The 1139891-nt window shown below is 46.4% G+C and overlaps 19 protein-coding genes, 1 long non-coding RNA gene and 1 pseudogene across 54 annotated transcripts in view; 11 read left to right on the top strand and 10 right to left on the bottom strand.

Moving 5' to 3' along the window:
* The window catches only part of LOC136289933 (sodium- and chloride-dependent GABA transporter 1-like), a 21435-nt gene extending 493 nt beyond the window's left edge, over window positions 1–20942 (bottom strand). Inside the window, exons 1-13 of the mRNA XM_066184232.1 lie at window positions 20688–20942; window positions 16305–16436; window positions 15521–15621; window positions 12888–12997; window positions 12390–12522; window positions 11082–11216; window positions 10551–10654; window positions 10186–10310; window positions 8975–9087; window positions 4520–4651; window positions 3693–3795; window positions 3386–3486; window positions 2431–2598 (exon numbers count right to left, since the gene is read on the bottom strand). Of these exons, the coding sequence (XP_066040329.1) occupies window positions 2431–2598; window positions 3386–3486; window positions 3693–3795; window positions 4520–4651; window positions 8975–9087; window positions 10186–10310; window positions 10551–10654; window positions 11082–11216; window positions 12390–12522; window positions 12888–12997; window positions 15521–15621; window positions 16305–16436; window positions 20688–20931 (1701 nt within the window). The 5' untranslated portion in view covers window positions 20932–20942. The remainder of the gene's footprint in view (window positions 1–2430; window positions 2599–3385; window positions 3487–3692; window positions 3796–4519; window positions 4652–8974; window positions 9088–10185; window positions 10311–10550; window positions 10655–11081; window positions 11217–12389; window positions 12523–12887; window positions 12998–15520; window positions 15622–16304; window positions 16437–20687) is intronic.
* A 14856-nt stretch (window positions 20943–35798) lies between these two features.
* On the bottom strand, window positions 35799–71841 carry SLC6A12 (solute carrier family 6 member 12). Its single transcript, XM_066184231.1, has 15 exons — window positions 71758–71841; window positions 64453–64647; window positions 60711–60845; window positions 59757–59897; window positions 58279–58366; window positions 56583–56715; window positions 53578–53712; window positions 52039–52142; window positions 50480–50604; window positions 50092–50204; window positions 49233–49370; window positions 47837–47939; window positions 42807–42907; window positions 41586–41756; window positions 35799–38954 (listed from the first exon to the last, which is right to left on the bottom strand). Exons 2-15 carry the CDS (start codon window positions 64643–64645, stop codon window positions 38796–38798), a joined length of 1839 nt encoding a protein of 612 aa, XP_066040328.1. The 5' UTR covers window positions 64646–64647; window positions 71758–71841; the 3' UTR covers window positions 35799–38795.
* A 5648-nt stretch (window positions 71842–77489) lies between these two features.
* On the top strand, window positions 77490–79185 carry LOC136290349 (uncharacterized). Its single transcript, XM_066184692.1, has 2 exons — window positions 77490–77509; window positions 77997–79185. The coding sequence occupies exons 1-2, from the start codon at window positions 77490–77492 to the stop codon at window positions 79183–79185; spliced, it is 1209 nt and encodes a 402-aa protein (XP_066040789.1).
* An 846-nt stretch (window positions 79186–80031) lies between these two features.
* Window positions 80032–110122, bottom strand: LOC136289935 (sodium- and chloride-dependent GABA transporter 2-like). Its single transcript, XM_066184236.1, is given in 17 exon segments — window positions 80032–80538; window positions 81680–81850; window positions 82280–82380; window positions 82981–83083; window positions 84136–84273; window positions 84416–84528; window positions 85030–85154; window positions 87845–87948; window positions 95881–96015; window positions 99863–99995; window positions 102054–102138; window positions 102703–102843; window positions 103808–103942; window positions 108219–108440; window positions 109837–109863; window positions 109866–109901; window positions 110004–110122. Coding segments are annotated over 17 exon segments (2007 nt in total). The 5' UTR covers window position 110122; the 3' UTR covers window positions 80032–80418.
* A 3213-nt stretch (window positions 110123–113335) lies between these two features.
* On the bottom strand, window positions 113336–117165 carry LOC136289936 (uncharacterized). The gene is made up of 3 exons (XR_010720900.1): window positions 116491–117165; window positions 115497–115551; window positions 113336–113415 (listed from the first exon to the last, which is right to left on the bottom strand). It is a non-coding gene; the product is annotated as an uncharacterized lncRNA (long non-coding RNA).
* Window positions 117166–119162: 1997 nt separating this feature from the next.
* KDM5A (lysine demethylase 5A) lies at window positions 119163–166103 on the bottom strand. Of its 2 annotated transcripts, none has more exons than XM_066184234.1 (28): window positions 165924–166103; window positions 163940–164017; window positions 162790–162912; window positions 160461–160631; window positions 159849–159983; window positions 154660–154765; window positions 154015–154103; window positions 151367–151525; window positions 148951–149070; window positions 147680–147838; window positions 145926–146107; window positions 143455–143617; window positions 142520–142639; window positions 141202–141396; window positions 140917–141098; window positions 140530–140654; window positions 140128–140278; window positions 138544–138658; window positions 135430–135785; window positions 134754–134892; window positions 133706–133885; window positions 132248–132409; window positions 130706–131257; window positions 129783–129926; window positions 127013–127172; window positions 126285–126505; window positions 123771–124181; window positions 119163–122252 (listed from the first exon to the last, which is right to left on the bottom strand). In XM_066184234.1, the coding sequence occupies exons 1-28, from the start codon at window positions 166086–166088 to the stop codon at window positions 122040–122042; spliced, it is 5076 nt and encodes a 1691-aa protein (XP_066040331.1). In that variant the 5' UTR covers window positions 166089–166103; the 3' UTR covers window positions 119163–122039. The 2 variants fall into 2 exon arrangements, with proteins under 2 accessions (XP_066040331.1, XP_066040330.1); XM_066184233.1 differs by having other exon boundaries at window positions 138544–138661.
* Window positions 166104–168475: 2372 nt separating this feature from the next.
* CCDC77 (coiled-coil domain containing 77) lies at window positions 168476–183901 on the top strand. Of its 2 annotated transcripts, none has more exons than XM_066184237.1 (11): window positions 168476–168685; window positions 170024–170240; window positions 171391–171533; window positions 173023–173119; window positions 174410–174467; window positions 175183–175280; window positions 176216–176364; window positions 176695–176935; window positions 177743–177868; window positions 177954–178106; window positions 179859–183901. In XM_066184237.1, the coding sequence occupies exons 1-11, from the start codon at window positions 168642–168644 to the stop codon at window positions 180003–180005; spliced, it is 1473 nt and encodes a 490-aa protein (XP_066040334.1). In that variant the 5' UTR covers window positions 168476–168641; the 3' UTR covers window positions 180006–183901. The 2 variants fall into 2 exon arrangements, with proteins under 2 accessions (XP_066040334.1, XP_066040335.1); XM_066184238.1 differs by having other exon boundaries at window positions 175186–175280.
* Window positions 183902–188355: 4454 nt separating this feature from the next.
* On the top strand, window positions 188356–245071 carry B4GALNT3 (beta-1,4-N-acetyl-galactosaminyltransferase 3). The gene is made up of 20 exons (XM_066184239.1): window positions 188356–188420; window positions 221958–222061; window positions 222711–222788; window positions 228742–228837; window positions 229369–229459; window positions 230189–230289; window positions 230655–230722; window positions 231245–231323; window positions 231714–231780; window positions 233454–233597; window positions 233979–234088; window positions 234550–234650; window positions 235286–235362; window positions 235829–236813; window positions 237871–238175; window positions 238536–238689; window positions 239311–239383; window positions 239817–239970; window positions 240681–240807; window positions 241569–245071. Exons 1-20 carry the CDS (start codon window positions 188390–188392, stop codon window positions 241675–241677), a joined length of 3054 nt encoding a protein of 1017 aa, XP_066040336.1. The 5' UTR covers window positions 188356–188389; the 3' UTR covers window positions 241678–245071.
* A 1486-nt stretch (window positions 245072–246557) lies between these two features.
* On the bottom strand, window positions 246558–290602 carry NINJ2 (ninjurin 2). Of its 3 annotated transcripts, XM_066184241.1 has the most exons (5): window positions 290470–290602; window positions 282624–282716; window positions 249686–249917; window positions 248256–248440; window positions 246558–247652 (listed from the first exon to the last, which is right to left on the bottom strand). In XM_066184241.1, the coding sequence occupies exons 3-4, from the start codon at window positions 249882–249884 to the stop codon at window positions 248277–248279; spliced, it is 363 nt and encodes a 120-aa protein (XP_066040338.1). In that variant the 5' UTR covers window positions 249885–249917; window positions 282624–282716; window positions 290470–290602; the 3' UTR covers window positions 246558–247652; window positions 248256–248276. The 3 variants fall into 3 exon arrangements, with proteins under 3 accessions (XP_066040338.1, XP_066040339.1, XP_066040337.1); XM_066184242.1 differs by lacking the exons at window positions 282624–282716; window positions 290470–290602 and adding an exon at window positions 288291–288372; XM_066184240.1 differs by lacking the exon at window positions 282624–282716 and having other exon boundaries at window positions 246560–247652; window positions 290470–290601.
* Window positions 290603–317623: 27021 nt separating this feature from the next.
* Window positions 317624–411952, top strand: WNK1 (WNK lysine deficient protein kinase 1). Of its 15 annotated transcripts, none has more exons than XM_066184245.1 (32): window positions 317624–319232; window positions 349064–349236; window positions 352648–352868; window positions 354907–355064; window positions 368864–368952; window positions 369951–370170; window positions 370389–370725; window positions 371815–371999; window positions 374942–375199; window positions 376862–378073; window positions 380535–380606; window positions 381216–381365; window positions 382415–382876; window positions 383909–384190; window positions 384876–384967; window positions 385525–385687; window positions 386003–386119; window positions 388203–388376; window positions 389149–389200; window positions 389365–389505; window positions 389891–391317; window positions 393701–393784; window positions 396826–396912; window positions 397575–397668; window positions 399141–399208; window positions 399696–400345; window positions 401224–401426; window positions 402415–402609; window positions 403812–403883; window positions 406049–406090; window positions 409011–409198; window positions 409436–411952. In XM_066184245.1, exons 1-32 carry the CDS (start codon window positions 318465–318467, stop codon window positions 409748–409750), a joined length of 8751 nt encoding a protein of 2916 aa, XP_066040342.1. In that variant the 5' UTR covers window positions 317624–318464; the 3' UTR covers window positions 409751–411952. The 15 variants fall into 15 exon arrangements, with proteins under 15 accessions (XP_066040342.1, XP_066040341.1, XP_066040343.1 ...); XM_066184244.1 differs by having other exon boundaries at window positions 399144–399208; window positions 403812–403904; XM_066184246.1 differs by having other exon boundaries at window positions 397575–397644; window positions 403812–403904.
* Window positions 411953–414336: 2384 nt separating this feature from the next.
* On the top strand, window positions 414337–416162 carry LOC136290350 (uncharacterized). Its single transcript, XM_066184693.1, has 3 exons — window positions 414337–414365; window positions 414418–414461; window positions 414561–416162. The coding sequence occupies exons 1-3, from the start codon at window positions 414337–414339 to the stop codon at window positions 415961–415963; spliced, it is 1476 nt and encodes a 491-aa protein (XP_066040790.1). The 3' UTR covers window positions 415964–416162.
* On the bottom strand, window positions 415541–426484 carry RAD52 (RAD52 homolog, DNA repair protein). Of its 6 annotated transcripts, none has more exons than XM_066184259.1 (13): window positions 426410–426484; window positions 425393–425518; window positions 421529–421611; window positions 421282–421383; window positions 420613–420706; window positions 419606–419673; window positions 419245–419363; window positions 419085–419160; window positions 418067–418263; window positions 417734–417870; window positions 417076–417156; window positions 416329–416565; window positions 415541–416113 (listed from the first exon to the last, which is right to left on the bottom strand). In XM_066184259.1, exons 3-13 carry the CDS (start codon window positions 421607–421609, stop codon window positions 416055–416057), a joined length of 1251 nt encoding a protein of 416 aa, XP_066040356.1. In that variant the 5' UTR covers window positions 421610–421611; window positions 425393–425518; window positions 426410–426484; the 3' UTR covers window positions 415541–416054. The 6 variants fall into 6 exon arrangements, with proteins under 6 accessions (XP_066040356.1, XP_066040357.1, XP_066040358.1 ...); XM_066184260.1 differs by lacking the exon at window positions 426410–426484 and adding an exon at window positions 425625–425785; XM_066184261.1 differs by lacking the exon at window positions 421282–421383.
* A 173-nt stretch (window positions 426485–426657) lies between these two features.
* Window positions 426658–673134, top strand: ERC1 (ELKS/RAB6-interacting/CAST family member 1). 9 transcript variants are annotated; one of them, XM_066184266.1, is made up of 19 exons: window positions 426658–426779; window positions 435065–435889; window positions 479722–480138; window positions 490793–490867; window positions 492841–492996; window positions 494791–494874; window positions 496655–496822; window positions 502759–502926; window positions 519036–519173; window positions 520114–520254; window positions 521299–521439; window positions 531275–531468; window positions 558422–558557; window positions 573088–573219; window positions 584786–584946; window positions 621494–621638; window positions 642498–642599; window positions 655554–655742; window positions 666367–673134. In XM_066184266.1, exons 2-19 carry the CDS (start codon window positions 435224–435226, stop codon window positions 666502–666504), a joined length of 3351 nt encoding a protein of 1116 aa, XP_066040363.1. In that variant the 5' UTR covers window positions 426658–426779; window positions 435065–435223; the 3' UTR covers window positions 666505–673134. The 9 variants fall into 9 exon arrangements, with proteins under 9 accessions (XP_066040363.1, XP_066040367.1, XP_066040366.1 ...); XM_066184270.1 differs by lacking the exon at window positions 666367–673134 and adding an exon at window positions 644166–644232 and having other exon boundaries at window positions 655554–655640; XM_066184267.1 differs by lacking the exon at window positions 426658–426779 and adding an exon at window positions 429470–429509.
* A 43549-nt stretch (window positions 673135–716683) lies between these two features.
* On the bottom strand, window positions 716684–719910 carry FBXL14 (F-box and leucine rich repeat protein 14). The gene has a single exon (XM_066184276.1). The coding sequence runs from the start codon at window positions 719760–719762 to the stop codon at window positions 718560–718562; it is 1203 nt and encodes a 400-aa protein (XP_066040373.1). The 5' UTR covers window positions 719763–719910; the 3' UTR covers window positions 716684–718559.
* A 9345-nt stretch (window positions 719911–729255) lies between these two features.
* On the top strand, window positions 729256–752997 carry WNT5B (Wnt family member 5B). The gene is made up of 5 exons (XM_066184665.1): window positions 729256–729308; window positions 737102–737232; window positions 737944–738191; window positions 744609–744901; window positions 752443–752997. Exons 2-5 carry the CDS (start codon window positions 737153–737155, stop codon window positions 752899–752901), a joined length of 1080 nt encoding a protein of 359 aa, XP_066040762.1. The 5' UTR covers window positions 729256–729308; window positions 737102–737152; the 3' UTR covers window positions 752902–752997.
* Window positions 752998–761573: 8576 nt separating this feature from the next.
* On the top strand, window positions 761574–804338 carry ADIPOR2 (adiponectin receptor 2). Of its 4 annotated transcripts, none has more exons than XM_066184277.1 (8): window positions 761574–761671; window positions 782196–782431; window positions 794735–794854; window positions 796704–796875; window positions 797269–797455; window positions 798506–798693; window positions 799897–800090; window positions 801563–804338. In XM_066184277.1, exons 2-8 carry the CDS (start codon window positions 782264–782266, stop codon window positions 801692–801694), a joined length of 1161 nt encoding a protein of 386 aa, XP_066040374.1. In that variant the 5' UTR covers window positions 761574–761671; window positions 782196–782263; the 3' UTR covers window positions 801695–804338. The 4 variants fall into 4 exon arrangements, with proteins under 4 accessions (XP_066040374.1, XP_066040375.1, XP_066040377.1 ...); XM_066184278.1 differs by lacking the exon at window positions 761574–761671 and adding an exon at window positions 761705–761959; XM_066184280.1 differs by lacking the exon at window positions 761574–761671 and adding an exon at window positions 768753–769042.
* A 4829-nt stretch (window positions 804339–809167) lies between these two features.
* On the bottom strand, window positions 809168–927400 carry CACNA2D4 (calcium voltage-gated channel auxiliary subunit alpha2delta 4). The gene is made up of 39 exons (XM_066184695.1): window positions 927303–927400; window positions 922813–922894; window positions 917697–917837; window positions 916183–916242; window positions 914900–915062; window positions 913794–913925; window positions 913024–913084; window positions 911542–911692; window positions 909773–909847; window positions 908642–908731; window positions 901938–902051; window positions 901006–901084; window positions 899076–899209; window positions 896225–896302; window positions 894299–894379; window positions 891724–891798; window positions 890934–891020; window positions 887549–887620; window positions 883222–883283; window positions 882491–882558; window positions 882332–882377; window positions 880771–880868; window positions 878921–879014; window positions 877826–877921; window positions 875332–875459; window positions 871932–872012; window positions 832101–832162; window positions 830962–830976; window positions 828773–828817; window positions 827458–827520; window positions 822230–822300; window positions 821548–821623; window positions 819746–819798; window positions 818751–818806; window positions 817450–817470; window positions 812519–812636; window positions 810345–810457; window positions 809642–809724; window positions 809168–809254 (listed from the first exon to the last, which is right to left on the bottom strand). The coding sequence occupies exons 1-39, from the start codon at window positions 927398–927400 to the stop codon at window positions 809168–809170; spliced, it is 3309 nt and encodes a 1102-aa protein (XP_066040792.1).
* Window positions 812812–817051, top strand: LOC136290050 (uncharacterized; annotated as a pseudogene).
* Window positions 846664–858710, top strand: LRTM2 (leucine rich repeats and transmembrane domains 2). The gene is made up of 4 exons (XM_066184281.1): window positions 846664–846786; window positions 848245–848406; window positions 852234–852824; window positions 854386–858710. Exons 2-4 carry the CDS (start codon window positions 848340–848342, stop codon window positions 854838–854840), a joined length of 1113 nt encoding a protein of 370 aa, XP_066040378.1. The 5' UTR covers window positions 846664–846786; window positions 848245–848339; the 3' UTR covers window positions 854841–858710.
* Window positions 927401–945358: 17958 nt separating the features above from the next.
* Window positions 945359–984303, bottom strand: DCP1B (decapping mRNA 1B). The gene is made up of 9 exons (XM_066184284.1): window positions 984169–984303; window positions 982909–982949; window positions 980906–981033; window positions 962463–962529; window positions 960544–960679; window positions 956592–956720; window positions 954486–955331; window positions 947796–948044; window positions 945359–946063 (listed from the first exon to the last, which is right to left on the bottom strand). Exons 1-9 carry the CDS (start codon window positions 984301–984303, stop codon window positions 945983–945985), a joined length of 1812 nt encoding a protein of 603 aa, XP_066040381.1. The 3' UTR covers window positions 945359–945982.
* CACNA1C (calcium voltage-gated channel subunit alpha1 C) overlaps window positions 971727–1139891 on the top strand; it is a 449625-nt gene continuing 281460 nt past the window's right edge. The window contains exons 1-4 of the mRNA XM_066184282.1: window positions 971727–971745; window positions 971892–972464; window positions 1040632–1040953; window positions 1045107–1045212. Of these exons, the coding sequence (XP_066040379.1) occupies window positions 972335–972464; window positions 1040632–1040953; window positions 1045107–1045212 (558 nt within the window). The 5' untranslated portion in view covers window positions 971727–971745; window positions 971892–972334. The remainder of the gene's footprint in view (window positions 971746–971891; window positions 972465–1040631; window positions 1040954–1045106; window positions 1045213–1139891) is intronic.

Genomic DNA, 1139891 nt, shown 5'->3' on the forward strand with positions numbered 1-1139891 from the left:
ACAGCAGCTCCTCCTTTTATCTGAAATATGGGGAGCATCCTGGTAACAGAGGCAAACTGTTAGCAGGCAAGACCAGCTGCAAGGAGGAAAAAGAAAGAGCTGCAATGCCACAGGCTTCAGAGCAGACCTATTGGCCAATTACGGTTGATTACAAAGCATTACTAAGTAACTACAGCAGGTTAGCAAGGTTTGGGTCTGTGCCTTTGATGCAGATCAGAACATCCACCTGCACAAACCTTTGCACAGCAGCAATTCTGTCACCCTGAGCTGATCAAATGAAAATTGCAGAGTCAAGCAAAGAGAAGCAAGAGCTCAGGAAAATATGGAGGGGCAAATCATTACTGGAGGCGTGTGGATTGAGCATCAGGAGTGATGAAGAAGGATGAATCACTTTTGCCAGTCAGGGAGGGACTGATGCTGTGCACTGCAGAAGAGCATGCAGATGAGGATTAAGCCTGACCTGGACATCACTAAGACAGGCAGAACCTCTTCTCAGTAAAGGGAAACAAACTCTGACCCTCCAACGCCACTGAAGTGGCTGCTGCTGGGTGAATTCACTGAAACGTTCACTGAACTGCTTCTGCCATTCATGGTATTTTTTTCCCCTCTCACATTCATGCTCAGTAGGATCAAAATTACTTGTAATCTTTCCTGTCTGTCAAAACCACTTTATTCAGGATTGGCATCTAATTTCCCTCCAGCTCCAGCTCTATTACAAATTAATCCAGGATCTGTGCATATAAGAGGCCAAAAATTCTCTCTGTCTCTCTGATACCAACACATGCACACACAGATTAGCCTACTTTCTTCCTGCTGCCATCTGCTGCTCACTCCTAGGTCAGTGAATGATCGAGAGGGGGTCTGGGTCTCGTGATGTTTACGGACAGTGTTAGGGGAAGAGTCAGACAGGGAGGGTGCACAGGAGCCTGGTGCTGATGGTTTGCACAAGATGCTGAGGGGGTGGGTGGAAACACACTCACGAGCTTCCCTCCAAGCCCCTGGGGCAGCACAGCAGCACACAGCACTTGGGAAGGGCCGTGGATATAATTGGCACAAGCCTTTGGTCAGGAGGAGTCGAGCCACTCCCGAGAGGTCACAGACCGGTGTGGGCTCCCCCAGATGCTGCCATGTGCTTTCTCTATCTCCAGGGAAACAGGCTGGACACTAGGCAGAGGGTTGAACCCATACCTGTACTTTCAGGCTTCCCTTTCCCCCTTTTCCAATCTACATTATAAGGGAAGAAGGAACCCTGTAAATGTCTGAGGGAGGACCTACTGCTGAAATTGCACCAAAATCAATGACGTGGCTTGACATAGCACCCTGGCTTGAGTCCTGCAGGAAGGACAAGTACCTAAACCCAGCTTCAGATGAGAAAACAGAAACTGAAAGCCGATCTGAAACCCCAACCCACCCAGTTCCCACGACAGAGCCCATCCAATGGAATGCTGGGAGGAAGAAAACTCATACCCACCTGCAACTTCACCTCAAAGACAGAGAACCTGAAGCCGACCTCAGCCCAGTAATTCCAGCCACAACTTTTTTGAGTCAAACTTTGTTAAAAACACAGCACCCCTAAAATAAACTTATGTGATTTAGATGGCGTCTGGTTGTTGTTCCAGCTGGGCTGGGAAAGCCATAAATCAACACTCCTGGGGTGACTTCTTACAACTGTAAGCACCGAGCCAGGGATTTGGGGCACAGTGCTCTCAAGGCTGAATGTCAACACTGTAAATAAAATCTTAACAGTAAGTACTGGGTATGACATAGAGACTCATGATTCGCTGCTACATAAAATCCTGCTCAAATTACTAAAGCAAATGTTTTAAACAAGACCAGCATGGTGGGTGTTGTGGGTCTTCCTTCCTAAGCCCTCAGTCACTGAGTGTTCTCTGAAAGGCACATGACAAGCCACTTCTGCGCTTGTTTCTGCAGCTAGCAGGGCCTAACCTGAGATATTTCAGGATTCAGGCTTGAAGGATGCTGATCTCCCTGCTGAGGAGTGCCAAGGAAACATGCTGATAGCCAGGAATTGTCAAGAGCTGGGATTTCTCTGGGTCAAGAAACCTCAAGGATTTCTTCCCAAACTCTTCCATGGCTCCAGTGCCCCGTGCCAAAGGGACAGCCAGGGGAGGAGGGCTCCATTTCTGTGGTGATGATCACACAAATGCCAGTGAAGAACAACAGACATAAGGGCAGACCACCTGAAGGTGCAGCTGCATGTGCAGCCCCAGCCCAGCAGAGCTCCCAGGGTTAGAGCCCGTGGCACTGGAGGCTGCTCAGGGCACTGAACCCCCCCTGGGGGAGGCGATGCACAGAGCTCCTGCAGCACCAGCCTGGTGCAGCTCTGTCAGGGCAGGGGCTGCCCTGCCCAGGTTCACTTCAGGGAGGAGCTGCCCCGAGCAAAGGGCAGGCTGCTGAAGCTGCTCCTACCTGCCGGAGAGTCCCTGTTGAGGTGAAGAAGGAGTAGAGCATGTACCCTGGAATCAGAACCATGGAGGACAGGGCCATGAGCCAACCAATGCCTTGTCCCCACGCGGGATAGACGTATTTTCCCAGCGTCAGAGGGGTCATTTCCACCACACTGAAGAAGAACACACCCTGGAAAAGAACACCAGCCATTGCAGGGGAAAGTGCAGAATCAGGGTCCAGCCATTCTTTCCTTCATTACCCTCTAAGCTCCCGACAGCTCTCATATTAGTCTAGATTCTTTCAGCCCACCAACTGGTAATTTCATATCATTTCTTCTTATCCTATGTGAAAAGCTGGAATTGGAACACCCCTGCTTTCCTTCTTCACTAGACTACTCAGAACAAGCGGTGCCTCCACAGTAGCTCCTATGCAAGTAAAGAGCATCCTCACAGCTGATCTCAGGAGCCTTCATCTTCCTATCCCTGGCCTTATCACACCACTCCCTGCACTACTTCTGCTGGAAGGGCAGGAACCTGCAAAGGCCAAACTGCTCTGCAGTGAGTTATCCTGCATTTGCTGATAGCTTTTGCTCTCATAAGCCTGTCAGAGACTGAAGCTGGAGTAGCTGAAAGCCAGAACCAGTAATAGATTTTAAACCATTAAATTATTTTCCTTATCTTCTGGCATCTCAGAAAAAAAAAAAAACAACCAAAAAAACCAAAAAAACAAAACAAAACAAAAAAACAAACAACTGATGGCCTCATTTAGATTAAAAGCAATCATCTAGAACTTTTTCTATGAGTGATTTCCAGCAGGCAGAGTGAAAGAGGCTCCCGTGTCACTTTGCCCATCTCCAGTCTGCCTGGGGACCCCTTTGCACCAGACCTGTGCTGGGTTGAGAACACAGTGTTTCCCTACAGCCCGTCTAGAGGCCTTTCTAGACCAAATCCTGCACACACGACTCCCTAGATCTTACCAGGCAGACAAGCGGTGTGAAGAAGGCCCAGCAGATCTTCCACCAGATGCAAGGCTTGTAGCCGATCATTTCTTCAATGTTCCTGTAAAACCTGTTGACACCTACAAGAAGAAATGAGCATCAAAAAAAAAAACCTTTGTGATGGGCTGAAGAACTGAGGTGACAGCCTTCCACTCCTGATTTTCTGAAGTTATCAGTCTAAGCTATTTTGTGTTGCAAACTTGTCATTGTCTTCGCTGGCTTTGGCTTTTTCAGTAAGTCACCATGCCCATGGAGAAAATGAAGGAAAAAAGTGTTTTGTGCTTACCATAACACCAAGAAATTGAGATGGTCTCAAAGAAGACAAGAAAAAGAAGACACATGCCACTGGCTGAGTAGTAATCAAACAGCTTGAAGACATAAATGCCACCCTGAAAAGACAAAAACAGGATCAAGGAGTTCAGTTATAGATTATGATCGACAATATCAGCCAGCAGCTTGGATTGCAGCTGTCCATGTCTGTGGGTTTAATGTTAACTTCCTTGGACAGTAGAGCCGCTGCTGCAATGTTTCCACTGGAGTCTGGCTCCCAGCAGCAAATCTGACGTGCTCTTGCAGACAATTAGCCAGCCTGTTCAGACATAGCCAAGGGTGAGGAGAAAAGAAGAAATTCACTAGGATCTCTTCCATTTCTCTGCCTTAGAAAGAGTCAATTTAGTCTGCTCCGCCCCTCCCCAGAGTTTTGCCTCGCCTCCTCATGAACCCACACTGCTCCACAGATGGTCTCCAGACCACTCAGCCTTCATGTCCCCTCATGGGAACCTCAGCTTCAGCTCCAGAGGTTCAAGCCCCCAACAGACAGGTTTTCGTTGTATGATTTCGTTGTCTTTGCAGCAAGCATCCCCTAAATTCAGGCTCTGTTGGCTTGAGTCCTGATTGCAAATAGCTGAACAACAGGCCAGACTGACAATAGGATGATGGTAAAAAATATGGAGACACCCTAAGTCAGTTGAGATGTGCTTGATGTGATGTGCAAACCACTTTACCCGGAACAGGAGGAATGCTGTCACTTCTCCCAAAGCTTTGGTGGTGCTGCGCTATGCCAAGTGGCCAGAAAGATGTCAGGAATGGAGCTACGAGCACAGCCATCCGTACCTGGGTGATGTTGGAGAATCCAATGAGATAAGAGATGAAGCAGACTACTGCGATGAAGATCTTCTTCCTGGCTCTTAGGACTCGAGGATACTCATCCATCAGGGCTGTAATGAAACCTTCCACAGTGCAGAACTAGGGGAAAATGCATGCACCAAGGAGTATACAGGTAAGTAACTTAACGCACACACATTTAACTTCAATGTTGAGAACCTCAGTGATTTATGGACTCTGAAGGCTCGAGAAAAGAAAGAGGCATCTCTGCACAAAGACAGTCTGAACCATCTTCTGAAAATTCATCTCTTTTCCCACTGAATATAGATGGGGCTAGGAGCACCAAAGTTAAATTCTTAAAAAGAGCTGAGCTAAATCTCTGCCTTTTGCTTCTCATGAAAAGCCTCCTCCTTCTTCCCACAGCCTCTCCAGGGCCTCCCCATCACCGCCCTGCTCCCCACGCCCTGTGTCACAGCTGTGTCTGGCTGCTGCTGGACACGTGCAAGATGTTTATCACTCTTCCCGTCCTGCTCTCCTCAGCCTGTGGCAACTGCACTTGTGCTGTTCAATGGTCTGAAATGCTCAGCAAGGACCTGCACTACCCAGTCTCGAATGCATGTGAATAACAACATCTTTGACTACCTGGTCCTTGACTTTATTTCACTTTTTCAAGCCCACAACATTAGATGCATGTAGCACACCAGAAGCCCATCCTCACAGCACATCATCTTTCTAGAGGTGGAAACCCCTGGACGGTTCGTGCAGAGCTGTACCAGGCACAGTATAATAATGCTGTCTGCACCATAACCATAACAAAATCCCCATGAGTGCTGCCTTCCAGTTTTCCTGCTGGTTCTGCCTTCTGGCACAAGGGCAGTTTGACTCTATATATGTGAAGTGCATCCTTCTCTCCTATCTCCTGATAAATTGTGAGATTTACTTTTATATCTCGGTCCCAGAAACTACAGGTAACATACCTCTCTCAGAGAGCACATTGTGCCTCTAGCAACAACCCTGGGAATTTATGAGCGCAGCAAACTGGCTTCCCTGGTCATGCTGAGCAAATGTACAAGCCAGTGCAATGAAAATGAAAGTGGTTCCATCACTTTTGGATGTCAGGGACTTCCCCGTCCCTGGGAAGGAAAAAAACCCCTAGAGCAGAAGTGGAGGCACAGACCAAAAAGAGCAGCAGAGGGTTGGGAAGATGTGTGGAAGGAAAATGGAGTGCCTGAGCCTAGAGCTGGGCAGGGATGGTGGAAGAGCTGCACACTGCTGACTGCTGGGGCTGGCTTCAGCGTGGGCCAGAGCAAGGCAGAGGGAGATGCCTATGCCCAGGGGTTTGTATCTGCATGGAAAGCCAGTACTCCCAGACCATCAAAGCTCAGCTTCTTCCACTTGAATTTTTAATGAGCTAAGCTTTTTGTGTCGGACACAAGTGCCATTAAGGCATCTTTTGCCGTTCACGTGTGGGTTAAGCTGCCTTTACAGTCATTGGCAGTGAGCTCTTCACCCCACCCCACCTGGCTTGTTGTCTGGAAGAGTCAGGACTGAGCTGGCATCACAGTGTGATGAGATAGCATGACTAAAAAACCACTGTCAAAAGCTATTCCTTCCACATGGCTGCACGGCCAGGCACTGCCGGAGCCATGGCAGGGCCAGGGGATCTGAGACCAGAAAGGGAAATGCATTTGGAGAGGAACAGCCCTGGCTGGGGACAGAGGATAGCGTCCAGCAGAAAAGGAGCAAAGAAAATGACGCCTTAGATAATGGGATGGAGTAAGGCTGACAGCCCTTCGGTGCAGGAAGAACAACCAAAATCAGGGAATGCACAGAGGGAAAGACAGGGAGATGGGTGATGAGGAACAGGGCTACAAGTGAGTTGAATTCTCTTTGTCTCCTATCAAAATTAAGCTCCTGTGTAACAGATCAGGTGCAGAAGCAAACGGTCGTCCATTGCTTTTTCTAGCCATGGAACAGGCAATGACCTTCACACCATTTACTGAAAACTGCCTCACGACAGCCTCAGACTTCACAGGGGCTGCAGCCTGGCGGAGCCTTACCTTTCCAGCCCCAGGGACTGCAGCTGCTTGGCATGGGGCTCACTCCTCCCAGCTCACAGACCAAACCTTGGCTACTTGCACATGTAGGCACCTGAATGAAAGCATGCTGCTTTCTGAGGGGCAGCGAGCTGAGCACCCGTGCCTTCGGTTCCTGCCACTGCAGTCTGCTTTCCAAAAAACAGCTTTTTTCACCAATCCCTTCCAGCCACAATCTTTAGCACATAATCTTCTCTTCTTCCTGCCTCACCCCACGATACTGTTTCTTTCCCAAGCATTTTATTTCCATTAACTTCTCTCTTTTGCTCCTTTTCCCCTTTAGGGGCCTAATCATTCCACAGGCTGCTGGGTCCAGTAATCTGGGCTCGGGAGTCCGTACGGGTGTGGCAGCCCTGCCTGAAGGAGAGAGCCTCTCTCCCACCCTTTCCCAGTGTCAGCCTGCTCTTCCCTCCTCAGTCCCACGGAGCACCCGACTGGGATGCACGGACCCGGGGGCAGTTTGACCACAGCTGCCAGATGTGCAGCAGAGATCCGTGCGAGTGGTCTCACTGCCGGCAGCTGCAAATCCTCACGGCCAACCCGTGCGAGGGAGCCTCACATGGGACAGACAGGCTGGCAGTCACACGGGCGGCCAGCTCCCCTGAGCAATAAATGCCTGACCTGGAAACTGGCAGGTTAAAAGGAAGCATTAGCATATAATGAAAGGGGGTCTGGACGGGAGAGAGCTGAAGCCGGGACGGATCAGAGCAGAGGGAACACCGAGGCACACGAGCGAGGGCACAGGAGAGAGGTGTCAGCCCCGGCCACTCATCCCGCCCGAGGCGCGGCAGAGGGGCTGGGCACGCCGGCAGGAACAGGCAGACGGGGCTGGGCCGCATCCGTAGGAGGCTCGCTGGACTTCCTGCCGCCGACGCTGAAGGGCTGGAGCTCGCGGCCGCACGGCAGACCCGGATCTCAGCCCAGCCTCCCGTCCCCGCCGTGCCACAGAGCCGTGCCCTGCCGCGGACAAGCGACAGGCTCAGCCCAGCAGCCCCGCGGGGCAGGACACGCCCTGCGGCCCTGCTGCGCCTCCCCGGGCGGGCTGCTGACCCAGATGGAAAGTGCCTGCTCCCCACTTGCAAATGCCACAAAGGACGTGCAATCAGCACGGAGGAAAACGTTTTGCTTTTTAACCGAATGCTTCAAAATGCATGTGGAATTGCAGCCGTTGTAGCAGCCTGTGTTCACTGGTGTGTGTGCATAAGCTGTCCTACTGCTGCTGGTGTGTTTGAATCAATCAGAGCCCCAGCATGCAGACAGAGAGCTTCTTCACATGTATTTAGCCGTGGTTTCTAAAAGGTTGTTTTCCTTCTGATGCTTCATTCCCCACCAGCCTCTTCCTCCAGGCAATGACAGCCCCCCCAGCAGACTGCCTGCCCTCCAAAACTGGCTGGCAGAAGGGACATGGAGAATTTCAAAGGGTATTTTAGTAGCAAATGCAGCAAATAAATTCCAGAGAGTGCTTAGAGGGCTTATTGTCATGTCTCAATTTACCAGCACTGAGTGAATAATCTATGCAGATAATTTTTTTCTGTAAATGTAATTTCTTTCAGAACATTTAGATATTATTAGGTTTGAGGGTTTGTTTTTTTTTGGTTGGTTTTTTGGTTTTGGTTTTTTTTGGGGGGGGTTGGTGGGGTTTTTTTGGCTTTTGTTTTTGGTTGGGTTTTGTTTTTGCTAAATGATGTCTGTGGTAATGCATTCGTGAGCTTTACAAAGTGTTTCTGAGAGTGTGACATGATTGAAAACCAGGTTTGGTTGATTAGATTTTCCTGGAAACCAGATGTGACATTTCAGGAATAGGTTTGGGTACGACTGTGAAGTAGGCTTGGGTTTATGAACCCTGGAGTATGCAATCCAAGCGAGCATCCCTTTTGTACTGGTGGTTTGTACTGCAAGAGAAGAGCATGGGGACACAAGGGCAGATATGACGGATCGAGTGCAGGGTTTTGCAGGAGCCTTTGATTTTGATGCCCTCAAAAGGAAGGCATGCTGCAATTTACTGCCTCATTGGGTAGCTACTTTCATGCTGAATTATCAGGAAAAGACCCTATCACCACTAGTAAAAATGCGGAGATAATGGCTTTTGTTTTGTTTTGTCTTTTCCAAGGCATAACTCCTTCCTTCTGCCAGGATCTATCCCTGCTAACCTATGGACCAGGCCAGGGAGCTGCAGCTTTGCTCAGGGTTGCTGTTTGCTCAGGCTGCTGGTATCAACAACAATGCCAAAATGCTGCAGGAAGGCACAGCCCTCCCACCATGAGAGAGTAAACCCCCACTCTGCTCAGCACTCTCCGGAAGGGGACACCACCACTGTACCTGAAGACATTTTTGTGACTTGCCCCACTTTGTCCCTGGGTTGTCTCACCTGGCTGTCCAGACCCAGCATCATCAGCATGGAGAAGAAGAGGATTGACCAGAGTGGGGACAAGGGCAACTGTGTGACAACCTGTGGGTAGGCGAGGAAAGCCAGTCCAGGGCCTGCAGTAAAGAAAAGAGGGATGAGCCCATGTTTACAAAGCATCTGGTGGGCAGGCTGAGCTAAGGGCCATGGTTAAATAGAGAGACAAAAATTACAGCCAAGAACTCTGGGGTTTTCACATAGGAGCCAGGAACACCTGAGCCTCTGTGCCTGCCTCCCTCGGTGGGAGGCACGGGGATAAGATGGGGAGACAGAAATGATTGGAGAAACAAGTCCTGCAAGCCAGAAAGTCATCAAATGATTGCAACCAAATGGAGCTGGAGCACTTTGCTAGAAAAATAAACTGATACTCAGAGCTGGTTACAGCTTTCCTGGTGCCTTTTTTTTCCACCACAAAAAGCTGTTTCTTGAGATAAAAGCTTTCTCTGGAAAGACAGCAATTTCAAAACATGTCTTCGTGCAGAAAGACACAGTCCCATCTTGGTTAAAAAATTATTCTGAGATTGATGCACTAAGTTTTAGCTTTCATATTTTTCAGATTCTGTATTGCATTAATATATAACTCTGAACTTCATATAAAGTGTTAGCACTTCTCTTCACAGTTTAGCTAGACAAAATAATCCTTTTCCAGCCTGAGAACCAAGGACACTGCTGTAGCTTCAGGCAAACAACAGTGAATCGGGGAGAGCAAACTGGGAGGATGGGACTTCATAAAGAAGCTGTAATTGGCCAATTAACCCCAATATGTAAATGAACCTAAACTTATAGAAGTGTGAAACCTCATGACCAGGTGTCCACCTTGGGTGGGGCCACGGCCAGGCTCTTGTACTGCCCACGGTGTAACCTTTGAAGGCCTTTTAATAAATACCTACTTTATTCCTTTAACAATGTCTAGCCTCTGTTCCAGGTAACCTCTCAAGGCGTCAAGACCACAGTCTCAAGATTTTGCATGAAAAAGGGACTCCAAATTTAGATCATGTCTCTTGAAAACATAGGTAGTATCTATTCTCCATAGGAAGGTTTCAGAGAGCAAATGGCCTAAATATTTCACGACAGCAAAATAACACCTCAGCACAACTAGTCAGGAAAGACCCCACACCCAGTGACAAACGGCTCTCACAGGTTGCTGTTGCATTTGAACCTGGGTTTCTGCTTACCTGAGGAGGCCAGCTCTGACACCGACTTCTTCGTGATGTGTGACATGAAGCCAATGATAGAGAAAATAACAAATCCTGCAAATATGCTTGTGGTGGAGTTTATACAGCAGACAATAATGGAGTCTCTGGAAGAGAGAAAGAGAGAAAAAACCCTGCCTGCAGGTCCCAACCAAGAGAAGAGGGTGGGGTAAAGAGAAGACCAAGCCCCGTGGAGAGCTGGGGCTCTCTGCAGAGATGACAGTGTGTCCCCTAGGCTGCATGCTGCCAGCAAGGGGACAGCAGAGAGCAGGCAGATTCACCACAGCCCCCCGCCTCGCCCATGAGCGCTCCCTGCCACAGAGGAGCATGGAAAAAAACCAACTGACCTGTAGACGTTGTTGTGGAAAGTGTTGTAGCTGCCCAGAGCAATGAGGGAGCCCAGCCCCAGGCCGTAGGAGAAGAAGATCTGAGTGGCTGCGTCCATCCAGACCTGTGGAGGAGCCACAAGACAAAAACTGCTGCTGTGTGTGCTGCTGCGTTTGTGCTCCTTCGGAGGTCCCCGTGCCAGCAGCGCAGCGTTCTTCCCCTGGGACCAGCAGAACAAGAGCAGACCAGCAGCCCTAGGACACTCAGTGCCGTGAGGCATTCCCAGCCCAGGGGAGAGGTCCCTTTGTCAGGATAACTTGGGACTCCTGAGGATAACACTGCCTGAGTACAGCAGAGCTGCTGCACAGATTTCCACGCGTGAAGGACCTGTCCCTCAGTTTTGTCTCAGCCTAAGGGACATGGGTCACGAGTACTTGAACGGGGTTATTCCAGGGTCATTTTAAGTACTTACAATGTTCATGGGAAGTGCCCGGGGAAGCCTACTGCAGAGACAGCTGGGAGATAAGAGCCCTCCTCACCAGGCTACGAACCTCAGAGTCAGAGAGCTTCCTGAAGTCCGGCGTGAGGTAGAAGAGGATCCCCTCCTTGGCTCCTGGCAGTGTCACTCCCCGGAACAAGAGGATGAAAAGCATGAAGTAGGGGTAGGTGGCCGAGAAATACACCACCTGAAAAAGACCCCATGGGAGAGAAGCCATCAGCCCACCTGTGCCCCGGAGCTTTCCTGCCCATGGTGTCATTGAGTCTGGCATGTTCTCCTTTGAGGGGGACAGGCTCCCAAGCCACTTTCAGCAGCATTTCCTTGCATTTGCTGTCCCCCTTTCCCATGCTAGTAACGTTTCTGGCTGTTTGAGGTTTCACCCTGCCAGCGATACACAAGGACACACTCATCACAAAAGTAGCATGCTGAAGTCTGGATGAAAATGCCCAAAACCAAGGGAATTGCAGGGATAATTTTAGTCCACAGAAGTAATGCCTTTAAATCATCACATCCTTATTTCTCAGAGCTAAAGCTAGTGTTTCTCTAGACCAATGCATCAAGCAAAACGAGTTGTCTTGATTCCACTGCTTTCTTTTCAGCACTGTTTCAGGACCTTACAGGGATGTGCCATGTCTCGTGACGGGGCCCACACCAGTAATCACCAGGGCTCTGCTGTTGCTGTTTAGCTAAAGCCTGTTTGAGAGCCACTGGGGAAGTTAACAGCTTAGGTGACCTACCCCTGAAGCGCTTCCTTCTGATCTCTCCTCTAGATTATTCCTTTCATAATGGTGTGCTGCTGCATCACGCTGTGCTCTAAATAACACATCCCAGCGTCTCAGCACCACAGTTTCACTAAATGAAGCAATTACCTTTCTGCTGTGCTAGCCTGGAACACTGCACAGGGAATAACAATGGCCTCCTCATCTGAAGGTCTCCCACCAATATCGGAAGGGCAGCAAGGAAATTTTCAAAGGAGATGGTGAGATTTTTCCCATCAGAGGCAATTTAAGAGACTGTGATTGTCAAAAGGGGGATGCCACAAGAAGCTCTCTCAAAGGGCTATCCCGACGTGGGAAATATAAGTAATTTCTGAAAATGACCCTTCCTAAAAAGAATGTGTGCTCAGACCCACGACCTTACAGGCAAGAGCTATTCTCTACACTTAGAATGAAAATTACCATAAACATGGTAACAATTTTTACAGCTGTGAAAGGTAAATGTCAGGAATTTAATAGTATCTGCTGTGATTTTGCCTCTAAACACCTTAGTTATAGACACTTAAATAAAATTGTGTCTGGAGGACACTCTGACAGTGCAGCAATGAGAGGCAGCGCCAAAAGACCCACCCCTCACACTGTACCTTGCCTGTCCACTCCACACCCTTCCAGATGGAGAAGTAGACCAGCAGCCAGGCCAGGGCCAGCGTGCCAGCCAGGGGCCAGCGGATGGTGCCAGGCTCCCCCAGGCCTCCGGACATCTGATGCATGTTCCTCCTGAGGGTGGGAGACTCTGAGTTAGGAGGAAGTCTAACAATCAAGGGCAGAGGGATTTGGAGCCCCCAGAGGTGGCTGGAGGGTGAAGGTGCAGACAAGCGTGACAACCCACAAATCCCTAGAGAGAATTGGGGTCCGTTGTGATGAGGTAAAGGGAGGTGAAGGGAGGTGTGGAGGCTGTTTGCCTGCCCCTCCGTCTGACCTGCCGCTGCCCAGGGCACCCCGTGCCCACCATGGCCAGTGGCTGGCTGTGATCCCCCGTGCCAAAGCCGCCCAGGGCACAGAGCCAACAGGCACAGCCCCGTGGGCAGGCACAGTGACCACGGGGAGGGGGAGAAACCTGGGGTAGGCAGCTGGGGACGTACTCCCAGAACTCGGTGACAGCGCTGGTGAGGTTGGTGGTGTCGTTCAGGGAGTAGTTGGAGAAGCAGCGGTCGGTGTTCCAGGCATTCCCACAGTTCTGCCACGGCAGGTCCTGCGCCGGCACAAAGACAGCAGGGTTACCATCCATGTGACATCTCCCAAACAAAATCTTTTAAACTGAAACCCCTTAATTTTTTTTTTGCAAAGAGAAATGGGCAGCTCCACTGGATGGGCATGTCCTTGTAGCCAAATAATGGAAAAATTTTCCAAAATATGACAAATCGTGACAAGGATATTCCAGGAAAAAAAATCATCATGTGATTAGGGCAGTGCCATAGCTCCGATAAAATGTTAGCAACAGAAAGCCACTTCCAATTAACTGTTGATAATTAATACCTACAAATTAAAACACTATCAAGGGATATCGTGTTTATAACCATTACAGCTTTTCGCTGGCTTCACTCAACAAGTGGCTGGAATTTAGTGCACAAAGAATAAGCAGTGATTTGTTCTAAAGTTCAATACTTAGGAAGAGACAGGGCGCTGAGAACGGAGGCATTGGGCTGTCTGCACAAACAGACTGTTATAACACAAGCACAGGAGTGGATTGCACAGCACAGCTGTTTCACGGCCGTCCACTGCCCTGGTTATAAGCAGCACAAAGGGATTCCTGGGAGATGTTCACACTGTGGGTAGCAGTGTGACGGCAGCACAGCACTACAGACTTCGTGCAGTCAGCTCTGGCGCTGCAGGCAGTGAAGCAGCAGTGCCAGGGGCCACGTGAGCGTGGCAGGGCAACTCACCCGGGCCACGTAGTGCCACGGCTGAGCCAGCCCAAGGACGGCAGCTCGGACATGTCCCCAGGAGCAGCTACCTCTTTTCCCAAGCACAGTGCGTGTAGATAAATGCAGAGCAGCTATTCTGGCTGATTTCCCTCTGCAGGTAAGCCCTGAGGCTCCAGCTCAACAAAGCTTTAAGAAGATGTTTGTATCCATCCCCATTCTTCCACGAACACAGAGCTATTCAAAAATATTATCTGTGTTTTAAGTGTCTTGTGGCATCAGTGCCTTTATGTGCTGCCTTCACTGCTCCGTCTAAATCAGTTCACTCCAGCAGATGATGCCTTCAAACGTGGCATCCTGGCAGAACAGTGACTATTGCAGGGCTGGGGGTGACATTCCAGTGGCCACCCAGGCCACTGCACCCACCTGGTGATCTCACTGAGGGCTTGCTAACTGCCCTGAGGAAAAGGCAATGGCTCGAGCAGTGCTGCACAGCAGCTCTTCAATGTCTGCATGTCAGAGAAGCTGCACAGCTCTCACAAGGAGGGGCAGGCTGAAGGACAGTTTGTTGCTGCTCTATTTCCTCGGAATTTCAGAGGACAGAAACTGCAGAAGGCAGGATGGGCTCCTATTATGGTTCAAAATACTCACAGTCAAATTCAAGAGGAACAGGGGACAGACATCAGCCTAGCTTTTTCATTAGCACCTCGGGTCCTTTTGGGAATTTGGAATTATTACCTCTGGCAAAAGAAAAGGTCTTCAGCCAAACACCTGGATCTGCCTATGTACATGCAAGCACTGTGAGCAGCCGGGTCTGGAACACCTGAATGTAACCAAAGCCTCATCCTAAGATGCATCCTGCCCAGGGTGTAGTTGGGATGGGTTACTTTGGGGAAGACCTCTGTTTATGTGGGAATCCCTGAGGGTGCATCTAATCACCCACAGCCAATAATTTTGTTCTACATCCAGGACCCTACAGTTAGAGGTGGTATTGGTGGTAGAAGCAGAACTGGGAACGCCAAATGGAATGATTCAGCAAAAGTCTTGATAGATGCTTGAATTTTTTACTGGAACAAAAATAAACTGGATGTAGAGTGTCCACAAAAGCATTTCTGGGTTGTATCTAAATGACATTTAAAAAGATCCCCATTTGAACCATGGGGTTGATGCCTCTAAGGCTGCAGATTGGTCAGAGAGTTACGTTAAGGAAACTCTTACCAGCTTTGGGGCTGAAATAAATAATTCAGCTACCAAGAAGTTAATATGGGTTGTGATTCTAACCTTGTATGGTAGAAGGACCTGCTAAGGAAGAGGAACCCACTATAAAACATAACACCAAAGCACACACTAAGGGACAGTCACAAGCAGATGTCTAGATACTTTCTGAATCATTTTCCCAGCAGGAAAAAAAATCCCTTGGATATCATTTATCAAGAGAGGAGTGAATAAAACCTAATTAAGATAAGGAGTAAGTCCTGAGAAATAAGGCCATGATGTGACAAAACCTGACAAAACCAGTTCTGGTAATGTGCAGCTCAGATTCGAGCAGGCCTAGGAAAAAAAAAACAAACAGAAACACAGGGTGAGTTTGAAAGACTGAAGTGAGTGGGGAACAGTTCGTGTAGATGGGATGGGACCATCCCCTCTGGAGGACAACCACCAGCACTACAAAACTGCCTGCAGGGCTGATGAACCTCCTCAGGAAGGGTGTAGCACGATGCTGACAAGGGCTCTCTGCACAAACGACAAGCAGCCAGAGCCCGCTGTGGGTGATGAACAAACCGCTGCCCACAAGCGGGAGTGAGGACCGCGCCCACGGGCAGCGGCAGGCTGCAGACACACCCGCGACTCACCGCAGTGAAAGAGTTGAACAGATAGTACAGCGCCCAGGCGATGATGACGATGTAGTAGATGTTCAGCCAGAAGGACAGAACCATAGCTGCCAGTCCCACGCCTGCGAATGAAGGCAGAGAGCACTGTCAATGCAGGTCTCCAGTGCACACGAAGTTCATGGGCCCCACAGCAAGGTTTTTCTTGGAAACCAGAAAAAGGGAATGGGCTCATCAACACAGAGTGTCCTGTAGTTGCACTGTGAGCTGGTCAGCAAGGGAGGCTCATTCCCTCACGTCTCCCAGCCACCCGTTTCCACTGGGGGAACAATGCTGCCTCTCAGTGTGCTACCCACACTTTATGGGCAGGGCTCCATGAAAACAGAATCCTGTCACTTCCCTGGCAGAACTGCACTTTCCCATATCCAAGGCATTTCTAAATCACCACTGGCTTCTAGAAAACAGTTACTTCAAGCCTGGCAACAGGTCGCATTCCCATGCAATTAAAGATATGCGGGGAGGCTTGGGAAAACAAAGGGTCTCCTGCAACCAGAGCCCCTCCATCACAGTCCATACTGCTCATAAAGTCCCTTGTCACCACACAAAACTGCCTGAACAGAGCACAGCGACTTTAGAGACTGCAGACATCGAGGTCAAGGACAGCTTGATAAAGACAGAGGGGAAAAAGCCTCCCCTCCCCTGCCACCCCATCCCAGCCCCCAGGGATTTGCTGATTTGCCTTCAAACCATTCACGGGGGTTTTCCTGTCGTTTCGGGCCATTGTTGTGACAAACATACAGCACAGTACCTTTGAACATGGGTGCTAATCTCCAGACTCCCAGTCCACCAACAGAGGTATACTGGCCCAGAGCAGTTTCCAGCAGGAAGAGAGGAATCCCAGCAAACACCAGCGTCAGGAAATAGGGGATAAGGAAGGCCCCTGAAAGAAGGAGCAATGCTATCAGACAGGTTCCCCTTTGACCAAGAAGGAAATGCCTCCAGCTGCAGTTTCTTGCTCTGCAGCACCCCTGTGATGAGGAACAGCCTCTCCCAGAGGTGACATTTTGCAGCTGGAGTTGGTGTGTTGGGTGAGTCTCCCACTGAGGTGGTGGCTGCCTTCCCCGTATGACTGTGGGTATGCAAGTACCACGGATACACATATGTCCACATAGACACTGGCATCACTGGCTGTGTAATGCCAGGCTCCCTTGGTTGGCTGTTCAGACAATGCTAAACCCAATCTGACAACAAACCCAAAAGCTTGGACACTGACATTGGGAACTTGCTGATGCTTTCTGTCTTACCTGCAGGAGCTTTCAATTCTTCTTCTTGAGGGAAATAGTGCACAGGAATATCTGGCATTGGCCACTGCTTTCTTTGTTTATGAATGTTAAGGAAACTGTGACTAAGATTGTATTGGCTCTTGTAACACTGCTATACACCACCCCACCTGTGTTTTAGGTTTTACCCTTAAAATTCCTGTGAAAATATTATTCTTCTCCGTGGCCCTATGGAAATCATCTCATCACTAGAAAGGAGGTAGAACATTCATTCACTAGAGATATTACTGGCACCCAGATTTTAGAAGAGCAATTAGAAGAGGAGAGCCTTGCTGTGTGATTGGAAGGCTGTACAAGTTCAGGTCATCCTGACTTCTAGGACGTGGGACAAAGCCCATTTTTTTATCTTTCTCATGCATGAACTGGAGTGGGCCATCATTTCTGAGGAGGACAAACTTTAGCAGAAGATGCTGGCTGGGGACAGAGGGAGGACACTCACTTTGCCCAGAAGCAGCTGGCCGTGTTCAGGGCAGCGCTGATTCCTGCACTAGCCTTAGGGCTGAGCTGTCGGTCTGAGTCTTCTCCAGATAACTGTGGGAAAGCAAACATGGAGCCGGCGAGCAAAGCCGCTCTGGAGAGCTGTGGCCCAGCTTGCACCCGGCAGAGCCAGGTGCCAGCAGCGGCTCTCCGAGGGCAGGGAAGCAGGCAGGCACAGCCAGGGATGCTGGCTCAGGGCACATCCAGCTGGGGACATCTGCCTGCCAAGAGGGAGCTGAACCCAGCTGGGAGAGGCAGGTGCCAGCACCCAGCATGGAAGTCCATGGGAGGCAGGATGCAAGAGGAGCTGGCAGTGGGTGGTGGGGAGAAAACACTCTCTGTGCCAGCAGCTCGGTGACCATGAGCCTGAATCACAAGCTGGCATGGAAGTGCAGGCTCTTGGCTTCACCAGCAGCCTGGCACACGGGAGAGAACAGCTTTGGGCATCACTGTGCCTGCTCAGCAGCCTCCCCTGTGTGCTCGCTAGACACCACAGCCTGTAAGGTCCAGCCCCCGGAGCCCTGTGGGAAGCCAGTGCCTGCTCTGAGGACACTCTACCGCCGTGGAGTTTGGAGGCTGAGCTGAGCAGCAGTGCAGGTCTCTTCCTCGCCTCAGTGCAAGCAATTAATGAAATCTGGCTGCAGCTCTGATGATCCTGCATTTCTCATCTACAGCAGGTCAGGAAGGTTTGTAGGTGAAAGATGTTATCAGACTGGGAAAAAACCCAACAAATAAACTTTTGGACACAAATCTTTTATCTTGGCTTGACAAAGATTCCCAAGAATAGTGGCAAATCTACAAACCAGACCACCTCCTTGAGCTGAGGGCTGTTGGCAATGACACTGCCACTCTGGAGGGCCAGGTCCCCAAGCAGGCATGGATAATATCCCCAGGTCCTGTACAGCCAGGTGGGAAATCAGTTCTGAAATTTTTATCTACGTTTTGCGGGCCGGTGCAAAATATGGTTGTGCACGACCTTGTGAAAGTGCCAGATCCCAGTCCCTTGTCTCCAGATCTGTGGGTGTCAAAGGGCTGAGGACGCTGGTCCGCCTCAGAGCACTGACCCTTGGAGGCAAGGAAGGATCAACAGCACCTGGTGCTCACTGTGCAGCCCCAAACCTGCCTGCCTGCTCCTAATGTCATACAGCAGAGAAGGACAATTAATCCTGAAAAAGGAACACTGCCCACAAATCAAAAACCGAGCATTACAAGCCGTTACACGCTGTTGCTTTGAGTCTCAGGGCGCAAATGAGGAGTGCGGGATGCTTATTTAAAGAATTCTTTTTCTCTCAAGTTATTCAAGCTTAGGATCTCACAGGCAATTTTTAGCACGTACTGAGCCGCATTTAGAGTGAATTTGGAGCCCGGTACAACCCTGTTGAGATCAGAGGGACTGTGTAAGGTTAGAGATCAGTGCAGAACTGGGGCCATGGGCACAGCTGGGCACATCCAGCTGCGTGCAGGGCCGGCAGGGAGCCCGGGCATCACCTTGGGTGAAGCCTGCTCCCCGCAGCGGACGGGCCGAGCGCTGGCCTGCCGTGCCCTGGGCTCCCCGCGCCGAGCAAGCCAGCCGTGAGCCGATGCAACGTGACAGCGGTAAGTGAGACGACAATATTTCCATTCAGTTCAATTTGCCTGTGCGTAATGGAAGCAGCCCACACGACCGTGCTCGGAGCAGCGCACAGGCAGGACGCTAAAATTAGAGTCCCACCCACAGTCTGCCGTGCTCCGGAGGCGCCTCCGCCGGGGCAGAGCCGAGGCGGTGCCCACCCGGGTGCGAAGGAGCCGCCGTGCGGCCCCGCCTCGCCCCGCTCGGGCTCGCGGGGACGCTCCGCCGCCCTCCGGGCCGCCTGCGGGCAGGCAGGAGCCGTCCCGGCTGCCACGAAGCGGCACGGGAGGCGGCAGGCGTTTGGGAGCGGGCAGGAGCCAGTTCCCGCATTTCATCCGCCCGGCGTTTCTGCCCGCAGCCGCCGGGGCAGCGATCACCCCGTGTGCCATTGCCAGTGCTAATAATAGCACTCCGCACCTCTGCAGCACCCCGTGTCCTTGGTTCTCAGCTGACTTTGTACGCAGAATCGATTTTAGCCTGACAATACCCTTCATCTAATTATAGGCATTGTCACCTCCACGTTTATGTGTGAGGAGACAGTCACGGGCAGCGCGGAGCTGGTGTGAGACTTGAGATGACGCAGCAGCCGCAGGACAGATGCTGGCTAGCCGCGGGGGAGACGTCCTGTGAGGAGAGCTAGCAGTCAGATTGGCTGGACAAAGGTGACAGACCCGTGCCATGGCTCTGGCATTGTGGCAAAGGCTCCCCGGGGCAGACCTGGATGCTCCCATAAAGCTCGCTCAGCTCAGCTGAATAGTTCCACCTCTCCACAAAACCCAAAGAAGCTGTGGATGCCCCATCCCTGAAACTGTTCATGGCCAGGTTGGATGTTGTTCTAGGCTTTGAGCAACCTAGTGGAAGGTGTCCTTGCCTTTGGCAGTGGCTTTGGAACTGGGTGATCTTTAGGGCCCTTTCCAACCCAGACCATCCTCTGATTCTACAGTTCTATGAAAACAAAATGCTCAGTTAGAAATCTTGTTAAAATTGCTAACTTTCCGGTCTCCTGCTAGGACTCACTCCACATCCTTCAGAGAAAGGGCCTCCATACCCTTAAATGCCATGAAGTGAAATGGACATTGCTTCAGGAAGCAAGACCCTTCTCCTCTTTTCCAGAGCTGGAGGAGAAGAGCATCCTACACTGCTGGTGACAGCAGAAATGGCCTGGTGATATGAGAAGTTATGAGAGCCAAAGGTAAAAGGAAAATAAAAAAGACATGCAGAAGAAACATGATAAGAGACCCTGAGAGCAGCATGAATGAGTGTGGCACTTGGGATGGGGACTCCAGGCCAGGAAAAGCTAAGAGGGAAGCAAAAGCAAAGTGGGAAGACTAGCAGGCAAAACTCAAATTATATATACAGCCTTAAAGGTGAGGGAAAAGGGTTTGGACTTGTGTGAGAAGTGCCCCAGAATCCAGCTGGGTGTCTATTTGTGCACAGCCCTCCCTGTAAGTAAATGAAGTTTACGTGCCTTTTTTTTTTTTTTTTTTTTTTTTTTTTTTTTTTTTTTTTTTTTTTTTAGCCCTGCAAATTTGGACCACACAAGCATGACTGAACTCAAACTGCTTGTTTTGTTTCTTTGGACTGCTTCTTCCCAGCCTGCGCTTGCTAGTAAAACCCACAGATCATGGAAACTTGTCTCTGGACAACTTAATAACTCCCACCATGCGTGGGAGAGCTCTCAGCTGAAGGACCATTCATTTGCCCAGATCCACACCAAACCAAAACCTGCTGAAGGACAAGGCTGCTCATTGTGCATTTCTCTCACCTCCTCCATTTTTGCCACAGAGATAAGGGAAGCGCCAGACGTTGCCCAGACCGATAGCGTAGCCCACACAGGATAGCAAGAAGTCAAATTTCCCCTTCCAGGAACCTCTGTCTGGGATCTCCTTCTTCTTCTTCTTCTTGGTGCCCACGATCTCAGGGCTGATGGGCTCCGGCTCCTCCAGGGCTGCCTGCTTCACCTCAGAGGGGGAGTTCAGCTCCACAGAGGTGTTGTCCATCTTTCCCATGGTGACTCAGATGGACATCCGCACTTGCTGAGGGGCTGGAGGAGCAGGAAAGGCAGTTTCTGCCCTGGCCACGCGAAGACAAGACGAGAAGCACTGGGCAAAGCTCCTGGTGAGAAAGGAGAGAAGGAAGGTGTCCTGTGTCAGACTTGGTTGTTACCACTACATAACAAATCCCTCAACTCTCATCTTATCTGCTTCTCATCCCAACGCTCTGCAGGAAGAGCCCCGGGACCAGTAGGCATGCAAAAAAACCACAGGTTTTGGGTGACCCACCACAGAGCAGAGAAAGATATCTGTTCTGACTGAGTGACAGTGGAGGAGGGCACGATGAAGGTGCCACAGCTCCCAGGCGTGGGGTCCAAAACTGAGTGTAACAGCCACAGAGCCATCTGAGAGTTTGCATGGCCCAGCCAGCCAAGCACAGCTTTGCAGCAGCACCTGTGCTATGGATGTGCTCCACTTGGCAATCCCATGCCTTTATCCCTCACCACAGCAGCAACACAGCCGTGTTCACAGCTGTGCACCTGCAGCATCTGGCAGGGGAATCGCTGCTCTGCTCAGCTCCTCCCTGTACACCACATTGCATGTGCTACTGTAATCCCCAGGTGTATTCAGCTTGTGCTCACTAGTGACTGCAGCCAGCCTGTGAACCACTGAAATCCCACTAAGTCAGGACTCCAAAGTCCCGATGATTAATTGCACGAGTCTGACTAAAAATTTAATACGTGCCTGCATTGATTTTAGGCCCTTAGAAGTATATAACCATCACACTAAAACAGCTTGGAAAGAGAGCAAGAGCAGGCTATGTCACCACACCTGTGTCTAAACCAATATTGTGTCTTGAGAAATAAGTGCAGTTCTCTCTTCCTGTCACACAAGCTGTTGCAAAGTCAGAAAAAGGCATGGAAGAGAGCCAAAAGGCTGCTTAAAAGTGAGGAGCAACTTCCACGTGAAGAGAGTATAAATGAGACAGGATCCATTGTTCTGTGGAAGAGGTAGCTGGCAGGGGCCTATGAATGTATCAGTGTCATAGAATACGAGGATTCACCTTTTCTGACACAAGAACTGCAAGGGATTAAACCATGACCGCAGGTGCTAGGTTCAAAAAGATCAAGAGGTGATACTCCAGAAAATGTGCGGCTACGGAGCGAGACCTGCCACTGCAGGACATGCTGCATGCTGAGAGTTTACATGGCTTCAGAAGAGGAGATTAAGGGGGTAAATAATGGAAGGGAAATCCACCAGAATCTACTGCTACTATTCTGTAAAGCCTTGAGCTGGAATTTGTTGGATGTTGAGGGACCCTTCCAAGGAAATAACACTCCCTACTTTTCCTGGGTTTATCCTCCCCTCTCAGCATCTGCCCTCGGCCAGTACAGAAGACAGGACTGGCATGGCTTTGCTCTCACCTACTTCTCAGCCCATTTTACAGAGACAAATTTAATCTTCACCAGGGGTTGTGCCACAATCTCCCTGAGAATTCTGTTGACAAAAATACTCATATATGCAAACACTGGAAATCAAACAAACAAATGAAAAGAAAAACTAAATGTGTATATCAGGAAACAAATCAATTCTGTAAAGAGGTGCCACGCTCTAGAAGTTAAAGCTGACCTTGCCTGAGCTTCTTACTACTGGCAGTCTAGTCTCATAAAGAAACAGCAGCCATTTGTCCCATGGGATGTCTGGGGGGCTCATTAACTAGAGTTTCCAAAGTGTACTGGACAGAGGTGGTCTCCTAAGTCCAGGCTCAATGGCTGCATGACTCCTGCTCACTACAGCAGGCATCCCAGGATTGCAGCAGGTAGATTTTGTTCCCCCACAGAATTCATCACTGAGGTTAGAAAAACTCTGTCAACTGTGAAGGGAATGGCTGAACCAGGAAATAACTGTAATTCCTTCTGACAAGTGAGTGGAGAAGCCAGAAATCCCCTTGCCGTGGGATAAAGGCTGTGGCCAAACTCCATGAGCTGCGGAGCCCACGCTGAGCCTCACCCTCACTGCTCTAGCCCCAGGATGGCTGCGGTAAGCCCAGCGGCATGGAAATGGTTTCTGGGGAGAAGAGACCATTTCACATAGCCCATGAGGCAGATGCCAGAGGAGACCATTGAAGGACACGCAGAGCAAAGGCTTTGCTTGACAGGTCCCATTTCTGTCCTACACCCTGTGATAGCACTGTCACACCAGCTCCTGGCTCCTCACTCAGGCAGGGAGAAAAAGATTATACAAAGTGTGTAGGAGGAAAGTAAGATAAAGAAAATTTATAAATCAAAGTAGGAGAAACAGCACCCAAAGCCTTGGGAAGAACTCAGAGCTGGGCTAAGTCAGGGTAATTAGCTATGCCTGAAGACGTAAATTGGACTCGGCAGAAGCCATTTAGGCTCACATTTTTCTTTTCTGTAGACAAAAAACAGAAGGTAAGCTGCTGTGTTTAAAAAAGCATTTATACATCCTGCTCTCCTTGTGCTCTTTTCCCTGTCCCTGTTGCCACAGTTCTGGAATGGTATACTGCAGCTAGATGGTCACACCTCATGTTTCCTGTACTCGGGGTCAGATGATAAAGGAGCAGCGGACCACACTGGCAATTTCTTCTCACCTGAAAAGTGAGGTCCTTCATCTCCAGCTGCAAAGAACAACCTAGATCCAGAGAGGTTTCTTCACAGTCAAGAAATACAAAACCAGGCAAGAGGACCCCACTGGGGATCCATCCCACCGACTGTCCTGTCTCTCTACAGTGCTGGATGATTAGGACAGAAGGGCTTATGCTTGTCCCACAGCCCAGCCGTGCCATGTCCTTCCCCAGACACAGAGCCCTGACTGTTCAGCGGCTCTCCGTCATGGCAGATTATTTGTTCTGAAAAGCACACGGTGCTTTGGGCACAACAAAACGCCTGAAGGACTCAAAATGATAATCAATAAGAGCAGAGCTACAAGATGGAGGTGGGCTCTGCTTTGCAAGAACTCGAAAACAAGGTCAAAGAGTTTCAACATGACACTATAGCAGGTTTCTCATTCAACTTCTTCCAAATGCAGCATATTCTGAAGCCAAAACTTTCCAAGCAATCAGTGAGAGCTAATGCCATAAATTCCTGGCAGTAAAGGAGTGACCTGTGTTTCACCAAGTTGTGTAGGAGGCCTTATCTGCTACTGCTCAAGTCAATAAAAACAATTGCCTACTTCCCAGCAGATGCTGAGCCAGGCTGAAAAACATCCTGGCAAACAGACTTTTTTTTTTTTTTTCTGGATTTTGCTTCAAGTAGGAAAAGAGCACTGAGGAAGTATTGCTGCCACTTCAAACTCTGCCTCCTGAAACACTGCTGCTCACAACAGCGACCTTTTTACTTTCCCCTGCTTCAGCATCAAATATTAACAATCTCCTCAAATCTGACAGAAACCAAAAATCTCAAGGGCATAAAATTGCCCGAAATGAAACAGCAGAATGACCTATGGAAACATATGTAAGAAATACTTTCACACACCTCCCCACCTCTTATTTGTCAGTGATTTAACAGCCACACAAATCATTTCTGACCCATGCAGGTAGAGCCACAATTAGTTTAATTACACAGTGCAGGCTGTTGTTCAGTCAATTAGACTTTTCCTTCCATCCACAGCATTTTAATGACAGCCAAGTAGCCTCGAGGCTCATGTGTCTTGTTGAGAGCCGTGCCCGGCCCATCGGGGCACAGCAGACTCTCGGTCCATTATCTGCTCACTGCAGCAGCAGCATATGCTGGAGCTTCCTGCATCCATGAAAGCTCAAGGGTCTGGGAAGAGCTCCCTGTGGGAGCCTGAGGACTCTGGCAGAGTGCTGGCCCCACATGGAGCCCACTCAGGGCTGGAGCATCACTGTCCTGTCCAGCTGGGTCAGGCAGACAGGGCTCATGCTTCACAGCCCCCCCTGCATGCTGCCCAAGAGGTGCCACTGCAGTCACCCCACATTCCAGCCCCCTTCCCCTAAAGACAGGATGGATTGCTTGGCTGGAGAAGGCAGCACTCACAGAGGATGTGAGAAAAAAGTAAATTACTTCTCCTAGGTGACGGAGCTGCTCAGTGGCCTGCAGCTCCACCCCCTTTTCCATCCCCTTGCGCAAGATTTGAGTTGCTGATACCTGGATCTGACCTGCAGCTGCTGTCCAATGTGCCTCTTTCACCAGCAGCCCACATCACTCTTAAAAATGTGGCAGGTGAGGTTGGCAGCACACCACAACCTTATCCAGATGAGAAGAAGGGGCAATCGGGGCGTGAGCCCCATTTCACAAACCATCAGATAAATGGGACTGTCACATGAGGCCCAGAGACATCTTTCAGCCCCCAGCCATGACATCCCAGGAGGGCTATGGCAGTACCTCACAGCCCTGAGAAAGTTTTTGGAGCTGCTGGGACTGGCTGCATCCTGCCATCCCGCCAAAAGCGATTGCTTTGCCCAGGGGCACCTTCATTTTGGTGTTGTACATGCAGGAGGAATGGGGCCAACTAGTGCCACAACCTCCCTGTCTCCTGATGCCCACTTGAATTTCCTCTGGCTCCTCACCCTGTGGGGGAAAGTGGGGCTCCTGGCCACAGGCTGTGCTTCACTCACCACCTCCGCCATCACCTCAGTGCCAGTGGCGACCTTACATTGTCCCCAAGGAAAGCAGGGGTTCGTGCCTTCTTTGGAAGGTGCAAATGACGCAGCCTCTGAACCATTTTAATGCTCTCACTTAAAACTCATCCTGGTCCCTGAGAAGCTTCCCCAGGAAGCAGAGAGATGGCAGGATTCCTTTTTGGCCATAACAGACTGTCCTGAGCCAGTCTGAGCCACCACAGCAGCATGAGGAGCAAGGCCAGGCCACATCCTACTCCCTCATGGCAGCACCCGAGCAGGCTGCACATTTCCAGATTGGAAAGACAGGCAAGTTGCTTGAAGGCATCCCTGTCTCCATCCTCCTCACTGAAAGTACCACATTAAAAAGATTAAAGGCCTATTTCTGCTTATTTTAAATGTGTTGATTAAATTTAAAAGCATTTTCCTTTTCTTATATAGTGCAACCTGTCACGCTGGGATGACAGTTTCATGATGTTGGTAATTTTTGCTGCGATATTCTTTTGCCCTGCCTGAAGCAGCGTGGACATTTTTAGCCTAGCTTTATTCTGCAAAGACCCATCTGTCTGATCCCAACCCCAGTCACTTTTTGAGTTCAGTGGTGAGTTTCACCCGTGCCTGGAAAAAGAGCACAGCTCTCAAATAAGTTCCTCAAGAAGCAGGGGATGGAGAGAAAAGCTGCAGGCCAGCGCTCCTCCAGAAGAAGGGTGGTGGAGTGACCTGCTTTGTTCCTCGGTAAGGCACAGTCCCACTCCAGGGAGGCTAATGGAAAAAACCTTCCCCCAGGACTTGTGATCAGGAGATGAGGCAGGGGAAGGAAAGGTTGTCCCTGTTGCCTTGGCTGAAGACTTGAGTCACAACCCACACAGCCACTGCATACCAGGGTGCAGACCCTGGCCCTTCGGCACCAGGAACAGCCTTTACCACATCAGCATCTCCACAGGGCCCAGACAACACCCACTTGCTCCATCCCCAGCAAACAGGACTCAGTGTCAGGGGGGTGTTTACCCGCAGTATGAGGACATTGGTTGCTTGTTCCTTGTGCCCATTAAGTTTCTTCATAAGAAAATGCATTTCCAGCTGCGTCTTCAACCTGGTTTTTGTCCTCCACGCAACAAAATCCCAAATTGTGGCAGAGCTTCTTTTGGAGGGAGGAGAATCAAAACTAAACGTGCTGGAGGTCTCTACCAGGTGCTGGCAGAACCACATCCAGGTCACCAGCAAACTGAGGAGCCTTTGGTATCCAGACTGCAGCTCCAAGAAGCACTCATGGGAGATAGGGAGCAAGGAGAGGAGAGATGGGGAGGGAGGAAGGGGATGAGTGAGTTTGTCCAGGTCTCCAGCACTGTGGAGACAGAGGAGAGATGGGGAGGGCTTCACTGAAGGAGTGAGTTGCCTCCTTCAGAGTCAGGTCTCTTGCAGATAGATAGGAAGGAATGGCACAGACACAGACCCCAGAAACATCCCAGCAGCTGTACAGGCAAGGAAGCTGAGCTCCACTGCCAAAGACCATCAGAGCTTGCGGGACCTTTGTGAAGGGTCACCAAGAACCTAGAACGCTGTCTGTCACGTTGATCCTTGGGGCTGAAACATTTAAGGCTGGGGAGGGCTGTCCCAGCCCCCGGGAGGGGCAGCTGAGCATATCACCTAACCCATTCCCTGAGTTCCATCCACTGGAGACCCCTTGTCCTCAGGGTGCTGCGCCACTCAGCCCCGCATCCAGCCCCGTATGGGTGGAGGAGAGCCCAGCACCTGCACCACTCTTCCCCAGGGATGCTAGTGCAGGCAGGTGGCTCCTTCCCACCACTGCTTCCACATTCCCTGTGTGCCCCCAGAGCTCACCCCCCCAGGCCAGACACTGCTGTCCCTCCCAGTGGACTCACCTGCCTCACGGTGCCGGCGGGTCCCTGGGCACGCAGAGCTGCTCACAGTGACACCAGCCCAGGGATGCACATACAGACCTGCTCCCACACGCAGAGGGGAGCTGTGAGCCCCTCCTGCCACAGGACCCTTCTCCCGCTGCCTCACCCCACGCCACTTCTCATTGCACTATCGACAAGTCCTTAATGAGCTTTGCGCTCACGTCCAGTCAAATCAACACCCCGCATGTCGCGGGTGTGGGGCGGGGGGGCCCCACAGCCCCTGGAAAATCACAGCCCCGGGAAAATCACAGCCACTGGAAAATCACAGCCACTGGGGGAGAAGAGGCTCCAAGGGCACGGGCAGGAGGGAGGACAAAGCGAAAGGGCCTGATGCCAGAGAAGGGGGGAGCCACCCGGCAAGGGGGTTGCAAGGGTTGAACCCATATTGCTGCAGCAGTTCCTGCAAGGATTTGTTAGTTCCTGCAAGGATTGAGTGCACTACAGGCTATGGGTCAAGCTTTGGGGATGGAGGCGGCAGCTGCAGGAAAATGGATACTTCTCGTTTGAAGTGGCAGGTACCGACCATCAGCCAAGGAAAGGAGCCACGTGTGAATAACCAGTTGCTCAGTGTGCAAATCTTGCCACTGGCTCTTAACCAGCTTGTGCAGAACCTTTATTTCTCCCTTCCTTTCCTTTCTGGGGCCTGAGATAATTTCCATCCACTGGGAGTAGAGAGAAGTCGCTCTCAGAAGCAGCATGGGGGAGCTGCTGATGCTGTGAGCATCACCTTGTTAGAGGCAGCACTGACTGAGAGGCAGAGGAAGGAGCCCAAGTGAGCTAACACGTAATTCTCCCAGCTGAGTCCTGCAGGGGCAAGATCAAATCCCTTCCTGGTGAACTAAGGCTCATGTTGTTGTGAGAGCTTTTCCTATGGTGGTGGGCTTGGAAGTAGAAGACCTTTAAGGTCCTTTCCAGCCCAAACCATTCTAGGATTCTATGACACAATTCTTGGTGAAAGCAGAGCTGGCGGAGACACTCTTCCCTGTCTCCTGGGAAGTGTGCAGGCACAGCCCTGGATGTGCTGGACCAAGTAGGAGGCTCAGCTCTCCCTGGTCTACCCGGCTTGCTTTGCAGTGGCCACAGAGCCCAAGCCAGGTGAGGCTTTCTGAATGTAGTGCCGTGTCACCGGGTCAGATTTGCTTTGGCCAAACCAACCAAATTAAAGCAGGTACCTGCAAGTAGTTTCAGGGGGGAGCCAGCAGCAAAGCCCCTGGCCTCCTTTTGTCAGAAAGAGTGAAACTTCAGGTATCAAGATTTCACAGCTCAGCCTCTTCTGAGTCTGGCATTAGTCCATCCGTCACTGTTCTTTCTTGGTCTTCAATCTCTCCTCAAGACCAGCTGCTGATGTGATGCCTCCTGAAATAAAAAGACAGAGAGAGACAGTAGCAGTTTGCTTGCAGGGCAGGTGGAGATCTCAGGCCTGAGGGGACTAGCCTGTTACATGTGTTTTTACAGCTCTCCACAGAGTCCTGGCTGAGGAGCACCTGAGAACTGCACTGGGTCCACTGGAAACACCAATTGCCACAGGCAGATGCCCTTTACGGGAAGCACAGCAAACCATCTCCCCACCTCATGCACTTCTGGTCTGGAAAGAAAACAGGCCAGAAAGTGATCATTTCCACTGAAGGGGCAAAAACTGGATTTGAAAGCCACGGGTGTTTTCTGTATCACATTTGTTGTGAGAGTTAGAGGCAGAAGCAGGCTGCCAGTATCCAAGGTGCTGGAGAGAAAGAATGTCTCTCAGCACCAGTCTGAGCAACCCTGCTTTTCCACAAAAAAAAGGGCAGTGGGACCAAGAAAAGAAGAGAGTACATGGATATTTCATACTTGGCAAGAACTAGACACGGACTGCTAAGCCCAAATGAATTTGGGAACATGCCTTAGGAAAGCAGAATTCATTTGAAAAGATGAGCTTTGGAGCTGCTCTCTTGGTTGTTTTCCATAAATGTTCATGAGACTAAATTTTGATTCACCAGTGTGTTCTCAGAAAATGAGAGCTTGGCAGATACTCAGACAAATACTCGCTGGCTTCAGTACTTGCGTTCAAAGCATTTGGGCTGCCACCTCCAAAGCTTTTGGTGGTTTGGGAAATATCCAGAAAAAGAGCCCAACCCCACCATATAATCTGTGTGAGTAAACACAAGTGCAAAGAGTATTTTCTAAATAACAGCTATTGGATGTGATGACAGTGGTGAAAGCAGCCAAATAATCAGGCTAGACATCTCTTGGTTTAAAATTCATTTGCAAAAATCATTAACACAATCATTGCAAAATAAGCAGAAGTATAATCACGCTGGGACAATTTGCAGAGGAATAGGGCTGCACTCACTGAAAAGAGCTGTTACAAGATATGAGGCTGCCTGGCTCTGACTAAGCCCATCAAGCCCACCACCTCCATAGGGAAGCAAAGCTGGCCAGCACAGCAGAACTGGCAGGCATTGCTTTTTTGAGCCCGGTCTAAGGCATGGCCTCCTCCTCTGCAACCTCAGCAATCCTGCCAACCAGCAGCGGGGGCCAAGCTGGCCGGCGTCCTTCCTCCCTCAGCAGGCTCAGAGCTCACGTCTGGTCTGACTCCTGACTCCTCAGCCAGCCTGTCCTAAGGGGTGGCCAGGAGGGAATAGACAGGGAAAAAGGGGTGAGACCAGGGTAGGTGAGGCAGGACAGTTCCCGTGCTCCATGTGACTCCCAGCCCGGGTGGCCTGTGGAAGACCCCCCTTGTGGTGTCCAGAGTTTCTCTGTCACCAGTGGCTGCACTGTTAACACCCGGTAGCATGATCACCTGCCAGCCTCAGCAACCTCTTCTCCCCAGGAAAACTGCCAGAGTCTCTGCTACTCCCCATCTTGGGCATTCCTGGTTAAGCTGGGATGTCCTGTGGCATAGGGAAAGGTCTTGTCCCACACAGTGATAGCTCTCCACAGCCTGCCAGCCATGTTTCCAGGGCACACAGCTTCTTTGAAATATTTTTCATCTGGAAAGCTGTCCAGTACTTTTCACAGGGAGCACTTTTATTTACAATTACCTTCAGCCACTGGTATTAAATCTGCATTTATGCCACTTGTCCCTGCAGCTGCTAAGGCCCTTAGGAACAATTTCATCTGTAGATGACTTGTTTCAAAGTCTGGGCATTCTTAAATCTCTCTTGCCGTCAAGAGCACAAAATAAAAAATAAATATGGTGAAGGAATAAAAATGTAAAAGAAATATGGCAAGTACAAAACTGAAAACAAACACAAGAAAAGAAAAGGAATTTCCACCACTGGAGGAGATTAAAAGTGACCTGTCAATGAAAAATGGATTGGGTTGGAGCACTTTCATTCAGTACATGCCTTTTTTTCCCCCTGGAATACTCTGGAGACAGGGAGAACTAGTGAGATAATGTCACTGGATATCCCGGCAGTAAGATTTTGTCAGGTGTGAAACAGCCAAGTTCTGTTAAGCTCAGTGTTTTTTGTGTTGTTTGTCCTGTGCACCCTGCCATAACTCATGTGGTTGAGAAGCACCTGGGAGAAAAACTTCCTCTGCTAAAGATTTATCAGCACTGAGCTTTCAGTCAGCAAGTAAGACCTGAATGACCAAGAGACCCCAGCACAAAATGAAGAAGATCTGACAAGTCCTGAGATGTCTTTTGGGAGGAGAGGGATATTAGGTAGAAGAGAAAGAAAAGGCCACTAAAATAAAATTCATGCCTTTAAAGATGTCTCTACAGCATTTCCCGTTATTTTCTTTCAATGAAGAGCCTTCACTTCCAGTTTGTGTGGGTGAAGTATTTCAAGGTGTGTGACCATTTTTTCCATTGGATTGAAATAAACCAAGGTGTTCACGCTGATATTTCTGAGAGAGGCACACTGCCACACACATCATCATGTCTGTGGCTTTTGTCAACAGCTAAAGCACAGTGAAAGCTCAGCCCTCTGCACCGTCACGTCCCTCTCCCCAGGCACAGTACAGCCGGTGTTGGTGCTTGAGGACAGCTTGTGCCTGTGGGCAGCCCAGCCCAGCCTTGTGGCGGGACCGACACCTGCAGCATCTCACTGCCACACAGACTCGGTTTCCTGGTGGGCAAAGCCAGACCCGAGTTGCCCTTCCAAAGCACGAGGTTTAATTACCAGCACGCTCCTCCCACAGCAGCCAGCAAGCTCCCAAGCTGATTGCTGGTTAGTCTCTAAGCACTGGCGAGGGTAAGGCACCTGCTTTCAGCCTTCTCCATGCATGCTCCAAGGGCTGGAGTCCCCAGAGTGCAGGCGTGCCCAGGTGACACAGGGACACGGAGGTTCCTGGCTGGCGCCAGAGGCCACGAACCGCTCGTGTCCCTGGTGTGATCTGGGAGCAGATTTGAAGTGTGGCAGAGTCTCCCCTCACCCCCTTGTTCTCAGCTATCTTCCCAGCCATGTCCCTGTGACAGGTCCAGCACAGCAACAAGGAGCACAAGGCCCTGGGAAGCAGAAAGTGAGAGCTATCAGACACCAGCCATGGGATTGCTGCAGGGAACATTCCTGGCAGGACTTGAGTAACAGCAGTACCTTCACACTGCAGGGTGTTCTCTTAGGTCTTGTCTAGCCAGCCAGCGTTGCCCATCTGAATCAAAACAAATTAGGCTAAATTTCACCAGAGCAGCCCACTTTGATGCATGATTATTCCACCTTAAAAGAGTATTTGGGTAGTGAGTGGACATAGTTACATTGATGAAAGTGTGCCCGTGCCTGCAAGCTGTTTTGACAAATGTAGTTAAAAAACCTGATCATCTTTCTGTCAGTGTCGGCAAGGGACTCACAAGGGACTGGAAAGATTTAGCTCTATTGCTTCTAATCCATCAAAAACAGGGTGAGCAGTAACACTGTGCTCAACTTAGCTCAAACTTGATCCTGATGGACTTCATATAAATCAAAATTAGTGCGAATGTAACATAAATAGAAGTGTCCTCACATACTTTGGCAGATTTAACTGAAATCACATACTCTGCGAAACCAACCTAACATTAAAGTAAATGTGTCCCTAGGTCTAGTTACATCATTGGTGTAACTCTCATGATTTTTTTTCGCTCTTTATTAAGAGGCTTATGCTAATAAAAGCTCTGAGGTAGATGCTTTAACTCAGCATAAGCACAGTTATACTGACGGAGCTTATGCCAGCTCCCAATAGAACTGCATGGCAATGCTTTCCTACAGGGAGAAGCTTTATTGCATGGCTGTGTTTGACCTCAAAAGCACAGGAGTGTGGGAAAAGATACAGATGCAGAGGAAAAAGAGACCAGATTTGGGTATGAGATGCGAATGGGGGTCACTGACAGAGGCAGTATAACCACCGTCCACCACAGGTGCTCCATCAGGATAAGTACACAGGCCTTGGGGATGAGGAAGAGCAAAGGCCTGGCTCCTCTGTGAAGTGCCACACAGGGACAACCTCATTTATCACTGCACTGGAAGGGACAGAGCCTCCACTGTGAGGGGAAATATGTCCAGCCTGCAGCCTTGCTGCTGCTTGGCCGTGTGATGCACACAACCAGAATCAGCCCCTGTGTGCAGCAATCGAGTCCCACACACCCCCACCCTCCAGGGAAATTGCATCTATTGACAGGATTGGAGGGTGGGAAATTGCTTTGCCATCGCTCGATGTGTCCTGCGTCAGCCTGCCCAAGGGACTGCGCCAGGACAACCAGAGGCTCTGCTGCCACCTCTGCCCACGGTCACTGAAACGCCCTGCCCTTCCTTCCAGAGAGGGAAACAGTTTTGGAAAGTTTCACCAAGATTACAAATTGCCTCTACTTATACTATAAGTCCAGTGCCTCACAAACTCAAAACACTGACAGCAACACATTTACCCGCCAGCCTCTGTCACAATGTCACAGCAGTGATGTCCTTAAGGCAAAACCTACCAAAGCACAATTCTCCCCCAGATGCCCTAACACAAACACACCCCCACGTGGAGACACTGATCTGAGATGTTCTGAACCTCCAACTTTCCAAAAGGCATCAGCCCCCTTTCACCTTTCTCCTCCTCACATGAAGCCTCACAGGTGCCCCAAGGCCAAACAGCAAAAGGTTTTGCTGCTGCCTCCCCTGACCAGAGAAACAGGAAAGGGAGACAGAGCTCAAAAACTCCCAAATGCAAGAGAAATGCCACCCCCTGTCTTGTACTGCAAATGAGGCTGGAGCGTGGGTCATATTCAAAACAAATTTTAGGCACCAAATAACTTCTGAAATCTGATTACAGCAGGTAAGTCATTAAAAACAAAAGCCTATTATCATCTCAGCTTAAACACTGTGAAATGAATATGTTCTGAAAGTGCTTACATATCCTCCAGCCAGAGGTTCTGAAACAACCTGACCTAACTGTGCCTGACCACACTGCTTGCCTATGTGGAGACAGAGGATCGGGATCCTGGACAGGGAGGTTTATTGGATGGGACAACTGGAGGCTGCCCCTGAGCCTCCGTTTTTCTTGGCTGGTAATTTTTGCATTAGCTAAAGTGTAAAGCTGAGCCCCGCAAAAGCATTTCTGGGGTGGGAGAGCCCAGTGCTGGTGATGAGAGATAGACACACAGGAGACAGGATCACACAGAGCACGAAGAGAGAACCCCACCACCATCTCCCTGTCCCTTGACTGATGTATGCATCACACCGGTGCCAAGGGGAGCCACAGTCACCTAGCCTGTCTGGGAAATTAATACCTCATCCAAAAGCACTGCACAAAAAACTAACAGACTGCCCCAAAATTCTGAGCCCCAGCACCAGGCCAGTTCCCACTCCCACCATCCCAGCTAATCCAGGGTTACTGATTTACATGGCTGTGCCTTGCCACTGATGGGATTTCTCTTCAGCAGCTCCTGGACCCGCATGCTGCTTGGAGCATTCCAGCATACAGACCTCTGCTTCTGGAGAGCTTGATCAAGAAACCCCAGTTCCGGCTGTCAGGTCAAACACTTCAAAGCTAGAACGTGGGGAGGAAGCTCATGTTGCAGCGATGGCCCTTCTCCAGGATATGTGAAAGTGACAGGTTGCTTTTATGCTTGAGGGAGGGTTTATTTCTCCATGAGAAAGAGAAGCTTGTTTCATGTCCTGTTGAAATATGAGGTCCAGAAAGGCACCAGATGGCCTGTAATCTCCCATCTTCCTCCAGAGACCACTATCTACACCACGGTACAACAAAAGCTGCACACCTAATAAAGCATGTTTTGGAAAAGTTTAGTGGCCACTGGCAAATAATGATTGAGTGTAAGCATGCCTCTGGTCCAAACGGGCCATCCTAGTCCAGAGCTCCCATCCTGGCTGTAACCCAGGCTGGGCAGGAAACTATTCTACAGCCTGTTAAAAAAACAAAACAGGAGGAAAAAAAATCAAAAAGCCATTTAACAGAATGGTCTTGGCATGTCACCAAAACCAAGACAGGATGGAATTGCCCACACCAGGCTTTGCACAGACGTTGAAAGCATTTCTCCCTAGGAATCCCTTTCCTTTCCACATAGCTTTCCAAGCTCAGGCTTGACAAACCAGAACAGACAGCTCTGAAAATACATGTCCTCCTTTGCAGCTGTGGGTCAGGGATTCAAACCAGAGCCAGGATCATGCTCCACCAGCAGTTGAGGCGGCAGGGCTTTTTGTGGGTTTAAAAAACAACACAAAGCAAAACAACCTCCACACTGTCCACCCAAGCACTGTTAGGCACATTCCCTCTCTTCCCTTGGCAGGTTCGGGAGTACAGTCTTTTTCACTTTAATACCTCAAGCTTATTCCTGCCACCCTGCTCAGGGAACTGGATAGCAGCATTACGCACACCTCCTCAGCCTCTCGAGTCTTAAATTTTATTCTTTAATTTTTGAAATAAGTTATTATTTTATCTTCTCCTTTGATGAACATTACTCCCCTCTTACCCCATTCAAACACAACTTAACTAACTAGTAAGAGGTCACTATACGTAAGCACATGCAACCTGATAAAGCAAAGGACTGCGAGAAGACCTGATGTGCTCTCTATGCCCTCATGACTGCTGACTGTCTCTTTCCCAGCCCTCATTTGCTGAGCAACTAAGTCACTGGGCTCGTGTCTCTTATTTCTACCGGTGCAAGGCCCACCTCTCCTTGAGGAGGTGGGTATGGCTTCTCTCCAGCCCAAAAGCTAAGATGAAGACTGGAGGGAGGGCACGGCTGCACCTCCAGCAGGTCACTGTCCTTTACCTGAGTGCTACCATGATCACCTGGGACAGAAGAACATTTGAGAACCAAGAAGAATTCTCACTGCAATTCCCCTTCCCCCAAAAACTCTGTTGAGGGCTGGAGTCACAAAAGTTGAAGATATCCTGGTGATATTTGATTGTTTGATCTTTCTTTCTTCAAATTTTGTCCAGTACAAGTTTTCAATGACTAGTTCTTTTTTTTTTTTTTTTTTTTTTTTTTTTTTTTTTTTTTTTTTTTTTTTTTCCATTTGTCGCTGTCAAAGGAAGAAGGGAAAACCCAGAACAACAAACAAACTGGAAAGCCAGAAGTGGTAGTTAGATGTTTACAGGTGTATGCCCTTTTTTCTGTACACAGTGTTTTAATTCCAGCTGGGAGGAATAGCACACTATGAAAACCTTGTACCTTCTCTTGGACTTCAGCTTCAAATGCATCGTGTCTTGGTGTGTTATCAACAATTAACAGGGAAAGAAAAATAAATCTCTCCCTCCTCCCCACACCAACCCTTCAGCAGTGTATTCCTGGTGGTGTGCAGGACAGGAGCGGTTTCCCATCAGACTCAGAGGTCTCCAGAGGTGCCCAGTTCCAGGGGTTGATGGAGACCTGTCAGATCTGTCACACACATGCAGCAATGCCCGAGACATTTGTGTAAATTTAACCAACCACTGCTCAGTCTCTAATTGTGCTGGGGGTTCCACAGCAAAAGACAGCCACTGATGGCGTTCCCCCCTGTTCCCCAGCTAGGTGTATGTGGGTGTTTTACTTTTTAAAGGAAAGGGAATTAAATGACACTGCGTCACCGAGCTTTGACCTAAAATTCCTGGAACTTTGTCAATTCCATCCAAAGAAACTGGGTAATTTCCTGATCTCGGGAATTTTATGATTAGTTTCAATGGGCACAGCAATACCTCCTCTAGCTTTAAAGTAAGTTGCTTCCTGGCAGAGGTGGGATGCTATTGTCAGATGATCCATAAGCAAGAGGAACAAGTTCATGCAGTCAATAATGCAGCACCATATTTGTGTTCCAAACTGAAGAGTTGTTTGTTTCTGCCTAGGATTTTTGCAGTGTTACTCAACTGCCTCAGAAAAAGAAGTGAACACATCTCCATGACTTCTCTGACAGCACGACACTACCTCACATCTTAAAGGCATGACAGCAGGAGCAAAGGGGCTAAATGTCTCACCAAGGATTGTACAAGAATCAAGATTGGGGGGACCTGCTTACCCCACAAAATTATGAGCAACATAGGTGGGAGGAAGAGGAAAAATCACCAAACTGCTTACCATGAGGCATGACTGCGAGCCTCTGGGTGCTAAACTCTTCCCACAGCTATTTGCAGCATGACATTCAGCTCTTTAAAAAATAAAAATACAATCAATGGTACCTTGTGTGGTGCTGCAGTCCTTTGCGGGGAATGTGAATGAGGCCCGCCAGCTTTCTCCACCTTCCACAGTAAAACATCTCAAATGATAACGTCCCAGAGAGATACAGATTTTGGTACTTAACTTTCAGCGTTCATTTCACCGGCATTTTGTAGTGTTCAGTTTTTGAAGGAAAGGAAATTAAATGGGGAAAAGATTGCCCTGTGCTAATTCTCCAGTTAAACCCAGAGAAGCTGCAGCAGATAAGGTTCCCATAGCAATTGGGATAGGTACTGAGCACACAGATGAGGCCTGATTTCCACGCTCACTTTCAGCGCCGGTCGTTTATCTCCACACAGCACAGGGAAAAGCAATTACTTGGAACAAGGAACAAGGGAAAGGAGCCTGTGGCATTTGTGATTCATTTTGATGGCCGTTCTCTGGCGTGGCTGGACGTGCCAATATTGCAGCACAGCCACGCACCAGCGCACGTACCCTCGACCACAGCAAAGCTCCCGGGTGCCTCCTGCCACTGGCTTTTCTGGTGGCTTCAGCTGTGAATTTTTGATAGGCATTGAAGTGGGATTTGGCAGGGAGCTTTACAGTCCCAGCCTCCACAGGACAGAGTCATCTGGCACTGCACCAAACCCGGCATCAGAGCGCATTCCCTCCCACCCATTGCCTCACATTTTTGACTACCCTGGCAACAACCAACCTTTAATTCAACACAATCTGCTTCCAATGAACCCATATTACCTATTAATTTTGCTTTATCTTGCCTGGGCTGATGATTATTGCGCTCGATTACGTCTTCCTTATCCTCTGAGCAGTCATCTGCAGCAAAGCCAAGCGAGTGCAGTCATTCTCCCACCCTCTTCCCAAAGCTACTCTGCAGCACGGGATCAGGCCCATCAACTCCTTCAATAGTTCCTCCACAAAATGCCCCAGCAGTGCAGTTAAATTTGTGGGTGTGCAGTCCTCAGGGCCTCATTTTCCCAGCTGTGCTGCAGCTCTTTTTCTTACCAACTGCTCTGGGACTTTTCTTGCACTCCATGAATTTTCTGAAAGAATTGTCAAATATTCATCGGTTTCACTCTTGGATGCGTTTCCACTGGGCCGTGTAGTTTTGACCAAGAGCAAGTCCCCTAGATAGGCATTCCTCACTCCCTTTTCCAGACTGAGACTGCCTTGAGATCCATCATCAACAACTACGATTGCATCGAGCACCCTGTCACTCGCTTCCCTTCCAGTGACAGCTGAAGCTGTAACTACTGACACTGCAGCCTCCTTTTGTCATTGGCTATGATGTTCCTGCCTCTCTCTCCCTTGTACAGAGGTGACCTAGTAATGCGCTTTCCTTTGTCATCCTCCAGCTTCTTGTGTACTTCTGAACCAACTTACTTATTTCCTGCGCTAACACCCCATCGTTCCGTGCTTTTGCATGCCCAGCTTGGTTCCTTCACACCTTTAACCTCGGCTCTCTCTCACCACCCTCACCACTGTGGTTTCTTTTTCTCCTCCCAACAGGAAAGCACTTTTTTTTTCCTTTTTGGCTACAATGCTGTTTTTCTCTTCCCAAGCGGTGTCAGTAAAGAAGGGCAGTTCTGACAATAGCGTGCTGCAGTCTCCAGAGCTGCTGGCAGGAAGAGTTGTCCCCAGGGTGTAAAGGAAATGCTGTTGCCAGTGGGTGCAACCAGCTGGCTGGAAGGAGAGGAATTGTCCCAGAGGCTGCTTCCATCACAGACGTGAAGGAGAGAAAGGAAAAGAAACCACTCTGGGAAAATCAGAGCAAATCAGTCTAGTTTATGGAGGACACATCCTCGGCGCCTTAGACGTGGGTTTCTATCTCTGCGATGTTGAGCACCTCCTGGACTGGAGGGGACCACGCCTCACACTTCAGATCGGACGGCCCCGCCGTGAGCTGCTTCTTGGGCTGCTTCTTGGGCTGCGGCAGGTCCTCCGCCGGGGAAATCAGCTGCATCAGGCGCTGCGGAAAGGAAGGCGCTGTTAATTAAGCTGATGAGCAAACTGACAGCCAATAGTGATCCACAACCATTGCTGGGGGCAAAGGCACCTAGAGAGCCAACGGCCCAGCTCCCTCTTTCTCTCCTGCCAAATGGAGGAGGAGAGCAGGTTCGCTTCAGCTGCTCTCAGTGACAACGATTCTGCCTCCGAGCTCAAATCTGGGCTGCAGACTGATAATCTGATGTACAGCACTTCTCACAGACCTGCTGCTGTGCGGGAGGATGCCAGCAATTAGCACCACGGACATTTTCTGTGGCAATGGAAAAAACACCATAAAACCATTTATTTTCCTACATCAAGTAGCTTTCCATTGATTTTGGTGGGAGCTGTGAAGACTCTCAAATGGGCTGATCATCACATGCTGGGCATCTCCTGCTATGATCCAAGACAGGATGGTAGGCAATAGATAGCTCAGTGGCATTTCCCAGGTAAAGCACTCGCTCTGCAGACTGGTGCCTGCCCCAAACCATCCTCAGCTCCCCTCTCCCAGTCAGCCAGCCTGTGATGGTGAAGGCAGGGGTTGTGAGGCAGCTGCCTGCCCTTAGCTCCCTCTGTCCTGTGCAATGCAGGGTGCTACAGGCTGCTCCGCACACGTGTATGCAGAGTTGGGAGAACTTTGAGGAGCTTATTCTTAAAAAACAAAAATATCTTTGAGCTCTTCAGCAAAAAGTGCTGGCTCACAGGGACTCTGCAGTGAATTTCTGGTCTTTTTCATCCCATTTTTTAAGCTGCTCTGGTTAGCCACGCAACTTCCTGAAGTCTCCTCCTCCTTTCCATCCTGCAGCTGATGTCCTGCAGCTACCTGCCAGCTCCATGGGACAGCCTATCACTTCCCAGCTGAAACCTGACTTCCACAGCTACTTTTTCCATTACAAGCTATTCAGGACAGTGCATGCTCACTCCCATGCAGAGTGCATCACAAGCAGAGCAGGCAATTCATCCATGACTCGTTGGATTCATTTTAGTGCTCCCACTCCTTGTGATGTGCCTGCCAGGATCACAGATTTTGTTCATTTATTCAAAACTCTTTGCCCCATGATTTCCAAAACTGACCGTGGTCTGCAGCTGCTCTGTGGGTACTTCACTGTGAGTTTTTATTCTTTGGAACTTGAGCTGTCTTAATCAGGGACATTAGGAAACAACATTTGTGTTTCTTGGTCAGTCAAGTGTAAGGAGAGGAACCAGTTTGTGGCAGTGACTGATCATAATTACCAATTACAATCTCGCTTTCACTGAATGGTTTGCAATATTCAGACTGTTCCTGGAAACACCTGTGTCAGGAAATTAATTCACTACAATTCTGGGGTGTGACTGGAAAAATAGAACAGGTATATTTTGAGAAATGTTGTTTTAGAAACAGGTGCAATTGTCCTAGAAGGTATTTCATGGCTGTCTTTGATCCTACCCTGAATCAACCCAGGTTTAGCAGCCAATTCCTTCCCACACACGTAAACTGAATCCTTGGAAATTTCTTCACTCTAATGTAGCTGAGGAGGCTCTGGAAACTTCAATTACTATCATGTAAACCAGGCCAAACAGAAAACCCCTCGATCTGAAATGGACCAAATCAATTCCTCAGGTGAATTCCTCAATTCCTCATTCTACAATGAGCATTACCACTATTCCCAGCAGCATTTCAGTCCAAGGGCTTGAAGCACTTTACCCCTGGTGAGAGATATTGCTTGTTTAACAGACAGGACACGTGGACAATTACTTCTCTGACAGCTCCAAGCCCTCATCAAAAGCTTCTGAGCTGTGGGGAGTCAAACACGTCAACCACGAATTCACCTTCCCTGAGACATGGAACAAATAAAGTCTTCCTGTAGCCAGCTCATCCCTGGATGTGCTGGCAATGCAGGGTCCTCCTCTACACGAGCCCACAAAGTGACTGTCAGAGCGACACCACAGCCACAGGGATGCTCCATCCCCTGTCACCTGCTCCCTCTGCCCACCCCACCCTCCAACCAGGTGCGGTGAGGAGGGGGGAGGAATGCAAGAGAAATTGTGTAGAAATTTAGATGTCCTATACATCACTCCGATCTTTCTTCATGGGTCAGGGGAGGCGTCATCTCCATGACACCATCTCCCTAGACAGAGTTCTTCCTAGGACAAGGACAAAGATATCTGCAGTGAAAGAGGACAGGCTCAGGCATGGCACGGGGTAGACCTTTACAGCTCTGTGAGCAAGTCCTCTTCAATAACTATGGGTAATTTCTTTTTTGAAAATAACATGGTCCTGACCCAGGACTACAAGGGACAAGAGGTAAAGGCAAAACAGATGCTGGTTTTGCACTTGGTTTGCATTGGTATCTACTGCAAAAATCCTATATAAATGTCTATATGCTGCACTGACCATGATGGTGCAACATCTCATGGAAGACTGGACACTTGATCATCAGCCTGGAAGCTGGGCTGAGACCTTCCAAACTCTCCAAATTGCCAACAAGACCTACGGAGCATTCTGGGGAAGGGCAACTCTCTCCAGCCCTTGCCTTCACAGAGGAGAAATGTGCGGTGTACCTCCTCCCTGGGGCCCATCCTGAACCATCTGGGGGAGCAACAGCAACATGCCCAGTGACCACAATCCCAGTACCTGTTTCAGGGGTCCTTTGGTCTTCAGGAGGATGAAAATGGCGTGGAGAGGAATGCAGATCATGGAGGAGAGTGCCATCAGCCAGCCCAGCATGTAGCCCCAGGCTGGGTACTCGTAGGAATTGTTGTATTTCAAGGGTGTGTACTTGATGAGGGAAAACAGGAAGACACCCTGGGGAGGAGAAAACACAAACATAAGGAGAGTCAAGGGGCAGCCCAGCCTGGCAGCCTGGCCACCTGCAAGGACCGGCTGCTCTGCAAGGGCGGCAATGGGTGTTCTGTCCTGCAGGAGCCAGCAGGGGGACCTTGCTGGCTGCACAAGGAGCTCTCAGAGCCAGGGCCAGGCATCTCTGCAGTGTAAAGCCTTCAGGCTTCTGAAGAGTTCAACATAACCAAAGTTGGCAGCAGCTTGGGGGGTCCAGAAATATTCAGGCAGCAATTAATTCATATCAAAGACAAGAACTGTTGTTCTGCCTGGCAGAAAGACTCCAGAAGAACCACACAGGCACAGATTTAGCCCTCCTGGGGCTCTCTAGCTACAAAGCTCTCAGACAGTTTGGGCTGGTTTGAAAATTTCCCAGATCTTCAAGTCCTGCTGAAGCCTGGGGACAAAGGACTAGGAATCTTTTCTAAGTTGTAGCTATAGATCTCATTTCTGTTCCCGCTGAGGTCAAAGAAAACAACTCTCACCATCAGATACAAGAACAGAGTTTGGCTGAGAAAGCATGTAAAAGTCAGTGGAGCAAGACTGTACACAAATTCAAAACAGGCAAGAACCTGCCAGAATTTGAGTGCATTTTATTTAAACACAGTCAAAGAAGTTTTGGAAAATATTTAATAAGATAGAAAGCAAATGGCTATAGAAAGATATTTCTGAACCATGGGCAGTCCAAGGAACAGAGACTGAAGCAAATATTTCAGAACAGGGCAATTTTCACTGGTCTTCTATTCATAGATAAATTGATCAAACCTCTCCAGGCTTTGAGGACACATTCCCTTCAGCCTTCACAATAAACAATTGGCTTTGCAGACTCAATTAATTTTCCAGGCAAAACATAAGGCTTTACAAAGGCAATAAATAGCTACCTCAGCTACAGACAAGCTTCTGCTTCTCCATAGCAGTGTGAAAAATTCACAGCAGCCCCTAGGAGATAAATGAGCCTTTTCTACTGAGTATTTGGGGACCCAGAGGGACATGTCATGGTGTCATAATTGCACTTACCAGGCACAGACCCGGGGTGAACACCAGCCAGCATATCTTGATCAAGGGCCAGGGCCGGAAGCCGATCATGTCCTCAACGTTGTCATAGAAGCGATTGGCACCTTGACCACCAACCAGCACAGAGACAAAGCCAGAGGTCAGATTGGTTTTCTTTCCTTCAACCACTATTCACACCAGATCCCAACCCTTCTTTATCCTTGGTGTTTACTCCTGGTGAAACCATGTCTATCCTAATAACAGAGCAGCAGGTAATGCTAATTTCCTGGCATTGCAAAGGCCCATCTGTGGCAGAATAGAGAATAAGGTGCCCTAGAACCTTTCTAACCCAAACTAACCAGATATACTGGACTGCCTCAGGCAAAATAAGACAATATTAGACAAAAAAAATAAGCTAGGATGCCCAGAAAAAGGGTTACCAGTTAAGCACCTCTGAGATGAAATAATACCACATTTGTCTTATTAAAGCTTTATCTTGGTGCTTAGCTGATAAAGAAGGATTCTGCTTTTGGGGATGTTCATCCATCTGTGAACTCATGGACAGGCCACAGCTCCCAGCTGCAAACATGGTAAGACTACTTCTTTATATCTCAACACCAGAGGGCTGGACTAGGCAAAATATGTGCTTAGAGAACTGGCCACAGTTGTGAGTGCTTGGGGCTTGGGGAGTTTTATTTTGATTTGTGGTTTTTATGTCTCAGAGTTAAATTATCATATTGTGTTTCCCTTAAATATAGTAATTCTACAAAAGCACATTATGCATGCTTTTTTTTTCTTTTTTTGTAATTCTTTGCATTATTTTCTATATCCCGTGACTAATGCTTGCAGAAAATCTCTTTCAAACCCAGCTTTTTGAAGTATTTGGGGGGAGGGGGGAAGGAGGAGGACAGTTCTTTGAACACCTCTTGGTGTTGAGTTGGCAAGTTAACAAGTAGCCTCAAGCAAAGACAATAAGCTGTGGTATATCAAGGGACATGCAGCCCTGTGTGGGAGCCCAGCCTACACCAGAGAACTTCCAAGCTGTAAATATCATGAGGATTCAGACAGCGTTCCTGAAAATATATTGGGGATGAAAGGAGATGGTATTTAAAATTAATTTTGCCAAAAAGCCAAAATCTTCCACAGGGTGAAAAAAAGGAAAGAGAGATATAGATCATGTGAACTGCAGATTAGAATATGAGCACAGCACAGTGTCTTCCACAGAAACACACTATCATGTCAGATATATGACAGATAAATTAATTCACAATACAGCTTCATGGCAGATAAAGCTTCCCTGCCAATGTGGATCTAGGATCTAGTCAAAGAGACATATCAACTAAAGAAATACAAAAAGCCAAACAAGAAGAGGAACACACACATCCATCCTCCGACAAGAAAAAAACCCCACAACTCATGTTGTAAATTACAATGTGCCTCCGCCTGTCCTTGTCCCTTTTCTCTGCAGCACAACTGCCAGGCCCTAAATTTCCATGGCCACCGTGGCAGCCAGTGGGTGATGTGATGACACACAATGGGGACTGACACGAACATCCCCAGAGAGTAGATCAACAGGAGGTTTTACATACTCTGCACTTCACAGGCAGATGAAAAAGTAATCAAGCTTAAGAAGTCGTCAGTTCAACCACTCAACACTGGCTTTTTGAGCAAATTAGAAGCTGGAGGACACATACTGGAGCAATGTGCCCTTCCTTCCCAGCAGATCAGAAGGATTAGATAAAGCTCCTGCAGAGAAACCCATAAAAACTCCCCCAAAGAGATTTTTGTTGGAGTGAACAAAGACCAATTTGCTTTTATCTCCAATATTCCAAGACAAGGAAGAATGGGATGCAGTCACCGGACAGTTAACCATAAATTCTGGTACCCTTGTGCTGATCCATCCCATATACCTTCAAAGTGGCTGTGTGCTCCTCTGACAAATCATTTAGCCATGTAAATTCACAGGAATAAATTTCACATGAACCTAACTAGAGATTTGCTTACAGCCTCATCTCTTGTCCTTATGGAGCCCTTCTCATTTTACGCAGCTTATAAAAACAGCAAATGAGACCCAAATTAAAAGGGACAAAGATTTTGTTTTACCCTTACCATATTCAATAGACAGTGAGTTTCACAGTTCTGCTAGTTTGGAATCTCTAAAAAAGTCTGCCTAACACAGGTTTACCCCAGGGCCACCCACAGGTGCCCTCTGGCATCAGTTTGCTTTAGCTGTTTAAAAAGTCCTAATGATTTCAGCCCTGGCTCTCCTGTAGTGATGGAGACCCTTGCTCTCTCCAGGAACAGCTAATCATAATGTGCACGCTGTGACTGCCTGGAAGATATCCTCTGCAGCACATTTTGGTGGCACCGTGTTGTGAATCTGTGTCCAAACCACGTGCCTGCTAACAGAAGGGCTGCCTGTCCCAAAGTGGAAGGGAGTACAGAGAAGAGGCGGGGAGACACCAGAATCCCTCCAGCACTCCCCTCCAGGGAACATGATCAGCAAGCCCAAAGCTGTGTGATCCTTCCACAGGCAGGGAGCAGCACGGAGGAAATCCTGAGGTCTTTGGGAGAGCAGCCGCCTGGCAGCAGGGGGAAGCTGCCAAGTGGTGGGCGGTTGGCGTATGTGCTGGGAGAGGGGAAACTCAGAACGTGTATTTGTGTTAGCAGAAATGCTGGAATTCTTCACAGTGTAAGCAAGAGGCTCAGCCCTGCCAATTCTGAGGCTGGGGAAAAAAGACCTTTAATCAGCACTAGTCACCTTTTTCCCCCACTGTAACACCTCACCTTGGCCCTCTGACTACATTTTGGACCAGAATCATCCCAATGGATGCAATGGAGAACATCAAGAGGGTAAAATCACACTATGTGGAGCTACTCTCCATGGATCACCAGAAAAGGCATGTGTCCTGTGTGACTGTAAAAATGGTATTAAACACGAAAGCATAATTCAGTTTAATGAATTAAACTAGAATGGTGATCCCCATCCTGTCACAGATGGATGGGGATCTCCATGTCCCTTTAAATCCCAGAAGGACTGGGCAGAAGGTGACTCAAATATAAAATCTGGCCAGGATCTGTTACTGCAAGCTGTCAGGTGAGCTTCCCTTGAAGGACATGTTTCAAAAATAAATCTCCCTTACACATCTGCTTCTCTCGCATTCCCTGGAGCCCAAGACCAAGCAGCTGGACTGGTTACCCTTTCAGTGAGAGAGGAGTTTATCCAAACTGGCAACTGGCTCCTGCTATACCTAAAGCTCTTGCAGAAACTGGTAAGCCCTTCCTCAGCAACTGCACTACAGCCAATGCAACCTCTATAAACCCGTAAGCACCAAAAGGTGCACACAGGGACTGACTGCCCATAACAAGGCAAAGCTGGCACCAAATGGAAGGTGCAGATTCAGAACAAGGAAAAAAAACTGACTCAACACCTGAGAAAGCCATGGAACTCCTTGCTGCAGCATTCTGTGGATGACTAATGCTTAGCCAAAAAAAAACCCAAATGAAATCAACAAGACAAACCAACCAACCAAACCCCCCCCCCCCCCCCCCCCCCAAATAAACCCAGAAGAGAAATAAATAGATTTTGCTTCTGGCACTGGAAATTCCTGGGCAACAAGCTGAGTATTGCATCTGGTTCTAGGAGCCCCAGAAGAAGAAAGACATGGAGCTGTGGGTCCAGAGAAGGACCATGATGACTAAGAGAGGACTGAAGCCCCTGTCCTGTGAACACAGACTAAGAGAGTTTGTGTTGTCCAGCCTGGAAAAAAGAAAGCTCCAGGGAGACCTTGTTGCAGCCTTTGAATATATAAAGGGAGGTTGCAGTGACATGACAAGGGCTAGCAGTTGTAAATTCAAAGAAGAGAGGTTTAGAGCTGATCCAAGCAAGAAATTTTTACTCTGAAGATCCTGAGACAGTGGCACCAGTTGCCCAGACAGGCTGTGAATACACGACTATTGCAAAGGTTCAAGGCCAGGTTGGACAGGGCTCTGAGCAACCTGGTCAAGTGGAAAGTGGCCAAGGGGGTGGACTAGATTGCCTTAAAAGGTTTCTTCCAAACCAAACCATTCTGTGATTCTATTATAAATTGTGAAAAGCTGGAAGAGCATTCACAGAAAGTATCACTCCTAATTTTTCTTCTGTTGTATTCCTTCATGAGCATCCACTCCTGACCACTGAGACCCCACATGATGCTGTGTTTGCAATCTTTCCCTGAGGTTATGATGGCAATGCTGCTTGAACTACTTGGGACCAGCAGACGTGTGACTGTAGGATGTTAAGGTCGGGTGTGAGCTGGCATCTACAGCAGCTGCGCACAATCCTTACAGGTATGAGGCTGATGTAGTTCCGTGAAGCAAAGAGAGGGAGCAGCTGCTCTGCATCACACACACGACACTTTGCCCAAAACCCATCAGCCTTGACACAAGCTTCAGGGAGAGGATCCAAAGCCTTTGTGGCCAGGAAGAGATCTCCATAGGATATCAGAGGAGACCCTTCTTACTGCATGGACAAACACACAGTTGGTTTCCTCCTGATAGTTCATGAAGCTCAGTTTTATCCTGCTCCTGAGTAGTTTAGTTACAGACTGCAATGAGAGCCAAGGCAGTCCCTCCTATTTCATTTCTGAGTGCCATCACAGGGTAAATAGGAAGCAGGAATCACCACAGAAGTAACACATAGCAAGTCTGCATCCCAGAATTTTGTGTTAAATTAACTGGCAGGACCAAACTAAATGCACAATGTAAGCAGACAGGGACAGACACCAAAGAACAGCAGTCACTGCTCTATAGCTGATTTTCTGTTTCAAAGGGCAGATGGGAAGAACAGCAAGGTAGTTTAATATGAGGCACCTACAGAGAAGGAAAAAACATTCCTAGTCTAAATGTGGAGCAATTAAGAAATGTTGCAAGGAAACACAGTGAAAACTAGACAAGAAAGAACATAATTACAGCACTTCTTTGCCCCCTGAGGATCTTTTGTATCCACTCTCACTTCTCAACCCCCCCATTCTTGCCTTGATAAAGAACAAGACAGATTTTTCTCCTTCACTTACCGTACACCCATCCTATACAGATGACTTCAAAAATAGCCAGGAAGAGCAGGCATGTGCCACTGGCAGCATAGTAGTCAAAGAGCTGGAAGATGTACATGCCACCCTGTTGAAGAGGTAGAGAAAACAGAGCTATTGCAGGACTGTTCCACGTCAGGGAAAATGAGTAGGGCAAGGAGACGAACAGCAGCAGAAACACTGAACCTAGAGCGGGAGGGAGAAGAGCTTTCTCTTGGGGCTGCCCTCACTTTGTTCCAAAAAACATGGTCAAGCCCGGTGGCAGGAGAGTTTTTCACCCCCATTTTATGATACTGCTGGGCTAGGCTGGCTTCTATGTGCCTAAGAGCAGGAGCTGGTTTGTTTGGCTGTTTTAAAACAGTTAGGAAGTTCCCAGAACCATTTTTGCAATACCATGTAGCAGCACAGATCTTTGCACCAAAAAAATTGTGGTCTTGAGCAAGGACATTCAGATACCTCGTTTTACCTTCATCTGACCTTAGACACTGTACAAGTTTAAGCTCTGCAATGGCAGAGGCATGTGGCTTTCCTGCTGCGCCCGACTTCAAGCTGAGGCCTGCAGAGTTGCCATCAGCTACCTGTACAGGCCCGTGGATGATTTTCATGTGATTTCTCCAAAAGAAGGCCCTGAAGGGCAAGCAGATGCTTTCAAATAATGCTGAACGGCTCTACACACAGTGTCACTCAAACTGATTACAGTAGGTGTTGCCTTTAGCAGATCCTTAGCCAGGATCCTGCTGAAGGATCCTGCCGAAGGATCCTGCCTCGGGGGTTTAGCAGGAATTAGCTGTCAGCACAGAGCTCATGGAGGCAGCACAGGAGTGCTGACCCCCACCCAAGCTTGTGGTACACACAGAGCACAGCACCATGCAGGAAGAGGTGCAGCTTTTAGCCGCAGAGCAGTGCAAACACCGTGTGCATGGCATCACACCAGCACAGCTCTGCTCCTTCTGGTCTCGGGATGACGGGCTTCCCACGGGCTCCAGCAGGGTTATGGCACAGCCATCACCCCCAGGTTCCTCTCCTGCTGCTCTGCCTTGTGTGGAAAGCAGCCAGCAAATGATCACTGCCCTTAGAAGGGCTTGTTTTCAAACAGTTCCGCTGGTTTTAGCTCGCAGGTCTGGTACCTGCACAAGCCGTGTGTCAGGCAGCCTCTCTGGGCTGTGGGACCAGGATCTCTGGAGGGCTCAGCGATGCAGGGAGTGCACCACTGTCACACGGGGTCAAAGCAGCACCGGCTGTGAGACACACCAACTAATGCTTTACAAATGAGAGACAATTACAGCACTGGAGACAAGCTTGCTGTCTCTGCCCAGATCTCCAGAGCTGTGTAGCAGGGGCCTTGGTGCTCAGCTGTCCAACCCAGCTACTCCTTGCTCACCTCAGTGACCAGCAATAAGCCCAGCAGGTAGCCTATGACTGCAATGGCCAGGATCAGCAGCTCCCGACGCCCCTTCTTCCGAAACACTTCTGGGAACATGTCAATAATAGCTGTCACCATGCTTTCCACACAGACAAACTGCAGGAGAGAACAGGTCAGAGAGATCAGCATCTCTCCTTCTCCAGGCACGCACTTCCCCTCACTGTCCTTTTTGTCCTCCCACCACCCAAATCCTTCCTTTTTCATTTTTTTCTTTTCATCTGCCTCGCTTCCACCAAAGGCCAGAGAAACAGAGGAAAAAGGCCTGATTATCCAGCTACAAGGGCTGAGGTTTAACAGAGCAGAGCCTGAGCAAAACACCTGCCTGCTGGACATGCAGGACACCCTCTGCTTCCCTCGTGCCAGCAGCAGAACTGCACACTGCACTCTGCAGGGTTTGTTCCTGGCATAACAGGGATACGGGATGTAAGACATGGGCACACCAGTGAGAAGAGGACACAGGGATTGCTCTGGTGGGATGCAGCTGGGAGAAAACAGCCCATTTCCCTGTCCCAAACTGTCCTGCTCTGTGCTGGGCCTCACTCTGCAGGGTGCCCAGTTTTGGGGGGATGTAGCTGGGACACCCTCACTTACACACTGGGAGAAGATGCCAGCAGAGATGCCGGCCCACATAACCACTGGCCTGCCAATGGCCCTGGCTCTGAGCTCCCACAGTGTGGAAGTGCTGCATACAATGTAGAGAGCCTGTTTAAGGTACCAGCAAAGCCCAGACCCATCCTCTCCTTTCCAACGACTGTGGGGAATGCTCAGGCTGGGGACAGGCACCTGCATGTTAGATGAAGAGGAGGGTTTGTTGTACCTGGCTGTCCAGTCCCAAGAAGATCAGCATGAGGAAGAAGAGGCAGGACCAGAGCTGAGACACAGGCATCATTGATACTGCTGTAGGATATGCTATGAAAGCCAGGCCAGGACCTGCCAAGAGACCACAGGATGACCATGTGTGCCCCCCACACCACCACCTGCAGTACAGAGTAAGCTCACACACTTCGTCAAAGCTCCTATTGCCACAGCTCCTCGCCCACCCGCAACTGAAACTGTGCTGAGGAGTAGTGGTCCTGCAGACCTCTCTGCAGACACCCACAGTAATAGAGAATGTAGAGAACATCTCAGGTTTCACCTCAGACAAGTGCCCTCCCCTTCAGGCTGTTTGTTTTCCCTTGGCTCTGAAGTCTCCCAGAAAAACTTACCTGATTCGGCCACTTCCGAAATAGGTATGCCCTGCTCTCGAGCCATGAAGCCCAGCACGGAGAAAATGGCAAAGCCAGCAACGAAGCTGGTGGCGCTGTTCAGGGAGCAGAGCATGATGCAGTCCCTGCAAGAAGGAGACCAGAGAGAAATGCGGATTTCCTGCTGCAGAATGGATCCACTCAGGATCATGCCTGTGCTCAGCCTCCCTAGCTGCACAGCACTACTGAGAAACAGAAATGTTGTTCTTGAACCCTGCAGAAGTAAAAAGCTCACAGCAGAGCCAAGAGTTCAAGAGTCACAGAACTATACACGGCAGAGCAGGGGAATGGGGCACAACCACACAGCACATAGCAATAAAAAAATTACAAGAGTCCAGAGAATAGGAAAAAAACCAGAGAAAATTAGGAAAACAGAAAATTAGAAGAGGAAAGAGGTTGCAAAAGGAAAGGGTCAAGAAAGAGGAGTATCTGAAAGCATGAAGACATACAGGTTCAGCAGGCCTAGTAAAACAAGGGCAATAGGATAATAAAAATCCTCACTGACAAGGGCTGTGTCTACACTGTCTTTATTAGCTACGCTCAGGTGGAGGCTGGGGTGTGCTATGCTGCTTGTCCTGGAATTTCTGTGCAAGTGGTCCTTGTGAAAATTGGGCACCACTCTGAGCTGGCTGGGCTGGCAGCCCCACACCCCTGGATCCTGCCTGGGCAGCTGCCAGGGCTGACCCACAGCATCAGCTGCTACAGGGCAGGCACTGTGGACACACTTGGGACACCTGGAGCACAAGGCAAGTAAGGAACTAGGGGAAGGTGTCAGCACACTACTTCATTGGTGACTGAAATATTTTGGGAGAGCCAGAAAAAAGTATTAGCTGTCCAACCAGCAGCCGTGGCAACACCTATCAGAGAATAGAAGGAGAGATGATTGATGTCTCCCAAGCACAGTTCTATTTTACCATCTGTGCTGGAGCAATATGTGAAAGAACAGCTAAGTCCCTGCTTCTCAGGGCTCTGTAGTGGGTGTCAAAACCGGTCCTGATGGCTCCACTGAGCTCCATGTCAGGCCATGGATAAAATAGATCTGTAATCCAAGGGCAAGGAGAAGGCCAGACAGACTTGATTAATCTCCTCAAAAGGATCAAAAGGCCACTGGCAGTACATTAGTCTGATGGTGGTAAAGCACTGGAGACAGGAGGCCCAGCCATCATCTTTGTACCCCCTCCTCAGCCCAGCAAGTGATGGCAGAGCTGCCCACTCACTCCGTCAAAATACACTGTGCTGTCTACACAGGGGCTGGAGACACTCTCCATTTCCATTCCTCCCCCTCCTCCAGTCCCATTTTCACACTGAGCACTATTAAAGTCATTTTCTGGACTCCTCTCTTCCCTCAGCCATTCTCCATCCCTGTGCTGAGTCCTGGGCAGCTTCTGCACTCTGAGCAGCTCGTTAGTCACAGCAGCACGACCCAAGGTCTGCCCCAGGGACAGAGCCTGCCTCTGATGCAGCTCTGCGCTATCTGAGAAAATTGCCAGAAGGAGATGAGGAGTCCAGGCTCTTCCTACCTGTAACAGTTGTTGGTGTATTTGTTGTAGCTGCCCAGAGCTGTCAGGCATCCCTCACAGATGGCATAGGAGAAGAGGATTTGAGTGCCTGCATCCAGCCAGACCTGGAACAGAGAAGGTCAGTAGTCTACAGAGCTGGCAACAAAATATACAAATGGCTGTGCCCTGTCAACAGTAACTCCTTCAGTCATGGACAACAAATCCGGTGAGGCAGAAAGCGGTTCTACAGTGAAGGGAGAATCTGGGATACCTATCTGGAAAAACTGAGCTATAGAACTGGAAACCCTTTAGGAAAAGGCTCTAGAGGAGACCAAATTTTCGCATCCCACTCAAGGTGACACCGTTTCTCCATCCCCGCCTTTGCATTCAGGGTGGAGATGGCATCCCTGACAGCGTGGCTCCATCTGAAGCTCTCACTAGAGATGTCTGTGGTCCCTACATGGCCCAGATGATTAATCACCTTGCAGAGTCACTGGTGAGTCACCCCAAATAGAGTGTGATCAACAACCTGTGTACTCCCTTCCCTGCTCCCAGATCTAGCTTCCCACCTCCTCTGAGGCCACTGTGCACAGTGAAGGGCAGAAAATTACCAAAATGAGAGACTGCAGGCCAGTGGGGTGCCATGCACCCAGGTTCCCCTTTGCTCTGGCACTCCATGGGAAAAGTTGAGTGGGGTTTGTCACCACTGCTCCTGCCCTCTCCTCCATTGAGAGCTAAACTGTGGGCAGAGCTGCAGCTCTGCTCTCACACAGTCCCAGGGAAAGCCCTGAGCTGGGAGTTTCTGATGGTCTCCAGGTCCCCCACTCATTCTTTTTTTCCTCTAAGCAGTCCCCAGCTGTAAACATCCAGGCAGCTGGAATTTGGTAGCCTTCAAAGGATCCCAGCCTAGGCACTGCTGCCTAAGTTCACACTGATTTCCCACAGATAGGCATCTACACAGGAGTCCTTCAGGCACAGACACACACCCCAGTGAACCAAAGCCCCACCTTCTGCCTCACCTCAGTACCAGGATCTCACTGAGAGCTTTAAGAGCTCCAAGGACTGGCAGCAAGGATTGACCCTGCCCTAGGCAGGTGGGACAGGCCCCCAGGACAAGTGAAGGGAACCCAGCTGGTCACAGCCCACGTTATGTGCGTGCCTTTAGTCTCTGCAAGCACAGGGACCCCACATGTCCTGGGAGGGCTCCGATGGAGCCAAAGTGCTAACCAGGCCAGAAAAAAATTAAAAGTGATAGATTATATAACCCCTCCCTTAATTATCTGCATTTAACAGCCAGAAAAACTATTTGTCCCATGGTAAGTATTTTATATACTCTTCTGGTTTTCTGAGCCCGTGAGTAGAAATGACCTAATATACCTACATGCTGCAGACCACAAGCAAAAAAGATGCACTGTGGAGGGGGACTAGACTTCTCTCAGAAGTTTCAAGGATCCTGGTTCCCTGACCTCCTTTCATAGATGACAGCAAGATGCTCAGATCCCAAGGGCAGGGCACTGAGAACACTCCTGTGGCCAGTACTTGCCTGACACCACCCCTCACCTGTGGGTCTGCCAGCCTGGAGATGTCTGGCTTCAGGTAGAAGATGATCCCCTCAGCAGCCCCTGGCAGCATCACCCCTTGGACCAGCAGGATGAGGAGCATCACATAGGGGAAGGTGGCAGTGAAGTAAACAACCTGCGGGGGCCGGGAAACAAGGAGAGACGGGCTCAGAAGGGACGGGGGCAGGCATCGCTTCACCTCACCTCATCTGCAGACCCCAACCCCAGCAAACCTCCCTGACTCTGCTGTCGGCTGTAGCTGCTGCTGCTAACATAGAAGAGGGATGGGAAAGAAATTAATCAAGGTTACGTCTACTGGTGATTGAGTTAATCTGCATTTTGTTCTTCATCCAAGACTCTGCCACTGGTTGCTCTGCTTTGTTTTCTCTTTCCAGTCAGTGTAATTTCTCTGCTCTCCAGCTGTTCCCTTCATCTTTCTAGGGCTGCAGAAGAAACCCAGATCTCTTCCTGCCACTGAGTTTTAATGAGGTATTAAAATGATCCTTTGCACAGCAAGAGCTTTCCAAATTAAATACCAACTTTTGCTGTCCAATTGGAGACACCCATGAGGGGGTCTCATTTCCAGAAGTGCTCATGCGTCACTCTCACCCCTTCAATGCCTCTGAGCTCACAGGTAAAAACTGGGGGCAACTCAAAGCCTTTAAAGAAGAGGTAGACCATTATTTTTGTAATACCTATTTTTGCTTCTTTTTGTGTGTGATATAAATAAATATTACAGTAGAATTAATCATCTCACCATCTAAACCATTTTTCTAATATAACATTTTTTTTCTATTTGCAAAATATTTGTGAGCAAGTTGCAACTTCCTAACATTTATTCATTACTAAAATTCACTCAAGTAATGTGGAGGCTTGTTTACTCCATGGATTCATAGTGATGGGCCTGAAATGACATTTTTTTTGTGCTTAGTGATAATTGGTCAAATAAGTTACAGTACATTGTACTTTTGCTGTTCCCTGATTGAATGAGAACAGCACTCCTTTGGGCACAAGTATTAAAATCTACCTTCAGAAATCACTTTTAAGGAACATTTATGCACAACAACTGAATGCATAAGGAAGAGAAACATAGGGCAAAATGAATAAAAGAAATAGGCTTTTAAAAGAAAATGAGTCTTTATGGAGTTATTTGGAATTATTGTCCTGAGGTCACTATGGTTTCTTTAAATTTGGATTCCTTAAATCACAGAAGCAGAAACATAATGATCTGGCATGGTTATCTGATTAGAGCAGCCTCTCAGGCAAGCACAACCTCCTGTTTAGACTGTAGCTGCTGAACAAAGTTATGCACCTACTCAGAATTCTTGGGTCTTTTCTAATGCTTGTCTTAGTATATTGTCAGCAAAGAAAAACAGGGAAGCAGATGAATTTTTTGACAGTGCCGCTGTAATATTCAAAGTTTCTCCCTGCAGAGCAGACAGCTGGCCTGTTTGACCTGTAGTATATTTGGGGGCCGAAACCCCCTCTCTTATTGTTGCACCATGTCCATAACACCTGACTGGTAAACAGCCAATAGCCCTGTACCCTAAAAATTGCGATGGAAAAAAATCTTCCATAGTCTCAGGAAGACCGTTCCATTCACTATATGTAGTCACTGTTTTCTCTCACTTTCTGGCCTGGTTTTGCCAAACCAAGTCAGCTAAACCAGCCTGACTGAACTACTTTAGCTTTCTCCTTGTATAGGTAAGTTTTGCACACAGGGGAAGCACCAGGCAAAGGAGAAACTCAGTGGAGAAGGCAGAGAGTTAAAGAGAACCTCGGGTGACTCAACTATTCTTCCATGCAGATCACACAGCCTCTCAGACCCAGTCTCTTGTGAAAATGGCACTGTGGTACTCAAATTAGGGAGCATCAGAGATTCAAGGTTTGAAATGTAGATCATCCATCCCCTCTCCCCGTAAAGGTGGAGTCTGACTCTCCTTCCTTCAGAAATGGTGGACAACAAGTCCGCATCAGCAAGAACCAGTCATCAGCACAACCTGGCAAAAACCTAGTCAGGGGAGCAAGCTGTTATCTCATTCTGCTGCAACGGGTGTCCGGCACAGTTTTAAATTAGCAGATGGGATTTAACACTGAAACACAGGTGTCAAGCATGAAAAGGAACACTCGTGAAGAGCAGAGACAGTGATTTGAAGGAAGAAACCTATTGCAGAAATTGGTTCCCTCCCTTTGCCATGAGGACATCCCCTGGACACCCACAAAACTAATCATTAATCATCAATCATCGTTAATGATCCACCCATCTCACTGCAGCTCCAGGAAAGAAAGAGGTTGTGAGCAAGTCAAGGCCATGGCAGTGTCCCTAATACCCAGCCCAAGGAATCAAACACTCCAAAAGGAAAACGAGTCCATCTGCTCTACAGGGTAAACATCAGAAAGAAGCATTGGCTCCGGCCTCATTAGCAAAATGCAGAAAGTGACCAACTGACCCAAAACCTGCAGATTCAGAAAGAGCACAAAGGAGAGAACAAGGACACTTCTCCCACTCCAGGTGTTCTGCAGGATAAAGAAGCAGGAGAGATTCATTATCTATTCTCTGAGCTGGTTGCAGGCAGCAGCTTGTCTGTTTTGCTCAAGTGTTTAATTATTGCCAGGAATGGGAAGCCTGCCACTGCAGAGGATTTTGTTGAAAACACCCTCAAGCCACAGCAGGACAACCCAATGGTGAGTGGATGATTCCCAAGGGCACTTGGGGAGAATCCATCAGCCACTGTGGGTATCTGCAAGTGAAAATGTGATTCAAAACTCCCCTCAGTCCCCAATTCTTTCCTCATTCTCCCCTCCCTGATGGACCTACTCATTTATTCTTCCTCTCAGGGTTTAAACACAACTGGTGTATATCAGTATGGACTCAACAGGTTTTAGGTTTCACTTTGGTGCTGTGTCTCCTGCCTCAACTTCATGAAGAAGGAAGAGAGATTGGGGAAGACATATCAGATGGGTAGAAGGAGGCTTATGGATACAGAGGATAAACTCCATTCCTACTTTGCCTGAGGACTTGACGCCTTTCCAGATGCAGAAGTAGCAGATGATCCAGGCCAGCAGGAGACACAGAGCCAGCTCCCAGCGCACAGTGCCCAGTTCGTGAATACCATCCGTGAGCCCCAGGACTCGCTTCCTGTCAGTGGCCAGGGACAAGAGAGAAGCATTAACACTCACCCATACAGACCTTTCCCACATTACCTCATCCAGAGACCTAGCAGCCTATCTACAGCACATCTGCCCAGGGTTCTCAGCCATGCAAATCATCCCAGCTCTGCTAAAGGCTCCCCTCTCTGCTCATCTCTGCTCCACCATGTCCTGCAGCTGACCCAAACCCTCCCACTCCCCAAACCCATGGTGCCACGCCCATCGGACCCACACTACACAAAATCAGCACCTGCTCCCCATTGCTCCCCGAGCCTGGCAGCTCCCCAGCACAGACAACTCAATCCAAAGCAGGCCACCGAAGCCACTGTCAGCCCATGGCTACCATTCTTCCTCCCCATATGTTACAGACACCCTATGTGTAAGCATAAACTAACTTTATGATTCCCATGCTCTTCCCTTAGCCTCCTTCTCTGGAGATTCACCATCACGAAGGTAGGCCACACGAGAGCTCAGCACTGCAACTCATGCAGTTCCCAGAAGTCCAAGCCCACACTTACAACTCCTCTGCACATTCTGCTCAAAACCACTTCCCTCAGTGTCCCCTTCCCTCTACAGAAAACCCAAACAACTGTTTCAGAGGGGCCTCAGCTCTCACTAAAGAGTATGTGCAAGGAGCAGGGCAGGAGAGGGGGGTCAGCACTGTGCAGACCCTTTTTGCAACCATGGGCATATATCATCTTGTATGTGCCCTGTGGTGTCTGCAACAAAGGACAGTCAACCCTTTCAAAGGCACTTCAGGAGACAGAAATGGGGAAAAAACCCAAACTCAGCTCCTGAAGCTGTGTCCTTGACACCCCTCTTCTTCATAAGACTTTCCTCAGTAGCATGTGGAATGGTAGGGTGGCCCCAGCAGCCATTTCAACCTCTCTAGGCTGCACTGATGACCCTACCTAGGACATTGTCTGGCCTGCTGCAAGACCCTTCACTCAGACTATATTTTAGTGCCTCTACCCCAAATTCCTCAAAATCCTCCACCTTCCTCAAACTCTCCTCTAGCATCTCATGCATGCATCTCAGATTCCTGCTCTCCAGGGATGATCCTGAGCAGCCTGCTGGATCACTTCCCTTAGACAGCAAGCAGGACTGGGTCAAAAGAAGGTAAAAGGCAGTTTTTTTCCCCTTTGTGCTTCACTGTGGAGGACTGTTTAGTCTGCTCTGGCCTCTCATGCTTGCCTGCCAACCTGCAACACCCAGCACACATTCCCCTGCTTGCAGCAAGCCCTCGCCTGCTTTTGGTGCCTGTCTGGATGGCCACACTCCCCCAGGCACCTCAGTGCCAGAAAGGGAACACACCCTCAGGGCGCACAGGAGCCCCCTGGGCAGGCACACCGCGAGCGCACTGCCTTTGGGCTGTGCCAGTCCTCACACCCTGGACTCTGTGCCCATCTCCCCGCCAGCTCCTTGTGCCCCCACGTTGGATCTGACACGTGGCCCCTCACTCCTGCAGACACACAGGGCCCTGCCCAGGGACTCCTGCAGTGGGACCCTTGGGATGAGAGGGAGCCTGAACAGAGGGAAAGCAGTCACATACTCCCAAAACTCGATCATGGAGGAGGTGGCGTTCGCAGGCAAGGTTCTGTTGACCAGGTTGGATCTATTCAGAATGTCCACACAGAGATCTGCCAAAAGAAAAGGAAGCTGATGAGGTAAGGAATTCTCTAGGGCTCCTCCATAAGGGATGTTCCCTCCCCGCTGGACGCTAACCCTCACTCTGGCAGCACACAGATCCTTCATCTTGTGCTACAGCGCATCTCATTAAACACCTCATTGAAATCTGGCTCTCCCCAGGTATGAATCCCAATCCAGCAGTCACCAGGGGGGCTTCAGGAAGGGAAGAGGGGAAGGAGAGAACAATTCCCTGCCAAGCTGAAAACAGATAGCTGCAAAACATAGATTACCGAGGGATAGTGACTATGAGTAATCAGGATAGAAAATGCCATTCTCTTTCCACAGACTGCACCATTCCCTGTCCACACATGAACACACCACAGAAGCCTTCATGTTCTCCTTTGCCATCCCCAGCCCTATTACAAAGCATGAAATAAGTAAAAACAGAGGAGGTGCCACACATCCAATGGACCTCATCTTGCATTTTGCCAGCAAAAGACAATCCACCGGAAAACCAAGGAAACCAGCTGTTGCTGGGAAGCTTCTCTCTGTTAAGAGAACATATGTGGCTTTTCTTACAAACAAACCCATTACGGGGGAGCTGAAGGAATTGGATCAGCTCTTTAAAAGGCTGGTTGCTTCTGCTGGGATGAAAGGGCAGAGGGAGCTGTGAGTGAAAGGCCCACAGGGCAGAGAAATTTAACTAATTGCAGAAATTAATCATCTGACGCAAGAGAAAAAGGGAGGGAACCAAGCTGCTGCCTTGAAAAACAACCTGTTCAACATGTTAAAAAAGTCCTGACAAAGACATTCATGAGGATTTCCTCACATCTACCCCATCTTCCCAGGCTCAGCACAAGTACCTTGAGTAAAGCCAAAGCCAGGTCTTCCCTGCAGGGCAGAGTTAAGTGAACCGTAAGCATGAAGCAATGAGACCCCTGGTGAATATAATGGTACGGAGCCTGCATGGATGTGATTAACCAGGAAGGAAGTGCCCTTGGAGTTCTGCGATACTGGTTCCCTCATTGGGAGACCTGAACTGGCAAAATCCTACACTGCAGGCTTGACCTGGTTTACCCAAAAGCTGTGAGCGCAGAGGAAACTGTTCATTGGCAACAAGTGTCCCAGTAACTCCACAGGAATGCGGTAGGGTAAGGGAACTGTAAGACAAACTGTTGCACCAGAGCTAATAAAAAGCTCCTGCCACATGAGGAAGGCTCTAGATTGGCTTGAAAACTCTACCATCCTCCTCTCCTGCTTGCCAGAAAATGCCAATTTTTTGGTGACATCACATAGCGGCTCATAAGAGCTTCTTATCCAAACAAACAAACAAAAAAATTTCCACAAAACCCAAATAATTTCTGGGAATTGGAAAGAAGCTAGGAGATGACCAAGGGGTACCTGAGTTCCAGGGGTTATTGCAGCTGGCCCATGGTAGCACTGAATTGAAGGAGCTGAACAGGAAGAAGAGTGCCCAGGACAGGATGACGATATAGTAGATATTCAGATATCCCACAATGACTTGGGAGGCATATCCAATTCCTGTGAAGAAAAGCAAAGGAGGTGAGGATGGGACTGGCAACCAACTTCCAACACATGAGGCTTAACCCCAAACAAAGACACAGGTCACGCTGTGGTAAGACGGATGCAACACCAACAACATGGTTCACCAGAGAATAGTGCAAGATCTCCTTAAGGGAAAGAGGAAGGATTTTGTGACTGTGCACGCAGACAGGAAACACCGTTGGTAACTCTAGACAGGTCTGTGGTCAAACAGCCAGAAAACCTTATGCTGATTTGAAACAAAATTTCTGATGGCTACCATGCCACAGCATCATAGTGCCTCTTCTTCAGATACATACACCTCTAGCCTTTGAAAAAAAGAAATGCAGCTGAGTCTCTTACTTCTGCAAAGAGTCAGGCAAAAAGCATTTTTACAGCTGATATATACCATGCTCAGCTTTGGTCTCGGGCCCTGCTTGTGCCTGTTGCTCGCTGAGACCTCGGAACAATAATCAGACCAGGAAGGCCCAATTCATTGATTTAAATCTGGTTGTCAGTGACCTGTTTCTCCTCTCTCCCAGGCTCTGAGCTCCTCAAAGCAGAGACTGTGCTTCAGCTGGACCAGCACAGCCCCCAGCCAGCACCACACACCCTCACTCACATCAAGAGGGGTCAGGGAACTGCCCTTGCACACACAGCAGGCAGCAGGAGGAATAACAAGGCCGGGAGAGAGAGGAAGGGAGGGAGAATAAAGGAGAAAGAAAAAAATAAAGAATAATAATATTTCTAAAAAGGGTTCTGAGTCAGTGCTTGTTAGAAAGTGTTGCCAGTAAATACTGTAACTTGACTGACCTTCAAAGAGGGGACAGATCTTCCTCCAGGCCGTCACCCCTCCCTGGCTCGTGTACTGGCCCAGCGCCGTCTCCAGGAAGAACAGGGGGATCCCACAGGTGAAGAGGAAGATGAGGTAAGGGATGAGGAAGGCTCCTGCAGAGAGGGGTAAAATGCTGCCTCAGAAACCTCTTCAAAAGCTTATCCTTAAAACCTCTTGCCAGGTACCTGGGATCAGAGCTGGAATCAGCTACATAAACATAAATATTTCTCTGAACAAATCGTGCAACCTCTGCTAAAGCAAACAAGGTCTCCACCACTATCATTTCTCAGAAAAAAATACAAGGGTGGTCTGCCTCGTGTTACTGCAATACTTCTGCATTTGGCATGGGCCAAAACCTAGAGGTAAGGAGTAGCCAGGCAAGGAGCTAAAAAAAGATAGTGCTGAAGAAGTCCTCCCTGCTTCATGCTCCTGACCTCATTCCAGCTTTCAGAAGGAATGGGGTGAACAAAATAAGTCCTTGTTTCACATAACCACATTTGTTCTGCCTTTCATGAGAGTCACAGCAAAACTCCCACTTTGCCCAGAGGATACAAACCTGGAGGCTGGTGACATTTCTTGGTAAGTAATAAATTTGCCAGGATATAAATTTACTTGAGACATATTTCACGTCAAATTTGGAAAGCAGATTGCTTTCCAAAGAATGGAAGAATACCAGAAGAATGGAAAGAGGGGAAGAATATCTTTCTAGCATTTTCAAAATGAAGTTTAAGTTCTACCTTCAAAAATCACCTTTTGCTAAAATGTAGAAAAATGTCTGAAGAGAAATCAGCCTGAAATGGCCCTCAGATTAACCCTTGTCAAAGTGGAGGAGGAAGGAGAGGAAGAGCAAGGCTTTTTCCCAGAAACAGTGACCAGCAGAAACTAAGCGTAAGAAAAGACAAACAAAAATAACAACAACGACAAAGTTTAATGCCCTGAAAAAATGTTTTAGTGCTCTGTTCAGCTGTCTGAAACTTTTTTTGCACCTTTTCAGTTAAGCTGCCAAACGAAAACACCAAATACATTCACTGCGCTCTGCTCCTGAGATCTCATTTTCACAGCTGACCTTCCTTCTGTCACCTCACTCTCTTTCTCCACACCCTTAGTGCAGATTTTCACACTTCTGCTCCCCTCCAAACAAGATAAGGTGACTGCCTTCCTCCCTGAAACAACTGTGGCAGACTTGGCACTCCATACAATAAACTTTTGGTCATGAACACCTCTCTTGCCAGTGCCTGGAGAGCACCTCGGCTGCTTGCAAGATCAGAGTGCCTTTCCCAGGCACTGTCCCCCCAGGCTCTTTCCTCCCCTGCCAGCACAGGCATCCACACTGACATTCCTTCCAGGGACAATGAGCAACTAGGAACACTTGCCCTTGTTTTTAAGCCAACAATGTTACAATAACAAAGAACATCCAAATTTCCCCTAAACACAGCTGTGTGTAGCTGCAGGAGACATGGGGCCAGAGGGAAGGAGGCTGGTTCTCAGGGTCAGTCCAGGTCTGCGGGGTAGGGAGTGAGAACTGCAGACCCTGAACAAGAGGCAGCTGCTCCTTTCAGCGCTGCAAGACATCTATGCCAATTCTGCACGACAGCTTTATTATCCTGCACACAGATGAGCCTTTCAGCAGATTCCAGACCCTCTCATCTGATACAATTTGTCCCAGAGGTTGGCCCATTTTTGGCCTCTGAGCAATGATGGTTTTCTTGCACCTCCATTGTCTTGTCTCTTTACCAGCTGAAACTCCAGCTCTGATCCCCTCCTCAAGTTCCTGCTCCACTGAAGGAGACTCAGCCTTGAGTGGGGCCCCAGAAACAGACCCTCTTTCCTTATGAGTCAATAGTAAGTTCAGGATGCTGAGCAATTAGATCAAATGTGACAGTGCAGCAATAGATAAGGTTGCAGTAGGTCACTTTACAGAAAACAAGCACTATTGTCTCTGTGGCATCTGTCTTCATAGCTGTATAACCATTTCAGTACATTCAAAGGTGGAGAAAAGTGACAGGACAGCAGTCTCAAGGGTTTGGGGGGTAAGGGTGGGACAGGGATTTTCCACTCATAGGTGGAAAATGCCTTTTTGCAATTTCAAGAACGCTTCCAATGGCGAGAATATCTTTAAGTGTCACGGAAAAGACACGGCCTTGTTCCACATCACCCCTCCGGTTCCCTAGAGCGCTGGAGAGGGAAAAGTGCCTTCTACAGCAGTAGTGTACCTTCTGCAAGGAAACGTGTGAGCAGTGAGGGAAGGACTCTCCATCCTAACCTTTCCCAAGCCTAGCCTCACTGCCCTCTGAATCGAAGCCTTAGATACTCCGGAGGAGTTTAATTAAAAAGACAATGTTATTCAATAGATACTTAAAGTGAACAAAAGTAGCCTTTCCACTTACGCTAATTAGCATACAAATTGCAAGGACTGCTGAACGGGTACCACAGGCATAAACTATGCAAAGATATCATCTGAGCTCAGGGAGAAATTTTCCACGAAGATCCCACAACTCCTCACTCCAAGCGTCACTGCAGAACAGGCTGTTCAATCAGATGCACCTCCAGTGTTTCCTACCCTGTGCCCACCTGACCTGCTCTTGGTGCCTCCCTTCAATATATCGGAGAAGGACACTGGAGGATCTGCTAAAAATCATCCCAGCTTCAGGAGAAACCTAACCCCATTTTCTTTAACCATTTCTTACCCTGCGCCTGTTTGGTTTTGAGGACGCATTTTATTGTCTCTAGTTTAATTTGGATAAACTCCAGCAACAGCACAGAGGACAGGAATTTGGAAGGCCTGGGAAAAATTACAGTGGAGCTACTCAGCTATTGGTGAAAGCTCATAGCACCTCGGATAAGAAAGGCCTCTGGGGCATGGTCTGCAGACAAAGGAAGCTCAGAGTGGAGTGGGGGGGAAGCAAGTCCCAGACCATTATTTCAAAGTGTTTTTAGAGAACAAGAACAAAAGAGAGGTTGTTGCTGTATTTGACATGTAATTTGTTATTCCTCCTTTTCTTTTATAAAGTTAGATTTTTATTCACTGGGAAAAGTCAGTGACAGTCAATTATTCCCTTACATTTCATTTTGTTGTTATGAGAAATTTTAACTTTTAACCATGTAAAGATCTTATGGCAGTGTTACTGCAAGAGAAAAGGAGAGCCATGCAAAGAAACAAAAAGGAAGGTGAATGAACCTTCCGGGGGATGAATTTCCCTTGTAGTGATCACTGTGAGAATTACTCCATGGGAAGAGGCAGGAACCTCCTTCTAGGGCAGATCAGGCCTCAGCTAGGATACCAGCAAAGGATACCAGCACTATCTAAGCCTTTCCTCCTCTGTAAGAAGGGCCTGAAAAAGATGGATTTGACACCAGGAGTAGAAAAAGGGAAATGTGTAGGAGGAAGTTGATCTTGGCTTTCTGACCAGTCACAGCATCTGATATTTTCCAAAGACCAATAATTTCTTGAGATGCCCAAGAGCCTTAATTTGTTACTAGAGTTCCATTTTTCAGGAGCCCAGATTCGAGAATGCTGTTTTAAGAAAGAGTACCCACTGGGGAGCCAGATTCACTCCCGAGTTTTTATACCTCCTGTTTTTGGCAGGAACTGACTTGTTGAAGGAGCGAGTAAGGGAGTGCCTTAGAGCACACGAGGCATAGGAGAAATGGGTCCAGGCACGTACATATCTCTCACCATACCTGCAGATCTAGAACAACTCATGTGTGCTGTGAACTCACCACCACCATTCTTGTAGCAGAGGTATGGGAACCTCCACACGTTACCCAGGCCAATGATCTCCCCAGCAACAGACAGCACAAACTCCATCTTGTTCTGCCACTGGCCTCTCTCTTTCATCTTCACCATTTTTATCTCTTCAGGAGATGTGGTGGCCCCGTTGAGTTCTCCTGCCTTGGAGATGGTTCTCGCCATGGCTGTATGGGACAGAAGAGAAGGAGAACATGGGATGTAGGACACCTCTGTGGGAAGAGGAGAGGGGGGACCAGAGACCACAATAAGATGTGTTCTCAGTATCAGTATGGAAATTTAGGTACATCTAACTGTGGCATTACTGAGCAGAAGCTGGCCTTCCAGTCATGTCCCTCTGGACAAACACCAGGAAATGAGCCATCTCATGGTGAGTAGGGACTACCAGGGAACCTGGCCTAACTGGAAATATGAGCAAGTGTAGACCCTGACATCTAACTGTCCCAGCAGTCAAGGAACACCATGGCACTTGTTTTGGTGTAGTTTTCAATGAGGTGAGGAGGAAGCAGGAGCAGGAGGTGGTGGGCCATGCTTGCACTTATCCACACAAGACAGCATCATTATCAGTGTCTCATTTACTTCTGTAAAGGAAATTATTTCCTAAATGCTAACCCTCTGGGTATATCAGGCCCTGGGGCAAAGAAAGATGCTTGTGTGTGAAAAGACAACTTCTAATGAATGTTCACAGCAGAACAAGTAGTTCTTTGACACAGGCATGTTTCCTTCCTGTTATTCAAGTAAAGAAAGGAAATCAGATCTCAGTGAAATACACCAATTGCTCTCTAAATGCCCTAGGCAACAACAGGCTTTGTTCCCCCATCCGCTTTCGTGAAGGGCTCATCCTATTTGCTTTGCTATCAGCCACAGATTTCCATGGACACTGAATGGAGGACTGAGACATCAACCAGCGTAAGAGAGGCTGCAACAAGATCAGGGGGACACGAAGCATAGAGGAGAGCAGTCAGGGGCTGGTGAAGATCATCCTCCAGGCTAATACAGGTTTCTCATCAAAAACGTGGCAGAAAGATCCTGGTCTCTGTTAAATCTGAGAGGTTTTTAGAACTACTGTCAGTAAGAGCCTATACATGGGCAGTACTGCAGTGGGCACAACCAGTTTCGGTGTCAAATGCAGATGCATGAAGGCACTGAGGAAGAAACCTCTGTTTTACCTCCAGCCCTTGCCCTTTATGGTCCACATGCTGGAAAGCACCTGTTTACTGGTACGGCTTGCACTGACCCCAGCCACCAAGGGCTTCAACACCTGTGGATCTACATGAGCATGGGAAGGTGAATCAGCCCTCTAACAGACTCCCACAAACCTCTAACCCCACATTTAAAGAAGGTGGTGGAATCCAGGAATCAAGGCACACACCCTAAATGCTGGCTTGCAGCTGCAGCTCTGCAGCTCCCCAGCAGCTCAGCAGTCCTTCCAGCCCCCACCCAGCCCTTCTGCTGCGCTGCATTGGGAGGTAGAATCATCAGCTCCTCCTGCCAGCCAATTTCTCAGCTTCTAAAGGCCAGGCAAGGCCCTTCTCCCCACTGCCTGCCTGCAGTAAGGCCTGCCAGCTGGCTAATCAGTTTATTCTGATGCTGCAGCACAGCCTCCTCATCTCTGAGAGGAGCAGAGCTCCACACACTGTCAAATGTGAGAGAAAAAGTAACATGTACTTAATGAAATGTGTTTGATCTGTCACAGCCCTTGGCAGATTCCAATTTGCTGCAGTCCAGGGCACGTTATCAAATAGGGTGATGTTTAAGTCTGGGTTTGTTGAGGATGTCCGAGGAAGCTGGAAGGAGAAGATTAGCTAATTTGTTTGTATTCTTTTAATGTAAGGTGGATCCAAGAGTCAGCCTATTTCTACTAATATTTGGGGTTTTCTTTCATTTTTGCTAGACCTGTTTCACACATGAGTGCAGAGGAAGGTCACGATCAGAGAATAACCTCCTCTCACCCAGACCTGGGAAGGGAATGTATGAGTGCCAGCCCACAGCCCCAACCTGTCACCAGCCTCCACCTCAGGGACACCCAGACCAGGATTTTTTATCTGTCCTCTGACTCCTGAATAGGCCAGCATGAAGAAGTTGGAATGCTGCAATAAGGAACACAGCTGGGGGAAAACACAGAACAGCAGGGGAGACACAGCACTTCTGCCTTCATTTTCCTATTTTAAAAAGGGAGAAAGTACCCCAGCTATGAAACCAAGCCTTTTCAAGTGGGAACAGATGGTGGATTAAACTGGGGCCCAAAGTTTTTCCCCTTCATGGCATGAACTACAATGTTTCCTTTCCCAGAAAAACCACGTACATTACACATCCCCACTACTTCCCTCTCTGCTTTGCCTGCTGTTTCTATGAGAAAGCCTATTCATACACCTCCTGGCTCTTCTCCTGAACAGTTAATCCTACTGTGCCCCTGCTCTATATGTTTTTAGGCCAGATGGGGACTCAAATAACTTCTTGTTTCCAGCTAGGAGCAATTTGGTTCTCCCACAGCAGTCACAGCCACCTACTGGGTTACATCCTTCCCAAGAGGCAAACATTTTCCTCTTCCTTTGGTTACCCTCTCCTTAATATATGAGTTTGGAGTAAAGACTGTGCCCCTCACTGCTTGCCTGCATTTTTTTCTGCAAAGTTTGGAGAAAAATCCTATGACTACTTCATTCCCAGCCTCTTTTTTTTTACCTCTGCCATAAAGTTTGCCCAAGCTAAAATGTCATCTTGATGCAATCCAGAGTCTACTCCTCCCCTGGACCCTCTCAACCACCACCACCACCTCCTTCCCTCCTCAGCTCCCTCTGATCCCACTAGTCTCTTCTAGAGGTGCTCTGCTGTATTTTCAGCCCTCAGCACTTGGAGGAGATGGTTTTTTTGCCCTTCACAGAAATGACCTGTAGTCTGTCATCTTCCCACAGAGAGTAGTGAGCTCCATAGGAAATGGTACGGTATTTGGTACTGGGCTTGGTGCGTGGACATAGCCACGCTTTTCCCCAAAAAGATTTACTGCTGGGAAAACAAGAATACACCTGGATTCCTGCAGGACCTGGAAAGAGAGCAGGCAGCATGAAGGCAGCCATAGACCCAGGGCAACAAGTTCCATTCTTGAACATTCAAATGAGGCAACACAGTCTCCCCTGGGTCACAAACTTTGGACTGTGTTTGTCCCACACCTACCACCATGGGATCCTTCAAGTATGGCCACAAAGAGCAAGGAAAACCAAGGACTTCTCTGAAGCACTGTGGTCACTCAGCAGTTGCCTACGATGTGCTGAACCCACAATGCAGGTATGCAGGAGAACAGCATTTTCCAGCTTTGTTTAGAAACAAGATGCCACTGAAGGGGAGAGGCAGTAATATGAGGAGAAAGAAAGCATCATTTGAAGCAAAATATGGTGCTATCCTCAGGGTAAAAACCTCTCTCAGGGTAAAAAAGGGCTTTTTCAAAGTGGCTCAGGTGAGGCAAGGAACAAGAGCAAGACAAGAAAGATGAGAGAGAAGCCACCTGGAGTTTTGGCACCAGAGGAAGAAGCCAATAGTGATTCTCCTAAAGCTTTTCTTCCTGCAGACTCACTGCCTGTTCCTGACTGCTGTCAGACAGCAGTTCCTACTGCTGGGAAGTTAACATCCTCCATTTGACCCCTTTTGCTGTTTTATCATAAGGCAAACGAGATGAGGACAATCTCCAGAGAGAATAGTGAAACAGATGGAAGAGCAGACAGAAAGGTCTCGAAAAAGCAGCTGATAACATTCCTGAGAGGATGCACAGTGTTAAAGCTCCCCTGGACACTCGAAGGTGCTGCCTGAACTGCAGAATGCGGAATCACAGGTGACAACGCAGACAGCTGCACTGCATCTAAATTTCTTGATTTCATTTTGAAATAAGCAGCAGATAAACTGCAATTTAGGATGGGGAGGGAGGAATCAGGAAGCAAGAAGACTGGGCTGTGTCACGAAAGGAGGAGCAGGAGGACACAGAAAATTCCCTGGTTGTGCAATCAGAGCCAGCAGTTAGTCGGCAGCTGAAATCCTGCGCTGCATTTTGATGGCAGGAGGCGGGGGCGGCTGTGGGAGAAGACACAAATCAGGGCTCAGCGAGGAACAGCAGCGCCAAGGTACAGCTTAGGGAACCAACCCAGTTAAATTAGTGCATGGGGGCTGCTACTGGAATCGGTCATCTCCGCAAGATGGACAAGAAAATATGAGCAGTGCAAGCAAGGGCCTTCCAGCCAATCTGAGAGCAGCTACATGAGCAGAGACAGCTGCTTCCAAACGGGAAAGCTGCTGGAGAATGGCTCACTCCAGCTGCATAACAGGGAAAGGCAAGGAAAGATGTAGAAAAACTGATCAACTCTAGGATTGCAATCAAAATTAAAATGCCTTTCATTTCAAGTAATTGAAAGTTAGTTGGCTTCTTTGCACTTTCTAATTAACTTCCAGGTTCTGTGGGCTGCAGGCTATTCTCAAAGCATCTGTTCAGCAAGGTTCATGAGGCACAGGAGGCTGTTACGAGAATCAGATCCTACCCATGTTTTCTCCAGTGTGAAATAAAAGCAATACTTGTGCAGTCAGTGAGTTTGCTACCTACTGACACCAGAAAGAGTGAGATAAGGAACTCAGTGAGTTCCTCATGAGTGAGTTCACTGATGGCACAGACATCTGCAAGGATTATAGAGCATCACCCTTCAGAGCACACACCCCTGATGCAGGAGGGTGCCAAATGGGTCCTGTTCTGTCTTCTACTGCTGGACAGGAGAGCCTCTGAAGCCCCTAACAGTGGCTGGACCTTCCTGAGGATCAGTGGCAAATCTCTTGCTAAACGTAGTCTGTTTTTCCCAGGGCCAGATCAGTCTCTGTTGCTGCCCATGGATCACCATCCCTGCTCTGGGCTACAGAGAAACAGAGGTGGTTTCTTTCTCTAGCCTAGAAAAAAACCAAGACTAGCTGACGAAGTCCATAAATGGTGTCTAAATATGACTAGAAACCAGCCTATGCATCAAAACAGATAATCTCAAGACCTCCACTCAGCCCATAGTCTGGCTGTATCCAGTGCAACACAGCAGGAGGGGCAGCCACAGTGGGATCCATTCTCTGTACAGAGCACCAGCAGTAGGTCTGGTACAGACACAGATCCAGCCAGCCCCCAGGGGAGCCCCTAGAGACACCTACCCCATGGCTGAGGCTGCCTGGCCAAAGTCCTGGGGCTGCATCAGAGGTCCCTGTGTGCAGCCAAAGTGTGTGGCCAGCAGGGCTCCTGTCACTGGCTGGGAGCAGAGCAGGTGAATGGCACAGAGGGTGAAAGCCACGCTGCTCCAGCCCCCACTCAGCAAACAGGTCCCTGCACAGTGGGGCAGCAACCTGCGGTGCAGCCCAGAGGTGCTCCACAGCGACAGGACAGAGTGTGCAGGACGTCTACAGGGCAGCCATCACTCTGGGGCAGCAACTTCACGAAGCAAGATGCCAGCCAGCAGCCCTGAGCAGGTCAGATGAAGAGACAGAGGCTGCCAGCCCCCAGCCCTGCTTGGCAGCCTGCTGCCATCCCTGCGGCTGGGGGCCAGAGCTGAGGGAAGAGTGGGAAGCAAAGCTGCTGGAGCAGGAAAGCAGAGGAGCCAGCACTGCAGCCAGTGGCTCAGAAGTGGGAGAGCAGCACAGGAAATTTGGCATCACAGGGCTCTAGGCACTTGTATCTAAACTCCTCCAGGTAGGCGCACCCTGCCTGACCTCCCAAAAGCACAGCCTGGGGGCACTTGCTGTCAGTGGTGAGAAACAGGGAGCACGGGGGAAGAGCTCAAGCAAAAATCTCCCAAAAGCCAGGCAAGGCTGAGGCATAACACTGCCTTACGCTTCCCAGAAGGGAGGACGAGGGGAGCCAACAGTGTGCGTGGCAGAGCCCGGCCCCTCAGCACAGACACGTTTGTGGCCAGCACGGAGCGGCAGAGCAGGGCCACAGGGGCTCCCTGCCGTGACTGTCCCCACACCGTGCTCCCTGTTCAGCCCTGCACAAGCCCAGCGCCCCGTGTCAGGCAGCACCCTGGGCAGGCTCAGCCAGCTCCAGCTGGTGCTCAGGACGAGTCGCATCAGGTGACATCAGGGGCACACGGAGACCATGACTCCAGCTGTGCCTTAAGTGTCTTCCAGCAGTTCCTGCCATAACGCCACATTGTAATGTGGTGGCTGCACCCCACCTGCGCCCTCCAAGGGGCCAGGTACCTCCAGCCTGGGGCACCAGAACTTTCCTCTAGCTCTGCCTGGGAGCACAGTCAGGTAGAGAAAAGGCACGGGGCTCTTTAGCCTGCCCTCTGCAACAATCACATCTGCAGCCATGAATCCAGAAAAGCTGGGCTGCTGCAGAGCTACAAAGGTCAGGTCCAAGGTTCAGCCTCTTGTATCAGCAGCTGTCAAAGAGGAAAAACTAGGGCAATGGCATTTCCACTGGCATGAGATGAAAGCCCTGATTAGTAGTGATTACTTTAAAAGCACTGTTGATTTAAGAAGACACAGATCAGGTGTTATGAAACCCTCATGTGTTCTGCCTGCATTTGCTCACAAATATGCCCACAGATTCCAAGAGTTTAGCACATACAGAAACTGTTCTGTCTCCCTGCCCACCCCTACCGGAACAAATTTGATGAAACCTCAGGGGCAAGAAGAACAAGAAGTGCACTCCCAGGCACATCTTTTAAAACTAGAGCCCCCAAGTCAATGTACTGCGGTCAGCACCTCTGCAGGGCAGCACAGGAGGAGGGGATTCATGCTGGCAGTAGCTGAAATGCCTACAGCCTACTCCACTCCTAGTGCCTTGGCTCCTGTACCTATTATCAACCAGACATCTCTGCCCTTCATCCCTGTCCCTGTCTCACTCACTGTTGTGTCTCTTCTCAATCTTTCTGCTGTCTGAGTACTTCTCTATCACTCTCTCCCTTTCTCCCTGCTGCCACAACCTTCAGTATCAATTACCCATCCTTCAGGCATCACTTTGCTCTCAGCTTCCTGGCACCCCCTGTGCAGCATCTCAGCCTGTCATTTTCCTTTTCCAAAGGAACCATTGAAAGAAAAACCTTCTTCCCCGGGTTGATCCAAATTGCTTATTCGCTCCTTCTTTTCCATCTCTTTCTTGCTTTACTTAACATTGGGAAGGTTTTGCCCTTGCAGATTTGCTGGCCCGCTCTCCAGAGCACGGCAGGCGTGCAGCAGCTGGCTGCGGGAGGACCGGAGTCCCCGGCACTCCCAGGGTGGCACACACATCCAGCCAGATCTGCTCAACAAGCAAACACCCAACTCACCTGAACCCAGCGTGGGTCTCCCTCAGGCAAGCCCCTCCTGTCCTAGCATTCCCCGTCCCACTGGAGTCCAGGCAAGGAACTCACTGAGTGCCAAAGCGATACAGCAAGAGTTAAGGCAGAGACTACCCTCTCTCCTCCTCCTGTCCCACCCCTTCCACCAGCTCCCCCCACCAAAGTATCACCCAGCTCATGCGTGGGTGGTGGGACGTAGGGAAGGGAGGTGCATCATGGCAGAAGAACTTTCTCCCCTAATCCCTTACAACATGCACCTCTCCAGACCTTGAACTGTGGCCCTAACAAGAAAGCAAGATGAGAAAGCAGCCACAGGCAGGCAGGGTAAAGGCCCAGGGTTTGTAAATATCAACTACAGCAGGCAGGGAGTAACTCCATGTCCTCTTGACATGCAAGGCAGGAACTGTCCCCTTGCAGACCCCACCCCACAGCATGGCCCAGGCTGGCTGCCACACACTCCCACTGTTCTAGGGCTCCACCACTTCAGTGGGATAGGGGCATCCCTCAGTGTCACCTTACAAACCTGCAGAACGAATCTCCACGGAGCATTAGATTAAACCTTCTGCCGCCAAGCTCAAGTCTCACCAACAATAACAGGCAGGCGTCACAAAAGGCAGATTGTGGGTGAAGAAGGAACACTCTGATGTCACAAAGACCCCTCCACGCCTGTGCAACGTGCTGACAACACAAACACAGCTCATGGGACAGAGCGAGGGGAGGCACTGCTGGAGTCTTTACAGTGTCTGGGCACTCCGTAGAAGTGAGCAATCCCTCTGTGGCTTTGTCCTGGCAGCTTTCTTTGCATCCATCTCAGCCCTGATGCACTTTTCCAGAGCTTCCCATGACCAACACAAGTAGCAGGCATTCCAGTTACACCATTTTTTTCAAGACACATCAGCCCAGCTTTTCTCTTTTTTAATGGTTGTGTTTAACGCTATCACTCTTTTGTCTTTTGCTTTGTCTGCTAATGTGCCTGCCAAATTCCTACTGACCTTTTCACGCACCCATGTGGTCAAACCAGAGCGGCATGTGGGAGGGAACGTGGGACATACCCAACACACGCTCAGCTAGGTCTGGACTCACCAGAGGAGCATTTCTCATCCCCTCAGTGGGAAACGCAGGAACTGACAAAAGTCCTCAATGCCACAGCGTGGGGAAGAAGTAGGTTTACCTGCCTGCACACTCTAGAGAGGTCGTTTGTCATGCTGTCTTCTAGAAAATCCTCCATGGGTGCTAGAAGCCAGGGAATCAGATCCCATTAGAGCATCCTGGATTGCCCTGGGGACAAATGATGCTGGAGTGATGCATAAGGGGAATCAACCCTGGACTGAGTGGGATCCTCAGGACAAGCCACTGAGGCCAGTAAGGGAAAACATCTCCATTTACTTGGGGCTGTTTCTGGGATGAAACTTTCCAAGTATGCTATTTTCAAAGCTCTTGCCTTTCACCTGCCCCACGGGCTGATTGAGTGGATCGGTCCCATACCCAAAGAAATACAGGATGATTCTTCCCTTGTGAGATCTGGCATCAACATCAGACAGGACAGGCTCCACCCTCTGCCTTTTAGGGGCTGTCTCCAAAGCCCTGAAGGACTGCACAGTGAAGAGCATGTGCTGGCTCTGCGTTGCCTCTGCCCCTACTCGTGGAGGACAGTGCCACTGCCTGTCCTGTCACAGAGGACTGGAATGACCCAGCACAACTGAGGAAAAGGTGCAATAGAGGTTATCCAGATATGAAAAGGGGATTGAGATAAGCCTAGGTAAGCAGAGCTGACCTAAAAACTTGATTTATCCATGCTGAAATGTTTCACAGGAACATCACAGGGGTTTTGCAAAGCTGTAGATGGGAAATGACCTGTGACATTAAGGTAAAACAAGAAGAAAGTCAACCTAAATGAAAACCTTATCCAGCAATGTGTAAAAATCATTCTCCAGGAGGGAAAAAAAGGCTATTTCTGTTTGCCAGCCCAGAAGGTACAAGGAGTTACACTGAGGCTTCAGAGTTTCCCACCATGCAATAATTCACAGGGTTTTTAAATCCTGCTACAGGCAGGGGCACATTTATCTCACCACACCAGCTTCCATGTGAGGCATCTCACTGGTGTGATAACCCAGACTGAAAAGCGAAAATCGCATTCTGAGCAGCTCAGCTGGTGGGGTACAGACTGTGCTCCGTCCCATCCCGGGAGAAGCAAGGAAAGGGGTGATGCACTCCCTGACCACCAGCTGGGAGAGTCAGCCCTGAGCTGGCAGAGTCAGCCCTGGGCAGGCACTCTGGACTGAGCAGCTGTGAAGGCAGGACTGGGCTGCTAAAGGATGGGACAATCTGACTGCAGGTCGCCCCACGATGTGGGCTTCTCCTCCATAAGCGTGGGTGAGGTTGCTCTTAAACACTCGTCCTCAAAAGAGAAGCACTGCTTGCAATAAATGCTGGAAATGTCCAAAGCAGCCCCCTCCCCAGGCAGCATGAACCCCTCCCAGGCCTGGACCCTTACTGTGAGTGAGCAGCTCACACACCAGCAGCACTCAGCTCTCCACGGCTCTCCCATAGCGCATCCTGAGGAAGCCCCATCTCACCGGGTGCACAGGAGAACTGGGAAAGCACTGCTGTCCAACCACACGGAGGTGCCCACTCCCTCTGCAGGGCCAGCTCAGATCCAGCTGCACGGGTTTCCATCCCCTCTCATGAGCAGAGGAGGAAAACCCTCTTTGAAAGCACCAGATTCCCTCAACTTGCCAGGCTGAGGGCAGCTGGAGACCAGGACTCAGCCTTTGCCCTGAAGGATGGCTGACCCCAACCTCAGATCTGTCCCGCACCTAATCAAAGGTGTCCTCCTCCCCACCCTGCTCACCACCTGCCAGCTGGCAGCGCCCTCATGCCTTTCCTTTTACAATTTCTTTTCTCAGAAGGCAGGCTGGCTTTTCCCATCACCTGGGTGTCCCCACCCTTTCCTCCCTTTCAGCCTGCTCTGACATGCCCGCAGAAGAGCGAAGAGCCAGCCCAGAGGAGCAGGCTGCCAACCTCAGCCCACGCTAGGGCCATGCCCCCTGGCAGCAGTGAGTCCTGGGCCCCTGAGCCAGTGAGACACAGGGCTTCAAGCCAAAACGAGTCAAACCTCCCCCGAGCCCAGATTTTGGGAGAGGTCTGTCAGCATGACGCCCTATGGGTGAATCCAAACTGTGCTTTACAAACATGAGAGGCTGCAGAGGCAGTCTCTGGGCCAGTCGGTGGACACAGTGGAGCCTGCAGCCCTGGCTGCCCCCCTCGCTGAGCCGCCTGGGGGAAAACCACTGCTGCCCTCGTTTGTCCGGATTAATCCCGTCTTTTAACACTTCTGCTGACAAAATAGGAGAAATGCTGATTGCCCCATGGGCACAACGCTGCTGCTTCTTTGGCTGAGAACATGCCTTGCTGACAGAACATTATGTTTGCAGGGGATTTTCCCCTGGGCATTTGGTATAATTTATTTTTCATGTTTATGGCTAATTTCTGCTTGAGTAAGCCTGTGACTTCTGACAAGAGTTTCACTGTAACTAATCACAAGTGAACATAACCAAAGCAACAAGAGCTAATGAGGCTCCACAGAACCCTGATGGGCTCCAGCAGCCACAGCACCGCTCCTGTGCCGGGCTCCCAGGGAGGAGGAGGCTGCCAGGAGCCCTTATCTGTGAAAGTACAGGCAGGGTGAGACATGGCCTGTTTCACAGCATCCCTGGTGTGGGAGAGGATGAGGCAAGGGCAAATGGCTTAGGAGCCCAGAGTCAGCGATAAAGGAGGTCAGGAGGGAGGACTGGCAATGCTGGGGAGACACCTGTAGTGTAACAGCCTCGGAGTCGCACAGCAATGCTCGCTCTTGAACACAGGAGGATCACAGGACAAAGGCAGGCAGAGGACACATGGGTGTGCGCCTGTTTGCTCGGCTTCCCCTCCCGGCTCCCTCAGGGCAGCTGAGCCCGGCGCTGTGGGACATGTGACAGCAAACACCTCTGAGGCACAGGGCACAAGGACACAAGGGACAAGGCCAGATGGAGACACAGAGAGGCGCCCGCGGCTGCTGCACAAGATGTTGCAACTGTGAGCAGGTCATACCGAGACAGAGGTAACAAAACCACTGGTAACTTCTGGAAGTAACAGCAAAGGGGTGCCTTTGTGCTCCCCCCCTCGTGTTCACGCACCATGGCATCCAACATATCCACTTTTCTTGTCACCAAAATGTGCAACACGACTCACAATACATCATTATGCAACAGCCATGGAAAACTGCCTTGTAGTTACCACTAAGGGCAAAAGGAACAAAACCACTCAAGCATCTGTTCGAACATCCCAGGATTTGGGATGCTTTCCATGGCAGCAGATGCATCCTCATCTATGGGTCTGTCCCTGAGATCTGAAGTCTTTCCCCTGCCCTGTGTGAGCATCTCCATCCATGGACAAGGAAAGCTGAGTTTTCTCCCCAGGCACCACTGACACAAAAACTTTCTTGGAGAAAAGTAGAAAAAACTATTTAAGAAACAAAACGCTTATAAGCATAAGGAATGAACAACACGAAACAATAAAACTTCTCGCTGCTCCGAGGAGAGCTGGTAAAACTGAGAGAAGTCTTTGCTGTGAGTTAGCTCAGCTCTCTCAGATTTTTATCAGTTCCAGTTCTTTCGGCGCTGGAAAATGCCGAGGTCTAGGCCTCGGTGGGCCGCAGGTGAGAGATCTCAGGGGTTTTTTGGTTTTTCTGTCTAGAGCAGATTTAAACAGTTTTAAGAGAAAAAGAGGGGAAAAACCAGTTCAGGAAGTTTTTTTGCCTCAGCTAGCTAAACTAACTAAAAGCAAAAAAACCAAAATTTTTTTTCTCTGGCTACTGTCCGTACTTTCGAAGAACACAACTGAGTCCAGAGAGCAGAACATGTAGGAGTGAATGCTGATGTTTCAAACAAACCCCGCGCTGCTTCTGCCTTTGCTTTGTTCTCAGAACCAGTCTTAGAGGTACAGAACACAAAATACAGCACACACACAACAGACAGCTGGGGATACCAGCATCATAATGTCACCCTGGGACAGTCCATCACCCCTTATCCCCATGTCATCAACTTATCACCAAAACTAAATGGAATTCTAACTCTACAAACACGTACATTATACATGCATATATCCATATAGAAACAATAGACGGCTATACACAGACAATGGCAGTGACATTCAATAAAAAGTGATATTTACACATGGTACTCACTTAACAATTAGATCTTTCTGAGGTACACATCACATTGTTCTATCTTTCTGTATTATTCACTACGTACAACTTGGTTCTTGAGCAAAGACAATTTGACAGATGGGTTTGTCTGTACTTGAGGCAGAATTGATTTAAACTGTCTTTTTAAACAAACTTTTTACATGTACTACAGGGACTTTATTTACTGTATGAAGGAGCTCAGACCGGGCAGGGCTTGTTCTGTTGGTGGAACTATGGTTGTTAACTAACTAGATGGCTTTTGCTAGATGCTGTTTTCAATTTTTGAAAGATCAATGTTTTAAGGTAGTTTTTAATAGTTTATTGTACTTTTTTTTTTACTTTTTCAGCAGCTGGTGTATGCTAGGGGATATGGTATACTTACTCAATGCTATGGTTTTAGTTCAGGTGTTAATAAGGTGGTAAAATGAGTTTTATTGTCTGATTCAGTCTTCTCAGGCTACTATGCTTTTAAAGAACTTGCTTTTCAAGGCCTACAATGGTGTTACAGGCCATAGTGTGAGGTCATTTTCAGCTATTTTGTGGTGGCTTTTCCTATTGTGAGTACATAGTGCTTACCTTGGCATGTAATGCAATTAATTTGCCAGGCTTTTTTTATACTTATATTTGGACCACTGTCTACTATAGGATAGGGGTTTTATTGGCCTGGCTTGTTTGATTGCAGTACATGTGTTAAAGTTATGGATAACTTGAGAAATACTGTGTATGGTGAGATCTACTTTTTGGTTTTGTGCTCACTTACAGGTGGCATCTCTACCTTGATGACTTGAGGTACCATGAGTTTATTGAGCTAGGAACAACTTTCTTTTGTGTTGGTAATTTAAGTTCATATTTGACACTTCTAATTTTGTAGATTGATTTACTTGTTTATTGTTTTTGGCCCTCTTTACTAGCACTGTTTTTGGGGACATGGGCATCCACATGGTGGACTTTTCCAGATAGTTTCTCTTACCTTTCTGAGTTCGCCGTTCCATGTGGGAGGCAGATGTCCTCAGGGAAAAGTTCGCCAGGGCAGCGGGACGGGAGGGCGAGGAGGAGGGCTAGCGCCTTCACGGCCCAGCGCCCTCAACCGGGGCCGGCTCAGCGCCCTCAGCCCCCAGCGCCCTCAGCCCAGCGCCCTCAGCCCCCAGCCGGGGCCAGCCCAGCGCCCTCAGCCCAGCGCCCTCAGCCCCCAGCCGGGGCCGGCTCAGCGCCCTCAGCCCCCAGCGCCCTCAGCCCCCAGCGCCCTCAGCCCCCAGCCGGGGCCAGCCCAGCGCTCTCAGCCCAGCGCCCTCAGCCCCCAGCCGGGGCCGGCTCAGCGTCCTCAGCCCAGCGCCCTCAGCCCCCAGCCGGGGCCGGCCCAGCGCCCTCAGCCCCCAGCGCCCTCAGCCCCCAGCCGGGGCCAGCCCAGCGCCCTCAGCGCCCTCAGCCCCCAGCCGGGGCCAGCCCAGCGCCCTCAGCGCCCTCAGCCCCCAGCCGGGGCCAGCCCAGCGCCCTCAGCGCCCTCAGCCCCCAGCCGGGGCCAGCCCAGCGCCCTCAGCGCCCTCAGCCCCCAGCCGGGGCCGGCTCAGCGCCCTCAGCCCCCAGCCGGGGCCAGCCCAGCGCCCTCAGCCCCCAGCGCCCTCAGCCCCCAGCCGGGGCCGGCCCAGCGCCCTCAGCCCCCAGCGCCCTCAGCCCCCAGCGCTCTCAGCCCCCAGCCGGGGCCGGCTCAGCGCCCTCAGCCCCCAGCGCCCTCAGCCCCCAGCGCCCTCAGCCCCCAGCCGGGGCCAGCCCAGCGCCCTCAGCCCAGCGCCCTCAGCCCCCAGCCGGGGCCAGCCCAGCGCCCTCAGCCCCCAGCGCTCTCAGCCCAGCGCCCTCAGCCCCCAGCCGGGGCCGGCTCAGCGTCCTCAGCCCAGCGCCCTCAGCCCCCAGCCGGGGCCGGCCCAGCGCCCTCAGCGCCCTCAGCCCCCAGCCGGGGCCAGCCCAGCGCCCTCAGCGCCCTCAGCCCCCAGCCGGGGCCAGCCCAGCGCCCTCAGCCCAGCGCCCTCAGCCCCCAGCGCCCTCAGCCCCCAGCGCCCTCAGCCCCCAGCGCCCTCAGCCCCCAGCGCCCTCAGCCCCCAGCGCCCTCACCGCCCTCAGCCCTCACCGCCCTCAGCGCCCTCAGCGCCCTCAGCCGGGTCCGGTCGCGCGCGGTGTCCGTCCGACGCCAAGGCTGAGGGCCTGGGGCCACCTTGTGGCTAACGGCGCAGGTTGCGCTAATTCGCCTTAATTGGCTTTGATTCGCGTCGTCTTCTGCCCGCGGCAGCAGAAGCCTCGGCCGCAGCGTGGTGTCCACAGGTGTCCTCGTGTGCGTCAGGAAGCTGAGCGCCTCCGGCTGCTGGCTCAGCTCTGTCCAGGCTCCAGCTTCCTCAGGGTTTCCTGGGAGCCATCCAGCTTCCCAGGGTTACGTGTCCTCTGGCTGCCCTCCCCGGATGCTGGGGCTACAGCACTTAAAACACAAGTTCTTTGAGTTTTATTTCTTTTACCCAAACAGCCTGGAAACTAGGGGCCCTGGTTGTTGACACAACACGTGGATTCCATTTCCAGCACTCAGCCCTTCTTCCATTCACAGGAAAACCGAAATGACTGGCTCCAGAGCACCTGGAAAGTACTCAGCACAGAAAAAGACTCACCTGCAGAGGCCAGGGAGAGCTTCCCATGCTCCCTTCACTTGCAAGAAGAAAACACAAATCCACGTGCTTCTCTCAGAGCCCAGAACAGCCCAGTGACTCATCAGACAGACGGCACTTCTGCCTGAGAGCTGGCAGTGGCTCCAGCAGAAGGTGGATTGCACTCTTCACCAGGGTACACCCCAGGCCACCACTTACAGGAGCCTCTGAACCACTGTTCGCTGTTTTCCTTCCTTCCCTAACCAAGCCTCCTCTCCTCTGGCCACCTTCCCCTATCACTGTGCCACTGCCACAGAGATCCAGAGCCGGTTGCCCGGCACAGCTCGGCTGACACACATCTCACCTAACGTGCTGGTGGCAAGGAACACCAGTGGGACAAAATAGAGACAGATCTAGTCAGGAAAAACAGAGATTTAATGGAATGAATGGAGAAGCTCCCAAAGTTCACACTGGAGCCACAGCTCTGAGACTCTGACTCTGCTCCAGGGTCAGTCCTTCCTTTCTGCCCACCAGAAGCCTGGGGATGCTCAGGAACACTGGTGCTGGATGTGCTCCTTCAGAGCTCTCTCCAGGGAGAGAATTAAGGTGCATTGCTAACTCCACACAGACCATCTTCATGGCAGCCTCTTCCTCAGCCCTTCAAATCTTCCAGAGAAGGGAGCTCAGCCCAGAAATCCCCCTCTCCTCGGGGAGTGCAGAATCCTTGCATTATCCAACAGGTGGCAAAGGCTGTGTAGAAACCATCCTGGGGGAAGGGAGGGAGGGAGAGCCACACTGGTCCTAGCAATGAGATTCGATCTCTGTCAGCATCAGGAGGCCATCTCTGGTGGAGGGAAGGGGCTGCTCTGTGCCCGGCCTGGGAGGCAAGTCGTCAAGTGGGCAGGTGAGTTGGCGGAACCTCTGGAAGGCAAAGACAGGCACTAAACAGAGGTGCAAGGACAAAAAGTGACCTGGGCCCTCGCCTACCAGTCGTGGATTTCATTCAGCCAGCCAGGCCCAGCTGCAGATCTGGTCCCTAAATGCCAGAGGTGGCCAAAACAAGGACAGTCGGTGCTTCAGGAACTGAGGGGATAAACTCATCTTCCAACAACTTGTCCCAAGGCAAGCACGGAGCACATGATATTTCTAACACAGGGATAATTGGAGGAAAGCTCTGTCCTCCATTTGCTCCAGGCCAGGGCTAGAAAACAGTCCAAAGGAAGGCTGGTGACCAAGTACCTCCAGATCTTGCCCTCCATCAGCGCAGAGCCCGTGCACTCGGCATTGGCTTGAACTGGGACAAGATCATAAGGGGTTAACTCTCATACCACATCATGCTGTGCAGCCTTGCCATGCCCCTGCAGCTGTTTACACTCCTCCCTGTCTGTGCAGGACACAGGGGGCAGGGGCTGTCACAACCCATTCTTGAACACTTGCAGGAGGCAGGGAATGATAGGGATCCTGGGGCTTCAGGACTGTTTGTGAAACCTCACCCTGAAGTCATGAGCTGTGATAGGGACGGGATGCTCATCTGGAGCAAGGCCTGGTTTTCCAGCTCCTTGCCCCTCCAGTGTATTACAGGGCAACCAGCAATGCATCTCTCTGGAAGCAGGACAGACCCAGAGCACTAAGGCTGACGGGAAATCCAAATTCCCAGTGATTCTCTCCATTCCAAATCTATGGCCTCAGCACACACTGGTAAACTCAGCTGACCATAATGCTCAGGGGATCTGGAGCTTTCTCAGAGCAAGTCCTCAAGCCTCAGTTAAGGGCTGCATGGAGATCATCTTTTTCCTCTCCATCTACTGACCTTTTTCTTGGTGGTACTTGCCAAGAGACAGAAGAAATGAAAAAAAGGTACCATGAGGCAGCAGCCAGCTTGGAGCAGCCCTCCAGCAAGGCAGAACTTTAAAAACAGGTCTCTTATGGCAACTAACTAATTTAATTCATTTATTCTGGGCTCTTTGCTAATCAACCTGCAACACACAAATAATTCCACTGCAGGGCTGGAGCTCAACACAGAAGCACAGCCCACGCCCTGATCCTAGAGCACCAACTTCACCTCTCTGAGGGAGCCTTTGATGGTGGAGAGTTTGTAGACGATCCAGAGAGGGATGCAAACCATGGAGGAGAGAGCCAGCAGCCAGCCCAGGGTGTCTCCCCACCACGGGTACACATACTTCTTGTTGTACGTCAGTGGGGTGTATTTGATCAAAGAAAACAGGAAGGTTGCCTGGCAAGGTGAAAGACACCAAGACAAAAAGAGAAAGAAAATCAACGCCGTGAGCAGAGAGAGGTCCTCCTGGTGAGCACACGTGTGCACAGAGACTCACAGTAAAAAGGAGCACCTAAAGGGCAGCAACAGAGGTGACATCTGTTAAACAGGCTGTGCTGGGACAGCCCCCGGGGGCAACACTGGTCATGGCATCAAGGAGCTTGTCCCACCAGCAAACACCTCTGTCACAGCTGAGCCCCTCCCTTGCTGAGCCCCACACCTGGCTCCCAAAGCTACAAGCACAAAGAACAAAGGGCCCCCATAGTCCAGGCCACAAAACCTCTTACATACGGACATCCCTCTGCATACATGCAGGTGTCTGTATCTCAGAGGCAGCCAGCTCTGCCCGTCTTCCTCCCCACAGCTCTTCCTCCTCTGTGTCCTCACCATGCAGACCGCAGGGGTGATGAAGAGCCAGCAGTATTTGATGATGGGCCACGGTCGGTAGCCGATCATATCTTCAATGTTATCGTAGAAACGCTCAGCACCTGCAGAAGAGGGCAAGGACAGGATCCCTCACTGCCACCAGGGAAGGCGGGCAGCAGGGTCTGCGTGTCCAGGGTCCTGCTTCACCACTGTTCAGGTGCAATAGCTTCAGCATAGCCAACAATCAGAGCGTGGCCAGCTTCGGTCTTTGTCCTGGACTAACTTCCTATCCACCCAGAACAGCCCTGGAGGTCGGCAGGGCCAGCCCCTCGGCATCTCCAAGGCTAGGACCTCAGCCCAGGTTTTACCCATACCTGGTGACTGTCAAGACTGAGAGAGGGCTCTCAAAAATGTTCGAGTCTCAAGCCCTCTGAACACAGGTTGAGAAAAGATTTTTCAGATGGCTCCAATTCCCCAAGGAAAGAGAGTCTCAAAAGCAGGAGCACGTAGGAACACGCAGGGGATATCTGCCAAGCAGACCCCCCAGGGAGTTCCTGTGAGGAAGTCCCTGCCAGTTGAGTCCAGGGGCACCAAAGCAAAGGTTTAGATTCTGCCTTGCACTGCGAAGCAATTACCGAGTTGAGCTACCGACCAGCATTTTGAGAATGACCCAGACAAGACCGTGGGAGGCCAGAGCTGTGGACCCCCCAGTTCATACTCACCATAGACCCAGGCGATGCAGAGGGTCTCAAAGATGGCCACAAAGAGCAGGCACATGCCACTGGCAGCATAGTAATCAAAGAGCTGGAAGACATACATCCCACCCTGGGAAGGCCCAAGTGGGCAGCGAGATGAGAGAGAGGGGAGAGGAATCAGGCAAAGAGCTGGAGCCAGAGCAGGAAACAAACCCAGTATCTTCTCCAGAGCTGGAGGCACATCCCTCTCTGGGACAGGGATTTAGCCTTCAGAAAAGGCACACCCCTTGTGCCCAAGGCTTGACAGAGACATGCAGCCAGCCCTGCTGCTCTCAGGAGTCTCTGCAACCCTTCATTTCAATGCAGGGCAGCACAGCGGACAGCAGCTGACGGCCAGAGACTGTGGGGATGTTTTAGGAGAAGACAAAACCTAGGCAGCCCTTGTAGCTGGAAGTGAGGATGGAAACCCCCTCTAAGATACACAGTCCATCTGATTGACTTTGAAGTCCCAGTTTGCAGAAGGAAATAACTGCATGCAGCCTGGCTGTTTCATGGCCCTGGTCTGCAGGCCTGTGGGTAAGTCCAGGCACGATGTCGCACGTACAACATCAGAGACAGCTTTTCCAACAGTGAGGCCCAAATGAAAACAGAAAGTGCCAAGAGCGTTCTGACAGCATCAATCCACACACGCACATTGCCGGGCAGAGTTAAAAAGTTCTAAACAAGAACAGTCTAGCTCCCAGGCAATTAATCACAAGGATAACACAGAGGATATCAGTATAATAGATAAGGGGTGCCCCCAGGCCTGACAAGTTTCCTTATAGCAAGTGTTCCTGTAGCTCCATTCAGGAGGAAAGAGAAGGACAAGGGCACTCCCATTCCCATGCAACAGCTGTAAAGGTTTGGTCTGTACCAAGATAAATTTGTAACCAAAATGCAGGCTGTCCAGAGCTCCAGCTATCAGTCTTGGCAGAAGAAGTATCAGGACTGTGACTGGCACAAGGGGTAAAAGCTGGAAGGGAGAACGTGAATGGTATGAGAAAGGCAGGGCAGCCTCCTGCAGGCCCGGGGCAGCAGGATGGGACTCAGCAGCAAGCTCTCGGCCCCAGTGTACACCTCCCCACCCACCAGGTGCCACTCTGCCCTGTCAAGCACCGTGCAGGTGGTCTGAGCCCAGAATACCTCTGTGAGCATCACCAAGCCAACCAGATAGGAGAGGATGGAGACCAGCAGGATGAGGGTCTCCCGGCGGTTCTTCTTGCGGAAGATGGTGGGGTACATGTCCACAAGAGCTGTCACAAGACTCTCCACGCACACAAACTGCAAAAAGCAGAGACTCCACCTCTGTCAGCCGATCCCTGACCAGCTTCCCAGCCCCACTGGCTCCCCCTCAGCTCAAGCCTGTCCTGAAGAGACAGCGGCTTTTGTCCGGTAGGGAATCACTCTGCTCCTGCAGCTTTACCTGGCTGTCCAGTCCCAGCAAAACAACCATGAGGAAGAAGAAGCAGGCCCAGAGTGGGGAGAAGGGCAGCATGACCACAGCCCGAGGGTAGGCGATGAATGCCAGGCCAGGCCCTGCAGGGAAAAGGGCTTTCAGAGCAGTGGCACGGCAGCAGCACAGCACAGCTGGTTCAGAGCTGCCTGAGGCAGCCAAGGCACAGCTTGTGGCCACGCAGCCTCTCCCTCCAGTCATACCCGTGCTGTGCATGCAGCTCAGGCTCTTAAAGGAGAAGCAGGAAGGGAGGTAAGGGGACTGGGCAACCTCTGGCTGCTTCACTGTTGCAAGGGCTGGGAGCCAGGGGAAGCCTCTGAGGCCAGGGAGCACAGCAAAAGCCTGGGCACCCTCCCCACGAGAGACAGCAGCTGCCTAGCCCGAGCCCTCGCCCTTGGAGGCAGCTTTTATTAGGCTCGACCCACAGCTGCTGCATCTCAATCTGCATTCATGAGAGTGCACTCATTTCTCTCTGCTTTTTGGAGGCAGAGAGAAAGGCATGAGAAGCTGCAGGCTTCCCCTGGTCACTGGGGGCTCAAGTGGCAGCACCCCCACAGCCCTATCCCTCCAGGGTCTCCACTCACCTGACTCGGCCACCTCGGCGATGGGCACACCCTGCTCCTCTGCCATGAAGCCCAGGATGGAGAAGATGGCAAAGCCAGCCACGAAGCTGGTGCCGCTGTTGAGGAAGCACAAGGCCACACAGTCCCTGGGAGAAGGGGGAAAAGCTTCAGCCAGGTGTGACCCAGAGCCTGTGGCAGCCCCCCAGGGCAGCACCTGCTTTTCTACCCCAGCCACTGTGTCTCTCCTAATACACCTGCAGCTTGACTCAGCACCAGGAGATGCAGAAAGATGCCCCAGGCTGGACAATAGAGCAGGACTCCCCCCAGGGAAGCCTTGTCCAAGGACAGCATAAAGACGCATTGCTCACCTAAGCTGCTTGCTTGTTAGACAGACTTTCTGCACATCTAGATGCCAGATCTTTTTTTCCTCTGTCCCCCTGGTCCCTCCTGTAGCAGCATGTAACAGTTTATTTTTGTCTGAGAAGGGTACATGTTTTTTTTTCCTTAATAGATTTCTCAGAGCAGCTACAGTCTTCTGGGTTCTCAGCACTACTAGGTATCTCCTGGTCTTTGCATTATGAGAAAAAGATAATCACAGCCATCCAATTTATTTTGTCTGATCTATTCCCTTTTGTCTCTGTTTCATCTCATTCTCATCCATCAACACTTTAAACTGAACATCTCTTATCTATCCAATTTCTTTTCACGCTCGAGTCTCCCCAGCCCTCTTGTGACTGCAACCCTGGGGACAACAATAACATTTGCAGCATCATTCTGAGATATTCTGAACCAAACTGAACGCACTCCTTCTGGCATTTCATGGCCTGCTCTGACTTTATTAAATGCTACTCTGCAAATCCAGTGTGATCAGTCTTCAGTTAGATAGCGTTTCTGGGGCTTTGTGCTCCTGCTTGCATGTTAACTAGGTCAGAGCCCCTGCATCGTACAAATTCAAATTATTCCTTCCAAAGCACAGCTCTTTGCATTGTCAAGGACTGCACAGCGCCCAGCACCACTGCTCTGCCTTTGCATTTGGATTCTAAGGCCCAGTGAATCTCCCAGCTGGAAAGGAAGGCCACACTCCACAATCCCAGCTACCCAATGGGAAGCCCAAGCCAGAACCTCATTTCTCCAGTTGCTATAAAGTGCCTGCTCTCCACTCAAATTATATTCTCAGTAGTTTGATACAATTTCTCACATGTTTCAAATAGTTCCTCGTCCTTCCTGGTGTCTCTCCCTCTCTCCCCTGGATGTATCCATGACAGGTCAAACCCTCCTTGGAAAGGCATGGGCTGGAAGGTGTTCTCCCATTATCTGGAAGGTGGGAAGGGGTGTCATGGTAGAGAGTGAAATGAGGGGATGGCCAGATCAGAGAGATCTCTGCAGATTTACACCTGAAAGGGAGCCAGGAAGACCTGAAGGATTCCATTACTGTGACAGGAAACAAGAAATGGTCGATCCTGTTTGATGCCATCTTGGACCACTGCCATATGGACAGTGGTTTCTACCGCCCACGTCCTTTTCCAGGTCACCAAAGGTTACACCCGGCTGGTTATAACAGAGTGGGGCACCACACTGATGTCCCTCTCCCCTGCTAAATCCTCATTCTTTCTTCTTATCCAAACTAAGCCCGCAGAGCACAGGACTGACTCATTAAAACTGCGCCCATGCCTGGGAAAGGTCAGTGGAAGGTTTGACACCAAAACTAAGACCAGTGTTCCTCAAAAAGCCAAACAGCGTGCCGGGCAAAAGCACAGCACCGTGTGCAGACAGAGGTCTCTCCCCTTTCCACAGCAGCTCCCAGCTGCAGTTACAGAAGGTCTTGACAACCCTGCTGCTGAGCAGCCCCTGTCATTATCTCCACGTTACATATTAGACCGGGGCTGCAAAGGGCTAAGGTCCAAGGACATGCTGAAGGCCAGAGACAGATCCGTTATCTCTTCTTTTCCGATGGTTTTTTCTCTCCAAACTGAATGTGGGAGAAGGGACATGAAAAGAAACAGGCACCCTAGCCCAGCTGTTGTTGGAGAGGCAGCCCTGCAGCAGGAATGAACTCCTGAAGTGAAGAGAGCTGCCAAGCAAGGATCATGCAGCCGGTGGTGTACCTGGACCTTTGATGGCAACAACCACAATTTTGAATTTAAAAGATGGAGGGAGAAGTCAGTGCCAGGAGCAACCCAATCAGCACAGAAAGTACGGGAAGAGAGGTGGCCTCTTCTCACACAAGCCTTTTAACCCTGGGGATGGATACACCTACAGCAAAGTGAGTTTACTTTCACTGGACCACTTCAACCCAGCGGCCTGATTCCATCTGGCAACGCGGTCCCTTTCTGTTCCTGCACTCCAGTGTGAAATAAACAGAAATCACATCTGCAGGCTCACATGGAACCATAAACAGCACACAGGAACCCAGAGCACTAACAGCTGTGCCAGTCACTGGGTCCACATGAACCACAGCAGGATAAATCACAAGGTGAAAGGACTCCAGTTGAGAGCCATTACATTTCACAGTTCGGCTTCCCCTGTGGCTGCTCGTGCACCCACGTAATAAGGGAGGTTGTAGTGTGGGCTGGGGTCACAAAGCTAGTGAAGAGGATCTACCTTCAGAGATCTTCCTCTACTTCCTCTACCTTCCTCTACTCTACCTGCAGAGTGTGGAAGAGGAGACAGACAGACAGACAGCTCCCTTGGGTATAAAGAACAGAGAACCGGATCTGGGGAGAAAACACCTGGAAAGAGTTTTCCTATGCCTTGAGTAGAAACAGAAATCATGACACTTCCAAGGGCCAGCAGAAGCCCGATGCTCAGAGAGGGGAAGGCTCGAGGCAGCAGTTACCTGTAGCAGTTGTTGTGGTATTTGTTATAGCTGCCCAGGGCTGTCAGGCATCCCAGACAAATTGCATACGAAAAGAAGATTTGAGTGCCTGCATCCATCCAGACCTGCAAGGGAGATCAAACCCAGGTGAGAAGACAAGGCCAGCACGGACACTGCACAGATGGGAAGGGGAAGAGCCCAAAGGCTGCTGTAAGCACCACAAAGGCCAGGGATCAGAAGGCCAGCAGGACTCTGCATCGAAACAAGCCTTTTCTAGAGGCAAGTTGTACAGTGCCAGGAATTACAGTGCACAGTGGGGCGCCCAGGCAGGGGGGCTAGGAGTGCCAAAGGGAAGGCATGGATCAGGAGCCTCATCTGCCCAAATCACGTACAGCTCTTCATCACCACCTCTTCCTTTCTTCCTTTGACAAATCTGCAGCACCCTGTGACACTCAAGAGCCTTCCAGCAAGAGGAGACCAGAAGAACTCGTTCCATGAGAGCTGAAGGAGCCCTCTGCCACCAGAGGGAGGGTACTTGATTTGGGCAGGTACATACAGCTTGTGGTGGTGGCCCTTCTCTCCAAGACCTAAAGTAAAGCCTCCAAACCCCCAAAGGAATTCAGCTGGGGAGGAATACTGGAAATAAACAGATTTGCAAAAGACAGCTCCTGAAAGAACATACAAGCACACTGCGATTCCCATGAGGCCCTTTGCTCGCACTGTCAATAACACATCCCAGGGCTCGAAGGCTGACATTTGTCACTGCCAAATTTCATCTGAAAGCCTAGCTGTGTGCAGTCACCAATTCAGCCACTGGCACTGCCTTCTGCAGACAACAGCAAAAGCAGGAACCAACGGTGAGGAATGAAGCAATGACAAAGATTATTAAATAAACCTCTCTTCCCTAAGATCTCTTTTTCCTGGGGGTTTTATAAAACAGAGATAAGACAATCATTCAACCATTGCTGAAGGGTAGCCACATTGTCGAGACAAAAGCAGAAATAAAGTATTGCTGGCACAACTTTATGAGAAAAGTCTCCACCTGACTACACTCTCCTCTCCCAGAGAGGCAGTGCCCTCAGACAAACGCCAGCCTTGCCCCAGGGCCCCTCTGAGAAGAACAGGAGCCAGTGGAAAGCACCACAGTGCTTCCCACAGGTTTTGATGACCTCAAATCCCACCTGTATCTGTCAGCCAAGACCTCATGTCCGCAGGCAATGGTCAGCTGGGCAGCACCTGCCCAAGCACCCCTGCTGCTCAGGCCACCCTTACCTTACATGGTTCTGCCTTTCCTCTTTCCTACTGGCCAATCATGTGGTGAGAGATTTTATCTTTACCTCTTCTTCTTCCTGGGCTGATGGGCCTTATGACGGCATGTTACAATCCCATTAACAGCCGTTTTCCCAGAAGAAATTCTGGATTCAGCTCAAGGCACAGAATAAATGCACAGAATAAATCCTCTCCCCGCCCACTGCTGCCAACCCCAGCAGGGAGAGAAGGCGAAGTGCTGCTAGGGCCAGGTTTGGTAAAACTGACTGTTCTGCAAGCCACTTGTCTAACATTGAACTCCTCAACCTTCACTTCAGTCCACGGAAACCCCGGACTCTGGGTTTCACATCAAACAGGGAGTGAGATCAAATCTCTGATTTGTAGAATGGGAAGGGACACGTGATGAGGCAGGACTGGAACCACTAATTGTGAAAAATATAATTGACCTCAGGGTGTTTTACTCTTTTTGGAGATGAATGGGAAGATGGGGTTAGAGAGCAAGGTATTCATTTTTTCAGTTCAGAAATATTAGGAAAAGATCACAGCTCTTTTTAAAATTTATTCCTAAAGCATCAGTGTGCTCGTGGGCAGCAAGGGCACAGCTTTCATTTTGCGGCTACATTTTAAGCACAGCAAGGCACTAAGGTGAGCTGGACCAGCAAACACCTTTGCATCAATAATTTAAACATCTTTGTACGGACTGGGATCGAATGCTTTGTTAGGTTTGCTTTTTATTTTGCTGTTCATTGTTAGAGCTCTTGTTTTCCATCAAATTTGAGCTCGAAACACACCCTCTCGTGAGGTTTGTAGCTCTTGTAGCTCAATTTGTCAAGAAAACAAGACTTTTGCCACTAAACTGCCTACCCCATGCTTGTCATAACATTAGACCCAGTTGATGCTTTTCAACCAGATTTAACAGTTGTCAGAAACCTCAAGGATATCAGCTACCTATGGATTGCACAACAGTTAGGGAATGGGAAAAGGACAGGAACTCAGGGTCCCCACTGAGCAGAAAGCTACAGGGAAGAGCCAACCAGCGTAAACATCACACAAATCACACAAGCACAGGAGAAATACCCCTCAGGCAGGAAAAGAACTGGTGCCTCACCAGCCATGGTGGAAGCCAAATACCAAGAGGCCAAGCTTCATTAGCTCTGTGGCTTATGACGTGACTCATTTCCAAAATCCAGGGATAACCCTGACTGGGAGCAGAGGCCAGCATGGGCTCTGTGGGCTCCTCACCTCACTGCCCGCTCTCCCCAGTCCCACCTGTGGGGTGCACACCTGGCTGTGTGGGTGTCCAGCCCCAATGGGATATCTGTAGGGGAGACAGGACCTGCCTTAGCATGTGCTCCCGTTCGAAGCAAGGCAGCCTGTGGCTGAACCCGTAAATGAAGCTAAGCTTGACTTGCAGAGCTTATGATCCTACTTAGCATGACTGTGAGCACCAGCTCAGGCTGGCTGCACGTTATTTCATTTCACGCATTACAAGGTTACTGCAGCTCTTGGACCAAAGACAAGAGACGTCTACAACCTTCCCAGTTTCCTTGCAATTCCCAAATTGCCTGGGGGCCAAAGGACTGCCACAGGACTGATGCCACGTGTGCTCCTGACCCACTGGTGATGGGGTCCACCAGCAGCAGCAAGTCCCAGGACTGTGGGGTCACTGGGAGTGGAAGGGGTCCAGCCTCTCACCAGCAGCACCACTGGCCTCATGGGGCTACAGGGACCACTCACAGCAAACAGCAGCTCAAACCCTTCCTCCCCAGCCTGCTGCCTGTGCTCATTTCTCTCCCTGTAGTGACTCAGGGAAATGGTTTTCACCAGCTGTTCCCAGACCACTCTGACTAAAAGGCCTCGCAGGGTCAGGCAGGACTCTCTTTCCACTGCAGGTAAAAGCAGTGGAAGGAGAGCATCCTGCTGCTCTCTGGCCACTGCTCCCAAAGAGACTGGGAAAGTTTATCCTGTTTGGATTTTGCTGGCATATTGGCAGCATGGATGTTTTGATTTAATTATTGTCTGCCTTCTAAGCCATCCAGTTTATGTCATTCATAATTCAATTTCTTTGAACATGTTGTTTGCTCCCGTTTGCAATAGCCTCCTGCTCTGTTTTTAGCCAAAACCTTTACACCTGAGCTGCAGTTATCCAAGATGCTTATGGCCATTCCTTCATCCCTTAATTTTCTCAGCAATATCCCCTTTATTACATGTGCTGGAATTTAGTAGCTCCCAGTACCAAAAGAGATCCTTTCTTAGGAAGTTCTCAAAGCACTCACAAATAACAGAAAGGCCACTTTCGAGCAAAATGTTATTGAACCCTGGTGGATGCCACACATCAAATACAGGTGGCATGCTGAGAGCACCGAAGTGTCCCCATCAGCAGGCAGAGACAGAACAGCACCGAGTGGGTGCCTGCTGTGGGGAGGGTCACGCCTGGTGTAAGGCACAGCAGAGAGCAAAAAGCAGTCAAGTCTTGAGCTACAGTTCAAGCGGCATTTCTTTTGCTCGTGACATCGTGGCTCAGGAGTCAGCCCGTGGCCCTGGCACTACCCACCAGCCGCCCACTGCACCACACACACACATCCCTGCCTTGGAGGGGTGACTCCTCAGGTTTCACTGCAAGACTCCCAGGGCACGATTTCCAGATGACTGATGTTCCCCTTCACCCAGGACTGGCCCACAGGCCCCAGCCCAAAGATGCAGCCCACGTCCCACGGCGCTGCACCAGCACAGAGCTGAGGGCCTGCTGCACAGCCCAGGGCAATGCTTCCCCATCCCGACTGATTCCAGCAGAGAGGAGACAGGGAACGGGTCACTGACTTTTGCAAAGTGTTCCTGCTCTGCCTGCCCAGCCAACACCCGGCCAAGCATCACGCTCCCAGTCCTGAGCCCCATCTGTTTGGAAAATACTCCTCGGGAGTGAGGAACGGGGCTTGGTTCCCCAGTTCACCTCCCTGTGCCAGCACTCAAGGCCCCCGCAGTGCCCTGCCTGAGAACACTGACCTCGTGTTCTCGCCTTCCCTCAGGACACCTGGGGGGACACTGTGCACCCAGGAGGGCCCACGCACGGCTGCGGTTACTTTAAACCCCGCAGGAAAACAAGCAGGTTTCTGCTTGGTCCAAGGAAGGCAGCTGCCTGCCCCGAGGTGCAAAGGAGCGAGCGGTGCTCGAGGGTCCCTGCTAGCCGGGTGTTGGTGGTCCTCCCGCCCTGCAGCTCGCGGGCACACACACACAGACACAGACAGACAGACAGCTTCTCTCCTCCCTGCTGTGCCAGCGCTGAGCTCAGGTGGCAGCAGGGCTGCCAACAGCACAGCCGTGGGACAGGGAGGCGAGGGAGCCGTCTAGGGTAAACACAGCCGCGCAGGGATGCGCCGCTGCAGCAGGGCCCAGCAGGGCTCCGGCCCCCAGCCCCTCCGGCTCGCAGTGGGAGCGGAGCAGCGCGCTCTCCCTCTCCCTCTTCCCTCTCCCCTCTCCCTGCCTGCGGCCCGGTGCCTGCCCTCCGTCCCCCCGGAGCGGGAGCACGGCCGGGGCTCCTGCGCCCCGCACCAACCACCGGCCTGCGGCAGGGGAAAGCTCTGCAAAGCCAGCACGCTGCCTCAAGGCAAAGGCCTGCTGGGAAGACAATAAACACGGGGAACAAATAATATTTAGGCGGCCTGCGGTGGCCCTCGCCTCTCCCGGGGAAGCGGCAGCGGGAAGGGCCTGAATTTGGGGCTCTGACCCCTTCCCAGCGTGGTACAGGGGCCCACGGTTAACCCAGCGGGTCGCAGCCCTGCAAGACACACACACGTCTCATCCTCCCTGCGGCGGCTGGAGGGGCCTGTCCTCTGCTCAGCACTGACTGCAAGAGCTGCCCTGGTCCAAACCATGACCTCAGCGTTCTCCCTCTGCAGCCACCGGCGGAGGGGACAGAACCCCCCCAAAAAAACTGGGGGCATCTTCTCTTGCCTTCCCTCTCTGTCCTGTCTGTTGGGAAGCAAGAGCCACGAGGGGACTCTGCAGGGGCAAACACTCCAAAAACCAATTGTCAGGGAAATTGGTGAAAGAAAATGAGAGAGATGTGGGGAAGGATATTCAGAAAGAAACGCACAACTCTGCTGACCGTTGGCACCTCCAGTGCTTCCCTGCGTATCCCAGGACTGGGATACAGCCCCCAAACTCAGGGGCCTCCAGCACATCTGGGATGGCTGGAAAGCAGCTTATCACAGAAGCATCTTGCTTTATAAAAAGACTGGATAAAGTAGGAGCAAATACAGCATGGTGGGTGTTTTCTGGAAATTTCAAGAGGAAAATAAGAGTGGGAGGCTTTGAGAAACGTTTGCTGCTTTTCCAGAGAGACAGAAACTCAGCAGCCTCTGAGCACAACTCCTCCATTCTCACTCATTAAACCTAAGGAAATTTAGCTAAGAGACTTGATACCAGAGTGAAAGGAGACTATCCCATTTCTGCTCTTTAAAGCAAACCCAAACACACAAGACAGCCCTTTCTGCATCAAGCCCATCCATCCTCTCTTTATATCTGTCTGTCTAAACAGTGACTGGCAGTGATATGAAAGCTTCCATCAACAGAAAGCCTGACAGCACCTGAGAAAAAGTTCTTTTAATGACAAGCTTTACACACTTAAATCTTAGTTCTGCTCTGAATTCCTCTCATTTCATCTTCTCCCTGGTGGATCCCACTATGCATTCCTCTCCTTAATCACATTCATAAATTTCCAGTATTTCCTGCTGAATAAAACAGTTGATAACACTGATAAATGCAAAGGTTGGAGTGATCAAAAGCAGAAATGGAAGATGACCCCAAGACCCTCTGCTGGTCCACACTATGGTCCACCTACATATGAAAAAATGAGCTATGAGCTTGGTATTTGGATTTTTTTCTTTGTTTGTTTGTTTTGGGACATGCAGTTCAAAATAAATGATCTTTTGGGGGGGTTTGCTGTTATCTGCTCATATTTGGGCATAACTGGTCTTCATTATTCAACCCCTTGGTTTGGCAGTTCTCTGTATGGTCTGATCTACCTGTCAAATGCAATTAATTTACCGTTTTAATTACAGGCATTTCACAGATTGAGGAAAGGAAGAAGCGGGAAGATTTAGGGCACTGTAGACTTCGCAGCCAGAAGAGGCCATCATCAATCAGCTCGACTGAGCTCCCACAGACAGGATTTCCCAGTTCTGTCCAAGGTCACTTGGCAGGTGAAAAGCAATGATTTCCACATACCAGCCTGATACTCTGACATTTAATCACATCTCAGCTGTTGCTGCTCCCTTGGGAGAATCTGAGAAATAATTCATCCCCTCTTTTCACCTAGTTTTTCATATACTTTGGAAGAGCTTTGATTTCGTCCCCTTGCACATTGTTTGCCCTTTGTTTAAACCTCCCCTTGAGATGCCTTCGCATAAGGCTCAGATTGGAGAGGTTATTTTTAATTTTTTTTTTGGTTAATTTCCAGAATCCTTTCCCAAGGACTAAAGAATCTTCCATTTTTACAGCTCGGTGTCCTTTGAGCACTAATCAGTTATTATCAGCCTGGTCCCCATGGGCTGGCAGGACTCTCACCACCGTCCCTGCGCAGAGATGGGGGCACAGCCACACGCACGTGGGCACTAACCCTTCCCTCCCTGATGGGAAGACACAAGAGGAGACTCAAGCCCTGCTACCCCGTTCAGTAGGATGGTTGAAACACGCCAGAGGAAGGCCGTCATTGCTGCCAAATCCTGCTTTTCTCCCTCAGAAGCAGAGCATTCATCGGGGAGAGTGGAGCGGGCGGGGAGAAGCAAGTTTTCCCCCCTCGGTTCAGCAGAGTTTCCTCCCCTGGTTCAGAGCCATCCTCTGACTTTGAAGGCTTACTCTGCCTTTCCACCAGCACTGCCTAGGCTCCCAAAGCGCAGGCTGCAACTGGAAAAGTTGGCTAGGGCACACCTCCTGAGGACACAGCTAGAGCCAACCATGCCACACCCGAGGTGGCCTGGTTCAGCCCCCTGGGCAGCACAGCCACGGTCATGACAGGACTTTTCGTGCGAGAAGGAGCACCACTCAAAAATACTGTCTCATTTCAGAAGCCCCTTGGCACCTCATCAGTGCAAAGGGAGACACAATCCCAGCAAACACGGACCTGTCCTCATGCCCTTCCTGCAGCTCCACGCTGAGGGAGCAGCTGTCCTACCCACCTCCTGCCCTACAGCACCAGCACTTCCCTTCCCACTCACAGCGCTGAGAGCCCAGGCAGCACCGGGGCCGGCCCACAAGGAGTTAATGGGGTTACCAAGGGTTTTGCTGGCCTATTTTCCAGGCAGGCACCCTTTAATCTCCTTTGGAAACACCTTCACACAAAGGCTGGTACAGCAGCTCAGCTGGAGCCAGGATTTAACGTGGAAGAACTTGTCCCGAAGAGATTAAAAGCCGCAGTCGGGCACTGACCCTCCTGTCAAACAGGCAGGAATTTCCCACCAGGGATGGGAAGGAGAGGAAGGCAGCCAGGTCCCAGGGAGCGCTGCTGCAGCGTGCCGTGGCTCCCACCGTCCACGCACCTGGCATGCTTCCCAAGGAAGATGGAGCAGATATGCCAGGGGCAGGGCTCACCCCCACAGGCAGGACAGCAGGGACTGCCAGAAAACACACAGTATCACAGCTCTGCCCTATGGCCACAGCGGGGGAAAAGAGGGCTCAGCAAGGGGAAACTGGAAGAAAGAGAGCAGGAAAACCAAAAGGAGAGAGTGAGGGCTGACAGAGGAATCCACGCAAGCACGGCTTAGCCATTCACTCCCCCGCCTCCACCTTACCTGAGGGTCCCCGAGGCGACTGATGTCTGGATAAAGGTAAAAGAGGATTCCCTGGGATGCCCCAGGCAAGGAGACTCCCCTGATCAGCAGCACAATCAGCATGACGTATGGGAACGTGGCAGTGAAATAAACCACCTGGGAGGAGCAGGAAGGGACAGGTGTGAGAGAGCAGCACGGGCCAGGGCAGACGGTGCCGGCCAGGAGCACAGCACTGACCCCCAGGCTGCGAGAGGTGGGCAGGGCTCGGGTCAGGCTGCTGTGCTGGGCACCTTGCTGTCTCCTGCAGCAGAAAGAAAGGCGTTTCCAAAAGCACCCAGGAAACCTACCATATGCCATTGCACGTGGGAAACCTTCCTAGCCAGGGGAAGCCTTCCTAGTCCTGGGAGAGATCCAGTGGTGTAATATCCACATGCATCAGAGAAGGAGCTGCCCCCAGTATCCATCTCCACTTCCCTACTCCAAACAGAGTCTGAGCGACTAAGAGACAGTCTCTTCTCCACGGCATTCAGCGGCAAGGGTGAAGGGTGTGCAGGTAACGCCCTGGAACACGATCGCCGCCGAGGAACCACCAGGGACAGAGCTGCGGGTCCCCAGCTCAGAGCGGGAACTGGCAAAGGGGTCGTGCCCAGCCCTTCTCACTGCAGTGACTCGCAGCCGCTGCCTCTGAGTGACCCCAGTTCAATCACCCACCGTGGGCATTTCGGGCACAGCAGGGCTGCACGCCTCGGAATTGCCAAACCCAAACTGCAGACCCAGGCAGGACCTGGAACACGTGTCCTCTCGCTTTTCCTGCCACTAGCCCCGCGAGCATTGCAGACACGCTCAGGGAGGGTTAAAATCCTGCTCTCCTCTAGCAAGGGAGCTACATCCCTCGGGGGAATGCTGGAAACCAGTATCAGCTAATCCTTTCAGGGACTTCACCTCTGGGAAATGCGGGACTACCAGGGTGCTTCCAGGACTGCTCAGGCTAGCTGCTGTAGCATGCCACAGTGACACCACATCGCAGCCTGTTTCCCACACAAACTGGTATCGAGAGCTCGCGCAACCTCCTCAACAATTCAAGTAATGTGATTAATCCTTTGGCGTTGCTTCCACACCTTAAAGGATTATTGACCACCTTGAGAAGAGGTCGTTCATTATCCTGCTGGGCCAAAAAAAGAAATGTTGCTTCTTCAGGTTTTTCCTGTGTGGACGTGCTGAGTGAGGACTTGCATCAGCATGCTTCACCTGAACGCTACCCCACAGCTCTTTTCTCAGCTCTGGCAGTTGTGCTCTGCAGAGCTCATCTCTGGGGAAAGTGCAAAACGTAACGATGTGAAGTGACCCATTTCTCACACCTGCCCATCCATCCGTCCAGAAGGAGTTGTTTAAAATCCACCCAAAGCCCACCATCTCTTAGTGGCAGTCACAGGCTGACTCATCCGTGGCGGTTTCTGCATTAGGGGACACCCTACTGAGAACAAGCATATGATTTCCCTGGGCAGTATGACCACTTCTGCTCTGCCCCTGGGGAATCTTTATCATCTCAGCAGTGATTCAGAAAGATTTTGTTTCCTTGATCCACTCTGATAGACTCCATCTGAATAAAACAATGTCCAAAGCACCTGACTCTGCAAGTCCTCCCCCAGGTCAGGACACACAGCCTCCAGTGATTCAGTTTTGTATTGCAGGACAGGATTTGAAAGATATCCCATCCTTGAAAAAACCCAACACTAGACTATCATCTCTATCTGCAGCTCCTGGTGTTCTGTGCATTTCATGGATAACACTGACACAGAGATCCGTGAAAAATACCTCCTTGCTGAGGCTCCGGATTGCCTGTCAATCCTGTCATCCCTGTGCCTCTGAATCTGTATCCTGAACACTGGAGAAACCAAGGATGGGATCCTTCAGCACAAGGAAATGCCATCATTCCCCATAGTCTCAGATGTTTAGAGCTGTACACTGACAGTAAATCAAATCTGCAGGTCCTGCAAGTTTAACCATCATCATTTTGGTTTGTGTTTACCACGCAACCAAAGTCTTCCTTCAGGAAATAACAGGAGGCAAGTCTAAGCTGTCTCAGCCCACGAAAGCAAGATTGAAAACAAAGATCATGAAAACAACTCACTGTCTTCAGAACCTTAGTGCATGTTCTTCCAGGACGCCAGGTTGCACGTTCTTGGCTTAATGTCTAAATAAGATCAGTTTTAGGAGCTCAGGGTACAGACTGGTACCTGTCTGGCAAATGATTTGGATTCCCATTTTGGTAACATCCTGCGTGCTTTGCAGCCGGTGTGAATTAGGGTGATAAGCTTTTCCCTCCACCGTCCCTCACACCTCCACCGAGACCTGAGGCCTGAGATTGGAGAATGCTTTGCTGGATTAGGACTGCCAAGCTTCTATCTAACAACAGGAACATCTGGATCCAATGAGATATTACTCAGTGCTTGGCTCAGACCCAATCTTTTTTTTATTCTTTGGGCACTGTTAGGACTAACTACATCACTAGGAACCTTGCCGGGATCAGTGTGGTCGTTCTGTCACATGCTGGTCAACAACACCCAGGGTTTTATTTGAATCTGATCCACATGCCTCGGCAAAGTGGTTCCATCTGTGACAACCTCCTGCCTGAGGGAGCGCTCCTGGGGTCAGCCAGGCCCTGTGCTGGAGGACGAGAACCACTGCTGCTCTGAGCAGGGTGATTTCAGCCCAGGGGTTTGACCCTCCACAGGCAAATCCTCAGAATTCAGCGGTATTTCTTTCCCAGTGGGGTTATATTCCCACAGCCCTCATTTCAGTCAGATTATGAAATACGTGGAGGGCTGATAAACCTATGGACACTGCTGCTTCACTGAAAGAAGGTTTCTGTTTTCAAGATCTCACCATCACTAGTACTTTTTGCTAAAAATCACTTGCATTTCGCCGACAAGTTGTATCTAAAATGGATGGAACTTGTTCTCAGGACTTCCCACACTATGTTTGCTGTATCTTATGTATTTGCTGTTATTAGACCGCCTCTCTTTTCTTGTACCAGGCCACCACAGCAAGCAGTTGCTCTTTTCTTCTAATTTTACTCCATGGAAACCAGAAAATATCATCCCTGCAAGCTTCTTGATTTCCCTGTCATATTTCATAATGCCAGACCACTCTGGAAGCAAGAGAAACTGCTAACATCCATGCCATCAACTTGATGGAAACAGGCGCAGCTAAAATTCCCAGCCCATCACACATGACGGCTTGTTCAAGACATGCAAAGGCACCGTTTAGGAAACACACTAAACCTTTCCATTTCCATCTGTTCTTGCTGGCCCCAGACAAAGCTGGCTGGGAATGGGGTCAGGAGGCGGTAGCAGAAATGAAGCAATGGGGTCAGTGCAAATGAGAGCGGCACACTCTGAAACACAGCATGGAATGGAGCTGGACATTCCACCAGCTCTTCCCAAAAACATTCAAGGAAACAACCCTGTGGTGACTAGTGCGGGGAAAGAAACAGGAGACCCTTCTTGCTGGAGATAACAAGCAACTGTAGGAAGAGCTGGGACAAACAAAGAGCATAAAAAGACAACGCCTATGGTGCTGAGGCAGAGAGGGCTCTGTGGCCATCACGGTTACCTTTGTTTCTATCTAATGAATTTGAAGATTTTCCAGCTGCACTTGCCAGCAGAGGCAAAAACACGCGGTGCTGGGACGGAAGGGAACATGCAATCACCCCATACCGAGGAAGACTGCAGGGTGTCCAGGGCCCGTGGATGGAGAGGGACTAGATGGGGACATGCAGCTTGGAAGCTAGTGCTCTGAGATGCCTCGGTGCTCCCAAACTTCCTGCCCAAAACCACAGAGCCTGGCTCACACTCCTGCTGCACACTGAGCCCCGCGGGCCCCCGCCAGCTTATGCAGAGCGGCTCCCAGGGCACCTCAAGGACCTCTCTGAGCCTGTAAAAGGTGAGTGGAACCAGTGCTGGGACCAAAGGAAGAGGCCTGCCCTGAACCGAGGACTCACCTTGCCCGTGGACTTGACGCCTTTCCAGATGCAGAAGTAGCAGATGATCCAGGCCAGCAGGAGACACAGAGCCAGCTCCCAGCGGAGACCACCCAGGTGCTGGATGCCGTCAGAAATCTTCAGCACTCGCCTCCTGCGTGGGGGAAGCAAAGGAACGCGCAAGGGTCACTGGTGCTGGCCACCAACGCTCCCAGCAGCACGCCGGTTCTCTCCTCCTCAGTGCCTGATGGCGCTGGGGAGAAGAGCTGCCTTAGTCACCAGGGTCAGGGCTGAGCTGAGAGCCTGGAGGAATTAAGCAGTGCGCTTCTCTGGAAAATACTGCCAGCCTGGCAGGTCACACATGGACACACAGAGTTCACCTGCATCTCTGGCATGCTGCACTCCTCAAAGTGAGGGACACACTGCTCTTACCATGCAGAATCCATCAAGAAGCAATGCTGTCCAACCCCTTCTCCATAGCACACTTGTCTCTGCTGAGGCAGCCACGTCACTGACCTCAGGACACAAAGCAGCACAGCATCCCGTTCTGTGACTAAGACCCAACCAAGACCACCATAATCCCCACTGCACAGTCAGAAGAGGCCACCTAGAGCATCCTCTTGCAGCCAGTGTGGAGATAAAATCCTGAGCTCTGTGATACAAATGAGGTCACATAATAGCCTTTCCATGTCACGCGTATGTCAAATCTTCTTAGCACTCACAAAAGTAAGGACTCGTCCTCCTCCGTCTCCTACACCACACAGCTGAACCTGAGTGTGGAACCCCAGGCTGCAGCCCCAGAAACCCAAGCCTGAGACAGGCAGAGAGGGACTTGAACAACACTGGAGCCCAGCCTGTTGCAAAAGACAGCGATTATCCCAAAATAAAGGTGCTGCTGGAGAACCTCTGTCTAAGGCTCACCGCTGCCCTCCTTGCCCCACAGCCTTGCAGGGACTGAGGGGATGAGAGAAGGGTTGGAAAAACCCCACTGCTCCCTCCGATACGCTTTGTCGTGTTGCTCTTTGCCTGCTTCTAAGGATGTGGACTCTACCCAGTGCAAAGGGTGCCACTGGACTGGAACTAACTGGGTGCTGCCCTGCAGCCAGAAGAGACCTGTGGAGTGTGCCGTCACCCCAATGGCAGGTCAGAGCTCCTCAAGGAAATGCTGGCCTCCTAACTCCCTGCCCAGGGTGGGCAGGAACAGACGCTGCATCAGAAGCAACAGACAGTGGAAATTTCCAACCCCAGGCTGCTTATTGCCCGGGGGTGGTCACAGCAGTGACAGAAACAACAACTTTTCCAGTGTCCAGCCACAGGAAAAGCAGCCTAAGACTACATCTGATCACTTGTGAGCAACAGGCAGAGGGAGAGCACAGGAGACAGAAAATTTAAGAGCTCTGAAGTTTCAAAGCAGTGTCCCTGTGCTGAGCCAAGGAAGCCCTGGGGGTGCTGCACGTGTGCTCCATCCATCCCCAAGGGTAGGGGAGGACAGAGCCCGCCATCCCTCCAAGCACACAAGGGAAATGCACGGTGGCAGCAGGGGGGCTCCCTGCAGGCATTCAGCCCGGGCTCAGCGCTTGGCTCGGCCTGCTGAGGATCATCAGAGATCCTGAGCCAACAGACCCTCGCCTCCGTGACAGACACAGAGCTACTCCGTACCTCAGGGTAACTAACGCAACGGGAGAGAACAACGAGCACGAGGGACCGAATTTCAGTGGGAAGTTATCCCACCTTAGTGCTTGGTTTCAATTTTGGTGAGTTTCTCTCCTCAGCATAAGTTGAATATTTGCTGCCCTACAGTGAAGACGTCACTTCTTCTATTTGTGAGATGAGGCCAGTGCACGTACAGACGCCACCACCCACCATGCCAGAGCCTCCTGGGAACAGGCTGGTGTCGCACAGCAGCGTGGACTCAAAGGAAGGAGGCTGGGGAGACCCAAAAGGCCCAAAGGTCCAGAGGGACAGGGACAAAGCATCACAGAAGGACAAACTCGGGTGGCTCTGAGGCACGTCAGCACAGCTCCAGAGCAACACCAGGGGCGCGGTGAAGTTAACCCTGGCGGACAGGGCTGCCCCGAGAGCCTCCTCTGGCCTGCCCAGCTTCCCGCCTCATGTCCTCTCCTGGCAAGGGTGGGCTGAGAGCACGTGCCACTGCAGTGCATCCCTTGCCAGGGAAACTGTGTCTGAGAGGGAAGGGCTGTCCTTCACTTACTCCCAGAACTCGATGACCGGGGACGTGGCGTTTTCGCTGGTCACGTTGAGCGTGGAGTTCGCCTTCTGGAGCTCCAGGCAGTTGGCTGTGGGAAAGGCCCAGGGACAGGAGAGCTGTAAGCAGCAGTGCCTGGAGTACAACAGGACCTGAAAAATCCCTCCCTGCCCCTCCACAGTGCGGAGACTCACTGACATTGACTCTGGGACAAGCTTTGTATAGTCCCAAGGCAGCACAAAAAGCAAAAAAAAAAAAAAAAACCCCTTCCATGGAAAGGCTGGCAAGAAATCTAGGACACTTAGGACGGTACCATTTAATTTTTCCTCCCAGCGGGGATGGTCCTGATCAGCACTGGGTCTGTGGCTAACACACAGAACAGGACTAAAGATGCCACGAAGGAGGGCACCTGTTTTCCGGGGAGCGCAGAGCAGGAGTGACCAGGGAGGTCACCACTGCACCGCACCGCTGCTCTCTAGCAAAGACCGGGATCAGCCAAGCCTCTCCCACGAAGGTGCCAACAGCACCGCAGTGACCCAGACCCCTGTCCCACCCACACAGGAGCAAGACACTCCCCTGAGGCTTGGCCCTGGGCGGCAGCGCGTTTCCCTCAGCCGCGATCTGCTGGAGGACAGGGAGAGGGCTCCACACCCACCTGTGTTCCACTCGTGGTCACAGCTGCCCCAGGGGAGGTCAATGGTGAAGGAACTGAAGAGATAAAACAAGGCCCAGGCCAGGACAATGATGTAGTAGAAGTTGAGCAGTACGACGATGACCTGTGAGGCGTAGCCAATCCCTGCAGAAAGCGAGCCCCAGAGGCAGGTGACCCTCAGGCCAGGGACAGGGACAGGAGCTGCTCCCCCAGGGTCTGCGCCTGCTGCTCTGCCGCATCCGCGCCAGTGCGCCGGCCACCAGGGCCACCGTCCCCTCCCCAAAGGCCACCGCGCCCCATCAGCGGGCTTCCAGTCAGGGCCCCCGGCCCTCGTCCTGCCCCCCTGGCACAGCCCTCCCTGCTGGAAGGGTGGCACTGGGAGGGACACCGGGCAGGGCTGGGCAGGTTATGGTTGGAACACCACCCAAAGGGGCAGAAGCATACAATGTCCTACCTCTCCTAACAAAATTCACTTTTCAATATTTTTCACTTGCCCTTTTATTTGGGAAGCTCTCTTGTTGGCACTGCACACCTTCTCTGGGAGGTGTTGGAGAAGCATTTAAGGTTTTGGCACGTGAGGAGGAGGCAACTGTGACTTTCAGAGAAATCAGGGAAACTGGCTTGGGGCTGGATAACTGTGATGAAACTGCTAGAAACAGAGGATCTGACTACTATCGATTCATGAAGAGAGCCAACACCTTCACCAGTAAGGTTCTACCCCACCTGTAAACTCACAGAGATGACAGAGCATCACCTCAAAAAACCCCAGCAGCATGCTTTAGGTTCCTCGTAACCACCAGCAGCATTTTCCCCGTTTACCTCTCAGAGAACAACCCTGGCTGGGCACAAAGCTCCAGGCCAAAGCTGTGGCCATGAAGAAGGAAACTGGGATGCCATGTAACAGTGAGAACTGTTTGGTGAAGAAGGTGATCCATCTTTCCAGCGGGATTTTGGGAAGGGGGCAGCCAGTGGCCCTCGCAGGCAGGTGGGCAGGGGATGTGTGGAGGTGCAAAACGACCCAGGCTGTGGGCAGACACCTCCCTGCTCGTCCCCGCGGCGTGCCAGGGTCTCCCCACCTCAGCAAGCCCTCCCAGCTCCCTCCACTCACCTTCAAAGAGGGGACAGATCTTCCTCCAGGCCGTCACCCCTCCCTGGCTCGTGTACTGGCCCAGCGCCGTCTCCAGGAAGAACACTGGGATCCCACAGGTGAAGAGGAAGATGAGGTAGGGGATGAAGAAGGCACCTGGCAGATTCAAGAGGCAGACAGAAGAATAAGCTCCATGAGGGGACAGAGGTCAGGCTGTCACCAGGCTCCTCCTGAGCGGGACAGCCTCGGAGGGGCGGCGGCTGGGGAGACTGGAAGATCACAGGATGCCAGGAAAAAAAGTTTTCCTCACATTTCATCTTCTGGAGTGATGTGATTCCATGAACAGTTCAGTATGTACAAAGAATGGGGAAGAAAGTTGTGACTAGCTGCATGGAAATGCAGAAGAACACTCTGCTGTAAAGACACGACAACTTCTAATCAGGTTGGTGGCTCCTTTCACCTTGACTACTGCGGCTGAACAAGCTGACAGGCCCACGGATGCCAACAGCAAGGCCCTGAGGAGCACATGGAGGCCGACACTTTTGCCCAGTCAGGGCTGCTCAGCCATTTGCTTGGCAAAAAGCAGCAGACATGCAAAGGGAGAGCGAGTGGTGCAGGAAAGCATGTGCCCAGAGCAGCAGCCAGGGCTGCCCTCCTGCTCCAGCCCTGCCACGGAACAGGCAGGGAGAGATTAAATGCTTCAGGCTTTTGATTACCCCAGGCTAACGTTCATCGCAGTAACGGCCTTTACCCCTCAGAGCACAGGAGACAGCCCCCACAAGACGGTCCACGCACGTCACGTGCCACTGGAGCTGCTCAAGGCCTGCTGAAAGGCAGGGACACGGGCCAGGAGAGAGGCAGACTCAAGCAGAGAGCAGCACCTTGCCTCTGGTGGGCTCAGAGGGCATGCAGGGCCGGAGGTGGCAACCCAGCCAGGCAGGAATTGTGGTTCCCCTGCACAGGCCTTGGCCCTGCCCGTGAGATGCTAACTGGCTTTGGGCTCAGCTCGGTGGGGATGTATGGGAAATAACACCCCTGGTGCGCCAGAGAACTCAAAACCCAGCAGGTTCCATTAAGAAGCTTAGTTAGCAGGCAGAGGCTGGGAAAGGGAAGGGGCACTTTGGGGACTGGCTGGGATTCCCACCCTGTGCTCATCTCAGACAGGTACAGAGCCACAGAAAACAAAAAAAACCAAAACAGCATGAGCCAAGTGGACAGGGCAGACAGCTGGGCAGCTGCCTGTGGACGAACAGGAGCTGACAGGGGTGCTGGCTTACTGCTCTGACCCACTGACCCTAGAGGCCTTCTCTAATCTCAGCGGTTCCGTGATACCTGGCAGGCCTGCAGGAACAAGGCGCAGCTGCCCGCATGCTGCCCCTCGAGCAGTAAACAAACTGGGGAAGGCAAATGGCAGGGGAAGTGGTGGTGCCAACACCTTCCCCTCAACTCCCCACTTGCAAAAATCACATCCCCATCAAAGTCAAGCCTGTTTCCAAGAAAGGTTGTGGTCATACAAAAGTTTGTGTTTAACTAAACTCCAGGAGAGGTCTCTGAGGCAGCAAGTCAAGCTTTCCAGCCCAGTTTTCCCTTCTTTTCAGCCTGCGGTCTTGTTTGTTGGGTGTTTTAGGGGAAAACCCTCCCAGCCGAGGCCTGGGCGCTGGCCAAGGCCTGGCCCTGGCTGGTCGAGCCATGTGCCATCAGATCCAGGGGTTTCTGTGCTAAAAGGATCATCAAGTCACTCTGACTTGCAGATTTGGGCCTATAAAAGCTGGACCCACTTTTGGGGCGAGTCTGGAGACCGCAGCTACGGGCGGATGCAGAGTGTGGGATCTCCCCAGTCACCAGGAAGGGTTCTCCAGGTCCTGGCACTGGGATGGGGCTCCCCAGGCACTGCAGGGTGGGCTGTTCAGGCAGTTGGTGATGGATCCTCCTCAACCCCTATCCCTTCTCTCATCTCGCAATGATTAGGTGCATTACCTTGCTTCCTTTTGCTCGCTGCTAAAGCCAAGCACGTAGTTTCACTGAATGTCTCATTTTATTTTTGTGTTGCCTTCGTAGACACGGTCAAAGAAGACCGTTCTTTCCTTTGGTGTCTGCGTTCTTTAAAAGGCCCCTGTGGACTGGCAGAAGAGGGGACAGAGGGAGAAATGACTCCCTAAGCAGCCCCAGTGCCCTCCCCGTCTCATTTTCAGCAGAGGGGCCTGGGGCCTGGCAGGTGTGGGGAGCTGGGGAGGGCGTGCAGCACTGGCAGCCACACCACCAGACAGGCTTCCCTGGTATTTCCCAATCAGCGGGGCCAGCCTGCCCAGGCAGGGCCTGACCCTGCCACTGCAGGGGAAAGCAAGAGCAAGCAAGAGCAAAAAGAACTTCTTTTGCTTTTCTTTGTTGTTTTTCACTACTGTGTAGGGCTTTGGTATCATCATCACTGAGCATTAAACGTGCAAGGGACTACTCCTCCTCTGTAATGTGAAAATATCCCTAATGAAAGGAAGAGTGACTGGCTCTTTGCACAACTCAGATTTGGCAGACACCATTTTCTTGAAGAGGCTCACATGTAGGCAGGCAAAGCAAGAGCTGAGAGCAGCTATCACCACTGCCTGCACACAGCTCAGAAGGGAGAGGGAGTTATCCAGCAGGGCAGAGCTTCCTCAGACTGATGGGAGTGCTGGCACAAGAGTTAATGGCTGTGGGCTGGAAATTAAATAAAGGCCCTGCACCTTTACGGAAGAATGGGAGAAGCAAGCGCCTGGACCAGCATTCCTAAAGGAGCATAAGGCAAAACCTCTGGCAACTTTTAAAATTCAGCTTGAGGCTGTCCAAGGGTTTTGAGCCAGTGCTGCCTGCAGGGCACCGGGTTCCACGGGAGCCTTGTGTCCTGCACCACCTCATCACACTGCTCTGCCCCAGGAGAAATCTTACAGAAACCGCTTTCCTCGCCACACAAGAGCCTCGTGCCCCGTCCTTGCTCTAACCTTATGGAAAGGGGGCAGGAGATGAAAAATCTGCCTGGGACTTCGAATTCCTCACAGCCTCTACTGCTTCACGGGACTTCGCCTCACGCCCATTTCTCCAGGGAAAAAAGGGCTGAGAAATCCCTTTGTGTCTTGCCTCTGCTGCTCATGCAGCAGCTCCCCTCTCCCCAGAGCACCCCCCGAGCTCTCCCCTGGCACCCAGGGCAAGGGCTGCCCGGACAGGATTCCATCGGTGGAACAGTACCCAAGGAAACCTGCAGCAGTGGGACCAGACACAGCTCAACAAGCAGCCAAGAAGCATTTCCCACAGAAAAAGAACACGGGCAAAATTTCTCCTTTTTCAACAGGGAAAGAGGCTGCCTGACCACCTGGCGAAAAGAAACAAGCACTGAACAAAGCACGGCGTGAAAGTAGCTAAAGAGTGTTTAATCCTCTCTTATGCCACTGGGATGAAAGCAGTTTAGTGAGGCCCATGAGACTACCCCAGGCTCAAGCCGGGGGATTTCAGCCCCGGCTCCTCGGCGCTCACTCCCTGCCAGCTCCCAGCCAAGCGCTGCTTCCCCTCTCGCCTGCCCGTCCTTCTGCAGGGCCCACTTAACAGTGAACCGCCAGACAGGGAGGGCAGCTCCCTCTCTCTACACGGCTCTGAGCCAAAGTTGAGAAAAACTTCGTGTCTTCATTTTTGAAAGTTTTGTCCTTTCAAAGGCAGCCACAAACAGTGGAAGCCTCCAGCTGCACAGCAAGCCCAGGTCTGCTGCCAAGGCACAGCGCAGCCTGGCCTGAGGGGCACGGCTGAGCACAGCCTGGGCAGCTCTGCTTCCCTGGCTCTGCATCGGCCACGTGCACCTGCCCTCTCAGAGCCCTGCTGTGGGGATCAGAGGCAGGGGTCCCCTCTCCCCCGCCTTGCAGCTCCAGTAGATCCCAAGGGGGCAGGAGAAACCCTTCACGCTGCCCTGGCCCTGCCTCCAGCACCCAGAGCACAGCCCTCCCTGGACACACACGGGAGCAGGACCTGTGCTCAAGAACCCCTGGGAATTCCCGGGGAACTTTCCCACTCACAGAGCCTCCAGAGACACTGGGGCCCCGTGGCCTCTCACAGCACGCCCTGCTCTCCCACCAGGACCCACCACCCGATCCGCACAGCGTGCCCGAACTGAGACACACGGCTCAGAAAGCTCAGGTGTCTCCCTGCTCTTCCAGCCTTCCCTCGGCATACAACCACCCATGTCACCAGGAGGGGACGTCTGCTCATCTCAGGGGAACGCAGCTACAGCCATCAGAAACCCTGGGATATGGCCACCGTCATCCATGTCCCATTTGGTCCAAAACAAGGCCCCGGTTGGGCAGGACCATTTCAGCAGGTCGGCATCTTCCCTTGGGCCTCGTGATTTGGGCGCAGCTGAGGAGCTGGCAGGGGTGGAGGGGTGGTGCTGGGCCCGGGTGGCCCTGGCTGCACTTACCTCCGCCGTTCTTGTAGCAGAGGTAGGGGAAGCGCCAGACGTTCCCCAGGCCAATGATCTCCCCAGCCACAGACAGCACGTACTCCAGCTTGTTGTTCCACTGACCACGCTCCAGTGTCTGGTCCTCCTCCTCTTCTTCCTCCTTCTCCTTTTCCATGCCGGGCTGTGTGGGCACCATTTCACCATTGCTGACAGCCCCGGGGACTCTGTAATCCATCCCACCTTCAAAAAGAGTTTCCTTCATTACAGTCAGCACAAGCTATGCAAAGAGGCGGAAATTTGGACCATGGGAGGCAAGAGAGAGGCAAGAACGTGCACACACACACACACCTCAAACTGTTCTTCTCCTTCTCCCCATACCAACTCCTGCTGGTTCTCAGAGTACACATGCATTTTCACTGCTGAATCCAAAACCAGTCCTTGAAAGCCACTATTAGTTTGATTATTTTAAATTGGCTCCTCTCAAAACACTCCTGTCTCTGGAAGCCCATCCTCTAAGCCCAGTGTTACACACAAGACCCAGCAGCTCAGCCTGGAGCTCCCACTGTGTCAGCTGTGGGGAACAGGCTTAGGGCTGGAGGGGGAGGACAGCAGGATCAAATACTTGACAAGGTATTTTATAAGGGTTTCTCTTCTCTTCTGCTGCTGCCTACCAAGGCCTGGTTTTACAGACCGTGCGATGGATGCACAAAGCACGCAGAAGTTCTAGATACAGGAAGAGAACAAACTGAAACAACAGGAAAACAAGTTTATCCTTTCAGTGGCAGCAACTGCTGCTGACAATCTTCAAGGCTGCGTGAAAAGGTGATTTTCACAATGGTGCTAGCAGGAAAAAGCATGCAGAAGCCATTGGCATCTAGAATCTTGCTTTTCTTGAGGTCTGCCCATTTCCTGCAAAGCTCCCCACAGCACTGCTCTCAGATCCTATGGCACCATCTCTAAATACATCAGTGCCAAGAGAAGATGGGCAGAGAGCAGGTGGGCACCACTTCCCTGCCTCACCTTCCCCCGAGTACCTCCAAGAGGTGGTGGCCACCGTCTGGAAGGATCAGGGAGCGTTGAGCCTGTTCCTTCCAGGCAGGATGCCCCGCTGGCTGCAAAGTTCCACAGCAGAAAGGGCGAGGATAGCGGTCCTTAGCAATTCCCTGCGTCAAGGCTGGGACTGCGGAGGACCCCGTGCCAAGGAGGGCAGCTTCCCCCACGCAGTGCCAGCCCTCGAGCCCGCTCCGTGCCCCGCGGAGCCGCTCCCCCGGCCCCAGCCTTGCGCCGACATTCATCCTGCCCTCAACTTCCTCGCCGGGAGAGCAGGGAAAGGCACTGGCAGCGAATGACACCCTCCCCTGTCCGGGGAGAACGAAAAAAGGGCAAATGGCACTTGCTACCTCTCCCCTCCCCCTGAACGGTCCCCCTACGAAACACTTCATGGGGACACGAAGAGGAGTAAGAAACACCGGCAAGCGTTTGACAGCAGCCGAAAGGAAGGGCTGGGAGGACCCCTCCACGCTGGAAAATTATTAAACAGGCAGAAAATGCTCGGTGACCTCTCGCCCACGGCAGCCCGGGAGGGCGAGGGGCACAGGGGGAGCAGGGCAGGAGCGAACGGGGGCAGAGGCATTACCTTGCGGACGGCGCTGTCGGGGCGCGGGCGACGGGAGAGGCGAAGGCAGGACCGAAAGGTGCCGGCTATTTAAAGTGTGGAAAGAAAAAATTCAGCGGTGGTGTAATCCTAGACTTCGCCCAACCCACATTCCTTCCCCCACCCCCCAGGGCTGGACAAAAACCTACACATGACTGATTTCATGGCCAGTGCAAAGGGGCTCGTTCCCCCCCGCCGGGGAGAAGGGCTCTCGCTGCCTCCGCCGGGCTCTGTCCCGGCCGGCACCGCCTGCCTCCCGCTCTCCATCGCCTCCCTGCCCGGCGCTGGCCCTGGAGAAAGGGGACACCAGCGCCCACAGGTGCCTCCGCAGCGCTGCCCGAGCCAGCTGAAGCGCCCAGACCTGCCGGGAAGAGGTAAGAGACAAAATCTGAATTTCCAGCCAACTCCCTCCCAGGGCTGCTCCTTAGCGGGGAGGCCACGGGCACAGGGCAAGGCGCCGCATGGCAGCCTGACCCGCAATGTCCAGGACTGTGATGTGGCCAGGAGCAGCGGCAGGCAGCAAAGCTGGAAATGAACTCAGCTGAGCGCTCTGCTGCTTCTTACTAAGGGCCCGAAACAGCCCCATTCGGGAATCTGGCAGGTTGCAAACTCTCTTCCCTCACACACAGGGACCTTTGCCACTGGTCTTTCCCAGAAGCAGCACTGCCCCATCCCAGCGCTCCACTCGGGAAGCTGCAATGGGAACAGATAAGCAAGCAGTAGATGAAAAGTTTTACAGCAAGGAGACAAGCAGCCCCAGTTACGCACAGCCAGCACTGGGCTGCAAAACGAGCTGCTCTTGCTCCAGAAGGAGGTTTTGGGATTACAGCAGGTGATGAGGGCATTAGCTCCGTGCTTAGAGGCCATAAAAGAGAAAAACAGAACAGGATATTATTCGTGGTGGATATGCTACAGCTGTGATGGTCCAAGGATATACATGAGACAAGGTTGTCAAATATTTTCATTGCATCTGTTGATAAATATCTGAGGCAAGAGAGAACGGGAAAAAATAACCCTTTTGGGATCGGTGTGAGGTGGGTAAAGCAGCTGCAAAACGTGTCTAGACAGTCTGAGAAGGCAGAAGGAGAACAAGAGGAAAGAACCAGCAAACACCGTGGCGTGACCACACGAATCTGTGGTAAATCCACACAGCACCAGACTTCCCGCAGGAGAAACGGGGAAATGGAAGAGAGGCAGGCAGAGGTAAGGAATTAATTCAGCCGAGGAGTGACCAAACATGCAACAACTCCTCGTTCCAGGAACAGATGCTTGGTTGAAGAGAGGCTGACAACAAAGGTCCAGGAAAAAGGAAGACAAAGATGGTTATGTTATTGACTACATCTCATAGTGCAGCAACTAATGTCATGTGATGAAAAATTCAGATTTAAAATAAATGTAAATACTTTTTCCTCCCATTGTGCATAATTAATTAAACACGGCACCTGTGGCCATTGCCACAGAATATCATTTGGAAAGGAACCAGGCAAGTCACACAGAGCTCCTCTTCTTCAGCAGCAATTAAACAGGGTGGTCCAAATCAGTGATTCCTGAAAACCAGGGAAGGAGGTTTCCCCATAATTCCTCTTTCAGAAGAGAAATCATGCATTATGGGGAGAAAGAGAAAACATCCCGTTTTGTGCAGGAACCACCTCACAGCGAATGGTGCGGCTGTTAAACAGGGTAAGAATGCAGGCATTAAAAACAACAGTAAAGGCAAGGATCTTGCCTTGTGCAACAGATTGGCGCAAGGAGAGAGGAGATTGATCAAGGAACTATTTCTATAGATTGTCAAACTACGGCGTTCGCCAGCACCGCTGCATGAACATCCCTGGGTAAGCACAGTTACTGCAGCGTACAGACAGCAACAACCTTATCAACGAGACGACAAGCTAATTGGCAGGAACTAATAGACTATGATAGGAAAATGTGCAGTCAATTACAGACCGTTTGACTTCCACCCAGTGAGATAAGGACTGCGCTGAACACAACAATAAGCCGAAAATGAAAACAAATGTTCAGTGTAAACAAAAGCAGCAAGGGGAAATATTAAATCTACAAGTGCAAAAGCAAGCTGGAAAATCCTGAGCAAAGCATGTTTAAAGTAAAACACCACTTCACACATATCCTGGAGTGAACTAAGAAAAAGTCCATATGGTTCTGGGAGATATTACTTGAAAGAGTGATTTTTTTTTTTTTAAATCTTTCCACAGAAAATAGAAAGAGAAAAGAACCAACAATACCACAAAGGACCAGTTAAGACTACAGAAAATAATGTAGTCTTTCAATACATGTTTTTGAAATGGTAGAAGGCAAAGAAATTGAGTGGGATTTTAATCGACCCACTGGAGGCAATGAAAAATCTGAAGGGGAAAAATGCAAAGGATGAAATCTCAATGTCTAAGACTTTGAGCGTAACTGTATCTAAGGCAAGGGGAAGAAAAGGGACAGTCAGAAACAAAGCTTTACCAAACAGGTTCGCAAGAAACAAATAAGAGAAATGGAAAAATGTGAATCTTTAAAAAAATATTTAAAAAGGACAAACCTAGGTAATACGCATGCTACGGTAATAGGAAAACAGCTTCATCCAGAGATCCACCAAAATAACAGCACTTAAAAACATTTGGATAGATACATCTACGTATATTTACGTGGCTAAGGAGAACACCAGGGAAGAGCTTTTGTAGCAGCGGGCGCCACCTGGAATTGTGCAAGCTGAACCCCCCGGCAGCTGCAGGGCACCTTCCAGTGCCGCAGGTGCCGGCACCTGTCCCGCGAGCATCTCTCCCATGCCGACCCCCGGCACGGCCCCAGGGGGTTACTGTGTGGGCGGCCTCCCCCGAAGAGGGACTGAGATGAGAGGCTGCCTACCCAGTGACCTCCTCGGGGCACGGGGCTGACCAGGCACCAGCCAGAGCAGACACACTCCTCCCAGCCCCACGGCAGGCAGCCTGGCTGTCACCCACCCTCTCCTGGGACAGCCATGCTGCAGCAAGGCTCCAGAGCAGGGCTGCAGATCCAGGGAGGCTCCAAGCACTGAGCAGCTGTTCCAGCTGTGCAGCTGGGCCACAGCTGGCTTAGACACTTCTCCCCAGCACCCACTCCGGAGAAGAGCAAGAGCTCTGGACCAGGGGGGCCACTGTCACAGTGCCTCATGCCTCAGGCAGGAAAAGAGCTGGAAAATCCTAAAGGCTATTGACTCATCTTGCATTTTGTTCCCATCTTTCTCTTTACCTTAGAACATTTGCCAAGATTTCTGCCTCCAGCTTGATCCCAGTCTTCCACCAGCAGCCGTGGCTGTGCTACCAGGGAAGCGCTTACAGCCCAAAGAAAGCAGACGTGGAACAAAAGCCTCTGGAGATAATATGATCCTTCGACTTTGTCTGGGACAGATGTGCACAAAAACTGGCTCCAGGCCACCCCACGAGTGCTGATGCTTCGTGCTCTGGGAGGAACCACAGAACCTACTCCCAAGTCCAGTCTTGTGGCACATTTATGTCCAGCTGAGCAGGGAACAAGTGCTGGACTTCTCTCCTCCAAAGCACTGAGCCATCTTCCAGCCACCTGGAGAGACAGGAGGAGGGTTTCAAAAGGCACCTACACAGAGGAATGAGGAGGGGAAAAGAGGAGAGGGAAATGTTCACAGGGAGACAGACACAATCTCCCACTGCTGTGCAAGTAGCAGCTACTTTAGAATGCATTACGCCCCAAACCACCAAAGTCTTCTCAGGAGAGTGGCCTGGGCACAACTGCTGCTGCTTAGCATTCCCAACAGGAAAAGCCATCAGCCATATCTGGCCTTTGCTGAGCACTGAGAGCAACTGTGCCCCCCAGTGCCACCTCCCCCTCTGCTCCTCTGTCACTCAGGACAAACTGGCTCCACGTGTGCCGAGGCAATGCAACCCTGTGAGCCACCTCCCAGAAACACCATTTGTGTATTACACTATCTGGGAACCAAAGGCCAGAGCAAACACGATGCATTTCCTCCACCTGATAACCGCCCTGCTACTGGCCTGATCAGCCTGAAAATGTTGTTCAGCTCAAAGCAACCACGGCTGTAGTGAGCAAAACTGTCACCAATACGCACAGGAAGGGGACAAATAGAGCCTGACACATTACAGGACCTGGAGACTGCTCAGCAGAGAAAGAAGCCAAAGCAAGCACAAAGGATGGATTCCTGCTTGAGCCACTAAGCTCTGTCCCAGAAAAGCATGTACACTTTGAAACTACAGTAGCAGAGGCACAAAATCAGGGCCTGCAGTCCCTGCATGACAGAAGATCCTGCTGCAGCCTTTCAAACAACCTCGTTCAGAGACAGCCTCCCTAGTGAGTAACTGCTTGCAAGAAATGGCTTGAGGAGGCAGAATCCTGAGGCTGGAAGAGCCCTGTCCTTGCCGGCTGCCTGCAGAGCTGCAGAGGCCTCACGTCTGTGCCCGGGATTGTGTGTGACGTACCCTGTGCTCTGCTCACTGGAGACAAGCAGGTGACATTTCTGCATGAGCCAGAGCTCAGGGACAGCTTGGAGTGTGGGCTGGCACGCTCAGAGTGCTGGAAAACCTGCTCCTGAGGATATCACTGCTGCTCCCCCACTCCTCTGCAGGCAGGGGCAGTGCTTACACAGTGCTCAGCACGTAGGTGACAGTGTGCTGGGTCGTCCCTCTCCATGACCGCGGCAGAGCTCAGGAGATCAGCTGACACTGAAAGAACAGTGCCCCTAGACCTGCTTCGGTTGCAACAGGAACCCCCAGCAGCAGCAGAGCTGCAGATTCCTGTCAGCACTCCCTGGGCTATGCCCAGTGCCAGCGGTTTCCCCCAGAGCAGGAGGAAGGCAGCAGGGGCTCCTCGGGTGTGCACTCGGCTGTTGGGAGCACCAAACCCCGGAGCAAAGCAGGAACATGCAGCACTGCGTGCACAGTCACAGGAGTGCAGGAGGCAGATCCGCACCTTACCTCTGCTTTGACTTCTCCTCAGCACCCCGTCCCCATTACACTCTGGCCCTTGGCACACAAGAGCAAGGAAAAGGGGCTTTTCAGCTCAGAATTCAGAAGCATCCTCATTTCTTTACGGGCAAAATGAAAGCACTGCAAGGTTATGCCCTTATAAGCACATAAGTACAGATACCTATATATGTGTTTATAAAATAGTAAAATACAATAAGCAGGAGCTGAGTAACAAGCAAAGACTCCTGAGCCTGAAACATCAATTATTTTGTTTAGCATCTCCTTCTACTTTTCCCTCAACTCCACCAGGTATCATCAGTTCTCAGGCCTCTTTCCTATTCCCACTTTACCAGCAACCTGAACAAACCCTTGCAGAGTAACGGCGGGAATAAACCCTGCACACATCTTAGGGAGAGGGCAGAGGTCACTGCTCTTCCAAAACCTCCTCACGGGCCTCCTGATGTGAAAGTTGATAGTTGCATCAAGCAATTAAAACCCACCACTTCGGTTTGTTGTTGCAGCCAAGGAGACAACTGGAGGGCATTTTCATACCAAGAACCACATACCAAAGGGAATCCTAATTCCAGCAGCGGTGCTGAAGCGGCCCAGAAGTGAGAGGCCCAGGATGAGCAGATTGCTTAGGCCAGGGTAAACTGAGGGGTGGAAAGGGAGCAAGATTTTGGGACCACAATGGTCTTTCCTTACCCTCTGCACATCCTACTCCTTTGAGGTGAAGACACAAGTCTTTTCAGGTGCCTGCCTGCAGAAAGGATGACATTAAAGCCATTGCCAGGGCAGGGATCTGCATGTCCCTGCACCCTGTCTGCCTGCAGCCGGGATGTTCTGGCAGGAAAAAGGAAAAACTTTTCTCAGAGGTTGGACAGGTACTCACTCAACTGAAACCTGACAGAAAACACATAATCTGCTTTTAAACAAGCGAGATTTGGGCAGTGATCTCAGAGCAACTGCTCATACTAACTGAAATACTCTAAAAAGTAAAGAAAAAAAGCAAAAAGATACTTTTTAATTCAGGACTACTGGGCTGGTAACTATTCAGAACACAATGTTTCCATTCTGGGACTTTTAATTCACAGCTACTGGGCTGGTAACTACTCGGAACACAACGTTTCCATTCAGGGGTGAAGCCAATAATCAGTTGACAGAGCGAGAGGCCTTCAGAAGTTTCTCAAAAAAGTAGTTTCCTATGCAAAAGTTGACAAAGTGAAAACTTGGGCATTCAAAAAATGGTCAAAAAGAAATAAAACACGAGTTGGGTTTTTCCAGCTCCCAAAAACCAGAATTACAGCAGATTTTTAAAAAATCCTTGCACTGCCAGGAGCTGCTCTCTCCCAGAAACATCGCAGGCAGCCCTCGTCTGAGCACAAGGAGCGAGCGAGAGCCCCCGGCCACTGCTCAGCAGCAGCAGTTTGTCCCTTCTTTTGCTCCTCTGGTCACCAGCAGCCAAGGCTGTGCAGGAGGGAGCAGAGACACCTGTGCTGCTGCCCTGGACTCCAACACGCACTCTTCCATTGTTTCTTTGTTCAGCTTGCTGTACTCCCTTTGTGCGCCCTAAATCCCAGAGTCTGACCATTCCAAGACTATTTGTAGCAGAAGCCAGAGGAAACCGGTGCCACAGTAGAAGGTAAGGCCCCAAGTGAGAAGCTGGGCTGTGTTCAAAGCTCTCCAGTAGGATACAAACCTGGTAATGGGTCACTCCAGTGGAGCCTCCCCTTCTGGCAGCAGCAGCAGCAGCACGCTCTCACCTGGGGCTGGTCCCTCAGCATCAGGCAGGGCGCTGCCAGTGATTCCACCTCTCCACCACGTGTCCTCAGCAGCCACTGTCTCCCCCAGGAATGTTTCTAGGCAAAGCTGAAGCATCTACCTCCTGCCTAAGAGACTAGCAGGAAAGGGAATAATAGGATGCAGCTCTACCAACACTGACAACGTCTAGATTACCTGAGTTTCCAACTGTACGAAGTGAAAATTTAAATCATTAGCTGACAGAAGTAAACAGTGTGGTACTCATCCCACATCCCACTAAACCTGAGCTGTTTCCCAAAGGCATGGCATGGACCTGTGTGGGCTCTGCTGCTACTGTCCCAGCCCAGCCCAGCTTGTGTTTCAAAGCCATTCCAAGCACAGCTCCTTACAAATATTTTTCAATAAATCCTTGCTACTTTCATTTCCTGTATGGACAATTTAACACTCACTAGTGCTGTGCCATCCCATGGCACCAAGCCCAGTGCTCTCCATGTCCTGCTGTGCAGTTTCCAGCTGCTGCACACATTTATCACCCTCCCAAAGCCAGCGTGCCTGGAATGCTGATAAGGGCTGGATTTATTGCACCTCCTGCTGCCCGGTGCTCCAAGCAGAGTTCCTGTTTGGTTCAGGCAGGCTGACCAAACACATTCTTAGTGACCACAGCTGGAGAGGATGTGAAGGAGTTCCCTGCTTCTCCTTTGCATCTAACTGCAGCAAGCCTCAAATCTTGCTTTTAGCAGACTACAGCACTCAAGTTCTTGCAGCAATTTTAACAGTTATTTCAGGAATGATATTAAGAAACTTTTTCCACCCCTAGGAAAACATCTGAACTCTAGGGAAAAATAGGTAGACCATTTTCTTGACAGACTGTGATGAACCCTCTGCACATCCTGCCCATTCAATGCAGAGGAGAAAGATGATGGAACCAATCCTCCTCAAACCAACACCCCGCCCACACGAGGGATAATGTGACTGGTAACAGTCACAACCATAACCTCGGCCCAAGCTGGTTGCCTTGTGTGATGAACTCTAAGGGCAAGGGGAGAGCAGTGGGTCTCTACCCTGACTCAGAGCAAAAACACACTTGGGGAGTGGATGGACAACCTACAGTGGCAGTGAAAAATGGGGTGGACTTCTATGCTCAGGCTTCAGCAGTCACCGGTTTGAAATCTTGGGGACGGACAGCTGCTAGGGCAGTACCTCAGGTGTTCTGTCTTACCCACCTGGGTAGCGGCACAGAGCGCACTCAGATGACATCAAACAAGGCTGGCAGAGGACAGGAGCAGCAGAGCCCAAAGCACGGGAGGAGGGAACTCCCATTCAGTTGGATCTCACCTGGCTGAAGCAGTGTGCTGATGGGGAGTTTAAGCTCTGCATCTGAGACATTATAAACCAGAGGACCTGGGGCTAAGAAAGGAAAGGAGACACCTCCAGCCCTGCAGGAGGCTGCACAGCAGAAGGATCAGCAGCAGGTTAAAGGAAGTTATTTCCCCCAGGCATCCAACACTTCTAAGCTGTTTCTAGAGTAACACATCCAGTGCTACCGGGCTCCTCAGTACATTGACCAACCTGCAACAGCGACCACCAAGACTGTCAGAAGGCTGCAGCTCATGCCATGGCTCAAGAGAGGCTGAGCTGGGTTTGTTCAGCTTGGAAACCTGCAGTCTCCACCTACCTAATGGATGATTAGAGAAAATCAGAGAATTAGAGAAATGGAGCCAGACTCTGGCAACAGGCACATTACAGCAGGTGAATTTTGCACTGGAGATGCTACAAAACCAAATGGGAAATCGGAGAAGTCGTTGAATACTCCTCCCTGGAAATACTCAGAATTTTATTTGACACAGCCCCGAAAAATTTCACCTACTTTTAAAGTCTGCACTGCTCTGGTCAGGAGGTTGACCCAGATGACCCCCCAACCTAAATTACTCTATGATGCTAAAAACTGAAAAGATCAAAGCATGTTTCCCAGTGTGCCTGAGACAACAGACAACTGCCTGTTACCTTATGCTGTGTCACTGCGTTCCAAGCCCTTCAGGTAATTCCCACAATATCAACAAAACTACCTCTGAAGTCTTCGTTACCAACGGTCCAGGCTGCACAAGCATTCAGCTACAGATCTGTCAAAAGCATAAATCCCAAAGGCAATGGTACTGAAGGTCAGCAGTGACATTCCTCTCTCTGCAAGCAAAGCTGCCAAATTCCAGGCCCTGTTTTTTGCAAGAAAAACCTGAAAACACACAGTTCGTACAAGCTATACAACTCAAGCCCTGGCCGTCTTCAGCTCCTCACAACAGCTCAGGTAATTTCTTTGACCTTTTGTGTCGGACACATGAAAAGAAATAACATCAGCAGTGGCACGTAGCCTTTGTAGACTACAGCATTAAGACGTGTACCTTTCTAGACACATGAGCTAGTATTTTTTGTGTACTGAGATTTTGTCCCCAACGCATGAGAGAGTTTTCCCACAGCTGCAGCAGACCTGTAAGAACATTTTTATCTTGGCCTTGGCTGGCTTCTCTGCATATGCTTTTATACAAATTCAAACTCCTAGGATCCGGAGACAATACCACAGCTGTAGCTTCGGGTTTTTCAACCACCAACTACAGGTTTTTCCAAAAGTTAACATTTATTCATAAGTTCATACTATCAGCAACCCTTTGATAGGAATTATGCTCTTAAAAAAACAAGCTTAAAACAATACGATGTAAAGCTAATAATGGTCTTCAGTTTATGAACACCTTATCCAAAAGCAGACGAGACATCTGTGACCAGAAAAAAACGTGGCAACCTCCTTCCAACAGCGGAACAGAGGCTCTCCAGGTGGCTACATGAGAAACAGCTACTAAAGACGTGACTTTTGCATATGACTTGCACATTTCTCTCTGCTGTTTGCTCCTTTCTGTGCCTGTTACGAGCGGAGTGACCACGGCCGCGTTGTAGAGCTGTTTGTTTCCATCCTGCTGTAACTAGCGCCATGCCAACACTCTCCAGCACACCTTCCGCGCAGAGAAACAGGAACATGCAGTGCAGGTCCACCCAAAGGTCTCTTTTCCAGTTGATGGAAATGACACACAACGGCTTCATCGCGGCAGGGAATGCAGGAACGGTGACCGGGATATGCTCGCGGCTAACAGGACATGCTAACCGTATTTTCCCTGTCGTGTCACAAATTCTAGGAGTCAGGAAAGAATACAGAACACTGGGATTCTTTAAGAAATCTTGTACTAGTCTACTTCTGGAACGATTAAACATCTGTGACAGATAGTTTATCCACTCCGTATAGGGAAACATTTATGTAGTACCATCAGTTAAAGCTTGAAGGAAAAGAAACAACTGCTTAATCAGTTTACTAAAACCAAGTGTACATTGAGAAGAAAAAAAAAAGAAAGTAACTGGAGGCAAAAAGAGGGTATGTCTATCTAAAGCATAGACTCCTTTATAAATAAGTAAACAAATAATACTCTTAAATTTGCTAGGGTGCCCGTTCAGCCACATGCTTAACCACAGCTTGCTTTCGCTTTTAACACCACATTAAGTCTTTAAGGAGCAGGAATTAGAAGTCTGTGTCCAATTTGCACTCAAAGCTCCCAAGACTCTGGATCTTCTGCCCTCCATTTTATTTCTTTTTCTTTTGCACATTTTCCTCTTCCCAGGTAGCAGGCACACGTAGAAGAAAACAATAAAGTTCTGTCTACCTGAGCTGAGTTGGTTTTTTTTTTTTGGATGGATAATTCTGCCAGATAAATAAATTTCCAAATATCAGGGAACAAGAGAAGGGACACAGAACAGTCAAGACAGCACACTTTCGTTTTTGTCAATATTTCTTTAAATCCCAATCCAGCTCCTAGTAAGACTGGACACTACTTACAACACTCCTAGAACTGCAGAAGAATGGAAACACAACGGGGAGCGAGTGGAGAGGGGACAAGGCAGCCCAGGGGCTGACTTCAGACATTCACATACACAAGGCCAGCATCCACTGGAGTCATTAAGGCCCAGATGCCCCACTAATAGGAACAAACCCAAACACAAAGGTAGCACATGAAATGTATTTACCTATTTAAACACAGGCAGCTGGTCAAGCTAGAATGGGGAAGGTAACTGCTAATTCCTTGTACTACAAGGAAGGAATGGAGTAAAAAAACCCAAGCCCACGGGCAGGTTTTTGCTTTGTGAACCTCTGTCTGTGCTGCTGGTTAACAGTGGTAAGTATAAAAAAATCAAAGAAAAATAATCTATTTATAGAACAAGTCAGTAGTCTGAGACATTTAGAAAAAAGTAAAAACAAGTCCTTCTTTAAAAATGGATTTACTAAAACAACTGTCACCCAGGATGACCCCAAGCCCTCTGGTCCTCTGGCAAAGCCAGGGGCAACTTCAAACAAGAACTGCTGCTGATTGTACACTGGTGCACATCCAGCAAAGCCAGCAGGGAGGGGTTTGCACTGTGAACAGTACCTGCAGACTGACTGCTGGTATCACAGGAGGCCATGCCCGTAGCCTGGTGATACTGCAAAGAGTTGTGAGTGAAACTTTTCACAGAAGCACATGTCAGTGTAACCTCTGAGGTAAGTGGGCTGTCTTCTTTCCTTCCCATCCCTGGGTACAGCTCTCAGAAGCTGTGCCCTGGGTGCTGTACCTCCTTGCCAGCTCCGTCCTGCGCCACGCGACCTTAACGTGCAGGAGGGCAGAGCTCGAAGCAAAGCCTAGAACAGGAGCGAGCATCCCCGTGGAAAGGGAAGCACTCTGCTCTTCCCAAGGTCTGGTCTAGCTAAACATTATCAACGCTTTCTGGCCCTCCTCAGGACAGGAAGATCGGTTGTTTCCCACCGAGGAAAAGAGTTTGCCTAGTGGGGTAGAGTTGGGTTTCTTTTTTGGTAAACAGAACCTTTGCTGATTTCTGAGATTATGAGCTTCTCTGCCCTTTAGCTACAAAAGAGAAATTAAAAGCAATTCATCCACTTGCTCCCACCCTTATAGCGTAGTGTTAGCTGCCTGGATACGGAGGCAATCTCATTCTCCCAAGACATCGCTCTACACACTGGGTTGGCACGGAGAGGCAAAAGATAACTTCCAAAGTCACCTCCTCGGGGAAACCTGGTAGGTCTAAGAGCTCCAGCCTATGCCCACCAGTTCCAGGCCAGCTCCACCGCCAACACGTACTTCTAACACCCTGAAGGGTCTAATCTAACAGGCTCGAGTTTGCTCAGTCCTAGAGAGCCACAGGCACACTCCCAGACGGCAGCACGCAGGCCAGGAACACTGTCTGGAGCTCCCCCCGGGCGGCGTGTGCATAGATGAGCTGGTGTCACCGCGCCCCGACGCTCTCCTGTCCCAGGGGAGCCGCCTGGGAGGGACGGGCCAACCCGCTGCACGTCTGTACATCCTTGCAAGAGAAGCTCAGGGCTACATCAGCTTCAAACCCTCTCCTTCTCAAGGGTTCCAGTGGTCCATGCCCCAACAAGTTCTGGGCACCGAGTCGTTGCTAACTCGTCTCCTTGAGATCTTCCATTGGCAGTTTGTAGCTCAGCAGGAAGGGAGGAGGCGGGGCGTGGGCAGGGCTGCTGGGCCCCTGCAGGGGCTTCTTGGCACAGTTTATGCAGATATAATCCTCGTTCTCGGCCATCTCTGGGGACACCCCGACACACACCTGATGGAACCACTCATCGCAGCCGCCGTCGCACTGCACCCAGTCCACCTGCGGGAGAGCACAGCACCAACACAGCCCGTTACTGACCAGGACACACGGCACGCGTCCTGAGAGGAAAATACCGTCCGTTAAACCTACCTGAGCTACCAGGAGTATAAAAGCTCTGGGGCAAAAACTAACGCCCCTACACAGCTTGTACAAACAAGCTACTTCAGTTTAGTAAAAAATAACTCTTCCAACAAACCTCGCCCCTCCTGCATCCTCCTTACACTGCAACAATACAAAAACACTATTCCTCCTGAGGAAGATGACTCAGCTCTCTTCAGATGAAAGCAGGTGTGCTAAAACTCATTTTAAATGCTCAGGGATGGTTACTTCAGCATAGGTGAGAGTCTCCAAGCACACCCTCTTCGACCGCATTATCAAACAGGGCTTTTCTAAATGTCACAACATTTAAGCTACAATACCAACTTTGAGCCGAACTTGCTGTAGAACAATTTGGAAAAGACAAAAAATGAGTTAGAATGTAGGAAGGAAAAAAATGAACGATTTGATTTCTGTAATTCCTTGAATAAAAGTACATGCTAATCGGAGTCAGGAGGCAGAAACTCCGATTTGCAGGGTAAGGAACACAGGTTCTCCATTTTAATGGCATCCACTGGTACAGCTATAAAATTGTTGCTGCTGTAGTCCTGCTTTCCACTTACACAGGAACATAAAAGTCTGTCAGAAAAACAACAGTAGTGGCAACCTGTATAAAATGAAGAAACACTACCATCATACAGATTTTACTTCAGTTTGGAGCCAGCTACTGAACCAATTTTCCAAAGTGATTAGAAACGGACGCCAACAGCTGCAGCTTCAGTCATTACGTTCCTGTATCTGCCATTTTTTGACAAGTATGGCATTCACCTGTTGAAAGTACAAAAGTACAGAAAAAAAACATTTTGAAAAAATTTTTGATCATCAGTCTGTGTTAAAAGCTGACGATCATGACAGGCAGTACCACAGAGAGAGACAGATCAAGTTTCTTTTGTAATAATCCAATCAGGTCTAAAATAGTATTTATCCCCAACAAGCAAAATGAACCACTGTGGTCCGTAGCTCACTCAGCCTGCAGCATCACTGTTAACAAAGTGTATGCAGGAGACACAGAAAATCTACTTCATTTAGAAATATCACACATCCCACTCCTGCTCAGAAACGCAGTAAGGACAGGAACATTTCTGAGTCAAAGAGTTAGTCCTCTGAATCAGCCAATGAATGCTGCACACAGACAACAAAAAAATCACACAGCTTGAAGAGGTTAAACTTCCCAAGCCAAACAGATCACCTCTACCCAGATTCTCATTTCCCATCTTCTATTTTGAAGTACCCGAGAGAATAAGGAAGTTCTACAGTTTAATCTGCTAAATCCATGCAGCTACCCAAGTCCTGCTCAATCCTCTCTCGTTTCTTACCACACCACTTTGGTTTCTCATGCTGCTCAGCTTAAACATTACCTGGCACGGGGGTTCTGACTGAGCACTGAATTGCCTGTGACAGAACGAAGGGGGAGAAACTCACTTTGTCCTTGCAGGGCCTTTGGCAGTTCTGAGCAGCACACACAGCATTCTCATCATCCGACTCTTCTGCTCCTGACCAGTCATACTTGGAAGGAATATCCAGGACCTTCTTCTCTCTTTTCTTCTCCGTGCTCTCCTTTGCCAGTTCTACCTTTGCCACAACTGCCTTCTCTCGCTTCTTCTTCCGCTCCTCCTCCTTAGCCAGTTTCTTTGCCAGCTTGTTCAGCTCCTTTGTCTTATCCATGGTGAGTTTTAGCTTCTTCTTCTTGGGCTTTTCCAGTTTTTTCAGCTCTTTAGATTTTTGCTTCATATCTCCAAAGAACTGCTCTGCTCTCTCCAGTTTTCGTTTCCGCTTCCTCTCAGAGGAGTCCCTCCCTCTCATTTTCAGTGGTTTTTCATCCATGCTGTCATCCTTCACAGAAAAAGAGATACGTATTTTACTCAAATACAAATTTCCTGCAAACATGAGGTCTGAAAAATATATTTACCTCTACCTTTACCCTGATATGGCATGAAGAAATCTAATCAACAACACACTGTTACAAATTCTAAACAAAAAAAGTACTTCATTTTCACATACTGTAAAAACTTCCTAAGTGTTATCAACTGTGTCAAAGTAGAATCAGCCAAAAATACCCAGTGGAAAAAGTAAATTATCGGGAAGGGTAAGAGGGCAAAATAAGCAATAATTACAACTCCCTTCTCACATTGTTTTTTAACAGAAGTTGAGAAGATTAATTGTTTGCTAGATGCTCCTGCTTATTTTTCATCCGAGGTCAGTCTTGCCTGTAATTATTTTTGAGAGAAAGCAACTGCTGTTTTGGTGATTAAGGAAGAGTAATTGGTGAATTCTTAAAATGTATCATCAACTCAAGCAAGAAGAGAAAGCAACATCCGTTATCTGAACGGCTTCCAAGCTGGCAGACAGTGTAAATACCCTGGCGTCATCAAGAGCTCCCAAATAACAGATTCAGATCACAAGTGGGGCTTACAACCGGCCAGCTCTGTCCCTGCAGGTACAACTGACAGTGACAAGTCCCTTCCACACCTGAAAGATTCACTTGTGTTGTCCTTTGTGCAAACAGTGAGACTTGATTTCAGTCAATGCGGCTATATACTTTAACCTTAATTATTAATAGATTAAGAACATACTCTAAGCCAGCAAAGAGTCTGTTTACTGTACATTACTTAATATAGCTCCCCCACCCCAAACCAAATCCTCTCAAGATTGTATCACAGAAGTCTACTTATTTTGTATGAAAATAGACATAGAATATATTCAACTCAAAATGAGCAGTTCTGGTGAAGCAAGTATTCATAAAGGTTAACCAGAAAATGCTGTAATGCGCACACGCACTCTACACTCCTCACCCCACTCCCCTGGAAAATAGCTTTGCTTATCTATTAATATAACAGCCTGGCATATTATTTATAAAATGTTATTTGCTGGGATTCAAACTGCTCTTCAATCAACCCCCTGCCAAACCCGTTACATTAAAAGAACATTAAGCTTAGGTAGTGCTGGGGCGAAAGGTGGTAAAGCAGCAGCCCTTGGGAGGCAGGGGCAGCTTTATGCCCCACACTTGTAACTGATGCAGTTTGGCAACACTAACTCACCCACTGTGTACGGATGGCATGCAGCAAGTGAGACACCCATGAATACGATCACCTAACCTCACTGTTCACAGCGTGCAACCTTCCGTCTTGCACTTACTACTGAACACCACCAAAAAGCCAAGAAAGAACCATCATCTTATATTCCTCCTGTGCAGCTCAGTCACCCAACAAGCCATCATAAAATCCATAGCTACATACGGTCAAACTGACCCCTAACTGCAGCTGACAGATGATAAAAAACGGGTTCCACTGAAGCTCTTCATCCCAGCAGCTGACGTTCTCTTCCAGCACACATCCCTTGCCTGCTGCATCAGTGCAGCAGAGTGATTTTGACTAGACCTCAGCATCAGCAGATAAACCTGCCTGATCCACTGGCAGCTGGGCAAAGCAATCAGGACATCTTCACAGTGTATCAATAACGAAATCGCTTTGTCTATGTTATTTTGAGGAAGAAGAGGAGCCTTACTGTCGGCCTGCCTTATCAAAACAGTGTTTCCCCAGTAACAAAGTTCAGTAACATACAAGTGTCATGTCATATAAGCTAAGTGTAACTTCTCATCTTCCTAAATGTCTCCTGTAACTGTTTGGCAGATTGGCTGTTTTCAGGCAAAATCAAGAAGGGTGTTTCCTCCCTTAACCTGTTATCTTCTAAACTAAGGTTTGCACATGGACCTACTTGAGAAAACTGTTCTAAATATGGTCAGCTGTGGAGGACAGTGCTACAGCATGAGCGATCAAGAACTGAACTTCTGGACCACTTATTCTGTTATTTCTCCAGGTGAAATCCAAACACGACCAGCAACTGAGCACTCAACTATTCAAGATCTTTATATAAATCCATCAACAGAATGCGGTGGGTTTTTTCTTCCACACCAGAATATTTCTTCGGCTTCCCTACCTCCATGACATGAAGAAACCTGTCCTCAGAGGGTGGGTGAGTGGCCTGCAAAATCCGCCAGATGTGCTGAGTTTCATCCAGAGACACCTCCAGCAGATCTCCCACCATCATCAGATCTTCCAGCTGAGCTTTGGCTCCAGGGGACAGCTCCAGCACGGGGGGCTCCAAGCTGCGAGGCACCAGCGGGCTCTTGCGAGGCTGCTTCCTTGGAGTGCTGGAACCTTTCAGACAGGAGCCAAGACACACAATCCTTAAGGCTGCAAAAGACCTCCAAGATTATCCAGCCTGCGCCATGCCCACCACTAAATCTCGTCCCCAAGGGCCACACCCACCTGCCTTCCGAACGCTTCCAGGGACAGTGATTCCATCACTTCCCCAGGCAGCCTGTTCCAACGCCTGACCACCCTTCCAGGGAAGAAATCTTCCCTAACACCCAATCTAAACCTCCCCAGGCAAAGCCACGTAAAGACAAAAGGGAGAGATCAAAACCAAAAGAAATTACATACTTTTTACAACATTTTGAGGTGGCAAACAGTATCAACCAAAACACACTGGCCAGGTTTATATATCAAATATCGGGAAATTAACTGCAATGTAACTCTGCTGTAAGTTCCTCCAGACAACATATCCTGGACAACTCGTATGGATAACAGAGCAGTTGCACTCCCCACTGACTCTCATCCTGGTTATCCACCTAATTTTATCTCAATGTATACAAAAGCAAATACCTTGAGAGCAGCTTTTAGAAGCAGAGGAATAGGCGTGCTCAGCACAGAAGGACGGAGCAGTCCACATGTGTGTCACCACCTCCTCTGATTTAATGGGGATTTCCTCATCACAAAACAAATTGGGCTCCAAGCTGCTGGAAGATTTTACACTGGCATTGTCCTGAAAAAGACCCACAGAAAACATCCAAGATCAGAATCCAGAAAACACCTACTTCACAGTAAATTCTACTAAGACTGAGCAGCCTGCTGCTCCTAAAGTCCTTCTCTGAAGCACTCCATCAGAGATACCAAAGGCAAAAATGATATCCCTACCTAAATGGTGCATGAACACAGGAACTATGCAGACAGGTCAGTATATTTACAGCTACTGCATGAAGAACACTTGACAAGTTTCCTCACTCAGCAGTCCCTTAAGTATGGTCTTCAGAAGACAACATGATGAAAAGAGGCTTTCTCTTAGCCTACATGATTTTTTATTTTGCTTGAAAAGTCTAACTGCGAGCCCATAAAGACTCGTATCTTCAGCAAAGCAGGGGCATGCTGAGTAAATTACAGTGACTACAGAAAGAAATTATTTAAGATTTTAGAGGTATGGGAAAAAAAGGGCGTTCCAGCACAGCAACAAATATCAATATAATGGCAATCAACACTGCCCTGGGATCAGTACTTTCCTGGCAGTGTTAAATCACTTAAAGTTAGGACCAAAGACTGAAAGAAGAGGGCTGCTGTGAATATTTCCATGAACAGAGTAACGATGGCATGGCCTTGCGCTCAGCTCAGTGTGTTGAGCGAGACGCTGAACAACGTATTGGGGGGCAAGACAACGTCATTTCATGACATAAAAAGGGAGTTTAGGAAAGGGAATCTCTCTCTCTGTGGCCTTCAGCTGCATGTTTTAAAGAAAGCGACACACAAACGAATGATTTCTGTACAGAACTACAAGTGGGAAATTCAAATTTAAACTGCCCAGATGAAAAGGTAGAATAAAAACACGCAGAAGGAGGAAGGTATTTCTCCCTACACTGTAAAGAGTTCATATCTTGAATAATATCTTGTTATGGGTATCTTATTGTACTGCATTAAAGAAGTTCAGGGCTAACATATAAATTGATTTTTTAAAAAATCATCATTAGTGGCCATAGGCAATACTGGCGCAAAGAAATGAGAAAAAACAGAAGACAAAAAAACAAAAACAAATTGCAAGTGCTTTGACCAGTAAATGTGTCTGCCTGAAAGAAATTTTACAAAAAATCTAGCCACTGCACTCCTAATGAAGATTTACTGGCAAGAACCATGTTTTAGCTAAGAAATATACAATATAATCAAACAGATCATATTTTCATATCTACTTCTGTAACAACTGTGCTCTTGAGAAGCCAGAGACTGGTTTTCAAAACACAGCCTACAGACCCTCAGGAACTTCTACAGGGTTTACAGCAAAAACAAATTCATACACGACGCATAATGATCTCTATCTTTTTTTAAACACACTGGAGCACGTCTATGTATCAAAAAGTGAAAAAACCAACCCTTAAAAGTCAACAGCATAAAAATAATTTAATTCCGAGCAACTTTGGCTTCGGGTTCTTTGGTTTGTGGTTTTTTTTTTTAATCTTGCTTCTCCTAGCCTATACCTGAAGAATTTGATTGGATGCCTGAAAATTTGTCTTCTACTCCAATCATATTAGCTGACCTAAGAGAACACATTTCTGGTCTCTATCAGCCTTCCTTAAACAGATTTTTACTTTTAGGTTTCTAAAATTACATACGATGAACATCTGATTCAAAAGGGTTAAGAAGTTAGATTTTTAAATGATGTCAATAGAATCATTAAACAAATTAGATTATGCTCCTGCAAACCCCTGAGATCCTGGCAAGCATATGTCATCTCTCCTGGCATACGCTTTATTACAGCCTCAGAAAATGCCACATCCTTCAGAAATGCCTTATTAAGACTCCTGATGCAAAGAACAGTTTTGGGAACTACTTTTATGTATAAAACTACATTTAATTAAAAGCTCTGGCACCCAACAGCACTGTATTCTTGTTGGCATTTCACAGGGGACTGCAAGACAAACCTGCGCATTTGCATCAGGCTGCTGGGAAACAAAACACTTCAAAATAGGAGATTACAGCAAACCATACCTGGAGAGTGTGCTGCCCCTCTATAAATCAGAATATCTGCCTTAGAAGAATTTACATGTCTCTCAAGAGAGCATCTTTTAAGGCAGAGATGACACTACCACTAAAAAGAAAACACTGCTCAAGAAGAAATTGTGGCATTGCCTGTCTGTACGGATTTCAAAAGGACATTTCAATACCTTGAAAACACAAGGTTTTCTCCACAACTGCCTCTTCTCATGGAAGTTCTTCTCTAGATAAAATACTTCAAAAATTTAACTGCAGTTACAATTTCTGTATTGAATCCCAACACTAATTTTACAACACCATCCAGATACCTTGTCTCAAAAAAAATTCCACGCTCCAAAGTGGAGCACAAGTACCTCCTATCTTTTTCCTCAGCACTGAGGCACCTTCTGAAATCCAAACACTCCGGAAATTTTGCACAAAAACATCACAAAACTTCACAATAGTTCAGAGAATGGGGACGTTCAGCTAAAAATCAAGAACTACCTCTTCTGCCACAGGTGCTAGGGCAGAATAGACACAGACAGCTTAAGATACAGTAAATATTCTGGAAAAAATGGATTGATAAGAGGCAGGTGTTCTGTATTAATTCCATGCAAACAAACCACTCTGGATTACTTACCTTTATGTCATAGCCATATGTCTCCCTGATGTCTTCATCAGAGTCTGTCTCTTCATCATCATAATCCAAAGTTTGTCGTGGGGATGAGGACACACTCCCTATCACTCTGTTAAAGGCTGACTGCTGAAAACTTGTCAAGTGTCCCTGAAAAAAAAAAAAAAAAAAAGGACTATGAAAGGGAAACAATGAAATTTCCAGGAAAAATCTGTAAAAACCTAAACACTTACTAACAAAGAAAACAGCGGCTCCTTTGGCCTGAGGATACCTGCCTGGACATCACAAAAGACACCAGTTACAGCAGGATGTGAAGAGAGATAGAGAAATATCCAAGTAAAATGTCTCATTAGATGCTGGTTACCTGTTTTTTAATCATAGTGACTAGAAAGATCTGGATACTGCTTTTCAGGGCTACAAATTACAGCTTCTTCACCACAGCATGGCCTGACCTCACTCTCAAGGTGAAGAGGTCAGCTATGGAATTATCAGAGTTTAACTACATTCCTCGCTGGAATTTACTAACATGACAGCAAATGCCTGGGAATGACAATCCATGAGAAATTATACATGCTGAGACTGTGGATTCCATCAAGAGGAAAACGGGATTTGGACACCAAAGCAGCGTTTTACACATCCCGAGGCCTGTACCCAGCTGTTACAGCTGACTGATGTTTCTTACACGCACCTTCAGCGGTTGCTATCGACGGTGAGTACAGAGCGACAGCCTGCTCCTGGAGCAGCAACGCCCCCACCAGAACCCAGCCACAACCCGCAGAGCACTGAGCTAAGTAAGGAGTTCTACCGTGTGCAGTGCTCAGCTTTTCACCGCCCTCCCCGCTCCCCCACGCTCCCCCAAGGAAAACGAGGCATTTTGACACACTAAATCAGGGCAAGCAGAGGGCAAAGCAAACGGCTGCCAGCCCCACCTGCAGGTCGGGGTTAGCTGCTGCCTTCTGCAGCTCTGCACTGATGATTTTCTCCGTTTTCTCCCGGGCTGCCTGCTCCACCATGCGCTGGCTGAGCACGGAGAGCTTGGCCAGGGCGGAGGAGAGCTCGTCGGTGGCCAGGGCCTGGCGCGCGCGGTCCTGCCAGCTCATGGCGCGCTCCGTCAGGCACTGCAGGGCCTCCCCCTCGGGCAGCCGCACCGGCAGCTTCTGCAGCGACACCAGCAGCGACAGGATGGTCTCCAGGCGCGGCCGGCGCGAGCGCTGGCACAGGGGGCACAGGAACTTCACCTCCTTGGCCTGCCAGCTGGAGCCCTTCTTCTGAGAGCCGCTCTTGGGCAGGGGCACGCAGCCGCTGTGGAACCAGTCCTTGCACAGCTCGCACTGCAGCATGAACCCGCTGGCCGTCTTGCGGCAGATGCAGAACTTCACCTCCTCGATTCGGTCCACCATGGTCATCTTGGCCAGGTTGGCTGCCCTGAGAGCATGCATGGCTTCGATTTCCTTCTGCTCCCGCTCCTTGAATACAGCCACCTGCCCCGCAAGGACAAAAACACGTCGTGACCTCCACAGCTAAGACACGTTTCATTTCATTAGCAATGCAGAAAGAGGAAAACAACCAGCCAACCCAAATAGATCAACACATCCAAACTAGCCCAAAATTTAGCCACGACATGATCTAGTTAAAGCTGGTATCTAAGACACCTCCTCCTCAGTTGCTCATTACCCCCTAGAGCCTTTCTGATAGAGATGCTACATAAACTTTAGACAACCTTCTCAGTATCTACAAAGTTTCTGAAGTTCATAATATAAGGCCACCAGAAGAACAGGTTTTGACTCCAGAGAAGAAGTCAGAATCTGTTCCATTCATCTCTTTACCCAGACAATGGAGCTGAGCATTGTTTCACAAGCATCTGAGTGACCAGTACCTTCTGAAGCAACTCGCACCTCCTTAATGTTTCCACTCAGGTAACTATAACCACACTACATAAATACATTGTGTGTAAGCCATATTAATGACCCTGCATAGATTTGCTTTGTTCCCAGAGAAAGGGCAGTCAGATGACAGCAAATTCTTCTGATAAGCAGCATGAATATCTTCCAAAAAAGAGGAACCAAATAAAACATTCCCTACAGCTCAGTGTCCGTGACCAAGCGTTTGCAGGCTGATCACAAAATTGATGTAACCAAATGTGTCTTGGTCCTGGTTAAGGCTGAGCTGCATCTCATTACTTCATTATTTCAATAAATGCTAATATTAGACGAGCAGCCACAGATATTAACCCAAGAGCATTTAAGTCTTACACACACCCAATGGTATTAAATACCAGCAGTTACACTCTGAACTGTGCTTCCCTCTGCTTTCACTGCAATTAAGGTTGAACTCCAATCTTGTGTCAAACACCATGTAAAGAGGTATCTTTTTCAGTGAAATTCATTTATCCGTTCTTCCCTAGAATTTCTACAGATGAGAAATGACTTAAGCCGACACGTCAGGAAACGCCACCTTTCCCTGCTCCTTACCACAGCTGCAGCATCCCTGGCCTCCTCCAGCCCATCCTCCAGTTCACTCAGGGATTCCAAGTCCAGATCTTTCTCCTTTTCCTTCTCCATCAACTCCTTGGCCCTCTTCCGCCTGTTCTTGCTGCTGCCGTAAACGCCGATATCCGTGCGCGGGCTCAGCACCTGCAGGCACCAAGGACACCCACGCTGTCAGAGCCCAGGACGGCAGGCACATCTCCCCAGGGAATGACAGCAGCGTCACCACGAACAGGAACTGCCCAGCAGCCCAACCAGTACCGCGGCAGGTCAAACTGAGAGCCACTGTGTCCGATCAAATTACTGAATTTATTTGGATTACACTATCATACAGATAGCTAACCAAAATACTACATGCAGTGAGGCACCCACAGTTCAGCATTCACTTCAAGGACTTTTATCAAGCAAGTCTTAAAAATTATTTCGTATTTACATCAGCAATTTGGTTTCTGAAAAACCACTACAAGTATGCTATGATATTAAATTTGATATTAATAATTGATATTAAATGCCTTTTAATATCAATATGAGAGGCTGAAAAGCACTTTTAAGGACAAGAATAAAGCTTTAAGGCATCATGACTAGTTGGAATGCATACTTAAATATAAAATCTAGCAAATTAAATTCAATCTAGGAAAGCTCAAAGCGCTTTCAGGAAAGCAATTTAGGAAAACACAAGACTAGAACATATTAAGTAACTAGTTAGGCAGAAGAGTATTGAGAAAAAGAGCGTATCACAAAGTGAACAAAAATTAGCGTGAAGAGGCTGCAATAGGGAAAATCCCACTGGAAAAGGTTAAACATCAGTACCCCCTTTGAGACTCAAGATGTAATTACTGCACTTCACACAGCACTAGGGAACCAGGGAGTGGGGATTATGTCTGGATTTGGACATCTCACTAGAAGTGAAGACAAACTGCAGAGAATTAACAACGTAAGAGAATGAAAAATACAGCCCCCGAGAATGCAGCTGAACTGGAACCGCTCTCCTTAGAAAAGGGAAGCCTCTCAAGTAGATATGATAGATCTTCAAACACATGATTGGTTTTGATTAAAACAAGGACAGTCACTACATCCACTGAAGTGAAATAAACAGTAGATGACTAATTTTTCTTAAGCAGTTTATAAAATACCTACTTTCTTAGCATTTAAACAGTGAGGCAAGTGAAAACATTTATCACCTCGAGACAGCCCTGTGTCCATTTCAGGCCTACATTTCTTCAACGACAAAAAAATTGCTCTACGTTCCCTCTTCCTCCAGAAGTAAGAGACGAGGTTGCCTATGCATAAAAGAGGAGCAACCAAAAAGACTTTCTGCCTTTTTCACTCTTAGCTGCAATGAGGCTCTATTCTGAAGAGGGCCTGTAACCTGGTGTGAGTGAACCTCCAGGGAGCTGAGGGCCATCAGGCCCACTCTGTGCCAGGGCAGTGCGTGCTGCTCACCTGCAGCAGGCTGTAGCTGGAGTTCTTCTTGAGGAAGGTCCTGCCCGTGCGCTCCCTCCAGGCGCGGGCGGCGGCCACCTGGGACTCCAGCTGGGGCAGCGCGTCCAGGCGCACCGGGATGGGCCGGCCCTTGGCCGACAGGCTCTCCAGCTGCTCCAGGTACGCGTAGTTGCTCCCGTTCTGGGGGGAAACAAACCTCTCTAAGCCAACAATTCCATCCTTACATCAGCTGCCAGCCTAATTTCAAGCCACACGCTATTTTGTCACTGCCTAAAATAGAGTTCCATAGGAAAGGAAAGGAGGGCAGTGTTTCAACCCACTGTCATTCTAAACAATTCTCTCACACAGCTTTTATTTTAACGCTCATTTTGACATGGCCAGCTGGCCTATGGAGTAGCACAACATTCCGTTCCCAGTTATCTAAATGCTGTCTGTTCAACGGCAGGAGTTGCAGAGGGGCTGATGTGAAATCAGTTGGGATTCTCACTTCAACTCCTGACAAGTACCTGGTATAAGATAAGCAGTTCTAGTTTGGCAATCGGCACCCAGAAATACCACACAACTCTGGATCAGGTTATGTGGGTAGACCAGTAGAAGGGGAAGTTACTGAACTAATTCATCTCTTCCAGAAAATTCTGGCCACCAGTGCCATTAAATCTTACAATCTTACAATTTTAGGGAGAAAACAAAACCCAAAAATTTCCACAGCCAGATCCACAACTGAAAACCTGAGAGCATCCTTTCTGCTGCAGGTAAATATTTTCAGTGACAGCACGGTGAACAGCTCCAAAACCAAATACCGTACCATAATGTATTTGCTGGCTTTTACATCCCCTCTGAAATGCACATAAGGAAGGGAAACTGGAGAGCCAGCAGGGAAACAAATGCACAAGAAGCAAATCAAGTGCACAAGCTCCAGTAAACACATTTGAGAGCCACAGCAAGGCTTCTCTTCGGGCCACCTTTGTGAGGAGAGGTGCTAGGAATAAAGGACACACGTAAATAAAAGAGTGCAAGCAGAAGATTCCAGTCCCTGCTGGAGCCCTACCTGAACGGCCTCCACTTTGGCTGTCCAGTCTCTAGCCCGCTGCAGGGCTTCCTTCAGCGCCAGCACATTGGGCAGGTAAGCAGGGATGTTCCTGGCTTCGTTCACAATGCCCTCCAGAGCCATCATACTTTGGCGTGGTCTAGAGTAAGAAAAACCCAATTCCAGCCTTCTCTCATAATGCCACTCATCTAAAGCCATAACTGTGACAGGCTGGCGATGCAATTCATCACTACACTGCAGTGTAGGATAGCACTGCTCTATGCTTGGAGGGTGCTACAAGTAACAGGAGGTGAGAAAGCTGATGGGCTTGGCACAGTGAAGCATCACAACCCCAGAGCACCAAGAAAGCTGTCTCGTGTTGGTGGCATAGTCAGGGCTCTTTGGTGAGGGGAATCAATTGCAAAGCCAGCAGCAACACCCACAGCTTCAGCTTCCTGCTACTGTGCAACATGATAGGGAATCAACACTTCTGCAATTCATCAATCTCAAATCCAACTCTTGAGCAATCTAACTGCTGGGAGGTAAAAAAAACCCAAAACAACAAAACAACAAACCCAACAAAATAAGAAAGGTAACTACAGCTTCAAGGACCCAACTTTTCATCACACTTCTCAGAAGAGGATGAGAAACAGGAAAGTGTGTGACTGCTAAGAATAGTTTGGAAAAGCACACTCACCTGGCCTGCAGGCAGACCTTGGCCTTCTCCTCCCACCTCTCTGAAACTGTGAGCAGCTCCTGCAGCTCAGCCATGGCTTTTTCTACAGCGTGATGCGGTGCCAAGCCCACACCAGAGTCAATCAGCTTCTTCATCACATCCAGGGTGACTCTCTGGGGATCCAAGAGGGTGGACCTCACCTCATCCAGCCACCGTGCCTGCTGCAGCTCTTGCTTCAACCTTGGCAGTTCAGGCAGTTCGACATAAAGGCCAGAGCCCATGTCTATCAACTCCTGCAGCTTGGAGGAGTCCGGGACCTCATCAATCATGGCTTCCTGAGCACGCTCATGGAATTCTTCCACATCATCGAGCAGATTCTGAAGTAACACACAGTACAAATCCATTAGGAAAAGCCACCCACAGAGCCCAAAAGAAAACCCAGCTGAGGGATCAGTCAGCTGGGAGTTTGTATGTGATCATCACATCATCAGCCCGAGCTTCCACACACACTGCCAGCTAGCTGCCACAAGCCATCAAGTCTGGCAGAAATTCACTAACAGACCATCCCAACTCATTGGATGGCCTGATGTTTGATCCCCTAGGCAGGGTAGTTGCATCATGCTCTGCACCTAAAACAGAACAACTGCAAATGACAACAGCTCCCAACAAAACAGAATATTTAGTGCTGCCCAGTCGATGTCAGTTTTAAAATAGTGGGGAGAAAAGGGACTTCTGCAAACAGGGCACCATTTCAATAGTGCCAGGGGCATTACAGTAATGACAGCAACACACAGCAGAAGAAAACATACTGAGGAGAAATAACAAGCCAGAGATGTGTGAGAACACAAATACCACAGATCATGAAAACAACAACGGTGAAGTTTGAAAGTAACATTCCCCAAAGCAGGACCACCACTTACAAGTACCAGGGTTTTATTGCATTATAGAAAGTAATGAAAATGCAAAAGCCTCTTATTAAAGGAGACAATTTCACAGAAATCCAACTGCACTGCTGCAGTTGTCCTCACCCTCATATTTTAGCACTGCAATGAAAAAAAATCCAGACAGCAAACAGACAGGAAAGAATCTCTGCAGGAGATTAATTCAAGGACATCCATCCAGCATACTCAATTGAGTCACCCCCAAGTCTCTTACGAGAAGACAGGCATTTCTGACAGCAAGCCTGGGGCACAATGAGGAGCAAGCCCTGCATTTCCTAACCCTGAGCTTACTGCTCTTTTTGCCTGATGCTGCTTTTCATGGCTGCCTGGAAATCAGAAGGCATTTATAAGGAAGAACAAGATCTACATTACAAAAACTTTGATTTAGGGAACATACTCTGAATGCTTCATAGTGGCAACAGTAAATTATTACAGTTTAATAATTACAATGCCTTTTGTGTTAAAAAGTACTCATCATCCAACATGACAATTATTTTGCTATTCATTATGATGGATAATTGCATTCAAAATGCCATGCTAAAAGCTAGTGAGTGCTTAGGGCATAAATGATCATTATCTGACTTCATTCAGAAACTGAAAGACTGCAGTTTGTAATCAGTAAAATGACAATATTTATTTATTGACTAGTGATTATGCTGAGGCTTCAAGAACATGCACATGCATAGGCAGAGTACTTGAACTAGAAGCAGATCCCTAATGCTGAGGGGTGGGGGTAGACAGACCAGTTAGGAGAAGGTACCAGACAAAAATACAAGCTTAAACTGTTAGGAGTTAATTCTATGCCTACAGCCCTCTCATCTGTGAATTATGTTTTAATTAGAAGCAGGTTTTAAATACATTAAAAACAAAAAAGTCCTTTGAGAACAATCTTACATGTCTACCTGACAGATGATGATACAATTTCATTAATAAATATTAGTAAGTATTTTTAGTATTTTTCCACGTATTTGTATGTGGAAAGAAGTAAAACCATCCTATCACATGAGGATGAGAAAGCACCTTCCACTTTGTCAGATGCCGGCAAACTGGTTAAAGAGCACCTCTGAAGGACAAAGATCAGCATCAACAAGCCTGGCGAACCTGCACACTAGGGCCCTGTGGTTTTCTGAAGGAAACTGTTTTCAGCAAGAAAGTGCCATTATTATGTAAACAATAAGAAATTTCAATATAAAGTCTCTCTTACGAACACTGAACCACCACGGAAAACTTTATATAAAATTCATGAATGAAGGACATAAACACTAACAAACACTTGGGGAAAAGAGGCCTTCCAAAAAAAACCCCTAACTTTTTTTTAAACCGTATGTTTGGCTGTGCAGCAGCAGCTGCACCTATGGCAATGCTCAGGATTTTAGGCCCTCTATCCACTTCTATACAACACCCGAAAAACTGTACAAGCAGAGCACGCAGGTTAACAAGTGATTAACACACATGTCAGGAAGCATCTCTCTAGGCAAAAAAAAATCTTTATTAAGGACGCTTCTTAAGGAGTTTTCTACAAGTTGGTTAGTAGGTGAAATACTGTTCGGTATTTCATCACCAGTGACAGAGGAACAAATTAAGACTGCTGCTGAAAACACTTGCCATGATGCAGAGTGCCAGAATGATAAATGGTAGTAGCAGCCAGGGGAATCGGTATGATCTGCATTACTTATTAGTCTAGATTCATTGCCAGACAGGTGCAAAGATAGATATGGAGGGCAAGAAATGCAGGCCATGCATACAGATTAAGAAGGCTCTAGCCTGGAAAGCAAGGCTGAGATGTATTCATGGAATAACTGACAGTGTGGCACTGCTTTCCCGCTGCCCTGAAGAGGCACACCAATGAACCCTCAGAGGTTTCTACAAAAACATACAGAGGGCAGGATTTAGCCAAAACTTCACCTCGACACATAGCACTGATGATGGAATAAGAGTAACTGGTTCAGAGGTCTAGAGCTGGGCTGCCTGGACAGTGACAGGGGATCTTTTATCTTCGTTTAAGCTGTGCCACCACGCCTGACAACGCCTGCTGTTGCACCAGGCACCTTGAAAAAGCACACATACGTTTTACACCAGAAGCTTTTCATCCTCCACACTGGGCAAAATTATCTGTTTAGAAAAAAACATACTTCCACAAATCCAGAACAAAGTGAAAGGCACAACACTATCAGAGGAGCAGATGCAATCTCACCTTTACTTGCCGGGCCTGGCTGATAACACATGGCAAGCTGAACAGCTGCTGCACAAACGCTTTCAGCTCCTCCATCGTCAGCTTGGTCCGTGTCCTTCCACTGTCTGGGCTCACTCTGCTGTACAAACAGGCATAATTAAATACCAGGTGAGAGATAAGATGATGGTCCTCGGATTTATTCACAGTGACAGAAATTATCCATCAAGACTACTGAGAAGCTACCAAAAAAATTTCATCACCAAAGAACTCAAAGAAAAACGCAATTCAAACTGAACAAGAATTCCACAATCCTGCAAACAAAATTTAACACAATTCTCCTAAGCCCCTTCAGGATCATTTATGGTGCCTTTCAGAGGTACAATTGTCTCAGTGAGTTTCAAACTGAGTTTGCTACAAACAGAAGAATATAGCCCCATAAAGTCTGCTTTGGGCAGCTCAGAAGTCAACTGTCATGCAGACGTGCAGGGGGTTCTACAAGCAATAAAAGAAACAGGAGAGCCTTCTTTATTCTCCAAATACAGAAAAAACACTTCTCTGTTGTGTAACGTAACAGCTTTCCAGTTAGAACAGATTGTTACGCTTGGATCTGTGGTGCAACTAACATTTTAGTGTTCAAATTCAAGCAATGATGATATATGCTTTATGTTCTGTAGTAACAAACTTGGGCATTATAATTAACAAGGTATTCACTTTTTACTCTCACAAAACGCCTTAATTAATGCACAAAAACCACACATGCAAGAAATACAACCAACTACAAAACCAAATCTTATCCCCAACAGAGGAACTGCAAGCTACATAAATTTCCTGTACAACCGCTGCCACAAGAATTACAAAATATGGAGCTATTCACCTCATTGAGCTGTTCTCTACGGGACTTTTACTCACAGCACAAAGCATACAGGACAGAAGGAAAAACATGCTCCTAAAAGCTCCTGAGAGCAGAACAAGAACACATCCAGCAGACTGCAGAGGCAGGGCCCCGCAGGAGACAGAGCAAGGCTGGGGCAGCCACAGGCAAGGCAGGCAACACAGAGAAGCAAGGGAGTTACACTGCCACAAGTCACTGAGGCAGGCCACTACTTCTCAGCCACATCACTGCCTCCCACAGTCCTTCCCAAAATGGAACAGATTGGCTCAAACTATGGACTGGTTTTGCTCTCTGTACTGCTGTGCACCCCCAGATCCTTTTGTCACAAACGCTCAGAGCCAAAGCTTCCTCTCATTACATTTTTACCTCCGGTTGTCTTTCCCTACAACTCTCCCACACCTTCAGTGAAATACTTCATCAGCAAACACGTTCAGTGAAATACTTCATCAGCAAACACGGCTACTCCAAAGGATTTCACTTTTCAGTACATAAGTCAGCTGAAAGCAGAGTGTTTATCACACTGCAACTAAGTCACCTTTTGGCCCTTTGTGCCACTGTATCTGCCTCCACCCCTGCCTACCTCTGAGTGAGTCACAGCACTACAGAAAGGAAACACTGAAAGAAGCTTGCACACAGTAAGGCCTCGTAGTTTTTAACTCTTCCAAGCCCAACAAAGAGGCAGATGGAAAGTACTGAAAACCTGCCTGTCCTACCTGTGCTTCTGCTTTTTGCTCAGAAGCAGCTGTGCTACTGAAGCACAGGTCTCTGCTTCTTTCACAGCATCTCGGAGCCTGCGGAAAAGATCGTTCTCTGGGTATTTCCTGTCTTCAGCATCCTCCAACATCACTCTCAGCTCAATCACATCTGTAATAAGAACACATAAATAATTTGTATGCAAAAAAAAAAAAAAAAAAGATTTTAGATTGCTTCAAGGGCCTTCATTCAAGGTTCCAACAGGGACGTTCAATTTGAAATGCAAAACGCTAATCTGCATTACACTCTTGCATTTTTTCTCTTTTCCAATACATGAAACACAGTATTTCTCTGATTAAATGACAGCACACAACACATGCAGGAGCTTCAGAGCATCCTGTTAAGAATGACAGAAGTCTGACCTTTCTTGTGGTTGAGGTTGGCAGACAGAGCCTCTGTAACCCTACTGACCCAAGTGTCGTAAGACTGCGCTCTAACTTTCACTCCATACAACAAAGAGGGAAGGTCTTCCAGTGGATAGCGGTACCTGAAGGGATGGGAAAAAGGCAGAAAAAGTATTAATGCCCATGCCGAAGTCAGGATGTTGGTAATACTGAGTCTTTCCAGCTACAGCAAGGCCAGAAAAACAGTACATGTGCAATACCTGTTTGCCTAGGAACCAAGAAACAAAGAGGATAAAAATACACCTTAAATAAAGGAGGAGAAAAGTGTGACCAAATGTATTTGGCCACTGGGTTACACCCAACTATTAGATACGGAAGCAAAGAGAGAAAAAAAATCCTGTGTACCTTAGACACTTCTTCTGCATGGGGCAAGGACATAAATCAGAGGGATGGTACAAGCACACCAGGCGCTCGGGATTACAGGAACACGTCAGAGCTGACAAGAAGCACGTGGTTCTGCAAGCTGTGCACTGACGTTCATCATCTGGAACCAGCTCAAACACCTCTTCTTCAGACATCAACACCCCCTGACAAGAAGAATTCGACACTTGCTCAAAAATTCTAGCGCAAGCAGGGGCAGAGGGAAGAGAAAGTTCTTCTGCAAGCAAAGGGCGGTCTCTTCTTACTCACCATCTGTACAACAGACTCCCTCAGCCGTGTCTCCTCCTCTATCAGCAGGGTCATCTCCTTGCAGACCATGGCAGCCAGCCCCACATCCAGGCACTCGGGATCTGCAGCCATCTTGAAGATGAGCTCCTCGTGGGAGAACACGCAGTGACGTCCCAGCCTTCGGTAGTGACTCACACACTGACGCCCAATGGGCAGCTGCAGGGAACCACACCACCATCATCCAGGGAAAAACATCACCTCTCAGCTGCCACCTTCCTGCCTCTGACTCAGACTGGGAAAACACTGAGACTAGGAGCTGGATTTGATGGGACAGGAAAAATTGGAACAACCTTAAACCATGTCACAGATGAGGACAAAGAGGGGCTCAGTGCTGGGGAGGGGCATCTCCCATAACCTCACACACCTAACTCAGAGACAAAGTTCAAGAGTTGTCCTAAGCTCTTTTTACTTCCAGTGGCAAGAAACTGCTGCCAAAGGGAAGTCACCTGGTCTGCACTAAGGTGGATACATTCCCCTCTGGATATTACTATGCTTGGAGAGGGACATTTAACATAAGAATCCTAGAGTAAACCAAAACTGGTATCACTCCTTTTGTGCCTTTTAAAGCGAAAGGACGCTAAATGAATTTGCCACAAATATTTCTGGTTATGTTTTACATGAGCAAAGGAAATTTCACAGGGCTGGTGCAAGTTAAGCAGTTTTTCCACAGAGGCTACACACATATTACATCATGAGCACAGGGGGAAAAGAAAAGAGCCCTGACACACTGCCAGCCCCGCAGAGAATTTTTCTGACAAATGAATGAAAGTCTCTGCAAAAGAGCTAGAACTTCCATTCATAGTTTAAAAAATGAAGCTAGAGATAGATAAACTAGAGATGGGATCATAGCTTCCAACTGTACACCCCGGATAGTAACAGAACCCTCCTCTGACAATTTCCTGAACAATCCACATGAGCTATGCACCGATGTGGCACAGCTACTAGAACAGTACTAATATGATTAAAAGGCACAATGAGCTGGCACAAAGGAGGAATAAAGACTGTTATAAGCCGACCTCCAACATTCACATGACAACAGTACCTCAAGACAGGACACAGACCTATATCAAATTCAGAAAGTGGCACCACAGAAATACCTTTAGCAAAAGGTACTGTGAGAAAATTACGTGCTCCCCAAAATTACTTTGTATGATGGAAACTTCCCTCAGTTTCTACAAACATAGAATACACTATTTAACTGCAAAGACTGTTCAGGTGGTTAAGTTACTAACACACCACTTGCAGAGGTCACATAGCAAATATATACAAAAGAACAGACCCAGTCAGCAGTGCAGAAGTTCACAGCTTCAGCAAAGTTGTATCCCTGGTTAAATCCAGAGTGATAGGCACGAGGAAAGGTCACAACAAACTCGCCAGCACACTGATTGGTCCTGAAAACCTAAAAAGAGGAGGGTAAAGGAATAAAAACGTTACATGCAACAGCTTAAGGCACAAAAGTACAAGATGTTTGAACACCACTTTCTGTACCCACAGATAACCACAGGCACAACAGCTATCCCAACACTGGCAAGGATGGTTTCTGCCTCCTTAACACGAATACTCCATTTACAGCCTTTTTTAAAAGGAGGTGAGTACATACGCCAACAGTTGAAAACTGTCTTTATGAATCCCAAAAGGGATGTCTCTCTATCATCATTTAATCCGTTGTACCACAAAGTGCAAAAGCTTCTGGAAAAGGTTTATGGTTTGCCTTGTTGGGGTATTTGCCAGGGAAGCAATTTATCCTAAGACAAAAGCAAATGATAGTCACTGCTGCTTAGAGGTCTGCAGTCAATTATGTTTGGTCAGAAAAGCATTTTGTAACGCTGAGATTTCTACTGAACGTAAGACAAGTATTTCACTGTCAAAAGTTTCTAAAGGCATTTCAGACAAACTTGCTGTTACACAAGGGAAGGGATTTTCTTTATTAAAAATTGAGTGTAATACACAGCATATGCTTGTTCTGGAAGGTACTTTATGTAGGAAGCTTGGCACACTCACTTCTGTTACGAGATAATTTAAATTTCCTGCTTACTCTAGGGAAGAGTCTGGAAAACAGCTTTAAAAAATACCCTATAAGTAATGAATATGCAAATGCCCACCATAAAAATTCTACAGAGTTATGCCAAACCATTGTTGTACCAATCTGGCAGGGAATGAAAACAAGAATGCACACAGAAGTACTCATGTAAAAAATGCTGGTGTGCTACTCACTGGTACGCCATGTTCCATCAGCACGTTGGGGTTCATAATAGTGACCAGCTGATGCAGGAGATCAGGCTGGGATTCAAACAGCTCAGGAGCCAATTCCTTCATCACATCTTCCAGCTGCTCTGCTGCATGAGAGGGCACACCATACCACGTCTTGGGCTCTCCCCTGCCAGAACAGAAGCACAGGAATGAACACAGGTGAGAGGGAACTGATGGTGCCACCCAGCTGTAAAACACACCTCACACCAGCAGGACTGTCCTCACGAGTCACTTTACACCTAGATTAAAAAAAATGTCTTTAGTCAACAAGCATCTTCTTCAGGATGTACTATTCTAATCTGAACTATCAGTTACACTCCAACACAATTCTCAGCATACCTGGCAGTAGATTTGCCTTGACAAGCCGAAGATGGAAGATTAATTGTCACTTACCATGCTCCAAAGGGGTAAAATGGGCAATTATTTTCCTTCAGGAAGAAGGAATTAGGTTTAATAAACAAGACATTGGCTGTCACAGCAACAGCCTAAGAAAGATCATGATACTCCTCCATTCAATTATGCTTGGAGCAGTCATATTCCTAAAACCAACAGAACAGTATACCAGCCAATGGAGTAAAATACACGCAACCTCTCTAATATTCATTACTAATTACTAAAAACCTGTGATCCACTGGACTATCAAGATGAAACTATGGATTATTTAAGTATGAGGGAACAAAAAGATTAACAGGACCAAAACTAAACAAATAATTACTCAAGCACTAGTCCGGTCCTCTCTTAACCGAAACGAACTGTCACGACCTAACATCTCCAGTGCTAAGATTTATCTGTAAAATCTACTTTACTAAGTACAAGCAGCAGTGTGCTGGCACACCTGATGGGGTTCCATGTACTGTACTATGTGTTTTGGATTATGCTGCACTGCACTGCGGATCACCCTGTCCTGCACCGTGGATCACCCTGCACTGTAAGCACCGTGTGCTCTGCTGTCCTGCACCATGGATCACCCTGTCCTGCACTGTGGATCACCCTGTCCTGCACCGTGGATCACCCTGCACTGTAAGCACCGTGTGCTCTGCTGTCCTGCACCATGGATCACCCTGTCCTGCACTGTGGATCACCCTGTCCTGCACCGTGGATCACCCTGCACTGTAAGCACTGTGTGCTCTGCTGTCCTGCACTGTGGATCACCCTGTCCTGCACTGTGGATCACCCTGTCCTGCACCGTGGATCACCCTGCACTGTAAGCACCGTGTGCTCTGCTGTCCTGCACTGTGGATCACCCTGTCCTGCACCGTGGATCACCCTGTCCTGCACCGTGGATCACCCTGCACTGTAAGCACCGTGTGCTCTGCTGTCCTGCACCGTGGATCACCCTGTCCTGCACCGTGGATCACCCTGTCCTGCACCGTGGATCACCCTGCACTGTAAGCACTGTGTGCTCTGCTGTCCTGCACCGTGGATCACCCTGTCCTGCACCGTGGATCACCCTGCACTGCACCGTGGATCACCCTGTCCTGCACCGTGGATCACCCTGCACTGCACCGTGGATCACCCTGCACTGCACCGTGGATCACCCTGTCCTGCACCGTGGATCACCCTGCACTGCACCGTGGATCACCCTGTCCTGCACCGTGGATCACCCTGCACTGCACCGTGGATCACCCTGTCCTGCACCGTGGATCACCCTGCACTGCACCGTGGATCACCCTGTCCTGCACCGTGGATCACCCTGTCCTGCACCGTGGATCACCCTGTCCTGCACCGTGGATCACCCTGCACTGCACTGCACGCACGGTGTGTTACCCGCGCTCCCGCCGGTGCCGGCTGCCCCCTGGCGACAGCCCGCGGCAGCGCCGCCCCCGCAGCCCAGCTGAGAGCCCCGAGACTCCGGGCAAACGAGGCTGGGAACAAAACCCAGGTTTCCTATTCAAACGCAAGAGCTGAACACCACAACGCTTCCAGGACTGTTCCAAAAGGCAGAATTACTTCCATATTTCTCTTTACAAGGAGAATTTCCGTGTATGTGTGGATCTGCTGCCGAACAGTCAGCTCTGAAGCCACGAGACTCCACTACTGGCACACAGACATCCCAACTTTAAATCATAAAGCAGGGAACTCTTAACTCAGTTCTCAACAAAAAAAAAATTTCTTAAAAAAGATAGGATCCTGTAAAGCACAATTTTTTGGTCACACTGGAATGTTGGCCACACGAGAATACTTCATCAGTTAATGAAAAGCATTAATTTGCTTGTCCTGGGTTTGCCTTAATTGAATGCTTTGCCTTGAACTCACTACAATGCTTTTAAAAGCATCTGTATTTACTTTCAAGCAGCCACAGGTAAGAACACTGCACATTTAGCTTTTCAGTTACAAACGTTCCCAGTGTGCAGAGGCACTCTGAAGCAGAACTACAAACTTCCTAAAGCAAACAGTAAGCAGTGTAAGGTAGATGCACAGAGGACAGCCCATACCAGTGCAGGTAGTTGATGGAATAGCTCCAGTGGTCTTCAATATGCCAGCAAAAGGAGGAGAAGCACATCCCGACGTAGAGCCAGGGCACCTTCATGCCAGAGATGTCTGCATTGATGTGAGCAAGGACTGACTGCTCCAGAATGGGCATGTTGTTCAGGTTCCAACCAGAGAGAGCATAATCCTGCCAAAAGGAGAAAATTTGAGCAAATCAGAAGAGCATAAGGACAACCAAGACCAGAAAAGGAAAATACAAATGAAAACATCAGCCTATCCATTTCTATAGTAGGTAATGGAAAATTTCCTGCAACAATGAGACATTAAAACCAGAAATAATTCCTTCAATACTGTAGTCATTAAATAGTCACACTAAGACTTTAACACCACTCATAGTATTTCTGCACAGCCCATCTTCTTTGATTTCTTCCCCATCACAAGACTGCAGGATTGATGCTTTTCTGGTGGAATAAAATACCAGCAACACCAGCAGAAGAACTAGAGATAGAAGTCTTCAGTAACACAGGACAACTTTAAATTGTAAACAAAGCAGTGAATCTCATGTTATTTCAGCTTTTTTAACACCCATTTTACCATGCTGCACTTTGTGTTGATCTGCTGTGCAGACTACTTTAGAAAGCTTTCACAAGGGAAGAAATTCTTACACACTCATTTTTGACAGGATGGCATCACCTGCTAAGCACTCTCACCTTTACTTTCAAATACATATACTTTGTTAAAAAAATTACAATTCAGGCAGGCTAAAACGCTCACTACTGTGCTTTAGCATTAATCTTCTCTCCACTTTTACAAAAGCTGTAAGCACAGACTGATTGGAATGTTAGATAAATACCACAGCTGCTGAAAGGACTGGCCAGGCCCTCAGTTCAGCCAAACACTGCTGCTGTTCCCTTTGCTCTGACTCTACAAAGACATTGCAGTGAGTCAGAAGATTTAAGTGATCTGGTTAAGAAATGTTTTAAGTGACACACAAAGTGTCATACAAATACATAAACGAGCAGTGCTGACTCACTGAGCAGCTACACAATCACAGCACAGGCAACAAAGGTACACACAGGAAGGAGCGGAAATAGGTGGAAGACAACAGTGAACAGGATTACCTCTTCCAGTGAGCAGTATAAATTGATTTGGGGCTGTGTAACCAGGAAACCACACCTTTACTACATCTGAATTTAAGCATAAAAGCAGCAAGAAAATTGCTTTGCTACAGTAAGGTCTGAGGGACAATAGGTAATATACTGTCCAGATGATCTTTAAAGAATCTTTTATAATTGAATGCTGTATCTACATCATTTCATTCTTACAGTATGCACAGAGAAACAAGCTAAATCCAATTAATTTGTTTCACCCATTAAGAACCTCCTATGGAGGACAGAATCATGTTTCTCAAGCTAACTCTACATTGAAAAGGTTTGGAACAAGAAAGAAAAAGTATTATTGAAGAGTCTCCTCATACTCTAACAAACTGCAACAACTTGCACATGTTTGCCTGCTAAGATTAAGTGATAGAAAACAGGTGGGACTTAAATCATGAAACAGACCTTGGTTATCAGCAACCAGATCTGTAAAAGAACCTCAAAGATCAGAGTAATGCCCTGCTCAAAAGGAATGCTAAGCACGTGCAAAGCCTGAAACAATTTCTTCATGAAAAAACCCACACTGATTTCTGACCTATACTCTAAATGTGAAATCTTAGGCAGAGCAAAGAACGGGCCAGTTTGCATGTCCTGTTCCTCACCTCCTCCTCTGGCATCAGCTTCCGTCGGCCATCCTTCACTGGGAAGCCACTCCCGAAGTCCTTGGAGGAGATATCGGCCCCATACTCCACAATAACATCTTCTTCTATGCTGCTCACTAAGCGCCAGAATTCCTTTTCTACCAGCTCAGTGGGAACCATCTGAAAGCAGAAGAGATGCTATGCTATGTGCAGATAACAAAAATTATCACTCAAGCAATAAATCACTATTAACTCCCCATGAATTTTCATACACCAAGGTCACTCCCCCTCTCCCCTCCATCTCTTCAATGTCAGTTTGGTCTGTATTCCTCCACTGTGGCTGGAACATTTCAGAAATAGGATACCACAGCATAAGGGAAGGAGTAAGCAGAAGAGACAGAATCACCTCAAGTACAGCAAAACACAGGGGGAAGAGGAGACCGCCAACAGAAATCCGGCAGCAAAGAGAACAAACCAGCACACAAATTCCAAACTATTTCAGAGCATAATGACCAGGATTTCTAAATAACAGTAAGGAAATTGAGATATAAAATTGTGTTCAGGAGTTTGATCTTCATATAACACATCATTACTTGTACTTATATGTATTTATTTGTGAAGCTTATTCTTAAAATAAGCTTTGTTCAATGTCCCAAAGTTGCATCACAAATTGGAGTCCTTAAAAGGTGGAGGCTTTAGCAAGAATGCCCATAAATTACCAAAGGACCATGAGAGGAGGAAGACCTTGATGCTGCATGCAGTCCACAAGAAAGTGGAACTGTGGCAAAGCAGAAATGCTACGTTTTCGTTCTGCATCAAAAATGTTTGATGCAGAACAAAAAAACCAAAAAAACCCCAAAGCACTGCGATTATCAGACAGATTCAGTCTATTGATTTGTCTACAAGAAAATACTGTAAGAAGAAGGAAAACAAAGATTTATCCTCTGGACAAACTAAACCAAGACAAAAGGCACAGGAAGGGCAGGAGAAGGGCCCCTATGCCAAACAAGAGCAAGATACTTAGTTCAATTTGTCAAAAAGGGCAAGAACTTTAACTAGAGTATGCCCAATACAGTGAACTCTAACACACAGTAAAGCTGTCCGTCCATTGCAGGGAAAAGCTGAAATGAAGTTGAAATGAGACCAGATGCCAGCAAGCTAAATAATTTATGTGTTTGAAGCTTATGGTGCCTCTTTAAACAAGGCTGAGATGTCTTAGCAGAAATCCAGGATCAGCTGAAGCCTCCTCTCTTTTTCCCATACAAGGAATCCCAACAAAAGCTGAAACTCACATGGACCGGCATGTTGAAATAATCAGACTTGAAGTTATCAGCCATTTCACCAAAGCTCTGGAGAGTATATTCCCTGACAGCCTGTTCAAATCCAAAGGCCTCTCGGGGTTTGTTGCATTCCTAGGAGACAGAACACAGAAATATTGTTCCCTGCAGCAGACTCTGACACAGTTACGTTTTCAGCAAGAAGCTCTAGTGTCCATCTGAGGCCTTACCCAGCACAATGAGCTGCCAGTTGTGAGGCTTTTCCAGCCAAGGCTGTCGTACCACAACGGAAACAGCCCGGAATTAATGGCCCAGAAGCTAATCTAACACTGCAACCTCAGTGCTCCACACTTCTGCTTTCCTGTCCCAGGCTACGTCCCATCAGTGACTGCTGCCAGCCACAGGGCAACAATGTGCACAAGATGCTTAGGCTGCCACAGGACATTTCTGCAGACACACTGGATTCAAGCACCTGCAGAACAACTGCACAGGAACAAGCCCCCCAAGTGTTCCAGTCTTATCAAGTCAGCAAATCATCAACAGACTTGACACTGTGAAAATATGTAATAGGAAAAAGGAAATTAGAACAGAGCAACACAGCCGACAACAGACAGGGCCCATCTGACAGAAAATCTCCAAGCCTTTCACTCTTCTATCCCCATCCATCCTGAAAACACAGAAAACACTGGTGGACATTCCAGCTCCTCTTCCCACTCATTTCTAATGTGTCCTTCTCAGCTCCTTTGGAACTGACACCGTGTGTATACAAGACATACTGGAACACAAAGATGATGTAAAACTATCTGATAGTCAGCTTTTCAGTCAAAGAAACAGGACTGGAAAGGAATTCATCAGTAGTTCTATTTTTCTTTCAAGAGGAAAACGTGTATAAAAGTGGTTCCCAACATACATCAAAGTGGTTCTTCAATGGAGCCTGTGACAGAGAATCTACAACATCTGTGAACACTGTCAAACAATGCTGACCTAAATGCATATAAAGAGCCCTTACCCTACTCTTCCCTGCTTCTGTTCCAGTACCCTGCTGTAAAATTACATTAAGCATCTGTGCACAATTAACATCTAAAGTAAAAATCAAGGCAAAAAGCACTAGTGAATACTTCAAACATCTTTCTGCTGTTACTTGCTCACTCTCCAGTAGACAGAGCCACGTGTTTCCTCCTTCTACCTCTGACTTTCAATGTATCTCCAAAATTTTTCAAGTATTTTCTGTATTATTTGCTAGTAAAAACTCAACTGGCACCTCATCTTTCCCAGGTTTGTCCCTGCCTGCACATTTTTTCTTTGGTATCAATCTATCCCTGTTTTTCCTAGCAAAATGGAATTTCTTGAGTTTCCACATTCTTAAACTGTTGCAGCCACTCTATTCACTAGTACAGTCTCTAAATTAACTCCATATTAGATTGCTGCATTTGCTTACACTTCCTTATTGCTCTTTCTTAAGAGAAAATAAAGAAGTAGGTTAATCCACCGTCTGAGCAGCAGCCCAAAGGGAAGGTTTCATCTCTTCCCTTGCCTGCAGCCATGACTTTCCACCTCCCTTAAAGCAGCGTTTGCCTGAGTTAATCTGACAACCGCATCTCTCAGTGAAGGGTTAAAGCAGCGAGCTGATCCAGCTGCTGTGGCTGCACAGCTCTGCAAACACCACCATAAAGGATCCAGCAGGAGCCAACACTGCAGCAGGGCACGGGGGAAACGGGCACATAAACGCGTGTGCACAACTGCTCTTTGGAAACAACAGCCTGAAGAGTGAAAGCCAGTCTCAATTACACAGCTACAGTCAGCTTCTTCCTCTGAATCCTACAGCTACCAACTTCCTGAGCTTGCAAAACTTGTTTCCTTAAGACAAATACGAAGCCAATCAAGTGATGTTTGCTGTCTGTTGATCAATCATCTCTTGGAACTGGGCAGCTCTTCTTTTTCAAGTAATGACATTCATGTAGCTTCCACTTTCAGAGCCTGAGCAGTTCCTTTTTTAGACTAAACCAAATCTAAAATAGCTACAACAAAATTCTAAATGAGTTCTTTCACTTTCTGCTACAGGCCATTCTGAACAATGCTACAATGCCTTTCCAATAATCAAAGCTCCCTGTTACGCCTAAATCTCTTATTTCATTTACTTCATAGTTTACAAAATGTGCCATCATTATGTGGAAACATCCATCATAACCCCAGTTCTCACACTTAATCTCCCACTACCAGATTATCAAATTGAATTTCAGATCTAAATAGCTGCCACGTGGCCATATAATAAAGGTTATGCCCCAGCTCCAGAAGGAATGTTTCTCTCTCCTTATGGCTTATCTTGACAATATTCCAAAACACACTACGCATTCTACATGGATGGACTGCTCAACTGCTCTTCTTCTGATCTTTGTACATGTACAAAGCTTCAGCAATTCTTGAACTGTACCTCAGCAACACACTTTGGACACCTCCAGTCACCCTTGGGAACATCAGGAAGAGGAGGAATCAAGCAGAAAGTGTGATAGCTGTCATCACATCCATCACACAGCAGCAGTTTATCCTCGTTATTTCCTCTGCCACAAAATAAGCAAACATAGAGATCAACCTGTGGGGGAAAAAAAAAAAAAGAAAAAAGTCACAAGAAGTTTCTCACCCAGAGCCTGCACTTCTTAAGCTAAGGAACAGAGGATGATATCCTGAAGTCCAATATAGGAGCATCAACAGTCTCCTCTGGTTTTTGAGAATAACAGCTTATGTTTCATTCCCAAAGCAGCACTGTGTGGGGGCAGGAAGGCTTTGGCTGCTGCAAAATAACTATCCAGTTCAGTTGGACTATCTTTTGCTATCTAACTCAAGCAGCATCTCATTTATGCTATTCTAAGGCAAAAATATAAGTTAGTTTTTAGAACTCCCTCTCTTCAGCCCTCTTATTGTGGAAAACAATTTAAACTAAACCTCTACTAAGACTGCGTGGCTAAGGAAAATTTCAAAAAGGTGTTTCAGAAAGATGCATACCATCACTTGCAACAGTACAGTGCTATCTTTGCAATGAAAAAGGGATAACAAAATCCACAAACCTACAGGTTTCAATCTAAAAATTCACGAGGAAGCAAAGGAAACCACATGTAAAGGTACCAACTTCTCCCTCATTTTTCCCAAAGCAAAGAAGAAAAACTCAGAATGGTAAGAGAGAAGTATTAATCCCCATACAGCAGCAAACAGCTTTTAGAAGTCGTTCAAGACAGTCCCTCAACAAGAACAACACTGACAGGGGGGAGACTTTCTCTAGGGTCAGACAGAAAATCATATGAAGAGGTTTCAAATTTTCTTTGCTCTTACTTCCTGTATTGGGCAAAGAACTTTAATTAACAGAAACATTTAACACTGAAGAAGTGTAACAACCTAAGTGAAATAAACCTGGGTATTACTCTATCACAGCTAAAAAATAACCTCACAAAAAAATTTTTACTAACAGCATGAACTTCATGCGTGATACCTGCTCCAAATTCTGCTACTGCTCCCACCAGAGCCTGGCAGCTCAGGCTGTGCATACTTCCCTCACACAGCCCAAAATAACACCAGAAGAGGTGGGGCTGTGTTTGGTGGGGCCTGTTAATTTAATCAAGCTGTCACAAAACCATGTGCATTTCAGCTGATTAGGCTCAGGTGGATTAAATAGTTAATGACAAACCCATCTTGAGTTACAGCTGCCTAGTTAAGTATGCAACCTCCTAGCTATGCAATAATATACTTCTTAGGGAGACCGCTCAGGTTTCTTAAGAAACTATTTTAAAAAATAATGCAGCTCTACTCAAGAGACGTATCATCTTCCCCTTTAAAATAAAATCCACACCCGCACCCTCATGGAATATCATGTCTGTCCAAGGCAGCAAACCAGCTGCTTTCGTTGAAAGATAAATAGATACATAGAAAGAAGGGAGGGAGGGTAACCCAGCAGGCACTTCCATGTTCTCTTCCCAAAATTTAATGCATGAAAATGGCAAGCCTATGGTCCTCACTAGCTACCTCTCACTGGTAATACCTTCCTCTCTCTAAATTCCTACTAGCATATGCAACCTCTGTGTTAGCACAAGTGATGATGTGGCAAATGCAAAAACTGCACTGAAACAGATATTCTCAACAAGCAGACCTGTGATTATGCAACACCCAGAAAAAATCCTGCTAGCCATGTAACAAAACAGCGTAAGACTATGATGATACATAACTTATGCACCAAGGGGAGAGGAGGAGACAAAAAGGTGCATTTTATAGAGGTGTATTTTATATTTCATAAAAAGTATTATATAGCAATTTCAATATTTAAAAAACATCTTTAAATAGATGGGTTTTAAATATCCAAACTCTCCCATTTTTTTCCCCTTATAAAAACGTGGTTACTAGAGACTTTAGGTTGCCTTGGCTTTCCATGGTTGGCATTTAAGATAGGCTAAGAGGAAAAAAAGGAACAGCAGAATTCTAAGTGAAGAATCTGATTCTTTAGACAGTAACAGCACAGATCTTCATTCATGGCTGCATACACACGGTAGGTTATGACACATTAAAAATAGAAAGTCACATTCTATAAAAGACATTAAGAACAACTGTACACTGCTTTTGCATGGACTAACATCAGAGAGCTAAACTGATTTATTTTTAGAAATAAACTTTTATTCTTCCTATTCAAATTCAAAACAGAAAAGACACAAGATGTGGAATTGCTAAAAACAAACTCCTGAAGTACTGGAGGAGCTCAGAATCTCTTTTAAAGAAAAGAAGCAATATTATAGTTGTTCTACTAAGGGCAGCTCAAACAAAAACTGAACTACTGAAGGCATTCAAGCATGTGGCAAGTATGATCAGCATACAGCTTCCCACTGCAACAGCCCTCCTGTCCAAAAGATTAAAACAAAAGCCTAAAGCACAGATTGTTTTTCAAAACACTGCTCTCTCTTCCCATAACAGTCTCATCTGCTGCGGCGTGCATTCATTCATCTGTTTGGAGGGGTGGGGGCTCTAGCAGGGGGAAAAAGAAAAGCCTTACAAAATCAACCAAGTCCCTTCCATGAGAAATCCCAGCCAAGGCACCAAACTCACAAAGTTGACAGCCAGAGTCCCTTTGCGCTGCCTCATCTGCATTCCAAACGCTTCTGATCTGGTTCCCTTGCGCCTTCGCGTCACCTCATCTGGAAGTAAAATGAAGTTAAATGCTATTAATATCACATCAAGATAGACTTCACTTGTAAAACCACCGCAGATACCCAGCCTGGCACCCTGCCTTTCAGATCACACACTACTTACCAGGCCAAAGGAAGCAGAAATGTCATGTTACACCTGGCCAGTCTAAAATCAGCAGGGATTAGGAAGCACATCTTTAGCTTATCCTCACAAGTGATCCCAATGGCCTCATGAAAAACAGTGAATCAGACACCTAAGTTGTGCACTTTGCTGGCAGGATCAGCTTCGGTACTTTTAAATCCTGCTTTCTCTTTCAGTCAGCTCATGGAACAGCTGCTTAATTGTTATTGTTACTATATAATACATAAAGAGCTGAAACTCTGCCAAGTTACACGAAGCACTCTGTAAATCTCTTGTGAATGAAACCCTGGAATATTTAGCTTTCTTTTTCCAGTTTTGATTTGCCTCCTTCTTAATACGGTCTCTAGAGACATTCAGGAAGATTTAACAGACTCACAGAAAGCAAAGAACTCACAGAAAGCAAAGAGCCCAAGGTTTAATTACCCTCTTTATCCTTTGCTCCCAATGCTAGTCCCATCATCTTGGGTCCAGCTCCAAAGATCTGCAGCTTCTTTAGTTCCGTGTTTCTACTCATTTCTCCCGCCTCTGCCTAAAAATGAAAACAAGACCACATTAGCACAAACCACCAAGACTTCCCCTCCAGGTTTCTTCACACTTTGTTCCTATTCCATTCCCCCAGAAGATGTGCTCATCAAAAGAAGCAGGCCTGAAAAGATTATGCTTTTCTGTTCCTAAAGGCCATGAACATATGCCTTGAGATATGTAAGAGACAGAACTTTTGTCCCAAACTTTTAAATTATTTCCCATCTAATATTCCAGATCGACAAGAAGGCACCCCTACACCAAATAAAAGAACTAGGTTTGACATCTTGCAAAAAATAAGAATGCCAGAGCAAGTTTTTCCAAAATCACTACGAATCAGTCAAATCCCTGGATTTTAATGCGGTTTCAACAGGATCTCCTTGAGTAGAAACATCCACATGACACTAACGAGTTCCAACCAACTTCCTTAAGCTTGGCTGCTTCCGGGCTTATTTGTGATGAAATGTTGTGAGTACACCTCAGATCACAGCTACTCATGTTGCAAGCTCAAAATCAGAAGCAAAAGACCCATTTGGCGACAGCTCCATGCCCCTGCCAGCGATGTTTCCTGAAATGCTCTGCTCAAATGAACTTCTTCCTGTTTCCCACTACTGAACTACCTCGTTTTCTCACATCACTGCCACTAATCTAACAAGAAGAAAAAATTCTGCTTTCATCTGCAATGTAATCACCCTGGCATTTGTCTTTATGCTGCCTCCTTATACTTGGAAAAATCTCTCTGATGTGGTATAGGAGGCCACTACATTCTCACTGCACAAAATCTTCCTCCTGAAACTCACTGATCTTAAAAGATCTCAGCAAGCCTATCAATTTTGAAAGTGGGCATGTAATTTTACAGAACTTACTCTTCAGTTAACTTCCTGGTGATACTTCATCTGTTATTTTTTCAAAGTTATGGCCTGATATCTCATGCCAGTCCCTTGGGGTGACATGCCTTCAAAGTTTTTAATCAATTATTAAAAAAACCCCAAAAATTTTCTTCCAAAATAGTGTTTAACGTAGGTTTTAAAACATTTGCAATAAACATTAAAAAAGATGATTTCTCTAAATCAGTTGTTTTTCTTGCTTCCAGAAGACCTTTGAAGATACAGTTTCCTATGCATTATTACTCTAAGGAATTGTTAGTGATATTTACAGTCCCTGTTCCCACTGAATTGGGTATGCATTATGCTAACAGGCATCTTTCCAACCTAATTATTGCTGGTATTCTAATTTTGAACATTTATACGTTGCTATTAGATTATTTTCACTTTATATGTGACCAACTTTGTAAGTCCACCGTGCAACTGAGCAGATTTTTCCTCACCAATCCCTCACTTTTTGGCTAACAAGACATAAGGAGACACACCCAGAGACTTCCTAATCCCTCTGTTTCCTTTTGAAATTCATTAACAACTCAACCATTCTCTCAGCTAATAGAACCTGACAGAATCAACCCACATATTTCAGCACAGACATCATGTCAACAGCAATCTCCTCGATTTCTCCTACTATTGTGACCAAACACAGTTTCCTCCACCAGATACAAAAAACAGCTTTATTATCATACTTACTAAAAGTAAATCATTAACATGCAGCAACAAAGTTTTGCAGCTTAGTTTAAAAATACATCACCTAAATATGTTTTCATAACTCCATTGCTCAGATTTAGTTGGATACCACTAAACCTTAGCGGATGAAATCCATCCATGCTCAGGTGGAAAGAGCTATGGAGTTTTGAAAAAGAACAGCTTGCACATTGGAAGAAGAATTCTTTTTTAAAAACCAGGTTCCTATGTAACCTCATGAACGCTGACAGGACATTGACACTTAAAGGTGTGAATACCTAAGGGATTCAGAAGCCTCACTGAGCATTTTTTCCGCTCTGCCCTTTAAGACTGTAAAAAAAGTCAAACTCCAAACTGTGAGAGCATGGAAGCAGCAGCAGCAATGGTACATTCCTTGCCATTCTCTCACTGCTAACAACACAAAACTCCAGCTCACTTCTGTGTTATATTTTCTCTGCCTGAATGAAATGAACTTGATTAAACTGTGATTCTATTCTTAGCTCCTCTTTGTCCTGAAAGATAGAGACTGTCTTTTACCTTCTTAGCTGAAAGTACAACCCAAGGGCTTTTCTTCTATGTGGGCCAAGCCCAATAACGTGATCCAGTTACCCTGGGTTCACTCACTATCCTCTTGCCTCACCCTCATCAATTCTGGAACGTTTGCATCCCCACCCGTCCACCCTCAATGAACAAGACTACGGTGGTTACAACCAATAACCAAAATATTTAAATGTTTGGGGCATCTGTCAGCATCTCCCAGAGTCCTTCTGTTTCACAGTTATTCCCATGGAAAAAAAAATCTTTCAAGCAAAAAAACCTGAAGCTTATTTTCTTCTGTTATTCTGCATCCATAAAGAAACCTGAAAGCAGATGCACTACTTGGAATTGTTTTTGGGAAAATTCTCTGGACATTAAGTTAATATCCTTTGAGAAGATGGCACTTTTTGTTCCAGTACTGCAATTCTCTACCAGAAATCACCACGACATAACCTCATTAGACAAATCCCTTGTCAGCTAAAATACACCCTAACAGATCATCTATGAAGACACAGTACCCTTTTCTGAGAAAGTATTCTCAGGAATAAATTTAAGTTTTCCTTAAGGATAATTCTATTTTCCTAATCTGAATTAATTTACCTTTTACTGTAATTTTCTTTACAAGCCTTTAGGAACTCAGCTGCCTTTCTCCAGCTTTTATTTGTGATAGCTTTCTTCAGAGAAAAGAAAATAAAGCTTTAAGTTTATTTTCTAAACAGAATCTCTCACCATCTAATTATTCCCTTCCTAACCAGAGACAATGTTTTCAAGTGACATTTGATTATAGTATCCAAAGATTGCGAAGCCACCCTTCGCAGAGAACACCCACTCCCCACCTTCTTCCCTTTTTCACGTTCTCCAAAAATCCTGAAATTTGCTTTTCCAAAGTCTCTCACCCCCTTCTACTGCTGAGGATGTTTCTCTATTTCAGCAATTTCTGACCACTATACTTATACTTTCTTTTTCATTGCCCATTCTAAGGTAAGCTATCTGCAAGAAGACGCAGAGGATCTCTGGAAACTACTTCTAGCCCTTGGAAAAGATCTAGGGAGCTGCAGAGGCCTGTGGAATTCTCCATGCTCACTAACCAGGCACTGGACTGCTGGCACACGACACACAAATCATTCAGATGTGACAGCTGGAGCACAATGACATTTATTTAGCAGGTTTTTACATTACTTGCATATTACCTGCCCTCTAAAGCTTGTTTAGACAACCTCTGGTCCAATCCCAGGCGTACATTTCAGACAATAACGAGAGCCCTGGCTACAACAAAAAGGTGCACTGAAATCTGGAACAATGTCTCCATGTTCTCAGATACTTATTTACACTGCTACCATTTCTGGTTACTGAGGAAAAATATGTCTCTAAATGCTGCTCCAGGGACGACTTAAGATAGTTATACAAGGTCAAAACCTACCTCTCCTGTCTGTGCAAGCAGGATGAGTTTTTCCTCTATTCAAGAACTCACGTCAACCATTTTAAAAACTGTAATGCTTAAAAGATTACCTGGCTACATTCCTAATAAAAGGTATTTAAATATATATATATTTTGCAGATGATCTAATAAAACGATCTTTTATTTCTGAATTGCAAGCCCTTTAAACAAAGTAAAACAGCTTTACAGTGCCAGGATCACCAAAGAATCATCTTTCCAACATGGAGAAATGGCAAGTACCATCATCCTACTGAAACCAGCAGGGAAAAAGCTCCCACAGGACCTTAATAAAACACTGACACTTTTACACCACGTGTGAAAGAAAGGACACAAAGGCTTTTTGCCATAAGATTCATTCAAATCCAGAGAAGAACTCCACACAGCAAATGACTGCTGAAGTCCACGCAACACTCTCAGGTTTTCTGGAGAGCTCACTACCAATACCTTGTTTGAGAGATCTGGGAAGATCAACAAGCCTGGCACTGCTTGAGTGATGCACTGCTATTTGGCTACAATAACTGACTTCCAGTCAGCTTTGGCAAGCTGAGAAAAGACATTAAAAAAGACAACTCAGTCTAAATCATCAGAGAAGAAGGTGAAAATTTATAGAGGATACTCAAATACCTCGGTGACAAGAAAGGTGAATTGTAAAAAAAAAACCCCGCAGTTAAAGAGCATTTGAAAAAACTTAGTGGTGCCGGAGCTAAGTCTAGAATGGAATGAGGCAAGTAGGAAGTTGGCTGCATATAAATCCAGCCTTCGCCCACGCTCTGCTGATGAGCCAGCAGGGAGCCACCAGACTTCATGAGAAAAGCCTCAGGATGCTGCTGCAAGGCCTGCCTCTGTCAAGAGGGGAAGGCCTGATTTAAATACTGCCATCAGGGCAATACCCCACAATTATTTCTAGTAAGACAGCATTTTAAACGGCGATGATTCAGTCTTCATTCGGATTTTCTCAGGGGTACCTGCCAGGATTTAATATCACCTACTCGAATACCAGAAATTCCTGTAACACCAGTAATTCAGAAGGAAGGAAACTGCTTTTCAGCAGAAAAACTGTGGAACGCCTATGTAGCTCCAGCCATCGCTGATCATCTCCTCACACATCTGTTTCAGTTCTCCAGAGGAACTGCCTGCCCAGCTTGAGATCGTTACTCCCACATGCGATTCCACAGTTAACCATTACCTACATGTATTTGCATTTATGTCATTAAGAGGCCTATTTTAAAGAGGTTTTAGAACTTTGCACGAGCAGGAGCGTTAACATCAACTCACAAACAGCATTCTGTCTTGTTTTCACAGATACATTCATTACCAAGGTACTGAGGCCACCCATCAGAAAACAAAAAGCAACTTTTAGAGTTTTGACTCAAAGAGTGCATCTACTGTATCAAACCAGGTCTCAGAGTGACTGACTTCTCTGGATTCTAGTTAAATGAAGACTGCTTCCCCGTGGTGCTTCTGGGCAGGCTCCCACAGCCAAAGGCTGCTGCACAGGTGGGAGAAGTGAGTGTTCTCTTTCTGTAAGAGCTGATGAACAGGAATACCTGGGATTTGACACGCCTGGTCCTCTTCAGCATAACGTTCATCCTTGAAGCCTGCTTTGGGGAAGCCTGGGCATCTGAGCTGAGGTCCTCAGCCTCCACTTTTTCCTTAAGATCCAAGTTAGGCTTTTGGATGCCCTAGAGGAGCAGAGCACAGGACATTGTGTTGGTCAGGCAGTGCTAATCATTCCACAGCCTGTAAATCATTCCGTTTGCTAAGAAACAGGACAAGCGACGTCACACAGCATTACACACACCATTTGGAAAAGAGGCCAATTAATTCATTCACCTTCAAACAAGAAAACTGAACCCCGGATACCAGGTTATCAAAAGAAAAACAAACATTTCCCATTAAGCATAACATCTTTTGCCTTGCTTTCCTTCCCAGCACGGCTGACTTCAGTCCTACAAAGAAATGGCAGAGAATAACCACACAAAGGCAGGTTACAACTCCTAGCAGTGTTCTGTCACGGATAACTAGGAGGGTGGCTCCAGCCCCGTTGGCACAGCTGGAGCTGTGCAAGCGCTGAGCCCATGTCCCAGTTTCCCAAGGAGGAACAGAGCTGCGTGTGTGCCTTTTGGGCCCCCTGTGCAGAGGGGGAAATGCGAGCTCACCATGAGGCTGACCCCGGACTGGAAGAGCTCGTAGGGATACAGGATCCGTTCATAGTGAGACTTGAGCAGTGACCCCGTGCCTTTCCCTGGCAGGTAGCCAAGACGACTCGCCACTTTAGACCATTTCTTCTCTTTGGTCACCACTTCAAAGCCTCCTTTGTTGGCAACAATCTGAAATGCAGAAATTAAAAGTTAAGGGGTTTGAGCTGCTCTCACCAGCCTGAGTAAAGCAAGAATCAATTAAACCAACCCAATGTTAAAAGGTTCCATGAAAAGTGACAGAATCCTGAAATTAGCTTTCGTTTCCTGAAGAACTAGTCCTTTAAGAACAAAGCACTTACTTATTCTTATTGCTTCACATATTTAATGTGATTTTTAATTTACTAGCAAATGAAAACTGCACACTGTCCTGGACAGGAGGACTCCGACAGTTAAGGTTTATGATGTGCTGGAAAAAATGCAAAATGCACCATAAGAACAAATTGAAAAGTTAACTCTCACGAGACTTGCGCTCTGCCGTAAAACACAAGCCTGGCCAGCAATAAAGCCCATTCTAACAGATCCCAGGCAGAAGGGAGTGCTGGAGCTCAGAACGCTCACAAAACCCTGAAGGGAAGAGACTGCTATAAAAAGAGGGAAAAGTGAATTTACCTTCCAACTCAGTCCAGTTATTACACGTGACTTCAATTGCTTTGAGACCAGTAATTCACATACAGAACTATCAGGGCTTACATCTGTATGTATATAGAATTAAAAACAAGACCATTTGCCTGCAAGCAACGACAGCATATGAGTTGCTTCCTCCAACACACAGGCCACATTTCCACTGCCTTCATTCCTTTTACAGTCCCACTGCCAAGCAACTTAAAACACAAATGGATCATAATTCCATTTATATTATTGCAAGACTAACATCCTTTTTACAGCAGTGCAGTTTTGCATTGAATTCCTTTACACACGAGGACTAAATTTCGAGTTTAATGTTTCACATTGTTAGAAACCTCAAGGCAAAAACATTTGGTTACTGGAGTGAAATTTATGGTTTGCTTCTGGGGCTGAGGTAAACTGAGAAGTCTAACTGTGACAGTGACAAGTAAACTTGTTAATTCTAGTTTCTCCTATAATAACAGAGTTACACTTAAATAAAACAATAGCATTAGTGATCATTATTTTTCCTCGTATTTACAGAAAAGTTCTAGAAAACCCTTTTAAAATGAAACCATTCCTATATTTCAACTTATCTTTAAAATTTCCAGGAAAACTTGTTTTCTAAAATTATCTATGCCTGAACAACAGCTAAAGAAGCCAGTAACGAACCAAATCAACCCAGAGCTGCAAATCTACAGCCAACTGAAACGTTCATTACAGTGACCCAGATAGTTTCCAGGACCCCTCTGATATTCTGCATATCCCAGTAAGCCACCATAGACACAAAAAGAAAAAAAAAATATTGGAAGACATTTTATCAGCTTTTCTCTGCTTTTCATCAGCCCTTCCAGACTTTCCAAAACACCTGACTTTCTTTAAAACCAAAATACACTCAGGTCTTTACATTTTTACTTACCCATGAGAAATAAATCTCGATGGGGAATGGAAACTGATGCTCTAACCTAGAAGCACTAGAACTACCAGAATTTTGGTCTTTTCCCTACAAGAAGAAATCTACCTATTTATATTTATTAGCAGCTAAGTTTATAACGGAATATATATTTTGCCAGTGCAAAACCAAATTCCGAAAGAGATTTGTGCGTCAACTTTGAGTGAAGTTTGGTGTGTTCACCAAACGTAACTACAGAAATATTCATTTCTAGCCAGCCTTTATGCCAGAAGTCCATTTTGGAAATTAAAGTAAGTATTCCTGAAACTGACAATATATAGTTTCAAAGGTACACCTTTAGAAAAACCTCTGCTGGAAGGGAGGAAGGAGAAACTGCGACAATTCATGGCAGAATTGTTGATCAGAGCTGAACTGCACACAGGCATGCTGCTGCCTTCCCAAAGAACCCCTCCAACTCCAGCAGCTCCACCACATGTGAAAATGGAGAACTGAAAACCCTGCTGGCCAGCTGACAGCAGGATATTCCAGCTACAGAGGGTAATAAATACCTGCTGTATGCAATCCAACCAAAGGTAACTAATTTCGTTACACCGTGACATGCTCGCCATACGCATTCAAATGAGAAATGTCTTTTCAGTGTTATTTTTCCCACTTATTTAAACTCTGGATTAATGAGATTAGTGCTGGAACACAAGCCCTTCCTGCTGCTTGGCTTCTTGAGCTTGAATGAAAACTGAAATCCCTGTCTGCCTAAGGCCTACAGATACTTACCTTGCTCAGACCATAGAGATCCAGTATTTTCCTCTCGACCACAGGGATTTTTAAATTGGATCCTTGGAGTTCCCAGAATTTTGCTAACTGATCCAAGAAGTCCAGTTTCACTCTTGTCATTGCCTGGAATCAGTAAAGGCAGACAATCACACATGTTCAAAACCTCACAGCCCTGAGAGAAAACAAAGTAAGTTTTTATAGTGTTTCCATTTTCAACATGCAACTTGGCAGAGGAGATTTTTCTTTGTCACTTAAAAGAACCCTAGAAATAGAAACGTTGTTAAAAAGAAAGATCTTTACAAAAATAAAATTACTATAAATGCTCTTTTCTCTGCATTTAAGGCCCTATAAATTAAATTCCTACCAAATAACTTCTTGGTCTGAAAGCAAAATGCACGCTGATGAAATAATCAGCATTCCAGGGAGAAACACAGGAACAATTATTAAAATATACATTGGTGGGGAGGAGGGGAATTACAAACAGTTTTTATATATGCCTTAACCACACAAAGGGCCTCCTCCCTGGAGTATTTCTGGAGTACTCAAATCACTTTCCATAAGGGGACCCATTTACAAGCCAAATGACATTTTGGTATGTGAACAAAGCAAGGCTTTGAGAAATGTTGTAGAGAAAAGGAAAAACCAGGACAGAATGGAGGTCACGCTGCTTTCAAGACAGCTCACATAAGTTTTCAAATCATGAAATTAACCAGCTCTAATAAGCCTATAAAAAATCATTTTAAGGCTTAAAAGGCATTATCACGACGGGATGAGGTAACCAGAGGCATCAGAGCAGCAGTAAATATTTTAAGAGGAAAAAATCATTGCCTGTGGAGCTCTGAGGGCCAGACACTGGCCGCTCTTACTACACACATGATATTTGGACTTCATTTTAGACACTTCCAGTTGAATGTGAATGTGAAAAACTCCTGTGGTTATTTTGGGTAATAAAATAAAAAACAGATTTTTCTCAAAGCCAGGGAGAGTTATTCTCTACAAACTCTGCCACTGCCAAGTATAAACACTGATGTGGCCTATGGGCTTCTAAAGTGTCCCCCATCCAGAAACCTGCCAAGATGCAACCCTCAAGCAGGGAGACCTCTGGCTTTCAGTGCAGACACTGAACTCTATCAGCAGTGGAAAAGCTCACCTCCAGCTCGTTCAGGCGCTGAATTCGGGGAGTGAAACGAAAACTCTGGACTTCACATGCAAATGGAGGCTGCCAGTCCTGAACAGAGACAGAAAGACATTTTATTGCTTCCAGAAACCTCTCTGAACAGCACACAAAACCCTAACAATGCCTGAGGAAACAAGCTTCCAGTAGTAAACTAGTTTCTCAGAACAACTGCTGATATCATTTTCCAATTTTAAGACATTTTTGTGCTTATACAACAATGTTCCTCCCACCATATTTCAGTTGGAAGAAAGATCATCCCAGACTCAGAAATGTCAAAGAAAAGAAGGTTCTGAGCATCTCAGTATGCGTTACCTCATGCTAAGCCTAAACATGAGATACACTCTGTAGTTGATGGGTTACTTATTTACCTTAAAAAAAGAATCCATGTATCTTGCACAAGGATAAATCCTCAGTGTCAACAGCAACAAAGACTAAACCAGACACATTATAACACACGTAACATTTTTCTGCCTGTCTACAGCCATTTCAACAGAGACAAGAGCACCAGCCAGGAGCCCAATGCTTTAACAGGAATGGAGCCTTAAATAATGACTTTCTCAGCACTGTCAGGGGTCGGCTGCAACCACGAGTGCCTCCCACCCATCTCTCAAAACTGTGCTACCACATCAAAACAAGCACTTCAGCACTTTTTACCAAAGCTTCAGCTACAGCAGATTGTCTGCCTGGCAGCGAGCGCAGCGGAGGAAGGACACGCCATTACAGGTGGACAAGCCACACAAAACAATCCTGATCTGCTCTGCTAGAGCACATAAAGGCCTCGAGCACAACCTCTAATGGTTACAACTTCCAATAACAGAGAAGAGCAATAAATCAGTCAGCTTAGGTATGAGATGTCTGATTTAGCAATTACTGCAGGGTGCAAATCAACCCAAGGTGTGCATCCTGCGAAACCCTGCGAGGCAAACAGCCCAGCAGGCCCCGAGAAACACAAACACATCCAATGGCCAGGAAAGTTCTACTTATCCTCAACGAACAGGATCTGGATCTGCTCCTTGTGGCCTCTCAACCTGAGCTACGCAGCTTATTTTAGCAAGGGCAGCCCCTTAGAGGTCAAGTTTTCACCGTGTCGTCAAACCAGCTAAACACATTCCGGGAACCAAAACAGCTCAGGAGAGACAGAAAGCCGGCCAGCGAGCCCCAAACCCACCCTGTCCTCAGTCACACGCTTTCTTTTCAGGTTTTTACCTCCCTCCACTGTTTTCAAGTCTCTCATTAGTCTTTTCAGGTTTTTATCTCTTTCCACTGTTCTCAAGTCTCTCATCAGTCTTTTCAGGTTTTTACCTCTCTCCGCTGTTTTCAAGTCTCTCATTAGCAGCTGCATCGGAGGTTTATTGACACTTTAATAACTCAGTGCTGTAAGGGCCTTTAGCCAAGCTGCCCGACGCCCTCCCTGTGCCGGCCTGCCTCACCGAGTCACTGGGCAGGTGCCCGTAAGGAACAGAGATCGAGCCGCTGCCTCCTGAAAACCGGCCACGAACGTGATGCCGGACACCAACAGGCTGCCCGTCCTCCTCTTCTAACAATCTGAACCCCACGTTCATAACCAGTGCTCCATGACGAACAAACGGCCTTCCTTCTCCCTCTTCCCCGCGCGGAGCAGACGCCCCATTTCACCTACAAAGCCTTCCCCGCTTTCACAAGTCGACTGCTGGCCTTTCGGAAGTAAAACTAGCCTGAGGCGCCGAGCACGCTGCTCGCCCCTCAGCTGCTCCACGGCAGCCGCCACAGAGCCCGGCTCGGAGGCCAAAGACCGCACAGGCTCCTCGGGCCGCGGGCACGGACACCGCGGCCTGCGGAAAGCGACACAGGGAACCGCGAGCGGTAACGGGCCGCGGGGGCAGGCCTGCCCGCTCCTCCCGAGCCCCGCCCGGGCACCGCGGGCCGGGCCGCGCTCAGCCCGCCCGGCGCTCCCCGGGCCCCCCGAGGCGGGCGGTACCTTGGGGGGCCGGATCTTGCAGATGCCGGTTTTCTCGGCCAGGCCGCGGATGCGGCCGATGAAGCCGAGCGGGTCGCTGAACTCCTCCCAGCTGGGCTCGAACACGGGGCACTCGGGCGGCGGCACGAACTCGGCCGCGTAGCGCGACCCGCCGCCCCCCGCCATGGCCGCAGGGGGAGGGGGGCGCCGCCGCCGCCGGGAGCGCAGGGCGGAGAGGGGCGGCCGGGGGCTCAGGGGCCGGGCCGGGGGCCGAGGCGCATCCCCCGGCGGCGCTGCCGGGCGGGGCGGCGGGACCTGCTGCCGAGGGCCGCTGTCGCTGTCCCGGCCGGGGCCGCTCCCCCCGCCCGAGCCCCGCTCCTCGCGTCCCGGCCCGCCGGAAGTGACGCGCTTTCTGAGCCCTCCCCGGAAGTTCTCGCACGTCGCCTTCCGATCCAAAAAGTAGTCCCGCCGCCGCGCTTCTTCTGGCGAGACGCCTTCCGCGTCCGCCGCTCTCGGAAACGCCCCCGCGACAGATTCAAGCGCAAGTCCGCCCGGCCCGCCGCCCCTCAGAGCACTGCGCGGGGCAGGAGGGACCGGGCACCGGTGAGGGCGGGGCAGTCACCACTTCCGCCGCGGAGGAATGTGCGACGAAATCTAAGACATTCACTTCCGGTTCCGCGGGGACGCGTCGCCCATTGTCTGTGTCTGACGTCAGGAGCGCCGCCGAGGCCACGCCCCCCGATTGCCCACGCCTCCTCTCAGGCCCCGCCCTCTCCCTCAGGCGCCGCCGGGCGGTGACGATGGCGGCGTGGGCATCGTGAGGGGAGCGTGAGGGGATCGTGAGGGGATCGTGAGGGGACCGCACGGCACCGTCCGCCGGAGCCACCCCGTGTGCCCCGGAGCCTTGTCCGAACGCTCCCGGGGCTCCGGCAGGCCGGGGCAGTGCCTGCTGCCCTCTGGGGGAAAAGCCTTTCCCTGATCCCCGCCCTGAACCTGCCCCGGCACAGCTCCGGGCCGTTCCCTCGGGTCCTGGCGCTGTCGCCACAGAGAGATCTGTCTCCGTTGCAACACAGTCTTCCAAAGTAAATTGAGTGTCTTTTTTGTTTTTAACCAGAACCGTGGCTTCAGTGTTCACCAAACGCCACATTTCACTTTATTCTTACTGATTACATTCAAACCTCCGTGCTGGAGTTCTATTTCAGCCTCAGAAAAAGTCAATTTCCTCCTCCCGTCGCCAGGAGGCTTTCAAGATCTGTTGCACGCGGGTCAAAACATTTACGGGCATCGCTTCCCTGCCAGATTAAGGAGGCGTCACCCACGTTTTACGTGTGGAAAAAACACACCTCCAATGCAAATGTCTAATTTTCACAGAAGGTACAGGTAAGACCAAGCCGAGCTTTTAAAACATTGAGCAAATTGAGGTTATTGTCTTGTTGCTACGTGTTTGTGCATTTCATAGGAGGTTTCTGACACGGATGCTTAATAATTTTATGTAAGACTATATAAGCATGCGGAATGCAGAGGTTTCCTTACTAGTACGTAGAAATTATATATTTCTACAAGCTCCTTCCACTTTTTTCTTTTATTATTTGCTTATGTCTCTCTTCTGATGAGCTAGCTGTACCAGACTCTTTCGAGTAAATACATTTGTTTTATATTCCCAACAACAGAATCACCATGTACCCAATTTCTAAGAGAATTTATGATTTAGCCAGAAATACCAGAAGGAAAAAGCTCAAGAGCTTCGTTTTGAGATCCAGTCTTTTCCTGGTTTCCCTGTAGACGCCTCAAGGTTGTTTTGGTTTTACATTACATTTACATTTTTACATGTTTAGGCTAGTGGAGGTCCAGAGTCTGGTCACCAAAAAGAGATAAACGTCTGCCCCTCCTCTTCCCCTCACAAGGAAGCTGCAAATCGTGATGAGGAAGAGCCACACGGTTTCCTCAGTGAGCCTTTTTTTTTTTTCCTTGTCATACAGAAAGTCCATGTCTTTAAACGAAGCGTTAAGGTAAAAAGAACCCTGGCTTATTACTGAGCAAATTGGGGTTTTTTTCTTCAGCACACTTCGTAAATTAGGAAATGGTTTGGTGCATAAATGGCAACGCTGCTACTAGGTACTGCTGGGGTACACGAGGAGGATGAGGAGGCTAAAAGGCACCGGGATGACCTCAAGAACACATTCAATTCAGCCAGAATTAGAGCCAGCAACTTCTTGGGGCTGCTTCCGAATGCCAGGTCATTTCCGAAGCCCAAGGGGCGTTTAGCACGTTGTGTTTTGGGGCGCGGACAGGCGGCTTTACTCCGCCCTCACACCAGCGGGCTCCGTCAGCGCAGGCCCCGCCCCGTGCCCCGTGCCCCGGCCGCGCACGCGCACGGCCCTCCGCGCTCCCCGGCACCACAACTCCCAGAGGCGCCGGGGCGGAACCGCCGCCGCTCGTGTCGCCAGCGCTGATTGGCGCGGGCCGCCGGCCCCGCATGGACGCCCGCCTGTGATTGGAGGAGGTGGCGGGGGCGGGGCGTCGCCCCGTTGAACTCGCGGCGGGCGCGGCGCGGCGATTGCTTGGCCGTTGGGGCTGTGAGGAGGAGGCGGCGGCGGTGGTGGGACCGCCATCCCGCGACCGCTGTTCCTGGGCTTTTCCAACGGGGCTCCCGCCGGCCACCCGCCTCCGCCTTCCAGCCGGGGTGCCCGGAGCCGCTGCCCCCCGCCCATAGAGAACCCGACGCTCCGCAGAGGCGCGATGAGCGCAGCGGAGCGCGCCGCGGAGACCCCGCGCAGCGCAAGGTAGTGAGTGTGCGGGTGCTCCTGTCGGGACCCTGCGGCTGCCGGAGCCCTGTCCTTACTGCCTGGTAGACTACTTTGCCGTGGGGGACTCTTTGGTCTGCTGCTGTGCCTCCTCGTTCTTCCATCTTCCCGTTCCTGCTGCTCTTCAGCAGTAACGCGCTCAACTTATGCCTGGTTACCTCTTTCCTTCTCGTGTTATTTCTCTAAGCGTGTTTTTTACGGCGTTTCTGGTCCTGCAGCAAGCTCCTGCACTCAGTACTTGTACTTTTGCGTATTTAATGCTTTCCTACAGTGCCCAGAGTTTTCATGGATGTGCACTGGGGTTCAGAACCAAGCAGCTTTGGTGCGGTGGGTGGCTCTGTAAAGGTCACCATTGCCTCAGTGTCGCCTATTAAATCACTTTGTCATCAAAATTCCCGATTCTTCAGGACCAGATTCTGAAGCTCTTTAGTCAAGAGGCTTCTTAGCTTCTGTTGTTTGTAGTATTATGTACCAAAAAAATAAAAAGTTGTTATATCAATATAAATAATGAAAAGAACACTTTCTGAGGTTTCTTTTTTAACTCTGCACCTCTATTTGCAAATTTGGTGCTTGTTTGAACAGATTAAATGTTTGCATGCACTAAATATTATTTTGAGTAAAATACAGTATATAATTATGCATATCCTTGATTTGGTCTACATAACAGTGACTTGCTTTCCGTGTAGCACTTCAACGTAAGATTCAAGAACTTGGCAGCTTCTGTTTCAATGTCGAGGGTGGACAAGCTACATGAATAAGAATATCAAGTACACCAGAAAGGAAAGCACACAGATTCCTAGACCTACACCTTAAATTATAACGACTAGTGTATCAGCTAGCCTGAATTGTCATCTTTATTTGATGGTTTATCTTTAGGAAGTGTTTTTCTCTCTGGGTGTCAAATAGTGACTGTCACAGATTATGTTTTCCTGTCTATTTCACAGTGGCTGCTGCTTCTAATTGAACAGCAATGGACTTTTTATTTCCTGAGTTCTGTCCTTCTATGCTTTTTCTCCTCTTTTCATAGTTATCTTTCCCAAATATGTATGAGGCTTTGCTTCCATAGCATTGTTTTTTTATCTTTTCCATTGGTTGGACTCTCTTCCACAGTTCAATACACCTGCAAGCTGTTCTTTATCAAAGTTCTTGGGTGTCCGAAATGCTGTAATCTCTGGTTAATACCCAGAGAGCGATCGAGCTAAATCTGTATTTTAAACTGAACCTATGTGAAAACTGAAAATCTTTTTAGCCGCTTTAGAAAGCGTTGTAATCTTCCTGTCTGAAGCTTCCACGTCATGAGAGACTGCTTCTCTGCAGGCTGCCGACCCCCCGCGCCTCTCGCAGATCTGCGGAGTCGTGGGCGCCGAGCCGGGAGGATTTCACCCCGCTGCCGTCGGTCAGCGAGCGCCTGGGCCACCTGCACCCCTCCCACGAGCTGCTGGACTACTACCGCAAGAAGATCGCTGACTTTGATGAGGAGCACGAGGAGCTGATGAAGAGGCTGGAGAAATACAAGCAAACCTATGATGAGCAGGTTAGCAGACGGGTGTTTGAACAGGGATGGACTGCGTTCACAAGCTTAGTATTGTTTTCAGTTGGAAAGTCAACACAGAAATCTTGGGATTTACCAGTAACATGGTAGAGCTGGGAAGAAATTAGTAGATTTGGGGGGTTGATTTTAAGATCTAGCTGGCTGTCCTCTGTCAAATCAAATGGCAACATGCCTGCAGGATGTTCTTCTAAAGTCATTATGGCTTGGTTATATCCTCACAGTGGGAATTTTGCTTGTTTTTTTATATTGAGGACTGAGTTTAGATGCTCATGTCTTGTGTGGTCCAGCTTCTTTCCCTTGCTTCTTGTAGTGAAGGAATGCTCTTTTGTCCAAATTTAATGGGCTTTGACTTATGGATATAATTCATACTTAGTGCAGTGGAGTTCATAAGCCTGGCCATAAGCTGTTAAGCAGCAATATAAGGATTTGCCATTTAAGAGGAAGAAATCTTACAGAATATCTGCAAGATATGCAGTGCTCTGATATGTGCTGTAGCATATACCTGCTTAGCAGTCATCTTTGTAATTGTGGGTGGCTCTTTGGGAATAAAATAATCACTTCTGAGGTCGTTGAGGTGCTTCCTCAAGCCCTGGCCATGCTTGAAGCAGCCTGAAAGTCCTTGGGGAAGGACTGTACATCTTACTGTCATGTGGGAAAAAGAGGGACAAGTTGCAAAATAATGCTTTTTTTCATACAGGAGTGGTTGGTAACTTACTAAACCAGGTGGAAAAAATGAAACATAATAGCTAGCTGAATTTCTTGCTGCTAAATGGTACAGATATTTATTCTTCAGTGATTTTTCTCAAAAATAAATGCTTTTACAGAGGCTTTGCTTGGCTTTTGTTGATGTCAGGCTCCCCATACCTGCTGTGACCACCAGTGTGGAAGTGCAGCCACTGGAGACACAAGCTGAGGCCTTATTTCAGTGTTGTGTAGTGACAGTGATTCTCAGGGCTCTGAAACATTTTAAAATGATTTTTCCAATACTGCCCTCATCTGGTGAAATATTATAGGAGAATAAAATCGTTCCTGGTCTGGCTGTTGTATGCCTGTTGCAGAGTCAGGGCACAAGCAGTGTGTGTGTGTTGTCCAGGGCTGTGGTTGATTTCAGGTCCCTCCTTGTCTCCCCCAGCACCAGCTGCAGTGGGAGGTCCAGCACCTGGAGGAGGAGATCGCGGAGCTGCAGAAGGCGCTCAGTGACATGCAGGTGCTCCTCTTCCAGGAGAAGGAGCAGGTCCTGCGCCTCTACTCGGAGAATGACCGCCTCAAACTCAGGTGGGCTGGGCCACTGCCAGCAGCAGTTCCTGCAGGTGTTCTCAGCCACACCTGCAGTCCTCAGAGCAGCAATTACTGCGTACCTCTATGAAACCCTGCCTGTGGAGGTGCAGTGCAATCTGCTGGGCTGCTGAATATGTTTCCACACATTGTTGTGGTAGTGGAAGGAAGGGCAGAAGTTGAGCATTGGTTCAGATTTGAATTGTGAATTACCAGTTTGAATGTGAAGTTTTCATTGAAGCTGTCTCTGCTGGGTTGACCTTGGCTGGATGCCAGGTGCCCACCTAGACTGTTTATCACTCACCTCCTCTGCTGGACAGGGGAGAGAAAATACAAGAAAAGACTCATGGGTCAAGCTAAGGACAGAGAGCTCATTCCCCAGGCACCATCACAGGCAAAACAGACTTGACTGGGGGAAATTACTAATGATTAAATGTACGGAGGGCTGGAGCCTCTGTCTTACAAAGACAGGCTGAGCGAGTAGAGGAGTTTCTTCTCTTCTGTTCAGCCTTGAGAAGGCTCCAGGGAGCCCTTGTAGCATCCTTCTAGGACTTAGAGGGCCTACAGGAGAGCTGGAGAGAGCATGTAGTGACAGGATGAGGGGGATGGTTTTAACTGAAAGAGGGTGGGTTTAGATTTGTTATTGACAGGAATGAGGATGGTGAGACACTGGAATAGCTTGCTGAGAGAAGCTGTGGATGCCCCATCCCTGGAAGCGTTCAAGGCCAGGTTGGATGGGTCTGAGAAACCTGGTCTAGTGGAAGGTTCCCTGCCTGTGGCAAGGGGCTTGAAACCAGATGTTCTCTAAGGTCCCTTCCAACCTAAATCAATCAATCAAATCAGAGCAGGATAATGGGAAATAAACCCAGATCTTAAAATACCTTTCCCCCACACCTCTCTTCTCCCAGCTCAACTTCACTCATGAATTTTCTACCTCCTCCTCCTGAGGAGCACAGGGGGACAGGGAATGGGAGTTGTGGTCAGTTCATTACATATTGTCTCTGCTACTTTGTCCTCCTCACTCTCTTTCCCTCTTCCAGCATGAGTTTTTCTGTTCAAGATTTAAGAACTTAAGTCAAAATGTGTTGGTGTGCTTTGACACTTCTCAGGAGTGTGAAAAAAAAGTCTGATACAGCCCTTAGTGTAGTTTGCTTTAAAAACAGTGGACACTTACAATCTGAAAGAATTTTAGGTTGTTCATAACTTTTAATGCGAATTCTTTTCACCATGTGCTATTGTATCAGCCGACACAGTATTGTCATATTTGAAAAGAGAAATGCTCTCCAATCCCAGCAAAACTGCTGGTGTTCTGGTATTGGCAACATCAGGAATGTCTTTGGGAGCTTGTTTTTAAAGCAGTATTCTCAAGAACTGCAACAGGTTGGAAAACTTGCAAGCATCAACAGGTGAAATAAAAGGACAGTGTGTCTCAATGTTGTGATGTAATGAAAAAAAAAATAATCTGCTGACCACTTCTTTTGTATTCCAGGGAATTGGAGGACAGGAAAAAAATCCAACAACTCCTGGCTATACTGGGAGCAAATAAAGGAGAAGTTACATATTTTCATAAGGAGCCTCCACATAAGGCAAGTTCCATTTTTCCATAGATCTCTTTGGACTGTAACATGAGTATCTCTATCCCTTAGTCTGACCGCAGACCAGATCTGTCCCACGAGTCAAAGGCTGCTAAATGAGTCCAAAGCAAGAGGGGTCTGTAGCAGCACTGGGTTTTAGTATAAATGCTGAAAGGTAAGAACAAGCACACTGAAAGTAGGTCCTCTTACCATCAGCCTCCTTCTTCCTTCCAAACATTCCTCCAGGTCGGCCTCTGAAATGTCAGATAGGAGTCTGGAGTCAACTGGCAAATGGTTGTGAAGAACCATCTGTCAAGGGTTGGCAAGAACACCACAAAAAGGGAAAAAAAAAAGTGCAGAAAATGACCAGGCACGGTGTTTGAAGCTCAGCTGTCTCAGAATTCCTCTCTTAGAGCTTTGGTAAAGAAGAATATGTGCCAAGGTTGCTGCAGCAGTTTCCTGGGCTGAAGACTGCCGAAGAACCATTCCCTCTAGACAACATTGTGTTGCATATTTCAGAAATGATGTTGAATTGTTTATGTGGCAGTACATGTGATGTGCAATGTAGTTGAACCTACTCAAAAAAGTCATGAGTGTTTTGGGTAAAAACTGTGATGGGAATATAGGATTTCTTTTGGAATAAGGTGCAGAAAAAGGCTGAAATATGCTGCATTGTTCATGGTTACTCTGCACTGCTCAAGCTCTTCAAAGTTCTTGCACAAGCTTTAAAATTCCTGGTTTAGGGTAACTCTACAATTAGGCCTATTATGTAATATCAACCTAAAGACAAACATTGGAGTTATAACCTGCTCTTTCATGGCTTCCTTTTTTTAGGTGGGTTTCAGTTCAACAGTTGAGTTTCAGTATTTTTTATCACTCAGCTTTTATCTCAGGCCTATTCAGTATCTTGAATGAATGTGCTGATAAATGAAGCTTTATGTTTCCTGTCTTGCTGAGACAAGAAGGAAATAACATCATCTTCACCTTCCTCTTCTCTCTGTTTCCAAAATGCTCTTTTTTTCCTGCTGAGGGTGCTGATTTTCCTCCTAATGAAGCTATCAAAGGCAGAATTACTTTCCACTTGTTCTGGTGAAAATTACAGAGGCAGTAATGGCAAAAGTCAGCCATGATAAAGGAAAATTTTCAACATGGGCATTACACTTGTGAATGTCTTCCGTGTCTTGTGGTAGAAGTTAGGTAATGCTGTTCTTTTGGATATCTCGTTTTACTTTTTAAGACTTGTTCTTGACCTTTGCACCTTTGGGCAAGTAGATGCTCAGTGCAGATGTCTTGTTTCTGTAGGTTACTGTTCAGCAAAGGCCAGCAGAGAGCCAGGAGCAAGGTGATGCTTCCAGCACAGGTACCACACCAAGCTGAGTGCCAGCAGCTCAGCTCTTGCTTTTTTTGTGTGTCTGTCTCCTGAATACCAAATAAATCTCCATTAAGTTCCCTCAATGTGTCCGTACATATCCATGCAGTACTTTTGTCTTCCCTCCAACATGCTGTAAAGCAGCCTGAGCTGGCTCTGGTGTCCCTGCTAAGGAGGAGGCTGTGTCACCCTCAGGGGCTGCTCTGGCCCTGTGCAGGTCCCAGCTGGGAGGCTCCTTTGCCACAGCCACGCCAAGCTGTGAGCTTCTGCTTGCCCTCAGGGCAGACAGTAGTGTGGGTACAGATGCCTCTATGCTCATTTCCTCTTTTGAAATAATTGTCTCTTCAAACTGACTGAAATTAGCCTACAGGCTCAAAACTCATTCAGGCCTTGATGTTTGTGCGGCTCGGGCATCTGCCTATTCATAATTTATTTTAAGGAGACATGTCAAGTTTTCTTTCTGTATATGCCAACAAAATTAGGAGGGCTCCTAAATACAGCATGATAGAGGGGATAAAGGTATGTCATCACCCAAGGTTCTTGAATTCTTTTCTTTCAGCTAACCCTCTTGGAAGTCCTTGTGACTGTAGCAGTGGCAACCTGTTTGCTGTTCCTGTAGTCCTACCAGAACATAAATATGTCATGCTTGGGGAGGTACTGCAAGTACTTTGTAAAACCCTTTCCTACTTCTGTTAAATTTCTTCAGTAGGTACAGAGAAGAGCACTTCAAAACCAACAGCAAAGGGAGAGAAACCAGAAAGTTCTGAGAGATACCAAAAGGATGATGAAACGCTTCTGCTACAGGTAAAAACATTTGCCAACTGATGGGCATAATCTCTGACTCGCAGAAAATTATTATTTAAAAAATGCTGTATGCTTAGATAAGATGTAGATGTACCAGTTGTATAAATCCCTGCATCTTACTGTGGATTCACACTTAGTCAGTTTACTTAGCTGTTTCTTTGCTGTGAATGTAAATTTAAGAACAGATTCTGGAAGCTTTATGTAAGCAGATGTTCCACTAATGTCAACTGAAATATGTTGTCCTGAGTATAGAATGTGTAATTGATGTTATCTCCCATAATTTGATAGCAGACAGGGATTTAAATGCACTGAAGATGTGCAGGGTTGGGTGTTTTGTGGAAGTTTGACAGAAACAATGTGTTTGAGACAGTATTAGGCAGCCCCCATAAGGTGCACTGATAAAATGAAATGTTCCCTTTTCTAGACTTCCATAAAAATATAGGTATAGGTAGCATGAGAGAATGAAAGAGAAAACGTGCAGAATTATGAACTGGGGAACATGTCAGAAGCTGTATGTAAAGTACTAGGAAGGATGAATCAAGAAAAGCAAATAATGGACAAACTTGTACAGCAGATATTCATGGTGTTTGTTGTTTTTGTTATTATTAATGTTACTTGTTCAAGCAAAAGTACAGAAGTGTCTCTGTATATTCCACAGGATTTGTTAGACGTGTGCAGTTAAATCTTAACAATATAAAAATCTCAACAATCTAATGTTGCTCCTTATGGTATGTCTCTCTTGCCTACAGCATGATTTTTAAAAAAACATTTTAGTTGTTTGAAATACTTAGCATTGAAACAAAACCAAAATATTGAGAAATGAAAAGGTATTATCAGGTACAGTTTTTGATCTAAATGTTGGCATTTAAGAGACTTGCAAGGACAGGAGCAGAGCTGGTGTGAGGCCTTGTTCCGTGATGTCTTTGCTGGTGCAGGTGAAGGCCCTGCAAGCTCAGCTGGAAGAACAGACACGATTAACCAAGGAGCAGGTGGAGGCTCTCCTGGAGGACAGGCGGATTCAGATGGAGGAAGCTGAGGTGCGGCACCGCAGGGACCAGGACAAGATAAAAGCTATAACAGAAAAGTGAGTGTGGGACAGTGACCGTGGTGTAGCCATGAGATGGGAAGAGAGGGAGCAATAGAAATGTTGTTTCGGTGTGTTGCTTCCTGCAGCAGGCAGAAAAGCAAATTATGCAGCCATCTGGTAGTGTGCGTGGAAGATGAGTGGAATAATCTGCTTATTAAAAATCCTCTCTCTCATTGGAAGAAGAGAACTTCTTTCATTAGATGAGAAGAATTAAACTCACATTTAGACCACCTGTCTCCTGTGCTTCTTCCAAGTTGTAGTGATGATTGATGAAATTAAGGTAGGCACTAGGAAAGAAGGTAACTCCACTGGGATCCCTTTTTGCAGGCTCCGTAAGACCCAAAATCTCTTATATGAGAGCACCCGGGACTTTCTCCAGCTCAAGTTTGATGCCAGAGCCAATGAAAAAGCATGGATGGCAGAGAAGGATAGTCTGTTAAAGAAACTTAGCAAACATCTGGATCATCTTGCTTTCAGCAAGGAGTCAGGAAAAATAAAGCACAGAGAGCTGAAGAAGATGCTTCAAGTAAATGATGGAGCTTCAAAACACCACAGCAGAGAAATAAAGGTAGGGGTTTTTTTTTCTTTGGTAGCTTGGTTTTGGCACGATAGACAGTCAGTAGCCGCAGTTTCAAAGTTGAAGTAGATTGCCTTAAGTTACATTATTGTTGGCACTAATCTAAATAAAAAACCCCTCCTGCTTCAAGATCAGCATAACTTTCAAATTTCAGATAAAATACATAGTTAGGATTTACAGTAGCATGTCACTGTCAGTTTTTCATGCCCAGAAAAAAATTCCTAATTCCATAAGCTGTGTGATAAGTGGGGCCAACAGTTTTTAGCTTGCTGATTGCACATGGCTCTCTGTTCCTGTGAGTGCTCTGAGCTAATGGTCCAGCTGTGTCTGGATCTTCCTTGCTGCTGTCGGGGGAGAATGAGTCCTCAGTTGATGACTTCCAGCTCTTCTCTAGCAGACTGAATTTTTCTTCCACTACACTGCCAGTGAGACGCTGGGAGGTCAGAATAAGGAACTGGAAAGTAAACAGACAATAGGGAATTGTTTCTATCTCCCCCTGAATGCAGATGCCTCTGAAATACAGTGCTGGGCAAGCAGCTGCAAAAGGGGAGTTACAGAACTAGCTGAATGTTATTTTTAATGCTGAGCAGTCATACAAAACTGGTATCTTAATTCAAAGGTTTTGGTAATGGCGTTGATGTTAGAATATTGTCCTCACATACTTTTGAGCTCTGGTTCCGGTTGTTAATTTTTATTTTCCTGTCACATTGGTGGTGTGATCAGACTGCTGGTCCAGGGCAGGAGAAGTTTTGGAAGCACAGTCTTGAGTTAATTCTTTCTGTTCCTCCTCTGTCCCAGTTACTGCAAGACAAGCTAATGCAGGAAAAACACCTGTCACACATGTACAGAGAGCAGTGTGTCTCCCTGGAAGGGGAGGTGGCTAGGATCTGTGAGGAGAGAGATGCTGGCAAAGAGCTCTTTAAGGTAATGTGTCTGTAATCATCTGCTGGCTGTGTGATGCTCTTCCAGTGTTTGTTTTGTGTGGCCTACTGAGGTTTCCTCTCCATAGGAGCGCTCAGAGAAGATGGGGAAGCGCCTGAAACTGATGACCCAGCGATGTGAAGCCCTGGAGAAACGTCGTAGTATGGAAGTAGAGGGCTTCAAGAATGACATTAAAAGGCTTCAGCAGAAAGTGAAAGATGTAGAAAAGCACATTTATAAGGTAACAGCTAAGCTTCAATGAGGCAGACTGGTTTAGGCTTATCCTATAGAGGAGCACTTGCAGTATTTATTGTAGTATTCCCCTAGGGTTAAGGAAATAACTCCTTTTCTAAATGCTCCTTTAAATATCAGTATCTGACAAAACTTGCCTCCTCTGTATTTTACAAAGCAAAGAAGATTTGTCTTTGTTTATCAATTAGGCATCAAGCTTACCAGGAACTGTCCTGGCTATGTATTAGCTGTGTATTTGTTTTCACTCTCAAAAGTTCTTATGTGACACCTGTAGCTTACTTAGCTGTCTCAAAATTGCAAGACAGTAGTTTGATTCAGAAATTTATCCTGCAAAGAAAATAATTGTTTTGTTTGCGAGAGCCATAGTGTTTGGTTCTGTTCCTGTAAGAGGTAGATCATTATCTTAAGTATTGTGAATGTTCTGTTACTTTAGAATGTCATTTGTGACTTTCCGAAAATCACTGCAGAAGCAATGGCTGGAAGTTAAAGCTCTGTTCTCTGCAGTAGCTTCCAGATGTGTAGATGGACATCAGAACAGCTTAGAGGAAAAGGCCCAGCCTTGATGTTGCTTGGAGTTTAGGATGAGACATTTATCTAGAATATGCTTGAGAGGATGATCTTGGCATAGCTTAGACTCTCCTGCAGGAGTTTAGCAGTGCTACTGATTCATTCTTTTCCTGTACTTTTGATGCACGGTTCAGTTTATGCCAACTGATGCATTTATTTTAAAGACTTCAATTTAGTGGCCTGTGGGTCTTTCAACTTCATTCTTTAAGGACTAACAGCAGTATATGAAAGGGGGTGGAAAGTGTGTATGATGCCTTTAGTACAAACTTGTGTGTTTTAAATCTGTGGGTGTGTGCTCTTCATTGTCTTCTCAATTTCATAACACTGTTAACCACAAGAGGGCAGGGCAACAAAATACTTGCAAGAAGTCTGCGGAGTGATCATTCAATCCTTCTCGTCACTCGAGGTCAAAATGACTAGCGATGACTAAATTTTCTGATTGGCATATTAAAATCTTTGACCAAGAACTACATGATGACACAATAAGAAACTGTAATGGGTCAAGAGAATCGAGGGATTTTAGAGCAGCTTCCAATGCTGCGCCCCTGAAAGTGGCAGGGCTGGCATGCTCTCCAGCTGCAAGGTGAGAGGAAGTGTCATCCCTGGCCAGCTTGCCCTCAGGAGTTGTGATTATCCAGCAGCCTTTGTTCAGCTCAGGCCATGTGGCACTGCCTGAGTCAAGGGGCTGGACTTGAACTGCTCTTGAATCCTGGCAGTTCAGAGGGCAGCAGGTCACCCACAGCAGTTAGAACACCTCTAGTTTTAATAGCAAAAGATAAAATGTCGTCTGGTCTCCTGAGAATTTAGAACTAGATATGAGTTACTTGATAAATACTGTAACTTGCCCCTTTTCGTGTGTGCCTAAATAATACAGGAACTAGAAAGGAGTCAACAGGCTAGGAGTCAACATGGTTATATTCTACGAAGATTTCTTCCTTGCCAGTACTATAATACAACAACAGTGTGATGAAAGCTTTGTTCTTTATTTTTAGTTCTGGAGCACCTTTCTATTGGTGATGTGCATTATCCTAGTGCTATTAACTTACACATCCTCTTTGCTGGCTACAAAGGGTCTCCTTTGGAGTTGTCTCTCTCATATACTTATCATAATACTCTCTAAATTGTATTCTGTACAGCTTTGTTTTTCTTAATCTGTTTTTCTTTTTGTTTTTAGGTGGCTTTGAGTTTGGGACCAGACCAGGATTTTGCAATTCTACGTGAGGTCCACCAAGGAAACAAACTAACACGTAGAATTCAAGGAGAACTAAAAGACTTAAAAGTAAAAATCTACAGCTTAGAGGACGAACTACGGCACTGCTGAAGCTGAATTATTAGCTGGCATCCTAGTTTTAGTAATAGGACACTGCTAGACTTGTTTCCTGGCATCCATTGACAAAAGGTTGAGGAAATCTGCAGTTAATGTCATAAGTGTCCACACGCCATTCCTAATGTACCACATCACAATGCTGTTTGAGCTGAGAGACGGCACCTGATAAAACTGACTTGGAAAGTACACGATGAGTGATTCATCAGGAGTGCGTATGACTGTATCTTCATTTCTCTGGTAGGGATCAGCGTGTGTTGTCCTTCGTCTTTATTCGAGCATATTAGAGATCACATACAGGGTTATAATGAGTTATTAATCATAGAAGGGTCTCGTTGAAGATCTGAGTTTTGGCTGACACTTTCCTGTGTGAGAAGCAGCTTTTAAAATAGTTTATATGATTACTGTTTTGATGCACCTCATGATGTAACTGGAAATTCTCACATAGAAAGTCAGTACTAAAATGTCTCCTGGACAGGATAACTATTTTAAAATGGCTCCCGTTTGCTTGGTTTTAACCTAATTGGAACAAACCTAACTGATTTAATATGGTGGGAAAAGATAACCCATTATAGAGCTCTTCTGCAAGGATAAGCAACGTTTACAAGAGTTCTGAATGCTTGGTGGGGAGGGAGGTGCTACACAACTGAAATTCATCTTCTCTCTGGTTCCTCACAGTGTTTTAACACGCAGAGGAAGGCCATAATAGAGGGCATCTGGTGTCTTCTTTAACCACCAAATTAGCTGTCTTTGCAGCTCTAAACAAGATCATGATTCTGTGCAGAGAAGTCATGGTCAGCTTTTGCTGCAGCAGTTGTTGCTGCTGCACTGTGACAAACTGGGGTGGAAGAGCAGGTGCCTGCTTGCTGCTGCATGAGAGCTGTAACTGTAGCTGTATAATGATTCTCCAGCCACATGGTGGTTGTCTTCATACCAGCCATCACAGTTCTAGATGAAATCATGGCAAGGGTTACACCGTGGCTTCAGCCCAGTTTATAATTGCAGGTATTCATGCTTTTACTGTAGCGTCAGCAAATCTCGTCCACCTTGCAGCCTGAGGACAGATCTGTAGTGGAGAAGGGATTTCAATGCCTCTGTTTCCTACTTTACCTTTTTTTACCTTGTTTTGAAGTATACACCACACAGGCTGCTAGCACTGCCTTTCCCTTTGAGGAGAACTTAGTGTGTGAAAGCAGGCAATTTCTTTGGGATGTCAAAGTGGCCACGCAGATCATCATTTAGTGTTTCAAGGTGAGTATGGAAAAGATGGATGTTTGTGCTGTGAAGGTTTGGAAAAGGAAGATGTGTTTTTATAGCATCAGCTAAAGCAATGCAGGAGGGGAAGTGCCCTTGAGACATCCATACCCGTTTCAGTTGTCTTAACCTTTTTGTGACAAGCTTGCTGTCCCTTATGGCTCTGTGGTGTGGCTTTTATTCTGTATGTGTGCCTCTGGGCCATTGATCACAGACTCCAGCACGAGTGGCTGGCTCTCCCTGGGTGCTCACCACACTGCAGCTTGCAAGAGGCTGTTTTAAAGGATGCTGCAGCGATCGGCTGAACTGTTCAGAAACTAGTCCATGAACAACTCCGGTGCTGATGCGATGTGGACAGGTAAGGAAGGGTATTTAATGGTATCCATCATTTAGTCTCACTCTCTCCTAGCTGGCTGCTACTTTCTCAGACAAATCAAGCTAATTAAAGAGGGTTCATATGTGAAATAACATATTAGTTTGGTTTGAAGATAGCAATCCTAGCACAGGGGTTAAAAGGCTGCTTTTGAAAATTGCTACATAATGAAGCCTTAACCACTCATTCAGCAGGATCCATCTACTTAAATTCAGCTGATAGGAACCTGGCAAAAAGGTCTCTTGAACCTATAGAGTCCTGTTTATTTTCAACTCTTCCAAGCTCAAGAATTGCCTGTGAAATGACATTTTCCTCACTTGAAAGCCATTAAGTGTATCTGGGCAAAGACTTCAAGCTTTGACGTTCAGATTTGTAAGACTGGGAGGAAGTATTGGGGGAAGAAGGATGTAAATGTTTAATTTCCTGTCTTCCTTACCAATATTCTTTAGACTTCAGAAAGACTGAACAGAATAAAATGACAACATTCCTGATACATCTGCTAGTGCATCAAAATCAAAGTGCAGTTTGAACATGATTCTTAGTGTGTCACTAGGCTATGAACACTTCCTATGTGAGGGGGTGGGAGGGAAATTATGGTATTGTTACTCTGTAAATCCAGTTTATTTGGAAGCTTGAATATTTTTCCAAGTGCAGGAAGTGTGAAGTATTGTACATGCTCTTTCTGTGTGACATGACGTGATCATGTGAAATGTTGCCAAAACAAATGGGGACCTTCATGCCAAGAGCTGCTTTAAAGAGCCAAATGCTTCCTACCACTGACAGCTACCCTTTAAAATGTCTACAAAGCATTAATGGCATTTTCAAAAGGCTTTCCTAGGAGAAGTTCCACTACCTTAATTACTTGATTTTTTCCCTCCATTTTTTGGGGTAGAAATCAAAAAATAGCATTTACTCCAAAGATTGATTAGATTTTTTGCTAATTGAAGTTAGTGATGTGTGACTTGTATCATTTCAATACAGCTAATGCCAGGTGATGAGTGTAGGAGCACAGAATCTGAAAGATTTGCCAAATTTCTGCTTCAAAGATGAGAGAGACTATACTGCGGGATTAAAGGTTAGAACTGGACAAATGTTCTTATTGTGAGCCAAGACACTAAAATGTCTCTTGCATAACTAGGAGAAAAATGAGGAGCAGGGGAAACCTTGTTGTGGAGCTTCATTTAAGAAAGAAAGGAGTGCCTACTTTTCAGAAGGAATGTTGAAATATTGGTTAAGGCGCAGAACCACAGATGATTCAGAGGAAAAGGTTGTGCAAGAGCTCATTTTGTCTTGCATTAAGAAGACTGATTAATGTGTCTCTTGAAGACAAAAAAAACCTACCAAAGGACTCTCTATCCTAGCAGGGCAATGCTGAGCAGCAACAAGTAGCCTGAACCTGAAGTTAATTAAAAAGGGCATACATTTTTAACAGGGAGATTGTGCTTTTTCCTCTTATTACAACAAACTACGTGTGGAGGTAACAAATTCTCCATCTCTATCTTCAAATCAAAAGATTATTTCACCTCTGGAGAAGGTAGCTTGTTTTAATAAGTTTGAGCCATTAGAGCTTAATGAATATAATGACATGAGCTAACAGGAAATCATTTAGTGGTTTCTTCTGGCTTCAAACCTGTCGTGTATTTATATGCACTATTTGTTGGAGTTTTTTAGTTTTCATGCAGTTGTTTTAATTACAGGGACATGCTCTGTCAGCTAACCCTGCACAGCAAGGTTGCACAAGGGAAAACAAAACCAAACCAAAAATTTTAAAAAATCCCTTGTGATCTACCTCTATCACAATCTGCAGTATTTCCTGAGTTGATGCTGTGACTGCACTCAGGCAGATCAGCAGTTCTCATAGGTGTTAGAATAAGTCTAAACAGTAATATAGTAAATGCTTGTATGCAGTGGCTATATTTAAATTGCTTGTGTAAATAGGATTATCACTTCAGAAACACATACATTTTACTGCTGTGGATGGACTCTCCAGCCACATAAGGCTGTGATGGGCAGCCTGATATTCTGGAATTGAAATGTTTCTGTGTTGGCAAGGAGTTCTTTGATAATCAGATAGTATTTTTGAGTCTAGCTGGGAGCAACATGCCTGTGTACTTTGTTCTGGTAGATCTGTTCATAGTCATGCAAAGTGATGTTGTTCAGACCTTTAATTAACGCTCACAAACGCATTTAATTTGATGTACTAGAATGTGTTTGTGCTTGCCCAGTCAAAATTTTAATAAAGGTGTCCTATTTGTCCCCATTTAAAGTGGTATCATAGGTCATTATTATGGGCATTTTAAGAGTTTAAATTTTTCTGCAATATTTTGCTTTTCTATTTCTGGTTGCTTTAAGTTGTAAGAAATTATCCCCCTTAGTCCCTAAAGAGTTTTCCTTAAATGTGCAAGTCTAGCTGTAGAAGTGTAGGTATTTTTTAGCCTGCAGACTGGGATTATGCACCAAAACATTCTAGGACACAGCGTAGAAAGTGTGAGTGGTGGGAGCTGCAGCGAGTCCTTTTGACTGCTGTCTTCATAAGGCTTTAGACAAAAAGAGCAAAGCTTGGATTCTTAGGTTGCATCAAAAGTTAAGGACTTTCTGTCCAAAACAGGCCATCAGAGGAAACCAGTATTTAACCCACTGGCAGGAAACATTTCTGCTATGACTGAAGTATTTGAGAAGAGTGTGGTGGACTTCTGGTATTTCCCATTTAGCACCAAGTGAACTGTTGGAGAAAGGGCAGCTTTGAATATGGGGTAGAGTGGCTGCCCTTCAAGTAAGCTCCAGAAATACAGCTTGAAAAACAGAGCCCTCAATAGGGTTGACTGTTCACTTACAGTGACTAAATTGCATATTTTAAGAATTGCGATGCTGTTGGACTGGGGACAGATGTGTAAATAGAGATTATTTGGATTTATTCAGAAAACCTAGAAGGGCTTTGAATGCAGAAATGCTTCAATGTTAAAGCGAGACCATTATTAACTGCACAGGCACGAAGGGATTCTGTCTTGAAATGGGTTTGATTTTAATGAAAAGCTCAGGATTTACCCTGTCTGGGATGTGCCAAATGCTCCTGTATTGATTCAGAGATGAAATCACTTTTCTTTGACTGTAAACATTTATCTCAGAATGGCGTCACTTCTAAACCATCCAGTACAACAGTTTTTCCTCTTCAGTCTTAGCTTAGGTGGGCAAATGTCTCTACAGGGAGTGCTGCTGATCTTTGTGTTCTGGAATGTCTCTGATACCGTGAGTGTGATACACCTTTAGGACTTCTGGAAAAGTAAGGATGATGAGCACAGTCACTTACAATATAAACCGAGTATGATTACGTTTAAGACAGGGGAAGGAAGAAATTATGCAAGACTAGATTGAAAACATGGATTTCCCAAATTATCAAATACATATATTCATCTTTCATTATGGTAAATATCTAAAGCCTGCAAAGTCTCTTGAAAGTTCTCGGGTTAAAGTATAGAAAAACCTTTCTCAGGAAGTGTGTGTGCTCTAGATATCAAGAGATTGTTCTGATGTGCAAAAAGCAATTTAGGTCAACTCCTGGGGCAGGACCTGCAAGCAGGAGGTGTTCCTAGAAGCACTGGATGAAGTTCATGTGAAAGTGTGTCCTGTTGCCAGCTGAAAAGGAAAGGCAACCATTTCCACGTGACTTTGTCTGGACAGTGAGGACTTGAGAGCTATGGAAAGAGTTGTGCTGAAAAGACAGAATCAGGAATGAGGTTTTCCACCCAGACAGCCAAACTGTAGGAGAGCAATGGGATTGTGGTCCTGTTGGTCCAAGTCATGGCTGTGTGTGCAGCAAAAGGAAGTCACAAACCCCAACCCAGGCCACGCCGTACAAATGCTGGCAGTGTAACTGTTCTGGTAAAATGTGAGCATGTCAGCACTGGGCAAGGAGGTCCTTCTGCTGATAGGTTGTTAATTGTGGGGCCACGCTGATCCCCTTACAGTGATGTTCAACTGCAGCACTGACAGGGATTTTTCTGGGATTGCTCCACCAGTAAGGCCTTTTAGAGCCCAGTCAAATCCTGAGGAGGCAAAAAGAGAAATAATGGGGAACAGTGTCTTCAGAAACTGCCTATTCCTCTTAGAAACACTTCTGCCTTTGAGCCATTTCTATGAAGAATGTTGAGATGAAGTCATTGTTTGTGCTTCAGAGCATAGCTGAGGTCAGGAAGAGGAGTATGGAGCCACCAGGGTGGTGAAGTCTAGGGACAATTGGGTATCTTTGGCATGGAGCTTGTAATTAGTGCCGAATATTACACAAGAAGACAGAAGGGAAAGGAGCAAGTGGCAGATAATTGAACCTTTGGGGAGCCTACTGAGAAGCAATGTTGGCATGGAGTTAAAAGGGATTTCCAGAGCAGAGAACCAGTTGTTGGATAACTAGAAGCAAAAATGTAAGAAGAGGCAGAGATGCTCAGAGGTGGATCTAGAGAGGGGTGAGCCAGGAGGAATGGGAGATGTGTGTTAAGTGCTGCATTGTAGCAAAGGCTGCTTTTGCCGTGAGGAAGCATAGCCAAAATAGAACACCAACAGCAGCTCAAAACAAAGCCAAGAAATCCTCTAGCTGGCTCCTCTGGCAAAGAGTCCGTTTCTTTGAAGTGGGTATCCAGGGTAGGCTGGGAGAGATGTGCCCTGGAGCCAGCTGCAATGTCCAGTATTCAAGGATGGCCCATCAGGCAGCCAGTGGTGTCAGCTCCTGTCTCAGTCACCTCCACACACCATGGGCCCTACTCCTGCTCCAGCTCACCTGGCACAGCTCACCTGCTCCTGTCCCTGCTGGGCTGACCCCAGCACACTGCACACAGTGAGGATGACAGAGGGGGAGCTCTGGGGACGCACTCCTGTGACTTGGGATGCCTGTAAGACTGCTAGTAGACTTGAGATAAAAACAATTATGTGAGGTGGTTTTAAACATCGCTGCCAGAATCTTATTCCTGGACATCTGTTCTTTCTGCAATGAATAAGTGGTCCAAAGTAAGTTATTTTAAGTAGAGTGCAGAGCTATTTAAGTTTATGACTTCACTTTTTATTACACATTCAGATTAATTTTGTTTTTAATACTGTTCTGTTGTAACTATATTTTAACAGATAGTACCATGCCATAGTCATTTCCTTTTCTCCAGAGGCAAGAGCTTTTCTGTATCACAGCACAGTTGCATCAGGAAAAAGTTTGTTTCTTTAGGAGTCAACAGTGCTCCTGTTAGCCTCTACTTTCACTTTTCCCTTCCCTCCATTTTAGTACAATGTTCACTAGAGAAAAAATATGATTACTTATTTTAATATGCAACAAAGTGCAGTTATTAATTTTCAAGTATAAGGTTGTTCGTTTAAGAAATGCAGAAAACTTTCTGCTAAGAATACATCATTCAATTCTCAATCTTTAAATGGTAAACAAAGTTTAATTTAGATCTGTATTCATTACACACTTTCCCTACTATTTTCTGCCTTTTTTTAAAACAAATATAAAAACTTGGCTTATTTCTCTCATGCTGGATAAACCTCAAACCAACACACCACCAAAAAACTCTTAACAGGGTCGTGCCCTGATGAGAGTACTGCCTTGTAATGATTAAACTGCAGTTTCCCATTTTTAGTTGTGTGGGTACTGCTGGTGTCTGGCTACTGGCAGCCCTTTCTGTTTGCACTGGAGGAACTCTCCCCCATTATTCAGTCTCGGATGGTGGAAGTGCATCTGCTGCCTCAAATGGGGTAGGAAGGAGGAACACGAGCATCGCATCCTCCGAAGCTGCACACCGGACCTTGTGCCAGGGAGGCTGAGGAGGCCCAAGGGCAGAGCCACTCACCAGGTGTTTTCTCCCATTTTCCTTCACGGAGAAGGAATCCAGTTTGCAGCCTCCAAGACAGCTTGGTGCTGTGAATGAAACTAAAGCACGGGAAGGATGCTGAGAAGCCACTTCGAAAGGGACTTGAGACATATAAAGAAGCAGCAATTTCACCCGGGGAAGGTCCTGGTCGTCCCGTAAGCCTCTGACATCCTCCCGCTGAGGGGTCTGACCATGTACCATCGCATCAGCTCAGCTGCTTCAGAGAGCAAGTCTGGAGGCTCCAGCAGCCCTCTTCCTCCTCACCGAGCAATGCACTTCTGAGTACGTACACCTGTTGCACCAGGCGAAAGACACTTGAACGTGGATTCGGCTGTGTGTAGTAACAGCGTTGATTTGAATCGTCCCCTGTCGTTCTACTTCCCTCTCGGCAGAGGAGTTACGGTCTCCCGTCCCCTCGCGCGGGGCATGCACCGACGCTCCGGCAGGCGCGGAGAGCGGCCGGGCCGGGAGGTTTGGAGCTCCCTCCGCCGCCGAGGCGGCTCTCTGCTGCGGGCGGGAGCGGAGCCCCGGCAGCGCCGCCCGGGTGGCCCCGCGGGGCGGGGGCGGCGGCGGAGCGGGCCCGGAGCGGCGGCGGGGGCGGCACCGCCCGCACCTGGGCCCGCCCCGGCAGCGCAGGGGGAGCGGCGGGGCCGTGCGGCCGCGGCCAGCGGCATGTCCCGGGCCGGCGCCGGCGGCGGCAGCGTGTCCCGGGCCGGCAGGAGCGTGTCCCGGGCCGGCGGCGGCAGCAGCAGCGGCACGTCCCGGGGCCGCGGGGGCCCGGCGCCCTGAGCGGCGCCATGCGGGGCCGGCTGCTGGCGCGGCTGCGGCGCCGGAGGCAGCTGCGGCTGCTGCTGGCCCTGGGCGCGCTGGCCCTGGGGCTCTGGGCCGCCTACCTGGAGCTGGTGGCGATGGCCGGCGGCGGGGCTGCCCCGGAGCGCAGTGAGTGAGCCCCGGGAGGGGAGGGGAGGGAGCGGGGTGCCGTCCCTGGCGGCCCGGGCACCCCGCGGTCCTGCGGAGCCCCGGCGGTGGCCGCGGTGGGAGCCGGGCTTTGGGCGCCGGGGGGTCCCTTTCCTGCCTCCGGCCTGCCGGCTCTACCCCCGCTCTGTCGGGACACCTCCCCAGATGTGACCGTGCCCGCAGCCACGGCTTTGAGACGTCTCCCGTTCTTGCCCCGGTGCGAGCCCGGGAGGCGGCAAAGATGCTTTGAATGCGGCTCTGATGCGAGAGAAGCGGGGAATGCGTACCCTGGAGAGGCGCTCCGCCCGCCGCTGCCGGGCTCGCTTTGTGCTCGCTTTCGGGAGCGCAGCGGGGCTCAGGGAAAGCGCGGTGAGCTGCGCTGGTTTTTTCTGGAGTAGAGGAAAAGTCTGTCAGTGTCGTGTGGCTTTTTACGCTTCTCTTTTCTGAGTTACAGAAAAGTTTCAATGGCTCGCGGTTTTGTAAAAGACTGGGATGTTGCTGCTGGATTTTAAACAGTATCAGTGCTTGGTACTAAGTTTAAAAATACGTTTTCAACTACGTGTTAGTGTTTAACTGTTTATACTTTCCAGTGTATTGGTCCTTTCATTACGTGTTAGAAACATCCTCAGTTTTACTCCCACGAGTCAGGCTTGGTTTCAATCTTAAAGCTTTGGACTGTGGTTGTGCAAGGAGCATCATGAATGTCTACTCCCACAAAGTCCATTACAGGACTTCAGCTTTCACATTTCTTCTGTATTTTACGTGATATTCAGGCTTAAAACACGTATTTTTTGTTCCGGCAGTGTAACACACCTGATTTCTTTGGCTAGGATAAACCTCTTTTTATGCCTGGTGGAACGAGAAGATGAATTGTCCTCTGAGTCTGCTTTGCATTACATCTTTCATGCAATCTCACCGTGCCTTTTACTGTACCTCACTTGGGCAGAACCCCACCAAAAACGATTTGTACAGGTGGGCAGAAGGCTTGTGTAGAGGCAAGGGAGAAAAGAAGTGAGAAGTGTTTAAAGTAGTGGTTATGAGGAGAGAGGGGCTGAGTCAGGTGTTTGGAGTTGAACAGCTGATGGTCCTTTCACTGCCAGCTGTGCAAAGGGAGAAGGAGGGGGTGGGAGAAGTGGGCTGAGGGAGTGGGGGCAGCAGAGATGTGCAGGAGAAAACAACTTTTCCAGTGAATTGGGTTCTTCTCTTTGCTTTAAGACAGGGTTATTTTTGCCTCTCTGTTATAAAAGTCATGCTGTTCTAAGACTGAAACTGGAAACAGTGAGATGACTACAGTTACTACCAACTAAAACAGAACACGCACAAAATAAATGCATTATATTAAAGTTCAATTACATAAAACTCCAGGTTCTCCCAAATCCACCAGAGACTTTGCTGCTCATTGCAAGCAGAAGGTATTTAAATGCTGCTGGAAAGGGTGGGAGGGTAAAATCCTCTGGCAGGCAGTTCCTCACGGCTCAGCATCACAGAGGGCTGTGTCACACTGGGCACTTGGTGTCATGTTTTCTTGGCCTTGTAGCCAGAATCCTGGAATCTGCTAACAGGAGGAAGGTTAATCTGTGACCTTCCCCACCCTTCCTCTTGCCCTGCTACCTCTAAAAGCTTGTTTTGTTTTAAGAGAAATCTGAGCAGAAGATAAATAGTATTTGTTTTCCTTTGGCTGCTAAAACCAAGGAATGTTTTCTTCTCTGGGGACAGGGACGGCTTTTTGTGACTCCATGTGGTGTCATTTTCCAGGATCCCAGGAAGCTGGTGTGGGGGGAGTGACTCTGCAAGTAATTAATAGTTTTCTTCTTGTTCCTGCATTGTTTTCTGTTGCAGGTCCCAGGTGGGAGCCCTATTGTAGGTCACTCCTGGGACCGACCAAGAGCTGCCCCCTCAGCTTAGCTGATACAGCACCCTCCCCAGTTATTAATGATAAAATACAAAAGCTGGTTATTGGGCAGTCGCTCCAGGCACAAGGCTAAAAGGCTCCTTCATTGGGGCCAGAAAGATGGAAAGCTGCTGGGCTTGAAAGATCTACAGGAGATGACTGTTTCCATCTCCTGTGTCTGTAATGGAGTTCCTTCTTGCCTGCCTAAAAGGCGCTGTAGTCCAGCCCGTGTATGTTTTTCTCTTTCCAGGGAAGTGATTCCTCCTCTTGCAAAGCTGAGGGGACTCAGAGAAAAGACTACTTTTCCTCTCTGCCATGCATGAGATGGAGCACAGGCCCCTCTGATGGCCCCACACCATCCCTGCTTTCAAGACAGTGTCTTAGAGCAGTTCTCCAGGTGTGGTGGATCCTCCTGAGCTCTATGCTCCTCTCCTCCTCCTACCCCCCGATCAGTGTCTGGTGGAGAGAGCAGATGCCCAGGGGTGGGTGTTTGAGTAAGTGATGCTTAAAATTTGGGGCCCTGACTGTCCTCTCTGAGGTATTTGCAGCTCTGCTGTGCAACAAAGTCAAGCATATAAAATAGCTTGGTTAAAAGTGAATGAGGAATCCAGGAGAATAATCGTCAGCATCCATTTGCATTCATGATGCTTCATCACCGTGTGCTGGGAGAGTCTCTGGCAGGAGGTAAATTGGCTGTGATGTTAAAGTCAAAGCTTGAGGGATCAGCCTGAGGTGCGGAACTCGTGCCTGGTGTACACCATGCCTTGGGATTTCTGTGTGCCAAAGCTGATGTGGGAAGCTGAGCTTTCAGGGAGGTTGGGATGGGCTGGACAGGCACAGAGAGGATAGTGTGGGCTCTTGTGCGTAATGTCTTTCCTTTGAAGGTGATGCTGAAATGAGCAGTTGGTCAAGGGAAAAAACTTGTTCTTTTTTCTTGTGATGTGAGTATATTAAGGTGATATTCCTACACGTTCTTCCCAGGGAGCCTTGTTGGCAGGACTGTTTGTTCGTGGGTAGCAGGGTGTTTCTGTTGTTGTGGGGTAGCCTTTTTGTTCCTTTTTTTTTTTTTTTTTTTTAAATTGAGCATGTTTGGCTGGTTTGCTGCCCTATAGGTGTTTATAGGGATCTTTAACATGTTTACATCTGAGGGAAGGGAAACAAGCAGGCTGCAGTGAGCTGTGCACACTCTCCTCACACGAAATGTGGCCTGTTGTCATCCAAAACAAGTTGTAACAGGCAGGACACTGCCTCCCTGCCAGGAAAGCCAGGAGCTGGAGACAGTCTGTTTACTGCTGCTCTGACAGGCACTAACCTCTCTGGAGTGGGCTCTCCACGAGGTATGGTTTCCTCATCTTTACGAGCTGCTACACAGCACGCTTTGCTCCTGCTGGAGATGGGGAAACTTTATTATTTCAAGGGTGAATGAGGCGTTGGGGAGGGAGAAAACACAGAGGTCTGGGGAGCAAGTCCTGCATCCGGCCTTTACTGCTGTAACGCGGTTCCTTGGCAGCAGGGATGGAAGGGACAAGGGCAGGGAGAGGTCTTTCCTCAGGGAAAACCCTCTTCCCAAAATACTGACACTCCCCAGAGCTGCTGCAGTGCTGTTTGGATGGAAAAGGTGGTGGGTCTGACAACTCCCTCTGTTTTTCTCTTCTGTGCCCAGCAGTGCCTTGTCTTGCCCACCTGAGCAGAAGGGTTTGACTGAGGGGGTGAGGCTGGTGTCAGTGGGCTGTGTTTGCAGGCAGGATGGGCAGCAATCCCCCTCTGCTCTGAAATCTTGTGTCAACACAGTAAAAGCAGCCCCATCCCTGAAGAAACTTGGAGGTGAGGTCATTCCCAGCCACTGCTGTGCAGAATCTGTTTTTTTCTGCTGCAGAGACCATGACAATTTCAGGAGCCTATAAACCATTTGCACTGATTCCTTTTATTGCAGGTGTGTGTGTCACACTGAGCCAGGCACAAGGAGCGTGTTCAGGGTTAGGTTGGAATCCTGCGAGGTGCAGCTTGTAGGAACAAGGAGTTGGGGGCTCCTTTTTTAACCTGCCCTTCCCAACTGCTTCAACCTGCCCCTGTTCCTCCACATTTTATTCTTGTGAGCAAAGAACACGGGGGGTGTGTTATCTTCCTGTCCTGGACTGTGTTAGTGGTTTGTGTCTCACTTAGGTTTTCAGGCTGCTGCTTTTCTGTCTCAGGAGTGCACACTCCCACTCTCTGAAGTGGAAAATAGGAGGGGTTCAGAAGAACCCGTGGAAATGTGCAAATGAAGACATCCTTATGGCAAGACTTCCAACTCCCCGGTATGTACATCTTCAGTCTCCCTCTGCTCTCCCAGGACACTGGCTTTTTAGTGTGGCTGCACCGGTGAGCTCTGACCTTCAGGCACCCAGGCCCCTGAAATGCAGGGCGAGGTGCCCGAGTACTGCTGTGAGTGGGCAGGTGTGTGTGTGGGGGGGAAGAGTATCTGGTGAAGCTGGACATTTCATGCAGTGTATCAACTTCCTCCTCTGCCTGGGTGCCCCAGGAGGAGCACACCTACAGCTGCAGGTTCACTCATGCCCAGGGGCTGCCTCCTGCGATCCCTCCTCACACGCAGGCTGACCAGCCTGGGCACGCCGGTGTCCTTCTCCTGCAGAGCCGATTGCCCCCAGGTTCCTCAGTGCACCTGGGGAGAAACGGGGCCCTGTGGTGTCTGAGGGGTGTGTTTCCTGTCTGTGCAAGCTGCAGGCATCCCCCTCAAAGCCCATCCCGGCTGAGGGGAATGCCTGTCATACCCGAGGCTTGCAGTGTTTCTGTGCTTGGAAGGACGCTGGTGTCCCTGCACCGTTCCCAAAGCGCATGGTGGGGTCCGGGCTGGGCCCTGCAGGGCTCAGGGGCACTGCCGGGGCTCAGGGCAGCCCCCCTGCAGGGTGAGCAGAGGGGCTGGGGCACCCTGCCCTGGTGTGTAAGGAGAGCCAGCATCCCCAGGCCCGTGTTGGCTGCACACTCTGCTTCCACGGGCCGCAGGGACGGTCCAGGCTTACGGGGGCCAGAGCGGATCCCCCGCAGCTTGCTTTGCTCTCTTCATTTTTGTTCTCTGATGCTGCAGTGGGGAAGCCCAGGCCTCAGGCTGGCTGTGCCGTGCTTGTCCTGGGCCAGTGCATCCCTGCAGCGCTGCTGGGGCACGTGCTCAGGTGGGTTCTCAACCTGGCGCCTTCTCACCACTTGACTTGAAGTCGGGTGGGTGCTCGTTTCCTTGGAACTCGGCCTGCACTTTGTCTGGCCTCAGCAGATCCCCAAATAATTTGCCAAGATTACATGTTACCTTTATAAATAAGCTCTCGTGTCATCTCATGTACTCGTGTTAGCTCTGACAGATTTCTGTAGTGGTGTGCCAAAACAGCATGTATTCCTGCACACACCTTCCTGTGATGAGCTGGGATCTCAGAGGGGTGCCCTCCTGTGTGCCCCCACACGGGGTTGGCAGAGTTCTGTCCTCTGTAGAACATCGGGAGATGTTTCTGTGTGCTGCAGTAACAGAGAGGCTCTGCCTTCTCTCACCTGCAGCTTCAGGCCGATGTGAGGGAAGGGGGACATCGTCTTTCATCTGGTGGTTTGTAATTACTGACATGTGCAGGGTGGAAAAAGGCAGGATGCTCTCCTGAGGACAGAGCCTGCCTTGTAGGTTCTCCAGCTGGGGAGTGCAGTAATGATGGGGTTCTTTCTCCAGTGCTTACAGTGCTAGCCTCAGGAATTTATATATTTTGTTGAGTTTCCCTTTCTTATTTGTTGCTCTGCACTGATGTTACCTCTTACTGTCACTTCCCAATTCCATGGCTTTTTTTGGGCTTGCAGTAATAGCTGAGAAGGACTTTCCAGAAAAGGAAATAAGCTGGCTTTATTTACATGTGGTGTGAGATTTCAGAAAGACCCGTGTGCCTTGGGTGGAAACAGTTGTGAATCTGGGCCTTGGATACTCACCCTTTTCATGGTGTTAGAAATCCACAGCCTGTGTGTGCCCTGAGCTGAGCCAAAGTACACTGGGATCTTGACCAGAGCTGCTCTGTATTTCTGTTCTTCTGAGAAGACCTTCCCATGCCAAAGTGCAAAGGCCTTGATGTTCCTGATCTGGAGAGAGTTCCTGATCCTTTAAGATGCTTGGGTGGTCTGGGATTATGCTGCCATTAAGTTTTTCTAAGACATCACAGAAAAATCATTGGCGTTGCCATAATAAATAATTTAAATCAACTACACGGGATAATAATATTCAGGTAGTCAGTCTTTGGGATGTTGAATCATTTCAGACAATCTAAAGCTTGCTGGGTGGACTTGAGTCCCCTTGAAGCATCAGTGCCCCTCAAAGGTCCCTAATTCTGATTTTATAATTTCCCAAGGCTTAGTTATTTCAGCATTCTCTGACTGTTTCCCATTTGAGTTGTCACGGGGGTTTTTTGAGGGAAAAAAGGGTCAGTGTGGGTTTTTTCCCAACTTCTATAAGAAGGGGATTGAGCTGTCACAGAGTATTTTAGAGTGCAGGTCTGATACCCTTACATGGCAGAATTGTCACATCTGGGGCCGTTTTTCCTTTTCCATGCCACTGTTTTCCATCAGATACAAATGGTAAATCCCAGGCCTTTGCATCATCCATGGGACTTTCCTTCCTTACTCCAGTGACCTCGATGTTAATTTTTGACAGTTCAAATATTCTTGGGTTGTTTGGTTTTTTTGCCAGTTGGGAATTGACAGCCAGTGCTAGTCAGTAGTGTAAAATCCCTGAATACACATCAGAGGCTTGACTGTAACAGGCACGTGTCATCTTTTTGATTTTCTTTTCCTTGTGAGCATTAGGAACCAGTAGCCTTGCATGGGAGCCCGTGTTTCACTGAAATGTGTAAATTCAGACTCACTAAACAGTAGTTCGCTGTCACTAACTGTTGTATTCCATTTTCCAGTAAAAGTGTTTGATCTGTGTCATCACCTGTGATGGCCACAGAATTGCCTAGGGGAGTTCTCTCGCAGTGGGGATAATCTGCATTTATGATATGTGAGGTTTTTTCCAGCATTCTAGATAAATCTTGCTGCCTTCCTTGAAGGGGCTACTTATTTATTTCCGTGTCACTAGCTTGGCCCATAGATTTGGAGTTGGCAACTCGGACAGCTTCCTCAGTGCTGCTGCTGAGTTCAGATATCCACAGCCCTTCTGGTAAATACTTCACTTCCCAATTTGGTTTTATTTATATTTCGTAATGCAATTTTCTGGAAAATTGCAGTAGTCATGTCTGGGTGCTATTAACCCTATCTGAGCTGCAGAGCAGAGTTTGTGATGGGCTGAGAATATCCTGTCCAGAGCAGCCTGTACTAACAGCCTGCCTTGCCTGCTGCAGCAGCTCGCTCTGCAGAAGCTGCCACAGTCCATGTTTTGTTGTAAGCCGGCCAGTTGGGAGCGTTTTGTTTGTTTTCCATCAAAAAAATGCAAAATAAACAATCTGCCAAAACCGAGTTTTCCCAACTGTAATTTCCAGAGGCGTACGTTGGTAATAATTACCTGCCTTACATAAGGAGTAAATAGCAATTGCAAAATGAGACTTCTCCTGTGTCTTGAAAACATCAGTGCATGCCTGTGTCAGAGTAAATTCTGCGATCAGCAGCTCTGCCCCATAGTCTGCCCTCTCATACCAATGGGAGGGAGGAGTTAGCTGCATCTACTTGGAAATTCAGAGTAACATCCAAGCCAAGGGGTTAAGGACGAAGGCATTATTAAGTTCTTTCCCAGCTCTCGTGTTGCTGCTTCTTCTTGTTAGGGGAGCAGCAATAACAAAGGCAGTGAGGCGGCTTGTTTTCAAATCTGGAGTAGAGCAAGGGTGAGCTTGCAGAGGAAGGAAGGGCAGGCAGCTCCAGGCCTGTGTGGGACTCGAGTTGTGCCAGCACAGCGGGCAGAGGGAGCTCGGCCTCGTCCCCCTCATCCCCTGCCCTCCCTCGGGGTGCCCAGGCCGTGCTGCTGAGCATCTGCAGGGAGTGCATGGGGGTCACAAAGGACCACGCTGCCCCTGCTGCTCCCCAGAGGGAGAATCCCAGCGCGGGCTCAGGAGGAGGCTGCAGCTGCGGGCAGCCCTGGAGGTGGTGTCACCCCCAGGAAAGGGGCTTCAGCACCCCCGGCCTCTTCCTTCTCTCACAGCAGAGCATCCTTCGTGCTACAGGTGTCCCAACTTCCCGAGCAGCCCTCCTGGGCCCTGTGCAGTGAGCCACCTCCCTGCCTGCTGTCCTGGGCGCTGGAACTGCAGGGGCTGTGCCTGCTGACCCACAGATCCCTGAGCTTTGAGGCCCTCGGGGTCCGAGGGTGTTCACAGCAGAGGGGTCCCCCGGCAGCAAGGCAAGGGGGTGCTCAGTCTTTGTGGGAAGGCAGATGGTAGCTGTCAGTCACGTGGTAGTGGTGTAAATATCTGCGTGGGTCTAAATTCCTATGGGTTCTAGAAAGGCTTTCAGTGCTAAACACAGCCTGAACAGTGGTTTGTGGGAAAAGGTCTTGCCAAGTTGCTGCTTGGTTTGTCTCCACGGGCTGGCTGGACCGCCAGCTGTAGGCACCTCAAGCCCCAGAAGTGGTTTGGTATCCACCATCACTCTCCTCTCCCCTCTCAGGCAGGGGCAAAGCCCTCTTTACACAGGTGTTTAATTATTCAGGACCTGAGCAGTCGGGTTTGTGGGATGAGGAGCATGGCAGAGCTTGTTCCATCACCTTTTTTCGCCCGTGTGCCTTGGCTGCTCCATCCCTGTCACCGATTCCCAGGGCCATTCCTGATCCCGCTTTTTTTCAGCTGCTTCCTCAGTCAGGAAGGACTTTGTAGGTTGCAGAGTTGAAGGACAGCGGTACTGCTCCGTGTTGTGCTATGTTGGGAGCTTATTTGTACTTGAAAAGACGTATTCTAATTCTGTCTCTGCTGTTTTGGTTGGTTCTTCTTCAGGGAATTGGGCACACTTTGTGGGACCGGGGCTTGACAGAATTTAACCTTGGTAAGTGGGTGTTTTCCTTTTCCATGGAATTTCTGGCTGCAGCTGACGATCTGTGTTTACTTGTTCATGTTGCTCACCTGCCCCGGTAGCGGGGCTGAGATTGTCAGCACTGAGCCTCGGTTGAATTTGCTTTTTCTGCCAGTGCCTTTCATCCATTGGCAGTTTCTCTGCTGCTGGCACGGCGCTGCTCACCTGCACCGAGCCTGCAGCTAGCGAATTCCTCCTTTCCCCCTGTCTGCGCCCTCCTCTCCATCCCCGCTGCCATGCGGGAGTGCGGGTGTTGCTGGCACCGCTGTGCACCTGCGATTGCTCCGGGCATTCCGCCCCTCCCTGCGGCTCCCTCCAGGCTTTTCCAGGCACACCTGCCGGGCTGGCGCCTCTGGCTGCGGTGGGGCAGAGGGTCCCTGGCGCTGCTGCTGGGGCACGGGAGGTGCTCTCCCTCTGAACTCCTGCTGCACCCTGCCTCGGTCTGGCCGGTATTATTTCAGTTCGCCTGCGCCGTCTGATCGCTGTCTGCATTCCATCAGCCCCAGCCGTGCCGGCCGATTTCCTTTGCTTTGCAATTTCTGATTGCCTTGCCAATTAACTCTGGCTCTTCCAGTACTCTTTCTTGAGTGCTTTTTCCCCAAAACTCCATGCTTCCCAAAAGGCGTGACTGCCTGGTTTTGTTGTTGGTTTTTTTCCCTGTTTTTGTTTATATTTTTATTCTTTGTAACTTTTGTTTTCACCTTTTTCTTTAAACTTTGTTTGGATTCGATACGAGACTTAGGCAGATCAAGGGAAGGAAAGAAACATTTTAGCAAGCTCATCTGCACCTCGTGCAGAAGTAGAGGAAGAAAGAAAAGTGGAAGGTAAAAGCAGCAGAAGAGGAAGCATTTGCAAGTACAGATGACAGAAATTATTTAAGAAAAGTTAGGAGTGGCCAAAAATGGGACATAGATGAGTGTCAGAGCAGAGTGAGCCACTAAAATCTTCTAATGTGGAAGGAGCTGAAAGCTAGATTAGGAGCAAATACTTGGGATTTCAGTGGAGCAGAGAGGCTGGAACAGAGGTCAAAAAGACACATGTAGAAAGAGGAGGGCACAGAATAAACCACTGCTTTAGGTTTAAAAAAGGTGGAGGAAAATACAGGGATAAAAGTTACAGAAGCTTGTAGGGATCATAAGCAGCTCTATCAGGGTGGTTAAGAGTGTATTTGGGGTCATAAGAGTGTTTGGTGCCTTGAAAATCAGTGGCTTGGTGGCTTTTTGCTGTGGTTAGTGTCTGCTGAGACACCTGGCTCCCCTGGGTAGGCACTGTGCTCAGTGTGCAGATGCTGCTCTTGACTGGCACGGTGTGGTTACCCCTTTTGTCCTGGGTGTCAAACGAATGCTCAGCACTTTGCCAGCTTTTTCTGCAGAAAAAGGATTTGCTAATGTAGTCAGGATTTTTTAATGTATCCCTCCTCATTTACAAAGGCTGTAAAGTCCCTTTACTCTAGGTACAGTGAAAATTGAATAAAAGATGCTTGGTTTGCACATAGTCCTGTGGTTCATGGTCAGGTAGTGTTTAATCCAGAAACTCTCTGAATTTGCTGAGGTATGTGCTGCCTCTCCTCCTTTCCTAGTCCTCAGGGCTCCCTTTCTGTCTTGCTGTGGCTTTTGGGGGTTTTCCTCTTGCACAGAGGGAGAGGTGTTGTTTGCTGGAACCAGTGCAAGTTTGCATCCTGACACGGGGGGAAATCTCCCTGCTCATCTCCCACCGCAGGCAAGGACTGCAGCGCTGCAGACTCGGCAGGGAGGGCATCCCACCCTGGGTAACAGCTGTGGGCAGGCAGTGTGCTGGAGAAGGGACCGTTATGGGAAGGAGCCAGAGCAGGCTCTGCTGTGAGCAGCGTTTGCACAGTGATGCTTGTTCAGCACGGCACGCTGGCATCCAAGGTGCTCCGGCTCCAGGACTGTCCGGGAGCGTAAAACTCACGGGATCCTGGTGCAGGTTTGCAGCCTCAGTTCCTCCTCCGGGCAGGATGGGAGCCCTGCCTGGCTCCGGGAGCAGATCCCCTGGGAGCTGCAGTTTGTCCTTGTCCCATCTCTCAGCAGTGGGGAGGGATTTACTTCATCCGCCCAGCGTGGCACCCCTGCCCACCCCTCCTCACCCTGAGCTGCCCAGCTTCCCGCAGCGCCTGAGCTCTGCTGCCTGCCTGGAGAGCCCCAGGATAAAATTAGCAGGGAGCTCTTCCCTTGCCAAGTGCCGTGTGTGACCCAGCTGGGCTGGCCTGGCGGGGGAAGAGGAAAAGGCTCGTGGATCTCTGCATGCAGAGCACCCCGCTGCCTCCCAGGAGGGTCCTGCCAGGGCTGGGGAGATGCTGGAGCAGGTGAGACAGCAGGGTATTGCCAGCACAGTCCTGGGAGACGGTAGGAAATCCTGATCCTCGGAGCTCTGTTTCCTTCTTGTCCTCCCTTGGAATATCACATAAACAGCCGGGGAGGCCAGCTCCTGCTCCTGGACACCTTCAGAGCTTCAGGCGTGTCCTCCCTTGTGGAGAGGTGTTCTGGGCAGATGAGGGGTTTGGCTGCCCTATGGTGGTTAGTGTATTCACCACTGCCACCCTGCCAGAAGAAGCTGCTGGAGATTTCAGTGTCCCCAGTAGCTGCCCCCCCTAAATGAGAGCTTGTCTGCTCTCTATTGCAGTCTGGCCTGCAGCAGGAGTGGCCTGGTGGTTGCAGCACAGATGTGGGTGGACAGGGGCGTAGGCCAACAAGCTGCTTCACCCTCCTGTGCCTCAGTTAGGCTCTGTGTCAAAGGTGTCAGTGACAGTTGCTATTTATTCTTTTGAAATGTTTCATGTCCGTGAGTGGGAAAGCATTCACTGGGCTCCAAATGCCAGGGGAGAGCCTGTCGTTTCATTATTCTGCTGGAGCCAGCCTGCTGGAACAGCCCTGCTGGCTTGGCTTCCCCAGGTGTGCTGCCACCCTGCCTCTTGCGAGGCAGCTCTGCTATTGTGTGTACAGCAGGGCAGGAACTTCTCTGGGCGCCCAGAACACAGACCTCACCTCTGACCTTTCCCAGCCATTGCACTGAACTGCACAGCCCGGGGCAAAAACACGGGTGGAAGAATGCAGCTGAGGTGAGGACTTGGTCTTTAAGCCCTGCTCTTTTTCCAAGGCCCTGGGGTAGGGCTCTCTGCAGCTGGTGCAAGGGCAGCACGGTGGCAAAGTGTGACCATTGCAGGCACAGCTACTGAGGGGTTTGCGCATTATTGGGGCTACTGGTTTTGCTGGAAAGGTTGGTTTGCCTGAAACCCAGCAAGGTGAAGAAAGCACCGCTTCCTTTCACTGCAGGCTGGGGGAGAAGGTGGCTGTGTCTTGCTCTTGCCCCCTCACACGAGTCTGGCAAGTCCTAGTGGAGGGTTTTTTCCTGCTGCTGGCACCCCACGCTCCTGGCAGCCCCTGGCTGTGTGTGCTGGCAGTGGGAGTGCGGGGGGCTGGGGATGGAGCCATGCTGTGGGGCGCTGGCGCTGCTGGGCTGGGGGCTTGAGGCGTTTGTGTCACTTCAGCTCACAGGCCTGAGAGGATGGACTTCCCTTTTCCTAGATGAGTCCTGTTCTGTGGTGGAAAAGTGGCTTTTTCCTGCACTTGCTGGTAACAGTGAGAGGGACCTCCTTGCCCTTAGTGATCAGCATTTACTGACAAGTGGCTAAAGTGCTTCTTCCATGTTCCCTTCCCCTTGCTGAACTCTGCTCTGATGCTGACTGCTGGCAAAAATACAAATCTCTCACCAGACAGCCACTTGAAATGGCCTGCCCTGGCTGTCTGAGGCTGTCCAGGAGGAGCCTGTGTTCCAGCTGGGCTCCCTGTCTGTGCCAGCCGGGCTGTGAGCATCCCTACCCTGCAGTGCTGGGGAGGTGCAGTGTGACATAAGTGCTTTTGGCAGCGTGCAGTGGGCTCCCCCCTGCCCTGGGGAAGGGATTGGGAAGGGCCTGGTGCTTCCCTGGAGCTGGAACAGTCTGCATTGCCAGCACTTGGGCCCGTGCAGGAGGGCTGGAGTACGGCTTGGAGGGTGCCCCATGGCCTTGTTTGTTTAAAATCCACCACTGCAATGTTTTGCTGCCTCCCCTCTGGAGAGCTGGGCACTCACAAGGTCTGCAGAGATCTCTGCTCAAAGTTAAGCTGCTAAAATTCACGGAGATGCCTTCCTTGGGCTCGGCAGGTCCCAGGACTGTGTACAGTTCTTGTCTCACACCCTGAGACTGGAGTGGTTCGAGTGGGTGACCTGCTGTTCTTTCCTGAGGGTGGTTCATTGGCAGGCTGAGCAGGACCCCTGTATCCCCTGGTGTTACATCTGGGTGTATTTTTCTAGCTGCAGAGTGAAATGAAAAGGCAGCTTAAGGCTTTAGTCCCTGGAAAGCTTTTTTGGGAGAGTGGAGCTTCAGTCATTGCTTGGCTGAGGGTAGAAGCCCCAGGAGGACAGCTCAGGTATTTGATGCTGGGCTGGTTCTCAGATCAGGCAGTGCTTGTGGGGGAGTCTACCACAGCAAGCATATGAAAGTTAAAGTTTAAAAAAACCTAAGAAAAAAGAGAATGAGAGGAAGTGCTGATAGTGAGGAGTAAAGCGTTTGAGCCATCACTGTGCTTGTAGCAAACACTCAGGACAGCCCTGGCCACCTTGGCAGGACAAGGCAGAGGCATGAGGCTTTAGTGATTTTTCTCACCAGTGTGGTAGATCCATTTGTGCAGTTGGAGGCACGTAAGTTTTCATTTTTCTTTAATGCTTTCAGGTTTTGCCAGCTATGTCTGTTGTGGGTGCCTGGGACTTGTCATTTCACTACATGGCTTAAATGAAACCATACAATTCCCCTGTGTACACTTCCTTTTAAAAAATGCAGATTTTAAAAATTGCTATTATTATTTAAAGTAGATGCGATGGTACTGTCTGGATCTGTAGCTTTGTGAAGAACTATAATTTTATTCTCTTGCAGGTGTGTGTATCTCAGGTTCTAAAGGCACGTTCTACATGCAGAGGGTCCCTGTGTGCTCTGAGCACTACGAAACCAGCCCAGAAACTCAGAAACAGCAGTCGAACCTCCCGAGAAAACAAAGGCCTAACCTAATTCTGCATGGTGTGCCAAGCAGCCTCACGATAATGCACCTTCCAAACGTCCCGTGCTCCAAAGGCACCTGTGTTCCTTCTGTTTGCTGAGCACATCTAATCAAACCTGTTTGTTCCAGGTTGAGAACTGTTGCTTCTTATCGGAGGAATTGCTGTACTTCCCTTTGAGATGCTTCAGGTGGCCGGGGAATTTGATGCCGAGCTCCTCTGCTGGGGAAATTTTACATGCACTTCACTAGCCAGGGTGGTCTGGGTGGAGCTGATGTGTAATGACACATCCAGTTGCAGCTCTTTCGTCTCCACTCTGAGCCACAGTGTGGAGATGAGGCGAGGGTTTTGGCAGCTAAGCAGCGTGCTGCTGCTCTTAAACAACATGCTGACAGCGCTCGGTGAATTGTTTTAAAGACCAGGGGCACATCTTCAATGCCAGCTTTGCTGTTCTGCATAAAAGCCTTGCAGGCTGCAGTGGTTTGTTTCCTTTGTGTGGAGCCAGGGTGTGGGAGGCTTCATTACACTCTGCCCTGATGTCTTAGGATTACAGTTAATGTTCAGCCTGGGATTCATGGGTTCAGTCGTGGATGCAGTGTGAAAACATTGTGAGTGATACAGGCCATCTCCTGCGTTTGCTGTCCACCAGAGGAGCAAGTGCTTTCAGACGCTTTCTTTCCACCGTTGGTCCCTTGCTGCCGTGGGGTTTCTCCTGTTGCCCTCCCTGGTGGTAGGCAGGGATGTCTGTGTGGGTGCTCACGCAGTGAAGGCACCACGGGTGAGACTTGGGGAAACAGCTCGTGCCCGCTCCGTGCTGCTGTCTCCCAGAAAAACTGCCCCACTGTACATTTGTGGGCACATCACAGGTGTGTGCTGCGGGTCCCGTACCAGCTCCCTGCCCAGGGAAAGTCGGCAGCACCTGGATAACCCCACCTGTGCCTCAGCGATTGCAGCACTTGTTTTTTGCAGCACCTCTATGTTGTTGTACCAGTTTCCCCCTCCTCCCTCCTTCCACACCCAAAGCCCCGCATCGCTCTGCTTCTCCTTGCCAAACTTCTCTCCTCCTGCCAAGAGGCGTCCCTTCATCTCTGAGGCTGTCCACCCACGTCGTGTCCCAGCTTCCCGTTCCTCCCCGTGCTCTCTGGGCGTGTGGATGTGCTCCCCACACGTTCACTCCTCTTCACGCATACCTGTCCACCCCAGCATGCAAGTGCCTGCTTGCTGCTGACCTCGCCTACTTGGTGCTGTCTCACTGTGTTCCCCTGAACGTGTTCATGACTCTGGCAGCCTTGCTGTCTCCTGCCAGGCTCCCGCACAGCTGCAGCATGTTGCAGCCCTTTTACCTTCTGGGATCCTTTAAAGCGGAGAGCAACGTTGATGTATGTGAGAGGTCAGATCCTGGAATAAGTAAGCCGTGACATGGCCATTGCAAGTTTCCTTTCTAGGGCTGCAGGCGTGCATTTACATTTCAAATTCTTCCGCTGTCCCACACCATGTCCTCCCCTGGAGGGGTGGCACTGTATGGAACAGAAGGGTTAGGATGTGCAGAGCTCACAGCTGGGAGTCCCCGGGGAAGAATTGAGGAGCAAACACATAATGCAGGTGTCATGGTGGGAGGCTACTGTAGACCTCCCAGGAAGGACAGCGACACCGACAGATTATTCTTTGGGGAGTGAAGGGAACACTTCCAAGTCAACTGCCCATGTCCTTGTGGGGAACTTCCGCTTGCCAGGAGTTAACTGGGAGCATCACACAGGTGGTACAACCTGGGTACAACCAGGAGATCCAGAAAAACTGGATGGCAGCTTCATGGAACATGTCCTGAGGGAGCTGACTTGGAAGGATGCCCTCCTTGATCTGCTGCTTGTCTACAGAGAGGGTCTCATTGCTGGAGTGGGGATTGGTGGCCATCCCGGCCACAGCGACCACAAAGTGATCAAGTTTAAAATCTCTGTTGGCAGGAGGAAAAGTGCCAACAAAACCTCAGCTCTGGACATGAGGAGAGCAGATGGCAGTCCAAATGACTTCCACACGGGACTGGAAGGGACAGTAAGTAAATTTGCAGGCCATACAGAGCTGAGAGGAGCTGCTGACTCCCCTGAAGGCAGAAAGGCACTGCAGGGAGACCTTGCCATAGCAGAGGGCTGGGCAGTCACCCAGCATGTGAAGTTCAGCAAGGGAAAGTGACAGAGTTTCCCCCGGGGTTTGCTTTAGGCAAGCCAGTCTTGCCTCAAAGAACTCCTGCAGGAGGGGAGCAGAGGATGCCACGATGGGATGTGAACTACAGGAAGCACCTGCTTGCCATGGTGGAACTGGATGGCCTAGGGGCACCTGGGTTTGAAACAGGGCCCTGGAAGTCTGGGTGTGCCTGGGGCTGCTCCCGAGGCCATTTACTGGTCAGCCCTTGCAGGAGTGTAAAAGGTCAGGACTTCACTTCAGGGTCCAAACGCTGTTCTCAAAACTCTGCTGCTCAGGGGAGCGCCTCCAGATTCACCAGAGCTCTTCTGAGCCCAAAGGCTCAGAAATCTCATACAGCCAGGCTGTATGAGATTTGAGGTGGTCAAACTGATACATCCTTCATCTGCATAACTGGATCCCTCTGAGTTACCAAGACCTTGGAGTTACTGGAGTTGTTCGGAAAGGCCACAATGAAACCAGACACCTTGCACCTGAAAGTGAAAAATACCAGGAAACCTCTTTCAGAAATGGTCAGGCAGGCTCTGCTCAGGAGGAGAAGTGACCAGGAGTCACTCACTGGTCTGAATGGTAAAAAATTGGCCGTGCAACAAAGCTTGTCTGCCTGGCTTGCTGCAGCTCATCAGAACATAAATAGAGTGAGGCCGGGGCTGGATGCAAGCCCACGGCAGCCAGCGGCCGGGCTCCCACTGGGCTGCAGCCAACGTGGGCCACAGCAGCTTTGTTTAAAAATGGAAGGGAACATAAACAGGCAGGACTGAGCTCTGACATTGCCTTGAACCCAGATCCATCTCTGTCTGGGGCAGAGCAGCTAGCTCTGTGTGCTTTGGTGCTTGGGGATATCGTGAGGTCTCAGAAGGACCAAGGGGAAGGAACAGCAGAGGTGGCTGAGGCAGAAGAGCTGTTCTTGTGACAGGATTTACATGTGTAAAATACCTGTGTCCTTATTTTTTTCCCCTGTGAAGAGTGCCAATGCCGGTCCTGCAGCAGCATTCAAAGTGGCTCTAGAGATGGGATCAGTCTCTCGATTTCCCCCAGCACCATGCCATTAATGGGAGTTACACCATGGACCTGTAAAGCGGTGTTTGTAAAATCGGTCTATTGTGTGTGTGCTGGGTAATCTCAGCGTAGTTAATCCAGTGCTGTAGGAGCCAGTGATGCAAGTGGTGTGGCTGGTATTTTTTTTTAAGGGTTGGATAATTTTATGACTGATAGTAACACTTGCAACTATGCATGGTAAGAGTAATTACAATTTGTGCTGCAGGGCATAAGCTGACTGTTTCTTTAGGTCATCAGGACTTTTTTCTTTTTCTTTTTTTTTTCCTTCTCTGTAAAGTAGTACAGCTGAAGGTACTTTTGAAGGTTGTTTTCTTCTACCTTTTAAACATTCGATGTTGGCTGCTGGTCAAAGGTGGATTATCTGATGGGATGAACCAATGGCCTGATCTGCTAATTACTAAATTCCTACGTAAGGCTTTTATTTCCTGCACAGTGAGGTACTGTGCATGCACTGGGACTTCTCAGAGAGATCCTTTTTTGTAAGATGGAGTTAAAGCACCAGCTCTGGTCCCTAATTGAAACCAGCAGCATTCAGTGAGTTTGGGCCATGTCTGCCTGCTGAGTAGCCCTAGGCAGGCCTCTGTGGTTTCTGTTCCGTGCACAGGAACTGCATCTCTGCCAGAAGGTCTCAGAGTTGAGTGAAGAAGTGGCAATAGATAACCTACCGTATTTATTTCACTTTGTTTGCTTGTGCAGCTTCCAGGAGCAGATCAAAATCTTCCTGGCATGTATTTGATATTGGTTAGCAGATGTATGGGCACTGCTTTTTCTTTTTTTATTTTCCTCCTGATCTGGCTAAGGCTAGCCTCTAGACAATCCAGGCCTGTTGTGAATGCCTGCAAGAAGTGAATTAAAAACTGGCCCTCTCTGAGTAAACCAAAATATGGTTTGAAAATACGTTGGGGTTGTTTCTTCCAGGGTGGTTCAGTCGCTCAGAAAACTGGAAGAAGGCTACTTTAATTACTGGGAAGATGAGTGGTAAAAAGAATCCCTTTAATGTTGCTGGTTGTGGCCGCTTGGTTTTGCCCTGTTCCCTCCACTCCTGTAGCTGTGCAGCTCCGTACAAACTGTATACAGCTGTGCACACAAAGGAGCAGCTGGGCAGTTTGGACCATTGGGCAAAATCCCTGGTGGGTGATGCTTTTGTTTTTAAAGAGCAAAAAATAATCTGGCTTGGTTTTCCAGCTTGTGGTTTGCAGCACCATTGGTTAGAAAACATCCTTTCGATATAAGAGCAGAGTGAACTGGAGTAAGCTGCTAAAAAGAGAGAAAACACAGGATACTGAGATGCTGTCCTGTATGCCCTCTTTGACTGTAATTGCATTTTGGCATCTCACGGGTCCTGTTTAAAGTCTGCACGTCGAGTTGCTGAACAAATGTGCTCCCTGAGGCTCCTGCTTTGCTTGTGGTGTTGAGGCAGTCGGGATTTCCCTTGGGGCTTATGCTTTTGTCTCAGGTTCGCAGGTACCACAGCCTCTCCAAATCTGCTCCCATCAGTCTATTAGAGGTCAGTGCTACATTTGTCACACTGGGCAGGGGAAAGGACTGGCTTTGCTGTGAGAATTGTGACCCTCCACTGAAGGACAGGAGCGCTGAGAGTTGCCCCAGGCTTTTGCAGCAGGTCAGGAGTCTGCAGGGCCCTTTGTGTCCATCACACTCAGCCCCTGCTGGAGCTCGCTGTAGTGGTTTAATTGGTGCTTTTCTCATGTCGGGGATGGGGAAGTCCTGGGTGGAAAGAATAGCTTATAATTTTTTTTCATACGACAGTTACTCTTTTTCCTCTTCATCCTTGCTTCTTTTCTTAGATTTTCCCTGGGGTGAGGGGCGAGTCACAAAATCTGATGGGCTTTTGTGAGGAGAGCCTCGGGCAGCAGGCAGGGAAGGACCAGGGAGTGGCAGCTGGTCCCTCGGGAGCAGCCCATGGTCACCAGATCAAAGTGATGCTGCTGGATCCTGCCAGGGTTCTGAACCCGAGGTGCTGGCAGGGGCTGGGGCAGCTGGGGAGAACGTTTGGGCTCAGACAGACCTGTCCTGGAGCCAGTCCTGCAGTCCTGGGCCAGGGCAGCCCCACAGCTGATGCCTGTCCTCGCCCTGGGAGCAGGGGGATTGCTTACAGCCGGAGCAGAGGAGATGAAAGGGGCAGGAGGGACCAGCTATCATTAATTAATGCTCTTGGGTTGTGTTTCTTTCAGTGCTGCGGGGCTGGGGCAGGACTTGCAGGCAGCTGATGAAAGAGGAGACAGAGCTCACCAGGAGACATGTGAGAGCTCTAAGGAGGAGTCTCAGGGGGGCTGCTGGGAGTTGGGGAGGGCTCCCCCAAAATAGGAAGAGGCTGGAAGAGTCTGAGAGGGCAAGGGAGTGCCCTGGGGTGGGAAAAGAAAATAAATAAAAGCACGGAGAGGCTTGCTGAGAAGGGATGGAGGACACTGGACAGTTTTGTTATTGCACAGTTGGTGGACAAAAATACGGGGTTTTTGTCTCTGCTGTGATATTTCCTGTTTGCTAAAAATTTTAAATTAGTGTGATGGCCGAGGTGTATTTCCTTTCTCTTGCTGTGTCAGAGCTTGCCGGTCCAGAGCCACTACATTGCTAGCATAAGTGAGCTCAGGTTTTGTGAAAAACACCTGTAAGACTTCCTGGGGTTAGATATGGGGATGGGTTCTAGAAATACCTGAGAAATTTCTGTGGGGTCTGGTGGAAAATTATGCATGCTCTGTTTTTTTATAACTCTTTACAGTCTGTAGCAGTGATGAAGTTGCTAATTAAACCCTTCTTTTATTTGTAATAACCCAAAATAGTTAGAAATATTCGTAAAGGACATCCCTCCACGAGGGTTGCTCACAGCAGCTGAATGCTTTAGGGACCAGATTTCACCAAGGTTCTGGGACGTGCTGTGTGTCTCTGGTTTTGTGACAGTCACGCTTTTGATCATATGCAAAGATGAATAAAAAATGTTGCTCTGACATTTCCAAATTATGCAGTTACAAGCATTTGAAGTTAAACCCAGTGAGGCTTACTTTGCCAGAGATGGAGAGATTTTTTTTTTTTTTTAACTAGAAAGCAAGGGTTTTTTCCTATTTCTAGTGAGGATTAGAGTGCCCAGAGGCCTGATTTTTCCAATAGAAGCAGTAGCATTTTTGTAACAAATTTGTGTGAGCCTGAGTGCGCAGGCCCTGTGAATCAGACTCTCCAGCCTGGTATTTCTTGGTGTTTTAGAAAGTGAAATAATTGAGCCTCACAGTACTCACACCTAGTTTATGTTACTCTCACCATCAAATGTTGACTCAAACACAGTCAAGGAGAGCATGGTGCCATCCAAGATGTGCCAGAACTTACTCATTCGGTATTTACTCTTCACAAGCTTTGTCCTGGTCCTTCAGTGGTTTTCAAACACCAGCACAGCTGCTGTTCAGTCAGGGTGAGACCCTTAGAAGCGGGTGACCCCCAGTGTGTGATACCTTTTGTGCAAGTGTCACTCCGGCCGTTGGCTGAAGGACCAGGGTGCGGGGGAGCCCCCTGGGCCACCCCAAAGTGGTGCTGTCTTCATTTTCTGCACTGCTCCACCAGGTCTTCCTCTGGGCTGCCAAGAGCCAGGGCAGCACCGAAATGAGCCTGCTGGAGGTGAGCAGGTTTGGTTTGCTGCCAGTTTACCTGTTAGCATATTCCATCAGGGCAGGACTCTTTGGGGTGGGTAAGCTGCTGGACAGCAGACTGCTGAAATTCCCATTGCATCGTTTTGGCATCGGCTCTCCAAGCAGAAGAGCGTGTCTAACAGTGGCACTTTTGTGTGTTATGAAATATAATGACAAAGCCCTGACATCCTGCAGCAAACAGGATTTACTTTCTGTTCCATGTTGCTTTATTTGCTTTCTGTGGTTGCTTTATTTGAATGAAAAAAAAAATCTTATTAATGTAGTGGGGATATGAATAATAAACTTAGGTTGCAGAACCTTATTCCCTCTGGCATTCAATCTCTTCTCTTTTGTCCCTCCATCCTCAATTTCCAGGATCACAAGGGTTTTTGATCACAGACTTGGAAGTTGCTGTGAGGAAGGTGCATCTCTAACGCAGAGATGGAGGGCAGAGAGAGAGAGGAAACCTCGCAGGATTCTTGCAGACTCTGAAGTAGTTAATTGTATTGCCATTTTAGGCTGGGCTCTAAACAGGCACATGTGTGGCTTGGCTCAAATCCCAGCACCTTCCCTTGGGACTTCTGCTTCCATGGTACTTAAAGACAGGTTTTTCAAAAGCAGTGAAGTTGTAAACTTTGGGGTGGAGAGTTATCAGTGTATTTCGATGGCTGGCTGTTTTTAAACTACTTCACAGGTTATTTTTGTCTCGTGTGGTGAACAGGCTGGAGTTGACTTGGAGCAGGACTCGATGAGAGCAGACTTTGCCGTGTTCTTCAGAGAATCTCCTGGGAGATGGTCTTGGGGAGCTTTGCAGGAAGGGGCTTTGGGGTTCTGGTGCCAGCTGCTTTAGGTGACAGTGGTGCTGCCGTGAGCAGGGGTTCACACTGGATGATTTCCAGAGCTGCTGTCCAACCTCAGCAGTTGTGTGCTTTGGTGTTAGCATGCATTAAAAATAGATTAAAAGAGTATTGAAGAGTGAACTACCCTGGGCTATTTTTGGAGCAGCCCAGGAAGTCGTAGACACACACATTCCTCATCTCCATCCCAGGAGACACTGCCCTGGGAACTTTTTCCTGTGAAGCAGCAGTGGCACATAAACTGCACTGTGATGTTTCAGAGCACCAGAGCCGAGGGACGATGCTCTCCCAGAAGAGTAGAACCTGGAGCTTTGTGAGCTGGGGTCAGAGGAACATGAAGGACAGACAGTAAACAGCTTTTGGCAAAATGCAGGTGAGAGGATGGCTGCTTTCTCTGGCCTTCAGTTTTGGCAGAACACGCTAGAATTTGGGGTATTTTGATAAATGTGGTTGTGTAAGGCAGTACACTCTTACCATTATGGAAGAGGACTGGAATACTGAACAGAGTCAGTGGAGGCTGGTAGGAATCACACCAGGAACCTGTGGAAAACATCAGTAACACTTAGTAAAGAGACTGAGAAGAGTATTTGGGTGAAATCTCAGGTCAGCATGTAAATAACCAATGTCAGATGGCATTTTCAGTGGCTATTTATTCTGGAGGCAGTACAGGAATTACTGCGTGAGTTTCCTGTACTGAATTACACAAGATTGGACAGTTGTTAGGGTTTTGTTTGTCCCAGAGTTCACTAGCTGGACGAGCGCTGGGCAGTAGGAAACCCTCTTCCTTGGCCCATGGAAATTTCCAGTGCGTCGGAAAGAAAATTACGATTTTGCAATCGGCCTTTGCAAGCCACCTTAGGCAGCTGGGAGGGCGACTTTAATGCTCTGGTAGAGAGCTGCAGCACAGTTAAATATTCCACTGAAACAGGATAGCTCTGTGAGGCGTGCTGGCCCAGCTCCAAGGCAGCTAACCCGGCTGTCTCCTGCTGGGTGAAGGATCACCTCCTGGAAGCTCTCAGGAATCCTGCTGGTGGCAGGGGTTGCCTGTGCAGGGCTGGGCCCTGCAGCCTGGGCTCTGGGAAGTTCAGCTCTGAATGGCTCGGAGCTTGTTCTGCCTGGGGCAGAGCTCAAACCAGAAATGTCCCGGGAAACAATTTTTCCCCTCGAAGTTCTGAAAGAGCAGCAGAAATGGTTCCCCCGGTTTTATGAAATTTAGGGCTGTGTGATAAAACACCAGACCTATCCCCACAGGTTTGGTTAGTATAGAAGGTAGCACAGAACTGAGTTAAATTTATAATACAGCTTAAAGGTCACTCATGAAGTGCACAATTTTTCTATCGTATTTCCACTGTTAAACCATTTTAATTTGTGTTTCCAACTCCCAGCTATAATAATAATAATAATAATAATATATTTAATATAATATGAATACATACAATTATATAATATAAAAATATGTTATATAGAATATATTTATCCAAGTGTAGGTCCTTTCTAAAGACAAAGTTGAAAGATAAAAAAACCCCAAAAATCTACAATGACTCAAACTCCCTATACAGGGAGAGAGTGACAGGAGATATGGTATATAAGGGATTTTTTCCCTGAGAGTGTGGATCTCTTTCAGCTTGGTCTTCAGAAAGGATCTACACTTGGAATCAGCTAAAAATGAGAGATGCAGTTTAACAGTTGGTGGCACTTTGGATAAGAAAGATCTTCAGCAGCTTCAGAACCTTCTCAGTGAGGGATGTGCCTGTGGATCAGCTGAGAGCAGAACAGCTGCTTTGTTTCTTCTCTTTCTGCACCAAGTGCATGCATTATTATCATGTGTACTTCGCTGAAGCAAACTGGATCTTCTCTACCAGCCACTAAAAAGTCCTTTAAACTGCCTGACTCATAAACCTGCCTGGATCTCAGCTGTGCTGTTACACAGGGGTCTTGTTTGTGCTTCCTGTAATTGTGTGTCTGCACATCTGCAAATGTGCTCACGGTGAGCAATGACAGCAGCACGCTGGAGCCTTAGGGGAAAGTTCAGGGCTGGTGTTCCAGGGCTGGTGATCCAGGGATGTTCAGCTCTGCCACTCGGAGCATCCCTCCTCCTTCGTCATCCCTCTCCCAGCTCCCGTGGATTTTAAGGATCCTGGGATGCTCAAAGCAAATGAGCTTTTAAGGCAAGATGTCCAGGGCAAAGTAAAATTGTTCTTCTTACCTCTTCTCGTGTGGCGTCTCTTAAGTCTTCCTGAGAAAGTTTTTAATTGGAAGACACCACATTGAAAAAAAAAATAATAATCCCAAGTGAGAGTGGAGTCTGTCCTAGTTTAGCAGGCTGAAAATATTCAGCAAACTCAGTAAATCTTCTCCCAAACAGGTGTTTAGGCATGGGTGTTTTAGCAGGCTAAGTAGCAGTAAATAGCAGCTCTTTCTTTTTGTCTCAGTGGAGGTATAGGATGAATATCAGGGAAAAGTTTTTCCCCCAGAGGTTGTTCAGGCACTGGAACAGCTCACCAGGACAGTGGGCACAGCTCCAAGCCTGACAGAGCTCATGGAGCGTTTGGACAAGGCTCTCTGGGATTCTTGGGACTGTCCTGTGCACGGCCAGGAGTTGTACTTGATGGTCCTTGTGGGTCCCTTCCAGCTCAGATTATCCTGTGGTTCTGTGGGACAAAAAGTGGTTTCTGTGAACTCCTGTTCCCGCTTTCTTAGTTACTTTTGTCAAGTGTTGCCCAGGCTGTTTGAGATCCAAAGCGGGACACTGACGTGGGAGTTAGTTCAGACAGAGGTTAAACAATATTTCAGGAGTTCATCTTTTGGAATTATGTCACTGGGTAAGAGCTCTATAAAGAGAGTTTACACAACCCTGGTTTTTCCTCGTAGCAACCCATGTTGTGTAAATAAAGCTGTCCCAGAAGTGAGTGTGTGTTGTTTGCAGCCTGTCCCATGGCACAGCCTGCGTTTGCTGGGAGGCAGGGTGCCTGAAGGGAGGACTGGCAGCTCGTTCTGTCCGTGTGAGCTTGGAGCCTGTGTCATGGGAGAGCTCGAGCTTGCTCTTGCCCCCTTGGTACTCTGGGGCTCGATATTTTAAGCCACAGGTACGTAGGATTTTCCATTACTTTCCAAAACACTAGCCCGTCTTTGCCTGTTTGTCCGCCCTGACTAGCAGTTGGCATTTGATGATGATTCAGAGGAAATCAGTGCTACAAATCTCAGCTGTGCTGAACAGAGATGCTGGGGTCAGGTTGCATGCACAGCTCCTCTGCAGACAGATGGAGGCTGGCATTTAGGCTTAGAGGCCAGGTAAACCTTTGAGCGTAGATTTGGGGGTGTCAGCCTCTGAGGAGAAATCTCAGACATTCCTGAAGAATATCCTGATACTCCAGTTGCCTTTTGCTGCCATTTCGGAGATACTCGGGAGTAGTCTTAGAGCCGCATCCAAACGCCAGTAACATTATTCGAAGAGCTTATTTCACCTGACTCAAAGTGCAATCATCAGATTGTTTGCGGTGGGCCATACCTGGAGAGCAGCACCAGAGCAGTACCTCAGTCACTGCACTGTCAGTTCCTCTTTGTCACTTTGGACGGCTTGTTCTGTTCCTGTGGGTTTGATGTTTATCAGTCTGCCTGCTTCTGGCTGCTCCTCAGCAGAGCTGCTGGAGAGCCTTTGTCTTGTCCCACAGTAGGAGGTGCCTCTGTCTTCGGGGCTGTGTTTGGTGTCAGAGCAGGGTGTCCCACGCAGAGCCACGGGCAGAACAGTCATTTTCCAGCCCCGAGAACGCAGGCAATTTAAAGTAATTTAAACAAATCAGAAGAGATTTCTGGGGTGGCCTGCAGGAGAGTTGGTTTAGCTCTCTTCCTTGCCCTGAGGTCAGGCCAACCCTACCTGCACCATTTCTGGCAGACATTTGTCCAGCCCCTTCTTTATTTTCCTCTGCCCATAATCGTGTCCAGAGTCTGCCTGCAGTCACCACTGAAACTGCAAGGGTAGGGCGGTAATTTCATTGCAATGCTCACAGAGACCATGGACATAACACATTCCAGCAGGAGTGAGTTACTGCTTTGGGGGTGAATTCAGGGGAAGAAAATGGTCCACAGCAGCTTTGAGCAAAACGGCAAATAGAAATGGCAAGGAGAGATGTAAGTGAAGTGTGGGGGGTTTTGTCATGGAAGCAGTGAATGGCCTTTTCTACAGCACAGAGTTCCACAGAACTCGACTGAAAATCAAGCTGCACCAAGATATTTTGGGAATGCTGAATCTACATGGACGTGGCAAGGTATTGAGTTCAGGAAAATCCTCACCCAAGATAATAAAACAAGGCACTAGCTGTGTTTGGTAAAGCAGTAACAAATGTTGACTTGACGGTCTGTTGCTCAGTTGATGTTCAGCTTCACATCCTAGACAGCTCCTGTATTTAAAAAAAAAAAAGGTCTTGGAAAGCTCTTTGGGCAGTCTGATGCTGCAGTGTTTGGATCAGTTGAGAAAAATGCACTTACCAAAGCTTTCTGAAAGCTTTGTGGATGACCCTGTTGAGCTCTCTGCGGCACAGTCCTGCTGCAGAAAGAAAAACAGATGGCCAAGGCTGCTGAGCATAAAATGGCCATTTTCTTTCTTGAGTTTTGTAGGTCCCTCCCCGTGCTCAGGGGAGAGAAGCAGCCTACGTTTGTTACTTCTTATTAATTGCATTTATTCAGCTACCGTGGATGTGAGAGCAGCAGGTCCGTTGGTGGTAGAAAGCATTTAGAAACGTGCGTGTGTTTGCAAACTCAGTGCTCCCCGCTGTTCATGGTGATGCAGTAACATGGACTGGAGCGGGCAGGAGCCTGCCAGCTCTGTGTCCAGGTGCAGTGCCTTGAGGTGTTGCAAACTCCAGCTGTACATAACTCTGTACCTCAGAGGAGCAGGCCTTTGGTGCCTCTCCTGTCTCCGGCCTCACCAGTGCCTCCAAAGCACGGGCAGACTGCCAGGAATGCCACTTGCAGTGACCAGAAACAGGCAGAACGTCTGCTTTTCACGCCAGTCACCCTGGGGTTTAGGTAGGAACTTTTAAAATTGCTACTATGTTTTGTATTAAAACCAAAATAAGGCAGGTGGCAGTGTGAGTCACTGAGGATGTGGTCGCTGGGAGGGAATTGGTAGAAACCCATGCAAATGTTCCGGGATTGAAGGTATTTTTGAAACAAAGATAATGCCTAATGTTACAGTTCACCATCAAAGTAGCAAATGACTTTTACCTTAGAAGCAGAAGTCAAACCCAAACTCTAGCCTCGTGTACGAAACACCTGACTCTATGTTCCTCTCACAACCTGCTGCTTTTTCCAAGTGTTCCCAGTACTGAAGTTGGAGCAAGGCAAACCTCCCACCAGTAAATGTTTTGATGCAAATCTGACATTTTGAAGACAATGAGTGGCCAAAGACTGGCTTGGTCAGTGTGATTCCGTAATGAGAACTGCTTGAACACCTTTGTTCTTGGTGTGGCTGGAATCAGCCCTCTTTGGCTGGCTGCAGCTGTTTTGGGAACTCTCCAGCTGTGCATGAAGACTGTAAAACCAGAGGGGCTGCTTTTGATGGCAGTACTGTACAGAGAGGCAGACACAGAGGCGGCCTGTGTGCAGCACAGTGTCTCGGGGACAGGCACACCATAATTGCAGCACAGTTGCCACGTTCTGTAAATTAAAGAGTGGAACTTACCAGCAGCTGAGGGTTTACACTGCGCAGCTATCGTGGCCGTAATGATGAAAATATATTTTATGATTTGAGAGCTTCTATGTGTGTTTTATGTGGTTTAAGATGGCCCATGGAATACCCCAAGAGGGCAACAGACTAGCCAGAGTTTCTGCCTGCTTTGCTGCAGAAGTTAGCAGTGCCAAAATCATGGGCTTTTATCTTGTGCTGCCGAAAGCTGCGGTGGGTGCTCTTCTGCTCAGTCTGCATTTGAGCCAAGGTTTCCTCCTTCCCCTGAAAACAGAGTGCTCTGCTCTTCCCCCTTCCTCAGTCTAATCCTTCAGGATGGAGGGGAGGGAAGAGGAGAGGGGAGGGCACCTCAGCTGCTGCATGCTGGCGCTTCCATGCTCACGTGAACTCCTGAACCTGCTGTGCCTTCAGCATGGCGAGTGCAGGCAAGCAGGAGTTTACAGCAGTTGTGCTCGAGTACATTCTAGCTTGAAACAGGCATTTCTGGACCTGACACAGGAGCTCAGCCCCGTAATTTTGAAGGGTAGTGCAGCTACATCATGGTCTTTCTCGCTCAAATCCAGCACTGCATCTCCATATGTGCACATCCTGACTGAACTTTCAGGCAGTATCTGCTAGAAAACTGTGTGGCATGGCTGGTTTTAATGATTTAACTAGGACAATGGAAAATTTTAGTGACAGAAGCAAGATCTGAATTGTATTTTCCGTGAAACCAGTTAGTGGCCCAGCCACTGTTTATCAGTGCCTCCCTTGCTGCATTAATTACATTTCCTATACCTAGAGGGGAACAGCAGCAAGGTGTTATTTGTGGGTGAGTCTGGCAGTGAGGCTGCATCAGTGCCCTGGGTAGTTAATGTCTGCTCATTTTCCTTTCCTTCCCGAGCGCAGTGCTCTGCCTTCTCCTCTGTCAGACTTCAGGTACTTTTAATGCTCTGTGGCTTATTGTCACAGTTTGCAAAGCCATTCGCACAGCAGCGAGTCAGAGCTGTACCTGGAGGAAGAATGGAGCAATTTATTTCTGCACATAGGGTTCCTGACTTGAGCTTTGTCCCCGGAGGAGGTCAGCAACCTTATTTGTGAGTTGTGTACTGACCAGGAATGGGGAGGTTTGCAGGGCTCCCTCTGTTACATCGGGTTTCATGCTCCTTGGATACTTTAACTGCAGGAGTGATGTTCCAATCTTGACCCGAGGACAAGAAGCTCGCTCTTGTCAGTCTATCCTTTTAATTGACCTAAATAAGTAGCCAAAGAGACTCCCTTGGCCTGGCCCTACCCTTGAATGGGGGTTTTTTGGTAGTTTCTCTGACCCCATCTGTGCTGCATGACTTGACCTGACTCAGCCTTCATGTCCAGAAACTGTTGGCTGTCTCTTCTCACTGTATCCTTCACCCACATCTCTGTTGGTAGAAGGTCAGGGTACAGCACATCCTCATGATTTCTGCACTCAGTGGTGTGGGGCAGTGTTGGTGTGTGTGGTGGGCAGGAGGTGGGTGTTCTTCCTCTGCAGAGTGGCACCAGCAGCAGGGTGTCCTCTGGTCAGGGTGTGTGAAATGCATGCCAGGCTCTCTAAACACCACCTCATGTTCAGTTTCAAGCAACCTTCACCAGCATCTTTTGGAGCAGTGTGTTTGCAAGGCTCCTAGTGGTAATGTCTGGGGTGATGGGTATTGCACCTGTCCAGCCACGAGGAGCCCTGGGAAAGACCTCGAATGATGCTGAAGTCCCATGGAATAACAGTAAGTTGGAAATATTCAACCAGGATAAGAGGAGAAATGAAATAAGACCATCCAAGGGAGGGTTAAAACACCACGCCACACTGAGGGGTCTGTGGATGCTGGGGGTAATGAGGAACAACACCCTGCTTCATTCCTCTCTTGCCCCATCCTTGCAACAAAAGGAAGAGGAGAAGGGTGTCAGATCAGAAGGAAAGCACTTTTGTGCAAAAGAGCCCGTGGACCTGCTCTTTGCCGAGGCTGCTGAGTGAAATCATTGAGCAGGGTTACAAAAGGGCTGGCTAGCATGTGGGTGTTAATAGCATTGGCAGCTATGCAAGCAGCAGTAACAACAGCAGAGTCATCAAACCTCGTCTTTCAGGGGGGAAGTTGATCACCTGAGTGTGTCTGGGATTTCCCCTTGCCCATTGCCAGGTATCTTCACAGGCTGATTGAAATGTCAGTGCTCTCCGGGACTGGGGGCATGGCAGGGGCTGGGTGCATCTGATCTCTGCACACTGAGAGCAGCTCTGATCAAACTGCTGCCCCGGGGCCCGAGAGCTCCCTGGGTACTGCTGGCTCTTTCTTATCTCTGCCTGTGGCTTTCTGCTTCTTTAGTTTTATTTTTTCCTCTTGAGCCGGGCTTCAAGCGCGTTGCTCTGGCAGAGTCATAACTGCTGGGTGAGATCTCTTCATCTCCACTTGCAGCTTCCTTGGCTGAATTTTAACCCTAGAGCAGCAAAAAGCATGGCTGAGAGGAGGCAGACCCCGGGCTAGAATCATCCCCATCTCATTTTCTCCTGGAGCAGCTTTTCTGTCTCTGAATGCTTGATTCACTGGAGCTGTGGCCAGCTGGCTCCAGACTGGCTGCCTCTTGCTGGGGCTCTGCTGTAGGATGCAGCATCTGTTCCAGCCTCCTCTGCAGCTTCTTTGCCTTCTCTTTGTATTTACCTGCCTCTTATTTCCAGCAGGAAGCTCAGGTCCTGAGGGCTTCCCATCAGGAGTCCAGAGGAGCAGCTGAGGGTGGGCCCTGCTGGGCGTTTGGATCCTCATGCAAAAAGGATCCAAATGCCCAGGGACAAAAAGGACCACTTTTCCCTGAAGAGGAACCACCTTCGTGCTTTTGGGTGACCCCTGTGAGACTGGAACCTTGCACCATTGGGGTGCAAAAGCAGAAAGAAAGAGGGACCTCCGCTTGTAGAGGGGAGGTCGGAGTGATGCCAGGGAAGGGGGAGTATGTGGCAGCAAACCTGGCTGCTGCTTCTGGCAAGCTGTGCCTGCGCCAGTGCTGCCTTCTTGGGAGGCGTCTGAGGTGAAAAAACAGCCTTGGGAAACAACGGGTGTGCTTTGGGACGTGAAGGGAAATGCTTTGGGAGGTGAAGCCCGGGAGAGAGAAGGGCAGGGAGCTGGCTGGTGGCAGGCTGATGGCAGCAGTGCCTGGCCCAGCACCTTCCCCTGCCTTTGGGACAGGCTCTTCCCGAGCCTTTGGCTTCTGCCCTTTCACATCCTAGGCAGAGCCGGATTTGTAGAGGGACTGGAGCAAACCCATCAAAGCTAACAGTTCTGGCGTTCCTTCTTAGCAACACCGGAGTGTTTGCTGAGGTATTTTAGTTCTCGAGTCCTGCTTTTTTCCAGGCGTAGGCTTGTTGACTTCCAGCAGCCATCGAGGGAGCGCTGGAGCCGGTGAGCAGTGCCGAGGGGGAGCTAGAGGAGAGCCTGAGCCTGTGCTGGGTCACCTCGCCCACGTGCTCCTGACACAGGGCAGTGGAGGTGGCCCCAGGGCCCCTCTGCGGCTGTCACACAGCTCTGGGGACCTGCAAGGCCTGGCTTGACCCCTGTGACGTGTGCTGTGGAGAGCACCTGGGGGAGCAGCTGGCCTTGGGAGGTGTCCTGGCTGCAGGAGATCCATCTTCTCTGTGGTTCCCTCCCCTCAGTGAGGAAAGCTTGGGCAAAACCAGGCCCTTCTCCAGGGGTGTCCCGTGGAGACCCCCAGGGAAAAGCCAATGTTCTCAGAAGGAGCTGGAGTGCCAAGCACTTTCTCCAAGGGGACTGTTGATCCTATTATGTTCTGAAAATCATTTCCTACCACGCTGGGGAGTTGGCTTGCCGAAGCACAAATTACCCAGCGAGGAAATCACTGCCTCCAGATTAATTCGTAGCTCCTTTTGTCTGTTGTGTGCTTGGCTGATGTGTTAGGTAAATATTTGTACAACACAGAGAATTGCCTCCCTTTCTTCTCTTTTCCAGGGGTCAGAGAAATGTCAGCCATTGGCACTTGTGTGCAGCCAGGCCTGTGTGTTTGCTGGGAGGCAGGCTGTGTGCCAGCCAGGGAGGCAGCAGCCCTTCCCAGAACAGGCAGGGTCCTGGTGCTTTGTCCTGAGCTTATTCCACAGGGCACCGAAGTGCTGAGTTTAGTGATGGAGCCAAATAACCTCTCCCCTCTGCACAAGAGAAAAAAACCTTCCTCTCTTGGTCTCTTCGCTCGGTGAATCTCGGGGGGTGAACTGACTTTTGTTGCCCTTTTTTTTCTCCCCCTGATTTGCTTGGTTCCTCTCTAGCCAGCTGGGCCTCAGTGCTCCTTGTGGCTCCCTTGCAGCTCAGGACATTTCTATGCCTCTATGGGTGTATTCTCTGCCAAAAAAAAAAGCCTGCTGTTCTCCCCCACTATTATAAGGAGCCCTCAAAGCAGCAAGTGCTGAATTTCACATGAAGCACGAAGTCTGTTTCAGCCCCATTCCCACTGGGGTCGGTTGCAGGATCCTCACAGTGGTTTCTGCCTCATTGCTCTGAACAAGGGGGAAACTCACCAGTTACACATAAATTTATATAAAGTCAAAGGAATTTCTCCTTTCTTTTCCCATGCCAGTCAGTCCCTGAAGCAGAGGTGGTGCTTAGCTGCATTAAGCAGTAGGTTACTCACCCGGTGACTGAACAATCTTCTGCCAAAGATAAATACTGACCTTGGCATTTTAGTAACAAATTTCAACGCATAGCTTCAAATCGGAATCTGGGGGTGAGAAGATCTTGATCAGGAATTTGTGACTGTTCAGCGTCTAGCAGGGCCTGAATGAAACCCAGCCATCCGAGCCAACACCCACAACAGGAAAGCAGGACACCCTAGTTGGCTCTGAGCCTTGCCTCCCACTTGTATCTCCGACTGCTTTCATGTTTTTCACGTTTTGCGCTTCCTTTTTGTTTCGTTTCTCTTTCTTTTTGTTAATTGCCCCCTTGGATCAGCACACCGTGGGAGGCAGCTTTCTGCTCCCCTCGGCCAGAGCCTGTGGCACCCAGATTCAGGAGAGAGCAGGGACTGAGTTTATGGAGCCTGTATTGTATTTTTACTTACAGTCACTGGCTGAGAGCTTAGTGCAGCCATGGAGGGGGACAGGCCAAGGGCTGTTTGTGAGTTCAGGTTCCTGGGGTGGTTTGGGGTTTGCCTTGGCCTCTGCGTAGCCCAGAGATGTTTGGGGGTGGTCTGAGCCATGTGGCTTGTCCCTCCAAAGGCTTGGCTGGAGATGTCCTGCCTGAGGCGCAGCCAGTCTGCCGAGGGGCTGGGCAGGGTGAAGGTGGAACAGCAGACGGGCACACGTCCTTTCCCCAGCAGTGGGCTGCTCTTCCCCCTCGGGGCACCTTCCTGCCGCCTGTGGCTGTAGGGATATTCCTACAGTATCCTGTAGGAGTAGTGCAGAAGGCTCAGACCATTGCTCTGAACGCTCAGAGCTGTCGGGATGCTTCCCCGTGTGTACCAAGGCAGCCAGCTCCTTTGGGCTTCCTGGAGCTTTGGGGAGGGTTTCCAGTTTTAAAGATGGTGCGGAGAGAGCCCGTGTGCTCTCCCTGGTGTGTGGGTGTTGAGCTGGTGCGCCAGCACATGAGTGTCCATAACTCCCTTCAAGAAAAGAAAGCTGAAGCTTGTATTGTGAAAATAGGTGCATATAAGAATAATATGCTTTTGATGGTTTAATTAATTAGTAATCTAGGTTTTGTCTTATTTTTCTTTGGCACTGCTAATTGATAAAAATAGGTGTTCTTTAGTTTGACTACTGGGGTTATCTGAGCAATCTGAGAAAAAGTTCCCACTCGTGTGATGATTAATTAAATACATTAGAACTATGATGTTTAGATCAGAGTTCTAGTTCTGTATTAGAACTCTATTAGAACATACTTCTAGTTCTATATTGGAACTAGAAATTAAATCTTTAAATATTAAATTCATAAGAAGGAGGGAAGAGCTTTTAAGGAAGATAAAGGCAATTTTTCTGTCTGTGCCAGTCTGCCAGCTCCAAGCAACATAAACAATTCCTGGTCTCTGCTGGACCATTCCAGACTGGGAGAGGTCTCTCAGCCTTGTAAAGATCAGTTTATTCTGGTGACTGCTACACTTGCTTTTGTTCACCCCGTTCCCTGACCCCTTTCTGTTTCCTCCGTGCAGGATATGAGAGCTGGAGGGAGCTTGCTAAGGTTCTGTCAGAGCCCAGTGTCCCAGGTGGGGACACAAGCCCTCAGCTGGACCATCCGCAGCAGCTGGGACACCAGGTGAGGACACCCAGGAGACAGAGAGCTTCCACAGGGCAAACTCTGGGCTGAGTCACCGCGGTGTCAGCCTGCACTGGCTCCACTGTGGGCAATTGAGTTATTTCACAGGTACCAATTGAGGTATTTCAGCTGTACCAGCTGAGTTATTTCAGATGTACCAAGCTGCAGCAGTGGCACAGAGCTGGCTGGGCCTGTGGCACAGGAAGGCAAGATAGAAGCAGAAGTGAAAGGTCAGGAGAGAGTTCATTGCTCTCCAGTGAAGCACATCTCAGCACTGCTGACTGGGGGCCGTGCTGGAAGAACTCTTGCTTGGACATTTTTGAAACATAGATGGGGAAAAAAACCCCAGAGGATGACCTAGGCTTTAACTCTGTGCTAGCAAGCAGTTAGAAAACGTTGGTATCCTTTTCCCTCAGCAGCTCAGCATGGAAGTGTGCTGCCAAAAAAGCCAGGGAGCATTTTCACCCTGTTATGTCCATGGTATCTGGCCTGTCCTTTGGAAAGGGAGCTTGAAAACTTGTTTTATTTTCTCATATATTCTTGTGACGAGGATTGAACCCTCTTGTCGAGCTTGTGTAGAACCACCTTGTGCATGTCAGTGCCGTGTCACTGATCAGGTTGTTTTGCCTTTTCTCTACTTGTATTTCAGATCCAAGAGCTGCAAACAGGTGGCAGGAATAAATCCAGTTATGCAGCTGTGGACAGCCCTGTCCCATGGATGCCAGAGGTGGGTGCCTTCCTCCATCATTTTCTGTGAGGGGGGTTGTGGCAGCAAAAATGAAAGGCAGGGATGTGATCCTGGAAATTAACTCACTTTACTAGAAGTCCACTCCCTATCACCTTCTCCGTGCGTAATGACACTTAGAGAGCTGAGTCGTCACCCAGAAAGACTGGAGTGTCCAGATTCCAGATAATTTGGTGTCTCCACGAGTCCTCCAGGCTCCAAGCACCCACCCACGATTCCAGGCAGCCCACTGCCTTCCCGAAAAGTGAAGTTTGTTCAGGGCTGGGGTGTGTAGGGCAAATCACTGAACAAGCAAATGCCTGCCTGTGGCACGCAGAAGGGCCACGCCGCTCTTGCTCTGGCTTTTGCCATCCAACCCCTGCATGTTGTAGGTGGAGATTTCTCCACTCCAGAGGCACTTCCATCCACAGAGACCCTCTCTGGTGACCCTTGCAGGCCGGGGCAAACACTCCCCTTGTTTCCTTCATGCCTCAGTTGTTCTTTCCTCCCCCGTCCCCTTATCTCATCATTCCTCTTCAGATAAGGGAGCAATGCAGCCTGTTTCTAATGAGAGGGGCACCAGCCAGGGGGCATTTAGTTAATGGAGCCAGCTCACTAAATTCCTCAAGGTGCTCAGAGACCTGCCCGAATTAAGGAGCCTCAGTGACTCCCCCGGGGAGGCAGCAGGCTGCTGGCCCTGCACTCAGGCCTCGCTGGCGATGGAGGGAGAGTGTGCCCATCCAGCCACAGCCAGGAGCAGTTCAGGTCCCTGCAGCCTGGCGTTCCTGGCAGCAGCCACCCCGCAGTGCCCAGAGCCGGGCGTTGGTGTGCTCCGTGTCACAGCCTGGGCTCTGCAGGGCTGCGCCCAGGTGGGCCAGAGCCAGCAGGGTGCCAGGGCCAGGGCTGGCACTGAGCATCTGCTGCTCCCCTCTCCCACGGCAATGCCCGCTCTGGTGGCATCTCCCAGCCTTCCTGGGGCTTTGCCCTGTGCCTCTGGTGCCCCCCCTAGAGATTTCCCCAAGCACATGAATGTGGGCAGTGGCCAGCTGTGGTGTGCGTTGAGCCTTTCGGGGTTACAGGTGCGTGCTGTGGCATGAACACTTTCCTGCTTGGCTTTATAAGGCAAAATTTCCTGCCCTTGCTGCAGCCCTGTGTGTACCAGAGGGTCAGCAGAGTTCCCCTGGGGGCAAACAGAGGCCAGTGGTTCACCAGTACCAGCTGCAGGAGGTGGAGAGGGATCCATGGACACAGCCCTGTACAGAGCTGCTTGCTGTCCTCCTCACCACTCACTGAAATTTCTCCCAGCCTGGGGATTAAGTTTTTCTGTGACTCAGCCCAAATTAATTACTCAGGGTCTGTAATCCCATTGTGCCCTTCCCACAGCATCTCTAATCACTTAATTGCAGCCTGAATCCTGGGGCGAGGGACACCAGGTTGCCTCACACAGGTCAGGGAGCTGGGCTTTGTTTGAACAGGGAGGCATATTCCTGACAAACATAAATAATTCACAAGGTTTCAGGGTGAGCTGGCAGCCAGCGTTGCCGAAAAAGGACAGGTCTCAATTTTCCTCTCTCAGTTTCAGGATATGAGATAGGCAGCTTAAGTCTTCAGCCCGGGATAATGTGGTAGGAAAGTGTGCTCACTGGGAATCCCAAAGTGAAGTTTTGCTGTGGCATCTGGGGGAAAGGAGGGGTCGCCCTCGCTCCTGGCTCCTCAGGTTGCCCGTGCAGGTGATGGTTCCTATCCTTACTGTCACTTCAGGCTCCAGTCCTGCAGCATCCCCCAGTGCCTGCTCAGCCCGGAGACACGTGGGGCTTTGTTTCACTCGTTCAGAAACGTGCCTGGCCGTGGCCAGGGCAAACCTGTGGGCTGTGAGTGTCACCATTTGGCCGTGCTGTAGGTGTGGGGAGGGCTCTCAGAAAGGTGACTGGTTGGCCAGACTGTTCACTTACCTCTGCAAAAGCACCTGCTCAGCCCTGAGAGGGGAAGGAGCAGTGCTGGGGTGCATTTAGAGCTCCTGTACAGTTGCACAGGCGCTGCACAAACCAAAGGGCTGTGCTGGGGTGTTGTCCTGCTCCCAAACCGGCCTGAGGGGGAACCATCCTTTCCTGGGGGGCTGAAGGACAGAGCTGCTGCCGCTCAGTGTGTCTGTGCTGATGTCCCTTGCCTGTGTGCTCGTGCCCACCCAGACGGGCTGTAGCTGACCTGTCCGGGTGGGTTCCCACAGGTGCCCAGCACAGCAGGACGTGCAGCCCGGCCCGGCTGCTGGCTGCTGAGTGTCACCCCGCCAGGCAGGAGGAGGGGCTGCAGCCACTCTGGGGGGACAGAGGAGCCTTACAGGCTCAGGACTTCCTAGCTGACAGCACAATGTTGCCTTTCTTCCGTGACTCAGGCCCTCTCTGTGCCCTGTTTATCATTCCCTGGGCTGCGTGCAGCTCGCAGCTGATTTGCCTCTGTGATGCCAAAGCTGCCCGGGATTAAATTAGGAAAGCCTTCTCTTCTCCATCCTGCTCCAGTTACAGGGCAGGAGGTCGTGTCTCTGCTGCTGCCATCCTCTCAGCTTTGCTGCTTGCCCAGTTCCTCCTTGCTCAGCAGGAACCCCTGGGGGTGCGGTGCCACCCTCCAGGGAGTTTGGGCAAGATAAGGGTTTGGGCTTGGAGGAGCTCTGGGTTGTCTGAGTTCCTGATCCTCCTCTAGGGTCAGTTCTTGTAGCAGGGATGATAATCTAACGTTTCTCACTCGGAGGAGGTGGAAAAGGCAAAGTGTTTTACACTGTGCTGCAGGGCACGCTCAGGCCGTGCTGGCAGTGCCCTTGGTGGGTGTCCTGTGCCTGTTCTGGGCTGAGCTGGCATCCCGCACTGCTGCTATTTCAGCAGGGTGATAAGCAGCTGGGAAAGAGGTGTTGGGCCAGGGAGGAACCTCAGGGGCAAGAGAAGCCCTCTAAATGGGAAGGTCACATAAAGCCAGCTCCCATTCAAAGCACAGAGTCGTGGCCTCTATTCCTGCTTTGGCCAGATCAGTCTATCCAGAATTTTCAAAGCAGGTGTTCTGAGGGGCAGAAGGGGAACTTCTTGCTTTCTAGATCCTGAAGTTCCAGCCCTTTGCTAAACAGGGCCAGGTAGCTGCAAGCTGGGAAGTCAGACACTGTAACCATGTTTTAGAATCACGTTCCAAAAGCCACGTTTTAGAAAATCCACTGGCATTTCTGTGTGCATGAATTGGGAATGGTGGCGATGTTGCTCTATAACTGCAATCTGCAAAAGCCCCAAGCAGGACATTCTTACAGCATGTTGCATGAGAGGATACTCATATAGCAAACAGAAGAATTTCTCAGCTGCCTCTAATGGGCAGCTCTGAATTGGGTTGGGGGGACCGAGGTGATAGAATTTCAAAACAGCTGCTACGCTGATGACTCGTGGGCGCCTAAAATTAAAGCCTAGCTCAGTTTTCAGTCCCAAAGCAGCACTTTGGGCAGCCAGCACTTATCTGTCAATAATGTTCTTTTTTTTCCCTTTAAGAGGAAACAGAAACTAAGTTAAGCTGCTGTAACTCAGGAGAGAAAATCTTTTGTTTTAGAAAAGGTTTTAAAATCACGTGCATGGAACAGTTATTATTTACCATTTAATTATTTCTAGTAGCTGTGAGTGCACGAAAGCAAAGCGATCTCATTAACTCCTGCCAGAATCTCCCCTCTGGAGGCTTTTTAAAGATTTGGAGGCAGGAGTGTAAGGCTAGAAATCTCAGGAATTGCCTCTTTAAGTATTGATGGTGCACCTAGTACAGCGGTGTCTGCCTTATTCTGTGTTAGGCTGCCCTCTCCCTAACACTGCCAAACTGCAGTGAAGTGTTGTATTGCAATGGCACCGCTCCAAGTTTTACTCTGCAAGCATTTGAGCGAGTCTAGCCAGTCGTTTGGGATCTGCCTCAGAAACATCTGGTTTTGCATTTGGGCCGCCCCACGTCAAAGCCAGCCCAGCTCCACTGCAGTCCCGAGCTTTGAGATCATCGCCTGGGTCTGTCGTTGGCAGGAGTGAGCTGCAGTGCCAGCCTGTCCACAGTGTGGGAGTGTTGTGCTACTTTTCATAGAGCTCTGAGCCCGCTGTCTGCAGCGTGCAAGCAGTTCTCAAAAAACAAACCAAACCAAACCAGCATCACTTGTGGATAGCAGCAGACTTGCACAGGACTCAGCTTCTGGCAGTGGTTCCCTGTGGGAGCCCAGCCTGTTCTGCTCACTTCATGTTCCACAAGAAGCAGCAGTTGTCACTATTTGATTTGGCTGAGAAAGGCAGTGTAAGACCCTTGGGTGTGAACCTGGATTTGGCCAAGGGGCACAGGACTGCACAGCAATCAAAGTGCAATTCAGCGTTTGTCACGCTTGCAGTGATTTATGTGTATCACAAGTTCCTGCCGAGCCCCAGGTTTCTTCTGGCTGCATCCGTCGCCCTGAGCCCTCTGTCTGTCTCCGCTCTGATTTTGTGCGTTGCTCTGAGCAATTGCATCCTCTTTGTCTTGCTGCTTTTCCTTTATCTGGTGGGCACAATGCAGGCTGGGGGATGTCAGCAGGGGAGGGAAGAGGAGGAGATGTTAGTGGGGGCATCATGGGCTTGCAGACATCCATCAAGCCCTGGCAGTGGGGACCCCGGAGAGGGAGGGCTGGCAGGAGACCACTCCAGAGCGGCAGTGGTTGTGAGTGTGCTTTGCCTGGCACACGCAAATGGCTCTCACGTGCACGACTAAAGTCCACAGCTCGCAAGGAGCTTTACTGGTGTGGAGCCAAATCTGCTTCACAGCCTCCCTTCAAGCCACAGTTTATTTCCAAACACACCCCCAGCCCACCATCCTGGGGACAGTAACTCACTGAAGAAGTTTCTCTGGCAACAGTCTGCGGAGAGGTTGGACCCTAGGCCTGCTAGAGTCTCCCCAGTGAAAAGTAGCAATTTGCTGCCATCTGTAGACATTTGGGTGCTGTTCAGGCTGTTTCCCCAGCCCTTATATAGGCAAGACAGCCACAGCAAAACCTCCCTGGTCCCAAGGCAACCTACTCCTTTCCTCAGCCTTTTGCCATCTAAGGTAGCTTGTACCGTCTCCAGCTTATTTATTCTTCACTCTGGGCTGCCCGTGCTGCGAGGAGGGATTCAGCATCAGCTCCGCCGGTGGCAGGCAGAGAGCTTGGACTTTGCTGGGGGGCAGGCAGAGATTCCTTTCTGCATGGCTCTGACAAGGATAAAGTCTGTCCTTTGGGGACTGTGTTGCTGAAGTCCCAGAGGGGCCGGCAAGCTTTTCCCAGCCCAGCTGTGCTCCGGGTCTCAGCTGGGCACTGACAGCCTCTCCTGCCGGGGCTGGGGACCTGCACTCACACTGCACAGCCTCCTGTGCTGTCTGGCTGGAAGCTCCACTTCCCGCAGTGTTGCGGAGGTCATGGTGCCACTGACCTGCCTGTGCTGCTGCTCCTGCCCTGCTGGGCCCCCACCAGCTTCACCTCCAAGACGTGCTTTGAGAAGGGCATCTGCCATCTCCCCTCCCTAGGGCATCCCCTCTTCCTCAGGTCAGGAGAGCAGCTCTGACATGGTGAGGGAGCCCAGAACACCTTCTTGCAGGATGTCAGATGTTACATCCTGGGGAGCTGTTGCCAGCCTGCGGGGTGTCCACTCCATGGCCTCGGCGCGGCGCTCTGCTCAAACACCTCCCCGATGGCGCAGACCCGGCCGTGGAACTGAGGTGTCCCCAGCAGGAGCACGGTTCCCTGGTGCCGTTCCGTCCTGTGTGCCAGCCCCGCACCTTCAGCAGATGAGCAGCAGTGCCCTGGACCCACGTCTCCTGCAGACCAGTCCATCAGGGCGGAGGGATCTTCCTCCGCTGTCCCAAGGCTCCAGTGGCGGGGCCGTGGCCGGGGCTGTCAGAGCAGGGACACGGGCGTGGCTGCGGCGCTTCACGGTGCCCCACTTCTGCCTTCTAGTTCCGGGGCCAGGCCAACCTGCACGTGTTTGAGGACTGGTGCGGCAGCTCCGTCGAGCAGCTCAGGAGAAACCTCCACTTCCCCCTCTTCCCTCACGTGAGTAGGACCAGGCCATCCACTGTCCTGCACTTCCCAGCTCAGCTCCCGGGGGGATCACCCTTGCTGCCTTCACCACCTGTCCCTACCTCGCTCTGTCTGCTCTTTGTTAAAATCCCCCACGCCCCTCTCAACCACCGTCTGTGCTCCTGCTGAGGGAGCGGGAGGCTTTCACAGGGGTTCAAGGGTGGCAGCTCTCGTGCTGCACCGACGGGGCTCATGTCACACGTGCTGGCCTGCCAGGGCTCAGACACGGCTGAAGGAGCCCTGTATTGGTGCTCTCCTTGCCAGTGGCTGGGAAATGCCATGTCCTGTCCCCACCGTCTCAATGGCGTCCCCCATGCAGCTCTGCCCTGCTCAGCAGCACCTGCTCCACCCCGTTTCCTTCTTGGTTTGCTCTTTCCCTCTGCCTCCATCACATCCCATACCCCATCCTCCTCTCTGCCCAGCTGTCCCAAGGGTTTTGATTCTCCCCTTGCCCCTGTCACATCTAAAATTACTTTTATGAATTTTTTTCTTCTTGCACCTCAGACAAGAACTACGCTGAAGAAGTTGGCCGTGTCCCCAAAATGGACCAACTATGGTCTCCGGATATTTGGTTACCTGCACCCTTTCACTGACGGTGAGGGCTCTGAGTGCCTTCACTCGTGTCTCCTGTCACCTCCCTCCGGGTGTCCCCACCCTGGCAAGCCCAAAGCAGGTCCCTCCCATGGCTGGCCGTGCCTGCAAACACATCTGCCTCCTCCCCTGCAGGGGGGAAAGGGAGAGCACAGGGAAAGCAGATGGGAGGTGCTGGATAAATAGCTGTGCTGTTGTGCGTGCTCAGCCCCACGGCGTGTGTGTGGGCACGAACAGTCCCTGAGCTGTGCTCCCTCCCTGGCGTGGCCAGGGCTGCCCGTGACATCAGTGATGTCCCTTCTGTCCCTGGGTGCGCGAATGCCACGTGACAGCCGCTGACATCTGTGTCCCCCAGCAGCCTGCTGGCACTGCCCTGTGTCACGGGCCCTGGCCTGCAGCTGCCAGCCCCTGACCTCAACACCTCTGTCTCCCTCTGGGGCTCCCCGTGCACATTCCTCCGTCCAAACACAGCATCCCACACAGAATTCTGCTCTGGAAGCAGAAGGGGTGTCAGGGGAGGCCAGTGCAGGGGGGACAGTGAACCGGTGACTTCTGTAAAGTTTTGTTTTCAGTCACGGCGGAGTTGAGAGAGACCAGAGAGTTCAGAGGTGGGAAGGGGATAATACCAAAAGGGAAGGATGGTCTCCCCAGGAGAAGGGGCAGAGGCAGCATTGTAGAGGAGCAGGATCTGTTCTGGGCACAAGCCCTTCTCACTCTCCCCATCTCTCGACAGGGGAGTTTCAGTTTGCCATTGCTGCGGACGACAACGCCGAGTTCTGGCTGAGCACGGATGAGAAGCCCTCCGGTGTCCAGCTGCTGGCCAGTGTAGGCAAGGTACAGTGCGTGCTGCACAGCTTCTCCCATCGAGCCTTTCACGTTCCTGTGGGAACTGAGACCCTCCTGACTTACCGCAGCCTTGGACTAGGCAGGTTTCTTTCCCTGCCCAGCTCCAGATGACAGGATGCCAGATGGGGTATGACATGTGATACTTAAGCCAGTTACCTCTTGGTAGTGCTCTTGGCAGTCCCTTGTTCACAATTAAGGGACTTAAATCTGTCCACAGGTGATGGATTTCACAGATGACTTCCCAGGAGGAATTGGAGGGAAGAGGGAGTTCCATTTTCTGTTTTTGTCATTGTCAGTGCAGTCACAAGGGGAGAAACTCCTCTTAACCAGAGCCATCTTCTGTCTCTTCACAGACAGGGAAGGAGTGGACTGCGCCGGGAGAGTTTGGGAAATTTCACAGCCAGAAGTCAAACGTGGTGAGGTGAGTGAGCAAAGTCCCTCAGTCCCAGCCACCTCTGCACACGAGCAGGAAATCACAAAGACAAGGGAAAAGCGCTCAGGCTTGTCCTGAAGAGTTCAGCAATACAGAGAAAGGGATTACTCTGGGGTATTGCCAAAGCTTTGCTGATTTACTGAGGGAATGCAACACTGGATTTTTCTTGCCTGCAGCAGTCGGCCCCCAGCACATCCAGGCCCCCCTGTATGAGCTATATCCCAAGTTTCCTGCCCTGGAACTGGCCAGGTTTCCCAGGGGCCAAAACCCAGCAGGCAGCACTGAGAGGGAGTTATTGGGAATTAACTGAGAAGGGTCTGGAGTGCTCCAGGGGGACAAGGGAAGGCACCGATCTCGCTGTCAGGATCTGGATTTTCTTGGCAGGGCTAACCCTGCCTACCCTGAGAATTAGGTTGTTTCGTGGGTGTGGTTGCTCTCCACTCATTGTCTGCTGACAAGCTAAGAAATGTTCCTTAGCGCTGCTGGTGACAGACACCTTGTTCTTCGCAGGTTGTCAGCAGCAGGCAGGTACTACTTTGAGGTGCTGCACAAGCAGGATGACACAGGAACAGACCACGTGGAAGTAGCAGTGAGTCTGTGCAAATGGTGGTCCCGTGTGTGTGTCCCCAGAGAGCTCAGGAACGATGTCTGTGGCCATTTCCCTCCTTTCCCTGGCCTCAGCTCCTCAGTGCATGGGATGCAGCTAATCCCTTCCAGAGCCCTTACCTACTTCCGTGTGGGATAGCCCTGGCCGTGTGTCAGGACCCCTTCCTCTGCTTACCTGGGATAGATCTGCCTTCCCTGGGGTCTGCTGCAGCTTTTTGGCCTTTCCTGGATTGGATGTGTCCTGGGGGATCTCAGCTCATCCCCAGACTTTTGCTGCTGGGTAGATTCAGTCCTAGTAGGAGTAGTGTGTTCCTTTTATTCAGGCTTGGTTAACTCCATGGGTTCTTCATTTCAACATGTTTCTCTGTTCCAGTGGAGACTGAACGACCCAGAAGCCAAGTTCAAAGTCATCGACTCCCAATATCTCTCCCTTTTTGCTAGTAAGTGTCTTCCTCACAAGTTTTCCCAAGCACCTCCCCATTCTTCCTAAATGTGTCGGCATCCAGTGTTTCACCATGAATCATTGTCTAGCCAGGCAAATACCAGGCATACGCATCATTGGGACAAAAAGGTGGGGACACTTCTGGAGAAAGACTTCTGGCCGAGGCTGTGACTCACTGTTAAACACAGGAGAAGTGGAAGCAAGATTGGGACATTATTCCAGGGAGGTCTAGAGGTGGTGAGGAGGGGCAGAGAGGGGAATGTGCCAAGGTAGAGTAACACAGGATGGAGTTTGCCTGCTGAGAGCCAGGGGGAACGTGAGTCCCAAGGCCTGGGAGCTGTGGGGGTGTGCTGGGCACAGCCAGGGACGAGGGGCTGCTGTGGAGATTTCACTCACTCTGGTCCTGAACACAACGCTGGCAGTGCTGGGGGATGCTGCTTTCCTCTGCACCAGCCTCAAGTCTCTTCCAGTTGGTGCTGGGTTGCTGCAAACACATCAGTCCCCCCTCCTGTTTCGTAAACCCTTCTTAGCACATCAAGTGATGGTGTTAGCAGTTAAGAAGCTCCTTGGTCCTGTTTACCCCTCCCCAGCTTTGTCAGCATCACTTTCCTCTGCCAGCATCCCCCCTTTCCATGTCTACTGCTGTTGCCTTCCAGCAGTTGTGGCCTTTTTTCCATACCCACCCTTTTGTGCATGGAAGACTCCCCGATGTAATCAAGACATCTGTTTGCTGTGTCTGGGATCACAACCTGCTGCTGTATTTTCTGAAACCTCCCATCTGGCTAGGGCTGGGCTTTCCGTCCCATCTTCCATCTTCATCCTTTTACCTTCTGCTCTTTTCTTCTCACTAATTACCTGTAGAACAGAAGAGCAACATTCCGGAAGATCCTTTCACCATTAGGTGCAGTGCTGCAGTCTGATTTCTATCTGTTGCCTTCTGCCCATAGTTTTCCCCTATAGTTTTTCATGTTAGCCTTTGGCTGTGTCACATGACATCCCACTCTTTCTGGGGTCCCAGGTAGTTCAGTACCCAAAAGTTGCACACCAGTGCCCTTGGCAGGATATTGCTTTTCCCTCATGGATATTTATTCAATTCCCCTCATTTAAGATCCATGGAGTCACAAAGTCCTGTGGCAGCAGCACCCAAGGAAGAATGTAACCAATACCCAGTCTTGAGCTTCCTGTTGTTCTTGGCTTACTCTGGGGTTTCATTCCCTTTCTGGGGTAACATCCTCCTCAGCCACTGAAGGTCCTTCCCCAGAGTCCTCATCCTATTCCAGCACAGGGAAAAGCTTTGCTCCTCAGGTTTCTCTTCCCATTCACCTCCCTTTATCTTCTTCAAAAAGAAACTTATTCCTAATAATACAGAAGTGTCCAGTAGTTCCTGGCAGCGTGGGGCCTGTTGAGCACACGCTGCTGGTGTGTCCGAGGCAGGAGGTCATTTTCCTCCTCTGCTCATCCCTGTGTGTGTGTGCTTTCCGCGAAAGCCGTGTTCCCACGCCCCAGCCGCTGTATCTCCAGTGCCTGGGTCAGAGCCCTTCCTTGGCCTGTGCCACAGACGGCGTTAGTGCCAGGGGTGCAGTGCCACTTGCAAAGGGCCGGCACTGCAGCGAGGCGCTTTTTGGGGCCAGGAGCGAATGATGCCGTGCCTGTGCTCTCCCTGGTTTCTAGACGAGACGCTGCTGAAGATGGATGAGGTCGGGCACATCCCGCAGACGCTGGCCAGCGGCAGGGGCCGGGCCACCCGCGGGGCTGGCGGCAGGACACACCTGGCTGACATGCTGAAGCCTGACCCCCGGGACACTCTGTATGAAGGTGAGACCTGCGAAGCGGCTGAGGAGGTAACTGCAGCTGGGAAGGGTTGTCCTCCTACACTGCAGTTATGCAGGCCGTGCCTTTTCCTCCCTGAGAATGGAGGGAGAGGGGCAGCTACGGTGTCAGCCACTGTAGGGGACAAAGCACAGGCGAAAGCCAGCTCCTCGTTGTTGGTCTCCAGCTCAGACCGCGTCCCCGAGCATATCTTTGTGTAAGCATCTTGAAAGACTGGTAAAGCCGTGCGGGAAGGCTTGTTTAGTGTAGTGTCAGTATTTGACGTGGCCGACTGTCCCCCGCGGGCGGAGGCGGGAGGGGCGGTGTGTGGGCTGCAGCGGGGCCGTCCCGCAGCCCTGTCCGTGTGTCCGTGTGTCCTGCCCGCAGTGCCGCTGCTGAGCCGCTCCCGCCTGCGCCGGGCGCTGCCCGAGTGCCCCTACAGGCCCAGCTACCTGGTGGATGGATTTCCTCTGCAGCGCTACCAGGGACTCCAGTTCGTGAGTGGGGTGTCCTCTCCGGGGCTTGCCCAGGGACGCGCGGGGAGGAGATCCTGCTGGCCGAGGGGCCCCAGCTTGCCTTTGCAGGGAGCCTCGCAGTGCCCGAGGGTTTCGTTCTCGGGGGGAGGGATGTCGTGTGTGCGGGTTACTGAAGCCACGGGCATCTCCTCTGGAAGGCTTGGCCACCCCGCTCGCAGTTAGTTCTCACTCTGTTGTAGCACTTCAGCTCACAGTGAGAGGGGCGCAGAGACGCTGAGGGAGGGGGTAAAAGGCACATGCGTGCATGTATCCTAGCATGCTTCCTCCTTCCATTCCCACAGCCTGCTGCTGCAGAGGCAAAGAGCGAGCAGCTCCTGCTCCCTCTGGAAAGGGCTGGTCGCCCTGCACCTGCGTCTGGGTCACCTTGGGCTGATGTCTGGCTTTTATGAGGGTTTCACTTTGTCTTTCCCCCTTCTTCACAGGTTCATTTATCCTTTGTTTACCCAAATGACTACAGCCGCCTGAGCCACATGGAGAAAGACAACAAATGCTTCTACCAGGAAAACCCTTATTATTTGGAAAGGTAGCATACTGTAAATTGGGGTTTGCTAGCAAGGTGAGGAGGAGCTTGAAGGCTGGAATTGGTGTGGAATTTCACGCTCACTTCTGTAGGACTTGCCTAATTCTTAAAGATCCCCTAAGTCTTTCAAAACATGAAAGCATTTATAGTTTCTTTTGATAACTTAAGTGAAAATATGTTTAGGTCTCAAGGGCAAACTACCAGCGCTTTTCTTGCACTGTTAACCCAGTAGCTGAGTCAGAGCATGTTTGTTCCCTTACATCGGGGAGTGTATTCCCAGCAAGCTCGGCCTGCCAGTGGCTGGAGCCTCCTGATAGCTGTCACTGGGAAAGCAAGCGATGCTCACCGCCAGGCCTCTCTCTGGGGGAAGAAATGCGTGTCACCCATCTTCCCTGGTGCCCGCATCCCAGTGGTGGCCCCACAAGGGAGCTGCTACTTGCATGCTCCCTGCTGCAACGATCAGACACCTTGTGCACGGACTCCCAGCCCTTCAGGAGGACTTTTTTGCAGGATGAGGAGGGTCACTTTCCCAGTAAGAGAGCTGATGACGGCCTCCCTGCACTCAGGATCTTCTTCCTTCTTCCAGGAAAGGGCAAAGTATCTTTCATCAAGCTTGCGTTTTGCTCTTCTCTCCGCAGATTTGGATTTTACAAGTACATGAAAATGGATCGGCCAGAGAAGAGCCTGGACTCTGGAGAAAAGACAGAGCAGCCAGGTGATGTCAGAACCCAGAGGATCCTTTTATCTGTCGCTGCTGCGTGTGGCCTTGCAGCACCGGCTGAAAGAAGCTGTTGACTTTCCGTACCAAGGAAGTCTCAGCCTTTCCCTGCCAGACTGCTGTGTCTGGGAGGAGACTTTTGCTGCCACAGTGGGCTGCAGTGGACAGCAGGACAGCTCTCAGGCCCACGGCTTAGCTGAGGGGCAACTGTAGCAAAAGCGTGGGCAGGAGTGGCGCAGCCAGAGGTGTGGCAGCCTGTGGTCAGCCCTGCCCTGCAGGGCTGTGGGCAGAGCCAGGCAGCCGGGCGGCGGGTGCTGGGGACACCGGTGGCAGCAGGAGCATCCCTGTCCCTCCGAGCAGGGGAGACAGCGCTGAGAGGAGGGAAGTGGCTGCTCCCCTGCCTGGGGTGCCTGGCCGGGGCAGGGGGGCAGTGCCAGGGGTGTGACTTGGATTCATCCTGCAGGCTCCCAGGAGGGCGAGCCCGATGAGCTGCAGTACGAGGAGCAGGACGCGGAGAGCACCGGTGTCCCCGAGCAGGCTGGCGCAGGGAGGGCAGGGCAGGCTCCCAGCAGCGTGTGGGGCAGTGACAATGTCCACCACGAGGACTATTCCCTGCGGGAGCGCCGCCGGCTCCTCTCCGTGCTGGCGGCCGGTGCGGGAGAGAAGACGTGGAGCGGGAGGACGGAAAGGGCTGCTGCCAGATCAGCCCCGCTGGCCTCCGCCAACCAAAGCCTGGGCCTGACTGGCCTAGAGGGAAACCCGGTAACGACGAGACCCCGTTGGAAAGCTGGAGTCAAGGACAATTCCAGGAGCCCCCCGCAGCATGCCAGGGCCGGCCAGGGGACAGTCCCTGTCAGAGGGGCAAACCCTCCTCCTGGGACTGTGTCGCAGAGGCAGCACTCCCTCGGCCAGCCCCGGGACTCAGGGGTCACCGTTCCCGAAGGGCTGGGACCTCGAGGAGGCCTGGGCAGCAGGAGGGACAGGCTGCGGGCAGCAGGCACCGTGCCAGCTGGGAAGGGGCGCCCAGTGTCTGGGCAAGCTGGGCACCACGCGGAGAGCACTGCCAGCCCCAGGCAGCAGCCACAGGGGCTGGGCCAGGTGCAGCCCCACGGCGCTGAGCAGCAGGAGGACACAAACGGGCATGTGGGCCGAGGAGGGGCGCAGGGGACATCTCCTGTGAAGGGCAAGTCTGGAGGAGCAGCAGAAGAGGAAGAGGTGGATGGGGAGCCCGAGGAGGAAGATGAGGAGGACTTTGATTACGTACCAGTGTTCGACCAGGCCGTCAACTGGGAGCAGACCTTCAGCATGAGCAACCTGGACTTCCACATGCTGCGCACAGACTGGATTGACCTGAAATGCAACACCTCGGGAAACCTGCTGCTGAGAGAAAGCGAGGCCCTGGAAGTGACACGTGTCTTCCTGAGGAAGCTCAACCAGAGGACTAAAGGGTAAGGCACGGTGAGAAAACCAAGGGGCTCTGCCCCCGAGCTGGTGTACCATGGTGCACGGGGAATACCTGCCATGGGAGCGACTGGTGAGAACCAGAGGATGAACTAGATGTGGCAAATAAGATTTCAGGCAAGGAAAACTGCGTAAAACACTGGACTTCAGGCACGCTTCTTTTCCCTGAGAAATGTTACCAGCTTTTGCTGGTACTCGTTTGTCACAGGGTCTTGCTATGGTTCCTTTTCTTCTCAAGACTTACCTTCCCTTCTGGCAAACAGACACACTTCCTCTAGCCTCCGTAAGCTAAACACCCTTAACTCCTGACCCTTCTGCTGGGCTGGCCTTCATTTTATAATTATTTCAGCAGTCTTTTTCCATGCAGGTTTCACTTGGTGTTAATCTTCCAATCCATAAGTGACCAGTATCCTGGATGTTTTATGGCATGGGTGTTATTAGCTTCTAATCCCTGCTGGAAGCAGGCCTAATGCTGTGTATTAAGATCACATTGGCTTTTTCAGGGTCACATCAGTCACAGCCAGGTGTAACTGATCAGTACACACAAGATTTTCTCAGGATTTTTAACCCACGAGCATCTATTTTACAGCAGAAACTCTCGATACGATCCGAAAGGGCACGCCTTGGCATTCCATCCACTTTTGGCCATTCTGAACCTACAGCTCCTGCCAGTTTTTACTGTACGCGTGCTCAGTGCTACTCCGTATTCTTGTTTGATAAGCTGTCAGTTTCGGTAGCCCAAACACGGTCCTTGTGCCAAGATCCTTGTAGGTGGTGTTGAATACACTCGTTATTAGCAGCCCTACACAATCGTTCAGACACATTTGTTATTTTCCGTGTCACCTTTATTTCATTGCTCTTGCCAAATATTTTCTCTTGGCCGGAGTCCCGGGGCTAATCCCACATGCTGGTGGATTTAGGAGGAACAGGTGCTAGGCATTCCCATGGGAGCTGTGCAGCAGTGCAGGGGGAGGCCAGGTTTGTGCGGGCAGGGAGGAGGGAGGGCTGGTGCCCGGTTGGTGCCACCGCACTCTGTCCCCGCAGGCGCTTCCAGCTGCAGCGCATCGTGAACGTGGAGAAGCGGCAGGACCGCGTCCGGGGCAGCCGGTACCTGCTGGAGCTGGAGCTGCTGGAGCTGCTGGGGCCGGCCCGGCGCCGCCTGCGCCTCTCCGAGTTCGTGTTCGCCCGGGGCTGGCCGGGCAGCGCCCGCCGCGACGACGAGAGGAGGATGAGGAGCCTGGCCTGGGGCCGCCGGCGGCACCTGATGGCCGCGGACGGCGAGCCCGAGCTGTGCTGGCCCCAGGGCTTCTCCTGGAACCACCGCGCCGTGGTGCACTTCGTGGTGCCGGGTGAGGGGCCAGCCTCCCGCAGCCGGGGCTCCCCTGGGGCAGCTGTGGGTCTGAGCCAGCCCCGGCCATCCTGCCTGGGTCACTTCCAGGTTCTGCTCTCTCCGAGCGAGATCCCCTCAGAAATACGATAGGGCCCAAGCAGCCGCGGCTTGTAAGCTCAGAGAAAACCCTGTCACGTGGTGGGAGAGAACCCACACTGATTCCCTGGCTCTGGGGACCAGGTTTTCAGCCTGGGCCTATTTCATCATCCCTGAAAGGTTGCTGGGGTTTAACAGAAGGCAAGAAGCCTTGCCTGTTGAGAAAAAACACCCCCATTGAAATCAGTTTGCTTTGCTTCTCTCCCTGTTGCAACGCAACCAGTGAAAAACCAGGCGCGCTGGGTACTGCAGTTCATCTCTGACATGGAAGAGCTGTTCCGAGTCACCAAGGATCCCTACTTCAGCATCATCATCACAGACTACAGCAGTGATGACATGGATGTCGAGAAGGCTCTGAAGAGGTCTGCCCTGCACAGGTGGGAGTTCTGCTTGGTCACAGAAAGCCACTCACACGCGAATGCCTGCAGATAGCACAGCTGGCAGTCTCTGTGTGCTGGCCAGGCGCAGCCTGCTGCAGCTGGAACACCACAGACACCGTCCGTCCAGGCCTCGCGCGCACACCTGAATGTGTTTTGGTTGTGACGTGCATACACGTATATGTGCGTGGAAAAGTGTAAGGCAATACCTGGTGTAGTCTCCCAACTAAATTTATTGAATTTGTCTCTTTTTTCAAGATTTCAGAGGAGAAAAGAGAAAGCAAGTCTCCCAGTGATGGGGCAGGGGGAGGACAGAAAAGACAAGCTGTGAGAAGTGGGACGGAGAGCTTGCTGGAATGACCCTGCTCTGTCTGACACAGCTTTGGCTGGTCATTTCCATTACATGCCAGGGCTTTCCAGGCCTAGTCCTAGGACAGAGCTGGGCTAGAGCTGAGCTTTGCTAGGCTCCGTTCAGGGGCAGGACGCTCTGGGCACACAGGGAGCAGGAGCAGTGCTGGGTCTGTGCACGGGGCAGGGCGGCTGCGCAGCCCAGCGCAGGTGTGGCGCTGCCTGCGCTGCCTGCAGTGCCACTGAAATTCCCTTTCCCCTGTGACCCCCCAGCTATCAGTACCTGAAGCTGACAGGGAATTTTGAGCGTTCTGCTGGGCTGCAGGCGGGGATTGACCTCGTAACGGTGAGTCTGGGGGCCCTGGGTGCGCTGGGAATGTTGTTGTGTGTGTCTGGTGTTGCCACTGCCGTTGGTACTGAACACGCTTGTTTTCAGAGAAGGGAGAAGCCTAGCAGAGCAGTTCAGTGTCCTTCCAGAGTAAGGGTCTCTCTGTTCTGGGGAGCCTGTGTCTGTTTGATTCTTGGTCCACCTGCTGGGACTGTCAGACGGGGGAAATCAGCAGTAGGAGCTTTGTGATCCTGGCTCTGCCAGGTCAAGTCATGGTATTTCACACTCATTATTGAACAGCCACTCAGTGGGTGTTTTGCCAGCCCTGGGGATCTCAGTTTCTGATGCAGTAATGAGATTTCGACTGCCACGTCTCTGTCTTCCTGCCCCTCTAGAAAGGCTTACTGAAAGTCAGCCTATTTTTTTCCCCAACCGGTGCTGTTGGTTCCAGGACCCGCACAGCATTGTCTTCCTGTGTGACCTCCACATCCACTTCCCAGCTGGAGTCATCGATTCCATCAGGAAGCACTGCGTGGAAGGCAAGATGGCCTTTGCCCCCATGGTGATGAGGCTGCACTGCGGCATGTCCCCACAGTGGCCTGATGGTAAGAGGGCTCAGACTTCGGGAATTGGGGAAAGAGGGAAGTGCCTGCCTCCTCTGCGTTTGTTCCTCTGGCACTGTCAGGGTCTGGAGCTTGCGGTGCTTCCAGGTCCACGGGGTGAGTGTGTGTTAGACGTGGGATGGGGCTGAACAGCAGCAGGTACCTGGAATTTGAGATCAAAAAGCTACCAGAGCCCGTCATCTGATGTTTCTCCTGGTGGTCTCCCAGGGCTCTTTATGGATTTAGGGACCTTGGGAAAACCGTCCTTTATTTCTGTCTGTCCATCTCTCTCTCCTCTTGGGGGGCAGAGCCTGTCCTGAGGAGAGCTGGTAGACCAGGGGTGAAGGAAACCACGCCATGCTGGAGGGAGAAAATCAGTACAGCATAGGATTTCCCTTAGACAGAGGGGGCCATCCTGAGCCATCCAGGCAAAGGGACAGCCCTGGGAAGCTGGGACAGTCCAGGAATTGTGTTGCCAGACGGGAGATGTGAGAGGCTCTGCTAACAAGTAGATGGGACAGAGCATAGTGCCCACAAGCCTTTCTCCTTCCCAGGGCTGTTGGCTGGCCTGGTTGGCTCTGCCTTGGTGCTGAGTTTGCTCCCTGGTGTCAACATTTGCTATAAGTAGCTTGAGTCTCACTCCAGCAGCTCTGCTGGAGCCGCCGATGGTTCAAAACCCCAACAAAGCTGTGCCTCTTTTGTGCTCTCCTCAGGCTACTGGGAGGTGAATGGGTTTGGGCTCCTGGGCATATACAAGTCTGACCTGGACAAAATTGGAGGCATGAACACAAAAGAGTTCCGGGACCGCTGGGGAGGAGAGGACTGGGAACTCCTGGACAGGTAGGAATCCATTGTCACTGTTCAAGTGCTCAGGAGAGGAAGCACATCAGAACCAGTGACCACGGGAGTGGGGATCTAAGGAGATTGAGACGACCACTGCCACCATAACCTTGGCCAGGGAGGGAGAGTCTTTGAGCATATCCTGACCTCAAACCTGGTACATGAGGAGACAAAAAACACTCTACTGCAGCCACTCGTAAGAGAAGAGCTGTTCTCTGCTGCCTTCCAGCCACACTGCTGGTTGGTCTCCTGCAGATCAGACACTGGTGGTTGTGAAGGCCTCGTCCTCTTCAAGCACTGCAGAACACAGTCTTAGTCCCTGACATTTCCCATGTAACGTTTAGCAATTGAATTGCCTTGAAGACCCGCTGGTGGAGAGGCATTTAAAGATTATGAGTTAAAATTTCGGAGGATTTTGTGATGAGGGATCCCTGCTGCACAAATCCTGGGCCTCTGGGTTTGGAATTGTAGGGTTTGGGCCCTGTCCTGTCTTTTCTGTCAGCTGACTGCAATCCAGTGCTGCCAGGTGTCTTTCCTCCTGTCCTGGCATGTGCAAGCAGTCCTGCTCTCAAGGGTGCACGAACACTCAGCAAGGGTCATTAGATTCCTGCTTATAGATACGGGATACCCCTGAGCTGTCCTGGGCCATCCAATTTGCTTGTGGTCTCTTTTCAACAGCACGACTTAAAAAAGAGTTTTCCTGGGGCTGAGTCCCTCAGTATCTTTGGGATGGGATTTTCCCTGAGTCTTCTTTCTGCCAGGATCTTACAGGCTGGGCTGGAAGTGGAGCGTCTGGCCCTGAGGAACTTTTTCCACTGGTTTCACTCGAAGCGGGGCATGTGGAACCGGCGCCAGCTGAGGACAGCGTAGCCTCCGGCCCCAGAGCTGCTGGGCAGCACTGCCACCATCTCATCCAGATGTGCACTTTACCAGGGCACCCAGCCCAGTGCCCCAACCCTTCCTCTGCCTCCAGAACCCTCTGATGGCACCCGGCACAGCCCAGGAAGGGGCCAGCAGGGCAGGAGCTTCTCTGGCCGGCCGCTGCATCCAGCACGTGGGATCCCTGGGGCTGGGGAGGTGTGACAAGGGGGGGACTTGGATTCCCTGCCGTGCAGGCTGGTGGAAGGTACACTGGGAGAGGTGCCGGTTTCCTGTTGAGTCTTGCACCAAACAAACACAAATCCCAGCTAAGCCCCGAACGGTTTATTCAGAGCAACGCAGCTTCTCTTTCAAAACTTGAATGGAAAAAAAAAAGGAAAAGAACCCACAGCCGTCCCCATTTCCTCTCCTTTGCCATCTCCCAGTACCCGTGATTTTGGACAGGGGACCAAAGTTCTCTGATCAGTCTTGCACCCACATGCCCATGTGCTGACTTACGGAAATCTGGGTGCAGAGGAGCTGACGGGCACTTTAGGCTGCTGGTGCTTGGATGTTCCTCTGTGCTTTTCACTCTGGTCGTTACGAAAAACTCTGCTTGTGTTCAGCGAATTCTGGGCCATGGATGGAGTTGCAAATACATTTCCCTTACAAGAGCCATGTTTGCCTGTAGCTGGGTGAGCTGGCAAGGGCGATGTGACAATTCCACCCAAATTACTGACCCACTGCCTGAGGGTAGTGGAAGGGCTCTACGGAGAAGCCGTCAGGGCATCTCAGGAGGAACTTTGCAGCCTTATCTGACAGACGTGTGTTTGTCCTAACAATATCAGGGAAACCCTAGCAGGGAAGAAGTGGCAATATTTTATTAGTTAGAATATTGTGATTCGTCAGAAGAGGAGACAGAGTCTTCTGCTGTCAAGACCCTGTACGTTTATGCAGCATCTAAAAGTTAATTTAATAAGTTCTGGCCTCACAGTCGTGTCTTGTCATAGTTTGACTCTGACGGAGGGAGCAGGTTTCTGGCTGGGGAGCCAGCACAGCTGTTGGTGCCTCATTCCTGGAGCAGCCCTGGGAGCTCTGGCCTGGTACGGAGGAGGTGGCCTCAGGTCTTGGCACGTGCACTGGGTGTAACCAGGTGTGAGGACAGAAGAGTGAACAAAAGGATGGGCAAACCCATGCTGTCACTGATGCAAGAACTGTGGAGAGAACACAGCTGGCCTGGTGCTACAGGGGAGTCTCATCCCGTGAAACTCCTGTGTAAGGCAAGATTTTTTTTACTCTGTAACCATTTTAGAAGACTATATAAAGCCAGAAATCCCAGCTCGCTCAGTGCTTTACACTGGAGCTTCAGTGTCCCCATACCATGCTGAGAAGGTCTCAAGCTTGAGGGGAGAGTGTGGCATAGGATGCTGCTCGTGGTGCCCAGCTCTGAGGGGAATTGCTGGGAAGTGGAGACACTGAATATCCCAGAAGAGGCAGCTTTAGCCAGCTGCCCAAGCCAGAGCAGTCTTCCCATTGAGGGAAAACACCCATGCAGATACTAAGAAATTAAATCATGGCAGTTGAGGTGAGAGCAAAGAGGCAGACAGCAGTCAACACTTTTTTGGAATGGTTTTTTTTGAAGTATTACAGGAGTTTGGGAGACCAGAGCCCTGTGATGCAATGTTGCAATAAGCTCTGTTTCTGCCTGGAATGCGCAGTGTCAGTCATGCTCTGGGTGCAAGTCAGAGCCTGTGCTTCCCTCAGACACAGCACAACTGCAGCGGTGTGCAGGTGAGGTGCTCTCCAGGCTGCAGGAGGGCGCCTGCACAGCCTGTCCAGGCTGGCTGCGGCACGCAATGCCTGTGGAATGGGGAGAGGCTGGCAGGAGGGACAGGAGCAGCTGTCTGGGCCCTCAGCTGGGAGCAGCACATGGAGAGCTGCCGGCTTCTGTGGCAGCCCACGAGTCCAGCGTGGGGAGGAGGAGTTAATTGTACAGATGTGCATCCACATCTGGCTGTGGATGTGGTCTGCAGCACCCACAGTTAGCAGCTGGCATCCATCTGCAGACACTGGCAGGAACTGGGTGCCTCCAGAAGGTAACTCACTGGGCATCCATGACAGGAGTCTTCCCCACCACAGAGGGCAGCCAGCCTTTAAAGAGCGGGGCTGGACAGCAGGGTGCACCCCTCAGAGCAGCACTGCAGCAGAATCTGAGGGCTTGCCCCCATTTTTCAGCTGCGGCTGTACCCTTTCCTTCACACCTTGTAACCCAGGCCAGTGGTGAGCAGAACTACCTCGTGAGGACTCCTTGGTGGAGATGTGAGGCGTGACCAGTTCGCAGTCCAGTTTCCTGATGGCCACCTTCCCCACTGCCAGAGCTGCCGTGCCAGATATACTTCCCTTTCAGTGGGAATTCTCAGTTGGTGCCCAAGCCTTGCAGTAGTAGATGTGATTAATACTAATTGGCGCTAGCTGGCAGCCTCCTGGAGGAGCTTGGAGTGGGGCACAAACTCTCTCCCAGCCCACGTGCTCGGAGACCTCACTGCAGGGTGCAGGGAGACGAGGGGCTCCACACTGCCCAGTTTCCTGGGCAGCAGCAGACCCTGGGAGCAGTGCTGGGCTTTGCTCTGAGGCTGCTGCCCCTCTTCCAAAGCAAGCTGCAGCTTTTCTCCCCTGACAGAGTCACAAAGAGGGGGAGAGCAGGAAGCACCGCTGGAGCAGAGCCCTCAGCCGTGCGGTGAAAGAACATGGCCAGGAAGCTGACTCCCCTCAACAGCTGGTCACACTTCTGTCACCAGGATCTTTTTAGGAAGCTGTGCTGGAGTTTCTGGCCTTTGTGTGCATCCTGGCTGTGTCCTGCCTGGACAGCTGGAGGAAGTCAGTTGCATAGGATGTTCCTTGCATCAGGCCAGGAGCGGGCTGCTGCAGAAGCTCTGTGGCTGGGGGACAGTGCAGCAGAAGAGACCTCCAGGGCAGGATGTGACCAGGCTGCGGAGTCTGAACCACCGAGTGTGAGGTGCAGGGCAAGGGGCCCTGCCTGCAAATGTGACTGTGTGTTCAGGAGTGGAGTGTGGTGCTCGGGCTTGCTTTGCAGGTCAGCAAGGGAATGAAGAAGGGCTGGCTTTTAATCTGAGCAAAGTGTATTGTGTGAAAATCATTATTTGTTTCATCGTTGTCTTAATGTTTGCCCGGTATGAACATCTCTCTTCATGTCCTACAAATGTGTGAGGTTGATTGTTTGTTAGATGCAGATGCCTTGTGTTGAAAACCTGAGTTGTACCTTTGAGTTACCTGCCTTAAAGTGGCTCTGTGCCTTCAAGACGACTCCTGAGCCACCTCTCTGCTGGAGCTGGGGGATATACAGATTCTCCCTTGTGTTTTATAAATACATTGTCTTCCTACAAGAGCTCTCTTCTGTCTGTGTGTTAACTCTCACCCACATCACCGTGCCGCAGGGATCAGAAGCCAGGTGTGCTCCTCTGTCCTCATTAGCTGACAGCACCAGAGAGAGGTGACTCTGCCCAAGCCAGCAGGAGCTCTGCAGCCAGGGGTGGGTGGGAGGTGCAGGGGCAAGGCTGGCCAGCACTGAGCCCTGCTTCAGTCCCCTCTGCATCTGTGGGACATGGGATGGCAACAAAGCAGTTCTCCTGCTGCCTCCATGGGTGGAGGCAGTGGGCAAATCCACATCTCAGCAAAGCATGAGTGTGAAGTGGTGAGAGGATGTGGAAAATACAGTGGTGCTCCTGGCAGGAAGAGGACAGCGCCCGGAGAAGACCACAGGTGGGAGCCTAGACCTGAGCTGAGTGCTTGGCACAGCCCACGCTCCTGGGAGATCAGCTCTTCCACAGGAGCTGTTATTTGGGTTCCATTTTGGCCCATTTACACTTGCACTGGGCCGCCTTTGAGTATCAAAAGCTTGGCAGCAATGGGAGTCACACACAAAGGGGAAAAGGCAGCCAAGGTTGCTAAAGAGCGTGATTGCACTATAACAAGAAATGATTAATATTAAAGGAGATGGAGGGAAAGTACTGCGGTGTGTTGCCGGTCTTTTCTTGCCTGGGGTGAGTGGCAGGAAGGCCCCTCTGCTCGTGCAGGCCTCACATGCTGCCATACCCCATCCAGTAGCTCTCTGAAACCATGATGGAGTTAAGATGTGGCAATGAAATTGCCCTCGCTGCTTCTTTCCCAGCCGAATCTTTTCTGTTTTTCCCTCTCTTCACAATTCAGCCACCAATGCTAATTGCTTTGCCTCTTGCTCCGTGAAGCAGAGAGTCCCAGGGTTTGGGGTCTGCGTGCAGGAGGTGGAATTTTTGCCTTGCCATGAGCCCAGCCAGCCTGCAGTGGCTGACAGCCCTTGGCTTGTGGTTCTGCTGCGCCTACAGCTCATTCTGCTGCCTCTGGAGTGAGGCATTTTTCTGGAGGAGGCGGATAACAGGCTTCCCAGAAACATCCACCCCTCTGCTGCCAGGCAGAGCCAAGGCTGAGGACCAAGTTCAGCAGCAAACTCAGAGTCACCCCAGACCAGAGTGGAGGACAAGCCTCTGCCTGCTTCACCAAAGAGAGCTCAGACTGTGCTCAGCTTTGCCACCTCAGGTTCTGGTAAGTACAGAGCGGGTATTTTCCACCCTACCCTTTTTATGCAACTTTGCTGCAGCTCAGGGAAGTCACTGTTGGTTTCAGGTGCTAAACTGCTGCTGGCCCTGGCCTCACCCACCGCCTTCGTGGGCGAGATCCTTCACAGCCTCTCAGGAAAAGCACCACGTGTGACCGACACAGATTTGGTTTTGTCAAGTACAGAATACAAATGAAGCCTTTCTGTATCTAAGTGTCAGACACTCCCAGTAGCTCCAGAAGACCTGTGTGAGGATGTTTTCATGGCATTTCTCTCTCAGGGGTGGAAAGGATATACTAAATGAGATGTCCATATTAAACTCTGATTCTGTAGTACGATGGGAAAATCATTTAATAATCAAAAGAGCATGTAATTATTTAAATAGGCTTACATAAGGCTATTAAAGTACCATTTTTTAGCATGGCTATGGAGTTAAAAATTTAGGATTGAAAATTTTTACTCTTTAATAAAAATCTTGAAGCTCATTAATTCAAAGGATTTTTTTAAGGAAACAAATTGTTCTAATACAAGAGAATTACCAGAGCTGTCATTATAAACGGAATAAAATTTAAGACGTTTATATTAGTGATAAGAATAAATCATAATGGTGATTTTTTAATAAAGTAATAAGCTATTCAGCTGTAATTTTTCATTGTGGCAATAAGCCTAGGCTGTGTCCTTATGTATAATGTTTCTTCATTTTCTACTAAATATCATCAGGCTACTCTGACATCATTCCTGATAGGTCCCTGATGCTGACATCAGACCACAATAACTATTTTCTGTCCTTGGTAATATTCCAGTGCTGGAAAGATCTGATTGTTTTCTTAGCTATGTCACATTTCATGTTAAACAACTAGGAAAACACTCGAACTGGTTCCATCTATCTTAATGTACACACACCATTCTATCCTAGGAGAAGCTGGTTTTTAGTTTGAGAAATCCATTCCAACATTTGGGATGTAAACTATTAGACAGAATTGCTTTAAGGGCATTGACTTATGTTTGAGACAAAAAAAAAGAAAAAAAGCTGGATTTATTTATTTAGCCTACAAAGTAAATCATTCAGTCCTCTCTACCAAATGAGCCAATATTGGATATGTGAAGCAGGCAGCTAAAATAAGAAAAGGGACTTAGAGAACCGAACTTTTAAAATGTATACCTGCCGCTGTTGCTGCAGTTTTCTCTCACAAAGTTTGCTCTAGCTTGGAGAGGCAATGTTCCCACCCCTCAGAACTGCAAAAGCATTACATTAGGGGCCAGTGTGCTGTGACACACACAGAGAGATTGGAAGTTTAACCCGAATTTCTGGACTCGTCGAGGGGCTCCTGCTGAGGTCAGTGGAGACGTGGAGGAGAGCTGCGCTGCTCAGACCCTGCAGGAGGACAAGAAATGCTGGTAAGGTCACCTCACCTGTGTGCATGGCCAGAGAGGAGCAGCCACAGCCACTGCTGGGCACCACAGCTGCCCCTGCACCTCTGGGTGCTGCTCTGCAGCCCCTGCCCCTCTCTGGATCCCAAACCAGCAATGTTTTATGGAGGCTTTTGGCCTTTGCATCTGCCCTCACCACAGCATGCGACTGTTGAGCTTTCTTGTTGGCTCTTGCCCTGGTACGTTGCATTTAAACTGCATTTACATTTTGGAGGTTATGTAAGCAAGAAATGTGAATTTTGCTTCTTGAGCTCAAGTGCTTTTGATTTAGGAACACGTCATTCCCTCTCTGGCATGACATGGGCACCCAACCATTTGGATGGACTCTTAGTACAGGGCTTCCTTGAGAAGGAGCAATAGGTGGTTAAAGCAGTCCCGGCCAAAGCGCAGTGGCTGTTGTAAAGAGCTCTTCCCCCCTGCCTTGCCCAGCACCTTCCTCGCCTTGTGCTCAGACAGTGCAGCTTTGCCTTCTCCACCTAGCAGTGAAGTTTTTGAGAATGGGAGCCCTCCCAGGGGCTGGCAGTGATGGGAACTCGCCCTTTCTTACCTGAGTCCACTGCTCCACGAATTAGTACGGTCCAAAATTCCTGGTAGGGTAGAGACCAGTCTTCTGCACGCCGAAGGCTGTGATGAAGATGTTGAGGATGACTGTGACGAAGATGAGAGCTGTGGCAGCGTTGTTGAGCACATTCAGGCGGGGTTGCTTTGCAATGTCATTCAGGTTCAAACGAGCTGTACAACACAATGCAGAAAGTGAAGGGGCTTTGCAGACTGGCTCCGAGTCCCCCAGCTCCTGCAAGCCTCCCCTGCCTGGTGAATGTTCCTGGTGCCCCTGAGTGCTGAGGCCACAAAGCAGAGGGAGCAGTCACAGGAACGCTACAGGAGCCGCAGCCTGCTCTGGGATGATGCAGAAGGATGGAGCAGAGAGGAACTCACCTTATTTTGATTTTTTGGCAAAGTTGTTTGTTTTGCCATGGAGGCGCCGTGGCCCTGCAATGGGTCAGCCCTAAACGGGCAAGTTACTGCTGCTCACTAGCCAGACACATGCCATGGTGCCCCCAGCACTGCATGGCCCTGGGACACGGGAGGCACGGGCAGCAATGCTCTGCTTGCTCTGGGAGGCCAGTTCCACACACACGTCACCTGTGTGGTGACACAGCTGTCAGCCCTGGCACGGGAATGGGTCAGTCCTGGCTGATGGACGCTGATCCCCTCAGAGACAGCAATACCCTGGTGACCAGGGCTGTCTGGCCATGCAAACGGCAGCCGTGGTGTGGTCCTTTGTCCCCTCTCTCCTCCCAGCTGGCTCCAGCCAGCACAGCTGCCACCAGGAAAAGCTGTGGTGTGTGTGACAGGGGAAGGAACACATCACAGATTTCCCAGAGCCTCCAATCCTCTGTCCCCCATAAAAACCCGTGTAGGGTATTCAGGGAAGTGCAGCATTTTGCAGGGGTTTAGTACTGGGAATCCATTGGAGACTGAAATACAGCAACTCCCGTATCAGATGGAGCGCTGGGCAAGCACCAGCAGACCAACGCTGGTGTTAATGTCCTGCCTGCAGGCCACCAGGAAAACTGTGGGATTGGTTAAATGTGAGGTTAATATAGGGAATACCTCTGCCTAAATTGTTCTGTTAGGTCCCAGACGAAGTAAGATATAAAACAGAGCTCAAATGCAGTGTCTGCAGGAGCTGCACGAGGGAGCACACAACAGCAGGGGCAGCAAGAGGCCCAGCTTGGCCAAACCCCCACTCTTTCCCTGGCATGGGGCTCAGCACTGGGAAAGCGAGGGGAGAGTTGTGCTCGGAGACGTGGCAGATGGAAAACAACCCACCCACCATTCTGAGTGACACTGCCCCCCCTACCACCCACCCCGGCCCTGGATGGAGCCAGAAGGGAAGAGCTCTGGAGAAGAGGCTCCCCCCTTCCCCCCAGGGCGCGGTGCCCCCCCTGCCCGGCTGCACGGCCGCCACCTTACCGGTGATGATCAGCAGGATCCCAATCATCACCTGGAAGAAGAGGGAGATGCTGATGAGCACGACGAGGGCGGCGTAGTACTGGAAGGAGGTTCCCTGCTCCAGCACAGCCTTGAGCTGGGTGACGTTGGCCATGAAGAGGGCCACGTCCAGCATGCTCTCGGCCACGCTCTTCTTGGTGGCGTAGTGGTTGATGTTCATGGGCCCGTTGACCCGCAGGTGAGGAGCCACACCCTGGGGAGACAGGAGGAACCACAGGCACTGCTGAGCCAACACACACACACCTCTGTCCTGTGGGATGCTGACTTCTCCCCGGGGTTTACCTAGAAGCCTGGGAAAGGGCCAAAGTTGCACGTTTTAAATGCTGAGAGTGCTCAGTTTCCCCTCACAGCTGGTATTAATAGGCACAAGATACTTGCTGTGATCAGGAGCTCAGCAAGGTTAGAAAAATAACGGGTGTTTTTGTGGAAAACAAGCTTGTCCAGAGTTACAATGATGTAGATTATCCGAAAGCCAGGGGTTTTGCATGGAATATTAAATTCTCTCCCTTCAGGACACAGACAAAACTCAAATGCACAGGGGATTAGAGACAGATCTTCTCTTTGGGCTGGGTGTTGTGTTTAATATCATTACCAGTGACCTGGATGAGAGGATGGAGCGCACCCCCGGTTTGCAGGCGACACCCGGCTGGGTGGGAGTGCTGACCTGCTGGGGGGAGAAGGGCTCTGCAGAGGGATCTGCAGGGGCCGGATCAAGGCACTGAGGCCACTTGTGTGAGGCTGAACAAGATGAAGAGCTGGGTCCTACACCTGGGTCACAACCCCATGAAGCACTGCACACCTGGGGAAGAGAGGCTGGAAGGCTGCCTGGTGGAAAAGGACCTGGAGATGCTGGCTGGACAAGAGCCAGCAGTGTGCCCAGGGGACCAGGAAGGCAATGGCACCTGGCCTGGACCAGGAATGGTGTGGCCAGCAGGAGCAGGGCAGGGATTGTCCCCCTGGACTGGGCACTGGTGAGGCTGCACCTCTAATCCTGGGCTCAGTTCTTGTCCCTTCACACTCCGAAAAGGACACTGAGGTGCTGGAGCAAGTCCAGAGCAGGGCAGTGGAGCTGGTGAGGGGTCTGCAGGGCAGGTCCTGCGAGGAACAGCTGAGGGTGTTCAGCCTGGAGAAGAGGAGGCTCGGGAGGGATTGTTGCTCTCTACACTAGCTGAAAGGAGGCCCTAGCCAGGTGGGGGACAGTTTCTTCTCCCAAGTAAGAAGCCAGAGTAACAAGATGAACTGGCCTCAAGCTGCACCAGGGGAGGCTTAGATGGCTATTAGGAGAAATCTCTCTTCAACAAAAGGCCTGTCAGACACTGGAGCGGGCTGCCCAGGGAAAGGGGTGAGTCACCATCCCTGGAGGAATTCAAAAGACAAGCAGATGTGGCACTTAGAGACATGGATTAGTGGTGGCCTTGGCAGTATTAGATTAGTGACTGGACTTGATGATCTTAAAGGTCTTTTCCAACACAAACCATTCTATGATTCTGTGACTGGCAGTGGCTGGGATTTATACCTTTTCTGAACAATTTTTGCTGCCTTCTGTCTCGCACAAGGTGCTAAAGCAGATTAAATAGTCATGAGCTTGTTTTTGGAACCAGGGACAGCGTTCCTTCAAAACATCAGGCACTGAAATGCAACAGGACAAGGGGTGGGATCGGTCACACCTAACCTTAATTAATCATTCAGGCAAGTTTTTTTTGGCAGTGGAAAGAAATAGCTGTTTATAAAAGCCAGATCAGCTGGTTGCCCTTAACCTAATTGCGAGGTGTAGGGAATTTGGCTGCTTTTAGCCATCCATTGTTAAGTGAGTTCACCTGTTGCTCTCTTGACCCAAGTGATTAAAAAAACAATAACAACAACAAAAAAGTGGATTATAGTTTTCCATTCACCCACAGCATCACAAGCTGGTAATAAACCACCAGCAAAGACAACAGTTACAAGAGATTTAGATGTACCTGCAATAAACTGTGCTCTTCTTTCATAAAAAGAAAGAAAAACAACACTTCCATGTAGCAGAGAGGCTTCAGCCGTGTGTCCTCAGCCTCCTGCCAGCTGCAGTAAGGCTTGCAGCCTTGCCCTCAGCACTGCCTGGTGGGTTACCCTTTAAAACCAGGGGTAAGGGCTAGCCTCAGCCTTTCTTTTGCCCGGGAAAGGAGGACAGCTTGCTTTGGGTGCACACCGCACATGCCTACATTCAATGGCGAATTGTGTTCTGTTCCTTTTGTACCAAATAAAACAGAAAATGTACCCTTTCCTCCATGCCCTAGGCAGGTCACTGGGGAAGGGTCATGGCTGGTGTATTGCTGTCACCTTGGGTCTCTTTGAGCAGCCCTGGGCAAGAGTGGCTCTCTCTGATTTGGGAGAGCACCAACAGAGCCAGTGATCCTGGGACAGCAGCGTCTGTGGGCTGTGTCTGAAACTGGGGCTGGATTTGGGAAGGGGGTTGTGGCCCCGGTCTGCTGGTCACCCTGCTGTGACAAAGACTTGTATGACAAAGTGACCAGGAGAGGCTGTGGCTGTGTTGAACTATTGGTGAGCTGTGGGGGTTACTTGGGGTAGGAAAGGGCTTTTGGTTTGCCTGGGGTTTTTATTAATATGATAGCTCAAAGCATTTAGTTCTGACAGTGACACTGCTGTGGTTACATGGCTCCTTTGCAAAGCCTGTATTTCTTGCTGAAGGAGGTAAAAGTAGAAGTCCAAAGAACTGGTAAAAACTCCAGGGCTGTGTGTAGGTGTTTGGGACTGAAACATTACAGCTTGGTGTCAGGGGCAGAATTGAGGCATCTTGAGGAAAGGAGGCCAGCAAAAGGTCGTGTTCTGTGGAGGCATTTTAAAAACCTGTATTGAGGGACTGCTCCCCCTTACATGCCTTAAAAACATGCGACCCTGTTGAAACAGAGAGGAACCCAATGGTGCAGGGTTGGTGATCTGATCCCCCTCATCTGCTGTTTTCCTCATTCCTGAAGAATCAGCCCCCCTCCTTGCGGCATGACAAGGCTGGGCATTGATAGTTTATCTCTGTGCAGCGATGAGTTCAGGGTGTGAGAACAAGGGCGCTGTACACACAGGGCAGAGCTGCTGTTTAATGAGTGACTGGTACCAGAGGCTGAGGCAGCTGCTTCTGGCTGCTTATGTGGAGAAAAAAACCAGCAAGTCAGGAGCTCCTGTTGAATGAAAACACATCCTTCTTTTGAGCTGCCCTCATGTGCCTTTACCTGGAGTGTGAAATGGGGCAGAGCTGCAACGTCCTGAGTTCTGCGTCCCAGATGATCAGGCAGTGAAAACGGACGGCTTTGATGTGGACTTTTCTCACATGGATGAGTGTGATGGCGTGTTCCTATCAGGGACATGAAAACACAAGCAGGTGCCACTCTCCTGCGTGGAGTAATGGGAACTGGGAAGCCTTCACAGTGAAAAGGTGGGACTTCAGGGTTCTGTCAGTCCAGGCAGATCCAGAAGGATCCTCCAGAAGGATAATGGATGATGGAAGCTGGGCAATAAACTTGAATCTGGGTAGCTGAAGATTTGTGATGGGCAGCCCCAAACCCCCACCTGGCTACAGCCCCCTCTCAGGCAGTTGTAGAGAGGGATGAGCTCCCTCCTGAGCCCTCTCCTCTCCAGCTCCCTCAGCCACTCCTCAGCAGATCTGTGCTCTAGCCCCTTCTCCAGTTTCATGGCCCTTCTCTTGACACACACCAGCACAGGGCACGTGACTCCTTGTGCTGCAAGGAAAAGTTACAGAGATCCAGGTTTTTTATGGATTTGGCCCTCAGTGTTCTGTCTAGTGCAGCAGCTAAGAATGGAAACCTGATGTCTCAAATAAGGAGAGGCTTAAACAAACCGGGACTCTTCAGAGGCCTGGCACTTGGATTAGAGCTGGAGGATGGATTTGCTTGGGATGCCTGTGCCATAACTGTCACCAGTGAAGCTCTGTTTGTGGGGTGTGAATGCATGGCTGTGGCTGGTTTTGAGCTGCCAGGATGCACACAAAGCTCTCCAAAGACCATTTCTGCTTCTGCTTTCTTTAAACTTCAGTCCTGTAAACTCCTGCAGCTCAGGAGCTGATTCACAAGCAACTTGGGTTTCCTTGTAGGGGGATTGCCCAGACAGCTGTGGGAGGTTTTGTGGTATCACTGAGGAGATTAAATGGTTCCCTTTCGGCACACAGAGCCCAAAGTGGAGTCACAGGACACACCTGAAGGCTCACCAAAGTCATTTATGCCATCAGGCTAGAGCTGGTGACCTTTCTAGTCACTTTGACCCCAGGCAAATCCCTCTCCTTTTTCTCTTTTGTAAACGTGGCACAGCAGTACAGATCCCCTCAGGGCCTGAGTGAGGCACCCATCTGTTTCCTAAGTCACAGGCTTAATTCTTACTCAAAAGTGTGCACACACACACAGATACTTAACTCCCACTTCTATCTTTGTTTTTAATTTTTGTTGGAATTCTTATGGAAACAAAGGATCAATATCAATACAAAAAAAATTGGATTTTTAAAACATTTCTTTTTCAACCTGTCCTCTGGTTTTGCTGTAGGGAGCTCTCAGGTCCCCAGGCCTGTGAAACCAGGCTCTGGTATCAGAGGGTATTCTGAGCTCCACGGCTCACTGAAACTACCTGAAAAATTTCCACTAAAACTAGTTTTCAAGAGAAATTCTTCGGGGTTTCCATGCATTTATTTTTTACAAGAAAGAGCTACTCTCTTCTGTAAACTTTTGGAGGAGCCTCATCTAAATATTTCTTTTAAAGCTGGCAGATGTTGGGTCAAGGGGAGCACAAACCTTTTCTAAATTTTCTTGGACAGTTTCTACAAAACCTGCAGTTTACTTGTCACATTTCTCAGATTAAGGGGGAAAAGAATTAGAGAGCAGATCTGATTGCAGATCTCTGTGCAGTTTGTGGGTTCTGTGGCCCTGTGCCCAGGGGAGAGCAGCCTGAAGGAGGCAGTGGGACAGCACGAGGCTCCCAAGAGTGAGAATGACAATCTTTATTATCATCCTCTGTCAGAGGGCCCTGTCCGAGCAGGAACTGTGTCACTGGCCATTCCTGCCAAGGGAAATGCCAAAGAAAACAGCCACAAATGTAAGGGTGAGTGCAGGGACAGCACCACGGGGATGCAGCCCTGAACAGCCACACACGGCATCAGGCACAGGGAAAACGCAGGGATGTTCCCCCAGCTTTGGCCAGTCAGCAGCTCCAGAAATACTTTGCAAGCATTGGCGGGGGGAGGTGAAAGCACACTGACAGTCGGCCCCATCCTGCAGGGCAGGAGAGGAGCACAGCCCCTCTCTGTGGGCAGAAAGCAGAGGGGTTAAAGCCTGGCCCTCAGGCGATGCTGCTGCTTCTCGGGGCACGGGTTCGGAGCTACTCTCCTTCACCAGGCACTTCACCTGGCATGAAGAGGGCAAGTTTTAACCCTTTTGGTGTCCCTGCCCAGGCACTGAGAGCAGTGATGACCAGACCCCTGCTCACCTGGTGGGTTGGCATTCCCTTGCAGAGTTTCGTGTGTCAGCTCATGGGTGAGGAAGCACCCATGGTCTTCCAGGTGTGTGGTCTGCGCACAGCCACACGTGTGCAGGAGAAGGGGCACCCAAGGAGCTCTTTGGCCAGTAGTAACTATATTGTGAACTTGCTGAGGCAAAGGCTCAAATTTTGCTCCAATTTAGCACAACAGCAACTATCCTGGCTGCTTTCCACAAACAGAAGTAATGGTGAACCTCATGATAGATATACTGCAGGTGGGAGGAAAACTGAGTGCTCAGGGCCAGTCCCCCTTCCTCAGCCTCTGTGGAGGCTCTTGGCTGGTCCAGTTGTGCTTAGGGTTTTTTCCTTTTAAAATAGCCATCTGTTCTGCTCACCAGGGGTCCTGTTCAGAGCCAAGTGGTGTGTTGCCTTCAGTTCATATTGCAGAAATCCCAGAAAATAAATCAGAGGTGCTTTCCTAGTATCTCTCCCCATGTATCAGACTGGTTCTGATGGAGATCTGTCTCTGAGGTGTCCGTACACTTCTGTGACAGGTCACTGCTGAGTTTAACAGAGAGCCCATTGACACTCTTTGGATGTGAGTTCTCCTCCCAAAAAGGAACTTCCAGAAGCTTCTGAAGTGCCTCCTCAGAAGTTGAAGCCTAGGCAAGTGGCAGGCACAGATTCTGTGAACTTGACAGGCACTGTTCATGTTCTGTGGTCTATCAAACTTGGTCTTTGCATTTGCTGTGTCTGCCTCCCGCGTTTCAGCTCATACCTGCAGGCAAACCTGCTGAGGCCCCTTGGGCAGAGATGTCACCACTGTGCGCGTTTAGGACCCTCATCCCTGAGCCGAGGGGGGCCCAAGGAGGGCAGCTCTGTCACTGGAGGGTGAAGGAGCCCCTGGGTGAGGCTGCCAGCAGAGCCTGCCCCATTTCCCCGGCCGGAGGGTGAGTGCAGCGCTCTGCTCTCCCCGCAGCTCCGGGAATGAGCCGCCAGAGCGGGATGCTGACAGCGACCCCAGCCCTGCAGGGCCGGCAGTGCCCTGGGCAGGCCGTGGGCAGTCCCGGCAGGGCAAGGCTGGGCCAGCAGGGTGAGACTCTCTGTCCCTCGCCCCGCGGCGGGCGCGGCCCCGGCTCCGCCGCCCGCCTGCGGCACCCGCCGCTGCGGGGACCCGCTTGTCGCATCGTGTGTGCGTGCTCCGCTCTTCATCTCTGCCGCTCCGAGCTCTCCTCATCTCTTATTCATCCCGCAGACCCTCCCTGCCCGTCTGCATCTTCAGTGCAGCTCCTCCTCCCTTCCTTGAGTCTCTCCTTTTCCATCCCTTTCTCGCCCTGCGCCTTTTACCTTTCAGGCTTTTTCCTGCTCTGGAGCTCTCCTGCTCCCTGCAGCTCCTTCCTGGGTTGCTGTCCCCTCTCCTCTGCCCTCTCCACTCCCCTCCGGCGCTCGGTGCTGCTGTCTGGCAAGTTGCTCGAATCTGTTCACTCTGACGCCACTCAAGGCTTCCTCTGCTACAGGGCAACATAAATTATGTATCACTCAAATAACTGTCTCACCAAATCTATATTAAACTCCCTCGTTAAGTATATTTGTGACACTGAATTGAGGGGATCCAGGAACCGACTGGCAGGCTGCAGGGCTGAGCTGGAAGACGAGATCATTTTTCTTTGCCAGGTAGCTGGGATGAGGACAAGGCGGGAAGGGTGGTGGCAGTGCTGGAGGAGCCTCCGTCCGTAGATCAGGAGCGGTTTGTGGGTTTGGGGCTCAAGAACTGCTTGGCACCGTCAATGACAATGTGCTGATGCGTGATCTCTGACTGTTGAGCAAAAGCAATCGGGTGTGGATGTGTGTGGGGGGGGACAGCTCTTTGAATATATGGAATTGGGAGTGCACTCAAAAGGATTAGTGGGAACAATTATTTCCAAAGTCAGGATACAGAAGCCACAGCCTATTCAAGTCACCAGTTTTTTATCCCAGTGTTTGGGGAGAGGGGGAAAAAAAAAAGGGGGGGGGGGCCAGAGGAAGAATAAAAAGAAAAGGGGCAGGGGAAGACTAAAAACAGCTTTAGAAGAAAAAAATTCAAAGTAGGTTAGCAGAGAAAATGAGTTTATAAAAAATGGAAGAGCAGCCGGGAGGCACAACAGTAACTACTGCATTGTGCTTACAAAGCTAAACACGTTAAGATGAATAAATCCCCAAGCTGGATGGCTTATGGCCCAAAATATTAAGAAAAGCTGGGTCTGATCGCAGGCTGCTGCCAGATCCAAAGAGCAAATGTGTTCATATAAATCATTTTAATACAAAACATTCATAAAGCAAGGTCCTAAAACTGAACTCCTTCCAAGTCTAAGCATGTTTGTATCCAGTGCTGAGGGGTCAGGTTGATTTCTAAAACCAGGAGGACATGGTAACAGCTGTACTGGATCAGACCAGAGGTCCAGTTCCCCTCTGACTGTGGTTTGTAGCAGATGTTTGAGGAGGGGAAGAGAAAAATCTTAGAATGGGACAAGCATATAGCAGTGCTCCCTCGTGACCTGCAACTCTGTATTTAGAGTTGCTCCAGCCCTGGCCTGATGTCACTTTGCTTGTGAGGTAGCCCAAGGTTAATTTGCCAGTTGCCGTGCTCAGGGCATCCTGGTTGCTCTCCCTGGATTTTAGTTTTCCCTATCTGCAAATGAACACAAATCCTCATGTGGGTGATGTGTAGGGGGAGAGAGAGATGGGTAAGAACTGCTGTAGAAGTGCAATATGTTCCTATGTTCTGAACATAATCCACCTGGACCGAATTCATCCTGCAGGAAGCCGCTGCAGCTGATGAAATCAGGTGGATGATTTTCTCATTCCCAGGGAGGTTTACCTCTTGCAGCATTTCCCTCACTCCAAGGCACTGGAGCTCAGGTTCATCTGCACATTTTTGAGCTTTACATGGCCCTGGCCACCCTCTGAGTGCTCTCCACAGAAAGAAGCTGTGTGAATCCAGGTGGGAAGAGGGAAGAACATGATGGAGGGTTTTGACAGAGCTGATGGTGCTGCATCCACGAGCAGTGGGACTGGGGATTCTGGTCTCTCGTGTGCCACACACACCAGGGGCCATGGACACCTGCCACAGAGAGGTGCCTCATCTCCTTCTGGGGTGTTCTCAAAAGGTGACTAAGAAGAGAGAGCTCATCTATGCAAGGCAGCTCTTGAACCTGTGTGTGGTAGCTCTGAAAGGGTCTGCCAGTCCGCTGGGAAACCTGTACAGGCTCAGAGTTACAGAGCAATGAAATCCCTCTGTGAAATGCCTTAGAGGCCTCGAGGTGTTCCCTTCTAAGCAGCTGAGGTCGAGCTGTTGTCCCTCGGAGCCTGTAAGCAGGCAAAGTTGTCAGTACAATGGCTCTTTGCTCCTCTCACCTCTCAGCAAGAATTGCCCCTGCAGTTCAGGTCAAGGAGTTACCGCAGCTGCAGAGGCAGGGGATATGTCCCACAAGGAGGGAGGGGATGCTTCTATTTTCAGAATCAAGTGGCACCCAGACACCTCATCACATCATGTGTGTCCTGTTCTGGCAGGCACAGACTTGCTTAAGAGCACACAGGCAGCCTGCAACAGAAGTAACCCAGAATGTGATCCAGTTTTCTGACAGATGCAGCATTGCCTGCCTTCCCTCAGACTGCAGCTTCCTGATGCTGGAACCAAACATCCCCTGCTCTGCCTCTTCCTTTCCAGTTTTCCTCTTTCATTGGTACATTCAGTGTCTTTTGTCTGGGGGGACACAGATACTGTTTAGGGGGAGGATCCTGCACAGGAAATGTTCAGGTTTCTCTGCAGTCTTGCTGCTCTTAACTGAAGTTATGTGAGCCTGAACCAACAGGAAAATCCAGGTGGGGGTTTGTGCCAGGTGGGGTTTTGTGCCAGAACCTGTATTTTTGGCCATATGAGACAGAAACCTGAAGCAGACAAAACCTTGAGAGGGGATTACCTCAGATCAAAAGGCACACACACAAAAAGGAAAAGGCTTCTAGTTTGTAAAACTGATCTGAGAATAGACTATTAAGCTAAAAAAAAAGGCAAGCTGGGGAGGGGGCGGAATTATTTAATCAGATAAACGGTTGGATGAGGCATATTAATTGTAAACTGGGTCACCAAGGGAGCCCTTCTTAGTTCAGAGCAAAGGAAAGATGCAACACAACATGCACTCCAACCCCTGGGTGCAGAGGGAAAATGTGAAATTAGCAGATCCAGTGCTGTGTTGCTTTGTAAGGGTTTCATAATTTGAAAGCTGGGCCAAGGCCCTGCCTTAGGATACAGTACAGTAAAGCTCATGGGGGAGGTTTAAGGTGGTTATAGAATGGAAGGTTTGCCTTGGTAATTAAAAATATTAAGTTTGGCTTCCCGTTGTCTTCCTGGAGTTCTTTCAAGGGTGGGGTCATTCTGTTGTTCGGGTTTATAGCTTGCTGTATTGACAGAAGGATTCATAGGATGAGATTGTTTTTGCTTCTCCTTCCCATCCTCCAGCCCAGCTTGATGGTGCTGTGAGAGTTAGGCATGCGAAGTTCAGGGCAGTGATTTAATGGGTTATAAAAATGGTCATTGGTAGATCAGTACTTTCAACATAAATTGTGAATTACTGCTGGGCAGAGATCAGAAGTGGAACAGCTGGTGGGCAGTGATATCTCCCACTTTGGAAAAATGGTACTGCGACTTCCCTGTCTGACTTCCACTGAGTTCAATGGAAGTTAAACAATTAAAACATTTATCCTTATCCATCTCAGCTGAAGTTCACAATGTTAAATTAAATTATACTCCAAAAGCGTGGCCCTGAAAGCATCACCATGAAGACACTTTGCTATCCTGTGCCTCTGCTAATATGCTAAGGATTTTTTTCCAGTGGATTATGGATTTGGATACAACTGTGACTAAAAAGGGTTATACAGCTTCTAGACAGGCATTCTAGGTTAGGAAGTATTGCAGAAGTGCACTGAAAATTTGGAAAATTCTCTGAGCAGCTGCACAGCAGGGATTGAAGTCTAAGGGCAAAAAGTTCAGAGATCATCATTCTTTGGTCTTCAAAGATGGTAATGTAACTCATTTACGATAGTGCTGGAAGTATCCGTACAGTAAGAGAAATGCAGCAACTGTAGAGCTTGCTCTCTCTCCTTTTTCTTCCATTCATTATCTCTTAAATTTTACTTTTGTTTTAATTTTATGCTTTTGTATTGCATTTTAAATAATACGCAGACCCTGGACTAAGTTGTGACTGACAGGTAACAGTGAATAATGTTTACAACAAAGCTTGGGAGGGGAACTGTAAAAAGAGCTACTTCAGAAGTTTGTCATGCATGTAAAACTGGCCTTTATTAAATGTGTTATATCTTTTAATGGTTGTTGTAGCCCTAGATTATGTTCTTTTGAATATTGGATACAAACCACGTGACACATTCTTCCCATAAAATTTCTCCTCAGTTAAAACTGCCTCTCCTGCTTTAACACTACATGTCCTGAATGTCAATTTTAGCCCCCTGAAGTCTTCAATTTTTCTTCCCTGCGCTGCTGGAAGGTCACTGCAGTAGGGCTTGGAGGGGTTTTATGCTTTGGGCTCAGACTCTCATGCAGCTGATGCTGTGGCTGTTCAGTTTTATGGAAAAGGAATATTAAAGATCAGATTAGAGAGTGGTTTAGAAATAAAATTGGCCTTAACCTAAATTCTTGTTGATAGCACACGGAATGCAAGCAAGCATAAACTTCATTCTCCTGTTTCAGTTTTTAAAGCAATGATTTAGAGCAGTTGTGCTGTGAAAGAAATGTTCCTGTATAGCCTTAAATGGTGAAGGTCTGCTTGTGCCAGGTCTGGCAGGAAAAGGAACCTACAGCATCACTTTCTACCCCAGGTCACGGACAAAAAGGCTTAGGGTGCCACATCTCAAGATTAGACAGTTTAGGTGAGCCAGGAAATGGGGTTTGCTGCTTCCAAAAGTGTGGAGGGCTGTCTAGGTTTTGAATAGAAAAGAGTTAGGAAGCATTCATGGGTTACCAGGAAAGCTCCTGTGGCTGAAGCTGTGGCTGCGAGCAGCTCTGCAAACAGCAGAGGTGTGGGGAGGAAGATGGGGAGGCTGGTTCCTGGTTCCTGCTGGTGGAGCCAGGCTGTCCTGGGTGCATTTGTCCCGGAGCACAGCAGCAGCAGCACATCAGACCTTGCTGCTGTAACCCACCCAGCCTTCCAGACTCGTGGAAGCAATAACTGATTTATAAATCTCCCACTTCAAAATCACCAGTGGCCTCTCCTAACCATCAGGCTAAATGTTGATCCCTTTAACGAGCCTAACAGGGCTGGAACTTCTGGAATAACCAGAGGGAACTTCTCAGCCACAATCCCTTGCTCAGGCAGCTGTCCCAGGCAACAGTGCAGGAAAATACTGCTCTCTGAAAAATTACAGTCTGAGGCCTTACTAGTCACTTGGAAGGAGGTGGATGAAATGAACTCCAAGCTTCATTATGCCGACATTGGTAAAGTGTCACAGGAAGTGCTTTGCATTGGGGAAGGCAAAGCAACATTTAAGCGAATGGCCGTGGAATGGCCTTTTGCCTGCAGCTCCTCTGAGGCAGGGACCTGTTTGATGCGTGCCTGCCTCCATGGGCAGCTGAGCTCCTGCTGAAAGCTGTGGGGGAGAAAGATCCACTGGAGCTGGAACTGAGTGGGCAGCCCTGGGGTGTGGCTGCCTGTCCAAGGGTGCTGATTAGTAACTCCTATTGGCTTTGGTACGCTTGCAGCATTTGTGCGGATTGGAGGCAATCTTCTCTAGTGTAATTAATTAAGATTAATTTAATTAGACTGTAAAAATAAATTAAGAGAATCAGAGCCCAGTTCAGCTGAAGCTGTGCTTGCTTTGGCGACCAAAAACAATGCCTTGAATCAGTTTCCTTGACTTAATCTCAAACAAGGAGTTTCCCTGTTCAGTATCCTTGCTGACAACAGAATTGTCTTCAGCAGAACAATGTTACATCACCACATTGGAGGGGGAAAAAAACCCCAAGAACCAAAACCACAGGCACACACACCCTGAGATAAGATAAATCTAGAACTACACTTGGTTTATTGGACACACCTGGTGGTTGTGAGATTAGTTAGCGATGTTTGAGATAATGGCAGCAACTGTGGATGCCCAAATAGAATGAAATTATCACTGCTGACAAGGCAGGAGAGTCAGGTGGACATCCAGATCTGTCACAGCGGTCACATCACTCAGATGTGTCACATCTTAATGTGGAAAGTGAGATGCAACATTCAAACCGTGGCCAGGAAAGAATTCAGGAGTGGTCATTGTCTCTGCTGTGCTGTCAGCTCTGCTCCAGCTGCTGATTTGGCACCTGCACTTCTGAATTTGTGTTCTCTTATCACTGACGCACTGGAGGGTTTGGCAGGTGATTCATGCACCCTGATTCACAATCCATCCTGGGTGAAGTTTGCAGAAAAAGCTATTATCTTTGGTGTCAAGTACACGTGAAAAAACACAACCCGTGATCAGATTCTTTCCTAGCAGAAGCTTTCCTCACTGTGGCCTATAGACTTCTGCCTGGGAAATTGGAATGGAGATTTTGTTCTGGCAATTTGTACCCCATCCTATCACTTCTCTCCATGTGGTTTATTCAGGTTAGGAGTTAACTAAAAAATCATTTAGTGACCCCTTACTCTCTACTGCTTCCAGTAGAAGTTAGGATAGCAAGACATCAGTTATAATAAATACCTTAAAAACCACATGAACTGATTTTTTTTTTTTTTTGGAAGCATAACCAGGGCAGAAAATCCCTGCAGCTTCTCCCCTTTCAAACAGTTTCTTAGTTTCTTTGATGAAAGAACCATGCAGTGCCAGAACAGCTGATGGCTTTGAAATGCCAGCAAGAGCTGTGCTGGAGCATCCTCTGTACTTAGACACCTGAGCAAGAGCCACAGGCCTCTCTGAAGAGACAGGAAGGCCCATGTGTCAAAAGCTCTATTTCTGGAGCTTACATCCTTCATGCCAGGAGGCTGCCACAGAATTGGCACTGCTGTCCTGCTCTAACCCTTGGGCTGCTGCAGGATTAATCCATGGAGGCTCAGGGCCCAGCCAGACTCCACTGGCATTGATGGAACTTGTAATTGATTTTGTGGTGGAGTAAAAAGATGCATCCCACAGCCTTGCGAGCAGGAAAGCTCGGTGCCCTCAACAAGGAAGGAACCTGATGCCTGTAGTCCTGGAGCAGCTCGGAATAAGCAGCCGCTTCCCCAAGGCCAGCTTACGGTGCCATTGTGCGTGTTTACCCTCACAGTACAAACAAAAAAGAGGTGTATTTATTGACGGGGTAAACAGGCCCACTTCTCTGCCCAGAAACCAGTTTGGTTAGTCAGCTGGGTGTTGACAGGAGAGGGAAGGAAATCATTATGAGAGACTGCGTAGTAGGCACGATAATGAGCCATGTGGTTGGTACCAAACAATAGAGGCTTGTGTGGAGCCCAGGGAATGCAGAGATAATTTTACCTCTCCAAACAGGAGGGCATCAAGCTGTGCTTCTCTGCCTGGGAAGTAGGTCAAGAGGAAGTGCACTTTCAATTCATATTCATCTCATAATTATTTCACGTACTCAAGAACAGTATTTCTGTCGAGGGGAGGCTGCCTCTGTGGCCAGTCTCATGGAAGAGCAATCCTCCCCTCAGAGCAGCAGCATGCATATTTGAAGCTTTCAGCAGCAGCATCCGTCAGCCCTGCCTTCCACATGAGCTCTCCCTGCACTTGTGCTGTCAGTGGTGACCTTGCCAAGCCTCTCGGTCACTCCAGGCACCACCAGCAGTGGATCCAGAGTGCCTGAGCCCGGCAGAGCCCAGCATTCCTTTACACCTGCCAGTGGGGCTGCTGGAGATGTGATTCATTGCTGCTGCTGAAGCAAACAGGCACCCTTGGAGGTCATCAGGCCCAACCCTCTGCTCAAAACTCGGCCAAGCGTGGAGATACCTGGAGTTCCTGGGGGTCATATCACTGAGGTGTTAAATGGGTGGAGTCTCCAAACCCCTCGGAGCAGCCTACTGAAATGTTTGACCACCATCAGAGAGAGTTGTTTTCTTAGAGATCTCAAAGGTGTGTTTTAGACACGGATGTCAGAGGTTAAGTAAGGATAAATCTATATTAGAGTGGGTAGAAAACAAATGTCCTAGCGTCAGCCACAGTACCTGCTGGTTTTTGGTTTATAAGGACCAATACATATATATATTTATATATATATATATGTATATATATACATATATATATACCTTGCATAGATTTGTCTACATCTCTCTATCTCTAGATTTATGCTTCTGAAGTAGAAGACAGTCTTTCCCAGAAAAAGTCCAATAGTTATGTTCAAAGTAAATTCTCCCATAATTTGAAGGAACATGTAAAGGAGCACTGAGTAGAAAGCAAAAAACAAACAAACCAAACCAACTAAGCTTAGAGAATTATGACAATGTGACACTCTAATTTAGCATTCAGCTGTGGAGAAGTGTAAACATGAGACTAAATACAGCCACTCCAATTTGACAAATCTTCTGTTGTTTGCTGAAAAACAATAGACATAGGATGGGAGATGCTGCTGTTAAAAAGACTTTTCTTTCAAGCTGCAGTGTATAATCTCCACACATGCCAGTTACTAAGGTTTCCTTGAAAAAGTGACCTAATTTTTTAAAAAGAATTGCCAATAGCACAGAAAACCAAATCTGCTGCACCAAATTGTGTATGTTCCAGATCCTTCTGTAGTAAAATATTTAGTAGCTGGTTCTAGTCTCTGCCCCAGTTAAACCTTTTTTTTTTTTTCCCTAAAACTTTCTTGGTTTCACCATAACTGAGAAATAGTTGCAGTATCATTTCATCGTCGTGTTTCCAGATAACTAAATTGAACTCCGGTGGGGATAGGACTATGTGGGTGTTATTTTAGTCTGGGAAGAGATTTAAAACTTTAAAATGAGCTAAGAAGGGAGGATGGGGTTGATGGAAAAAAAATCAACTTTTTTTATTCCTGCACTGGAATTACTTCTCCTGTTGCATTATGCATGAAACACAAACCTCAGCCCTTGCATCAGTTCTGTGGCCTGAAGTAAAAGTAGCACGCCTGGGATGAGGAAGTCTTTTCCTGAGGTTGACAATTGTCATTTTCCTCCTGACAGATCCATGTTTACTGCACAGCCCAAACCCCTGGTTCCTTCTGCTGTGTTTCTAATTTTTCCTGGCTACTAGCCATTTTTGCCTGGTTTGTGCAATATTTTATTTCCCCACAAACAGCCACATTAAAATCAAGTCGATAGCTGTCATGTTGGAGCAAAGTTTCTATAGTGTTTATTAGGAAGACTGCTATCCCCAAAGTTCTCTTCCTTTCTTCTTTTCCCTCACGCTATTGCAGACAACTTCATTTAAGGGGGAAAAAGCCAAAAAATCCCCACCACCCAGAAAAGACCTTTAGGAGTTCTGCTTATGCATAGCTGGATGCTTCTTCTGTTGTGTGTTATCGTACCACCACCCAAAAATCTACCAAGAAGCAGCTCTATATTCCTACCACACTTTTGCTTAATCAGTGCTCAGCTGTAATCAAGACTCTAATTTCATAATCACTAGCACTTTCAGTTCTGGTAAGCTCCTGCCTCATCACGTACCCTTGTCCTTTGCTTCCTTCTAGTTCTCAACCCCAGCATGTAACAGGAAGGAGGAACATCAATGAGGCAACTCCATTCATCTGTTCTCAGTTTTTGGGGGACGCTGCCCGCTTTCCATCTCTCACCAAGGTACTCCTAAAAATCTGGGAAGAAAATGCCACGCCCTAGTGTTTTCCCTCAGGTCTCCCAAGTGCAACACAGCTGGACTAACAGCGCATTCAATTATTGCTGCTGTTAATAAAGCACAAGCTTCTGGAAAGTTTAATAAGAATAAGCAAGTACTTAGTATTTTAGTGCTTATTTCAACTTCTAGACCTTTTAATCTCATTTTCCCAGTAGCTTCTCTTTTCTTTGGTAATAATGCCTAAAACATATTTCCAATCATTTTGAAACTGAATAGAGCTGGTTAATTCCTAGAAAAGAAACTGCCTGTGCAAGCTTAGTAATTCCTGGTAATGACTCTAATTAGACTAAATGAGAACAGGACCTGAACCTTAGTCCAGCATATTTTGAAAAGACATTGAAAATAATCTCATTTTTCTTGTTAGGATATTAAATGAAGAACTTTCCATCTTCTACCTTGTCCAAGGGAAGACACAAGATCTACTTTCTAGTCAGTTTTCTACCTCTCTGTCCAGTCTTGTGCGTGATGCTCCCCACGGCCTATTTCACAAAGCAACCAAGAAAACGATGAATGGATTTTTGGGAAGAGAAGATCACGGTGTCTGTGTGAGATCTAGACAGGAAGATGTGAATGAAAACTGGAGATTAGTCTAGGAAACTTTACTAGATGACTGAAAACCACAATTTCATAATCGTGAGCAAGGGCATCTTTGGTTAGCGGCACCTCCTTATGAAGTGAGGAAGTAAAGGCAGCTATTAAAAATATATCAGATAAATGGGGAAGAGGAGAAGAAAGAGGAAGGAGGCAGCAATTATGTAAATTGGAGCCTGTGGAAATATAAAGAAGGGAAAGACTTGAAAGGGAGCAAAAGAAAGCTCTACCTTGCGGCCTAAGGACAGTAAGGCATTTTAAAGGGTAACAGCAATAAAATCATTTCTAGTAATAGTATGGCTCACTTGCTTAGCAGAAGATGGTGAAAGTCTTAATGATTCAAGAGCAGCAGAAACACCCAGTGGTTCTCTTTTGTGTTTAAAGAGAATCAGGATGATGAAATCGAGCATCACGGGAATGCAGAAATACTTTCCAGCCCTCACAAATAGTCATGAAAGATGAAAACCAGCAGCCATAAAGAATAAAAATAAACCCCAGGATGCCTAAACAGCACCAGAAAAGTAAAAGAGCTGTGTGAGGTGCACAGCTTTCTCTTGCTAACTTTTAGTGTCTTTGAGCAATTAGCAAACTTTAGAGTCTAGAAGAGAGTTACCACAGAGAGAGGCAAAAAGAGGTGACCTCGGTAACCCTGGCTCAGCTTTGATAGCAGAGGGCAGATAAGGAGAAAGTTTGATATGGGATTCACCTATCAGAGCAGGAAAGGGAATAGGCAATATTGTGCCCAGTTTAAAGTGAAGTTTGGCTTTTGGGGCATTATTTTTTTTTTGTTTCAGAAAATATTATTTGACCATATTGATTGTGTTAGATGCTACCCTGTCAGATTTATTGCCCTTTGCAGCCTTTACTGAGCCCCAGTGCTGGGCTCTGCTGGCCAGGATTAGTTGGTGCTATAGCTGGCTTTGGCACAGATGTGGAGTGCTGGAGCTGGAACCATCCAGACTGGGATGGATGTGTTGACTGCTGCTGAGGCAGTTCGGTATTTTTATCTGTGTTGGTTTTGAGCCCAAAGCTGGCTGGAAATAAGTGTTGTTAAAGAGCCTTGAAGGCCTGGAGAGTAGAGTATGTGAGAGGCAGCCTGTGACAGAGGGCATGAGGCTGCAAATATGGCTAAGGGGGCAAGTGAAACTAATGCTATTTAACAAAAATCTGTTCATATGTGTTTGTGGAGATAAGGAAGGCAAGAGGGGATCTTTTACCTCTGTGTGTCACAAAGTGGAACCAGCCTCAGCTGAGGCAGTATGAACATGTAACTTGATTCTAATCAACGTGGCCACGTGCCAGGAAATTTTCCCAGGCCAGTTTGCACTGATATGGCATGAAATAATGAGGGTTACTCTAACTGTTTTCCATATCTAGGCTTTCTAATGATTTCTAGGTACAATACAAGTGAAACACAGCTCATGAGCATTAAGAACCATCCAGCTGGAAGGCAGTTTCAGAAATGGATTTAAGGGTCCTAATGGAAATAGCACTGAACATGAGCTCGCTGTGGGACACGGCAGTTCTATAGTGACGACAGGAGCAGAGCTGTGTTTGTAAGATTAACTTGTTTAATATCACAGTACATGAGAAACTTGCTTATAGCTGAGAAACCTGTAAAATCTGGAGAGTGAACAGAAAAAAAGTCATGCAAATTATGAAGATGTTATAAAATGCCTTGCAGTGGGAAACTGAAAGAGATGCAGCTGTCCTGCTTAAAAGAAATATTAATTCAGATTTCATTAGTATCAGGTACTAAACCAACTTTTAAATATTGCCGGCGAATGCATACAAACCCCCCTCTAACAGGAAGCTGAACTGAGGTTAAGTTTAAATTGAAAATGAAGACAGGGAGATAACTTGCCAAGAGGGGGGGTAAATTCTCCATCTCTTGAAATCTTTAAATCAAGATGCGACACCTTCATATGCTCCAGTCAAATCCCAGTTACCGGATTTGGTACAGAAGCAGCCAAGTGGTGCAGCATCAGCCTTACTCAGAAGGCAACACTGAATAATTCAGTGATCCCCAAGGACTCCTGAGTATCTGTTTCTCTTGCTAAACTTTTGAAATGTACTGCTGTACACCGGTAAACTTGAGTCAGCTTTGCTGCTGATGTAGCAGCAATTCTACTCATCTATTTCACTACAGATAAAGTTAAACATAGTCAATTCTTCAATTTAATCAAGTAACCATTTGTCATCTTTGTTCAGACAGATCTGTGGGGTCAGGATATTGATGCCAGAAAGTGTGAATTTAAGAGATTCCAGAATCAAGGGTGTTTATAAGGACCTTGCCATGTGATGATGACAAAGTGCATTTCTCTAAATACTGGATTTTTTTTTAGAGAAGCTGTATTTTCCCTGCAGTGACTTCTCTTCTTTTGGGTAGCTTCCTGCCAGAGAACATTCTAAAGTCTCTGCCATATATCTGCATCTTTTATTGGTTTCCTCTCCATAAATAATCCAGCATGGCTTTAAAAGACAATAAATTGTAGAGTTAAATAGACAGCAAAGGCAGTACATCATTCAGATCTGGTTGTGTCCTGACATCAAAAGTTTCTTTAGTTGAATGGATTCACCTAGCTACAATGAAATCCCAAAGATGTAAATGGTGGGTGAGCAGCATTATGCAACACTTCATTGGGTTTATGTCCCTTGAGAAGGCAGTGGAACTGTACTCATATTGCTGTGGTTGCATGACAAGCTGGGTGGGTGTTGAACCACCTGAAGGATCTGCTGGATTTGCCCTTTTCCTGTCATGGTTCCTTCGACAGCACACACCTGCCTGCTGTGCTGCAGCTCAGCCTGCCCTGCCAAGCAGGCATGGCAAACATCTACACAGAGAGCTGCGCAGCTGGGAGGAGCACAAAAACACAGCAGCAGGGGCACGGTCACCATCTGAGCCAAATCCTGAACTTTAGAACCCTCTGCTGCAGCCTTCTGCATTGCAGCCAGGTGAGCTGTGCACCCGTGCTCCTGTGAGAGCCCACCTGGAGCATCCAGCTCCAGGAAAGGTGCTGACCTGTTGGAACAAGTCCAGAGGAGGCCACTGAGTTGATCCAGGGCTGGAGCTCCTCTCCTGTGTAAACAGTTGAGAGAGTTGGGGTTGTTCAGGCTGGAGAAGAGTCTGGGTAAGCCTTGGGGCACTTTCCTGCACCTAAAAGCAACCTGTGAGACAGAGGGAGCAGGACATGTTCCAAGAGCATGCAGGGATAGGACAAGGGAGAAGGGCCTCAAGCTGAAGGAGAGCAGGTTTACAGATATTAGGGAGAAATTCTTTACTCTAGGGGTGGTGAGGCTCTGGAACAGGTTGCCCAGAGAGTTTCTGGACTCCCCATCCCTGGAAATGTTCAAGGCCAGGCTGGATATAACCTGCTCTAGTGGAATGTGTCCCTGCCTGTGGCAGGGGGATTCCAACTCTATCCATTCTATGATTTTTTGAAGAGGTAAATCTTTTGAGAACAGGTTAGGAAGGGGCTGATCATTAGTGTGTGCTGGAACAGCGTGGGTAGTAGCTGGCTTTAGCTGGTGAATACCCAACCCTTCCTGGTGTTTACCTCTAACAACCTCGATTACATGCTCTAGCAACCATCACTGAATTTCTTGTGGTGTAGTTAAAATTGCCCTGTTCGTCTGGAAATAGCTGGCATCTCAACCAACAGTCACAGATAATCAATAATAACATAGTAGGTAACTGTGTTTAGATCTTCCTCTGTTTCTCAAGGTCAAGAGAGGGAAGCGTTTTAAGCAGAAAATCTCAGTCCTCCACACAACAGCCTCATCAAGTCTGAACTGCTCTATTTTATTAATCGGTGTATCATAGGCACAAAGTGTTTGTTTAAGGTATCTTGCTAGAGAGTTTGGAATTTGCTCTGTGTTTACTAAGACCACACACTCTTGCAGAATCCAGGGAGGATGGAGACTGCTGTGATAGGCAATGCCTTGACACTGGAGCCTTAACCAGAGACTGTCCGAAGCTGATCCTGAGTCCCCGCAGCCCGAGGTGAGCAGCCAAGCTTTTCAGTAGAAAGCTGTAACTGATCCAGGCCTTGTGTAGCTCGGATCCAGAGGAGAGAGGGGAACATGCACTCATTTCTTGGTTACACTCACTTTACTTCGTTCTGATCTGGAAGGATGATGCTAAATTCTTCAAAATTTTTTGGGAAAGAAAAGTGAAAGGGGAAAAATATCCTATATTGTGCTGAGAGAAAATGTTTTAGCTACTCCAAAAAATATTCAAAATGTTTTGTAACATAAAATACCGGCTCAATCAAACAGAAAATAAAGAGCTGTTTCAAAGGGAAAAGATTAAATGTTTCATTCTGAGACATCCAGATGGAAAACTTTCACAAATTTTGGTATTCTCAACACAGTTGCAAAAAGATTCATTAGAACATTTTCCAGTGGAAAGCTATTCCATATCAAGATTTTATTCTGACTAAAACTTATAGCTGAGCTGTTATATTGCTGGAAGTAGATGTTAACAACACTTGTTCAATATTTCATCAGCAGCTCTTTCAGGACTCTGAGCCGCCTGAGGGGAAAAAAAATACAAACCCAAAAAACCTCCACATTTCCTGTGAAATGTTCATATGTCACAGTTGTCAAACTGGCAACAGTAACACCAGCAGGTATTTGGACCTTTTTTGTTTAAAGAAAACTCTTCATTCCAAAAAAGACTATAAAATCATTCCAGACTACAGGGGAAGAAGTAACTTCCCTGAGGACCTGCTTTGTAATGAACCCAGATTGTCCACATGTGTAGCCCCACCTGATAATATTCATGTTCAATGGTTCACAGATTGTAATCAAAAAAAGAAAATGGAGACTAACTGTTTGAATAGAAGCTGCTCAGGAGAATATTCATTAATTTAGATCACAACTCAACAATGTGGTTCAGAAAACTTACTCCAATAGTTGGAAGCACATTGAAAATGGTTTAAATTTTTCCTTGTTTTTCATCTTGGCAAACATATCCATAGAAAAAAGACTGCTGGATGATTGCATAGAGACATTGAATGCATGCCACTGGTGAATAATAGCATATATAGTGGACACTGATTCCAAAAGAAATTTTAGTGTGTCGAGCTATCAAATTATATTTTGGCAAAAAAGTTGGTGGTTAGCATTATATTTTGTGGTCAAATGATGTCAGCCTCTGTGGACCAGCTGGGTCTACAGAATGAAGAATTAAGGGCTTGCTATCAAAACTACCCTGTCCCTGTGGATGGTCAGGTCACTGGAATGTTAGCAAAATCACTGCAGTGGATCTCAGCTTTTCCAGCTACAGTCGGGCTAGGAGAGGGCTACTGCTGCAAACAGAGCACGAGGACTTTCCAAAATGTATTTAATCCCTTGGAGTGCACCTAGAAATGGAGGGGGAAATGGAGAAAGCACTTCTTGCCTCAGCTATATATTTGACAGTTAAATGAACAGGCTTTCTGGGCAGCTTGCAAGTTTGCACTATCAGGAATATATTCTTGAACTAACTGAGAAAGCACTGCCTTGCGGAAATGACATCTCCACATGAAAGAAATGATTGCTGCTACCTGGAAAAATGCACAGAAAGGACTATCCTGGAAATTCTTTTCCTTTGAGAATCCAGGCTCCCATAGACAGACAGACCACAATGAGATCTAATGGTAGTGTCCAGTACAAATAGTTTTCATTCTATTCCTTTCTTTCCATGCCAAAGACCCCCCCAAACCATTTCTGCTACTGTGGCAGGAGGATATGCAATGTGCAACCCCTGCAGATGTGTTTGAACGCTGCTGAGGAGTAAAGCAGGTGCTGCTCCACCACCATTTCCCCCAGGACCCCACATACCACAATCATCTTTAGAACGAGTTCGCAGTCAGCGTCCTGTTGTGTCTTGACTCTGAGCACCCAGGAGGAGCAGATCATTCCACTGGGAATGTTTACTGTGTCTTGAGGATGCCCCAGCTCAAATGCTTTAACTATCTACTTCCAGCATCCCTTCATCAAAGTGAATCAGAAAAAACTCACGTGGCTCCCTGTGGAACCCCTCATGATGGGGCCATGGCTGAACGTGCCTTATTTGCCTAATGGCTGCCTGCAGGCCTGCCCCTGCTCCTGTGCTCCTTGTGCCCGTGCTTCATTCTGCCACTGCCTCCAGGCTGATCATCCATCTCATCCATCTCCTCTTACTCACATCTCTGCGTGTTTGCCATGTTGCCACGTGTTCTTGGGACCTGTGGTTTGGTACAGCAAGTAAACTTGTGTGCTGCTGCTTTTTATTATTATTATTATAAAGAAATTCTGCGGGTGCAAAGAGATTAGCGAGTCTTGGTGGCATAAAGGAGTGAACAAAGGAAGGGCTTTTGGGGGGGAAAAAAGCTATTGATGCAACTGAATCAAAGTTGGCATCAAATTTCATCAATTCAAAACTGCTATCGAATCAGGCTCAAAGGAATCAGGAAGATAATAAATCCCTACGGAGTACTGAAGTCAAAGTTAATCACATAGTTCTTAATAACAAGAAATGTTGCCTTAATCAGACTGAGATGAGTTATCACCCCTGCCATTCAGCAGCACTATCCAACACCTCTTGTAAAGGCCTAGACTAATATCCAGCAGATGTGGGAGACTGACCTTGTAAATCATCTTCTTCCTGCCATAGGAGTAGCCTTACTGGTACTGATAACAAAGTGGGGCTCATTGAAATCTGCTTTAGAATTAGAAAGGGAAGGTGGGGGTTTTCTTCCTACCTTAAGCGAGATGGAGAAACCATTTTGCTTTCATTTCCACTCAGTAAATGGAGTGTGACTCGGGGTGGTTGGGAACACCCACATGAGCCAAAAATCTGGATACCTGTTAGGAACTCGAGTGAAAGTGCAAGAAAAGCTTTCTAAGTGTCAGCTTCATGTGTCTCTGGAGTAATTCTTGCTTTGTCTCATATATAAGTCATGGGAGGGAATTGATAATTTCAAGCTCAAGCCCCCTCAGTGCCAACAAATAGAGTCAAAATATGAATCTGCTTTGTACCCTCAGGAGAGAAGTCCCTTTCTCATAGAGTGGAGGCTGAAGAGTTCCAGATGTCCTCCAGGTTATAGGCGGAGGTACTGAATGTGAATCTTGCCTTTCTTTTAGACCCCCGTGGGTTTGGCTGGAGATGCAAATGTCCTTGCTGTTTTACACTTCAGATATTTAGCAATGCTTCTCACACCGAGAGGAGTTTTAAATCAGCAATTTAAAAACCTAAAAGAAGAAAGGCTAATACCCATGTTATTCTTAATTAGTGAGCCAGAGCAATTGTGTATAACTAAATCAGAGCCTGGAGTGTGAATTTTGAGGGAGTTACGAAGTGATGATTAATCCCTAAATGAGGATTCCTGTCCTGTTCTTTGAAATCAGGGATTGTTCTCCCTCTTAAGAGAGGAAGAATCTTCGTTAAATTATGTTTGCCAAATCCTGCTGGCAGATATTCTGGCTGGTAAAGACAAAAACTGTTGTGCTATTAATGCATCAGAATTAATTATGCCAGTATAACTGGTTATCTTTGGCACAAGTTCAGAGCTTGAGGGACCAGACATGGCGCTGCCCTCTTTGTTACCATGGTAGACAGTTATGAAAGGAGTACAGATCTGGACTTGCATAACTCAAAGCAGTCCTGACCAGATTGTAAATTTCCAGGTTAAGAGTAAAAGAAGTATTCCTTTCTCAAAAGCTGTTGTTTAGGACCCAGAAGGAATCTGACCCACTTGCAGGGGAAAAAAATCACGGTTGAAAGAGATACGATCAATGTTGTACTACAAAGAAATTTTCACAAACCACTCTGAAAAATTCACTTGATGTGCACTTGCCCTGGTACAAGGTGGTAAAATAACCCAGGTATGGCACAGGATTGGTATTTTTAGCTTGGACTCCTCTGGCCATATCGTCTGTATTCGGGGCTGAATATTCAAGCAAAATGGTGAGCTGCTGCTGTGAGACTGCAGGAAACTCCTCAGCCTGGGCAGGATGGGGTGGTCTGTTAAGATGGTGTTTGTTGCTTCAGCAGCTGCTTTTCTTGAAATTGAAGCTTGGTCAAACTGTGATCACTTACAGGTACAGCAAGGTAAACAAATAACGTTGTGGATGTGGAAATATCTTTTCTACTTGCCATGAGTGAAAAGCACCTCTTTTGATAATCCCATGGGTGCAAGGCTGCAGAAGCCCTGTCAGGAAGTGACAGGCAACAGTGAGCCTGATACATAAAGAATATCAGCAAAATATTCGGCCAGATTTTGTGCCTCCTGATGACAAAGGAGCTTCTCCAAACTCCTCTGCAGAGCTGCCTGCAGTCAGTTGCAGCACATGTGAGCAGTGTGCCAGGCAGCGTGCTCTTTGTGTGTGCCAAATGTGAGGAAGTGGTGATTTATGTGTGCAAATGCCTCTAGGGATATGTGCACATGAGCTCAGGGGGAATTTAGCACGAGAGCTGTGGAAAACTTGAATTCTGAGTTGCTTCCCACATTTGTTCTTTCGCATTGGAACAGGCTCTGCTTCTGAAAAGATACAGAGTGGAACTTCACAAGAAGTCGAGGGGATAAAAGTTTTAGCTCAGTAACAAATAGAGGTGAATGCTTGTGAGTCATCTGCTAAGTTTTGAGGGCAGATAACTGGACAAGAAATTCCAAAACATTCTTTTAGCACCACAAAAATCTCTCTAAGGTCTGACCATAACTGTAGGGCTGCTCACAGGCAGAATCTGGGAGGATGGGGGCAGTTCACTTTCTCAGAATTTAACTTCCAGATACAGCTGCTGTATTTGTAAACTTTTAAAGTGCGTCTAACAGCAGCAGTTGCACATCTGCCACCTCTGTACGGGAACTGAGTGCCAAGAGAAACAAGTGCATGTGCATTTGTAGGGAGGCAAAAACACTCCAGTAATGCTGGTATTGAAGGTCCTTTAAGGATCCTGACCAGGTGCCCTCCAGGTCTAGGACAAACAAAACTGGACAGAGAAAATGGACTTGAATGCTGCAGTGACTCATGATGCTTGGTGAGCTTCTCTGTATTTTAGCTTAGTGAGAGATGCTGGTTCAAGCCACAGGGAAGCCATGTGGGTATATCTGATAGTGAGTAAAGCATTACACAGCTCCTAGAGGCTGTGATGCCTTGCCATCATGGTATGTTCAACCCATAAAAGCTATTCCAGTTGTGTGTCATCAATTCTAATTGCCCCTCTTCATTCTTTTGTGGTATTGTATAATACATCTTGGAGAGGCCAGAATTATTCCCTCTTCTGCATTTGCAGCTGAATGCAACTTCTGAATTACATCAATTATTCTGCTAATCCGCTTCCTGGCTTGGTCAAATTATCTCAGAAAGTAGCTATGGTCAACAATAAGAAAAAAGTGAAACTAGAAGCCACAGAATATCTACTGTTCAACTCTGAGGGTTACAGCTTGTAGCTATGGTGACCTAAGAGTCCAGAGCAAATGCTCTTGCTGTGAGTCTTGTGCTCACTTGCACTTTTGCTTTCCGAAGACCCTGTCATGAGCCAATCTACTCAATAACTTAAGCTAAATTAAAATAAACAAACAAACAAAAAAATAAATTTTAAAAAAATTAAAAGAGACTGTTCCTGCCAGCTTTAATGAGCTGAACTGTCTGTGAGAAGGGTTTGGCAAATTCCAGAACAAGGGCAAGGTGGGATGTGTTTGGGAGCAGGAGATAAGGAGGGAGCAAAGGGTCATAGGCTGAAGTGGCGCAGGGCTTCCCCCTTTGGGAGCAGCAGGCTATTAGATCACCCTGATATCTAATCTTTCTGCTTGTTAGTCACTGCTCAGGCCTGGGGGTGTCTTGACAAAACCTTCGTTGCTGGTGTTGTTACCCTTATGACACAGAGGAAACACAACTTGTGTCTCATAATTTCCTTCATGTAAGCAGCGAGTAGGAATTCCAGGGTCTCTGTACTCCAGGCACAGACAATGACTATTCAACAGCTTTTGCTGTCTGAGGAGAGTGCTGTGCTGGGAAATAAGAGTGATATTGACTCTGAAAGTGGCTACAAAGAGCAAGATGTAATCCTCACGTGAAATATCAACTGAGAGACCCTGAGGAAAGGAACTACTTATCTCAAGATATGTTGTCCTCTTAACGTCACTTAGGTACAGCCAGGGCAGCAACATTTGATGATATGTTCATGCCAAAACGTCCTATGCAATCCAATTCAGACATAAAAACTGTTAATGGATCAGTAGAAGCTGTGTTTGGCTGCAGGTTTTGTCACTGTGACATCAGTAGCAACATCTTCACAGTGTGGCATATGAAACGTAGGCTGAGATTCATATGCAGCCCAGAGTGAGGCAGAATTTCAGGTTTTGTGAAAGGTGGCCACACTGTGGAATGGCTGCCCTGCAGAGACGGGCTCAGAGTGCAAAGTGAAAGTCTGGATCCAAAACTGCCAGCAGTTCACATACAGCTTACACCAATCTCTCACTGCTGGTCCATAATTTTTCATACACTCATATATGGTTTTATGCATACTTAAAGTCCAGACTAGTCTCAGAAAACATACAAGAGCATGCCAAGAAGGAATTGAAGCAGAGTACGTAGAATTTCACCTCAGAGTGAAGTAGCTGTGAATGAACTCACCAAGTGCTCTGCGTATTTGCACAAGGTAATCATTGGTTACTTGATTTGTGTACAGGTGCTCAGGTTGTGTATGTGGAATGTCAGGAGCTGATTTACTGAAAACATTAAAAAATACATTACAATGCCCATTTAAGTTCACCGTAAAGAACGCTCCCAAGCTTGCCTGTGCATGTTAACTCTTTTCTGTGTACCCTCCAAAGTCTGAACACACTAACCTGTTTTCCACATCCCTAAATCAGTGGCAGTATCTATGGAGCACTGGGCTTATTCACCTCTCCTCAAGAAGCCAGTTCATCATCTGCAGTGAGCCTTAGATAAAAGACTCTTCATCTGTGTAAAATATTATTATTATTATTATTGTTGTTGTTAGGCTAGTGTTTTCAGAGGGTTTTATTGGAACCTGATGTCCTGCCAAAAGTAACACCCTGGGAATCTTTCAACAACTGTTCCTGGGTGTTCTGTAGATTACTGCTGTTTTCTCATACACCGTCCCTGGGAATTACATTCTCAGATTAGAAAAACGTCCGTCCTCTTCCCTCTGTGAAAAGAACTGCTGTTCTGGCTCTATATTAAAGGATTAGGATAGTATTTTTTTCTGGTGACTTATTATTCAGGTTGTGTTTTGTTTTCTCATTAACCCCTTTGCGAAACAGGGTCAAAATGTAAAATAAGACGGATGTGTGAATGATCTTGTAGCATTATGCAAACACTTTGCATAGCTGAGAATGCCCAGCTAAAGGAGGACTGGTGGAAAATTGGATGCAGACATTCAGTCAGCAACTTTCAACCCTGCAGAGACAAAGAACCTTTAAGAGCTAACTTTCTAATGAGGAGCTATAGTACAGCATGGCAGAAATTAAAGGGGGGCCCAAATCCCCTTAGTGACAATTGTGTTTTTCTCCTGAGTCGACGTTGCTTTGAGAGACCTTTGGAAATGGGTGTAGCAAAGGAGGCCTTCCTAGGAGACTGCACTGGGGAAGCAAATACCTCAGAGCCAGCATAGGAATGGGTGGAGATTAAAGCAGAATAACCATTCCTCCGACAACTGAATGCCCAGATTCTGCAAACACAGTCTTGCTCTGAAGAAAGCATTCACATTCAGACACTGAACATGTTAAGATTTTTGGAGTGGGAAAACAAAACTTTGCAGGAACTGAAGTTTTGTATGATTCCTGTCCCACTGTACCTCGTGTTTATTCTGTAGTTTCTCCCTTCAAGATGGGCAGGGGACAGAAATGGTGCAGAACAAATGCCCTGGATTTCAAGTGGGGTTCACTCAGTAAGAATTGTGTGCCAACGCTGGATTCTTGTAAGGGAATACCCAAAAAGCTGTGTCCAAATGAAATCCTAAATATTTGAGGAGGGTTAAAAGAGATAGGAAAAAGAAAAATCCTGGACCATGTAGGACAGACTGGGCACTGGATGGCTGTGTTTGAAGGGCAGTTGTGGTGGTCTTTATTTGGCATGGGCTCAGGCAAATGGCTCATATTAGCTCCCAGTTTTAGTTATGCACTGAACCATTTACAATACCTAGCATGAAATGATTGAGGAGTTTATCCCTATAGTTTATCCACTCCTGATCACACTCTTCCCTCCTGGGTTTCTGCCTCCCCCAGCAGAGCTCACCCCTGTTGGAGCAGATCAGCTTTACTGTCAATATGTTCTGCTGCAGTCCTGGCGTTCTGTGGTGCCTCTCTGTGCACTCACTACAGTCTTTTTATTTTTCCTTGAAAAAACCCCTAAACAAAACCCAACTAAAAGAAATGCCAATTTGCCTCTTTTTTTCTTATTCATGATTTCTCATATTCTGTTTGAGCACCAGGATACTCTGTTTGGTGCTGCCGCTAACATGACCACAGAAAGTGGGCAAAAGAAATTTTTTGCACTTATCAATATGATTACCGTGACCATCGACTTTTAATATATATTTATCCCTACCTGACAGGGAGATAAATATTTAGTGAAATTGTTTGTAATTGTTCCATCCAGTTTTTGACCCTGGCACCAAACAGTTTTGTTTTCTCGAGCCTTCTGAAGACCTTTTGCCTTGCAATCCATCCTCTGCCCTCCCTCCACCATCTCAACACCTTAGCTCCTGGAGCACTGGAGTACAGAATGTGAATTTCCCTCTGCTCACAGGTATCAACATGTTAACATTGACTGTGTACATAAGGAGTGTGCCTTGGGCAAAAGGCAGGCTGAGTGCTGCTCTGTAGCAGCTACAATACTCCCACAATTTCAGGTCCCCAAAGGATCATCCACAGCCCAGAAGGAGTCACAAGGTCCCACCTGCCCTTCACAATGCACCCAAAGGAGAAGAGGGCCTTTGAAGCCCATAGATCTTTCCATACAAAGATTGTGATCAGTAAATCACAGCCCTCTCTTAGCCTGTGTATTTGACTGGGCCTGACACAAACTTCCCACAAGTGTGGCTCCCATTTCTGCTGAATCAGCCTTACAATTACACCCACTGAGCAGATGCTAACAAGAGAGAAGTACTTTGTCAGTGTGCAGGGTACAAATGGATCATGTGTATGGAATTGTATCATCCTTATGGAATTGACTGATCCAGCTGGAGGAGCCACCCGGCCAGATCCTGTCCCTCAGTTCTTAGAGGTCAAGAGTAGGGCTAGAGACAGCGTCTTCTGATGTAGGGATAGCCAGTGGGAACAGCACCCAGCAGCCAGATCTGCATCTCTGTATACCCACAATGTACTCCATAAACAGAGTTATCAATCCACAGACGTGCATCTTCAACGTACAGGGCCTGTGGCAAAGCTCAGGGCTACTTGCACTTGCATAACTCCTTTGAGGTTTGGTTGGCTGAACTTTACTTTTCATAAGTCATTTGATAATATGTAAAACAAAAAAAAAAAAAAAGGGAGGAACATAAAAATGGTATTAGGAAAACCAATAACAGACTGACCAGGCTCCTAGCTGAGAAACAAGTTCTCATCAGATAGGAAAACACAGGGAGGGGAACAAAGGAAGAAAAAAAAAGCTTTTGGATCAGAATAAAGAGGAATGTGTTGTTATAATTTCAGCCACGGAGTGACGTATATTTTTATTTTTTAGCCATTCTTTGCTGTTGGTGACAACAAGGACACCTTTCCCTGCATCTGGCCAAGTGTCTGAGTCAGCTGCTCCCCCAGGAGAGATAATGTCCCTGTTTGTGCAGTGTGTGAGTGAGGCAAGAGGAAACACTCTGGGATGGCCCTGCTCCACCCTGGCCCTAAACACCTGAGTTCAGCACCACGCTGGCTTGCAGCCGAGCCCCGAGCCCGTTCCCCTTCCCAGGGAGGGACCTGCAAGGGAATTGTCCCTTTGCCACGGCCCAGAAAACTGCGCACCCTAAGACTGACCCTGTAGGGTAACTCAGGGTGCTGGCTGGGGGCTCGTGGCTGAGGGCAGTGCAGAGGGGTTTGGAAATCAATCAGAGGGCTCCCCAACTCCACATCAATAACCAAAATCCAATCTAATTAATAGCCACTGAGACCTGGTGCCATCTGCTTTTGAGTTGCTTGTCTGAGCCTGGTCCTGAGTTCAAATCTCTGCACAAGGATACAGATCTGCAGTGTGCCTGTTGTCTCCTTTTCTTTTATGGTCTCAGCAGAATAACTGGGCATTAGATCAGCTCAGGGACAAAACACACCTCTTGTTATACGTGGTAGCTCGGACTAGGAGGAAGTGGGGTGCTCCATCTTCTCTGGTGTCTGGGGACAGAGACCTCTGGGACTCTGTTCTCTGTATCTGTTCCCTCCATTTGGCCTCCGAGCGTTCAGAGTCTGTGGCTTTATGGAACACACCCTGCTGGAGCTCTCTTCTGGGGCTGTGCTCCTCTTTTTTTCCCTTCTCCTTCATGATTTGCTCCCTATAAGTATTTAGTGATGTTTTGATATATTTGCTTTGGTGTGGGGTTTTTCTTCTTTTTATTTTTTTTTTTCTGCTTCTGGGGTACTGAGGTTATTCATTCCCCTGAATACGTGTCAGCTTTTTTTTATTTTGGTAGGCCCATGTCTCTCTCACACGATATCTGTGTGGCTGCACCTAGATGTGAGTAGTTTTTTCCCTCAAACTCCATTGCACCCTGGCTCCTCATAGGAGAAGTAGGTAAGAGGGGCTTTTATTGTACCAGTGGACTTTGCCCATCCCTCTCTGGGTCTGAACAGGCCAGCATTATTTCACAAGTGCTAAATCCACTCACAATGGTTTTAAATGTTGAGCTGCTGAGCCAGCTGAACAGCAAACACCAGAGGGGAAACCACATTTCGTGAGCGCTTCAGATTCCTTCAGACTGTACGTGGAGCCATTAAGAGCAAAGTAAAAGCCCTTTGACACAACTCCCTTCGGCAACTTTTTCACAACCACGTGCCAAAAATGAGGGCTGGCTAAGGAATTGGTCCAGAGTCAGCTCCCAAGAATCTAGCACGTGAGGATGGAGTTCAAATCCGTTCTGGTTAAAAGAAAACAGCAGCACAGTATATTCTCTTGGAGCCTATCAAACTTTGCTGGACGTCTCCCTGATCAGTGTGGATTGCCAGTCAAGGTATCACCGTGGGCAAAAGATGAGAAAAACCCCAAGTGCCAATGTTATATAGTTTTTACCTGTTTGCCTTATTAGATCTTCAGCTAACATAACCAGCTAAGAAATACTCAAGATTACAAGTCAGTATCCCATTGCAGTAAAGTAGATGAAGGGCTGTGTAAAGGAGCTGCTATTTCTGTCTCTGCCCAGACATATTCCTTAACCAAGTTCTTTCACAATGATCTGGGTTAACTTAGGCACTAAGTAATGGATGTTTCCTAGCCCAGACAGTCTTGATAGAGTGATTACTTTGAGCATTGCATTGAGGCAGCAACAATAATTGATGGTGGTCATGAGGAAGGATGAACCTCCCTGTTCCAGGTTCAGTCAGCAAAAACTGTGTGGCCACAGCCTGCAATCACACAGGGGCATGCAGCAACATTTCATCTTGAATCAGCCAGAAGGAGGTGCAAAGTTCAAGTTGAAAAGTTGCATCAAGAACCTGTATGGTCATTCTGAGTCAGAATTTCTGTTTAACATATTTCAGCCTGTTTCACTTTGCCTTTGGGGTTTCGTCCTACACCAGTGTGGTTGAGTGACTCTAGTTCCAGCAAGAAAGAGGTGCGAACACAGCTGTGTGCCTGAACTTTTGAAAGTGTGTCAAAATTTGTTTCCAATGGATGTTGAAGTTAACATTCAGCAGGGGAAGGAATTATGTGTGGTCTCTTACGGACAGCTTCAGTTAGTGCTCTTCTTTACATTGTGTGAAGTAGCAGAGTGGTCTCTGGTGACTAAAAAAATCTTCAACAATTCCTTCAAGAATTGATGGAGATTAAGAATTTAACCGGTGGGAACAAAAATGAAACCAAAGAACACTGCTGCTCCATGGTAACTCACCCATCCAGAGATGCTCAGTCCTCAGTCTTTCCTTCCCCCTCCTGTCACCTTCTACTGCTGTGCCCTTGGGTATGTCAGTGGTCATTTAACCATCTGTAAAATAGGCAGGAAAACACCTCTTGCTCCGTGTGGAGATTGTGAAATTAAATTCATTGATGTTCATGGCTCTCTTGGAGAACTAGGGACAGAAGAACTTGGTTCTCACACAAGTCCTGGGAGAGTATTTCTGTGCTGTTATTTTCTGCAGAAATACTCCTCCAGTAAAACATAGGTTACAGAAGAATAGTTTGCCACCCTTTGGCTCTTGTTAGGTTGGTAGGAGCAGTTATTTTTCTCATATAATCAAAGTCTGTGGTGAATTTGGCCCTTCTTTTAAATCTCACAGATTATTATTGTTATGTAACTCCAAAAGGGAAAACTCCTGCAAATATGCATAAATATTAGGGAAAAAATAAAGAAAAAACCCAAGAGTGCATGAACAAGCCACAAACCAGAACATTAGCTCATTTTCTTGTTCTCATTTCTCTAAACCTCCCAAAAGGATTCCCCCAGAATTTCCAGCACTCACTGAACCTTGACCCAAGCAGCTTCATTAGAAATTTCTTGCCCAAGGGTTATTTTGGATAGAAAGTTCTAAGACCCTGTGTATATAATGGTTTATACAGCTGTAATTACAGAGTCACATATCTGATCCATGTAACTTGACAAGGAATTATAGCTTGGCTACTTCAAAGGAGTGTGTCAAGGTGTATGGTAACTGGTGATGTGGATCTTGCAGCCTCTGCACTTGGGGCCCTTCCATCATTCTGGTGTCCAATTCAGATGTTTCTGTTACATGTTTACATACCTGAGGCAGTCTAGATTACAGTAGTAGAGCTCATTTCTTGTATTGCCTTTCCTCAGGGACAGTTTTATAAACACTTGACTCACAAGCCAGGCATAGGGAAACGGCAGTGAAAATGCCCATTCACCCTTTTGTACTTGGAGGAGCTCACACTTTTGTGTGTGGTTACTGTATGCCTGAAGCACTGCCCATTTTTGGTTCTCAGAAGAGAAGCATAGCAAAATAATACGGATTTTACAGGGAGGGCTGAGAAATGGTGACTCGGACGGCAGGCTTCCATTGCAATGGAAGGTGAGGGGACATGCTGTACCCGTGAGTCAGCTGGGGGCAAACAGGGAGAGGCAGGTGCATGGATCAGCTCTCAGACACAGGCTGGAATGAAGGCCAGACGGGCAGCTATTTGACAAAAGATAGGAAAATTCAACTCAGGTATGTTTTAACAGCTACCTCAAGTCGCAGAAGATGCCCAGTCACCAAGACGTCCCAGAGGTTTACGGGCACAGCGAGAGCCGGCGCCGCCCCTGAGGGCTGAGGAGGAGCGGGTGTAGTGACAGGAGCCGCGCTGGCCGCCCGGCAGGCCGCGCCGAGCCGCGGCAGCAGCACGGGGCGGGCGGCAGGGCCGTCCTGGCATGGCTTGGGGTGGCGGCTGGCCGACCTTTCCCCTCAGGCAGGGCGAAGCCGTGCTGACTCGCCGTGTGGCGCTCTCAGTAGCCCGTGGGCCCCGCGCGTCCCCTCGGCGGCCCGTGCCGCGCGGGTGCCGTGCTGCCGCGCAGGCCCTGTGGCGGTTCTCCTCCCGCCCGTCCCCACAGGGACAGCCTGTGCCTCCCGGGCCCTGCTCCCTGCCGCTCTCCCTGCTTCAGCTGTACAAGCTCTTTAAAGAAATTCTGCTATTTTTTATAAACTTTTATAGCAGCCGAGCTCTAGGTTTTTCTTACCTCGGGGTGTGTGACAGCGCCCCCTGACCTGGGCCATTCCCTCGCTCCCTCCCAGTTTTCTCTTCAGAACTGTCTGGGCCTCATCGGATTTTTTTTATATTGTCCGTATTTTGTCCCTTACCGCTATGAACGTTTTGGTTGTGAGGCGAGCTCTGGCTGTGCTGTGGTCATCAGACACGTCCGGTGCAGTGTGGGAGCAGGCTCCCTCCCTCAGACATTGCTGCTTTTCTTCCACTACCCCTGAGGAGGTGAAGCGTGAAGGCCCAGATCAACCGCTGGGGTAGGGATGCTCCAAGGGTATATTTAACTCCACTCTTTTTCCCCAGATACCTTAAAGCCCAGAGTCCAGCTCCTCAAGATGGAAAGTACTGTGTTTGCGAAGGGCCTAAGCAAACACTCACTCCAAGTGGGAAAGCCGTGAGGGGTAGCTGCCACTCGGAGGAGGGATTCTGTTGTCTGTACGTGCTGCCGTGGCCACGCAGTCCCAGTCACGGACAGGTATGTGATCCTCTCAGGAGACACTGCAGGACAGCAAGCCAGAACATCACCCCGCCAAAAAATGGTGAGTTTTCTTTGCATTTATCTCTCTGAACCAGCTTTGCCAGGGTCAAATGAATGGCATAGGTGATGGAGTGTAACCCTGGGAGTGGGATCCTGTTTGAAAGGCTGGAGTAACTGAGTCAGTCTAGTTAAAAACACGGGGAGATAAGCTCCTCAGATGCCTGATGACTGGCATGCACACAATGTACAAGGATGTCACAGAAATGGATTTTTCTGAAGCACTTTGATTTCTTTTTGAAAGGCTCTTTCTCAATGCAGACTTTGACTATAGGGGCCCAAATTAGAGAGCCCAGATAATGCTAGAGAAGTCCACTGGGGCAGGCCAGGCCACTGCTTTGGTGGCAATACAAGATGCCACCATTCCAAGGAATGGCTGGAGGAGAGGAGAGGTCCTGGAGCGCTAGAGAGAGCAAACTGGCTGCTGCTGGAGAAGCAGGCGAATACATGCCCTAACCAGGAACCTGTAAGCACATCACAGCCTTGAGGCACAATTTAGAGCCACAAAATACCAAAAAACTGTGAGTCTAGCACAGCTGTGCACGCTCTCTCTGCATGCCCTTATCAGATTTAGACTGAAAGTGGGATGTGAGGGATGGGATTTACTGTGGTGAGGGGGACTTTCCAATTGTTTCATGGACATTTCAGAGAAGTCCACACTGTTAGACCTGTAGCTAACTCTATTTGTCTGCCTTTCTAAAGTCTGCCTGCTGTAGATCTGGTCCAAAACTGAGCACTGGAAGTAAACTATGCAATTACTTGAAATCTTTTTTTTTCTTTGCAAGTTACTTGTAAACCTGTCTCTATTTCCAGAGATGTATTTTCCATTCAAGGTATTCATGAAGCAACTCCTGCCAAAAAAATTTCAGTGTAGGGTCTGTTTTCCAGAATGATTATTTTAGCTGTTTACTCTTTTTACTTTTGAAGTATGAATGATTCCCTAAATGGTGAGGTATTAGTTCTGCTTCTCATCCCAGAGGATTGTAAATTTTTTTTTTTAATCCAAAGAGTAAGAAACTATAAAAAGAAAGACACAACATACAATATATGACCTCTTTTGCAGTATGAACACGGATGACATTTCATCCAGCACACATCCCTTAAACACCCGTTTGTACAGAACATAACCCCCCTGCAAGAAAACTTAAAAATGTAAATCTAATAAAACTATGGAGCCATTTAGTATCAGCCCCAATCCTTGCTCTGCAATATCCATTTGGGGCTCTACCAGACCTAGCTGTGACAATATGTGTGAGTTTCAGCTGTCCAGAGGGTTGTTCCTGGTTCCTGCTGCTATGCTGGGAGAGGTGGAATGATGTTGTCTGCGTCGCTCCCATTCAAACCCTGGGACGGGGTTGTGTTGAGGTGCCAGGTCCTGAGCTGCAGCAGCTGAGGTACACAGCTTAACAGATTTAATGGGCTTTTTGCTGCTGAAAAGAACCGTCCTATGTGCTCCCTCCTCTGTTCTCCCCACTGCAGATTTCTATGGAAGGGCTGGAGGTGAGACTCTGGGGTGACAATAGCATACAGAAGCACAGACAGATCAGACAGAGTGTTTCTATCAAAGCCATACTTCTAATTTATAAACCTGTGCTTCCTGAAGTAAAAGGAAATTGGTGATGGGATCTTGTTGGATTGTTCTCTTTCTATCCCAAATGTATTTTTTAGACCCCGGCTATCTCAGGATGTACTCTGCCATACCTCATCAGGGTACTGCTCTCTGCCTAGTTTCTTGTCAGCAGCAGGTGTTTAATAGAGGAAGGTGAAAGTTTCACTTGGATGCCCCAAATAGAGACATCTGGGGAGAAAAATGCATCATTCAGATTAAATAATGTCAAAGTTTTATCTTTTAATAGATAAATTAATATCTTTAATCCAAATATTTGCATTCCAGTTTTATTTATTTTCTTAGCACTTGACTGGCTGGCACAAATCAGGTTAGACTGCACAGTCTTGTGCCTTTTTACTACTTCAGCACCATTTCCTTTTTGTTTCTCCCTCCGCACCGTTTGAGGTTTTGTTGGTCTTCCTAGAAGTCAGAATTGGAAAACACGCTCCTTGGGAACATGCAGAACAAGAGAATTTTTGTGAGGGACAAAGTGGGTTAGTGGGAGATACTTTGTGCTGTTGAAAAGCAGTCCTAGGTGCCACTTAGGGAGAGCTGGTGTCTAACTTCTCTAATGCAAGCTACCACTTGTAGTCTGGTCAGCAACTGTGCCACGGCCTGTAGGGAACTGAAAAGCGTATTTATTTTTATCCTGCTATTGGCTTATGGAATTTGAAGGTACCTTTTTTAGCTTGCATAACTGTAAATATTGTTACTGGACCTCCCGACCTCTTTTCAGTGTTTGCTCACCCCAGTATTTGACCTTCTAACCTGCCCCAGGAGACGGCAAATTCCACAGGCTGATGACATGCTGGAAGAGGGAGTCCTGTTACAGACACTTTCAATTTTGCTGAGTGAGCTCCTGTACATGCTTCAGAATAAGCAAAAAGCATTGGGGACTGATCAGTTCTCCACAGAGCCTTCTTAAATCTTGATTGCCTTTTCCCGCTGTCTCTTACATGAGGACAAAGGTCCATTGTTTTCATTTTAGTTACCTGCCTAGCCCGTCCATGGAAACGTTGTATAAGAAATGCTGGGAGGTGTACTGTGCAACTGCTTCAGACACAGGGCCCTGGGTGTAGGAATTAAAATTCCTGTTTCTGAATTGTATCACAGTGAACTTTCATGGCTGTTCCTGCTGCTCCGTCCAGGAGCTCTTTGGGGAGGAGTGAGTCACGCGTTACAGCGTACAGAGCTCATTCCCCAAGATCTTCGTAAACCCACAGCTGGAAACTTCCAAGGAGATACCTGCTCTGCTTTCAATTCTCAGAGCAGGGACTCAAAAGAGGCTTTTAAATGTATTTTCCACTGAAAAACACTTTTTTTTTTTCTCTGCCACTGACCACTCCTTCCCTTACCTCACACTTGTCAAGTCACATCATTTACAGGACTCTCTGCTTGGCTCAGCTATTATCCTGAATCCTGATTAAGGATTCTGCCAGCTACACCAATTTGTCATGAACAGATGATTTTGGATTTAGATCACTTCAGGAATCAAAGATATTTGTGAAAGTGGTTTTAATATGACGTTGTAAAAATGTGACCTAAAATATTTGATGGCAAGCTTCACTCTGTTATTACACAGCACAATCATTTCTAAACTACCAAGGCACAAGTAAAAGCTACCAAGAAAAAACATCAAAGTTACCAAGATAAAATCTTTAAGCCAGGGTGCAAATCAAAGTTACCATACTACAGGGTTACGTGCAGTATCAATCACTTACCAAAGACCTGCTGCAGGTAAAAGGTCTCTGCTTTGAGAAGCAACCTTAAGGGTCGTCACAGTGCAGGGGGAAATCACTGCCGTGCAGTCAGACTGCTTAGCCAGGAGAGCCAAACGAAGGCTCACTCAGGCCTTTATTTATAGAATAAAGTGGTTGGCTTGCAGTCAAATTACATGTGATAGTAAAGGTATGCATGAGACTCCTTGTACCCACAACTTTCTTTGTTCCTTGATAAATGAGTCTTGGAAAAGACACTCACTATTCATGTGTTAATCGCATGATTGGTGTTCCAAGCTCATGCCTCTGTGCTCACCGGGTCAACTCTGCTCCTTTGTGGGATTTCAGCAAGAAAGCAGATTGAAACCAGAGGAGTTCTTGGTCCGCTTGCAGCTTATGTTTTTACATCCTTTGGAGTCTGAACGAAACTATATTTGTTTGGTTGAGGGGTTTTATCCATTACACCAGTGGGTAACCCTCCCTCTCCTACCACGGTGCATTTCCTGATCATAAGCATGCCAGAGTCTGTGTGCATTCACCTGTGTTTTGTGCTGCCTGCTGGCTTCCCCTGTGGTGTCACAAAGGAAATCTTAGCAGCACAGTTATTTTTGGAGCAGTCTCTGTAGTGGTGCACACTCTACACCTCCCTGCTCTAGAAACAGATAGGACGTTCTTCTCAGTCCTGTAACTCAAGGAACCTTTGGCCTTCTGGGCATACTTATTTGAGTATTGTAAAGGCCAAAGATGCTGGTGATCACTTTTGGCTCTTCACTTAACCTCAAGAGAAAACTCAAAACCCCAGATTTCTCAGTAGTTTATGAGATTTTTAATCAGTGAAGCTGATTTTTTTTCATCTATTACACCTGGACTTTAAATTCATGATAGATCTGAAACTTTCCATTGGGTGGAGTGATTTAATACACAGGGAGTTAATTTGACCTTTTTATTTAGCATAGCTTTCTTGTCCTCTCTTTACCATCAGTTCCTGGCTTAGTGATGTCTATGTTTTTCCCCTTTGTGTCTAGTTCTAGGAAAGACTAACACTTATCTCTCCCAGTCTTATTAAAGTTCATTTTCACTAACTGTTATAGTTACCTGTGCATCTTCCTCACTAATTGTGTCTCTTACTGAGCATAGCTACTCCCAGGTCTTCAAAAGCTGCTCTGCACCTTGTATCTCACCGGAGATACATTCTGCAGGTTTGGGGAGCCTCGGTTCTCTTCTTTCTAGTTAAGAAACATTGTCCTGATTATTTCCAAGGGCACAAATCTTACCATTTTAATTTCTTTGACATGGGCCGAAGAAACAAAAACTGTGACCCCAGACAGACTTCTCCACTGCCAAGTCTAAGGATGATTAAGACCATTTCAGAGAGAAAAATCAGCTGCAAAATTTGGACCCTGATGCCATCTACTCAGGGCCGGAAGCTGCGCCCTAGGCAATGCTTCGTATTCTTCCCTTCTCCACAGTTTTTTGAAGTGCAGATCTGGACTTGAACTTCTGAGTTTTGATGGGTGTTTGCGATCTGGGCTTTGATTCCATTTCATCTCTAACAGTGTCTTTTTTCCAAACCCTTGGGTAGTTGCCTTTTCCGAGAACGCACGCTGCGCACAAGAAACACCCTTCTTAAAAAACACAAACACTCCGAATAGCAACACAGAGAACTGAAAGAGCTTCACCAAGAAGTTTTGTTTCTCTCTAAACCCTACATAGGAAACCTTGGCCTCTTCACTCCCTCAGTATTTGCTGTATTTATTTCTTTTTCTCCTCTCCAGATTGAGAGTGCTTTCTGCCAGACAGAGAAAGGCTTTGTGAGATGAGGGGCAGATCAGACTGATGCAGCTTGTAGAGTATGTGCTGCCTCCTTCTGAGGGCTGAAGGCTAATCTCTTCCTCTGCTGCCCCTCCTTCCCCAAAAAGCATCTCTTTTCAGTAATATCCCTCTTCTTACCCTTATGTTTTTGGATATAAGCTCGTAACTGCTCTTGGCAGAACACAGCAGACATCCTGCCGCTGCTTTTTCTTCAAAGGGGAGCAGAGGGAAGACGCAGAACTGAGTTTTCAAAGGAAATCGGCTGCCAAAGCTTCGGAGCAAATGACAGAAGTGGTGCACGTTTCCCCCAAACTGGGGCTCTTCCCTCCCGCTTCCCCCTGCCGTGGGTATTTCCCCAAGAGGGACTCACGTGAGGGTTGGTGCTGTCCCTTGCCGAGGCCATCCTTGTGCCGGCAGCTCTGTCCCGGAGCAGGCGGAGCGGAGCGCGGTGTGCTGCCGGGGCTGGAGCGCCGGGCCGGGCCAGCCGCTGGAACGGCCCCGCTGGAACAGACCCGCTATTCATGTGTGCCGCCCGCCCGCCTTGGCATCGGCCGGGGGCGAGACAGGGGCGGCTGCCCATTCTTCATTGTGCACGCAACCCTGGAACAAGCGTCCCTGTGAGCCTTTCCATGACACTCGTGTCCGTGGCGTGTCTGTGCCACCCCTGCCAGCCCAGCTGAGCCCCATGAGCTCACTTGGGCAGGGATGCGCCCATGAGGCCGGTGTACCAAGAGGTTCCTGGCATGGGCTGTGCAGCCGCAGCAGCCAGCCCGACCTCTTCCCTCCCTCCCCAGCACACGGCAGATGCACAGAGGAAAAACAAAGGGTGCAGATGAAGAAAAGAGGTCCACAAAGTTGTGCCTGCTAGCTGCTGCTGCTGCTGCTGCTGCTGCAAAGATAGTGTTACACCTCAGAGAAAACTGGCACTTCACTCTTTTCACAGTCCCTTCTCCTCGTTTTTCTCCCCAGCCAAAATGCCCTTCCTTTCCCCTCCCCAACACTTTTTTTTTAGTTGAATTTGATATGTCTGGTCTTAGCTGAAATGAAAGCTTGCTTTTCGCTGAAGTTAAAAACAACTATGAATGACACTGGAATGGAAATGTGTGCAGCTGGAATCAAGTCACAGTGTAGAAAAACATGTTATTATTATTAGGTGGGTTCCTCAGGCAGAAATATCAGCAATAATTCTCCAGATCTTAGAGAAAGTGCTACTTTGTGCTACTTGCAAATCAGGTAGGCGTGTCTGGCTTTTGAAGGAGAATTTCTGTAGTTACAGTAGCATAGAGAATTTATGGTGAGGAATATATTCTGTTTAAACAGTTCAGCCAAATGCGTGTTCTAATACTCCAGGCCTGCCTAAAAGTGCTGACAAGTCTGTCAGTAGATGATCCTGTTGCATTGATGCTTCCCAGCAAAAGGCCTCATTTTGCAGTGAAAATACTAGTGCTTAGTACTGCAAGTTCACTTCAAAGTGCTGATGAGTTTAACCTCTCTGCATTCCTCTTCAACAGCCTTTTTTTTTTTTTTTTTTAAGCATAGGGATGTATGAGCTGAAGCAGTGTTTAGGGCCTGGGCTAGTGTTGCACGTGAAAACGGGGATAGGATACAGCTCCTTTCACCCTTAGGCTGTGGCCTAAAGCTGAAAGCCCATCAGGAGCCATGGGGCTGATTCTACAATCAAAAGCCACTGCCAAGGTTCCTACTTTTGAATGAAAGTTGAGGTCCTTGCTTCTTATCACTGAAGTGATTGTTTGAATTCTGCAGGGAAGTGGAGGTGAGGGGAAAGAGGCAATTCCTTGCTGCTCTCCAGCACCTGTTGGCTTTCGCCTTGTTTTCCCCACCATGTAAAGGGCATTTAACCCCAAATGCAGCCCTCTGCTGCTGTTGTTGACTTGCTGGCCTGCTAGGAGCCTGAATGTTAACTAAAATTCTCTGTGAGTATACTATTGCACAGATGCTAATATAGATCATTACCTGCTTTCATTTACTTTTTTTTACTGTAGTCTATAAAAAGATGTTATGGTTGATCAAATTATAAATATATGTTTGCTTATTAATATATAATTTATCCTGGGTGGGTGCCAACAGTATTTATTAAGGCACTCCTGGGAGTTAAAAGGACTTCTTCTTGTACAGGACCTTTGTGAACAGGCTTCCAGCAAACAGTCCATGAAAGCTGGCCAAAGTTTTTTGAGTTTCTATATGTGACATAAGCATAAAACCAACTACAAAATATTTTCTAGTGGTCAGACAGGAATGAAGTGTCTATGATTTCATTTAGTAGATAAACAAATTTTACCAGTGCACAAATTTCAGGCAGGACTGCATGATATATAACAATGTGTCATTTTAAAACTATTTTTTCTGAATATATCTAAAAGTCATGCTAGGAGCTTTTTATTTTAACACACTCTCCAGAGAGGTATTGCGAAGAGTAGTAATCTTGTACTCTGCCCTCCGAGTAACTGCAGAGATCAGTCAGAACTTATGGCGACCCCTGTGTCCCTGTAAGTCCTTCAATCAAACCAGGTCCTCACTGCCCTCTCCCAGGACAACAGGGGAGAGGCTCTCTGCGAAGTGTGTTAGTGCTAAGGGCTGTACCAGCCTCCCTGGAAAGGTCAGGGACCAAACATATTAAAATGAGAAAACTCCAGATAATAAAATTGCTCTTGGATGTGAGGAGACAGACAGAAATGGTGCTGAGGGCAATCTTGCCCTTGATTTCTTTTAGCTGTATTTATTATCCCAGAGTGGGACAGCCTTGCCCTCATAGCTGTGGGTTTGATAAAGAGTGAGTTAGCAGGTATGGAGTTTTATGAAGGATACACAGGGTGAGGTGGCTGTGCTGGGGACAGGAAAGAGCGAGCTGGAACTGCAGAAGGAACAAGGAGAGAAAGAGCCAGAGCTGTGTGGAGCTGCCCATGGAAGGCTACACAGAAAAGGTAGGAAAGACTTCTAGATACCAAGGTGCTGATGCTTGAAGCCTCCTGAAGTTTTATTGGAGCACTCTGAGAGTCGTGGCTGTCTCGACAACCACACTTGGGAATGGTTTGTCTATGTCATTAATAGCAAACCTCCAAGCCAAAAAATGTGAGAAGAGAGGGGAGTGGGTTTATTTTAAAGTGGGTTATAATAGCTGCCCAAGAAAGGAGTGCCTCAATGAACGCTGTTATTTAGATATACTTGTTTCTAAATGTGATTACAAAGAACCACATTTTCCAAAATATCTTTCCAGTAACTGTTAATTATGATGCAAGAATGCACCACTGTAATGGTCCAGAGGCTCAGGCACAGAAAATGCAGCCCAGCTTCTAGAGGGGATTGTGTGACATGAGAGGTAGCACTCAGCAGTTTTAGACTAAGCAGCCCCTGAACTCCCTTCTTCTGGATCACATAAGTGGGACACCTTGGGAACCTGGCTGTTCTAGTGGCTGTTGATTGATTGGAGAAGCTTTCTGGTACAACATGCTGGAGACGGATGGGGCACGAGCAGCGTTCCTTGAAAGGAGGGTGGGGAGTATCTGGGGCATGACGGAAAACAAGCCCGTGGTTTTCCTGGTGAGAGCGGAGGGGAGGCTCTGTGATCAGCCCCATTCACTCGGGAGCAGCATGCATGGCAGATTCGCCTATTCCCACCCCCATCCTCTTCCCTCACTTATGCCAGCCCAAGCGCTTGTGCAGCCACCCAAGAAACCAGACAGAACTTCTTCCAGCTGGAAGGAAAAATAAAGTTGCAGGCTATTTTTTTGGCTGGGATCGGCTCCCTGACCTGGTTCGACGCATAAGTGCGCAAACACTTCCACTGGCAGCAGGGAGGGCGTCCGGTGGGAAATGGAAAAAGCAGCTGGGAGTGGAGGAGGGTGGGGAAGGCTGGATGTGTAACTGCACACTGCAGGGCTGGGGCTGGCCTCTGACAGGCAGCACGGCAAGAGGAGCTGGAATCTGTGGGCTTCGGCTCCATCCAGGAGAGACAGCTGGCAGCAGAAAGCAGCCATGCTCATGGCGGCTGAGCTCTTTGCAGAAACTGCTCTCCCCTCCACCCTCGGATTTGTTGCAGCACTTCAGAGTATCCAAGATGGCAACAGTGTCACTAGGACAGCTTCACTTCTACCAGAGTGTCTTCTTAGCTCTCCCAAGGCCCTCATCTTGTATTACAGAAGTGGGTTGGGTTTGGTTTGGGGATACTCTTTCTCCACCCTGTAATTTTGGGTGACCTCTGCTCTATCTCAGGAGACAAGAGCACTGCTGATCCCACTGTGGGTGCATTCACCTGACTCCCTGGGAAGACAAGAATACAGCCTGACCTGTTTAGCCTTACAGGATGAAAACCAAGAGGGACCCTGATGCCAGCTACTGAACTGGAAAACTCTAGAGGGATGGAAATGCAGCAATAGCACAGGAACTAATTAATAAACTGGCCAAGAAAAAGTGCTGGGTTAGAAAGCAGAGGAAGGTTCTTGGCTGCCTAAGTGCTGATGCTCTGAAGAAGCCAGCCAGTGAGAGTAGCAAGGACAAGCAAGTGAACCAGACTGGGGATGGAGTTTATGAGTTTGCCACAAGGATTAGGTGCTACAGCTGCCTGTGACAGCCAGGGTCTGCCCTGCTAACCATCCTTGTCCCAGGTCCTATTTTCTGTCTCTCACTGGTGGAAGAGCGTAGCTCAGCAAATCTGTAGTGCTTGCTACTGCAGGAGTGAAGGCAAGGGACTGGGTAGGCAAAGGCCCATTTTCTGTGGTTTCTTTAGGAACATTAGTCCTTTCAATTACTGGTAGGATTAGAGCTCGTGGCTGGCCAGACTAACTTCACCTGCAATAGGAGAGAGCTGCAGAGAGCAACCTAGCGTTTAGGAGAGTGATAGTCTCAAGGAAGGCTCTGGGAGGAACACACTTGTGCAAGCAGTACTTCTAGAATTCTCCCAGAGGGTGATAAATGAACATGTCCTTCTCCAGTGAATCGTTAGATTTTATGAAAGCAAGGCTAGGAAGGGTATTAAAGAGTCACCCATTCCTTCTCCAGCTCCAAGAGCACAGCAGGTCAGGGCTACCTGCCCCATTAACACAGATGTTGATCTAGCCTGCTTTGAAAGTGCTCCAGATGTGTTGATTTCCAAGGCAACCTATCCCAGTGCTTCAACAACCCCATTCTAGCAGTTACAAGTGGTTTTGCTGATACTTAATAAAAGAAAAGTCCCCGCTGCAATTTTAGCCTGTTATTCTTATCCTCTCCACGTGGGAGAGAAGAGATTATTTCCTTCCTCTTTGCTACAGTTGTTTACATTTTTGAGGACTGTTATCATGTCTCTGTTCAGTCTTCTCTGTATTTAAGAAAACAAAAATTCTTTTGCCGTCTCCTCATAGGTTGTATTTCATAAGTCTCTGAGTGCTGTTGTTGCTATCTGGACTCTTTCCTGTTAAATTATCAGAGAGTTTGGGGCTGTTGGGAGTCTGCATTAACACAGGTGAAAATGCTCATAGGGGTGCAAGTGGGTGAAATAATAGAGGAGTAATCTTCTGTGTATTTGGATTGATAATGGGAGTCAGAGGCAGAGACTGTAATTTTTGTGGGGTCTGACTGGGTAGTTGTTTTCTGTTTGTCCTTGAGAAAAAAAAAAATCACTATTTTCCTCAAGAAGGCCAGGACAGATTCTAGACAGGAAGAATTCTTTTAACACTCCTCAATGTCTTAAAATGTTGTGGTAAACCGCAGCGAGAGTGAGAATAAAGGTGGACCAGGTTGTAAGGAGTCCAAGGTCACCTCCTGAAGCTCACGTAACTGACTATTGATGATTCCCAGAAATCCTAGCAGCCCAGCCTTGCTTTGTCTGACAAAAGAAGGATTTGTCCCGTTTGGAGAGCAGCTTAAGCCTCAGTGTTCTTTCCTGGTTGCTAGACTATTAGATTTTTTTTTTCTCCCTTAGTCAAAAATTCGCACTCGAAATGTAGGTTAAGAATATTAATTAACCCTGGCAGAAGATATCACTCCAGAAACAGAGAGTTCAGTGTGACTACAGCCTGACTGGCAGTTTCTTGATCTCTTGGAGAGCTTGAGTGGACAAATAACTCCCATGTCAACCCTTATCTTCAACACGGGAAGGTGTGAGAGGTTAGAAAAGGGTTATGTGCATTCCAGCACACACCCCCTCTCTTCAGCAGCTCAGCCGCAGCCTACAGAAATTACAGGTTGCTTCATGCTCTCTTTTTGTCTCCTTAGCTTGAGACAGACTGATACTTGAAACTTTTTCAACACCAGTGGGTCAGGAGGCACACACGTGTGCCCCCCTCCACACAGCCCCCCGTTTCATCATTGTTAACATTGCATGGTCTTTTAGTGAGCCATACTGCAGATTTTGTTCTGAGCTCTCGGTGATAACCAAAACGTTTTCCATTTTACTTCTAAACCTCAAACTTGCTGACACCTAAACTTCCTTGTGGGTATTTCTACTGACCTCAGAGCTTACGGCCTTGGTCCATATCTGAGTTTGGCCTCAGCAGTGTTTCCCAGCCTTGCTGTGCCTGGTTGCTTTGAAATCCATTTCCCAGGGTAAATCTTGGAAAACTCATCTAATTAAGAGTCCCTCTTACAAGCTTCTTTCACTTTTCTTCTGAAAGTCTCTGAATCTGGGCAGAAGAGGACTCTTCCTCTCTTCTCTCCTTTTGCTTGAACAAAGTCTTCCCTGCCCCTGGCAGCAGATCTTCCCGGAGCACATTCTGCATGCTGTGAACAAACGCTGCCTGCTCCCTGTGTGGCATTTCACCTGTGTGACATTTAACCCAGCACCTAGAATTTGAAGCTGGAACAGAGCTGAAGTGTTCACACAGACTAATTCCTAATATTCAGATCACTCTGATGTGCTTCAGCTGGGGTTGAAAGCATTTTGAAATCCGGGAGGGAAGAAATCCTCTACAGTGAGCATCTCCCAGATTCCTTCTCTTGCACCGTCCCTCCTTCCAGTGTTCACCCCCATCTCTCCACCCACAGGCAGAGAGACCTGACCCAGCAGTAAGCCGAGGGGTAAATCTGGAAACGGTGTGTTAATGGCATTCCCTTCTGCCACCTTTGTTTATTCCCATCCTGATACCACACATGAAATATAAAAGAAACCCTCAGCCTTGCTTACTCTCTCCCTTCCCCCATCTCCGCCCTCCTGTCAAAGTTTCCAAATAAACCTTGAAAGCCACTATCAGTTGTAAAACGTCTAATCAATGAAAGACACTGGAGTCAGTAATTTGAAACCCTTTGCCTCAAGATCTCCGAGTTTCTTGCTGAACTTCAGTCTGTAAGGTCAGGCATTCTCGCTGCTGTTTGGCTCCACGTTCGCTGAATGCAAAGTCAAACAAGGGGCAACCCTGAGTAGGTTATTCCTCTGTTTACAAAGCAAGCAGCTCACTGACTCCTGGCAAAGCAGAGTTTAAAAGGGCATCCTCACCTAAAGGGACACGGAGGAAAATCGGGAGAGATTTTGTACAGCATCACTCCCTGTGGAGCTGCTGCCTTGTCCCCGCGGTATTGATGGGCTGCAGACAACCGAAGCAGCAGTGACTGCAAGGCACTGAAAATGTCATTTGCAAAGAAGTGTTTTAAAAGAAAAGCATGCAGGATAAATAAAGCCAGTGCCTCCTACAAAGCCCCTTTAAATCCACAGAAAGTCCCCTTGACTACACTAGCTTTACAGCAGCCCTGAAGGGAGACGAGGAGATTCCATCAGTAGTTATTTAACTACTAATTTAACTATTTAACTAAGAGGATAGAAGCTATTTAACAAGGTAAAAATACAAGAACACTGGGATGAAATAAAACCAGCAGTGCCTGACAACGACAAACATAAAATGTTTTGGCATCACGTCTCTAGGAAGAGGAAGACCCATGTTTTTACAATGGTTCTAATTTGATGTGATTTAGCGCTGAGAAGTGTGCAGCAACCAGGCAAAATAATTGGTGGAAGGTGGGATTAGGAAATTCAATGCACTTATTGGATTTGTGTCTTGAATGTACTTTTGGGTTTTTCCTGTGGGGCTCCAAGGGCAAACAGAATTTTTCAGGCTCAAAAGTGGTATCCGTACAGACATTTATGCACACATTTTTCCTCCCTGCTAGGATTTCCCTACAACAAATGGGGACTGAGAGTATTTAAATCTGGTGTCTTCAAACAATTTTGTCAACAAGCAGCTGGGATTTGTTTACATTTTAAAGACAGCCTGTTTAGTTAAATTGCCAAGTGTTACAAGTGTTGTGGTTATGGCAATGCCTCAGGTCAGGATCAGAAACACAAAGTGCAATAATGTATATTATTCAGAAGGTAAGGTTACTGAGGACTAACCACCCTGCAGTCAGTGGAAAGACTTTTTCTGTCTTTCAAGAGCTTAAGAGCAAACACATGCTGATCCAGTAACTACGTGCAAAATATATATTTATTTGTGGTCAAACTCCATTTTTTTTTGTGCAGCAAGTTGCAAATCCAATACTTGTGCTTAATCTGGTTTGACAAGTATTTTACATTACTTGGTGCAGACGCAGGAGCTCCTAAAGCCTTTCTGCTGTACTTTGTCACATCCTCAGCATTTGAGATGCTTGTGAGAAGCTCTTTTAAAGACATTTTGCAGCACATTTTCCCAGTGGAATGGAAGAATTTCAGGCCTGACAGTGAAAATCACTGGTCTGTACAGTTCTGATCCCGAATCAGACACAAGTATTTCACTGGGGTGGTTCCAAAGGCTTTGCTGGAATCCCTCTGATTTACACCCATATGAGATCAGCATTAGGCCCCAGTGTTTTCATTTTTCATTTGTTATTCTTGGCCCTAGTGTCCTTTTACCACTGTTGAATACAATGTTCCTAAAACACCAGATGTGCTTGTGAGATGAGGGAATGTGGCAAAAAAAGTAGATTGCAGTGATTCACTAAACAACACGTGGTCTTCTTTTGCCCTGTAGTCTGAATTTTGGGCTTTTACACCAGTATAACTGCATTTATTTCTACAGGACTGTTTCTGATTACCATTGGGAAATGAAGTTGTAAATCCTTCCTGGCCTAAGTACTTAACAGGATCATTGCATTATGCTCTGTATTAGCTTGTACAATGGCTGATGCTTAGTATTATTTTGTAAAAATTCAAGGTTTCCAATCACTCTTATAATGTTTCAGTCACTATATTACTGGCTGGTTTCAAAGTATTACGGGCTTTAGTGCTCTTTCACTGCTTGCTTAGCGCTCATGTTAGGTGCTTGGAGATCTTAAGTAATATAGTAATTACACACAGTTCAGGTACCAGTTATCACATAGTTTATGCCAGTTAAAACTGGTGGGAGATCCAAATCTGGCCCAGTATCCAGATTCCTTTGATGTGGTAGGAAGAACAGGTTCAAATCTGCAGCGTGCTGGCCACTCCAATCTTAGCAAAGCATTAACCAAAGTGCTGAGCTTTAGCTGCATGAGTAACGTGACCAAGCCAACCCATCTGCTCCTCAGCCTGCACAGCCCTGCCCTGGGAGCGCAGGCAACCTGGGATCATCACCTGCATCATTTTGTGCTCCAGGATGAGTCTTGGCTGCTACAGCCAGCTGCTCACAAAGTCTTCAAAGGTCTGAGGCATCCTCACTGATTATAGAAGTTACAGGGAATTGTTTTCTCATGCAGGCAGCAACAGTAAGTTTCGTACTTTAGAGTAATGTTTTGTTCTCAGTTATACTGCAGTCTGTTTGGGGCAGGGCACTTGATGTCAGAAATTGACCTCGAATTAACGCTGGCACAAAAGATGCCAGCATCTTCTCCAGGGAGTTTCCTGCTGCTGCACCCACCAAATCACACTGAAATCTAGCAACGGGAGCGAGATCAAACCTTTCCCTGTGTGTGCATGGATAAAAGTATTGGTGAGTCTAAGTGTGTCCATCCTAGCTGAGCCTTGGGCTGCCAAGGCAGGAGAGAGGAGGAAAAGGGGCTGTGCTTGATACCAGCCTTGATTGCCAGGGATCCATAATTGACTCATCCCCTGGCAGAAAGCAGAGCCCTTGTGGTAGACACCAACTGGTGGGAGTACATCTCTACAGTCATCCATTATGTCTGTTTCTCTGGGCATAAGTTCTTCTTACAAGCCACTCAAAATGCAGACAGGGTCAGTCCTTCTACTCCTAAAAAATATCAGAAAATAGTGTTGGCAGCATCTCCCCCTGAGCCAATCTCCAGCATGTTCTTTATGAGGCAATGTTTTATATGGTGCTGCTTTAAGCTCAGAAGTAAAATCAGGGATTTAACTGATTGTGTCAGTTAAAATTCTGCGTCACTTTCTTTGTAAATCTCTTTGTTCCCCTCTGTCCAAAACTCCCTCTTAGTTTTATTAAGAACATGATATCCAGTACTTTATGCTTAGATCCCTTGTGTAATTCTTGCTCTCTGCCTAAAACACTGTCTCATCCCAGGGGTGGCTGCATTGCAATGATGAGCAAAGTGCTCTCTGTGTCTACAGTAAATAATCAGGTGGTGAACAGCATTAGGTGCTTGGGGATCTTTGCCCAGGGGATCCAGCATCAAGTCAGTCCTTGGCAGGAGCACTGGGGGCTCTGGATGATGGGTAAAGCGAGGAGGCCAGGTGTGCTGACAATCTAACAACATAAGCTGAATGTTTACAGTGACCCATTCTTTCTCCTCCTCTCATATTCAATTTTGCAGGGTCACAAAAGAAATCATATTACTACATACCCTTGCATAAGTTAAAGGTGTCAAAGACATTGAAAGAATAATCTCTGCGGACTCAAAAGTCCTTCCTGTTTTCGCTGTCTTCCCCAGTGCGTTTCACCTGGGATCTGATGGGTTTGTTCAAGGAATAACACACCACGTGGCACTTATGTTCGTGTTTAAAAAATGCTACTACTGTGATGCTTCTGTGACACAGATTTTTTTGGCAGATGACCAAATACCTCTCCTCCAGAAGTGCTAAGGGCTTGATCAAAACACACTGAAAATAATGGAAACAAATTCTGTAAGGTAGCCCCAGAACTTTGCTTGTGCAATTTCAGGTGTCTGCTCTTAATGCTGTAAATCCTCCACTCCAGCAGGTTAATTATGTATCAGTATTCAGTATTCTTTTATGAAGTGATTGGGGTGCTCCTCAAAGTAGTAAGCAAAGGAAAAATAAATGTTATTTATTTTTCAGTCCACCATCCCATGCTTAGTTCTGAGTGAATTTCATGTCTGGAGAAGTGTCAGGTTGATGGCCCAGGCACAGGCGTTCTCCTTTCATCTACAAACACTTACTCCAGCAGCAGAACAAAAGCCTTCTCCACGCTGATCCCTGACAGCGCATCTTCAAACTGCACAGACTTCAAATGGCAGCCCCTTTAAGTCCTTGATCTGTCTGGCAGCCTCTGTAACAAAGGGGCAAATCTGTGATGGGGCTTTTTATGGCACACATCTCTAGCAGAAACTCAATTGGGAGTCTCAAATTGTCTCAGAGATCAGTGCTGCCTAATATTATTATGCACTGCTGTTCTAAAAATAGTTCTGATTAGATTATGATAGATAAAACCCCACAGAAATGGCTTAGAATGCTAACAGTTTATTTTGGAATAAACAGAATTTTTTCCTAGTGAAATCTATCATTATGCTAGAAAAAAAAATTCCTCCCACAGGAATTTTTTTTTCTGTGCCCATTAACTAATATGAAGAGTGGTTTGGTTTGTTATAATTTTTACAAAAAAAAACCACCCCAAAAAAACCCAACAAAAAACAAAAAACCAAAACAAACACAACCCATGCAGTGGAAGCAGAAATATGATAACAAAAGCATTTCTTACAAACTTCTCCAGTCTTGTGTAAATGCTGACCAGGATACCCAGTTATACCCAGGCATCTGTGGCTGCCCATCATGTAGGAGTCACAAGCTTACCTCGACCTTAGGCAAGAGAAAATCACAGTCTTTCCCAATATATAATCCATAGCAAATTGAAAGCATTCTGGGGATTATGAGTTAGCATGAAGATGCAACCATCTTGCTTTTGTATGCCTGAGACAGGATTCCAAAATCAACAATTTATAAATAACTAACTTCATCCTGGCTCACTCGGGGTTTTTTTCTCCTTCTCATTATAGTAGAATTGCTGTTTGAAGAGTAGTTCTTCTTCTACTTTTAAAACTGGTACAGAAAGGAATGTTTCCTGTCAGACAGCACCTGCCATCCGAATGAAAACAGCATCCTTGGAAACTGGTATTTTATCCAGGTCACCCGCAGACAGAGGCCCTGAGCCTTCACTGCCTGTTCCCTGCTTTGGAACATCACCTCCAGATGTTTTCCCTCACCACCCGGGGCTGCTGGCAGTGTGCATCCCTCACTCAGGAAGGTGAAAATGGGGGGAAGAAAGCAGAATAGCTTCACCAGCAGCTTGGATGGAAAGATGCTGAGAGAGGAAAGTTCCTGTTCTTTACCATCACAGGACAGTCTCGCCTCCTGCCAGCTTATGATAATGAACACCACGGGCACTCGCCGGAGAGCATCTCAATGTAAGACTTTTCCCCCATAATGAATCAAAGGCAAGGAACGATTCAGCCCACCAGATAGGAAAAATCCCTGTGGTGCTTGTGCCCAGACAGACGGAGGCTGTTGGATCCCCGGGGGAACGGGCCGCCTTTGTGCTGGCCTGTGTCTGTCCATCCCCCGCGGAAGCGCTGCATCTCCTCTCCCCGATCTGCATCTCTCATCTGGGACCCGTGCCCTTGGGCAAATTCCCAACACCTGTGCACTTGTCATTACGGGGCTGCAGCAGCTGTTCTGCCAGCTCCTGCGAGGGCCGGCCCGCCCCGCTTCCAGCAGCGGGCAGGGACAAAGGACAGCGTGTCCTTCCTTCTGCCGGCCCCGCCTGGAGCTGCACGGCTCAGCGGCCCCGGGACTCGGTACCCGGACAGGGACCGTGCCACCGGCAGCACAGGGAGCATCTCTGTTGGCACGAGCAGCCTGCTCTGTGCAGTCTCACGTGTGGACCGGGGTGTGACAGCAATCAGCTTCTCTCTGGAAGCAAGGGCAACAAAAAGAGAAATTCCACTCGCATCACGAGATTTGATTTTCAGAGGGGTTTTTTTTTGTCCATGCCTTCCTGTATCTGTCTGAGGTGCTCCTGTGTTCTAGCAAAACAGAGACCCAAAGGATGATAATAAAAACAACCAGAAAACCGAACCACAGAAATGTAAGGAAACAATATAGAGCGCAACCAAAAAAAACAAATCATGTTTCGCACTCACAGATTCCCTCTCAGACTAACAGCTAGCCAGGAGTACTTTCAAGGAATAGGCAGAAAGAAATTAAATTAATTGCTATGACCCACAAGTACACATCATGTTGTAATTTATAGGTGACTAAAAACTGGCAAACAGCACAAGGACAGCCTAATTTTCCAAGGAAACTGTATAGCAGTCAGGCCTTTGACTTTGAAAATGCTTTTTCTGAGTTCTCTGCCCAGTGAGCTGCATGGATTTACTTCAGAGGGTTACTGAAAGCCTGAAAACCTTTGAGCTTTGGACTGTCTGTACCAGAGTTCTGAAAACCTCTGATTGTTTCAAAGATCCATTTTGTTTGAATTGTTTTGTGTATTTTAACTGGTGCATACCTCTATGAAATTTCTGCTCTTTCCTCGGTTCTTCAGTACAATTTAGGAGCAACCCCACAGAAGTCAGTGGTGCTTGTTGTAAAACCTGCCTCACTGAAACACTGCTTTTTAAAAAAAAGTTGTTTTTCCAGCAGCATCGGTATTTCCTCCTCCTCCCCAAACCACCTCACCTTTTTCCAGTCATCTATTCTTTCGACTATTATTTTAAGTACACCAGTAACAATATTGATGTAAGTTCAGTCCAAAGCGCTTAAAATAATAGCAAACCGCAGGCGAACCCTTTGGCTTCTTCTTTGTGCTCGGCGTGGAACTGTTAGCACAAAAGCTGATAGCTGATAATGAGCAACCCTACGGAGAGGGATGCTGGAACACTGGGCTGTTTTTGCGGGCTGATCCAAAGTATAAGGAAGTTAATGGATGGCTTTATACTTGGGGCTCCGAGATGATGGGCTGGTATCAGGTTTTAAGAGGATGGATAATAGGCTAATTGTTCTGAACAGATAACAGCAATTTGCAGCTGGATGGATATAATGGGGCATTCATTCTAGAATGTTTTTACATGCCATAAAGCAATTTTTTTTTTTTACTCTTTATAAAGCTATTTAGCAAGGAATTTAATACAAGAGAAAATTAATAATTTGGAAAGAGCTGAATTTCTTAACTGGGATGTCCTACCTGCACACCTGACAGCGAATTCATCACTAATTGAAAGAGCAGTCATACTCCAAATGGTTTCAGGATGTACTGTGGAGCACTGTGTGCTGCCTGCATTACCTGCAGAATTATCTACAAAGACAAATACAAATACAATCAGAAAGAGGAACGACCCCTATTTTAGTAAGAAGTATCTATGGCCACTGTGTTTGTAAAATATAGAAAAACTGAAAACGAAGGTAATTTGATAACCCGATGGAAAGAAGAGGCTCAGGTATTGAAGTCATTTCTGAAGCCAAAATGGCAAGGCTGAGCCCTGGCACTGGCTGCAGCCTGTGCTCCCCTGCAGGCAGCCAAGAGGGGATCTCCAGCTGCAAGCCCAAGAGTCCAGGATAACAATCGCTCGGAAGGGTTTGTGCCAAGAAGTGTGGCTCCATTACTGCTCTCCCACTAATGCAAAGGATAATAGAATCACAAAGACGCAGCTCTGGAAGGGGCCTCAGTAAGTCCTTTAATTGGTTTCCTGCCCAAGGCAGAATGAGCTGTGCTTATGCTATTTCTGGTAAATGGGAGTCTAACCTGTTCTCAAAGGTCTCCTCTGATGGAGGCTCAGAGCAGAGGGCAGGCAGCGATGACACCCAGGGTGGGAAGGCAGGATGGAAAGGCACACCGAGGGGGAGAACCAGTTAACCAGGAGGAGCTGGGTGCCAGAGCAAGGGAAGGTGATAAAAAGAAGCAAAAAAGGGGGAAAATCTCAGCCATAGCATCTGTAAGAAAAATCTAAAGAATGTGGAGCATAGGACACACAAGCCAGAGCAAGGCTGTTTGTCAGGAATTAATTGAGGAAACCTGGAGTTCACGCAAGGGGAAGTTGGGTAAGAGGAGGACTTGTACAGCAGGAAAAGTGGAATCCTCACACATTTTATTATTTGATTTTTAAAATAACGTTATTCTTCTTGTTACTTAGCCAATGATCCTGTGAACAGTCATGCAATTGTTACCTTGAATTCTCTGCAGATACTCAGAGCACACTTGATGAATTGCTGTGATCTAGAGGTGGTTGCAGTGTCTGCCATATCCACGAATAAAGGTCTCATTGTCAGCGCTGAAGTGTTTCCATATAAAGGTGAGAGCACATTACAGTCAAGTGTGAAAGCCTAGCTAGAAACATAAAGTTCTTTCCTGAACATCTAAGGCTGCTGCTGAGAAGCTGCTGGACCATTAGGGAGAACTTCTTTCTGAGATAAAATATTTGATATATACATTTTTACAAGCAATTTGCATCTGAGAACAGTAGAGCAGAACCGGATGAGGAGAGGAATGTAGAGAAAGGAGGAGGAAATGGAGGCTGAGCACTTCACTTGGTATAAATGAGCTTGCTGTCTGTGCTAGATGACTTGACATTCCCCGTTCTCAAGCTGCAGAGGGGCATCCTCAGGACCTTGCTTAGGTGCTGAATACCTCTACAGTTCTAATGTGGCTCAACCATTTGGGCTTTCCACACCCAGGAGAGGAGAACAGGTGTCATTCTACAGCCAAGGTTCAACAGGGGTCCCATGAGGCTGTGGGGAGGATCCCTTTTGGCCTTTAAGGCCAAGTATCCCACAGGTGTCCACAGCCAGTGAGTGACCCCATTCTCAGCCTATACCTGACATGGAAATTTCCTCAGAAGAGCAATTGCCACGTCAGACACTTGCATCCCACCTCGGCAGTGCATAGGTGGCTCTGGAGAGCCATATGGCCTTGGTTAGAACAGGAGGCAGATGGAATTGGGCAGAGATTAAAGCTCCATAAAAAGAATTGAAGTTACAGCACACAGTATGTGGCTATTCATTATCACCAGACATATTGTCTTGACACTGATTGCATTCAGGGGTGAAAATCTTTACAAGGTAGGAGAAATTGCACAGGTTTTACTTAGCAAGATGCTCTTCAAACACACGGCAGCAGAAAGAGAGAAGCCACATTTTAGAGAAACCCTCTCGAAATCCCTTGTCCTAAAGGGACTGCAGCATTAACTGTGCAGAACCGTGATGCATTAGAGGTGCCCCAGGTGAGACAGTATGACAGAAGCTTGATAATAATGCTTATCTTATGTCCGAGTAAGGAACAGTACCATCCTACATCATCAGTTCTAGGCCAATTCCCAGATTCCTTCATGGTGCAGTGCTGGAGCCTGGGATGACACTGAGGAGCCCTGAGTAAGAAAGGAGGCTCTGGGATCTCTGCGCAGGGCTGGCTGTCCCACACGTGAGGGGCTCCCTGTGACAGAGCTGTGCTCTGCACAGACAGGACAATACTGGTGCCTTTGTGCAGGTGGGTTATGCTATGGAATGCCAGCCTCTGGCTCAGGGGTCAGGTGGTGGACACATTGGATGAGTGCAGCAGAGTTACACGATTACTCGGGAGAATATCCCTGAAATCATAAAAAGCTTCAGCAATGAGGCAGGAACTCTAACAACTCTGAGGAAAGTATTGCCTTCCTGCCTCTTCTCCGTGCAACACTGAAATGTCACAGCATGTTGGCCAGCAGGCAGCTACACCACAGCAGTTCAAGACCTTCTGTCCCTGTCTTTCCTAGAAAGTTTTAAATTAGCCAGCTGAAGACCGTAATGCTGGCTTTTCCTAGTGAGAAAACAGAGTAAGTGCTCATTCTGGCCACCACAAACAAGGGGGTACCTGTTTGCAGAGAGCCAGGGCAAACCTGCAGTCCCTGCTGCAGAAACCCTGCCTGGATTCCACCCACATGACTTCACTCGTGAGACAACTAATGGTTGCATGAATTGCTCCGAGGCCAAGTTTGAGGCAAGAGATTCCTTCTGTGTCTCCAGCGTTATTTTGGTATATTTTATTTGGCCCAGAATTTGGGAAAACAAAAGGGAGGTTTTCCGTAGGGAGTGGAATGAGGAGGCAGGAAGGGCTACCATATTTCTCCAGACGGAAACTCCTACAGTGTTAGAGTCCAGCACTGCTGCAAGTGTCAACAGATCAAATGTGATACAGGAGGCCCTCTGCCAACTCTTTGCTACTGCAGCAGCAAACTGGGAAGAGAGCAGGGACTAATATCCAGTACCACTGAGCGAGGTTCAGCCTGTGCTGCACAAGGACAGAGCAGGAAGGAATCGGTGAGCACCTCCTCTTCGTGCAGTGTGACATGAGCTTGGCCAGCAGGACAGGGCTGACCCAGCCAGGCTGCTCAGGCCATCTGCTGAGTCAGGCATGGTGGCAGCAGCTTCTGTGATAGGATCTTAACATGTGCAGTTCTTGTCCCAGCTGCTGCCTCCCGAGGAAGACCCCAAAAATGAGGGTGCCTCCAGAGCAGCACGCCACAAACCGTGCCCCTCGGTGCCAGCGGGTGTGACTCAAACCAGTGGCTGCTGAGGGCAACAGATTGAGCAGTAATTAGCTGCTGTTAGTCATCCTCTTCCCAAGTACGAGTGGGACAGCATTTGATTATTTCAACACAGTTGGATGTGGGAGGGAAGGTAGGCCTGGAAACATTTTCCTGACAGCATACTTCTCAGCTCTTTTAAAACACCTCTTATGTTGACACTCGGCACAGCGTTTCAAATAAAATGCTATTTCCTCTTGTAGAGCAGCAAGGAAAAAATGCTGTCACAGGTTTTATAACAAACATTAGGTAAGCAGCAATCATCCCCATTGTGCAATCTGGGATTCAGGTAGGAAAACAATCCATAGATGGCTAAAGAGAGAAGTACTGTGTGTGTCTCAATAACCTGAATGAGGAGTGAACTCCTTGAGGACCACAGAGAAGGGACAGGGTGGAGTGGGTTAGTGGGACAGCTTCACACAGCTAGGTGTGAAGAGCAGAAAGGCTTAGTTTGGAGACTGGGAGCTGAAAACTGTCTGGAGGAAATGTGAGTTATTTGTGTTCAGCTAAGTTCTTGTTTCTCACTCAGGACGTCACAAAAATGTGCTGTGGTCTGCCTACAGCAATTGCCTCTCCTTCTGACAGGCCTGATCCAGCATGTGGTGTCACTGGTGATGTCTATTTGTACTATAAAAAACCAAATGAATGGGCTTCTAGCCTTTTTTCTTTTTTTTTTTTTTTTCCTACCTGCTGCCTCAGTAGTTCATTTTCCTCCCGAATTCTGAGTGCTTCCTTTCTCCTGCTTTGCTCTTGGGCAGACATGTCAGAACTTCCTACTCAATTGTACCTCTCTCTCTGAAGGGCTTTGTGCTGGTCCTCTCAAAATCCTGCATGTACAGAACTCCCTTTGGAGGGAAGCATTTGGTGATCCTGAGCAAGTAGAAGGTTCTCAAAATCCACTGAGGAAATCTTGGAGTGGTAACAGAAGATTTGACAAGGAAAGCTCCTGTATGCAATTTTTGGCTTACTTTGGGAGGGATTAATGGGATTCAAACCAAAAGTAGTTAGGATTGTGTTAGGATTCTAGCATTCCTAATACCGTGTGTCCAGACTAAGAGTGTTCCCTGCACAACTAGAGCCTATATTGTGTACTACAGGTAAATAAACACAGATAAATGCTGTCTGTCTGTCTATGATCAGCTTTTTAAAGGTAAGAATATATCTTTCTTACCAAGCAAACTTGAAAGAAAAAGGAATCAAGACAGCAAGCTAAACATGCACTCTAAAACTGCTTAGTCCAACATTTAGAGCACGTTGTTGTCAGCTTGCATTTTTAAAAACTCTGAGCCAGCCAGCTGAGTTAGCTGAGCTGCCAACCAGCAGGTCAGAAACCACACCACAGTGGTGGTTACTATCCTCCCCTGCGCAGAGATCTCACCAGCATTGATAAAATGATATGAACAGCTTAATAGCCTGGCGTGGTGTACAGGTGCTACCAGTTTTACAGGCACTGAAGAGGGTGGATGTCTTGGCTTTGAAGCAGGAGGGGTGGATGACCAAGAAAATGTCTACATTCAGGGTGGGTATTTTTTCTCAACCAAGTGTTTCCAATGATGAATTTTACTGACAATGATGAACTCGTTACTCTTAAAAATCAGGGTGATGAGTTCTGTTTATAACAGTTTGCATAAGCAATCAGTTTCATGTTCTAGTGCATCTCTCATTTTGCATGTTTTAACAGAGTAGATTTTGAATGCTCTTCAGGGATTGTCACTGAAACAATGTCAAGTAATACAGTATCAGCTTTGTCTTATTGGGACATTATTCCACATTCAAATATATTCAGACTTGTTCATTTTTCCATTCAGCAATTCACCCAAGTAGTTCTAATGTTACTTTCCTGTGTTACATTAACCTTCTCTGGGGTTTAATGCTTTAAATATTTATAGACTGTTGTAATGCCCAAATAATCACATTTCTAGTCCTCAGTACCTCCTGCACGGTAATAACACCTACATTTTAACAGAAATAAGGCCTTTTAAATTAATGTAATGAAATTAACAGGAATTAGTCCCTTAAAGGAGGTAAATGACAGCGTAGCGATTGGCCTTCTTTTTGTTGGTTTTTGTCGGTTTTAATTGACTGTCAATACATGATCATTCACATGGGATGTTACATATCGGGCAGAGGGAGGGGGTACAAAAGATTCAGATCCAAGGAACAATCATGATTTTTCTGATGTGTCTAGTAACATCACTGATGTTTGAATTTTGGACAAAGAAACAAACATACGCTACAATTTTTTTTTTTTTACAGTTAGGAAGAGAGCTCGTGCAGATGTTGAGCACAGAATTTACACAAACTCAGGCATTTGTGTGATTTGTGCCTCATGCTATCTTGGGCTGCTGCCAAAAGTGTAAGCTGCTCAGAGACTGTTTGTTTTCCCCTGAGATTGAATATTCCCTGTAATGCAAGATGTTTTTAAAAAGTCATTTGCTCACTGTGATATTAGAAGTCCCAATGAGTGCATCTATATTTCTTTCTGGGTCTTTTCTGCTGGAAAATCCTGGCAAACCTTGTAATGAATGTTGTGTAATCTCTATCACTTGTTTGTGGATCTAATTTTAGGTACCGGTGTTTGATTTGGGGGATTTTTACTATTTTAAGAGAGACCAGAATTATTTACCTTTCTATGACCAGCATTGTTTTGACCCTGAAGTGATGTACCTGTAAATCAGGTAATCACCAAGAGCCTGATCCTCCAGACACTTGCTGCTGTGTGCAATGTAAAATGTCAGTGGACTGTTGATAGGACTGAGTACTGATTCCCAGCTGTAGTGTTTGCAGATTTGGGTCCTGACAATGCAGTTTGTGTGCCTGTCCCCAGCACAGTGGGGAGGGAGAAGGTGCTGGGAGCTAACAGCTCATGGATCAGGTTCCAGGCACCCAGGGAAGTTGAGCACTGCATCCCAAAGTGGATGGAGTGAATCACAGGGAGCTACTCTAAAAGTTTTAATAATTTCTCCTTTATACTGGTAGAGCTGTAGAAAATCTGCCTCCTTTATCTTGGTGTACCTGCAGGTTTTGCAGCCAGGACTGTATCCAAACCTGTTTCCTGAGGCTTTGTCCTACCTGCCTGGGGCAGTCTGTCTGAGCAGAAAGGCATTGCTCCTTCTGTACTTCATATCTGGTTTTCCTGTGACGTAAAAAACACGTTTCTGTGTTCCCAGAGGGCAATGTCTCTGCTTTCCAGCTATCAGGGGCAGTTAATAGTTCGTGGACCAGAAGGGGAAGTTGTTTTCAGAAAATGAGAATATGAAACAGAAACATTTTAAAAGACTGATGTTTCAGGATTGAAACAGCAGAACCACCACGTTGGTAACAGTGGCAGATAAATTGAGCGAGCTCAGAGGAAGACATTAAAATAGAGGTGTCTCATATATGTACACACACACACACACACACATACACATATTACATGTAATTTAAATACTTTTGAAAACATTTTGTCATTTCTTAAAGGCAGCTGAAGTCTTAACTTCCATTCTGCTGTATTTGTGGCTAGTTGATGAGTTCTTGTGCATCTCAGTTTGGAGAGGCCGATGTTTTGGCATGGAGTCAGTCGTTAACTGTTTGTGACAATCAATATTTGTAGCTCTTTGGACACGGTTGTCCGTGTTTAGGAAACAAAGAACTTATCCATTTATCAAATACACTCAGATCACTGTCCCTTCTCACCTGGAACCTGAGGACACTCATCAGCCTCCCAAGGTCTCTGAGAAACATGAAGTAGATTCCTTGGAGCGTTTCATTTAAGATCAAGCACAGCAGATCGAGTGCTATCTGCAAAGGCAGCTCCAGCTCCCTGATTTTCTTCCCAGTCTTGGACACAGATCTGAGCAACTTGGACACAGATCTGAGCAACATGAGAGCTGCTGTGACCTGTGTCATCTGGCAGTGGCCCCCAAGAGCTTGTTTACCCTGGAGAGTGTTTCATCGGATTATAGTTACACCACTGAAACTCCATGAGTGGGAAAACTCTGCAGGTGTGGAGCAGGGCTCATTCAGGTACAGACCTTTGTCAGTTTTAATACCAGTGTGCTTGTGTTGTCAGTAAAGCCTTCACTCCTGACAAACCACTCCAGCAGGCCATGCCTCAGCCGTGGGTTGCCAGCATGTGTCGAGTTCCAGCTTTGTGCCTGTGCTCCTGGCCCTGCACAACCTGCCAGTCACTCCTCACACTCCTCACACTGACTATTTGGCAGGGAGAGGAGTGCTCTGAGGAGGTTACTCCAGGTTTTTATTGCTCCCTTCAGCCAAATGATCAGATGTTCCTTTTTCCCTTCAGGAGCCCTGCCTTGTCAGGGGGTCTGTTCTGCAAGGTGCTGAGCCCCACTGTGAGGGTGAGTGCTCTCTCTCCCCAGTGTCGATGGCCATGGAGAACACTCTTCATCCTTTGGGAATGTCCAACGCATTTCAGAAGTGGGAAGCTCCTTCCAGTACTGGATCTGGCAGAAATGGCACCAGAGCAGACGAATGTTTTGCATTTGGACCAGACTGTGCTTTTGAAGGACATGAGGAAGTTCATTATGCTGGATATGAGCCTGCTCCTGCTTCGACTGAAGTGAGTAGTATTTTATTTTGGTGCTTTGATGTAGAGAGGAGCAGGACTGGACCTGCTGTGAGAGTGATTGATTTTCATCAGGTTGTGAGTGGTGAGCAGAAAGCAGGGCAGGTTGAGTGCTGCACAGCATCAGTCAGTTGCAAACCCAGCATCACCATCTTCTTCACACTTCCCTCCACCCACCTGCATCAAACAGCTCCTCTTCATTAAAGCAGTGCCCCTGCCTCTGTGCTTGCTTTAGAAGTGTTATGACACTGCTGTGAAGCACAGAATTCCCTAAAGCCTCAGAGAGAAAAGATAAATGAGGCATCCTGAGCAATTGACTAAAGACACAAAAAAGGAAGAACACGATGCTGATTTCAGCAAATATCTCTGCTTCCACAACACTTACTCACTGTTTGACTACTCCATAAACTCGTTATATAAGGAAACATCTCAAGAATAGCCATGTAGATGACGAAGAAACAATGAGCCATGTTTTTCCTCTGCTCCCACTAGGACCAATGTTGAATTTGGCCACAGCATCTGCCATTAGGGCTTGATATAGTTTGAGATATAGATGAGCATGAACAATAACTGAATCTCATCTCTCATAAAATTCAGCGTTTGAGTTATTTTAAATGTTCTTCTATCACGTTCTTGTTGTTCAAATTTATCTGAACGGATTCTGTCTGGAGAAATGTACATAGATAAATATGTTAAATACTAAATACGATGATTGATTAGCTATCATCAGGGAAATTAGCTACAATCAGGGAAATTAACTACAAGCAGAGAGCCAGCAGCACAGCCTACAACGAACTCTAGACTACAAGAGGTTACTAATATAGTGGAAAGCTGTGCTTTGTTCTTTCAAAAGCCCAGGTAAGAAACCAGTGATCCATCCCTCTTCTGGCTCTCTCACTGGTTTATTTTCACACGCTTGGAACCCATTTGTTAATGTAGCTCAAGGGAATAGTGAAAAAAAAGGAAAAAAAAAGGGTTGTGCTTTCTATTCTAGCAGCTAGAATGGGGGTGGATGGGTGGGTGAAAGGGAAACGTGTGTCTCAATCTGATGAAGAAGCACATGCTCTGCTGCAGCTTGATGGTGCAGGATTGTTGACATTTTCTCAAGCAATAAATAAGAAATGCCACATAATTCATCATTCCTGGATTTAGCCCTTCTTAGGCAGTCTGGCTGCCTCTTTCACTAGTCCTTCAGCTACAGCTCAGGCTTTGTCCAGGTGTTTTGGCTGTAGTGTGGAGCTGTCTTCCTGCAGAACCTGCAGACTCTGGAAGCCAGGACGGCACTGAGAGGGATGTTTGGTTTTAAGCCCTGTAAGACTTGCAGCTCTTTCTCTTTCCAATTCCCATGGCTCCTGCTCGGGGAGAGAGCACCCAGGTTCAGAGGGTTGGGCAGGACTCACCATCCAATGCCACCTACTACAGAGCCTGAAGCCTTAAACTGTCCTAGAGATGGTTACAGTGATTTCATAACCAACCCAACTTCCAGAGCTACTTGAAAGTACAAAACCTCACTTAAAAAAAAAAAAAAAAAAAGAAATGAAAGCTTTTAGATTAAGTTTCCAATTAACTTTGACTTGCTAGAGGAAAAAACAAAGCAAAAGAGAATATCTGGCAAGTTAAACTCTCTCTAAACTCTCTCATTTCTCAGGCATGAGGTCTTGAAATATTTTATTTCACTTACTTTCAGCTTTAAGAAACAAGAGTGAACACTGTGGCAGAGGCCTAGGTTTAAGAAATGCCAAGGAAAAAGAAGAAACTTGTGGAAAAACTTGTATTGTCACTGTTGTAACATGGCACTGTAGCTGCAATCTGGTAATGGGCAATAAAACTGAGATGAGTTTGCTTTGAAGAGCACTTAGGTTATGGAATAAAAATCACATGCATCAAAATCATGGCATAGCCTCCTGTATTGCATAATGTATTGCATAAGAGCAAATAGAGAATAGCTGCTTCCCATTAAGACTTTGTCACATGGACAGGTCATGGATGCCAACAGTGGGTGAAATTTCAGCGGGGAAAGCAAAACTGAAAAAAAAAAATCTTCGATTCAGTCAACTTCCAAAATCACACTTCATTCAAAGCAATTTTTTAAACTATTATTGTTCCAGCCAAGATGATTGTAGCTATAAAAGGCTTGACAGAAGGATATTTTTGTGATGTCAAGTGTAAGCCCTTTGGATTCAATCAAAAGATCGTTTAAGTCTCTTTGCCTGTAATTTCTCAAGTGCAGTCAGGCTCCTTCTTTCTGTGGATTTTTCTTACAGCAAAAGGCAAAAGAAGTATTTTTAATTGGTTGAGGAGCTCTGGCACCGAAACTATTTTAATTAATTGTTTCTAAACATAGAATACATATAGAATTTACTTCAGGCTTATTAAATCTTGCTGCAATACCAAAATTTTCCATTTAGCCTAAACAGAGTTTTACAGATTAAAAGAAATAAAACTGAAGGGAAAGCAAGCCCACACTCTTTATTACATTCACCTTTTTTTAGAATGACAAAATTAAATCAACACCCACATAAAATATAATTGCCAATATCATACCACTTCTGTTTTCAGAGCCAAAGAAGACAAAAATCCATCATTCCCACCTCCGGGTCAGCTGCTCAGCTCTTTTTTCCTGCCAGGATGATTGCTCTGCCTACCTCTGCCCAGAAGAGGAGCCAGTGAGGGGAGCCGGGTGTGAGGGACCTAACTGAGGACCAGCGTCCCTGGATTTCAGGAGTGCTGAGGAATGTGCCGGGTCAGGCACCAGGGAGGTGCCTTTTTACATAATTACCTCAATTTTTTAGTCGAAGACCGCCTCGGGCCCCCTGTGGGTATGCTTCAGTCTCTTTTGCAAAGCTTTTGCTTAATTAACTGAGGGGAAATATATTTAAGAAAAATGGGTGACAGGCAGTTGGGTGAGAAGGGGCTCCAGGCAGGGTCTCTGTGTGCCCGCAGCGTGGGGGCTCCCGGTGCAGCCCATCCGCCCCGTCTGGGAGATGTGGGGACGTGGCTGGGCACACACCTGGCACTGCTGCCAGTCCTGCTGCTGGTGGTGCCCGGGGAATTCACCCACCAGCTCTGGGCTCACGGTGCACGCAGTGATTTATGGCTGCATCGCTTTAGGTACACGGTGATGGAGCTACAGCAGCGTGGGGTGGAGCAAGGCTTGCTGTCCTCCACTCCCGCTTGCTGCCCACCCCTGCTGCTCCCACCCAAGGGGTGCTAAAAGTGCAGTGGGCAGTGCAGGAAGGCACGTCTCTGCTTTGGTGCAGATCCAGCAGGCAGCCACAGCAGCACTGCTGGGAATGGGCCCTGCGCTGCCAGCTCCTGCTGGAGCCCTGCTACTGTGTCCTGCTGCTCTTAACAGTATAAAGGCAGCAGGGATACACCTGCTGCTGCTACAAAGGAATTGTCTTTCTGCTGCCCAGAGACACGCACAAATAGCTGCAGTCAGGCCGAGCCCTGAGCCCCGCTCGGGATGCGAGGAGCTGCTGGTGCCGGCGGGGCAGCAGGGATGAGCAGATTGAATTAGGAGTTAATCAGTTTCGATCCAGCCACTCTGCTGCTAATCAAATCACCCTGCTCAGCTCAGCGCTGGTCCGGAGCGTGCCTGCTCTCGGTGCCAGGGCGGTTCGAGTGGCACCCTGACGAACACACAAACTAAATCCACCTTCTCAGTGAAGGCTTAAGCCAGGCAGAAATCTTTACTGCAGAGCTGTACAACAAAACGCTTCTTGTCCTCTTCGTGAAGACTGTGCCCTTATTTTGTTTGTCGTTACAAAGGCAAAAAAGTAGGACAGAGGGATGTCTGGAAAACAGCAGCATGGTGATTACTGTGTCAAATTTTATTAGTGAGTAACACGGGCACGTGAGAATTGCCCAGGTTGATGATTTGTGGCTGGGAGCCGTGGAGCTCCGAAAGGGCCGCTTGTGCTGCTTTTTGCAGAAGGAGTCAAGGTCTCACATCAGCAACACACAACTTCCTCTAAACTGCTGGTTTAAAAGTAACTTTAAAAAGTGTTTAGAACAACAGGGTGTTTGCTGGGAACATATTACTTACTGAGGGAATTTTCTTAATTTTCTTTTTCTTCCTCAATGTAATTTTTGCTCTGTAGCTGCCTGAAAGTCATGGTACAAAATCATGTACTCCTCCTTCAGTACATTCCAGCTGACTTCAAAAGACTGCTGCCGTAAGAAGGAAAGTGCTTGGTTTTGGTTTATTGATACAAAAGAGGAACATGATATAAATAATTTAGATGACTCGTCTTTGCCAAAGCCTTATCAACCTGGAAGTTCCCGATTCATGTCAGCGTTCACGTGGGCTCTGGCTGCTGTACAGCCCGGATTCAGCTGCAGCAGCCACAAACATGACTGAAGTGGCCACAAGGTAACACTTGGGTTAAGGGCAGAGGCTGCAAATTCTCTTTCTTATGAAAAATGACATTTACAGAGCAGTTAATCGCACTTTGGGTCGCTTGGCCACTCAGTGCCCCTTCAGATGGCCTCAATGGAGGAAAACCCCAGTACCCAACTACACGGAGTGATTGTTGCCCACGATTTTAGAGAACTTTAGAGGCTGTTTGAAAACACGGCCTCACTGCTGTCTCCAGCATCTTCCCAAGGGGAAGTGGAGCAGCAGGCACCGATCTCTTCTGTCTGGTGACCTGTGACCCGAGGGAACGGCCCGGAGCTGTGCCGGGGCAGGTTCAGGGCGGGGATCAGGGAAAGGCTTTTCCCCCAGAGGGCAGCGGGCACTGCCCCGGCCTGCCGGAGCCCCGGGAGCGTTCGGACAAGGCTCTGGGGCACACGGGCTGGCTCCGGGTGTCGCGGGCAGGGCCAGGAGCGGCACTCCGTGATCCCTGGGGGTCCCTTCCAACTCGGGATGCTCTATGAAATGTATTTATCTACTTGTAGACAGTATCTAAAGCAATACACACATTCAAAATATTTAACGTGTGGGTGTAACGCAGGACTTGAAGAAAGGAGCAGTGCAAGAGGACTCGGTGCCTTTTGACCCGCAGGGCGGGTGGAGGAAGGGGCGGCCGCGCAGGACCAGGACAGGGGTTCCCCGAGGCTGGGCGCACGCCGGGATCCTCCGTGTCCCTCTCTTCCCTCCACGGATCCTCCTTGTCCCTCCTTTCCCTCCATCCCGGGGACCCACGGGCGGCTCCGGGGCGCGGCTCGGCGGCCGGAAACTACAACTCCCGTGATGCCCCGCGCGGCGGGCGCGGCCACTCCCCGGGCGGCGGCGTGAGGGGACGACGCGCGGCCCGGGCTCGGGCGGGGCGTGGCCGGCGGCGCGGCTCCTCCTCCCCCCCGGACCGTGTGTCGGTTCGGGCTCCCGCCGTCGCCATTTAGCGCCGAGGCGTCGCCGGGCGGCCGCGCTCGGTCCTGCCCGCCGGGCGCCACCCGCACTCGGCTCCGCGGCGGCCCCGGTGAGCGGCGGCCCCGGGCAGCGGCGGCTGCGGGCCGCGGGCAGCAGGAGCGGTAGCCGGAGAAGAAGAAGAAGAAGAGGGAGGAGGAGGAGGAGGGTTTCCGGCTCCGCGTGAGGCGGCCGCGGCTGTCGGAGAGAGCGCGGCCCGGCCGCGCGGGCGGTGGCTGCGCCTGCCGGGCGGTGGAGAGGCCGCGGCCGCCATGGGCGCCCCGGTGAGGCGGGGCTGAGCCCCCGGGACCCCTTTCCCTGCCCTGGGCCTGCCCGGGCCTCTGCCGCTCGGAGCGAGTGACTGAGCGCGGCCGCTTTCTTGGCGTACGGGCCTGCGCCCCGCTCCCTCCTCGCGTCCCGGCCCCTTTCCTTCCCCTCCCCGCGGCCGGGCCGGCCCCGCTCGCTCTCCATCGCCGGCGGTAACTGCAGCCGGCGAGGCACCGGCGGCCTCCCCGCTGCTCGGGCTTTCCCTTCCCTCGCCGTCCCCCGCTCCGAGCCGGCGCCCCGTGTCCGCTCCCGGTGCTCCATGTCGGCCCCGCTGCCCGGCTCCCCGCTGCAGGATGGATGCAGACGCTGACCGGGGATCCACCCCGCCGGCCCAGCCTCCCAGCTCCGCCGCGAGGAGCCCTTGGGACCCTCCTCTGTTGCAGCTGCAACGGCAGCCGCGGCCGGGCGCGCTCCCCGCTCAGTGACCGGCCCCTCTCTCGCCTCCCGCCGCCGCCCCGCCACAGCCGCGCTCCCCCGGGGCACCATGTCGGGGGACGCCGCCGGCAGCGGCCCCCCGAGCCCGCGCTTCCTGGTGCCGCCGCCGCCGCCGCCCAAGAACGGCTCCAGCTCGGACAGCTCCGTCGGAGACAAGCTGGGAGCCGCCGAGCACGGAGCCGCCGGTGCGGCGGGCGGCGGGCCGGGGAACGGCGGCCGCAGCGAGGAGTACCGGCGCCGCCGCCACACCATGGACAAGGACAGCCGAGGGGCGGCAGCCACCGAGCACCGCTTCTTCCGCCGGAGCGTGATCTGCGACTCGAACGCCACGGCCTTGGAGCTGCCCAGCCTGCAGCCCGCGGCGCCCTCGGGCCCCGTGTCGGGAGGCAGCGCGGCGCCCTCGGTGTTCCCTGCCGAGGGAGCCGGCCGGACCGCTTACGCCCCTGCCAGCGCCGCCGAGCCCGACTCGCGGCCGCCGCCGCCCGCCCCGCTCCCGCTGGAGGGACGGGCTGCGGGGGAGCCCCCGGCCGCCAAGGATGCCGCCCCGCTGCTGCCTAAGGAGGAGGAGGACGGGGAGGAGGCGGCCGCGCTGCCCCCCAGCAGTGCCGCCGGCAGCCTGTCAGCCGCCAGCCGGGAATTCGAGGAGCGGAGAGCGCAGCAGGAGGACATCGAGGAGCTCGAGACCAAGGCGGTGGGCATCTCCCCGGATGGCCGCTTCCTCAAGTTTGACATCGAGATTGGAAGAGGCTCTTTCAAAACTGTGTACAAAGGACTGGATACTGACACCACCGTGGAAGTTGCCTGGTGCGAGCTACAGGTAAAGTGAATAAATAAAAAAAGCGAATTATCACAGCGCAGTCACTCTCCCAGGTGCTAGTCATCGTGCTTGAAGGGGCTGAAACCCATCAGCTCGAGGTCTGCTTCATTCGGAAGGCACTGCAGACCTTACCTGAGGCAGTCCTTGGGAAGAAAGGTGCATCCTTTCCCTAGTGTCAGTTTGCCTTTTAATTATTTTAAATACTGTGCTCTCCGAAGAGTCTTTTAGCTTTATCACCACAAAACGTGCTGCGGTTCTGTTTCGTGTAGTGTCTTGCATTTTATGCCTCCAAAAGGTAGCTTGGAGGATTGTAAAATCGCTTGTGTGCAGCTTCAGGGAGACTGAGGGGAGATGTGTGAGTGAATGTCGACTTGAGCTACCCTTAATGGTTCAGGATTTGTTTGGGTGTTTTTCTTAAGAAAAGAAGTGAAAACATTAACTTCACAGCTGTTTCATAGGTAGTGGCAGTGGATTCCTGTGGGATGGATAACTCCAGAATATGCACAAGTCAGGCACTGTATCACACCGTTTGGCTTTGCAAAGCTGTGTTCTCATTCCTACTTGCAGGGCTCATACTTGTTAACAGGACAAGGAAAGAAAGACATTATCTGCCCTCTGAAGCTTTAGAAAACGCCCTGAAGTTTAGCCTTTCTAGATGACTGGTGGATTAAAGCGGACTAACGTGCTGCTCTTTTATCAAGTTTCTGGGCCGAGCAGAGTGAGAGTTCTGTAGGAGCCCGGTCTAGGATGGCAAGAACACCTCAGAGTCTGCGAGTCAGAGCTTGTGTAACAGGCACAGGTTGCTGTGCAACAACCTGAAAAGAAGTGGGAAGAGCTTGGAGGACCAAGAACAAATACCTGGTGTGCTGGTTTGTTTTCAAAGCCTGGGAGTTAAGTTAAAGGTTTAGTGTTGGTGTTTTGGTGTTGAGTTTTGGTGCAATCCATGAAAGGGCTCGTGTGGTATGTCTTTATTATTGGTTGTGTTCCCAGACAAAAGAGAGTTGGGTGAAAATCCCACAACTCTTTGTAGGGTTTTTAAGCAGTCGGTGGCTCACAAATGATTGATTGCAGTAACTGCACCAGAACTTTCTCTGAAGCACTTGTATATCTGTTCCAGTCAAGCTGAGGGAATTTACTAAAAGCTTTCTTAATTTGTATTCAGATTTGCTTTTGGATGGTTGCTCAAGCATTCTACCAGTATCTTGGTTCATTATGTTATTGCCATTATTCTGTGCCTACTGACTGTGGAAGAAAGCTTCCAGTTTTCTTTGTGACCCTTCAGCGTGCCCTGCTCCTCCAAGCTGGCTACATACTTGCTGTGGTGGTCCTGTTTCAGCGTTGATTTTAAATTTAAAGTGAAATGATCAAGGGTTGGGCTCTGCTGAAGCTTCACTTGCGCAGTTTGAACTGTGAGGAGATTAATAACCCGTCAAAATTACATGACTTTTATTTGCAATTTTAATCTTTCCAATTTTCGAGTTCTGTGACTTTAATCTCTGAGGACTATTTTAATCTTCACACTTACTGATCAGAAACTAACATCAGCTTGGCATCAGTTGCTTTTCACCAGTGTTGCCTGTTGAAGTGTCTTCATCATCATCATCAGTGGACAAACTGGAGAAGCATCACCTTTGAAGGAGTGTAATAGAGAAGCTCATTTTTAGAGGGCATGTTGCTGGGCTTTCAATTGATTGGTGGGTTTCATGAGTACTATCAGAATTGACAAGTTGCAAAAAACATGAATGGAAATCTTTGCAAGGGGGAAATACTCGCTGTGTTGCTCAGAGGGGAGCTGCATTGCAGGAGTGCCTTGTGGGTTAAGGTAAGCCTGATTGATTCCAAAGGCTGTATTTTTCTTCTCGGGAGACAGTACAAAGGGACAAATTTAAAATAGGAATGTACATTTTATAGCTGTTAAAAGCATTTGCTGAAGGAGCTAGCTTCTACAGCTAGTAGAATATTTGAAGATTAGGTCCTGTTTTATTGTTTGTGACTAGAAAGAAAAGGAGGACCTTGGTATTTATTGGGATGGTGGTTATATCCTCTTTTATAGGAAAATGTAATTGTTACGCGTGATTTGTATCAAAATGAAACCTGCATTCACAAAGATGAACTAAAACTTGGATGTTTTTGGTTTTCCAGGATGCCGTGGTTTGAGGACTGGTGAATCTTCAAAGCATGATTATTTTATTAGGGAAATGTGAATGATTTTTTTCCGTGCTGTGTTACAGTGACCATAACTAACTGATGGTTCCTTGAATTATCTTGAAATAATGTTCCTCAGCAATAATAGTTTTTCTCTATCTTCCTGCTAGCAAGTGTAGGCATCCGAGGTGTCCCACGTCCCCAGAGTCCTCTAAACGGCGCTGCTGAAGATTTTGTGCTGGTGTCTGGCACAATGACTTTTTAATTCTGAGTAATGCAACTATGCCTAATTATTTTGTATGTGCTCTGTAGCTGCGAAGATCAAAACCTGAGATTATGACTATGCTTCCTTTGAGAGGAAGTTTAGATGCTGTTTATGAAATGCAGCTTGTGTTCCCAAGTTAGTGAAACTGTGGAGGATATTGCTCATGTCCTCAAGGCTCTTGAATTGCCTTGTAATTGAATTGTCCCTTCTGCTTGATGAATTGATCTGTGCAGGAAGTAGAAGGGGGAAGAGCTGATATTCACTGGGTGACCTGCTGGTTGGTGTTGGTATCTCCAGCAAGCCAACACTCTATTTTTTTCTGGATCTGTGGGAGATGAGTTAATTTTGTTGAATGTAACAAAGACCCAAGGCAGGTGTGACCGATGGGCTATCCTAGTTTACTTTGTGACCTGTCCCTATGAAGCGAGCTGGAAATGAACCCACTTTAAAATCCTGTGTGCAGGTGTTTAAATGTGAAATACCTGCCCTGCTGTGAATGTAGTGGAGCTGTGAAGAGCTCAGCAGCTACTGCTTCAGCTGCTGCAAGGAGATTGGGAGTGTAGGGTTGGCCTTCAAATACTTTTATTCCCCTTGTATGTATTCATCTCAGCTCTAGTTATTCTGAGTCAAGTGTGCCTCCTACTGTTGTCATTAGCACATCTCATAAATGGACTAAAATAGTAGTTGGGGTTACTAATTAAAGGGGTTTTAAGTAGGTGGGTGTTGACAAAAGTGGTCTTTGTAGATTATGTTTGAGCAGTGAGTTTGTCACCTCTGTACAGTTCAGGTAATGTTGTGGCTAAAATGTGATGCCTTCCCCTGATGCATTAAGTTTGCAAAGTAATGCCAGAAGTAGCAAGTCATACAGTTGGCTGCAGAAGCCAAATCTTAGTGCTATTGTGTCATCCCTCTGAGTCCCTCTGTGAGTGGTTTTAAATCAAGATTGTGATTTAACTGCTGGTTTACAGAGCAGTACAGATTGCTGCAGTCACTTGCTGGACTGCGAAATCTTCTATCCAGAGTTATTGCTCTGGGTTATTCAAATGAGTAACTTTTCAAATAGGAACATGCTTGCTGATGTGGAATACTCCTTTGGACTGTTTGTCAGGCACCCGAAGACTTAGCTCTCATTTGGGCAGTGTGTCCTGTTGAGGGAAGCAGGGTTTATAGCCTGGTGCCACAAAGGTGTTTGCAGTGGCTGGAGTCAGGTCCTGGTGATGAATGGTGTGCCCTGCAGAGCAGCTCTGGGTGAGCTGTGTCCCTCCTGGCCCTGTGCTCTGGCAGAGGCTGTCTGGGCACTCACACGCACACTTAGCAGTGCACCTCCCCACTGACACATGGCTTTGCCTCTCTTGCTCTGGCTGCAGTGTGCTGTCAGGTTGTTCTGCTGAAGGAGTAAAGAGGAGCTGGAGTGGCTCTTCCTGAGCAGCTCAGAGTCTCCAGGAGCTGGGCAGGTGAAAGCGACGCACCAAGTTTGGTGTACTCGTTACTGTTCTCAGGGAAAGCTGACTGTGAGTTTGGGTCCCTTCAGGTATAAATCATCTGAGTAATGAATTGGTGTAGGTTACACGTGTACAGTTCTCTAGCAGATGTCTAACTGCAAACCAAGTGTGGTGTACAAATGGATTTTTCTTACGTAGGAAACAGTGGTGAAAAACCAGCTGGGAACAAGCATAGTGCCAGGACTAGATGTGAACCATGAGATTCTGTATTGCACTCTGGTAAAAATGATCATGCAGGTGACACTTTGCAGCAGGAAACAGCGAGGTACTAAATAATATTTCCATCTGTCAGAATTTTTCTGAGTCTAACAATGTTAACTTGAAACTTAGAGTGCAGGAAGTAGCTTGGATGTGATGTATAGCTTCACTTTCAGTGACACTTCAGATTTAACGATGCCTATCTTTATCTCTTAGTCTTTAAGCTATATTTAATGGTGATTTTTAGGTCAGCAGACAACAATGGAATGCAGTTCCTGTACTTTAGAGTGTAGACTCCACTGCAGACTTACCATGATAAATATCAGCTTGCTGAAGTCAATGTATAATGCTTAAAATTCTCTATTCTTTCTGGACAGGCAGAGCTGAGAATGTTTCAGAAGTTGCACATTCAAGTCTGACAACCAGAAAAGGTCTTTTATCACATAACTGTGGCATCCTGTAGTCTTTTTTTTTTTCCTTTTTAAAAAGCTGTTTGCATATTGCTCACTAGGAGTCCTGACTGCAAAGATACTGGCTCTGGTGCACAATCATGTAGCTACATTAAAGCAAAATGGAAAACCTGCTCTAGACCTTTCTGCAGTGAGAGGAAGCTGAGGAGTGTGGACCTGGAATTCTTCTGTCAAGCACTGTTGGAAAACGATTACCTTCTGTTAGTTCTGGAGAAGCAGTCAATATCCTGAAACAAATAGGCATTCTTTGAAAGCTCTGGCTGGGGTTGAATTCTGATTCTTTCAAAATTCGTTTTCTGAAGCTTTTACTGGAAGATCAGGTCCAAGTCCAGTGCAGTGTGCTGGCTCCCGTGCCTGCCCTGTAGCTCACATCAGTGTTTACAATGCTTTACTGGTTTGTGGGCACAGTTCTGTGGCTGCAGCAGCAGTGAGCCTCCCGTGTGTGACTGCTCCTGGGCCGGCTGCCTCACTGTCACAGATGTAGATTGATCAAGGTATGTGACAATCTGTCGGCAGCGTGCTGTCCTTATTATCTCTTCTGTTTTCAGCTCTACAAATTGGAAAACGCTGACAGTGAAATCTGTAAAGCTGTAAGTGTGCAACGGGCTTATGGCACTTCCAGGATGCTGGATTCCCAAGTGTGCACGTGCAGGGAACGTGAAATTTTGTGCAGTAAAGTTGAAATTTTTGCTGCTTCCCTATGTCATAGGGCAGAACAAATTACTGGTACTTACTGGCTTCAGATGTCTGATGTGAAAGCTGCTCCTTCTGCTAAAGATGAAAACCCAGCCATATTCTTGGGTGTTTGTGCTGTAATTGATACAATTGACAACTTGATAAATGACATGGGAAAGGAGCCAGACTAATTACCTGCAGGAGTATAAACAGTGGTCAGGCTCCCTCAGACTGGACAAAGGTGACCCTGAAAGAGAGAAGGGAGCTTTTGAAGTACATTCTGGAGCTGCAGCTGTTAGGAGACCTCTCCTTAGGAAAATAATCTTACCTCAAAGGGATATCACTTTTGGAGATGGCTGTGGTTCATTTTGTAACTGGCTGGTTGTGAGGCAGTAAATACAATCGGGTAAGTACATTCTGAAAATGCAGCATTTCTTACTGAAATAAACAGGCTCTTATTTGTCACTTCCATGGGTTTGAGAGGTGCAGAATTAAATCTCTTCAATGAGATTTGTTTTGGGCTGTTGTGGCTTAAAACACTTAGCTTCATAACAAAACTTTAGAGGGCTGGGGAAAAGTACCAGGTCTGTAATCTTTCTTTGTAAGGGAAAAAACCCCGGCTGATAAAAGCTCCCTGGAGACATCCTGTACAGAGTCCTTTGAGAGCCGTGGAGCAGAGTAATAAATAAAACAAGCAGTAATAGATCTGTGGTAGTCTCCATGGATGCAGCGCAGTTTTCAATCCCTTTTGGTTAGCAACATCCCTCTGGGCCACATGTTCTTTCTCTTATTTTGTCTTTGTTGGTTTTGTTTCTTGCAGCAGCTTGTTAAACATCACAGCTCCGACTGACACCCGGGCTCTGCATGCTGCATGTGACAAAGCTGGTGCTAAGCAGTGGCAGGCTCGATGCTTCCTGTCATGCATTTCCTGTAAAGATCACCAACCTTTTTCTGAGATTAGTAATTGGGCCTTGCAAATCATGGTTCGGTTGAATTCATGGTCGGAGTGTTGTTCTGTTTAGTTTGTCAGTCTGCGTAATGGATGTAACGTTTGAGTTATAAGAAAGATAATAAATGTCATGGAAATTTGCAGTGCTCCTGCAGCTGGGCAGGAGCAAAGTCAACTTTCTCTTGACTTAGCATGTGTTTGTGGGGTTTGATGGTGGTGGTGTTTATTTTTAATAGCAGATGGTAGGAAGTTACTGGTTTTGACTATTAAAACTTCAGATAATGATGCTGTGGTTTTAAGTAGATCATGATGTGTGTACTACACCACACTGGGAAAAATGCTCTTCCAGTACACTTGGAACAGTTTGTATTCAAATAGCGGGATTTGTCGTGCTGAAAATTGATTTCTTGGAGTAGTTGAAGGCCTTTATCTAACATGAACCATCTGCATGTCTTTTAAAACCTGTTGTTTAAATTCTTGTCCAAATGAACAAGACTCAGTTTTTATACTGGCTTCATAAGCATTTTTGTGGAAGCTGCTTACATTCCCTAGGACTGTCTTATAGGTCAGTTTGGGAGTCATTTGGGGTGTGTATTGAACCTTGAACAGCGTTAGGATGTTTTTGGTCAAGATATTACAGATACCCTCCTTTCTACTGTTTCCAGTTTCCTCAGCGTATTTTCAGGTTGTCATACCAGCACTTCTCAGCGTGTGGTTTTGGTTGCCCTCCTTCCCTGTGGGAGAGCTGGGGGAAGTGGAGAGGTGATGAGGGTGGTGATGTTTGAGAGGGGAGCTTGCTCCTGTCTTGTCTTTTGAGCACAGCCCGCAGGATAGCCCTGTCCCCATGCTGCAGAGGATAAACCTGGTGTCACTGTTTTGTGCTATGCTCTTAACCCAAAAGGAGATCCATGCAGCAGTGTCACCACAGGTGCTGGCAAATCTTTTTTTCTAAAAGGTCAGAATAAAGTCGCGAGTGGAATGCAGTGACCAAAATTCAGATCTTGGGCACAGTTCTGAGCTTCATCCTGCTTGTCATTTTCCCCTGCTGATGGCGGGTATGTCGCACACGTCCAGAATATTCTGGAGTGCTTCAAGATTTGCCTGGGGAATTCCAAGCAGCGCTGCGTTACTTTGCCTGGCTCACAAATAATTCTACATGCTCTCAGGTGAAGTTTTAGCAAAGGAAATGGCAGCCTGATAAAAATTGGACTGGTGCTGTTGTGTTGTTATATCACAGCCTTGCAGAAACTGTGTATTAATATGTATCTAAAGCAGTAAGCAGTTTTTACAAGGCTAGCTCATTCTAAATCACACAGAGACTACCTGCTACCTTGAATTTGTCATTTTAGGTCTAAGGAGAATCTTTGGGAGTGCTGCCTATATACTTAGACTCTAGAAAGGATGCTGTATACTTGATGGCCTTGTAACTAAAATATCTATGAGCTTTCCAAGTGATGTGTCAGTGACACTGGAATAAATGTGTTTAAATGTAGGTGGTGCCATTTTTTCCCCATTATCTATGTGCCCCAGAACATGGTTCTGAAGTCACCTGCTTCATCTGTTGGGAATCTGTGGATTCTCTGGAGTCTCTGTTCTCAGGACAGGATCACTGTGGTGCATTTCAGGTGTTCAAATTTTGCGGGTGGGGTTAGCAGGACTCCTCAGATGTTAGCAGTAGGATTAAAACGAAGAGGAACATCACAACTTGTGATGTTGTGCCCAGAGTGTTTCTGATCCTGTTGTCTCTGTTGGACAAGCACTCCCTGACAGAACCTTTTAGTAGGTCCTGTTGAGCTGCTCTGCTCCTGCTGCAGGAAGATAGCGGTGTGGGAAATAAGCTTTGTTAGAGCTCTTGGAGGAGGCAGCAGTGATGTTATTTCCATTTTGCTGTTCTGGGTCATCCCTTTCATCTGCATGTTTCAGCCATTTCTGGTTTCATTGCATCAGCAGTTGAAGATTGTGTGTTCTGATAGCAGGTTTGGGACTGGTGGCAGAAAGGTCAAGATGGAAAAACCCAATTATGCAATTGTGAGTTTAATGCCAGCGTTTAGGAGAATTTGAAAAGAACGGGAATACCAATCTCTTTGTATGGAGCTGGGGCAAAGCTGTTCCAGCTTTGCTGAGCTAAGTGGAGGATAGTGCAAAGCTGATACCAGCAGCCATGTGCATTTTGTCTGGTTTTGGCCAGTTAACGCAGTCCGGTGATAGTTTAAAACTACCCAGCTGATGGCGTGACCCAGCTCTCCTTGCCCATTGTCCTCTCCTGGGCTAACCTGGGCCTTGCTGCTCCTCTGCTGATTGTTGGTGGCAAGTTTATGACCCCAGCCTGGGCTAGACTCATGACATGCAAACAATAACCCCCAAATATTGCTATTAAAAGCTTCAGCAATCCAGGCTGATTATCTTAAGGATCTGCAAATCTATGGGAGCTTATGTAATATGCATCTGTTAATGGCAATTTCTGAACCGTTAGCAGGTTTTGCTTAAATGTTGCAAAATGTTACCATGTCTGTTTTCAAATCTGCCTCTTTCAAATGAGACTTCTATTCTAGCGAATATTTTCCAACACAGAACTATTTTTGGTTCGTCTTGATCTTTATCCAGCTGCTTATGGTACGCTTTCATTTGGGAAATGTAGGTTATCTTTCCATGTAAAAATGCAAGATGCTGAGTTAATGGGCTTTGTTATAGCTAATTTGAACTCGGTCTGCAAGTCCTCCTTAAATTAAAAATGTCATGATGAGGCTAAATTTGAGTTAGAGAGTTCTTGAAGCAGCCCATTCAGATAAATATCCTACTGTGACAAATACTGTCTGAGAAGTGATTGATTTTTTTCTTTTCTTTTTTTTTTTTTTTTTTTAATATTGCCCCCTCTGGATGCAGCCCAGTAGAGATTGACAGTATGTAGAATGCCCTTTGAGGGCAGGCTTTTTATTTGCATTTATCATGATTTGGGGTTTAGTCAGTTGTTTGGTTTGCCAGGAAGAGTATGCTGAAGAGGGAGAAACAACAGAAGTGTCTGATACAAAAATAAGACTTGAAGTTTAGTTTTAGAATTACTTTTTTTCTTCCTGTGGCTTTCTCTACTTCCTTTATGTGCAGCTTGAGCTTCTTTCTGCAGACTCAAAAGCAGAAATGTATTTTAGGTTATTTGTGCCAGGAGGGGTGGTGGTGAGTTACACAGGGTGCTTGAATTTGAAATGTTTTGCCTCTTGATGGCAACTGTGAGCCAGTTAAGGTGATGGTATGATTTCTTTTGCTGGTGTCTTTATGCAAGCCTGAACACATCTGAGAGGTTCAGTGTTTACCCTCAGGAAAAAAAAAAATAGTGAAGTGCCTCAAGATTGCTGCTGAAGAGTTAAATGCTGCAGCACCCCAGTGCATTGTGTGTGTTCCATACCTGGAGATCTGTCACAAATTGTCTGAAGTGCTCAGGTTTCCTTCCAGCATTTCTGTGACTAGCTGTGTATGATAACACTTCAGGTAGGAGAAACAGCCAGGTGCCTTGGCTTTTGTCTTGGGACTGTGGTTCAGAAAAAGTGATATTCTTCCTCCCATCCAGTCTGGAATCTTACTTCTGAAAGTTGGGCCAATCACAGAAAACCCAGCAGAACTGAGGTTTGATTTATTGGTGTTGGAGAGTCTGAAATCTGTTCTTATTGTTGACTGAAGTGGGGTTTTTTTCCAACAAACTTTGAGAGTATAAAAAGCATTATTGTACGAAGGTGAGGAACAGCAAAACCCCTTGTTTCTTAGGATGTATGTGACATTTCAAAGTTTTAGGACCAGGCAAGTTTAAAACCATGAATTGATTCTGAGAGTTCCTATTGCTATGAATGGGTAGTTCATGAAAGTATCATTTTAATACTTGTTCTGAAGTTTGTGGATTTCTTGCTTGCTTTTTGCCAAAATGCTTCCCTTTCCAGTCTTAGATTAGTAACCTCTTATTGAGTAAGCCACCCACTGTGGATATGCATCAGTTTGTGTTTTCTTTCCGGGTGAAATATTTGTGTAACTTTCACAAACAGATAAAATCATGGTATGGATGCATTCAGGCTTTGAGCTGCATAAGCCCAGCAGCCTCTAAGGCTGAGCGTTTTGTTGCTCTTTGTTGTGGGTTTTTTAGTGTTTTGTAATAGATCGTGAATGTGCATGTTTTGTCTTTGAATAACTTTGTGACCATAACTTAAGTGTTTGAAAGAATGTTTTTGGGACTGGAGAGACGTCTATCCCACACCAGCATCTGTGGCCTAGTTAGTGGGGAGATGACTAAGTGCTCCGGAAGGTTTTCTGGGTCACTTCTCTAAGATACGTAGTTGAATTGGTCTGAACTGTGCAGTTGAACAAGAGTGAGAAAAACTTTCTAGTCTCGCTGCTCCAAATGGAGAGGTTTTGTGAAAATTCCCAGTGTACCCAAGCTATAAATGGTTTCTCCTTGGTAAACCTGTGCTGTAAAATTCCATTATTGGTTGGTCTCTGGGAGAAGGCATCCTTAGATTCTAAACCGCGTGAGTGAATTTGAAATAAGTGATAAACTGATTTGGAATCCAGGAGAACTAACAGTAGTGCAGTGATGATGTCGAATGGGGAAGCAAAGGAATGGTTCAGTTTTGTGAAGAAAGCTTAAGTAGCTTTAGATTAGGTTGGGCTAACCAAGGGAAGTAAGGCAGGATCAGCTGTGCTAAAGCAGCTGCCTGTTCTTTCAACATCAGCGAAATAATTCCAAAATTCTTTTGTGGAAAGCTCTGTTATTTGCTCTTGCTGCAAATTGCTGGCTTGTGTTCTGAATTGTCCAGCTGCAGGTTTGCTTTGCTGCAGTTCTGCAGTGGTTTGACCCCTGCCACAAAACAGTTGTGACTCCTAATGTGGCAGCTTAGAAGATAATACCGAGTTTCTGAGGTGCGATTGTGCTGCTGTGGCACGTCCAAAACTCTGTGTATTGCTCAACTTCTGCTCTCGATAACTTTTTGCAACAGCAAACCGCATGGTTTGGGTAACTGTAAAATTTGAAGGAGCGCAGCTACGTTAAATAAAGAGCTGATAACTACCAGGTAATGACGCAACCGATAAGCGTTAACTAAGTCGGTGTGGATGACCGCAGTCAGAAAGCAGCAGGCTGTGAATGAAGCCATGTTTTAAGGATAATTTGTCACTTAAGAGGGGTATGAAATCCGGGGAAGTTGGCATTGGAATTTAGAATGGAAAGAATGAGTTGGTTGATGATGTGGAGAACTATTTTCCACTTTCCCTTTGACTTCTGTCCTTATCTTCTCTGGCAATAATATTCAGGGAAATGGTATCTTTTGTTTCTCTTGTTCCTGTGTGGGAATGGTGATTGTTTTTGCTTCTTACCTGTTCAGGAAATATCCTCATTCCTCCCCCTCCGACAAAATAGTGTATGGTCATTGCCAATGTCATTTTTTGCTTTCTTTTCTAACCTTGGCCTTCCTGGATACTCCTGTTGTCCCAGTATAAACCATCTGGCAAAACAAGGATTTTATTTTCCCCCCCTTGCCCCCTCTTGCACTCTGGAAGGAAGCAGATTTTGTTTTCTGTGTTGAGCTACCCTATGTAAAAGAAGAATGAGCGTGTTTAAAACCTGCATCTAAGCTTTGACTCCTGGAACTGCCTCATCCAAACTTAGATTTTCCAGCTGGTAAGTCAATCTTATCCATGGAAATGTGCTTACTGTTCTCTTGGGAATTTGCTTTATATTCTTGCCTTCTCCCTTCCCCCTTCTCAAGCCAAATTTCTTTCCAGGAAGGGAAAAAAATCCATGGACCAGATTGAGCTTGGGCTGAATAGGGTGTCTCATTTCAGATATACTTTCTGCAGCTACTCAAATGACCAAAACGTAAGTGACAGCTGAGTTGTCTGTTTGTCATGGGTCAAGGGCAGTCCAGCTCAGCAGTTTCCCTTTCCTCTTCCCTGAGGTTTGTTTGGAAGCAGTGGTGATTTGCCATTTTATGTAGTCATCCTCTTGTCATAAAGACCAGATGGAGATACATCAGTTGTTTCGTGTATAAATACTCAGTCCAACAGCTGTGAGTTTATCAGGAGTCACTGGGATCACAAGTTGGTGACCAAATAGTTTGTTTAGAGGGCCATGAGCATTACTCTGACTTGAACTAAAGCTGTCCCATGAAAACGTTAGAAATAGTCCAAGACCCAATTAAAGAAGAAAGAATGAAGGTGAACCATTTAAATGCAAAATCCATTTTTTTTTGGATGAAGTTACAATTTTTTTCTAGAGTACTACAGAAGTCTTCCTAGGGCTGATGCAAGTGTTTCATCCGCTGATCCTGCATTCTACTGGCAGTGTTTCTACAGTAGCTGAAGGATTGCTCTGAGTTCTAAGCCTCCTTTCCTGTTGTGGTTTTCCTAGGTAAGAACATTGATCCCGAGTGTGGCCCCCGGTCTTCTGGCCAGTTGATAATCCTCAGTCCGTGTTTCAATACGTATTTCTGGCAAAAAAGCTGAGGTGTACCTGGGTGATTCTGGCTGGCAGTGAATTGAGTGTAATGAAAGTTGTAACAAATCTGCTTGACACGGATTATTAAGGGGGTTAACTTGATTTTGCAGGTTGCAGAGGGTTTTTTTTTGTGCAAATAAGGCTATTTGTTCCCATAATATTGAGAAAGGGAGGGGTGGGGAAGTCTGCCAGTGGCCATTGGCTGTTTGGTTACAAAATGTCATGTGCTGCATGGGCTGCTGAGCATGATGTGAAACAAAGTGCCATAAAAAAAAATGTTGAGTGCTAAGTCCATGACTGAAAAAACACTTTAATGGGAGAATGGGCATGGTCACGAACTTAAAATAGCTTCACTGCAAAAACTATTGTAAAGCAAGATTATAGTTCTTGACTAATGAAGACTACAGTGCGTAGGACTGAAACGGAATTAGAAAGGAAACAAAAATTTGCAGTAACAAACGGAGAAATTGACCTCGATTTAGTGAAACCGCTTGTTTCTCAAACCTGGAGAGGAATTTATTGCTCTGAAAAGCCTTCTCCTTCAAAGGAGTAGCTAGGATTTCATGTCCATGCTTTTAGACAACAGAACAATAAATGCTCTTGGCCACACTGCTGGCTCCTAGTCCCTGCAGACCTTCAAGGAGTAACCCCTTGGAACAACCCAGCAAAGAAAATGAGAACCCCAAAGCATTGCCTGGTTGAGTTGCTGCACAGATGTCACTTTTGCTTCCCAGTCCTTTGTGTTTCAGCAGTGGTTTTCAGCTTGAATTCACCAATGCAGAGGTTCACTCTGAGACAAGTGATGGCAGCTCTACAGGTTTGGGGAGTCCAGTGGGAGTCAGGGAGGCTGAAGCTGTGCTGGAGTCTTTTCATGAGGCTTTGTGGCCTTTGAAGTGCATGCTTTCTTCAGTGGAAAATCCTCCTGTGTTTGAATCCATGCACTTGGCCTAGATGGAACGGAGAGCGTGCTTTCCTTTGACATATTGCTGGTGGTTGTGGGGATTCACTTTTTAAAAAAAGTGTGGACCTTTGCTTCAAAATCACGAGGGACTTCAGTCTTCCCTGTTCTCTGACTTTCTATTAAATGACTTGTCTGGGATCGTTCATATTCTGATAAATGTTGGTGTTTTTTCAGCTGTATGTTGGCATGTGAGCTCTTGCTTTGGTGACAGCAAGCTGGGGAGTCTTTCATCTGGACCCTCATGTGAGTGCTCATTTTGTAGTTTCGTGTCAGGTGTCCAGTTTGAGAATCTGGGAGTCGCCAGTGTGTGCTCAGAGGCAGCAAGTTCAGCACTTGGCCTGGCTGTGTCCTGTGGGGTTTGAACCGTGTTGCACATACTGGGATAGAAAAATACCTCGAGCCTTGAATGATGACTTGTGTCAAGCAGAGATCAAGGGTCGTGGTGCTGTGCACTTTGGCACATCCTGGGACACGTTCATCACAGATAAGAGGGGTTGGCTGTCGTATTGGGGAAACAGAGCTGAATTAATTTCCCTTTTTATCAGTTTAGTTTCACTTTATTGTAGGCATCTGTGCATTTAGATTTGTAGTTCTCCCTGAACGGTGGTGGTACAGAGGTTGTTCGTGTCCAGCCACGTGCCCCACGTTAGCCCAGAGTATCCAACAGGACCGTGACTGGTGGTGCTGTAACGTGGGGACTCCAGATAGTCACACTTTGGTCTTGCTGGGTGGTGGGTTTGTTGTTCTTTTTTTTTAATCCTTTTCCTATTGAAATCCTCGTCACGATTTTTGTCTTGTTCTGTGTTCCTAGCAATTCCTGCTATAGCATCTATGGAGAAAAAAAAATCTTGATTGGATGAGGAATCTTGGTTTATCTGCTTTGTAACTCTGTTTCTAATTCAGTGTCTAGCACTAACGATATTGTGTAAGTTAACTCTAGGGAGCCAGCTGATTATTCCATGACAAGCATGCCAGTTTCCCCAAAGAAAGGGCTGCAGAGTAAACTTCAGGACAGAAGAAGGCTTCCCAGGAGACTTGGGAGGCACTGCAGCCACTTTCCACAGTTATTACTGATTTGGGACAGCATTAGGCTGTTATGCCTTACGGGCTGTGCACATCAAGTGTGGTTTTCTTTGATTCTGAGGGTCGAGGAGGTTTTGTGTGTTGTCAAGTCTCCTGTTTCCTCGTCTTCTCCTAAGCAGTGAATTTATCCCTCTGGATCACATGTGGATCCACTTTGGATGTTGCAGCTGTGGAGCTTTGGATAGAAAACACCTTTTGGAGTTTCTAAAGGGTAGTTCAAAGCCCAGAGCTTGACATGCTGTGTTTGAAGTGTTGGGCTTCAGAAAAGGCAAACTAAGTGCATCAGTAGTTTCCTGTTGTCACTCAGAAAAGGATCTGCAAGTGAAGCAATAGTTGCGGTTAGGTCTTTTCAGTAACTGGATTCTAAAAGCGTTGGAGGGGGGTGCTCTCATGCTGAGTATCTGGAAATCCAAGCCCTGGATGCAGTAGGATGAAGCTGCCTAAGGGAATTTGTTCTGGGACTTCCTTGGGTGAAGCGATGTGAGGAGACACCTTGCTTACTTCTGCAGCCCCTCTGTGTGTTGCTGTCAAAAATCCTGCAACAACAATTTAATATTTGAATGTTCAGTCTGAGACTTGGTGATGACATTGGTTAAAATTATCGATAAGCTCCACACGACTGAATCTCTTTGTGTTACCACCCATCAGTTGGCAGGAATTTGATAGTTTATTTCTGAAAGTATGAAAATTAGCATACTTGTCTTTCGTGTTCATTCTGCATTTAGCTCTGTAATGGTCTGTCTTTGGAAGAAGCGTCTTGGTAATGCTCTATATTTACATAGTGGTCATCTGCTTTTAAATTCTTTATTGGTACATGCGGGACTAATACATGAGGCAGCACCGCTTCAGGCTGGGTCCTGTCACACGAGCCTGTTCTCAGCTGCCCAGCTGGTGTGTACCTCAACTACCTGGGCTGCAAATTTTCAAGCCAAGCGTCTGTCTTGAGCTTAATTGTTTAAGAGGCTTCAGCCAAGCTGTTACAGGTCCTTTAGAGAAAAAAGCTTGTTTTATTGCATCCACTGGCACCTTAACCTTTTAAACTTGAGAGCTGTGAAGCAGGGACCTAAAAGCTGTATTGAGACAGGTGTGTTGTCTCTTTGCTGAGGAAGTGTATCCAAGTAAGAGTTTTCAGATCAAAAAACTTTACAAGGAGTGACATTTTCTAGATTAGACTTATTTGGAAACCACCTTTTTTTAAACTCTGGAGACTTGTTCCGTGTTCTAGCCTGTGAATAATCTGTGTCAGCATCTCTATGATGCCACATGAAGCAGTTTGTTGAACTTACTCAATGTGTGTTGGCTTTGTTTTACAAATAAATACCTTTTGTACAGCATGTGCCAGTCAAGCCCTCAGGATGGGAAATGCAGAGTACAAAGCTGTACAACATAATTCAGCTCACTTGTTTGTGTTGCAACTGTTTAAGCCAGGAAATTTTAATATCCTCAGAAATGGCTTGCTTCATCATGTTGTGAGTTTCTCTGGAGAAATAGGAATTGAAGTTTTCAGGCAGAAAGTCTTTTGTGGAGCAGCAGCCTCTCTATTTGTACAAGCAGCAGCCTCTGCAGCTGTTAATCTCAGGAGTCAGATATGGAGAAGCAGCTTTGCTACCAATATGTTGTAATTTGTCTGAAGGAAGCATCTGTGAAAATACACTGCTCAAATCACTTTAGCTGTAGTAAACTCAGATCTTGAAAGGTGAATTTTGCATTATTTTAAAAGCAAACGCCCTAGTCAAAATGTTTGCTTTCCCATTAGCTTTGAGAGAAAAATGTTGTAGAAAGAATGGGATATATAACTTTGATTTTTACCAGATTTGGTAAAAGTCCTTTGTTTAAATCCTTGTTTATCCTTTTTTTGTCTAATGTATTCTAAAATGGAGAAGTTTGTATATTTATAGTTTGTCCTTTTAAATACATATTGGATTTTTCACGTCAAACTGGACTCTTGATGTTCAGGGTTTAAGTATAACAGCTACCGGCAAACAGTGTTGTTACACAGATGGCTGAGTTAGAGAAATGTTTGTGGTGTGTTGTTTTTTGCCTTTTTTATGACAGAAGTCTTGATTGTACAGAAGGAGGGGAAGATAGAAGTCCAAAGAAATGTATATAGATTAACTGCAAAAAAAATCTATTAACAATCTGAACACAGCCATAATCAGAGCATTACTTGAGTGCCTTTAGTTTTGTCTTAGTGTTTAGTGTCTAAAACATTGGATGGGAATTCCTTTTTAATTAGCTCAGAGCCTGGTCTGTGCTATGTCTGATGTTGTTTGCCTTTCCTGGGAAGTGAAAACTTGGAGACGTGTTCTGGAAGGAAGGAGTGGCAGGAGCTCATAAGAGAAAAAGGCAGTTACCCCCTGGATTGCTTGACTATTGTTATCTTCACTTTTAAAAAGGAAAATCTGGGTATAACTCTGATAATTCTTGTATGAAGCTACAATCTCTTCTGCGGGCTCAAGATTTCACTGTGTTCCTACAGTACCATCCCATTCCTCTGCGTGTCTTGGAAGAGCATCCTGTTTCCACAAGGCTGATCGCTGCCAGTAGATCTCTTGTGAAATCCTTATTTAGGCACAGGCATACCGAAGCGGTTGAGATAAGAAGAGTTCACAGTGGCATCAATTTCAGTTTGCACCTCACATACTCACATGTGTGACTAATTGTGAGCTGGAGTCGTTTGCACTGAGTCAGCAGTTCAGTGTGGGGAGTGTGCTCAGCCTGTCTCACTTTGGTCTCTATTGAGCATTAATTTGCTCTGCAGGCAGAGCCAAACCAGCAGAAGATGCCCGGAGTATGGACCAGGTCTCTCTGAGAGTGTGCTTTGAAATGGGAAATGACAAGGAAGATGCGAGATCCGATGTGTGTTGGAAGCACAGGAGAGATTAAAATAGCATCAAACCCCTGTCAGCCTCTGTAGCCAGAGTGCTCAGGGCAAGAGCAGGCGAGGGGGGAGCTGCAGTTCTTTGTTTGCACTGCAGTCTGGATTTTATTACTTGCGGAGCGAAATCACAAGGGGGAACGTCTGCTTCTGATGGACAGATATGTTGCAATTCATTCTGAAGATGCCTGTAAATTTTTCAGCCTGCGAAGAGCTTTGAAGATAGGACTGTAACTCTGAGCTGTGATTCATCTGTCCAGCTCCTGCTTATGGGATGGTCTGTTGGTTTTGTCCCTCTTGCACAATTCTAGGCTGCTAAGTATCAAAGCTGGTGCTGTTAGTTCTAAGTTTTAACACTCGCTGCTCTGTACTGTAATGTTATTTGCTGGATTCCGGAACCTCTTTTCAATAATTCTGAGATGCTGCAACAGTAGGTGCTTACACCCGGCCCTCATTTTTAGTAAACAAGTAGAGAACAAGGATTAAAGTCATTGTCTTCCCTCTGTTTCCTTTGAAATGACTCAGTTTCAGGGGCCCAAACCTAGAAACAAGATATAAACAAAAAATCTCTGTGGTAATAGCGAGAAAATTATCATAGAAATGCTTTTAAATTTTGAGGATTTAAAAACTACTTAAGGACACTTCCACCTTTTGATGCCCTATGAAAAGAATTGTCTTAGAATTGAGCTCTCAAGAGATTTTCACACAGCTGTCCCTCCAAAGTACTGAGCTCTGTGTTTGCATCATAGCCATTCTCTGGAAAAATTATTTTATATTGTTGTCATAGGGTCTTCAGGAGGGAGCAATTACAAAACTACCAGATAGTCTTTAAAAGGAATTGATGAGGTTTTCATCAATATCTCTAATAATGAGCACTCAAGCATTAGAATTTTTATTAGAAAGTTTGTTTTGGCACTAAGATTGGTTTTGAGTTAATTGAAGAAAATACTGGAGTAGTAACAGAGCTATAAAAGAGTTAGTTCTCAGGTGCTTCCACACTGCTGCTTATGCAGACTTGTCCTGTGTGTTCACATCCTGTTGGCTGCTAGCTGGACAGGAGGCTCTTACTCTGCAAATCAGAGATCTGTGTCCTGCCTCTGCCTGTGACAAGGGGGCTTGGTGGCCAAGACTGGGGAAAGAGAATTCTTCACTGACTCTTTCTAGCAAGGACAAGCCTGTGTACCAGTTGAAGTACTGTTTAGTGCATTTCAGGCTAAAACAGGATCCAAGTGTCTGTTACCTTTATGATACTGTCTTTAGCTTAATTTAAATGGTTTTCCTGGGATGTTGTTTGGGGTTGTGTGTGGCAGGGCAAGGAATTTAAATTAAGCAGAAATACAGAATATCCGCTTAGCCACTCTCGCCCCCACGGAAATGTAGCTGTTGCCAGTGAAGCAAGGGATGCTGTACCAGAGCAGCTTTTCTGACCAACTGCTTTCCTTGGAATTCCAGCTTCCGTGGCTTTTTGTGTGTGCATACTTGCTGAACACGTGGAGTGTGTTTCACACGGAGCCATTTTGCTGGAAACGTTTTGGGATACCTTTTTGGCTGAGGGAACTGGCTCAGTGTTAAACATGATCACTCGTTAGTAGTTTGTGTATGACACACAGAATATCAGGTATTTCACTGTATGGATACATTATCTGAATATTTAAAATGTTCTTGGTGGATTCTTTTGATAAAGCGCTTTAGTTCACAGCTGAACTGAATTTTGAACTGCATGTAGAATTCTTCGGTGGGACAAAGCAGGAGGCAAATTGAAAACAAAGAAGCCTGTTTACAGGTTGTGATGACCCATTTCAGGCAGGCCCCTTGGACCATGACATGTCCAGGCATTATAGTTTGTCTTCAAGAAATTCCTTACCGTGTTCCTGTTCAAACAATTGAAATGAAGTGGCACCAGACCAAGGACAGCCAGTATGTGACTCAAGCACAGTGTAACGAGAAACAGACTTTTTGGATAAGCTGTAGCAGTTTGAATAGCTGATTCATAGATAACATGTTGAGTATCTGAGGCCTTGTAGGTCATGGTTGGTCTTCTGGCAGTGTGGGATATTCCCAGTAGTATTCTTTGGAAAAAAACCCTTGGATTAATACAGGATAGCCCTGCCAAGGGGAATACTGTGAATGTAGTTCCCAAATTCCAAGGGAAAAAAACTCTGAGCTGTTCATCTTAAACTTCCTCTGGTGCTTTTTCCTGGCTATGTGTTTTGGCTCCCTTTGGAGATTGCTCTCTTGGTCCTTTCATCTCACCTGTTAGACAACACTGAATTTTAGTTGTCAATCCAGCACTTGAAGGGTTTGTGTGGGTTTGGGTTTTTCCCCCTTTCATACTCTGTAAAAACAGTACATTTTGTGTCCAAGTTGTGTGTGTTATTATTTTGATTTAGGATACAGCAAAACCCTGGTGTTTATTTTAATATATTTTAAAATTGTTGGAATTGAATTGCAAAGCCAGTTAAGCTTCTGGATGCAGAGGATGCTTCATCATGCCACTCTTCTTAGTTCTTCATCCTACCACTGTTAAAAATTTGAGTGTTTTCTCTCCCCTGTCTCAACTGTACTCAAATTCCTTGCTCTATGAAAGGTGATATGCATATTTTTAATGGTTCATTTGGTAGTGTCTGAAATATTTGTGACTTCGTGGGCAGCTTTTTGGATGCACGTGGTGTATGGTGTTAGCCAAGAAAGGTCTCCGCAGTGTGCTGGTGGAATAAGTGTCTCTGATGTATATGGTACTGTTGTGAAAGTCTACAGTAAACATGCAAGTGATGCAAGAAGCTGGTTTCATAAGCCAACCTTTTGGGTAAAGCATGGAGGAATTATTGATGCTTCCTTTTATGAGAGCCCTGAGGTGAAGACAGGCGTAACTTACACCAGTTGTACCTTAAACATTTTGGAGCTGCTTCTCCAGTGTGTTTTGGGACTTGGATGTTTGTGAAATGCTGGTGCTAATGCTGGTGTTTATGGAGAGTATTTCTGAGTCCTCATCTAGGGCACAAATTTTGGTCACCCCTTAAAAGTCATTGTTTCTGGGTCTCTTTAGTGTTTCCCTGCAGGAGATTCCTTTTTGATTTGTCATGCAGAGCACCTGGCAAATATTTGCATTTTTTTCCTGGATCCCTGAAGGGTCTGTGAGTGAGAGATGTGTCTCTGAAGGAGAGATGTCTGGCATGGGGTTCTCTAGTGATTGTTGTAAGGATTTTCTCTTTGGCTGCCAGTCCTTTATGCTGAGATTGGTGCAAGGGAGCTGCTCAGGGGCACAAGAACATTCCTGGTTCTTCTGAACCCTTACTGTGCTCGGTAGTGGGGAGTCCTTGCAGTCACCTGAAACTCCTCAGTATATTGGTGCAGCTTTGCAGCGTGCTCACAAGTGCCCATAGCTGCCTTTTGCTGTTTGCCGTTAGCTTTGTGAGGAGTATGAGATGAGGAATTGTAATGTGCGTTGGAATTTCTAAATTGGTTTGCCTTTATCAGGATCAGTTTAAGGTTCACCCTAATGTTCCAGACATGCAGCTGCTGCTAAAAGGACTCTGAGCCACACAGAAATACGTGAAACAAAAAGCTACAATTGCACTTCTGATCAATCTGTGAGGTCACACGATGGATTGTGGGGAAGGCTTTTTTTCCTGAAGTATTGTCACCCCTGAGTGGAGAACTGGGTTTTCATAGTAAAATAAAACTGAGGTGGTTGGATGTACCTTCCCTCTCACTGACAAAACCATCAGTTCAGTGCAAAATGAGAACTGAGGCGCACTTCAAAACTTTTAATGAGGCGTCTGAGCCAAGTGACAAGATGGTCCAGCTGGTTAATAGCTCATCAAGAATTCAGTTCAGCCAACACTTCAGTTCTCTAATAAGCTGTATGTAATAAACATAAGCCTTATTGAAAACTGCTATCAGAAAGCAAACTTACCCATTTATCTTCCATGGATCAAATAACAATTTAAAAGTGAAAATAAATACATGAGCTCTCTGTTCTTTTACTAATTATTTTTGTGTAGCTGAGCGTTTTGATTACTGTCCCTTAATGTTCAGCCTCTCAGGATGGATAAATTGAATAAAACTTAGACATTTTTTTTTCTCCCCCCCATGACTTCCACGTAAGGAAACACAGATGCTGCCTAGAGCAACCCTAGAATAGAAATGACTGAAGCCTAAACAGTTGCTTGCCATTCTTAGTCCAGATTCCTGAGGACCTGGAAGATTCCAGAGGAGGTCATGTCCAAGCTTTAGGTTTCATATCTACTGTTTAACATTTTTTCTCGCTGGTTTTGTGGGGAGCAAAGGCAAATAGGTAATTGATTTGGTAAAGTATGAGAATGGTATTTAATGTGATTAGGTGATGTAGAGCTCAGTCATTGTTTTCTTTGGCGTTTGGTTCAGGTTTGAGGTTAGCCTGCTTGCTTTGCCTGTGGGTGTTGCTGCTGATGCGAGAGTGGGGAGAGGGGTAGTACAGATGGGCATTGATGTATTAATACATTCACACATAGCACAGCTCTGGAAAGCAGGCATCCAATAGAGACTTGGTTTGTGCAGATTATCAATGCTGCTTAAAATTTTAGTGGTAACTTCAAAATCTACAGTGGCTGCATTTTTTGGAAGCTGTGTGCTTGCCCCTGTGTGTCTGGCCACGAGCCTTCCGTGTAACGTTGCAAATGGTATCCAAGTGCAATACCGCACCAGTGTGCTCACCTTTGGCGTGCTGAGAATAGAAATTCCCGCACGGCTACTGTAACAAAAGATCAACTTTGTTATTGGGAAGGGTACTTTCAAGACTATGCTGACCTTGTACGAGGAAGAAACACTCTCATCTGCTGTTACAGTGTTTTTCTGCTGAGGTGTCGGTGATGGTGATTGTGTTTGCAATGGTGCCAGAAGTTGGTGCGCGCAGGCAGAGTCAGTTCTGATTCCTTTTCATCCCCGAGGATGTCTCCTCAAGCGTGGGTTAAAAGTCCATGACATTACTGCCACCAGGTGTCTTCACTGCTGCTACTGCTGCTCTTGGCACGGGGGCTACTGCAAATGGAAAAGCAGGAGAGTGAGCGCATCAGAGGAGCAGAGTTCTTGGTGGTGTTCTGCCCCCTTGCCCTGTGCTGGTGAGTCACAGCTTCATCAAAACAGAGACAATCACAGGATAAAATGGGGAGTGGTGCTGGAATCTTTTGGTCACAGACGTGGGCCGTAGTTTGCAGATTTCCCCTTCAGTGCTGAGACAAAGATGAATTTCTTATTTGCTCAAGCTTACTCAAGTACAAGTTCTTTCAGGATATGTATAATTGACTTACTCAGACTAAATGGTGACTGATGAAGACTTCTGTCCTCCTTTTGTTTGATCACTTGGAGTTTCATTTCCTTCCTTTCCTTCCTCCCACGATCAGTTATCTGTCAGGTTATGTATAATTTGTTTCTTAATTTCTAACATTTGAGCAGCATAAGTTGTGTACATTTGCTACATCACTTAACTGCAACAATTCTAAGAGAAAGAACACTTGTCTTTTTTGTGTTTTTAACAAATTAACTTCATCTTCCAATGAGTTTTCTATTTAGTTACTATTGTAGTGCATTGAAATGCCAGAAATTAAAACACAGAGGAGGATTATCAAGTCAGTTACCCATTTTTCTTTGCCCTCCACATAACCAGTGGTGAAAACTTTTGAAGGCAGGTGCTTTTCACCAGGAAATGGACAAGTAATGACAGTAATCCCTCACTGTTTCACTTAGGTTGACTACTTGTGTACTTTCCTGAAGCTTAAAGCGTTTTTTAATACCTTGTGTAAGAGGAAACCTACAGCAAATATTTACCCTTCATCAGGAACCTTAAAACCTGTAAGCTGTTTCAAGCCTATTCTTTTCTGTCGTGTTAGGTTCGTATTTTATACTTGTGTTATCTTTCTTAAGGTTATTTGCATGCTCCATGAAGATTGTCTGTAGCTTATATAAAATTGATTCTTCCTGTGGGGACTTGCCAAGGAGGAGCAAGGTGAAATCATTCTTTGAATAAGCGTTCACTTGGCCTTGCATTGCATTTTGTACCTGTCAGAAGCTTTGGCTTCTGTCTTTAAACGAAGGTGAGCAGGAAAGGGACTGGAAGGTCCTGGGCCTCGCACTGAGGGAGGAACACTGAGATGCTGGAGCATGTCACATGAGGAGCAGCAGGGCTGGCAGTGGCTCCAGAGCACAAGCCCTGTGAGGAGTGCCTGGGGGAGCTGGTGGTTTTTAGCCTGGAAACGTACTTTGGGAACAGCAGCTGTTCAGCTCTATTTCATCAGGTGTTTTGTGTTCAGTGGTTTGTAGAAAGTAGAGTGATGGAAGGATCTGTGCAGATCTTTGATCAATTTTTTTCTGTTGCTGTACAGGGATGCATTTTGAGCAGCCTCTTTCCCTTCCCTTTTATCTCTCCACCTCTCTATCTCTCTCTCTTTAATGCTGGAAAGTATTAAGTGATGTATGTGTTGACACAGAAAAGTAGATGCAGTGCTTGTGCACCGAGACTTCCATTTCTAGGCACCAACTGTGTAATGCTGAATGATTTTTAAGCTCAGTGGACTCTTTGTTGATATTCTGTTAATCTAGCTCAATGGTTGCTGTGCTCTTTTTTCCTCTTAACTGCTAGATTTTTTCAGGATGAGAGCACTGCAGCCCACAAAGGCTCAGTTCCATTAACACTGCCGAATATCAGTGCAGCCTTGCTAGCTTCTCCTCTGATGACCCCTCATTAACCTTGCTTAAAGGCTTGCAAAGCCTTTCTCATATGCTGCAGAAATGCACACAGAAGAACATTTGTCTGTTCTGTATGCTACTTCTTCCTCCAAATAATAGGCTGGGAGCTGCAGTGTCTTCACTCAAATTCTCAGACATTTGAATGCCTGATAAAATGCCGCTCAGTGTAACCTCAGCACAGACAGATAATTTACCTTGGTTGTGATTCAGACTATCTATAATTCAGCAGCACTTTGAAGTCTCTCATGGCTGTACATTTACAGATCACATCACTTGGAGACAGTTCATTGCTACTAATTTTTCTAGTGCATGTCTGGCTGAAAACTACATACTGTTGCTGTAGTCTAGTTAACCCTCCCTGCAAACAACCTCTAACTGCACTACAGCTGGGTATCATTTCTGGATCTAGTGGTAAGATAAAAGCTAGTAAAAGCTGTCTGCAGTACTTGAAGTGTCCAGACTTTCTCTGTTTCCTCTTTACTGCTTATCTTCCTAATATTGTGGAAGCTGGAAGAGCTCTAAATTGAGCAGCAGCTCATCCACTGAGTTTTGTTTTGGTTTTTTTTTTTTTTTTTTTCTAAAAAACACAAAACCCAAACAGTTTGAAGTTGACCTATATTGCTTATGAGTCTGCTTATTTGTAGGCAGAGATCGGGAAGTTTTCCGAGTCCGGTTTGTTCTGCTGTGCATGAAGGTTCCCCAGCACTTCATCGATGTAAATTGATGTTAAGGAAGTGAAAATCACCTTGGAGGATGTATGGCAGGAGCTGGCAGGTGTTGTTCCTTGCATGTAGAGGACTTCTCTCGGTGGCCACTTGTTCGGTATCCTGTAGTGTGTGTTAGAGGGTGAGGTGCCCTGTGCCACCAGTGCAGAACTGTGTCTGTTCCTGCCGGCTGAACTGTCCCAGGCTCCAGCTCGGCCTTTGGGTGGCAGTCAGTGGAAACGGGGACCCTCGCTGGGGCCTGGGCTGCCTGAGGGGGCTGCCCAGTAGGCTCAGTGACTCTGGGAGTCTCCCTGTTGAAAGGAGGAGGGTAGTAATGGTGCTGCATGTATTTCATGCTGCTGTACGTGAAGGAAATTAGTGGAAGACTAAACCTGTACCTGGTTTGTCGTGTTTTGCACTGAAGACTGCAAACACCTCTGATAGCTCTTCGCTGACCAAAACAAATCCGGTGGGAAGGACCTGGGCAAATGGGAACAGCCAAGAAGCAGCTGATGGAAGGGCTCTGAGCTGAACAATCGTTTCATTTGCTGCTTGTCTCCTTCCAGGCCCCTGGCACTGCGGAGCCCAGAGTCACGTGCTGGGGAGCCTTGCTGTTTGTCCTGGCTTGTCAAAACAATTTCATGGAGGTGGAAAGGAATGAATGAAATGAGCGGAGCAGGCTTGATGCATCTGTTTCAGTTTGTTCAAAGGGCAGCCCAGTGATGGGGACGTGGCACTTAGCTCCTCCAGGGAAGCTGTCGCTTTAGGAAGAACAATGCTGTCCATTTTATAAGGTAGTTAAATCCATTTTAGGAAGCAGGCTCTCCTATAGTTTGACAGCTTCGTATATTTTTAAAAATATTTGGGCTATATCTGCTCAGCATGTGCCAACTGAGCTGCTACAAGAATGTGATTTGCTAACTTCTAGATTTAGGACTTGGTCTTGTCTGCCTAAGGTTGCTTATGGTAAAAAAAGACCAGAAAAGGAGAGAGTATGTCCATTTTTAAATTTTATTAGTGGGAATTCCAAAATGATTTGGTCTTTGAAGGATTGGATATCAAACTGTGTATTATTAACTGTGCTTAAAGTGCTGGCTCCTTTATAAAATTATTTAAGTTTCCTAGGCTTATGGAAGACTATTTGTGAGTCTTTCTACTTTTAGTGTCTGGCTGTTTGATTTAAAAATAAAATTAAAAAAAAAATCAACAAAAACATTAAAATTGTCTAACTAATCTTATATTTCCAGTGAAACTGGAATGTTAATCTGTGAAACCTCTATTGCTGCTTTCAGATGAAAACAGCAAATACATGTGGAAATAATCCATCTATGTGCCTATTTCGACCGTGGGGTACAGGAAAAAGGCTGCAGGGGATAAAGCTGCTTATCCAGTTCGCACTTAGAATAATTTATTCAAAAGGAGGGCATATTTTGAGTGACAAGCCACAGACTTCATTACTAATTTAGAAGTGGAGATAGAGCTGAGGCTCTTGCAATCCTGCAGAGTTCTGCTCAGAGGCCTCGATGGGTTCTGAGCACTGCCCCCAGTGCCTTGGTGGGAGCACACATCTGGGTTTGAGAGTCTGCTGGAGCATGCACTTACAACTGAGGACTCTGAAAACTCTTCCCAAAGTCTTGCAAAACACCCTGTTGAATTCTCACTAAGTGATGATGGCTTTTTTCTTTCTGCCAACAGCTATGCTGTACAGCCGCTTTCTGGAGTCCATGTGATGCCAGAATATTCTCATTCCCCTGCAGTTCCTGAACTGGTAACATCTCAGTCTCCCAAATTACACACAGTGCTCTATTTTACTTTCTTATTTCAATATTTTAGTAGCTGCAGCTGCTGAAGTTGCGTTTTTGTAGGAGAACAGGCGTGAGGTGAAGTTGTCACTTTTGCCCATACTAACAGCTCAAAGGATGCCGACATGCATTTGGGAAGGGCTCCATTCCAGTCTGGCTCTGTGCAGCCTGGGAGATCTTGCTGTCTAATATTTTTAATTACTCAGCTTTTGAAAGTGGACATGTCATTTGAAATTGTTGGCCTGCAGGCCAACTGTTTGCAAGTTGCATTAGAATGTGATTCGTACAGCTAAAACCAGTCATTGTGTATACAGACTTTGTGGGTGTAATTGTACAGGAGATTCAGTGTTTTCCTGAATGCTGGGGCTCTTTTAAAGCCTGTTGACAGTCTTCTGTAACCCAGCATTAGTGTTCCTTTAGGAGAAGAATATAAACCTGTTACAGAAGAGGGTGTGGGCTGTGTGTCCAAGGAAATGAGGGTGGTAAAAGGTAATATGCATTGCTGGGCTTAGGAAACAAGTGGCCTCTCTGTCTTTTTCTTCCAGCTCTGTTTAATGTTCCCTTTTGCTGCTGCAGTTATGTACTGAAGGGTGCAGGGTTTCCTTGGTTGCAAAAACATTGCTGTGTTCCTGGGTGAAAGCTTTTGGCCTGTGCTTTGTCCAGACTTGTCCCAGATCACTGGGGCACCGTGACTTTCAAAGCTGTGTTGTTTGACTTCGCCTATTGCCCGGTCTTGGTGGGTTTTAATGCCAGCCCTGAAGGCTTGGGTGTCTGTGCTGCACGTCACAGCTGTGTTTGCAGGAACGTGGTGCTGCCGTGGATGTGAGCAGAGAGAGAAAGGAGTCCACATGTGGGTGCCTCTGAGGAGTCCCCTCATTGGGAAGAGGGATGAGCACCGGTTGGTTTCTACTTGGGGACAGGGAAAACTGAATAAAGCCCTTAAGGGAGATTGGGTTGTGTGGATTAAAATGAGAATGAAATGAAATACACTTGACTTGATGTTAAGTGTAGGTCTAAAACTGGTTACCAGTGTTTGTGGTAGATAACTTGTTAGTATGTACACAGTAAAGGAAATGTAATCCAAATGTGTGTCTAAAATCTTGGGTCTGGACAAAAATGAATGCAGGTGTTCATACTGACTCTTTAAAAGTGATAGTAAAGAAATTATTGCAGCCTTTTTCGTAAATGGCCATATATAATAGCTGAATTTACAGCTGAATAAAGTGGTTTAAAAAGTGAATTATATGGGTGAAGTGCAGAGGCTGAGAATACTGCTTTGTTTTCCTGTAAGAAAGATGATATTGTGATTGTGCTGTTGGAAGCACTGTCGCTTAGAAGCGCATGTATGGTCAGCTGTACCTCTTGCAGTTCACTACTTTTCTGTCTCACAGCAGTTTGAAGCAGTTAAGATCCAGGTTTGCAACAGAACTTGGGCTGCCTCGCTCATGATAACAAAAGGAAAACTATTAGATGGGTAATTCAGCTCGCGTGGGACTCCTAATTACATATTAAAACCCCTGCAACACCAAAGCAGACATGAATGCTCAGTTATTGGTGGAGTGTTTCTGTTACATCAAAACTTGTGCAAGAATGGGAAGAGGTGGTAATGCTGGTTTCTGCAGGGTGAAGTAGTTGTAGGATTGAATGCTTTTTGATGTCTGTAGATTAAGTTAGTCATACAGAAGGATTTTGCATTTTCCTAAGAATTGTAAAGATGAGTGACATTCAAATAGACACCAGTAGGAAACTGATCCCTGAGATGATTTCAAACCTGTTTTCAGACTTTTGCGCAGGGAAACTGTATACTTCTGAAAACTGGAGCTTCATCTGAAAAAGAAGTTTGTCCATGTCTGAAGATACTCTGTGAACCTTTTAGAAAAAGTTGATGATCTTAGTGAATGTAGGATGGTTTGGATATTACGTGGCTGAATTGTATTGCGAAAACACATGACCTGTAAACAAAGGAAGAGGAATTACTCTCTGGAGGACAGTGGGAGTATAAGTGTGTTTTTACTGCCTCCTTTTAATGGAAAAGACAGTGTGAAAGCAAGTGACTTAAAGTTATTACTCAGATCTGACAAACGGGTCTTTGGTTATTGCTGAATAACTGGTAGAGACAATGCTTCTGGAATTCTTGGCTATAAGGATATCCTGAAGTATTTGATGTTCTTTTAATGCAAACTGCATATGGCCCCGATTTGTGTCAGTCAGTCAGGGTGGTGTGAGCAGTGCAGCGGTCATGTGTTGGTAAGCTGAGAGCCCTGCATGGCACAGGGAGATGCTTTCTCTTTGGGATGTGCTGCTCTCAGTCTTGGTGATAGCTGGTTGGTAGGTAACACAGCTCTATTGTCCAGGAATGCTTTTTTGTGTTCTGTCTCTGGCCGAAAGATTGCTTTCTGTCTCTCCTAGGAGTTACGCTTCTGGTTTTGTTGACGTGAGATTTCAGGAAACTTGTTCAATCTGCTTTTAATCAAAGAAAATCCAGTTCATTTACTTGATGGTCTACAGCCACAGGAACATAGTGTATGTTAACAGAGGTTGGATCTTAACCCCCTCTGTGGGTGGCTAATCCCATCTGTTCCCAGGGCTCTGGATAGACATCTAGGAATCGTGAAAGGTGGTTGTTATGTGCAGCGTGAGAGGGAGATGCTTTAAATGATCTGATTTCATTCTCAAACACTGAAATGTTCAAGACATTATGTCCCCTTTCCACCCCAAGTCAGGCAACAGCTGAATTTATTAAGAGTAAAGCAGGAGGGAGCAGAAAGAGGAGTTAATTTACGGACTTGCAGTTCTTCACCCTGAGAGCAATAGCATTAGAAAGAACAACCTATTATAAAGACTGTAATAGAATGCATTCAAAACAGAACATTTAAAGGGAGTTGCAAACCAAATGGCATTTAAGACACTTTATTCTTGTGTGTGCCTGGCCGTTTTCTAGTTGCCGCCTCTCAATAAGAAAATGAAGCCAAACTTTCTGATGCACCTTTTTCTTTTTCATTAGGATCGGAAGCTGTCCAAGTCAGAGCGACAAAGATTCAAAGAGGAAGCTGGGATGCTGAAAGGGCTTCAGCATCCCAACATTGTCAGGTTCTATGATTCCTGGGAGTCTACAGTCAAAGGAAAAAAGTGTATTGTTCTCGTGACGGAGCTCATGACGTCTGGGACATTGAAAACGTAAGTAAATTAAGGCAAATCGCAGCGTTTCAGCTTTGTTAGCACAACCCCGGAGCACTAGAAATAGGTGATGTTTGGAATAGATTAGAACAGAGCCCTTTTGCTGAGGGATAACCTCCTGTAGGAACATTCTTGTGTTAGTGGAGCACTACCAGCTTTGCAGGTATGGTAGAACATCTTTTAAGTTAGCAAGCTTGTCAGTTCTTACTTGTGGTGGCCCAATAAGCACATGCACAAGACTTTTGGGTTTTAAGAGCTCAGGAAAGCAATACTCAGTTTTCACTTCTCAGAATTTCTTTCCTTTTTTTTTTTTTTTTTTTTTTTTTTCTCCAGCTACTTTCCATTTAGAATGAGCTAGTTTGTAAAGTTCACAGGTCAAATTAATTCACCTCTTTTCGGGAGGTTTTGGGTGTTACCACAATACAAATAACACAAAAGAAGAAAGTTCACCACCTATTGGTTTATCTGCAACTTGCTGAAGTTCCAGATAAAAATCCTGCAGCTTGGACCTGTGAGGCAGCCGATAGCTACCAGTGGACATTCTTAAGAGGGAAAATGGCTCTTTGGGAGCCTGTGCTGCAGTTTGTCTCTTGAAATAGGACTGGATGGCTAAGGATATGACAGCATTCTTCAGCTGTATGTTCAGTGGAGACATTTCTGAGGTTATTTAGGATATTTCAGATAAAATAGTAGATCTGCTGCTTCATGTGCTGTTTTCAGACTAGTCATAAGGTAGTGGTTTTGCAGCTCTGTACAGATGCCTTTAAATAAAGTTTACCTAATTTTCTGCTAAATGTGTAGTGCCAATTTTTTTTCTCCCTTTTTTACTCCTTTATCCCTCTTACAGGTTTTAATATTTGGATTGGCTTATGTGGTGTCAAAAGCAAGAGGATGAAGTAATAATAGACAATTATAAAGTAGGGTGCTGGTAGGAAGAAATACCCCAGATTTTCTGTCTGGGGGATTATTTTGTACCTTGAAATAAGAAAGTCTTTTTATTTAATCCAGAAAAAAGTAATAGACTCTTTAATTGAAGATCTTTTAAACTGTAGAGTTCTGGCTAGGGTTTTTCCCCACTCTTGTATAGCTGGTGTTTTAACTGTGATTTAATTTATTCTAGTCCACTTCCCTTGAGGCTTGACAGGTAAACTGTATGGGAGATTTCTGATGTGCCTTCATTAGGTATTTCCTCTGTGTGTGGCATGTTCCTGGATTTACACTGTACGCTTGTGTTTGCATACATTGGACTGTTACTTCCATATCTTTTTTCCAGTATGTTTACCTTACCTCCATTTGATCAAAGTGGTGCCTTTTTTGTTTTGGTACTTGGGACATAGATATCGTTGTCACTTGATGTAAAGAAGTGAACACAGTACAAGTGTGATGATATCTTAAAGGAAATTTTCTCTCTTTTTTTTTTTTTTTTTAAGTGGGGATTCCTACAGCTCCTTGAGCTCTGTGTAATTGTAATTACAGCAACTTAGACTGGAAGCCTCCTGAGATCTCTTCAAGCCCAAGTTATTCTGTGATAGTAGGAAAAGTGAGAACGTACTGCCTAGTAGGCTTGTGTATTTCTATGTGCTTCCATTTTAAATGGTTTTCTGCATTAAGTGATGTGTGAGTTAATCCAGGACAGTGTTATGGAGCAGCGACAGCCACACTGCACGATGCTGGGTGATGGTTGGGTCCAGGTCCTTCAACAGGGAGAAGCTGGCAGTGGACTGGCGTATTTGTAACCAGGAATGTCGCTGGGGATTCCAGATGCTGAACTGAAGTGCCCCTGCCATGTGATCTTTGGACCAGGCTCAGGAGAGATGAACGAGGATTGTGTCAATAGCCAGAATTCAAGTGGGAGCTGATGTGGTTCAGAACCTCCTTCAGTTTGCCTCCTTCCTTGGCTTGGCTTCTCCCCTGCCTTTCTTTACATTCTGAGACCTGATTTCCTCTGCAACTGTCTCGATCGCTTTTACAGATTTGTTTTCACAGCAGGATCATTGCTAGCAACCTGATTTTCCAGATCTCGTTTTGAACTGGAGAAATTAAAGTGTAAGGGATGGATACACTGCATTTCTGTGTTGGAGTTGTTTGAAATTATTTCGTCAGGACTGTATCTCCTGACTAAGTGGACCTGCAGGAGAGACTGACCACTACCATAGAATAATTGAACCCACCTTGCTTTTAGTTTGAGATGGTAGTTGCTCCACTCCATGCTGGTCACAGAATTTACTAGCAGTCTTGCTGTAGGGTGGAACTGGTCTTTATCTGAGACTCTGGCTGAGTAACGTGGCCCAAACAAGAATGAAGTCCTTGCTGTGCAGACCATGCCAGGTCCTTTCTCTGCATGTGTTCCAGCCCATACTTTTTCAGAAGGAACAAAACAGCTCTTCACTTTCATTGTGTTAAAAGAGAGGTTGAGAGAAAACCCTGCTGGAAGGCACCTGAAAACTGTCAGAGGTTATTCACCTTGTGGCATCTCTAATCTGCTGAAGTTAAGGAGTAGAATAAGGTCTTAGTCTTAGGTCGTGCACATTGAAAAGATACTTTTGGTGTGGAATTTGACTCTTCTGTTGCAGGGTTTCAGGGAGTGGCGAAGACAGAACAGTCAAGGTTGGGTTGCATTCTGCCTGCAGCGGGATACAGACTTATGTATGAACTCTTCCACCTCAGTTATTTGTCAGAGCCTTTTCAAAGATTTCTCTGCCTTCTCTCTATCTGTCCATAGTTTTGAAGTAATGTGTAGTACCAGCTGGATTCAGGTGATCAAACCCTGTCCTGCACCGAGGGGGGATCTCTAAGAATTTCTAATTTACCTGATAACTCTTCAGGTAAATTTGAAGCAGATTTAAATGTAATGTGGAAACCTTGAACAGAGGGCTTGGACTACTCTTGTAAATGAGGGAATAATGATTTCAGAACTCTTGCAGTTTTCCATGGCTCTGTACTTGGTTGGTTATTAACATTTTGGATCCAGTGACCCCCCTCCCCACCCAGTTGTAATTAATCAAGGTAAAGGTTGCAACTGCTTAAGAAGTTAAATAGATAAAGAACTGTAATTGATAAGCCTCGAATTATTGGTCATTAAAGCCGTGCCTTGAAATTTAGCATTCCAACTGTCTAATTGCTGTAGAATGATTTTGTATGCAGAGGAGTTAGCAGCTATGTGCACCAAACTTTCACATTTTTGTTTCATCGTTGTAGTCTGCTGGCTACAAGAACGGGGATAGGTTTTGTTAAGGGGAGTCATGTTTAGCTCCTATGAAGTCCTGAACCACCCAGGTAGATTTTAAAATAGAAGTTTAAATTTATACATGACTTTAATTACTGTTTCTTTGCTTCCAAACAGCAAATGCTATAGTTTGATCTGCTGTTTGTCAGCAGAATCTGTTTAACCCATTGTTATTTTTTCATTAGGTATTTGAAAAGATTTAAAGTGATGAAAATTAAAGTGCTGCGGAGCTGGTGCCGTCAGATACTGAAAGGCTTACAGTTTCTACACACACGCACTCCTCCCATCATTCACAGAGACTTAAAATGTGACAACATCTTCATTACTGGCCCCACTGGATCAGTCAAGATTGGAGACCTCGGTCTGGCAACCCTGAAACGAGCTTCTTTTGCCAAAAGTGTCATAGGTAAGCCTCTCCTGTTTCGGAGGCTGCTGAGCCACTCTTCTCTTTGGAGACTTGGGTGTTTAAGAACTTGCCTAAAAAACATGCTTACGAAGGCACATGGTCAAAGCCTGAAAATGTGTAGGCTTTGTCTCTTGGTTGCTGAGGTCATTCTGTGTTCTTAATGCAATGCCATGTTGAAATTTTGGTTGTGCTTTTGATAGTTATATATTAACATCAGCTGTTTCAGAATTTAGAGTTCTGGTCGTGCCCAACAATCTAGCTCAACACTGTTGATAAAACCACTCTTCACTACATATAAATCCTACCTTTGATGTGGTGCTGCTTCAAGAAATCTACAAATGCTTTCTGGTGACCAAACAGCATTTTGATATTTAGTGTAGCATTAGTTCATACAGCCAAATTCTTCTTTTATTGTCACCAGGGGTTAATATTGAATCTCTTGCAGCTTGTGAGTGATCAAAAACTGAGATATACTAAAGAAAGTCAATATTATATATAGGTATTTAAGTAATAACACAGACTGTGCCTTTCTCAGGGACTCTGTAGAATGTGGATTTGTCTGAGTTAGGAGGGTGCATTGGGAAATATTGCTTTATTCTGGCTCTGTCCCTGTGTATCCATTTATAACCTTTCTCAGAAATTGGTTTGGTGCAACTAGTGCAACTAATTCTTGTGAATTCTTGAAAGGATTGGTTTTATCAGCTTTGTTTTTATAGTTGGGTGGATAGACTGCCAGGGAATGAAGTTTCTTCTACTCTCAGTATTTAGAGCTTGCTAAAATTCAGCATTACTCAACAGTCCTGTGCCAGATTCCTAGCTGGGATCAATGGTGTATACCTGTAAATTTTCTTGCAAGCTGTCGCTGAAATATTTCCTGCTTCTTAACCAGGTCAAAGTATTAATAGGGAAGAAAAGAATGGTGTTAAAAACCATAATTTCTTAAACATATGTCATATCTTCAAATTTATAACTGGAAAATTACCATCTGTCCCATAGTTATCTGTTAATGATTAGCCTTTGGATAAATGACTGCAATTACATTCTTTTTGGTTTAGTGTGGTGAAAACAAGCAACGGGCTGTAGAATGACCTGTAAATTGTCTGGAATCTGGTGTCTGCAGGAAATAATTCTGTGCTTAAATTTACAAAAAGCAAACTTGCATCTCTGGCTTAAAGTAAATCTGATCGTACAACGCAGTCCCTTTGTTTGCAGAGGGGATCTGCGATGCTTCACTGGGCAATAATTTTCTGCACACTATTTCAATGGGACTTGTTGAATCTCACGCTCTATGCCTGTAACTCAATCTCTCTGTATTTCTGAGTATTTTTGACTGTAGGATGTCCCTCACTAATGCCTGTATCTGCAGTAGGCCTATAAATATACTGCAGGTGGGAAGGTAAGTATGTGAAGAAAAGGGCTCTGGTGAGTGGCCTTTGCAGAAAATTACCTTTTATCCTCTTTTCACGGGGATTTATATTTGTAACAACAGAGCTTTTCATTGCAAGGCCTTCCCCGAACCATTTACTTGAGCAAGTAGATGGAGAGCACCAGTGAGAGACTAGCTGTGGGCTCTTACCAGTACTACTTCTTTTGCAGCAGAGGGCACTCAGGTGACTTAGGAAACAGGGTTTAATGTGCCTCTTTCCTTACAGGGAGAAAAGGTAAGTGCCTTAACTCTCCTTAGTATTTGGTTTGCAGCCTATGGCTAGTCTACAGTTTTTCCCTCCTCTTATCCCCTCCCCTCCCGTTTGGTTTCAGGCTAATCCAGTCTGCTCTGATATTTGTATCAACTAACATGCCTAAACCAGGAATTGCATCAGATCTCACAGGCCACTGTTGTCCCCTAAAGGCCTTGCAATGGAAGGCTCACAAAGTGCATTGCTGCAACAGAGTCACTAAGGGTTTCCTCCCTCTTCTTTTTGCCTCCACTTTCTCTTGTCTCACAGGTCTGCCCAGCCGCTTGTCCCTGCGGTGAGTAACGCCAGCAGCCTCTGCTCCTTTGAGACATTTAGAGTCTGAATCGTTCTTTTAATTTAAGGTACCCCAGAGTTCATGGCCCCCGAGATGTATGAGGAGAAATATGATGAGTCCGTTGATGTGTATGCTTTTGGGATGTGTATGCTAGAGATGGCCACGTCTGAGTACCCTTATTCCGAGTGCCAAAATGCCGCGCAGATCTACCGCCGAGTGACCAGTGTAAGTCCCTCCTCATCCTGAGCCTAGAGCTGCTGCACAGGACTGCAGCTGCTAGCACCAGTGTGGGGAGAAAAAGCTGCAAAGAGCTGCTTTTGGGATGAGTGCAACGTTACGGGGTGGTGGAACTCACGGGACATCTGGCAGAAGCTTGTAAAATATGTGAATGGAAATAAAACTTTGCACGTGTTCATACTCTTCTTTCAGTATGTAAGTAGGTATCATATAGGGTTTAAAAAGATATAAAGAGAGCAGTCCCCCAAACTAAAGAATATAATGCACTAGAATAATACCAGATTATTTTCTAAGCCACTTGGGGGATGGTGGAAGTGGTTCTGTCTTGAGGAGGAGCTGGTAACCTTGTTCTCTGCAATAAAGCTGGATAACAGATTTGAGCACTGGCTTTGCTGCCTGCCAGGTACCTAGAGTGATTTTAATAGTTTGTTGAATTCTGAGTGGCCCTTAGCTCCTGTGTTTTGGGGACACTTCTTACAGTGATGAAGTGGAAACACTTGATAAATAGCAGGAAGCTATTCCACCCTGGTGAGTACTGGGCTAGTGTAGTGGTGGAGGCATTGTGGGAGAAAGCAAATACAGCTGAGCAGGCAATCGAGAGATTAGAGCTGGCCCCTCTGACCAGACAGGGGAGCATGCAGACCCTGAGTGTAGGAGGCAGAACTGCAGAGCTGGAAATGTGCAGTGTGGGGTGGCTAGATTTAATCTGTGGTATCTGGGGCGGTGTTGTGAGGACTGTTCCCGTGCAGTGGAACAAACACGTTCAACCTTGTGACCTAAGCATTCAGAAAGAATAGCGAGGTGACTGCTTGGGGAAACGGAAGCTCGGGTTGGATTTCTCAGAGTACCTGTGCTCATGTGCAAAGGAGAAAAAAGCTCTAGACTTACCTCTTTGTCCATAGACAGATGAATTTCTGTTAATATTTTTTGTGCATGCTGTCTTGGAGAAGTTACAGATTTAATAAACAACTTGGCCTAGCTTTGGAAAAATAGAACACTCTCTGATTCCTGATGCCTCGCACTGCAACAGGCAGATATAACTCCTGACTTAGAGCTGGAGAAGAGTCTTCATGTCAGAAGCAAAGGATTCTGAAAAGAGACTTGGTGAGATAAGACTATCCCTTTTTTCAGGGAAATATCGGAGGGACACAGAAGAAGGAAATAAGAAGGCATAAGTGGTTCCTTCAGTTTTTTGCACAGGTGTTAGGATAAGTTTTTATATACACATGAATATACAGAGTTGTTGCACTTCGGATTTTTGTTTTGTTTGGGTTTTTTTTGTGTGTGTGTTGACAAACTTAGCAGTAATTTTCTAAATAGAGTTTAAGAGCTAGGCTGAAGTCTAGTCCTTACTCAGTGTGCAGCAGCTGGGATCAGTGAGAGAAAGCTGTGTACCTGACTAGAACAGTCAGTGGTACCTTTTCCTGTGCTCATGGGTGTGTCTTGCACAGAGCCAGAGCAGCAGCGTTGGGGTGGATGTTGCCTGATGTGACTGTCCTGCCTGTTCCTTAAGCAGTGCCAGGAACTGTTGGTGACAAGCAGCTCTTGAGACAGTGCAGGCTTGGAAATCCGCAGGCCTTACAAATCCTTGTCTTTTCCCTGCTCTTTGAAGTACAGAACTGGAAAGCTTTGTAGGGACCTGGAGCAGAACAAGTCACCTGGACGTGTACCAGGGTTCCACTTACCTCTTGTTTCTCGGTGCTCCTTTCTCCCCATTGCTTTTGGCTGGGATGGAAATTCCAAATGGATGAGAAGCACTGGCAATGTTTTGGTCTGTCCAACACCACCTTCTGTTCCACTCTGCTGATGGTTCTCAGTCATATTTATTGGTTGGATTTTTTCCCCCAACTGTTTAATTTACTGCTTGAGAGCTCTTAAGGTACACTTTGATATGAAATGCTGCAAATCTTGTTTTCTTTCAGAAGGAGCAAAGGACAGGAAGGTAAAGGAAGTGAGATGTACGTTTGTGTGCTTGGAAAGGCTGTGTGCTTTGGTGTATTTGGGGTTATTTCAGTGTAGTTGCAAAGCAGTTTGTTCAAAACAAAACCAACCAGAAACAAAACGTGAAGAATTTTCAAGGAAGGCAACGTTATCTGGAAATAAAACACAATCCTGTCTTAACTGATAATGGAGGATTTGGTGTTCTGTAATGTGGAAAGAGACCTGTGTTATGGAAGCGAAATAAAATACCCCTGGCATTCTTTTTACCACTCCATGAAAGCTCCGTGAGCCAAAGTGGAAAAGAGCCCGGTAGTTTTAGATTCAGACGATTTTAGAAGTTTAGACCACGTGTGGAGTTGTGGCTGAGGGGTGAACCATTTGCCAGATTCAGTACTTGAAAGGGCAGTGTGTGAACTGTCACTAGCAGCGTGGGGGCAGAGAACACCCTCCTGCAGAGGTGACTGCAGCGGTACTTACAACCCACCTCCTTCTGGTGTATGTGGGAAGGTGGCTGTGTTCATCTCAGCCGCTTCATTGCTACCTCCCTGGACATGTTTAAGGATGTTTTGAGGTAGCAGCTACAGTCCTGCTGTGCCTTAAATTGAAAGGATTCTTTTGTTTTATCTAGGTGCGTACAGAGAGCAGAACGAAGGAGAATAGGAGTGGTCTGCTATGAAAGTCATGAAAGGTTGTGCCATGTTGGAGCTTAAAAACCACTGAAACCCCAAGGGCAGTAAGATCAAAATGTGCACCACTCACTGCAGACCATGTGTATTTAAATTAATTAATTTCCCTCACCCTCTTTGCAGGAACTGTTAGGCTTAGTAAAAAGCAAAGTTGCTCATCATCCTAAATCCTTGCTATTGCTTAGGACAGAATCCTGTAAAAGGTGTCCTGATGCCCAGGGTGTCCTCTCAGAACCTCTTGGTCATTCCAGCTTACATTCTCTGCCTGTGCATTGGGCCCTTTTTTAGGGCATCTTCAGCTGTGCTGCATTTTGACCTGACAGCTTTAGTGATAAGGATGGCTGCAGCTGGTGCCCAGATACTGCAGCTCTGCAGTACTGCTCACAGTACTGGTCCTGTTCTACCTTCAGGGCCTTTCCTCATGGTTGGAAGCAGTTTTTTTGTTAAATAATACGCCTTGGCAAGCACAGATCTAGAATTAGGATCTAAAGGCTGAAGTTCTCTCGCAGATGAGACATTTTTTGGCCCAGGCAGTAATTGTTGCTTCACAACTTGGACGATTGCATTGCTGCAGGAGGCTGCTGTTCCTAAGGTGCTTGTTTATACTGTCTACATTGTCTCACTGAGGAGCTCCTGTATTTCCTTAAAACAGTCCTGGGATAAAGTTGTTGAATTTTCTCTGGCCCAAGAAGGAAAAGTGCAATTAAATTGTTACTCTGGATCACTTTATCTAGAAGAATTCTTGTAACAGAATAACCTAGGTATATACCTGGGTTAAAAGATACAACTGTGCAGAATTTGTAGGGCTCAAGGTGTTATGCTGAACTGTTTTACCATTCTGGTAAGGAAATCAGCAGTTTGGTACAGAATATTGACCTCTGTTAGTACTTGCACCCTTCAGCATACTCAGCCCAGACCCTTTCACTAGCAGTTTCTTTAGCAAGGAAAGACATCTGCGAGGCTGGTCACTCAACACAAAGGAACCTAGCCTTGCTCTTTGTTTTTATTAAATCACAGTGTTGCAATTTTGTCTCAAAACCCTGTTTTCTCTATTGAAACCCTCCTGTGCTGTTCTTTGGAAACGGTTCCAAATAAATTAGTAGTCAGTGCTTAAAGAAATTGCAGCTCCGCATCTGTGTGATGGGGAAATCTCTGAGGTCTGAGCGCTGTGTCTCCTCAGCTGGGACTGAATGCATCCAGTGAACACTTACTGCTGCCTGCTTGGCCTCAGAAAAGAGATAATCTAAGCTGCAGTGGATTGATTACAAGCTGCACTATTGGTAAAGTACCTTTCCCTGCTCCTTTGGTTTATTTTTTCCTCCTCTGCCCTCTCGTGCAAGCACAGCTGTCTGTGTGATATATTACTGGATTAGGGAATGGATCCCTTTTTGTTGTTTTTTTTTTTCTTTTTTTTCAGTTCTGCTCTATATCCAAGTAATGCAGAGAATTACAACGCAAAATGAATCAAGATACATAATTCTGTTATGTACTTGCTTGCATAAAAAACAAAAAAAGGAGTGTAAGATCTTGGTAAAATTCAGGAGGGTTTCCCTGTCTGACTTCATTCTTCTCAGGAGACTGGCATGTTTTCCTTGACCTGTTCCATGCATATTGCAATTTGTCACAGGAGATATTTAAAATGGGCTACACGTGCATTTAAATGGAAAAAGAGATATTTATAGAACAGACATCTAAAGTATGATTTCTTAATTTAGTCTGTTTGGGAATCAATGCAGTGGGGACAGAACTAACTGCAGTAACTGCAGCTGCTTTGCCTCAGCCTCTGGTGGGGCCATGGAAACACAAGCTGTTGCCTCAAAATCTGGATCTCTAATACTTGGATATCCCAAGGCTTAAATTTGCTAGGTGATTGACTAGTCTCAGGACTAGTAAAAAGACAATTAATATGTTTATGGCGCAGGTTTTTCTCCTCCTTGCGTATCTACCACTAACATAAAAATCCAAATATGTTCATTGCAAAAAAGTTAATTAAACCATCCTCAGTTTCAAATGTACCAATCATTTGAGTATGAGCAGAAAACTCCCTTTTTTCTCTCTCCCCCTCCCATCATACAAACTTACCTCTAAAGTTTCCTGACGGACTCGTGCTCTGTACTTGATTTTCTCCACGCTTACTTTGGCAAAGTGAGGTGTTTGTATTTGTCCTTTCTTTCACCAAAAGTCCAGTCCAGTCTCTTCTCTCCGAACAAATGCCTGTTGTCTGAGCTGGCCTTAAGATGGGAAGGGAGGGGGGAAAAAAGGCATTTTGCATTTTGACTTTTAAAAAAAAGGTTGTCCTGTACTAAAATGTTCCACAGCAGGCATAACATTTTTGTTCTGTGTTCTCCAGAGCTTAAAACAGTGCCTAAGGGAACAAGGCACATAATGAGTAACCTGAGCAGGCAGTGTCCAACTGGTTTAAAACTCCTTCATCTCCCTGACTGGTGGGAACTGGAACTCACTGGTTATGGTGAAGGTCATTCTCTTTGCTGGAAGCAGGGCAGTTACAAAGTGCTGTAGTTTGGGCAGTGGAGATAAAATGAGTCTTTTCTTTAGTGCCTTAGAAGTCAGGCATCATAACTGTCTAGACCAGACAACTGCTTCATTTTCACTAGAGATGCAGTGGGCACAGTATTCCAGCTCTTAGCTTCTTCTTCTTCTTCCTGAGGGGTCTTTGGTAGCAAGTAAAAAATGCTTAACCTTTAGACAAATGATTAATTTTCCTTGCAGTGCTTAGTGAGTGATGATTAATTTCCTCTTCTACTTCCTGGAAGCAATATCTAACATTTTTTAGGCATGAATAAAACTGTTTTCTTTACCTTGAATGACTTGGTTTCTTGACCTGGTTTAAATAGATACGGGGATATCTTTTCCTATCAGCCTTTCTAGTGGAAAAAGCACTGGAAAAAAAATCAGTGGAAATGTAGGGGAGGAAACCCTCCAACAGTGAAGGTGATCTTCCGTGAAAGCAGGTATTGACAGGCCACAAACCTTCAACCAAGCACAGGAAACAGATTAATTGTAAGAAAGGGTGAACTCTTGTATTCCTTCAAAGGAGAAACTTCTGGCAGTAAAGTGTGAAATGTAAAAAGGAATTGCACGTCGCACTGACTGAACTGAAGAAGGTTTAACCTTGCAGCACTTGTCTCTTGTAGCCTCTTGCTCAACTCAGTCACAAGCACTGTGCTGGAACAGCTTTGAGAGTGCAGGGATTCAGGCACTGACTCCCCAGTTCAGAAATCCAGAGCCTTGGAAGTGGAAGGTGGAATTTCAAGGGTTTGAGGCATTAATATCATTGTTTGGGCTAAACAGTGCGTCTTTAAAATTCTGAAAAGTTTTATAGGTGTCTTTTAAGGATCAGGTCTCTTAAAACTATGATCCTAGTATTCAATATTCAGTCCTGTGCTGACATCCATTTAGTTCTTACATTAATTGAGGTTAATTTACCAAGAGATGGGAAGGTGGCACTTAGGAACAGGGAGGTGATAAGTGTTTTGAAAGTGCCTGGCTCTGCAGTGGGATGGACAACCGTTTTATAATTCTGTGTTTGGTGGATCACTGAAGCATTCCTGTGGGGAGACTGATGGTTCAATGTCATTTCTCAGAGTGCCACTAGTTAAAAATACTGACCCTGAGAATGCATGGGCTACTATTTCTTGTCCTGCCAGCTGTACTGCTATAGTTGCAAGGGGTAGGAATGGGATAACTCCAGGAAAGTCTTCACTCCTATTAGAAGAAGTCTGAAAATAAAAGGCACAGTGACTTTTGGTGCATTGTTGGAATTATGCACTATTTTTGGTGTTTGCAACATTACCTTAGGCCTTCTAAGTAGATAATCCTTTCTAAAGGCTTGTTCTGTTACCAGATGGGTTTTGTGGCCCACGTTACATCATTTTTTAAAATTCAGTTCTAAGTCCAGTGGAACTAATCTGTGGCTTTTGAGTTACTGTACGTGAACTTAAAAATGAGTGCAGGGCAATGATTTTTCTACCAGAGTGGGAGCAGATTAAAGCAGGGAGTGCAACTAATACAATTTTATTTTTCAAAAACATGTTTTCCATACTGAAAATAGAAGACAGACACTTCTAGTATTGAGAAGACAGACACTTCTTGTATTGTGTCACTGTGGCATTTCTAAATTTACATAACTGAAATGTGTGTCTAGGCATGTCTGGTTTGGGGTTGTTTTTTTTTTTGAAAGCCATTTTCAAGCTGAAGTCCCAGTAAAGCAGAAGTTCATTGAGCTAGCTGAAGGTGTTCACATCACAGAGGCAGCATCCCTGCTGCTAAGGGTGAGGTTAAAGCACTGGGCATGATCAGTGCAGCTGATCTTACCTTTATGCTTTTGTACAGGTGTTAATGCCTGAGTATTACCTGAGTCCAGTCAGACTCCACTGTTTCAGAAGAACCTCTCTCCCACACTGTGTGTTTCTAAACAAGGCCCTGTTCGCTGTTCCATGCACCAATATGCTAACTGTGCACTAAGAAACTGTGTCCTGGTTACATAATTTCCCCTTCTGGAGCTTGATTATTTTCTCCTATACATTAAAATTGCTGCAATTACAGTAGCTCTTGTGATTAATTAATAATGGTTCTTTTAACTGAAACAATGTTCTTAGATTCAGATTCTTTGGACTTCTAAAATAAACTGATGCTTCATTTACCTGTTTTTGAGGTTAGGTGTCACTTGAAGAGGAAGAGTCTCTAAATTGTGATCAGTGAGGCCACAGCCAGCAGGCCTGGATAAATTCTGCAGCACTGCCATTGTCTTCACAGTGTGCTTCTGAACTCAGGGCACACGCTCTTAGCTGTTGCTTTGGAAAAAGTTAAGGATCACGAGACTTAACTAACTTCCACAGCTGCTCTGCAGAGGCTGAAGGCCACTTGGGTCAGGTGTTCCAGTGGCACAGAGCTCTCAAATAGCTCAGGTGGGAAAGGTTGAGGTGGATGATGGTAGATCCATCGAGTTCCAAAGGTGCAGCCGTTGATTTTGATCAGAAGGGAGGACAGCAAGGCCTGGCCCAGCCTGAGCAGAGCCTCATCAGCTGCCTCTGGCTCACTGAAGCTTCCATCTGCTTCCCCTGCTTGTATTGCAGTAATGCTGTTTACTCTGCTGGCATACTGATCTGCTACAGAGCTTATTCTGCAGGATTTACCAATTTCATTCTTGGCAGAATTATCAATTGTCCAGAATTAATTGCTATGAAAATACTGACATCAGTGACACTAAATTTTTACTTCTGTTTAATGTGTTGCATTTCTATTTGTTTAAAGAAACTATTCTAGTTTGCCTTTTAACCAGAACAAGAAAATCAGTCCTCTGCAGGCAAACCATGCGTCTCTTTCCCTGAGTAAATCTTAAGCTGAAGTCTTTCTTTTCATAGTATGTATTCAGTTCAGCTGGGGTGAGAATTATAAGACAGTTTCAGGTATATCCTGTGTGAAATAAGCAAAGAACTGAATCTGAAAGATGGTTCCTAGAACAGGCAGCAAGATGAAGATGAAGAAGTGGTGAAACGGTTAAACATGCAGGTTTTTAGGGCTGGGTAAGTAGCTAATTGCAGGTAGTGAAAGTGAGGAGATCACGGGGTAAACCAATTTAAGTGCTGTATATGCCATGGCCTGAGGGCTTCTTTGGGACTGGGGGAGAGAGGTTGGATCTTTTTTTCCACTGCACTCATACTCTCTCTCTAAATTCCTGAATTAATGGTTTGTGGCAGCCTGGGACTGGCTCAAACTAGAATGGTAACAACTTAGCAGAAAGGAAATATAGACATTTAATTACTTTGTTTGTGTGATTTGACTTTGCTGCTGGTGCTATTAGCTTCTGGACTGCAGTGTTAGAACATTGTGTTTGAGAAGATTAATCAGTTACTGTCGAATTCTTTTCAGGCTCTTAGAGTCACAGCACCTTTGAAAAGAGCCAGGTGTGAGCTGTGGTTAGGCTGGGACAGGTGGAAAAGCTGAAATGCTGGCTGTGCTTTGCAGGCCATGCCACGAACCCCAGGAAAGCGGAGCCTTAATGAAGTGTGTGGAATGTTGCTTTTGCAACACTGATGGTGTATACTATAAAAACACTTCTGGAGTAACTGTGGTGTACTTGAGGAACTGAGTTTGTTATTTAGGGGTGAAAAGTGATCTTGATAATTCCAAATTGAATTTTATCGCAGTTCATCACCACTAGTTTGTCAAAATTAGTTTGTTAACTTTGCCTTTAAAACGATGTATGTGCTCCTTCTTAGCATTGCTCCTAATGTCCTTACAATAGAAAACCCCAAACCCCGAAGCTGTGGCCAGCTCATTTGATCAGTAAAGGGGTTTTACAATGGCTGCTTGGAACTAGATACCAGAAGAAAAAAAAAATCGGACGTCAGGTTGAGGTCTGAAGTCTGTTGAGAGGTACTAGAAGATACAGCTCTGGATTGTTTGTGCACATGTGGTGTAAACCAAGCAACAGTGCAGCTTTCTACCGTTGTCCAGCAGTCTACAGATCACCTTCCAGTCTCCGTGCCCTTACGTTAAGGGAAAAGGAAGTTAGATGGTGTTGGCACTGGTAGCAAAACACATTAGGGAGTCTCAGTGCTGTTGGTTGGAGTGGCAGGCAGCTGTGCGTGTGCTCTGGAGCTCCACGGAAAGGAGCAGCAGCTCCCTTCGTTGCCCTGCTCAGCACACTGACCCAGCTGCCCTGCTCACAGAGCTGTTGTGCAGCAGCTGCAGCAGCAGGGAACTGCACCGTGGTCACAGTCCTGCAGAAATCCTGGGTGGGAGGAGGCAGAGCAGCCCGGTGGGAGGGCGGGGACACGGGCACTAAAGGATCCCCGTGCTGTCGCTTCTTCCGCCTCTGGCAGCTGGCTGGGCAGGCAGAAAGGGACGCCTCACCTCCTGCTTGGATTGATTCTTTGTGTTCAGTATTAGTGACACAGGCAGGTACTGGGCTCAGATCTCTGCAGCCTCATGTACTGGACTTGGGAGATACCAAGAGGTGTCCAAGAGAAACAATGCTCCCTTGTAACCTGGATGTCTGCTTTCCCTCTGCTGTGCGTTAAGTCCACAGCCCACTGGAGTCCTGTTGGGAAATAGCACCTTGTTAATTCTGTGCTCCGTGTGCCTCTCTTTTCCTGATGGAGCTCACGAAAAGAGACATCTGTCCCATATTTGTAATTGTTAATTCCCACTGTTGCTGCTCTCACAAGGATTGTGCTAAAGAGGTAAGTAAGAATTTCAGCTCTGTCAAGTGCGTGTAGCCACAGGAAAGTGTTTTGGAGGTGAATTAGAGTTCTCTACAAAACTTGAACTGCTTTGCATTTGCATAGCTTGATTCTTTAGCTTTTAAACTCGACTTTACTCTTTCCCCTGTAGTTTTTTAAAATGTAAATTAAAATCCTGACCATCGAGGCTGGAGCATTAGTTGATTATGTTATTTTCCACCTATGGTTTTGTTCCAAATCCTGAGTATTTTTTCTGAAATTTAGAGTATCTGAGGGTATGTAACACTTCGTCTGCCTTCATTTTGATTTGTGGTAGAAGTTATACAGCATTGATTGTACCTTCTCTAATGAAGTAAATGATGTTTTTAGTATCTTTTGCATTAGAACAAGATGTAAAACTACTGACTCAGTAATCTGGTGATCTAACTAATGCAAAATGTTACGTGTTTCTAGGCAAAAATTGTGAAGAAGAGTTCTGGATAGCTTATACTTTGGGGTTTAAAAGTTTCCTGGAAATTTAGTGTTTTTAACAATACCGAACTTACCTTTAGTTGATCAAAGAACCGTGTACGTTGAATTTTGCAACATGTTTTTTCACCTGGTTAAAATCCGATAAAGTCACAAATTTTATCACGTGAAATATGAAATCCTTCTTAGGCTTAACATGCAAATTCTGAGTTTTTAGTTTTGTGTCTGTGGCTACCTACATAAATAACCATATTTTAGAGACATTCCCAAGATCTAAGTGTTCAGTGATTTTTATTTTAAGTTGGTGCTTATTTTGAAAGAAGTCTGATGCGTGCTGTGATTTGGTTCATTATGCAGCTGTATAAATGTGTTTGCTGGCAAAAGAAAGGAAATGACACGGGTGTGGGAATGGGAAGTGGAGAAGTGGAGGCTGTTGCTTTCAGCAGCACTGCCAGCTTGTGTGATTTTAGAACAGGAGCTTGGGAAAATGTTGATTTTCATGTGTGCCTGTTATACCTGTGTGTGGTGTTTATTTCCTTTGTGAGAGTTCTTCCTGCTGTTTCTTTAGCAAACTCAGAAATAATGCCAGTGGCATTTGGCTGTTCAGTTCTTCATGAGCTGCCACTGGGAAACAGGACTGGTAGCTTAGGATTTGAGTTGTCCTGTGGCTCTTCCAAGGAGTTTGGGGACCAGGAGTGGCACATAGGAAGGGGACCGTTTACAGTGTGGTAAAACCAGGAAACACTGGCTGGCTTCACATTTCCTTGAGTGCCTTGGGGTTCAGAGCCTGCTCAAGGTATGCTTGGCTGCCCAGCTCGTGCACTCTGAAGAACATGTCAAGGTTATGTGAACTTCAGGGCCAGGCCTCTCTTGGGTTTCTGTGATGGCAGATGAAGGTGTGTAGGCAGCTCTGGGTAGAACAGGTTTCACTCATTCATTGATTCTTAATCATTTCTAGTACCCCCATCTTGGGTTGTATAAAATAGACGCTTCCATTAGTGCTTGCAGGAGGGAACCAAAGGGTTTGAGAAGCTGATGAACTTCAGTGTGTGGGGAGTGCTTGTCCAGAGCTGGAGAGGAGCCTTGGGCAGCCCTTCTCATGGACCGTGGAGACAAGGGAGAAACAGGGAGCTGCTTGAACACGGAATCCTGTGCTGGGTTTAGGCCCTAGTGTGATGTTCTCCAGCTGTTCTGAGGAGCAGAACGTGGAAGCTCTGCTGGAGGAGGCTGGCAGGAGCTTCACTTTTTAACTGAACTCTTGGTTTGGGATTTGTAAAATGGTCCTCGTGGAAGACCCTGAAGATTTTGGACAAGGGTTTATTTTCTTTCAGCAGCGAGAAATGCAGGGTAGCAGACTGAATTACTGATCTTAAAATCTATCCTTAGCTTTAACTTTTGAGGCTCTCTGCAAGACATGAGCATGTGGCACAATAATTAACAAGAAAAATCATATCCTGGCTTCGTTACGCTGACATTTTTCTGTAGCAGTTGTCTTCCTCATGTTAGCTTTTAGTTTTCTGAAATGAGATTGTCACAGAGCTGACATCATCCTTCTGCTGCCTCAGTGTAAATGGATGTCACTGCAGGCTGCTATGTCTGAGGCTTGAGCTGTTTAGGAGACCTACATGTGTTAAACTTGGGCAAATTTAGATGGGAATATATGCAATAAGGAGTTGAATAATCATTGCACAGGTTATATATGTTATACAGGAGAGCATTTAATTATTCATAGGAATATCTGTGCTCCAAGTATACACCTGAACTTCTGGGACCATTTAAATTGTGGTCATAATGAAAGGTGGGTGCCTTTGACAAGTCAACTAAATGAGCAGAGTTCTATAAATCCCAGTAGTGTGGAGAGCTCTGTGTCCTGCTTGGAAGCTGGAGGTTTATGATAAGGCCTGGTTACAGTCTGAAACTTACCCATGCAAACTTGGCCCTGATGTTTTATTACCTGGGGCATTGATTTTCTTAAGGCTCAATAGTCAGCAGAGCTTCTAAAAGCATTCAGCTGATGTTCACTGGCAGTCTGTGTTTCAGTGCTTGTCCTAGTCACAGCAGAGTCTGCGCTTCTGAGAATTTCAGTTGCTGGAGTTTCACAAGGGCGAATTTTAGACCAGAGAAATAGATAACCTTCCTGTTATAAGAGCACACTGGTTTTTGTCTGGTCAATGGTTTCCTTTCTGTGGTGTGGGCTTTTTGTGTTGGCTTTTTTCTTTTTTTCTTTTAAGAACCCCAAGAACAGGGTCAGCAGATGCAAAGACTGGGGTTTAGACTCACACTTTTCTGTTTCAAGGCTTGATTCCTGCTCGCCATAGAGGAATGGGGAAGGATCACGTCTTGATGTCACCAGTACTTTGTAGGACACTGGGAGAAGTATTTTCTGTTCAGGGCACGAATCACAGTGCTTGTACTGCTACCTCATTTATTTCTGTGCTTCAGAGCTGTGGTTTTCACTGTGTTTAGTTGTCAGTCAGCAGTGACACAGGGTCAGATGTATCAGGTGTATAGTTTCAGGATTGTTCAGCTTGAAAACACCAGCTCTGTTCAAACATTTGAGCAGCATGTCTCCATCTCCCTCATTCTGCTGTCTTAAATAGAGTTTGAAACCAAAGGCTGAATCGAGTAAAACTGGGTGCCAGATTTTGTTTTTGTGGACAGTTGGCCCCAAAATGCCATTTTTGGCCGTGATTAAGTGATGAAGCTTGGCTCTCTGCCTGAAATGTTTTTCAGAATTCCCAGATGGTCACATCTCGTGGCATGTTTATTTTACTGCTTTGGGTGGTTGATCTTATTTAGATTTTGTTTTGCCTTCCCCATGTGGCTTTAGCATGTATTGGAAAAAGGGTTGCTGTGTGTTGTGGAAGGGCTTTTGTACAGGCCTGGATTGCTAAGCTCATTTTCCTGAACTCACAGCAGCAGTGATGCAGGAGTGTGGTTTGGGGGGGAGCTAGGATACCAGAAGGTTTTTGGTTTTGTGGGTTTTTTTTAAAACTGGACAAGTTATTTAATGATCCAGTCAGATCATCTTGGGCTAAGGTTTTTCCTGTAAAAAAACCTACTTCATATAATGGCAAGTTGGGAACATTCTGGTTCTAAAATTCTGTTAAATTAATCCTGTGGTTTCCTGCATTAGAGTTACAGAGGAACCATTTCCTTCCATTCTCAGTCCGGTCTGTGTACTTCCCTCTAACCAGCACAACTTCCACGGAAACTAAACAGTTCTTGCCTCATTACTTGAGCACCAAGTGCCAATGCTTCTGTCACAGAAATGGAGCTGTAAATGGGAAGGGACATGTGTGGAGCATTTGCAAAAGTCACTAAGAAGCAAACAGGCAGTAGTACTGGGGTCAGACTTTGCCTTCATTTGCACTGGTTATTAGGGTCAGTTATCCAGACAGTAAAAATAGGTGGTTTGTCAACACAATCAAAACTTGAATCAAGTGGACCTTGCGGTTTCTCAGTTGTCACTTGTGTGTTTCAGGGTGTCAAGCCGGCCAGCTTCGATAAAGTAGCAATCCCTGAAGTGAAGGAGATTATCGAGGGATGCATTCGGCAGAACAAAGGGGAGAGGTATGTCCTTGCTTTGCAGATCGCGGTGTTAACTGCTGCCTCAGTCCTTTGTCATATCAAATGTGGTCACACCAAATCCAGTTGCTTCCTGGGCTCTTCTCTCTTCTGGTGAGGGTTGGGAAGCCAGTAGTACTTCTGCAGCCTCTGCTCTTTGGTAGATTCTTATTCAGTGATTGTTGTAGAGAATTAACAGTGTCAGGAGAAGTGCAAACGCCACAGTAACCATCCATGACAGTTTATTCAGAAATTCTATTGCTTTTATTAAAACTTTGACCTAGTCAGCAAAATAATCCTTCCCGGTTTCCAGGTGTTTGGACTGGTTGGTTGGATGTTCTCTAATCCTTTGGGGTTTTTTGTCTCTTTGATTCTGTTGGTATGATTTATCATTTTGAGGGCTTGCTGCTCATTTCTATCTACATTTTTTGCGAGATGGCTTCCACTTCAAGTGGTGAACTTACACATTACAGGAATTCTGTGACTGCTCTGATGGTTTATTTGTGGGATTTGTTTTGTTTTCTGCTTTTACATGGTTATTGCTTACTGAATGTCTGACTTCAGACATTTGTCCACCCTCTAGCTGCCCACTGTTCTGTTCAGAGCTAGTTTTGTTCATGGATGTTTATTCAACCCCTTTTACTAACTCTTGAAGTTTTACATCTGATAGGCTTGCCGTGTATTTTTAGTTTCAGTTCTTTTTCTTGCTTTTCAACAATTTAGTGGTGTTTTTTTCCTCATTTGAAGTTAATTTTGTTGCTGCACATCACTTATTTCTTGCCATTTAGTTCAGGCTGGTAACTGTTGTTAATGATGTGCTTGTAAATCTCTTTTGTACCTTCAGGACAAAGCTTCTAATTACATCGAGCAGAATGCACAGGAGGGTTCAAAACAGTGTAAAACTCAGAGAACAAATCAGGGGAGCATCTGGCAAGGTTATTCCTTCGTATTTCACGAAATCCTGATAACTGACTGTGCTTTCTACATTCCTTCCCAATATCTAGGTATGCTATTAAGGACCTTTTGAACCATGCTTTCTTCCAAGAAGAGACTGGAGTACGGGTAGAACTTGCAGAGGAAGATGACGGAGAGAAAATTGCCATTAAACTCTGGCTGCGAATTGAAGACATCAAAAAGCTCAAGGGCAAATATAAAGATAATGAGGCAATAGAGTTTTCATTTGATTTGGAAAGAGATGTCCCAGAGGATGTAGCGCAGGAAATGGTAAGTGCTGGTGCTCTGACAGAGCTCTGGAAGCAGAGCTGTGCTGTGACAGTGAATTGTGGTCTGTCAGCCTCTGCTTTTGCTGCCCCTGTCTGGAAATAAAGGGGTTCACAAGCGTGTAGATGAGAAGTTAGCGGCAGAAAGCGGTAGCTGTGCGGTCGCACTTGGACAGGGGCTGTGTGTGGCAGTGTGAATTCTGTGAATGTATCCTCCTTCAGGTGGAGTCTGGCTATGTCTGTGAAGGGGATCACAAGACAATGGCGAAGGCTATCAAGGACAGGGTATCTTTGATTAAGCGCAAGCGCGAGCAGCGCCAGTCGGTGCAAGAAGAACAGGAGATCATACTTCAGGAAGAAGGTAGTCAGAAGCAGCAGCTGGAGCAACAGCAGCCATCAAGTGCTTCCCATGCAGGGTCAAAGCATCCCCAGTCTGTCACTGGTACTACTGCTGTCCCCACTGCTTCAGCATCGGTTTCTACGCAAGTGGAGCCTGAGGAGCCGGAAGCTGATCAACACCAACAGCTGCAGTTCCAGCAACCCAGTATATCTGTTCTTTGTAAGTGCCTCAGCTGGTCTCTCTAGGAACTCCTGCACTTACACAGGTCCTCCGGTTAGTCTGACACTTGGGGTGGGTGTAGCAGTCAAGACCTTAAGATGATGCTGTCTGCCATTGCTGCTGCTGGAGAACAACAGGCCGCTAGAAAGCACAGCAACGTAAGATAAATCAGATACAAGAACACGAGGGGCTCTCCTGTGGCTTAGCTGAGCCAAGGCTTGGCACAGCCCACGGCCCAGTGCCTTAGCACAGAATGGTTTCTCTTGGTTTCAGGGTAGTACACTGGATGAACTGGGGCACCTAGAGCACGTGCCCTTGGTTTTGCTGCCCTCCTACAGGGGCAGTATATTCTGGCCCTGCAGAAGGCTGTATGCTCCTGCACCAGTGCAGATCAGGCTGTTAAACCCATTTATTTCAATCCTTGTTAACCTACATTTAAAGTGGAAATGAGATTAATCTACAGGTAGTTCAGCTTATAGTTTCCTTTTTGAAAAGTCTTTGTTTTACATACTGTACTTGAAAAGATGAATTAGTGATCCTATCTTTTCCTCTTCTGCCGTGCCAGCATTTGAACCATGATGGAATAGGATAACTTCCGGATTAGAATGATGAAGTTAAAAAGCAAATTACTGTCTGCTCGTAGCTAACAGGGATTTTAAATTGACTCTTTTGCCTAGTTCGCTACTGTGCCTACACGGCATCTGCCAGCCAGCACAGCACACCTGTCTTAAACGTCTGTGTAAAATCAAATAAAAATAATGATTAAGAACCCTTGGAAGATCATTTGTAACAATGTGGAATTTAGGTGTCTATTTCTAGTCTAGCCTTTTGTAGGAAATATAGTTTATCCTTAAATATCTTCCCAAAGAATTCCTGAAATTAGCACCTTTTTCAGGCTTTTTAGGGGAAGGCATAATGGAGGAAAAAAAGATATTTTAAAATCAGCTTAAATATTACAAGAGGTAAAATGCTAATAAAGGTCCACGTGACACGGCACAAAAATCAATTTAATATTTCAATAGGACCTTTGAAATCTTGAATCCAGAGCACAGTTGTTGAAATGCAGGTTCTTCTCCTTTCCTTTTCCAGCCGATGGAACAGTTGACAGCGGGCAGGGATCATCCGTGTACACGGAATCTGTGAGCAGCCAGCAGACCGTGTCCTACGGCTCCCAGCACGAGCAGGCAGTGTCCAGCACTGGAGTGCAGGGGTTCCCAGGCTCCGTGGGGCCAGTGCAGCCCCAGCAGCACGGAGGATACCAGCCACCTGCAGCGGTAAGCCTGGCAGTACCTGCTTCTGTGTGTCTGCTCCAGGGTGACAGCAAACCCGCCACGCCGCCTTCCGTGTAGGATACAAATGCTGCGTGGGAGGAGTTCAGGGGCTCTTTTTTTGCAGGAGGACTCATTTTAGAGGGGGAGGGGAAAGTGCAAGAGCATCTTTGTCTTTAGAGCTTTTATTTAATTTTGGCTGCAGTTGAGCAGAATGATGGGTTAGTTGTTTTTTGTGACTGGCAGTAACATCCCCAGAACAAGAGGCATTTATTCTTGCTTGGGAAGGCTGCGTATGTGTGTGTATTCGAGTTACCAGGGATCAAACTGCTGGTTTAGTTTGAGGTAGGGAGTAGAATAACTGAAGCCGCTGTATGAAATTGCTGTGTGTGTTCTGTGAGGTTTTGATTACAGATTTTGCAGGTAAGACCTTTTTAACTGTTCCAGAATGTTGCATGTGAGAACTCCAGACTGAAAAGACCCCACATCCTTGTTCCCAGTTTTATTTCTAGCTTGTGTTGATTTGCTCATCATGCGTATTCCTTTTCCCTGGAAAGTCTGCACTGGGCACAAATACTTTTCCTACTATGTTCATTTGTGTTGCCCTTTTATTTTGGTATGTTTTTTTCCTTGGTATGTTTTTAGAGCTGAGTAAGAGAGTATGCAGAAATCTATTCTAACTGGAGTAGAACTTCTGCTGCTTTTATATTGTCTTCAGTGGTTCCCTTGTCGCTTGTTTTCTACACAAAGAGCAGTCCAAGATGGGGACAGACATGATGGTATGATGTAGTAATCCCACAAAGGAGATGTGAGACTTAGGACTGAGGGTCCTCACTCCTTCTGGTAGCTGTGGTTGTAGGCTTTATTACAGAATCACTGGTGTCACCAGGAGTTTGGCCAACAGGCTGCTATCGCCCACAATCAGAGCATCTCCATCTTTTTCAAAGCCCCTTAACCTGAGGTGGTGTGGTACTGTTAGTCCTTGCTGATGAGTTCTTAATCCCTCTAAACAAGCTGCTCTTCTGGGTAAGCCATGTTTTGGCGTGTGGGCACGTGCTGGAGCAGAAGCCATGTCACTCTCGTGGGATGGCTGGCTTCCAGGTTTGAAAGAGCAGAATCTTTTGGGAGGAGGAGGAGGGAGAAGAGGCAAATGATAAAGGTACAGTTCAGGTGCTTAGTTTGCTGCAAACACACGCTCATGCTGCCTGATGACAACAGTGGTACCTGACACACTACAGGGACTGCTCACCCTTTGTTGGGAAGGGGCTGACAGGTGGAAATTATATTGGCAGCTGGAGAAATGGCCTGAAAAAGAATCACAGAATGCAATTTGATCAGGACAAGAACAAGGTTGGTGCTTAAACTGGAATAATCAGCGACAAAAGTACATAATGAGTAACCACTGGCTAGGCAGCCATTGTGCAAAATAAATTAAGAAAAAAGTCAGGGATTATATTGGCCCACAAGCTGGACATGGTCAAAAACATCATGCTGTCATAAAAAAGGCAAACATCCCATTTTATGAAATAGTAGTTCTGCTCTTGGCTATTGGTAAGTCTGTCCTGGACACCTTGGGTTGAGTGACTTGGAGGGTGGCTTGGGAGAAAATCCAGAGGAAATTGTTCAAAAAAAACCCAGGGGAAATATAAAAAATGTGGTTTATGTGGGAAGACTGAAATAACTGAGTCTGTAAAAGATAAGCTTGAGGAGAGAGAAAGCTGTAAAAGGCTGCTGTGAAGTAAGAGGAGGCTAATCAGATCACAACACTGTTGTTAGAATAAGGAATGATAAGCCTCAATTGCAGCATGGAATTATTGTTTAGGGAAGGGTTTTTTTCAATACTCTACAAAGATAAGTACTGTAGTCTCCATCAGTGGAGATGTTTCTGAACTATTTAGATAAATGGGAGTCAGGAACGATGTGTAACTGCTCCTGCTTTGGAATAGATGAAGATGTATTCAGTTAACCATTTGAGTTCTTTTCTACCTCTCTCCCAAGTTTTTTCATCAGTCTAGCAAGATTTCTCAGAACAGAAATCTTGAAAGTCAGATCTCCACTGAATATCTTGCTGTTTTCTCTCTGGAGATCTGTGTTTGATTTTAATTAGTTTAAGATACTGTGCATTACCTCCACAAGAAGTGTATACTGCCTCTTTAAAAACATCACATTTCCATTTACTTAAAAACCCACAGCAAAAGACAATACAACAGGAAAAAAAAAAGGCAATAACAAAACCCTCCAAACAAAAAAAATTAAAAAAGCAAGCAAATCCCACCTCAAAACTATATTCTGGTTCTTCTTATTTGATTGGATATTGACCTGTGGCCGTCTGGATTGTGGCAAGATTAGAAAATCTGGATGCTTTTATTGGCCCAGACTAATTTTGTCTAAGACTAATTTTACAGAATTTTCCACTGGTTAAACTGAGTTTTTTTCCGCAACTCATGCTGTCGAGGGTGTAAGTTAATATGTTTCAATTACTGAAGAGCCAGCTGCATCCATTTAGTTCCCATAACTCAGCAGAGGAAGTGGGTGATACCTGTAAACACACATTCACTCTAAAAACGAATGAATGTTTGAAAGCTCATTAGTATCTTAAGTTTTGATTTGTGGGCTGTGTCTGTGGCCCCAGAGAAAACATTCCCTGTGTGATGTGCCCTCCCCATGTTTCTCATGAGGGTCCTGGGGAGCTTTCCACACTGCTCAGTAACCTAAGGCAAGCTGGGGTCCTCAGAGGTGCACACAGCCTGTTCCCAGTGTGTCTCGGCATTCATTCAGCATTCTCATATCTTGTGGTACCACATATTAGTCAATATTGGGCCTTCCATTGTGTGTCTTCATTTCTTTTCTACCTCGTTATAGTTTTTTGCCGGTTTTGTTATTACTTTTTTCTTCTTTTTTTTTTTTTTTGACGTGTTCAATTCTTAACTTTTGTTTTCCTCCTTTAGCCTCAACGTGGTCGTAGCATGTCAGTTTGTGTCCCCCACCTTCCTGCTCTTCCCTGTATGTCCTGCATCCCTCTCAGTGCTCCTTGCACCCCACCACCAGCGCTGTCTGCACCTCTCTCTCCTTTCTGCCTTCGGACTGTCCCTGAAGAAACCTTTGCAGAAAAGCTTTCTAAAGCCCTGGAAAGTGTCCTGCCCATGCACTCTGCCTCTCCACGCAAGCATCGACGCTCCAGCCTGCCCTCCCTCTCTGTCAGTCCTGTATGTGTTACCATTTGCCTCCTGGCACAGTAAGATAAGTTATCATTAAATACATCCTGGGCTCCGGGCATTCTTAAAGGGAGAAATGGAAGAGTCAATTCCTTATATTGTGCTGCTGGAATGTTGAGTTCGTTATTTTTATTTATTTCCATGAAGCAGTACATGTAAATATTATCAAACAGTGGCTGACTGCTTGTTTCTTGTCTCTTAGGACAGTGTCAATGTCAATTACCCAGTTGTACCGCAGAAGGTAAAGGGAGCGGTAGTTCTTATTACCCAAAGTCAGAAGACTTTTATTTTTCAACTTTTAAGTAAACACTGAATGTTAATTAAGCCCTGCAGAAAACAACCAACTTCTAAAGCCTGATTGCTGTGGCTGCTTATTCTTAAAGCTTTGGCTAGTTGTGATAGTGATATGAGATATTTAGAGTTTGAGTGCTTTTGAGGCTTTTTCTGTAAATTCTTATCAGAAATGCCACTTCAACTGCTTCTTAATGAGAAAAAGCAGTAGTTTCATGTTTCTTAGAAAGTCAGCTGCAAAGATAACATGTAATAGAGGAGGTAGTTGCTTTTCACTTTGAGCTTCAGTTTAGACAGAATAAGTTTTGAGAAGCATTTTTATGTAAACGAAGTAAGTGGATCCAGGTTTGGAACACAGGAAAGGTGCTTCCTCTGTAGGACCTTCTCATTAGCATTGGTCAATATGGAAATTTGCTGCTGCTTTTCTGGACAAAAGAGGCTGGGGAGAAAGTAAACCATGTGGAAACAGCAACTTGAAAAAGTCCTAAGTGCCATTTGTCGGGGACAGTGTATTTACCACTGACTCCTACAAGTTATTTTCCGTTAGGGGAGAGAATACATTGTCTCTGGGCATGCTGCAGGCAGAGATGAAACAATGCAAAGTTACTGAATTGTTTGCTGTTCTTACATAGAACTCTCTTTAATGAAATATTCCCTCCAACTCTTAAAGATGGAACCTCCTCTGGAGTAGTACCTCAGATGGAGTGGAACCGCCTGAGGACTCTGCTGTTACTAAACCTGGGAATGTTTTGTTGTCCAGGCAAGAGTTAAGCTTGTTTTAATGAGTGCTAATTTTCTGTATGAAGGAGTCTGATCGTAAGTGAATAAATGGTCAATTTAGTCTTATAAAATATTTCCTTTTTAGCTTTTTGGATAGCACACAGGACACTAGCACTGTGGGTTTTGTATTGGAAAATACTAACATCTAACATCATCTTCTAAGTGCAAATTAGAGGCTCTGCATTGTTGCCGCTCTCAAGTTCTGAATTTCCTATTCCACATGTGGCAGTGACCTCAGGGGTTGGTTTGGGTTTCAAGCACTGATCACAATGGCTAGGCTCTGACAATAAGTCTCATTCCATTGTCAGTAGCAAAATTGGTTTCTTTTGGTGAACTCTTGGAACTGAACTGGAAAAGCAGCTCTAACACCAGCAAATGTTCCCAATTGTAGCTATGCCTGCCACGGATGTATTTAATGGATATTTACTACTCACCTAAATTTCCTAAGTACTGTATGTTTTTGACCATGAATTGAGTATGAATTCTATAAAGTTACTTCACAGAACTGCCTAGTGAACTGTGCATGTTGATGTGCTTTCACTTTTAATGTATGAATTACCTGTCTTGTTCATGTCAATACAGCCTCAGCATCCTCGTGGGGGAACACCACCGTTCCCAGACTCACAGATATTTTTCCCAACCGTTCATGAACGGCCGGTGTCTTTCTCACCACCACCTGTCTGCCCGCCGAAGGTGGCAATTGCTCAGCGGCGCAAGAGCACTTCATTTTTGGAAGCCCAAACTTGCCACTTCCAGCCATTGCTGAAGACTGGCCAGAGTTTAGTTCCACCCGGTGGTAGTCCCACCAATTGGACTCCAGAGGCATTTGTTATGCTGGGCACAGCAGCTCAGAGAGTGGCTGGAGAGCCTCTGCATGTGCAAGTTAATCCCGTGTTTGAGCAAGCTCCTGTGCACGGTGACTATAGATCTGGACCAACACCTCCAGAGGATGCTCACTACAGGATGCATCCAGAAGCTGTGTATTTGGTGGGCATGCACTATCCATCCCAGGTATCGGAGCAGTATGAGCGAGTAGCTTATAACTCTCACGCGACCGAGCAGCATTTGAAGCAGGTCTCTGAGTCAAACCATGGGCAAGGTGGTCCTCCACAAAGCTCAGTGTTCGACTTTCACTCGGGGCAGACATACCTGGCAAGACCCGTTCAGAGCCTGAGGCTGGATGCTGGCATGGGGCCCCTTTCTCCATTATCCAGCGTGTCAGCTCCCCTGAGCGCAGAGGCAGCCCAGATGACGTTCCACCAGGTATTTGTTCCGCACTCGGCCCCGGCTGTGCTCTCTCACAGTGCCGATGGCAGAGCCAGCTGCGTGTTTGAGTTCCATGTGCACCCCGCGAGCTGCGCGGCGGCCGACGGGCCGGCTGTGCCCCCGCGGGCCCACCGGAGTCGCCGGGGCTCTCTGGAGACCAGCCAGGAGGAGCCGAGCCCGGGCGCGGGGCCGCCTGCCCGCCTGCAGCCCGTCACAGAGGAGCGCTGGCCCTGCCTCGCTGCCGGGCCCGCGGGGGGCCCTGCCAGGCGCAGCTGGCCAGAAGGAAGCCCGGAATACTCCAGTGATTCCTCCCAGCTGACTTCCTCTGACACTGGTGATTTCCAGTCTCCTCCCCCTACAGGGGGGTCATCTTCTGCTTTTGGTTCAGACTTCTCATTGCCCATTGTTCAGCTGCCTCAGAAGGTGTTGCAGGAGTCGCAGCTCTTCATCTGCTTCCCCCAGGGAGCCTCAACTCAGCAGGCCTTGTCCACCTCGCTTTCATCAGGACCACCTGCATCCTATGCTCAGGTTACAGGAGCAAACCCTTCCGCAATTTCACTGCTTTTTATGAGTGCTATAAAAGGGAAACCTTGCTTTTAGACCTGCTCCGTGTGGTTCTAAGAATTAGCGTTCACGGGGGTGTCTTTCCACCAAAGCTCTTTAACTGAAGCAGGTTGCTGTGAAATAACGAGGCATTGGCAACCGTTTGGTGTGTGTTCACATTTGGCTGAAATATTGCTAGGGCTTTTGTGTTAAAAATGGTCAGCGTTCCTCCTGGGACCAGCTGCTCTTTTGGTGAGGGATTGCTGGAGTACCAAATTGGCTTTTAAACGGTGGTTTTAATGAAATGTATCTTCCCCACAGTTAGGATCAGCAGTGGTGGTACGACTTGCTTTGTGTTTCTGTCGCTGCTCTTTAGCCATTTTAATGTGTTACTTGAGGCTGAACTTTGATACAAATGATGTTTCATTAGACAACAAGGTTATTTTGGTGACTGTCCAAAATGCACGAGCTTTTTCTAGACTTGGGGAAAGAAAGTGGGAAGAGAGGAATGGAAGGAGCTGCGTTATGTATGTGTACGTGGATTTGGAAATGTATTTGTTGAAGTAGTATTTGAAGAAGCTAAACAGGCTGAGCAGTTCATTAACGGCACAAACCAACTGTTGCTAGTTGGTATTGCCACCCCATGGCGTGGTGCCTTATGTGGTGTCCTTTTCACTAGCAAAATCGGAGGCCTGAAGCTTAGTTTGGAGATGTGTGCTTTTATCAGCATGTGTGGTATTTGCATTTGCAATGGTCACTTTTCTGTGCGCTGTGAGGTGTGTGTCTATATACATTGTCTGCACTCCTAGTCTGAAGTCTCATAACTTTCTGTGAAGAGAGAGGATTTACTTGAAGTAGACTTCTCTCTTACCTCTTGTCCTTGGAATTAGGGGCTTTGACATTCTCGTTACTGGAGGATTAGCAACTTTGGGATTTATGTGAAGGAGAATCATTTTGCTCTCTGTGATAAGATCGAGAGCTAGGTATTTAAGGCTTTCTGTAAGGGATATTTAAAGGTGTTTTAGTAAAGCTGGAACAGCTTTCCTCACGAGTCGAACAGATAGCAATTGCTGTGCTGTAGAATTTGTAGACTTAATCTCCTACTCGAGAGCTTTTGAAAACTACGTGGAGATTTTTTTCTCCATAAACCTTTGTTAAACTCAGGAGGTGAATTCTGTTGGATATGAAATACATCTGGAAAACAAAACAAAACAAAAAAAAAAGAGGTCACTTTTTTTGGCAGAATATAAGTTCTGGGATCTTTTACCCAATTCATGAGAAGATGAGAATTTGAAGCCCAAACTGAGTCAATGTGAGCACATGTTCCAGCAGTGTGATGGAGCACATGTTTAGATCCTAACCAGTAAGGGCCTGAAGCTTCTAAAAGAGCAAAGAAAAAAATGGTTCTCTTCATTGGCAGTCTGCTTTCCCCAAAGTTTCCATAAGTAGAAAAGTATGTAATTTTAACAGACTTGTTCCTAATGAGCTTCTGCGAGCTGAATGATCACAGCATGAAGGAATTCTCATAGATATTTCTGATATGATACATATGCACCAGATATGCTTCTTACCAAGGCAGCTCACTCAAGTGGTGCATGCTCAGGGAAATCATCTGGAGGTCTTTGTCTAGTTCTCTCCCAGGAGCTGATAAAGAAATACAGTTGGCACCAAAACAATAATGCAGATCCTGGGATCTGTCTGATAAAAAAAAAAAAATTCAGCCACAAAAATAATAATGAAAAGTCCATTCCATTTTCCTCTGCATCTTCCACATTCGTTTGTATGCCACTCATCCATTTTTTTCGTTGCTTACTCAAAAATTCTGTCTTAGCTAGAACGTGAACCCTCGTATTCCTCCATGTCTGATTTTCGGTAGCCTTTGAATGGTAGTGACTCTGGAAATGATTATTAGCCTGTGTTTTGACATGCCTCTCAAAGGAAACTCATGACATTTGTGTGTACTGGGTACTTTGTAATTGGTCTACAATTCTGTGTATCTTTGTGCTTGGTTTTCTTATGGATAGTTTTATTTCCGTGTAGCCTCCTTTTTATTGCTCCACCTGGCTGTGTTTAGAACACATGTAAAGGTAAAGCTTAATGCATCTATTTCCAGTTACCATACCAAGGCATCCTGCTCTTAAAGCATCACCAGTGGAAGAAGAAGCTGGTAGGCTGATCTGTCTCGTCTTGAGGGGCGTGTGGGTTGCAGAGTCTTTCTGTATTTGTTATTTTGGAAGACTTAAAGTGATGTTCGGAACTCCTCCAGATCACTCTGCTTTGTTCTGGTTGTCGTAATGGAATTTGGCCAGAAGGACTGCTTGTCCAAAAGGACAAGCTAGAAACCTATCCCAACCAGATCATTCCAGGCAGAAAATGTTTTTAACTGCCTGCAGCAGAAACCATGGAGTTTTTCTCAGCTGATTGCCTTTTTTTTTTTTCCCTCCAGACACAGGTGCAAGGCCAGTCAGCCTCAAGCAATGCTTCGGTGCCATCCCAGCCTACTCAACACCCTCAGCAGGTAAGACCACACTTCCTAAACTCGGGATTGAAGTACTCACAGTGTAGAATTGTGATGACTCTTTGAAGAGCAGTTGACTATCCCTGTCACCATCTGACCCATAGTTCTGCAGCAAAGGAATCCTCTGGCTCTCACCCAGTCTAACGTACTGTGAGGTACACACTGACTTTCTGAGATTTATTTTACAAATCATGTTCATGCTTGTTTTCCCCGTGCTTGTCTTCCCAACATCCACCTGAGCTTGCAGTGGTGGGCCTGTTCGAGGGGAGACATGGCAGGATTTGCAGATTAGACTGTCTAGACGGGCAGACTTTGTTCTCATGATTTCTGCGAACTGGAAATCCGATCTGCAGCGTTCTCTTCTCTGAACTGCCTTGTCTTGCTTTACAGAATCTTCATTCTTGGTTTCACAGGTGAAAGAATTCTCTTGCAGGATTTGGTGTCAACAATGGAATTGTATCAGTAATGCTAATAAGTAATTGCTAAAGCCTGACTGAAGAACCACTGTTATCGCTTAGGAGAGAGTAAAACGCAGAGTTTTAGTAGGATGTGCTTTAAGAAACCTCTGTTGTGGGGTAATACAGCTTCTTCCTCTTTTTCCTGCTACAGAGTGCACAGCAGCCAGCCTCTTCCCAACAGCCTGGACAATACCAGCTGCAGCAGCCCTCAGTTTCTGCCAGCACCACTCCTGCACAAACTGTCTCTCAAACTCAAACTTCACAGGTCATGCCAATGCCTCAGGCAGCAGCTGGGACACAGGTAAACAAAATTCTTTCTAGCAGAAGATTTTGTTTTTCTTCCTCTTCACAGCTGGTACATTCAGTATGCTGCTGCTTTCACTTTTGTCATCTTTCCTAATGGTTTCAAAACATTCATCCAAACAAGAGTATTCTTATTTTACTATAATATGTCAATTTTGTTGGAAAATGTCTTAGAAACCCCTTTACACGTGGCAGTCATGAGTAATTTGAGGGAAGGAGAGCACTCCCACGCACAAAGATCTTTAAATTGTCACAAATATCAGGAGGCATATTGATGAATGGTGTGACGTGAACGGATTTACAGGAACTTACCATTTCTCTGTTTCCCATCCGCTGTCTATCTTCTGCACCATTACATGTGTAAAACATACTCACTTACTTAGATAGTGAACTGTAGGACTCCTTTCTTCATTCTGTCATCTTTCTTACTCAGCTCTTCTCCTTTACTTCCTGATCAAGAAGCTTCTGTTACTGAATATTGCTTCATTTTGGCTCATATCTCTGTTGAACGTGTGAGCCGCAATTTTGTTTTTAAAATTATTGTTTTGTTGCTTGTTCATCTAAACTGCCTTTCCAGTTGCATCGTTTGCTGGCTTTAATTGACATATTCCCTGCCATTCTCTGAATGCTGGCACAGTGGATTTTGATTCTCCTTTGCTTTGGTCCCCATACTCAAAGCTGACAGATTTGTTGTAAGACTTGCACTTCTTTGCTTTAAGAAGGCAGGCTTGGGTCAGGGGACAGAGTTGAGGGGAATTTGATTCTGTTGATGCACAAATCAGTGCTTCAGGGTGTTCAAATGTTGCTCTTTCACCCTCTGTGGGTGCCTGTTTCAAGAGCCTGTTGAGCTCTTGAAGGGAAGTGTTGCAAAGCGAGGACTGTTTGGAACAGCCAGCTTCCCAGCCACTCTGCCAACTGTGCTCCCCAGCCACTTTAACGGAGTGCTGTAACTTGAATAATGCTTTCTTTGACTAATGTGTAAAACTCTGCTTTCCGCAACCCTGCTTTAAAAAACAAAATCTATCTCTATTTTCTTTACCTCCCCAGCTTCCTGTTTCCCAAGCAGTGTCGATCATCCAAGGCGAGCCTCAATTACCTGTTGCAGCATCTTCTCTCCCTCAGCCTTCAGTTGCCCCGCCAGTCCCCCTTGGCTCTCACTTTGTACCCCTGGGCCAGGCCTTGCCAGCCCCCGTGGCTCCCCAGTTCCCGGTGTCCCAGTTGCCTGTAGCAGCTCCCGTGACAGTGGCTCAGGCAGGTTTCCAGTCCCTGCCCATTTCCATGGCAGCTGCCATCAGTCAGCCCTTGCTCCCGCTGGCCACGTCTGCAGCAGCGGCTGCTGTTCCCGTAGGAGCCAGCGGTGTCCCAGGCCAGCTGCCCACACTGCTGCAGCCTGGGGCTCAGCTGCCCAGCCAGGTGCTCCTGCAGCCGCCTGTCCAGGCCGTGGGATTGCCAGTCAGCATTGGACAAGCTGCTGAAGCTTCACTTCCTGCTGGAGATGCTCTTTACCAGGTATTGTTGCAAGCCAGCAGACCTCTTTTCCACGTTTCTGCCCGTTCCTCTAAGGTAGCAGATCTGAGCCGTGTGCCCTGGCCAGCTCACTCCTCATATGAGAGCCACTGAGCCACTAGGAGAGATTCTGTTGTGTGGTAAAGAACCATTTTAAGGAGGAGAGAAGAGAAAAAAAGTCCTTGGACAACCATATGTTTTGAATTTGTCATATTTGGCACTGGAATTTGTCTAAAATGGCAGAATCATAGTGCAGGGCTTTGTTCAACCACTGTGTGAGAGAAGGCAGCTATATATCCATGAGATCTCTCAGCTTGGGGAAAAAGAAAATAATAAATTGTAACTTGAGAAATAGATGTGTGTTGGAAAGAAAATCAATGGCAGCATATTGAACACTGTCAGTATTTCATTCCAAGTCTGGGGAGGGGTGGGACGGGGAACTCACAGGAATCTGTCAGGCAGCGTGGATCCTGGATGTGACGTAAGTACCTGATGCTGGTTGTGGACTGCTGGACTGGTGGGCACAGACTGCTTCAGCGACTTCATGTGATCACTCACTGTAAAAGTGGCAACCTGAATAACCACAGAAGTGTTCCTTGTTTCTGGGTCAGCTCATTACCAGAGGACAGGAAGAACACAAGAGTGGTTTTGCTATTTAATCTCAAGAATCAGCAGCAGTTGTATAACATCTGAGCCGTTGCTGTTCAGCCTGAAAATTCTTCAAGCTCGTTTCTAATCTCAGGCTTTAAAATCTTAAGCTCTGTAGGCAGCTGCGAGAGTTGGGAGATGAAGTTTGTTTTGCCTAAGACTTGGGCCTGTGAGTGGGAATTTGCTTGTTTGGGTGTGGTGACTTGCATGCTGCCTGCATGAGCAGTTCGCTCCACTTCTTTGGGAAGATTTTGGGAGTGCTTGAACAAGTCCAGAAGGTTGGAACATGCCCCTGGAACTGCTCTTTTTTTAATTTTATTTTATTACTGTCCTGTTTCCTAATGAGCTGTGCCACTGACTGACTCGAGTCCCTGATTTCTGTTTCAGGGTTTCCCGTCCCGGCTGACCCCGCAGTACGCAGCGGACTCGAGCGTTGCCCCTTCCTCAGCTGTGGCCTCTGCCAGCATTCCTTCTGCTGTGCTGTCCCCTCCCTTGCCCACAGATGCCATGGCCCAGTCAGGCTACCTTGCTCCTGTTGTGCAGCCGTACGGGGAACAGAACGTTTTAGTTTCCATGGGCAGCCTGGGAGGACAGGTGCAGGTGCCCCAGCCTCCTGTGAGTTTAGCACAGCAGGCCTCATCTGCCTCTTCACAGCAGGCAGTGGTGGAGGTAAATATATGGAATATCACATAACAGTAGATTTTGGATGTTGAGACTCATGCAAGAGTGTATCTCTGTGGGGAACTAATCTCTTCTGTGCTTGTCTTCGGTTGGAAGTTAATATTTCAAATCACCTTTTTCTTCCAGCAGAATGTCATGCCAATGTGGGGACCTTGTTGCCACTGGTTGTTCTGTTGGGAAGTGAGTGTGCATCCTGCAGGCAAAAGGCAGTAAAACACTTCACTTCTTGCTAGTACTGTAGAAGATAATTGCCGTATCAAAGACAAGCTGCAGTCGATAGCCTTTGAGAATCTGTCATTATGCCTATTCCCTGCAGCGTGGTTCTCGCAGGGAGAATTGGAATTGTCTCTGTGTTCTGCATTGGCTTTGCCTTCTGCACATTCTGTTAGTAAGACTGACTGCATGGCCAGCTGTAGTGACATGTGGCAGTAGAAGGGACATGTGGCTGGTTTCCTCTCCTCACCTCTCCTCAGATGACGTTTTGCTTCACTGCAGTTTGCTCTAGAGGATCTTGTAAACTAAAGCTGTCCTAGATGCCAGCTGTTTAAACTTCTAAAAAGGCAGAGCTTTCAGCTTCACAACTGGTTTGGGAGGAAACACTGAAGACTACTGGGTTGCTTGAAGAGGAGCTGTGCTCTCTGGGGGGTTCTTGATTGTAGGTTTCTATCCACAGGGTACTCAGGGAGTCTCCCAGACTGCTTCTTCAGAGACTCTTCCAGCGACACAGCCTGCTCAGTCTACCCCTTTGGCTTCTTCTATGGATAGGTGAGCATTGCTGCTTTCCACCAAACTCACTTTCAGTCTAGTGTGTTAGATTATACTTCCATGGATCATTTTTAGATATATTTTTTCACTGGGGATATTTTTTTTTTTTCACTGCGAGTGCTCTTGAGGATGGGAATAACTAAAGTTCCTAGAGGAAAAACAGGGTCATGAAGGGTGGAGTAGCTTGTGATTTATGGAGGGAGTAAGTATGGTTGTGTATAGTGATTAACTTTTTTATATGTCATGTCAAATGGATCATAAATGACAAGTTTTTTGTCCTTTTAGCACTTAAGCAGAATTCAAACCCCAAATAGTTTGAAAACATTTGATAGATTTGATAGATTTGTACAATTCAGCTTGCAAGAAGCGTAGCAAAATAATTACAGTCAGAATTTCTATTTAAGCAACCCAAAGTGCTGACAGGACTCTTTCCCTCTGTTTGACGATGAACACACATCTGCCACTTCCCGGAGCAGAATATCATGTGGTAGGTTAAGGAGTACTGTTGCAGTTCTGGAATGTGTGCACGCTGACAGGAAGTTGCCTTTTGTTTCTAGTGCCCATTCTGATGTTGCTTCAGGACTGAGCGATGGCAACGAGAACGTGCCGGCCTCCAGTGGGAGGCACGAGGGGAGGACCACGAAGCGCCACATGCGCAGGTCTGTCCGCAGCCGCTCTCGCCACGAGAAGACTTCTAGGCCCAAACTGAGAATCCTCAATGTGAGTATTGCTTATCTTAGGGACGGGTCAGTAGTAACGAGGTGTTTTTGAGCCTCTGCAAGCATCCCAAGTATCATCTATTAAGAGCTTTTTGGAGCATTAGATATGGCAAAATTGGCTCGCTTAGCTACCAGTGGTTCCACAGACTGTTCCAGAATATTCACTGCATCCTCAGACAGAAATCCTGCTCTGCATGGCACCATTTATTGGACTGGAAAGACAGAGCATGTTTGTATTATACCAGTACTCTTGGTTTGTCTCAGTGAACTTAGATTCCTGTGCTTTTGGTTTGAAGTATAATTTTCTTTGCTTTAGGTTTCGAACAAAGGTGACCGGGTCGTGGAATGCCAGCTAGAGACACACAATCGGAAAATGGTTACTTTCAAATTTGATCTGGATGGTGATAACCCTGAGGAAATAGCTACAATTATGGTAAGATATATATTTTAGAGATGAAGACTCCACTCAGTTGTAGTTTTTTTTGTTTATGGTTTGGAATTGGTCTCCCGTGTAGCATGGTGTGTGTTCTCAACTAGAAATCTGGCACAGAGTGGTTTAGCAGTCTGACTATTAATTAATGTTCCACGCACAAGTCACATGAAAATTTGTGTCAGTTTTTACCTTAGAATTGAGGGTTTTATCAAGTAAAAAAGCTGCTTCTTTTTTTTTTTTTGGTTGGGTGTTCTTTTTTTTTTAATCTGACATTTTCAAAACTGCAAGCAACCTTCTGGAAGTGCCTGGTAAAAACATTCTGCTTGCTTTTCTAAGAGCAGGCATTGCCACATCTTATTCTTCAGGCATTGCACCATCGTTGTCAATTAAAATGGGAAGATTCTGCCTTTAAAGCAAGAAGGGGGAATTGTATTTTGGTTTTTGAAAGTACATAGTGACTGATGCTGCTTTTAACTTTTATCAAAAGAAAAAGCTTCTTCATTCAATGTATGATGGCCAGGCACAGGAAAGATTTTGTCCTATAGAGATACGTTTAAATGAGAGTGTTGAATAGCATAGAATAGAATCCCCATTTCTTTTTTTTTAAATTTAAACTCTTCTTTTTGGTCTGGAACAGTCTAAATGAGCCTGAGATGGTTTTAGTTTGCTGAAGAGGGAAGGGATGACAAAACACAATATCTTTTGCCAGTTTCTTGGGTAACTGTGCAGTGTTTATCTTTTGCTTAGAGAGGTGGCAGAGTCTGAGCTGGTGTTTGCTGGATTTGCACTTGTCAAAAGGAACCACACCAGTGATACGGGAGAAATTCCTTGCCACTAATGGCTTTCTGAGAAAGAGGAAGGAGTTGGTTCTTGCCTATGTACATGTATTAGCACAGTCCATAAGATGAGGTTGTGTGCCAGGAAATATGGACGGTACGCAGGTGTCCTTCTTCACCTTAAACCTAAAGTGATCCTGTGGAGAAGTAAGAGTATGTTTGATATATGAAAACAAAACATACAAAACTAAAACTAAAACGCTCTCCAAGCAACAAAACCCACAAATATTTGGAGATGAGCAGAAGCCAAATAAGCGAACTTTGCATCCAAAATGCAGTCACACATTTGAAAGTGTGCAACCTAATTTAAACATCTGAATCTGGAACATTGTGCTCATGGGTTCTTTGTTGAATATTGAGCCAAACTAGTATTCTGCCTTGCAAAGGCTGATAGAAGCACATCACACCTGACTTTCCTTTTCTTGAACCAGCATCCCAGGAATTGGGTGTACAAGCAGTGTCTCGAGCTTTACCTCTAAGGCACTTTTTCTTTTGCAGCAGAGACTCTGTGACTGACAGCTCTACTTCTGTTTCATGGATTGTCTCTGCGAGTTTTGCTGTGCTGAATTTCAGGAGACAGAATACTCTCCTGGGTTAGACCAAATCAAAAATATCTTTCTAACTGCCACGTATACTTGTTTAAACTGGTTTTGTCCAACATAAGCAAGGGAAGTTATTTTCATAAAGCAGTACAATCTCCTGGAACTAGACAGGCTGTGCAATCTTCCTCTCCTTGTATTTGGAGTATAATTCATACTGGCTTTTATGTGCCTCAGCCAGACTTTAAATCAGTGATGTGCAACCTGCATAGAGGAGAAGTTGTATAGGGCACGGAAAGAGGGAAGCACAGAAGACATCTTGCGATACAGAATTTTCAATTTCTTTAATATTATTCTTCTCTTTAAATGTGTCTGTTAATGCACGTTGATTCATTAGACAGGAGGAATTTCAGTAAGATAAGGCTGCTTATTTTAAATTTTCCTGTGCTAAGCAAAGATTGAGGTGTCAGTTTGATGAAGAAGTGAGATTGAATGTTGTTCCACTGCAAAGACTAAACGAGGGCACACACTTCTGTGCCGGAGATAATTTGAGAAACAATTGTTTTTCTCCAAAGGTGTCACCACATTGATCTTGTTCAGAAGAACAGCAAAGGGAAGACAAACATTGTCACCAAGAGTAAATTGTAGTTACTCGGTGTATTGTTTTGACATTGTTTGTGGAAAATGAACGTCTTTGTTCTTTCACAGGTGCAGAACGAGTTTATTTTATCAACAGAGCGAGACTCGTTTGTGGAGCAGGTGCGAGAGATCATTGAGAAGGCAGATGAAATGCTCAGTGAGGACGCCAGCGTGGAGCCCGAGGGGGACCAGGGCCTGGAGAGCATGAGGGCCAAGGACGACGGCTTCTTCCCGGGGTCACAGGTACGTGCAGGACACGCTGCCTCGCCTCTTGGTGTTCTCCACTTTGGGTGGTGTGGTTTTGTCAGCAGAGCTAGCTAGAAACGGCAACCTCCTGTCAGGAGAGATGCCAAAGATCAGTGATTGAAAGAAAAAAAGAGAAAGCTTCATATCAGAGTGAGTGCCTAAAATTAAGTTAGAGAGCTAAATAACAGACCTCTTACTTTTTGATGTGTTTGAAGACTTCTGGAGCTGCTGAATCTCCTAACAGTCCACTAAACAGACAGTCTTAAATGCTGATGCTTCTTGGATTTGAGATTACTGTGAGGTAGGACAGTAAAACCCCAACCCTGTGCTGCTCACTAAACACTGAGAGCCTCTCTCAGGCCCTCCACTCAGTGAAGTACTAAGAGATTGGATAGCTTGGTTAGGAAACACAGGTTTTGAAACTGTTGGCTGGGTGCTGAAAGTGGTGACATTTCCTGAATCTGTGCCTTAGTTACACCCAGAACTAGTCTGGAACATCCATTTATCTGTAGGCTGTTTAGGGAAATCAGTTGGATTTCCAAAAGAATTTTTAGATCAATTTGTTCCATTGACAGTCACTAAGCTGAGAGTCTCTAAAAACACTCTAGCTGACGTTTATCTGGGCAGAATTCCTCTAGTTTGGTGATGGTGCTTGGGTCCCAGGTACTGCTTCCCTTAAATGCCCACATTTCAGTAAGCTAGCATTTTAAGAACTATCTTGTGGGTTTGTGTTTCAGAATAGAAGTTTAAATTTTATCTTACTTTACAGAAATTAGAGTTCAAACAGCCAGATCCTACATCTTCCATGCCACAAAGAATAGGTAAGTCTTTTGTGATTTTTTTTTTCAACAGTTACCTTTTTCTGTTTCAGCGGATGGGTGCAGCCAAGTTTTTATTTTGTATGATGGAGTGCACATTCCGTGTTGCAGGTTGTGCGTTTGGTTAGAAGCCTGTGTGACTGAAGCTGCACCTTCTCTCTGTCTAGGGGTTCCCTCTAGCTCCTTTACCCAGGTTGTTCACTCCGCGGGAAGACGGTTCATCGTCAGCCCGGTCCCCGAGAGCCGCCTGAAGGAACAGGGCTTCTTCTCATCTGCTCTTGTTGGGGGAAACGAGACTTCTGACATGGGTGAGCTGGCCACACTCCTAGCGCTGGTGCCTACGGCATCTTCATCAAAACTGTGCAGTCAGTTAACTGTTCCTGCAGACCTCTCAGAGTATGCGGGCAACTAGGGGACTGTCCGTGCTGGTAAAAGGGGACCGTGATTTGGGTCATAGCATGCAGGATGCTTGGAGGAAAACCGCTGATGAGCTGTCTGCAAGACTCTGAAACCTTAATTCCGTATTTTGATGTCAGCTCGGATTTGTGTGTTTTCTTGTTTTGGTGTGGGTTTTTTCTTTGGTTTGTTGGGGTTTTTGTAATGCTAAGAAGTAAATGTGGTCTTAGTCTAGCCGTAGACAGTAACACAGTAATGAACTTTTTCAGGTGGACTGATAATTTTCTTCTCTTCCAGTTGCAGCATCTCCCGTACATGGTCCTGGAATGAACCTCTCCCACTCAGCATCGTCACTGAGCTTGCAGCAAGCTTTCTCTGAGATGGGGCATGCTCAGATGACAGAAGGACCTAGCACAGCTCCTCCAGTGTTCAATCAAACAATACCACCATTTCCACCTGCACTTTCCACCATGGCGGGCAGTGGTGCAACTCCTGCATCTGTGGCTACGTCTTCAGTATCTGTTTCCTCCAGCACTGGTGTTTCTCTCCCAGGATCTGTTACTTTGCCTTCGGAAAATGCAGCTGTCGGAGTTGCACCAAGCACAAGTGTGCCAAGCTCTGTTTCCCCACCTCCGGCCTCACAGTCTGGGCAGCAATCCACCGGTGTGGCTTCCAGCGTGAGCGCCTCTGCTTCTTTCTCCTTACCTGCCACGTCCCAGCCTGCCCAAGCAGTGACTGCAGACATTGCCCCCAGCAGCAGCACACCATCATCTTCAGCACTGCCATCTGCCCAGGCTCCTGGCGTCACTGCTCTGGGCGCTGCTGCACCAGCCGTCACCTCTCAGTCTGCCCCTCAGATTGTGAGCAGTATGGCAGCACCACAGACGTCTGCTGCCCTGTCTCTGGCCCAGAACGTGCCTGTGCAGCTTCCCCAGCTCAGCAGCAGCGGCTCTGTGTCCAGTCTGGCAGAAACAACAGTGGTGAGCGCTCCGCAGTCGCTGCCTGAGGGTGGGCACTCTCTGGATAAATCACACCTCTGCAGTGCAGCTGGCTTATCTCTTCCAATCTCTGCACCTTTGTCATCCTCGGTAGCATCAAGCATATGTGGTTCAGTCTCTCAGCCGGCGATCCATCCCTTGCTCGTTCCGTCAGGAATTACATCAACGCCTGTCCTACCCCAGATTTCAGGTGCGACACCCATGCTGCCCCAGGTTCCCTTACCTGGTGTCTTGCCACAACCAGTCACTAACTTGCCTGCGGTCCAGCAGACTCTGATCCACAGCCAGCCTCAGCCAGCTCCGTTGCCCAACCAGCCTCACGTTCACTGTCTGGAGGCTGATGCAGATGCTCAGTCTAAAGCCCCGGGGATCGATGACATAAAGACCCTGGAGGAAAAGCTGCGGTCTCTGTTCAGCGAGCACGGCAACGTGGGCACGGTGCACCCCTCGGTGTCCCTGGAGACCTCTCTGGTCATGGAGACCACCGTTGTCCCTGGCATCCCAACCACGGCCGTGGCACCCAGCAAACCCCTGACGTCCATCAGCACGTGCATACCTCCCAGCAGTTTGCCTCTCGGACCCACTGGCCTGCCGGTGCTGACTCCAGTTGCCACTCCTGGGCAGGTGCTGACCCCTGTGAGCTACATCTCGGCCTCCAGCAGCGTGGGCACGGCAGCAGGGAAGGCAGGGAGCTCGCCCTCCAAGCCCCCCCTCAGCAGGGTACCGGTAAGGACACGTTGCTGGGGATGCTCAGCTCTGGCTTCTTGGGCACGAGCCTTTCCGTAAAGAACAGCGGTTACTCAGGAAGAGGCTGCTTCGTTTCATGTAGTATTGAAGGGTTTATGCTCTGGTGGTTGTGGTGTGTCCCGAGAGGTGTTCTATTTTGTCCCTAATGAGCAAAAAAAAGTCCAGTTCTGTTTAATGCTTCTGAGAGACGTCTCTCGTGTCACTGTTAGTTTTTCTTCTTCTTAAACGACAAGGAGTGAAGCAACTGCGGTTTGCTTTTTGTGTTTGTTTGGGGTTTTTTTTCTCGATACTGATTTTTTTCAAATAGAATTTGGATGTCTTGCGTTAAACAGCTTTTTATCTGGCACGTGACCACTAGGCTGAGATGGCCGGTGGTATATTTCACAAAGCGGTGGATTTGCGACAGCCGAGTTTGGCTTCCTGTCATGAGCCTGTTCCTTGCAGTCAAGGGTGAACCTGACTGAAAGGGTTGGCTTTTTTCACGTTCTCTGCTACTCCTTTGATACCTGGATACTGTTTTCCTTTCACATGTTTGATTTATGAGAGCAGGATTTGGAGAAATTTAAAAGATACCTGAAAACAAACTTTTCTTTACTGACTCATGCTCTCCAAGCAAACCACTCTTTCACAAGGAAATAATGACTCACAGTAACAACCTGAGAGGCGCTGTGGATGTTTTTACCTGCTCACCAACTAGATATATCCAGATGTGAAATTTTCTTTTAAATGTCTGCCTGTGTGGGGACGCAGCACGTTTCAGTATTTTAAACTCTTTTGCTAGTCCTTTCCTTAAATGGAAAGGTAGCCCTTAAATGGAAATAAACTGAAGAGTTTTTCAGGTATTTAACAAAGCAAAAACTTTTAACACTCGCTTCTTTTTGTTTCTGTAATTTTTTTTTTTTTTTTTTTGTACTCACCAGCACTTTGTGTTGGTTGTCTTTAGCCAGCCTTGCCATGAACCAGTTTCAGGCCATTCAGACTGAGCCAATGCTCCCCAGCATCTCCATTCATTCGTAGTCTTTCCCATGTACTCTTTGTAGTCAAAGACAGTAGAAAATCTCTGCTGTGAAAGAGTGGGGATATGTGCCAGAAAAAGTTGATAAGGAAACCTAGACACAAAGGCATCCATTAATGTTTCAATGAAATTGAAAATTAGGAAAGAAATATTAGAAAAGAATGAGAACCGGTATTCTTTCAGGAAAATTGCTAATTACAAAGACTTGGGTTTGAATGTAATAAATGTTTCAGGGTTTTTGTTTGGCAGTTGTAGAAATCCTACCTCCTCTCTGAGGTTTTCATTTATAAATTAGTTTGGTTTTTTTCCAAAGCTTAATTTTAGTTTCCCTTGGTTTTGTTGCTGAGCATTAAGGAGCTTATTGCTTTGGTCTTCTGGGCTTGCAAGTCTCTGTCTGTGTATTTCTTTTGTTCATGGCCAGACTGTTAACCTAGACAGTTAAATGTGTTTCAGCTTGTCTTGCAGACATATTTAAAGTATGTTTTGCCTCTTTTCTATAAACTAAATGATGAAGTTACCTCAGCTGTAACTCCCAGGCTGTGTGTGTGTGCTCACACTCCATGGGCACTGGCACACCCCAAGGTGACAGCTGAGAAGAAGAATTGCAAATTGTGTCATGGGTTGCTTTACTCCTAGAACTCCCCACCTCCCTAACAATGGAAACGACTAACTGCAGTGTGCTGTCTGACCTGGTGAGGAGGCTTTGAGGCCTCCTTCTAACCTCTCCGGTCTCTCTAACCTCCCCCACATAACCTGGATGACTTCCCCCTACCCAGTCGCATGGCCTAATCACCTTCTGTGGGTCATCAACACCCTGCAGGCTCAGAAAGAAATGATGGATTGAGAGATCGGTGGGACAGCTCTACAAAACTGTTTCTCAACAAGTGGCACTGACAGTTCCTGTTCTCAAGTCGTGGTGCTTGGAAGGATTTGCTGGAAGCATGCGGTTTCCAATGGACAGTTAACGTAGATCCGTTCTAAGGAGACTCAGTACATTTTTGCACCATTTTAGATATTAAGGTGCTCGGAAGAATGATTTTAGCATTTCTTCCAGACTTGAAAATAATATCCCCAAGATACCTTGTGGCTGGATACTACAGCTTGCTTAAACTGGCAGTTGTGGCCGCTCAAGGATAAACCTGGATTATAAAATAAAAACGAAGCAAACTTCCCCCAGCTTGTCTGCAAAAGTCCCTAAAGGCTCTATGCTAACTGTCCAGGAAGGAATTCTCTATTAAACCCCCAAGTTTCAGGCTCCTGTCGATGCCGTGAGTGCGTGTGGCGCGGTGTGTGCTCCTGCAGTTGTTCATGTCTGACGGCCGCGCCTCTCCTCTCCGTTGTCCCTAGGTGCTCCCCGGAGGGTCTGACCTCCCGGCTGGCACTCCATCCAGTGAGCAGCTGCCTCCTCTCCCCGGACCTTCACTAACTCAGGTGCTACACAACTTGGCAGAGTTGATCTGCTTCTCTTCCCTTCAGAGAGCATGTTTCAATTAAACTCTCCGTTGCATGTTATTAATGTCCTTGGTTTCCTTCTCTTTGGACCGAGTAACCCCTTCCGTGGAACTGCAGCAGGAGCCTCGGTGGCTCCAGCGCTGGCTCTGGGGGAAGGTGTCCCTGCCCTTGGCAGGGCTTTGGACTGGACGAGCTTCAGAGTCCCTTCCAGCCCAAGCCATTCTGTGGTTCTGCGCAGCTTGCCCTTTGGGGTGCTGCGCCCAGTGCCTAATCAGCCCTAGGGGTTTTAGCGTGTTAACCTGAACTAGAAATATTTTAAAAATATATATAATGCAGCCGAGTGTGTGCAAAAACTTGAACCTGTTTTCTTCTTGAAAAGAGTACAGCAGCAAAATAATACGAAAAACTATATATTGCCATGAAATGTTTATGGAAATGCACAATTGCCTTTGTGAATGCCTCATGAGGTTCGTGTCTTTTGATGATTGCCTTTTTGTTTGGTTGGTTGTTGCAGGGTTTATTTTGTTTGTTGGTTTGGGATTTTTGTTTGGGTTTTTTTTTGTTTTTGTTTTGTTGTTATTTCTTTTTTGTTTATTTTGTGATTGTTACTACATTCTGATTTCACTAGGCTTTAGGATTTGCAAAAGGTATCTGTAGTTCTTCATCATAAGCATGTCTTGAAAGGGGCGGTGGCTTCCCCTGCTCAGCTCCTGTCCTTGTATCCAATAGTTAGCTGGGATATTTTGTGTTTAAATGGGACGAGAGGCAATGGGCAGGAAGTGATGCCCAGCAGCTCCCCCTGAGCACGAGGAAGAATTCCTCTCCTGTGCAGTGACCCTGCACTGAACAGATTGTGCAGAGGCCGTGCAGTCTCCCTCCCTGGGGATATTCAGGCCCCTCTGGAGGCAGTGCTGGGCCAGGTGCTCTGGGATGGCCCTGCTGGGGCAGGTGACCTCTGTGAGCCCTCCCAGCCTCACCCAGGCTGGGATTCTGTGTGCTTTGCACAGCGAAGGCAGATGACATCTGAAGTTGGAAGGAAAAGGCTTATTCAACTGAAATATTTTCTAAGAGTAGCTCGTTTTTACACCTTGATCTTCGGGCCATAAGCCATATCCCTGCCCTGTGAGTAGAAAGGAGATGGGTACCTTCTTTCTCCAAACTGAGCAAGAAAAAAACCACTTGTTTTCTCCCTGACTTCAGAGGCAGAAGCTGGTTTCCCTCTTCTAGTCAGTTCTTTCTGAAGCGTGGTTTTACTGAAGAGAAGACAGCAATAATTAGGTGATAGTTCTTACCTGCATTCTTCCTGTGGTCAGGTGTCAGATGGATCAGGAGACAGTTAGTTAAAATCAGCCACGTAGAGTTCATAGTCCTTCTCATTGCTGGAAACTCAGTATATTAGTAGGATTTTCCCCTAAGCTCAAGAGCACTTGTAGCCACTTCTATGAGTCAAGCCGTGGTACCACTGCAAAAGGCTGCTTCCTGTTTGTCAGAGGTATTTCTGGCAGGATCTGTGGCATGGAAGAGTCACAAATATAGATCCTTTGCAAACAACTTACTGAAGAATTTCACTTCTCATTTGAACTCAGAAGGATTGTCTAGGAGCGAGACAAAATTGGAGGAGACCAACTGGATCAAATCTAATTGACTGTTAAGAGCATTTGCTGCTATCACCTAATTTTGTCTGGAAAATTACTGGCTTGTCTTGCAGTAGCTAGGCTTCCCTTCCGTGCTGCTTCTGTCACTGGTAGGTGATTACACAACTTTTCCCTTTCCTTAGGAGCACACTCATCATTTGCAGACAGAGCACACGTCATCTCAGGACCACTTTTGAACACTCTGTTCCATGCTCTTAAATACCTGTTCTATTTATTCCTTAATTGCCTTTTAAAGTGAATTCAGATTGGTCTCTCAAGCTTCATTTTGGTCCCCTTGTTCTGTAAGGAAGTCTTTATTTCCTGATCATTCTGATAGCTCTTTGTTTACCTGAAGACAATATCTTCTGTGAGCATAAGTGATGAGAATTATTTAGTATTTTACAGTGTTGGATTAAATGACCTCACTTGTCACTAAGCAGTTGGATGTCTGATGGAGTCATAGGAGTTTGTATCTTCTCTTTTTTTTTGTAAAATGCCATTGATACAGGCTTTATTGTTCCTAGGGTTTTTGGTTTGGCTTTGAAATCCACAAGTCAGGAAGAATGTTCAACAGGCAACCTGCTGAAAGCATCTTCATGCTACTGTGCACCTCTCACTTCCAGTGGAAAGCAGTGTTTTTGTGTTGTCATGATCTCCCCTTCAGTTTTAAAAACAGACACAGCTTTTTTTTTTTTTTAATGTGAAAGACTTGGAAAGATGAATAATCCTAAAGTTTGGATGAAAATTTCAGTTCTGTAGGGTCAGAATTGCAACTTAACGTATCTGACAAAACCTTCTTCTTTCAATGTATCTTATGGGCATGGCCTAATTTTATAATTTTGAGACTTTGGGATTTTTTTTTTTATCTTCAAGGTATTTTTTGGTAAAATACTCTTTTTCTCTTCTTCGCCCCAATCCAACTGGCCAAGTTTGAAAAGCATCTTGTGTTCTAACGGAAAGAGCTGAAATCTAAGTCATAAGCATTCTTGAAAGATCCTGCCCCTCTCCATCCTCTGCAAATCAATCCACCTGTCTAGCCTGTCTGAGGGGACTTGTGGGTTGGGGGCTTTTTGTTGGTTGATTGGTTTTGAGTGCTATTGTGGAGTTTGTTTGTTTGTTTGTTTTTAAGTTCCAGTTAATTTTCCTGTTCTGCTGTTTATAAACAAATATGTTGTGTGAGTTACTTCCACTCTTACTGTGCTATGCACGTTAAATCTAAACGTGTAGGAAGGAAGCTTGATAGAAATATGGAAGCTGTACTGAGTGCTTTAGATTTTAGCATTAAATGTGTTAAATTAAATATTTAATTTCAAAATTAAATAAGTTTCTCAAAAACGCTTTTCTTTTTCCTGAGCTGGGACATCATTTGACTCTTTTCTTTCTCAGTCCCAACAGCCACTGGAAGATCTGGATGCTCAGCTGAGAAGAACCCTTAGTCCAGAGACTGTCCCAGTGACATCTGCTCCTGCCTGTGTATGTTTGCAATGTTGGCAGTTCAATAGTCTTGAAAAAAACTCAGTGTTTTGTCCAAGTCGTGCTCTGAGGTCACTGCCTTTAATTTCACTGCACCAGCACTTAGACTTTTAAAAATAAAAAATTCAGAGTCACCTTCCAGTTTGTGGGACTGAGTCAACCAAAATCGGGAAAAGTCTGTATATTGCGAGAGATGATGTAATTTCCTGGGGCTGTTTTTTGGTATGAGATGTTATTTCAGCTTTTCTGGTGATGTCACCAAACTAGAAATGGACGTGGCTGTGGAATAAGGGGAAAGGGCACTGAAAAAGAAATGCGTGTCAGTCTTAATTTGGGAGGGATGTTTCAAGTGTGGAGGTGCAGTTTTAAAAGCTGCTGTTCCAGAGCTTTGGATACTGAATGAGGACCATGACTGACAATCCAAGTGGCCGTTTGTGCATTATTTCTGCACAGGCCGAGGGGCGAGCTGCCCACAGCCTCAGGGTTACAAGGCCTGGAACATCTCTTGTCTCGCATTTCACCTTTCATGGCTCATACTTTGTCCCCCTTGGAAGCAGAAAAGCTGTGGAACATGATGTAATATGCAGTGCGTTGGATTTGTTGGCGTCCAGTGAATCTGCTAATGGTTTTAATTTATTTTGTTTTCCTCCTTGAACCCGCAGTCCGTGCCCTCAGCAGCATCAACAGCAGACGCTGGGCCGGTGTCCACAGCAGCTCAGTGCCTGAAGGATGGTAAGACAGCCGTGATTACTGCAGGTGATTGCTCAGCCTGGAGGTAGAAACCAAAACTGAACAGAGTAACCGTTCGGGAGGTTATAACCTTCTGTAGTAAGTCATGGAATGGCAGCTCCTTCAGGGGATCTTACTAGTTTTTAGTAGCCACACTGAAATCTTCCCCCGTAGGCCATGAGGAGGGGGAATGATAAATACATTCATATGGTGGGGACTCATTTAGGGTTTAAAGCTGTCCAAAATCCTAAATTATGACTCACAGAGTCTCCACTGTGCTGCTAAGGTACAGCATCAGGACTTGCAGGAACTGTTTTCTGTCATGTGTTATGTTCCTGGCAGCAACAGTAGGACTCATTTTGTGTCATTACACCGTGTTCTACGTGTAGGATACCTCTCCCCTACCTAAGGGTGTTTCATTTCTGTTTGAACAGAGAAACCAAGGTTAAACTACTAAAAATTTCAGAAAGGTAGCGAGAAACCCGGACTTTGTTCTGTGTGCTTTAGAACAACTGAAGGTTGACTGGATGATCTCCAGTTAAAGTCTGGATGATCAGATTTACAAATCTGTATGAACTGAGTTACTGGGAGGGGAGTCCAAACACTTACAAAATAATCTGAGATTTTCCTGTCAGTATTCATCTGTTTTAATTTTTGAAATCTTCTCTTTTTAAAAGAGGCTGTTAATACAGTGCTGAATTTTTTTTTTCTTCAGCTGTCTAGCAAACACTGTTTAACATGCATGTCCCTCTGAAGTTGAATAACAAACCTTTAGAAGCCAATAAAACCATAAAATAAATGAAGTGCCATCATTTTGGGACATTGGTGAACTATAATGTAGAATTCATTAGTCTGCTGTAGAATGAGTTGGGGTTTATCTTTTAAATGTAGAAGGTAAAGGTAAACAAACTGGGAGCTGCTTAATAAACAGAGCAATCTGCCCAATAGAACTGATTTAAAAATAGAATGTTACTTCTCAGCTTTGTGACTTTATACTGCCAGTGCCCAGAGCAACAGAATTAGGAGCTGACACCTCAGAGTCCGGCTTGGAAAACTTCAGATAGACTGCTTTGAGTAAATGGAGTTTATGGTATTTCTTCAACTTGGCCCTTCTCTGTGAATAAATTGTGCCCAGTGTTTGTGAAATTCGGGTAGTCACTCTGGGTATTGAATCAAAACAAGCTTTTCCTTTCATAAATTTCAGTTCTTTTTTTTCATTATTTGTCTATTTCACATCCCTGTTTGAAATCAGTCTGCTTTTTTCACTGTTGCCCAAAAGTGTGCTTTTGGCAAACAGACTGTGCAGGGAAGCTTTGTAGAAAAATGCTTCAACTTAACATCAACAATTAACATTTTAATACTAATACGATGCTACAAGTCCAGAAGCCTCTTTGGAGTTACTAGTTGAGTTTGAAGTACGTAAAGGGAATGGTTGGGGTTGAGATAATTTGTTGCTGAGTGTTGTGTTGATGGCCTTCTCCTGTTGTTAATGCTGGCAGCAGGGGATGGAGAGGGCAGCGCCGCGGCCATGGCAGGATCCAGCGTGCTCAAGATGGGACGTTTCCAGGTAGGAGGTGCTCCCCTCCCCTGGCTCTTGGCACGGCATCTTGGGCTCTTCCTGGTGCTGCCAGCTCCCTGTGCCTTGTGCGGGACTCTGCTGTCCCTGCAGAGCTTGTGGAAGCTGGGCTGCAGGTGCTGTTTGCCTTCAGGGCGGGGATTGCACAGGCTGTGGACACGGGGTCTCATCCTGGCCTTGCTCTTTGATGCTGGGCTGCTCTTTCACTCACAGTGCTGGCATGTTCGCTGTGTTATGTCCTCTTGGTGAAGGAGGCCCCATCTGAGGCTGCTGTTGCTTGCAGTTAATCCTCCAGATGACACACAAGTGCTGCTCTGTGTGGCTGTGCTCTGCCTGCAGGGAAGCAGTAGCTTGCTTTGTGGTGTACCTAGGAAATGAGTTATTTTCCCCTCTCAGATGCATCCTACCATTAAGGGAAATAAAAGCATCATGTTAAAGGAAAACTAAGGAAGCGTGCATGATTGTGTTTCTATTCTAGGTGTCTGTGGCAGTGGATGATGTGCTCAAAGAGGGTGACAAACCTGAGGCTAAGCCAGTGCAATTTGAAACCACGTCCAGTGATTCCTCCAGCCTTTGTGGCAGCAGCCCGGAGAGCACGCTGGTGAAGCAGGCTGAGAGCCACAGGAGTGGGGCTGCGCCTGCCCCCTCCCTGGATGCGGTGGATGGCATTGCTGAGGCAGCCCCTGCCCTGGGAGACGCAGCTCAGGCCACCAAGGTGGGGCGCTTCCAGGTGACCACCACCACGGATCAGGTGGGGCGCTTTTCCGTGTCCAAGGCTCGGGATGAGCTCAGCTGTGCCCAGAAGGAGCCAATGACTCTTCCCCTCTCCGTGGGCTTGGAACAAGTTGCTTCTTCAGCTGCAGCTCCCAAGAAAGAGTTGGAGTCGAGGCAGTCCCCGCACATGAATGGTCCATCCTCTGATCTGGAGGCTGCCTTTCTCAGTGGCATGGCCAAGGATCTGGATGATGGCTCGGGGAGCCCAGACTCTGTCCAGCACCTGGGATCGAAGATCAGCCTCCCTGTTCAGAGCCTCAGCAACTCCTTCAACTCCTCCTACATGAGCAGTGACAATGAGTCGGATATTGAAGACGAAGACTTGAAGCTGGAACTCCGTCGGTTACGGGAGAAGTAAGGAAGGCTCTTGCTTTGTGCTTGTGTGTGGAATAGATGTAAGAGGATTAAGCTGAATTTCACCTGGACTTCCCTTAGCCCTTGCCAGGTGTCAGGAGCCGTTGTCAGTCAGCATTTGTGTGGGAAGCAAGGCTCTTTAGAGGGAAAGCAGTGTACGATTTTAACAAAAGAGGAGTATACATGTTTGCTGGGATGGATTTTCTACCCTGTAGCCTTGTATGTAGATTGCCAGCTGCACTACGGAGAAGTCTGTAGTTCTGAGGAAGATTTGGCTTATCACTGGAGTTAGTGGGAAAAACAGAGTCTTGTCTGAAAATGACACACGAGTCTCTGCATCTCTGATACGCATTTCTGGCATTTCTAATGGTTCTTTTCCTGGGGAGACCTTGTTGGCTCAGAAGAAGAATTCAGAAGTGAAGCAGTGTGACCTACTAGTTTATTTATACTGAAAGTTGAGCTTTATTTTTTAGAGTAGCCGGCAGTTTCAAATCCTGTGCATGCAACTGCTCTGAAACAAATTGTAAGGCAATACCAGTGTAGAAGTCTCCAAGGCCATATGTCTGAGAAAATGAGTAATCTAGCTATTCCTGTAGCTTTTGAATGCTTTTTTTGTACTCCTGTTTATTCTGGTTTTGTGATTGCAACGTTGGGAACTTAGTTTTGGAATTCTAGCCAGGGCTAGAGCGCACTGGAAAATGGCAAGTGTTCTGCCATGTGTGTTCAGTGGTTATTTGTGGAAAAGATTTATTTCCTGCTTTCTTAAATGTTTGAGAGTTTGACCAAAGCAGCAGCTCAGGCTTGACTCGGGAGGAATTGTTTGCATGTGTGTGCACACATAGAATTCTTGTAAATCCCACCGTTTTGTAACTTGGTAGGCACCTTAAAGAGATCCAGGAGCTGCAGAGCCGCCAGAAGCAGGAGATTGAGTCCCTCTACATGAAGCTGGGAAAGGCCCCCCCTGCAGTAATTATTCCCCCAGCTGCTCCCCTGTCAGGAAGGAGGAGACGACCCACGAAAGGCAAAAGCAGCAAGTCCAGTCGGAGCAGCTCCCAGGGACATAAAAGCCCTCAGCTATCAGGTGAGGCTTCCTTCAACATTCTTAGCAGGTAAAATCCACCAAGAACCATCTCTCATTCTTAGCTCTGTGTCTGTGTCTCTGTCTTTTCTTTTGAAGAGAGTGTGCGTGTACCAGTTGCGCCCTGGATTTCTTTTATCAATTTTGAAATTGCTTTTGCTGTTTGGTAGTCTTGCTTGGGACTTTTTCAGTCCAATGAAAGGTACTGTGACATTGTTCTGTAAGAGCAGTTTTAAAGTTGTGATTTGTGTTTTTTAGTCATTGGGGTCTGACTAGGAAGAAAAGTATGAATTTACAGTATGGCAGAAAACTTTTTTTTAAAGATAAACTCCACTTGTTCCCTCCTGAAACTGATTTTGCAGAAAGGGTCTGGTCTCTTTAGTCATCTGTGGAGATTTTTTTTTTCTGATTTAGTACCACTTAAGCATGATGTTACTAGTTACTAACGTCCTTACTCATGGTTGATGGATGTTAAAATAGTGGCTTTTTTATGGAATTGAGATTTGTTATAAATTGAGAATCAGTTTCAACTGTCAAGGCTTCTTTTCTTACTGAGACCATTTTTCTAATAAACAGAGCACAGGAACTAGTTGTGTTTCCTGACTGAGTGATGTGGGTGACAGATACTGCCTGGGTAATTGGAGCTGTTTCTCTAATCCTGTAGCAGGAACAAACAGCATTGGAGGGCCAGCAGAAATACCTGTTACTGCTCCTTGTGTATTCCCTTCCTTACTTCCATGTCACGCTGAGATTTCTGTAGCCAGTCACCCTGGCTGCTCATTTCTGTTCTGCTGTGTGATAGAGGAGCTCCGTGAGCACACAAACCAGCGCAGAGTTGTCTTGAAACTGAGGAATTCTTCTGTCTTACTGCTTTCTCAGAAACTGGAGTAGTTCTTTCCCCTGCCTCTCCTTCTCCTGCCTGGGTTGTCGTGCTCGATCAGGTTCAAACACATACGGAAACCAAAACTTTGTGCCTTCCTTTTTCCTCCAGGCAACCTGTCAGCTCAAAGCGCACCGTCAGTGCTGCCCCCTCAGCAGAGCCTCCATCCTCCTGGCAGCGTGCCGGAGACAGGGCAGAACCATTTGTTACAGCCCCTGAAGCCTTCACCTTCCAGTGAGAATCTCTACTCTGCCTTCACCAGTGACGGCGCCCTGTCGGTGCCGAGCCTCTCGGCGCCGGGCCAAGGTAAGACTCCAGGGGCGGGCAGTGTCACTGGCAGGGGGAGTGAGGGATTGGCTTCGTGGCGCTTGGTCTTTACTGCCTGCCCTACGGCAGCTTTGGGATCCCCAGCTTGCGTGGAGGCTGAGAAGGATGGTGTTTGCTACTGGATTTGTTGCTCCTCACTCAGGTGAAGCGTGAGAGGGCTGAAGGTCGGAAACCCCAGGGACAGCACAGGAGAGTGCAGTGAGGGGAGGCAGCAAAGTGCTCAGCTGGAAAGGTGTTGGCTCAGAGGAAAAAAGGGACAGATGAGACTGGGGGCCTGGAAATCAGAAGTGAGACTGAGGAAGGGGCAGAGCAGGTTTGACGTTAGCAGGTAACCGAAATGGTTGGAAGTTTCCAAAGACTTGGAGTCTTAGTCCTTTTAGACTTCCTCACTGATTTGGCTGTTTCTGTCAATGGACTTTTTAAACAGTAAAAGGTAAAAAATAGCTCATGTTCTTTATTTGTGAATTATCCTGGAAGGAAGAGTCAGTGTAGGAGGATGAAATGGTGGGAGTGGGAAATCGTTCATGTCCTCAGGTTTCTCAGCTTGTGGCTTGCTTGTTATTAGTATGTTATCAAATATTTTCTCAGGCACAGCTCTGATTTATTCAGTAAGGAGGGCTTTTTTTGCTTGTCATGAAGGGGATGATTTCTTACTTAGCTGTTCTAGGGTTTTTTCCCCCTTGCACATCTTTTTGAAAAGCTTTGCCATAGACAGTTTGAATACATCGATTCTAATGTGTGGTTTTGCTGAAACTGGAGAAGTACGTACAGAAAACGGAAAGAGACTTTAGGGAAGAATTTTCTGTAGGGGTTTATTTTTTAAGGAACTCTTCCAGGCATTTTGGAACTACTTGAATCATCTCCCTGCACAGAGTTGTGCGGTACCATTTAATAATTGGGTACTTCTGCCAGGATTTGGCTTTCCTGTAGATTGCAGCTGTATGGTTGGGTCGTGTCCTGGAGAGGAGCAGTGCAAAGCTGGCCTCGTGTCTGGAGGTGCTGGAGGGAGTCCCTTCACTCCGTATATTGTCTCTGTACTCCTTGGTCTGCACTTGGAGACTTATTCTTGTGTGTCGTGATTGCATTTCACCCTTCCAACTTCAAGTTGCTAACATCCTGTAGTGGTGTTGTGTCTCTTCTCCTCTCCTCTCTCTGTTCTCCCCGTTCTTGTTTTCTCACAGGCTGTGCGAAGTTTAACTGTGCATCTGAGAGAGTCACCTTCAAGCCTGGGGGCAGGAGGACCCGATTTCTGAGTACGCCCTGCTTGGCTCTTTGTGTGTAACACCTTTACTCCTTCCTTGTCTGGTTTTTTGTTTTGTCTTTTTGGTTTTGGTTTCTGCTGCTTGCGTCTGTTTCGTGCAGCCCATCCTCACCTGCCGCCTCGTATTCCCTCCCATCCCATGGCTCAGCTCAGCTGCTCTTAGCACACCTTTGGAAGTTTGGGTTCTCGTGTTAGGTGTTCTCTGCTGTTAAACTCACTGCACCGAGCACTCATTCTCCCTGAACCTTCAGAGGAACTGTCAGGAGAGGTCAGTGAAAAGGCTCAAAGTGGGGAGACTTAGCAAGGCCCATCAGTAATTTTGCTTCAGCGTAAGTTAGACAACGTGAGCCTTGTGAGGGGTCATCTTCCCAGTGGGAGAGTGAGGAAGGTCTGTCCTGCAGGTTATCCCTTAGCTGGGCACTGCAGTGGTGCTGGGGGAGTGTGCCCGCGGCGCACGCTGGACGTGTCCCCGTGCTCTGGGCACCAGTGGCACTGCAGAGCTTTGATGCCACCTGTAGGCAGCTCGTAGTGACTTGTGTTCATTACCAGATGGCTGGCTAAACATCCAAGTGTTGGAGGGGTTTTAAAAGAATTAGAGAATGATTCCGGGCAAACTCGAAAGAACCTTACCTACTAATGGGCTCAGGTGTAGAAGTTTTTCCGGTTGAATTGAAGATCTGTTTAACGTAGAACAAATGAAGGTGGGTAAATAGACATTTTCGACATCCTGTCAGCCCTCACAAGCTAGCTTGCAGCTCTTTGCAGAACCCTCTCATTTGTACTTACATTAGGCCAGACTTACAAGAGAGCCTCAAACTTCTGATGTGGCTGCAATAACACAATGCTTGAGCCGAGGCTGCTGGTGTGCTGCTTTTTACTGGGAGTGCTGCAGTGTCTCCCATGCTGCTTCTGCAGGCTGGACCCTTTCCACGTGTGACCTTTGCTTCCCCCCCTCTGGAATGAGTGGCTGTGAGGGAGTTTGGAGTGCTGCCGGGAGCCCTGCTGCGCCCCGTGGCAGTGGCACACACCTGCATCTCGTGGGGCTGGCCTGGCCTTCTGCAGAGACAGCTGCAATGCACCCAGCCCCTTCCTCTGAGGGAGGGAAATTCTTCCTGGCTGTTCAGTTTTCCACTAACCCTATTCCACTTCCCTGGATTTGGGATCTAAGCACTACAATGATTTAATGTCTCAAATTTAGCAGCTTTTAGCTGCACATATATTAACGTGCAGACGTGCACTGACATTTGCACTCTCAAGATTTAATGTTCCTTTCTTGGAAGAAGTTAAATTCTTACCAAAGCTAACTTAAATCGTTAGTCTGGCGTGTCCTTTTCTGGGGGAAGGGAATATGAAGAACAGCCAGTCTGCCTCTGGAATTGACACTGAACTGAGTATAAGAGAGTATCATTTACATCCCAGGCCATGGCTCGCTGTAAATTGGCCATCATCTGGCTGTCAGAGTACTTTGGCATGTGTATCTCTTGCTTTTGGGACTGATGCTAAAGGAAACAGATCCCTTTTGAAAAGAGTGTTGTAGCTGTCCTGTAAAGGCAGGTAATAGTTGGCATGGCTCAGCTTGGCCTGGCACTTGGCTGCTGCTTCCCGGAGCCCTGTCCTTGGAGTGCTGCTGTGGAGAGGGACAGCTGGAGAGGATCCTGGCTTGGAAACAGTGCAGTGATTGATGCTTTAACTGTGCAGCTGGAGAAACAGAGTGCCACAGCCTGGCGGGGAATGTCTGAACTGTTCACACATCTGAGAGAAGAGGGTGACACCCTAAAAGCACTTGACCTATAAAATGAATCGGTTGCTGGTTGTAAAACGCTTCCCACCTCCTGGCAAAAATGGAAGATGTACTTTTGTGACAAGAGCCGCAGTTGTGACTGTATGATAACAGTTGTGGCCTCAGTGTCTCCTGACATCCTTCACAATGGTTTGGGAACGATGAAGAATAAATGCAGGAGGCTGGGCCTCTTCTCTTTATGATTGCACTGTCAGACAAGTCTTTGAGTTTGTCTACAACGTCCCAGTAGTGACTGTTAAAGCCCTGCTGTGCTGTGTCCTCTGTTTCTCACCAAGCTTTTTGTAATGTTTCCTGGTACTAAACATTTCTCACTGTTTCTCTTATCTTTAACAAATTACTCTCTCTTTGTGCTTCAGGGAAGATGGTGAAAAAAGTCTGTCCTTGCAACCAGCTCTGTAGTAATTATCTTATTTCTGTTATCTCCAATTCCTGATTGTAAATCTATTCATCAGCTTTTCCTGGTCACTGAAGCCTTACGTCCCTGACTCTGTCTCCAGCACAGCATCTGTCTGTCTGTGTTATGCCCTCTAATGTATGCTCTGTCCTCAGTTTATTGACCAGTCTGGTGCTGCTCCTGCAGCCAGGTGGAGGCAGGCAGAGCCTCCCCTTCCCTCTGGAGCTCTGCTCTGGCTAGCAAGAGTGCCAGCAGGGTCAGCTGCTCACTGTAATGCGCTGGAGTTGTACTCAGAGCAGCTGCTCGGTTTGGGGTTTGATGGGCCATGTCACCTCAGTGATGGATCCAATTGCAGACACTCCTCCAACATTTTAAAAGCCTGAGAGTAAGCAGTCAGAGATCTGCAGTGTGTCTCCCAAAGCAAGAGATGGTCAGAAAAGCCTGTGTGCGCACATGTCATTCCCGACTGTTTCAAAGGTGTCATTTGCCTGCGGTTTACGGGGGGAAAAAATCCAAGGGCAGAATGGAGGCATTGTAGGTAGTGGGCTGGAGAGAGAGAGAGGCTGGTTGATGTCAGAGCAGAACTGGGACGGCTGCTGTGACCGAGCAGGAATGTGGGGGTTGTTTCCATGGAATGCTACAAGTTGAAGCACTTGCTTTTCAGCCTCTTCTGGATGGCAGTTTCTGCAGGCGGCGAGTGTGTCAGAGTCAGATGGGGAATTCCTGAGAAGTCAGTTGGAAGTGGCCATTACTGAGAGCTCAGCTCTGATGCTGGGGGCTGGTGTGTCTGTGAGCTGAGGTGGGAGCTCCCTGACAGAGTCACTCTGGGAGACGGAGCTCTGGCAGCCTTTGTCCCCCTGTACCAATCTAGCTCTCTGGAAAACTCTGAAACTTCCCTGAGTGATCTTTCATCTCTTCAGCTGAACGTGCTGTAGTACAGGCCTTGATTAACTCTCCCCTTCCCTGGCCTGAGGAGGCTCTCCAGTGTAGGTCCAGGATGCAGGGTACTTAAAAGTGGAAATGTGAAATAGCACCAGTGGATGCTGGCCGTCCTGAAGAGGATGAGAGCAAGTGTGTCAATTCCCGCATGACCCCTCATGGTGGAATGTGATTATTTCTGGTTTGGGCAGTGTTCCCCCTCCCCCAAGAACCTCTTCCTTGCTTTGGCCTCATTTGTATTTAACTTCACCTCTCACATCATTGCTCTTATTAAATGACCGTATGCAGAGCCCTTTCCACGTGATGCATGCTCGAGGTTCTTGTACCTTCCCAGCAGACTTCCCTTGCACCACACACAGCGTGTTCCTGCTCCTCTCCATCAGAGCTGCAGCCCCACTCCTGCTCAGGGAACCGTTCTCTTCCCTCTCTGTGTTCTGGCATGTTCTCCCCACTAACAGCTCCTGTGGGCCCCAGCCCAGGAGCCACTTCCATGCTTGAGCTGGAACTGGTGGGATGGATCCGTGTCCTTCCCTCCTCAGCACTACCAGAGGCAGTAACACTTTGTTTATTTGTCCTGCATAGTAAGTATGTCACCTTCCTAATCCACTCCTCAGAACGAAACATTCCTGCAGGGCTTTGGAACCAGTTCTTTGATGCGGTGGTGGCAAGGAATGTGGCTGATGGCCAGGGAAAGTGGGACAGATGGAGGAACTGCCAGGCAAGAGAGGCACTCTGTCACTGGCCTTTGCGGTAGAGACGTGATGTTTGTTGCTGGCGTTTCTGTCACCCGCCTCTGAATGGCTTCCCTGCAGAAACGCCCGCCACAAACTCCACGGATTTCCCAGGTGCGGTCTCCTGAGGGAGCAGGAGAGATACCTGAGGAACTTGGGGAATAGGTGAGGATGAGTGTTTGCAAGCAGTGCTGTCTGTAGCCCTGCCGGCTCTTGGGGCTGCCCTGGTGGTTGACCGGCACTTCCATGTCTGTAAAGGAGGAGACTTGGCAGTACTGCTGGGAATTCAGGATCCCATTTCTTTGCTTCCTGCAATGAGGTCTGCCTTTTAACAACCTAGGCTGGAGTGTAGTTGCTTGTTTATAAACACGAGGGGCATAGGAAAGCTACCCAAACAAAGCTGCTAGGTTGGTTTTCTCCCCCACAGGATGACGTGCAGAACTGAAACCCGGCATTTCAGTGAAGGGGTTTTGTGTTCTTGCAGCGAAACGAGAAACCTGTCAGAGCTTGTCTGAGGAATACTCTCACTTCTGCCTTCTCTAAGGTGTATTAGTTGTTTGCATCTCAAATGCCTATTCTTCTGACTTAGGAAATCTGAACATAATGGCAAAAAAAAAGCTTTTAGAAGCAAAAAGCAAAATGTAATGCAGTGCAGACTTCCCCTGCTGATCCTGGCTGTTTGGTGGTTGAAGACAGTCCCGCCTGGTTGTCCTCAAGATCATGAGTGTGGCAGCTATTGGAAACAACAGTAGCTGTTCCTGACTGGGGCTTTTTTCTTGTAAACTGGGTGGCTTTTTCTCTTCATTTCACAAAGGGGAGATAATTTGCTACAGAGCAGCTGGGGATGCTGATTTTACTGCTCCTTACTCAGCACCCAGCATCGCCCTCCAGGGTGGAACTGACCTGTGCAGTAGTGGCTGCTGCTGATTAAAGGGTGCAGGATGAGAGCGACGCGCGCTGCTGAAACCTAATGTCCTTTCTCTTCTACAAACGCCTGTAGGCTGCTCCCGCTCCCCTCTTAGGATGACCACTCGCAGCGCTTCTTGCAAAGTAAACCTCTGTGTGAAACCCTCTGAGAGAAATGCCCGTAGGAGTCCTTGCGGTCCCCACTTGAGCGCGTCCTGGGACTGACACTCGGAATTAATCTGCATGGCGTTTTAACTCGCGGCGTGCCGTTCCCGCCGTCGCGTGGCGTGCTGCTCTAGGGAGGGGCCGGCGCCGGGCCCGCGGTGATGGCTGTGCTTGTGCTTGTAGGGACCAGCAGCACCAACACAGTGGGGGCCGCGGTGAACAGCCAGGCGCCCCCCAGCCAGCCCCCGGCCATGGCGCCCAGCCGCAAGGGCACCTTCACCGACGACCTGCACAAGCTGGTGGACAACTGGGCCCGCGACGCCATGAACCTCTCCGGGAAGAAGGTCGGCAAAGGCCACAGCAGCTACGAGGTGAGGGGCTGTGGGCGTCCTCCCGTCTCCCCGGGGTTCCAGCACAGCTGGGGCAGCGGCTCCAGAGCGCTGCCGGCCGCCTCTTGGCGCGCAGGATGCGCTGCCTGCCCGGGAAGGGGAAAACCACGGGGGAGGGCCGCGGCGTGTCCCTGTAAACGCCCCTGGGAGCGGGCTGTGGCCCGGTGGTTCCCAAGGCACGCTCGCGTAACCTCTGTCGGTGCCTGCGTTGCCTTGCAGGGCCCTGGAATGGCAAGGAAATTCTCGGCACCAGGTCAGCTCTGTATCTCTATGACATCTTCCCTGGGTGCTACGCCCATCCCTGCAGCATCAGCTACCTCTTTAGGTCCCTTCAGCAAGGCCATGTGCCCCCCGCAGCAGTACGGTTACCCCGCAGCCTCCTTCCCCCCGCCCTGGAGCGGCCCGGGGGGGCCGGCGCAGCCGCCGCTCGGCCAGTTCCAGCCCGTGGGGGCCGCGTCTTTGCAAAGCTTCAACATCGGCAATTTGCAAAAGTCCGTCAGCAACCCTCCGGGCTCCAACCTGCGGACCACTTAGCCGTGCCAGCGCCCTGCTGGCCACGCCTGGGGACAGGACACGGGGAGGGAGACGGGGCCCTGTATCACTACTAGTGCTGCGATGAACTGCTGCCTCGCCAGACGGGGAATGAATTCTCTTTTCCAACCGTTGCTGTCAACTCTCTGTAGCGGGAGTTTCCCCACACGCTCGGGAGGGCGAGGAGGATGATGAGCATCCTTGTGATGGGGCAGTTTTCCACCGGGGGGGCTGCTCCTGAGTGGGAGGGGAGGCCGTGGGGTCACTTGGCACACTCTTGCTGTGCGGCCTTCCTGGCTGGAGGCCGAATCCACACCTGTGGAGGCGGGAGAGCCGAGCCCTAGCACGAGGCTTTGGCACTCCCGTGGCCTCCTCTGAAGAACCAAGGTGAGGAGAAAGCTGTCCGAATCCCCCTCCTCTCCCTCCCCCCAGTCAATCGTATCTGGCTCTGAAACGATGGGGCACACGAACGGACTTGGGGTGCAGCCCGTGCTTGATAGGTCATTACTGCTTAAAGTAAGATATTAACAGCTTTGACTGCAGCATTAGAGCAATTTAAATTGTTAAAAAAAAAAAAATTTAAAAGTTCCCTGCGGACATGTACTTACCATCAGTTTTGATGTGGAAACACTGTGATATATAAATGTTGTTGGACAACAGTAGTTTAAAAATGAGTGGAATATAGAGGGTTAAAAAAGTTAAAAAGAAAAAAACGGGAAAAAAAGCTAGCTATATCCTTATACTTATTGGAGACACTTTAACTTTTTCCTTTGTATTTTCATTGTATTAGATAAATAAATGTGAATGTAAAATTGTATAAATTAATGTACTTGAATACTTGTCTGTTCTCCCAGTATGCTTGCTGGATATTTTAGTGCCTTGGACTTCTCTTGCTTCTGCAGTTTAGCGTCGTCTTCCCAGCAGAGCCCAGGTGGGCAGGGGGCAAGTTGAGGGCAGGATGTTTGTGCCCAGGGCCTGGGGCAGCCCGGGCCGGGGCCGGAGCCGTTGTGTGTGTGGGGAAACTTGTCCAGGGGGCAGAGCTGAAGGTGTGCGGTGACAGGGGCCAGGTGGGCTGGGACACGAGGGACGCAGGTGAAGCTGCGACGAGACTTGAGCAGCATTGGCCGGAGGCAGGAGGGCTGGGCGAGCGCGGAGAGCGCGGGGTCTGCGGGAGAGGCCCAGCCCGAGGTGCAGTCGGACTCCACCTGCAGAGTGCCGACGGCGTTTGGTCAGGATGTGGCTGAGGGAGAGGTGCCGTTGCTCGTTGGCGTGGGCGCGTCTGCTGGGATTGCTTTTCTTACCTTTCCTTTGGTAAAACCCGTTGAAGCCGGGAACAGAGTGTCCCGGTGCGACGTCCATTGCCGGCAATGGACGTACTCGGAACAGCCGGCATCAAGGAGTTTCCTCTGTCCTACCTGGAGGATTTCCTGTTCTGTTCACTCTTACCCAATTTACAGCTGGTACCGGGACTGTCACTGTCTGTCACTTGTCACCTCTTAGCACCTGTACTGTACCTTCTGCTTTGGTCGTTCTCCCTTTCCCTATGGAAGAAATACTGGTTTCCCCTCAAAGTCTGAACAGTAGCAGCCAGTGTTTTGTAGTGCTGCGGAGAGGGGCGAGGGGCAGCCCGCTGAGCGCCGTGTCCCGGAGGCATGGCAGGTTCTCCTCTCCCCGCCGGGCGGTGTGTCTGCGGGATGCTCTCTGCTGCTGGCCTCGTTTTGCAGCAGCTCGGGGCCGCGCTGGCTCTGTGGGGCAGGACAGGGACTCGGGAGGCTCCGGGGGCAGCTCTGTCTGCAGGGCAGGGGAACAGGAGCCGCCACAGCCGGGGCAGTAATGATGAGACAAGGCAATAGGCAGAGGAACTGGGCAGCTGGATGCAGCACATGGTTATTTAAATTTGATCCAATAAGTTTGAAGTTGTTTGTTTTTTTTTTTTCACTTAATGTTATGCAAGAACTGGTTTTATTTACCGTTGATTTTTTTTTTTCCCCTCCCTCCCTCTCCTCCTGTGGATGAATAACTGAAGTCTAGAGGAATAAACTAATGCTACTGAACTGTTAAATTATTTTGTTTAATATTACACTTTGAGTATCTTTTTCCACATAAAATCTGTTTCTGAATTACAAGCGTTTTTCTTTACATTATTTAACAATGTACACTGTAAAAAAGAAAAATAAAAAAAAAATAAAATTAATTGAAACTTTGGGCTGCCCTGGCCGTAGTTGGTTGTGTTTTGCACTGAGCCCTTCTCGTTTGTGAGCCGTGTGGAACATTGAATGAAGCCCTTCAAACCAACCAAACCTGCTTTGGCTGGGCTCCGGTTTTCCTGTGGAACAGCAGGTTCTGCAGGAACTGTTACCCAATTTACCAGCTTGTCACAGGAAATCCAGGGAAAGCCAGTGTCAGGAGAACCTTCAGTGCTCCAAAGCAGCGACCAGGGCCGAGCCTCGGGCCTCGAGAGGACGCTCCAAAGGCAGGTACTGCAGGGGATGATTCCTGCCTGGATCCTGAGCTGGGCCCGCGGGGGCAGCAGGGCTCGGTGGCCCTGTCCTCAAACCAGGAATTCAGTGTGGGATTGGGGCTGGCACAGCCACTCCTCACAGCCCGAACCAGGAATTCAGAACAGTCAGGAGTGAACAGCTTCCCGGGCGTCACTCTCAGCTGCAGAGCGGCAGGAATTTGGTATTTCTAAACACTAACTGCTGCTGCGTTTCTTTCCATTTTAAGAACAGCTTGTGCTGTGAGTCACGCTGCCCAAGGCTGGAAGGGAAAAGAGCTGCCAGTGAAAGTTTTGGTGCCCTTTCCAAAGGGCCCAATCCCCGAGGATCCTGCAGTGACTCTGGTAGAGGAGGCACAGCTCTGTGCGCTGTTCCCACAGCCAGGGAAGCCGAGGCCCTTGTTTTGTTTCAGACTTCAGAAGTTTTTTCACTGTAGAGGTTGGGAGCAGCTTTGGTCCTGCACACTCCCTTCCCAGCAGGAATGTGGGTCCAGCGGCCAGGGCATGACTCAAACATGTGCAGTGACTCCAACATGAGGTCCTCTCCGACTTCTTCTCCTAAAAATAGATCAGTCAGAACCGTCTGAAAAAGCTGAGATAATGTGTTCCAAACATTCCTGTATCTATAACAGTAAAATGAAACAAAACACTGAACGACTCGCTGGTAAAAGCTGCGGTAACTCCGACTGAGAAACACTCCAACCAGCTCTAAACTGATTCTGACAGGGATAAAGCTCAACAAAATGAACTCAGCAGAACTCTGCCCTAAGAGGACTTTCTATCAATCAAATGCAGCTCAATTTTAACCTCAGGAAAACAGAGGGTACCCTTGAGAAAACTCCAAGTTAATCATTGTTAATACTGAATACAGCTGTCATCCGCATAAAACTGGAATAAAACGTTGTCTAAACTTAATGATACTGAAACTTAGCAGGCATGAAATCTACGAAATTAACTTAATAGAACTTAGCCTTGCTCAACTTAACAGGCAGTAAGAGAGCACTGGATTATTGGACCTTCACTAAACGTAACTGCAAATCAGTACCTATAAAAGTTACACACAGGGCAAGATGTAGCTTGTTCCGCTGTTACTAACACGAAAAGGAAATGAAACAGTGAACAGTCTGTAGGAGAATCAACAGCAGGATGGTGTACTGGAGGGATAGACGTCTCACCAACCACATTAAACTTGTAAGTAACGAGAAAAACTCAGGCAACTGCAAATTTCATGGAAACAGCAATGTAGGGTTATTGAAAAATAAAATAACATGGAATTTGGCAGACTGCTGAACGGCCGAGCAGCTTCTCGCGGTTGTATTTTGTGTCGTTTCATCTGGCAAGTTTGTTACCATCCTTGTTAAAGCAATCAGACTGAAACCTTTGCTAGATAATAAAGCACTGCATTTACGGCTTTCAAGTTCTGCGGCGACCGTAAAACTGTAAAGAATTAGAATTCAGTCACAACACAAACTGAACTTGGTAAACGCCTTTATCAACGCGTTTCCAAGGCATTCAAACACGGCGTTCAATAAAGCTTTATTAAAGAGAGGCGGTCAGAACCCACTCCGCGCCGCGCCGCCCCAACAGCCGCGGGACAACCGCGGCGGGGAAAAGCGACACAACCCAACCCTCTAAAAGGCGCACGGAGCAAAAGAGGGGAAACGCCGAAAACAAACCCGGGAAAGGTTAAAAAGGCACGGAGCGCCTGTGGCTCCCGCATCCCCCGCACGGGGCTGGTGGAGCGGCCGCGCACACACCGCGAGGGAGCGGCGCTGGAGCCCTCGGCTGCGGGGAGGAGCTGGCAGCGGGGAACGCGCTCCCCCTCCTGCGTTCCCCACGGAGCTGCGAGCCCAGCGGGGCTCGGGGATTTCTGGGGGACAAAACTCAACCCCCGCGGAGCCCCCGCGGCTTCCCGAGCAGCGGGAGCCGGAGCCCCGCGCCCTGGGCACGCCGTGTCCCGCCGGAACCATTTTCCCGAGGCGCACGAACACAGCTTCCGCTTCCGGGGCTTGTGTCCGGGTCCGCGCCCAGCTCGGAGTGAAAATAAAGCGGATTTAACACTATTTAACGGTCTGTTCAACACGAAAACGGAATGAAAGGTAACTCTGCCACCGTCCGCGGGTAGAGGGAGCAGAAACGGACACAGCAGATAGTGAGCGAGAGGTCTCTGCAGCCCGCGGCGTTCCCGCAGCAGCCGCGGCCCCTTCACAGCTGATGGTAATTATTAAAATTACAATCGCCCAACTGCCCAAGCTCGTCCCGCTGTTGGGTAGAAAAGGCGGTTTGTCCATCTGCTCTCGGTTTTCTACACCACAGAAATAAGGCCCGGGATTTCCTTCGAGCCCCTTTCGTCCCGTTTGTGCAGTGTAAGTACCCACACGCGTACTGGCGCTTCTTCCTCTGCCGGAATTCGCGGCCTGACGTTTCCCGGCCTTTCCCGCTCGTTTAAACTCTCGCTCCGCACGTTACTCCGCGGACTGTGTGCGTCCTCACGCGGCTGCGGCGCTCCGCGTGGCGAACTTTGCAGTGCGCGGTTTTTGAGCCCTGAATTCGCGGTGCGTCTCCGCGGAGTGTTGCCGTCGCTTGGCGGCTGGGCCGCTCCGCGGCGCGTTCCTCGCACGCCGCGTCGTTCGGGGCTCCTTGCGGCCGCTGCTCTCCCCCGCTTCCCTCTCGCGGCCCCGCAGCTCGGCTCGGCGCCGTCCCCGCGGCTCTCCGGCCCCGTTCTCCCCGCGCACGGTCCATTTCCCGGCCGCGATTCGCGCTCGTCCCCCGGTCTCCGCTTCCGACCGAGCGCTCAGCGCGGGGCTCGTTTCCGCACGCCGTCTGTCGGTCCGCGCTCAGCCCCCGGGCGGCGCCTTCCCGGGAGCTCTGCTGCTTCCTGGGTTTATTTCTTTGTGCGTTTGCTTCTCTGCGCCTTGCTGCGTTCCCATCCCCGCCGCGCTGCCGCCCCAGCCGGAGCCTTCCGCTGCTCCGTGCGCTCGGGCACCGCGCCCCGCGCCGGAGCGGCCGCAGCCCCGCCCGGCTGGTGCCGGAAGCGCCGGCGAACAGAACCGGCCGGCCCCGCGCAGGGCGGACGGAGCGCTCGCTCCCCCGGCGCCGCTAGCAAACCCTCCCTCGGCCGCGGGCTGGGAGCGCCGAGCGGCTGCCGGCTGCGCCCGGAGCTCTGCAGCCCCGCGAGGTTCCCTCCGGCCCGGGCGGAGCGGGCTGTGCAGGGCTGCCCCCGCAGAAGGTGCCGCCTGCCGGGAGGCCGCTCGGCGGGGACAGGCAGGCACCGACAGCCCCCGGGGCGGGGGGGATTGGTTTATAAATTCGTGTTTATTTCGGTATTGAAAGCTGCTTTAAAACCAGCAGTGCTGGGACGGCACCAGGCTGGGGAACAGGAGCGGGGGGCCCAGCACTGTCACCCCGGCCAGGTGTGCAGCCACAGCTGGAGCCTGCTGTCCCCTGGGCGCTGCTCCCCTGGACGGCAGGTCTCTGTGCTGGAGTGCAGCACTGAGGGACAGACAGGCTCTGAACCGCGGCTCATTTTGAACAGTCCATTCTGCTCCTGCTTCGGGCAGTTCGCAGGTCACGGCCACGTGTGGGGCCACAAGCCGCGTGCTGCAGCAGCAAAGGGAATGGCAGAGTTCCACAAAAAGGCATCTGAAATACACAATAACCTAAGGGGACGTGAAGTTCTTGCTGACTGTGTGAAAGTCTTCTCTGTTGCTCCACCATGATGTACAGCAGAGTCCATGGGACACAGTCTGGAAAGCCAGCTGCAGCCCTGTGCTGTAGTCCATGACAGAGGCACAAACCCCACCACGTGCCTCACGTCGGCTCCAGCTTCCTTTTCTTCAAGCTCTGACTCCTCCTGAGCGGGGTGCAGCCTGCCACACAGGGACAAAGCGAGAAATAAACATTTTCTTTCTGCCTCTAGACGTGTTCCTCAGTTCTTTTTCTAACCCTTCCTTGATAGGACAGCAGGATGGAGAAAAGCAGTTTTCCAAGACCAGCATCCGCAGCCAGGTCCAAAAGGAAGGAACGTTTCCCCCACTGGAGTTCCCCATCTCCCAGGAGCCCCGGGGAGGGTGGCAGCACGTACCTGGGGTGTGCAGGTGGGCACGGCTGGGGGCTGCAGCAGGGGCCTGCAGCTGCGCCAGCCTGGCGGCGGCTTTGTGCTGGGGGCCCCTGTGGGGTGTCCTGCTGCCTGTGCCCCAGTGCTGGTGGCCACGGGGTGTCCCAGCTGCCTGCTGAGCAGCTCCTGAGGGCTCTGACGGCTTGGCACCCGTTACCTTTAGGTCTGTGCTCTCCAGGGAGATGTCCCAAAGCTCAGGATCGTCTGGAAGGAACCAGAAGGGATCCATGACACAGCGCTGTGCTGCAGGAGTGGCTCCAGGAGCAGCACGTTTCTTTCCTGCCAGCAGTGAGCACTGGAACATTTAACCTGTAAAGCATCTCCTATGTCAGTGTGCAGCAGGGTGCCGCCCCTCGTGCTGCGGACTGGAGCCATGTGCAGCACCACGGCGTGTGCCCCAAATATCCATGTTTATCCTGGGAAAAGGCACACCCCAGATCCCCCCAGGTTCTGTGCTGTGCAGTATCACCTCAGGAAAAGGGTTTGTCAGACAGGTGTAACAACTCTGCTGAAGAGCCGAAGGGAAAGCCCCCACAGTGAGGGACTCATCTCCCTGTCACTCAGGCAAGGTTTGTGTTGTTAAGGTCAGAATCGCACTCACACTTCTGTTACTCCAGTTCTTCAGAGCTTTTACCCTTACACTGTATTCTGAATTAACCTGCCAATTAACTGCCAGTGATTTAACAGTGTATTACTCATCACCCTTGGGCTGACCTGCAAAGAACTCCTCTTCTATGGCCAGCTCCTGTTGCACTTCTGCTGGGGTGCTGTGCTTCACAGGAGGATCAGATGTTGCTGCAGGGAGGCAACACAAGGAGAGATTAATGCCAGAAATGCAGAGACGCCCTTTGGCTCCTTAGCAGAGCACGAGGCTGGAATGGCAGCCAGCACTGCCACCAGTACCCTCCCTTGTCCTACAGCTGCTTAAGGCTTGGAAGCAGAATGTGGGAAGTAACATTCTGTACCTGATGACACCTGATGAGCAACTGTGCTACTTTAAGGTGGGTTTTATCCTGTCCATCTCCATGCTCCTGCTCCCACAGGGCCCCAGGCTTCCCCGTGAGCCAAGGGACACGTGTCAGTAACTCGGGCAATATCTATTTGCCAAGTGCTGCAGCCTCTGTGGTGCTGGCAGCAGCTGCTTTAGGGTGGCTGGAAAGTTGCAGATTTAAGGAGGCAGGTTTAGAGCTGACATTCCTGACTCTTGGAACACAGAGAGGGAATATATGATAGTGCTGCTGCCTTTGGCCTCCAAGGTTGAGGTGGTGTCGATGGCAGAGCACGTGAAGCTGGCCAGGCTGCTGTGCTGTGGGTAACCCGTGCCTGCCAGCAGTTCCCATGGAAAATGCCAGTTTGGAGCAGCACTTCTCACCCTGTCTGCTGCTGGGAGCCACTCCTGGGACCTGCTGCTGCTTCTCCATCTGCTCCCGGAACTGCTGCTGCAGCCGCTTCTGCCGCAGCTTCCTCTGGTACGTGGCGTCACACTCCACGGCCGGGGACTCTGTGCTCCTGTGCTCCCCAAAACACACACACAGACAGGACCCCAGCAATGGCATCGTGAGAAGAGAAATGGAGAGAGAACAGTAAAGAAACTCCACTGAACTAGTGCTTTATGGTGCCTTTAGAATGGAGCTGTCTACGCGTTTTAAAAGGCCCAGTAACTTCCAATACAGCTGAAAAACTGAGTTTCTAACAGCAGTCTCACCTGGGGGCGTTGGGCTGTTTCTGATCTGCTGTCACCGCAGCAGCCTCTGTCTGGCCAGGCTTACAGGCAGCTGTCACCTCACAGAGCTGTCTCCCTGCTGTGTTCTGCCTTTCCACACAGCTGCTGTATCTGGCTTTCTCTATTTCAGGCTCACAGTCCTGTATCTTAGCTTTGACCAAGTCTAGCTCAGGGGGTGCCTGGTAAAGGAGAAAAAAAAGAAAAGGTTGAGAAATTTCCATCAACAGGTTAGTGAAATCAGCGCTGGTTAAAAACCTCTTTTGTTTGCTCTAAGTCAGACAGTAGGTTGGAAACCCAAAGTGCTCTTTCAGTACCCAGCAATTCAGTAGTTAATCATTGAATTGCTGCGACTTTGAGTGGGTTTAATTGCTCAGCGCTGCAGGGCAGATGGTGAGGTCTCCCCACACTGCTCTGCAAACCAGAGCAGGTGCTGGTGATCGATGCAGGATTTTACAGCTTCTCACAGCCCCACAAGGCTGCTGCTGAGTGAGTTTGTTTTTCCAGTCCATTCTCCTGCCTGTGCTAAAGGGCAAGGCCAGCCTTCACTGAGGAAGCTACACCACTCCTGTTCATTAGAGATGGGATGCTGTGGCTCTGTCACCTCACCAGTTTGTGGCAGTGCCTCTCACAGATGGCCCTGGCAAACAGACCTGGGCCATCTTTACCTGGCGAGGTGTCACTTTGGATCTGCTCCTACAGTGTTTGACAGGACTGCCGTGCAGCTCTGGGCCTCGAGCAGAGTTTGGCAAGTCCCACAGTGACTGCAGGCAGCTCTGCCACGGAGATGCATGGCTCAGCAGCTGCAGAAGGCTTTCCTTTCCCCTCCTCGCACAAGGCGGCTCACTGCCCCAGGGGGTGGTTCCTGAGGGGCCATCCAGTCCCAGCGTGCTGTGTGTGTGTCAGAGGTGTTTGCCAGCAGGCTGCAGGTGTCAGGAGGGCCAGGCAGCAGCAGTGTGAGCCCTGGGAGTGCAGCAGGGGGCCCCGCAGCCCGGTACTGCACCTGCCGGGGGAGCTTGCTGACGGCCCGCAGGTACTCCTTGTCCAGGATGCAGTTCCCAAGAGCATTGCCAAAGCACCTGAGGGACAAGAGGGCTCACTGTGACTGAAACCTGCACTCCCGCACGCCAGCTGAAAACGTGCCAGGGCTCATCCTCGCTTACTTGAGCGCTCTCTTCAGTCCATCTGTTACTGCCTCCTTTCTTGCCTTTTCTAAGGACAAGGCTTTCGACTTCAGGCCTTCACTGACTCCATATCCCACATCTTCATGGTATGACCCGTCCTGCAGGACAATTTCAAATACAAGGGGGTTTTATCCATGCAGGATATTTTATCCACGCAGGTGGTGTGCTTTCCCAAGCCTGGTTCCTTGCTCTTGGCTGTTTGTTCCACGGCAAGGTCAGTGCTCAGGACACCGGCAGGTTCTGTGCTCTGACCCGTGCAAGGACTTCCATTCACAGCCTCGGGCAATTGCTCAGCTGCAGTCAGAGCCAGCAAAAAAAAAACCAACAAAAACCCACTTACCTTAAGCTGAACTTTCACAAAAGCACAGACACCCACGTAGAACCTGCCATTGTTGAGGTCAACAAAGTCTGGAAGGAGATATTTTAAGTGTTAATATATAAAAACCACGGTGGAAAAGAAACTGTTGTCTATGAAAGTAGTTTCTTTGCTATGATCTAGTAGAAGTCTGAAGTTTGCAAATAATTTGCACAGGGTTTTATCGTGGACAGAACGCCTGAATTTCTAAGGGATGACTAGTTATGGCACTATGTGAAAAAGGCAGAAGTTTGAAGGATGTCAGTCCTTTCTTGACTGAAATCCATGGTGCGGGATAGATGGAAAGCAATGAAGTAAGTTGTTCTATTTCTAGAATCTGAGTTAAGAAAAGATTTCTGAAGGTGGGGGAGAAGGAAGAAGGTAATTTAAGCTGCTGCTTTGACCTACTTCAACAACCAGTCTTCAGCATAAGCACAGCAGATCTGCAAACAAGGACAACACTCCTCTGGCAGGTTCTATTTCAGCTATCAACAGGGAAGAGGCTGAAGCTTTAAAGCACCTGAACACCATGTTAGAGTTGAAAATTTTCCCCAAAGTTTTCTGTGGTAAAAAGCTCAGTACTGGGTATTAGCTAGAAGAGAAATCTGCAGCAAAAGATGGGTCCCTAAAGATTAGGGGAATATTAACTGAGAATATGAACTGGTTAGAGTCTAAAAATTACAGGTGAGTATGAAAGTTGGCTCAGGACTGCTGGGTGTTAAGTAGTTTAATTGTAATTACTCTTGACTGGGTGTACCCACAGAGATCAGAGACTTGATTAGAATAGCTCTAGAACAATCATAAGCACACTCAGAATAACGACTGTGACAGACCTAAAATGAAAACAAAAGCTCCATTATTAAATTTCTCTCGTTTTTACTACCTGTTAAGACACCTGGAAGTTTGCTCATGCCTCTGCCCAGGTGCTCTGAAGTTGTAGCAGTGAAACAAGAGGGAGCAAAGACTTCTTTTCCCCCCCAAGAGATCCTTACCAACATTCTGCTGAGTGACTGAATGAGCCCAGCCATTGAAGCCAAACATTTCATTGGCCAGGCTGATGACCTTGTGACCCTCAATGTAACAGACCTGAAAAGAAGAGCACATACACATAAACATATATATATATATATATATAAACAAACATATAGCCTTGTGCACACATCTCTGCACACTTTATTTTTTTAAACAGAGACTACACATACCATCTTGCACTGAGGAAACCCAGCCAAGTTCAGGGTTCAGATAATGTGAATAAAAGGCTGATGGTGCAGCTTCAGGTGCACTCTCTTCCAGCAAATGTAGTGGGGATTAATGTAGCAACAAATATGACTTAACAGAAGGCAGGGTGGGCACTAAAGATGGTAAATGCAGCCACTGTTATATGAAGTTTCATATAGTCTACTTCTGGGGAAAAACAGGGAAAACATCTCAGTTTTCCAGTTAAAGGATGGAGCGCTGAAAAATGAAGTTTCTTTTTAAGTGCAAAAGGAAAATCTGTAGCTCAACAGAAGCCAGAACTTATGCCATGCTCACTTTGCATTCATATCTCCATATTAAACTACGAGAGGGAAATTACCTTCAACCAAATGAGGACTATTGTAACAACGGAACCCCCAGCTTTCCCGGGAAACACGGAGTTGAGGCATGATGCTTGTTCCTACCTTCTGTCCTCCTCCTGCCTGCCGGCTGCTGATGTATTCGGGGCCCAGCCTCTGGCGCAGGGCGTGCTGGATGGCGCGGTGCTCGCCCGCCGAGTACTGGTACTGGGCACACACAGCACACAGGGCTCAGCGCTGCCTCACCTCCCACAGCCCTGCTCCACCCCAGTGCCCCCAGACACAGCTCAGGGCTGCCCCAGCCTCCCCTCGCAGCCCTGCTCCATTTCCCTCTGGGGCAGAAGGAACCGACCTGCCCAAAGGAAGCCACGGAGTCCCCGGTGGTGGAGGAGCTGCTGCAGCTCTCAGTGTCCTTCCCCTGGCTCTCAGGCATGCCTGGAGATCACAGGAAACACAGTGACTGAAGAGAACACAACTGACGCTCCACGTGAAGACACGGCAAAGAGCTTATCCGAAATATCTCACTGGTGAGAAATTATAAATGGGGGGTTTTTCCTTTCAGGTGAATGTGAGGGCACTGTGCCGTGCCAGGGAAGGAAAAAGAGAACAATTCCCTCTTTCACGTTCTTCAGCACTGTCTTCCTGGAGCACCTTCAATGTCCATCAATACCCTGACAAAAAGTAGGGACAACTTTCTAAAACTTGACTCAGCTCTACCCTGCCGTGCCAGATTTATTTTAGATTGCTGTTCTGACTGTAATCGCCCTCCCTGCCCGGTGCTGTGTGGTGCCACGTAAACCAGGCAGAGCTGAGAAGCACAGGACCTGTCAGGACTGAGAGAAGAGGTACCAATAATTCAGTAGATGGCAGCCTTTTCCAAGGCAGTGTCCAACACCTCCCAGCACTGCCCTGGAGCATGGCCCTGGGGAGGTTGTGGAGCCAGCTGTGCCAGGGGCTGCAGCAGCACCCCCAAATAACCCACAGAGATAATCCTTTATTGTGTTTGCACCAGTGCTGAGCACAACTGATGGCCCAGCACCCAGGCTTCTGTAGGCAATACAAATGGATAAGGGGCAAAATCAGACACACAAGAGAGCTGGAGATGTCAAAACAGTTTGAGAAAGGCTGGAATCCTGAGCAGACAGCATCATTTGCCAGTCGGTCAGTACCTGGCTAGTACTCTGCTGTGCTAATGCATTCCAGGTGTGGCGCTTTTGAAACTAAGTTGTTTTTCCAGTCTCTAAACAAGAAACCCAAAGTTTACTGAGGACTTGGCAAACAGTTTTCAGAAAAAAGGATCCTGGTTGTTTCCTTGGCAAGTGTGAGCACTGGCAATTATGCCAGGTGTGGCTAAAATTCTCCTGAATTTTGGTTGGCTAGGATTATTCCTCTTTGGTCCCAAACTTGTGTAACTGTACAGCGTTCGTACGCTTGAATCCATTCCACTCAGAAGTTAGCAGCAGTTTGTAAATACGTTTGGCTTTGGAAAAGAGCAAAGAGAAAGCAACACAACCAGGAGAAACACCTGTGATTTAAGCAGGCTGTTTCCTCTGCTCAGCAAACGGTCCGATGCATGGGGAGGGAGACAATTGGAGAGACATAAATAGTGTGTGTGGCCGAGGGAATTGAAATTGGAACAATGCTGTGGCCTCCACTCACGCCCCCAGGCTGCCTCAGTCGGATCTTAATCACTGGGAGCCCTGGGAAGGAACAACGACTGAAATGTCACTTGCCCACAAACACTGTGACCAATTTATGCAAGGTAGGTGGGTGGCATTTTGATGCAGAATTGCTTTATACTGGTCTTAGTTAAAGTCCTTCAAGCACCATGAGCAGTCTAAATTTAGCTGTCAGTGGTTTGTTCTCAGATTGACTCCAGTTAGAGCGCAGGAGGCACAGGCTGCCAGCTCAGCTCCAGCTTTACCTGCAGGAGCAGCTTCACTGTGAGCCTCGTTTGAACCAAACCTCCATCAGAGCCACGTGGGGGTTCTGCAGCACAGCCAAGCCCCGTGTCTCACAGCAATTGTCTGGCCTTTCACAGTGACGCAGCTTCCACAGCAAAAATTATTACAGCAGGAGCTGGGAAGAGAGAGGAGTTAATTCTGCAGATGGAGCTGTAAATCTATCCTGGGGCCAGGGCCAGGGAAGGCAAGGTGCTTCCATTCCTCACTGGAATATCGTTTCCTCGCTGCCCTGCCCTCTCCCCACCGCGTTTTAACTCACATGAAACATTAATGCTGAGGTGGATAATAAACCATTGACTGGAGTGCCCAAGAGGCTCAGACACCCTCTGGGGCCAGGGCTGTGGTAGGAGGCTGCCTGACTCAGGAACCTGTGCTAAAAAACGCCCTAGCTTTAAACCAGAAAGACTAAAAATTCAAGTTCAAATAGACTTTTGAATATGCAGGATGATACAAGCAGTTTATCAGTTTAAAGGCACCTAGGAATTATAATTTCCTATCTCTGTGGCAATGGGACCATTATTTATTATTTACAGGGAATTATTTTGAGTTTGGCTGGTAATGTTCTCAGGAAGTTTTCTTGTCACACAAGACCAGATGTGCTGCACTGTGCTCCAAAACATTGCCTGGACACACTAAAACAGGTAAAGAAACTTAACAGCTTTTACTACCACCACAGTTGGATCTGGTCTTTCAAAACGTGAACACATTAGGTACATAATCAGAAAAAAAACCACCTCTGTTTCAGGAAATTGGATATGCAATGTTAATTTTCAACAGCACTCTACAAGTAGGCATTTATGTGCACGGTGGTGAAATTGAGCACTGCTGAGAAGAATGTGTGTGCACACAAATTCCTGTGCAGGAAATAAACCAGCCTTCCAGAGCAGATAATCCTGAATTTAATCCCTTCAATCAAGTTTATCTACACTGTGGGGCTGTGGCAGCAACACCTTCCCCTGCCATCACTGTGTGGACATAACTTCTGATTTTCTAACATCCTCATCCATCCTCACCCTTCTCTACCTGCTCAGCTTCCTTCACAGAGAGCCTTTGCTCTGCCCAGTGAAATCCTCAGCATTCTTCCAATAACTGCGATTCCTCTGAGCCCAGCCAGAGCAAACACTCACACAGGCAGCAACAAGTGGTTTAGCCAGCACTACAGATAATGCCACAGGCTTAACCCAAGCTTTGTATTACTCTAAGAAAACATCCAAAAGACTTCACAGGTTTTGTATTTCTGTGGAGTTCTCTCTCCTCTGGGAACCCCAGACTATTTTATAAGTTGATTTACCTGTTACGCACAGGTAAACGCAGAGCTGAGGTACCTCTTCCAAGCGCAATGGGGCAGATAATTCCTAACTGAGACAGGCCTGTGCTGCTCCACAGTTTAATAGGAGTGGAAAAGAGATGATGCAGTTGTTTGTGGAAAAAGCCCAAACTGCTTCATTTGGCACATATGCTGTTGTGTTTCGGCCTGCATTTCATTCAAGCTCTGCTGGTTATGCCTCCAAACGTTTCCTTTAACAGCAGTGGTGCGTGTCGATTTCCCCCCTGCTGTGTAGTTTTGTTTGTTGTTTCCAAGTCCATTGCCCGTTGCAATTTTTGCCTTACAAAGGGTCCAAAGAAGTTTTGTTAGTTCAAAATGCGCCAACAGCATCCCAGGAAAGGGGTCATTCCAAACAATTCTAAACCGGGAATACATTTGCTTTCCAAGAATATAAATCCCGTTTAATTTCTCACATTACTTAATTCCTTTGCATTAACTCCCAACCTGTATAAAAATATTTCATTAAAGGGATTGACTGGTACTCCTGCACAGATAATCTTTTTGATATTATATTTTAAAAAAATTCCACAGTGACCAAGGGGTAGAACTGAAAGAAAAGAGAAACAGCTCCGAGGTCTTTTTCCAGGTATGAAACAGTAACACCTCACAGCCACAAAACCGAAAGTGAACAATCTGCTCCTCAAGGAGTGTCACATCCGTGCCGAAAGACTAAAAGACACGCGCTCGTTCTGGAGACCAGAGCAGGCAGGAATATTACTCAAATATCATCAATTATTTACGTGGGCACTTCTTTCTAAGAGCCTGTCAGAGTGATTTATCAGCTCATCGTTTCTGTGCCAGTCACTTCAGGCCTTGCAAGGCAAAGGCAGCAGGTTTTAACCCGAGCAATGCTTTGGGGCTGGCAGGGAGGAGCAGCGTGCCCAGCGGTGAGCAGGGAGCCTGCACATCTCCCAGAGGCGCTTACCAAGGAATGAATCCAGGCTGGGAAGGAAAGGATCTGAGCTCTGGGAGCAGCGTGGGAGATCTGTCGGTGTGCAGCGCAAACCCCACGGGGATCGCGGGCACAGATGACACTTCTGGCAGCAGGACCCTGTGAGGATGGCACACTAATTGAGCTCGGATGAAAACCCAAAGCTCTTAGGCTCTGTTTTGCTCCAGGTTGCCACTTGCTTGTTGTTAAATGGAAAACCATTTACACTTGAAATTGGCAGGATACTCGAGGCGTGGGCGAGCCCGCGTCTATTTCCATCCTCCTGCCTTCTTAGGCAGCAACGCGAGTATAAACGATCTCTTTTCGGGGGCATACCTTAGGCTTGGCAGAAGGGCTTAGATACTGCAGCATGCACTTACAAGCATTATATTATATTCTGCAGAGATTAATTTAAAACGGACCCTCTGCTGCTACAGTGGAAAGGGAAGTTCAGGTTATCGAGACCTCAGTGGATAGCAGCCTGCCAGAGGTCTGAATTATAATATAATTATAATATAATGTAAAAGTGTAATAATATTAATATACAAAATATACGATACAGGGGAGGCCCCGGATCTGGGCCGGCTTCGGTGCCCGGTCCCCAGACCCCGCCGTTCCCCGGTCCTGCCCGCCGCCCCCGGCCCTGCCCGCCGTCCCCCGGTCCTGCCCGCCGCCCCCGGCCCTGCCCGCCGCCCCCGGCCCTGCCCGCCGTCCCCCGGCCCTGCCCGCCGTCCCCCGGTCCTGCCCGCCGTCCCCCGGTCCTGCCCGCCGCCCCCGGCCCTGCCCGCCGTCCCCCGGCCCTGCCCGCCGTCCCCCGGTCCTGCCCGCCGCCCCCGGCCCTGCCCGCCGTCCCCCGGTCCTGCCCGCCGTCCCCCGGCCCTGCCCGCCGTCCCCCGGTCCTGCCCGCCGTCCCCCGGTCCTGCCCGCCGTCCCCCGGCCCTGCCCGCCGTCCCCCGGCCCTGCCCGCCGTCCCCCGGTCCTGCCCGCCGCCCCCGGCCCTGCCCGCTGTACCGGAGCCCCGGCGCGGCCCGTTCGCTGTTCCCGCCCGGAGCGGCCGCTACGGCGCCGGAGAGCGGCCAAACTTCGCTGGGGCCGCGCGCGGGCGGTGACGCGCTCCGGGAGCGGGCCGAGGGAAGCCTCGCGCGGCGAGCGCGCGCGCCGGGGGCGGGGCGGGGCGGGGCGGGGGCGGGGCGTGTGTCGCGCCGGGGGCGGGGCGTGTGTCGCGCCGGGGGCGCGGGAGGGAGCGGCGGAGGAGAAGCGGCGGGAGCGGGGTCGGGTGGAGCCGAGCTGAGGGAACCGGAGCACCAGCGCGGTTCGTCACGCCGGGCGCGGCCGCCGCCTCCCGTGCCGTGCCGTGCCGTCCCCGCGGGCTGACAGGCAGGTGAGGGGCCGCGCTCGGGTTAACGCGCCGCGCCGTCCGCTGGGGGGAGCCCGGGGCGGGGCGGGGCCTGCGGGCGCCGGTAGCTGGGCGAGCAGCCGCCGCTCCGGGCACGGGCTGCGGCGGCCGCCGGGCGGGGGCCGGGCCGGCGGGGCTGTGGCCGCGGAGCCGCCGCGCAGGTGGGTGCGGGCCGGCGGGCGACGGGGCTGTGGGAAGGGGCGGCCGGGGGGGGGGGGTCGGGGCCTCTCCCCGCCGGGGCCCCGGCGCTGTCACCGCCCGGGGCGGGGCGGCTCCGGTCCGGGCCCGGGCAGCGCGGCGGGGCGGCCGCATCGCCCCGCGGGCCGCGTCCCGCCGGGCGGGGTTCGCCGGTGCCTCGCACGGGCGGGCATTGCCGCTCCGCCCGCTCGCCTGCCCGGCCGGGCTTTTCCGCCCCTCCTCAGGCGGCCCGTCCTTGGGAAGCGCACGCTTTTGTTATCTCCGTCACCTCATCCGAGGTAATGGGCAGCCGCGTCGTTCTGCCCAGACCTTGTGGCGGGGCTGGGTGTTTTCTGTGTTCTCTGTGAGCGCTGCATGGTCAGTTTCTGGTATTTTACTGCATCTACTACGAGCGAGCGTCAGCTGACACTGCTTTGTTTCTGGGTCTGCTGCCATCCTGGAGCCTGTGTCGGGAATTGCTGCCCTTCCACATCTGTCTGGTCTGTAGTGCGAGCTCCGAAGGTTAGTTAGGAAGCACACCGTTTATTTAACCTGGGGTGTTGCGTGCGCTGTGGAAGTTTCGTGTTAATGTTCGTGCTGGTGCGGTGTGAAATGGTCTAAAGGGAAGCCCCAGTAGGAATGGGAGAGGCAAGGATACGAGGGAACACCTATGGAGGTGCTGGGAAGCAGTAGAGAAGCCGAGAGAACGAGAGCAAATGGATAAAACCATTGTTCTGCAGAACAGCGCGTGTTTTAGGTTTTGTCCGAGCACGTTTTGGGGGCCAGGCTCGGGCGTGCGGGGCGGTGGTGGCTCGGTAGTTACCTCAGCTGAGTGTTACCTCGGATCCAACAGGCTGCAAGCGCAGAGAGCTGCCCGTGGGCTGTGATTCCCGAACAATGGCCAGCTGGGCAGGGATGTCTGCAGCGGTAACCTGCACCAGCTGCCTGCCCTGCTTTGCTCCCGGAGATTATCGCGTCTGGAGCCGTAGGTGGCTGCACACACAGCTCCTCCCGGGCCCGGTGCTGGGGGCTGCAGCAGCCCGGGGCACTTGTGAGTCAGCACCCTCACAGGCATTCCAAATGGGATGGGAAGAGGCAAATTGCCACCTTTGCCCGCGCTGCTGTGACTGGAGTTGGTAGTAAAATAGGGTTGGTTTGTTTGTTTGTTTTTTCCAGCAGTGATTGTTTAGTTAGCAGCTGTGCTGAATGTAGTTCAGTTCTGGGAGCACAGTTCAGAACTTTATCCCAGAACAGCAGATCCCAGAATGGCCAAGGCTATGTTTACTGCATCGTCCAGAAATTTGGAATTGTCTGAATCCATCGAGCTGCAAGAGGGGCTGCAGCTAGAAAAAGGTGGGGATCTGCTGAATGAAATGTGAAATTTACCATAATCTTCGATATAATTTGAACTTCTTCCACCACTTCTGGGAAACCAATTTAACTGCAATTAAATCACTGCTGGGATGTTAGCAGAAGCCTAAACTGAAGAAAACCTGCTCTCTGGGCTATATTAAAGCATCATGTTTTTCATAATTTTTAACATTCTTTTTGATCCTATCATGAGCTTTTTTGAGATTCCGTTCACGTAACTTTTCATCTGTAATGTGTGGCTAATATGGCCTGATTAGCAAAAAAGGCAGATTTGGTGTTTGTGTGGCCTGTTCCCTTTTACTGAATTGCAAATCTTGGTGATGAGAGAAATCTTGGCTGATTTTTTGAGGGGGCTTTGGTATTTAGTTTAGTGGGTTCTTAGTTTTTTGGGGTTTTTTCCCCTTTCTTTGAACCTGCCAGTTTCTCAGTCCCTGGTAGCAGCTGTGTGCTGCTGTGTGAATGGGAATATTTCACCATGCTATCATAACCAGCGTGTGAGTTCCTTGCTGCTGTTCTTTGTGAAGCAGGATACTCTCCCATTGTTATCTCCCATTCCCTCACCCCTCCCTCTTTTCAAGCCTGAAAACCTCTTTTGGGTGGGAGTTTTGTTACAGCCCTTACCTGGCTAAACCACTGGAGAATTGTGTTACATTTGGAGTGTCTGGCTTGTTCTGGCTGAGTGTGATTTGGTCAGAAACGTGAGTGTGGAGGGATGCATGTGGCTTTTTAAATACCAGAACTAAACCCTCCTTCCTGTCCCCAGCACGGCCACCTCGCCCTGCCTGTCCCTTGTATGATATGACATCTTACTTTTTGTGTCCCCCTCACCACCTCCCATCCCTTTCTCCTCCCAGCACATCCAGCAGGCTCCACCTGACCCTGTACCAGCTCACTCACTCCTTATCACCCACAGCTGGGGACAAGGCTGTTCCCACTCTGGGATAATTAACGCAGCTGCAATAGATCAAGGGCAGGATTGCCCTCAGCACCGTCTCCATCTGTCTCCCCGCGGATACCTGTTGCTTTTTGTGTTTTGCCTTTAAAAAGGGCACGTGATGTTTTTTTTTTTTCCCCCTTCACACCTGCTTTAAATTTAGGGACATAATTACGTCCCAGTCATTGCACAAAGGAAATCTCGGTGCACCCAGCCACGCACACTCCCTACACGTGAGTAAATAAGGGTTTAGCTGAAATAGATGTATTTATTATAATAATAATAAGCCTTTTTTGTGGTTTTCTTGGGGTTTTTTTTTTTGGAAAGGAGATAGAAAGGAATGGAGCTGTGGTGGTGAGAGCAGAGCCTTTCTGCTGCTATCAAAATTTAAGGGTGTTACAAGAAACAAAATTTGATGCCACTTAAAACTGCTTTTGCAAAGAAAGTGCTGTAGAGCAGAGCAGAGTGTGTGCTGTGTTGTGTTTTCCTTGTTGAGTAGGTCCCATGAAAGGAATTGTGTACTCGTGGGAAAGAAATTAACTTGGAAATTGACGAATGAATGAATATTTCTGGTTCTCGCTTACAGACTTGCAGGATGGGATACTTTGTAGGAATGGCAGACAGAAGTGTCTGAAAAGGACAGGGAATCAAGATGTTTCCGTGTTCTGTGGTGACTTTAAAAGCGTATGGGTGGCATTTCTGCTAACCTTTCAGATGTAAAAAGCGCTTAACAGGAATGTCACTTTCTGTTTAGAAACAAAAAGCTCCCTTGACACATGAATGCTGGTTTTTACCCCAGAACTGTTAGGGCCAGGGTTGATGGCCTGCCTTTTACAAAACGTAGTTTTTTAATATGTCAAAGTCACCTGAAGAATGTTGGGGATCTCTGGGATGCTTTTCTGGGAAGATTTCTCTGTCAGTGTGTATGGGGGAGAATGTATCGGTTCCCATTTGGTGTTTGGTGAGACGGAACAAAAGCTCTGTTACAGTCAGTGAACCTGGCAGATGTGCAAGTAGGTGAGCTTCATTTAAAAAGTATAAAACACCGCCACCACCATCCCCCCGGCTTTTAAAAAGGATTGGGTATAAACAGATGGCAGTGCTGCAGCATTTATTCATTCTTTAGGAATGAGAAACAATCCTAATATGAACTGTTACTTTTGTTGTCTTATTTCTGTCTTAATTTCATTCATCCTTTTTGCTTTTTTTTTGCTGTCACGGCCACAAGGACGTTTTGATAAACAGCCCCGAATTCCGTGGGTTCAGTGCCTTGTGTCCAGTGCAGTGTCCAAAATAAACTTTCTTTCATTTAAGGTGAAAAGTAGTGAGCCTTCTTACCTTCCAAAGCCAGACAAACCTAAAATGTACAGAGCAGCCCTAAGGGACAGAGGCCTCACACTTTCTGTATAAAGCAACGCCGCAGCCATAGGTTTGGTGGCTGGGATGTGGACTAGGAAGTAACAGGAATTCCTTTTTTCTCTTGCTTAGCACACCTCTAAGTTGTTGTGAATCAAGTCAGTTCTCTCATTATCCCCACTCTGTGTGTTCCTGGCAGGGTTTTATTGGAATGGAAGCTTTTCTTTTTATGGAATTCCATCTTTGCTACCTGCCCTCCCCTCTGTTCTCTCTGCCCTGCTGTGTAATCCAGACGTACTTCCTTACTTCCTTGCCATTAACTCTTCGGCTGTGAATTATGTAAATGGGAACAATTGCTACCTCTGTTAATGAAGTCTAATGTGTCTGCTCCAGCCCTTTATCAGATTAGGATGCCTCTTGTGAAGGCTGACTTTGCTTTTTATTATGAATCTGCCATTCAGAGCTTTCCTTGTGCACCCAGGAGTCAGTGTGACGAGGAGGTTCTGTCTCCTGGGGGCTGGATCTGTGGATTCCAGTCTGCTGAGAGGCTCTGGAGGGTCCCTGGGCTGTGAGATGCTCTGGCTGCCTGCTCCGTGATCCCACTGCCCCACTCCTGACTAGCAGGCAGTGATGGTGTTAAGGAATTGTCTCCATCGATGTTGCAGTTTGGCAGCTGGTGTCAGTCCTGAACAGAAATTGCAGCAAAGAAATTCACAGGACTTGCTGAAGGCTGCAGGAGTTACTCTGAAATTCTTTTTGTTTTCAAAAATGTAGGCTGGATTTTCATGTGTTTCTGCGGCATGTTTGTGTGTCTTTGGTTGCTTGCTTACCTACAAGTAGTTAATGTGCTGTTCCTGTTTGCCTTGGAGTAATGGGAGCCATGGAAGGCATTGTGTGACTGAGACATCTTCCAGAGGGTGACAGAGCTTTGCTTTTAATGAATCTTGTGTTTTTTGTCAGCTGCAGCCAGGAACACCTGCCCTCTGAGCCACCGGTTCACAGAAAATATATGGTGTAATTCTTGCCTGTCCTTTTCTTGATAGTCCCTCTTACAAGTTTTTCCATAAGCACTAGATAGCGTTTTCAACCTCTGCTAAAGCAGGCCAGGTCTTTGTGCCTGCAAAGGTGCTGTGCCAATTTAAATATATATAAATATACCTATGAAGTTTTTACTTGGGCTGATGTGATTTTTTTCATTATTATTTTTTTAATTTGGCTTGCATGTAGGATGATCTTTGAAGTTTTTGTTCTCTTAATGAACATCAAACAAGAGAATTTTGTTTCATAATTGTAAAGTTCTGCAAGCCATCTTGAGGAAAAATGGTTTAGCACTGGCTTCAGCTGCTCTGGTTTTTTTAAGCTCTTTATTTTGGGAGTGTCTTTTTTTTTTTTTTTTTCTGTAATCCTGGGTGAGGGTTCCTATATTGGCAGAAGAAGCAAAGGTTTTTGAAATCCACAGGAGAATTTGCCAAGGGAAGATGGTTAGTACATTTAGTACATTCACAGTTGGACATTGTTCCTTGTGGTTACCACCATCTTGTAGGGTTAAGGGATGATTTATTTGTGACTAAATTTAGTCTCAGCAGAAGAGGGAAATAGTAACAGTGCTGCCTGTTGGCCTCCTGGAAGATAAGAGACCCTACTTGTGAGATTCCCAAAAAAATGCTAGCGTGGCTCAGAATATTGAAAAATTAACATTTTGGGTTATGATGTTATCTGAAAAAAATCTTCCATATACTTTTGCTTGGGCTCTGGGAGGGAAACAGGAATTCTTTCTTCTTCCTGATTGGTTGGTCTTGCGAAAAAGAAAAGATTTTTTTTTTTTTGTCACTTCCCTCCCTTTTCATGGCAGATGTTCCATGGTGAGGAACTCTTCAGGAATTATCTAAAACCTTTTGAGCTCCTCTGGTGTGTTGTTCAGGACTTTACCATGTAAAATGTATTTCCAGCAGCTTTTAAACTTGGTGGTTTTGGGGTGAAGCCCTTTAACTGAAACACACGTAATTCTAATCTTTTGGTTCAAGTCAAACCCATCCAAAGCTGTTAATGAGTGTTTGCCCAGATTTACTGCGGTGAGTTTTTAGCAAGTGAATTAAGTGCTGCGATTTGGATTAATTTTCAAGAGAATCCTAATGAATGCAAGCTCTTGGTGGAATGTGCTTTATGCAGTGCCTGAGAAATTGTGTCTGACTTGTTTTGAGGGCTCAAGTGGTGTCACAGCAGCATTTTTAGCATTTGGATATCTCAAACAGTGAGGCAGGTCTGGAATAGCCTTTCTGTTCGGATGAAGTGTTTTTCTTCCACATCTGGGGCACAGTGTCTTGCTTATTGAAGCAACTTCAGTGGAACACTGTGGACTTTGTTGCATAGTTTATATTTCTGTGCTGTTTTGCATAAGGATATGTAGCTGAAATAGAAGAAATGTAACTTGTATTAAAAGAATACATCTGTAGGTGTTGCTTTGGCAGGTAATTTCAGTTAATGCTGGTGGCTGTTTTTCCTTGGCCGACTTTTCTTTACACATGTACTCTACAATGTTCTGTAGCAATATTGTTGCTGGCTTTTCTTGTCATTTAAAAAAAACAAACAAACAGAGGGAACACTGGAACATCTTGAGAACTGCTCACAAAGCTGTGTCAATTTCCATAAGCTTTGTAAAATTCCTCGTGACATTGTATCTTCTGTGAAATTGATGAAATGTTGCCTTGCCCTGACCTTGTTTTCCATTTAAAGTTTAAGGTTAAGCTAAACATTTTGAAACTGTTTCTTGTTGTATCTTTTCCTGTACTGACTCATTCGGAAAGGAGAAAATGCTCTATCTTTCCTCCCTGGGTTTCACTTTTTTCTTTCTATCCTTTTCCAGTACTTTTTGCAACATTATGTTTTGGTCTCCTCCTTCCACCCGCTTGCATTGTTTCTACAATTTCCTTCGTAAGTGTATCCCTGTTTTAAACCCAATCTTTAACCTGTTTGCCCAGTTATTATCTCACAAACACGCTGGTTTGGAGGCATTTATTCCTAATACCTGGCCAACCTGACTTCTGAGCAGAAGGGGCAGGTTAGGGGAAAGCTGGTGTGAAAGGCAAGATGTTGGAATATATAAAATACTGCTGCTCTTTGGACACTGGCTGCTGTTCTTTCATCTGATGGGACCAGGAATGTTTCAGCGTTCTAGTTTTGGTTTCTATTGAGCCCAGCAGTGACATGAAATAGTTTACACAGGAAAAAGCCAGTGGAGGGAAAAAAAAAAAAAAAAAGTGAGAACTGTGTAGTGGGATCAGTTTTACAGCGCAGTAAAGTTACATTTCTTGCTTCTCTGCTGGATCTTGGCTATTAACTGTGATCCCAGCCCAGAGTCCCTGTGCTGAAGAGTTTCCTGCCAGCCCTTGTACTACATCATCGTATTGCGCTGCAAAGACAAGGAATTCTATTGCATGTGCCGCCAGAGTCCGTATTTAAAGGAAAACCAGAGGGGAGAGCAACGGGAAGATGATGTACTGTCCTGCGTTTTAAGAGGTCCCTGCTGTTGAAATATTATTTAATGGAGTTAATCTCAGCTGGTTCACGACAAGCTTATTTCAATGGAAATCTTTTCTTAACCTGAACAAAAGATTTAAGTTACATTTAGTTTGAGAGCAAATTAGAGTCTAGCGTCAGTTTTCAGTGGAGCTGTGATTCTCTTGTTGGTCTCAGCCTTGTTGGTCTCTTTGCTGGGTAATTTCTCCTCTTTCAGATTTGCATCTGTGCCTGCTTCAGTTGTGTGGTCAGTAATGATTTTGTGATTATTCCTAGTTTTGGTTGGGACTTCTGCGTTTGAAGTGGGGCTGGCAGCAGTGCTAAGGAACCTGCTGGTTGAGATCGTGGTCATTTCAGTCTGTGCTGCCTTCCCGTTTGCAGGATGATTTCACAGCACAGGGGTTTAGAAGCTGTGTCCTGTGGAAGCCGGCAGTGCTTGGAGGAAAGATATACTCTGAGTGGTTTTAAAATTTTGGTTCTCTCTTACTCGGAAAGGTAACAAACGAAGCATTAGGGACAGTTAGAAAGGAAGATGAGATGACTTCTGAAGGCTTTTGTCATGGCCAGCAAAATTACAGCTTGAAGACTGATGGGTTCACTTTTCCTTCCTTCTTTACTGTGATAATACAACAGCAGAAAAGCAAGAACAGAAGTTTCTTTTTGGGTTTAAATTTAAGGGTTTAAATAAAACATTGGGGTTTTTTATTAGGAGGAATTAAGAAAATACTGGAGAAGTATAAATATAGTAGAACATATTCTAACGTGGGGCAAAGATTTGGTGATAAAGTAGGTATTTAAAGTGTATTTTTATGGATGTAGATTTCAATATACATATGTGCGTATTAATACTGTATATATATACGGTATACGTATATTTATTGATATAGATGTTAATATGTTGCTCTTATTGATACAGGGATGGTCCTGAGCATCGCGAGCACATGACTTCAGAGATGGACCGGCGGATGTGTGGCGGGTTGTGAGCGGCCTTAGGCTGACTTTGTAAGCGCAGAGCAGCTCCGGGGCAGTCGTCCCCCCGGTTTTTGCCCGTGCCGTCGCCCAGCCCGGCCGCAGGATGTACGGCAGCGCCCGCTCGGTGGGCAAGGCGGAGGGCGGCCCGCAGAGCCCCGGGCGCTCGCCGCGCCTGCCGCGCTCGCCGCGCCTGGGCCACCGGCGCACCAACAGCACGGGCGGCGCGGCGGGCGGCGCGGCGGGCGGCGGCGGCAAGACCCTGTCCATGGAGAACATCCAGTCCCTGAACGCCGCCTACGCCACCTCCGGCCCCATGTACCTGAGCGACCACGAGAACGTGGGCGCCGACACCCCCAAGAGCACCATGACGCTGGGGCGCTCCGGGGGCCGGCTGCCCTACGGCGTGCGCATGACGGCCATGGGCAGCAGCCCCAACATCGCCAGCAGCGGCGTGGCCAGCGACACCATCGCCTTCGGCGAGCACCACCTGCCCCCGGTGAGCATGGCCTCCACCGTGCCGCACTCGCTGCGCCAGGCCAGGGACAACACCATCATGGACCTGCAGACGCAGCTCAAGGAGGTGCTCAGGGAGAACGACCTGCTGCGCAAGGACGTGGAGGTGAAGGAGAGCAAGCTGAGCTCGTCCATGAACAGCATCAAGACCTTCTGGAGTCCCGAGCTCAAAAAGGAGAGGGCCCTGAGGAAGGACGAAGCTTCAAAAATCACCATCTGGAAGGAGCAGTACAGGGTTTTGCAAGAAGAAAACCAGGTTAGTCATCTCATGTCGCTGTTGTGTTAGTGTGGTAGCACGATTAAACGGCTTTAAGAAACTTGCGTGTTACACTTAAGCTGCTAAATTAGATTGGTGCTTTTCTTGGGTAACTGATGTGGGTAATTGATATGTTTTCAGCTTGCAAGCCTGCTTTTAGATGTTTCTTGTCAGACTTGTAAACTACTTTTGAGTGCTCATTTTTCCTTGGGTGTCATGTGAGGTTTTTTTCCCCTAGGACTGATGGGAACCACTCGGTTTCCTTTTGGAAGTATTTATTCTGTTCATAATTAATATTTCTGTGCTGTTTACCTCTTGGAGTGTTCTCTGAGGTGCAGAATGTACTAACTGCTGACCCCCAGTATAACTGCACTGTTGCTGAATGTTGACAGATTGCCACTAAAAACAAAGTTAAAGTTACTGGTAGTTAGAGTTAAAACCTCCAGACCTGCAGTTTTCACAAACAGATATAAATTGTGTTCTTGGCTATATTTAAATAACACTCTTTAACTCGTGCTTGTTATTCTTTTGCCATAAACTGTGCATATCTTGTTATGCAACTATCCTAAAGCACCCTGCAGGTTTTTTTGTAGTGGTCTAGCCAGTTACAGAATAGGCAGAAGAACAGAGATTCTCAGGTGTCTAGGTCTTTGGTTTGGTGCATCTTAAAAACATCTCCAAATTAAAACAAAACTCAGGGGCTGATTAAAATTGAGGTGTCTTTGTAGTCAGCTCTACTGATTAAAAGCTTTCCCAAAGTTCTCCCACCTAGACATTGCTACCTTAGTCCTGAAGTAAATACTTGTCTTAGAATGAGTGTCCTCCTATTTAGTTTTTTCTGGCCAAATGTGAGTTCAGCACCTCTCTGGACTGTCAGGTAAAAAAACCTCACTGTTCTTCTGGAAAACACACCCAGTGTCCCTCTGCAGAAGTTCCCTGATGTGTCAGTCAGCTTTCATCATGACAAAATTACTTTCCCTGTTGAGCTTTTAAAGTATCCAAGCGCATTTAATGAAAGCTTCCATAGTTCAGACGCGACCATGTTCTTGTAGCTTTTTTATAGTTGCTATTTTAGGCAATGCTTCTTGTAAGATTGCTTTAGGAGGTGAAGGAGATGGGAAACGCTCAAAGGGTAGTGCTGGTAGTACTTGTTGTACTCTGCTTCCAGGTAGCCTGTCTGAAATAGTAAATTACTTGTGGTTAGTGATTAGTCTACTACACTGAACCTGTCTGCAATTTTCTTTTGGCTTTTTAAAGAGCTTGAGTTGAAGAAAGTAAGTATCTTTTTCTGAGATAGTTTGAAATCATTTCATGAGCTTGTCATTTCGCTTTATGGCTGTATCCTTAGCAAATGGTAAATATCACAACATGGCACTTGTTAAGGTGTGTGACGCTTTGTCTTCGTTTGCTTTTGTCATCCTGGAACGCAGGAAACCTAAAGTTAAATAATTTTTGTTGCAAAGGCAGGATTTCTTTAGAAGCAGTAATGTAATAAAAATTTTAGTTATAATGGTGTAGCACCAGGATAACAAATATTTGGAATACCAATCACTCAACTTTTCTGGTGTTTTTTGTATTTCAGTTGCAGGTAGGTATTTTAATTCTTAAATTCTTTTCATTTCTAGCCCTGTTTTCATATTGAAGAGACTGCCTTGGAATACAATAACATTTTTTCTGAAATCAGTTTTAACGTTTGAGGATGCTTTGGAAATCTTGCGAGAAAAATGCCATGGTTTAGAATGGATTAAGCAATTACTAAATATGAATACATTAGAGAACAGTGATTTCTCTATCTTAGGTTTTTGGGTTTTTTCCTTTGTCTTTCCTTAATCCCCTAATTAAACATTTACAGGTATTTCTAGGCTGCTGTTCTCTACGCAATCACTGTAATTACTACCACACTGGTAGAATTGTATAACTTTGGTCCAAAAGTAAGAAGGGTGCATTTTAAAAGCAAAGGGATGTTATTGCATCGAGCTGTAAAAACTGAGAATGCTAATTACTGGCATTATAGTTAGCTAACAGTGTGCTCTAATTAAATTCTGAATTCATTGTGTCTTCTACAGCCTTTTGGAGTTGGTCACTTCAGCCCTTCATGTGGAAGATCAGTTTAATAGGATTTTCTGTAATTAAACAGACTTCTCTGTTTAGACTCTGAACCAGGCATTTCCCAGGTCTGTTGGGGGACCAGAAAATATCTTCATTTCTCCTTCAGCCTCCTTCTAAAACGAGTTCCAGTTTAATTGCAGGGACTGGAGTTTTAGACTTAATTATGAGTATTTCAGCACATCACTTTTAAAACAGACTTCTTGGACGTGCTGTACTTGTGCTTTACATAAAGTTTATCTCAGACCAGGGGCTCAGCTCATGGAGCCACGATGCTGGCTGACTCATGCCATTATCTGATAGTCATCTCAATCTCTTTATTCTTCTGCACACACGTGCTTGTCCCTGATGGTATTGCTGTTCTTGTCACCTCAGCGTGAGTGGTTGAATTGATTGAGTGATTGAATCGATTGGGTTTGGGAGTTGTTAAAGGGACCTGAAAACGTGAGCCCTGGCTGGTTGCTACCCCAGCCTTCTGTGAGTCAATGCACCGGTGTCTCTGGGTTCTCTTTGCCTGTTTCTTGGGAAGGTGCAGCAATAAATGTGTTGCTTGTTGATTTCCAGGAGATGCTCTGGGTTCGGTGGAGCTCAGGGAATGAGTGGGGAGATGAAAAGAGCGTGTTACCTGTCCCGAGGCACTCCCAGCCCCGGGGTTGTCCCCTGAGGGCAGCAGGCTGGAGGGATGCTTTGGACACAATCCTGGGAATGCCATGCACGTGCTCCCTGTAGCTCTCGGTCCTGCAGCCTTGCCCAGATGTGGTCTCTTCCCCAGCTGTGCTGCAGCACAGCTGGATTCATCAGCTGCTCTCAGCAAGTGCTACAGCTGGGGCGTGGAGCTTTATTTTCATCCTTTGGTGCTGAGCCTGAAGAGACAGAAAACCCTTTCTTTTCAGAAACGGGGAATGTCGTTGAAAGCTCACTTTGAGGAGCTCAAAACTAAACGTGGGAAGTATTCCTGTAGTTAACACAGACTTGGAAAAACACGACAGTTTTCAGAGCAGTGTGGATGAGTTAACCGACCATTCTTTACAAGAAGCCCAGAGCAGAGTGCAAACGATTGCTCAGTTATGCAAAGCCATGCATATTCAAGGAGGAATTGATGAAACCAGTAAACAGGAGCTTGGTTTTGGCATGGAATCACCCTCCTCAGCGTGCTTTAGTGGGAGCTGTATTTTTCTGAGTTGGAAAATAATTTTTTTTTGGTGTGTGTGTGGTTTAAAGTTTCCCTGGAAACCTCTTCATCAGAAGCCAGAAGAGGAAAGGAAAGACAGTGAGTATGTTTTGCACCATAGATAGCAATGATTTCCCTAAAAACTGGGCAGTGGTGGGGTGCTGTGAAACTCAAGGACAAAGGAATTCCACTCACCTGAGACTTGCTTATTGACAAGGTGATTGTGCCTTAAAATGAGCAGTGCAATGCAAATGTGGTGTCTAACGCCCTGCATTGAAATTTCCCACGTTTGGCTGATCTACTTTTAAGGTCAGATTTATGTTTCAGCTAAAACAGTGTGGTACTGCTGAAAACATCTTTTTGCTTTGATGCATTTCTGTGGTCTTCTTGTGGTTAGAGACCTTGGATGTCTGAGTCAGAGAGTTTAACTAGGAAAGTATTTCTGAAAGGAATTTCACCTGGCTTGGGGTAAGCACTTGAAGAACATTGTGCTTTATTGTGATGGATGTATTCCAGCCTTTCACCAGCATTTCTCCAGAGTCAGAAGTATTTTCCATGTCTTTGTAGCGTGTAATGAGCATCTCGCTTGCAAAAATGGAGTTGTCCATGTGTTAACCTCCTAGAAGCGTTGGGTACTGCTCTTAAGAGACTGGCAGAGCTTCTAATGAGTACATTCTTTCTCTGAAAATCAGATTGATTCTCACTTCTTCATTGGTTGGTCGTTTGTTTTTTTTAACTATCTATTACAAAAATATTTGATATGTCAGCCCTGTGTCATTCTATTACTAGCCCCATTTCTGAGTTGGTTATTAGTTGATAGAAACTTAAGCTTTCCTCTGTTCTGGGTGTTTAATTATGCAATATATGGTTCCACAGGCATTGCTCCAAGGCATTCTCTGTATCCCAGAGCATTGCATTTAAATAATTCCTTCAATGGCAGTTGCCTGTTGGCTCTCTAGATTTCTGCCAGCTTTAAGGTTCCTTCTGTCTTTCCCCAGCTGCAGCATGAAATTATAATTCAATTCACTTTCAGAATAACTCAGAACTACCTCCTCAAGCGTGCTTGGTTATCTGAAGCATTGATCAAGTCACAGCACTTTGTAAGGACCTCAGAAACTGTCATGCGATCACCCAGGAGAACACCCTGTGTTCTGTCTTTTCTGCAGTTCTGTAAGGAAATCAAACAAGACATTTTGTGGTTATCTCTATTCCCCAGGGCTCCTTGTGTCCCGTGGTTCCTATCGAGGCAGGATCCAATACCTTGCCTTGCCTTGAGCTGGAGCATGGGCTGAACAGCTGCTCTCTACTTGATCCATTAAACATATGAGGGGAATTGTACCTAAAAAGCAGCTTGGACTAAAACAGGTGACGTCAGTGGGGCTGTTGAACTTAGTAGTTTAACTGTGCTTTTTTTTTGCTGTTAAGCTGGAGCCGGGATTACTTCAAATTCTCTGCAGAACTTAGAGCAGACTCTTTCTGCTATAATTCTTCCTCTAATGTGTATTGAGCGTGTTCAGATGTTAGACTCCTAACTGGGGTGGCAGTGTGTTATTCCAGCATTTAGTGTTTATGTTCCCGAAAAGTCTTGTCCGTGATGCTGTATTTCTCTAGAAGCCGTTGCTCCTTTCAGCATTGTCCTGTTGGTGGTGGTTGAGTTAGTAATTTTTTTTCCCCCAAGTGTTCTTTCTTTCTAAAGGATGAAGCTAGGTAGCTGGAAACTGTGTGAGGCTTCCTCTTTCTGAGTCACCAGTGAACAGTTAACAGTGATAGATGGTGGCAGTAGTGCGGAGGTGCTCCTGCATCGTAGGTAATTCCTGCTGATGTTCCAGCTTTCCAGTGCCAAATCCAGCCTTCTCATGTGTCAGCCTCACTCTACCTGCTATGGATTTAAGTAGAAAGGAGAGGAGCACTTTAGGTGGAACTGCCAGGCTGTGAAAAAAAGGTTGTAGTTGTGCTGGTCTTATGTTCATCTTTCAGGTGTGCCTCCAGGGCCAAAAACTGAAATAAAGCTTTTTTAAAACTCTCTTCAGTTTGGTGATGCAAGGAAGCCTCAGGGATTTGAGGATGGTCAGCAGAGTGGGGACCATGACTAAACTGTTAGGTGGAAAGAACAGGGGGGTTTTTTTTCAGCAAAGTAGATTTCTAGGATGCTGTTAACAGTCCATTTAATTCTTGAGACATTAGTGAGACAGAGGAACTTTTGTCTTAATGGTCAATATTTGTATATGTGAGATAAAAGCTAGAGACCGAAAGAGCTGAGGGGACATTTCTGTACTCTGAAAGTAGTGAGTGTGTTGGATAACTGGTGAAGAGCAGTCATGCCAGCTACCTGAACTAGTACTTGAGGAAAGAAACGTTGTGAAATGACACTTTAGGCTCAGCTGGCAGGAGGGGAAGAAGGGAATAAACTTGGTAGTGCCCTGGATGTTCCAGTATAGAACTCCTTTGAAGGTTTTTTCTGTATGCCCTCGTGTTTAGGGGGCACAGTGGAACAGCAGTGTTCTCAGTGGTGATTTGAGATCCTTGACAGAAATCAGATTGCAGCTGCTTGCCAGCAGGTAGCATGGCTATTGAGGGTCACACTTTCTTCCTTGCATGGATAATGCTTTGTTGTTCTTCCACATAATTTTTGACATAATCTGTTGAACACACAGAAAAATGGCTGCGTCTGCTGAATGTAGTGGATCATAATTCTATCTCCATTCTTTTTCTCTGAAGATAACAATCCGGTAGACCTTGAAAAGAAAATCTTTTCAGCACAACTTGGTTTCATAACCCACAAGGTCTCCATAATTATGTTTTTGCATGGTATTTTCAGATTGATATTGGTTCTCTTGGAAAGGTCAGAGTCACCATCTGTAGCGGGGAAGAATACAAGGACAAAGTGTGTTTGGTTTCCTTCTGTGGTGATACCAGTTGTTCTCTCTAAGTGATATTCTGAGCGCTTGCAGTGGCAGCACCGTGGCCTGTGCAGCAGAAAGGGAGAGTTTGGTTATATTGGCAGCCTTGGGAAGCAGGTTTTGCAAAGTGCCATTGGAACTGAGAGATCTTAGGAAATCACAAAAAATCCTCCTTGATTTGGTGATGATGTTGCGTCCAAAGAATATTAAATAGTCTGTTTTCCCTTAATTATCCCGAGAGAACTTTACTTTTTTTCCCCTCCCCTATTAGTAACCTTGGATTAAACACTGGAAAATTCTGTACTGTTTGGGGGAAATTGAGGCTTTCCAATATACATCACGTTTTGCAATTGCTAAGGCAGTATTGACATTTAAACATAAAGAAAAGAAAGATCTTCTATCAATATCTAGATCAGTGCTTGAAGAGATCTCGTGATAATCCAAATTTTTGGCAGGTGACCTCCTTTAAAAAACCCTTTTTACAGATTCACCCTAGGAAGAGATTGTATTCTTTAAAGAAAAAAACAACCCCCAACACCCCAAAGAAAAAAACCCCCAACCCAAACCCCCAAACCAAGCAATGAAAAAAAGAACCCCCAACCCCCCAAAAGCATGAAGTAGTCTTGTACTGCATGTGTGCTCCCCAAAATGAGCGTGATCAGATGCCAAAATCCTGGCCCAGAGCACCATTATGGCTTTTGCTAGTGATCATTGCTTTAGAAATCAGAGGAGTTAAACTTATGTATAACAGTTACAGGAATAAATACCACGTGACTGCCTTCTTCAGTTTAATTTTAGCAACTTGGTTTGTAAACTGGAATGCTAAGTGATGTACAATCATCAGTAAACTTAAGGAGCTTCACGCTTGCTGCTTTTAAGCTGTTTGTTGAGCTGTGTACAAGGTTTTAAAATTAATTTATGTACTACTTCTTATTCCTGTTGCTATTTAAATGATGAAAGCGTGTGAGCAGTGGGCTGCTTTTGCTCTTCCTCGGGTGGGAGCTCCTGGTCCAGGATGCCCTTAAAACAGAGGGAAAAATGCAGTCCTTGCTGCTGTGTGCTGCGTGCAGTTCCTCTTAAGGACTGCGTTTAAAATCAAGCGACTGTTATCACTGTTTTGGAAAATAAATAGTATAAGCCAACAAGGGTGAGCAGCTGGTTGGAGGCAGTCAGGGTCTCCCAGAATTTGGTTTCACAGCATCAGAAGGAGTTTGAAGGCAGTGTGTAGATTTCTGCCCATCTCGGGCAGTTCACTGCAAGCACACAGAATAACATCGGGTCGTGGGGTGAAGACTTGGAATTTCAGGTGTAACACAAAATACACTCTTTATGGAGGGAGGGAGGAAGGGATGGAGATCAGCTGTCCAGTAAAAAGAGATTTTCCTCTGCTTTGTGAATGTGGCAGAGAGGTGAAGAGTGAGTTTTGTTTTAGGGTGCTCTGTTGAATGCCTGTTCCTCTGTGGTCTCTGCATTGTCATCAGGTTGTGTGGTGTGTGGTTACACATTTCTGTCTCTGCACTGGTACCGCTCCTGCTTCCTCCCTTCTCCTCCCCTTCCCCTGCTCCAGTGGGCTGCGGAATGACGGCCAGGCTTTGGGAAAACAGGCAAGTAATAATAACTGGTAGTCCAGAACGAAGCCTCACTGGAGTCTGTATCAAATGCATTTTTCCTGGCCCAGTCCGTGTGGTGTCGTGGAGTTCTCCTGAGCAGCACCGTGGAGGAGCAGGCACTTCACTGCCTGAAACATTCCACAAGTGCAGCTTTCCACGTGAGACAGTAGGCTTGACATTGACTTTATGGAATTTTTGGATCCTTCTTATCAAATGATCAGGTACCAGCTACCTTGGGTGGTTAAATTTTGTGAACTAATTAAATGTGGATGTGGATTCCAAAGAATATGGGGCCACACACTTCTTCTGGTGCTGCTTGTCACTTGTTTCTGTGATTAAAACAAGGCAGCACGTGAACTGCCATCATTCAGAAATTAAAATCTGATTTCTTTTTTGTACAGGATCTGTCTCTTCCATAGTAGTTGATAGCTCCTGGCATTAATATATGCTATTAATATATATTAATATATATAATATGTATGTATAAACACCCCCTCACAAATCCTACCCTATTTTTAATGCAATGAGATGAGGCTTATATACCCTTTTTCCTTACAGGAATCACGAAATTGTCTGAATAATGGTCTGATTTTTAGTGGAATTGTGTCTCAGGAGACAAATACTTATCTTTGGCTGAAGGGAGGGGAAATCTTTCTGAACGTTTGTGTTGTAGCTTATTGTCTTTGAGCAATCTTGTACCTACAGGTTTTTCTCTCAGGCTTAACCTGTTGCTAGACTTATTCTTTTTTTTTTTTTTTTTTTTTTTTTTTTTTTTTTTTTTTTTGTGTTTTTTGTATTTTACTCTCGGCATAATTTATTAGACTTGACGCGTTATAAGTGGGTATCAGTTCTTGGATGAACAGAAACGAACCATGAGGCAACAAAAGGAATTTATTTAGCTCTGAAAAGGAGCTTTCCTTATTAGAAATACCCACACAACCTATTGCAGCATCTGATCTCACAGCCAGAAGCCCCCACCAGGCTGATCTTAGGTCTCTCTCTCTTTGGAGAGATGGGAACATTTAAAAATAAACATTTGATTTGCTCAAGGATTCAGGGCATCATCCCAAAGCTCTTGAAATGTTATAAATGTCAGAATCAACACAGCTAAGCAACACCATCCTGTTTGGGAAGTAAAATGTCCCAGTGGAAGACACCACTCCTCCACTGCCAGTTAATGCCGTGGATCTGATCTTGATGAGGAGGAGACTGATGCTCTGATGCTCTTTCAGAGCACTCATACTTTTGGATTTGGATTTGGCTTTGACTAAAAACTTACGTGAAGTTCTGAAAGCGTTTTTGGCTTCTGCGGAAGAGGTTTCAGTGTGTCTTTGTTGGAAGAGAGGAGGACATCCGTGAAGAGGATGACAAAAGCTTCAGGCTGAGAATTAGTGCTAATAGGTGAAAGGAGGGATCTCAGAATAATCCTGGGAAAAGGAAATGGGCAGAAAGAACAAGCAGAATAAAGGCTTTTAAATAGGTTGTTAGGAAATGTTGTGCCCTGCGCTGGAGACTCAGGAAGTAACTGCCTTCTTTCCCTCAGCTGGGTGGATGTGGAGAATAAGATTCTTCAGTGATTCATTATTCATCTCTGCTCAGTTTGGGAGTGCAGATGACACTCTTGTGATTGCTAGGTGCAGCTCAGTTAAATACCAGTATTCCAGTGTTTTTCTGACTGTGCAGCTCAGTAACTCTGATGAGAAGGGAGAGAAGGAATTTGGGAGAGGACAGAGGTAAAAATCTACATAGTTTTTTTTATCTCATCAACTATGGCATATTAGTGTGCCTTACATTAGCGTAACACATTTATGTGCTTTTCTGAAATCTTCCTTTGCTGTGCACGTAGCTTAATTTTAACAGATGTTGTTGCTTGTGAGGATTAATTATTTATCCAAAGTAATTGTACAAAAGGCCTACAATCATAGGTGTGCCTTTTTTTTTTGAGGGCAGCAGCACTTCTTATGGGTGAAGGAGAATTACCTCAGCCATTTTATGATCCTCTTTGCAGGGATGTGTTTAGGCTTCCTCATCACTTCACTATGACTGGAATGCTCCAAAACGTGGAATTATCTGCAGTAACTTATTTTGGGGGGGAGGGAAAAAATCGCCTTGCAGTAAAATGAGGAATACAGATTTTTCTTAACATGGATTTAATTTTGGTGTGAACTGGCAGATGGTTTTGAGAGAATGACAGAAAAGTTTTAAGAAGCGTGCTTTGGCCAGGATTTGTGAGAAGGAAGGTCTGTGCGTGGCCGAAGGGTTGAAGTAGGTGTGGGTCCTGCTGTGTGTGCTCAGGTTATGATTTACAATACTTTTTGCTGTTGTGTAACATCCCTAGTGAGAATCTTACACTAGTTCCTCACTCGTTAGTCCTTTGTAAGCCATTTTGGTTGGAAATTGTATACCTTCAAATTGCTGTTACAAAACCCACCCTATTTTGGTTGAACTTTTTGCTTACATGCCCCTAAAATATGTTTACTACTTAATTTAAAATTGGGCTTTGCAGTTGACATGTTGAGCAAGTGGCTGTACTGCTGTTCCATTCTGTCTCCTCCATCTTCCAGGAGTAAGATTCAAAATCCAATGTTTGTGACTTAAAGAGGGTTCCAAGTTATAGTTTCTATCCAGGAAAAGCTTTTTTTTCTTTATTTTTCTGCTAAAGCTGGGAATGCATTCAAGACTTCCCTTCTGAAACTGTGTGCTGTGTTTTCTCAGTGCGGAATCCATTCAGTGTGCGTATATCAAAAGAATTATTCCTCTCCTCCTTTCCATTTGGCTGAATTAGCTCAGGTCTGTGGGCCTTTGAGAGCCCTGAGGTCTGTCTCCTTTCTGACTGGGTGAGAATTGTCATTCATTTATATTTAGCATCCCTTTTTTTTGTTAATTAACTTTTTCTACTGTTTCATGTCGAGCTTCTTTAATCTGAAAGTCTGGGAATTTGTGGACAAAATCACTAATTCACTTTCTTTCATACTTAATACGGTTGTTAATGTTTCTTTGTGAATTGCTGAATGCTAGACAGTCTTTGAAGATTGATCTGGGAAAAGGAGATCTGCGCTTCACAGGTTGAGCTTGTTAGCAGGTGACTTGGTGCAGAAAGAGCTGATTATTGAAGAGAGACAGTGGTCGGTGCTGTGACACCCTCATGTGCTCTGCATATAATTGTGCTGATTAACACTTGAGTGAGGGCACTAATTTTAGTAGTGCACCAACAGCAAGAAGGTCAATATGCCACGTAGGCTTATACACAGCTGAAACTGAGCTGGGGGTTTGCTGCTGAGCACTTCGTTCTCTGGAATTCTGCTCTGTCCAGTAGAACTTCGTGAATGGCAGACTTCACTACAAAAATGCGCGAGTAATAATTTTTCATAAAAATGGGTTATTTTACTTCAATATTTTTATATTCTCACTGCTTTTTCACTTTAAGGGGGAAGATGCTGTATTTTATTCTATTTTTTTTTTTTTTTAATTCTCACTGGATGGGTATTTCTGCCCTTAGCCTTCCATTCAGCCAGGCTTCTTCTGTGGACCTTTAAGCTGTGAAAATCAGCAGTGCCTAAGTTTTTTGTCACAGTTACATGTATTGCAAACATCAGTGGTGTTTAACTTGCAAAACTTGTTACCACGTGAATGACTTCACATTAGTCTTCACGTCTTTGGAGTGATGGGAGGCCTGTTAAAAAGGCTGCCCTTAATTTATGAAAGCCACTTTCTGGACTGGATTGGGCAGGTTTGCACACAGCAGAGTGGCTGCTAAGGTGTTTTGTCATTGGAAAGGCAGAACGTGACTGCCTGAATTCGGTGCTTCATGATCTCAGCTCAGAAGTAACTGGCTGAGGTTCTGCCAGGTATAACTGATCCTTTGCATCCCTTGTACGCTGCGTGACAACCCTGAATTACGGGTGATGAAAGACAGTGTTAGTGCTTCCAAGTTACAGAAGTGCTGTAAATGCCATAGAGAGATTGAGCTTCCAGTGGGAAACATCCTCCCTTTTAGCCTGTGTTCACATGCTCTGCATTAGCATCTCGGTTACGTTCAGAACTTTATCACATCAGGGTTTTTGTCATCAAGAGGTGCTATTAACCCGTATGTTTAGTAGCACTTTCAACAGGTGCAGTTAAATCAAGGTAGGAGCTTATCTAAAACATGAAGTATAATGTGTTAGAGAAGTAATTTTATTAGAAGTAAATGATTGTACCATCATGTACAATGTTTTATTTGTAGCTAAAATGCGTTGTTTTTTTTTTCTTCCCAAATATTTTTCTTGTATTCTTTTGGGCTGGTTTCCTCTTGCTTAAGCACTTTTCTTTTCCTTTCACCCTTCAGCGCGGGGCTGGCTGTTGGGAGATGAGTAGCATAATTGTTTTAATGTCATTTTTGATGTTGGAATCATTTAAATTGCACAAGTTTAGTTTCGTGCAACAGGTTATGCCCTAAGGCACACACACACATTATGTATCGAAGCAACTTGTTTACGTGGCTAAAGTGGAAACAAGAAGGGCCCTGTATTTTGTGGAGTTCCTACAATAATACCTCACGTTCAAAGCACAGTTTTATGTTGACTTCATTGTAACAAATCATTTGTGCATCTTGTGAATGCCCAACAGGCAGATCAGCAACAAAAGAGTGTGGATATTGTAAGCTGTAGGGAAACAAACGAAACTGACAACCAACACCTGACAGAAACTCTCTGGAAAAAAAAAAAAACCCCAAACATTTAGCTGCTGTCTTAATTGTATTTTCCCATTAATCTGTTTTCTGCTCATTCTTGATGTATGACTCTTTCCTGCCATGAAATTGCAGATCCATTGAGAAGTATCAGGAATTAACATCTCTACAGGGCTTTTTTCCCCTCTAGTGTCAGTCTCTGCACCAGAGCAGTTGGCAATGTGAGCACACAGTCAGCATATGGTGGAATAGAGTCAGTTCAGGATGAGTCAACGCAAATATTAGCAAGTCCTGAACTGTACAAATATTTTTTTAATGTAGTTCTGGGATGGAATTTGTTTTATACATGCTGTATTTCCGCTGTCATTCATCTCAGGTGGTTTGTCGCTGTCCCCTTTTGCTGGTACTGGTTTTAGAGAGTGGAGTGAATTCTTTGGGTGAACTGAGTTCTCACTAAGGAGTGCCCTGGCAAGAGGTTGATTTTCACATGACTGTGTTCCTTAAGCAGCAGGGTTGAGGGAAACAAGATTAAAATGTATAACCATAGAACTGTAAATGTATTTTTATTACATAGAACATGTTTTTTAATGAACTCTAGAATGAAATCAGCCTTGCTTATGCCAACACTTGTGAATCATTTACTCTTTGCTCACAACATCTCTGTTCAGAACAGAGTTTGGTTGGAAGTAACAAATGAGCATTGAATTTTCCTTTTGATTTTATAAACTCATTAGGTTATGCTTTGGTTTCTGAAGGTTCCCATTCTTGGGTAAATATCGAGGAAAGGAATAAAGAGGGCTGGTGATTTTTTTGGTTTTGTTGGGGTTTTTTTTGTTTTTTTTTTTTTTTCACCTCCTGCCTGTGGAACTCGAGAACTTTCACTGTGAAACACAGACTACTGTTGATCCCCCAGACGGATTACTCAGTTTCTTCATCCTTCCCACTTGGCTTCCCACAGTCTCCCACAGTATGCAAATAGAGAGGGAACACATTTAACAAAACATTGCAGCTTGCTGTGATCTGCCAATCTGCTCAGGTACCAGAGAGATCCCCCAGGCCTCTGTGATCAGAGATGGGTGAGGGTTGACTCAGGGCTTCCTTGAGAGGATTTGATCCGTGCGAGACCACAGGATGGGTGTGAGGGTGAGGAGATGGCTGTTTGACGCCGCTGAAGGCTTATTTCTATCATCCTTAATGACTAAAGAAACTGGGGAGGAGTCTCGAATGCTCCACGGTGTTCAGAGCAGGCCAGAGGACGAGCCATGGAGTTAGAGGATGGTGCTTCTTGCTTCAGTCCCTGTGGAATGAATCCTTTTGGAACACGTTGCTGAGCATGTCAGTGACAAGACCGTGGTTGGGCACAGTCAGGATGGATTTGTCAAGGATTAGTCATGCCTGATCTCGTTGCCTTCTGCGATAAAATGTCAGGATTTGTGGACGAGGAAGGAGCAGTGGCTGTCCTTTACCTTGCCTTCAGTCAGGCTTTCATCACTGTTTCCCACAGCACTGTTGTCATTCCTGGTTAGAATGCCAGGGGCTGGGTGGCAGCCAGGTGGGAGAAAAGCTGCTTGTAGCATCAGGCTCAGAGCCTGATTAAAGGCTTGATCACTACCCAGTGCCTGTAAGGAGCTGAGTCGTGTCTGACAGCTTTGTCACCTGGGTGGAGGTGACAAGGTCCCTTTGTTCAGGTGGCACCACCTGGCTGGTGTGCTGGAGGGCAGAGCCCTTCACAGGGACTCAGTCTGCAGGAGTGAGATTCAACAAGGCTGGTGGAAATAAAACTCCTAGGAAAGAGTGAGGTCAGGCTCTGACGGGGTGGGGAGCAGCTCTGGAAAAGGCTCTGGGGCCCTGGGGGGCAGCAAGGTGAACACAAGGCTGGGGTGCACTGTGGCAGCAGAGGAGTTTGTGCAGTGGTTATTGCCTGCAGCGTCACACTTGTTCAGCCATGCAGAATACTCTGTCCAACTTCCATCTGCCCAGTGCAGGAAAAGATGTCAATTAGTGACATCTTCTAGGAGGGGTGCCAGGATCACTGGTGGGCTGAGGCACGGGCCCTGTGAGCAGAGGCTGATGGAATGGGTGAAGAGAAAGCTTTGAGAGGATTCATAGCAGCCTTCCCATACGATGAGTTTGTTTTTGAGAAGAGGAACTAGACTGGATGCTGCATGGTGGGAGGATGAGAAATAATGAATAAAAGTAGAAGATTTTCAAGATGCGACTGGATAAATTTCTTGGCAAATTGGTTTGATCTCATGGATGACCATGCCTAGAGTAAGAGGTTAAACTGGATGACCTCGTGCTGTCCTTTTCAATCTGAATTATTGTATCGTAGCTCTGTTTTCAGAGATCGGCACAATTATGCGTGCTTAGGTTTCCAGTCTAAAGAATGGCCCGAGTTTTCCAGTCTAAGCCTCGCTAGCAGCCCAAGATCTCGTTCTGCCACAGTGACTGGGCTTGCCACGTGTGTTCAGCTGCAGAAGGCGCAGGAATGCTGAGTGGCCTCTGAGACAACCAAAGCATTGCCCCCCAGACTCCGCCGAGGACGCTGGCAGTGCTAAAACCGGAACCTGTCTGTGTTTGCCTTGTGTATCGGTGACATCCCCTTGCTGCGGGGTATCAGCTGCCCAGGCTGTGTGCCAGCAGCTGAGCTCTGCTCTCCTGCCAGCCCAGGGCAGCAGAGCTCACCTTGTCTGCTGGAGCTGCAGTGGGGTGTCAGGGCTGCCAGCTGCTCTGGGCTCTTGCCAGCGCTGTGTTCTGTTCCTCAGGAAGCATGCAGGCTTTACAGGGAGCGCTTGCGGCCAAATGCATTGGGTCCAGATGACTTCCAGGCTTATGTTTGACAGTACTCCCACAAATCCAAGGTTATTTATAAAATAACTGATATTTATCCAAGTGCTGTGTTCAGGGTAGACCTTTTTTGATTTGCTTTGCAACCCACCTTTTCTTTAGCTGTGATTCTATTGCAGATTTATTTTTAAGTGTTCGTTAGTTTCTTTACTAGATGCGCGTTTCTCAGATTTTTCTGTAAGTTTCATGTAAACTTCTACGGACAGAGTTTTTCTGTTTGAAAGCAACTGAACTAATGGTCATGACTATCATTTATTTTTAAATATGTCTCTGAGGGAGGAAGTTATTATGTTACAGATGGTATTGGTGCATTTAAAATATTAATCAACATGTAGGCATATCTGTATGAGAGTTTTGTGGTGAGCCTTATGTTGTCACTTGATCTTTTTTTAACTTCAAGAAGTGTTTAGTCTTTATGACAGTTCTGTAGCTGCTCTGCCTTTGGCTCACTGTTCAGTTGCAATTCAGGTCAGACCATGTTAGTTTTTTCAATAATCTTGCCATCCAAGTTTCCTGAGGGTTTTCTCCAGCCTTACAGTTTAATTTTTCAGAGTACAGTTAGCCATTTTATTCTGATCTACACTTCAGTTCTTCATGCACTGTCTGTTCAACCAATTTATAAAATGCATGCCTGCAATCAGTTTTTAGAAGTTAAAGACCTCATTTTTTTTAATAAAACACCCTTTTTAAAATATCAGATATAAATCTGACATGCAAAAAAAATCCTGTTACATCTTGTTAAAAAAGAAATCTAAATTTTAATTTAGGATTTGTGTTTTTTCTTTTGTGGTAAATTGACTTAGCTGAGTTATCACTGCATTTCTAGGTGTTGGAAATTAAACCTTTCTCAGTGCCCCTGAATGTTCCCAACGTGTCCAAGATTTTACCTTGCCCAGTGGCAGAAGCACTTCTTAACGTTTTTGGGGGGCTGACCTTGGCAGCTGGCAGGTGCTCTCCAAGCCACTCTCTTGGCCCTCTTCCTCAGCAGGACCAGGAGGAGAAAATAGATAAAAAACTCTGAGATAGACGGAGAGATCACTTACCAATTACTGCCACGGGCATAACAGACTCACCTTGGAACATTAATGAATTTTTTGATTCCAGTTAAAAACAGTAGGCTGATAAAACAAAGACAAAGCTAAAAAACACCTTCCTGCCCCCATCTTCCCCAGCTTGACTTCCCTCCTTCCTTGCTGATCTCTCCTCCCAGAGGCCAAAGCCTTGCCAGGTACACACAGAACTCCCCCACCTGCCTGGGAGTGAGGGCTGGCATTGGCTTTGGGGAGTGCAGGTTCATTAGAGTGTTTATGGAGTGGCTCATCACAGATTCCAGCACTCTCCCATTACTTTCCAGATTAGGCATCCGTGTTATCATCAGCCCTTCCAAAGCCTGTAAAATAAACATACAGCAAGCAATCTGACATCTTCATCTTTCACCACTAATTTAGATTCCCCATTGGTTCATCTTCCTTATTGCAGTCTGATAAAATGCTACTTTGTGTGAGCACCTGGCAAATTTTATACCTTTCCTCATTTTAGGCTCTGAAAGATCTTCCTTTGGTAACTCACCTTCATTTGTTTATATGGATGTCTTCAGCTTTTCCAGTCTAGCATTCAGCTGGATCTGGAGATCCTGATGTTGATCAGGAACTGCTGTTCTGATAATTTTTCCCCCTGCTGTTTTATTTCCAGGCTTTAATGCATTTAATAAGACTTTTTTACTTCCCTTATGAGTCTGAGTCTCAATTTTTTTCTTTGGGATGTATCAGGACATTGTTTTCTGTTTATCTTCTGTGAAATATGTTTATATGTGAGTTTGTACGTCACATGAGTATACATAAAAGCACACGTTTATTTTGGATACTTTAAATCTCTTTAACATGTCTCTGTTGAAAGCACACGACTGATTTACCACTGTCTGCCTGGCTCATTTGGGATTTTCCCCCTCTGCAGTTTCACTGTATGCTGGTGATTTTTTTTTTTTCCCTCACAGGTTTTGTTGTTCTTTCTTGCAAGCCTGAATTCCCGTTGGGTTCAGAGCGTTTGGTTTGTTCAGGGCATCTCTCACACCTGCACTGTCGATGCTCCTGTACCATCAGCACTCAGGTGCCAAAGCACTGTTGCTGTCACAGCCTGCGCCCTGTGGATTGCCCACACCTGTCTGTACCTGCTGAAATAGTTCCAGCTCTGAGCCCAGCTCAGGGATCTCTTCAGAGAACCTCCCTCACCTTCAGTACTGACATCATACACCCAGGAACTTGCTTTTTTCCTCACCTGAATTTCATTTTTATTGTGCTGGGAATGCTCAGTCTTCTGAGATTTTTTTTTTGTGTTAAAGTAGCAGGTTTGATGTGTCCAAGAGGTGCAATTAATTGGGTTTTTTTTTAATCTTTTTTTTCCCCCCCACATTTATTATCCCTGTTTGGGAAAGAGGCTTTTGTTTCCAGAAACTAGACCATTTTTGTAAAGAATTTGCTCAACAGAGAGAGTGCATTTGTAAGGATTTGACATTCCTGTGTAGTTTCGGGCCCTTCAGTTATCCACCCCCAGGGACCTTTCTCAAAAGATGAGATGGGATTTGAAAGTCCTCCTTTCTTAACCATTTCTTGAGAAATTAAAACTTGTCCTTTCACAGCTGTTCTTAGGGCTGTGTTATTTTTATCATTTCAAACGCTGCAAAGGAAACCAGTGATGGATTTCTTTCCATTGCCATGTTAAGAGGATTTTGTACATCTTGCTTGAATTTCGAGTTCATAATGATAATATTGCCACTGTTAGTTCCTCCAATGCAAGAATTGATTCATCTCTCTCAGCTTGCAGGTAATTTACTGATAGAATCACGGAGTGGTTTAGGTTGGAAGGGGCCTTAAAGGTGATGTAGTTCCAAGCCCCCTGCCGTGGCAGGGACACTTCCAGGGACGGGAGATCTGCAGCTGCTCTGGGCATCCTGTGCCAGGACCTCCCCTCCCTCACTGGGAACAATTCCTTCCTAACAGCTAATCTAAACCTGCCCTCTCCCAGTCCAAAACCGTCACTGCTTGTCCCCTCGCTACGTGCCCTTGTGAGAATTCCCTCTCTGGTTTCCACGTAGCCCCTTTAGGTACTGGAGGATGCAGGGTCTCCCTGGAGCCTGATCTTCTCCAGCATCATGGCCAAGCTTGTGCTAAGAAAATGCTTGCAATTATTCCTTGTTCAAGATTACTGCTTATCAATTCAGAACGTTTTCCTGCAGCCGCTCTGTAACAGGAAATGTCTTCACTAGGATTGCTGAGTTGCCAACCTGTCTCTGAAGGGGATGATACCTGGAATGGTGTGAATTCCAAAAAAGGCAAACTGCTGATTTTATTCTGCCTTTTGTTGCTTTGCTATTGTTTTACCTTCCAGGGCTTCACAGTGCTATAATAATCTCTTGCATATCATTTATGCTTGATTACTGCTGTGTGTAAACCTGTCTGATGTTAGACATAAACACTGCTACCACCCTGTTTTGTGTCAACAAGTGCAGAATCCCAGTCTCCTCTGTGGGGAGAGCATCTGGAAGGTTTAAAAGTTAGATGCCCAGCTGCCAAGGCTTCTGAGTCTCTTACCTGATCTGTGTTACTCGACATGAAACGGTCAGTGCCACATGAAAGGCACTGCTGGGTATTTTGGCATTTGACCCTTACTTTATCAATGTCTATGTATGTGGGCTATCATTCAAAGCAGAAGAGACATTCACTCTGTAAGGAGATGATGTGGATGTAGCTATTAGCTTCCCTTTGATCTTGGTTTGGGACCTTAAAGTTCTGAAATTCGGCTTTGAGGGCTATATTGTGCCTGATAGCACTTTCTGAATAATTGGTATCTTATTTGCATAGTTGTATTCTGTCCATCATTTTCATCATCACAGTAATTAAACACTCCGAGGTTTATCAGCATCTCTGGTGCTGGGGATGTTCAGAGCCTGGTTGTGGAAGCTGCTGAGCAAACTGATTCCAGTGCCCCTGCTTTGTGCAGGACACTGTGTTAGGTTTATTCCAGTAGTCCTAGCCTGTATTGTTCTGTGGTTTCCCGTATCTGTATTTCCAAAATATGTCTGTGCCCTGTCTAGATAGAATCTGATAAATTCTGACTTCCAATTTCCATACCCCAGCCTGGACATAAAGACCACTTTTCTCAAAAGAAACCAGTGGGAAACAATATTGTTCTTTGACTCTGTGTTAAAGCTGAATTCACCCTTCACATTCACAGTGTTTCACGTAGGTGTTTAACTGGTGGCGCTGAAGTTTGCTGGAGTTTTGCTCTTTTGGCCTTTTCTTATGGCCTGTTATTTCAGAAACCATCAAACTATTAAAAAAATGTAGACACAAGATATCAGTATGTTTATGTCACTGGTTGAAGCCTCTGCCCAACTGGTAGAAGTGTGAAGCTGCCCAATGAGTGTTCATTATTTATATTAATTAGTCAGGTTAGGCTGGTGGGCAGATTCAATTCACTGTGGATAGGTATCCTGAAGGATTTTTGGAGATATTTGTCCTAGGCACTCCTCCACATGCATATCTTTTCTGTGCTGCTTATACTCTGCATTTACTGTGAAGAAATTGGTGTTTAAATGTTCAGGCCCTTGGAGATGTGGTTCAGGGAAATGAAGATTTCTTACGGAGCACAAGCGTGCCTGGCTATCTGCTATTCACAGTTTCCCCACTGAAGAATATCTCCTCTTTAATGACGCTACTTTTGGTAATGAATTAACACAATTCTGAGGATAGTGAGTGAAAATTGGGTCAAATGGAATGATGTTCCTGTTACATTTTACCATGATAATGCTGTTACATCCCAGTGGTGGGTTGGCCCAGGCACCCATGCAGCTGCTTCCTCCTTCCCTGCTGCAGAGGGATGGGGAGCAAAAAGGGCTGAGAATGCTCCAGGGTCGAAGTAAAGACAGGGAAATCACTCCCAACTGCTGTCATGGGTAAAGCAAACCCGACTTGGGGAATTCAACTTAATTCAATGCAGATTAATGTAAATATTTAATTACTGGGTAACAAAAAAGACAAACATTAAAACCCTTGGGGGAATCCATCCCTCCTCCTTTCCCAGCCTCAGCTTCACTGCAGACACCTCTCTTCCGTGCCTTGTAAGCACCCCAGGGTGCACTGGGTCCCTCCAGTGAGGCAAGGTGTGGTTCAGGGGGTTGGAGTCAAAGTGTTTCAGTCCTTCTGCTGCTCTCTGATTTCCCTTGGCTGTGCTGTGGGTCCTCCTTGGGCTGCTGTCCCTTTGGCGCTGACCTGCTCCAGGGCAGAGCATCTTCCCTCCTCTTCCTCTTCCTCCCCTGACCTTGTTCTCCCATGCCCTGTGTGCGTGCCTCCTCTTCTGCTGTTCTCCTGTGCCCTTTCTCAAATCCATTTCCATTAAAGCACCCCACGCTTGGCTGAGAGGTGCAGCTGTGCCCTTGGGGGAATCTCCTGTGGTGCTGCTGGAGCAGAGACCCCACTGCTAACACCTGAACACCTGCAGAAATGAATGCTCTTGTGAATGGGGCTTCTGTATTGGTTAAAAATGTTCTGGAAATGTGCAAAAGGAAGTGCTGGGCTAAATATTCCTGGCTAACTGATGAGTACTTTATTATTAGAAGCTCGTGTTGTCTCCTGCTTTCTTGCAATTTCATATGGGACTGGATAGCTTCCTCAATCAGACGTGGTTTTGGTGAGCTGCTTAGTGGCTGAACCTGGAAGCATTCTATTTCTAAAATACTTTGGATGGTTTTTTTTTTGTCCACCTGACTCAGAAACACAGGAGCGATTTCACTGCAGTCAATGTCGTTGTGATAAAATCATGGAATAAGGTGATACAGCAAATGGGAAAAGGCAGAATTTGGAGCGTTCTGTGAGCATTAAATTGACCAGTCTGCAGCTGAACAAGATTGAAGATTTTCCAAGGGGTGGCATGAGTATACTGAGAAACTGCTCAACAGTATCTTGGGGTCTAGATGTTGTATTCTACAGTAATAGTGACTTTTTTGTAGGTAATTTAATTTTTGACGGTTGGTCAATGTTCAAGTTCTTAAAAATTAAAGGTCTGTGCTAGGTTTAGCAGCAGTGAAGAATTCCTGACCTCTTTTCTCAATTTATTGTGTAAGGGCATGAAACTTGAAGAGGTAGAATGTTGTGCCAATTTATGCTCAAGGTGTCAGGAAAAGTAAATGTGTGAGCTTCAAGTGCCTGAAGTGTTTACCAGCTAATTTACAAAGCAACAATAAAAGTTCGATGTTTGTATAGTCAGAGCAGAGGCTTTTTGAAGGATATTTGTTCACCAGAGTGTAGGAAATGGATTGATCCCTTAGCCTGGTGCTGGTGTTTGTTTGGGAAGGAGTGCTTCTTTCTGCAGTTGCCTCTGTAATTATGTTTCATTGCTGTCAAATAATGCTGCCTGCTGAAAGTCAATTTGCATTTTTAGCAGACATCCTTTTACCTCTGTGAATATCTTTCTGTGGGAGGCACTCATGGTGGTCAAGAGGTAGAATGTAAGTTTTTGTAACAACTAAGTCACAGCCTGTTCCAGAGCTGTGGCTGAGTCAGAGTCCTCAAAAATGCACCTAAACCCCAGTGAAAATGGATTGTCTTACTCGTGTGTCAGGGCTCTGTGGTATTTTCACTTCTCACTGTTCATACCAGCACTTTGAACTGATAAATGTGACTGGCTGACTTAAAAGTTAATGTTTCTTTCATGTAATCCTTACTCTACCAACTTAGTGGAAAAGGAGAGCAAGAGGAGATGGCAGTAATTACCAAAAATCAACAAAAAATTAATGATTAATGGACAGGTAGGTTACACCTAATTATGGGTATTTATATTGAAGATTTCAATGCTAGATACAGCTTTGTGAATTATACGGATTTCAGAATATCCATGTGAATTTTAAATGAATATCTAATCTCATTAGTGGTGTGACACTGTAATCCCCATTACAAAATGAAACGTTAAACAAAATGTACAGACTTTTCAGTTGTTACCTTCTGTCTCCGGCAAGTTAGAGATAAACTGAGCACATGTTAAAGATTAGCTGCTGATGGGCAAGTGATCAAAAGCTTCCTTTCCTCTTCTGACTTTAGTGTCTCTAGCTCAGCCAGCAGGAGAGAAACAGACATGGGTTGAGCTGTGTGACTTTGGAGTAAGATCTTCAGGGCATGTGTCTCCCCTGAGTTGGTGTGATTTGACTCTGGATGGCATTTTTAATTCATGAACAAATTGGATTTTGTTCCGCTTTTTGATGCAGAGGCATTTTCCTGGCGTGCCACCGAGAGGCAGTCTGAGTGGTGGGCTTTTCAGCTGGCACCTGGCATCCCTGGCAGCCTCGGCAGCTGGATGTTCCACAAGATCCAGAGGCAGAGAAACCGATGATGCCCTGCTTTGTGTTTGTAGTGGGGAGTATGCAGCTGCTGCAATTCAGGCACTAGCTTGCTGGGGTTAGAATTGAAGCCGTGAGGGCTTTTTCCCCCCAAAACATAATAAGTAATACTAAAAACATCCTGTCAGCCGAGTACTTAATCTCACAGAATCAGCTTGACTCAAAAGTACCACAGGCAGTAATTCTAAGTTAGTGCTTATAAGCAAATGAGGCCCAGCAAAGTCCTCTTGTCATATCTGTTGGTGGAAGGAATGGAATATTTCTGTAGCTACTACTTCCTTTGCATAAGCTGTGGAAGAAAGAAAACTCCCTGCCTCATGGATGAAACCTTAATTTCGGTCTCTGTCTCTGCATGAAAGAAAAAGCCTGTGAGATACTACTTGCCTAGTGGCAGCACTGAAAATTCCACGTGCTTTGGAACATCATTTTCTTAGCAATGACATTTCTCAAATTATATAAAATGACCAGGGAAGCAATAACGAATGCCTTACCTGCATAGCAGTACTCGTGGCCATTAATGTACATTCCCTGCATACATCAGCTTCCTTCAGCACCAAGTGTCTCAGAACAAATGTTCTGAATTTGGGAAAACCAGTTTTTCTTCAGGATCACAGTGGCAGTGAGGGTCACGCCCTTCTCAGGATGGAGCAACACTTTTAATATGGTTTTAATTGCTTATTGCCTGCTAATCAGTTTCTCTCCCTGGTGGGATTTATGCAGAGGATATTCTTTGATACCTTCAATAGGTAAGCAGCTGCTTGGAGATCAGTTTTATCCATTTGCACTCAGTGTGGGCTGACAGATTTCTTAAAGAAGTCAGTGGTATGAAATGTGTTGTCCTCAATAGCTGCTGGAAATAGCTGTGCAGAGCCTGGCCTGCTAAGTTTCAAGTTAGTCCGTCATGCCATAATGCAAACTCGGTTATTGCTGTATGAGAACACTTCTTGAAAACCAGTTTGGGAGGAGAGAAAGGGAGCAGCAAAGTCTTAGGCTCATTATATTAATCTGCTACGAGAAGCCTAAAATAATAGTTGGAGGAAAGTAAAAGTCTCTTCTGATTTCTCTGAAAATTACGTGACTTACTGTATTGATGCTTGTGTAATTTTCCTTTTGCACTGCCTGATTTATGGGCAGATACTTTCCTCTGGATCCCAACACTGCGGATCATTATTCCAGTAATTTAATGATTTTTTTTCTTCCTTTCAACTCCTCTTGCCTGTTAGGTTGGTTAAACCTGTCTTTTGCTAAGCTGGTTTCTGTCTTCCATTGCACAGAAGCTGGCTGTGTTCAGGACAGATGAAAAAGGTTCTTCAATATCCTCAGTTCCTGCTTACCTGCCAGATCTTAGGAAATAAAATCTTTCATGTGTTTGAGTCTCACCATATATTTTAGAAGTATTTGTAATAATTCTAAAGCACATTGCCCACGTATAAACAGTACTCCTCACTGGCAAGACTGCCTATAACTGAAAGGAACAAAAACCTAGAGAAAATACAAAGTGTTGAAGAGTCAATTTCTTGATTTCAGCATTAAAACCAACTCCAGAAATCAGAGGTTAAGCTCCTGAAAGAACGGGATTCTCTTACGAGAAATAATGAAGAGTTCCTACACAGGTTAAGAAAATATGAAGACAGTATTTCCCAGTTAGCTCTTTTTTCATGGATCCGGAATTATATGGGAAAACCAACAAGAGACATCAGCCTCACACTGGACTTTGGCTTCCTGGCTGGCTTTCCTGAAAACTCCTCAGTTTTAATCCCTACACGCCCCCTTGCATGGGGCATTTCAGTAACTCCTGTTACTCACAGTGAGTTCAGCAACTTCCCAACGTGGTCAGCAAGAGCAGAGCCAGCCCAGCCCATGTGCCTGCATCTATTCACAGCAGAATGATGCAAGAAAACTGCCCCCAGGCAGCCCAAGGGAAGGAGCAGCTCAGTTCTCAAAGCTGAACTCCCCCATGAGTGTAAAGACAGCGAGTTCAGTGCTTCTCTGCCTGATTCTGCTTTGTCAGGGAAGAGGCAAATCTAAAATACCGTGCCTCTCCTTGCCAGGAAAACTGTACCAGTACTAAAATCTTCATTTAATAGCTACGCCTTCTTTCTAGTAGCGGGGGCTTTCTTGTTCTCCTGCCAGCACAGCTCTGCATATGAAGTTCAAGAGATGACTAATCCCTATTAGTGACATTTTGCAGGGCAGCACCGTCTGAAGCACTCAGGGCAGACACTGCTCACCCCAGGGGAACCTCCCAAGTGACCCCCATTGCTCCGTTTCCACCACGTGCTCATGGAAAGCCTTCACGCTCCTCCCAGTCACCACTTTCCCCTCAGTCATGTGGATATCCCTGTTTTAAAGGGATGCTGTAAGAACGAGAGCTCCATAAAAGTGGGGAGCGTAGACAGGAGGTAACAGAAATACAGAATGAACATTCCAGATACTCTCCACTCCCAGTTCCTGCTTTCTTTAAATGGTTGTCCACGTGTATCACCATACTGCAGCTGGCTGAGTGTATTCTGTGGATTCCCTAAGACTGTGGACACTTCCAGCTTTCCTGCTGCCTGGGCACTTCTGTTAGTGTCATGCTTAACAAAAGTATGAATGAAAGAGTACTTGCAGCCCTGTGGGTCTCCCAAAGGATAATTTTTCTAAAATGCTACAGCTAGTGTTTGTCCCCAAACCACAAATTCCTCTCTCTGCTCTATTACAATGTGCCCCAGTGACCCAGAAAAACAGACTCTGAGGAGGAACTGTCAAACCCAGAGTGTGCCCACTGGGGAAAAAACAATTTGAAAAATTTACAAAGGGCGTGTTTTTAAAAGGACCAAGTAATAGATAAATATGATGATGAAGCTCCTTAGAAGGTAGCTCCTGCAGTGCTGTCTCTGGTGAGGACAAACAGGGTATTTCAACAGAGGCAAAGACCAATCCTTCACAAAAAAGCGCCTCTCAGACTACCTGGGTTTCAGGCTTCAGGTATGGACACTGAAGGAACAAGGAGCAAGACAGGGAGCAGAAGAGGATCAGAACTCAGGTGCTTCAATTTCTACAGTCCAGTCTGCTGAGCTTACAGCTATGAATATTCCCCTCCTGCGGACAGATCAAAGAGAGGACGCCTTGGCTTCCAATGGTCACTCTGCTGTCAGTACTTGTGTCCTGATGTGTTTCCATCACCGACTTCTGGCACCCACCAACAGCAGCACAAGACAGAACCACAGGATGGCAGGGCTGGAAGGGAGCTCTGGAGATCACCCATTCCAGCAGCCCTGCCCAGGCAGGGACACAGCCAGGGGTTTGGAATGTCTCCAGGGAAGGAGGCTCCACAGCCCTTCCAGTGCTCTGCCACCCGCAGTGTGATGAATTCTTCCTCATGTTGAGGTGCAACTCCTTCTGTTTCAGTTTATGGCCACAAATTCTAAAGAAGACATATATCAAAGGTTACTTACTTACTCCAAGCCTGTTGGTGTTTCATAACTGCAATCCATCTGGATAGTAATTAAGAGTTAGTAATCAGCTGCATTCATTTAGCACAATTTAGGTATTTGTATCAAATACATTTGCTAATGAATAGATTAAATTTAAAAAAAGTTCAGGACATGGAGACATTTATCAGGTGCTAAATCTCAAAAATACATGTAGGACTCTTAGTGAGTCAATCCGTGGATCAACCAATCCAGAACAAGAGACAACATCTGGTCTAAAACGCAGCACTTACATCCTCAGGAAGATGAATGGTGCTTATTTTAGTTGGAGCAGCAGAGCTTCTTTAGACGTTCTAATTAAGTTTCTGAATGAAAGAATCAGCAACAGGAAAACTTCAATCTGTCTGGACAGCACAGAAAACCAACAAGGCTCTCAATTATAAAAACTAATGCTCCGCCAGGACGAATTTCTCCTTAGTGCACACAGTCTGAGGCGTGGGCATGCAGAGACAAACCACCCAAAGCAGCACATCTCACCTAGAGGCAGATCTTCAGAGTCCCAGCTGCACCTCCTGCAGAGGAGATGTGGGGTAGAAATGCTTTGGGATTCAGTTGGGGCATGAACGGATTAAGGAGGCCTCTCTTCTAATTCTGTGCACTGCTCTTTCATAAGCCATTTATAATGGTGTTATTTCATGTTTAGTCACACCATTTATTTACTTTCAACAAGGGATGTGTGAAGCGAGTCTTAGAGGTAGCTTAGTTACAGCTCATTCCTCACTTAAGGCAAAGTGGTGAACAGAACAGTTCTGTGTGGGAACTGCAGTATGCTCAGCCCTCCGCACACTGCTCTGGGCACCCAGATAACAGCGTGTCACGGGACATGCACACACAAGGTAAAGCACTGCAAGAAAAGTGGGAACAATGAAGGCTCTTCAGTACAAGACACAGCAAAACCTAACTAACAGCCACTGAAATTTCCTAAGCACTGGTCAGAAACACTGCGAAAGAACACCTGGACACAAGAATGAAAGAAAACTGAAATCCTAAAAGAATTGTTAGAAGAACCTGGATGAAGCGAACAGGCCAGTGTTCTTGAGATTGACTTTGAAATCATACAGGCAGGGACTTTCTGAGCAGCAGCAGACCTCCTAGAAACTCAAAGCAAACCCTGCCACTTCGTGTCACACCCATGTAAGCTTTCCGATAGTTCAGTTAGAAGAAAGAATGAGGCTCTCTGGAATTCTGAGACAATCCTACTATAATCTCAAGGAGACACACTGTGAGATACAGATGTTCTACCTTTGGACATATTTCCTGCACTCCCAAGTTCCTGGAAAGGAAAGCTGTTCATAAAAGCAGTAGTCAAGACATCTGCATGAAGAGATGAAGGTTCCAAATGCGTGAGTACCTCAGTCATGCCAGGGTAGCTGAAACCACGTCAGGCACACCCCGCACCACCTTCAGCACAACCCTGTGTGCAGGAGAGAGGCACATCAGCTGGGCAGCCCTGAAAACACACTTGCTGTGGGACGGGAGAATCAATGTTATTCTCCTGGGTTTTAAAGAGGTTGATCCCAGGTACTTCTTAAATGACAAATGGGGGAAAAAAAAAAAATCCCAACAAGGAAAACAAACAAAAGGCAAAAAACCAGTACCCTGCCTCCTGGAGGCCTTAGTCATGATACAGCAACTAAAGTGTCTTGTACAGAGGATTGCCAGTGTTCTGGCCACTGGTTCCCATCACAGCGAAGTCAGAACTCGTGAACCTCCAAGTTTTATAAGAGGGGAACTTTTAAAGTCTCCTTATTTACTGAAATGTGCTTTTTCCATGTTAAGTCATCACCTGCAGTTGATACCTTAGAGGAAGAGAAATCCATCGTATGTTTTCTGAACTCCCTGTACCTTGAGAACGTTTATGCAGGACAGGCATCTAGAGCAGACCAAGAGTCCCCAGCAGCATGACCTGAACCCTGACCTTGGACAGCAGTACAACGTGGTCTCCTCTGACCAGATGTACAGTGTGAGTCTGCCTGTCTGCTGCTCCTGCAGGCTGACACCAGGGGCTCATTAAAAGGGAGGGGAAGAAAGAAGCAGGATGTTACATTGATGACTCTTGGTATCCTGCAGACAGAAATTCAAGATAAAGGCATTTCAGCCAGGAACATGACTAACCCGGAGTGACTGCTGAAGGGGACAGAGACTGAGGCTAAATGAGTCATATGCTTCCCAAAGAACACTCAAAACATGCCAGTGAGAGAACACAAACTGAGCAAGTGACTGTGTGGAACTGGCAGCCTGCATGTGAAGATCATCAACAGATGACATTCAGGTAAACCTTGATGTGTGCCCAGAATTTAAGAAGCTGAAGTATGAGATGTGGTGGGCTCCTCCATGCAGTAGGCTCATTAAAACTCTTCATGAGAGCAAGCCTTCAGCTTGGGCTTATTTATGAGGAGCTTTCTGGGCAGGGGAATCATCCAGGAGTGCTTTGAGTAGATCCAGTTGAAAGTAAATATAAACAGGTCTGAAGAGCTTCATATGTGTTACAGTCCTGCACAGAATAATCCTAGAGGAGAGGGTTATCCATCCATCCATCCATCCATCCATCCATCCATCCATCCATCCATCCATCCATCCATCCATCCCAACTCCTTTGATCCATGCTGTTCAAACTTGTAAAACCTGGTGAGCTCCGTCTAATCTCAGTACTGCAACCAAGTAATTCAAGGACAGATGGGGGAAAAAAAGAGAATTTTGGCTCCGTGTCAAGATTTAAACACACTGATCCCACTCAAGGTTGTATGGAAGCACCAATATCCCACAGGAAGAAAATGCCAGCTCCATCCAACACCATCTGTTAAAGCAAAGCTGTGGAAAAGCCAGAGCCCTATGGAGGAGCAGCCGGAAGGTTCTGCACAGGCTCTGATGTAGCTGGAGCCCGGTGACCACTTGTTGGACAGACCCACCACACAGCCTAGTCTGGTGTGAGGGTACAGGCATTGCCCGAGTCTAGGGCAGAACAAAAATGGTCTCAGTTGTTTAATAAATTGTTTAATACATCAGCTCAGGTAGGAAAGCTCATGTAGACACAGATTACTGTTCTCTGATGCACCTCTTGGGCTCCCTCACGTACAGGATGGAGGTGAAGACTCCCAAGATGGAAGGATCCTCCCTTGATGCCCTGAAGCAAGTCTTGGAAACAGGAGCATATGGAGACACTGCCAGAGGACTACACTTCATGCTGGACTCTGCCTGTGAGCTGGAGGAGGGATCACGAGTTGAATGTTTACGCAGATCTCAAACATTAAAGATTACTCTGATTCGAGGCCAAAGCTGATGGACGTGTCCAGAAAATAATGAAGTACTCTCCCCTCCCTTACTTGAAAGGCATTGGACTGGAAGTCTTTGTAAACCAAATATTTCCTCAGGGATCTGGTCCTCCAAGAAAACATAAGGATTTGGCACTCCTGCTGGGCAAGGGCATAATGGATGCCATTTAAAATAAGTCAGCTTCAGGAAATGAGACAGACACATGAAAGAATGACTTAAAACCAGCTAAACAGCATAAAAACAGAGTCCGTGCAATGCAAGCTGTTGCTCAGCCCTGTGCCACTGAAGGTACCATTCCAGCTGTGTGCTTGAGAGGTACACTACGTGTTTCTTCTACAATTTACAGGTCCGTAAAAAAAAAAATTGGTTGGAACCTAGTGCAACCTCTCACTTAAAGCAGGGCTAGTAGCAACACTGCATCAGCTCAGCTCCTCCCAAATATTTATCCTTGTGCCATTACCCATGGATTAGCAACTTCATATGTATGTCAAGCCTGACATACACTAGCAGAACTTTTCCTTTTAGTTTGTTTAAATAGGAAATAAGTTGGACTGCATTTGTGCAGAGACAGTCAAAATTTTCAGTCTCACTCGTACACACGTGCAGTAATTCGAGCTGGAATCCCAAAGCCTGGGTGTGCTGCATGTATGTAATAATATTAACCAGAGAGCATCTCTGTTTGGCTAGAGCTGTTCAAGGTGATTGTAATAAGTTGAAGTTTTATCCTACAGACCTGTATTACGTAGAAAACTGCTTTCATCTTAAAAAACCAAGAATTCTGACAGATGATAGAGAGCATGAAAGTAGCAAAACCAGGAACACTGAGTATTCAGATTCAGCTGCTTTTCTGCCTCCGTGTTTTTCGCAATTTATCTTGGCCAAAACCAAACCAGTGCAGGAGGATCAAAGTTCCTACATGTCAAAATGTTCACTAAGTCCTTGCAACAGCAGTTTCAAAGTAAAAAAAAAAAAAAAAAAAGAAGGGAAAAAACTCAATTAATAAATATTTATGCTTTCTAGACCACAACAATGCTGCAGTTTTCACCAAAGATCAATAGCACCGTATCTTTCAGTGCACCATCTCCTACTCTGCAAAGGCCTCTGCACTCCCTCAGGCAATCCCATTTCCTTTTCTCTTTATCTGTCCTGAGCACAGCCAACTCCTGTGCAATGGAAAACAGAAACCAGCTTAGCGAAAGACAGGTTTAACCAACCCAACAGGCAAGAGGAGCTGAAAGGAAGAAAAAAAAAAAAATCCAAGACAGCTGCTTCCAAAGTTTCACGTTTCTGCAGCATGTCTATTAAATTATTTAATTTTTAATAAATCATACTTTGCCAATGTATTTTGACAGTAACTTGTAGTGTAGGTTGATTTAATTTTTCTGTAATTTGTAATTCGGTTTATTTTTAAGTTATTTCTAGTTTATTTCTGTCTTGGAAAGGAAATGCTTTATTCGTAAATTTTAGTGTTTGCTTTTGTAGCAACGTTCAGAAGGTAGTAAATGGATTGAGTGGATCACTGGAGTCATTGGTTCAGCTTTGGATTCATTACTCAGCTGTCATCTATTTATGTTATATAAACATAGTACTTTATTTATAAATATATAAAATTTATATATTTAAATTGACCTTCTGTTGGTTTTGAAGGGGTCAAGGTTCTTGTCTTACTTTTTTCTAAGTAATGAAGGGAATTTTTCTGTCAGACTAATTTAACATAATTGTGGTTTTTTTCTATTAAAATGACTTCTGAAGAATACTTGATTTTTCATTTAAGACACTGTGTCAGCACAGTTGTTTATTTTTAGTGACTTACTCTTTGTGCTGTATTCCTTCACTGAAAATGTTTTTAGAGCAGACACACCAATAAAAAAACTGAGGCTCTTTGAAACTTTTCATTAGGAACCTTAAACGTGGTTGATTAAGACAAATGTTTTATCTTTTGAACTAGGGTCCCTGATTCTGCTGTGAGGAGGGACAGGAATAAGAGAATCCATGAACATCTTCAGGGTTTTTTTGAAGATTTAATCCCTTGTTGTGTTTATTTTAATAGTGTCAGAATATATCCAGGGCTTTTTTTTTTTTTTTTTTTTTTTTTTTTTTTTTTTTTTTTTTTTTTTTTTTCCCCAGCTGGGGAAGCTCAGGGCTGCTCTCCTGGTGGGTACCAGGGTTATCACCCAGCTGGGGATGCTCAGGGCTGCTCTCCTGGTGGGTACCAGGGTTATCACCCAGCTGGGGATGCTCAGGGCTGCTCTCCTGGTGGGTACCAGGGTTATCACCCAGCTGGGGAAGCTCAGGGCTGCTCTCCTGGTGGGTACCAGGGTTATCACCCAGCTGGGGATGCTCAGGGCTGCTCTCCTGGTGGGTACCAGGGTTATCACCCAGCTGGGGATGCTCAGGGCTGCTCTCCTGGTGGGTACCAGGGTTATCACCCAGCCGGGGAAGCTCAGGGCTGCTCTCCTGGTGGGTACCAGGGTTATCACCCAGCTGGGGAAGCTCAGGGCTGCTCTCCTGGTGGGTACCAGGGTTATCACCCAGCTGGGGATGCTCAGGGCTGCTCTCCTGGTGGGTACCAGGGTTATCACCCAGCTGGGGAAGCTCAGGGCTGCTCTCCTGGTGGGTACCAGGGTTATCACCCAGCTGGGGATGCTCAGGGCTGCTCTCCTGGTGGGTACCAGGGTTATCACCCAGCTGGGGAAGCTCAGGGCTGCTCTCCTGGTGGGTACCAGGGTTATCACCCAGCTGGGGAAGCTCAGGGCTGCTCTCCTGGTGGGTACCAGGGTTATCACCCAGCTGGGGATGCTCAGGGCTGCTCTCCTGGTGGGTACCAGGGTTATCACCCAGCTGGGGAAGCTCAGGGCTGCTCTCCTGGTAGGCCCAGGAGCTGCAGCCCAGAACTGTTGGCCTGAGCAGAGCTTAGTGAGTCAGTGGCAGTGGCAGCAGCAGAGAGGCACAGGAAGGGCATTGTGTGTGCCCCTGCCTGGTGACAGCAGTGACTCACAGCCACTGCTGCTGCTGGGACAGTGATGCACACAGATTTGGGGGGTTAAACTCGTCCTGTGAAGAAGTTGTCCAGTTTTCCAGTAAGGCTATCAGCGTGTCTTCTGGGAAAATGAAGGTATGTTTAGTGTCCTGGCGCCGTCGTGTCTAAGTGTTGGTCATTATTACATCAGTGATGCACAGATTTGTTTCAAGGAAATTGTTTTCTGGAAGACAGCTCAGATAGAAACCTCGTATTAGCAACAGGCTTGACCTGTTGTATTTTCTTTAAAGCAGACACTAGAGGTTGTTCCAAAGTTGTACCAGTCCTGTCTGTGCTACCATGGCACAACTTTTTCAGGGTACAGTTAAGTATCCTGATAATCCGTATGGCAATACCTTCCCCTTTTTTGGAGGGAAGAAACATCTCCAAGGAGAAGCTGGTGACCACAGCAGGGCTTGTAGAGAAGTAAAACATTAGAAAAAAGACATGAGCAGCAACTCTGAAGCTGAGAACAGAATAAGAAATTTTGCTGTGAGTAATGTTGCTCAGTTTCAGCAGGAGATAAACGTGGCTGGCAGCTCTGGGTAAAGGGGGATGTTCTGGAGGGAGTTCATTCCATGAACTGGCTCCTGTGAGCCAGAGTTGCCTGTGGGATAATGAGCTCAGCTGTGGGTGTGGAAGGGGAAAAATATAATGTGCAGTAAACCAGTAGTGAAATCTAAAAATCCAAGACTAGATAAAACAGTATTTTTTAAATACATAACCAGTATTAATGCACGGTGTTTGTTATTTGCTTAATACAAAACCAGCAAAGCCTAATGAAGGCCAGGTGTGCTCTGAGAGCTGGTTCCTGTTCATCAGCAGGCAGTTACTCTGTGTTATTCTGGGCATCCCAGCACGTACAGAAACATGACAGTTGCTGTCCAAAGGATTCGAGGGAAGCAGTGGTTAGAAAGTGATAGGATGGTGATTTTTGACTCAAAGAAGTGCAATTGCATTATTTGCTTGGCTGTCCTCCAGAGCTTTTAAAAAAATTATTTTAATCTTGACCAAGGAAAGATGCAATTTTTAAAATGTTTTTAGCCCCCATTATATATTTTTTTCTGACAGTAGCTGAGGTTTGAGTTTATAAATCATTCTTTGGTAGTTCAAGTAGTGATTTACTTTTTAAAAAATGCTTTCTTCTACCCATTCTATATAAACCAGTTACTAAATTATTTAAAATCTGTTTTTTCAACTGTTTTTACTTAAATTAAAACAGCTGAATTGCCACTGGTTCTTTGTTTCTTGAACTGTTTGTGGTAGTTCAATCAAAAAGAGCTGCTCTGTCCTTTCCTGGTAAAAATGACCAAACAATGGGGTTTTATTTTTAGCGTAGTATATCATGAAACCAAGTGTCCTTTTACATTTATTGAACATTGTATATTAGGATTTTAATGGGGTTTTCCTCAGAAAAACAAAATCTGAACAAAAAAAATCTGACTGTGACCACAAAACCCATTGCCCGGCACTGAACCGTGTCCCCAGGTGGCACATCTAAATACCTCCAGGGATGGGGACCCAGCCGCTGGCTCTGGGCAGCCCGTTCCGATGTGTGACAACCTTCCCGGTGAGGATTTGGAGTACCCAACCTCCCCTGGCACAGCTCAGGGCCGTTTCCTCCTGTCCTGTCCCTTGTCGGACCCCAGCTGGCCGCCCTGTCCCTGCCCCTTGGCAGCTGTGTGTGTCTCCGTGTGCCATCCCTGCCCTGCTGGCAGGCAGAACCTCCCCAGGGCTGCCCCAGCTCATCCCCAGTGAGCCTCTTTGTTCTCCCAGATCCCGTTTCCCCTTTGAGACAGGTGTACCCTGGCTCTTGCCAGCGGGCCTGCTGTCATGTAAACTGATCTATAATTAAAAACTGCAGAGTGCTGCCAGGGACAGCAGGCTGGCAGCCAGGTATCGATCTGCTGCCTCTTCCTTCCTCCTCGTTCCCTGAAACTGAAAGCAGAGAGGAGAACGCTTCGTGTGCTCCTTAGCCTTCAGCCAGTCATGAATCTCTACAGCAAAGGTATCTCAGGAAAGTGTTGCCAAGAGAGTGTTTTAGTGACGAGTAAAACGTGCTAACGTTAGGTGAAATGTAAAAGGAGTTCTGAACCCGGGGTTGGGGAGTGGTTTCTCAGTAATGCATTCAGGGTTTCTGTGTTGATTAGGTGTACGAATCTTCTGTCTAGTAGAGCTAATCTAGGCATCCATTTGAGTGAAAAAAAAAAGAGCTAAACTCTGCTTTTAATTAACATATAGATTTATTTATCTGGGAAGGCACAGCAAGGTGTTCTGAAATGCGCCTTAAACTTAGCATTTAAATAAGTCTCACCGTTGCTCCTTTGACCCTGCATTGAGATGGATGAAGAAGAGAGAGTCCTTTCCATAATTCTCTCTAGGTCCCACAACATGTCCATCAAGTGATGAGTAGGATTTGGGTCCTCAGAGCTAGCTTGTTGTGTTGCCCCGAAATGAAATGTCTAACACTAGACAAGTGAGTGTTCCAGATTTCAGTGCTACAAGCCCTTTTCAATTATATTTTTCTTTTAGTTCTGAATTAACAGACTCTTATAAAGCATGTGGCTCTGAGATGACATTCTGTGCTCAGAAAAGTGGAAGCTCTTGCTGCAGTTGGTGGATTGATGCCTTGAACTCACAACAGGGAATTCCATTCTCCTTTCTGTCTTGACAGTTGTTCACACAGATCCATCAGCAGATTAAGATGTTTCTGTGAACGGTGTTTAAATGCAGAGCACTTGGTTACAGGATGGTCTGCATAAAGAACCAAAAAGACTTTATTGCCCTGCATTTCTCTCCATTTCATCTCTATTACTGCAGATCTTGAACGTTTATGTATTCTCAGCCTGGTCTGCAGAGAAGCCAGAGTTCAGTCGTTGCAAGAAGCCTAACAGCATGACAAACTGCTTGAATGGCCGTGTAGCATGAATTCATGAATAAGGAGGTCCTGAAAAGATTGATTAGGAGGCAGTATTTGTTCAGAGGGAGATTTACCCTGAATGATTTTATCAATGCTGTCTATACCACCTGGCCATTTTGATCCATGGGCAATGCAGTATTCAGTGCTGGATAGTTTGATGTTTATTGCCATGAAGTCACATCTCCTTCATGTTCTTCTCCCTCAATTCCTAGAGTGATGTGCAAGGTTAGACAGGACAGGACTAAAGCTTTTCACTGACAGCAGTTGTTCTGGCTGTCAGTCCTGTTGGAGGTACTCATTTTAGCTTGTCTAGTTCACATTCTGAGCAGATGGGTTTCTGCTGCCTACTCGGAGTTCGGCTTTCTGCACCTGATGTCTTCAGCGGTGGGTGACTGAGCACTGCTGCCGGAGGGAACTGCCTCGTGCTCTCAGAATCCTTGTACCTGGCAGGAAGATGTCTGGGGCAAAGAACCAGCCTCCTAGATGGAAAAACTTCTCTGTTTGGGTATTTTCCATCACATTCTAGGATCTAGTAAAGATCTTATTAATGAAAATCCTTGAATTTGTACTTGCATCCACCACTGCATCTCCCAGAAGTTTAAATGCTTTCTGTTAAGGTGGGTTGTGCTAGACCTCCCCATTTCCAGAGCTGTCCGAGTCCTTAATGCTGTTCTGTGTCTTATCTCTTAAAGCTGCTCCTAAAAGTCACACAAAGCTCCTTCAGGGCTCATTGGAATGTGCTGTGTTCTGCTTTGCTGTCAGAGGTGCTGCTGTCATTTCAACATGAGGCTAAGTGCCAGAACATTTTGATCAGAGGTTTCTTATGTGCTCTTTCACAGGGACAGCGATTGCTGCAGCCATATTCTAAATTTATCCTGAAATTCTGGTAATTCATTTGAACTGCCTGTCTTCCCAGGATGGTACTTGGTGTAAGGGATTTGGCATATCCAGAAAAGAAGATACTGAAGTCCGTTCCTTTGTGAGTTTAGCCAATATTTCGTGGCAGAGGGCTGAAAATACCATGTATCAGCAGTCATTTTTCCTTTTTAGAGCATGTTGTTGATGCATGCTGATATGTTGGGAAGTACTGAACACAAGATCAAAGGTTGTGTAGAGCACCTTTCATCTTGGACTGATTCCTTGCCTCAGCTAATGGGAGGATGGATTTTCTGACCTCCCTAACTGAGGTGACTAATAACACATTTCTGCAGAAAAGCTCCTAATCTATTAACAAATGAGTCATCTTTCATATGGATGCTAATAATTTGAAAATATTAGGCTTCCATCCATATGTAAATGTTAAAATTCTCTTTCCCATAAGTGCCATAGTAATTTACAATTACTGCCATGGGATGTGAGGTTCACAGGAGCTGCATGTGGCACTTCAGCACCTATTTCACAGGTGCAACTTAGAAGGAACCTGTGCTGTGGATGAAACTGGGTGTGTTGCATACACATGCAAAATGGGATAAGATTGAGCTGGCCTGAATATATATCAGTTTGATGTCTGGGTATTGGCTTTTTATTACTTTATAACAGAAACCCCGTGCACGAGGATCCATTTCACCAACGCAGTTTGTGACTAAGGAAACTTCTGCTGCCAGAGAGGGGAGGCAGAATCTGCCAAGAGTTATCTTGCTGCATTGTAAGGAACTGCAAATATGCAAGGGCTCTTGTTTCTTTAGCAGCATAAGAACAAAAAAATCAAAGCTCATATTTGTAAATAAATAAAACATAGTGTTTAAATAGTGTAACGCTAACCCAGTTTGGACAGCCTGGTGGGAAATAGAGGTTAAAGTCAGTATGTAAATTGTGGATTCCGACGAGAAATTCCAAACACTTGCCCTAATCCCAAAATGCCTGTTCTCAGGAAAGATGAGGGGCACTTAAAAAGAATCCAGTTCCAGGATCATAGCATGCTGACATTCAAAGGGTGTGAGATGTAGATTCTTGGAGGATTTGCATGAGAAAAAGCTTTTGAGGCACAGTAAACTAGTGATGTAGAAGTACCTGCCTTTGGAAATGTAAACACAGAGTAGCTGGGACTTACTGATATGACTTCAAAACTAACTTTCCTTTGAGTTCTGTAGCCTACTAGACCATTTCTGGTGTCTGACAGAGAGCTCAAATTCCCTTAGGAAGTCAGAGAGCTATCAGAATTATATTCATAGCTAAAAAACTGATAAATGTGTGAGTTTTGGGACTTTAATAGGTTTGCCTGTGCCTAATCATAATTTTTATTCTCACCACACGTGTGTGTACACAAATTTCCTTAGAATATTTAGAATGTGCACAAATTTCTTTTTAGAGTAAGTCTTGTTTTTACTGTGCCTGAGATATTGTATAGAAACTGCCCATATCTATATATTATATAGAAACTGCCCATATCTATTCTTTGAGCACAGAAACAGCCTGCCTTTATTCTTGGTAAGCTGCTTCATGGTGACCACAGATAAAATCTTTCCTGTGGACATTCAGCACAGAGGGCTGGTGTACTGCGCTGACTCTGTTTTACCTTGCAGCCTTTTCCTGGATGTGCCTGTGCACTGTGGATGAGTTGGCATTGCAGTTTTGGTTCTTCTCTGGCTACAGTTTTACTGGGCTTCTGATCTGCTTCCTTTGGGACTCTAAATTCGTTCCTGTAGGCGTGTTTGGGTTTTTTTTTTGTACCAACAGGGGCAAGTGAATTAGGCTGCTGCACACTGCCCCCTTAAATGAGTCATTTTGTGCCAGTCTAGTTCAGCTGACAGATGTATTACTGACAACTTAAGCTCTTTATCTATAGCACTTTTTTTACCATCTTGCCCTTCTGCTGTCTCAGAGATAATGCAACATGGGGTTGTCTTTAAAATACAGGTACCTCTCTTTCTTTGACTCTCACAAATGAAATCCTATTAAAATCATAGCAGTATTTTGTATCTAAGCTTAGCACTATGAAAATCACCCGCTCATTTCCATTTAAATCAGGGTTTTGAAAGCCCTGATCCATCTTACAGGGGATACGTGGCATTTCTGCAATCAGCAAGTTGTGTTCCTTCCCAGCCCTGCTGGACACCTGACATTAGCCCTTTTCCAATGTCTTTGCGTGGGCTGCAGCTGAATGTCAGCAGGGACTCCCTCAGCCAGCCAGCCCTTTCTTCTGCAGGGCATTCAGCAGAACCCATTGCCCAGAAATGCTGCCAGACCTTTAACTCTTTCAGCTTGGGGCAGAGCGATTTCACACAGGGACCAAATCCTGCTCTCTACCATTTTGTGTGTGCCGAGTGTGGTTCATCCTCTTACAAAGGTTTGAAATGCTTTTGTTGTAAAAAAAACAGGAGAGTTGTCATAATGCAAAAGTTTGTGCGTGTGGATTTGCTGACAAGAAAAGCACCTTTACCTTCTCTTGTTTTCTGGTGATACGCATTGGAGGAGTAGACGTTACAGAGTTGTCCTTCTGAAATAAAATGCATCATAGTTACTGTATCTTTCCCTTCTAGAGAAATAGCATTGTAGTCATGGTGAACTAAAACCAAAAGTAAGGCAGTGTTTATAGGTGCTCCATGTCCATTTCAGACCTGCAGTGCCTTTTGTAGCTGAAAGCTTGTGTACCTTGTCTTTCTTTGCCAGCTGTGAAAATAATTGGCTGAAGGACAGATTAGCTGGCACCTTCCACAACTTAGTTTTGTTTGATTAACAAATTACATTTGTCTCTTTTTTTAAACTTTGGGGGTTTTTTTTATTCCTGGGTTGGATCCTGGAAAATAAATACAGAACTGTGTGACATGCAATAAAAAAGGAAACGTGTTGTTGTGGTTTAACCTCAGCCAGCAATTACCCACCACACAGCCACTCACTCTTTCCCTGGTGGGTAGAAGCGGGGCAGCTTGTGGGTCGAGATAAAGACAGTTTATTGGGTAAAGTGAAGGCGTGAGGAATTCCCATCATCAGGCAGGTGTGCAGCCATTCCAGGAGAGCAGGGCTCCATCCTGGGCTGATGGTCACTTGGGATGTCAGATCCATAAATCCAGGGTCCCACTCTCCTCCTCGCCCCAGCCTGTGTTGGGCTGTGTGGGTTCACAGCAGAAGTGACCAGGACATTTTCAATATCTTAATATTGTCAGTTATATTTTTATAAGAAGCTTTCATTAAATCTGCTGATTTCAGCAAAACTCATTAGGTTGGTTTTTTTTTTCTCCTTGTGGTTTGGAATTTCTGATTAAGAGTTTGGTAGGAGTGAGATGAGATTACCCCAAGCAGGAAAGAGAGTGTGGGAGTTGCTGAGGGGTCTCTTGGCTGATTTGAACAAAGACCCTGACACTCTTCCCTTTATGACACTGACGTGTGAGGAATGCCGGCTTGGATTTTGAAGTCAGTCGATATTCAGGTATTTGTGCCAAGCAGAATCTCTCTCAGCCCTTTCTGTGAGAATACCTTGTTAGAGATCCACCCAAAACCATCTTGCTGCTTCCTGCCTGGAGCCTCCTTTGTGTCATATGAAGATGAGTAAGAGCTTGAACCTCTCCGTTTTCCAGGTGGGAGCTTTCACACCACTAAATATTCCCTCTTTTTCTCGCCGTCCTTACCATTACCCTGCATTCTCTTGCTCATGATTGAGTCTTCAGCGTTCTCCCAGTGTCAGAGAAATTTTTTTTTTAAGTGGTTGAGTTTTGCAGGATGTAACAATGCTTCCCACTTCATTGTGACACATTTCTGTGACACTGTCATATAATTGCCTGTTATGTTTTTCCCTTGTTTCTGGGAAAGAGCACATTCTTTTTCTTTTTGCTGACTTTTTCTGGCTGCCCTGGAACATACTGTATTTTTCTTGGTGTTCAAAAATTAAAGGAATTTTCTCGGTTTAACCTACTTAGAATTTAAATAGAGGAGATTAAGAGGAACTTAACTATGGAAGTGTTTGGTGCCTAGGTGCCTTTGCTTGCGTTGCAGAGCCCAGAGATCTAATTTAGGCATTTAGACTTCTTGAATAAATTATGGGATAAGTTGTATGTCTGATTACAGTAGTTACACAGACAGTATCTGCAGTGTGAATAATCTAAATCAGGCATCCAAACCCAAATGGACAAATGCATATTGGAATATTAAACACTGTAGCTTGGTAGGCCAAGCTCTGTCTTGCAAAGATGAGTGTGGAAATCCTTTCTTTAAAAACCACATCACAATTTAATCCTTTCTTTTAAAATCATGGTACTAGCAGTGGCTGCCTCCTTTTGATCTAAAATGTAGGGTTAGAATACAGGTCTTGGCTGTAGAATATCAATTAAATTTCTTTTTCTGACTGAGAAAGTTAGGATGCTCATCCCCCACTTCCTTTGGAATGGTGAGATGCTAAGCACTGAAGTTAGTTGGAAGTATTGCTATTCAGGTCTTCCTGTTCTTATGTGTTCTGCCAATTAGAATAAGAAGCTGTGCTCTCTTTAATACTTTCTGTCAGGCCTACCGAATCTTTAAATGTTTTATGCAAAAAGGAGAAGCTTCACCAGAGAGAGATGAAAAGAGCTGCCTGCAGCGAGGTTCCCAAACTCCGCGGCACAGCTGTAGGTGCTTTGGATTACCCTGAGAGCGCAGGACAGCGTTGGGAACCAGCACCAGGAACTTCTCCATCAGGGGCTGTGCTCTCACTGTGGGCTGGAAACTCACCCATCTGCCAAGGGGTGGGAAATGCCAATTTCAGTCCTGCGAGGTGGAGACAGAGACTGAATCCTTTTCTGCTGCTTAGGGATGTAAATTTTGGGCAGCTGGATGCTCTGTCAAACTCTGTCTCTGTGCAGAGCCTGGTTGGTGAGTTGACCTGTGGAAGTAATCCGGGCACAGGAACACCTGGTCTAAGAAGTTATATTTGCTCCTAAAAATGTCCTTTTAGGACTTCTGTTTGAGATGAGCCTGAAGGTGCTCAGCTCTGTCAAGAGAAGAATTTGTTGAACATGACCAGTGAGACTGGAGAACTGTGCTCACAAAAATCCCTGTGTGATTTGCAAGTGTTATAATTTGTAGCGAGGCTTAAAGACCGGTTTTCATTACTTGAGAAAAACAGGGAGGGAATCCTCAAGATTTGAGATAAGAGCAATAAATTTCAAGCTAAGAACAGGTTCATAATCATAATTACTTTGACTTTAATTACATTGCCTGCATTAAAAACACAAAAGCACAATTGTTACTTAGTCGGTGGAGTCCGACATAATGAAGCTCAGTGGTATGAAAAGTTTTTTTACATGTTTATTTCTAGATAAGACTGTTTCAACAGTACTTCTCAAGTTTCCTTGAGGTCTCTAGTCAGGTCTTAGACATAGCATTAAATATCAGTGGCTGCTGTTGCATGAACTTGGAAAATATTTTGCGTTTCTAGCATGGTTGCTGATTTAAAAGTGAAGTCTGAAAAATGGATGAGAAGTGAGTAAAACTTGCCTGCTCCTTCAGGGGGAAAATGATGTTTTCTTTGAAATGACGTAGAAGACAAGGAATTTTAACTGAAAAAGTAGTTTAGTTATGATACCAGCTAGTAGAGAATATTGTTCTATTATTCTGAGAACCATAAAAAAATTTGGAAAGCAGAGAAAAGAACCTGTTTTTGCATACATTTTGCATGTTGGAAAAGAGTGGGTGTCAGAAGCACAGAATAATCTTCTGTGGTGTGTTTTCCAGTTACCTTTCACATAATAAAGTTTGTTCTTGACTCAGCAGCAGTTCAGAGCACAGTGGGAGTTATTCATAAGCTCAGCTCTAACTTTTCCTCCAACCCCACCTCTTCATTTTTCCTGGGAAACTGAATTACAGGCAGTTTGCTGACCCGTTGTCAGGTATTCCAAACTCCCTTGTCTTTATTTTACAGGCTGATGGATATCAGTAAATCCTGTTGGTCGCTGGTATTCAGGGGTTTTTTTCCACATCATGTCTTTGAATAATGTAATAGGTTTTGGTTCAGTGACCCAAAAGCTCCATGTTTAGTGGAGATAATTTCTGTGGGTCCGAGGCAGAGTTTTTGTCTGTGTCACCTGAAATGACATTTCAGAGCAGATCGGATGGTAAAAATGTCAGAGTTTGGTTGTGGTGATTTAGGCCATTGATGTTTATAAATAACCCAAGTTTGATTCCGAGACAGCATTGAGTAGAGGAAATAATTTCATTTAATGGATGATGTGGTTGTTGAGAAGAAGCTCTTTTCTCGCCTGGGAGAAGGGAAATGCTGAAGTAGCAGTATGTGGAGAGCCAGGTGGAAGCATGTGGGAATTTGTTTGTTAGCTGGAGGAACAACACACAGCTGGGCTGTCAATAAGTAGGGCTTCTCAAATACAAATGGAATTAACTCATGTGTGGAATTGTAAAAGTTGTATCTAGTGGGGTTATTGTTTAATTTTAACAAAGTTTGAGGACATTATCTCACTCCTGTTGTTGTGGAGGCTAAGATCCTCACGCATTAAATGTTATGATGTGACCCTTTTCCCTCTGCAGCATTTATCCAGTTTTCTAGAGTTGTGTTTCTTCATTACGTGCTGAAGTTTCTTCTCTGAGTGAAGTGGGAAATCTGTGCTAGGTGCAGAGTTAGGGCGGAAGACCTTGGGAGCCTTCACAGCTGATGACGTTTCGTGGGTGATATGTAAATTCCAACAGCACTGTGCCCCTCTGCTTTGCCAAAACCGTAATTCTACAGTAATTCTGGGTCCTCTTCTGCAGAATTGTTCTTCGGGGTGGGTGAGCATTTGGGAGGGTACTGACACAAGCTGCTGGAAGCTGCTGACATTTTCCTCTTTGAAACAGTCACTCTCTCAGGTTGATGCAAGTGGAAGAGTCACTCAAGCAAGAGTCTTCTAAGTGTTAAGCAACCTTTACCAGGGATAGAAGGAGGAACTTGACCTTTCTGTAGTATAACCCAGTTCCTGTTTCTAAAAAACTGTGGTGTCGGTCCGTTGGCATTGTGGTTTCCCCTTGGTTGGTGGTTCAGTGTTGGAATCCTAGAAACTTGGAATTTGGGGTTTTAGTGTATAGTAATACATATGAGTCGAGATGGAAGATTTTGGGTATTGTCTTTGTCATTCTTCTTCACCTTCTTCTTCCTTCTTCTTCGTGGGTTTGGGTGCTTTTCTGTAATTGGGTGAAAGTTGTCGGCATTGCAGACCTCGGATGGTCATTATTGGGTCAGAAGTATAAGTAATACAGGTGTCACCTCATTATTGGGGGATTATTGCTTAAATAACCTTGGCAAGAGTTAGTGGCTCTCCATTTTACCTTGTTTCCCCGGCTTGCTATTTAAGCTCACGGCTCGTGAGCCTGTAAATAGATAAGATACAATAAACATTCCAAGTCTGAACTCCACACCTTCGTTTCCCGTGTTATTCATCCTGACCTTGGCAGAGAGGAGAAGAAGCCCAAAGTTCAGGAGGTGTGATGTGGCTCGTGGTGTTCTCTTCACGTCTCCAGCGGAGGGAATCCTCTGATAGTCTTTATCTGTCCTTGCAGCACATGCAGATGACGATCCAGGCCCTGCAGGATGAGCTGCGCATCCAGCGGGACCTGAACCAGCTGTTCCAGCAGGACAGCAGCAGCAGGAGCGGCGAGCCCGTGGTGGCCGAGCTCACCGAGGAGAACTTCCAGCGCCTGCACGCCGAGCACGAGCGCCAGGCCAAGGAGCTCTTCCTGCTCAGGAAAACCCTGGAGGAGATGGAGCTGCGCATCGAGACGCAGAAACAGACCCTGAACGCGCGCGACGAGTCCATCAAAAAGCTGCTGGAGATGCTGCAGAGCAAAGGGCTGTCGGCAAAGGCCACCGAGGAGGACCACGAGAGGACACGGCGGCTGGCGGAGGCCGAGATGCACGTGCACCACTTGGAAAGCCTGCTGGAACAGAAGGAGAAGGAAAACAACATGCTGAGAGAGGTGAGTGACCAAACTCAGCGTCCATCCCCGGTCTTAAACTCCTCTCTGTCTCCTGTCCATTTCACAGTTGTAAGGAAACAGTCTTCCATCTTCTCTGTAAACAGAGATCCCACGGAATTTTAAAACTTCCTTATGGCTTCCTTGCATGTACCTTTTGGGGTTTTGTGCTGTGGGCCCCACTTGCCCTGTAGTCTCCATAGAAGGGGAATTGTCCCAAAGCCTGTGGAATGAATTCTTCTGTTCTATTGTAGTTAGAGAGAAAGTAGCTACCTGTATTTAGGTGAGAGCAGAGAGAGAAATCTTTGCAAGAGTAATGGATGATTGCTCCACAGTTGCCATGGAAACAGTCGTCTTGCTGTGGAGGGTATTTGATAAAACTATTAGCTGCCCTGGATGCACAGCCAAAAAAAAAAGATTTCTTAAAGGGACACTGCTGCACACACAGTAACCCCTTCTCACCATCCATCTGCAAACAGAAAAACCATTATTATGTCTGTGTTGTACCTTAAAAGAGTACAATGGCAGGCCATCTTCGCTATTAATCGTTTTAAACTAATTATAACAAAATATAGTCTTTATAGAATACAAATATTTTAGTAAAACAAAGGAAAATAAATGAAAGAAAGTGAGTTACTGTGTAGCCAGTGTCGTTACATTTTTTGATATTACTAAGCGCATTCTCCTCTTGTCAGCCAACCTCCTAAAGTAATCCAATATTAACTTCTAAGAGGCTGGTAATTCAGCATGGATTGTGTGGATGCCCAGATAAATACGTGGATTCACCAGTGCTAAGATTCTGTGTACAGATTATTTTACATCTGTCGACTGAAGGCATGAATTGATAGCTCTCCGTGTACCTGCACCACGTGTATCAGTCTACTGACCTGTTCTGCACACGGCTGTCTGCCTCATGGTTCAGCAGTTTTTTGGAAAGCCCTCTGTGTACACAAGATTTAAGGCCCTTCTCTAAGTCAGGAAAGCAAGGCCTGGAAGAGTTTATTGAGATGAGTGTATGCAGCGCATAAATTCTCCTTAATACCTCTTATTCATATGTTTTCCAGGGCCTGACCCGTGGCGCTTGGTCTCCTGCAAGCATTTATATAAGGAAGCTGGAGCCCATTGCATTTCTGAGCCAGATTTAGGCCAGATTTATTTTTTTAGAGCAGTAATCTCTTGAGTGTCTGGAGTGAACATAATATGATTCCAGAGTTTCTGCACTACAGTTTTTTTCCTTTATTTAGCAACCAATGATAATTCTGTTCCAATTCTTGTGACTATTTCAGGAAGAGCCTCAAATGGCTTCCATTTGTTTCTGCTCTAAGTCCAGCAACAGAAATGAAGAGCTGGCAGGAGCTGTGCAATTTTTGAGGAATGTGGTCGTGTTTGTTCCTGCTGCTGATGAGTAGATGTTGTGAGATAAGAATTTGCGCTTCATTCACACATATTTGGAAATCATTGGTCATTTAAATCCTTTCTTTGTGGTAAAAGACTTCCCAGAGGAGGTAGGGATGACCTACTGACATGAAAGTGCAAATGCCACGCATCAAATGTTTTAAAATCAATTACTCCTTGCTGCTTACCTGGCTCTGATTCTTCGAGAAGTGTAAGCTGGGCGTGATGTAATTTGTAGCCCAAACCATGGATATTTTGGGATCCAGGTGTGAAGCTGAGCGCCCTCCTAGCCTCAGAAAAATGATGCAGTCTTATCTCCTTATGGGACTGGGTGACAGCCGCAGTGGTTTTGTTTGTACCTGTGTGCTGCCCTTGAGCTCTGAGCAAGGCTGAGCTAAGTGACCTCAGACTCACCTGCACCCAGCTCAGTCTCATGCCTGGGGCTCTGGCAGGCTGCAGAAAATCAGAGCAACTTGCAGCCGAGTGCCTCTGACTGCCTGAGCACCCAGATGCTCTGCAGGATGTGCTTCACAGTTGCCATCCCTGTTTCAACTTGGAAGTTGTCTCTTAGGTGTGTCACCTGTCAGGTGTGTCACCTGTTAGATGTGTCACCTGTTGGATGTGTAACCCGCCAGGTGTGTCTGCATCACCCTCCTCAGCTGACCCTCTGTTGTGTTCACCTCTATTTCCGTAGTTGTAGGTTATTTTAGCCCTTTGCTGCCCCAGACACCAGTGATGGGATTTTTGAGGTGCCTTGAAGAAATGACTCTACGTTCTTGCTGGTTCTATGTCAGGCATTCCCCGTGTCTGGAAAGGCCAAACTCTTCTCTAAATGCTGCTGTGAAAGGAAGCATTAGTGTCTCAAAGGGATTCACAAGAATTTGGGAGGTCAGGTCATATTTCATGTCCTAACACATCAGAAAATGTTAATAGCAGTCTTGACCATCTCTGTAAAAGAAGTTCTGAGATGTCAGAGTCCACGAGTTCTGTTTGTGACCCTGCAAGGGTGTTAGATTTCTGATAGAATATTTGCTGGACATAATATTAAAGTTCTACATCTTGAAGCAAAAAGGTATCCCTCGGTTTTCCTACCTTGAAACCTCCATGTAATTCAAAGTGTGGTGTTAAGACTCCAGGTCATCAGACAGTTTTTCAGGCAGACAGTGCAGTTACAGTGGCCGGCAGTATGACCTTGAGAATTAAATGTGAATTAATAGATTTCTTCATATTTGCTATTTCCATTACTGTACTAAAGACTGCACGAATTTCCTTAGGAAGACAAGTTCTAAGAGAAGTCAGAATTGTGGTTCTGGTAAGATTGTAACTGTGTGCCACTCACAGTTTTAGGTTGTTGCATCCATTCCAAGATCTCCCTTTTTCTAGGCTGAAAAATCCAGTGCTGCTCAATTGTTCCTCATATATAAGACATCACATATTTTGATCTTATCCCAGGGCACCGTCTCCCAAATCCAGATTATGAAATGGATTCCCCTGCAGCCGCTGAGAGGTGTCTCCGTAAGCAATTTGACTCTCTTGGGCTTTTTCCAATTGCCCTGACTTCTGAGGATCTCAGAAATTATTCATATAAGTCCATGGGAAGGTGGCTATATCCAGCCTTGGCTGTATTCAGCAGCTGGTACAGAGATCATTCTCTCATTAACACAAATAACTAAAACTTTAATGTCTCACTGAACATCAGAATGCCCTGACTTCAGCAGATAACAGTGTGGCTGCATCACATTCCTCTACCCTGGAAAACAAGCTTAAGCTCCAGGGCTTACCAAAAGATGGCTGCTATTTTGAATGCCCCTTCTTCAGTCTTGGGGACAATTATTGGTGTCGGTATTCTAGACTTAACTTTCGAAAACAAAATGATTTTCATACCAGGAAGAAATACTTGACGAGATGCAGCAGCTGGACTCCAGCTTCCAGAATAGCTCCCAAGTTGAATTAACTGCTGCCTCTTTGTTCCAGGCTTGCCTGTTGCAGAGCTCTCAGCGGTGGTGCATATCTCCAAAGATAACCAAGCTTGCTGTGCTCTTCCTGACAGCCTCCCTGCTCCCCACTCCCCACAGTGCTGGGTGCACTGATCAGAAATGGACTTTTCTCAGCTACACAGATTTGCAGCCCAAATATCAGCGCAGTTAATGCAGGGTACGATGTGGCTGCATCCGGAGCTGGTGTTCCAGACACCTGGAGCGCTCTGGGATTTGTAAGGACGGTCCAACAGGGACTGTGAGTGTCGATGGCTGAGCACAACCATTTCTCTGGAAACAGAAAGGAGGCTGTTCATCCTGAAGGCTTTTTTCTTCAGAAGGCAGCTCTGGAGTCAAAGCTTGCATGTTACAGTAGTGTGGAATGAGGGAAGGGCTGACAGGAGCTTTATACTTTGTGTCCAGAAACTGTTTGTAGTAAATTACAATTTTGACTTTAATTTTTTATTTTTTTTTTAAATAATTGGCCCCATTCAAGCAAGATGGATTTTTATTCCAGCCGAGTACAAAACTGAATGAAGGAGTTAGGGATGGAGCGCTTAACAAATAAAGGGAGGTTCTGTTTGTAAAACAGACACTGAAATGGGTGGTTCATGAGGGCACTCATTCACAAAGAGCTTAAGCAAAGAGGCTGTGGCAGAAAAAGCTATTATTTCTTTCCTTTCCGAGTGTTTGCTGAAATGGCAACCCCACAAAGTGCTGCTTGTGAGCTGCATCCCAGTTCTCTAGGATGGCCTTACCGCAGGGAGCCCTCTGAGGTTGTTTTGGATGGAGCAGTGCCCACATTCCCCTGGGAATGAGCCCTGGCTGTCTGCGAGCATCCCTGCTCTGTGTCCCTGGCAGAGCAGCAGGCAGCAGGGATCTCACAGGTGGATTTAACCCGAGACCGGCCAAGTTTCACCCTGTGGTGGGAGGAGCAGCAGCAAGGGGCTCAGGGAGAAGGAGGGAGGTGGCACCTGCTGTCCCACAGAGCCCTGCTGGGCTGTGCTGAGGTTGCTTCCCTTGTCTGGCCGCGTTTTAATGAGCTCTGACAAGTTTTGCAAACAAATTATTTCTCCGTGGGTGTGTTAAAATTCTTCCCCCTTTTCTGCTCCAGGCTCAGAGGAGGATTTAGAAATTTTAATTGGAGCAATTAGAGTTAACTCAAGGAACACTTTCGTCCTGTGCCAAGATTTTGCAACAAAAATAAGATACTTCAAGAGAGAAGTTTTGTTTGCAGGAGTAGGTAGGTTCAGTGACTGGAACCCTTGCTGCCATCATACTGGGGGATACCTTTCTGATGAGGTAAAAAAAAAAAAATAGTTTTTGCTTTTAACCTTCTAGAAGCAAATGGCAAAAGGGAGGAGTGATTTAAAATAAGAGAATTTAAATAATTATGTGTTTATTAGCATTGCTTGTTTGGTCTGCAGGTAGTTTTAAAACATACAGAGGTTTTGTAGGTCAGAATTTGAGAAAACAGGCTATGGCAACTTGAAAGCATGCATGATGTCGTTTTTATGCATTTGAATTTTTTTAAAATACCACTTTAGTTTGGAATAATCTATATGTCACCTTAGGTAAAAATGACAATATTCAAACGTACATGAAATTACTTCCATCTTTCCTGAGTGCAGAGGTTGGTAGCTTCAGAATTCTTCAAAAGCTGAAAGATCAGGCTGGAAAATAACGTATTTGTGTTCTGTTTCTAAACCACCTTATTCCAGCATGGCAAATTCCTGATTTTTATACCATAGTTAAATAATGTGTGGGTATTCAGTAAATGGAAGAGAGCAGAACTCCAGTCGTCTGTCAGGATGTTTGTTCTGTATTATAATTATGGTCTCATCAAAGTGCAATAATTAGTAAAATTTCAGGAGGTTTCTTCATGTGCTTTTTCTAGCATGGGAGGGTAAGTTATTTAATTCTTGCTCTTATTTCCAAACAGGTTTTTTTTCTGTATGATTGGGCTAGTCTTCAGCGCACAGGAGAATTTCTTCCTATTTCATTTTAGCACTTCCATCCCCTTCAGACAGGATTTTAAAAACTATGAAACAATGCATAAATCTGTCGGGGGATTAGAGGTTTGAAATGCCGAAACTTCAATGCTTTTTGATGTTTTGTCATTTTAGAAGATTTTCTTTGTCAATACATGTTAGGTGATTGGCTTTGTTTACAAATTACATCTTAGGTTTGCTTTCCTTGGAGATGGTCACGTTATCCTGTGCTTTTCTGCAGCAGAAGAGAGATTTCTGGAAATGTGTTTCCACGAATGTCAAACTTTGTAGTGGAAGGAAAAAAAATCTAAAAATACCCTGAGCAAGTTGGAAGCTAATTTAAGTACAAAATGAGTGCTTTAGCACCTTAAATAAGAGGAAAGAGAAAAAAATTAATAACAGCACATATGTAAATGAAGTTCTACAAGATTAAGATTTTAATTTTTAATTGACTTCTCTTCGGCTTTTCTATTCACACTTCAGTAGTCAGATTTCAACACAATGACTTGCTGCTTACAGCTAATTGGATGGCTTGAATTAGTTCTCTTCTTACCTTGCTTTTTCTCTAATGCCAAAGTTTTGAGGGATTTTGCTTTTGTTTCCTGCTGCTTGAAATACCGAGATGAGCTGCAAGCTGAGCTTTAATTTTCACTTTAGGTGATGCCTTTGTTAACAAACTTAAGTGTCCCAATATCTGAGGTTTTAATTGGATTTAGAAATAATCGTCTCAATGGATTAATACAATTGCAAACCAGAGATGAGTTACTTTAGCCAGGGGTAACTGAGCTTCAAAGCAATTGGCACCCTCCATTATCAATGTGTGTGCAATTGCCAGCACATCTTTCCAACTTATGCTCTTTATGAATACAGTCATTTGTTGTTTTTTGCAGGGAATTATGTTGATTGGGTTTGCAAATGCAGGAAATGACAAGTGGAAAAATGCAGAAATAATTTCCGAAGGAGCTACCCTGATTACTGCTTGCACACTTGTGTAACTGTATCATTTTAGTGGCAAAGGCTCCAATAGCAATGAAATAAATTCTACAGGGCTTTTATATGTCCTTTTTTCAGTTAATTTTTGACGTCTTGCTGAAATAGAAGTTAAAATTACTGGTATGGAACACTTTTTGGAAAAAAAAAAAAGAAAAGCATAAAAAAATCCTGAAACGAAACAATTGTGATACTACCCAGTCACCCTCTGGCACCAGGTAGTAAAGATATTTATATAAATGAGTCATGCAGATTAAAGGGCTCTCCCACAGGTTATTCCATGCAGCCTTCTGCTCAAAGCAGCAATTTCGAGCAGTGGGGATTCCACAGCCTCTCTGGGCACCTGCTCCAGCATTTGGTTGTTCTGCTGGTAAAACCTTTTTCGGATTAGCAGGTCTAAATTTTCAGTGCTGCAAATCCTGCCTCTTGCCTATCACCCTTCCCCTTCTGAGAAGACTTTTGTTTCCATCATTTCTGGGACTCCAGTTAGCTCTAGAAGGCATCAGGTTTCTCCCCAAGCCTTTTCTTTTCAGCTGAACAAACACTTTTCTCTCCCTCCTGCTTCCCACCTCCCGCTCCTGCACTCCCGTTCCTACAGCCCAGGCTGCTTCAGGGCTGTCTTGGTTTGGAAAGACAGGTGTCTGCCAGGGAAAGCTGGAGCTTCCCTTGGAATGGGGAATGTCAACCTCCTCTCTCTAAATTATTGTAATTTTGCAATTGAGGGGGCTTTTAGGCAAAGACATGGGAATAGGAATAACAGTTCTTTACTAAAAAATACAAATGTAGTAGTACAAAAAACCAAGCACATAAAATCCTAGAAACGCTGACAGAGTCAGAATATGACCTGACACCTTGTTGGTCAGGGTGTTGGGACTTTTGGTTATGTATTACAACCCAAGGCAGGGAGTTTTTCCACATCAGGGCGACGTGGCTCGATCCAGTTCACGCCCTCCCCAAATTCCATCTGTCTGTGAGCTGCTGGGAGTGCTGCCTGTCCCATGGCTCAGATCATTCATGAAGGCACTGATGAGGGCTGGACCTGATCAGCACCAGGCTTTGAGGCTCACACTGAGCCCAGCTCATTTTCCTCCTGCTTTAGCCACCTGCCCAGCCTGTGCCTCACACATTTGCCTGCAGGGGTGTTTGGTGGCCTTGGGACAGGGAGCACCCATTGCTCCCCACGTAGCCACACAGGCAGGTAGGAGAAAATCAAGTTAGTCAGGTGTGATTCATCCTTCTACACAACTAAAGATCTGTTTTATCTTCTAGAGCTACTAAATGGTTGTTGGAGTTAACAATGATCATTAGTACTGAGCTGATGGATGCTCCTGAAATTTTCCTTTGGTTGCAACGTTTGCATTTCGTTGTAATCAACTGGAACTAGGTTGCTAAAATCTAGGTAGGCAGAAAAGCCATCTGAGAGACTAAACTTTAAGTACAAAACATATACAACGTCAATTTGGTAAGGCCTGGAGGATAAATTTGGAGAATAAACCCAGTTTTTAGTCAAAACTGCCCAGTCCAATGAATGATGCAAAGATCCAGCGCAGGATGTCATAATTGCTTACTGAAAGATATGGATCGTACAGTTAAGATTTTAAAAAGCCAGAATCATGACTGTGCTTTTTATTACCCAGAATGTTTTTAGTGATTTTTAAAAAAGAAATGAATGTATGAAATGGCACATTTTTGTTACTGTCTGTGTGGAGTGTGCTGCCTGGTAGTGCAGGTTTGGCAGGAGATGGAAGGCAAGTCCTCTATTGCTTTGGAAACTGTCTCGTGGCTCCTCAGAGAGAAGTTGCTTCTCTCTCAATGAAGGAGTCGTTGAACATATGAAAGCAATAAAAATATAAAGGGGATTTATTTGTATGAGCCACCCTTTGTTATAGTAATTGAATTTGCACTCAAATGTGCAAAGACGCTGAATTTTACTAACCTGTGAGGGAACAATAGCAGTTACATAAGAAAGTTCTCAATGTGTGGAAGTAAAGGAAAAATCCTGTATTACTTTATCAGAATGGATAACCGAGGAGTGAGGGACTGGGTTCCTGTTTTTCTCATCCTGATGTTTGTGGGTGGCCCTGCGTTCTTAACTATCGCACACAATCCTGTTTTGCGGGTTCAAATCTTCATTTTCATCCCTCTGTGGGGCGTGTGTCCCCAGCAGGATCTGAACACACCAGAGACAGGATCCATTGGTAGATTAGGACAGGGATGCAGCCTGAATTTCCTACTTCAGGAGGGATCCGTGCTCTGCTTCCCTTCAGCAATCTGTGCTCCAGAGAGGCTGGGGCTGCCTGCAGCTTTCTTTCTCAGGCTCTTCAGGATCACGGGCATGGTGCCAAAGCGAAGCCCTTCCTGTGCTGTCAGGAGCTGGGAGGTGTTATTTTTCAGCAGGTTATGTCATCCAAATCACAGTGGAATTGCTGAGGGTGAGGGAAGTAGGACGTTTCCTGTGCTGAGGTGCAGAGCATCACTTCAGGCAGGGGAGCTCCAGGCATTGCTCAGGAAGGAGCTTGGAGGGATTTTCTCTTTGGGAAAACCCTGAGCACTGGTGGAAGCAGACACTGGTGCTCACCTGTATCCCACCCATCCCAATTCCACAGCAGGAGCTGATTTTATATCCTCAGGTCAGAAACAGTGTCTCTGCACAAGTGGAAATTACCTAACTGCTGAAATAAAAAGAATACAGTGTCCAAAAGAGATCTATGGCATGTTGAATTTGACCTTCTTATCCTTTGTTTCCTCAGTTGCTAAAAGCTCACAAGAGTTGGTTTTCATTTCTTTGAGCCAATCCATTTTGGGAATGTAGGTGCAGGTAAAGAGAATAATAATGGTGTTGCTCCACCCTTTTCTGTGTGGTGCCAGCAGCATTTGTGCAGAGGCTCTCAGGCTTTCTCTTGACTCTAGGAGAAACAAATATATTTAGATGGCTTTTCAGGTTTGTTTGGTTTTTTTTCAGGAGGATTGTTTTATTTCAGAGAATGCCACTGTACACTGCAGACACACTTGTAAAAATAGCTTCTCAGAAAAGAACATATTTAAAACCAGACACACCTTCTATTGGATTTTCTTGTTATTTCCATTCGCAGGCATCAACTTGTGCAAATGGTCTGATGCCAGACTTGTGCAAGACTCTTGTGGCCCTTGTCATGTCTCAGCACATTCCAGTCTTGCTCATTCAGAGCTGTGTAAGAGCTTCACAATCTCAAAGTAGTGTTTTCAGTGTTTTTGAAAAGCACTGTGCAAACTCTGCCTTTTTCATTGAAATAATTAATCGTGTGGAGATAATTGCATGGGTGACCGCCATACAGAATTTTAACTCTTCACCACGTCTATTGAAAATAAAAATTTGTGGGTGGCTCTTGGGATTTGTCTTTCAGGTGTTTAAGGGGAGTGGATGAATAAACTGTGTGTCTGCACGTAACACAATCCATTGTTAGGTTAACTGGCATCACAGTTTGTGCTCTGTGGGCACCAAAGTATTTTTCTGGCGTGTAAGATTCACATTCCTGCAGTTAACACCAGAGTGTCCCGTAAGGACAACTCTGTTTGAAGACAAAGAGTGAAAAAGAGTGTTAGTAGATTCTATATTTCTCCTCTTTTTACACCTGTTGGCTCGAAAGCCCAGCTTTATTTGACAGAACAAGTTGTTTCAGCTTTCTGTAATTTTATCCCTTAGCTAGCAGTTTGAAGCGTGACATTTCTGAATTGACATCACCAGAAATCTCACGTGGATTTGTATCCTGCTGCCTGCATCCCCTGGGCCTCTAGAGCAATGCGCTGGACAGGAGTGTATTTCCAGGTGTGCTCCAGGCCAAGAGCCTTCAGAAAGATTTTCATCCTGTACAGTTAAATGTTGCCACTCTGGGGTAAAAAATGCTGGAAAAAGAGAGTGAACTACTTGTGGAAATTGAAACCAGAGTCTTGGTGTTTTCAGCGAGCCTCTAGTCCAGTGTATTATGTGTGTGTCTTCCGTGAGACGCTGTCAGGAGTTCAGATTAGTTTAGCAGGCAGGTGATAGAGCTTTGTAGTAAACCCAGCTGTCATTTCAAGTGTATTTTCAGTGAGAGGGTAGTCAGAGGTGCAGTTTGTGCTGTGCCTTTTTAACTCAGGCTGGGATTCTGTTGAATGAGCTCTTGGCAATCCTTTCTGCGATATGAGAAGTGATAAAACGTGTGAGCTGGCAGCATCAGAAAGCAGCACTGAGTTATGCTCTGCATGATAAAGAGAAGCTTCTGGTGATGATGTTTGTGCTGGGGCCCTGGCATTGGTGTAACTCCTGCTTTCATTCCCGCTCTCCAGGAAATCCATCGGCGCTTCGACAGCGCTCCCGACACGGCCAAGACCAAGGCTCTCCAGACTGTCATTGAGATGAAGGTAATGCCTGTGCGTGGGCAGCAGCAGCATTTGTGCTCTGCAAAATGGGTTTTCGTGTGAAAGGTGACTCCACCTTTGCTTCTGTCAGTCTTGTAATGTAAAATAAGTATATTTTTATACTGTTTTATTGTCTATCACCGAAGAGTCAGATGCAGTAGAAACTTGTCTTCTGTCTGCCTGCAGCAGCAGCACACAGATTTCTTACGGTCCAACCAAAAGTTCATTATATTACAGGAATGGGAATGATAGATTAATATGAAAGATTTGTGAGATTTTATGATGTGGGTTCTTGTCTTTTCATGTTATCAATGTTTGAAATAGTGCTTTACATCCTGTGTATCAACAAAGTTAGCAAACCCCACTTAAAGGATGGGTCATACAGCTAGAAATATGCCTGTGTGCCATCATAAACCAGCCTTTCTAGATGAATTTCTGATTGAATTCTTAAGCCATTAGCTTAAGTGTTTAATGGACTGCTGGCAGTTGGCCAAGAGCTCAGGAGCCACAATCAAGTGTGTGGTTTACACAGCTTTATGCCATCATATTTCATATTGTATTGCTCATAAAGTACATCGGACAGGGTTTGGACAAATAGAGTTGAAAAATTAGAAACCGTATTTGCAAGCTGTTCTTTCCCATTTGGGATCCATCCTTTTTATTTTATTTCCCTTCCTTTTTTCTCCTGCAGCTTTTTTCCATTCTGTGTCAGTGTTTTCCTTGTTTACATCCCATCTTTCTACTCTGAAGCCTTTCATCTGCTGTCACTCTTTTATTAGTCATCTTTGTGGTCCATAGTAATGAAAACTAATTGACCATCTGGTTACATTAAGTGTCTTTACTTTGAAAAGAGAAGCACAGAGGGATTTCTGGGAAATGATGTGAGCACTGAAACAAAATACCGTTGTCAATTTCAACATACCACTTCACCTTACTACCTCCGTGTTTTTGTTGCAAAAATCTACTGTATCGATTTTTAAATTCAGTATCAAACATTAAGCAGGAGATCCAATTAGATCTTCATAATGATGCTTTTAAAAAATCTCATCTCATGTATGAAAATATATGTAAAAATGAGATTTTTGTTTGGCTGCGCTTTGCTTATCAGACAATGAAAAGGTCAGAAAGGTTTTGTTTGTGAAAGTCTGTAGTTTAGTTTTAGATCAGCTCTGCTTTCAGGAAGGACTAAATATTTTGGGGAAATGAACTAAGAAAAAATAGACTGCTTTAAGGGATTATAGTTCCTAAATACATATCCATGAGTGAGTGTGCCTGAAGCTCTGTGTGCTGTGTGGATCTGCTCTTGCTGCTCCTAACACAAAAGACTTCTAAAGGAACAGCAAACCAGGTACGCTGGATGAATACCTCTGATCATCCTGCAAAAGTAGGAGGATAATGATGGATCGACTTTGTTTTTCCAGATGGTTATTTTTAACCCACTGAAATGTTTGATACCTTGTCCGTATGAGCCAGAATCCTTTACTGCTTTATCCAGTCAAAAATAGATAGTTGCACGTTTTCCTTCCTTCTGGTGCTTTGCTGCTCCCCATTTGTGACCCCACTTGAATTAACTGGTGGCACAAACCCAATTTTTTGCCATTCTTGCAGTCACATTTTGCTGTCCGTTCAGTTGGAATTAAATGTCTCTGGTTTGTGCTGGCTTTGAACAGGCAACTTTTCTTCACGTTCCTTTATTTGTTCATCCTTCATGGTATTCCTGCCCTGCCCCATGTTTTCTTTCAGTACTGAACTCTTGCTTTCCTTGAAAGGTAAAAAATAAATGGAAAAATGAGTGTCTGAGCACTCAAATGTAAAGAGTTGGACACTGATTCCTCTAAGAACTTCCTAAGTAAATTTCAGGGGCATGTAATTTCTTGGACCTGTATCTCCTTTTGTTTTGCTACAGCAAAACGAATTTTGCATTAATACATCCCTTAAGTGTGTGTGTCTTTCCCCACCTCCTGTAATCCCTTCAGGACTCCAAGATCTCCTCCATGGAGCGTGGCCTGCGGGATCTGGAGGAGGAGATTCAGATGCTGAAGTCCAACGGAGCCCTGAGCACGGAGGAGCGCGAGGAGGAGATGAAGCAGATGGAGGTGTACCGTAGCCATTCCAAATTCATGAAAAACAAGGTACTGGGAGATCAAAGGACAGCCCTGTGTTCAGCTGAGCTCAGGGAACTGGGGAGGGAAATGTTCCTGCTTTAGCTGGGAGGTGTGGTCTGGGTTCCCAGGCAGATGCTGGGAAACAGAATGGATTTAATACCTGCCGTGAAGCCACTAAAATAACTTAAAAATATTTAAGAACATTTGAAATTCCAATTTGAAAATATTGTAATGGTGTTTCAGTAAGATCTGTAGGCCAAGTTCTCCTTTTATCGTCACACCTGATTTTCTTTTCTCTCTCTTCTTCTCTTCTGTGTTTATTTTTAGACCATTGCTAATCCATTATTGGTTTTATTTGGTCTAAAGTCTTTCCAAAGGTAGTTTGTTGAAAAAAGGACGTTTCTTTTTGCAGCTGCTGTTTGGCCTTTTCATTATATAAGAGCTGAGAAGAGTGTGAACTGTCACAGTGCTGGCCTTCCCTTCCACTCTCCTTCCAATAGTGGGGTCAGCGTGAGAATAGAGTTCCAACACTACTGACATGAATTATTTCTCTTGTTTGGAATACAGGACAAATGCAGCAGTGAGAGGTGTTGGTCCTCAGGTGTAAAGACACACACTGGCTATTGAATTGTCTGTAGGCAAAAGTCAATCCATTCTTTGTTTCTCAGTCCTTCAGTGGCTCCTAACATTCTTTAGCGAAGGTTCAGGCCCTCTTGTCCAGTAAATTTAAGTCCGTTGTGAGCAATCCTGCCTTTCTTAATCAGCTTTTGTGTCCTCCCTGCAAGCAGTGTACAAACCCTGGAAGGGAGGCTGAGAATGACTCTGCTGGTGCTGAGCAATTGTAACCCACTGCATTTGTCCTACTTGAAATTATTGGTCAAAGAAGGAATGCTGGATGAAGTGTCTGGGAGAGAGCGGCATTCCTTGCCCCAGAGGAGATCTGTGTACTGAGAGTGTGTTCCTTCCTCTAGCCTCACACCAGCTCACTGAAACACCTCCAGATAAATCCCTCTGTTCTGCTTTTGCTCTTTATCCCACTGGGTTGCTTCTAGGAACTGAATTCCTTCAGTTCCCTAAATTTTATCAAATGCTCAATAAAATCCCACTGGATTGCTTCTAGGAATCATTTGAACTGATTCCCTGCTCCAGTTCGGAATGGGGAGGAGATTAGAGCACCACTTCTTTCCATCTTTTCCTCTTTGTTTCCTTCTTTCATGGTTAGCAAACTCTTCAGTTTCCCCTTGTCCTCTCCCTCTGTGGATCTATAGGTCTGTTCAGCTACTTGATTTCCGCCCCTCCTCTGTCTCCTGCTCTGCTCACTTATTTTCCTGCAGAAATATTGTTCCTTTTTGGTATCTGTTTGCTCATGACTCATGGCCATCTCCAGTCCTGACATCTTGCTGTCTTACCTTGTTCTGTAATTGCACAGCATTTATTTTTTCAGTGCTGTATTTTATAAGTAATTTGTGGCTGTATCTCGACAAATAAGATGATTTCTCTCAAGCTGAAGCGTGTCCTTTTTCCTGTTGTGATTTCCCTATGAACTGCAGTTTCAAAGCCATTGGGAGAAGTGCCACATACTTGACATAGGTAAACATAACCATAAGTATACATCTTCTGTTTCATAATCAAATTCTTGTCTGGCAGCCTAGATGAAGTGACACAGACATGAAACCTTTGAGAAGACTTAATGAAGAATGGAAGAGAAAATGAGTGACCAGTGTTGATCCTTCTGTTTAGTTCTGTGTCACTTTCAGTTACTTGGGCTGACTGGAAGCTGACAAATAATAAATATTTAAAAGCATAACAATGTCGTGACAGGTAGAGCAACTGAAGGAAGAGCTAAGTGCCAAAGAGGCTCAAGGGGAGGACCTGAAAAAAAGAGTGACTGGTCTCCAGAGCGAGGTCTCTGCAGTAAGATCTCTCTTGTGTGTGCAGTGGCCATTCACTGGGGCTTGCTGCCTCTTCTGCCTTTCTTCTCTTGCCTCCTTCATCACCTGATTTAACAAGCAGAACTAACAGCCTGCTCAGCCTTGTAGCTGCCTCTTTGTCCCCATGGTTTTGGTGTCCATAAATAACATCTGTGTTTGTTTTGTTGCTGTTGTTTAACGGTATGAGCTGTTTGAGCAATAACATACTCTCCTGTACTGAAGCAAACTTTCAGAAGCATTCAGCACCCATCTTGGGGACAGAGATTTGCTTTTCCTAGAAAGGAAAACTTATTTGAAAACTTGTGTTGAACCCTCTTAACATTGTTTCACAAAAGATAACAAAATCTGGATGCTGAACGCTTTTAAAGCTGCTCCATTTTAGCAGCATGAATTTAGGTTCTTCCTTTGCTGTGAAGTCAGAGTTTCACTCAGAAGAGTGGACATGGTTTCTCATCAAGAAGAGAGGTGTGAGCCCTTGATGCTGCCTTTACTTCTCCTGCAGTGTGGATGGTGTGTGCTGGGTTCTCTGAAGAGCTTTGGCACTGTGGCCTTGCAGCTCTGAAATGGGAGACAGGAACCTTCCTGTAATGAAATGCGGTGAACATCCCTTCTGAGATGAGCCCCCAAACAATCTGTCTTTTTGAGAAAGTTCTCCTCTGATTCAGGCTACCTACCAATTGAGAAAGTTTGTGTCATCTGAGGTTTTTTAAGGAGGCTGTTCAGTTTAGGTCCTCCAGAGAAGATAACCAGCAGTGAAGAGTTCAGCTCTTGCAGCAGGTGTTCTGTGCCTGGCAGTGCTGTGAGCTGGTGGCAGCAGAAATTGTGCTGCTGACATCAATACCTGGGTGGTGAAGTGAGATAGGGGGCAGAGTCATCCTCTGTGCATATTTGCCTTTAGTAATATAAAAAAAAAAACAAAACAAAAAAACCCCACCAAAACACCCTAGCAGGTTTGATTCATGTAAACAGTGGACTATTGAGTATTTCTATAAATTCTTATTTACCTTCTCAGTGTTCCAGTTAATAAAATGAGTTTGAGAGGGTTTTTTGAGAGGCATCTCCTCCTCCTTTCTCATTCCCTTGTGTACACTGTTTCACTGGAACACAGGAGTCCTTGATTACATATTTTGAATAATTTTAATACTCTTTGGTAAAGAGTTTCCTTCCTTTAATTGCCCATTATTGAAACAGTGTTGTCAATATAAAACTGCATTTACCCAAGCTTTTTTTTTTCTTATTTATTTCTACAAGCATGTGCATTTATTCTAATCAAAAGCTTTAAAAATAATTATAAATTATACTATTATTTCATTCATGTGCCATGTTTCCAAACATGGACAGTGATTTGGACAATTTTTTAATCTGGTGTTGCCCTTTAATTTCTGTTTCGAAGCACTGGACAATGTACTTTTGGGGGTAGGGATTTTTTTTTTTTTTAGTATCACAAACAATTGTTCAAGTTAAGAAAAGGAAAACTTCAGTTTTAGAAATGCATCCACCTGTGCTATGCAACATGTAGCAGTAAAGTATTGCTATTCTGTGAGATTGGAAGCAAACCAGAAAAGTTGGTCACAAACTTGGACTTAAAACTACTTTTAGACTTCCCTGTCATCTTTTATTAATTTTTTTCCCTCAGGCTTAATAAGAATTGTCCTGAGTGATGATTTTAGCTAATATCATTGCTTTATTTTTCTCATTTTTTACTGTTTGGCTTTTTTTAAATAATAATCCTTTCCCCCCCTGCGTGTTCCCAGATCGGGCAGGTGAAGCAGGAGCTGTCCCGCAAGGACACGGAGCTGCTGGCGCTGCAGACCAAGCTGGAGACCCTCACCAACCAGTTCTCTGACAGCAAGCAGCACATCGAGGTGCTCAAAGAGTCCCTGACAGCTAAAGAGCAGAGAGCTGCCATCCTGCAGACCGAGGTGAGGTGGGCACTTCTCTCCTTGCTGGTAGAGAGAAAACCCCACGGTTTATTCTGTCCTTGGCGTGTACAGTCCCACAGCCATCCAGGGCTGCTTGTTCTCAGCACTCTGGTTCTTTGGTTCTCTGGGCCAGGGGCTTGATCTAAAGACAAATATGTGTGCAGAAGTGCGTGGCTGAATGAGAACTCGCAATGCCTGAGCTGGGGGGGTTTGTTTGCAGTCGCCTTGTAGCTAGAGAAGAAAAAGGAAGATGATTCCAATAAACACTCTGCACAGGCTTCACCATTACTGGCAGCATGGCCAGGAACTCTTGCTTGTAAGCTTGTGCTTGCCCCTAAAACATGGACTTTCATGGTTTATGCTGCATATTCCAAGGGAAAGGTATTTTCTAAACTGTGTTTTGATGACAAATGCTTAATAGATTCTCACATTACGTCAGAGCCAGGCGTATATCTGACCATCAAACAGGTAATAAATGTAGTATAAATGTGTTGCTTCTGGACATTCTTGAAGAGCAGGCATGAAATGTTGTGTGCAGACAGCATTTCACTCCCTGGCTTGGAGAATTGCAGTGTTAGTGGGAGTCCAAAAGATGGCAGTGATGCATCAAAAACTTCGTGTTGTTACGGCTGAAGAGTCAAAGCCAAAGGAGCTGGGAAAAAGGCAGGCAGGAAGTCTGTGGGTGACACTGGGAGAAGGCTCCATATTAAAATAAGAGAACTGAGCTGAACTTTTTACTAATTTAGCTTTCCTTTAGCCAAAATTAGTAAATCTGGGGGTGCTCATGGCCTTGTTGACACGCAGCAATGAAGTTACGTGGTCAATATTTTCTGATGTTCCGGGAATGGCCTTTCTGATTATTCTCAGATTTATGTAGAAGTTGAGATTGCGTTAGTGGGTATAACTGGGAAAGGGTTCCAGTTTCCAATCATAAACCTCCTGTTAAATTTCTTCATTCCTCTTCTCTAATTCAGGAATGTACCCTAGGTTAATACGTGTCTATTTAAAACAAGTATTTAAATTTCAAAATATCTTTGAAGGTAGGTGTTAGGTAAATAACCATTTTCAAAGGTAAAATGCAGGCTTGATCCGTTGCAGTGATTGAAAAGAATATAGATATGTTAAATGTGCAGTTCTGTGACAAACCTACGAAACTAGAAACACACTTCTCACTTTTAAGTAACAAATAGTGCTTTTCTACCCGTGAGAGATTCAGTTCTTGAACAAATTTGCTTTATTAACAAGCTAAAAGACTTCAGTAGAGGGTCATAATTTCAACTGTTGTGGTGGATAAAGATATTTATTCAATTAAAATGTCCAGAATTGAAACAGAGTGTTTAAAACCAAGAAGACTTGGTTCTATACCATCAATAGATACTCTTAAAAGTCACTCAGAACATCTTGATTTTATTTTACCTAAAGGCCAAAGTACTTTAATATAGAAAATTATTCTACTCTTCGACTTGTAATATTACTAAATAATCATTGAGAATATTTGTTCTTCATTTGGCTGCTTCCAAAGGTTTTGTAGCACCAAAAACCAAAGTGGATTCCTCCTTCCAAGAAGATATTTATACTTTTTGAGAGAGAATCTCATCTTTTTTTACCCTTGTTGGCAGAAAGCTCAGCAATGAAATTATCACAGAGTAACCTTTTTGGTGTGTTCACAGGTGATCCTCTTAAGTTTATTGAAAACTTCACAGGATTGAACCATGCTGAGAACATCCAGTGTTGAGATGTTTGCCGTTCATTGCATCCTGTGATGATTTCATTTTTTCGAAGGAAAGGCTGTCTTTCCATAAAAGGGTTTTCTTTGGGAATGAGGTAGGAATGTGAGGTCCTGCTCGGATTCACTTTCTGGCAGCCCTGGTCACTGTTAGAACACAATTAGCTCCTCTCCAGACACCTGGAGAGAGTTGTGAGGAGGGAGAGCGCTGCAGTTTTCTGACATACATTGTCAGACCTCTTCAGAGGGGAACAGTTTTTTAAAGCCATATTTAAAGAAACATTTTCAAAGAAAAGAGAATAACCTCCAGAAGCCTCTACCTCTTACTTAGTCTTCTGTCAAAGACCCTGCTCGCAGGTGGGGGAAGTGTTGATCTGATGTCTCAGAGATGGACTTGCCACCTGCCGCACCAGAGCTACCAGTGTTTCTCTGCAGGGCTCTTGGGTGGAGAGGATATTGTGGTTAACTTCTCAATTGGTGCAGAGACCTCTAAAAATAGCTCTAAAATTGTGCGGTCACTTTGTAAACAAAACAAAAAAATGGGCCAGTATTTATGCTGGAATTCAGGCTTTATCCATATAAAGTTTTCACCCGGTGAGTCCTTCAGCTTAGGTCAGTGCCAGAAGTTCTGTGGCTTCAGTGGGAAGTTGCATTAACCAGCGAGAATGTTCTCCTTTATTTTTGTATACTGCCCAAGCTGGCATGGGTCTGTAATTGGTCTGTTCCTATGGCAAACTCACATTAATATTCAGTGGAAAAAATGCATCTAATCATGTGGAAGTTTTTATTTGCTTTGAATGTCTCATTAGAACATAAGAATTCATGAAGAGTTCGCTCTCATCTACAAACCAGCCTGGATATTGCTGCAATTGGTATAAGGAGGTGAAGAGCCAACTCTAATCTAGTTAAAAAGAAAGATCAATGTCAAAAATAGAGAATTAAATTAAGTCTTGTGAACTACCACTGCATTCAAATCAGTCAATAAACATAGCTTTAAAGTCTTAATTACAGACTGTGCAATCAGTGAAAAGGCTTAACTCCATTTTTGGATTTCTATCTGTTTGCCAGTTAGTAATGGAATGTCACGAAACTGATCCTTTTTAAAATGTGCTCATACTCGAGACTTCACCTAACAACAGCTACAGTAGGGAAAAATCAATCTCACCTCACATACCAATTTTAATTTCATGTCTCTGTGCATTTCTCAGTGATCTTTGAGTTCTTAATGCTGACATAGAATTACTTCAACATCTGCTTTAGGAAGTGGCTGGCTCCTGCTGGAAACCTTTGCAGGCTCTGAGCACACATTTCAGGATTGGTATTCCATCTGTTCCTTCTGCTGCCTCTGCTGCAGTCACACCTACAGAGAATTCAAGCTGAAATTCAGAATTTTGCTGTTACAGAGCAGCTGGGGCTTGGATGTGGGACAGGGGAGGTTGGACCTTTCGATACCACTGAGTGGTTTGGGTCGCTGATCCGGATTCTGGGTCAGCCATGGTTTGAAAACAGGTGACAGGCAGATGAGAATCACTCAGGAAAAGGGTGGCATGCTGTTTTTTCTGGGCACCACTGACATTTTCTTCAACCCAAGTGGGAATCACCAGGGTGGGAATAGCCTGCTTGCTACTGCATAGCGGAGATGATGATAAAATCCAGAAAAAACCCTTGTTTTCAGTCTCAGTTCTATTAACGCAAGCTCCTGAAACTCCTGAGCACAGTGAGAAGCACAGCGAGGTCTGAAACCCACTGTGGACTTCTGAAAATGTAAATGATTTCCTTATAGTCTGGGAATATTCTGAAAGCTAAGACTGTCATTACAGAATTCAAGATCCTAAAAAAGGCTTAGGATGAGATTTATGTTAAATATTATTTCATTTATTGTGCTTATTCTGGTAGTAATTGGAGGTACTAATGGCCTAATTTTCCTTAGAAATTTGGACTTCTGCATGTTTAATGTGTGGCTGACGTTTCATGTGTGACACATTGAGAACAGAGACATGGAATGTTATTCACGGCAGTGCAGGACTGGGAGAGCAGTGAGGTTAACCCAGGGTTCACACAAAACCATCCAAAACACAGAATTCAGGAGAAGGGGCCTCAGCACCTCAGCAGTGTTGGCCTGATCGTTTCCATGGACTCAGAAAATCCTGAGCTGACCCTGTTGAAGTTGGCATCACCTGCCTCCCACAGCCCTCGCTTCTTGTCACCGTGGGAGGATGCCATGCATAAACAGAGCTGACATGGATAAACAGGGGCAGTGTTCTGCCAGGAATAGTGCTGAGGTGATGCTTGTGTGTCCTGCCAGCCTTTGAAAATCCTTCTGAAAGTGTTTTCTGCAGTTTCCCAGGCAAGGACCTCACACAAATAAAACCAGCAATGCAATTTGCCCCAAACCATAAGCTAATACAGAGTTCAAAGAGAATAATCATTCAGAAGATGGAAAGCATTCTCTGGATAGATTTCTATTTGCAGATGTTCTCTTTTCACTAACAGTGTGCTGTGGGCATCTGGACTGTCTCAAATGTTTTGCAGCACAACTGTTGAGAGCATGTGGATTTCCTTGTGAGGGAGATTTTCAGTTTCCCTTGAAGGATTAATAAAAGCGACTCTTAGCTTTAATATCAAAGATTCCCAGGGAAGAACATACCTAATCAATCTGCAGAGCTGTGTGTTTTAAAGGCGAGGACAAAGCGTGATCCACCTGCTAAACCTTTCATCACAAACACTGTCCATCCTATAAATCACACTTGGGTAGGTCCTGGTACTCCAATCTCCCCGCAGATCACACCCCATGCCCCTCTTGCTGGGTGAGAGGTCAGGAGTGGGATTTGATAAGGGATGTGTAAGTGAGAAGGCTCCAGACACAGAGGTGGCAGCGCTGATGGGGAGAGCAGGGCAGCTCTGTCCCCGCTGGCAAGGCTCACTGCTCTGTGTGAAAGGAGGCAGACAAAACACCACAGGCTTCTCTGGGTGGAACCCTGAAATGCAGAGCCTCAGAGACAACTTTTCCATTAGCAACTCAAAGTAAAAGGGAATTAGAACAACATGTTAAAACTAAACGTTGCTCAGAATACCGTAAGCAGAGCAGATTCCTAAATCCTTACCCCAGCTGGGGCTGTCCAGCAGTTGTCATCCTTTCACTTCATGTCTCTGCTAGTCTGTGCTGTGCAGAAGGACCAAGAAATTCATTGATCAGCCTGTTTACTCTGTGAGACTGATGTCCCCTAATGGATTCAGCTAACAGGAACCAATTCTGATAGTGTCAAATAAGATTAGCCGCCAAGCTGGCAGATTGGGGCTGTGTGTGAATGCTGAGTGGATAGGGGTCAGTGCCTTTCTTTGGGCATCCTGAGCAGGTTGGTGGTGTTGGATTTCGTGCTCCACAATAGTCTTTGAGATTAGCCTGTGCTCTGCGGTGACCTTACTCTTCTCATCAAATTTGTATTCAGGTAGCTCTGATTCCTTCTCCCATTTCCTTTGTCTCGTGAGCTCTGTTTCACATATGGAAGAGAAATGCAGAAGGAAAAGCAAAAGATGCTCAGCATGCAGTTTTGAAGTTCGAGGTCAGCGCAGAGTTTCCAGAGTGTGTTTCTAAATTCACTCAGGCCACGGGAGCTCTAAGTGTGTTTGTGCGTCCAAATTGCACCCGCAATATCCTGTACTGTGTCATTTGTTCAATTTTACCTTTAATATCAAACTGCATGCTGTGGAAAACACATTCTATTTAAACTATTACTTTGCTTTTTAAGCCAAAATATTCTTAGCCATCCTAAGGTAACCTCTTTCCAGTTGGGATCTGCAGTGGCTGCAGAGAGCTCTGCTTTCTTTACCTTCAGGCTCAGCTACTCCTGTGATTAAAGCCTAGAATGTAAAGTGACACTCCGGTACAACGAGTCAATGTTTATTCTCTGATTATTAGTATTGTTTCAAATAAAGTTTGAAATGGGAGAGTATGATTTGAGGTTTTCCAGGAAGGAGCATTGTTCTCGTGTAGTTGGGAGTAACAAGGTTGATTATTTTTACTGTTTAGTCTCCTGTCACTTGTGATAACAGTTTTATCCCAATCTTACGTAGGTTGAATTGTTGAAGAAAGGGCTGTCAGACTTCTGAGCCTGTTTGCAATATTTCCCCTGTGGCAGTGTGGTTTAACTGCCCTGAAGCTGGTGTCCCTCAGTGCTGAGCAAACCTTGTTCTGCATTTCTGGGTGCAGGTGGACGCGCTGCGGTTGCGCCTGGAGGAGAAGGAGACCATGCTGAACAAGAAGACAAAACAGATCCAGGAGATGGCAGAGGAGAAGGGCACTCAGGCAGGAGAGATCCACGACCTCAAGGACATGCTGGAGGTGAAGGAACGCAAGGTGAACGTTCTCCAGAAGAAGGTAAGGGTGCAGAGCTCTGAGACAAACACCTCTGGTGCGTCCCAGTTTCCAGGGCTGTCAAAAGTCTGAACTGGAATGTGCATTTACATTCTGGAGATGAATGTTCCAGTCCAGTGATGTATTGGGGATATGGTGAAGGATGAATTTGCTTGAATTTTTGACAAAAAGTCGTAATTCAGAACAGAGGCTGTTGCCTTTCAGTGATTGCGTGTGCTGCTTTGGCTTCCATTTTAATATTAGCATTTTGAAAAGGGCACATCATCTGAAAAATCAATCCCTTCCCAGGCAGCACCTTCGCAAAGCCACGCTGATGTGGAGCACAGGGCACTGGCTGATCATGTCTTCAGTGTGTGACTGAGTCAGGGAGGGGTTGGACCAGCAGGAGCAATTGGGATGATTTCTCTGTAACCTGCTTGGGAAGTTTGTGAGGAGCTTGGTGTAACTTTTGTTAGAAGTGCTGTATTATCATCCTTAATATTCCTTGGGAAGTGCTAGAATGGGATAATCAGACTATCCTTCACATCTTTTTGGATAAGAAAATGCAGACCTTATCAGTGACCTGGGGGAGGTCTGGGTAAGGAAACATGGAGACACTGTCAGACAAATTAGAGAGGTTTCCCAAAGGGCATTGAGTCCTAGGGCAGTGGATGTCATTATGGATGATTGTTGGCAGGTTGCACACTCAATATATCCCAGTTTTCCTCCACACGGGGTAAAAAGAGAGAAATGCGTGCGCTGCAATAAATTTTAATTTGTAGAATGTTTTTTTCTCTGTATCTTTAAAAAGCTGTTCTTGGAGCTCTTATTCAGTGTATTAGGCTGAGGATGTGGGGGTTTTTTTGTTCTTTTTTTTTTTTATTCCTAGACCTTTAAACAATTCTGCAGAATTCTTGCGATATTAATAGTTCAGACTATTGATTAATTTCTGACGCCTGGCCAATGCCTTTTCTTCTTGTCTATAACCATAAATCACGAGGGTTTAGGTCATGTTCAGCTCTGTTACAAACGTCACATGGGAATGGAAGTTCAGACATGGATTTCAGCCATAAATAAGTCATTAATTATTCTAGCAGAGCCCTAATTCCAAGTCTTCATGGTCTCATTTTTTTATGTACCGTTCATCTTTTTTGGAAACACAGATTTCTGATTTTTGTGCTGTGTTTCTTTTTGTTTTACAAAATTGGTCGTGCACCTCCAGACCCAGATTGAGATCCCAGCTGGGTGTTTAACCAAGAGGTGGGGACCTGACCTTCGTAAATGTTAAATCTCACTGGGGTTGTTTCATTTCCATTCACTCTTACACTGCTTTTTCACACGTTTTCTTGCCCTACTTGACACTTGAGAATGATCTTTCATTAGGTCATTTGTAGGCAGCTCTAAAGGTCCTCTTTTTTAATGCTTGTGTTTTTGAGACCGCTGTCATCCATAGTGAGGCGGTTTCATCTTGTGTCTTCATGCACCTCACCTGTTTGTTCAGGACTGTTCCCTGCTGCTTTCAGGTAAAAGTTCCTGGTCTCTTCAGGCTGGAAAGAAAGGAGCCAGGCTTTTAACTGTGACAGCTTTGAGGTCCTGTTCTCCTGGGTAGCTCCACTGAGGATAAAGAACAACACTGCCGTAACAAACTGCAGTTTGTGGTGTTCTCTATTCCTGTCTCTGAGCTCCTTCAAGGAGAACAAAACAAAACCCCACAAAACAAAGCCCCATGAAAAGCGGAGCACCCACAGCTTCCCTGTTCTGAGTGAAAAACATAGAATCTATCTGCAGAGAAATATTTATTCCTGCTGCTAACTAGAATCACGTGCAGAGATTTGAATTTGCTTTAGCCTTGGAGTTGCTGGAGGCGTTTTCTTTAACACGAAGAGTTAAACTGTCGGAGTTGTAAATTCGAGGATTTTTTTCCATTTCTGTAACTAGTTTCTGTAACTAGAATATTCTTGTGGAGAGTCCAGGTGACAATTCTTTTATCTGGTGCAGTATGGAATTCCTATTTATTTTTTGTATAGCCTGGGGTAAATAACTGGAAGTTCAGGCCTTTAAAGTTCAAGGATTGATGTCTTTAACTCAGACTTTTAATTACTTGTCCAGACCTGGAATTGAAGGCTAGGTGTGGGATTTTCCATAGGTAAGGCTTTGCATTTTCTTGTTCTCTTTAACATTTTTTCCACAGAAAAGCAGAGCTTGAGAAAATACCTGAGGAAGGACCTGTCAGATTTTTTTAATATGTATTTTTGTGGAGGTTATGAGAGCTTGCATAAAATCTGTGCTAGGGAAAAATCATGAAGTCTCATTTTTGTCTGGCATATATGGACTGCACAGATAGCTATTCCTGCCTGGAAACTCAGGAGCCTCTAGCTCCTCTCACATAAATATTTTTCTCTTAATCCTCGTAAACTGATTTGGTTTTTTTCTGGTTTTGCATTTCCAGAGTGCATCTTATTAAAGTGCACATCTTGTTTTCCGTTTTATCCATTTTATCCTTCAGACCTTCCAGGACAGTTCAGAATTTTATTGCCATTAAAAAAAAACAAAACAAAAAAGAAGCAGTCTTTAAACTTTTACCTCCATGCACAATAGTCTTTTTACTCCTCCCTCTTGTTACAAACTGGTGTGTTCAGATCAGGTTTTAGTCTTATATTTTAGTTAAAGATCTGAAGGTCCAGTTTGAGGTATCTTCAGAGGTCACAGATATTACAGCTAGTAGTTTGTCTGGGTTTTTCTTTTGCTGCTTTAGTTATAGTAAATGTTTTAAGTTTTTTGACATGGTTTAAATGATACTCAGGCATTTTAATTGAATAGAGTGGAAGATCATGGAAGGCACATGGCACAAAAAGTGCTTCTCTTGTGTCGTGTTAATTAGCATTTTTGTATGGAAAGAAGATGTCTTTGGAAGCTGCAGTTACGAGAAGGTACAGGGTGAAGATGTGGAGGGTTGAAGGAATTTAAGCAAATTTAGAATTGAGTTAGCAGATACTATTCAACCAGTTCTCACCAAGTGCTCCTCCCTCAGCAGGTTCTCAGATATTTTTGAAGTTGTATTCTAATCGACTAAATTTTGCACACTAATATTTTTTAATGCTAGGTACAAAGAAAATTTGGAGCAAAAGCTGAAGTGATAAAGACCTGAAAAAACCAGAATTTATTAAAAATCATTAACTTGAACAACGTGGCCATTTAAGAAGAGTTGTTTACTCCTTTTGAAATTCAGAGATTGTCTGTGCTAGGATGTAGCCACAGTCAAATGGGCATTTGGACCTCATGATGTTTTTTATTTTCTGTGACTGTTTGAGATGTGTGATCAACAAGAAATGATTTGAACTGCATCCTTTATTTCTGGGTCTGTGCTTGGATTCATTGACACAGACCAGCTCATGCTCTGCTTTATGAGCCATTATTTTTGTTGTATTGGTTAAAGGTGAGGAACTGTAAAATACACTTTTTGATCATCCAAAAATCAAGGTGAAGAAAGCAGTGGAAGTTTCCTGGCTGATTAGAGATCAGTTAAAGGACACAGAAGAAGATTATGAGCAACAAAGATCTGAAAAATTAACATGACAATTGGCATCATCACTGATACCCAGTAGGCACCAAAATACATTTTCCAGGTTGCTGAGGAAACCACGTAATTCACATTTTAAATCCTGGACTCCTTCCAGTTCAGCTCATACAGAGATGCTGCTTGGTATTACCTTTATTTTAGACAATACAAGTAGGACATAAGCTAGAAATTTGGAGGCTTTGGCTTTATGTCTAAAATTTAATGCAAAAACTTAGTTTTATAAAGCTTCAGGATTATTTTTTTTCTCATTTCATTGAAAATAGATCTTGCATAAAATCTCATTTTAAGTTGTTAGAACTCAGGGCCAGGGGAAAGCTCCTTTGAAAATGAATTTGGGACTGTGGTGGGCAGATTTGAAATGTGAACCTGAAGAAAATTAAATGGTGCTTTATTCTTCATTTTGCTACATCTGTCGATCTGTGCTGGTAGACAAGGATGAAAAGAAATGAGGGGAAAAAAATCAATATTTTGCAATCAAAGCATTTTAGGGAGATAGCATTTGGGACAAAAGATAAGTAATAGCACACTGAAAGAAAAAAAAACCCGACAGGGACTCAGTCACCTCTTGCTTTGGGGGTAGGTCATGTTTTGTCTTGGGCAGAGGGGCTGACGCTCCCTTTGTGCAATGCAGCTGCAGGCAAATAAAATGCAAGTTTTAGTGTCTGAGCATAGCAGTGTTTTTGGCAGCTCCCCATGCTCTGTGTGATAATCGACCTGTGATAAGGGAAGAACAGAGATTTATTTTTTTCTTTGGTGGCTGTGCTGACTTGTGCAGCTCGAATTTGGGAAGGTTTCAAAAGCTCCTGCGCTTTTTGAATAAGAAGCATTGCCTTTCTCCACGGGAAATCAACGTCCTCTGCTTTCCAGAAAACTTAGAAAGCAGAATAAATATCTTATGCTTAATGATCAGAAATACTGTGTGGCAGGAGAGAGGGGCTGCGAACAAAACGTGTAACTCTGTTTAAAATCAGTGCTGCTGATGGTTACTCCAACAGCCGCGTTGGTTTAGTGTTCCTAACTTTGACGTGCAGTGTCTGTACTTTAAAGTTGATTTTCTTTCTATTCTGAAGTAGGTTTACCTACTCAGACAGCTCCTCTGCTCCAGCCCTGAGGAGATGAGAGAGCTCAGAGAAGGATCTGCATTTTCAAACACCAAATTCAGTTTGTGGACCTTTCATCCAAGGTGTGACCTTGAGCTTGCCTGCCAAGGGAATGAAGATTTGGTGTTCTAAGAATTCACAGAATGCAGGCTGGGCTTGGAGACGTCCCTTAGAGCCTCTCTAGGGTGGCAGCTAGTGCTTAGAGGTCCCCCAGTGTCCCCACTGCAGGGGTGGCCAGTCTCTGTTTGTGTGAGTATACAGTGAGGAATGACTGAGCAGCCAAGGGCAAAGCCTGGCCCAGCAGAGATGGGCTGTTCTTTACAGGGTAGGGGGGTGCGTGTGCCCTCCTGCTTCACACTGCAGGATTTTTTGCCTCTGTAACGTTCCTGTGGGCAAGCTTGTCCCACTTTGAACGTGCTTGGGTCATGGACGTTTGGGGGGGAGCAGCGTCCAGGCTCAGCTCACCAATTCTGCAGGGAGGTAAAGGTGCACCTGCTGCACTTTCTGCTCAGCCAGAGCTGATGGAATTGAGGTGCTTTTCCTCAGCAGCTCTGGGGCTTACCCAGCCAAACACAAGAGTATTTCTCTAAGTCTCTGCCAGAGCTGTACCCGCTGCTCTTTTTACTCCAGCTCTCAAGTCGTGCCATGAGCTGGTTCTAAAGCCACTTCCGAGATTTCCGACGCCACAGAAAAGACCAAACATCCCCACAGGCTTGTGCCGGCCGCTTTATTGAATCTGACAGACATGACCTCAAAGATGTGTCCTGGGGGGTCGTGGGGGACTTGTGTCTCTGTGTCCCTCAGGGGATCTCAGACCTGTTTTGCTTTTTCCTCCATTCGGACCTTTCTGGTACGGGCTTGCTGACGGCCACTGAACAGGGCAAAATTGAAATTTGTGCCTTTTAGAAATTTCTAGCAGCTCTTCTGGCTTATTGGTTACCCTTTGGGTCCAAGATGCTGCAGTAGCTTCTCTTTTCACCAGTGTGCTTTTAGAATTGCTTTACCGTGTGGGGTGGGGTTTTTACATAATCAAATTATCTTCAGTTAAAGGAGTAATAGGAAAAATTATCCTGAAATTAGGCTTTTAATCCCTCATCTCTCTCAAAATATTTCTTGTGGTAGCAATGAAAGTGCCAGGGAAGACTGAAAAGGCTTCACTATGTGAGTTCAAATTCAGCATAATTATCGTGTGAGATTTTTTTCGCTCCTGTCATCCAGGTAGATTAGTTGTTTAATTTTCACATGGAAGATTAGGACGCAACACAGGATTTATTTCCATTTTACAGTGAGCCATGACCACTTTGGAAGTAGGATTCTTGCCCCTCCATTTTGACTTTGCAGCTCTCTGACAATGCACTAAGACCTTTCAGAGAAATTGCAGCCAGCTCAGGTGACACAGTGTGTTGTGTTTTGGTTTTTTTCTCTCCCACGAATGTACAACTAATAAATGATCCGAGGGCAGGGCAGTAGCGCAGTTCTTCCTATCGCTTCTCAGCTCCTTGCCAGCTCAGTTTTAAAGGTGGCTTATTGCCCTACAGGGTTTGTTACAGCAGCTTCAGGGGCATCCCACAGATTTGGTATCTTGGATTCTTTTGAGCCGGTTAAGAACACGCATTTTTCTGATTGGAATATGGGTCCTGTAAGGTGCACAAGCTTAGCTTGGGACAGTATTTTCCATGGCAGAGAGTCCAGGGTCTGCAGGTGCTGCTGGGGGTGACAGTGAGTTCTCCAGGGACTTACCCAAGGAATAAAATATTAACGCTATTCCAATAATTTTTCATGCAAAGTTGAGACTGCTAGTGCAGCATCTATGGCAGACAAACCTACTGGATTCAAAATAAGGTTTTATGCCTGCCTAGGTTAGAATTTAGAATTTTAAAGTGTAGGATGTCCTGCTATATTTTTATGTTACCACTTCTTTTGAGCATTTTGTGATGCCACAATAAAAATAAAACCATCTGGATCGTATGTAGCATATGTACCTATATTCCCAGATGTACGCTGATATTCCTTTAAAAAAATCAAATGTTGCTCCGTGTGAAAGATAGCAGGTCAGTTTCTTACTTTGAAGAATGACTGTAAGGAATACTCTCCTTTATATTGATTTATTCGATATTATTTACATTTACATTTACATTTACATTTACATTTACATTTACATTTACATTTACATTTACATTTACACTTATATTTATATTGATGTTGTTGAAGAATCTTGCCTGTTGACTTCCTGAAGTGACCCCTGTGGATAAGCAGGCTCACACAAAGGCAGAAGGCAGGCCCGTGAGGTCACTGATGTTGGTTCTGTGGTTCAGCTCCTGCCGCAGGTGAGGAAGGGTTTCACTGATGTCACACTGCTCCGGCAGTGTCACACGAGGTGACAGCAGCAGCTCATTTACAGGAAAACTCCATTGCAGTTTCTGGCATTTTCTGAAACCACAACTCGGCCAATCTGGAAGGAACTTCTCTAGTGTCCCTCAAAGAGGAGAAGTCACTTTGATATTCTGTCCTCCTTGGGCCCTTGACTGGCAAGAGGGGTCATTACTCGTAGGTAGGGGGGCTGAAATTCTGTTTTTTGGAAGGGAGCTGGGAAGGCAGCCAGCTCTGGGGCCCTTGGCCTTCACTGTGAATTAAATGTGTCGTTTTCTGGCAAGATAAAGCTAATGAGCTTTGTTGGTGTGTTCGCTGTCCTGCAGGGCAAGCACAAAGTGCCCCATGAGTGAAGAGGCAGGAGAAGCCAGGGTGTGGGCCGTTTTTACATCTCTCTCCTCCCATGGCTGTCACTGCTCTGGCTGGGAGAGGCTTCACAGTTTCCAGGGCTTTGGTCACCAGGCGTTTTCTGCCCCTGGGGGTTTGTCTGGGCTGTGCCTGGAACAGACATCAGTGATTGTGTCAGTCAGCTTGGGGATCTTCACTAGAGCAAGGAAGGAGTGATTTCTCAGTTTAAATCAACAGTTGCCTGGGTCCAGGAGTGAATTTTGAAGGCGTTTTGCTAAGTGATCTTCAGAGCTGGGTCTCTGCACAGATTCATACAGTCTGTAGGACTGTCAGAAGGCACAAGTGTGTTAACAGCTTTCAAATCTGTGGCTTCACCCAAAGGGTAAGAAAACTGGTCAGCAGAGGAACTGAAGTCCCTTTGTCTCACATTAGCATGCAGTTGATCCTTAGCGTGCTCCTCTGCATGATGAAGAGGTTCCAGCAAGTGGTGGCACTCATTTAACTCATGGGGTTCTTAAAATTTTTAGGGGTTTATGGACATGGAGCACTAACTGATGTGAGGGTTTGATATTGAGTCACCTGTCACTGTGTTCTGAAGAAATTCTGTGAGAGCAGTGATAGCTAAATACTGAAAAATGCACACCCACACTCACACAGTCATGTTTAGTATTTACAGTACGAATCGCTGTTCCTTGCTATTCATCGGTCCATGTCCTTTCCAGGAGAATGAGGCAGGACAATCCCAGCTCACTGGCCGTGTTTTACACTGGGATTAGGAGCATCCCTCCTTTCTGGAGCTCTTCCCTCAGGGTTAGGACAGTTCTACCCTGCAGTGGATCTTTGATCATAATAAATCAGTGATTTGGGCAAAGTAATTCAGTGGCTGAATCGTAACTTAATTTCATATCTTTGTTCAGGTTGTACAGCCTTCTGCTTGAGCGAGCCTAAATGACAGTGTAAATGGAGTTTAGTTTGCTGTGAGGATTTCCTTCGTAATCAGCATTAAATCCCATGTTCCCATCCATTGGTCTGCCTCAAAGCTTGGTCTTTTCTGCCCCCTGATTCCATTCTCGGCTGTCTCAGTGCTCTGAGGAGTTCAGCCTTTCTCTCTTTGTGTCTTTTCTCACCTCTCCTCTGCTGTGAGTGTGACACGTAGCCCTGTACTGTGTGTCTTTACCCAGGTATCAGAATTACACTGTCCTCACTCGCGTAGAACCAAAACCAAAATCTCAAACAAGTCAGGAAAACATCAGCAGCATTGCTGAGATCCAGCGGCCATGGAAGGAGGGCTGTTAGTTCCACGGGAATTATCAATGAAATACAGCACATGGCTTAACCAAGTAAAGAAGTTTCATTGCTAGTGTAGAAACTTTTTCACTTTACACTTCTAAAATGTTGCTTGAAGTGATAACCTTGGGAGCCTTGAGATGTTCTAAAAGCAGTGTTGCAACTTGTTCGTTTTATTCTGCTTCTTACAAAACAGAATATCAGATCTAACTTAACAATTATTACAATTTCCCCCCTTGTTTTATCCGCCTTGCACAACAAAGTACTTTTGGTTTTCCTTTTTTTGGAACGTTCAGCGTCCATCAAATGAAATTATTCCAATTTGTTGTATTTGTGTTTTCTCTGTAATGAACTTTTCTGAGTCAAATCTGGGCACGTTTTTGTCAAAGCCTATTCAGAGACTTGGAACAGGAGTGAGTGAATGTCCCCAGAATAGCTGGGTTTTTAATCCCTTTGTGTTTGGTGAGTCGTAGGAGTAAAATTTGGGAAAACACAGCCTTAGAGATTGCTTCATAATGTCAGGACGCAGCTGAAAGGAGAATTAGCATGATGTTATTCTGCCTGATTAGGCCAGGATTTCAACAAAATGGATGTTATTCCTAATTAGATTGGGAAATTATTTACCAGATGATTTCAATTATGGTTCTCAGTATAATGACCTTTTAAAATATATGAAATAAATGAGTAATATCTAAACTTCACTGAAGAGGAGCGGCAGAGTTGAAACTATTTTGTTTTGCTATTTATAATAACAGTGTTTTGTTTTGAATTACTCGTGGGATGAAAGGATCAGACTCAAGTTGGAACCAACAAATTGTCTTGGTGGAGAACCAAGGCTGAAATCTTGGATAGTGGCTGCAGTCTCTCACCTGATACCAACAAAAGGGGTCACCCAGAGAAGCTCTAAGATAAATAAATGATAGAGAATTTGTAATGGATTATGTAATTAACAGCTGGCTCACATATTGCCAGATCGAATCTCTTATGGCCAGGTTTTATACTTTCGTTATTTGATTGCATTTTAAATGAAGTATTGGCCATTCCTATTAATATTGATATATTAATATTATATTTCCTATTAATACGTGGGCTTTGAGCTCCAGATGAGTGGCTGGAAGGAATCCCTTCCCTGTCAGGTCACACCCTGCTCGTTCTCACCAGTGGCCGTGGCAGGACTTTCATTCAAACTCTGCTTTTAACTAGGTCAGGCCAGAGATATGATGGAACCTCCTCAGAACGGAGCAATTGCACGACTAAATTTAACCTGCTCGCCAGCTGTCTGAGGATGTGAGTCATTGCCATGCGTAATATTTTCTAGGCAGTGCTTAAGAACAACATATACATTGGCTCCTCAGAAATGTGAATTTCAGGACATTTACCAACTCAAAATTCTGTTTCAGCTCTCAGCGTCCTAATTTTGTTTTGTTTGTTTGTTTGTCTGTTTTTCCCCTGATCTGAATTGTGCTGGAGTATCTTTACTGTAAGGAGAACTCCTCTCAGTATCAGTTTTCAGGAAAAGCAAACTTTAATGACATCATTGTGTTGGGTTTGAAGGAAATTCAAGCTATTTATTAGCACAGGAGAAGGTTTGCAAACATGATAGCAATAGTCTGAGAATATGATTTGAAAGATCTGCTTGAAATACTGCTTGTTACAGGGAATGTGACAGTACAGAAAAAACCTTGACTGTTTAGAAGATACCAGAATTCCAATTCGCTTCTTGGTGCCTGTTCTTAGTTCTGCTTTGCAGTGATCCGTCAGCAAACTGGTGCTCCCAGAGCTTGGCTGGCTGTGCAAAAGAAAGGAGCACAGAGGAAGACAAGGGGATAGAAATAGTTGTCCTTAGAGATGATTTACATAAACACAGATTAACTCTTTTTCTGGCTGGTATAAATATTCTTACAAAGCACCCTTGTACGAAAAGGCAATGGGAGGGGAAGAGTCTGTTGGATCAGTGTCAATTCTTTGTTGCTCCTTTATTGGAGGTACAAAAAAACGACCTGTCTGTACAGGTTAAGTCAATGTTTCTTGAATCAGCACTTCTTCCTGCACACCGTTCTTTTCTCAAGTCAAGCTGATTGCAAGCTTGGGTCAGCAATAAGGCATTAATTTCATGGAATGTCCTGCAATTCCTAATTTTTTTTTTCCTCTCCTTGCAATTTGCTTCCTTTTGAAGCGGGAGCAGTGTGTCTGTTTGTGAACCATCTATTTATTTGATAGTTAAGCTTTTACTTTAAGTAGAAATCACAAAACCAAATTCTTTGTCCTTTCTAAGCTGCATAACAACAAAGTATTTTATTTGTAAAGCTGAACTCTATAGAGCTTTATGCTAATTTTAAAGGACTTCTTGCAGGTTAGTGATCACAAGAATAAGAACGACAGAAAGATCCTATCAGTTGGAAAAGCAAGCAGCTTTGAGGTTTTTTTAACTGGGAGCTGTTTTGAATTTTAACTGGACCCCGTGCAGCAGTTCATGGGATGATTGTGTAAGGTGCACCAGAATGCTGGAGTTCAGCCATTTAAAATTCACTTTAGTCCTGTCCTCCTCTGTGCTGTCCTCACCCTTTCCAGCCTGGTTCTTTTTCTTAAGGTAACTGCTCCTTTGTTAGCCCATCTAAGACTCTCTGTATCAGTGTGAGGTGTTACAAAATCCTACCAGTTCCAAGTCAGCAACATCAGGACATTTCCAAAGTGCTCAGCGCTCCAGTGGGATGCTGCAAAGGCAGAAATGTTCCAGGTAAGCATTGAAGTAGAGGAGGAGTCAAAAGAAAACTTTATTAGGAAGCAAAACAGAAATTAATCCAGTGTCCCCTGGGATGGCTTTTAGTATGACGGCTCCAGAACAGGAATCTCTGAATATAACCTGACAACAGTGTGACCTTATTCATATCAACTGGTTGGATCTAAGAGTAAAAAAAACGCACTGAGTGCAGCTGAACTTTGGAAGAAACTCTGATTTGCATTTGCCAAAATCTTACTGAAAAAAAGGGGAAGTTGTTTGATCTGTCCTGAACTTTAAAACAACTTCAAAATCTCGCCCTTGCAAGTAGACATGCTTTGCCTAAAGCTTCACATTGTTGCTGCTCTTGGGAATTTCCCCTTTGGAATGAACAGCAGGAACATTACTGTCAGCGGAGTGATTCAGTGCAGTTCCAGGAGTGATATTCACTCCTGTGACAGACCTTGCTCCTTACACTCACGGGATCTGGGAAGGCTAAATTCAATACACATTTTTGCCATTTGTGCAGGACTGTTCTAGGGGTGCTTTTGCAGGATTGGCAATAGGAAGACAATTATAATGGTGAGGTTTGCAGTGTGACATGGATAAAACTGGAGCTTAATCTTAGAAAACTGCCCAGTAATATCTGCTTATAGACCTCCATTATGTTCTCCAAAACATGACTTTCAGAACCACAGCAATAATTATAAATCCAGCAGTACAGCTTTCTTGAACAGTCTCTGAGAACTGGAGGTGATCTCTCACTAACCTCTTTCCTTTTTCCCCACAGCAGGATTTTTTAAAATGTTTTTTTATGCAATCATGTCTGTTTCAACTGTTAGGTTGTCATTTTGCTTTTGATGCAAGCCCATCTTTTTCAGCTTCTCAAATACTGTGGGGCTCCAGCAATCCCCATATGACTGTAGGCTCTCATATTATATTAGTAATTTTACATTAAAGGGAGTGGCATGTCTCGACCCAGACAGAGCTGTAGCTGTTCTGTCATCACATGCCTGCTTCCTCACCCACTCTCCCCTCCAAAAATGCCTCTTTCATCCCCACGTTGGTATTCCTGAGGTGAAAGAAACATTTCTGCCTGTGCTTGGTGCTAATCCATCATCTCCTTGTGGTCATTGACCCTGGAGCTGGGGTGGCCGGTGGTGCCTTTACAAAACCAGGGAAGAGCTGTTTGGAAAAGTCACAGCTGATGTGAGGTTGTTGTTTATGTGGATGGCTGTGCCACAGGAATGGAACAGAGACCTTCTGAAAGCCCTCTGGTTTTTGAGATCCTATTTACATTGCTGCTCCCCCCCCCCCCGGGGAAAGCCAGGATCAAAAGGTGGAAGGCTAAAGAGAACTCTGGGCTTCTCCTTTGCACATCTGCTCCTGTGCTGCTCTGAAGGAACACTGTCAAGTGTCAAATGGATTGGGGAAGAGGTTTCATGGCCAGTTCACAGACCCACTTCATTTATTCAGGAGTCACTGATAGAACAGAAATTGTTTTTGAAGTGCTCAATTTCCTCCTGCCCCGGGGCATGGCAAGAGGGTGGACACTGTCTCTGTGGAAGAATTTCTTGGCTGAAGCATGATACACAGGATCTAGTGACCTGCAGCTAGAGGAATCTGGGAATCCAGTGGCCTTGATGGATATTTAACTAGATGTGTTTCCTCTGAATCCCTGGGCTGCTTTTAATTTGCATCTGAGTGGGTTTTTCACTGAGTCTGTATTCTGCTTCCTTGCCTTCGGAGCGGAATGCCAGGGGAAGCTTCTCTTGCCTCTGCTCTGTGCTTCAGGGCTGCAAGGCAAATAATTAGTTCCACACAACTAAGAATAAATCACCCAAGTTGAAACGTAATAGTGCCTGACAACTGGTAATGTTGGAAAAAATATTCCAGTAAATCATTATTGACAGGAAAATGGGTGTGCAGAGCAGATGATGCCAGTGTGGCCTTGTGTACCTTCACGCTGAGGATAATGCTGCTAACTTTATTGGATTGCTGGCTTCACCCTGCAAAGTAAGGGGTAGGACAAGGAGAAGAGATTGTTGATAATTAAAAACAGTATATACTTTTTTTTTTTTTTTTTTGGGTTTTTTTAGATTTTTGGTACAGATCTATCTATAGATATAGATCTGTTCCTTAGGTATGTGGAACATTTCTGAGGAGGTTTCTCATCTCTGAGTATTTGAAGAATAAACAATGCTCATTCAATCCTTGTGCCTCTCGGTGTCCCACAGGGCAAGGAGATTCCATTAAGGTTTATTTCGTCTTTTATTGGGTAGCAAAGAGACCCTCTTCTGGTTACCTGTTCCATTTTCATCAGTTTTTTGAGAATTTGTTCAGATTGTGTTGTTGTTGTTGTTGTTAGGAATGCATTGTCTATTCCTTCTTGAAAGAATTCTCGAACTACTTACAGGGACATAAGAGTAAATTTCTGCATTTTTTAAGTATATGGACAGAGTGTAGACTGTTTGCTTTCTTCAGATTATGTCATTGTGGAGAGCCTAGACTTAAAATTTGTTACAGAATTGCAGATTTAGGAGAAAAAAATGGAATAAAGGCAATTTATTGTTGAGTGTGATTTCATAGGGACACTTTGCATTTGCACTGTTATTAGAGAACTATTTCAGTTTTGACCCATAATTGCAGTTTTGTGTAGTCTAAGGGCCAGGCCTTCAGCTGTCTGACCCTGCAGAAGGCACGGCTGGAGCTGCAGGGGGATTTTTAGGTGTGGCTGGGAATATTTTGGCACACCTTTAAATACAATTTTATTGAAAACCTGCTGTTCCCTCAGTGATCACAAACCCCACCAGACTGAAAAGTCCGCATGTAGCCTTCAGGAATGGACAGGTTCACCCTTCACACCCGTCACGTTTTTGGTTTGGGTGGTTTTTAATCCCAGAGGGTGCAGTTGCAGTGGGGAGGTGCAGCAGTCACACACAGCGCTGTCATCTTACTCTGGTCATTGCAAACAGTGGAACTGAGACATGAAAATGCACTTGTGCAGAGAAATGCAGGTGCTGCCTTGGTGAGCACCTGGATATGTGCTGGAGCTGAATTACTGGGCTGCCTGTCGTGTGTGGTTTGCCCCCACTCTGCACTGTCCCCTCTGCTGCCAGCCCCAGCCTTTGGTGAGTGTTTCTCCTCCAGAAGTAAACACCAGTCTAAGAATAACCCAGCCTCCTTTGTGGTGTATTTTCATGGTTAGCTGTCCAAACAGGCAGCCTGTCTAGACAGCTGATGGCACTGGGAGCTGCTGGAGTCCAGAGCAGCCACTCCCGGCTGTGCTGCCTCCTGGGCAGCCCTGCTGTGGGCACCAGAACGTTCCACCCAGAGCCATGGGGCTCCATGGGCTACAAGCGTGTGCTAACGGGGCATTAAACAACACATAGCAGTGTATAAAATAGGAATTTTCAGTTTTAATCTCTGATTACCGTGATATGTCTCTGGTTATGGGGTTTTTTTTGGTGGTGTTTAATTTTGTTTTCTAGTGCTGTGCCCAAATTCAGTTTTGAGCATAACTTGGAGGCGTAGAAAAAAAAAAAAAAAAGTAGTCTTTTCTTTTCCTAATAGAAACGAATGAGGAAGATAAACCAGTCCCCATGTTGTAGTGTGTTCCAGCTGTAATTTCAATACAGAAGCAAAGCAGTAGTGCACGTGTCGCAGAGCCGTTTGCTCTGTAATCACAGAAACTCTTGTTTTCCCAGGGTAAAACCTGGGTATAGCTGCAGGATTTCCAGTAACCAAGCAGCTGCTAACTGCTGTTGAACAGGTGAAACAAAAGGCCAGTTAGTGCTTTAATTAATCATGGTGAATACCGGGCTAGGGAGCCCGTGGGGTGGTCTGGTCACAATATTCCTTACAAATGTCTTTGAAAGAGCATCTTGCTACCAGTGTTTGGAGCTGGGGACCTCACATGCCACGTGTCATTAGTTTGTGATGAGCATTTGCTGATGCAAGAACTTGTCAGGACAACAAAAAGAGGAAGCAACCGAGAAATCTGTGCACACTCTACTGCTTTGTTGATAAATTCGGTTTTGACGTGTTACCATCATGTTAATGCGTCTGTTTCTTTGGACGTGGATATGTGCATGAAAAGGGGTTGGCATTAGGTCTTGTCAGTGTATCGAAAGATATATTCAGAACTCCTAAACAGATGAAATTCTGCACCCACAGGAAACAAGGCTGATACATTTTCCACCCAGGGAATGGCACTTGGTGATACCCATCACGTAGCAAGCACCATCTAAGGTGAACAAACAACTTGCCAGTGTAGCAAAAAAATATGATGGTGCCAAAGAAAAGACTTAAAATAATACTTCTGCACCAGTGTTTAATTATCAAGTGCTCTTTTTAGTTTACGTATGCAGTAGGGGTTTTGTCAGTTTCTTTCCCTCCTTAATGTGTTTCTTTATTGAAGTGTTGTTCATCCTTCTGTGACACAGTGCCCAACATCCTCAGAAATTTGGAATAATAGCTTTCCTCTGTGCTGTTCTTGTGAATGCTGTTCAGACTTGCTTGCTCCGAATTTATTCCTGATTGTTGGAAAGTTTACTGCTTCCTTGTTATTATTTGATGGGTTTGGTTACATCACTTGATGTGTTGAGGTGGGATTATAAGAACTAGGCTTCACTTGCTTTAAGAACAATTTTAATCATTTAAGACACCCTAAGGTGATTTTGGATGGTTTTCCCTGCTGTTGTCTTGAAACGGATTCGTTTTTTTCTAGATCGAAAACCTCCAGGAGCAGCTGAGAGACAAGGAGAAGCAGATGAGCAGCCTAAAGGACCGAGTGAAATCGCTGCAGGCTGACACCACCAACACCGACACTGCGCTCACCACGCTGGAGGAGGCGCTGGCGGAGAAGGTCAGTGCGGGGAGCGCTGCGGCTTGCCGGGGCACTCTGCCGCTGCTGGCCGTGACGAGGGCCGTGTCTGTGTCGGATCCCGATCCCGTGTCCCATCCCGATCCCCATCCCGATCCCACGCCCGTGTTCGAGCCCGTTCCCGTGGCCCGTGTCTCGCTAGAGGGCGCTGCAGGCCGGGCTCTGGGGCGGGCACGGCCGCGTTCCCCGCCGGGCGCCGCGGTCATTATCCCGAGAATTTGACTTTTTAATGCTCCCTTTTCGGGAGATAACCGCCTCACAGGCGGACTGGCACTTCTCTTCTGCTGGTACAACTTCTTGGGCTGACTATGTATTTTTTTTTCTTGTTTTCTGGAGAAGCAGGGCTACAGCTCCTTTAGTCTGTCAGATTCTGTGAACTTCGGTTAAACTTAACCCGAGTTTGGGGAGTTTGCCTGCATCCTCTCAGATTCCAAGATATCCAAAGCTCCACTGATATCTGGCGTACCGAAAAGTTATTTTGTTGCCTTTTCTTACTGTATATAACTGCCAGCATCACACAGGCACCACACCCCTTCTTCCCTGAAGAACCCCTGATGTAACTGTACATTTTAGAAAAATAGGATTGAAATAAATCGGGAAGCAATATGTAACACATCCTGGTGTAGGTTAATTTTGATGATCGGAACCAGATGGATTGGGTTGCAGTGTAACAACGCTGAGCATTCAGGGGTCCAGGCACTGACAGTACTGAATCCAGCGTTCACAGTGCTGGTATTTCACAGCAATGATCCCATAGGTTTCTCAAGTTTTCTCTTTCTTGAGGATCTTTGCAACTGTAAAGAAAAGAAAATGGCAATACGCTGCTTCTCCCTGTTTCAAGTGTGTCAGAAGTGTAATAAGAAGCCTGAGGAGCTGAATTGACTAAGAGGGCTTTCCTTCACAGAGTGCTTTCTTTTGTCAGGAAAAGACCATTGAGCGTTTAAAGGAGCAGCGTGACAGAGACGAACGAGAAAAACAGGAAGAGATCGACAACTACAAGAAAGACATTAAGGACCTGAAAGAGAGAGTCAGCATTTTACAAGGAGATCTCACAGAGAAAGAGGTTGACCGGCAACACGAATCTATTGTGCCAGAATTATTTGTTGTCTCTGTTTGTGTCACATTCGAGACGAGGAGAACTGTTCCTTTTGTAGTAATTGTCCTGTAACAAAGCTGATGTGGTAGAGTACATCATTAGAGAATTTGCAGAGCATCGGTGTTTGAGAAGCACCTTTTGAGGGCTTGTTTGCAGCAGTTAATCTTGTTAGTAGTGACTGACTGATGGGCAGGGATGGCATTGACTGAGCCCTGCTTACAGACCGCAGAAGGGAACAAGCTAAAAGGAGCGGAGGCTGATCAAAGCTGTGGGTGTCAAAAGCACGAGGACAACGTTCAGTTCCTTTGTGCAAACGCAGCCAGTGCTTTAGACTCTCCAGTCTTTTTTTTTTGATTAATTAAGTTGATTGTTGGTAATGAGCCAGTGGGCTAGACAAATTACCTTAATTATATGAGAGAAATAGAAATGTTCTCTGTTCCCCTCTTGTGTACTTACGGTCTTTTTTTCAAATCTCAAAGTAAAACAATACAAAAATATGTACCCAGAAAGTGCTAAGATTTTGTCTACATAGAAATCAGCATTTGACAGGGACAAAAAAAAAAAAAAAGCCCACAAAAATCTTTCAGAAAGAAAGTTGAGCTGCCTTTTGGAGTAAGGTGGCATGATTCAATTTCACCCCACGGAAGTTGTATACAGAAAAGCTTTCAACTCTTTCAGTTGCTAAATCTTCTAACCACATATGATTTAAGATACAATTTTATTGACAACCAGTTTTTCTTAAACATGACTGTCACTGGAGCACAAGTTCCAGTTTACGGAATTGTCCATCTTTAAAATTGATTTTAAAATAAGTGTAGAAAAGGTTTTATTTTGATTCTGAAAGCCTGAATTAATTTGAGCAGTCTTAAGTCAATGACATAAGCAACCTGAAAAAAAAGTTGTTCTAAATTAGATCCTGAACACAGTGCGAAGGGACAGGAGGAAAATAAAGACAGAAAAGAAACTGACTATTGCACTTACTTGATAATTGTTTCACATCTTTTAATTTAGACGTCATTACTGGATCTTAAGGAACATGCTTCAACATTAGCTTCATCAGGGCTGAAGAAAGATTCGAGACTCAAGACGCTGGAAATTGCATTAGAACAGAAAAAGGAAGAATGTTTGAAGATGGAAACACAGCTGAAGAAGGTAATCAGTGCACGTTTATATTTGTGTTGTAAACACGCAGCTCTAAACACATTGCCCATGTCTGCCCAGAAAACTTGGGGTCTTGAGAGCAAATTCTTTGAGTTTCTTTTCAGCAAGAACTGGGAAGGTGTGTCCATGCAAACCATATTACAAGCTAAGTAAGCTTAGTAATAATAACCATATTATTAAGCTAAGCCTATCAGAAAATAACTTTCAGACACTTGTGCTGAGTTTTGATTTCACTTACATGCAGTGACAGTGCTGTTGGATTTTTTGTTAACAGGTACCAAGAGTTTGAGGCTTAGGCTGCTTCAGTACAGCTCATAGCAGCAGTGGTGCCATTCAATTGATGTAACAGCTAAAAAAATAACAGCTAGACATCTCACGTAGCAATTAGCAACGCTTGTAGGTGTTAATGTGAGAAATTCAGGTGCAGGCCCTGCCCAGAGGAAAGCATAACAAGAAATGAAAAGAATATGCCACCCGTGAAGCGTGTGAATTGGAGTCAGCAGTTCAGAGCTGTTCGGAATTGCTGCTGTGTGGGTGCAGGTGGGTGTTAATGCACCTGGGAACGGTGGAAATGAGACTCTGGACGTGCATGTTTGGAGCCAGGTTTGTCCTGTTCCATTCCATCACGCAAAATCGGCTGTTCTGCTACTCAGCATCGGCAGAGCTCGGTAGCAAGAAAAGGCAGCTGTGCACATGAGCTTGGTCTCACAGGAAGTTTTCAGGGTGTTTCAGCAGACCTGAAGGACCCTTTCACTGCATTCTCTGCCATGAATTGCACTTTCACCCCGTGATGCTGGTAATGAGTTGGTGAATCTGTTGTAGCTAAGATTTGCCACAGGTTGTTAGAGCATCTCCTCATCCGAAGAAGCTGCCTAATAATCATGGGCAGGATGGTTTCAGTTCTACGACCAAAAAAATTGAATAGCCTACCATTACCTAGGTGGATTAATTCCTAGTTACTCAAGAAGATATAGTTAACACTCACTTCAATATGTTTTACACCTATAGTAAGCTTGCATATTTCTTTAATGACCCTTTTTCCAGCTGTTTTTAATTTCTTAATGGGTTTTACTGTAGCTTGCACAGAAGTAAAAATATTTTTAAGGGCTTTCACTTTTTAAAGTGCATTGCAGATATTTATTGAGGCAGTTTGACATTTTCAAGATGAAATAAGAAATAATTATGACAGATAATCCAGCTCCATTTTAAAGCTTCTAAAAACTCGGCTTTAGACATCTGCTTTGTTAACAATTGCAAATAATTGTCACAATTAACCTTAAAAGTAATGGCCACGTAAGAGCATTGAGGTTAAAACTGAATTAGAGGTTCATTCTGTTGAGGTTTATTACATTATCTTGGTGCAGGTTTGCATGAGGCACATGCAGGAAGCAAGCTGTCATGTAGCTCCTTTAGAGGAAATGGGTCAAAGCTTTTTCTTTTAGGTTCTTCCCCCACAGTTTGCATGGAGATGTGTCTAACATCAGTCTTGCTTCCCCTACCTTGGACTCCCAGTGAACAGTTTGAGTACTTGCAGTCAGATCTATGCCCTAGAAGTTGAGAGGCTGGCAGAAGAGATTGAACTGGACTACTGCTAAGCCATTAAATAAAAAAGACTTGGGTAGCCCTTACAAACAACTCTCGCTAACCTGCAAACAGCGAGCCTCAGAGAAATCCTGAGCCATGCAAGCTTCCCCTGCTTCTCTTGAAGGGATTTAACTTTGCACTAAACAAAAATATTAATCAAGTGGAGGGTGCTGAAAAGTTGTTGATTTTGGTTTTAGTCTCCAGTGTCTCACTTGAAGTATCCGCTTCTTTGTTGTTGCTATTCCTCTTCTCAGTAATAACTGTTTTATATTGATCCTCAGTGACTGAAACTGCCGTGGTTTTCATATTTGGGTTGTTTTTTTGTTTTTTTTTTTTTTTCAAATAATAATACCATGGTTATGCAAATCTGTGTGCTTAATGTTCTGATTATTCTGCATTCACTGCTCTGTGCTCAGTTGTCGTGCCGCTGCCAGCGGGAGATGCAGTGGGAGATTGTGAAGGCTGAAAGCAGCTCAGAAATCCCTGGGGAGCTTACATGGCCTGGTGTCCTCTCTTCAGTTTGGCTCAGGTGGAGTCAGTAGAGGCAAATCACCCACAGGAGCTTCTCTCCCTGCTTTTCTGTGAAGTGCTATTATTATCCTCCATGGTGGTTTTTCTTTTCTTTGGGAAAATCTTTGCCCAAACTGCTATTTTAATTTATTAGTTATATAGTGAAAAAGTTTTCCTTTAACTGTTGTTCTTCAGGATACTTTTTTTCCCCAGCACTTTCTGTCTTCTCTTTCCCAGCCAGTATACTTCGTTTCATTTTGTTTTTCTAATCTGGGAGAGACCAAACTAATATTAGAAGTTTTTCCAGGAAAGATGAGTGGATTTTTGTCCATCTTCATTTCCAGTGCATAGTTTTTCTCCCTGTAGATATACTCCTTATTTTTAGGGAGGAAAAAGAGTCTAAACCATATGTTAACAAACTTTCCCTTGCTGCAGTTCTAGGAACTTTTCACCAGAAAATGTTAGCAGTGATTCCCTGCCAGGAAAATACCTCTACATTCAACAGGCTCACTCAGAGGTTGTTTTTCTTTTTTCTGCTGTGGTGTTCTTTCTTCAAATTCAGGATCGCATCTTCCAAAAAACAGGGAAAAAAAATTGCTGAATTAAGTGTTGATCCAAATTCTGTCCTTCCCAACTAGCTTGGCTAGTCTAATACAGACTCTGCTGCTTTTTATTTTGTGGACATGGATTTCCTCCCACATTACTGATAATCGTGGTAGATGAAACTGTTTTTTGTTCTCAGCTGATTTTTTTTTTTTGAAGAAGGGACAATAAATGATATATTCAACATAGAAAGAAAAAGGCTGCCAGGGAAATCAGGATTTCTTGTTACAATAAAAGTAAAAACCCAGCAGTTGTGTTCAGCATTCAGATAGTGTCAGTTACTGAATTAGTTTTCTAAACCATTCAGCTGTCTTGACATGGATACAAGGGAAGCACTAGGAATAAAGTCCTTCTCAGTCTGTGAAACTCATCTGTAAAACCCAAATGAAGAACTACATTAATTATGAGGGGGCTGGACAAATCTGTTAAACTGAAAAAGTCAAGATGAAACTTGGAACTTGCACGAGGCTAACTCTCCATGTTCCTCATGTTCCAAAGGCTGGTTACTAATGCATGCTACAACCACTAATTAAGATTCTGTCGTCTTAGTAAATTAACGTTGCAGTTATTATTTTAAATTCTTTTTCTTGTTGCATCTTTTCTGTTTCTCTCTCACACTGTTCCTATCCCAAATTTTCTCCATCTTTTCCTATCTTCTTTCTCCCTTTAGCACCCTGAAGTTTTATTGAGTCATCCATCCAAGCTAGTAAGTTCCCTGGCAATCTGAGAGGCTGTTGCCAGCACATTTGATTTTTTGTGTTGCATGTTTATCCACCTGTGCTTTTATAGTTGGGCCAACACAGGGTGTGTCGGTGCATTCCTTTAGCAGTGGGTACGGACACAAACAAAAAGCGGTGGGCTGTCTGACCAGTCATGATCCAAAAAGCTTTCTCCAGATGCTGTCACTGTCTGACTGCCTCGGTCTAACTGCATTTTTGTTTGGACAGCTTAATATTGTGTCAGTGCATTTGTTTCCCTTTGCTGCCGGTGCTTGAAATGTCCTGTAGCTTTTCTGCCATCTCCATTGTCCGTGCATTTTCGGAGCAAGAGGGTGGAATTTCCATGCAAATCAAGCTTCTCGCTTGTTCTGTAACACCGGGCACAGCAGCACATCACGAATAACGAAGTTACAGCAAGTGAAAGATTGCTCAAAATCTTGTGTAACCATTGAGCTGGCTGGTACTGTGTCAGCTGAATTTTGGATCCTGTTTCCAGCCTCCTGTTTGATGTCACGGAGCACTCCTGTCAAGGAGTGTTTGTATAATAATATCTTGACACCGTAAATTACGTAATCCAAGGTGGTTTTCATCAGAGATTTCTTTTGCGGCTCTGTGCGTAAGAAATGGTGTTACAGAACTTTCAGGAGTCTGATCCCTGTGTTACTCCTGGCAATGTTCAGGGTAAATAGAGTTGTCTACGCTGACACTCATTGTCTGAGGGTCAGAGAGTTGCTGGGCCTTGCAATCCTTCAGTTTTTGTGGCGTCCTGTATCAGAAATTCGGCCTGAAGAGTGTCAACAAGTTGGGAAAATGAGCTACAGTATGAAAAGATTGTAGTTGGTGCAAACAGGCAGAAGAATTTGTGTCAGGAGAGCACGTTCTCTACAAAACCTTTAAGAGCATGCAAGTTTTGAGACTCTGAAGGGTGAAGAGAGAAGAGCAGTGTACTTTATTCCCAGTGTGGTAGAGCAGACCCAGGATAAGGCACGAGAGGCTTGGTGGAGGCCAGGCTGGGGGGTTTGAGCAGCCTGGTCTGGTGGAAGGTGTCCCTGCCCAAACCGGGGGGTTGGAACGGGGGGATCTTTAGGGACCCTTCCAACCCAAACCATCCTGTGCTTCTGTGATGGTGTGTGACCATCTCAGCATCACCTCATGCAGTGGGAAGTTGGAGAGGTTTTCTCCCGGATGTTCTTATACCTAAAAAAAAAATATTAAACTTATCTGCTCTACCCCTCCCAGAAAAACTTGTGGAGATAACGCTCATTTAGAAAAATTAAATGTTCAGAAATTAGGAAATGGCCAATGTCACACTGTGTGGTCTTTCTCATTTTTCCTTGGGTGGTAATTTGTATAGCATTTCATCACTGAATTATTGTCTGCTAGAGTCTTGCTGTTTCCAGTATTGTGTGACAAATGCTCCAAGAGTGAGCCAGATATATACGAGAGATGATAATCATCTAGAGAAATAAGATGATAAAATATATTTTTAATAGGAGGAAAGCACTCAGTGAATAAGGCAGGATACGTTTTGCATTTTGCTTTTCCCCCTGCACAACAGGTATGATAATGCATCCTCGTTTCCCACTGGTGGTGTTAAGAAACGACTGCTTAGTTGTGATAAGCGTCACAGAAAGAAAATTGGGGAATTATTTCTTTCAATGTCATGTTGCAGTTCAGAATAAACAACGTTTAGAGCCATAAACTGAATATCCAAAAACTGGTACTAAGTGTTCGTGACTGGAGTCCTGTCTCTGTAAAACAGTGTGGCCTGTGCTCAGGTGAGATCAGAGGAGGCAGGTGGGGAGGTTAAAATGCACTCACAGAGAGATGTCCTGTGGGCATTTCCCTCCCGCCTTTGCACGCTCTGTGTGGGGGTGAATCCAAAGAGAGCACCTTGTGGGTGTTTAATGACATCTCTGGGAACCTGTCTCTCTCTGAAGAGATCACTGCTTTAACTAATGGAAATTGCCTCTCTGGAGATGCCTGCCTGACTTTATGATTCTTCATAAAGAAAATCATTTGTTTATGAATTGACACTGCCTTATTCAGTGTCGAAACTTTGCAGTTCCATTAAAACTAACCGTGTCGAGATGGTTAAAAGGCAGCAAACGACTCTCTAGGACAGACTCAAGTTTACAGTACACAGTGTATCAGAGAATTTCCTGAGCCTTTTACTTCCATTACAGGCTTTTCAAAAAGCTTTTTTTTACAGCTTGGGGTGTGGAGAGCCTTGGAACTAAAGGAGGAAAAAGTCTGGTTGTTTTTAAATTTATAATTCTGTTAAAACTAATGAAAGCAAAATAGGAGACAGCACAAATGTTTTATCAGTTGAATTTCTGCCCTTGTGGTAGGAAAAGGAGAGAGGGTGGGTAGAGTGTTTGTCTTTTGCAGTAAGTAATCATAATATATTTTTGTATTTGTGTGTGCATTTGCTATTTTTAGGAGACATGAGGCGCCCTTGGAGGTAGGAGGGTGGATTAAAATGGGATTTCAGGTTCTTGGGAACTTTTACTTCATGGCCAATAGTTCTTGGCAACATTTGTACGTGAAATGTTAAACTGAATTTACTGTCTCAATTCATAGGTAAAAGTAGAAAGTGTTTGCTGTGAGTTATTTGCTGTTTGATTTAGTTCACATTTTAGCAACATTGATTTGGAGTCTTGGTCATAAGGTTTGGAATTTTTATTTATGTTTTAGAACCTTTAAATTCGATCTGTGCTATTGTTACGTTCCCTGTCTCTGGCACACTTGAAGCTGTGTAAGATTATCTTACCTCTTAAAAAAGAGGGTTCTGGCACGAGAAATATCAACGTAGAAAATTCTTTTTAATGTGTTTTGTCTTCCACTCCTCTCCATCTGTAAATATTGGTTATTCCTATGAAACATTGGTCATCTTTGTTTGAGTTGTAGAAGTTGGCTTTGTCAGCTGATTTTCTGTGGAAGCAATAGAAGTTGGAGCCCATTTATTTAGTTGAGGAACAATCACTCTTTTCTTACGGTCTGTAGGTACCTGAAGCAGTCACCCCATCACTTACCACATTCCAGATGGGAAATGATGGCTGAGAGCAGGAAAGCAGCAAGCTGTTAAACCACCTCTTAGTTTATAGTCCCTCTAAGGAACTCGGAGAGCATGTCCAGAGCAGTAAACTTCAACTGTTCTCAGTCCTGAACCACTAAAAACTCGGAACAGAATTCACACTGGCAAAGATTAATACTGATCAGATGAGCTTTGCTAATAAAAGCAGAGCTTAAGGGGGTGCTGCTTTCCCGCTGAAATGTGGCTGTTTCTTGTGCAGATCAGTGCAGGGTGAAGTGTGCCCTCAAATTCACCTGTTTGATGCCACACAGGAGCGCAGAGAGCTAACGGCAGGGTCAGGAGTAACAGCTGAAGGGTTCCAGTGGCCTCTCATCAGCTAAACTCTGTGGCCTGTGGAGATGAGGAAGGGCAGTGTTCCTTCACCCCCAGCAGGCTGCTTTTCCAATTTATTTCCTTTTTGTCACACCTCTTTTATACATTATCACATTTGTTTGTAACTGTGTTAAAAGAGGAATTTGCAAATCCTGTGTCAGGCAGAAATGACTTCTTATAGTCTCTTAATACAGGAGAAACTCTTGGTGCATTTGTCACTTTGGGTGTTGATTCTGCTTCAGAGATGAAACCAGTACTTACTTTGGAATTTCTGTACACCTTTGATGGGCAGGGCAAGTTGTTATGTGGGGTTTTTTTTACCGTGAATATAGAATTCATTATTTGTGTTTAGCTTTTTGGTTAAAGAAAAAAACCAAGATGAATTATTTTGCACAGTGTTGCGTTGGGAAGATAGCCAGTTTCATCTGGTCCAGACCTTGATGTGAGTTTGTGGGAAACCTCTAAACGCATTGGTTTTCTCTCCTCTACAACAAATGAATCCAGTAGGATTTTAGATCTGGTCATGAAACACGTATTTGGTACAAAACCCACAAAATGGACCAAAGTCACTCAGTCAGTGACTCACAGTGCAGGAAGTGGTCTCCAGTTTACAGCATATCACATAACCTTCTCTTTGTGTTAGGTGAAAGTGTCCGTACTTAGGTACATTATATACAAATAACATGTGTTACGTGTCTTAACTAATGATTTATGTCCTGTAAATCGCCCTCTGGTTCTATAAGAACCAGACACGCTGACTTGTTGGCTAATTCTCTAGAAAAGAAAATTTATTTCCTCTCCTCAGCGGTGTCTCTCGGGTTGTTGTGGAGATGCTTTTATTAGCAGGGTAAAATAAATCAGGACTGTTCTGACCGTCAAGTTGCATTAGGTCTTATAACTTCTTTTGAATTCGTGAGTTTAATAAGGCAGGCTAGCAGCCTAACTTTGCTTTCTTTTAAAAGAAGTTTCTTGATTATCTGATCACGTGTTTTGGATGACTTTAAAGAGCCTGGAGGAGTATTTGCTAAAACAAACACTTAGAGATGTTGGAAACATTCCTATATCCAGTACAGAACAACTCAGGCTCTGTCTGGTGAAAAGCAGACTTCACTCTATTCATTGTGTCTCCTAGGAGAATAGAGATGCCCTCAGTGGGTGTGTAGGTGCCCCCAAAAGCAGTACTCCCAATTCCCTGTATTTGGGAAGGGAGGATTGGAGGGGGGGGGGGGTTTGAAATTGAAGGTGTAGTTGAAAAGGAAATGAAATCAAGTATTTCAGATTTCCCGCAGGCTGGAAATCCCAAAGGAGCATTTCAGAAACACCCACCAAGGCTCTTTCCAGAGCCAAGTGTGTCCCCTGGTGCTCCCAGCTCTTGGTGGAGCTGACACACTTGTCAGTCTCGCTGCTGCCACGTCCCCCGGAGCCTGGAGCCTCCTGGCAGGGCGTTCATTACACTGACACTTGCTGCGGAGAGCCCTGTCCGAGGAAGGGTGTGTCCTTCGAAGTGCTTGTGGGGCACTAAGGGATCTGCAGGCAGTGGCAGCCGTGACTCCAGAAGGCTGCACAAGGCTCTCAGGGATGCACTCGCGGCCAGCTCTCAGCCAGGAGCCCCGACACAGCTTTTCAGTCTTACAGTGACACAGGAGTGTCAGGGTTTGACTGGAAAGTCACTCAGAAGGAGGGAGCCTTTCGAGTGTTCCTAAATGCATCACCTCAGGAAAGGGTTCTGCTCCTCCCTGAGTTTTGGTTACTGGGCACTCCTGCCGGCATCTGCCTGGGAGTGCTGGGAGTTCTGTTCTAGGATAAAATACTGTCCAGCTTAATCGGCTTTCTGGAATTCTTGTTTTTAGAAAAAAAGAAAGCCACAACAGCCTAGTATTGACCCTCAGACCAGAGCTGCAGGGCTAAGGCCCTGGAACATGAGCTTTTCCTTTGTTTGGCAAACCCAAATCCAAGCCAAGGTCAGTCCCATTAAAGACAGGCATCAAGAGGATCCACAGTCCCAGAATATTCTGCTCCACAGGGTCGCCTGGATTCTACTGGAATGTGGCCTTGGCTTTAAAGAAGCTAATTAAAAACTAGACACTTCAAGGCAAAAATGTTGGGGTCAATGAATGGATATTTTCCTCCAGTCTTACTTTACTGAATAACTAAACTGATTTAGCCAAATGTAATTTTGCCGTTTGGTTCTTTGGAAGCAGCAGCTTTCTGCCCTGAGCTTTTTACTGCTGCAGTTCCCTCCAATTACCTTTAAAAGCAACAGAGTCCTGTACTATCAGATCTAGACTTAGTGTGCTTTGGAGCAGAACACTGGCAGCTTGTAAAACAACTTTCCGCAGCTGCACACGGAGGGGAGAAAAGTCTGTATTTCCTGTTGTAGGTTTGTTTTGAGAAGAGCAAGGCCTTGGGTTTTGCAGGCAATCCTGAGCAGCAGAACAGCTCCATCGAACCTGCTATTCACTGAAGCAATTTTGAGCAATTCTGAAGGAGCTTTAATTGATATCTAATTGCAGTTCAAGATCCAGGAGCAGAGGGGCAGGGTGAGAGAAAAAGGATAGTCCTTAGTCTGCTGGACACTGCATTCTTCTGTCTCTTACATGCTTGGGAACTACTCGATTAGTTTTACTAATAAATTTATTGGTGAATTAGTGATTTTTGTAACAAGCCACGCCATTAACAAACCTCCCCACACAATCTCTTCACTGGGATCCTGTCGTCCTCAGTCCTGAGGATGTACTTTTCGTCCCAACAGCCAGATTCAGAAAAATATGTTTCCTAGATGCCTAAGCAGAGATAATTTCAGCAGGTAGCCGTGGCCATTAACCCTGGTCTGCTCACAGAACTGCGAGGGCTGGTTTCGACAGGGGGCAAACAGAGTACGCGCTTTTGGTTACATATTGCAATACGCAGTTAATGTGTTATTAAGACACTAACATTTTGGACTTGTCAGAGTAAAACCCGTGTGTGAGTGAAGTGTTTTCCCTTGCCCCCCGTGCGGCAGGCGCAGGAGGCAGCGCTGGAGGCCAGGGCCAGCCCCGAGCTCAGCGACCGCCTGCAGCAGCTGGAGAGGGACGTGGGGCGGCACCGCGACGAGGCGGCCAAGGCCCAGGCAGAGGTGGACCGGCTCCTGGAGATCCTCAAGGAGATGGAGAACGAGAAGAATGACAAGGATAAGAAGATAGCCGAGCTGGAAAGGTGAGAGTGGGGTAAAGTTACAAGAGGAGCGAAAGAGCTGATTGATGTTAGAGATTAGTCGTTCTTCTTGCCTTAAAAACCTTAAAAGTGTCTGCTTTGGGAAAGTCTCTTTAGGGTTTTTCTGTCCTTGGTCCTTTATTGTGCCACATTGTCAGGAACAGGATGTCTTAGCATGTGCTTTTTCTTACCTGGCTACTCAGAAATAGGCCTGATATAGGTAGGACTAGGAGGGTAGACAGTGCTGTAAGGGAATAGAGATGGCAGGAAAAGCTGCTGACATTTTGGTGGGTTTGTAAAACGGTTTGTTGTTTTGATGCAATAAATTCCTCAGGCACGGCTCTCACAAAAACAAATTTAAAAAATGACTTTTCAGAGCTCGTGATACCATTTACTTCTCTTGGAGCCGAGAGGCTCAAGACTAAAATGTCTAAAGCAAAAATTATAATTTATTATGATTCAATGACATTTGTATCACAACTCTAGGTGGTAGATCTTGGGAAAGACCTGAATTAGATTCTGTGTTCTGTCATTTTCTCATCTTACAGTGGGCAAAGAGCAGATTTCTGGGCAGTAAACTGCTGTTCGGAGTTTTCTGTTGACTTTACCATTCCCAGTGAAAACTCACTAACTTGGAGCAGCACAATGGAAATTTGATTATTCCCATTTGCCTTGTGCCAGAATAGTCTTTCTAATTTCTGTCTTTTCACTATTTAACCACTCTACAGTTTAGTGTCAGGAAGATGAGGGCAACTAAGTGGAGGACATTTCAGGTTCTGCAATCAGTGCTTATTTTTCATGGCTTGCTGATTGTCAAATTGTGGGCCCCTCTGAATGATTTGAGAAACTCTTTTCTAAGGAGTCCATTCTCTTTTCCTTGAAACGTACAGAGCTCTGGAGCAGTTCAGCTTGCCAGCTGGGTTATTTCTCTCTTTGTGACTGTCAGCAACATCCTGTTAGTTTTCTTTCAGTTGTTTCATTTGACCAAAAATTCTTCATACCTATGGCATAAGCTCCAATACCCAGAAGCGAGGATATGTTCTTTTTAAATGTCTTCCCTTTTTTCCTGAGTGATGCACTGTTCAGCCCTTTGGTACAAAATGTAATCAGCAGAACATTCAGGCAATAGGTTCGTATTGTTGAGTGAGTACAGACAGGAAGAAGCTCCAGGTCATTTGTCTGTGGGATTCTTCTCAGCCCTGTTTGGGTCCCCTCTCAGGTGTGACATTCCCTGTGTCATCCTCTTTAGGGCAGGCAGGTTGACCAGGGAGCAGGTGCAAGCAGCAAGCTTCTGTCACAAGTAAGATAGGGGGAAGAAATGTATTCATAGTGCCTTAATTATTTTTTTTCCTTTGTGAAGAGCTACTGTGTAGAAAAGGAAAGTCAGAAATACGCATCATTCCTCAGCCTGATTCCTAGAGGAGATCGGAATGGCAGGAAGAGAATTCTCTTTTTATTACATTAGCGTTCAGAAACTAATCATGATTTGGCTTGCAGCATCAAAAATTGAATAGACACAAGTGTGCTGTAAACAAAAAAAGTTTATGGTCTACAAAGGAAAAATAACAAAGAGAAATTAGGATGGGTCTTCTTCTCCTTTATAGACAGAAGCAATTGCACCATCTTCAAAGAGGTAGAAAGCAAACCTTTCCTTGGAAAAGATGCACTTCTGGACACCTGCAAAGCAGTTATTGCTTGTCCTGTTGCATGGTAATTTCTTGATGTTTCAGTCACAGACTAGGGTCTTACTATGAAAGCATAAAAACCCAAATGACTGGATATCATTCTGTAACAATTTGGCAAAGACTTTGGCTCTTCAGTTTTATCCATTCCTTCTTACCGCCTGATCTTCAGTCTTACAGAAAATTGAGTGGTCCTCTTCTCTTTTTAACTTACCTTTCTACCAGTACAAAGATAAGATAGAAGAAGTTTTCTCTTATTTCTAATAATCAGAATAGGTATTTTGACTGTGTAAAAGAAAAGATTGTGTCTGCCACCAGCCAAATAAATCAAGGGGAGGAAAAAAAATATCTGAGAATATTCATATCCTACAACCGCTCTAAGTGGAAATAGAAAAAGTCTTCATGGTTCAAAGATCCCATCCGGATGCTGTTAGTGTGGTGAATTAGCCAAGTATCAACACCTGAAATGTGCTGTGGTATGAACACAGCACTGCAGAAAGAGACAGAAACTTACAGATACTTCATGGTGTATGGGTTGGTCCTGTTTTTATCTCCAATGCTTGTTTATAAAATATTGTTTCATGGCTGAGCGTATATATCCAGGCATGCTACATGCATGTTTTAGAGCTAGAAGAGTCTTGGTTTCCAGGAAAAAATTAGATAATTTTGCCTTTTAAAAGTCTTTCCTAAACTGTGGTCCATGCAGAGCAAGCTAGAAATTGTCTTGACTTCTAATGCTTCTACAGCTGATCAAAGTGTTGTGCAAAGAAGAGCCTTAGTGCCTGCAGGAGCAATTGTCAGGAAGCTGAACTGCAGATACTGCTGTGCCTGTCAGGAGCAGTCAGTGTTCCATGTGCAGCAGGATGAGAAAGAAGAAGAAAAAGGTCTCATACAGAGGATAGCTGTGCTGAAAAAAGGGCATTTTTCAAAAGGGAGTCCCTCTTCCCTGTAATTTTCCCTTTTGCTAGTTCTGTGTGACACTAGACCGTGTGCTGTCAGGGAGAGAGGAATGGTATCCCACTTTCATCCACAGGAGAGGTGCGTCTCCTATTAGAGAGGTGTGCGCAGAGGAACAGAAAAAGAGAGAAGATAGGAGGGAGAAGAAAAATTAAAAGCAGAAAACTGTTCTTTAACCTTTTCAATGTAGGCAAAGCTGCTTTGTGCTTAAGTTAACCTAAAGAGGGAAAAGCTTCCGCTGTTCAGTAGCTGTTGCAATTACTGAGTGGCAGACCTTGCTTTTCAGATGAAAGATAACTAAAAAAAGAGTTAAGTGTTGAGTGTGGTGCATGCTGTGCAAAAGTTGAAAAATATTCCAGAGTCAACACAAGGTTGAAAGCTGGTATATATTCTCTATGGGGAGAATTTCGCTTTTTCTTCCGGGAAGGTGGGCCCTAAGTTCATTTCTTCTGTGGGTGAGCAGCCCCGTGAGTTTTGTTCCTGTTGTTACTGTGGTGGTGCAGAGGGTTTTGTAGCTGCCTGGTTATTCTCTTCCTCTGTAACTAACCGTTTGCCTTTTGTGTTGCCATTCCCCGACCTCCTGTCTCTCTGTAACCGTCCGTTCTGTGTTCTGTTCCCCCCTTGCTCTCTCCCCCTGTCGCCCCGCTCCCCGAGTTGTGTTGTTTTCGTTTCCCGTCGGGGCGTTTGTGGCGGGCGTTTCCTCAGCGAGCGCGGCTCCCGCACTCCGCACCCTCCCTGCCAGGTGTCGGTCCCCGCACCGCAACACCTGGGCGGGTTTGTGTGGGACTTCCTGGGAAAGTGAGTGTCCTCAGGCTTCTGTTTCCTCGTCCTCCGGGCTGCCATGTGGCTGCTGCAATGCTGCAATGCTGCCTGGGGCCGCTGCAATGCTGCTGCTTCCCCTGGGTCAAACAGGACCTGCTTGTGCCGAGTGCAGGCGCTGCTTGGGACCGCAGTCCAAAGGAGGCTTGCTGCTCTTCGCCCTGATTTCAACTCCACAGTGGCTGTTGCTTTTTAACTCTGGTTCTCTTGCTGTGTTTTACCTTTGGCTCTAATCTGCGCTACCAGTTCTGCCTGACCCAGCTAAAACTCAAGCGTTCTAAAACGCGTCATTGATAGAGGCCAGTATCGACTTCTCACTGAGTTTCCTTGTGGTGACTCTCCTGCAATGAGCAAAGCGACAAACAAAAGGTAATGCTCCTTGTCTGGGACATGGCCATCACAGCCTTCGGAGTGGGTTACACACAGCTCTGTTGGTGGGCACATGTTGTGCAAATGAGAGCTGGCTTTGTGCTTGAGAGGCGGCAGGACGTGCATCTGTACGTGTTCCTTCAGAAGGGAGCGCTCAGTGAATATCTTTGTAAGTCCTGGTTCCAGTTGCAGGCTGAAAATCGATTTTCATTTGGCACACTCGCTGTGTGAGATAGGTAGTTCTTGTAAGGACACAGGGCTTGTTTTTTTTTTCCCCCGAAGGAAACTTTGAGAACAAAGGAAGACAGCACTCAGCTGTGGAATACCAGCACTCCTCTTAAGGACAGCTGGAATTAGTGGCTATTTTAAGAAAGAGAATTTGGAGAGTTCTCCTGAAAAGAATTTAAGGGTGCCCTTTTCAAGAAGAAACCTTCCAACTTTTGATTTGTAGCAGCCGAAAGGTATACTCCTCGTCTTAAATATTTCTTCTCAACAGTAAATAAAAGATTAAAAAACATTGGGGGATCTCAAAGGAGTGCTGAAAAATGTGGTGAGTAGAATGCAGTATCTTATTTTGTCCGTCTTGAAGACAGATATGTTTGTGTAGTGTTCTGTGAAGGATAGATGGGGAGAGAAATTAGCTGTATTTTCCATCAACTTTACAGTTTCCTAGAATAGTGTAAAGGAAACTGTACTAGTAAATTATGCCCTAAGCTTAAGTCAACAGTTTGAAGCTGAAATACTCACTTTCAAACTGCTACTCATACCCTGGAATAATTGTCTTTGGTTTTCAAGTTTGTTGTTCCTGTGAATTTTTAAAGAGTTTTTTAGAGCATTCCTAAGAAAGAACCACATCAAGGCATATAAATGATTTAAAGGAAAGGATATCTTGTCAAATTAAAGAAGGGTGTTTATAAAGTCATAATCATCACCATTAAAGTTAACCTTGAGAGATGGTGTGGCTGTAATTCTGTATTCTCTTAACTGATTGTAGTCCTCCAAAACCAAATTGAATTCTGATTCAGGCGTTGGAAAACCTGGAACAATTAAATATTATTTTAAAATACTTCAATGCATTTTGTTGCTGTAAAACATAAAAGCAAATCAAATACAGTTATCTTATAGTTGCAAGGTATTGTTACAAGGCAGAATCTGTCGTTGTTGTGTTTTTCATTCACTTTCCTCAAAAATTAGAATATTCCAAAATGAAGATTGCCTTTTAATTTTAATTCACATCTTACGTGAAATGATACAATCTTTAACCATACATGAACAAATTTTTTCCGTAAAAAAGCTGCCTTTTGTGAAGGACGCAGCTGAAATTCTCCACAGAAATCCCTGGTTAGGTTGAACCTGTCATGGGAAATAGCAGCACAACTTTTTAATATTTGGCAAGCAGCTGAGGACAGGGTTTTGTAATGGAAAGAAGTGGTCAGGCCCGCAGTCGGTTCAGCTCCACCTCTGAGCACACAGATCTGTTGAAAATCAAGATTTTTCATAATTTCCAAGCTAGGAAAAGAAGGAGTAATTTCTTTCTTCTCACTCTTGCTCTGATCTTCGTACAAGATCAGCGTTACACCTGAAGTTCCATATCAAGTTTCACAGGGGGAAAACACATTTCGTATCAACGTAACTTCTTTAAACAGGTAAGAATAAAAGATGCAGGCGCATTTGCTTGCAGGTATTTGCCTGCAGCCAGTGGAAAGTACGCCGATTTTCAGAAAGCAAGTGCCTGCCCTCTGGAAGTCAGCCTCTGTTCAAGTTAAGAGCAACGCTCAGACTCACTAATGGCTTTTGAAACCTGCATCTAAGGAAAGGAAAGAGACGTAGAGAGCAGCAGATAAAAACCCCATCACAGTGATTTCATGGTGGCTCCTCAATCCATCCTCACCTTTTCCATGTAACGGGATATCCTCCTTCGATTTGTTCTTTATCCGGCTGTCCTTTAGTTCCCACTGTTTCCTGTGTTCTGGGAGGAGCTGAGGCTGTGTGGTGCTGCAGAGCCAGCTGTTCTAGGGTCCAAGGTCAGGGACCCCCAGTGGGTGCAGCCCAAGGCTCTGGCTGGGGGGCTGGCTGTGTCAGTGAGCCCCCAGAGCTGCTGTTCCCTCCCTGTGCAGGCAGGCAGGAGCGCTGACCCTGCTCAGCACAGGGATCTGTCCATGGAACAGCACACACCAGCTCCTTGGTTAGGCTCCTGAAGGCATGGCTTGTCTGCTGATCTAAGACTAAAGATCTGACCTTGCATCCTCCAGGGAGGGCCCTGCACTAGAGAAACACCAGCAATCGGAAGCTCTGATGGGGAGCTTTTTCGAAGGCTTCTTTTCCTGCCGATTTTTCTCGAGTGCTGGAGTCCTGCTTGTTTTTATCATTAAATCAGGGTGGTTTTCAAGCACTCCCTCTCATGCCTATTATCTGTAATGAGTATAGGAGTTGTCATCTGCTTTATATTGCAGCAATAATGGTTTTTATTTAGCAGTTATCTCCTAATCCAGCTGTTGGATCAGTAGAGTGTAAGAGCTGTGATATAATTAAAGTAATTATAAATGTGAGGAGAAAGAGCATCACGTAAATAGTGAGCTTAGTCTGCATATCAGTTTCATTGTTACCTGCCTTTGCTACGTCTCTTCCAAAGCTGTTTTGTAGCTTTGTTTTAGACAACGTCTTTGAGCAATATGGGAGTATCAGTACTCACAGCCTAGTGTGAAAGGAGTAAAGAAAAAAAACCCACCAAAACTATCTTTTATACGACTGATGCAGTAAAAGTGTCAGATCCTGGCATTGTCTTGGAGGACAGAAAGAACAAAAGGAATATGCAGTAATTGCCAGTTAGCCAGGGAAATAATAATTCTAGTGCTCATTGTGGCCATCTGTGGCTGGGTTTGTGCTCTGAGATCCACGATTACACGTGTGCATGGATGCAGACACAAACCTTCTGTCTCTGCCTCTCCATCTCTTCCCCATCCCTCTAAATACCAACCTAGAAAAAAAGGAAAAGACCAGGCATCATTCTTTTTATCAAGGAAACGTGTCAAAAGGGGTAAACATAAATAGCCCTTCTGCTTTGACAGACACGAGGAAGATCAAATGCCTATTGTTCCCTGTCAGACTGCTTTGAAGGAATGACAGAATAATAAATATACGCCATCACTCACTGTCAGACAAGGGGAATTCAAAGGTTGACTGAAAATCGTTACATAAACTACATCCTAAGTACATCTGAGACAAATGTAGCGGGCTCATTCCACTCCCTATAATACACAAGCTTGTGGAAAAAACGGTAGCTGGAATAAACAACAGCTTTTAAAATACAGATTTCCTAATTAAAATGCTTAAGCCTTCGCATCTCATTTTTTTAATCTTCACCCGGTGATCCAGTTAAGGTTGGCTCTGTCTTTAATAGGAGTGAGCTGGTATTTTAAAGTGGTTTTCTGTGGGACTGCCAGCTGGCATTACAGTTGTCTCCTCTCCTGCGTGACTTTTGCATTGGAGTGCAGTTACTGGGGCTGGGCGGGAGCGCTGCTGCTGGATCCTGTGAGGAATGCTGCAAGTGTGTGTTCTTGCTCGAGGGGAGGGAGTGCAAACTCCTGATTCTGCTCTGTCTTGAGCATGTCTGGGATGGATCTGGTCCTGCTTGCTTGGGGCTGCTGCCTGGGGCAGATGCTTGCTGTGCTCCTCTGTCCAATTTCACTGATGTAGCCCATGAACCGAGCCCTCAGCTCCAGTCCATGGCAGATCTCTGTTTACCCCCTAACAGTCTTGGTTTTAGTCTGGCTGATAGCACACTTACAGATTTTTATTTATAATGTGCTTTCAGACACAGTCCTGATTTTTGTTTGGATAAATATTATGCCTATTCTAAAAATGCACACTTCTAAAAAATATTTAGTACCTCCGTAACAAAACCTTGGAGAAGGGGCTGGCAGTTACACAAAACGTATTTTTCTTTGGAAGAAAGAATGATTCCATAACAAAATGGAGCTGTAGCAATAATCATTCTCTGTTTAAAAGCCATGCAGCTGGTTAAATAATCCTTCTGTGGCACTCCGAAAATTGCAAGTGACCTCAGCATGGTGTTGTACGTACTGTTTTGCCTTCATCCTGTGCCAGCAAAAGATGCTACCTTTAATAGCAGTTGCAAGAACTGGATGGGTCGTTTAAATTCTACTGGGCTGTTCTGAGCTGGAGCCTGAATGTTTTTCACTGTTAAACTGAAGAAACAATATCACATCATTACAACACAGCCAGGAGTTGCAAAGGATCCCTGAAACACAAAATGAAAAGTCCTAAATTTTTCCCCTTACCGTATTTATTCCCATATTTTCACTTTTTTGTTCCCTTTTGTTAAATTTGTTTGTAGCCTTGGATTTCAGTCAGAATTGTTGCTTACACGTTTTTCAGTATGAATTAACCAAGGCTTTTGGAACGTTAAAAGTTACTTCAAGATCAAACGCTGAGATACGGTATTTGGCATTTTACAAGCCTCATCTTCCCCCAAATCCCCAAATCATTCAGCCTTTACAGCCGCTGTCCTTGAAGGGCTTGAGTTGAAGAATGTTGGTTCAGAAGCCAAAGAAAAGTACCTTTGCACTATTTAATCTGTTGCAGACCAACAACAGCTGCCTGTACAAATTCAATACCCTACAGGGTTGATAGTAAAATTTATGCCATAAATAAGGACTTCAAGTTTCATTTACATACCTCCGTATACCAAGAGTAATAAAGAAAATAGCAGTTAGCCTGTCCTATAGAAATTTGTTTCTCCAGCCCCTATCCTGCCTTTTTAGAGTAAATTTTTGCCACGGGAGAAGCACAACATATGTTGTAAAAGCCAAATTGCTGCTTTGGACAGAAGGCCATTTCCTTTGCCTCTCTTCTATTGACCGAAAACCATCAAATTGAAAACCAGATTGAAAAGATCTGTGTTTCTGCTTCTTTGTTGACTTTCCTTGCTGTTATCAGTGAAATTGAGAGCAGATGCCTATGAAAGATACTGGAGACATTTGGGGAAAAAAAAAAAAAAAAGCAATAATGAACCGATGGGACTTCATGCTATGCAGGGGACTCCAGCATTTTGTCTCGGTCAGTTCTGCTGTTGAACAATGTTGGAGAGAACTGTCAAACAAATACCTGTTTGGTCATTATTGTTTTTAGATTGCACCTTCTGCAGGAGAACTATGTGGCAGGAAGAAGAGGCAGCTGGTTTTTTTGGTTCTCTTTGGAAGGGGTGGCTTCAATGTCAAAATTAAGAAAGATGAGCTTTTAGCTTTGGCAAGTCTTCAGGTCTCGAGGACTTTACTCAGAGGTTGGGGTTTTTCTCCTTTCTGTTTAGTTCCTTTGGGATCATCTGCGGGAGAAGTGACAAAAACTGCATGTCTTGCTCATGGAGAGAAAATAAGCCCTTAGAAGATGTTGCAAAGGAAGACATTAGGTTTCATCTCAGATAGGCAAACCCTGAATTTTCAAAATGTGTGTTAGAATTCTGGAAGAAGGGTACTTGCTAATGTTGTGATGGAAATCCAGAGTTCTCTTGTAAGATGGCTTATTTTCTTTTTCCAAGAACCGTTATGTACTGGAGACTGTTTTCTCTACAGAAAGTTGCCTCTGATTGAAATGGTGTAATCTAATCTAAAGGTCCTTTTTTCTCTTGTGTTTCTTTTTTTTTTCTTTTTTTTTTTTTTTTAATTAGATGTCTATGAAACATGCAGCTCTGTGTTTGTGAATGGTTGTGTGTCTGTGTGTCGTTACCTGATTTATATCTGCTTGTTTCGTCCTTTATTCTTGAACTGCTTTATCTCTGGACTCTGTTTTCACAAACTCTAACTCTTTCTCTTTCGCATCTCCTTCCTGGATTTGCTGCTCCCTTCAGCCTCACCTCAAGGTCAGTATCCACTTTTAAAAGGGTGTTTGTAAGACTGTCTGTTCAGCCAAAATTGAGATCTTACAGCAGATTGCACATCCAATTACATGATTGCGAAGTAAAAGATCAGAGATTTGGTTTAGTCTGTGTAGGAGGATGGGTTGAACAGGGTGCATGTTTAGAAGGAAAGAATTTTATTCGATTGTAAATCAATGCTGTTGTGCACTGGGAAGAAAGGGGGGAAACTAACCAATGAAGTTTTTAAAGGGAAAAAACTCCAGGAACAGGAAACTGAAGCAAGACAGTTTAAGTATTTCTGGTTTTATCTGTTCCTTTAAGGAGAGAAGAGGTTGGCCATTAGCCAGGTTCTGTGATACATACACATGCTGTGGGGTGCAAAAGTAGTTCCTTTGAAATCCTGGTTGTACAGACTTTAACTGCTGGATCTTTATCATTGCATGTGTGCCTGAAACCTGACAGCAATGTTACAGAACTAGTTTTGGTGAAGCTTGAATGTGCTGTGCTGTCAGAAAGGACCAAGGGCTGAGGGTTAAAGATACGTGAATTAGCAGGAGGATGAATTTGTTGAAGACACAAAGTGACTGACCACTGGAAAAAACCCAACCAGGACACGATATGTTTTAAGTCTTTCAGCCATGGCTCGTTTTTCTGTTTTTATATCTTAAAAGCAGTTGCTAGCCGTAGATTTTGGGATTTCAGTTGAGTATCTTGGAGTAAATGTCTGTGGCCTGAATAGTACAAGTCACAGTAGTTATCTTATGACTCTCATTTGCCTTTGAAGGCTCTGCAGCCCTGTTGGATTTCAGTCTTCGCTGCTAAAGTCTGTTGGTAGAAACCATCCGTGACTCCTGAGGAAGGAATGATCATAATTGTTCCAGGCAGTGTCTTTGCCCAGAAAGCCACTATTTAGTGTCTGGAATTCCGAGTTATGGACCAACATCCGACTTTGCTGTTGGTGATTAGCTCTGAGGAATGTGGTGGTGGCTGGAATCCCCCAGTGCTGCGATGCTGCTGACGCCTCTCAGTTGTGTCAGCCTCCTGACCTTGGTTTGGCACAGGCGCTGCCCTTGTGGCCTTGGGTGCGTGTTTTTCTTCCTCCCACAAACTGGAAAAAGATTGGAAGTCAATGGTGTTGTTGTCATCCGTCAATACCTCCCGTAGCCGGTGTGTCATGCTGGCACACTTGTAATTACTGGGGAGAGGAGCTCTGGCCTTGAATGACCCCCTTCACATCCCGAAAAACACAACTGCCAGGAAGCTTCTCCTGCCCTGTGAGCATTGTCTTCTCAAATGACCCCTCTGCCTTTAGCTGCACGAGCAGGACCCTGTGGGGCCAGGCTGTTTTTACCCCCCCATGAGTGGAGCTTGGTGTGCTTTGGCTGATGGAGTCCTGGATCTTGTGGAATCCAGCTGTCAAAGCTTCGGTCCACGTGGCTGTAGGGTTTTATCAGTACCTGTGCCTATGCTGGAATGAATCATAAGAGGGGAGACAATTTTAGGGGGCTGCTTGGTTGTGGTCTTCCTAAGACCCGGTGTGATTTCTCTTTTCACAAGCAACGCAGCCGTGACTTTTATTTCTCACATTTCGAGCGTAACGCAAAATTTGGCTAGAGAAGATCTGGCTGTGATTTGACGTGACCAAGTGTTAGGATTAGAAACTTGGAAGAGTTTTCTAAGCTGTTAAAGAGATTGTCCATTCTGTCCTCACAGTTTCTTGGTTGGTTTATTGATTATTTTGGATTACTTTTTTTTTTTTCCATTTTAAAAATTATTATGGTTAGTTGCTGAGGTTTTCATTTATTTGTTAAAATAAATCAAGAGTGTAAGGAAATAGGTGGAATGACTGCTCTTGGAACTACAAAATCTCTGCTGGCCAGAAACAAAATAAAAAAGATTCTCCTCAGGGCAAACAGGAAAATTACAGTGGTTGAAGTGCACTAGTTTCTTTCCCAAGCATTTCAGAGTTTGTCTAATTACCAGTGACTGCAGCATATGAAGAAATAGCTGTTCTGTGGAGTTACAGTCTACCTTGGAAGCCACCATGGGAGGCATAACTTTATTTTTCTCAGGATGATGTAAAGCGATTTTTTTCAGACATCAAAGCAAGAGCGTCTCCTGGAAAAGAACTGAACATGTGGAAAATGTGATAGGTATGTCTGTCTTCCAACAGGAAGAAATCCTCTGAATTATTTCTGTCCTCATCAAGAGCGGCTTTGCTTACAGTAATCAGTGCAATGCCCCTGAATTTTCTGATCTGTCCATTAAGCTTTCATCATCTCTGTGCTGTTGACAAACTCAGTGACTCAGGAGAGAGCCGTGTAATCCACATCACTGCTGCTGTTGTGACATGTACCTACTGCTCACAAGTCTTAGGGATCTGCAGTGGATGTCATGCTGATTCATAGGAAATAAAATTGTCTTGGAAAGCATGGGGATTAAGGCAGTTTTCTGTAAGAAGTTTTTTTTGCTAAGCACCTCTGCTGATGACAGCTTCACATAAAGAACTCCCCAATGCTGGCTGAGTTCGAGAGTAACAAGCCAAATAACTATACTGATGTCATTACCTGCAGCAGTGAAAAAAATAGAAAAAATACCATCAGTTCTTACGCTCCAGGTCTGCTAAGCTGTTCTTTTGGAAATGTGTGACAAAAGTTGACATGGATAAAGATAAAAAGACTGACAATCAGGTGCTACAGTGGGCAACTACTTGGTTTTCAAGGGAGGAATGAGCTGTATGGATAATGCAGAAATAAGATTTCCAGCTTCAGACTGGGTAACAAACAGCTTAACTGGACGGGAGATAGCCCACAGCAGGCTTCCTTCTGGCGTCCTGCCTTCTACTGACAGATTTGCTGTTAGTTTAGATCACATCACTGATTGGACTGTCCGTCATATTTTAAAGCAAGTGATGCAGTTCTTAGAAGAAAGTTTTCTGGATTTTTTTTTTTTTTGCTTGACTGAAGAGAGTTTGGTGCTCTAGGAAGTAATAATGAAATACTGTATCCCTTATTTCCACAAGCAAAGTGGCTCGGTGATTAGATGGGTACAGGCTGGTGGCATGAATCCAGGTGAAAGTCTGCTAAGGGCGTCCATGTAAAATTAAACGTCAGTGTAGCAACTGAAGTGTAGCCTTATAAAATCAAAGTAAAAACAAAATACTAAATCCGAGGGGATTATTTCAGTCCTTTTTTCCAGAGTCCTAAACGTATATTAAACAGAACATGTTTAACCACCGAAGAAATATTTAAAATGCCATCCTTCTCTAAGAAAATAACAGATAATATTGCATAAAATGTTCAGCGAGTGCAGGAAACTCCGGGTGCTATTCAATAATTCCTTTCAAAAGCCAAACCAAACCTAAAGCAGAGTTTCGGGGCAGTCTCTGGTACCTGTGAGCTCCTCCCTGTGCTGGCAGTGCCTTTGCACACTGATCTGAGCACTGACAGCGTGCCAGGGTGGGCAGGAGGAGCTTCACTGCAAGGGTGGCTGCCTCTTTGATTTCGGACCTTCAGAAGGCTCTGGGTCTTCACCCTGCCACAATGTCGGTCGTTTACCATGTCAGGAAGTGATAAAAATTTGGAGTGTGTTGAGTCAGCAGTGGTTTGAGCTCAGCAGAGACAGGAGCGTTGTCTTCAAAGAAGTTTCCATTTAAATTTCCTTGGCTGTCTCCAGAATCCAGCAATGTGTAGCAGTTGTTTTCTCTTCGATATATGTTTCCTGTAATTTGGAGCAGGAATGGCTTTGTGGAATTATTCACGCTAAGAAGTACTCTTTTTTTCCAGAGTTGTCTGATCCTTGTAAGGGAGGAGAAATACGGCATCTTAGAGATGATAGAGGGGAAGGGGAAAAAGGGAGGCATCAGGCCTGATGGTGGCGAGTAGGTCACAAAAGAGTGGTTTTCCTTAAAACAACTCCCTGGTGCAGCCTCTCAGAGTTGCCGTAGGTGTGGTGATAATCAGAGCTTTCCTCCTCTGTTCAGAGTGGGTGGGATCTTTCCTGTCAAAGGTCTTCTTTTCGGCTGCATCTTAATTAGGCAAAATTATTCACAGCTGTACATCATGTCAGAATTCTCATTTCTGCAGTCTCACATGGTCTGATTAATTTCGTACTACCTGCTGGAATTAATTTAATTATGTGAACAAACGACGAGTCGTTTTTCTCTCTGTGTTGTTCCTTTGTTTTCAGCACACAGATTCACAGATTGTGCAGGTCTGCAGTGGGATTTAGAGCTCAGGTAGCTTTGGAAAGACAAGGGACACGGCACTAGGCAGGATTTTTGTGTCACAGTGTGCTGTGCATTTTGAGGAGATCTGAGTCAAATGCTCTGAGAGAGAAATCCTTCACAGTTTCTTGTTTTTTCAGAAACAGCACAAAGGTGGGTATTTTACCATATAATTTGAAACATCAAAAGAGACAACATTATTTTTAGAAGACAGCTAAAAATGTGTCTTTATCTTCCTCTATCCCAAAGCTAACAAATTACATAGCATGTCATCAGCAGAAGATTAAATGAAACGATCACTCAAACTTCATGCAACATTAAACATTTTGACTAACCCATATGTGTCACATCACTTTTAGTCTAAGGAACAAAATCTCAAGGTTATTTTTCTTTTTTAAAGGCTAGCTTCTGTGCAAAATTTTATCCCCCAAATGGCTAGATTTGTATTTCTGTTAAAACTCTCAGAGCCAGGCAGTGAATGTGCACGTCTACGGTAGAATAGTCTTGGTGCAAACAGTTCCATAAGTGACAGGAGCACAAGCTTTAGCGGGCCCTGCACTCAGCCATAATGGGATATTTACAGAGAATGCTGGGCTTTTTAAAAAGTTGCTGGAAAGGATGAGCAGCTCGGTAGCTGCTTTTCCTCCTCTTTTCCTGGTAAGGACTCCAGTCAGATCCCTGAACACAATGGCGAAGTGTGCAGGAGTGAAGCATCACCCCCAGGATTGTTAGACCGAGGTGCAGGCCATTTAAACGAATCAGAAATCCATGGAATCTGGTCAGGTAAACACCAGGTTGCTGAGGGAGCCACTGATGCCACAGCAAGGACTCTTTCCATCATCTTCAAAAGCTTGTGCCTGTCAGGGAAGGTTCCCTTGACTGCCAAACATCACTCCCATCCTCGGGAAGGGTGAGAAGGAGGATCTGGGGGGTTGCAGGGCAGCCAGTGTAACTTCACGTGCTGGGAAGTTTTTGGGGCAGATCCTCCTCAGAGTCACCTCCAAGAAGCTGAAGGAAAAGGAGGTGATAGGGAGCAGGCAGTATGGGATTTACAAGGACAAGCCGTGCCTGACCAGCCTGGCTGATTCAGTGGTGGGATGACTGGCTCGGAGGGGAATGAGCAGTGTTCAGTGTCTTTAGTGATGTGCATGATGAGACAACAGACACCTCCGGAATCTCTAGGGAAGGCAGAGACAGACTCTGCTCAGACATGTTCAGTAAAAGGTTGAGAGGCAGCCGACACAAATTGCAACTTGTTCCAATATAAGTGCCCTTGAGATAATGATCAGGGAGACAGTGATCAGTGGGGTGGTGATACGCTGCCCAGGGAGGCTGCAGAGTCCTCAGCACTGCAGATCGTCAGAACTCACCTGAACAAAGCCAGGAGCAACCTGCTCTGACTTGGCCTTCTTTTGAGCATGGTATTGAGCCAGGTGATCTTCCGACATCTCTGCAAACAGAATTATTCCATGATTCTCATCGTGGTAAGCTAATCTGTATTCTTGGATAAACTCTACAGGTTTTGTGTGGTTTTGGTAAGAATTTCTACGTGTTAGGGATCTGATAAAACTGGGTAAACAAAAATGGTCTTGTTATTTCATAGCATTGTACGGCTGTGAGGAAAGAAGGAAGAGAAATTGCGGGGATGGGATGAGTGGGGTCCACTGCACTTGTATTTCTTGCATAATTCTCTCTGTATTCTCGGTGCCTCAGATGAGGGTGTTCAAACCCTCGTGTTTCAGACCTGCCTTTCTCTGCTTTACTTATCGATTTCACTGCATTACTTCACTGCTCACTTAGCTCATATTTTCCATCCTCATTCCTGTGAAACCACTTCCCTCACAGGCCCGTGCATCATCTCTGCAAATAATTCCTCATCTTTTGTATGAAAAATATCTTAGATAAGCGGAGATATTTGTTACAGTCACACACTTTATAGATTCAGTGAACAGTTCCATTGCTATCAGTCAGTTAATTGGAAATCGTTCTTAATCACTTTATTGCAAAATGAAAACAAAATTTCTTATCCATGAAATCCCAAGCAGGCTATTAGAGATACTGCAAGATAAATGCATGCTTAACGTTCTTTGGCTAAAATTAAATGACAAAGCTCTTTTTTCCCCCCTTTTCCCTTTCTCTCCTGTGGCTTTCTTCCATTTCATTGTTCTTGCTGGATGGTGTATTCAAGTATTCCCTCCTTCTTCATAACGTTCTTCATCTGCAAACAATAGAGGGCCCTTTCATATGGAGTGTGTCAGCTTTTCTAGATGGTCTTCTTGAAGTACCCCAGGCAATTCAGACAGATTTAATCAAGCTCTCAGTAACTTACTTAATTTCCTGCTTATCCAGCAGATGGGCCATTCTTCTTAATTAAAAGAAATGGGGGTTTTTTTCACTTCCTTAGAGAACAAAATATTTCCAGTTGTCATTTTCTGTTCATGGCTGAGTAATTAACTGCCATCTCCAAGGGGTAAAGTGCCTCCTATCCCTTTAGTGACCCAGCACACTCCTACCAATGTTAAGTGTTTTTAACTGGAACATTCCCGTGTTTTCAGTATTTCCTGTGTGTTCAGCATTCAGATTTGATAGGAATTGGGATCAAGCATGTTGGTAGTTTTGGGGTGGCAGTGGGGTTGGAATGATTCAGTTCCAGCTTCCTTCCTTCCTTCAAGCACTTTGGAATGAACTTTACCGTTCCAAGTAACTTAATTCTTTTTAAACAAAACCAAAAGTGACCAAGAATTACAAACCTGAGTCGCAAGATGCTCTCTGTGAACGCACCAGAGCCTCGTTCCATCCTAGAAATTCCAGCTGCCAGCAAGTGGAGTGCTCTGGCCAACCTTGCCCAAGAAAGCAAAAGGTGAGGCTGCTTTCCTGCCAGTTCCTCCTCTCCTGTATTGCTCAGCCCTGGGCTTTTGAGTGTCCTGAGTCGTTCATGCCGCGTTTGGTGACGTCCCGCGTGCTGGGAACTAAAGCAGAGGTGACACATTGCAACTTTCCCCAGGTATCTGTAAGGGTAAGTGCTCTCACCTCACTGCTGCGAGTGCAATCTTCTGGGAGCACTGCTGCTGAGTTCGTCCTTGCGTCCTTCCCTAAGCTTGCCTTGCTCTGTGATAGTCTGCATTGTATTCTCACTTTAGTTCCTCGAGTCTGCAGTGTTTTAAAACGAGTGTATTCCTAGTCTGCAGATGGTAGGATTCTTGGGTTTGGAGGACTCCCCAGGAATTCTCATGTAATTGTACCCAATTCGTTAAACCTTGTTAACTTAAAACCAACTGCTAGATACATCCATTTCACTTTTCAGCGTGTAGTTTTTCACTTTCACGAATCAGTCAGCAGAATATGTTAGCAATTTCAGTTAGTCATAAACAGCTTAGAAATAGGTTTTTAATTACTAACTCCTAACTATATATGTAAAATATACGAGAGCAAACACTTTTTCAGTATTTAGGATGTCAGCGTATTTTAAAGGATTGATGCTTCAAATCAGTGTGAATTGTCTTTTCTTTTAGCACTTGCTCCTCTTGCTCTTTTTTTTTTTCTTTTTCATCATGTATTTTAAGGCCATCCTGTGTGGAAAAAAAATGGGAGAAAGCATTAAATGAAATTGGTAGTCAAAACTTCAGTAGGATACTGCAAAATGGCACTTTATATTGCAGAAGTGGCAACCGACCTGGAATGTGAAAACAATGGATTTTCCTGTTGTATTTGGAGTAGAACACAGTATGTAACTGCAACATTTATTGTAATTTCTTCTTAAAGGAAATATTTCCTGATGATTTATCCCAATCAAAGGGGCTGTTCCCCACAGCATGAGCAATAGGCAGAGCTTTTGGGGGCACCGTGCAGTGGCATTACAGAAAAGTCAGCAGAGAGATGCAAATAACTGTGTTTTTTTCTCTCCTTAGTTCATGACATGCCCACTTCCCTTTCTCGTACCTCCTGCTTTCCGCAGAGATTTCCCATTTTAATGTGGAATATGCAGATGTGAGCTCAGAGAACTGGGGCATGGCGCAGGGTTTCTGCCAGTTTGCTTCCTTTGGCTGCTTATTTCCTTGTTCTTTTTCAGTGTGCTTGGGTCACATGAGCAAATGACAGCTGAAGGAGGCTGCTTTCTATTTTTGAGAGCTTCAAACTTCAGACCTTATTGTGACTTGTGCAAAAACTTTGCAGTGTGAACAAAAGCCAAACGTTAGGAAGTGTATTCCAAAGCTAAATAGAAGGGGTAAACACGTTCTATTCCAAATTTCAGGAGCAGGTGGGAATTCCATTATGGGGGTAATCTTCCCCACGTCCATTTTTATCTCTGTATCATTTTTTAAAATAGATATGAATACCTCTTATTAGTTAGCCAGCACCTGCAAGGAAATCCTAATTTTGAGCCACAGTGGTTTGGTTTAAAGCAGCATGGCTTAGAATTTCTTTAATTAGTTTAAAGGGTCTGCACACTGTTAATTTCTTCCTTACACCAGTCTGCACAAGCAGAAGGCAGTCAATAAGGAAAAAAACCCAACACCACCTTCAAAGGGATTTCGTTTGATTTCTTGAAAATTCCAGAAAGGAAGGAGCTTGTTGCCTGTTTTCTTCTGCACCTTGGGATAGTTGTTCCTTGAATTAGAGGTAGAGAAATTTTATTTCTAAGCTAAAAAGGGACTGGAAAGCTCCTCTTGTCTTTCTGTATCCTGTTCAGGCCATAGCCTCATTAATATTAATTAGATTTTCAACACTGTTTACATCTCTCAGCCTCCAATGTCTGCCTTCATATAAAAATATAGTTGATATATAGAAAATTTATTTCATTTGTGTTAGTAATATTCTTTTTGGCAGCAAAAGCTGTTGTTTGCTGATATTTCCTAATGATTAGGAGTGTTCCCTAATTATTTGGAAAATTAGTTCACTGAAGGAAAGCAGAAAATGTCTCAGTGACATCCTGCATCAAGGCAGTTGCCCTGATAGGGAGATCAGCTCAGTTAAAAATCTGAATTTTGCCTCATTTGGCTCAAGGTCACTAAATAAAAAGCAGTTCACTGGAGTAGTGTAATTGCCTAGATAAAGAACGTACGCACTGAGTACACACTCCAGACCTGAGCTAATTTAATTAGCAGCCTTCTGATCTCTGAGGATATCAGTGAGTGGACCTCAGATCTCTGACACACGGGGCATCTTGTCGCCGGAGGTTTTTTAACGTGCTCCTTCACCATCTATTAAAAATTGAAGCATGTATCCATAATACTCACGGGCACACTTGTTGTGTGTCTCATCCATGTGCTGTGGAATGGTGGAAATCCCTCCTCAAGTGCTTAAGGCAGTGACCTTGTCTCTGTTAGAGACACCTCTATGAAGAGACACTCACACAAGTCGTTTTGCAACGCTCACTGAGCTCTCCAGCAACCCAGGGGTGCTCACTTCACTGGCAGGATATTCCTGGCTGTGTTCTGCTCTGTGTGCCAGGCTGGGAAGGAAAGTCACAGCTGTGTCACAGGGGGAGGACCGGGCCAGCTGCACTCTGCAGATGGGCTGTGCACCCCGTGTGCGGGGTATTTGTTTTTGTTTTAAGTTTTTGTTTTAAGTAGATAAGCGAAATCATGTCAGATTTTTGTTTGGGCATCTCAGTGATGTAAAACCATCAGGTTTTTAGCCCCCAAAGGGCAGGTGTATGTTATTTCAGAATGGTCCTGCTAGCATCACGTCCTTACGTCTTTTGCTAAGAGCAAGGCCCTGGATGTTCTTGTGAATGTGTTTTTGCATCAGAAATCCTCGTGCACTGAGTTACTGCATTCGTTGTGCTTTTGGTTTTGTCCTCAGCAACTGCTTAGCTAATACTTCTTACTTGGAGGCTGGGTTTTCAGTGTTTGTCAGCTGAAATGTGGGAGACATCTCTTGCTTTTTTACCAAACAGCTATCAATAGTAATGATGGGACAGGACAATAATGTTCAGCTGCTACCCCAAATTCCTGCAGATTTTTTGAAAGGACTTTTCTCTCTTCATAGCTTGTTTACATACATATAGATGTTTTAAGCTACTCTAGCATGGTTCTTAAATGCCTAGTTTTAAAATTTTCTTCTCCTTACATTAACTTTTTGCTTGGTTACAACGGCTAATTTTTTTACATTTTGATTTGTGGTTTTGATTGTTGTTTGTCTTGTGTTTTGTTCTAGAAGGAATTAAAAGATCTCATGCCCGCCTGAAAGAAAACAACTGCTGTATTGTGATTTGTTTTCTCTTCTGGCTGGTGGGAGTGCAGTTAAAAAAAGACACGTGTTATCTTAGATCACAAAAATACCCTCTGAAACCTCAATAAAATGCCATTCATGAGGAAGATTTTATGGCTGTTTAGAAAACGCTTTTTTCAGCCAAATGGTGCAGGTCTCCTGAGCAGAGAGTGGCCGGCTGTGTGTGATCTGTTCACGGGGCAGTTGGTTTGGGAGCTGCAGTTAAAGGTGAAGGGAACAGCGCCTTTGGGACTTCTTCCCACACCGTTAGGGCCAAATTCAACTAACCCGGCGTGTTGCAGGGGAAGGAATCCACACCAAAGCCCAATCAGCCCTTTTATAAATGTCATTTTTGGCTTTGCTTCTGTTTGCTCAATTAGCAAAAGGAGGAAAAAAAAAATTACAGCAGAACAAACTTATTTATTGAACTACTGAATGCTTTTATTAAGGTCCTTAAAGGATTGGTACAAAGGAACACCCCTACCACTGTTGCAGGTTTTTTCAGAGGTGACCTGAAATTTGTGTTTTCAATGTTCCTAGCAACAGTAAAAACTAAAAGTCGCAAGGTTTTAAGGTTAAAGGTTTCTTTTCTAGTTCAATTGCTGTCAGCTTTCAAAAACAGTTATCAAACCTGATGTATAATTAATTTGGTATTTAATCTCTGAAGTGGGATTTAAAATTTTATACCAGTTATGAAATGATGGTAATGTATTCATTATTTTCATCGCAGAACTTGCTTCCTAGGAAATAGGTGCTGAGAATTTAAGTAGGTGGGAAGCTGCACATTCATTTTATTAGGGTTTTTTTTTAGCTGCGCATTATCTGGGCTAATAGGTGCAAAGGATTTTATCTACAACTCATGCCACCTGGTTACCTGGTAAACCTCATCTGTTGCTAATGAATCAGGTGATAGATTTCTTTTCCAAGGCGTTTCTAGATTACAGGAGGATTGGGATAACATTTTTTTTTTATTATATTGAGCTTCTAGATTCATATGGCACATGCTCCCCTATCTCATATCTTCTGGAGGAAAATCTTTGTGTTGTTTCAGCTACAGGGAGAGATGTGCTGACTGCACCAGGAAACGTGTGTAATCTCATGCAAACAATTCTTACCACTGAAGAGAGGCAGTGGTCAGTGTAAACTCGAGATCCGCTTGAAGTCTTGACTTTACCACCTCTGCATTCGGACACTGTTGGGCTCCTGTTCCTAAAATTTGGGGCAAGCGCGTTTCCCACAGCCTTCATCCCTTGCCTCCCCCAGTGCTGACCTGAACACGGGCTTTGTTTTCAGAAACCAAAGTTTCTAGCCTCAGGAAATGAAGTCCGCCCCCCATCTCTTAAAGCCGCCGTGGGACGACTGGACTCGCATGCAGCAGCCCAGTTAAATTGTCAGGATCTGTGGATATTTTCATTGGCATCCCTTACCTTGTCTTCCAAGTGGTGCAGAACAGCAAGGAGCAGTGGAACAAAATGATGAGAGGTTTTGGGAGACGTTCACAGGCGGGAGAGGAAGCTGAGTGCTGTGCAGTTGAACAAGAACAGCTTAAGTGTGGTGATTGCTCTTTTAGCTGGGATGCAATGAGCAGCAGAGGTGGTAATATTAAACCAAATTTCTGAAGCACAGTGAAATGATTGGTTTTTCAGGTAGTAATTTAACGCACCGTTTTTGATCTTGTTGTAATATTGAAGGGTAGTGACAAACTACTTGGGAGGCTGGAAATGCTATGTACAGGCAAAGCCACGGAGAAGGCCCAGATAACATTTACAGTCCTTGCAAAAAACCCAACCCAGCCCTTCAAAATTCCATGTGGATCTTCAGCAGTGTGTAATTCCCCTGATGCTCATTTTTGAATGGGTAAGATGAGGAACTTTGTTCAACCCTTGGCAACTTCCCTTTGGCTGTCAATCACACACGCAGCTGTGGTGATGGGGCTGTGTGATGTGGTCAGTCCTGTTTCCTTCACTGCTTATTTATCTTCCTTTCGTCACTTGCTTTTTCCTGAGGTTAAACAATTAGACTTTCCAAACACTGCCATTATTCTCCGTGATTTGGGGACTAACCCTAACTAAGGCGGAGGGAGTTTTGAGCAACTGAAAGCCAAATCAAAACTTTGCAGAACAGTTTTCCCTTATTTTCAAAACAAAGTAGCATTTTTGGGAAGAGTTTCCTTCCATTATATGCCCCAGAATGTAAATATTTTTCTTGGTGTACCAAAACTACAAAAAAAAAAAAAACCAAACCTGCAAAACAAAGCAAGAAAACCCAAACAACTCAGCCACGCCACTGTATTCATGATCTTTGAAATTCAGAAGTTTTGGTTAAGGATATGGCCAGCTAAAATGTTTTGTGGGGGCAGACTCTCAAAAACAAAGAAGTGGTGAAAGAAATGTTGGGGTAGATACTGTAATTTGGACACTTCTGTGTGTGTCTTAGGACTACAAAGAGCTTGGGAGATCTTGGGCAATGAGAGCAGCATCCTCGTGGAGGGCAGTGGAGAGGGGTGGGTGCTGATCTGTCTCTGGGACCTGTGGTAGAACATGACGAGGTTCAGGCTGGACATTCAGGCTCCTCACTCACCACCAGGGCGCTGGAGCAGAGGAGTGGTCGCAGCTCCGAGGCTGGCAGAGTTCAGGCAGTGTCCGGACAGTGCTCTCAGGGGTTTGGTTTAGTTTTAGGTGATCTTGCGACAAGCAGGGAGTTGGACTCTGATCCTCGTGGGTCCCTGCCAGCTTGAAATATTCTACAATCCTACACTGTACGTTGTAGAACCTAATATTTCGTGACACCAAGGTGCTTGGGCAATTCAAAGCTAAGTAAGGTTATTAGGTCGTTGCATCCCGTTTTCAGTGCGGGCTTTTTCAGCCGCGTTGGCTGTTTTTATCAGTTTCAGTCATGGTGAGGAGCAAAGCGTTCCTTAAATCTCCTGGAGTTCTTCTGTCCGTCAGGATCAGCAGCTGCAGCAGCAGTGGAGTGTCCTGTGGGTGGTGGTAATGCTACAGCAATGAGGGCTCCAGCTCAGCCATCCCTCTGACGTGGCTGGCAGACACACAGAAATATTTCTGAGTGCCTGAGTCGGAGGAGTAAAACAAGCTGTTTCTGGAGCAGTGGCACGAGATCCGCGTGTTTGTTCCTGGTGTGTCTTCACCGTGTGGAATACAGCATCTCTGTGTGCGCTTGGTATTGCAGGGAAGCTTTTGTGGTGCTTCAGAAGCATTCTAAACGTTTGCTCGACTTGGATTGTTCTAAAAACGCCCCTGTGCGTTAGCCACGCACACGTGAAGGAGAAGTCTGTTAAAATATAGTATTAAAATTGAAATTAACTTATTCGTGTTTTCAGTTAACGTTTTGTCAACTTCTGTTTTACAAGAATGGCATCTGAAATTCTGTCAGAAAAGATAGCCAGATGCAGATAATAGCTCACATTAATGCGTGGCATGAAAATCCATATGAGGAGAGAATTAGCAGCTGTTGGTATGCTGATGTGCATTACAGTAAAAGATAATGAGATCAGTGTCAAAGAAATTGTTATTTCCAAAATGAGTGGGATTCTTCACTGTAATCCTACATAAACATTCTCATTAGGTTTTTCTGCTTTTATATATGACTATGATTTTTTTTTTATTACTTGATTTGAGGTGACTCTGAGAATAAACATCTTGTGGGATGAGGTACTTTAGCTTTTGTTAGTTTTGTTGTTGTTTCTGCTGGTTCCACTTGGTGTTTTCTTCGAGGCTTTGTCTCACTGAATGTCACCTGGCTCTCCAGTTTTAATTAGAATTCTTTCTCCCTTTTGTAGTCTTGTTTTGCAAAGATGTTTTGGTAGGAATGTGCATTTTGCATTCAAAAGAGTTAAAAGAACGTTAGACTTACGAAATGAAGCTCTCGATCTGAGTGAGTTGCAGTTGTTTCATTCTTTCTGTTTCTTTCCTCCTAATGAGCTTCCTTGTGCACATATATTATGAAAAAATTTCCTCTTGACTGTCTCCTCGTAAAATGTACCAGTTGCAGCATGCTCACTTAAGTCACGTACTTTCTGTATTTTATTTTATTGTTCCAGTTCGCTATGTGGTCCAGTCCTGCACATTGTTCAGTGGTGGTGTGAAGATGAAATCGTTCTGTTAGAATCATCAATAGCACTGCAGTGTTTAAAATAGCACCAGAGCTGTCTGACTGAGCAGTGAGTGGGGTGATACCTGATAAGCGAGCTTTTGAGCTCTCTTGATATTAAAAAACATGAGTGCATATTTAAATCTTTTGAAAGATTGTTTGCACGTATACAAAGATGATTGTCTGACTGGCTTTGAAGACTGAAAGTTGTCTGGCAGAGAAGGAAGAGCATTCTTTACAGAACCACAGTATGAAGTCTTCAGAGCCTCACAGAACTTTCATGGTGCAGACGTCAAAGGGGTGTGGACGTGTGTATGCTGAACCTTTTGCAGGATTATCTGCATGAGGTTTTGTAAAAGTGAGAATTTTCATTTGGTACCACGGCCGTTGGGATGAGATGAAATGTGTTTGCACGTATCAAATGATCCCAAGCCTTTCTGGGTTTGTAGATTTGGGGTTTCACGTGACCTTCTCAGATTTATATAAGTAAACAGTTGGGGAAATTTTAGTTAATGCCACAGATACCTGCATTGTTTGAAGACTTTATAGCCCAACTTTTGCTCCTTTTTGACATCAAAGATATGGAGGGATAGTTGTACCTTGCACATGATTCAAAGCCAGGTTAAATGGAGCAACCTGCTCTAGTAGAAGGTTTTATGAAGATTGATCTCAGTATTACAAGCACAAGGTAATTTCCAGACTTAACTTTACTAAAGCTTGTCTTTGTCTCCAAACATCTACCTGATATATTAGAGTGTCTTTATGAGAAGGGGGATGTCAATAGTGCATGTCCTTATAATTATTCCTTTCTTTGAAGTACCTATTTTTTTTTTAAACATTTTTGATCGTGTAGGAGATTGTCTATTTCAGACATATTTTGATGAGGGTTGGGGCTTTATTAATGTTTTTGTCTCTTATCTGACTAGTTGGTTATAGTAACAAAGATCAGTTTCCCAATATGGGAATCTAGCTTTTCAAATTTATAAAAAAATACTTAATTCCCCTAATTTTTTAATTAAAAGTTGAGTAAAAATTCTGTTATGGAATCGAATGTGTTGGGCTGACGTGTTTTCATTTTCTGCGTTGACTTAGCTGTACTCTCTGTGTTTATTTTATTGCACAGATAGAACCACGTATTGTACAAGCTGAGTTGGTGCCAACATAATATTTCCAATAAGTTGTTTAATCACTGAGCAAGTCTGCTTTCAAGCTGGGCAGCGTGCCCGTTGCCAGTGTGCAGCACTGGGTTAGAATAACTCAACAATTACACTGCTCGTGTTTGAAAAGCATCCTGACTCAAATCAGCTGTAACTTTTGGACGGGGTAGTTAAGTATGCCAGTAATTTCTTAACATCATCAGAAAAGGACTTTCCTTTTTTATTGGACTCCAGAGGCCATCAGCACTTTTTCACCCTAATAGTTTGTTTTAGCACCAAGGAAAATTTGCTGTCTTTGCAATTTCCCCAGCCTCAGTTGGCTCACATTGGGAAAAAGCAGAGCTCAGAGTTGAACCTACGTGTTTTTGGGGGAGCTCAAAACGCCGCCTGGTCATATGCCACATAATTTGAACACAAATATATCACAGAGAGATACGTCCTCCATCATACTTTCGTTATGAGTTCCGAAGAAAATATTAAAGAAGGGTTGTTTGCGATCTGTTCTAGAAGTGTTTCTGAAATACAGAAGAAACATTCTTCCCTGTCTGTGTGGATAACATACCAGATCCGAAGCTGGTATATCATTCTGTTTTCTACACAGTAAATTAAAGAGCCGTCTCTACTACTTGCATGATGTTTTGGGGAAATCTTGCAACCAAAAGAATCTGTCTTTAATTCCAGAATCCAAACTCCAGATATAATTATGGGGAAAAGGGCTGAGGAAGCAAAGCTGGCCTGTTTTGTTTTGATTGGACTAAAAGTTTAGACTTAAGTTCTCTGTGGTCAGGAGGCTGAGATTAAAGGGTCTGTAATTAGATTCAATACTCCATGTGTCTTAATGCCCTGAAAGGCCAAACCCTGTCTGCAGGCAATGGCAGCTGCCAGGATCATCAAAAATAGTCCAGAGATGCAAGTGAAAAGGAAATTAGGCATGTTTTCTCAAATAGTTTGTTCTAACATGTTGTGTCTTGTTTGTGTACAAAAAAAAGGATAGGAATTCCTTCAAAATTCCAAGAAAACAAGTAGATCTTGAGGTTGAAAAGAAATTGTTTTACTTCTGGAAGCAGATTGCCTAATTCTTGTAGGTAATCCTCTGTATTCAAGTCATGTTTCAGTAGTTTTTCCTTTCCCTGCTCCTGTTTTCCTCACATTAGATACAGTGGTACCAAAGCAAAAGAGGTTATTAGTTGTCTGTGGTTTTATATGTACGTGTGTGTGTGAACAGAGAAGAGTTTTCTCCCCCAAACTCAGAAAGAGGACAGGTGCATCTTTGGATTAATAGTTTATACCAAATAATAAATAATGCTTTTGTTTTGGAAGTTTTCTAGTTCAGGTTAATAGCAATGAGCAAAATGCAGCTTTCTTTTGGCCGAATGAACAGTTGAGGGCAGTGCTTGGGGACGAGTTTGGTGCTGGTGACCTTGTGAAGTTCATTGTGGAAATAATCACATCAATTCCACCAGGAAGTGGTGGCACTGGATGGTCCCACTGTTCCCTGGCTGACAGAAGTGCCTCTGGACCACGCTCTGAGTGCTCCTCTCTTTTGCAGGCAAGTTAAAGATCAAAACAAGAAAGTAGCAAACCTGAAGCACAAAGAACAAGTGGAGAAAAAGAAGAGTGCACAGATGCTGGAGGAGGCCAGGAGACGAGAGGATAACCTTAATGACAGCTCCCAGCAGCTTCAGGTAACGTGGGCATTGAATTAAAGCAATTGGCACGATGCACCAGGCTTACCTGCCTGGCTCTCCACTCCCCCTCCTGATCTGTTTTCAGAGCTCTTACTAACAGCTTTGTCACTGGTTGTTTAACAGGACGCATCTATCCTCTACAGCATTTCAAAGAAAGCAGCCTCTCTCAATTGAGGAAAATACTCTTTTAATGTCAAATGGGTTATGAAGTACATTGTTGAAATAATTATATCAATTCTCTCTCTTGAGATTGGTGTGACGTTTCTTTCCTCTCTGCTCTTCTAACAGCCTTTTTCTTTAGCTGTTTTGTGTGTTTTCCCAGCTGGTTTTGCCTTATACCGGTGTCCTTCCTTCAGTAAATGAAAGATAACCAAGTAAGTATTCTTAGAGGAAGCTGGAATTGGTGTGGGGTAACCGGAGGACCACGTTTTCTGCGTGTAGTCATCCTTGTTTCCTCTACCTCACGAATTCTCGCTGTGCTTGCTGGTCAGTTGGCTGTATTTCTGAAATGCTCATGCTGCTGCCCCACAGAGTTATCTGGTTACCTCAAATCTGCCCAGGCATAAGAAAGTGACTGGTATAAAAGCAAAGTCAAGTATTTCTCAGTGTGTTGAGATCAGCTGCAGGAAGGTTTATCAAGCGGTAAATTTTCAACTGCTGCCATAGAAATATTGAACTCCTGACGTGGAGCACAGCAAAGATACCATGGTGCTGATGCTAAGTGTGGAGATCACAGGCTTTTTGACTGTGTTTTCTTGAATTTACAAAAATAACTCTCTTTTTGGTGAGTGAAAATAAGCGTGGAAACTGCACCCTACTTTCATTTTGTAAATCTTTAAAGAGCAAGCCTTCCTTTGGTGTTTTCCTTTGTTATCCTCGGTGAAATCCTGTTACTTTTTATCAGCCACAGATGCAGTGAAGACACAGAATACATCCTGAGGGTTCTCTAGAAAAGATAAATTCTCTCCCTATTTCAAACATTCTTTACTTTGTTCTGTGGGATGCTGGGGGGATGTTTTCAGCTAAAACTTTGAAAGAAGCACAGAAACGTGTCCATGGGGAAGGTTCTCACATGCACCATTTCGTGGTTTTCTCCATCAGCTCCAGTCCTGCATGTAGAAGGAGCTGAAACAGTTCAGTTCCAAGTGCATGAAAATGATTTCATAACTGCAGAGCTTTCTAAGAGGCGGGAATGGGGGATTTCTCCATCTGCTGATGGGTTTTGTGGCTGCCATGCTGTGGCAATTCACAAGGCTCTCTTTCTGGGGCAGCTCCGTTTAAACAACACAATCCTCCTGGTATTAGTGAAATGTCTTTAAAAATTCCTGAAGCTACTACAGTATTTGGTTAGATTTCTAATCTGCATTTGAGTAAATCTGTATTCCAAGTGTGAAAAGGCAGCTGGTGCTTGACATTTGCCTTGCAATTCCGTGGATGGTGTACTTGTTGAATGACACCATTCCGTCTGACCAGCATTTTTGATTTTATGTAGCACTTCCAGATTTACAAGGGATGGCTTCCTTTTCTGGCTCTCCTCCCCCAGTTATTCTTTCCCCTTTCATTTTTCTATCTTCTTCACACATGTAATACACTGAAAAAAGCCTGAAATTTCTTTTTTTCTCAGTTTCCATTTGCATACTGAAACCACTTTTTATTTTTTTTTTGAGAAACAGTAAATTATATAAAATATTTGTACTACATAGCCATGAACAGAGAATGATATTTCAGTTACTGAGAACTTTAGGTCCTGTTGAAACTATTTAACACCACTTTCTGCTACGTCAAGGAGATGGTAGAGCTTTGGTGGGAGCAGTGAGGCAGCTTTTGCCTGGAGAAAAATGGTGCTGCTTTATATCAGAGTTCTTTAAGAATGTACAGCTGCCCTTGCAATTTCTTATCCGGTTCTTTACTTATAAAGTGTTTTAAGCAGTTGAGAGATCATAGATGTGAATAGCATGGATATCTTTACCTTTTCCCATTCAGGTTTTCCAACTAGACACCTCTACGTGCTTTTTTTGCACTTTGCTTATGTTGCATTTTATTCTGCACTGGTGTCTGTGCTTTCTGTATAATTATATGCAACTTTTTCTGACATTAAAATAGAAATTATTAAATGCTATAAATAATTTAAGATTGAAGTGTGATGTGATAGTCAACACTGAGGTGTGCAAGTTATCATGGTATCCATGTTACTTGATTTTCCCTAGTGCTTTTCCTGCTTTGGTGAAGCATAATTGTCCTGTTTGGGTGGGCTGGATTTTAGAGAGCCTTTCCCCGTATCCAGCACAAGGCTGAAGGGAACGCTTTCATTCACAGATGAAAAAGCTCTGTATGCTCTAATGAAAATATCAGGCTAAGGTAAAATATGGAGTGTTTAATGACAAGTGACAGGTTCAATAAAAGCTCCTTCCTTTAGAAGAGCCCTCTGCTTATAGGCTGCCTCTCTCAAGGACTGCAACATTTTGGTTTCCTGGAAGTCAAATTTACCCAGGACCGCATTTCGGTTTGTTAGTTGTGGAGACCTGTCTTCTCTCTAGGCTCTTAAAGGGCACTGCTTGTAGTCGATTTAAAAAAATTAAACCTGAGAGGACTGCAGATATTTGACCTTTTTTTTTTTTTTTTATTAAACCATTGTTGGCTTTGGGGTCAGGACACACAAGCACCAATTTCAGATAATTTTGGTCTTGGTGGTTTTGGCTGGAATTAATAATAAGACATTATGAAATGCTTAAAAATATATGATCTGCATGTTCTTGGGTTGACCGTCTGCAATCCAGCCAAATAAACACGCTCCCAACACACAGTGCCCTCCTCTCCTCTCCTCTCTGTCCCTGACAGCCCTGTGGTTTCTTTCTTCCTGAGTCCAGTCACAAAATGTTCGTTTATTCACGGAGCTCTGGTGATGGAAATCTGGTATTTTGGGGAGTGGGGGAAGAATGAAAACCATAATGTCTCAATTCTAGTGAGATGGAGAAATGGCTTTCCAAATTTGTCTTTTCCTCCTGGGTTCCCTTAAACCACAACTCTCCTGAGATCTGAGAGGTTGACGAGTGTCTGGTCTATAAACAGGATGAAAAAACAAACAAACTGTTGGGTTGGAGTAGAAAATTTTTACTTGAATTAACTAAAGCTTGGCTATTGTGAAAAATAATTGATACACTGTTTAGTCCTAGAAAAGTAACATTTACTGAAATTTCAGTGTATTTGAGTGGATACTTCGAGCTGGCTTCTGAAAGGACGTATGTATATTTTGTTGTTCTGTCACTCTAACATCTGAATTCTGGCGTTTTCCCAGAATTTTCAGAATATCCATGCTGTGGGTTTGTGTACTGTTGAATCTGTGTTGCAGCAGGTATCCACCAGTCTCTAACTGCTGCTGACAAACTATGTCCAGATGATGTGCAAGATGTGCTTGAGTGCTTTAATGAGCAACTGCAGAAAGCAAGTAAACTTATTGCTTCCTTTCTTTTTTTCCACACCCGAGTTTGGATAATTTAATGTGTATTCCTGGTCCATGAATCGTAGATGCAAGTATATGTTTGTTTCTTGCGATGGTGTATTTCTTTTATCATGTCCTGTCCTTCCAGTGGAAAGAGCTCTGCTTTTAATCTAAACAAATATGCAACTTTCTGTTCAGGAGTGTTTTGCTGTCATCCAGGCAAAGCTCAATCAAATGGATAGATAAGCAAATACCTTCTCATCAAATGAACCTTCTAAACTCCTTAAATATTCAGCCGCGGTGCCCCAAGGCTGCCAAGCGTTCTGGAGGCATTTGGACAATGCCCTCAACAATGTGCTTTAGCTTCTGCCAGCCCTGAGCTGGCCAGGAGGCTGGGCTGGCTGCTTGCTGCAGGTCCCTTCCAGCTGAAACTCTGGTGTGGTTCGGTTTGTTACGGGGCACCACAGCGTGTGCACACACGGTCAGTGCCAGCACTCAGAAACCTGAAAACCCAAGTGGAGCCCAGTACAGCTGAGCTTAAATTAGAGTTTCCTCTTGATATGCTGTGATTGGATCTTGAAGGTGGAGTGGATGAAGTTTTTTCCTCTCATCTCTGGGTAGTAATACTATGCCATAATGAAAACAATGTTATGTTCTCCTTTGGCTATTAGTAAAGCAAGCTTATGCTTTCCTAATTAATCTCTGAACTTGCTTTTGGACACTGAGTACAAAATTTCTGAAGAAATGGTTGAAGTAAATCGTTCCAAGCTTGAAGTTCAAGATCTTCTCAGAAACTTTCTAGGCGTCATCAGATTTGAAGCAAACTGGTTATGCTAGTTAAACGTGTTAGGCGTTTTCCTGGGATAAGCCACTTTCGAGTGTGGAGTTGCTGGCTAATTTCTCTTCCATATAGACCACTGCCTTATCAGATTCCAGCCTTGCCTGCCAGATGAGTGCAGTGTACAGCCCAGAAAGGAGTCAGCTGCTCCGTTTCAGCCTGGCAGGACTCTGTTCTGTAAAGCCTTCCTGCATCTGCAGGGTTTGCTGCAGACATCAGGCTGACACACCGACCCTGGATCCGCTCACGGAGCTCAGATGCGCCTTTGGGAATCACTCAGATCAAAATGTTCTTTTTCTCTCTCTTCCTCTCCCAGACGTTTTTAGACACGAATGACATCATGGAGGGGTTTGGCCTCGCTGTCCCTGGACAATTCCCTGTGCTGCCCAGCCTTGGAGGTGTCAGTGTTCCCTGGGCCTGGGCCAGTGCCATCAGCACTTCCACAAGTGGCTGGGATTTCACTCAGGGCCACGTTCAGGTCTAGATCATCCTCCTGCTGTCCTCCAGGACACAGCTCATGGCATCAGGCGCTGAAAGGATACCAGCTCACTCTGCAATTCAATTTTAAAGGAATTTTTTAATACTTTTTGAAATCCTTGTCAGTTACCAAGTAGGATGAAACTTAATATTGTTACGTGTTCTCAGTAGCTGAGCTCAGTGTGGTTCTGAGGTAATGTGAATCAGTGTTTCACTGTCTGCTTCTCAGTGTTGTGTGGGGCTTTTGTTAGTGAAAATGCAGCAAGTATGAACAAATAGAGGCTCTAAAGATCAGTTTTACCTCGTAAAAACCTACCTGAAATAATTGCATGCAAATTTTTCCTCCTGTTTTGTTTGGGCAGTGGTAGCCAACAGGTAATTTTGGGTTCAAGTTACCCTGCAGCTCTTTCTCTCAGAGGTTCTGTGACAGCTGGCTTTCCATTACAAAGCAGGATGTCCATATGCAGGAGAGACATCAATATGCATCATGATTCATTAGTGATGTCATATTCCAGGGGGAATTTTCGTTTCCATCAGCTTTTACAATGCATTACAGAAAGTGCGGTGTTCGCAGACCTTTCATTCTGTGTGTGTGTGTTTGGAGGGCTGTGATTTTCAGCACAGCGTGTTGCAGTTAGTGTGGACACAGGCACGTATTTAACCCTGGCAGACGCCTTGAGAAAAGCTAGCTCTTGTTCTGATCGTGTCATAGCCCTCTGTCAGGAGAGCTTTTTCTTTACCTTTCCTGGATGTCTGGGAGAAGTTCCAAAAATGATGGAACTTATCTACCCGTTTCATCACTGAGAGCGAGGGGAGCTTTCTTGAGGGGAGGTGAGGAGGAATTAATTTGAATGCAGCCCTTTTTTGGGAATTGAAAATCATAATTAAGCACCCCTGGATACATCTACAGCATAGATAATGCATGAATGATGAATAGGCAGCCTCACTTCATTATGTATGTGTGAAATGATAGATTTATTATAGACAAGACTCAGTTATTCTTCATTTGTAATGCTCTCTAACTGAAGGGAGGCTTCGACATTTTCACATGGTTAGTGCCTTAATCGTTTTTATCATTCAGCAACACAGAGACAGGACTGAAAAGTTCATTGGACAGTGGAGGAACGCTGCACAGTGCTAAAAATTAGTGTGTAATACGAAATAACACTACCGTGACATTATATTTTCATGTAAAAGTTGCACTGTTGGATTTCCATCCCAGCAAGACAGTAGCGCACGTAAAAATAAAACTGAGGTGCAGCTTTCTTCTGTCTGAAATATTAGAGTGTCAGAATAAATACATGACCTTGTTCTTAATTTGATATGGCAGTTCTCACAGAGACAGAATCTGTCGTTGTACGTAATTGATGTTTATGACATTAAATCCCTTGCTAAGGCATTACCTTCTCCTGTGTCTGAGCAGGAGGGAGGGCTCCATTCAGAATACTTGTGACCAGAACAGAAAGGAAGCTTGAAGGGCCCTGGCAGTTGGAATGGAGAAGATTTCCCTGGGTAGACACTCGGCCATCTGCTCCGTCAGTTTGCACTCGATGGTTTGCTTTGGTTGACCATACATTTATTATGTTCGGGTTAGATGAATTCATTGCTTTCATATCTTTAAAAAAGATGAGCCGTTTAACTTTGTCTTCCTATGTAAAGTAAAAATGCTCTGCAGTTTTGAACAGACGGCTGGAAAAATTTCGTGGAAGTCACTATTGACAACTAGCATTAGGCAGTCTCCCAATTATCCCAGTATCCCCCTTAGCTGCAAATTGAGATTTGTAGTGAGAGAAAGCCATTATATGGCCTGGGAGTTTTTAACAGAGGAAAAAAAGACTCCCTGCATCCCAACGTTTTTCTGTGATCCATCAGGAGTATTATTCCCCAGACACCCTTTCACCCAGCCTTTCCTGCAGGAACATGATGTGTCAGTGGAAGATGAAACCTGCTCTTTGTGCTCTGGCTGGTTCGGCAGAGGGAGGGCTTGGTACCTTCATGAAACGCCAGAAAGTGAGCCCGGGGAGGGCTGCACAGCTGAGTGTGTGCCAGCAGCCTTAACCACTGGATGGGTTTTGCACAGGCTTTTTTCCCCAAGATCGGTATCTGAGTTCAGTCTGCTTTCCTAAAAGCTGTCAGAGAGATTAATGGATCTGTTGACAACGTGGTGTGGTTCCTGTGAGGAGGTCTCCCCTGAGAGCAGAGAACATTGAGGGCCAGATTTAAGCCAAACAATAGGAGCGCATTGAAGGGCAAGAACAGCTCTCTTTTCATTTTGGTGTCTTATTTCATGAGCCTGAGAAATGGTAATAAATTTGCATTTTTTTCCTTCTCCTTGATTTTTTTCTGTCTCTCTCATAGGGTTGTTGTTTTTTTGGTTTTTTTGGTTTTTTTTTTTACTTGCTGTGTTGAAAGTGGTTTCTAACTCATCTCTCCCCAAGAATAAAAATGCCCTATTGCCATGGCTCATTTCATAGTCTCATTGTTTAATAAAATTGCTATTCTGTTTTATTCTTCTTTTGCACAATGGGAAAAGAAAGAGAGATGGGGTGATGATGATGGGGACCTCAGACAGAAATCAGAACTTATTTTTAAGAAATCATAGATGTCCATTTGTTTTTTTAGTTCTATACTGTGGGAACAAATACTCCAGCATTTCTTTAACAGTATTTCCTCTAATTCATTTCAAATAGTACTAAACCTAATTAATTTCATTCTTAATCAGTATTATTCTTTAATCTTGCTTACTGCACTGCCCAAATGGGCATCACCCTTTAACTATTTTTTTCATATAGAAATCAGTCCATTCTGTCTTTAATTACCACTTTTCCTATTAAGTTTTCCTTTTTGTCTAAAATTTACATTTTAGGAGGTATCAGTACGACTGCTCTTACTGCGATGTGCAAATATTAACTGGAATTGAGACTTAGGCTGCAAATTGTGTTCAGAACTGACAGAAGGTTGTAACACACTAAATGTCAGCACCAGGCCTCTCATCCCCTGAATTAGGTTTGATGTGCGCTCAGGGCTCAATGCAGGCAAGGGAAAAACTTCACTATAATAGGTGGATATTAACTATATATCACCTTAACTTTGTGATATTAAGGTATCAGCCTATTACTGAGGGTTAAAGGAGGATGGTATTAACATTCTAGGAGATGTCTGTGGTCAGTTAGCATCCATCAACAAATTCTTTTTAAACATTATGTTGCTTTTGTTGCCTGCATTTGAATTCTTCCTGAAGTTTGATATTATTGGGGTCAGATGATTGTCCGAAGCAGGGCAGGAAAAGCAAGGAGATAAAAGGAAAAAGGAAATAAAATGAAGGAACACACTGTCCCAACAGGAGGTGTCCGTGTCCTTCTAGAGCACAGCTAAAAAATGGCAGATGTAAGATTTCTCTATAAATGAGACTAATTTTTTCTGCAATTCCCAATTACATTTATTGATTTATTCAGGATATTTAAATGAAAGATAACCTATATAGCTCCACAAGTATCTCATAACTGGAACCCATGGATGAAAGAGCAGGTGAAATTCAGCATCAGTAGATATTTATTTATATTTGTCGGGAGCAACAATCTTAAATAGATGTGCACAGTGATGGGTTCTGATTAGCTCTGTGACCACAGGAGAGCGATCTCAGAGTCAGAATGAATAGTTTTATGAAAATTATATTGGTTAGGACTATTAAGAAGCCGTTTGAGGAGTAGCAAAGAGCAGAGCAGAGAATGCTGCTGTGCCATGTGTGCACGAGCAGTGCCCGTGAAGAGCCAGCACAGAAAAGGATGTGGAAACACAGGAGAGGGAAAGGCAAGGAGGAGAGGAGGAAACATAAGGACAGGCTTCTGTTCAAACAGATATTGAATGAAATTAAGCACTTGGCCATGGAACAGAATGAGTGAAGATGAGCCAGGGAGTGCTTTTTCCTGCTTTGCAGACTGAGAATAACAGAGGATCGTTTTGGAATGTTTGGGGCTAAAGGGAAACAATGACTGTTTTTCCCAGTGGTCTGAGCTAGTTCAGGCTCTTATAGAAACAATTGGAATTTTCATACAAAGAAGTGAGAATCCCTCAGAATGTGAAGTGTTTCCATTTTCTCATTCTTTTGGGTTTTCAGCCAGTTAATTTTCATGGCGATTTTTATGGATGTTTTATACTAAGCTGCCTGTTTAAAGCTACTGTCAGTGTAACGCTGCAAATACACAAATGAGAAGCTTTTATTTTCAAACACCTTATTTCAGTATTTTTAAGCTCACTGTTTTCTGATTGTGTTACTATTTATTTGTCAAATTTCTATGTTTTCTGTACCATGTTCTATTCTCATCATCTTCAAATGTATCCTTGTTCTCTGGAAACAGTGGGACAGCAGGCTGGGCATTTACTAGTGAAGGTATTGAGAACAGCTTTTAATATTTTAAGCCAAGCATTTCCCTAAATTAATATGTCTCTTTCTGATTCTTAGCTGAATCCATGTTGTACCAAGGCAGATCTTCTCCTTGAAATTACCTTCACTTGGTGCATCTGCCTTTCAGGGGGATTGTGGGTGCATTGGGGTGTTCCTGGACGGGGTGAAAATACAGTGATAATTTACTTCTGATGGGAAATTGTTTTACTGATCTCTCTTTTGAAGATGGGGAGAAAGGAGAATATCTTCATGGAGTGAAATGAAGAAAGGGATTTTTTTTTAGCTTGGTGGTTAGCAATAGGATCTTGATGGCTGCTTTAAAGGAAGCAGTTCATAGCCCTAATACAAAAGCTTCTCTACTGTGATGCACATCAAGAAAGAGGCATCAGAGGCTAAAATCAAAACCCAGAGATAGTTGCAGGAATTCCCTTCAAAATTGAGGGAGTGGAAGAGATTCAATGGGATCAACTGCTCAGTAAGCATTTCCTCAGTGCTGTTTTTATCAGTAGCAGTTTTTGTCCTGTGTTCATCTGTGAAAAGGAGGGAAAGCAAGAGAAGTGTCCTTTTAAAGCTGTCCATGTGTGGTGCTCGGGGGGTCTTGTCTGCTGAAGGCTTGAAACTGAGCAAAGCAAGGCAGGTCTTGTGGCGTGTGATGTATCGGTACGATGCTGATGACAGGAGTGATATTTCCAAAGAGAGTTCAGGCAAATAAGGCCATGTCATGGGAATAACGTGTGGGTTTGAGCTTTGTGTTAATGGTGCAGTTAGTTAGAACTGCTGCTGGTTTTTTCTGTAATCCCGGATCAATTTAGGAGCCTTGAGTCATTGTATTGATTTATGAGAGAGGAACAAATCTTACAGTAGCATTTTATTAGCCTCCCCAAAAAACACCCCCCCCCCCAAAAAAAAAAAGACAAACCAAATAAACAAAAAAACCCCACAAAGCCCCATAACAATTAGAGATATCTCTTGCTTTTGCTCCCTTCAGATCATTTTCACAGCTGTATTGTCAGCTTTGGGTCCCATTTCGATAGTCCGTGCAGTGCCCTGCTGTGGTTTGATAGAAACTTTGCCCCTCTGGGTTTAAAATCTACAAATGCGGTAATTTGCAACAGCCAGAGCAAAACGTTCAAACTGCTGGCACCCCGTGCAGCTGCTAAACGGTGGACCTGGCTGTTGGTGTTGGCAAGGTGCTTGGCTCTGTCTGGGCTCCTGCTAATGAAAAGTGCCTGTACAAGGCTCAGATTGATGAGAGATTGCTGTGCCGGGAGCTCCAGGCTTACAGCCACAGGAGAGGAGTGTCACAGAGATGGCAGCTGGCAGGAGAGGACTCTGCCAGCTTCCCACAGGAATAGCCACTGCTGCCTCTCCCTTTCTGGGCCTGGAGGAGTCTCCAGGACTGTCCTTCTTCTTTCTGTCCTCCTTCGCCTTGATTAGGATTCTTTCTGGCTGTTATCACAGGCTCTGTATTTCACTTTGCTCCTGATGGTGAACAGAAGCGTTGCATGTTCTGGAAATGCTTTTTGAAAGTAACACACCCGGCTGGTACGAGGTAAAACATCTTGGAAGGAAAAGTGTGAATGGCTGGAGTGATTTACACAGTTTTGTATACAGTTTAGTAATTGTCAGGCAATAATAGCAATGTGCATGAGTTTTATTAAGGCTTTTATGTGTCTCTAAGAAAAAACAGTGGGAAAGATTGAACCTTTCTTTTCACTAAGTTTTCACTAGGATTTTTTTCCCCTCCCATTTCAACTTCCCTTCCATTTAAATTAGATCCATTGATAGTAATTTGTGTCTATCTGGTTATTGTCTATTGCACTCTCTCGCTAGAGCTGATACATTTCTTTTCCAGCTTTCATGGGTTTGGGTGGGTTTTATCCCCTGTAAATATATCTTCCTGTGCATCCTTCCCATGTACATCATTTTGTTGGCAGCATCATTAGTAGTCTGCAACGCTCTTAGAGTGTTTTCAAGTGGCAGTAGAGTTGAAACTATACTCCAGGGACAGTGTGGTTGAAACATCACTCCATTTCCTACCTTTCTATTTATAAAGAAAATTTCACTGGCCATTTCTCATAAAGTGTTGGCTTCTGTACAGTTTTGGTTTTTTTCCACCATGCTAATTTTAATGGGCTGGTTATATCAAACCCATCGTGTCTAGAAATAATGTTTATCCATTTTTTCTTACTACTGCAAATATATTTTTGTTCTTTCTGAACTGATGATCCACAAGTGCACACAAACTCTGGATGTACACATATTCTCCTTTTCCAGTGTGATATTCTCAGAGAAATGTACTCATCACCTTCTGCTGTTCCTCATGTTTTCAATACAGCTTGTGGCCAGCACTTCCCTCTCAACTCCTGCTGGCATTCAATTCTTCTGCTGCAGTCTTTCTTTCTCCTTCTGTCTCCTGTAGTTATTTTTCTGTATTTTTGTAAGGTGTCTGGCTTGAATTCCAATCCATGTGTCTTATTAGGCAGATCCAACCCTCCCGATGCTGCCATGTGTTGTTCTAATGACGAACCCGTGGCGTATCTCAGGTCTGATCTCCACAGATGAGGAAATGTTGATCAAGGAGCTCCTGCTTGGCAGTTTGTGCCTCGTGACTCTCAGGCTGCTCCTTTCATTCAGCAGCTCCTGATAATGACACCTGCTGTTGCTGTGCTTACAGAGTTTAATCCTTACCACAATAAAGGTAGAATGCTTCATGTCATTAAACGGGGGAACGCAGCAGCAGCGCAGGTCATCATGAGCCTGTCATGTTTTAGAGTTCAGAGCCAGACAGCTGGAAACACATTGCTGGTGCGTCAGAAGGTTCACTTCAGTTTTATCTACTAAAATGAGACGGCAGCTTGTTTTTTTAAAAAAGTTCATTTAAATACTAATCAGTCCTGAATCAATGAGCTAGAAACAAAACACTTCTTTAAGAGTGTTTTGAAACTATGCTGCACTAATGGAGGTGCCGCCTGACTGAGCAACAACCTGCTGCTCCTGCCAGTTGTTGGTGGGGTTTTGTCAGGTGGTTACACACATCGTGACGCCGCTAGAAGAGTAAAATTGCACATCTTTTAACTAGGTTTGACTGAGACAGAGAGGAAAACCTTCTCCTCAGTCTTTACTTACTGGGCAGGTTATTAGTACTGGAGTTCACCATTTCTAGGCAATTCATTCTAAGTCAGCCTAGATTTTTAACTTGTAGCCCTCTATCATACGTGTAAAAGTTTATGTATTATTTTAGGAAAAGGAATTGTATATGAATATAGATTTTTTGAATGCAGGTAATGTATTTTTGGTATCACCAGTTGTTCTTCCTCCTGTCCCTCAAGAGTTCACCGGTCTGAATAGAGAACTCCATAGTGTCATGTTTAATACACTGTCAAATTCACCTGTGAAATGTTTGCCTGGAGTGAAGAGTGGATAGACCTGTGTGTTAGAATGTTTTACTCTGCGTTCTGATTTTAAAGGAGTTTCCATTTGAAATGCTGCCGTTCAAATGTACAGTTCCCACTTCTGTTAATTGACACAGAGAACTACACATTCACTTGGCTGTCCACGAATGATATATCAAGGAATAAAGTTCATGTTTACTCTAATGCAGATAGGCAAACAAATATTTCCTATATCTGAAATGGTCAGCATTCCTTGCAGAGCTTTTTGTAACCTCGTTATTCATCTTTTGATGAGACTTCATTTATGCTTATCATAACCTTAAAGTAGTTTTAGAAGATGTTATCGGTGTTCCTAAAAGATTCTGCAAATACAAAAACATGTTAAGCAGCTCCTGTTTTTAAAATGTCGATCTCTCTGTTTGTTCCTTTTGAAAACAGCAATTACTTGCCCTGTGAATCCACCTCGGAATGTAACCACCAGCAGAAAGCTGCTCTGCTTGCAAAGCCCAACAGCTCCTGCTGCCTGTGTCTGAGCACCAGCCTTGCTCTTTAGCAGGGCAGTGCTGCCAGAGGTGCCAGATGTGTGCGCAGGCTGATACAAGGCTTTGCATCTCTGCTTGACCACTCTCACTGAAAGGGGCAGTTTTGAGACTGTCAGAAGTGGTTTCCCTACAACTCCCTTTGGGGATTTGGTCCTGGAAAGCGTTCCTAGAATCAAGGAATGAGTGAGATTCATGTGTTAAACTCCAATGACTAATTTTTTTCATTGTGAAGGTTGCAAGGACAATGTTTTTTCAAGTCAGTCTTCTTTTCCCTTGTTCTTTATATGGTACAAAACACTTTCGGTGTAAGTGGAAAATTGCAATCCTAAATACAACAGGACAGAAGCCAAAGGGGTACATCTGACAAAGAGCAAAATGCCGACGAATAAAAGCATTTTTGATTCTTCCACTGCCCCTGAGACGGCTAAAAAGCCATGTATTAACTTCAAAATGCCTTAATATCTCATTGGAACCCTGTGATCTAAACCGATGTGCAGGACAAGAAATGCAGAAATCTTCCATCAAGCTGCTCCCTTGTGGTGGATTTGTTGAGCAGCCGTGGTCCAGGGCATTCATGTATGCACAGCCTGCTTTGCAGCCTTCCGTGAAGCTGCTTCTGCAGCAGCAGGAGCAACCGTTTATTTTCCTTGCAAGACTAAAGTTAGGCGAGTCTCCTTTACAAATAATACCATTATTTCATATATATGCGTTTTTAAGTTACGCTGCGTGTAGAAACTAATAAAACACATTTTTTGAGGAGCAGTAAGTTTTCTTCAGTGGTCTGAACACATGAGGCACATCTGAACTCACAGCTGTGAAGATGCTCTTGAAGAATAAGCCTTTAGGGAGTCCTGATACTTGAGATTCAGACAGCCCAGATGAATCTTTCCTATTTCCTAGAGAGCCTTGGGTGTGAAACTTCCTTTAAGACTTAATCTGAACAGTGGAAAACTCTGTTGGGTCAATGTTTGCTTTTCTCCTTCTTAACCTGGAAATGGTGAATTCCGAAGTGCAGGGCTCTGTTTCCCTTCTTACCACGCCTGCTGCTGAATGTGTGAGCACACGGGCAGTTCTGCCTGCCTGCTGCCTTCCTGCCACTTCTGGCCTCTCTGCTCCTTCAGAACTGCTTACTAATCCTGACTTCCCAACAATCCTCCCCTGTGCTGTGTAATCTGGCAGGACTGTGCAATAGCCACACCAGGCAAGCACTCCTGCTTTGAGGTCCTGCTTCTCTGGCTTCCTCCTTCTCTTTACTGCGATCTTCCTCTTCCTCCTGCATCCCTTCATCTTTCCTTCCTTTGTGTGAAGATTATTTGCCTGCACTTGTGCCTTGGGAGGGAGAAACACCTTTTGGTTGGCTTAGAACTTGGTTGGTTGAAAGGCTTTGCTTCCAAACGAGTCACCTTCACCGAGTCTCCCGTCATTTTCCAGGACAACCTGCGTAAAAAGGACGATCGCATCGAGGAGCTGGAAGAGGCACTCAGAGAAAGTGTTCAGATAACTGCAGAGCGGGAAATGGTGCTAGCACAAGAGGAGTCAGCCAGGATCAATGCTGAGAAACAGGTCTGCAATCTTGTAAAGTCACTGGTAGCCCTCCTAGGATGGTAACCAGACTAATTAGTCCAGTACTAATTTCCCTGCTTTGCTGCCTGCGTGAAGCACAGCCGGCTTTCCTTGATGATCCTGTGTGTCTGTTCCACCGTTAGGTAACAGAACTCATAGAAGCTGCAAAGCCTTCATAGTGAGTTGTATTTCATGGGTAAGATTTTCTCGACGTTAAAATCAAAGTAGAAGGTATCCTGAGCTGTTGAAACACTGGCTTAAGTAGTAACTCTTCTGCTCTGTCTTGCCTGCCAAAGCTGCCTTCCTGTGTGTAAGGTATGCTTAGATTTACTGGCTTGCTCATTGAATGTATTTGAAAGACAATGGTTTTTATTAGCCTGGTCGTGTTTATGGACCACAGTCTCCTTGCACTTGCAAAACAACTGGTTAAAGAGAAATCCCTTGGCTTGAGGCAAGCCTGCAGACAGAAAATACACACTCGTGTACTGAAGACACAAGTAGAAACTTTAATGCATTAATTGATTTTGTGCCACTGATGGCTGTGAAGAACCATGGACATGCCTGATTTTCGCTCAGGTGAGTAATAACTAGGAAACCATACACTAAGTTGTGAATAAATCCATGGGATTTTGATAGAGCTTGTGAAGCAGTAGCTGAAACGAAGCACTTTTGCTCTTTGTGAGCCTCTTCGGTGTTTTTCGCTGTGCTTTAGGACAGTAATTAGCAAACAGGAGCATTTGGTTAGTTGCATTTCAGTGGAGGAATCTCCTGGTCTTTGTTGTTTGCTTAACAACGCTTCTGACCAAGTGCACTTTAAAACATTTTAAGAGGTTTTTCTATCACAGGCTTTAATGAAAAAGAAGTAAAAATCTGAGTTTTCCTGAAGATAGCAGTTGTTTCTCTGTGAGCTCGAGTCGAGCTCAGATGTTTGCTGAGAGATGTATTGAGGATAACTCTGGTTGCTGTATTTTAGGATCCTAGACAGCGTGATGGAGCTCACTTTCAAGAATGCCTCCTTGTTATGTCCTGTGGAAGTTCTTTGTAGAATTTTGAAAGGCAAACACAGACAATATTAGAGTTTTAAAATGCAAGGCTCCGTGTTCCATATACTATCGGTGGCAAATCCATTGATTTTCACAAACCATGTAATAGGTTGTGAACATTCTTAGAGACCAAGTGTGAGTGATGGGTGCGATTTTTAAGGTGTTGATGTTGTTCAAACTGCTTGTGATTTGCTTTTAATTGCATGCTTTTTCTTTCCTCTCTTGTTTATCTTGTTTTCTGCCATTCTGCCACTTCACTGCCTGTCTGAAGCTTTTTAATGAATCAGTGCATGAGGTCAACCACTTTGGCTTTAGGTGGTTCAAGGTACGAGGACATCTCATTTGTGTGTGCCTCTGCCCCAGTATTTAGTGTTGTTACTGTGGCCTTGTCTTGTGTAATCCTGCCCTCCATCCTCTCATGATGTGTGCTGTTGTGTTATTTTATAGGCTTCAGATTTGAGTTACAGTGTCCACGAAGCCACCCTGCGTTTCATGGTTCTCATATGTCTGCTGTAGATTAAAATCCTGCTCTCTTTAATGCCGTGTTTGAAAATATCCTGCCAGTGTGTATCAGCTGGGACAGTGGGTAACTGTGTCAGTACACAATCTGTCTCCTGCTGCCTGAAGCTTCCTGTTTATTTCGGGATTTTGGACCTGTTCTTTCTTTCATTTTTCCCCAAAGCAAAAGACTTGAATGTTGAAAACGTGATGTATTGTTCAAATGTATTTTCTTATGCTCATTCTTTTCCTCCCACTGTCTCTCTAAATTATTTCAGCAGGATTTAATATTATTTCGGTACACACCACCTGTAAAATATGTTGATAACAGGACTCCTGAAATTCTCTATCACATACTCCTACTTCATTATTGGTATCTGTTTGTTAAGGACAAATCAAGATGAAATAGGTTTAATAACTCAACCAAAACCTCCTTTACAGTTCTCTCCCATTTCCCTGCTGTAAATACAAGCTCTGCAAGGGTTTGAATGAAGAGTGGAGCCTCCAGGAGCCTTTTCTGTCTTACCTCTAAGTTACTGCACAGAAATTCTCACCAAGTGCTTTTACTTCCTAGCAGATAATATTTAGACAATTAATTGTAAGAATAGAATAGAAACTCCATTTACAACAGATCTATCATAACTTGGACGCTGTCCTATCAAATACCTTCTAAAACTGCAAAATAAATTAAAACCCATATTTTTTTTTTTTTGCTGAGCGTTCTGTTACCGAAACAGATCTGAAATGTTTTCTCACATACGTTGAGAAATAATTGGAATTATTTCACAGCACAAATTCTGCCACACTAAGTTGCTCCTGCAGGTCCCTGTAACTGAGCAACAGAAAGTGGAATTTCTCGGGAGCCACTTACCTGTAGCTGTTTTCTGAGCACTCTAGAAATGTCAGAGTTCTGACTGCTCTGTAAGACACGCTGGACAGTTTGCTTTTCATCAATGGGTTTTTATCTTCTTCTGTATCTCCTAATGAGAAATTTGATAAACTAGGAGATTGGAGATCAAGGCAGTAATCCAAGGTATGGCTTGGGGGAGAAGGTGCTGGAGGCTGTTTCTAAGATTTTTCTAGGGAGTTTACATTTCTTTGGCTGAACTTCTCTTGAATATCTTCTGAGAAGCTCTTTTCTGTAAAAGTCTGCCAAGATCGTTTTGGCCTTTGAGTGTGTGTATATGTGTACATGTGCAAAGTCATTTGAGTCCTTAGTTCACATTAAGTAAAATTCTGTGCTAAAAATTTATATTTGAATTTGTTATGCTGCTAAAAAAAATTTAATAGTTTTTAAAGTCAGTGTCACCCCAAAGTATAATCTTACCACTGTTTTCCAAGAGATTTACTTTGTTCCTCTGTCTGATTGTTCTGCTTTGGTTGGAGAAAGCAGTTTGGATGACTGAAGTTCACTGTGTCCCTGTCAGTGAAAATGTTTGCAGGAATTTTTGGGAGCACTGCCTCTCCCTAATGTTACTTCTTTTCCCCAGATATTGACATGGGTGACATAAGCTTTTCCTTTAAAAATACCCAGCTTTGTACTGAGTCACACTCCCTGCTAGGGAGAGGTAATTTGGGATGTAATTCCCTCTGCATTCAGTAATGCACCTTTTAAGAGGTGGAAGAGTGGAATTTTCTCTCAGCTGTGCTGAGCTGGGGGCTTGGGAGAGTTTTTTGCCTCCAGATGGGAAGAATGAATAGAGAGAGAAATGATGAAGAGAAAATCGTGCCTAATGACTTTGAGGCAGGGATCTTTTTCTAACATTATAGACAAAAAAAAAAAAAAACAAAACCAAAACACCCTTTTAAATCTTTTAGAATCAATGAACTGTTTGGGTTGGAAAAGACATTTAAGATCATCAAGTCCAGCCATTAACCTGACACTGCCAAGCCCACCACTAAACCATGTCCCCAAGCACCACATCTACCTGTCTCTTAAATTCCTCCAGGGGTGATGACTTTGTTTTTCTTTAATTTGTTGCTCTCATTTAAGGTTGCAAAGTCGTCAAAATTTGATGACTTTCAGGAGAACTGGGGACACTGAAAGCATAGTTAACCCCTGTGCAAAATACACATTGGGCATTTCTCCATGTAACTCACCTTTACATTTAATGAAATGAGAAATACTGATGGAAACTTTTAGATAAATTTGGTGCAAATGCTGATTTTAAGATCATTTTGTCTGTATTTTTATCCCTTCTTTAGTGTTCAATAGATAAATACCAATTTCACATGATGCCTTTTACTAAGTCAGGTATCCCAGACAAAGCTCTATCTTGGCATCTCCCTGCCTGTTACGTTATTTTCTTAAGCACCTACCCCTAGACAGCGTTTTATTTGTTGTGGCTCAAGAGAAAATCCAGTTCTTGCAGACTTAGTTACATTAATGCTTGCTTGTAATTGTGAAGACCCACGCAAATACTTGCGTTAATATTTATTTAAGCTAGTCCTGTGCTTTTTCTTTTTAAATTTCTTTTCCAGTTGCATTCTCTGTGATGTTAAATGCAAGTGCGACGCAATGATACGTGGATTAAAGCATTAGAGATGCTTGAACATTAGATTGATAAATTGAAAAACAGATGTTCTTTTTCTGACATAATTGATTTTCCCCCCAAATCCATGAGGTGCAAGGAAAGAAATTGTTTTCCTTCCCGCAGCGTTCTCCTATGTAGAAAAGCACAGAGGAGTGACAAGCTTGAGGCTCAGTGAATTGAGGATGTCTCTTCATTTTAAATATTTCCTACTCGCACAAAAGCTTCCAGACTTCCCTGTACTGCTGTTTGCCATCAGATTCCTTCAAACCTTTCTCTGAATTTCAGCCTGATTTCAGTTGGCTCCAAAGAGTGGAAGTTCTTTTTGTTTATTGGAGTTAGGTTCTGCTCTTTGCTTTCTGTAAACTACAGTGCTGAAGATCTGCTTGCACAAGTTTGTAGAGGTGGAAACTTTGCTGAGCTTGCCAGTGAGACTGCGCTTCTTCCGTTTGCCACATGTTCAACCTTCACATGGCACTGCTTCCGTTTATTTATGTTCATGAGCCTTCACGTCTTTTGGGAAAAGAGTGTTAAAGTTGGATGTGGAACCAGCATAATGATTTTTTCACTGCTTGTAGTGAGTTAATACATCATCCCGGAATTTTGCTCCTTGGAAAATCAGTCTGTGCTGTATAAATTGACAGGTTTGCTGCGCTGTGTAGCACAACATTGAATATTTACTTTGAATATTATTCAGTTGGGTCTGAACTATCTGCCAGAGTGACACAGCCTAGTTAACCTGAAACTGTCTAAAATGCAGCAAAATGGAAATCAGCACGGTCTGCAGAAAGCTGGTAAAATACTGCTGAAATCCTTGGGCATCCACTTCCACCTTAGCAGCAGTGGATGTAACCTGAGAAAGGACCGTTTAATTTGAAGATGGCCACGTTTAGAGTTGTGGCTGGAGTGTCATGAATTGCCCACAGATCTGGAGAATTTTGTTTGGGTGTGATAAATGTGCCAAGTGAGTGGGTGCAGCTCTGCACAGGATGTTCTTCATGAGCTGCATTCTAGTGCCTCTGCAGAGATTTTTGAAAGGTGATCAAAATCCAGGTTTTTTTCAAGATGGATTGTTACTCCTGGTGGTTGCTGCTCTATTCCCAAGGGCTGGGAATTGCTAGCCACGGAAGATAAGCACAAGACAGTTTCCTGAGATTGTAGATCCACGTAAAGTAAAATGGGACGGCTTCCTTTGGTGTGGTTATGTGGATTAAAAACCAGAATGAGAATGATCCACTGGATAATGGTTTCACTCGAGGGAAATGTGGAAATAGAATTGTGACAGTCTTCAGGTACCAGTGGCTAAAACAGATTTCTTTTCCTCAGTAGAAATCAGAATTCAGTTTTCACTGACTTTTTTTTCCAAGGCTTGACCCAGATATTTTGTGTTAAGCAGAGGCAATTATTGTTTCCTGCTCAAGAGCTCTTGTCCCAGCAGAAGCTGTTGCTTATTGATGTAGGTTATAGCCAACGTTTAGGAGACAAACTGTCAAAGCTACCTCCAAACATCCTAACAGGGCACAGCTGTGACTTACTGAGCCCTCAAGGCTGAGGAGGTTTCTCTTTTCCAAACATCTGTGAATTCTGATTCCTCTTTCTTCTTACAAAAACTCAGCACTCTCAGACTGTGAGCAAAAAGTAAGAAATACTCAAGTAAGAAAGCCCTTGACAGAGAGTTCTTTGTTGATGTTTTGTGGCTTCTGCAGGAGGACCACGGTGATGTCACATGTCTGGTCAGTCTCATTAGGGCTCTTCCTTGCCCGCAGCCATCAGTGCAGACAGCAAGGAGCAATACAGAGCATTAACTCCTCTTTATTATCAGATGCTCTCTTCATAATGAAGTTTTTGTTGGGAGACCAGCTCATGGAAATAAGAGACATCAGCTGTCTAAAGATCTCGGTTTCACAGTGATAAGAAAAATTGCATTTATCCGCAGCATCCCGCAAGTTTTCCGACCATAGGCTTTTGTTCTCTTTATCTTGCTCCGCTCCTTTCTCCCATTTAATGAGGTAGGAACAGAACGGTGGCACCAGTTCTGTTAAGCCACCGAGACACTCTGTTTTATCAGGGATGCTGAACGTACAAAATCCAAACAACCTGAAAAACAAAGGCACAAAGACTTAAGAAAGCCACACAGTAACGAAAAGCAAGACAAAGTTCATCCCTAAATTCCTGCTGTATATTACAGATGATCAAAGGACCCTGCCTTTTCTCTGGAGAGCTGGGGATCCAGCAGGCATTTTCCCAGCTTCAGCACTGCCTGCCCTCTCCACTGCACACAGAGCTCCTCCTCCATGTGCAGCGTGCCACACTCCTCCCGTGCTGCACACAGCTGTGCTGCACAGCTGGCATCCCCTTGGAGATGCAGGTAGAGGTGACAGAAACATCTTCATTGCTGCATCCTGTGCTGAGTGAGAGGGGCTTGAATTGCAGCCGGAGCCGCAGAGCGTGTGATGGGACAAAGCTCCAGGCTGTGTGGTGGGACAGAGCCATCCTGCTTTACACCCCTCTGCTGGGGTGGGGCAGAGCTTTCAGCTCCTCCGTGCTCCAGGGCTGTCCTCACCTTACAAGTCAGACGTCACAGGATCATTTTACTGAGGGACAGGAAGGATTTTCTTGTTATTGTTTACTGGTTCCCCTCCTTTGCCTCTGATATTTTGAGCTCTAAGAAAAAGCTGTGCCTAACAGTTTTCCCAGTATCTACAGGAATCTGGAGTTTGTTCCCTTAATTCAGAATAGCCTAGAATTTAGTTAAGTGTCTTGGATATAATCTATAAGAGTACCTTAAAGCCACCCTGCTGCTTTAACGAAAATGGGGCTATGATGAAACCATAATTCATTTCCCTCTTATTTTGTGTAAAGGTTTATTAGCTTGTGATTTAAGCAAACCATCTGGTCCTGCTGGCAATCCAAGTTATGTCAGAGTCAGTGCTTTCTCCCTGTAATATGTTACTGGAGGCACTTAAATTACATGCCTGAGTCCCAAGTCTGGCCTGTGCTTTTTCCATGTCTTAACATCTGTTCTAGGAAATTTTTCTGGGATCCAAACAAGTTTACACGGAGCCAGATCTCTTGTCTTTGTCTTTCTTTTCATGTCTATTTCTTTTCCTTCTCTGCAGTCTAATCAGTTCAGCTGGGTAAAAGATAATGCAGAAATTTGCAGTCTCTTTATCATTTCAGCAATGGACATGGGGAGATAAAAAGTACTTTAAAAACTCAAGAGCTGTAGATAAATAGGAGAGTGACATCTGAGAGTGACACTTTGAGAAATGTTAATTACTTTTTTTGGTCCTTCTGATATTCTTCCTACTGACTTTTAAGTGCAAGACTTTTTGCTTTGCTTGCCTAATTAATTTTGGGCAAAAGTACAGATTCTTACTACATTTTGTCTCGCAATGCTAATTTCTCGTTTTTACGAAACAGATCTATGTTCAGGAAATAAATAATTTTAAATATACTTGTTAGCCTGCTGAGGTGGTTTTGAAAAGATGTCTAGCGATTGATTTATACCCAGATCATGGGAAATTACTTGCTTGGTTGGTATTTGTACCTGTGCCCTCTGAAAGTTGAGCATTTTCTACTTTGGAACTTTTGAGACACAATAATGAATATAAACAGCTATCCCCATAGCCTGCTGTGTCTGGATATTGAAAGAACTAGAATTTCTTTCCTTCAATCAGAAGCATAAAACCAGCTCTGATTCCAGGTATGTGATTAAACACTAAACTGTGTTTCCTACGTTTGACCTACAGCCCTGTTGTATTTCCAGCTTAGGAGTAGGGATCTTAGAGTCTTTGGGCTCTGATTTTAAGAGGCAAACAATAACAACCACATCAGTTGATAGAAGCATTCCTCCTGGCCTGAAATACCAACTGTGTCCCAGGAATTCTTAGCAGTGCAGCAGTTCTCATGTAACAGGTGAGGGAACTGGAGCTGCCCTATCCTGATCACCAGAAATCATTCCAAGAGCTCGCACAGAGGTTGGCAGGGTTTCCAGCCTCGGTATCACTTCGTATAAACAGTCCCTTTCTCAATTCTGCTGGCTTTTACTGGCTTTTGGGGAACTTGACCAAGCTCTTTGCAAGTCCCTGGCTTCCCATTAGCCAGTGGCCAGAAAGGTTTGCTGGAACCACTGCATATTTGGAGATAACGTGGGATCTGTGTCTGTGCAAAAGCCTGGGGTTTGATTTGCAGTTGCAGGAGCCTGAAATAACAGTCTGTAGGAGCAGGGAGGTTAGGATGGTGGACAGGCTCCTGAAAAGTGCGTCAGGTTTTTCTGTTATCAAATCATTTCTGCACAGGCTGCCGTTGACATGATAGATCAACTTCTGTTGTATTGCTCTTTCTCTGCACCTTGCTTTCATGTTTCCTAAGGAAGGAGATGTAATTCCATGCAAAGTACTTGCCCTATCTTGACATTTCCCTTTTCTGCTGCTCTGAATCCCATCCTGATCTAATTGACATTCTTTGCCTCCTTTTCACACAGTTTGTTCAGTCTCTCAGGAAATCTCTCCTCTAATGGAAACTTATTTCAGCTCGATGTTCTTCCTTAAAGATAAGCCGTCACCAGGTCAGGTCACTTAAAGCCTAAAAACAATGAACAAGTAAGTTTCCATTTAAGTTCTGTGCTCAGAATACTTGAAGACCTTTCTGGCCTGTCTGCAGAGAACTGAATCATGGCTGTGTCCTAGACAGTCAAAGATACACCTTGCTTTATATACTGGCATTGGAGCAAAGAGAAAAGAGCAGCAAGAGTTCACTCTTTGCATCTTCTGAAATGGGGGGAGAATTTCCAGCTACATCTCACAGGGCACAAGCTTACCCGCAGCTAAATTGAAAGTGTCAACAGCGTGTCTGGAAAAAAGGCTCAGTGTGCCAAGAGCTCAGGTTTGGGCAAATATTTTTTTCTTTATTATATAATTAGCTGCTCTCAGGGGACAAAAATTCGAGGGTGGATGGGGAGTTTTTTGTACAGGCTAAATTAGATGTGCATTGCAAGTAGTTTGCTTCAGGTGAATATTCCCGCATCATCTCTCACAGCACCGCTTACTGGGACAGGTCTGCACTAAGGTCCAGAAGCTGCCAAATGAAATGTTGTGTTTGGTAGAAGTTGAATTGAGGTTGACCCATGGACCGTCTACAACCTGATGGATCCGAAGAGGGAAGTCTTCGCTGTGAATACAGCCATCACTGTCTTGGTGACCTTTGTCTTTAGTAAATCCTGTGACAAATGGCCCTTGCTGGAGAGCTTGGAGGGCCGTGACAGCTCTGTAAACCAAGTTGTCGGCACAGTTTAAAAGCCACTCACGTTCCAGCCGTTCCTGATACATGATTAGATCAATTTTGTGTTGGCCTGCAAAAACACAAACCCTAACCTCAGAATTAAGAGAGTTATCAGACAGTGATGAGAAGGAGATTCAGTACCTGCAGTAAGCACCGCTAGGAGATGCTCCTGCAGAGTCAGCTCCTCTCCCGAGGAGCCTTGGCCCAGGTACCAGCTCCAGTTTCCTCCTGCCTTCCAAACAGCTCAGCCTTGTCACGCTGCAGATCTGCAGCAGGCACGGCAGTCCTTCAGCGTTAGCATCGCAGACCTGGTGGCTGGCCGTGGGAGGAAGCCTGTCAGAAACGTTTCAAAGCTGATTATGGAGAAGACGTGGCTTCGGAGATGGTTTTCTCTTGGCAGCTGACAGATTGACACGGGCCCCTTTGGCTGTTGCAGTTGGCTGGGGGCTTGTTGGTTGGAGGTGGATTTCTGTTCAAGCCCAGGGGTTTAGAGTCGGTGTGCCTCCTTCCAGTTTAAAGGAAAATGTCCATGAAGGTATTTCTGATCCAGCCGCAGGAAGCAGAAACTGATATCCCAGCAGCTGATGCACGAGTGCGTCACTACCCCACCATTTTTCGAAGAATCACTTTCCATCCCAGTAGTATTTTTTGCTGTTCGTTATCTCTGCAGTTCTTCTTTGCGTTCTTTCCTGATTTATTTTCTCTGTTTCATTTTATGGAGTTTTCTCTTAAAGATTGGCAGGTTTTCTGTCCTTGTTTTGCACACTAAACTCTAGCGAAACAGGCAAAGTTTGGTTATTATCTCCATGCTTGCCAGTTTGGACTGCTTGTCACTGAGGTTCTCCTTTGGTCTGTTGATTACTAGACGAATTCTCAGCTGTACATTTTCAATAGTTTATGATAATTGCATATTTTAGGGTTTTTTATGTAGTTTGCTAAGCATAAGAATACCACCTTTTGACAGCTGCATTTAAATGGAATCAGAAGGGCTTTCTGCAGGAAACACTGCACCATGTCTATGGTGAATTCTTACAAATCTCCTAATTGTCAATTGCAATGTTTGTTGCTCTGTCACCTTTGAGGATGAAAACCAGGTTTATTATCCGTGTCTGTCCTGAGTTGTTAGCTCTGCCTTTAGGAGGAATAAGCATGTTACATACTTCCCTCCTACAGCACCTGTGGGGCAAAGGACATACTCAAGTCTCCTTGTAAAAACACATAAGCAGAAATTGAGCTTGTTGTGAATTCACTGATTCCCTTCCAGGGTGGATCGCAGGTTGACTGTTTGGGAGGGGTATAAAGGCAATGTAGTGCTCTATTTGCATACTAAATTTATATAAATATTTGATTTTGTGCAGCAGTAGCTTCTGAGCTTCTCCCTTTGAAAGCACTTTATAAAATTGTTTATGAACACTTGGTTGTGATGGAAAGAGAAAACCTACGTGGAAGAGGTCAGTGAAAGTAATGTGTGCCGTTGAGCTTTATTATAAAATTATTCAAGCACATCCAGAGCTTTTTGAATGCTCTATGTAGCTAGACTCGAGCCCGTATTGTGATTTTGCGTGTTAATTTGTGACAAATCTTACCTGAGACAGAACCTGTTCTGAGTGCAAAATAAAATGACTCTTCATTTGTGTAAAGTTTATGGCAGAATTTATAATCATGTTGATTGTGAATCTCTGCAGTTTGCTGAAGATAAGAGCATTGTTGTGCTGTGCTTCTCTGCCATCAGCAGCTCTTTGGTTGTCTTATGTTGTTAAATCCCAACAGGTGCCTGCAAGCATTGGTCAGCTGCTATTTTGGGGGAAGCAGCCTCACATCTTCATGGGAACCCACTCCTCTCCCTGCCTCAGAAATGTTCCCTTTGTTCCTAAAGTGCACATGTATTTTCTCTATAGGCGTCACTTACAGTGAAAGGTTTTTACCCTTTTGGTGTATTATCAATGTGTTTCATTTATTAGCTTGCATTTTTGTGGGCCAGTGCTCACATGCAGAGGCCATCCTCTTTTGCCTGTGGGACAGTCTCTAAAGCAGAAATACAGGAGAGTTGAAGGTTTGTATCGTAATGGTTGTGACCAAACTGAGCTAACTCCCAAGCTGTAAATGCTGCTTTGGCCAAGGGTGCACCGGTTTATTGTGACGTTTACTAAGTTCCAGCTGGTCACACTGCGTAATTTTTCTCTCCTCCTGCATTCTCCAAAAATGTTGTAGGTAGAAGAGCTGATGATGGCTATGGAGAAGGTCAAACAGGAGCTGGAGTCAATGAAAGCAAAATTGTCCTCTACACAACAGTCTCTGGCTGAGAAGGAAACCCATTTGACCAACCTACGAGCTGAAAGAAGGAAACACTTGGAGGAGGTGCTGGAAATGAAGTAAGTGTCTTTTATTATCTGTAGGCGTGTTTTACTGATGTCTCTGCATTCCCTCCTGATCCTTGTTGTTCTAAAGGCAGCCCCTGCATGGTTGTGGCTCTGCAGAGAGCAGCTATCTGAAATCAGTGGAGCCTTCAGAGGTGGCTTCTGGCCAGGGGTTACTGACATCACTTTCACACTTCCACTGGAGCTCAAAAACATTTCTTCCTTTCGATTGCTTACAGTAGACTTCTATTGTTTGCACAACAGCATCTTCAAAGCAGCTCGTGGGACTCAGCTATTCTCTGTCTAATGAATGTGCCACCTTGCTTTGAGCAGCCTGTAACTACTTCAAGGTGAGGTGCAAGGCAGTGTGGCACGTGACAACAAAAAGAGGGAAAACATAAACAGAATGTCAGGTGTTGGTAATGTTAAAATCAGACTGCAGGTGTCTGGTCTGGTCAAATATTTTTCCAGCTCATGCAGATGATTCCTTAGCACCGGAGCAGTTTGAAGTTCTCTATCAGTCACACTTTTCTACTCATCCTTACACAAGGAAGCCTGGATAAAACCGAGCTTTGAGGAGGTGGGGAGAAGAGAGGGATTAGACCTCTCAGGCTTAAATGCTTCCTAATTTCTGCCCGTGCATTACAGATAAATAGTTATCCCTATGTTAGGGAGACATGAATCCATTTAGTGCAGTGATGGATAGTGCTGCCAGCAGTTCATTAGAAACACTTTCAGTTGTTTAGCCAGCCCTGAAGAGAAGGAACATTTTTATTGGCAGGACTAGCAGTGGTTCCTCCACTGTGGTTTTGTGAGCCATTATTTATTTATTTGACTATTCTACACTGGTCTCTTTCCTTTCCTTTTTTTTTTTTTTTTAATGAAAGGATAGAAAAACAGCTGTTACAAAATGGAAAGAGGTGGCTTAGATCTTGAAACTTTAACTTAGAAGTGCTGGACAAAGTGGGCCAAGCCTCCCCAGCTTCATATTCAGCTACAACAGTTTGAGCTAGACCTGGCATGAGGATGTTGGAAGGCTGCAGTACTTAAAAGCCACACTTTTTATTTTTAATAAAAAAATTTATTGAGCTATAAATTTGACTGCCTTGAGAGTTGCCGTATGGGGGGATGGGAGGAATAGCTCCTTAGGTGATGTGGGAATCCAAAGCAACTGGAGATGTATCCCACATCCAATCACTTGACAGTACTTTCTCCTGCCAAAGTGCTCTGCCAAACCTTCTCATTAAAATCCACACGCAGCGTACTCTATACCCCGAAACGTATTTGGGATTGTGTAGATCCTTTCATATAACTGCTCGCTTGTAAATGATGACCTCTCTTAGCTGTGTAAGTTATTGTTGGAAGGTTTTTGTACTGAAATGTGGTATCAGGGGCTGCAGGAACTGGTAGATCCATTGTAGCTCAGAAGGAAGAAGAGCACTGGAGAGAATGGTAATGCTGTCAGCACATGGAGGGAAAGATGGAAAAAGCATTACGTTTGTACAGTTAACTAGCTGAGCGTGTTTGAGTCATAGCTGGTCTGTCTTAAAGCTCTCTGAAGCTGCCAAAGGCATCCAAACTTCAAAACCTCACCCTCACCATGAGGCTCTGTTGCAAACAAGTCTCTACTGAGGGCTCCCAGTCAATTAAATATTTTATATACAGAAATTCCAGTATGCTCTTTGTTGCCCTGCTTTCCCAGCCTGTGGCTTTGATGAAAAGCACTCATTTGTTTTCTAGTTTTGCAAAACGTTTCTCATGTTGTAAAAATATTTCAGCTGAAAACCAGCAGTAATTGAAAGAGTGGTCAGTGTTGTGGAGCAAGTAGCTGCTTTTGGAGTTCTTAGGGAGAAAAAAGCTGTTGTACAGCTAGTGTTCAAAGAGTGAAGCGATATTGTTTCCAAAGTTCTAGGGCATGCTTCAGTGGGAAAAGTTTGAGGTGCTCAAAAGCAGCACTGATGAAATTTGAGATTTGACAGAGGTGTGGATTTCCCAACCTAGGCCCTGCAGTCAGCTAATGGGGCTGGGCAGCAGGCAAGAAAAACAGCTGAGGAAATGCTGCTTTAGGAGATTCTAGATGTGGAGGGGAAGAAAATGTTCAAGCAACAAGGGGCCTCCAGAAAGTCACCTCTGGGTTTTCATAGGAAGTTGTTAGATACAATGCTAGTGAAAATACATGTTTAAAATACTGTTTCTTAGAGTGGAACTTGTGTTTACTGCTGACTCTGTAACCCTGAGAAGATCATTTCACACTCCTTAGGGAATACTGTGGCACTAGAATAGCTCAAGTGTGAATTATTCCAAGCAAGAAGTTTCACTCCTTGAAGAAATACTCTGGATTTTAAAGCCCTCTTCCTTTAATATTTTCATTTTCTTTAAAAAAAAAAAAAAACTTCATTGCGAATAATTATGAGAGAGGCAGATAATGGTCTCTGTTTATATCTACTGTAGAGAAATCCTGGTGAACTGCTAGGATTCTTGTTTTGTTATGTTTTCTTTAAGGACTTCTAATGTTTCCATCATTCACAGCAAATCGTTTAAATTAGGCAGGAATAAAGTGCTGTCTACAGAGAAATCTCTGTTCTTTGTCCCATAAAAACCTGCTTAGGCTGAGCTGAGTTATAAACTGTTGAAAATCGCCAGTTTTACTTTCCTTTTTTTTTTCTTTTATTTTTTTTTTTTTTTTCCCCCCGGTGTTGTCAGCAAATTTTGGCAGTGTGTGAAAATAACCAAGCACAAACAGTCTAATCTGAGGCTCTCATGCAACTGCCAAATCTGGAGCCCTGCACTTCCAGGGAGGGGAACAGACGCTGTGTCTGCAGGGTTTTTTACTAGCCAGGCCTTTTGCTGTGCTCCGAAGGGTCTTCCCAGTCGTTCAGGATTGAAAAGTCCCAGTTGGGGCATTTCTCAGGCCGTCCTTTCAGAGCTGGAAAACCCTCCAATGGGCCTTCCCTGAATGATGCCTTCTCTGCTAATTGCAATTGCTGCTAGCCCTATAATTCAAGGTATGCAGACTTCCAGAGGGTAGTTGGCACGTCAGAGTTGAATCTTTCATCCTGCTGGCTCACAGCAGGAGGATTACTACTTGCCTGAGAGTCATTTACTATCCTCTTGTTCCTTGAAAAATAATCAAGGGTATTCCGGATGAATTAATTGTTATCACAGAAAATAACTGATGTGTCAAAATCAAGCTGTCAGAAAACATCTTTTGATTTCTTGTCTGGCTGTACGTGAGGGCTCTTTTGTGTATTTATCACAGCGGTTTCTAATGACATGAGTTCATCCCACGTGGTGCTCCTTTGATACAGAGGGGTCAGAAATGAACTTCATGAGGCTGTTTATTGTGTGCCTTCCTTTCTTCATCTCAGAGCCTGCTGAGAGCTGCAGGAGGGCTGCTCGTAAAAATGAGATGCCAACCCAGGCAGGGCTGTGCCGGAGCGCTGTTCACCCATAACTGCTGCACTTTTCCTGCTTGATACGACTTAAAAATGCTTGATAGGTGGAGAAGTCCACATCTTCACTTTCTAGCTCTCAGATAAGAAAAACACAAAGGCACGCACATCAGCACTCACTACCGAAAATGAAGTCGGTGGAAGCTGAGGTTGTTCGTCTTCTGAAAAGTTCATCTTCCCAGCAATAAAGCAGCATTGTCTGGAGGTAGGAGTACGAAGCTGAAGTTGAAGGTGGTCCAAAAGCAGCTGATTAATTGACACGGTTTATTTGCCAGGAAAGTCAAATCAGTCTATCCGAAATGAGGTGCGAAGTAATTTCAAGCCCCACAAACAGTTGGGCCAAACACAAATACTTCAGGTTGTGTACACCCGTGGTGAACAGAACTAAAAAAAAAGGGAAGTATCAATGTCCATCCAACAATAACTCGTGGGCTCATCCACACCTGTCTTCTTGGAAATCACGGAACTTTTCGGTCTTTAAGGAAGTTACGGTTTATGCACGGGGATTAGCAGCAGACGAGCAGCTGTCTGTGTAGTTTGAAGTCCCTCTGTGGTTGTTGTCAGTGTCACAAAGCAGCAGCACAGGCTCTGCAGGCCCAGCTGGGCTCTCCGTGCTGTGGGGCTGGGGTCCCTTGGGGTGCGTGTCACACTGTGCCGTGGTTTGGTCCCCAAACCTCTCCTGTGGCTGCTGGAGTGCTCTCAGACAAGCTGCAGTCCCACAGGGGGCACTCTGTGTCTGCGGGATCCACCGCCCGGGGCCGGGCTCAGCAAGTGCATCCCCCCGTCAGTCCCTTTCCCTTCTGCTACCTCTGGGATTTTCTTTCTAAAATGTCTTTTTCAGGGCACGCGGTGAAAATTACCCTGCTAGCGTCCTGTTACCGTTGTTTTGTCCTTTGCAGTTTTGTTTTGTCCTTTTCAAGCGTAAAATATTTAATCAAATGTGTTTATTGTAATCCTGTATTGTCGCCGCATTGAATTGTAACTGCTTCAGTTGGAATAGTCGGAAATATTAAAAATAATCCGTTTCTAATCAGCCTGCCACGCTGTTTGCAGTGCAACTCACACTAGCTGGCCTGAACCATGGAAACAAGCAGAAGAGTTTAACCCATTTTTGTCCAGCAGTACTAAACTGGTCGATCAAATATTTCACCTCAGTGAATCTTGAATGTGGAACTGTCACGGAGTGGTAAAACTGCAAAGCAAAACCATGAACCTTTAGCAAAGCCTCCATGGACAAAATGCTCCGTGTGCACGCAGAATTAGATGGTTGTGGTCTTCAACAGGGTTAAAGAAACTCTTTTTCTTTAATTATTGGGAAGTTATATTTACCTTTTCTAACTGCTTTGTTGTTACCCTTCACCTGCCTTGAAAATTCCCTCTGTGGCTTTTCAGGTACTAAAACCTTGGCACAGGATGTCACTGCCCAGTTCTGCCTCGTGATAAAACCTCTGTATCTCATTTTGTCTTGAATTCTCTGGTCCCCGAGAACAATCTTGCAGACAGAAAGCACTGTGCTATCTTAATGAGCCATGACAGGCCTGGAAGCAAAACCAACTGCTGAAAACTACACCAGGTGGTGTTAAAGCATTTTGCTCCACTCAGTAATTTCTGAGACTATTGGTGTTGTAGGGAGGAGTTGAGGAAAAGAGGTCCAGTCATGAACTTCTGGAGAATTCGGCTACACTGTGCTCTTGTTCCCGTGCCTTTCCAGGGGAGATTATTTTTCTCCATATGTTTTTCCAGGGACTGGGTTTAGTGTCAGTGATCCCTTCAGTTTTCTAGATGGCGAAAGAAAATTCAGCCTCTTTCGAATGAGAATGCGAAAAATTTAGCATATAGCCTCAGTGTTAAAAATGTAGAGGTTTTGTCATGCTTTCGTTTTCTCTTAAGAGATTGCAACATTCTTACAGAAACTGCTCTGAAAGATCTCATCAATAGATATCTTGGCATATATATATATACACATGGAATACTAAAATGTATGATTTTTTTATTCTTACACAATCTTGACCCTAGAGAACGAATGCCCTTCTTGTCTTTTCTCAGTTTCACTAATAATTATTGCAAACTATCTTAGGGAACAGGTGCAGCACAAGCTAATGTCATGTTCTTTCCTGCCCAGAGGGCGTTGCTTTGGTAAAAGTTTGGTTTAATCATAACCTGTATGCAGATCACGTTATCGAAAAGAAAAAGAATTGTTGCTTTTGTCCAGATAACTGAGTGTTAAATTGGTAGAGGAACAAGGAGGGTGATGGTTTTATGTTGACTAATGTATAGAACAGATTGCTTGTAAGATAGCTCTGAGGGCACCAGTATACTGCCTTCTGCTGGCTAATTCTGTCTGCCTTTATTTTGTATGATTTAATACACTCAGTGGTTCCGTCAGAAGTGAAAGTTTGTCTGTTCAAGGGAATCTGTGCAATTTTCCCGTGGAAGTGTGAATCCTCCACGTCAGTTGTAGAACATCACTTGACCCAAGTCCGTTTCCAAGTTTTCTGCATGCGAAGACATTGTTTGTGTATTATTCTATACACGAGAGGCATAAATATCGCTGTGATTTTTGTTTTAAAATCTGCAGGAGTGTTTTGGCTCAGGGTTGATGGCCAAAGTAGATTTCCTATGCTGGCTGTTTGAGCTGCATCAGTGATTCCTGTCGCCATCCCTAATCCAGCTGTAGGATTCTGGGGCTTCCAGGGGTGTGACTGAGCTAAACCAAATCAGGCACTTTTTACTTTCTGTGAAAGTCAAAAAGAACCATGAGTTCCTTAGGGTGCTTTTTTCCTCTTTTATAAATGTGAACTGTAAATAGTCGTGCATATAAATCAACTCCGTGAGCACTACATATTTCATTAAATACAGTCAAGTTGCGGGTTAATAGAAGTTCCAAGTGAAAATATTATGGTATCTCATTGCATATATCGTAGATTTAATGTAGTGTGAACAATAGTAGCTTTGAGCAATTGTAAATCCCATCCGGACATCGTCAACAGAGTTAAAATACAGGGAGGGAGCTCTCAGAGGGTGGATGTGCTCACGTGGTCACCGTGCATGTGCAAGTCACTCTTTTATTGGCTTTAAAATAACACTGGAGCTTTGCGGGGTGGACGTAAGGCAGAGTCTAACTCCAGTCTGGTTTCTGCAGGGGAACAGAAATTCCTTTTTTTTTTTTTTTTAAAAAAAAAAAAAAAAAAAAAAAAAAAAAAGTGAGGTCAATTTGCTTTAATTACAGAAATAACCTCTGAAGCAAGTAATTGCGTCCCTGCAATCCTGCAGGACAAGTGGGAGTTGAGTAAGAAAAGTTGGAGGACTGAGTCAAGTTGCTGGCAGTACACACAGCCTTTGTCTTTGTGCTGCATGGGAATGTCCATGATGTCTTCTTTTTTTTTGTTTTCTTCCCTTCCCAAACAATACTTGTGATTTGATTTTGATTTGAGGCAAAATAATCATCATCTGCAGCTCGGTGGAATTCCTGAGAAAGCTCCACAGCCATAGGATTCAGGGATTGTGAGTTTGGGTTTGTCTGGTGATACCTTGTGTAGAGTGAAATTGATTCCTTGTAACTGCAGTCAAAAACATGGAAACTGACCAGAACTGTTCATTCAGAAATCCTGAAAAATTACACTAAGCACTGTGAAAGTGTTTTCCTTTGAGGTCTGATGCCGTCACTGCTATTAAGTCAGTTCTCCCCAGTTCAGTAGTTTTATAATAGTTTTCTGCAGCTTGCAGGACAAAGAGAACTAGGAGCTCCTGTACTAGGAGCTGGTGCCTAGAGGAACACAGGGAATTCTGAAAAATCATTTGACACAATGTTATATTTGGTGTTGCCTAAACCCCTTTTTCAGGCCCGCCTCAAGCACTAAATAGTTACTGCTGTAGCTTTTTCTAGACCTAGAGCTCTTTTTCAGTCTGCTGGCGTTCCACAGCTTTACAATTCATGTTGGGTTGAAAACTACTAGGATCACACTAGTTTATTTCCACTGTGTAATGAAGGAATCCAGCTTTACATATGAGGTTAAACCGCATAGTTTATTTGCCATACAATCAACTAGTTTGATCATTTAGTTTAATTTCACGAAGAAAGATTTTAGTCCACTGAGGCTGTTGTGAAAAGATGACAACTGCAAGTTGCTTTGAGCAGCGAGGGATTTCATGGGGAAAGGATTGCAGTAAATGGTCAGTGATATATGTAAATATTTAGAAAATACTGAAGTGTCGAATAGCAGAGAAATTAACTTGTTGAGACTAAATCATGAGAAATCAGCCAGGTGTCCCCATGTCATAGTAAACAGCAGTTTACTGTGGAAGTGGAAACCTCTGTTTCATGATGTCCTTTGAGGTCTCTCCCGAGGCTGCTGCTGCTCACATTGTCCGTAAGGAAGCGGCTGAAGCCAAAGCCAAAGGTGTGTCCTCCCAAAATGCCGTGGTGGGAGTGCAGGTGGTGTGGGGAACAAGATGGGAATTCAAACTGGTCTCAGTAAAGTGAAGAGGGCTTCCAGGAGGGATTTTACATCAGCATATCACAAATGGCTTAAATACAGCTGAAGGTGCTTTGGGGGTACTTCAGGTGAGCTTGAGGGTGGAGACTGTTATCTTGCAGGTTTTGTGATTCTTCAGCGCAAGTCATGGCTGTAAGAATGAAAAATGTGTCCTGTGAAAATGCATCATGTGCCTGAGCTTGTTCCTCATGTGATGTGGGCTCAGTTCTGTCTGTTAATACTATCTTTGGCTTGCAGATTCAATTTCTAAAGAGAAACTTTGCCTCTCTAGGTAATTCATGTTGAGTATTCTCCATGCAAAGGAAACTGCTTTTTTTATTGGAAGGAATAAAAAGAATTCAATTTATTGGTTCAAGGTAGCTGCAAAACTTTTGCTGGCTTTCAAGCCCTCATCAGGCAGGAAACCTGAAAGAGGTTAGGACTCACTAGGTTATGAAGAACGCCTGGGATATCTTCTCATATTTGGAAAAACCCTTTATCTCATCTAGCCACATCAAAAATATTAATAATGCAACGATAAATGATAGTATTTTTCAGTTTCCTTCTTTTCACTGAAGGATTTTACATTTCAAAGTCATCTTTTTAATTAAAGCAGAGCAGTGTCATTGCTGTTCCTCGAAGGAGCAAACTGAAAGGCAAAACATGAGGTGACTTGTTCACCCCTGGCCACAGAACTTCAGTGATATCAGGAATTAAAATCTGAAGATGCTGGGTTTGTAGATTTTTTTTTGATGTCTTAACGGTCTGAGACACAAATGTTTCATGGGAAATGTGCGTGTAAGTTCTCCATGTATTTCCCTCTTCTAGCGTGTTCTCGAACAGATCCTTTCTACATCCTCATTTTTTTGTTTTATATGTCTGTGCCTAAGGTTGAGTTTGCATTTCTTGCCACTTCAGTGCTGTAATTGGAGAGAAGCAATCTGTTCTGCTTTGCTGAGCTGATCTTTGGATTTATCTTGCTTGCTAGAGTCTCATTGCTAGTGAGGGCTCTGCTTTTGAGTTTGGAAAACTAGATTAATTTAGCCAGGAGATGTTAATTTAGAAGAAAAACAAATACCTTCTTGCCTTGCCTTTAAAAATATGAAGCTGGCTTTGGACTGCAGTTTGATAGGTTCTGTGACAAATGAGGCAAGAAATAAATTGGCAAACCCCCCCATGTCCAGAGTACAGTGGGACAGTGTGCTCTCTAGTTCTCAGCCCCAAAGATCCCAGCAGAGGCCACAGATTAAACAGAGTCAAAATGAATCAACTCTCCAATCAAGATATAATTATTAAGGCTTTCTACTCCCTGGGGGGGAATTGTATGTTGGGGATCCCTGCACACACCACAGCTGACAACACCTCTCCTTATACCTTCTGTGCCCTTATTTTGGGGAGACAGGGTGCTCCACTTTACTTCATGGCATGTTTGGATACATCCTCATTGGATTTATACAGATGTTGAATTTCCTGTTCTGTTTGGTGGGCAAACACCATCTCAGTGCAACTTCAATGCAACCAAGCGCAAGAACCTCATCTTTAGTTGCCTGTTCCTGAAACAGAACTTGTAGGCTTTTAATGGAAATAGCTTTAGAGGGTCAGAAATTGCTTTGGGCAGCTCTATGGTTTTCATCTCAGTGCTGCAAATAGCATGAAAGCTTTATTCCCCTACGTGGGAGGCGCACTGTCTTTTAACAGATCTCTGTTCTGCTTCCATTTTCTTTTCACTGGCTCTCACAGTAGCAATCAGGTATTAATATGGGAGCAGTGTAGTAAGTTGTGTCTAACACTTTTTAGAGCACACCTGCCTCAGTCCAGCTGCGGTTACACATTTTCATGCTGCAGACACTCCCATGCCTGCAATCACTTGTGTTTTGTTTGACTTGCCGTGTGTGTGGGTCATTTTTATTTTATAAATAAGTACAGTTCATTTTCTGTAGGCTCTGATAAGCTCTGTAAGTTTCTTAGCAGATTAATGGTTTAATGAAAACGTAATGTGTTTTCAGGGTAGGAATACTTTTTTAAGAGCTGTCAAGTTGTAGTGTGTTGCATGGAATAAAGCCCTCAGCTCTTCAGAGTTGCCTCACCCCCTGTTCCCACTGCCAAGGCAGTTTGGGAGCAATTGGACATAAATCAGCAGACCATCATCATGAAATGCCTGCTGGGTAAAGGTGGAAAATTTACCTCCTCATGGCCAACAGTCCCAGGTTTTCAGTTAAACTTGCATTCCCACTCTGTACACTGATATGGCTGGTTTGAAACATGCATAATAAAGGACAAAATCTACTTTTCGGGTGCTCTGTTCCCGAAGAAAATCCTACAAGTCTTACAAAAAACCCTTTTAAATGTATTAGCTGTAGGAATACACACATAAAAAGCTCTCATTCCTCTCTGGAATTCACGCGCTGCCCATTTTTCTAGTTTATGTCTGAACTGTGTGTTTGGATTTGAGGTAAGAGTTGGGATGGGCTGGTGGAAGTATTTCATTACCTGACTTGCAGCACTTCAGCTGAGGCTGGTGACACTCTGCTGGCACTTGGAAATGCACACCTACACCTTTAATGGACAGGAGGAGTTTGCTGATCACAATGGCTTTTACAATAACTTGTCTCCACCTTCCAGGAATAGATTTTTTTGGTTTTTTCAGTTGTGCAGCCTTCTGTAATTTCGGTTTATGCCGTGGCCCTCAGTTCTCATTATGGTACTTGACAAGATACAGCACTCTCCAGCTAGGAATCCATAACTTTAAAAGTTGTCAGTTATAAAAGCAAATGCAAAATCTCGCCGAGATTTAGCTTAAAATTTGTGTGTATGGCTTATAATTGGAAAAAAAAAGTGCTAAGAGAAGGACACACTTTTCATGTGAAAGATGCAAGAGCAGGATGGTTTTTAAAGGGTTTAATCAAGCATGTTTGTAAAAGTGACAAAACAAATATATATATTTATTTTTTTAAAGCTTTGTTTTTCATCCTGTGCCTGTCAAGCTCTCCTGGTTTCCGGAAACTGGTTTCAGTTGGGCCCCGGGGTAAACAGGAGTCTTTGTTTACATGATACAGGGCAAGAGGCTAATTGACTCTTTCATTTCTCTTCCTCTATTTCATATTTCACGAACATGGAGGAAAGGTAGGACAGAGAGAAGCTGCAGTCGCACCCCCTCTGAGGTTAAATAGCCTGATTGGGAAAAGGACAATTAAGCTGCATTTATGCTCCTAATAATTCATGCCAGGTGCTGGTCTGGATTCAGGGCCACCACTTTGGGATTTTTTCCAGACCTAGACCTTGGGTTTGCAGATACGTTATCATTTGCTTGCTGTGCTTTGAATTGGTTCCTGTGGGTCTTTCCTTTTTTACACATAAGGTGCTACAGAATGGCAAGACTGAAAGTGGTTGTTCTAAAGAGCTTTCATAACTTCTTCTAGGTGTGGAATTTTACCTTAGCCAAGACCCTTTTTAGGTTTCCAAGCTCTGAAATGAACGTACAACTACTTTTTCTTGCCTTTTTTTATAACTCAGCGAGGGTTTTCTTGAAGCCTCTAAGTGTATAAAACCATTTGAGATACCAGGGCACTGTAATAATGGGGTTTGTTTTTTTTTTCATTTGTGTCCTCTGTAGCAAGCCAGGGAATACAAAGTCATAACAGAGAATCTAAAAAAAAAAAAAATTCATTCTTTCTGAATATTGTACTTAGCCTTGTTCTCCACAGGTGTTTAGGTCTCATTGAAAAACATGACTGTGAAAATAAACAGAAGAGTTCCTCTTGATGTTAGGATACAGTCAAATCCCCTTTAAGAAGCATTTTAAACTTCCCATGCAGTTTCTGGTTCTGCCCTGCTGCGTGAATGAAGCTCTGCAGGCCCAAGACTGAAAATACAATTTTGGGAACATGAGGAGCTGTGGTCTGACTGCAGGGCAGGCTGAGCTGCAGCCCCATCTGCTCCTGCCCCCCTCTCCCAGGTCCTCCTTTGTGCTGTCTCTGCAGCTCACACAACTCCACTGCACTAATTCAGGACTCTTAACACAGCAATAAAATACCCACATTTTTCTGAAGTTAGTTTTCTGCTGGCTGAGCGCGCTGAAATGGCAATCCGTAAGTCTCAGACAACACGAGGCAAGGTTTGAAACTTCTGTCTCATGCCGTGGGAAGGAGATGACCGACGGCAAGCTGCAAGAGTGGCCTGAGCTGCAATTTCAGTTGCAAAACCAAAAGCCACCCCTTGCCCTGTGGTCTTCGTTCGTAGCTTGGGTAATGTGCTGAGTTCTCTGTGTGCGTGGTAAACTTGCCCTGCTTTAGAACCCGTCCCTTTCCAGCTTTCCCTCTTGCTGGAAGGTTTGTCCTGCCCCTGAGCTGAGAGCGTCCTGCCCGTGGCCGGCTGCCTCCCTTACCAGCAGTGTCCAAGACGCAGGCTGGTGTTTTCTGCTAAGGGTTGAGCTGCAGCGGCTCCATCCCACCCTCGTCCTGCATCTGTCACTCATTCCTCCTCCTGAGCTGGGTGGGTTGATTAGACTGATTCAAGTAAGTGTCTGGATTGAGAGGGTTAAAGAGCATCCATCTGTTCTGGATTTACTGCTGCTTCAGTGGAGGCAGGAGGGCCAGGAATTAGTGAGTGGCTTAGTCCAGTTCTCGCTGCTGGCAGCTGACAGGAGCGCTGATGAGGTGATAATGAACTAAAAAGTCTGCCCTGTTGGCTGGGTGGGAAAGGGACCCAGACAGTGGGCAAGTCTCACCCGGTCCTTGCCAAGATTTTCACGTTTTAATAGAATCCATCTAAAGCAAAATTAGCAGGAATACGTTCCTGGACAAGTTTCGGTGCCGTAAGTTCTCGCCGGCGCATGCGAAGGAAACGCGCACGGTGACGTTGGCAGCGGGGCAGCTCCGGGGGGTCAGGCACAGGGCTGGTGGCACCCACAAGGGTGTTCATCAAATGCACGACAGCTTCTTCTAAAATACCCTCTGAGGTTGTGCAGAGCACACCCCTTCCGTTCTAGTTCTGACTTTTGGTGGCGCTTATTAGCCATAACAATCGATCCTCGCAATATTCCAGTCAGGATTCGAGATACATCCTTTGTGTTTTCCCTTCATTGCTTTAAATGCTGCGGAGCATTTGTTTTTCTTACTTTTGCTTTTATTCCAGGTTGCCTGGAACCTCACAGTGTTTCACTTTTGACACGAGCCCAGCTAATGCCGAGCGTGAGTGTTCATTCTCTGCGTGTGCTAACGCAGGGTGGATATACTGCCACGTCAAGGTGTAAGCAGCGCTTCAGGCAGGTTGGGTTCTGAGGAATACAGTGTAGGCGCTCACCAGGCTTCTTACATTGACATATGGTGTTCTTCTCAACTTACTTGTTGCTGACAGGCTTAATAAAGGTTCGAGATTTTACAGGCCTTTAATTTTGTAAAGAGTCTGCAGAGAGCGCGAGCATGAGATATCTTAGCGAGAGTTTGTCTTTTTTTGTAGACAGCAACGCTGAGTTTGGCAGGCTGGGTTAGAAGCTGTTTATTCCGTAGCTGAAGTGTTTGGGAGGCAGTTTCATTGGTAGAGGGAAAAGCTCCCTGACCTTTGTGCAGAACATCGAGGGGGAAGATCGTGACCCCGGAGTCTCCGGTGGCTGTTGATTGAAACCTTGTGTTTCGAGAAATAAATGTTTAAAAACACTTCCTTATAAGGCCCGGGCTGCATAGACTGACTTTTTTTTTTTTTTTTTTTTAATAGCATTTTAACTATTTTGGTAAAAGGTGTTTCTTCCCCTACCCCCCCTTCTGGTCCTACCAGAAAGGGCTAACTCAGCACAATCGTTAGCGTGACCCTTAGACTGAATGCAATTTTGTCATTAGAAATGTAACTTAAATTGATACGGCTTTTTTTCTCGGCCCGTAGGCCCAAGCTGTCTCTGCAGAAGTGTGTCTGTATGACTGTAACAATGTCTGCATTCACGGGCTTGCCCCTGTCAATTGCTGGGATGTGTTTTGTAGGTACAAACCAATCCAAAAAGGAAAAAAAAAAATTAGTAGGTTCAGCTTTGAGGGAAGACAACAAGTATAATGGGTGGGATTGGATGTGAGGGATGTTGGGAACCGTGTCAAAACCTTATAAAAACTTCATTTGCGTGTTTAATTGTTAGCAGTCAGAAAGACCGGAGTAAATATTTTCACACAATTTATTTGTTGTCTCCATATGCCCTTCCGTTCAGAGGCAGAAATTCAGGGATTTCAGAATTCCTTGCTTCACCTGCCTCGCTCACGTAGACTTCTGTCAGTATTTGAAACCATGGGAGTGCAAACAGTCCTGCTTATTCCGTCCGAGCACCTAAGCACTTTCAGATGAGATTGGCAAACTGCTGCGCTTTGTTGGCTGTGCAGTGCCCATCAGCTGCTGTGGTCAGGGCTCCAACCACCTCCTAAGGAGTTGTTCCTTACCTGGTGTCTCAGCTGTACCGTGAGTGTTGTGATTCAGGAGAGGAGGGAATTATTTTTAACCTGATCCATGTGGAAGGGGTACCAAGGAATTGGCACCATGGACTGTTATTTATAGATGACTGGCAAAAAGCGGTCTCTTGTATGTGCATTATGGTTGTAGTTTGTAGTTTTCAAATTAAAATTGATGTATGGGGGTTTTTTCTCTTTTTTTTTTTTTTAACTTTGAGGAGAAAGGGTATTCGTTCAAAATCAGAATTCTAGGATAAAATGAGATGTGGTTTTTATGTGCCCACTGATCTCATAAAGTAATCTGTCCTATGAGTCTCCTCCTCAAACAAAGCCAGCAGTGACATTGAGCAGAGCTGCTAAGAATCCTGAAACCATTCTATCTTAAAATGTTCTTTTCCTTCTAATAGGAAGGGTGGAAGGTTACCAAATGGCATTCTTGAATCTGTCACAGGAATGGGCTTTTTTTTCCTTTTGATCAGATCAGCATTGTCAGAATGATTTCTCCTAAAATATCTTGGAGCAACAGATTCAAATGTTCTTTTCAGATGAAAATTCAGTCATCTGTTCTGTAATTATGTAGTAAGGACATACTGCTGCTGATTTATTTTGTATCACATTCACTTGGTGATGGTATGTTCATGTCTATTCATGTCTAAAATAGAAACCATTTTGATACAGGGAACGCGAAAGAAATTTTTGATTTTGGGTTAGAAAGTGCCAAGTAATTTTCTACCCAGAAATCATTTTTCCTTCAGTCCATTTTCCCCTCCCCTTCTCTTTTTTTGTTGACCATACTCACAAGTCAGGGTGTGTCAGAGCTGCTGATCCTGCACGGTCACCATTCCAATCCGCTTTAGTTTCTTACTGATGTTTAATGATCTTCCAGTCCTGGAAGATCTCCCTCAGAAACCCAGGGGGCTGCTTTCCACAGGAAGTTTGGGAATAGAGTGAGAGCACTTCTCCTGCCATCCTGTAGAGCTAAAGGGAAGCACTTCAGCCCAGGAAACTTCTCCTTGGGAATAAGGTTGTACAGAACCTTTGGCTTCTTCCAGGGCATTGTTGCCATTGCTGCCATTGTGATGAGGTCTCTTGGTATTGCTGATTATTGTGGTGGCACAGAGCCAAAATCACTGTTGCTTTTGGCTGAGTAGGAAAAAAAGACAGCGTGAAAATGTTTTTGGCAGGGGAAAGAAAAAAAAGGAGTGCTTGTTAGAACTGAAGAGTTGGTTGCTGTATCCTTGTATCATACTAGAATTGAAACGAATTTTTTAACATCACGATTTTGAGTATAGTTCATGGCAGAGGTGCTGGGTGAGGCAGCATTTAAGAAATAACCTTTCCTTCCTGAATACATAGAACAGGTGAAAAGTGAACTGACTGCACTTCCCTGCTGTGATTCACTGCTTTTTGGGAATTTCATTTTGAAGAGCAGGTGCCCTATTGGTTCAGCTGCATTTTCCTTCATCCAGCACAGTTCTCTTCTGTGCAGGGTGCATGGTGACAGCTCTTCCATTTCTTCACATTCCATCATGCCCATGACTGCAGTCAGGCTCTTCTTATAAAAGCTGAACTCTTCCAGCCTGAAGAGTTAAGGAAGTTTATTTCTGAGCCCCAGTTCATACCCAGAACTTTACCAACAGCTTTAAAAAAACCACCTTGGCATGGGAATGTATGGGCTCACTTCAATGAGGCTTCTCCTTCTCATGTTACGAGTGTATTTCTAAGCTGGTCTTGGAACATAAAAATACGTCTGTGGTGGGTGAACTTCAGCTAAAACTCCCACCGAACTCCCACCCAGCCACTCACTCACCCTCCTCAACACAGCAGGAGTAGAAAATAGGATGAGAAGGCTCATTCATGCATCATGGGGAAGACAGGGAGAGGCTGATTACTGTCATGGGCAAAACAAACTCACCTTGGAGAAAATGAGTGTACCGCCAGTTAGAGGTTTGGGTAGTGGGAAACCGAGTCAAACAATAAACCAACACCCTTTGTCCCCTCTCCTGTGCTCCCCTTCAGTCCAGCCCTGCAGACTCCTCTGCTCTCAGTGCAGGGAGGGGTGGGGTGGGTATGGTCAGGTCACAGTTTCGCTGAGGATTTGTGGATAGTTTGGCTTGGAAGGGACCTTCAAGGTCATCCAATTCCAACCCCCCTGCCATGAGCAAGGACACCTTCCACCAGACCACATTGCTCCAAGCCACATCCAGCCTGGCACTGAGCAGTTCCAGGGCCTGGGCATCCCCAACTTCTCTGAGAAACCTGTTCCAGGGGCTCGCCAAATCCTGACTTTTCCCCCAAATCTAGCAGGGAAAGCAAAGTAGGCTCTCAGTATTTCATCCATTGTCCAGCCACTCAGCTCTTTCCTGTCACCAGTGTGGGCTCTCCCCATGGGGCTGCACTCCTTCAGGAAAGGATCTGCTCTCCTGTGGGCTCCAGGAGGGCAGCAGTGGCCGTCTGCTCCACCATGGGCTTCAGCAGATCTCTGTGCTTTGTTCCTGGAGCACCTCCTTCCCCTCCTCCTTCTCTGATCTGGGTCTTCCCAGTGCTGCTTCTCACCTTTTCCCCCCCTGCCCCTTCCCGTGCCTGTGGGGCAGGTTTTGCCCTGTGTAAAACACGTTTTCCCAGAGCTGGCGGCGGCTGGGCCGAGCAGTGTCTGCAGTGGAGCCATCAGGAGCCAGCTGTGTGCAGCCCTGGGCTCCTCTCCCAGAGGCTCCTGCGATCCCTGTGCTGCCAACACCTCGTCGTGGACACCCAATAGAGCATCAAATGATATTTGAAATTTTCGTGACGGGGAAATTACGGGAGCGTAACAATGCTTACTAATGCACTACCGTGCCACTTGCTGAGTGACAAAGAATATTTTCTCCATGGGAAGAAGGAATTTCTTTTCCACGTTGGGTTTTAACTCTTGCGGGCAAGGCTGCTGGTACCGGAGGTCAGAGGTACACAAGAGAGGCTCTACCCTTCTGCAAAGTGTCAAACGTGCTTGAAACATGGGAGAACATTTCTTTACGCAGCAGGTCCTGAGGCTTTGTGGCCACAGAGGAGTCTGCACTGTGGAGACAATGTCTGCAGGATCAAATGTGCCTTGGGCAGATTCCTGGACAACAGGTCCAGAAGTGGATATTGGAAGGAGCTTAGGTAGGGATGTGCTGGATAATATCCTTAAAACTGTAATCCTCAGTGCTGGCAAAATAGGAGTGACTGGGCCAGCTCCTAACAGAACTGCAGAAACGCAAGCAAGGGAAAAGCATGGCAGTGAGGGCTGAAAGGCTGACATGACGGAATGTACCCTGTAGAGCACAGGGCACTGAAATTAAGGAGGCAGCACTGAGCCCAAATGAATTTGGAAGATGCTGAGAAAATCACGGGCTTTTGCCTAAAAAAGTCGAGCAGCGGAATTCTGTTTGTCCCACAGGTGGGTGTGGTATAACACGAAGAATCTGCCTCTATTTTTGTCATGTGGCTTTAATCCTGGTTCTCTTACGAATGCCTCTTTCTGCAATGTTTCTGTATATTGTCAAGTGTCGGAGTGGATCACATCGAAGTGGTTAGCTGGGGCTGAGGTCGCTTCAATTACCCTGATTGCTGCTGAAAACAGCAGGACTTGATTGGAGGAAGCAGATTTGGAGTTCTTTCAGAAGTGCCTACAAGCAGCTTTTAAGAAGCTTGATCACAGGGATTCTTTGCAACCTGAAAATTAAGTTTGCTTTAGGTTTCCCTGTAATGGAAATATCTCTCTGATTACCTTTTGCTACAATTGCAATCACGTTTTTATTCCTCCTTGTTGTAACTTTATCTTGCTTTACCTCAGATTTTTCCATTAATTTCAGGAAATAAGAGCCTGACACGGTAATGCCTGTGAGTGAAGCCTGGTCCTTGGCATCCTGATGTTTGAACTTTATGGATTAGAATTGTTGACTCGCAGCAATCAGGTTCGCTCTTGTTGTGTCTGACAGGGAACAGAGGGGGCTGAGCCAAAACCAGAGCCCCCAGAGTAAGGGCATTAGACCTGTCTTTCCCAAAGTGAATGGCTTCCCTTCCAAACAGTCTCTGGAAAGAAGCTTAGCAATCCCTTAGGGAGGCAAGTTATAAAACTTGAGATGCAGATATTTAAATCCTATGAGCCAGCCAGCAGTAGTGGAATTGGCTGTCAGAACTTGTAAAAATCTCAAGCAATCTCTTTTATTGTCTCGTGGCTGCAGCAGTGAGGCATCTCAGCTTGTGCAGGGTGAACTTGCCCCACCGTATCCTGTTTGCTACCGTTGGTGTCAATGCAAATGGCAATGCAGGTTCTCTGCAGAGCAAGCGTCTTTAGGCTGTGAAAGGTTATCACAGGGATCCTTTCATCTGCTGAAATGGGAGAACATGAGAAATTCCATCCATCACACAGAGGGGCTACAGAAGTGACTGGAGCCCAGTCTTCCATCTGTTTGATTTTAGGAATTAAGTGGTGCTGCCTGCAGTATTTCAGATTCCTGTGTACGGTATTCTGAGCTGTGCACATTTCACTGGAAGTTGTTGAACGTCCGGAGGAATTGCCATTTGCGTGCCAGTTAAGAGTTCTAGAGTGTTTGGGGGGTTATTGCCTCTTCACTACAGAGGAATCCAGATCGTTCAAGGAAATTCGTAAGAGAAGTTCTGTTCCCCGTGTTACGTATGATGCCACCACAAGTTGCAGCATCATGTGGCTCTACACATGAAGTTTGTTATTTGTCTCTTTTGAAAGACACAGAAATCCTGAGCACTGTGGCTTCTTGGCAGGCAGTATAAGGTCTTGATCTGACAGTGTGTCTGCGTTATAGAAAGGTGTTTGATTCTGGAGCACTGCTGTGTTAAATCTGGAGCCCTCAGGTCCTGTGCCAGTTCAGGAGTCAGCTGTAGGCTCAATTTCAGATCTGTGGGTATTCTCATGGAATGTGCAACCGTGGTAACCCTGGTTGGTTTGGGAACTTGATACAAAAGGAGACAGAATGATAATTTTCAGCAGTGTGGTTGCCCCTTGGTTCAAAAAGTGGAATGTCTGCATGCAACTTGGCTGGAAGAAAAATTCTAGCACGGAAATCAACAAGCTAGGCTATTGTTCTTCAGCATGTGCTAGAAACTGTCTAATAAAAATCCGTGTTTATAATTGGATGCAGTTTTTCCATCAAGTTGCATTTGCATTGCATCATCTCCCGTCCTGTTGAAAAATGCCCTTTGGCACTTACAAAGTCCAGTGTACTGACTGATAACTTAGACTGCTCTTCAGGTCTTCCATCTTGACAGTGATACTAGCTCCAGATTTTGGCAGTGCTTGGTTTTGGTCAGCACTGGCTCAGCTGTGTGGTATTTCAGAGGCCATTCCTGATCCTTTTGGAACAGGAACAGCTGGATCCTTCTGGGTGGAACAGCTTCTGTTACACACTCGTGGTCATTATGGTTTGAAGCAAAATGGGGAAGTTGGAGGTTTAATCCTTAAGAATCAATCAATAAGCCAATTGTTAATCTAAAAAATAACCCTGGAGAACTGAATATTTCCTGTGGCAATTCCTTATATCTGCTGTATTTGTTTTTGGAGTGCAGAGGATTAACTTTTAAACCCCACCTTTGGCTGGATGTGCAAAGGAGACTTTGCAGAGTCCACCTGTTCTTCTTCCTTTTTTAGATGCAAAACTGTCTTCCACGCTTTCTTTAAGTGGAAAGCATTTTGTTGACCTGGTATGAGCTTGTTTAATGACATAAACATTATAAGTTCAACAACTTCAAGACAATAAAAAAAAGAAAATACTTTAAATAGCTCAATATTAAGTGAGGACCTGGCTGAGTATTGTCAGTAAAGAGCCCCAGTTTTATATTTCCTTCTGCACAGGAAATGAAAACTCATCCTAAAATACATCATAGGGCCTGCTCACTCCAGTAGGCACCTCCAGTAGTGTGGGTTTTGGAATTCTGAGACAAAATCTCCAGTTCCTGGATACTGTTGTGGAACAAGCTGCCAGTAGCAGCTGTCAGTGAGGTGCTCAGCACCCTGTCCCCACTCTGGCATCGTTGCTCTCACTTGCAGTGTGCAGCCTGGTGCAGTCACTGGTGTGCAATTCCCCGGGTTGGATGTGGATCCTCTGGAGTGCTCTAATGAAATCCAAGTCTCGTCTCCGAGTCATCAGTTTTGCTGTGTCTCTCAGCCGTCATCCTTACACTCCTCCCCAGAAACCCACTAACTAATCAGCTTAGCATTGGGCATTCTGAAATGTTTGCTGAGAAAACAGCTCTGTTTTGACAGACAGCAATTATAGCACCTGGGCCATGGGCAGACTTTACAGCTCTTCTGGGGATCTCTTATGAATAGGCACCGTGAGGCCAGCACAGCCCTGTGCAAACAAGCTTTGTAACCAAATTGCACTGAAACCCCCTTCTCTTCTGCCCGCACCCTCCCCTCCCAGAATCACCGAGTACCGTGGATGTACCTCCTTCGCTTATTCTGAAGCTGGAAAAGTGCTCACATTTTGTAAGAAAATGCCGTTTAGATTTGGGAAGGGTTGCTGTCTCGTTCGGAGGGGCTCGTTTGAAGTCCCACGCGTGGCAGGGTGTGTGCGCACGCACTCCTTTGAAGTTGTTGGGTTTTAATTTGTTTTTTCGTAATTGCAGAATATTTGAGGGCTTGGAGTGATCCAAAAAAGTGGAAAATTCAGGAGAGTATGTTAATCTAAACACAGCTTTTGTCTGTGTCCTTTGGGGAGGCAACACTGCCTGATACTGGTTGCGTTGCTCATCAGTCATGAATCACATTTCTTTGAGGAAGCAATGCGCTGTCTGAGGTCACACAGTCATCCTCTGCCACCCATTTGAGGATGGAGTCTTGGAGAGCCTGGGATCTCTTCTCAGCTGCCGTTTTATTTCTCCCAACTGCTTCGGTTTATGCTGACATCACTTCTTGCTCTGAAAGGGTTTAATAGAAACTAAAAATTCCTCTGTAGGTAGCATTCTTTCGCTCTTTTCAGCAGCCTCAGCTAGAAGAAAAGGAAAAGAAAATGTCTCCAGCTAGGCAGCTAATTCAAGACATCAAAAATAGTGAAATGCTAATTTAAACGAAATAATATTGACCAGCTGTGTTAATGAAAAACAGCCATTGACTTTGATGGTGCAAAGCTGTTATGGTGTGATGGCCTCCTTGTTGTAAAACATTCTTTTTCCCAGCGAGTCTTTTCGGCCATTACTCTCAGAAGTGTTTTCTGTAGTCTGGAATAGGTTATATTTAGTGTGTGCGCTTCATTTCTGCTTCTGGAGCTGACTCTCCTGCTCTATTTTTAAATTAACTGCTTCAAAACCTTTGGCAGTGAGGTGTACGAGACCGAGGCCATAAATGAGTGGCTTTTCTGTGAAGAAGGGGTCTGTTGCAGGCAGGCTGTTGTTGCTTTGCTCCCCTCAGGGTGACCCGTGCTGGGAGCGTGTCCCCGTGGTGGCAGGAAGAGGCTGCCTGCGCACACAGCTCCCCGCAGCCACATCAAAGGCAGAGGTGTTAATCCAGGCCCCAGGTAAGGCTCTCAGAGGATGTGCTTGTCTGCAGGGCAGGAGAAAAGGGTTCCTTGGTGTTTGCTGCGACCAGAAGCATCACCTGGAGCAGCCAGAGAGGTTGGGCACCTCACTCAGCTTTTCATGGCATCCCTGGCACGTGGCACAGGCGGGCTCTCGGGTCGAGAGGCCACAAATGTCTTGATGGACACGGTTGTGATAAGGTCACCTTTCAACAGAAGATTCCATAGGGTACTGCTCCCTTCAAGGGGAGAGGACAGAGGAGGTGTTTCTCATTTCTACATTTATTCTGCTTAGCCACCTTTATCTGTCCCCTGTTCCTGTCGCACCAGTAAGCAAAAAAGCAAGATGTGTGAGGGAAAAAAAAAAAAAAAGCCGTCTTGCATTTCCTTCTGCTTCCTTGTCTTGTTTTGCAGGGAAGTCATGTTGACAATAGAACGTTAGCTGTCAGATTTTTTGAAATAGGATTGGGGACGACACGTTCTAGGCAAAACCTAACCATCAGAACTTGCTTTTTCACTCCAGCCTTGAAGCCGCTCTGTATCGCAGTTAAGCACTTTGCTGCAAGTGATTAGGCAAAAAACTCTTAGGGATCTGCCAGTGCTGATCTCTGTTCTATCTGCAGATGATTTTGCTGAGCAACTGGAGGTGCTGCCCTGCCATAGTCCCTGAATGTGTTACTATCTCATGTAAATAAGGTCTTGAAGATGAAATGAAAGACAGATCCTTTGGCCAAACCTTACACATCCATTTAACAGAAGACTGAGACAGCGGAAAGCATCGCCACAAGCACGTAGAACTAAAATCGCGTTTCTCAGAGTCTGCAAATTTCACTTTGCAATGTGAAAATATTCGGAGGTTTTTATTAGGTATGATTTTATGTGTCTTTTTAAGTAGATAGATGAAATGCTGAAAGTTTTTTGGGAGCTTTCATTGAATATTTGAAGCCACTTGGAAGGAAGCAAGAGTCTGGTCCCTTAATAAAGCTCTTACTATATGAAGTCAGTGGTAATTTTGTCTTTGGTTTCAGAGAGGAAGCCATTTGTATTTGCTATAGTGATGAAAGACCTCTGGTTTTTTCTTAATGCCAGCATTCAAAAAAACCCTGTTCAATTATAAAAACCTGCTGTTTTCTATTGATAGTCAAATAGCCAGCATAGTTAGAATTACTGAAAAAAAACCAAAATCAAGAAAGATTTTTTTTTTTCAGTTTATTAGGCCACTTGAGGTATTTGCAGCATGCCTAAAATGTTCCTTTACTGGTTTGTAACATCCTTCATTATTAATTTGGGTCACAGAGGACTTGAACAGAAATGTTTTGCCTCTCTTCTTAGAAAGGCACTGTGACATCCCATATTTCTCTTTCCAACATAAGAAACTGCTGAAGAAGTTGCACGTGTCTTGGGGGTAGCATACCACTGGTTCTGGTATCTAGGAACACTAAAGAAGTTGGCTAAAGGGAATTTTGGCTCCTTGAAAGTTTAATAAATCCTGGAATTCTGGTGAAATTCTAGAAGTTATGGAAATGCTGAAGTCCTGGAAGTGTTGCAGAATAAGAGGCAGAGGGTGGCAAACGTGCTATGAATTGATTAGCTGTTACAATTCATGAGCAGAGTGATGAATAAGCTGATAAAATATTCTGATAACATAAAGAATAGACTTTTAATTAATACCAGTCCAATTACTTTGTGGAAGATGTGTAATGTCCAAAAAATGCGATTACGCTTCCTTGATTATCTCTAAAGTTTGGTTGAACCCCCCCCCCCAACCTTGTTTAACGTAAGTAACTTTTTTTGCATTAAGTATAATTAATCTTCTGTTTGCATTATTAAGTATAATTAATCTTCTCTTGAAGACCAATTCCCAACATTATCACAGAGCAGTTTGGGTTGGAAGGGACCTTAAAGATCGTCCAGTTCCAAAGCTTCCCCTGGAGCAGGCTCCATCCTGGTCCCCTCCCTGGATGGGGATCCACAGCTGCTCTGGGCACCCTCACCATCCTCACAGTGAAGAATTTCTTCCCGATATCTGATCTAATTCCACCCTCTGTCAGTTTGAAGGCATCACCCCTTGTGCTCTCAGCACGTGCCCTTGAGAAGAGTCCTTTATGTTACCTCTTAACGCCGTATGGACAATATGCTTAAAGTGAGCACTGCCTGTCAGCATTTTCCCAGTAGAGATAAAACTGAAGTCATGTTTATTTTTTGAGCTTAATAGATTTTGTGCTGGGCTTGAGGCTGATCGTCATTTGGTCAGTGAGCTGGAAGCGGGTCTAAAATGACAGTGCAGGTGATGCAGAAAATGGTGTGGTGTTCCCTAATGGTGAGAGCAGGCATGTAGGGCCGTTTAAATTGCTTCTTAATGCAAGCTCGTTTACACAAAGTGCGTCCATCAGAACAATATGAAGTCTACTGTGCACTGTTTGGAAAGGAGTGACTTGGAGAAGATTTGGCCGTGCTAGGGAAAAAAAGTGTGATCTTGGCAGCAGAAGGACTTTGGCTACGTAAGAATAGGATCAATGAGTATGAATAGGATGAAGATTTTAGTCCTGTTTTATAGGATAGTCGATACAGTTGTCACGAGACTCTGTATAGTCCTAATATCTAGAAAATCAAACAATAGTGATATTGAAACACTTTATTCAAGCAGAGGCAGACAAAACAAGGATCATTATCCAGAAACTGAGAACACAAGGGTTGGAAATAGAAAGACATCAGCCTGTGACAGTGAAAATTATTAACCACTGGGACAAACTCACAAGGACAGCAGCCAGTTCCGAGTGGATGTCCTTTTCCTAAGCCCCTCAGAGTAAACGGTTGGGAGCAACTGGGTATGGTGTAAATATTTATTCTGTACAGGGAAGCAGGCTGGATGAAATCAATAAGCCTTCATTCTGCCTCCTGTAAGCTCTGAAACAATCCACAGAAGTCAAGGAGATCCTTTAAGTAGCATAAAACAAAACAAAATAAGCAGGTGGCAGAAGTTATTTTCCACACAACTGTTTTCACTTGTAGGAAAAGTAATTGTGAAACAAATAGCTTCAAGAGGTTCAGGCTTGGCTAAATCTGATGGGTTTATTGCTGCTTACGTCTGTTTTATCAATCCTTTCCTTCTCCTCTTTCCTTACCTAGATGTTTTTTAGTTTGACTGGTTCAACAGCATTCTTAACTTACAGTATTTGGGGAATTCTCATCTCAATTTTCCCAAAACTTCCTCTGCTCTGCCACTTTTTCTTATGTTTTTTGTCCTCTGAACATCTTTCAGGCGTGTCTGTTTTCCACGGAGCAGCTTCCCAGGGACGTGTTACCTTGTTGTGGATGTAGTTTTAAGTTTCAAAAGAACTTTGAAGAGTAAAAATTACCAGGATTTTTTTTTCCTACTGTTTGTACAGAACGACTTACTGTCATCAAAGCTGCAGGGAAAAAGCTGCCTTTAAATGCTCGAAGGGAAGCTTCCCTTCCCTTTTCCTTAGCATGAATGATGCATACTGAAAAAAAAAATACACCCAGCTTTAGCTCAGGTTTTGGTGATCTGTTATGGATGTGAAGGAGACAAAGCAAGTTTTTCTTCTGTCCTGTTCTGTGTGCACACGGGCAGCTCCCATTTGAAGTATCCTGCTGCTTCCAAGGAGAAGTGCAGCCAGCCCATGGGACAGCTGGAGCACAAGGCAGCAGCCGTGGCAGCCTGCAAGGTCTGCGTGGTTGGAATGTGCAGGGAAACAAAGCTCCACAGCACAGGGAGAGTGGGAAACACCCACTGCTCTGTTTCGTGGCTTCAGATGAGTTCTCTTTTCTTTCTCCTGGAAACGTGGCCTGTGGTGGAAGAGCAGCATCACTCTTAGCTGGGAGGGAGGTTTCTCAGGAGTCTGACAATACCATCGGCGCTGTCACCACCTCCGTTTCTTTCCGGATGCCAAACCCAAAACTCAGATCACGGCCCTTGATCACAGTGAGAACATCCACATTACAACCTAAATTGCATGTCAGATTCTTCAGCTTGCAGAGAAAAAAAAACCCTTCCAGTGCAGGATCTGCCTGCAAACAGCTAAGCCAGTGATTTCCCTTCCAATTCCTCTGTTGCCTTCACGTTCTGAGTCAAATCTGGACAGCGCAGAAGAGACCTAAAAGCTAAAATGGAGTGAAAAAACAACATGTGGAGAGGATTCATTTCTTGGGTGGGGAGCTGTGGCTGAGGAACGGGATGATATCAGCGCGTTGCCTTGCCAGTGGTGTCCCCTCGGTGAGGCGCAGCAGAGGGAGGATCTCTGAAGGTGCTCTTTGGGTGAGGGCAGCCGGGCCAGCCAGGAGGGCTCAGCCCCATTGTTCTGGGAGCGCTGCAGGGCTGTCCAGGTGTCCTGATTTAAAGTCTGCTCCTCGAGACAGGAAATTGTATCTTGTTCTGAGGTTTACTGTAATAAAGTACATAGTCCTGGGGGAATGTGCTGCTGGGCCCATGAATCACTTTATGGGCTGGCTGTTGTGACCTCAGCCCTGTGATTTATTCACGCCGTACCGCAGCAGGAATGGCAAAAATGTCAGCGGTGCGTGGTCTTCCCAGCCTCCCCCTTCCCACCAGATGGGCTTCGACTCAGGGGCTGCCATAAATCCAGACAGGCGGCTCTGCTCAGGGCTGCCAGTGCCCACTCTGCTGGGGAATCCTCTCGCTGCTCAGGTGTTTCCTTCCTGGTTCCTTGTAGTGGAAAAGTGAAAGGTCTCCGTGCAGTCGTGGTGCTCCTGGCAGAAATAAGGCACCTTGGAGTGTGCCAGATTTTGGTAATCCCCTTTCTCGTGGCCTTGTAGTTTCCTGCGTGAAGAAATGAAAGATCTCCGGGCGGTCACGGTGCTCCTGGTAGAAATAAGGCACCTCGGAGTGTGCAAGGTTTTGGTAATCCCCTTTTTCCTTTCAGCTAGCAATAAACACAAAGAAAGAGACCTGAGTGTTTTCAGCTCGGAATGTCACTGCTTTACAGATGTTACCAGATGTGCTTTTGCGCTTCCGGGGTGGTGAGATGATGTGCTTTTGGTGGAATCACAAATGACAGGAGTGGAGAGAGGCTCCTGACTCTCAGCTCCACTAAGCCATGTTTCTATTCCAATGGACGCTGTTTCTTTGCATGTTTTGCATTTGGCAGTTGTTAGTTTTCAAATCTGTTAATTTCCTTTGGTGCTGGTCTTTCACTTCTTGAAATATTTTTTCTGTGTAAAGCAGATGTTTTCCTGTAAATTCCTTAGTTTGTACTCTTCAGAAAATGCTCAGAAGTTTTATTGATGTCCAGAATACCTGTTTCTTAGGGATGGTTTCAGGATTAAAAGTTGTCCACGTCACACATGTTCCCCCTGCCTTGCAGTCATTTTCTGCCCCTTGACTTTTTAATTTACTTCCTCTTTTTTTTTTAATATATAAAGTTGATAAAACTTAAACAGCTTAAAATTCAGCAAGAATTTTTTTTTGAAAAACATTAACCTTGCCACATATCTTAATAAGTAAGTAGATACCAAATGATGATTCTTAACAATTGTACAACCAATTAAAGGTCAGCTTTACCAAAATAAGCAAGATGTTACTTAGAAGAAGGTAGGGGAACTTTAATTTATCTGTAGTATAGGCAGGTTTCCATGAGAGCCAGTTTCTTGTGTGATACAGGCTGCTTCAATTCTCTTTTTTCTATTTCACAGCCTCGAAATTGGAGGTTCATTACTTTTTCTAAGGTGCCGAGAGTTACATCTGTAAATTTGATCTGTGATCACGTTTCTTCAGTAAGGCAGTTCGGGTGGGATTTTTGTTTAAACTACAGCATAAACACAGCCTCAGCTTTGTTCACTTGAAAAGGTGTCGGTTGCTAGAATGTGCTAAATGGAGGTTTTTCCAACTTCCAACACTTTCTGTGCGTTGCTTAAGCCTCACCTACCTTGTGTCTCATCACGAGTCAGGCAGCAACAGCTTCCTTTGAGGTGGCTGAGCCTCTCTTTATTTCAATAAAACTCTGTACATGGAAAAGGCTTTGGATAGGAGTGTACCATTACTGCGCTTAGCAGGGGTCTGAGATAAAGGCTTGTCAAAGGTCTCTTTGCATGGTTTAGATCGGGCTTAACAGAGCTGGTTCTGGAGCAGAGCACACATGCTCAGGCTCCTTAAACTCTTGACTGTGCGCAGTTCTGGTTTCATCTCGTGGAGAGCAGGAGAGAAGTGAAAACAGAAAGGAAGGTGGTGGGATGCTCCCTAGTTACTGTAGAATGCCAGTTGCCTCAAACATCTGGGAAGTTATCTTCAGAACTCAGCAGAAAATGCTGCAGTGCCCATTCAAACAAACCTCCTGCACTCAGGGACTGCAAGTAGCTACACCTGCTTTCAGCCCCGGATCTGAGAAAGGAAATTAAATGAAACCTCTCAGGCCCCTTCTGCTGCAATTACAGAACTAAATATATCCAAATTTTATCCAGAGCCCCTGACACCTGCTCCATTTCTGTCCTCAAGCCTTTCAACAACTCCTGCTTGCTTAGAAACACTTTCTTTTGGCACTACTTAAGCAGCAGTCGTTGGAGCTTCCAGGAGCAGGAGGCAAAGTGATGCCTCAGTGTTCAATGAAACTGCTTCCAGCCTCCTTTCCCCTGATGCTGCTATTCCTGACCTTGCCCAGGCACTTGGCATTCCTTGTGCTCCTTTTGGAATCCCTCTCTGGGACAGCAGCAGCCGGAGAAGACAAAATGCAGGTATAGTTATGGTTAGGATGGAACAGAGATCAATTAGTGCTGCTGCTGTTACCACCAAAGCCCAAATCCATCCTTTGCAGAACTCAGAGAAAAAGGTCTGACCTTAAAGAAAACATTTCGTCATAGAAATCAGACAGAGTGGTTCGGGGAGAGGAGCTTGATCAAATGTACAAAAGAACCTTCAGAGAAGGAGGAGGAAGTTAGACGAGGCACATCCAGGTTGATGGTCAGATGGACAATAAAGAATGAAAACAACCCAGAGCTCTGAGAGGAAAATCTGTTGAAGTGGTGCCTGTGGCAGAGTGTTCAGATGTTTGTGAAAGGGCAACAAAATGAATCTGGTGTGTAACATGAAACTGGACGTCACAGGGATAGCAATTAGCGAGAAACAGATTAATATTCAGGGCTGGAATGTGGGTACAGGTCGTTCAGGAAAACTAAAAATGAAAGTAATGCTGTTGTGTATTAATTACACTGCAGGTTTTGAGGAAATAGAAGGAGTATAAATTATAGCATTACTTTGAGTCAAAATAGTGTAAGGACCATAAAAACTGCACAAAGAGAGTGGATGGTATCCTGCTGTGGATTTTAGCTGTAATGTCATGTTAAATGTAAATAATAATGGAGAAATGTGTTTTTGTAGGATATATCTATTTATTGGATAAAAATCAGAGAAACTGCCAGACTTGTTAACGTAATAATGACTAGATCACCAAGATGTGATGGGTGTGAGACTTCAGGGCTGTACTAAGTGGTGATGACTCTAGAGAGGGAATCTTCACCAAAACTGACTTCAGCTGCAGTGATCACAAATTGATAAAACCTTTATTCAAATAAAAACCTATGCTAGAAAAGTGAAGTTTTTCAATTTTCAAGCAATAGACTGAAAAATGGACACTACGAGGTAGCAAGTAAATTGGAAGGAAGAGCACAGGAGGTTCATGTAGAGGAAGCGGGGCATTTATTTAAATCAAAAGTCCGAAACTGTAAGGTCTTTGCAAACAAGCAAAAAGGGAAAAGTTTAGGAAAGTTACAAAGCTGTGTGTCCGTATCCAAAAGGGAATTGGCAGCAGCCTTAAAAACTGGTCGAGAGAAAGAGACATTTAGGGGAAGCAGAAATTGTAGGAATAGAGTGAGAGTTGTGAAAACTCATGCTGAGTGAGACCTCCCAAAAGGAATAAAACCAAATAATAAATATTCTATAGCCAGTGCTGCAAAAAGATGAGGAAAAGAAGTGGAACCACAATGCACTGAGGACAAGGATAGTACGAGTATGGTCCCAAAACTAAGTGAATGCCTTTGCCAGTGAGCTGATAAAACACAGAGGAGGGCAGGTATGATCACCTGTGGGAATGTCAACTGTGGAAATGAGGCAGATGCAGAAGTGAGATAAATGATGCTACCCAGGAATACCATGGTTTATCATTTAGCAAGCAGGTAGATCCTCTGTATGTTTCATTTGAGTATTTAAACTGGATAACTTTCTTAAAACAACTGTGTTATAAATCATGAGTGAAGTTTTTCACGTGATCAGAAGCCACAGTAAGATTGCAGTATCGCTGTCAAAGTTTGACTGGTAAAGCTGAAATTGCCTTCTCCCATCTTTCAGCCCAGGCCAGATTCACAGAGCCATCAGGACATTTGTTTTCACTGTAGTAATTGTGGCTGTTTGATACGTTACAATCAGTGAGAATTCCATGATTCATTCTCCGTTCTTTGGCAGTGAAGGCTTTGACACTGTCACAGCGTCAGGAAGAGCTGCAGCTCCTCCAGGGATCTGGGTTCCTGGTGTTTATTCAGGGTTTCACTGGCTCCTCAGGCTGCAGGGATGCACAGCCACTGCTGCTGGCACCAGGGAGGGGCAGGAACCTGGAAATGGGAGGGCAGAACCATCTCTTGCCACAGGAGCCTGTCTTGGGTCAGCTGAAGGTGACTGTGAAACCACAGGCTAAGCTAAAGCTCAACCTGTACTTGACCATGTGCCAGGAAAAGAAAATGGAGCTGTGTTTCTTACAAAGTCAGTTTTCAAAATCTGGTGGATGTATTCTGGTGGCCTCTGTTGCCTGGGTGAAGAATGAGTTTGAAAAATGAGCTTGTGCTCTGTCTGCCCTGCTGTTAAACTGCAGAGGAAGAAAACACCTGTTTCAGGACTTCCCTCTCAGAAAAGCCGGCTCTGGGGAGCTCCAGAGCCTTGTGAGCTCTGCTGTCTCCATCCAGATTCTGCACTGAAGGCAGCTAAAGCAAGGAAGGTTGTCTTGAAAAGAATCCTACCCTTCACAGGGACAGATCTCCCATAATATTGAGTGCCAGGATTGAAAGTTCCCTCTGAAATGTCCCGTCTTGGGGAACTTCCTCTTAAGGCTTATAGACTATCAGTTTAGCAGCTGTGATGTGCAGCAGCCAGGTTTTCACTGAGGTATTCATCAATAAAACTAGTTCAGGAAATTAGGAGTGGGTTTGAAAGTTCTGTGTGAAAGTGTTGGATTTTTTTTTTTTTTTTCTAGAAATGCTGGCAGACACAGTCTAAGGCTGCACTGCAATTCTGAGTGCTCATGAGCAGGACTGGGAATTGCCAGTTTTTACCTCTGCTGCCAAAGTGATAAAATTAAGATGGAAAGCTTAAGCACAAGAAGGGCTAAAACACTGATGGGAAAGGTAATATAAAATATTTATAGGACTACTTGTGACTTTAGCAAACGTCTTGAGGGAAACGACTTTAAAAGCATTGTTTATCGATCCCAGTAAGGAGTTCTGTGATGCGAGACAATTGGGATGTTAGAGAAAATATGTGCAGGGAAATCTAAATATGTTACCAGTATTTTCTTTTTAAAGAAGGCCAGCACGAGTGGTAATGCTTACCTGTGTCCTGGAATTCACACTGATCGTTATCACACCATTCTTACATTGGAAAATTAAAGGCACATCACTTTTGTGACCACACACACCTGTACTCACCAAGAGTTTGTATTTCTATCTGCTTTGCCAGTTGTGGTCACACGTGTGCAGTGACACTGAAGAGACCAGTGGAAAGTTGTCCGTTCAGAAAACTTCAATTTGCTGACGACAAAACCCTCTCGTTTTCATCTCATTTGGTTTGCTTGAATTCTCAGGTTGTGTTTTGGTAGCTGCAAGAGCACGGAGCAGAGATTAGGAAGGGTGTTGATGTGCCAGCCAGGCCAGGCAAAGGGGATGTGCTGATTCAGGAAACAAGCTCTGCAATGGAAGGAGCGGGATATTATCCCTTTTGACTGGAGGTTTAAGGCTGTGCTTTGGAAATTAATTTGCAGCCTGAGGTTTGATTATTCCCAGCTGTAATTAAAAAAAAGCAGGTAGTACCTGTTGCCAAGTTAAAATTGTTTCCCACTTTCTTGCAGCGAGAGGTAGCCACTGTTTCTTTTGGATAAAAGTTTGCTCACTTTGGGATACTTCGAGCTACATCTTAAATGCTGCAGAAGTTACAGCCAGTGCAGAATTTTGGCAGCTTGCATATTGAGTGAGTTACTCGTGTGTTAGCAGCGTGAAATGTCATTCACTGGTAAATTGCCTTTTTCAAGGTTACTTTTGAGAGCCAAATCCTGAAACCCAGAGCAAGGACTGTGAGGTACTGCAAGTCAGTGTTTCTTAATTTTCTGAAGATGTTCTATAACAAGCAAAAAAAGAAAACAAACAAACAAACAAAAACTAGGAAGGAATGTGGAGTTCAGAACTATGCTGTAGTGGTAGACACAGTTTATGATTGAAAGGACAATGTTGGGGCTGAGGGATCTGGCCCATTGAATCAGTGGATTGGTGTGCTGTACTCCTAATTACTTTTTAAGAGTTTATTGAGAGTGTGACCCACCCAAACCCCATCATTCTGCTAAACTCATGAAATGACTGAATACTTCTATGTTCCAAGCTGTTGCCTGTCTCATAACACTGCAGTGCTGGATCCAGATCTCTGCCTGCGAGTTCTTTCTGTTGTTGTGAGGGTTTTTAATTCATATGCAAATCATACAGTTCTTATTGTGATGGTGATTCTCCAGGGTAAGTCTGACGAATGTCTCTGATAGGAAAGCATTAAAAGCTTTTTGGCAGCATTTTCTGTTGGCCTGGAGTAAAGGCAGTGGCCAAAAATCAGACAACCCCAGCAAGTCCTGCAGGAGTGGCAGCTCTGTGGTGAGTGATGCCCTCACCGTGAGTTCCCAGTTGGTGAAGCAGGAGAATCTTCCCTTGTGGACTGAAGGCACACCAGCCATCATTACAGTCCATCTTGAAATGCCAGGATAAAAACGTTTCGTCATCCCTCCTGGGAGTGCAGCAGTCTCTGCTGAAGGAACTGATTGTTAGGAGCTTGTAGCTACCTGAGCTCTTCAAATCTGTGTCAGACTTTCAAATACTGAGTTTAATGCCAGCCGGAAAGAAAACAGGTTTGATCCCTATAAACGCTGATGGAATTACCCCAGTTCCTCTGTGACATTAAAATCAAAGCTGCTGCTGATGTCAGTATTGCTCTCATATTATCTCATTCACACTTTCAGAAGTAGCGGATAGGAGGAAGTTTCGTAATTTGAAATAAAATTAGATGGAACAATATATTTATAATGTCGCTGTATGGAATAAGTGCTCTCCCTGCCATATGTAAACAGATTCTTTTCATGAATATGGATAGTTTTCATGTTTTGAAGCATCATTAATTCAGCACTGTTTACAGCCTGTTATTCTTTCTAATTATACAACTGATAAATATTCTAGTGCTATGACCCTGGGAACGATACTGCAAAGCACAGAACTGCTTTTTAAAGTTCACCTCCCCTTGTGTTTCACCAAATGGATTCTTCTCCTTTACCGGGAAAGGGCTGTGAAGGAATTCTGTAGTCTTCTGAAACCAAGTGCCGTAGAAACCCACTTGAAGACAGCTTGATTTTATTTGCATTAGTGATTAGTAGTAGTGTAATAGTACACTATTACCCATTTATCTTCCCCAAATCAGGCATTTCTAGTCAAGGGTTGAAGGAGACATGCATTTCCACACTGTTTTTTGTGTAGGTTGTTGAATTTCTATGCTCTGCTGGCCTGTAACTGTTCCGTAGTCCTCTACTTTAAAAAGGCAAGCCCGTCTTTCTTTGCATTGTTTTTTGAAGACTGCAAACACAGAAAAAAAACGTTGATGTTGATCTTGAGATTATATCCACCACCGTGTCTTAAGAATTAAACTTACTGGTCTTGATAGCTCTCCAGTCTGTATTGATCATGAGCCACGTTCAGTGAAAGGCTTCAGCATAAATAGAAGGAAAAGAACTAATCCCCCATTTTTGTCCAATTTGGAGTAAAACCGGAACGTGTTTTCAGTCGATTTTTCCACACTGTGGCCGTTTCAGGTTTCCATTGGTAGCGTTCAGTGTGTCTGTTTGGCTCTTGTGAGGCACTGGCCAGCTCAGGCTGCAGAGGCTGCTCCAGTGGAGAGATAAACGGGCACTCTGCCCCTGCTGAGCTGATGTTGGCACAGCTGCACTGGGCCCAGCGTCTGAAATGCCGGAATTAACAGCAGTGAGCCGCGTCTGTTCGCTGACTCTGGCCAGCATTTGAAAGGATCAGCATCCTTGGGTCGTGCAGCACGCTTTGCCTGCTCGTGGGAACATTTCAGGACCTGCAGTGTAGGGACCTGAGGAGAAGCGTTCTGCTGAAGAAGAGCCTGTGGCAGTGCCTGGGCCTGCAGGACTGACTGCAGCACTCCTGCTGGATGGGTTTGTTCACCTGCTGCCACCGCCCTTCACACAGCAGCCCGTTTTCTCCTCCTTGCCACATCCCCTGGCTCACGGCGTGTTCCTCTGGCCTCCCTGGGGACAAAGCTCTCAGGAAGGGAAATAAGTCACTTTTGGAGCGCTCTTCAATCAGCAGCCTTGTCTTTTGCTTGGCAGTGTGTCCTTTTTCTGGGCTTGGCATCGTTTGGCAGTTGCAAGCATCTGCTGAGAACAAGAGCTTGCCGCTACAGACATGTCCCTTCCTGCAGAGCTGACAGTGACCCCTGCACTTCTCCCAACACGGATCAGTCCATGTTTAGCTTGCTGAAGTAAAAAATGCAGCTGCAAGGCACTTATCACAGGGTATTTTTTCTTACTCCTGTTCAAACTTCACCTTGTTTCAGTTCCAGAAGCCAGTCAGAAAGCCACAATAGCTCTCACCCTGCTTCTCGCCCAGCACCCTCATCACACAGCACAGCACTGAGGTTTTGGCCAGCAGGAAGTTCTTTTCTAAGACATGGTGGCGGAGATATTTCAGCAAAAAAAAGAACAAAAAAGAAAAGCAATGGGCTGCTGTCCATATCTCGTTTTCCTGGCCTTGGGGCTTTCACTTAAGAAGCAGAGATGGGCAGCAAAGGATTTGATTGCAGGAGGTGGATGGCTTACATGCTGTTTGAGGCACCCCCAATTTCCATACCACAGTAATGGCTCCACAGATAGAGTTACAGAGATATTCTTGGCTCTGCTCCTGAATCATCAGCGAGGATTGTGGGCTTACTATTAAAAGAGTAAGTGTTTCTTTATAATCAAAACAGATTACTCTAAAGAAAGTGAAAATGACCAGAGCTCCAAGCCAGCCTGTCTTTCCCAGGATACCGATAGCTGGAAAAAAAGCAGGGGTCATGGATCATGTTCTGTCACTTCACCCTATTGGTATTTTTCATGTTTCAGGCAGACATCCAAAATTGGATACTTTTCCATAAAGCAAAAGCAGCAGAAACAAAATGGCAACAATAACATGCCCGTTCTCCAGGGTTCCCACACCTACAATCTTGACACTGCATCTGGGAATCTGATGTGCACCTTTCCCTTTCTTCTACTCTTTGCCTCCATTAAGTCACCAGAGTATTTGTGTTTCTTCGTAGCACGGATGTATTTAGAATTCTTTATGATTGTCCTGAAGTATCTAAAAAAAAATTGCTTTACTGTACGGTATTACATTTTGAAAGGGAAGCAGTGATGTTTTTCTAGATAGGATCTAGGCAGGGTCCAAGTACTCTCTGCACTGGATCTGTGAGATTTTTGATAAAGCAAGCTATAACTCTCTTGGACTGGACGAGGAACACCTGTGTAAACCCAGGGAGAAATTCCACCCACAGAGAGTCTGTTGTGTAAGTCCACTGTCCTGTCAGGTGGTGAACAGTTTTGTCTGTTGATGCACACCTTTTCCTCTTGAAATACATGATTTTTCCCATTTGAGACAATGGCTTCAGTGGGGATCCTGACAATAAACTTATTGGTATTGAGTGCTGCAGCAGAACTCTAAGTGCATTTGCAACTTCATTTTTAGACAAAATGTAGATAAGAAATGCGAAGTATTTGGTTTGTCTTTCATCATCACCCCTGCATGATGCCATCTTTCACACCACACTTTTAGGACCTCATTTCATTCCTCCTTTGCGAGGTGTGGAGAGGTGAGACCAGCCAACACTACTGGGCAATAAGGCCAAGGTTTGCTTTGAAATCCTGTTGCACATCACCAGCTAAAGGTGGGAATTAAGGCTGAAGGGCAGAACAGGTTGCTTTCCCTAAGATAATCAGTCCCTTGGCTTCCTTTGAGAACTGCTGTTTTACAGTTAGAGTGATTATCTTTGTGTCCTTTCTTCCCAGCCTATATAAAATGTTTCTGAATTCTGTTTGTAAGAGTTTCCTGCTACAGGGAAAGAGTACGGGGAAATGTTCAGCCAAAGTAATAACGAGTGGTAGTTACTCAAAGCTGAGAAGGTGAATGCAGAAGAAGAGCATGACGTGGTTTTCCTACCCTGTAAACTGCAATTTGGTATCAGCGCAGTTGTTTAGGGGCAGGTGTGTGAGTCTTGACTTCTTGTTCCACCAACAGACGTGTAGCCCAGACAGAAATATTCATTCCTGCTTTGCAGAGTTGCACACTGGCACAGCATTGATGGTCTGTTCAAATCTTTGTAGAGGGTTTTAAGTTTTGCAGGATAATAATGTAACTTGTTCGGGGTTGTTTTTTTTTTTCAGACAAGAAGCCCTTCTTGCTGCCATTAGTGAAAAAGATGCCAACATTGCTCTGCTGGAGCTTTCATCCTCTAAGAAGAAGACTCAGGATGAAGTGGCTGCACTGAAACGAGAGAAAGACCGTCTGGTGCAACAGCTCAAGCAGCAGGTGGGTGCAGCAGGGCTGGGAAAAATCCAGGTAATAATCTGGTGTGGGATTATTATCCTGAGTTATGGAGCTAATAATGTCTAACCCTGTTGTGTGTTAGGACGGGGAGTGCAGAAACAACAATTTCAAACTGCTGCCCTCAGCACTGAGGGAAGTGACAAATAGTCACGGATGCAGGGAAAAGCAGTGATGCTTCTCTTGGGGGTTGGCATTTGCTTTGTTGGGGCAGAAGCCTGTTTGGAAGAAACTTCTCCTAACTGAGAAGAATTTGAGCTCCTGCCTCCTAGAGCTCAAATATGATGTATCACCACGCAGCCCCTCCTGTGATTTCTGATTGCAGCAGGAGCACCGTGTGCCAGCTTCTAGAACAGACTCTGGGAGGTCTCGTGCTTGTGAGGAGATTGGTCCCTTCCTATTTCTGGCCTCTCCCATTTCTGAGATCTTTCCGTGTTGGCATAACAATTAGAAAAATGTGTTTCTGTTCAGGCATTTAATATTATGTTTCAGTACTGAAGGCAACGTGAAAAGTGCATTGCCAGCAAAACACAGATGAAGCAAAAGGCATCCCTGGCAGTAAGAGATTTAGGATCTGAAAAAAATCTGTGTAGATTTTTCACTTCAGCACTTCTGGCGGGTTTTCCTGAGTTATTCCCTTGCCACATTCCTCATAAGAGCACAAATGCTGCTGCCAATCCAGTATCAACTTCTTCGGTGCCACCGTTTCCACCTTCGTAAAGTTTCATGTGCAGCGTTTCGTCTGTCAGCCAGATGATTTCTGCTGCTGTCAGAGGACATAAGACAAAACCAGGGCATTGTGATAAGGGGTTTCTGTGCTTCTTCCTCAGCAAACACGAGTAGGTTGTTGGCCATGTTGTTTAGGAGAATTATTTATGGTTTCATTTAGGAACGGTATTTTGGGGGTTTTATGTACCAGCTTCAGAATGAGCCAGAAGTATAGATGACAGTCTTGGGTTATTTACTTTTGAGCAACAGTTGTAATTGCTGTGGTCAGGCCGGGTGATCTGCTAAACCAGGAGTCACAAGGGCTCACAGCAATGTCAAGTGCTTGTTTTGTTTGTGTAATTGTTGATGCAGCAGCTGTAATTTATGGCACCACTCGCTCCAAGGGAAATTAACGCTTCTTCTCAGCTCTTGTTGTCCTGAGCTTAAATTCAGGTGCTTTCATGCCCCTTGCCCCTCCCAGTTTCCTTCTGATTGTCTTCTGTGAGTAACTGGAGCAATCTGTAGTGTTTTGTGGTGAGTTTTTTCTGCTGAAAATTTGTGCGTACTTAATTTACATATTAACGTTGCGCTTGTCTGTGATGACTTGGGTTTCAGTAGAAAAATTTTTAAAAATATCGTTGTGGTTGTAAGTCTTCCAGTATCAAAAACTCTTCCTAAAAAGACACGGCCATTTCCCTTAAGGATGCCAGTTCCAAGTGTTTCTCTGTGTATGTGTGGGATGCTTAATTTCCCAAATAAGAGAAAATTGCAAAGGAGAATAATTTGAAATTGTTCTTGGTATGTAGCGAGACCAGTTATGATCTGAGGTTAGAGCAATAGTCCTTTTTCAAATAATTCATTGGGCTGTCGAAATGCCTTTGAACATTCTGGTTCCAAAACTGCCATCAGCTATAAAGACTTGTCACGGTTTAAGATTGTTTAAGATTTTAATCTCAGAAATAACGAAGAAAGCAGAAAGTAATCTCCTCAACACATGTGTGCTATGAGCAGTATAAATAAAAGTTTCATGTGTAGTGTAAGTATAAAGTCACAGGTATTCTTCAGTACATCCGCAACCCCCAAGGCAGAATAAATGTTTACATATAAACAATATAAACTATATTTAAAGCTCACCTGAGAAATCTTTATGTGACCAAACATCCTCCCTAAATTCTATCCTGTGTTTTAAGGAGGTGTCATCTCGTATCCCTTTTTTTTTTTTTTTGCGTGCAGCTTTCAACACATTGATAGAAAAAAAACTCCTCGTTGCTTATTCTAGGGAGTATTACTCACCACCTCTATGAGTTACAGAGGATCTAAAATTCCATTTATTTTTCTTCAGTGCCAGTAGTTCTGGTATGTACTTTTTCTGAATAAATTCAAATCACACCAACTTTGACAGCTCCAGAAATAGGAGATGGGTCAGAAGAGATGGCTGTGAGATTTTACAGGATCCTCATTACTGATGTAGTCAGGGGGAATCTCATTTTTCTACACGCTTCGCAAATATTCTGTGTACTTGGCCCTTGCACCCCTCTTCAGCTGTTCCAGGTCACCAGCCTCATATTTTCCAACAAAACAACTCTGCTGCTTCCTCAGTTTAAGCCTTCTCTACATGGGCCCTTCTCTGCACCTTGAGAACAAGGGTCCATCTGTGTTTGCCAGCTCCACGGAACCGTGTCACCTTCCAGGAACTTCCTAAAAGTTTAGCTGTGGTTCTTAAATGTGCAGTACAAACTGTGAGTGGAAAACCTTGCAGACTTGCAGATGTATTGAGCACAGCTGTTCAGGGAAGGCAGGTGATGCCACAAATCAAGATATTCTGGAAGACTTTGGAAAGCAGTTGTGGAGCTCAGAAAGTTCATTCAACCCTTCAGCTTCAGAGCTGGGATCCTGACCTCAGTCGTTCGTGTTTCAGAGCTGTGGAGCTCCCTGGCAAGGATTTGGCATTTCAGTCCATCCCGTTCCTGGGAAGTGCTTGGGCTTTGCGGTGGGACAGCAGCTCTTTCAGCTGGTGGTCAGACCCAGCTGAGTCAGAGATTCCCATTTCCATGTGCGTGGGGTGGATCAGGAATGCTGAGCAGTACGGGAAGGGTGCTTTGTGGCAAGGGCTGTGCATGCTGTGGTCCCAGGGGCTGGGAAGGGCTGACAGAGGGCTTTAGGAGAGCGCTTTCCTGCCTGTGCTGCAGCAGCGAGTGCGAATGGATCCAAGGGTGTAGAACAGGATTTGGATCGTGACTTTTCCCTGCTTGTGCTGGTTACCACTGCCTGACTTGCTGCTACCTTTCTTAAAGCGTAGGAAGGTACACCACTCACAAAAGAAAAACCTGTTCCAACGATTTCCTGTGGTTTTTATTTATTTAAAACCATCAGCGAACACACAGAGGCTCATCCGGGGAAAGGTATCCAGACTCTGGAGGGCTCTGCTGTCATTCCTTTGCCAGCACTGTCACGTTCCTGGTGGCTCACACGGGAAGGGTGAACTGCTGCACAGGAGAGGGAAGGGGTCCTGCCAAAGACATTTCGCTTCTTTAACTTCTCTAAGTACGTGCATTAAAGTTTGGATGAGGAGAAGCATTTTGGAAAGAGGATATGGCATCAACGTTGTTTTAATTTAGGGTTTCTAGGCTCCGAATTGCAGGAATGTGCCTCAATATAAGAGCCCGTTTCCTAACGAGGGGCTCGGCATTGAGGGGGCTCTCCAGTAAATGCAGCTGCCTGTTTCATATTGGTTGTCAGCTTGGATGAGGGATTTCCTCTATCATCAGACAGGCAGGGCCATTGCAGGGCGAGGGTCACAGCCAATGTGGTCCCAATTTATTCCTCCCAGGGCCCTGTGTCTCCGCGGGGAGCTCACAGAGGCTGCTGCAGGAGCAGGGAGCTGCAGTGGTGTAAGCAGGTCCAGATGTGGCCTGGGGAGGGCCCTGCTGGGTGTCCCAGGGAGCTTGGGCTGCTGGGTGCCTGGAGCCCAGCCACTGCTCAGCTGGTCGGAGATAGCCTGCTTGCCATTCATCCCTTCACTCGTCAAGATGAGTTTTAATATCAGCTCCTATTTGTTGCAGCAGAGCAAAGCGCCACTCCACAGTTTGGAGTGCTGAAGGGAAGGCAGATCTGAAGGGGCTGAGGTTTTCCTGTCTGTGGGCTTTGAGTCTTAACCAGCTGGGATTTCCTGCTAGGAGCTCTCTGTAGCCAGGACTGTCGTTTTCTGTATTTGTGCAGTGTGTGCCACAGTGGGTGCCTGACTGGAGCGGCATCTCTGCCACTGCCATGCCAGAAATGCGAAGTAATTGTGTTAAAATTTTTAGGAGGCTCTGAAGAGTATTAGTGTTTTCTGACAGCTTGGAATGTTATTCAAATTAATTGTTTGTAAATAGCCATATTATTAATACTTCTATTATTAGATAATGTTTCATAGTTATTTTTATAGCAGAAGTTGCCAGGAATTAGCTTGACTCTGTTACTGATGACAGGATCTCGACGTTTTCATTTGAAATCAGGTTAGATTAATACTCCATGTGTTTTGTTATGCTGCCTATGCCTAAATAAAAGTTGTTTTCGGATCAGTTCCTCAGTCTTTTAAGAACAAGTTGAGTTTTCATTCTATACTTCAGCATGCTCAGAGAACCACCCAGCTTAAGCTTTCCCCATGTGTTTCATAAACAGACGTTTTCTTTTGTCATGCAAACTGTTAATGAGAAATAGTCAATAGTATGGCCTCAGGAGAGAGCTCTGCAACTGAGCTGATTCATCCAGTTAGACCTGGAATCTGTTCTTAAAGACTTTGAGTGGAGGAGACCTTCAGTCCTGGGAAGTCTTTTTTATGCCTTATCTGTCCTTATCATTATATGTGATGTCCCTTACTGCAATTTAAGCTCATTACTTTTTTTTTTTTTTTTTTTTTTTTTTCCCTATTAGGGGCATAGGAAAAAAAAATATTTATTACCTGTCACGTTCTTGCTGTAGACAGTCTTGCTGTTCACTCAAAAAAGAGCTCCTTTCTGTTTTAATGAAGGGAGATGAGAAGCCCCATGCTATTGTAAGTGTGGGTTTTGGAGTCAGCCTTGCCACCCAGAGGAAGCTTTAATACCTGTTGTTCCCTTCTATACCCTCATCAAGACTGTGCCTTCCTCTGTGGGCCAGCATGAATCTGCGGAGCTGTTATTTAACATTCCCACAAATGGAGAGGAATTGTTTGGCAGTGATCGAATAACTAATAATTGACTGGTAATAATAGCATTTATGCAATGTGGAATATACATTTCATCTAAGCAAGCAAGTACCGAATCTGGTTTTTCTGGGCTACTTTGTGCCTCTTCCCTGGAAGATTTTGGCTGGCTTTCTTCATGAGGCCAAGTTACTGCAAGGACTGGTTTCCCAAGTAAATGTGGTTCATGGGATCATGAGAAAAAGGAAAGAATTGTAGATTCCAGAGTAGCTTCTCACCCCCAAAATGATATTTTTTCCACTGTTACTTGTTCCCCTGGAAACCCTGCACACTGACACCTGACACTCCTCTGCTGTGAACTTTTCCAAGCCGAGGTTCCACTGGCTGGAGTCATTTCTGTTTATAACAAGAGAATGTAAAACAGGGCAAAGGAGACTGACAGGCAAATGTTTTCCTCTCGCTGCTGTGGAGCTGTATCGGCATGACCACACTTCTGGCAGATTTAGTTACCTCCCTGATGAAATAATACAGATCGTGAGGGTGTGCAGTTGGTCTTTGCTTTACCTCAGCTGCCCTGATTTGAAGCCGTGGCTGATGAGAGTGATCATCCCTGTTAGCAAGAGAATTTCTTCTTCAGGTGTCACGGGTCCAGTCCCCGCAGGTAATTGCTGAACGTGGTGCTGTCTCGTGACAGAACCCCTGGTGTTCTCTGCAAGGTTCCAGCAGTCTGGAGTTCAGAGAGGGGAGGCAGCTCTCAAACCACTGTCGGAAGGGAATTTAGGAAGTCTGGGAGTGTGGGTGTAAGTTGTCTGAGTGTGGCGGTGGTGGCTTCTTTATAGCTGAGGAAGAAAAGTTAATACTTGAAAGGAGTGATGAGATGCAGGGCAACTTGGATCCATCTTTGTTTATTAATCTCTTTACCACAGTACCCATAGAGTGCAAATAGGTGTAAAAGTGGGGAAAGAAAACTTCTGTGATAGGGAAATTAAGAACAGGCAGAGGAGTTTGAAGGTGCCATGTCAGAGGTTTCTTCATGAGCTGGGCAGAGGAGAAGGTACTCCCAGTTCTGGTGTTCTCTCAGTGCCAGCTTCACCAGTTTGGAGCAGGAGCAAACAGATTAATGTACTTTGCCAGACATTTTCCAGGGAATAGTGAAGCATTTCAAGGACTGTGGTCACTTGCAGTGGACTTGTTAAAACCCAGAGCAGTCCCAGCCTCACCTGTCCCTGCATGGTCTGTAGAGTCAAAGCAGAGTCACCTTTTATCAGGTCCTTGTACCACCAGTGTCTGGAGGGTCTCTGCAGCTTTTCACTCACTGGCTTTAGTACGCAAAGGTGCCAAAATCTCCAATATTCTTACAGTATATTCTTAGCTGTGCTGGCAGAGTAGCTGGCCTAGATGTGAGCAGGCAGAAATCGCTCCGTACTCTTCCTGTGCAGGAAGCTGTTGGACCTGAAACTGAAGAAACTTGTGGCTGAAGTGAATCTACATCCACTAATTGGCTCTCATCAAGCACTGCCAGCTGTCAAACTGAAGCACCGTGGCTTTTGTTAAGGCCTGTAAAGCGCCCAGATTATCAATCACAGCCCTGCTGGCTCTGCCAGCCTTTGCTCCTCAGTAATTGTTTCTGTCAAGGGGGAAAATCTCTGCCAGGAGCGGAGCCCAGCACCCTGACAGCACGAGCAGGCCCAGAACGCAGGGCTTTGTCGTGAGCACTGCTTCCTGCGGCACAGCACCAGGTTAAAAGCAAGCACCTTTCTCCCTGCCATGTGCTCCAGACGTTTTTCCCATCATTTTTAATCACCTATTAAGCGCAGCAACAGCGCTCAGTGCAGCGTCAGCAGTCTTTTCTGGGGCAGCATTTCATCTTTCCCTGGTATTGCTTGCACTCCTTCCCCTCTCCCCTCCTCCCTTACCTTCCCCCTTTGCCTCTGGCATGATTAAATAAAAATATATATTCAAGGCAGCCCTGGCTGTGGCTGGCTGCACCATGCCAGGGCAGGGAGCTGCTGGCAGTGTCAGCGCCTCTTCTTGTGCCTGTAGGAGCGTGAAAACCTGTTTCATTCAATTAGAAATGTTCCTCCGTTTATTTAATACATTAAAGTTTTCATGTCCTAGTTTCACGGTTTTTCAGTTGACTAAAAATTCGCGCAAGTGAATTTCAATTAATTGAAATTTAATGCCACCTATACACTAGCTCTCGTTCAAGGCTTATGAACTCTTTTAGGAAGTTATTTAAGCCAGGTTGTGTCTCTCTAGAAAATCAGGATTGCTGGACAAGTCTAGGCTAGGAGTTGAGAGACCCTGTGTCCCATTCCTGACCTTGATGGTGTTGGATATCAGGAAAACTGTTGGGAGAACCAGACTGCACTGTTAAAGAGGTGCGAATGCTCGCTTGGGCTTCCTCAGGAGGCAGCGCTAGAAGATGTAATTTGGGCCTGGAAAATAATCATTCCTTGGGCAGTGAGTAGTCCTGCAGGACACTGGTGCAATGTAAAAATAGTCGCTGTCCTCTGACATCACGCTTGTACCATGTGGTGGTTTCCTGCAGTTACTGTGGCCCAAACCACTGGTGTGATCCACGGTTTTCAGTGAAACAGAGAAGATGTTGGAACAGCTCTCTGTGACACACGCGTTCAGCGGAGTATTTATGGAATTCATTCCGTCTCTTCGCTACAGATATTATGTTGAACACAGTTCCTGCCAATGTTTGTCTTAGCTGCTGAGTCACGGGATGAGGGGAGAATGTCAGAGTGTGGGTTAGGACAGCTCAGGGCTGCCCGTGGTTGGTCACTGAGGGAATGCAACGATGGTACATCTTCCTTTGCTTCACTTCCCGGGGCTGTGGGGTGCTGGCAAGGACCCAGCGCGGCTGACTGCTCCTGCTTGTTGGCCAGTGGCAGGATGTGCCTCAGGGGTGAAGTATTTGAGGCTTTCCAGCCGTAGGTCCTCGTGGCTGGCCTGGTTTGGCATCGTTCTTGCTGTTTGGATTGATGATGTCTGAAGGGTGACCGGAAAACACGGTGAGTTTATGGTTACATTGAAATTGTATCGTTTAGACCCGTTGTGTAGGGAACTCTGAAGCGCTGGTGACAGGGAGAATTCCACTCAAACACGTCAAAAGTCTTGATGAGATTAATCCACAAATAGACTTTTTTTCCGCACCAAAATTTCAGATTCGGGAAGATTTTGAGTTACTTGCTTGAACTTGGCAAAGATGAGTGTGTAAGCGTCCTTACAGGTATTTCAATGATTGGATGCAGGTTTTTCTGTGCTAGATGATTCCTGCTCCTCTGGGCTGTTTTACCTGACAAAGACAATTGTCTCGGAGGCACATGTCCCTTTACCCAATCTCCATTCAAAATGTGCTCATTTGGTACATTCTGCTCATCTCTTCCTGGATTTAATGGTGTTATTCCTCAGGGAACACACAGCACTGAATGGTTTCGTTCTAAACTAGAAAGTAAAGCTTTATTTGTGGTTACCTGTCTTTGGATGAAAAGCCCAATGAACCAGTGACATTAACTATATTATATAAGAAACAATTCACACGTCGATAATCATTTAAAACACAGTGGCAGAAAGCTGAAAGGCCTTTTCCCAGCTTTAGTATTGTTTTATTTTGCGTAAAACCTATAACTGGTGAGGTGATCGATGATTCCAGGTGTGTTCCCAAAACCTGTAAGGAGAAGGTGAAGTCAGAGATATGAGATGACTGATTGGGTTAATAAACTAAATATGTAGAAGGTTTCAGGCAGATTACAGATTAACAGTTGTGTGACTTAATGTGTTAGTGATGTGTTCTTTACTTGGAGGAGGAATGAGTGATGGAAAGAATTGTGCACCTAGAATATGTCATGAAAATTAATGATCTATGAGATAGAATATATTGCCTATTTGTGATTTTGCTGTGTTATTTTGGGAGTAACATAATAAATCACTGCTTTTTTTTTTCTTAAAAAGAGAGAAATGCATAATTTGTAAAAGAGAATTTTAATCCCCACCATCTTAAAAATTGAAAAAATTTAGTCTTATCTGCATGGAATGAACTTCGGTAAACAGTGAACTCTTGATGATCTCAGGTGGTTTTGAGCTTGTGCACTAAAATATCTCAGTCTACAGATTTTTTTTTTTCTCATCCATTGTATTAAGCTCATTAAATTCTGAAAAGAATTTCCCTTTTTGAAACTGTTGGACTGGGTGCAGCAGCACACCATATCTCAGGTAAATGAATAGGTAAGGCAGGGGAAAATACTGGTTTCATCTTGCAGTTGGAAATCTAAGATGCTCTTGATTAGGGGTAGTTTCTTGATAAGATTCCTTCATCAAACTTGGCTATCAGAAGATTGCTGTCTGGTTTTACCTGGCGTAATCAAACATTTCTCATGTGGATATTAGGAAAATTTGCCGGTTATTTACCCCCAGTTTCAAATACAAGTCATTTGCCTTTGCAATGACGAGTTGTAGAACTGTAGATTATCAGTAGTTGAGGTGAATGTTAGTCTCTCAACTTTTGTAAAGCTCCACTCCCCAAATCTGTGTTAAACTCTCATCCCAGTGCTGGTGTCTGGAGGAAGCAGTGGCCTTTCATGTTGAATAACCCTGGTTAAGGGGTAGGCATTTTATGAGAGCTTTTTGTTCTCTTTATTTGAGTACAGTTTTACAGTCACAGAACCCAGTCCTTTGTTCTCTCTCTATTTGTTTACCACCAATGCCTGTCTGTCTGGGTGTGAATACAAATATTTCCTGTAGCTGAGTAAACAAAAAGTAAATGGAGGTGTCACAGCTGACTCCAGGCAAGTTTTCCCTCGGGGTTTGAACAACCTGGGTATCTCTTGTTTTTACGGTGGATTTTTGTTTGGGGTGGGAAACTTAATGTTTTTAAACATTCTGTTTCACCATTCTCCCCGTCTTAATCCTTTTAGTAGTTCAGAAGTTCCTCTTCTCACTGTTTTCATCTGGACATGAAACATTGCCATAATTTATGACACCCAGCCAGTCCTCCATCCCCTAAACACCAGTAGATGCACCCTTGGCTTCGCCTCCTTTATTACAGCCAGCAGCCCAAACTCTGCCAGCTGCTGACAGTAATGGTGCTGCAAAAATAATAAAAGCAATCTAGCGATCCTTAAGAACACACACACTCACAGATGGTTTAAAACTTGGAAGCCTGCACGAGTTTATTTGCTCTCTGGAAGTATTAAGGGCTGTACCTTCTCATTCTAGTTTTTCCCTGAATTTGTTTTGTTTTGTTTTGTTTTGTTTTCCCTAAGGGGCAATATATTTACTTGTATGTACAGATCTTCAGTCATCTTTCAAGTGTCTGTCTCATATGGAGGCAGGCAGGATGTTGGTTTTTGCATGCAAAATTCACAGATTTAGTGGGAAGGACCCACAGACTGGGAAGTGCACACTAAGACTAATTGCTCATTTTCCTAGACCTTTTCATCACTATCAGATTACAAAAAGATTTTTCTCTTCCCCCCTTTCCTGATTACCAGAACCACCTAGTCCTTCTCCATTGTCAGCCACAAAGCTGGTTTGTGATGTAAAGGGGGCTTAAAAATATGAAGGCTTCCTGGTTTCCTCCTAGGTCTGCTAATTGCAAATCAATCAGTCAAGGTTGCTCTTGTCCTTCTATTCATCCTTTTCTATTTCTTCCTCTGCTTTGTCAGGGCTCTTTAACAAGTGGAATCACCTATCTTAAGTTTAACGACTTAGCAGTAAAAGGATTGTTAAGAAAAACTCAACCAGAGGTAGGACTGCCTTTTTTCTTCTCCTTCCACGGATCTTTTTCTTTTAGTGGTCCTGTGGCAGAGAGAATTCTCCGAGATTTTCTTTTCTAAGCTTTACAGAGTGCTTTATGGTGCCCTTTGGGTGGGCCTCTACTCATATGTAATGGCATCATATAATGTAAATCACAGAAAGACAAGAGATCAGGAACAGAGCAGGCCAAGACGGGAATACTGGAGTGCAGACACCTTAGAGAAATCCATCCGGCCAGACTGGCGCATCTCTACGCACGGTGTGCCATCAATTTCGTAGAGAATAAGAGAATTTCTTTCCTTGGTAAGAATAATTCTGGCACAAATGCAGTAGAAAAACTGAACAGTTTTTTTCAGTCTCTCACAGCTTGATGCAGATTTAATAGGAAAAAGTCAACCTCTGCTGGACAAACAAGAGGGAAAAAAAAAAAGTTGGTTTATTGTGGTTCTCCTTGGTTGTGTAGTGCAGGGGCAGGGGAAGGGCCAGGGATCATCTGTGCAGCTCTGCACTGCACACGTGCCCTGTGTGCAGAGGCAGCAATCCTGTCTGTGGGGCAGGCACAGGGACAGTGAGGATGGACAGGAATCCTGTGTGTGTGCAGACCACACGCAGATGGTGTGGACAGACAGGAATGTGATGTCTGTGTTTGTGTGCCTGCTGAGGCAGGGCACTCCTAGGTGCATGTCAGACCTAATAATTGGCCATACAGGAAAAAAATCTGAGCTGCTCTTTAGTTTGGGGTAGCTAAGTTCTGCTGGTTGTCAAAGGAAATGCCCTTTCAACTCTTCCCTGCAGCAGTTACCACGCAGGATTTTGCCTGGATTCAAAGATGAAAGCGAGGCACAGAAAGAATAATACCGGGTTTCTTTTTCTTTTATACGCACCAGCTTTTAAAATTAATTTCAGAAGAGGCTCACATAGTCTTGAGGTTTGGTTGTGCGTGCATTTTTTTTTAAAGTTGCTATCAACAGTGTTTATATCATGTAGACACAGATCCATTGGTGTATACAGCCAGAGCTGGGCTCTGGGCAGGCACAGACAGGCTGTGCTGGGATGATGATACTGAGCAGCTCACATCACTTGAGCATCCAGGAATTTGTATCTGTACATAACTCCTTTATTTTTTTTTTTTGGCCAAGAACAGCATGTATAGAGGGGAGGGGGGGTTGCCATTAACAGCTCTTTGAAGCTGCAGGCAAATGCAGTCGAAGTGGAGAGTCACAGAACAATAAAAATATGTAACAATAAAAGGTCTGTGGTCAAAACACTGGCATAATCTTCCCAAAATTAAAAGTTGCTGGATGAAAGAATGCTTTTACTCTATTTATTGTAACAACACAATCACAATAGACAAAGATTGGAAGACTTCCAAATCACTTCAGCTACGAAAGGTGTATGCAGATACACGAGCAGATGGCCCACAAATGATTTTGTTGAGCCAGGGGATCATGACTAGCTTTTAAGATTTGGCAGTAGGATGCATCTTGTGTGTAAATTCCTGTACGAGATTTTGCCAGTCGGGGTTCACAGATATACCACTGGACTGAGAAACTTTCTTGTTTCAGACCGGGAGAAAGACTGAGATGAAAGCAGAGTGACTGGTCGTGGCAGACAGCTTTGTGAAATCGAGTGGATTTATTTTGGAAAGGAGAACCAAACAGAATAACAAAGGAAAGGGGGACAGAGTAAGGTAGTTGAGGGTAAGATGAGGAGGGTGTGGAGTGAAGCAGAAGTGAAAAGGGAAGGAGAAATTTCAGGGAAATGCTCATAACAAAACAGGAGGCCCATCAGCGATGTCAAGCAAAGTTTGACTCACACGCTCTTCAAGGGTAGCCATGCTGTCTGCAAAAGAAATCACTTCTTTGCTGATTAAAGAAGTAGTGAGGACATCACAGCAGTCCAAGAGTGGATGTAGCAGCATAATTTAACAAAAATCCCAGTTGTTAAGCTAATTTAAATCAATTAGGCTTTTCTGTTTTAAGGGTGTGTGGCAGCGAAAGATGTTGATCTTACATTCTCTCCTTCAGCAAGACCCTCCTCTTCCACGGCACGGAATCAAGGTCAGATTTGCCCTAACAAACTGCGCCACGGGGCGGGCTCATCACCCAAAAAATACCTGCTTGTTTGAAACCTAGAGGTTTTATCTGCTCAAACCTGGAATGCGAACATAACCAGGTCTCTTACTTTACCTTAAGAGTTAAAACAGCAGCTCATTTTGTTCGCCGTTCCGTCTTCAGATCAATTTCAGTCAGTGATTTCTTGGGTTTTCTGTGGTGTGAGAGCTCCAGGATTCTTTGAGGATGTTGTTGTGGGTTACCATTTGTCCTGCCGATCCTGCCTGGATGCAGTTTCTTGATGCACAGCCCACCCCTTCCCTGCAAATTCGTTTTACTGTATGGTTGTAAATGTCCTCAGACTGCAGCACTTGCTCAGTGAGATGCAGGAAGCCACACCTTAATGATATTTCTGCTGAAGTCCCTTACGTGCAGAGGAAAGATGCCAAAGAAATAACATGCTCGGCTTGGTCCTGAGGAGCTAACCTTGAGGGGAGGTATTTTTTATGTTTAGTTTCCTTTCAAACCTGTGGCTGGGCAGGTTCCGGCTTTTGTGGAGCAAGTAATTGAGAAAGGCAGTTCTGTTACCAGTGGTCTTAAACACATCTTGAGGTACCTCTAAAGAGAGTAAAAGAGGGCTGAAGGAACATGCACTGTCATGGTATGGCGTAACACAAAAAGGAATCCCAAATGCAGATCTGATGGGGATTTTTTGGTGCGTCACTGGTTTTCTTCATGCAGGAATCAGAGCAATAGATTTCAATAAACTTTGTCACTGGGCAATTCCGTGGTTAGTCTGTTCATCTCCTAAGGAGATGTTCCAAGAGACACATTCCTGCAGAGGGAAAATTTCAGTTCCACGTTTATTTTTAATCCCATCCACATATGTCTGCATATGTCAAGTCTCCCAGAGCGTGCCATATCTAGAAGATCTGCCTCCTTTAGTTTAGTTCAAAGCCTTGTATGAATTGTTCAGGATGAAGCTTCTCGGTAATCATCACGTGTGGGGAGATGAACAGGAAAACGACACCTCTGAACACAGAAATTAGCTGGGCTGATAAAGTCACTTCATAAAGTAATATTGTTGGAGCATTGCCAGCAGGCAGTGCAGAAGGCAGCAGCTCAGGTAGAGCTGTGCTGAATCCTGCAGGCTTTGACAAACCCCAGCAGCTGCACGTGCTCTTTGCTGGGCTCACACAAACACAGGCTCCGGCACGTACAGAAGTGCAGTGACAGGGATGGGTTCATGTCTGTGCAGCTGAAATTTGTGCTGCTCTGCTGCTAATAGAGAAATCTCAGTTGCTGGTCTTAAACTTGGCCGAAAGGGAAGCCAGACCTAACTAATGATGTGTCTGTGAAACCTTACAAAGGTGGCACCTCGGCATGTGCCATCTTTACAAATTGGAGAAATGTCTCCCATTCCATTAAATATCCAGGGTGGGGAGGGGGCACCGAGTTAAATACTTGAATGATCTTTCGGAGTCTTAATGCTCTAGGTGGATAAAGACTCAAGGTAGTATATTTAAGGTCGGTGTAGATATACTCAAGGTAGCTATGCAGGGCATCATATTCGAATAACAGGCAAAAACAGGAATTATTCTTTCTGTGTTTCTGGCAGCCAGATTCCAGCCGGGAGCTGCTTGGACACTAACAGGGATTATGGCTCACGGTGGGTTTCTGACAAGTAGAAAAGAACTATCTGAAAGGCTCCACAAGTGTATAATTTTCAGAGATACTGAATTTGGCCCACACTTAGAAAGAAAAATCACCTGAGCTTTTCAATTATATTTCTGTATCATTAGTGGCAAAAATGACTCTGAAGTGTTGCTTTTGCATGTGCTTCCAGTGAAGCGTTGAACTCAGATTAAAATGGGATAACTCCTTTAATGCACCGACACTCTGCCTCCACCGCACACTCATTTGTCACAAGTTACAGTCATTAGATTAATATTTACTTAACGTGGGTGTTTTTTTTTTTAAACTCTACATTAAAGGATTAATAAAGCTTGTTTAGACTGCTTAGCAAAACCAAAATTACCCCACGCAAATATTCTCCAAAAAAATCAGAGGGCGGTCGCTGATGTCATGGTTTGTGCTGTTTCATGGTGGAGGAACAGACCTGATGCAAAATTCTTTGAGTAAGCTACTGCAACGAGCATGTGAAGCAGACTGGATTAATAGAATGCACACAGGTCATGAGCTGCTCTCTGCTGTATCTTAGAGAGCTTCTCTAGAGATACGGAAATGTGTGTTTCAGAAGCTTTCCAGGGTTATGGTTACCAGAACTTTAGCTGTCCTGCAGAAATGCTTAGGGAAGGTATGTGCTCTCATTAGAACATACAACTTCGTGCAAGCTTTCAAAGAAAAACATTCTGTGAAATATGTTATAAACAATGTCTGGAGTGAAATCTGTGGGTTTCGAATTTGTGTGTGGGATTGCACAATGAAGAGTTTGTCAGACGTGGGCAGCACTCCTCCAGGCTTTACCAGCTGTGTTCCAGTGTAAGTCTCTGGTTTCCCCCCTAAAATTTGTGCATCTGCATCAGTTCTGGTTTTCTTCATGTATTAATTTAACTGTGATAAAACCTATTAATTTGATCTTTAGTGTTGAGGTGCACGAGCAAGTGTGGCCTGCAGTGAACATCAGTGAACATCAAATAACTTATTTTTAGGAACCTGCAGGTGAGAGAGCGCTTTGAAGCTTCATGAACAAGGAACTGAGTGATTCTTTAAAAATTAATTATGGCTGTAGTTCGGGCAGGTAAAATATTGTATATGTGCAGTTTGCAATGGAAGTTTTCAGGTGTTGGTTATGTTGGAAACGGTTCAACCCTGGTGATTTCCTTGTTCACCATTTAGTGATTATAGGATACAGGCAGAAGTGAACTATATGGTACCCAGGAAATAAAAAATAATGAAAATGCAGTGAGGTCATGGCAGGATCACGAAACAACCAAAGAGAGCACGTTTGGAGAAGTTCTGATGCGAGTCATTCACGTTTGTGATTAAAACAGGTTTATCTCGTGTTTTCTCCTGGTGCTTTTTTTCTTTTAATACAACTGCCTGCTGTAGCAAGGGATGAGGGAAGAAGAAAGACACAAATAGTGACAGGAAGTAAAAAAGGCATTAACAATAAGTGTATCAAAGAGGCAAAAGGAAAATTGCAGAAATTCTGGGGTGCAAAAAGGGAGGGGTGGGCGAGATCTGATATTTCTAGAGTAAAGTCTAAAATATGACCAGGGGAAGCTGAGGCTTTTTGGATGCAGTACCCTTACGAGTGTTCTGCTTTAGACCTGCAGTTCTGGATTCCAATTTAGACCAGTTTAGACTCTGGTCTGCAGAGCCAAGGCCTCCACACTCATTCCTGGCTGTCAGTTAGGAGCTGGAGAGTGTGTGGTGGCTCTGGAGTAATTTGGAGAGTTTACACCAGTCTGAAGGGTTCGGGACTGTTCTTTTGCATGGTGACTGTTGGAAGAAAAGAAGAGCATTGTTAAGGGCTTTGACAAGCTCTGGGGACTTTGGGGAAGGTATTAGTGGAGGGCCAGGAGTAATTTCATGAAATCTGTCCCCAAAAAAAAAGTGAAAAGAAGGTATCTTCTGGGGAAAAAACCCCACAAAACTTATTGGGTTGTGGAGTTTAATCCAGTTTTCTTCACTCCAGGATTTTTTCTGCACATGCACGAAGGAAGGTACCTGTCAGGGCACACGGTATCTTTTTTCTAAGCAAAATTTGAATCTGACATCAGGTTCCTATCATTGCTAGTCCTGCTCGCAGCTCTGGAGGTTTCAGACAAAAGCACTCCTGCCACAACTGATTTGTCTGCACTGCTCATTTATTTCCTCACAGGACCCCGTGGTTAAACCACTTTGTTGTTCATACTTTTTACAGTGATGTAGAAAAGCTTGCCCCAGGATCTGAGCCATAACCTCCTGAGGTGGGAGAGGATTGTATAATAGCACCATGACAAACCAGCTCAGGACTGCAGGATGTTGGAGTGGTTCCCCACAGAAAAGTAAACGGTTTGTTTTTAAATCATTACAGCAGCCATTTGCTCTAGAAATTTCCATCCTTTTGGACTTTTTTTTTTTCCCCCCCCCCGTGGAGGAGCAATAGGAGAGAAACTCAGTTCATGCGTTTGCAGTTATTTTTAAAATTTCTAAGTAAAAGTTTGTCATTAGTAGTCCAGTCCTAAGCAGAAGCTTTTTATTTCTATGTTTGAGAGAAAAAGAATTGCAGAAATATTATAATATTATATATATTTTATTTGCAACACTGCTTGGACTTTAAATGTTGGGAAATAATTCTTAGCGGTATCCATCAGGAAACAGGCTGCTTTTCTTCCACCTTTTGGTTTTTGCCTAATTCCAACGATATGTGCATAAATTAGTTCCTGTAGTGGAATCACAGTACTGATTTTGGCATTTTCTTGCCAAGACATGTCGCAAAGGTGCACGCTTAAATGGCCAGCAGCTGCACTGGGAGGTCAGGTTAAAGGGGGAACACAGAAAATGTCCTTTAGGTGAGCTGCTCCCCCAGGCTTGTCATCATCAGGGCACTGCAGAGACTCTTCTGGGTTTAAATGTTCAAGGGGCTGTCACGGAGCAGAGCAACTGAACCTTATTTGGCAAGTAGGAGGAACTTTGGAACTTGTCTCCCTCTTCTTCCTCTGAAAAGCTGAACTTTGAAACTCTCAAGTGATCTGATGAAAATCCCAAATAAGAACTGCAGCATGTCTAAGGTTGGAGTAGACCTCTGTGTCCTGCCACCTGCTGAGAACATCACTAAGTAGAGCAGCTTGCTCAAGGCCTTGTCCAGCTGCGTTTTCAGTATCCTCAAGGACGGAGATGCCACAGTCTCCTGGCAGCCTGTTCTGGCATTTGATGCACCTCATGATGAAAAGAATTTTCCTGATCTCTAATCAGAATTTTCTGTGTTCCATTTTACTTCTGTCGCCTCCTGTCCTATCCCCTCCAATGGCTTCCTCTTCTCTGTTTCCTCCTATCAAGTAATTTTAGCCCCTTTTTCCGGCTAAACCGGCCCAATTCCGTCAGCCACTTCTCAATACCCGCTGCCAAGGATTAATAGTGCGTTGTCCTACTTGAATTTAAGCGCCAGAATGCGTGACCTCTTCAGTTTGATTTCAGGATTCTCTCTGAGGGACTCTGTGTGTTTTTTTGCTGACCTGACCCATCCAGGCTGAGGGACATCACCAAGAAACTTCCCAGCCTGCTGCAGCCACTGACTGTGACCCTCTCAGGGTTTTCTGAGTGGCCAGCAACAAAGTCCCAGCAAAAAGGATAAGGACAACAGGGAGGGCCCTCAGAGCCTTGGGAAAACTGGCCAAGGGATGTGGAGCACAAGCTGTGTTCCCTTCCGTGCTGCCAGCTGCAGGGAGTGATGGAGCAAGAAACAGGAAAGTCGTGCAGATGAGCACCTGGCTACCAGACTGCTGTAAACAGCAGCGTTTTGTGGTTTTTGGTCATGGCTCCGTTTATACAACACTGAGCTTGCTGGCAGCAACCGGGCTCCACCTGTATCCCAAGGGAAAAGGGATCTCAGGACTCGGCAGGGCTCCGTGAGGGCTTTAAACTAGATCTGAAGTGGGACAGGGGCGCAGCCAGGCTCGCCAGAGATAAGGTGTGGGAACCTGCTGGAAAGCAGCTCTGAGGAGAAGGTCCTGGAGGACAACCAGCTGTCCATGAGCCAGCAGCGTGTCCTGGAAGGCAGGAAGGCCAAAGGTATCCTGGGGTGGTTGAGGAGCAGCACTGCCAGCAGGATGGGGTGGGTGATCCTGCCCCTCTGCTCTGACCTGCGGTGTCACACCCCTGCTCTGTGCAGCTCTGGGCTCCTCAGGACAGGAGGGACACAGAGCTCCTGCCGAGGGGCCAGCGGAGAGCGACCAAGATAATGGAAGGACCGGAGCATCTCTATCCAGGACAGGCTGAGGGAGCTGGGCCTGCTCGGCCTCGAGAAGAGACAAATGAGGGGGGAAATTACCAATGCCTAAGTGTCTGCAGGGAGGCGTCAGAGGATGGAGCCAGGTTTTGGTGGTGCCAGGAAATAGGACAAAAAGGCAGAAACTGATGCCCAGCAGCTCCCCCTGAGCACGAGGAAGAATTCCTCTCCTGTGCAGTGACCCTGCACTGAACAGATTGTGCAGAGGCCGTGCAGTCTCCCTCCCTGGGGATATTCAGAACCTGGAGCAGGTGACCACTGTGGGCCCTTCCAGCCTGTGATTCTGTGCACTGTTTATACTCTTCTCTACCTCTGCCAGCTAACACTGTTTGTTTAGGTTTGGGTTGGTTTTGTTTTTGCTTTTTTCACATAATATAAACCATGCTGCCTCTAGCTGGGAAGAGCTACGTTTTCTCTCAGGAAAGTTAATGTGCTGTACTGGCATTCTGCTAAACATCTGGGTTTCAATTGATTTTCACTGCACACACACTGAAAGTCGTGTAAGAATTTATTATTTATTATCAAAACAAGAAATTTCCAAGGAAATTTGAAATGGTTTAGAATCAATTGTTCTCGTTGCAAAGAAGAAACTTGTTGAAGAGACAACCTGAATAATAAATATTAAGAGAGTGCCTTTACAATAAACTGGTGGTTTAAGGATTAATGTAGCATGTTTCAAGTAGTGATTTATGAATGATGAGTCAGACTTGGAATTCAGAACTTGCTTGACAAAGCAGAGCGAACAATATAAAAAATTTTGCATGATTAAATTGCTTATTGCTCAAGCCCAATTTACTATTAGCTTTTGTTAGATTATTCCAGAAGAAAATCAAATCCAGATTCAAGCCCTGGACCTTCTCTCTCATGATCTGAATAGAGACAAGTAGAATGTGCATTCTCCAACCTCGAGATGCTCATTAAACTTGGAGTTTCCAGTGAGAAGCCATGGAGTTCTGGAGGGATTGAATCAACAGCTGGCATTCCTGTGAGCTTTGAGCTTTCATTTAAGGCTTCTAATTTCAGTGCCCGTCTGATGATTTCAATGTCTCGCTGTAGATGGTTTGCTGTGTATCATATCTAACGTAGGTCAGGGTAGCATTTGGATTTCCCGAGAGTGTACAGGGATTTCACAGAGCTCAGAGTGGGGCTCTTGGGGCTGCTCCATGGGTGGATTCCCCATGACCCTGGCACCCAGACAATGCCCAGGAGGCAGCATTTGGCTTTGCAAGGCCCTCACCCAGCTCTTCTGCCTCCCCCAGAGTGTCGCTGCTGCCTGAATGGCCTTTGTGCTCATTCTTCCCCTTTTTTGTGTGCCTTTGTAGGGCTTTATCCCACTTACACTCTCCTTTGCAGACGCAGCCAGGTAATGTATTTATTTTAATGTTCTTTGCCATTGCTTACCTAGAGTGGTGTTGTTCAAGTCGGGTATTCCATTTATTCTCGCACAATTTATTTTCCAGTGTGTGTTTTTAAAAATCTTTGTCTCCTCTGGAACTTGAAATTTCCTAGGAAGGTGAAGAAAAACAATGAAACTTGTTTCATACTTCGCTAATTCTTTACTTGACTGTGGCCAGGTTTTAATTTTATAAGCCTTTATTATGGCACTTTTTCTTCCCCAATATCTGTTTATTAACTTGGTAATTTCCTCACAGGATGGCTTTTGTATAATTCACATTTTTCTGACCAGTCTCGGAATTTTTCTGTTCTTTGATATATCAGTTGAAAGCTGATTTGCATGTTGAAACTGGATGGACTTCTTAAGTAATAACCTGTTTTCAACTTGTTTACCTTTTGGTTCTTTAAAACTGGCTTCTTTCTTAGTGCTTCATCGGGGGGTCTTTAATTGACTTAGTGACACCTAACTCATGTTTTCATTGAATGATTCTCCAAGTTGGTGTCTGAACCGTAGTCCCAAGAATCTATAAGAAGAAATTAAGCACAGGTTTTTGCAGGTACAAGTCAGATGAGCCACTTCACTGCAGATCTAATTTAGCCTTAAAGGGAGCAGGCTGGAATGTGTCTCCACAGTTTGCGCCAATTCTCTGTGGCAATTCCAGCTGATGTCTAGGCATGTGTCTTGTTTTTCCCCACGCAGGGATTTTGGATATGCGGTTTTGTAAATGCCCCGTTCCCTTTAGTCCCCGTGGTAACTTTAAAGGTAGACTGAGATCCTTTTCTCTTGCTTTTTTTCACAGACTCAGAACCGTATGAAGCTGATGGCTGACAACTATGAGGATGACCACCTCAAATCCTCATCCCATTCCAGTCAAACCAACCACAAGCCCTCCCCTGACCAGGTAATCTCTCTCTCTCTCTTTTGTTTTTAAAGGAATTTTTTACTGTGAGGGCTGATGATTGTGTGTCACAAGTAGTTTTCCCTGACATGCTTGCAGCACCTTGGAACAAGAGCAGCATTCCAGAATGCCGTTAGAAAGCAGAACTGGATGTTGCTGTTGTGTGGGCTTTGTGTGAAGCTCCTGAATTGCGTATGAATGGTTCCTGGTGCCAAGCTCTTGTTAGTGGGTGGAGAGGACGAGGTGCATTGAAAAGGAACAAAAACTTCACTCTCCTAAAACACCCGACCCGAGTCCTGTGTGACATATTCACATTTGAGTGGCTCGGGTTTACTGCTGAGTGTGCGGAGTGCCCAGGACTGTTCCTTGTGTTCAGTAGCTGGAAATCCTGCTCCAGGATCAGCTTTCTGTTCTGTGGATTGCATAGGAGCAGTTCCCTCATTTCCCGCGAGGACAGCCCGGCCCCGGTGCCAAATGAGCACAGGCTGCTCCCTCACGGGCTCAATGGGCCGTGAACTGAAGGAAAATCAATTTCCCATCTCCAAAGCACCGAGGAGCCTCCTGTGGCATCCACAGAGCACAGCCCTGTGCTGAGGACTTAGAGAGATTAACTGTCCCTTGGGTAGCGCAGAAAATGCCAACGTAATTGCACATGCCCCTGTTGTAATCTCATCCGCTGCAGTTTAATTAAAATATTAGCCATTGTTAATCACTGCCTCAGCGGAGTGAAGGAATGCTTCTCCGGGCCCTCTGGCTCATGTAGAAATCGGTGAAATCTGCAGGGAAGCATCTCACTCTAGACCTTTAAGTGCCAGCCTAGTGGTGCACAGAAATGATGAGTAAGGTACAGGAGGAAAATGGCAGAAGCCAATTATTTATTCACCCTGCAAAAACGGAGCTTGAAAAATCTCCTTTCATGTCTGCATCACGAAACAAGAAGGAGTGTATACAAAGAAACAAACAGAAAAATCCTCATTTTCAAGGGAACTTCCCTTTGCATCTAAATTTAATACCTTCCTCCACTGTGTGTTGGCTGGCTTGAATTTTCTGCAGTGTTTTGGAAGTTTGGTGTTTCACTCTCCTTTTTCAGGAGAGTGAAATTGTTAATACTGAAAATGAAATCAAATTTCCCGATCGAAATTAGGCGCGAACGTTCGACTGTGTGTTGTTTCTGCCCTGAAGTCTGCAGAGAGCTGAAGCCACTTCCCAGCACGTAACTTCAGTACATGCTTGCAAATGAGTGCAGCCTAGCATTGACAGATGAAACGAAAAGATAGCATGGAAAAACAAAGTAAAATTTAGACATTTTCAGAGATTCTAGCAGAGGCCCTGTGGGGAAGGGCAGTAGGGAGGAGAGGGGGTGGGTTGCACTTCTCCTTGCGAAAGGGGCGTTTTGAGAGCTGGCAAAGCCTGCAAGGGGGCAAAGCAAGCTCAGAATACTGCGTAAGGGATTGAAAGGCTTTGTACTGCTGTTTGTACTTCCATGTGTGCTGTAAATACTAACCGGCTCTTTATTTCATTCCCATGCTGCTCGGGGCTTCCCTCCCACTGCCACCTGTGCACCTGTAGGATGAGGAGGAGGGTATTTGGGCATAACCAGTCAGATGCTCTTAGCTCAGCCATTTTGTTCAGAACGGTGAGCACCAACCTCTCCTGCCAACAGAAAAGTTCCTGGCAGTCACTCTCCCTCACCTCGCTCTGTGAAACCTCTGTGAAACCTCTGTGAAACCTGTGCTCCCTCCCCTGGCTCCCGTGGCTCTGCATGAGGGTGTTTTGCTGTGTGTTCGTGTGCGCTTTGTGATTTTCTTCTTCCAATCATCCCGTCACCGTTTCACCATCTTGCGGGGAGAACTTCCCAGGGCATGTAATCGAGTTTCTGTGCAAGTACGAGGGAGCAGGAAATGTCTTTGCTATCATTTATCATCAACTTCACGGAGGAAATGTTTTCAGTTGGATTCTTTTTCAAAGCAGTTTGTGCCGCAGCCAAACCTATGTGTGCTTTTTCAATTCTGGTTTGTAAAGAATGTGCTCGGAGATAATGTTCCTCTTGAAGGTAATGTTCCTCCTGAAGATCATGTTCCTCCTGAAGGTTTTCAGCATGTCGAGATCTGCTGCCCTGCACACTGACCTAACTCGTCACAGATATTTATCAACTCACAATACAGGATTCTCCAGATGGACCAGGAGTATGAATTGTCTGTAAATGTGAAGGCGAAGAGGAATATCCCCTTCACCTTCCTCTCTCCCTTCCAGCTCCCTCATTCTTTCAAAACAATGGGGGAGAAATTAGGAGCTGTTTTTCATTTAAAGCACATTTTGTTTCTCTGTGTCCGTGTCCACAGGTTTTTGGTTTTTTTTCTGCTGTCAAATTGTCCCCACAACAACTCCCATTTCCAAAAGGGAAGACAGTGCTGAGGACACTCTTTCTCCTCACACCTGTTCTTTAGCAAAAAAAAAAACCCTCTTACTGGCCAGGAGTGAAATATTGATTATTACATTGCAATACACAGGATTCATTTATGCCTTGGAGTATCAGTTTTAAAGCAGGATACATTTCTCTGAGGTACTTGAAGTATTTTAAGGAACTGATGACAATACCTTAAAAACCTATTTCTTCCTTCTTCACTTATCCTTTTAAGAGAAAAATATTTCACGTGAGTTTCTGTGCACTTCTGTTTAAGAATTCGAATTTATTTTTTTTTTCATATCAGTTATTTGAAAGAAAACTGAAAATTTCTGTGGAAATCTTGGACCCTTGCATTTCTGAAAATTATTGCTTGGTTGTTAGATTTGTAAAACATTCATGAGAGAATAAGGCACTCTCACCTCTTCCACTTGCTCAATTAACTACAGACTCACAGTCTGTCTGGCTGTGTAGATCAAATCCCTCTTTTCAAGCCAACCAGCTGAAAAATTTAATCCAACTGTGGCAGCGGCAAACTTGAATTTCATGCCTTGGGGTTTGAACTGAGAGAATCCCTTCAGTGGACAAATTGATAAAGTGCTTCATTAATTCCCACTCGCTGTTGGTTTCACATTCTCTTTGAATCACCGCTCCTGCAATGGTTGTGCGCTCGCGAATGTTGCGAGAAGCTGTAGGGATAATGCTTGTAGAGATCAGCTGAAGCACAGAAACTAAGCAGGGGAAAGCAGGTAAGTAAATGAGGAAAAGGAAGAGGACACTCCCTGTGAAGGTAGGAACAATTCTGGTTTTCCTTCTGGAGCAAACACGGAGTTTGTGTAGAAAACACTGGGAGAGAGATCTCTCTGTTTCATTTAAGAATCCAACTAAGAGTATGGTTTTCCATAGTTTTCTGGACTAATGGGTGGTTGACATTAAATACAGCTTATCTCTCCAGTTTGAGGCGCTTTCCTCAGGAAAGCTCTTACAGAGTATCCCAGTCAAAATAATGAGTCATGCAGCAGCCTTGCCTTCCACACATCTCATCCCAGAAACTTGTCAGCCTCAGGATTGTCGTGCATACATCAGCAGGGAAAGTATAAAGGTGATGGATGCTCCCCAAGCCAGTTATTCCCAGCAGAGTACATGTTTTTACTGTGATACTCCGTGTTCATTAAAAAAAAAAAAAAATCCTTATTCTCTTTGTAAAAGCTAAGATGATTTAAGTTACAGAGCCCCTAACCTCCACGTGTTAAATTAAATTTATGTGTTACAATGATAACGTGTAATTAATAGCGTAGGACTTGGCAATGAGTTTGTTTTTCAAAGTTCCTTCGGGTCTGTGGATGCAATCACCTCCGGTCAATACTGAAGGATAAATGGAGACCAAAACACTTTGTCCAATAGTTAACTCCATTAGTTTATTTTTATGGTTTAGGTCTTAAAGGCTTTTCCCCTCCAGCATTCTGGAACTGCCTGGGTTGAATATTTAATTATGCCAAGTCTGTAGATGACAGCATTATCAGATAGAGCTTCCCTGAAATGGAGCACTGTTCATAACCACATGCGCCCTCCCTGTAATTTCTGAGGCTGGCAGTTTACATTGCAGTTTATAGTTCAATGTAAATACCATCTTTCATCCTGAAATAGTCTTTCCTAGAATTTTTCACTAGGCTGGTTTCCTTGCTGTGTGAGTTTCTTATGGCTCCTTTTATTCCCCTGATGGAGCTCTGTCCTCCTCTACACCCAAGTCAATTCCAGTGTGATTTCACATGAGGATGCCCTTCGGTTTTTTTCAAATGCTGAAGTGCTCTTGGCCACTGGCTTAATTAGTTATTACTCACTTTTATCAAGAACAATATGAATTTACACCTTAAGAGATCTAATAGATGCAAAAGGATGGGGGGGTGTGTGGTGTATCTTCTTGTGAATCTGTGCCAGGTGTGTCCACGGCGGGGAAGGAGAAGCAAAGCTTCCCGACAGAAATTCCCCAAGCTGCCCAGTTCATCCAGGTGTCTTGTGAAGCACAGCTGTGCTCCCTAAAATGGGGGGAAGTGTGGGTGTGGTTCAGAAGTCTGCTTCATCCATTCATTAATTGAAAATCATTATTGTGCTGATTAGAGCAACAGTGGAATGGTCAAAGAGCTGGCGTGGAACTGGAGTGCACAAAAATGGGGATGTTTCAAGATGATGAAAATTGGAATAGAAATTCAGAAATAGGAATTGGCAATTCCTATTAGTGAAAAATACTGTAGGACGAAAAGGCTCTTCTTTGTGACATTTTTCTTCAGTACTCAAGTTTGACAGGCTTCAACTCAGAAGCAGTTCAAAGCGTTGTGAGTTGAGCACTGGAGGCGCTCACAAAATTGAACACTTCAGCTTTCAGAGGTGATGTCTGTGGTGGAAAGAGGGGGTAAGTCATTGCAGGAAGACATTTGGCTCATCTCAAGGCTTAATGTAATCTTTACCAGAGCAGTCAAACCACGTGAAGTTTTCCCTGGGATCACTACAACACTAAAAAGTGTCAATACTTTGGGAAGTTTGAGGAGAACATTGATTTTTTTTTTTCTACATTATTTGATGCTGATTTCTTTTAGTGAAGTAAATAGTTTTTCATGGGGAGTTCCATGTTTAAACTACACAGGCATTCATTCACTACATAAATGTGATCTTCTCTCCACAAAACATGTTTTGTACAGAGCTGCTCGTCCTGCTGTCACACTTTTGAACTTCTCAGTATTGTCACTCACTACGCTGTGACCTCATAAGCCTTTCGACTAGATTTATTTTCAGTATGGTCTTTTTAATTGTTCGATCATGCAAAATGGTCAGAACCAGCAGGCCTTCATGCCTGACTCGTATTACACTGTAATTTACTGGGCACAGTACTAGACCACGATTCAGAAGATAAATTCTTTCCTGGCATTGTCTCCAACCACTCACTTGTTCTCTTTGTCCCTGTCTCAAATTCTCCAATTGTAAAATGAACAGGAGTTTTTGTAAAAGAGCAAGTTCTGCTGGGGGAAAGTGCTTTATAAGTGCTAGGTATTACTGGGCAATATTTGGAAATTGTCTCGTTAAAGTGATAGGATGGTGATTCTAATAACTCATTTGGAAATTGTTCCTGAAATTATGTTAGATTTGTAGTTGACTTTATTGCTACTTTTTTTTTTTCCCCCCAAGATCCTATTCCTTCCCAAGAAAAGGGAAAATAACCCATATTTTCAAGGAGCTGCCATTCCAGCATGCTTTACAAAGCTCTTCAGACCACTGTGTCCTGTTCTTTGCTGTCATCTCTTGTCTTCTGAAGAGTCATTTCTTCCCCTCTCTAAAAATCTACAAGCTAATCATGTAGTATAATGATGATATTGTTACAATTCTTCATCCAGGTGTGTGAAAGCATTGTGGAAGTGCCTTGTGCTTGCCTTGGAGACATACCCTGTGCAAAATTTGGCAGCAGCTACATGAGATAATCTTACAGTGCTTGAACTTGTCCTGACAGAGAGAGAGAGGCCAGATTTGTTTTGTCATGTTGGTGAAAATCAGGATTCTTCATTCCCCCTTTTCGGATGGGTTCTTACCTTTTAGTAAGAGCCCTAATGTGATGCACTCAGATGATGTAACTAATTTCTCCTTAGGAGGGTTAGAGAACAATGCTTTGCTTGAGACAAAGTCAGCTTCCACTCCTGGTCCTTTTCTTCTTTTGGAGAACAATTCTTCTGCTAACTTTTTTTTTTTTTTTTAACCTATTATTTTGCTGTTGAATTACTAATTTCTGTCAGAAGAATGTAGTCTCTGTCCAAGAGTGCTATATCTGTGGGCGCAAAGGAACTGATCTTGATACAGTGTTCATATTCCTTCTGATCTCAGAATGATAAAACCGAGATTTCCAGATGGAATTTTGTAATCTGCAGCTCTGGGATGAATTAAACACTCACAGCAGAGGTGTAACTGGACTGTATCACTGTCTTCCTATTATTCTTACAGATCAAAGAAGAACACAAGTAGATGCTTAGAGTCTAAAACATTCAAAACAGATGGCTGGTTTCTTTTTGTAGAGATCTGTGCTTTTCAGCGAAACAATTGCAAGAAGGCCATCATTCATTTCTGCCAGATGAGATTATGCCAGGTCTGTGTCTCATTTTCTCTTTTGATTTGCAGCTGAACATAATCTTCTACCAGTGGCTTGGTCTTTGTAGCAAGTGGGAATTCTGCACTCAAACGTTTTTGCTTCTGGCCACTTCCAGGAGAGTTGTTCTTGCAGTTTGTGTGACAGTCTGTACTATCTATGACAGTATCTACTATACTGCTGATTCTGCAATCTCCCAGCTATTCTGAGCTCTGGCGCTCTTAGACAGGACACTGAGAGGCAGAGGATGAGCAGCTGCAGCCAAGCCCTTTTAGTTGTCAGTTAGGGGGATAGAAACCGAGGGAGAGGGGACACGAACAATGTTAGGAAAAGAATCAAGCCCAAACCTGCTTTCCAGTGTATGAACTATGAAAATAAGCTCCAGAGAATGATAAGTAAAAACTGTAGGGGCATGTGGCTGTTCTGGAGACTGCGTTTTCCTGGCTGGTAAAGTTCACAATGACTGATGGACATGTCAGGATTTGCTGCTCCATCTCACAGTGGCCTCACTATGGGCTCTCCAACTACATCTGATTGTTAAAGTAACTTTTAGATAAGGACTAGTATATATACACCTATAAATAAGTGTATTTATTCATGGGATTTTGCATTGGAATGTAGAGCAAGCAACTCCGAAAAGACTTCCTAAAGACAGGTAAACCTTCACAAATCTTTGCTTTGAAAGTGTCCTTCAGCAGGTAGAGAGCTGCAACAGCAGAATGAAGACCCTGAGGTAGAGAAGGACAAGATTCCCATCACCTGCAGGCAGGGAGGTTACAGTTCATCTGAACAGGAAAAGCGCTGGAAAAACTGTTCTCTGGGAGACTGCTTAGGGAATCCCTCCTGGTTTGCATTAGCAGTGGAACAGAGAGCACAGCCCTGATACATCAGCACTGCCATGGGCACTCTCCCGGTGCCTTGCTGCCCTGTTCTGCTCTCAGAACACGCGTGAGACACAGTTTCCTTTTATCCCTTGGCACAGGAAGAAGCAACGGACAAAACACAGCACAGCAAGAAATGTGTGTGCTTTCTTGTTCGCTCCAGTGTAGACAGCAAGTGCTAGAAAGCTTGAATGCATTAAAAATATAAGCAGGTTGTTCTTATTCTCAAGCTGCTGTGTTTTTTGTGGAGAAGAAATCAGCATAAAATCTGACTGATTCCCTGAAATCAAAACTTGCCCAGTTACACCTGCAAAAGTTTGATCAGGAGAATGCTGTTCAAATCCACAGTGTCATGCACAAGCTGCAAACAGTTGCTGAACTATTTTTGCTTACTTTTTTTTCTTTCCCCTTGTTGATAATTGTCAGCATCATCACTCTGACTACCCAGCTTTCTGTAATTTAATGTATTAGGCAAAAATTCAACCTGGGAACTTAACTCAGAGGGGCGAAGTGTTCAAATGAAGGAGATTTTAATATTGAAGAGGTGTGAGGTATGCACAGTGCAGAGTTTATTTCGGGGTAAGAGATTGAGTGAATGCCCTTGCTTTTGAAAGGAAGGGACTGAGGAAACAGGTAAAATTCAAGCTGTGTGCAAACACCCCTTCAGCTCTGCTGAGGTATCTCATTCCCGAAAGTTCATTTTCCCCTCACATCAGTATTTCAGTTCTGGTCTCCAACAGTCCCTGCTGTTCCTCACCTGCTTCCCTGCCAACTTTGCTCCACAGCCCACAGCAGTGAAAGTTGCCAGTGTCAGGGAAAGCACTTCTGCATTTGTTATGTATGAAAATATTTTGGAACTGCTTTTGGAGTGCTTTAGGGACCCTACCAACCCACTCTGCAATCCTCTGCCTCACCTACATGATGGGGAAAGGATTTTATTTAAACAGAGGGAGCTAATGACAAAACTCCTTTCCCTGGTTTGTTTTTTTCTGTTATTTTTTTTTCTGGTCTGGAGTTTTCCCAAGGTGAAGAGAGTGAACTCTGGAAATCATTAATCCATGGGATTTGTTCCTGGTGTATAAAAATTTCAAAAATAATTTGCTGCATAAAAATGATTGCCTAATTGATTCTGTCAGAAAGGAACTGAGTAAGACAGCTGTGTCAAAATAGCCAGAATCTCTTTTAGCTCCTCACGTATATTGTTCTGGTTTATGAGGAGAAAATTATGAAGGTTAGAGTTAAATATTTATTTTTTTTTTTTTCCTTTAGAACAAATCTAAAGAATACTGAGCCTGTCCTTGAGCTTTTGTGTGGGGGTCTTCTGAAGAAACCAAGTATCTCTGTGTATCAGTGAACTGAGCTGAACTGAACGGAGGTCAAGATGTGTCTTTTCGAGAACTTTTCTTCTGTTTCCATTTAAAATAACGAAGGGAAGACATCAGTGATAAATTGCTCTGAATTTGGGAAAGCTTTGCACATTCGGAGCCAAGTTCATGCCTCATAAAGCTCCATTGCATTCAGCGGTTACAGTATTATTGTTGAACCCTTGTGTTTGTTGCCAAACAAACACAAATGGTCTGAGCAAGGAGGCATAATTCAATTTGCCATGCAAATGCTTCCAGCCTGTGTCACTCACTATCTCAGTTTCTTTACACATCTCCCAATAAAAGATAGTTAGCTGGAGAGGCAAAATATCCTTGCCTGGCAGTATCCATAATAAAACCCAGATACAGGGAGGTATACAGAGATCTGTCAGGTCCTTTTGGAATAATCCCTTTTTAACAAACATATGGGCTTGGACAAGCTCTGGCCCCACCTTCTCCTGCGCAGTGGTAGTTTGGGAAGTCGGCTTTGTTGGGTGGCATAGTTGCAACTGGATGTAACAGAGCTGGAAAAGAAATTTCCACACTCACATGATGTGGATGTGGTTGGTAGGAGATGAAGGACTGCCTGCACCGTGTTTCCAAACAGATTTGTCGTGTCCAGTCTGAAGTTTTGAGGAGATGTTTGGTGGTGCTTTTTGTTTCTGCGTGGATTTTTTTCAGAATTCCTTTTTTTTTCTGTGCTGCGCAGGATTTACAATGAGCACTCGGGGTGTGTAAACCAGGCTGGCAAGCTAGATCATTTCTCAAATTACTTAATTCCATGGAAACCTTCAGATTTATTCCACCTACACTTTTTTGTAGCACTTTTAATACAAAAACACTGTATTTTTTACACTGTACAAAGTGTACAAATACACTTCCTAGCACTTTCAATGCAAAAACATTTTTACCTCACATTGTTTACTTTGACACCTGAGATTACTTGTCGGTCCTATTTTATTTTCTTCTTGATATAGCTCTGCTTCCAGGGAGTTTTTTATTTTTTGTCTCTCAGATATTTGGAGATTTAGGGGTAAGTTAAGGAAAATTACTGAATTATTTGACTGGACATTTGCTGGTTTTCTTTTCCAAATAACCACCTATTTATTTTTGGCGTATTTTCAGTAGACACTGCTGTGCGTATATAGGTATTTAAATGCAGAGACTTAGCGTACAAAAGCTGAAAATCAGTTACCTGTATTTCAGTTGACCGTTGTCCAGCAACTGCAGGATTACCACTGAAGAAGCAGGATCATTTCATTCTAAAGCTTTTTTGCCCCAATGACTTTTAAAACTACAGTTAGGTTCACATTTGTCATAGTAAAAGGTTTTTTAAAAACGTGTGAAATCTCGAAAACCCTCGTCACGTTGTTTTCAATTTGAATCCGGAATATGTTCACAAGTATCTTTATTAGTTGGTTGAGTTGGTTCGGGTTTGCATGTGAGGTTTGTCAGGCGTTTCACATTTCTTCCTCGGAGTTGTAGCGTTTGCCTTTTTTAGTGCAGCGTTGTCAAACTTAGCTGGCCATCGGCAATATTGGGAAGTCGAGGGTACATTAAGCAGACTTCATTCCATGCATTGATGAGGATGGCCTAAACCTATCAGGGCAATTAATGAATGAGGTCTGTTTAGAAGATATCCCTGGGTTGGGTCTGTTTACCCGCTGTGTTCCTAGAAAGCTCTGAGCTGCTCATGAGAACACGGTGTGGGTTGTGAACCCAGCTCTGCCCTTCTTTTCCACTTAGCAAAGGCTCTTCCACCCTCTTGAGATAAGGCAGGGCAGCTGTGCTGCGTGGGAAGCTAAGTGGCCAGTTCAAATTAGGTCTGGCAGGAAGGCAGATAGGAGGGCACTTCCATTGACTGGCAGCGTTTAATGGATCCCAAGCGAGGGCAGTGATTGCTCTGTGAACAGCTCTGGGAGGGCTGCTGCCTAAGAACTTTCACACGCCTCATTTGGCCTCTCTCCAGCTCGAGGGAGAAGGGGGAAGGGTGCAGGAGGAATGTGCTTCAAAAAGGGATTTATCCCTGGGCAGTCAAATTCGACGGTTGTATGGAAATCTCCCATTCTTACTTGGTAGATAGCTCTGCCTTCTCTGCATCAAGGAGGGCTTCTGTTCACAAAGAACAGCCAGGAAGGCTATCCAGATTATCTTCAGACTGCAATCTGTGCATCTGATGGATGTTAAAGGGACTGTGGTATCTGAAAAGAATACCAGGCAGCTACTGCATTGATTAGACTGGTTATTACCTAGTTATTAGACAATGACTATTGCATTTTTATAGAACGGTGTTTTCTTAAGATGTGACACTCCATCATTTTACCCTCTGTGGGCAAACCTTCTCTGCAGAGCTGCTTCCCAGCAGGTCAGCCCCAGCCTGTGATGGTACGTGGGGTTATTCCTCCCCCTGAATTTCAGACAGTTCTTCCCTGCCCACCTCTCCAACCTGTCCAGGTCCCTCTGAAGTCCTACACAGCTCTCTGGGGGATTGGCCTCTCCTGCCAGCTTTGTGTCATCAGTGAACTTGCTGAGGAGGCGTCTGCCCCCTTATCCAAGTCACTGATGAGCAAGTTAAACAATACTGGGCCCAGTGTTGACCCTTGGAGAACGCCACTAGTGACAGGCCTCCAACTGGACCCCTTCAGCCAGTTCTCCATCCACCTCCTTGTCCACTCATCCCACCCTGCTGTAACAAAGCGTTATTTTTGCATGTGCGTTTCTCTCTGCAAACAGAGGTTGCCCCAAGGCTGCACAGGTTTGTACTAAAGCACGTGAGCTCGCTCTCTCCCTTGCTGTCTCCTCTCCCTGTGGCTGTGGCAGCACCCAGGTGTGCTGGTGGGGGCTGCTGAGCTGGGCAGGACACAGAGCCTGACATTAGCTGCTCAGCCATGCCTCCCAGATCCCCACACTCCGCGGAAACTAATCCGTGTAAAACAGTGTTAGAAACAAAATAAGTGAGCCCTGACGGCCTTATTAAAAGGGGTCAAAGCCCGAGTCTTTGTTGAAAGTAATGCCAGCAGCCTGTTTTGTTGTCTCAGAGATTATCTCACTGCTTACTCGTTAGCAGGGTCAGAGGTGTCCCATAGAAAAGATATCCCCAGCCCAGTAACAAACAGCAGGTGCAGCCTCTGCCTGGGGACACCAAGAGAAGTTGCCAGGGCTTTGGCAAGGCTGCCCAGCACCTCATTTTATGGAAAGGAGCCCAGCTCTTCCCTGATTTTTCATCAGCTGCAAACCTTGGAGGTTTGCATTACTGCAGGTTTGAATATGTGCCCGCAAACAGCTAGAACAAATGAAGCAGTATTCTTGTGGGAGGTCACAGCAAAGGATGTAGGTATTTATGCACTTGAGCTCTATACTTCTGTTAAAAAATGAGAAATGGCTTTTCAGATAGTTTTTTATGGGAACTGGATGGCTCTAGTTTGGATTGCATTGAGGATCAGTGATTAGATTCAGATTGGGTGAAGTACAATGAAATAAAATGGTACTTTATTAAAGTCCTTTGATTTCAGTTTTTTAGCTTGTTATATAGAGTCTGGGCTGTTTGATGAAAGTCATTGCCTTTTCAAAACTATAGAAGACTACATCTTAACCGTGTAAATTATAATTACAATTTATTATAGTTTATAATTATAATTTATAATAATTTATAATTAATTATAAAGAACTAAATTTTAACTTTCTGGTGAAGATATGTGTCTATCCAGTTTCTACAGCAGAGACGCAATCGTCTTCGAATCCTTGTCTTTCGGCATAATTTGAAACTATTCTCTTTGGAACGTGTTTATTGCATACTCAATTTACAATGAAATGTTTGTTGGCAAAACAAGCTAAAAATGTATATTGATATTGCTTTCGGACAAGGTGTGGACAGACACCCTTTATCAGAAAAATCTCCTTTTGTTGGAGTAGTTAAACTGAAGTACTGTTGGATAATCAGCAGTGTAATATTGTTTCCTTTTCCACCCATATCGTCATTATTTCCCAATCTAATCACACAGCTGTCATCACTGCACCCTTTCCCCAGTGTCCTTGGTGTCTTTGTGGATGGTTGCTACGTGATGGACCAGGAGGGGAAGAGCGCTCAGGTTTCTTCCACCGCTAAGCCAGCCAAGGTCGTGACTTAGAGGCTGATCTTCGCCTTCATCAGGCTGTCGTCACATCTCTGCTCTCCCGTTGCAGATAATTCAGCCCCTGTTAGAACTGGACCAGAACCGCAGCAAGTTGAAGTTGTACATCGGCCATCTGACGGCGCTGTGCCACGAGCGCGACCCGCTGATCCTGCGCGGGCTCACCCCGCCCGCCTCCTACCACCTGCAGGGGGACCAGGCAGCCTGGGAGAGGGGGCTGCACGCCATGACCCACGAGCAGGTGAGCCTGTGGCCTCAGGTGTGAGCACGGGCCTCGACTCGCCGCTTTGGGCTTTGCCGGTGTGCCGCGCCGAGATGGTCAAACCGCGTTGCGAGTGGGGAAAGCCGGTAGCACAGGTGAACTCTTCAGCTGATGAAAGGAGTCAATAATTCTTTTATTTCGTTTATCATTTGGGGACATTGGGTCAGAACTGACTCAAAGGGACATTTTCCACCGCAGGAAGAATTTAATGGCACAGTTCTGAGCACTTTAGATTCTTTGCCATCCACAGCTTAGTCTAGTATATTATTTTAGATTAGATCTTGAAACACCATAAACTCATAAGTACTGCCGTCAGTTCTTCACTACAGGTGGACCAAAATTTTAGTACAATAAGTCAGCCCTACAAAATGTCTTTGGTAAAAGACAATGTCTTTGACAAAAGGCTATTTATTATTTATTATGGAATTTCACCTGCTCTTTTATCCGTACTTGGGGCCGTGCATCTCCGCACTCACGGGAAATCAAACTGCAAGACACCATTTTGGCATGCTTTAATTGTTAACAAACTTTAGCTGCCCTCTATAACTCAATGTAGTCATCAAGGTCCTAAGTATTACTTTAATTGCATAAACCATTTATATTTTAATTGACACATTTTTATGAGTCTCTTTATATAAATGAGTGCAGTGTCTTTACCTGTGTTACAGAACATTCTGCCGGTAATTTCTACTGCTTACCCACCTTAGCTGCATACCTGAATCAAGACTGGACTCGGTGTGCTGGGTGTGATACCCCCATGCTTATTGACACACACACAGAGTGACTTCAGAAACCCAGCTGTATATTTCCAGGAGTTTTGGAATACAGAACTGAAAGGGTTTAATAAGAGTTTGTCGGATGACGTCTCCACAAGAGGCTGTCAATCACGTTATAAATCATCTGCTGAAATAATCTTCTTTTCTCCCAGCTCTGGTAATGTCTTGCCTTTCTTAATCCCTTCATTGGCAGTTTTGTATCTCTTGTTTCTGGACTATAATTCAATTTTTTTTTTAACTTCACTATTCTAGTCCTTTATTACTGAATGCCCTTTTTTTTTTTTTTTTTAAATTGAACTACTACAAGGAACTTGTACCAGAACTAGATGTGACAGGTTTTGTTTTTTCAACCCTGACTTTGAATTATAATTCCAAGTCTTTCACTATTCACTTCCATATGTTTTGTACCAAACTCTATCCAGTGTGCACACAAGTGTAAGGCCTAGACAGTTAAAAGGGGATTTGTGGCTCAGTGAGCATCTCTTGAGCCTATCTTGAACGCTCTGATTTTCTTCCTTTGGTGTTTTTAAAACTAATTTCCTTGAACTTCCGACTCAAGACTCATTTTTGATTGAAAAATTGGAGAGAGCAGCCAAATTGCAGGAAACCAACAGAAGCATGTCTGGAAAGAGCAGAGCTCTGGAGATAAATGTGCCTGTAACAGAGATGGTACAAGACAGTCAGGCTCTCTTTCTGTACCTGTCTTCAGACATTTACTGATTCAGCATGTGCAAGTTTGGATATCACTGAAATAAATTGCCTCAGTAATTATATCTGTGGTCTTCATATATAGTCAGGATCTGTGGGGACAGGTGGTTTTTTCTGTTTGATCAAGGGATGTGGGTAAAGAAAATAGGAAAGGCTTTCTTTGTCAAGTTCTTCTGAGCAGTTAGCCCAAAAATAATATTTCCCATTAAAACTTTGCTAGTCCATTAGCAGCACATATGGGTTACACAGTAAAGAAAGCATTGTGAGGGATTGTGAGAAAAAGGAGTTACCTAAGTTGTTCTGGAGAGAGAAAAGAATTCTTTTTTTCTTTCCTCTCACATTATTGTCTTAATTCTGCACTGCTGTCTCCACAGTTGTTTAAAGTTACTTCTCCATTCACAATTCCCAAGCATAAATAATGTCAGCTAAAATAAAATGTAGCTGTCTCTTCTGCTTTCCCATACTCGCTCAGATGGTATTTAAGGAGCTTCAGTTGCAAAACACAAACCAATGATGTATTTCAATTTACAAAGCAGACTTTTCATTTAAGCCATGGGGCTTTTCTGTTTCTATCTGCAGAGTTTCCTTTGTGCTTTAAGTATTCCCATGGGGGGTGGGAATCCGTTCTCCAGATTTGCAGAAGCCCATCACAGAACACCCATTTTGCATCTTTGGAATTTTAATGAGTTTTGTAAATGACTTCAAATCCAGTGCATTAAATTCACTCCTGTCCCTTCTAATATGATCTTCTGTAGATAATGCTTTACAAGCCTCAGTGGGAAAAAATTAATCCTCTTGAACGTTAAGAAGTGCTAACATGATTAAGGAGGATACATTTAACCAACACCAATAATATTTAAGCATGGTGCCAACGTATCCACTTCTCACCAATGAGATTACCTAGTTTGGTTTGGTTGTTTGGGGGTTTTTTTTTATAAATCGTTAAGAATTCATTTTCATACTGCTGCTTTTGGAGCTGTTATTTCCCACTGCAGCAACTTCCATTGGGAAAGGTTGGTTTGCTGCGTTTCTTCATAGCCAGTAATCTTGGTAGAGCTTTCACACCTGCTGGGGAGGCTCAGGTACAAACAGCAGGAGTTTCCTGTGGCTTCTTTTGGTAGATAAAACTGGTACATGAAATGGATTTCACCTTTTCACTCTTCCAGTGCATCCACGGTGACCCACAGGCACCAATGTACAAATAGTTGTTGGAAAAGTATCTGCCAGCATCAGCACCACTGATCTAAGGGGAATTTGTTGCCACATAAATAATTCTGTGGTCTCAAAGTTTGACTGATAATCGGTGCCTCTTATCTATAATAGTGTCTTGACACTACCATTAAGTTCAGTGATAGTCCTTAGTGACTTCAGCTGATGACAGAATATGCTGAGTTGGAAAGGACCCACAAGGATCATCGAGTCCAACTCTTATCCCTGTGCAAGACATTCCCAGGAATCACGGCAGGTGCCTGAGAGCATTATCCAAACACTTCTTGAACTCTGTCAGGCCTGGGGCTGTGACCACATCCCTGGGGAAGATTGATTGTAATCAAGCTGTGGGGCCAAGACACTATATCATTCTTTGTTGGCATTTTATCAAACACATTTTGTAAGGCTGACTTACTGTACTAAAATTTTGGTCCGTTTGTAATGAAGAACTGAAGGCAGTACTTAGGAGGATATGGTGTCTCAAAATCTAATCTAAAATAATATACTGGACTAAGCTGTGGACGGTAAGGAATCTAAAGTGCTCAGAATTGTGCCATTAAATTGTTCCTGCGGTGGAAAATGTCCCTTTGAGTCAGTTCTGACCCAATGTCCCCAAATAAGCTAGACGGTACTGTTTCAGGAACTGTCATCCTTCAACCAGTCCACGTCCTATTTGACTTTTCTTATTAAAAAACCTGAAGTTACCGGAAGGAAAGAGGAATGTTCCAAGTCTAAGGACACTAAGAAATAAAAATTCCATTCATTCATTAGAAGTAATTGCATTATCCTAGCAATTTCTATTGAATACCATATTTTCTTTCCCTTTGTCCTAGAGGTATCATTATGTTAATATCCTTGAGCTCTGTAGGATGACTGCTCTGTTTCACATTTCAGATAGTTGCCTGTAAGTGTGGGATTTTAGTCCTCTCTGAAAGGAAATGGCATTAAGGACATAATTATATGGTCCACACTTTGATTTACAGTTTGGGTTTAGTTTTGCTCTCACCTGTGCAAAAGAAAAGAATGGAGTAGAAACTGGAATTTGCTGAAAATCCTCACTCCAGTGTGTCAGAGGTGGTGCACTGCTCTGGGGCTGAGAGGCAGCAGTGTGAGAAAGTGAAAAGAGCCAAGGGAACAGAGCAACCAGGTATGAGAAGTAGGTGATGCTTTGGGAAGGCTGAGCTGGAACAGAGACCGGACAGAGCCAGAGAATAAAGCAGGGATTTATTGAAAGGCCTTTAGGATCCACCTTGGGCAGGACAAGAGCCTGGCCAGGGCTACACCCAGGGTGGACTAAGAATGGTCACAAAATGGACAAATGGTCACGAGGTCTCACATTTTTATAAGTTTTAGTCCATTTGCATCTTGGGGTTGAATTGTCCAGTTCCAGCTCCAGGCTGTGAGGTCCCATCCTTCCTGTCCCTCCCTCCAGCCCACCCTTGTTTGTGCTTTTGGGGCTGAGAGTTGTCCTTGGTGTGCAGCAGGAGAAGGATTTGTTTTGTGTCCCTGCTGTGTGCAGAGCTGAGTGACACTGACTGTGAGCTCAGAGCTGCACCCCTGGGCACCACAGAACCTGAAATACATGAAAGGTACAACTTAAGGCATCATAGGCAGCAGTGTTAGATTTCCTGCTGGTCCCCAAGCCCCAGTTTGTTCCCTGCACGCTCAGCCCCTCCCTCCTTCCCCAGAGGTGTTCCTGGCAGCATTTGCCCTGAGACCAGCAGCAGCCTTGGAGCCCTGGGCAGGGGCATTTCCATCAGAGGCTCTCTCACAGGTCACCTGCTGTGGGAGCTTCAAGGGCTGTACCTGTGGCTGCTCTGCTGGGAGTGACAGAGAGGGGCACTCCTGAATGGTCTTTGTGATCATTAAAGAGCCTTCCTTGTGCAGGAAGGTTGTCTCCCCTCTCCCTGTGCACCAGCCTCAGACCCTCTAGGCGTTCCTGCTGCTTACTAATCCTCTCCCAAGAAATCAGGAATGCCTTTTGTGCTCAGCTGCCCGCAGCAGAGGAAGGGAAAAGGTGATAATGTCACTTCACAACCTGCTGTGTCAGCTAAACAGCCATGGCTTGGTTCCAAGGAGCACCACGTACCTTGCACTTCGTTCACATTTCAGTCTCCACAGAGCAAGGGGAAGCTCCTTGTGCAAAAGGACACCAAACCTCATACCTGTAGCTGTCAAATTTCATTTTGAAACTGCGTGTTTGATTGCTAAGTTCTGAAAATATTCGACACGTATTTTGATTTGTTATACAAACAATACTGCAAGTGGGATAAACTTTACTCCAAATTGCAAACAGCCATTTTATAAACATCCTGTGTACTTTGTTCAGATTCTGCTTGTGTTCTTCTGTGTCATCTGTGAGGAATTACTCAACTTACTTGGTTTCTGTAAAGAAATTACTCTGCTATGATTTGCATTTAGTCATTCTAAATTACTCCATTACTTCAGAGTTTACCCTTGTCTTCCTTCTCTGACTGCTCTTCTATTAGCTTGTTATCTTCCCCCACTTGATTTATGTCATTTATTTTTAATTTGTAATCTTATGGGAATGCATAATGTATTTTAAAGTTAAACAGTCCACTTCTGGTCTCTGTTAGAAATTAGAAGGAATAATTGCAACAATTTATATCCTTCTGCATGTGCAAATCTGTTTCCTGAGTTTGGTTGAGAAAGCAATGGATATGGGAACTCTCTAAAATTGTTACATTTTAAACTTTTAGATTTAATGGTTTGGGTGAGGATGAGAACAATGTCATAGTCCTTAAATACTGGTTAAAATCACAAACGTTATCTCTAAGTTAACCATGTCCCTAATGCCGTGACATCATTCATTTTTATTTGTCCATGAAATTGCTAGTATTAATTAAAATACATGCAATCAATCAGCAGCATTAACAATTCCTAACTTGAAATGAGATCTAAAGGGCAAACCGCTGATTTCAGGACATCACCAGGCGTTCTGTGTGGGTGTGGTGTGTCAGAAAGTGAGAGTGCTCTCACCTGGAGCAGTCCCCACAAGCTCTTCCCTTGTTTTCCCAAGAGCAGCTCGCCTCTCCTCATGTTTTCTTCCTCTTAGCAGCAAGTTCTGATGCTGAGCTGTGGATTCTGCTTGGCTGCATACCTCTTTTCAAGTTAGGAATAGTTAATGTTAATGACTGACAGTAGATGCAGTAATTCCATGCACAAATAAAAATGGGCATTGGGGATATTATTTAAAAAGACAAGACTGTTTCATTTGAAATCTTAGTTTAATTTTTAAATGCATGGTTTTTAAATACTTTGAAAGAGCTAACATCAACCCCAAATTTCCAGGTAGGGCAGAAATAATAAAGGGTTTACATTAAAAATTTTCCTTTTTTTTTTTTTTTTGTTTTTGTTTTTGAAATTTGTCAGGCTGGATTTCCATCTTCATACCCCCCTTTTTGGCTTTTTATACGTATATAGTTGAGAAAGAAAGGTTTATATGTCATTGGCTCTCACTGCATCAAACACACACATTTATACTGGTTTGTCTGGGTAGATACAGAAGCTCTTGACCATTTGCCTGAGCTACAGTGAAGTTTAACTGGAGACAAAACAAAGGTTTAGATGAAATCAGTGTAATTTCCTAGTGATGCTTACTTGTGTTACTTTAAGCTCTAAATGTATTCTTCAGACTAACCATAACCCGATCCAGAAACACTTGATCTTTGGAGAAATATAATTTTATATCCTGATATTGTATCCTTGCAGAAGTTCTCCACTAACTTTCTTTGTGCTGCTCTACAAGCTCTTGGTATTCTGTGTTCAGGTTTCTGTCCGTAGCCCAAGGTGAGATGCCAGTTTATCTGTGTTTGCCTTTTTTCCATCACTCTTCCTGTGGCATTGTTAATGAGGCAAAAATCACACCGGGGAGTAGAAATAAGTTGCAAAGAATCTTAGCTTAATTTTGCCTTGTTTGCACCACGGGAAAAGCAGAGGCCACCGAGGTTCTGCAGAGCAGCAGCACAATTCACCCAGTGTGCAAATAAAACCATAGCATGCTATTTCTTCACCATGAAGTTATCTTCATATGTGCCATTCACGTGACTCTGCATGTCAACTAATCTTTCAATGAGTTCAGAAATATCCTGGAACAGAGAAGATGAACTCATGATGAATTGTTGGAGATTCTTTTTTTTTTTTCTGTGATGGAGTTTAACTATAAATGGAAAATTATTCCTGTCATGACTTGCTCTAAAGCCAGGAAGGAAGGAAGGCAGCAGTGCTGAAAAGTGTCTGAATCTATTGCAGATTATCTGCAAGCTTTCTTTCCCCTGAGATGCTGAAGGCCATTTCTGTTCTTCTGTCCAAAGATAAATACTGTGAAGCACTTCTGGGGTCCTTGCTGTCCTTTTCTTTCTGAGCTGTCTAATCTTACTTGTCATCCACTAGACAAAAAGCATACCTGGCTTTGCCTCCTCATTTTTGGTCATTTCAGTGAGGCAAGCATGTGAATCTCCCCATATCCTCAACTGGGAATGCCAGCAAAAAAAGAAATGTTCACATTTCTTAATTTTCATAGAAAAACTGCATGGGGAAGATAACACCATGCCAGCTTGCATTCACGAGAAAAACAATCTAGGAAACCAGGAGCAGAACTGATATTAATCCTTTGAGAGAAACCGCCCTAAAACGTGGACTTGCAGACCCCCAGGTGAATCCAGTTATGCCACTGAGAACTGGATGTTCCCCTGCCTGATGGAGGAGTGACGTCAACGGAGATGAGATCCCTGAGCTGGAAATGCTGCCACCAGCCATAGAGTCAATTAGGATGTCTTTGCTGAAGTAGGAATCCCATTATTAAATCTAGCTGCTCTGGAGCTAGCAAGCTCAACTCAAGGCTATCATTGCTATTTTTCCAAAGACGTTTCACCACAGACATCTGCCAGCCAGCTGTGTAGACTTTCTGTCTGTGCTAATTTGTAAAGTATTGTTCCTGGCCTTTAGAGCCATCTCCTCTTGGGCTCTTGCTGGTCAGAAACTCTCTTCTTGGAAATATTTTCTTCCTCTGGTTAAGTTGGTTACTTTTGTTTGGTTGCCTTTGATTTATTAGCTTTGGCGTGAGCTTATTTTGTTGGGCTTATCTTGATTTTTTAAGGCATCCTATAAATTCATAAATGCTGCCTAGTAGAGCAAGAAACTGAGACTTCACTGATGCTGCAGTATTGCCCCACTGAAGACGACATCCTGCAGGATTCTCCCTTGCCCACCAACCCTCTGAAGTTCAAGTCTCTTGCAGGTGCTTTTGTATTTCATTCTGTTAATTGGTTTGTGCTTCCCTGGAGCTTCACCTGGAGGATTTGGCTGGCAGGCCAGGAGGAAGGATGCTGGCTGGGCAGGTGGTGGTGGTGCAGGACCTTTCCTGGTCCAGGACCTGCTTTCCCTGCTAACACTGCCCTCTCCTGGCTCTCCTCCCGTGCACCCAGAGCTCGGGACCCTTGCAGGTGCCCGATAAGAAAAGGACAGTGATAACGTTGGCTGTTTCTCCTGTTGCTTGCTCTCCGCCAGCTCCGTGGCCTCCCATCCTTTGATGGATGGCCCCGTGCAGTCTTTGTGCTGGCCCAGGGAGGCACAAGGCAGCCCTGTCTGAGTTCAGGGCTCAGAGCGTTCCCAGGGGTGCACCAGGGCTGGGAGGTCTGCAGGGGCTCTCTGATCTCACCAGGCTCGCATCCCCAGCCTCAGAGGCACTCCCTGAATCCCAGTCCCGTGGCTTTTAATATCCAGCACCACTCCTGCCTGCTTCTTCTGACCCTCTCGAACCTGCTGGACCTTTCCTAGGCTCCTCCATCCATTGCAAGTTCCTGACTGACCCCTCTGCTGGAAGCAGGCTCATCACCTCCTCCTGAGCCGTTCTGGGTTACTGCTGAGCCCCCTTCTCCCCCAGAGCCCTGCCCCAGAGTGCTCCCCCCCTCTCTTTCCCCACTTCCCAGCTCGTGTCAGTCCACAGAGCGGGATCAGGTTGCCTTTGCATTGTGATTGTTGGCAGGAGCCCCTCTGGATCGCTGTGGCTGCTCCGAGTGCAGCAGCCAGTAGGAACAAAGCACATGAGAACACATTAAACCAACATTCAGCACGCAAAGCCCCAGTAATTTACTATTTGCTACGCTGCCTAGTAAAGGGAACAGTGCAGCACGCTTGCCCTTCTAATTTCCTTTCTCACACTTTTGTCTGCAGAAGCCTGCGCCATGACTTCCTTAAAAAGCATTTTTATTTATTCCATTGTCCTTCTTATGCTGTTTGTTTTGAAGGAGTGTTCCTTGCAGGAACAATTTGCTGTGCTTTGCTTGATACCATCACTAAACAGAGACCTGCTGTTGTATCTGATTAGAATTTTAATTGTAGAAATCTAACCTTTGCCACTGCATTGTGCTCTTAAAGTGGTAAAATGATCCCTGCTGTGCTGCTGCCTGATAGTTCTCTCTTTTTAAAACCTGCAATGAGCAGTGTTACCGAAGTGTGAAACACAGATCAAGAAATTTGTATACTGATGGAACTGTTACCCCTTCAGGCATGAAAAATGCCAGTTTGACATTCTTTCCATGTCATGTATTAACGTGGTGGAGTTCCAATGAAAATACTAACCAGTTAGCGATAAGAGACGTTACAGAACTGACAGATAATGTTAGATTTTTTAAAAACCACACAGAATTTAAAAGAAGGTTCAAACAAGAGAAGATAGTTGCTCACAGGAGCTCAAAATGACAAAGAACTTTGGCTTCAGAAGCTGGAAATGAGCTGCAGAATCCATCTTCAGTGTGTGTACCTGCTACATATATGCTTGTCTTTTATTCATAGGGAATACACTTCATTAGAAGAAAATCCTATCACTAAAAAAATGTAAGAGCTTTTTGGTATATGGTATATGGTCTGTCTATCCATATCTTCTGACCTTGTGAGGGATGTGCTGCTCCTTGTTCTCCGAGGTCCTTAGACCTCCATGGGTACAGGAATCCCTAAAATGCCTGCACCAATTACAGCCTTCCTTGGGATTTTGCACAGTTCACAGGCCAGCATGGACTTTATCAACTGCTGGGCAGCTAAACAGGTTACTGAAGGCAGATGTTTCCTGCTCTTTATTAAGACTCTGTTGGCCCCTAAATCTGGCAATGGCATTAAGCTCAAAGCTAAAAGCTGTGTTTGCATATGTTGTGTGACATGGTTTGGGACACCACTTGTTGGAGAAACTGTTTACAAACTGTAGACAGAGTGAAGGATACAAAGTTTGAAATTCTGTGTCCCGTTCCGAGCCAATTATAGTGATCTGAAGAACGAATGACCCAACAGGAAATGCGGAGTTAGTAAACAGAAATCGTGTATGTTCCACTGCAATTGTGTGTAGTCATCTTCTGACTGAGTTGGGAAAGAGAGTTTCTGAAAATCACTAATTCCTCGGGAGAAATGGAATCCTGGTTAACTCTGGGTGTATTATAATAATTACGTGACATTCCTATTGATTTCATATCAGGAGTAATTCTCAAGCAATGACCTATGAAACATCCCACTGTTCATGAACAAAAGTCAAGCTATTTAAAGCAATACACTAACAAGCTGCTGTACTGCTCCTGGAATATGGTTGCCTTCAGGAAAACATTCCACAGAGGAAGTTTTTCTTACATTTACCATAGGACAGTGTATTCAGGAGTAGTTCAGTCACGTGGACATGGTGTTTACTGGGAAGGTGACAGACCTGGTCCTGTAGAAGGAAGAAGTGCAGTAAAGAGGATGGAGAGGTGGCAGGTGTGGCAGTCCCCGAGGGAAGCTGTGCGTGCTGGCAGAGCCCAGCACGTGTCACCTCTGTCACCCCCTCCTAGAGCAGGCGAGGCTGCTGGGCAGGGCTGTCCCCAGGGACATGTCAGAGCAGGGCTGACCGTGTCTCTGTGTCCCTGCAGCTGCACCAGGAGCTGGAGAAGGGCGAGCGGGAGAGCGCGGAGCTGCAGGGGTTCGCCAACGCCGTCCTGCAGCAGATCGCCGACCACTGCCCCGACATCCTGGAGATGGTGGTCAACGCCCTGGAGGAGTCCTCCTGACCCCACCACCAGCACCCAGCAGCACGGGGGCCAGGCCCAGCCAGTCCACGGAGCCGGGGGAGCGACAGCAATGTGAAAGACACAACGCGGAGCAGAAACTTCTGGTGCGCCTTTTGACGGAGAAAACAAAGGCAAAGGAACCCTTCTGAAAACTACGTGCTCTCTAGGTTCTTCCAGTCTATGATTTATCAGCCATTTTTGTATTCATCTTCTCACTGCCTTTCTACTTTAGAATCCAGTTTCCCCGTTGACTTTGTTGGTGGTTGACTTTTGGATACAGCTAAGCAGAGCTCTTCCAAGTCTACTGAGCAAAGAAGAGGGGATCCACTGAACACGAGCAGCTCTAGTTCTCCACGAGGTTGCAGAAGAGTAGCCCTCGCCTTTCATTCATGTATTGCTTTTTCCTTCTTCCTGTTTTTTTTTTTTTCTTTTATTTTCATGAAAGTTAAAAGCCTGAATCTCATAGTGCTAAAACCAAACCTGAGCGTGCTCTGCTTCTGGCTCATGGCTGGCCAGCATCAGCTAGCTCAGGTCTTGCTGCCTGTCTCAATGCTTCTTATGTTCTTAAATAGCAGAGTGAGGAAAGGAAAGTTTCCCTACTTGCTCCTGTTAGTCACTTCATCTAGCAGCTGGGAAAAAAAAAGGTAGGCATGCTGGTACTTTCTGTTTACTTAACTTGGATCCTTATTGTTCACTGGTCTGATTCAGAAGTGCCAGGTGGGGCGTTTTTTGAGGTAACTGTTTTCATCTGTTGATTTGGGGAGGGGGGTTTAGATGAGGTTTCTCATCATAGGTCTGTGTCTCCTAAGTTCTTACTTTACAGAGAGCTCTCTCCCTTGGAGCAGGTGTGGTCAACAGGTCAGTTCCCAGCTTTAACTTGTCTAGTTTGTCCAATTTTTCAGGCCGCAATGTTGTGAACACTAGCTGTCATCAGGATAGGCATTCTGTAAATGAGAAACTTGCATCATTTAGCTTAAAAGGATAATTTTAAAGCTAAGTTAGGTAAATCAGTAGCACAGTTCTTACGATAATTATAATTTAATTTATTTTGGTTTAGCTTCCATTGATGAGGAATGAGTTTGAGTTCAAAGCAATAACCCTTACGAAGAGGAGCATCTCTGCTGGAGTTGGCACCCAGCTGAGTAGATAGGTGTAAAATCACAGCTTTACTTAAACCAGTGCAATTCTTCTGTGCATATGAGAGGCCTTAGTTTTATTCCCATCCACCTCTGACACTCGTTCCAGCTCCTGCTGATAGGACATGATGGCCTGAAATCCCAGGTCGGTTTGTCGTCAGAAATCCTGCTTTATGAGCGGGGCTCGGGTGGTCATTCTTGGACTATGCATTAATGGGGAGACACGATTTTTCCTGGCTGCCAGTGGCTGTGTGTGTCTGGGGGCATCTGCAGGACACAACCCTGTAACACGTCCCCGTGTGCTCCTTAAAGGAGCTGCTCCCCTTGGCTGGCTCACATTACTTCGGAGAGCCAGGGGAAGGCAAAAGGAGAGCAAACAGCAACACAGCAGTGGAGGAAATCTTGGTTCTCTAGTCACTAGCCAATTCTGAATCCTCTCAGTAAATCTCCCATTCAGAGCCTGCAGTTTAATTCCATGTGGCTTATTACATTTTGAGCTTAATCACTAAGCTGTTAAGCTAAGGAAAATGTTCCAGGCCCTTTCAAGAAAACTGCATTTCTTACGTCCCTCCGATCCACAGCACAGCTGCCTGTAGGTCTTTCACGCCTTGTTTTTATCTTTAGAAGTGACCAGTTGCTTCCAGCAGAAAGGAGATCAGCAAAAGTTTGAGTAAGGGAAGATGTACCCTGTAGTTGTTTCCAAACAAGCAGTTTTTCCCTGAAAATTGGGAAGAAGGGAGACCTTATGTACCTGTAAACTCTGTTGAAAACTAGCTCATTTAAAATAAATCGCGTCCCCATTGATTCCACTGTAATAATTCAGCAGAAGGAGCTGCATTCATAGCCAGGGTGTCTAGGAAGAAGTAAGTCTCAAAAGAGGAGGTGAATCACTCCTTTTGCAACTTGGGAATTGCCAGTGCTTTAACGGATCGGGAGGACCAGCTTTAGTTCTTCCTGTAATAGCAGCCTGTGTCTGCAGCTCTTTTTTGGTGCGGTTTTTGTGTGAGGAGGGTAATGGGAAGGTGAATGTGGAAGGGGGATGGCGGAAGGGCAGCAGACAGTGACTGTCCACACTGCTGGGCCCTGCCCCGTCCCACAGCCACCCCTCTGTCCCATCGCTTGACTCAGCACCTTTCCACAGGAGCTGTTGTTTTGAAACCCCTCTCCCCTTGCTTTTTCTTCATCGCCCCTAATTACTCACCCGAGGAATTTAATGCCGCCTGTAAAAGCATCAGAGCCATCAGCCCGGCATCATCGGCCACCGCAGCCCCCCTGGCCCTCTCGTTAACTTATATGGTCGGATCTCCAGCTGCCCTGCTTCCCTGCTGTAAAACAATCCTTCCTCTGTGAGAGGCTGTGGAATTTCCCTTATCGATGGTTCAAATGACTCCTGCTTGTAAACCTCTTACTGAGATGTTCCTTGATAGCGTTTCTGCTGGAGGCAGGGGCAGGGGGAGGGGATGGCAGCCAGGGGCCATCACTCCGGGCTGTTATTTCAATCCCCTGGCTTGTCCCGCCGTGCTGCTGCTTCTTCAGCATCTCTCACTCAGCTCGTGGCTGCGTTTCCGTGGTTCCAGGTGCCCCAGCCGAAGGCCTGGTGCCGTCGGGGCAGCGTGTGCAGGCTCTGTGCCTGGGCAGCCAGGGGAAGCTCACTGTTTACACATCTCCCAGCCTCTTCCCAGGGAGGATTTGTCAAGCCTGGCTGGTTTTCACGCTGGCCATTTGGTCCTTTATCTGCCAGCCACACACCTGCCGTTCCTTCCATCTCGATTGGTGGGCCCTGGTGATTTTTCTCCTTAACCACTGTTATCTCCTAGGTCTTGTAGCCTTCCCATCTTAAAGGTTGTTCCTAGACCTCTGTAAAGTGCTTTCAGGGTGGGAGCAGATCTCATTTAGGAACAGTCTTGATCTGACTTGATCTCCCTTGAAGTGCTTCAGGTAATCTCTCTGATCCTGTGTCGACAGAGATCCTGTGGTGAATAGCTTGAGGAACTTTGGGAGGTGCTGCTGGCCACGATTTAATGCCGAATGTGACCACTGAAAGCTTTTTCTTTTCACTCGCATGGAGTGCCACACCGTTGGCCTTAAGGCAACAAAGGGATTTTTATTCTCCTAACCCATCATGGAATGGCACCTGGGAGAAGGGCCACACGTGGCAAACCCTGCCGTGCTCATCCAGTCGCCCAACCCACCGCTGCTCTTTTAAGATTTTATTCCCAAGTGTCAGCAGTCGGGCACATGCAGAGAGTTTCCTACCACAGTGGTCCTGCAGTGCAGCAGCTCTAGGAAATCAGGGGCCCTTCCCAGGCACCCTGGGGAAATTTGCTTTTTCTTCTCCTGTTGAATGAAGTTCCATTTGCTGCAGGAGCTGGGAAAGTTTTAACTGCTTTAACGTGACTTTTTTTTTTTTCCTTCGGAGCTGTCGTTTGCAGAGAGGCTGAGAGATGTTGGTAGAAAATTAAGTAGGTCATTTTGGCAGGGTTTGGGCTGAAAAACAACTGAAGCCTGAAGCCCAAGTAAAAGCTGACACTGCAACCACACTTGTTGATGATATCCACGAGTCCAAGACCGTATTTTCCTCCGAATCCAACCTCATGTAAAACACTAAAAGGACATAACACTAGAATTGCGGGGTGAGGACATGAGCACTGTTTGCCATTGGAAGAAGAATTACCTGGCGTGCTCCCAGATGAAGCTCTGAGCTTCTCTGAGTCTTCTCTCTCTCGTTTTGACTGCCTTTAACCAGCTTTCACTCCAGAAAATGCCAAACCCTCTTTGGAGTGTCCAGTTTTTTGCCAAGTCCTGGGGACAGGAGGTGAAGGTCCGACGTGATGCGCGGAACCCCGTGCGCCGTTTCCCGCTGCACGGCTGGGATATCCCTTCTCTAGAACATTTCCTGGTACTTCGGGGCTCTGCAATTTGCACAAGGGAGCATAAATGTCATAAATCTTGTAGAGACCGCCGTGGTTTTTAAACCAAAGGGGCACCTCTTTTTTCATACGCCCTGTAATTCCCACCCGTTCTGCTGCTAGCGCTCGATCCGTTGGGGAAATTTTTACACCTGATGAGGGTTGACAGGGTTGAGTCCCCACCCCTGTGCTAATTGCCAACCGCTGCCACTGCAGGGGTCTTTACGAAGCACGTAGAGTCGTGCACTGATACCATTTTAGAGCAAAAGCGTCACTACGAACGTAACCCGTGCATCCCTCCAATGACTCCAGTGGAACGCTGAAGGGAAAGAGCACGATCAAGGCACCTGGTAGTGGAAGGAAGCCTCTCCTGAGCTGCACGCCCGTGCTGGAAGAGGGCCTGGAGAGGCCGTGGAAGGCTGTGGATCACCAACACTGCCCCAGAGGAGCCGGGCTGGGAGGGTCGGGCACGCGGCATCGGGGGCGTCGCGCCCGGCAAGGCCAACTCTGCTGACCCCTCTCGTCTGCCTGGAGAGGAAGAGGAGTGTCAGGGTTGTTTTGTTGGTTTTTTTTTTTAACAAAATCGTGTTTTTAATCGGTTTTTTCCGCATCAGCGGAAGGAACCTTACGCAACAGCAGATCCTTCTGAACAAAATGGCTGCGTCCGCTGACTGTTTTTAAAATTTAAAAAGAAAAAAAAAAAGAAAAGAGAGAGAAAAACTGTTTGAAAACTTTTTAGTGTCAAAAGCATAAACTCAGAAATCCTGACTTTTTCCAGTGTGTGTGGTGAGTGCTGTAACCCTGTCATCAGCATCTCCCCTGACTTTTTCAGGGGTGTTTTTTTTCCTGTTTTGTTTTCTGCTTGTCGATATTGTCTGTGTGGTCCTAAGGCTGGGGCAGTTACCAACAATGTGTGTCTGTTGTCGGATTGAAAAACAAGATAGTAGTAGAACTGAAAAAAAGATGTGTTTTAAAAAATATATAAAAAATAAATTTCATTAAAAGGAATTCAAGTAAAGAAGCAACAAAGCCGTGACTCCTCCTCTCGGGATTGTACGGAAAAGGATTTGTGGGCTTAATTATAACTACAGTTGCCTTTCACAGGCTTTTGAGGTCCAAGGCAGCTTGGCCTCTTAGGAAATGTTACAAACCCTGTATAAATTCCTGCTTTCCCAGGTTTATACTGTACATGTGTAAGACAGGAATGGGCAGAATGAAACAGTAATTTGGAAGTCAACCTCTTCTAGTAACAGTAATCAACACCAGGTGTCCCCTAAGATGGGAACCAGTGATGTGAACGGGCCAAACGCTTTGGCCACATTTGCTGTTTTCTCCATCCCACCCCTGATGCCAGGGACACGAGCCATGCAGATCAGCTGGTGCGGGTAGTTGTGTGTAGGTTCATCATCAGAGTTGTATTTCCTTGCCTCTGGGGTTGGTCACATAGCCAAGCACGTTACGGGGCAGGAAAGGACCAGCAGCCACTTTCTGCTCTGGTTGCATCAGAGACTTGCGTTGCGTGAAAGGAGCAACATGAGGCTAAACTGGTGTGTAAGGTTAACCAAAAACACCCCTAACAAAGTGCTTTACCTATGAACATAGGTAAAGAATTCCATTAAGTGAATGTATTTTTATTATCAAACTTAACCATGTGCTGTTTGCCCCCATTTTGCAAGCTCAGTTCGGATCTTGAAAATCAAGTCAATGTGGTTTGCTTTGAAGCAGATATTCCCGTCAGGCTCTTGGTGCTTTGGTAGGGCTTTTTGTTCAAAACATTGGTTTCTTTCACTTGGAAACCTGCAAAAAATGGATCTGTTGGTCAGGTGTACTCCTGTTTGTTATAAAATGTGGTTATCTTAAAAGCCAAATTCGAGGGCAAATTTTAAAAGTAGACATCGTTCCTTTTATCTGGCCCATCTTCCCAGCTCTCTGTGGACAAGGCCAAGCCCTCCCTCCCTCCCTGCCCAGGGGTGGCTGCATTTGGCCCCTCATTACACACTCATGACAGTATAACTGGGGAGCCTTTAGTGTAAGATGCCTTTACTTGTTCAGATGCTGGAGGAGGACGAATCCCATGGGACCACAAACAGGGGAATAACTTCTGTGCTAGCCCAACATGCTGCTCCAAGCCCACCAGAACAGTCTATTGCCGTTTCCTTCCACGGCACTGAGTGAGGAGAGCCGCACGCCGAGCTCACAGACCGTCTGTGGAGCTGAACTCTGTGGGGTGCTCCATCCACCCCACAGACACAGATCCCTCATTTGCTGTGGAAGAGACCTGTTGCACTTTAGTGGAGGGGGAGGCAGGCTTTAGGGACGGGATCTAGTGTACTTGAATTCCTTTTGGAAGTGACAGCAGCGGGAGACATTGGTGTCCGTGATGCAAGTGCACACGCTGCCTTCAACTCGTATGTGTTTTATTGCTGGAGTCATGTTACTGACAGGATAATGACATTGCAAAGAAAATGTGTTATATTCAACTTTGCCTTGATAATATAAACACTTTGTTCTTTTTTTTTTTTTTCTCTTCTTTTTTTATTCACAGACTAAGTTCATCAGGAAATTATAAAATTATTTAAAAACTCTGTGCCGTGTCTTTATTTCAGCGTGCCCGGGATGGGAGGGCAGCTCCCCTGAATGGCTGCAGGGCTGTTCCCTGAGACCAGGCTTGAGGTCCCAGTTGTTGCCCACCTGCACCATGGGATTTGCTGGGATTTGGCTGCACCCCGTGCCTGGCAATGCTCCTGGACACAGCTGGGGCTGCCTGCAAGGTGAAGGGGAGGGACTGGGGGTGTCCCAGATACCCCTGCACCTCACAGCTCAGGTGAGCGGAGATAAAACAGCTGCTCAGCTGTCCCCTTCCTCTCTCCTGCCTGTTTCCCAAGTCAGTGACTTAAACGTTGCTCGTGGGTGACTGAATTCCAGATGTGCATCCCGTGTTGAGTCACTGTCGGGATCACATCTTGCAGAGCAACGTGCCTGGAAAGCCTGGCTGTGGAGAGGCCAGCGATTGTCCCACTGAACGTGTTCCTGGTGAAACGTGGCTGTGGGTGCTGTCCCTGAGGAGCGGAGGAGTCCTGGCTTTGTGCCACAGGATGGGTGAGCTGTGCTCCCTGCAGCGCTGGTGGAAATGGGCTCCAGCCAGGGTCCAGTCTCCAGATGGGTTTTGATGACATGGGAAATTGCTTGAGTAATGTCGCTATAAAAATCTCATTTTCCCGGGGTTTTAGACTGTTGTAAAGAGAATAGCATTGCAACACTGGGTGCCACTGATAGAACAATGTCCATGCTAAACGCGCTCCACCAGATTCTCCGCAGCTATCCTGAAGCCCTGACAGCACGGACCTCCCCAAGCTGGGACACTTTCTAACCCGTTTCTCTCCCTTTCTTCCTCCTTTTGTCTGTCTGTCCAGCCAGTTTTTCTCTGGGCCTTCTTGCTGGCCTTGTCCCTTCTGCTTTTCCTCGATTCATCATTTCATGAGGCTCTTGAGGTCCCGACTTGTTGTTTCAGCACAAGTGACCGCATGTTTAACAGGAACAGGCGTCCTGATCTCAGTGCCTGGACCTTCCCTTCCCTTTGCCGGTTGGATTTCAATCACTTGGGCTCCAATCCGGCACGTCAAGCAGCGTGTGGAAGAAGGATGCGTTGGGATTAAGGGTCTCAGGAGCTTTGGAAGGAAGAGTCAGCTTCTCTCGGCCCCTTGGTTCCCGGTCTGGTTTATGTTCGCTCCAGCGGCTTTGGCTGAGAAGGGGAGTCGTGATTCCTGTCAGGCCAGGGTGTGCCTGGCTTCTGCAGCACAGGCCGGATCAGCTGAGTGAAACCACATGCCACACGGATTTAACCACTTCGGGCACAGCGAGGTGCCCGGCGGTGTGGCAATGGCACAAACGCCACTTCTGATGGACTTGTCCTTCAAGGGCAGGAGCCGCAGTCAGCACCGGCGGGGCAGCACATCTGCAGGGACAGCAGCACATCTGCAGGAGAGCTGAGCTGAGCTCTGCAGCCCACGCTGGCTCTGCTGTTGGTGAGTCGCAGGGCTGTGTCCCCGCGGGCTGACTCATGTTTTGGACGGCCCGTAACAATAACGCTGTTCGTGCTGAAAAGAGGAGACGCCAAGCGCCTTTTGTGCCTTATCAGGTTACATTTCGTGCATTGTGCGGTAAAACGCGAGGCATCCGAGCAGAATTGTCCGCGTTGACTGCAGCTACTGTGACACTGAACAGGCGAGGCGGCAGGGGAAACAGCAAATGGTCAGCCCTGGGCTCAGGCACACACAGATTTGAAACATTTTCCTTTGCAGACAGGTTCGTAGGGGTGTGCACAGCCCCTGAGTTGCCCAGGCTCTGCTCTAGCCAGGATGACTTGGGAAAACCTGCTTTACTAAATCACACCGGTCAGGGAAACTGCTGAAACCACATCTGCAATCCACGGGGAGAAGCTACGTATTTAGGATCTCCTGTTTCTGACAGGATCTGCTGTGCTTGTGCTGCAGATGCCTTTTGCTCATGTGGATTGGAGCTGTAGGGGTGCCTCAGCCAGCCCAAAGATGACCCCAAAACAGTAATTAAAGCCAATTGCCCGTGCTAATCATCTGTATGTGACTAGTGACCTTCAGACTGGGATTTTGAGACATCAAGAGTAGGTGTTCTCACTGGGCTTCAGGATGTTTAGAAACCTCAGGCAAATAGCCAAAGTCCTCTTTCTTTAATGTCTTTAAAAAGCCTCAAACTCGAGGGCATATGACCTGGGAAAGTAAACGTTTTGTAGGTGGATATACTAAAATTAGGTGCAAACAACTTTTTTGCGTATCAAGCAAACGGAGCCATACACTTTGTGTTGGTGGACCTTATTTCTGAATATCCTGGTGCTGTGTTACAAAACATAAGTGGAACAGCTGGGACCAGCTTGGGTGTAGCTGTGGGCTTACAGCAAGTGATTCTCAGGGTGTGGGCTTGAAGTCCGTCTGGTTTTAAGTACATGAGCAGTAGCTTCTCCCTGTGTTTACAACTGCAAACATTTAAACTGTTCTAGAAGGTTGGCTAAGAAGTTAAGTATTTAGGCCCAGGTACTGCAGCCCGTTTGTGTGAAGTTGTCACTTACTTCCGTGGGAATTCAGCTCCCAAAATGTCTGTGGACACCAACCTTGTGACAAGGCAAGTTAAAAAAAAAAAACAAAAACACCCCTTTGGCTTCTTTATGTATTGGTAAAAAGGATGGATGGCTGCTGTAGCTCCAGACCCATCCTAGAAGGATTTTTGTTCAGCTTGAGTAAACCCTTCATTTTCTGTGAGGGCACACCATTTTGGGGGAACCACAAGTGCTGGAATGTATGTGAACGCTCTGAACCTTTCTCCTCTAATGCACAGAGGCTGGTTTTGGCTCTGAGCAGTGTATCCTCCTGCAGCCCAAGGCACTGAAGAGCACGTAGATGTGTCTGTGCCCATCCGTGTGATCATGGATAAACACACAGGGCTGCCCACTGGAAACCACGCTTCAAAAATGCCAGACCTGCAATGTCCTGGCAGACACACAAGCCTTTCCCAAAGTCCCAGCTGAAATATTGGAGACTACCTGGCAGCTGAAGTGACTGACAGTCACAGAAGGGGCACGTGTTTGCAGACACTTGCAGGCTGCAGTTGCAAAGAGCTCCAAAATGCTGCCTCAGGTCCTCAGTGACTGGAGAACGTGCACGTGGGGTTTAAAGGCTGAGTGCAAAGTGCAGAAAGAGGTAAATTTAATTTCAGCATCTCGTTTTTTTAGTCCCCACAGGACTTCAATCAGCAGTTCATGCCGTTCATCTAAGATTTAATTAATTTAGCATTAATAGTTACTGTGAGTATGGTGGTGGTAGCCATTGAAGTCTGAGGAAGCTCCTTCTAAGGGTATTTTGAACTGTTGCCTCTTTCGCTGATATCCTTCATTCTAAAGTAGCACATTTTGGATTCAGGTATGTTTTCCCAATCCAGGTGGTGACTGTGTAAGGTGGTTTTCAGAGAGAGCTGGGGCTCAGCAGCAGGAGCAGCCAGGGAATTTCCACAGGCTCATGGCACCCACCAAAGGCAGGGAGGTTCAGCTGTAGCACAGCATCACAAATGAGTGTCTGCACTGCTGCTCTCTCACCCCATCTACTCCTGAGTGACTCCTCGATAATTCTGGCTCTTTAATAATAGATAATACCAAGGATAAAGATAATACTGAGGAGTTTATTTGGGGAGCTCCTCTCTTGTGCATAAATCCACGAGAATGATGCTTGTACAGGATATCCTCTTCTCCCTTTTTCTTTTCGAATTTCATTTCAGCATTTTTTAGCAGGATGCAGCTGAAGTAGTTACCAAGCTCTTAACCAGGTTTGTGCAGAGCCTGGCTCTGCTCCCAGGGTGCCTCTCCGCTGCACCAGGCACAGCTGGAGAACACTCGTGTCTTTACAGACCCTTGGGGCTCCAGAGATGTGGAGTGAACCAGGATGAGTGGGAATTCATGCCGGGACCTCGACTGTCTCCGTCAGAGGAGGCCCTTCAGCAGGGTTTTGTATGGCAAACCAAGACTCTCCAGTGAGGGTGATGTATGAACCATGGAAGGTCTTTCTGCGGCTCAGCAGGGCCAGGGGGGACAGTGGTAGCTGGCAGTCACTGTGTCATCCTCAGAGTTGTGTGGGGCCAGGAGCACGCTGCCTGCCCGTTGCCAGGGCTCCGCTCACTTGCAGCAATCTGTTCGGCAGCAGTGACTCCATTGTCTCCTCAGATGACAAAACAACAAAACGCTCTGAGGCAGTGGCGCCCAAGTTTTCAGCCCTGCCGACTCTCTGCGTGCCTCAGAAAGCAGCACCCACGTCTGTCATCACACCACACACAGTGCTTACAGCAGTTACAGCGATGGTTTGCTGGTTGCTTTGGACAGCCAAAGACACCTGGCAGACGTGGCAAAGAGAACTGCTACCCCAAAGCACTTGGTGCTGCTGCTGCTCACTCCTTTGTGACCGCAGCACAATACTAGAGGATGCCTCATTTTCCTGCACCAGTGATGTGAGAAGTGTGAAACATTGTCTTGAGGACAGATGAAGATAGAAAACTTTTTTCCCCTGTGCATTCAAAACCCTCCATCACTGCAGTGATATTGCACACCACAGGCTGTGCTTCCTACCAGTGCCCTCTGAAGGGTCCTCTCCTGTTAGTTGGGCAGCAACATCACACCTTGCATCCAAAACTAGACCCTGGAGGAGCCCAGAGGAAATGAGAAAACTGGCATTTGTCAGCAAAATGTGATGCAAGCTCACATCTCCCATCAGGGATCCGTGTGCACAGCCGTCCCCGCTGTGGCAGGGAGGGATTGACACTTGTCACCCCCGGTTCCTCACGGCCCTGAGGAGGGTCTGGCTGCTCACCCGGCCCACAAACGTGCTGTGCTGTGCCAGGGACAGGCAGCGGCTGCTGGGCTCACACCAAACTGCGGGGACAAGCTCTTTGTCAGGTGGTGGATGCCGGGGATGTGTGCACCCAGTGCATGGCAGCCTTTGCAGCCCAAGCCGGGCACAGTACCTTCAGGTGCCAGGGCAGGGCTGCTCCTCACCCCGGGGCTTGGAGTCCCCAATTCCCCCCGTTCATTAATGAGGCGGTGACTCCTGACAACGGGAGTGGCAACGCAACTGTTTGTGCTCATCTGCCGGAAGAGCAGATCAAAGCCGCCCGTGGAGCCGCAGACGAATGTCACCAGGGATGAGCCAGAGGCTTCCCCCGTGCGAGTGACGGTGACTTCACCCTGAAAGCAGTCCTGGTTCCTGCAGGCCCGGCCTGACGCTGAGGCAGAGCTTTGCCCGGTGACAGGAGCTCGGGAGGGTGATGCCAGCGTCCCCTGGGTTTGTTGTTCTGCTGGGAGCCCTTGCTCAGCACAGCTCCGTGGCTCTGCTCATCCTCGGCTGTGCAACCTGCAGATGATATCTGGGCAAGTCCAGGCAGGAGCCTGGGGGCTGTGGGGCTGTGCTGCAGCCTGGGTGCAGCCAGGCTGTCACAGGTCTTTGGGAAGATGTGTGGATGTGTGAGGAGTCAGTGAGAGCCACACTTCATGCCCAGCTTGGAGCCAACCCTGAGCTGGTCAGGGCTGTGTCCTGAGGCACGCCCTCACTGCAGCACCAACTCCACTGACTGCTGACGCCTTCCCTGCACGGAAGGGCTGAGGAAATATGAGCAAATCAGCCGAAGATGTGTCAAAGGGCAGCTCCCCCTGCTCTGTCTGCATGTTCAGGGCAGTTCTGGCCTCTAAATGGAGCTCTGCTGCCTGGGGGTTTGGGTGCCCTGTGCTCGGGAAGGTTCCCATAACTCACTGACAATGAATGATGTGGTCCCCCCCTAACCCCCAATTTTACATCCTCATGAAGGCCCACAAGAGGCAGATCTGAGCCCTCTGAACCTCACGGAAGCTCCTTTGCTCTCCACAGGTCTCTGTGCCTGACGTTATTCCTGCTGCTGTAAAAGGGATTGTACACAGGCCATGTCTTGAAGGGTGGCAAAGCACGAGGTTACAACCTTCCGTGACATTTGGTTCTTCCAAACACAGCCCCTGAAGCCCTGTGATGGAAAGGGTGTCCTCATCTGCGTTCTCCAAAAAAAAAGAGACCCAGATAAAGGATTCCAGCTCTCATTGCTGGAGAGAAATAAAGAGAAATGTAGCTTCAGTGAACAGGAAAGGCTCCGAAACAAGAATCAAATCCACACAAAAAAACTCCTCCCAGAGTGAAAAACAAGATCTTAGGCACATGAACAAATATGTTTTGGGGCATGAATCATGGTGTCTTCTGGTTTTGTGGGCTTCTTTGGGTTTGGGGGATTTTTTTTCGCTTTGGGTTTTTTGGGGAGTTTTTCTTTGGTTTTTTGCAGGTGTGTGTAATTACAGTCCCAGGATGTGATGAAACATTCAGGGATTTGGTGTGACTTCAGATGCCACAAGTGACGTTAGCAGGTAGGTGCTGTGCACATCCTGGAAAATCCGTGTCCCAGGCTGAAAACTCGGAGTCATCGCTTCGGGATGTCAGCCACAGAAAATCCAGAATGCACAGACAATTGCACTGAAATTACATGGGAGAGCTCTGATGTCTTTAATTATATATTTATGTTTTTATTTATTTAGAAGCTACAGTGTCCAGGGATTATATTTGTGCTCCCTTCAGCTCTCACTGTGAAGGTGGGACTATTAGGCAAAGGCATTTGTCATCCAAGGGCACTTTGGAGCCTCCAGAACACGGTGGGTTTTGTACAAAGCCTTTTCTTGTCACCAGGCTGGTTTGCAGGAGGACGTGAGAGCAGCACAGCCAGCAGCTGCGGAGCTGACACTCTCCACTTCGTCCCCGGGATTTGTGGGACCCAGGAATAAAAACAGGAAATGTGCTGTGGCTTCCCTAGCTGTAAATAGTGCCTGTCCCCAGGCTGTGTGACATCCCTCCCAGGCAGCAGCAGCAGCAATCACACTCCTGGCAGACACACATTACACCACATATCTCACCTCCCTGTGCAGCCCCGCAGTCCTAACCCCTCCTAACACTCTCCTCTTCTGCACAGGGATGTTCCCAGTTCCTCAGCTGCCTGGTGGCACTGGTGACACTGGTGGCACTGGTCGCACCCTCTTGGCTTGGTGTCTCAGCACATTTCATTTCCTTCCCGGCCCCAGAGGATGTGCCACCCTCCCCAGGAGCCAGCTGTGTCACCTGTGTGTCCCCAGGGCCAGCAGGGCGTCGGGCTGGCCGGGAGTGCCCAAGCCAGCAGGGACGCAGGGAGTGGCTCAAGGAAGGAAGGAAGGAAGGAAGGAAGGAAGGAAGGAAGGAAGGAAGGAAGGAAGGAAGGAAGGAATGGAAGGACACACATCCCCTCCCAGCCCTGCACCCTGAGCAGCCACAGGCTCCAGGAGAGGGGGAAGCTGGGGCTCATCTCTCTCTGCCAGATCCCGGTTGGAGCCTTGTGCTCACTTTCCCCAGAACCACCTGTGGATGCTCAGCTGCTGGGAGGCATCTTCCTGCCGGATTTGTGGGACTTGAGCATCACCGCAGTGATCTGGAGGGAGAGGGCTGGCAGGGCCAGCGTCCCCTTGGTGTTCCATCACTCCCTGGCAGGGGGGCACTGGGGCTGGGAGCAGGCAGGGCTGCACTCTCACCTCTCTGCACACACACACACACACACACACACACACACAAGCTCTGCTGCACGCCCACGGTCTGTGGCCCCTGCTGAAGCCCGTCGCACAGCACAGCCCGTGTTTAATTACACTGCAGAGCTCGTTACCGCAGGAAGCAGGGGAGGCCAAGAGCCGAGGCTTTGGAGCGGGATCGGCCACTCCAACGGACAATAAGGATATCCACAGTTGTCATAATTCATGCTGATAACGGTTTTGGAAAGGATGCACAACTCTTCGCCTCGGGGTTTGAGCCAAGTAGAAGAGCCTGAGGGCCTGGGTCGCAGAGGAGGGGAGGTGAGGGGCAGATTACCTCACTGTCTGGCTATGGCCGTGGCCCTGTGCCTCCCCACAACCACGGAGCTGTGCTGGGTGAGGGCAAGGCACAGGGTTTGGGACCCTGGGCTGGCCCCGGGGCCACCTCCTGTCCCCCCTGCCCGGCAGTGCCATGGCACAGGAGATGCTGGTCTGGCCCTAGCAGGGAGGGATGGGGCAGCTCTCCCAGCGCCATGGAACAAAACCAAACAGAGCTCTATCCATCCTAGGCCATCCCGGGATGCAGAGCAGCTCTCCCACAGCAGCTGGGCTGGGGCTGTCCCTGGCAGCCAGCACGGGGGCCTGGGGGGGCTCTGGAGCCAGGGATCCTGGTGGGGGCAGTTACAGTTTAACCCAGCCAGCCACAGAGCCTGCTCCTGGGAATGCCTGACTAATGATTAAAGGGCTGAATGAGGAGAGCTGAACGCCCTGTGCTCTCCCCAGCCTTGCTACCAGCTTACCTGGAGAGAGCCAAGCCAGGGCCTCACCCCATGGCAGCTGCCAGGTCAGCCTGGTCACTGCAGCATCCTTGAAACCCTGGAGTCTCCACAAGGGCTTCCGGTCACTCCATCTCTGGGTTTTCCAAAGGCAGTGAATGCCTTGGCTCACCCCTCTGCACCAGGACTGCAGAGGAGGAGCACGGAGAGGCAAGGAGGAGAGCTGCAGCCCTGGGAGAGCCATTCCCGGCCGCCCTCCGCCCTGTGGGAACACAGCTCCAGGCACTGAATGAATCCCTTGAAGGGTTCCCAGATCTGCCTGGAGGACCAGGAGGGCAGAGGGTAAGGCGTAGCCACGGAATGTGGGGAGGTAGCCTGGCCCTGGCAGGGCTGCACACATCAGCCAGCACTGACTCTGGAGCATCCCCCAGCCCGCAGGACCACCCAAACAGGGAGATCAACCCCGGGGACCCTCCTGGTGCATCACTGAGGCGAGGAAAGGTGGTTGCACATCACACAGCTGCTGCATTTCCCTCTGTGCTGGCAGAAGGGAAGAGAATACTTGGAGATGTCCACCTCTAAAGGCAGCAGCTTCTGCCTGTCCCACAGGATGACCGGTGACCAGCCCCTGTCTGGCTCCTGTCTTTTCTCAGCAGGGTGTCCCTGAGCCCAGCATGGATATTTCTTGGTGATGTCAAGCCAGATGAATCCTGGTTTAATTGACCGTGAGTGAAATCGTGCTTTGATGGTTAATGTTATACTTGGGGCTGGGAAAACTACTGCAAAATCACAGCAATTAGAGCTGGAAATGATTCAAGGCATCTAATTTATTTCCTCTTCCCCCCCTCGCTGTCTCTCCCTGGCACAGGGGCAGTGAGGTTCCTAACAAAACCTCTCCTCTGCCTTGTCGGGTCCTGCCTCTCTGACTCAGGGGCCAGAGCATCCACGTGTCCCTGGGGAGACAATCCCAGCGTTTGGAAGACGTCAACGTGAGAAAATGTTTCAGAAGTTTAGCCTGTGTTTCCTTTCGTGCAGTGCCACGGATTCTCAGGTGGTGAGCTCTACACCCCAAGGAATCTGCAGCTTCCCACGAGGGCAGCGGTGCTTTCCTCTGGGGTGTGCAGGGGCAGGTGGGGAATGTGGGGTGGGACAACGAAGGTTTTCACACCTGCAAGGCAGGTCAGATCAGGCAGCTTGTCTACAACGAGCTCTCCTTTGGCAGGAGCTCAAGATTTACTTTTTCCCCCCTCCATTTCCAGATTTTTATTCCGTGAATTCCACCTTGACTCATAACAATCTCACTGCTGGAAACGGGTCCAGCTCCTCACACATTCAATTCCTTTCACTTGCTTCTACTACTGGTAGTAACCCCACCACAGGGACTGCCCCCACCAGGGGTGAGTGGTAAAGGACAGAAAAGGGTCCATGTCAATGAGAGAGGCACAGTGAATATTCCTTCTCCTTGAAAGCTGTCCCAGGACAGGCCCCACCTCTGCCTCAGCTCTGCGCTGGATGCAGAGAGCACACAGGACCAGCTGGCCAGGAGGAAGATGATCCCGGACGTGCAACAGGGATGGAAGAAACTTCCCAGGAGATCAGAGCTCCACAGCACTGCTGGACTGGGCTACACCTGCGTTAAGAGGAGCTGGAGCCACGTGGGTGAGTTTCTAGTGATAAGGTCTCCTGCTTCTCAATGTATTCTGCAGGGTCCTGCCCTTAATTGAGAGGGATTTATATTCCTTAATACATTTTAAATTGCTCTTCTCCTCTGCAGAGTGAGCTTAGTATTTCCACGTCTCAAATAGTTCGAGCACTTCCCCACCCTCTTCCTGCAGAGACCAGTGAGGGGAGGGACACAAGGTCCACCGCTGTAGTAGAAGAGAAGGAGGAGCGTGAGGACAACTGGGGCCACAGGAATGTTCCAGTGAGATGAAGAGAAGTGAAACAGCTCATGCTGTCCTGGGAGCTGCATGGGTTAAGCTGCTTTTTGCAACAGAGCAGACGGAACATCTTCCCCGGGTGTGCTGTGCAGTGTCTCCCACCAACATTAGTCACATCCCAGACTCTGGCCATGGACTGGAGTCCACATCCTGCCCAGATCCAGCTGGGGATGCTGCCCATTATTCAATCAGAGAGGCTTAATCATATTGGGACATGTAAAGAACACATGGAGAGCACCTTTGGCAGCGGAGATGAGACAGGAGCCCCTCCTCACCGGTGCCCCCCTTCCCAAAACCTCGAAAGGGTCGCTCCTGGCAGGATACAAGTGCCCTTCTCTTATCTGCCCTGCTCTGAGGATGGAGGAATAGGGTTATGACATCCACAGGGTGGTATTCTGGTGGGGGATAAAGCAATCTTGTGGTGCAGACTAGGATGAAAGAAGGCAATCAACTCTTTTTCCTCCCAGGAAGAAAACACAGACATTTCAGCAGAGAGGACACCGTGAGCTAAAGCAATTGGTGGGTCTCCTGTCATCACCCACCCACACCAACACCACGAGCTGCTGGTGGTCCAGGGGCTCTGCCTTCCCTGTCTGCTCCCTCTAGCCCTGCTGTAAGACACCATCCCTGGGAGTAAAGCAGTGCGAGCCCCAGAGGATTCCTGTGGGGACAGGTGAGGATCTCTGGCCTGCTGACCTGTTGTGGCCAGCTGTCCCTTGCAGCACCAAAAGTGGAAAAGCACTCTGCAGACCAAGCAATTTATTAGCGAGCCTCAGTTCTGTGACACTGCCCCTCACACCTCCAGGTGCCCAGGAGGAGTCCCTGCTGTTTGCTGGGTCCCCAAAGCAGCACCCTGCTGTTTGCTGGGTCCCCTGCCTCTCCTCTGTGCAGCCTGGACATGCATGTTAGAAGCTGGACAGACAAGCAGCTCATATGGTAAACAGGTTTTACCTAAGAGCAAAAAAAACCTGGCAGCTAAAAGTTCCTGCAGCCAGCTGCAATTTCAAGACCTCCTTTGCCCTCTAATTGTTGGCCCTTGCTGTACCAACTATTTTCTTTCTAGTTACACAGCGCTGAGGACAACCGCTCCTTATTTCCTGCCACAAACCCTGGGTTACTCTTTACCTCTTGCTGTACCTCCTCTGTCTCCTATTCCCATTAAAAGGAAGTGTCATTAATGACTGCAGTGATGGGAAACGCTGGCGCAGTTGGTCATAAATTAAGACAGTTGGAGCCCTCAATTACTTGTAGCGTGCAGCCTGTATTCAAACACTCACCTGCTCCTCTAAAAACGCTCAGGTACTTCCACCCTGAACCCAAATGGATGCTCAGAGCTGTTTGAAACAAGATGCTCGTGTCAGGGCGGGTGTCTCAAGCTGCATTTTTGTCCCAAGCCAGCACAAATTTGCGGAACTCCAGGGGGCCAAACGCCTCTGCGATGTAATTCCATTTGGATCCTTACACGTGTGAGTGTGTGTAGGTGCTCTTTGCACCGCGCGTGAGGCTCTGCAGCCCCCGCTGTGTGGGGACTTTGGATGCCTGACGATGTGGGGGCCCAGAGATGGGGACCTGGACACCACAAGTGTAACTTCTGGCTGCTGCAGAGCTCGGAGAGCTGGCATGTGAATCCTGTCTCGGTGCACCGAGCTGCCCAGCAGTCCCGGGGCCAGGCACAGCTCGCAGCTACACCAACAAAAACCTGCGGTGATCCTGCTAATGCCTGTGCAGCTACTCCCTGCCTCTACCAGGAGAAGTGAGAACGGGGTCTGGCCGTGAATCGACGGAGCTTTATGGGAAGGAGGGTGGGGGACAGCCCCCGGTGTGATTCCTGGTGTTGCAGGCAAGGGATGGATGTGCTTGTTGCGTGCCAGCCCCGCCAAGAGCTCCGTGCACCGCCTGCTCTTGCCAAACTTTGCCAGTCTGTTTTCCACAGCATCCCCGCACCGGGCTGTGCCTCGTCCGCACCTTCACCGCAACCCGGCCGCCCACCCGCACCGGGGGACAGATGCCGAAAACCCCTGCTGAGATGAAGCAGCGGGTCACCGGGTGAAAAGCCCCGGGCTGGCGGGGGCCAGGACCCCGCTGCCGGCTCCTGAGGGATTTCGGCTCCCGGCACGTTGTGTCCCGGGCCCACAGCCACAAGAGCGGGGTGCCCCTGAGCCCCCCCAGCGAGAGGCGCAGGGCGCGGAGCGGGCCGGACACCGACAGCTCCAGGGACGGAGCAGGGCAGGGACGCGCCGGGAGCGACACGCGAGCGTCCCCGCGGGGGAAGGCGCCATCCCGGCCGCCTGCAGCGCCCGGCACCGCGCCGTCGCGTCCCGTCGCCCTCGCTCTCCCCGACGGCAGCGGGGCGGCGGCGCAGCCGTGCCGGGGGGGCGGCCCGGCCCCTCACGGAGCCCCAGCGGCGCGGCGGTGCCCGCGGCGGGGCGGGCCCGGGGCGCGGGGGGCGGGCGCGGGGCGGGGCGGAGGCGGCCGGAGCCCCCGGGATCCGCCGGCACCTCCCGGGCCCGGCACTCGGCGCCGCCGACGACTCGGGCCGGGAGCCGCGCTCGGTGCCGCGGGAAGGGCAGCGCCAGCCCCGGCCCCGCTCCCGTCCCGCCGCCCGCGGGGGGCTCGGCCCGGCGCCGCCAGCCCCGGGGCAGGTGCGGCCCCTCGCGGTGTGCGGGGAGCGGGACGCGGAGCCCCGTGCCCGCCGCGGGCTCCCCTCACCTGCCGCCGCCTCTGTCTCTGTCTCTGCCGCCGCCGCCGCCCGGGGACCGGCGCCCGGGAGATGCAGGTAGGAAGGAGGCGGCCCCGGCCGGCGGCGGGAGAAGGAGGAGGAGGAGGAGGAGGCCGGGGGGCGGGAGGTGTTCGGGGCGCTGCGGACCCCCGCGCTGGGCCGGTCCCGGGGCCGGACCCTCCCTGCGCGGCCCCCGAGGGGGCGGGAGGCGGCGCGGGCGGTCCCGGGGCTCTGCCGCTTCTGGCAGCCCGGCAGCCCGCCCCGGGAGCGCCCCCGGCCCCGCTCGGGGCTGCGGGGATCGGGCTGCGCCCAGCCCCGGCGGTTCCTGGGTCCCACCGCGGGCAGGGCTGCCGGGGCCGAGGAGCCGCCGCCGCCGCCGAGCAGCAGCCCCCGGGTGAGCCCGGCAGCCACACCGGGCAGCGGAGCGGCCGCCGGAGCCGATCGCGGGTGGCCCCGGGCTGTTACTGCGGTGGGAGAGAGCCGCGGTGCCGTGAGAGACGCTGCCGGGCTGCCAGGGGCCGCCCGCTGGTGCGAGGGATGCTGCCGGGGCGCCGGGGATGCTCCGCCGGGGTGAGAGACGCTGTGCTGGTGAAACAGATGTTCCTCAGGCATGACAGACATGAGTTCACAAAACAGATGTTGCTCCAGCGAGGCGGACCTGACTGTGAGCGCGGGGATGAGGATCCCTTCCCTGGGTGTGAGCGCAGCAGCTTTCCTGCGAGCACCCGGCGTCCTTCTCACCCGTGTGCGTGTGCTGTGGCTGCGTGTGCCAGGGAAAGCACAGATGGGAAGTGAAAGTGTGCCGGGTTTCACAGTACCAGGGCATGAGCATCCCCGTTGTGTCTGTGACAGGCACGCTCTCCTGTGAAGCTTGGTTTTTCTTCTGGGAATTGCGGTGCAATACTTCCCTTAGTGGTGCGGGTAAAACGACTTCTCCAAACATATTTTTGTGTGCTCTGATACACTTGTTGCCCCATGTTTTGGTAGTTTTCCTCTGCCATCAGGCGAGTGTCCCTGTTTGTCTCTCTGTCCAAGTTTCACCTATCTCTGAGTGCATTCCTGGCTGCCCTGCAGTGTGTCGTCATCATCATCATCATCATCACTCTGGCCCTGCTGCCTGCACCCACATATTCACCTGTTCACCTTTGGGGCTGGGATTTTTTTTTTTTTTTTTGTGACAGAGCTGTTTCTCACACATGTGCTGGCACTTCAGCTCGTCAATGTCTTCACAGCCAAACCCTTGAGTGCGTGTGCATCGTGTTCCTCGTGTGCACCTGCACATTTCCAGCTCTGCTGTGATCAGCTCTGCTCCACATCACCTGCACACGAGGACTGTGTGCATCAATGCTTGCTCACCTGCCTGGGTGTTGAGGGCTCTTTCTTGGTGCCTTTATGAGGGCTTTTGTGCCCAGCACTGGGCACACACAAGGTCTCTGTCTCCTTCACACTCATCTTCCTCCACCTCTCCCTGGTGCAGGCACGTCTGCAGTGCCTCCCCACCTTCCCCACAGCACAGGGCTCAGTGGGAGCCTGTCATGGCCCACATGACACAGCTGGGCACTGACAGTGAGTTGAAGGGACCGCTTTTTCTGATGGTGGCACTTTGACCTGCAGGTGCCTGTATTCTGTCACAGGTGCAGTTGTGAATGGAGACCCAAGCTGGGTACGCGCTCCTCTTCCCAAAAGAGAAAGAAGTGGGCTTTCCCAAGGAGAGACAGACTCCCAAACCAGTGTCCTGTGCGTGGACACCTGGGTTAGCCAAGGTGAAGGTTGGCCTCTGCAAGAGTTCAGGTGGGATGTTTCTCACCCCAAACATGCAAGCTATGGGATGAGTGTGCAGAGGAGCTAGCCCATCCGCTCATGTTTTATCCTTCTTTAAAGAAAATAGCTGAGTCTGTGAGGAGAGGAGCATGAGGATGAACTGCCAGTGCAGGTCAGGAGGCAGAGCTGGGGAAGGGAGCTGGCCCCATTCCAGCCTTGGGTTTCCTCTGCTCACAGGCTCCACACTCACATTTCTGTGCCCAGGAGCGTCTGCAACAGATTCCTTCCCTTGGGAAAGGAGTCCCTGCCAGGCTCCTTCAGTATCAGCACACCTCTCCTCTCAGGAGCTGTGAGCAGCCCCTGTGTCCTTGCCCTTGTCTCTGGTGCATGGACAGTGAAAATGTCCTTCTGCATGGGACTGTTCAGGAAAGCTGAAACTGAAGTTGTGGCTGCAGTCTCCCAGCCCTGAGAAGTCTTCTTTCTCAGCCCTTTCCTTCCCAATCTGCCAGCATCCATTATATCAATTGAAAAAAAAAAAAAAAGGAAATTTGGAAAGAGCTGGGTCTCTAAAAAGTTGAGGGTCCTATGTTTTAAAGAAAAATGAAAATTCTTGTGTAGCAAAGTCTCCAGGAGCTTTTTTTTTTTAGGAAGAGGTCAAATGCTGTGAAATTTAAAGTTACCTTTAAGCTATTTGTCCCTTTCTCTAGCCCCGTAAGCCCCTCCGTTTCTGGACTGCTTCACATCTTGAGTCTTTTGTCCTCAAGTTGGTGGGTTTGGGTTTCAAGGCACACAGGGAAACCAGCTCTTTTCTGAAAACTGCATGATTGCTCATTTAAATGAATATAAATTGTTTCTATTCATAAGATCTTCTTTTTTTTCTTTCCTAGCAGCTGATCAAAGTTCGAGTGAAAACCATTTCATCATTTCCAAATAAATTGGACACACACGCACCGAGCATTTCAGAGAGACTTTTAAACACAGTTCTTGTAAAGTCAGGATGTGGACAGCCAAGGCACATTATGTAAGACAGGGCAGTCTGTGATTTGATTCCACTTTTGCACAGAAAGGGAGCTTCACTTCCTGGGAGAAGGCACAGAGACTTCATTAAAACTGAACAGGGAGGGCTCAGGGGAATTTCTCCTGAAAAAAAAAAATCCTTTTCTAATGGGAGATTTAAGGAATGAGGACCTGGGTAGCATTTCAGAAAGAACGTTAAGATGTAGCATGGGGTGGTAGCTGACCGCTTTCAGCGGCTCTGAAGGTGGCTGGTGCTGGGAGAGCTTCCTAATCCAAGAGGAGAACTGAATGCATGTGGTTGGGCATTTAAACTCTGTTAGAAACAGGCTGTGTTTTTAAAAGCAGGGCGATTAACCTTCAGAACAAAGGACCAAAGGCAGCGTTTGCTTCTCCGGCTCTTAAAAATCTTCCAGTGAAGTCGGGGCGTCTCTTTGAAGGGATGTTTTACTGAAGTGCAAGTTCTTGGGCTCGCTGCAGAAGACGACTGGCTGAGACCATATGGATGGAGTTACAGATGAGAGCAGACCCTGTGATCCACTGCCCCCTTCCAGGCTTTGGTTTGGGACTTGACAGAGCCCAGGCAGGCCTTGCCCTGCTCTGGGGCAGACTGGGGGTCCCTGGGGGTCCCTGGGCACAGCAGCTCCCCGGAGTGGGGATGCTCTCCCTGTAAGTGCACAGCTGGCAGCCCATTGCAGATGGCTGTGGTGTGTGGGGATCCTTCCCTTGTTCTCGGAGCTGTGAAACAGGAGCTGAGCTCTCATGGTGTGCCTTGGGGCTGCAGGCAGGGCAGGGGGGGTACACTGTGTCCCCTCCAGGTCACGGGGTCTGCAGGACTCGAGCTCCAGAGGCTGGCTGAGTTTGCAAGACCAGCTCCTTGGTTTTGGTTCTTTTACTCTTTTTTTTTTCTCTCTGAAAGGGAGCTCAGAAGGGCTCTGACACCCAGATGGCCACGCTGGTGCCCCCGTGTTGCTGGTTGGGTTTCCCCTGGTACACTTCCCTTGCAAGGTCCCTTTGTACCCAGGATCTGCACCCTCCCTGAAGCTGCAGTGTCCTCCATGCTTCTCCCAACAGCTTCCCTGCTTGCTGGGGATGCTGCCAGGCAGGAAGATGCTTGGAGCAGATGCTGGGCTAGGAATGCCCACAGAGCTGTGTGCTCCCAGCCCACAGCCCTATCCCCGTGTGCCTCAGCCCCGGCAGCTCTTTGAAGGGCTGTCCCCAGGGGCCGGCAGGGGCAGACACGGGGGCTGTGTGAAGCCCATCTCTTCCCCTCGGAATGTTTACCTGGCTAAATTTAACTCGCCAGCCGGCTTCATCCCTCCCTGCTGAGCCAACCTGCTCTGCTGTGGCCGGGCTGTGGCTGTGGCTGCTGCTGCCTTTCCTGCCTGCCCTGGGCTCTGCTGGGCTGCTCCCTCTGCTCCCCGGCGGCTGCTGGCTCTTTCAAGCCAGTTCTCCCTCTCGGAGGTTTTATTTTTTTAAACCTCAGGACTGGAGGGTCCCTTGTCCTCTCGTCTCGGAGTGTTTATTCCGCAGCAGGCTTCAGGAAATCTCTCCTTGTCCTGCTCCAGCCCACAGCTTTCCTCCGTGGCTGTGGCTGCTCCCAGAGCCCAGGAGTGCTGGGCTGCTCCCTGGCCAGCTCCAAAGGGACAGTGCCTCTTGCTGCTCCCATCGGGATGGACTAGTAGGTGCTCCCCTGCAGAGGAATCTTCCTCCTCACCTCACTTTGTTCAGAGCTGGGCTTCCCCCAGCTGCCTTTTGTGTGGGTTTGTTTGAGGAGTGAGTGATGTGCCCGTCATCCTCTGAGGAGCTGGAGAGAGGGACAAGCAGAGCAAAGGGAGTGCTCCTGTTCCTGTCAGGCTGGAATAGAATTCTCTTTCTTTAGGATTTCTGAGTTTGGGACAGTAAATACGGCCCGAGCTGGCAGCCTCCTCCAGCCAAGTAAAACCATCAGGATGAAACCATTCCTGTCCTGCATAACCCTGCAAGACACCCCTGACTGATGTCTGCTCCCAGGCATGCCTGCAGCTAATGCTGTGGTGTGCCACATGAGAGAGGTGGTTGGAGCCCTGGCCTCCTGTGCCCCTCTTTGAGCTAACCCGGTGGCCTCTGGTTTAATACTCTCATATTCAGAGCAAAGGTAATGCAGGCCAGGCCTTTCATGGCTGGTGATTCGGGGTGTCCAGCTCTGAATGCTGTCAAAGGTCCCCTTTTTCCCCCAGGTTCAGCTATTTTGGACACTCGGGCGTTCTCGAGCAGTCTGGGCTTGATTACTCCAAGTGACTTGTCCATTTTGCAAAGCTTCACCTCGGCCTCTGGAGCAAAACAGAATGAGGTGAATTAACGCAGGACGTACCAGGGACACTCAAACGGAGTGAATTTTCCTGGGAATTGGTCTGCGGCCCGGGAACTCATGGCACTGTTGCGTGCAGGGATGGGTAAAGAGCTCTTGGTTTAGATTAATTTGTGGTTTTAAGTAGCTGGTGGGAAAGGCTCAAAGGGTTTGATGGTTTTTGTCTTAGGGGAAGAAAGGCAGAGCAACATTGTGTGTCTGTATAGAGATTTGTGAACACATAGGAAGTTGAAGTCTTGGTTTATTTGAAGGATTTGAGGGAAAATACCTTTTTCTGTAAACTCTCCTGTCTCGGTTGGAGGTGAGGGAGACCGAAGTGATTGGGTGGAACATGTGTTTTGGATTTGGTTTTGTCCATCACTGGGGGCAGAGGGTGAACAAAAGTCACAGCAATACTAATATTTCAGTGGTCTCTCTAAATTTGTCTTCCTTTCCCAGTTGTTCTGTATTTAGCTTTTTGGCTGGTTTGGAATCATTGTTTGACTGAGTCCTGGAGCGTTGCAGCACCTCTGTTATGGGCAAGTTGGAGCAGTAAGGCAAATTAAATGAGAATCTCCCTTGCTTAGCTGGAAAACCTTTCCGAGCTTTGTTATGTATCACAGAGTGTCGAGAGAGACATATGAGCCCAAGCATGTCTTCATTAATGGAACATTTTTCAGAAAAAATAATTCTGTGACTGTCGGGCTCATTACTCCCTGAGGTGTTCCTGAGTGCTTCAAAATTGTCTCCGATCATAAAAAATTGATACTGTACAAAGGAAAATTAAGTTCCTTTTTTTTTTTCCCCCCCTCCTCTGTTTTTACAGCTTGAACAGGTTCCTTTATTATGTTCTGTGGCCCAGATTTGATAATAATTACAGTAAATACTGGTCCTGGCAGCATGTCAGGGGTTTGTTTAGTAAATATTGTTGCCATTATCATTTCTGTGTCACAGCTGGGGAGGTTTGTAGTGTCCTGTGGCTGTCCTCACTGTCAGTTTTGCATCTCTGAAAACTAACTGGAGCTTTACTGAGATGATGCAGATGTTCGTGGGGTGGCCCCATTCCTCTTGACGCTGCAATGGAAGTTTCTGGTTTTAGACCAAAATGTCAGCTCTTGCTCCCGTGTGTGGTGTGCACAAAGCAGGTTTCTCAGCACCATCTGCAGCCTTGTGGGTGGCTGCAGCTGTTATTCCACCTGTGGAGATTTCACGGCCTGGGGCGCAGGTAGAGTGGAGTGAGTGCTCCTGTAAATTATGACCAATTACCTGTCCCAATTCCTCTTCTGTTTTCCTAACTATTCCCCATTTCCACCTATTCTTAACTAGCTGCGTGGGAGTTCTGCCAGTGTTCAAAATGAACTTCTAATAATTTTTTATGAATGGCAAGGAGGTTTTTCAGCTGGGTGAGTGCAGCACTGGCTTTGTTCAGTTTTCGCTGGAGCTGCACAGGCTCTTTCAGCATCTCTGCTGTTTTCCAAGGAGCCTGCAGGAAAAGCTCTCCTCCACAGCGTGCTGAGAAGATTATTTCTGTATTTCTGAGGAAATTCTGTGTTTTTTCCCAGTGGCGTGAAACCCCATTGCAGGTAACAACCCAAACTTTTATCTACAACACACGTGAAACTTCTTCATCTTCCAAGAAAATGGTGCCAGTCAGGCCGGACTCACACACCAGGGACAATTTACTGTCTGAGTTTGGCTGTTGTGTTAGGCTGTGTCTGTGCCACAGCCCGTGAAGGAAGGGGAGCCACAGCATTTTCTGTGGGCACAGCTGTGACCATGGAGGCATCTTTGTCAGCACAGGGCTGTTGGGAGGACTGTGTATTTTTTTTATTATTATTATTATTTTCTCATTTCTTGAACTAAAAAAAGCTTTGTGGGGTAACCTTGAAAGTCTCTGGAGCAGGCAGGCCCTGCTTGGAGAGGGCAGGTAATGCTTTCAAGTGAAGCATAAAACCAAGCTAGGAGCAATAGGAACGGCAGTTAAGTTTAGACAGAGTTAGTTTGTGCTACCTAAGCCTTGCTTTAGCTTATGGCCGAGGCTGAACTAGGAGATGTGGTTTAAATACATCAGAGAGAAAGCTCTGTCAGTTTGTTGCTGCTTTTGGTGAAGCTGGGTGAGCTCCGAGCTGGCACACCTGGTGCTTGGTGCAGTCCATCCCTGGCTGGGCAGATGGAAGTCGGCCACCACGGGATTCCTTGGAGCTGGCATGGAGAGCTTTGCCTCTTACCTCCACCAGCTCCTGCACCTCTCGGAGGCAACAAGGAGTTTTATCCTCTGACTTCCCAGCCGGTGCAGGAACTCATTCTTCCTCCTGGTGGACGAGGTGGTGGTCTTCACAAAGCCCAAAGCCTTTGTCCACAGCCAGGGGATGTGTGTGCTGGGAGATGTGTGTGCAGGGTCCAGTCCTGTGGAAATTGTGGCTCGTTGACATCTCGGGACAGGTGTCAGGGGCTGCCATGGGGTGGTCATGGCTTCCTAAGCTCTGCCTGGCATTGGAAGCGCTCCAAAGCAACACCCATTCCCAGGCTCTAGACTGGCATCCAGAGAGTCCATCAACTCACATGTTCAAAGCTCCAGAGCTGCTGGAACATAATCTGCTCTCCATTTGGTTCCAGGCAAGTGCTGCTGCTCTGCTCAGTCAACAGTTGCGACTCCACCTAAATACATTTCACTCTCCCCTTCAGCTGCCCTGTCCACACGGACAGACGCCTTTGGCTTTTAGTACCAGCATCATCACATCAAATTCATGGCCTGGCCCTGTCACTGCTGCCTTGGCAAGGCTTTTCTCTGGGCACACTCAGCACCGCGCTGGGTGGGTCTGCCAGCCTGTCTCGATGAGTGCCAACCTGAGGCTTTGCCTCTGTGACTTAGCCCCTGTGAATTGCTGTGCTGTGCCCTTGTCCCCTGGCTGTGAAGCAGCAGGTGTTGGGGAAATATTGCTTTTTTGTCACTGTCCCTGCTCCCACAGCAGGCTTTGGCTGGTTGTTCCTGCCCAGGGCAGAGTCGCGCATCCACCTAAAGGCGTCTGCTCAGAAATATCCTGGATTGCTGAGGTTGGAGTTCGGCTTTTGTTGGTAGGGTTTGTTTCTGCAAAGGAATAGTATTTAATAAGTAAGGAGTTTTTAGAGGTAGTTCAGTGCTTCCAGAGCCCGTTTGCTTTTTCCTCTCCGAGGTTTTGCAAAGCCATGTGTAATCTTGGATGCTGATGAAGAGGAGATGCTTTGGAGGGCATCCAGAAGTACCTGCAGACCTCACTCCTCCTCTGTGTGCAAAGTGAGTTTCTGCTCGCTACTCATTTTACACCTTGAACCATCTCCCTAAATTAAAATAGTTAATTACTCTGTAATGATTCAGGTTCCTAAGAAAGTCTGGGTGCAGGTGTGTTCCTAGACTTTTATAAGGAATCTCCAGTGTGTCCCCAGTGCAGACATCTGTGTGCCTGGAGCAAATGTCCAGTCCTCAAGCAGCACAACAAACAAACGCAGAGCTGGTAAAGTGAAAAAAAAAAAAAACCTCCCAGAAGAAAACGTGGTTTGATTAAATTGAAACTTTCAGAAGGAAAACATGCTTTTCTGTAGTGATGTTTCAAAACCTAATGATTTCTGTTTCCAATTGACATTTCGGCTTAAATGTCATTTTGTGTTGAAATCCGGAACAAGAGTTTAAATTTCAGGTCAACACCCCAAACCCCCTCATTTTGGATCAACATCTCATTTTCACTGAACAGCAGGTTGGAAGGGACATGAAGGGTGATCTGATCCAGCCTTTCTGGGCAAAAGCACACTCTGAACACCATGGCCCAGCAAATCCCAAATGCGCCCAGTGTCGGGGAATCCACCACTCCCCTGGGCCTGATTGTTTCCATTGAGTGAGATTTTCCTTTTCCGTCCAGCTGGAATCTCCCCAGGAGTAACTTGTACCCATCACCCTGTATCTTTTCCTTGTAAGAAGGGAGTCTCCCTTTTCTTTGTATCGAGGGCTTAAATCCTGGAACATGGTGATAAGATCTCCCCTAAGCCTTCTTTTCTCAAGGCCCTCTTCTCTCAGCCTCTCCTCACTGGCAGGCTCCCCGCTCCTTTTGCCATCTTTGTGGCTCTTCTCTGGACCTTCTCCAGCCCATCAACATCTGTTTTGTTTTTGGTTTTTTTTTTTTTTTTTTGCACAGTGGGGACCAAAAGGGAAGACAGGATTCCAGGGCCCATACATTTATTTGTACAGTGCTGGTAAATGCGGAAAATTCTGCTGAAAACATCTTGAATGTTTTGTTTCTATCAATAACATCTTCCTCCCCACCTCTGCATTTTCAAATTGAGGGCATTTGGACTTGTTCATTCTGTGAAATATAGTGATAGGGTAATATTGTGACCTTTCATCCCCATTTGGGATGCAGGCAAATGCTGAAATCCCAGCCCTTCTTGGGGAACTGAGATTCTATTCTCTGACCAGACCCACAAAAGTGTATTTCCACTGGTTTTGCTGGCTGGCTACTTCAATACTTTGTCAGTGATGACTTGTAATTCAGTGCAGATTGAGCCCCATGGCTGGAGAGGCTGAGGGCAGTTAATCTTTCTTTGCTCCGTGTCGTGCTTTCAAATTAATATCCAGATTTCTTTCCGAAGATAAATCTTCCTTCTGGAACCAGCGTTTGGTCGTGCACTGCACAGCTGCCTGATGCGTGTCCCATGCACAGATGAGGATCCTGGTGCTCTCCCAGTCCAGCTACGAGCTGTTACATGAAATCAGGATGTTTTTAAATTTGGGACAGTTTCTTGCTCGCCTATTGTTTGCAGTCTCACAGCTTGCCATATATCTTACTCCTCAGAAGTTCCTTTTCCCCTGTCCCACCACCGTGGGGAGGTTTTCCCTGCCGGGCTCTGTGCAGTGTGTCCTTGGAGCGTGTTCCCCAGAAACACGCTTTTGTCAGGCTGCCTCAAAGCCTCATCCAGAGAAAAAGTCTCCGAAGCAAGAAATGTCCTTTTCTGTCTGCCTTTGAGGTGTTATCTCCCCTCTTCCCAAATGCAATTGGCTCCATCTGCATCCCTAAGCTGTTTTGTTTGGAGCCAGGAGAGCTCAGAAAATCAAGGGAGGCCACACACATAAACAACAGTGTGTGAAATCAATTAATCTAAATGAGAGGGAGGCTTGTTCCTGAAGGGGCAAAGGCTGGTTCTCACAGAAACCTCCCTGGGGTACGGTGGGACTGTAACAAACATTGCATCACTGCGACAGCGAGGAGCTCGGTGAGTGTTTTAACCTTTTTGGCCAATATTTAGAGGAAGAGTGGTGTTTGATTGTGTTTGAAGAGCCCTTTGTATTTTAACCAGTGGTTTTCATTACGGATACAGTGGTGGCATGCTGTAGCAGGCACTGCTGAAGGGACCTGGATTTTTTACATCTTAACTTCAGATATTTGCATGATGAATTTGTTTCCAGGCGTTGCACTCACCCAGTCAGGGATAAGAAGCTGTGCCTGTCATTCTCACGTGTTTGGGTAATAGACATTGTCAGTGATACACACACAACCTGTAGGACAGGAATTGCTTGCAGGATTTTTAAAAACCAATTTTTTTAAATTTTTTTTTTTTTAACCTCTAACTAGAGAAAAACCTTGTATTGCTTTTTGAAGGAGTTCGGTAAGAAAGAGAGGTTTCCTCAGCTCTCCTGCAGGAGGAGGGATATTCGTGTCTCAGCACATTGTGGCCCCTCTGCTGCAGGCTGCCCAGGGGTCAGTAATTACAATCACATCCCAGTCTCACTCCGCACCTCTTTAAATAATAGTCTGCTCTCCTGGCTGTCTGGGGCAGGGAAAACACGAGCAAAAAGCTGTGCTTGGCCTCTCTTGGCTGAGGGAAGGACAGGGATGTAAGGCCTGAAGAGAGCAGGCTTTGGGGGAAAGGAGTGAAAGTCCAGGAGACAGCCACTGCACTCGGCCTCTTAAATCCTCACAGGAGAGGATGAGGTAGTGCAAGCCTGAGAAATCAAAAGTCTCTGTGCCCGTAGTGTTGCTCAGACATTAAAGTCTTATCCTGGCCACGAATCTTCCCTCTCTCCACCTCGCCTCCCTTTTGGGGCTGGGGAAGATGGTAAGAGAAGTGGTTTTGTGTTTTGCACTGAGGGCTCCTTGAGGAATCAGGCTCTGCTTGGGCCGGCTCAGAACTGAAAGCTCATCCTTTGGAGTGAGAGTTTCCCAGAGACTTGAACTCAAGCCAGCCCTGTTAGGCAAAGCTGCAGCCAGGCGTCTTGACAGGATACTCCTGTTCATGCAATTTTATGTTTTGCTGTCATTTCTTGATTCATTTCTAGTATGCAACAGATCGTTTTCCTGATTCGAGGAGTCTTTTATGACCGAGACTTCAGTGTGTAATTTCTTCAGCTGAGGCCAGGAGATTGCCCCACGTGGGAGGCAGGAAGATGCCCTGTGTGGCAGAGAAGGCACCCAGCCCTGCTGTAGCTTTCAGGCTGGAAACATCTCTGGTTCTTCACCTGGCACAGCCCTGCCTGGTGGGTGCTTCTGAGCTGCCACTGCCTTCTGTCACTCTGAGCACAGTAATTGGGCGGCTTTGTTATCTGATTCGATGGAGGCTGAGGAGGAGATCACTTCCCAGGGCCCTGAGGGCAAAACCTCAGCTTCCTAGAGCCACATTTATTTTCTCACCCTCCCACAGCCCCGGCGTGATCCCCTGGAAACATCTTGCAGGGGAGGTGTCTTCTGAAATCCACCAAGTCATTTGCAAGTTAGTTGTCTGTACAGCTCTGAAATTCCTCTCCCTCGGGCACTTTTCTAGATCCCCAACCCAACCAGTGTGCTCCTTCAGGCACCCAAGTATCCCTGGTCGAGTGGCTTGGTTTCCTCGGAGGTTTTCTCCTTTTCTCCAAGGAGATTCCATGTTCACACGTACTGATGCCTCTGTGGTGTTCACACCATTTTCTCTCACGAGCCTCTGGGGAAAGGGCAGATCCTGGTTTTGTCTGACTCTCCAACACCCAACACCACAAATAAATTAACCTGCTAATTTCCAGGACCTAATTACAACTGTTGGGCTTGCTGCCTGACCTGAAAGTAAAACTCCTCCTGCGAGGTTTCCTTATTTGGGGGTTTTGCTTGTTTGTTTATGTTCAACAAAGCAAGTGAAAAAGTATCAGGCTCCTGAGTAGGAGAGGATGGTTTGCCAGGTTTGTTATCACACTCCTGAGTAGGAGGGGATGGTTTGCCTGGTTTGTTTCCCCGTGTTCCTGCCTGGCTTCTGCTCAGCCAGTTGTGCCCCACGCTGTCCTTTGGGAGGGGCATGCTGGGCTAAATATATCTGTCCTGCCTGTGAAATGCAGTACGGGGTGCTGCGTCATTTGGTGGAGTCTACTTGGAAACCAAGGTGGGAAGCCAGCTTTTATTTTCAGCCTTGGGTCAGGTGCATTGGTCAGTTGTCTCACCCGGATTTTTAGCCTCGATCAGGAGCTCGTCCTTGCACGACGGACGCAAAACCTGCTCTCTGAACAAAAAGCCAAGCTCTCTGCAGTGACAAAATCACACTGGGGCAACCGTATTTTTCCTGCTCAGCCACCGGGATTTACAGTCTGGGAGCTTGTTCAGATAGATTACCTTGAAAGCAGCACTGAAAGTCATAGCTCGGATATCGTGGCTAAACGAGCAGAGGAGCTGTGTGATGCTGTGAGCTCTAAATATATCAGCCAGAAGCCCAGCGCTGGCAGCACACTGACAGCTGGAGACCTTGGGCTTTTGGTGGTGGTGGGGGGACAGAAATGTGTCCCTCCCCAAAATGTGTGAGGAACAGATGCAGCTGGGTGACTAAAGAGGGCTTGGCTTTGGCAGTTTCTAGTTCTGCTTTCCGGCTCCTCTTCCTCTGCTGTTTCTGCTGGTGCAGCAGGGGTGATTTCAGGGGAAGGGAGGATATTCCCGGGGTGTGGGTGCTGGACACAGCCCGGCCGAGCTCGCTGTGGCCTCTGCCACACCCAAGTAACAGCAGCAGGGCGAGCGTGGCTGCGCTGGTGACATGGATCTGCCCTCTGGGGGACATACTGGGGCAAAGGAGTGGGTGGATGTAGGAGAAGGGAATACAGGTGAGGATGCCCCTGATTAGTAACAGCTGTGTTAATTACCAATGCAGCCTTGCCCCTGACGAGGCGCAGCTGCATCCAATAAGGACAAGTGTGATAAAAGGGAGTGGCTGAGCTGTTGAGGGGAAGTCATCAAGGAGGAGGAACAGGGAATGAGAGGATCGTGAGGAAGAAGCCCTGAGGAGTGAGGATTGCTGCTGAGAGGTCAGTCTGTGTGTGCAGTCAGAGCCTGTTGTTGGAACCTGCGGCCACAGTTTAGCCAGGGAGAAGCCTGCAGTCAGAGTTTAGCAGGGAATAAGCAGCAGTCAGAAGGGAAACCCACAGCAGGAGCTGCTGCGGGCAGAGTCAGTGAGGGGTTGGGGTCAGGATGGCTGAGCTGTAAAGAGGAATAAACCAGGGGCCCTTTTCATGCTGCGATGACCAAGAGCTCTGTGCCTTGGCTCATTTCTGCCCTCTAACGAGAGGGCTGCTGCAGCAGGTGGAAACCCCTGCTCCTTCTCCAGGAGCTCTCCAGGGTCACCAGCCTGCACATCTGATGTGCTGCAGTCGCATCTCTGGCAGCTGAATGTGTTTTTCAGTCTTCTCCCTGATGTCACTGTAAGCGGGAGGAATGTGTTGCTGTATGATTGTCCTACTGAAAAAGGAGGTGAGGAAACTCCTCAGTATAAGGTTTTGCATTTATCTAAGAGGACAGCAACTGTGGGGATTAATTTCTGTCTCATGCTTTGTCGTGCCTAGCACGCTGGGGCCCTGAATGTTCCTGCAGCACAAGGCACACGTTGCAGACCAAAGCCACAGAGCTTTGGTGGCAGAGAGCTCGTGGCACAGGGGGGTCCTGCTCTGAAGTGAGAGATCCAGAGGCTCTGGGATATCTGTTTTATCCTAATGGCAGTAAAGGCTTCCAGATTACACTTGGAGGATCCAGTTGTGGGGGTGGGGGCTGGGAACTGAGATTTACAGGGTTAACCCAGCCTCTGTGACTTCTGTTAAGCCTGAGTGGCTCCTCTCCTTAGTGGGCTTTACCTGGGCACTGGTAGCTGTGAGCAAAGGATTACAGCTGCCATTTAAACCAGCCCAGGTGTAGTTTGTTCTCTCTGATACCCAGGAGTGTGAGAGAGCAGAGAAGTACTTTTCTTTAGCTTCATCTGTGGGTTCTGCATCTGCTTTTTTGACTCTCCGTGGTTCGTAGGAAGGTGGTAGGTAATTGAACAATACTGGCAGCTATTGTAGAAGTTTGGCAGCTTTCTACCTCCTTGAGTTTCTTGTACTTCACTGCTCGGTGCCTTACAGCTCGCTCCAGCTGCTGTGTCAAGTGCTGTGGGTGCAGACTTAGCATTCATGGCTTTTATTCAGCAGTTATGTGACAGTGGCAGTCTGCAGGATGTGTCGTGTCAGGGAGATGCCTCTGTTAGGTGAGGAGTGCGTGTCTTGCTTCAGATGATTAGCTAAACCACAGCAACATGCAATTAACCAGTCGAAAATCAGTGTTGCTCCTGGGTGGAGTTGGCTCCCTTCCTTCTCTGCCCCCCAAGCCCTTCTCCCTGTGGCAGTCACTGCTGTGGATCTCCTCCAGCCCGGCATTTTGGCTGTCTCATGACAGGCTGCAGCCCGAGTGGGTTTTTGGAGAGCATCTGTGGCCTTGCCTTAAGTCTGGGGAAGGTGAAATTTGCTGAATTGGTCACTGTCCCTGCACAGAGGCAGGCAACGCCTGCTCTCCCTTTGGCCTCCCCGTGGACCTCTCACGTTGGTGTCTTTAGGAGAACACCTGATGGGTTCTGCTGCAGTTTTGGGGGGGCAGCCCAGCCTTACAGGAGCAGTTTATGCAGCCATCCCAGCCAGAGCATGCCTGACCTTGGGTGGGCATTGGCTCAAGGGGATGAGGCAAGGACAGACAAGCAGCTTTGGGACTGGAAAAAGCAGGGTCAGAAAAGGAAATGAAGTGGGCTGTGGTAACCCAGATGGGATATGGCACAAGAGAAGGAAGGTTTGAGCATCCACCCCAGTATTGACACTGCTGTGCTGGTGAGCCTGGCACAAAATCTCACAGAGCTGATGGGCAGTGGGGTGTGTGGAGGGAGCTGGGGAAGGAGGGGATGTGGTGACACAAAATTAACTCCACTCCCATGAGTTTTTCCTCTCTTGGCATCCATCTCTGGTTCTGTGTTTTCTCACCCTGCAGAAAACAAAGTGGGAGATAACTGGTTGTGTTTTTTTTTTTCTTCAGTCATTAACGAGCCATTGTTCTGGGGAAAAAAAAAAAAGAAAATAAGTAGGGAGTCATATCATGGGAGAAATTATCTTTCTCACGGGATATAAAACTTTGTGTGTAAATGGCGAAGGTCTCCTGGCACTGATGCTGATCCTGCCCAGGTCTGGCTGTACGGTACTTAATGTAAAACACGTGATAACTCCTTCTGGAGTTTCAGCAGAAATCTCTCGTTTCCTAAACAAGCTGTGCTGTGTTCCTGTGTCCTGCTGAGCTGCTGCTGCGTGCCACCCCAGCAGCCTGCCCGCTTTGCTGGGTGGTTTGGAGCCCTTTGATGGCAGGCGCTATTTAATTATCAGCGGTGTTATGTTCCCAGAGCTCAGCTACATGAAAGCGAAATACCGGCAGCCTGTAATTAATCTGAGCTAATGTGCCACTGTTTACACTCCATCTCGGAAACCAGACAGATGTAAGAAGACACCCAGCCTTCATCTGGGATCCTCCCCGGTTATTTCTGAGCTATCTTTGGAGAGCCGCGCTGTGCCTGCCCGCCCCGCAGAAATGAGTACCTTCAGCTTTTCTGGGGAATCAGTGGGACGCTTTGTTTGCTCGCAGGGAGCAGGGTTGATGCCTTTTCGCCGGCCTTACCACAGCTGAGGCTGGCATGGGATGGGAGCACAGAGCTCCTCCAGAAGTGGGTGAATTCTGCAGTGTGACAGGGTGAAACAAGCGCTGCTTCCTCCGTCCCTCCCCTGGGCATGTGTGGGATCTCCTCGGGGCAGACACAAGCGATTCCCCGGGACTGCTGTCTTCAAAATAAAATCTCGTGCCTTCATTTCTGATCACCCTGCTACAAATATTTAACAGAACAAGGTGATGAAATTGCCCGGAGGTGTGGAAGGAAGGACTGAAAAAGATTATGCGTCCTTCATTAGAGTGAAGAGTAATAAAAAGCAGCGTGACAGAAGTATATAAACTTAGAAGTAGAGAGAAGTAAACCAGGCATTCCTGTGTATACTTCTATGTAATACAAGGTTTCCAGTGAAGCTGAAATAAAACATCTGACACAGGTGAAACTTTTTTTGTTGTTGTTACAGCACGTAAATAATTGAGACTGAGACCGTAGTAGAGTGAAGAAAGGAGTAGATCTATGGATAAAAATCTTGCACACGGTTTATTACTTTTGTTCTAGCTGATTTAGAAGGTATGGGGCTTCCGTCTCCTGGACAGTTTTCCAGCTGCAGCCAGTCACAAGCTCTTCCTGGCCCTGTGAACCTCCAGAGCCTTCCTCTGAGACGTGTGACAGTGGACACCAGCTCAGAGGAGTCGCTGCCTGAGCCTTGCGGTCCAGAACATCTCTGCGTTGGATGGTTACTGGGATCAGAGGTGGCCACAACTTTTGGCTGAAGTGTAGGACGTGAGGCTGCTCTTGTTCTCCTCACTGTGGATTCGAGGTGACAATTGCCCGTCTCGTCAAACCTCTCTGCCAGTCATCCCTTCCAGCCTTGTGGTGGGCAGGTGACCTCTGCAGGAGGAAATGTTCCATCCTCAGAGCCTGGGCAGCTCCATCCCGTGGGGAACAACGCGTTTTAGGTGTTCCCATCTCTTTCTTTTCAGCAGCGTTTCGTTCAGACTCGGTGAGCTGCCAGCAGCTCGGTCGTGTGCGGAAGGCTTTTGCCGGGTGTGACTTTTCTCCGTGCCTGGGTGTGGTTGTTGTCGGTGGGCGCCGATTTATCCCCTGCACGCCAGGCTCCCTGCCTCGCTGGGTGATCGCAGGTGGCATCGCTGGCCTGGAGGGGATTCAGGACGGCGATATCCAGCAGAGGGTGCTCAAAAGCAGAAATATCCCAAATATTCGGGTGCTGCTGTTACTGCTGTACCTCTGCGCTGCCCTTCTTGGGCAGCACAGCCCCAGCCCTGGGCTGTGGCAGAGTGGGTCAGGAGGACCAGAGCTGGGGCAGTGTTATTTTGGGCTGCTTTTTATCTGATCCCGTGGACGTGGAGGATGCACAGAGCATCCTCCTCCGGCATGGTGCGCTTTCACCCAGAGGGAATCCTATTTCCAAGCTCTAAGGCTGCTCAGAGTTGCCAACCACTTGCATGGGGCTGGATTTGCTTCAGAAGTGACTCCCTGTTTGACCTGCAGTGTTTATGCCTAAACTGAACTGAACCTCTCCAAGTGCATCTTGCTCAAAGCTTCCAAGTCTGGTCACATTTTTTACTTGCCCAAGCTGCAGGATCCAGTGCCAGACTTGCTCCCAGTTGTGCTGAGAAGGGTCACAAACCTTTCGGTGAGCCTTCGGCCAGCTTGTGCCAAATCTCAGCTCCAGGTGTGTTTTTCAGGCTGTGTGTTGTGTCACGTGGCTCCGAAATGCAGTCCCCAGAGCAAATGTAGAATGTGATCAGAGCCCTGGGATTAGGGAAAGAGAGGCTGAATTTTTCTTCAGGTAGTTACAGGCCGAGTTGCCTGTGGGGAAAAAAAAACCCTCCTGCCAATGCTCAGCACCTTCTGAGAATTTCCTGTAGAGTTGGCATCACTGAACTGCCTCACATCAAAGGGGGAAATACCTGTCTGCTCCTTACTCCAAGGCTCTCATGGATTAAAGAAAGATCGCAGGTCTTGATTATATCAAATCCAAAGGCTTCATTTCTTTCTTTACAAATCTTCCTTATTTTCCCTAATGCCTTTCCTACTGAAAAACAAAGTCCCAGGATGTTTAATCAGCGTCTCTAGTTAATAGTGCTGTCTCCCACAGTTCACCTTTATGATGCTCTCTTATTTGGGGTTTTCCACCAGTTTCAGGGCGTTTTACAGAAGAAATTCTTCTCGTGATCTCCCTTTTGCATGTGGGGAAAGCAAGGGAGAGGAAGAGGCAGGGGAGACATGCTTAGGTCATGCAGCCAGCCAGAGGTGGGGTCAGCGATAAAATTCCAGCTTCTTGGGTTTGGGCAGTGCTGGAGCTGTGGAAAACACACATCCCACTCTAAGGGCTAGAAGGGTGATTTTTTTGGGTTGTTTTGTTTGGGTTTTTTTTTTCCCCCAAACTTTTAAGTGATTTTATCTTGAAGTCTAGATTTTCCCCTTCCCCCCCAAAAAATTTTTTTTTTTTAAAAAAAGAGAGAAAGAAACCTTCTTTAACTAATTTGGTAATAATAGTATGGTTTCAAAAGTACTTGTTTAGCCAGTGCTGACTATATGCTTACACAGCTACCTCTGGCCTGGGAAAGATTGAAACCACAATGGCTAAGTATAGAGGCCTCTAAAATATCTTCATATATGCAGTGCCTGAGTACACAAACAGAACTGGTCTCTCTCCTGTCTGCAGGAGCAATATTTTCCATAGGATTTGTATTGACAGAGGTTTTCCCCCCCTGCATGTTTACTAAACTAAAGATCCTCCAGAAACGCATCCATCCGTGTGCTGAATCCCATTCCGTGGCCGCCTTCAGCCTGGTGTAAGAAATACAATCTGTTCCTGAAGAGGAGTGAGCACTCTTTCACTCTGTGCTGCAGCAGACTCTTCACTCGGGATGTCTTTTGGTTATTTTTCTTTCTTGTGTTGGGTGGGGGATTTTTTTTTTTCCTCTCACTTTTAAAGAGGGTGGGGAACGATTGCCAGGATTTCAGCCTCAGCTTTTGAGAACAGCTCATGCGTAGAGGAGAGATGCTCCCACCCTTGAAGTGTGTGGGGTCCGTGGACTAAGTGACCAGAGGTGTGTTGGGTGCAGTCACCTCTGTAGGGAAAGCACATCCATGTGCACTGTGGCTGGGATAAACTCCTCTGTGCAGCCTGAATTTGTGTCTCCCTTGGAGCCTGACCCCCGACTTCCCCGTGTGCCTCCTTTTAAGTCTTTGACTTAAACTGCCTGCAGTTTTTTGGGGTAGCTGTGGGCAAAGCAGTTTTCCTGTTCCCGCTCTGTGAGCGTGATACCTCAGGTGTGTCCTGCCAGTCCCCGGCTGCGGGCTGGCTTTGCCCTGGCACAACCTGATCTTGGTGAATGACAGATTTCTGTGAGCCGGGGCTGGCTCCTCGCTCTGCGCGTGGCTGTAGGCGGTGCGTGACCTTGTTCTGGGGGAAGCCAGCAGCTGGTAGGAGTGGCACACCGAGTGCACGCCCGAATTTTGTGCTCCGGGCAGCAGCACCTGGTGCCTGAGACGTGCAGATGTTGCGTAGGTGGTCCTCAGGCGCTTGGAGGTTCTCCTGTGGTGATTGTCTGTCCTGGCTCTGGATCCTCTGCTGGCACACCAGCAGCTCTGGAAACCCCCCCAGCTTTCATAACAACTTGTCCTTCCTTTCTGGAGAGAGCAGCTTCTTGAAATGCTTGTAACAATGTGCAGCTGAGCATATAGACGGCCCTTTCAACACCCAGCCCGTGTCTGACACAGCACAGCCCCAGAGCAGCAACTGCAGACGTGTTTTGAAACCCTTCTGTCTGCAGGGCCTGTTCTTCAGGGAAACGGCACGGAGGGGGCAGAAATGAACGTGTAGAGAACGTGTGACAAGTTGTATCTTTATTATAATATCTGCTGTTGCATTTGTCTTCTTTTTCTTCCAGAGTCAGGGTTAAATGCTCAGGATGGTATTTCTTGTTCCACTCAGATGTTTATTAATTCTTATATCACAGTCTCACAAACAGTGAGTTCTACAGCACTTCAAGCTAAGAAACTAAAAATGGCCCCTATCTGTCTCTCTACAAGGCCTTTTGAGGATAAACTGTCCAATTAAGAAATGACACCTAAATTATTTTTACTTTTAACCCAATAACCAACCACATGTGGACTTTTCTACCCAATTACAAAATCCCACCCAGACCTATGAAGGAGAAGGCGGAAAAGGACTCAGCCTCTGCCCTAAAACCTCCATCTTGCTTTATATACACATTACTGTATTCTAAACCCTTAAACTCTAAGTTTTGCGCCCTGTGATACCACACACTTCTATTCCAACTTCATACCCACAATCCCAGTGCTGTCACTCAATTCTGGGAGCCTTTTCCATGGCCTTAGATGAAATGCAGTGTTTGCTTGGGGGTCAGTGCCTGTGAGCACAGAAAGTCTGGAATTCTCAGTGCCCAGGGTCCCAACAATACACCTTAACAATGTTATAATATTGAAACATGTGAAATCTTTGTAACATTCTGGTGAGGGAAATCTCCTTGCCTTGTCGGGATTCTGGTTTCACCTCCTGCAGGGCACAAATATTCCTGAGGATGGTAATAGTTTCCAGACACCTAGAAATCCACCTGTACAATGCAACATGGTAACTGGGCTCTTCGCAAGAGGTGGAGTTGAAACATCTTGAGGTGCATTTTGGAGGGAGCTGAGTGTGAGGGCTTGGGGAAAGGAGTGTTCATCGGGGATGGAAGAGGCTGTCTGAGACAGAAAACTCCTCAGCTTGCTTTCTGTTGCCAGTTGTGGTGCTGGGGAGCAGCAGGCTGGGGGAAGAGCTGCTTCCTTGGAGGTGCTAAAGGATGGCATTATGTGGCGTTATCCATTTGTTTGGGTGAGGAGTTGTGGCTGGAGCTGACTCTTCACTGGTGAATCACACAGGTCACATCCCATGCTGCTGCTTGCTGGTGGCTGCATTCCTTACCTCGGGATGCTGGAGTTCACAGGCTGCCTTGGAGGGCACGCTCAGGGAGCATCTCAAAGCACATCAGCCTTAATGAGCAATTTGGAGCAGGATTGGCCATTTGTCTTTTTATCTTACTGTCTTAAAATCCGGCACAAACATGTCCGTGTAGAGAGGGGCAAAAAAACTGATCCAAGAAAAAAAACAAAACAAAACAAAGCCAAATGACATTTAAGGCAGCATTCAAAATTGCAAAATCGAAATCCCCAGCTTAGGCACCACCTAGCTCCTGGAGGCATCATAATTCCACAAACGCCTCGTTTGACTTTTTCTCTCTGCTTGTCTGGGGTTTTAAAATTATTTCTGGTTTGACACCCCTTGGGTGCTGAGTTGATATTTTTTTTTTTTTTTAACTTAAATGCCTGTTCCAAAGTGCTCGGGGTCTGACCAGCATCCAGAAGTGTCCTGTCCCCTCAGCCTGCCCAGGTGCTTTCAGAGCACACCCAGCTCATGCAGGCACTGTAAGATCAAAAAACAAACAAACAAACCCCAGTGGCAGCTGCCACTTTGTTCTGAAACATCTTATACGGGAAAGCTCAAGGATCACAACCTGCTTCTCTGTTTTAGCCAACAGCTGCTTGATGCCACATGCTGAGAGCTCTTCAGCTTCCCTCACGTGTTTTGTTTCTTGCTCCACGTCTGGAATAATCATCCCCACTGTGGTGTGCCTTCCGCGGGGGCAGTGAGGAGCAGCCCTTTTTGCTGTGGTTACTTTGTGCCTTCTCCAGGAGGGACAGGTTGGAAGCGAAGGGAGCGGGGATTGATTAAAGCAGGTGTCCCTCTTCCTTGGGCTGCTGTTGGGAAGCAGGGAGCACCTGCTCCCTCTGGCTATGGCTCACCTGCTGCTAGGCAAGTGGGAATGTGGCAATTCCGTGGAAGAGGAGTGATGCCTTGGGAGGGCTGAGCTGGAACAGGGACCGGACAGAGCCAGAGAATAAAGTAGATATTTATTGAAAGGCTTTTAGGGTACACCTTGGGAAAGACAGGAGACTTGACCAGGGCTGCACTCAAGGTGGACCCAAAATGGTCACAAAATGGACAAACGGTCACGAGGTCTCACGTTTTTACAAGTTTTGATCCATTTGCATCTTGGGGTTGAATTGTCCAATTCCAGCTCCAGGCTGTGAGGTCCCATCCTGCTTGTTCCTCCCTCCAGCTCACCCTTGTTTGTGCTTTTGGGGCTGAAAGTCATCCTTGGTGTGCAAAAAGGATTTGTTTTGTTTTGTGTCCCTGCTGTGTGCAGAGCAGAGTGACACTGACTGTGAGCTCAGAGCTGCACCCCTGGGCAGCACAGAACCTGAAATACATGAAAGATAAAACTTAAGGCATCAGGAGCAGCACCTGATCTCGGGCCACGTGTGAGCACTGGCAGCCCCTGGAGCAGGAGGGCCAGCAGTGCCCCTCCTCTGGCTCACCGTGCTGCCATGAGTGGCCCCGTGCCCAGCAAGGAGTTGTTTTGGATCCTTAGTGGTGTCTGAGCGTTCTCAGAGGCCACAAAAGCACCTCAAGGCCAGGATCCACCCTTGGAGCAAAGCCCTCCAGAGCTGGGTGTTACAGTGTGTGCATCTTCCGTGCCAAGTCTTTCTTGGAGCTCGCAGCAAGGAACTTGTGTAAGACCTCCTACATAATGGCTTTGCAGAGCCAAAGCCCAGCCTGTCCAGTGGACCTCATCCTTCCTGGCTCCTTGGTTTTTCATTCCACCCAGGCTCACGGGGTTGGAATCATTTGCTTTTTCTCAAGCTTTTTTTTTTTTAAAAAAAAAACTCTGAGAGTGTTGCTTCTGTGGAAAAGCACTTCTGTTCATTGCGTGCTGCTGGAGGGGGACTCACCAAACCTGGAGTCTGGGATGTGTCCTGTGAGACAGAGAGGAGGCAAGCTGCCCAGCCAAGCCCTGAGTTTGCTGGATCCAGCTGCGGTGGTTTAGGTTTCTGGCTGAGGCCATCTGAAAGCGGCACAGAGCAGAGCACAAAGAGAGGGAGGGTCGTAAGTACCGCCATTCTCTCCTGATAATCCCTTAAAAAATAATTGCAGGCCTAAACCTCTGGCCTCCAGCAAATTTTCCACTCGATTAGAGGCTTTTGTGAAGCCGGGGAAAGGGACAGGCGGACTTGCACATTGTGCCGCTGCCCGAAACTTCCAGCTGGGATTTTTTCCATCAAAAGGGGATTTTAGTAAAACCATTATAAGGGGCTTAGCCACAGAAAAGCAGTTGAGCTGAGACAGGGGTAGATTAGCTTTAACATGCTTGTTTTTGGCACTGGGGACAGGGTGGAAGTTACACCCGGCCGCTCACATGCAGCCTCCCTGTCCCGCTGAGTCCCTGGCAGGTGTGGGTGGGAGAGATGATTTTTCCTTCCCTGATGTACCCCCTGGCTCGCTGGGTTTGTGGAGGTGAGGGGAAGGCAGTGGGCAGCCCCGGGGTGCAGAGCAGAAGTCTTTGCTGCTGGGTTGGCCTTGTTGTGGTCCGGGCAGGTCTGTGCCAATGGACAGGTAACTCTGGGGAAGGGGGACCACGAGGGGAGGCAGCGTTGGCAGCTCAAGGGCCGTGGGGTGCCTTCGATCCCCACGGGTGGTCTGTGCTGCAGGGACAGTCCTGGTGGGGATGTCCAGGGAGCAGCAGAGCGCTGCAGGCGCAGCTGTACCTGCCGCTGTGTGCCTGCAGGGCTGCCAGCTCTGCGTTTGGGGGGTCACGCTGGCCGCTGCCTGGGGGGAAAGCTGTGGCAGCTGAAGGGTTTGCACACAGGGAGAGGGAGATGGCTCCTGCTGCTGGGAGCTCTTCCGCAGCCCACACGTGGGCACCAGGCTGCTGGGTGAGTCTGTGTGGAAGACAAGGAAGATGTGCTTTGTCCTGACCTTCCCTCTCCAGGACTGCCTTAGGCTGGAAAACTCATTCTCATTTTTGCTGCTCCAAGTGGCAGAAAGCAGCAGGGGCTGGAGGTGGAAGGGGTGGATGCCAGGCACTGTTTGGCCACACACGGGTCTGGGACATCACCACAGTCAAGTTGTTTTCTTCCCCCATTTGTGCTGGTTTTCCCTTTTTGATGTCTGTGCATCTAATGAATCTGCAGAAGCTAATTATTAGAATTCTGTGAATTGTAAGGTGTAGTTGCTTCTGAAAAAGACACCATGTAGCAGCAGTGTGAGAACTGGATTAAAAAGGCTTTTTAAAATTTATGTGCTAAAAAGGACACACACGCAGAGCTCCAGATACCTTGATCACTGCGGAGGTATCCAGTGCAGTAACTGTGCCAACAGCACAGCAAAACCCTGCAGAACAAAACCGAAATAAAATAATCTAAGCGTTACTTTAAGTTTGGTCCTGCTCCATTACCATTCTCACACTTGCATGCTTAAAAAAAAACCAAAACAAAAACCAAGTGATTTTTTTTTTGTTGTCGGTGTGTAGATGTCAAGAGCTGGAATTTTAGGGCAGAAGTGCTAAGTCTGGGATGGATGGTTTCCAGGAGGCAGCTCTTGAGGCTGGGCTGTGATGTTCTGGCATGATGGGGGAGCATTGATCCCAACATCAGAGGGAGATGAACCTGTTGCAGGGAGTCCAGAGGAGGGCCGTGGAAATGATCAGGGGGCTGGAGCATTTCTGTGAAGACAGCCTGAGAGAGTTGGGGTGGTTGTTCAGCCAGGAGAAGGGCAAGCTCTGGAGAGGCCTCGGAGCACTTTCCAGTACCTGGATGGGCCACGAGAGAGCTGGAAAGGGAGTTCTGACTAGGACATGTAGTGATGGGACAAGGGAGGATGGCTTTAAACTGAAAGAGGTTGGGTTTAGATTACTTACCAGGAGGAAGGTCTTTATTGTGAGGGTAGTGAGGCCCTGGAAGGAGTTGCCTGGAGAAGGTGTGGATGCTCGAACCCTGGAAGTGCTCAAGGCCAGGCTGCATAGGGCGTTAAGCAACCACTTCATGGCAGAAGGTGTTCCAGCCCATGGTGGGGGGATTGGGACTAGATGATCTTCAGGATCACTTCCAACCCAAACCATGCGCTGGTTCTGTGATTGACTCCCAGTTCAGCTACGCCCCGTGCGGCTTTCCAGTTTGGTTTTCGTGTAAACCCTCCGGATCCTTCACCATCCCCAGCTGCTGGTGATGATGATGATGATGATGAGCAGCCTGGCGCTCCCCGTCCCTTTGCTGTGTGCAGGGGCTGGACAGGTGAGCCCTTTGGTCCGTCCCATTTCTCGCCGCTCCACCTTGGTGCCCCCTGAGACACGCGAGTAGGGGCCGAGCCGTTCATTAATCGCGGCGGTTAATTACGCGCCGTGCCGGGGCAGAGCCGTTCATTAATCGCGGTTAATTGCGCGCGCGCCGCACTCGGCGGGCAATGCTGCCGCCTGGCGGACCCGCCGCGCACTGCACCCGCGGGGAGCCGGGAACGGGAATAGGGATGGGGATAGGAACCATCGGGAAGGGGATCAGGATGGGGATGGGGATCATTGAGATTGGGAATGGGGAACAGGATCGGGATGGGGATCATCAAGAAGGGGATGGGCATCGTGGGGATTGGGAATGGGGAAACGGGATGGGGATGATTGGGATAGGGCTGGGAATGGGATTGGGATTGAGATAGGGATAGGGGTCGGGATGGGAATAGGAATGGGGATGAGGATGCGCCACCCAGCCCGTGTGACTGCAGAGACCACACCAGCACCCCAGGCAGCAGCGTGGCCTCCATCTGTCTCCCTGCTTTTCCTGGGTGTTCGGTAGAGAGCGGCCCGAGGGATCTCGTTATCCCCGTCAGTCACCTCTGGTTGATTTGCATAGGGCCCCTGGCCCAGCGGATGGAAATCTGCCGGAGCCAAGCCAGGATTGCATCCCTGGCAGCTCCAGGAGCCCGGGGAGCAGAGGGAACCAGCTCACCTGTGCTACAGCCGCCTCACAAAACCTGCCCAGCGTGTGGCAGGAGGGATTTGTGACACTGAAGGGTGCACCTGGTTCACGCTGGAGCTCGGAGCCAGGAGTGCCACCACAGCTGTCACCAAGGGAGATCACGGCGGGGATTTATTGGCATTGCAGCTCACTGAGCAAGGGGAGAGGCTGCAGAGCTGGGATCTGTGTGCCCCTGTGATGCTGTGTGCCAGCTGCCTAAACCCCTAAAGACATCCAAGGGTTGTACAGCTGGGACATTTGGGGTGAGAAAGAGGAAAAGGAGAAGGGAGGAAGACAAGAGGAAGCTTGGAGGACCAAGCTCAGATAAAATTTGTTTGGGATTTTTTTTTTTTTCTTTCCAAAGCTGGGAGGGGAAATTGCTTCATCATGAAATCACTAGACTGTGCCCAGAGAAACAAGACTCAGAGGAAGGAAAATAACTAGGAGGAGGTTCCCATTTCTAGATCTGAGTTAGTTTCTGTAGCAGAATATGAGTTTGGTTGATGTCTCAGTAACCCTCTCATGTGGAAACACTTGCTCAGGGCATGTGTCCAGGCACTGGTATTAAACTTTTGACACCTTTTCTAAGAAACACCACAGATTTTAGGATTTTTTTTTTTTTTTTTTTTAAGAAAAATCCCATTTCCATTCGTCTTGCAGGGACAGGTCAGATTGGGACCTCTCAAAATCTCCATCATGCGCTTTCAGTTTGGGCTGTCACTGAGCTAGTGCATATGGTAAATTTAATTAAAGAAGGGGGAGAGAAGCACTAGCATCCCTGCCAAACGTGGCTGGAGGCTTGAGTTCTGGCACAGGAGGCTGATGAACCCTCTCCAGCTCTTTCTTTCGTGCAGCTTTTGGGGCTGGGGAGTTGAGCAGGACGGGGCTGGCTGGCCGGCCACAGTGGGGAGTGTCAGTGCAGCCCAGCCAGCAGCGCTGGCGTGGGGCCTCGCCCGTGTCCTGAGGGCTCCAGCCCACTTTATCCATTTATCTTCTTCCTCCTCACGAGGCTCTGTTAAAGAGCTGCTGGCTGAAAGAGTGGCGTTTAAGGTAGAGCTGGGAGAGAGGGAAAACAAAAAAAAAAAAGGGGGGTTCACTTTGCTTGGAGCATCCCACGGGTGTACAGAGCGAGGCTGCCAGACCCAGGGACGTCTCCCCTTGAGCCCGTGCTAACTTCTACCCTTGCTTCCAAAATCTGTGAGTGTCTTGGCCACCCAGGTGTCATTTTAACCCTTCCCTGACCCCCGGAGGGCAGGCTCGGTGGTAAGCTCTGTGCTGTCGAGCACAGAGATCGCCCCTGGCCGTAGCGCAGGCCCCAGGTGGTTTGGCTGACAGCTGCCCCGTGACCCCGTTATTTATTGCCACCAAACAAAGGACCCCGGAGCCACCATGACAAACTGATTCAGCCCAACCCGCGGAGTGCAGCGGGAAGGTATAAAATGTATAAATCTGTCACGCATGGACCTCCCATGTGCTAGTCCAAGGGCAGTAGGACCCAGGTGGAGCCTGCTTTTCCTCCCATCTCCCAGGGAGAGGAGGCAGCCGTGGATGTGGTGAGGGGAGCAGCTGCTGCAGCAGAGCCGGGACCCCACGCGCACGCAGGACTCGTGAGCTGCCGTCCCCAGCTGCTGCCCTGCTGTCCCTCGCCACCTCCTGTTCTGCTCAGTGGCTTCATCCCTCCTCCACATCATTCCTGCTCTGCTTTCTGCCACCAGCTCTTGAGCGTGGCCCCTCAAGCTCCCTGTGGCACCCTGCCTTGTGCAGGAAAAGGGTCCTGCTGCCCCAGCACCTCTGCTGGGCACAGCAGTGAGGGCTGGCACCAAAGCCCCTGCTGGGCCACTGTGGGCTCACTGGCACAGACAGGGGACTTGCAGCTCGTTCCCAAGCCGTGGAGTGTTTTTTGTGGTTTTCGACCCCAGTTGCCAACTGAGTCATGTTCAAAAATTCAAGAGTGGTTGGTTGTGCTGAGAAGTTACGTGGTAATTGGTCTCTGGTTGTTGGCCTGTGTCTGTCACAGTGCTGTCACAGCGGAGCATGAGAGGAAGGTATGAGGAGCACTTGCTCTGTCTACAGGAACAGTCCAGGGTGTCTAAGAACTGGGCTTCAGAGAGGCTTTGGTTTTGGCAACTTCCTTTGGCTTATGTTCCCCTTGAAAGAGGATGTTGGGCCATGTGGGCAATGCTTTTGGTTTGGTTTGTTTTTTTCTTTTTTCGTAAGTTGAGAGAAGAAGTTCAGGGGATTTTTTAGGGGGAAAAAAAAATCCTGTCCTAGTTCTGATTACGGAGCCTAGGAGCGCACACGTTATATTGAAACATAGATGTCCCACTGTTATCCATGTGAACGTGGGGCTTGATAAGGAGATGCCATTTTCACCCAAGCCCAGCAGAAACAAACCTTCTTTATGAGAGGTTTATCATTCCCCATCCTTGGCTGGGACTGCTGCTTTGACCCCAGGAGCAATTACGTTGTCAGCTGTTACGGGAACCTGATCTGGAATTCCTGTTGTTCATAACACTCATATGTACAAGCTCTTTTTCCATCAAGAAGTCACCGTAAACTCTTTTCTTGACGCAGGAAAGACAGACCCCGACGTTTCCCTCCAAGTAGAGGAAGATGGATATAGTGTCAGGCTCAATTAGATCCAATCGTGGTGGCTTTCCCTGGAGTGAACAATGCAGCTTTTGTGAATGGACTCCCAGCAGAAAGCTTGGAAGTCTTGGAAACACACGCCCCGAAGTCCTGACCCGGCGATAGTCCAGGCCCTTAGGAGGCACAGGAGATGGTGTTTCTTTTTACGAGGGCTGGAGTCAGGCACTGCTTTCCCCCTTGAAATGCAGCGCTGGCATAGAAGAGGTGAGGTGGGTAGAGCTGGCAACAGGAGTATGCCCGGTCCAGCCTCAGCCGAAATACCTGCAGAGGCTGAGCGGGGCAGGCAGGTGAGGGCGCCGAGGGCATCTCCTCCGGGAGGACATCGAGGGCATCTCCTCCGGGAGGACATCCCACCTGGATGGAGCAGCACTCAGCCCCGGCTGCTGGAGCGGGGAACAAAGTGGCCTGCTCAGCGCTGGAAGTGCTTAAAATGCAAATGTACAGGAACTTCAGACCATCCCCCTCCCTCCTCCTCCTCGGCGCGGAGGAAAGCAGCTTAAATACAGCCAGGCCTGGAGAGGAATGTTAAAAAGAGGGGAAGAATCGCCCTCCTCCTTTCCATAGGGACCCGGGCCCGGCCAGATTGAGTATGCATGACTGAGCAAGCAAGCAAGGACAGCTCCTCTTTTAACTTTGCTGAACAATGGCTCTGCCTTCTTCCACCATTTCGCATTCCCCCTGGCTGGAGGCAGGAAGGGGGCAGCGGGCAGGCGAGCCCCGCCGCCGGCCGGGGGGAGCCGCCTTTGTGCCGGCCCCATAAACACCGCTTAAGCCCCAGCGCCGGCAACAATGAAACGCCCCACGTCGGGCCGGCTAAAAAGGGACCGCAGCGGGTTAAAAGTCACAACGTGGAGGAGAAAGATTATGGGGGAGGACAAAGGACACCTTAGATTATTCGAACTTTTTTTTTTTTTTTTTTTTTTAAACACGGTCCCACTTTTTTTACTTTCTCTTTAATCTTCGGCCGGGCAGTAGAAATCAACCGAGGCGTTTCGGTATTTCCCAGGTCTGCAAGGGCACGGGTTTTTGGTGGTTGTCACTGCTGTGCGAAATGTTTTTATTTGATGGGGACTTCCATCCGGGAAGGGCCACAGTTTAAATCACTAAAAAATCCTCCACCATGTAATTTATCTGGAGCTTAAAAGAATTAAGAAGCACAGGCCTTTTCCCCGGCTCACAAGTGCTGTCCTCTATCACCGAGCTGCATGCGAGTTTCAGCACTTTGGGTTTGTCCGAGCTCAGACTCAGCTGACGCTTCCCATCCACGGGCAGCTGGAGGACTGGGTTTGTTTGTGCCCAGGGATGCTCCTGCTAAAGCCCTTCCTCACCAGCTCCTCGTGGTGATGTTCTCACCGGGCTCCCTTCCTTCCTCCTCCAGCGCTCAGCAGAGCCAGCCCCAAATCCCACCCTCAGCCACAAGGCTCTTCTCACCAAACCCAACACACACACACGTCTTCAATAAGCACAGACAACACAGATACGGCTTTTTTTTTTTTTTTTCAAAAACATACTTCATATTTCCTCTTTTATTATATAAATATGTTTAACCTTTTACTGTAAGAATATAAAATGTTTTAAGAGGATCTTTGTTATTTTTTTTTTATACAAATTCACAAACAGTACAATTAATCCATAGGGGGTCTCTGGGTTTGCGTTAACTCCGTGGTCTGGCCTGTTACTGTGGAGGATTTGAGATTTTGAACAGATAAGCAAAAAAAAAGCCAAGATATTTAAAAACAAAACAAAACAAAAAAAAAATCAGAACAAAATCCAAACTTACTCTTCCTCTTTAAAATAATAATTAAAAAAAAAAAAAAATCTAAAGACCCAGCTCCATTTTATTGACAGAACAGAGAGATAAGACAGATGAACTTGAGTCTCCTCCCCTTCACATGGCAGCCCTGGGGCCTGAAGGCCAGCTCTGCTCCTCTCCACCTACAAACAGGAAGCCTGGCATAGTGACCTTTTGTAGGTGGCTTAGGAGGGGAGGGGAAAGCATTTGCATATATCCATATATATAATTCTTTTTTTTTTTAAACAAACTTGCATTTTACACATTTCTGTGAACAGTAGCCCAATCCTCAGCGTGGATTCTCACGTTAAATATTTGTGCTAGAAGAGTAAAAAAATGCAGAAGCACAGTTTGGGTCCCCAGTTTCCCAGTGAAGAGGGAGGGAGGGAGAGGCACAACCAGAATGTGAAGGTGGGACACAGTAGGGTAAGCCTAGAAACAAAAATTTTAAAAAAAAATAATAATTAAAAAAAAATTAAAAAAAAATAGGGGTGGGGACAGAGGAGGGGCAAAAATAAGAACAAACCCAAGGGGCATGATTCCAGTCTAGGCACAAAAATGTTTCAGTCTCAAAATCTCTTTCCTGTAAGAATTCCAGGGCTTTTGAGGAGGGGAGGAAAAAAAAAAAAAGTAACAAATTAAAACGAGGTAGCCAGACATCATATATATATTTATATATATAGAATATATTCAGCAGAAAAAAAATGTACTTAAAAATCCACAAGAACAGCAACTTCATATGTCTTTAAAAATAAAACCATGTAAGAAAATGAATACTGTAAAGGGGAGAATGAGTGAGGAAAACTGGGATCAGTTACAGGATGTAAGCAAGGGATAGATGGGAGAGTAAGAGGCTGTTTTTGTAGCAGTAATTTTTTTTATGCATTTCAAAATAAAAACAGGTCACAGTATCTCAAATGAAGCAGAAATTAAGCTGGAGATTCTTCCTCACGTCCCCCAGGTACAGGGGAGCTAGAACTCCCTTCTACCTGCTCACCCCCAACCCAGAGAGGAATGGATATGTGGCTGGATATGTCTATCCCTGTTGCCAAGGAGGAGGAGGAGGGGAGAAAAAGAGAGAATGATGAAAGGGAAGACAAGTCTCAGTCACTCTCAGCGTGTCCCCCAGTGCACAGGAAGGCTTCAGAGAGTGGGGTCTGTGTGCAGTCCCCACAGAGACAGGAGAAAGGAGGAAACGGTGTGTTCATCTCCGGTGGAGACACGGGGAGGAGAGAGCACGGAGTGCCTGGACTTTTCCATTACCCATAGTGCAGGATGACACACAAACACACTGACAAAAGGGGAGGCTGTAGCTAGCGCTAGTCTCAGTGCAGTGGAGAACTGGAATGGTGGGAGGTTGCATCCACCCACAGCACAGAATAACATGAAACTGGAGACTGAAGAGAGATTTAAAAGGGGGGGGGGGTGGGAAATCAATGTACCTAGGGAGCAGTATTTCTGTCACAGATGTGTTGACAGGGGAGGGGCAAGCACAGAGGTGGAATGGTTGTTTTATCAAAAGCTGTGTCTGTGCCCAGCGCGGGCTGGCTGGGTACACACGAGTGTAGCTAGGAAGCCTTTGCTGCTGTTACTATTTTTTGTTCCCATCTCCATTCCCACTCTCCTTTATATAAACCAAAAATAATCTATTCTGAATACACGGCAGAACCAAGGGTCTTTCTTCCTCCATCCTTAGTGCTTGAGGGGATGGAATGTGGGAGTGGGGATAAAGAGGGGTGTCTCTAGCCCCAGTGCATAAGAGTGCGGGCTTCTACCTCTTCCGCAGGGAAGGACGCTGTGGGGAGGGAGAGCTCCGTCTCCCCGGCACGGAGCTTGAGGCGTGACCTGGAAACTGGATAGGTGCTTTCTCTCTGTCCTCCTCCTCCTCCTCCTCCTCCACAGCAAGGATAGGTAGGCAGCACAGAAGGGTCGAGGAGAGACCCTCTTTCCCTGCGTTCCTCCCTGCGGTGCCAGAGTGCGTGGGTGGCACGTCTGCGTGCGTGCCCCTGTCTCCTTCTCTCCTCCTCTGCAGCAGTCAGTCAGTCAGTCAGTCAGCGAGTCCCTCCAGAGGAGACGGGAGGCCTCGGGGCACCCTCCTCCTCCTCTCACCTGACCTTCTCGCTCTCAGTCATCTCCCAAAGTCCCAGGTTGAGCACCTTGAGGCAGGGCAGCTGGGTGATGCGCTCCAGGCCGCGCTTGGTGATGCGGGTGCAGCCGTAGAGGTCGATGCCCGTGAGCTGGCTGAGGTGCTCGGCGATCAGCTCCAGGCCCTTGTCGGTGATGCGGACGCACTGGCCGATGTTGAGGGTGCGCAGCCCGTGCATCTGCCGCACCATGCGGTTGATGCCCTCGTCGCTAATGTGGCAGGAGCACAGCGACAGCGAGCGCAGCCCGTCCAGGCCCTGCGCGATGTAGGCCAGGCTCTGGTCGCCCACCTTGTCGCAGAAGGAGACGTCGAGGCCCGAGAGGCGCAGGCTGCCCATGGCCAGGTGCATGATGCCCGTGTCGCTGATGTTGTCGCAGGAGCGCAGGTTGAGGCTGCGCAGGCTGCTCATGTGCGACAGGTGCAGCAGCCCCGCGTCCGAGATGCCCCCGCAGAAGCTGAGGTTGAGCTGGCGGAGGCGGCCCAGCCCGCGGGCCAGGTGCTTGAGCGAGAGGTCGCTGAGCTTCTGGCAGTCCTGCAGCGTGAGCTGCTCCAGGCCCAGGCAGCCCTCGGCCGCGCTGCGGGTCATGCCCGCCAGGTGCCCGATGCCCACGTCGGAGAGGTGCCGGCAGGAGCGCAGGTTGAGGCTCTTGAGGCGCTGCAGGCCCCAGGCGATGAGCAGGAGGCCGGTGTTGGTGATGTTGCTGCAGCCTCCGAGCTCCAGCACCTCCAGGCCCTTGAGGTACTGGGCGATGCGGCCCAGGCTGCTGTCCGTGATCTGCTTGCAGAGGCTCAGGTTGAGCGAGCGCAGGGAGCTGATCTCCGCCACGAAGGCGTGGCTCAGCCCGTTGTCGGTGAGGTTGTAGCAGCCGCTGAGGTTGAGGCTCTCGATGTCCGCCATGCCCTGGACCACGTAGCTCAGGCTGCGCCGCAGCGACAGGATCTGCACCCGCCGGATGCCCCGCGCCGCCAGGCTGGGGAAGAGCGAGGGGTTGGCGCGGCGCAGGTGCAGCTTGGCCTCCACGCCCCGCCACACCGAGCGGTGGTAGGCGGCGTCCCGCCAGGCCGTGCACACCTGCGCCGCGCGGCCCTTGTCGCGCACCTCCAGGTACCCGAAGATCATGGCCAGCAGCTCGGGGAACAGGCACGAGATGTGCGTTTCCATCGCACGCCCGCCCGCGCCCGGCCGCCCCCGCCGGCGCCGCGCTGCTGCCCCTCGCCGCCGGGCCCGGCCCGCTTCCGCCCGGGGCCCGCCCGCCTTCCGCTCCGCGCCGCGCTCCTCCTGCCGCCGCCGCCGCCCTCACATCGCCGGCGCGGGCGGCGCGGGAGACGCTGACTGCGCGACCGCCGGCCCGGCCCCGCCGCCTCTACCGCCGCGCCGGGCGGGCCGCGCCGCTGCCGCCGCCGCGCTGCTGCCGCGGCCGCGCCGCCCCGCGCCGCATCCCGGCGGGCGCGCCCCGGCGGCGGCCCCCGCGCCCCGTGCCCAGCGCCGCCGCCGCCGCCGCCGAGCCCCGCCGCCGCCGCCGCCTCCCTTTGTCTCCGCGCTGCCGCCGCTCACAGCCCGCGGCCCCGCGCCGCCCGCATCCCGCGCCGGCGGTCAGGCAGCGAGGGCAGGGGGTGGCGCGGCCCGGCCCGGCCCGGCCCGCCCGCCGCCGGTACCGACTCCGCCGCTCCGGGCCCGCCCGCTCCGCTCCGCGCCGCGCGCTGCTGGGCCCGGCGCCGCTCCGGCCCGCGGGAGGGGGGGGAGGCGCGGCCAGGCGCGGGGGGAGGAGGCAGCCGGGGAGGAGGCGGCGCCGGGCCCGGCCTGCTTCCCCCGCCCGCTCCCACCCGCGCCGCTTGCGCAATGGTACGGTCCGGAACACGGCCGGCCGTCGCCCTGGAAACAGCGCGGGGCGCCCCCGCCGCCGAGCGCGGCGCTGCACTGCCCCGCGCCGCCACCGGGGGCGCCACCGCGGCTCCGCCCGGCCCCAGCGCGGGGACGGACCTGAGCGCTCACCTGGGCCGCCCCCGGCTCCAGGCACAGGGTGGCATCCAGACGGTTCTGGAGATGCCACGATCTCTCTGGGCAGTCTGGTGTAGTGCGTGGGCACCCTCACGGCAAAGAAGTTATTCTTTCTTTTCAGGAGGAACTTTCTGTCCATCAGCTTGTACCTGTCACCTCTTGTCCTGTTGCTTGGTGTCACCAGGAAGAGCTTGGCCCCATCCTCTTGACTTATCCTTCAGACACTTACAGACATTGAAGGAGGTCTTTTCTCAGTCATCTCTTCTTGAGGCTGAACAGGCCGAATTTTCTCAGCCTTTTCTCATAACAGTGATGCTCAAGTGCCCTCATCGTCTTTGTCACTCTGCACTGGACCCTCTCCATGTCTCTCTTGCACTGGGGAGCCCAAAACTGAATGCAGAGCACCAGGGCTGAGCGGAGGGGCAGGATCACCTCCCTGGACCTGCTGGCAGTATTCTCCCTAACACATTACTAATCTAAATTTTCACCCCACTTCCCACCCTGTCAGTGCAGAGAGGCCGTGGTGGGCGCTCTGTTGTCACCCATGGGTGACAGGTCCCCACCAGGGCAGGGGTGGCAGGGCTACAGAGAGCCCTCAAAACTCAATGAGGTTGGAAAAGACCAAAAATCTTCTGAAAATGGCTTTTCAGCTACTGGCCTCCTTGAACTAGCTCTGAAAACTGTTGAAGTACTCACATAAACCAATTCCCAGTGACTTCTAGCAATTTCAAGAAAGAATGTTTGAAAAACATGTTTCTTGCGTGTCTGTAGCCTCGTGTAATGCTGACCATGTACATTTCAACACTGGGCAGTATAGCAGCAGTGTTAAAAATGGCTTAAGTTCTACCAGAGGTCAGGTAAGGCTTTTCAAAACAGTTTCAGAAGAGCCGGACTGCCCATTCTTGGTAAAGAAAAAATAAAGTTTGCATTTGCTCGGCATGACAGGGTGTGTGTTTAATACTGTCTGGATTGCTAAAACACTGCACCAATCAGCCTAGTTACTGATGTGTTTGCTGTACTGATGCCTTCACTAACCTGAAGGAACGGGCTCCATTTAAATCATCATTTAAATTTACCTGCTGCAGAGGTAAATTCACGGACATTAGCAGATTCTGTTGAGAATCTCTTCGAGGTTAAACATTCAGGTTTCACTCCGCTTTTTCTCCTTCCTTTTTGCGTTAAGTCGGAGGCAAGGCGAGTTGAAGGACTCTGAGGCCCCGATCCTGCACCGAGCTCCCCCTGCGTACAAACATCCCCTTGGACACGAGGCTGTGGTTTGGCAGCGCACAAAAGCCAGCAGTGCGGCTCCCATTATTGCCTCCGAAACGGGACGGCCACATGATGTGCAAGCGCCGACCTGGTATTCATTCACCCTGCCTGCTCGAGTTAATTCAAGAGGTTTTTTTTGACAGGTTAACTTTTTACCAGCGGACTTTATGCCGGCTCAGGTGTCACTGTGCTCCGCTCCAGCCAGATCAGGTATCGTCTGCGCCCCTGTGGCTGGCACGGGGCCAGGGCAGGATCGGCGCTGGCCCCGCATCCCGAGCTCTGCCTCGTTCAGCAGCAGCCTGATCACATGCCTTGGCCTGAGCCCGATGAAATTTGTGCTCCTGGGCGATCCAGCAGTGGTTTCGGTGATCGTGGAGCCGCAGCCACACACGGGAACTGTGCTGGGGCGTCGCCCAGTGTGAATTACCTTTGTAGCATTGTTTGTGCTGCCGGGAGGTGGGTCAACCATCGCGCTAATTAGCAAAAGATTAGGGGCGATAGATTTTTTTCTCTGCAGGTCGGCTGTGCTCGCATCAGTTGTAGAGCATCACAACTGACATGGAGCATTTCCTTGGGCTGAGGAGCAGGTGAGAGGTGTGGCATCTCACGGGCCTGTCGCGGCAGGGATTCCTTGTCTGGAGGCAGCGGGATCGCTCGCAGGAAGGCTGAGTCCAGGCAATGTGTGAAGGAAATGTGGCACAGAAGTGTTGGTGTATCTTAGCGATTGTTGCATTACTCATAACTGGCAAAGCTACAAGCAAGTCCTACGAGTCATTCCCGAAGAGTGCTAATGGAGGCTTTCACCGTATTATCCCAAACTGAACGGAATCTGACCATGGAAATAACGTGGTGTTTCCTCTCCCTAAGCCTTTCAAACCACATTTGAAGGGGAGTAGGAAAAGGTGTGCTCTTCAAGGCAGAAAAGCTTACCTGAAATTCTTTTTTCCTCATGTCTTGGCACATTGTGTCTGTAATGCCTCTTATGTGTAGCCAGCAGAAGTTGGAAATAAATGATGCATTTTCTGGAGACTCTGAAGTTCTCTTTCTTACGTGTTATATACTTGGACCATCTGCCCTTCCTTGTGAACAGTTAAGGTTTACGTGGTGAGTGGAACAGTCTGGAATTTGGATTGATAATCCCAACCTACTGTAGTGTTGATCTGGGGGAGAGGAGGGCACAGAAATTCCTATTCTAGCAGATTTTTTTTTTTATTTCTCAGTCTAAGTGACAGATGTTTGGAAATAGAGGTTTGGAAATAGAAAGGGCATGAGAAGGGCCAGGTTGACTTTGTGTTTCCAGGAGTAAAGGAATACTTGCCACGTCTTTCATGGTCTCACGTGGTATAAATAGGAGGTGGTAATCACCGTGTGATTAACTGCATTTTATTAAAAGTCCCTGCCCGTCTCTTATGCACCCTGATGGCTGCTCCATCCTCCTGGAACCATCTCTAGCATTCCAGCTCCCGACAGCCACGCTCTCTTTTAGAAAGCACTTGCCAGGTAAGTGCTTCATTTTTTTCCTCCAGTTACACCGGTGTTCGGTGGAGGCCGTACCGTTTTGCTTGGCGGGGGTTCAGGAGGATCCACATAACTCACTCGTGGCTTCTGTGATTGGGAGCAGCTCGTGCTGATAAAGCTGCACTGTCATCTGTCCTGCATCTTCTGTTGCATGGTTGGGTAGAACATCCTCCAGGTCTCTCTCCCGTCTCAGCCTGACCTTGTTTGTTACTTTTGCCTGTCAGTTTCCTGGGTAACTTTTGGCTCAAATGAATCATTTAAGAGATAACAGAGTCTTTCATTATCCTTCCTTTTCTTCTGCCACCCTACTCCGTGTGCTTTTTGCGTTCCCATAGCTTCAGCTGTGGGATGAAAAACTTGGGAATTTACCCACAGGAATCTTTTTAGCCTTTGGCTTTTTTTTTTTTTTTTTTTTTTTTTTTTTTTTTTTTTTTTTTTTTTTTTTTTGCCTGTGGGCAGTGGCCATTGGAACTGCAGGACAGGAGTGACACAAAAACACCTGCATAATAAAACCCATGCCCAGCTAACCCTTCTCTCTCTTTTGATCCATTTAAACTTAGATGCAGCCACACTCCACGGAGCTAAAGTTGTTGGCTTCCAGACTTTCTCAATGAGATTTGAAGCCTGATCACAAAAAATCAGCTAAGTTTGATACAACCCATGGTCTTAAACTGGGTTTAAAGTTGTGGAGCTTCTTCCAATTCAGTTTGGGGAAATTTTTTTTTTTTGTGTGTATGAATGAAACCAAAAGGGTCCTTTTGGGACTGTTGCAGTAGGAAAATAATTAATGGTTTTAGACTAAAGGAGAGACAGCTTAGACTGGATACAAGTTTTTTACCCTGAGCATGGTGAAACAGAGAAGTGCCCAGAGAGGTGGTGGCTGCTGCATTCCTGGAAACATTAAAGATCAGGTTGGACGGGACTCTGAGCAACCTGGTCTAGTTGAAGATGTCCCTGGTCATTGCAGGGGGTTGGACTAGGTGGCCTTTCAAGGTCCTTTCCAAACCAAACTCTTCACTGATTCTGTGCTGCATGTGTGCAAATCTGGGTGCATGTATACACACATCTATAAATCAGCATGGAGTGTTCAGTGTATGGATTCTCTTTGGAATTCATGCTGGTTGTGGTCTTTCATTTTTTTGATCAGAGAATATAAAGAAAATGTAACTGATCAGATTAGAGGGTTATTTGGAAATTGTAGTGCTGGGATCCTTTTGCCTATTGAGCAAATTTGTTGTGAAGACTAGGTCACTATGAAGCTTTCCTTTAAAAAAAAAAAGTGTGTTTTTGTACTTTGCAGGATTCGTGTCTCTAATAGGTGCTACATGAGGCTGTATTTTAGGATTATGTGGTTTGTCCTGCACAAAGTAATTCTCATCTGCCACGTATTCCCTGCAATCAGCTGGTTTGTTCAAAATGCAGTGGATGTGTGGTTAGATGCTGGGACAAAACTGAGAGCTAATGTCTCAGTGCAGACTGCAACTATGGATTTAAGCCTTTGGGATTTGGGCGTTTTCTTCAGGTCTTGTTTTCACTTGTCAGTCAGTAGCTGACAAGAACATAACTCTGCTGATATGAGGGGGGAATGGTCAGAGGCTGTGAAGTGTGGGAGGTCTGGATTATATTCCCGGTTTTGCTGTTAAATTGGCCGGCAGTTGTTGCTGCTCGAACAGATTGAACCAAGCAGAAACGGAAGGATTGCTTGAAGAAGCAAAACAATTTGTGATTGTCCAGACAACTCCCTCGAATGCCGTGTGCCCGTCATGTCTGTCTGTCTGTCTGCTCCTGTGGGACAGGAGTGTCTGGTGCTCAGAGCAGGGACCTGGGCCCCTGCCCTCAGGCCATTCCCGGGTTTGGCCATGCATGCCACTTCAGGGCTGCTGTGGAGCTCGCTTAAATCAATGGTTAAAATCATCAAAGGGAAAGTGCTTTGGCAGGGCAGCATGTAAAACCTCAAACCAAACTCAAAGCTTGCAGTTTGGATTGGGTGCTGTTTTAAGCGTTGGGCTTTATCATTTCTTCCTTAGCAGTACCAAAGGAGATCGAGATGGCAGGAAAGATCTGATGCAATCGTTATTATTAAAAGCAGTGGCACAAAAACAAAGAGACCTTTCAGGTGGTAATTGCTTTCATAAGCCGTTCCTGGGGATTGAACTCTGAGACCTCTACAACTTGATCTAAAAGGGACAGCCCCTGCAGTCACAGCAGGAACACGTGTGTCTGACATGCTGTGCGGTACCTGTTAGAGCAGCAGGTCTGTGAAATCTTCCTTTGTGACAGCTGTTCGGTCCAAAACCCAGCAGAGGCGGATGGATGCCGTGTGGGAAGCTCCATTGTCAGCCTGGGATTCAGCCTGGGATGGGGGAGATGCTCTGGCCTTGGCTGAGGCTCGGGCAGGGCGGGTGCAGCCTCCTCTCCTCTCTGCCAAGAGCTGCCATGCAGTCAGGGCAGATGCAGCGCTGCTGCCCACCTTGCGGGTAAGGGGTGTTTGGCTGCCAGGGAAGCTTCTCCCTGTGCTCTCTGTCGGAAGCTGCAAGGAAGGAAAGACATCAAGGCTTGGCTTTCCAGTCAAGCCCCCAGAGTGAGGTCCAGGGACAAGTAATTCATATATTCCTGCCACAGTGAGAGGTAACCTCACGAGAGGGTAAGCTCAGCCTGGGGAGGGTACTGATGATGCTGCGTGGCTCTTAAAACACAAGATTTTTGTACCCACGGATTATTGCAGCATTACTTTTAACTGTGGACTCCTCCCTCTCTGGACCGTGGCCACCAGCACATTTTCAGGTAGTAAATGGCATTCTAAACTTGGCAATTCCCTTGAACTGGACCGAGTTATGTCACCTGCCTTAGGAGCGCCGGCTCTGAAGTAAGTTCTTGGAGGAAAAGTGAAAAATAGGGCAATACTGTTCTGGAAACATGCTGTGAAAATGAGATTCACAGTTAGAGCTTGGCACAAAGGTGAGAGTTAGAAAATACAGTTTTATAAGGAAGGCGGGCTAAAGACACAGAATACACGTTATACTTAATGGAGCATTTGGATCGCTTCTGGCCAAAGGAAGGTTACTGTAACATTTTTTTCCTAGAAGTAACAGGGCAGAAACTGTTTGTACTAAGTTCCCCTGATTTTCTGAAAGTTATCTGGTGCAGCTGTAATGGATGCACAGAGAAATGGCTGCAAAGGGAAGACGTCCCTTTCAGGAACTTCTTTTGTTCTTGCTTCTGTTCTTGGGTTCATGTGGAAACTAAAAACCCCATTAAGGCAGCAAAATTCACCAACATGTGTTATCTATCTGTGCACGACAAAAATCTTGGAAATCCTCTCTGGAAATGCGGGGGTAAAATTAAGGGCAGACACAAGCAGGGCAGGAAGAAAGTATAAAGTTCACCGTGCTGGTGGTGGAAATATAAATGTGTGGAACAAGATCTGTGTTTTACACTTGTTCTTTCAAATTGTGTCTACGCTTTTCATTAAAAAAAACCCCATAATAAACCTTTGCCTACAGTATAATGTAAACTAATCTGTGTGACCAGACCCCCTCACGTGCAATGCCAATACAACTTTCTCTAGTTCTGATGGTTCCAGATTGTTTTTTTAAAATGTGTGCACACAGAAAACGATAAGCTAGAAATATAGCTTTTACTTCTGGGGTTGTTTTTTTTCCCCAGCATCCATGCTGACTAAATTATGTGGAAAAGCCTCTTTCTTTCCACTATTTCACCCCTGAGATCTAGTATTTTCCTAGTCTTGTCAGTGTTGTTGCTCCACGCTTTTTGCCTGCAGTCCTGATCTGTATTCTTCAGGTTCCTTTTGGAACACTGAATCCTTTTGTGAGAAGATTATTCCTTGATGCCCTGGAGCAGGAAACGTAAACAAAAGTCTTCAGATGTGTTGAAATCTGTGAGAATATTTATAGAGTGGCAATAGCTGCCACAGGACGTGGGAAGCAACAGGTAACTCCATAACAGCCCTTTGCATGTCCACAGCACCTCTCCTGTGGAAAAAAGATGTCTAATCATGTAGTACCTGGAGCTTTGCAGCATTGCAGGTTCCTTTGCAGGTTTTAGCCCTGCTAAAGAAGGAAAGACATCAGTCCCTGGGCTTTGCTGTCCCTGCCCGGCTGCTTTTAGCCCTGGCGATGACACCAAGTCCCGGAGTGTGAGTTCTTCATGGATGGGAAGTGACACCTGCAGTCAGCTTGCTTTGAAATCCGCGACGTTCGGGCTCACGCTGCCTCACGCCAGGTGCCCAGAAATGTGGGCATGGAACCAGCTTTTGGAAACTGAGAGCTGAATGACTTCCCCAGCGTCACATGCTGGGTTTGTTGCAGGGCCAGGAATCCAGCCCAGATCTCCTGGCTCCCTACCCACTCCCTGAGCAGCCAGGCCAGGGCTCAGCTCTGTTTCAAGGGATCCTAGAGAGCACTGGCATCTTAGCAAGTCAGCTGGCAACTTCACTCTGTTTTGTTTAGAATGGTTCACATTCTTCCATCTAATTCCCACACTGAAAATCTCCAGCTTCCTATTTTCCCCGCAAGCTTGTCCCAGCAAGACATATTGAATATGCAGATGTGGTGGCACACACGTGCTTTTCCTGGTGCAGCCCCTCAAAGTTTCTTCTGGACATTTTTTTTACTGCAGTTCCTGTAATCCCCACAGTGACATTGAACAGATTTTTTTTTTGGTTTAACCTTTGTATGAATCTCTCTCTCTCTGTCCGTCCCTTTATTTGTGGTTTAAGTTACATTTTGTTACATTCCCTTGTGCGTGGAGGGGGCAGTGTGTAAATGAAAACACATTTATAATTGTTACACACCAGGCACAAATGTCTTCTCAGGCATCTCCCGTACACGCCTGCTCTAGAACATATTTTTGAGTGTGCACATCACTGTGTTTTCAAACTTGTTCATGTAGTAAATAACTTCTTTCTCTCTGCAAGTGTTCAGAACCAGGAGGGCTGTTCACTCAAAGCCTTGCAAGTGCATCTCAGAGGCAAATGAAATTGTGACCGAGAGCAGGAGTAGGAGCCTTGCTATCCCGTTTCCTGATGTTGAATCTCTCCATACAGAGCTGGCACTGGCCTTGACTGAAGAACTGCACGCTGTCAGCACGAGCAAAGTCAAGACAGTGAAAAAGCTGGCCTCTGCTTCGAGTGAGGAAGTTATTTTGCTGGAACAGCATAAATCCTTAATAGGATTTCTTGCTTCCCCTGCAGTGTAGAGACTCAGGCAATTCCCTCTTTTCGTCCTACACCTTGCCTGCTGCAAGGATGGTGCACATATCCTCACAGAGCAGCTTTCTGAGGTCCACAGCTGCAAGCCGCCCTCTAAGCCCTCTGTGCAATGCAGCATGCTTCCCTCTCCTGCAGGAGCAGCAATTCCTGTCTTCTCTGTGGATACACCAGAGTTTTTTGGGTTTTTTTTGCAGGACAAACACATTTTTCTTTGCAGGAACTTTGTAGTTGTCCAGTAAAGCAGAGGTTGCATTCTACAGAAATTTCCATGTCCTGTCTAGTCGACTTGCTCAATAGCATATTGCCAGAGAGAATAAATGTGTCCGAGAGGTTGGGGAAAGAATCTCCAGGACTGTAAATATTCTTTTGGATTGCGGTGTGAAATGGATAGTTTTAATTTTCTCTGTTTGAGTGGCAGCTGGAAGAACTTAACCCCCTGGATTTCTCCCATTGATAAACACCTTTTCCCAGGTAATTTAACCCCTTGCGGTTACGTTTCTGGTGGCTACAACATTTCTCGTGTCCAAAGCAGGAAAGGAAAGACACAGTTGCACCTCTGAAATCTGATTCCTTGTTTTGAAGCCTGGGTGTGGGCTGAGATCTTCGGAGGATGAAACTGCCACTGGTGCACTCCAAAGCCTCACCAGGGGTGGAAAGTCGGTCTGGTGACGACTTGCACTGGCTGGGCTGATGTAAGGCAAGTTTTGATTTTGGTTAGCCCTGCTGGGCAGGCAGAGCTGTGGGAGGAGGAGATGGATGCTGTTCTAGTGCCTGTATCAAAATGTCACATTAGAGTTTGTGGGGGAGAGAAGCAGGGAAAAAGCACAGCTGTTTTTGGAAAGCTTTTGGATAGCTCTGGCAGTTAAAATATCTACATAATCTGCTTTGAAAACCGAGGCAAAGTCAACGAAAATGAACAAATTTGAGTAAAGTGCACTAGCAGCTTCAGTTACTTTCCCAGTTGTTCTTTTTTTCTTCTTTGGGAAAGATTTACAAAGCAGCAAATGCTAGCACAAACACTGGAAACCTCCTCTGCTACAAATCAGGTAATTTTACACAGAGCCATCTTTCAAACTAATGCTTTCTTATCAATTTTTTTTAACACAGAGATTGCTTTTTTTCCCCCCTTTTTTTGCTATCATGTTCTTGCACTTCAGGCCTTGCCCTGATAACACAGAGGCTTTGGCAGCCTCACAGCTTTTGTAGCTCCTGATGTTCACTCTCTGTGCAGTTGTGCCCTTGGCCTGTGGCACTGAACTCACAAACAACCTCTGGAACAGGACACCTTTACCTTCTGCAGTTCAGATTGCACATAAGTGATTGGTGCTAGAATGAAGCTGAGATATGAAATGATCTCCTTTTTGGTACAAATGTATATGTGCAGTCTGTTCCCCAGACAGTTTGGGGAGGTTTTGCTTAAATCTGTTGCAGGCAGAATTATCAGGAAATTCCTTCACTGAAGTGTGACAGTATAGAAGATAAGTTCTGCAATTGGTTAAATTGGTGCAATCTCCTGATGTAGTCGGGGCTTTATTTATAGTGCTTCAGCCTTTAGTATAGTTTATCTTTAATATAAAACACAGTGAGCATGCTTGAAAAAAGAAAGGTTTTTTTTCTCTTTGGTTTGGAAAGTGTTTGTGAAAAACCACGAAGATGATACAATTATACACTTGTGCATTATTCCCAAAATCTTCTGTATTTGAATCCACTGTGTTTGAGCAGGAACAGCATTTAATTGGTGGCAGAACTATTTGATGGTTGAAAGAATGGAGAGAGCAAGCAGATTTTAATTTTGATCCCGATTCAGCAAAAAACGAGTGAGGATGTATTTACTTTCAGGCACCTGGTTTAATGCTTTACTGCATGGAGGTAAATCTGCACCGCAGATTTACTGCTTTCAACCTGTCACTCACCCCCTCCTGCACCTGTCTTTCCCTTTCTTTAAGGTAAGGGAAAAATAGTGGCTCTCAGGATTGTGGGATTTAAGGGATGGGTGTATGTTCTTGCTTTGCAAGTCTAGAGTGGAGGAAAAGCTGGCTATTATTATTTTTATTAGACTAGACTTTGTAAGAGCCTCTTAGAAGAGTCTGCTAGGAAGGAGAAAAATTATAATGAATTTGGATTTATTCCAACGGTTTACTGTTTCCTTTGGAAATGCATTTTTTTGGAAAAGCTTTGCTGGCAGTGATTTAACTGTCCGGAGGGTCTGGATCTGACCCAGTCTGATGCTGGTCCCTGTGACCCGCACTGAGGTGCAGAATGTCCAAGGCACAGCAGCAAACAGTGCATCTCCATTTCCTCCAGCCATTCACTCCTGGGGAATCAAGAACCACTGCACTTTGAATGTTGGATTTCCTTTGGCAGTTAATTGTTACAGAGTATGGGACAAGCTAAAAGGAATACCTGTCCAGAGCAAAAATGAGGTCCAGGCCTGTGAGGTGCAGAGACATAAACCTTGTGGGTTTGGGATGGCTGCAGTGGGGCTGGGGGGGGCTGGACACCCCTTTGGGGAGGATGAAGGTGATGAGATGCTTGTCTGGCAAGGAAGCTGTGACACCGTGGGCATCCTAGATAGGCTGCGGATTGGTCAGCAGAGGATAATGCTTGGGACTTTTTCAAAGACGTGTATCTCGTGGTTGGTTAGATTTATAATTGTAAATATTAGAACTGGTCTGATTTCTCATGGGGCTTTCCCATATAAATAGAGGACGCTAAGAAGGTTTCAGTTGGTGATTGGGGATGACTGCTGCAGCCCCGGAAACCCCGGTATTACAGCAGTCGTGGGAACAAGAAGTGCAGAATTTGGGCTAGACATGTCCTGGTTTAGGACTCTGGTCTCAGCTCAGGCTGCCAGCATGCAAATAGATTTCTCATGTGAAATGGAACCGGATGGCTTGGATCTGTCCATGGGAATATCATAAATGTGGAGAGCTTCCAGACAGCTACATACCTGCAGGGATGAGCCTGTGTTGCTTCTTTCTCGATTTCAAAAAAATCTGAATCAATTTTGTTCCAGCAGATGCAGCTTCTGCTGAGTGTCTTGCACTTTTCCTTGGGACGTCTTGTTCTGGTCTCGGTGGACAAGGATGGCTCAACACTAGGATTTAATCTGCTGTAGGAGTGAGTGTGAGTACCACTGAATCCCCTTGGGAGGAAGGAGGATCACTTCCTGATTAATCTTTGGAGTTTGCTTCTTTTCTTGCAGCAGGTGGGATGCTCTTGCTCCAAGTGAGCTCATTGCCTGTCCTGAAATCCTGTGCTGAAAATGACAACGTTCATTAGGCTACACAAACATTCTGTATCTTTCACAAATGAGAGGTGGTTCTACTCATAGAATCGCCATCCTTTGTACATATTCTGGTTTTAAATGGTGAAAATGTTTCGTGTCTGGCAGCTTTTGTTGTCTACTACTTGTGCTTTATTTACAAGCTTCCACCATTCTTATTTCTCCTTGGTGAGGCACTTCAGGGACAGCTGTCACTGAGGCTGCTGAGACTGGCAGGTCTATCTTGGCATTTGCTGCACTACATGCCCTGGTGACAGTGAGGCTGGGTGTCACTGGCCAGGGGAGTCATGGAAAAATGCAAGGGCAAGGTAGTGGTGAAAGGAAATCTGGATCTGTCAGCAGGGGTGACAGGTGATGAGATGCAGAATAAGGTAGTGCATGAGCACATCAGGAGATAAAACCCAGTCTGTAAGTACCAAAAGCAACAAGCAGGACATAAGCAGGAATAATCTGCCTTTCCAGCGGAGACAGTGTGTAACAACTCAGTGAGGCAAGGCAATGTCGAGACAAAAGGGCACACATGAAGGACGGATGTGCTGGGATACTTCAAGGTTTTATTGCACCTTCTGTAACCCCCCCAGCTGTGTCTGGACCTGTGGAGGTGGCTCCAGTTGCTGCTTAGGTAAAAATGCAGTGCAAATAAACACACTTAGGTCTGGGAGGGTTGACACCAGTACAGCAGTGTGGTGGTACAGAGCTGAGGGAGGACAGGCTGGCAGCAGGGGAGCAGCACACAACCAGACTAGTCAGGGAGTGGCGAGATAAAAGATCTTTAGGTTTCTGTGTGAAGACTGCAATTTAGCTTCGAGTGATTTTGGCTTTTTTTTATTTTCTTCTTTTTTTTTTTTTTTTTTTTTTAATCTACACTCCCTCTAAAACTGGTTCAGCTGAATGGGCGAGTATGTGACTTTAATGAGATTCCTGAAGTCTTAGTAAGAGCTGTGGTTAAAGCCTGTCTGCCAGAAGCAGATGGATAGCAGGACGTTATGCTACGTCTCTTGATGCTGTCAGCAGCAGGCCCATGGCACAGAACCAGAGGGCAGGGATTCCCCTTGGAGCAGCACATGGAAAGCTCCTTCCTGGGTGTGCTGGTTTTGGCTGGAGTAAAGTGAATTTTCGTCATAGTAGCCGCCATGGGGCTGTGTTTTGGATTTGTGCTGAGAACAGCGTTGATAACTCGGGGATATTTTGGTTATTGCTGAGCAGGGCTTGCACAGAGCCAAGGCCTTTCCTGCCTCCCACCCCACCCTGCCAGTGAGGGGCTGGGGGAACGCAAGGAGCTGAGCATGGCACAGCTGGGACAGCTGATCCCAACTGGGACGCCCCGGAGCAGATGGTGGTGTGCTGGGGCGAGGAGGAGGAGGAGGACGAGGGGTTAAACATGACACTGGGCAGTTCATCTCTACTGGCTCCTTAAGCAGAGGAGACTCTCCTTGAGTGAATATCCTTCACATCTTGAGTAAGTGTCTTGTGTCAGAGAAAGCAATAATTGTTTCTGGATGCACTGGACATTGCGAGGCTTTAAAAGCAAGCATTGAACTCCAGTCAAGCTGCAAGAGTAAACAGGAACTCAAAAGAAGCTCCTGATCATTACGGGAAGAATGTTTGTCCAGTTCTCCCCAGACCAGAAGAAATCAGACAGAAACGAGGAGCTCTGGAGTTACGTGGAAGTGATTTTTTTTCAACACTCCTTATAGCACTCAATAAAGATCTGTGTCACATTTGGGGACATCCCGAATTTTTAAGGAACAATAAGGGTAGGACAGAGAATTTGCACGAGTAACCCTCCCTTTCTCATTTATCAGGGCTGTCTTCCAGCAAGGGTTCAACTCTTTTCACGGTCTGCCAAATCTTTGCAAATGATCTCATGGACATGACCTCCCTTTCTTGGAGTCTTGCAGCTTCCCTCGTGGCAGGGACAGTGTTGGGAAGGCAGTGACAGCTCTCCAACTGCCTCGCTGTGACTTTGGAAACTGGATGTGCAAATTTATGCTTCGTGCACAGTTGTCACCTCTGAAAAGTGAACAAAGGCAAGCACAGGTACAAATTTCAGGCAGGCAGCCAACACAGTAGGCAGTTGCCTAGGGCAGCAGACTGTTGAATGCAGCAGAGTGCCAAGGCTTTACGAAGATGAAGGCTTTGCTGCCGCTCCTCTGCCCTCCCAGAGGCATCACACCTTTAATCCAAGGGTTGAGATTCACGTCCCGTTTTCAGGCAGCAGCTCCTTACTTGGCCCAGGTGATCCCTGGCACTCTGACCTGCAGTGCTCCAGCAGGGTCACTTCTGCTGCTTGAGTCACCCATGCCCACTGGAAGGGGTGGGATGGGACCTTTTTCCACAGAAGGAAGAGCAGCCTGTGGTTTTGGAGTTCTTCCTCCTGCTCCTTCATCCCCTAGCGTAGCAGGAGTGGTCTGAGTTGGTGTGAGCGGGCTGCTGCAGGGGAAGGATGGTTTGGGGTGAAAGTGGGAGTCGCTTGGATGGACAGGGATGATGGCCAGGAGGGATGGTCTGCCTGCGGTGAGGTTGGGCTGTCCTGCCTCATGCTTCTCTGACTCTTTTCATCCCAGCCCACTTCACCCCACCTCTCAGCCTCACAAAATTTCACTGCTGTCTCCCCCCCAGCCCTGCTTGGGCGAACAACCTCACTAAGCTGTTTGAACCAGCCCTGCAGTTGGGCTTAAAAGATAAGCCAAGCTTTTTATTTGTAAAATCAAAACCTCTCATTCAGGATTTTGGTGGCAAGTAGAAACAGGCGCAAGAGGGGAAGACCACATTCTTCAGACCACCAGCCAAGTGCTTTTCAGCTTCTGCGGTGGAAGTTGCTGGCTGAGCCTAAATCCCTGCAGCAATGCCTCACCTGCCATTATCACTCTATCTGAAGTCATAAACACAGCCAGTGAAGAAATTATTTCCAGCATCTTGAAAAGGACTCGCTTCCATAATTCATGTATTAGCTGAATGGCAGTTGCTTTCACCAGCAGCAGATTTTGGGTGGAATTCAGAGTTTGAGACCTCCGCTGCTGAAGGAACTGCTTTAGCTGCCACTTTAGACAGGATATTAGGCTGGCTGGATGAGCCATCTTATCCCATACAGCGATACTTCTGTCTCACGTTTCAAAATAAGATTGCAAGCACTTGCTTGTGCTTGTTGGCAGTCAGGTTGCTACCAGCAGTATTCATAACACTTTACTGTTGTTAATCATCGTCTGCCTGTGCATATCAATGCTTAAAATGAGATATTTAATTAGTGCCATGTGTTCCTGGACCAAGTTTCACGTGAGCATCTCCCAGGCTTTCCCGGCTGGAAAGGTTTTTGTTTCCACCACGCCACGGTGCTGTCAGTGGGCCACCAGTGCAGGGCTGCCTGCTGGTGTGTCCTGTGAGCGCTGCCCACGTGTGCTCAGAGGAGCTCACGGGGACACTGACATCACCTGTATTTGTGGAACTGCCTCATCAGCTGCTGCTGTCTCACATTCCTGGCTGGGAGAGGCGGCCGGGCGGCTCGCCATGGTTTACTCCTTCCTCAGAATCCGCAGGGTGAGGGCATGGAGATGCACTTCTCCCATCATGTCATCTATTTACACGGCACATGCCTTGTGTGTGTGTGAGACAGTGAGGGCTTTTATTTTTCTTTTCCCCCGCCCTAGTTCTTCTTTCTGGCTGTGGCGAGGTGGAAAGGTGGGACGCTCTCATCTCTGCCAGCGAAAAGGTTTTCCGTGTCCGAGGCTGGCTTGGAAATTCTTTAGGTGACATCACACCATGTCTGTGCAGACTCATTGTTTGTCATGGAAAAGCCATTCATCCATACACAACTTCCTTCCTCCCCAGACTCAGGGAGATAAACTTTCCATTCTGTCTATTCCCTATAGAAACAGACCCAAAACATGCATGCGTGGCTACACACACACACACCTCGCCGTCCCTCCGTCACGCTCGGGGCTGTGGGAGGAGGGAAAGGGAGGATAGAGAAGATGTGAATAAAGTCACCCTGTTTTCTTCAGACATGGATCCCGCTGTGCCCAAGCAGTAAAACTCCCCTCCCACTGAGGTGCTGGGTCGCACAAGGCTTTTTTGTCCTGAGGCTGATTCTGGCACTTTGCAGCCCCACATCTGCCTGCCAGGTGAGACGGGCCACCAGCTGCAGGTACAGCACATCTGGATGGGGGAGGAAGCGGAGCGTGCCGCAAACAAACACAGCAAGTCCACCGTGGCGGGCGCAAGGAATTCCATCAAAAATATACTTCAGCAGTCTGAGCTGCCCAGGCTGGTGATTCACGTCTCGGGTGCTGCTCGTCAGGCAGCTGGCAGGGCTGGGTACTCGTGCGCCCCGCAGCCCGGGGGGACCCGCACGGGCAGCCTGCCTTTGGGGACCCTGCTGCTGCAGGGGCAGGGCTGGGGGACACCCGGCCTGCTCAGGAGCCTGCGGGGCATTTTTCCGTGGAAGAGAGGTGGGAACCGTTGTGGTGCAGGGTAGGACGGGACAGTGGGAAGCCTCGCAGAGATGGAGGCAGCGTCGATGGTGTGATGAGGCGGCTGTTTCCCTGCGGCATGAGGGAGGCAGGGTGCGAGGAGCGCGTTACAAGTGTCTGCACGGTGCAGGACGCCTGCCTCTGCTTTCTGCCGGTGTCCGGGAGAGGAGCTGCCCGACTGCCCTGCCTTTGAGGTTCGCGGTGATTCCAGTGGGGAAGGGAGAGGGCGTTTGGACAAGAGGAGCCTTGGAAGCTTTTCTCCTGCCCAGCTCCCCGTTAGGCTCCGGTGCCAGCCCTATCTGGCCGAGCCTCGCAGAGCCCCCGGCCGTGGGGCCCTTCGGGAGGGGTTTTGGGGAGGGGGCGGCTCATTTCCGAGCCGCTTGTTGGCTACAAAGGCAGCGCTTTGATGTGGCCCGCTGCTCCCCGCGCACCTGCGCCCGCGGGGCTCCGGCAGCGGGGGCGGCCCGGGGGCTCCGGGAGGCTCTCCCCGACGCCCGCACAGCCCCGCCGTCCGTGCGCTGCCCCCGGGCCGCGCGGGGAGGCTCCGGCGGCGGCGGCGGAGCCCCGGGGCCGGGGGCGGGCGGAGGCAGGGCCCGCCGGAGCCCCCGGGAGGCGGCGGCCGGGGGAGGGTCCTGCGGGGTGGGAGGGGGCGGCAGCCGGGGCTGAGCTCGCCGCGCCCCCGCCGCTCGCAGGCCCCGCTCCAGGGCTTCTCCTCGGCTCTTCTCCGCAGGGCGCCCCGTCCCGGCGGCCGGCTCGGCGGGGGCTGCCCCCGCAGCCCACCATGACCGGGCCCAGGCTGGCCCTCGCCGCCGCGCTCCTCTGCAGCTGCACCTCTCCGGTGGCCGACGCCAACTCCTGGTGGTAAGTGAGGGCAGCCGGCGGCGCCTTTGTCCGCCGAGGGCCGGGGACCGGGCACCGGGAGGGACCGTCCGAGCCGTGCGGCGGCCCCTGCCCCGCGCCCCCCGCGGGAGCTTCCCTGCCCGCCGGGCTTCTCGGGCGGCACCTCGCTCCTCTCCGCGTCCCCCCCGTCCCGCTGTCCCTGCCCGCTTTCGGGAGCGGTGGGACGCAGCCCCTCTGTCTCCTGCAGGCGTTTCTGGGCTCCTTTTGTACGGGCTCGCTGAAACGCCGTCCGGGCTTTAGGATGTGGGGAATGCGCAGGGAGGGGATGGGTAAGGTTTCCTACCCGCTGCCAAAAGCCCAGGGAGCAGCCGCGGAGCCCCCTTCCCCCGAAGAGCGGAAAATAGCCTGGCTCAAAGGCAGGCATCGCTCGCTGGCGCTGTGTAAAATCGCTGCTGCTCGCTTTCTCCTGCAGGGAAAGTGCTGAGCTTTCCCTCTGCCCCCTCCCCATCCCGGGTGTCCTCCGTGTTTAAACTCGGGTTACAAACGAGCAGCGCTGCTCCCGCTAGAGCCCTGGAAAAGGCTCGCATCTGGCAGAGCTGTGGAGGGAGGCAGCTGACATGAGAAATGCGCCCGGGCTCCCGGAGCGGGGCTGGGCTGGTGGGGAGAGGTGTCGGGCTCTTCGCGGAGGGGGCCTCTCCCTCCAGACTCCCCGAGATGTTTTTCTCACCGTAGGTCTCTGGCCATGAACCCCATCCAGAGGCCTGAGATGTACATCATCGGCGCCCAGCCGGTGTGCAGCCAGCTGCCGGGGCTGTCCCCGGGGCAGCGCAAGCTCTGCCAGCTCTACCAGGAGCACATGGTGTTCATCGGGGAAGGGGCCCGCAGCGCCATCAAGGAGTGCCAGTACCAGTTTCGGCAGCGGCGGTGGAACTGCAGCACGGTGGACAACACTTCCGTCTTCGGGAGGGTCATGAAAATAGGTAGGAGCACCTGGGAGTGCAGAAGTACAGCCAGAAGAACAGGGAGGTGCCGGGCTCAGGCCGGCTGTCCCCCTGTCCTTCAGATACACACGCAGGAGGGATGAGCCCCGTTAGCACGGCTCCTAAAACTTTCCCCGTGCCCGGTGTGCAGACGCTGCCCCGGTGCTGCCTGTGCCCGGCTGGTGGCACCGAGGCCACAGCAGGGGGACCAGGGGGACGCAGTTTTTTTTGGGGGGGGAGCACGGCAAGGTCAGGAAAAGGGGGGCTGCCTCTGTTTGGTGTGTTGCTTTAAAGGTAATGAGGCTGGAGGCAGGAACGGTGGCCCCCGTGTTATCGTTCCCAGCATCTCAGACAGGGAATGCAGCCCTGAGATGTGGGGAATAGGAACTCTCCGGGCATGGAAATTCCCCCGCTTCTCCGTGCTGCCACTTTCTGTGTAAATTTAAGGGATTTTTATAATTCCTGCCCTGCTGGCCGTAAGGGGCACATTGACAGGCCATTGCTGCACTTGAATTGAGGTGCGACCCAGCTACATTGTCCCAGCTCCTTTTGAAATGCAATCATCTGATGGCAAGAAACTGAGAAATCCGGGCTCGGTTTGATATGTCCGACAGCCAGGCCAATAAAGAAAAGGTGTTAAAACAGCCACACACACACACACTCTCTCTCTCCACAACCCCTGTCTGAAGGTTTTGTTTCCCACCCACAAAGCCAATCATTTACACAGAAGAATCAGAACTATTTCTCGGTTGTGAACTCGAGGGATGGAAAAAGACCTTCAGCTCCTGTACCCCCAGTACTGCTCGCACTGGTTTTGGCTTCACTCTCAAAAGAACTGCATAAGCAGCAGGACACCGAGAGATGCATCTTTAATACCTCTGGGGCATTTAGGCAATAGGGCACAAAGTCCTGTGATCTCCTCCGTTTGATCCTGAAATTCATGTGTCATCCTAGAGAATTCTAGGGATATTTCTGCACGTGTTAATCTGTCAGAAATCCCTATTTAGCCCACCAGAGTTATTCTAATTCCCCCCTTTCTGCCCAGCTCATACCCCTTCGATTCTCCTCTGGGATGCTCCCCTGGGAAATGCCTTTTCCTGACACATACTTCCAGTCCCTGTCACACATCCAAGGCATCTGTGCATCCTCCATCTCTCACTTTCTGATAGCAAGGGTGGTGGCCAGATGGGGCTGCCTGCAATCCCGGATTGTCAAAAACTTGTGCTTTGGGGGATGAAAATTGAAATTTCATCCGCCAAAGGGCAGAAAAACACACCTCCATCTCTCCTTTCTGATGTCACTCCCTCACGTGTAACTTCTCCTAAAGAAGGGTGTAAGTTTCAAATCCCCAAAGGAATACTTGTGACTCCACAAGGATGCAATAAAACAGGAGTCTCCCCTTCTGGAGCAATCCTCATTCTCCAGTAGCTTCCTGCAGTTCTGGCTTGGTGTTGTGAGAGGGTCCATGTGGTGAGAGTTTCTATGTACTTCTCTTACATAAAAGAGAAGTAAGGGTGAACTAGCAGAGCAAAGATCAGAGCTGAAGGATGAAAAGGTGTCAGGAAGAAACAGAATGTGGAGAGGAAGAAGGAATTAGAGTGGATCGTGGAAGTGTGGGGATTTCTCCTCCCTAAAATGAATTTGATCTATGAGTTAAGACTGGGAGTAGATTTTTTTTTGTGTGTGTTTTGGTGAAGGCAGAGGTGTTGCAAGTGTGTGAAGGGTATGGCCATTAGTCCTGCTCCTGCTGTTTGGTTTGTGTGTTGTGTGCATTTGTTGAGCCCTGTTGTATCTGTGGCAGGAATCTGCTGATGGCAGTGTCTGAGGTGACTGCCTGCAGTTGCCCTCTCTCTGAAAACCCATCCCAACAGTTTCGGAACCATTCTCTGGTCAGTTAGAGCACGATCAGATGTTTGTACTCCAGCACAAAGGAAAAAACGTCACCCAAGGTGTCCCGGGGTATTCCAGGATCTTTGGTGATTCCTGGCTGTTATCTGTGTCAGTGATAAGCTGCTGTGGAGGGAGATGCTGCCTCTGCTCTTTTTTATAGCTTCACCCTCCACTTTTCACATTTCCCTGCTTTGTAGTGAGTCATTGCTTATCATTTCAGCAAATATATTTTCCACACTGGGGAAGAAGACAAAGCCTTTCAATCTCTTAGGTTACGCCAGATACAAAGTCATTCTTCCCTGGGTTCACGCTGTGTGTCTGTCTCCTGTTCTCAACCTCCGAGCCCCAAATCTGGACCACAGCCCTTTTTCTGTACTCTGTGCCAATGGCACGAGAAAGGTCTGGAGACCAGAATATCTGCAAGAGTGCACAGACATGCCAGATTGTTGTGGAGAGGGAGGGGAAGGGAGATAAGAAGGCCCCAGAAGGTGCACAGTGTGCCAGCAACCCTCTCTGCCCACCCACCGATGTGAGCATGGCACACATGACGTGATTTCTGGATTGTGAGAGGGGAGGAGAACCTGGCGTGGCCAAAGCCTGGGAGATCCATGTGAGAGCCTTCACTCAGAAACCTGGGAGATCGGTTTCCTTTCCCCTTCACAGAACCTGACTGAGCTCAGGAACAGGAGAGCTGGTCGGTCTGTGTTTAATCATTACACCTTCATTTTGTGCTTTCCATGGCAGTGAGGCAGCCCAGGGATCCCAAGCTTTTGGAGGGGCACCCGTAGCACTGGAGACGGCTGGTTTGGAGCATTGTTTTCTCCTAGTGTTTGTGCTGTCGTGAGACTTGCTCTTAGCTTTTAAACGTGGTTTATTCTACGACAATACTTAATGATGTAAAAAAAAAAAAAAAATTATCCTTCCAAAGTTGCTTCCTGTTCTGTCCATGCAGATTTTAGACTGCACATGTGTGTGTATATATAGACCTATACATTATATACAGACACATTCCTTGCTGCTACATTTATGAGGAGGAGAGGGCAGAGCACCCCAAAAGGTCACGTTGGAATTTCCTCAGGGGAGGAGAGAGTATATCTCCTCCAGAGGAATCCTAAACGCAAGGCTGGGATTTCCAGGTTAGTCCAGTCATTTCTGGAGCCAAAGATCTTATCTCTTCTGCCTTTTCAAATGCTAAAAGGAGAGGGGTGGAAAAACAGTCATAAAAACAGAGAACAAAGAGAATTTATTTTCCCCCTTGTTTTTCTTCGAGATCGGCAAACTTTGGGGTACCGCTTTAAAAAAAAAAAACAACGAGTGGAAAGGAAAACTTTTTCGTTAAAAAAGTCAAAGCGACAGGCTTTTGTGTCCCGGTCGGGGCTTGTTCTTGTTCCATCCTCTCCCGGAGCAGCTGCGGAGCGGAGCCGGGCGCTGCCCGGGCGCGGCTCCCCGGCGGGCGGCACAGGAGGGCAGCAAAGCTCCGCCGAGCTCCGCGCAGCTCCGCACAGCTCCACAGAGCTCCACAGCGCCGGGCACGGCTCCCCCGGCCCGCAGCAAACTCGGCAATATCCCCCCAGGCCTTTGGGGTCACAGCGCAGAGCTGCGCAACTGGGCCGAGCTTGGAGAGGACGAGCGAAAAGCCAAATATTTCTCCGAGTATTTGCTTTGCGGGCAGCAAGGGGGAGAAAAAAAAAACCCACCAAAAAGCAAAAATCCTCTCACCCTGCTGTGATTTGTTCCAGCCTCTTGTCCCGCCACCATCCTGAGCAGCCTGTGCAGATGCAGGGGCTGCACACGGGGTTGTGCTGCTACATCTGGCAGGTGGAGATGGTTAAAAAATGGAGAGTAAAAGTGCCAATGCCGGTGTCTTTTCAGGGGTCTCAGTCAGGCTGTAAGGATGCTAAGCACCTGGAGTCATGCAGGCTCTGTTGCACGAGCTGTCACAGTGTGAGGTCCTTTCCTTGCATGTATTTTAATCTTTACAGACAGGGGAGCGCTCTCCTTAAAAGGATGATTGGTGTGTCCTCGGGGCTTTCTCCATACAGGTAGGGGCAACACTGCACATTGGGCTGTTACCTTAAAAGACCCGTAACATACAAAAAACCCCAACTAGATGAGTAAAAGTTTGATTTTGGTTACCCAAGAATTACCCTGACTCCCTTATGGGCCAGTCTGATCCGAGTTGCCTTAACTGAGAGTCACTCCTCTGTGTCTCTTGGACCAGGGAGGTTTGGTGAGCGCAGTGCTCTAGTGACCTGTGAGTAAGGACCTCCCTTCTGCATGGTGTGTCCTGGAGCACTTTATCAGCCGTGATCCAGAGCACAAACCCTTAGTGTTCATCTCTCATTTAGGTGGGGTCAAAAAATCGAAGTTTGTTCTGTAAGGTGGGTGCCATTTACAGCCTTGCCTTTGTCTCGGGTCATTAGCACTAAGCTGGTGATAAGATGCTATTAATTAGGGATTTTTAGCACCCGCAAATTGGAACAAGAGCACACCGAATGCCTCAGCTCAGCCCTGCGGAGGGAGCTGGCACTGAGAGCCTCCTGAGCTGGTGATAAACTGTTCTTTGAGGATCTGCCCTTTGAAGTCGTCGGAATTTGCTTGAGAGCATCTTGCTGGGGTTTGGTGTAAGGAGCCCTTCACAATTAGATTGCTTATTCTAATGAGGCTTTGGCAGTTGTTCTCTTTATCACCTGCAGGGTTGGTGATGGGCACAGCGGCTCCCAAGGTGTTGGCTCAGCTGTTTTATTAGACATGCGGTGCCAGTGCCGGTGTGGATTGCCTCCTTCTCCCCCTGCCCCTCTGCAGACACTCAGCGCTCCGCTGCTTGGCCTCATGCAGGGCTCTGGCTGTGCTGGTGCCCCGGTCACACTGGGGCTGAATTCCTGCCAGGAATACCGGGCTGGAGACCTGATCCCGCTGCTTGGCTCAGCTGCCTGGGGCACGCACAGGCAGGGCAGCCTCTGGTAAACCTGCTAATGGAAAGTCTTCTCATTTGTTATGGTCTACATGGGAGTTTTACTTCTTCCAGAACTGTGGAAGTGCTGCAGGCAGTGGAAGAGCCCCTGCCTTGATGCTGCAGTGTAAAAATGAGTTTCCTTCTCTTTGCCTACAAATAATTTTAAGCTGGCCTTACATAAACTAAAATGAAGTGAAGAGGAGCCCATGAAGACTGCATGTTCCAATTAAGTGAAAGCCGTGCCAGAGAGATAACTGGCTCAACCAGAGTACTCCTTTTGCACAGACCCAAGCTCCTGACTTGTTCTTAATGATTACTGGCAAATGCAGTGGCTAGGTCAGCAGCTGTACTTTCAGCAAGTGAACATCCCTCCTGCTGGCTGAGAGTTTCCTCCAGGTTAGAATGAAAGGATGAGTGAAGGGGAAAGAGGATGAGCAGTACCTGCCCCTGGAGCTGCTATCCAGAGTGGGATGGAGCCCTTGCTCCATCTAAAGCACCAAGGTGTTCTTTAGTTCCAGTAAATTCTGAGCACCTTCTCTGAGCACATTGAAGTGCCCGTTTGTGCGCGTGTGGCACACGGAGTGAGATCCTGGAGGAACTGACAGTGGTCAAAGAGGAATTTCTGGGCTTCAGGCAGCCTCAGAAAAAACAGACTTTCCCAGGCATTGCTCTGGGGGAGCCATAAGAAGACATCCCAAACAATTTCTAACCTCGCACCTGCTGTTCTGACCGACTTGTTTGCTTGCAGAGCTGTTTACTAATTGGTCTGAAACCGCCAATCGGTCTGTGAAAAACAGAGTTCACTTACCTGGTAAATTTTAAGAAATAGGTTTAATAATAAAAAAATATGACAATTAGGAAACAGATTAAGCAAAAGGAAGTGTGGACTGGACTCCAAGAATGCAACTCAAAGTCTGTTGTTCATCTCATTGGGCCAAGGGCCAAAAAACCCACCTAAGCTGGTGAGTACTAAAGAGAGAGAACAAAGAAACCCCACGCTTTTCGAGGTGTTGTAGCAAGCAGGAGACTTGTCTCTGTGCTGTGCTCGGCTTTGTTTTTGTTTCATGTATTCTTCATTAAAACCTTTCTGATTTTTCAAAGTGCACTCGATCGTGCCGTCTCACTAATTGACATCAGCCACCTTTCTGCCAGGCTGGACCCTCAGAAGCCTGGGTCAAACCCACAGAGATCCACGGGAGGGGTTTGACGCTGTTGTGCATCACAACGACACAAAGACTCTGACTTCAGGAGGCTGAAAAGTGACTCTTTTATCGTTGGCATGTGTCCTTTTTTTAATCCTCCTTTACACAGACCAATTCGATTGGTGAAGCACAGACAAACCTCCTCAATCGCATTGGTCAGACCAGAGGGACACCGAGAAGAAGCCCCTCCTAGGGAAAAAATGTAATTTGCAGTCACCAAAACTTGTCTCTTATTTACAGAAAATTCCCTGGGAAAGGAATTTCAGAAAACCAAACCATCTCCGGCACGAACCCAGGGCTCCAGGTGTTAATTAACTCCGTGTCCCCCCCTTCCCCTCTCTCTCTCTCTCTCTCTCTCTCTCTCCCCAGGGAGCCGTGAGACGGCGTTCACGTACGCGGTGAGCGCGGCCGGCGTGGTGAACGCCATCAGCCGCGCGTGCCGCGAGGGCGAGCTGTCCTCGTGCGGCTGCAGCCGCGCCGCGCGGCCCCGGGACCTGCCCCGGGACTGGCTGTGGGGCGGCTGCGGGGACAACGTGGACTACGGCTACCGCTTCGCCAAGGAGTTCGTGGACGCCAAGGAGAGGGAGAAGAACTACGCGCGCGGCTCGGAGGAGCAGGCGCGCATGCTGATGAACCTGCAGAACAACGAGGCCGGCCGCAGGGTGAGAGCGGGCGTGGGCTTTCCCAGGAGGAAAGGGACCTGGGGGTTCTGGTCAGCGGCCGGCTGGACATGAGCCAGCAGTGTGCCCAGATGGCCAAGAGGGCCAACGGCGTACTGGCCTGGGTCAGGAATGGTGTGGCCAGCGGGAGCAGGGAGGTCATTCTTCTCCTGTACTCGGCACTGGTCAGGCCACACCTCGAGTGCTGTGTCCAGTTTTTGGCCCCTCAGTTTAGGAAGGACGTTGAGATGGTTGAAGGCATCCAGAAGAGGCAACAAAGCTTGTGAAGGGTTTGGAAAACAAGTCGTATGAAGGATGACTGAGGGAGCTGGGGTTGTTCAGCCTGGAGAAAAGGAGGCTCGGGGGTGACCTTATCACTCTCTACAACTCCTTCAAAGGTGGCTGTGCTCAGGTGGAGTTGGTCTGTTTCTCCAGGCAGCAACTGACAGAATGAGAGGACACAGTCTTAAGCTGTGTCAAGGGAAATTTAGGTTGGAGGAGTTTTTCACGGAAAGAATGCTTAAATACTGGAATAGTCTGCCCGGGGAGGTGGTGGCATCACCATCCCTGGATGTGTTGAGAAAGAGACTGGATGTGGCACTTGGTGCCATGATCTAGCTGAGGTGTTAGGACGGGGTTGGACTTGGTGACCTTGAAGGTCTCTTCCAACCTACACATTCTGTGATTCTTCTCACAGGGCTGGGGGTGGCTGGAGATTGAGTTCCTTGGAGGTTGTGTGGGGGATTGACGCTGTTGTACACTGCGACGACACAAGGCTGACTTCAGAAGGCTGAAAATTATTCTTTTATTTTTGGGATGTGTTTTCTTTTTATATTATTTTACACAGAGCAATTTGATTGGTGACAAGAAGACAAACTTCTTCAGTCACATTGGTCAGGCCAGAGGGACATCAAGAAGAAGTCCCTCCTAGGGAAAGAATGTAAACAAAGCTGCAGTTACAAAAACACTTCTCTTGTTTACAGAAAGTTCTCTGGGAAGAGAATTTCAGAAAACCAAAACATCTCAGGTACAAAACCAGGGCTACAGAGGATAATGCAGTGATGCCCTGGTAAAAACATGCAGTCACGTTTTCTGCACTTTTGTGAGTATTACAGACAACACTGACAGTGTTCCAGTTTTAATGTCAGGCTTCCATGGCTTGCCATGCTCCAGTTTAATGTCAGGCTTCCATTGCCAGCTAAAGCCAGTGGATTTTGGAGGTCTGTTGAGATGCTGTATGGCACGCAAATGCAGACACTTAAGCTCTTTTCCAAATAAACCAGGTGCTGTCACGGCCCATTTCCAAGGTTTATGTCTAAGAAATCGGCTTCCCAGAGCTCTGAGAGTGACAGGCTGGTGGTGAAAAGAAGAACCTTTTGGCATGTAGAGTTGTCTTCTACTACCATCATTTGGATTTTTGGGAATATCAGGCCAGGAGCCTGGCTATCTCTGGGACTCAGGCCTTGCTCAGTTCCCTTGGTACTGGGCACAATAATTAGTTTGCATTTAGGTGACAGACATTTTCTGAGAAGATTCACAGTTTTGATCTGAGGACCCCTAGGGATGGGGAATCCATCACTTCCCTTTGTAGTGTGATACCAGCATTAATCACTGTTTCAACTCTGAACCTAATGAGCATTTGGATTTATCTGGCATCGGTTTCTAGTCAGTTCTTTTTCTGACTTTTACAGCTAAATCCAAAACTCTCTTAGTAATCAGAATTTCCTTAGCACGCAAGTATTTATCTCCTGTAATTTATTCACCATTCTTTCTTGACAAACTAGATTGAGCACTGAAGACTCTCTCTCAGTTTCAGAGGTTCTCATCAGCCATCAAATCATTTTCCTGTCACTTTCGTGTACCCTTTCCAATTTCCCCATACCCCTTTTGTATGCACTCAGTGTATGCACTTTTGCTTTTCACACAATTCCTCTGCCTGTGATTAATAGCCTGGAAGGTGTAGCATCATTCATATGCAGTGCAGCTGTGTAATCCTGCCTCTTCCCAAAAGTAGAACAGGAATACTAACTTGAACATTTGTGCATTTTCCCCCAGGGTGTTTTAAATTTTTATCATTCTTCCCGAGAAGTAAGCTTTTCAAAGGTTAATTTTATTTCTAATTCATGTTAAAAAATCCCATTAAGTGTACTTAGTCTTGCTCTTCTGCACATTCCTAGCTAATATCTTTAGTTTCCTTATCAATTTTCCGCCCTTTCTTTCTTCTCATTGTTACTGAATTATCTTTCCCTTTCCCTTGGACGTCTGTCTTTTCCACATGTAATTTCAGCTTCGTTTTGACACCAAAGATGATTTATTCAGGTTTTTTTTTTTTTTTTTTGGTTGTGAAATCAACGTGTCAGGTTGAAGCATTGCAAGTACTTCATGGTTCTTTTGCAAAATCAAATGGGGGTAAATTTGCAGTAGGTGAAAAACTGGACTTGAAAGATGTATAACTCACTGAGTTTTGGGTTGGGATAGGGTTTGGTTTTTTTTTTTTTGGCTTGGATGGGCAGAAGCTCTGCATTTACTTGGAAATGGGGGATGTGCGTGGTGCAGTAGCAGCCTGAATGTGACATTCTTTTCTGCATTACTTGCTTTGAACATCCTGCATGTCTGGAGCATGAACCTGGATTATTACAAATAAATACCCTGCCTAAAGCAAGGAGTGAACATGAGACCCCAACAGCCTCGAGGGGTGCACAGACAGAGTATGGCCCCATGTCTGAGGTGCCAGGTGAACTGCAGTAACGTGGATTAAATGAACACAAGCCATTTTAGGTTACATTAAATTTAATGGAAGTATAAACCGGTGTGTAGTTAAGCTTGTGTGTTAAAAAAACAAACCCAAACAAACAAACAAAAAACTCCCCCAAACAAAAAGCTGTGATAAACTAAGGGAGCTGGTTAATAAGCTCAGCCGAGGAACTGGATGTGGAGGAGGTCTGGAACTTTTTCAAGTCAAAGATGCTAAAGCCATTACAACTCTGCATGCCAACAAGAGAAGAAAGGTTGTAGGAAGAATATCCAGACCTCACTGAATGAATAACTGCCACAGAGAAGCTGTTAGGAATAGACCAAGAGCCTACTGAGAATGGAAGGAAAAAAAAAATACAGCAAATAAATAATGAAAAGCTCTTAGAGGTCAAGAAGTGTAAAGAGGAGGTGAGAACAGGAAAAATCATGCTGAGTCAGACCTTGCAAAGGCTAATAAAATAAACAGCAGAAGTTTTTTAAACTTTGCAAATTGGAGGAGACTGGAAGAAAGGAGACAGCCAGTAAGGATGGGGCTGAGTCTAAAGGCAGAGAAGTTTGGGTACCCAAAGTGGGTGAGTGCTTTGCCTGGGGCTTCAAGTTGGAGTGGGGGGCTTTGGATATCTCAGAGAAAAACAGGAAATAATTTGAGAGTGCTTCTTCAAAGCTCGATCACACAATCACTTAGAACATCACTGATTTTCTAAAAGCAGAGTAGATCTGATAGGTCTCATCCATGTGAACTTCTGTGACACCTTTGAAGTATTTCCCCCGTGGGGAATTCTTGGTTAAACTGGGAAATACAATGAAAATTGCAGTAGCTGTGAGACGGACAAGGAACTGGTTCAAGGGAAGACGTCAGTAAGTTGTGTGAAAGAATGGGGCTTGATTTTAATGCAGCTTGATTAGCAGAGCTCATCAAGGACTCGCCCTTGGGATTACTGTTTCTCAACACAAGCACTGGGAATGGGCTGACGAACTTTGCTGCTGATGCAGAGGTGGCAGGTATTGTGTCTGCAGAGGAGAATGTGAATTCTGTGCAGCAGCTAATGACACTCAGTAAAGCAGCATTAAGAGCATCATTCGAGGCCTTGTACGAAATACATCTTTAGTCGTTAGGAAAAGAGTAGGAAAGAATTGGTCGCAGCAGTGGGCTGCAAATGACTGCAGGAGTAATGTGGCTTGGAAGGTGGTAAATATCCTGTAACACACCAGACATGAGTCTTTTTATTCAACGTGGGGGAATACTAATGCCATTGTATTGAGCTCTGGTGAGGCCCCGAAGGATTGTGTGTTCTCAGATTCCCAAGTAAAATGACCTCAGACTAGGAAAGGCTTGTTAGGGCTGACCCAGGGGATAGGAATCTTTTCTTAAGAAAGTGTGCTAGAGCAGCTTGCCATATTTAGCCTAGTAAAGTGAAAGTGGAGAGAGGATATGACTGATGTCTGTGTTCGTGGGAGAAGTAATGGGGAAGGAAAAGTACTTTTTAAGCAGAGGGCCAATTTGGCACAATAGCAAATGGGCATAAAGTAAATACGTATAGGCTGGAAACCAGGAAAAGTTATTTTGTTGTTGGAACGGCAATCAGAAAAAAGGTGGCTGAAAACCTAATTGCTTTTAAAAGGTCATCCTATGCATTTAGGGAGAACGTTTCTTGAAGCAGTGCCTGCAATAGCAGGAGATCATACTTAATAACCCAGGAGCTCCTGTCTAGTCCTGCATTCCTAAACTGCTGACATACTGGTTTTGTAAGTAGGAAGGTGCACATGTAACTCTTCATTCCCGGCAGTTTATGCTGGAAGGGAGCACTGCGGAGTGACCACCAGCTGCCATCCCACTGCAGCCTTGCCCTGCTTTCACAGCCAGGGTTTCACGTGATACCTTCTGATTTATGGGCAGGTTTTTGCCGTGTCCCTTCACTCAGTTTCCTGTGAGTGAGGAAGTTCTCCTTGACTCCTGAGGAGCTGTGGTGGCAGGAGAGAGGGTTGTCCCTTCTCTCCGTGGTTCTCTGAAGGAGCTGGGGCAGGGGGACAGGAGGGAATCAGAGGTCTTTCATCTTCCAGGCAGTCCTGACCCCATCACCCCTTCACTCCACGTCACAGTCCTGGTGCTGGTGGTGGCTTCTGGCTTTATTGCTCTTGTTTGTTTGTCCTGGGCTGTTATCTCAACATGTCCTTTCCTTCCATCCGTCTTTCCTTCCAATTGGCCTCCATTGCCCTCTGCATTGCCCCCCTCCCTTATCTGTGGCTCAGTCTGGCAGTCTGTCCTTCCACGCTGTTTACCCAGCCAGCATGTGGCAGCCCTCAGTCATCAGTCACTCCAGCCACTGCCAGGCCAGCCTGCAAGGGGGGCTGGCTAATTGACCACATGGGAATTACCCGTTAATTCTCTTCCTCTTCCCATTCCTGCACAAAAAGGATTGGAAGAGAACTTGGGCGTATGGGCAGGGGCTTTAAGCCCTTCCATTAGAGGCGTTCTCGACCTGTTTAAGTGGCATGGCCATCGATCAGATCCTGCCCTCGGAACTGCCTGTGGGGTCGGTGATTCTTTACCTTGACCCGAGCCTGGTCGGAGAGGAATTCTCCAGTTCCCTCTGCTTTCTCCTCATCTGGGCGGCGAAGGGGGAGAGTGGGAGAGTCATTCAGCAGCTGAAGCAATGGTTGGCTCCACAGGACATGGGTGGTGGGAGCTGTGGGGGGCTGAGGGGCACCACGCTCACCTGGGGATCACTGGTAGCACTCTCCTTCCCCACAACAGCCACTGCCCACACGGGCCAGATGTTTTGAGCATCAGTTGCCTAAAGCCGAGTCAGAGTGAACTCATTCCCATGACATTAACTGAGGGGGATTGAGTTGCAGTGTTTTTCTAAGGGAACAAAGCCCAGGATTAGGAAGAGTCATAATACTTTATAAAAACACATGCGAGGGCAAGGGAGGCACGAGTGGCCTGGGATTTGACAGAACCGTAACCGAAAAGTGCTAACACAGGCTTATAACAAGCAGGCTGGCAGTGCAGTGAGGATATAGTAAGTGTCTGGTGCTCAGGAAATTCAGCTGTAGCCTGTCTGGTCATAGTGCAGCAGGAATCCTCAAGTAACGGTGTGGTTGGTCCTCTGCAGCTGTAGTTTGATCCAAGACAAGTGCTTAACTCCAAGCTTGTAGCTGTTACATTGCACCGGGAGGGATTGCCTTGGTAAATTGAGCTCTGAGGAGCAGAACTAAAGCTTTTCTGTTCTAAGGACTCACTCCATTGGCTTTCTCAGGAGCTGGATTGGCCTCCATGTGATTTAGCCATTAAGCCAAATTGAATCTTCGCTAGCTGTCAAAAGCGCTGGACATTAGCTGGGCGAGGAGCAACCAGTTGTTGTAGGAGAACTTTGACCTCTCCCTGCTGGTCCAGAACGTTGTTGTAGGCAGAAGGTTTTGCCTGCAGCGTGCTCAATTGCCTTAATCACCTTGGCACGTGAAAGCAGAGAGCTGGGAAGCTTGCTTCTGTGTCAGTGAGCGAGGCAAAAAAGCAACCTCTGTGTTTGGCTGCTTTTTTCCAGCAGGAAGCCTGGCTGGAAGACGCATTGCCATCTCTTCCAGAGCACCCTGTTTTGTTCTCCTGTTCCTTGCTCTCCCCCAGCGGATACAGCTGGTGGTAATTTTGCAGCTGATGCCAAAACATCTCCGCTTGGCATGTGTAGGATCTGGCAAAAGCACTGCAGGATGCAGGAGGGTCTTGGGAGAGCAGATGTGAGCCTGATGGTGAGAGGATGAGGAGCCAAGGGCTGGGGGATCAAGCTGCTGTAGCACAGAGTAGCCCTGGTGCTGGGGGGATGCCCAGCTCTTGCTTTGCCAGCTCTGTCAGTGCCTGAGAGCTCACGGGGCATTGCACTTTTGTACCTGTCTCCGAAATGGAGGGGAAGAACAGACCCAACCTGCATTTCAGTTTGCTTCCCTAGGTTTTTATTCCTCAGCATTTCTCCCTCCTCCCAGCCAGTGTGAGGAGGAGGAGGAGGAGAGTAAACAGGAGAGTTTCCCTTCCCGTCCTGTGCTCGCTCTGATGGGGGTTTTACACTCTGAATTTTCGAAGACTCTTTGCTAACTTCCATGCTGGATTTCCAGGGGTGTGATGCATCTGCAGCCCGCCTCCCAGGCTCCTGAAAACGTAGCTGGAGATGTCTGGGAAAAGCCAGCCCGGGAATGCTGGCTGTTCTGCTGCTGGCGGAGGGAGCCGGGCACGAGATGGCGCAGGAAGGCAGCGAGGGCTCCGGCTCAGCTCCGCTGCCTTCCAGGGACGTGTGTCCGTCTGTCTGTGCACCACCACCCCGCCTGCACACCGAGCTCCCCTCGGGGAGGGTGAAGGGAAAGGGCGTGGGTTTATTTCCAAAGGATGCAGATGTACCCCTGGAACGACAGCGTCGGTCCCTGGTGTTCCCTTTCTGCAGCGCTGAACGGGAAAAACGAGCCACACTCCGGTGGTCTGTGAGGTGGGGAATTTCCAGAGTCCACGCAGAGAGGGCTCCTTCTCTTTTCCTCCCGCTCCTGACCCTGCTGCCAAGCCAGAAATCTGCCAGAGGGAAAGAAGGTGGGGGTGAGGAAGTCGTGTTTGCAGGCAGCGTGACCAGAAATAGAAATATTTAGGGAACAGGAACAGCAGCAGTCGCAACAGGGGGAGAAGGAGGAGGAGACCTTTTGTATCCTCTGAAGGGCGAAACAACAGAAATTGCGGGTTAACCAAAGCGGCTCTGAGAGCGCCACGAGCCCGTTGTCACTGAGCCGCCTGACCGCCATTCCTTTCCCCACAGGCCGTGTACAAGCTGGCAGACGTGGCCTGCAAGTGCCACGGCGTGTCGGGCTCGTGCAGCCTCAAGACCTGCTGGCTGCAGCTGGCCGACTTCCGCAAGGTGGGCGACCTGCTCAAGGAGAAGTACGACAGCGCCGCGGCCATGCGGATCAGCCGCAAGGGCAAGCTGGAGCTGGTCAACAACCGCTTCAACATGCCCACCCAGGAGGACCTGGTGTACGTGGACCCCAGCCCGGACTATTGCCTCCCCAACGACACCACGGGCTCGCTGGGCACGCAGGGCAGGCTGTGCAACAAGAGCTCGGAGGGCATGGACGGCTGCGAGCTGATGTGCTGCGGCCGCGGCTACGACCAGTTCAAGAGCGTGCAGGTGGAGCGCTGCCACTGCAAGTTCCACTGGTGCTGCTACGTCAAGTGTAAAAAGTGCACAGAGATCGTCGACCAGTACGTCTGTAAGTGAGGCAGGAGCCCGCCAGAGCGACAAATCTATATTATTATAAATCTATATAAATATATTTTATATTTGTATAAATAAACAGATGGTGATAATTAATTAAAGAGGCTTTATTTAAGAGATGGTTTTGGGTTTGAGATTTCCCCACCACCACCACCCCCCGTCAGGCCAGTTAATTTGACGTTCTTTCAGCTCTGCTGAGGAATCTGTCTTTGGGTGCGTGTCCCCTCAGATGTTTCAGGGTGAGGAAGCTGAGGACGTGCTGGCGAAGCACACCAGCACGTGGCTATTTCATCACAGACAGAACGCCACTGAGGAAAGGAGGAGTGGGTTCTTTCTTCTCTCTGACCAGTAAATCTCAGCATTTTGCAAAAGTTACTGCACATGGGGAAATCACAGCCAGACATGGGTGCGTCCTAGTTATTCAGATTTCAAATCCTACACTGGGGGAATTTGGAGCTGATGCTTGGTCCCTCTGCAGGGCTTTGTCACATTAGAGGGAAGGTTAGCTAAGGCTACGAGGGCATGGCTTAAAATCCACATCCTTGTGAAGCATTCCTGGATGCTCCCCAGACCACAGTGGGGTAGAGGAAAGTTCGCAGCCTGCTGTTGTGAGGAAGGAAGGTTGAACCTGTGGCTGGCCAGTGCACAGCCTGGGAGCGCCCATGAAGCCAGCACCTGGCTCCTCTGTACCATCTGAGCAGAAATCTGCCCAGCTCAAACCACACGGCTGTGCGTGTGAGGGGTTTTGTTTTCCCTCTTCCTTGAAATCCCATGCTGAAAGTTGATTTTTCAGTGGAGAGGAAAAGCTGCTGGTGCCAGGGATGTTTGCAGAGTACATTTTGTCAGTGGAAAGCAGCAGTGCACACACACACACACATGCACATGGCTGCACTCCTCATCCTGCTGCCAGCTCTCTCTGAAGTGGATGCAGGTGGTCACCTTGTTCAGCTCTGTCAAATCCTCACTGCCAGCCCACTTGTATAGTTCCTCTTTAACATTAAACGCCCCTCAACGACATTTCTTTCCCTCTGTTGCTTGTGCATACATGTGTTCCGTTTTATTCTTTCGGCGAGGGCAGAGTAAAATATTTTATTTTGCTGCTCTGTGTTTCAGAGGGCAGGGGCCGTGCTCTTCCCCAGCATAGGCTCACCGCAGGAAGGTTTGCTTCCAGAGTGTGGGTGTGTGTTCACCGTGGAAGTCCTCTCTGTGTTTTCCCTTGCTAATAAAATGGCTGTAATAAAGCTGTACCAGGGCAGAAGGCATTACCCAAGTCTGCTAATCAGTCTTACCACATTGGGATTTCAGTACAATCCAATTCATAAAGCAGGGAGCAAATGCTGTTTTTCCAGCACAAGGCATTTCCTGTACCTCTCAGCATCTGCAGAGTTCATTTGCAGTCAGAACAATCAAGAGAAGCCAATTCCCAAAATATAAGGGTTTGCTAATATGCATCCGCTTTGTTACTGACATTGCAAGGTTGTTGGGGTTTTTGGTTTTTTTTTTTTCTTCCCCTGTAAATTTCAAAATGCTCAAAACATGCCAATAAGCAATGAGCCAGTCAGGAAGATGATTGTTTTTATATTAAACCTCTGTTTCTTATAAAACGTTGCAGTTTTACAGATTCCACCATTTCAACCACCGGAGAAGAATTTATGTGTACCTTTCATACTTCAAATATTTGAGGACTCCAGAAAAGCACAAGGAAGAGGAATTATGCTTAATAATTAGGAGCTGTTGCTTTTTTAAACCAATGTGTCCATGTTTTTTTTATTTTTTATTTTTTTTTAATCCAACAGGCAATATATTTGCTGGCATCCCAGAATGCAGTTTTTTTGGGGGGGGAATATAAACAGTGGCCTAGATTTACTTTATTATATAAAATCCAAAGCCAGTGGTATTGTAATTCAAAGTAACGGAAATAGTTTTCCATGCATGGAAAAAATGTGAGTGCAGTGGCCTGGTCCAACTCCCATTAAACTTCAGTGGGAGCTGGACTGAGCCCAAGATGGGATCAAATGTGTGAGCTATTCACTCCTGGGATACTCTGTTTCTAGCCCAGCCATAAAATTTGCTCTACCCTTGGATACATCAGAAAAAGACCTTTCCTTCCACCGCCCTCACCCCCTGTTCTTGTCCATCCTCATTGCATCAGTGCCTGAAGGTGTCAGCTCTCTGGATATGGCACCCTCAGGCATTGTTAACGTGTCCAAGAGTTCAAAATTACTTCATCTGGCCCTTCTGATAAAGACCACACATTTTAGGGAGTCACAGCTCTCCTTGTGGTTTGGCACCACAATGAATTTTGTGGGTGTAAACAACTCTGGGAGCGGAAAAGTTGGCATTGTTAGGGCCGCTATTCATCTGGGTGTCTCTGGATATGTCCTTCTTTTTCCACCTGAAATGTTGACTGGATGGAAAAAAAAAAAACAACCAGCAAAAAAAAAGAAAGATGTTTTTTGGCCTTTTGTCCCAGCATTCCAGACCTCTGGCAGCCTGGTTGGAGCCAGCAGTTCCTATTGGACTGGGACCATGCAGTGATAGAAGTGACCATTAGATTTCTTTCCTCCCTCCCTCCCTTTTTTTTTTTTCTTTTATTTTTTTTTTCCCCACAAGACCCATGTTTCAGTATTTTAGGTTTTCTGAGAACTTTGTATCCAAAAATTTGGATCCTTAATTTCAAAGTAATTTCAGTGGCACTCAACACATAGAAGAACCTCCGTAGGGTGGTGTAAGTATGAAGTAAGAACACAGCCAGATTGGCCTGATGCAAATCCAAAGGAAGTCAAACACAAAGCTGCAGCAGAGCTGCTTCTTTACCATGGAAGTTAAAAAGTGATGGATTTTAAGTTGTGCCTTCTTTGATGCACAAAATGATAGGAAGGGGTGTGGGGCTGGGAGCTAAGCTTAACCCTGAGCTCTGCTGCTGATAATCTGCTTGGTAATTTTCAAATAGTCACTTAATTTCTTTGCATTTTATCCTCCAGCCTCCTTCTGTATAAAACGAGGAGCTGGATGCCTCCTTTTCCTGTAAAGATCTTTGAGAAATGTGGCTGAAAACCAGTTTAATTGCAGACCTAGGTCCTCTGCCCATTAACTCTGGCAGGCAGACAGGTGTCCCCACACTGTGTGGAGACTCTCAGTTTGGCACAGAGAGGCTCAGAGGTGCTTTTTGGAGGGCTCAGCAGGAGCCTGGGGGGGTCTGTAGCAGCAAAGAATTACTGTGGCACAACGCTGGAGGAAGGACTGTGCTACAAAGGAGAGGTCAACTCGGGGCTTGTTTATTTATGGCAGTTGAAGATCTTGTAGCTAAAGTAAGGCTTAGGGAGGTCAGCCTGGTTTCTGCCTGCTCGGATTCTGTTGGCAGTTTCCTAGGGATAAGGTGCTCACACAGGACACTGTTATATACTGTGGGCTGGTAGCTGGCTGCCACATTCCAGCCCTGAAGTCCCTGCACTTCAAGGCTGAGAGAAATGGGCCACCCTCGAGTCGTGTAAAACTAAAATACTTTGGGCTTAAAGGCACTATGCAAATATACTGTTACTGCAAGCCAGCGAACATGGGCTCCTAAACGGAGCAGAACAGGATGCAAATCTGTCATCATTTTCCAGCTGGCAACTCCTGCCTCAGTTAGAGTGGGAATGAATGAGGCCTCAGTGTGCTCTGCTGCAAGGTAAGCTGAGCCATAGCTGATCCCGGAACAGAAACTTTCAGCTGATATTAATCATGGTACAGAGAAGGTGGCAGGCTTGTGAGAAAATTTAAATGGACCTTTTAACACTGCTGAACTTCAGGCCACTTGGATCAGTTGGAGGCTCCCATTCTTTGCCCCCAAAAAGTCTGTGCCTTCTCAGAGCTCAATGTCACAGAGCAACTGCTGCCTTTTGCAATTCAGGAAACAGCCACATTGAATCCAGACATGCAGCATCGCTGTAACTTTCTATATGGACCAAAGTTTGTTCCCTATGGACCCCGACAAAGCACCAATGAGGGAGATCTTGTTCTGATATGAAATCAAACATGCAGGAGTCTCTGCTCACTTGACCCCATCCACGGAGAAGCCTGGTAGGTTTAAATTACACTGTGGGAGCAATTCCTCATCACCTGTGGCTACGGAAATACAGACAGTATTTTCCTCTGCTGACACAGCCACGGAACATCCCAAGGAGACCTTGGGAAATACCTTCCAGTGACTACAGGACATTTCTCAAGTGTCTGTCACAAGGCTGTTCCAGAATCAGCTGCTTATATGGTCATTAACTTTCATTTAGCTTTTGTTTAACTACATTTCAGGTTAAATAGTTTCTAGCAGATACTCTGTGGAGTCAAGTTCACTGTAGGGCAGGCTGTGAAGGAGCTGTCACAGATGCAGCAGATGTGAACACAATATCAGATCCTCCTCTTCTCTCTGGCTGTGTCTGATCCCTGGGACACAGAGATGCATCCCATCTCATCTCCTCGGTGCAGATGTGTATCCTGGCCATATCCTGACTCCCTGCCACCAACACCCTGTGTGCAAAGCCTTGTGGATGCAGAGACTGCCGAGTGTAGCCTGTCCCAGCTCCAGGCTTTGGGACTGGGCCACCTCCTGAGCCTACCAGCTCTGAAGTCTAAATATAACCAGCTCAAAGATAAGCAAAGGTTAGATTGCTGTGCCCAACAACAGAACACCTACCAGAAAGGACAAAAAGAATCAGCAGCAGCAGTTGTAAATCCCCAAATAACAACAATAACCCCCCCAGTATGATGCAATGATCACAGCACGCTCATGTGTTCCACCCATCAGTCTTCTCCTGCAGGACCTGAAGCTGTTGCTGTACTCTCTTGTTTTTTAGCTCTGTTTAAATGCTGCTTTGCTGGGAGGTTGCAGTGCCTCTCCCAGGCCCTTTTTCCCATCGGTGCTGTCCCGTGGTGGCCTCTGTCCTGGGCACTTGAGGAGGGAGCTGCTCAGGTATGATTGCCAACAGAGATGAAGAAGTTTAAAGCCTTGCAGCCTTTAAACACATCCTTAAAAAAAAAAAAAAAAAAAAAAAAGGTCCAGGCTCTTCCTTACCCTGAGGCAGTTTTGTTCTGAATCATCATTTGTCTTGTGGCTCTTCCTCGAGTGCCAAATCGCTGTGTCAGCCCTTCACAAGGCTCCCAAAACATCGAGATTATGTGGGATGGGCAGGATGAGGCATTACCGTGCAAGGACAATTTTTTTCCTTTCAGGGGGAAAAAAATCAAAAGTGTGGGGTAGACCCAGTGTTGGAGCTAATTGTAACCCTGTCTCGTCCACAGCCTCAAGGAACTGCACAAGTGTTTAGCATCTTTTTGGCCTGAGCAAACATCCAGAGCAGTTTTTTAGAGCGGCAGCTCTCTGCAATTCACTGTGAATTTCTTTTGCCTCAGTTTCATTTGCCACAGGCAAATTATTTGTTTTCTCTTGCTCGGGAACAGCAGAGTTAACCAGTAATGACCTGCCAACTTCCACAAATCACAGGGCTCTGTATATAGGACAAACGCATTCTGAAAGGAATTAAGGCAATGAACACTTTATTACTGCTACATTTTCTAGGATTCATCTGCGAATGCCCAGGCAGTACATAACTCCGTTTTTGAAAGTGTGTTTTGCTCTATTGCAGGGCACAGCTTTGCTTTTTGATTTCCAGGCTCTCGAACCAGAATAAACGACCCAAATTCCTTTTATTCAATGTTTATCGAATCACTATTCCAATCTCATTTTCCCTCTTTATTTGGCTGCGCACACGTGAAGTTTCCTGGTGACAGGAAATGACAGATGAAAACCACACGCAGTTTTTACATACATTTTTCGTCAGCGAGGCTCAAAATATTTTTAAATCATTAGCGCCATTTTACAGAAGAAATCCTGAAAGACAGGGCAGGAAATACTTCATCCGACAGGCACGGGGTGGAGCTGGAGCAGCCTCTGCAGCTGCTGCTCGCCGTGCTGCTGCCCAGCGGCTGTCAAAATACATTCTGATTGATGAGAGAAACCCTAAGTACGTGTAAGAGTGCAATTGTAATGTTCAGCAGCTACCTTGCTCCCTTCCCAAGAACAAAAACTTCAATGAATGTGTGGGATGGGGTGTATTTTAAAGGAGACAGAACTCATCGTTTTATAAACAGAGTTTTAAGGAATGGGCAGGATGTGTTTATTATTGGCGGGTATCAGGGATCAAAACAACTCAAATCTTAATTTGTAGGGATAATTTTGATTCCATTAACTACGTCATTCACGCTCCCTGGTCTGAGCTAAAATTTCTGGGTGTGGGGACAGGTGTATTGATTGGAGTGTGGCTGAGCACACAAGGCACTAAAGCACACAGAGCCACCCAAATTACAGACAGGCTCTCCAAATCATGCAGTTATTCTCCCTGGCAATTGCTAAGATTGTCCCCTAACGGAGCACTGTTCCCTTCGTGTTTTAACTGGTCTCACCGTAAAACACACAGGTGTAGGGTTTCCACCCTTTTCCCCAAGGACGCTATTTTGGGAGGTGAAATCTCCACGTCACGTAGGTTTTCCTGCTGCTCAGCCAACACTTCCCATTCCTTAACAGGGCGAGTTCTTGTTCTCTTTGGCGTTCCCCCCCCGTGCCTCTACACCAGACCCAGGAGTTTGGGCCCTGCCACCCGAGCCAGGCTCGCCAGGTGCCTCCTGCCACATCAGCCCTGGGAACACTGCCTGGTTTTCATCGTCCTTCTGGTCTTGTCCCAGCTGCGGCCTCCCAGAGCAGGCAGCTCAGCCTGTCCAGTGGGGTCTCTTCCTCCTCCTCCTCCAGCTGCCCTGGACACAGGGGATGTCCACACCACAGAATCACACACAGTCCCAGCCTGGGTCAGGCTGGAAGGGACCACAGTGGGTCATCTGCTCCAGCAGGGCCATCCCACAGCATGTGACACTGTGTCCAGATGGTTCTGGAATATGTCCCTAAAGGGAGATCTCACACGCTCTCTGGACAATCTGTTCCAGTGCACGGTCATTCCTACAGTAAAGAAGTTCTTCCTCATGTTCAGGTGGAATTTCCTGTGGGTCAGTGTCTGCCTGTCGCCTCTTGTCCTATTGCTTGGCACCACTGCGAAGACCCCAGCTCCATCCTCCTGGCACTCCCATCCAGATACATTCAGACCCCCATCGGGTTCCCTCCCAATGTTCTCTTCTAGTGCAAAAATAAGAGATCTCAATTGTCATTTAAACAGAGCTAAGAAACAAGAGAGCACAGCAACAGCTTCAGATCCTGCAGGAGAAGGCTGCTGGATGGAGGGCACGAGCCTGATGTGATCAGCAGGAGCAGCGCAGGGATTGTCCCCCTGGACTGGGCACTGGTGAGGCTGTGTCGCTAGACGGACACAAAAAAGGACCACGCTCACCTGTCAGGATGTGAGATGAGAAAGAAGGCACTTTATTTGGGGGTTTAGGGTTTAAATAGGGTTTGGACTTTGACTAGTGATTGGGGGACGAGGTTAACACTTCTCCGACTTTACTGGTTAAACCAAAAGCCTGTCAATTTCTCTTTCCCCCTGGCAGGAATGTTTTATTTACCAAACATCAGTCTTTGTTTATTTAACAAGCCTGAGAACTCCAGCAGAGAAACATAAAAACACCAGAAGGCTGAAAAATCCTGGGCGACAAGGCTGCACCTCCACTGCCGTGTCCAGTGCTGGGCCCCTCCGTTCAGGAAGAACTTTTTGGCGCTGGAGCAAGTCCAGGCGAGGACAATGAACCCGGTGAAGGGTCTGGAACACGTTTTACGATGGGTAGCCGAGGGAGCTGGGGGTGTTTGGCTCGGAGTAAAGGAGGCTCAGGGGAGACCTGATGGCTCTTTCCCTGACAGGAGCGTGCAGCCAGCTGGGGGTCGGGCTCTGCTCCCAGTGTTGCCTGGAAGGCTGACCTGAAACAGAGTCCGGACAGAGCTAGAGAATAAAACAGGTATTTATTGAAAGGCCTCCAGGATCCACCTCGAGCGGGACAGGAGCCCGAGCAAGGCTGCACCCCGAGTCCACTACAAAACGCCGCCCCAACCACCGCTCCTGGCCATGAGATCTTATATTTTTATCAGTTTTGGTCCATCTGCATATTGGGGTTTAATTGTCCGATTACAGCTTCAGGTTTTGAGGTCTCATCCTTCTTCTTCCTCCCCTCAGCCCACCACTGTTTATGTTTTCGGGCCTGAGAGTTGTCCTTGGTGCTCAGCAAAAAGGGATTTTTTTTGTCTAACCGACCATGTGAAGAGAGCTTACTGACGATATGATGCTCAAAGCTACCTCCCTAGGTAACACAGAATCTGCAAACACGGAAGCTCAAGGCATCACCAGGACGAGAGCACACAGCCTTAACGGTGAAGGCTTCGGCTGGACATCAGGAAGAACTTCTTTGGAGAAGAAGAAACGGGCTGCGCAGGGAGTCCCGGTCCCCGGCGGCGTTGAAGGAAAGAGCGGACACAGCGCCGAGCTAGCCCGGGGTGCGTGCCCGCCGGCCGCACCGGCTCTTTCCCCACGGATTAGCTCCCGGGCGGGAGGGCCGGGCCGGGCCGGGCCGGGCCGGGCCGGGCGCGGCGCGTCCTTCCGGCGCCGGGCGCGCAGCCGCGGCGGCGGGGCCCGCATTGGCGGCGGCGGCCTCGTGCGATGGTGACGCCGTAGGGCCGGGGGAGGCGGCGGCGGCGGCGGCGGCCGGGCCGGGCGGGCGGCGGCAGCGGCGGCCGCGGGACGGGGGCGGCGGCGGCAGCGGCAGCGGCAGCGGCAGCGGCAGCGGCAGCTCCGCCGGCCGTTGCCAGGTGAGCCGGGGGGGCCGCGGCCCCGCTGCGCTCGGCGGGGCGGGGGCTGCGCGGCCCGGCCGCCGCCCGCGGGCTCGGGGGTCAGCGGCCGCAGTCGGGGCCGGCGGGAGGGAGCGGGCCGGCGGTGGCGGGAGGAGCGGAGGGCGCCGCCCCGGCCGGGTTAGGCCCCGAGGGAGGGAGCGGAGGCTGCGGGCGGCCCCGGGGCACGGCGGACGGAGCGCGGCGGGACCGCCGGCCGCGGGAGGAGGCTCCGGGCCGCCGGAGCGCTCTAAGTGGGTCAAGAGCACCGTAAGTGGGTCTCGTTTATTGCCTCCCGTGCACTTGTTGCTCGCCAGGGCAAGGGAAATCTGCTTGCTGCTGCGCCTGAAATCTTCTTACGGAGGCAATGTAAATAATAATTCCTCCGCTTGCACAATATGGGGGCTTTTTTTTTTTTTTTTCTTTTTGTGTCAGCAGAACGTTTTGAATTGCACATATCTATAAAAGCAGGAGTTGCCAACAGTAAATAATGTAACAGGAATATTCGATGTTAGGGTGAACCACGGTTCGGATATTCTCAAGTGGCATCAGAAGAAACTTTTAAAAAAGTTTCGTTGGGTTTTTTTTTTTTGTTTGTTTGTTTGTTTTTTTTCCCCCCTTGAGAAAATCAAGTATTCAGCTCTGGTTTGCTTGGGATGAGCAACAAAGACGCTGAAACATATGGTAATCGCCTGGAAGACAAAGGAGAGATGACAGCTGTTGTTCTTTGCTGGGCTTTCCAAGCAGTGTTAGTTTCTTTTTATGTTTGTCTTAGCCTCGCAAGTCGGTTGATTTTGTGGCTTCAGTAGATGTGTGGGCATTTGTTTTGAGAAAACCATTGATACTAAATTGTAACTTTTTTTCCTTTTGTCGTACGCGCTTTGTAACTTTGTGTATGTATCTTTGGCTGCGACCTAGCCTTGTTTGTAGCAAAGAGGAAGTTTGTGTTTTGAGTTAGTCCTTTTTCTTTTCCTGTAGGGTTGCCAGCCAGTTGCAGTTAAGAAGGTTTCATGCCGTGGTTCTTGCATTATGGGGATGACTTATTAATAATGTGTGAACTTCATCCGTTCTGTGACACTTGAACCTGTATCAAGACTATAAGTGTGTGCTAGTAGGCTGCTTAAAAAAGGTCCTTGTTGTGTTGGAAGTGTAAGATTAGTTGATAAAATACAGAAATGATTGCCTTGTCTGAGCTGACAGCTAAATACGATTGTGAATGAGGTTGTTGGCAGCTCTGCTGTGAAAGCCATGGAGGGTAGCTGCTAATGTGGAAAACTGAATCAGAATAAGCGATGGGGGAGCTGAAAGCTGCATGCCAGCCCAGCCCAGGTTCTCAAAATGATGCTTTCTGAGTGTAAGTCAGATATGAAAACACAATGTGGTGTGAAGGACAAAGGCGTATTTTCGGCGTACTTCTTCAAGCAAAACCTTCCATGGTGAAAATTTCTCCAGCAGATGATTATATTGTCAAACATATATACATATATAAATATACAAACATATTATATACAAACAGATGTATATTGTCAAACACAGATTTAAAATGCCATGGCTATAGGAGCTTAGATGGTCTTTAAGGAGACAAGAGAGCCAATCCATGGGGATCCATCACCCCCTCAGCCCAGTCTTTGCCTGGTGGAGTTGGTTTGGTGTTGTTGAGCTGGTGACACTGCCAGGAGTTTGGCAAGTGGCTGGTGACCAGTGGTTTTGGCAGTGTGGGTGAGATTCAGAGTGCAAGCCTGACTCCTGGATTAGCAGGCTGGGCTTTGGGAAGCCTGTGCTTGCTCTAGGCAGGCGTTTCTGTGATGAAGGGAAATTAATGGGAATTGGCGGGGCATGTAATGCCAGAGATTTTAATGCTTGGGTCTCTGCTGCTATCTCATGTCTCCAGTTGCATGTTCAAGGAGCTGTGTCAAGCGTTCATGTACGAAAGATACTCAGGATTAGGCCCTAGAATTTTTGCCAGTTTCACGGGTTTTGGATTGCATAACCATATTGTCCAAGACACTGTGCAAAGCAGCAGGGCTTGCTTTCGTCAGTGGACACGCTGTTTGTGCATGGGGGAGATCTCGATAAGGGAACTTTGGGGAGGTCGGTGGATTGTTGTGCCATCAGCAACTCAAATCCTCGAGCAGAGGTAGTTCTGAAATGGAAGCGGCAGTTTTGAGTGTTTCTGATCTGAAAGTGTCTGTCTGAGTCACTCAGTAAATTTTCTGACAGTGTTGGTAGGTTTGAAAAGACGTTGCACAAGATAATGGTGGTGATTATGGAAAAGTGTTCGGGGCAGTGTTTAAGGGGGGGACTGTTATTTTAAACTATTGTTTTCTGATAGAGCTCGTTTTAAATGCCTTGTCTTTTTCAGCTGGTTGTGCTTAACATGCTGACTGTCTGCCCCTGCTTTTTAAACCGCTCTGTTCGTCAAGACGAGTTTAACAGAGATCTGGTTTTCAAAAATTAAGAATACGGAAACAAATGAGATGCTAGTTCTGATTCTTCAGGAAACTGATTCCTGAAAGAAAGCATTTTTAACTTTCATTTGTTTATTTGAACATGCTCCTACTACTGGAACATTTGGCTTATGAAGCAGGATGCTGCAGATCGGTGTGTAAGCTAATAATAAGCAGGAGGTGAGTTGTTCTCACATAGTTCCTGTTACAGAGCTTTGAAGAGAACAGTCTCCTGCCTTCTGTGTCGTGGAGTGAGAGATGCAGACTTTGGCCATCATATAACTGTAAAATTGAACTCGCCCAGTGATTACGTGTGTTTATTGGGAAGTTTGTCTCAATGGTTTGACATAAAAATGTAATCTTAGTCCAGTTTGATGACGGACCTCGAGGTTCCCTTTGAGGCCAGGGTGGCAGACTCTCTTTCCAGAGGTTGCTCACCACGTTGGGACGTGGCAGCTGCTGTGGTGATAAGCAGGCAGCCTCTCTCAGCAAAGGGGGTGCCACACAGCTTGTGCTGTTGCTGCTTGATTTGAGAAACAGCAAAGAACTTGAAGCCAGCTGGCAAAATTAAGGTGCTTAGAAATACGAAAAGCAAATATTATATGTCTAAATAGCATTTTTTGCTTTCCGATTTCGCGTGATTAGTCCTGTATTCTGGAGCTGCAGATCTCTGCTGCTCTGTTGGTGGAGGAGAGGGTCTCTTTTTCTGAGCAGGGCTTCCGTGACCTGCCTGTGTGTCAGTGATTTTGGGACATCTCAGGGCTGTCCTCTGGTTAAACGGACCGCAGAAAGGGGATTTCAAACGTATAGGTGGATGTAAATTTCCCAGGACACGTAATTGTTAGCGTCGAAAAATTTGCTGCCTGTTTCAGATGGTTTTCAATAGCTGTGAAAACGCAGTGGAGACTGCTGGGATGTGCCAGCTGCTGTAGCACTCTGTGAACAGGACTAATTAAGCCCTTGTGAGAACAGAAAATAGTCAGGCACTATTTACAGGAGGGAAGTGTTGGAACAGGCAGAGCTGTAATCATTGGCTCCGAGGTACCTTTAGACAGCAGTAGGCAAGAGAGCGGACAATTTACTTGCAGAATGGGCTGAAAAGTCATATCTGAACACTCAGAGTGGGTATTTCAGTGTTCTGCCAGCACATCTAAGTGCATTGCAAACCTGCTACAGGAAAGGCCACTTCCTTTTTTTCTTTTTTTTTTTTTTTAACCCTGTTTTATTCTCTTCTTTCTGCTAGTATTTGATCTCAAAATGCTGAACTTCCACGTTTCTCACCTCTTGGTGAAGACCAGAGGTACACCAGATATAGATGTCATAATGGTGCAATGTTGCCTGCATTTGAATAGATCCTGTAAGAGTCTAGCTGTCTGCCAGAGTGGTTTGTTGTTGTGGAATGGTTGTTTTTCTAAGGGTGTCTGTGATCATCTGCGTGTGTTCAAGGATAAGGTGTCACTGGGCTGCTTGATCACAAGTGCACCAAAGCCATTTCTCATATCTGTTCATCGAGTTTTCCTTCCTTCTCTTCTTAACCAAATTAAGTGCTCTTTTCCCCCAGCATGTTGGTTCCATCTGCTTAGAGGATTGCAGAGGCTGCCATTCTTCGTTTGAAGCCAAGGTCAATTGTGCTGCTCTGTTTTCCGTCTAGAGGATGGCAATTTATGTGCTGTGGAATTTTTCACGAGATGGCTGGATGTGTTAAGCAGTTCTACAACTTGTAGCTGTGGGTCGTTTTGCTGGTAGGAGCCTTTAGTGGGCTTTTCTCTGTTTTAATGACAGCATCCTGGCGAGGATCCTGTTGTAGCTCCTTGCTGATGGATGTTTTTTTACTTGTCAAGTTTGATATTTCTCAAAGTGTTGTCGTAAGTGTGTGTGTTAGTAAATTGGATGTTTATGGATATTTGAGTAACAGGCTGTTCCTGGAGGGAACGAGCCATGGGCCTTGCTGCTCTATGAAATAGCTTTCTTCGTGTAATTCTGCAGACTTCATTAAAAGCACTTACCTGTGCTCCTTTTGATTTCTTGTTCAAACTATTTGGTAGGCGATACTGGATTTTGGGAAGTGTAACCGTGATAAGGACTTCAAGATCTCGTATGTCTGTCCATTGTTTCTGTTCTTTGCAAAATGCAGGACTTGTGATGGAAGCGAGATAGTTGAATAGATGCTTTTGAGAGCAAATACCAACTCTGGCTACTTGGATTAAATCTGAATGGTAAAATTCCTTTAGCTGGTGGTAAAATTCAGTAAGTTAAAGATTAACTTTTGCTTGTGCTAGAAATGTGTCTGTGTCCCCTGGACGGCAATGGGAGCTGTTTGAAAAAGCCATGCAGGGTAAAGATAAATAGAGCTGAGACTGGCTCTGTCTCAGCCCGGGGAGTCCTGGCAGGCTTTTAGCTGCAGGGAAAGGGATTTCAGCCTTTGGAACAAGGAAGTGGCTGGCTAGTAGGACCTGGGATAAGGAGTCACATGCATTTCAGCATCTCTCAGCTGACAGGTATGGTTTTGTCATGAGGAACACTGCCCTGCGTTTCCTGGTGGGCTGCTCCTGAGGCTGAGCAGTTGCCATTCCCTGGTGTGAGCTGAAGGATTCCCTTTTTCTGTTTTCTTCCCCAGTGCTTTGATTTATGTGTTGGTCTCCGTGGCTGGTGGAATCTGTGGGCATGTATTACTTAGACAAATACTAAAGCTGTGGAGGTAAGTTAGTGGTGATGGAATCTGCTGCTTTCAGACCTTATGAGATGATGCAGCCAATTTGCTAGTGAAGAACAATGTGGCCATTTTTGCAAATTGTGTTAGTTTAAGAATTATTTGTGTGTATGTGTGTTCCCTAGAATGGCATGTGGCATTGCAGGGCTGGTCACAGCAATGTTCTGCTGTTCTCAGTATTAATCTTTTAGGCAAATAGGGTTTTTTTGTTGTAATGGGCCATGATTGTAGAAATAAAAGTAAGAGCCTATTCATAATTTTTATTAAAGTAGCTGGGTGACAAAGTGCCAGCTATTGGCTTTCTGCCTGCTGTACCTTCAGTGGGGAACAAAATGGATTATTTTCTGAGGTGAGTGTTCTGAGGGTTGAGAAAAGCATAACAAAGTCAACAAAAGCTTTACTTAGTGGTTTTCTGACCTTTATATATTCCAAGCTAGGAGGAGGATGCTGAAAAAGGCTTGTGTCATGGTTATCTTAATGCCCACGGTTAAGTGCAACTGCTCTTTGACTTCCTGCTCTCTGTGACATTTTAATAATTGGCAGCCGTGTGAGATCTGCAGCATTACAGAAATAGTTCAATAATAGATCTTTTATAAAAATCCTTTCCTTTTTACGAGCTTCACTAATGTAGGGAAGGAAGTTGCTAGGTAGCTTAGACTTGATTTGTAAGGTATTTCTCAAGGAGCAATTTTCGAATACATTTTTGGTACAGAACAGGAAATTTAAATATAAACATGATATTATTTAAATATAAATATATACCAACGATTCGCTCTCTTTTTAGATCATGTCCCAGAAACACAGAGTATAATTTGCTAAAGCCTTCTTTGTCTCTGCTAGGATTTTTCATAGGTGTTTGTTCTGGCGTTCTTATATCGACCAGGACTGTAAAGAAAGGAGGTCAGTAGTAAAATGTGAAAACTTTCTGGGTTACAAAAAAAAATATCTTGGATTCAGTAGGAAGCGACTTGTTGCTGAAGTATCTGAGGAGGTGTCTGTTGGTTTTAGTTACTTTGTCTGTAAAACTCTCCTTATGTGGCCTTGATCCTCTGCTCTAGAGTTTAAGGGTGGGATGTATTCTGCCTTGAAGGCGAGCTCAGTTTTAAGTTAAGCTTGTCCTTGAGGGACAGGAGGAGAAGCTGACCAAGTTTCAGAGCCCTGGCATAAACGTTTGTGTCCCAAGCAGCGCGTGATGCTGTTGAAAATGCCACTTGTGTCAACTGCTCTGGAAGGACTCCAGGGTGCAGGGCCAGTGTGGGCCAAGGGAGAGAGGATGGACAAGACTGCTGGAGATGATACTCCTCGATCCCAAATGCTCAGATAAGGTCAGGGCTGAGGGAGCAGTACAGCTCTGCAGGGCTGTGAGTAACCAAGGGCGCACGTTGGGCTGGGAGCAGCAGAGTCTTGAAATGCTGTGGGGAAGGTGGCACAAGATGCTCTCAGAGCACATGAGCTTTTCATTCCTTCGTGTAAGCCCTTTCCAGCTGACTTTTTCTGGATGGCTTCACTGGATCAAACAGCCCCTTGTTACACATCACAGGCAAGTCATTGTGAGAAACAAAGCATGATCGCAGAACCCATGACTGTTTTCCTCTGAAAACTCATGTCTTGGCTCTGCTTCAATAGCTCATTATTATACAAGTGCCTGAGGGCTTATCTGCCTGCAAGACTCACAGGAGTGTTTTCTCTTGGCTCAGGCCATCCTTGAAAAGGCACAATTCCACATTCCTGTTCTTTTAGCAGTAAGTGTCATGTGTCCAGTAGTTCTTGTGCTACCACCCGAAATCACATTGCACTGTGAGACACAATCACACGTAGACATTAAAACTTCCTTAAAGCTCCGTGCTTCCTTCTTGAAGACCCTGTTTTGAGGCAACACTTTCTCATTTCAAGCCGAAGGGACCCACGAATTGGGCAGTAATGGAAGTAATGTGTTTGTAATGGACGAACAGTTCGTAAGCGTGTTATTTGTTAGAACGTTCAGGGTCACAGGTGGCAGCGGTGGTATTTGGGGTTGGCCAAAGCGCAGTGGCATCATTGCTGTCGTGGAGTGCCCTTTAGTCATGCCAATGATGGAGCAATTCAGAATTACTGGCACTTAAAGTTAATTACTGGGCAAACATAAAAAGGAAAGGTGGGGAATACACTCATTGCTGCTGCTGGCATCCCAGACTGCTTCTTCAGGGGCCGTGACAGGTAATACACCAGTACCAACAGACTGTGCTGCTTATGGTGAGCCACTTGCTGAGCAAACACTCGGCATGTGTGTGTTAAAACTGCTGCTCTTCAGGGATTGCCCAACAGTCTTTGTTCATCTTTGAACTTTGGATTTGTTTGTGCTGAAATCTTGGATCGTCTGGTAAGTTGTCTGGGGAATTGATTGTATTAGGAAGCGAGTGGTGTGCTGGTAGAAAGCAGCCCTGCTTTCTGTTGGAAATGTTGGATAAGGAAGCCATGCAACCGGGGAGGCTTTAAGCTGCTGGATGTGAGGCTTTGTACAGAAATTTTACCAGCACTCAGTGTACATGATGTGGTGTGTGTGTGTGATGTCGGAGCCAGATTTTCTGCCTTGTGTACTACTTGCAGTGTGGATGAAGTAGGTTGTATAAATTACAAGCCTTCCCTCCTCCACTGGAGTGCAATGAATGTCAGATTGAGGCTGTCGTGCTGCTGCTTTACAACTCCAGCGACACAGGATCCTAAGATAAACCCAGCCTTCGTTTGGGGAAATTTTTAGGCTTTAACAACATGCCGTGAAGTGAAGCAGAGAAAATGGAAATGGATTACAGGAAAGAGTCTCCTGCGTTCCTTGCTGTTTTCGTGCTGTAATATTTATGTCAGAGAGGATCCCTCCCAAGCTCTGATTTCAAACTCCCATGTGGACCAAAAGCAACATTTTATGTGGCTTGACAAAGGTCCCTTTTCACTAACTTCAAGTGACCTGAGGCAGATTAACATGGAGATTAATGTATTTGACAGTCATAAATCAGCTTGAACAAGTACCGAGACAGAGATTTGTTTGGCAGAGAGTTTGGATAAGATATGGTATCTGGAGTTAAGTTGAACATTTTGTAGAGAATGATGTAGTGGAGAGGGTTGAAAATTTCCTGCTTTCCTTGGTTTTGTGCTGATGCATCTCTATGCAATTTAGCTGCAACTGTGTGGAGTTTAAGTCAAAGTTATCTGGGTGAGTGAGCCTACAAAAATGGAAGGATGTTAATTTAGATGAATGCATGCATTTTGTCATCCAGTGTGATGTAAATGTTTACAAGCTGCTGTGTAGGACACATACTCACTCTTCGGATTTTTTCCCCTCTCTGTGTAAATTCATGATCTAGTTTTTAGTTTTGTTAGAGAAACAGCCTTCGTGTTGGTTGCACATCTTTCTTGTAGGAATCTGGGACTGTAACCTTCCCAAGCTTGAATACAAACATCAAGGAGCAGGGAGGAATTTGAGGTGAGAGAAATGGATCTGCGCAGGTAGCACAGCTGTTTGTGAGAGAGCACGAACAAAGTGAGTCAGGAATTCTTGGTGTGTTGGGGAAAATTCCTGCAGTGGTTAAGATAACTGCTGTGCCTTAGTCCACGCGGAAGGTACAAGATCTGTTTGTTTCATTCTTCTATGTTGTATTTTTCAGAAATGAGGTTTATGAGAAATCTGAATGTTTTTGTAACATGGTTACAGTGTGACAAGTGGGGCTTTCAGATTGGAGTTGTTTGTTGAGGTGAGCTGCAGGAGAACATAAACCAGTCAGGGACAGGACTGGAAGATGTCATTCTTCTCCCCTTCAGGAGGAAAATTGTAGCAATGAATTTTTGAAGGGTTTATTTTGTTTGTTTTTCAGTTTTGTGAGTTTAGGGGTTTTTTTGTTGTGTTTTTTTTTTTTTTTTTTGGTATGGGGTGGGGGGGTTTTTGTTAGGTTTTTCTTTTCCATTTGCACCTACTGTTCTGACTTTTGTCAATGGAAATCAGTGACGTCAAATTGCTGTGTGACAGTTTAAACACTATCCCTGAAAGAAGTCAAAATTCATAGTTAACAGATTTTATCCAATCTGTATGTAAGAACAAAAACTGGGGCACACTGAGTGTTTTGATTTCCTTAAGTCTCTGCGAAAAAAAAGCAAGTTAATCTCATCAAAACTTGTAATTCCAGGAGAGCTATAACATGAACCAGTAAAACTACCTCTGGCTCAGGATTCTGCCTTCGTTGTGGAGCTGCTGCTGAGGCTTCTGCCCCTGAGCACCCTCCTGTGTGTAATGCAAGCAGGCTGTGTGATCCCCTCCAAGCCCTGCTGCAGAAAGACCTTTATGTTCCTGTGCTTCACTTGCTCAGTTTTCTTCCCCGTGTGTGTCACCCGAAGTGACACGAGCTCCCTGAAGCAGAGGGCCCAGGAGGCTTTGTGCTGGTTGTGTCCCTGTGGTGGTGGGGACTGTGAGGGTTGTATTAGGGTGCTTTGCCTGCTGTCCCTGGGAAATTTGCTGTTTCAGCCCTCGTCCTTTCTTCTACAGACTTTTTTCTGTCTCATAATAATTTGAGTTCCCCCCTGTTTTATTTTGTTTGTATGCATTCGGCCCTTTGCTGTCCTTCCCTGGAGAGAACTCTTTTAGGGAGTTTTTAGTGAGGATGTCCATCCCCAAAGGAAGAAAATAGTTTCTAAACATGAATATGGAAGCGACATGAGGCAGACATGCACTGGTGTTATTCAGAGGCTTTTAGAGCTAAGGGTGGCTTCGTGTGCTTAGTACCCATCGTTGGATTTACCCTGTGTATTTGTCCATTTTCCCATTTTAGCAAAAAGTTCCGAGGTTTGCCTATTGCTGTGTAAAAACCAATTTTTTTTTGTGTTTGAGGTCACCCAACCTGATCTGCTAACTCTGCGTGACCTCGCCTTGGTTGATGGGCAGTGGTTGGTATCTTCACTTTTTCTCGTTGTTGTTTGGAGTGGTGCTGTTGCTGTGGACACAGGGATTAGGAAACCTTGGGCTGTGTTGAAATCTTAACTGCAGCTTTGAGTGGCCAAAGTTTCGCATAAAGTTTTCTTTCCTATTACAAAGGAAACCTTATCTCAGATGATTCAGTAAATGTGTAAAATGTGATGTAAAACTCACAAACTATTACACATTAACTAGCACGTATTAAAAATAGATATCAGATTTTGTATTTCATAAGTTCAAGGACCGTTTCACTTCTTGCTTGTTTACTTAGCTCCAGCTGCTTGCTTATCTGCATTGGTCAGGACTTGCCTGGTTATCTTGGCAGGTCGAAGGTCCTCCAAGGTTTTTCCTTCTGCTTTTTCTAATGTACTAAATTCGCAGCACTGGTTATTGACTTTCCTTAGGACTTGCAGCCTGTCAGTGTCTCCTTTTTTTTTTTTTTCCCTAAAATCCTGCGTGCCACTGCTGTGCTGTCAATACTGGAAGAGCCTTTCCTGCTGTCCACAGTGGTGTACCTGGGGATACAAGTGGGTAAGGTGATGTTTTTGCTCTGTTCAGCTCTGACCCCCTGTGTGGAGCTCTCGGCCAGAGAACTCAGCTGGGTACATCTCTGGCATACAGATTAGTGGCTGGTTTCTGTAGTCAGTCTGCCCAGAAGCTTGGCCTGTGTCTTCTGTCTGTCTGTCTGTCTGTCTGTGCACATCAGGTGAATCTGAAGAGCTGTGTTGCACCTTGGTCATCCCCATGGATACAGCAGCTTGTCTTCACATCAAAATTAGGTTAGACAGCTTATTTTTCTTACAGAGAGAGAACAAACTCACCCTAGAATGAGATCCTTGATTTGCTAACTCCACTGACAGTAGGTGTTGTGTCAGCCTGAGGTATTTTTTTTTCTCCTTTCCAGAACAGTTTATCCGTGTAGTTCTACGTGTATTAACACCCCTTACAGATGCAGTTGGGCTGGGGCAAGAGTACCTTCAGTAAGTATTTGAAAACTAGGACAAATAACTATTCAGTAGTTTGCTGACCCAGTTCTTGCTTTCTGCTCGTGTTCCTCCTGTCTGGGCCCTTGTCCAGGAAATCAACAGAAATTCCTGCCCTTTCTACTCTTAAAATCCTGAAGGCTTATCGACTCAGCCACGTTTCCTTCCTGCTCTTAAGGTTTCTTAAAGAAATGGAGTGTCTCCTATGATATCTAGAGATTCTTTTTGCAAGCAGACAGCACAGGCAGAGCACGCCAGGCTCGCTGATGGGCGTTTGGGTGCTGCTGTGGGAAGGTGTACACACAGGTATGAAAGGCCCTTAGGTTCAAAACAACACAGCCAGAGTTCCCTCTCTGGGCAGAGAGAGGGAACATTCATTTGCTTGCTTTTCCCGGGGCTGTTTCAGACCTCGTTATCCTATTGTAATTTTCCTGTAGCACTTCGAGGACAACAATGGATGGAGTCTTGCATTCCTTCTCCTTTGTTGCTGTGTTCTTGTTTGTGGTCAAAGAGGAAGTGCCCCTTGTGCACGTGTCTGTTTATGAAAGTAACATGCATGCAAGTAAGGGCAAGAATTCATTGCTGGTGCAATGGGAATCTTAACTGTGTGACTCAGTTTTTCTTTAGGAACAGAGGTCTGACTAATGATTCTAAGAAGAATGTTACAGTTGCATACTAGGAAATGTTGCCAAAAGTAGCTAAAATTGTAACGCATGGACTTTTTCGTTTCTGTCTCTTCTCTGGGGTTTATTTTCACCCTTCAGTTGCTGCTCTGGGTCTTTAGGTCAGAAGCTTTGGGCTGCTGCAGAGGGCAAGGGAGGTTATCAGCCCTAGGAGTCGTTTGTTGGGAGGAGCATGATGTTGATGTTTCTTTTTCCTCTCTAGGATCCACTTGAGTTTCCTCGGTATCTTTGCTAATACGCTTTTATTCCTCATTTCATTGGTCTGAAGCTTTAGGTTATCTCTGAATGTATTATTTATGGTGCCCTTTAGTTACAATTTCTTTGTTACCCCTAAAGCCAGGTGTGCCCAGCTGCATTTTTGGACTGTGCATTAATGAGCTCTTCAGCTGTGGGGTCTCGTGGTGGCAAGGCTGTGTCCTGTCTCATATCCCATTCCTGTACTCCTGTGCACTGCATCCTGCTTCTCCACTTGTCTTGCTGTAAATTCCTCTTTCTGTGGAATATAAATCACACCAAGGCAAACAAGAGTCAATCTGGGCAGTCCGAAGAGCTGCTGTCCCAGTAAACTGAGGAAGAGCTGAAGGTGTTACAGAGGAAGCCTGATAAAGCTCAGTCCTGGCCTTGTGGCTGATGTGGACACGTGGGCATTGCTGCCTGGTGATGGGTTCCCCTTGTCTGATGTCCCCAGGTCCCTGCAGGTCACCTGCAAGTCTGGGAAGTGTGATTGACCTTCTTATCACTCCAGGCTCTTGAGCAGGAGTGAATGATCCCGGAGGAATCCTGTCTTTGCCGTCTTACCTGGCCTTGTGGGGCCCTGTGTAGGTGTGAGGGTAGCCAGTAGTGCTTCACTGTATTGCATGCAGCATTGCTTACTGGAAATGCTTCACGTAATGCTGTGTTTTCTTTTGTGAATTTCATAATTAGGGTAAATGCTGTATTCTACCCCTTGATTAAGGCAACCTGGATGTCTCGCTTCAGCTTTTTTCTGTTTATGTGAAGTTAAGCCTTTATTCCTGTTTTGTAATCAGAGATTTTCGTAAGTGTAAACTTTGTGTCTGTTTCCCTTGAGGATTTTTTTTTTGTTTGTTTGTTTTATCTCCTGTCGTTGGAGTTTTAGGTTGTAAATTATCTTCTGTAAATAGCTTGACAGAAAAAATAATTGTATTTTCCTGGAATGGTGCTGATTGTCACTCATCCAATGTTACAGCCAGTCCTTAGTACTTACAAGCAGTGTAGCTCTGTTACAAAGGGTTTTGAGTTCAAGCTACAGCCCTACTTCATTTTAGCAGTATTCTCATAAGACTGTGGGTGTTTTGAAATCTCTCCTTAGTCACAGGACAGTAGAAAGTAAAAGATTAACTTAACATTTCTACTTTTAAATTGCATCACTGGTGTCTTACGATATCTTGCGATATCAGTGTCCTTGGTCCTGTTTCAGAATTCAAGATGATTTTGAACTGTGTTACCAGGCAAGAAACTGGTATCCGAAGGAGTGGCACTAAATGTAGAGGACACTAAATGTTCACACCAGCTTTTCCTAATTCTCAACAATATCTGTCTTTTAAAACCAAGATTGTTCTCTGGCTATTGCATTGAGGAAGTAAAATAATTAATAAGTAGCTTCACCTGGTTTTATGTGGAATTTCTGCCACTTGGCTAAATCTGCTTCTAATTGACGTAAATTAGATGCAGTCTAGTTCTTTTCTAGCCTCTTTTCCTTCAATCTTGGTTGTTAAGAAGGAATCTGAAAGATAATGCATCACTTTTTTGATCCTAGACTGATACAATTCTGTGGATGCTGTTTCTACAGTGTTCTTGTAGCATTTTTGCTACAGAAAAGTAGCAGCTTTCTAGTTGTCTGACTTGTGGCAAAACAACAGTGTGGCTTTGGAGGAGATGGGTGTGTGCTGCTTTCAGCTGAAGAAATGCCTTTGCTGAGGGCAAGTGGAGCAGTGACTTTGCTTCATTCTCATTTTTTTACTAATGTGAGAATGCAAACATTTGGTGAACCAAACCTGTTGGCCACAAGACACAACACTGACGAGGAAGCTCACAACTTCATGAGTAAAGCTTACCAAGATTATCAATAAAACTAGAGCGCAGGCTCTTCCAAAAACCGGGAAGAGTGTCTGCTTTTTACAGCCTGGCCTCTATTAAAATTAGACTTTGTTGATTTGCTGTGCCAGGTGTGGTCTGCCCCTGGTCAGCAGCTCGTAATAAAGACCGTGACGTGCACATTTAGAACAATTAAAGGTTAGGGCCAACAGGTTACTGCCAGTTTTTCATAGGTTAGGGAAATACTGCCTGTAATATTTACAGCCAGACCTTTGGAGGTGGAGCTGTCACGTTGTCCCCAATAGTGCACTCAGCACTCACTTTCTTGAGCAGTAAAAGATCTTGATTCAGTTTTTAGAGGCTGAAACTCAGGTTTCCTAGGAGGAAGTGTATGCTTGCCTCTGGGTTGCTGCTATCTTGGTGCCTTTTACATTCCCACGCAAAGATTTTCTCTGTGGAGGGGTTAAAGGAATGTAACCTCAGTTTTCGTGGTCCAGCTCTGGATTTTAGTGCCTGCCCCAAATACTTTAGTTGCTTCATCTTCACCCGACAGTTTTGTGGATTGGATGTCCTTGAGGGCAGGAGCTGAAAGTATCAATTCTGAATTTTCACTTAAGAGGAGGGTGATGTTGAATTTCAGTCTTTAACTTTTAGGCAGTCTGTGGTCCCAAGTGTTACTAACACAGGAGAACTGCATGTTTTTGTTGTTGGCAGCCACGGAGCCAGTTGGTGCGAGTAGCATGCCGTAGAAATAAAATCACAAAAGAGCAAAAGATGGGATGTTTCTCACTTGGAGAAATGGAGCCATTTAATGAAAAATGAACCAAAAGGAAGTTTTCCAGGTCTAGGCTGTGGATATTTTGTGGAATGTAACGTGTAAAGAACTTGAACGTCCGCTCTCAGTTTTGTCCTGTTTCGTGTGCCAGTTCCCTTGGTTTTGGTTTATTGAAGAGCAGGACTGATTTACAGCAGCCATCCCAGTCTGTCAGGACCGGACTTTGTGCTCATTGTGCCAACCTCTGACATAACTCTTAACCCAGTTAAAAAAAAAAAAAAAAAAAAAAAAAAAAAAAAGGGCTCCAATTTGCGGTACAAATTGGACAAACGTTGTAACAATGCGACGGGACCCCGTGGAATGGAAGCATTTCGATAATGCGGGCGGGCTGCTGGCTTGTTCCCTTTCTTTGGATGCGAATGCATCAGAATGTGCTCGATTGTTTGCCCCTGCAGCCTGCTGTGCCACAGCCCGGGCTGAAGCGTCCAGTGACACTTTCCAAGTTACAAAGACAGCTTTTTGGCCACTGACCCTCTGCGGGAGCCTAATCTTTGTTTTGTGGATGCCTCTTTATCTAGGGAAATTACAGCAAGAAAAGAGGTGTTGGATTACTTCCTCATTGTTCCTCATTGTTCAGGATGACTTCCAAAGAATTTTTACAGGCTGATTTCGTGCTTTTCCTTTAGGGTACACTGAGCAAACAAAGTCTTCTCTCAGAATTTCCTTCTCCTCCCGTTTGTACATACCCTTGTTTGCTTTGTTTTTTGGCTGTAGCTTTAGAGAATATTTGGAATGTTAACTGTGAATGTTTAACTCCTGAACTGAAGAAGCTCAGTCGTTGAAAGACTGTTAAATGAAAAATAAAATAAAATAAAAGAAGCTAAGAGTCCCTTCTTTCGAGTTGGTGCTACAATACTATTTGTGTGGGACTGCTTGCGGCAGAATCTCCTTACCAGAAGATAGTAGTAGAAATGCAACGTGCCAAAACCCCTGCATTTTAATTAGTATATCTTATTTCACTCAAGGTCGCCAGAATGTTCTGTTTCACAGGCACAGAATTCCCCATCACCCTGTACAGGCTGCGTTCTTACCCCAGTCAGTCCGTCCATGGGTGGTAGTGGAAGTGCTCCGTCATTTGTACCTGTGCTGGCAGTCCTGGGGGTGGAATTGTGCCTGTCCTGTCACCGAGGCCTTGCCTGAACAGCCTGGGCTTCGGGGAAGCCTTACTGCTCAGTCAGCTCTGCCATGCCGCTGGCGTGCTTGTGTTTGTCATGGCACATGGACGCAGGCAAGGCAGAGTTCCTAGGTTGATAGAGCATCCCCTACAAGGTTTTCCAGGCACTCAAGCCTTTCATGAAATATTAAGCATTAATGAATGTTCTGAGAAATGTGGAGCCTGAAATTTTCATGATGGTCTTCTTGTTCTTTTGATAACTTCAGTTCTGTTGGGGGGAGCGAGCTGATCCTGGGAGGAATCGTGCACTGTGTATACGTTGTTTATGCTGCTTTAATGGATGCTTTGGGAGAGGATCAGCAAGGAAAGAGCGTGCAGTGGATGCCATTGCCTACCTGAATAAGTAAGGCAGTTGAGAGGGGATTGTAGGGAGAAACAGTTGTCATTCTTCTTCCGAATACCAGCCGCAGACAGAATTAAATACCTTTTGAGGATCATTCTCGTGCTGCTTACAGGAAAGAACATACTGGCAAGAGTGGAGTACAGGAGAGGTTGCTTTGCTTAGGGGTGGTGGGAGGTACTCTGACCATCCAGGACTGTGTTTTATCCTCCAAAGGGAGTGACAGATCTTGTAAATTTAATTACAGACACCGCCGTTAATGTGCTTGCTTTGTTTTACTGCCGTGTGTCATCGTTTAGCTGGGGCAGTAAATCACCTTGTGCCAGGTGAGTTCTGGGAGCTCAGAAGGGCTGCAGTGCTTATCCTGGGGAGTGTCACACAGAGAATAATTGCATTATCCCGTGGTGCTTAAGTTTGTGTAACTGGTCTTCCCTTATCATCTTTAGGAGTGAAGCAGTGTCCTAAATACGCTGTAGTTGCGGGTGTTGGCTCCTGTGACATTGCCCAAGTGCAGCGAGTGCTGAAATAATCCTGCCTGCTGGTCCTGTTGGGAAAGGTGGCAGGGCTGAGCCTCAGCCTGGCACTGCCTGTGCTCCTGTGGGCTTGGCTGCTGCTCAGCCGGGGTGGAGGGAGCGGCTGAGGCTGCTCTAGGGCTCTGTGGCAGGGCAGCAGCACCCTGAATTGACTAAAGCCTCATTTTGTGTTTACAGGCTGTGTTTGGAGCCGTGCTCCCATTAAACTGCCAAGTCCTTTCCAAAAGCTGACGGAGCGTTTAGAAGTTTTCTGTATTAAAAAAGCCGACAGACCAAACTCTGTAGATGCTTTTCTCAGCTTATTTTAAGCACAGCAGGAACTCACTGATTCATCTGCAGGCTGATATTATGTATGCAATCATTAAGTAGATTTTAAGTCATAATGGCAACTTCCTCTTTAAATGGAAGCTAATTTTAATGAAACCTTTAATTTGCATGCTACAAAAAATGTTGAAGGACTTCATTTATGAGATTTATAATCTCGGTGAGACACAAAACAATATTTTCCAAGACCTCAAGTGTTCCATAGCTTTCCATTTTCTGGGTTCTGTTTCTGTGAGCTGTGCAGTCTTAGATGGAATGGGGCAGTAAGTATCCTCACAATGGTTCAACCATCATCTCCTGGTTAGATGCTACTGACCATCCTTAGACCTCCTAATTCCTTAGGAAAAGGTCATCCTTCACTGAAATTTGAATCATGGAAACTTTATGATAGAACTTAAAGACCACCTACCCCTTTCCCGTTCATAATCTTCTCTGCTTTCTTTCACTTGTGAACAAATATTCCAGGCTATTTGCACTTCTGTGTCGGCACCTTCCAGTTGCATTCAGTCGGTAGTACGTTTTTAAAAAGGAGTAAAACCCAGTAGCGATGCTTTTGGGTTAGCTTTTATCTTGCTTACCTTTGCATGCTCATTTAGGGCAAGCATATTTAGCACTACGAGGCTCCTGCATGAATGACGTGGAAACGTCTTAGTCCACTGAACAGTCCCACTGTAATTTCAAGAAACAACAACTCCCATTTCTGCAGAAGATCAGCTCTGCTGCTGAATGCCAATCTGCCTCGCTGGAGGTGAAATGCATCTTTTATTTTTAACCTTAGTGAATGCTTGGCAGCGGGTGCTGCTGAAGCAAATCCTCCAGGCCTGATGTAAAAGTCTCTTGGCATTCCTGTATCTTCTCGTATTAGGGAAGCCTTTCGCAAGCACCTTGGCCAAATGTGGCTCAGCCTGCCGTGTGGCTGTGCTGTGTCCCAGAGCATTGCTCCCACAATGTCACTGAGGTGATGTAAGGACAGGCATTAGGCAATGCAGCACACAGTGGCAATGCTGTTGCTTAAATCTGCCTGAAAGAGGAGCCAGTAAAACTCGCTGGTTAAACGTCTCATGAAATTACTCAATCCGTGGAACTAACTAGGGCTGTTTGCTACTGACTACCTGTCTGAAATGTGTGGAATAGCAGGCAGGGAGGTGTGCCTGTGAGGAACTGTTGTTTATAAACAGCCGCTCTGCTTACTTGCGTTTTTCTGGTTTTAGCTACAGCTTCGGATTGGTTCAGTGTACTTGTTGTGGTGTAACCCCAGCAGGCAACCAAGCCCCGCACAGCTCATTGCTCACTCTGCCCCAGTGGCGTGGGAGAGAGAATCATAAAAGAGAGAACCTGTGGGTTCAGATGCAGACAGTTCAATAAGTAAAGCAAAAGTTGTGGATACAAGCTAAGCCAACCAAGGAATTCATTCACCACTTCCCATGGGAGGGTTGGTGTTCAGCCATCCCCAGGAAAGCCAGGCTCTGTCACATGGAAGGGTTACTTGGGAAGAAAATTAGCTCTACCCCAGCCAAAAGCAGCATAATACTGTATTGAGATTATCTCTTACAGGTTGCTTTTTAAATTAAGATGTCCATTAGCTTCATTTCAAACTGTAGTTGTTGCTTACTCTTTGCTTTCTTACATCAGTTTTGCCAAGTGGCAGTGTGATCATGTCTTCACGTTTCTTGGATAAAAATAGAATGGTGAATTGGCTGCCTGAAATACGACAAAAGCAGTCGAGATTTCAGTTCTGTGGCTTTCTGAATATTTGTTCCTGCTCTTAAAATCTACTTGCTCAACTTCTTCACTGAGCTTCCTGTGTAATGTTGCTAAACCTCCTCTTTATTCTCCTGTGGCTCTGGTGTTTACCAAGCAAACAGCTGTAGCCTTTTTAGATGCTGCCTCTCAGATGGAGGTTGCTGACCCTGTAGTGGAGGTAGCAGGAAGGTGGGGATGCCATCTGCTCTGCTGTCATTGTCACCTTACCATCCTGGGTGATTAAAGCACTGTGCCATGTTGAACTCGGAAAACTCGAGGTATCATTTAGTTCTGCAGAGTCTGTTACCTGCTCATTAGCAGCTCTCTCCTCTGAGGATTGCCAGGCAGCTGAGGGGACATAATATTACAAACTGCTGCAGCAAAATTAACTGTAGCCCATTTGTCAGAGCCGAGAATTATCTTGCAGTGATCATATGTAAATGAAATGAGTTCCTGTAAGGACAGAATACATTATTTATTGGCTTTTTGGAGGTGACTTTTTATTACCAAACTGCCAATATCAATTCCCCGTCCTATATTTTTAATTTTCCCTCCTACATTATGACAAATTTCAGCATCTTTTATTGGGCACTAAAGCTCCAATTTAATTATGCACACTGGCAAGTTAAAACCTTGTTAGATGGGTTGTCTTAATGTTATGTGTCAGTCACATCAGAGCATTTAGGTGCTGCAGTGATAAGAATGACACCGGGTGATTAGGGCAGAACGAATAGATCCTCGTTCAGAGTGGCTCTGAAGGCCCAGCTGTGGCTCCGTTCTCATCACACATTCTGATGCTTGCTGGCACTCAGATTGCAAAGTTCTCTGGAGGTTGTGCCTCCCAAGGCTGCCAGTGTCAAACAGGTCTCTCTGAACGTGCTGCCGACGTGACACCACACAGGGACGTGCAGAACAAGTGGGTGACCAATAATACTCCTGCTGAGGGCTCAGATTAACAGTTGTCATCAATTTTCTGTGAATTTGATCAAATCTTCAGCATTTTGAGTTAAATTTACCCCGAATCCTTTTTGTGGTGTCGTAACTGTAAAACACTAACTTTTCTGCAATCATGGGTTATTGTTTTCTGGGGGATCTACCTGGTCTTGATTGCTCTGATGGAATGAACGGTGTTTAAATTTGTCTGCTCTAATTCCTTGCACGAGTAAAGGTACAAACCCATTCCTGGCAGTGATTGTGACCATGTTAATTTAAGCAGGGGAAGCATAATCGCTCTGTGTACTACTGCCCTCCTTGCAGTATGTCTAAAATTAGTTGCTGCCTGAGCTCTGCTTGATTGCTATTACCTGTACTTAATGTCCTAATTTTGGTAAAACCTAGGCTGGATGATGGAGCTTGGCTATGAGCCTCAGACCTACAAAAATACAATAATTATAAAGTACCTGTGATAAGCAGTTTATTTCTAAATAATATTAACAGCCTGCTGCTTGCAGTTTTATAGAAATAATTCATTAAAATTGTCCGTGGTTTTGTAGATTTACTGTCTCAGGAAGCTCACTCGCTGTCATCTTTCAAAGTTGTGTTTAACTTGTGAAACTGTTAGTGGTCTCAAGATGAGATTTCGTTGTCCAGCAGTGTAGAAATCAGTGTCATTGATCCCGTGGGGTTTTGGGCATGTATAAAAGCAGTTGTTTGGTGGCTTGTAAGCAAGCCCTCCTTCCAGCCAAATTTTGCACTGCTCTTTTTAACTTCAGCTGAGTTACCCCCAAGCGATTTGTCTTGCAGAGCCAGGACACAATCAGCCAAACTGAACCAAGAGGAAAGAGGAGATTTGAGAAGGCTCCCAGCATCTCATGAACGAACCAAGGGAACTCGATCATGCCGGTTCCCCAGAGCCAGCTCTGCGGCTCAGGAAAGGACACATGTCTCACCCTGCAACAGCACAGGCAACCTTGGAGGAGGAGAGCTCTGAGCACAGCCTTCTTCTAGAGGAGCCACCACTCTCTTCTGACCAGGAAAATGTAAGTATATGATCGATTACCTGCTAGGTTTGCTAAGAAAAATGAGGTTTTTTTCAGTGCTTCAGTGTTGTAAATAACTTTGGGAAATGTGGACCGTGAGCCCACAACCTTTTAATGCCTGCTAAATAACTGCAATAATGCCAGGCAGATTCCAGAAGTATTCAGTTGAATGTATGGGAACTTAGTTATGCCCAAGACTGGGCATAACTAGCTTTACCAGGTTTTATGTTTTTATTTTGTCCTCAAAGAAACGGGACTTGTGCTGGTTTGTGTTCCGCTGAGATGCTGCTCATACAAAAAAGATTTTTTGTTCTGTAATTTTCAATTAATTATAAGTGAAAGGAGAAGTATTGGCTCTGGCTGCATGTAATCAGAACCTTGGCTAATTGGTATCTTTTTGATGATTAGGACAGAAGAAATCTGTTTGCAAGCATTCTTGCTGGAATTGGACTGAACAGTGCATGGTATCCTCTCTCGGACAGTAGCCAGGGAGAGACTCACTAGAAAGAGCAAAAGGATGGGGAAGCACCTTGTGTTACTTGCCTAGGGCTCTCTCCCAGTCTTTAGCAGATTTTCAAAGAAATTTCACAGATTTTCTGATCCACTTTAATGTCGTTAAGTTTTTGGTGCGTGAACCTCTGTAAGTTTTAGCAGCCGCAACATGCAGAAAGGCGTCTGCAGCTTAATTAGGTGTTCTGCAAAGACAATGTCCAAGCACTGGACAGAACTACCTTCTGGTTAGAGAGTTCCAGAACTATAATTAATGCTTCTCCCAGGATATATTCGGATGGATATCAGCACAGTTAAGTGGAAGAGGCATTCATTTTAGGCTCACTATCCAATTTATCATGGATTAATGAGTTTATCAAGTCGCAGCAACTGTGTGGTTTTAGCCAGCAGCAAAAACACGCTGGTGCTGCTTAATGTATGTTGGGCTGTGGCTGTAATTGCATTTGCCACAAGTCCTGGGTATGTGCATGGCCCAGTGTCATGGATCAGCTGCCATCAGAACTGGTATTTGCCTGCTCAGCTTGATGAGCTGGAGCCCTGACAGGATTTAGTTGGGAGAATTCTTATAATGAGAAGTCAGGAGTGGTATTCGTGTCTGGTAAGCCAAGCCAGTGCTGTCACAGTTGTACTGCTATAACTTCTCTAGGACATTCCCAGTATCCTGACAAAGGAAACACCCAGAGTCTTCTTCCATTTTGTGGAAGGTTGCGAAGCACGTGTTTAAGGTGCAAAGTCTTTGCTAAGGCTGGTTAGAAAAAGAAAAGTTGAGTTGGGCTAGCAGATATTTTGAATTGCCATGTTTATCTCTTGGTGTGCTTGGCTGTTTTCATTCTTGTCTCTGACTTTCTTGGTTGAATAACAAGAGTTACCTGTAGCCTGTGGATGGAACACCCAAGGTAAAAATCCATTATCTGCTTTTAATTCTTTCTGTACTTTTGTTTAGCTGAACAGAAGTTATCTGGATGAATCAGTGTTTAGTTCTAACATTTTGGCAATGGAATGGTTGAAATGCTTCCATTCTCTTTTTCAGACATTGGTAGCACATGTTGTCTTTTGGATTTTTTTGCTTGCATCCATACAACAAAAGTTTGTGGGTTTTTTTCATTTTGGCTCAAGACAGATGTTTGGCTTTCTCGTGTTTGATTTCTTTTCTCTTTCCTGGTCTTCTAAAGTGTCATCACAGAAATTTGGTTTTGCCATTTGGGTCTTGCTGTTGTATCTTAAACTGCATCACTTTCTCTGCCAGATATAGCCTCCTGTTTTTCTGAATTTGTTTTTTCATCCTTTTATTCCTGTCCTCTGTGATTTCTTGGGTTTGTTGGTATGATGTCTTTAAATTGTTTTTTTGTCTTAAAAGGCTGAGTAATTGATGCTTCTAATGGATCATCCCCAAACACTTTGCTGTCAAAAGTACCAACGCTGGCTTGCCAAATGGCCTTTATTATGTGGTATTCTTCAGTGTTCCAAATAATGTGGAAAAAACATCTTGCTCTGCCTGGTGTAATTCTCAGCACAGCTGCTGCTCAAATGTCAGCTCAGATTCACCCTCCTGCTCTGCTCTGCATTCTGGCTCTGTGCAAGTGTCCCAGCAGAGAGATCTATCAGTTCATTAGCCTGCCTTAAAAGTTCAAAAGCCTGATTTTCCTCTGCCCTGGAAGAGTTTAGATATCATGTTTAGATAACAGTAATGTGAGGATGTTGTTCTTGGCTAGATGGCAATGGTGCTCAGGCACTCAAGCTAAACATAGCTTTATAAAAGGTCTCAAGTGGTGCCCACTCCATCCGTGTCCCAGTGCTAAATGCAGCCACGGTGGAGCTGATGGTGACTGTTCCATGCTGGATGAGGACTGTGGAGTGTCTTTAATATGCTTTTAAATGCTTCTACCTAGGAAAAGCTTTTATCGTAATAAATATGTATTCTAAAATGTTCTGGGCCTAAGACTTGAGGTATTAGTGTAAAAATATGTATATTTTATCCTGTGATAGTACGACATTATTTTCCCATTGCCTCCTATTACCCTGCTTATATCACTGCAGCTCTTTGCTTATATAAAATCTTCTCCAAACTCTCCTGTACAGGGTTCCTTTCCCTGCTTTATATCCACTTCCTGCTGCACTTGTAGAAGTAAGCAGCCTGAGCTCTTAAGAGGTAGTAGTTGATGAATTTTTGATGAATTATTTTAATAGTCTTTTCCAAGAAGGAAGGCATGGAAGCATGTCACTATGTTGTTCGGAATTAATTTCCATCTTCCTCACAGCTTGCATAGTATATACTATGTACTTCTAATTTTGGTGGGCTAAAATACTGGTCCTCACATGTAATAAAGCATATATTTTTTTGCTAAGAAAATGAAGATGATATTAACAAATAAGATTTACTCCTAAAGGGTTTTTTTTTTTTTTTTTTTTCTGAGGCTTTTGACCCTGGCACCAGTAACCTACCTGGGAGGTTGCATAGCTGTGAACTGAAAACTAAAATCCTACTTTCTGTAAATTGTGGCATTCAGTAGATACATGTAGCAAAGAATTACTAGCTATGTTGAACATGCCTATTCAAAATAATAACAGTAACAATAACAATAACAACACGAATAATAACAATAACAACAACACAGCTGCATCCTTCTGCCAGTGCTGTTAACCTGCCAGTTTTATAATGATTGCTAGGAGAAGATACAAACCATATAACATCAATATCCTTTTTATACCCGAACCTCTCAGTCTGTATTTTATTCCATAACTCTCTGTTCTCTCCTAGAGTGCATTTATTTCCATAGATTATCCCCTCTTCCCAGCACCAGTTTCAAGGGCTAGATGCCCATCTTGCCGTCTTTAAAGGTGAAATTAGTGCAGTGGTGAGCCTTCTGTGCCTTGGACAAACAATAACCATTTGTCTGCACGATAAGCATTTGATGATGAGAAAAGGATCAAGCAAGCTGCATAATTCTCGTTCCTTCAGCAGTTTAAACCTTTTTTCCTTTTTCTGGCTTACACCAAATGCTGATAAGGCATTTTTCAGCAGGTGCTTCCCTCCTGTAGCATCCTGGATTGCCTTGCTTTTGGGACAGCATCCTTTCTCCTGTCCCAGAGTTTCTGTGTCTTAAGTGCCTTTGTAATTCCAGCAGGGATAGTTCCTGAAGAAATCTCTCCTGCTGTGACTTTGTTAAGCTGACAATCAGATGCATGTGACTTCTTGCCAGTGTGATGAACGGGCTCTTTATGCAGCCCCAAAACCCTGTGCTTGATTCCTTCCTTTTGTGCTTTAACCTGTCACTGACAGGGGGGAAAACAAAAGAACCATTTTCTTTGCCTTTGTTCCGGTCATCGGGTTTTCTCTGCTTGGATGATGATTCCTTTCATCTTCATCTTCATGAAGTTGATCTGAGTTGTGGAGTTGTCCCCTGTGGCACCAAAATGTGCCCACTGTTGCTTGGAAGTGTTAGATAACCTGCAGTAAAGTTCTGGGAGGAGGTTTGTGTAGCCCTCAAGTCACCTGAATGGGCAGAAGAAATTGGGATAAAGACTCTTCTGGATTGCTTTTTCAGGGCTTTGAAAGGAGAACTTAGTTGACCTCTGGCAAATTTCATGATATCTTCATGTACTTACAGGAGTCTTTCTAGAGCATAAATACCAAAGGGACTCGAAGGAAGAAGGCAGAAGGATGTAACAGAACTTCAGGTACAAAAGAGAATTTTTAGAGTTAATTGAGGGTGAGCAAATGACTCAAGGCTTTTAACTTGAATTACAGAGCTTACTCAAAGCCTTTTCTGTTGCAGAAGTCTTTGTGTATTATCTACAAAAGCAGACCACAGACAGACTTGCTGGTGATGCAGAAGGGTGCATGTAAATAAATGGAATTGTCTGCTTGACTCTCTGGTGCATGGCAGCTGAGTGAAAAAGACAGGTGAAGTCTTGAAGGTCAAAGGGAGTCTTAAGAGTAGTCTTTCTGGAGCTAGTATTTGGAAATTCTGGTTGTGTGAAATTTCATCCTTTGTAGATCCACTTGCAAGTTTCAGTCTGGCATTTTTCTATTGGTTCTTGGGGTTTATGATAAAAATCTTGGCATTTGCTTCTGTATTTGCCTTCTTCCTCCATTGCACTGCAGGTTTTGTTGGTAGAGTGTGAATGGAAGAGGCCTGGTAAAATCAAGTCTTGAGGTCCCACCAAAGCACATTTCATTTTGCTCTAAAGCTGATTGTGTTCAAGCATTGTTGTTCTGTAGATTTCTTTATCACCTCTCCCTTTCCTTCATTTTTGCAACTCCTGGGGAAGAAACGTTATTTCTTTGAAAGCATGTGGGTTGACATTTTGCTTCAGATCAAAAGATCGTAACATCTGCATTTCTCCTTCACTTGCTGTTCTAAGAACTGGAAGTAATGTGAATTTTACTCAGACTGCTAGTCAAGTGCTAGTGCTTGAATAGAGTAATCTTTTATTATTTTTTTTGGTACAGAAAAGCATTTTCGGATACACAGAGCAGAGTATCTCCAAGTATTCCCGCTTAGACAGTACAAAGACAACGGGACACGTTTATGGAGATGGTTTCCAGGCTCCCCAGGCCAGAGTTGGTCAGATGCAGTTGATGTGCCTGGATTATGAACAGACTGTCAGAGCTTGAAAGTGCAGGAAAGGCAAGCTGGTGATCCAGTCAGCCATGCCTGGGCAGTGCCCAGAAGGCTGGGAGCATGTAGGAACATGTAGGAACATTCTCTGCATCTGCTCTGTTCCCAGAAATCCCCCTGAAGCCCCAAGGGATTTGTCCTAGGTGATGGCTTTGAGCTGCAGCTGGATCCAGCTGTGTCCTGTTCCTGTGCTTTGGGAGGGGAAGTGTTGGTGCTCAGTTTGCTGCCTGCCAGCAGGTTTTGTAACCGTGCCTTGCTGTGCTCTGTGTTGAAACTAGGAGAGAGAGGGAGTAGTTCTGTTTATAATTCACTGGCACAACAGTTTCCCTGGACAGGGGTTAGATTCCTTTGTTCTCCTGGAGATCCTATCTGCCTGATTTGGGCAGCAGCAGGGGTGTGTGTTGACGTTTTACAGTGAAATAAGAGAAAAAAATAGCGTTGTACTGGTGGGTTAACTTGCATCTTCCTCCAACTGTTTCGGATTGATTGACTCTGCTGTTAAGTTCAGCAGTACACTTTCAATCTCTCTTTTGTTTATTTTTGTAACAGAGCATTTCTTTTTCCATAAGCCCAGCATGCTTGTTTTCTTTTTCTGCTGTCAGGACTGAGGAGCAGAAATAGGCACGGGAGACTTTTCTGCAGTAGAAACAATTTCTGCAAGCTCTGCCCCAAACTACTGCTGAGCACATGTGGGCATTGAGGGCCCTTGTGAGATCCTGGGCACTGACAGAAAATCAGTAGTTGCTGCTGCTCGGAGATTCAACAGACCCTTTTCATCTGGAGATATTTAAGAAGGGAGCTAGTTCTAATCAGAGTGTTCCAGCATGGCTGCTGAAACCAGAATGTGACTTTGTCCTAGGACTATTTGCTAAATGACTTTTGAACGTTAGTGCTTGTTTTTAATGAGCGCCAGGGAGCAGTCACCCGTGACCAGTTGTGTAAAGCTGTTTTCAAGTGCTACACTAAATGGACTGTATCTTTTATAAGAAGGTGACCTACAAAAGAAAAACACTAAACTCCAGGAACCTCCAAGTACTTGACATTTTGACCAACAGGCCTAAAGGGTTTTTGGCACTGTGCTGATGAAAGACTTTTTTTTTTTTTGGTCCAGTGACAGCAAAGGCAGCTTTGCACACCCTGCTTAGAGGGTGGGTGTAGTCAGCCTTTTGGAAACGGTGGTGTGCCTGTGTTTATAAGCTTGTCAGGGGGAATGTGAATTCTAAAGGACAAAGCTGTTCTTTCAAAATAACTTGGTGTGTGCAGAAGTTAGGGGAAGTCAGGGAAAGTTTTGTGGTGCTGTTCCAGTTAATTTCTTACAACCCAAAGAATATAAGTTGGTGAAATTCTGAAAACTCTGCAGCAGTTTATTGCTGCTTCCCACTTACAAAAGGCTGGTTGATAAAAGGTCAGCTGACAGAACGGGCACAGAGGAGTTGCTGCTGGAAAAAAGCAATCTAGCCAGCTGAAAGGGATGTTACAGAACTGTGATTAGAAAAATAACATTTTTATATTATAGCCTTGAACGTATCTTGGCCATTATGCTGAAAGCTCTCGAATTACTGGATCTGGCACGCTGCCCCAAGGAACATAAAATGACTTGAATGTCATGTTAAGCACTATTAATCATTCATCTGATGAGATCAAGATAAACAAGAGCAAAAACTCAGAGTCATGTCTAGACTTTGTGACTTCAGTTTAATGTGGGGGATAACGGTGGTATTGTAAATGCAGCAACATATGTTTTGTAACTGGAGTTTTAAGAAGAAAACAGCGTATAAGTCCCGTGTCATAGAATATGCCATGACTCAGTGCTAATCAAGACTGAGCTTTTCTGAGCTATCTTGCCTGTGTCCCTACCAAGGCACTGATGAAGAAGACAGTGGGGGAGTGTCTGTCAGCAGCTGAAGGAAGCAAGAATATTAGAACAGATTCTGACTGAATCACGCTTTGAAAATTCCTGCTGATGGTAGATGTAGGGCACTGGTGACATCCTGGTGGTGAATTGGCATCACAGACAGTTGAACTTTGAGACGTGGGAGTTCATTAACTCCAGAGCTTAATACTACATAGATACATGCATGGTCAGTTAGGCTCCTGGGTAACTGAGTAATGACTCTGTCTGAAAAGAAACTCTGATGCAGAAGACTTGTGCCCTTTCTGGGGCTTGGGAGAGTTTCGTTGCAGTTGCTAGTTGTCCTGGTTTCGTCTGGGATAGCTTAATTTTCTCCCTGCTAGCTGCTTCAGAGCTGTGGTTTGGGTTTAGAATGAGAGTAACATTGATAACACCCTGATGTTTTAGTTGTTGCTAGGCATTGCTTACCCTGAGTCAAGGACTTTTCAGTGTCCCATGCTGTGCCAGTGAGGAGAGGCTGGGAGGCAGCGTGGCCAGGGCAGCTGACCCAAACTGGCCAAAGGGATATTCCACACCAGTACATGAACTGGGGGGAGCTGGCTGGGGCTGCTGGTCTCTGCTGGGACACAGGATGGGCGTTGGTCAGGTGGCAGTGAGGGAGATCATGATCATTTTTAGAGTAAAAGGTGGCTCCATTCAGATTTCATTCATCCTTTAGTTTGCACACTCAAACGGCAACTTTGATGACACTTTGTGAAGTGATGAACCAGAACTTGTCACGTGTGCAAGGAGCAGTCATGTGCAAACTCTGAAACCTTCTAGAAATCTTTAAACTGACATCAAGACACTACGCTTCGCTTGAAGTCCTTTGGACATAACTTAGTCAGAAGTGGGAAAAGTGTTTCTGGAAACTTCTTCTGAAATTATGACTTGACTTCTGACAGGCTTTTCCATAGCAAGGACATTATTAAACAGCGTGTCTGTTAACAGATTTGAGAGTGATAGTGTAGAAACTGTTAGTCTGTGTGAGAAGGATACGCTGTTGTAGTAGACAAGAGAAGTATGTTGCACTTACTAGAGCAGGTTTTACTGCACTTTTCTCTGTAACAGGATCTTTGGCTATGTGATCTGACATTTTTGGACTGCATTCAGATGAGAAATTCTTGTGCTAAATGTAAACTTTTTTTTTACCTTTTGTGCCGTTGCTGTAAAAGTGAAATTTTACTGTTAAACTTAATGATCAGCACTGTGCAGTTGAGCTCTTGGCTTTCTTGCTCTTTGTTTGCTCTGGTGCTCTAAGTCTTGGTTTTGGTGTAAAACCTTTTTGATCCCTACCAAAATATGCTCTGCAATTCTTGTTTAGGTGATGAGCTGTCCCTGGAAGAGTGTTGCCTGGTTCTCTGTACAGAGTGATATAATTAAATCAGATTTCTACCTATTCCTTTACATTCTTGTCTATCACTGTTATCACAAAAGAAGCCATAACACTTAATGAAATAAAGTGAATATGGATAAACCAGTAAAGCTGGTTCCTCTGGATATTTTCACTTGTCCTTCAGATTTATTTTATTCTCTGGTACCGTTACTCAACTCAGCTTGTGTTTATACATCTGTTGGATAATTTCTGTCTCATTGGTACCCGCACCGGTTTTCGGTAGCTTCAACGCTTTGTGAATTTGCAGAAGGGGGTGGGATTAAAAATGGAACGATTGCTTGGCATTTCCACGGAGTTAAGTGTCCAGACTTTTGAGAGTGTAAGCATCCAGAAGCCAAGATTTTTGGTTAATGTGCAAGACTGATGGTAGGCATTGCTGCGTGTGCTCAGCAGAAGAGTGACAGCTGCTGATTTAACGGGTTTGCTCGTTACAAACCAGGGGGTTTATTTAAAGATAACTCTGAAACGCTCCGAAGGCTTCTCAGGATTATTCAGTCAAATCTGAGATGCCTTAAAAGAAGTTGAGTAAATTAGATGATGTGAAACATCAGCCGAGTGAAAATCCCTTTGGCCTATGGTCTACAAAGGCAAAAGTTATTCTTGAAGCATTTAATTCAGGATCTACCATAGCTCATTAAAAAGTGGGAGTAGCAGAATTTTCTTCTAGGCTCTCGTTCCTTGCACAGTTTTAGGCAAGTGCTATTATTTACCCGGTATGTTTCTCATTTCGAAATGTGATTCTGTGGGCAGGACTTAGAAAACACAGCCCTAAAGGAATGTGCTGTTGTTGTTGTGCTCTAGAATTACTCGTGAATTTCTGATACAGTCAGCTGAAGAGGAGAAAATACCCGAGTCCTGAGATGTGCAGGAGCTAGTCACAGTGGAAATGTTACGATCTGCCTTGAGTGGTACGCTTTCCTTTCAGACATTGCCTGAAGAACTGAAGGTCAGCAGACTCCTTCAGATTTCCGAGTGAAATCTGGTGTTGGTGGCGCCCTCCACACTGTAGATTTCTGCCTTTCAACAAGCACAGTTTACTGTTCTTCCCAGTGAGGCATTACAGGAGGGAGTCAAGGGAGGATGGATGTTCCAGAACAAGCCTCCTTCTGCCTCCTTAGCAAGAAAAGGACTAAGAAGCTGAGCTTTGGTTTTCTTCCCCTTGAATGCTAATTTTGCAGTTTAATGGCAGGAAGGAGATAGTAAAATCAATTCCATTTTTTTGGCAGTAATCTGGACTGTGTATATGATATGAATTCCTTTTATCACCGAAAGAAGCTCAGTAATGATTTGTTTGTAGGCACATGGCCAAAATGCAAAGATTTTGGACTAGCTCAGAAATAGCTGTGCTCTTCAAGCTTTACAGTCTGTTCGAATTTAAGCCTTCCCATCATTCTAGAAAGGGGAGTATGTGCAGAGGGGGAAATGAACATTTTTTGGCATTGAGTCACTGTGCAGACTGCAATGAATAAGGCTTTGATTCCATGAGGGACTTTTTTTTTTTTTCCTTCAGTCCAGCCAGTTGTGTAAATTGAGGGTTACTTAACTTGTTCACCCCATTCGAGCTGGTTACTGTGTGCTGCTGGGGCAGGGAATTCTAGAGTAGCTCAAAGCCATAGCAGTGCTGCTTCTGTCAAACGCACTGGAACTTAAAGCCAGCCTTGCTTTTCCAGAAGGCATGCTCTCGGAAAAGCAGAGGTTTCTTTTGGTCTCTAAATTGTGCAGACTGTGCTGAGCATCTTCTCCAGACCTCCGTGGCAGGGCACTTAGACTGGTTAGTCTTTTAAGCTGCCTTCCAACCCAACCCTTTCTATGTTTGTATGACCTTGAGTTAATTATTTATGCTATTGAAAGCCCAGAATCCTAGAGAGCTCCATTAGTAGAAAAAGCCAGTCAAATTGACAGTGTGGGGAAACAATGTCAGTGAATGTCGTTGAGTCAGAACGAACCCAATTTTGCTTTTTATTCCTGTGCCTAACAGGAATTGTGCCTGGTTTAGAAGGATATTAAACCTATTTGCTGTTGCCTGGTGCCTTTCTGAATAGGATTAATGGGGTAACCTAGGCAGAGTGAGTGTATTTAATACTGTCGTCTTCTGCTGGAGGATCTGCTTAGAGCTGGTCAATATATCAATCATTGCTGCAAAGTACAAGGTATCGTTCAGAGGAGTTGTTCACTGGAATGATAAATGGAGGTGAGTGGACAGTCCATGGGACATGGGGGTTATCTACAAAAAATTTTGTTTAGGCAATCAAATTTTCCTGGAGTGGACAAATGTGAGGTCCTACATAAAACCTGAAGGATGTGCACTGTGTGTTACATACCAGAAATTGCATTCCGGGTAAGCAAAATTGGGTCAAGAACTGGGATGGGACCTCTTTGAAAGATGAAGCCTCAGTGGCTACTGCAGGACTTGGGTACTGCAAAGCTTAGGTACGAAACAGGTATGAACATGACATTTCTCTGTCAAAACCCCCCAGAATATTGAAGGCTCCAGATAGCTCACTGTAGGCTGGAAGAAATCTCCTTTTATTTATTCAAACAGGAAAATTTTAAGCGACTTATTGAGTTAACCTGACAGAAATAGTTAATCGGGCTTGACACTGAGGAGAGAGCTGTAACGTGGGACAGATGCACAGCCAGCTCCCATCCCTGGCTTGTAAGTTCAGGGCATTAATCTGAACATTATTACTGATAATAATTTGCAGATAAAGTAAGTGAGGTTATATATACTATATTCTCAGTCACTCTGGATGGTCTTATTGGTACATTGATTTTAATGCTGTTAACCGTGGCGTGGGGATAGGAGGGGGAGATCTGTGTTCTGGGAAATCTGGAGGAGGCCACTCTCCCTCTGTGCTGACTGTGGAACTTTCTTGGCGTGGCCATGGGGTTTGTGGCAGCCCTCTGCATCAAGTCTGAAGGGTGCAAAGAGCTCCTTCTCTCCTTCCTAGCTTCCTCCAGTTTGTTTACCTTGGAAGCTGAAGTGTTGATTGGAGTCTCTGATGGGCCATGAGCGTTGCAGGAAGCAAACAGGAATGTAGAATTTCCATGGACCCCTGCTTTTCTCCTCCATGGGAAGCTAGAGGATATCAAAATATGCAGATGATGTGATAAGTCATGATAGAGCAGAAAATACCCAAGTGTTCCTGTAAAGTTATTAATGATGTGTACCAGCCTGATAGCCCAGCTCAGCAGATTATTTTAGTTTTCCTTCTCATAATTCCCTTGGTACACCCTGAGGAAATGAATGTTTCTCTTTATTTGAACTTGGTTAAAACTCTGATCCCTGTTACTGCTTTTCTTTGATAACTTGCCTTTGTCCGACTGGCAGAAGTTTCATTGTAGTTTCTGAAATGCCTTGAAAAATCAAAGGAATGAGTAAATTCCAGTACTGGATTACAAGCTGAACAGAAGTGTCAGTTAAACAGAATAGATTTTCAGATTTGGACCGCAAATTGAGGTGAACCATTTCTAACAAAGCAAAGGGATTCCTCTCCTTGGCTTACCTTTTATTACCCTGGAATGCCAGATACATTATAGAGGCATTAACACCGGCACAGTGACATTGAAACATAAAACAGGGAGTAATCCTTCCCCAGAGATGGGAAGGCTGCAAGCCTCAGACTCCATATCTGGGATTTAATGAAGCATGACTTAGAGGAGCACTGCTGGCTTCCAAACCTGCTGGAAACATATGCAGAATGGATTAGACATGTGAGTTGTTCTCAGGTACCTAAGAATGTAATCATTCTGTAGCTTGTTCTTCTGAATTCTTTTCTCAGTGCCGTACAAGGAGAGACTTCTTTATTTGCCAAGACCTCAAATCATAGTTTTGTAAGGAAAACAACATCACCTTCCTCTGTTTTTTTTTTTTTTCCCTCCAGTGTTCTGAGGATAACAAACACAACGATGAGCCACCTCAAGAAGATGAAGGTTTTATGGCTATGTCACCTCTTCTACAAGCCCACCATGCCATGGAGAGAATGGAAGAATTCGTGTGTAAGGTAAGGGCACGTGGAAACTGCTGAAGTAATTTCCTTTCTTGGGAAGCTCCAGTGGGCAGCAGACCGTACTTGGAGCAGCTGCAGTGCTAATGTGAGGGAGAGGAAGTTCTCACTGTCCCCAAACGGGCATCTCATGTTCTAAGCAGCAATACTGCACTTGCTCAGCCTCTGTCTGTCACGCAGGATTAAACTGTAGAGCGTGGGACAATAGGGATTTACAGCTGAGACTCCAGAGCTGATCATGCAACTCAGGTGTGTCCCTTGAGAAACACCTGTGAGTGCAAAGCAGAACAAAAGCCTTCTGGTGCCAGGCACTTTGACTTAGGGGGTCATTGGACCAGAGTTCTGCAGATCTGCAAATGTTTTGCTTTTCCAGCGCCGTTGACATCTATTGTTGAATAAGCTTTGTCCCTGATGTGAAAACAATGCTGTGTTGAAACCATACGTAAGTAAATCCATTGTAGATTTTGTAATTGTTGACCTTGGCTCAGTTTTTGCTACTTTTTAGAGCCACTGGGCTGTGTCAGTCTCTGGCCCTCCTTTCTCACTCTGGAAGGAATGCTGCCCCTTTATACACTGGTTCCTGCTGGTTTTATGAACTACTTTTGATTTTTTTTACAGAGGGACCCTGGTTACTTGGTGGTCTTTTGTGTATGGGTCATTTTGCTTTTGTTGGTTATTTTTTTTTTTTTTACTATGCATCTTTGCCTCTTAAAATATTTTGTAGGGTGGATTGTATAAAATGAATTCCTTCCTTCTGATTCTACCTCAGTTGACATTTTTTTGTTCATGAACTAAACCAGTTACTTTCTTGTTTAATGCATTTAAGAACCCAGTCTTGAACCAGGCTGGTTATTCTGAAGGGTTTCGTTTTGCTTCCATGCACGAGTGTGGAGAATTGATTCCAAAACTCTGGGCTCTTGTTGTTGAAACTGAAATAAGAATGTAGCTTTTTGAACTCAGTGTTTCAGGAACCTTCAGCCTTGCTCCTGTAACTCTAGCCCGCCGAGCAGCCCGAGGAAGCCTGCAGGAACAGCCCCGGTACATAAAGCACTTCCCTGCTCCCCCTGCCCTCGGGGTGCAGCCACACTGAAGCCTCCCTGTGCCCTGTGTTACTGAAGCAGTGCTGGGACATCTGTGCACACTTATTTCCTCTGGAGCCAGCTGCAAGAACAGCTCTGTGCACAAACCCCCCTCTCTCCCTTTAAAGAAGAAATCACATGGAACTGAGAGTCATGAGTCTGTTGCCTTGACTGCTCTGTCACTGTTTGTTTGTGAGCTTGGGAGCAGTTTTTGCTCAACCTGAATAAGGGGTTGGACTCTTCTTGCTGGGCTCTCACCCTTTCACATTTTCTGGCCCCTGTCACTGCTAATAGGTAGCTTCTTTTGCTAGCCTGCCCCAAATGCTAGCAGATAGACAGTCATGTTGGCTTGTGGAGGAAGCCACGGTGGAGAAACAGGCTTATTCATTTATTGGAGAGAACTAGGTGTAGGCTTCTGCAATTAGATGGAAAAGGTGGCCTGGAAAATAACAGAACACGGAAGTGAATTAAATGGTTTCTCTTTATCAGCAGTAAAAACGCCCAATAATCTTCCTGTCCAATGGTGTGCTAGAGTATTTCTTCCTCTGATGGTGCAGATCATAGTAGTAGCTTTGAACTGGGAACAGTGACTTCAGCATGATAGTTCAGGTGTAAAACCTTTTCCCCAGAGATGTTCCATCAGCTCTCTTCTGTTCACTGCACTCACAGGTTAACTCCAGCACTTTTACTAATGGGGGTTTTCTGACTGTTCCCGTGCACTGCTGGAGCTCCATTCCCTGCATTTCATTGAACTCTTTTCCTCCCAGGTGTGGGAGGGCCGATGGAGAGTCATTCCCCACGACGTTCTGCCTGACTGGCTGAAGGACAATGACTACCTGCTGCATGGACACAGGCCACCCATGCCTTCCTTCCGGGCCTGCTTCAAGAGCATCTTCAGGATACACACAGAGACTGGCAACATCTGGACACATCTCCTGGGTACTCTCACCTTGCTTTAATCCTAAACCTCACCCAGTGCTTTCGTTGCTGTGGGCTTGTCAGCATGATCGTTCCACTAGTGACCTGTTCAGTTAGCAGCTTGGTATCCCTCTCCTAATTTTATCCCCTCAGAAGTTGCTTAATTATGGAATTTATACAAACAAATGCATTAAACGTTTCCTGCTTGTTAATAAATTGCTTTAAGATCCCTCTTTTCCCAAGTGTGGAGGTGTTAATTGGGATTGCATTTCTTGCCACAGGAACACGCTTAAGTTGCAGCTTCTCCGGGTGGTTTCGACCTGTGAGAGCCTTGAGGGGAAGCGGTGATGCTTGTAGAAAGAAAAGCTTTCAGTATGCATGAACTTGACCCCTCTGTGCCTTGCTGTTTTCCAGGATGTGTGTTCTTCCTTTGTCTGGGAATCTTCTACATGTTCCGGCCAAACATGTCCTTCGTAGCACCTGTGCAGGAGAAAGTGGTCGTTGGCTTGTTCTTCTTGGGAGCCATCCTCTGCCTCTCCTTCTCATGGCTCTTCCACACAGTTTATTGCCACTCAGAAGGTGTTTCCCGGCTCTTCTCCAAGTAAGTGCCTGGAGAACGGGGCAGGCCAAATAGGAAACAGGTGGGAAAACAGGGCTGGGATTTGTGCCTGGAGCCCCAGTGTGGGTGGGAGTTGTTCATTTCATGACTGCATGTACTTTGGAGCAGAGTTGAGCAGAGATTTAATGCAGCTTCTTCTAATTATAGTTTGTTTCAGCGTGAGTTTTTGTGCTGTCATTTGAGTCTTAAAACTTCATCATTTTCTGCTGTTTGGCAGGCATGTGCTTGCATCTTGCTGCTGTAAGTAATACGCCTTGAGCTTAGTTGCAGGACTTCGAATTTCTAGCGCACCCGTTACTTCTTGTCATGTCAGCTGTTCTGACTAACTTTGAACCTTCAACTTCTGTAAGACGGTTCCACAGTGTGTATCAAGATGTCTTGGTCTTTTGGATTTACTGCACGCTCTTTTTTGGCTGGCTGCTGAATATCCGATATTTCCTAAGACTGCTCAGTTTAGGATTCTGTAATCTGCAAGACCACCCCTAAAGCAGCCCAGCAGTTAAAATCCCCTCCTGAAAAACCAACTTCTGCAGGAGTATTTTGTCAGGGTGTGGTAAAAAGCAGTGACTGTTGATTTCCTTTTTTTACACGGGTGTACAAAAAACCAGCGTGGTTGAAAAATTGCAGCATTACTCCACTGTGGTCACTGAAGCTGATGCCCAACTCACTGACTCTTGTCAGATGCTGAAGTGTTTGCCTTGGCTGTGTTCTCTGTGTGCCCTGTCTTTAGAGGGCTCTTGCACTGCTTTTTTCCCTCATCTGAAACTAAAATGTGAGTTTTCCTCGGAAAGCTTTGGCCTAAAGGCTGCTGAAGGTCTTGCTGATGACTGTCTCAAAAATGGCCTTCCTGGCTGTCTGTCCAGGTAATCCATTACTAGAGGTGGAAGAGTTGCCACCGGGACCTTAGCTGCAGTTGTGAGAGGGAATTTAGTTGCAGTGAGAAGTAGACAGTTGCTCTGCTAAAGAAGAGTGTGTGGGTGTGAGGATTTCCAAAGGTTTACACTTATGTCACTGATTTTTGTTTTCTTCTAGGCTGGATTACTCTGGCATTGCACTCCTCATAATGGGCAGCTTTGTACCATGGCTGTACTACTCCTTCTATTGCAACCCTCAGCCTTGCTTCATCTACTTGATTGTGATTTGTGTCCTGGGCATTGCAGCCATAATTGTCTCACAATGGGACATGTTTGCCACCCCTGAATACCGGGGTGTAAGGGCAGGTAAGACCTGGAGTCCACTCTTCTGCTTCTTGACTGCCTTTCCTGCTTGCCACTTGGAAAAACCACCTTGGGAAGACTTTAGAGAGCTTAATTTTGTAGACCTAATATTCTTGAATTGGGGGCTTGGTGGGTTTTCTTGCAGCATTTACTGTAGCCAGCTGGATGCACAGATAAGGGCTGGTGCAAGTCCTGCAAGTGCATTCCTGAAGTGAACAGTAACACATGCAGTAGGAAAGGTGCTGCAGAGGATTTCTGGCTGCATCTAGCAACTTTGCTCTCTGAAAAACTGTCTGACTGCTTGGTGTGTGGATGTGTACTTGTAGTGCTTGTGCCTTTTTTATAACATCAGCAAATCATTGAATGATGGAATTAATCTGAACGATTTGCCTGGCTGAAACACGGAGTTAAGATAAAGACTGTTTTTCTCTTTGCATCATCCAAAGAACAAAACCAGATTCGGTTTCACGTTCTGAGGTAGGAAGAAAGAGAGCTTTAGGGGGCAGCTATGGAATGTGCACACAGCTGGGCTGAATAGTAATATTTCTTGTTTCTTAACCTGCACATGCTGTCTACAGTAAATCTAGATTTCCCGGACAGGTTTGGGTACCTTCAGAGCGTTCAGCTTTCCGAACTTAAAACCTCTGTACAGGACATGAATATTCCCCCCAGGCCCGCTGTTTTTACAAGTTTTCTGTCCTCGCTGCTAAAATCTAAGCAAATAAGCAGCGTTCTCTTACATGGCAGAGCAGATGAGCACAGATGGAGCTTTTCTGTTTCGTAGGAGTGCTAGAGCAGAATGTGGTGACCAATCTCTTTGTTGTGTCTCCTTGCCTTGCTCTTGAGCCGCTGTGGTGGAGTGAGGCTCGGTCTGTGTGGTCTCAGTTCCCTCTACAGGCTGGGAGCAGGAACTAGCCTCACTTACACTGCAGCTGCAGGCACAGCCAGTAAATGACATGTTCCAGATAAACGATTATCTGCTGGAGCACAGAACTGGGTAGCTTCTGCTATATGAAGGAAGTTTGTGCGTTCTTTAGCTTCCTTTCCAAAAAATCTCTTCTGGGGACCCGCAGCTTCAAGAGCTGTCACCTCTCCGCTGCTTTGGCAAATACTGGGTTTTCCTTCCGTAGCTTTTGTGTTTTCATTGTCTCCCTTTGCCACCACTGCGTTCAAACCTGACTCTGCCGCCTTTTCTTTGCCTCCCAGGAGTATTTCTAGGTCTGGGTCTTAGTGGGGTAATTCCCACTCTGCACTTTGTCATCTCTGAGGGGCTCCTGAAAGCAGCCACCATGGGGCAGATAGGCTGGCTGGCACTCATGGCATGCCTGTACATCACTGGTGCTGCACTATATGCTGCCCGCATCCCGGAGAGATTCTTCCCTGGCAAGTGTGACATCTGGGTGAGTCTACTGAGGGGCTGCATCAGGAGACCAATCTGAAAGCTGGTTCCCCTTGAGCCTGAAGGATGTTGTGTCAGTGTTGTCTTATTGCAAGTATCACGCTGCTGCACCAGAAGCAACAGGTCTTCAGGGGGCCAGAAGGCTCTGGGCTCTGTGAGCCTGACTTAGCTGGTGCCTCTCTTCCCAAATTGTCACCACCTGGCTGGTCTGGTGGGCAGATTCGCCTCAGTGCATTCCTGGTTAGCTTTAACAGATGGGCAAGGAGCTGCAAACGTTTGTGTGTGTGTGTGTGTGTGTGTGAGGATCCTGCAAAGACACATCTTTACCTTGTTTCTGAGCAGAGCAGTACGTGGTTATTTCATTGATGTTCAGTGTGTTCTCTGGGATCTTCCCCATGTCTGGCTCCTCATCTTGTACAGCCAGTGCAAACGCTGGACAGAGATGGTAGCTTTGGGGGATCTCTGGTCCAGGGGTGAGCCCAGAAGTAGGTGGGTGGGGGAAACTCGCTATGAGGGAAAGAATGATGAAGACTGGAGGAGAAAGACCTGGGGAAGATGTAGGGAAAGGAGCCGGGTGTGGAGCAAGAGCAGAGATGGGGGGAAGCGGACCTTTGGGAGGCCACTGTAGTTGCGCTTAGGATAGTTTAAGACCCCTAAAGAAGACTAGAAGTGAGAATGAGACCTGGGTTGTTGGAGCAGCTTGTGCACAGCACCAGTTTGCTTGGTTTGTTTGTTGCTCTAATGAGCTAAGCTCCAAAAGCTCTTTTCCAAGCTTCCCATGGAGCCTGCAAATACACATTTGTAGGAATATTTCAGGAGCATTATCCGTATTGGCGTGGCTTCCCTCAGACAGGGGCATGCTTTGTCATGTAGTTCCCTCACGGTTTTCATTCTGCTCTTCTCCAGTCAGGGACATCCTGGGCTTTCATTCACAACATCCACTTGTTTCTAGGTTTTAATATAACACCACTTTGTTCTGTTCTGTTTCTCTGTGGTAGAGAAATAAAATACCAGCGTGCAGAAAGTTGGTAAAACTTACGCCTGTGACCAGAGCGGAGTTTGTAGCTGTTATGGGTGTGAGAGGACCCTTTCTGTCCATGAACCACCAGCATGTGTGCGAGTTGTGGAAGAGCTGATTTTAAAAGCGTGTTGTTTAAGCCTCTAGCCTGAGGTTCAGAAACTCTCCTGGTCCCTTTGCAAAGATGAGTTACAGCAGTTCTGTAGCCCGTTTTTTGGTCGATTTTTTTCGGTTCAGATGATTCTGAAGGGAAGAGGGACGGGGAATGCGTGCGTGTGTGCGCGCGGAGAATTGGATTATTTTGCTGAAGACAGCGGAGGGGTGGGCTGGAGAGCTGTGCAGCTGAGTGTGGGACACTGCTCCGTGTTCCTGCGTCCTTCAGCTGACTACAAAGCCGTGGGGGTTTGAGGGCAGCACGGCCCCGGGGGCTGAAGCGAGCTGTTTCCTTCCCGCAGTTCCACTCCCATCAGCTGTTCCACGTGTTCGTGGTGGCCGGCGCTTTCGTGCACTTCCACGGGGTGTCCAACCTGCAGGAGTTCCGCTTCACGGTGGGCGGCGGCTGCTCGGAGGAGGAAGGGATGCAGTAGGAGCAGCCTCCAGCCCCGGATCGCAACCAAAAGAGGAGCCGCCGGCGCGGGCCGAGCATCCAGGCTTAGCGACAGGAATACCTAAGAAGAATCCAAGTTTCAGCTGATGAGGCGTGGAGCTTCATTGGGGATTCTGACTAACCGAGATAAATCCTATACCTCAAGCAATGGAATAAATCGATTTGAAGACCAGGAAATTCTGAAAACCTAATTTATTCTTGGGATCTACAGATTGAGCTACAGAGGACCCTTTCCGAATCGGCTTCTGTTCAATGCCATATTTATTTGTAGAATTGGGGAGGGATAGCTTAGCGGTTTCCTTTTTTTTAAAAAAAAAAGAAGAAAAAAAAACCAGTCGAGGTTAAATTTATATCCTCTTGGAGGGTTCGGGCGTTGATTTTAGATGCTGTTTTGGGAGAAAAAAAAAACAAATTGTATATAAGATTTCTAACTTTCTGTTTAAATAAAATTTATATAAATGTTTTAAACAATGGGTGGGGGGAAAAGGGTTTTTGTAAAGAATGCAACATGCAAGTACCACACACTGTTTCAATTTTGCACAAAATAAACGATTGCAGGAGGACCAGGTAAAATTCCCAGGAGTGAAGCACGCTGGCCCTGTAGGTTTTCCTGGTGGCCAGCATGCCCTGGGCAATGTGGGGTCCTGGCCGGCACCTGGAGCAGGTTCAGGACGTGCACACGAGGGTTGTGAAGGCTGGATTAATCCTGGTGTCATCCGGGTCACGGCGTGAGCAAATGGATTTGCTCCAGTACCTGGAAAGGTGCATCTGCTCCCTGCCCCGGTGTGGGGGACAGCTGCACTCCCAGCCTGTGTGCAGAACGAGGTTTGGGGTCGTGGATGCTCCAGTTGGTTGGTTTGGGTCCGTCCCGGGGACTGGAGCGTGGTGGGATGACTGAAATGGCAAAGAGTCCAACTCCATCAGTGCCTGCCTACAGCCAGAGGCCCCCAGGGAGAGGATGGTGCCCTTTGCTTCGTTTGCTCTGATGGGTGGTGGCAAGAGACTTGTCGGGAGATCGTTGAGCATGTGAGGGGAAACAGAGGCGGGGTTAGGATGGGCTGGAGAGAGGAAGCTGTGTGTGCTCCAGGACTTGGAGTTAACAGGCGCTGCAGACCTCGGGCACGTCACCATCCTGTGTGTCAGGCTCCGTATGCCAAGGCAGTTTGCAGGTTTTTCATTTTAGGAGGAATAGATCCCTAACCAGCCCAGTGCAGTTCCTTTTATTTTTTCATTTTATTTTTGTCCTTAGGTCTGCTTTCCATCTGTGCTTTAGCAATGGGACTGCTGGTATTTCTTAAGCCTAAACCTGAGAGTTCAGCTGGATTGCTGTGGAGCAGACACACCTCCTGTATAAGGGGAGGTAAATACCCTTCTCCTGTGTAATTGATGTAGCTTGAGCTTTGGAGCCCAGTCAGAAGCCAGACTGAAGGAGAATCTTTGGAGTTGTAAGGTGAAACGTGAACGTTTTGTTTGTTATGGCGCGGGTATTGCTTTTGGAGGCTTTAGCTGGAAGTTCAGAGCAATTACCTCTCTCACAGATGAGTTAAACAGCTCATACCATGCAGTATTTCACAGGCAAGGAAGGTCCAGGGTGGTTGGTTGGTGTGCGGGGTGGTTTTTTTTGTTGTTGTTGGGTTTTGGTTTTTTGGTTTGTTTATTTTTTTTTAAGATTCCCTCAAGTTTCAGTTTGCATTCTTCAAGAGAAAGATGGATTGCAAAGATCTTCCCACACCCTGGATGTCACGGTGTGCTTCAGGGAGTTGCTTTGTCTGATGGAGACAGGTAGAAGCAGGATGCCCTCCTAAAGCTGAGTTAAGGCTTCACCCCTGGCGTGGAGCAAGGGCAGCTGCAGAAGGAGGTGCTGCAGCAGCCTGCAACTTTAGAGGGATGTGTTCTCAGTAGGATCCTGACACCGCATGCCTGTAGGGCTGGAAGGAGTTCATCCCAGGTCTGTGGTGTCGAAATGAAGGAAAGGGCAGTATGACCTTGGATGTAAGGGCTGGTAGCACTGGCATCCCAGACAAGGCTGGGGAGGTGCCCGGAGGGGTGTGCTGGTGTCCGAGCCAGGGGTGGCACATATCAGAATCAGAGCTGGCTGGAAGGTGCTTTGGGATACCTCTGAACAGCACCAGCAGAAGCAGCAGCCTCCATCCTGGGTCATCCCACGTTCACTCCTCCAAGGGCGATTGTAACCTGGTCCTACACAGCACAGAACTATTACAAAAACACAGTACTCCACCTGCTATTCTTAACCCAGTCGGTCTCCCTGTTCAAGAAGTTCGTGTGTTCCAATAAAAACAACCTAGCTGTGCACTTTTCTGTAGCTTTTGCTGAGAACTCTTCCCAGGTTGGCACCTGAATGCCTTACTCTCAGCAGTCAGAGGCTTGCTTGCTCTGTGTGCAGGTTATTGCCATAGAATAGTTAGGACCTACAGCTTCTTTCCTTCCCCATTAAATAGTGGCCTTGTTCAGTATATTTCTTTTTAACAATTGCTTACTGTTGGAAGCAATGAAGCACATTCTGGGGTTTTGATGGCTGGGGGACTCTGGTGATGGTTCCATATAAGATGGGATCTTATTACTTGCTGTATTCTTAACTTCTGCTAATAAAAGAACCAAATTGATTATTGTCTGGTCTGGGTCTTTCTGCACTGAGGGGACAAGGGTGCAAAAACACAAGAGCTGGCGGAGGAGAGGGTCATTGCTGGAGACTTTGGCGGTCGTGGGCAAAATTTTAGGTGAGTCGAGATAAAAGAAGTTCAGGAGGCTTGGAGTTAAAGTCCTGGTGTAGAGGAAATGCCTCCCACCCTGCGTGCATGTAGAGAGGATTGATCTCCTCCTGGTGTGCAGGCTTAGGGGCTGGCACCAGACGGGTTTGACTGGGCAGGGAGAGGGGCTGGGGGTGGCCAGTACAGCCTGTGCCCAGTTTCTGCTGTTCCTTGGCTGTCAGCTGAGGTCTGGGAACTGCCTGGGAAGATAACACCTAATCCTGCTCTTGTGCTGGCTCACACCAGGGCTGGGTGTCCAGAGCTGAGCTGTGCTTTTTGTCAGCTCCTTCACTCAGGGGCTGTGTTCTGCAGTGACTGTAAGAGAGACAGCTCGATGGATGTCTCAGGATGGATCATTATTACCATTATTGTTATTTTAATGGAAAGCAAATTCAAGGAGCGTGGAGAAGGTCGGTATCAGATTTCACACAAATTACACTAAAAGTGGCTGCCGCATTTGAATATGAATTGGGTTTATTCTGTTTCCGGAAAGCAGAGTGGTATTTAGAAGTTGTCTGGGCAGGATAAAACTGCGTGTCCCAGCTCCTCTGTGTGTAGTTGTGTCCGTGCTCTGCTTCATTCATTGCCAAGTACCCTGAGCATGGATTAAAGTGCTGCAATCAAGGTGAGTGTCTGAGGCCATTGCCTGACTTTCTAACGAGCTGGAAATAAATGAAGTATATGAATCGGATGGAAGAGCTGACTGGTTTACTTGAAGCTGTTAAAGGCTTCCCTGCAAAATTGAGTTTTTTCTCCTATTTTTTTTTTTTTTTTAACCTGCCTCCTGTGTGGCATCAAAGCAGCTTGTTTGAACCAAACCCTCCTGCTGCACAGTGCTGCTGTATCTGCCTGGAATGCCCCGAGCTGAAATTCTCCAGGCTGATTTCCAGGAGTGCAGAGCATTAATGAAGGTTTGAATGAAGTAACTTGAAAAGATCGATGCCTTGGAGAGAGAGTGTGTGTGGTAATTCCTAGGAGACAACACGGAGAATTCCTCCTGCATGGAACTGGCTTTCCAGCTGGATGTTATAGAGCCACAGAACGGTTTGGGTTGGAAGGACCTCAAAGATCACACAGTTCCAACCCCTCTGCCATGGACAGGGACACCTTTCCAACCTGGCCTTGAACACCTCCACAGATGGGGCAGCCACAGCTTCTCTGGGCACCCTGTGCCACAGTCTCACCACCCTCGTAGTGACTGTATTTTCTGGCGTTTCTGGAAGCTTCACCTTCGCCTTTCTCCAGTAAAATCCACGGTTAAACTACAGAAGCATTGGTGTTCCTGAGCTGGGAGATGCCCTGGAGCTCCACCGTGATCTCATTCAGTAGCAGCTCCATCTCTGTTGTGGCACCACTGAGCACAGAGTCTCTACAGCTTAAAAACTGAACTGGTCCAGCTGTAAATGAGCTGGGAACATCACTGGCCTGGCTGGGTTCCCAGGGCAGCGGTGTGTGTCCCTTAGAGAGGAAAATGCCACCCCAGCCAGTTCCAGTGGCTGGTTTTGCTCTCACCTCTACCCCTGCCCGACCCGTGCCTGTGTTCTGGGGCTTGTCTTGGCGCTGAGCTCCCCCAGCCCGACGTTTTCTCTGTGGCTGTGGCCAGGCTGGCCCTGGCAGACGGGGCTGTGGGGTGGCATCTGCTGCTGGCACGGGCAGCCAGCCCTGGTGGGAGGGAGCAGCCGCTGCCACCACTTCCCTGCACCTGCAGGGACACCAGGCTGGGATTGCTGCCTCTGCCAGGGAGCCTCCTGCCAGCCTGGAAAGCCATGCTGTCCCCCAGGGCCGGGCAGGAGGAGGTGACAGCCCGTCTGCCAGGGGCTAAACACAGTCACTGCTGGCCCAAACACGAGCAGGAGCAGCCGGGGGCTCTGGCTGGTGTCACTGTGCCCGTGAGAAGCCAGCCCTTGGTGTGTGTGGCCCCCAGTGAGGCTGGCAGCTCCTGCCTCTGTCCCCACGGCCTGTCCTCAGCAGAGCTGAGCAGCAGCCGGGCACATCCATCCCTGTGTGACGCGGGCTCTGCTCCCCGTGGGAAGGACAGCAGCAGCTGCCTGGCCCCGCAGAGCCAAACTGGGCTGAGCACAGGGCTCAGTGCCCAGCCCTCCTGCGCTGCCAGCAGGGAAAGGCGGGCTGCCAGGCCTCCCAAAATTCGAGGCGGCAGCAACAAGCGAAGCAGGAAGGGTTGATGGAATTCCCTGTGGGTATTTACATGCTTGGTGTCCCAGTGGGGCCACCCCAGAGGGCTGTGGCTGATGTCACAGGGCAGTGACAGGGGTGTCACTGGCTGAGGGACAGGGGGTGTGAAGGCTCCTGCCTAGGGCACAGGGGAACAGCCTGTGCCGAGGGATGGGGGAGCTCCCCAGTGCCCAGGGGGACGGCAGCAGCAATTCCCCCTCAGCGAGGGCCCAGCTGGTGATGGAGTGTTGGGCACATGGGTGTTTGATGCTCCTTCTCTGCTTGCTTTGGAGAATTTGCTGAGCACCAAAGTATGCCCTGCGTTAGGCCCCCCTCCCCTGCCAGCAGAGGCTTGTGAGAGCCCAGGCTTTCTGTAATGACAGGTGTGTGACACTGTGCCAGGTGTGTGACACTGTGCCAGGTGTGTGTCCCTGCCCACCACAGCGCCTGGGGCGCAGCCAGCCCCACCTCAGCCTGCACTGGGGTGTTCCCGAAGCCTTTAAGGAGTGTCAGAGAGAACTCAGGCCCCTTCCCAGCTCCCTGCCACACCTGCCTGTGAGGAAATCAGCTGCAGGTTTCGGGCTTGTGAAGCTCCAGCAGTGAGAGGTGGCTCTGATGGACGGCCCTGCCTGCAGAGCACCCGGGAATTTCCTCCCACGGCGTCCTCCCCGTACAGAACAACCCCTGCTGGCCCTGGTGTGGTGCTCAGCTGGGATCTGTGGGATCAGGATGGCAGCGGGATGCTGCTCAGCTGGAGGTGAGGGATGGCTCCTCTCACAGCTGCTGGTTGCTTTTGCTGACCTATTTTCATCTGCTGTGCCCAGCGCACGGCTGAAGAAGTTGGAAGCGAGGGCAGCTGCATTTCCTGGGGATTTTTCTCTTGCTGAAGGGCCGTGAGTCACTATCTCTGTCAGAGCATGAAATGGAATTTGCTCAAGCCCGTGTTGGAGCCCAGAATTGGGGAGCTTTGCTTACGGTCCGCCTTGCTGCAAAAACAAGCCAGGAAGCTGCTCCTGCTGTGTGCTCAGGTTTTGAGTCAGGCAAACCTTTGCTCGTATTTCTCAGTTTAAGAGATAATCCAGTGCTCACCCCTGTCCCATTCCCTCTAGTTGGCACCTGTGGACAAACTCACTGAGCCACATAAGCCAGGTGTAACTCTTTGCCTTCACTCCCCCAGTGCAGGTGTCTCTGCAGGACCCTGTTTATTGTGGATTGGCGCACCTGAAGCCAGGCACGGCTCACCCACAGCACAGCAATGTGCATTTGTATGTCCTGTTTAAGCTCAGTGGACATCTAATCCTTTCTGACAGGGAGGTCATCCTTGGGAGTGCTGCCCCGGGAGGACAGGCAGGAGGGGCTGGGGGAGCTGTGCCAGCCCTGGGCTGCCCTGAGCTCCTCCATCTGTGAGCAGCTCCCAGCTCCTGGGCCTTGACAGCCGCCCCTTCTCCTCCATCCTGCCTTCACCCTCCCTGGCTGAGCTGCCTCTGATAAGGTCACTGCCTCTGAAGCCTGGAACCTTCTCCTCCTCCGCTCGGACTCCCAGTGCTGCAGCGGTTCCTCTTTTTGCTGTGACACCTCCTCCAGCCAGGCAAAACCCCACAGCGGCGGCTCTAAGGTCCTGGAAGGTCCCTGCTCCCAAAGTGACCAGGGAAAGGTTCTGCCCTGCTGCCCCGGGGCCACCACAGCTGTGTCGGCAGTCCCTCCACCCACACCGTGTCCCCACAGGTTTTTGGGGTTTGTGTGGGGCTGTGATGTCCACCAGGCGTGCTGAAGCTACGGTGTCCGTGTAGAATGTGCCATGTATTTGTTTTTAATGAGATGGTACGGAAGAGTTCATACAAAAAAGAAAAAGAAAAAAGCCAAACGGGTGTTGCCCACCCCGTTGTCCGTAAAGCTCTGTGAGAAGTGGCCCGCGGGAGTGCCAGCTCAGGGCAGGGGACAGCCCAGTGAGCAGGGCAGCGCTGCTCCCGGGGGAAAGGGGCCTGTTCCTCAGCTGCTCCTGCCGTGAAGGGAGCAGGTAAGTCTCTCCTGGCGGGTCACACAAAACCCCTGCCCAGAGGAAAGTCCACACGCGGACAAGACGCTGCTCGTCAGGAGAGGTCCTGGCTGCAGCCCTGCAGTCCGGCTGCAGCTCAGCTTGGTGCAGGTCAGCTCTGGTGCCCGGGGTCCCGCCTGGGGACCACCCCCAGCACCAGGACGTGCCCCGGGGGTTCCGAATCCCCCTGAGGGACAGGGGCGGTGTCCCCTGCCCCTGCTGGAGGCTCGGTGGGAGGCAGGCCGGTGTGGAATGTTCTCCGTGCCGATGCTCGCAGCATTCCCGGCCGGGAGCGGTGGCCGGGAGGAGCCGCCCCCGCTGCTTCTGGCATCTCCTTTTGCCACAGGCTCCCGGGGAGGCACCGTGCCGGAGCCGGTGGTGCAGGACAGCTCGGGAAGCCGCAGAGGGTGTCCCAGAAGGGGATCCCATCTCCTGGCCCGGCTCTGCCCCGTCCCGCCGGGTCCCTCCCCAGGCGGCGTCACCGCAGCAGCAGCACCAGGGGCAGCAGCAGCAGCGTGGGACACACGGAGATGCCAGCGGTGCCACCGCAGTCCTGGGCGTTCTCCTGCGGGAGGGGAGACAAGGGGTCAGCCTGCCCGCTGCCAGGGAGCCTGTCGCCTTTGGGTGATGACCTTGGGCCAAAGGATCACACCAGGGCAGGCTCGGGATTGATTCCTGCCGGCCACAGCAGCCCCCCGCGGGCCGGGAGGGCACTGGGCTCCCGGCAGGGTGCGTGACTGCGTGTGCGTGCCCGTGGTTTCCCAGCTCCAGCCCTTCCCAGGCGGTCCCGGTGTGAAATCCTCCTGCCACGACGCCCTTAGGGGATTCACCGTGTCCTGCTGCAGCCGGGCACTGAGACACCCCATGCAAGGCTGCCAGAGGAAGCACGGGCGCAGTTTGGGATGCCCCTGGTGCCACCCAGCCCGTGCTGTCCCCCCCTGTCCCGGGATACCTCAGGGTGGAAGGCGTGGCACGAGTCCGGCCGCCGGCGCAGCTTCTGCGAGCGCATCCGCTCGCACTTCACCGAGGCGTTGTGTGCGAGGCTGTTAAGGGCTGGCTGCGGGCAGGGAAAGGGCAGAAACCCACCCGGACCCTCGGGGCCCCCAGGCAGGCTCGGCTGGGTGTCACTGCACCGCCCTGGTGCCACGTGTCTGATCAGCTCGGGCCAGAATGTGCACCGTCGTCAGTTATTCTTATCAGAACCTTCAGGAATCCCTCACGGTCACTGAGACACAGACAGGGCTAAATTAAGAAAGAAGAGCCCGAGAAGCAGAGTACCAAGAATGCAAGAATTAGCTAAAGGGGGCCCCGTGAAGAGATGACCCCTCGCCAATCGTATTTCCTGAAAGGTGCATGCTGGATGCATGGACAGGCCAGAGGGACCGATCAAATAATGTGTGAATGTGTAAATACAGATTAATGTAAGCAACAAACGGCTTCTGCTCAATCCTACTGGTTGGTGGTACAGAGGTCCCGAGCTCCTGCACCACCCAGGCAGGATGAGGGGAGGGCAGCTCACCCTGCACGGGCCGGACACCTCTCCCAGCCAGGCCGTGCTCTCCACCCCCACGGCAGTGGCAGCAGAAGTGCATTTCCCACCCTGGAACACAGAGCTGGCAGGGAGCCCTGCACCCCTGCCCTGCATGGAAGGATATATTTGACCTCCTTGGCATCCATGGGGACGGGTGGGAAGACGCTGCAATCGCAGACTGTGTCGGTGACCAGGAGCAGGAGGTTACTGCTGGTGATCTGCTGGGCCACAAACATCCTGCAAGGGAAGAGCAGGTGAGAGAGGGCACAACTCTCCAGCCCAAGGCAGCAGCCTGAACCACAGCAAAGGGATGGAAAGAAAACAGAGATCCTCGGGAGCAGGGTGCCAGCAGAAAGCAGGAGAAACCAGGGAAGGGGGTACACAGGGAGAAGTGCCATTAGCAGTCCTTTTTGGCTCAAATCTACAACTCCATGCTAGGCACAAAAGTCACAACCAACACAAGAACCCAACCAAACCAGCCAAACCCAACACAAGCGCCCCCTCCGAATGGGGCAGCACATCAGAGCAGTGACACCTGAGCAAAGCCTGGCCTCTCCCAGAGGTTTGTCGATGCCTGTTTAATGTATGTTTATGTGTGTGCTTGTGCAGTGCAAGGCTGGCTGTGCCCTGTGGTCCTGGGAGCAGCAGTTGTGCTAAATTCATATTCCTGGAGAGAGAAATAGAGGAACCCAGTCAGACTGTGGGCTACACTGGTGTGGTGGGGCTGACCAAGTGGTGTTTGGAAGGGATCCAACACGTCCTGGAGCCACTGGGCACAGGGAAGGCTGGGGACACCAGGCTCAGCGTGCCCACACTGGTGGCAGAGCTTCTGGACCAGAAATAGAGGTTTGTGGGGCTGTGCCCACTGCACTGGCCAAGCTGACTGTGCTGGAGGAGTGCCCGGTGTCCCTGGGTATTCACCACCTGGCCTTGCTGCCTTCCAGCCCCCGGGGATGTCCGTGTCCCCTTTTAAAGGTGTCAAAGGTCAGAGCAGCTGACCAATTCATTAGTGCTCCCTGACTAACGAGCTTTGACAAGCAGCCTCCAACCCATGCACAGACTCAGCCACCAGGACAGAGATGCCCCGTGCATCCATCAGTCCCCAAGCCAAAGTTTGTGCCCAGGAGCCAGCCCTGCTCCACCAGGAGCTTGTGGGATGTGATCAGGAATGCCAGCGCCAGGCTTTGCCTGTGGCTGAGATCTGCGACCCGAAGAGGTCACTCCGTTCCTCTGGATGTGCCCAGAGCTTAATACAATAAATACCTTGTTGTCATCAAATCTGCAACCTATTCTGAAACAATGTTTGGCAGGGCTCTGGTTTTCCTAGAGCCAAGCTGACTAGCGGAGGCTGTTTTTCTAACCTTTAAGTCTTTCCTGCAGTTGGTCCAATACTGAGGACTAGGTAGGATTGCCTGTTTTTTTTTTTTTTTTTTTCTTTTAGGAGCAATTCCAGTCAGATCTGTTTGGCCTCCTCACGTTAGGAAAAGCTGGGTCAGTGGAAATTCATCTTTTTTGTCACCTTTCCACATGTGATCGCTGATGGCAGTGTGCAGCCACTGAAAACAGCCTCTTTTCACAATGACTTTCCCGTTACTTTTGACTTTCCATTCACTCACAATGAAAATGGGAAAGAAAAAAGTGGACCCTTGTTTTCAGTTCTTTCAGTCTAACACTTATTCTTTTTTCCTCTAAACCTGTTTTTTTTTTTTTTTTTTCTGTAAAATACAGAAGAGGAGGGAAATAAAAAAAATAAAAAAATTTAAAAAAAAGAGAAAAAAAGAAAAAGAAAGCCAAGAGCATTGCAAAGAGGAGAACTTTCTAAGAAGGGAACTTTTGCCAGAAACATGTAAGAACAGAAAAAGTTCCTTTCTGAATGGAAAGATATACATATTTAAATTGTTCTCCAGCCACTTCTGCTTATTAACAGATGGTTTGAATTCTTTTTTTTTTCTTTTTGTTAAGAACCAGCAGCCTGATCTCTTCCCCTCTCTGTGGTCAGAGCCGGGGATGTCGTGGTGGCCGTGCCCAAGTGGTTCTCTCTCCAAACATCTGAACGCAGTGTGGTTGCTCTCCACTGTGCTTTTAAAAGAGGCTACAATGCAGATGCAATGGGATTTCTCTGGGCAGTCTGATTTTTGGATTGACTCCCATTTTTGTGTTTCTTTAGCGCAGTTGCAGAGTTAATTAACGGAGTGAATGGCCACGCGTGGCCACTGGGGCGGTGGCAGGTGACACTTGTGATGCTGCTGTCACCCCCGGGACAAGGTCCCCTGCTGGCAGGGAAGCTGCAGCTCTTACTTTTGGCAGTCGCCGCAGTCGATGAGCCCGTTGGTCTCCTTGATGGCCGGCTCGTAGACGAACACGGGGTACTCGGTGTCGCAGGGCTGCAGCATGTCGTGCTTCTTGTGCCTGTGAGCTGCGGGGGACACACCAGGACACAGGTCAGGGGGCTGTCACACGGAGACGGGAACATCCCAGAGCTGGGATGGACTCTGCAGGAGCAGCAGGTGCCCAGAGGAGGGAAAGGAGATGCTGCAGGAAGCAGCAGGCAGTGATCCCCGCTCCCACTAGGTGGTGCGGGAAAACCAGCCATGGTGAGAAAATCCTCCGATGTCGCCTCCTGCAGCAAGCCCGGACCCTGCTGCCGTGGAGGGGCCGCAGTGGCCATCCCGGGGACCCCCCTGGCCACCCCGGGGACCCCCCTGGCCATCCCGGGGACCCCCCTGGCCACCCCAGGGACCGCCTGCCTGGCCAGGGACCTTCGGGCACAGGTACCCCTGCGTTCAAATGTGCTCGGGTGGCCCTCCTGAACCAGAAATCCCTCCCAGCCCTGGTTCACGCAGTTTTTAAAGGCTGAAGCCTGTGCCGGGCTGGTGCTCCGTGCACTAAATCACTGCGGGAACGCTGCGTTGCCTGCGGTGGGGCTCTCAGAGCTGCTCATCCCTCCTGAGCCCCCTGACACTGCAGAACGAGCCCACAGCAGGGAACTGGAGGGGCTCAGCACGTGTCCTGTCAAGAAGAAACCACCAGCAGCGGAGAGATCTGGCCTGAGAGCGCAGGGAAACAGATGACAGCCCTGGAGGAGCAGCAGAGACCCAGCTAATGAACAGCACCGGCTCCTGGAGGGAGCAGCTGCTCCATCGCTCATCAGCCACACTCTGTGGGGCTCCCCAGCTAATTTGGGGATGAGGGGGAGCCGAGCCACTTCACTAAGCCTCCCTCAAGAAGCAAGAGCATTCTTTCTAGGAGTTCAGCAAAATCTGTCTTGCCTGAAACGACCGCCTTGGGCCCTCCTGGCAATTATTTCCTGCAGTTGGAGGTAGCAAAGCCAGCTCCTGCCTCTCCAGGACACAGGGGACTGCTGCTGCTGCTGGAAACGTGGAGCTTTTGTTGCTAGGGCAGAGGGGGTTGTGGCTCAGCCAGCAGCAAGGACGAGACATGGTTTCTACATCAGCTTTGAGTCTGAGCACGAAAGGCTCCGTTTGCAGCCCCCACCCACACAGCAGCCACAGGCAGAGCTCCTGGGGGGACCAGCAGGGAGGAGGGTCCTCCTCACCTGGAGGATGCCCAGTTTGCGGCAGAAGCGCTGAGGATTTATAGAAAAAACCCGCAGCAACTCGGGTTTTAACCGGCAAGTGCACGGTGAGCAGGCACCCAGAGGGCACCCGTGGTTGGAGGGGTGATCTGCATCGGTGTGAACCCCTCCCTGCCGAGAGCTCCTCTCCCCCGGCCCTGCCGGAGCAGGCAGAGAGCAGCAGGCGCCTCCCCGCAGAGCCGGCCGTCTCAGCGCCATGTGGATTACACGAGAGAGACAAAACCTGCGCGATTTTCTCTGATTTTTCTCACGGCGATCCAGCAAGGCAAGGCATCCATTAAGAGCCAGGGACTGCAGCCCAATCATGCCTCTAATGCCTTGCCCAGGTGAATATGATGAGCACTCAAACCCCTCCCTGCAGCGCAGAATCGCTGGTAATTGTCCCCCTTTTTTTGTGCTTTTGTTGGGAAGTCTCAAAAAAGCAGCGCTCAGGAGGCAGCCCCCTGCTCAAATCCTCCCAGACGACGGCACCCACCTTTTGGTGACACGGCGAGGTTCGTTTTGCACAGGTTCAAAAGCACACACGCCTCGTTCTGCATTCACCCTGGGTTCGCACTGAATTAATCAGCCCAGCTTGTCATTCCAGGGGCCGGCAGCACCTCCGCCACCAGCCAGGAGCTGTCTGGCTGTGCTCTGCCACCATTCGCTGTCCCTCTGTGCAAACCACCCCGCTGCAGAGGCAGGGAAAAGCCTCTCCCATTCCTGCTGATGGAGAATGACCCATCACAAGGACTGACCGTCCTGGGGAGATCTGAGGTGAATTTCAGACCCTTCTGATGGGGCACGCAGAACATCCCTGCTCACGCTGTAAGGAGAGAAGCGGCAAACCCTTTCTGGCTCTGAGCAGCTGCGGGGCTGGCAAGTGTCTTCTGGCCAGGAAAGTCCCCAAACTAAGACTAAAGGAGTGTGAGGAACAGAGCAGCTCTTCTTTCAGCCTCAATTCTCTGGACTGAGGGCTGGGGAAGCAGCTCCAAACCCTGGAACAGGTGGCCAGGCTATCACAGCCTGCACCAGGGACATGCCCGTGGCAAGACCACACACCGGTCCCTCAGCCACAAACCATCCCGGTGCTGCTGAGCTGCCCCTGGATTTACAGCCCGGCCACTGCAGCACGGCTCTTGGCAAAGGACTCCGCCGTTCCTGCTCAGAGGAATCCCTGGGATCACCACAAAGGTGACCTCGTAAAGTTGGGGCAAACTTGCAAGAACTGAACACATGGCTCATGTCACGAGTGGCAAAGAGCCCAGACGTACCAGGACCTCATTTTTCCCCTGTCCCTGGTCAAGAACGACACCCTTTACTAGCTCCTGTTATAATATCATGTCCTTTACTAGCTTCCAGTTAGAACACCATCAAAGCAGATGGAGTTCAAGCAACATAAAATACAGTGGTGTGAAGGCCAGGGTGCAGGCAGGGCTGGATGAGACCATCAGCTTGGAAAAGGCACAGTGGAAGTGGACCGGAGGCCTCTCAGCCTCAGCCAGGGTGGGATGAGGGCTGCCTTGGTGGGCTTGGAGAACCAGGCCCCAACAAGGGAAAAGTCAATTAAATGTGGCCAGCACCAAGGCGGATTTTTAAACTGGCAGAAGTGACCTGCACAGACCTTAAGGTGGATTTTTTTTTTTTAGTTTTTTTTTTTTTTAGTTTTTTTTTTTTTTTTGGCACAAACTGAATGAAAAGAAGCTGCTTTAAATTCTAACTCCTGCACAGAGACAAGACCTATGACAGAGATTATGCTTAAGCCTTCTGCCACTTAATTTGCTGGGAAGCAATGCAGCTGCAGCAGTACGGAGAGGTTCAGAGAAGCCCAGGAGCGTGAACATCAGCAGCAAAAGGCTCAGGCTGAGCCTCCGCCTGCACAGGCTGGACATCAAAATGTTATCTCAGCGCCCTGAGAGTCTGCTGGTCAGGGATTAGTAAACAGCCAGAGGAGCTGATAACAAATTGCAAACTTTATAGCGAAGAGCGAGTTAATTCCAGGCTGTCGTTGCTACCATCTGCACTTCCAGAAAGACTTTGTCAGACATTTGGCAACCAACCCTTCTGAGCAGCAGAGGCAGTTGCTGTGCCTCGTTATGAACTGCAGAGCCCAGATTGTGAACTCTTTCCCACCAGCATAAATCAGGCACTCCAGTCAGAGGATTTACTCTGGGACACGTGACAAAATCTGCCACCTAGTTACCAATATAAACCAGAGAATTGAACCAATTTATCCTGTAAAATATCTTCTGTGTACATTACCATGCAGTAAAAAAAAAAAAGAGAAACTTTTATGATCTACAGAATTCTAGAAATAGTTCTTTTCTAGGCTGCGCGCCTTGGCTGGAAGTATTTTTGGCTTAATTAAAAGCTTTCAGACCTGTGCTGGGGTCCATAAAAGCGAAAGCCCTCACAAACACAGAGAGAAACTGAGAGGCTGAGAGCAGAGAAAAATCCGTGGCAGCGAACATGTCTTCTCACCACCCCTGAAAAGCAGATCTGTGTGATGAGTGCACTCCGAACACATCACGCCCATTTTCCAGCAGCAAGCCTCACCTTCCCCAAAAAACCAGGGGAACTTGGGAAGCAGGCACAGGCTCAGTGCTGCAGAGCCAGAGGCACGCAGGGAAGGCAAGGGAGAGCATTAGATCCCTGCTCGTTAATTCCTCTGCACACAACCCGGAAAAAACGTGTGTGCTCCGTTTCTCTCTCCCAAAATGTCTCCTCCGCTTCGTACTGTTCGCACACACCAGCCCTGGCGCGCCGTCAAGAAAATGTTAACGTCTCTGGCAAAAACCTGCAGCCCCTTCTCAACGACATGTGCAATCCATTTCTCCCAGCCCCAATAGTATTCTTCCACCCTGCTGCTCCCCCCCACACACATGGACACTCATTTTTTTCCCCTCTGCAGACACCCTCTCTTGCTCTTCCTCCTCTCCATCCAGCGAGACACGTTCCAACTGTGTCTGTTTCTCCATCTCTGTCTCACACATACGTCTTGCCGGGCAGAGAGCAAATTGGCACACACGAGCCAGATATGGAAGCAGGGAGATCCAAACACAGGCACAGCCTGGACTCTGTCTTGGAGGAATTTCTCACTCGCCTGCAGGAGCGGGTTTATGAGCTACAGCCTGTGCTTATCAGCTGAACTGCTCGAAAGTCCTCCTGCATTATCCCAGAGCTGGGCTGGGATTTATCAGAAGGAGCTGAGCCACGGTGTGTGGAAAAGAAGACTTAAGTCGCTTGTTAATAACTGAAGTCTCCAAGAGCCGTGTAGTTTGTCCTTAAAGAAGGCAGGGGTCGGTTTTTGGGAATATCAGCTGGGAAGAACGGGCCAGCTGGGAACCAAGGTGGAGGACGTGCCATGGAACACTGGCCAGCCAGGCCACAGCAGTGAGTGATGATGCTGTCTGTGACTGCAGCCCCTCAGGAGGCTCCTGTGCTCCTTCTTTTATCAACCTCTCAGTGACAGGCCTTCCATCAGCAGCTCAGCCAGCTAAACGAGCAACAGCATCTCTTTGCAGACCAGGGAAACAGAGCCTTGGCCCTGTCAAGCCTTTCTGCAAGTCCCCCACTGCACAAAAAAAGTCTTTCCTAGCCTAGGAATTTCTAGTTAATTCTCTTTTTTCTATAACTATGAGGTGGTTCTACTTACAGTGATGGAAGACAGCCTTGGCTGGAGAAGCCCCGTGACACACAGACACACAGTGACGATGGAGACACACGTGGCAGTTTCACAGGATGGCAGTGACACGGAGACATGGATTTGCACACAGCAGTCATGGGGGTGATGCGGGAAAGAGATGAAGGGAGCACAAAAGGAAATGGTGATGAGCAGGACAGCAGTGATATCCTCCCTCCCTTTCTGGTGTTCCAGAGCAGGAACACCACCCTGGCCTGTTCCCCTGAAGGAGCAGTCTCTCCTGAAGAGCCATGAGCACTGCACCTGCTCATCTGACTCTTCCTCACCGATTCCTGCATGGGGCCACTCCTGTCGTCCTGCTGTGTGTCACACAGCAGCCAGGGCTGCTCAGGGGACAGCTGCCATCTCCTTGGAGGTGGAGAGTGGGACCTGAACAGCACCCACAGGACCTCCTTCCCTAGAGGGGAATTTCACTTTTAAAAAAATGACTGTTTCCCCGTTCTGCCAGGAGAGTTCAGTGCAGGAGACCCAGCCCCAGAGCTGGCATGGAAGTGTGTCCCCACTAAAGGCACCACTAGTGGTCAGTAATTAGCAAGACTAATTACAGCCCCTGCTTGGCTGTGCAGAGCACGCCTCCCCTTCCCCTCCGAGTCTCCTCAGGGCCAATAACATCTCCCCTGCCCGCAGGGGCTGGGGCTGCAGAGATTTCCCGGGCTGTTTTCAGCAGGCAGCACTCCAGCTGCAGGACAGGTCGCTGGATCTCAAGCCAGACACATCCGTCAGCTGCACTCAGCCGCTGTGCAGTGCCATGTGCCATCCTCTCCTGTCTTCCAGAGCACGTCCAGTGGGGAAGTGAAGACCCTCCGTGTGTGACTGAGCTCTAAGGTTTCTGTCTGCTAGGCTCTGGAGAGACTCCTGTTGCACCCCTGCTCTGTGCCGTCCTGGAGCAGACTGGAAGGGAGGCTTTCCAAGAGAAGTCCTTTGCAGCTGACGGCCTCTCTCATCCCACTGAGGGTGGGGGTCCTCAGGAAGAAATATCTCCCCTCTCCTCAGCAAATTACCCTGAGGGAAGCAAGCAGCGTGCTCTGCGCAGCACACACCTCGCCCTGACCACCCTGCTGCTGGAGCAGCCTGGGATGGGGGTGGAAAGGGGGGGAGATCTGGAAGCTGGACTCCAGTGTCGGTGGAGGAAGGGGTGTGGGGCAGAGGGCAGGCTCCTTGCACAAGGCCAGGCTTCCCCAGGGCAGTTTCTCCTGTCACCAGCGGCTGCAACACTCACGTGCTATGGGGCTGCTGGACTCTCGTGTACTCACCATCTGCCAAGTTGTCTGAGTGCCAGAAGCTACTCATGTTAAACTCCAAAAGGAAGCTGTCAAAAGAGCAAGAACAGAGGATGCTTTTTCAGCAGCCTGGAAGGATGCAGGTGTCAGGGAGACGGCCCTGTCGCCCAGTGAGTATCAGTTCTAAAATGTTTACTACAATTTTCTGGCAGTGCAAGTCTGATTTTTTTAAAAAAAATTTAATTTTTTTTTCCCCCCCTCTCCACATGCCAGAAATGTAGCTCCGTGGATCTGTACTGTGGGAGATCTGAATGGGCTTTTTCCTGGAGTATGATCCTGTGCAAGGGGGCTCGCTAGTGTAGGAAGGCACAAGGTGGGGAGATACGAATCCCTGAGGCTGGGAGGGGACCCAGCTGAGGAGCAGGCATGATGGCCATCAGAAGCCCACACTCCGGCTGCTTGGAGGTAACTACAAGGAATTATTCTGTAATTCTAAAGCCCTCAGAGCTGGACCTTTACCACATCTCCCCTTTCGCACACCCAGCCAGCTGAGCTGCGCCACTTCCATCCCGACTTCAGCTCGAACTCTGATTCACCCCACAAGTCTGAGGTGAACCCAGACCCAGAGGAGAGCCTCCCCTCTCTCCCCCCTTGCCTGGCACTCGGAGCTGAGCTGCCTTCAGCCTTCTCCCCCCCGTGAGAGGAAGGTGTGCCCTGGCTCCTCACGGGCGAACGAGACAGGCGAGAGGACTCGGCACCGAGGATCTGCACGGAGCCCCAGGAGACCCGAGTCCTATTTCTGACTCTGGCACTTTGTGCTGAGTGATTTCAGGTAAATCCCAGCCCCGCTGTGGGCCTCTGCCTCTCAAATTGGCACTGGTAATAGCTCCGTGTGTCCCAGGGGCAGAGCTGAATGTCAGGAGCAGGCTGACAGCAATGCCCTGTGCAGGGGTTTCCGCTCACAGCTTTCCCAGCTCCTGCCTCTCCCGCTCTGAGCCTCCCAGACAACCCCATCTTTTGGTACTCACATGAGGAAATCACTTATCAGCCACTTCACTGCAGCTACAAAGGCATAAATGGGCTGGAGAACAAAGGAAGAAATGAGAAATGCCATAAGGACCTGGCCAGAGAGTTTCTAATTGTTACGCAGCGCCCCACATTTTAGACCAAGCCCCTCCACTGATCAGAGCTCTTGAAGACAGGCTGGAAATTCAAGGTCTGGGCATGGCTGGAAAATGTTCAAAATACATCAAAAGCCAGCAGAGCTGCCCTGCTACTAATAATACCTCCTCACCCCCTCCCCATCAGGGTCAGGGAGTTTATCAGGAATGTCTGAAGGACTTTGAAGATGTAATTGCTCGATGATTTCTCTCCAGCGTGGATGACCTTCAGAGCTCAGAGCAGGAGAGAAGCACAGCTAAATGGGACACCACCAGTTTAGGATGCTTTTGTGCTCTGAGAGCAAGTGGTGTTTCTGGGACAAGTGACAGCACTGCCCGGGATTTAGTATTATCTGCCATTGATTGATTATGCTTAACTGTGCTTTCATCCAGCTTTTCCTCAAGATGGCATGACTTCTATCATCTTCTTGCTTTTCAGCTACAAATTGGAAATCCAGCATTATCCCAGAGACAATTCGTCTGCGGAGGATACTGCTGCTTCTTCCCTTCATGGTAACCACGTCTAATTTTCATCTCCTCCCCCCCATCGTCATGTCCTCAAACCCAAAACAGATGCAGCAGTCACGGGACACAGGATAAAGTTCCATTACTGATGACTTCTCTTCAGCCAGAAGAAGTCAGCAAATAGTAAAATGTAGAGATGGTTGGGAATCTGATTGATTTTTATGTCTGTCTATGAAAAACTGACTTGTCTTGATTTTTTTTTCTCCTTTTCAAGGGTTCTGCCAAGAGGAGAAGATGGAGGCTGGGTGCTCACCTTTTTTATTCTCTTCCCAATCCACCTCATTTTTGGCAGCTCGCAGTTTGTGACATTTCTTTCGGTGATCAGAATTGGAGGATACAATCAAGCGAATATTTTCACTACAATCACCGTGTTTTCTAGCCAGCTTAAGTATAGCCATTGCAAACCAGACGTTGTCAAAAGTGTTCTTGTTAAGAACGTTGTTAAAAGGTAATATTTTGCCGAAAATTCTTTTACTGGAAAGAAATGACAGCGTCACGCTGTAAGGAGGACTTCCTGCGCTCCTTCCAGTGTCAGAGGATCACAACAGTAATGAACACATCCCCGTTCAGGGTTGTGTCAAGCACTTTGAAGTGGCCTAAGTGTTGAGTAGTTACTTTGTTCTGCCTGTTTGAGGCAAGGTTAGGAAGGTGGAGCGGGATTAGAGCGTGAGTTTGGATCAGCCTAAAGAGAGGTTGTATTTGGGTACTGGTAAAACCCTTCCCTCTGTTATTTGTTCCCTGGGCTACAGCATTCCCTCTCCTGCTCCAAGCTCACCCATCCCTCCCCAGTGACTGCCAGTTTTCTCCACGTGCTCTGTTCCCTGACACTGCAACTCTCCTTCTTGAGCTGAGTAAAAGCATGCCCTGCACAAGAATTCCCGTCAATTTCAGCTGCCAGCTGATTCCTTGGCTTCCAGGAGAGCCCGCCACAGCCTGGCTCCCGTCCTTCCAATTTCCAGTGAGATCCTTTGAGGCAACAGAGAACACACTGGAAACCAGCACCAGTGGCCACCACTGCTTCAGGAATCGGCCTGAGGTGAGTTTGGACAGTGCCATCAGCTGAAAGCAAAGATCTCCTGAAGTTTTTCGGGAACGCCGGAGCTGCCCTGCAGGAGGAGCCCAGCCCAGGGAGGGACAATACATACACTGAGCAGGGGCCGGGCGCCGCTGTGGTGGTGGTAGGGCACCTTGCACATTGCCTGGTAATCATACATGGTCACCCTGCAAGCAAAACACAACAAGCAGGCAGTCAGAAACAGGCAATGCAGCCACCCACGGGACAGACGCGTCAGCCTTTGCTCAAAAGATGCCATGTAGGAACTGTTTTCCTGGATTCACCAAAGCAGTGACCTGCTTACACGTGCCTTTGCTGTTTGGCCAGTGCTGGATCTTGCAGAGCAAGAAGTACAGGCTCTGGATTAATGTAACTGGGTCAGCACAGGAGGAAAGATGTCCCTAATTTCAGGCAGTGAGTAAAGCAGGCCGTGAAGCAGAGGAATTATAAAATTGTAGCTACCTCAGGTCCCCCTGGTTCCTGTTTTGGAGCCACTGAAACTCTGAACTCTCTTTTGACACCGGCTGAGGGAGCGCGGTGAGGTGGGCAGAGGTATTTTAAAGAGGGAGAGTGTGTGTGTGTGCTGGTGATGGCTGAGCCAGTCAGCAGAGGGGGCAGGTAGCTGAAGGAGCTCTTGTGTCTGAATAAGGCAGTCACATGCACCACCAGCATGTGCATTTTCCCTGCTCAAGTGCTTCTTGGAGGGACCAACACGCTCTGACCCACACAGCAGCGAAGAACAAGAAGTACAGCATGGAGATTCCCCCACTTACCGCCTGAACATGCCCATGTTTAGCAGCTGGGTCATCACCGAGCCATCCACTGCGCCGAAAAATTTTCCAGTCTGCAAGCACGAAAAGAGAAAACCAGAATAAACTGTAAAATTTCCAGATCAGGCTCCAGCTGATGCGGTTTGTCTGGGGCCTGCTGTTCACAAGGAGGGTTTCTGTAAGGAGGCAAGGCTGAGCTTTGTCCTTTGGCTGGCTGGAAAGCTCGAGGGAGGACTTCCCCCATCACCAGCTGGGCATCCTGCACCATCCCTACCATGCCTGGAAACGATTTAGCCCACGTAAGTCCCTGCAGCTTGTGTCAGAAAAAGGCAGGCTCGAGCTGCAGGGACCCAGGCGTGCTGAATCCCTGGGAGCCTGGACTCTGCCGTGGGTTATTGGGAATCCATGTTCTCCGGTCCTGAATGCCTGAGCCTTCCATTTGAGCCTCTCTGCTGCCCATGGGCACAGTGGTTTTGGAAGCCTCTGCTCTCCTGCTGCCCCAGGTGAGCTGGCCCACCAGGCACAGGTGTGATGGACAGATTTATTTAGGCAGCAAATGCAATTTTACGACTCACTGCTGTGTGAGTTCTGAGCAGGCAGTAACCCAAACAACACAACACAAACCCATCCCTCCCTGTAGCTCGCACACTGTGCACTGGCACAGCTGGAACTAAGTTGCCTTGGGGGGGGACAAAACCCCCCCAGACCTGTCTGCATGCCCAAACTAAAGGTGGAGCTTGTGACCCTCTGGTCCCATGTCTGCCTTGGAGTCAACAACCTCAAATACAGCTCCAATCTCCAATCTGGTAACTGCTGCTTTAAAGATTTCCTCAAACAAACAATTCTGGCCTTCCTGATTACTAAACCGTGACAGATCTATTGCAAAAAATGCTTCAAACCTGTCAAGTCCACTGCTTTGTTCCCAGGCAAGTAAATGAAATGTTTGTAAATAATGCAAGTGAGGATATGAGCTGTCCTCTGTCTGTTTTCCTGGCTCATGGGTCCTGACAGAGTAAATAGCTCCCATGTGTTGTGGAAGCATTCACACAGTCTGGGATGTTTTGCTTTCCCACTGATAGGCCAGCAGTCATTTAGCATGTATTAGCAGATGACAGATGACTTCATTTATTTGAGTGGGACATTTCCACAAAAAAAAAAAAAAAAAAAAAAAAAAAAAAAAAAAAAAAAAAAAGCCCGAACTCTTAGGCAGATTGACCTAAGACCACAAGGCAATCATCTAACAGTAGTGTTACATGGCCATTAGCCTCTTCCCAAAAGGCTTTAGAAGTCCTTTCACTGTATAAATTGATACATAACGTCAACTCCCCTTCGAGCATTTAGGCTGTAATCGTCTCAGACAGTCAAATGTGCCTGAGCAAGCAGGAACTTTTTCCACCTCCCTCGCTCTTTCAATCTGATTAGGGTGGTGAAGAGGCCAGCTGCTTCCATTTCATACCAGCCTGCAGACCCAGCAGTGAGATTTAACACGGTGCAAGCTGCAGACAGTGGGGCAAGGAGAGGGGGCCTCAGCAAGGCTGTAAATGAGGCCCATCCTGGCAAGAGATGCTGATGCCTGGCCGAATTTCTCCATGTAGGGCATCGTTCGTATAGGTATAAGAAGGAGGAGCTCTTAGTGAGAGTATTAGGGAGTGTGTTCAGAGAGGCATCAGCAAACTGGCCTCCAGCACCAGCCCAGACGTTCAAAACTTGCTGCTGGCTTAGGTACCCTGTGCAGGCGGTAACACAGAAGAGCATCGCTTGGCAGGAACCAAAGCGGTGCAACATTTTGCACAGCAGCTCTCATTACATCCTGCTGCTCTCCTGGGCACCCCTCTGCTGTGTTTTTTTTCTCCTAACTCCCATGTCTGGGCGAGTTTCCTTGCCCTTTCAGAGGCTGACAGCACACGGCATTGCTGTGACATCCCGTGTGACAAGTGCTGTGTCACCCCCCTGCAGCTGATGAGTGCACGGGCACGTGGGCAGGCTGTGCACGGGGAAGAAATGCAACCCAGGGCACGCATGACTCAAAGGCTGCCTCACTGCTCACAGGCACCCATGCTTTGCTGGCTGGCTGAGCAATTCACACTTTTTGTACACTCAGAAGCCGTAGACCAAGAGGATCTGCCAAATTTCCCAGGCTTTGTTGCATGGCTCAGAGCCAGCCCTCGCTGCTCCACGAGCTCTGGTGGCATCTTGGCCTTTTGGCGGCCTCCCTGCACCCTGCCCCTGGAGTCCCACCAGGGCAGAGCTTGCAGATGTCCTCTGCAAAACGCCTCAGGCAGAAGGCAGCAATCCTGGAAAAAGAGGTTTAGTGGGCGAGGGAACATCTGGATGCAGCAGGCCGAGGGAGCTCGGGACCTGTGATCCACAGCTGTGCCTGTGACTGGCAGTGAGAGGCAGCCAAAAACCCAGGGGTGGCTGTGGGGCTGCAGACGTGGCAGGAAACACGGAGCAGCCCTCCCTGCAGCACAGCCTGACCCTGCCACTTATCGTCCCTTCCTCCACGAGCACCTGGTCCTCACTCCCTCCCTTCTCCTGGCTGTGTGTTTTAACTCTTTGCTCCCTCTGGGATGAGACTGGACGGGGGGAGATCAGCTCGAATTAAGAGATTACCCGTTCTTCCCCGAGTAATCCTGCAGGGAGCTTCCAACTTGTCACTCATTAAAATCCCCAGTCCCTTTCCCATGGAGGTTTCCAGCTGCCGGTAAGCTTCCTGCAGTGTCCATACAGAGGTTATTAGAGCCAATCCCCCATCCCAAGGGCAGAGGAGAGCAGAGCCTGAGCCACGCTGTCCTCACCCCGTTCCTTCGGGAAGCTGCTCTGATTTCCAGTGTGGTCACCCAGGGAAGGAGGTGCAGGCAGCTCTGGCAGGCAGAAAAGCCAAAATACCCACAAAAATCCAGGCGGTACAGGAGTTTTTTGGGCATGATGTTAAAGGATGCCTTGAGGAAAGACTACAGGATGGGGCAGGGAGCGACACACAGCAGCAGCATCCAGGTGGCAAAGCCAGGGAACCCAGGAGATTGATTTAGTGCTGCTGTCTTGAATTCCCTGTAGGGTTTAATGCTGTGGAGACTCACGGTGCCACCAGGAAATAAAAACAGTAACTGGAACAGGATAAAGAAAACAGGAAAAAAAAAAAAAAGTTCAGTGGTGAACTCTGTGAGGTCAGGGAAGGTAAAAGCTGGAGGAGGACAGCTCTGGTGCTTGCCAAAATGCCTGATCTTGGAGGCATGAGGATGATGTTTATAATTTACCCAAATCCACTACAATGCCACGTTACTGCTACTCGGGTCTTTCAGAGATGAGCTTTGGGAAAGCCCATTTCCCATGAGATGCAGGAAAAAGCACAGAGGCAGAACCCAGGAGGGCAGTGGGGAGGACACACAGGTGACATGGCAGCTAAGGGGTGTAGTTGTCTCCACTGATGGACACGTGTCTTGGGACTCAGTAAAGCATCTTTGAATTGCCGCGGGGGTCAGAGGAGAAAACAGCAACACCTAAGACCACCAGCCCCCCCCAAACACTTACAGAACCTGGCCTCTCAGAGCAGGGATTCAATAACACTTTCACAGCATTTCCCTCCTTTATTTTTCAAGCTCTATTTGCTTTTCTGTTTTTTTGGCACACCACATCACTGGAGGGACACTTCAGCTGGACTATTCAGTGTGCTGTGTAGGGCACTTTTCACTTTCCTACAGAAAAGAGGTTGGTTATCCCTCGCAATAAGCTCCCCTTGGTATCTGTGTCCCCCCCGGTGCCTCTGTGTTGCTGATTGTTTTTGCTCTGTGACTCTCACGAGTCTCATCTCAGCCCTTCTGAACTCACTGTGCAGAATGCACAGTCTCACCTTCTCCTTTTGCCAGCCCACCCTGAATATGCTAACCAAACCATGGGACTCATCCAGCTGATGTTTTCCATCTAAATGACCACCTAAAAATTCCTCTTCTTTCTCTTCTGTCCCAGCTACTTTGAGATCAAGGTCACTACGTCATGTTTCACTGTGTCACCAGCTTCTTGTAAGGAACTCTGCTCAAGGCTGAAGGGAACTGAAATGCAACAGGTTGTCCAGTCTCCCTTATCTCCTGATTTTGCCACACTTTCAAAGAACTCCAGCTGATAAGTTTTCTTCCTTCTGGAAGCCGTGCTGCTTGTGCCAATCACATCCACCAGGAGTTCTGTTGCCTTAATTCCCATTTCAACCTGTTTGTCACATCTTGAGGCAAGTAATTTCTGGGATTGGAGCTACTGCCTTTTGGAAATACCCAAGCTGCATTTGTTACCTCCAGTACAATGGCGATTTAAATGAAACTCCACAGTTCTGTCAGTAACAAACCCCCTTCGTTTCCCATCTCTTCTCCGAGCCCACTCTTACTGTTGACTTATTGCTTTGTAGTTTATGAGACTGTTCCCACATACCACGTTCTGACGTCCAGAACTGTGGGGTTGAATTATTTTGAAAAGAAGTAGCTCTGTGGTGAATTTATCAGAGAACAGAAGAGTGTAGCTCAAGCATGCAGTGGCTGGTAGTGTTGACTTCACCCAGCTGCACAGGATGTCACACCACACTTGCACCCCTTCAGCTCCCTAGCAACGGCTGTGGAACCACACACCTTCTTTTTATTCCTGTCTCTATCCTGAGCCTTTTGCCTTGCTCCTTTCTCCTCTGCAAGTCCAGTAAATCCTCCAGTTCTTTAGGTGTGTTCCTGTTTCCGATTTGCTTAAATTATTTTGTCTTCGTTTTTTGCCTTTAGCATTTCCCCCTGAAGAGCACCTGCTTTGACTTCAGAAGCACTCAAAAGTGTCCTTCCCTTCCCTTCCCTTCCCTTCCCTTCCCTTCCCTTCCCTTCCCTTCCCTTCCCTTCCCTTCCCTTCCCTTCCCTTCCCTTCCCTTCCCTTCCCTTCCCTTCCCTTCCCTTCCCTTCCCTTCCCTTCCCTTCCCTCTCAGATCATCCTTCAACAGCATCTGTGCCAAGGGAACGGAGTCTAATTTCCTTTCTTCTGATCAAAAGATATTTTGACTAGTTCCTTCCTTATCACTGCAAACTCCTTCCTCACCTAGGATGTGCTGTCACTCTGCTGGGAGCCTTCCCCCTCACTGCACAGTTGAATTTAATTACACCACAGCCACCCCTATTACACAATTCAGCTTCGTTTGTTTTAAAGCAGCTCTGGTGGGTTACTCAGGAACAAGCAAACCCCACTCTCCTCCTGCCCTTCTGCTCTCTTACCTCTTCAGGTATTTTGGAAACAAGTATAAAGCCGTTGTTGTCGATGAGGAAGCAGTTCAGAACCTGCAGGGATGGAAGAGAAGCGACATTAAGGATTCCACAGTTTTACAACCGCTCACTAAACCACCCTCTCCCCACCACTGAGTACCAGTGCTGGTCTCATTTTTTTTTATTCTGCGAAGCAGGAAATGGAGGCACAGAGTTTAGATGAGAACCTTTAGGTCTTGCAGGAAAAAAACAAAACGAGGAAGCAGAGAAAATCCTACATGAACATACAACAACAACAACAACAAATCTCTGGTGGTCTCCCTTTTCAGGGCAGAGGAGCTCCTGTCCCACGTGCTCCTGACAGCAAGGCTGAAGCGGTGGCATGAACACAAAGAGAGGTGTCCAGCAGGCATGTCATGCTGACAGCCACTGGTTTTTGGTTTTGGTTTTTTTTGAAGATCCGGTGTGAAAAACGAGTTTTACTCTCTCAGATAAATTCATAAGTTTAAAAAAAAATAAAAATAGACAACTGGGAGACAGAAAAGCAAAAGCATCTTGGTTGAGGGTGTTTGGCACGAGGTTAGCTAGCTGTACACTTTTATTTTTTGAGATTTTTATTTTCGAGGATTGCTGTGTTACATATTTAATGGATGTTAATAAATGATTTAAACATTTTTTTGAGGTTTTATTTGTTTTCAATAATTTTATTTGGTAGATTAATTTGTGGGTAGTTTTACTCTGTTTGGTAATATGGGCTTCATAATTTTTTTTTAAGTTTCTGGTTATTTTTATTTGGATAAGGAAACAGAAAGTTAGTAGTTGTTATGCAGGGTTATAAGGTGACTTTTTTCCTTCTACTTTCTGGCTTGGTTAGTTTAGATGTTACAAAGAAGAAAAAGAACCCCAACTTTGTCTTTTTATTATTAATTTTTTGGTACAATCAAAAAAAAATACACACCTCTTACCTTTTAAAACTTTATTAATAAAAACATAATGCCGTACAACTGCACATACAGTATTCATGTTAATATTTGCGAAAAGCCCAGCGTATAATAGGCATTTATAACATCTGGGATGCCAGGGAGACAGGTTTAAAGGAGATGGGCTTTCACTGGCTGGAATCCCAGTGTCTCTGCCCTGGCCCAGCTTGGGGAAGACCTAAACTGTGGATTTGTCACATTAATAGAAGGTCCTGCCCCAGCTCTTGTGAGGAGACAGCAGGCAACGCCTTTTTTTTTTTTTTTGGGGGGGAAGGCAGAGACCTCCACAGAGCAGGTGGGCAGTCACACCCATCCCAGGTACAGAGGAGAAAACCAAAGCAACTCACATCATCCTGGCAGCTGAGAGGGCAGGCACCGTCCACGCCGCTGCACTGCAAAGGGAGAGCAGAGAATGAGCCGCGGGGTGGGGGAGACTTCGCAGGCTGACCATGCAGGACACTGCCCCTCCGCCAGAGGCTTCCACTGCTGGCACCGAGGCAGCAGCAGAAAGAGCTCAAAGCTGGTGCCTCTGAGGAGGGGCCCTGAGCGAAGGGATTTCTGAGGCTTTCATACCCTCCCAGTCCATGCGTGCGATCGCCTGGTGAGACACCCGGCTGTGGCACATGTCCCCTGCGCTGTGCAAGGGTCAGTGCCCGTTCACAGCCTCCAGCCTGGGGCTCCCGGAGCTCCGCCTGCACCGTGCCCCCCAGCACACGGCATCCGCTCGTCTTCCTGCCTCCCCCTTGGGACTGCCTGGCTAAAGGATCCCAGACAGCTCCGCAACTCAGCTGGCATTCCCACCAGGACGACAGGTACCACCCCCAGCTCAGCCACTGCAACTGTCCCCTCTTCTACGAGCAACATCCCCTTTCCTGAGGGCTCAGATCCCGCACCTGCCGCCCTGACGTGCTCCCAGCAGGGCCTGTGCACTCCCAGCAGAGCAGGCATTTGTAAAGAAAGGGTGAAAGCAAAGGTCGCTGTGCACCAGGGAGAACCCAGCATGCGCTTCAGCATCTGTTAGTGTCTGGACTGAGAACGTGGTATTTTAGATCAGGGCTCTTCTCAGGCAGGGTTGGTTTTTGTTGTTGTTGTTGTTGTTGCTGTTGGTTTCTTTACTCTCCAGAGAGCTAATGATCAAATAGGATGTGAACGGCGCACATGTAGCCCAAGGCAGCATCCATCTCCTTCATTTAGAATTTCTGCGCGGAGGACTTGACACGTGTTTCACAGCACCGAGCTGGGTGCGGACACGAGGGGTTAAGTGCTGAGTAACAAAGCCCTTCAGGTGCTTATTGATTTCATAATTGTTCAGAGTTTGCCGTGGCTGCCTGTTGTCTGTCTCGTCGTGTTCTTTCGCAGTGCTGTTTTCTCCAGCAGCAGGGGGAGGGAAGCCGACACGGTGCTGCCTTTTCTGCGCACGGAGTCCCCTTCCTGCCAGAGGTTTGCTGGGGTCAGGGAAGGACGCTGGGATAGCACACAGCCTGTCTGCTCTCAGCCAGCCACTCACTGTTTTCCCAAACCCCTTAGACAGAAAATCCAACCCCCTTTCTGGGTGATTCTCAGTAACAAGGGATAAATTGGCCATTCCAGACCACAACAAGACCGTAACTTTCAGTTAGAATTTGTTTCTCCCTTTGAGTTTTGCAGTACAAACCCGGTTCTCTGTCCCTCTGTTCAACTTCAGAGGAGGTTTGTGGATGCCTGAGTTCGTTTCAAATCCCACAGCTTTGCAATATCACATGTTCTGAATCCAGCTGGCTCTAGGGATGATGGTTTAAAAAAATTCCTTCATCCACAGCTGCAAGCACCATCTCACCCCTGCCTCACCACAAAGCAGCACGCGGCTCTTTTGTTTCCCTGGATGTGTTCCTAGAGGTGGCCTCGTGCTTCTCCCTGGCAGCTTCCTTCCTTTGGTCTGCAGAGAAACACGGTCACAGCAAACCACGGCTACGGCCTTGGGGGAGAGCAGAGCCCGGGGTCCAGGTATCAGAACGGAAGCCCAGGTGAAGCACAGGGCTTTCCCACAAGAAGAGCTGGTGTCTCACACCCTCTTCAGCAGGGTGAGGGCTGAGTCTCACTGCCACTGCACGTCCAGACCTGGAGGAGTTCCAGCAGTGCCTGATGCTGGGCTGGCCACACAGCAGCACCACCAGAGCCAGGACCCTGGGTTGAGAGCACTGGCAGCTTGCAGGGAATTGAAATGAGACGGGGCAGAGCTGAGCCTGTGCTCCCTGGCTGCTCTGAGACCACATCTGCTGCTTCACGGGCACAGCTCCCTCCTCAGAGACCAGCCTCCCTCACAGCATCCTCCTGCTGCTGGTCAGGTCTCTGTGACCCAGAGCACTCTGAGCTTTGCCAAAGACACTTAATTACTGTGAAGACAAACACAGCTTGTGACAGGTTTGGACCCTCTCCAGTGGCTACAGACAAGGGACAGTGCCTATAATGTGCTGGCACACAAATGACACAATTAGGAAGCCGAGCTGTGGTGAGGCACGCCAGGATGCCTCCCTGGCCCCAGCTTTTGTCTACTTACATCACTGTCATTGGGCTGGGAGGCACAGCGTGGCCATCCAGAGCAGCACAGCATCAGTGAGGCAGCGGAGAGAGGGAGAAAACAAAATCTGTTAGTCATTCCCCTGTCCAACAGCGCTCTCGCATCCTGGGAAAGCACACGGAGCCTTTTTTCACACCAGCACATACCGTGGCCAAGGCTGGCGGCCACTTGGCACACAGACCTCCTGAACCTGCTCTGATAAAGCCTCGCAGCCTCACCTAACACCCAGGAGGGCTTCTCTGTGTGACAACTGCCTGGGCATGGCCCTGAGCAGGGTTTTTAAAAACGAAGCTCTCTGTTGCTGTTTCGGGACGCGCTCATGTGCTTTTGCAGAAATCTTTTTAGCTCAGGTTGGGTTCATGTGATCTCCCACCTGTGAGGATGCTCCTGCCTCCACAGAGCAGCTTCCCGCCCTCCTACCTTCTCTGTCATCCCTGACTGATGACAGTTCCCTCTCCTGACAGCAGAGAGCCACTTCTGCTGTGTGCTGCTACAGTCCTGTCATGCTCACCCCTCCAGCAGACGTCTCTGAAGGCAAAGCCTGGGGAGAAAGGCCCTGGGTGATAAGGGAAAGGTGTTTCATTTTTCTTGCTCCCCAGACCAGGGGAGTTGTTTTAATTATTCCACTTCTTTCAGTCCAGAAGAATATCTAATATGAGGACAACACCAAAAGCTTATCCCTGGAGCAAATAAATTTTATTTTGGCAAGCTGCTAGCGCTTTGTTATCATTATTGAGATGATAAGAGAAGGCAGGAGATTTTTTTTTTTTTTTCTGTGTGCCCAAAATCGCAGATTTCCATGAGGTTTCTGGAAGGCTGAATGAGCACAAGCATATTCCCACGATTAAATGTGTCACATGCAGCAGAGCCAACGCCAGGCCCGGATGCTGACACTGTCACCACGGCATCCCCAGAACAGACCCGTGGCTCACCCGGCGTTAGTGCCGTCAGAGGATTACAGAAACGTGTGACTCCAAACCAATCTACTCCGTGAATCTTTCAATATGAGTTCCACAAACGGCCTCATTAAAATGCCATTGCATGTGATGGAACACGGCATCGACCTTGCTGACGAAGAGCATTTAATTGTGTCTCTGCACGACTGCTGGTGCTCCTACCTGTTGCATGGCCATCCAAAACTTGCGTTGGAGCAAATCCAGCTTTATTTGCACACCCACCGCTGCAGGGAACAAAAGGAGGGGAGGATCAAAAGAGGAGCATTAAAGACAAGCTGGGAAAAGAGGAGTAAATACTGGCCCGAGGTGATGGGGTAGAAATCACAATTGCAAAACACAAAGCTGCTTCCAGGTGCGAACGGAAAGTGCTGAGTCAGGCTGCCAGGTGAGAGTCAGAGGTTTGGCAAGGGAAAGGAAAAGGGGACACTGACCGCACCGAGGTACTGAGATTCCCCTCACACTAACTAGGAAGCCACAAACAGATCAACAACAACAACAACAAAATCCCCCAAGAGCCCCCCAGGGTGGCATGAGCTTTTGCCTTTGTCTTTTTCAGATTTGCCTGGCCAGAACGGATGTTTGTGATCGCCCCAGCCTCAACTCCTGCACCACGCAGCATCAGTCAGAAATAAAGTAGGCCAGTGAGGAAGGGATTAATTTGAAAACCCACCTGTCTCAGGGGGGAACCACAGAGATTTGGATTTTTCCTAAGCCACTACAAAAGCACAGAATTAGGAATGCCACTTGACAGGAAGTGTCGATTGTGAACGGTGATTTGTTACCCGGTCCCAGCCCAGTGCACGGTGGGCTAAGCAGAACTCTGTGGGTATCTGTGTTTCTTAATGAAGCGTGTCCTAATTTCCTGGCTTAATTTCCCTTCTATTCCCAGCATCGTGCTCCTGAAGGAAGGCAGAGTTGCAGAGGAGAGGGAAGGGTGCAGGGTCTCCCTGGCAGGACAAGCGGGCTGTCCCTGGGCAGGATGCCTGTGAGCACACACAATAACCAGGGCAGTCGTGCACAGCCTGGCATGGTGATGGGGAACAACTGGGCTGTGTGTCAACTAGTTGAATCCAAGAGCTCTGGAGGAATTACAGCCTCAAGCAGGACCTTGAAATAGAATATAAAGTGCAAGTGAGGGAGAAAAAGAAATACAGGGAGGGAGATCTGGAGCCTTTTTTTCCACAACCACCAATATCAGGAGGAAGAAGTGTTGCTGTTTCTACATATTTCCTCTGAATTAGAAGGAGCTTCAAAGGGGGGGAACAGATCCTTTAAATCTGAATCATGCCGTGTGGGTGCTTTTAAGCTAACGGTATGATCTGATGCTCTAATTCAGATGGGCATGAATTAAAAACCGGAGTGTGCAAGGGTACACGCCTCATGTACAGAGACCCTGGCACCTGGCATCAGCTCTGCTGTTTTATACCAGTGTCCTTGTCACCTTCCTACTGCTGGTACGTCTTACAAATCCCATGTATCAGAGGCACATTTCTCATCCAGCTCTCCCTGCTGTAAAGTGAATGTGACTGCCTGTCTGTGGGGGAAAGGAATGGTTCTGTAGAGCTGCATTGCCCTAAGCCTCGCAGAGCACGAACCAGAGGAGACAAAGAACGCAAACAAAGGAGGAAGGACGGGGCTGAGTCTGGCCTGGGCTAAGATCCCTCAGCTCCAGCGGGGCTGTGGCAGGCACGGTTTGGCTTGGTGCCCCTGCTGACAAATTGGCACTCCGTGACAGCAGGCGAGCGGTGCTGCTGCTGCCGAGTCCCATGAGGCCCACGCACCCGGTTTGGTACGTAGCTTTAAATAAATCCATCCTTCCAAACCAGCTCAGGAAGGAGTCATTCCCCTGATCGCAGCAGATCACATCAATGGGACTGAGCATCACCCAGGGCATACAGTTTTCATGAGACTTGAAGAGGAGTCGATACCTGCCTAACTAACCTTGCAATGCAGTCTTACTCAGTGGCTCATGTTTTCGCCAGTGGGAACACTTGGCCTCAAATTGTTCTTCAGAGATGTCTTAGCCCCTGCTTGTAAATCTGCCCAGGAAGCATAAGTAGCACATACCCAGCCTGGACAGAGCTGCCTGCAACATGATGAAGAAGAAAACCTGGGGGGTTGCACTGGTGGCCAGCGGCAGGGACAGAAAGTGGCAGCTACTGGCAAGAACTGTGAGAAAGTTCCACACATTTGGGTGACCTGAGTAAGACATGGGAGCTGAGGAGAAGCAGGCCACAGTCAACCCCCTCAGTGCTAGTAACAAATAGTCATCTGTGCATCTTCACGCTGTAGGTGAGGTCAAGGAGAAAGGAGGAAAGCAGTGATTCAGTCTGAGATAAGGATGATGCTGTGGCTCAAGTGAGAGGGGAAAAAAAAAACTGGAATAAACTCCTCTGTGCTTGTTCCAAAGAGCAACTGATTGTTAATGAGCCTTTTTGCTCTGGTGGCAAAGGATGTGCTGCATCAGAGGGAAGATCTGAGCTCCATGAAATGATGAGTGGCCGCTGCGGAGTCCCCAGAGAGACCATGGCAAATAGTTTTATTCCTACTCACATGCAAGCGACCTGTGCCACTGCAGCAGCCCAGCAATGCAATAAAGCAGGAGGAACACCTGGCACAGGTGGCATCACTGCTGACACGGTCCCCAAAGCTGTGCACCCCTTCCCAGGCTGCCTGCAAAGCCGTGGCTGCAGCGGGCCTTCCCTGGAGCTGGACACTGCTGCTCACCGTGCAGGGATGAGCCTTCCCCTCCACCTGTTCATCCCTCTGCTGAGCATGCCTGCTTCATTAGCTCATCCCCTGCTTGCCTCTCTTTCTGCCTGCAGTCTCTGCCTTCTCTCTTTGATTATCCATATGTTGCTCGCTTAAGGAGCTTTCCCCAAGATTTAATTCTCGGGCCTGCTGCACAACAAAAAAAAGGCATAACAAAGTCTCAAGGTTGCATCCTGCAGAGTGCTTGTCAAGGTTCACCTTGCCATTCACAACCTGTTTTCATGGCAGCTGGTCCAATGGTTACATAAAACCTGTGATTCAAACGGAAGGTACCAGAACAGCAGAACAGCCATGCCTGTGCCATCCATTTGCATTCCCTACTCCCTGTTTCTGAAATATTCTTATTTTCCCCCTCTCGAGTCAGTAACTTGAAATTTTAATTTGAGTCCTCTAAAAATTTTACTTAAAAAGACAACTTCCAGACAAATTGAAATGAACGAGAAGCCCAAATCAGCCTGTTTATAATACTGGACCTGACAGAAGGGGCAGTTTAAGTAGATCAACAAAAGGGTAATTCTTGCAAATGCGAGCTACTGAGGTCCTCACCGAGATGGAGGAAGGCAAGATCGGGGCCTGATTTTGGGGGGGAAGGTTCCAGGAGCCCATGGGAGAGCACAGAGGAAATCCCAAGAGAGGTAGTGGGCTGGATTTGGCCGCTTCCTGCAGCCCTGCAGCAGCAGGAGATGTCAGGGAGGGCAGGGAACGCCTGTCACTGACGGATGCCACCACACCTGACACATGCACCTGTGGCTGAACACACTCTCCACCGCACCCAAAGTTCATGGGAACGAACTGTGGATCTTTCACCCATTCCCCTTGTCCCTAACGTTACCCCTTAACAGCACCCCCCAAGTTCTCCCCGAATCCCACAGGAAACAGACGCAGGGTTGTGCTGCCCACCGTGGGCACCTCTCGGTGGCGTCCCCGCCTCCCCACCACCGTCCCCGCAGCACTGGTGGGAAGGGGGTGCCGTCCCCCCAAGCCCCCCGGGTTCTCCCCCGCTGTCTCCCCATCGCTGCCGCCGCTCGCCTCGCTCCTGCACAAAAGCCAGAGCTCGTCCCCTCTCATCCCGACGCCTTTCTCCCGGAGTTTATTGTCATCCGCCGCAGCAGGGGAGAGATGGAGGGAGGGGAGGAACTGCTCAGCTCGCTGCCTTCTCCTGTAACCTGTGCATGACCAATCTACCTCCTGAGGGGCCGTGGGGAGCTCCTCCCGCCCCGGCATCTCCTCGCCCTCCTCGAGCCCCTCGGCTGCTGGCAGCAGGAGAGGGATGGCAGCGAGGGCGGGATGAGGGGGAGAGAGGCACTGACAGCAACTGCCCTTTCTCCAGGATGCACTGAGAGGAATGAAAACCTCCCGAGCTCCTTCCTCTGGGTGTTTGGGAGCAGCTCCTGCCTGCCTGGCGGGGTGACTCCTCTGCACTGTCTGCGCGCGTTCCTGTGCGTGTGCTGCTGCCATCGCAGATGTACCCCCAGCTGTCACTTCGCCGCGCACAGTCGCTCCCTCTCCCGCCTCTCTCCCTCTTTCCCTCTCCCCCTGTTCATTATTTACGGAGGATTACAGCCCCTTTCCCACGCTGTCATCTCGCCGTGCCTCCCTGCCCTCCACGCCAGGCGAGCGGCTGGCTGCGGAGGGCTCCTGCCAGCTGAGGTCCAGCCGCGAGCAGCGGCACTTTCTGCTGGATTCGCTTTGGGATTGTACCGGCTTCAGAGAGCTGCCATTCTCACAGGAGGCTCCATTCCAGCCTGACAGAGGTAAGGAAAGACCCGTCCCTTCGGCGTTTTCCCCCCACCCCCGGCCGGGCGAGGTGCGCGGAGCTGCCCGCAGGCAGCGGCTCCCCCGGGGAGGAGGGTGGCGGCAGGGGCAGCGCTGTGTGCCAGACAGACAGACAGCCAGCCAGCCAGCTCAGGGCTCCCCTGTGCCACGCCGGCACACGGGCAGCGATCTCCCGTCACAGCAGGACGGCAAACCCGCCGCACAGCTTGTTGGTGACAGCTTCCAGCCCAGTTTTAGCGCGGGCAGCCCGGAGCAACTTCTCCCAGCTGAGAATGGCACCGCAGGCGGCTCAGGTGCAGCGTGGAGGCTGAGAACTGGGGTCACCCGGTGCCGGGCAGCTCCTGCCTTTTGTCCCCTCCTCGGGGCTCTCAGAGGGGTCAGCACGAGAGGTGCCACTCGCCTGGCTTGTGATGGTTTTGCTGGCGATCATTTTGGACTCGGCTGTCTCAGTGAGAACAACCTAAAATGGAGAAGTAGGGACCAAAACCGAACCGGTTCAGCACTCGGTGCACAGCTTTGGGATCGGAGGGGAGGGGCGGGGGTGTACATGTATAAGTGTGTGGGTGTGTGTGCTCACGGACATGACCACAGGACACGAAGTGAAGGATGCCAAATCACAAGTGGAGCCAAAAATAAGTCCCGAGTTGCTTTCAGCATCTCCGCAGGCTGAGCCTGTGATTTCTGAACTTTTGGGTGGAAGGCACAGCACTGAGAGGGGTGGGTGAAACACAGCACAGAGAAGCTTCCCAGCCTTTTCCAGCCCTGACTGGAAGGGGAGGGTGAGAATGAGGTCCCGAATGAGCCGAGGTGAAGCACCCCACGGACAGGGGTATTTATTTGTTAGTGTCAGCCCGTGTGTGTGTGCATACACACGCGTGCACAGACACGTGCACACACACATCCCACACTGAACATTCTGCCTCCTCCTCCTCCCTCTGCCTGGCCAGTTTATTACCGTCCCTGCGTCTCCCGCTAATTGAGAGAGACATGTCAAACTGGAGCTCTCCCCATTTGGGGAGAGAGGGTATTTGAAGCTGTTGCTCCAAGCAGGTCATGACCACGCTGGGCCCCGGGCCCTCCACGTGGACTGCCAGGTAATCCGAATGTGCCACATCCAGCACAGCCCTGATGGGAATGGCAGCGGGCAGGATACAGCACTGCCCTGCTGTGGGGGTCTGACCTGCCACTCAGGGATGGGGGGAGAAATCAGGATCTCATCTGGGGAAGGACTGGAGCAGCTGCTATTGCAGGAGAAGAAAACCCTGAAAACACAGGGGAACCCTTAAACACAGACAGCGGCTTGTCCTAAAACAGGGGACATTCCTAGCAGTGAGGAGAAGGGATCTTTTCCAGAGCTGCAGACCATTTTTCTTCTGAGCTTTGTTGCTCAGGTCTATCGGGGGTGGGGGTGGGGGGGGGGAGGTGGATCTTCCTCTAACTGCTGTGGGCAAACAACATTTGCAAGGGAATTATTCCACATGAGCGAAAGGCTTGCGGGAGTTGTCTCCCTGTCAGACATCAGCGCTGCCTCTGTTAGTGCATCCTGCCCACTTGGAGGAATGATGGTGAACCCTCAGCAAAGGGGCTGCTTGCAAAGAGAAAGGGGGGAAGCCTTCTTACGTAATTTTTATACCAGATCATCGCTTTACCCTTTCCTCCAGCAAAGTGAATGTCACATGCTAGCAAGGTGCACTCTTGGCGCAGATATCTCTAAGAGTTACTCCGGCTTCCTGCCCTTCCTCTGGCTTTTTTTTTTTTTTTTTTTTTAAGCTTGATGCAGAAAGGATTTTCTAGGCTCTTCTGCACCGCAGAAGCCTGATGAAGGCAGAGCTGTGTCTCAGCAGGGCTGGGAGGGTCAGCAGCAGCACAGAGGATATCCACAAGGATACCTGGGCAGGAGCATTGAGCGAGCAACAGAGGCTGGAACAGGATGGGGAGAGGCTCAGGCCCGTGGGAAGGCATTTCTGGGTAGTTTTCAGTGACTCTTCAGCTCTTGCCTGTTGCTGAGTGAAAAGCCAGAGCAGGCAGTTTCCTTCACTTGCCATGTTTGGTTACGAGCAGCTGCTTACACTGCTTGACAACTGTCCCAGCCCTGGGTGGCTCAAACCATAACTCAGATGACCATACTGGGATGCTCCTGCCAGCTGGGTGATGCCTCAGTGTGCTGCACCACGACACACGCCCAGTTCTCAGTGCAGAGGAGAGGGAGTGGGAGCTCTGGGGTGTTCCTCCTGCTGCAGGGAAATACCTTGTCACACATACCTTATTCCTGCTGTGGCTTCACCAAAACGCTGGCTCACGAAAAGGCTTTCTGGGATTGAGGGTATGATAACAGCAAGAAGATGTGCGTTTTTTTTTTTTTTTTTTTTTTCCCCTATAAACTAGCTGAATTCCAGACTCAGGAGATGGAAGGAAATGTTGCTTCACCTGTGAGGGCTTGGATTATGTGAAATACATCATTCACATTGCAAAAACAAGCAGCCGAAAGTTCGGAAATACTGGCGCTGGTGGCAGTGCACTGGGTTGCAGCCTTGACTGGTGGGACCACACGCTGCATTTTTCATGAGCTGCTTCACTCAGGGGACTTGGCTACGTGGTGCTCAAGGAGTGAAGCAGGGGGCTGTCATTTTTATTTTTTTTCTTTTGGGTACTGCAAAATGTGTGCCTGTTTTATTTGTTTACCGCCTGCCAAGCAAGCCCTGCAGGCAATACATCACTATTCATTGTCTTGTGGTGCTCTGAAAATGTTAGCAGCTACAGTTGCCTCGTAGCTGATGATGGAGGATTTGTGCTCCTGATGAGGCAAGAGAGAGTTGGTTGTTTTCCTGGCTTTTGAAGGGAAAAGAGACTTCCCCTTTCAGCCACACGGGGAAGGAGCAGCAGGTGCAGGGCCAGAGCCTGGGGACCTCTTGGCTCTCAGTGCTATTGAGTCCTCGAGACTGTACCAGCTTGCTGGCTAAGCTGCCAGCATTTTGAAAAGCAGCTGTGAGGGTTCAGCAGTTCTGCAAAACGGCCCCATGGGTCTCGTGTTGGGCACCCACAAAATTAGGAACGTACAGGCCGTGGCCTCCTGCCAAAACTGTGGTTTAATATTTAATGCTGACCATATAAAAACGGCCTTATTTATTACAACGCCCTCATTGTTAGCCGGAGTATCATGTGTCCTTTGCACTGAGCATGGGACAAGGTCCTGTGAAGAAAAGGAACAGCACTTGCTTGGGTAAGCAAAGGCAGTGCTGGCCTGCATCCCTGCAAGTGGCTGAACGAAGGCTGGGCAATATAAGCTCACGTTTAAGTCCTTGGCTTTGCGAGCCTGTTTTATCATCTGGCAATCTTTTTTCTTCTTTTAATGAAAATGACGATTTCCTCGTGCGATTTTTATGAACGGGAAAACGAGAGACCGTCAATTATTTATGCACTGTGATGCCCCACGCCCATCACGGGAAGGACCGGGGCTTAAATTTACAGCAAAGGCACGCAAGTCAGAAGTTCTCGACTGACTGCAAGAAAAGGCTGGGAAGAGTCCATCCCTGTGAACCACGCTCTCACCCACACCACTTCCAGGGATTTCCCTGGGGTGTCAACTTTGCCATAAAGGTGTTTCTTCTGTGGCTGTAGAAAACTAAAGTCACATCAAACTTGCAGCCCTTCCTCAGCCTCGGCAAGCTCTGCAGCACGAGGCTGTGATCTGTGTGCTAACCCAGATGCATCCAAAGATCCTGGCTGGAGCTCTGGGTCGGGAGAGCTGTCACCACATCTTGTTGAGCTCTGGGCAATGTTCCCAGCTCGTAAAAAGCACAAATGTGTCCCAGAGGTCCACAGGCACCCCTGGAGCTGAAGGCAGCAGCCCACATCCCATGCAGGTTGTGTGGACTTTGCAGGGTTGCCCCTCTGGGATGCTCTGGGAGGCTGATGGGGCAGCAGAACAGCTCCAGGCTCTCACAGGCAGCACCAGCAACTTTGTGCCACAGTGGCAACCAAGTGAGACAGATCTCTGCAGCTCACCAAGGCAGAGAAAGGTCTCCTTCAGAGTCCAGTGCAATGCACTGTGTGGGAATGATGAGAGCCAGCCTCTCCCCAGGAGGTTTGCCAGGAGCTCTGGGCACGCTGGGTCGCTGATCCCTTGTGATAAGAGCTGAGGGGATTTTTGCTGCCAGCATCTCGTGCTCTGCCCCACCTCTGCGCAGCCATGGATGGTCCCTGACCCTCTGGACATGCCCAGGGCACAGCCTCGTGAGACCTCAGTTAAGTTCTTCCATTTTCCCAGTGTTTTCTACATCCTCTCTCTCCTCCAGCTGCCAAAGTGACAAGCCACTACCCTTGCAGCTCGTTTTGGGAGCCTGGCACCCAGGGAAGCACAGCCAACGAGGGGAGTGAGGAAAAGGGGGAGCAGCCTTGGTGGCAGCAGCTCTTCACCACGCTGGCTTCTCCACCAGAGGAAAGAGAAACAAGAGTCAAGCATGAAGAAGGCCAGTGAGCTCAAGGGCCCAGTGTATTTCAAAATGCAGGCAATGCAAAAAGCAAAACCAGTTTTTGGGCTAATGCAGAAATGAATAGCGGGGAAAAAAGCAAGCGTGGGGCATTTTGTGTGCAAGGGATCGCTCAGGCTTGCAAAAGCTTGCCTCATTTTTGGAATGAGAAAGCACAAGGACAAAGGCTCATGGCTGAAGTGCCTTGACCCCCCATAAGATGGACCAGGGTATTGATGTGGAAGCCCCTTGATTTGGCAGTTTGGTCATGCTGATTAACAGACATCTGGCCTAGCGCTCCGGGGACAGAGCTTATATTGATTAAAAACTTACATTCTCCTATCTCGCTGCTAAATGCATGCACCTCCATCTACTACTCTGTGCATGTCAATGTTTCTCTTATCTCAGACAGGCTGGCACCTTCCCTCTGAAAGATCTGCTGCATCCTTTGACTCTTAAGTAGGAGAGCCAGGGAAGGTACTGGGCCGTGTTACAATTTTTGACCCCCTCCAGGAATCCTTCAAAACTGTGGGCCCATTCACACCTTCCTTCTTGAACACCACCTGAATAAAACCAAGGAAGACAATGCTTTGGGAGTCAGAGCACTGTCCAGCCAAGAAGTGCAGAAATACCTGTGAGCGCAGCAGTGATGGAGCAATGAGGACCAGAGCACCAGGATTCTCCCACCAAGCTGTCTTCTCTGCCTGCAACCTTTCCCTGGTTGTACCACCCACCCACACCACCCCCGGGGTAGGCTTGCCAGGAAGGGGGGAGCAGCATCTGAAATGCCAGTGAGCTGGAGGATGCTCGTGGGGTGTAGAGGAGGAATTGGGGGCAGAGGGGTTGTCAGACCTGCCAGGGCAGGAGCGGCTGCAGCCCTTCTGTCAAGGGACTGAGCAAAAGGATTAAGGGCCTGAGCTACCACTGACCACGGGGATTAACCCCTGCAGGAAATTAAAGTTGTAGGGAAGGCTCTTCACTCCACAGCGGAGAGAATGAGAAAAACTGGGATCTGGATTAGAACTGGCAGGGCTGGTGACAAGCCACCACCCACAGCCAACTGTTCCCGGCTGGATCAGAAAATGTTATCTCAACCTTCATGTAGAACCCCCCCCCTCCCCTCCACATCTCACTTGGTTACCAATTTTTGCCAAGAGTGTGAGAAGAACAAAAAAACATCACCCTGTGGCAAGAAAGAGAGGAGGAAACTGGGTAGTCAGCTCACGTGTCCCTCCTCTGAGCCCCTCTCCCACTCCCTCACCCGCTTCCCTTCTCAGCTGCCTCCGTTCTGCAGGGAGGAAACATGCACGTGGTCTGTCGCGTTCAGCAAGACTCGGAGAAGATGCTGGCACACACATGGCTGGATTTCTTCCTGTCAACTGCCCCCTCAGCTCTCCTCCTGCTGCTGCTCTGGGCCTCCTCCATATGCCGCGCTCTCGCTGTGCTGGGACTTTCCTGTCACTCCTGGCTGGATATCCCGCTCTCTCCACCTGCTTCCAACAGCTTCCCCAGGAATTCCACATCTCCACAGCAATCTGGGTCTTTCCCAGCAGTGTTACCCTCCCTGTCTCCCCTTCCTAGGCTCTGCATGTCTCAGAGGATTTGCTGAGGCTTTGTGCCCTTGGTACTTCCAGCTCCTCCAGAATTTCCCAGTCTCATTATTGTGCATTGGTCAGGGAGGCTTGGGATGCCAAGAGTGTTTTCTGCTTAAGGAAAATGAGGAATCAAGAAAACTGGCTTCTCTCCTGTTTTTGCCACAGGCCTGTCAGGAAGCTCTGGGAAAACCTGGCCAAAAATCCTTTATTCTGTGTAACTTTGATAAGGCCTACAAATACTCTCTGCAGGACAGGAGAGCATTTACAAGCCCAAGTGCAAACGCTGCACTTGGCAGCTTTGAACATCCTGAGTGAGCGGGGAACTGATGTGGTCTAATAGTGAAGTATCAAAAGCAAGGCAGCTGGAATTTCAGCCAGCCAAAATCAGCAGCCAGTTTTACCTGCATCATGGTTTACCCCTCCGTAAAATGAGGAGAAAGCTGATCTTTCTTGGAGGGTCCTGGGGAGGAAAAGTTTTTTACCATCCACACATTTGCATTTCAGAGGCGCCTACGTTGCCAACCTAAAAATCAGACGCTTTTTGACCTTTACACATCACAGAGAAAAGGGTGAGGTTTTTATTCACACCAGGCCAGGAATGTGGCAGAGTCCCTTAGAAAACCAAGTGGGTTTGACACTTTTCCCCCTTGCTTTCCAGCTTCCCGTACGAGGTGTTTTCCTTAGCTGTGATTGATCACTGCAAGTCAGAGAGCACTATTTCTTCTGCAGCTGGGTTTCTCGAACGAATTTAAAATGTGCTTTCCATTGATTGTGACAGCACAACACTAATGAATCTCGAACACACGTGTTAATAAATCAGCAAGCGCTGCCAGTGAAGCCCCCCCAGCTCTTTATCTTGGAAGCTCACTGAGGCAGTGATGCACACTGGATCTTTCCACAGCACTGCTGAGCTTCTCTGCCACCTCTGAGCGCTTTTAGAGAGGACACAGAGGGGCTGCCCCTGACACAATATGAGCTCTTGGGATCCGTGATTTGCACAGCCAACAGTCCTGTTGGGGGACCAGGAATGGGGGAGGTCCCCATGTCATCTAAAGCCACTCGTGGTGTGGTAGTCAGATTATGAGACACAGATTATGTGTCTCTGCTGCCACTTGCCCTGCCAAGGGCAGATGAAGGGACACGCACAGAACAACATGCTTTAGTCACCAAATGCTGGGGTCCCCCTCCATTAAGGGGTGATAGCAATAAAACACGAATCCTAAAAGCAACAAGGAAAGGGGAAGGAAAGAAGATAATCTCCTTAAAGCGTCCTCCGTGCCCTCCCTCATGCTGCTGCTTTTCTGATAAAGGCTAAAGCAAATTCAGCGTTGGAAAGGGGAAAGGGACTTTGCCATCAAGGAGAGTGTGGGGGAGGGATGAAAGTCTGTGCATACTTTCTGATAATTTATTGCTGGCATCTGTTGCAGTCTCTGTTACCTACCCTTCTGCAATATAGGTCACCCACATGCCCTGCCAGTGCTCATAAGCCAGGCTGTTAAGGGAGTCTGATCCCTCAGCCATGATCCAGGGGACTTGGGAGAGATAATCAGAGACAGAGGTTGCTGGGCTCTGTGTTCTGAGTGTGTCTCATCCCAGTGACACAGTCACCTGTGCCTCAGTGCTGCTGTCTGGAGAATGGGATAGATCTCTCCACCTACCCAGAGCAGGAGCACTACTGGCTCTTACCTCATCCTCCCTTCTGGGGGTCATGAAACGCAAAATAACACCACCCTACAGCTATGGCAAGAGCCATGGAGCACATGGCAGGCTTTGGCTGGAAGGTGACACAGAACTGGGAAGAGTTACTAGACCAGTATGTGGCCACAGTAAACTGAAACCCTCCCAGCTCCTTGGGAGCCTCCCCACAAAGTTTGGAGTGGTACTGCAAACATCACTGGTGTCTGGGCACAGAGGAGCAGGCACAAGGCAGGAAGAGCGCCTGCTGCAGTTTTCAGGCCCTGGCAAGTGCTGCAGAGTCATTACAACCCCCTCTGCATCCCCCCCTTCTCTCCCTCCCCCTGCCCCCAGCAGTCAGGTTCGCTGTTCAGTCTAATTAGGGGAATCCTCATTAGAGAGTCCTCTAGAGTCTGACAGCAGGCCAAATGTCCAAGTGGCACTTCAGCTCGGTGTATTTTTGGCCACTGGAGCCCATGGGCCAGAAATGGATGATTTCATTTTGTTGCCCCGAGCTGAAACTAAAAAAGTTGTCTTTTAGTGTCCTATTTGAAACAGTAACAAGAAAAGGCCATCACCAGCCCCACGGGCGACCCTGTTTTCTCCAGAACGTGGAAAGACACTCAACTCCAAGCACATGGAAGAGAGCCCTGGCCACCGTGCCCCATGGATCACAGGGCATTCAGCTGACGTGCTGCTCTGGGGAGAAGGAACCATCTAGAAAGCCCACGAGAAAGACTAAAGCCTGGTTTGTGGAGCCCTTGGGTGACTTCAGAGCATTCAGCGCTGACCAGCCCTGAGGCCCCAAACCTGAGCAGTGCCAGGCAAGCTCAGAACAGATGGCACAGTGCCTCTCTCGTTGAGTTGGGGGCATACAGGGAGCACTCCTAGGTCTGGCAGAGTGTTCACTGCTGGAAAAATCCCCTGCTGGAGGCAGCCAGAAACATCTGGCGCTGCTCTGGAGAGGCTGGAGGTGCGGGCAGGTGCTGTTTGCCCCAAGATCACAGGTACCCAGTGCTGCACTGGCAGCGGGTGCAGCTGGCCTGGTGCTCTGCAGAGCAGAAGGCATCTCTTGGGCCACAAGAAAACTGCTAATTAAGTCAGAATTCAAGACAAGTCGGAGGAAACCTTTAAAAAAGAAACTCTTGAAAATCCTCTCTGCCTTCTTGCTCTCTCCTGACTGTGGAATATTAATCACTAAGGGTATAATGTTCTTATGGGCAGTAGATGCGTGGGAGAAACTGTGGTGGTTTTTTTTTTCTTTTTTTTTTTTTTTTCCCTGGATCTTTGGAATTAAAATTCCTCCACGAACATATTTCTTCCAAGTGTAAATGCAGAAGCTCATTGACCCTCACCTTTCCACCTATTCCAAAGCTACTGCTCTGCCACCTGGGCATATGGTGTGCTTGGAGAAGCAGGCAGCTTTGTGGAAGGCACGGAAGTTAATAAATGTGGGTTACAGAAGAGTCCCCAGCACATGTGCAAGCCCGGCTCGGTGCGCACATTAGTAAATGCAAGCTAGGCTGGTGACTCTGTGCATTTGTACATGAAGGTAGCTGCTTTTGAGTCTTGGAAACACGTGTATGAGTGCACACAGGGTGGCTGCTATCTATGGAGTGGGGAGTGCGGCATATATGTGACACGCTTTAAAATAATCTCGGGTTTATCAAGGCCCCTCCATCTCAGTGCATGTTGCAGTGCAGGAGACAGCATTAAAGCCTGAACAGGTGTTAATCACTATGCACTGTAATAAATTCTAAACATAGGGAAAAGGCTTATTTATACATGGCTGCTCCTCCCACCCTGCACTCTCTGCTTGAGCCTGAGGGAAAGAGGCGCCTGTGAGGTACCAGAAATGAGTGCAAGAGCTGGACTTGCCCTGCTGCAGCAGAAAGAGCCGGGGGTGGAAACCCTGACCCTGTCCCCATCCTCACACCTGGGGGTGCCAGCCCTGCCCTCAGCCCCCATCGCTGCCTGGGGACACCGTGGGTGAAAGGCACAGAGCACGGTGGGACAGACACCAGTGCAGGGCCTGAGTGTGGGATCCTGGGCTGAGGGGACACTGCAGAGGGAAACTGAGTCACAAAGCACCCAAGGCTTTGGGTTGTTGTTGTTTTTTTTTTTTTTTGTTTTAATTGCTGAGCCCCCCTAATTGGAACCAAGCCAGCTGATACAGATGGGGCGTTACAAAACAGAGCCAAAAGGCAAGAGCACAAGGAACAGAGCTATCTATAACCCTGACAAAGTTAGACGGAGTGAAGGTGGGGAAGAGGGAAAGGCAGAGCATGGCAGGCGCCTGCCCCTGATGCCGAGAGCAAGGACGTGATCGTTTGGCAACGGGATTTGGAGCTGATCGACTGGCGCTATCCAGCAGGCAGATAAGGCTCTGTGGCTGTCAGCTTAACTCTGCCGTTTATTCCAGTGCTGGAGGGAGTTAAATAGAGCACACGGAAAGCCTGCTGCCGGGGAGTGAAAGTCAAGGAGGGAGAGGGAAGGAAGAGGCTGGAATCGGGCAGTGGCCGGGGAGTCGGGTGGAAGTGGCTGCAGGCAGAGCCCCTCCAGGTAAGTGCCTGCAGCTTTTCATCCCCCTTTTGCAGATGGCCGGGCGGGGACAGGAGACTTCAGGGGTGGCATTTAGGATGGAGACGTTTCTACGGGGGAGGCTGAAAAGTCTCCTCGGTCAGGGCGAGCGCAGGCACCAAATGGGGACAGCTATTTGTTGCAGCTTCTCCTTCGGTGGGGACTGCAGGGAAAGGGTTCCAGCTCGGTTTGGGGAGCGGGGGGCTGCAGAGGATGAAGGTTAAATCGCTTTCTGTACCACGAGAGGTATTTGCTGCATTGGCATTTAGGTAAATGATCTAAAGAGCCTCGCAAACGTGCTGGTCTAGGCGCCGAACCCGCTCATAATTTTCATCAAGATGCTGATTTTAATATTTCCTGGTGGTTTACCCTCCCATGTAAAATAAATCAGTCTGGGAGCCTCGGGGAGGGTAGGCACCTGGCACGTGTGTGGGGAGAGTGTCCTGGTGGCAGCGCAGCTCCCAGCTAGAACAGCTGCCGCGGATGTTGTCAGAGCCCCTCGGAGGGGATGGAGAACGGCTTCTTTCAGTGCTCTGGCTGAAATGTGTCCATCGAGCCGCTGCTGTGACTGTGGGTGGCACGTCAGAGAGTGCGCAGGGGGACAGAAAGGGGTTTGTGGTGGTTTCATCTTTTCCTGCCTCCCTGCATCCAAAAGGGAAGCGGGAGGGAAGTTGAAACCTGTTGTCAGTCACTTATTGTCAGGGGAGAGTTTATGGTCTTTGGGTTTCTAATTAGACTGAGGATTTTTTCCTTCAACTAATTAAGATGCGATTCCTCTCTTTTCAACACTCCCACTCAGTCTCCCCCGCCTCAGGTCCTTCCTTCTCCTTCTCCTCCGAGGCTCGCTCGCTCTTCAGCTCCTGCAGTTGCTGCAGTGGGAAATCCCCAGGCTGAAGCTGTGCTGCTCCAGCCACCACATCCATTTTACCTTAAAACAGACAGGAAGCGCCGGTAGGGAATACAGCATGGGGAGGGGATGTGGTGGAGCCGGGGGAGGAGGAAGAGGAGGAGGAGGAGGAGGAGGAGGGGGGACAGAAGCAGCTTGGCGTGCCCAGATCTTAGCGAGCCCGAGCCGTGCTTCAGGCGGAGGATGCACAGGTGGCACCAGCCTGCGTGGAGGTGACAGCAATGAGCCCCAGGGTCACTTTAGCAATTAATTCGTCAGCTTAACCTTGAGCGTGAGGCTAATGTAGCTGCCACAGCAGGTTATTCGGGCACAAACTTCTCTCTGGCACTCGGGTGGATCGGGGTTTGTTTCTGCGCCCTGTGGTTCAAAATGAATTAATGTTGCGCCTTCGACACACTGCACCTCCTGAAATCTCCTCCAAAACAGAACCGATGCCTCCAAGGCAAAGCACTAACTGGGGAGGGGAAAGGACAGCACTGAGCTCAGCCCAGGGAGGTGAGCCTCACCCTCTCTGTTCTGCTTTCCCCCTCCAGGACCTGGCAGGCAGGCTGCAAGGTCATTCCTTCTCCCTCTGGGGCCGTGTGCCAGGCTGGCTGGTGGATGTGAAGACACGCTGGAGAAGACCACGATGCTGCCTGCAAGTGCTGGCCACCGGTGGAGGAGCAGGTTCCTCATGAGGTGGCAGGAGGCTTGTCGTAAGTAATGCCTGCTCAGGTAGCAGCTACACTACCCCTGTTTGTCAAGGGAGTGGGAAGAAAATAGGTCACATCAGGGTTAAGAACAGGGGAGAGGGACAGCTAAGAATGGAGATGTTTGAACTAATTCCTGATTCCTTTAGAGGCCAGGCTAGCTGGGAGGGAGAGTGATATTCTAAAGCTGAAGATGGGCTTAAAGTGGGACAGCGAGTGATGATTGCTTCTGAATTCCAGTGGGCCTGGCAGGTGAGAAACAGCACGACAGACGCCATCGCACAAAGATCCACCCTGAACATCTCTCAAATCAGTACCCTGAGAGCTGCAGACTCCTCTCAGTGCTTGGAGTTTATACACAGGCTGCTGAGCAAGGCTCCCAGCTCCTCACAGCAAAAGTCATAACAGATTTTAGAAGGAAGTGCAGGATGTGAAGGCAGAATTCTCCTACTGGGCACTGCCACATGGAGTGAAAGTCAAGGAGTAAATAAAGAAGCTCTCTTTCAAATTAAATTGTAAACGCTCAGCCTGTGCATATTCCCAGAGGGCTGGGGCAGCTGCTAGGGTGCCCCTGAGTGCAGAGCAGGCATTGCTAGGGCGATGTGGGGCTTCTGGGAATTTATCTGCATCCCAGAGAAGCATCTGGGGACCACAGCAGACTAAAGGGGACACTTGGAGAGTGTCCCTCACCACTGCACGCCCAGACACCAAGCAGGTCTGTGGTTTCCCTTGTTCCAGTCCTCCTGGTCACATTTGGAGCTGCAGCTGTAAGAAGCTGGGGGAATTATTTCCTTCTCCAGAAAACAAACGTCTTTGTAATCCATCCTCACAGACTAGACTGTGTAAATTATTTATAATGAATGCTTCTGAGCCTTGACTTAATCTGATATACCTGGATCAGCTTTCTGCTACCTGCCGGAGTCACCAAACACCCCACAAAGTAACTTGATCTTCCCCAAACACAAAACCACTTCTTGTTCCTCCTTCTGTAGGGCTGGAAGACGGCTTCAAGTTCTGTCTATTGCCTCACTGGCTCTCTTTCCTGTAGAGCTGCATCTTAAGCAACACAACGAATTCCCTGGCCTCAGCTCCCATCCTCACGGATGCACTTCTTGCAGGGGAATGAAAACGAAACCTCTTTTCTGTGCGACTTTAGTGAAATATTTCCAAAAGCACACAGCAATGTATGGGTAACAACAAGACATTTTTGGCATATCCTACACGGCTGCAGAAGCTTGGCACGAATCCATTTCCCGAACATAACCACAGCCAGCTGCCTGAGACTTTGTTGCTGCCAGCCACCGCCAGCACACACACACTGGTGGAAGCCCACAGGCACCCAGGCGGCGCCGCAGGCAGCCAGGCATCCTGAGAGATAAGCCCTGAGCAGAATGCCACCTGGATAGCATTACACACGGGCTGCTCTTGCCTTTCTTGGTGCGCAAAGCAGCTGTTATCTCATCATCACAGCTGCCAATCTATTATTAATACTGGGCTTTTGTTAAGCGTCCAGGAAAAGACGGGGGGTCACTTGAATGACTCATGGCTCTTTCCCTTCCCCACTCTAGCTCCCGTTCTTTCTTTTTAATTCCCTCCCTACAACAACAAGACTGTGACATATTCTGAATTCAATGTCAGCCAGCCAGCCAGTACCTGTACTGCAGTAGTCCACAGGCTGTGATCTACTTTCATGGCAATTTCTGCTGTGGGGCCCAGTCTCTGCATGACAAGAAAGCACAGAGGTGCTCTGGGTAAAGATCTGTCTTGCATTTCACCATGAGGATCCATAATTCTCCTTAAAAGAGCACATTTATTGGCATGGCCTGGGCTGATGTACACCTGACATCTCAACCGTAGGACAGTAAAAAAATTACTGAAGAATTGTGAAAGACAGATGAAATAAGAGAGAACTGGTATATTACCCCTGACCATTTATCCCTCGGTCCTTAATCAAGTCATATAGCTTAGGATTCCAAAGGGATGGTTCTCCTTAGACTAGCAGTCCACAGACCTGCCAGTTCTCTACAAGGATCACTGGGAACACAAAACCTGCCCCGTGCAGGATGACAGGGTTGGAGTATGAAGGCACAACGCTGACAGAGGCAAAGTCCGTAAAGAAATGGGCTACAAAAAAATGGGCTGTGGGTCAGATTAGACTCTAGAGAGTGGCACAAGTGGATCTCCTTTGGCTCCCTCTGTTGTGGCAGTCTTTCCACAATACCTTCAGGATTAAGAAGTAAAACACCTGCTTGTTGGTTCCTCGAAGAAAAGCAGGACAGAAGAACCTGATTGCCAGTTCAGGAAGGCGAGACAATAAATGCATCCCCTTTAGCTACCATTCACCCCTCAAAAGGATCTACCAGCCCAAGTGACTGCATTCTCTGAAGAAAAGTGAGAAAGGGAGAGGACAGGCTTGATGTACAGACAAACCTGCCTCAGTCTGAGTCAAACCCTCAAACTTGTCACCTTAAAAACTGCGAGGGAGCTGAATTTGCTTCCCACATTGAAGAATAGTGGAATTCATTGTGCGATCTCAATTCCACGAAAGGAGCTAAGATGAAGGATGCAAATGTTTTACATAGTCTGCTTAAACATAACTCCCACTCCTCTAATGACGACAAGAGGCACAGTGCTTGCTTTCTTGTCGAAAATGCTTCTTTGTCACAAAAATGAGAGTTTGAAAAGTCACTGGCTCCCAGGGAAAGTTGGTAACTTGTGCCCTGGTGCCACTGGCAGGATCTGGACCCATGTCTGGAATCCAGAGCAGCTCTAAAAAACGCTGATTTGTGGTTTGTCCAACCTTAACTTTGAGATAGTGTAGGAGAAAGGGGGTGTGTGTGTGTGTTAACCCTTTTCCTGACACTGCATTTGTCAATTTCCAATGTACACTTCTTTTCCTCCTTCCTTCGTTGTGGGCAATTTTGGTCAGATGTGGTTTAGACTGATCTTTACATGTCTGCCCAGTTGGTAACCACGATTCAGGGTTTGCCCCGTGATTTGCATAGGACTGTGGTCCAGAACGTGTCCGAATTTCTAAATAAGAACAACTGCTGGATCTGCACCCAGTTACCACCTCTGCATGGGGGTGGTCACTGGCCACTCAGAGATACTTTTGGGACTGTTGCTATGGGATTCAGAAAGTGTTTTGAGAACAATGGCAAGTGTCCAGTGATTTAGGGACTCCTTGTTACTTTTTAGGAGTTGCCTTGGTCATCCCTTTGTAATATAATTCATTAAAAAAGTGGACACAAGGCCCATGTGACACACTGTGAATACGGTAAGCAAACGATGCCCTGATTTAGAAGCTTAGATCCCAGTCTTAGGTATCACAAATATTAGGGTTCAAACTGCAGGAGCACACCTGAAATGTAGGCTATTTTCATTTTTTTCTTAAAAGCTTTTCAATAATGCATCTGTTTCTGAAAAACTGGAACTCCTTAAATATACCTGGTCCCCCCTCTCTCCACCCTGACTGCTCAGAAAGAGCTGTCCTCTGTCAGAGGTGACACTTCCCACCACTCTCTGCTCCATTCTCCTCTGACAGGTACCAGTGCTCCAGTATCTGCCGGCAAAGTCCACTGGGATGCTCTGATATGACTTTGTTGTGAAACTGGAAGGATATTTGCTCGCTTGTCCATAAAAAAAAGCAAAGCAGGCTAAGAGGAAGGTCATGCTGTCAGGATGCAGGCCAGCAGTAATGGAATGGAGCTTGAGGAAACTCATCACACTGCAGGGCAGTGCAGTGGAGGGCCCTGCTGTGAGGGTGGTGGGTGAGGATGGGAAAGCACTGATCTAATCCTCGCCCTCTTCCTTCCCCGCTTTCCACCTTCCAGTGCTTGGCTGCTGGCTCTCCCTGTGTGCTGCCGAGTCCTTCTTTGCTTGTCCTTCCTCCTGCAAGTGTAACAGCGGCAACCTGGAAGTGGACTGCAGTGGCTTGGGCCTCTCTTCCATTCCCTCAGACATCCCCACAAACACCAGGACCTTCCTCTTTCTCAACAACAAACTCAGCATCCTGCCAGGAGCGGTGTTTTCCAACCTCTCCGCCCTACAGAGGCTGGACCTATCCAACAACTTCTTGGACCAGCTCCCTCAGAACATCTTCAGCGACCTGGGGAACCTGACGGAGCTGCAGCTGAGGAACAACAGCATCCGGGCCTTGGACAAGGACCTGCTCCAGCACACGGCCCTGCTGCGCCAGCTGGACCTCTCCATCAACGGCCTGGCCCAGATCCCTTCGGGCATCTTCGACGACCTGCCCGCTCTCCGCTCCCTCTCCCTCAGGTCCAACCGCCTGCAGAGCCTGGACAGGGTCACCTTCGAGCCCCTGACCAGCCTGCAGCAGCTCCAGGTGGGGGACAACCCCTGGGAATGCGACTGCAACCTGCGAGACTTCAAGCACTGGATGGAGTGGTTCTCCTACCGAGGTGGGTGCTCGTGCTGCGGGGGGGACACGGGGAGGAGTGCTGCTCCTCCAGGGAAGGCAAGCAAAGGCAGGCACAGGGAAGAGACAGGGGCAGATCCAACCGGCAGGTCAGGCTGACCTCAAGGACAGCTCTCAGCCAAAAAGCACGAGGACCCTGCTGTCATTAGTGCCACTGCACCTTCATCTGGCAACGCTGCCAGTCTGTGGAGCCCCCAGCAGCCCTAGATCTCCTATTTCCTTGTTTCGTTTCTCATCTGAACTATTACCTGTTTGTTTTTTTGTTTTTTCTTTTTTTAATCTTGAGAGAAGAAAGAATTTTCCTCAAGTAACATTAAAAATTTTAGGATTATGAATTCACCTCGCTCCTTCTGCCTAAAGAGAAAAGTGCTTTTCGCGCTCGGAAATAACCGTCCTATTCTCTTTCTTAAGCTGAGAGAATTAGAAGTCAGATTTGGCTCTAAAGCATCAGGTTTGCTGCCAAAAAAACCACCAAAAAACCCCACAAAACCTTAGGAAACGGTGACACTTAGGAAAAACACTGCAACTCATATTGGAGAACCCAACCTACAGCTCAAATTAACAAGGCAGGCCCCAAGTCAGACTGGCTGTAAAACCATCATTTCAAACCCAGCATTTTGACAAGTTTGCATTTCCAGATTTTCCTTGAAACACAGAAGACTAGGAAGGTACATGTCACCTATCAGGAATGCTGATGGGCTGACATGCTTTCACAGGAGCTGCAACTCAAAGAGAGATGGCACATTTTACAGGAGTGAGGACTGAAGGCCTGACCTTCTGTTTCTGGAACCAGTGAGTAGGAAAGGGTCTCAAATCATGCGGATAGCAACAGTCAGCTGTCACATCCCTGCTGATCACAGCCCTGCTGCAAGGAGATTATCCCTGCCTATGGCTACACTGCAGTCTGAAATATGCATTTGTGTGAGCAGAATCAAACAAGCATACGAGTGCCACTTTCCACTTTTTGGGGTTTTTTTTTGATTTTTTTTTTTTTTCTCTTGACTAGCGTATCACAAAATCAGTGGAAAGCAGGCAGACATAATTCTGCTTTCTTCCCTCCCCTTCCAAGGAGGCTGCCCAAACTCACTCAAGCATTTGTTTCAACAGCTGTCATTATTTTCACAGAGATGGATTAGTTGTCAGAAGATGGGATGTGTATCTGTTGTTTTGGGGTTTTTTGGTTTTTTTTTTTTTTTTTTTTTTTTTTTTTGAGAAGGTACAGCCTGGTCCTATCTTTTTGCTTTAATTTCTCCCTTTCGAAAGTGGTTCTCTTGAGACTTATATAACTCATTAAACGGTACGAGGCTGACTTAAATGGTTTTAGAGGGCTTCCATGTGTTGGCCCATGCAGATAGCATGCACCAGCAGCTCTAGTGTCAAACCCAGCCTAGGCAGAGCATATTGGCCAGAGAATGTGGTTGAAGCTTCTGCGGGGAAAATCCTTCAGCAGGTGTGAGTGGACTCACCCCAGCTGAGGTTCTGAGGCTGCTGTCTCTGTCTGGGCACGGAGCTGTGACTGACTCCTGTTACCTCTGTTGGAACAGGTGGGAAAATCGACCAGCTGGCCTGCACCTTGCCCAAGGAGCTGAAAGGAAAGGACATGCGGATGGTGCCCATGGAGATGTTCAACTACTGCTCCCAGCTGGACGACGAGAACAGCTCTACAGTGCTGGACAATACCGGCCCGCCTTGCACTAAAGGAAGCCCTGCTCCTTCCAAATCCAAGTCAGGCCCAGAAACAGAAGTGGAGCCCAGTGTGGGATGCCCTCAGAAACAGCGGTACAGGCCCGTGAGCGTGCGCCGGGCCATTGGCACTGTGATCATTGCAGGGGTGGTTTGTGGCATCGTTTGCATCATGATGGTGGTGGCAGCTGCCTATGGTTGCATCTATGCCTCCCTCATGGCCAAGTACCACCGGGAGCTGAAGAAGAGGCAGCCACTCATGGGTGACACAGAAGGCGAACACGAAGAGCAAAAACAAATCTCTTCCGTGGCGTGAAACTGTTCTAGGAAGGAGGGGACAGCGATGAGAAAAGGTACCTGAGAGCAGTCAAGCATGGGGTCCTCCCAAAATACATCTTCCCAGACAGACTGTGCTATTGCTCCACTCACCCAAGTAGTACAACATGCTTCTGGGGGCTCAGGGCACCTGGCTCGATTTCTTTTCCTCTGCCCCAGGCCCGTTTCGTGCCCTTTCACCCTTGGGCCCTCCCAGACAAATAAAGTAGAGTCAGACCTCGAGTGCTTGCTGTGCCTCATGCCCCTTGCACAGAGCTTCCCTCACATGCCTGCTGCAAAGGCAGCTGGCACCTTCTGGGAACCCGTGTCATCCTCTCAGCTTCGGTCCCGAGTCGTCCTGTATCCTGTCAGGAGTTCTCTGCAAACAGAGAGCAGCTGTGGGAAACCTCGTGTGGGGAGCAGGACGCCACAAGTGTCCTTGCCTCACCGTTAGGTCACTGCTGTGGTGTGACACTAAGTTGCTGCCTACCCTACAGATCAGTGCTGCCAAGATTACATCAGAAGGGAGGCGAGGTCCCTGCGGTAGGGCAACAGCCGGTGGGAGATTTCCCTTCGCACTCTTAGAGGTGGAAGGATACCTGTATCACCCTAACACGCTGCCAGGGAGCAGCACAGCGTCCCTCCTTTTGCTCCTGGCCAAGCCCAAACCTCTGAGCTGACACACGTGTGGTCTGCTGCAGGTGCACAGGCGCAGAGCCATCCTCCTGCACACGCACACACACACACACACACTGACTCACTCTGATCCCAACATGCACACACAGAGCCAGTCCCAGTTCCAGGCAGCCAGGCACCCCACCTGCACATGCAGAGCTGTCACTCATGCCCATGCTGACCTGCCCTCTGCATGCAGCCATGGACACATCCAGCCACTTCACCTTGCCCTGATCATAGTAGTGCGTATCACCTTCTGCTTCAGACAGAAAACATGCACACGCCGCTGAGGAGTAACAAAAACATCTCAGCCATAGTGCAGAGCCAGTGGGAACTGGCAGGAGAGGACGGAGAGAGGCAAAGTTATTGAGATTACGGCACCGGTCTGTGGAAATGAGTACACAGCATGAAAGAAAGAAAAAAAAAAAAAGGTGTAGGTGTGTTCTTATCTATTTTATGTCTTCTCTAATAAATGGAGAGGGTAAGGATATGAAGCCTCCATTTAGAATTGTTTAAATGGCAGATCAGAAGTGGGTCATCAGGAAAGACTAGAGGAGGAGGCGGCTTACCAGGAGCGTAAGCCGTGCTGGGAAGTGTGAGCCTAGGGAAAGGTGTCAGGGGAAGAGTCACACAGCCCAGGAGCTGCCATGGCTGGCACGGGGGCCAGCACGCTGCGTGGAACAGGGCGATGCAGCTGGGGTGACCGAAACGAGTGGGCAGAGTTCTGGAGGGTCTTGAGGTGAAGGCTGGAACCTGGAGCACGGCGTGGCACATGTGGGAGAGCCCAGGAAGGGTCTGGCATGGGAGGCGCTCCCTGCACCATCACTGGGGTGCCCAGTGACACCCCAGTGTGCCCACACACACAGCTGGGCGCACTGCCACTGTCACGTAGGGTGACGTCCCCCAGCCAGATTTTAAAACCCTCAGACTGCAGTGCCTCCTATTAGTCTTAGCTCATTCTGACCTGACAGGGGAAAAAAAAAAAAAAGTGAGAGGGGGGGAAAAAAAAATATGAAAGGAACTCAACATAAGGACTCATTTTGTATCACTGGAAGTGGGATAAAATGCTGTCTCCAGGGGAGAGCGCACATTGCCATGGTAACCTGCTCTAACCCGTCACAGTGGGTATTCCTGGGCGAGGAAGATGACACCGGAGGTCGTGCATCCACGGTGCCTGTGGATGGTGTGATCCCTGCCATCAGGAACCTGGCAGCCAGCCCGGCTTTGCAGGGTGTTCGGCTTGCAACCTGTGCTCAGAGCGCTGCCTGCTCTGCAGGTGGACCCTGCCGGGGCACAGCACCTCTTCCACCTGCTCCATCTGAATCCCAGTGCTGCCGGACATCTCAGAGCCCTCCTGTGACTGGATCCCTGTGGAAGCAAAGCAGGCCGGCACCTCGCTCCTTCTGGCCCCACGCAGGTGGTTCTGCTGAGCACGACATCATTAATCACAGCCTGGAGCGGCAAAATCCCTCCTGCTCTAGCCAGGGTCACCAGAGCCAAGGAGACAGGATGCTCTGCACTGTTCTAGCATGACTTCCCTTCAACACGGGGATGCACGGGGCAGAGGAGGATGTTCTTCAGGGATGCAGAAGACCCGGCTGCCACGGAGGAAGGACTGGGAGAAGCAGCCAGCCCACCCACCAGTGCGCGCACACGCTTTCCCCCCCAGCTTCCAGTACGTTGTGGGGAAGAGGAAGAGAAGGAGGGGGGCTGGTGAAATGCGAGGAGGAAGGACTCTTCCCCCATGTACTGCACAGCCACTCCAACCATCCCATCTGCTCCGAGCGTAGCCCGCTCTGAAGGGCAGAACTGGTGCACTGCAGACTCCGGATGCGTGTCACTGCTGCTCCACATTCCCCGCAAGCCAGGACCAGGCTCTGCCTGCTGGATCCAAACCCCTCCCCAGCCTCCCTCTCAGGGGAACCTCTCCCTTCACCACACTGGACTCCGCAATCATACTTGAAACGGGACTTGAGTCAGAGCGGTATATTTATAGATCTATATTTTACTTGCATCAAATAATGGTGACATATTGCACAAAACAAATGGGATCTATATATGTGTGTGTGTGTGTGTGTGTGTGTATGTGTGTGTGTGTGTGTGGTAAGAGAGAGACTGTTTTTAAGGGAACAGACTAGAGGTGAAACGAATGGGAAGAAGGTAGGGGACAACGCAGGGGTTGAGGGTGTGAAATCCTCCTTCCCCTGCACCTTCCCTGTGACTTCCTCCTGCCCTGACCAATTTTTCTTTGTTGCTAATAATATTTTCTATATCCTGTGTTGTGGGGCTGGTGATGACCTTGCCCATCCTTTCCTTTCCTTTTTTTTTTTTTTTGTTTTAATTTATACGACAGAAAGTCTGGATTTATCTCAAATTTATCTCAACCCTAGACAAGGGACTGCTATGTTTAGAAACCCACCCAGGAAAGGAGAAGGCAGGAAAGGGGAGAACTGAGTGTTGCTGGGAAACACGAAGGCTGCCTATGAGGAGTCCCGCTGGAAAGCAAATCCTCTGTTTGGCAGGATGAGGACCTGTCCCTTTGCAGGCAGAGCGGAGTGGCAGGGCTCAGTGGGGAGTGCCCTCCTCACGGCACTGTTGGCACACAGGCTCTTTCTGTGTTCCCCAGCGCACCCGGCAGTCGGGCTGAGCTGCTGGCCTGCCCACAGGCCCTGCAGGGACCACGGCACCCTGAGCAGCAGGAAGGGAGCTGGATACAGAACGGGATGCTGGATACAGAACGAGGCCCAGACTGGCTCCTTGTGTGCCCAGCCAGTGGGTTCCTCTGGTGTGTGGGGCCAGCAGCAGCTCCTGGTGTCCCTGCAGGCGTTGCTGGGCATGGGGGGAGTCCCCCTGCATGCATCCTTTGCTGCAGGCAGCTGCTCCAATGCCACATGCAGGTGCCTGCCCTCAGGAAAGGGCTTTCTGGGGCTTGCAGGGCTGGCAGGGCCACCAGGAACACCCCTCCTGCTCCCCCCGCTCCCCTTCCCCACACATCCACCTGTGGGACAGGCAGGCACGTCCCTTGCAGGGGGACAGATGGCACCTGCAATTCCTTTTTCTTTTTTGTTACCGTTTGAGGGAGAGCGACAAGATTTTCTAAAACGATTGAATGGAGGTTTCTTTGGCATGAGACAGAAAATTTTTAAAGGTATATTATATTTCTGGCTTGTTGTTACAGAATAATAATAATAATAATAATAATAAAGAATGTATTTTCCTATGCTCCTTCTTGTTTAAATGAGGTCTCTGATGGTACCATTCACTCTTTCCCTATCCCCTGAAGAAGGGTCACAGCCAGCCAAAGGAGAAAGGCCCTCAGTTCCCAGAGGTAAATGAGATGATAAATGATTCTTGCGTGTACACACTGTTTGAGGCTGAACGTGCACACAATATATCAGTGTAAGTCGGGGTGAGGCTCTAGGACTAAACACACAGGCAGGGAAGGTGAGACCCTAGATCTAGAAACACACACACACACACACACCGTGCTCCAGGGACACAGCCAGACAAGGGTGATTGTGTAACAAGGATAAGATAGTGTGGCAATCAGCTCATTACATAAAAGTAGAAAGGGCCAAATTAATCCCTGGTGCAAGAACGCAGGAGCCAACGGAGTTATATTCAGGTCAAACTTGATTCCAAAAGCTTTTTTTTTTTTTTTTTTTAAATTAGAACATAATGTAACAAATAGGGAGCTATGGGTTCCTACATCTCCAGGTTCCTGACCCTCTTGTGCAAGGTTATTTCGAGGTGGATGGAAATTGCTGTCTAATCCTATTGCACCCCCAAGTACACAAGCTGTTACCCCTAGAGCTAAAAGAGTCTCTCCACCAGCTGTTCCCTGGCTGGGTCTATCACACACAGCTAAGAAGTTTAAATTCCCCACTTGGCCACTTTCAGTGCTAAGCTGAATCCACACAATTCACCACATTCCCTGGCTGTAAGAACCAGCTCATCCTGACTCATATGGAACCACGGAGGATGTTAAACCCCACCAGGAGCAAACCCTTGTGCCACCCTGCTCACCCTGCTGTGCTCAGCCTGATCTGGGAGCAGAACCCAGCTCTTCTTAATCCGCTCACAGCTGAGGCAGCTGCTCCGCTAAAAAGGTGTGTGCTGCAGGAGAATCACCATTATTGTTTAATAGCACGGTGTCTATGACACATAGTTTAATCTAATTTTGCCAGGCAGGTAGGGGAGCGCACACAGATACTACTCAGCAGTTCATATAATACCAGAAACACAGAGCAGAAAAAAAAAAAAAGCAAAGCCAACACATTCATCTGATGACTCTAGGCTTTTTTTTTCAGTTCATGAACTATCTGGGAGTGGGCCGTGGTTGTCTGCAATTTGATTTATGGTGATTTGATTGCTATTTGATATTGACCAATGTGTTTGTCCTGCTTACACACCTACTCACGCACACGTGTAACACCCTATATAATAACCATGTAATTCTGAACATGGAACAGGTGAAATATATAAAATAGGATTCCTCCTCAGTGTCTCGTCCATCAGCAGCCCACTGTGCTGGCTGGAAGAGCGTTTGCTGTCACTGATTGGAAGCACAGGTCAGAGGCTCAGCTTCTATCCTCTGACCAGATAAATCGAGTCCCAGCATGGGAATTCTGAGAGCCAAAAACACTTCCCTCCAAGAATAATGGGCAGTCCAACAAGCATTCCCCAATGAATACAGCGACAGAATGAAACGTGAGCAAATCGACATTTCCTGTGTCATTCTGGGGTGCTCTCCACATCTGTCGCAGCCCTGGAAACCTGGGGACAAGGCAGCACGCTCAGAGCCCTTCTCCCTTTCGAGAATGGGGAAAAAGCCCCCAACAAGGGCCACATCTGTCTTTCCCAGAGTTCTGCCGTGCTGCAGCCAGGCAGAGGCCACGTGCAGGGCACCTGGAGCCGAGGAGAAAGCAAAGCATGATGCTAATAATAACTCTTGGCGTGGAGCTTCTGGGCCAGGACAACAACAACACGCCACTCTTTGCTCGGGGCTCCAGGCAGAGATTTGCCCCTTCACATTTGCCTTTTTCTGACTCCTGACTTGAGAATAAACTTGTTTGTTAGCACAGCTGCAGAGAATCAACGGGAAAAGGGCACTGCAGGAGTGAGGAATGCAGGTATTTCATTTGGGGGAATACACACAGACGATGCCCTGCGATATTCACCCAGCTCCAGGGAAATGCGCAGAGCAACGACAACGCTTTGCATTTCTATAGTGCTTGCCTTTGGCAGCTCTCTGGGAGCTTGCAAACGTTAATGAATTCACAGAGGCAGAGATTCAGAGAATATAAAGGCCAGAAGGGACTTTAGATCATCCAGTCTGACCTTCTGTGTATCGCACGCTACTTGGAAATTGTGTGGAAAAGAACCACAAGCATTATTTGGGGGTGGCAGAAAATGCCTCCCTGTGAAAGGCTGAAAGAGCTCAATCTGTTCAGCTTATGAAACAGAAATTGGAGAAGCTATCCTGTGGAAAGACCAACAGCGAGTGTTTCCATGCAGCTATGTTGAAACTGCCAGAAAGGCATCTACCTTTGACTGGAAAAACACTCAAGAAAGGGGAAAATATTGTTTCCCTTGGTATCTTCTGACCAAACCTATTCTTGCTCATTGTTGGCATTCACGCTTACTAACTCATTTGAATCTGTTTGGGTTTTCAGTCACAGTTTTTGTTATTCTCTCCCCTAGATTTAAAAAAAAAAAATAAACCTTCAGTAACCAGCAGCTGTCTCTGTGGAGGCACTTTATGCTCTAAATCAAATAATCTCTCAGTCGTCTTTTAGGTACAATAGGTAGATCGAGTTCATTAAGTCTTTCACTGACAACATTCTCTCACCTCCGGAACAACACTGGAGCCTATTGTCACGCTGCTTCCAGCTTTTCCTCCTCCTCCTAGGAGTATTCTCCTCATCCACCACTATCTGTGCTCTATATTGCAGACACTCCATGACTTTTTGCCATTTTTCTCTACTCCTTCCCACCAGAGAATGTCTCACAGTACACTCACTAGGCTGTGTGAACGTTGTTCCTGCTTTAAAGATGGAGGCAAATCTAAATGTTAGGACAAAGCCCTAACAGGTAATTTTGAGGGAGGCAGATTGTGGGGAAGTGGTTCTGATCCTACCTTTACAGCAGTAAAAATTCAGTGCATTTTAAACATGAGCCTCCAGATTTATGCAAGTCTTGGCAAGAGAAAATCCAGCCCTTTATTTAAAAGGATGATCCCTTTCCAGCATTTTCCACTTCTTCATCCACTCATAGCCTCATATGGTTATTTTTCACATATTTCTCACTGAACATAAATGTCTTGGATTCCTCAGTTATTCTTTCTCTCTTCCCCTTATTTTTGTCTTCTTGTGACTGATCATCCCCTTTCCAATGAGTGCCTCTGACCAGCTGCTCCTCAGATTCTCCCTGCTCTGGTCAACTCAACTGACACAAAACACACCAGCCCCCACGTCCCCATCTGCTTTTTAAGGGTTTGTCATCCTAAGCAGGGGGTTTTCTACTCACTGTTCTTGACTTTGCAAAACCCAAAGCAATCAAGAGAAACCACCACAATGGCAAAGGCTGAGAGAGGGGGTTAGGTCAGCTTCTGGCCTGCCAGGTGCTGTGCTGGGGCTTTCAGCTGCATTAACAAGCTTATCTCTATTCAGTCACGACTAAAATCATGGAGTGTGTGAAGTGTAGGGTAAGAATGCCCAGCCTTGTGCCCAAGCGGAATGCAAGTTCCCTGAGTGTTTACCTTGCTTCTTGCTGGTTTTTTTCTGTGACATGGTGAGATCAGGGACTTCAGCTGTTCCCTGGTCAAGGGACTACAGGCTAACAGAGTCTCAGCTCTTCGTTATCCAAGGCACTGTCACTTTCTTACACACTTTTCAAGCTCCAGCTTAAATCTGTTGTCTTTATACCTCACATTCTGGGTAAAGCTGCATTACCCTAACAGATAGAAACCCACTTCTAGTTTCGCACCTGAAATATTTTGCTGGCCAGTCCGTACTACACAACCTCCATACAACCATGTGCTTTAGTCTAAATGTGTCCTCCAAGGTGCACTCATGACAGCAATCCTATCCTGCTTTGTCCTTGGTTGCACGTGGCTGAACAAGCTGGGTGCCCCCAGGTCCCTCTCAGTCAGACTTCCCTTTGCTCTCATCATCTGCCCATCCTGTCTGCTCCTGTCTCAGCCTGAATTCCTTTGACCAAAACTGTAACACAGGCCAGAGGAGAGGCCTCACAGGGCTTTGGGTGGCAGCATCAATGTGTTTTCCCACTGGGAACACCTCCCTAGGCGCTAGAACAGCAATTGCTTTGTCCCCAAGTGCATCACACTGTGACTCACCATCATGCCACCACCACCTGATACGGAAGATCCCAGCATTTTGTTTTTTCCCTCTGAGCTTTCTCAGGATATGTTTACCACTAAACCTATCCAGCTGCCTGTCAGCAAGGTTCTCAGGACAGGTCTCAGCAGATGACAATGGTTCCCTGGATTGAATGTGAGCATCAGGGAGCAGTAGAGCTTATACTGATGATCCACACTGAGGATCCTCACTGAGACTCGGCAAAATTGGCTCAACAGTTCCCAGAAGACAAGGACTGCCTCCAGTCCTGCTTGCTGTGCTCTCTGCCAGATCTCTCAGAGCTCCCAGCTTACAGAAGATTTCTATTATTAGTTGTCAAGCATATGACCTTGTCTGTCGTACTACTGAAATTCATTCTGTTTCTGGTGCTCCTGCCAAGGTCAAATAAGGCTTCCTCTACAACATCCTGGTCCTACCCTGTGCTAGCAATGCCTTCCAGTGCTGAATCCTCAGGAGACCCCCTCCCTCTCCACAGTTGTCTGAGTCAGGGTCTCAGGTTAATATTAGCAAAGGCCAATCCCATGGGTGACCATGGGCAGTGTAACAAGTGACACTCTGCTAGACCTTGACAGGTGATCTTGCTGCTGCTGTCGTCCCAGGTTGACTTCTCCCTCCCTGCCCCTCACAACTCCTCCGCCTCACTTGATCCTCTCCAGTCTGACTAATTGTTTCTTACGTGGCACTGAAATCCAGAGGTGAGACCTTTGAAATTTTGCCTTCCAGGAAAACAATCATGTGCAGGAAAGATGTTGGCTCGGCCTGGTGTTATCCAGCACTGATAAACTCACACTGCCTGACTCCCTTTTCCCCCTAACTGCTTGGCAATAATTACACTTTCCTTGAAGATCTCCTCTAAAGTGCTACAAACGTTGCAGAGGTCACGCTTAAAAGTCTGACAAACTTATTTCTCACCCTTCTCTAATCCCAGCTGCTGAATTTTCCCTTTTGCAGGCTGCATGGTGTCACCACTGTGTGCAGAGTTGAAAAAAGCCCTTTGCTGTGTGTGTTTCCACACGGCTCTCCCAGGGCCAGAAGGCACCCAGGCCCAGCACTGAGAGTGCACTGATCAGCTTGAGCTGCTTATTCACGGCACTCAGCTTGTTTCTTTCCCCAGGGATGAGATTTCTGTCCTTATCAATAACATGGGCACTGAGTCTTCTTTGGTTTTCACTCAGACTACAGACTCCTTGATCCCAACTTCGCTCTTATTGACCAGAAGTGGCCCTACTTCTTTTTTTTTCTTTTTTTTTTTTAATTCCCCAAATAGCTGAAGAATATTATGCTGTTTGTTTTAACCTCCTTTGCAAGGTCTAGCTCGGCTTGATATGTAAGCAATCCTCACTTTATCCCTACAATTCTGACCTCTAAGGGAGGGCAGGGCAGGGCTAGGCAGGGCAGCCTTCTTTGCTATCTTGCAGAGCCAGCTTAAGCAGCTGCTTGTCATCACACACAGACGGAGTGCAAGAGAATCAGGATCCTCACAGAAACGTGTGCTTCACGCTGTCCCCAAGAGCTCAACTGCTCCCCCCTGCACAACCCAGACTTTGCACTGCTGCCTGTGAAAGCAGTGCCACGGGTCAGCAGCAGAGCACCCTCCACACACCGGGCGGCAGAGTGGAGAGGTGCCATCTCACCAGAATCGGCTGTGATCCTGTGGCTGGGGTTTCTGTGTCCCAGCGAGAGGAGGAGAAGGAAAAGGTCTTGTGAAGGGAAAGGGATGGCAGTCAGAGTCCCATTACAAAGCCTTATGATAGGGAGATTTGTGCCTTGGGTGATACGTGGGGCAGGAGAAAAAGAATTCAGGATGAGCTTGGTGGCTAAAAGAATGTGTCTTAGGAGGAGGCTGGAGCTGTACTCAGACCTCCTGAGTTTCTCCGCTTCTCACCCTGCAAAACTTGTCTGCTTCTGCCTTGGCTGAATTTAAGCTAAACCAAGACATTTCCTATAACCTCCTCCGCTGTGACATTTACCACCTTCATCCTCTCATCCACAGATTGCTCACGGGATCCTTTTCAGCATCTTCTCAGGTGGCTCTGCTCCTCGGCCGAACTCTAGGTGCTAACAGAGCTCAGGACATCCCTCACACCTGCGCTAAGGCTACAGACAACAGCACTTGGGATAAAGGACATGGGGCGCTGCGGGGATAGGTGTGAGCAGGGCAATGAACTGGCCTTGCACTCACACAGAGGTTTGGGTGGTGTCAGGGCTGTCAGGGCCACTCGCTTGGCAGCCTGTGGGTCTTCACACAGCTTCAAATGGAAGGTCCTGCACCACTCATGACCCTCGCACGTTGCCAGCCCCCCTAAAGTCCCAGTGCTCACTGACAGCCCCTGCGCACTGGGAGAGACCCCATGGCCGCAGGGGTCAACCCTGTACCCACCTGGAAAACACCACAGGCAGCAGGAAGTGCAAACTGCCCTGTGCTTCTCTGAGTGCCTGTGCACGTCCCCAGCGAGATGTGCACACCCCCAGGGAGCGCAGGGATGTCACAGCACACTGCAGAGCAGCCGTTTATGTATGCAGACACACAAATCAACTCACACACCGTTTATCCACGCATCCCCACCCACTCCCTGGGCGGGGATACACAGCCCTGCTGGTGCTGGCTAGGCAGGAGTTAATGGGAGAGAGGCTGGGAAGGAAATTAAAAGGAAAAAAAAAAAAAAAAAAGTTGAAAGCCCAGCACATGATTCTTCTCCTATCACATCTGTGAATCCTGGAGCGCAAGAGTAATTGTCTGCAATGAGTCAGAGCAAAAGGCACAAGGTAATGGTTGCCGTGGCAACCCGTGCGCTGCTCTAATTCGGCTCAGAATTAAAATGATATCAAATAATTCGCCAGCAAAGGCAACGTGGCAAAGGCGCCGGGTGCCAATCCAAAAAAATCCAGCTACATGCAAGTCTCCCCTGAGCCGCTGTCAAGGGCTCTTTTCTGCTTCCAGAGTGACAGCCAGGGCAATCAGAGGAGCTGGGATGGATAACCTCAGGCGAGAAGATTTCTGCCGTGCACGGGCAAGAACGGGGTCCTGGGCTGGAGCTCCAGGCTGAGGACATCCTGGGATATCAGATGCCTCACCAGAGCCCAAATGGGAAAACTCATTGCTCGCAATTTTTTTTAAATTTTTAAAATTTTTTTTGTTGGGGGCCCGCTGAGAAAATTCCCTGAAATGCTGGTGAGGACAGGGCCTGGGCACAGGAATCTTCTCACAGGGTCTGTGCTGAGGGCTGAGGAAGGCAGGGCTCACTCCCTTAGAGCTTCTCCCCTGGGAAGTGGTGCAGTGCACAGAGTCAGGCACTCAGCAGAGACTACAAAGAAATATTTACTCTACAGAATTGGCCATCGTCTTCGGTTTTTTCCCCAGAAAAATTGCCTCACCCCAAGGCAATGTCTGCACACACAGGGGGAGGCATGGTCCCCATGCTGGAGATCTTACAGCCTCTGCAGACAGCACGAACACCACGGGAGAAAAGGGAATTGCTGAGGTCTAGCCAGGGTGAGCAGAATGCCGTGAAAGATGCCTCGCGTGGATATTTTTAGCATTCTTTTGAGGTCAAAAGAGACTTATTTGTCCCTCTTGTGCCCGGTTACTGCCCCACACTTACAGGTGTCCCCCAAGGCTCAGTGTGCGAGCAGAGTGCAATGGGTGGCGGGCAGGCAGACGGGGGGATGGAGAGTGCAAGAGTCACTGGTTTTGGCACGCTGACGTGACATGGGGGCACCGTGACATCGGCCAGCCAAGTGTGCACCCACTGGTAACAGCCTCCAGACAGATGTCCTGAGAGCTGGAGAAGGCACAGCTGCTGGTAGCACTAAAATCAGCAACATTTCTGCCTTCTGAGTGCCCCCAACACTTCCCATGACTCATTTCCAGGGCACGGCCCCTTCAGATGTCTCTGATTTTGTTGGAACAAATGGATGTGTGAGAAGCTGCTCGGGCTTTGGGGACTGCCAGAAGGGGCTGGCGTCAGCCAGAGACCAGATATAGCAGGTGATGGGCTGAAAACGAGGTGTCCTCTTTCTTTTTATCCATCTGCAGGCTGGGGGGACCAGGATTTCCACAAGGACACCCGGTGATGCCTCAGGGACTCTTGGAAGTCTCTGCACTGAGACAACTTTGGCACGACCTTGGGGGGCACGAAAAGAGGGAGAGCATTCCTTCTGAATACTGCAGCACACATCCAAGAGATCAGCCACCCTCATATTTTATAGGGGTATCTTAATGCTGCCTCCTGAACCAGCCGAGTGAAATGATTTTAATTCCCCAGTTTATATGCAGCCATTTCCATGGAAAAGGTGCTTATGCTATTAGAGCTTATTTCCGCCCATTTTAACAGCTCCTCCTGACGCTACTGCCGCTTTCCAGAGAGAAGGGTTTTATGAAATGTTTTATCCATCCAAATAACAAAACTGCAGGAATATGGAATTGTGCGCAGATTAGCTTGAAGGGATGCCACAGCAACAGTCCTGCTGAAAAAGCCACCTGTACCTCCTGCTCCTGCTTGCTGGTGGCAGACAGCAGGTAGCCAAAATTGGAGACCAAGGACGAGACGGAGAGACATCAAGCTGGCCAGGAATTGCTTTTCAAATGAAGAGCTTCCATCAGACCGACAGAGGCTGGATTTTAACCAGAGGTAAAATGGCAAAATTACTCCCCATTTCCTACTTTTCAGACTGACTGATTTCAAAATCCTTTCGAAAAAAAAAAAAAATTAAATCTGCTCCTGCTGTGAGTACAGAGCTTTGCTGAAAATACTGGTCTTGATAACTCAGTGTCCCAAAACTCTGCTTTTAGAACAGTGACAACATTTCTCTTCTCTGCCCCTGGTTTGAGCTTGCCCAGGGCTCTCCCCAAATACATCTGCACGAATTGCTGGTGCCATGGGACAACGATTTCACTGTGGTCCAACAACTGCTGGCAAGAACAGCTACTTCCAATATCAACAGAGGAGAGAAGTGTTGGCTAAAATAAACCCACATCTCCCAAGTGCCCAGCTGGGTTATTTTTCTTGGGCCCCATTGTCTGTTTGCCATTCCCGCCAGGTGACAGCCCTGGCAGGGAACCCAACCCTACCTGTCCCTGCTGGGACTGGCAGCCAGCTGACGGCCCCAGAAGGTCAGGCAAAGAAAGAGACATCATCCACAGCCCAAAGTGACAGCTGAACTCCTGCACAGATTCCAGCGGTTTCACTGAGGCTTTAAATCACTAAAAAGCTTCTGTCAGCAACTCCATGTGATTTCTGCCTCGAAGCCTGAGGAGCAGAAAGCCCCAGGCCAGTGACTCACGGGAGGGAGCAGATGACAGTGCTATCTGGGGCAGGACATGGCTTGGGGAGAATGCCATCACCACCCCTTATTTCCCATTTCCAGCGCAGTTAGCGTGCGTGAAAGGTATTGGACTGACATCCCAGGAGAATTGCTGCCTTCTAATTAATTATAATTAATCATCCAGGCATTACTTAAGGCATGCATAGTGCTTTGAAGTGCCAAAGCACAATACAGCAGGTAGATAACAATCATTCCAAGAAACAGGTATAGTCGAGGCAGGGTTGCCTGTGTGGCTTCCCACCAAGGAGACCACACCGACTCAGCTCACACAGGTGGAGCCCGCCTTAGCTCCACCACATCCTCCAGGAAATCTGTGTGCCCTGAACCCCTTGTGCACCCCTCCCAGGCCCATGGGGGAAGGAGAGGGATGGATGAAAAGGGGTGAGGACAGGGCAGGGCAAAGGACACTTCCTTTCCATCCTGAATTTGGCCACCTGTCCACCTGGAGCGTGGAGTAGCATCTCTAACAGCAAGAGGAGCAGATTGGACGACCCCTCAAACCCATTCTGGGCTAACACGGACTGAAATGAGAAGAAGGAGGCCCTTATGCTTCCCCCTCCAGCCCTTCTCTCAGCCCTCCAGACTGCAACTCTCTAATCCCATCTGACTGCTCCCTCATTCCCTGACAGCAGCCAGGTCTCTGTCATCTCCCTGGACATTTGATTTGACCAGTTTGCCTTACTCTGCCCTGGCTGGGGACTGCCATTCATCTGCCAGAAGAAAAGGGCCCCAATGTCCCCTGTCAGTGGCATTCTCCCCACGGGGGCTCTGGGGGTGCTCCATCCCCACGAGCATGGCTGTAAATCCTGGAGCTTAATTCTTCACTGCATGCATAGCGAACATTTCAAAGTGCTCACAAATGCCCTCAAGCACCATCAAGTCAAACAAGTGACAGTGATGATCAGTGGCAGAGTGACAGGCCAGTTCATACCACTTGTCCTTTTATAGGGGCACTCAAAAAGTCTCTGTTGTTCCCCTTTTACAGAACTGTGGCTCCAATTATTCAGAAACTACAAGTCTACCCTGATATTTGGCTTTCTGGGAACCAGTGCTGGGCACCAAACTTCTGGTGGTTTCATAACTAAACTACCATGGTATCAATCCTAGTAAGGGCCGATGCCCTCAGAATAACAAGAACAACAATGTGCACCCCATTCTGCTCCGATTGCCTCTTGTGTGCCTCCACACTCCCTCCCCCTTCCTTCACCCCTCTCCTGTACCCAGGTTGGTGTGGCAGCTCTGCCCAGCATCATTTCTGCTGCAGCCCCTCACAGTCCCCTAGAATCAGGATCTAACCCTTCAGGATAATTCTATTACTGTGAGGGGAAATGAAGTGAGATCTACATCCTTACTCTCCAAGCTGACATCCTCAAGAAAAAAAAAAAAAAAGAATATTTCAATTGGTAGTGTGACCACTAGCTATTGCCCTTTTAAAAAAATGACCATTAATATGAAAGATTCAGATGATGAATTTTGTCACTGCTGGAAACAAAGCAAATGGTGATATAGGACTTTTGTCCTCCCTGAACCCCCCAAACGTGGTGGAAACTGACACCCAAGGCAGCACATGGAACCTACCTCAGCAAACCCTTGCACTCCAGCTGAAGTCAGTGGAGGCTACAGCTGGGGACATGAAGAGCTCTGCACCCTTTGGGTCATAGTGTTTGTCCCGATGTGATCATTTATCCCACCCACCCCATGGATCAGAGATGGGCCGCTCTCACCGAAGAGTAAAAAAACCAGGAATGAAGAACACCCACCATGTGTGAGAGTAGCAGAAGATGCCTGTGGACAGGTCACCTAATGTACCTGCTAGGGACAGGCACCATGGGTGCTTTAAGGAACAAGAGCAATGGGAAATTCATTTCTGTGCCTCGACCTCCGTGGTTGCCAGTGAGAAAACTGGTTCGGCATCATTTCCAAAGACGACAGATTTTTCACCTTGTTGTGATTGTTTTAGCATGATTTGTTTGCCTATCCTCTGCTGTTTCCTCCACCCTCTGCAAAGGACGCTGCCCCTTCACGGCATGTCCACGCCGACAGCATTCCTGAGTGGGTGGAAATCTCCACAGGGGTTGTGGGAAGCGCTGCTGACAGAAGAGAAATGGCTCTGTCAGGGCCACATCCTCCTGCCGCTTGTTCTTCCACTGAGAGGTTCCCTCCCTTGTTTTTAAGCTGAGTGCCAGATTATCCTGGTTTCAGTGAGGGTAGAGTTAATTTCTTCTCAGTGGCTGTTGGAGTGCTGTGTTTTGAATTCATAATGAGAATGTTTTGGTTTTTTGCTAAGTGTTTATCCTGAGTCGAGGGCTTTTTTTCCCTTGTCTCATGCTCCGCCAGTGAGGAGGTGAGCAAAGGAAACTGGGAGGGACCAGAGCTTGGCCAGGTGACCTGAACTGACCAAAGGGACGTTCCACACCACAGAACATCATGCCCAGTATAGAAACTGGGGGGAGTTACCCAAAAGAGGGACCAGTCCGGGTTTGGGAAGAGAGGTCTGGGTCAGTGGGTGGTGACCAATTGTACCTTGCACTGCTCGTTTTTCTCTTTTTATTATTATTTTTATCATGACCATCAGCACTTACCATTATTACTATATTTTGCTTAATTTTCAAATATTAAACCGTTCTTCTCTCAAACTGCAAATTTTACTTTGATTCTCCTCCCCAACCCACCGGGGTGGAGGGGTGAGAGGGAGGTTGGGCGAGCAGCCTCATTTCCAGCTGGGTTTGAACAAACCACAGATGAACTGCTTGTGTGCCTCTGCTCTAATCCATAGGTCAGGAAAGGGAAGGAAAAACACCATGAAAAACAAACTTGTTGTTTTTAAAAAAATGTTTTCTCCTCTCAAATGAATGCTTAGAAAAATGTTTCAGTGCTGTGCAGAGGTCCTTGGTGTGGTTTCAATGCTCTTTTGTTTTCTGCTGGGTCTAACAGTGTCAGCTGGTATCAGTTTTGGGAGCAGTTTCTATCATCCAAGCACCTGTTACTGTGAACTTTGCTGAAACCTTCTCTGTTCACAGGTGGCTCTGGGCAGACCTCATAACAATTTTTCTGTCTTTGGGCTTAAGAGTGAAATGTTCTATTCCATAACACTTCCTTCAGCTCATAAGCACTTCCTCAACGCCCAGGTGATAATTAAAGAGTATCAGTGTCAGCTGAAACCTACTGAAATCCTGGAAATTAAGGAATGCTTTGTCAGATGAAGTTGAATTGCTGTAGTTTTACTGACAGGTAGTGATGAAGAACATTCCCTGTCTCAGATACAACGGTAAGTTTGGCAATCTATAGGTCTGAGCTGGAGTTCTAGCAACGTGCCCGTTCCGCCAGCAGAAGTTACTTTTCATTTGAGATAACAATGGAGACGCGTAAACATGATGCTGTTGCAGAGCCAAAAGCGATTCCTGCCAAGTTTTAAACCTGCACGGACTTCTCAACCCACTCCTGCTCCAGAGCAGGGATCTCAATCCACAAATTCACCAGCACTGGAGATGGGATGCTTCCATTCAAACAGCCCATTTCCCTTTCAGAAGCCTGTCAGCCATTCAGTACCTGTTCCATTATTCTCTGTTTAGCCTAGTTCTCAATACCACAAGCTATTGTGGCTCCTGTCACTTCCCTTGAATGACAAGCTAACAGCTCTCAGCTCCCACACTCCGTGCAAGATGCAGCCATTTCATTCAAGAGAAAAAAAAAGAGAAACCAGAATGTCCTACCTGCAGCAATTCCCATCTTCCCATCCACAGACACTGACACAGCCGTGCTCACTGTCACCACTTTGGGCAGGCCACCCCCCTCTGTCAAGACACAAACACAGCAGGCTTGGTTAGCTTACCCCCAGAGAGGAATAAAATGCAGCAGGAGCAGCTTGCCCACACGTTTTCCCATCCAGGACACTGTGTACACATGCCCTAATTCTGAAACATCCCAGAATTTTGAGGGCTGCATCTTTCAAGGCAAAAAAGCAGCCTAACGGCCCATGAGATTTTATTTTTCTTTTCTCTATGGCTCATGATGGAAGTGGCATCCTCAGCACAAAGGAAGTGTCCAAATCTGGACTGGGAGAAGGATTTGAGCAACCTGGTCTCATGGAAGACATCCCTGCCCACGGCAAGGGACGTGGAACTAAGTGACCTTAAAGGTCCCTTTCAGCCCAAAACGTTCCATGATTCTGGGATAAAATAGAAAGGACTGGCCTCCTCGATTTCGGGCAAGTAGAGCTCCTCTTAGGCCAAAGAACTGCTCTGCTCAATGCTCCATCTAAACCCTGTGGACAGAGGAGAAGCAGGACAGGTAATTCTGGCAACACTTGCACAGCAAAGGCCAGGATTGTGTGTAAATCTCACCCAAGCCAGCCCAACACCACAAACAGGCGCAGCACCTCCAGGTGCTTCCAGAGCGCGCTCCATTTCAGAAACAAACTCTCCTGGGACTTTGTTGCCTAAACTCCCTTAATGCCCCAGGGTCTCCCAATTATCCCTGAGCTGCTGCTTTGAGCATGCTGTAGGTCCTGTGACACATCTGCCAGCCCTCTGAGCTCCCACGGGGCATTTCACATCACATGGCTGGGTAGGCTCAAGCAACTGAACCCCATCTCTCTATGTCAGTGCGCTTGTTTCAGCCTGCAGTTGTCCATTTCTGCGGCAGATTCCACTTCTGTATTTATTAATTTTTTTTAAGTGTTTAGATTAGCTTCAGCTGGGGCACCTCTTTGGGAACTGCCAGGGGACAGTTTGAAGGCCAGTCTGCTGGAAATGTCTTGCTTAGACAGATGGGGCAGGGATTCTTTCCTTCCCCAAAACTCCAGCATTTGTTACTGCTTTCCATGCCTGCCTTCATCATTCTGGGCGTGTCCAGAGCACAGTTCAGTGCCTACCACAGCTTAGCCAGGAGGCTCTCATTATTTTGTTGTTGTGTTTTGATCCAAGACAGATAAACCTGCTCCGGTGTGTCAAAAGCAGTAAAACCTTTGTGAAATAAATACACAGCTCGCATGCCTTGAGCATGATCCTGCCTTCGTGGTGAACCTCAAATGTCTTGAAGTTCGAGGATGGGACAAAGAAGCAAAATACGCTCAGGATCTCTAGAAAATCCCACCCAACACATGAACAATTTGGGTTACAAAAACAGTACGACTTGACAGGCAGAGGCTTCCCTGCTGTCCTTTTATTTCTGAGACTCTGGGACACTGGAAGGAGGTGCTGTGCATAAATGATTCTGATGACCTGCAGTCATTTCCTGCTGGTTTCCTCCCCAAACAGAGAGCTCTTGGGGGTTTTCCTTCTTAGATGATTAGAAGCCCATCTGCCACGGAAACCTCCTGTCACAGCAGGGAACTTGTGGAAAACATGAAAAGGGGACTTGAGCATCTGACAGAATTTAATAAGAAACTGGGTGGCCTATTTTTGGCTTAAATGTGGGGCAGCCCTGCCTCCTCAGACGTCGAGGAAGGGCCTGGACTCTGCTTTACAGTGACCCACTGTCTCAGAAGCACTGGGTAATATTTCCTGACCCTTTCCAGGCATAGGGTGTGATCCCACGGATCACAGTCTCTCAGAGCCCAGCTGCTCATCCCTAAAGTCGAATAATCTCCCTTACAGTTTAGGGCACAAGGTCTTCAGGGCCAAGTGCTGCTTCTCACAAGGTGCCTGCAGGGTGTCCAGGTGGGGTTCTGGACTTGATGGAAGCTTCTGACCCATGTAAAACAAAGAACAGTGCCAGCTACTTGTCTTCTGTCTTTACCCAAAGCCAGCTGTGACTTCTAAGAAAGCCACAGCCCCAGAGTTTAGCCAGCAGTGGCCACTGTGGCCTGGGTAATGGCTGCCCTGGGAAGTCCCACGGGGTGTCACTGCCTGGTTTTCCAACCCTATTCCAAAGAGCAGATGCCATGTCTTGCAGAGGAGCAAAAGGTCCCTTCCTGCCATCCCTCCACACTTGCCTTTTAAGTGAGATGTAAGGGTGCTGGGGACAGAGAGGCTTTTGTAGGTTTCGAGTATTTTCTCTTTCCATTCCTTTCCTTTTCCATCCTGGTTCATCTCTTGCCTCCCAGGCTGGTTTTCTTCTCTTTGCTACTTGCTTTCCCACCCACCAGACTCCCACCACTGTGCCACAAAAAGCTTTAACAGCTACAGTGCCGAGCTCTGTGACAGAGAGGGAGAGCTAGGGGCCAGGGAGGAGCACAGAGGGGATTTCTGCCTTCTGTGGAGGAGTCTCACACGAATATTTTGTTTTGCTTGTTTGTTTTTAGGCTCTTCTGCTCTCTTCCAGCCTTTGAGAAGGTCCTGGCTGGCCCTGCATACTCACAGGAGCCAACAACCTTAAGCAAGAGATATTGAAAAGCCACTCCTTGCTTTCCTCTGGTGTTCGAACCTCTTTGCTGAGCAAGAGATGTCCTGTTCTAGTAGGAGGATTAGAAAGATGCAGGACACCAATGCTACGGAAAAGCCTTCCCCTCCACCCTTTTCCTCCACCATCTTCCATAACAAACCCATCCTTTCCTGAGATGGAAAGTGGTGATGGAAAAAGCGACACCCTCTGAACTTCCTGACTGTTTGCTGGTTCCAGTGCCAGCTGTTACTGTCATCCAGCAGGGCTGATGTTGTTCCCTCCCAAGCCTGGCCACCCCTACGTGTCTCATTCCTTCTGCAACACCTTTCCTGTTCCCTTCTCGTGTTTCATGTGTATTCCAGCCCCACAAGTACCTTGTGCTGTCCTGCCTCCCTAAACCTTTCCATCTACCCAAGCCCTGCATTTCCATTTCCATTTCCATTTCCATTTCCATTTCCATTTCCATTTCCATTTCCATTTCCACTTCCATTTCCATTTCCATTTCCACTTCCATGTCCATCCCTCTCCTGCTCTGCAGCCCTGCCATTCCTCGTTCCTGGCTGCCTTCCCCGCACCTGGCAGCTCCATCTCTCAGCCGTGATCGGTATCTTGGCCATGAGCTCTGTGCCCCTCACTGCTGCGAGGGTGACGCCAGGCGGGCAGGTCTCAGCACTTCCCACCAAGCAGCGATGGAGGGACCGGGATGGGCGCGGTGTGGGATGCAAGGTGTGAAAAGCTTTTTTTTTGTTTTTTCCTCTTTGCCTGCTCCGCGCTCAGGCTGGGGGTTACCTGACTCATCCTCTGACACAATGCTGTAGATGAAGCTGCCGGGGGGATGCTCGGCCGCCCTGCGGTACCACAGCGGGAAGTGGTCCATGGTGAAGATGCTCTCCTTGTCCTTCTGCGTCAGGAATTTCCTGCCGGGGGAGAACAACGCGTTGCTCGCGGCTCGGAGGAGCGGCTGCCCTCCTCTCGGGGCGACACCTGCGGCCGGGCGCACCGGGGCTTTTCCACGGGCGAGGGCAGGCGGTGCCCCGCTGTCCCCTGTGTCCCCTGTGTCCCCCGTGTCCCCCGTGTCCCCCGTGTCCCCCGTGTCCCCTGTGACCCCTCGGGGCAGGGCCGGGCCCTCGCTCGCTGCAGAGGGGCGGCCGCAGCCCCCGCGCCCGCCGCCAGGTGCCGCTGTTGGCCCGGCCCAGGCCCCGGGCGCGCTCTGGGGGCCGGGGACAGCGGGGGACAAACGGGGGACAGCGGGGGACAAACGGGGGACAAACGGGGGACAAACAGGGGACAGCGGGGGACAAACGGGGGACAGCGGGACAGTGGGGGACAAACGGGGGACAGCGGGACAGCGGGCAGGGTTACCGGACAGCATGGCAGGGTTACCGGGCAGGGCGGCGGGGGACAGCGGGGGACAGCGGGCAGGGCGGCGGGGGACAACCGGGCAGCATGGAAGGGTTACGGGGCAACATGACAGGCAACCGGGCAGGGTGGCAGGGAACCGGGCAGGGTGGCAGGGAACCGGGCAGCGTGGAAGGGTTACCGGGCAGCGTGGAAGGGTTCCCGGGAACGACAGCCCGCAGGCAGCACCGGGCTGCGGGGTGAGCAGGGGGGCGAGGGAAGCTCAGGTGCCGGCCGGCTTGCGGCCGTTCGTTACTGCACGGCATGGGGAGCAGCGGAGGAAAGGGGGTCAGGCGTTCTCCTACAGAAACAAACCACCCGCCCCAAACGTAAGGTCGTGCAGCTGTAAGTCTTCATCTCCTCAGGAGATGCTCAGAGCAGAGACCTCAGAGCAGCCTTCCAGTGTCTGAATGGGGGCTACTGGGACGATGGAGAGGGACTCTGTTTGGAACTGTAGGGGTGGGGCAAGGAGAAGTGGGTACAGATTGAAAGAAGGGAAATTTAGGTAAGATACTGGGAAGAAATCTTTTACTGTGAGGCTGGTGAGAAGCTGGAACAGGTTGCTGAAGGAGGCTGTGGACGCCCTAACCCTGGCAGTGTTCAAGGCCAGGTGGGGTAAGGCCTTAAGCAGCTTAGTCTAGTGGGAGGTGTCCCTCCCCAAGGCACAGTGGGTCGGGAACAGATGATCTTTAAGGTCCATTCCAACCCCTTAAATTGTGTGATTCTGTGATTCCTAGAGAGGCAGGAACTGAAGTGCTTGAGCAAAGATGTGCTTTTGAAGGCAAGAGGATGTGACCTGGGAGCATGGCAAGACATGCAGGGGGTTCTCAGGAGAGACCTCCTGAAAATCAGGTCATTTGCTTCCCTGGAGGTTCATCCAGCTTGCCTGGCAAATCCCTTTGTTTTCAGGCTCTTGTTTTGCTGTGTGTTCTGACGTAACGATAATTCCTCATTCACGATTCCTTCCTTTCAGGGCATTCCAGAAGCTCCTCCTGTGGGACATGTGGGGGTCTGTCTCTGCAGTGTGGTGACTGTGACCGTTTAAAGCATTGAACGCTGCTCCTGGTGAGCAGTGGGGGGAACAGGAATCAGCACATTAGCCTCCTGCAGCACACAGCATTTCTCCCTCCTTGCCAGAGACTGCATTGTTCAGACTGCTTCAAAGGCATGAAGAGTGTCACTTTCCACGCACAGCAGAGCTTGAGCGTAGGACTCACGTTTGGGGAACCTGGGGACAGTGGAACAGCTGCCAGGAAGCTAATGACCACCACCCACACGGTCCCTTTTCTGTTCCATCTGCTGGTGTGCCTCTGCGACCTGTCCTTTCCTCCAGCAGCCTGCGTATCCAGCCTGCAACAGAACGCAAACTACCCTTCCCACGTCAAAACCCTTCAGTGCACACACGCTTGTGCCTTGGGGGAGAGAGCACAGGGCAGGGGATGGGATGTGACAGATGTCAGTCACATCGCTTAACGCCTCACTGCCGCGCGGGCAGCGCGAGAGGCAGAACAGCACAAATCCGGGAGAGGAACTGAGACGGAAAGATCAAACGCAGCCAAGCTGGAACGTCGCTGGGGCGTTGGAGTGCAGGGCCTTTGCACTGCAGAATGGTCCCGGGGGTATGTAGTAACTGTGGGCACTTTCTGTGGCAGCCTACTGAAGCCGGGGAATGGTTGGAGGGTTTCATTCAAATGAACGCGCTTCGGGACAGGATTTTAAGGAAAGCTCAAAAGGACCAGAGGAAGACAAAGGCCCCCTACCCTGATTCTGTGAATCGGCATTAATGCCATCAAGGCGTTGCTTCTTGCCATTCTGTCTCCCCAAAAGCATTTCTGAGGCTTCCGAGACACTGAGAGAAACCCCTTAATGCAGTTTAGGGACTTACTTGTTGGAAATCTTCTCGGAGCCCACATACAGGGCACTCCTCATGAGCCCAGCCCGAGTGCCCAGAAACGCCATCTCAATGCCTGCCTCGCTGTCCCTGTGGAACAGAAACACGCAGGCAGAAACAAACAGCTGTCAGAACATCCATGAAGCCTTCCCCAGGGTGAGGGCTTTTCAGACTCGAAGCCACATCTGGAGACCTGGTCCCAAGTTCTTTTTCAGCATAACCATTTTCGTTTGCAATATAACCCGTTTTCATTTGCAGTATAACCCGTTTACACCAGGAGTGATACCGGCTCCTCCCTGCTAATGGCGACAGGTTGTTACTGGCTGACAACTGGCAGGTTTAGGACTGGTGCTCAGATTTAAACCTTTGAAGTCTGCTTATTTCAGTCTCTTTCAAGTAGGCCATAAGCTGCTCTGCCCCTGCTAGCTCTGCTCCCGGCTGCTCTCATGGGGCTGAAGTGCAGGAGAGGAACTGCAGAAGGAGAATGGCCGGATCAGGGATGCAGAGAATGGCCAGGGCAGCAGAATGTGGTGTGTTGGTGTAGCTATTTCCAGCTGTGCTGATAACTGGGTGTCCTAGCAGGATTTTCACTGGCTCAGCTTCTGTCAGTGCAGGGATACAAGGAACTGAAATGGGGACAGGAGTCCAGTGTCCATGTTTATCTGTAAGTAACATGTTGTCTGCTGAAAGAAGATCTGTGTGACAAGATACAAGACACCACAAGCAACAGGTGCCTCACTGGAAGTAATAAAACACAAAGCTGTTTACTGAAGCCAGCCTGTCCACTATCTTCCTGAGGTTCAATCTGGAGGTACCACCACCAGAGACAAGACCAAACTCCTTTTCTCCACTAGGAAAACCCTCACCAAACTAAAGACTCTCCCAAGGAGGCCCAGCTTACTGGAGTTCACTCCTGAGAGACACTTTTTCGAGCCACTGAGCTACTTCTATCAGCTTTTTGAGCTATTTCTACAGGTTCTTGTGTGCTGTGCAAAAGTTTCTGGCTATTTCAGGCACTGCATGAACCCACAGCACCCGGAGATGCATCTTCAGTGGTGTTCTATCCATATTTATGTCTCCTACACTTACAAGGACATGTTGAGGGCCAGTGTTGTCCAGTAGGCCTCCATGGGGGCAGTGACCACTGCATCGAACAGCACTTCCTGGACCAACTCCTCATCACCTAGGGAGAAAAAGGAAGGACAAAAATCAGGAGGGAAAGAAGAAGTGTGGGCAAGTGAGAGATTTTCAAATGAAGACATTCACTGGACCATCACTTGACTATTTCACTGAACAGGCTCTCCACAGTCTGTGCCTCAAATCCCTCTCCTGACCTTTCTTCTGGGTATCCTGTAGAGAGGATACCAGCCAACACCTTCCACTCAAGCAGCTTCCTTCAAAACCACTAGAGACTTTTTTTTTTTTTACAGTCTCTCCTGTGTCCCTTTGCTCACGGGCTTCTGTTAGCCCTCCTTCCTTCCTGTGAGTCACAAAACAATCTCCTGTCCTCCTTTTCATCAGATGCTCAAGCCAGTCCAGGCTACCAGTCTAATCCACTTTGGGCTGGAGCTAAGAAGAGATTAGGAAAGTTCAAGGTATCATCGTGTGCTAAATGACATGCCCCAGAGCCCCATTTCTTTGACCTGCTTTGTTTCTGTACTGCCCTGCTTGCAGTAATCTGTGAGAAGATGGTGACCATCCTGGTGCAGAAGTGCCCCTTTCACTGCTGCTCCAAATGGAGCCACCCCACCATTTCAGTGTTTCCTGGCATTGAAACTTTCTGGGTTGATGTTCCAGGTGTCCCCTAAGGTTTTAGCTCAGGTTCTCCCGAATTTCTTTGTCACAGATCTCAGGATCCTTCTCTCCATAGCTGTTGTTAGTCAAGCCTCAAAATCAGAGCTCCCCACGAGATCTTTCCCTCTTCAGGCCCCCCATGTCTAGGATTCATGTGCTCAAATCATATTTGCTTTCCCTCTACAGCATTTCCAAGCCTGCACATTTCTCCAAGTCAACCATCCTGAAACTTTCCTCCTCCCTGGCCTCTTCAACTCATCCATCTCCTCTTTCCAGCCTACTCCAAGGACAGCTGCGAGGGGTCTGCTCACATTGTCCAAGAGAGGAAGGATTACTGGATTACAGTTGATTTTACTTTTAAGAGATTCCCATCCTGGTGCCAAAGGTCTGTGCCTCTGAGGTGCAGCATTACATGCAGGAACTTGTACTCGGCACAGCCAAGGGGGCTGAAGGACATCCTAAAAGCAAATCGCTGTAAGGAATTCCCGTGCACAGCCCTGGAAGGGATCCCACTCTTCAGTGGTGCTGTATCAGCGGCAGGAGAACGGCACCTGGTGCAAGGCATGAGCAGCAGGGGGAGCAGGGAAGATAATAACCTTTTTTTTTTTTTTTTTTTTTTTTTTTTTTCTCCTGGATCCGTTAATGGTTGTGTTTGGAAAACAAAATTAATTTTCCTTGTTCTGAAAGAACCCATCTCTTCAGAGGGCACCGAGAGCCCTTGGAGGATGATGCCTGTGTCCCCGGGACACTGAGCTGTCCCAGCACTTTTCCTGGCCTCTCCTGCCATTGTCCCCTCTAGGCCAGTCAGTCTGTCCTAAACCTGGCGTGCAGCCCCTGCCAAGCTCCATTCAAGCCTTCCACTTCCCAGTATTTCCTATGCTGAGACCTCCAGTAAGGCTGGTGTGTCAGCTTTGTTATGTGTCAGCTTTGAAATGGGGAAAAAAAAAATCCTCTGATGGAGACAAGGAGGTGAATCCTCGGCTCATTTCCACTTGTGAATTAATCTGGGCTTGAGTTCAGTCCTGCCTGTGTAAGCAAGTGCCACAGGGGCTCAGTGTGACACCGATCAGTTTGTCACGGTCCCCTCTCCCCTGCGATGGGTACAGGAAAGCCCCAGCAGGACACTTCCAGTGCCTGGGACTCACATTCCAGGTCAGGCTCCTCCCCAGTGAGGAAACGGATCACAGCCTCCAGCTGGCTGAGCTTCCTGTGGTCGGGATCGATGTCTGTGATGCAGTAAATCCTGGTGGGAAGGGGAGAAGAAACCCCGAGGGGCAAAGAGAAACCACAGTGAGACAAATGCTCCTGGATGATAATAACCGCGAAAAGGAAGTCAGCAAGAAACCTCGGTCTGCCAAGTCTTTACCACTGCTGCATGTTGTGCCCACTCTAAATCTAACAGCGGGGCTGTAAGCCAAACCCCACCACTGAACCGAACACCAATTAACCTGACCGCTGTGCTCAGCAGGGTTGCTGTGCTCTCCAGCGTAAGCTCCCAATGCCACAGAGCTGTTCCAAATCCTGCCCGCAGTTTCCTGGGTCATGGTGTGTCAGGTGTGTACCTGTGCCTGTATAGACAATAATAGTGTGACGGAGAGACCTGACAAGCAGAGGGTCATGTGCGACGCGAGACCAGAGCAGGAGCGGAAAAAACGAGAGACGGAGGAACGAAGTGTGAGATGAGGGATGACCTTGCAGTGTGGTATGGTGGCAACAAAAGTTGTCCCACGGGGACACGGCTGCAGGAGCCTCAGGACACAATTCGGGGGGAAGTGGAAGAATGTATTAGGAATGCTCTGTGCTGTAAAGGAAACCAGCCTTCTAATCCTGCTTCCAATTTTGACCGCTCCATTGTCAGCACAAGGGAGAGGAAGGGGTTATGAGAGAGAATTAAAACTCATAAGGGGGCTGAAAGGAGTGATTTATGAGAGAAGTCTAAGAGAAACGAATATGTAAAGTGTGGTAAGCTGACACCTGAAGTCAGGAGTGGAAGAAGGAGAAGTCGCTGTTTGCGTCTCAAATGTGCTGCTTGTGAAACTTGACAGTGTAATGAGAGGTGAGAAGGGGTGCAGGGCTGCTTGAATATAGTTATTTTGGCTTCCATACAGCCTGGGCTCATGTGACTGAGTGGGACTGAATGCTGGGCTCATGAAAACCCCAAACCTCACAGCAATAAATGGAAAGTGCCGTGCTTCACCCTGTTTCATATCCAATCCAAGCAAAACCCCCTAAGTTCTGCTGGCTATTGAAACAGGGGTCATAAATCACCCCCGTGCTCACTAGAAGTTAGGTCCAGGCTCAGTTCAGAAGGATGCCGACCAAAAACAAACCGGGGGTCTAAAAAAGCATTTCGACCTCTCACCAAGCTTGCAACAAAATTCCCTAACAGGTCTGACATAGTGTAGGGTTTGTAAGACAATTCTGAGCAGCACGAGGAGGAACAAAGCAAGTCTGAGCACAGAAGACTGAGGAGAAATCTCGGCTGTTTCTTAGGAGTGGAATGTGCCTGGTCTTGGTGGGATCTCCCAGAGGAAGAGGTGAAACTCTTTCGCTTGGAGACAACCAGGACTTTGCAGGTCCAGCACCTGAACAGCACTGCTTTTTCCCCAGGCCACAGGGAGCGGTGAACACAAACCGGATTGCTGGGAGCTTCGCCCGAACATCGTGACAAAGCCCCGTGTCACTGACGGGATTTCCTCCGCTTACCACTCATTTGCTAAGGACAGGTCCGGCTGGAGCAGGTCGTGCAAACCTGAAAGCAGAGAGGCACACGGAGCGTTCCGTGAGGAAACAGACACACGCGGGCCCTGAAGGAGACGTGGTGACATTCAGAGTGGCTCCCTCGTCCCTTTCACATGAACCTACCTTCTTCCACCGAAGTGTTCCCCAGCAGGATGTACTCCCCGTGCCCCCTGGACAGCACCACACCCAGGCTGCAGGCAGGAAGGAAAACAGAGGGCTCGTCAGCAAGGAAAGGTGTCATCCCCTGCAGTTGCAACCCTTCAAGACATTAACTCCCTCCACAGCTATTAAAGAAAAGAACATCGTCGGAAAGAGGATGAAGTGAGATCCGATTTCAGCACAGGGGGCTGAGGGACCTGTCTGTAGAGCTGCGAGGCGTTTGCTGGTGACAATTTTTTTTGGCCAACGTTGTATGCTCAGGTCAACAATAACATTTCTCAAATCTCTGCCAGTTTCAAACCATTTCAGCTGGGGGATTAAAACCAACACCCCCTCCCTCCCACGCACACACGATTTTGCTTCATTTGTTATTTGATGTTTTGTAATTTTCAGTGTAGAACAATGTTGGGGTTTCTTTTAAAGCCATACACCAGAACCATGTACCGTGTTCAGTGGAAATGAAAATTCAAGCTGTCTCATTTCTCTGAAATGAAACAACATCCTTTACCTCAGGTATAGCTTTCAGACTCTGAATTTCAGCTAAATCATAATATTCCTTTTGAATTCGCCCCAAATAATATTTTAATGGCAACAGGAACAAAGAAGTCAGTTACTCCTACTGCTCTACTCATGACTTGCGGCAAGATTTATGGAGAGAAGGGACTGATCTGCTGTCCCTGAGAGTCCTTGCTCACCTGAAGGGTGTGCCACTGATGTCCGTGAAGAAATAATCATTGGTGAGGAAGAGAACTCGTTTCTGAAATAAGAGAATGAATAAGAGGTCTGACAGAGCAAGGGCACAGTGGTGATGGGGACGTGGGGTAATGCCCCCAAGGCTGAGCAAAACCAACACCTCACACCCTGCCAGGCTGGTTGGAGGCTGGGATGAATGTGCAGCATTCAGCATATCCAGCACCTCTATCTTTCCAACAAGGGCTTCAGAGAAACCTTTCTTTGTTCCAGGGCTCCTGCACCGGCTGCAGGAAGGAGTAGTGGGAAGCTGCCCTCCCTCTCGCCCCCTCCAAGCACTTCTGGAGCCCTGCTGCTCTTCTCCTAGACACAGCAACCCAGACAGCTTTGCACATCATCATCATCATCATCTCCAGCAGGAGGAGGGCTCAGGGACAGATGAGAAGGAGGAGGAGTGGAGTTGAAGGGGAGGCAGAATGGCAAACCTATCCTCTGTGTGGGTGGGCAGCCAGGGCCAAGTCTCCCCACTCCCGTGGGAAATGCTGATATTCCTGACATTTGCTTTCATGCCGAAGTGGGACAAAACATTAGCATCTTGCAATTTTGTTTAAAAAAAAAAATCAGTTCAAAAAATTTACATTTTCAATTTGAGGCAAAAAAAAAAAAAAAGTGCTGTTTCAAATCCAAGCCATTTTGATTCGCACGCAAATTTCTTTTTCAGACTGACATTTCAGCTGAAGACATTTCAGATTATTGAAAGCTGCTTCAGAACTTCATCTGTTTGCCAGACTGGCCTTTTCCTGTAGGAAAGTGTTGATTTCAGTGGAACGCTTTTCCAAGGGAGAAAAGTTTCTGGAAAGTTTCTCTCCAAGCCTTATGCCAGTATATGAACCCTAATATGTTTAAAATCCTAGAGCCAGTCTGAGAACGAGGTGAGAGGATGTGTGTGGGAGACAGGGGAGCGAGCACAGAAAACTCAGTGTTCCCTGGGGAAAGTCGTGCCTGCTCTGACCTGCTGGAGCTGAGCAGTCCTGGAAGTGGAGCGAGGCACAGAGGGCTCCAGCTCCACCGAGCCTGTGCTCTCTGTGCTGACAGGGATGGGGGGTATCATTAGGTGTGATGGGGAGTCAGGATATTGTTAGGGGAGGAGGTGGCAGGTGGCTTAACCCCTTTCCTCCCCTCTCTCTCCACGCGCGGCAACTGCGCTGCTGAACAACAGGGGCTTCTGCTGGGCCAGGACCACACAGAATCACAGAACCATTGAGGCTGGGAAAGACCTCTGAGGTCGCTGAGCCCATCCTCGGACACCTATCACCACCTTGTCGAGCAGACCACGGCACTAAGTGCCACGTCCAGTCGTTTCTTGGACGCCTCCAGGCGTGGTGACTCCACCACCTCCCTGGGCGGTCCGTTGCGATTTTTAAACAACCCTTTCCATGAAGTTATTTCTCTTAATGTGCAAGGTCTTTCCAAAAGGCTGTGATACCCCCAAAGAACATCCCTTGGTGGGGTTTTGGTGGCTGTGGGTGGTACAAAAGGTGTTCACCCTCCCTTTTCCTGCCTGTCTGATCTGATGATGGAGGCACAGAAAAGGCCTGGCCACTACTTGAGACCCTTTCCTTTAGCAGGGCTTGGTCTGCTCCTCCTCTTTCCCCCAGATCTGCCCCTCTTCTGGTGAGTGCTCAGCCAGCCCCAAGGCAGCTGGAGGTACCACCACTTATCCATGGAATGGAAAAGCAGCAGAGACAGCCTTGAGCCAAGTGGGGCTGAGGATGCTCAGTGGGGCAGGACTTTGCTACATAGCAGGGATGGAGGGAGGAGATCATGGCCATGCTGGCACAGTGACAGGATGGCTGACTGCCATCCCCTGCAGCCTGGGAACACCTGCATTTCCACCCTGGATGCTCATGTGGGTATTGCCACTACCAGAGGTTTGCCACGACTTCCTACCCGTGTCCTCTCTCTTTTGCTTTCACAGTCCCAGCCCTTCTGTACTCAAGCTGCAAGCAAAGGCGTGTCAGCCCCTAGAACTCCCTAACAACTACTTCCTGTACTTGCTCCTTATTTTTTTCCTCTCTGTTCTCACTCTGTTCTTGATACCTTCCTGAAATCAGTGTGGGGTATCGACATTTACACGGCTGACAGAATAATTCCTGTCCCCTTCACTCAAGCCTTCTCTCCACCGTCTGGCTGCCTCATTCTCTTTGTTTCAAGGCTCTGTCAGCAATTCCTTTGTTTCAGTGCTGCTCTGCTTCATCAGAGTACAAGCGGGAATTAGTAAGCTTCATTTCTGGTTTCCACTCCATGTGTATTCTGATAATGGTGAAACTGTCACAGACTCAGCCTCAGTCCCCCATTGTGCTTCATAAGGCTCTCAGAGCTGCAGAATGAAACAAATATCTCTTTACCAAAGCAACTTTTTGCTATCTTCTTTTTCCCCTGGGTAGGGGAGCAGAAGGATGTCTCTAAAATATTGAACTAAAAGATACCATTGGATGACAGAAGAAGTGTTATTGAGGGGGCACAAAGGGGTTAAGCTAGCAAAAGAAGCAATCTAGACCTACAAAGAATAGACCTTGCTCTAAAACCTTGATAGAATAACTAAGGTAATGGATGAAGGAAAAAGAAAAAAAAAAGGACAGGCAATATGTCTGGGTTTATATAAAGTGCTTGAAACAGCTTCTCAAGGACTTTTATTCCAAATAATCAGTTAAAGTGGGCTTAAATAAGATATGGAGGGAGAACCAGCTGCAGAACTGTAAACAAAAAGCAACAGCAAACAACAGGCTGTCGAGGGAAGAAAATCTAATGGGAGGAACAGACTCTGCCTTAGCAGCCCTTCTGCACAGGCATCTATCTGTAAGACAAAATAGAACATTTCTCTGCACACTGAAAAAAAAAAAGTGTCTCAACAGCCCTTAAAATTAGAAAGGCTGGATGAAAAGGAGAAATGTGGGTTTCATGTGGAAAAATGGCAACTGGAAAAAATAGCTAAGAAACACAGCTGTGGGAGGGAGAAAAAAAAAATAAAAATGGAAGGGACAGCAGAAAGGAGACTGGGGGCTCCCTGTTCAGAAATATCCTATTGCAGAGAATAGCTGCTCTGTGCAGAGCAACACAGGGAAACAAGCCACCTAATTCAGTGAAGCCCTGGTACCTGGGCACCAGAAATGACAGAAGAGTCCACAGGAACAATCATGAGAGCTGAAAACGCGCAAGTATTTCAAATGCAGATGTTAGCAATGCCCAGGAGAAGAGCGGCAGGGCCATCGACAGGGCCATGGGAGTTGCAAGCAACAAGAACAGGGAGAAAAGACGTAGTGACAAGATGTGAAAAATGTAGTGACAAGATCTAAAAAATGTAGTGACAAGATCTAGCAGGACAACCATTCAGAGGAAGCAGAGGGATGTCTTCATTAGGAAATGCCCCCATGTCAGCAGTGGCTGGGAGCATTTGGTTTGTTGGAATTGGTGTTGACTGTGGCTTAGCATGGGAGCAGTTCAGCCAGCCACTCAAAAAAAAAAAAAAAAAAAAAAAAAAAGAAAAAAAAAAAAAAAAAAAGAAAAGAAAAAAAAAAGAAAAAAAAAAAGCTCTCCATAAAGGATGGAAAATTTCCCTGAAATATAGAAGACTTCTGGGCAGTGTAACTTGCAGGACTCTGGAACACTTCCTAACAGGAAATGATGAAAGCCAAGATCTTCAAGAGACTTGAATAAACGTGAATGAAAAAGTACCAGTGAACATAAATGCACGAGATAATTTTGCACTGATCCCAAAGGAAGATGTATGACCCTGCCCTGGAGCTGGTAGGGAGTGTTCAAAAGTCTCCATTTCACTGGGACTTTTCATAAAACCCTCTGCAAATATTTGCGGAGAAATTTAATCCTGGACCTGGATAAAGGGAATCTCACATTCTGACGAAGTGAGGGACAAAGTTTTCGTGAGTGGTTTTGGGTAGGGAAAGAGGGTGGCAAAATAGCCTCCGAATCTCCTTCTGTCTAAGTCAGTTCAGCAGAGTCTTCCCCTGTTCTAACTCTTGAAGATCTCTGATTAATTTCACAGCCCTGTAAGCAAGGAGCAACGTGCTTTTTGGCTTTGCCTGGACAAAGCAGGGAGCTGAGAGACATCTCCAGCACCTTTCTGAGAGCAGAATCCTGCTAGGTATAACGAGCGCTTCTACTGATGCTCTCTTGTGTTATCTATGCGGTGAAACAATAAAATCCTCACACTCAGGGATGCTGCCCATCAAAAACCGCGTCCTTTGCGGGTTCCTCAGCGTCCACTTCCCATCCACTCCCCTGCGTGACCTGAGCAGAAGGATAATTTCTTACCCCTTTGTCCACGGGGACCTTCACATCCATGGAGAGGTAGCCTGTTTCCCCATTGATCATTGCACTCCTCAGCTGCAGAGGTGAACAACAAGTTTGGTGTTAGTGTCCCCAAGCAGGGCACAGCAGGAATGAACAGAGCCACTGGTCATTAACACGCAGGGGCTGGCAGAAAGAATCACTGTTGGTTTCCCTCTCCTCCCCAGCTCTGTCCTGGCTTCTTTTAAACAGAAATCCTGTTTGCAGCGATCAGAATCCCTGGACAGCCAAGCTGATGAGGGATGCACGATAGTAATAGTTTATCCTGAAAGCTTGTTGATATGTCTTTTAGCAAAAAGAAAGGATCTGGAATCTCTGGGACTGCCAGCCCCAGTTACAGACTTCACTGTTTGGCAGCCAGAAATTCATTAGCACAGTGCTTTGAGAGCCTGGAAGAGGAGAAAACTGAGAAACCCACTAACTCCCTCAGACTGAATCCAAAGCTCTTTGACATTTTTAAAGCTGATTTATAAATCATAGGCTGTATTCAGCACCACTTCTGAGGTGCAGCAAAGCAGCTGTTTAGCACAGCAAAGCAAGGCTGTGTGAGAGCGGGGTAGGCAGTGAGAAGACCACTTCATTCAACCCAGGTTCCAAAGGCAAAATGTAATTTTCACAGTCACTCCCAGCCTCTTGCAAGAAGGATCCAGGAAATTTTTCCACAAGTACAGAGGCTTTGACTTCGCATCCAGCCTGCCAGAGCATATCAAGTCTATTGCTTCAGGCTGAATAGGGAAAAAAAAAAAAAAAATAGGTGGGCAGTAACTTAGTCATTCACAAATTGTTTCCTTACTTCCAGAGACAGGCTCCCATTCAGGTGCTAGCCAGCCCCAACTGCACTGGCTTTACAAGGCCACGGTGTTGTTTATTATGGCTGTTAGATGTGGGTTATTTACAGACCTAGAATATGAAGCTCATGTTTCCCAAGGCCCACATCTTGGAAATGAAAACATTGACTGGTACTGTTACTCCTTTTTTTGGCCAAGAGTGTTTGACCTTCTTCCAGAGCCTCGGAATAACTCTGTTCTGGTCTGACAGCCTGCAGGATTCGCTATGGCTTCTGAGTTTTGAATCACAGAATATCCTGAATTGGAAACAGGGATCATCAAGTCCAGCTCCTGGCCCTGCACAGGACATCCCAAGAGTCACACCATTTACCTGAGAGAATTGCCCAAACACTTCTGGAGCTCTGGCAGGCTGGGGCTGTGCCCGCTGCCCTGGGGAGTTGTTCCAGTGCCCAGCCACCCTCTGGGGGAAAAGCCTTTCCCTGATCCCCGCCCTGAACCTGCCCCGGCACAGCTCCGGGCCGTTCCCTCGGGTCCTGGCGCTGTCACCACCCAGAGGAGATCAGTGCCTGTCCCCTCTTCCCCCCTCAGGGAAGCTGAATGTCACTATGAGGTGATACTCAGCCTCAGCCTCCTCCAGGCTGAACAGACCAAGAGACCTCAGCCTCTCCTTGCATGGTTTCCCCTCCAGACCCTCGGCCCTTCCCCTTTTCCTCCTTTTTCCCCCTCACACTGTGAACATCCCTGTGCTGCAAACCCTGGCTGCAGGTTGCAGCACTGTGCATCACTTGGTGCTTTTCCGACAGTGCCAACCACCTTCCCTCTCCCGGGTTTCTCTTGGCAGCCGGCTGGATTACACATCATTAACACTTGGGCATGTTTTTTTGTGGGTTTTTTTTTCTTTTTTTTTTTGTTTTTTTTCCCCCAGCCTGAATGTGCTGCTTATCAGTGTTGCTGAGATTACACTGCGACTGCTGTTGAGTCTGTCACTGATCTAATGGCACAGCTACAAATCTGAGTGCTGAAATGTTGGCAGCTTTCTGCTGCAGTGGGTGTATCTCGAGAGCCTCTAGACTTGCTGAAGTCACACTGCAGATACGGCTCACGTCACTGAATGTCTCTGCACCCTCTGGCACTGCACCCTTCCTTTCCTCTGGATGATGCAGTGCAGGGACACAAAGTGGCTTTTGTTTCTCATGCTGGTTTCATGATTTATTTTCTTTTCCCCCCCTCTGGATAGTTTTACTCTGATAGCCTATGGGCAGAAACCTTACGCTTGGTGTTGTATTTGCACTCAGGTGTCAGTGTCAGATGGTCAGACAGGAGCCCACTAGCCAAATAAATATGAGAGCAAAGCGAATTTCTTTCATTTCCTGGATTACTATTTTTTTTAATAGCAAACTGAACAAAGAGGAATAGCTCCAAAAGTGACTCCAGTGAGAGAGAAATCTACAATGGGGGCAAAGTCCTACAAGAGAGCAGTGAACCTACACAAAGCTGCTGACAACTTGCATCTTGGTGGCTCCACTGCATGTAAAACCTCTTGTTTTTGTCTTGCTTTCCATGTTACATAGTTGTCTTATGTTCCCTTTCACGATTTGCCACTCCTCCACCTCCCAAATTCCTTTGATGTTGCCTTTGCACTTGGCCTACACTAGTGGCAGTAGCTACTTTGATCCTCTTGCTGCTCTGTTTGTCCTGCCTGTTTAAGTGGATATCTGTAGCATCAGATCCCTTTATCTCAGCAGTCTCCCCTGTAATCAGGTGTCTCACAGCTAATTCTATCTTACTCCAAATTCAGTCCTTATCTTAGTAATTTAAGGATCTGTTTCCTCCTAGTTCTGAGTAAAATAAAACCAGCCACAGAGGAACCTCTCTGTATTCTCATTTTATCTGGGGTCCTCGATGTGCAAAGCAGCACTGCGAAGCTGTTAAAGGTGCATGCTGTTTCTTTATCACTAACAAGTGATAATAGTTTTGCTCAAAAGACAGTAGAAAAAGTGTTTGAGGGACTTTTAAAATCTTTTCTCTCTGGTCAGTTATTGCTTTCAGTGCCTCCGCACCTATGCAACAAGGTGGTTTCTGGATTTTTTTTTCCCCCCCAAGTGTCTAAGTCCTTTATCCTCTGTGTCTGTTACGAATAGTGACTGCAAGCTTTAGTCTCTTGATGAATGCACTTGCTTGCTCCTGATCTCCTTAGCCGAGTGGCTTCGGCTGTGTCCCGCATACTGCACGTGTGGGTGACATCACAGGGCACTGCCACGCTCCTGAACTACGCTGGCTTTGGATTAAGGCAGCATTAGGGCCCTGTACACACAGACTGGCTCCCTGGAGCATCCTTCAAAGCATCCTTCCTCCTCCCAGCACTTCTCCTTTGTTCTGTGAGAAGGAAAACTCATACTGGGAAGAAGCACTTGGCAAGGGAGCTTCATGCTCTTGTAAACCACCCATCTCTCTTAGTCAGAGCCAGTCAGGTACAGAAAAAACAACAGGAGTGCCTCCCACACCTTCCACGCAGGCACACAAAGCTACAAGAATGGCTAAATCCACTTCCTGACACTCACTATTTCATCCTGGTCTTCCCACTCCACTTCTGAGAGATCTACGCTGTTGTAGTTCGGCTTAGGCTTCAGTTTCTTTCCTTCTTTGTACTGGCATGAAAAAAAAAAAAAAAGAAAAAGAAAAAGATTCAGGTAAGTGGCTAGATCACTTCCTAAACTAACCCTGCAAGAATTGGTGCGTAATTTGAAAACTAGGGGTGTCTCATTTCTTCTCTGACCAGGAAAGCAGAGTTTGTGCGAGTTCTTCTTGGTCCCATGTCACTGGAACTAGGGGAGTTCCAGGGGGACAGACAGGGACACAGGTGAATTTACAGGTAAAGGCTGTGGCCCCCTTCTCCTAAACAGACCGGTACAGCACCCTTGCCTGCGGGAAACCAGGTTTTTCCCTGCAGCTAAGAGTATAATCCCATTACCATTCTAATACCAGCAGGAGATCTTCTCGATGGGAGTCAGCCTTTGACTCGGCTCACGGGAGGCTTTTCACCTAGAGCTAATTGACGCAAGAGGGCAATTCCACTAATCCCCGGGCTGAGGAGAAGGGGTGAATCCCACTGGCAGAGGCCAATTGACGGTGGGAGGATAAAGCAGCGCCCTGGCCTGGCTGCGTGTCTGAAATGTAAAATCATCATGAGCATCCCAGCAATGAGGCCAGCTGTCCCTCCTGCTCCTGGGTGCCCGTGTGTGTCAGAGGCTGGTGGCCTTCACTGCCCAAAACCCCCAAAGAAATCAGAGGGAGCCCTGAAATTCACTGTGCTCAGCCAGCAAAGGCTCTGAGACGCGCAGCTCTACGTACCAAAGGCCGGAGGTCTGGGTGGGAAAGGATGTAGCCGTTGTTGGTGTTCAGGAAGGCGTAGCCATGGACACCCAGCTGGAGAGAGAGGCGTAAGAAAAATCAGGATTGTGCTTTAGCTACAAACGCTGCTGTGTAACGGGTGCTGCTGGCACCACCGACGCTGAGAAATATCTTCCTTTTAAAGGTGTTGGCCAGCAGAAAATGGAATCCAGCCCGAAGCGGGTTCCTGCCTGCTCCGTCTGCACTTGGATGCACAAAAGGATGTGCAGGTAGGACAGTGCAGCCCCGGTTTTGTGCCTGAGATGTTTTGGTTTTCTGGAATTCTTTTCCCAGAGAATTTTTCTGTAAACAAGAGACACGTTTTGGTAAACTCTACGTTTTCATTCCTTTTCCCTAGGAGGGACTTCTTCTTGATGTTCCCTCTGGTCTGACCGATGTGCTTGAAGAGGTTTGTCTTTGCTTCACCAACCAAATTGGTCTGTGTAGAATAGTATAAAAAGGAGACACATCCCAAAAACAAAAGAGTCATTTTCAGCCTTCTGAGACTCGAAGTCTGTGTCGTGGTAGTGTCCAACAGGCCAGTTAGCACCCAGAGGCAGACTGAGCTCCCCACAGCAGAGCTGCAGGCGATGGGCAGCGCTGGGGAATGCTGCACAGAGCACAGGAGCAGTGGTGGTGACAGCTCTGTGTGCCCATCACTGCCCTGCAGAGCAGGGAGTGAACAGCGAGCAGCAATCTCACAGAAAACCCTGAAAACCCAGTCGGGCTTCAGAGGAGCTCTGCGTTATGTTTCAGCGTTGGCAAGACCAGACCTAACCCAGGCCAACTGTGCAAGGCTGGAGTCCTAAAATGCTTTTTAAGGAATAGCATAATCTAACAAGAGCAGACACTGGCTGACCTGATCTGCGAGAGATTTCCGAGAGAGCAATTACGCAGCTCAAGCCCATGTGTAATGCAAATTCCAGCTACACCCTGAGCTGCTAAAACCCTGCAGATAGCCAAAACAAGAGGTGTCTCAAGCAAAACAACAATGGATAAAGTTCCTATCTTAAAAAAAACAAAACATTGCAACTCTATTTTCCTACAGAGACAATCCTGAGGGATCCCGGTGGGGAGGTGAGGAGGTAAGTCATTTACAATCTGTCTGTGCATTCAGGGAATCAATTCTGTATTTCACACATCCCAGACCAAAACCTTGGACCGCCTCTGCGTGAAGCAGTTTTCTGAAAAACACGTTTGGCTTAAGTCAGTGTGGCAAGAATGAAACCAAGACACTGGATCAGCAAATTTCTTTTCTGGTCTATTAAAGCTGAACTTTCCCAGCCCAGTAAAAGCACAGTCACTAATATACAAGCTCCAGAGAAATTTTTTCCCCTCCTTTCCTGGCACTGTTTGAAGGAAAGAACAGTGACCCTCCTTAGCCCAGAAGAAAAAAAAAAAAAAAAAGTATATCTGTCCTTTGAGTGACATGGGAAAAGGGAGATGAAAAGGCATTATTCTTATACAGAAAATAATTATATAAAAATTGACCCAACCCAGGCAGCTTTGGATGCTGAGTGCAGGCACCCTGACACCCACAGTTCCAGGGTTGTCTGCAGGATCATTTCCTACAGCTGCCTCTTAACGGTCTGCCCTGCATCCATGTCTGGAAGTGCCACAGAAATTCCCAGCTTCTGACAGCACTCTCAGTCCTGTGAGTCCTCAGCAGTCAGATTTTGGACAACTGCCTCACTGGTAGTAGCTGTCTGGTAGTTAATCAAGAGAAACCAAAAACCTGAAGTGTTGGCTGGAATTGCCAGATTTCATGGTGGTCCTTGGATGTGCTCGTTGTCTCCCCGCTGTGCAGCCTGACTGAACAAAGGGTCACTGCCTGGAATTTCCAGCAGGAACCAAACCAAACAGTGCATCTCTGGGGCAATTTCCTAGGGATGAACTTTTTTTTTTAAAGAGCTAATGGAAAGTCTTTTTGACCAGCAATTCTGGAGAGCGAATGCTCTATCCAGGTACAGCACAAAGTGAGTGAGAGCCAACTTTCTGTTCGCTGTCCTGCCAAGAAACCATCACGCTGATCTGGAGAAAGGAACCTCTAGGCATGACAGGAGAGTTGGCTCTCCACAACCCATTCAGCCCTCAGGTTTTCTGCTCAGAATATTGACAGTGAAACGAGTGCTTTTTTTTTTTATTTTTATTTTTTTTTTGCCAGCTGGCATGGCAGCTCTTGTCCCAATGGGAAGTGGATATAACACTTGAATTCTTCTGGCACATAGAAGAATGAAACCCCTGTCATGTCTGAGGGATCTAGGCTGGTGACCATCAGGATGGAAAGGTTCCATGGCCTTTTGCCAGCCCACTGGATCACCCAGTCCTTGTGCTGCTGAAGCAGCCTAAAAGCTTGTGGTGGTGAATGATTTCACACGTGCTATATAGAAACCACACCCCACCACATCCAGCAACTCTTCCCTCATGCTCCCAGTTTTTCCTGCAGAGCAGAGAAGGGATTTTTCAGTCATGCCCATGGAAGTGTGAGCAGTGACTGTGCTGTGTGAAGGAACCAATTGAATTACCTCAGTCTTACCTTGTACCGTGGAGCAAGTTTTAACAACTCCCTCAGTGGTACATCAGAGCCCACCACGCCCAGAAGAATGCCGTGGGATCGCTTTAAAACAAAGGAGAATCCATTTTCAGAAGCAAAACCTGGGGAGCTGGCTACCTGAAACCACATTATTGTCCTCCTAGTTGTCCCTCACCCGTCCCCTCTAGGCTTGTGTGAAAGTGGTTATTCAAAACCAATTAACATTCTCCATAAAGTCCCAAGAGGTTAGTCCAGTGTTTATGGAATATTTACTACTGTGATTCAGAAGTAACGTAAAACCACTGAAAACAAGTTCTGAGGGCAAACCCCTGCTTTCAGAATGTGTAAATACCAATAAGGTCAAGCAAATAATGCAAACCAACATGAATGGGTTGATTAATCGGGCCTACTAAATCAAATTTTAGGTTCACGAAAACTGTTAACCTAGAAGAAAGGAAATCCCCCCCACCCCCCTCCATGACATGGGAATCTGCTTGTTTAATAAGTGTCTGGAAAGCACTGTGGAAAAATTACACACACTGCAGTGCTGTGTCAATCCAGGCTACAGCCAGCCCCAGGTGGAGAAGGCAGAGAGTCGTTTGTAGGACCTGGACGAAGAGTTTATCCCTCGTAGAGCACTGCTAGGGGACCATTCTCTATTTTAAAAGGATGCTGAGAAATTAGAAACTCTGCAGAAAAGAGTGTCCAAAGGGTTTCAAACCCCAGAAGAAATGCCCTTATCAAATCAAATCGAAATAATTCAACCTTTTTAATCGCCTCAGGATAGGTTTGATTTTATGGCAGTGTAGAAGATGCTCCCCATGAGGACTTACTAAAGGGCGCAGGCTTTTTAATCTGAGGAAGCCATTATGACAGGAAGGTGAGGTCAGACTAATGAAAAGCAGAATTTAGACACCAGTTTTTCACGAAGAGTTAGCAAGCACGATGGAGAGAGCTTGGTCCTGGATGCCTTCCTTCAATGACACTTTTGCCAAAACCAGGGGATTTGGCCCATCACTGTGAGATGGAAAGGTCTGCAATAAACTGCAGACTGGACAAGGAAATGATCTCTTCCAGCCTGAAATTTCACTGTGTTTAAACCAGGCTGGGTTTGAAAATGGAAGGGATAAACCAAGGAGAAGCGTCATATTTAAGGGGTATTTTAAAGAGATGGCAGACTGTCATTCGGACAGATAAATTATCACCCATCCACCCTGCCGGAGGTCTGCTGCCTTCCCTAAGGGCTGGATGTTGGTTCAGAGGCCCTTTGGCTTTAGAACCCTGTTGGAATTACAGAATTTTAGACTTTTTGTGCTGATAGGCACTGACCCCCAAGCAAACACTGCATTGGACCTGAGGCCGTGGAGAAGGCTCCCAAAAATTGAGTGACAGAACTGGGATTGTGGGTGTGGAGTTTGGATAGAAGTGTGTGATATCATAGGGTGGGAAACTTAGAGTATAAGGGTTTAGAATATAGTAATGTATATATATAAAGCAAGATGGAGGTTTTAGGGCAGAGGCTGAGTCCTTCTTTTTCACCTTCTCCTTCGTGGTCTTGGTGGGATTTTGTAATTGGATAGAAAAGTCCACATTGTGGGCCACGGGTGGTTGGTCATTGGGTTAAAAGTAAAAGTAATTTGGGTGTCATTTCTTAACTGGACAGTTTATCCTTAAAAAGCCTTGAAGAGAGAGAGATAGGGCTCCATTTCTAGTTTGTTAGGTAGAAATGCTGTAGAACTCAGAGTCTGTGAGACTGTGATATAGATAAGAACTAATAAACATCCGAGTCCGAACAAGAAATATCATCTTGAGCGTTTAATCCTGGCTCTGGCAAAAAGAAGCTAAAACTCAACAGAACCCCACCAAGTCCCGCTGCCGTCCTGCTGTCCCCTGTGGGGCAGAGGGTCACAGATCCCAAGCCTCACTCACCGTCTCGTTCTTCTTGCTGAACACTGGCATGGCCACCGTGGTCATGAGCAGCAGGCTCTGCGCCTGCGACGCAAAGAGCTGCCACAGAACAACAGCAAGGGCACTTTGTTAGCAAGGGCGGCACCCCGGGGTGTGGAAACCCCAAAAACCCCCTCAGGGAAACTTCCAGGCTTCACCCTGGGAAGATTTACCATAGAGTTCCCTGCCTAGGCGGAAGGAGAAGACTTCCCTCATGGTGTCTTGCAGAATTACGGCCAATTTACCCTGGATTGCTTCCCTCATTGGTCACTTAACCCTGCCCTCCCCAGCTGTTCATCCCTCACACTCCTCTTTTAGGTTGCCTTGACCTTTGTACAGCCCCTGCGCCCTCAGATCATTGCTCACCGACCCTTTATTTAACCCATGAGCAGCGCATGGTCCGTGTCTTCTGCCCATGGTCCCTTCAGCGTGCTGAAATAAACCCTGCCGGAAAATATCATACAGGACGCCCTTCCTGTCTTTCCTCCTCCCAGGTGTGTGTGTGTGTGTGTGGATGGGCTGGAAGTGGCTGTTCCCGTGGCCTGCTCTGAGCAGCTTCTGAAGGAGACACTTGGAGAAGGGAGCAGAGGGGTAAATTTAGATGATTGGCTTTAAGGCATTAGCAGCATTGTGTGGCAAAAGCTGAAAGGCCAAGAAACATTTATAATGAGTTGTAATTAGGAAATAGTTTGGCTTCTGATTGTGATGGCGTGAAGTGTAACGTCTGTGTTGTCTCACCCTTCACATGAGAGTGAAAATAAAATAAAAGCTTTTAGAACGCCTCTCAGTTGCCCCATCCCTGGGTCAGAAAAGGGCATAAATCCGACAAGACAGCATTTTATGATCCTGCCTCAGTGCAGTCACTGCAATTCCCAAGATCCCAGATGTGAACTGCAACTGGCCTCCCACACTGCTCAGGAAACAGATGGCAGCGCTTGTCAATGCTCTGTGTCCAAGAGGTTGTGGGATGGATGGATGGATGGATGGATGGATGGATGGATGGATGGGATGGGAGCCAGTGAAATGCATTGAGGAGTTGTTTCAATGAAGGGACAGGAACCTGTAGAAGTGGTGGCACAATTTATACCCACCACTCTTCATGAGCGTGAACACTTATACAGTGAGTGCAAAGACCACCAACACAAGCAGCACAGAACGGAGAAAAGCAACACAAACAGGAGCAAAATCACAAACAAGGTGCCATCTATACCACAAACATATGAATACCACAAATGAGAAACACCACAGACAAATATTTCAATGACACAAATACACACAAAGCCTACTTATATACACTTGTCACTCTGCCATCTAAGCTCAGGAAAAAGAGACAGAGTCACCATCCAAACGGACACACCACGGAGAGTTTTCTCTGTGAGGGACACAGGACATGCATGTGTGTAATGGGATAAGAGATGTTCCCAATTCCACAGAGGACAGATGCTCTAAAAGCACGTGAGGGGAGGTAAAACAGACAAGCCATTTGCAAAGGAGTCTCCCAAACGTGCCTAGCTATCAAAAGATTCTAATCCTTTGTTGCCAGCAGCATCACTCCTTCCACCCCTGGTTTGGTGAGGTGAGGAGCAAGGCAGGAAATTAAGCTCCTGTCCCTGTTACAGAGCAGGCTGGGAGCCACGGAGGGGCAAGTCAACGATCCAGTCACTTGGTGGAGATTTGGACTTGCTAGCTCGGGTTACTTCTCCGGTTGATTTTTTTGGTGGAATCTTCCCATTCAGAGCAGCACTCACGCTAACGCACAGCAGGTAAACGTCTCTCCCGCTTATTGGGCGTGTGGGAAAAGAGATCAGGGGAATCAAACTACTGCACAGCACGGACAGCCCCACCTACTCTGAACCCACAGCACAGCTCCCCAGTACATCCAGCATTTCCCTCTCCTCTTCTTGCCAGCGCAAGAGGACTCTGAGTGCTGCAGCCCCCACCCCCTGCAGATGTACAGGCCAGCTGTGGCTGTGAGGGCTGGCACTGGCACACAGGGAAACGGCACAAGCACAAAACACAGGCTGCAGTTACCTCCTCAGACTGGGGCAGCTGGTGAGAGACACGGATGAACACATAAATGAGTACACGAATGGAGGAATGAACCAAGGACAGGAGGGGTTGGGACAGAGGAAGAGAACGAGACAAGAGGCAAGACGCAAGATGCAGAAATAAAATGTGCAGCAAACAAATGCCTGTGGCTGCCTTGGGGAGCGTGACCCTGTACACCAATGCCAGAGGTGGCAAATCTGCTGATCAAATAAACTTCCTGGGCAATTAAGAGCATTTCTGGAGGCTTGGATTAGTACACTCAAGTACCATGCCCCAGCCCTCATCTGGCACAGCTCATGCAGCAGAAGATATTCCACCCTCAGAGAGCCAAGTGTCTTTCCCACAGGAAGAAAACAAAGCAGTGCTGACCGGTCCTTTGCAATGCGTGCTTTGCCCACAGGGCTGGGCTCAGGACCACTGTGCCGGGTTACAAGGAGCAAACAACTTGCGGTTAGCTGCTGGGCTGGAGGGAATCAGCCTCTGTGACCCCGCCCTGAGGCACGAATTATTGTGTGAATAATCCTTAGAGAAGGGAACCCGCTTGCACAGAGGCACATCTCAGGTGACGCTGTGCCTGTGTGATCAGTCCTGGGCACCGGAGTCACCGCAGATCCGTGTCTGAGCCTGCACACACCCCTGAGCTCCAGGAGCGAGCAGAAAAGGAATATTGTCTGTCTCAGCAGAGCCAGAGACCAGTGGTTTCTATCAGTCCACCACCTCCTGGCTGGCTTCACCTAGGTGTGAGGGCTTTGCTTGGGTTTTGGCTGGCGCCGGGGGTGCTTACCGCGCTGTCCATGTAGGCCTCGGTCCAGATGATGTCGTGGTCGTGGTTGATGACCATGGGCCTGCTGAGCACGTGCAGGTACTCCATGACATTCTCCTGGACGTCTGCCAGCGTGGAGATCTGGGTGTAGTAGCCTTCATGGAGAAAGAGAAGTGTGAGCCACTCTCCCCTGCTTCTAAACGGGTGCAAAGCCAGAAAACTGCACGCCGGATATCCACCCAGGTGGGCAGTCTGCTCTTTGGAAAACGGGCCTTGACACTGAAGCACCTGTGGAAATCTAGAGTTTCAAAGCGGTGCTTCTGTTCTTCTAAAAATGCTGAAGCAACGTGCGAGACGAGAGTATTGATACAACATTTGTGCAAAGCAGATGCAAAACGTTGCTTTGGGTCTCGGGAAAAACCTCCCACTAATCAGACTGCCTTTAATCTGGAAGGCCAAATGTACACAAGCAAAGTTTTTCACCAGGTTACCCACCTGCCCTGCCCTATTTTATATTGAGACCGAATTCCCACCTCCCCTTCCAGATTTTTTCCTGCACTCTTCAGTCTGCCTCCCAGCTTTACATCCAAGGATGGCAACTGCTTCCATCTACACATTTTTGTTACCTGGTTATTCAGAAGAAAGCATTCTGACATTTTACAGTGAACCAACAGTTCCCTGAATTCTCTGTCAATGATCTCCTGGCTGAACGTACGATCTGAAACCCAGGGGTTTCAAAATATTACGAGTAATTCACAGTGCTAATTAGATGAATGCTTGAGCCTTGAGCATCCCCAGCTCACTGGCGTTCTACAGGCCAGCAACTCTCCTGTCAACTGTCTTCAGCAGCAAATGTTCCCATGCATTTCATGCTCTGCTGGAAAACAGTTTGTACCCAACACCCAGCTTCAGTTTTCCCTTCCTTTCTGATGTCTCCAGAGGCCAGGCCATGCCTAAACATGGATGGATTTTTCTTTCCCCCCTCCCCTCTTTCTTCCTTTACTCTTGCAGACCCTGACAGTGCTAACTTGACTTCTTAACCGGCTCCAAAGGCACAGAGGTGACTCACCTACTGTGGATGGATTGTTCTCATTCATGTAATTTCATGCCAGTTAGAGAGAACAGTGGGTTTGGGGTGGGATTAACAGGCTATTTTGGTACCTCAGTGAAAATCACTTACGCACAAAGAATTTGGCCAGGTTACTGGGGTTAACCCGCAGACCTCGCGAAAATTGCTGTACAACCTTTAAAGCAGCAATGTTTGTTTTATAACTCAGCCTGAAAGATGTCAGGCTCTCTGACAGAGCTTTAGACAGATTGTCAAAAGCCACCAACTGGGACACAATGAGCACAGGGGACTTAGGTGGACTACAGCCAGCGTGGATCTCGGTCACGGTGTCCCTTGGCACGGTGACAGCAAAACCTGGTGGCGCAGCATGGAGGACTTGTGTTAGCTGGACACAGGCATGTGGGAACTGACAGCGGTCACAACATGGATTCTCAGGCTCCAGGCAGTGCCTTGAAGCCAGTGGGAAAGCCAAGGACAGAACTCTCTCAGTCTGGCCTGGGAAATGGTGAGGAGGAACCCGAAACAATCCCTATAAACAATCCCTGTAGATCTCCTCCTCCTGACTGACACCTGGTGTTTTTCCACCTTGTTTGCTGGTAGAGATGTTTATAAAAAGGTGGTGCCCTAAAGGACCAGCCCTATTCGTTGTACCCAAACACTGCATTAAAGAATCTGTCTTTCAATAAACTTTGCTCTAAGCCCTCTGGAGAATTCAGAGTTCTGTGTGTCATTACATGAGCCGTCCTGAATTGTAACGACACAGGCACACTTCAGGTGGGCCGGCAGGGTCTGCTTTTCCCTTAGCTTGAATTCCACGCTTGGTATTCAAGCCCCAGCAGTGGTGGGTGAGCCTGGCAGGGGTGCAGGGCTCCTGCTCAGCACCTTTGTTGTTGCAGGCGATCCATTTCACGTTGGGGGCGAAGGTGACCTCCCGTCCGATGAGGTACGTGAACACCCGCACCTGGGAGGATGCAAAGGCAGGAGAATTAGGCTGGGATGGGCCGTCAAATCCGCGTGGCAGATGTCTGGCGTCCCCTTCTCCACTGGTGTGAATGTGGGGAGGGCAGCAGCTCTGCCTTCGCACAGAGGCAGGAGCCTCTCGTGCCATTTGTTTCCTGTTTTGTGGCCTGGAACTGAATTCCCAATCACAATAAGCCCAGAAAGCCAAGCAGCACCCGGGATCATCTGAATAACAAAGCAAAAGTGCAAATCCTGTTTGATTTTATGATAGCAGCTCTGCCAGGCACTCATGCAGAGAGATTTATAGCTGCCAGGAATCCTTTACCCAAGGGAACAGCTGGCCACATGAATCATTTAGAGAGAGTTCTACCATTTTTCTTGCGTTCGACCACCAACAAAAGAGCCAAACCTGAAATAAAACTCTTTTAACGGCCTCCTGCTCTGGTCTCTCAGTGGGCTGCTTCTCTCCCTTTGTGCATGGCTGCTAGCTGGGAGGAGGCAAACAAATAAATCAGGAGGGTTTAGGATGAGCAGTGGTCTATTCTGCTTTCACAGCCAGCTCTGCCAGAGCAAGCCTGTAATCACAGACACCAGAGGGAACAGGGCTGGAGGGCACCCAGAGAGGCTGTCTGGATCATTCCCCTGGCCACCATCAGAACTCAGAACAGCCAAACCTTTCCTGACCAGGACCAATTACAAACAGCCCTGCGCGGGATTCAAACTCTTAGCGAGAGCTGGTTTTTAATTTGGAAATACTCAGCTCAGTCTTTATTATCAGGAGGACGTTTTGGTTGGCCACACCTTTAGAGCAGCACCTTTCCCCTCCCTTCCTGTCCATCCCTTCCCAGACAAACCTTCCGATCGGGCCAGTTGTATTTTTCGAACACAGCTTCGTAATCCTCCACGGCTCCGTCGGTGATCAGCATGATGGCTTGGTTACACAGACCTCCCTGGCCAGCTTCTCTGAACTGCAGGCAGAGAGGGAGAGCACAGCTCAGCCCAGCCCAGGCCGTTTCTGAGGAACTGCGCTCTATTTATTCACGGCGGGCCACATCCTGACTTCCACTTGCGCACCTCACGCTGCTCAGAGAGAGGATTGTGTGCTCTCATATAGATTTATTTATACAGCCCTGCCTGGCACGTGCAGACACAGGAGAAGCGAAATAATGAGGAGAAAAGAAGTGCTGTGGAGGAAGGCGGCGATTCCCTGCCGCTTCACGTCTCGCACAGTCACATGAGCTTATGCAAAACAACTATAGATTGACCACAAACGCGGCAATTCTGAATTGACGGCACTGTCACTTTTCGTGGCAGAAAATGTGAGAGGAGTGTGAAATCAGACTCATTATTTCAGGGCGAATCCATCAATCTGCCAAAGGACAGCAAGGAAAGGCAGGAGCATATGAAAAAAGGAAGGCTACTGCCATGGGAGCTGGGAAAGGTTATGGATGTGCCAGACAGAGAGGCCAAAGCACGAGATGAAGAGTGTCCAGGAGACCAACTGAGGGGTGACTGAGGTTGCATCAAACAGCAGCAATTTTAAACTGGAGAGGATAGTTACAGCTTATAAATGAGAAAAAAAAAAGGTATCCAAGTGGCAAGATTGATTGCACAGACTGAAATCCCTGGAGGGGAGGACAAGGGCACAGGCAGTGAGCTGGGGGTTTTTAGATGTTTCAGGGTTCAGTTCCCAGCTCCTTTGGGGTTTGGTAACGCTGTGTTACCACAGACAAATGCCTTTACCAACGCGGCTGGTCCTGTGGTTCCACTGCAGATGAACACCATGACCGTGAGCACCTCAAAGCCAGTTGACACCTATATTATTTATATTTTTGACCCAGTAATGACCACCCAAGGACTGCAGTGTGGACCTTTTTCACCCAATTTGAAAAAAAAAACCCACCCAAAACCAAGAAGAAGAAGGTGAAGAAGAAGAAGGACTGAGACAACTCCCCAAATCCTCCATCTTGCCCCATATACATTACTATATACTAAAATCTTAAATCTAAGTTTTTCACCCTGTGAGATCACACACTTCTATTCAAACTACACACCCACAACCCCAGTGCTACCACTCAATTTCAGAACGTGTTCCTCCTCTCTCCTGTCCCCAGAGCAGCACATCCAGAGTAAAGGCTGAGGTTGTGCAGCAGGAACCAGCACAGGATGCTCTTAGGAGCAAACCAAAGGAGAAAAAGCAGGTGAGAGCCACATGGGATGGTGCTAAAGACCAGCAGGTGGGAAAAAAACCCAGAGCCTCAAGTGAGGTATTTCTAGGACAGAGAGATCAACCGGGCACAGATTAGCAGAGAGAACAGTGTGAGCGTCCACCAGGGAGGCTCAGGGTGCAGGAGATGCTGTCAGAGTGAGGCTCAGATCGCAGATATATGAACCTTGTGGTCACAAAAGCAGCTTATTCCAAACTGCTGCAATCTACAATGTGTCTGTGTAGGTTATTATTAAATTAGCACTCAATGAAGGTCCTCATTTCATCCAACCACCTAAGATCTCTTCATAAGGCTTACTTCAGACCTCATAATACCGAGATACTGAGAAATTAGACGTTGTATCAGAACCAGCAATCTCCTAATTACAGGAGTGGATGATATTTTCGACGGGGAAAATGAGATCATCAGTGTCATAGAAATGGAGATTAAAAAGACAGATTTAGAAAACAAACGAACAAGAGGTAATCCCTGGTTTTTAGGTCCTTTGTGACTGGCTGCAGCTGTAGCAAATGATCTGAGAGCATTCGCAGCAAGCTCTGAGCATAATTCCCCGCTCTGACTGAAGCCTCAGGAGCGTGAAAGAAGGGGAGATGAGGAATAACATGTCCACGGCAGAGATGTCTGAAGAGATTCAGGCTAGAGCCGGGTCAGTGAAGGAGGCACAGGGCCTGTGTTCTCCTGCATAACTTCAGTCACGTTGCCAGCACTGACAGGCATGATCTAATTAATTCAGGGTCACAGTCTCTTGTACTCCCTGCTTTGCTCGCTGCCTTTCACTCTGCAGTTCCAGGCTGGCTCGGGGCTCCCGGAGCAGCGATAGGAACCATCAGCATCGCCCAGAGATGTGCAGGCACCGTGCTGATTGTGTGCAAGCCTGGCCAGGGCACTGAGCAGCCTCTCTCCATCTCCTCCCGCCTCACTGTTATGCAGAACCGCCTCAGGAATGGCCTCCAGGACTACTGAAAATTCAAACTCGGTGCAAAGCCTCTCGTGGGGAGAAAATCAGCGGTAGGCAAGAAAACAAAGCCAGCGAAGGAGAAACGAGAAAGAGCACTGAGCAAAAGAGTAGGAACTGGGAAACAGGAAATTCTGAGCTTGGCATGTCCTGAAAAATGTGCTGCAGAATCCAGGTCCATGAAAATGTGACTGGAATCGAGAAACAATTTCTAAGTGTTCAGAGAAGAAGCAGGAAAGGGAGTAGAAATAATATGATGCCAGATGATAAAAACCAGAGGGAGATGGTCAGGCAGAGATGCTTTGGAGCCTCCATCCTTTATCATCAAAAGGAAAATATTGTAATGGCTGGGTGCCTGCTGAAGTGATAAGAAACTAAGAAAAGGATGAATGAATTAGAGGCAGGGTCACAAAGAGGCAGGGTTAAAGAAAAAAACCCAACTAATTGAAAGCATTTGAATGATCTGTTCTCAGCGTGAAGGGAAAGAATTGCAGGAGGTGTGGCTGAACTCCTTGCCTCATGGGCTGAGACCTGACTAGGAGTACGCAAGATCCCAAAGGATGAAGAGATAATCGATAGAAGACACAGCAAATGGATGGATAAACTGACCTTAAACATCGAGCATGCTGCGTCTTGTGAGTGCGCAAATGAAGTGCACACCAGTGAGACACGAGAGGCCGCAAGCCTTTGTTCACTTAATTCAGCAGCCAGGTTCATCCTTTTTATGGCACCAGTTGGCTCAAGTTACTCAGAATTTTACGTCTCACTGAAATCCAGCCTGTTAACCGGTTCCATCATCTTTTTTTTTCCCACCTCTAGCCATTCTGGAATGTCCCACCTCAAGGTTCCTGGGACTTCTGATTAAATCAGCCTGGTGGTAAGGGCAAACATCATTCCAAGGTGGCCTTGGGAAGCAGAACTCGGCTTTTCTTGTCCTCCACGGGGTGGGGAAAGCAAGAGCTTTCAAAATGCTTGCCCTGAGCGTATCCTGAGAAAGGAGGACACATGCACGTCGGGGAGGAGAGGCGGTGGCTGGAACACAGAGGAGGAGGAGGAGGAGGGTGGATACTGCCTGGGGAGGGAGGCTGCGGAGACACATCAGCTGGAGAGGAATTAACGATGTGACAGCGCCTGGGAAAAACAACGTCGCTGTTGTCTGACGTCCTGTTAAAGAGGACTACGGTGTGTAAAACAGGGAAAGCAATTATTCTGCTCTGCTTAGCGCCTGATGGCTCTCAGCTACAGCACTCACACGCCGTTGGGAGGACGGTGTTTCAGGGCAGGCAGAACAAAGGGGTACAAATCCTGCAGGGAAAAGGGGAGAGAGCAAGGCAGGACCAAGCTTGTTGAAACAAGGAAGAGAAGAGGGCAGCGAGATGGATTAAAACTTAATAAATAAGAAAAGACCTCGAAAGACAGCACTTCACACACACCAAAGGATTTGGAAGCACTTCATAAACGTGTGCTTAAGACCACGGTTTCCCCGGGATGCACATTTTGGTGGAAGCCCTTGGTTTGTGGCTAAATTGAAATGGAGAGTTCAAGTGGTTTATTGAGCATGGCAGAGAGGGACAGGGGGGACTCCGGCTGACTGCTCTCCTGACGCTGCTCTGCAAATTGCATCCCGCATTAAAACATGCCCCGTCGTCTCCCCCAGAGATGATGGAGGAACACAAAGACAGTGAGAGGTTTGTGCTCCTCTTCAACCCCTCTTTGCCACTCACACCTCATCGAGTAGGTCTCTGCTGGGCTGTTAATTCTGTGAGCAATTGGACTGGGGAAAATTACCAGGGAAATTTCCCAGGCGCTTTCATCACAGATATTATTCCAGGCTGTCTGTTGTAATCAGCAGAGGCTGTTTCATCAGCGTGATGTCGCGGTTTTCGTCCTCCTGCGTGTGCTCCCGTGAGCAGTGACAGGAGAGGCTGTGAGCAACAGCTGAGAGGGGGAATTCTGCCTGATGAGAAGGGGGTGAGCAATTCCACCGATGCCTTAAGTTTTATCTTTCATGTATTTCGGGTTCTGTGCTGCCCAGGGGTGCAGCTCTGAGCTCACAGTCAGTGTCACTCAGCTCTGCACAGAACAGGGACACAAATCCTTCTCCTGCTGCACACCAAGGACAACTCTCAGCCCCAAAAGCACAAACAAGGGTGGGCTGGAGGGAGGGACAGGAAGGATGGGACCTCACAGCCTGGAGCTGGAATTGGACAATTCAACCCCAAGATGCAAATGGACCAAAACTTATCAAAGTGTGAGACCTGGTGACCATTTGTCCATTTCGTGACCATTTTGGGTCCATTTTGTGCCCAATTTGGGTCCACCTTGGGTGTAGCCCTGGCCAGGCTCTTGTCCTGCCCAAGGTGGATCCTGGAACCTTTCAAGAAATCCCTGCTTTATTCTCTAGCTCTGTCCAGTCTCTCTTCCAGCCTTCCCAAGGCATCACCACCAAAGTTCCCCTTTCTGCTGGCTGTGACTGCACAGATTTTGATGAAAGCCCTTTTCCTTTGCCGTTACCCAGACAGGTGTAAGAAACTCGAGGAGATGATTTCAGAGAGCCCATAAACCACACCAGCACCTGGCAGGGGACTCCCTCTTGCCTTGAGCCGTGGCACTTGCAGAGCCTGGGGTGCTCCAGCTGCTGCTGTTAAGGCCCCCTGTGTCACACATGTCTTTGGTAACGAAGACACGGTTTGCGAAGCTCCGTTTTGTGTCCAAGGCAGAGAAATGACACCTTTCCCCATCTGCCGGTGCTCAGATGGCTGAGCCTTCTCCCCAGATCCAAGGTGGCAGCAAAAGGCGGGAGGGAAGCAGCCCTTCCCCTGGCGAGTGAACAACAGCAGAAGGTTTTATCACCACTGGGTGCTGCACTGTCCCGAGAGCAATCTCAGAGCTGTTTAGAGCTCATTAAGCCAGAGAGAATCAACAAGAATCAAGATAAGTGATGACTACTGAAAATGGTTGACTGCATTTTTTTTAATGCTAAACAGAGAGAAAAACAAATTCTTTACCCACCAAGGAGTTTCTTCTCTGCTACTGCAGTGGAGTCACCTTAGTCCACTGGGGTGCACGGGCAACACTCTCTCCCTGGAGGTATTTTTGGCTCAGCTGGGTCGGTGGGGGGACGTATTTTGTCTCAGCTTTTAGGGCCCTTTCCAACCCAAGCCCTTCTATGATTCTGCGATCCACAATCCCACTACAGGCAGTGCCATGAGGGGCTGGGGGTGTTCAGCTGCTTCTTGCTCCTTTTTCTTGTCACCATTCCTTGAGAAGCAGAATTAATTCGTATGTTTACCTGCAGGCTACTGGATTTCCCCATTCACACGAGGCAATGAATCATTTATGGCTCTTATCGGAGGGATTAATTCTCCTGTGCCTGTGATTTCCTCCCCAAGCGCCCATACTCAGCAAAGTGACATTGAAATAAATCTGCAGTGCAATCTTGCATGTCTTCATTATCATCCCTGCTCACTAACAACATCGCTTACAGGCAGAATTGTGGCCCTCAGCTGATCAGGTGTATTTCATGTTTATCTGCAAAGGTGTCTGGGCCATGCCCGTTCACAAAGAAAACTCCTGAGGCCACGAGCCCTGCTGGCTCCTGATCCCTCCTGGGCAGGGGCTGGTGGCTGTGGACATCATGCACAAACCAACACTCTCCCTGAGATGGGTGAGCCCTGCACAGCTGGTCACAAGCCTGAGATCCATGAGATGGGCTCCTGCCTGCTCCCCACTGCAGCCCCCTGAGGGGGGGAGAGGAATGCAGGGGTGTTGGAACCCTGGAAGCTGAGAATTTTGGGGACTGACCCTCAGGAGAGCACTGCATTGGACCTGATGCCATGGGAGAGGGCTCCCAAAATTGAGTGACAGCACTGGGATTGTGGGCGTGGAGTTTGGATAGAAGTGTGTGATATCACAGGGTGGAAAACTTAGCGATTAAGGTTTTAGAATAGAGTAATATAGATATAAAGCGAGGTGGAGGTTCAGGGTGTTGGCTAAATTCTTTTTCCATCTTCTTCTTCATGGGTCTGGGTGGTGTTTTGTAATTGGGTAGAAAAATCCGCATTGTGGGCCACGGGTGGTTGGTTATCGGGTGAAAAGTAAAAATAATTCAGGTGTCATCTCGTTGTTGGACAATTTATGCTTAAAAGACCTTGGAAAGGGTTAGAGACAGAGCCATTTTCTACCTTGTTAGTTAGAACTCACGACTCATGAGACTGTCACGTAGGCAAGAATTAATAAACACTGAGTCTGAACATGAAACTGTGACTCCTGAGCATTAATTCCAGCTCAAACAGAAGAAAAGAAGATTAAAAACCCCACACAGCGGTGGCCAGGGACACTCGTGCCACACACAAGCACCAGCACCAGCTCTTACCTCTCTCAGGATTTTGAAGGACTCTGTCAAAGCCTTGTTCACAGTCCCCACTCCTTTTGCCTGCAGCTCCTCCACCAGCTGCTTGAAGTGCTGGCAAGAAGAGAGGACAAAGCACAAAACCCAGGGGTGAGTTGCAGGCAGGCTGTTCCCTGTGAGCAGGGGAGGGAAGGGTAGCCCAGAAAAGGCTGTGCCCATGCAGCTCTGCAGGGCAGGACTGCATTCCTCAGGCTCTGGACCGTGAGCCACTCACAATCCATGTAAGATCATGGAAGGGGCACAACGACTGGAAATCTGACTTTCCCTTTTGTGCTCCTTCAGGGAAAAAAAAAACAAACCCCAACAAACCCAAAACAACAACAAAAAACTCCCCAAAACAAACAAACAAAACCCACAAAACATCCTGTGCACCCAAAAGCAACAGGATGGGGAAAAAGAAACAAAAACGGAATGTTTGTCTTTAACACTGATGTGCTTAAATTAAACCCTGTCTGCAAGGTGGTGTCTGGTTTGTTTGGGAATCCTTTGGGAAACACTGCAGAAGACACAAACCCTCTGCAGGCATAGCCTGTGCCCTAGGGCTAATCTGGGAAAGAACTCTGGCTGTTGAAGGCGTACAGGGATGTAGAAATACAAACCAAACAAATTGAAAGGGGAAGGGAAAAACAAAAACCAGGGGGAGAAGCTAGAAACGCCAGCCAGGCTGGAGGGTGGTGGAGCAGCTGGGCACAGGCTGGGCCACCTCAGGGCTGCTGAACCCTCCTGGGTCAGGGCAGCAAAGCCCCTCCTCAGAGAGGGCTTGCTGATGAAGGATCAGGCCAGGTTGAGCACATGTTCACCAGGAAAGGAGTGATTATTCTCATTTCTGAGGGCTCAGGAGGTGGCTAGGATGGACACCTCCCGCCCTCTGCACACAGTTTTTAACCAGCTCTGCTGGTGGTGCAGCACTGGGGACACACACAGGGAAGCTGTGGCCGCTGCTTGGTGTAATCCAGGGTGAACCTCAGAGCCAGAACTGCTGCTGAAATGCAAACCCTGCTCCCTGTCCCTGGAATTTCACATCTCAGCATCCCCGCCCAGCTCTGCTTCCATGCAGAGAGCTCCCTGAGTGACACCGAGAGGGGCTGTACTCACCTCTCTGTTATCTCTGTCTGCCTGCACCAGGATGCCCTTAAAACAGGGCTCCACGAAGTGAACGTAATCATTGTACTGCAGAGAGAAAAGGGAAACAAAGGGGCTGTCACGGGGGGGAAAAGTCACAAAATGGCTTCATGTCCTAGGTGGATGTTCCGAAGACAGCACGGAGCATCATGCCATTCTATACCCATTTTATGGCATTCTATACCCATTTTATGCCATTCTATACCCATTTTATGGCATTCTATACCCATTTTATGCCATTCTATACCCATTTTATGCCATGCCATACCCATTTCCCTTAAATGTTGTTTATAGTGATCATGGCAAACCAGGCTTTTGGCGAATCTTCTGTTTGTTTGAATTATACATTAATTACAGAGTTTTGCTGAGTTCTTGCTGAGCATATCTACACATCCAAAGTTACTTTTTTTTTGTTTTTCCTTCCCCACTCACACCACAAAGTTTTTACTCCCACTTCATGAACTTGTCTCCCTGGCCTTGCTTCTGGCACTTTTTTTTTTTGCACACAGTTTTGACTTCTGGAGACTTTGTGAGCCCCCAGGCAGCAGCTGGACTTTGCAGCCCGAGGCTGGAAGCCTCTGGCGAACAAGAGCGAGCCAGGTGAGCACACGTCCACTGGGCTGGGATAAACTGGGGCAGTGGATGATTCCAGGCTGGTACACGTGGGGTAAAGCTGGGTAAGGCCCCTGTGAACCTTTTCCTGCAAGGTTCAGGAGAGTGCAATTCCTCAGATGCTCAGCTGATCAATAGGAGCTCAGGTCAGGCTTTAATGTCTCTGAGCCAGCAGGTTCTTGGTGCGAGTGCAGTAAAGGAATATATATATATACATATATATAACATGGTATTTCTGGGATTGTTTTTGAAGAGCAGATGATATTTCAAACTCCTTAATGACTCCCCTCCGTTTTTTCTGCCAACGCTGTTCACTCTTCCATCTGTCCAGTCATATAAAGACAGAATTGTTGCCACTGGAGCTTCTAATTAGCTAACATAAGAAGCTATCAACAAAAAAGCAGAATTTATATCTCAGTGGCTGTGCCCTGGCAAGCAACCATAGAAAGAAGCCTGGGGAAGGAGATGGTGTTTGAATTAGCTTTGAAAACGAGAAAGTGAGAAGCCTTTAACGTGGCACCAGTCTTGCTGTGAGTCACGGGAAGAAGTTTTGCTTTCTGTGGTCAGTGGTGGTGGTTCCCTGTGGGAAACCAGCCCATCCTCACCCTGCCAGGGCTCAAAAAGGGACAACAGAGTGGCCCCTGGGCCTTCCTGCAGGCCCAGCTGATGGACTCAGAACTGTAAGGACAGCCCTGCAGGATGCTGGTGCACAAAAAGGCGCAAGGTGGAAGTTTTCTAGCCTGGAAAAATTATCCTGAGGATTACACTGCTGCTGCTGGACCCAAAAACAGTGTTATGGCAAGCCAGGGGAATTATTAGCTCAGGTCCCTGCAAGCTCAGGCGTCTCCCTGCAGCCCTTTGTTTTATCTGCTGCGGTCACATCCCTGTGAAAGCAAAAAGATGCAGCCAACATCATCCCCCGTGGAGGAGGGATGAAACGAGCCGGCAGCCAACCCTGCTGACCACACAAAGCTGCCTTCCCCAGGGTAATTTGGGGTAATCCCCCCCTCCAGCACTGGTGCTGCTCTAGGTAGATCACTGTGGTCTGCTGAGGGGGGAGGAGGAGGAGGAGGAGGGTGTGAGGCAGCTCAGCACGGGGATGGATGGAGGCATGATGGAGGCAGACGTACTGCAATGATGTTGACAAAGTCGTTCTCTCCCAGGGTGTCCAAAATGGTGACGATGGTGTGCTTGGCAATGGTCATCCTCAGCCCCTTCATGCTGCCACTGACGTCCACAATGATGACAATGTCCTTGGGAGAGGTGGCAGCCTGGATGTACCTGCACAAGGGAAGAGCAGGAGGAGGCAGGTGAGAGCCAGGGAGGAGGAATGCTGGACGTGCTGCTGGCACCATGACCACAGCTGTCCCCAGCCCCTCACTGGGACATCCACACCTCACTCTGGTACCTCCAGGGCATTCTCTGTCCTTGGATAAATCACATCTTTAGGATGGTTTTGCTGACTTTATCTGAGCCAGGGGTTACGTGAGGATTAGTGCTGAAGCACCAGCAGCCCTCAGAGGGGGTGTGCAAACACAGATGCAAATTCCTGCCGCACACACGCACCCCAGAGCGACAATGGTTCTGCTTTAGCCACGCTGAGCAGGCTGAATAAACACACCACAGCTCTGAAATTTAAACATATCCCCAGTCACACAAGTGCAATTCCCACCTGGCACACGTAGGATGGGAAAACTTGCTGGGAAAACTTCCTAACCTGCTGTTACCTTCGTTCGTCTACCCTGTTATAAATACATATTATATAATTGGCTTTTCGCAAATATTAAAACGAATACTATATATATTTTATATGTATATATATATATATGTATATATATACACAATTATATGTATACATGTATTTTATATTAAAAATATATTATTAGAAAATGATGTATTAATACAGTGTGTTATGAATATATATTATAAAGTTGACTTCCTGTAAATATTAAATGCTCTGCGTATAGTTTTTATTCCTGCTATTAGTAAAACTTATACACAATAGTTAGATAGCTGATATGGAGTTATGCTCATAACTAGGCAACCTGTTTAGTTAAAATAACTAATCCAGGGAACATGTAATGGAAACCCTGCTACTAACATGCCAACGATCAACACCAACTGTCTATAAAAAGTAAAAACCAAAGCCCAAACTAAAAATAATAACAAAAACCACAACCAAAAACCAGGCATGCTCTAAAAAAACAAACCCCTCTTCCAAAAAAAAACCCCCATACTAAACAGTTCCTAAAATATAAAAACTAATTTGTAAAAAGAAAAGTAAATGTACAACAAACTAATAGAATAAAAAAAATCCTCTAAAAATAACAGGCTGTGCACTTGGCTGAACGCCAAGTCGCCCAGCCTAGTCGTACTTTGATTTTTTTTGTGTGTGTCCCCTAATTGCCTTATTTTTTTAAAAAAATTTAAACCTATTCCTTAAAATTGACCAAAAAAACCCCCCAAAAACAAACAAAAAACCACCAACCCCCCAAAAACCCAAAACCTCGCAGGAACACCACAGGACATTAATCAGCGATCAGCAACTCACCACCTTGGCGAAGAGGGAGGGAGGATGAAAGGTGCTTTGGGCAGGTCTCTCCAAAACTTACCAGCCCCGGTTTCTGCAGTCGAAGGAGATGACCCCGTTCTCATCGGGTAACCACTTGATCCCTGCAGGGAGCAGCGAGAGGAACAATCAGCACACGCAGGAAGGCAGGAACCTGCCCTGCTGCTGCTCCCCTACGCCAGGGAGCTGGCCAGACACAGCAGTGGCCAGAAATTCAAGCAGAGCTGCTCGGGCTCTGGCGGTTCTGAGTAAACTCTTTATTGAGTTTTCTCTTAAAAAAAAAAAAAAAAATATATACCTAGGCATAGTCTGCTCGAATTTGGGAAGCCACTGCTTGTGCTTGGAGGTTTTTGTCACTTTGGTGCAGTCCTCAGCAACAGGTTTTTTTTTCTCCCAGGGAGTGGCTGAGAGCATTAAAAAGCAGCAGCAGTGACAGGGACGCAGCTCTGTGCTCAGAGAGGCTCTGGCCACCTCTCAAACCCCCAGGGGAGCCCTGCTGTGGTGTTTGGAGAGCTTTTTGGGGGACCCCTGCCAGCAGACTTCCTCTGGGGTAGCACGAGTGGCTGGTTCTAATGGGACAAAGTGATTTATGCCTGCAGAACCCTTCCTTCAGCCTCCTCAGCCCACGCAGGAGTGTTTTTCTTATGGCATCCTGCGCTTCTTTGGGGCTGGGATGCCCCCCAAACTTCCCAGATTGGATCCTACCACGGCACAGATCCTGTCCTGCAAAATTATTGTGTTGCAGCAAATGATTGTGTTGCACGAAACGGTTTTGTTGCACTGAAGGAGGCAAGCCAAGCTCTGCTCCTTTACCTGGGTACAGCCTGAAGAATCCAGTGGAGCTGCCAAAGTACTGCCAGGTCAGCGTGGGATCCCTTTCAAAGTTGTCCACAAAAACGGGATTCAGGGCTTCCGACATGTAAACTCCATTGAGGATGGCAGGGTCTGGGGTGAGGGGGGAGAAAAGTGGGTGTGAAAGAAGGGAGGACATCCAGAACCCCTGATGGAGGAGAGGGGTGGCAACACGGACAGCTTCAGGAGCTTTTCCACTGATGCATCCTGGGGACATGTGGCTCTCGAGGAGCAGCTGCCTGATGCACCCCGACAGCCTTTCTGCAAGGACCGCCTAAACTGAGGCGAGCCGTAATCTCCTAAGGCAGGATTTACACAGCTGTGCTCTCTCGGCTCTTCTCCTCACCAGCTCTTTCTTTCCTCCCTTGCCTGCCCTTTTCCTTGGCTCTCCTACCATGGTCCCACCTCCTCGGAGTCAATAGGAAGCTGCAGATTCCAAGAGCTGCTGGGAGGAAGAGTAATTTGGTGTCTGTGTTGACTCGCTGCCTCAGGAGAGCAAAGAGAGCAGCAGCAGCGAATCATGAGAATCTGACCGTCGCAGGATTAGTTTTATTGGGGCTGGAAAGGGTGGGGCTCTCACCTTCCATTTCCTGTTTGGTCACTTTATATATTATTTATTTATCTATTTATTATTTATTTCTATATTATTTATCTAGATATCTATTGGTTATTTCGATATTTATTATATATTTATATATTAGTTATGTATTAGTTATTTATAAATTTACTATTTATTTATAAATTTACTATTTATTCATTTCCATATTAATTATATATATTTATTATATATATATAATTTATGTATTATTTATTCGTATATTTACTATTTATTTTTTACCTTATTTATCTCCATATTTAATGTTTATCTATTTATTATTTATTTATATACTTATGATTTATTTATACATTTAGTATTTATTTTAATAGTTATAATATAAATATAAATATAAATATATAAATTTCTATTTTTTATTTGTCTTTTTTTTTTCCCCATCCTTTTTTCCAGCATTACCGCTGATAATTTCCAGGCCAAGCTACCAGCAGTGAGCAAGCAGGAGGCCGTTTACCTTTGTTGTAGACGTTGGTGGGCAGCTGGATGTCACTGTAGGTTGTGTTCACCAGCAGGTTATTGAAATGCTCATTTGGCTCCAGAATGAATTCATCCCCCAGCTCCACGTAATTGTCATTTTCATCCTTGTCATTAATCAGGAGAGAGTTGTAGTAATCAAACTGTTGATGGAGACGATGGAAAAGACAAAGAGAGAATGGGACAGACTGTTACCAGCACTGCTGGGAAAAAAAAAAAAAAAACAACAACAAACCACTCTTTAACACAAAGAGGGGACATGTGGAGAGTCAGGGCTTCAGAGAGGATCAAAACCAGCCACAAACAAGCCATTATTACCAACTGCAAGTGCCAAGCTGCCCAGATGATGGTTCCTGGCCAGTTTGTTGCTGTCCTGTGCCCATACGCACTGCCAGCATTGCTAAAGAGTCACTGAAGGGGCAGGGGAGACCCTCCTGTGGCCCACCAAGGGATTTAGGGATCAGCTGGAAAGGTGAGGCGTCCCACAGGGTCTGTCTGTCTGTCCTGGGTTCACAGCCCCTTGCTGTGAACGCAGCTGACCCAACCAACAAGAATAATGGGATTCTTTTTTTAAAAAAAGGAAAAAAAAAAAAAAAGAAGTGAGATGAAATTAGTATCTGCCTTGATTTCCAGGAGTGTTTTCATTTTCCCCAGCACTGAGACATGTACTTGCAGGGGCAGCCTGTCCTTCTGCTCAGCTGTCTGTGCTTGTGCTGTGGACAGAGAACCTCCCACCGCCTTTTCACTCCGGCTCCCCTCACCAGCAGTAATCCCACAGCCTGGCCACAACAAACAGTTATTAACAGAAAGCCAATTATCCAAATTGCTCGGGCAGCACCAGACTTTCACCTTGAGGGAAGCCCTGACAAGTGGGTGTCTGCCTGGTACGGAAAAGAAGATGGGAGCTGTGTAAGAAAGATGGTGAGAAACTCAAGTTCATTTGGATTAACGGGTTTGCTGCGGGTATTTGTAACAGCATCCTCCTCATTGTTCACTCGCACTCCAATTTTGAGCTCGTTTTCCAGTCACGTAACCCACAAAGCGCCAGATAATTTGCACTAAAAAACGTCGCATAACTTGGCTGGGCAGTAAAAGTAATGCCAAGAGTGTTGCCTTCCCAAATCCTTCCCCTCCCAGAGGCAAAGGGACAAATCTGCTCGGTTTGGGATGTGCCAAGGACGTCTCTGACTCACAGCGGCGTCTGCACAAGCTGAGGGTCCAGCAGACAAAGGAATTCCAGGAATCTGACCAGGGTGAACTCACCTCCAGGGAGGAGTTGTACTCGTGGTTCAGGTCTGCATCTTCTGCTGCCTCCACCAACCTCTAAAGCAAGCACACGGAGAGGAAGGTGAGTGGGCGCCGTGGCAAAGCCCCCCCAGATGTTCTTCCAGCTGTGTCGGTGACTGCCTCCCTCACCACCGGGGTCATAAACTTCCCTGTCGTTCTGGGCTACAATTTTACAGCTTGGCAGGCACACCATTTGCAGCTATTTATTGCCAAGCGTGTTCACACCCACTCGCTCCAGAGTCCCTGCTACCCCCCTGAGCAATTTCAGATATCACAGGGCATGTACAAACAGAAACACGGGTCCGTTTGGAGGAGCAACGGGCAGATTTAATTTCATTTTCCACGAACCCTTCCAAAAAGCCATGGGAAAGGCGTTTCAGGCCCAGCTTGGTGTCAGTATCTCATCAAAGGAAAAGGCCGTGTGGGAGCCTCAGTCTGGTATTGTTCCTGACACAAAGACCCTGGCTGGGTTTCGTGAAGGGCTCAGCGCTGCTGGGGCCGTTTGTAAGTTCTTCCCATTTATGGGAGGCAATAAAATCAGCCAGTTTTCCCCAGGACGATGCTTCAGGGCACTGATTCTCCATTGGTACAGACTGGGAAGGGATCCAGCTAAGCGCGTTACGTGTTCCCAGCGTCGCACAATCAGCTGCAGTCTCAGCAAAACTGCATTTTGCTCCTTCACAAAGGAGCAGGCAATCCAAACACTGGAAAGGTCTGGCTAAGAGCTTAACGTTGTGGGCCAAAGCTCGGGGGCTAAATATGCCCACGCCTCACTGGGAGATTCAAATGATGTGTTTCTGGATGACTTTTCCACATTAGAAGCCTTAAACAGTCCAGGCTCTGTGACTACAGAAATGTGCTTTTCACCGTGGGTAAACACCCGGGGATATGATAAATCCTCAGGAGCAGGAAGCCAGAGGGGCCAGGACGATTACCTGCTCTGAACTCCCACCCTGCAGCAGCCACGGGCCCCTTTGCCACCTCCTGCACACTTCCCCACGTACACAGCTGGAAATCCGAGCACCTTGCCTGCAGCCTGTGCTCGGGAGGTGCAGAAATTCCCCCTGAGCCACACACACACAGAGCTGGAACAAGCCCCTGCTCTTCAGCGGCCAGAGCGCGTTCGTGGAAGGATGAGCTGGATCTTTCACTCCTGAGAGGTTTCCCTCCCCCTCCCCTCTTTAAACAGCTTGTCTCCTAAAACGGTGCTCGCTCCCTCATATTTATTCCTAGACTTTGTTTTTGTCTCCTTTGCTAATTTAAGAGGAGGGAGAAGCCAGCATCCCCTTGTCTGAGCGCCCACAGCCTCCCACGGGTGTCTGCTTAAAGCTCAGCGCCAGCAGCCAGCTGCACCAGCCTGGGCAGGGCAGTCCTCACACAACCCCTGCGCCCACGCGCTCCTGGGGGCAGGCAGGAGGCCTGTGCCTGCTGCTCTGGGGCTGGCAGGGCTCAAATCCCTTCCCAAAGCCCCGAAGGGCCGGGGGTGGTACCTCAACAGCTTCCACCTTCCTGCGGAGCATGCTCTCCATCTGCTCGGAGAACTTCTTCACCAGCTCCAGGCCATCCACCTCCTTGATCTTCAGCGTCGGCTCCACGTCTTTGTACTTCTGCCCAAGGGAAAGAGGGGAATCCTGCTGAGCAGCTGGGCATTGTCTTGGTGTCGAAACCACTGCTCTGATTCCATCACCTTCCACCTCTGCCCTTTTCCACCCCGTGATTCAGGGTGTGCAGATCAGTGACCATAACCGAAAGCGCTTTGACCAAAAGCAACTGATCCAAGTCGTTGAAAGCTTGGATCTTTCGGCTGCTGTGAGCTGTTGACAGCAGCAATGCACCTGAAGCTGTTAGCGCCCACAAACCGGAGAGAGAAGCAGGAGGCCAACTTTTAAAACCCCAAAACCTTGCCGTGTGATGACATCCATTACGTCACACGCCTCCCGCTCACCCGAGGCAGAGCGAAGAGCCAGGGGATGGGGCACCGGTGGGGAGGTGTAGGAACAGGGTAAAAAGCTATTTTGCTATTTTTTTTTTAAAGTGCAGTCGATAAGTAAATTGTAAGTTCCTATACAAAGCTCTTTTAAGAACGAGAAGCTCTTTTGATCCAATGAAGGGTGAAAAATAAGTGCACTTGTAACAGCAAGAGATTTGTCTCGTGAGAATTAGTAAAGAAAAATATGCACAGGATCTAAGAATAAAGAGATTTAATGGAGAAGTAAAATACCTTTTACCAACCAACGGAATAATTAACAAAAAAGCTATTAACCAATTAAAAGTCTGGGAAAACTGTATAAAAACCAGCATGCAGCCAATAAGAAAAGAGCCTTCTAAACTTTTATAGTGTCACTCTGTGTGTCATAACCATCCCAAGAACAGGGAGATGTCCTGGCAGGGCAGGGGCTGTCCTTCGCCGTGGTTCATATAACCCAGGAACTGAAAAAACCCCAAGAGTACAATCTAAACTGCGTAACCAAAATCTGCCTCCTTAAATCTGCTCTTTTAAGACTGGATACAACGGGCTTTATTTCTCCTTTCCAAAAAAAAAGAAAAAAAAAATCCCACAGCTCACAGAGACAGGCAGAAAGAAGGAGTAAAGAAACCCGGGAAAGGACGCAGGATGCTGAACTTATTTCAGAAAAGACAGGGCTTTATCTCCCGAGCGTTTTGGAAACCCCAAGGCAACCAACTGCAATTCCCTGGTCCCTCACTGCCAGTTCTGGCTGTGTACAGCCCCCCCCTCCATCCCCACCTTGTGTGAGCACCACAGCAGCACCAATCTCAGCCAGGGAAAAAGCTGCTCAGCCTTTTGGGGCAGCTTCTTGTGCTGGGGAAAACAAACCAAAAAACAAATGAGGTGGTGAAAAGGGCAAGGAGGTGGCAGGGGCTCCAGTGACGCCTTTGAATTAGAGGGAAGCAGCAGGGAAAGGACTTTAGGGTGAGCCCCTTTCGTCCAAGGAGCTCCTTGAGCATCCAGGAGGGCAGATGAGCACAGGAAATGCCCGGAGGATGGGGCAGGCTGAGGAGGTCAGCCAGAAATAGCAGCAGCATCCAGCCCCAGCAGGCATGGCAGGGAGGCTGCTCCCTCTGCCTGGCATGATTAACAGCAAAGGGTTTTACTGGATTAAAAACGCCAGGCCTGGCTCCCCCTGCGCTGGGGAGCAGGGACAGGCTGCAGGGGGAGGAGGAGGAGGAGGGATTGAGGAGGAAGGTCGGGGTAACCACGCTGCCAGAAGAGGAATGTGCAGCCACGAGCCCCTGGCTGGTGAGGAGAGCCCAGCACACACCCAGCTGGGTGTCTGTCCCTTCAGCTCCACGCTGTGGTCCTGCCAGGAGAGAAGGGATCTCTGCCAGGCTGGGCTTAATCAGGCCCTGCTCGGGGGGAGGAGGGTAATAATCTCTCCTGGCAAAGCTCACCAAGGGGGGGGACACACCAGCTTCACAAAGTGACCTGCCACCAGCTACCTCGGCTCACAGCCTCCATCAAAAGCTGCAGGGCTTTCCCCCTCCCCCTCAGTTAATCTTTTTCTTTTTTTTTTTTTAATGTGCTTTTGACATACTCACAAGTAGATGTTGCTGGGTAATCACGAGGAATCGCAAATATTAAAAGGAATCCTGAGGAATCACAAATATTAAAAGGAATCCTGAGGAATCACAAGCAGTCTGCTAATGGCACACAAGTCTCAGCCCTGAGATCTGGCCAGACATGGGAAGGAAAAAAAACCCCAACACCAAAAAAAACCACCCCAACTTCCTGCAAAGTTCCAGTTCGCTAAGGAATGCACCAGGTTTGAGCTCGAATCCTATTTGAGCTTTTTTTTTTTTCCTACAAATGGAACCAGCAAACCACTGCATGCCTGCATTCCTGCCATGGAAATCTCTGGCTGTTGATGACTGTTCATCCAATGGTGGGCAGCAGAGTTGTGATTTCAGTCCTGTCACCAGACACCACGGCTGAAAGCAGCTCAGGTGCACGGAGCTGGCCAAAATCAGATCATTCTAAGTTACAGAACAGGAGTCAGGCCTGGGAGAACTTCCTGAAAGGATCTGGTGTTGAAAAGAGGCCAAAAAGTGAGCTCAGCTCTAGCAGAAAACCTCGCCTTATTCATGTGGCACTTGGCATTCCCTGCAAACAGCGGGAGCAATTCATTAAGATTCCCCTTCTGCAGGCACGGGGGTGGGGGTTTAAAAGTAGAATCTCCAGGATTCGGCATCCTGAGTTTTATCTGTGAGCAGGGAGATGTCACCAAATGGATATTCTTGTCCCCCACCTCCGTAAAATTCAGCCTATTGAAGTACACAGCGCTGCATTGCTCACTGCTAGTGGAACTAAATTAAGGGTGTGAAAGACATTCCTTTCATCTTCACCCAGGAAAACGTCTTGACTGAACTTCTCAAGTTTGGCTGCTCCTCGCCGTGGGTTTTTTGGGGTTTTTTTTGGGGGGGTGGCTTTCTAATAACAGCAGGGCAAAGCTCTGATGCAGGGTAAAAGCCTGCCCTGGGGGATGTCTGTCAGCTCTGGGAAGGAGGGATGCAGGGGATGGCAGCTCTCTGGGAATGATATAGACTGGTGGGATTGCACCGTGGTTTCTGGGTTCTTCTGGAGGGAGCAAACAAAACTCCAAAGAAAACTAAGCAAACTCAAGGCCACAACATGCCGAGTATTAAAGGCAAAGGTTTACATGCAAAGCCTTCAGGAACCGAGAAAATTCTGACTCTCACAGCAACAAAAAGCTGGTGACTTCGAGACTATCAGGCACAAGGGAGAGATGAGATAAGACAGAGAGATAACAGCACCTTCTGCATTTCCTCAAAGACAAACTGCCTGTCGACTTAGACAAGCACTGAGAAAAGAAAAAAAAAAATCACCCGGACCTCTGTGCTCCCCACCCTTCTGCTGGTCTGGGCACACCCATGCATGCAGAGAAATGTTTGCTGTGAAAAACAGCCCAAGAGAGAGAAAGGTGCCTGGGGAGCAGGTAAATCCACGTGTTTAATCTCCAGACTTCGGTGTGGAAGGCCTAACTGTGAATGGCCACAGTCTGCGCCAATGAGGTGATCTACATCGAGTTATTTGGGGCCTGCCAGGGTGCGTGGAGATGATGTTTAATAGTAAAAGATCTCTCTGCATCCACCTGTAGTGCTGGAGGTGCCAGGGGTGCAGTGAGAGCCCTCTGGGGCTGGCTGCTTCTCCCCTCTTTCCTTATTTCCCAGGGAAACAATAAACGGGAGGAGAAAAAGCTCAAGATGTGGGGTTGAAAGATAAACCTGAGCTGCTTAAACTGCTCAAGTCAAGTCAGGGCAGAGCACAACACGGCACGAATTCAGGAGATGGTTCTTTGCTGCAGCGTCCACAGAGCAAAGCTGCATCAAACCCCGCTCAAAGTGACACTTTCCTTTTGAGTCACAGGCACTGTGCCCACTCTGCCCCTGGCTTGGGGACGCCAGGGGACAACAGGCAAAGCAGAAGCATCATCAAAACTGCTCCGAGCCTGACTTTTGTCTGAATCCACATCCTGCTGCGGCTGCCCACGGGTGCATGAGGTACCTTTATCAGGGGTGACCCTTTCCTCCCAAAAAGAGCTGATGATGGGCTCAGGTTGGTGATGGATGCTGAAAGCCTGTCCTGGGCAAACCCAGCAAAGTGAGGCTGCAGGATACAATCCCTCGGTCCAGGCAAAAAGCAGCACCCTGGGAGCAGGGAAACGGGGCTGAGCAGAAGACAAGGCAGGTGGGACCCAAATCCTGTGTTCTGGCTGGGATGTGGGATAATTGCTAATGTGGGGACAGAAGGCAGACGCCCAGGAGGTGCGAGGGGCAGCTCACGGCTTGTGGTGGAGAATCAGAGGAGGAATAAAGAAAAATGAACCGGATGGGCACAAAGTGGAGCCTGCATTCCTCTGGCTGCAGCCAGCAGCCCCCCGGAGCAGCACTTGGCAGGTGCAGGACAGAGATCCCCAGGTCTGAAAGAGGAGCAGCCATTCACCACTGACTTCAGGAAGCTTCTGTACAGCGGCAAAAGGGACCATTTGTTTAAAATTGTCAAAGGAGCTTCACCCTTGCGTGCTGGCAGGGAGTTTACTGCCATAGGGCATTGTTTGGTGAACCAGCCAAGCAAAGCTCTGCCCCTCTGGCTCCTGCCTGAAGCAGAGTCTTAAGGGCAAGATGCAGAGAATTGATGAACAGCTGGCTGAATACAGATCAGAAATCAAAAAAAAAAATAAATAGTGTCAGCTGGAGAGATGCAGGATGGGTGACAATGAGCAGGTGGGTGATGAGTAGCAGAGGGAATCAAAAAAAGGAGGAATGAAGGGTCAGCCTGGGAGGGCAGGGAGTGACTGATCATCAGAGGGGAGACGCGAGGGGTGCTGTTAAAAAGCGTTTTTCACAGAAAAAGGGGTCCAGTGAAGGAGGTGAAAGCAGGGAAGGCATGGAATGGATCTCCCTCTCCAGCTCCTGGGCACCACTCTGGGCTTTGGGATGGTTTTGGTTCCATGGTTTTCAAAGACAGCTGCACCAGTGTGTTATTCTTTCCTCCACCCTGGGGAAAACCCTGGGAGGCACGTGGAGAGGTGACACGGAGCCAAGGGAGCCCTCGCAGATTTTGCCTACCTTCTGCAACAGGAGAGAGCCTGAATACTTCGTCACAATGGAGTACAGCTCCCCACCAAAGGCATCTGCCCAGGACTTCACCCTGAAAAAGGGGCCAAAAGAAGGAAAACCAATGTCAGTAATTCCTGGTTACTTCTTCAGACAGGTGAAAGTCCATCTTCCCGAGCACAAACCCCTCCATCTCTCTAAGCCACTCTTCCACAGCGGCAATGGTTTGTCCCCAGGCTCCAGCCAGGCCAGCAGGAAGGCAGGAGGCAGTGCTGCCCTTGGACATTCCACCCAGGACACTGGTCAGCAGGGAGAAACCCTGACTTCCGCTGCTCTCAGTCCCCGTGCTCGGAGTTGAATTTGTCCCACCTCGCCTCAGACGCACAAATTTGGTCTCAGACAGCATCCCAGCTCCTTCTGTTGCTGGCAGAGAGAAATAAATTGCTTTCTGCAGACACCTATTTGTCTTCCCTGACAGGCCCTGGGGTGCAGGGCTAGACACCAAATCTGCTGAGGAGAAATGAGTGTCAGCACTAAGAGAAGGTGTCATGATCCAGCCCTTGCATTCAGCTCCAACAGCAGAGCAGGCCAGGGGCTGCTCAGAGGAATTCTCTGCTCTCCCTGGCGCTGCTGCTGCGGGATAATGCCACAGCAGACTATGCACGTTGTCATTGCTTGTGCCACGCCGGAAATAACGGAGGGCAGTGATCCCACGTGGAGAAAAATCTGGATGTCGAGGAGCAGCCTGAGCACTGAGACACCCAAATCCAAACGGATGGCTCAATCCAAAATTGACAGAGCACTTCATCAGAAAGCTGCTCCACGAGCCACATGAGGCAGCTCCACCTCCCTCAACAAGGATTCACTGCAGGGAGATTTATTTAATGCACTAAGTGGCCTTCTCCACTGACCAGAACACTCATTTATGATAAGCACAGTCTTCCCTACAGCTCCCAGTGGGGTCCTTGGAGTCCCAAGCAGGTTTTGACCTTGGGGCCTGATCCCCCAGAGAACTGCAGCACAAATAACACGCCAAGACAGAGATGGGCCGGGGGGTAAAGGCAGCCCAGCAATGGTGGAATAATCACAGAGCTCACTCCAGCCCAGGAAAGGCTGCTTAGCCTCCCCGCCTGCACACAGGGGATGATCTGGAGCAAGCTCTGCACTGCACCTCTCCCCACTGCTACGAAAAAAGCAGGAGAGAGTGGGCGCCTTTTTAAATCAACCCTCAATTGGCAATGAGGCATTCATGTTTAAACACTCAGTGGGAACTACCACCAGCTAAAGTCATTTTTTTTTTTAAATTTTTTTGGCATTGTGCTTTGCATCTTATTTTGAGAGCCAGAGCTTTTACCTCATCATTTAGAGAGAAAAAAAAAAAAAAAAAAAAAAAAAAAAAAAAAAAAAAAAAAAAAAGAGGAATTCAGGTGTTTTCTAGGAGAGCAGGGTTTATTGGGCTGTATCAGACTTATCCTAGCAAGCCTGGAATAAAAGAGGGAATGGGATCCCATGGGATGCTTTCCTGTTGTTGTAGCAGTGACTAATGCATTCCCTTCGACATGAGGATCCCTGGATCAGCGTTTAACTTGATGCCCATCTGCTTCATGAGTTTTATGTGCGAGGTGTTTTGTGCTGAATTTAACGAATATTCTCCACTCTCCTCGCCTTTTACAGTAGAAGGAGCAAACCCAAACATGAAGGGATGGTAATTTTAGCAGGGATGTTTATTTTTCTTTACCCCATTTCCCTCCCCTCCCCTCTGTTTCATGTCATTTCGTTTTTGTCATTTTCTCCTTCCAGCCCTCAACATTTTTCAACCCAGCAGGGTGGAAGAGTCCGTGGTGTTAATTCCTGATTAGTGGGTGCGGCTGAGCATTTTCCTGAAAGTTCTTGAGACTTCCAGCAACAGCAGAACTTGAATTAAAAAAAAAAAAAAAAAAAAGGGGTTGTGTAGTTTTGGGATGTCTGCTCTGGCTCAGGGCTTGGTATTTCTTCTGGTCTCAAAGCAGAGGAGGAAGGAGACACAAAAATAAAAAAAAAAAGACCAAAGAGAGGGCCAGAGACTGGCAGCTTTGGAGGGCTGGTTGGAAGGTTAAAGGGCACAGAGGAATGAGAGGTCTCCAATCCCCGTGTCACGGGACTAAAGGTTGTGCCACTAAAAATATCAGGTGGCATTTCATGGAAGTGGAAAAGTAGGAAACTGAAGAGGCAGAAATACACTGGCATTTATGTATTTAAAAGACAATTATTTGCCAGGGAAATGAGCAACCTTAGAAAGCTGGGAAATTAAGGGCAGCCTGCTGAACTCAAGTTTCCTTATTCTTTTTCCCATAAATGAGTGAGAGAAAAGGTCCATCTGAAATTCAGCAGGTGGCGGAGAAATTTCTCCCAAGGTCTCTGGCTCTGCCCAGCTCAGGGGCAGCCTGAAGAGGCCACGGCAGGTTGATCTTTGCCTCTCCCAGCAGCATTTCCCAGGGTTTCCATCACCCCAAGAAGCATTCCTGCCCACGCCGTGGCCAGAGCTGTGCCCGGTGGGGAGGAAGAAGAGGAAGAGCTCCTCTGTGTGCTGAACTTGCACCCCAGCAGCACCGCCAGGATGTGACTGAGCAGATTTGTGCCCCGCTGGAGCTGGAGCTGAGCGAGCCCTGGAATGAGCTGGCAGTGATCCAGACAGGATGCAGCAGAGCCCGACTGAGCCTTGTGTCACCTCGCCCTGACCAGACCCGGCTGCTGCTGGAAGGGCTCTGCTTTTGCGTCCCCAAAAATGTCCCCGTGTAACCCATCAAACACAGCCACTTTCTGCTCCTTTGCTCCCCCTCTGGGCCTCGGCATTTCTCTCCGCCGAAATTTCATTTCTGAAAGGGGCGACTTTTGTGTTTTGGTTAAATTCCTGAGTGGATTTGAAACAACCAGGGATTAATTTAGCCCGGTTGGTCTGGTTTTCGTGCCAGAGGAGAAAAATCTCTTTTCCTATTGTTTATTCTTCATTCTTGCACAGGAATAAGTTCCAAATTGTGCTAAGTGACGTACATTTTTTTTTTTTTCCCAGTAGTAAAGGGCTATCACATTGTAACGAAACACATCAGAAAAGGATTTGGTCAGAGATTGCCTGCCTCTAATCCCTGCTCTTATATTCAGTGGCAAGAACAGCAGAAAGGACAGGCTGGCTCCTAAATGCCACAGGCTTCCATGCTGAAAGGCGTTCCCATGCAGCGCTTATCCTGCACGTGGAACCATGATTGGCAGGGTTGGAAGTTGGCAGAAGTTGGATTTGATCTCTGTGCCCTTTCTGTGAGTGAAAAATCAGGCAGCAAAGCGGAAGCACTTTTGCTGGGGAAGTGCTTGACAGTGCAAGAATAGAACTGGCAGCAAAGTTTCCCGAGACCCCCGTGGGTGATGTCAGTGCACCGCTGTGAGGGTGTTGTTGGAAATTTTGGAATAAAAACCATTTCCCCGAATGCAGGAAAGGGCTTAAGCTGACCCGAGCTGATATTTCAGACGTTTCTCCTTCTGGATGTGGCTGGCAGTGCTGTCTCCTCTCCAGCCCAAGCTGCTGCCCTGCACCCACGACCCTTCCCCAGCACCCCAGAAACAGCCCCGCTACAACTTTTACTGACGGCACCGCTGACATTTTTAATCCCTCGAGGATTTAACTTGTCCAAATCAGCTTAAGAAGGTGAAGTTGTTATAAACTGGGGTTGCTGAGGGGCGCTGGGCTCCTTGGCGGGGAGCTGCCAGGGCTGCAAAACCCACACCCCAAAAGATGCATCAGGAGTCCCTGCACGGGCAGTGCATGCACCAACCGCGGCTGGGTGTGCTTTGTGTGCAGCTCAGCTTCTCATTCCTTCCCTCCAGAGCTCTGGGAAGGGCCGTTCTGGAGAGAGGTGGAGCGAGCACAAGCTCCCTGTCGCCTCCTCAGCCAGGAACCACCCAGGGAGCAGAGCTCTGGGGCTGCAAACCTTGCCCTGCGCAATCTGCGTGGCAAAGAGATGCGTCGGAGCTCCGACACCCCCGTGTGCGCCTCCGCAGCCACAACCTGCCCGGTGCTGTGCATCCCTTGGGTGCTCCTGGCACACCGAGCCCCTGCAGCCTCTGCTGGAACCCCTCTGCTCCACTGGGAGCTGCCAAGCTGGGGCCGCTCCTGTCTGCCCCCACCGTGGGATCCCTGCAAGTTGCGGCAGCAGCAGTGTAGAGGTTTTACGAACGCGTCTTGGACCTGCTTTTGCCTTCTGCTGCCCAGTGCATTAGGCAGAGCATTAATACATGTCAAAGTACTTCACTAAAGGAGACGAGAAGCATTTTTTTTTTTGTTCAGACCGCTGTGCTTGACGAGTGGGGAGGGAGAGGTGTGGCGCCTTAGTCTAGACCCGGGCACAGAATTCCTGGCTCCCACGTCTGTGTCCTCTGCCAGGGTAGGGAAATGCCACCACCCCCCCCAGGTGCCATGTGCCCACCCCGCCTGTCCCTGCCCCCGGCATCGCCAGCAGCCCAGAAACACTCACGTCTCCAGCGGGATCTTCATCTGGGCCCTGGCACAGGGCGGGACGCAGAGCAGCCAGAGCATCATCATCATCCTCCCCGGGACGGCGCCGGGCCCCATCCTGCGGGCCCCGGCCATCAGCAGGGGCTCCTGCCGGCGGCCTGCGGGGGCTGCCCGCCCTTCCTGCTGCCCCGGGGGGGCTCCCCGGGGGCCCCGGCCATGCTGCAGCCCCGGGAGCACCGCGGCCGCCTCTGCCCCGGGAGCCGTCGGGGCTGTCCGGACCGCGGGCAGCGGGGTGAGCACCCAGGGGTGCTGAGCCCTCCGTGCCCCGGTCAGGGGTGAGCACCCAGGGGTATGCGGAGCTCTCGGCGCCCCGGAGCCAGGACGGAGCTCCCCTCGCCGGGAGCCGCAGCGGCTCCGTAATCCCCTGCCAGCCCTTAATCCCCTGGCCGAGCAGCAACAGCAGCAGCAGCCGCCGCAGATTTAGGGAAGTGGAGTGGGATAAAATCACCCGGGATTACTCTGATTTCTGAAGACGGCTCTCGGCTCCTCCAGCCGGAGGTCAGGCCGTGCCTCCTGTAAGGGGGTCTCGCATCCTCAGCCCCCCAAAAAAGCCTTCCCTGAGCTCTGAGCTGCGCCCAGCGGCGCCTCCCCGAGCTGCGGGATGCTGGCGGGTCCCTGGGGCAGGTTGTCCCCCGTTCTCTCCTGTCTGGAAGGGTCCGGGGGTGGCACCAGCAGCCTGGGGACAGCGGGGAGCCCTTGGCCCCTGCCCGGGGCTGAGGAGGCTGAGGGAGGCTGAGGGATGCTCAGGGATACTGAGGAAGGCTGAAAGAGGCTGAAGAATGCTGAGGGAATGCTCAGAGAGGCTGAGGGAGGCTGAGGGATGCTCAGGATGCTCAGGGATGCTCAAGGAGGCTGAGGGATGCACAGGGAGGCTCAGGGATGCTCAGGGATGCTCAGGGAGGCTCAGGGATGCTCAGGGATGCTCAGGGAGGCTCAGGGATGCTCAGGGATGCTCAGGGAGGCTCAGGGATGCTCAGGGATGCTCAGGGAGGCTCAGGGATGCTCAGGGATGCTCAGGGAGGCTCAGGGATGCTCAGAGAGGCTGAGGGAGGCTGAGGGATGCTCAGGGAGGCTGAGGGAGGCCGAGGCACACTGAGGAATGCTGAGGCACACTGGGGGATGCTGAGGCACACCGAGGGAGGCTGAGGCACACCGAGGGAGGCTGAGGCACACCGAGGGAGGCTGAGGCACACCGAGGGAGGCTGAGGCACACCGAGGGAGGCTGAGGGATGCTTTGCACAGGGCTGACGAGCCTTGGCAGCATCCAGGACAGCAATGCCAAGCCAACCTCCCCCCAAGCCACGTCTGTGGGTCTCTGGCCGGGGCAGAGGAGGGAGAACGAGCCGCGGAAAGCAAAAGCGACGCGAAAGGAAAGGACTCTGCCAGTTTCAGCTGACGGCCTCCTAACGTGGGCGATTATTCATTAACAGGCAGGCCTTCGGTTTGGCCAACATCCACTTGAGATTGCCGTCCCCTGGCCTGCGTCTGGAGAGCCACGAATCAAAGGGGCCCAGTCGCTGAGGCTGATGGATGGCAGGAAGCACACTCGGGTGAGGGACACACTCTGGAAACTCCTTCTCATCGTGAGGAGCATGAATTATAAATAACTACAGATGGAGAGCAGGAATTACTACGGCAACCTGTTGCACAGCTCGACTCTAATGTGAATTAACCATTTATTACAGTGCCTTCCAATCATCTTCTGCACGTTTACAAATGGCTCGTTTAATGCAAAACGCAGCGAAAAATGCAAATGTTTAACGTAAAATGTAAATATTTAATGTAAAATGCAAAGCCGCACTACATTTTTCCGGACAGGGAGGGGGAAACTGGCTGTGAAAGCACTGAAATAAAATTATAGGCCCACAGTATAGATGGCAACTATAATTAGTTATAAACTATTATTAGTAAACCATTAACTGTGAAAATTAACCATGTCCCAGCCAAAGGCAGCACAGATGCACTTTAACTGGGATAAGAGAAGTGACAGAGGGAATACTGAGGAGGGAATAAACCCAGGAAACGTTGAATGGAGGTTAAATCCTATGATGAAGAGGCTGATAGCCCGTGGTAAGGAATTAAGTAATCCCAGGAATAACTCACCTCGGGAGAGGATGGTTTTGTCCTTTACTACAATATTTACTCCAGACTGAGTGTCTTGTGGAAAGTTACAATCTTCTTCAAGCAGAAGCTGCGGGCCTGGAGGGCATAAATCCCTCTTATGTTTGTAAGTCTGTGCAAAGGGTTGCATGGGAAAGCCAAACCGGTTCTTTCTGGCCTTAAAACCTACAGAAAGAAAATAAAAAAATCAATTTCTACACAACAAACACTCAAGAGACAGCGCCTTCAGCACATCACATGGCTGAGGCAGCTTTGCAAGGCGACAGGCAGAGCAGATGTGGAATTCACCTCTCTCAAATGGCCAAAAAGTGCTGCCTCCTCCTGCCCCTGCAGCTGGAAAACAGGAGAAAACTGCTCTTAGAGGAGCTGGGAGGACTGACAATGAAGGCTGCATTTGTCTGTGCTCACCAGGATTAAAAAACTGAGGGGCGGCATCCAGGGTGACAGGCTTCCCTGTCTGGATACTTGAGGGAAAAGAGGATAAAAATTCATATTCTGAAAAAAACCCAAATCTGAAATGAGATCTGGAGGCTGGAGCATCGACATTTTAGATAAGATTTTTCTCTCCACTTTGTGTAAATTGTAATTGCGGGTGGTTTTTGCGGGTTCTCTCCAGTCACCCTGGGTTTGCGGCTGGGACCCAGGTCAGCCCGGACGGCTTCTGGGTGTTTTTGGCAACCCCTGAAACACTGACAGAAGAGGCAGCGAGACAGCAGCACGCTCAGCTGGGAGATCCAAAATCCCTTTATTTGGATTTATCTCATTTGCCGGCTAGATCTCACTTAACCCCTTAACGATCTACAAAGGCAAGGAAGTGAGATGGGAAGATTAAATGAAAATAGCACTGAAAACTGCAAACCCCAGGTGCCTGGAGGGGCCTTAAATGGGATTAGTGTGCCTCCAGTCGCTTCTGCAAGAGCTCAGCCTGCGCAGCGTGTGAGCACGCTTGGAGCAAGGGGAGCAGAGAGCGGCAGGGGCTGGCCGGGGGGGGGAAAAAAGAAAAGGAAACCTGTGAGGAAGAACGAAAGCAAATTCATAGCAAGGAGCGAGAACTTCAGGCTGCAAGACACGAGCAAGTGCAGCAATTTAGAGCCACATTTGCAAAACCACGGGGCAATAAAAACAAACAAACAAACAAACCACCAGTGGGGTTTTGTGGTGTAAACACGGGCAGGGGGAGATTTGCCTGCTCTGTTTATTTCTGGTTCGGTTAAAACCAGAGTTTGGATTAGCATGTTATGGGAAGATGCTGGCAAATGTTAGGACCAGGAAAATTAAAAATATCGTCAAAAGACTGGTTAGGAAGTGTGGTGTCCCACTGGGATACGCAGGAGGAGAATGTGTGTGAAAGGAGCCGTGGTGGGAATAAACTTTGTGGCCTTTTTTTCCCAGCAGATGCGTTTATTGGGATTGTAACCTTGTGCCTCTCATTAGCTCTTGACAGGGCAACTCAGATGAGCGTCTGGGCACAAAATCCTCTCTGCCCTGCTCAGAAACTCTGCTTGTGACACTGTGTGTGGGCTGGTGTCCCACTGAGGGGACATGAGGATGGTGTCTCTGCCTTGTGGGTGCGACCATTCCCCGGGGGGGCTGTGGAAAGCAGGCAGGCAGTGTTCTGATTTACAGAACGTGACCTGCCTGTCCCAGCAGCTGCCAGGGGAGGGGATCCTTGCCAGAGGCAGGGATGGAAAAGCACTTTTAGTCGTGGTTTTACTGCCTGGCCCTGCAGATCCCTTCTGCTCACGTTTCAGGGCTGTGGAGAGTGAGCACTCTGTGGGTTTGCAGAGGGGTGGGTTTGGGGGGAATGGGAAGGAGCTGCTCCTGCACCAGTGGTGGAGCTGTGGCTGGACCAGGGCGGGTGTCCCCAGCTGAGTGCTGCCCTCCCAACCCACTTGGTGCCACCAGGACCTGTGCAATCCCAGCTGAGCTCTGGGAAGCCGCAGTGAAACAGGGAGATGCTGTCTGCTCTGGGACTCTCTCTCTGGGATGTGGCAAGTTTGGGATGGTGAGTCCTGAAAGATGTTCAGCCCTGCGTGCTGCTGGGTGAGCAGAGCCTCTGTCAGTGCCCTTGATGCCTTAAGTTGTGCCTTTCATGTATTTCGGGTTCTGTGCTGCCCAGGGGTGCAGCTCTGAGCTCACAGCCAGTGTCACTCAGCTCTGCACACAGCAGGGACACAAAACAAATCCTTCTCCTGCTGCACACCAAGGACAACTCTCAGCCCCAACAGCACAAACAAGGGTGGGCTGGAGGGAGGGACAAACAGGATGGGACCTCACGGCCTGGAGCTGGAACTGGACAATTCAACCCCAAGATGCAAATGGACCAAAACTTATCAAAGTGTGAGACCTTGTGACCATTTGTCCATTTTCTGACCATTTTGGGTCCATTTTGTGCCCAGTTTGGATCCACCTTGGATGTAGCCCTGGCCAGGCTCTTGTCTGCCTAAGGTGAATCCTGGAACCTTTCAATAAATATCTGCTTTATTCTCTGGTTCTGTCCACTCTCTGTTCCAGCCTTCCTTCCCAAGGCATCACCCTCCTCACCACAGCCCTGGTGGAGAAACCCCTCCCTCCCTTCCAGGGCTGTTTTGGGTTAAATGTGCCTTTGAACAGCAGCTGGGTGCAGGGGAAATGCTTCACACAGTGTGCAGCTCTGCTTGGACAGGTTCTCCTGGCCCTGGAGAGCAGGCTGGTCATTGCCAGGGCTCACAAGGAGACCGTGACAAGACAAAAGGGGGCACACAGAAATCTGTTCACCACGGGAATGCTCTGACAGCTGCACGCCTGACCCCTCACTGAGCCTGTGGGGCAGCACAGAGTCACCCCAGGTGTGACACAGGGGATGGGGTTGGGGCTTGGGGCACACGTGGTGTCCCAGAGCCCTCATCACACGCAGGAGCTCCGTGCAGTTCTGCCTGCAGACCCATCCATCTGCCAGCCACATGCTCTCCCTGCAGTTTATAGAAGCAGCCACATAGGTGTCATATTAATTAAGGCCTTAAGCTGGTTACTTTGCCTGCTTTCCTTTTTAGTTTGGTATTTTTTTTTTTCCTCCATAGCTGCGCTCTAAATTTAGACTTGTTTAAATACTCCAAGATGAAATGAGCGGGGGTTTTTTTTTGGTTTTTGGGTTTGGTTTTTTTTTTTTTTTTTTCAAAGTTTGTTTTTGCTGGCAGCAATTTAAACCCCCATCAGACACAGCAGGAAATTCAGGGCACGGAGGGAGACACCAAGGGAGAGCGGAATGCGCAGGCAACAAAGAGCACTGGAGCGTCTTCCCTCTGAAGCCGTGGCAAGAAAAAAGAAGAATGAATTAAAAAAAGAAAAGGAAAAGTAAATGAAAGCAGATGCTCTGTTTGGGGAGAACTGTGAGCAGAATGTGTGCTGCCACAAGAGCCAAATTTATCCCGTCTCCACTATCAAAGGGTTAAACTTAATCTTTTACGTTGCAAGCCCACCTGAAGGAACTTGATTAAGAGAAAGGGAAATCCCATTTTAAAAGAGATTAAAGCTTTTAGGGATAAACTGGCTGCCCCAGAACAGTTTTCCTGGCGAGGAGGCTTTGCTTTAAAAGAGACAGGAGCGCTTCAAGACGATTCCAAGCAATTATTTATTGCTGCAGTCTCATCAAAGGGTGAGAACGTCTTCGCCACACGCTGAAAGTCCCTGCTCAGTGGTCACAAGGGCACAGGTTACGAGGCCTTTTAAAGGTTAATTAGCCAATAAACTACTGCCACAAGGAATGGTTTCACTGTGCACCAACCCCTAATTAATTTGTTTGACACCTCTCTGCCACAGTGCCTCTCTTGACTAATGGCACACAAACTTACAGCGCTACACCTTAAAACTTATTACCTTCATAACCACTTCTATATCTCAAAATTTAACACTTCCCTCTACTTAGCTTCATGTGTTTCTATCTGAACCACAAACTCACAGTTTTACTTACGGTCTCTAAACTTGGAAGCCTTTTCTAAGGTCTCAGGTTGAACTCTGGCTTTTTTTTTTTTTTTTTTATATTTTTATTTGGGCCAGCATGCCCAAGGTTGTGAGAATTTTCCGAGCCTGGAATTCCCACAGGGAGCCCCAGGAATTCTGGTGCATCAAGTGCCCGGATAAACGATGCCAGCCACTCTGTGCTGCAAAGACTCTTGAGCCAGTGCACATCCAGCAGCATCCCCAGTGCTGCCAAATCCCGGGAATTAAAAGCATGATGCAATACCCCTGCTGGGGGAGCACAGATCCCTCCTTCCCTCTGCCCAGCGTGGCACTGAGGGCTCGGGATTTTGCAAGGTTATCAGGACAGAGGTATTCGGGCCAAATTAAAGTTGTTCCAGCCTGGCAGGGCGACAGAAGAGGAAGGTCCCTGCTCCATCTGTTCCACTGTCAGGGTCCGCAGGTGGGGAAGGCGCGGAGACGTTTGTTTTTTGGCCTGTGTGATCTGATGTCACTGGCTCACCTACTTGCCGAGCTCCTGGTCAGGATTTGTGGGGTGGAATTCTCTGAGCTCCCGCAGGGGGGTCACAGCAGAGCCCCCAGTGCCAGGTGATCCACAGGGACAAAGCAGCACGGCCCTCTGCTGCCCTGAGGGATTTGGATCCCACTGGCATTCACCAGTTACAAATACACAGTTATGAACTTGCCTTTTCACAAATATTCGAGTGAATCCTGTTTGTATAACGTTGGAATAACTTTACTGTGTGGATGAGTTTTTGTATTATAAATATTTTATATTTATATTCGGACGTAGTTTTTATTTCTGCTGTTAACAAAACTTAGTGGTGTAATAAACACGTATCTTAGGCCCTTATAGCATAATATTCAAATGGAGACTGTGTGATGTTAAAATGCTTTTATTCATTTAACTAACTCAAAGAATAGTAAAGGTAATTAGGTGATTCTTCACATTTGTGGATTACTCTATCTGGATGAAGATAACAGTGACAGAAACCAGAACCTCAAAGGAATTATTTATTGACTCTCTGCTATCAGGGAGTGCAAGAACAACAAGGATGGAACCACGAGGAGGAATAAAATATATTGATTTGATCTACAGGACGGCAGGAAGACAAGCCAAAGGTTAAAAACCAAGCAAAAGAGCATCTAAACTCACAGGAATGTCTGAATAATGCATAATGGTCTATGAATATGCAACTAAGAAAAACGTTTAAAGGGGTGTTTCCGAGCTGTGCCCCTGGCTGAAAGCCAAGCACCTTTTGTTTTATTCCTGTCTCCTAACTGTCTTTTTATTAAACTTTTTAACTCTTACCCAGAAAGCGCACCCGGTTTTTCACACCAGGGAGGTTTTCTCTGTCCCCTGGCCGCAGGGGTGGGTCAGGAGCTGGGCTGCAGCACTCTGAGGCCTCTCTGCAGTGACCAGGGCATGGAACATCTGCCTGTCAGGAGCGATGGGATCAGCAGGGCTGAGCTGTGCCAGCAGCACTGCCCCTCCCTGGGCTCTCCATCTCTGGGCTCACAGCTCCCCTGCCCCGTCCCTGGGGAGGGCTGCACCCTGCTGATGCCTTGGGAGGGCTGGAACAGAGACTGGACAGAGCCAGAGAACAAAGTAGAGATTTATTGAACGGCCTCCGGGATCCACCTTGGGCAGGAGGAGTGCCTGGCCAGGGCTGCACCCAGGGTGGACCCAAAATGGGCACAAAATGGACGTAAAATGGACAGAAAATGGACAAACGGTCACAAGGTCTCACACTTTGATAAGTTTTGGTCCATTTGCATCTTGGGGTTGAATTGTCCAGTTCCAGCTCCAGGCTGTGAGGTCCCATCCTGCTTGTCCAATTCCAGCCCACCCTTGTTTGTGCTTTTGGGGCTGAGAGTTGTCCTTGGTGTGCAGCAGGAGAAGGATTTGTTTTGTGTCCCTGCTGTGTGCAGAGCTGAGTGACACTGACTGTGAGCTCAGAGCTGCACCCCTGGGCAGCGCAGAACCTGAAATACATGAAAGATAAAACTTAAAGCATCATTTCCCCCCTTTAGAGGCATAAATAAAGGGCAGTGTCTGGGCAGAAAGATTTTTTTTTTCTGTCTTTCAGAGGTTGAAAACATTTGAATCTCTCCTGCAAATTTTGTTTTGTTGCTGCTACTTGAGCGTTCAGGCAAGGCCTGTTGTAGAAATGTGCATCAGAATTTCTGGAATATTCAGGACTCAATTAAAAAAAAATCTTAAAAGTCTTATTATTTTTTTTCCCCCTCTTCCTTTTGATTTCACAGAAGGCAGCAGTTTTGCCGAAATTCTAGGTCACAAATTATAACATTTCATGCTTTTCTCCTTTTTTTTTTTCCCCCTACAAAAAAAATCCGAGGCGATCAGTTTCAGCGTGATTAAAGATAAAAGATAAAGATTAAAGACAAAAGCTGGGCTCTGGATCCACTTTACCCCACACTGATGTAGGTGTCGATAAAAACCAGTCCGTTCTTCCATGAATATTAACGAAAAGATGTTTTTGTTAATTTAGGCAACCGTCAATTGTTATTAAAAAACCACCCTGACGGTTCTGAAGAAGAGAAAGAGGTGGTGGGGGAAGGCTCTGCAAAGGGCTTTGCACATCCTATTAACACCGTGATGTGCTCTGCCGTGAAATTCCCCTGCCCTGGGTGGGAGAGGTGCTTCCCTGAGCTCCAGCCGCTGCCAGGGAACGCTGCTCACCCATCCGAGCTCCTTTTGAACTCTTTTAACCTCTGGTTACGATTCAAGTCACTTCCCCGTCACCCTAAATTGCCTCGGAGCCCGTAATGAGCCCAGTCACCTGCCAGCTTCAATGGCACAGGCTCCTTCTTCCTCCCTGAGCATCATTCCCCCTCCACCCCGGGGCTTTCTGTGCTCTGAGCCTGCCCCGAAAGGATGGAGAGATGGAGATACAAATCGTGCCGTGCCCACGAGGATCGTTAAATGCCCGCTCTGATTTCCTTCAAGGGGCACAAACGAGCTGAGGAAGCCAAGCAGAGCATTTCTTGCTTGAATTTTTTTTTTTTTTTTTTTTTGCCAGGGTCAGGGTTAAATGCTCGAGACGGTGGTTTGTGTTCGGACTCAGATGTTTATTAGTTCTTATCTACATCACAGTCTCACGAGAGCCGTGAGTTCTGCCAGCACTTCAAGGTAACAAATTAAAAATGGAGCCCCATCTCTATCTCTCTCTCTCTCTCCGGGGCCTGTCAAGGATAAAGTGTCCAATTAAGAAATGACACCTGAATTATTTTGACTTTTAACCCAATAACCAACCACCTGTGGCCTGCAATGAGGAATTTTCTATCCAATTACAAAATACCCAAACCACGAAGGAGAAGGTGAAAAAGAAGGACTGGCCACAGCCCTAAATCCTCCATCTTGCTTTATATATATATATTACTCTATTCTAAACCCTTAAACTCTTAAGTTTTGCACCCTGTGATATCACACACTTCTATCCAAACTCCACACCCACAATCCCACTGCTGTCACTCAATTTTTGGGAGCTTTTTCCAAGGCCTTAGGTCCAATGCAGTGTTTGCTTGGGGCTCAGTGCCTGTGAGCGCAGAAAGTCTGGAATTCTCAGTGCCCAGGGTTCCAAAACCCTCACTGTGGGGCGATGGAGCCAATCCCCCTGTGCTGGGCGAGGTCTCTCCTGCCCCATCCATCTCCCCCTGACATGGAGCTGGCTGAGGACGCTGTCACCCCCAGGAAAAGAGTTCTTCCCAAGGATTCAGCCTGGCCTGGGCACACGGATGTTCTAAGAGAAAATAACCTCTCTCCTACTGCTGGAGCGCGTGGCAGTGTGCAAAGTCCGTGTCTGAAAAAATCACTTTCTGGCAGGCTGGCTCCTTCTGCTCCCTCCCCTGCTGCTGTCACATCTGGGCAGCACATGGGCCAGGCAGGGGAGAGGCAGGGAGAGCTCAGCAAAGCCTGGCTCAGGGACAGAGCAGTCTGCAGCAGGCTGGAGGTAAAACCCAGAACTGCACCCACCCCCCGGGACAGAAACTGGAATGCGGGATTGCCAGAGGTAGAGAGAAAGAATGTTTAACATCCATAAAATTTAAATAGAAAATTTTCAGCGATATTTCTAAATTTTACGCCGTCAGAAAGGAAATTCCTGTTCCAGCTTGTGGTGCCTCAAATCATCTTTCATCTGCCAAAGCGGCGCTCCAGCTCCTGCCTTCTCCTCACTGCAGCACTGAGGATGAAGTTTTACATCTTTCCAGAGGCTCCTGGAGGTTCAGACGGAAGCCAAACAGCTGTGCCCTGAGGGATTCCTCCGCAGGAAACCTGATGTGCACAGAGCATCAGTCTCATTAGTGATGGCTGCTTGCTGCAGCTCTGACCTTGCCTTCATTCCTCCGAGTGATGCTGGAGTGAACTGGCGTTCTCGCTTTGGAGCGGTTCCCTTCTGCAAGGGCAGTTTCCAAGCCCAGACCTGCTCTGCTCCGCTCCGTCCCTCCCCTAGGCAGGAGGAGCATCACCTGGCTGCTCTTGTGCTCAGATGTCACACCCCGACACCGCTGAGCCGCCCCGCGGCAGCCCCCGAGTGTCCCCCTGCCACGGGGAGCCCGGGGCTGCGGGCGAACCGCCACCCCACGCAGCAGCCGGGTGTCCCAGCAGGGGTTGTCACACGGCCTTAGGGCTGTCCCTGCTCTGTCACCAGCCACAGGGACAGCCACCCCTGCCTGGACACTCCAGCTGCCCCAGGAAAGGCTCAGCCTGGACTCCCCTTGGCTCCTTTGGGAGGAGGATTCCCAGGACTGCCTGTGGCTCTCTGACGCTCTTTTACACCACAAAGACACAGACTCCGAGTTTCAGAAGGCTGAAAATGACTCTTATTTTTTTGGGATGTTATCGGCCTTTTATACTATTTTACACAGACCAATCTGACAATTTCTGTGGCACAAAGGCAAAACCTCTTCACTCACATTGGTCAGAGCAGAGGGACATCAAGGAGAAGTCCCTCCTAGGGAAAGGGAATGAAAAACATAGGTAGAGTTTACCAAAACATTTCTCCTCTTTACAGAAAATTCCCTGGGAAAAGAATTTCAGAAAACCAAAACACCTCAGGCGTGAAACCATCTCTCCGGGCTTGGCAGGGAAGCACACAGGGCCAGAGACACAGCACTCCTCACCCTCCTCACCTCCTCGTCCCACCTGGGGATGAGAACTAACTGTGCCCAATGTTCCACAAGCCCTTTCCTGGGCCACCTTTTGTGCCGGGCTGTTGTCACAGTCCTCAGTCACTGGTCACCTTGGTCTCATCCTTGAAGCGCCACAATTTTCTATATGACTTCCAGAGTGGGGTTTTTTTGTTTGTTTGTTTTTTTTTTGTTTGTTTTTTTTTTTTTTTTTCCAGAGCTCTGCTGGAATTTTTTCCCCTAATATCTGTCTTCACATCCACCACCAGCTGGTTTTTTTGTTTGTTTGTTTTTTTCAAACCTCTCTGGAGGGGTGATCAGGAAAGAAAGGAACTCACTGCTCCCAAAACGCTGGGGGGAGCCCAGCAGGCTTCCAAATTCCACAGCATGCTGGTCCTACCCAGGCTAAAAGATAAATTAAAAAGAAACAACACATCTAGTAGGGAATAAGATAAAAACAGAGGAGGTTGGTGTGACTAGAACTCCTTAGAATTGGTTGTTTAGGAGAGCTGGGAAATCCGACAGGTTAAAATAACCACGGAGCCCTTTTCCTGCTTTTTGGCAGGGAAGACACAGATTGGCCAAATGTGTGAAGCAAGGGGAAAATTGCTATTAGCTCCAGAAAACAGCCAGTAGTGCCTGTGGCAGCTCAGGGCCAGGAAGGTGCGGGAGCAAATGCAGAGAGCACAGAGCCAGCTCAGGCTCTGGACAGGGTTTGGTGAGCTCAGGTGAGCAGATCCTGTGCCCAGGAGTCAGGAGGACGTTTTATCACCCGGAGTGGGCTGTTCCCAGCATTGCTGAGCACTGCTGTTCCCTGGCACACGGAGACTGGGGTGGCCAAGGGCAGGGAGCAGACCTCAAAAGCTCAATATCCCACTCTGTTCTGGCCAAGTCAGGAACGTGGGGAAGGAGCTCACACGGGAGGTTTTGCCTTTTCCCTCTCCCAGTGAAAACGGGCTTTTTGTAATTCCGCTCTTTCCTGAAACGACAGTAGCAATCGCTCACCTCTGGACAGACCACCAAAACCTCTTTAAGAGTCCCATTAAGCTGCTGCAGACATCGGGCAGGAGAAAAAAACCAAAAACATTTCTGAGGAAGGAGCACAACAACAGCTTTGACAGCAGCACGTCGCAAATCACATCAGAGACTGTGAGCAGAGAGCCAGGGAAGAGCAGAGCTGATGGGACAGGAAGAATAACGGGAATTTTCCACCAGCTGCCCTCCTCAGTGTCCCCTTTGTCACACAGCTGGAGAGAGGGAGTTCATCATTATTTGGGAGCCACTGTAATTTGTTTTTTTGATCAATACAGGAGCTGCATGTGAAGATGCCCTGGCTGTTGTGGTCACCCCTGCTGGCTTTGCTCGTTTCCCTGGCCTGCAGCAGCTCACTGCCACGTGGCAGCCCCTGGGATGCTGCAGAGCAAGGCAGAGGGGAAGGGAATCCTGCACAGGGAAAGGAATAGAAGATCAGACATCCTGCATTTGTCAGGACTCGCTTTTGGTTGCTAGGCTGCTGCTGCCTCTGTCTGCTCCTTGCTTCTTCCAGTTTTCGCTGCCTACACAACAAGCTGATCTCTGATGAAGGGCTGGGTGTGGGGAACAGCAGCTTGGGCTGGGCTGGGGGATTTCTCAGCTGGCTGCAAACAAAAACGAGGCGTCGGGAGGAGAGGGAAGCCCCAGTGAGGTGTGACTGAGCACCAGCCTCTGCCTCTTGACTTCTTCTGTGACTTCCATACATCCCTTGTGGAACCACCCCTCACGTCCACTTCAAGTGGGATAACATTTCCTTCTCTCTCCTTTAGGAGGGTGATGTGGACAAAAAGCACTTCCAGACACTTCTGTCCAGCTATTTGTGTAAATGCGCTCACAGAGCAACGTTGAAGACTATAAAAATACGTGTAAGAAATAGAAACCCTTTAAAACCATGTAAGAGTTGTCATGCAAAGAGGTTTCAGGGGATTATGATTATTTAATTCTCTCTAAACGTCCGCTTTCAGCCAAGGAAGTGTTCGTGCTTATGTAGGATCTAACCATGGGGTTAACATCCCTCTGTGCACACAGCAGCAGCTCTAGGAACGCCATCATTCGCCAGAGTTCCCTCATGGCCATGGGAGCAGGATATTCTCTTGCTGACGGGAAGATTCTGATTCCTGATTTCTGTCTCTTGACCCTTATTTAGTCACCACATGCCGGAAGGTTTTTCCTTCTTCCTTTTCTTGCCTTGCTTTTAGTAGAACTTGTGTCCAAATAGAGAAAAACCATTAAAAAAAATTAAAAACATACAAACAAACAAATAAATAATATATTTAAAACCCCATATATTTTTAAAAAATATTTTTAAAAAATGTATGCTCCAAATGGCTTAAAAAATGTTGTGTGGTTTTGGGGTTTTTTTTATTTACCTGTTTGACTGAAGCTGCAGCTCTCAAAAAATGTGCAGTGACTCCCTATTGTGTACACCAGATGTTTGTTCTAAATTGATTCATTGGGGGTTTTTTAACGTTGTTGCTCATCTATTGAAAGGAAGGAGCACGGAGATTACTTGCAACTCGAATTCCTTCCCCAACAGCTATGAAGGAAAGGATTCCTACATTAAACACATTTTCTCCAAAACCTATTCTTTAAAGTGACGTAAAAATCTCCTTTTTCTCTCCGCTTTACCCTTTCCAGCATTTATTTCCTGCTCCTTCCAGTTGGTTTTTTTTTTCAGCTACACATCAAAAAGCAGTGTGGTTCCTGCATTTCACATTCCCTTCCACGCTGGGCAGGTTTATATGTGAGCACTGCTCTGGGTTGAGGGTAAAATCTCCATTAAATGAACGAACCCCACGAATCTGAGGGGCAGATCCAGCCACTCTCTGAGTTCAGCTCAGGGTGCTGCTGCTGGGGAAGGTGTGCCCAGGCTAACTTTAGCCCAGACACTCTAATCCCTCGGGCTAAATTCAGTTTAGAGCTGCCCTAAGATCCCGTCTTTCCGCCGGGTCCGGCTCAGATTAGGCTCGGGATCAGCACCAGCCTGTGGGAGGGCACCTGAAACAGCCCTGGATTCCCAGAGTCAGCCAAGGTAGGGGCTGCAACAAAGTCACCTTGTGGTGTTGGTGGTTTTTCCCAGTGTTGATGGCAGGCAAGAGGCAGAGCCACTGGGTTGCAGTGTCCCCAGCACCCCAGATAAATTCAGTGCAGAGCTGCAGATCCTGCCCCTCTCTGCTCCCCCCACATCCCATCCCATCCCACCCATCCCATCCCTGCTCCCCCACTGTTGGGGATGATGAAAGTTTGAGAGGAAAGTTTCACAGATGTGTGGGAGGTTTAGCAGAAGGCTCTCTGAACGTGGAACCTGGAAGCTGAATAGAGACAGAAGCAAGTTTTGATACAGAAGAATAAAAGGTGTTTAAATGAAGGATCGCTGAGCCAGTTGTTAATGGACAACTAAGGCGGAGTCAGAAAGAGGTTTTATGACTTGAGCAAAGGATATGTTGACCACAAACAAAAAGATGTTTTTAGCAAGCAGAAAGAGGTCTCAAGAAAAGCAAAAGAAACCACAGGCAAGCAAAGACATGTTTTTTACCAAGTAGAAAAAAGGTCTTAGAATTTTCCGCTGCAAGAAAACAGAAAAAACAACTTTAAGCTTAAAATGTAACACGCTAACTGGATGTGATTGAGTAGTGCTAACCATAATACGGTGATGAGAGCAGTTGTAGGTAAATGTAAAGGTATTGTGTGTGATGCCGATTGGTTTTAATGTGTTAAGATGCTCAGTAAAGAAAAAAAAATATATATGCATTGTAATCAGAGCTAAAGGGGCTTCAGGTTTTGTCTGCTGACAGCTTTAGGCTTGGCTCTGTTACCCACCACCCAGGACTGCCGGGATTTCAATCTAGAAAACAAACAGCACCTTTAAAGAGCCACCTGGAGTCCCAAATCTCTCCTTCGGGCTCTTACGCCCCACGACATCAAACCCAGCCTTGGCACGTTGCATTAATTCTCCTGCAGGATGTTTCACCCTGTAGCCAACTTAAAATTAAAAGAAAAAAAGGAGAAGAATGAAAGGAAAAGGTAGAAAAGGCTGGTGTGGGAGCAGGGATGAGGGTGGCTGGGATGGGCTTCCTCTCCAGCAGCTCACAGTATTTAGAAAGCCACAACCTTTGTTGCCTCAGTTTTCCTCCCGTTTTCCACTTGCACCTTGGAGATGCCAAGTTCCAGCATTCCCAGCTGAGCTGTGCACGGATTTACATGTAAAGGCCAGAACCAGCTCGTTAAGAGATATTCGCAGGAGTTTGGGAAAGGCAAGGGCTTGTAAGAGTCTCTTAAAAGTCCTCAGAATTAGCAGTAAAGGTTACTGTAGGTTGGCTGAGGATTAAATTTTTAGTGCATTATTCATCTCCAGGAGTGGAATTTTTGCCTTTCCCCGGGTTTCACGGACCCCTCTGGGTAAGGCTGCCTTCTCAGAACGTTTTATTCATTAGAGCCTCCAGTGCTTACTGAAAAATATCTTTTAATTTTGCCCTTTCCTCAGCAAAGACTTCCAAGTTTGCTGAAATATTGAACTGTGATTTTAATGTCCTGAAGGGACACTGGTATCTCTGTTACCCACTGCTTTTTCTGAGTGAGGTTCAAAGCACAACACATTCTAAACAGGCTGGCAGAGGAGGTGGAGCATCCTGCCTGCTCAGCTGCATCCTGCTCCTGGAGAATTTTATTTTGCTGCACCATTTTAATTATCCCCAGCGCAGCTACAACAAGCAGGAGCAACAGAGAGCTAATGAAAAAAAAAATCGAATTAAGGAGTGGAATTTTCTGTGAGAAATGATGCTTCAGTGTTTCACTGACTTTTTACTCCTTGTCTTCTCGCTCTAGTTCAATGGGTGTGGGTTTTTTTTAAGCAAGTGGACAGTGGTTCAGCAGAACTACACTGAAAACCAGTATCAGCTCAAGGCTGAGAACAGGATTAATGCATAAAGCACTGCTGCCACTGCTTCTGGAATTCTTGCTGGTCCCAAATGTACGAGTTACTTTATTCTACTGGAAGAAAAAAAAAACCCAAAAAACATGACTCAAAATGAGAAGTATCAGAAGAAGGACATAAACAATAAAAGAACCCTACACATGCATACTGTGAAACCATCTAGAGTTAATGTGATGCTTAAATACTTTCTGATTTTCTACTTGCTCTCTTTTTACCACGCTCAGACAAAGAAAAAACAAATCATGCCCAAAGAAAGGCAATTCTAACTGCTGCAGTCTCTTCTTCTCAAAAGGCCTTGTCAGCTTAAGAGCTCATAGTGCTTAAAAATAAATAAATAAATAGAGGAAACTGAATGTTTGCAACCACCACATCCAGAGGTGATCTGCCAACCCCAGACACCCTTTTTGGTGTCATGCACAGCCCCGGCTGCAGTGAGACACTCCCAGCTGATGCAAAGCTGCTAAAACCCCACAATAGCTCAGTTCTTGGCTGCTTTAAGATAAGCCTCAGCTTGTCGAGCATAATGCCAATACTACAGTTTTCATAAGCACCAAGAGTTAAGAGATGTTGTAAAAACCAAGCCTTTAATTTCTGTAAATTGCTCTGACAAGTAATAGATAAGAATGTTTTCTAAAACTTCTACTTGCCTTTTTGTAAATAAAATATTTGCCCCATAACTAGAAAATCTGTGACCAAGACAGCTCGAGATGCTTAAGGATTATTTTTACCCACCAATTACAGAAGTCCTACATGTCAAACGAGGTTTTAACTATGTCTCCATCATCTTTAAACTCTCAGATAATCCAACATCACAGACACCCATTATGCATGTATTTACCTTCAAACTCTTTTGTGTAGAATGCAAGTTCTTCCACACCAGTTCAGTCTGAAATAATACCAATTAACTCAGTAGAATCCCATAAATCATAAAGGCTACATAAATCACGAAGGCTCCAGGATTAGAATTTGGTTTTCCTGGTTATCTGCTCGACGCATTCATTTCTCTGAATCTGCAAGGATCAGAAAGTAAAAAAACGCAACCAGAGTGTGACTTGCTGCCTACCAGTTACTTAGTGCAGGGAAACTCCAGCAGTTTCTTGGGGTTATTTGCTTATGTGAATAAAGAAAGTAGCTCTTGACTCTTTTTTTTTTTTTTCCTATGTATTTAGAACCTTTCCCAAGAAATGGGAGCAAATTCCCCCTACCTTTGACTCATTACAACTCTACCACTTGAAAACTGCAGGCAAATTGACACTTTCCCAGATGAGGCTCCAGAGTTGTGCCCACATCAACGTAAAGAGGATTGGATAATCATTCCTGGATTACAGTTTGGGTTCTCTGCCCCCACAGAAGAAATGCCTCCTCAGCAACAACTGTGTGTTCCTAAAGTGTACTAAACTGGCACTTCAGCAGCAGATGATGACAAAAATGTACACAAAACCTCCTTCAGTCGTTTATTCTAGTTGATTTAAAACCTCACGTGTCTTCTGCCAAGTGTAAAAACATTTTAGAGTCATGCAAACTAAGTACAAAGCCCAGAGTGCAATAAAATGAAATCAGCACATAGCAGGGATTATCCGATTTTTATTTTCTTTAGAAACGGATCAATGAAATCACTGTGCTCCAGGAACACAATTTAAAAAAAAAAAAAAAATACACCAGGTAGCATTCTCCTTAACAAATTTTCACGTCGGTTATAATTATGCAGATTGGACCTGGAATAATAGAATCATGAATCCAGTGTCACCCCAGAGCTCTGTGACAGCAGGTACATTCACAAACCCACCCCCCAGTCCCCCCCACCCCCAATTATTCCTCCAACCCCTGCAGAATCCCATTTCTACATCTAGCTAAAAATATTCTTGTCAAAATAGAAAAAAAACCCCAAAAATTTCCTACAAAAATTTTGAGGGAAGTCATGACACTTCTTCTAAACCGCTTTGCAGACAACTAAGTGCGATGCTCAGTGTCCCCGCGAGCTGCCGTTCCGAGAATTCAGATTTTTCATGTTCCTAAAAATAATCCAACATTGCCACCATGTGGACGGGGCCGGGCGCCGTCCCCGGGCCAGCAGCGCAGGACAAATAAATAACCTCGGCAAGGAGTAAAAAAAAAAAATAATAAAATGGAAACTGCGTCCTGAGAACTGAGTCCTTACGCCGGGAAACCAACTCTAAGTATGAAGCGGGGTACGGAAAATAATTTAAGATGTTTTGTGATTCATTTCTTCGGCGTCATGACGCTCCCCTCGCTAAAGGCACAATCCGTTTCTGCTCACTTTTTTGTTTTTTTCCCCCTCAGTACAGCATTTGCCAACAAGGACAATCTAAATGTATCTAAGAACCACTCATTTCTTCAAACATAATCGTACTGGAGAATGTCAGACTCTTCTTGCTGGAGTTCAGGAAAGCCACGGGAATAGATTTAAAGGATGATCTTTTCTTTCACATGGACTTCTTCATCGCCGCCTTCCTCACACTGAAGAGATATGCTTCATAAATGATGTTTAAGAAGTTGTCATCGTTCTGAAAAACAAAACCGGTCGTCGTGAGCAGGAGAACTGGAGTGAAGGGATTAGAAGCTTATTCCATTTTATGGACCAGATACTTTTCAAGTTTTTTTTTTTTTTTTTTTAAAGAGAACAATAGCAAAGCCCTTTCCTTCACCAAAGGTCTGTTTCCCATGACTGTACCTCAGTAAGGAGCAATGAGCACACAGAAAGAAGATTTTCTAAACTCACAGTGCATTTAAATAGAGTCCAGTGTTGCTGCATAATAACTCAGTGACAACACTGAAGTTACAGCCCTGCAATTTCTCTTCTTTGCCCTCGTTTCTCTCTGGACTTCTGGAAAACTTGTCTCCTCTGTCAGGTCAGTGATAATTCCAAGAGTGTCTGAAGGAACTCTGGATTGTGATCCTACGCTAAAATCCCACCTGGGCAAATCCTTGCATCTTGTTTAGCTCTTTTAGGCTTTAATGCTCCTAAGGGATGCTGCTCCTTTTGCTTTGAGGCTGAACTTTTTCCTTCTGAGGAACGTTTTGCAAGAATGAGTCAGCCCACATTAAGAAAGAATGTTATAAGTAGCTCACCTAAACATATGAGGATAATCACAATCAAGATAATATTTAAGGGAAATTAGGTGCATCCAAAATTGTAGTTTTATATAATGGAAAACTGACAGCTAACGAATTGGCTGTGAATAATTTCCAGGTAACTCAGTTAATCTTAACTACCACCAAGAATAGCAGGGTTAGATATATATTTTACAAACACAAAGTTACAGAGGGTAAAACCCAATCTTCCTTGATTAGTTTCTTCTTTAACTTCATGTATTGTTTTAATAGTATCCAGGCACTCAAAGTATGTAAAGACAAGATAATGTGATTTTTTTTTTTTTAATCCCAAAATAAAAATACAGGGAAAAAATGAGAAAGCCCTCCAGCTTGTTAAACTATGACTTGTTGTACTATTACTTTTCTGACTTTATAACTTAAATAACATTTTAAGTAGCTTACAATGATGACTTTTCATTTTATTCTAAAGCCATACAGGTACATAGTTTTGACCTCCAAACTGGATGTGTTTCTCTGCTCCTTGTGTTCTGCAGCCAGGTCTTTCGTTATCTAATCTCTCCTCAACTTCTACTCTTCAGATATTACTCACACAGCAAGTTAAGGAAAAAAAAATCATAATTATGCATCGTGCCAGAGCAGTAAACAATCATCTCATACGTAACATTGTCAATGCTTTGTCACAACTGAACCTGAGAAACTGCAGCAAAAGGACTTTTATTCAGTGTAATTCTCTAGTTCAAATGCTAAACTGAATTAACACACGTTCATGCCATCTACCCCATATTCTAAAGTTGCTCACACTCACCCTGCAAGTTTAATCTCCCATCTGAATTCCTCTTACTGCTTACACACATCTCTGAAATATTTGGCAGCCAGGATAATCACCCATTATTTATCCTCAGCTAAAAATATAATAGATGTCTCTCTGTGGCTCACAGGCTGACCTTACAAAGCTTTCACTCATCTTTGCTCTTCCCCACCAAATTTATCACCTTCCCTGAACCCCAAACCAGAAGCGTTAATCACAACGTAGCCGTGCAAGGAGAGCCTACTGCCTTCCCCTGGCACAAGCAGCTTCCACCACACACTGAATTATCCATTTCCCCTTTAGACAGACCCAACACCCGCGGGGTGCTCGTGTTGGGGGCTTGGGGCGAGGTGGGGGAACCTTGGGCTCCGTACCTGGATGAGGTGCAGCAGGGTCTCCTGCAGCTGCAGCTTGGTGATGTTGGAGCTGTTGGGCAGGGCAGGCTCTGGGGCTGGCAGAGGCAGCAGCAGGCTGGCAGAGCTGGCTGCAGGCTCGGGGTTTGGTGCTGCCAGGCGCCCGCCCTCGGCACCCTTGGGTGCGGCAGGAGTGGGCTGGGTGAACACCATGGGGGACATCAGCAGCGTGGGGCTCACCGTGGCAGGAATGTGCTGAGGGGACATCACCTGGTCAGAGGAAAACACAGGCATCAGTTCAGGCTGTCTGCTTGGTCGTGTGGTGAGAGCTGCAGAGAGAACTGCAGTGCTGGGAGGTGAAACTCCTGTGGGTTTAATTAGCACAATCAGTTTGATAACCAAGATACCTTGGTAAGAACAAACAAATTAGCATAGTCAGTTTGAGAACCAAGATGCCTTGGCAAGAGCAAACGGAGCTTGGAAGATCACAAGAAGATTGGATGAAGGAGATTGAATCAAACTTCTGCAAGCAAGACACGTTGTAAAATGTTTGTCTGTGTGATGTTTAACCTAATCATTGTAGTAACAAATTACTAGCCTAGAATAGTACAGAAGCATTTGGAAATCTCAATAAAAACAAATTCTGATCAGCAAATCAGTCTTCCTGTCTCTCTCTCAGTTGTCCATACTGCTCAACACCACCTCTAGGATCCATTTCCAGATTAAAAGGTCTTCCATCCAACCTGAGATTGCAGACATGGGTTCAAGAGGGATAAATCTATCTGATAGGCAGATGATCTTAGGACAAGAGGATTTTATTACAGGAATCAGAGTGCTATTAAATCTCAGCACTTAGAGAATGCAGCTGTAAGGGACAGCAAGTCAGGAAGTTTAATCTCTGAAAACATGAGGCATGCAAATATCAGTGTTAAAGACTAACCCCTGTACCTAAAACTAGAAAGTATTTTCCAATGGACCTTCCAAATTACTTTATAAATAGACACATATGTGTGTTTTACCTTCTCATTTTACTGAAGGAGAGAGAAAACAAACCCACAGATTCAGTGATTTAGCTAAAGATCCATAGTGAGCTCGTGGCACTGTCAGAAACAGAACAGACTCACAAACCAACACACAAAATCAAAAAGGCCCCCAAAGAGAACCTTGAAGCTGCAGCAGTTCCCTCAACCAACCTGCACATTGCCAAATAATTTTCACCCGCAAATTTTGCAGTGAATCTTGGAACTGTAAAACGTGCAGGATTAGCTAATACTATCAGATATAATATTAGCAAATACTACCAGATGTAATATACGACATAACAAAGTTAATTCGCTCAGCTTGCAGACATCAGATCTCCAGGTAATTCCAGTAATAAATTTTAATCCTAATCAGCCATCTTCTTGCTATTCAAGTATCCAATCTTTTTAAAGACCAGAATTGATACAAGCTCACCAAAGCTCCTCCCTTTTGCACTGGAGCACGATTTATTGTTACCATATTAAGGTGAAAGGCTGCTCAGTCACTTCACTCTGTGTCCTGGATTACATTTCAATTTTGACAAAAAATTAAGGTCATGAAAATAGAACTGACATTGATCTCCTCGGTATGCAAAACCACACAGAGTAGCATTGAAGAACAGTCGCATTTTTACAGCTTGTCTTTCTCCTAGTTATGATTGTTCTACCCAAGACACAAAAAGTGAAAACAAAGAGGATTGAGATCTCCTGCTGTTTTCTGGAAAATATAAGGAAGCAGAAAGACTAGGGGTCAGGAAAGAAAGCATGCAATACACACCTAAAGCAAAACTCTCTCTTTTTCCCCCCCCAATATTTACCCAGTTAGGTAAATATTGTGTCTGTTTCTCAAACACAAAGTACTACAAAACTCTTGAGTGCAGCTTTCTTCCAACCCCACGGCATGTAATCAAACCAGCAATCACCAGGTCTGTGTTCCAAGGCTCTCACTGAGCAGAGGTATTACAAACCGACTGAAGCTTTGCACACCTATGCTGGAAAAAACAACATTCATTTTAGAAGAGAGCCAGTGTGAGTCCAAAGCGACATCCCTCTGCGGAGTGAGACCTCCAGACCCTGCACAGATCTTCTCCTGCCTCCAGACACCCATCCCAATGCTTCTGCTCTACTCATCCACGCTGCTGCTGCTGCAGCCAACTTCTCTTCGATTTACCTCCAGCAAAATTGGCAGGGTTTGCTTAAACAAGATGATTCTTCCTAATGTGATTTCAGGAATGCATACACAAAACTGCTCCACAAGGGCAGGAGGAAACCTCCTGTAAAGGGAAGGTTGGGAGCAGCTGGAGGAGATGAAGTGTCCCACCAAGAGTCTTCAGCAGACTCCGTCAGCCCCAGAGAACACGGCCTTAGAAATCTAAAGACATTTTTCCTCGTTTGCCCGAGGCCAACAAACAAAACCCGAGACAAACCGTGCCCTTGTATAATACACAGCTCCTCCTGACAAACACATGTTGCGGTTGAGAAGGCGCATGAGGAACGCTCTTTGTCTTCTCTGGGCGGAAAGGTCTGCTTGGTAGGACACGCCAAGCACATGGAAACTGTATGGAACGATCAATGTTGCCATCTGCTGGAGACACGGCCAACACCGACAGGGGACCGCACAACTCCAAATTTGTGTCGGAAGAACAATAGGGAGAAAATGTGTCTTTTTTCAGCGCACGGCATGTATGGCTCTACTCAAAGCTAGAATGTATTTTTTGCTAACAGCTCCAAGCCTCTGCGATTGAACAAACCTTTACATTAAAAACACGGATTGTTTGGGGGTTTGCTTTGAACAAGAAGCAACCTTTTCATTTGAGATACAGCTCAGATCACCTTGAGTCACTGGGAAAACTGACACCCACCAGAAAGCAGGACGCTGATCTTGGCATTCCCAGTGCAATTCCTGTAACACCATGCTTGTGCAGAAGGCACTGTAAATGCTCTGTGGGGACACCAACAGCCTTTGGACCAATCTTTTAGCTTGGAGTAACTTCTCACCAGTCAAAATTCTGTCGATCAACTCCTTCCCCACAGAACCTGAGCTGCTGGTTCATCCATTATCCCCACCTCTGTCAGGTCAACACTTCAATCTCTGAGTCACTAATAACAGAGTAGGAGTCTGCCATCAGCCGTGCAGCAGTGAAGGAAGAACAAGAAAAATGTGCAGAATAACGGGTGCAGCATCTACCAGCCTTTCCCTGAAGCCCAAATGCTCCCTGGGATTTCAGCCTGGGGTTCTGTGCGGCTGTTGGCAGCTGGTAAATTCACCTCACACCCAACAAACCAAGGGGTGCAGTGCAAGGCAAACTGGCACCTTCTGCAGCTTCCCGTGTGAACAGAATCCCAGGTGGATGAAATGCTCCTCTGCACCAGCAGCACCCAGTGAAAACCAACAGTTTTCAGAGGCATTGCTGAAAACTGAGAACAGAATTCTAAGAACGGTTCAGGAGCTTTAAAGGCAGTTAATGAAAACAAAGCTGGCTGCAATGCTAACGTTGCTTTGTCTTTCAAGTTTAATTCAGAATATTTTAATCGATGCTTAGCTACAGAAGCTGAAATGACTTTTTGAAACAAGTTTAACGCGCCCATTTGCATGCTGAAACTGCAGTCAGGACAAGAGAAGCAGGGCTGTGAGGCTCACACCACAGACACTGGGTTTCATGCACATGCTAAGATGTAACATTATGTACAAAATACGTTCTTGATGGAAAAACGCTCCAAGAAATGCGAAAAAATGAGCTGCAAGATATGCTGCCTTCCGAAGAAATGATAAATCTGTGTCTGGGTTATTGCAAACACTTTTAAAACCATAATTCTGATTAACATAAACACTTAAGCATGCACGTATCTCTAACCAGGATAACACATGCCTAACACTACACATATCCCGAAAAGCCCACCGTGGATTAATGCCTTTGGATTGGATCTTAGGCACACGTTACTCACTGTCTGCATAAGGAATATTTCACAAAACAGGCCTGGCTCCAGACCAGACTGAATGCTTCCAAGTATTATTCTTCAGCTTTTGCTTTTTTCCTTCTTCTCTTTTTCTTTTTTTTCCACCCTTTTTTTTTTTTTTGGTGACTGGTCTCTTCCTTTCCATGTGGGAGATCACAGTTCTTATACCATATGGAGATGCAGCAGAAGCCAATTTAAACTTGGACTTGTAATGTGTCAGTTGTGGAAAGGACTATTGCTTACATTTCCTCAGTGCTGCTGATGGATTTAGGGTGTTCCTTTAATCTGATTTTCCCCAACAACAGACACTGCTCAGATATCTCTCTATTCCTGTCAGACTTTTGCTTTTTCTGTATGCTGAAGCAGAGTAGGAGAGGCAATACCCAAAGACAAATAATTACAGAGAACAAACCTCTTGCTGCACTTGTTGTCAGAATCTGCTTTGATCAATTTTGCATGAGCGTGTGCAGATAGATTTGTGCCAATTCAATTTCACTCAAATATCTACTCTGCAGGCATGGCAGCACTTGAAGCCTCTGGTCTGCTGCAAGGATAATATCATAAAAAGATTAATGTTGGTTTTAAAAGTGTTTTTTTATCTTCCAGCTTCTTTTTCAAAAGCAGGCTTGTTTTGGGTGGCTGATCCACGGCTTCCAAAGGAACAGAGTCCTTCCTTCATTTTTAACCCCCCTGCTTTTGCTTTTGCTTTTCTGCTGCTTGTGGAAGAGGCCATTCCTCCCAGGCTGCAGGAGCTTCGTCTGTCCTGAGCAATAATTAGTGACACTCTCATTATCATTTTTAGTCTGTGCATTAAATCTCCAAATTTAATGCATCTAATATTGTGTTGATAGCAGCTGTGGCAGCCTGGGAAGCCACTCCTAGACAGCCTCAGTCTCCCTGCTGTGCTCACAGCCCTGCAAAGGGAGACTGAGAATCTCACTTGCTGCTTTTCTTTCAAGGCAAACCTGCAGCAATAATCACAGTGAACGAGCCTTGCTCCAGAGAAGATTTTTCTGTTCTCACAAGCTGCTCTTCTGTCCATACTCAAGCAGCCAAACTGTTGCAGTTGCACTAGACCAGACCTCAGGAATTGCCTTTGCCTATTGCAACTAATGCTGGCACCAGTCTTGTTCATATTTACAACATGAAAGGCATTGGCCACAGCAGCATCTGTAGGGATTTTTCATCTGAAAAATATATCAGCTAATTTCCTTATTTTTTATTCATGCATACTTGACTTAACAATGTATAGCCCGGACTTGCCTCATTTCACTTCTACTTTCATTATGTCCTCCCTCATGCTATCAGGACATGTACCAGTGAATCACACAATTGCTTACATTTAAAGCAGGCAAGTTCCATTCCCAGGGAAAACAAATCATTTTTTAATTTTTCTTTTTTTTTCTTTTTTTTTTTTTACTTTGAATCCTCCTTTTATTCTTCAGCTCTCCACTGGAAAGTCAAAGTTACCATCTGTAAGCACCCGATCCGGAATAATTTCAATGACTAATCTCCCAAGAAACTCTTTCATACGGACTCAAATCCTACTGCATTAATTAAAAGAACAAAAATAACGATGGCTATTTGCTGTATCAAATTCATATTCCTCCTACCTCTCTCATGGAATTAGAAAACTTGACCTGTCACAAACTTAGTGACAGATGTGGCTCTCTTATTATTAAATGACTCTTTCATCCTCTTCATGTATAGAAGAACTTTCTAGCACGTTGAAATGTCCTGTAGCCTTTCAATCAGGTTTTGACAGAATTAGAAAAATAGAATAAAGGAGAAAAACAGAATAAAACAGAAATACAAGAATGGAATAGTCACAATAGAAAAGCAGCTTTGCAACTTTCCACTGGAAAGGGGAATGCTTGGCATCAGTAATTTCTAGATTCCCGTACAAAGCCTATCCACAAGAAAAGAAGCTGAAAAGGGTTTTGATGCATACCCAGACATGTAAAGTCATTCTAGTGTGGAAAATCCTACAGAAAATGAAGTTGTTAAAGTTGTTTTGGACAGGGCATTTTGTAATTTCACATGTTGCTTTTCCGAAGAACATAAAAATGTACTCATGAGAGAGATACATTCTCTTAACATCTCCCGAATATTTTAAGACACCAATCTTGACTTTTGGGATCAAAATAAACACAATTTTTTGATGTCATTCGGGCACAAGACCTTTTTTCAAAATAATACTCAGGAAATTAAAGCAAAATAGCCAATGAGTATCTAGAAGTAGCAGGTGTGGTACGAGATAACTAATTGCCCAATGTACAAATACTTCAAAAAGCCGCTGTTAGAAAACAAGGGACTTTATAAGTGTCTTTAGCAACTGGCATACGAAAGAAAGCACATCTACACAGAGAAAGCTGTGACCAATTTTGCAGAATAATAATTGTTAAACCCAAAATCTTACACTCAGTAGCAATTACGCACAACAGCCCAAGTGTGGCAAGTGCAAACTCGGTGACTTTTCAAAGGGGCTCTGGGAGAACCCAACACGGCAGTATTTCTGGTCATCATTGATGTGTCAGAGATGTGGCCCTCAGGATTTACAGTATCACACCTTGGTAAATCACCACTCGCTCCATGTTGGGAAAGCACCACCTGCAAAAGGAATCACGTGCCAACACGCAGCAGGACAACGGAACCAAGACCGACCTCAGAAAACAACAAGTTTAAAAGCCTGCTGGATTTGTATTTGTTTATGATGAGGAAGTTCCCCATTTACCTGGAAGAGAGCACTCTGTTTTTCTGTGCCTGGAGCCTTTTCTATCCAGGAATCCAGTGGTTTCAGGCTGTTGGTGCTCTGGGTAACGACTGGGAACTTAGCTGCCAACGTCGGTCTGCTGGAGACATGGAGCTGCTGTTCTTGTTGCACTATCTGGAGCTTTTTCAACAGTTCTTGCGGTGAAATCACCCCAGAATTGGCTGCTTGATTGCCAGAGAGAGGAAGTGCTTGTCTGGGAAGTTTGGATTGTTCTTTACCCAGCGTCTGAGGCTCTAAAGTCTGGCTTGGTAGGGACCCATTGAAATACACCAGAGGGGGCTGGCTCATGTTATTGACCGGCGCCGCAGGTGCTCCAACAGGAGCAGGAGTCCTGCTGAACACGGCAGCTGTGGAGTCCACAGCTCCTGTGGCGCTGGGGTCCATTTTAGCCACCGTTCCTGAGTGACTCTGCAGCTTCTGCAGCAAGCTCTGAGCGCCGGCGGCGTCCTGAGCTCCGTGAGGCGCGGCCATGCCGGGCGAAGGCCCGGCCTGGAAGAGCCCAGGGAAGGTCTCCCCCACGGAGGGCACGGTGCCATTCTCACACAGAGGGCTCCTCTCAGGGAACTCAGCCAGGGGATGGAGCTCCGTGCCACGCACCATGAGCTTCTGGATGGCAGGGCACAGCTGCTTCTCCGCACACGGGGAGTGCCTGCTGGGCTCCTCGTAGGACAGCGAGCGAACCACGCCCTGCCTGCCTGGCACCTTCTCCTGGTGCTGCTGCTTGTTGAGTGTTTCTGGGACATCTGCCTTGTCCTGCTTGCCAAACAGGGCTGTCAAAGACAAGTGCTGGGGTTCAGGATCCACGCTCTGTCAGGGGACAAAGGAGAAGTGATACTGAGTAACACGCGGCCAGAGTCTAATAAGCAAGGTGCTAACGTATCAACCTCTGAGGGTCCAGCCTTTCTGCAGGGAATTGCAGAATTATAATTAATTATTATTGTTATAATTATTATAATTAATTTGAGTGAGACTGCCCCTCGGAGGTGTTTTGTAAATCAAAAGGTTTCATAAGTAAAAAATACCAAAATAACAAAGGTCACAGAAAACAAAGAATTAAGCCGCGCACAGGTGTCTGAGAAATCTCCTGCACCTTGCCAAAACACCTCCCAAAAGCCTTTACTTCCTTTTGTGCTCCTTCCTAAATGCTGAATGTTTTAGGAGGCTTGGAGCCAACGGGATCACCAAGAGCCATTGACTTACACCCTCAGAGCCCAACCCATGCCCTTGTGCTGATGCTGAGCCAATTACAGTGAGAAACCCACAGAACCTTCCAGCTAAACTTCCTAAAACGTCCAAAGGTGAACTGAAACTCTTTCCCTATTTGGAAACACCTGCTGGAGGTGTAGGGATTGCATCACCACAGAGAAGAGCAAACGTGGCTCCCTCATGCAGAAGTTACATTCAGTGGGGATGATATTTAGCCAGCAGAGTTCAAGGAAAAGCTGAGAAAACTGCAATGCTCTTTTTTTTTTTCCCCCGAGAGGATTTTTAATAGTTTTGTCACATAGGAAGGGCAAGAAGACTGTTGTCAAGCTGCTAATGTGGGAGAAAATCGGCGAATCTGCGATGGAGCAGTGGCTTTGCTTTAAATAACATGGAAGAGCGTCTTCTTTTACAGCCATCAGTGCAATATTAGTAAGAGACAGAAATCTGCCTGTGTATGAAGTACAGCCACTTCTTGTGCATCTGCTGGTCACAGCTGAATTCAGTTTTTAGGATTTGGCTTCAAGATGTACCAAGACACTTTTCTTTATTTAAATGATTTCCCCTGAAAAAAATAAAACCCCACAACAAACAAAACCCCACAAAAGGTGTGGTGCAGCAATTGACTAGATCAGCTTGTGACCCAAGACTGCGTCTGAAATTTGAAAGACCAGCGTTTCTTTGCTGCATCAGGACAGTTTATCTGTGTTTGCACATCATCCACTGGGGGCTGGGGAGCTTTTACAAACCAGATTAGTTGTGCTTACAGTGGCTCCATCTCAGATTCTTGCAGTGACCTTCCAACTCAAATCAATGCTCCTGTTCCCCGGTGCAGCAGCAGCCAGAGAACACCAGAGGTTTTACCTTGCTCTGCTGGGAGACTCGCTGGTGCTGACTCTCACTCGGCTTCACTGGGATGGGTTTGATCAGGTTGGGGTTGTTATAGATTGCAGAGGAGCTGGTTATTTGTTTTGGCTCTGAGCAGGTCTTACACTGCAACAGAAGAAGGGCATTTCTTAGCGTGTGTGACAATATCTTTTCTCCTTTTGCCCAACCACGGTAAACACAGACATAACCAGGTATTCAATAACCAAAAATACTGATGATGGAGTATCGTGCTATTAGAAGAACTCTAGCAACTGCAACCTAATTTTTTAAAACCACAAGGCATATGTAAAACTGAACACTTGATTCCAAGATTTCCCTGGTATGAGGCTTCCCTCTAATTTAAATCTCAGTTCTCTTTTTGGCCTTCTGCTTTTCCTGCACTTCAAAAACATAAAACACTTTTTAAAAAGCACCTTAAAAACCAAGCAACAGACATGCTTTTCCTGCATCCAACAGGCAGCTAGAAGTAGTTTAGATCCAGGAAGGATTAATGTGCCCATAAAGGTCATTTAAAATGCTTTTGTCAGAAAGTAGAATCAGAACTCAAACTCTTTTATATAGATCTTCATATGGTGGGAACTTGCAGGACGCATCTACATGCACAGAAAAGTGATTAAAGATCTAACCAATTTGTAGAGTCAGTAGGATTTCATATTAAATATGATTATTATTAAAAATATTTATAAAAAAATGGTCAGAGACAGATAACTAAAAGTGATGAGGGACAAAAAATGTCACGTGGAGAGAGAGAAAAGCATGATTTGATTCAGAGACAAACCATATAAAATGCTCCACGGAAGAGAAATTGCAAATGGAAAAGGAAAACACGAATAAGATTCTATATATGAGAATTTCGTCAATGAAACTAAAAAAGCATTGGGTACACATGGAATGCTGCTGTCAGTAGAAAAGAAGACAGTTCTCTTGCGGCCTTAAGGGCCTTCAGTAGGTCCTCAACACTTCAGTTGTTTGTCACATTGGACAGATCCTACACGGACCAAAACTGCACTTCAAAAGGATTAAACAGCTTTTTTCTTTCCCCTAAACTGTTCTCTTTCTAATGATGCTGCCTTTTTTTCGGCATTTCTCCTCATTGCTGTTTTTCAGCATAACCTTTTGGGCAAAAAGCACGTGAGCTTTTCCTTTAACACCACGGATAACATCCTCTTGAATATTTCCCAGTGAGTTCTGCGGAATTTCAATAATACCCTTATTTCCTCCGGAGATTTTAATAGGCTGGATTCTTCAGAAACCTTAGGTCCCACTGTCATACCCTGCACGATCACAGAACTGAGCAGACGAAAAGGAAGTGAGAGGCAGGAGTGCTTAGCAGAGTTATCACTGTATGAGCATATTTTAGACCAAATTCCTCAGGCAAACGAGCATCGGCACACACAGGAATGACATTGACCTGACTTGGTGTCATTGCTGGGACTTGATAACAAGGCCAGTGAGTTGCTGTCAAACACAGGAGCACATGGAAGAGGAAAGGAGCCTGTGATGACTGCAGAGGAGCTCAGGATGTAAAAGCCATTTTGGCAGATGGGGAGCAGGGTCTTGCTGATGAGTATGCTTGGAAGCACTAACATGGCATTTGAAGGAACTGTCAGGAACACAGGTAAAGAAGATATCAGATGCTGTTATCAACAACCAGCAAAAAGCAGCATGAAAGAAATGCCACCAGGCTCTTCAGTGACAGAACCTGAGAGTCCTCGGCAGCTACAACATTTGGCAATTACTCTGCCTTGCTTCAGAGGTCTGCCCTTCAGTCAGGCGTCCCGTTCAAAGCTCTGCTGCTACAAAAGGTGCCTAAATAATCAAAAAGATTCTAAGATCAAGTCAAAGAAAGGCTCAGCAACAAAACCAGATGCATATGGTCAATGTGGATCCAAAAGAGCAAGAAAATCACTGAAGGTGTTTTAGCAAGTCTGGTAAGAGTCAGAGATATTTGAAGCAAACAACTGCTCTCTGAAAATGCTAAATGCTGGCAGAAGAACTGTGCAGCACAGAGTTAAACCCAGAGCTCGTCCTGCAGTACAAGGCCAGGCACGATGGTTGAGGAGAAACCCATTTTTTTCATGCTTTGTTCTGTACCCTTGCAGCTCTTCAACTGGTCTTCTCCCTGGTCAAGTGAGGCCGGCTTTTTCTTACTAGAGATCAAGAAAAGGCGAGTGTACAAGAAGTATATTTAAAAAAAAATAACTCAGTGGTTTGGCATCTTAAAGCTCCATTAATTCAAAAAGCAAGGGGAAGCTGCGTATTTTATTTTGCATGTCATGGAACCTCCAAATATATCAGATAATTCGGGAACAAGATATACCCTTCAAAATTAGTTACACTCATAAAAATTGAGCAAAATTCCTTCAAAGTTTTGAAAATTGATGCTCTTCTTCTACAGCTTCCACCACTTGAGAACACTCTTCACTGAATAAACACAGAATTCAAAGAAGAGAACAACATATTTCATAACTAATTTTCAGCACATCAGACTGCAAGTAATAAAACATAACACTGACAAGAAAGCAGATGCCATAAACCAGTCAAAAAAGCACGACTGCTCTGAAACATATTGACATTAAATAGAAAAATGGTTGTCATTGCCTTTATTTATCACCCTCTTTTGGAATTTATATTACCAGCAATACAAGAAATCACACACATCCTGTTCATAAGAGGTCAAGAATTCCTAGCGCTCACGTCCCAGATGAGGAGGAAGCTTTCACGTTATTGTTTATGTCCTTGGCAATCCCTTAAATGCAGAAAGATTAAAGATAAAGCAAGAGGCAAATCTGCAAAGGATTCTAAAGGGAAAAGAGTCCTAAAAGCTATGATTTAAACAGCAGGATTTCCTCTCCTTTGTCTTGATTTCTGTGTGAAATGGAAGGTAACATCTTTTAGATTTATCACCCTCTTTTCACAGAATCTGAAGACAGCCTAATATTTTTCCAGTTTTCCATTTGCAGCGTTTTTTAAGGTTATCTAATGAAAACCTCTTAAACATTTCAGAACATCTCAAATCATATCCTCTGATGTCAAGATTAGATACTGATTCAGTATTAAAATATGGGGACAATTACCAGGTTTTGGAAGTGTTTGTCCACTTCAATAGATTAAATCTCTACTACAGAAAGTACAAAAGCTTCAACAGAAACTCTACACAATAAAAAGGGCTCAGATAGTTTGCTATCATCTTTCTGAGGATTTTATTAGTAGCTGCATTTCAGAAAAAAAAAAGAAATAAACACAAGAAATTTAAGGAGAGAAGAAGTTAAGATCTATGTACATTTGCAGGAACACTTAGGAGCTCTATTACTGCATGACAGCACATAAGCAATACAGGAAACAGCAGCAGGAACCTGCAGGCTCTGTAACAATCTGCAGCTTATATATGGATAGTTAAAATTATTAGATTTTTATTCCCCAAAGTAAAACGTTTTTGATTGCTCAATAATAGAGAACATTATTAGTCCATTAGTTACTTCTTTATTTAGAAGCCTCAGAAGACCAAAGCAGCACACGGGCTGAAATCATACTACATTTCAACCTTTTCATTTCCTTCCATTAGTGCCTGAGAGGAGCTAACAACCACAATTAAAAGCAGTAACTTCACTGTCAGAAGTCTCCTGGACCAAGTCCTTTGTACAAACCACAGAAAGCACCACCAGGTAAATCCTTCACCCAGGAAGAGGGCACAGCTTGCAGGTGCTCCTCAATAGGCACAGGAGCTCTAAGGGTCAGAATGAAAGATAATTTACACTTTCTCTGAGCCTCTGCCATCCAACAAATAATCCATCACATCCACATTCTCCTTCCAGAACGTTTTATTGACAGCATTGATTTCTTTGGAATTTTTAGCAAATTCTGTCAAAGTTGAAAACCCCAAATCAAACCTTTTATGTTTCATCACAGAAGTGGGAGGAAGCCTCACCTTGGTGTACTCATCTTTGGCCTTGGTAAGCATCCGTAAGATATCCACTTCTTTGTTATTAGCAGAATTCACAATCATGGGGGACACCCCTGCTCCTGTGCCCTGCTGGGCTTTGAATTGCTCCTGCTGGGTTAGGCTGAAAGGTGGAGGAGAGATGAGGAAAAAAAAAAGTACAAATTAAACATAAAACCTCACAATTACTGTACAATACTTGATCAAAACTCAAATATCTGTCCTTTCCCCATCCACATTAAAACGTGCAGAATAAAGATCGCCAAGAAAAGATCTCTGTAAAATCCTAATTTGACACGAGATTAATTTTCTCCCATCTTGAATACACCAGACCACAGAATAAAATTTCCATAACTGAGTCACAATTTCTATACCCAGAAGAAGCAGGGAATTTATAGTGTTATTCAGTTCTGCTGGTGGTGGAGGATGGCAAACACACACAAATCAGGCATTAAATACTAGCAAATGACCAATTTCCTGCCCCAGCTGTTTTATTATTGTTGTAGAATGATGAGAATTAAAACACACAGCCAATTGGCTGAGCAACAGGGTATTTTTTTTTATCTATATGAAATACTGCTATTAGAAACCACTACACATGGTTTACATTTGCATGAGTCCTCTGAAAACTAGGTTTTATTGTAGTAAATTACCAGTTTGAGAGCACCTAATCACCACCAACGGAAACTCGAGCTAGTTAACTAAAATGAGCTGTCAAAAACCTGGGTTTCCTAGGGTTCTTTGTTTATTTCTGTAAATTCGTGCCCATCAATTATTTCTTGGGTCACAGCTGACTCATTTTGGAGCTGGAGGATATACAGCAAAACCAACAAACCCCACTGAACAAAACCCCACCACTGTCACAGCCTGTGTTTCACACTGTTTGGGCACTGCAAAATGAAAAGCAGCAGGTATTACTTGGGGGGAAAAAAAAAAAAAATATATATATATATGGAGGAAAGATGACTACCTGCCCCTGCAGTATTTTATCCCAAATCCTATCTGGTGCGTCTAACCCACAGGAATAGCCAATCACTGCCTGTTCCTTTACTGCATCCTCCACATTATGGAGCTAAAAAATGTAGATTGCATGTGTTGATAAAATCTGTGTGACTTCAGCTCCTTCCTTCTCCAAGCAAACATGAAAGCCTGCAGGATTTAGCCCTTAAAAAAGGGTCCCTGCAAACAGTGCAGAAGAATGAGCCCTGTCCACCCTGGACATGAGAAGAAGAGAGTGGTGATGAAAAAAACTACCCACACGACATGGTCAGGTTAAAATACAGCTGAGAACACAGTTCTGTGTGAAATCCTCACCTCTGGCTGGACTGCAAAATTGAAGTTTAACGTGTATAAACCCACATTTTTTATGTGCATGAAAGCAATGACTTTAATTGAAATCTTGCTTTAAATGCCAAAAACGAAGTGAGTTTTGTATATATTGCTAAGAAATGAGGAAGCAGGAACTGAGCCATGATGTACAAACAGGACGAAACCCACAGAAATTCTCTTAGTGCAATATGCCCTCATGATATCCTGCACTTACCTTGATATAAGGAAAAAAAAATAGAAGGTAGCAATATTAAAAAAATAAAATCTCCCTAAATTGAAAAATATATTAAACCCCCAAAGAATACAATTCCTCACAAATAGATCTCTGAGTCATCAGGAAATAAATCATATCAACTGGTACACTCTGATGTAGCTGGAGAGCTGCACTACAAATTAGGAAAAATTACTGCCATACAGTGACTTATTTATGATTTTATGAAATGCAGGCTTGACACTTGCCACCAAGTTTATAAGTTTAAAGTAGAAAGGTATGATATTTCTAAAAACATAAAATGTGCATTTATTTACAGAAATACATACAGAAAAAAGCACAGAAGTCTTGTTCACTCGTCACTTACTTTTTCATGAGCTCTGCAATTCTTTGGCATTCTTCCTTATCATAAAACCAAATCCCATATATGGACACTGTAAATGCACATCAAACACAAACTGTGAGCATCTTCTCAAACAGCAGTTCTACCTGGCAGGTATTTCAATGTGGCCTGTAAACCAATTTCAGCATTTATTTCCATCTTATGCTTTCCCCATCCAGAAACACAAAATGACACCTCAGATCCTATAAAAATCAAAAAAAAAAAAAAAATAGATCAAAAGGGACATCTCTAAGCATGTAAATTACTACTCTTAAATATTCAGTTAAGGCAAAGGTGTTTGATCCTTTTCTTCAGAACCCTAAACCAATGGGGTTTTTTTTTTTCCTTTAAAATCTTTTTCTCCGTCCTTTATTTTCAGCTGCCATATCCATTTGACTCCCCTACCAGCACGCTGCAGGGAGCATTGCAAGCAAAATGGAAGCAGGAAAATCTGTTCAGTTTTCAAACAATGTTCAGGTCTGTCTTACAGAGCATCAAAGTTGATGGAGTAGGGTGAACACATTCCCCCCCCCAATTTAAAGCTGTTGTCTTCCATAGAACTAAAAATTTAAAGCTGTGTGTCATCTTCTGTGGAACTAAAAATGGACCCAACTGTTTAATACACAAAACATTGGCAAAGAGTCTAAAATATTCCACAGACCAGACATCCTGCAGACAAAAATTAACTTTTAAAGTATGTATTGTCCTTTTCATGATTATCAAAAATAATGTGATGATTTCTACTATTCACCTAAAAAAGGAAAGCAACATAACAAGCACCTGTGGTTCTTCAAATGTGCTACATAAGAGCTGAACTACACAAGTAATCCCAGGGTTTGTTTTTTTAACAGAAATATTAAAATATGCTTTTCAAATCCACATTAACCTTCTGGCATATTCCAACGGGCATTCAATAATCAACTGTGGACCCGGAGAAAAGTGTGTGAACAACTCACAAGGTTCCAGGACCACATCCTCCTGATGAAACACATTTGAAAACTTGTCCAGATCACAAGTAACTCCACATTCTTCAATGCAACAGCACAGCAAGCAGACTGAGAATCCCAGACAACCCAAATTCGTTTTAATCAAGATTCTTATGTTTTTATAAAAGAATCTCCAATGGAGAAGAGTATTGATGAAATTTTGGCCATCTGCTCCATCTTCTCGAATATTTTTTATGTCTACCACAGCTGGTGGCGCCATCAGTTTTGCAACACGGGTTGGACAGCTTCACCTTTGGCCACCAGAACAGACATGTCACAGACTATTTATGAGCATCTAATAAATCTGGAAGCTGACAGTCCCTTGGAAATGCCAAACTGCTTCTGGCCATTAGAAGCTGAAAAGACTCAAAGTGGCTTCTGCTGCTGATTTACCTCAACTCGGTGACGAACACAAGTGATAACCAGACAAGCCCAACATCCTCTGAGCTTAGAGCTCCCCCAGTCAGTGGTGAAATCTTTCAGGAGTGGACAGTCCCACAGTTCTTCCGTCCACACTGCTCCCATCTGCCCAGAGCAGATCAACGCTTCAGAAATACACTGAGAAACAACAGCACAACAGATCCCGAGCTCTTTCTTGAATGTGAGAATGAGGGACCAGTGAGAACACCACAGCAACTAGTGGAAATCTGACTTCTGTGGAGTAACTGTGGCATAAATTCCTACTACAGCTGTATATTCTGCCGTAATCCGTATTTAAGAGAGAAAAGTGTGAACAGTAGGAGTAAGAATAAGTGTAAGTGGCCTCCACCTTGATTAACGGTGAAGAAAAAAGGCAAAAAATTATTCTTATGTGTGTGGCACCACATAAAACCCCGCGAGCAGAATGAGAACCTAAGCTGATAACAACCTGTACCTGTCAGGGAACCTGGCACACTCGCCGGCACACAATACAATTCCACTGCAAGCTTTCCACCGGCATGAAAACACTGCCTGTTTTATCAGGATTAAACATAAACAGATTACTTTTATCTGCCTTCCCACTCCGTCAGACTGTTTGACAAAACAGAATCCCAGCTCCGAGTATCATCTGTGGAGTGGTAATTTCATGTTAAAAATGAATCACAAAACATCAGAGGCGCAAAGCGGATTTTTCTGCTGCCACGCAGAAGAGGAAATATTAAGGCAATTTTAGGCCCAGTTTCAACCATAAAGTTATGTAAGAAGAGATTCTTGTAAAAAAACAGAAAAAAAAATTAAAATCAACATCAAATTATGAATTGATGACATTAGAAGGAAAACGAAGTGCTACAGTGATGATGTTGTTAACAAGATTACACAAAACTACGACACGATGCAGCTATGAAATCAAAAAGATCCAATAAGCATCAAATGGGAAGCTAAATATATTACTTAAATAAACGGACTGGAATTATTAATTATTAAGGGTATCAGTCTTTTTTGAATTTCTAAAAGGCAGGCTACTCATAAATCCAAGCTGAAAAATTCTACCCAAATGTGTGAAGCTCCTTTAATAGCTCAGTGACTGAATTTCAGGCAGGACACTATTTAAGTTTTCAATCACGACTTCAGAGCCAATTCGAAAGCTTCCGCCTTACAATTTTCATTTTTCTGGCTACGGATTTCTCCTGTCCTCACAAACACCAGAACACTTGATACTATTTATAAGCAGAAGCTGACAGCTGCTATCTCCCAGAATTGCAGATAACAATTCCTAACCTCTCAATATTTGAAACATTCATTTAGTTATTATGATAATACAGGATTTCTTATCAACTTCAATCATTGGTGGTTAAGTATTTTATTAAAAAGAAAGCCATTTTCTAGGATTATTTTTTTTTCCCCTCTTCATTATTCCAGCAATTATATTTTTGTCTTGTGGATAGACATTTCTATTATCTTAGCTTTGGTTTCCAGTGTACCTGCAACACATGATTTTTAAGCTATTCCTCCAGAGACTGCATAAAGTCCTTAAGCTTGGCAAAACTGGATACAGAAATAACTACTGACTAGAGATTCCCTAGGAACTGTCTTATCCTTGCTGGTATTAAAAATAATTAAATAAAAATCCCCAATCCTTAAATTTTTGTGTTTTATTCTTGATTTCATGCTTCCTAAGGTATTTTGCTCTGTGTCTAGTAGTCTAGACTCTTGTTCCTGAACATGTAAATCCACACTTGGCTATATTAAAAAGAACTTTCTGTATCCATGTCTTGCAAGGCAAGCAGACACCTTGACATTGCTATGTTCAGCACTGCAACATGGAAAAAAAAAAAAAAAAAAACATAAAAAACCCCCCTGCAGCACAGCCAGCTGCACACTACCCTGGAAAGCTGAGTTCCATCCCAGAGAGGTTCTGCAGTGACACACAAGCTGTGAAATGTCATCTGGAGTGGCCGCACTGGCTGTGTGGGCTTCATCTCCCAGACCTGGCTGCAAGATCTGAGCACGTGGCCTGCAAAAACACCAGTCAGCCCAATCCCAGGCTGTAAGAAGGGGTTTTGAACACATGAATCATAAATACCCTGGAAACATTTGGCTTGAGTCATTAAGGTCAGACTCTCCATGTTTAATTGGTCTCTAATTGTAACTACTCTGTCCTAGGATCCCAGTCTGTGGAATGGGAAGAAAAATATTTCCAGTCTGAGCAAAGTAAAACAGTTCTGTTCGTTCATGAGCTACCGGCTTTTACAGTGATGATTATTGGAGAAAACAACGAGAAAACCCAATAATTCTGACTCCAGTGCAGAACTCCAGCGGGGTATAACAAAGCCAGTGACCCATGCAACAGTAAGGAGGAAAAAAACCCAGAATCCTGCGTAGCCTCTCGATGTAAACACCAATCCAACTGTTTGATAAGTGAAACAAAGTCCTTATTGCAAAAGAATACAGCCACACAATATGAAATTCCATAAACAGAGGCATTGCACAACCAACCTTAACTCTGGTATTTCCTAGTTCAGGAGTCTTAAAGCTCCTTTAGCTCTAAGCAGGCTTTAAGTTCTTTCAAATACAAAATTTTGCTCTTTAGGTACTTACAACACTAGAAAAAAATTCAGTTGTTCTGAATCCTGTTCTACCATATTGATAGAAACGTGGCTCATCAACAGGACTGCAAAACTGCACAACACAAAACATGTATGAGGTAAAGGTATTTGTTTCTAAAGAATGGAAATTCCTCTCTGGCTATATCGTGGTATTTCTGGAAATTTTTCAAGAGAAGTCAGCATTTGAATGACTTCTCAGGCAATAAAAAGGTCAGTAAATTGAAGCAAGGTAAGAGTTTTCCAAACAACAAAAAAATGTGTATTTTGATGTGAGCTTAACCTGAATTCCTAAAAAGCTCTGAAAAGGTCCTACCTGTTAAATTATCAGACATTTGTTCTTTCATTTAAAGGCTGATAAAGCTCCTGATCCACTTATTTGGAAAACTATTAACAAAGACAGGGAAAAGGAAGACTAGGTATTTCCATTATCTCAAAGGTTTAAAATATTATGTATGAACAAGCAAGCTACAAAAAAAAAACCCCAAACCCAAAAAACAACCAAACCAGTTGGTAAAGGAAAAAGAATCCTACTCAGAGACATGTCAATGCAAAGCAATGATTACACATGGCCCTTTTTCTGCTTAACCACTGAAAATTCAATTGAGGAGGGAACTGTTTAAGCAATTTTATTATTTAAAAAAAAAAAAAACAAACAGAAAATATGCAACAACAAAACCCCCAACAAAATGAAAAAAGCCCCTCCAGACCCCTTCCCTCAAAAGCAAATGGTTTGAGAGTGGGCAATGATTGGCAATGTTGCTGAAGTCAAGAATAAGTTCCTCGCCACCATCTGTTTAGTTGTGCTTGGAACTCTGCCTTAAAAATCAAGACAAAATTTTCTTGTTAATAGAATGGCCCCTGAAATATTCCTGCCATCATCTATCAGTGGTGAAAGTTGGGGGACCGATTTGCAGACTTCAAGACAGAGCCAGTAAATATTTCTGGTTTCATGAGGCAAAAAAAAAAAAAAAAAAGGGACAGCACAGGCAGGGTGGATGGTTTGATAAATCATGTCTGTGGCTCTGCTGTGAGACACTGACTTCAGGCAGATTTTTAATCCAAATTTATCAGGGATTTTTGCACAGAAAAATCAACTGTGTAGCAGTCAAACAAAACAGGGTCACTGGAGAGCCCCCTACGTGGCCTCAAAGCTGAACTTCTGTTAGTTCTGCAGGAAAATGTGAAGCCCATTGATCCACTTCTTTCCATAAAGCTCAGCAGATGTAGGAGTCCATCAGCAGGTTCTTTACTTTTTTTGGAGAAGAGCCCAAATGCAAACTGTATTTGCAAGATTTCCCTTAAATATGCCTTCTGTTGATGCTACAAGGAATTTTTAGTCATGACACAGGAATAGGATCTATGTTATGATCCATCTGGCTTGGAGAATTTATTTTTTTCCCCCCACACCACTGGTTTTTCCAGTCACACCTCCTGCCATTGCATCATCAGTTCCAAATAATTTTCAAATCACGATGGCACGTGACACTGAAATGAAGGCAGGAAGGCTGTAGATGCCAGGCTATCAATTTCTTAAATAAGCAGCTGTTCTTAATGAATATTTTTTCTTAGAAACAGGCTCTCTTCAATAACAAATGGTTCCCGTTACTATTGCACAACAGAATTCCAAATTGGCCCCGTCAGACGAGAGCTCCATAAGCTAAAAATTATTCCAAATATCCTCAGTCAACACAAGCAGGGATCCTGTTGAATAAAAACCCACCAGAGAAAGGCTTACTGGAAAACAAATGCAACTGGAACACCTGAAATGATTAATTTTTTTAGCTTACCTCTGCTAACTTTCTAAAGCAAACAATAAAACGTCTTCAACACACGGAAATGAAGCCAGGCCCTGATCTCCAGAAATCACCTGAGCAGGACACAACAATGCCTTACACAAATCCAGGCTAATTAGAAATCCAAACCTTTCGTGAGCAGAAAGGCTTGTGCTAACAGAAGATTGTCACAAGTGGAAAACTGGAAACCTTTTCTTGATTCTGTGCTTGAATCTTGTCCTTGATTCTTCACTCCTACCTAGGAACTGAAAGCAAAGAGGATTCTGCTCAATCAAGAAGGGGACAACACAGCTTTTCCAACCTGGAGACAACAACAACAAAAAAATGGCTTTTATTGGAAAGAACAGAAAGGAGAGCTACCTGCAGTGTCTCAATTTCCAGCCCTTTTTTTCTTTTTTCTTGCCACTGTGTTAAGGAAAGCAGCAGCTCCTGTGTGTTTCTTGGGGAGTATCTGGGCTTGCAAGTCCCAAGGGGAGAAGATGCTCTGCTGCCTGTGACACACACACAGCTGGTGGAGGGCTCACCAGGATCCTCCCAGCCAGCTTTTCGTTTAGAATTTAGCCCAATCTGAGAATACGCTCCCGATTATTTTCAAAGTGCATCTCTGAGGCTCCTGCCAAAGGTACACCTCTAATTCCACAGCCGCAGTTAAGTTCAAGGTCGAATTGTTTTCCAAACCCTTGACAATGCCATTTTCCAGCATATTAGAAGAGGGGTGAAAAAAGAGACTATTTTAACCTCAAATAGGTGTTCAAGAGCATGTCATTTTTTCCCCCTGAAACCTGAATTTTTACTATAATCAGTATGATGAGCTGTCACTCCAAATGGTTTAACTCCCACAAAATAATGAACAACTTCAGAAAGGGCTTCATGAGGAAAATAAGCAACCTTAGCTATAGATGATGTTTCTAATTCTGACTGTTGTGATCTCATCTCTTACTTCTCCCCTGCATACCTTCAGATCCTAAGTAATGGAAATACATTTGCAGATCTGGACTAAGTTCTCAGCCCGCAACAATAAAAGTCTAAGTTACTTGTATATCCTTGTTCTTGTTACAAGAAACACGTAAGAAATACCCTAAGATCAAGAGAACTTAAACCCCCCATTTTTGTCTTTTTCCATTTCTATGCTCTATGCACAACATCATTTTGGGTAGGCAATTGTTGCACTTTCCCTACGCCACCTCTAGCTCTAAAATGCTTAGAAAAAGAATTTAAAAACTCCACATAGAAATAGGCCAAAGTCAACTGCACCTCCTGAGACGTCAGTTAGTTGATGTTTACAGGGTTATCTTATTCATTCCCTTTTATTGCTGTGCCACAGCCTGTTAACAGGTTATACTCCTCACATTAAAGAGCTCTCTACTCCTCTGCAGCCATTCCTTCTCTCGCAGTCAGCTGCAAGAACATCTGCTTGTCTCTAGAGCTGCAGACAGAAACTTTGCAGTCCAATTTTTTAGCAATAGGATACGATTTCACAGGCACAGAAAGGGCTTTCACTGCTCCCACGGAACGACAGGCAAACTGTAATAGGTTTACTCCAGCTGTGGGTAGGTTCACACTGTGCTCGCAAGCTGAATTTCATCCTGAACCCCGAATCATTCACATACGGTCACTGCATCCTTACGTGCTTGAGAGCTGAAGGACCGTTCAATGAATATTTGTTTAATGAAAACATAAACGTTTCACCCGCGTTCCTCTTGTGAAATTGCAATTTAGAAATTTCTTTCATGAAGATACAAACACCACTCCTTTGAAACATTTTGTTGCTTTTTGGCTTTGATTACTGTAATTGTATTTTAAGATCTTTGTAGATATTTTAAAATTTTATTTTAACAACTGAAGTTATCGTTCTGATTATTCAGAAGTTTACTGACTTTGCTATAGTCTTGCACCCAGGACATTCTGAGTGCGAGAATACAGAACATTCTGTGCACATGTACAAAGAGAGACTAACAATGCTTGCCTGAGAGCAAGCCTGTCACCAAGAAAATGTAATTTAAGTAGTAAACAGTTTCTTATTTAACCTGTAATTCAAGAGGAAAACAACCCCTCACATTTATCAAGTTCATTTTATATTAGCAGCTAGATATTTCACAAGAGCAGCCCTGGGAGGTACCCTGCAACTCTGAATGCCTGACTGTAGACTAGAGATACAGTCATATTTAAATAAAATTTTTTGCACTGGACTATTTTCACTGCAGCAACTGTGTATTGTTTCCACATGAGGTAAAAATGCATGTTTCATTTTGCTTCAGAAGTCAGCAGTGTTTTACTAGCTTACGCACAACCCTTTAAGAATAAAACTTAACAGTAACCATCATCTGCTTCCTCAGTCTCTCCCCTCCTTCAGCTCTTAACTCTCAGTGCAAATTTGAACATCTACTTTTGCTTTCTGTTAAAGAGTGTTAGGGAGAGGAATATGCACATGAGAGAAAGCAGAATAAAAACAACAGGTAACAACAAACAGAAGGCAGAAGGGAGCAAAGCCTTGCAGGAAAACATATCATTAATTTTTTTTTAAAAAAATTCCAATGTTATTTCTCTCCTATTTCTAATTATTATGAAATTTCATGAACTTGTATGCCTGTAGAGGGGATTTAACAGTGTATGTTGTTTAGGACAGTCAAAAGATACTGAAATTTTACAGCAAGGCAGTTTGCTTGACAGAGACAAAAGAACTGGTACAGCTCAAACAGAAAGTCCATATCCTGTCTAAGGCAGTGGCCAGCAGCAGATAATTCCCAGAAAGAATCTTCTTAGTCCCTTTATTGCTGACTTCTGACCTGAAGCTTGTGTCTTATATTACTTACTTTGGGTTTTTTTTCCCCCCCTCTGGCTGCAGAATCTCTCTGCTTGGTTTTATGCACGTAAATAATACCTCTGTTATGCAAAGGGATTATTAAAACAGGCTCCAAAACTCCCAGGCATACCTACGTCCAAAATAACGAAGGCAGCAGGAAAAAACCCACCGGGCTGTTTTCTGAGGTGGATTTTAAGCAATGCATTATGATAGGAAGATATGGTATCTTATGAAAGGAGGCTCTGTTGCAAAGCCCACGACTGGGCTGCAGCCCACAACCATTAAAGCAGAGCAGGCAGCAGGCACCAAGCCCAGCGCTCTTACTGGTTTGGATGCCAGTTAAGACAAAAAAGCAACAACAGTGCCTTTGCAGCCCGAGTGGAATTCCACTGGAGCGCTCGCACCGTGTTTCTGTATATAACACATTCCTTGTCCTTTAAAGGGTATGCAATCTTACACTCGGGAAGGGTTCCTTTCCTCTTCCCTCCTGGAATTGAAAAGGATTCTTTACTGCCGATTCCAGGCTTGTTTTGACAAAGAGAGCGCTGATGAGGCACTCAAGAGCTTGCATTAAATCAAAGTTAGACAGAAGTGAGCAGCTTGTATATGTGCTGTGGGATACACTTGCTCACATATTTATCTTCCATGTTTTGAGAGAAGGTTACAAATATTTTTATATATATATATATATACACACACATATAAAAGAGTGTGAGTAAGCAAGCTCACATTCCACGAGAAGTTTTCTGGCTATGTCAGGAGTGTAGTCCATCCACCCTCTGCTAAGCAAACCTATTTTTTTCCAGGCACAAGAGGATATTATCAGAGGAGCCCGTGTGGATATACAGAAACCAGAGATGGCCATGGCTCGCTGAGGTGATGAGCTGACGGCTGCATGGCGCCCATTATCTGCACTCCTCAATCCAAGTTTTCCTGAAAAACGGACAGGGGGAGGAGGAGGAGGCTCCAGCTGAGCCTGAGGCACAGAGGACAAGCAAAGGATTGGGAGTGAACAGCAAGGAAAGGGAAGGAGAATGCAAAAGATATTGAAAACGTTTCAAAGAGCTAGAAACGAGTTCCTAGATTAGTTGTCGGCAAGTTAAAACAATATTCAGGTTTTAACTTTTCAACAAGGCTGTCACATATAACCCTGAAGCAAGGAAATTCACCAAAAAGGAATGTGCCTTTCCTGTCTCTAGGAAATAACAGTCAGCTTCAGCTGCCTTCAAGTGCTCCTTGGAGTTCCAAAATGTTTCAAGCCTTGGTTCGACAAGCCTATCACCCCCTGCCCAGCCACCAGCCAGGGGAGCCTGACGCCAAGTACAAGGGGAAGCTGGTGCACGAAACTCAGCTGAACTGCTTCTACATCAAACCTGGAGGTAAGACAGCATCACCCACGCGTGGGCACACAGACTCTGCCTTCCCGGTGAAACAGAGCAATCTGTGTAACGTAAGGGACCACCCTAATACCTCACAGCAGTATTTGGTGATAATGCACTGGGGAAGCCCTGAATGTGTGATCACAGCATCACAGAGGATTTAGGTAATTCTGGTAATTCTCAGATCTGGGGAGTTAAGTAGATGGACGGCTTCTCTTGGTTGTGTGTTGTGTTTCGAGCGTCTAATGAACGTTGATTTCCCGCTTCCACTGTGACATGATTGAAAAAAAAAAAAAAAGGAATGCAAGTATAAGGGAAAAGAAAGAGATGGGGTTTTTTTTATTGTAGGCAAACAGGCTAAGACGTTTAAAACATCTGAAAGCTGGAAATACTAAATACATGTGTGCGTATGTGAAGGGATTAAGCCGCAAAGGCGGTTACACAAGGGATTTGTGAAAAAGCAACCAGCTCTGGAATATCCCCCTTTGCAGGAGAAAGATGTAGGCACTCATGTACATATTTCCCCCGAAACACCTACCATTTCATGCTGTACCAGGAGGGATGTGTGGAGCAGAGGGGGGTACAGGTAGTCACGTGATAATAACCCCTCTGAAAAAAGACATCATTATCTGCTGCAAGCCCAACTCTTGAGCATTGACTGCATCATATGCCTATCTTATCTTGGAAAGACGTCAGGAATGCCCAGCACTGGCACTACGCTCCCCACAGCAAACCTCCAGACAAGCTAATTTGTTGCTTACATGCTGACGTCCATAAATGGCAAACAAAGACTGTGTCTAGCAGATATATGCAGCGTTTCTCTCCCGCCATCCCCAACAGAAACTCATCCCCAAAGGTGGGATGTTTGATGCGTGGTTCTAACTTTATTCCGCACCCTTTTCCTACTGATTTGTTTGCGCAAGCTGAGAGAGAGCTGCACCACACACGAAATAATCACCAGCCATCCAAAAACTGCACAGCTTTTTTGTCTTAGCTCCTCAGCCTGTTTCTTCTCACATACTCTGACTTCCAGACTGGGCTGAAACTGAAAACCTGCATTAGGATCGTTGCACTTCTTTTCCTCACTTCCTTTTAAGCGCCTTCAACTCAGAAAAAACATCATCAGAGCAAAAGCATGGCTGCAGTCATCGCAGCTACAGCTGCAAAAAGCCACTTGACACACGAAAAACATTCTGAACCGTTTGCTTTGCTCAGCCAAAGGCTTCCACAATTGGCACCAAATCCTCAGGGTAGGAAGGGCGGGGAAGAAAACAACTAAAATGTTCCTTTTTAGCAAGTCTGAAGAGAAATATCTGTGCTGAGTTGGGCGGTGTGATGTTACCCATCAAATATTAAAACTTAAGGCACTTCAAAAGAGTGTCTACAAATGCCACTGAAAAACAGAAATTGTGTATAGTTTAAAGGAGAATATGAATAATAATAAGGCAGCCCCGGAAAAACTAAATTTAGAAATACTTATTGGTACAAACAATTCTGCTTTATAAACAGCAAACAAAAAGGAATTTTGCAGTTCCTCCCCCTTTTTTTTTTTTTTTTTTAAATGAACCGTAAAAACCTAAATCATAGAACATTTACTCTCCACAATACACCGAAAAGAAACAAAACAAACCAAACACCCTGAAGCTGAATTAACTAATAGCTGCTACTCCTAGAGTCACAATAATGATTTCGTTTGGTTGAGGCCTCTGCAGTTCACTAAGTCCAGCCTTCTGCTCACAATAGTGGCAGCTTCAGTATGAGAGACACTTGGGGAAAGAAGAAATCATGATCAGCCACAAGTTTCCACGAGGAAATTATATTCTATGGCACTTTTTCAGTTAATTTGTTCTAAATGAAATTTCCTGCTCCCCTCCCAAAGTTAAAAACCCACTCTCCTTCCAGGGATTCAAGCAGAGTTTAGTTACAGGTTTCAAACCCTGTAGTTTGTGCACTCTAGAAGAGGCAAGCCAAATAACCTGAGTGCAAAACCACTTTCCTTGAGCCAGCACTGCTGCATGTCCATCTATCCCTGACTGCACTATTAACTGAGGCCATCAAATTATAATAATGTTTGTATATCTCAGCAGGCAGGCATTAAAGATTTTCAGGTAGCCTTGAATATTAAAATCACACAGAAAGCATGAAAAATCTAACATATAAATGCACATATTTTATGGCTTTAGTGATCAAAATGTAAATTGGCATCTATACTATGTCCAAGGGGCAGTTTGGTATTTTCTTTGATATCCTGAAGTAATTTTTACCATTTTTTAAGCACATTAAAATCATTGGTTGGTCGAAGGGCAGAACCACAAAGGCAGGAACCATGTGGGAAATGTAGTAGAAAATTAGTAATGCCTTTATCCATGCTTTTATAAACTGGTTTATGAGCAGGTCATTTCTGAGTGTAGCTACAAGGACAGTCAATAAACTGAGTGCTAGAGGCCACCACCCATGAAAAAAAAAAAAAAATCACTATGAATCCAGTAGAGGCAGTGAGAAACTTGCCTGCTTCTCTTGAGAAAATTTGCAGATGATAAACTATAAAAGAGTGAAGTTGGACAGAAACAGGTTTCCAAAAAAAAAAAAAAAAAAATGCATGCAACATGACAAAGTTCCTGCTTCATCCTTCATTTTCTGGGTTTGAAACGAACTCTTAGGAATACAATAATAATTTTCTGCGTGTGCATGTGTTTTCCTTGGGAAATTTTTAGAAAAGGAAAATAAAGAGCGTTAGCATTCCAACACTCTCTGCAAAACTGAGGTTTCACTTTAAGGTCAGCAACATTCAGGGAGGATAATCCTGACCTCTGCTGTTGTTCTGCCTCGCTGGATACACGATGAATTTTTAAAATGCTGATCAAAGGAGAGAAACTGCAATGGAGAGGAGGAGAGATTTGTTTGTATCTCTGAGACAAAAAAAACGTCTCCAAGGACAGAACCTCAGGTAAACCACAATCACTTGTATTCTGAACAAACAGCACTAGTCAGCCCAGGCAGACTCCTTAAAAACAGCTTTACCAAAACTGTTCAGCAAAAAAACAGGCTGAGAAGAACACATCCCTAAAAAGGGCAAGGCCCTCCTGCTGAAATTACTTAGCATTTCTACGGTTTGAGTTTATACTTTTGTTACAAATTGGCAAACGCTTTTCAAAGAGTTTGAAACCGCAGAAATATTTCCTCAAACAAAACGTGCAGGTTGTAGCAGGTCAGGATAAATGTTCTGCAAATGAACTTAAGCTCAAAAAAACCCTGGTTTTAAGTTATTATTTAAGTTTTTTGTATTATTTATATAAAAACCACTGCATTTTGCATAATGATGCAGCAGCAGAAAGCCAGGTAATATTTCTGAATCAGCAGACCACTGATTTGGAGACATTTAGAGAAAAAAAATTAATACAAACTGGACTAAGTTAAACACACTTGCAGGTATTTGTTTCAAAATTCTGAAAGATGAATGAGCAATTGGGGAGTAACCAATGGAATACACATTTCAGTTTTTTGCATTCGTCCTGCTGGGGTTTTGATATTGGAGCTGATACTGTATGTTGGCAGGAAGGAGGCTGATAAATAAGGTTCTCCTTTCTTAAACTGATATTTTTAACCAAACCAAAACCCATCAAACAGAAACTCTGGTACATTATAAAGACAAAGGCTGGAATATCTGTTTTGCCTGTCTCAACTGAGCAAGTAGTGGTTTATTGGTCAATATGCATGAGGCCAAGTCTAAATATATATGTAAGGAAATGTAACCACCAAATGCTGGTTTCATTCTCAAATTGAAAAAAAAAATCAGAAGAAAGAAGAGGTTTAAAATGCTGTATTACACAATGATGTAGTGTAGACTATGAACACATTTCAAGGGGAAAAAGTCACTATGGTGGCCAAAAGAAGATTGTTTTTCATCATATATTCTTTTTTTACATATCACTCCCATTCTCTTCTTGTTGCCTCCTACCTTTTCCCTTCAGAAGTAAACTTTTTAAGTCTTCAAGCTAAGATGTTTTTCACAAGGGAAATGCCACTTGCAGGGTCACTGCAGAGGTGGGACACTTCTCATCCATTTGTATTTTTATCAGGATGTATTTCCTTAGAAGGGTGAACTAAAATGAGCCACGATCAGCCTCAAAAGGAGATGAGTTGTTCTCTTTGAGACGTTCTATTTGGATGCTGTAACACAATCTAAGAATGAAAAATAATGGTTTGAAAATACACACTGTCACCTTTTCCTAAAGGTTTTACAATCACTTGTCCCCAAGGATATATTGGGAAAAATTTTCATACATAACTATGAACTACAGGGGAAGGAAAAAAACCAAACCACGGATAAAACCCACAAAATTTCTTTGGACAGCTGGAAAAATTCCCTCTCTCTCCTATCCCATTCACCAGATGTCTCTGAAGTGTAGGAATCTGGGAAAACAATACAAAACGTTCAGGGTTCTACAGACATATGGTGGCAGGTTAAAGTGAAAACATGAAACAAGTGTGAGGTTATGTACAGACCGCGTGTGTCTGGGCAGCTCTGCCAAACCCAGGCACGCCTGCTCTGCTTTTGTACCACTTGCTGAACCTCTCCAAAAGCCCAAATTCAGCAGACACCTTTCCATTTACTCCATTTCAGCCTCAGGAGCAAAGCAGAAGTGTGGCACAGAAGTGAGAAGTAACTCCTGCATCCAAATAGGTACAGAACCTGTCAGAGAGAGAACGCTGCCTGACGTGTCAGGCAATTTCTTTCTCCACTCAATATAGCAGAAAAGCACCCAATTAACCTGTATCAGATCACTGTCACAATTAGCATACTATTTTAAGGTAGGATCTTGTGTTCTTGGCAGCTGAAAATGCTCAAGGTGAAGCCAGCTCTGAGATAAGCAACTTAAATATTCCCCCAACTCTTTATTTCCTATAAGCATTGCAAGCAGTCATCAGCGATGAGAAGGTAAATGAGGGAAATCAAGAAATAATCCCCTGACCCAGCACACAGACATAAACACCTGGTACAGTGGAGAGTGGGGAATGGCTGTAATGATTATACAGCTGCTAAAGGGAGAAAATTAAGGTAATTTAATCAATAATTTACTGCTATGTACTTCTTCTGAACTATCTCATATCAATCAGCATCAAGGCTGAGGCAGCAGGCTCTGAACATTGGTTTTGTCAATAACTCTCACAAAAAATTAATGAAAAAAGTCATAATTATGTAGTTGAGATTAGTCAAATACATAAGTCATGAAATCTTTAAAAATCTTTAAAACTGTTAGATCATCTAAACAAAACCAGAACGACTGTCTTGCTCTCAGAAAGCAAACATCTGAAATTGCAGTTACCTGCAGAAGTGTAAAGGTCACATTGAAAATGGCCTGTTTGATCCATAAACCTTCTGTTCCCTGGTGGACAAAGAATTCTGCTGGCATTAAAAAGTGTGATTTGAGCTTCCCTCCTGGCTTTGAAAGGAATAATCCCAGCTCCAACCTAACAGATTTCCCAAACAAAACTTTGCTGTGGAAGAGTGGATCAGAGCAAACATTAACTGGCACGGATCCCAAATCCAGCCTGGAAAGTCCTGGGATTAGACTCCAACATGGTGTTTAGACAATATTTCAACTTAGGATGACCAGGATCATATGAAACAATAAAAGAAATATGAAAAAACAAAGTAAAAAGATGAAATTGTACCTTTTTTTTTATTTTAAGCATTTCTAAAATTTACATTGATTGTTTAATTTTGGAAAATATTTTTCTATTGTGATCATATATTGGATACAAAGCAGTTTACAAAAGGATGGATATTATATAACAAAATGTTGTCGGGCTTGTCCAGTACACAAGTACCACCTTTTGCTGCCAAAACGATTTATTTTAGACTGTGTGCTACAACCAGCCACAGATATTCAGCCGTACAAAATGGATTTTGAATATTGGAAGAAACAAAACAATGGGCAGGGCCAGCAACTAGAAACACAGAAGAAATTGTTAGTTTTGTTAGATCTAATAAGAAACGTAGAGAAAGCAGCCTAAGAAGTCACCAAGTCAAACAACTAGTTAGAAAAAGATAATTCGTTTCCAGATCCTGTTAAGTAGCACTGCCAAACTGTCCACTGCTCTGCCAAGTAAACAGCTATTACTGAGTACTCCTTGTTAGCATGTGAAAGCAGGGGATAAAAATAATAGTACAACATAAGGGCCCAAACGCCCCAGTTTGGTAGGAAAACTTCATTTAACAAGGAGTAAGCCTCAAGCCTTAGTTTTGCAAAAAAAAAAAAAACAAAAAACCAACTGTGAAGGCAAGTTGTACAATAGAGCACAAGAGCGAGAAAATATTCCCAGAGAAAATTCAAGAGGATGTTCAGAACTGTGTTTGGATGAGACCCTTGTGAAAACCCGTATTTATTGTCGAGGAGATCCCCTTATTTTATGCTGCAAAGGCTTTGAAACACAAAATAAGGAAGAAAGGGCAAGAGGTGTCTGCAACTCAGTGAAGAAATCACTACGTGAGGTATTTGTAGGGACCTAAAGAAGAACCTGGGAAAGTCAAATGAGCTGGTAAAAACTGTCTTCCAATTTGCTCTGGAAACTGACGTCTTCATGAAAATCTGAGAAAACAACAGCTTTTGCCTTGAAGTATCAAAACCTCCAGTTTTCCTGAAGAAATAATAACTAAGCCTTTTTAAGAATATTTTAGGAAGATAAACAGCTAGGGGTAACATATCCTTATACCAGAACTCACCTGATACTGGCAGAATTTATAGAGTTGGGTTTTTTTTTAGTAAAACAAGCATGAATCTGCGCTCAGACAACCAAATTCTCAGTTCAGTTAAGAGGAATAGATTTACCCATGGTTGGATCAAACTGCTAACCCTGGTACAGATCAAATCCACAGACCCAGGCATCCCGCTCAGAAGCACAGGCTGCTACTCATATTTGAGACCCTGCAAATCTACAGTTTCCACGTCTCTAAGTGAAATAAAAAGCTTACATCCCCCATCCCCTGATTTTTCTCTTAGGAAAAAGATAACCACATTACAATTTAAGTGCAGTAATCAGCCTAGAAACCTATTTTCTGTCATCACAGAGTTATGACAACTTCTAATTACTCATTATACCACTCGTGTCAACAAAAATGAAAGATTAATAGATCAGGCTTCAAAAGGTAGATATTGCTATATGCATACATAATAATAGCTAATACACTAATAATACATAATAATAACTAATAATACATAATAATGTAACTAATAACTAAGGAACTACATGCACAACTCCTAATGAAGTTTCAAAATGAGATTAAACAAGATCACAGCTACATAAGAAAAAGCCTTTTAAATCAGATGGAATAAAGAGGTGTCACAGTACTTGAAATCTTAATGTCTGGCCCAGTCTAGGTTAGCCTGGAGAGGTCTGCAGCCCTTTTCAGTTTCCTTCTGAATCCCAATTCTTTGTCAGCCTAGCAAACAGCCTCAAAAATAGCAGTTTCATTTAGGCTATTTAGAACGTTCTTTCTCTTATTGCTTCTACCACATAGTGTGTGTGAACAACAGGATTCCCTCTTGATAGATTTCCCCACTCCAAATTAGTTTATGAAATAAGAAGGTCTAGCAGGTTATCAAATCTGCTTTGCAAACCACGGATTGCTCTTGCCTTCACTTGATCCAGAGAGAACACCTGAGCATCCCAGTCCACAGAAACCATCTCTGCAATCTGCTTTTTAGGCACAAAGGACAGAGCCCAGATCAGGTAGCACGGCTCCAAACTGGCTTTACGACTGCTCCCTGCGCATGGCAACAGCCTGTGTGCAGATCTGCATGCACAAAGAAGCTTCCTGGTGTCTTCCACTCATTCCTGAGCTTGCCTGACACTTGCTAATTCCTGTGCAAAGATAATCAAGCGGTATCAACAGAAAGCCCAAAGTAAGAGCTTTGTCTTTCAGCGGGGTTTAAATTAGGCTCAGCATCATGTTGTCAAGAGTTACTCCTCGTAGCTGAGAAGCAACCTGCCTCCCAACATGCTCTGAGAACAGCATTCTGCAGCAGAACACTTTGAACTGGCTGCATTTGGCTATTTTTATGCAGGAAATCAAGACTGCAAATATGACACTGAGACTTCCCAGCAGTGGCTGGGGTGTATTCAGAAAACACAAACACACACACACACACACAGTTTCTCTGTCTCTCTCAGCCCAGCACATACAGGCAGCCACAAACATCCACAGTTTGTCAGTTAAATGAGGAGATTACTCCTATGCACATCCTAAATGCTTTCTTTAGTAGGGTGGCATTTTAGGGAGCACTGAGCAATTCCTCTCTTTCAGCACACCAAAAAAAGCAAAATGCATTCCTTCAGTTTCACCCCCTGAATGCTGCAGTCTGAGCACTTGGACTACCTTAACCAGACCGAAGAGAACCTGACTCCAGTATTTAACCCAACCAGTGTCACATACTCACATCTGGCATTTCTGTAGAGCAGAAAAGGGTCCTGGAGCTGGAAATCGAGGTCTTTAGTAATAGGTTCTGTTCGGTTTTCCATGCTCAGTCTGTTCATGATGGTGAACCCATGCCTTGGAGAAGCTGATCTGAAAAGGAGCGAGCAGAAATCCCATCAGGTCGAGGAAAAAGGGAATCACGAGGATTTCTTTGTCGCGCGGTGCTCCGAATCCATTATTTATTTATTACTAAGAGACACTACAAAAATCTAATTTTGTTGCCAAGGAAATGACCATTGGCTCTTGCAGTTTCTGTAATCCTTTTAATTATGGCAAAGCCCTACGTTATATATGAGAGATAAACAGACCATCACGTGATCCAGTGCCACCATCCACCCCACAGCTCCTTACTGGACTAGAAAGCAGCAATTAAAACAAGCCAGAGCAGGCCGGGTTCTCAGCACTGAGGTTAACAAATGCAGACACTAACAGTCATCAAAGAGAGAATTTTCTATGCCACCTAAAACATAAGGATTAAAGTCACCACGTGAGAAACTGAAACAGGTGAGAAACTGAATCAGGGCCCTGATAAATGATGAACCTAAACCATGAGTCTAAATCATTCTGCTCATTCATGGAGATTACTCTTCAAGTCACTCAGATAAAACTGTTAAACCGGTCATGACCCTGACAGGAGACACTCCTTTCAAGCCAAGTTGGGCAATAAAGGAAAAGATGATGGCTAAACACTTGGGGAAAGTGCCACCTCTGCTTAATTGCTGGTGTGTGGATTTCTCCACGAAACCAAAACACAGGGACCTGTATGACGGGATTGGAGTAAACAAAATTAAAAAACAAACAAAAGGGAAATCCTTGACAAGGATCCTTGTTTGCGAGGCTCAATATTTCACTTAAAACAAACAAACAAACAAAACAATCCCCTTCCACTGGTGTTCACCCAGTTGGAAGTCTGATGTTTTGATTGTTCCTGGAATTCACAAAGATGAGCTGGGCAGTGAGTAACTCAGTCCAAAAGGGCAACATCATTTTACGTTGTGACTAAGGCAATGAGAAGAAGCAAAGGCAGCACCAGTAGTCTCCAAATTATCTGTTGGCAAAGTCTTTCCCACAGGACTTCATAAATTTGTTTGAAGCCACAGAAAATTGAAGTTAAAACCGATGCATGATGTTACTCACAGTTCACAACCTGTTCCACACTGCTGCCTAAAGTGCAGCCGGGCAGCAACCTGCGCCCTAAATGGAAACTTCCTCAGGCAACAAAAACAACAGTGAAAGGTAACAAACACCAGAACGACCGGGTTTCACGTTGTCAGTTCTTGAGCTTTGAAACCAAAGTACCAGGAAATGCTGCTCCTGTTTTGCAGCACACAAGTCACCACATCCACCCAGGGCCAGCACAATAACTTTCTGCTTTTACCAGCAGTCACAGAGAAATGCTGGGGCACCAACATGGAAAGCCCAGCACAGGGCAGGCTTCACAACAGAACAAACACGTGTGCTAGAACAAATGGTGCAAAAAAATGATGCTCTGAAAGCTACAGGGCTGCTGCTAGAAGAAAGCATTAAAACCATCCAAAATGTTGGATGAAATATGCATGGAAAATGAACAGACACAAGTAGTATGAAAGTTCCCTAAGCAGGGGACACAATATTCCAAAAGCTCTGCCATTCCCTTCCCTTAAGCAATATCATTATTTATTTCACTCTTTTTTTTTTTTCTTTTGTCCAGACACTTTAAAATTGCAAATCCTATTCAAACCAACATAAAAGATTCCCGCGGTTTATCCACACTGACATTTGAATCACATTTGGAAGTCTTATCAAAATACAAGGTCGTGTCTCCTTCAGAGCGTTTTCTTTCCCCCATTTGCTTCTGGCAGTTTCAGTTTCTTTTCACCCTTGAACAAAGGGGAGCATTTCGTTTCGTTCAGCCACGCTCCATCCCAGCCAGCTTTCCCACATCCCCAGATTTCACCTGGGTATGTGAAAATGCAGTGTCCTCACCTCGTGTAAACAAACAGCGTTCCCTCCACATCCGTCTTCTCCTGAAGGAAAGGAACATTAAGGAAGTTAAGCCAGGGAAAAAAAAAATAATTAAACCCAAGTCCACGGTGGTGAGAGGCTGGAGCTAGCACAGCTCACCGTGCAGCCGAGCCAGGGTTTGAGATAAGACATGAAAACGCTGCAGGCACAGCACCACGACATTGAATATTGCACCGGGCTAATTCTAGCCGGCACCTGAGCACAACACACAGGCAAGAGAGAGGAGTCTTCAAAGGGCACCTGCCCTCAGGGGTGATGTTCGGCACAGAAACGGGGGGAAACAACACAAAAGGCAGATCGGGCCGGTTCTGCAAACACAAGCCCTGAGTCTCAGCGTTACAGCAAGGCAAGAACCTGAATGTTGTATTAGCTAAAGTTTCCCCGAGGTGATTATGTTTGTGCATCTTACAGCGGTGCTTTTAGCACAGGTAACTCCATCACTCTTTTGCACGTGTTTGGGTTCTGTTATAGGTGTTGGAAGGGTAGAGGAGCGCCTGAGGCCCAGAGCCCCGGGTTAAACCTCAGACCTGGGTTAAACCCCAGTCTTCCTTGGCCTTGGGTTAAAAACCCGACTTGGGTTAAACTCCAGCCTCCACAGCCCTGGGTTAAACCCGCTCTTCCATGGCCTCGTGCTCAACTCCAGCTTCCACAGCCCTAAGTAAAACCTCCGTCTCTTACGGCCTCAGGTTAAACCCCAGTCTCCCATGGCCTCGGGCTAAACTCCGGCCTCCATAGCCCTAGAGCAAACGCCAGCCTACACTACCCCAGACTAAAGCCCAGCCTCCACGGCGGGTGGGGAACTCCTGCACCCTGCAGCCTCCCAAAGCTCCATTCCGGGGCACCCCGGGGCTCCTCAGGGTACCCAGGGCGGCTGTTCGGGGCACACCGGGGGGCACGGCTGGGGAAGAGTTTGGGGGGCGCCTCTGGGGACATGTTTGGGGGGCGCGTCTGGGGAACAGTTTGGGCGGGCACGTCTGGGGACGTGTTCGGGGGGCACGTTTGGGAAGCGTGGCTGGGGGCCACATCGGGAGGCCACGTTCGGGGGGCACGGCTGCGGGAGCGCGCCTGAGGGGCACCGCCAAGCCCCGCCCACTCCCCCACCCTCACACCTCGCCGGTGGGCGGGGCGCGGCGGAGGGGGGGCGTGGCGGGGCGTGCCGCGGCGAGGCCCCGCCCCCTCCCGGGGGCGCGCGCGGTGGGCGGGGCGGGCGCGCGCACGTACCCACTGGCTGGCGCGGTGGCCGAAGGTGTAGAGCGCCACCTGGCTGGCCACGTCCACGATGCCGCTGATGTAGGGGTCGTGCTGCCGCAGCGCCGCCAGGCTGATGTCCAGCCCCCGGCCCAGCGCCGCCGCCATCTTGCGCCCGCCGCGCAGCCCCCGCCAATCCACCGCCGAGCCGCGCCGCCCCGCGAGCAGCCGCCGCAATCGAGCGCCGAGCGCCGGCCGCTCGGGATGGGCCGGGCCTGGGACTGCGGGGACAGAGGGACGTCGCTTGAGGTGTCCACAGCAGCTCGCAGGGTCACCTGGAGTGTCCACAGCACCACACAGGGTGACCTGGAGTGTCCACAGCAGCTCGCAGGGTCACCTGGAGTGTCCACAGAACTACACAGGGTGACCTGGAGTGTCCACAGCATCACACAGGGTGACCTGGAGTGTCCACAGCAGCTCACGAGGTCACTTTGTGTGTCCACAGCAGCACGGGCACATGCCGTTCCACACCCTGTGCCACATACCATCCCGCACATGTCACCCAGTGAGCCTGGTGGCTATCCCTGTCCTCCTGGGAGTGCCGTGCTGCTGCTGCTGGCCTTATCCCCTGTTTAGAGCAGCTTTAGGGTCCTTTAGGAAAGAGAAAAGCCAAGGGGGATCCCATCAGTACATGTAAATATCTCCAAGGGGAAAGTACAAGACCGCAGTGGTGCCCAGTGACAGGACGAGGAGCGGTGGGCACGAAGATAAAACACAAGGAGTTCCACCTCAGCACGTGGAAAACTTTACACTGAGGGTGGCAGGGCACTGGAACAGCTGCCCAGGGTGGCCCTGGAGCCTCTCTGGGGACACAACCCTAGTGTGGATATATATACACACAAATATTTATATATATATATATATGTGTGTGTGTGTGTGTACTCGTACGTGCAACAAGCAGCTGAAACCTAAACAAGCACACTATAATATGCATATGTTACATGTTATACGAAGAGCCAGCAACAGATGGACAAGACCAAGGCATCAGTTGCCGTGTTTTCCCGTCAGACACACATTGTTTATCATTAATCTATTGGTACTGACAGTTTGCAGCACATGCACGAGCTTTATGAGGCGTGCGGATAAGCTCAGTACATACTTACATGGGAAAGATTTGCTTAACCCACCTGCCCGAACCCCCTGCAAGAGCAGATTGTTTTTACTTCATCACCTCAGTCTGGTGTAGCCATTCTGGAGGTAAGTCCCCACCTTCCCTGCACAAGAAGCAGTAGGGTGATATCTTTATCTCCAGAGAACAGGATGCCCTGGAAGAACCAAGGTGGTGGTAGTGGTTGCTGGCTCGGTGGTTTGCAGTATTCCTGATAAAACATTTTCAAAAGGACAGTAGCTGGACAGAGGGGATGAGGTCTGCTGTTGTGTTTTCTTCCCTTCTTCTCCCTCCAGGCCAGGTGTGGAGCCTGTGGGATAGTGAGCAACAGCATCTGTTCCAAGAGCACACGGGCAAGCCTAGGTGAAAGACTCCCATCTTTTAAAGTGAGGATGGAAGAGAATTGAAGGATTGCAAGCTGGGAATTCACAGAATTAAATGTAGGGACAGTGAGTCTCTTGAGTGGAGTTAGGAGTGGCCATGTTGTCTAAAATGACAGAAAGAAAGGCTGTTTTTTGGGACTTAGGAGAGACTTTGCCGGTTTTATTGTATCCCAGAAGGCCACCAGAAATTACATCACTAAGAATAAGGGCCTACAGCTTATTCTGCGAGCATCTGTTAGGAGAGGGAACATCTGAACACACTCTGGTTATAATCTGTCTCACTCTCACTTCCTCCTTGTCTAAAGCCACCTCGTTTCACTTGGGGCTGGGATGAAACACAACTTTGGAGTTTAGAATTCTCCAAGTGTTTTCTGCGGTAGAAAAACGGCTCTAAGCAGTTCCACTGCAAAGCTCTGGCTGACCAAAGGTCCTGGAACAGCAAGGAAGATACATGAGCTCATGGTGGGCAAGGAAAACTGCTGTCCTTGGTCTGGACATGACCAGAGCAGAAAGGCAAAAAATAAAAAAGGAACAAGTAGTAAGTAGGAAGGACAAGTCAGCTGTTGCTTCAATAGTTAACAGATGCACATTAGTTTCTTTTTGCTGATTGAATAGTTCTCAATTCACAGTTTCCAGGCACCCTTAAGCACATTCCTCCTCATGGGCTGGGGCTTCTCTTTGCCATCATCTTCAATTCTTGGGCAATTCTCCTGCTTACACAACGTCCAGATTTGTCACCAAGGCTTAGAAATGTGTGAAACTCTTGGGAGTCCCACTCCTTGACTTTTCCTTTACACGTGCTTTTCCTGCCTCCAGCAATAATACTTTAAAAAAGGTATTTTTTTTTTTCCCTTCAGATCTCTTGAAGCAGACCTGTCAGATATTTTGGCTGTGTGTTTCTGTTTGTAGCTGCTTTTTGCCACCTCCCTGAGAGGTCCCTGTGCCCCTTTCTCGCACAGCTGGACAGACAGTTCCCTAACATTGTGTTTTGAGTCAGCAAACCCGTCAAAGCTTCTAATCAGGACATTTTATGTTTCCTGTTACACTCTGAGGTACCTTCAGTGGGTTCCAGCTGTTTTCCAGCATAAGTGGAATGTAATTGCTCCTTCCATTTAGCCTGAAGTAAATATACTTAATAAAGCCATTAGTTCTGCCCTGCTTTATGGGGATCACTTGATGGCAGACTAAAAATTTTCCAATGAAACAAGACGCTGTTAAGAAGAGAACCGCTCTGAACTCTCGCTGCATCTAAAAACTTGAGGATGTTTCAGCAAAAAAAAGTCACAGCCTAAAAAAACATTGATTCTTTAAACCGTGGTTCTTTTTCTTACAGTCAGTAATCCAGTAGTTCATGATAACTGTAAAATCGAGCCTGAATGATTTTGCTGTAATTCTGTTTATGAAACAAAGTAATTTTCTAGCTTTCAAAATGTCATAATTTCATGTAGTATATAATTAGAATGTCACTGTTTTTTTTTTTTTTTTGTCTTCTGCCTACCTGGATGCTGTTTCGTTAAAAGAACCCAAACAGCATCTTGCTTTTGATGCGGCATGAAGAGGATTTTGTGTGGGGAATATTCAGGCCAGTTTAAGGCCAAACCCATGCAGCACGACATTCTGAAGGTCTCTTTTTATAACAAATGTGGAGATGGTTGGGCCAAACCCTTTTCACGGGGGTTGTTCAAGCAGGTATTAAACCTTCACATTGGAGAATCTGTGACGCTTTTTCACGATTCAGGCATGCTTCCTGCAGCTAATTATTGGCACTGAGTGTAAGATTTTCTGGGGATTTATTTGGGGGCACTGCTGAGCGTGCCCCAGGTCCCAGGCGTTCAGTCCTGCCCTCCTGGCGCCTTGGCTCTGGCCTGGCACAGGTGTGTGCGTGGCCTCGGTGTGAACCAGGCAGATGGGGGAAATGAGCTGTGTGAGAAACAAGTGTTCACAGCCCTGCTGAGCTCACAGCCTCCCCTGGCTGCCTGCCTCCCTGCCCACACTCGCTCCTTCCTCTGAGCTGCACCTTTCTCTGAGAAACGGCAGAAATGGCTCGAGCCACTGTAGTGCTGAGCACCGCATTCTCCAGCCCCTTTGCAGCTGTTATTGCATGGTAGTTGCAATATGTGGGCTGGAAAAACACATGTTTCAAATTATTTGTGCCGGGGAAGGGATGCAGCCAGACTCCAGGGCACTGCTTCCCAAAGTTTTCCTTTTTATTCCTTCCCAAAGGCTGCCACAATCTTCTCACTCTGACTGGTGGCACCCCTGCTGCCCCTGAGGCAGCACTGCTGAGTTCCTCCTGCTCATCCAGTGTGGGAATTCCAGGCACCGAAAATTCTCAGAACCTCGTGCATCCAGGCCCCAAATACAGCAGACAATACAGGGTTCGACCTGAGACCTTGGAAAAGGCTTCCAAATTTGGAGATCAAAAGAATGAAAATTAATCAAAATGGATCAAATTTAGAGATGGGTAAGAATGTGAGTTTGTAGTTTAAGCAGAGACATATTGAGCTCGGTAGTGGAAAGTGTTAGAGTTTAAAGTTTAAGATATAAAAGTGGTTATGAAGGTAACAAGAAGTTTTAAGGTGTAGCACTGTAAGTTTGTGTGCCATTAGGTGATTAGTCAAGAGAGGCACTGTGGCAGAGACATATCAAACAAATTAATTAGGGATTGGTGCGACAGTAAAAACATTCCTTGTGGCAGTAGTTTATTGGCTAATTAACCTTTAAAAGACCTGGTAACCTGTGCTCTTGTGACCACTGACCAGGGACTCCTGCTGTATGCAGCGAAGACATTCTCACCCTTCACAAGACTGTAGAAGAAGAGCAATAAATCCTTTTTTTAAGACGTCTCCTGGTGGCCCCATCTCTCTTAACATCCCGAAAATCCAGGGCCACTTGAGTCCATTCGTGTGATGCCTTCCAAGCATGCTGCTTCCCTGGGAGCAGCAGGTTCCTCTGGTGGAGCCAGAATGATCCGGCAAGGCTTGATTACCCATGCTCCACATATTCCTGGGCACGTTCAGTGCTGCAGCATGGTAGCTCCTCTTTGGGAACCAGTGCCCTGTGCTTTGTGCTGGAATCTGCCTGCATCCCTTCCCTGGCACAAATAATTTGAAAGATGTGGATTTTTCAGCCCCTCTCCCTCTTTTGGGGACCAGTGCCCTGTGCTTTATGCTGGAGTCTGTTAGCTTGAGGAAAGTTACCTACTGTCATTAGTAGAGCTGCATTTTTTTTCCCCTTTCTAACTTCCTATGGATGCATTATAATTGTGAAGAATTCTTTTTCATTTAGCTGCACTCACTTTTCCGGGGGCACGATCTGAGCTGCAAAACCAAATTTAACGCCAGGAAAAGACTTATTGCAGGAGGAGGAAGGGAGAGTCTCTACCAGTATAATTGCATTGAATTCTAGTGTTATTCAGGAAAAGAAAAAAAATCTTCCTTGTGTACATTTAATCATTAAAAACTTTATTTTTATCAGCGTCAGATTTTCAATGTTTTAAGTGACTGTATGATTTCACTGCCTTGTCTTTAGGTAATCAGAAATGAGAGTATGATAAACCTAAAGAGGATGTGTGGAATATTTTGCGTGTGGAATATTTCTCCTGGTTGTGTTGCCTTTATCCCCAAAATTTGCCTGACTTCTGTAGCTGTACATTTGTATGATTCTCTCAGATCTCTTAATAAAATTCAAGGTTTCATCCTCCAGTCTCTCTCTCTCTAATGCTGATAATTTTCCAAACATATATTGTTGATTTCCCTGCTCTGGCAAAGGAAAAATACTGTCAAAACTTCCAGAAGGCTTTTCCCTCCTTCTTTATTTATTTAACGTGGCAGAATTCACTAACTGCAGTAGCATTTCTCATAAGGTTTGACTTTGCAAACTCCTTTACTTCCACCCCCATGCTACTTTAATTACAGTTAAAATTTAACACTAGATTTTTATCCTGAGAAGGCGACCATTTGGAGCCAGTATGTGATTTTCTTTCTGGGATTTTCTTACCCCCACTGTCTGTGCTGAAGTCCAATAAAATACTATCCACAGCCATTACCTTACTGCTGTCCTGATAAACTGACAGAAACCGTTCTGAGCCATCAGTTTCATTCTTTGCTCGGCTGAGTGGCCAGACAAGCCACCAAACTATTGAAGAGGATCAGGCAGTCCTGCTGTTTCCCATAGGTTAATAAGGTGCAGCAGCAATTATATCTTCCCTGAGATAATACCTCTCCAACCACATCTCTCTGGTAATCGCCATTTAATTTGGTGAATAGAAGAATCAAACACCTGTTGCTCTGAAAGAGGTGTTTTCCAACCAGTTACGGAGAAGATGCCCCTGGTTTAATTAATTCCGAGGATGGAAAGTTTCATTAGATAATTACATTGAGTCAGGACCTCATTTTTACGCCTCACCTGCCAGAGCAGCTCTTGTCCTGTGAAGGGAATGGAGTCATCAGAAGTCACTGCTGCTGCTGCAGAGAAATCCACAATGCTGGGGAGCTGTGCCTGTGGTGCAAAACATCTTTTTATGGGTTCTGAACATGCCCATCAGCTTTTGTTTGAGCTAATGGGGGAAGCAGAAGGAGAAAGTCTAAACAACTTCGTACTTTTAGCTGTTGCGGTGTTACTTTATTAAGAGAATTTGCATTATTTCCTTCTCTACTGGCAGAAGTATCCTCTTGGGTTTTGTTGTTGTGGTTTGTTTTTTAAATGAAGAATGTTGGTGGTTGTTGAAGAGTGATGCAGCATTTCATAGCTTCAGCTATAAGTGGATGAAGGGTGTTGCCACAACACTGAATTTCAGGGAGCAGATAAATATCAAGAAGGGCCCCCAAAGTTAAAGAAACCAAGCAAAGGAAGTGACATCTCTGTCTTAAGTATTTTCTCCCCGTGCTTTTGGATTTTTGACAGCTTCCCATGGATGGTGCTGTGGGGAAATTCTTGTGCTGCTGATGGCTGTTTCTGCTCCAGGTGGGCAGAGCTGCTGAAGGCCCTCACAAATACACCTTCTGCAGTTAAAATTAGCCTTAAAAGCTATTTTAAGTGTCTTTTGAGGTAAAATCACCTAACCTACAATAGCAGGATTTTGGCACAACACCTTAGGTGATCACTGTTATTTGTTACTGCCTTTATTTGGCTAGAAAATGGGAAGAGGAGATTTGTTTTAAAGTAAGCTTCCTTTCAAGCTGAAAATTGACTTCCCCCCCCCCCCCCCCTTTTGTTATGCAACATGTTGCAATAAAGATCCGCAATTACCTCTATATTTTAAATGCAATTCCTTGCAGCTTCCTGAAGAGTAAATATATTCTATGTTTCATTCAAACCTACGTTTTGGTCATTATTTGTGTTGCTTCAAGGTTTGTGGGTATGAGGAGAGAGGCCTGGGTGGAAAAAGGAGTTCAGATTTGTGTAACTGAAGCAGAAAACAAAACTTGGTAACATTTGAAGTGTTGCCCTTGGAAACAATAAATGCAGCCTATCCCTGGTTTGTAGAAGGGTTGGGTTTAGGCAAAGGCACCTTCCATCAGGCAGCCAATACAAGATTTAAGCACTTTTGAATGAGATTTTGGAGTGGAAACTAAAGGTATTAGCACCACAAACCTCCAGTGAGCGCCTGAGTCTGGCTTTATTACAGTCGTGTGAATTCGTTTCCCTCGGTGGATCCTGAGAGCTGCAAAGGCATTTGGCTGTCCCTCTCCTACGATCTGATTTTGTCATTTTCTGGCGATGCTGTGCTGCTTCTTCTGTCACATTAAATTTACAGGCATATTACCTCGCCTGACAGAAACATGAACTGCATGGATTTTTCAAAGGAAAGCTTCCATGAGGAGTAACAGGACAGGGTTGCTTCTTCTTTTTGTTTTTTTTTTTTTTTTTCCCTCTCTTATTTCTCGTGCTGGTTTGTCCAAATATGTTCATTTTATTATCAAGCTAAATTAATAGGATTAACATTGAGCTGAGCTTGCTTGCTTATCTACAGTGAAATTGCTGTGTCATCGAAGCCCTAGGAAATCTACCGAGTTTAAAACTAAAGCAGGTTCAGGACATTTTTATTGGGACTTTTGGTTATTTATTTTTGACTCTCTACTCAGCTTTAAGGAAAGACCCTTCTGCAGCTTCTGGGGGAGTTCTCCTAGTACAAGGTCAGCTAATGCAGAATTTCAGGGTGCTCTCAGACCTGCAGGATTCAGGTTGGAAGGGGCACCTGGAGGTGTTGTCCAACATGATCGTAAAGGGGAGGTGAGGATTGGAGGAAAACTGAGAGTGTCGTGTCATTGTTGGTGCAGAAATATAGAAACATCCAGAAACATCGAGACTGGGCAGGTCTGGCTTGAAACACAGCTGGTGCCACGAGGGGATGGAAGGAGCAGGAAGCCTGGGATGGACTGCAGGAGGCAGGGCTGAGGTGGAACAAGGCTTGCCCTGCTCGAGGAGAAGGCAGCATTGGCGTGCAGGCAGAACTGAAGGAGGTGTGCCACCAGAATGGGACACCTGCTAGGAACAAAATGAAATGGGGAGGGACAGAGCTGTGTGGGTCTGGAGGCAGGAAAACGCAGGTGGGTGATGCAGCTGGAAATAAAGAGGAGTGTTTTGGTGGAAGGAGATGCTGAGCACAAGGATGGGCGAGCAGCGTGCTGTCATTACCAGGAGCTGTCCTTCTGCCACGACCGTTTCTGAGGTCACTTTAACTGCTGGTTAAAGTGACGTGACCCAGCTGGAAGTGGCTGCTGCTGCAGAACAGAACCTATGGAGCGTCTCCCCTCCTGCAGCACTGAGCAATTGGAAAACAGATACAGCAGCACATAGATTTTCTGTCTCTTTGTCTCCGAGGGGTTTCTGGGGGATACAGACCAACAGACGTTTTCTCTCCAGCCAGAAAGAGATGTAGGCTTAACAATTGTGGGAGAAGTTGATTGACCATCGAGAAAAATGTTGTAGTGATTGAGGAAGCATTTATGAAACGACAAACCCTGCTAGAAAGCATCTCTGTTTTCCCCTACTACTTGGCAACAGTTGCCACAAGACGTAGAAGCCCTCTGTGCAGTTCCAAGGGAGATGATGCGGTCTAACATTTTCAAATGTCTGAGTATCATTAACTCCAGCTGACAAATAGCAGTCCCATTTTCTCCTGAAAGTCGTACTTATCCTAAAAGTGTGTCAATGGAGACGGTGGTTTGAAACGTGGTTTAGGATGCAGAGGGAGGAAAAGGCGTGGGGTGCTATTTTTAACTATTCCATCTTCGATATTGCTGTTTGCAAAAATTACATAAACCAAGCTGTTTTGTCTGAGCTTTGGGTAGTGTGTGTGTGTGTGATTGTATGCCGAAAAACCACAGGCCCAAAAGGAGACACAGGCTCATTTTACTTATCGCTAAAAATTTCAAGCGATGGAATGATGTGAAGCTGCTCTGAAGTTTAAATTCCTTTTATCTGCATTAACCCCATCAGTGATGGATCCGTTTTCATTCAGTGTAAGGGAATAAGATCCCCTGACTCACAGGTTTTTCCTTTCACATGGCACATCCATCTTGCTCTACTAGGAGGGGATGATAACCACATTAGTTTTGTAGTTGCATTGGTTCTGAGCTGTCCTGTGGCACTGAGGAATGTGATCTTTGTTCTGTGAATGAGAATACTGTACTTCAACTGCTGTAGTGACGAGAAAAAGATCCCAAATTCGTCTTTTCTGTAAAAGTGTTTGATCTGGACAGATCTTTGACTTGTAGTAGCGACACGAATGGAAATTCCACAGCATTTCTGGGCAATGTATTCCAGTGTCTTATTACCCTCATGATAAAAAAAAAAAAATTATTTTGTGTCTAATTGGAATTTTCCTCCTTTGTGACTTGTCTGCTGCCTTTGCTATGTACCTCTGATAAGAGGCAGGCACCAACTGCTCTATACCCTGTCTTGAACACCTGAAAACAGCCACAAGGCCTGTCTTAGTCATCTCTTCCTCAAGCTTAGCAAGCCCAGTTCTCTCAGCCTGTGCTCATTCAGTGTGTGCCTCAGCCCCCTAACTCCCTTAGAGGCTCTGGACTTGTTCTTATTGCAGTGTCTGGTACTGAGCAGCCCCAAACTAGGTGGGGCATTCAGTCATGGGCTCCCAGGATGGAGCTGGCAACATTCTTGGGTCCAGGATGTGGTTGGCCTCCTTCCCAACCAGGGCACTCTCCTTGCTCGTGTTTGGCTTTTTGTCCACCAGGACACCTGGCTGTTTTTTTGTGCAAAGCTGCTCCCCAGCCTCTGCCGATGCGTGGGGTTATTCAATCCCAGGTGCAGGCTTGGCGTTTGTGATTTTTGGCAGTCCGGGGAAATGTTCATCTGGCTTCCGCATCTAGTCTGCAGCTCTGCAGCTGGGTTACACGTTTGTGTGGGAGATTGTCAGAGGCTTTGCTGAAGTCAGGGTGAGTGGCACCTATTACCCTCCCCTTGTCCACAGAGCCAGTGATCTTGCCATGGAATAGGCAGGTGTGTGTGGCATTGTGTGCCTTGGGTAATTCCAACCTGGCTGTTCCTTTCTCTCCTTTGTCTGCTTGGATATGGCTTCTAAGGTGAATTACTCCATGATCTTTCCAGGAACTGCATTAGGTTGAGTGCCCTACAGGAGGAGCTCCCTGGCTCCTCCTTCGAGACGGATGTGGTGTTTGTCTTGCTGCTCATCAAAAGCCTCACCCACCTGACAGTGGTGACCTTTCAAAAACGAGAGGTCAGCTTTACGGTGACATTGGCCACCTTTCTCCACACCTTCAGATACAGCTCGTGTTGTTCCAGTTGTTCCAGTCCCTGCCTGGCAGACTGAGCTGCTCCTGTGCACTCAAAAGGGGCTCCATGAGGACCTGCCACATGTCCTGGGTCACTCAGCCCTGCAGGGGTCCTGTGGGATCCCCCACAGCCCTGTCCTAAACAAACCGAAATACAGCCCAAATTCCAAAGCTGTGACTCCAATATTTCTCCTGCTCCGTTCCTTGCAGGATGTTGAACTGCAGAGTGCTGTGTTTGCTGCAGCCTTGCTGCCCTTGACCTTCACATTGCCTAGCCCCTCATCCTTTTGCTATGAATACCAGGCTGAATGCCTCTCCTAGGCTTCTTCTTGACAAGCCACGTCAAGAATTTGTCATCAACATATTAACGCGATTATTCATGAGGAGGAATTGATTTCATGAAGTGTCTAGCTCAAAATTACAGACTAAAGAAGTTTGAATAAGTTCCCCAAACTACTGGGTAATTATCCAAACAGAACCATTTAATGCTCTTCCCCTCCTTGTATTAATAGGAGCCGCAATATTCCCATGCTGGCTACGAGAGGAAAAATCAATATCAGCAAACGTACATTCATATTGATTTATCTTCCCTTTTGGTTCTCTAATTTAGTAAGGGCTACTAATGCAACATTACATAAAGATTCTCAGGAGAGTAAAAAGGCTAATAGGAGCAGGTATTGCTGTTTGTTCTGGGGAGGTGAACGGACTGTGCTGCTCAGAGTCACTTGTTGCCCGGGCTCTGATGCGTGGACTTTTGAGCCGTGGATCAGGGAGCATTATTCCAGGGAAAGGGATTGGAAGGAGGCATCCAGATGACTTTTTGGAATGCAGGCCCAGCACACTGTTAGGATTTTTGAATGCCCTCAAATACATGCACAGAGTTGTTGGTAACCTTTGTTAAATTAGGTTAGAAAAGGGTTTTCAAGCCACATCCAATTCTTATGCATATATTTGGTTTTTAATGCATTATTTCGTGTCTTGTATGAGGAAAAATGAATGCCTTGTGAAAAATAATCATTTTGTTTCAGTTAATCATCTCAAGCAAAGCAAAGAGGAAGCAAATGAGGGGAGGAAATATTTTGTATGATTTGAAAACTGAAGTTTCTGACCGTCCAGTTGTCATATGGGGAAAACGAGTCAGCTTTGTGTTACATCCTCAGGGATTAAATGGGGATGTGATACAGTGCAAGCTATTGCATGTTTCAACTGCTACAAATCTTCAGAAAAAAAACCTTTTAATTAAAAAAAATTACTCCTTATAATGTTACAAGCATGGAAGTGCAATAGATTATAAAATGGGAAGAGCATTCTCTGTGCTCTTGCTGTGCACCATCAATAGGCACAGCTTCATGACTGGAAGTTTTCCACGTGGTTGAGTTTTTGGTTTTTTTTTTTCCCCTTACCTTTTTGAGGATAGGTTGCTCGTGAGGACACTGTCAAAAAGTAGGACATTTCCTTCTCCTACCAAAGGACAAGGAAAACAACAGATTACTGAAAAATAAGACAGGATAATTAGGTCATTGAAGGTCTGGGCTCATAGGGGTATTTAGTGTCCCAGAAGAACGGCTGGTAATGTGCAGCTGAAAAATCACATTTTGAGGATGACTGTAAAAGTTGAGTTCTGTCTTCCAAGGCCCAAATTCCTGAGGTTTTTTTTTTTCAACTTTTATTGAATTTGGCCGTCGAGGCATTCTGCTAGAGAAGTAAATGCAAGAACAGCCTTTGTCCCACTCGAATTGATGGGAAAATTAATTTTCCTTACTTACCTTTATTGAACTGTCCACAAGTTCGTGCTTATGAGGGAGGATTCCAGCTTGATTTGGAGTACAAATCACAGGGTGGCTGTCTCCAGGTGGTCATGGCATGGTAGTTTGGAAAACTGTGTGTCAGCCTGCTCTTTCCTCCTGTCCATCAGCAAAGACTGTGGCTCCTGCTGGGAGTTACAGTGATGCCAGAGTGGGGATCTGCCTTTTTTTTCCGGGGGTTTCACTCTAAACCCACCCTCTCTACCCAGTCTCTTAGTTCCAAAGGTGGAGAAGATAAATCAATAGCACAGAAGGAAGGTGTTCCAGGGGTTCTGTCAGGAAGTAGTGCTTGAACATAACGTAAATATTTTAATTCCATGGAAACAGAGTGGTGGTGTTACTCACAGGGGCTTAATGCTTGTGTCATTCACACAGAATTTTGGATGCACCTCCTGAAACGCACGCTTCCACCCACCCCCAAATCTGAACACACGGAATGGTTTTGCCGCAGAGTTTATTAAAACAGCGGAGACATTTCAATTCACGGCCCTTCTTTTACCATTTGGAGAACAGGAGTAACTGATAACAAGTGTGATCATGCTGTAATGTCAGCCCCGAGGAGAAAACAGGGGCTGAACCTGCTGGAGAGTGTAGGGATCCAGGGATGAAGTTCCAGTTAGTTGTTAAGTTCAGTGCCTCTTGTGTTCTGGGGTGGTTCTGGCCCTATAGCCTGTTCTTTTTCCATACTGAGCATATGGAAGTCACGATTCTTTTATGGAACTTCAACTCGACAGGATTCAAGGCATGTACGTGACAGAAGGCCTTGAAATCTGGGCAGTGCTGCTTGTCAGATTGCAAGTCCTGGCTCTGAAGCATTTATTACCCCTTTTCATTGGGAATTTCTAGTGTGTGAATTTTTGAATGTTGCAGGATAAAGCACTTCTTTACCCTTCTTTCAAAAATGACTGATTATTTTTTTTTTCCCCTTGCAGAATAAATTCAACCTCCACCCCGAGAAATCTCAATCCAAACAGTTGAAACTTTGCTATCAAAAACTGAAAAAGCGTGTCTTGTAGTAGTGTTGCCTTGTACTTATGTTGTGTTAAAGAGGGGTTATTTTTAAATGAAAATCAAGCGACAGGGTACCATTTAGCAACGCTGTAGCTCATGTGGATTTGCAGTTCTTTTGTTACAAGGTCTCAAACAACTTCACAAATGCCTCAGCGAGATGCAGAAATACTATATTCATCTTATTTTTAAATTAAAGTAGGGCGGGAGAAGGCTGCATTTGGTCAGTGTGAGTGAAGAAGGAACACGTGTTTGAGGTTAGACGTGAAATAATTTATCAACTCCTTCCTGTTATCCTTTGAAACTGCAGATTTAGGGAACGCTTGGTAGTTCCATTTTTGTTTAGGATGCCTGAGGTCAGCGTGGCCCGGTGGCTTCAGTAACTTTTAGGTCCCTTATTGTTTGCACAGTCGCAAAAAACCTGCTTAGTGGCAAGAATTTGTGTATTTTTTACCTTCCATATTCCCAGGCAATGGCTGGGCATGTCCTGCCCGGGTGTCTGACGAGTGAATCAAGTATTTTGGATATTCACTTCCATCATTTTGGATTGGATAGGGCAAAACCACCATAACCTGTGATATCTGGTCTAGAAAAATGCTTCTCAAGGCAAAGATTAACTTGGAAATAATTATGGATGGTTTCTAATAGAGGACTCTGTTGGTGCCCTTTCTTTAAAGAGTGTCTGTTGACTAAATTAAATGGACACCCTCAAGAAGAAATTTTCAAGAGGAAATTTTTTAATGTGTTTGAGCTGTAGGCCTGTGGCTTCTAGAACTATTTTTTAAAAAATCCATACTGATACTGTTTATGTTTTGCTTTGGATTCTTATTACAATGACCATTGCCAATCTTAATTTTTACCTTCTATTTCACTGGCCAGTAATCTATCTCGTGTAGCTTGGTGAGGTTATTACCCTCTTTACACTCACAGATTCACCCATATTAACCAAGTACCTCTGAAGACACCTAATATATCATGTGTGCACAATTTTCTGCTGGTGAAAAATTAATGAGAATTATTTCTTTCAGAAGCATTTCCAGTGTTTAGCAGGTTTGCCAGCGGAAATGCTGACAGCATTGTCTGCAATTTAGCAAGGACACGTCAAGTGTGTGTTCCTTTTGCTGTAAGCTTCAGTAATAAATTACTCTGCACTTACAAATCTACTCTTGCCACCCTTGAGTGGGAGCACAGCAGCTCCCACAGTGCCACAGGGAGGAGAGGATGGGAAGATGTCAGTGCAAACATTTTTACTCACTCTGTGTAGTGGCTGGGAGGTGAAGGGTGGAGGACACCACGGTCTGGCTGAAGCAAGATTTGTCCTGAAACCAAAGAAATCGAAGAAATTGTCTTTCCATCTTTCTGGTACTTTTAAATCTGATCTGAACCCCGAAAGCTCAGTAGGGATAAGAATGAAAAACCGCAAGGAAAGTATGCAGGAGATGCGATGAATGGATACTTAAACTGCATCAGGTATAGAAGAAACAAACTAAAATATGTTGCATGGTTTTTCCTCTTTTTTTTTTTTTTGGTTTTTGGGGGTGGGTTTGGGAAGTTGGGACAGCTGGTAAATCTCTTATTTAAATATAGTGTATTTTAAGGTGTACTCTGGCTTATCCTTTGGAAGCCAATGACAGCAAGTGTCTAACAACAAAGGTTTAGAGTATTTCAGAAGTCGTTAATCTTTCCCTGAGGATTCAGCGGTGGTTGAATTCAGGATGACAGCACTCCTTTCTTTCCTGGATATTTTGTTATTATGAGAGCAAATTATTCAGGAGCACCTTCTGTATGTACCACGTGCAGTAACTTCCACGCGGTGGCCTCTCATAGGCTGACATTTTTCCCATGGAGTTCATGGTTGCCACGTGGAATACAGCAGGTATAGATAGAGACATAGAAACCACAGAACATTTTCTGTATTTTATAAAAATAGAAAATATAGAAAATACAGAAAATATAGAATATATTCCCTGCACTTTATGGGGTGAGGCACGTGGCTGAGGTCACTTGGTGAGTGCATTCCCTGCTCAGAGCTGAAGGGAGGTGATGTGCAGCGTGCTGTTTGCTTTCTTGGCTATCCTGTGGCACACACAGCTGCAGGAAGGGGTGCCTTGATCCCTGCTGGAATCACATTTTTGCATTTCAGAAGAAACAAGGTGGTGGAAAGCAGCTTCATTCCCGCCCTGCTGCATGTGTGTTTTCTGGTGGGAGAGGATAATTCAGCTGGTGATGCCTTCATGATGTTCACTGTAGTTTTCTTTGGGTCCAGCTCTGCCAAATGTGTAGATGGTAGCAGGCCAAATGCAGCCTTTTACTTTTTGTCCACAAAGAGCTTAATTTGGTCCTGGCATTAGTTCTGATCGCTTAAAGCCACAAAGCAACTTCTTTTTCCTTTCTTTTAACCCTACACAAAGGAGACTGCTGCTCGTGTTGCAAAATAATCGAGCCAGAGCCTCTTGCAATCAAAAGATGATTAGCTTCTTGTGTTTGTGTGTGTTCTGATGTGAACCAATCCATTATGGCTGTTTTGTGTTCCTGGGGATGCACTATTTTTATGTGGAACTTGCAAAAGCAGCCGCGGTTCCCTGATGTTTATTGGTGACCTTGTCTTGTCCTCTGAATTATGGACAGTCTGCTTTGAACACGGGGAAATGCTGCTCGCAGTCATTAAGTGGATGTTAGGGGGTTTTTGTAGTTGTTTAACCTCTCCAAGGCCCTGCTGCAATTCTAGATGTAAAAAAAAAAAAAAATAAAAAAAAAAAAAAAGAGAAACTGAATGATGGGTGTTTAAAGCTGAAATATTTATAGAAGCAGTTTTTTATTTAAAAATAGCATTTGTGCATGAGAAGATCAGATGTAGCACTTCAGTATGAAAAGCCAAACCAGATTTTAGTTCGTATTGTTAAGAGGAATTGCATGAAATTTGATAATGTACTTTAGCTGAAAAATACTTTCTTCCAGTCTAGGTTTTGGCGTGGCTTTTGTTCTACTAAATATTATGAAGAAAACTATTTTTTCAAAAATTCTGTATTTTTTATAGGTGTAGAATGCAAAGACTGGTAGTTGAATTACTGTTTGTTAAAGAAGGGAATATATCATGTATCAGAACACAAGCCATAGAGATGAGATCTCTCAAATGAAAACAAAGGCAAATGAGATCAGAAAAATCATTTTGCTTGCCAAGGGAAGATAGATGGGGATCCCATCACCAACAAATTACAATGTATTAAGCTGAAAGTGTGTTCTAGAAGTAGATTACAATCAAAAATGGGATTATTTAGTGTCTAAAGTTACATTGATTGCCTGTGAGGGAAACTTACGTGGACTTGAAAATCCATCCTTGTTAAAAATGAAAAGCAAGAGTATGTGAAATCATGAAATTCTTTTTGATCTGAAGCCACTATTTGTGTTGATTAACATTTTACCTGAATGAATGTAAGTCCTGCAGGTTATGGCCCAAGTGATTTGAAGGTCGTGGCAATTGTTAATGCTCCGGTATCAAAACTGTATCCAGATATGGGTTGTTTGGAAATGCTTCCTTGTTTGAGAAATCCTACACTGATGGGATTGGAAGAGTAAAGAAATATCCTGAATTTCTCTTCCGAAGCTCAGGAAAAGGGTGTAACATACTGTGGGGTTTTTTCAGCTCAGTGAAAGGAACTCTTGCACATTCTTTGTAAAGTGCTAAATTGTGGCAGGGAGTAAAAGAATTGACTTGTGGGTTAACTGCTTTGACTTTCCAAATATTATCTTAGAGCACGATTTGGGGGGAAGAGAAGTGCCCACAATGATCCTCAACTCCAAATAAAAAATGTCAATTTGAGTGCATTTTGAGGACCGGTATTCCCAATACTGTGACAATTCTCTTAAGTAAAAATATGAAGATAAAAATCTGCCCAAATCTTTAGCTACTGACTGTAGAAACCAAGTCCTGTGTGAACAAGGAAAAGTTCCTGCTTCGTGTTTCCTTAGAATGACAGATCTCCTTGGCTTTGCAGCCTTCCTCCCCAAACCAGGGTGGAGCAGAGCTCCTGATTCTCTCCTCAAGAGAAGGCAGCATGCAAACATTAATATTAACTCCAGCACATCACACCATCTGACTCCACCAGCTTGGAAAGGATGGCCTTGGTCGTGTAGCTTTCCTTACTCATGGCTGACAGGAAAGAGCAAATTAATTGGGAGTCCAATTGGGATTTACTTTTTACCCCTTGCTCTTGAGCCCCATGGTCTGCCATTCGTTTTGTCTTTGAAAAGCCTAACACTAATAAGTGTCTTGTTTGAACTGTTAAGAAGAGAATATTTGTTGTATGCTGGAGCACTGAGTATATAAAGAAAGACAAAAAGTAGGGGGAAGCTGGCGTGGAGCTCAAGTTTTCTTTTAAAAAACCAAAAAAACTCTTTTTAAGCTACAGGGTTGAAGGAATATGCTTTTCTGTGAGGGTCCATTAAACATTTGTTCTCAGAGGTATTCATGGACAGAGAGGGGAATCCTACCATCCAGGAATACTGCAAGGCAGCCACATTTTAATTTCCTAGCACAGGACTGACCTGACATCCTGCTTTATTGGAAAACACATTGCATCTTGCCTCCACAAGTATCGTTTTGCTACAGGGTTTCCAAGATCCTTGTGATTCAGTCAAGTTGAATCCAAGCATAAAGATCTTATTTTCTGTCTTCATGGATACTCTAAGAATGAATTAGTTAATATTTTGTAGTGCTTTGAAGAGTTAAAATTCTGTGTAAACATGGCAATTTGGTTTTTTGCTCAAGCGTAGCCCAGCAGTTAGTTGTTCTGCTTGCCATAGTACCAGCAATTGAGCTCTTGGGAAATAGTTACTAATCCAATGGGACTTCAAGAAGAATTTAGGGTGACAGCGGATGTAGTGAAGGTGGTCAGCACATTCCATTCTTCTCCTGGAAGAAGTACTGAGCTAACAAAACCACGGTTTGGGTTTCACTGTGCTGCCTGGCGTGCAGCCTCTCTGTAATTGTAACATGCAACTGGTAGCTCAACAATTTACGGTCATTCCACATCTCGCTGAACCTTTTCATATTCACATTCTGACCAAGTTCTTACGATAGTAAATCATTTCACACGGGGTTTTTTCAATTCCAATTTCAAACTACGGTGCGGTGTTAATTCAAAACGAAGCTTTAACTCAAATGTCAATTGTGACTAGTAAAATTATTTTTAAACACTTTTTGTCTGCTCTGAAGTTGGGTTTTTTTTTTTTTTTTTTTTTGGATGCGAGGCGCTCTGAATATCATCAGTGACTGTATTTTATGCTGCTGCAAACTATGGGAGCTTCATCTCAAGGACTGAGGAACTTAGAACACGGGGAGTCACGAGTGTGTTCTTAACTGGTGCCAGAACATCAGCTCGAGCTGATTGCTCCTTTGTGTCACTCTTAGGGCAAGAGTGTGATTCATCACTTCCATTCTGCTGAATGCTCAAGTGCAGATGCATCTTTATGGGTTAGATTTTACTTCCATTGACGACTAAATGGCATCGTGATCTCATTTGTAATAATGTAAGTTGGGAGTAATTTGGTGAAAGCAATTGACCTACATCGGTATAATTCTTGTGCGAGATCTTGTCAGATTCAACAAGCTTCTCCAGAAACAGTTTGGGTCTCAGCAAATACATATGTTTAATTCCCCAGGGAAGCATGTGGATTCCCCCTGCACTGGGGAGCATCTGCGGGTTCCGCTTGTTATTCGTCACTAGGATATTTTAAAAAATAAATGAGGACATTTAAGCCTTGTGTTCTTCATGTGTGAAAGTTCAGGCGTGATGTAGCTTTCCATGAATTATTAGACTTGACCACCAGCTCACTTCCATTTTGACAATAATACCATCTGCCATTCCTTCGTAGTGTGCTTGTTCCTCTATCTTTGTAACTCTCTTGATGACTACATTGTTTTGATATGCTAGGCCAGTTAAGCTGCAGAAATCTAGTTTAAAAATAGCTGTATGATTTTAAAATGATTTTTAAATACTGGAGGAGCACAGAAGAAAAAATTGTTTATATATGGTTATAGATCTATTTTCGTAGTTCTATTTCTGGTAAACTGAAGCTGATACACCAGCACAAAAGGGAAGATTTATGTAAGTATAGACATGGAGTCATTTCAGGCTGTGGTCGGGATCATCTTACTGGGATGTCTTTGGGTCACTGGGCCAAGCAGGGTTTGTTTAGGTTTTGTTGTGCATTTTTTCCTTTTTTTTTCCCCCCCTTGCTTTATTTCACCCTCTCCATAGCATTCTTCTTCTGTCAACCTATTTTATTTTGAGAGCAGAATTTCCTCCCTAGTTTCTTCCTTCTTCAGCTAATTGATGTCTTTTGCTTCTAGACATCCGCTGGGCTGCAGAACCAGCCGTACAGTCAGCGTGGAGCTAAATACAGATATCCAGAACGTCTGAAATCTGTCAGTCCATCCCCTGGGCACAAGTCTGTGCCTGTTCATGTTAGAACAAGAGCCACACGCCTCATTAAATCAGGTGCTCTTTGTGCAGCCCCTGTTCCGTGTGTTTCCTCTGCTCTGCGGTGCACCAGCTCCACGGTTGTGCTCGTGCTGATAAGAGTTCCCTCCTGTTGTGTGTGGCAGCAGTTGCCACTGTCTTGGTTTGGAAAGACAGGTGTCTGCCAGGGAAGGCTGGAGCTTCCCTTGGAATGGGGAATGCAAACCCCCTCCCTCCAAATTATTGTTGTTTTGCAATTAAGGGGCTTTCAGGCAAAGATATGGGAGTAGGAGTAACGGGCCTTTCCTGGGAATATTAAAAATACAAATGTAGTAGTACAAAGAAAAACCCCAAACAAACAACAACAACAAAAAAATCCTAGAAACACTGACAGAGTCAGAGCATGACCTGACACCTTGTTGGTCAGGGTGTTGGGAGCAGTCCAAATAAATCCTCCTGCAGTGCCAGATGTGGTTCTGCTGGAGCAGAGATGATCCTGGAGAAGGCTCCAGTGGTGCTGAGATGGGTCTGGTCTCCCTCTGGGAATCCAGTGCACACAGGCTGTGCTGCTGTTCTGAATGCCAGCTTTGATCCAGGCGGGAATGCTGGGCTCCTCCCCCTGGGTGGAGCCTCTCCCCATGGGATGATGGGATTGTATCAGCCCTGCAGTGAGCCTGGATGGCCCATGGACAGCAGGCACCCCCTGGAGGGAGGATGGGTCCTGGAAGGGATAAAGAACACTGCCCCACCTGGTTTAACAGCTGCCCATCAACAGAAGATATCCTCCCAGAGTTATGAGGGATGGGTTATACAAGAGACAAAGGAAACAACTCCCCAACTGGTTTCGGCTGATGGAAAATAGAATACCCACTTTTGGTTACATATTGCAACCCAAGACAGCCACGAACACCAGGGATCCGAATGGGAGGGAAAAGGGGCCAGAGGGATGTAAAGGTCCCACCCACATTATCATTTCCTACAGTCTCAGAATGCACCAGCATGGAACTTTCAGGCTACGCTTTTCCTTTGTGACTGACAGGCGGCAGTGACCAGTAGAAAGCTCAGAATGTTGATTTCACTGCCTTTCCCCAAAGTTCAAGCTGTGTCTCTTCAGGAGATGGCAGCAGATGATACGATAATTGTAAAAGTCTTTCCCTTTTCCTGAAGAGGAAAGGTGTCCCCCAGTTACTCAGTGAGGTAACAAAATGATCAAGCCTTTTGCATTTACAATGATACAGAGAAAACTGAGTAAGATTTGGAGCCTTTTGCGTTCCTTCGATGTACGAGAAGAATCCTTCAGACTGAAGAAAGATGGTCCAGTGCCTGACAGCTCACAGTGTGAAAAGGAGGTTTCATGTCAAGTTGCATCATGCTGTGTTATGTTTTATGAGCACTGTCACTCGTGCCTGTTTGCAAAGAGCATGGATTTGTTTTGCTCTGGATGTCTAGAAGAAAAAACTAAGGAACTGGAGAGAGGCTTCTTCAGTGATTTAGTTGTTAAGGAGCCAGGTCTGAAATCTTCATCTTGCTTTCACTCACCCAATCTTCTTCTGAAGTCACGAGACTCACAGAGCCTTAAGGAAACACAGGTAAATGAGCCATAGAGGACATCTGAAAAGGCAATTGGGGGACAAAGGGAGAAGTGCAGCTTCTTCTGCTCTCTATTGGTTCTAGGGCAGCAATGGGTCAGGCATTTATTAGCTTTCACCAACTTGAAAGATTACCCATGGAAAGTGTCATTGTGTTTTATCAGGATCAAGACCTCAGTTCTTCACAACTCCTGGTTTGTTTTTTTTTCTTTCTTTTTTTTTTTTTTTTTTTTTTTTTTTTTTTTGTCTTTTGTTTTTTTTTTCTGATTTAAGAAAACAGCACAAAAAGCTGAGGAGAAGGGGACAGGAAAGAAATATAATGTCAAAGAATGAAGTGATGCAATTACACGAGCTTGCTATATGTGTAATTGGCATGAGCTTTCCATTCTCTTTATTTTGTCTTTATTTATTCTTATTAAAAATTGTTGGTTTCTCTTCCCATAGTTTAAAATATCAAATAAAGACTTAAAATTTCCACTGTGCTTTAAAAAAGGGTGAGTTATGAATAACAGTTGAAGCAGTCTTAGGCAGTGATGTTACCTATTCTGACACCTACCTGTTTTCTCCTCAGTGTAAAACTTGCTATTTGAAGTCCAAGCAGGAGGTGATCTTTCTCTATTTCTCTCTTACTCTCCAGGATATTAAATCTGGTCTGGAAAACATTTTCTTGTGACACGTTACTTCCAGATAAAGCTGTCTCTTCTTTCTCTTCTTTCTTTCTCTTCTTTCTTTCCCTCTTTCCTTCCCTTTTTCCTTCCTTCTCCTCCTCTTGTAAGAGCTTAGTTTGGTCGCTCATGGTCTCCTGGAGTTCTGGAGATGCAACTCGTAAAAACTAGTGTACACATTGATGGCATCATAAAATAACTGAACTCTTAACCATTTCTGTGAGGGAAATATAAATAACTCCTTCAGAACATGTGGAACCAGTGAGTAAAGATTTTTAAGTTGTTTATTGTTTTGTTTTGCTTGTCTGCATGTTTAGGCAAAGATGGGAGAATTAAAAGTGCAGACATAAATAAACTGCTTCGATTGCGTGTTGGAGGGGTAGTTTAAATAACAGTATAACTTTTTTTTTTAATCAGCTTCTAAAGCTTCAGATTTTTTTTGAGAAACCCCAAACACAGTGAACATTTCTTGTACTATGTCAATTCAAAACCTACTCCCTTACTGTATTATCCTCCAAATCAAATAATGCTCTCGACTTTGCTGCCTGCCATTTCACCAAGGCTCCACTGCAGCTGAGGAAACTCTGGAGAGCACATATCCAGGCAGCAGCCACCCATTACATATTGCTACAAGTATTTGGAATTATTTTCAGCAGTCTCGGAGTTCACAGTGACAGCCACACAACTATTTCTAAATTAAAGCTACTTGAAGAACTGTTGTGTGCAAGCCCGGATCTGTGCAAGAGAAGCAGATTTAATTTATACAGTGCTCAGGAACCTTTTCAGGATACCTCTAATATCTCTCCAGCAAAAAGCACCTCCAAACACTTTGTTTCACACTTCCAGAACTTCTGCAACATTTTATTGAAGTCCTGCTAAATGAGTTTTTGGATGTCCTAGCAAGATGGTGCCGTAATGGAGTATACATTTTTAACACTGATGATGTAACCAATTCAACAAGGGTTTGTGTAGCATTTGCTTTTGCTGTTTTGACAATTATTTTTCTGGAAATAAAGAGAGCTCTTTTGAGCAGTCTAGTGAAACTAATTATGTTTTAAAGGGCAGTTTGCAAAAAAAAAAAAATCAAACACAATGTTTAGGTGGTGCTGAGATAACTCTGGTTTGTCTGTAACCATTCAGTTCTGGAAAATGGGGTTGAAATTAAGCATTGCTCCATGTGGAAGTTGTTTCTGACTTAGTGCCCTTTTTGAATTGACCACAAAATCATTATTCAGCTAAACACAATTACCAGCCATCTGAACAGGAGGCAAGAGGAGAACTGCAAGCTGTGGGGCAGATTTTAACATCACACAAACCCAAGTTGCTGCAGTTGAAATGGAGGCTGATTGCTGGGTGTGTTGTGGCTTTCTTCATTTTGGAGAGAAATAACTGGGGGGGAAAAAAAGCCAGAGGAACACCACAAAGATTGCATTATAACCAGATAACCCTCACTAAGCAATGTAGCCCTTCAGTATAGAAAAGAGTCATTGTTTAGGATGAAATGTTGACATTGCATATCAGGCCAACATCACAGTAACTGACTATTCTAACAAATTAATCTAATCATCTTCCTTGCAGCTGATACGTAAGGTGATGTATTTTTAGACCGTTTTATCTCATTAGTGATTATTGCAAATCCTCCAGAATCTGTCAGAACTCCAAATTGCTGGCTTCCTTGAGTTTGTCAAAAATTTTCTATGTTGACAAAGCATATTTAAAAGTTCTGAATCTTTAAGTTCCAAAAGACAAGGAAGGAGCTTGGTCTTACAGCCCACCCCAACACTAATTTGTTTCTCTTTTTTGAACTCAGTTTATGAATTTTTATACTTGGCTGTCCTAGCTAAATATGTTTTTCTGCATTGCCTTCTTATTTTCACTTTGTGTAGTTTTCATTGTTTGCTAATTAGGTCCACTGAGGTTTCCAAATGTCAGCATCATGTAATTCTTCTAGTCACTGTCAGGTCTTCCTCAGCAGCTTGCAAGCATTTTTTCTTTGAAGAATCACTCCCTTCCAAAATAGTCTCTTTGTGCTTGCCCTAAATCCAAAATTCTGTGGGGTTCTCAGTTAAGAACAAGCTACAAACTCCATGTTTTTGAGTGTTTTCTAGAACTCTGATGGAAGATTGGAATGGTGGTGAGCTCTCAAGTTTTGTTGTGTGAGCTGTGGCAAGCGTCAAAGACGCACTCAAGAGTTTGCATCATTATTGTCCCCAATGTAGGCTGATTGGATTAAAATTTCATTTTTCGTTGTACATCTCCTTGTAGACATTGTAAGTTCACGTCTTTTGTTTAACTGAGGGTTTTAGACTAGTATGAACAGCAACAATTTTGCTTTTTTCTCTCTTTTTTTTTTTTTTAATTGGCAGAAGCTAATGAAACAATGCTGAGTGTAAATCTCTGTATCAGTATGTAACCAATCTAGATACACTCAATTATTTCTTATTTAAAATAGAAACAGTGCAACACTTTTTGTTCAGTTCGGGTCTTGCCCTTAAACTTTTATGGCAGACCCACCAAATTTTTCCAGATAATACTTTGGTATTTAAATTCTGCAAAGGTGTTAAACCTTCCTTGCTGGCCAGGTACCCATGATGATGATGATGATGATGGCATCATGAAAACTGCCAAAAATTCTTTTAAAGTCTGATAAGCATAGCTGCATTTATATTTTAACTTGGGACAGATGCCTGTTTTGGTTTTTTTAGAGTGTTCAAGCAGTTGTTTGCCTAGTCTTCAGTGCAGGAAAGTGCAGATTCTTATGAGAAGCCTTCTCGGTTTGTTGGTGGAGGTGCAAAATCGAAAATGTGCAGGGAAAAAATACCTGTCAGCAAAGTAACGCAGAGCTCTGGCACCGATTCTCTGAGCTGGCCCTGGAAGGAATTGCATTTGTATTGTGAGCATTTCTGGGATAAAACACAGTTCTTTCCCACTTTTGAATAATTTACCCTTTTCTTTTAGAGTAGAAGGCATTACTGCCAAAATAGTGTGAGCATAACCCACTGCAGTTAGCCTGTGCAGTAGGCCCAGTGGAAACCCTGCATCATTTTAGATGAGCCTTACAAATAACGTTATAAGCTATAAAAATAGCTCAGTGCAGAGTTTCTGCACACTCCGGTCTGCTTTCATCCCATTTCTTTCTAGCCCCACCTTTCCATGCAGCACGAGAGTAACTCCTCCTTTTGGCAATGTTCTCCTGCTCAGGTGATTTCTGTTCTGAAGAGATTTGCAGGTTTTTTACTGGATTTTGAAGAAGTTGTTGTGCCCCATGTGCTCTTTGTAAGGCTGGATAAAAGGGGTGTTGTACACAGAACAAAACATTCCTGACATGCAGAGTGGACTTGCATGTTCACACTGTGTACCCTACAAATCATTTTTTTTTGACACTTTATAACTTTAAACAGCAGTTTTCTCGGGAATCTCTGACTCGGTGCTTTATATGGCTCTCATCACAATTGTTCTCAGAGCGACTGGAGAACAATTTTCCTTCTTCTACCATTGCATGGGATGGAAAATTTGTATTTCCACCTTAGAGGGGCCTAAGGGTGAATCAACATTGGGTTATTTGTCCAATCTATCATCACTGCTTAGAGGAAATCCGCAAGCACTGATGCAGGCCAGTGTGAGACAGCCTTGTGTCTGATCTTTACATTCTCCATCTCACCCCCAAATCTGCTGGCTGCCATGTCAGGCAGGGACGAAGAACTTCTGGATTGGTCTTGTACTGAAATAATAATTCTTTTGCAATTCTCTTTTAAGCTGATCTCTCGCTTGTATGCACCTCTTCGGGTGTGTCTGTGGGGATTGAACTCTGAAGAAGGCTGATTTCCCTAATTTCTGTGAAGGTTAACACCTCAGGTTCTTAACCTGATGGAGTCCACATTAAATGTGCATTTCAGTAATCACATTAAGAAAAAAAAGTCTTGCAAGCAGCTTTACTTCAAATGCTACCTCGTTACCAAGCCTGTTTTCATGGACTACATCTTCTTTGAGTACTTGGACAATACAAATAGTTTAGGGGAAGGTGTGGTGTGCACTCTTGTGCCACCTGATTCATTAACAGGATCTTTCCATCTTTATCCTACAATCAGTTTCTTTCCACTTCTCTGCATAGGAAATGATTTTATTAGAACTGCTGAGTAAGGAAGCCTCAAGTTATAGTAGAATTTTATTTATGCTGGAGAAATTAATGCCAGCTAATAGCCTTGTTTCTTGTTCTATTTTTCTTTGCTATTTGATTTTTTGGTAATTGGCCCAACTTGTGTCCTACTGTGGGAGCTTGGCAGAGAGAGAGAGAGAGAGGGATAAAGAACGGAGAAAAAAGATTTGTAGGTGTCAGAGACAGCTTGTGTATGTGCCTGCATACATATGTGAGCTGGCAGAAAGCAGGGCTACGTGGATTTTAACTGTTTAAATAATCCTGTACACAAATCCTCAGCTAGCTGAGGATGTGACCCAAGAGAGGCAGAAGAAACAGGTGCTCCAGCAGTGTTGGGTGATCAGCATGCTCTTACTTCCCAAGATACTTTGTCCATGCAAGGGTGAATCATGCGAGGCTCGGTTGACTCACGGGTGGAAGAAAAAAAAAATGGAGTTAGCACAACCCAAAATGGCAAGGATTTGTGGTCACAAGAGGAAAACAAAATGTACATTTGCACAACAAATGTAGGCAGTGAAGTATTTTCTGTCGGAGTCCTTTTTATAATGGTGAAAGGAGGACTTGGCTTTTTTAAAGAAAAGGAGATTTGAACTGGAAATGAAAGCCAATATATTGCCATTCTACCTCTAGCTGTGATCTTGCCTGATCTGGGAAGTTAAATGGGTGAGTGCATGTGACATTATTAGAGGAAAACTAGGCAAGAGAGGACAGAGTATTTTAATTGCTCAGAGGAACTCTTCCTCCTGAGTCAGAAATAAAGCTGTGCCTCTACATGCTGTCAATGGCAATATGGTGTTGGTTAATTACCCTTTGAATAGCATCTAATGCACAAGTTGTGATGATCAGTGGTTGTTAGGAACCAAAATGACCTTTATTTAGGACGAGTGATTTGGCTGCATCCAGTTTTGGGTAAGTGCTTTCCATCTATCCTAGTTTTCCTTGTAGTTCCAAATGGATGTGTTGGGGTTTGTTGTTGTGGTTGTTGTTTTGGTTTCTTTCCATAAATCTGTTAGCTGGTGGTGTTTTCTGTAATATTTTGGGTTCCAGCTGAGAGACAGCTCAATTAGAGCAGAGGGGAGAAAGCCTCATGAAGAGATGGATATTTGATACATCCCACTGGAAGGCATTTGTAGGGAAGGCACTAAGTTTGTTCTTTATAGGGGTATTACCAATTGTAAATACCCCCTTTTTTTTTTTTTTCTAGTTAAAATGGGAAAAAAAACCAAACAAACACTTGAAAGGAAACAACCACGGTGTTTTTGAGCTCCACAAATGGTATTGCATGCCTGTGATGTTGGGTGGATACTCGGTGTTGGTGGGAATCTAGAGCCATGGGTTTGCAGGGAGGACACGGCATTCATTCCGGGCGTGTATGTCAGCGTGCCTCAGTTCTTCAGGTTGTGGCAGCTCCTGCAGTGGCTCTGGGGGTGTTTCGGGAGTCTGCATCTCTTGTTTAACATGGCAGCTCGGAGGGTCCGGATCGCTTTACCACGCTCTGCATTCAGTTCGCATTTCATTCGGTGGGAGCCGTCCCTGCTCTCTGCGGAGCCTTCAATTACAGAGGCCCCAGCGACGGGCGTAATTAAGGCGAGTGGTGGGAGACCAGCGGAGACAGAGAGAGAGGGAGAGCGAGCACTCCGGCCGTTCCCACCGAGGATTTTACAAATCCTGCCCCGATTAATCTGTTCAAACATCTGTGCATCCTCCGTGCGCCCGTGCCGCTCGCCGCCGGCTCTCCGCGCCCGCGGGAGGCTCCGCGCCGCTGCCGCACAACCCCGCGGGCGGCTCCGCGCTCCTTGAGATGCGGCTCCCAGCGAGCTGGAGCCTCGCTGGAGCCGCAGGGCAGAGCCCACAGCGCTGAGAGAGGCCGATCCGGGCCGGGCGGGGCCGGGCGGGGCCGGGCGCGGTGCCGCTGTCCGGCCGGGCGCTGTCCCCGCGCTGTCCCCGCGCTGTCCCCGCGCTGTCCCCCGGGCAGCAGCCGGCTCCAGCTCGCCTCCTTGACGTCATGTCTGTGGCGAGGCTTCGGCAGGCGCAGTGGAGGAGGCAGGCGGCGTGTTAAACTTTCAGATCCAGCCCGACGCCGTGCGCGGGGAGCTGCGTGCAGCCGCCGCAGCTGGAACATCTGGAAGCGTTCAGGGTGTCTGTCTGTCGGCGAGAGGGAGAGAGCGGGCAGCGAGCGCGCTGAGGGAGGGGAGGGAGTAAGGGGCTGGGACTGTGCTCTCTCTTCCTCTGCAGAAACAGCTCCCTGCCAACACAACGCGCTCAGAATGGCTTTGAAGAGGAGGAGCAGCAGCGTTTGAACATCTCCCTATTTTTATTTTTTTTTCCCTCTTCCTCCTGTTGTTACTCTTGTAGTTGGTGGATTTTAAAAAGACATTTAACCCTCAGAGGTTTTGCCCTGGATGCTTTTTGGTTTTGTTTTTTTTTTTCCTTTTTTTTTTTTTTTTCTTCCCACCCCCCTCTCTCGTTTCCCCCCTTCCTGTTCTTTTTTATGGTTTAACAGCCAGAGGTGCTGTGCTAAATTCTTGGAAGGGGCCCGGATGTACTGAGGATGCATTGCAATTTCACTAAAGGAGGCAGTAGTGGAAAGGATCAGGTTTTGGTGTTTGATGCAATAATGGGAATCAGGTAATAATAAAAGGGGAAATTCTGCAGCTCCGTTCTTCCTTTGAATTTTTACCAAGCCGATTTTCGGAGGGATTATTCTGGACTCGTTTTAAATGGTCAATGAAAACAAGAGGATGTACATTCCAGAAGAAAACCATCAAGGTAAGCCTGAGATTTACCTCCGAGGACCTAGCAACCATTCCCTTACCCTGCCCTTTGTCCCTTATCTCCCGGCTGGGCTCAGCCGCCGCCACAGGCAGGGGCGGGCGAGGGGCCGGGGCAGAGCAGAGCCTTTGACACCGGCTTCCATCGAGGAGCACACGGCTCCCCTCGGCCGGCCGGGCTCCGGGGACACCCCCGCAGCCCCTCGCAGCACCGCTGCTCCTTAGGAAAAGCCCGGGCGAAGAAAAAGTTGCTTTAAGTCGCCTTCTGGGGCTCGGGGGGCGCCGGGGCCGGGGGGCTCGGGGGGGAGCAGCCGCCGCTCCGTGTCACACCGGGGTTAACTCGCAGGGCCGCCGGAATTGGCGGATCTTGCCCAATTCACGTCGTCCCGGTGCCCCTAAGCTCCGTCTGGGGACGGCTTCCCAAGGCACCGGGCGAGCAGCCCTTCCCTTCTCTTACGCTATTTCCAATCTCTCACACCAGAGGGGAGGGGAAGGGAGAATTATCTGTTTACACACATGTGCACCATACATGCGCCCGTGCTGAGAGAACGGGGGACACCGGGGACGGGGCGGGGGGTTGCCCGTATCGAAACGAAAGTTGGGTTTTACTCGGGGCAGTGATTTCTCGCCGAGCTCCTCGCAGGATCCGCCTGCATCATGGATACCGAGAGCCGTGCTGTTGCTCCTCGGCGTTAGCAAATGTCCCCCGCTATTCCCTGTAGTAAAACTTTGTTTGTCCAAACTCCAGGAGCCTTCCCCCGCCCCCGCCCTCCCCCGCCCAGCCCCGACCTGCCGTCGCTGGAGTTATTTTTATCCCGTTACCTGCATGGTGTCACCCCCTCCCCTCCCTCCCCTCCAGCCCTGCACACACACACACACACACACACGGCGGTGTTGCAGAGCAGGCAGAGCCATTTCCTCCCCTCGGCGAGGGAAGAGCAGCGCTCTGCCGGGCTCCTTCTCTCCCTCCACAGCAGAGCCCCCCTTCCCCGGCCACAACTTCTCCCTCCTCGCCCCAATCCTGGTCCTTAGGGCAGCCCCTCCCTGAGCCGGCCGCAACTTCCCCGCTCCAAGGGTGTCCCCACCCGCTAGCATCCCACACCTGCTCCGGGGGGCGAGGGTGAACCCCCCCGGGGACCCCCGAGGCCTTGGAGGTGCAGATGGGGAGGGGCAGCAGCGCTGTGGCAGCCCCCGATGGTGGAAGGGTTACAGCCCTGGAAGGGTTAGTGGGGTTTAGAGATGACACCCCTCCCCTCTCCCTCCATCCTTCTCCCGATTAAATGCAGATTAAAAAGAATAAAACCAGCCAGCACCCCCACCCCTAAGCATCGAAATGAGGTGGGAGGGGAAAGGAAGCAGCCCCTGATCCAGAGTGCCTCTTCCAAGCGGGAGCCAGCCTGCAGCACATGCATTCAGCGGGCGTAATTGGGCTGCTCTTCCTGGTCCAGAGCTGATAAAGTGGATGAAGAGCTCAGCCTCCATAGCAATATGCCAACGCTATGGCAACCCAAATCCAGCTCCCTCCTTATCAGCTGCAGTGATTATATAATTGGAGGAGCAGTTTTGCATCTGTCTCTTGGTGCGGATTGTCATTACTCCCAGGTGAAAGAGCAAGTCCTAAAGCAAACGGAAAATCGGCCAAGTGGAAGGGAGCTCTGTTCCCTGGTAGTGCTCAGGCTGCCATTTATTTACAGTCTATTTTTATTTCGTGCAAACAGCACCTGAGAGGTTAAATTGATCAGTAGTCGAGAAAACCTGGTGGTGAGGAGATGGGAGCAAACCAATCACAAGGTGGAATGGAGCCACTAAAGCAACCAGAGATTGCCAGTGGCAAGGTAGTGATGGGAGGGGGGTGGAAGACGAAGCCAGGTCTGGGATCCTGGTCTGCTCCTCTCTTCTGACACGGAAGACTGATTTGGATCAGTCCTTTTCTCTTGCATCCTGCTGGGCTGCTGGCAGCAAGGTGAATGTTCCAGGTACTGGTGGTGCAAGACAAATGTTGATGTCTGTTCTTGAGCTGCGGCTGCTGTGAGCAGGCCTCTGGCAGCAGCTGCTGCCTGCACAGCTCTGACACAGCCAGGCCCTGCTCAGCACACCTGAGCAGCTCTCGCTCAGATACCTGGGCAGCAGGGGAGCTGCTCCGACAGGGCTGCTCAAATAAATAGAGGAATGGAGCGTAGGGAGGCCATTAGTTACGTTGTGAGGGCCGTGAGGAAGAGGATTTGTCTTTGGAAGGGCTTTGTTGGCTTCTTAATTCCAGTTTGGGCAGGTTTGGAATAGACTTGTTTTACACTTCTGAGCGTGACGATGTATCCTCAAAATCACTGACCCCAAAGTGAGAATTTCCTCATTTTTTTTGGGATGCCGAGCCTGCTGTGCTTCCATTACTGTCTCCCATTGCACAAAGGCAGATAAATGGTATGTGATTTGTTGATGCCGAGACACAATGTTCATTTTTCGCTAGACAATGGAGGGCATTTTTCAAAAATAATAATTATTCATTGATCCAGCTTACGTCTGCCTGGAAAATGACAACACCCCACCCAAGAAGCGCCAGCAAAAGCTCCCAAAACTACCTACATCACACCTAATGCCCGTGTGGGGCTGGGTGGAATCCCAGACGGGCATCTTTAGTGCCTTCCCTCGTAACACTTTTGAAAACTTGCTCTCTTGGAATAAGACGGAGAATCGCTTTGCAAACCCACGTGTTGCAGCCCCCTGCGGGAAGGGAGCGGGCGGAACGAGCCCGCCCGGCCCCGGGGTGGGCGCTCCCGGTGCCCAGAGCTGCTCGGACACCCGGTGGGATCGGCGCTGGCCAGGTCCGGCAGGAAAGGAGCCGATGGCAGAGAGGGTTTGCTGCGGTTTTCAGCCCCGGCTGGGGAGGGGAGCGGGGTCCCGGGGGCCTCTCCCGGAAGGTGGCACTGCAGGGCCGCGGAGCCCGGCGGGGCTGCCGGGGCTGGGCGGGCGCCTCTGCCCGGGATGATGATGTGCCCGGGATGTGCGGGCAGCCCGGGATGCTGTAGCCATCCCGGGATGTGCGGCACTGCCCGGGATTTTGTGGCCAGCCCGGGATTCTGTAGCCAACCCGGGATTTGCAGGCGCTGCCCGGGATATGCCCGGGATGCTGTGACCAGCCCGGGATTTGCGGGCACTGCCCGGGATGGTGTTACCAGCCCAGGATGTGCCCATCATGCTGTAGCCATGCCGGGATGCTGTGGCCATCCCGGGATGTGCGGCACTGCCCGGGATGTGCCCGGGATGCTGTGACCAGCCCGGCATTTGCGGGCACTGCCCAGGATGTGCCCGGGATTCTGTAGCCAGCCCGGGATTTTCGGGCACTGCCCGGGATGGTGTAATCAGCCCAGGATGTGCCCAGCATGCTGTAGCCCAGGATGCTGTAGCCATGCCGGGATGCTGTGGCCAGCCCCGGATGCTGTAGCCATCCCGGGATATGCGGCACTGCCCGGGATGTGCCCGGGATGCTGTGGCCAGCCCCGGATGCTGTAGCCAGCCCGGGATGTGCCCGGGATTCTGTAGCCAGCCCGGGATTTGCAGGCACTGCCCGGGATGCTGTAGCCCGCCCGGCTCTCCGGGTGGAGCGCCGAGACACCGCTGTCTAATCCCAAATAAAATTCATTAGGATTGAAGAGCCCCTGGTAGGTCATTTGTGCCGTACAGTAATGATCCTCTCTGAGTGAAAAGCCATTTCTGATACCGTGTCTGAACTACCCTGCCTTCAATTTCAGATAATGCCTTTGGGCTTTGTCCTTATTGTGTATTTTGGACAGATTTCTACCTGCTGCTTGTAGAAAAAGAACCCCCTCAGGTATTTGTCAACCATAATTAGGTCTTCTTGCAACCTCCTTTCCTAACCTGCACGTACCCTGTTCTTGAAATGTTTCCCTGTAAGACGCTCTCTTCATAGTCCTTGTATCTCCTGTATCTGTTAAATTAAGAACTAATTAGTATACCCTTTATTTCTCAGAAGCCTATTGATAGCGAGAGGGTCAAGTCACAGGCAGGGTCCCTAAGGCGTTTTCTGACCTGAAATGAGGGTCAAACCCACAAATATTCCCCTTAACTTTGCAGGTATAAATAGAGATGATTGCGTCCACTTCACAGCTGATTTCAGTTGAAGAGTTGAAATCTGTCTCATGCTGTGCTACAAAACAAAGCCATTGGCTATAGGCACTAGAATTTATTGGATGTTGGCTTTAATTTTCTGCTCTATTTTCAGAACACCAGTTTTATTTCCCGTCTGGTTTGGGGCAAAGCTTTCATGTGTAGGACAAACCACGCTCTTTCCGTGGTGACAAAGTGACCAGATTAGCAAACTTAGTTGCCATTTTTGAGTGTTTGTTCTTGTGCTCTTGCTCTGCTGCAAAGGTTGGCATTAGTCATGGGGCATAAAGAATGCCTCTGTGTGGTCTGAAACAGCTTGTCTTCAGGATTTTTTTGGAGAAAAAGAACCTGAATCACTGCTTAAAGATGCAGCACTGGAATTCCAACCTCCCCTGATTTAACAATTAACACTTGTATTTATGAAGTGTTAGCTTGGAACTTTTGGTTGGTGTGAAGCATTTAATTCAATATAATATGAAATAGCAGTGTAATGTGCAAATATTTAATACAACGTTAAGGTAACAGCATTTAACATTCTGCATAATGGAAGTGCGCTGCACTCATTTGTGAAAGTTGCCAGTAGAGCCTTCAGAAAGTGCTTTCAAGCATTTCCTATCCTTAAAAGGGGTATTTAAGTGTCCTGCAAAAGGCATGGAACCGAAAGCAGATACTTTTGAAAGGTTTTCTCTGGAATTCTCTTCAGCCACAGAGACCAGCGTTGGTTAGGTCATCACCAGTGTTGCTGCTGACTGGTTCTGCCTGAAGTTTGCCATGAGCGCTCCCCTGGTGTGCTCTCTGCAGCCTTCCTGAACCCCCTCTTGCCCGCCTCTCCAATATATTTTTGGGGTTACACCTGAGTAATTCGCTACAGCAGACGTGACACAGCCTTTGCCACGTGGAATTAGTTAATCCCACCGAGATATTCACTTCGAATCCTTTGTGCTCGTCTTTTTGTTTTGTTCCCTCAAATCGCTCCAGAGAGCGTGTTCTGGAGCTGCAGTGTTGCCGTGTGTGCTCAGTTTTGGCGTGCTTTCTTCCAGTTTTGTGGAAAATGGTCCTGCATCCATGCTTAAAATAGAGTTTTCCTGAATGGCAGCCACTCTTCAATTTACTTCTTGTGTGTGTGTGTGTGAATTGTCATTGTGGCCATCGACTTGCTGGGAAGTGTCCTGTTTAACCCCTTCTGGGAAATCGTGGAAGGAACAGAGTCATTTAAGTTCAGGAACAGCAAATAAAAGAGCTCTCCTGGGCAAGGGTTCTCTAAATTTATTGACTATCAACCAGCATAACAGATGTGACTGTGTGCACTAAAAGTCTCTCTTAAATTATTGAACACAACAAATCAGATCATCACCAAAGAAAGCTTTTACCAGTGGCAGATATATGCTTTCCAAAACATAATGTTATTAAATGGTTCAATTGCCTATCTTTTTTTAAAGACTGTCTACAAACCCGGTATATTTTTTTTTTTTTTTGTCAATCATTTATCTGAAAGGCTGGTTGTATTTAGATAGTGGGGATGAGATGAATGTGAGAGCAAGTTGTGTTCATTAAAATGTTTATTACTGGACTTCAGCATCATTAATTTTAAAAGGAGAAAATGCCATTAAGGGTTCAGACACGTCGGTGGCCACTGAACACTTTTCCTTTTTCTGGTAGTTCCCCTATTACCTAACATAAAATTGGCATTTCTTCTTTGTAATATCCCCAAAGAAAGTAAAAAAAAAAATAAAAAAAAAGATTACCATTTTTAGAAATTTTCTGTTTTATCGGAGTAAAAGCACCACTGTGCATTTAAGCTGTGTCAAGCTTTATTATTTTTTTTTCTCAATCTTCCTTTTTCTTTTTTTCTAATGAGAGAGGAAGTGGCAGTCAGTGCTCAGTGCAGAGAGGCCAGCGATGGGCTCATGGTGCTCCTGCCGAGGACCAGGTGTGGATTCACACAATAACAATGCTCCTGTTGTCTAGGAGAAGGGAATCCAGGTGATCAGGTCCCTGATTAGCAGCAGCTGTGTTCATTAGCCAGCACAGCTGCATCCAATAAACACAAGTGTGATAAAAGGGAGTGGCTGAGCTGCTGAGGGGGAGCACGAAGGAGGGAGAAGTATGAGGGAGGATCATGAAGAAGACCCTGAGGAGAGAATCGCTGCTGTGAGGTCAGTCTGGGTCTGCTGGTTTTGGAATTTGTAGTCTAGGTGGGTAAAAGCCTGCTTTCAGAATCTGCAAACCAATCCCTGCAGTCGAGGGAAACCTCCGGCAGGAGCTGCTGCAGGCGGAGTCAGTGAATGCTCGGGGTCAGGACGGCTGAGCTGTGAGGGGGAATAAACCAGGGGCCCTTTTCATGCTGTGATGAGCGAGAAGTCTGTGTCTTGGTTTGTTTCTACCCTCTAACATCAGGGCTGCTGTAGCACTGTTGGGATCTCTGGTATCTAATCTGGTATCCGTCTCTGGTGGGGTTTTTTGATCGCAGAGGCAGCTGTTGCTCTTGTGAGGCTGTTGTGAAACACAACCCTGTGTAGTTGATAGTAAACACAGACCTGAAAGAGTAAATATTTTCTGAAAGAGTTTCTGTCGGTTTCTGTGGATGAGCCATAATCGTGAGAGTGGAATAAACCTCTTTAAGAATTTGGGATGGTTTCAGGATAGTTCTGTTTCAGCCAGAAGAGTCACAGGTGTCTCAGTACTGTGTGTAGAGATTTCCAGAACAAAAGCCCTGGCTGGATTTCCCCCCAAAACCCAAATACGACATTAAAGGTTGTATGGTTTGGATAGGCGCCTTTGCTGGTCTGTGAGAAGGAAGGGGGGAAAAAAAGTCCAAAAAAAACCAAGGAGAAAAGATTAATATATGTGTTGCAGAAGGTGACAGAAGGTTTGATGGAATCACATCTTGTCTTTATTTGGTCAAGCTGGCCGTTTTCCAGATAGCAAGGCTGAGTTATTGCAGTCTAGAGCTGAGAGATGATTAGCACAGCTCCTCCTCAGGAGGAGATTAGATTGAGGAGAACCCACTGCTGGTGGCTTTGAAGGTGGGCTGCTCTCTGTCACCCTCCCCAAAAACACAGTTCTGGGAGGTGCTGCTCTCCCAGAAATTGCATTTCTGGGCAGTGAGGATTAAATGAAATGTTTCTGTGGGATAGGAAGGAGCTGCTGAAGCTCAACACCCTACTCCAAACAGGGCTGGCTAAAAGGGGCTGCTCAGGGCCGTGCCCAGCTAAATCCTTGAGTATCTTTGAGGATGGAGCTTCCCCAAACTCACTGGGCAGCCTGCTGCAGGATTTAATTATCTTTGTACCAAACGAACTCACCACATTGCTCCTGGTACCTGCTCTGTGTGTTTCCATCTGCATCTATGGAGATGGAGAGCTCAGTGTCACCCAAGAGCTGAGCTGCTGCCACTTCTCTGCGTTTAATCGGACACAGAGGCTGTTTGAGGGGCTTTTGCCTCAATTTTGGAGTACTTGGCTTTTTTTTGGATGTTAGAAGCTTATACAGGAATGCTGAAACTGTGTTTGTAGAGGATTTCTGCAATTTTCTTTTTTTTTTCTTTTCTGTACATGTCTGTGTGTTTATTCAGTCCTACGTAGAAGTTTCTAAATTTCAGTGGCTTTCTCAGCAGGGAAAAAACATTCAGGATCCATGAAAGAACACCAGCAAGTTGAATGTCCTTCAACAGCTGGGAGAAATTAGCAGAGTACCACTTAAAGCCTTGTTTGTAGGGGGACAAAAAAAGGTTATTTAACCTGGCATCTGTCAAGAAAAAAATCCACAAGTCTCACCTGGGCACCAAGAAACTCAACAGATTTAGGAGGGAGGGAAAAATCTTCTTCAATAAAAGACAGAAGATAAAAGTGAAATAATTATTAAGGATGACTGGAAACTTAGTGGTTTTCAAACCAGACACAGTAATAGGAAAAAAAAAACCTGATTGCACAGGAATTTTTTGAGTTTTGTATATAAACCTTAAAGAGTTAATTGTTGCAAGAAAAACATTGTGTGAGAATCACTTTAACCTTAAAGAACATTCTATGATATATTTAAGATCTTCTCCTCTAAATGGTATTGTTATGTATCTAAAATATTCAGGTTTTTAACCCGCTATGTGTACAGTTGCCTTCGGGTATTTTGGAAAAAACAATTAAATATGACTGAACATGACATTATAATTACAAAGTAAATATGCTCTAATTGAGTAATTAACTCAACATTTCTTCCTAAAGGCATTGTAGGAACAAAGTCATGTTACTGATCAGATTTCAGATTCTTTATTCTGAAGGAGAAAAAAAGGCTGCCATTCTCCAATATGGCTGTAAGACTTCTGAAGATGCTTCAATTTTAAAATGTAACATGTAATTTTAAAAATTTAATATACGTTATTGATAAATCAGATGTTCTTCTAATGCTTTTGGTCAGGTGAAATAATCTCTTTTTTTTCATAGGCGAAAAGAATACTTGTGTCTCTTTGCTTGTGAGTCAGCTCAACTCTTTTAGGTGGCAGCCAAATTCAGCTTTGTGTATTATTGACAAAAAACAATCATTTTGAAACTGCGACTTGTGTGATGCATCTTTTAGCAGTGGAGTTCCTGAATTTTAGCTCCAGGAATGCAACCATGAACTGTGTGAGACAATAGAGGAATTAAAATTGATGTGTGTCGAAGACAGAGGGGGGGAAAATGAATTTTTGCACCTATACACGCTGCACGGGGGATTTATGTTGAACCTTATTTCTGATGCAGATTGACAAGTGTCAGGAAAAGCGGAGACTGATCTGTAATGCCAAACTTTGCTGGCTTTTCCATCCTGTAGCCTGCATTTAGTTCACAAAAGAACATTTTCCATGCAGGCCCCACATGTAAATATCAGATATCTGAATTAAGTGTTCTGATTTCCTCGGGATGAATTTAACATACTGACAGCAAAGTCAGCAAATGCAGCCACAGAAACCCAAGGGTCATTAAGAAAACAGAGGATATCCATAGTATTCCTTACTCTGACTTGGCTCATGCAGGGAGGAAAGCTTCACCTGTGTGCTGGAATTCACATATGATAATTAAATTGCCCATTATTGCTCGTATAAATTGTATACTGCCTGTTATTATTGCCCATTATAAATTGTATAGATGCACGGAGTGTTTTCAGGTGTAATTTAAATTCAAATTGGTGTCTTTAGAGGGAAGTAAAAGGCTTTTATGGGGTGCAAATTGAAAGTGATCAGGTTTAATTGTGGGATTAATGGAACTTTAGTGTGACTGTATTTAGGAGCAATAGCTGGGAGTGGATTGCATGAATTTTTTACATCCCTTTCACCTAAGTGAAAATTTTAAGTGAAAAGCCTGAGATTTGCAGCCACCAGTCGTGTTTAGTGCCGGCAGCACCAAAAGTTGATTTCATAAATCAGTGAATGGTTTTAGCCATAGAATCCAATATCTTGCCTGGCAGATTCTCACTGGCTTTGGCTCAGCTGCACAAATTCTGTGAGTGGGAAATGTTTGTGAGCAGGTTTTTGGGATGTGCTGGTCCTGCATGGGGCAGCACATGCTGCTGAGTTCTCAAAAAAAAAAAAATCTCCACAGTTTTCTTTGAGAATTAATTGTTTGCCATTTGTTCAATGTAAGGAAGCTTATTGCTTAAATCAGAAATGAGCACGTTCGTGAGGGACTATGCTGAAAAAAACCAAATCCTTCATTTAGTTTTTTTTGGGTTTACATTATGACCAAAAGAGTTAAGAGTTTCGTTGAAATGCTGGATTTGAAATGGATTGCAGTGGATTGGATTTGCAACGTCACAGTGGTGACTGGAACGGAGGAACTCTGAGCATCTCTTGTCTTTTCAGCCATTATGGCAAAAGTCAGAAATAAAAGCAGAAGATGGACATGACTTGAAGGCTTTTCTCTGCTTTAGGGCAAAGGGTGTCAGGAAAGATCATAAGAGATGAAAAATTGTGTCCCACCTTGCATGCGGCAATAAAAGCTGTTCTGCGTGCCAGGAAATCAGTCAAAAAAATGACAAGAGGGACTTGCTACTGGCAGTTCTTAAAGACAACCAAAGCATTTTAGAATAAAACTTAAAAAAAAAAAGTTCAGAATTCCAACTTCAGAAAAATGGAGCATGGAGCTTTACAGGTGCCTGGCAGAATCCCTGGGAATGTACCATGGCACACGGTCAAATGTGGAGTGCTTAAAAAAAAGGATCACATCTCCAGGCATGAATAATTCAACAAAACACGGCAGGAAGTTTTTAATGCTGAGGATGCAACTTCTGCTACTTTCTATGAAACGTTATGCTTAGACATCTCCTTAAGTGCTTTTAATTTGCACTGTGGTTTACACAGCTCCGAGTATTTCTGTGGGGGGATATGCATTTCACTGGAACATACATCCTGCTGCTCCAAGGCAAAGCTTGTACCTAAATAAGCACATATGGGTCAGCAGTTCTTGATCTATTTTTCCAGCGCTTGGCATTCTTATTTGGAGCTTTGCTGTTACCTTGCTTTGCCTTGAATTTGCTCTTTTTTCACCAGAATGCTTTTTTTTTAAATTTTGTTTTGAGGCGTGCATCCTTGAGGTTTTGTCTGTTGTGCCTCGCGGTGGGTTCTGGTGGAGAACATGAACAGGATCTGGTGGATTTTGGTGTGCATGCTGTAGGGCCAGGAATAACTCCTCATTATTTATGAGAAATACGGGTGGGGAAAGCCCTGTGTGGAGCCAGCTTGGCAAATATCAGAGGGAAGGAAATTTATTCTTTTAGCACGTACCAGTGGTGTTTGATACTTCAAAGGGAATGTGATGTGAGCTCAGCCAGATGGTTTAATGCATTGGTGGATTTTATTGCTCGTGTTGGAATGCTATTTTAGAATGTTATTTCAAGACAGAATTACTGCAGGAGATGGAAAGCCCCACTTGTCATCTCAGGATTTAAACCTCTAGTTCATGTAGCTAGTTGTTCTGATAACAGCAGTAGAAAGTATCTAAACCTGATTCTGCAGCTACAACACACTGAGCAAAGCTCTGACAGACTGTCAGGTGCTGCTTGGGAGATGAATGTAAAGACTGGAGTATGGACATTTAGAGGATCTGACTGTATTCTAATTTATTTTTGCATTAGGACGTAGAGTTTTTTGTATCTCCACAAAAGCTGTGTTCCTTTCCCTTTGGAAGGCCGAAATAGAAATATGTTCTCTGAAGTTATTTACTTCTCTTGTATGTCTGTGTGGCCATGATCCCTGTAATATGAACATCTTCCAGCATTAAAAACTCTCTTCATCTTCCCAATGTGCCAGGTCAATAGGCTCGGAAAATTAATTTTCTCTTTCCTCATCAGCTATGTTGTGTGTGCTTATGTGAAGATATCACCCCAGGAGGTGCATGCAAAGAAATTAATAAGGCATTTAATTTTAGTGAGGTCCATGTTAGGAAATGGTGTGTAGTTCCTGATGTCATCAAGCCTGGAACAGAGAAGCAATACTGGGATGTTTTTACCCTGTGTCTGGGTGTAAATCAGAGAGAACAACCCCTGCCCAGCTCCTCCTGAGTGCACAAGCAGGTTTGACTCTTGTACAATTAGAAACCACGGGTTAATTGTTTTGTCCTGGTCCCGCTGTGGTGATCAGGGAGCAGAGCTCCTGGTGGGTACCCCCCCACAACTGTTGTGCCATGATTTATCTCTCTCCAGTTCTTGCTTTTTCTCCGCCTTTGTGTCTCCCCTGTCATTCCAGTCTTTTCCAGAAAAAACAGCACAACCAGAGTTTGTTGTTGTATTTATTTTCTTTCCCCAACTGCACCAGCTTTTCTATCCCCATTCCCAAATTTGGAGTTTCTGGTCCTGGTTTTTCAGCAGTGCTGGCCTTATTTCACATTCCTGACACAGTTACCTGGGCGCTGTTGTCCCCTATAGGACTCCAGCACTTTCCTCAACTCACTGTGAAGTTTCTTCCTCTCTCACAGCTCCCTCTAAATTGTGTGTGGAATCTGGCCCTTTCTCACAGTCCCACCTGGAACTCCTGCCAGCTCCTCCCTTTGTTACCCCTCCTGATTTCTCATGTCATGGCCAGTAATTTTCCATGTCCTGTTGGGTTGCCCAGGCCAGGCTGAGTCACCTGCCTGCAGCCCTAACACCAATTAGCAGTCTTAACTTCAGTAATGAGTGCTGTATTATTAATAAGTAAAGTGGATTCTCTCCTCTGTCAGTGCAATCTGTCCCTGGTGAAGATCAGTTTCATGGTCAGGATGTACCAGCTGATGTCTTGGTAGCTGGAAACAAATGACCAGGCAGGTTTGCAGACTTCTGAATTTTGAACCGGATGCTCGATGGTCAGGACGTGTGCGGCTTCCCTTTTCCCAACCCAAATTACATCTCTTGGATGTAAATTGCACAGACAACGTGTGTTTCCCTTAAATGCAGATATTGAATATTCTCTTGAATGCCATTTTCAAATGGGAATCTGGTAGGAAAGGAGGCTGTTGTCTGCTCGCTCTCTCTCTCTGGGGACTGGCACAGCGTTTTTGGGTAGGAGGAATTAAACCTCTCTCTTCCTCCCAAACCTACACAGACTTCTCACTAGGCACCTCAGGGCCTGAATAACAACCCAGCTATACAGATATTTCTGATTTTTATCTGCCATCTTTCCAGTGTGTGTATCATGAGGCGTTTTTATTTTATTATTTTTTTTTGTTTCCAAATAGCTGGGAAAAAATTATTTACCCTTGGGAGCCATTAGAGTGTCTTTGAGATGTCTGCAGTTGCTCTGTGCCTACACAGTTGTGTGTATATATAGGCAGAAGTCTAATTTGCTTAGTGGACCAGGATGAATAAGTGGCTGTGATTGGAAGGATCTAGCTGTGTTATGAAAGATTTTGAAAGGACTAGAAGAGTGTGAAATAGGAGAGAAATGCTCTAAGTTTTCATCCTAAGAATCGTCATTTTTTTTTTCTTCACATGGTAAAGCTGATCACTTGGCATAGATTTCATTTTACCTCGCTGTAGGTGTTTGAATTGTCTGGTTAGAGATAATCCTTCAGGGCTGGTGCGTGGAGAGGAAGGCAGTCACGGCCAAAGAACATTACAGAGACATGAAACAGGTGGGCTGGGCTGCTTTTTTGGGAGCCGCTTAACTCTGCCTTGACTATGGAGCTAAAGCTTTGGTGACTAAGCTAGACCAAATGCCAGGTTTCGGATTGCTGGAACTACTGAACTGAGTTCTACCTTCTGCATGTGTGTTGATTTCTAATTTTGGTTGTCAACAACAGAAACATAGCGTGAACTATGCCTGTTCTAGTTTTAAGTGACCTGTGTGAATGTAAATGCACTCAGTGTATACTTCCTGCCTGGATGCTGCTAAACAAAAGAAATTGGCAAAGAAAAGTGCACGATAAGGAAAATAACAGCTTGGGAAAAATCTCAGCTGGAAATTCATGGAAGCTGCTTCTTGAAGAATATCCCTGTGTTGTGAGAACGATTCATTTTTCCTAAGATTGTTTAGGAGTGGGAAACTGAATGCAGAACAGGTAACTTCAGGAGGGAGATGGATTTTGCAGTGTCAGAGAATCAGAGAGGAATGTTTTGGGGGTGTCGGAGAGGGTGGCAAGTGTGGCAGAAGACACAGAGGAATTTTGCTGTCATCAGTTTCAGGCTTTACATCCTGGCTGGTGAGTGTGTGGGTACCTGAGCTGGCTGGGATTACCAAACTCACCAGGAAGGATTCCTAGCTGGGTGACGGCAGCGGAGAGAGCGTTCTCTGCAGTAACCCTCTGGTTTGTGTGGGCTGTGCTTTGGGGTGGACAAATGCAGCAGGCTTGGTTTTTGGGAGTGCCATTTTCGAGTCGTGGAGAGCTCCTTCTCTAGCAGGATCTCAAAGAGAAGATAAACTGAGGTGTGACGTTCATTTGATGAACTTGGTGACTTTGCTGAGCCTTGGACATGCTGGCAAATGGGATTGTGCCTGGATTTCCAGCTGGAGTGTGCTGGATCTGTGATTTCAGCCAGAGGGAGAGCCCTTGTCCCCCAGGGTGCAGCCAGGGGAGTAATGCCTCTGGGGACATCAGAGGAGAAGGCGAACCTGTCTCGGCAGAGAAAGTTTTTATCACCATAAATAAAGGGTGGCACGCTCTTTCTTTATATCTGTGCTACTATATCACCTCAAAGAACGTGCATCTTTTCAAATTTCTCCCTCTCACTGCCGCAAGCAGGGATGTGAAGTCTTCCTGTATCATCCTATTATCTCCCCAGGGCCTCTTTGCCCAGGATTTGCAGCTCTGGCTCTCTCCTGCTGCCCTTTGCACAAGCTCTGTAGTGCCCAAACCCTGCTGTGCCGCAGCACCTGTGGTTTGTGAAGCAGCTATTTCAGCTTCCTGGGGAGCAGCAGCCAGAGATTCTTCTCACAGAAATTGGCATCTGCGATGGGCTCAAAGCAATCCTCGCCCTCCTCATGAGGTGCTGGTGAAATAATTGAACTTTGTCAACTCAGTTGTGAAATCTGACCTTTGAAAATAAGGATTTTTTTTTTTAATTAAATAACAGCCTTTAAATGCAGTATTTACCATTGGTGGCTTCCAGTTCAATCTTTCCGAAGAAATCACAAACATATGTTTTGCCTCTTTGAAAAGCCATTCTGTAATTTTGCACGGGGTTGTCTCTGATGTTTTCTGTCATCGTTTCACCATTTGCTTTTGAATGCTCATTTACTGTCTGTGCCTGGTAATGACACAATGACTCAAAACAAGAGAATGTTTCGGGAAATGTATGGATTTAAAGTGGGAGTAATTTACTTAAAATAACGTGACTGTTTTTGTAGCACCGCTTTTCTGATTAAGCCATTGTGCTGCGAATAACTTGAAATGAGGACAATGGGGATCCCCAGTCTACACGTGAAAATGTTGCATTTATCCCACTGCAGGCCTCGACACGTTGGTACAGAGACATTTCCAACTGGTGTGCTTTAAAGATCATCCTGCTAGCTTTGAGTTTCCTGCTGGCCTGTGGGTAACAGATTTTTGAGGACATCTGTGCCAGGCTGAGGAATCTCTCCCAGCAGTTTGTGAATCCTGCTCTTTGGTCACCAAAAGGGTGGCTGGGAAATGAAGCGGAGCTGACCTGGGGAGATAAGGTGGAAATGACCCCTGATGTCTCACAGTTAAATTTCCACTGGTTGCTGCTCCTCATTGTCACCAGCGTACACCTTATTAGACATCTGAATTTGCTTAGTTACAGCTACCAAATACTGAATATATGATGAGGGTTGCTCCATTAAGTTGAAAGGGTCATGAGGTGTGTCAAAAGCCTTTCATGTGCTCGTGCTCATTAATTCTGATCAATTTTTAAAAACTCTCTCTTACGTAAGACTAAATGCTTCAGCTATTTTTAGTCTTTCATGGAGGATGTTATCCTGCTCTACATTGCTTATACCTAATTCTTTTCAGTTCCCTGGACTTTCAGACATGCACGTAGGTTGGAAATCGTTGAGTTTGTGTGTGTTGGTTCATTCTAACAGGAGAAGGGAAGTGAGTGGTTGGGGTCAGGATGGCTGAGCTGTAAAGAGGAATAAACCACACCCTTTTCATGCTGTGATAAAACAAGAATTCTGTCTCGGCTCGTTTCTGCCCTCTAACAAGAGGGCTGCTGCAGCACATTCTGCCCAGTGGTTAGAGCCAACAAGGACAAAGCAGCTCAGTCATGGAAGACGAGTTAACCTGCAGGCACCTCCTTCCTCCAAACAGGGAGGGCACAAATACTTATGGCAGTTTTTAAATACTCAGTGTTTTGATGCCTTCTGTTCTGTTTTTGTTAGCTTGAGTTTTTGTGTTTTCCTTTTTTGTTGTTCCCTAATGAGCAGTAGAAACACAGAATCTGTTGACCAGCACTCAGATGCTATCAGATGAATGGTTTATAGGAAATTTCTTGCCTCTTTTGTGATGCTGATCCTGCAGAGTGTGGAGCATCCCGAGAAAGGAACAGAAAAGCCTCAGATCTCACCATCTCTGGTGAGCTCTGCAAATCCCAGAGCCTGGAGCAGCAGCCAGAGAATTCTCCCAGTGGCAGGGCTGACACAGAGCTCGAATCAAGTGCTCTGCAAACCTGGCGTGGATCTGCTCGTGCCACCTCTGCTCTGCTCTCTGTAAATTCTGTAACGACCAATGGATCTCCTTCTATATAAACAGCAGCTTTTATTTTCCGGAAGAACCTGCAAAGACTGCCTCAAACGTTTGTGTGCACCCACTGCCGAAAAGGTCACAGAGAAGCAGCTCAGCAATCTCTGTGTAGTCACCCAGTGGCACAAGGACAGTTTTGGGGTTGTGTGTGGCAGTGTTCAGCCTGAGATGTAAAGCAGGTGCTGGTTTTCCTCATACAGGTGCTTGCAAAGATTGTCTCCTGCTCGTTTTCCCCACCCCTTATTATCTCTCCCCTCTTTGCTGCGGTTTCAAGCCGTATTTACCTTGGAGATGCTCATAACCAGCAGAGCAAGCCCAGAGTGCTTATTTTTGCATCTGCATATTACACGTGCTTAATATTTAGAGTTGGAGCATTCAGCAAGACGATACCAGTAAATAAAAAAATATCAGAGAAAAGTCTTCATGCTGGTGGTAGAACATGGTACTTTAGGTACCAAATTCTTTTCCTCTATGCCAAGTGCTATAAAAATATGACTCTAAATCTGTTAGTGCTATAATATCTCTAGATCACAAAGGTCTACTTTGAGTAAACGAATAGTTTTTGGGTGTGTTTGGTTTTTTTTTAGTTATCTTTTAATATCCCCCTGGATATTAACCAAGCCACTGTTTTCCTTTGTGTGTATAGCATGGTTTACATTCATGTGGTTAGCAATTTTCTGTGGGTTTGTTTGAGGGGAGGTTTCCCTTTTCCCTGGTTTGCAGAGCATGTTGTATATGCAGCATTCTCTTGAGGATTTGGTGGGAAAAAGGAAATAGAGTGAGAGAATGGAAGAAACTTTTGTTCTTCCCTCAATTCAAATTTTGCCTTTTTTTTTTTTTGCATGATCTTTCAAACACCTTATTGATGCCGAGTTACAAAGAGCCCTCCTGTTTGATTACTTTTATTTTGTCTATAAAGTTATTATAAAATGAGATAACATTAATTAGATGACTGAAATTAGGAGGAACACCAAACTTCTATTTATTTATTTACTTAATTCTTAGGATTTGATTGAACTTTTTGTGTAGTTTGTTTCCAAACTTTCCTCTTCCGTTGGTTTTGGTGGTGTTTTGTTGGTATAATTCCAAGCAGCAGGGGATGAAGAAAAAAAATCCGATTTTAAAAATAGAAAACTGTGTTTTTTTGGAACTCTAAGATTAATAGCTGAAATAAGTCAGTTTTGACACTGAAGCATCTTATAATACCTTTTCCTTTGAAACTGCCTGCATGTCAAGAAGGGAGTGCAATCTTTAATTTATTAGGACATTGCACGCATCATCTAAAATTAGGTAAATGCAGCTTAAAGTAAAATTTTTTTGCCTTTCTGGAAAGCAACAGATCGTTTTTGAATGCCTGTTTTGCACGTGTGTGCCCACGTCTGGTTTTCACTGAGGATCGTGTGGTAGGTACCACTGGAAATTAGATTATATAGAGAGATGTATTTTTTTTTATATCTAGATTTTGTTGAATTGTGTGGCCACTGCCTGAATGAATGTTTGATTTGGGTGAGTCCTGCACAGACTCAGAGGTGACAGTGATGCTGCAGAGCCGGGGAGGTGGATGAAATTGGACCCCTTGGGAGGAGGAGGATGAGGAGCAGATGGCCTTCAGAGGTCCCTCCTAATCTGAGTTATTGTGTCATAATGCGGATTAATGACTTCCCTGGGTGGGGATGGCCCCTGCCAGGGAGGGCTGGCAGCCAGGGCTTATGGCTCTTATGGAAAATTTATATTTCCACTCTCCTCTACATGTGCTGAGCCCTTCCCCACAAGTTCTGCTGCTGTGCAGCTGAACTCTGACCCCAGGAACATGAAGAGGAAGCCAAACCCCTCAGCCTGTCAGAATTGCCACTGTCAGGGCTGATCTCCATTTAGACCTGGGTGCAGAAGTTTGATTTCTTGTGTGTGTGTCTTTATTGAAATGTCTGTCTGTAGCTCAGACCTACATAGAGATGCCTTTGTGCTTTTTAGCCATCGTCTGCTGTAAAAGGGAACAGCCTGCTGTTTCTGGGCTGAGGATACTATGAGTTATGTGGAAGAACTGTGATTGATTTTTCTAGGGTGAAGACTATTGGAATTATTGAATTATTTAGACATCATATGCTTGTACGTGTTTTCCAAATCGTGTCACGTGCTTGGGGCCAAAAGCAGCTCCAGAACTGTTCCCTACCTTGTGCATGAGCACATGTGCATGCATGTGCTCCCCACAAACAAATGGGAATCATTTAATCCACTGAAATTTGTTGTGCAATTAAACTCACATTTTAGATGACTTCTGTACACTGAGAGAGACTGGCACTTTGAGCAGCTGCTTTCACTTGTGTTTCAGAAATCTGTCCCAAGGATGGAAGAAATGATCCTCTGCACTGACCGTGGAGGGGGTTTAGATAAGATCCCTCTTTTTAAAATGGTTTGGGGAGGGTGAGGCAAATCAAACCTCCAGGTTTATGTCTTGGTTTCTATCCCACCCTGAATTTTCAGACAAGGAATCTGGAGACCATCTAATACAGTGAGGATTATTTTTGAAGTGTAAGAGCTTAAAGCTCCTGTAAAGAAGCTCTATTTAGATTACTCTCCACTTAGTGAAGAGTAATCATTCGCCAATAAGGAAATGACGAGCCGTTAAGATGACAGATTTGTCAGAAGAATCCAGTTTGAGTTCATCTCCAGAGAAATTTTGCTGAAGTCTGGGAATTCTTACCAAAAATGTGCTTGCACCCAGGATCTCTAATGGCAGTAATGATAATTTAGAGAAAAGGTGTGTGTGTGGGGGGGAAGCATTTAAGTAAGAAATGTCCCTCTTGGTGTCTGTGTTTGAGGATCTGGAGTTTGCCCAGGAATCCTGGTGCTCCTCCAAGCAGCTCCTCATGATGTGTGCACGTTGCTGCAAAGCTTTTGTGCTCACAGGTGCCCTACAAATAGGTGCCCTACTTTAAAATGATGTATCAAAGCAATATACAAGAGACATGCACCTACAGCTGCCTCGAGGTGAAGAATTTTGGGGTTTATTTGCTTGCCCTTTGGTGTTAGCATTTGCCTCGTGCTCTGTGTTCTGCTGGAGATTGGTGTTATCCCAGGAGAACTTTTTTTTTTGTAAAAAATACCCTCCCAAGCTGCTCCTTCCACCACGGGGCTGATTTGGTTCTGTCAGACGAACACAGATACTCTTAGCAGCAAAAAGATGTTTGTCACTACTCCTCCGTTGCTGCTTTTGAGTTTTATGGATGCCTCACTGAGCTGTGGTTGATGGAAACCAGGAATCGACCTGGTTTGATTTCTGGTGCCGCCAGAAACTCGTCTTAAAGAGAGCAAAAAGGATTCTTTGTGACTTTTTTTGTGGTTTTCCTGTGGCTTGAAAGTCATAAAAGAAAAAAAAAAAACAACAAAAACCACAAGTGCTTTGAAGGCAATTGCCCTCTTAGCACCTCCTCACCCTAATGAATTTATCTCCTGATAGAATCTGTGATTCAGCTGAGTTGACCTCTCATCAGTTATCAAACTTTTCACATCAGGCACTTGCCCCAGGTCCTGTTGTTTAGTAGGGTTCAAGCTTTTCCCTCCTTTTCCTCCTCTCCAAAAATCCCCCAAAGATTTTCTCCCAGTCTGTTTCTTTTGAATCCATAGTTACAGGAGAGAAACATCCCAAGCTAGATGGATTTTTGTGTCTGCTGGGAATTTCCAGACTTTGACCTTTCTGGATTCTCCTGGGCAAGGTTTGTGCTGCCTCTTGGGTGAAGGAGGCAGAACAGAGAGTTGCTTTTAACCCCAAATTTATCAGTAAATAGGAACAGAATTTGTTTTTACAAGTAAAAGATTTATTTAAAGAGCCCACAATGCAAAACAAACAGTGCCCCTTTCTTTTTCCCCACCCTCCAAAAAAAAAAAAAAAGGCAACAAAGCAAAAAATCCTCAAAAAACCCAAACCACCCTAAAAACCTGAACTCTGTGCTTTGAAAACCACAGCATTTTGAAACAGAAAAGTGAGGGAAATTCTAGGAATTTGCATCTCGCTGCCTGGATCTCTCCTACATCCAAGGTTTGTGCATGTAAACGAACAATGTTATTTGCAACCTACTCTGAAATATGGGAGTTTTGCATGGAGAGAACAGTTTATGTGGTGATTTTAAGGACGAGCTTGTCCCATGGTTTATTTCTGTAGGGAATTCATTATTATTGCTTGTGGTCTTGTGCTTTATTCGTGAGCCAGAAATCCATTGTGCTGCCTGTTCTACCAACGTGGAGCCTCCCTCAGAAAATTCAAAATCCAAACAGTGTTGGCAAAGTTACAATAATTTGCCACGCAGTGTCAGTAGTTAATTTTCAAGTGTAAATATTTAACTTGGAGGCATTTGATACTGGAAGTGAGAGCAGCTTGTGCACTTGCACTCTTCTTCATTGAAATGGACTTTTTTTTTTCACATTGCCAGGAGCTCATTGCATCTTCTGTGAATGGCATGCGGGGGGGGGGGGGGGGGGGGGGGGGAAGAAAATCCTTGCTTTTAGGAGGAAAATAAAGGAAAACCAAGATCTCATTTCAAGTGAAGCACAGTTCTTGAAAATGATATTTTTGTTTAGATTTTTGAAAAGAAAGTCTAGTCTCAACTATGGCAAACAAGCTGTCTTAAATCATGTATGGGTGTTTTTGTTCTGAACTCCCCAAACAATTTACAGGAGAAATCCTTAACTCTCTTATTTGGGCTCAAAACTACACTGAGCCTTAGCCTGATGTGATATTTAAAAGTGTACGTGTCTATTATAAATTTTATTATAGAAAAATAAAAGTTGCAATCCAACTTTCATTATAATTCCTACCTCTACTTACAGAATGCCTTCAGAAAAACCTTCTATTTGGGGGGGAAACACCCCAGCCTCACTTCAGCTGTTAGATACCAGAATTAGCATAATTTTTTTAAATGAGTAATAAGGAAAAATGTCCCAATCATGATTCAAATAAAGAGTTTTAGGTGTGTGCAGCCTTGCATTCACTGCAGGAAATTTCCAGGCATGGCAACTGAAAAGTTACTAAAGATTTCTGGGAAAAAAAAAAAAATCCTACAAATAAGTGGTTTTATTTCCTGTCACGGTTTTAGATTTTGTGTGCTGCTGGTCATTGTGCTGAGATGCTGAAAGCCTGTTAGGCTTTTAAGGTTTGCAAAGTGAGGTTTTAAAAGCAAAGAAAGAGTTCCAGGTCCGCGGTCCTGAGCATCCCCACCTTCCCCCCACGTTGGAGTGATGAGCACTCATGGTAACAGGAACTTCCAGGTGCTGGTGGAGTTGGACAGGGGCAGGCTTTGCTCACAGGGGTCTCTTTTGGTGGAATAAATACTTTCTCTCTCTGTGCACAGCCTTTTCTTCATGTCAGACTTGCTCTAAATGAACAGAAGGAGCTACTGCTCGCTGGAAATCTCACTGGGCTGTGTGATTGCCAATAGAGATTGTTGGTTTTTTGTTTTCTGGCCTCGTTTGACAGATTTGAGAGTGTGGAAGGAACAGCCTGAGTTTTTCTTACTGCAAAAGCCTTTCCTTATTGCCTGAATAATTGTGAGCTTGGTGATAGATATGACCTTTCTGCTCTTTGAAGTGTATACATATATGTCTAAAAAAAGTTATATTATATATCTTTAATATACATTAAATATAAAATAATATAAAATATGATATTAATAGAGAATGTAATTATATAGTACAAATTTATATCAATCTACATTTATTATATATGATAACAAATATTTATGATAGCTAATAATATATAGTAAATAGGTGGCCTAAGACTTATTATATATATAATAGAATGTCTAAAATGTTCTATATTATTAGCCAGCCTGAGCCCGCTGCATTTCAGCTGAGGGGAAGGATTGCTGGTGGTGCTGCAGGGATTTTTATCCCTGTTTGTGCACTCCATGGCTGCATTTTAATGGGAGGAAGGCGGTGTGGCAATACCAACTTCTGTGCTCTCGGGGATCCAACATAAACCCCCAAGGCTTTGCCGAAAATAATTTGGGCAGATGATTCGTTTTGCTTAAGTACTTTGCATTTGTCCCTGCTGAGCTCCATCCTGTTTTTAAAGGCTTTTTCTTCAATTCGTGGAGTTAATTTCAAATTCAGATCCTGTCCTTCGGTGTATTTGCTTTACCTCCCAGCTTCACAGTTACCTGCTTGTTTAGCAACACTGTTCACCACTTAATCATCCAGATCATTAATTGAGCAGAATCAAAACACGGAACAGAATCAGACGCAGGGCAGGCCCTTGGGTACCTCCCTGTGCCGCATCCTCCAGTTTAGATGTAGATAACTGCTCTCAGGCATCCACTGGTTTCATGCCCGTGATAAACCAATTTTTTTCCTTGCTTGTGTGTCTCTAGAATTTGTATGAAACTATTGTACAAGGCCTCGTAAGACTATTAATAGAATCAGGAGTTGTGGACTCTACTGCTTGCACCTTGCCTGGGAATTCTCTTTCTCAGTTCTGGAAGAAACTGCTTTTCTTTGGTGCAGTGTATTCATGACAGGTCCATGTCTCTTGCTGTTTTTCTTCTTGTCCTGCAAGTACTTGCTGGTGCTTGTTTATTTTACTTATTCCAGTTTCTTCCTCTTTTTTTGGAAATCAAAGTCAATCTGGATGTAAATTTGTCCTCCTCCTTTTATTTTTTTTAACTGGGCGTTGCACTGAGCATTTCTGAGTCCTCTGAGATCTCTCCTGTCTTCGATAAATTCAAGCCAGCAGCTTTGAGGTTCCTTCAGAAAGTGCTTGAAATATTCTAGGACATTCTAGGGTGCAGTAGCTGAAAGCATGGACATTATCCAGTTACTTATTTCCCTTTTACAGTTGGAAACAATTCCTGTTTTGGTTTGGGGTTTATTTGTGCTAGCTGTCAGCTCTTGATGGATTTTTCTTTCTCTTTTTTTTTTTAGTAAAAATTGATGCAAAAATGTCGTGTAATACATAATCCTTCTTGGAATCATGTATCAAATGCTCTCCTTTTTCCATTGGTTAATGGGTCAATGTTTTCCACATTCTTCCTCATTAACAGATGATCTCATTCACTGACTGGTGGGGTTTTTTTTTTGTGTTGTTCTTTGTGCTTCTGATTCTGACACCTCTCACTTCAGTATTTTATAACATTTTTCCCCATGTGCTTGAGCTGGTCTCACACATGATCTCAGCAATGGGACCAATTTCCTATTTCCTTTCATTCTGAGAGCAGATAAGACACTGAATGAACCAATCTCATCTTTTTCTCCTCTGCTTTGGGGGAAAACACATCTGTGCAGCAGCTCCAAGGTGTGCAAGTTTAGGATTCTGCTGGGTTTAGGTGGTGGAGGAAAAAAAAAGTATTGACACTCCACATCAGGATTGGTCTATTTTTAATTTAAATAATTAATTTGGGCACAGATTTCTCTAAAAGAAATGTATCGCTAACTACATGAAGCCGAAACCTCTCAGAAGTTGTGATTGTGTCATTAATTTGCCCATGTCCTGTATCAAAGGGTCGCTGCATGGTTGGGTTTTTTTTTTGTGGTGCTTTTTTGTGATAGTTAATAGGTGGCTTGTCTTAGAATTCAAATAGCACTTTAGATGGTCATCAGTGTGTATTTTCAATAGTGATTTTGTTAATGACAGCTTTGGTGATTCAGTTGTAAGCTTTCAGCATCAGGCACTTTGTGGAACGTGCTAGAGAACCTTACTTGTCACCTTTGTGACTTAACTCTGGTTTTTTTGAGACCTGTGTTTCTGTTCTTTCTGCAGCTGTTTTAGTTCTGCAAATTTTCCTTTTTTTCAGAAGGGAAAGCCTTTTCCAAGGACTTTGTAATCAAACTCGTTCACATATATGGATTTTTTTCTCTTTAATTATATTCAGATGCTTAAATTCACGATCCATAGCACAGAAGGGCTTGGGAGAGCAGAATTTTGTGCACCAGCTGGACACAGTCACCAGTACAAATTCTTGCTGTGAGGGGTGGTGGGGATTAGCAGGGTGATGATGCTGTGGATCACAGTGCTGAGTGAGTTTGTTGCATTTGGGTGGGAGCTCAATCTCCATTTCCCAGTTCTGGTCAACATCCAGGTTAATAATGGTGTATTTAGTAGCGTGAAACTTTATTTGTAGCAGGGAAATTGAGTGGAGTATTTCAAAAAGGAAAAAAAAAACCCAAAACAACCAAATCCAGTAACTGCAGCTCTCAGGGTTTTGTGGTGGGGGAGAAATGAGTGCTTGAAGGTGAAATTTCAGCATGGTGCCTCCCGTGTTCAATAGGATCTGTGCTCTCCTTGCTTCCTAGGAATTAACCCTAGGCAGTTAGATTATAGGGTGGAATTTCATTCTCCCTGAAACTTTTGGCTTTGCTGTCTTTGAAAATATTTCGCTCAGTTCTTGAATGTAGCTGTGGGAGCTTCACTCTTTTATTCAAACTATTTCTATAAAGTACCTCCAGAACGAGTCATTTGTCACTGCCATTAGTCATTTACTACAGATCCTGTCTGCAGCCTCTGAGCTGCATAAAACAGGCAGATCCTTATCAGTGATCAATAGTTGTAATAGTTATTATAAATCTGTCCTTACTCACTCATCACTTGAAATTAATTTGAGACAAAGCACTTTGGTGTGGGTCTGCTGATCCTATTAGGAGCAGAACCAATAAAACCACCCAAGAGCTGGATCCTCGACTTTGCTGGCACATCCAAGTCAAAATGCATGGACTTGGATCCTCGTGTGGAACCCAGCTAATAAGAAATAATCATGATGAAGCTTGACACATTCCCAAATTGCAGAAAAGGTCTTCATTAAGAAGCAGCAGCTGTTTATTTACAGGAGCACATGGTCCAGTCAGCATGATAAGAACACTGTGGAGAGAGGGATCAGCAAGTTTGCTTTTACTGGGAAGCACGCGTCTTTCTTCTCCCCTCTAATGGGTCAGTATTAAAGAAGAGCTGGAGAATAATAAGAGTAATTTTCCATTTATTTTTCCTTTCCAGCATGCCTCAGGCTAGGGAGGTCAAATGGATGCTAAGAGAAAAACTGCATCTGGAGCTGGTCTGAAAATAAATACGTATCCCATGAGTGGTGCTGTGTACAATTTGCTTAGCCTTGGAAAACTAAGTTTGTCTGCCACTTGATTGCCTGCTTCATCGAGGAAATCTGCTTAGCCTGTAGGATTCTGAAAGCTCTTTTTCTTCATCTTCAAGATGTGGGGGATGTGAATTAACCATTTCCCATTTCTCGTTTCTTTCAGCTTTCCCTTTCACATACCAGAGTCACATTACTCATCGGCTTCCTTTGGCTGCTTGGCAGCTAGGAGCTTTTTCAGTGAGCTCTGAAAGGAGGTTTTTCAGACAAGCTCTGGATTCCCCTGCTCTGTGATGAGGCTCTAACAGCCTCAAAATCTCATGGCAATGCCTGACACAAAATAACGTCTGACTCTATCATGTCCTTCCTCGCGATTCAGCGAGATGAATTTTCAAACCCTGAATGCTCTCTAGGTAGAGGCGTATCCTCTGTGTGTCAATGTAATTGTATTTATTCCACCTGCTTTAATCCATTTGTAGTGCAGTCAGCGCTGTGATACCTTGGCGCCGCACATCCCAGCTATGAAATATGCATCTTGAGTGATTATTCCCATTCAAGAAGAGCTTGCCAAGTGCCTGGTTTTTAAATGTCTTTCACCTGATATTGTGAATGAAACAAGTGGTCTTCCCTTTGCCTTGTCTAACAGTCTGCAGGAGCCTAAATGTCCTGTTTGGTAACACCATCATTCTACACTAATCTAAAGTGGGACATGGTCAGCAGGAGGCTTTGAAAGAGGTGATCCGACCCTCTGCCCCCTCTAAATAAATACAGATTTATTTTATACCTGGGTGTGCACTCTCTGAAACCTTGTCTGCTGCTCAGAGGGAAATGGGAGCACCAGCCCCAGCAGTGGGCAGGGTTTGAAGCTGAACTGTGGAGAAATAAGATCTGTAGACCCCTCGGGCCTCAAATTTTGGGCTACAGGCGAACTCACAAGTGCACAACAAATTAATAAGTCTCTTAAATATGATACAGGACTTACCTAAATAAGGAGTTGTTCTTAATCAAAATTGGCTGTTGTGACTCTGTGTGGATTCTGTGTTGCCCCTTTTTTTAACAGGCTTTTTAACATTTTCTTCTTTAAAATGCTTAAAAATCAGTTGATCTTTCATAAGTTCTTGCAGAACTCAAACCGAAGCGTAGTCCAAAGAGTAAAACAACATGTTCTGAAATTTCAAAACTCTCTCCTCTTTGAGTGTCTGTTTTTAATTTGGGTCACTGGAAAAGCCTAATTGAAGAGGCACAGGTGACTCAGCTGTCTTCACTGGAACAGCTGCCCTAGCTTGGAAGAGTAACTTTATTTTTTGGTACTGCTAAGGCCTCCTCCCCATCAGCCACATGTCACCTGATGTGTGTATTCCATTATTATGTTTGGGTAAATGAATGCGCTGCCTCACTTTAGGCTAAAGAAACGGCAAAACTTGGGGCTGCTGGGTTTTAGCATTCTTATTAATTTTTGCTTTTAAAATGGATTTCTCCATCGACTCAGTAGTTTATCGGGAATTAGTTCCAATTTCTAAACGTCTGGTTGGGCTAAACTCTCTGCACAGGAACACGCAGAGCACAAAAACCACGAGCTGTGTCTTTGTGTGCTGATTTCTGCTTCACTGTCCCTTCTGCTCAGGCTCTTCTTAGACCTGTGCGTGTGTGCTGTTTGCAGGGGGAATTAAGCTTATTGGTGGAATTTCACCTTCCCTTGAGGTAATCTCAGAGAGGCACCAAGATTTTTATGACAGGACTTGACAATATCATTTGTGTCCTTTGCCATATATCAGATAGCAACGCTGCACGTCTGAGTGAGATGGTGATGAGGACCAGCCTCACCTTTTGAGCTTTCAAACTGCCCAACTTGCAAAATACGTGGGTGAAAAAGAAAAAGGGATTGCTCCTTTTCTCTGGAGGCTGCATTGATCATCCATCAGTCTTGCTGGGAGTCTTGCAAGACAAGGGATAGTACGTGGACTTGATATTTTCCGAGCTTGAGAAGAGCTAGCCCTTCTCAAGGGAAACTTTTCAACAGTTTTTCCCAAAACAACCTTGTGTAAACAGTATTCCTTTCCCATAACAACGGGTGGTGTTTGCTATTTCTGCTGCTTAGCCAGTGGGAGAGGTGTCGGTCCCATGGACCAGTAATGTGTCTTCTTTGCATGTTATAAAGGAGCTGAATGAATTGTAAATAAGCCTTCTGACTGGAGTCAAACACCTTTATTTCATGTCCTGTCATGACAATATTATTACTTTAGAGTGAAGAATATGAATTATCTCCAAAACGCTCTCCACTGAAGGGGTTTAAAAAAGAGTACCTATCTCTTCTGCAGTTTAAAAAAAAAGAAGTCTTCACAAATTCCCTCTGCTTTATTTTAATTTATTGTTTGTTTTTTTTTTTTTTTTCCCTCTCCTGCAGGTTCCAACTATGGGAGTCCCCGTCCGGCTCACGCCAACATGAACGCCAACGCGGCGGCGGGGCTGGCCCCGGAGCACATCCCCACGCCGGGGGCAGCCCTGTCCTGGCAGGCCGCCATCGACGCTGCCAGGCAGGCCAAGCTGATGGGCAGCGCTGGCAACGCCACCATCTCCACGGCCAGCTCCACGCAGAGGAAGAGGCAGCAGTACGGCAAGCAGAAGAAGCAGGGCAGCACCACGGCCACGCGCCCGCCGCGCGCGCTGCTCTGCCTCACGCTCAAGAACCCCATCCGCAGGGCGTGCATCAGCATCGTCGAATGGAAATATCCTTTTGGGCCGCCTGGGTGAAGGGTTTGTGCACCTCAGCTGCCGCTCCTGCCTGCGGGGAGAGCGGTGTCCAGGTTCTGGCTTCTTTAGAGCCTCTGCCAGAGTCGGATTTGAACACATAAAATAACATTTTCGTGTTCGGACTCAGGTGTTTGTTAATTCTTTACCTATATTACAGTCTGACAAACTGTGAGTCCTTCAGCACTCTAACAAGGTCTAAAATGGTTCCCTCTCTACCTCTGCAAAGTCTTTCAAGGACAAATTGTCCAATTAAGAGATGACACCTAAATTGTTTTTACTTTTAACCCAATAACCAGCCACCCGTGGCCCACAATGTGGATTTTTCTACCCAATTACAAAACACCACCCAGACCCATGAAAAAGGTGGAAAAAGGGCTTAGCCTACACCCTAAATCTCCTCCATCTTGCTTTATATATATATATATATATCTATTCTAAAACCTTAATCTCTAAGTTTTGCACCCCGTGATGTCACACACTTCTATTCAAACCCCACACCCACAATCCCAGCGCTGTCACTCAATTTTGGGAGCTTTTTCCAAGGCCTCAGGTCCAATGCAGTGTTTGCCGGGGGGTCAGTGCCTGTGAGCACAGAAAGCCTAAAATTCTCAGTGCCCAGGGTTCCAACACCTCAGATTGGAAGGCACCACTGGGAACTTAGAGTGCAGGAATGATTTTTGATGTCTTAACTGAGGTGGTTTATGCTGAAGGGGGATGTGTCAGGAAACAGGATTAGAGCTGAAACCTTAAATACACCCCTGTGTGAGAAACCACTGGGAGATTGAATGGAAAAGCTCAGTGGTTGAATTCTGCTCTCTGGAAAGGCTGAAATGTGGGAGATATTCAAGGTGTCTGAGGTCAGAACTGAACTGACTCTGTGGGATTGATAGCAGCTGCTGGCTTTCCCTTTTTTAGTTTCTATTGGGTTTTTTTAGAGGTGTCACCAGTCCGAAGCTCTGGTACTTTGAATAATATTTTTTTTTTAATGTGTGACATCACAGTTTCTACAGTATGAAGAATAGGGTAAAAAAACCCACAGGCGTGCAGTAAGAGACTGAGCTGAGCGCTGTAAATTATTTTGGAATTCTGGTTACAATAATAAGACTCAGTAGCGTGTGGTGAGGGATAACGGTTATCTAGAATAAGAGAAAAAGAAATACAGTTTTGAAGTATCACGTCCAAAAGCAGCGCAGAGCCTGATCTGATAGCCTGAACAGGAGACAGATGGTGTCACAGCTGATGGATGAAAACCACTGACACAAAACTGCAGAGCGAAGGGTCAGTGCTGCTTCCCTGGAAAGCCAGGGAGAGTGTGATCATTGCTTTAGTGTGTGTGCAAAGAGCAAAGCCTCCTTAGTCACCCGAGTCTGATCAGTGCAAGCTGGAACTGGAGTCTTTGGTGTGAAACTCAAAACTGAAATGGAATTTGGTCCTCTGCATCCCCAAAGAGAAAGCAGGATTAACCCTGAGCAGTAAGCACGAGCGAATGGGCTTCTTCAGGAAATCAAAAAGAAAAGAGATTTTTAGGGATAAGCACGTCAAGGAAAGGCGGCGCAGAACTTGGCAGCAGTTAATATGAGGAAAAAAAAATGAATTAAGGCATTTAAGACAATGTGATAATATTATTCCTTTGGGTGTCTGGTGGGATGTTGGGTGGAAACAGAAAATGAGTATATTAGGTATTGCTGACATGGGCATACTTTTCAGATGAAAAACTTGTTAAAAAAGCTCCTGTCAATCCTTCCATGTCCTTAAACTACCTGCCTGCCTCTTCCTTTCTTCTTCAGATGCTAGTTTTTAATCCCCTGATAAGTTTGCTACTTTTTATTGCTTCTGACATAAGTCTGATACTTTAAGTATAAGATGATGGGTGATGACTAACAGGATAAAACTGAACGTTGGTTTGCTTAGCAGCACCCCAGTCACCACACATCCTCAGAGAAAGCACAGAGATAAATTTGATAAAGGAGATCAGCAGTGAAAGATGGGAATGAGGTGGTGCAAACCAGGGTACAGCACTGCTGAGATCAAGGGATGACCAAACAGTGCAATTAAAACAATACAAAGATGCTGAAACTCGCACTTTGGGGCTTTGTTTGGTTTTAGGAGAATTGATGGAAGTATTTTTTTGTTTTCCATCAGAATCTCTCATTGGACATCTGGAGTTTTAAACATAAAACACTTAAGTGACAACAAGCAATAAAGGGTTGTGCCAAGGTTTAGTTTAATTCTATATTCTGGCTTTTTTCTCGCTAGTTTTTAGCAAGTAGGAAGGCTTAGCCTAATTTGTTGTACCACTAAAGTTTAAGCATAATAGGCATTAAACAAATATCAATAGTACTTCAGTGATGTTTCTTAGCCAAATGTTACTGTGTTAAGAGCTTGAATTGGCAATTGCATTCAGGAAAAAGTGAAATGAAGTAATTACCTTATTTTGCAAAGATTTAGCTGTGTGTTTAATTTTCTGCCTTTTGTGCAGCGCGTTTGTGGATTTTATAGAATTTAACGTTTACAGTACGAGAAGAGAATACAAATAAAAGCAAATATGTGTGAGCAGCGATAAATTAATGGATAATAATCCTGCCAAAACAAACAAACAAAAAAATATTGAGGGGGGAAAAAAGTGATTAAGGAAATGAAAGCCTGTGGAAATCCAGGTCTTTCAGCAGCAAACATTATCCCAACAGCCTGGGGCAGTACATACCTGAGAAGTCTCACTGATTTCTTCTAGTCTTCCTGTCCTGAGCTGCTCCTCTGCCTCATTTATCTCCTTTTATTCAGAGGCTGAAGCACAGTAGTCTGGTGAGTCTGGACCCCTCTGACTCTTCCATATGTGAAATGTAGAAACGTGAATATAAACAGCAGCCAGGTGCCTGGGATTTGTGTATATCTTTGCAGCCCAGCTGAACATTCAGAGATCTCCTGTTCTCCTCTGCTCAAGCCTGCTGAGAACAGCAGAATGCTGACCAAAATCATGCGTGCCGTGCTGACACTTGGCAGTCCCAAGGTAGATAAAGCCATTCTCAAATTTGCACTCTGTGGCCCAGGTTATGCCTGGCATTCTCCCTGCTCTCATTCCCCTCCAGAGTGCTGGTGAGTTATCCCAGGAGCAGCCTCTGGGGTATTCCTGCAGGCCAGTGAATGCAGGCAGACCATAAATCTGCTCTCTAGTCTGAGTTTGGAGACCTTTCACAGCAGCTGAGAGCATTGGGGCAGAAAAAGTGCAGTGCCAGGAGCCTGGGCAGCAGGAAAATGCCTTTTGGTTCCATGGGGCATTAAACTTCTGCAGGATTTCTTTGCTGAACATCCCAAACTTCTGGTTTCCCTCTTCCCCAGCAAAGCTGATGCAAGGTTGGAATGCCCCTGGACTGTTTCTCTGTCAAAAGGGACTCTCAGCTTCCTGCTGTCCCTAAAATGCTGCTGCATATATTTGTGTTCCCTCTGGTGCCAAATGAAATGCGAAGAAGAGAGAAAGAAATACTCCCTCAAATAATTTTTAAGCCAAACAAGTATACATGGCAATATGCAGTCTAAGCACATTTTGGACAAAGATTTTTTTTTTTTTTTTTTGCCTTGATGAAATTTATCCTTTTTTAAACATTTTCTCACCATGTATGCATGTATTGCTTGAGCCCTCACATTTAACTCCAAGATAGGAGAGAGAAATTGAGAAAGGGAGGGCAAAAATACGGCAATGACAACAAAAGGGAAAACACCCAGAATGTCTGTTAAAATTATCTGAGAATATATAAATGCAGATGAAAAGAGCCGAGAAAAAATAATCCTCTAAAGAACAGGGGCAGGCATTATAGAACAGGTTTCTCTTATTAAAACTAGTGCAGCCAAACTCGAAGGAAAATTGGGGAAAATGCAATCTAAATAAGTAAAAGGAAAAAAAAACCTTTAAGAAATCTGTGTTTACTCTGGCACGCGACTGGCCCACACTGCTTTTGACATATTAGGAAGGTTTTTGGCTGGGAGCTCCTAAAAGCACTTAAAAAGGCATATGTTTCTTTTCAGATTATAAAGGGCTTGGAATGCTTTCTTTAAACAGAATTCCTATAAATTTATTTTTTTTTTAAATTTGTGTGCTCATTTTGGAACAATTTCCTTAACTCCATTCCTCAGACCATTTGAAATAATTATTTTACTGACTATTTTTGCCAATTGTGTGGCCTTAGCTATCTATATCCCCTTTCCAGAAGATGATTCCAATGCCACCAATTCCAATCTGGTAAGTCCTTGCTGTTGTTTAGTCTTGCTGTTTTCAAAGTCCTTTTGAAAATTGATTGTGGAGACTCGTGAAGGTAGGGAATTTAAATATATCCAGCAGAAGTTAGAACGTTATAAAAATTGGTTTTTGACTGCTATGTCTTGTCAATTCATTTTACTGCCTGTTTTAGAGGAGAAGTTTCCAAAAAGGTGCTGCATGTGATGTTTAGGTTAACAAATTTCACCATGCTGGAAAAAGGGCTTGGTGACTTTTAACCTGCAGGTATTTGTGGGAGATCTCTTTTAATCAAAGATTTTTATCTGGTGGTTTTTGTCTTACTGTGTGAAGTCGGTACTGTCCTCCTCTCAGGTTGATTGATGACTAATTAATTAACGCTTGCATTTCAGACACGTGCATTGATTTGGCTGGACGATGTTGGTGGGGTTGGGGCTTTTTGTTTGGTGTTTTTTTCTTAATTTTGGGGGTTTTTTTAATCATTCCCTCTTGGTGGGGGAATATAGCTTTTCTTCTGACACCACTGATGCCAGTGTTGGTACTCTGGGGTTGAGCTGTCTGTATGAAAAGGAAAAGTGTTTACTTCTGGCTTAGCACGAAGCCATAGCAAAGAATTCTGCTCAGCAAGGGCAGAACGCAAACCAGCTCTGGAACTCAGTTCACTGAATTAGCAGGAAACATTTTATTTCCCCCTCAAATATGCGAATAAATCCTCCTTCTTGTCGGGTTGAATCAGGATGAAAACTTACTCCCAGAGTTTAGGAGCAGGGGTGCTATTTCCTGGATAAAATTTATTGAGACTTAGGAAATTTTAGAGCAGCAGTGGAGGAAAGCAAGAGCCATCCTTCTAAAGCAGCAACAACTGGGATGGCTGACAGACATTGTAATTAAAAAGATTCATGCTGCTCTTGGAAGTCAGTCATCTGATTAAAGCTCTCGTGAAGTTTTAGAAAACACATTGCGAACTTCAGGAATTGCTGAAACAATACTCCTATGCTTAAAAAAAAAAATTAAAAAGCTTGTGGTGTGGTGCCTTTGCACTGTAACTCCTTAAAGAAGTAGAAAAAGAGAAGCAGGAGGTGGTAAGTGATTGTGAACTACTCTCTGCACACAGGAGTTGGTCTTGTGTCTCTTTGGCTGTTCTGTGTTAGTGTGACTCAGTGTTTAACAACTACGAGTTGTGGTGTATTTAAAAAAACTTCAGTAGGGCACCTCTCAAAAATTACTGGCTTTTATTCAATAAAAAGCAGATTCAGTTGGTCTCCTGGTGAGGAAACCAGGTATGTTCGTGTCATGTTCTGACTTGCAGGGTTCAAAGAGGGAAATGGAGCAGATTTGAAGGTCAGAGGGCTCACAATTTGTTTGGAGTTTAATTGGGTTGTGGGTATCTGCCTCGATACAGTGAGGACACTGCTGGCTGAAACCAGGCTGGAATGATGTTTGTGACTGAAGAAAGATGTATTGGAACTGTTCTGCTATCAAGAAATGTGTTGTGCTATCAAGAAATATGCACCTTGTGATTTGAGCTTCCATTCTGCATCTGTTTTCTGAGACATCTTTTGCATCATTTAGAATGTCTATAAAAACACTTGTGTCATTTGTTGGTAGAGTTTAAAAAAACAAACAAAAAACCAACCAAACAAAAAAAACCTAGCCAAGCAAGAGTTGCCATCTCAGGAAAGTCTGGAAATGTCACAGCTTTGAGGATGAGGAGGAATTGTTATTTTACCTAAATAGCTGTTTCATAGAAGCAGGGGAATAAGAATGTTAAATGAGTAATCTGCTTGATTCCACTTTGTTCTTTGTGTCTTAATGGAAAAAAAAAAATTCACAGGGTAAAATGAAGTTATTAAAATATTAAAAAACAATTAGAAGGGGAAGATGGGATGCTGAGTATGGAGTTGTGAAGTCAAAACTCTTCTACATTATAGATCAAACCCTGGAGCTCTGGCTGCTCAGTGGGCTGTGCTCTCCTCTTGGTCTCTTTGCTCTTTTTGGGTTTTGTGTGTTTTGTTTTGTTGCTGCTTTTCCAGTTTCCATCCTTACCCCTTTTCATGTGTACACTGCTATTGAGGAACCCATATCTGAGTGTTCAGCACGGGTTGCATCCTCTGAATAAATGGGTGAGATAAGGGAGACAAAAATGTGTGAGTTGTGTTTTGGAATGGACTGAAAGAAGAGATGACAGTTAAAGAAAAGTTATTCCATCAGGCAGGGACTGCACAAGAGTGGAAGAGACTGGAAAGAAGCTGGGATTAAAATATCTTCCTGTAAAACTCAGGTTCTCACTTCATATTTGGATTTTTTTTTCTACCTGTGAGCATCTATTTCCCAATGAGGTTTATTTTGTAGCCATGAGGTCGAGGGCTGCAAAGGCTGGGGTATGATACAGCCAGGAGTTTTTGTGTGCATGTGGGTCATGCACAGATGTGTGTGCTGTGCACAGAGGTGATTGAATGCAGACAGAATTGTTCTAGCTGCCCAGAGCTCTTGATTTGTTTCCTGTTGCAATTTAACTGTTTTAGGGTTAAAGCTCCCACAGAAACTCCCACATCCCTGGTTTCCCAAGACACCTCTAACTTCCTGATGTACAAGAATCTATCTACAGAAAACACCATGGGCAGCGACTGTTTTACAACTCTGAAAGTGCCATAACCCTTTTCCAATAAGCTGCCCGGTTTGCTTTAGGCTCTGAGTATTCCTTCTCCAAAGTTTCTCATAACTTTTCCAACAACGTTTTCCTCAGTGACTGAGGTTAGAATTCAATCAGTTGCCCTCAATGAGCTGATGGAGCAGAGGGTGGTGAGGGAAGAGAAAGGAATCCTGGATTATGTCAGTGATTTCTTTCCTTCTCTCTGTAAAAGTAGAAAAAAACGATGCCTGAGTGATGCTTTGAGGAATAATTGCTGTGTGAGTTTCACATGTGACCAGCCACTGGTCACCCAGGGCACAATACGGTGCTCTGAGCCTTCCCCATGTCCCTGAACAAAACCTCTCCCATGTCTCTGTTTCTCCTTAGCTGCAAGACCTGCTTGATGTGATCCCTGAATGATGAGCATTGAAACTAGATACAGAAGAGTGCAGTAAATAATTCCTTCCCTTTTGCATCAGCCAGGAACTGTGAATGGCTGTGGTGTAGTTCAAGTTTACGTTTAACACCACACAGACATTCTGCCTGTTTCTCTGCAATCTGTCTTCCTGTAGTAATAATTCCTATAAATCTTTGGGCCTTTTTTATCAAGTCTAGGGTTGCGAACTTGGACTGTGAAGCCCTTTCAGTTTTGGGATGAACATTTATCCTAAACCCCAAACTTCCTATTTTTATGCTCACTGCAGTGTCGTTGTCGCTGCCTTTAAGAAATATGCCAGAATGTTAGAACGTACTCATAAACAAATGCTTGAGGTTGGCTTCAGCGGTTTTTATGGGTTACTTTTGCAGTGTTACTGCAAAAATAACTGGAAAACTATTGAACTTACACAAATGGAGGGCAGTTTGTATTAGATGCAATTTTTTTTCTTCTCTTTTTTTTGTACTAATGAACTTGCTGAGACTTAATTTAAATTTACAAACGGAGTAAGCTCATGTATAACCCTGCTCAAAGAACAGGCTTGTGTGTTAATGCAATCAGAAAAAATTGGAGCTGGTTTGAGGGGAATTAAAGTCAGCCTGCATCAGAGGCTGTGACTGATAGGAAGGCTCTCTGCTTGTTATCCCTGCAATTATGCATTAGGCCAGAGATAACATACATTTAGGAATAAAACTATAGGCTGCCTAAGATAGGAAGCTGAGAGGAAAATGCTTCTGTCACTTTGCTGGCAACTGCAAATGGCACGAGCCTGGCCAGTGTCACAGCGTGGTGATAACATAATGAGGGGAAGAGCAAGGTTTACAGCACCTTCCAGGGAAGGCAGCTCTGTTGGCTGTTCATGATTTTTAGAGCAGGGAAATCTTCCTTCTGTAGTTCTGATGGTTCTGCTCCCCCTTCCTTGTCCTTCTTACAGGAAGGAAATCCTGCTGTGCACTAGTTAAATGTAAGGAGAGGTCTCTTGTGTTTATATGTGAGCTTCTAATGGGATGTCACCTTTGGGACTGATTTGTTAAAGCTCAAATAGGACTCTGTGAGAAGGAGGGTGGGATTTGTGTTTGCCTGTCAGCTCTTGCGCCAGCCAGGGGTTGTGTCTGCCTGTGGAAAAGGAGCTTGCCTTTCAGGGAGTGTGGCTGCTTTCTTACTTGGTCATTATGGGAGTATCCTCTACAGCAGGAGATTTTTGTATTAAAAAAAAAAAAGTTGTTTTAAATGGTTTTTCTGGCATTTTTCAGAGACTGACACAATAGGTGTGGATGTGACTATTATGATTCTATACGCTGGCATAATAAACTTCAGCAATTTTTGCATCAGAGAATTTTAGAGTCACCACACGCAGCAGGCTCAATTTTTCTCGTGTGAAATCAGAACGCGCTGGAGAGCAAAGTGGCAGGTGGGGAGAAGCAAGGATGGCTTTCCTGGGTGAGCAAGAACACTGCACAAAACCTTTTTGGTTCTGTTGCATCACTGCCCTCTCACCCTCCCGTGTGCCAGCTCCCAGCTGGTGAGTGAGCAGAGAGGAATGAGAGATGCCAACCTCGGGGGTGAGGGACAGAGAGCACACCGAGCTAATTATCTCTGATAGGTTTATTACCCTGGGCCTGGTGCCAGCCCTGCTGCAGCTGGGGGAGCTCGCACAGCCACAGGGTTTGAGGGATGAGGGATTGTTCCGCAAGGAATGACTGACAGAAGCTGCAAGAAGCACTCCGGGGCGGCTGGGAAGGGACTGGAGTCAGGATGAGAAGAAAGGAAATTGTGCCAAGGAATCCTTGAGGGCTCCTTCCAGAAAGATTGTGAGTCACCGTGTGATTCTGAGGAAGCTGAATAGAATGGAATTTAGGCTCAGCGTTTCCCAAAGTTCTCAGAAACCCTCTTTCTGACAGGGCGATACTCTAGCTGCAGAGATGCACGGGGTGGAAGGATAAGCATTGGGTTTGAGAGGGAGGCGCTCAACTTGTGTGCTGGTCCTGCTATTGGCAAGCTGTGTGGCCTTGGATAAATTGCCACCTCCATTTTCCCATCACACCATGACAAGAAATGCTGTAGAAAACACTGTAAGGAAAGAAGGAATTCCCTAGCAGTCAATTCCAAGATAGTAGCCACTAACTAAAAAAGAAATGTAAAAAGTAGGCGGGGCTTTTTTGTTTTTTTTTGGTTTTTTTAACAGTTGTCGTTTCCTAGGCTTTGTGAAAGTGGTAAAGCAGACACTGACATATGTATTAGTAGCAGGAACAAAATTGTTGGCTTCAGACTCCCAACCAAATCCCAGCTTCTCTTTGTGCTTGTTGCTGTTTGCCATCTCTTTATGGGATCTGAGATCTCTTGTGGCTGTGCCCCCTGTTGTTTTTTGTTTTTTTTTTTTTCTTTTTAAATCCATAATCCTTGCCTAGTAATTCTCCTTGTTCCAGTACACATTCTGACAGACCTGTCCCTTGTCCATTTCCCTCCTGTCTCCCTTCCGTAGTGGTTTCATGGTCCCCACCTGTCTTCTCATTTGACCTTGGTGCTCTGCTGACTCAGCTTCCTGACCTCTGCTCCTCTTCATTTTACTCTTGAATTCCCTTTCTTTTCCTAAACCTGGACTCTGTAACCTGAATAATTAAGTAATTTATGCCAGTGCACATTCAATCTCCCTGGTTTTTAGCTTCATTCTCTACACATTGGTCTCTTAGTCTGAGCCTTTTGCTTTTGAGATCAATGTTCTTCCCAGTGATGTCCGAACACCAGCAGTAGACATGGACACTCATATGGACCTGCAGTAGGACTGTAAATTGTGTAAAATGCTAAGAATGATAAACTGTTACACTAAATAATCCAACTCCCTGAAGAGTAACGTGAAATTTATAGGTTGTATGCTTCTGTGTAAGTTAATTTAAAATTTTAGCCGTGTGCTTTGGTTCTGATTGAAGGCAAGTTTACTGAGCTAGTCCAAACATTAAACCATTTATCCATTTTTGTAGACAACTCTGATTACAGCTTTCCCCTTCTTTATGTGTAGGCTTTCTAAATCTTAACAAGCGTGTTAGTTTGGGGTTTTTTTTTTTCCAGGTGGTAATTATTCTTGTTTATCAAACCTCAGGTTCAGTGTAGTTTTTGTGTGTGTTTTGTTTGGATTTTTTACTGCTTTTTTTTCCTGTTTAGGAAAGATAGAAAAAATGTGGAGGCAGGTTAAATAAGAGTATTTTAAGTAGTGATGTTTTCACTGCAGTCTAATTCCTGTCACCGGAAAAGCAAGTCTCTTAAAAGCAGTGGGAATTTTCAAAATGGCAGGTCATTTTTTGTGTTGTCCCTTTTGATACAAGTATCCTTGTTCTTCTGCAAGTCTTCGGGATGTTTGACTTGTGTTCATGAGCTCTTCAGAATCTTTTAATGACATTAGGAAGGAAATCAGCATCTAGAAAATCTAGCAAGTCAGTCGAGCATATTACGCATCACCTTTAGGTTCCTTTATGTATAGTTTCTATGATGCCTTAAGTTTTAGTTTTCATGTTTTTTAAGACTCTGTGGTGCTCAGGGGTGCAGCTCTGAGCTCACAGTCAGTGTCACTCAGCTCTGCACACAGCAGGGACACAAAACAAATCCTTCTCCTGCTGCACACCAAGGACAACTCAGCCCCAACAGCACAAACAAGGGTGGGCTGGAGGGAGGGACAAGCAGGATGGGACCTCACAGCCTGGAGCTGGAACTGGACAATTCAACCCCAAGATGCAAATGGACCAAAACTTGTAAAAATGAGACCTTGTGACTATTTGTCCATTTTGTGACCATTTTGGGTCCACTTTGGGTGTAGCCCTGGTCAGGCTCTTGTCCTGCCCAAGGACCTGTACCCTAAAAGCCTTTCAATAAATTCCTATTTATTCTCTGGCTCTGTCCAGTCTGTTTCAACCTTTCCAAGGCATCACCACTGTACCGCATCCTTGGGTTTTCAGTCAGGCAAGGTTGCCACTGACTCCCCCAAAGTTTGACTGTCACCAAAACCCGTCCACTAATTCAGTGCGTGCCTTTGACAAACAATTCTTGGAAGGTGAGGCTTTGCTGATGTGCACAAAGTCATTGACTCTAAAGGCAATGCTCCATGTGCTCCTTCAAACTAGAAAAAACCCCCAAGAACTTCTCACAGCTCCCTTAGAAGTAAAATAATGGATGTGCCTCTTGCCAAGGGACAGAACTGCCACAGGGGAGGAACGTTTTGTGTGTTGGTCAGAGTTTTGACTGGCTGTTCCTCTCGAGGACAATTCCTATTTTCTCTTACGCTTTCTAACTCCTAAAACATCAGGGTCTGTATGTCACAGCAGCTCCTCAGTCCTCCTGGCTGAATGACAGACAGCCTCAAAGCAGGATGAGACCATTCTTGGGTTTCACGTTCAAGAAATGCTGGACAATATATAATTTTGTAATAGATAATGTTTATAACATATTATTATATATATTATACATAATATATATATTACAAATCTATTATATGTACAATTATATTTATATTACAATTATATATAATAGATTTGTAATATATAATTGATGTTGTCTATGACCTCATGGAATGAAATTTCTTTTCCTGCTTGTACAACTTCCGTGAGGAGTCTGTACTTAGCAAAGATATTTCTTGATCAGGAATATGATGTCGGGAGACCGCTGGTTAGGGAAAGACTTCCAGGAAGCAGCAGGAAATATCCATCACTGTCTTTGCAGCGTGTTGCATTTCTGGCAGGTGCTGGAAGGTTGGCTCAGCAGGTGATCTCCTGAAGACACCCTCCTCAGCAAGTTCTGTCTCACCTAAGCCTGGGTGAGGGAGCTGGACCATTTTTGGACCAGCAGCATTTTCCTGACCTTTTGCTGCAACCTTAGCAGCTGGTGGTGATCTCTGGGACGCCAAGGGATGTCTATTTTGCTCGGTGGAGACACTTTAATTGTGTGTAGCTGTAAGGTTTGATGCTTGGTGCTCACAGTGAGCTCACCCATGCAGAGTTTGAACGCTGAGCAGGCAGAGGAGCACCTTTGAGAGCTGTTACCTCCCTGGGGCTGCTGCTGGCCCAGCTCCTTTCCAGCCTCTCCAGCAGGGGTGTCAGCACCTTTCCCCACTGTGCTAAATTTGGTTATGACACGTGTGAGATGCCCAGCTCCCACAGCAGCAGCTCTGCAGAGTGGAAATGGGCTGTGTTGGCAAGTGTGCAGCTGGTTTTCAGGCTGTCCTGACAAACTTGCACTGGTGGAGAGCGTGGGGTTTGGGAATTCATCATCCTCTGCCGGTTTGCCTTTGTCTGTTGCTTGTAAAATTTATATTTAGGTGGCTTATATTAGGAACTGAGGCAAGCGTCCTTTGCATATGGTTATCTTCATCTGGTGTGTTGAAATGTTTTTCTACTTAGCAATAAATGTGCTTAATCTTTTGCTACGACTCTTTGATCTGAAGCATGGTGAATGCTTTTTATGTGGATGTTTTAAAATGTTTCAGTTCTATTACGTGCCCTCAAAATGTAAAACCTCACAGAAAAGCGGAACTTGCATGTAATTTTATTATTATTATTTTTATCCGTTGAAAAGCACTTACAGTGCTGTTATCCTTGTGTGGCCTTATTGTCTGAGTCACTTTTAAACAAGAATCCCTGTTTAGATGAGATTATGCAGGCAAACGTGGTCACAATAGAAATTTTTTTTTAAAGATCCAGTTGCGTTAATTGTTTCTCAATCTAAACTTGTATTTGAAAACAAACAAACAAAGCTTCTCCTCCTTATGGTCAAGGTAATGCCTGAATCTGTACAAAAGGCACATCAGTGCCCTTCAGGAGCAGTTGGCTGAGATGAAAAATGTGAATTGAAATAACATCAGAGGGATTTCAAAAGCAGTGGCTGAATCACGACAGTGACAAAGGAAGGTCCCAAACACACACAGCATTGGTGGCAGGTATTGGGGCATTTAATTGTTAAGGATTGTTTTGCTGTAGGACAAGCAAACCTGCTGCTTCTGCTCTTTAAAATCACTGCTGCCCTTGCGACAAGGGGAAGGAAATAGAGGAATTCCAGCTTCCCACTTGTGTGAAACGCCTCAGGTGCCTCCCGAGTCCGAGAGCCTAACAGGGCATTTGCTTGTGCAAATACTGAATAATCATGTGCAGCTCTGTGGTGATACTGGAGTTTCATCTGGGGTTTTCTGTAAAATCCAGGGCTGTGTGTCCAAGCAGGGAGAGCAGGAGGAAAAAGCTGGAATCTACGTGGAGATGTCTGGGCTGGATGTGCAGCTGTGGTTTACAACTTACGTTGCATTGATAGGGACCAGCAAAAATCTGATAAATCTCCTTTCACCCAAACAACTTTTGTATGCTGATTGTTGTAAGTCATGAACTGTGATATATTCTTCCCTTATTCAACCTGAAGCAAGCTGTAGCTGTGAATCAAGTCACTGGCTCTTTTATAGGTCTTATTTAATATTTTCAATGTATCCTACTTCTCATTTTACAATTACACAATTTTTATCCATCTCAGGGGTGTGATGTTTTCCTCCTGACATAAATAAATTCTTGTTTATGGCAATTCATATCCCAGCATTGCCCTTTACTTACTCAAATTAAGTGTTTACTACATTTTATGTGCTTAAAATTACATTCCAGTTTCAGCCTTCTTTTTTTAATATTGGATATAAATATTTATGTCCGGATCAACTTGATCTCCAGTTTCATTGTCCCTAGGATAAAACCAGCTCTGCTGCTTTTTTATTTTCCTTTTGACACACCAGGCTGTTGCCTGCAAGTATTTGACAGCTCATAGGGGAAAAAGGAAGAAGCAGCTGAAGCAGAGTTGAGTGTTTTAGCCTTTCAGAGGCCATGAATATGATAATGTTGGAGCATTTTTGATGGGTTTTTTTTTCCTGTATTGAAATCTTATGGAGTGAAAGAAAAAGAAGAGGAAAAAAAATAAATGCTGAAATGCATTTGTAACTTTCAGAAGGTCTGATTCTGCTAAATTTGGAGCTTGCACTTAGCAGTCCTTGTACAGAGGATATGGCAATATTGAGGGACAGAGAAGTACAAAGAGCAGGAGCTAATCCAGGGAAAATGCAGTGTGGTGTTTGAGAGAAGTAACTGCTGATACAACCCTGGAAATACTTCTGGTAAACAGCTCTTGAAATAAATTCACTCCTGGCTAAACATTTCCCTTTGGAAATGTTTACCTTTGCTTTCACATTTCAATATATATTGAAAAAGGAGACTGAGACAGATCTCAGTTTGTGTTCAGGTTGCTGCTCGTGGGTTTCCTTCAGTTCCTCTTGGTTACCCAGGTCATTTTCCATGGTACACAGCTAGCACTGCTGGGCTCTGATGGGAATTTAAGGAGTGTGTTTAAAACAGAGTTTTCTCTGGTTCATTCCCTCCTTCCATCACCCAGACCTGAACCAGACACATCTGCCAGTTTGTGTGTCCACTGCTGCTCTTTAATTAAACGCGCAGAGAAAAGTTTTGCTGGATGCAAACAATTGTTAAATGAATAATTTCCCAAGTGGGATTTTCCTATCACTGGTTCTCCAGTATGTCTTGGATTTTGGTGTTTTTTTTTTTTGTTTTTTTTTTTTTTTTTTTTTTTTTTTTAATGCTTCTATTGATTGAAGCAGAATTTATGAAGAGTGTGGTTCTACCTTTGCTGGGCTCCACTTCTGAGCTTTTCCTGTGGTTGAGGGTTGTGGATGTTTCTGGGTGATGCTCGTAGCAAGTCACAGCACATCTCTCCCTGGGGAAGCTGTGGAATTGTCAGACCAGGTCTGGCTATTTTCCCTGCCATTCCCAGTCTTTTCCAAAAGCCCCCAGTGGTGCTGGCACGGGAGTTCAGGGGAGATGCACCGGGCTGGAGCTGCTCCCTTGCCTTGCCTGCAGACACGGCAGCATGTGCAGCCTCTCCCCGTCTCACTGGGGTGGGCAGCAGCTCCTCTCAGCAGCACTGCAGGAGACGAGGCTGTTCTGCCTCTGGAGCGGAGCAGGTGAGGCCTTGCACTGCTCTCCCCTGGGCACGTTTCAGCTTTGATCAGGGCAGTGTTCAAACCCCTCTCTCCGATCGATGCCTCTGGATGTGAGGGCAGATCCGGGCTCAGCTCAGTGACAGCCACAGCTCTGCTGCCTCTGGCTACAGGAGCTGATGTGCCTTCACTGTTCCAGCCCACAAGGCAAACTGGGCTCTGCAGAGCCTTTGACCTTTTGAAAGCATGAAAATCCATAGGGAGCTGAAAATTATTCCTTTTTTCATTGAACTGCTTAAAATAAAGTGGCCTATGACCTCTCGAAAGTATGTCTGACCCCGTGGGAGTAGGGAGGGACCAAGTGAACTAGACCACAGCAGGACCCAGAGGTGAGCACAAATTCCAAGTTTTAGGCAGATTCCATAGATCAGACTGTATTTTAAAGCAGGAGGTGATGATTTCAGGCCTCTAGTGTCGCTTTCTGCTGGTCAGATAAATTCGTGCTGGAACTGCTTTATCAAGAAAATGGAAGATGTTTATAATGTACTGGTAAGAACAATCTCACTTCTAACTGAAAGCTGTTAAAGGATGATATAACCTGAAAAAACATAGATTGCTGTTCCCTCCATATACTCCCCTACTGCTCCACGAATTTACACTGAGAATGAAAATGTATTCCTTAACTCTGTGTAAATTCTAGCAGGTTATGCTTGCCTGTATTGAAAGGCTGTGACTTTTTCTAAGTTCTCGCTATTTCCTGATGATGATAATTGTTTCTTTCTCCTGAAAACGCTCATTGGCATCATGTTTGAAGGATGGCCACTGGAGGTAGAGAAAGCTTTTGATTTTGCTGTCACTAGCACAGCAGAGAAGTTAATATGGACTCCTATTAGCCACGTTATCCAAGAGCTGTGCCCTGATGCTTGTGTCCAGTTGACCTTGGCTGTGATCTGGAAGCCACCCTGAGGAACTGTTGCTCTCCAATGTGTAATAAGTTTGATAAGCTTGACCTTCATTCCTTGATCCCAAGTTCCTGCCTTTGCTTTTGGCTGTGCTGACACTGATTGTCCCATAGCCCCTAGTTCTCTGATAAATACGCTTAAGCCTGCCCTGCTGCAGCAAAACTGGAAATATGCGGGCTGATCTCAGTGGATGAGTGTGGCTTGAGCAGCTTGCAGACAAAATATTGTGTTTCCTCTGCTGTTTGGCTGCTCCTGACGTGTCTCTCCATCTCCTCTCCATGGAACCTGCTGGAGCCCTGCACTGCACACAAGTGATTATGTGCTTATTCTCTTCTGCTGTCAGTAAATACGCTTTAATTGGACTGTGGAGCGAGGGGCTGATTGTGAGCTTTGAGTCTGCTTTATTTACTTGCCATGTTAAAACCTGTTATTTTAGATCCCCTGGTCTGATGGAGAAAAGCAAGGTCTGAAAGCTTGTAAGCAAATCCAGATCTTGCTTGCTGAGACACAGATAAGAACGTATCCTGCCACGTCATCCACGAGTGAGTAAAGGGCTGATGATTATTGTAAAGCAAACACTGAGCAGAAAATGGCTCCTAGAATAATGCACAGAAAAAGAACTGGGTAAATTTTAAAAAGCCCTCATGTTATGCCTGGCCATCCAGGATTGCGCAACAATTTGTTCAGACATTCAATGTGAAGGAAATAAATTGTCCCCACTTCAGGATATTTGCCATTTTCTTTACAATGGTGAAATACTGTATGCATCCCCTAAATGTTTTGGAATCTAATCTCATCATGTCCATCAGATGACCATGCTTGAGGTATTTATTGATGAGGCTGGATAAATCTGAGCTGAAGAGAACACCGCTTGTCATGGAGTGAGTAAAATCCTGGGCATGGTGCCAGGCTCTCAGGGACAGTTCTGCCTTGATGGCACAGAGTGATTTATACTTGTCTTTGCTTCCATCATTGAGGGCTAGAACAGGGAGAAGCAGGAGGAAAGCAAAACACTGTGCTCTCACATGGATGCTGTTTACTTAGAAATCAAAAATCTGCTCATTGCCTCATTGTTTTCTCTAAAAAGAAAAAAAAAAAAAAGAAAAACTCCTGGCTTTATTTTAGATTAGAGTCTGTGGTATTTCACAGATAGGATGGTTGTTGAGTCTTTCTCAACCTAAATAATTTCTTTTTTGTTGAAATACTCATAATCCTGTGACAACAAAAGTAATTTGTTAAATGATCTTACCCTGAACTGCTGATAAATGGGCTGAGTTCTTAGTAGGTTTTTCCCTGCTACTTGGTGCTGGTTTGTTTCAGTGAGCAAAAGTTCATTTTCCAGTCTGCGTTCAGTGAATGGGAGAAGTCTCTCTAAGCTTTATGTGTTGGTCAGCTTCCACCTTTCAGCAGCCTTTTATGACTCTCAGTAAAACCTTTTGTTTTGATAGCTTATTAAAATGAAGTTCTGCACCGGGGAGCTGAATGAGCGACTTGTGCAAGGAGCAGCAGTTTCCCCCCTATTCCCTGTAGCCTCACAGGAAAAAAGCATTCCCGGACTCGAGTTGAGTCAGGAGACAGGAGTGACTCATTCTTTGTACTCTTCCCCTCTGACATTACTTCAAGAGCAGGCAGGAGGCTTAGTCTGACGCGTTACTGGTGTATAAAAATGCAGAAAGTTTACATTGACTCCAGAGGAGAACAAGGATTTGGAACCCAGGTCCATTGGGGATTAATAATTAGATAAACTGCAGCCAGCTGAGGAAATCCCCTGAGCTGAAAATAATTGCAGACTGCGGGGAGGATGAAGGAGAGGTACAAACCTGTCTTGTCGTTGATCTCCCTTTGGTTTTTGACTTTGGTTGCTCCTGGAGGCACAGCTCTGAGTTAGATTAAGGCTTTTCTGGAGGGGTGGGGGTGCCTGAAAACCAGAACTTTGGGGTTCAAACTACAGACATTTCAATCCTTTTTGCTTCGTGGCCAACTTTCTGCTGGCATAGAGGGGAAGGAAAGGAACCAGTGAATTTTGAGTATCTGGTTTTTTAGGGTCAGCGGTCCTTGACTTTTTCATAGAGGAAAAAATTGTTTGGGTTGGAAGGGACCTTAAAGATCCTCTAGTTCCAGTGTCCCTGTGATGGACAGGGACATTTTCCACCAGACTTTGGTTGCTCAAAGGCTTGTCCAGCCTGGCCTTTCAGTTTGGTTTAAGGGGCTGTAATTGTAAGTGAAGCTGAAGATTAGTGGCTTGTTGTTGTAATTAAATCTGAGGAAAAAGGTTCAAGGTTGTCAGCTGAGATGTTCTCCCCGAGATGGTAATGTAGGAGCCGCCAAACTCAGACATGTGAAAATGCACTTTTATCTCAAATGGCTGATTCTGTTGGTAAGAACGTTTGGCTTCATGTGCATTGTGGACTTAGATCCGAATGAATTTGGGAAACAAAATCTGATTGTGACTGGTAGAACTCTTTACAGGGAATTTTCTACTTCTGCATCCCTTCACATGGGAGAATTCTTCCCAAGAGCAGGCCTTTAACTCCCTCTCAGTAGGTTTTTCATTAGGCTGGTCATCAAAGCCACATCTTGTAAGCCAGACACACCAGAGATCCCTGCCAATCACATTAGTGCATTATCCATGTGATAATGCTGGTCATATGTGTATGAACTTTGCATTTCCGAAAGCAAAACTGGATTCTGTGCTTCCCTGAATCTTTCAGGGTGATGTCATGTGTTGTAAAAGTGGTCTTCTTGCTAAAGAAGTATTTTCTTTTGGGGTTTAGTAACTATGAAAGAATATTCAGCAAAAATCCTTCATCTCAGAATGGCAAAAAGATTTAAAAGAGTGACACGAAGCTGAGGTGGCAATCTCAGCCAGAAATTAAGAGGAAGGGAGGCAGATAATTTCGGTGTTGGTTTGCTCATTTGTGATATAGCCCTTTATCCAAACCGTGTATCTTTAATTCTGTTTCCACGCTGCAGTTAAGCAAGAGAAACTGGAAATCTGTGAAGGGGCATTGAGAGCCCTGCTTTAGTCTTGGTCGTGTGGGTTCACAATTGCTGACAATTCAGCACCAGACTTGTGGCACTTGGTTATGTTCGTGATGCCCTTCAGCAGCTTTATTTCAAGGAGCTTTTAGTGGAGAGTCACACACAAGGACTCGAAAGGAGATGGCTGGACCCCCCCCCAAGGCATTTCAGCCTCTCTCCAAGGAAAACAGACCTAGCAGCATGGTCTAGATACTGTCCCTATTTTCATCAATTCCCCAGCCACCCTGGATCCAGATATAAGTGTCCCAGATAGCTGGAAAAAATGGATCCCTCTAAGGCCTCAGAAACCTTGCTGGAACAGAATCCTCTCAGTCTTTCTAATAAACTTCCTGACTGGGGAACTTCCTTAGCAGAACGAGTTGTGCTCACAGGCAGCAGCAACAGGTGCCAGCTCTGGTCACACGGGGTCTGGTGACGAATCCTGTCCTGTTTGAACAAGGAACCTGCTTCCCTTTCAGCCCTGACGCTGCTGTGGAGAGGAGGCACAGCACGAGTTTGGCATTTTGGTTTGCCAGCTGTGCAGGGGTCGTACTGGAACCCATTCTGTTGGTTTCCTACCTTCTTTTCTTGTGTTAGAGCCGGGGGATGCAGTTCTCTGTTGTGTTTAGACTCAGTTGTTTATTAATTCTTATCTAAAGCACAGATTGCATTCCCTCAGTATTAGCAAGGAAGGGGAATTTCTCAGGGCCCAGGAACTAGCCTGGGATGAGCTCTGTGGCATCTAGGTCAATCTCTAGTGTTGTCTGGGTGCTGACTCTTCGTGTTAGAAAATATCCTGCTGGTTTTGCATTAGTTTTTGGCAATTCTCAGATTTTCCAGGAAGACAGTTCAGCAAAACTAGCCTGAAAGCTGGTAAAAAAAATAACTCAAAGTATTTTTTTTTAGCTGGCTAATCTATCACAGGATGCCATTAGAATCCAGACACTGGTGCATTTGCAAATGGAGATATTTTTCTCTGTGCCCGTGCTTCTGTAAAATTTTGCCGTTAAATTTATCTTTTGTTGATAAGGTCTCTTTTATGGGCTGCTGTCGGTTGCTACTCATTTCCTGAGGATGTTAAAGTACTCTAGCGCAACTTGGAATTGCAGTTGTGAATTTCTTAAGGTGGGTAAACAAATCTGCTGTGTTACCTGATGTGTGATTGGGTCTACTTGGCTTCCAGTTGGCCTCTGTGCCCTCTGTGTCAGCAGATGGGGATTGGCATAGGCCCCTTTCTGGGTCACTGAACTTCTGGGAAACCTCACATTTAAAACAGGACAGCAATATGGGAACGTATCCCACAGGATTAAGAAGGTCCTATAAAGCTTCTTCAAGTCACCACATTCATTTCTCGCACTTTACCCAAGTTCAATCTCTTTGAAAATATCGATGGAGCCGCTTTTTATTTTTTATTTTTTTTATGGCCTAAAAGTCTGATCAGAACCTTTCTTGTTATATCATTCCCATTTTCACAGCTTGTCTAAGAATAGAACTGTCATGTGAAAACAATCATCCGGTCGCAGCTAATAAGGAAATGAGTGATGTGTTTGCTTTCACTCCGGAGTCAGGTACTCGGAGTCAGGACAGAGATCAGTTCCTGTCTGACACTTGTTGAAGAGAACAGTTTTAGCAATGCCAGGAGAAGGTCACAGGACCCACATAAATATCATCTGCGAGGGATTATAATATTCTGCACTCGTAAATTATAAGTGTGTGTATCATGACAATGCCTTTGTCATTTTAGTAATAGTTAATACAGTGATTCTATGAAAAGCAGTTCAGTTCTAATAGGAACACTAATTATACACTTCTGAAAAGGCTCTGATAGTACATAGGACAAAGGAGTTCTAGAATGGTTATAAAAATCCTTGAGTTGAAACTTTCCGGTGAGTGACTCAGGCTGATAGGCCTAATTCAACCAGCACAAATAAATCCGGTAAAAATATATGTGACCTAAATTATGTGAATAGCACGGTGGGCTCTGAGAAGGCTCTGTGTGTTATCACTGAGAGACGCTTTTTAAAAGGCTCATTTGAAACTGGAGAAGTAAACATTTCTATATTTCTCTTCAAATAAAATTGTCATTATCAGATATTTATCTGATAAACCATTAGTAGTAAAATTATGCACTTGTTTCTTGGAAGAACTTTTGTGGAAAAGTGAAGGAAGCTGCATTTATTAATATTTATCTGATTTTTTTTAAAAGCAGCATTGAACTATATCAAATAACAGAGCAAGATAATGTGTAAAAATGGATTTTGGAATTGTTAGCAATTGTGAATCTATTCGCTGTTTTTTCATTATGTTGATGCTCTGGGATGTTCTATGTCCTTTCATTACTGATTGGGACATTTTGTGGTTGGCAAAATGTGAGTTCTGCCCGTGGATCAGCGTTTGCTGTTGTGGATGTGCCTGTGAGGGCACTGAAATTCTTCGAGAATCGAAGGAGCAGCTTGAATTTCAGCGGGCTAGGGCTGATTCCAGAAGCATTTTGTGGATCCTGCTGAGAATATCTTCAATAGAGATTGAAGGGAGGCTTGTCTGCTCTGCTCTCCTGAGTGCAGCACAGAGGGTTTGCCTCAGCAGTGTGGAGCGTGCACAGACTGATCTGTGAGTGCCATCCCTGCCACCAGACTGCCCAGAAATTATTTAAAGCACCAAAGCTGCCCCAGAGCCTGGCCCAACCCTGTTGTGCAGAGAAGAAAAGCTGATCCCTGCCCCAAATCTCTCAGTGCAGTGCTTGGAGGAAGCAGTCCTGTGTGACTCGAGCGGTTTTCTCTGAGTGCTGGGCTCCTCCTCGCAAATGTGAGCAGAGGATTTATCTGCCAATGCAAGCTGTTATCTGAGCCAGCTTATCTGGGTATCAAGAGCTATCTCGAAGCCAGAGACACATATCAAAGCAAGTGGCAGATATCATAGCAATTACTGCTTTACAAGCTTACTTTTAAGAATGTGTGAGGTTACAGAATGTTTTCACTTTCTTAAGCTGGGTAAATTTACCGAAACACAAGGAGAGGGTCTAGGATTACTCTGTCACAGCACTGTATCTGTCAGTGTGAAACTGAAGATAACCTTTTTCAAAGGTACATTTCTGATAGGCCACAACTGGAAGAAGAGATGTCTTGTTGCTTCTTGCACGTCTAGAAGTGCAATAAAGTACCATTGCCTCTAAACAAAGCATTTGAGAATATAAAAATATCACTGGAATTTTTTTTTTTTTTTTTGCTGTATAAAAGTAGCTCTGAACTATGATAGCTGTGAATCTAATACCTGTATCTAATGAATATAAAAAAAAAATCAGAAGATGACCAAGTAAATTTAAAACAACCTAAAACAACCAACCAAAAAAAAAAAAAATCCCATAAAATGGGACTTTGCCATCCTTACAGACCTTTTGCCTCTGCCTGGAATAAATATCATGGCTCTGTTACATTGCTGGCAAGTGTTTAGAACCTGGGTGTTTAGGCCCATTCTGGCTCACTGCGGATTAGAAGGGAAGAAAATGCCCCCTATAATTAACCAGACCATTTTCTGTAACATTTCTGCTCCCATTCTGTGTTTAGGTTCTCCTTGTGCCCAAACCTCCTTGGTTTTTTGTGATTGAATGTTTGGGAACTGTCATACCTTAAACCGATTCAGCACCAAGGGTCATTGGATGTAGACACAGTATTTTGAAATGAACTTTTGAGTCGTTGGTTTGAGACTGTTATGGGTTATGTTTGTTAATTTACAAAAAGTTTCCAAGTTTGTGGTGTAGGAATGAAAAGTAAATCAGGGAACTGGACTAGGTTGGGAGAAGGAACAATGAGCTTAAGGGCTCTATTCTCTCATTGCCTTTAGATACTCTACAGGTGGATAACAAATCTACACTGGAGGAACCACAGTTTTTAAAGAACTGTGGGTTATGATCACTTTGTTTATTTAAAAAAAGAAAAAAAAAAACCCAAAAAAGAAAAAAGCTTTTAAACTAACAATTTGGAATGGAATCATCATGCTGAGTTGCACTCTTATTTTGCAGCTCTGCCTTCTCCTGCCTTCCCTGACCTCTTAAAGCAAGATGAGATACAGACACTAAATTTTTCATCCTATTCTTCAAGTCTAAACCCTGGAGGGAGATTTGTTGTTACAGATTTACATGATACAAAACCTTGGTTTAGGAGCAGGGTGGAGAAGGAGAGTTTGAGTGATTCAAATCAAATAGAGTGATAACTTCAGTCATTGCAGTGAGTCACTGTCCTGAAGACTCTGTGGATTAAGACAGACTCTTGCGTCTTTTCTTTGTGCCTGACAAGTGATTTGGAAGAGCTGTGCAACTGGCAGGGGAGAGGTGTGACCACGTCCATCTCCTTGACAGGCCTGACACTCTTCCAGCTGCATTAGGTAAAATTAACTTATTGACTGGGGGCAGCTTCTGCTTTGTGCCAGGACGAGGGAGAAGACCTTGAACATGATTTACCTTCGTTCTGTTTTTCATAAACTTTGTGATTATATCAAGGGTAAACATATTTGTTAGTAACACGAGTGGTTTTATTCGCACATGGCTGTGCACAGAAATCTGTGAAATGCTTATAAAGGGGTTAATTTGTAGGACTTCTGATAAAACAATGTGATAGCTGGACTCCAATGAAGGAAATCAATGATTATCATGGGCTAATTATGAAACAGACTTTGGCATAGGAGGTCCTACTGCCTGTGGGAGTTAGAGAAGTTTCTCACATCTCTCTACTTTCCACGTGGTCACAAATTTCTGACTTTGTCCAAAGGTATGATGGAGACTTTGTGCTTTTCTGTGAAATGTTAGAAACTGGCCACTACCCAATATAGATTAGCTGACCAGATCAGGGATCTGGCAGCATTGGATATGAGTTTGTAGGGTAATTTTGATCATTCTCCTTTCTGATTTTTTTTTTTTTAATGTATCAGGGTGGCAAAACTTTGATCCTGTGGTTGTGTTTAAAATTCAGTAGGCTGGATATTTCAGTCTTTGAATTCTATTGTCTGGAATGTCAAAATTTGTATTCTTGATAAACTCTTGGCAGTGCATTGGTGTTAAGACCAACAAGGAAGACCAAAGGCAATTTTTGTGTCCATGTATGGAGAATGTGGAAATGAATTCCAGTACTGATATAGAAGCCTTTATTTATTCAGTCAGGCCTTTCTGCTTCACCTGTTACATTTTCTAGCTGTATCATGAAAAGGAAAAGAAGCATGTCAAATAAACTTTGCAAATCAACATTTTCTTAAGGAAAAAAAAAGAATTTCAGTGGCTTTGATTCTTTGTCCTGAATATTCAAGCAGGAGCAGTATGCTCAGCACTTTTGAGAATTAAGCTACTGCTTTGGATGCTGAGGAACAGACATGGAATGGCAGCTTCCAGCAGCTCCTTGACAAACCCTTGCCTTTATTACCTGTTACAGGTAATACCAGCAGCAGCATGGCACAACAGAAGCTAAAAAATGAAAACTCCTGTAGGATAATAAATTAAAATCAATTTAAATTTCTGTTTCCTGGGCTGCTTCTGGATCAAAGGACTGGCTGAAGAGCTGGAGATAGGAGGGAGATAACTATTTCATAGAATGATGGTGTTTTTTACCAGTTTGTAATGGCTGAAATTCATAGCCCAGTCCTCTCCACAGAATGCTGGAAATAATTCAGTTTTTAAGTGGGGGAACTCTAAATTATAAGCAGAGGTGCTTTGGGTCCAATTTACGTGGTTTCGTTTATGAGGCTTGAAGAAAAATAGTTCAAACACAGTTGAAAGTTAGATGGGAAAAACAAAAGAGAACTTAAACTATAAAATTATACTGGAGAAGGCCGTTTATGTGCATTTTGCTACAAGAGTAAATTGAATAACGAAATAAAGGTATTAAGTTTGGCACAATAAATCATGAAAAAGAACTTAATTCATTAGAGCCTAACAAACTTCTGAAAAATGGAAGTTCTGTCCAAACACCATTAGTAGATTGGAGCAAAATTTATGACAATCTCAAAATAATATTTTTTAAAAGATGGTAAGATAAGTACAAAAAAAAATGCTCTGAAGATGTGATATAAGATAACTGAATATTTAAACAGAGGCATCTGCTTCTAATATCGGATGACCGAAGGAAATTTTGTTTTTGCAGAAAATATTGTGGAAATTGTTCATTAAAACCATTTTTTAAATAGAGAGATTTAGTATGGCCTCATGGAAATGAAACTTTGGGAGTAGAGTTATGTCTCTGTATTTGTAGTTTGATGTAGTTTCATGTTCTCCTTGACTTGCACAGGATTGTTTGGAGTTTTTTGGATTGGAGGGATGGTAATTTGCAGACTTTTTTAAAAATTGCTTTTATTTAAATACCTGTAGTAATAATCAGAATATAAGGAGAAAATGAGAGCAGCAGAATCAAACTAAGCATTTTGAACAGATAGACAAAACCTGGGAATTTCTGTGTTTCAAAATCTGGGATGACTAAGGATATTATTTTATTCCCAGCCAGTTTCTAGATCTAAAGCGTGAAGAGAAATGGCAGATAAGGGTGAGGAAACATCTTTTCCCCACAAAACCAACTTTGGTCAAAGACCTGAACTTGCAATAAAAGGAAAAAAATTTAATCCCCAGACTGTGGAGACTTAGAAACTGAATCACTTTAAGGACGGAATTGTTTAAAAACCTGAAGTCTGCATTGAGCCCCGAGCCTGGATTGGGCTGGATTACCTCCAGAGGTCCTTTCCAAGGTGGATTATTTTCCAGTTCCTTGTGTTGTGTTTAAAGTAGGCACAGAGAGGTCCACGTCACCCTGGGTTTGTGCCGGGTGGGCTCACAGGGGCTGCAGCTCCCTGCCCTCGTGCTGTGGCACAGCCTGGCACTCACAAATGTCCCTTTTTGGGGTCCTGCTGACTGGCAAGGATGGGTTAGGATTCGGATTCTCACCCTGCCACATGAAGGGAACCACTGAACTCAAGCTCAGAAGGAGTCCTGAATGCAATTTAATCTTCCTTTCCTTGGGAATTCAGGATGATGAGTTGTGTTTCAGCTCTTGCTGAGTTCACCTACCTGGGTTCTGTGTCTGTTTTTTGAAGATGTGGCTAAGATGAAATTGCTTTCCTTTTTCAGTCTTCTGGTCGAAACTGTTTAAACCAGACCTTGATTTTTTTTTTTTTTTTTTAATGACACTCTATTTTCATTAGAACAATATCTAAATCTGCTTGAGGCTTGGCCAGTAGTAGTCCTCTCTGCATTGCTTGGTGCCTAGCAACCATCATCAGGGCCAGTATTTTCATCCACTTTCCCTCTGAAGTGTTTTCCAGTTCCTTGTAGCTAGGGCATGAAATAAAAACAGCCTGAGAGACACTTACCTCTGTGTGTAATGGCAATAGCTGATTTTTATGTACTTCAGGGCAAGCTTCCTGTGGCAGGCAGTCCTCCAGATCACTCTTTATCATTCTAATATTATGATTTGGACTCCTTGAATTTAATAGCTTGGAAAGCCTTCCCATGGGTTTGGTGGGAATTTGTGTGCTCTCTCTCACTTAAAAAAAAAAAAAATCACAGGTCATCTGCAGGGAGGGAAAGAAATGAAAAAAAAAAACACTACTCCAAAAGAATCGCTTTCCCAAGGTTGCTCTTCATGGGTGTTACCAAAAGGAAGTGAATGCTCTCTAAATAAGCAGACAGCTTGCAGATAGAAACAGTTTCTCATCTTTGTGCTGTTCAGACAATAATCCTATTTTCTCAATATTAATAACCGCAGTGGCTTTGGGGGGAAAGCTCCCCTTGCAGCAGATGTTAAACCCAAACTCCATGCCCTGGGCCACACGTGCACATTGCTTGCTTTCTTTGCCAGGTTCCAGTTGGGAGGTACATTGTCCTGGTACCATCCTTTATTTTTTGTTGTTTTACTCTGTAAGGAAGGATGTTGTGCCTGCATTACTCGAGCAGCATCGTGAGATTTCTAGATGTATTTGCCATTTGTGCCATTTGCCTGTTGCGTGAGGCTGCTTCCCCTTGTCCTGGCTTAGTATGATTATTTCTCTTGGCAGCAAAGTAAAAGAAAGGAATAAGGATGTTGCTTTCTTTTAAATCAAGTAGCTTTAAAGAGGCCTCTGTGTGCGTTGTGAGATGCAGCATTTTGTTTCTTTACTGTGTAATAGCTCAGCCCGAGCTTGGAGTTCACAGAGGCTCTGCAGAGGCAGCTCAGGCCACGCTGCAGAACTCGCAGTTCACTTGCACAATAACAATACTTGCTCTAATGAAAACACAATTAAAACCAGGCAGGAGCCTCAGGACTCCTACTATAAGTTATTTAATTACAGCTCATGGATGGCCCGTGAGATGAGGTCATTCCTGCCCATCTGAGGCTCCTATGGTGATGAGTTATTTGTGAAGATGAGCCAGTTTACAATAAAATATCCCAAACAAACAGCAGTCTTTGAGCTGGGTCCTCAGACTGTGTAAACTGGTGTAACCACACAGATTTCAATGAGAATGGCTCTTAACTGCTTGAAAACAGAATTTTCATGTTAAAAACAAGCTTAACTGTGGTGAGGGTGGGGAACAACCAACTCTTCCTCCCCGGGCATTTCCTTATTTTACTGCTTTCCTGCAGTCTCTCCACCTACGTAGCTGTCTTTCTTCTCTAACTGTCACACCAAGGAACAAAATCTATTTGTGCGGTTACAACACACTTTGGGAGGCTGTCCTCAGGCACCGGTTGCTGTAGCACAAACACAAGCTACGAGTGTGTTCCTTGAGTCACACGAAGTTGGCTGCTTCAGTGAGAAAAGATGACCCGCAAATATTCCTGCAGGTGGTGACTGACCTTTGCTTGGTGGAGGTTTGGGTTTTCTGGTCTGGTCGCCTCACTTTGCTCAAACGTTGCACTCCAAACTGGGGGTCCAGGATTTGTTTGAAGCAAATTTTAATGCTTACAGCTGTGAAATCGAATGTTCTGGATTAAGGCCTGGCTGTCTTATCCAATGAGGAATACATGTCTCATCTCTTGCCTGAGCCAAGGGTTGTCCTGTCTCTGATGCACAGGCACTGTACTGCCAGGATGAATTTGTAATTCATTCTGTCACGTTCCAGGTAAAACTTTAAAATATCCCATTTTTCATGTTCATTTGTTTCCTTTGAAGTAGCAGTTCTGTTTCAGGAGCACCTTCAGATATTAAGATATTGCATGTTATATAACATAGCCAGTGCTGTTCCCTTATTTGGTTGCAAACCTTAGTTTTGGAATGTCCTACCGTCCTGGATTTGGCTGGAGGGGGAGAAAGAATTTAACAATAGAGGGATTGGTTATTCCTTTTTTTTTTTTTTTTTCCCTGGTTCTCTCATCTTTGGGCTCCTCAGTGCGTGAGGAGAAAGAAGATGAGGAACATGATCACCACGGAGTGTGCTTGTTAGAATGTGTGGAAGGAAGGTGGTTAAATTTGTCCAAGATGGCATTAGCATATTTACCATCATATTGCTCATTTATGCCAGATCTTCACTTGAATCATCCAGATTCCTGTGGTAGCCTGTTTACACAGAGATGGAGGAAGCAAGGCGGTGGGTGATATTTTTTTCTTAATGGAAGCCTCATTTTTAAAGACAGAAAACCCAACAATTACGTCCTCTAATTCATTTCCAGTCATGTAATTGCATAAATCAGACTGGAACGTGTGTGTGTGTGTGTCACAATAGCCACTTTTTATAGCAGTGTACACTATCAGCTCCTGCAGGAAAAGCTGGTTAGTCTCAGAGAAGAATTTATAGCCAAGATGAGGAAACACAGGGCCTGAAACCAGCTGCTGGCAGCTCCATGTCCAGGGTCCTCACTTGATTCAGTGATTCAGATCTGAGATTTCAAACAGCTCAGCAGCCTAAAGTAGTGCCTTTACCCAGCAAATAACCTGACCAGCAGGCTACCGAATCATTCCTGGCTTTTATTTTTTCCTGCCAGTTATATTCTTGGTGAGCTTAATTAAAGTGTGGAACAAGTGAAGGGAGCTGAATCCATGTCCACAGTTTGGACAATCACTAGAGATGTACAGAAGAGATTCAAGCCTGGCCTGCAGTGAGTCAATCATTTATATATAATGAGATGACTCCAACAGGAAACTTTGGGAGGCAATAATTCTCTGTCTATTTGATAAGACATTCTTTTAAAAATAAAGCTTCACCTCCTGAAGTAAGTGGAGTAAAGATCTGTACTGGAATTTCCCAAAGCCCCAGGACGGTTGTCATACTCAGCTGCAGAGATGCTACTTAATGCAGAGGGTAAGGACCCTGTTTTTCCTTCTAGGCTCCAGAATACCCTCATCCGTAAGAAAAACTTGTTTCCAGCTCTTGCAGTAGGAACCCAGGGACTTGTTTCATGCCTAGATTCAGTTGTCTGTGTCCAGATGGGGTGTTACACAGTGCCTCAGTGTTGGATATGATAGGCAGCTCCTATTTTTTGTGCGCATCCTTTTGCTGCTGTTTCATTAGGACTCTCTGTGGACAGAGGATGTCCATCTATGTACCAAATTACCCGTGGCTGACTTCTTTGCAGTTCCCCACATAAATGGTCAGAAAGAAAGAATTATGAAAGCCAGGGATAAAGCAATACCATTTGTGTCATTAAACTGCCTTTGTTGTTTTGCAATGCCTCAAGAACAACAGGAAGAAATCTGGAAAAGGGCCTGTGCATGTTTCGCCGTGATGTTTCAGTTGCTTTAACCCTTATTCAGTGAACTATGCTAAACAAAGTGCTTAAAAGCCTTATGAATTTTCACAAAATTTGTAAGCAGCCTTTTTGAACCCAAAGCAGGCTAATGAGAAACACTGATTTAAAGGAACCGAATAACTTTGGCTGGAATTAGAAATGAGACGAGAGAACATTTTGCTTGCTTCAGTAGCTTGTGTGAAATGAATTGGTGGCCCCAGTCCAGCTTCTAGTAAATGTTTCTCTGCTACAGTAATAGTGTCTCTATAAATCATCAGCAGTGCCCACATCACAAAATCCACCACTGGTATTTGACCATAATTGGCTGAGTGATCATCCTCCTGCAGGATCATCCTCAATGCCTTTCAAAGGAGTTCTGCTTTGCCAATGCTAAAAAGCACTGGCAGGGACACATGGAGAGGGGGGAGGGAGAGGGGAGAGAGTTCGGTGATGTTGGTGCAGAAGTTCTTTGGGTAAACCCTCTTGATTTCTAATTCAGTGAAAGTTTTCTTTTCATTCGAACTAAAATTCAATGAAGATAAAGAGGAGGAACATAATGAAATGTAGAGTCCTGACTTTCTTCTGTTCTTATGACTGATGTTTCCATTATTGTTATGCTGCTGCCTTTCCAGTGGCATGGACAACAGCATCAGTAGTAATTCTATTTCTGAGTGTTCACAGAAAACATATTCTGCAATTCTTTACTCTGTTCTAACACTGGCTGGTGTTTTCTTTACCTTCAATACAGTGAGGCTGTTTTATACGGTAAGATTTGTTCTGAGTTGGCTGCTAATTTGTTTTCCTTGCCTTATACTGTCTTGCCTGCTGTCCCATTGTTTGTCCTACGGAATCTCCACAATAGGTGCCCCTTAATGGAAGCCAGTAAGATATTCTTGGTCAAGCTGCCAGTTTTGTCAGCATAAAAACCTCTTCAGAGTCTTAAAAAACCTGAAACCTGTGTCCCGGTATTGGTTTAATATCCACGGGACTGTGTTATTAGAGCACGTAGGACAGCCATGACAAATAGGTGAATCAGCTCCGATAAAATTAGAACTGGCTCTGTCTTTACCAAGTCCTTGAACTAAACCTAGATCAGATTACTTTTGAAGTAACTGTGAAGTCTCTCACATATTTTTAATTGAAATCACTCAGTGAAGACTCTAGTATTGCCATTTTATTGAAGTTAATCCACTTTTGTTCACTTTTATGAACTCTACAATTCCTCGTTCTAGTGAAGCCTTTTTGTTCATGATCGGCACCATGGAAGGGCAACTGTTCCCCCCAGGCCAGGCTTGAGAGGGACCAGAAACTTCCCATGGAAAAATAATATTGATCCAACCAAATACAGCAAAGCAAGAAACACAAATTCCCACATCTGTTCTGGCCAGACTCCTGTGTTAAAAGACCAAAGAGGTTTGGTAAAGTTTTGGGAAATCAGTCATTCCGTGTGCTTAACAGAACCTCAAGTCTCCAATGGTTTGCCTGTCGCTGCTCAGAGTTAAAAAGGTTTTCCTTGATTGAGGGTACACTGCATTTCTAACAGCCAGTCTCTTTCATGGAGTGCTCCAGACACAGCAGTATGATATTAGCATTAGCAGGCAGCTCTCCTAAAGGTCACGTGAAGTCAGAGGAGCCTATTCCTCAGTGACAATAAAATAAAGCCAAAGCTGACGCTTCAGCAGCAACAAGGAAAATGCAGACTGGTTTTGTGTGCGCGCCTGCGCAGGCACCTGAAGCAGAAAGGCAGTTCCTGCATTCTTTTGCACCACCACAATAACTTCATAAGGAGTAAGTTCCACAGAGAAACATAATACTGGCCCTTGTAATGAGGGTTTTTTTTTGTTTTCTTGATAAGCATCAGTGAGCCACATGCTGTGGGTAGGAATCTGTGGCCCATGCCCGTTGCATTTGTATCTTTTTTGCTTGTGGCAGATTAAAATAATCGAATCATTGGGGAAATCTGAAGACTAATTCGTTAGGAAGGATAAAATCATGGTACTTTGTTTTACCTCATCCTCCTCTATTTCCGTATGCTGTTCAAGGTAATCAGTAAGACTTTGGAGTGGCGTGACAGATGATGCTGGGAATGTTACTTTGATTAGGTTATTTCAGTATTTACTCTACAAACATATTTAGTCTAATTGGGGCAGTCGGGTAAAAAAAAAGCAGAACAAGAAGAAATAAACGAATGGCCCAAAGGCACTTCCTCCGCAGCAAATAATTCACAGTTGGATTTTGGAAGGCTGTTTTCTTACTCAGCACTACGGATGAGAAGTCCAAATTGAAGTAAACCACAGCAGTCTAACTCAGCCATGTCTACTGGGTTATACTGCAGCCCGTGGTCTGGTTGTGAGTTACCATGGGAGTCGCCTGCAGTTTTGCAAAATGAAGTGTGGGAGGTGCAGAGAACCAGGGCACGGATTGTGCACCAGCTGTACAGAAACATCAGGGGAGCAGAGGAAATCATATGTGGGGCTCCTCAGGCTGGAGGTGGGTCAGCACCCGTGTGCCCACGGGCTGGTTAAAACACAGAAAATCAACTTGGGTTGTTGCGACCCAGCACCTGGCCCTGTTGGAGGTCTGTTCTTCCTTCCCACCCCCATCTAACATACTGGCAGATGATTTTCTTCAGAAATTGAAGCTGCTTCCTAATGAGGCTCACCTGTGGAAAGTACTGGAATTTCTAGAACATTGATGATAAAATATACTCTCTGTAGAAAGGCGGCCGTCAGCATCATGTTTGTTGGTCGTTTCTAAAATCAAGGATGAAATGTCTCATTGCGTACAAGACCTTCAACACTAAAAATAAAGTAAAAATTCTAAAAAAGCTGAAGAGATCTCTGGTCCTATGAATGCAAATCATTCCTATATTTTGTTGAAGGTGTCCCTTATCTTGCTTCAAACTCATGATTTTCTGCCTACTGTTCCTACGTATCTCCCATTGGAAGCACAATGTGGAGATGAATGTTCTGCTCCCCTTTCTGGGGCAGATACAAATGCCTGAATGAGACACAAATACGGAAGCTCCTCTTCAGAACTACACCTCCCTCAGGGCTCTGAGGTGTGTGGGAGGATGGATGCTCACAGGAAACCTTAGAGGGGCTGGAAATATGTACAAGCCTGGCCAGGGGGAGGTGGTCACCCAGTGGAAGTTGTGCTTTGAAAACCAACCTGGCCAGAGAAGAGCAGCTGGGACTCTGTGAGGGATCATCACAGGAGTGTGATGACTTCAGCCTGTACTCGTGAGAGTTGTAGGATGCTTCTGTCCTTAACCTGGAAAGGCTGACCTGACACAAAGTCACAGAATAAATTAGGTTATTGAGGACTTCCCAGGGTCATCTCGTGTAAGCCACCACTCAGACTAGAGCTAGCTTTGAGGTTACATTGAGCTCATTGCTCAGTGCCCTGTCCAGGTGAGTTTTGGTGGTCTTTAAGAATGGAAATTCCACAGCCTGTCAGTTTGACTGCATCAGGGACGAAATGTTTTTGCTAATATCCTGTTAGAAATGCTGGGGCTGTAAAATTTTCTGTATGTTTATATATAAAGCCTGGCCTGAGTTACATCCTGCCATCACAGAAAGCAGATATGTATGTAGTTGGAAACTGCAATTTATTTTAATAATTTGAAACACTTCAACACTATTTTTTTAAATTCGATTCTAATTTTTTTTTTTTTTCTTTTTGGTGGCAAACTGAATTTGCAAAAGTGAAGGAAATGTTCCCATTCTAAATTTTGAGGCATGTAACAATGGGAGACAAAACAAATGAGGACTCTGAACTCTTAGGAACTAGACAGCTTTTTCTTTCAAACTTAGTCTTCAATGTTTGTCTGTTTCTTTGGGGTACTAAAAGGGAAGGTGTTGTTCCTTGAAGACAAGTTTGGTTTTTTCTCAATAGCATGAGTCTTTTATGAACATATAAGGTCATGGGATTCCAAAATTGCACTGAAAAGATGAACAAAATCCAGAACACTTTGATGTGATATTTCTATGCTAATACACACCTCTGAAAATCATACTGCTTTCTGCAGCAACAAGGCCTGTACAGGGAGAAAATAGTTATCTAGAAATCACCTCAGTGTTCCAGGAATTAGATATCTCTGCGTTTAACTTTGTTATCTAGGCGGTGAAGAACTAGAAATTGAGTTTTCAAGTTTTTATTTCAGATTATACCTATTTATTTGGTTTATACAGAAGCTTTGAAAAGAACGTGTTATCTTCAGTTGCACTCACATATAAGTAAAAGAAATGCTACAAACTTTTTTTTTGGATGGTCTAACAACATAGCATTGTGTCTGCCATTTTTTTATGATATAAATATCATTACATAAATGTAGATATTTCTTCTGTGGTTTTGCTTTCTCCAGTGAGACTCTTCCAGCCAAACATGCCTTTCCTTCCATCTTTTGCACCAGCTCCTTGATTTGCCCTTGGTTCACCTGTACAGCTCCTTGACCTGACTTGATTTTGCGAAGATGTACCTGCACACTTTGCCCTTCTGTTAGAGAAATAAATACTCACTTCTTGTTAGTTTTATTTTAGTTTAGATCCACCACTGCTCTGGGATCCAGACTGTGCTGGTCTCTTTTCTGCAAACCTTCTGAGTAGCAACAGTTGTTCTTTCCTCGGAATGGAACTGATGCTTTGTTGTTGAAGTAATCCTGAAAGGGGGAACATTATGAGGCTAATTATCATTGCTTCAGGAATGAAGATGGAACAAATAGTGTGAAATAGAATATCTGAGATGATGGCACTTCAGTCATGTGAGGAAAGCTATTTCGTAGCTAGGAACTGGCTCACAATCTTCAGCATAAATACATTCACAGCTTGAGCATCCTTAGATCTTCCATCATTTCTGTCAGCTTCTTAAATCTCATTAGAGGCTGGTATGGATGTGTCCTGGAAAATCAGGGAACATGTATGTCATATCTAGATATGATGAAATAGGAATGACGATCAGAATGTTTTAACATGTTTGCAGTTGCCAGTACATCATCAATCAAAGATTTAGCAGAAGTCTGTGGCCAGTAAAGATGGATGTGTGAAAGAGACCCAACAAAGTCTTTTTTTATTGTTTTTGTCTTTTGAGAATTTTTTTTTTTTTTTTTTTTTTTTTTTTTTTTTTTGGAGTAGGCAATAAAGAGAACATGAAGAGATTTCAAAAATCTGATTTGGAAATGTTATCTTTCTTTGAAGGATCAGTCCTATTTTGGTGTAACCAGATAAGGATCTGAGGTTTTTTTTTTGCTTCCCCAAGGTGGAAATTCCCCAAATACTAACATGTTTTGTTAAATGCATTATTTATTGTTATTGACTTTGAATAAAAACATTGATTCAGTGCTGATGGAAGTTGCCGGTCACTCAAGTTACGAGGCATTATACTGCTACAGAAGATTTGGTAATACGAGAACAACTTGATGATTAGACCAAAGTAGTAAAAAAATCAAATGTAGTCTTGTAGCACGAAAAAATTTTGGAAAAAGCTGAGGTGGTTATGGTTTGGCTAGAAGGGTGAGTGCGAATTTCCAGTGTAACTTAACTGAGAAGGAGATTAATGTGTTCCTTGTGTTCAGACAAGTCCAACAGATTGAAAGAGGTAATAACCCTGTCGTACATGGTACTCCACATGATCTTTAATGTTAGGTGTGAATGAACCCAGAGGGTGGGGAAAGTCATAACAGAAGGAGGAGGAGAATAAAAACCATTATCTATCAAGCTGATTGCAGGAGTTTCACTAGTCCTGCTTAGAAAACAAAGCTGAAGAGGTGGTACAGTTACTGCCTACAAGTTCTCAGGGAATAAGTATTACATAGAAAAAATATCGTGTTTAAAGGATAATTTAGCGGTTTATAGCATTGCTGGGGAAATAGTTTAGCTTCATTCTAAATTTGCATTGATTTTTATATAGAAAAAAATGGAACTTTTTTTTCATTCCTTACTACAAGCCAAACAACCCTTGCATATTTTGAAGGTAATAACCACTCGGGGGCATGAATAACGTTGTCCACAGATGCAAATTCAAGTTATGCTGTTGGGCCAGTTCCTTGCTCCAAGGCTTGGTGCTAAGGGAATGGTGGAGGTTGAGCTGAGTTAAGGTTGAGCATGTCGGTGAAAAGGAGCTCAGGTGTGAATACTGAGCAATGTTATGTACAATCAAATGTTATTTACATTATTTCCACAGCCCATACATGTTAAATTGATGTCCATGTTTCTCTTTGGAGCAGCAGAAAGACTGACAGTGTAACATCCTACACCTGGCGTGTCCCTACAATCCCAGATATTGTAGACAGCACCACTGCTTTGGTTTTTTACCCTAATAGAGTCCAAAATCCATTGCACGTGCAGCTGTGACTTAAGTAGGGTTGGCTGGTTTGCTTGGGGATTGGAATAAATGGAATATTGGTCACAACTGAAATAAGCTCATCATGTAATAGATGCTGGGGATTTTTGTGTTTCCACAAAACCAGTTTGAACGTGTCCTCTGGTATCTCCTCCCCTGTGGGCCATGAAAGCATTCCTGAGATGCAATATCCCAAGGTCACTCTGGAAGTTTGAGGCTTTCCTGGTCCTTTCCTGTTCATGTTTCTTTGTGGACAAATACGGCCACAGTTTAAAACCAGGAACAACAAAGAAAATCTAAACTTAGCAAGATACTGACAAAAGCTTGCTTTTGGGAGCCTGTTTTTTTCATAAGGGCCTGCAAATCCCTTAAAAATGGTTGCATAACAACTGTGAATAGGGCTGGTAAGGACTTCTCTCTTTTTTTCATCTAAATGATTCCATCTGAAAGTGAGTTCACTGACAAGAAAGCTTTTGTAGCAATCTAGTGGTTTTTGACAGAACTTAAATCAGAGGGGGTTCTGCAATCTTGGATGGGATTCCTGGCTAACAGAACTCCTAGCACGGCCAGTGTTGTGGCTGATGGAGCACTGATTTGGAACACAGGAAACAGGGGTTGGAGTTCTCTCCTGGTTCCTTCTGGGAATCTGGGGCTGCACTTCAGATGGAATGGTTTGACTGTAGCTTTGTTCATTGCAGTGAGCAGGTGAGAGTCGGTTTTCCTCATCCCGCAAGAGACTGTTAAACAGTGAGGGCTACATTCTTCTGTCCCTGTTGCTGCTTATTCCTACAAACCAGGATTATTACATCAGGAGGAAGGGGAAGAGAACAGCTGTGCCTGAGTCTTCAGCTGAGTTTAGGCTGTCTAGGATTAAAAGCTTTGTCGTCCTGGCTGTGGGAAGGGGTTTTAAGATTCCATGTTCTACATGTCAGAGGCGTTCTCTGCCATGTGCCTAGGTGGATCTTCACAGTACAGCACTGGGATTCCTTTTAAATTAAAAAAATATGAGGTATTTTTTCATTTTTGAGGCAAACAGATTTCCAAATCTTGACCTCCTGTGGGAGGAAAGAGATTTTATAAAATTTCTGTCGTTCCTTACAGATGAAATGTTGCTTCCTGAGGAAGGAATATTTCCCCCTTGAGTCAGGAACTGCTCTGCATGGAGCCTGTAGGGACAATAAATGGTCCTTAGGCCAGAGTTTGCAAGTCACAGGTTTCAGTACTGCTCATCGTAGACCTCTTACAGCTGGAGAATGTAACAAGGGCGGAGAGCAGAAGTAGCCAGAAAACAATTATGTACCTGAAATGACAGAAATTAAAGCATATAATGCTGTGTCAGGGGCTGTTAAATCAACCCATTTTCCAGAAACCACGTACCTATTTCAACTAATAACTATTTTCCGCAGAAAAGAAATCTCTGGAATGACGAAAATAGAAGAGAATTTTCATCTGTTGCAATTCATCTCGTTTGCATGTGATGTATATGCAACAGAAATTTAAGAATGAGGTTGTGGACTGTTTTGCAGGAAAGGGCATAAAATGTTATGACCTTCCTGTGTGGTTTCGTTCAAGACCTGATGTGCACTGTATTCAATCAAAAGGGTCAGTGCTGCATGCCCCATCTGTTGAAACAGGAGTCACTTATTTGGACGAGGGAGCACTATTTATTTTTAGCATTTTGCAGAAGGTTTTGACAGAAAACGGACAGTATTCTTGAATATTTATTAATTTTACAGCGAATTATTAATTACTGCGTTTAAAGGCAAAATCTCATAGAAATAAAATGCTCAATCATGTTTGGGGCAGGGGCAATCCCATCAAATATATTGTAGCAGCATTTCAGTCTTTTTAAAATCTTCCCTTCTGCCTCCCCTTTACGAACTGCCTTAATGACTAGAACGGAATATTTTTCAGGCAAGTTTGCCCTGATTTTTCTTGTGTGTTCTTAGCTACCCTTCTTCTATAAAGAAGGTGAAATTCACATCCTGTTAGAATCATTGAAGACTTCAAATTGGAAAAGAACTGGCCAAGGAAAAAAGTGTAATATAACAAGAAAAGTTATATTGAGATCACATTAGTTAGAGCAATCTGAGATGAGTTTTGTGACAAAAGAAAGAATAACACCACAGATGACAGCTCTTTGAACTGTGCTTTTGCACAGGTTCTTGAAGAAAAAAAAAGTATGTGATAGCACTTTCTGTCAGTCTCCTGCTAATAAGTTTTGAGTTTGTTGGCAAACTTTAATCAAAATTAGCATGCAGACATATAACTCGGAAGTGTTGAGTTCCTGAAACAATTATCAAAAAGCGTGGCTAATTAAGGCAGGGAAATCCTATTAATGGCCCCAGTGACAGAATAGTAGAGAAAACCTGGCCATTATGGAGAGTTTGTGGAGTTTGGCAGGAGCTGGTGAGGGCACACATCACATCAGCAAAGAGCTTGCACAGCTCTGGGCTTGCCCGGACAAGACAGGTCAGTGGGTTTTGGGGCAAACGAGGAATATTGCTGCCAGGAGATGGGGTAAAGGAACATAGAGAACAAAATTTGCAAATTTGGGGATAAGCTGAAAGTCTCTTGCAGGTAGCTGTTATTGCAGGTATCTGGGGAAGCCTGGAGATCTAAGGGAAGTACAACAGGAAACATGGGGTGAGCTGAGCTTCTCATCATGAAAATACAGGAGGGAGAAGATGTGATGGAAATCTGCTGGAACAGCCTGAGGAACCATTTTTTCCCCTTTTATTTTGTGTGTTTGTGCACTGTTTTTCCTTTTAGGTAGAGCTGAATCTGGTTGGGATTTAGTGCTTGCGTCTCTTCGTAAGGATCCTCACCCCAAAGATAGATTGGAGCTGCAAGGATTTTACTTTAAATATTGTGTGTATTTGAAGACTCCATTATTGAGAAAGATGATAATTGTTAGGTTTAATTTGACTCTGTCTTGGTTGTCACGTTCAAGTTTTCTTTGAAAACTGTAAATGAGAGATTTGTGCTATGTCAGAGACCTTTCAAAAGAGTCAGAAATATCCATATTCAAGAACCTCATGTTCTTTGGATGCTGATCAACATCTCTGTTTCTCCTTTGTGTCTTTTACTAGTTGAAGCAAAAAGGATGTGTCATGCTACCTTTCTTTTCTTTTTTCTAGTCATTGGGGCTGTGTTTGGAAGTGAGTGTTTAATTTATCATTTCATGTTGGTTTTGTTCCTCGCTTAAAGTCATAACTAAAGTTGATTAAATCAGTCCTTTTCTTCCCAAGAAGTAAGATGCCTCAGTTTTGATGGCAATTACATAAAATCTCGGTCAGAATTTCAGCAAAGCAGGTATGGATTAGTGTAAATTGGTGCATGCACGAGGCATGGGGGATAAGTGATCAAGTCCTTCGTTTCATCAAAAAACAAAAGAGATCAAAACTTCAAAAGCACTCACTATGTAAATCTGTTGTTTTCCTGCCAGTCTCACCAATATATTCCATATGGATAAGTTTACTGTTTGAAGGTGATGAGTCTGTTTCAACGAGATGGGCTAGAATAATTAAAAAGCAATAAACTGTAGAAAACATAGATCACTTTCTGATCTGAGCCTTTCAGGTGGTGCAGCTGGTTTTCAAAATGCCTTCATCCCTCTCTGAGCTGCTTTGAGGAAAAACAAAACCGTCAGTGGTGGATTGCTGTGGGTGCTGTGAAGGAATGAGGGTGGAGAGACAGGGATGAGGCTGAGAGGTCTTCTGGCCTCTCTTAGGAAGCAGTCCTCAGGAAAATGTTGCAGAAACACTGCAGTGGAGCACGGGATGGTTTCTAGCCTGCTTTCCAGAGCTTCCCAGGAGATGGGAGGTGTGACGCTGTTTTATACTACGACGACACAGACTCCGAGCTTGAGATGGCTGAAAATGACTCCTTTATTTTTGGGATGTCTCCCTTTTATACAATTTTACACAGACCAGTTTGATTGGTGACACAAAGGCAAACTTCTTCAATCACATTGGTCAGACCAGAGGGACATCAAGAAGAAGTCCCTCCTAGGGAAAGGAATGAATAACAAAGTACAGTTTACCAAAATCATTTCTCCTGTTTGCAGAAAATTCCCTGGGAAAAGAATTTCAGAAAACCAAAACATCTCAGGTATGAAACCAAGGGCTACAGGAGGTGGTGATCACTCCTGAAGGACAAAGTTCTGTTTGGTTCTCCTGGGCATCTCTGAGGGAAAGCCACCCTTCCTAAGGGGCATGTGGGATGATTGATGTGGAGCTTTGCATGTTCATCATGCCCACTTTCAGCTTTCATAACTGACTCAGACCTCAAAACTTGAAAGACTCCTGAAATTGCAGTTCTTCTCCAAATGTGACTTTGTTTCAAAAGAAAAAAAGGTGTGATAGGTTGTCATGTTTCTTTCTCTATAACTTCAGATAAAATATATTTAGATTACAGATATTTTTGCTGTCAGCCTTGCAGACTTAGCAAAGAAAGACAAGCCTGATTCCTTCCTACTTTGTGCATCATCACCGATAATATTCTGCAGCATAACTTGACTCTCCACGAAACTTATGCAAACCCTTGGTTCTACAGGTGCCATAAACTTCCAAATCTGGCTCTTCAATGGAAACTTATAAATGGATATAGAAGTCAAAAATCAGCCTGTCTGGCTTTGATCAACATGTTTTTTCCTCATTGTGAGAGGAAGAAGAAAAGGAACTTAAAGCAGCTCCTAAGGAAATTAGGTATCAAAAAAGTTGTGTAGCTCCTGTTCATGTTGATAGAATTCTTTTTATGGGTTGCTTTGTAGAAGAGAAAAACCATAAAGAGATTCATGAATCTTTCAAGTATATTTGAGTCTATTTTAAGTTTTTTAGTGCAAATTAGCTGCAACTCAATGATTTTAGGGAAAATTTTACTCTACATTTTAGGTTTAAGTAGAGTTATACTGGCAAAAAAAAATTTACAATAATAAAAAATATATTATTATAAATAATAATAAATATATATAGTTCCCACCAAAATGGATATATGTTCATTTTAGGTGTGTATTTTTGAGCTAGAGATTTTGCAATTCTTACCTAGTCAAGGGACAAGAGTAGAGAATCCTGTAACTACTGAATTAACTACAACTGAGCAAAACCAGAGAAGAGTCTAGTGGAGGAAAAAATATTTTTTTCCTGCTATATACATTTGGAAGAAAAAAATACATTCCCAGATGACAGACCGCTTTTACAGTGGGATATTTATGCTTTTACCTTGCGATTAGGGTGAGATTTTCCCAAAGTGAACAATGGTGTAGTGGAATTGGAGAGATGAGATCTAGTGCTGGACTAGAACGAGATCAATGTTCTTTTTGGCCATGGGTCTTATCAGCAGTTTTTCCTTCACTGTGCAATCTCTAAATTTTGGATTAATGGAGAGGGTTTTTTGTGCCTTACATTTTCCTGCTGTGGGGCTCCAACCAGATGTATTTCCCCGTTCCCCTCATTTGTTATTTGAACACAAAGCTTTTATTTCTATGTTGCAAGGAAATGAGTTGATGTTGTGAGAGCTTTTTCATTGTATTTCATGGGATAACTGTTGTTCTAACTATAAAATATAATGTGGATGTGAAAAGAAAAACAAAAAGAAAAAGAGAATATGTATAAAATTATTCTGGAGGCTAGAGGAAGAGATACATATGATTTTTTTAAAATTTAAATTCTATGTTAATGCCGATATCCTAGAGATAAACTAATAATCACTTTTTCTTAAGTGTGTTCTATTTAGCTGATGCTCCTGGGCTTTAATTCTCTTCCCCAGAAGATTCATGTGAATGAATGACAGTTATTTGTATCTAAAATATCCATTTTCCTCTTCTATGGGAAATTTCAAAATTCAAGCAGAAAATAATTTCAAGTCGGAATATTTAACATTTTTGGGATTAAAATTCAAAACATGGCAATCACTTTAGTGGTATCAAAACATTTTGATTAATTTTACTTCCACTTTTTTATTGTACTACCTCACTAAGATTAACATACATTATTTTTTACGTTTGCAATCACAATTAATAGTTTAGTGTGAGAGTAGATTAAGTGCTGTGCTCAACACCTGAAGTGGAAAGCTCTGACAACGTTCTGTCAAAAATTTAGTTGACATCAACACGCTGCAAAAAAAAAAAAAAGGCAATTTTGTACAAGTTATTTTATGCAAATTCTCTGCCATTTTGAGGGTTTTTTTGGGGGGGATGTGGAGGAAGGAGGGGATTTTCTGGGGGTTTTTTTTAAGCATTAAAAGTGCCAAAAGAAAGACTTACAAAGGGACTCTCGAGCATGGCACAGGGAACAAAATGTCTTTATAAAGTCATCTGAGAATGGGCACCTCCGTATATGCCAGAACTTGGCTTGGGCTGAGCAATCTCTAATTGTGCTTTAGAAGCAAAGCTCAGAAAGTCAGAGAGTTCCAAACAAACTCCTTTGAACTTCAGAGAGCGTTGGATCTCTGGAAACCATCTCTGGGATGGGTATTTGTCTTTCCCCAAGGGATGGAACAGCAGGGAATAATCAAGTCAGATTTTTTTTAGTATTCAAGTGTGTGGCTTCCTTAAATATGATCACCACACTTGCAACTGCTTAGTGTTTTTGGGGGGAGCTGAGGCCCATCTGGACAAAAATCAGATTCTAACAGTTCTGAAATCAGCAGAGTTGACACACAGTTACATTAAAGAGTTCTGTGTGTCTGCCTATGTTTGTATAAATTGATCTTATCTGATACTCAGCGGGTCAAAATGTATAAAATTCAGTCATGGATGCCAGAACAAAAGGAAGAGGATAAGAAGGAATCTTATAACTTGAAGAGGCATTTTAATTATCAGTCCTTTCTTAAAACAAACAGTCACTAGTAAGAAAACACAGCTCTTATTGTTCTAGCTTCCCTTGTATTGTCCTTGTTCATTTTTAGGAGTAATTTTCCACTCAAATTTGGCCTTTTTTTTTTTTTTTTTTTTAATTTGCCGCCTTTGTATGGAGTCTAAAAATACGTTTGCAGGATATTCTCAAAAAGCCCACCGCTTCTTTATTATTATTTATTATTTCAAAGGTCATTGTGCACAGGGATGTTATTCTAGTTGCTAAAATCCACCGAGCTGCTATTAAGTGTTTATTGTGACATTTTCCACTTCCCATTGATTCCTAATATACACTGAAGAATATCCATTGAAATGTGGAAAAGAAAAAAAGTAAAAGTGAGGGGATCATTGTCCTTGTAGTGCAATTGAGTGGTCTGTCTTTCTAGGGTCATATACAGCACAGAATTTAGGGAGGAAATATTTTCCTGGACTGGGTGCTTGAGACAGAAGACTGAACATTTCATGAGATTATTCTGCTACTAAAACACAGATTTTGCAACATCCAAGATGTTTAAGAAATCGCTTTTTTTTTGTTGTTGCCAAGTTACTCATTTGAAGCAACAGTGTTCAGAAACTAGCAAATGTTTCATTTTAACATCTTAAGCATTGAAAGTTTACGCTGTTCAAATCTGAAGTTACTACCAATTTCATAATTCCTTTTTTGGTTTACGTCATAACCTTTTGTTTTCAGCTTACAAAAGAAAAAAAGAAGAAAGCAGTGTTTCCTAATAGAAAGAATTAGTGTTCCATCAGATTTTCCTTACTTTAAATGAAGGGGGGGGAAATAGTAAAATTCCTTTTTTTTTTAGTTAATCCAAAGGAATTGTTTATTTTGTACATTGAAATGGATTCAGACTCAATATTTCATTCACTGTCAAATTTTTCCTGTGAAAAGAATCAGCCTGACAAGCAGTTTGGCCCAACCCTGCAGTATTTCTGCCATGGGCTTATCCCTTGAAACCTCTGAGGAATGGTTCTGGGGAATCCAGTAGCACAAACACACGCAGATCTTGGAGTCAATAACTGTAAAGCACAAGTGGTTACAATTAGACTTGATTTCTGATATTTTAGTTTGCAGGGGCTCTTACAGCTTCCTCTCCTTTAAAATACTTTCTCCTGGGAAAGAGGGATGGTGCAGATTTGCTTTTCCACGTGGCCTGGGGTGACCTGTGGTTAGATTTGGGGTTGTTTTCTTTCTTTTTGTTTGTTTCGGTTGGTTTGTTTGGTTTTGTGTTTTTGTGGTGTTTGTTTTGTAACGCGTCCATGTAGTGACTAGGAAGAAGCAGGAAAGGGCCACCTTTTCTCTCCTTTGTAACATCTGCTGAAAATATTTTCACTGCAACAGCCTTTCCTGGCTTGGGGATGAGCCTTTTTGCAACATTTGCTTTCGCTAACCCTGTTGCAGTGAGACACAGCACATCCTGTATTCCCATCGTCTCTCCAGTCTGAGGACGCCAAAGCCCTCGATGTCCTCGGTTGCATAATCTCCTAAGTTGCATTTTCTCCTATTTCATAGGGTCTATACGCATATGGAATGTTTAGGGCTGAAAATTAAATCCGTTTTCCCCTTGTCCCTTAAGTACAGGACAGTTCCTGCGCGGATGATGTAAACCAGCAGAGCTGCCACGCTTTCCGACTCTGCTGATGCAGAGATTTAGAAAGGATTTAGTCTTTTATCTGTCAGTTTCTTTGAATATTCAGAACAGTTTATCTCCTTCCCTGCTTCTTAGTCTTGTGTTTTCATTGATTTGGAAAATCTTCCCGCTGTCATGTTTTGGTTGTTTTCGTTGCTTAGAAAAACGTACTAATTTTAAAAGGTGATCAAAGCCTGTGGAATAGAAACACCCCGTAACTGCCGAGAGCTCGAGGGAGGTTTATTATTATTTTGCCTGTTACATATGAGCATCTAGGAAAAAAAAAAAACCCAAAACCCAAAAAAAACCACCCCGACACCTTTATTTTTAGGCCTTGCTAATTCTTAGTCTTCTCTTGGTTGCCGGCTACCTGGCAACAGCTGATTGCCATGGCAACGGCGCTGCTGCTCCAGGCGCGGCCTGGCTGGGCCTGCAGGCCTGTGATGGCCACGGCCTCGGGTCTGTGATGGCCACTGAGGGCCACGGCCCCGGCTCCGTGATGGCCGCTGAGGGCCACGGCCTCGGGTCTGTGATGGCCACTGAGGGCCACGGCCCCGGGTCCGTGATGGCCACTGAGGGCCACGGCCTCGGGTCTGTGATGGCCACTGAGGGCCATGGCCCCGGCTCCGTGATGGCCACTGAGGGCCATGGCCCCGGCTCCGTGATGGCCACTGAGGGCCACGGCCTCGGGTCCGTGATGGCCACCGAGGGCCACGGCCCCGGGTCTGTGATGGCCACCAAGGGCCACGGCCCTGGCTCCGTGATGGCCACTGAGGGCCACGGCCTCGGGTCTGTGATGGCCACTGAGGGCCACGGCCTCGGGTCCGTGATGGCCACCGAGGGCCACGGCCTCGGGTCTGTGATGGCCACCGAGGGCCATGGCCCCAGGTCCGTGATGGCCACTGAGGGCCACGGCCCTGGCTCCGTGATGGCCACTGAGGGTCACAGTCCCTGGTCTGTGATGGCCACTGAGGGCCACGGCCCCGGGTCCGTGATGGCCACTGAGGGCCACGGCCCCGGGTCCGTGATGGCCACTGAGGGCCACGGCCCCAGGCCTGTGATGATCACTGAGGGCCACGGCCCCGGGTCCGTGATGGCCACTGAGGGCCACGGCCCCGGGTCCGTGATGGCCACTGAGGGCCACGGCCCTGGCTCCGTGATGATCACTGAGGGCCACGGCCCCAGGTCTGTGATGGCCACTGAGGGCCACGGCCCCGGGTCTGTGATGATCACTGAGGGCCACGGCCCCAGGTCTGTGATGGCCACTGAGGGTCACAATCCCAGGTTTGTGATGATCACTGAGGGCCACGGCCCCAGCTCTGTGATGGCCACCGAGGGTCACAGTCCCTGGTCAGTGATGGTCACCAAGGGCCACGGCCCCAGCTCTGTGATGGCCACGGCCCCAGCTCTGTGATGGCCACCGAGGGCCGTGGCCCCCTGGCTCCTGGCTTGCTGCTGGTGCTGCCCTGTTCCAGGGCCTCCTGCGGGCTGGAGCAGAGGAGAGGAAGGAACTCGTTGCCCGGGGTTCAGCTTTTTGCCGGGAGGTCTACTCCTGTCAAATTCCTCTCCTCTTTTGAGTCATCACCCAGACTCTTGATGCACTCGTTGGCTTTGTTCAGCTCCTGCAGTTGCATTGGTACCTGGTTTTGTTCCTTTGCTCGCTGACAAAGCTTTTCCTTGAACTCTCGGTGAATTTTGCTCTCGGCCAGAGGCACCCAGCCCGTGCTGATGGAATATTTCCTGATTACATTGGGATGGTTTGTGCCTGGAATTGCACCTTCTGCAAGGCACCGGGGGTAGTTTTCTCGCTGATGCTACAGTTTTGCCTGGAACTTTAGTGCTGAGGTTGTAAAACAGAGCAGAATTTTGACCATTTAATGCTCTGAGGTGAAACCGGTACTACAAGAGAAAGCTGTATGTCCTTTGGCAAATTAATGCAGTATGTAATACTAGTTCAGATGTAAGGGATTTTTAAAATTTTTGTGCATGCAAACAAACATTGAACGTTAAAACTAAATCAGTGTTATCTACAGAAAAGCAGGCTTCTTTTTCCTGGAAGGTTTGCCAGTTTCAAAATTTGATTTTGCTCACGGAAGTTTCTGTGGGCATAAGAAGTCTGCCCTGAATCATTCTCGTTTGGACATGATAGCTGCTGGTTTGCCACTCTTTTTGGGTTGATGTCAATGTGACGAAAGTGGTCAATAAACAGCGTGTCCTGAAGGTCTTTGATGTTGTCACTGCCTTTTTGAATGTCTGAGGCAGCTCTGAACAAAATTCCTTAGAGCAGAGGAGCAGCCTTGGTGATGGTCAAACACAGAAGGGATGAAGTGGCAGAGAGCAGATCCAGCACAAATGGAGATCTGGGACATCAGGCTCCCTCAAAAAACATTTGCAAGGACAAATTCCTCTCAGGGCCTGCTTTCAGAACCGAGTGGGAGTCTGTGCCTTGCACTCATGAAATGACTGACACCAGCATCTCCTGGGTCCTGCTGAGTTTCCACCAGCACATTCAAACATTCCCTGTCTTAGCTGGGAAAGAAGCATGAGATTTGATACACTGTACTGGGCAGGTAGATCACAGACATTTGCCTTGGAATTTCTCATCCTGAAGGTGAATTGGGAGGTTTGGGACTTTCTTTTAATTGTTTGCATTTTAATATCTTGGATTTTCTACATGCTACTATATATTGGTAAAGTAGAAGTGAAATGTTTTCCATTTTTACCTAACAATACTCAAATATACACTTTTAAAGCCCAGGTACACACTTCCCTCTGGGGGCCTGTAGTTGCCCATAAAAGCACTAATTTGATATACTCGTTTCCCTTATCTTTCAGAGGAATAGAATGCTCTGATGTTTTGGTAGCTGTCACCTCATATAATCTCTGTTAGCAGTAGTAAAGTACCAAGTGCTAGTGCTCAGTTCCATACTTTAAAATTTGACTGAAGTTCCTGTGTCACTGCAAACTACGAGAATAATGAATTTGTAGAACGCATATCTTGATTCAGAAGACACTGCGGGGAGAACTTGAATGTGCAGGTATATGTATGACAAGGAATGGTGATATCTAGTATTTTTACCATTTGCTTTGCCTTCTGCACCATTCCTCGTTCATGGGTAAAATGCTGCATTATGTGGCATGTGAAATTATGTTGATTTCAAGCAGCTGCGCTCAGCAATTTGGATTGAGTTTTCAAAAAAAAAAAAAATTGCTGTAAAGCTACAGAAAAAAATCTGATTGATACTTGGTGATTGAGAGTTTTCTGCTCTGATTGACCAGTTTCTTGGTCTAGGGCTCAGCAGTGTTGAACCCCATGACTTAAATGTTTTTGTTGTCCAGACAGTGACCTACTTATGGGAGATTGCTTTTAAATTTTGTAAAAGCACGGAGTTGCTGTAAATTCCTTAGCTATGTGAGATGACAATCAGTACAGTCTCATTCCACCAGTAATTGAGCTTTACTCTGAGTCTAGATATCGCTGGTTGATTGCTGAGGTTCTCAAGCAAAGACTGGTGGAAATCCTAATAAATATGAATTTTAAAAGAATTTAATTAGTACAAAATACTAAGAGTTCAATCTAATACTTCAGAACGGATTCTTTTTCATTTTCATCCAAAATCTGCTGTACGATTTGGAGCTTTGAAATCTTTGGTAATATTTTTACAGCTTGTCAATCCTATTCAGGCCTCTGCAAAAGTTATAAATGTATCTTAGGTTAAAGACTTATTTTACTCAAGGACCTTCAAGAGTCTTATTTTAGCACTTTAAAGCTGAGCTTATGATCTTTGTTGCCTCTGCTTCAGGTTCAGGGCTCTGTAATTCACCCTAAGCCCTTAACACAAGGCTTGGGAACATTTTGAGTCTTTTTGATATCTGCTGAAGCTGTTAGTGGAAGCTTTAGACAAACTTTGTAGTGGGAAAAAAGACTTTTCTTTTACTATTAAGAGTGAGGGAGCAATTGGAAAGAAGACATAAACAAAAGAGAAACCTCCAATCACTCAACTGCTCTTCCAGGATAAAGAAGTCAGCAGCACTGTGCCCACAGTGATAAGATAGATGATGACTGACACCTTTGGAAGACAGGGAGGGAAGGATGGGGTGCTGTGAGCTTTGCAACAGAAAATTCTTTTCAGGTGGAGAATATTTGTACAGATATCATTCTTTATTTTAGCACGTAGCTCAGTTTTGGGGAGAGACTCTGAGCATCCATGTGGGATTTTTTTCCCAGATATAAATGCCCTGCTGACACAGTAAGCATTTTATTCTCTCAATAACATAATCTGTCCAACAAGCTGTTGGCAAGATGGAAAATGCTGTAGAATATATCCAAGCTACACCTCTTTTTGCAATTATTGCGTTGTTGCAGGTGGTTGCTTGTAGTTCATCGTTCCTTTGGAAATAAAGGCCTTAAAAATTTATAGAAAAACACAGCTTTTACAAATAGGACTATCGTTGAGGGGAAGAACTCTGTTCTCCTGGTAAGCTTTTGGAAATATATTCAGGAGTGTAGCTGTTAGTTGAGCTGCAGTTTCTTGTCTCTTGGCACCTCAGTTGCTCAGTCTGGATGATTAAAAACTAAAAATGCTGCTTCTCTCTCCTTTCCGTAGGTCTGGCAGGCAGCACCTCTGTGTCAGGTGTTTCCCTTGCCAGCCACGTGCAACTTCCCACCAGTTCTTCCCAAATTCCTCTTTTTCCTCCCCTGCCTCTCTTACCCTGAAGTTCCTTGGCCCAGCTGTGGTGTAAATGAATCTTGCAAATACGCAGCACTTAGGAGAAGAGAAGGGTATGGGAGAGTTTTGGGGGGAAACAAAATGTGAGGTGTGTTCTAACAGCAGCTTTGAGGGGCGTGCTGATAGTGTCCTTTAACTTTCTGTCAATTGCCTGCAAACAACAGAAGCTTAAAGAAAAAGCCAAAAAGGAAAACGAGGACACTTTGGAGCTGATTTTTTTTTGTTGCTAATCCAATAAAGTTACTGTGTGTGTGTGTAACTTGCCTGAAGAGAGAAGTGGGATGATTCACAGCACTAAAAAGAGGAATAAATACTGAAACTCTTTAGGAGAATACGTCTATGCAACTCTTCATTGTAAATTACAATTATGGAGCAGAGTCTGAATGCTTTTATTTTTAACCGTGAAGGGTTGACAGCGTGTTATGTAACTTCAAAATATTGCCCTCACGCTTTCCTCGAACATCTTACTTAAAATCCAGGAACAAAAGCGTAAAAAAAAAGAAATGCTTTGTGTTGTGTGCTCTGTAAGCATCTTCAGCCTGGGCTGAAAATATGCAACTCTGTGTAGTGTTGCTACCCCAGATGCATTTCTGCAATCAAAATTTTTCCCTTTCACGAGATGAAAAGATATTTTCTTAATGTTCATTACAGTGTATTAAGACATTAGTGCTCAGATCCTTTCAGTGCATTAGAGGGAGCATTGTCGTTCTATTTTCTCATCAGATGAAATAATCGCTTGTCTGAAATTGCATTACCTTCAGAGAAAACAGGGAAGGATATGGGCTCAAGCTTTGACAATCAAGGCTTACTTTAGATAATGCAGTTAACCACTTGTAATAGCAGAGTGAGACATCTGAGCCATTGCCGCGTAGCAAAACAGCAGAAGATGGGCAAGGCTTTTGACTTGTTCTTCAACACTGCATGTCTATTTTAAGACAAAACCTAAAGCAAAGGTCAATCTGCTTGTGATAAACTTTCAGGCTGACTTTGCATTAATAGGTGAGAGAGACAAGAAGCTGTTAAGGAAAAATAAGAACATGGTATTTTCCTGACTTTTTTTTTTTTTGAAAATTTTTACAGAGCCACAGATGTTTGTGGCACTCTACAGACAAATAGAACAACAGGTCGCGACACTGAGGAATTAATGCTGCAGTGAAATGTTACACAAAGGGATAAGAGCATTCACAGGGATATTGGAGGAAAATGTTTTCACTGCAGTGAAGTGTCTTGAAATGTGTTTATTGCACGCATTTTTGATGTCTGTCTAATAGAATGTCAAAGCAAAGATAAGCTTAATGCTGTAACTGGTGTCCCAGAATGAGGGTTGAGTTGAAGGTCACTGATGGAAAGATGCCTGAAAAATTTCGAGCCATCAGGTGTCTGAAGATGGAGAGATGAAAGGCAGGATCTGGGGGAAAATTACAAGGAACAGGCAGGGCATGGCAGGAAAAAACATGGATTCTGCTAGTCCCCAGCGAGTGATACTCAAACTACAGGTCCCTGAAGTTTCCATGGTGGTCGTCAACCTGTGGAAATAGATCTGTGCAGGACTAATCAGAGACCCCATCCGCTTCCAGCCTCCCATGAGAAAGTGTCGGATTTCTCTCCCAGTTTCTTGTGAGCGAAGGGATAGTCTGCTGAAGGTGGTGGAAGTGGCTGAGCAGTCAGTGCAGGGAAGCAAAGAGCAGGAGACAACAGTGATGGCTGGGGTTCAAGCAATCCATGGAGGGAGCATTTAGACCATTTAGCTTCTGTGGAAATGAAAAACTTAAGCAAAGTGGGAGGATTTTGTAGAAACAGCTTGCTCTGCTGATCGCATCATGCAAACTTTACAGCACCCTGGTCTGGGGAAAATGTGTTTTCTTCCAGACAATTTGTAATGGGGCTGTTCTTTGGGTGTTGTGGTGGTAAGCACGCAAAGTTTTGTTGGAGATGTTCTGCTGAGCTCTCTGTGAGTTTCATGACTAGAATGTTCTTGCTACTTTTTCCGTGTGATACAAACCAACGGGGAATATTTTCAAGGAAAGTTTGACTTTTACCTGCTCTCCAGGAACTGAAATAAACTGTGTTCATAGAAAAGAAAATCTTCTGCAGAGACCTGCTGTTTCTTGGAAAGACCATTTCATGTTTGATAGCTGTGGTGTTGAGCGTCTTAAAAGAGACTTCATGGTGGTGTGTAGTTTGCTCATTTTCTTTTGAATCCAAATGCATGAAGATCAAAGATTGAATTCAATTTCTGAACGACTTTTAGAGTATCTGAACCTGGACAGAAAGAGAGAGGCACTATCAATTGGCAGAATTTTATGTACCGTGGAATTGTTAGTGGTTTTCATCTGCTTAGCAGTACCTCCGTGTTGAAGTGCAGTAATGATTGTATATTGAAAATAAAACTCTGGATTTAAGTGGCCTGTGAAAGGCTTTGGGAACTGTCTGCCAGATGTAGTTCAGTCAAAATAAAGATATTCATCAGCTTTAGGGGGGCTATTGTTCAGATACGTGATTTTTCAGACAGGAGTGCTGAACTGAAAATAAAAACATTGTTATGGATTTGCTTTTTCCAAATGCATTTTGAACTCCGGAGTCTTTTAATCCTGTTGTTTTTGTTTGTTTGTTTTTTTTAAAAATCAATCTGCCTAGAGATGCTCCTGAAGATTTTAGGAATAAAACAATATGCTTTGCTTCGTTGATAAGCTTAATTTTTTTGAATAAATAATTTTAGCTCTTTTAAAATTTATCTGAATAAATTTAGCATGACATATGAGAGCTGGAATGCACATTGTGTGACGCTGAGGGATATTTTTTTCTTAACTAAGAATAGTAACAATGTACCAAATCTATTTCACTGTATTATAACAAAGATAATGTCTGGGGAAGGTCAATTGCTTCCTCCTCCACATGCATAGGAAAATGATACTTTCCTGACTCAATCCTGAATTCCTTAATCAGTTTTCACTCGGTCATTATTTAAACAGACTCTTTACTAACTTCACATTGACTGAAGAAAGAATGAATGAGCATGTGGGAACTTGTCCCTCGAGGCTTTTTCGTGGTAATTTAGTACAATGGAAGAATATTTTGGGATTAGGAGAGAATTCCATTGGAAGAGATGATGCGTTTTTGAAGTGAAGAAAGTACAGTGAGCTGCCACAGAGTCATTCTCAACAACGATTTGCATAATAATAAATAGTTTACGCTTCTATATGTCCTTTCAGCCAAGAATCATGAAATGCTTTCAGAAAAAGCCACATATTATTATCCTCACCTGGCAGATATGAAATCGAATTAAATAGTATTTGAAGTGCAGGTTGAAGGTCTCAGATGAAGCAGGCATGTCCAAGTTCATAAATAAACTTTCTTTTTAAACCACGAGGCCACCCTGCCAATCCTTGTGACGCTTCTTTTTAGCACACAAACTTCGGCAGATTGCAGGGAGATTTTTCTGAACTGACAACCATTTGGGCTTTATGGGTGGCTGGTCTTAATTAAGCAAATTTGCAATCCTTGCACAAACTGAGTTTTAGGTCTAGTTGGTAATTATATCTTTTCATTGATGACAGGGCAATCATCAATGCTTTCAGCTGACTGCACAGATTCACACTTGGCTGTTAGCTTGACCTCTCTATGTGAGCTGATTTTTTTCCCCCTTTTTTTTTTTTTAGGTTTACTCACGAGTCTTTTGATACATATTTTATGAGTTTCGTCTCAATTTAATTTAGTTAAACATTTCAGTCGCTAATTTCCACACGAGAAAAATTGCATAAATTATACTTAAGAATAGCTGAGTCTGAATCCATCAGAAAAGTTAAATTCTTGCTGCACACTTCCACTCTCCTTCTTAGCAATTGCACAGCCCTGGATTTGAATGAACATTTTGACATTCAAATTTGTGGTTCAGTATTAGAGACAGGTGCTCTAACTTGCCGAGCCAGCACAAATTAGGAGTGAAAATTTAAGTCTAAACTGGACAATAATGTGTATTTGAAGTCTGTGGGAATGCACGAGAGCAGATTGGCCTTCCCACTATCAGCATCCTTTAGCTGCACTCTTCCTTGTGAAAAGCACATTATATATCTTGGGTTCATGTTCTCCCAGCTCTCATTTTTCTGGTGGTTACTTACTGTTACTCTTTTATTGCCCTCAGTTCTCTCACATTTGTCTTCCTCGTCCAGGTAACATCACAATATCTTTGAGATATGGACTGTCTCAACTGATGTAGAAATATGGTCCTCAAAGTGATGGCAATTGAACTCCCATAAGCACTCTCTGTAGCAAAAAAGATAAAGCTGCGGGGAAAATAATAATTCCTGCATCTTGGGTGATATGGAAATAAATTGCAGACCAAAACTTTTGCAAAGCCTGTTCAGGAAAGTACTTAAGCATTTGTAAGACTGCTGGATAGGTCTGAAGCTAATAATTTTCTTAAGCGCTCTTGTGTATCCAGGCCCTGAATTATATTCTGTCGCTGTGTGTTTATTTTTTCAAATGAAAGCTGCATTACAATGCAAGTTTTCATTACTCTTGCTCGTTGTTATTTGGCAAGCTGCACAGAGAAGTCACTGGAGAAATAAAAGCCAAAAGGACAGGTAAAATGGCATAATTGACAAACCAGAGAGCCCCGCTGAGACTAAATCTCATTAACACCGTTGTAGGACTGAACTGGGTAATCTCCTCCCTGATTTCCATCTAGCATGGAGAGATAGCTGCTATGTACATTAGCAGAAGAATTAGAGAAGAATCCCAGCTATGCGGCTGAAGTATTTTCTTTATTAACCTTGGAGAGGGTCTGTTTGTGCTCTCTATTGTTCACTTGTACCCAGCAAAGGAGCAGCGAGGAAATCCCTTCTTAAAAAAACAATAAACTTCAAGCAAGAATCCCTCTTCATCCCTGTGGAGGCTTTTGAAGCTGGGGACCAACTTTGTTCTGAAGCCAAACTGAGCTGTGTTGGACCTACACAGTAATGGCTCTTTGGTGTTACTTTTGCTATCAGTTTAATGAACTTTAAAAATTAATTGTATTGGCTCTAGGCAGGCTGCAGGATCCAGCATCCTGATGTGGCTATGGTTAACTAATGTGGTTTAGCTGATCTGATGGATGACATAATTCTCAATGACAGAGTAATTTTGCCATTCAGTCATGTAAACAAGGACCCAGTGGTTTGAAATATTCAAACAAAATAGCTCAGCATGTAAGAGATCAATGAAACATCTGGATATCAACTGGATATCCAGTTTATCACACAGGTTTTGATTCTATTTCTGCATAAGTATATCATATGCGTGAGCCATCCTCCAAGACTTGCAAACACAAATCACTTTGCCACTAGATAAGCATTAGAAGTCTGCATTCAACTGAGAGATTTCACATCAGATTAGGTTATTCTTAGGGAGCTGATAGCATCTGGGATTAGGCATTCTTTTTCATTTGTAGAAAAACTGAAAAGAAACACATTCATCATCAGACAGTATGGCTTCTGTGGACCTGTATTATTACATAAACCTACCAGAAATTAATTCACAAAGGATGCCTGCAGAATACTGCCGCAGGAAATGAGGGCCAAGGAGACCTTCTGCATGGTTCTGTCAAGTTAGGGATGCCAGGAATCCAAACAACACACAGCTCTGCTTGTTTTCATGCATGCAAATAGAGAAGCTGCTAAACAGACCTCTAGGTTTTAACATGATCTCTGCCAGGTTTTATTTATCTGTTTTTCTCCAGCCTTCAGGTAGTGTAGAAGTGGCTGCTATGGTAACTTTGGATCGAAAGACAGCACAAGTTTGTTGGTTTTTTTTTTTTAAGATTTCCTTTTGCACTTGCCATTCTCTCCATATTTTTACCAGAGTCGTATTCCAGAATTCTAGTAACAAAGAAGCAAAAAGAATTAATTTAAATTGTGGTGGGTTTGTTTTTGTTTTGTTTTGTTTTTTAAGTGAGAATGAACTAGGCCAAGAAACAGCTGGATAAATTATTCCAGATGGAGGAAGGTGCGAGACAGAAATGTTCACTGTGCACCTCCAGTGACGTGTGGTTGTGACATTATTGGAAAACAGTTCAAACCGGGTCCCTTCAAAGGTCTGCAGTGAAAAGATGACACTAAGAATCAAATTTGCAGATCACGATCATCAGGGTCTGTATGGCACAAGCTCCAAATGGCAGCTTACAGGATTGATTTGGACTGACCTTTATTAACTCAGCAAGTTTAAAAGCAGTTGTGTTAGCATCTCCTCATTTGGAGATATGTAATAAATAAATAGGTACGTATATAAGTGCTCTCTGAAAGCTGATAAAACTGAGGGATTAAATAAAACAACGTTTTGCTATAAGGGATTCCCTAAACAATTAGATTTTAGGAGTGAACAGATCAAGAGGAATAATCCTAACAATATATTTGTTACTCGATAATTTAAAAATAGATGCTGATAAATTTAAACCTGCACTTTCCAGTACTGTATGCTCAAATTACCATGAAATTGAACTGCCTTTTTCCTGCCTCTGTTTATTCTGTATTCTCTACAACAAGATTCTCTTAGTCAGAAGTAAATAATTGTCTCATAATGTTTTCCTCTCTGTTGTACAAGTTCTACCCCACCTCACAATGAGGTGGAATTTACTCTATGTCTCATTAGGTACCAGAGTCCTTCCTTGCTGGAAGGACTAAGCCAATTTTATTTTGGTTTTGTTATATCTATAAGATCAAGACAACCGGGTCCTCAGTCACGACAATTCCATTTATCTTTCTGCAAAACTTTCTGGATATTATTTGGTCTGGTCTTCAGAAGCAATTAGTAGGAAAGGGCAGAAAGACTGTCTCCTGTCCCAGGAGGTGTCGCAACATTTAAAATATTGACTCACTCTGTAGACGGATGTCTCTTTCAAAGAAAGGAAAGATGTTCCTCCTAGAGCAGTAGGACAGTTTCTCGTTTTCCATGATAAAGTCCATGCTTACTGAAGCAGTTTTAAACCTCCCACTCTGATTAGAATATGACTTCTCTTTTACTTATTTAGATTCTCTCAATGCCAAACTGAGCTTGGTTAAGCCATTCTCCTTTTTTGGGTATTTGTCTTTATTGATACAGGCATAGGTGTTCATTTGAAGTCTTGACTTCAGTTTATCAACATCTCTCAGGAAAAAGCCAATAGATAAATGGAAAAATCTTTAGGCAGCTTTCAGAGATATTATATTTGAAACATCTCTCTGGTGGCTGGTGTCAGGCTTCGGACAGGGCTCTGTCTCAGAAGATGCAGTTTTCTGTGTAAGGGATGTCACAACACCTACCTGCCTCATATGGAAGTTGTGGGGGTGAGGGAATTTATGTTTGTGCTTTGCTGGTTTTCTTCCTAAAGCTAAATGCTGCCTGAGAATGAGAGTCCTGACCTTGAAATTGGATGTAGTACTGTTATAGGCAAAACTTATCAGCGAGAAAATGTGCCAACCCTCTATTTATCACTTACCCAGCTGTTCTGCTAAATTACAGCTCCTTTAAAATTACACTCTAATTCATCAATAATTCAGCACCGAAGCCTTAGGAAGAAAACACTAGATGCCATTTTGAATAGCTCCACTATCAAATGATAAGCTATTCAGAGGGGAGGGTGGGAACGCTGCTGAGGTGCTGTGCCTCTGTTACCAGGGGAAATTCAGCTTGCCTTAGAGAAAGCTACGACGCAACAGGGCTCAGGAGATTGTTTCACAACAGACCTTTGGTAGGCACAGAGCAGAATGACAGGAGGGCAGAGGGAAGCCTGTGGGGTAAATATATCGATGTGATCTTCTTGCAGCTTTGCTTGGCTTATCTGGGTATTTAAAGCCCACGCAAGGCCGGCAGATCGATGCCTCACCCGGCGCATCGCGCATGACTCGGCATCGCTCCAGCCTCACCGACGCTGCTCTTAGTCAGGGTGTGCTAAACAGATGTGTGTGTGTGTGCTATCCCCGGGCTTGGCAGCCAGCCTTAACCCTTTTGGGGTGCCTGGCCCAGCTCAGGGGGCTGCTTGCCTGCATCTCCGACCTGCCTGCCGTGGGCACCTGCTCATCCTGCAGCGCTGGGTGCAGCAGCGCATTTGCTTTTTTCAGTTTTGCTGTGGCAGAGTCATTTCACCAGCACTCAGCGTCTTGGAAGGCTGTCCTCTCTGCTGCTCCCTTCCTCTCTGTGTGTTCTGGCGTGTGACAGAACGCTCGTAGTGACAAATCCAGACAGAAGCTGGATGTATGCATTAGTGCTGTGGCGGCCGTGGGTGAGACGGTGCATGGTAAATCGTGGTTACATCAAATGGATCCTATCAGTGCAAATGAATTAGCTTGTACAGTCATTCATCTGCCTTCATTTTGGCTTTGCACTCAAGTTCTGATGGGCTTTTAGGCTTAAATATAGTTTTGAAAAACATCCCAATATGTTGTAGATTTTCTCCTAATGAAAAGATATTTCTGAGATTGAGAGGATTTTAGTCAGAAATAGTTTGTTTGTAGCTCCAGCCTTTTGTATGATAGAGGATGAAGAAACCTCCTCACAAAACAGTTTTCATGCAAAATATCTGACCCCTGGAACCCACCCAATTCCCTGCAATACTGAAAATCAGCACTGAGGTGGAAGCTGCACCACCCATCATTCGGACAGGTCTGGGTGCTCCCATACAAAATTTGAGGCTTATCAGAAGACAATGTCGTCTCCTTTTCAGTCCTGGTTGTGCTTGCTTTTCCACTTGATCCTGGTGATACTGGTCTTCCATCAGGCCTGTTTTTCTTCATGCCCTCCCCTTAGGTCCCTGAATTTTTTAGGTTTATCTACTTCCTTTCACTTTAGGCTTCCAGGGGGATTTGCTTATTGTCCCATTCCTTGAAGATAACAACCTTTAGAGTCCCTGGATTGGGTAACAGCTCCCCTTCTTTTTCAGGGACCACCTTGGAGCTCTGAAATGAGCTGCTCTGTGCAGGTGCTATTCATCTCTTGATGGGAAAAACTCACTTTTGCCTCAGAATCCTGGTCCACTACCAGGGTTAGCTGTGGTTATTTATATATGGTAATGCCTAAGAACAGCAGCCCTGTCCTGCCTGGACAATTGTTCTGACGCCAGCAGAATTAGAACACTGCTCTTACGTATAAAGCACTCTCCATTTCGTGTTTTATTCTGTTTGTTTAAACAAGGAATCACTCATTTGAACATTAAAATTCAGTAGTACTAAATAAATAACGGAGTTTTAAAATGCAAACAGATTAAAAACAAAGGCAGCATCCTACTATCCCTCTCTCTCTTACACATCTACAGGCTCAGAAGGGAAGCTGGGAAAGATACTGCATTAATAAACATAAAGCCAGAAGTAATCATTAAATAAATATCATTTTAAAAATCCCCTTGATATTTAAAAAATGCTGAAGGCTTTTGTTTAATAAAAAATGGCTAGGAAATATAAAATGCAATGGGTACTCTGTAGAGGAGTGAATTCCACTATCAGGAAACCAGCCACGATAAAGTACTTTTCCACAGGCAGCAGCAGAATCCCTGGGATAAGGATGCTGCCAGGTCAGTACAGAGGTTTCTGGGCTATAGTCTTTCCAGCTGGGGTTTTAAACCTTAGTGACATCACCTTCCCGTCAAAATACCAGCGTGAGCAGCCCCCAGAAAACACTCAGGGCAGACTAAATCTGCTGGATCTCTGTGGAACAGAGGAGCAGATGGGCTAATCCATGCTGAACGAGCTGGGAGCTGCAGGATCACAACCCTTCCGGCCACGTGGTGACCAGGGCACGTGTTGCTGCTGCGAGATTGCAACGAGTAAGGGCACCACAAATGTAAACTGTGCAAGGGGGAAAAACATTTTCAGTCATGTATTCACATCTCTTTCCAGGGAGAGTCAAAATTGAGGGCAGGATTCAGCTCTCTTGCTTTCGGCTTCTGTGAAATGTTGGGCCACAACAGAGGGAGCCAGGAAGGGAAGTGGTAAATTGTCTAGTTCCAAACTGATGTGCTGGCCTCGTAGGCTCAAAGCATCAGGAGCTTTGAAGAAAACAATACCTGTTTTTAAAGAAAATAATACCTCTTTTTGCACATACTGAAGGTTGCGGAGTGGGAAGTATTTTCCAAATACATACAACGTGAAATCTTTTGGGAATTATGAGACTCAGAAGCAGCTCCTTATTCAATTGAAATAGCTGACAGATTGATCAGAACAATGGCATACATAACAGACGCTTGTGCAAAAGGAGCAGAGCTAGCTTTAAAACTGAATATCTTGGCTAGCAGGAGCTCTTTAATCACAGCAGCACAGAGTTCAGCCCAAGCTAACTGCCCCAATGTTTTCTGAACTTCTCATGGAAGTTTTGCAGTTTGTTTGGGGATTCCCAGCCGTGCTGGTGGCAGAACATCTGGAAGCTGTGTTCAGGCATAACTGTGGGAACGTGGCTGCTCATAGACTTTGCACCACATGTTCAATCATCCCCTCCAGCAAATCCAAAGGAGTTTGGGTCATTCATTTCTCCTCCTGTGACACATAAGCTGGAATGTTTTGCAGTTACCGTGAGCTCAGTTGTAGTTTTTGAGTTTGGGAATTCCAAGTTCCTCCAAATGGAAATGTTGGTGGTATTCCTGGCATTCAAATAGGCAACACGTGATAATGAAGAGCCTTTTTGCTCATAGTTGGTGTGAATCCAGAACATTCATTTTTTTATAGACCTTTTACATCTAATTGACTTTTATTGTACCTACGAAATGGAAATGCATCAAAGAGCATCTCCATTTCACTTATAAGACTAATAGCAAATTTTCCGTTCAATGTCTTTTCAGAATTCTTAATTGTCTTCCATAATTAGGTATTGGGAGTGTAAACAATTATATGAGATTATAAGGGGCTCTTTTAAAATACGGATTATGCTGTAAGTATATGAATGTTTTGTTGCTGCAGTGTTTCCAGGTTTTCTTTTTGCATTGAATTTTACTGTTGTAATTCCTGTTCTTCGTTCAGTTCTGCATAATTTCTTAAAAGGTAAAGTGTTAAAAAACCTAACAGTTTCTAACACTTGTAAATTACGTGGTCCCCAGGATTTTTGAGGAACCCTCAGAATATCAAAACACCCCAAAGGGTGTTTTAATATTTAATTTAATTAATGTAGAATAGTTACTGTTTTGTAGCATCTGGGGACATCACAACCCATATTTTTCCTGGTTTTTGTCTTCTTGGCTTCCCGCCCAAAAGTTCCACTAGCAAGGCTGCACTGCTGTACTTTGCAAAACTTTACTGACCAGAAAGTTCTGCAAGTGGAGGAATATCTATTTTATCCCCTGAGAGCAAACCCAGGTGAAAGCAGAGCTATCTCAGGGTGTTTTTTATTGATGTGCAGGTTTAGTATTATTTGATCTGTTTGAGTCCACGTGACTTTGGGTAAACAGAGTGGTTTGCCTTGAGTATTTCATTTGCAACGACAGTGGCTCTCGTTTCTGATATTCATCGTGCAGAATTCATTATTCATTATGTTGGTGGGAATCATCATTTGGTGTCCAACCTCACCTGTATTCCTCATATGAGCTATCAAGTGGAAGGCTTGGCTACAGGTCTTACATTTGCTGTTTTCATCTGTGCTCATCTTGAGGGACTAGTCAGTCCATCCAGTCTGTCCCACTGAATGGATCGTCTGAGCTTTGGAGCTGCAGAAAAGTTACTCAAGTCAATGATCAGATAATATTTGGACAGCCACATGATACCACTTGGTTCTGAAGGACGTACTCAGCTGTAGGAAGGAACAAATTAGCTCAAACAAGCCTTAAATTGGACTTGATGGGCCATAGAGACAGATATTTGTCCCAAGGTAGTTGAAATTGCTGCTGTTGCTTTATGACATCTGCTGAAACGTGTGCTTTTGTCAAATTTCTCCCTGTGTCATGCTCCTCTTCCACCCCTGATTTCCAAAGTAGTTATTAGGGCATGAACAGGGGAAACTTTGTGTGCCAGGATGGATGGGCCTGTACAGTGTGCAAAGCACGTGCTGTACATCACAATTCTCTTCCATTTTCCCCCCTCAAGTTCTTTCTCCTGTAGGAGTTTGACCACATTTCCCTGCAGTTAATAACACGTTTTAAGTGCTGCAGGCCCTGCTTGCATCAGGAAAAAGATTTCCTTTTGGCTTCTGGCTTTTCTTTTTTTTTGAGTTGAAAGAGCAGTTTTAATATCAACAAGTGGCTGCTCCTGTGATGTTTTTGATATCCTACTAAATTTAAGTGGCTGAAGTCCTCTTGTGCTGTGGGTAGCGTGCTCAGCTTCCATTGATTCTTGAGGATAATCAGTGCCCTGCAGGACAGGCCGCCAGAAATGCTCCAGAAAATGGGAGCTCACAAGGGTAATCACAATGCTAATGAAAGCAATAGGTGGCTGTCTGTGAAATACAGTTTTTTCCTATTGAGTTTGTCTTGAGAGATTAAAAAAAAAAAAGAGGTTTTTGCTCAAATTAAGTGTCTATCACCAAAAAAGAGAAAAGGAACAGGAGAGAAGATTATTCATATTTCTGGTTCTCTTCCTAATCTGCCTTCTCAAAGGAAATGTCACTGGAGTTCTTAGATAGGATACAGAGGAAAAAAACATTTTCCTGTTGGCTAATAGCACAATTATCTTTACTGAAATACTCTAAAAAAAAAAAAAATTCCCCAAACTCAGCTTGAGGTAGGGTGAAAAATTTCTGGCAAGATTTTCTAGCATGTCAGTAATAAGTAGTGGAAAAAAATACGTTTCAATAGGGAACACTTAACAGCCTTGACCTCGATGTGCTGACAGGAGTTTTGCCACCTGTGGCAGCATTTTGCCCAACAGTAGAGAGCAAGTGGGGACATGGTAGAATGGTGTAAATCTAACAGTGAAGAGAAAACTGAAGAGAAAAAGGAGAAAATATCCTTTTTGAGGATGGATCTAGAGGGTTAAATAAAGCTAATGACGGGAAATTGTAACAGGGTAATTTTAGATCTGAGGAGAATGGATTGTGGAGCAGAGAAATGGTGGGAACCCTATTGTTGACACATTTAAATATAGACTGGACAAAATGTTAATAAACGTACAATAGGGAACAACTTGACATTGGACTCGAGGAGATGGAAAGGATGCAGTAATGACTCTTTTAAAAAGAACTGTCAGGTTCTCAATATACTGCATTGTGAACTTCACTTTCAATGTGTTTATATTTTATATAAATACAACAATATTTCTCCTATTTAATAAAAAAAGTTTTAATCTTTTTTTTTTCCCTATTCAAACACTAAACCTTTATATTCAACTTCCTGTCCTTGATTGTCTTGTTAGGGCGTTGGCCTTTCAGCTGACTTTCACCTAGTCAGTGCACAGACAGTGTAATTTATCTTTTTGAGCCTTAAAGGCACTAACCAGTTCTAGCAAATCATCCCAGAGAAGGGAATGCTGTTCAGATGTGATCCTATGACTCTGAAAACCCACTGGAACCGTGGAAGGCAGGAAGCAGTCATAGGATCTGTTAGATATTGCTCTTGAAATTTCCTGTGCCTCGTGTCAGTGTCCCACAGCCATGAATCTCCAATACTAAACTGCTGAAAACAACCAGCACTATCAAAAAAGGTAATTTTTAATTTGCAGGCAAGACACAGTACAGGAGTGGTGGAGTTGTCAGCTAAGGAAAAGATACAGCCAAATGAATATGTCTTTTCTGTGATTGAGTTGTGTTAATTTAGTTCAGCCTTTTAAACTCAAGCAAATCTTCAGAAAATGGTGTTTGCTTTAGTATAACATGTTGAAAGATAATTAATGGTCCTTGACATAAAAGTTTCAGGTCAAGTGTAAGAACTTACAAATCTAGGAAAATGTGTCTTTCCAGCGACATATAAAAATAATTTACATTTGCTACTGATTTTCCTCCTGGAGGAGGTCCAGCTGTTTAAAAGCTACCACACGTGTGATAAGGTCTTCATTTCTCACTAATGGGATTTTATTGTTTATAAATTGCTGATGTACAAAATGTCCTCGACATTCCATAGGTCCAGGAGCAGCCAGTCGTTGTCCAGAGGGTTTGTTTGCTCATAATACACAGGGTGCAGCAAGGGAGACTCTCCAAAACGGGGTCAACCACTCCTAGGGTTATAACATTGTTGAGTGAAAGTCTCAAGTGAGAAAAGATTTCCCTAATATTTATTAAAATGATTTTTAACTTGAGGATATCCTTCTTACTAATGCTCCTGCTGACATTTCGCTCCTCAGGACATTCTTCCTGCTTCTCCCGTACCTCCTGCTGGCCACCAAGCTTTGGGGTACAGCCCTTGTTGAGAAACACTACAGATTGTGGGTGAAATCCAAAAGGGAGGAGTTCACAGCATTATCAGGTGTCCTTATTATTTAAATATTCACCAGATTTCCACTGCCTATCTGGAAAAATATGGCTTTGGTGGTGGATGAGTTTATGAGCAAGCTGGTAAATTGCAGATGGTGCCAAAGAACTTTATGGCAAATCCAGAAGAATTACCTTTCTGTGACATTGTAAGTTTTGAGGTTGATAGTCACAGTTCTTGGGAGGAAAATGTCTTCTCCTGCTCATATATAAATGTTCACTATCCCTAAATTATATATTGCAAAAACTTATCTTACGTATCTCTTCTCTTTCTTAAAGGATTTAACTAGACTACATGATAGGAAACCTTCTTGAAATTCTTATCAGAGGTTTGATAGCACGATATTAAACCAAGAAGCAAAATAAAAATGCCTATTATGACACTGAGCTCATTCTTGAAATAAGACAACACATAGTTCAGTATTATAGCTACACTTACAGACAAATCCCCTGGAAGCAATGTAAACCTTAAACTCAGTTCCGTAATTCAGTTTTTCTTTACAGTTCTCTGTACGTTTCTTACGGTCATACTTTTTCATGAGAGGATACTAGATGAGATCCTGTGATTAAAAATAATGGTGCTGAAGGGGTTTTACTTCTTTTAAACTGAGATGAGCGTTAAAACATGAATCTGCCATCCTGAATGGAAGGTATATATATATACATTCAGCTTTCCTCCCTTCTCTGGAAGTGAGCATCCTATACCTCGGTTCTACAGCAGAAGGAAAAGTTTTTTGTGTTGGAAGGGCTTTAGATCTATAAACACTGAATCTATAATCTGTTAAACAGCCAAGGTCCCATTGATATCTGAGCTAATGGCTCTGGTAGCTCTCTTTTCTCCTGAGATTTTTCAGCCCTGAGGCCTGAAGGAGGATCTGCCTTGTCTCACCCGCCTGGTGTGACTGGTGCACTCAGGTGCTTGTTACCCCTGCAGCTCTGAAAGCGCTGCTCTCGTGGGGTTTGTGGGGTTTTCCACCTTGGCAGACAGTTTGACATGAGAGTGAGCCTGTGAGCACATCCTCCAGGACTTTCACTCCTTTGTACGTTTGTGATGAGCGAGGGCTGGTAGCTGTGGTTGGGAAGGGCAGGAAAATCCCGAATTCACAGAACCAAGCAGGGTAAGACTGAACAGGAGGCTCTCTGTTGCTAAATAGTGATTGGTGTCAGAGGAACAAGGAGCAGGCTGAGGAAAGAGTAGACGAGATTCAATGTTTTTTCAGCTCTGTACTTTAAAATCATTCTAAAACGGCATGAAAGCAACGATGCACCAACCAGTTCCTTGTGTCACCTCCTGTTCACCTGCCCTAGAAATGTTTTTTGTTAAATGACCCAGATATATTAATAATATCAATTAAAACTAAAGAAGCATGACTGTATGTGTGACTTCCTTAGCTGACAGGATGAGAGGGACCAACAGCCCTGCAGTAGACACTCAGTTTTGTTTTCCTTTTTGTACCAGCTGCCATTAGCACAAACCTGGTTAGAAAGAACCTCTGCTGATGAGAACCTCGTGCTAACAGGCTTTTTGTGGCACAGTGCTTAGGCACAGCTCTGTTAAATTCACATTTTCAGGCTGGCTGGCACTCAGGGGAAGGAGACAACCTCAGCCTGCCCGAGCAAAGCCACCACATCTCCCTCTCATCTGCATTCCCCACGCCACGTTCCCATTTTCCACCGCTGAACAATCATTTGTAGCCCTGTGCAATCTTTTCTTGGGGATCTCAGGAAGCGTTATGAATATTGTATGAACGAACGGAGCCTCACGACACGCCTGTGAAGTACAACTAGGTAAGAGTCATTATCGCTGTTTTATGCAGGAGCAAGATAGGATACTAAAACTTGGGGGAGATTAGGCTGTGAATTTCATCCCCAAATTGTGAAAGCACTATCTCCCAGCCAAGCAGACGCCTGTTGGACCAGTACATTTGCAAAAGGCTGATACAGGCAAATGCAGGTAGCTCGAGTGCAGCTTCAAACTAACAACTTTTATCTTCAAGGTCATGTAGCAAGTTTAGTCAGAGTGAGGAAGGGAAGTGATGTCTTTAGTCTCCCTGGTCTGTGTTTAAACCCAGAGCTATTAATCCTCCTTGAAAGACTGAAATTAACAGGAAAGTTGATACGTCCCAGTGAGGATTAATCCTCCCCCAAAACTTCATGTAGGTTTCTCTTATTTATTTTTTTGCGTGTTTGTGAAATAGGTTTTGGGTTTTGTTTGGTTGCTTTTTGTTGTTTTTTTTTTTCTCCTCACATTATCTTTTCAGTCAGATTGTTCCCCACTGAGTTAAAAATAAATGTCAAACAATATGACTTAAGGGGAAATCCGTGTGTTCCAGAACTGCTTTCCCCAGGAAACAGTAGCCAATTAATAGAGTAGAATGAGGGATTTTGCCTGGGGAGCCATCCTGAAATAAGAAGTGTATATAAATACACGCACAAAGAGACGCATCCAAACACATTAAAAGAGCATTTCATTTGGACAGGATCTGCTTATCAGCCTGGAGATTTATGAGGCACTGTAGAACATGGACAAGCAGAAATCACAGGGAGGATGCTATTTTGAAAGGCTAGTGAAATTTTCCTTGTATATATATATTTTGCTACTGCAGCAGGGATAGTCATGAAGGCCATGAAGCTGTTATTGGTGAAGCCTCTGCTGCAGAAGTCCTTAAACAGCTGGGTTTTTTTTTTTTTTCCCCAAAACACTTAGGAGGATTTTATAATTCATCTATTTACTACCATTTTCACGCTAGAAGAAATTTCCCTGTCATACAGCTTGAGTCTCTCTCTCTGACAACGTTCAGTAACCATTTTAACTCTGTCTGTGGAGACCTGCTCTAATACCAATTACACTTAATATTATTTCCTTACAGCTAGTGAGATTTCTGGCTGGCTTTCAAACCCAGATTTTCTCCCCTGTCTTTGCACAAGCTGCCTGTGCTGTTTCTAAGTGATCTGTGCACATTACATGCAATATAAATTCTTCCTCAGATCACCCACACTTGTCTTAATCTTCCCCACCTAAAGGCTAGTAAATATTCTTTTATGGAATTATCCCAATCATGTCAGGAGGGAAAAAAGGCTTCCTAATAGAAAGTCTCACTGTTAAAAATGCCTGACTGTTAAAAGAAATAACTCACTTTCTGAAATCTTAGGGATTACTACTAGTGGCAGAAGCAATAAAAATGTTCTTTAAAAATCTTTTGCGAATTATTAAATAAATTTCTTTCAAATTGCCTTATTACTCACAGGAATTGTATCAATCAACAGTGAGAGCTAAATTACTAGATCAGTCAGAAAATATTGTTGCAGCTAAAGAATCAACGCTAATTGAATCATTAAGGCATTATTACATGAAACACAAATACCTCGGGATGATAACTCTTTGCTCTGCTTGATCTATAGTCTACAAAGAAGACACAACACCAACAAGTGTAACGCTTGAACGTTCTCCTAAGCATTGCATTTTCTCAATGCAGTGTTTTTTTTCTCTATTGATGTCCTCTTGCTTGTAAGTCTCCCACTAGTAAATAAAAAAAGAAGTGTGGGAGGGGGAAAAAGTGACTTTAGATTAATGCAGTGCACATTTTCTCTGCAGTTCAGAGGCCAAACTCGCTTCAGCCAGACTCCCACTGACTGCAATAAAGTTCAGAGCTGGGGGCATTTTTAGCTTGACCTATTTTTGCATTTTTGAAGAGCCTTGTCAGCGCTGCTCTTGCTACGTTGGTTGAAGCGAGGTTGGGTCTGATGGAACCTTTTAATGATGTGCAGTAAAGCTTGTATTGATTAAGGGAACTCTGTGCCTTGTGTCTCCTCTACGTGTGTGTTTTGCCCTGGTTGAGTCCTCACTGACAGCCAGAAAATTTGGCTGTTACTGCAGGAGGGGAAGGCTGTGGGTGCTGTTATCCTCGGATTTGTCAGGCTCTGACCACATCAGATGAATGAGGATGCTGTGGCACCCTCTGAGTGCTGCACAAGCACTAAATAACTGCAGTCACTTTGCTCCAGGGAGGCCGAAGGAACATCTCTCTGTCTCCTGGCTGTGGTAACATCATTGTGTCACGGCTGAAGTGTGGTGACAGAGCCACAGCCCATGGGCCAGTGACGTGCATGTGGGTGAGAAAGGCAGTTTGTGTGAGTGCTGGTGCCAGCAGTGCTGATGAGCATCGTGTTTAGGTGGGTAGGTGGAGGCTTGCTGGGGTAGATGGGAGCAGGAGCATCTATGTGAGAAAATGTGTGAATATGTAGGTTAGAGTAGGTTTGAGGTGGTGTTTTTGTTTTGATCTTCCTACTCCCCTCTTTTTTTCTTTTTTTCCCCCCCCCCCCCCATGAGGAAACAACTTTGGGTTTGACATATGTGCTCGCAGTCATAGGAGGATTTTGATGTATGGGTTATGCTTTTTTCCCCATCTCCTCCCCAGAGTAAAACCTGCAGATTTTGTCTGTCAAAGAAAGCAGAGTGTTTCCAGCCTCTTGATCTATCATTTTTCCAGTTAAGGAATACCATTTTGGTGCATAAGATCATTTCTTTCTGCAAATTGACCCCTTCCATTCTCATCAAAGTTTCTGAGCATTGTTTACATATTATGATCAGTTAACAAGCTGCGTGGAGCTGGGAAAAATAAGTCAAAGAATCACAGAAGCAACAACATTTTCTTTAATTCTAAAGTTCTTTGGCCGCATTAGGAAGATTAAGGAATAAAAGGTCTAGGTGCCAGCAAAGGTCTGGAGTTCACCTTTTGAATTTGTGTTAATGCAGTTTAATGGGTAGAACAATATAGATGCATAACTTCATTTCTGGTTGGGGTTTGCTTTTTTCCTCTTCTATTAAATTAAACATTCTGTTTTGTGCTCATGCCAATGGCTCTGCCACAGCCCTTCCAGGTGGTTTTCCTGCCAACCCAATAGAGCGGCTGGGAGATTTACAAAGTTCTTTCTTCTTTCCCCACCCTCTCCAGGTTTCTGCTCCTCACTGGTGCCCCAAACAAGCAGTTGCCAAGTTTTGTACTCACAGGGCTGCAGAGGCTCATCATGCCAGGCTGTAATACAGAGCAAGATGCAGTGGGGAGGCAGCAAGACATCATAAAATCCTATTCATTCAAGCCAAAATATCTCCAAAGATTTTTTTCCTTCTCCTCCTCTGCCACCCCCACCCCTCACCCCCTTCCTTCAGTCCAGTTCCCAGGCCTGTGTGATCCAAGGCAAGGCAGCACATCCACATCTCACCCAATGAAGTTCTTATCAGTAAAACTTGGGTTTTCCTGTTTGGCAACAACAACAACAACAAAAAACAAACAAACAAAAACAAATCCACGAGAAGATCCCTCCACAGTGAAATAGAGCACTTGTATTGAAATATCCACTGTTAGAGCATGATTTTAGAGGAGACATTTCTGGGCCTATCTGGAAGTTAAGAAATAATTCCTAGGTGGAAATTTGGTTTGGCATACGAGGCTAATGAATGCACTCTGTGGATTTTATGTGAGGCTTCTTAGGAGAGACGGAGATCTGATTCAAAGCTTCCCACTGCTACTGAACAGTGCTCCCTACCTGCAACCACAAAATGCTCCAGATGTAGCCAGATTCCAGAACTAAAACACCAGTAATCCTCGAGGTATTTTGTTCTTCTTCTTTGCATAGTCTCCATATGGAAATGACCCGTTCTCACCTCGTTCAGCTCGAGGTGCTCCCGACTAAAACTGTGACAACAGGATGGCTGAATCAGAAGATTCTCTGCCGTTCAGGGGATTTAACAGTGATTTACCAGCTCACCTGTCTCGTGCATTTCTTCTTCTCTATTTCCAATAAAGGCCTGTCAGCAATTTCTTCAGGCCTCTGCAGAGGGGGTCTGCAGCTAATCCTACTGATGTTATTGATATTCATTCCATATTTTCAGTGAGAACAGGATTTGCTATATAAAGAGTGGATGAAATATTCGAAAGGAAAAAGAAGGATCCTAAGAGCTCTTTCAGGTTAGTTAAAGGTAAAAAAGCTCTAACACAGGGAAAAATGAGGCCAAGGATAAAAAGGAAAGGAGGTTTTAACTGCTGAATACTCTAAAAATACCAGGAACAACATCTAAAACTAAGGATGCAGAAATCAACACAACCTTTTCCATCACCCGTGATTGTGACAAATCTCAAATCCCAGGTTTCTTTTGCAAGCACAGGCTCTAAAGCTTATTAATTTCTCTTGCCAAAATAAGTGCGTTTACCAGTTGATTTGGAGAGGTTTTATTCCCTCCTGCAGCGCTCCATGTTTGAATATCAGGGCTTAGAAATCAGCTGTGCTCACCAAGAACAGTGAGGCTAAGTCCTGCTCTCTATCTGCACCTTCAGAATGTCACTCCATGCTCATATTTCAAAGGTGGCACTCAGGCCACGTTCTTAATATCATCCACAAGAAGGCTGCTGGAGAGATTCAGTCCTCAGGTCTTGCCTCCTAAGGAAGTCTAACTTGGTGAATTTAATTCTCTTCCATCCTCTGTGCTGCCAAGCTTCTGCTCCAGGATGTATCACCTGCTCATTCCTGCCTCTAGAGGTGTAGAGTCCCTGAGAAGTGGCTTGGACACAGAGCTGGATGATGGCTAGCAGAGGACTTGGGAATTTAAGAAATGTTCAGAACAGAAAAAGGCCACTTTATTTCTCCATTTCTGGTGTTTTTTTACCCCGCTTCCCTGATTTTACATTCTGTCCCTTGGTTCTCCTCCAAAAATAAATCTGGACATTTCTTCAGTTTCTGAAATGCTTTGATTTTAAAGGCTTGTTGCAGCAAGTAGAGTTAGCTCCCTATAGTAAATCCTAAAGAAATTCTCAAAGAAAACAGATGATTAAATTTTTCAGTGTTGGATTCTCAGAACCTCTCAGACTGCCAGCAGATCATCTAGGCCATGCAAATCAAATCTCACATGAATTCAAACCTAGTTTTCTAGGTAGCCTGAAAATAGTCGTTGGATTTGCTCACCATTTTCATTTGGGTGGACAGCTTCTGGTCTGCAATTCCACGTGACTTTGCACGTTCACCTTCTCTGCAAATGTTCTCTTAAAAGAGCTGTTGACTGGGATCAGCTGCAGCAACAGATTTCCTGCCCTGTCTGGGGCCAGTAATTGGCTTTGTTGGGATCTGGCGGTGTTAGAAGAGCACAGTGAGATCTGTCTGGAAGGTGCCCTTTGGGGCAGAGCTCTGACACTCGCTGGTGATTTTTGAAGGGAAGGTTTTGAATGGATTGCAAGGGAAAAGTAGATTTCCTGAACTGCACCTGATGTGAGATATTCATGTCAGCTTCACTCCTTGTGGAAAGACAGCAGGAAGCGCTGAGTCCCCATTTGTTTCCCACTCTGTGTCCTGTAGCCTGTGTGTGATCTGTGCAGCTTTTGTCCTTTCCTAGATGAGCTGTATTACAGCAGGAGAAGGTGACAGTCCGGTTCCTCTCTGTTCTGCACCCAACCTCCCTGGCTCTGGAAGTCAAAGGGAGAAAACATCACCTACATCATTCTTGGGGCAATATGCAGCACTCCTCCTTCTCCTCCAGAGTTGCCTGGAACAGCTCAGCATAAGGAAAAAAAGGAGAACGGGCTGATGGCAGACAGTGTGAGATACCAAAAGCAGTTCAAGTCGGTTCAGTCAGACCAAGAGCTGAAAAAGCAGCTGGGCTGTGACCTGTATGCTGAGTGCCCTCCCTGCTTCTGCCCAGGTGCTCAGGTGAGGAGGGAACTCGTGTGTCCTCTGCGTGTGTCCCTGGAGAACCTCTCCCCACCCTGCCTCCTCTGAGCTGGATGATGCTGTGGTGTCCCTGCCTCGGTGGCAATGCTGGCAGAGAGAGAACAGCAGCTCTAATGGCTGCTTTAACAGCAGCTCTGGCTGCTCTCACAGGGGTTAGCTGGGATTTGTAAGGGATCCCACACTGGGGGTCCAACACCACTCATTTCCCTCAGGCCCCTGGCTGGCTGGATTACCACCAGGGCACTTCTGACCTCTTGGTCTAAATCCCGCCCTGAGCAGAAGAGCGGCTGGGTGATGGAGGATCTGTCTCAAAGCATTTCCCGAGAGCTTCCCGAATCCGTTCTGTTAGCGCCGGCTGTGGATTGATTGGCTTTTGCTTTTGCGCAGGGTGGGATGACGGCGCATCCCATCGATGTGGAGATGCCTCGTTCTGCAGAGCCGCGTTTGTGTCTTTGTTGCTGAGCTAATGTGTGCCTGGATATCGGTCACAGCCCTCACACCCTCCAACGGGCTTTGTTTTGCTTGACCCATGGATCCTGTGACAGGATTAATTAAAACCTAGAGGTCCCATTAATTTAGGTACAGATTCTGCCTTCAGCTATCTGTGTTCTTTTCACAAACAAGTAAGAGTTCTCTGTTTGGTTTGGATTCATCTATCCTCGTCTTCCTTTGATTTTTCAGAGAGGCATTTGCTATTGAAATTCAGTGCAAAAAAATAAGGAACAGGAAAAAAATATAGAATTTAAATTTCTTTAAAATTCAGCTTTGAACAAGGCCCTGAGTTTTCCCCTTCTCAGATTTTCCTGGGGCATCCCTCACTCGCTGAGGCTCGGTTCCTACAATCCTCCCCGAAAAATTCCGATTTAGACTTTAGCACTCCTGAGCTATTTTTGAAACCTGAAAGCACCTAAAATGGCTCAGGCAGAGTCTCCATTTGGGGGTGATCATCCACGCCTTCTGCATTCCTCCTGGGATTGTTTATGCCGAGCTGGAGTGTGCCATTCCCTTTGTACAAAATAAGGATCCGGGCTCGTGGTGTTCTCTCCTCTGCCACCCACCTTCAGTCCAGGGCCCTGCTGAGTGAGCAGAGCCAGCTTCAGTGATGGAGCAGGAATGTTTGGAATGTCTCTGATCCGTTTCCAGGGAACACATCCCCATGGCACAGCCAGCAGAGCCAGAACATTTGCCTGAGCAAGAACATTTTTCCTTTACCTTGCAACAAAGCTGGAGCTCCTCGGGCTCCTCCATGCTCAGGTTCTGCTTCTTATCCCAGAACATTTATGGAACATTTATGGAATATTTAAGGAACGTTTATGGAACATTTAAGGAACATTTTTGGAAGTGGAGCGAGGCAAGGAGTGATGGCAAATTGTTCTTCTCACCCACTGCCATGGCCACAGAGGGGGGAAAAGGCTAAACTGGTTCATCTCCACTTCTCTGCAAAGTCAAATATTTGAGGCACTCAGAGGATGGAAAATTCAAGCGATATAATTAGAAGAATATCTAGGACCGGGCCTTAAGTAAAGTTTAAAGGTGTGATGAAAATTAGGCTTCTACTTTCATCTTTCATCATCCCAGGTGGGTAGCTCCTGAGATCAGTGCTTTTTAAAACCACACCGCCTTTCTAAATATTTGAACATGAGTCAGAAGCTTATTTTCAGAAATCTGGTTATGGAAACACATAGCAGAGTAATACAAATGTTTTTCCTAGTCCTCCTTTTAATGAAGATGACACTGATTTGCGGCTCTTCAAATTGTCTATTAATGTCCAGCAGCTTGACTTCAAAAAATACTTCTTTAATACAAAGAGCCATATCCCATCCTCGTTTGGCAAATTGATATCATTACTTCTATTTTGAGAATTGGGAGCAGAAGGATTAAAAGGATTGGTCCTATCTGCTAAGAAAGTTGGTGGCAGTGCTTCAAAGATTAAGATATCTTGGCAATCAATTTTTAAATTTTTTTTAAAGTCTTTGGCTTCTTCTGCCTTCGGGATGTTTTGAAGGTAGAATTTTTTGGACAAACTATAATTTGTGTTATTTGCAGGAACTAGAATTATTTCATTCCTTTGTTTTAAACTGAAATCCTAGTTGCATTTACAAGTATAAAAGCCAGGACTATTTATGGGTTTTCACCTTTTCCTCATTGGCTACCAAACGCACTTTTTGGCTAAGAAACAGAAAATGAAGCAGAAAATTAAGGTGAAGGATTTGGCAGCAGGGAAGGATAACTGCTCAGGTTTGGACAATGAAAAATATCCAGGGGAAAAATTTAAAGCTGGGAAAATTAATTATTTTCTCTTATTCAGTTTGTGTTCTTCTGATGAGGAAATTTTGAAAGTCTCTTCTTTTATTTTTCCTTATACTGAAAATGTTTTCCCTTACATGGCAGTTAACTGATGAAAAATAATGAAGAGACATTTAAATTCCCTCTTTCCAAAAGTGAAGAACCTTTACTCTGTGTCCACAAACATGTCCCTGTTAACATGTCAGCTGTACTAGTGGGATTTCCAAATCGAATCTCACCAGAGGAGGGAAAAAATGAAAAAAAATATTGAAATCTGGGGCAACAGCAACCCAAAACAAGCTGGATTCAAACTACTGCAAAATGTATTAGTGCTGAGTTCGGTAAATATTTTCAATTTTTAAGGTTTTCACCTTATCAGATCCCCGTCTTCATTTCGTTGCCTGTTGTGGCCAGTCAGAACTTTCTGGTAAACTCTGAGAATCTGGTAAATATTTTCAGTTTTAGGATTTTCACCTTTTCAGATCCTGATTTTCATCTCGTTGCCTGTTGTGGCCAGTCAGAACCTTCTGGAAAAGTCTGAGAGCATCCTGCAGTAAAAGCAGGTGCTGTTCCAAGAGCACAAACCACACGAGTTAAACGAGACTCTGTCTCGTATTGATGGATTCAGATGGGCCATTGCACGCCCATAAAAATTTTGGGTTCTGTTCAAGAGAGAGCAGTGGTGTAAAATGCACATTAAAAGACAATTAAAGACGATGTCATTAAAAGCAATTTTCTTGTTGGGTAGCTAATGCAGCTCTCTGTCTTATCCTGTTAGGTTGTGTCGGAAAGCTGATTATTCTGCTGCCAAAGGATGGAATGCTCTGGAAGTTTGTCTGTTTTATCTTACGTTTCAAGGGCCAGTGCCTGGCTGCCTCTTCCCTTTAGATATTTAGGGATATTTAGATATCCCAATAAGCGACCAAACAGGTCCTTGGGCTGGGTGCTCTGAGCGCTTTGCCTGCTCTAACAAAAACATTTAATAAGAATTAATGAAAATGAGCTCCCGGTCGTTTCCAAGAGCTGGAAACTTTCAGGGCACTGAAGAAGAGGAACACACAGCTCCATGCCCAGCCATTTTTAAAAGTCTTTGGCTTCTTCTGTCTTCAGGATATTTTGAAGGTAGAATTTTTTTTGGACAAGCTACGATTTGTTTTATTTGCAGCAACTAAAATTATTCCATTCCTTTCTTTTAAATCGAAACTCTAACTGCATTTACAATTATAAAACCCAGGACTATTTATGGGGTTTTCACCTTTTCCTCGTTGGCTACTGAACGCTCTTTTTGACTAAAAAGCAGAAAATGAAGTAGAAAATGAAGGCTAATCCAGCTCTCTGAGCAGGAACTCAGCTCTCCCAGCTGCTAAAACCTTGATGGGGGGATATAGGAGCCATAAATTCTCTTGACACAAATCTTGTTTCACTTTTGTCCCTCTGAATTCACACCTGTGTTGGAAAACTTTTCTGGAGGAGCTTCCAGATAGGAGAAAGGGGAAATCACTAATTCAGGTTCCATCTCTGTCTGCTAAGGGCTGGGGACTTAAATCTGCTCTCAGAGGTGTGTGATCTCCATAACCACTAGAGTCACTGCAGGAAAGGGCTGTGCTCTGATCTAATCAGAGACCAAAAAAACCCAAAACAACCCCAAAAAAATCCAAAAACAAACAAAAAAAAAATGGAAGAAATAGAAGAAGCTTCCATTAAATGGAATTTATTCTTCCTAGCTCTCCTGGTTAAAAGATGGAAAGAAGTGTCTTGTGATGTTAGGAAAGTTCACCTGTGTTTAAACACAGTGTGGAAGTGATGTGCAGGGAGGATGAACAATTCCTTCTGTCAACATCACGGGCTCCACGGCTGGTTTTGGTTCCCCAAAATGGGAAAGCATCTAAGAAATTTCAGACACATTTTTAGTTCAGTAAGAAAGTGCTGCTGTTTCTCTTAGGAGAAAGGAAAATATTTGGTCAGGATACAGAGAAATAGGAAGGGATACGGAGCCCTTTCCAGAGTCCAAAAATAAACATTTCTGTTCACTCTGCTCTCAGAAGATCTGTGCTCACTCAGACTAACAAGCTCTTCTCTGGGAGAGTTAGGACGTGGGGACATTTTTGTGGCAAGCTGATATTTTTTGGTCCAGCTGCTGCTTTGGCACCTGTTTGACCTGGCAATTTAAGCTCCTTTCTGAAGAAAAGCGAAGTTTGTCCCTTGACTCTGTCGGGAATTGGAATTTCAGTGGGAATTTGTGATCCCAGCAACTTGCAACCAGCCTTTGTCCTTCCATGTCTGTCCTCCTAACCCCTGCAGAATTTAAAATGTTCAGGAGCCTCCTCAGCAGTGGCTTGTGCCATTTCACTGACTTTTACTCCTCTCACCACCAGGAACAATAAAAGCAGTGAAACGAAAGCTGAAACAAGCTGCTGCTTTGGCATAAAAAGCTTGGAAGTACTTTATCCACAGTTAATATGCACCAGGTGCACTCTCAAATAAACACCCCAAGCAGGGACCAGGATAAAAAATAAGCCCAGTGCATCACTGAGAACAGCAGGAATTGTCTTTGACATGATTGGCACCCTCACTAGACTCCGTGTGTGTTCCCCACATCTGGAGTGTGTTGTCTGTTGGTCATATTCCTTTGAATGTCATCTTGGACATTTGAAAAACAAAAAGGAAAAAAGTCTTTTTGCAGCAGTGGGAAATGTAAAGAAGGGTAGGGGTTAACTGGTTTGAGACGAGCAAACAATGGCTGGATTCAGTGCCAGGGTCCTGCTTCTCCTATATCCTTTGTGTTTTCATTTTCAGTCACTTTGCAGGAATTAGGAACAATTTCTGAAGAACATCAGGAGGGTGTGGTTGGATTTGCTCCCTTGAATCGTGCTGTTCCTTAAGTCTAATACCTTTACCTGGGAACGCTGATCATGTGTGGCCTCAGGAGAACATAACAAACCCCAAAAACTCCACCAGCATTCAAGGCATGCAGGGATCTTTTCGGGGTGAGGAATGAGGAATCTCTTATTCCCACACAAGTGCACTTTGGACACCAGTCATAGCTTGTTGTTGTTCAGGATGTTGTTGATAAAATTATGCAACTCCTCTTGTCCTTTGGCTTCCCCACGGGATGAATTAATTCCTCAAGTTTAGTATAGAAAGAGTAAGGGGAAAAAAATCACTTCAGAAATTCAGTTTCTCCTAAATTTACTGAATTTTAGTTTTCAAATGGTGTTAGCAGTTGTGTAGTTCCTTCTATTTTTATTCATGTCTGCAGTAAGTAATACCTGTGAATCCATACTTCAAAATGCAGTAAAGTGAGCTACAGACCTGACTCCATTGGGATCAGAACTATGGATTTGGATTAGAAAGATTTCTCCTTGTTTACTTGCGTGCATTGTTGCACGCTTCTCTTTTCAATGTGCCCTTCCTGGCTGCACATTTGAATGAGTTTATCTGCCTTAAATTATTATTAAATCTCGTATTTTACTCGAAAGGTATAATTTTGGTAGGTAGATTTTTTTTTTAATGTCTTTAAGCTCTTGGTGCATTTGGTGTAGACCAGGCAACTTAAATAAGAAGAAAACCTCACCTGGAATGAAAACAGAGCCTGTTCTTTCACAGCTGCTACTCTGCTGCTCCCCTCTCTTCTCTCCGTCTTTGGAAAGCCACGTTACAGTGTTAAGTGCAAATTTCCATTTGGTGTTACTTTAATAAGGCTTTTCAAGCTGTTCTGTTTTCCGCATCGTCCTTTGCTCAGTGGTTTGGTTGTGCTCTGTAAACAGAGTGACTCAGATGTGTTGTGTTGAGCACAGGCTCGATGGCAAAGCTGGGAAGTTAAGCTCAGCTTTCTGAAAATATTGTTCTCAGGCTCTTGCAGGTTATTTGATGAGTCAAACACCAGTGGAACTGTGGCTTAGAGAATCCCCTCAGCCAGTGCTCACAGCCAGCCTGCTTACAACACTCACTTTGGAGTTAATGGGATTAATTATAGATATTAATGAATATTAATGTATTAGGGCTCAAGATTTCTGCTGGGCTTTCACACACAGAATTCATCCCGTCCCCTGGCTTTAAAGGGAACTTGCATGGACACCTCCAGTAGCCTCGTTAATGACTTTACTCCGTGTGAGTTAATTTAAAAAGATTTTTTTAAATGGTCGACTTTTCTGTTGAATTGTCTGAGTCTATGAAGGGCTGTGTTAAGCACTGTATCAATTGAATTTCATTTTCCCCATCCTGCAGAATCGCTGCCAACCTTCGGAGAATATAAAAAATCCCTTTTACATAAGCTTTTGTCCATTCATAAAATCTGGTAACAGGAGCTTTGACTAACATTTTAATATACAAATAAAGGGACAACTTGACCTCATTTATTAACAATTGCTTGTTCACTTTGTTGATGTAGTTATTTCTAAAAAGAAATAATTGAAAGTCTCTAAGGGTAAAAAGACTTTTATTCAAACAAGAATTTTTTTTTTTCAAGCGAGAATATTTTTTCAAATAAGAATATTTTTGATAGATCCTTTTTTTTTTTTTTTTTTTTTTTTTTTTTTTTTTTTTTTGGTACAGATATCTCTTTGAAAATATTTCACCAGTTAGTTTTGGGAGTGATTTGTGGTTCTGGGAATTACTAAGCCAAAAAATTTAGCTCTTACATACCACAGTGTCTTAGCCCATCAGGGTTGAATGCCCTTAGTAAATATTATGGCTTTGTTGGACAGGAAAAGAGCAAGTTGGAAAACCAACAGGATTGCAAATTGCTGCACACCAGACTGGGAAAACGATATTGCCATTATCATATTCAGAGGATTAGAACAGCTGGGTAGACTTTCAGGTTGTAGAAGTTTCTCCTCGCTGATCATAAAACGATGCAGGATAAATACTTGGAAAACTTCGTATGCACCTCCTCAGGTAGGACTTTTTCAGATGAAAAAAAGGTGACCGGAAAAAAGGAAGTCTGAGTTCACTGTCTACACTGTCACAGAGAAAATAAGAGAGGCATAACTTAGAACTAAGTGATGTGATAGAAATAAATCCATGCAGTGCTCAGACCTAGCCCCTCTTTTCCTGGCTCTATGCTTCTCTTTATCCCACATCATTCCAGACCCACTCCCGTGGTTTAAGGATTTATTTCAGTGTTCCTTCTTTATTTTTAATTACCTCATTACAGCCCTAATGAAAGGTGGCTTTGCCTTGGCATTTTGGTCCAGAGGAGCAGTGCAGGTTTGAAACAAACACTCTGATCCCCCACACTTTCCCCCTCTTGCCACATTGCTCGTGTGTGGTTTTGGTTCATGTTAAATAAATTCTTCTCCCATCAGCAGCTCTGATCTGCCTAATGTGTCCAGAGGATTTCAAATCCCAGAGAGAGCGTGGGGGTCTGAACCGGGGATCAGGCTGCTAGAGCACTTTACATCATGTACAGAGTGGGGACGCTTTGATCCAGGAAAACAGATTAAATTTCATCTGAATTTACGGCAGAACATCGTACAGGGGAGAGGTAGGGGCCTGAACATCAATACTTTGACCTACTGATCCTCTTCTGTAGCATTAGAAAAATTTCTCCCGCAGGCATAGTGGGAAAAAAAAGTGGGTTTTGAACCCATGGGTTCTCAGTGTTGTTATAAATCTACCACCAGCCATTCTTTTCCTCATCCTGCTTTCTCCCTCCAAACGATGGGACAGCGTACTGCGTTCTAGAGCTGCACTTGATGTTGGAAAACAAGGTGTGCCACGGAATAAAAAAAGAAAATACTGCCGCAGGACAATAGTTTTCCATCCTTGCAGCTCTGCAGGCAGAGAAGAGATAATTAGCTGGCACCGTGAAACAAAATTGAACACCACACAAAATGCTAACACGCTTTCCTGGTGGGAGTGCCCGTAGTGGCAACAGGTAATTGCTCCTACTCCTGCTCTGGAAGGTCACTGTGGATGGAAACACGGATGCTCCCATCCCCAAGTGCAGTCGCAGAGAGAAGAAAAGGCAGCCTGCTTTAATGGGAGCCTGCTGCTGCCCGGCCTGAGAAAGGAAATTCAGGATAATATCTTCCTGAGCGTTCTGCTGCTGTGAAAAGAAGATTAAAGGATAAGTGGCTTATGCTGTTACATTGATTCCAGCCTACAAAACAAAATGGCAGAATTTCTTTTCCGTGGCCGTTTTGATGTGCTGGTTGTCAGTGGTGGGATGTATTCCATCAGAGAGTTAAAAGGAGCAGATGGGGAGATGTGTTTTACTCTGCAGGGAGGAATTCTGTATTCCAGGGAAAGAGGCGTGAGGAACGTAGAAATTGGTATTGTAACTAATTGCTGCAGGAGTTCAGGTAAGTCGTACCTTCCAGCATTTTCAAGCAAAACTGCCTGAAATTAGGTCATTGCAATATTGAAGCTTTCCTAACGATATGAAAGAAATGAGGAATGGCCAGAGCCCTGCACGCACATGGAGCATTTCTTCTGCTTGAGAACTTGTGGGGAATCCTCAGTGTTAGGGAGAATTTGCCGCTTTTAGAATAAATAATAAGTGATTAGAATAAATAGTAAGTAAAATGAGAAGCATGCTGTTGTTCTCTAAGGAAAGCCTTCTGAATCAGCTCTTTGAAAATTCCATCCTAAAGTTCCCTATGCGGAGAAATGTGAAGGAACACCAATTCCTAATCCAGCTCCGCCACCTGAAATGAGCAGGGCCCTACTCAGCCAGAGGGTGGATGCACAGATAACTGCCCCAAATCGCTGCCGATTTACTACAGGGGTAAGGGGCATCGTGAACAAACGACCTGTAAATGTCGGTGCTAAAAAACGCTTCTGTGATGTGCATCGCCTCCTCCTTGCCAGGATACAGGCGTGTGATTTCTCTTCCCGCCTGCCTAGTTCTCCCCTGCTGGAATCCACTTCCAAATCCCTTGCAGAGCCAAGGTGGATCCTTTCTGCTAAGCCACGAGCAAGGACTCTCGAGGTTTCATTCTTTAAGGTCCAAGCATCCTTTTATTCCCTTCCCGAGGAACTGAAATACATGTTTGCTGTGTTCATTTCTCTCACCAGGGATATGAACACAGATTTAATCCTGCAAAGGCACACAAACGTCATTATTCTCCCCGTTGTTACTGACCAAAATGCTGAGTGAGTTTGGTGAGACTTGGCTTAAATCTTCGAGCAAAATCACCCTTCAGGGTAAGGACAGCAGAGAATTAAATGTTTGTGCACTGACAAAATCCTGACAGGGACGAAGGGCTCCAGCCAGTGACTTGTTGGAGAGCGAGCAATGAACAAAATGACTTCAATATGCAGAAGAAATTGAAATGCCCTGGGGGAATACTAATTCAGAGAGATAGTAACAGGGATTACTGCTTCTTTCGTGATGTGGCCTGAAAGAAATCAACCAGACCAGCTTTCTGTGCGTGCACCAAGCTGCAGTCACAGTTCAGAAAGGAAGATGTTAACCATCCACCTCGCCTTCATATTGCCTCCTCCGACCTCTTCTGCTCTTCTTCTTTTCTTCCTCCAATTAACCAACTTCTTGGTGACTTTGTCTGTCCCTCCCGTTTCCACCTCGTCCCTTTCTCTGCCTTACCTGCGAACCTCGCGGGTGAATAACCTGCAGGTGTTGCCCCAGGGGCCGCCTCCTCCGGTGAACAACCCATTTCTATCCGCCTCCTCCTGTCTCTCTCCTGCAGGAACTGCCCTCATTAAAGCCTCGGGAAGTTTCTTTGGGGACAAATCTCCCGTCCTCTTCTCCACCCTTCGCCCTTCCGCTTGGGTGTGTAATTCCTAAGGGAGTTTTCCTCCGGTCTCTTTTCCATCCCCTCCTTCCCATCTTCCAGTGGGAAGTGGGGTTTCTCCTGGCCCACTTAACCCCCAGTTTGGGGAAGGAAATTGCACTTTGGGCACGTCAGCCTGGAAATGCTGCTGACCCCTCATTTAATTTCAGCTGTCTGACACGCTCAGCCCTCTGCTCCTTTGCCTTGCAATGTTTCTTCTGCCACATTTTATGGAAGAGTGTCAAGAGATGGAAGGATAATCTGTGAGTCACTTGTGCAGATTTTCTTCTTTCCATCCTAAATTTTTTTTTTCCCCCATCCTGCCAATCTTTTATTTCAGTTTCTTCTGCGAAGGGGTGAGAATTCATTTGAAAAGAACATTGAATGCCTCTCACGGCAGAGTATTTTTAAAATATTATCAATACTTATAGAAGAATTTCTCCACTTTCATCTGCGGAGTGTATCTAAAGGATTTTTTTTTCTTTTTTTTGTCAGAAAACATAATCTTATCACGGAGATTTTAGAGCCCTATTCATGACAGCTCAGACAGGGAGATTATATACCCTTTGAGCTCTGCTCCTCTGATTAGAAGCTGACTTTTTCCTCATGTGCTTGTGCTTTTTCTCTTCTGCCCCATGCCTCCTTCTCCCCCAGCCCCTGCCACATGCTTTAAACTTGGTTTGACCACGGAGATGCTGCAATCTGATGATTTAGGATACTGAAAACATATTAGTTATTGGGGATATGGGATACCTTGGTGGTGGGAGAGTTGGGAGGTGCAACTTATCTCTGCCCTGGACGCTTTGGTTTTGAAATGACTGAAATTCTGAATTCATCTGAATTTCTGATTGTGGCATACACTTGCCTCGTCATGTGAGTCTGTCAGTGACTGTCTAGACAGAGAAGAGAAGCTCTCAACAGAGAAATGAGAGAGAATATTATATCATTTTATTTTAACATATTTGCTGATGGCATTGTTTTGAATATATCTTTTGGGTTGATTTTTTTTTTTTAATCTGCCCATGAATTAGTTATTGCCATATATTCTATAAGTAGAATTTGTGTCATTGTTCAACACTCATCATTGGACTACGAGACTTAACGGCGTTTTCAGTTTCTCCTCTTTGACATTTTTAGGATAAAGATGTTTTTGCAGTGGCTTGGTTTGTTATGTAGTCAAAGCTGCTGTCAGAGCTACCCAGGCAGCTCATCCCTGGTTTGTGACATCTCAATAATGGAAAACCGTAATTGGAAATAGGGACAAGGTCACTAAATGAATGTAGTTAGTAAAATAAGGTGAATTGTTTGTGGGTAATGTCAGGATTTAACAGGTAAAGGATCCTCTTTTTAATGAGGGTACAAAATGGGAGATATCTTAAAATATGATTTCAGATTTAAAAATTGTTTGATGAGTGATCAACTGACTTTTTGTCATTCTTCCAGAGAATACTGGGGCATTCACAGCTCTTAGAGCACCAATCTGAAGGCTCCAAGATCTCTTTAAGAAAGCAGGCCTCCAACAATGAAGGGCACACGCAGCCTCCTGTTTTGATTTATTTCTGAAATGTAATACATTTCATGAAATTCCACAATACCCATTGCAATTGGAGCGAGTTACTTCTTCATTTGATTTTCTTTTTTATAGCCTTAGGGGTGTTAGTCACTATAATAAAAATGAAATGTGTCATTTCTAACTAAAGGAGCTTAGCATGTTTATGTTGCTAGCAACGTGCTTCTGCCTGGAAAAACCTGTCAGAAGGCTGACCCCATCCTGGGAAAATTGCTGATCTCCAAACAGGATCCTAAACAACTGAACCCAAATATTTGACTGCGTTCATTTGTGAGGTCACCTCATTCTGAGACAGTTTTTCATTGCTCACTGGCAACGTGAATGGTTGTGCCTCCAAAACGTTTTGTTGCCCAAGGAATCTTCTCATCCCTACACATTGTTTCTCAAATGGACATGGTCAAGCCCAGCCTTTCTTTTTTTGGGGTTTCTCTGTTGAGTTGTAAAAGTCTCTTCCAGCCTTCCAGCACTGAGAGAAATCCTGGTTTTGACTGAAATTGGTGGCAGATGTACTGAGTTCAACACAGCCGTGGCTTCCTCACCTGAACGCATTAATTTTCTATTCATTAACAATTCTAAAACCAATAATGATCTCTCATGTCTCAAAGGCGTGATGGCTCAATTTATCACCTTTAAATATCTGAACATTTTTGGATGAAGTAGATGTGAAGTATTATTCTCAATGCTTAAGTGCATATCTTCAAAGTGTGTCTCCATTTCTTTTGCATTTACCTAGAGGAGGGTGATAATGAAGTCTTGGTGAACCTTCACTTATCCCAACTTCTCCTGGAGAATCTGGCTGCTCATGTCCCCTTCCTGGGTGAAAAACTGGCTGTATGGCTTGTCCAATTCTATTTTATTTCCTTTCTGTATTCCCTTGTTTTCATATTTTTGTGAAGTGATTCTTTGTGAAGAAATTTTATTCTGTGGTGTGCCATGAAGTGCTTTGACTCCTGAATCTGAATCCAGGTGAGAACTTATCCTGCTGTTAATGTAATCAGCAACAGCACATTTTACCAAACCTTTGTTTAGTTCTGTAGTAGCATTTAACTCTTGCTACATCATTGATGTGGCATTTCTACAAAATTAGCTAAAAATATTTATTTTTGTGTCTGGTGGTCTGCAGCTGGACATGGAGCTAAGCAGCTTTACCACCCTCAGGTTGCAGTGGCTTTATGACTTATCTCCTTTCTCATCAGAACATTAATGCTGGCTGCAGATTCCTCACACTTCCGTTCTCTTTGAACAGAGCCGTTTACACGAAGCCCCCAAATGGAATTGTTTTCCTGTGCTTCTCCTTCGTCGCATGTTAAGATTCAATCAGCAAAAAAGAGATCCTGTTACCTCAGCACTAAAAGTGAGACTAGCTGAGGGACCTGCTAAATATAAAATGAAATGCACAGTCAACCTTTAGGCTGGTCATAATGCTGTTACCTAAATATTGTTCTAACTCCCGCCGTGAACTCTGATTTGATTGATTTTGAAATGTTTATACCCAGAGTGTCTGGCACAACTTGTTTTTGTGAGGATGCCGAAGTCCAAATGTCTGAACTGAAGAGACAACTGCTCCTAGCAAGCTTTATTTGGGGTTTTCTTTGGTTCAAGTGTCCTTTCTTCAGAATGGGAACTGAGCTGGAATCCGAGTTGAACTTAAACCAAGAAAAACAATTCTCTAAGCATACTTTAATCACCCATAAATATTCTCATGGCTCCGAGGACTGTCTTTCAGAGGAATCTGTTTCTGAAGGAATAGAAGACTTTTCTATAGTACTAGAAATTGTGGGTGCAGGACTAAAAGGTAGATGTAGAACAGATATATACAGGAAAATACATTATTTGTTCAGGGTTTTTGGGGGGGGAGGGGGGGGGGTGAGAGGCATGAAGCCGAAAAGAGATTGATGTTTTCCCAGTGGGATACATCAGGAATGGCAAATGAAAGGACTCTTGGTATCTGCAGCTTAAAGGATGCCTGGAATATTTATTACAGCTATTGCCACAACAGCGGAAAAGGCTTTTGGTAACGTGCCCTCCGCAAAATCTCTTGACTGTTTTTTCCACTCAGGTTTGGTTGCTAAGTCCTGTTTCTACACACGACATCTTTCTGGTTGGTTTTGTGCTGTGATGTCTCAGCAGCAATATTTCATTGTGGACACTTGCCTGGATACTCACCTGTCAATATAAGTGTCTATATTTTCTATATATCTTATATCTGCATCTATAATATGTATCTATATTATCATCTGTCAATATAGCAATGGGCATCTCACACATCGCTCTCAGATTTGGGTCTCAAATCATGTTTTGGGATCACTTACTAAGGTTGCTGGGGTTTTATAAGACACAGATCTGGACTTTTCTGACAGCAAATCGAATATGTTTGATCCAGCTTACAGTGAAATTTGAGATATGCAACTAAAATTTTGATCGTGCTTCCAATTCAGCAACTCTCTTAGTTCGAGAGAATCACACAAGTGATTTGTTTTTGTGGTTTAGGAACAGGATATCTCTTGAGAGGATTAGGTTTTGCAACAGTTTCATGCAGTTTGCAAATGAAAGAGGATTTCTTTGGTCTGTGTTGTTATTTATTGCAACATTTTCTAGAAACACGGCTTGAAAGAAAACTTGTCTTTTGAAAAACTTTAAAAAAAACAAACCCTGTTACTTTTGTTTTCTTTGGAAGAGAAAGCAAAATATTTAATTTTGAGTCTGCTTAATCTGAAACAAATTTTTTTTTTGTTGCGTTGAACTGCACAGGAACATCTTCCTTTTGCTGTTGATTTCCTGGGCTGATTTAATGCCTCACAAGAGAAATAGCTGAAGTGTCTGCTGCCTCTCTCCTCTCTAGGGATTAGCTTTGGTCTACAGCCTGTTCTCTGGTTGTGCACTGAGCATCCATCATGGGACATCTAATCCCTGGAATGTGACTTGAAACACCACAAACACATCTAAGCAGCAACATCTCAGGTTGCAAGAGTTCTCACCAATATCATATTAAACTTAAAAGAGTTTTCTTTTCCACAGATAGTGCCAAACATAAATAGTGCAACAGTTCCGAGCGTTTTTTAACATCTTCGGACAATTGCTGGAAATATTTCGTTATTATTAAATTATGAAATTTCATTTATTAGTAATTATTAGTCACTTGGCTATTAGTAATTATTAAATCAAAGCCTGGACCTTCATGTTTTAAGTCCAACAGGGCTGGAGAGGTGGTTCTTGTTTGTCATTCTGAGTGGACAGGAATGGAAAAGAAAATGCAAAGAGGAATTGCAGCTACTGGTACGAAATCTTGCAACATGGAATAGAATCCTTATTAGAAGACTATAAGTATAATTAAAACTCCTTTGACCACCGCTTGGCAGGTAGTCTGCCATTTCTGGAGCACACAGTTGCAGTCAGTGTATTGATTTTTGTGGTTGGTTCACTGACCAGCTGCTCCTGGGACTTTTCTCTCTCCTCAGTTATTGGCTGATATTATTTTCGTTGTGCATTAATTGGGTTCTCCCATTTGTTTGAGCCTTTAATTGTTCTTTCTGGGACAGCTCTAAAGCCTTTCCACCAGGCAACACAAAGAAATCTGATGGATTTGCCCTCACTAAAACTCCCTGAAAAGAGGGAGCAGCCAGGTGGGGTCAGGCTCTTCTCCCAGGGAGCAGTGACAGGGGACGTTCATGAGCATTCCTCACCAGGAGGAATAACTTCTTGGGAAAGGCTTGTTAAATCTTGGAATGGACTTCCCAGGGATGTGGCCACCATCCCTGGAGAGGTGTTCAAGGAACACTCAGTGCCAAGGTCTTGCTGACAAGGTGGAGCTTGAAGATTGGACTCCATCTCAGAGGCCTTTTCCAACCTAAATGATCCTGTGGATTCCCTGAGAAGACGTTTTCCTCTGCATTTTAAAAGCTCTTGGTTAGCTCTGGCCCAAAATGAAAAATGCTGACCCAACACTGGGAAATGCATTCAAGATTTGCTTGGGGTTGAACCCACTTGGAATTCAAGGGGGGAATGCTGAGCTTGCCATGATGCATTTCCCTGCTGTGTGCATCAACACCTGTGCAAAGCTCACTGTCCCTGACACAAGTGAAGTTCATGGCCTGAGTAAGTTTGGAACCATTTTAAATGACTTTTGCGCACTAGAGTATTCCTGAGTTATGTGTTTGTATCTGTCTTTATATATTTGTCAAATTTCCTTATCTTCCTTTGGTCTTCTATGCATTTCTCTGCTGCTTCAAATCTGTGCCGCCCGTGTCAGTCGTCCTGATTCCTGCCAGCACAAACGATGTCCTGTGCACTTGTTTTAACACAGGCTCTAGTGCAATGTGATTCTGTGCATGGAATTCTAATTTTCCAGTTCTCTTGCCTGAGCTCTTCTTGAGGAGTTTTCGCTATCGTGGTGACCTGATTCCACCCCTCAGTGAACTAGATTTCTTTGCAAAACTAGAATCTGGGGCCCAGGACTGTTTTCTTTCCCAAACAGGTTATTTGGAAAAGGATAACTTTTCCTGCCTCCACAAAAAGTTAAGGAAAGCAGAACAAACAAACAAAGAACCTCTTCAATCCACAGAGGAGAAATTCTTTTGGTGCTTGTGTATGTAGTGCAAAGATCAGATTTAATTTAGGTATTTGGAATGAGAAGATCATCTTCCAAAATAGTTTCCCAACAATGTCCTCTTTGGTATTACAGCTCTCCAAATGTTCAAACTGAGCAGGAGCACCTGAGATGTTTTTAGGTGGATGCCAGCTTTTTAGTTACTTTGAGCAGAAGAAGTTGAATTATTAGCCCTCCTCCTGAGACAACAGAAATGCCTGTTGAACCAGGAAAAGCAGACAGCAAGAGGGAGATTTTTCAGGTTGTCTAAAATATCTGGAGCCCCAGAATGGGTGGCTTTGGAAAACCCATCTTAAAAGCTGTCAAAAAAAAAAATAAATAAATAAAGGGAAAGGAAAAATAATTGTGTGAGAATCTGAGCAGATTTAGTCCTTCAGGCTTCACCTTTATATTCCTGACATTCTAAACAGATTTTCTGTCCAGACCAGCTCTGCAGCAGGATGGTTTTATTTGAGGTGAAGGAGAGAATCTCTGGGTGGGGGCTCTCCTGGCTCCTCCTCTGCCCCTGCTGTGTTTCCTAGCTGGGCCCTGAGCTGCTGCAGGGCATTGCATCCCTCACTGCTCCACTGCTAATTTGTGTGCAGAGCTCTAATTACAATTTACCCAAATGTTTTTCCATTTTTCATCTATCATGTTCTGAGTCTATAAAAGAGTGGGTGAGAAGACCTGTCAGTAAGTCACACCTCTTCCATTTTTTAAGCTGTATTTTTAGTTGACTGACTCAGATGGACTTTTGCTGTCAGAAAATTTAAAAAAAAAAAAAAAAAAAAAAAAAAAAGCGCCTTAGCCAGTTTGTGTGTCTCCTTCCATGATCAATCATTTGGAATTTGGGATATGAGTTCATGAAGGGATATATTTGTACCCTCAATTTACTGATTTATTTCAGCTTAGACCTTGTTTCAGTCTCCTGAAGCCTGAGGGTGGATTCCTGAGGGTATAAATGCGACAAAAATCTTTCCACTTTGTTTCTTCCAGTAGTGAGCATCTGCATTTTGTGGCCTGATTGCTGTTGATCCATCACCTGAAATTTAGCTCTAATTATACTGCTTGTGCTGATAAATCTGTGGTCTCTGCAATGGCAGTGAGCTTTTTTTTTATCTAGGATAGTAAAAGACCTTGGAATTGCAATCGGAGATGGAAGAGATCTGTTGCTGCTCGTTTGATTTCTCTCATGATTCCTCCACATCTGGCACCTTTAACACTTCTACTTGCTTTTCTTTTTTTTTTTTTCTCACAAGTATTGTGGGTTTTAATAATGATATGTTATGGAAAAACGTCTGTAAATTGGGTTTTTTTCTAGTAATAATATTTTTTTTATCTGTTTCTTCCCTGCTTGCATGTACCCACAGTCACTTTTTACATTTTCACACCCACCTGCACACAGCAATTGCACCTGCAGGAGCACACACGATTCTTTTTGTGGAAGATGGAGCTGCCAGAAAACTCTTCCTTATCCTTTTTATGTCAGTCGCTGCACGTAACAGCGCACCATCTTTTCCCGAGATGCATTCCAAAGAGCTGCTGCAAGTTCAAAGCCCAGCCCTGAACACCCTGGAGCTGCAAAAACCTCTGTTTCTGATCGGAAAATTTGCAGTTTCACGTGGTCGTCAGCGCAGAGGCTCGGGGTGGGTCTGTGGCGTGAGGAATTGCTGCTTCCCCAAGTGTGTGCCAGCCTTAATTTCAGTCACTCCCTTTTCATGGTCGGAGTGCTTGAAATGCAAACATCCCCACCAGGAAACAATTCATTCCTCGCTGATCTTCGCTGGCAGCTTGCTTCCTCCCTCCAGTGGAGTGGAGTAGCGCACCTTGGGGTTTTCCTGCCGCATTTCCTGCCTATTTCTGACCAGCGCTGACTTTCCTGAGCCTTTACGGAGCCTCTCCAGCGTGGGGACTTCAGGCCTGAGCGTTTCATGTCCCCTCAGTGGTTGTCACAAAGAGGAACAAAACGCTGCTGGAGAGTTTGCAGGGACAGCCCCGACCCAGCTGTCACAGGGAAGGTGACAGGAGCTGGGCAGCATCACCCGGCTTTGTTCCTTTGATCTGATCTTTTCCTCTGCGAGCCAGTGAAATTCCCCCTTTCCTCCTGTTCTGTCTTTGCTGTCGAAGCTGCAGCAAATTTCTGCCCAGCTCTGTACTCTCTCCTCTAGGTGTATTTTTTCTTAGGTTTATATGTGTTAAGAAACGTTACTGAAGCCTTTGAGGTCATCTTTGTTCCACAAGGTTTCTTCTTCACCACCAGCTTTGACGGCCAGGAAAATATGAAAGCGCAAATCCGCTTGCTGCCTTCTGTGGAAAGCAGCGAAAACAACTGAAAACCTGGGTGAAAAGAAACCTCTGCCTTCAGTTCTCTGGTTCTGAGAATGACCAAAAAAAAAACCAAAAAAACCCCCCAAAACCTCATTGGAGTCACCTTGAGAGGGGTGTGCTACCTGCAAAGCCTGACTCGCTGCTGAGCTGAAAAGGCCCAGGAGTTGATTTGGCACAGGTTGTTCTCATTGGAGCAAATCATGTCTAAGAGGATCCTCCTGTGCAGGACAGGCAACCCAGACCGGTGTGGTGAGGATCACAGACTGTCCAGGTGTCCCTCATTACCCCAATTAGGGCTGTGGGGGGAATTCACTCTTTGCTGGGGCAGGGTGGGACATAAAGTCAGGTTCTCCTGAGGAGGAAGGTTCTCCTCGAGGCTCGGCTTCCTTCTCTTCAGCCAGATCCCTCTGCGTTATGTGAGTACAGCCTCTGGCTATCTTATTTTATTCTTCTTGAGGTTGCTGATCCCTGTTACGAGCTGCGTTATCATATCTGCTGGTGTGGTTAGTGGAAAGCTGGTGGTTTTTCCCTGTGTGGCGTTCCTTTGCACAGCCGCTCGCGTTTGCGGTGGCTGGGTGGGGGAGAGGGCAGTGCACACGCTGCTGAGCACGCAGCTCCATTTGCTGCTATCTAGTGGCTCTGGCAGCTTGTGCGAAGAGTAATATTTCGGTGTGCTTGGGTGGCAGAGCTGCGACTGCCTAAAGGTGGCACCGATAGGTGCGTCTGACCTGAAAATTGCGCCGTAAACTGCGGGGCAGCGTGTGTAGTGGAGCGAATTTTAATTAAGCTCTGGTCAAAAGCTACGTAGCTCGTTAAAAATTCCAAATTGTCGAGTCGCTAGTCAAGCTAAAAGGGTTTCCATCTCACGGAGTGGACCGGTTTGAAAAAGGCGGTTTGTTGAAATTCGGCTTCTTTGGATAATTGCGTGCTAAATGCGTCTGCCCTGTGGAGCAGCATCACAGTGGATGGGGTCGTGCCTGGCAGGCAGAAACTTCCTGAGCAATGAAGAGCTGTGGGATAAGTGCAGTTTGTGCATTAGGTGTGCTGAGGGCCAGGAGGGGACACACACTGGCCTGGCTGCAGGAGCAGCATTGCCTGGGTCTCTGCTGGCTCAAAGAAACCTTTTCCAGCTGTAAGTTTTGTGATTTGTCGTAGAAATCAGGGGGTTTCGGCCGTTTGAGATCATGGCTACCTAATGTTTCTTGCTAAGTGTACCCATCTGAGGTAATGGGACGCAGGTGTTTCTAGTTGTAGGTGCATTTAATTGTGGTGTGAAACTAGAAGCTGAGTCCATTGCCAATTGTTTTAAGTTTGCTGATTGAGGTCTGTGCAAAAATGCTATTAAAACTGTTTTGCAAAGAAGGAATTCAACACAGTTTCTGAATTTAATTAACCCGTCAGTAACTGCGAGCACATTTTTTCTGTCTTGCTTTTTCAAGATCAGGGTCATCCGTAGGTTCCATGTTAAGAATGGTGTTCAGAACTCTAAACGTTTTGATCTGTTTTATCCTTACCTGAGGAAGAAAAACATTGATAATCTCAAGAGGAAGGGGTTCTGGAATATTCTCGATGCCAATAACTCAGAAATAAAAGAGGAGAATGTCTATTGTATTTTGACAACAGCTTTTGCTGATGATGTTTTGTGCGAAGAATATTCTCAGGTTTGGATGATTCTCCTGTTCATTTGACAGACAGAAGGGAGAGCAGAGGTGAGCAGGAAGGCTCTGCTGTGGTAGAAAAACGCCTTTGATGTCCTTGATTTCTGTCTGGCACCGTAAATGCTGAACCTTTTTGTTCAACAGTACAAACACCAGCCTGTTTTCAGGGCTTTGGGCTGGAAGTGCTGCTCAAACAGCTTCAGGCTATGAGAAACCACCTAAAGGTGTCAGCCCACTTGGCATAAGAAAGGAGCCGTGTAGAACCATCACAGCTCTCAAATAATGAAGTGTGGGGCAAACCAGGAGCAGTATTTCTTGAATTTGCCTCGGTATTTCATTGATTTCCTACTCGTGACAAGTAGGAGCGGGTTATGTTTTTCCCTTAAAAGAAGAATCTGCTGGTATCTTTAAAACAATAATTTAAAAAAAAAACCCTCGAAACTGTGAACATTTAAAGTAATTAAGCTGTTTCAATTTGGTAACTGCAGCATTTTCACCAACATCCACCTGGATTGCATCACATCGTTGGGTCTCACCTTTTGTGTTTGCAAGATTCTTGCATGGACTATAATTTTTGCATGAGCTCGGCTCTCAGGTGTTTTTCTAGAACAGTGCGGCCACATCAGAGCGCGCTGCAATCTTGAAGAAATGCTGAACAAAAACCCCAACATTCAGGATGTCGGGGCTGTGGAGAGGCTGGAATATTGCAGGGCTTTTGTTTCCTTTGGAGATTATGGGCGAATTAAGGCGAAAGTGTGGGTCAGTTATCATCAGTGGACCTTGCCAGGGAGAGGCACTCGCATTTTTCTTGCCTTTAATGCTGTGTCTGTGCCACGCCTCTTGTGAGGTGAGGCAGAGCAGGGTGAAGGATAAACCTGCAGGAGAGTTGGGGGTTTTTAGTGGGTGGGAAATGTCCAGGGGTGAGGAGCTGAGTGAGCTCGCTGCCCCTTTGGACCCCGCGTGTGCTCAAATGTTGGCATTGAAAACTGCAGGACTCCACCTATTTATGGTCATGAGCCGTGCTGCTCTGCAAGGTTCGGGATGTCAGCCCTGGGAAATGCATTCCTCTCTCCTGAATCACTCTTTGGGCTGGACGGGATAAGCTCCACATGTTGTTGCTACAAATAACTCTCTTCTCCCTGAACTGAGGTGGAAAAGGTTTCAGAAATGGGTGAAATAGAGATTTTATTTATTTTTTTTTTCTTTATCTCTTCCCTGCTTCTTAGGAAATGCTGTGATGCCGATGATTCAAAGATGTTTAGGAGCAGTTGAACCTAGAGTGGTGTAGGAAGCCAGAGTGCTCTTAAAATGTGCAAGAAACCTTGGCAATTTAGTGTTTGTTGATTTGCCCGGCAGAAAAATGATGTTTTCCCTGCCACTTAGCAAAAGTTCAGCAGTGGAGTGCTGCAGTGAGGTCTTTTAAAAGCAAAGGAGGTTTGAGTAATAAGAATATGCCCAAGGGCATTTACTTTTACCGTAAGAAATATTATCATAAATAAGCAGCAGTATAAATGACATTAGGGAAATGAATTATCAAAGTACTCTGTGTGATGTGCATTGTGCCTGCTTCGGTGTCAGTGCCATTTGTTACTTAATACACAAGAAAATTCAGGAATTTTCCCCATTTCATGATGAAAGGGCTGAGAAATGGCAATTGAGTTTACAAATTTGGTATCTGAAGGCTGTAGTTTAGTCACGCAGTCAAAGAAGTTCAGTGACTTCTGTGGGGTTGTACTTAGTGTCCAACTAATGTCGGAAAAATTATAAAAATGGGCAAAAATAGGAAGGAAGTTTTGTGCAACGTAAATAATAACTAGATGAAAAGGCAAAAATAAATGTTCTGGGATCTGAAGATTTTTTGAAGTCTAAAATGTTGCATTGTATGTATTGTGAACTTAATATTTTTTTAGATTAAATGCTTTTCTTTTAATTTAATGACAAGGTGAAATATTCTGAATACAAGTATTTTGACATCATCAATTTAATTTTTTTTAATTCTTTCTGCCAAGGAGGTTTGGGGTGGCTTGGTGTTTTAATGCAACCATTCACAGAGTATTTTGTCACAAACTGGCTCTACCTTGATCCTCCATCATCTCTTTCTCATCTCATGAAAACCAGAGTCAGTTTTCCCACTTGTGGAACAGAGCTCCCATGAAAATATTCCTCAGTCTTGGCCTTGTAGCTGAATAAATGTGAACCTTTTATCTCTTGAAGGGAATATGAACATAATGAGGAGACATCTAAAGCCAGGTTATTTGGATCTGGTTTTCATGTTCCGTGCATTCCTCAAGAAGCCAATTCCTGTGTTCAATAATGTGTTACAATTGGAAGACTAGGAAAAAATCCAGTGCCTTGGAAGAGAGGGTATTATATCACTCTGAAATTTTGTAGGAGTGTTAAATCCCATTTCGCTTCAAGGAACGATGGATGTATGAAATGGAGCAGAAATTTGAAAGTAGAATATCTGGTCAGTGGTATCATGCAGTATCACACACAAGCTGGTGTTATCAGATGCAGTTTCGATGAGAACATTGGAGAATTTTTTTTTTAATGAAAGAAACTCGATTATTTCAAAGGAAAGCAATAATTCTAAAACAGCAAATATAATTGTACTTTAATAGAATATTGTGTTTTGTCATTCTTAGTGGGTTTTGGTGTTTTTTTAGCAATACTTCTCTCAGCTATTTAGATAACTGGAGAACTTGCTAGCACCACCTATTGGATTGGAGAATTTTCCCTTAAATCTAAATAGCTCCCGGTAATTTCTGTACAAGAAAAAAAAAAAAAAGAAAAAAGGCACCGCGTATCCATTTGAAGCCGAAATGTCTCCAAGCAGTCAGCTTTCAGAAGGGGCATTTTGTTTTGTCAGCCTCTCGATAAATACAGTAATTTAATAATTAGTTGTGGGGACTGAGAAATTTCGTTGCTGCAGCCGTGAGGGTTTTGGTAGGCTGGGAGTGTACCTGAAGCTGGTGATTGTTTAAAGGCTGAGCGCACTGATATTACAGCTGTCACTCTGGGGACAGGAGGAAGTGCTGGCAGCTCCAGGCATCCGTTATTTTCCATCAGAAATTGCTTTTTGTTGTTGTTGTTGTTGAGCCGTTTGTACTCATTTCCTCATAAATAAAAGGTGTTCGGGGAGGGGCGGGACAAACAAGACAACCCTCCTGCCCGAGCTGTTTTCTCTGACAAACCCTCACACTGAGCTCAGGCTCCAGCTCTGCAGGAGCTATATTTAAAGCAGAGCTATGCTTTTCACCGCTTCTTAAAAATAGATTATTTATCCTCCCATGTACACGAACACAACTGACTCGACAGGCAGGGAGAATAGTTACCTAATTCCACTCCTACTCTCTTGTTTCTTCCCTATTAACATTATCTCCTTGGAAACACATCCCATGAATTGTCTATGATACGCCAGCTACTGCGGTTTGTTTAGTGTCTTGCTACTTAAATGCATTTGGATTTTGTCTCTGGATATTTTTTTGTCATCTTTCCTGAGTGTGTTCAGGGTTTTTTTAGTTGTTTTTTTTTTTTTTTCTTTTTCGTGACCCCTGCCACTGAAATGAATGGCAAGAGCTTAATTGAGCCTGAATTTCTCAGAATTTTTTTCTCTTTAAATCCTATTGTGATATCCACAACTGCTCAGATGCATATTTTTAGTACAGTAATATCCCACCCAAATATATGTTTGTGTATAAACTTAAAAGGAAAGACTGTCATCTTTTTTTCCCCCCCAGCATTACTTTTGCACAAGAGCCTACAGCCTTTTGTTTTAAATATTTGATAATGTGTAATCAGAACCCCTCTGAGCCTGAAGTGTTACCACTTTTAATATCAATTATATTCTCCTTTGAAGGGGGCTGATCAGACATCTTTACACATAATTTTTTTTGAGAACTAGAGAGTGGGTTTTATTTCTTAAACGTGTATATTCTGTAAAGGGCTCCTCGCAGCTGCTGAAAACCTGGTTAACTCTTTGGGATGGGATAATATCAACCTCTGCAAATCTCTACCTTGACTCTGACACAAGGCCACTCGAAGTAATTGGTTTCAGTGTCAAAGAGAGAACCTCTTTTACCTCAGTGGCGGAATAAAATCAATTTGCATCCTGGAGACCTTTCTCTTTCACCTGTTAAAATGTTATTAAACGCCCTCCCAAAGAAATAGAGGGACCAAAAGTTACATCCAGGTTGTTGAAACCCCCCATGGGGAACGAGCTCCCTTTTCTATGAAAAAATTCCAACTTTATAGATCCAGAATTTTCTAGCAATAAGGAACACTGCGATGGCTAGTGAAAAATTGACTCAACTCTGCTAAAATTGTGTGTCTTTTTTCTTTTTATAGTAATGAGCAAGGGCAGGGAAGTGTGAAGATGCTTTAGTGTGGGCTCTGTGAGGTGGGAACTCACCTCCTCGGGTGTGCCCTGTGGATACCTTTGCGATACAGTCCCAAAATCACCCTGCCTTTGTGTTTTGTAACAGAAAAACGAGATAATAATGGGAGTAATCTGTATAAAACACGTAAAAATGAGTAGTCACGAAGTGAAATTCTACCCAGGGCAGATCCCAGCAACGCCAAGTGCCCGAAATCCACAGCGGTGAGAGCTGGAGACCCTTGCGGAGGGGAAACCGCTGGAATTTAGTGCGGAGATCATCCCGGAGAGATAACGGGGTGATGGCCCTGAAAGGGGAAAGGGCTTGGCGTGAAAAACCTGCTCGTAGCACTTGGATGTCTCAGGTGCTAAAAGCAGCTTAACAACCCTCAGTTGAGCGTGTGGGCATCCAGAAAATCGAGATACTTTCTTGGCAAATAGGTGAAGGAATCACTCCAGCGTTAAAAGGCTGGGAGCAGTGTTGTCGAAGGTGAAGATGTGCTTTAAAAGATGATTTTTGAAGGGTTATGCATTTATTTGCTTTGTCATTGTCAACACTTTCCATGCCAGGTGGGGATAAATTCCCTTATTCCGGTAACTTGTACACCTGTGGACGCTTTTTCGTTAAGTAATCCTTATTTGCTCAGTAAAAGAGGCGTTTGCTTTTGAGTTAGTAGAAATATCCTCGAGGTACAAGTGCTTTGGTTTGCAAATCTGATCTTCAACTTGGTTGTGCTTTGAGACTGGCACGGTGGTCTCTGTTCTTGGGAGCTAGAATTGGGAAGAGAACGACGGGGCAGAGAGAAAGAACTTTTAGCTTTATTAATAATTGGCTTAAAGAATATCAATAAACCATCCTGGGGAGAGGTATTTAAGACCCCCATGATTCTGCGCCCCTGAATAGCTAAGGAGGCCAATATTTATGCTGGGAAAGAGGGATGTCGGATTCTTTTGATGTCAGATTCTTTCAGAGGGTTTTTGAGATGTATAAACCAGGCTCGTGCAGCTTTGGCCGCTCTGAACTTCGAGGAAGGAGGATTTGTCGGGTAGGGTGCCCAAAAATCTATGTCAGTGCTTCTCAGGAACGACGTGCGGATGACCCTGAGATCTCACAAGTAGGAAAGGAATGGAAAGAGACGTGGTCCTTGCTGGGAGGAAAAAAAAAATAAAAAATGCTGACAATGTAAAGCAGACAAGCTGAATTTGATCCGCGAGTTTTCCGAAGCCTCTCGTTAGATGTCTGAATTCCTGATGTCAGTGACCCACAGCGAGGAGGGAGGGGAGAAGGGGGAATTACCCCCTGTGCTGTCATCACTGGGAGCTGCACTATCGACAGGGAGCATTTCCCAGCTGTGTGTTCAAGGCTGTTCCCTTCACCAGATTCTATAAACGAAACACACGGATCGTTCACACCAGCTCCGCCTGACAAACACAAAGTCTTTGGCGGAAACGCTGTTCTTAGGTGGCACGTTGGTAGCAGGGGTTTCTCATGATGATGGTGATGATCTCAGCTCTTTGGAGAGGCTGAGGGCTGCAGGCTGTGCTCCCGTCCGCTGCCAGGGCAGGAAGGGCTGAGCAGAGCCAGCCCCAGGAGCTGGGGTTTGGCTGAAGAGCAGCGCTGATGTCATGGGCCACTTGAGGCCACCCCCTGGGAAGCTGACCCCACTGCCCAGTGCCAGCTTCCTCTCCGTTTTCTTCCTTCCTAAGTATTAATCGCCCTCAAATTTCAACAGACCCTTTCTGGTTACAAGACAGAATTTTGGCTTTTATGATGAGCTATCGACCATTGGGAAGACTGATTGGCTGATCAGAATTCGTTTTTTACTGTGATTTCCAAATGCTTATATACTATTCTAGGAAGGTTAGTTTTTACGATTTTTTTTCTACAATGCTTAGGTTAAACATCACACAGACAAACTTTCACATTTTCCAACATGTCTTGCTTGCGGAAGTTTGATTCAATCTTCTTTTCCTCTCACCAATCTTGATCTTGTAATCCTCAAAGCTCTGCTTGTTCTTGCCAAGGCATCTTGGTTATCAAACTGACTATGCCAATTTAAATCCACAGTACCCTCTTTCTTGTGTACCCCAATATCTCCTACAATTGGCTGCAAGGGAAGCTACGAATGTGGCTTTCTAATTTCACACGTGCAGAAGGTTTGCTGAGCTGGGATATTTTCAAAAGCTCCCAGACTGTTTAGTGCTAGGCTTAATTTAAACCTCAGCATAACCATTCCAGCTGAGCTGTTGGGTATTACCACCGAGACCACGAGTTTGATCTATGCCAGAAATTTGAGTGATGCCTTAAGTTGTATCTTTCATGTGTTTCGGGTTCTGTGCTGCCCGGGGGTGCAGCTCTGAGCTCACAGTCAGTGTCACTCAGCTCTGCACACAGCGGGGACACAAAACAAATCCTTCTCCTGCTGCACACCAAGGACAACTGGTACAAGTTTTCAGCCCCAAAAGCACAAACAAGGGTGGGCTGGAGGGAGGAACAAGAAGGATGGGACCTCACAGCCTGGAGCTGGAACTGGACAATTAAACCCCAAGATGCAAATGGACCAAAACTTGGGAAAATGCGAGACCTCGTGCCCATTTTGGGTCCACCTTGGGTGTAGCCCTGGCCAGGCTCTTGTCCTGCCCAAGGTGGATCCTGGAAGCTTTTCAATAAATCCCTATTTTATTCTCTGGCTCTGTCCAGTCTCAGTTCCACGTCAGCCTTCCCAAGGCATCATGAGGGTAGTTTATACTTAGGAAGAAACCAAAAGAAAAAGGAGAAAAACCACACCAAGGGCTCCTACAGAGCTGTGGGCTCAGCTTCCCCTGGTTCCCAGAAGCTGCCCTGAAGCAGCACGCGACA

This window comes from Chamaea fasciata, unplaced genomic scaffold, assembly GCF_029207755.1.
Source record: "Chamaea fasciata isolate MVZ Bird 193981 ecotype frontalis unplaced genomic scaffold, bChaFas1.0.hap1 SCAF_5, whole genome shotgun sequence".
Taxonomy (NCBI): Eukaryota; Metazoa; Chordata; class Aves; order Passeriformes; family Sylviidae; genus Chamaea; species Chamaea fasciata.

What these genes read in the sequence shown, in the direction of transcription:
- SLC6A12 (XM_066184231.1), bottom strand. Translation starts at nt 64,645, where the DNA reads ATGGCGAGAACCATCTCCAAGGCAGGAGAACTCAACGGGGCCACCACA. An exon ending in GATCTGTCCCCTCTTTGAAG is followed by an intron (nt 59,898 to 60,710) that starts GTCAGTCAAGTT and finishes TTTTCTTCACAG; the next exon opens with GAATTGGATATGCCTCCCAA. An exon ending in GCTTATTGCTGGTCACTGAG is followed by an intron (nt 47,940 to 49,232) that starts GTGAGCAAGGAG and finishes CCTCTTCAACAG; the next exon opens with GGTGGCATGTACATCTTCCA.
- LOC136290349 (XM_066184692.1), top strand. Translation starts at nt 77,490, where the DNA reads ATGGTGTTACAGGCCATAGT. An exon ending in ATGGTGTTACAGGCCATAGT is followed by an intron (nt 77,510 to 77,996) that starts GTGAGGTCATTT and finishes TGTGGGAGGCAG; the next exon opens with ATGTCCTCAGGGAAAAGTTC.
- KDM5A (XM_066184233.1), bottom strand. Translation starts at nt 166,088, where the DNA reads ATGGCGGGGGGCGGCGGGTCGCGCTACGCGGCCGAGTTCGTGCCGCCG. An exon ending in ACTTCTGCACTGCTGACTGG is followed by an intron (nt 141,397 to 142,519) that starts GTCTGTTCTTTT and finishes GGTTCCCTGCAG; the next exon opens with CTGCCCATTGGGCGTCAGTG. An exon ending in CCAGCTACAGCCTGCTGCAG is followed by an intron (nt 132,410 to 133,705) that starts GTGAGCAGCACG and finishes TGGTGCCTGCAG; the next exon opens with GTGCTGAGCCCGCGCACGGA.
- CCDC77 (XM_066184237.1), top strand. Translation starts at nt 168,642, where the DNA reads ATGAGCGCAGCGGAGCGCGCCGCGGAGACCCCGCGCAGCGCAAG. An exon ending in GAGACCCCGCGCAGCGCAAG is followed by an intron (nt 168,686 to 170,023) that starts GTAGTGAGTGTG and finishes GCTTCTCTGCAG; the next exon opens with GCTGCCGACCCCCCGCGCCT. An exon ending in AGCAAACCTATGATGAGCAG is followed by an intron (nt 170,241 to 171,390) that starts GTTAGCAGACGG and finishes TGTCTCCCCCAG; the next exon opens with CACCAGCTGCAGTGGGAGGT.
- B4GALNT3 (XM_066184239.1), top strand. Translation starts at nt 188,390, where the DNA reads ATGGCCGGCGGCGGGGCTGCCCCGGAGCGCA. An exon ending in ATATCTCTCCCTTTTTGCTA is followed by an intron (nt 231,781 to 233,453) that starts GTAAGTGTCTTC and finishes CCTGGTTTCTAG; the next exon opens with ACGAGACGCTGCTGAAGATG. An exon ending in GCTACCAGGGACTCCAGTTC is followed by an intron (nt 234,089 to 234,549) that starts GTGAGTGGGGTG and finishes CCTTCTTCACAG; the next exon opens with GTTCATTTATCCTTTGTTTA.
- NINJ2 (XM_066184240.1), bottom strand. Translation starts at nt 290,502, where the DNA reads ATGGCCTCGGCAAGGGACAGCACCAACCCTCAC. An exon ending in GGGACAGCACCAACCCTCAC is followed by an intron (nt 249,918 to 290,469) that starts GTGAGTCCCTCT and finishes CTGTCTCCCCAG; the next exon opens with GGTGTGGCTCCTCACCTGCG. An exon ending in GATCCTGCTGATCATCACCG is followed by an intron (nt 248,441 to 249,685) that starts GTAAGGTGGCGG and finishes TGTGTTGTACAG; the next exon opens with CTCGTTTGAACCTGAATGAC.
- WNK1 (XM_066184244.1), top strand. Translation starts at nt 318,465, where the DNA reads ATGTCGGGGGACGCCGCCGGCAGCGGCCCCCCGAGCCCGCGCTTCCTG. An exon ending in TTCCATGCCACAAAGAATAG is followed by an intron (nt 389,201 to 389,364) that starts GTAAGTCTTTTG and finishes CTCTCTGTCTAG; the next exon opens with GGGTTCCCTCTAGCTCCTTT. An exon ending in TGACATCTGCTCCTGCCTGT is followed by an intron (nt 396,913 to 397,574) that starts GTATGTTTGCAA and finishes TTGAACCCGCAG; the next exon opens with TCCGTGCCCTCAGCAGCATC.
- LOC136290350 (XM_066184693.1), top strand. Translation starts at nt 414,337, where the DNA reads ATGAAAGGTAACTCTGCCACCGTCCGCGG. An exon ending in AACTCTGCCACCGTCCGCGG is followed by an intron (nt 414,366 to 414,417) that starts GTAGAGGGAGCA and finishes AGGTCTCTGCAG; the next exon opens with CCCGCGGCGTTCCCGCAGCA. An exon ending in CGGCCCCTTCACAGCTGATG is followed by an intron (nt 414,462 to 414,560) that starts GTAATTATTAAA and finishes TCTACACCACAG; the next exon opens with AAATAAGGCCCGGGATTTCC.
- RAD52 (XM_066184259.1), bottom strand. Translation starts at nt 421,609, where the DNA reads ATGCCTGAGAGCCAGGGGAAGGACACTGAGAGCTGCAGCAGCTCCTCC. An exon ending in AAACAGCCCAACGCCCCCAG is followed by an intron (nt 417,871 to 418,066) that starts GTGAGACTGCTG and finishes TGGGGAGCACAG; the next exon opens with GAGCACAGAGTCCCCGGCCG. An exon ending in GGCTCCCAGCAGCAGACAGG is followed by an intron (nt 417,157 to 417,733) that starts GTGAGAAGTGCT and finishes GCCTCCCTGCAG; the next exon opens with CAACATCTGATCCTCCTGTG.
- ERC1 (XM_066184266.1), top strand. Translation starts at nt 435,224, where the DNA reads ATGTACGGCAGCGCCCGCTCGGTGGGCAAGGCGGAGGGCGGCCCGCAG. An exon ending in AAGATAGCCGAGCTGGAAAG is followed by an intron (nt 531,469 to 558,421) that starts GTGAGAGTGGGG and finishes TCTCTTTTGCAG; the next exon opens with GCAAGTTAAAGATCAAAACA. An exon ending in ACAGCTCCCAGCAGCTTCAG is followed by an intron (nt 558,558 to 573,087) that starts GTAACGTGGGCA and finishes GTCATTTTCCAG; the next exon opens with GACAACCTGCGTAAAAAGGA.
- FBXL14 (XM_066184276.1), bottom strand. Translation starts at nt 719,762, where the DNA reads ATGGAAACGCACATCTCGTGCCTGTTCCCCGAGCTGCTGGCCATGATC.
- WNT5B (XM_066184665.1), top strand. Translation starts at nt 737,153, where the DNA reads ATGACCGGGCCCAGGCTGGCCCTCGCCGCCGCGCTCCTCTGCAGCTGC. An exon ending in GCCGACGCCAACTCCTGGTG is followed by an intron (nt 737,233 to 737,943) that starts GTAAGTGAGGGC and finishes TTCTCACCGTAG; the next exon opens with GTCTCTGGCCATGAACCCCA. An exon ending in ACAACGAGGCCGGCCGCAGG is followed by an intron (nt 744,902 to 752,442) that starts GTGAGAGCGGGC and finishes CTTTCCCCACAG; the next exon opens with GCCGTGTACAAGCTGGCAGA.
- ADIPOR2 (XM_066184277.1), top strand. Translation starts at nt 782,264, where the DNA reads ATGAACGAACCAAGGGAACTCGATCATGCCGGTTCCCCAGAGCCAGCT. An exon ending in CATCTGGACACATCTCCTGG is followed by an intron (nt 796,876 to 797,268) that starts GTACTCTCACCT and finishes GCTGTTTTCCAG; the next exon opens with GATGTGTGTTCTTCCTTTGT. An exon ending in GTTTCCCGGCTCTTCTCCAA is followed by an intron (nt 797,456 to 798,505) that starts GTAAGTGCCTGG and finishes GTTTTCTTCTAG; the next exon opens with GCTGGATTACTCTGGCATTG.
- LRTM2 (XM_066184281.1), top strand. Translation starts at nt 848,340, where the DNA reads ATGCTGCCTGCAAGTGCTGGCCACCGGTGGAGGAGCAGGTTCCTCATG. An exon ending in GAGGTGGCAGGAGGCTTGTC is followed by an intron (nt 848,407 to 852,233) that starts GTAAGTAATGCC and finishes TCCACCTTCCAG; the next exon opens with TGCTTGGCTGCTGGCTCTCC. An exon ending in GGAGTGGTTCTCCTACCGAG is followed by an intron (nt 852,825 to 854,385) that starts GTGGGTGCTCGT and finishes CTGTTGGAACAG; the next exon opens with GTGGGAAAATCGACCAGCTG.
- CACNA2D4 (XM_066184695.1), bottom strand. Translation starts at nt 927,400, where the DNA reads ATGGGGCCCGGCGCCGTCCCGGGGAGGATGATGATGATGCTCTGGCTG. An exon ending in GCTCTCTCCTGTTGCAGAAG is followed by an intron (nt 917,838 to 922,812) that starts GTAGGCAAAATC and finishes GCTGCTCAGCAG; the next exon opens with GATTCCCCTCTTTCCCTTGG. An exon ending in GGAAGGTGGAAGCTGTTGAG is followed by an intron (nt 916,243 to 917,696) that starts GTACCACCCCCG and finishes TGCTTGCTTTAG; the next exon opens with AGGTTGGTGGAGGCAGCAGA.
- DCP1B (XM_066184284.1), bottom strand. Translation starts at nt 984,303, where the DNA reads ATGGCGGCGGCGCTGGGCCGGGGGCTGGACATCAGCCTGGCGGCGCTG. An exon ending in GAGTCTCCCAGCAGAGCAAG is followed by an intron (nt 955,332 to 956,591) that starts GTAAAACCTCTG and finishes GTCCCCTGACAG; the next exon opens with AGCGTGGATCCTGAACCCCA. An exon ending in AACAGAGTGCTCTCTTCCAG is followed by an intron (nt 948,045 to 954,485) that starts GTAAATGGGGAA and finishes TCCTCTGACCAG; the next exon opens with GTGATGTCCCCTCAGCACAT.